General features: G+C 42.9%; 16 protein-coding genes and 10 long non-coding RNA genes across 56 annotated transcripts; 15 read left to right on the plus strand and 11 right to left on the minus strand.

Annotated features, from left to right (window-relative positions):
* Positions 1-5,510: 5,510 nt before the first annotated feature.
* LOC307221730 lies at positions 5,511-14,126 on the plus strand. The gene is made up of 2 exons (XR_013841462.1): positions 5,511-13,565; positions 13,700-14,126. It is a non-coding gene; the product is annotated as an uncharacterized lncRNA (long non-coding RNA).
* A 2,061-nt stretch (positions 14,127-16,187) lies between these two features.
* Positions 16,188-125,930, minus strand: SLC24A4 (solute carrier family 24 member 4). Of its 2 annotated transcripts, none has more exons than XM_079948578.1 (17): positions 124,697-125,930; positions 117,825-117,935; positions 51,447-51,523; positions 46,333-46,407; positions 45,794-45,878; positions 44,611-44,714; positions 42,067-42,141; positions 39,489-39,514; positions 38,689-38,742; positions 36,234-36,376; positions 26,791-26,960; positions 25,031-25,169; positions 21,914-22,080; positions 19,811-19,925; positions 18,389-18,501; positions 17,690-17,755; positions 16,188-16,910 (listed from the first exon to the last, which is right to left on the minus strand). In XM_079948578.1, exons 1-17 carry the CDS (start codon positions 124,851-124,853, stop codon positions 16,758-16,760), a joined length of 1,830 nt encoding a protein of 609 aa, XP_079804704.1. In that variant the 5' UTR covers positions 124,854-125,930; the 3' UTR covers positions 16,188-16,757. The 2 variants fall into 2 exon arrangements, with proteins under 2 accessions (XP_079804704.1, XP_079804705.1); XM_079948579.1 differs by having other exon boundaries at positions 36,291-36,376; positions 124,697-125,913.
* LOC307200784 lies at positions 68,629-71,395 on the minus strand. Of its 7 annotated transcripts, none has more exons than XR_013832425.1 (3): positions 71,067-71,395; positions 69,755-69,923; positions 68,629-68,890 (listed from the first exon to the last, which is right to left on the minus strand). It is a non-coding gene; the product is annotated as an uncharacterized lncRNA (long non-coding RNA). The 7 variants fall into 7 exon arrangements; XR_013832426.1 differs by having other exon boundaries at positions 69,755-69,967; XR_013832427.1 differs by lacking the exon at positions 71,067-71,395 and adding an exon at positions 70,724-70,811 and having other exon boundaries at positions 69,755-69,901.
* Positions 125,931-133,450: 7,520 nt separating the features above from the next.
* LOC307214583 lies at positions 133,451-142,622 on the minus strand. Of its 2 annotated transcripts, none has more exons than XR_013838230.1 (4): positions 142,190-142,622; positions 138,851-138,962; positions 133,625-133,704; positions 133,451-133,515 (listed from the first exon to the last, which is right to left on the minus strand). It is a non-coding gene; the product is annotated as an uncharacterized lncRNA (long non-coding RNA). The 2 variants fall into 2 exon arrangements; XR_013838231.1 differs by lacking the exon at positions 142,190-142,622 and adding an exon at positions 142,065-142,153.
* Positions 142,623-206,389: 63,767 nt separating this feature from the next.
* CPSF2 (cleavage and polyadenylation specific factor 2) lies at positions 206,390-228,424 on the minus strand. 3 transcript variants are annotated; one of them, XM_079948286.1, is made up of 15 exons: positions 228,271-228,424; positions 225,983-226,137; positions 224,556-224,715; positions 224,329-224,434; positions 223,384-223,513; positions 220,536-220,651; positions 219,141-219,328; positions 217,447-217,737; positions 216,698-216,798; positions 216,045-216,245; positions 214,184-214,336; positions 213,524-213,749; positions 212,232-212,534; positions 207,232-207,366; positions 206,390-207,096 (listed from the first exon to the last, which is right to left on the minus strand). In XM_079948286.1, exons 2-15 carry the CDS (start codon positions 226,129-226,131, stop codon positions 207,004-207,006), a joined length of 2,352 nt encoding a protein of 783 aa, XP_079804412.1. In that variant the 5' UTR covers positions 226,132-226,137; positions 228,271-228,424; the 3' UTR covers positions 206,390-207,003. The 3 variants fall into 3 exon arrangements, with proteins under 3 accessions (XP_079804412.1, XP_079804413.1, XP_079804414.1); XM_079948287.1 differs by having other exon boundaries at positions 228,266-228,395; XM_079948288.1 differs by lacking the exon at positions 228,271-228,424 and adding an exon at positions 227,945-227,968.
* An 18-nt stretch (positions 228,425-228,442) lies between these two features.
* On the plus strand, positions 228,443-234,120 carry NDUFB1 (NADH:ubiquinone oxidoreductase subunit B1). The gene is made up of 3 exons (XM_079949587.1): positions 228,443-228,765; positions 229,813-229,957; positions 234,034-234,120. Exons 1-3 carry the CDS (start codon positions 228,573-228,575, stop codon positions 234,068-234,070), a joined length of 375 nt encoding a protein of 124 aa, XP_079805713.1. The 5' UTR covers positions 228,443-228,572; the 3' UTR covers positions 234,071-234,120.
* Positions 234,121-236,868: 2,748 nt separating this feature from the next.
* Positions 236,869-262,213, plus strand: ATXN3 (ataxin 3). Of its 3 annotated transcripts, none has more exons than XM_079949305.1 (11): positions 236,869-237,000; positions 249,289-249,453; positions 249,733-249,777; positions 251,349-251,434; positions 251,946-252,012; positions 254,656-254,743; positions 255,038-255,170; positions 256,702-256,877; positions 257,168-257,294; positions 258,197-258,282; positions 259,678-262,213. In XM_079949305.1, exons 1-11 carry the CDS (start codon positions 236,977-236,979, stop codon positions 259,770-259,772), a joined length of 1,092 nt encoding a protein of 363 aa, XP_079805431.1. In that variant the 5' UTR covers positions 236,869-236,976; the 3' UTR covers positions 259,773-262,213. The 3 variants fall into 3 exon arrangements, with proteins under 3 accessions (XP_079805431.1, XP_079805429.1, XP_079805430.1); XM_079949303.1 differs by having other exon boundaries at positions 236,872-237,000; positions 249,293-249,453; XM_079949304.1 differs by having other exon boundaries at positions 236,872-237,000; positions 249,293-249,453; positions 249,736-249,777.
* Positions 252,019-254,608, plus strand: LOC307200860. Its single transcript, XR_013832458.1, has 2 exons — positions 252,019-253,363; positions 253,481-254,608. It is a non-coding gene; the product is annotated as an uncharacterized lncRNA (long non-coding RNA).
* Positions 256,023-256,231, minus strand: LOC307200842. Its single transcript, XR_013832445.1, has 2 exons — positions 256,129-256,231; positions 256,023-256,087 (listed from the first exon to the last, which is right to left on the minus strand). It is a non-coding gene; the product is annotated as an uncharacterized lncRNA (long non-coding RNA).
* A 1,843-nt stretch (positions 262,214-264,056) lies between the features above and the next one.
* On the plus strand, positions 264,057-300,478 carry TRIP11 (thyroid hormone receptor interactor 11). Its single transcript, XM_079947827.1, has 20 exons — positions 264,057-264,498; positions 268,376-268,452; positions 268,592-268,702; positions 269,897-270,175; positions 271,682-271,750; positions 272,139-272,304; positions 274,384-274,725; positions 275,810-275,850; positions 276,863-277,069; positions 277,545-280,598; positions 281,147-281,287; positions 281,586-281,779; positions 284,114-284,277; positions 284,479-284,582; positions 285,249-285,348; positions 293,805-293,886; positions 295,550-295,664; positions 296,264-296,389; positions 296,657-296,801; positions 298,187-300,478. Exons 1-20 carry the CDS (start codon positions 264,354-264,356, stop codon positions 298,405-298,407), a joined length of 5,883 nt encoding a protein of 1,960 aa, XP_079803953.1. The 5' UTR covers positions 264,057-264,353; the 3' UTR covers positions 298,408-300,478.
* A 2,448-nt stretch (positions 300,479-302,926) lies between these two features.
* LOC307221810 lies at positions 302,927-305,575 on the minus strand. Its single transcript, XR_013841541.1, has 2 exons — positions 304,895-305,575; positions 302,927-304,516 (listed from the first exon to the last, which is right to left on the minus strand). It is a non-coding gene; the product is annotated as an uncharacterized lncRNA (long non-coding RNA).
* Positions 305,576-309,223: 3,648 nt separating this feature from the next.
* LOC307200864 lies at positions 309,224-654,842 on the minus strand. Its single transcript, XR_013832459.1, has 2 exons — positions 654,674-654,842; positions 309,224-309,731 (listed from the first exon to the last, which is right to left on the minus strand). It is a non-coding gene; the product is annotated as an uncharacterized lncRNA (long non-coding RNA).
* Positions 312,580-383,427, plus strand: FBLN5 (fibulin 5). 2 transcript variants are annotated; one of them, XM_079948924.1, is made up of 12 exons: positions 312,580-313,342; positions 316,286-316,340; positions 322,909-322,959; positions 325,973-326,024; positions 330,038-330,286; positions 367,683-367,805; positions 369,965-370,081; positions 371,436-371,555; positions 374,483-374,602; positions 377,227-377,353; positions 379,184-379,376; positions 379,468-383,427. In XM_079948924.1, the coding sequence occupies exons 1-12, from the start codon at positions 313,248-313,250 to the stop codon at positions 379,627-379,629; spliced, it is 1,464 nt and encodes a 487-aa protein (XP_079805050.1). In that variant the 5' UTR covers positions 312,580-313,247; the 3' UTR covers positions 379,630-383,427. The 2 variants fall into 2 exon arrangements, with proteins under 2 accessions (XP_079805050.1, XP_079805051.1); XM_079948925.1 differs by lacking the exon at positions 322,909-322,959 and having other exon boundaries at positions 312,595-313,342.
* Positions 391,665-398,342, minus strand: LOC307211480. The gene is made up of 2 exons (XR_013836473.1): positions 398,203-398,342; positions 391,665-394,528 (listed from the first exon to the last, which is right to left on the minus strand). It is a non-coding gene; the product is annotated as an uncharacterized lncRNA (long non-coding RNA).
* On the plus strand, positions 398,178-431,351 carry TC2N (tandem C2 domains, nuclear). Of its 4 annotated transcripts, none has more exons than XM_079968074.1 (12): positions 398,178-398,281; positions 410,898-410,982; positions 413,248-413,475; positions 415,823-415,999; positions 416,881-416,972; positions 418,082-418,157; positions 420,187-420,287; positions 421,413-421,529; positions 423,543-423,734; positions 425,564-425,678; positions 426,335-426,534; positions 429,936-431,351. In XM_079968074.1, the coding sequence occupies exons 2-12, from the start codon at positions 410,916-410,918 to the stop codon at positions 430,044-430,046; spliced, it is 1,476 nt and encodes a 491-aa protein (XP_079824200.1). In that variant the 5' UTR covers positions 398,178-398,281; positions 410,898-410,915; the 3' UTR covers positions 430,047-431,351. The 4 variants fall into 4 exon arrangements, with proteins under 4 accessions (XP_079824200.1, XP_079824199.1, XP_079824197.1 ...); XM_079968073.1 differs by having other exon boundaries at positions 398,199-398,281; positions 410,861-410,982; XM_079968071.1 differs by lacking the exon at positions 398,178-398,281 and adding an exon at positions 398,797-399,009.
* On the plus strand, positions 437,881-555,942 carry LOC307199804 (cation channel sperm-associated auxiliary subunit beta-like). 10 transcript variants are annotated; one of them, XM_079947870.1, is made up of 27 exons: positions 437,881-437,904; positions 504,841-504,916; positions 505,541-505,632; positions 508,530-508,682; positions 509,943-510,003; positions 510,705-510,800; positions 512,500-512,646; positions 519,277-519,369; positions 520,514-520,632; positions 521,885-521,917; positions 526,251-526,317; positions 526,760-526,806; positions 528,384-528,536; positions 529,939-530,091; positions 533,747-533,891; positions 534,655-534,806; positions 536,088-536,229; positions 537,442-537,639; positions 539,727-540,053; positions 541,774-541,913; positions 544,496-544,705; positions 546,232-546,342; positions 550,129-550,239; positions 551,634-551,772; positions 552,613-552,713; positions 553,968-554,042; positions 555,384-555,942. In XM_079947870.1, exons 2-27 carry the CDS (start codon positions 504,841-504,843, stop codon positions 555,603-555,605), a joined length of 3,363 nt encoding a protein of 1,120 aa, XP_079803996.1. In that variant the 5' UTR covers positions 437,881-437,904; the 3' UTR covers positions 555,606-555,942. The 10 variants fall into 10 exon arrangements, with proteins under 10 accessions (XP_079803996.1, XP_079803995.1, XP_079803994.1 ...); XM_079947869.1 differs by lacking the exon at positions 437,881-437,904 and adding an exon at positions 503,773-503,863; XM_079947868.1 differs by lacking the exon at positions 437,881-437,904 and adding an exon at positions 504,012-504,359.
* LOC307199842 (cation channel sperm-associated auxiliary subunit beta-like) lies at positions 440,832-495,871 on the plus strand. Its single transcript, XM_079947973.1, has 25 exons — positions 440,832-441,249; positions 442,965-443,117; positions 445,818-445,878; positions 446,598-446,693; positions 447,328-447,474; positions 448,557-448,649; positions 449,801-449,919; positions 451,008-451,040; positions 452,940-453,006; positions 453,451-453,497; positions 454,922-455,074; positions 457,436-457,588; positions 460,902-461,046; positions 461,701-461,852; positions 463,477-463,619; positions 464,509-464,705; positions 467,781-468,107; positions 468,746-468,885; positions 471,503-471,709; positions 480,818-480,928; positions 482,293-482,403; positions 484,101-484,239; positions 485,110-485,210; positions 493,523-493,597; positions 495,324-495,871. The coding sequence occupies exons 1-25, from the start codon at positions 441,079-441,081 to the stop codon at positions 495,543-495,545; spliced, it is 3,363 nt and encodes a 1,120-aa protein (XP_079804099.1). The 5' UTR covers positions 440,832-441,078; the 3' UTR covers positions 495,546-495,871.
* PPP4R3A (protein phosphatase 4 regulatory subunit 3A) lies at positions 567,647-595,443 on the plus strand. Its single transcript, XM_079948253.1, has 15 exons — positions 567,647-568,592; positions 572,991-573,046; positions 574,572-574,670; positions 575,977-576,594; positions 579,713-579,790; positions 579,873-579,989; positions 580,607-580,723; positions 584,524-584,655; positions 584,757-584,859; positions 585,927-586,085; positions 587,413-587,582; positions 590,199-590,341; positions 591,929-592,119; positions 593,082-593,308; positions 594,591-595,443. The coding sequence occupies exons 1-15, from the start codon at positions 568,451-568,453 to the stop codon at positions 594,687-594,689; spliced, it is 2,451 nt and encodes an 816-aa protein (XP_079804379.1). The 5' UTR covers positions 567,647-568,450; the 3' UTR covers positions 594,690-595,443.
* Positions 606,293-709,035, plus strand: CCDC88C (coiled-coil domain containing 88C). Its single transcript, XM_079947708.1, has 30 exons — positions 606,293-606,661; positions 609,519-609,619; positions 622,227-622,335; positions 642,117-642,186; positions 656,238-656,296; positions 656,503-656,586; positions 658,292-658,432; positions 661,215-661,399; positions 663,302-663,383; positions 664,404-664,562; positions 667,594-667,740; positions 668,069-668,213; positions 675,903-676,084; positions 677,070-677,207; positions 678,820-679,890; positions 681,416-681,543; positions 683,220-683,361; positions 684,904-685,092; positions 686,605-686,766; positions 688,234-688,511; positions 689,181-689,324; positions 691,124-691,310; positions 692,305-692,450; positions 694,469-694,558; positions 695,530-695,768; positions 702,799-702,981; positions 703,851-703,916; positions 704,269-704,337; positions 705,502-705,752; positions 706,505-709,035. The coding sequence occupies exons 1-30, from the start codon at positions 606,602-606,604 to the stop codon at positions 707,516-707,518; spliced, it is 6,021 nt and encodes a 2,006-aa protein (XP_079803834.1). The 5' UTR covers positions 606,293-606,601; the 3' UTR covers positions 707,519-709,035.
* A 2,886-nt stretch (positions 709,036-711,921) lies between these two features.
* On the plus strand, positions 711,922-732,618 carry GPR68 (G protein-coupled receptor 68). The gene is made up of 2 exons (XM_079949382.1): positions 711,922-712,207; positions 731,312-732,618. The coding sequence occupies exon 2, from the start codon at positions 731,423-731,425 to the stop codon at positions 732,524-732,526; it is 1,104 nt and encodes a 367-aa protein (XP_079805508.1). The 5' UTR covers positions 711,922-712,207; positions 731,312-731,422; the 3' UTR covers positions 732,527-732,618.
* A 3,672-nt stretch (positions 732,619-736,290) lies between these two features.
* DGLUCY (D-glutamate cyclase) lies at positions 736,291-793,774 on the minus strand. Of its 3 annotated transcripts, XR_013832337.1 has the most exons (14): positions 793,527-793,770; positions 778,914-779,025; positions 774,486-774,639; positions 772,935-773,133; positions 772,381-772,531; positions 771,624-771,746; positions 770,239-770,436; positions 768,130-768,390; positions 766,940-767,039; positions 766,429-766,577; positions 747,772-747,891; positions 745,213-745,364; positions 737,813-737,907; positions 737,466-737,666 (listed from the first exon to the last, which is right to left on the minus strand). XR_013832337.1 is itself a non-coding variant. In XM_079948551.1 (13 exons), the coding sequence occupies exons 2-13, from the start codon at positions 779,014-779,016 to the stop codon at positions 737,523-737,525; spliced, it is 1,854 nt and encodes a 617-aa protein (XP_079804677.1). In that variant the 5' UTR covers positions 779,017-779,025; positions 793,527-793,770; the 3' UTR covers positions 736,291-737,522. The 3 variants fall into 3 exon arrangements, 2 of the variants coding, with proteins under 2 accessions (XP_079804677.1, XP_079804678.1); XM_079948551.1 differs by lacking the exon at positions 737,813-737,907 and having other exon boundaries at positions 736,291-737,666; XM_079948552.1 differs by lacking the exons at positions 737,466-737,666; positions 737,813-737,907; positions 745,213-745,364 and adding an exon at positions 745,605-745,804 and having other exon boundaries at positions 793,527-793,774.
* A 141-nt stretch (positions 793,775-793,915) lies between these two features.
* Positions 793,916-824,133, plus strand: RPS6KA5 (ribosomal protein S6 kinase A5). Its single transcript, XM_079948266.1, has 17 exons — positions 793,916-794,452; positions 799,998-800,069; positions 800,791-801,009; positions 803,602-803,717; positions 806,041-806,148; positions 806,850-806,933; positions 807,441-807,544; positions 808,950-809,100; positions 811,026-811,187; positions 814,126-814,251; positions 814,923-815,056; positions 815,757-815,850; positions 816,802-816,972; positions 818,023-818,214; positions 820,050-820,209; positions 821,731-821,894; positions 823,867-824,133. Exons 1-17 carry the CDS (start codon positions 794,356-794,358, stop codon positions 824,104-824,106), a joined length of 2,394 nt encoding a protein of 797 aa, XP_079804392.1. The 5' UTR covers positions 793,916-794,355; the 3' UTR covers positions 824,107-824,133.
* Positions 798,421-824,063, minus strand: LOC307200849. The gene is made up of 3 exons (XR_013832451.1): positions 823,965-824,063; positions 802,523-802,586; positions 798,421-798,873 (listed from the first exon to the last, which is right to left on the minus strand). It is a non-coding gene; the product is annotated as an uncharacterized lncRNA (long non-coding RNA).
* Positions 824,134-846,000: 21,867 nt separating the features above from the next.
* On the plus strand, positions 846,001-949,383 carry TTC7B (tetratricopeptide repeat domain 7B). Of its 3 annotated transcripts, XM_079948032.1 has the most exons (22): positions 846,001-846,181; positions 857,830-857,984; positions 859,710-859,878; positions 863,240-863,370; positions 867,212-867,333; positions 884,137-884,215; positions 886,781-886,953; positions 891,392-891,455; positions 892,574-892,711; positions 897,338-897,421; positions 898,418-898,522; positions 900,707-900,824; positions 900,990-901,047; positions 903,427-903,499; positions 905,170-905,330; positions 909,275-909,391; positions 914,716-914,813; positions 918,947-919,114; positions 921,586-921,636; positions 925,683-925,823; positions 932,136-932,338; positions 948,310-949,383. In XM_079948032.1, the coding sequence occupies exons 1-22, from the start codon at positions 846,061-846,063 to the stop codon at positions 948,529-948,531; spliced, it is 2,751 nt and encodes a 916-aa protein (XP_079804158.1). In that variant the 5' UTR covers positions 846,001-846,060; the 3' UTR covers positions 948,532-949,383. The 3 variants fall into 3 exon arrangements, with proteins under 3 accessions (XP_079804158.1, XP_079804159.1, XP_079804160.1); XM_079948033.1 differs by lacking the exon at positions 921,586-921,636; XM_079948034.1 differs by lacking the exons at positions 918,947-919,114; positions 921,586-921,636 and having other exon boundaries at positions 846,003-846,181.
* Positions 949,384-1,003,252: 53,869 nt separating this feature from the next.
* Positions 1,003,253-1,004,905, plus strand: LOC307200896. The gene is made up of 3 exons (XR_013832468.1): positions 1,003,253-1,003,404; positions 1,004,143-1,004,207; positions 1,004,787-1,004,905. It is a non-coding gene; the product is annotated as an uncharacterized lncRNA (long non-coding RNA).
* A 43,739-nt stretch (positions 1,004,906-1,048,644) lies between these two features.
* CALM1 (calmodulin 1) lies at positions 1,048,645-1,064,537 on the minus strand. 2 transcript variants are annotated; one of them, XM_079949562.1, is made up of 6 exons: positions 1,064,380-1,064,537; positions 1,060,326-1,060,356; positions 1,056,786-1,056,929; positions 1,052,508-1,052,614; positions 1,050,451-1,050,586; positions 1,048,645-1,050,005 (listed from the first exon to the last, which is right to left on the minus strand). In XM_079949562.1, exons 1-6 carry the CDS (start codon positions 1,064,380-1,064,382, stop codon positions 1,049,977-1,049,979), a joined length of 450 nt encoding a protein of 149 aa, XP_079805688.1. In that variant the 5' UTR covers positions 1,064,383-1,064,537; the 3' UTR covers positions 1,048,645-1,049,976. The 2 variants fall into 2 exon arrangements, with proteins under 2 accessions (XP_079805688.1, XP_079805689.1); XM_079949563.1 differs by lacking the exon at positions 1,060,326-1,060,356 and having other exon boundaries at positions 1,064,380-1,064,523.
* Between the last annotated feature and the right edge of the window lie 19,886 nt (positions 1,064,538-1,084,423).

Raw genomic sequence — 1,084,423 nt, forward strand, 5'->3', positions numbered from 1 at the left:
ACTTAAATGATTATAGTCTCAGGCAGAAAATGTGCAAACAAACAGGAAAAGCTTATTAAGCAAAAAAGGGGGGATTATGAAACAAAGTGGGTTAGGAAATGCGGTCTTTCAGGTAGAAGTTAACTTATTTACTTTAACTAACTATAAGATGACTCAGGCTTAAACACAGTGTTACAGTCACAGCTTCTCTTTACCTCTCTTTACTCAAAATCAGTTGTTATACTTCAGTTTCTGTTACTTAGTTAAATACAGTTAAATACTTTTAAGACCATACAGCTTCCTTCACCGATTAATAGCTTGGTTCACGAGTGAGGGGCACTTTCCCTCAGTTACACACTCTTTAAGCAATCCCACATCTGAGGTATTCCAAATGGTATAACAGACCCAGGGCATCACCTCACCCCTTGTTACTGATTCAGGAGTCTTCTGTACCTAGAAGAACTCTCCCCTCCTGGCTCTACTGAGACCCAGGTAACCTGTAAACCCACAGGTTCAACCTCTCCCAGTTCAGTCACAATCCTCCTAGAACACTCCTGTCTGTATACCTTTCCCAGAGGTAAAAGGTAAAGGACCCCTGGACGGTTAAGTCCAGTTAACGGTGACTATGGGGTGTGGCGCTCATCTTGCTTCAGGCCAAGGGAACCAGCATTTGTTCACAGATAGCTTTCTAGGTCATGTGGCCAGCATGGCTCAACCGCTTCTGGTGTATGCAATGCCAGAGCGCATGGAAATGCCATTTACCTTCCCGCCGCAGCGGTACCTATTTATCTACTTGCACTGGTGTGCTTTCCAACTGCTAGGTTGGCAGAACCTAGGACAGAGCAACGGGAGTTCACCACCTTTGATCGGATTCAAACCACTGACCTTCTGATCGGCAAGCCCAAGAGGCTCAGTAGTTTAGACCACAGCGCCACCTGCATCCTACCTTTCCAAGGCCCTCAACATTGTCCCCCTATCCAAGCTTCGGGGCTCTGTCCTCTTGCTATGGATAGTTTCCTCAGTGTGGATATTTAACAACTCAGGACCAGTTCTCCCTCAGTCAAATCCCATCCTACTCCCTATCTCTCCCCTTAAATCAAGCCCTAACTCCCTCAAAAGCTGCTTCTTTTGTTCTCCCCCCTGAAATGTTGTTCCTCCCCCTTCTGTGGCTGACTTGGTTAACAATCAGAGAGAGGCTCCAGCACTCTGGTGGCATTTCAGGGGGACTGCATCACCAGACTCCGATCTGCTTCTGTTTTCCCTCTCAGCAACATCCAGGAGGGCAGCTGAAGCTTAATGGCACAGCCAGCTCTTCTCTCCCACTTTCAGAAGGGGTTTGGACATATGACATGAATGGCAGGGGCTGCTGTTCAAGAAACTGACACGGGGACAAACAGAAGAAGACACCTTCACCCCAGTATGGCTCCCCTTTATCACATACACAGCCCAACAGGACAATGACAATAATCCACCAACAGCATACAAATCAATATGGCTAACTTGATCCAAAACACCCACCCACCTCACTCACACACAAAAACAAAGATCACCACAGCCAATCACAAACAAGCAATCACATCCTAGGCCAACCCCAACCTCTCTCACCACCAAAGGAACACAAGTGAACAACACAAGCATGCTGACACCAAACTACATACATTAAGCATAATAGAAACACCGCTACCCGACCCCACCCCCATCCATCTCCCCTCCCTCCACCCTCCTTTCTTTTTTTTTTCTTTTCTTTTTTCTTCTCCCCCTAATGCCTCAACAAATGAATAGAATAGAATAGAATAGACTTTATTTGCATAGCCGACAGGCCATAGCATCACAAGACAAACACCAACAAAAATAAAACTTGGCAAAGGTAATAAAATAATAATAATAAAACGTAGTAATAATAATAATAATAAGATCCTAGGGGAGAAATCCAGGTAGCGACACTGATGTCATTCAGATAGCAGCTCTCAGTCTCATTGCTCTCTCGATAAATTTGGCAACCTTCTCTGTTGTCAAGCTGTTCTGGTCGGCTAGGAGTGAGAACAATTTGGCTTCACAAGAGCGGCCCGGGATGGCAGATAGGAGCGGCGTAATGGTCTCGTCCCTGAGATCTTTATATAGGGAGCAAGACAAGAGGACGTGTGACACAGTCTCTACGTAGCCAGCTCCACAGGGGCAGAGCCGGTTCTCGAATGCTATTTTTTGATATCTACCTTCAAGAACAGCTGAGGGTAACATATTTAGTCTGGCCAGTGTAAAGGCCCGTCTGAGTTTTGGAATGGTTAAGGTAGACAAATATGGTGCCCGAAAATCAAAGTGGGAGGGGGGCAGATAAGCGTACCAAGCACTAAATTTCTTAATATAGGCCAGGTTATTCTGCTGCTCAATATCCTTCATGCGCTGGTCAATAAAGATTTTTGCCTTGGGGAGACCCATTTTCAGGAGATGCTGTGCTTGGAGGCCACATGTAAGTAGTTTTTGATGCACTACTTTGGACCACCGACTTCTATGAGCATCTCGTACTGCTAGAGGTAGTAGTCCGGATGGGTTTAAATTTAAGCGAAGCCAATAGTTGAATGTTCTTAACCAGGTCCGGGTTTCGACGGAGAGGAGGCCAGTCTCCAGCCGTAGGGCCGCATTTGGTGCGCATGGTGGAACGGCTAGAATCTGTCTTAAAAATTTGGACTGGACCGTTTCAAGTGTGCGGCAATTATTTCCTGTCCAGATTTGGGCCCCGTAGAGTAATTGCGCCAAGGGTTTTGCTTGAAAGACCTCCAGAGCTGCTGGGATATGTCTGCCTCCCTTCGTAAAGTAAAAGCGAGACAGTATTTTGGCGCTTTGAGATGCTTTTTCCCTAGCATATTTATGATGGGCCTCCCAGGCCCCTGTTGACTGGAAAACTACTCCGAGGTATTTGAAGATTTCGACCTGTTCTATTGGCTGATTGTCCATCTCCCATCTGTGATGTCTATGTCTCCTAGCGAAGACCATGACTTTGGTTTTTTGGTGATTAACCACCAGTTGATCTCTCCTGCAGTAGGCTGAGAATTCTCTTAGTAACCTTTTGAGGCCTACTTTAGTTCGTGATAAGAGAACTGCGTCGTCTGCATAGAGGAGCGCTGAAATTGATTTTTCGGCCAATTTGGGGGCATGAAACTCCGGGGATGTTAGGTATTTGACCATGTCATTTATATATAAGTTGAATAAGGCCGGGGCTAAAATACAGCCCTGCTTGACGCCTTTGGTGGCTGGTACAGGGCCAATTAGTTGCCCATTTACTGAGGTTCTTACATATAACTTGGAGTCTTTATATAGGCTTTTTATCAAGAATAGTAATCTTTTGTCAATGTTAGTAGCACTGAGTTTAGCCCAAAGTTTGACTCGTGAGATTGAGTCAAAGGCCGCCTTCAGGTCAATAAATGCTGCATATAGAGTCCCACGTGTTTTATTGACGTATTTGTCAATGAAATGGATTTGTAAAAATGTTACACGGGGAAAAAAAATACGAGGCATTACACTTACACTGTAAAACAAGAAAACCCTTAATAAAATATATATATATATAAAAAAGAAGTGCAACCACACTTGTATGCATGAAACTAGTTGCGTGCAAGTTTGGATCACAACCAAGGCAGATTTGCATAGATTTGCTTGCCTTGCACACTTCCAACTGATTCCAGCAGGCTTCAGAAGAGTGGCTGCACCTCATCTATTGCTAATAAAAAAAACCAACACTAGCAAGAGTTTTATCCAGTTTCTCTTGCCTCTCGCAATTTAACAAGCCGCCTGTCAGTTTCCTCAATTTTTCTCTGTAATCATGAGGTCTAAAATGGTGTATGTGCATGTATGCATGCATGCAGGTGAGCTGGGTTTAATATGCATCGCCTGGTGAATGTGTACAACACACAAGCAATTTGTGCATTCATCAGACTTTGAACGAACTGACAGCATGCACTCTTTGGCACCTGGCAAAGGTTTTTTGTTTTTGTTTTTATCTCCCCTCCCCCTGGCTTTAAATACCATCTGTATTGTTTCTAATTCTGTGTGTCTATTAGCTTTTAGTTTCTAATTTGATGTGATTTCTTCAGGGCTACTTTTTATTGCTTCAATTGTTTTAAGATTATCCGTAAACTAGCTTGAGAAGTAGAGAAAATGAGTTAATTCTTCACTTGCACAGTGCAATGGTGGGCATTTTTTTACCCACCATGCATAGCATATCTTTTTTTTAAAAAAACAAAAACAACATTTTTGCACGATCTCTTTCCAAATGACGAGTTTCAGTAATGTTCATGAGCTTTAACAAGTGCCAAAGGGAAAAGATAGGACAAGATTGGCTTTTACTAAAGTGCCCTCAACTGATGTGCGGATTGCATAATCGTAATACTTCCCCACCCCCTCTGTCTGTGAGCTGCTATATATCATCTGCAGGCTGCATAAGGACGCTGGATGAGCTGTTGTGGGCTCCTGTACTGTTAATCTGCAGATTACAAGCCCGTTATAGCACAAACCCGCATTACATAACTGGCCAGTGAAGCCTGCTGAGTCAAACTGTTGGCTGAGTGATTTTGCACATTGGGATGGGGCTGTCTCACAATACAGAGCCTTTAATGTTCAGTGTACACACAAATGCTAACCTTTCCCCAAGCAGAAATAAAAGGCAGGATCTCTCACTCCCCCTCTCCCTTCTCTGACACACACACACACCTGTGTGAAGAATGTCCTGAATTTATATTTTGCTCAGCTGACCTAGTGGCTTATTATGTCATACAGTGCAGCCTGTTTAAGAATCTATGGACCATCTCTCCAGATCCCTTTCATTTCTGTTGGGGCTTCTTCAGCTCCAGCATCAACACAGAAGGCGGTTTTGTCGCTTCTCAGCCCTGCATGTCAAAGTTGTGCTTTCCCAAGAAGTTTGGTGGCACAGGGTAGGGGGCAGTAGTACCTTTTCCTCTGCTCCCAGTCTGATCTCCCTCACTCTGATCTCATGCAACGACGAGCATCTTTATTTCAGGATCTGGTGAGCAATTAAACAAAAGTAACAACAGTTTGCTTTCTTCTTACTGAAATGCCCAGTTCTTGCATTTAAATGCAACAAGCTGGGTGTCAGAGGGTGTTGTGATGGCACAAGAGTGCCACGCTGGGAACCTCAGCCCTAGATTGTAATGGGGAGGGGGGCACAGCTCAGTGGGAGAGCATGTGCTCTGAATGCAGAAGGTCTATGGTTCAATCGCAACACCTCCAGCTAAAAGGGTGAGGTGGCAAGTAGCAGGAAAGGCTGCTGCCAATTTCTTGTTCTTCATGTTGAAAACAGCTTTGCATATAGGAATATTTTCCATGTAACCCTTTAACAGTCTTGCAGCTGTCTTCAAAATTATTTCCAGCTTTTGTAGGAATCCGTGAAACACAATTTAGAGCACATATAAGGAACAAGTTACAACTTGAATGCAGCCCTAAATAGGAGAGTGTTCATTCCTGATGCCTGGACACACTTTTCCTGGGGAAAACATCATTGCCACTCTCTTGTTATCCTTATATATTTTATTGACAGTGTACATGTGTTGTTATACATATATATATATAGTGCCTTACAATACTGACTGCTAGGTTTATTTTAAATATAAATCTTCATTTCATATTAACTATTGTTTCCCCCTCCTTTTCACGATAAAAATAATCAAAGGTCATGCCAATATTATGTAACAAATTATCACGTTTGGAATTTTCTTTATAATGACATACAGATCTGTACAAAGAACCCCCATATCACAAAAGCATTCACAGTGCATAAGGTCACAGTCATTGAAAAAATAAATAACATGATAAATAGATTCTGTGTAATTTACAGTTTACAAAGTTGTCACTTTCCATTCTCTGAGCAGCACTATAAAACGCATCTCATATTTTTTTTTCAGACGAGGTACCACCATACCCCATTGTGGGATGCACACTGCACACACCTGTTGCACATGGAACGAAAAAAAAACAAAAAACCTACATGGATCAGCAGTTAGTTCTGTGCTCGGAAATGTCCCTGAATCATCTCACTCAGCAAAGGGAGAGCTTTGCTGAAGAGTTTTAGCCACTTGGAACAAAACTGCTGCTTTCTGAAGAACTATATACGGTTTTGCTTTTTGCTTTAAAAAAGGGGGGAAAACACATACAGTTGATGAATATAAAGGCCATAATCTTGTAGTAATGAAAAATGACAGGGCCGGCCCACCCATGAGGCAAGGTGAGATGACCGCCTCAGGTGGCAGGATCCACAGGGGCAGCAGATCCCAATGTAGATTTTTATTCTCCCCGTGTTCCTGATGCAGATCCTTGCTCACCCCTTCTTCCCTGGTAGGGAGTGGAAGCCATTTTGTGGTTTGCCTCAGGCGCCAAAATATCTTGGGCCAGCGCTGGAGTGTGATGTGTATTCAGTCATACTCAGAGTAGGGCCACTGAAACCACTGAATTTACTCAAAGTATGCTTAATATTGGATATCATCCAAAGACTGGTGATGGGCATAGTCTCATTTGAAGACCTTGCCTGTCTGGTCATGTCAGCTTCTGATGCTTTCAGATTTTACCACAATTCAAGGTTACTTAATATCAGAAGCTATCCAGCTTTCAAGCATCTTGAGTTGACAGACCTTAGGAGTTCTACATTCTTTCTGTGGGCGTAAGAACAAACAAGCCAACAGACAGACAGACAGACAGAAACAACATGCTAGCAATTTTCATTAAGGAGTTAGGAAAATGACAGTAGCTCTCGGTTACAATCAATTTTCTTTCAGAAAGTGCTTTGAATTTCAGGACAGCAGCATGGAGAACATGCGAAGTACAAAAATAAAATAAAAGGTAGTGCACATAAAAGTGTCCTTTGCAAGACCAATGACCCAGAGGCCTTGCCAAATTTGGTGGTGAATCAGGTTCTACTCATTAGGGGAGTGGTTTTCTGACAGTGCTCCAAGAAACCATGGGCTCCTTTGGAATATTATCAGGGAAGATCAAAAACGGCAGCTATGTTTTCCTGAAAGGGTTTGTCCATCACATCCACCTTCTTGCCCTTTAATGTGCATCTGCACGGGAGTCTTGGGTGTTGCACTTCATTCAGTCACAACACAGCAATATCTACACATCAAAACACTCCCCTACTACCAGAACGCTTTGCAATGCACTGTACTTTGTTGTGTGTGTGTTTTTTTACCAGAAAAGTTAATGCAGAAAGGATTCCCTGATAGTATTGTGTTTGAAAACCACTGCTTTGTATCTGCAGAAGAAACCATGGATGTGACAGAATCTAAACCAGTCTTTTTCCAACCTGGTGCCCCTCAGATATTGGAGCTGTGATGATGGGAGTTGTGGTCCAAAAGTGTGAGGAGGGTTCTAGGTTGAGAAAGCCTGATATAAACACTAAAGACTGAACTAATCAGCCCTTTTAGGAAAGGTTTTGACATGGTCCTCTATTTGCAGGGCAATGGTTTTCTAGTTCATTAGACAGGAGTTGCTTGCTCTCTTCAAGTAAATGGCACAAATAGCAATGCTGCAAACTACTGGTATAGGATAACAGAAGAGCAGATTTCTAAACCCTACCAAACACTAGTTTGCCCTAACTGAAAAGGGGAATCATGCAGCTTGGGATGGTTTGAATACCAAGGAGCAAAGGGGCCTTCTACTATACAATTTTGAACTTTTAAGGTGCTGCAATTTTAATGGCAAAAATCTTTGGTTTCACACGGGTACAAACGTTATTCGTAATTTGCTTTAAAATTCCATTGGAGTTTTAATTTCCTGCATTAACTTCAGCGCTTAGGCAATGTTAACAATGACCTAAACAAAAGTTCTGTTGGAACAACCTAATCTTTAACATTTAAATCATAAGAAAGAGCCTTTAGATGGAAAAGGACAGAAGGTCGTGGAAACTGAAAGAGAGAGAGCTGGAGCGCCAATTTCTACATTCACAACAGTATTTGGTGAGGTGAATGCAACTTTCTATACACTTTTCAGTATAAAAACAACCTAAGGTAAATAATTATAATTTGGAACCCTTTCCTGTGTCTTTATGTTTTAAAATTGACCAAACAACAACAAAAATCCACTGTTGAAAAACTAGCTACTTATTTTGTTGTATCTGCAGTGGATGTAATAAATCATATAAAAAGAAAATAAACTTGGCACAATGATGATTAAGAGTGAGCGACATGAAGGATAAAATGCTGATCCAAAGGGAAGACTCAGGTAGGCAGTCTTCCAGGCTGACTTGCAACCCAACATCAGAGTTTGGATCATCACAAAGTCATAAAAATAAGCACAAAACTAGCTCTTGCATACAATTAAAAAAGAAAAAGAAAAAACCACCCAAACAACCCAGAACCACAAAACCAAACCCTGGTCCTGCAGCATTTATTCAGTTAGTAGTGCTCCCTCTTAGTAAGGTTTGTAGTGCAGATCAGGGACATTGCAAAAAACGGAAACCCAACAGCCATACTACATTCTACTCTGCCGTGCTCTTTTGAGAGAGCTGCAGAAAGCTGGAAACGCAATAGTTTTTGAAAGAGAATTGAAAGTGGTTTGAGAGAGAGCACTGCTTTACCTCCCCTTATTGCACACACAAATTTCTTGTGTCCCACTTTCGTTGCTGGTCAATGTATGGTGTATGATTTTTGGAGGAGTTAGCTGCCTTGAGGTTAGTATGAAAGGCGGGATATATAAACCCCCAAATAAATAAATAAGCAAGTTTTGCACGACTTTTAAAGAACAAAAAACAAACCCCAAATGAGGCAAAACCTGCTTACTGGGTGCAGAAGTCAGAAGACACACTGCAAGCTATGATCCCTCTTTTAAACCACTTTCAAGTCTCCAAGAAAGGTACAGTACAGTAAGGAACTGCTTTGCATCCAGTTTTCTCGGTGGTTTATCAAGCATTTAGCTATCAAAGATCTTTTAGAGCAACTCAGTCCTATAAGCATCTCACACCCCAGTGAATGTAGCAGCAGTTTCATATTTAATCAACTGTAATCCTAAACATGCTTATTGGGCTAGGAAGTAAACTCTATTGAAGATAATGGGACTTGCTTCTGAGTAAACACGCATGGAATATTTAGTATGACTCACAGACCTGCACAGGACTCATTTTTCATTTAAGACAGAGTAAAAACAGGGTAAGATGGATCAGTTCAGAAGTGGAGAAAGAGCAGTATATAGTCTGATATAGAAAGGCTATATAAATTGTGACAAAAGCATTTAACAGGCTGCTATCCTAAGTATGCTGGCATGGATTTTGAGCTGAAGTTCTAAGCCCACTTACCAGGGATTAAACCCCACTGAAGTTACTTTAGAATAAAGCATGCATAGGGTTGTGTTGTAAATCTCAATTCAATTTATAGGATTTACTACTAAATAAAGAGTTTAGGATCATACTGTTAGCTTCCTAAGTAGGTCTCAAACCACAACATTTAACTAAACATTCAAGTACTTGCATATCAAAAAGGTTGGCCCATGAAAAGAGACTTTTTGGGGTGAGTGGGAACCAATATATTATCAAAACCACCTCCTTTCTCAACTTATTTGCTGCTTGAGGGCAACTGCTAGTTTCTGCACTCTGCTTCTCTGTTGTCTTTTATATTATTTTATTTAGTCTCCATCTACTTGGAAGTATGACCTGGCCAGCTAAGGGCTGCACTGCATGATGCCACAAAGCCAATCAAATGTGGTGACATTATGATGTCATAAAGCCAATTCAGAGTGAGGGCAACACTTCCCTTCCTAAGAATATACAAGCCCCTTTCCGCCCCCCTCCTGTTCATAACTCCCCCTCCAAAATAAATAAATAAAGCTGGAAGGGCTGTGTGCTTTGATGAGCTGTGAAACAAAACCTTTGACTCTGCTCATCACACTCAAAGCTACAGTCATGTCCCTAGATTCTAGAACATGAAGCCTAAAAATGCCTTTTGAATGCTGCACAGATACAACCATTTTGTATCTGTGACACAACCATTTTGTTTATTGTCACTGCTACTACTCATAGTTGCTAGCTGCACTGAGAAACTGTACAGCACCAGTACAACTTCCTGGGACTGCTCACAAAGTGTCAGGGATTGTGGGAGTGTGCTGGCGTAGCAATTGTGCGAATCATCATATACATTTGCTAGTTCAGTGGCTCATAGTGTATAAGACACCTGTGTACTGCTGGTTTGTGAATAATAATAATAAAATGTTATTTGTACCCCGCCCTCCCTGGCTGGAGCCGGGCTCAGGGCAGCTAACATAATAAAACTAACACAGTATCAGCTTTTGGGGAATTCAGTGCTTTATGGCAAAATTCATCCATCTTGCACTCTTTTTTTTTTTTTTTTTTTGCAGCATACGTTCCCAAATAAAGAAATATTTTCATGTTTAATCTATTGGCCACTTTGGTATCAGAGTAGAGGGCCTTTTCTTTCATCCATTTCAGGAGCCGTGCAATACATTTCATACTGTCAATCTAAAACTTACTCAGCTTCCCCCAATAAACACAGCTTAAACGCATCATTACTGGAATTCCAGTAATGTTTGGAATTCCCCCTGCCCTGCACCCCAAAATACATTAGTAGTTGTATTCTCTCTTCAGACCACACAAGTGAATCTGTTTCAGGAGCAAACACAAGGCACAAGTTTGAGACCAACTTAAGAGATTCTTCCCCCCTCCCCCTCCCCCTCCCCCCCAAAAAGAATGTAAGAAATCTTGGGAGATAGGAGACTCACTTTGTTTGCATGGCTTTAATTCTATGGGCTTTGCATATGGATTAACTACATGATGGGACTCTTCAACATAAATAACCATTGCCATCCTATATGCATTTTTGTCAGATCATGTATTCGTGTGTGTGTACATAATGCAGTATAATCAAATACCACATAGAATAAACTTTTTAACAGGGTGAGAGTATAAGGATCATTCTGTTGAAAAATAACCAGCAATAAAAATAACAAACTGAACAAAATTCAGGATCTGGGGGTTGTGGGGTTTTGGAATCCAAACCCGGACTCCTTTAAAGTGCAGGCAATTTCCAGTCTGCCATGAAATGAGACCTGTGGCTGGAGTTTTTGTCTCTTGGGCCCACAAGCAAAAGGGAAGGAAATTATTAGGCATATATAGACCATTCCTTTTCTGGGGTGATGAGGGAACAGTACAAGAACACAGTGCCTCTTCCTGAATCATTTGTCTTTACTTCTGGGTCTTACCTTAGATTATGGCATTCCTAGAATAGGAAGAAAGTGCTTTTAGCATGTACTCTGGCTTATATATTATACAGATGTTCCCTCTATGCCATAACTCAAAGACACCTGAATGCTTCAAGGTTGTCCTATACAGATCAGGCCTACCTAACATATAAGCAAACCTTCCTTATCCTATTGGTATCCTTTGGACGGGCTAATCCAATCAGAGACTTAAAAGCCTCATCCGATAAGTGCCCACAGTTAGGCAGCAGCATGTGCATACTGTCAGCTTGCGGGGACATCTTGTTCCCTTCCTCTAGCACAAGAGCACCATCCTAGTGGCAATCATTGCAGAATCAGTGATGCTCTTCCACTTATTCTTTGCCATGGTCTCACTGGGCTGGGGCACAAGGGCAGAGGACGGCAAGAAGCCACCTTAAGCAGCATGTAAAGGGCTGTTCATTGGCTCTATAGCAGGGTTTCCCCAAATATGGTGGGTCTCCAGCTGTTTTTGGACTACAACTCCCATCATCCCTAGCTAGCAGGACCAGCGGCCAGGGATGATGGGAACTGTAGTCCAAAAACAGCTGGAGACCCAAGTTTGGGAAACCCTGCTCTAGAGGCAGAAAAGGACACACAAGCATTTGCCTGTACCCACGTCCCCCAGGTATATGGGGCAGAGTATGGCATCTCTCTACACACACACCCTCATGTGCCAAGTGTAGGGTACAGGTTGTTTCAACTTTTCTGATGCAGTAGGGGCAGCTGAAGCTGATTCTTGGGATTCGCTTGCCAGCTTAGGTCAATACTGATATTAATCATGAAAGACAAAAGATTAAGCAGTACGTTTCTCCCTTTGCATAAAACTAAGGTTCAAAAGGAGCAATGAATTCCTCACACCAATTAAAAATGAAGTGATCTGTTTGAAAATAATAATTCCTATTTACAGCACACTTCCCAGTACAGTATAATGAATTTCCTGTGCACATATTTGCATTGAAAGGGATCAGCAGTTCTGTGCAATTTGAGTGATTCATGCGTGCATGAGACGGCCTACAGCAGACTTTTCCACAAGCGGCTCTAGCAGGGCCTTTAAGCTTCTTCCTGCTGCTTGTATGGATGTGGGCTGATTCAGACATGCATGCACGTAATCTAATAACTGAACACTTGGATGCTGAGCCAGCTCACACATTTTTAGGGGACCAGCTGAAAATCACCTGTGAATGCATGGAAACACATTTAGGATACTACACAAGCTACATGTATGCAAATATGTTTTCTATCATACGCTCAGCAGAGGGCCAGGACTCTGCTGAGTGTACAACACTTTGGCAAACCCAGGCTTGCCTCTATGTAATGTGTGAAACAGCCCTGTAAGATTCAATTGCCTTGAGAAATCTTGTGCCTAAGGAGAAGCATTATGGAAGTTCTATCCCTGATGGTTCACTCACACCTGATGTACACCAGGTGATGAAACATGCCCATGAGAACTAGCCTGTAAGAGAGGGAAATGGAGGGGGGGGGGAGATTTAAATCTGCATTGCAATCTTGATGCGAGCAGAAAGGCTCTATGTGGAACACACTATTCTACTTTCCCATGGAGTTGTACACTGAAATTTGAGGGCAGGCTTTTTTCTTTCCTTCCTTTCTTTCCAGAAGTTCCTCTAAGGTCATTGTGAATTGGGCCAGCATGGGCTAAAATGGATGGGTGAAAGGGAAAGAATATCCTATTTAGCAGGGGTGGGGGTTGCTGTGCGGACCTTTACAGTGCAAAAAGACTTGAGCTGTGAACAGTGAGAATGATAGACAGCAGGAGGGTTAGTGGCATCACCAAATATCTCTGTGTGATAATTCAAGCAGTTTAAAAGTCCCTTGTGAGAAGCCCTGCTTGCCTCCTGCCGTGGGGTATATAGTATTCTGTCACTGATACAATTAGTGCAGGAATTCTGCCAAATAGCTGAGCATGCAAAAATATATTTAATTTCTTTTTCTTTAATTCACAAAGTCTTTTAGCTATCCAATATATTTTATTTAGCAATGTACATTAAAAAATAAAAAAGCTATTTATAAAGATAACTTGTGCTTCTGTAGAAACTGCATTTACCAGCGTAACTTTTCGTTATTTTGGAGTCAAGGAATGGTAATTAAAATATTAAATGTTTTTGGGGCGAATCTTGGTGGGATCAGCGTTTCAGCATTCCATGTAGCCAAGGTGAACCACCCCAGATGTAATCAGGAAGTGCTGTGGCTCAGTAGCAAAGCACCTGTGTTACATGCATAAGGTCCCAGGTTCAAACCCCCTGGCAGCTCTGGGAAGAGCTGGGAGAGATCCCTGTCTGAAATCCTGGAGAGCTGCTGCCAGTCAGTGTAGCCCAGGCATAGGCAAACTTGGCCCTCCAGATGTTTTCGGACTACAACTCCCATCATCCCTGATCACTGGTCCTGTTAGCTAGGGATCATGGGAGTTGTAGTCCCAAAACATCTGGAGGGCCGAGTTTGCCTATGCCTGGTGTAGACAACACTGAGCTAGATGGAGCAATGGCTTGACTCAGTGTAAGGCAGCTTCCAACATTCCTATGTATAAGCGGCTTGCGCTTCGTGTTTTGTGCTTCTCCTTAAAGGTCTAAAGTGGGGCCTTTTGCGTTTCCCTTTCACGATCTAGACACAAGCTATAGATGCGTGTACAAGTAGTGCACCTCAACATGCTGGAGATGTGCATCTCCTTGCTTATACAAGAAGAGCAAATACAGGCTGAAAGAGGTATTCTACTCTTGGTCACATCCCCCCCCCTATGAAAAACAAAAGCCCAACAACCTTACACTTATTTTATTTGTGATCTATGCTGGTGAGAAATGGAAACCAGGTTGTGGTTCTAGGGGGCTATGATTCTTAACTCCACTGCCAAGTCAGTCATGATTTGCAAAACAAACAAACAAACAAACAAACAAACAAACAAACAAACACCTCTTGGATGCAGATTGAGCTAATATAAATTCTCAGAGTGCACTTGGGCCATATTGGCAGCATACATTTAAAGCACTATTGTACTACTTTAAACAGTCATACCTTCCCCCAAAGAATTCTGGGAACTCTTTTTTTAAGGGTGCTGAGAGTTGTTAGAAGCCCTATGTTCCCTTCATAGAGCTACAATTTCCAGGGTAGTTTAACAGTTCATCTCACCAGCGGCAGAGGAAGCCTCTTGGGTGCCTGGGGCGGCACACCCAGGGCTGGGGCGAGCCACCACAGGGCCTCCGGAGTCTGCCTGCCTCCTCCCAGTCAGCCGTCCTATAGCTGGGGGGAGGCAGCGGGTGGACCGTTTGGGCAGAGCGGAGCCTGCGCGCGCCGAAGCCACCAAGTCTCTCCCAGGAGCGACGCATGGCTCGGGCACACTGCAGGCCCCTCAGTGAGTGCCGCATGGCATTTTGTCACACACACCCCCCTCAGTGGTGACACCTGCGGCGGCCCACCCCCACACTCCCCCTTCCTCCGCCACTGCATCTCACTGCCCAGGGAACTGTGGGAATTGTAACCCTTTGTGAAGAATAGGGGCCTCATCACAACTCTCAAGACTCTGAACAAGCTACAGTTCCCCCCCCCCTCAAAAAAAAAAAATTGGGAGGGGGAAGTCATGCTGTTAAAGTGGCATAAGAGTGTTTAAAAGGTATGGTGCATACCTTTAAAAGGTATGTCACATAGAGGAGGGAGAAAGGTTGTTTTCTGCTGCTCCAGAGAAGCGGACACGGAGCAATGGTTCCAAACTACAAGAAAGAAGATTCCACCTAAACATTAGGAAGAACTTCCTGACAGTAAGAGCTGTTTGACAGTGGAATTTGCTGCCAAGGAGTGTGGTGGAGTCTCCTTCTTTGGAGGTCTTTAAGCAGAGGCTTGACAACCATATGTCAGGAGTGCTCTGATGGTGTTTCCTGCTTGGCAGGGGGTTGGACTCGATGGCCCTTGTGGTCTCTTCCAACTCTATGATTCTATGATTCTATGATTCTAGATGCAGCCTTGGTGAGAGAGAATTTAGTCTGCAAAGTGCTGAGCAGTGGATGGCAGCAAAGCAATCAAGCTGGGAAATAGCTGGGACCCTTGCTTTCCTCCATGAAACTGCCCATGTACTTGGATTTAAGGGTTCTCAACTGATATCACCCCCCCAATGTTTCTAAGTTTTTTCACTGGACTGGGACTGTGGTGCTGCTTGCCAAACTCAGCAGATACGGGGCATCAATTAGTCTCTGCATTCTTAGCTGATAATGATCACAGTGCTAACAAAGCAAGCGCATGCTGTGCCCAAAAGTGGGTTCAAATGTGCAGGGCATGAATAATAATGTCTACCTGTGCACACCATGCAGTGCACCACAATTATTTCACTGTGTGCTCAGGTCCCAGTTTTTCAAAGCAGGGTAACAGCTCTTTTACCGTGATCCTACTGCCCAGTTCCCCCCAAAAAACCTTTTGCTAAAACACAAGCCTGTTTGGAAAAGAAAGGCTTGAGCATGTGGCAAAGCGATTGCACGGCAACTGAAATTTCAATCCACCTTCACGATGGTGGAGACGAGCTCCAACAGCAGAACAACAACAAACCAGGGGTTGTGCAACAACTTTTAGAGCAGCTTCATCTATTACAAATATGTTAAAGACCTCCAAATCCACAGTGCACCTATGAAGACCTGGAAGGCATTTGGATTAGACAGACTTTTTTCTTCTTCTTCGTCAGATGATTACCTTCACAATTAGTGACTGAGCACCCAGGATTTAAGTTTTCAGTTTTCCTCTAAAATTAGGGGTTACGCTTACTGGTGCTGGCACAACATTTTGACTTGTAAGCTTAATATTCCATGTATAGTCAAGCTTGATATTTGCAATTGTTCCTCACTGATTGCAGGACAATGTGTTGTTGCTATTTTCAAGTATGGACAGCCTCATTTTAGGTACCAAGATTTTCAGAGTACATCATCAGTAGTGCTGTATTATCCTTTTCCTTCTCTTACTGTTGCTGTATCTTTCACACCTTTCTTTTAAAAAATAAAATAAAAAAGTAAAAACAGGGTGACAAAGTACTATTGAACACCACCAATGACTCCTCAGCGTCAGTGAAAGTTCTCTATAAACAGAGCACTTGAAAGGGGGGTGCAAATAGGAGGTCCTTAGTAGTGCATGCCATAGTAAGTCCATTAGAGGCCATGGCCAAGATGCTTGATAGGACCCAAGATAAAATCTCAACCCTTTCTCTTTCCTCTTATTTGGAAAGCCAAAGGAAGGTATGTCCCCCACCCCCTGCCCCCTGCAACAAGCTTCATATGAATGTTGATGGATGGTTGACTGCCTAAATGAGCCTGAAACAGGATACCACTGGGCTTTTGCAAGTTTTGCTTGAGATCCACGGCAAAGAGGAGCAAGAGGGAAATGCTTTGGTTGCCTTGAGCTTGTTATTCAAAGAAGCATCTGCTTTCCTTCCAAGTAGAGGAAAAGTGCCTGTAAGGTGATGAAGCAGGAAAGACACTGAGATTTTGGATAAGAAGCAGGTAGAAATGTCAAATGTCTCCTGTCATTTATAGCACAACGACATAGATGACATCCGATGGCGGTTTCTTTCAGTCATCTTCTCGGCACATTGGAAAGTTGACAAAAGTGAAGACGTTAAACTCTATCAGTATCGAGAAGCACAAGAAAACGGCGTAAAGAACGAGCACGTAGATGCCCAGTTTCTTGTCAAGTTTCCATTTGTTTATATGGATCCCGCCAACCTGCAAGAATATGATGCATGAGTTAAACAAGTAGTGGAGGAAACAAACACTTCAGTCTCAAAGGACCTTTCTAAATTTGTATTTCAATCACTGCACAAGGAAACTGGCATCCATGCATTCTGATGTCATGAGGATTTTTACCCCACACACACCAGTAGCAGACGAGAGACTGTCAGGGGTTTCTGAGTGAAGCTTTGCGGTACACAAACAGCAGGTGGGAGCAGAAGGGGAGCATCTTGTCCAATGCTCACTTGCATAAAAGGGTACAAAAGTGGCGGCAGAGGAGGAGGATATGCAGAGAAATAGGGCTTGGGGGGGGTCACCTGTTGTGGTATGGACCTTGGTTCATACCCAGCCCATGATACATATTCTGCATGAAGCCCCAATGTTGGATAAAACCCAAAGGAAGTATATCATCATCATCATCACTTCAGAACCATTATTTATCTTAAATTAAAGCATATCTGGAAATTTAATTGACTAACTACAATTCATGTGATCAATCAATTAGGATTTATTTAACTGAATGACAGCCTTGAAACATGACAGCATGTTGCTCTAGTCAGGAGAGATTCGCAGCTGCCTTTAGTGTTACCTAAAATATAAAGGAAATATACCTCATGAGATTTCATGGATTTCAATGAAGCTTTGGCATCTAAAAATACACGAATTGTGAAGTTCTCTGGAGAACCTGGCTTCTGGCATCACATTCAAATTATATAGCTGTACCACATGAAACTGACTGGATGCAGAGAATGACTAATACAATACACACTTACAGTAAGAGCTACAGATCCCAGGAGAAGGACGACAGAATAGACTAGACCTTTGCTGTTTATCTTGACCTATGAAAATCAGGAGAAAAATGCAGCTGAAAACTATGCCACTGTACCTCAAGGACGCACTAACTAGCAAATTGCTGTTTTCTACATAACATGGTGCATGCAGAAATAATGAACGAGGTTTAGTTCTGTATAAACAAAGGAAATTTTCTGCTCATTTGAAGTCAGTGGGGACTGTGCTATGGACATCAGCGGAAAAGGATCTGATTAAAGAACCAGAGAGAAGCAGTGATCAGACATTTTTTTCCACAACTAAAATTAGCAGGGCTACTGAATCAAGGCCCTTCATGGCCAACTGTCAGGGATAATGATGTGAGTTGTAGTGCAACAACAACTGGAGGGCCAATGGTTCTCCACCCCTGCCTTGCAAGGCCCAACTCCCCAAACTATAGTGGTGTCATAGCAGGGGATCAAAGTACTTGGTCAAGAAGATCTGGGTTGGAGAAATCAAATTATGGAATCTATGTACAGCGTTTTCTCTATCGTGTGTGTGTGTGAAATTTTGGAGGACTGAACACACAGTGAATTTGAACACCTAGGAATTTCAGCTAAGCAGTACCCAGATAATGGTCTTTCAAATGTATCTGCTTCTGAAACAAGAAGTTTAATGAGGAATGTCTAAGTTTGTATACGTACAAATGAGCCGTAATTAACCACCATCGTCTGCAAGCCCCATGGCACGCCGAGGCCCACCAGAATGTCAAACACATTGCTGCCAATTGTATTGGAAACTGCCATGTCACCTAAGCCTGAATAGGGAATAATTTCACAATTAAAACAAGCACATTGATTCATGCAGCGACTGTCTTTACAACCAAGCAAGAAGTAGAGAGGACAAGTCATGTTTAGACAATAAGCTTATCACCATTCTTGTGTGTTTTATTTTTATGGTTTTCTCCTGGTACACGTCAGACTGATACAGTAACTCTTGTTATCAACCAAGGGTTAGATGGTCTTAGCTGTCATGGCCTTGGGGGCTATAGGTTTGTGTGCTGGCCAGGGATCTCTCTGAGAATTCTCACCAGGTTTAGAAAACAATAGTCTTCATGGCTCATAGTGTGGGAATGAGTCCCATGCCATCTGGACTGGTTCAAAACCATAGTATATTTGTAGTCCTAAGGTATGCAAAGACTAAATCTTGGAGAATAGTGTGACACCCTTGGCACCTTAGTCATGTAGCTTAATACAGTGACATTCACTTAATCCTAATAGCTAGTACTTTTTATTTCAGCTGCAATTATTTTCTTGACTGATGATTCAAATTTGTTTCATAATTGCCAGAAGAGACCCAGTTAAAGGTCAAAAAAGTTGATTTAAGATATGCCACATGAACTTTGAGGTTGGAGTAAAAACTTCAGCATGGATTCTAGGGCTCTCCACTGATTGCTTCCCTTGACCAGTACAAAACCCAATCAGAAATGGGAAACCTGTGGCCCTCCAGATGTTGTTGAGCTCCAGCTCCCAGCAGCCCCATGCATCATTGGTTAATAGGGATGATGGGAGATGCAGCCCAACAACATCTGGAGAGTTAACCTCTGGGAGAACCCCCCCCCCAAGAACAGCACACAAGGGGAGGAGAGGGGAGGTTATTCTGGTAAGCAAGCAGAAATGTTGCACTGACCGAACATTTGTTTTAGTATGACATGGATTCCCCCCTTTCTTTCTAGATGATCTAATATGTGCATAGCAGCAGAGATCTTATATGAAAGGGGGGGGCACCTTATAAAAACTGGTTTAAAAATTGCATACGCATACCAGAACCAGTAATTTTTAACTTCTACAAAACTGCAGGTGTCCAGCAACATCTTAAATGAGGTATTCTGTCCTTTTCCTTGCATGTATGCATATACCTGCTACCCAATTAATCAAGAGCACCTATTTAGTTAATGAAAAGTATTTATTTGATTAATCTAAGTGATTAACCATTGCAACCCTATTTTAGCCGCACATTGCTTTTCAAACAGGGTCAAACCCCTTTGTGTATATCACACGCAAGAGAATTGCTTGAATTTGTCGAGAACACACGCCCCATTTCCCTGAAACCGATGCAGACCATACCTTGTCTTGCTACTATTAAACTGGCCATACAGTCTGGCACACTGGTTCCTGCAGCTAGGAAGGTAATGCCCATGATAACATCAGGGATCCCCAGAGTGTAACCAATCACCGTAACCTACGCGACAAAGGAAAACACAGGAGTTGAAAACAATAGAGAAGCCTCTTTTTTGGCGTTCACAAAAAGAATTGTGACTCACAGGATACTTTAACTCCTTAAGTGTGTGGGAGTTAAACTGAATCAAACACACAAACATGAGAATTTCAGAAATGGAACCAAATTGCAGCAATAATCTGCCTAACCACCTAGAACAACAACAACAACAAAAAGGTGCTTGCAGATAACAGGGATCATCCACAAGAGGAGAGCTGTGTGGTGTGTTCCATTCATTTAATAGAAATTGTGCGGGAGACATTCCCAGCACCTGTGTGAGGCATCAAAAAACATGTGAAGTGGCAGTCCGTACATAAGCTGCCTGGGATGGTTCAACTATGCAGCCCTTGGGTTCTATCCTAAATACCTATATATTTCTCCTCCAACGGGCACGACTCTTCGCTGCTGATCTAACACAGCAGGAAAACCATAGAAAGCCAGGCCACCATACATTTAAAGTACTATTATACCACTGTGAATAGTCATGGCTTCCCCCAAAGCATATTGGGAACTGTGTAGTTTGTAAAGGGTGCTGAGAGTTGTTAGGAGAAACCTGTTCACAGAGCCACAGTTGCCAGACGGGGTTCAACAAACAATCCCTCTTCCCCATGGAACTCTGAGAATTGTAGCTCTGTGAGAGGGATAGGGGTCTCAACACCCAGACTACAGCTCCCAGGATGTTTTTGGGGAAAGCCATGACTGTTAAAGAAGCATAACAGTGCTTTAGCTGTATAGTGCAGATGGGACCCCCAACGTGGTGTGGTGGTTGCAGCAGGCGGACAAGTGAAAGGTGGGCAGAACAATGGGTGTGTCTCTTGTCACGGCTAAAATGGCCGCTGTTTCTTTAATGCGAATAAAGCTGGGTCAGCATGACTCAGCGGCTTGCAGCAGGTTGTATATATATAGTGAGAAATGTTAGTTTGGTGCTGAGGCTGGTGTTTGGGTTGGTTGGTTGGTTAGTGCTGGTGTGTATAGTTATTCAGTCGTGTTTTGCACAAAGACTTTTAAGAATAAAACTCTGCAAGGATATTCTCGTGGACTCTTTTTGTGCCGACAAGGAGACTGAGGAGACAAAGGGAGGTCAGAACCCTTTCCTTCTTTTTTTTCGCTTTTTACAAATACTGACATCTCTTACCCTTGCCCATTAGGGGAATTTCCAGCCAATCATAGGCTTACTCACAGACACACACACAGACACCTGTCTCCATCCAAACAAGCAAGAAGCATTGCTATGGTTCGAGGACACATTCTGCTGGGCAAAAGCCCTTTTGAGGAGGGCACAGAGCAGGATGAGTAAGGTGTTGTGGTCTGGGGAGAGGGGGCTTGGCCTGATGAGAATCCCAGGAGTGAGGTAGAGACTTGAGAGGACCTCATATGGCCCCTGTGCCTGAGCTACTATAGAAGACTAGAACAAGGAAAACTGAGGCTCAAATCCCCAACTCAGCCCTGAAGCTGCCTGGATGATCTCGGTCCAGCCACCATAGCTCAGCCCAAAATGCCTCACAGGCTTGTTGTGAAGGTGAAATTAGCAAGTGAGACAATGTATGTGCACTCCTTGGAGGAAATGCAAAATAAAAATGTGATGCATAAACTTGTTTTAAAATAATTAAATGGTGGTGGTAAGATGGAAGTTCATGACCATAAAATATAATTAAGGCTACAAAACTATATAGTAAATATGTAGATGCCTACAATTACACACACACTTTTGCCCCATAGTTGTCGCTGGCCAAATTTGCTTTGCAGGTTACTGAACCCAACAAAGAAATGTCCCTGTTTGTGTGAGCAGAGATGATAATGGGATGAGTGCATATCATGGCCAATGGTGCCTCTATCACATCATCTATTCCCTACCTCCTGTGTTGGTATGTGGAGTTATTCCTTACTGGAACCTGTATTCTGAACTGTATTTCAAAATAAATCTTCATGTTAAAATGTGTCTTTGCACTCACCAGCCACACCATAAAGTAGGAAAACACAGCAATCCACAGGGTGGATAAGAGAAACGTCAGCATGAAAAAATTCTCCCATCGTGGTTTGCTGCAGTTTGGGATGGTGAAAAAGAGGAGGATTATCAGCGGCCAGGTCAGAATCCACTTGACTTTGTCCATTTTTCCATCTGAAAAATGAGAAAGGGAAAAGGAGCAATTTGAATATTGGTACTTAAACATAAAATGTGGGCACGTTGATAATTTTTTTAAAAAATATAACAATATGCAATTTATTGGTGCCCATATGCAACTGTTCAGAATAAAACGAGATGTCAACAAAAACATGGCCCTGATCCCTGCTCCACCCTCCACATTAGCGTTATCAACCATATTCTTTCCTCATGTCTACTTTGGCCTTTAGTATGAATGTACAGAAAACAGTTAACCTATTGGACAGGATTCAGTTAATGGGTAATGCTTGCTTCCCTTTGTGAACAGTTGTTGTGGATCATGAGCTTGATGTGAAGAAAGGGTAAAACCGCCCTCTATGACGACGTTCTGATCTGTCTTTTCCCCCTGGCCTTCCACCGACTATTCATTTAAAAAAACCCATTACAGAAATTCAAATGTCTAGTTTGGCCTTGAGATGTTACAGACCAAAGGCGGAGGGTAGACATACAGGGTTGTATCCTGCAAAGTCATCTTGTTAATACAAGGACTTCTGCCTGTACAACAGGAGCTCCTCTGCCTTTCCTCTCTCCACGTATCCCTACCCTACCCCAATTTCCCCCCCAGAAGGCTGGTGAAAAACAGAGAACAGATTTGGGGGGGGGGCACATGGGGAGAGGAGAGGGAAAGGAATTCTTATTGTGCCTGCAGAAGTCCTAGAATATCAACAAAATTCAACAGCAGAAGAACAGATACTAAAAAAAAAAAAAACCTCGTGATTTTATTCCACAGGTCTTCAGGGCTCTTATGTAAACCCTTGAATTCTTAACTGATCCATTACTCCTTTGTAGTCTGAAGCATAAGAGCTGCTGGTCAGTGCGGTCAGCTGTACACCAACTATTGTAAAGGATGTTCTTTAAAAAGAAGCTGAATAAACAAATTAAAATTAAGCTAGTAGCTAAACCAGCAGTTCTATTCTTAATTCAAACCACTATGCCTTACAGGATGTAGGAAGTTCTGTTTGTTCATTTCTTTCTCACTCTTTTTTATTATTATTATTAAATGCAGGTTGCATTTCTATATATATACAAGAGCCTGCTGGATGAGACCAATGGCTCATCTAGCCCTGCATACTCTTCTCACAGTGGCCGATCAGATGCCTGTGGGAAACCAGCAAGCAGGATTTGAGCACAAGAGAACAAGAGAACTCTCCCATCCTTTAGTTACCAGCGACTGGTAAAATAATGATGTTGACGATGTTCAGGGAGCTAAACAAATCCCAAAAGGGGAGAGGAGGGGAGAGCCATTATGACTGTGACTATAATTTACATTTGTCAGTCAATTTATATAAAAATGAAAAGGTTTCAAAGTGACTTAACAAGATACAAGCAATGTAATTCACTAGCTACATATTGAATATAAATCAAAGACTCTACGAGTTTTCCAATGAAACATACAGAGTAGAACACAATTTGGCGCATAGCTAAACCAATAGCCAAAAACCACAGATTGGTTTTAAGCTGTTCTCAGCAATTTCTTCTAACCTTAAGGTTAGAAGAAGTTTTGTGTCTTCATAACAATTCACAGCAGTCATTTATTCCTAGGGCTGGATGAACTGGGTCCGATTAAAGTCAGGAAGTGAAAGGCATAAATATTTGACCCAATGGGCACAATTTGCTGCGGGTGTTCCATTAAAATAATTTCTGGGTGGGTATGTTGCAGCAGAAACAACAAATAACCCTGTGGAGTCTGATGAAGTAGGTTCTAGTCCACAGAAACCAGTACAGTACAGTAGATGTAAAATGTAGCTACTTTCGTGATCTGAACCATTTGATGACCCTCCTCCCCCTCTCAAGGTCTCTTTTTTAATCTACAGCAAATTGCAATTTATCTGAAGGGGTTTCAAGGAAGGGGACATATGGTTGCAATATCGCAACTTCAGCATTTAAAGGGGATGGGGAAACTGAAGCCTGCAATTCTTGAAGAAGGAAGCATAGATTTGCAGGAAATAGTCTGAATGTACCCCATAAGACTCATCCATATGCCACAATCAGTCTCTGGGGCATATCTTTACAAAAATGTGCAAGCATTCTATATCACTTTAGCTGCATTGGCTTCCTATAAAAAATCCTGGGGTGTGTTTTTCTAGTTTACTGTGAAAGCTGAGAATTCTCTTTGCCATCTTCACATAACTGCCCTTTCCTGGGCTGCCTGGGAAGAGGAGTTGTTTATCAAATCAGTTTGTGATTCAGATATTCCCTTTGTGCACATTTCCTAACCCAAAATACTAAGACCACTTGCAATGGCAACAAATCTAAGATATCGTTTCTGGAAATATAAAGCTGATAAGGAATACGAGTTGACTTTAAGGAGACCAAATATTCACTCACTGAGATCATAACTTGGAGACTACTTTTATTGCAGCCAAACAATTCCAAACATGTGTACAAGATTCACTTGTTTACAGATGAAAAGTTTGCCTTGCATACTATCCCTGGCCCCTGGGTGAGCACGCGTTAATGAACACAGAGTCTCCAAATGGTAGACGACCCAAGCAGGCAACTTAAATATACCTATTCTCCTTTTTGCTAGGCCAACCAGTAAGAAGACAAAGCAGAGTAGGAGAATGGGGAAATGACAGAACTGGTGAGCAAAGGAGAAGGAGAAGAGCTGGGTCTCAGTGGCAAAGCACAAGAATGACCCTTGCTTAATACCCAGCGTCTCCAGGTCACGCTGGTAAAGACCCTTGCATGAAACCCTGGCCTGAGCCACTGCTAGTCAGTGTAGACCATACTGAGCTAGATGGACCAATGGTCTGGTTCAGCTTTTCATGTTCTTAGAGCTGCAAGTGAGAGGAACTGGCTGGCTGGAGGGTGGTGGTGATAGTTTGGAAGCTGAATGCCATGGCTGGTTCCATGGGGCAAAGCGATCTTGCTCACCCATTCATTCTGTGATACAATTGAGATTTACCTGGTGGTGAAAAAGGAGACAGGTTGGTATGTTCATGCTCCTCTTCTTGGTTATCAACATGGATGGCCCCATTTTCGATATTCTCATGCTTCCCATTCTGGATCAGCTTGCCATTGGCAGCATGAATTAGTCGCTGGCGCTAGAAGACATGTGAACCAAATCCAGTGAATACACCATTTCTGGAGTGTTTCCTAATCTTACTTGTTTTTGTTTGTTTATATAATTTTGCCATAAAGTACTCCCTCCCTCCATGTCATCTTTGAGCAATTCTGGTTTTAGAATTCATCAGTTAGCCATTTCTGGCCCTTTCTTTCTTTCAGACTGAAAATCCTGTTGATATAGATGAAATGCTGCTGCCAAAGTTATTTCTATATAATTTTAAGTTTTCCTTTTGCATCAACATAAATAATATCAAGAACCATAAAATTTATTCTTTCCTTTGAGCTCCGATAGAACATTGGAAATGCAGAAAAGAAAGATATCTCAATAACTGGAGGGGCAGCACATTGATAAAATAGAGAGAGAATAATATTTAATATACCTACAGTGAAGGTGTAAAGACTCAACAAGAACTGGGGAGACTCAGGTTCAAAACTCCCTTGCAACCATGAAGGTCACTATCTCAGTCTAACCTACCCTCACAGGGTTATTGTGAGGATAAAATATGAGTGATAGGGGGAGAGAATCATGCCTTTGGAGGAAAGGTGAAATATTTTTTAAACAAATACAGTGAGATGGGATCTTCTGTATGCTACAAAAAGGGCATCTAGGTTAACAAGAAATCAGATGAGCTGCCTTTCTTCATCTGGTCCATATTTTTGCCATCACTAGAAGTGCACTTTAAAATGCCCTCCTGATCATCTTGCCTAGACCAGGGGTAGGGAGCCAGTGGCTCGCCAGATGTTGTTGGCAAGTGGCCAATGGTCAGAAACAATGAGCCCTAGACATTATCACTGGAAACAAGAGCCCAAATCCAGTTAAGTATTACCTATGAAGTCATTGCTTGCTTAAGCTGTCACACATCTTCATTCTTAACCACACAAAAATACAAATAGGCCTGCTGGATATGACAAAGGGTTAATCTAGTGCAGGGTTTCCCAAACTCGAGTCTCCAGCTGCGTTTTGGGACTACAACTCCCACCATCCCTTGCTAGCAGGACCAGGTATGATGGGAACTGTAGTCTAAAAACAGCTGGAGATCCAAGTTTGAGAAACCCTGATATAGTCCAACATCCTGTTTCCACACTGTGGTCAGCTGAATGCTTCTATCAAGGCAAGAGCAGTCTCCCATTGCTGCTCCCCAGTATACTGCGTCTGGGCAGAAAGGTTCTGTACACTTTTCCAGCTAATATTCACTGATAGATCTTTCCCTTGCAGATTTATCTAATGCCTTTTAAAAAGCTACCGAAGATGGTGGCTGCTACCACATCCATGTGTGAAGAAGTATTTCAGGACTGCAGCTTGTGTGAAGGAGTATTTCAAATAATGAAATATGGAACCACAACAAATTACATGCATTTCTTCCCTTGTTCCCTTTTTCGCCCCTATCCTTCCTCTTTCCAATTCCCTTCTCGCTGTAAAACTTTAGTAGATTGTGAATGCCTTTGGCCAAAGTACTGTACTTTCCAAATAAATTATTCTGTAAACCATCATATACATTGACTGCTGCATAAACAATACATAACAGTGATGAAATGAATTGCGAAAAATAAAAAATGATTGAGTAAGCGCTTTAATTATTCCCGCCCTTGCAGACTCACCTCATTAATAATAATCCTGCTTGCCATCCGTAGCCTGGTTCTCGGCCCAAATTTGTTTGTAATCATTATTCGCAAGCCAGCTTCAGGGAAACGATATTTTGGAGGACTGGAACAAATGATCTCATCGACCATCACAACGGAGTTTCGGCCATACTGTTGCGTTCCCTTCACTATTGACCACAATGCCAATGGTTAGCTATACAATTTGCTTCCTTTTCTGAGCCTGCCTCTGCCCTTACTTGCCCCTTAATGGCTTTTATAGGCTGCTGAAGCGTAATGCCACCTGGAGCCTTAAAAATCGTAAATTAGCAAAATTAGGTAGTACGTCAACAATGCCATTTTATGCTGCAGTTGTGTAGAAAGAGATTGGGTATGTGTGGAAACAGGCAGGTTTCCCCTTTGCACTTCACCTTGACCCACTAATCTCCTTGATTAATTTAATCAACTGCTTAATAATTTGTCTGTTATAACGTAAGCTTATTGTATAGCATCTACTGAATTTCATGTGGTAAATTTATAATCAAGGCTGCAATCTATCCCAAGTTGCATCTCATTGATCTTAACAGAAACAGTTAGCATGTGCTCACCTCCCTGCCATCAGAATTAAAAGGCCTTAAAAGTGCATAACTTGTCTGGAATATGCACCATCATAATAAATAACTCATTATAACAGGTTGGATTCAGATTTGCCCTTTCATAGGAGGCAATATTCACCAATTACCCCTTCTGCCCATTGCTCTCAGTGCCAACTCCCATGCTGTTCCTAGATTGTCCCCCAACAGTTGAGCAGAGATTTTTAGGGGACACACAGGGGACTGCAAGGGGAAAGGAGGGGAATATCTGAAAATCCCTTCCCCCATTTCTGTCAGCAGGACAACATGGAGAGTAGTGTGGGAGTAGTTCTGCACACACATAGTGGGTCCAACCCAATAATAACACTAAAATGTCAATCACTGCTGAGACAGAAAAGAAGGCTCCTCAAAAACGAATATTACTATTCAAAAGAATGAGCAAGTTTGTAGCCTGTTCATTGCCCTAGCAACCAAATGATTTAATCCTTTCAGCCTCAACTATGATTTTAGAAGGTGCTTTTGTCTTCACTGTAACTTTTCAGGTTACTGTGCTGCTTAGCAAAGACTTGTTTCAAAGGAATTGCGTCAATTTATATATAAATGGGAGCTTTAAGCTATCCTTAACTCTGTTACTAAACCAGAGGGGTCAGGGGGACATGCAGCCCTGAGAATTAATAAAAGGAACACATAATAAATGCATGCAAGTATTAACAACAAATGCAACCAGCTGGACATAGCAAGTGTAGCAAGGCTTAGCAGACAGGAGACATGTGGTGTTAGAAAACACATTGCAATGAAGTAAAATATTAACCCCAGAGAAAAAGGGGATGTGGACAATGGGGAAGGGAAAGAATGGAGGGGCAATACCATTCTTTATTGCCTCACTTATCAAGTTGGATAAATATATACATATACATTTACAGCAGGTTACTTACATTAGCAGGAACAGGAAAATTTAGTCAACAGGAAAATGAAATAAACAAATGAGTCATTAGTGTAGAATTTCAGTTCAAAAGCACTGGAGAACAGGGAAAACATTCAACTCAAACAAAAGAATAACAGAAGAACCCTCAGAAAAATCTCACACCTGGTGATCACATGCCTGTTATCTAAAACAGATGAAGACCTGTGAGAGAGGTGGGGAAGGGGTCAAAACTAACATTTAGTTTCAGACTGTATCAGGCTATCACCTGAAGCATCTCCCAAGGCTGAGCTCAGATGAGGGGTCCCTGCCCCCTGCTCACACAATTCTGTACTGAACTGGAGCACCCAGTTTATTCATTTGAAAACAGATGTAGGTGGTCCCGGCGATTGTGTGTGTGTGTATCTACACCTGCCCAATGACATGGTGAGTGGGCATATACCAAGATCACCCGTAGCTGTCAACTTTTTCCTTTTTTAAAAAATAAATAAATTATTGAATGATTTTATGTTACAAAAAACAATACATCCATACTACAACTAAATATAATTAAGAAATAAAAATTACATACATAAATATTTAGTTTGTTGTTTTTCCTTTTTTTAAGGGAAATTCCCTTATTCCGAATAGGATTCCTCGCAAGAAAAGGGAAAAGTTGACAGCTATGAGATCACCACCTCTTTCATTCACCTGAGGCATGTGTAGGAAGCAAAAGTTGCGGATAACCTAATCAAGGGATGGGTTTTCAAATGTGTATCAAGTAACTTTGTGGAAGGTAAGATGTAGAATTAATCAAAACTGAAAGCAGCATGTTGAGGATTAGCACGAACGACTCCGGACTGAGAAAAACTACACCTTTGTGCTGCACATAGGTTGGTGGGTATGAAGTCTAAGTTAACTGAACCCGGGCTGCATTGAAAAGTTAGTCATGCCTGTGAAGGGACAACATAGCCAGGTATCCCAGGACCAACCTTAATCTGCTGCAGTGAAGAGCTATAGAGGAGTGCCCCTGGAGTCTTGCCCAAGGGCCTCCAAAACCTGGAGTCATGCCTGCATGAAGCCCCATTAATTTCAGTGGGGAATTAAGTATAACTCACTCAGTCTGGATCGAGCACAATGACTGCTGTAGGTGCTGGAAGGCTGCAGCTTATGTATGGTACTCTTAATCTTCAGGAAGCTGGTTAAAGACAGTGTGGGGAATTTATAAGTCTGAACTACAACTCCCATCATCCCTCACCATTGCTCATGCTTGTAGGGGCTGATGGGAGTTGCAGTTCAGCAGTTCAACATCCAGAGGTCTAAAGGTTCACCTCCAGTGTTAAAGTCTCCCCTCAGATGGTTAAACCAGAATATATGAGCTGGAAGGGCCTGGTTCAAATGCCAGCTGAGCCGTGAACTTAACATAGATGGCCTTAGACATGCCACTACCTTAGCTTTAGCCACAATACCTTTAATATGGATGGAAATATTGCTCTATCTATCTAATGGAATTGTTGCAGGCATTACTGAGAATAATCTATGAGAAGCACTTGAGCACTTAGGCAAAAGTGCTACAGGAGTACTAAGTGCCATTAAGTATGATTATTATCAAGAGCAAGAGACAGCCACAGATGCTTATCGCTGGATTTTAGTGGAATAAGAAGTCATGGCATTTTTTAAAGAGCTAATCTTACTAAGGAAGCCTCTCTCGGGTGAAGCACATTATTAAAAGCAACACGGAAGCATCAATGCAGTTGCTACGGAACTTGCTTGAGGAGCCCCAATGAGACTGAGGAATGAGCATTGAAGTACCTGGGAGAATAGACAAGGATGGAGGCTGTACTCTACATATAGAGGCATCAAGGTCCTGGGTTCTGGACCCAGGAAGACTTGGCTGTGGCTGGACGAATCTGTCAATTTTAGCTTCTCTCAGTTTCAGTTTCTCATTTTTCCAGTCTTTAAGTTCCTTGCACATCAGTTTGCAATTTTCTTAAAAGTCCTCATGAAAACTCACCAGCATTGTATTGCAAATTTCTCCTAACACACACATTTTACAAACGTTTCCTGTAATATGCACATTTTTACCAAGCAGTTTTCCCTAGCATAATGCATTTTTGAATGTTATTTTGACTGATATATGTATTTTAATGTACACTGTATCCTAGTAAATGCATTTTTGTACACATTACTTGGCTGGAGAAGTGTCCTGCAAATTTCAGACATATATGAAATTCGAAAGATGGCTGTGTTTCAGTCCTTGTACTGTTTTGGAAAGTGCAAATTAAATAAGTTTTCATTTAAATGCAACCTGAATCATATTCCTCCTCCATCACCAACTGCAGTTTAACTGCAAACATAGCACATTACTCTTCTGCTTGTAGCAAGTCCTCTGGCTCTGTTGCTTCAAACTGATTCTCTTTGCCCCTTGAGATTATACATCAGCACCAAGCCATGGGTACCAAGGAAACCAGGGTGCTGCTGGCATAAATCTCAGAAGGATGAGATGGAACTTCTCAGGTGGAGAAGACGGGAACGCCTGGAAGGGAGAGCTGAAGGACAGGCAGGCACAGAGACTGGTGAACAGGCAAAGAAGATGGGATGTGCTGAGGCTTGGAATGTATTTGAAGAGTTTTGTAGATGGGAATGGGGAAAAGAATCTGTCCGTTGCTTAAAGGAAAGACCCAGACCTGACCCATAACTAACAACTTGCTCATAAATACAAGGAAGACAAAGGAGCTTGTGGTGGACTTCAGGAGACAGAAGAGCAATGTCCAGCCACTTTTGATTGATGGGGTCTGTGTGGAGAGGGTAACAACGTTCAGATTTTTGGGTATTGAATTACAAGAGGATCTGTCCTGGAGTGTCAACACAAGGGGGCTTGTGAAGAAGGCGCAGCAGAGACTGTACTTTTTGAGAATCCTAAGGAAAAACCATCTTCCGCAGAAACTGCTGCTTGCCTTCTATCACTGTGCCATTGAGAGCGTGCTCACTTATGGCTTATGTGTGTGGTACGGAAGCTGTACTACCCAGGACAGGATGGGGTTGTACAGAGTTGTTAAGGCAGCAGAGAGCATTGTTGGCTGCCCACTCTCCACCTTAGAGCAGATTTATGCCACAAGGTGCCATAGGAAGGCACTGGGCATAGTAAAAGATCCATCACATCCTGGTCACTGTCTCTTCGAGCTCCTGCCGTTGGGACGGAGATACAGGACGATGAAGACAAGAACGAGCCGTCTCAAGAACAGCTTCTTCTCCAGAGCGATCTCGGCCCTGAATGGGAAACCTGGACTTTGAAAGTCATCTAATCTTCCTTGCTGTATTATACGATATTGTTTTAATTAGTGTTTTTATAGTTGTTCTGATTTTGAGTGGAGTGCCCTACCTGGGTGGATGGAACAGCCAAGTAATTTCGTTGTCCCCGAGAGGGGGCAATGACAATAAAGATATTATTATTATTATTATTATTATTATTATTATTATTATTATTAGCATTTATAACCAAGCCAGGCTGGGGAAACAAATGTGCTGCCTCCGTGGGTGCAGTTGGGACCTGGGAGAACAATGCCGTTGTTTCCCCAACTCGCTGCAGTCTCAAGTGGATTCACCCACGGTGCATTGCAACACAGGTTTCAAGGTTGAGTAGAGTATTGAGCACATATTGCATTTTACCCCTTGGCTGTTCCACTAAGAGGTAAGCTGCAGTATACCCTGAAGTAGTCCTTTCTAGGAGGTCATTCCCTAGGAGGAAGCAAGCATCTCCCATGGGTAGCTACAACCTTCTAGAGTAAAGTGGGGCAGGGGAAACGAGAATTTCTGGTAAAAGTGATACAAAAATATATAATGTCCTCTTCTGCATAATTATCAAATAGGTAGAAGTCCTGTCCTTTTTCCTTCTGAGCACCCTGGTCCAGGGATTTCCAAACTGTGGTCTGTGGACCATCGGTGGTCCACCAGCTTCATCCAGGTGGTCTGCAGAGTGTCTGCAGATTTGTGGTTGAAGGTGGGAGATTGCACATCTATAGCACTGAATATTCAAATTGATTTTTTATTGTACTTTTATTGTACTTTTTTATTTTATGTTATTTTATTGTACTTTTATTGCTTCTTTCATTTCTTAGAATTCAGATTGTAATACAGTATAAGAAATTACAATTGGTACAATGGGCAGAAACACCATTAAGTGGTCTGCCAAGACCCTCAGCAATTTTCAAGTGGTCCATGGGTGGTGCTGGAGTTTGGGAACCACTGCCTCAATTGATTTGGGTAAGTTGTATCAGACAAGTGGGCTCTAGCCCAGGGGAATCTATGGTACAACAAGTCTGTTAATCTTTTAGAGTGCCACACATCTCTGTGTTGTTTTTGCTGAAAAAGATAAATGCCACCCTCTGGAATGTGAATAAGTTGTTGAAGCAGCTGACCTCTATTCCACACAATCCCATGCCCTAACATATTTAATCACTATGGGGTTTCTATTGACTAGCTAGAAATCAAAGCCAATCTGTGGACCATCACAATAAAAACCAGGGTGTCCGGCCACCATGTTATTACTGTCAAAACATGGGCATTAGCAGCAAAGGTACAAATCTTCTCTTCTTGCGTAGAAGGCTTGTCTCTGAAATTGGATTTTCCTCTGGGTGAAAAGCTCTCTATATATGAGAATCTAGTAATAGAAGCTTTTATGTTTTTCCAGTCAAAGCTCTTGGAAGCAATAAAAGTTACAAGCTTCAAAGGCCGCTCAGCAGTCTGTGAACCTCCCTTTTATCTGCACCCTCAAGTAATAGAATTCCCACCATCAGGATGTAGAATGCATTGGGTAGAGAGCAGGTGTTCTTTGTTAGAAAATAATCAGACCTTGCACTCATACACTGGAGAAGATTAAGGTGAGATCTGAGCCCCACTGACCCAAGAGAGGTGTTAACCAAAGGACCTGGGCAGCTTTGCTGGAGGCTGTGCTCAAAGCTACAAGTAGGGCATGTTTCAGCAGCCAGGGCAACAGAAAGATGTGGCATATTTCAGCTAGCAGCAAAAAGGCTGCCTGGAGGCAGTTAGTTGTGCAGAGGGGAGGTCAAATGAAGGCAAGCTATTGTGCAGCTTTAACATGGCAAATAGCTTCATTCTGGCTCAGTTTGCACAGTGCTCTTACAAAGGACAATGCTAGATGGATACTCACGCTGTATTAACATTCCCCCTTGAGTGAAAGAATTACAGCAAAACCAAAGCAAGGAAGACAAAAACTAAGAACTGACCTCTTGGCATTCTCACTGCTTGAACCCTTACAGAAAAAGCTAACAATAACTGTTGTGTGAAAGCTTTTCTTTTCCGTAAAGAGGAGGAGATAGATAGACAGATGATGGATAGATATAGATGATAGATAGATAGATAGATAGATAGATAGATAGATAGATGATATGGAAATCTTTCAGGATCAAAAAAACAGGGTCGGAAATAATAGTCTTCCATGCAGCATTAGTTTAAACGGGAAAAGGAAGGTGGTGGGGGAGAAGGAAAGAAAAGGATGCAGTTCCTTTTCTAAACAGTTTTTTTTTAAAAAATGCCTACTTTTCTTCATACAAGTGTTGAGACTGTCTGTATATGGTGAGAGCCATCTCTCAATGTCCCCTTCAAAAATTCAAACACTTCGTAGTACCACCTAATGCACCAGTCTCTTGGCTTTTACTTTCCCCACTCAGGAATTGCTGGTAACTTCACAGACAAGCCTGTGAAAGGCAGCATATCTTGCACAGCTGGGTGCCAGTAATTGCTTCTGAGGACACAACATGATACCAAAGTGCAAGAACACTTGCTCCACACTGGAATCCAGCACTCTTATGGATGCTTCAGTTTTCCTGCTGTTCCTCACTCAGCGGCCACACATTAATGCTGAAACAAACGTTCTTCTGTTTGGTGCCTTATTAAAATAGTTTCCAGACTTTCCACCATTCATATGGACTTGTCAAGGGATTCCTGCACACCTGCACCAGAACCCTAGCATGTTGCAAACGAGTCTTTTGCATGTCCTTAGGTGCAAGAGAGCTGTTGCCAGGCATGCTGGGCCTTTTTGAGGCTCTGTGCATGGGCTCCTGGAATACATAAAATGCTCTGCTGTAGGTGTACATTGCTAAGCTGTCTTTTAGAGATGACTGTCTCCTGTTACTGATGTTCTCCAGGGTCCTCCAGAATGCAGCATGAAAAACAATGCTATTCTAAGTCCCAAGGCGGTGCTATATATAATACATCTGGGAGCATGTATCTGCATGAATGATCTATGTGGCCACAAGGGCATGTCAGTCAGGGAAGAAACAGCGTGCCTGTGAGCCAGCTTCCATTCAAGAAATAAGCCTGAGATTCCAAGAGAAGCCAATAAGCACCTGTGGGAATCTTGAGGTGCATCACTACAAGTGTGGCCGTCCCTGAGAGCAAGAATGCCAACAAGACGGGTGATATAGGGCATTCTCCCTTGCAGTGGCCCAACTTTGGAATGCTTGCCAGGTGCAAAGAGAGAATTGCCTGGTGCAAAATCTCTCTTTTCAGCAGCAGCTAAAGACCTTTTTTATTCAAACAGGTATTCCTAGTTTGTGCAGCTTGCATTACTTGTTTTAATCTAGCTTTTGTTTCTGTCACATGCTGGTTATATTGTACCTTCTATTGACTTGATTGTTGATTTAAATTGGTGTGAGCCATTCCGAGAGGCTTTCACTCAAAGAGTGGTCTATTAATAATCTTAAATAAATAAATAAATAAACCACAGCAAAGCTGCAGGCACAGACATTATGATCCGTGTTAGCATCATGTGAAGACGTGTGCTAGGGCAAAGGTGGATAACCCTCCCCCCACCCGGTCTTTGGGGCTCTATGTGGCCATCCCAGCATCTCTGAATTCTCCTTAGGCTGCATTCCCTTCCTAGCACATGCCCCTCATGAGCCATGCCCTGTGTCCTCCTTGAGTGCTTTTGCTTGGCTGGAATTGACCTGCTAGCTAGATGGATGATGAAGAGATATATCTGATATATGTGGGTGCATAAAGTCTTGAGTTCTGCATATCTGGCAGGTAGCCTACCATACAACTGCAAGAGTCGCATCCATTGCTCCACTCCCTTTCGATTCTGGCCATGCCCAACACTGGCATGAGGACCCTGGAAGCTTCCCTACAACTGAGCATGGCCTTTGGGCTGAAAAGGGCTCCTTGCCCTCGCGCTGGGGTAATTTTGAAAAGGCCTAACTGTGTCAGATGTGATTGGGTTGCATCCAGCTATGTTTTACTCAAACCAGACCCACTAAAATTCATAAACCTAAATTAGTCATGTCCATTGATTTCAGTGGGTCTACTCTGAGTAGGGCTAACATTAGCTACAATTCTCAGAGAGTAGTGAAAGAAAAAAAGAAAGAACTGGAAAATATTATATAATTCTGCTTGAGACTGTGGGAGCTGGCTAACTTACCGTCTATTTCTGATGTTCTGGCATGAGTACCATTGTTTTTGGAACCAAAACTGCCTCTCTCTCTCCCTCTCCCCCTCTCTCTCTCCAGTTCTAGCTACAGGTAGGTAGCCATGTTGGTCTGCCGTAGTTGAAGTTTGTTATTAGTATGAGCTTTCGTGTACATGCACACAAAAGCTCATACCAATAACAAACTTAGTTGGTCTCTAAGGTGCTACTGGAAGGAATTTATTTAATTTTGTTTCTCTCTCACACACCCACAACCACCCACATCAAAACAGCCCAGTTGAAAACTGAGCATACTCAGTTGCCACAGAATGGTGATTGGCTCTTGGGCAAGGACCAGGACATAAAAATGGAACAGAATGCCCTGTCATGAAGGAGAGTATGGCTGGATGACTTGGGGCAGAAAAGAGGAGTGTTCCCCATCACAACATTTTGTTGCTGGTGCCAGTTGTCAATGTATGGAGAAACACTATCAGAGAACAATATTTCTCGTCAAGCTTTTGTCCAGCTCCTGTCTGCTTAGCCTTACCTTTCCACAGCAATGGCAATGAAGGGTCATCACAGCTAATGTCAAAAGATTCATTACCATCTTCCAGTTCGCTGTTGACAGTGTTGCCATTGCCAACATTCATGCTTTTGATAGTAAAGAAGTTCTGCATCTTCACATTGTACCTAGATGGATAGAGGGAGAAAAATGCTAACATTCTAATGGCAGATAGTTGACTTCCAGCAATCTTTTATATGGCACTTTCCAGTGCTTGTTACCACTGTGAAAAGGGTAGGTTGAGACACAGCTATTTGCCAAAGGCCACCCAGGGAACATCACTGGATGATGAATGCAATACACTTTGGCCGTGATCCAGCCAAAATTAATCAGTTTTACAGCATTGATTTTCAAGTGCAGAACTAAGAGCATGCCTATGTATCTCCCGCTAAATGCAATGGGGTCTAAAAGTACATATGCTTCAGCTGGATCATGACTTATGCTTTTTATGGGTACATATACAAACAAAAGGTATGCATGCAACAATTGTGTATATTAGGTAAAGGGACCCCTGAGCATTAGGTCCAGTCATGACCGACTCTGGGGTTGCGGTGCTCATCTCACTTTATTGGCCGAGGGAGCCGGCATACAGCTTCCGGGTCATGTGGCCAGCATGACTAAGCCGCTTCTGGTGAACCAGAGCAGCACACGGAAACGCCGTTTACCTTCCCGCCAGAGCGGTACCTATTTATCTACTTGCACTTTGATATGCTTTCGAACTGCTAGGTTGGCAGGAACAGGGACCAAGCAACGGGAGCTCATCCCGTCGCAGGGATTCAAACCGCCGACCTTCTGATCAGCAAGCCCTAGGCTCTGTGGTTTATCCCACAGTGCCACCCGCGTCCCTTTATTGTGTATATTACACAGGTATAAAAGCCATGTAATATACATGGTGCATTGCTACATGAACACACACTATTACTAATGTCCTATAGCAGCTCTCCACATTTCAGACAGTGTTCTCTCCCAGTTCCAGCCCTAACTGGAGGTGCAGCAGAATTGAACCTGGGACCTTCTGCATCCAAAGCAGCTACGCTACTACTGGGCTAGGGGCCTTCCCTCAAACAAGGCACAATCCCTGGTTCAGATGTAATGTGAAGCCAAGAATAAAGGTTTGCTTTCTCTGCATGCAAGTGGGTAGAACAGAGCCCTTTTATGTGTGATCATGGCAAACCATTAACTATTGTTCAACATGGCAAGCAAACATGACCATTGTCTACTTCTGCTCTATGAAATAAAAAAGATGAACAGCAACCGAAGAAGAAAGAGAGAAAACATCTCCCATACACATCAGACTTTTGATCTTTCTCAAGATCAAACCTTTCTCCTACTGCAAGTCATGTATTTACTTACACTGGGTTATATCTAATAGTAAAAAAAGTAAAAGGTAAAGGACCCCTGGATGGCTAAGGCCAGTCAAAGGCAACTATGGGATGTGGCACCCATCTCGCTTCAGGCCAAGGGAGCCAGCATTTGTCCGCAGACAGCTTTCTGGATCGTGTGACCAGCAGGACTAAACTGCTTCTGGTGCAACAGGAGACCTTGATGAGTGCCAGAGCGCAAGGAAACACCATTTGTGATACCTATTTATCTACTTGCATTGCCATGCTTTCGAACTCCTATGTTGGCAGGAACTGGGACAAAGCAATATGAGCTCAACCTGTCGCATGGATTCGAACCACCAGCCTTCTGATCAGCAAGCCCAAGAGGCTCAGTGGTTTAGACCATAGTGCCATCCAGTCCTTCCACTGATTAAAGTTTCTTTGATCTAGAGGATACCAAATTCCCTTCCCCCTTGCAGTCCGCACACCACACCAAACCACCTTGTCCTAGAGGGTCCCCTAACTAGGAATGGGTGAATCCATCAGTTTTGATTCCTCTCAGCTTCTCATTTTTCCAGTCTTAGTTTCAGTTCTCCACATTTCCAAAGCAGCTTGTTATGCATATTTGTACAGAGTGGATGGCTGGAAAACTGCATTACATATTTCAGCGTAGTGTAAATGTCATAGGATGGCTGTTTTTAAGTTTCCATTTGTTTCAGAATTGGATAGGTTTGCCTTCAAATGCAAACTGAATCAAATTTCTTCCTCGCCCCTACCAGCAATCATTTGGAGTAGATTTGGAGGGGAGGGTTTGGTTAGCTTAAGGAGACAATGGAAGGCAAGAAACCCACTTTCCAGAGAAGTATTTCTTCTTAGTTGCAACTCCCTTCAGTACTACAGCAGCCTCCACAGGGCCAAACTACTAACTCTCTGTGCTTTTTTGCACACAATATATATCCAGACAAAAATCTATCCAGCCTGGGGAATGTTACAGCAATAAAAGGAAAAGGTGATGTTATCTGAGTAATCATTAGGCATGCATTAAATCACAATGCACCCCCAGATTAACAATAGCCAAACACAATTAAAGAACAGTGGGAGAAAAGAAAAGTACTTACTTCATGATAAGTATATAGAACGAATACATAATGATGAGCACAAGACTTTCCCACCTCAAAGAAATAAAAAGAAGGAAATTAGTAAAGTACCAGGTGCAATTAGCAGTGCTGTCACTAGGCCACAAAGCATACTTTTCTTCGGAAAGCACCACTGATACCACTGCGAGCAATTATTTTCTGCCTTTTGTGTGTGCAGGGCTCCCATTGTTCATGCAAACAGATTTGCCTCTTTGGGGCTTTTTGTTGCAGGAAGCAATTCATAAATTTAATAAGCTAACTAAACTAACTATTGTCATGGGCAAAAGCTCTTTGCTCCCCCTTTCCCTTTGCACCTCATCTCATTATTTGCATTATTTGGAATTTCGGATCCCAATTTGTTCATAATTACTTTTTTTGGCTTGTTGGGCCTTTCATCTGTTTAGCCTCTTCTCATGCCATCCTTTCTGCTTTCAGCTCCATTTTCTCTGTTGCCCAGTGTTACCTTCTGAACTGGCATTCTCTAGGTCTAACAGCCTCTACCACTCTGCTTGCCAAACCATTTCCCTCTCCTGAGACACCTTTCTTCAGCAAAGACTTCCCTGAAACACTGTAGCATCACTTTATTCATTTATCTAATGCTACGCGACCTTCACCTGCCCCTTCACCCTGGCTAACCATTCACTTATTTCAATCATCGGCATTGCAATGACAGAATGGGCTCAAGCCAGGGGTCTCTCTCTTGTCATATGGCCCAAAATACTTAAGACAAGGTTACATTCTAATCCTCAATCCATGTGCAAGAAATAAGAACCACAGCTTACCATACAATTTTCTCATCATAGATAAACTAAAAGGGAGGAGAAAGGAGAGCGAGAAAAGAAGAATTATATTTCTCTAGAGCAATTTAACGAATTTCCAGTACATTACACAGCACATGAAAAGGCTTAACAGAGGCAGATATTAATGTCGGGCATAGAATCGTTTCTGGGTAGAAAAATACTTTCAACCACTATAAATGTTTGATACTGTATAACTGTTGTGGCAGTCAAGGCCAAATTCAACACCATATCTAAACTGGGTGTTTGTCACGAAGAGTCGGACACGACTAAATGACTAAACAACAACAAGGTGGCAATTATATTGTACGGATGCAGATCCAGACTCACAGATGGTGCATTAGGTTTAACAGCACTGAGTATATGAAATATTACACACAGGTGTATCATGAAGCCCTGGCATTTTTTTTCTCATTTTTTAAAACATATTTTTTATTAAAGATTTCTTGGTTTACAAAAGTATGTGCAATGTCTCTATTGTTTCCCTGTTTAGGGAAGTTTTTTAATGATAAAAATAATAATAAAGTTTTTAATGATAATAATAATAATAATAATAATAATAATAATAATAATAATTTATTTATTTATACTCTGTCCATCTGGCTGGGTTTCCCCAGCCACTCTGGGCGGCTTCCAACAGAATATTAAAATACAATAATCTATTAAACATTAAAAGCTTCCCTAAACAGGGCTGCCTTCAGATGTCTTCTAAAAGTCTGGTAGTGCCACTACCGAACTGATCCTCAGGAGGGGGAAGGGTTGCGGGCTCACGTCCCCACCCACACTCCCGCGGGGCTGACGCCAGCCTCGCGGGAAGCAGGGAATTCCCTTAATTAGCATTCTCCGCACCATCAGCCAATCGGCTGGCGTTGGGGGCGGGCCGATCTAAGGCCACTTAAGGCCGGGGCGACCCTGGCTCACCCCTTTTCTCCGCTTCATCAGCTGCAGTTTCCCACCCACCCGCCCTTTAGGTTTGCCCTTGACTTTGCTATGGGCTTCGGCTGGTCGCCGCAAGGGGCCTGGTAGGAGTTTTTCCATTTGGCTAATTGGCTGAAATTCTAAGCCACTTGGTTTTTTCGCCTACCTCGTAGCAAAACGTCACAACTCCTTGGTTTTGGCGGTTAGGCATTGGCTGGGGTATTGTCATGCAAATGAGGTTGGGGGGGAGGATTGCCATCACCTCCCCCAAGGCTTGAAGGGTAGTTCGTTAAAGGACTCCGAGGGGCGTCGCCTCATCCGAAACCTACGGAGGCTAGGGCCTAAAGCGCGCCCCCGAGCGGTAACCCCTTGGGGAGCGCCCAGGGATATGCATCTCGGGTGGCTCCCCCTGTTGGTGCTTAACCCTTCCCGGTTAGACCGGATAGTCTCTTAGGGGCCAATGCCTAAAGCCAATACCCCTCTTACCTGTAATCAATAAAGTTGAGGCCATTTTCGCCCATTAACCTGAATTCTTGTGTCCGTAGTCTTTATTTATTCAACCTGTGGGGGGGCGGGATTAGCCACGCAATTGTTTTTCTCTTTGACATCTGGTGGGAGGGCGTTCCACAGGGCGGGTGCCACTACTGAGAAGGCCCTGGTTCCCTGTAACTTGGCTTCTTGCAGCAAGGGAACCGCCAGAAGGCCCTCAGCGCTGGACCTCAGTGTCTGGGCAGAATGATGGGGGTGGAGACGCTCCTTCAGGTATACTGGACCGAGGTCTGATGACTGAGGTTTTAATGTATTTTTAATCTCCTGTTGGAGGCTGCCCAGAGTGTCTGGGGGGACCCAGCCAAATGGGATGGGTATAAGTAAGTTGTTGTTGTTACATTTTCTACAGATCAGTTTCACTTGTTGAGACATTTAGTGTTACATTAGAAAGAAAAGGGGGAAAGAGGTGGAGGGGGGGTATGGTGAGTGGGGGTGGGGTCGGGTGGCAATGTTTCTATTCTACTTGACGTATGTATTATTTTTTAAATAAAAAGCGTCCCTGGGAAGGCTGTAGTTTTGAGTAGCAACATTGCAGGTTACTTTACTCAACCATTTCTAAACTGGTCTCCCAACGTCTTCCCCACTCCTGTTGGAATCTGGAGATATGTTTTTAATATTGGTTTTTCACTTGGGGGGGGGGAGTTAAGACTTTATTCATGTATTTGCATTTGCATGCACTTCTCCCGTACAACAGAATGCAGTTCCCTGCTCTGGGAACATTGTGAGAATGGCAATTAGATCCAGCCAGCCAGAGCTGCTTGAAGCATTGTTGCTCCCTCTACCACTGTCAGCTGGGTTAATCAAAGTGCCGCCAGAGACCATCTTGCCCAGGGCCCTCTCAAACATGGAGCATCATAAGTGGGAGGACTTCCAGTTCCAGTTGAGAATGGGAACAGCAGCTAGATTCACAGCTCAGTAGTTTTTTGAGCTTTTAAATTTAGTTTTAAATTTAGTTTTAAGCATCATAAGTGACCTCATCTACTGATTTTTCATAAGAAGTCCTAAAACAAACAAGAACTTTCTGGTGACAACAGCACTTCTCAAATTCAGGCCCTTCACCACTTCATGGAGGAGCAGGTCAAAAATGGAAACTTACCGCGATAAGCACGATCACAGAAATGGTATAGTAGACAGAGTCCCTGAACACAGACCACCAGGTGAGACGGACCACCTGGAAAGAGGACAGAGTTACTCCAGAATTACTCCTTAGCCATCCTTTCATCTTAGGGTTTTAAAGGACTGATTCTGAAAATACCTGGTTGTATAGCTTTACTATACATGAGCAATGCTAATGAACAAAGCGCCAGTTCACATATGCAAGCACATCTCTCTGTTTGCTCATCACATATGACTTCGGACAAGATAGCCAACCTGGTCCTCTCCAAATGCTGTTTGATGCCAACTCCCATCATTTTTGACCATTGGCCATAATGGCTGTGGAGGATGGAAACTGTAGTCATACAACCTCTGGAGGGCACCATGTTAATGTAGTAAGAACCATGCTAATATGGTCTATGGGTTATTTCAATGCAATCCTGCCCACCCAACACAACATGCATGGTCTCTTACCTTCTTTTGCTATCAAAGAAGGGGAGTTCTGGATCTCAAGGGAAAGGGCCAAAATTGCCAAAATTCAGTAGTAGGTAAACCATGCGGAGCCACTACCAGATGGGGTAAGCAACAGGGAGTTACATGGACTGATGGTCTGACTCAGTATTAGGCAGCTTCCTATGGTCCTATGTTCTTATGTTTTAAGAACCACATGGGAGACATCAGAAAACAGTAGCCACATGGGTATTCATCCAGGGTACCCTACCACATTGAATGAAACCCCTCATACGATAGGACGGGGGAACTGTTGGCCTTCCAGATGTTGCTGAACTACAATGCCCAGCAAGCCCAGCAAGCATGGCCAGTGGCCAGGGATGATGGGAGTTGTAGTTCAGAAACTTCTGGAGGAACAAAGGGTTCCCCACAGCTGCTGTGGGATATTCAGGGCTATTACGGAAGAACTGCTTCACTCTGACGTAAGAAAAATTCTGAACAACACAGTCTTAATTCTGTCTGATTAAGCACCCACAGGGAAAACAGTTATACAGTGTGATGCTTTGTGGGAATAATTCAAAGTTAAGGACACTTTTAAATCCCACCAACAACCACAGGATATTGAGCATATGCACAGGTCTTTTCCAGTGAAAGCAATGGACTTTGAAGTGCTTCATTTTGGCTGGACTGCACCTCTTGTTCATTACAATTTACCATGAAAGTAGAAATATTCAGGTTTGCAAAGTAGAGAAAGGGCTATGTGCTCAGCTGAATATAAGGAGAAACATTAGGTACTTCTGCTATTCAGATGAGTATTCCAAAGAAGTAATTCTTTAGTAATTACGAGTATTCTAAAGAACATTCATCTGAATAGCAGAAGTACCTAATGTTCTCCTTATATTTGAATGAACATACTGTGCTTTTTCTCCATGTCAAAGTTGAATATTTCTACTTGTTTGGTAAACTTTAATGAATGTCCATTAATATTTTAAGAACAGGTGCAACACACACACACACACACATACACACACACACACACACACACGTTCCCAAGGAAGGTCAGTGTCAACAAAGCTACAGGGGAATATTCTACAGTTCTTTGTGACTCAGCCTGCTGTGTTGGAGAGAGGTACTCTGGAAAGAGGAAGAGCAGATTTCCCGCCAGAGCCGAAAAGCACCTCTGGAGAGAGGGGATTTTCACTGGGATTGTAATGTGGGAGGGAAAAGTTAAAAAATGTATATGCCATAATCCGAAACCTGCTGCTTCCCTCCAACCCTTATTTAATGTTTTTAAAAGAATTGCTCAAATACAAGTGCCAAGTTTAGCATCAGATTCACTTTGGTCAACATAAACTAAAGCAAGCTCAAAACTTACAGCACATTTGTTAAGTCTCTTGTTTCTGTGAATAAGGCCAAAAGAAATGCTTCCCTTAAGAGGCAGGACATGAATCCAACCATTAGATATGGAACTACATCACAAGAACTGAGGATATGTCTCAAGCCAATATTTATTTTTTTTATAAACAAGTGTCTTTATATTTGCACACACACCAGCTGGGTTTGCACATAACACTAAGTCATGGTTTATTTTAACCACAGTTTGTTCAACGAACCACAACAAATCTTACAGTGGAACAAACAAGTCATGGCTTGTTCCTCCAAAGTTTGTGTTGTTTTCCAGGTTGCTCTATAGCTTGGTGAACACCCGAGCAGAGGTGTCCATGTAAACCATGCCAAAGCAAGACTGTTGGGGTTGGATATACCACCCAACCATAGTTAAATAAGCTATGCTTCATAAACCAACAACAAACCACGGCTTCACAATATGGGTTATTACTAGAAAACAAACCATGGTTAGTCTGCTGGGCTGGGTTCAGATGAAAAAACAAACCACACTTTGGTTAAAGAAGCCAGGACACTGCGAAGCTACTTCAAGTTGATTCATTTAGGTATCATCAGGAAATGAACAGAGCTTATTATGTTCACAATCACATAATTCCTTTGATTTTTAAATAAGATTTACTCCATATTATATTATCTGATTTACCCTCCTATGGAGAAGTAATGGTAAAGAAAATGAAAGCAACCTACTAACCTGTCCAGCAAAAAGTCCACAGACCCCAATAATGCAAAGAATATTGAAAACGGCTGAACCAACAATGGTTCCAACTCCTACATCACCATGAGTGATAAACACACCTAGACAGAGAGAAAGAGAGAAATGAAGGAGGGGGTTAGTACAGTAATAGATATGCTAAAAATAACAACTAAATTACACGATCCTTGGGAAGGGCCGTAGCTGAGTGGCAGAGCATCTGCTTTGCATGCAGAAGGTCCCAGGTTCAATACCCACCATCTCCAGGTAGTGCCTGAACCCCTGGAGAGCCTCTGCTGATCAGTGTAAACAATGCTGAGCTTGATGGTCCAATAGACTGACTTGGTACAAGGCAAATTCTTACGTTCCCAGAAGCTGTGCCAGAGGAGTAGTAGTATGACGAAACATCAACAGCAGCAGCTACTTAAAGAGAGGGAGGTCCCCAAAATAATATACATTATTACGTGGGAGGGGCCAAATGCTGCTTAGAGTGCTGGAACCCCAAGAACAGGGAAAGGGAGCATATAGCCCACCAGATTTTGTTGTAGTACAACTCCCACCTTCTCCAACCATTGGCCAACAACATCTGGAAGCATGGAGACGAGGAGCAGCATAAGGATTTGGTGAATAAATGAAGGGGGGAGAGGGAAGGGTACAGAATCGAAGCAGGGGAAGCAAGAGGAAGGATGCACACAGATTAGCATATGAGTCTAACGAGGAAAGCAGAAAGACAAGAAAGTATGTAGAAAAACTGAGAGAAGTCTGCATTTAATGCTAAAGTTCACTTTGGTGCATAATGAAATAGAGACTTGGATGTGAATTTAAGGAAGTTCACAAGGAAAAAGTTTCTCCTTCTCTCAACAGCCAACAGCACCTCCCCCTGTTAGCCAAAAACATCCCCAAAGGGGTGAAGGCCCTCTTGGACATTGTGTGTGGCTGAAGTGTAGCTGACTGTACAAACATAAGTTACATCCATCGTTCCACCCATATTTGCCTCTGGATCTGCCCTCACCAGTTCCCCACCCCTGACCCAGTGTATGATTACTGTGTGAAGTAGGCTCCCACTTGAATGTCATTAGGATAGTTATTTTGAATACCAGTGGTCCATCTGTGTAGTAGCCACCTTAGTACCCTTTCCTTTGGAAAACTGGTACATATGAACACTACAAAGGAGATATCTTACCTATGACAGATGCAAATAACTCTGGCGTTGAGCTTCCTGCAGCCATAAATGTGGCTCCTGCAACATCTTCGCTCAGATGTAGTTTCTGAAAGAAACATTTGGGACCCATTATTCCAGTATGTGATTGGCAGCAATGCTAAATCTTAAAATGCCATTCTTGGCTGACATGGCCTTCAGATGCTGGGGTGAAGCAGACCGCAAACAATTAGAACTAAGAATGGAAGGATTTGTCCATTTTGGTTCTCTCGGTTTCACATTTTTGCAGTAATAAACACATTTTTTATGATATGCAGTTTTGATTAATGTCTTGCTTCACATATTGTTTCAGAAAGTGTGACCTTGGTAGATTCAGCTTCAAATGAGACCTGAATCAAACCCACCCACCCCCATTCCTGGTTAGAATAAACAGTCCCGTGTTTGATGTGAAGGATGAAATAATATAGGTTCCATTTTGTCAGACAGGGATGTACCTTCTCCCCCTTAAGTCTACCAACTGTGAATGCATAGGTTTTGAAGAGCAAAAATCCTCTTTTACGTACCTCACATATTTTTTCTAAAGATGGAACAAAGAAATCATCACACACAATAGCCAAGGCATAGAACATATACAGAGCCTGTGGGGTGGAGAAAAAAACAAGAATATATTACAAAATTTGGTCACAAGTGAAACTCACTTAGTACTGAGTACTGATCCTAATTAAACAAATGAACCCCAAACTCAACTAACAACTGAATCACTTAGAAAGAATCCCCAATACAAGTACCAAGTCTTTGCGGCAGCAGTGGTGATGGTAGGAGCTGGAGTCTAATAAACATTTGTTCCCCATTCCTGTTCTACTGTGTACTCCCTTCCTTCAGCCACTTTTCACCTAGGTCCCCTACCCTTAGCTTTCCTGCCTCCAGTGACTTTCACCTACTGAGTCCTCCATCTCCTTATTTCAGGGGTGGAGCGCTGGATTTGGCCAGCAGGCTAGATTCTTAATTCCCACCCCCATGGGTCAACACTGACAGGTCAGTAGAGTGGTCAACATTCAAAAGGGCTTTCAATAACTGCTGATTGGTGGTTACAGTGAGCTGCTTTGAAGTCTGTTTGCAAGCGCAGTTTGGATTCAAACCACACCTGCAAATGGAGAAAGTGAGGCTTCTTGACCGGCACTGACAGTGAACCCATCAGCTGCACTAGGGAGCTCCTGATGGCCCCAACGCTATGAACAAATAGTGTTAGAAACTGAGATACAAAAGCTAGGAGCTAAATGGCACCTTAAACCTAGGTTATGGGTGCAACAATGGAATGTCTAGGCACACTTTTTATAGAATGAATAGAATCATAGAATAGAATCATAGAATCATAGAGTTGGAAGAGACCACAAGGGCCATCGAGTCCAACCCCCTGCCAAGCAGGAAACACCATCAGAGCACTCCTGACATATGGTTGTCAAGCCTCTGCTTAAAGACCTCCAAAGAAGGAGACTCCACCACACTCCTTGGCAGCAAATTCCACTGTCGAACAGCTCTTACTGTCAGGAAGTTCTTCCTAATGTTTAGGTGGAATCTTCTTTCTTGTAGTTTGGATCCATTGCTCCGTGTCCGCTTCTCTGGAGCAGCAGAAAACAACCTTTCTCCCTCCTCTATGTGACATCCTTTTATATATTTGAACATGGCTATCATATCACCCCTTAACCTCCTCTTCTCCAGGCTAAACATGTCCAGCTCCCTTACAAAGCTGAAAATTACAAAGCTGAAAATGAGTCAACTGCAGCTAAAATATTATATTCATTTATCACATGGTCTAGTTCTCATGTGAAGACTGCAAAATACAAAGCCATGCTTCCCCTGCCTGCCCCCCTAATATTCTTAAGAAGGTCTCTTCTCCAGTCTTCAGAGAGTAGCTGAAGTGGGGAGGCAGAAAAGGTCCTCCTTTCCTTCCACTCTGCAGTTTTAATCTGAAATCTTAGGCACAGTACTGCACCCAGAGCTCAGAAACTGCTTGCGCTAATGAAATTCCTTGTCGCAAAATGTGCCCAGGACAGTGGGCGTTTCAAATGCTGCGAACAAACCATTGAAACTGGATCCGAAATGGATGGGTTTGCTGGTCAAGAAGATTGCAATCCTATGAATAACAGTGACCCTACCCTAGGCCCTCCAACTTGTGTGGCTGCTGCACCGAGTAACCAGAAGGGCAAAGCCTCCGAGGAAAACCTCTCCAGGTCTTAGTAATACATGCCAGATCAGCCACCACATCAGCTATCAAATGGTAGGTCAGGGATCTCTTGTTATGGGCTGATTTGGCCCTTAGCAGCAACAGGACCAGGGATGAGGACTTTCGGTTATGGCAACCCAAAGTCTTTTGTGTGGAAGATGGCCAAGAAGGAGAAATGACCTTCAACTTTCTTATGCCCCTTCTTCTTACCTGGTCTGATCAACCCCTGGTCCCATACCTCCCTCTGCTAGTCACAGCAGCAATACGGGGTGCCAAAACACTCTCTCAGTTCTCCTCACCAAGACAGACCTCTAATCTCTTTTATTATTAAAATAGCAATTTAGCCAGAGGCTATTTGAATCATCCCATTCCTCAAAATACAAACATGAAATTCAGATTTATTCTTTAAAACAGTACAATTGAAAAGAACAATTTGCATTTAAAATGTGAAACCACTGAAGAGGTGACTTTAAAGCAGAAATGTAAATATAACCAAGCCTGATTATGGATACTGAATTGAATTAGTTCAGAAATTTGAAGAACTGCTGAAGAGAAAAGAGGAGGCTTTATCATAGGCAAGCAATTACTACTTCCTGAAATCCAAAACGGAAATGGGTTTGTAACTTGCTGGCATCTTATAGACCTGGACCCTAACTGTGCTTTCTGTGAACAGAAGGAGTCCTTCCTTTTTCAAAAGGACCTTCAGTCCATTAAAGGCTGGTGGAAGGGAGAAGGAAGGTGATTTCTGCTCATACTGCCTCACCCCCCCACAGAATCCACCCTCTTCCAGCAAACTGTTTTAGAAGGTCTTCTAACATTAGATTTTGGGGGGCCACAAGAAGCTGCAGAGGGGAGGAGAATCAACAAAAATCGCCCCCTTCTGACGGAAGGTGTGTCCAATGAACAGAAATTACACCTGAACTGTATGTTAGATGCTAAACAATAAATAAAATAGGTAAGTCCCTTCCCTGAACTACACACAGTCAATTGAATACATGGGTGTTTTGCAGGCATGGAGACTCCAAAGCAAGACCTCCCCCCCCCCCCCGCCTGCAAGATCTTCATTATTCAGTTCTACAGAGAGAAGGTTCCACTTGCTCATTACTGTCTCTTCCATTGACAGGAATGGGGATCCAGAATGGGGAGCCACAGTGCTGTGTGTGTGTCAGTATACACACAAAGCTTGGGGCTGGTCTTCTTGTTTTAAGAAGCGCCATAGGTCTCTTTCCCCTTCTTAGTGCAAACCATCTCACAGCCTGGAAAATGCACCTGCAAGAGTTCTCCTACTGTGCATCTTCCTGTGAAGTCTGTGAGCAGGCCTGCATGTTCAAGAGCTCTGTGTTGCATTGCTGCATACAAACCACCTTAAAGTTGCAAATTCTGCGCAGGCTGATCTAGGAGAAAGTCTCACTGGACAAAATTTGGCTTATTTCTGACCAATGTGCATATGATCAGGCTGCATGTGTACTTGGTTGCTTGGAGGGATCCATTTACCAATCCTAGATGAAGAAAACAATCCTAGATGAAGAAAACTGGGTTATGCCCAATGGTCTTCCTTCTAGAAAGTTTGCTATGCACCAAAAAGAAACAGCCACATCTCCCTAAAGTTGCCACTTGGTGTTTTGTTTATTTTGTCTTGCTGCTCTCTGTAGTCTACCTCAATGAAATCTATATATAACAATATAGGATCTATATTTCACAATAATCAACAGCTGCAGGGGACACTGAAGGTTTTCTTTTAAAAACTAAGAAAACGTTGCACCACAATTGTAACAGGTTTTCCTGGAAATATACTTTATTCTTTTTTTCTGAGGGCTAAACTACAATGAATGTTATGAATTAGGGGTCAGTGCACATGGCTGTTAATCAGAAGGTTGGTGGTTCAAGCCCACCCAGGGACAGCCTTGCAGGGACCAGATGACTCAGGGGGGGTTCATTTCCAACTCTGCAATTCTATATGCACATACATTTAAAACTACATGAGGAGAAGTGAAAGGGTTATGTGCTCAGCCCTGCATCCTTGCTCCCAATCAGCTTTTACAATAATAATAATCTCCATCAGACTTCTGTTACATGCATTCGCACTCAACATGTAATTTGGGAATAGTACCAGGAAGCCTAAAGGAAGAAGACAAGATCTTATATTTATACGCAACAGTAGCCACAAGGCTATTGATTGCGAAAAATTGGAAAAGTGGTACTGTACCAACAAAGACAGAATGGCTTGCCAAATTATTGGAGTACTACAATATATCCAAAACAATGGGAGAAATTGGAAGGATCTCAAAAGAGAAGGCAGACAGGGACTGGAAGGTGTTTAAAGGTTACTTGCAAAACTATATCGAAAAATCAGAACTCCTATTAGAATAAACAAGTTTCGTTTCAAATATTGGAGTACTAAATAAGATGGATAACAATGTGTAATAGAAAAAGAAGTATGAAATTAGGTTAAAGGTGTGTGAAAGAAAGCAATAGAAGTGGAAATTGCAATTGAGTAGATTGGAAGTCTAACATAAAGGGTGAGGGGTGGTGGATGGTGATGGGAATTATCTGTGGGATTGAGTGTAGGTATGTTGTAGGTATGTTGTATGTAGGTAGGTATGTTGTATGAAATGTATGTTTGTATGTGTATTAATGTTGAATTATTTTAACAATAAAATAATAATAATAATAATAATAATAATAAAAACAACAACAACAACATGTAATTTGGTCCTGAAGCACAAGGAGGATGTAAAGGAGAACTCTCCATGTTTTGCATCAGGATAACCAAAGTTAAAAGGCAAATAAAACAGGACACAACTGCGCATTATGAGGCTGCTAGAAATAGCAGGCAAGTCTTAAGTTATTCCCTTCAGCTTTCCTAACATGCAGCAAAACTTGTGAGTGTCCTGGCATCATCACACTGATTTTCCCTGCCCTTACCAGCAGAAACCAATGATACAGGGTGAAGAGATATCCTACAGCATTTCTGTCAACCACTAGCCCATATTAAGTGTCATGGGAGATTCTGCCCTGAGCTTTTTTAGGAGCTGAGGCTCTGTGGACACTCCTACTGCATCGTATCAGGTCAGACGGTTTGTCCATCTAAGCAAGTATTTTCTGTTTTGACTGGCTGTGTGGCTTTTCATAGTCTCCAGGAAGTCTGTCAACTGAAAGCAGAGCTCCATTAAAGAACTTACTCTCTCCAGCCCTTCAGGATGAGGTTGGCTATAAATGGAAGGCATATATAAATTAAGGCCATGGGTGGGAATCAGTGTGTCCCCTCCCCCCGCAATGTTTTTGGACTCCAACTTCCACCAGCCCCAGCTAGCACAGACAATGGTTAGGGATCATTGGGGTCATAGTCCAACAACATCTGCACCCCGAGTTAAGAAATAAATCAGTGTCGCGCTTAAGCTAACCATCTGCACAATAACAGCAACATATATGAGAAAAGTTAGGTATACTTACACCAAGAATATGTAGCAATACTGCTCCTTGCTGCCTTTCCTTATTTGTGAATAGATCATCAGGAAATTCATGAATCGCTGAAAGAAAGAAAGAAAAAGAGAACAGGAAAGATTAAATTAGGGAGTCAAAAACAAACAAACACAAGAGGGGAGGAGTAGCATTATATGCAAATGATGTGGCTCATCATCATCTTGGGAAAAAGTGACAAGTGGGGTGCTTCAGGGTTCTGTCCTGGGCCCTGTTGCTGTTCAATGTCTTTATAAATATTTAAGAAGGGTATGACAAGCTGAACGTGTGCAGAGGAAGGCGACCAAGATGATCAAGGGTCTGGAAACCAAGCCTTATGAGGAACTTGATGGGGTTGGATATGTTTAGCCTGGAAAAGAGGAGACTGAGAGGAGAGATGATAGCCACCTTCCAATATCTCTAGGGCTGTCACTTGGGAGATGGAGCTAGCTTGTTTTCTCCTGCGCTGGAGGGTCGGACACAAAGCAATGGCTTCAAGTTACAAGAAAGGAGATTCCAGTTAAACATCAGGAATAACTTTCTGATAAAAGAGCTGTTTGACAGTGGAACAGAGTCCCTCAGGAGGGGTAGTTTCTCCTTCACTGGAGGTTTTAAAGCAGAGGTTGGATGGCCATTTGCCATGGATGCTTTAGCTGAGGAGGCTTCAGTTGAGGAGGCTGTATTGCAGGGGTTGGACCAGAAAACCCCCAGAGTCCTTTCCAACTCTACAGTTCTATGATTCTGTATGGCAACAGCACTGACGCCATAAAGAAAGCTTAACATTCAGGAAAGGCTAGGATTAGCTGAGTACACTGCAGACGGCAACACTTTCATTCCGTCTCTGGGGAACAAATATTAAACCTCAAATAAATAAATCTCAATCCAATTAATTTTCCTGAAATAGAGATTTTGGCCTCAATACACCACGGAATAATCTGCATGCAGAGAGCATATCTAAGCCAACGCACACATGAGAGGCAACAGGACTGCAGGGAATCCCTTACACCAAGCAGATTTAGGCACACACATAGTGCTTGATCTCCTTTCCATCAACACCATATCGGACAATACCCAATACTCAATTTGTGCGATAGTAACTTCTGTAGGCTGACTTGCAAGGCTAAAGTGAAAGCTTGCTTTTTATTATTATCATTCTTGCAGCTTCTAAGTGACTGAAGGCCACGGTTCCTACCACATTCCCCGGGATTTTTGAGTGGCCGCAAAATGATGTTTTGGATGTGCCCCCATTTTACTCTGAAAAATGCTTGTATTTGGTTCAACAGTGCTGAATCAGAAGCACGAGCAGCTCTTGGGAACACAGGAAGCTGCCAGGAAGCTGAGTCAGATGATTGGCTCATATAGCTCAGCAGTGTCTACACAGATTGACAGCATCTCTCCAGGGTTTCAGGCAGGAGGCTCTCCATGACCTACAGGGGATTGAACCTGGGACCTTTTGCATGCAAGGCAGAAGTGCTATCACTGAGCTACAGCCTTTCCCCCGTAGCTCTTTTTAGACTGTCTCCTATGGTCACCCTACAGCATGAATGGGGAACCTTTAAAAAAAAAAAATCCAAACTGAGCATTCCAGCTCAGTTGGTAGAGCCCCATTGTTGGGCAGAATATTCATGCAATGCAGGGAGATGGACTATATGCCCCTTGTAGTCCCTTCCAGCCCCACAACTCTATGATTCTATGAAGGGGAATCAGCTGAGAGCCACATGCCAGTGTGGGGCAAAGGATGTGTCTCTCATCTTTGTACCATTGGCCACATCCCATTCATGCAAAATTTAGGTGCTTGGACACCCACAGTCCTCCATTCAGGCAAACAAGAGGCATGACCAGCATTCAAGGATGCATTCCAGCCAGGCCAAAGTCCTTGAGAAGTGCTAGGAGTAGAGCTGGTGAGGGTGTGTCTTGGGGCGCAGACAGAGAGGCCTGGGGGGCTGCATTTTGGGCCCAGGAGGATCCCCACCCTTGCTCTACAGCAGTGTTTCTCAAACTTGGGTCCCTAGCTGTTGTTGGACTGCAACTCCCATCATCCCTGACCACTGGTCCTGCTAGCTTGGGATGATGGGAGCTGTAGTCCCACAACAGCTGGGGACCCAAGTTTGAGATGGGAGCTCTCATGATGAACAATCCAAATAACATGGGTTTCCTGCCGCTCTCCGTCTCTCAAGGACATGTCTCTAAGTGTGAGCTACCACCTTCTCTTTCCCCTATCCCATCATGTTCATTTGGGTCTACGCTGTCCCTACAGTCAAAAGCATGTGGTCAGTTCTTCGAGAATTTGCTGTGCAGAGCGCTTTGATCCACTTTAATTGCCCCAACCTAAATTTCTGGAATGCGACTGAATCCCTCCCACAAAACAGAGGCAATCTGGAGGCAACAGAGCAGGCACAGGAGTCAGCTAACCAAAGTCTTCCTCGCTGTGGTGAGATAAATTGTATTTCTATTTAAATTAAGGTAATTATTGATAAATATACATCTAGACACATAAACCAGCACATGCAAATTTTATGCAAATATTTGTATTCTTTTGCAGTGGATAGTTTCCTTTTTCACATTACAAATTGGCCCCTCAAATTTTAACCATGATTTTCAAACCCAATTCATATTGTGGTTAAAATCTTGGTCTGTTTGCGATAATGATGTGAACGTGCAAATTTCTTTGGGGGGGGGAGGGAGAGGCCCATTGCATTTTAAATTTCTGGTGCACCTGTAACAGCAGAAGGGCAACAAACCTGCTTTTCAGAGTGTGTTGCCAAGTACTGCAAATCAGATTTGTTTTGTTTTTTTTAAGTCCCAAGCCTGGCTCCTTTAAAAACAGCAGGAACTTCTGAAAACCCAGCCAAAAGGAACTAAATAAAGTTGTGTTAATGCTGCAAACTGCATTAAAGGACTGAATTATTCATAATATGTTCAGGAGCATAGCCGATAAATCACTTCAAAATTCAATAGGCAATCAATTGGGAGTAGCACATAAAATGTTGCTTTGATACAGATACAAACCTTCCCAGTTGCACTTTTCATGCCCATGGGCACCAAATGGCGCAACATCATCACAGAATAAAAGAATAATAATGTGCCAATCTTTTCTGAAGTCCCAAAGACAAAGCTGTATTTTTACAAACCTCTCTGCGAATATTCAAGACAAATGCAAATAATCCAGCGGCCAATAAAGCAAGAAGGAGAGGGGGAAGGAGTGCAAGAATTGGGCATATAACAGAAACAGAGTGCTTATTGCTGTTTTTGTGTTCTGCAATATATTTCATCATTGCTATCAAACCAGAGTTGCCTAGCAATTCTTATATGAAGAGTCACCTTAATTTACAACAACTTTTCTATCTGGATTTTCACTGTTTGAAATATGGCAACCCTAATGTTGTGAGTCTAGCAGAGTGCATATTTCAGCTTACCTGGGAATCTCAACATTCGTTTTAAAAAATCTCACAAGTTCCTAGCCTCCATCACTGCTGTAATCTGAGAAGCTGGGGCGGGGAGAGGCTGAATAAGATCTGAAGTGGTTGGGGAGTCAGTACTGTATTCCAAAGCATAGTTACCCCCTCCCCCACCCCCACCACGAAGAATGGCCGACACAGAATTAATTAAGCAAAGCAGTAAAAGTGAAGTATAATAAATTAAGCTCAGTGTATGATTCATATCAGTTGCAGAATCCATATTTTTAGCCCAGAATATGCACATGCATGTTCTTTCTCCAGAACCACATGGACCATTGAAGACATGCTTATTACAGAAAAGAATATATTAGGCTCTGCTGCAGTTCCATAGAAATGATGTGCTAACTGCTTCTTTTTATATTTGAAATTCTGATCAGACAACGCTATGCAGAATTCTTGCTAGCAACTAGCTGACAATACAGAGAGTGGCCCAGAAAATAATTTGAGAATGTTACCTACAAGTGGAGGCTGTGGGACAAAGGAAGCACATGCAAAACATATATATCATATGAAACCGCATTTTGCATCCCAAAGTAGTGCAGCCTTAGGGTGAGCTGACCATCATTGGTCACAACCTGACTGTTGCTGGATTTTTGCCATTTCTCAATAGGGCCATATGTCTCTATCTGCTTAAAGGTGCAACGAAAGCTCCAGCCAAGAATTGCAATTGAGTGTGCCCTCCCTTATGGTGGGTCTTAACCAGGTTTCAAGGTCCAGGCAGACATCTGCGGAGAGAGGCAGTTCTCTTTTAGAGCACCCTCACCCCAAGCTGTGAAGGATCTTAAAGTTCAAAACCATGAGTAGGGCCCAGCAATGGAGAACCAGTGAAGATGGCAACGCACTGATCCAATTTGCTTATATTGCTCAGTTCGAGATATTTAGTTCCTAAGCAACTTAAATTTCCAGAACATTTTCAAAGACAGCCCCAAATACTGTGCTATGTTAAAAGAGGGGGGCAGTGAAGAATTCAGGAGACAAGAAAAATGGGGCACTTATGAGGTCACCTCTGAAATGACACTCACCAACTTCTAATGAAAGGGTGGAGAAAGTCACAAACAGGCGACACTTAATTCTCAGACTAGTTCCCTCACTTCTCTCCTTCTGTGCTTGGAAGAGCCATATACAAGGGGTGTGGGAGGGCAAGTGTGTTTGTTTTGAGCAGCAGAGATGAGGGGAAATAGGGAAAGGGAGATTGGCAGCATTTCTGGCACCATGTTCATCAGGAGATGGTGCATATTGACACTGGGATGAAAGTGACATTATTAATCTTCTGGGACGTTGAAGCAGATAATCCACAAAACGGCTGCTGGCGTGCGGTAATCTTCAGTGGTTGTTGTCAATTTTTCGAGAGGCCAGAATCGCTCCACATTATGTAAACCGGATGTTACTAAATCAAGCAGCTCCCTCAAATCACTTGCATCAGGCAGTGCATTATCCTCCTATACAGCTGCCCCCTGCGCTGCTGCTCGGGATTTATCATTCTCTCCCAGACCTCAGTACAAAAGGCAGCATACGTCCCCATTTACGATTAACCAACTAAATTCCCACTGTGTTGCTTGGCAAAGCTGGTACCAAACGACAGGACAATGTTTATGCATCTAAAATGTAAGGGAGAAGAAAAATGAACATGTGTCCATTATAGCCAGTTTAATTAAATTACTCCCAGCTCCTCCCAGTCTTTCATTAGAAACCTTCAAAAACCCAAACCAATGCAGCTGCGTTGTGATGGTATCAATTGACTGGAAGTTACACCATGACACTGGTGGTGCATCTGGGAGTCTGCAATATTTCTCTGTGTACTTTGTGGACCGTTAATGGTTTTGGATTCAGGGACACTTGATTCGGAACTAAACCATCCCCTTTTCCAATCTTGGCACTGCTTCCTTTCATCCAAACTCATTGTGGCCTCTGGGCCTTGGTGAGGAAGTATGGTAGGGTCTCTCCATCAAGCCAGAAGCTGCATTCAAGATGGCAGGCGGGGGTCAAGAGATGTCGGCCCAGTGTGGCAGGTGTAAAAAGGGCAAGATCCATTCTAGGGATCATTGGGAAAGGAACTGAAAATAAAACTGCCATAATAAGAATCATAACGCCAATATACAAATCTATGGCGCAACTGCATTTGGAATACTGTGTACATTTCTGGTTGCCTCACCTCAAAGAGAACATTGTAGAGTTAAAATGGATAGGAAAATTGGTTTTCAAATAGAGAAATCCAAATTGGAAACGGAATTACTAGATACAAAAACAAAAAAACCTATCTAAGATGTATAATTTATTGCTGGAATGGCATACGAAAGATGAACAAGTGAAACTGGTAATGATTGAATGGGCCAGGGGTGTGGGGCACAATATCTTGATGGAGGATTGGGAGAAATTGTGGACAAAAGGAATCCAGTTTACAGCTTGTAATGTATTAAGAGAAAATCTGATGAAAATGATGTACAGGTGGTATTTAACACCAGTGAAGTTAGCAAAAATGTATCAGACATGATAATAAATGCTGGAAATGTAAAGAAAAAGAAGGAACCTTTTATCACATGTGGTGGACGTGCCTCAGGGAGTCCCCCCCTCCTGCTGTGGCCAGCTCTGCTCCTCTTCTGGTCTCCCAGAACATGGAATGAAGAGGGCAGAGCAGAGAGAGATGAGACAATGGAGCCTTAGGATGCTGGGGAAGGAATTGAGGGAAGTGCCTTAGGGAGTGGTGGGAAAGCAGGGACTCACTGGGAAGAGTTACTGTGATCACCAGGCCAGCACTGTTTCGGTTTCTTTGAATCTAGAGTTAACTTCACTGACACCAGGTGTTTCTTGCTGACCTACTCCTGACTCTGGGTCCTGAGAGGTGAGTAAAGGGTGACACAATAAAAGTTTATAAAATTATGCAAGGCATGGAGGATTAGACAAATTCATGAAGGATAAGACAACCAATGGTTGCTAGCTGTGATGACTATGCTTTGCTTCCATGGTCAAAGGTAGTAATGCTTCTGAATACGAGTTGCTGAAAACCACAGGAGGGGAAAGTGCTCTTGCCTTCAGGCCCTGCTTGCACGTTTCACACAGGCATGTGGTTGGCAATCAGGAGAACAGAATGCAGGACTAAGATGGGCCATTGGCCTCATCCAGCAGGCTCTTCTTATGTTCTTACATCCCCACTACCTGACCTCAAATAAGTAAGCCAGGGATGTATGTTATTTTATTTGTCTATCTCATTTGCATGCCACCTTTGCTCCAGGGAGCTCACAATAGCATCCCTGGGGTGATCCCATTTTATGTGCACTACAGGTAGGTTAGTCTAAATGCTAATTACTTGCTCAACAGATTCCAGGAAGCTGCACAGCAAAGCCAAGTAAGGATTTCTAGTCCAGCACTATATGCATGATAACACATCGACATGCTAGCAGTGCAATCCTACGCAATGATAATGATGATGATATTATTAATAATAATGCATGTTTATTCAGAAGTCCCTGCAATTTCAAAAGGGCTTACTCTCTATAAGAGAGTATACACTTGGCAAGCTAAAATTCTATTAAAATAATAATTGTACGTAAGATTGCCGCTTAGGAACTGCATCACTAAGCAGCAACCTTAAAACTTATCAGAGGGTGAGCGCCATTCATCAATAAGACAAGGTGAAGCCATTTGCCTCAGGTAGTAGATCTGACCCTTGCCCTACCTTCTCCCCACCCCAGCCAGTGAGCTGCTGCCAACCTCCCCACCCCACCCCCCAGGCTTCACTCGCACCACTGCACCCTTGTCACTGCATTACGGCAGCAGTGTGGCACAGCCAAAGGCACCTGTGTAGTTGCACTGGCAGGTTCTGTGGGGTGTGGCATCAGGGCATTTTGCCTACAGCAGCAAAACATCTCAGGCTGGTTCCACTGGACACAGTGGAAATAACTTCCAAGTAAGCATATCCAAGATATGTCCTGTGAATTGCCATTTTAGGTTTTTCTTTCAACTCATTTTCTATTCTTTTAACTTTTCCCCAATAATCTGCTGCGAGCACCAGAAATAATGAAAGTGGACCACTTCTTCCAAACACAGTCTTTCGTTTGTTAAAACCAGAGGTGTGGTGGCCCAGTTGCCAAAGGGGATCAAAGACTCAGCAAGGTCCCTGTCTCTAGCACCCTAGAACCACCCAGTCAGCATGAAAGTGGATCTTTCCAGTCACTGAGAAGGAGCCGTCTCCCCCTTTGTGCTGATTCAAGCCAATCAGAGTGAAAGGTGAGTCAGCCACTGAGGACTGGCTCCTGTTAGGATTTTTATGTTGAAATTGCAGTAGCCCGTGCATAGCGGAATGATGAGGAGTACGTGCCACATACTCTATATTACTTTATTTACACTTCAAAGCTGGTAGATTACAGAGAAACATCTTGCCTCTGCCGGAGCAGAGAAAGCATCCTCTCTCCTCTGAAGCACGGAGAGAATCACTGTGTGAACAGTGAAAAACAGGAAACCAGTGTACGTCACATCCAGTCTCCTTTCCCGTGAGAAACTCCAACAGCACAGACTTGTGGAATGTAAACACCTGTCTCGTGTTTACTTCGCTGCACAGTGAAGAGAGCAGAAACCAACATTTTATCTATCCGAGCTGCTCCAGCAATTGGTACTGTTGTGCTATGTTTTGTGTACATCATGTGAGTGTCTGAGTGAGCATGAAGTCTGAGGGCTGTTGGAAGTTAGTTTCACTTCTGAAAGTGTTGCTGTTCTGTACTGATGCTGAAAGAGCACAGATGTGCTGATGGAGTCTTTGTATATAGACTGTAAATAAAGTAGTTTTAGAGCTACTGATTGAGTTTTTCTTCTGCAATGATATGCCAGAAGACGAGTGTGCTCCTCTCAGGAGAGAGGGGTCGCTTATCACCGGTCTCTCTGGGCTGAGGGAGATTTACAGCCAGGGAGGACCACTGGAGAGACGCCCCGAAGACTTGGAAAGTTGGGGGCCTTCCCAGGCGTGTTTCCAACAGCTCCTTGGGCCACTCTTGAGAAGGCACATGGGAAAAACATCATGCAGTTGTTGTTCTGGATGCTCCGAAGCTAAGCATTTGGGAACACTGAAAACAAAGGGTGTTCCAAGTTCTGTTATGTAAGATGGAACTTCAAGGAAAATGTCATTTGCTCTGAAAGAAGAGACTGGAGCTCTCCAAATCATTTGCCTATGCACACGCACAAAAAATAGTAGCACATGCATCCTTAATTGCTCTTATTGTATAATTATAAGATTACTGTATAATCTTAGTGGATTATAAAGTCTTATAAGGAAGCATAGCAGTGAGAGGGGTGTGGCTGTGATTTGTATGAATGGATCTTGCGTATCAGGGACTGGCTAGACGAGGGGGAATGGTGGGAGGCTACAGCCAGGGAACCCACCCCACAGGGAAGCATCAGAGTGGGAAGGCTCCGAGTCAGGAGAATGGTGGTGGGATTCAGAAGCCAAGGCAGAGGAAGAAAGGGGGCAGACAGGTTGGAGGCTGAGCAAGCACTAGGTTTAATTGAGAGTGAGACAGCTGAGGAGGAGGAGGAGGAGGCTGAGGCAGCAACAGATCCCCAGCAATCTGCCACTTCCACAGTTTCCCCCTCCCCTCCTCCTCTGTCCTGAAGAAAGAGGAGAACATTGCATGCAGCAGAAGAAAAGGCACAGACAGCCCCTCCATGAAGGAGTTTGCTACTACAGTGGTACCTCGGGTTAAGAACTTAATTCGTTCTGGAGGTCCGTTCTTAACCTGAAACTGTTCTTAACCTGAGACACCACTTTAGCTAATGGGGCCTCCTGCTGCTGCCGCACTGGCCCCACACGATTTCTGTTCTCATCCTGAAGAAAAATTCTTAACCCGAGGTACTATTTCTGGGTTAGCGGAGTCTGTAACCTGAAGCGTATGTAACCCGAGGTACCAGCTCGCTGGGGAGAAGATTTAGGAGGAAGTTGGAGGCTCAGATCCACAGTTCTGGCAACTGCTTCATTGGGCTAGTTCTGCCCGCCAAGTTCTCTGCTGTGTTTTGTCTCTCTGAATAAAGAATCAACCTTACTGCTCACTTTTGAATTTCTGTGCTGAACCAGCCCTGACACTGCACTTCTAAATTTGCTACTGTACTACTAGTTAAAACACCATGAAAATTTCTGTATCAATCTCTGTATTTACAGATAGATCTTTTTTAAACAAGCTCTGGACAACTCAGCAGATGATCATGTGATATGTTTGTTTTTTTAAAAAACACTCTCAACAACTGGGTTATCAACACAGAAGTGTTAAATGGAAGTGCATTGCTTAAATGACCACTTTGTGTGTCTCCTCTAGTTTTCAAATGTAGAGTGGCTCTGCAGGAGCAAGGGGTGTGTGGATTTGTGACTGACACCTGATGGTTATACTAGATAATGATTGCAGCAGACATTCATGTATAGCAGGATAGCATTGCTCCCACATGCCCTGTCTATACTGCTGAAGGCAGCCTGCCAATGGACTAAGTTCCAAAATCTCATAAGCCTGACAGAACATCTCACCAGCCACGTGGAACTGCTGTTTTATAACCCATCCAGGCATGTGATTTCTTCACCTTATCGCCAGATGATTCACCCACAGAGACAAGAAATCCTCAGCAGGATGCTGATTGTACAGGGCATTCTGTGACTTCCCTGCAAGGGGATTAGTCCTTCTACAGGAGCCTCCCTGATCTTAAATAGCTATACATAACGGGCTGGGCTATGGGTTATTTTAGGCAGGAATTTCGGTTGATAAGGAGCAAGTTGTTGGAGAATTCTTGCTGATTCTGCAGTCCTAGAGGGGGATTTGTTTGCTTGTTTTTGTAGAACACCCTGTTTCCTGGGGTTAATTTCTGTTCAGGTTGGAAAAGATGACAGGGCTCCTGCACCTTTAATAGTTGTGTAGAAGATGAAATTTCACCAGATGCAATTTATTATTAAAGGTGCAGGAGCCCTGTACTCACCTGCTCATTTTATTTCTGTTTTACATGAAATGAATAGGGTCCATTTTAAGACTCACTATCCAGGAAGAGCATGCATGCATGCATGCACACACACACACACACAGGAACAGCATATGTTTCTGGGAAGCAGACAACCAGGACATTGAATTATCCATCGCTTGTTCTTTCATCCCAGCATGTGATCACCAGGGATATGCTGCCCATGAACATGGAGGCTCCATGTCTCAATCATCACCAATAACCTGTTAATAAGCCTTTTAAGCCTGGATAGCTCAGCTGGCTAAAACATGGTGCTGATAATACCAAGGTTGCAGGTTTGATCCCCATATGGGGCAGCTGCACATTCCTGCATTGTAGGGGGTTGGACTAGATGATCCTCAGGATCCCTTCCAACTCTATGATTCTAAGTGATCTGGTTTTTTTTATTTAAAAAAAACCCATTGCACAATCAAAATATAGCAAGCAGAGATGAAGGAGATCTCTACTAAATGGGTGGGTCATTAGGTCTTTCTAGATTGTTGGCACTGCACAAAACATTTCCTCCCCTACCCCATTCCAACATTCCGTAACATACATTTGTGAAAAAGCTGGCAAATATTAAAGGACCATAACTGCAATATATCAGTTTGTGGCTTGAGAAATGTCTGCTTGTTTATATTAGTACTGTACAGTATATGAAACCAAAGTAACAAACTTTCAAGGAAGCAGGGTTGTTGTTGATTTGTCCTCCTGCTACTAGGCTCTGTTCAGTTAATTTACTCATTATTGCAAAGTCCCATAGCTGACAGAGAGAGTAGGGACCTTAGATAACCTCCATAACTAGGCAAGACATAGCCTAGTGGCAGCAAGTAGGCATTTAATTACTACTTCATAAGTAGGAAAGGTATCTCCTGCCAACCACTATTAAGGAGAATAAAAAGCACCTGTTTCATTTATTTAAAACATGTCTATACTATTTGGATTTAAGGGCAGCATACAACCAATTTATATCACGATATAAATAATAGAGCAGACAAAATCCTTGAAAATGAAAGTAGGATTTACAACATATTAGAATGCCTGGGTAAATGCAAATGTTTTTGCCTGGGGCCAAAATGTTTCGCAGGTATCATGTGAGACTGTTAAGGGAGGGCATTCCATAACTGAGGTGCCACTAACTACTAAGAAAGCTCTCTCCCTTGCTCTTGAATACAGCACCTCTATTAATGGAAGCACTCAGGAGATCTCAGTAGAAGTTATGGGCCCATTGCAATGGGAAGAAATGCTCCTTCTTGAATCTACATCCCAAACTATCTATGGCTTTAAAGGTAATGATGGACACTTTGCATTGGTGCAGAGCTATAATAACAACAACAACAACAACAACAACAACAACAACAACAACAATAATATTTATACCCTGCCCATCAGGCTAGGTTTCCCCAGCCACTATGAGCGGCTTACAGTGCATACAAAAACATAGCAAAATGTCAAACATTAAAAAACTTCCTGATACACCAATTATAAAATTGGTGTACCAGGTATAATAAACCTGGCAGTTCCAGTCATAACTATGACCCCTGCATTCTTCCCCAACTGAAGCTTCCAGTTTGTCTCCAAGGGCAGTGTCATGAATGACCCACTGCAGCAATCCAACTGGAGGACCAAAGCAAGCAACACGGTGGCCAGGCTATCTCTTTCCAAAGATCAATTGATTCTATGAATTCATTACAGTCAATAAACCAAAAATAAAAAAGCATACAGTACACAATCTCATCACAAAAGAGATTGAAAAGTTTAACATAAAAACTATCATACAGAACTATAACAAAATCATCATCATTGAATATGATGCCCCTATTTTCATTGGAGAAATGTTGGAGGGTATGTAGACTTACTGAAATCAATAAATATTATTAAGTCACGGCCAATAATTTCAATCGGTGGTCTACTCTGAGTAAAAACTTAGTTGGAGGCCACCCTCTGCCAAAGGGTGATTTCATGCATCTGACAAAACGAGCTCTGCCAGAATAAAGGCACCACACAATACTCTGTTGTTTTTTCTGCGACTGACTAACATGGTTACCCCTCTGGAATAACCTAATCAGACTGTCGTTTCCAAAACAACCGCCCCTTTCTTTTTCAGTTCTTAGCAGTGGGCAGAAAACACCTGAGCTCTGCTTCTGTTAACCAATGAGTTTGTAAGAGAGATGCAAGATGAGTTACAGGCCCATTAATTCAAAGCAACACACAACTTCATGAGCGACACTGAAAGAGGCTGCAAAGGGCAAGTTCTTCGGGAGCCGTTCTGCACACAGGTTTAATGGGCTGCCCTGCTAAGACAATCACTAGCAATTGCAAAGGAGCCTGGAATGAAACAGCACTTAGCATGCTTGCAGTCTCCACCCCACCCCACTTCTTCTTAGTAATCAATTTGATGTGGTGAGAAGCCAAAGATCAAACCTTCTCTCTCAGGGAGAGCACCATATGGCAGGACAGGAAGTAAGCTCCTTGTGCTCCAAAACCTGCTTGCTCTCCCTCTCTCAATTCTGCAAGCAACAGCAATTGCTAAAACATTTAATCTCTGCAGTATATTAATTCAATTTGCCTGGCTCAACCAAGAGAAGGCTGCCAAATACGATTATCTTTGTCACGGCGTGTGGCAGGTTACAAAGCAAACGGCGGACTCGAACTGCAAACTATTAAATCCACCAAATATTTGCATTCTGAAAGGACGGTGTACTGTGTCTTAAAGAAACAAGACTCCAAAAATGCTCTTTTGCTCTGACTATAAACATTCTTTGTGTGAAAGTCAAGATTAGCGAAATAAATGCAGCACCAATTCATTCGGATTTTTGTTTAATTCCCTTAAAAGGTAGTTCAGTACTATTAACCCTATTTTACAGATGGAGGCACTGAGCTGGAGAGAAAGTAGCCTGGGTCACCTCCAGACCGTCAATATTTTTTCAGGGGGGATTCAACCACATGGTGGAATGTTAGGTTTGTGCATTTAAAGTGGATTAAAGTGCTCTATCGCCCTATCTCTCTCTCTCTCTCTCTCTCTCTCTCACACACACACACACACACACACACCTTTTTAAAAAAAATAAATTTAAAAACTTTACTTTTTTTGCTGTTAGGAAGGTGACAGGAAAATACACTGAAAAGTGTTGTATGATTAACAGATGATTAACAGGAAGATGCAGAAACACCCAGCAAGCAAGTCAGGATGAAAGCTCATTGTTGTTGTTGTTTTAAAAAAAGGTAAAGGACCCCTGACAGTTAAGTCCAGTCGCAAACAACTCTGGGGTTGCTGCGCTCATCTGCTGTACTGGCCGAGGGAGCCGATGTTTGTCCACAGACAGTTTTTACAAGTTATGTGGCCAGCATGACTAAGCTGCTTCTGGCAAAACCAGAGCAGCGCACAGAAACGCCATTTACCTTCCCGCCTCAGCAGTACCTATTTATCTACTTGCACTTTGACGTGCTTTCGAGCTGCTAGGTTGGCAGGAGCAGGGACTGAGCAATGGGAGCTCACCCCCTAATGGGGATTCGAACCGCCGACCTTCCGATTGGCAAGCCCAAGGCTCAGTGGTTTAGACTGTATACAAATCAACAAATGATTGCTCAGTAAAATGTAACCTCAATGTACGCTTTGTGCAAACCCTGCAGGATGTCACACTCCCTTCCTAAAAAAACATGACAGTGACTTTTATTTGTAAGGAAGAAAGAGATCTTTATTCAGACTAATAGGGGTACAGACTCAGTAGCAAGCCCAGAAGTCACAATTCCCAGGTATAAGAGCAAGGTAAGAGGTTCATAACTGAACGGAAGCTACAAAGATGTCCCGCCAGTTGACCTGCTCCTCTCACTAAGCTTCTAGAGATGATGTGGGGCAAGCTCACTCCTTGCAGCTCTTTGGCCCAATGCACACGCATGCTCCATTGGGGGGGGGGTGTCTGATCCCACCTATAAAGAAGGCACCTGGTTCTCAGTGACAAGGCTGTGTCTTTCTCCTCAGCCTCCATGTTTCCTCCTGTTCTAGGTGTCTTTCCTTTGTGAGCCAGTTTAATGTACTTTATAGCGCTTCTTTCAAAAGGGAGCTTAACTCTTTCTGTGATTCAGCACTGTGAAAAGATTCTCAATTATATACTGGATGTCCTATACCCCCCACCTCCACCCTCAAAACCCTGTTGCCCACAAGCACTCCTGAAACAGTTCTTTGAAACTCTCCACTGTGGCTGGAATGTTGTAATATTTAAGTAAGCAGAAAATGTATCTTGGAGTGAAATGAAGACAGCTGGTTTATTCAAAACCTATGAGCTGATTTGTGCTCCAGCCCAGTTAAAACAAAAACAAAAGAACCCTTTCCTTCTATTGTGTTTTGTTGTGTTTTCACTATATTGCTGTGCTACAGGACAAAGCAGCTCCTGGGAAGATTGCAGAAATTCCCAACAGACGATTGAGAGTGAAATTTTGTTTTCCGTATAAGTGTACTTGCTTCCACAAGACTACATGGCACATATTCCTGAGAGACTGAAGAGGGTCAAATATATACACTCTAGGAAAGAAGCGATCCAATGGGAAATGGCCACCATTTCTAAATATTATCTATGTAACCATGCAGAAAGAGACAGGGGATTATTTGGAAGTCTCAAAAGAAAGCGGCACTTGAGAGTTAAATTTTGTTTCCATATGAGTGTGCTTGCTTCCACAGGATCACATTCCTGGGAGACTGAAGGGGGTCAAATATATATCGTCTAGGAAGGAAGAGGTCCACTGGGCATTTCCAAATATCACCTATGTAACCATGCAGAAGAACACAGGGAATTATTTGGAAATCTCAGAAGAGAATGAGGGCGACAGCAACTAAGAATGACAGCAACTAAGAATGAAATTTTGTTTCTGCACATGCTTCCATAGCAAGCAATGCCTGGCACATGTCCCTGAGAGAAAGAAAAGTGCCAAATAGATAAACTTCAGGAAAGAAGAGACCTAGTGCAGCACAGCCACCATTTCTGAATATTGTCTATGTAACCATGCAGAAGAAGACAGAAAATTACTCAGAAGACTTGGAAGATGGCAGGGGTTCTGTGCCTCCCAAGAGACAGGAGCTAGGGCTGGAGGATTGGGAGGGGTCTCAGCAGTCAGAGACAAGGGAGGAGGTGCAGGACGTGGGACAGGAGCTGGAGCTGCAGGAAGGACACATAGCACCAGGAGCTGAGAGATGGTGCCTGAAGGGAGGGGGCAGCAGGATCCCTTCTGTCCTCTCCCCCACTGTCCCCTAGAAACAGGAGGGGCTTGCAAAAATCTATCATTTGCCTGATAATAAATGTTGGAAATGTAAAGAGACTGAAGGTACATTCTTTCACCTTTGGTGGACGTGCCCAAGGATTAAGGCTTTCTGGGAGATGATCTATAATGAAATGAAAAAGGTATTTAATTATACTTTTTTAAATATACTTTTTTGAAGAAACCAGAGGCCTTTCTCCTGGGCATGGTCGGCCAATTGGTGCCAAAGAAGGATAGAACTTTCTTTATGTACGCTACAGCAGCAGCAAGAATACTCATTGCAAAGCATTGGAAGACACAAGACCTACCCACCTTGGAAGAATGGCAGATGCAAGTAATGGACTACATGGAATTGGCGGAAATGACCGGCAGAATCCGAGACCAGGGAGAAGAGTTGGTGGAAGAAGATTGGAAGAAATTTAAAATCTATCTACAGAAACACTGTAAAATTATTGAATGTTAATGACGTTGGAATGAAACGAAGTGGTTCTAGCAATAAGGCAAAATAAGAATATGCAAGAATAGATTGATATCAGATGAAAATTTGAAGTTAGAATATGTGAGGATAAACAATTAAGGGTAAATTAAGAGGGTATGAATTTGCTGAACAAATTTTTAAATGGAATACAAAAAAGGGAGGTGTGAGGAAGTCATGAAAATAAGTAAATGAGTGGTAATATATTAGAAAGAGGGATTTTTGTTTTTTATTTTTTATTTTTACGTTAAATTTTGGTTTTTGTATTTTCTTTGTGTGTTCTTTGTTTATTGTTCACTGTTTTGTAATCCTTTTTTGTTAAAAACTTAATAAATATTATATATATATAAAAAAGAAACAGGAGGGGCTTGAAGAGGCAGGCACAGTGACAACTTGCATGTAGAAGTTGCAGGATGCTTGCACTCACATCGTCAGATGAGGGTGTAGGCGTGGCCACCTATTGCTCCACCCACACAGGTCAGAGCGCAAGCCAGGGGAGGGGCATCAGTTGCCTAGCCACCAAAGTGTGTGTGCGCGCACACACACATTTAGTGCACCTCAGGAGCTACTGTAAGTTCATACTTTGTCAATAAAGAATTAAACTATGGGCAGCTGTCCTGCTCGGGCTGAGCATGCTCAAGACAAGCACAAATAATGTTTGATAGGGGGGCAGGGAACCTCAAAGGGCAGGGAGAAACTCAAAACCCAAGGTCAACTAACCAAGCTCATTGGTCAGAGAGTGCTGGTGGTGAAATGGAAAACCATGGAGGAATGGGGACCAGAATGAAGTGTAACTGAAGGAGATATGGCTGGCTGAATAGAAACCTAAACAGGAGAACTCCATACCACTTTCTTCTCTTTTTTTTTGGGGGGGGGGTGGGGGTTATAGGCCCCACCTATAAAATTCTATAGTAATATTAAAAATAAATAATTATATAAATATTATGATTCTTCTAATCACAAGAAAGTTCCAGGGAGATTACATCCAAAAACAACGAGTCCGAGACAACAAGCTGCTGAAACAGTAAGGAGGAGTCAATACATTTTTATTGGTATCACTGTAGCAGGTGTGATTTCTAACTACTCCACTCCAATAACAGAAGTCGTTTGGAAATATTCCTTTGGGTGCATATGAAATGAATGTGCCATTGCTCCAAGCTGCAGGATCCGACAGACTTCAGGATGCAGGGCATGGGCTCACCCTTGAAGAAGCCACAGAGGTTATTTCTCTAAGTGGAAGACTATTGATCCAGCTGGCATCCACAGTGATCAGGGATGACTGCAAAGAGCTCCTGTGGATTACGGATGGGGGAGGAATTCAATTCAGTTTGCATCTAAAGGTGAATCTAGCAAATATGCACTTTCCCAAACAGTATCAGAACTGAAGCACAGCCATCGTTTGAAATGCATACTTTTCTGAATTTCCTGAGGTGGTTCTCCAACCAACCAAAAATGTTTTCATAAACACATATATCAGGGCAAAGTGTGAATAAAAATTGAATACATCCGTGAAAATAATATAAAAAAATGCATTATATTGGGGGTAACTGCTTTGCAAAAAATGTGTACGTTTGTAAAAACTGCATACAAAAATGTGTTTATTAGGAGAAATCTGCACCAAAATGAAGATGAATTTTCATTAGGATTTTTAGATAGATAGATAGATAGATAGACAGATAGATAGATGTAGAAAAAATGCAGATTCCTGAAGAAATGCGGAGAACTGAATTTAAGATTAGGAAAATGTGAAACTGAGAGAACCAAAAATGACAGGCCCTTCCATTTCTACTGTGGATACATGATGTTATATTTTAACTGGCATTCACAGCCGCACTGTGAATCTGCTCTGACGTTCTAATAATGGCACTGGGGAAAAACACCTCCCCCCCAAAAAAAATCAGCAAATGATTTCAAAGCAATGCACCACACCCATTAACACCCTGTATTTAAGTGATGATGGGGAAATTTGGATGAACTTTATGCAGGGAGTTTCATCTTGAAGAATATGAACAGGAAGATTAAGGAAATAATATCCATTTCTTACAAATATAGATGCAAGATTATTACAAAGTAACTTGAGTCAGCTTTCCAAGTTTCATAACCTCTTGCTTAACACATAACAAAACTGCCTGCAAGCAATAAATAGTTAACAGTACCTGTTTACCCGAGGCAACAGTTTGTGCAGACCCAAGGCTCCAGGCAAATTCCTAGATTCTGTACTCCTAGATTCTTGTCAAGTTTTCACTATCTTGGAGTCAGCTGGGTAGTATGTCAAATCTAAGGCCACTTAACCAACAGGTCAGCTTTATGTTGTAAAATGACAGTCTGATATTAAACATAGATCCATATATGACAGGGTATACGAGCCCCTAGATAGTATGTATAAGACAATAATCACTTGAAGCCTGAACTACAAAGCTAAATACACTTTATCTTGATCTTCCATATCCAATAGCTGTTTGGCATTTCAGCATTTTGTTATCAACAGATTTAAGTTCCAGTTAAGGAGGCTATCCTATACATGCTTCTCTGGATGTAAGTCCCATTGAGCTCATTAGTGATTACTTCACTAAAGTTTGCATACACTCCCTTCCCTTTGCATTTAAGAATTAAATCTTCCATACCTGGTTTGTTCTAAGCAGCAATTTCCTATTTTGTCTGAATACAGGAAACTGTGGTTTGTAGGAACCACAGTAAGTTAACAGGCCAGGACATCAAACCATGGTTAGTTGTTACACATGAACTGAGTCAGTAAGAGGCTTAGTTCAGTTCAGTTGGCCAGCTTCACAGATTTCTAGACTTCATTTATGAAATTGTTAAGTGGGATTTGTAATATACCATATGGAGGTCAAATACTGTCCTGTGTCCTCCATGAAACAAAAGGAAAAATGCACAGGAGTTCTGCCATTTGGAGTAAGTTGGAAAGAAATTCAAACCCAGTAGGAGATGCTATGAGCTTGGATCAGGACTGAGAAATGGCCTAGGGACTGGTATATGGATATAGATTTCCTCCTAAAATTTGTTTAGCATGACATGAACAGAATATTTATTACTGTTTAATGAACAAACAAATAGGAGAGACCACTATCTAGGAGGGTACATCTAACAGCCTGCCATATACTTACAGCAATTGTTGGATAACAATTTGAGTTGTCAGTGCTGTGACCTGAATACACTAACCTATATTTTGTCCTTCCTTGAAAACACCTTTTCTTTCCTCCTGTTATCAAAAGCATTAGGAGAATTTACATGCTAATTATTAGCTCTGCAACAAAGGCACAGCTCTGATCTACTCAAACTGCATTTACACTGGTGTCTAAAGTATGCTAATGAAAATAAAAATGTTTATTTGAAAGTATCGGTCAAAGTCATGGCTCAAAAGGATAATTTTTAATATTCCCTTTTCCTCAACAGCAAACGGCTACTGATCAATTATCTATAATCAATTATCTATAACTGTATATCTACCTGTAAAATAAATCAAAATAACATAACATAAAAATAAAAATATGATCTCAAAACATGAACAATGCCAGAGAAGCATCACAGGGGAGTGAGAATCTATTATAAAAGTTATGTCAGAACCAATGAAGCAATACTTTCATAAATAAATTACTGCAGACTGAAATGGATAAGCCAAACTACAGCTCTAAACAGTAACAAGTCCTCATATTGAAGAAAGAAGCCAAATTATTGTGGGGGAGGTGGAGGCAGGTCTGAAGAAGAGTGTGTGTAATTGCCGTAATATGTATTCCACTCATGCTGGCAATGTTGAAACAACATGCAAAGGACAGGCAGAATCTTGGGAAGCCTCTCATTGTGACACTGTCAGGGCTCTGGAAGAGAACAGGAACCGGAAGAGGTGCCAATGGTGAATATGAACAAGCTCCCATAAAGGGTTTTTTAATTGAAGGGAAGACTTTGAAAATGGAGAAAGGCAAGATAATGGCAGTATTAATGGACAGTGAAACATCTGTCCAGATATAAACTGACTGCAGGAAGTTCATTCCCAGTATATGATGAACACATCCACAACAACAGCAACAACATATTTCTGATACCCCCAACCCATCTGACTGGGTTGTCCCAACCACTCTCGGTGGCTTCCAAGAAAAAAATTATAGCTGTTTAACTCTTTGGCATCTGCCAGAAAGGCATTCCACAAGGTGTGGGTACGGCTACTGAAAAGGCATTTTCCCGATTCCCTGTAATTTCACTTCTTGCAGAGAGGGAACCTCCAGAAGGCCCTCAGACCTGGACCTCCGTGTCTGTGCTGAACAATGTAGGCGGAGATGCTCCTTCAGGTATACCAGGCCGAGGCCATTTAGGGCTTTGAAGGTCAACACCAACACTTTCAATTGTGCTTGGAAACATACTGGGAGCCAGTGAAGATCCTTTAGGACCTCTGTTATATGGTCCCGCTGGCTGCTCCCCATCACCAGTCTAACAGCCACATACTGCATTAATTGTAGTTTTCACGTCACCTTCAAAGGTAGCCTCATGAGGAGCATGTCTATGGTGAAATGGTACAAGCTAAACACATGGAGGGAGAAGGGGGATCATGCCTGATGACCTATCTCCACAGGATCCAGTTGAACCTGGGTGTCTATTGTCTTTAAACCAGACTTTATACCAGCAAAGAACAACCAAAGGGCAGCATTAGTCTTGCTGGATAATAAAACATCTAAAGGGAGTCTAAATCTAAACCTCATTAAAATAGAAGTGAGGCATATATTCAACCATGTCCATTTTAAATAATACATCTTTCCAATTATAGAGCTTGGGATATTTATTTTGGTATGGCAAACTATACTAACAGAAAAGCACCAACATCACATGCCAAATATGTCTTCAGTATTCAAATTTACATTCACCAGGGTAGTCCCACACATATTAAGTGTTGCATTTATGATGTTAATAATTTTTTTTAACCACCTTTCATTTCCAAAAAAAAACCTGGAGTTGATCACTTTATCAAACTATATCCTTTGCCAAAGATTGCTCAGCTAAAATAACTGCAAAGTGAGAACATATTTCTTGGAACAGTGGCAATTTAATTTTGTTATTAATTTACTTTACTGAAACTCCACAAGTTAGTTATTAGTACACTGTGTTTTTTGTATATTCGAGTCACTCTGCGGACAATTAATATTTTCAGGAGCACTGGCTGTGGAAATGATAGTCATCTTCCCTTCTGCCTCTGCTGGAGAAGCTACGTAAGTTTGCCACCATTACTGTGGCTGTTGACAAAATATAACTCCTTCCCCTCTCCTGACACTTCCACTGGCTGTGTCCATGTTAAACAATACATGTGATCTTCTTTATGGGCACCCTGCTGACATCTGATATCTGATATTGTTGCTGATACAATATACAAATCGTGTTTCTCATGCCTACACTTCCAGGGGTAACTCCAAGGAGATTATGCTACGGTAGTCTAAATGGACGTTACCAAAGTGTGGATCACCATAGCAAGGCTATCCTGGTCCAGGAGAAGCCACAGCCAAAAAGACTTGGGAAAATGCACCAGTAGCCACCAAGATCACTTACCGTATTTTTCGCACCATAGGTCGCAGTTTTTCCGTCTTAAAAACTAATGGGGAAAGTCTGTGCGTCCTATGGAGTGAATGCAGGGTGGGAGGCAAGCAGGAAAAGCCCCCAAGAGCCACACACAAGCTTCGCGCAGCTCTTGCAGGCTTTTCCCCAGGAGGGAGAAGGGACTGACGCGGCCAGTCAGTCCCTTCTCCCTCCTCTAGAAAAGCCTTGCGCAATCTCTCCAGCCGCGGGAGGCTACGCGAGGCTAAAGAGGAAGCCCGGGCAGCGAGCGGGATGGATCGCGCTCGCTGCCCGGGCTTCCTCTTTAGCCGTGCGCGCCTCTCCAGCCATGGGAGGCTGCACAAGGCTAAAGAAGCCAACTTTTTAAAAATCTCTCTATCTCTACCTCTTTTTCTTTTTTCGTCCTTTCTCCACCCCCTTCATTTCCTCTGGATCAGTGTTTTTATCTAGATTAACGTTTTAGTTTGGAGGGGGGGGGATATTATAAAAAAGGAAACTTTGCAGCTTTTATTTTAGTATACAATAAAAACAGATCAAACAAAACACAAGAGAAGGAAGTAGCATAGAAGAAGAAGAGAAAAGGGAAAGAGGGAGAATACAAAGCCATTTACCAGAGGTAGATCTTAACCCTTGCCTCACCTGGGAGCTTCTCTGTGCAGGAATTCCCTCGGCTTAAGTGGGGTGGGGGAAGAGTGGCAGGTAGGGGGGTACCTACCTAGACAGTGAAGCCACATGTCTCTCCAATGAAAATTGGGAGTGGGCATTGTGTGAAGTGGCTGTGGATCTCCTGCCGCAGAAGTGTAGGACTGTATAGAGTTGGGAGGGCCACCCGAGGGTCATCTAGCCCAGCCCCCTCACAATGTAGGAATCACAGCTAAAGAACGCCAGGCAGATGGTCCCCCAACCACTGCTTAAAAGCCTCCAGTGGTGGAGACCCCCAACAACTTCCGAGGTCACAGAGTTGCAGGGTTGGAAAGGAACCCCAGGAATCATCTAGTCCAGCCCCGGTGGACAGCGGGCACGATCCATCCCGTTGTGCAAGGCTAAAGATGCTGCTCAAGGCTAAAGAGGAAGCGTGCAGCCTGTCCGTTGCTCTTTGGGGCTGGGGGGGGGGGAATAATATTTTTTTCCTTGAATTCCCCCTCTAAAAACTGCGTCCTGTGGTCCGGTGCGTCCAATAGAGCGAAAAATATGGTAATCACAGATGATTGCACCCACTGGGTGGCAGTAGTGATGACAAAGAGAGCTTGACTCTCTAAAGACACAGCATCTTCAAGGGGCTGTCAAGCAGCCAAGCTTCTCAAGTTGAGGATGTGGCTGGTTGCTTCCAGTCTCCCTTCTGGGTCAACAATTCCCCCTAAAGTTGAACGTGGCAATTTCCCAAGGCACTTTCAATTATTTAATGATATTTTTTTAAAAAAAATCATTGCAGTGTGTTTGGGTACTCCATAAGGACTACATCATGCCCCGTGGGCATTCCAGAAGTTATGGCCCACTGAAATTAATAAGTACGGCAAATTTGGGTCCATTAATTTCAGCAGATCCACTCTGAGTAAAACTTAGTTGAATACAACTCAGGATCTCTACCTGCCTTTTGGGATGGAGCTTTCTTTTCATCTTCCCCAACCCACAAATGGCTGATGGGTGGGTGTATGATTAGCTGCAATTATTGGAATAACTCTGCTCTCATTTATTAGTTCATTCTCAACTTTGGTCTCTCAATTTGGTTTCATTTTTCAGATGCATGTCCTGAAGAGAGAACTGTTCAGATGTGTTCATTTCCCCCAAATTTCCTTTTATGATGTCAGATGCAAAGAATGTGCAATATCTTTCTCTCTCTCATGGGTACATATTTCAGACCTTCATTATCTAGAGATACAACTGACTGCCAAGCAGACTTTCTACTTCTAATATTTCATATAGTTAAATATCCAGCTTGTTTGTTTTCAGGAAAATCCTCTTAGACCTTAAATGTAACTTGCAAAGCCAAATGCACTACTTTTGCTCATTCTGATTACACTTCCAATTTTTGCACAATACCTTTTTGGTTTTTAATCTTTTCTTTGTATGATGCAATTTCACTTCTTTTTCTTCTATATAGTTTTCATTTGATTGGATTGAGGATGCAGCCTAAACACTCTTGCTAAATAGTAAGTGTGGGAAATAAAACATTTACCTCTTTAAGCATCTAGTGCACCTAGAACGATGCCCAAATTTCTCCAATACATAGCACTCTATCTATCACATTTCAAGTATCATCTATACCTTGCAAACATCAAGAGGAATCTGGGCAGATGCATGTAATCTTTGATATTTATTAATTATTGTCTGACCTAGAATTATTTAGATACTTGTTTTCTTTTGATAATGTCCTGTAAGCCAGCGGTGAGCAGACTTCAGGCTACTTTGTTTTTTAATTAGAGCTCTGAGGCTTAAGTGGTATACTAGCATCTCAGCAGGTGAGTCACTTGATTGCTTACCAGGTGTCAGGATGCTGTCAACGGCTACCAGCTGGTTGCCCAGGAAGTATAAAGACAAGGGAAAGCTTCTTACCATCCTTTTATATTTCAATATTTACAGAGAGAGGCTATAGAACCCATCCTCTTGGATAATGGCACTGTCCCAAGTGAATCTCCACCCCCGTCTTTCCCACTTCCTCATTCGGGTGCTGCTACATGCCCTCTGTCTTTAAGCTCTTTGCTCTCCTACTTTTAAGCCTTGCCAGGTTCTGGGAAATCGAGGGTCTGGGATGCTTTCTAATGACACCATGTCAGCTAGCTGCTGCTCTAGTTCTGCCTTCCCAACTTTCCCCCTCATCTGCCTCTGAGCTGTGACCCTCCGCAAACCACTGTTGTAAATCTATACCGTCTTCCTCTTCCTCTTCCCTGGAAGGGTCAAGATGGGGAGGCAGTCTCCACCATTCCTCCTCTGCCCAGTCGCTGACACCAGGAGAGGGGAAAGTTGGAAAGGAGGTTGGCACATTGGACATGCACCAGTAGAGCCAGGCCAGCACTCCTTGCCAGTGCTTTTGCACCATGCCAACCTCCCCACCATCTTGGCCCTCTCCCTCCCAGTATGCAACAGTGACCTACCTGCCAGGAAGTAGTGTAACAGTCCCGTTCCACCTAGCAAGCTGCTTCTGCCCTGAGGTATAACATCCAGAGCCAAGGGAAAAGAAGAGACTCAGGAGGAATATGGACACACCCTTACAATTAAAGAACATGGTGCCTCTGGGAGCATACTAAGTCCAAGAATTTGTTTCCAATTCCAAAATTGTGCTTCCAGTCCTTTCAAACAAAGATCTACTCCTCAATTTCTTTCAAGCTGGCTTAATTCTAGCAGCCTAGCAGTTGCTGCTATTGTTAGACAACTGGGAGTGAGAAAGTGTTGCCAATCTACTGCTATTCACCCAGAAACCTACCGTGTAGGTGCTGATCTTCCCTCTGCCCACACCTGATGTAAGGCATTGAGGCAATCCAAAATGCCAATAATGACCGAAGAATGTGTGCTTCTGGGAACAGCCAATTTTAAAATTTCAGTTTACTTAATTAAGTGACTGAGTGCAAGGATGTCTCTCCTGCCAGATTCATCTGGCTTCTTGCCGTGGCCATTTCCCCCGAGGGCTTATTGTAGGCGATTAAGGCATTTGCTGGAGATGGACCATCTCCCTGAGCAAGTCAAGTCCACTCTGCTGTTAATCAACTGCAATCCCACAAGTTCTAATCAAATGTAAAACTGTGGTATCTGACACTCACTGATTGCTAGGTCAAAATTTTCAACCCAAAGGTGACAATCTGGAACTGTACTGCCTGAAATAAAGGCTTCTGCCTTTTGTTGTGGAGCTAAGGCGTATTGCTCAAGTCGCACATTAGCATGGTGCACTGAGAAAAACCAGTGTTATTATTTGCTAATAGAGTGAAATGTTCTGAGAAAACTCTTGATGCAAATGTTTTATGATGCCAGCTGATCTCTTGGGATCCCCAATTAAGTTCCAAACTGGCAGCGAGCTCTGCGATTTTAACGCCTTCTAGCCTGAACATGAATACGACCCAGCCTCACTAAGCCTTGCCCCATCATGAGCTCAAAGCTAATTTGGAGCTAGCTGTTATTCATCATCGCTGCTAAGGTTCATGAGCTGTGTTCAAAATCCATGATTTCCTCTTATGCTTTTTGAAAATACTTTCCTGAAATTAAAATATCAAAAGCTTTGCCTAGTGCTGTCCAACATGTCAGAATGTTGGCTGTTCCTAGCACAGTACTCTCAAGTTGTCCAACTTGTGCCTCTCTATCCTGCAGCATGAAGCTAAGATAGCCTTCACCAATGATGACAATGTACTGGAACTGCCAGCTGCAGTGGGAATTTTCACAGAGCAGGCCTCCTGCTCCCACCTGTCTCACAGTGATTAGGCAGAGAAGACCATATCATCTGTCACCATCAACTGTGTCTCTCTTTCTGTACGGGATACAGAGAAGGAGCTCTCCACCTTATGTTACAGAATGAGCAGGTTGGTACGGGAGGAGGCATACTTCAAATACCCTGGACCCAAGCCATGCAGTTTGGGCCATTTGCTTTTTGATGGTCACTACACCTCTTCCTTAAGAAGAAAGATGGAGGGTATAGCTTGTCCTCAATATCCATATGTGAGAAACTATCTTTAGAGTTTAAAGTGCCCATTTCCTAGTAAGATGGTCCACAGATACTTGCTGGAGTCCCGCAATGTATGAGAACAGAGGCAACAACAAAAAACCGTTCTTTATACATTTTAAAAAGCAGAGGCTTCCAGTGCATCGTGCCTCTGTACCAGAAGATAATCCCTGCTGTGGGAGCAGCATAGTACCCATCCCACAGCCATTAACAAGGTGAGATGAAACTCTCAGTGCTCACCTGGAAGCATGAAACATCCAGCCTCATTTCTATTGTCCCTCAGTCAAAAATAGCTGTTATGATTCTGTGCACAGCATGCATTCATATTACAGCCCATGAATTTTCCTTTGCTAAATTGCAACATGCAAGAAACAGTAGAACCCAGAAAGCTTTCATTATTTTTTTCTACTGTGGGCACTTCCAGACAGTCACTATTTAGCATATGGAATTCAACTGCATACTAGCAAATTCAGGTTCCACAGCTGAACAGGGATTTAGTGATCTTGTGCAACAAACTTGCTTCCCCTCCCCCAAACTGGATTTTTTGAGGTAAGGAAAGTGACAGGAAAATGCACTGGATAATCGTGGGACAACAACTGCTTGATGTGACATCATATTAAAAGGTAAAAAAAGGTAAAGGACCCCTTGGATGGTTAAGTTCAGTTGAATTCGACTATGGGGTGCAGTGCTCATGTACGCTTTCAGGCCAAGGGAGCCAGCGTTTGTCTGCACATCTTTCTAGGTCATGAGGCCAACATGACTAAACCGCTTCTGGCATAACAGAACACCTGATGGAAGCCAGAGTGCATGGAAACACCGTTTACCTTCCCGCCACAGCGGTACTTATTTATCTACTTGTGTCGTAATGCTTTTGAGCTGCTCAGTTGACCAGAGCTGGAACAGGGCAATGGGAGCTCACCCTGTTACATGGATTCGAACTGCTGACCTTGTGATCAGCAAGCTCAAAGAGGCTCAGTGGTTTAGACCACAGTACCACCTGTGTCCCTTGACATATTATCTCCCCACAAGCAAATCAAAATGAATAAATACTCAATTAGCAGCCAACACTGTATTACCTCCCAGAAAGCTTTGTTCGAATAAATCTGGATGAATGCTCAGGAAACAAGTTGTCCAGAAGTGACCTGAGGTAGTTCAAAGCTGTATTTGGGGTTTGGCATCTTATTTGATGGAAACTGGAGGAGTATTTCCATCATTCCCCCGCCCACCTTTTAAACAAACTGATACAAAAGGAAGGGAGGAACTAAAGTGGATAAGAAAGGAGGGAAGGGAAAGGGGAAGATAATGCCCTATATTAATTCACGTGATGCATCTTTTATGATCACAATCCAAGACGTTGAGAAATCACTTTATCCTAATCTTCTAAAATAAACCCTCTCCACAAACTTAATTAAACTATTGGGGGTTTTGGATGTATTGACATATGCCAAAAATTTAGGCCCTGTCCATCTTCACCATTCTCCCCTAACATTGTTGTCATCATCAATTACTCAGTATGGATTATGATTATTATGGTGGCAGGTACAACTCTCTGGGGAGAGCATTCCACAGTCAGGAAGCCATCACTGAGAAGGCTGAATCTTATATTAAAATTATATTAATAAGATGAAATTAAAAGAGAGAGAGAGAGAGAGAAGGCCAAGTCTTAAGTTGCCAACATCTGCACCTCCCTTGGAGGATCCAATGGGTGGAGGGTATCTCTAAGGTACTGGGGGTCCTGAACACATAAGGTTTCATAGGTCAAAACCAGTGCATTGATTTGAGCCTGGAAACTAAATGGCAGCTAATGCAGTTGTGCCAGGATTGGTGTTATATGATAAAACCTCCTACTAGTAGTCAACAATCCGGACCGCCTCCTCCAGTAAGGAACCCTTGTGCTGAGTTTGACAACAATATCTCAAGAGGCAATGAAATCTATGGAGAACAGATGGAGAGAAGGGCAAACCACTTAGAAGATAATGCATTTCACAAGAGAATACATCTTTCTATCTGTCTTGGGAATTTTCCTGGCAGGAAAGACTGTGGGGAAATTTCCTGAGCCAATCTGAAGGCTCACAGACGTGTGTCAAGCACCTTCATTATATAGTTATATAGTTTCACTCATATGCTGAAGATGCACCTCTTTGCCCTGAGAAAAATTATAGTAATTGTTGACCGGTTGCCATTTGGAATTAAGATGGCGGACTGAAATGTGACCATGGCATGACTCTGCCTGTAGTCAAACTTAGCACAAGGCTTCCCAAGGTGGGGGAGGCCATCTTCATTGATGTTTGGATGCCGGGGGCTACTTTGAATCAAACTGGTTGACCAAAACATGGCTTGGGAGTGGCTTTGCCTGATTTTTGGCATGACAGGTAGAAAATCACAAATTGCACTGTCCATTAAAAAATCACCATTTTTTTTATTTCTGCAAATGCCAGAGCAGTGTCATGCGCTCCCTGCCACTATAAAATAATAATAATAATAATAATAATAATAATAATAATTCTGCCTCACCCTTCCACCTGCTGTAGCCACATGTCTTCTTCATCTGAACTTTGTAGTACCAAAAGGATTATACAGATTGAGCTGCCTATGCGTTCACATCAACAATTGTATAGTGACTTTTCTCCTTGCTGTTCAAGCCATTCTAGGAGAGCTGCCCCACATGGTTACAAAAGAACAATACAGTGGTGCCCTGCAAGACGAATGCCTCGCAAGACGAAAAACTCGCTGGACGAAAGAGTTTTCCGTCTTTTGAGGTGCTTCGCAAGACGAATTTCCCTATGGGCTTGCTTCGAGTTCTTGTGAGGTTTTTTCCTTCCCCCCTCCCCTTTTTCTAAGCCACTAAGCCGCTAATAGCCGCTACGCCGCTAATAGCGCTAATCCGCTAATCCGCTAATAGCCGTGCTTCGCAAGACGAAAAACCGCAAGACGAAGAGACTCGCAGAACGAATTAATTTCGTCTTGCGAGGCACCACTGTATAGGAACATAGGAGCCTGCCTTTCACTGTAAGACTATTGGTCCATTTAGCTCAGCAGCTCTCCAAGAGTTCAGACACAGGACATTCCCAGACCTACCTGGAGAATGCCAAGGATAATATGTGGGACTTTTTGCATGCATGGACCTCTAACTGAATAATCTCGGCCCACCACAGGGACATCATGCTATTTCTGTTTCAGATAACAGGCCTGAATGCGATTTTTATTGTAAGGATCTTTTGTAAGCTCCTTTGAGAGGGCTAGAAAGTGATAAAAAGTATTATTATTATTTAATTTTAAAAATCAGAAACCACCCCTCTTATGCAATACTTTCCCAGCCCCTTATGAATCTTTCCTCTTTCCAAGCTGTCTCCTTTTTTCCATTCTTTTTCAAAAAATGAAATGTAGCGTTAAGCTGTGTGCTTTCTTCTTCAGTGCTAGAACATAAATCTATGGCAAATAACAGTATGGGGTCACATGTAGCCATAGTACCACGAAGCAAGCGGGTGTGCACCAATGCCTGGAGGGAGACCCCCTCCCAAAAAAAAAGTGTTTCTGAGCTTCCCAATGAGGAACAGAATAGTAGCAAATACTCATCCTTCCCCTCCTGTATCTTACCTGTTTACAACTCTCCCCTTTATATAATTAAAACAGTTGTATATGCTCCAGGGAAAGCGTAGTGGAGATGGCACAGGCACTAACTAATTAAGTGTTCTATAACATAAAAAAGCACTCCTAGCAGATTAGGCTAGTGGCCCTAAGCATTCTGCTCTCGCAGAGGCCAACGAGTGAAGCCTACAAGCAGCAAATAAGGGCAAATAGCACTTTCCTGCTCAAGGAACTTCCAGACACTGGAATTCAGATGGCCTCCTCTGCCTCTGGCACTGCAGGTGCTACAAAGCCATTGTAACTAGTGGCTGTTATCCTCAATGACTTTCTCTCATCCCTTTTTAAAGCTATTCAAGTTGGTGGCCATCACTATACAGAGGGTAGAGCATGAGACTCTTGATCTCAGGGTTGTGGGTTCAAACCCCACCTCGAGCAAAAGGTCTAGATGGCCCTTGTGGTTCCTTCCAACTCTACAATCCTATGATTCTGTGGATCTTCTGGTAGCACATTCCATACTTTATCTGTTCAGTGGAAATTTCCCTACTTCAAACACGATGAACAGTTGCAGAATGAGGTTTTCTTCTCTCTTTTTTGTTTTGGTACCCACAGCTTGCAGTGGGAGAAGTTAACACTAAGTGTGGCGAGGGTGCCTCCCCTTGTACAAATGTTTGTTGTTGTTGTTTAGTCGTTTAGTCGTGTCCGACTCTTTGTGACCCCATGGACCAGAGCATGCCAGGCACTCCTGTCTTCCACTGCCTCCCGGAGTTTCGTCAAATTGATGTTGGTAGTTTCAAGAACACTGTCCAACCATCTCATCCTCTGTCGTCCCCTTCTCCTTGTGCCCCCAATCTTTCTCAACATCAGGGTCTTTTCCAGGGAGTCTTCTCCTCTCATGAGGTGGCCAAAGTATTGAAGCCTCAGCTTCACGATCTGTCCTTCCAGTGAGCACTCAGAGTTGATTTCCTTAAGAATGGATCGGTTTGATCTTCTTGCAGTCCATGGGACTCTCAAGAGTCTCCTCCAGCACCATAATTCAAAAGCATCAATTCTTTGGCAGTCAGCCTTTTTTTATAGTCCAGCTCTCACTTCCAGACATCACTACTGGGGAAACCACTATACCTTTTATGGCCACTAAACATTTGTACATCACTACGATCGAAAGGTCGGCGGTTCGAATCCCTGCGGCGGGGTGCGCTCCCGCTGCTCGGTCCCAGCGCCTGCCAACCTAGCAGTTCGAAAGCACCTCCGGGTGCAAGTAGATAAATAGGGACCGCTTACCAGCGGGAAGGTAAACGGCGTTTCCGTGTGTGGCTCTGGCTCGCCAGATGCAGCTTTGTCACGCTGGCCACGTGACCCGGAAGTGTCTCCGGACAGTGCTGGCCCCTGGCCTCTTAAGTGAGATGGGCGCACAACCCCAGAGTCTGTCAAGACTGGCCCGTATGGGCAGGGGTACCTTTACCTTTACCTTTACCTTTACCTTTACCTTTACCTTTACCTTTACCTTTACTGGGAAGCTATGGTTTTCCCAGTAGTGGTGTACAAATGTTTAGTGGCTGTAACAGGTATAGGGGAAAGAGTGGCAAATTGGGTTTCCCACCTTGAAGGAAAGGTCTCCCATCATCTACTTTACAGGGAAAGGATATTCTGCTACATGCTACTACAAAGCACAAAGAGGATCATTAGAAGCTTTGCATGCTTTTGCTCCCAGCATTGCTTTGTCACTACTATTTCATGTATTTGGTTCAGGCTCCCACTTGATCTCTTGCCTCTTTTGTTGTTGCCTTCATTATTTTATTGAAACCCTTATTTCTGTGAAGCACTCAAGGTCATGTCTATCTGAAGAATGAGGCGACTTAAGCCACGCTTTGGAATTAATAAATGCTGAATAGGTAAATTTTTAAAAGGTCATAATGCATTTTTGAATCCTATCTTCTGCTGGAATTCAATTAAAGGGAGGCACCCAAGTGTGAACCTAACCTTTGGAAATCTAACCCTAGGTGCTGCTTCCAACTCAGGATTCACTTGCATTTGCCATGCAAAACAGATAATTTCTCCAAGCAAGGCTTCTGTCTTTCCAAATATCGCTTTGCATGAAAGAAATACGACCCTATACGCCAAGGAAGTGGAACCTGCAGTTCCACAGATGGTGGAACCATTAACCCCAGTCAGCATGGCCAATAGTCAGGGAAGATGGGAGCTGGAGTCCCATCAACATCTGGAGGGCCGCCGTTTCCATAAGAAGAGTCCTGGTGGATCAGGCTAATGGCCCATCTTGTCCAGCATCATAATGACCAAACAGATCCCTACGGGAAGCTGAAAAGCAGGATCTGAATACAACAGCACTCTCTCTACCTGAAACTGCTAGCAACTGGAATTCAGAGGTATACCGTATTTTTCCATGTATAAGACATTTTTTTTGCTAAAAAAAAAAAAAAGTAATAAATTGGGGGTTGTCTTGTACACGGAACATGGGCATCTGGGGGAATTTTTAAAATATTTCAGCATATGTCCGGGATTTTGGCTTGGGCAGGCTGAGGTGGTCCCTCCTGCTGCCATTCCCCCTTTCTCCCCTTCTCCGGGCTGCATGCTGGCGACTGGTTCGCCTCCTGAAGCCTCTGCTGGCTCAGCCACTGGATCAAGAGCAGCTGCCACTGCCACTGCTGAGAGCTGCCTCAGATACTTCTCCTTGACCTTCTTTCCTTTTCCCCCTCTTCCCCTCTCAAACTCCCACCCTGCCCCCAGCCAGCTCACCACCTTCCTCAGCTCAGTTTGCTCGATGGCATGGCCCAGCACAGAGTGGCCGCTGCCTTCCCCTGGCTCTTCCTTGGCCTCCTGCTTGGGAGGCCTGCTTCCCCGCAGCAGAAGCTGCCACCGAGGGGGGGGGGTGCCCCAGTTGCTGCCTTTGCTTCTGCACCTCAGTGCACTGCATGCATCTCATGCTGGAAACTTTGAGGGCAATCACCCCCAAAAAGATCAGCAACATGCCATCACCAATCATCCAGATTTTCACTTCTATTTTAGGGGTTTGTTTTCTTAATTTTGGGTTCAAAAAAAAAAATAGGGGTTGTCTTATACATGGGGGCGTCTTATACATGAAAAAATACAGTACTTCCTCCAGCAGTGGAGGTTAAACACAGCCACCATGACTAGACGCCATTGATAGGAGGTGGAAGTTGAACTGAAGGCCAAACATTTTCTTTTCATTGTAGAAAAATACACATTCCATACATCCTAATGGGACACTCTGGGTACATTCTAGAGTAAAATTAGCCTGTGCCCTAGGGCTAGAGTTTCTTAGAAATTTACCAGGAAGAAGCAAAAGTGAGTCCCATTTTGCATTGAGGCAAAAAGTGGGGTGTTGGGGTCTCAAAAGCTTTCTGTAGACCAGCATCTAGCCATAAAGTACCAAACAAAAAATTAAAAACATAGAATTGTCAATTTTTCCATGAGAAAAAATATATTTGAAATCTAGATATGAAATAAATTACAATACCATAAAGACAGATCCTTAGAATAGCAATTCTTCAAATAATATACAAAACATTTTATGAGATAAAACACATGGTTTTCTTGGTAAAGTTGTCCCACATAGCAAGGGTACATAGGACATTTGCTTTATTGTGATTTTTCCCTAGCTGGTAACGCATTATACAATCTCCTTTTGTAATATGCTGCGGCTTTAAATAGCACACAGTTCTGTCCTTTTCTATAATCCCTTCAGAGCCCCTCTACACATCATTCAGATCTTCTTTGAAATTTCACATCAAAATTTACATTTCAGGAATGGTGTGTTTTTTAATGGTTTTTTTTTTTTTTTTTGCTGTTACTTGCAATGCAATGAAGAACAGGCGAGAGTCTATTTAAAAGCTCAAGAGTGACATCTAAGATGAGTAATACAATGCTAAGCTACTTTTCCATTGCTTTTTATTTTAACATCGGATTATAAAATTATCTTTAAGAGAAAGTTTGACTAATGAGAAAGCAATTGCTATCTTGGTAGCCTAATGCCATATAAACAGAATGATAGCTGAAACTAGGTCATGCCAAAGCATGTCTACTTAGAAGTAAGCCCCAATGAGCTCACATTGGACATGGGGTTACAGCCTTAACCTTCTACTGTACCAGACTTCACAGACTTTATATGTCATTAGACAGCTACCATTTACAGCTACTTTACCCAGATCACTGCATCATAGTAAAAACTATAATTTTTCTTCCATCATCCATTTCTTTTCAATCACAAACACTAATTTGTGGACAGGGAACCTGTGGCGTGGAATTTGCCTTTTTCACAGCCGCCACTGGGTCAATGTCTTCATCGAGCCACTACTATAATCCCAAGGTCTCGTTCCTGGTTAGTTAGCACCAGTTCAGACACTCTGAGTGTATATGTGAAATTAAGATTTTTTTGCCCTGACATGCATCACTTTACACTTGTTGACATTGAAGTGCTTTTGCCATTTTACTGCCCATTCACTCAGTTTGGAGAGGTCCTTTCCAAATTCACAGACTCTTTTTGTTTCAATGACCCTGAACAACTTAGTGTCATCACAGCAAACCTGGCCACCACCTCACTGCTGGCTCGTAACTCTAGATCGTTTATGAACAAGTTAAAAAGCACAGGTCTCAATACTGATCCAGGGTTGCGTATATTTCTATAACACTCCTATAGATCTCATTTATTTCAGTGTGGTTTTCACAGAAGTTCCTGGTGGATTGTGACCAAGTTTTGTAAGGAAGGGTTATTTGACACTTGAATGGAAGGAACACTAAGAATGTGTGTGTGTGTGTATACAGTGGTACCTCGGGTTACATACACTTCAGGTTACATATGCTTCAGGTTACAGACTCCGCTAACCCAGAAATAGTACCTTGGGTTAAGAACTTTGCTTCAGGATGAGAACAGAAATCGTGCGGCAGCAGTGGGAGGCCCCATTAGCTAAAGTGATGCTTCAGGTTAAGAACAGTTTTAGGTTAAGAACGGACCTCCGGAACGAATTAAGTACATAACCAGAGGTACCACTGTATACACAAAATGAACAAAGGGTAATCTAAATTTATTTTAGTTTGTTTATGTCTTTTCAGACTATAAAGTGAAGGCATATCATGCAATAATTCTACTGAACCTAAGCAGGCTTTGATCCAGTTGGTGCCTGGATGGGATACCACATACACCCTGCCTTGAGTTCCACAGAATACAGTGGTGTCTCGCAAGACGAAATTAATCCGTTCCGTGAGGCTCTTCGTATAGCGGTTTTTTCGTCTTGCGAAGCAAGCCCATTGACAGTTTAGCGGATTAGCGCTATTAGCGGTTTAGCGGATTTTAGCGATCAGCTGTTAAGCGGCTTATCAGCGGGTCAGCTGATAAGCGGCTTAGCGGCTTAGGAAAAGGGGGGGGAGGGGAAAAAACCCGCAGGAACTCGCAAGACATTTTCGTCTTGCGAAGCAAGCCCATAGGGAAATTCGTTTTGCGAAGCGCCTCCAAAACGGAAAACCCTTTCGTCTAGCGGGTTTTCCGTCTTGCGAGGCGTTCGTCTTGCGGGGCACCACTGTAAATGTACAGTCATTTTAGACATACTTGGGTTTAGAAGGCATTTACCTTTCCTCTTTCTACCTTGCCCCCCTCATCTGCAAGACTATATATTGCATACATTTGAAATATCACGAGCCATCTGCAGGCAAACCATGTAAACATTATTAAGCTTTTTAAAAGAAAAAGAAAAATTATATACCTCTGTACGTAACAAATTAAGCAAGCACAGCAACTCTAACCTCTTTTCAGAATTGTGTAAAGCTAATTGGTTTTAAGACTTTTATAAAGAAAGCTGACAAGCCCCTTTAACCTGCCTTGTAAGAACCAATTTGCTTTGGGATTTTTTTCCCTCATGGAGTGTCAGATGTGATTCAGCTGAATACAAGGCAACAAAATACTTAAAAAAATAAATCTCTAAAGCACCAGGACTAATAAATAATGTATACTAGGACTCTTTCTTTGCCTTATTTCAGTTCCAACTTTTGCTGCATAAATAACACATCTGCCGTCCCGCCGACCCAAGTCACATAAGGACACATTACAAAGCTTAGCCAAATGGTTTGCTTTTAGTACATTTTGGTTACAAAAAAAATAAAATGCCAACAAATCCAGATTGAGCAAAACGAAACAAAAAATGGCAATAATCTTTAGCAGTGATCATAAAATTTGTCAGGAGGCTGCGGCAGCCAGCATAGTACAAATGTATGGTTGTGGCATGGATGGTCTCCCCATTGAATTCAGCAGCCTACACTAGCATCAGGATAGGCATCAGCTCAGTGAGCATAAACTTTCCTTTTTTTTTTTTATTAAATTTTTTATTACATTTTCAGTTTACAGAAAAGAAAAAGGACAAACCAGAAAAAAGAACGAAAGAAAAACAATCCAACTTTCAAAATACATTTTTAGGTTACTAACTGGACTTCCCCACATCTCCCTCACCCTGCGTTCTTTACAATAAACATATCAGCAAATTAGTACCTTGTTTCGTATCTTATTTATATCTTTCAGAGTGTTTTACTTCTAAATTTAAAGTACCTTTTGTCAAATATTTATACCTTAAGATAATACATAAAATAACTTTAAATTTCAACTTTTTCTTACTTATAACTTAACTTTCTATTTTCCTAATCTAATTGCAGGAGCTAAAATTTCCAAGTCATGCAGATTCTTAACATTCATACAACTTATAATGTTTTTGTAAATAGTCCTTAAATTTCTTCCAGTCCTCTTCCATTGTCTCTTCTCCCAGATCTCGGATTCTGCCAGTCATTTCAGCCAGTTCCATATAGTCCATCAACTGCGTCTGCCACTCTTCCAGCATGAGAAGGTCTTGTATCTTCCAATATTTTGCAATGAGTATTCTTGCTGCTGTAGTTGCATACATAAAAAAAGTTCTATCCTTCTTTAACACCTTTTGGTCCACAATGCCCAGGAGGAAGGCCTCTGGTTTCTTAGGGAAGGTGTATCTAAACACCTTTTTTAACTCATTATAGATCATTTCCCAGAAGGCCTTCACTTTTGGACAAGTCCACCAGAGATGAAAGAATGTCCCTTCAGCCTCCTTACATTTCCAACATTTATTATCAGACCGATGATATATTTTTGCAAGTTTGACTGGGGTCATGTACCACCTATATATCATTTTCATAATATTTTCCTTCAGGGCATTACATGCCGTGAATTTCATTCCAGTGGTCCATAACCTTTCCCAGTCTTCTAACATAATGTTGTACCCAATATCCTGAGCCCATTTTATCATGGCTGATTTGACTATCTCATCCTGGGTGTTCCATTTAAGCAGCAAGTTATACATTCTCGAAAGCGCCTTGGTCTTAGGTTCTAACAGTTCTGTCTCTAATTTCGATTTTTCCACCTGGAATCCTATTTTTTTGTCTCACTTAAAAACCTCTTGAATTTGAGCATAATGAAACCAGTCTTGCACCCTATTCTTTAATTTTTCAAAGCTCTGCAGCCTCCAATTATCTCCATTTTTTTCTATTATTTCCCAGTATTTCGGCCATCCGGCCTCCATATTGGGTTTTTTTTCGAACCTTGGCCTCCGCTGGTGATAACCACCTCGGGGTCTTACCTTCCAATAAGTCTTTGTATTTTGTCCAGACCATAAATATAGCTTTCCTGACAATATTGTTTTTAAACATTTTATGAACCTTTACCTTATCGTACCACAAATATGCATGCCATCCAAAAACATTATTATACCCTTCCAGATCTAGGACGTCAGTGTTCTCAAGGAGTAACCAATCTTTCATCCAGCAGAAAGCCGCAGCTTCATAATATAACCTTAAATCTGACAGGGCAAACCCCCCTCTCTCTTTTGCATCCGTTAATATTTTAAATTTTATTCGGGGCTTTTTGCCCTGCCAGACAAACCTAGAAATATCTTTCTGCCACTTCCCAAAACACTCCACTCTGTCCACGATCTGTAGGGTCTGAAACAAAAATAACATCTTCGGCAATACATTCATCTTTATAGCTGCAATTCGACCCAACAAGGAAAGTTTCAATCTTGACCAGATCTCTAAATCTTTCTTAATTTCTCACCAGCATTTTTCATAATTATCTTTAAATAGATTCAAATTTTTGGCAGACAAGTTTACCCCTAGGTATTTTACCTTTCTAACAACATTTAACTCTGTCTCTTTCTGAAACCCATCTATTTCCAAAGGTGTCAGATTTTTCTCCAAAACCTTGGTTTTTTGCTTGTTCAGTTTGAACCCCGCTACCCGACCAAATTCATAAATTAATTCTAACACTCTCTTCGTACTAGATTCTGGCTCCCGTAGTGTTAAAACCAAATCATCTGCAAAAGCTTTCAATTTAAATTGTTTCACTCTGACCTGTATTCCTTGTACCAACCGGTCTTCCCTAATCATGTTCAAAAGCACCTCCAGAACAGAAATAAATAACAGAGGGGATAGGGGGCAACCTTGTCGTGTTCCTTTTTCAATTTTAAATTCTTCTGTCACCACATTGTTTACTATCAGTTTAGCTTTCTGCTCTGAATAAATTGCCTCTATTCCATTTTCAAACCCCCGTCCCACTCCCATCCCTTCCAAATTTTTCTTCATAAACCTCCAAGAAATGTTATCAAAGGCCTTCTCCGCATCAACAAAAATTAACACTGATTTTGTATTAATGTTGGTTTGCAAAAGTTCCAAAATATCAATAATATTCCTAGTATTATCAGACAAATGTCTTCCTGGGAGAAAGCCTGCCTGGTCCTTGTGAATTACTTCATTTAATACTTTTTTAAATCTACTTGCCAAAATATCTGCAAAAATTTTGTAATCCACATTTAGGAGTGAGATGGGACGGTAGTTCTTAAGTTGAGTCTTTTCAGTTTCCACTTTAGGGATCAATGTGATGAAGGCTTCTTTCCACGATTCCGGTGCCTTCTTCCCCTCCAAAATCTGATTGCATACCTCCATTAATGGTTGTATCAAATAATCTTTCAGTATCTTATAATACTTGGAGGTAAGCCCATCCGGACCTGGAGATTTGCCTAGTTGCATATTCTGGATGGCACCCTCTATTTCTTGTTGTGTTATTTTATGATTCAGGATTGTTCTCTTTTCCTGGGCAAGTTTTGGTAAACCATTTGTTTTCAAAAATTGGTCTATCTCCTTCTCCTCTTGTGGCCCTTGAGTATAGAGCTTTTTGAAATATTTCTGGAAACACTTCCTAATTTCTTCGGGTTTCTGGATATCTTTCCCTTCAATCTCTAGATTGGTGACTGTATTCAATTTTTGTCTCTTTTTCAATTGCCATGCTAATAGTTTCCCACACTTGTTAGCTGATTCAAATGATCTTTGTTTCATTTGTTTAATTTTCCACTCAACTTCTTGATTTATCAATTTCGCGTACTGTGCTTGGTAAAATTTAATTTCTCTCAAGATCTCCTTCGATTTTGGCTTAGATCTCAACTTTTTCTCTCCATCTTTTATCTTCTCTAAAATCTTATCTTTTTTCCCATTCCAGATTCTTTTCTTTATCGTGTTCTGTTGTATCAGAAACCCTCTCATAACTGCTTTGCTTGCATCCCAGATTGTTCTCCTTTCCACCGTAGTATTCAAATTTATTTCAAAATAATCTTTCAAGGTTTTTTGGGCCTTCTTCACAATCTCCTGATCTCTTAATAGGGTGTCATTCATTTTCCATCTAAAGGAGCCGATTGGAGTAAGTCTTAATTCCATTTTCATAGCGTTATGGTCGGAGCAAGTTTTTGGGCAGATTTCCACTTTTCGAATCATAGGTGCCAGCCTTCTAGTTGTCCATATTTGGTCTATTCTTGTCCATGACAGATGAGCCTCAGAAAAGAAAGTTCCTTCTCTACCTAAGGGATTCTTAGTCCTCCAAATATCGATTAAGTCCATATTGTCAGTTAGTTCAAAAAAAGTTTTGGGTAGTCTGCCATCTTTTGTTAGACTTAGGTCTTGTGACTTATCCATATTTGTAGAGACCACTCCGTTCATATCTCCCATCATAATGATGTTGGTGTAGTCCAAATAGTCCAGGATTGTCTCATGCAGTTTCCTATAAAATTCTGATTTCCCCTCGTTCGGTGCATAAATTCCTAATAGCAAAAAATTTTCTCCTTGGGCCTGTATTTCAATAGCCAAAACTCTTCCTTGCTCATCTTTGAATAAAAATTTTGGTGACAGGCTCTCCTTTGCATAAATCACCACTCCTCTTTTCTTTACTTTATCCGATGAGATGAATTCTTGGCCTAATCTTTTATTAATCAAAACTTTTCTATGGAGCCTGGTCACATGTGTTTCCTGCAAGCAGATGATGTCCAATTGTTCTTTTTTCAATATATGAAAAATTCTTCTTCTTTTCTCTGGGGAATTTCCGCCATTTATATTCCAACTAAGAAGCTGCAGAGACATCCTGGGTCAATCTATTGGTCCTGTGGTGACGTCCCTTTCTTTTGGTCCTCTGCTCCCGAGGGTGTAGGTGCCAGTATAGGTGTAAGCGGTGGCGGTGGCCAGGCTTCTGTTGTCCCTTTCTGTAGATCCTCTTCGTGGTCGTTCAAGAACTTTTGTTGGTCTTCTGCTGTTCTAATTTTAACTTTCTTTCCTTTGAAATTAAAAGATAGTCCTTGAGGAAACTCCCACCTATAAGGAATTGAGTTGCCTCTCAGTAATTTTGCAAGTTCTATATACGTCGCTCTAAGATCCAAAAGCTGTTTTGGTTAGGGCATAAACTTTTTGGTTAGAGCATAAACTTTCCTGATTTGGCTGTAGCAGCAACTACCTCCCTGCAAGTTCAGCGGTGCAGAATTTGCCTTGTAGGCATAAGGTCCCAGGTTCAATCCCCAGCATCTCCAGGGTAGGGGTGGGAGAGACCCCCATCCAAAACCCTGAAGAACCACTGTCAGTCAGTGTAGGCAATAAAGAATAAGCTAGATGGACTGATTGTTGGGGATTCCATTCCACCCTTTGCTACAGACATGGGATTGTTGCATGTCACATGTCTGTTTACATTCCAGAACAGATTGCTGGTGTGAGCAGAACTTCCGCTCTGTCCAGCTTTTGCTTTTCTGTCTCTCTCCGAGAAGACCGCAAGGAGAGATGCCATGTTTTCTTTGTCCTGATTTATGTATAATAAATGCGTAGTTTAGTATGTGTCTACAGCCTCAAGCCTCTTCTGTTGTGCAGTTTAGACTGCTGAGTAAAGTGTGCTCAAGTCTGCAAGCTTGAGTCACTGATTACATCGGAGCAGAGGTTGAGGGATCTCCGCAGCAGCAATTCTGAAGGGGGACACTCCAGCTGGGCCGAGCCAGCTGGCCTTTTGACCCCCCAATTCCGACACTAATGGCTTGACTCAGTGTAAGGCAGCTTCCTATGTTCCTGGCTTTATTATTTCTAAATTAAAATAAAGTTGTTAAATATATTAAATTTTGTTCCCAGCAGGGACAATGTGCATATGTTTAGAAGTGGGAACTGACCTCTTTTTATACTACAATTGGTTTTTAAGGGATTTTGGCATTATGAAGCGCTAACCAACTTGAAAGACCTGCTGGGGTACTACATTTCTATTAGGATGCTTTCCTTGTTGCTTTCTAATAAGGATTCACAACAGAATGAACTACTGAGCATTCTTAGGTTTGGGGGTTCAGTGGATGCACCACCAGGACTTCACCCTGCCAGAGATTTGGCGGTATGAATATAAGAAGAACCTTGCTCAATCTGAACAAAGGACTATCCTATTTCTCACAGCAGACAGCCAGATAGGAAAACCATGACAAGAGGGCAATAGCCCCCTCATGATACAGTTTGCCAGAAGGTGGCAGTCAGAGGCATCCTAGAAATAGCATTGCCATTATGACTACTTGAAGCGGGTTATCTCCCGCTTGGACTACTGCAATGCGCTCTACGTGGGGCTACCTTTGAAGGTGACCCGGAAACTACAACTAATCCAGAACGCAGCAGCTAGACTGGTGACTGGGAACGACCGCCGAGACCATATAACACCAGTCTTGAAAGACCTACATTGGCTCCCAGTGCGTTTCCGAGCACAATTCAAAGTGTTGGTGCTGACCTTCAAAGCCCTAAACGGCCTCGGTCCAGTATACCTGAAGGAGCGTCTCCTCCCCCATCGTTCTGCCCGGACACTGAGGTCCAGCTCCGAGGGCCTTCTGGCGGTTCCCTCACTGCGAGAGGCCAAGTTCCTCAGGCAAAGGGCCTTCTCGGTAGTGGCGCCCGCCCTGTGGAACGCCCTCCCATCAGATGTCAAAGCGATAAACAACTACCTGACATTCAGAAGACATCTGAAGGCAGCCCTGTTCAGGGAAGTTTTTAATATGTGACATTTTAGTGTACTTTTCATCCTTGTTGGATGCCGCCCAGAGTGGCTGGGGAGGCCCAGCCAGATGGGCAGGGTACAAATAATAAATTATTACTATTATTATTAATAGCAAATGGCTGCATTTGGACATCACAGTTTAGAATGATGTAAACAAGTGTTTACATGACTCTCAGGTTCTTGTGCTCTCCTCTTCTCCTCTAGCACAACCATGGGGTAAGGGGGTGATTTGGAAGCTTTTGCTTAACCGCAGCTTGTTGCATCATCCAAACCAACTTCCACGCAACACTCAACCGTCTTCCGCACTGACAGTTAACCCTCCAGCCAATCAGGAACCTCCAGCCAATCAGAACTTGCTGCCACCCAGACCAATCAGACTGAATTTACCTGATCGAGGCCCCACCTAACAAAATCATAAAGAGATGTTGTATCTCTCTCCTCTCAGAAGCCGTCAACAAGAACTACTGCTACAAAGTGGTAGCTTGAAACATCATAACACTACAAGGCCTCAAACTTTAAAATATTTAAGTATATTTTCCCCTTCAAAACACAAACAGACATTTCGCTGCACTGGCCCTGAACTTGCGAACTTGGTAGCAGAACTCTGCTAAATTTGTTCCTTCTGATCCAGCCTCTCTGGATCTTTTGTAATCTTCCAAAAACTACAGGGGGGTTTTATTGCCATCATATATGGGATTAGATCAGGGATGGGGGATGTGTTTCCTCCAGATGTTGTTGGGACTCCAACTCCCATCAGTCCCAGCCAGTACAGCCAGTGGTTAGGGATGATGGGATCTGTAGTCCAACTGTATCTGGTTTCTGCTTTTAAGATTACTACTTCAGAGTACAAAACTATACATGTCGACTCCATGGCACTTGTTTTCAGGTAAGTGGTATAGGACTTAAGTGGCAAGCTTTTTTAAAAAAACATCCTGAAAATTCTAATTTTGCTGAGAAGGATTTTGTAAACAGATATATTCTATTCAAAAATTCCCTTTTTACATTGCTCATGCCACCAAGCAAACCTCATATGTTTGAATTCACCTTGATTTCTGGAGTCATTAAAAATGGCGTTAAGAGTACAAATATTCCTTTTTAATTGCCTTCAATACATTAGTGGTGGTCAGTTGTCCCCTTTTCAGAAAACAATAATAATAGCAAAGTGTACCGAGGGATTACACAGAGAACTATGTAAAGCTGTGCAGCCTCCAGAAGACTTAATGTGGCCACTTGCAGATTAAAATTCCTGACATTTTTCACTTTTCATAAAGTCTGAGCACTGTACACTTACAATATGCTTGGCAAGTCCATTTATTGCGCTGAATGAATGCAATGCAAAAAAAGAGACTTAATCTTTTTTGGGGGGGAGGCCAGATGTTAAAGGCAAGGAACCTCATTTACCTTCAACTCACTTAATCATACCTTAAATATCTATTCTGAGATATGCCAGCATAAAATAATGGCTACTTACACAGTGCTGATCTTCTATATATTCAATAGCCCCATGCAGTTAATGAAGCTCACTTGGTGGCCTGGGGCAAAACCATGGCCTCGCAACCTGTTCTACCTCACAGGGTTATCATAAGGTTAAAATGCTCCTATGAGCTCCTTGGGGAAACTGTGGGATAACAACTTAATGAATAATGTGCCAGACATTCTACAGATAGTAGAAAATACCGTAATTTCCCGTGTATAAGACTATGTTTTTTGTTCAAAATTAGGAGTCGTCTTATACATGGGTGCATTGTGGGGCCATGGGATAGGTTGCTGCCACGAGTTGGAGATTGTTATTGGTGGCTGCTGCAAGGGCTATTGTTGATTGGCTGTCGCTTCGGCAATTGGGCGGGTGATATATACGAGGGCGGGTGATATATACGAGGGCGTGTTATACACAGAAAACTTCCTTGCCCATTGAACTCCACTTAGGCTTCTATTTCAGAGTTGGCTTATGCATTCCCTGGGTTGAGCCAAAAGGAGTGTTGGTGCTGTTTGTTAAAACCATTAAGCACAGTCAAGGAGTGCCCCCTTTTCAGGCGGTACTTGGCAAAAAAGGGGGAGAAACTGGTCTTTTCTGACCCAGAAAAGATTGCCCTCACACAATCTCTGTGATGTCATCATAGAGCCAAATGTGATTGTGTCATAAGCACATCATTCTCACTATGTCAAGGGGTCTCAGTGGGTCTGTGACACCATTCACGTAACAAAAACTACCATAGAGAGATCAAATTTTTCAAAAGTAAAGGGGGCCTTGGCTTGGCTTTTGAAAAACAGGGGGTCTGCGGTACTTAGGTAATTGTGAACCACTGCACTATGTGATCTCCAATTGGCTTAGGGAAGAAAATGGCACAAAAACCCCTCGATGCTGAAGCAATCAGGCAGTGACCGTTTTAAACATAAAAAAATTAAACATTCAAATTATAGTTAGTGCCTATGAAAAATGACATGACCCACAATGAAATCCAGCTTTGATGCAAGCCAACATGTCTATATTTATGATTTCAGGTTAAAATTATGACCTTTTGCTTGAGAGATTGCATTAAATCTTTTTTATCTAAAAGAAAAAACTGGATGAGGTTTGTAGCCTCTGACTATTGACATCAATCATTTAAGGCCGCATCTGCACTGTACATTTAAAGCAGTATCATGCCACTTTAAATCTTGGGAATAATAATATGAATAATAATAATAATATTTTTTTTATTTATACCCTGCCCATCTGGCTGGATTTTCCCTGCCTCTGTGGGCAGCTCCCAGCAAAAGATTAAAAGTACATTAAAATGTCAGTCATTAAAAACTTCCCTAAACAGGGCTGCCTTCAGATGTCTTCTAAACGTCAGGTGCTGAGAGTTTTTAGGAGACCCCTATTTCCTTCACAGAGCTACAATTACCAGAGTTCCCTGAATACAGGGATTGATTGTTAAACCACTCTGCGAAACGTGGTAATTGTTTTCTGTTTCCAATCTAACAAGTAACAGATATAATTAGGGTGTTCTTTTGGGGGAATATAAGTAACAGCTTGCTTTTCGTAGGCACTATAAAAAAGAAGAATACAATACTCATCCTCTAGCAAAATACATCCTCTAGCAATACTCATCCTCTAGCAAAATGTTTATTGACGCTAATCCTGAAAAATGCAAACATATCAGGTCAGTCCACAGATAGCATACAAAATGATTACTCCAACTGTTTCAATAATCCCTCTCACACACCCTATACATCTTTGAATTTTGTTACCTGGCAGTCCAAAATAAGTGGAAAAATAAAAGCATCTTCCTTCATTAATTGCATATATTTCTCTTTCCAAAGACAGAGGGTGGGGGAGAAAGAAAAGTGAAAATACTGTTTCACTCATCCATAACTTTGAGTGGTGAGAAAGTTGCTCAGCACTTACTGGCGTTTGATTTCTTTTTGAAGGAGGTCATCGGAGGCTTATTGGTATTTTATGATATTCAGTTTATTTACTAATATACATGTTGAGCTTATATGGAGGCACAGCTTAAACACTCCATTGGACACCCCAAATTTACCACTCTCACATCAGACAACTAGTGAGGCACCATCCTAACAGAGCCCAAACTCAACTCTCTGTGCCCATACACCCCAGACATTTAAAGCACCCTCCCAAAGAATCCTGAGAACTGTGGCTTGTTAAGGGAGTTGGAAATTGTAGCTGTGAGAAGTAAACTACAGTTCCCAGAATTCTGGGGTGGTGGTGATGTGCTTTAAATTTATGGTGTTTACACAGCCTCCAAAGCCTAAATTGCAGTCTGTCTGCTTTTGTTTCCTTTTTTCAAAAAGATACCTAGATCACACCATCCCCACTGGAGTGGAGGGACAGGGTCTTTTTCAGATATTACCTTGCTGTTTACAGAGCAATCCAAACTCCCTTGTTGTTGGATGGTGTGCAGTTGCCTCTCAGTCAGCCAACTGAAATATACTCGGAGTCGAGAGTGGATTTCATGCTCTTTATTCAGCTCATAGTGGTGAGGAGGAATGGAAGTTCCCCCAGAATGTCTGCTTTATATACATTATTTACACAATGGGCCCCACGTGACTGGCTAATTCCGGGATTCTCTTGTAGGTCAATCAGGTTGCAGATTCACTTCCACCTGGAGCTGGATTGTGTGGTTCCTGTGTACCAATCAGACTGCTGCATTCTGGATCCTATTTCCCCTCACTTCCCTTTACAGCACAAGCAGAAGCTGCTTTCTTGACCATTGGATCCACGTATTAGTTGCATCTGCTCAATCCTCTGGATGAGGGTTTGAGACTCAACTGCTACTCTCATCTTGTTTAGCTGAAACAAAATAAAAAAATTCCTTCCAGTAGCACCTTAAAGACCAACTAAGTTAGTTCTAGGTATGAGCTTTCGTGTGCATGCACACTTCTTCAGATACACTGAAACAGAAGTCACCAGACCCTTCTATATAGTGAGAAGGTGGGGAGGGGTATTACTCAGAAGGGTGGTGGGAATGGGTGATAGGCAGATAGCTGCGATGAGCCTGTTGACGACTCTTAACGACTGCTATAGGTCTTACAGGAAACAGCAAGGGGTGAGAAGGTGAAAAACGGCTTTGTCATGTATAATGAGATAAGAATCCAATGTCTTTGTTCAGACCAGGTCTCTCCATGGTTTTAAGTTTGCTAATAAGTTGCAATTCAGCAGCTTCTCTTTCCAGTCTATTTCTGAAATTCCTTTGTAATAGAACAGCTACTTTGAGATCTTGTATAGAATGTCCTGGGAGATTGAAGTGTTCTCCTACTGGTTTCTCTGTCTTGTGATTCCTGATGTCAGATTTATGTCCGTTTATCCTTTGGCGTAAGGTTTGGCCTGTTTGTCCAATATAGAGAGCTGAAGGACACTGTTGGCATTTGATGGCATACACAATGTTAGACAATGAGCAATTAAATAGTCCCGAGATGGTATGTGTGATGTTGTTGGGGCCAGTAATGGTGTTGTCCGGGGGTATGTGGCAGCAAAGTTGGCATCTGGGTTTATTGCAGGCTCTGGTGCCAGTGTCCGTGTTAAGTCTGGTTGTAGTATTATTGTGGGTTAGGAGTTGTTTAAGATTGGGTGGCTGTCTGTAGGCAATGAAAGGTCTTCCTCCCAGAGCTTGAGAAAGAGAACACAAGATGAGAGTAGCAGTTGAGTCTCAAACCCTCATCCAGAGGATTGAGCAGATGCAACTAATACATGGATCCAATGGTCAAGAAAGCAGCTTCTGCTTGTGCTGTAAAGGGAAGTGAGGGGAAGATGGGCTCATTGACCTGGGAAGGAAAGCTCTGATCTGCTGCCTTGTGGGACATCTTCAGGAAAAGAAAAGGCTAAGGAGTAGGTAAAGGGTAAAGGTACCCCTGATCATTAGGTCCAATCGTGACCAACTCTGGGGTTGCGGCGCTCATCTCGCTTTATTGGCTGAGGAGCCGGCGTACGGCTTCCGGGTCATGTGGCCAGCATGACTTAGCCGCTTCTGGCAAACCACAGCAGCACATGGAAACACTGTTTACCTTCCCACCAGAGCGGTACCTATTTATCTACTTGCACTTTGAGGTGATTTCGAACTTCTAGGCTGGCAGGAGCAAGGACCGAGCAACAGGAGCTCACCCCGTCGCGGGGATTCGAACCACCGACCTTCTGATCGGCAAGTCCTAGGCTCTGTGGTTTAAACCAATTCGGAGTGGAGTCCCTAAGACGATTGGATGGCACTTGGTATGTCTCCTTCTGGCAACTCCTGCAGCCAAACTTGTGCCAAATGTATTGCTCTGCTTTCCTTTGGACCACATCAGAGAGGCCAAGGTGGGGGGGTGGACCTGGTCGCTTGAGCAGCCCAAGATCTCAATACACACTGCTCAGCCTTGCACCTTGAGGAGGTCACCAGTGCTACTAATGCAGCAGTTTTACTTCACCCCCAGAGGCACAATCCATTGTCTCTTGAGACAGACAGATGCCAACAACTCTCCCATAGTTCAGCTTCACTGGATCGCCCTGCATTCTAGTATCATGAGATAGCAAGAGGTCTCTTTATCCACAACAACACACATATTTCCATACACTTCTGTCACATTCCTCTTTGCTCGCCTGTTTTCTAAGTGAAAAAATCCCCAAATGTTGCAAACTTTCCTCACAGTGGAGTTGCTCCAGCCCACTTCTGGTTGTTCTTTTCTGCTACCTCCTCTTCAGATATAATCATCCACACGGTCCTCCCTCCAAGGAGTGTGTGCATCTGTGCCTACTTCCCCCCTCTGGCAGTGAAACTGGGTGTAAACACTGCCTAATGCCACAGCCCTGCTCCTTAAGCCTTTTAAACAGTAGAAAAACCTTTTGGCTAACAGCAGATTCCTAGCCAAAAGGTCAGATCATGCTTTCGGTCAAAGAGCACATGTATTCACACACCCATGGACTTAAGGCAAAATGAAAACACAGTGTAACTCCGGCTAATCTTATAATTACAAGAGGCTTTTGTCCGTGGCTGTTAAATAATAACAAGATCCAGCGTCTTAGTTCAAAATATGAAGTCACCATGTAACCAAAATAGCACACAGGGAAAAGAGATTGGATTTGCTATATACCATTTATATAAATAATATGTAAGCCTGTAGGAGTAATTCAAAGGGAAGGTGAATAGACCGCTCACACACGCTGCATGGCTATATCAAACTAATAGCCGATGTACAACTTCCTAATGCCAACAGGGTCAAAAATGAGCTAAAGCAATAGCCTTCAGCCATTCCAGACGTGAGCCGCACATTTAATCTCATTCTGCAACATGGGCTCCATGTTTACTGTATCACTCTCTTTCCTTTGCCTGTGGAAAAAGTTTGCAGCTCCCTTGCTTTTTCCAGGGAACAGGGAAAGACCTCTGCCTGGAATCTGGAGTGGAGCAGACAATATTGACCAAGATGAAACAATGGTTTGACATGGTACATCATGGTTTGACAGCTTTCTATGTGGAGAACTTGTTTTATTTTGAAGGAACACGGGTTTGCATTGGATGAGTCAAATGAGCTTTCAGTGCCATGTAGCGCTGAAGAAAGCTTTAGCTACGAAATATTCATTTTCCTTTTATCAAAAACAGAAAGCATTGCTGCATTTACATACAACGGCCCTAGTCCAACTAAGTTATGGCTTAGTTCTGACTAACTCGAACTATTGATTTCATCTAGGTGGAACAATCGTAGGATTTCACATAAAACAGCTTCTGGGGGTGTCCCCCTGCACATCCCACCTCCATGCTGTGTCTTTAAAGACTGGCCAGTGATTCTCCTTTACAAAGAAGGGCTGAGAAGGCTCATAGCCCAGCACAGCCGCAGAAAATGCAAGAAGACGCTTGGCCCTTCCTTCCCTTATGAATATAAGGTAAAGGTAAAGGGACCCCTGGCCATTATGTCCAGTCGTGACCGACTCTGGGGTTGCAGCGCTCATCTCGCTTTATTGGCCGAGGGAGCCGGCCTACAGCTTCCGGGTCATGTGGCCAGCATGACTAAGCCGCTTCTGGCGAACTAGAACAGCGCATGGAAATGCCGTTTACCTTCCCGCTGGAGTGGTACCTATTTATCTACTTGTACTTTGAGGTGCTTTCGAACTGCTAGGTTGGCAGGAGCAGGGACCAAGCAACGGGAGCTCACCCCGTCGCGGGGATTCGAACTGCCAACCTTCTGATCGGCAAGTCCTAGGCTCTGTGGTTTAACCCACAGCGCCACCAGCGTCCCAATATGTATATATTTATGCATAAATAAAAGTATGTATATGCCACCCTGTTGCAAAATATCAGGGCAGCTTACATTTAAAAAACACATTTGAAAACAATACAGAACCATCATTAAAATGATGGCCTACCATTGCACATGCAACGCCCCTTCCTGCAACTCAAGATCCAAGCCCATATTTGCAGCCAGGCTCTGAAGACAACAGGTAGAGGCACAAGATGTAGGCATACCCTTCTACTCCTCTCTCCTTCCTCCTACCTTCATCAGCACTGGGGTTTGAGCTGCCCCTTCTTGTCCAAGGGATGTTATGCCCTTATTACTTTAACCAATCTCCTGCTCTTTTAAAACACATACACTGAACTCTGCATTATCTCTGGGCTGATTCACACAGCCATTATGCCACAGGTAGGTTGCTCATTATTTCTCCATTTACAATTTCCATCCAGTGAAATAATCCCACAAAGGTTCCATCACAAATGTAACACATTGCAAAACAGATTGTTGTGAGTGGATGGATCACAATGTGGTATTACAGAGTAGCAGGCAAGAAGAATGAACTCATTGTGCATTATAATTATATATATATATATATATATCAACAACAGAAAGGCAAATTATCTCCCAATGCTTATAGGGGAAACAGGAACTAAGTAAGGCCCAAATTCCAAATATCTACTTCTATTGCAGCCAACTCAGAATTTACACAGTGCCTTCACTTTAAGTGTGAAAACATAATGAACTTTTTCTCCCATATTTCATACTCTTTCCCTCTCTTATAAAGCCCCAACATTGCAAAGCAGTCCATTTTTTACATTTTAAATAACAGCTTTTATTTTGACTTCAAAATGTGCGCTGATGCTTTGAAGCTAGGCAATCCTTTTAATGACAAGATACCGTCCTATTTCAAATGACGGTGTATTTTCTTTTTGAAGTCCTCAATTTAATCAACCCGATTCAGACCCTTATCGCAAGGAAAAGATGTTATCAGATTCAAATCGATAAAGACATGGATTGTAAACTGATGACCTTGTAAATACCCTTCAAAAAGAATTGCTGTGTCTTTCGAGAGAGAGAGTTTAGGCAGTTTGGCATATTTCCCAATTCTCTAATCGTTCCTTTGTCTAAATAATTAATATGAATGTAAAAGGAGGACTGAACCCAAGTCACTACTATAGATACCTCTTCTCATTTTGGACCAAACTTGATATATTTGGCTATGAGAGGGGTATTTTTTTATTTTTTTAAAAAACACATTTTAGATTAAATGGAGCGGGGGGCAGTGGAGGACAGGAGGAGACAGGGAGTGGGAAATCTGCCTGACTTCCCTGCTTTCAGTTGTTTATAGGTTTCCAATAGACCTGCTGATACTAGAAAAGAGATGGGTTAAGAAAAAAAACCTGCTTTAAATAGCACTGCATGATGAAATAAGGTGGAGAAGAGGCCAATTTCGCACTCATGGTGCCCCTGCCCCCACCCCTCAAACTTAAAGTCAAAATGAAAAGCAAAATCCTGCCACTCTAGAGCCAAACTGGCAAATGTGTGTTAGCAAACAAGGAGAGAACACACGGAGAGTTTGGCCCTTTGGCATGACTCTGACATGGCCACTATCAAACAGAGGGAGTTGATATGGCCCTTGCTACGGTATTCACTGGGCCTTGCAAATCCTAGAGTTGTAAGGGAAACAGCCATTATTTCTCCCCAGCCTTTAGATTCAAGCACGGTTATTCCCAAAATATTTGGCATTTGGCATCCATCTGTTTGCAGTGTTTCAAATGCCCCCTTGCTGGAAGTTCTGCCAGGCACTTGATAAAATGCCGGGAACTTCCAGAGGGCCTAGTAACGAATTCAGAATGCGTTCTTGGTGCAGAAGAAGAAGATGGGTTTCTGACGACAAGTACCAGCTGATTCTAAATAAGCCGTGGAAAAGGTGAATTTTAAAGCCACCACACAATTATCCATTGCCCGAAGCAATTTGCGGAGGAAGAAGAGCATTATGACAATTTGCTATGCCTGCTCAGAATGCTGTTTAAGAAGCAGCATTGCTCTTCTCCCAGCGCCTACTGCTAAGAAAGGATAAGCTGAGGTAAGGGAAATGTGCAAGTTGGGAGATAAAACACAGGCACCACCACAGAGCTCAAGGCAGGTAAGTGAGGTAGCCAGGTGGCTTGAAAAGTGTAGCATCCTTAGTGCTTAACCACTATTCCTATTTTAGTGATTATGTTCTCAGAAAACAGTTGCTTTGGGTAAGTACTTCCCAGGCAACCCAGGGCCTCAGACAGACTTAATCCTAGACTGGCCCCCGAACTGAAACATGGATTAATGAGAGCACAGCTGGATTTATAATGCCTTTTCAACTCCAGTTTCCAGGAACAGTTGAATGAAGCATGAGAACCACTCTGTGTGGTACTGAGAAAGAGGAAGAGGAGACTTTCCCCCTTCGGGCTGTGGGAGCACGTAGCTATGTTCTAGTATTGGTAAACACTGCAAAAGATAAGCATAAAAGAACAAACACACAACCAAAATTACAAAACAGTTCCTCTAAGGGACAATGACCACAACTGTGGGGGTTGGAGGGTTGTTGTTTTTCTCCAACCAGGCATAAAAGCTGCATAACGTCTGCACGTTTTAGTACAGTAATACGTAAAGGAATCCAGTGGGGCCTTGTTAAATCTCTCTGCCGGGTAATTTAGTACAGGATCAGTCCCTCTAATAATGAACTCAGGTGGTTGGATAAAAAATGGGAGCACCAACAAACAACGGGGAAATGTCAGCATGTTCAAGGAACCACAAAGGTTTGAAGATTGTTTAAAAAGATTCTTTTAAAAAGAACTAAAGGGGCATCCCCCCCCCAAAAAAAAGCACACTAGTCCATTGATTGTTGATCATGCTCATTAGCATGCTCATTAGAAGAGACTAGGGGATTGGGGAGGCTGGAAAGGAGAGAGCACTCCTGTTTTGCTATTTGTCATTCTGCAATGTTAATCTGATAGAGAGAAAGAAGTACAAGGAAAGAGGAATAATGTAGGAAAAGTTTCTTACACAACATGCCGGAAGCAAAATGAATTGCATAATATAATAGTCTTGATGCTGGATTTTAATTCTGTGCTAGCAAGTAAAATTGTATGGATTCTTTTCTTTCTTTTTTTAATTGCAGGACTGAAGAACTGTGACACACAAAACCAATCAGCTGTCAATCAGCTCACCAAGGTCTTGATAAATCTCATTTTTCCTGCCTGGCACTGCAAAAACAGGAGGATCATCAAGTACCTGGCAGGTATTATTCATAGATGGCTTGTAGGACTGAGTTCAGCTTAGTGGATCACAAATTGTACAGGCCCAGGCTATGGTAATCAAAGCAGATGATGTCACTGTTCTGTCCATAATTTCTGAAATATATATATTTGTTTTATCTTCCAATGGTGTTCAGATTAGGGCAATGGGTGGAAAGCAAGATTCCATGAGCACCTTGAAGTGATCTACAAATGAAAATATATGCTGCACCTTAGCACAGAGCAGAACCTAGGAAAACTCATATCCAGCATAGTATAAAATACAACCAGGGCATACAGCTTTATATATCAAGATCCAAAAGAAATTAATGATGGGCATGAACATAGGTAATGTTTGTTAACAGAGCTGGGACATTTCAAGTTAGAAGGTCTCTTTGTAATGGAATATTTAGTTCTTGTTCTAGAACAGAAGATTTCTTTGAATGCAAATGCATTGTGCCTACTTCAAGACAATCTGGGCTCTTTCCTGTTACCCGAGGGCTATGATCAATCTTGTTTCTAAAAGACAGTGCATGGCATAATTTGTTCCAAAGCAAATGAAACACTCTAGAAATATGTTGCACAGTAACCTGCCATTCTACCATGCACTGTACTAGGAAATGAACCACATTATTATTATTATTATTATTATTAGCACCACAATAACGCATCAGCTTTTCTTCGGGTTTGAATCCAATTTCAACAAGCTGAACATGATTGCAATTTAGTTTCAGTTCACTGAAGTAAAAAGAACAGCCAGCCTTTTTGATTCTAAAGTTGGATAAGATATGGAAATACATCAAATTATGTGTGTAGATTTTGAGAAAGTTTGTTGCATCCGCTACTGAAGCGAAGAAACCAGTCACAGCTCAGTGACACATACAAAGAGGTCCCAGGTTAAGTCTGTCACATCTTTAGTTGAAAAGGATCCCTGGTCACAGAACGAAGAAAGACTTTTACCTGAAGGCCTGGAGAGCCACTGTCACTCAGATCAGACAATTCAGATGAGACCCTCAGTATAAAGCAGGCTCATATCTCATTAATATGAGGTAAGGATCATAGCTCAGATATAGTGCAGGTGTTTTGCATGCAAAAGGTCCAAAGTTCAATCCTTGACATTTCCAACTTAAAAGAAGATGAGGAACTAGCCTACATAGGCATGGCAGCTCCATATGTTCATAAAGAAATATGAGGAGATTCTGAATGAAAACTACATCTGAAGCAAGAACCTGAAACTAAAGACAGCCAGTCTGGTGTATTGGCTAGATACTGAACAAAGACATTTGTGATCAAATCTCTGCTCAACTCTACCTGAGCTCATTGGGAGACTGTCTACAGTCTGTCTGTCTGTCATCTCTGGGTAAAACCATATGTGTGTAAGCAAATTCACTATATTGACAAATGTAAATAGCTGCTGCAGCTATTATTATTATTTATTATTATTATTTATTATTATTATTATTATTATTATTATTATTTATTCAACTTATACACCACCCTATACCCAGAGGTCTCTACTAGCAAGTAGGATAATTTCCATGGTGTGTGCATAGAAGAGCGCAGGATGAGACATTATAAGCAAGTTAAGAAGCTGAAATGTATAAAAATGTGTCAAGTAATTGTTGGAGATGCGGAGACTCAGGAACATTCTACCATATGTGGTGGATATGTAGGAAAATACAGGTATTCTGGGAGAGTATACATGCAGAACTGCAAAAAATGCTAAAGATCTCTTTCAATAAAAAACCAGAGGCCTACCTCCTGGGAATAACAGATTTGGATATTCCACAAAAGAGGAAGGGTATCTTTTTATATGTGACGGCGGCAGCAAGAGTTTTGATCGCAGCAAAATGGAAGAGTAATGAAATCCCCTATATACAAGATTGGATCCAAAAGCTGACAGAATATGCCGAATTACATGGTTTATCAGAAAAAATAAAGAATAAATCAAAACAGGAATTTGTTTCTAAATGGGAGGTTTTCAAAGAATATCTGAAAAATAAATATAGTAGTTTAAATTCTGTTGCAGCATTCGAGGAACTTCAGTAATAGTTGCTAGGTAGATAGAAGAAATTAGATTTATTGAGAATAAGTTTAATTATATTGTATTGGCAATAAGTAATATGAATTTGAAATATGGAATAGACGGGAAGTTGGGTCTTTAGTGTTAAGACCAATAGATGCTTTATTGTTTGCCAAGAAAATTATGTGTTTATGGTTATTTTTGTAATATGTGTGTAATTTGGTATTTGTGTTTTTTTGTTTTCTTTCTTGTTGTATAAATAAATATTTTTTTTAAAAAAAAGAAGCTGAAGCTCCAATCGGCACATTAACAGAGGGCCAGTCCATACATGAAATGGCATCATTTGATGCAAAAGTCCATGTCAATGTCCTCAGTTTTTCTCAGAATGCCCTGGAATGATGCTCTGACCACAGCATTCGGAGGGAAAAATGGCATCTGTGAGCCAGCAGAATTCAAGAACTTTGCTGAAGTCACAGGCAAGAGCACCAAAATAGTAATAAAAGAAGAAATCAGCACTGGAGAAGGCAAAAAGAAAGCCTCCCTAACTATTTTAATGTGCACCCTCCCCCCCCCCAAATAGGTTTTGTAAATTTGCTATGAAATACCTCCACCTGAAGACTCAGAGAGATGCTGCCAGTCAGAGTAGATAATACACAGATGAGTTAGATCTAGTATGAAGCAGCTTCCTATGTTCCTCTAAGCTTCTGCTAGATCTTGCCTTCCACACCTTGCTGCCACCTAGTTGTTTTGGACGTCAGCTCCCATCATCCCTAAGCAACTGGCCATACTGCTAGGGACTGATGGGAGCTGGAGTTTGATAACATGTGATGGGCATCAGGTTGGAGAAAGCTTCTCTTGATTATGGAATGAGCTTTGTTATGCAGCTGAGCTCCCGTTGAAGCAATATGTGTCATGCAGTGGAGCCAGTCCAAGATTGCTACCTCCCTGCCTCCCCTCTGCTCTGGAAACAGGTTTCTGTTGCTTGCTAACTGTTGATCATAGAATCATTAAGTTGTATAGTTGGAAGAGGCCCAAAGGGTCTTTTGGTCCAATCCCTGCAATGCAGGGATCTCAACTAAAGTATCAATGACAGATGGCCATCCAATTTCTTCTTAAAAACCTCAATGGAAGCACAGTCCACCACCTCCCAATGGAGACCATTCCACTGCTGAACAGCTCTTACTGTCAGAAAGAGTTTCCTGATGTTTATTTGCAATCTCCTTTCTTATAACATGAATCCATTGGTTTGAGTCCTACCCTCCAGAGAAGGAAAAAACAAGTTTGCTCCATCTTCCATGTGACAGCCCTTTAGATATTCTGAAGATGGCTTTCATATCTCCTCTTAGTCTCCTCTTTTCCAGACTAAACATACCCAGCTCCTTCAACCATTCCTCATAAGGCTTGGTTTCCAGACCCTTGATCATTTTGGTCTCCCTCCTGTGCAGCACATTCCATCCAGACTAGTGCCTAAAAACTCCAGCCACAGATGAAACAAGTTCAAGTAGGTGCAGCAGCCCAGTCATTGCATTGCTAACTGCATTTTTAGAAGATGAAGACGACAGTGAAAGCAACAAATGAGTATCAGAAACAACAACAAAACCACGGAGACAGACCTGCCAGTTGACATCTTGATCTAAACCTCAGCTGCATCTGTTTCTGTGGCTGTTCAACAGCTGGGCAAATAAACGAAGGCACACTGTCATGATGAGATCCTGTCATCCGAGGAACTTAGGAATAATATAACCTATGAAATTTGCACAAGGCAAACTCCAGCATTAGGCTTATTCTCAAGAGCGTCTTTGCAAATGGCGGGGACCAGAAAAATTCTGCCCACAGTGTAAGCTTCCAGCTTACTCCAGCTCAAGGCAAATAGTGTGCGCAAACTGTCATGTGCAGGATCTGGCCTTTGGCATGCATTCAGAAATGTCATTCTTTCAACAAAGCGTACTGAGAGACAATAAGGTGAATCTTCCCCAATTTCCCCAATCTTCCCCAATTTCCATGTTCACTGCCTGGTAACATGAAGACTAAATTCAGGATGTAACAGATAGGTACAATTTCCTGGAACAGACAGGTAGGAAGCCCAGTACTTCTCACCTTTGCATATAGAAGCTATAGGTTGCTGCAGTTGTTATTCAGTGCCATCTGCATGGCATTTTACAGGGTTTCATAAGCCACCAAGGGACTCACAGTATAAAAACAACAAGGAATAACTGCATTGGAGCCAGTGGAAATGTCGACAGAAGGGGGAGTTTGACTTTCCTGACCCAGGGATGGAGGAGAAATTTTATTCAGTTTGCATTTAAAGGTGAACTTAAGTAATTTGCACTTTCTGGAACAATGCACAAACCAAAACACAGCCATCCTTCATAATTCACACTTCTCCAAATTTTGCAAAGCGGTTCTCCAGCCATGTAATATGTACCAAAATGCATATGCTGTGCACAGGTGCATACAAATGCATATATTAGTGAGAATAACATGCAAAAAATGCATTATATTAGAGAAAATTGCTTGGCAAAAAATGTATATATTTAGAGAATTCACAGTGAAGTGCTGGTGAATTTTCATAAGGTGATTTTTGGGAGGCGGGTTGCAAACATTTGTGAACATGTCGCAAACTGAATTTAAGACTGGAAAAATGAGAAACTGCGAGAAAGCAGAATGGACCTATTTGCACATCCCTACCTGACCCCTCCTCTCTCAGCAGTCCCTGGTGCACCACAAAAAGCTTCTCCAAAGAACCTGTTAAATGAGATGAGTTGTGGCACAGGAGGCTGTGGGGGAAGGGGAGACCCCTAAAACCCAGCAAAGAGACCTTCTGGGAACAGACCTCCCTTTCATGGAAGGTGCCGTCACCCAAACTTCAGTAATTCCCTCTCAGTTCTCTCATGCTGCTGATAGCGAAGTCCCAGGTTTTGTAATTCCAACAGCCACCCCATTCAGCAAGAAAGGCTTTTCATAGGCTCAGCAGCAGACCACAGGAAGGAGGGGTTCACATTCTGACACCACCATCCCTTTTGGTGGTAATTTCTCTGAATCCAACCTTTGATTTTAAAAAGTTGCAGAGCTCTTTTCAAACTCTGTTGAATATCAGAATGCTAACATTGCATTCCCTTTCTATCTACTTTACCAATATTAGCAAACAGATGGGTTCCTGTTCTTTGTTTCTCTCCATGCCTCCTCACAGCCCTAGGCTACTTTTAAAATGTTTTTATTTATTTATTTAAAGTACTACTAGATGAACTTTAAAATGTTTTCTGTTCCAATACAGCAATTCCAGAAGCATTAATAATTTGCTGAAGAGAACACAATGTAAGTTGATGTACGTTTTACTTCATACTTTATGCTTTCTAATCATTTTGAGAATTCTTCCCACAAGATACCCTCAAGCTCTTGGACAAAGGAACAAGTTACCTTGGAGAGTTTTAGAGCTGCTGTCTCTGGAGTATGTTAAGAAACGTCAAGAACCATCACATGGTTTATGTAATTTAGATACAGTGGAGAACAGCCTTTTCAAACTCTACTATCCAGTGTCTTGAGTCGAAAATTGTGGTATTGACCACAATGCCCCCCTAGGTGCCCTCCTAAAATGGTGCTGGTTTGTGGCTCAGATAAATAAAATATTCCATTTATAATCAACCCACTTAATTACAACTGCTTTAAATAAATGCTATTTGTCTTCTTTGGCCTGGTTGAGACATGGTAAAGGTAAAAGTAAAGGTACCCCTGCCCGTACGGGCCAGTCTTGACAGACTCTGGGGTTGTGCGCCCATCTCACTTAAGAGGCCAGGGGCCAGCGCTGTCCGGAGACACTTCCAGGTCACGTGGCCAGCGTGACATCGCTGCTCTGGCGAGCCAGAGCCGCACACGGAAACGCCGTTTACCTTCCCGCTGGTAAGCGGTCCCTATTTATCTACTTGCACCCGGAGGTGCTTTCGAACTGCTAGGTTGGCAGGCGCTGGGACCGAGCAGCGGGAGCGCACCCCGCCGTAGGGATTCGAACCGCCGACCTTTCGATCGGCAAGCCCTAGGCGCTGAGGCTTTAACCCACAGCCCCACCTGCGTCCCGGTTGAGACATGAGGCTGAGCCAAATCATGGCTATGCATGAACACAGAATGTGTGGCTACTCACAGAAAAAATCATGATCGTTTCACTCCTCCCCTGGTCCTGCTGCTGCCACACAACCCAGAACTAAACCATGGTTCGGCTTTGCATTGTGTCCAAACTCAGGCTTTTTATAAAAAAAAATCATCTTTATCAATTTAAATTACACACTTGTACAAAGAATTTACAATCTCATACTACAAAAAGAAAATTAAAGAAAAAAGAATTAAGAAAAAAGAAAAGAAGAAAATACAGAAAGAAGAAAGAAGAAAAAGCAAATTTACGTACATAAAAAAACCTTAATTTTCCTAATTAATACTTAATTAAACACTTAATTAAAAAGACTTCTGACAAAACGAGTCTTCCAATCATTCTCATTGTACTGTTTATACTGTCACTGTTTTTTCTGCACAGTTTTATATTCTTTAATATTGTTTCTGTCTGCTCCACAAACTCAGGCTCATAGTTTGTCTCGTTCTAGGCAAGCCATGATTTGGAGCAAGGAAATGTTACAGAGAGCAGTGGGGCTATCCTTCTATATGTTCAACTATGTAAAAATCAAAGCTGCCACATGGGATAAAATATGATATTCTGAGAATCACCTAGATGAGAACACATTCATGAATCAAAATAACTATATCTTTATGGAGGAAAAAAAAGCAAAGCAGATAATTATTTTATAAGGAACATCAAATATTGGTTCTATCTGATATCCTAACCTAATATCACCAACTCCCCTCTTCAACAGGAATGCTAACCACCAGCCTTTTAGGGTAAATAAGTAGCCTTCTCTCTCTCTCTCTCTCTCTCTCTCTCTCTCTCTCTCGTATCTCCTTGTTTCATATCTCTACAACTCTCTGACCCAGTTCGCACATAACACTAAACCAAAACACAGCTTAGTAGTGGTTACCGCAGCAGCAGGAATAAGGAAGGAGAACGGCAGCTGCGGTTGTCACTATAGAAATCTGCCCACTTGCTCATTCACACTAAACCATGGTTTGCCTTAGCAATATGTGCGAACTGGGATCCCAGACAATTCATGGACCTTTGGGGATTTGTTTGCTTTTTTGTACGGAGAAGCATTTGATCACGTGAGCCTAGGCTGCAGAAGGAAGTGGTACGGTCGAGATACAGATTTATCACCTCTAAAAGAACTAGGCCTGTGGGATCTCTTTTATCTTTGTGCAGGGATGTTATCCTATTTGCTTATCTTACAAGGATAATTAAAACTCTTACTCATGGACTCTTTCCCACAGATTAGAACAAACTCATGATTTCATACAACCCTATAAGATCTTACACGCTAGCAACTGAGAGAGGTAATAGCCAGTTACAGCTTAGTCATTTCAGTGCCAGCAATGGATGCAAGCTAAGTTAGTCCCAAAGTCTCCTTCCTCTGCTCCCTTGGGAGTTGCACATGCAACTCAGCTGAGATTTCATGGATAGGCACTTGGTGCGCAAAGCAACTGAAAATGGCCTGGGTCACTTTGTCCTGGAAGAGCTAGCATGGAGGTGGAGTACAAGAACCATCTGTGCTTCAGTCATTGATGGCATATGAACAGTGGAACCAGGTGCTTCTTTCCTGATTGTTGTTAGCACCAGGCACAATCTAGCAGGACTTTTCCGCTACCGTGATTTTGCATAGCTCATTTCAATGGTGCTTGTGAGATAGACGTTCTTGCGGGAATTGTGTTCATTTCATGCTAAGGGTAATAGCTACAGCCACAACCCAAGCCTCAGGATGTGTCTGATCTGAGAACCAAGTGAGAGGTTTTTAAATGTTGTGTTTTAAATGTTCCCCTTACATGGGGAAACAGTGGTGAAGTTACTTGTAGCTTTAGGGAAATGTTAGGCAATAACTTCCTGGGATGGTTTTTTATTTTAAAAACAAAACAAAACAACCCTATGCTTTTGCCAGCTAACTTTACAGACAACCACAATAAAAATATTAAATGGCAATTAGATTAACATGACTGAGGTTTGAAAGTAAGACCAGGCTTCTCATCGCAGTCGGTTTGCTAACTTGCTCCTTTCCAAAGGAACTATCAAAAAAATGAGAAGGTAATATTGTATGTGGATAATTTTTAATTGCTACAGAATTTCCTGGTTCTCCTTGCTTATCAGCAGATTGCCTATCTGGCTTCTCTTATCTCTGGCTCCATTGAAGTTCCCCTTTGAACCCTTTGAACCGAATGCTCAACAGAGGATCTACAATCTACAAGGAGAACTGACTACCCACAAGATGGTCTGTTCCAATGTGGAAGAGCTCTTACCATTAGGAAGTTTCTCCAAATAGTTGGCTAAAATAAACAAGTGCAAGCTGTGAGTGCATAAATATTGCACTGTTCTAGCAAATTCCCTAAAGTGTGTGCTATCCAATAACTGAATAATAATAAAAAACTAGTGCACTTTTTATCAGAAGCAATCTGAATGATGTTATGCTATTTGTATTGGGTGCTATCCTACTAACTCGCTCAGTCAGTGCAATTATTTTTGCTGGCGCGACAAAACCTCCTCCACTAGCCTCACTGCACATGCTCTGTACCTTCCTCAAATCTGTTCTGGGAAGTTGGGAGAAACCCAGAACAGGTGCACAGGGAGAGGAGGGTGTTAGGTTGAGCAAGGGGGAAACTTTGAAAACTACTCATTGTCAGTGGTGTGAAGAAAATGGTAATGTTTTCTCTCTTTCAGAATACTGTACTAGTAGTCAAGGTCACCCAATGAAAGTAAAATTCTGGACCAGCAAAAGGAAATAATTCTTTATGCAGTTCATAATTAACTTACACAACTCACTACCACAATATAGGTTAGGCCTGGTGGCTTTAAAATGGGATTAGGCAAATTCATTAGCAGCTATTAACCACAAGCTAAATGAAACCCACATGTTCAGAGGCAAGAAGCCTATAAATATCAAATGCTGAGGACAAACCACGGAGGCCACTGATTTTGTCTTCCACTTGTTGACTACCCTGAAGCATCTGTCTGAACAATGACAGAAACAAGATTCTGGACTAGGTGGGCTTTTGATCTGATCTTGTATTGCATATTTATGCATACAAAACACTGTCATATGGGTGGTGAATGGTTCCCATTTTCCTTTATATTTATATTTAGCAGCTCTGTAGAAAAAAGAAACCTCACGCTGGGAAAGCAAGGCTAACAAAAGATTTCTGTCCATCAAGCTCCTTTAGAAATGCACAAGCATAAGAAAACAGTGAATACTATTTGAGGAGACATCTAAGTTTAGAAGCTTGGCAAAATCCCAATGTTGTAATCTGTGCTTGGTAGCATTAATGGAATTGATTCTGTCAGCTTCTGGGAGTGGATTCTGTTCTCACTCAGTGGGTGACCATAAGCCATGATGTAGGCTTCAGCCTATACTCTATTCTGCAAACCTTGAGCTCATATTCTATCGTGAATCCAAGAGAGTTGAAAAGAATTAACCTGAGGGATAGATCAGTTGGTAGAGCATGAGGCCCTTAATCTCAGGGAGGGGGGGCGGAGGGGCCCCTGAGCCTTATGTTGGGTGAAAGATTCCTGCATTGCAAGGGGTTGGACTAGATGATCCGTATTGCCCCTTCCCACTCTACAATTCTATGAAAGGGGGAAATGGTAAGAGTGGAGTAGCCAGTGAGGAAATGTCTCAAATATCCAGCTAAAGCAAGCCATATTTTCTTTCTGAAGTTAACCAGTACACTAAGGAGGTTACAGAGCACAGGTCACAGCCAAATAAGGCTGAAATAGTCTACTGGCTTCTTAGAGCAGAGAGCAGGTCCTTCTTACCCTTAGAAAAATCCTCTCTGCAGTTTAGGACTGAATCAGAGCATGTGCATATTGCTACATTTGCAATAAATAGTAATGTGGAGGCTGGCAAAGTAGGAAGTGAGATTAAAGAATCACAGGATTCTGTGACCCCAGAGTAAGAATCCGCAGTAACTTTTGATTTGGTCATGACCACTGTCTCCAAGCGCTTTTGCAAGAGATGCTAAAAACATTTTTATTTTCTCTAATTGGCTATTTTTTCCATTTGTGAATATGAGAAAGAGCAATTATAAGCTCAGATGAGAGCCCCATTCCCATCTGAATGGCTGAAAGAGCATTTCCAGGTCTGTGAACAGATGTGGACTTAAAACACACACATATTGATTGATTGATTGATTGATTGACTGATTGATTGATTGCCACAAGGAAATTAGGATATAAGTGGTCTTCCTGGAGTGAAAAATGCTACACTGAAAAATGGTGTGGGGGTGTGGGGGTGGGTGTGTGTGTGTGTGTGTGTGAGAGAGAGAGAGAGAGAGAGAGAGAGAGAGAGAGAGAGAGAGATAATTTAGTGTTTTTATTAGAACGTCAACATTTTAATGTGTATAACTTGGATCAGAATTAAAATTATAATCACAAAGGTTGTGATTAAACAGTTTAATGGAGCAAGCAAATGTGACTGCAAAGCACAAGAGGTTTTGAACCAGGCTGTGGCAACTAGGGTCAAGTCAAGCGCCTTGCCCTTGATGCAACCATGGTAGCTTAACCAACAAGGGTAGGGCAGGGTGGTGGGAGCTGTTGAAATGTTCCCTGCCAGGCTTAGAAGCCAAGAGGACACCTGGTCCTATAAACCGTTGGATTCCCAGCAGTGACAGGAGAGGAGGAGGAGGAGGAGCAGCAGCAGCCAGAACAACTGCAGAGCAGGCGGAACTTTTGCTGTATCTCCCTGCTCTGAATTTGCTGCTGCTATCTCTGCAATAGAGGAGAGCCATTGGGATCATCCCTGGAAAAGGACCCTCGCCATACTAATTTACAGCAGCCAGCCTTGACACCGAACTTCTGGGTGGAAAGTTAAATAATAAAAAAATACAAACCAGGAACACTGGGGGGGGGGAGCTGGTGCTGACTCTTCCAAGTTAGGGATTCCTGGGCCAAGGAGAGGAATATCAGTGTTTGAGCTTTTATTTTTCTCTGCGAGAATATAGATTTGTTTTTTTGTACTGCCAATGCTGTTATCACTGTTATTGGGGGAGGGAAGGCTCGTGTGTGTGTGTGTGTGTGTGTGCGCGCGCACACACACTATATGGAATGTAAACCTTATACAGTATATGGTTTTGTTTTTGTTTTTGCTAATCTATTTTACAAGGTCTTTTTGTCTATGTTCTTCAGTGTAAGTTGCTTGGAGATCTGTTAGGTGATAAGAGGCTAATAAATTTAATAATTAATTATAATTAATCAAATTTCTAAACCACCTTCACCTGAGGAGCCACGGGGCGCATTACAATATAAACAAACAAAAATACACAGCACAATACCGAACAAAAACAATAGCCTCCCAATAATTTAAAAGGCCATAGATTGTTTAATTGGCCAAAGGCTAATATTATTAATTCCACACTGGCTCCTCAACCTGAGGCTGTGTACACGATACCATTTACTTCAGCTCCAGTGCGCTCCCACCATTGGTGTTGTGTACACATGACAACAGCCACACTCCATAACTATTCTGCAGTCTCTCGAGAAATACTGCTAACTGATGTGTCTTCCCTCGTGCCACCTCCTATCCGATTTGAAAACATAAACCTCACGAACTGAACAGTTAAGCTGAGGTGTGTACATTTCAGACAACCGCTGCACATGCGCAGACCACAGCATATGTGTGGATGACAACTTCATGAATGGGAGTCCAGGGGGTTACAGGTACTGGGAAATCCAACAGGTAATGTGCATCAGGTGAAGACATCCTCTCTCTCTCTCTGGTACATGCCATGCGACTTGAAACACAACAAAGTGTAACAACCTAGCTGTGTTTTAAGTCGCTAATGTGGATACAGCCTGAGTAACTTGCTGCTTTGGTATGGAAAGGGCTACTTGCAGACACCAAACTTATCAACCTAACTACTAGGTGATGTGACTGCTTACCACTTTCCAAACTCCTTTATCTACCTGGGTCACACTGCACAGTTAAAGCACACTTACTCCATTTTTAACAATCATGGAGAGTCCTGGGAACTGCAGCTTCTTAAAGGTACGGGGAACTATAGATCTGTGAGGTCAGTGCTCCTAGCATACTACAGTTTCCAGGATTCTTTGGGGAAAACTATGCCTGTTAAAGAGTGCTTTGAATGTATGGTGTAGATGTGGCTGGTCAGTATCTGCTGACCAGCTCTGCTAGTGATAAAAGCGATGTTTTGGTTTTTCCCTCTTTCTCTGTAAACATTATGTAAAGGTAAAGGTAAAGGGACCCCTGACCGTTAGGTCCAGTCGTGGCTGACTCTGGGGTTGCAGTGCTCATCTCACTTTATTGGCCATGGGAGTCATGTGGCCAGCATGACTAAGCCACTTCTGGCGAACCAGAGCAGCGCACGGAAATACCGTTTACCTTCCCCCTGGACCGGTACCTATTTATCTACTTGCACTTTGACGTGCTTTCGAACTGCTAGGTTGGCAGAAGCAGGGACCAAGCAACGGGAGCTCACCCCGTCGCAGGGATTGGAACCACCGACCTTCTGATCGGCAAGTCTTAGACTCTGTGGTTTAACCTACAATGCCACCTGTGTCCCAAACATTATGTATATACCAGTAAAACTGGGCTACGCTAAATATAGTCATTTATAACACGGATCAAGGCATCACCAAACCAGAAGAAGATAGGTAATTTTTCAAAGTCACATATAATAATAATTTTTACTGCAATGCACTTTGTTGTCTCAACATCCAGGCACAAATAATAACTTATGCATTCACAACGTATAAGTATCTACAGGAAAACCACTATGAATGAGGACTTGAGCACTGTTTGTGTGATGGGAAAATCACCTTCCTGCCTGCTTAGGCACAGCCTTACGTTCTTGTGTCAGCTGTGTCTCTCAACAACTTTTGTGTTCATGAAAACCTTCTGACATGGCACAGTCTTCAGATCTGGCAAACCACTGCAGTTTTTGCACAGCAGAACTGAAATATACTTTTAAGCTCCCCATTTCTTACCTGGCTTTGTGCAGTTCATTTCTTCATGTGACTCATTATTTGATGCCATCAATCTTCTATTCCTCCATAACTCTGACAGGATATTTCTGTCGACAAGAGTTGATTCTTGTCCTGCATAAAAAGACAAACACAGTATATTTGCACCGGCAAAAATAAAAATGCTGCCCCTAGATATCTATACATCTAAATTTTCACTAGATCAGCCTTCCCCAATCTGGACTCCCATCAGCTTTCAGACAAAAAGGTCAATGTTCAGGGAAGATGGGAGTTGTAGTCCAGCAAAATCCACTGGCTGCGTTAAGATAAAGGTTCTCTGTGACTAAAGCAAAGCTTGGCATCTTCTGTTGGTAAACAACACATTATATAAGGGTTGATGCATACCGGAGAACAAGCTGTACTAAGGGAAAAGAGCCATTTTGGTATAATGGTATGAGTACTGAACTCTGGCTGAGGAAATCTGTAATAATCCTGATTATAATGCAAGTCTGAAAAACCTAACATTATATATATCTAATGTTCAAATCAGGGGACATGAAACTGAAGCCAGCAATCCCACTAAAAGCAAGCCAAGCCACACAGAGCAAGCATTAAGAGCTCTGCAAGACCAAACGAAAGGCGTACGTGGTCCATTCTCTTTTCACAGTGGCCTAGCTATGGGAAGCCCACAAAGAGGATGTGCTTGCAACACCACTCTCCCCACTTGTGTTCCCCAGCAACTGGTATTCAGAGGCATATTGCCTCTAAATCAGGTGAAACCATCAAGGCATGGATAGCTTTGTCCTCCATGAAAGATGGCCTGTGGAAGTTCTACACACCAAAACACATTTGAACGGAGAGAAAATGGATTTTCAGTTCCAACCAGGAAAGGCAGTTCAAACACAGGTCATTTTACACAATAAGCACTGTGTGGAAATCCCTTTTCAACAATTATTCAATCAGGAAAGAGAAGGGTTCATTGGAAGACACGGAGTTACCTATTGTTTGCAGACTGTAAAGTGGATATGCTTCATATACCAGATAAGATTTAAAGTTTATCATTCTTAAACTAAATGCACCATATAAGTTATTTAGATTGCAAACACACCAGGTTGTCCCAGAGTAGATTAACTGCAATAACCTTATCATGATCACTTCGTGCTCCAATCTTAGATAACTATGCAAATATCTGACAGTGAATAAAAAAGAAGTTTGCGTTGCAAGTAATATCAGATTGAAAGAGTAAATAAATGAATTGAAAGAGAAAAATCGACTTGGAAATATGCCCCTTGGCAAATGGCACAACTGGCAACAGTGGTCTCGAAGCAGTTTTCTTGGCCAGCCGCATGAATCTAGACTTGCCACTTTTCTTATAAATGTACACATTAGCAAGATCAGCGAGTTGCTTCCCAAGCTAAGGTAGTGTGTTAGCTTTCAGATTCGCTTTCCCCTCATGCATCAGATGGGCTGGCTGATGTGGGTTTAAAGATGTATATGCCCCCTAACAGATAACCCTTAAGGGAAATGTGGCTCTCTACGGAAGAAAACACCCTCCTCTGTGGAATGCATCTATCCCTAAACTGGAGTGGAGGGAGAAGTTCAAAAACTGTAGCAAAACTGCCTGGGTGGGGAAGATGTAGTGGTGACAAGTGTCTGCTGCATCAGGCCAGTGGCCCATCTAGTCCAGCTTCCTGTTCTCACAGTGGCCAACCAGCAAGTGGTACTCAAAAGCATTCAGTACTGCCTCCAACAGTGGGTGAAAAACATATTATCCATCACAGCTAGTAGCCACTAGTCACCTAACCCTCCATGAATTTTTCCAACCCTATTCCAAAGCCAACCAAATTGGTGGCCATCACTGTCTCCTGCAAGAAGCCAATTCCATAGTTTAACTACGTACTGTGTGAAAAAATACATTCTTCCAACACTGCACTACCCAAAAAGTCTCAGCTTCCCTCATTCAAACTGTACCCGAAAAACCAAACATGAAGAACTTTGTTTCCCCCCCCTTTATAACAGCCTAGAAAAATGCATTTGCTATTAATGCCATGACAGCCCCATCAAACCACCTCTTCCACTGTTAAAATATTACATCTGCCTTCATTCTCTCTTTCTTCAGCAACAATATGGGCTTGGTCCTTAGGTACTAGATATGTTTTTGTATCATCGTCCTTCTGGGGGCTTGCAGATTCTCAGGGGGCAAAGGTTTATTACATTACAACTGGTACAGAAGGAAGATTCACGATTAAACGTATCGTTCAAGTGACCTTCTTTCCGATAAGGAAGCTGTGCACCCAATAAAATATGAAATGCTCCAACAGACCATAGAGTTAAAGGCTATAAACCAGCACTCTCCCTGTGTTTGCATGAGGTTGCCCTTTATAGATATTCAGAAGTTTTTGCTAGTGCAGAATTTGCAGATTTGCTTTCTTCCTGAAAGGGAGGGGGAGGAATACAAACAGCAGCATCTGTACTCCCTCCCTCTAATACTCTCTTTAAAAAACAACAACAACCCTATAGTTTATTCAAGTTCTCATATTATTACAATAGAACAGAATGCTCCTTCCACTCCTCCTCCTTCATTAAAGTATTTTCATGCCTGGTGTTCAGTTGCTTAGAGCCCAACCCACCAACTAGACTGGGACCAAAACAAAACCACTGTGAAACAAGAAGGAGCTATCGCCTTGCTTCAGGTATCTTAATATTTGCACAAGTACACTTTTTTTAAAAGAAGGAGAGCAAAATACCCCAAAAAAACCAAGCCCAATATGGACAGAGCATGCTCAGTGTTCAGCAGAAGCCACTGAATGTTAAGAGTTAGCTGGATGCAAACAGAAATCTCTGACTGGCCAACTTGAGCCTCTCCCAGTTTATATATTCTGGAAGAAAGCATGGCTGGTTGCTGGAAAACTGAACAGGAGCACTCCTGTAAGGGACAAAATGCAACATTTTGTTTGCAGGTTCCACTTTATTTATAAAAAAAAATATACTGCTTAATTGTAAGTAAAATCACTTGTGACTCATTATCATTCAAGATTAACTGAAGACTGATTCTAACTTCTTTCCATTGTTTTGACCCTGCCTACTTAGAAGCAAGTCAAATCACAGATTTGCAGAGTTGGAAGGAACTACGAGGCTCATCTAAGTCCAACCTCCTGCAATGCTTTCTTTCACTCAATGTGAGGCTCAAACACACGACCCTGGGATTAAGAGTCTCACGTTTTACCCAACTGAGCTACTCCCAGGTAAATGGGGTTAGGGGTGCAGCTTTAGACATTTAACCAACCTCCTCCTTGTTGTCTAAAGCCACTCAACAGTGCCCTCTTAACAAAACCATATGTTCTCCAAAGTACCATAGAACAGCAAGAGAATGCATAGGGAAGTCCATAGTGATTGCCACGTGAGTGGAGAAGTTGTGTACCTTGCTACTGAAATTCCCTTTGTCTGGAGACTAACAAAAGCCAAACAATTTCTGGAATTATTTACAGTCCACACTTAAAGTTTAGGGGCATGGCCAGATGGGGTTTTAGCAAAGTGTTTTGATCAAATAGCTACAAAAACTGGATACTTATCCTACTGATACCTGTCTCTGCCTTGTATTCCTAGGGATGGCATAGTGCAGGAATACTTATATATGAAGTACTAATAATACATTACATTCAAATAGCATATTTTGGTGTCCAAAATGCTTTATGCACATATCTCAGTAAGCCTTGCAACAACCTTGTAAGGTTGATCAGTGTTATCATGTACACACATCCATATTAATAATAATAATAGGCTTGAAAGAATAATGGAAGGACCTAAGGCAAGGAACCATAGGTCAACAAGTAGAGCACCTATTCTGCAAGCAGTCCCCAAGTTCAGTCCCTGGCATCTCCAGCTAAGAGGATCAGATGGCAATGCGACATGAAAAACCTCTGCCTGATGCCCTGGGGGAGCCACTACTCATCAACGTAGGCAATACTGTACCACAATGACAAACAAATCTTTCTTTTGTCAGGCAGCTTTCTAAGTATCTTGAGAGTTTGTGGCAGAGGTAAAATTTGAACCTATGGCTAACTCCTTAAGGCAACAAGGCAGGGCAGATTGCAGGGAACTAAAGCTGGCAAAAGGTAGGAAGGGATCTGCAGAGAAGAGGTCTGAGAAAACTGGACAAAACCTTCAGACAAGGACATCTTTATGTTACCCTTAATCTTAATTTCCACTGTGCATGTTGCCTTTCAGTTACGCTACTGAGAACTGAAAGGTGGTTTTTTTCAAAGCAGAATTTGGTATATGGCTTCGCTTGCTTGAACGTAAGAGGAGCCCTATGGGAAGCCTGCAACAGGAGATACGTGCAACAGTGCTCTTCTACCTTGTGATTCCCAGCAACTCGTATTCACAGGCATGCTGCCTCCAACCACTGTGGGAACGACATAGCCGTCATTCTGCATCCTCCATAATGAGTGGAGTCACTTGCACGTGTCACCTGCCAGAGGGATGTTGGGTTTGCCTTCTGTTTGAGCACCCTCTGCCCTTTGCTTGTTAAGGTGACCCAGTAATGATCTTTGGCCCGGGAGAGGACCTAAAATCCAGAAGTTGCCTTTTCGTTTGATTTGGGGACTTTCTGGTTTACAGCTCACCCTGACGTAGCACAATCCTATGCATGTTCACTTGAAATTAAGTCCTACTAACTTCAGTTACTCCAGCTAAGAGTGTATATGATGCCCCATCCTTGGCTGTGAAGCTGTGCCAGCTTTTAACAGGGGAAGCCACAGAAGGAATATTTATCTTTCCCAATGGCCGCGCACGTCTACTTCCTGGTGTGGCTTTTGATGCTCTACTTCCCCAGCACCTGCTGTTAGCATCAGGATAAGTAGCACAGCCGCGGCTAAGCTAAGGAGGCCTGCCAACACATGGCCTCACAGGTCATCCCTTTAATAACTACCTGGGCCTGGCAGACTAATGTTTGGAACAGCCTGCTTTTCTGGCAACAAAGGGAGGAGCCACCACACTTGCCAAACTGCCTCTCTCATTAAAGGAACAGGAGTCCCATTGGTGGGGGAAGGGGAGGAAGTAGTGCTACAGCAAAGGTGGTGAGATGTCCATTTATTTAAGAGCCTATTGTATTTCTGTAGTTCGGGAACACCTGCTTTCTGATTTGACCCTGCTTTGTCAAACTCTACAGAACAGAGAGCAAAATTCCTTGGTTCCTTCCCCCACCTCCACTCCATCCCCATGTTGATCTGGCAACCCTTGTTCTAATCTGCCCATTTTGGAATTACTGTTCTAAGCCTACAGCAAGCAGCACAGCAGGCAAACAGAAAATATTTCAGCGGGGTTTTTTTGCACCAACTCAGCTTACAAGGCAGGAATGAAGCACATTAGATCGGCAGCAGCATTTTCCAGCAAATTCTCTCTTTCTCTTTCTCTACTGAAAGTTGTCAGTTGGGGCTGTAGCTTTTATGCAATGTATAATAAATGGGACACAAAGTCATCAGGTTACTATTGCTGAGACATTGTGCACTGCTATATGGGATCTCTTCCTCATCAGGTTTGTTCTGTTCTTCCTACATTTCCGAACTAATACTTAGCCACAGTCATTCGCACATTATATTTAGTAGTCATGAAAAAATCACTCCTATAATGGGATCCCACGTCCCAGGGAAATATAATGTTCTGTTTCAGAAATGTTCCATCTACTCATCATCTCCAGATCTGACTCTGGAATTCACAGGTATGGAATCAGTTTGAATGCACAAGTCACAGGACTGTTGCAAAACTGAGTGTACATGAGTTTATATGGATATGCTGTTGTTTTTTCCTAGATGGAAGTTCATTCCTCTATGAAAAAAATGTACACAAATCTGCCTTGTATTGCTGGTAGCCAATCCTTAACCATTTTCTCAAATATTCAGGAGCAAGCTCACCCTTATGAACCTATAAGCATGAAGCATTATCCCATGGGTGACAAAGGATGCAATCCTAAACACACTTGCTCAGGACTAAATCTCATCAAATCTTCTGAGTAAGCATAGCATAGGATTTCACTGCAAGCAGGACCTAAGAACTGCCTGACACTTCACTATTCCTACTGGCAGAAGATTCAGGACAAAAGTCGGGGGGGGGGGGGAGCACTACTTCACACAATAATGTAATTCACTTGCAGAACTCATTGCCACAAGATGTACTAGTGACATCCTTTAGCTTCAACGGCTTTAGAGCGGGGGGAGATGGCAAATTCACTGAATATAACACTGAGGATGACCCTAGTTAGATGGGCTGTACAGAACCACCAGCTTCCAGAGGCACTTTTGCTATTACCAGTTGCCTCCACATCTCACTTGCGGGCTTCCCAGGTGAATCCAGCTGGTTGCTGCTGTAGGAAACATGGTCCTTTGCTTTGATCCCACTGCATACACACCGTACATTGGAAGCCCCTAAGAATCCCGGGAAGTGTGGTGGTATGAAGGTCAATCTACAATTCCCAGGACTCTTGGGAAATTTCTGGGGGTACACAGGATCGCCCAGGTGTGCATGCATGCCTGGTGCCCTAACAGCTGTTGCACTGGAGGGGAAAGCATCCTGGCCAGATTTGGGGAGGGGGAGATAAAGGACACAGGCAGCTGCTACCTTCTGTTTCTGCCAGCTCAGCCTCTAGCCACCCACCCACCAGGGGTGCCAACTTGAATAAAATACGGGGGGGGGGGGAGAGAAAACCCCTTCCCACATAATTGATCACATGATGTGATGCATGGACACAATTTGAATGGCAATTCCCATCAACTTTGGGGTGCTCGCCCCTCTTAAATATTTCATTGGGGGAAAGGAAGGGACCCTGGCCCCTAGGAGTTCGTTCCTATGCACCCACCCACCCTCCATTCCCAACCCATCCCCTCTGGCCAGCCACCTACCTAGCTTAGATAGCAGGGTGGACATGCCCCAGACGAAGAATAGGATCGCGCAGATGAAGCCGACCTGCTGCAGGAGCATCTCCCGCCTCTTGCGAACTTTCCTCAGCTTGAAGAAGGGCGCCTTCGGCGGGCCGCTCGGCTGCACTTCCAGCCCCATGGCGACCCCGGGGCTCGCTGCACAGGATGGGGAGGTCCTGCGGGTCAAGAGGAGGCAGCCTCCTTCTCCCCCCACCCCTCCGCGCCTTCGCGAGCGGGGCTCACTTGCGGGGGGTCCCCGCGGAGGGCTCCATCCCCACGGCCAAGAGCCGGGTGCGCATCAACAGGGAGTCACAGGACGGGGGGCGGGGGGGGCGGGCCGGTGCGCAGCAAGGCAAAGCCTCCTGGGCAGCAGCAGGTGGCGAGTTGGGGGTGTCTTCGCGAGCTCTGCTCAGGCTCAGGAGCCCGTCGTCGCCCCACGGCAGGCCCGGCGCCGGAGGCAAAAAATATATATTAAAAGATCCAGGCAAGAAATCACCGCCGGCGATGGAGAAGCAGTTGCAGCAGCAGCATCCAGCAGCTTCCCTCCACAGCGGTGGCGGGGCGGAGGTGGGAGCCGAAAGTGCCCTTGAAAAACCCCAGGCAAGCGCCGCTTCAGGACAGAGAGCGATCAGGACCGCAGCAGCGCAGCTCCGCGCAGCATCCCGCTGGAAAGTTTGAGAGCCCCCTTCCTTCCCTCGCCAGCGGCTTGCGAAGCATCAGCGGCGGCGGCGGCAGCGGCGACGACTCTCCTCCGCCTCCTCCTCATGAGGCTCCACATCCCTCTGGCGGCTCGGAGTTGTTGGGCTCCCGGGCGCACCAGCCACGCGCTCTCCTCCCCCTGCCTTTTTCTCCGGGCGAGGAGCCACCAGCAAGGGGCAAGTTTCTGCGCTGGCTGGCTGGCCGGCTGGCTTGCAACGCCTCCTGGTCCTCCTCCTTATCCCGCTCGCGGGCAACTTTCTCTCCCTCAGAAGCACCTCAGCGCTTCCCTCAACCCGCGCAAAGCCACCCCCCACATACACACACTCAGTCGCCCGCGCAACCAACGCGCATGCGCCTCCTCTCCGGGCACCACAGGGTCCCCTCTGCGCCTCGCGCTGACGGTCACCTGCAGAACGGTTTGTGCATTTTCCCGCGCTCAGTTCTTCGCGGTGGGCGGGGGGAGAGAAGGAGGAGCAGGAGGGGATTAACTGACCAAATTAATCTTTTCCCCTAAATGGCGCAGGAATTATCTCTTCTCTATTTAGCGCTTGGCAAGTGCTGTGGGTTCGGGGATGAAGCGTGCGAGAGCATGTGCTTGCGCCGCTGAGCCCAGCCCTGTCACGCTCAAGATCACACCCAAGTTGCTTCCCCCCCGCTTTTCCCCTTCGCTCAAGGTGGAATGAATTCCCTCAGCGATGAAGCCATGGGCGTAGCCAAGGGGAGGGGAGCAGCTGCCCCCTCAGATCAAGTAAAACAATAGAAATACTTCACTAACTGACCAGTCAAGGCGGTTCTGCCCCTCCCCTAACAAAAGTCCTCACCCCGCTAACAAAAATCCTGGCTATGCCCATGGATGAATCCCGCCTTTTCGAAAGGACGGAAAGGTTGAGGTGGACTGGGGACTGTGCGAAGCTGCCGGTTTGGGTGAAAATGTTTATTTCATATATTTAAACATAATTTGAAGAAGAAATCAGAAACATTGGCTCCTGTGGGCTCTTTCAAACAGTGCCTTTCGTTGAACGCAAAAGTTGAGTCTCTGCCTACCCTCAAACATTTCTCCGATGAAAAAATAAAGTTTACTCCAAGTAGACCTGTGGAAATGAATGGGCCTTACCCTTACTTCATCATGTTCATTTCAGTGGGTTTCCTTTGTGCAAAAGGCAGCTGAATACCACCCTGGGGCATCTGCAGTATGGTTCTTCATAAGGTTTGCAAAAAAAAAATTAAAAGGCTACAATATTCAAGGAGGAGACAGGGGACTCCCCTGAGAAGGAGGCTAGTTCACCAACACAGGAGCCAGATATATGGAGCAACGTGACTCAAAGAAGTAGGAAGCCCAGGGTTCGCGCTGATTGTTTAGAAATACACAATCGCTTTGAGGTCCTCTCCCCTAGCATGGAAAACGAAGAGCAGACTCCATTTGAGGATCTCTCCCTCATTATAGTCGATCAGGTATATGAAGACGAGCAGCAAAGTCAGTCCTCAGGGAATGTGCAGGCGACCTTGGAATGGACAGCTCACGGAAGAACCCCGACCAAACCTAAGAGGAGGCGTGTAGTGGTGATAGGGGATTCCCTACCGAGGGGAACAGAAGCAGTGATCTGTGGGCCTGACAAGATGTCTCGGGAAGTGTGCTGTCTCCCCGGGGCTAAGATCCAAGATGTAACTGAACGACTGCAAGGAATCATAAAACCCACTGACAAATACCCCTTCCTCTTGGTTCATGTGGGAACCAATGACACTGCAAGCAATAGCCTCCAGAAGATCAAAAGAGACTATGAGGCTCTGGGCAGGAAATTGAAGCAATTAAATGCACAAATTGTCATCTCATCTGTCCTCCCAGTTGAACGGCGTGGCCCAGGGAGAGAGAGAAAAATAGTGGAAGTGAACAGCTGGCTTCGCAAATGGTGTAAACAGGAACTGTTTGGATTCTTAGATCACGGACTGCAGTTTATTGAAGATGGACTTCTGGCAAGCGATGGGCTGCACCTCACAACGGTTGGGAGGAATGTTTTTGCCAAAAATCTCAGAAACCTCATCAGGAGGGCTTTAAACTGACTAATGTGGGGGAGGGAGACAGTTCTCCTGAAGGTAGGAGTCTATCAATTGATGAAGATGATCATCCAAATGTCATAGACCAAATGGAGCAAACAGCACGCAAACCTAGTGGTGGGAGGAAAGAATCCTTAAATAAGAGACACGGGGGAATGATTAATGGACTTCAATGTCTGTACACTAATGCGCAAAGCATGGGAAATAAACAAGATGAGCTTGAGCTCTTGGTACAGCAAACTAAATATGACATAATAGGCATCACTGAAACCTGGTGGGATAAGTCCCATGACTGGAATGTAATAATGTAGGGATACAATCTATTTCAGAGAAACAGACCAGACAAGAAAGGAGGAGGAGTGGCGTTATATGTCAGGGATGTGTATACCTGTGAAGAGATCCAAGATTTAGAACCTCAAAGCCAAAGTGAGAGCATTTGGGTCAAAATTAAGGGAGAGAAGAATAACAGGGACCTCATTGTGGGAGTTTACTATAGATCCCCAAGCCAAACAGAGGACATAGATGATGCCTTCCTGGAACAGATGGCCAAGCATGCAAAAGGAAGGGAGATAGTAGTAATGGGGGACTTCAATTACCCGGATATTTGCTGGATGTCAAACTCAGCCAAGAGCATAAGGTCAAACAGATTCCTCACTGGCCTTGCAGACAACTTCGTTATCCAGAAAGTGGGAGAAGCAACAAGAGGAACAGCCATTTTAGATCTGGTCCTAACCAATGTTGATGACCTGGTTAGTGGGGTAGAAGTGGAAGGATCATTAGGCGCGAGTGATCATGCTCTTCTGAAGTTTACTATACAGCGGAAAGGAGCAGCCAAGCATACTAGGACTCAATTTCTTGACTTTAAGAAAGCCGACTTCATAAAACTTAGGGAAGTGCTGGGTGAGATCCCATGGACAGTAATATTAAAGGGAAAGGGAGTTCATGATGGCTGGGAGTTTGTTAAGAGGGAGATAGTAAAAGCACAACTTCAGGCAATACCAATGAGACGGAAACATGGAAGGTGCCTAAAGAAGCCAGAGTGGCTATCTAAAGAACTTTTAACTAAGTTAAGATTAAAAAAGGATGTGTACAAAAAATGGAAAAGGGGGGAAACCACCAAAGAGGAATTCAAACAAATAGCCAGCACGTGTAAACACAAAGTCAGAAAAGCTAAAGCACAGAATGAACTCAGGCTTGCTAGAGAGGTTAAAAGCAACAAAAAAGGCTTTTATGGGTATGTTCGTAGCAAAAGGAAGAACAAAGAAACAGTGGGGTCACTCAGAGGAGAAGATGGTGAAATGCAAACAGGGGACACAGAAGGGGCTGAACTCCTCAATGCCTTCTTTGCCTCAGTCTTCTCCGATAAAGAAAACAATGCCCGACCTGAAGAATTTGGAGCAAATGATTCAGCAGAGGAAACACAGCCCAGAATAACTAAGGAGATAGTACAAGAATACTTGGCTAGTTTAGATGTATTCAAGTCTCCAGGGCCAGATGAACTGCATCCAAGAGTATTAAAAGAACTGGCAGATGTGATCTCAGAACCACTGGCAGTCATCTTTGAGAATTCCTGGAGAACAGGCGAAGTCCCAGCAGACTGGAGGAGGGCAAATGTTATCCCTATTTTCAAAAAGGGGAAAAGAGAGGACCCAAATAATTACCACCCAGTCAGTCTGACATCAATACCAGGGAAGATTCTGGAACAGATCATTAAGCAAACAGTCTGTGAGCACCTAGAAAGGAATACTGTGATCACCAATAGTCAGCATGGATTTCTGAAAAATAAGTCATGTCAGACTAACCTGATCTCGTTTTTTGACAGAATTACAAGCCTGGTAGATGAAGGGAACGCAGTGGATGTAGCCTACCTTGATTTCAGCAAGGCATTTGACAAGGTGCCCCATGATATTCTTGTAAAGAAGCTGGTAAAATGTGGACTTGACTATGCTACCACTCAGTGGATTTGTAACTGGCTGACTGACCGAACCCAAAGGGTGCTCATCAATGGTTCCTCTTCATCCTGGAGAAGAGTGACTAGTGGGGTGCCACAGGGTTCTGTCTTGGGCCCGGTCTTATTCAACATCTTTATCAACGACTTGGATGATGGACTCAAGGGCATCCTGATCAAATTTGCAGATGACACCAAACTGGGAGGGGTGGCTAACACCCCAGAAGACAGGATCACACTTCAAAACGACCTTGACAGATTAGAGAACTGGGCCAAAACAAACAAGATGAATTTTAACAGGGAGAAATGTAAAGTATTGCACTTGGGCAAAAAAAATGAGAGGCAAAAATACAAGATGGGTGACACCTGGCTTGAGAGCAGTACATGTGAAAAGGATCTAGGAGTCTTGGTTGACCACAAACTTGACATGAGCAAACAGTGTGACGCGGCAGCTAAAAAAGCCAATGCAATTCTGGGCTGCATCAATAGGAGCATAGCATCTAGATCAAGGGAAGTAATAGTGCCACTGTATTCTGCTCTGGTCAGACCTCACCTGGAGTACTGTGTCCAGTTCTGGGCACCACAGTTCAAGAAGGACACTGACAAACTGGAACGTGTCCAGAGGAGGGCAACCAAAATGGTCAAAGGCCTGGAAACGATGCCTTATGAGGAATGGCTAAGGGAGCTGGGCATGTTTAGCCTGGAGAAGAGGAGGTTAAGGGGTGATATGATAGCCATGTTCAAATATATAAAAGGATGTCACATAGAGGAGGGAGAAAGGTTGTTTTCTGCTGCTCCAGAGAAGCGGACACGGAGCAATGGTTCCAAACTACAAGAAAAAAGATTCCACCTAAACATTAGGAAGAACATCCTGACAGTAAGAGCTGTTCGACAGTGGAATTTGCTGCCAAGGAGTGTGGTGGAGTCTCCTTCTTTGGAGGTCTTTAAGCAGAGGCTTGACAACCATATGTCAGGAGTGCTCTGATGGTGTTTCCTGCTTGGCAGGGGGTTGGACTCGATGGCCCTTGTGGTCTCTTCCAACTCTATGATTCTATGATTCTATGATTCACCAAAGTCCAGTGGTACTTCGGGTTACAGGTGCTTCAGGTTACAGAGTCCGCTAACCCAGAAATAGTACCTCGGGTTAAGAACTTTACTTCAGGATGAGAACAGAAATTGCACGGCAGCAGCAGAAGGCCCCATTAGCTAAAGTAGTACCTCAGGTTAAGAACAGTTTCAGGTTAAGAATGGACCTCTGGAACAAATTAAGTTCTTAACCCGAGGTTCAACTGTAATGCAAACTATATGTTTGTATTTCAGCCTCAGTCCATTAATGTTATACTTAGGTAAAGGGTAAAGGGACCCCTGACCATTAGATCCAGTTGTGGACGACTCTGGGGTTGCGGCGCTCATCTCGCTTTACTGGCCGAGGGAGCCGGCGTACGGCTTCCGGGTCATGTGGCCAGCATGACTAAGCCACTTCTGGCGAACCAGAGCAGCGCACAGAAACACCATTTACCTTCCCGCCGGAGCAGTACCTATTTATCTACTTGCACTTTGACGTGCTTTCGAACTGGTAGGTTGGCAGGAGCTGGGACCGAGTTCACCCCGTTGTGGGGATTCGAACCACCGACGAAAAAGAGGTGCCAGAACTCATCATGGATGCCCCCCTCTTTCTCTAAGAATGGCAATGGCACGTACTCAAGAGGTGCCATAACTGAGGTCTGGTGAGTTCCCCCCTAGAAAAAAGTCATGGATCTACTTTTGAATAGAAATACATCTCACCATGGGGACGCAGGTGGCGCTGTGGGTTAAACCACAGAGCCTTGGACTTGCCAAACAGAAGGTCGGCGGTTCGAATCCCCACCAAGAGGTGAGCTCCCATTGCTCGGTCCCAGCTCCTGCCAACCTAGCAGTTCAAAAACACGTCAAAGTGTAAGTAGATAAATAGGTACCGCTCCAGCGGGAAGGTAAACGGCGTTTCCATGTACTGCTCTGGTTCTCCAGAAGCGGCTTAGTCATGCTGGCCACGTACCCGGAAGCTCCCTCGGCCAATAAAGCGAGATGAGTGCCACAACCCCAGAGTCGGCCACGACTGGACCTAATGGTCAGGGTTCCCTTTACCCTTTACTTTTACATCTCACCATAGTGGGTATCTAACACAGTCTGCTGTCTAAGTGCTGTTGATGGGCAACTTCACAGCCACTGCTCTCCCTTCTTATGGTAATTTATCTTTAAAATGGGCCAGACAGCTGCTCAAATAGATGACTGTCCTCTAAAAACTAGAACATAGTCACCTTATTCATAAATTGCCTGATTTCCCTCCAATTGAACCCTAACATGACTCTATTCCAGAGACAATCATGATAGGAGGAGGAGGACAAGTCCTAAGCCAGGTCATAAAAGTGACATCTGGCAACTTCACCAAATCCTTCAAAGCTCCAGCTGTATCTGTTTAATAGCACTTGTTTCTGAACTGTGTGTACTGACTGATTGTGTGTGTTCAAGCTGTACCTCGTTCTTAGACTCACCTGCCAAGTACACTCATTTGCCTGGCACAGCACTGCTCCCTCTTTTTCTTGGAAACTGGAATTGGCAGTTTTGCTTGTATGAACTGTTTTAAATTATGGATAGCTTAATATTTTAAAATCCTATAATTACTAGCCACCGTAAATATGGCAGGAAGCAGGATCTGAGTGCTGAAATTAACAAATTCAAGGAGTGATCTATCATGTGTTCATATAGTAAACGTAAGACTTCGGAGCGCGAAAGTTGGCTTTCTACATTGTAGAAGTCCATGGTGATTAATATTATTTCCATCCTTTGTCATTTCAGGTAACTTTGCTCCACAAAAAATGCCTCATACAAAGCTTGCTAGCATACTATTATCAGGGGTCAGCAAACTTTTTCAGCAGGGGGCCAGTCCACTGTCCACTATATTTTTGGGGGGAATGAACGAATTCCTATGCCCCACAAATAACCCAGACATGCATTTTAAATAAAAGCACACATTCTACTCATGTAAAAACACCAGGCAGGCCCCACAATCCAGAGATGCATTTTAAATAAAAGCACACATTCTACTCATGTAAAAACGTGTTGATTCCCAGACCGCCCGCGGGCCAGATTTAGAAGGCAATTGGGCCGGATCCGGCACCCAGGCCTTAGTTTGCCTACCCTTCCTATTATGATCCCCTTGTTCAATCAACTTGAAACAGGGCATGTTTTCTTCTGTCAAATGTTAGCTCCCCCTTTCTACCCAAAGATACCTTCTTTCTAAAGGTAGTTCCAGAGCAGGTTCCTTTTTTATTGTTTTGCGTGCAACAACAGTTGGGAGATATTTCTTTCTTTTTTACAATCCCTGTGCAGGTGTCTGGAAACAATAGGCACAAAAATAAATACAATTTTGTGGGAGCTGTTTTTTTGTTTGTTTTTTTGTTTGTTTGTTTTGTAAAAGAGAGAGAACTTTCTAATCTACTAAAAAGTTCTAGGTATATGCATAGAACTATATGTGGGGAATATAGAGAAACATACTTAACAAGTCTGCATGATTTTCACAGAAGTTCCAGATTTGAATCTATTTTCCAAGACTGTGATTCTGTTCCTTTGTTCCTTCTCAGTCCTGGAAAGACCTTGATTTTGCCTCAATTCTCCCTTCAACAGCACTACAAATTATTGTGATGACAACCAATTCAATTTTTGGCTCTTTTGGCTTGGATGATGATGATGATGATGATACTACCCTTTATTTGAAGATCACAGGGTGGTTTACATTTGCCACCTTTTGTTGCTGATAGCCAGCATCTCCCAAGGTCCTTAATTTGCTCCTTCAACATTTCAAACTCTAGGTAAACTCAAAAGTATACACTCTTGCCAGGGACAAAACCATGCCCAGTATTTACTTCTTGGAAGCATTTCACCCTGCTATTCAGCTGAAAAATCTCCCAGAGCTTACAAGGTTCAACAATAGGACAATAGGTTGTTTTATTTCAATTACTTTGTTCCTCTCTTTTCTTCAAAAGAACAATGATGGAACCCTGACATCACAAAGCACAATTCCCCGCCCTCCTTGCAATTTGCTGGCAGTCACCTGTGGGAGAAACTAAGGGGATGGGAGGGAATCAGAATGGGAGGACTCCGAAACAGCTCTCAGAGTGAGTAGCGTTGGTTTGTCATAGTTGAAGTGCTGTAACTATAATGCTGCAAATTACCTATTTCAGTTGACCCTGTTTTCAAAATAGGTTGTGACCTGGGACTGGATCCAGACTTAGCCATGGTTGGAGTAGACCCACTGAAAACAATGGAACAAGTTGGTTATGCTATTTACTAATATCCCCAAATATTTGCAGAGCATGTGTGGTTATATTCTGTTTCAGTTTTTCAACTGTTCTTTATCCTGTAGGAACTAAAGCGCATGCGTGCGCGCACACACACACACACACACACACACACACACACAAACTTCATTAAAACCACTAGCATTCAATTCACAAAGACTTCTCTTAAGAAGAGGATGATTTGCCAGATTCTGAGACTGGGAGGGGCATGCCAGGTAATTAATTCAGGGTTTGAATCAGACTATGTAAAAGAATAGAATCATAGAGTTGGAAGGGACACTGAGGGTCATCTAGCCCAACCCCCTGCAATGCTGGAATCTCAGCTAAAGCATCCATGACAGATGGCCATCCACCCTCTGCTTAAAAACCTCCAAAGGAGGGAGTCTGTGGGAGTCTGTTCCACTGCCAAACAGCTCTTACTGTCAGAATTTCCCCCCAAAATGTTTAGTCAGAATCACCTTTCTTATAACTTGAAGCCATTGGTTTGAGTCCCACCCTCCAGAGCAGGATAAAGACAAGCCTGCTCCCTCTTCCACGTGACAGCCCTTAAGATATCTGAAGATGGCTACCATATCTCCTCTCAGTCTCCTCTTTTCCAGGCTAAACATACTCAGTTCCTTCAACCGTTCCTCATGAGGTTTGGTTTCCAGACCCTTGATCATCCTGGTCTCCCTCCTGTGCACACATTCCAACTTGTCAACATCCTTCTTAAATTGCTATGCCCAGAATTGGACACAGTATTCCAGTGTTCTGGTAGGCATTCAAAATGAATGAAAAAATAAAATGACTGGGACCCATTTGGCTCAACTATAATTTATTCTAAAATGAACGCACTGTACAACACTTTGGAATGTTCTTAATTATCCTGGAGTGCCCATTCCTCGTTCAGCAGCAAGGAAGACTTGTGACATAGATAACAGTGCTGGATTTAGAGCAGTGTGTGAGGTTATCCCACACAGGGCACTGAGCCAAGGGGATGCAAAATTTCACCCACTACCTTTTCAGTGCAGCAGGAATAATTCCTTTTCTCAAAGCAATACTGATAATTTCTGAGTAATCCTGGTCCTAGCAGATTCTGATAGCCAGGATAGGCTAGTACACAGGTGGTAGTCCTCAAAGCCTCAAGTACCTTTTCCACATCCTTTAAGTAGCACTAACTGAAAGGTATCCAAAACTATCTAAACTAGACACTCTCCTGGCTGCATCTATCACTGATTCTGCAAACAATATGCATAGCTATCAACGTTTCCCTTTTTTAAAGGGAAATTCCCTTATTCTGAATAGGATTCATCGCAAGAAAAGGGAAAAGCTGACAGCTATGACAATATGGCATCCAAATCATTACATATGCCAGTGGATTTATCTGCAAAAGCTGACGTTTCTATCCAAAGAACTTTATGCTCTTCCTCAGTACCAGTTATTGGAAATTTGGTAGCTAATTAACTAGCTCAAAAGTTAAAGAATTGGCCAGCTTTTAACTTTAACTAGCTGGATTTTCCGGTCATCAACTTTCCATTTTTGCTAGATAAAAAAGAGTTAACTTTAACTTTCTTTGAAGTACAAGTCAAAAGTTTAAAAAAATGAAATTCAGCTTTCCCAGAATTTCCCCCCACACAGACACTCGCTAGGATTCCCTATGGAATAACAATATTTCTTTAATTGAAACTCTAGGATCTGGGCTGGCTCCAGATTTCTGGGAGTTCTTCTTGCACACTGGGAATCAGTGGGCCTCCCTTTTCTCCTCAAGCCACAACCTCTTGGCCACATCCAACAATGCAAATTGTTTGGGTTTTTTTGCAGTAAGTTCTGCTCTGCTTACATCTGAGAAGCATTAATTTACAGAGCCTCCACCTGGATCTGTGATGTGCTGCTGCTTGTAGCTGAGTCCCCAAATATAGCTTCCATTTGTACCAATAGAACACACACACATAAGTTCATTCGATCACATGCTGTTACCGAGAAATTCCTTATGACTGACTGTATGGATCACAATGAGAATAGGGATTGTAAGACATAGCTGAACAGCTTTCTAATGAAGTTCACTAACACCAGCCTGTTCATATGAGAAGATGAGCGATTTGTTTTAGTGCACAAGCTAATAAATTAACTGAGCTGCAATCCGACAACAATGTGTGTAAGCCTCCCACAAATCACTCCTAACTCCTGTAGTTACTCCTCACTTCAAGTGCCAGTGTTTGACCATGTTGGAACATTTGTCCAGCCATAAAACTGTCAATACTGAGGTGTAGAGACAAACCGAGTAACATTTCTATAAAGCCAGTGTACAACGTTCATAGAAACATTTACAAATCCAGATTAAAAATTCATATCTCCTTAACAGTTTCCTTATGGACAAAGTTCATTTTGTGAAGCAGAGCAAGCAAAGGGTTTAGTCATATGGCTGCATTCAGATCAATAATCAGCTGCTGCACACTGGGTCAACATCTTCATCCACCTGTGTACTACAACCCCAAGGTCTCATTCCTGGTCAGTTACCACCAGTGTATATGTGAAATTAAGATTTTATGCCAAGACATGTATCACGTCACCCTTATTTACATTGAACTGCATTTGCCATTTTACTGCTCATTCACTCAGTTTGGAGCAGTGCCAGATTAAAACCTGTGGAGGCCCCTAGGCAGTCAAAATTTTGGGGGGCCACCCTCACAAACTATCTCCTAATACATTTTTGAAAACTTCGTATCTGGAGGTTTTTCGTGCACATGCTCTAGTGGGAGAACATTGAACTACGAAAGCTTTATTGTAATTTTCTTTCAGGATCAAATCAATATTATTTTGATCTGTTGTCGTGGGGTCCCTAAAAGGCATAGGGCCCGTAGGCCAATGACTATTCTGCCTCTTTGGTAATCTGGCACTGGTTTGGAGAGGTGCTCTTATATTCTGTAACATTACTTCCAACTTCAAAATAAACAACTATGGGGATAAAGGACAGCCTTGCCTAGTTCCTTTTCTTATTAAACATTCATCTGTATTTGCAGGTTGTTCAGTATAGATTGCTTTGATTCTTGCTAAGAATACCGATCCTTTTGGGGGGAGGGGAGACACTTTCTATAGCCCTACCTTTTCAGAAACTAAGCTGACTCTCCCACTAGCTAGATCTGTGTTATGTGGAGCCATATGCATAGTAGACTATTCTTTTCACCCCTTTTCCAAAACTGGAGTTTTTAGCCTAGTTTTCTGCAGCCCCTCAAACTTCTCTGCTGGGGTAGCGCAAGTTCCTACAGACTTTCTGCACTTAGAATTTAGCTCCTAAGTGCTTTCAGGATGTGGCTCCTACCACACGTTGACTTTACTGTGCCCTTATTAGTCTCTGGCCTGTTTTAATTAAGTAAGTGGGTATTGCTTACCCTCTCCTTGCATGTCTACTTAACTCGCCTTGGCTTTTTGTCAGCTGGGTCTGAGACGCTTCGTCATATGAAATGAATGGAAGCACAGTGAGGCCTCCAGAGGAGGAAGCGTTCTTGGTAGATTATGCCCTCAGAAGCCGAACTGATAGGACATGCAAAGGGTAACAAAGAGCCCAACTATTGAGTGGTATTTCACTGAATGTTTATTCAAAATACCCTGGAGATCCCCATGCTTTTCACTGAAGCAAAAGCAAAGAAAGGGGGAAAGTTTACAGCACAGAAGCGGAACCTTAACTGAAATGTTGCTGTTTGGGTTATTTCCTCTGCACAGATAATTGTTTAGATGCCCTCAGATACTCCCAAGTTATCTACAAAAGCAGTGTGTTCTTGTGGACTAAAAACAAAAACCTGAAACAGTTCATACGATCTTTTATCTTTTAGATCTAAGCATACCATGAAACCAATTGTGTGCTGTTTACAGGAGATTTACCATGACATTTAATGACCAGTCTAATGCTATGGAATTCTCATTTATTTTATGACCACAATCAGAAGACCAAGTCCATAAATATCCTGCCCTGCAAACCCTGCTCCCCCCCCCCACAAAAAAAATCACAAACAGGCGTGGTGATCCAATACTCTGACCATGCTGGGCTGCTGCAACACCCATGCCTATGCCTGTAGAGCAGGAATGAGGAACCATTCTTGGCCAGCAAGGGGGTCTAATTTGACCTGTGAGGCCATTTCCACCAAACAGCTTGCACCTGCCCATCAGCTGATCCTGCCTTGGTTGTATGCCCTTTTCCTAGGAGGGAACAGGATTGCATGGCTAAGGTAGCAAGATTTAAAGCCCTTTACAAAAGAACTCTTTGAAGCATCTCCATGCTTTTTCTTTAAGTGGATGGTAGCTCCTCTCACCCACCCCCTGCAGCTCACCTGCCTGTTTAAAAGAGAAGTACTTCAAAGAGCCCGTTTGCAAAGGATTTTAAGACAAATCCCATGCTCCTGTTTTAAGACTCAAACAGGAGTTCAGGGGCTAAAAGCCCTTTGCGTACACCACGCACAAGGGATTTTGAGAGTTGGGTGGAGCCACTCACCTGTCAATCATGTGAAGTCATACTAACACCATGTGACTGATAATTGGCTAGCCCCACCCACATGTCCAATTTGGCCTGTGAGGCCGATCCGAATAAGGATCTAGCCCATGGAGCCAAAAAGGTTCCATATCCTTGCTATATTGCTCCCTATGCTGAATCACTAACAGAGAAAAGGGCGCAACAGCAGCCACAGAAAGAAAAGAAGGTATCAGGTAGCTCTGTGCTGTATGAATTGGGAAACATGTCAAGTGACAGGGGCAAGTCTCACCATAAAGCTCTACTGTGGGAAACAGTATTCTTGTAAGTGATTATAAAAAGAAAGAGAATGCTGTATTTCACTAGGTTGGTCTTATTAAAAATAATCTCAAGTACCGCTTCTGGTCAGGCTATGGTAGGTTTGCATGGAGCAGCAGAGTGTATTGGATGGGAAGACGTTGGTATGATCTTGTGCTTCTGCAAATGAATGGTGCAAAAGCACATTCCCTAATTTCAAATGCCACAACAGGGAAAGAATTAATGTACAGTATTGTTAGAAGCCACTTCCTTTCACCCAACATGTGAGGGATTATCATTAATGCTGTCAGGTCTCATGGAAATCACAAGGATCAGACCTAACTAAGCATGTGGTTACTCACAGGCAGGCAAAATTCTGGTCTCCTTCTCGACTGAGAAGTTTCTCTTGGCTTTAAATGCAACGTTGTGCAGCTTTAAGAACCTGCTGGGGATGCACGACCCTTTGGAGATTAACTGAAAGGGAAACAATGTTTTGTGAGTCGACTGAACAAAGGAAACCCACTAACCATAAGAGGTAATCTCCATTCAGATCATATGACTACAATAGTGCAGTTAAAGCTGGAATTATACTAATCTTCCAGGCGCAAAAATAATTCATACTTCAAAACCACATGATTAATCAGCAGTCAGTGATCAAAGTGCAAGTCAGTGAATGTGTCTACATACCAGATAAGATTTATACAGGACCTGGCATCCCAACCCTGCAGGCAGACATAGCTGAGATGAGCACAGAGCTCTGCCCCCCTCTGAACAGGTTATAACTGGATACAAAAAAATTAAGGCTTCCCCACATTGAAAAATTCAAGTCTGCATAGAGGCGACATCTTCTGACCTGCTCACACTGATGGTTGCTCTCTTAGGGTGCCTGCAGACTGTCGGTATGTTGCAAAGGCTGATTCTGTCACTTGCGTGTTGAGACCCTGAAATCTCCCCCCTAAATAAATTCACACACGACTCAAAATTTTGGTTTGGTTTTTGGCAGAATTTAGGCCACAAATTTATTGATTTCAGAAAGTGACTGGTTGCATAGGCTCTGGTTCGACTAGCTCCCTGCCATGCAGGTAGTGCTGACCCATGATTCCAGCATAGGTCAGCCAAGGGTGAAAACCTGGATAAGCAGAAAGCCGGGAACAGGCTAACTCTGCCACCCAAATGTCCCCCTGGACTCAGGCATGGCCATAACCCCCTCTCAGGGGTTGACCAAACCACTGAGTTCCTAGATTCCTTTAATGGAATACCCTTCACATGGGGATGGCGAGACTGTTCTCCCATTCCTATCACTGAACCAGAGCCTATCCGCAACCTTACAAGTTGTGACGATTTGCTACACGGCAGGTGAAACCCAAATGGCAACAGCCAATCAGCCAAGTGGGGAAAATTCCTGCCGTGCCCCTGTCCCAACGACAGACGACACATGACGGCATAGCAAGGTCAAGCGCAAAGCCCTAAAAGTAGGGAGAGGTGTGCGGGTGTTTCAAATACACGTGCTGAAAGAGGAAGCTCTGGGTCACATGCATGGGCATAAATAGGTCCCTCGAACCGTTTGTACTGCTTACCATTGGCCAGATTGCACCCAGCTACAAGGGACCTACCAATCAGGTGTTGTGGCTGACCAATCGTACCCACCCACAACACAGGGTGTCAGTTTGCCAGATCTCACTGCAATACATGCCCTCTTTAAGGGAGGACCCGATATACCAGCCTTTAGGGTCTCATCCGGAATGGCATTTTATTGCAGGTATATTCTGCAACATGTTCTTGACATAATAGTAGTGCATTGTGGCAGGTTTATTTTGCTTTTGTGTTCTTTTGTGCTTCCACAATGCTATACCACATTATTGCTGTCTGGGTGGGTGGGTGGGTGGGTGGGTGTGGGTGTAGTGAAACAAAAGCAAGACAAAAATATTTAAAAATGTGGGATGAACAAATTACCAACAGGAAGACATGAACACACCAAAAGCAAATCTGGATGAATGCTCATTGCCGTATAAGTGTCCTTAAACAAATCAGAATATATGCTCAATAAATACTGGATATAATTGCATCTTTTTTCCATTTTTGATGGGTCGAATATAAGTTTAATATGTGAACCACTTACAATTTTTCTGTTCATAGCTGCTCAGTTGACCATATCACAGGGCTAGAAGGAGTCCTTAGGTTTTTCTTTAAATATTTGGTTTAATAAAGCAATTTCTGAAAAATTGACTCAAAAATTGGGGTGTAGCTAAATCTATGGATTTTCCCTTTGTTTGGCAGCCATTTTCTATTTATATGAGATGTCAATCACAGGGATTGCATGTCCCGATGAAATATGGCATTATTTGGTATTCATAACATTTGTTTTGTACTCTCTTCATATCTGGTCGGTTCATGTTTTAACATCTAGTTTATTGCGTGGTCTCTTGAGAATGTACTTTATTTTATGTGGTAAACAGCTGTGAACCAAGTTGTTGTCTTTTGTATAGTTTTTTTTTCTTTTTCCTGCTTTTGTTCCTTTATATTTTTATATTTTTTTCTTCCTTTATATTTCTTACTGGCCAGTTATTTTAATGTTACAATACAGTTTTGCATTATTTATTTATTTTTAAGACTGGCTATAATCTTACACAAGCCTGGGCAGTGTGTATGGAAGTCCCATGCTGCCCAGATGACAAGTCCCCCTGCTCAGCCTCACTCATTTGATTCTTTCCTTTCCTTGGACAGAGGAGAGAACACGAGACTTTTGTCCCATGAACTTCTCAGGTTCAAAAGTCAATGAATTCTCCCTCATCCAATTGCCATGTCTAATATTTACAGCAGCAACTTATCTTTAGGAAGAAAACTCTGCACTTGCTAGCAAACAGCTGCCATAAACCTATCAGCCAGGGAAGTCCCTCTGAGAAGATAAGTGAGATCAGTTCATTTGATGAGAATGTAGTGGCACTCAGAGAAAATCGTGAGCAAACCAGCCCAGACTAAAAGCTCTGGCTATTAGCCACAGATTGCGCCAGTTTTCACTGCCAAGGATCAGTCTAATGAAATGTGAAGTAATAATGTAGAAGTGGGTGTCTTGAGCATATGCAGAGTGTCCTGGCTCACTAAAAAGTAACTTTTACTAACTCCAGCAAATAAGGGATTTGAGGGAAAGACAGAAAGCCCTCCAGATCAAAGGATGTCCTAGTATTATTTAGTGCAGGGCCTGGAGCTCATTAAAAGTTAACCCTGTCTAAAATTATAGGGAGAAAAAAAGTTACGAGATTCGCACTCAGTTTCACCAAAGAGGGTTCACAAACAGGGGCTCCCTGAAAAACATTCAGGTAGTCCCAAGTTAATGTTATGATGACCCTGAGGAGGAAGGGGTCTAGGTGGCCTGTTAACAACTGATAATGATGATGGTGATTTTTATGACTAAGTATAAATAATCAATAAATATGCCAAAAAAAGACTTCTGCTTCAATATAGATGTCATCAAATTATCTAAAATTAAGAAAAAAATATTCAAATCAAAAAGCAGATCTCCGAACATAAATAATTTGCTACACCAGTTTCTGTAAACTTAAAGAAAAGCAACCCAACCTGGCTTCGAAGGTGGAATTATGTAATTCGTCTGAGGTACTCATGGTGGCACACATACATGGATTTCTCTTCCTCCCTGTCCTCACAGCAACAACAACCCTGTAAGCAGTGCTATTTGAACTCACCATGAACACCTCCCTCATTCTCTTATAAGGCAATGGCGCCCAACTGAGGTAGCAGAACTGAGTTCCGGCGAGTTCTGGCTGAAAACAAAAGCCCTGCCTGTAAGGAAAGTAAGGGCTTGTCCCCATTTCCACTTGTCCCGTGCTTAGACAGCATGGGCTTAAGTGGTTTTCACTTGTCCCCCACTTTCTAGGCATGGATCTGAGCAGTTTTGGCCCACTGCTTTCCCCTGGAAAACCCATTCAGCGACAAACCCTCTGTTTATCCCTGGAAATGATAGTCATTTGTTCCAATTCTGCTCTAAAGATCAGGTTTTCCCAGGCAGAAGCGGTGGGACAAACAGAAGCCCTAAGTCTAAGAGAGAGAGAGAGAGAGAGATTAGCTCAAAGTCACCCAGTGACCTTCACTGCTGAGCTTGGAAACAGAGAGCCTCAAAAAAATATGAGAGCTAAGGCCTTGTTAGGCCTTTGTCTGGGGATATAAGGAGGACAATTACTGCATCAGAATAATATTGAGTAGAAGCGTTTTCTACCTCCACGCTCTTTCTAAGTGTGCAGCTTTGGCATGCGGCTCTTTTGCAAGTGTGCCAAATGTATTTTAAGCTCTGCTTTCATGGATGCTGACACCCGTCTCACTTATTGCAAAGTATCAGCAATAAGATGCCTTCCAGCATTCAAGCAACAACCGCATTCAGGCTGGCCTGTCCAAGTCAGGCAGCGGCTGGACACAGAAGTAATGCCACACTCCTGTGTCATCTTAAATAAAAGCAGCAAACAGGACGGCTGAGAGGGTCAAATAGCTGCCCTTTGCCTGGCTAATTTTGCATGTCTTTTCCCTTGTTTTGTTTAAATACCGAAGTGCCTAAATCCTGAGCCACATTTCCACCTTTCTCGGGATGAAGTGATGTTTGAGCCATGTCACCATGGAAACCTGGATGAGGTGGCTGAGTGCGAGAGCCGGTTATCCAGCATTAAAATATCCAGAGATGTCCTGGACCATCCTTAAGGGGGGGGGGGGAATTCATTATTTAATTGTGTTTGTGGATGTGCTTTGTGTCCATCTTCTTATCATTGTATGAGATAGCACTTCTTCCATCCACCGTGAATTAGGTTGTGCGTGTTTTTCCGCCTTCTGAAATCCTCAGCACATAAAAGGATGTTCAACAAAAGAGTCTGTCTTATTCTTTGGGCATAAATGGCAGCAATTGTAGGGCAGCTGTCACTCTCCACTGATAATGGAGTGTGTCATTTTGAGAGGAAGTGGTCACATTTAAAAGGTGCCTATCCATCCTTGCCTTTGCCCATTCTGCAGGAATTAGAAGGAAGAGTTCCATACCAACTGGTTGCCTCAGAAGGAGCTTGCTAACCAGAAGGCTGGTGGTTTGACAGCCCACTCAGGAACAGCTGTGCACAGGATTCCTGCATTGCAGGGGTTTGGGCTAAATGACCCCAGGGTCCCTTCCCACTCTACAATTCTATGATTCTAAGAGGTACTCGGTTAGGGAAGGGAGACCATGATAGATGCCTTGTCCAAACTGGTTGGTATGTTGGAAGCACAACTATATAATAATAATAATAATAATAATTTATTATTTATACCCCGCCCATCTGGCTGAGTTTCCCCAGCCACTAGAAATTCAGATGCAATGACCCATTGTGCCACACACACACACACAAACACACACACACACACACACACAAACACACTATCTCTCTCTCACACACATGGTTGTTAATGACACATTTAACATCACATGTAGTTTGGCCTTTACTGAAAGTTCTAAGTATCTGAAGAAGTGTGCATGCACACGAAAGCTCATACCAAGAACAAACTTAGTTGGTCTCTAAGGTGCCGCTGGACAATTTTTTAATTTATTTTTTATAAACAGTGGTACCTCTAGATACGAATGGGATCCGTTCCGGAGCCCCATTCGCATCTAGAAGCAAACATAACTAGAGCTTCCAGATATTTAATGGGCTCAGGATTGTATTTATGTTAACTGATAAAATAATGTGTTTAATACTATAAGGAGAAGATTTAAAGATGTTAATGTTCAATTTAAAGTGTATAAAAACTGGGTTTTGGAAAACCATTGTAAGGATTTGCAATGAAATTTAACTAAGGGGGAATGAGGAAGTCGCTTTACAAAGTTAATAACTGTTATTTTCAATAAGGTTACGATTTATGTTTGTTATGTTTGTTATGTTTGTTGTTTTGTGTTTTTGTTTGTTGTTAATATTGTAAAAATCAATAAAAAAATTTTTTGAGGGAAATAGAAGCAAACATAACTAGCGATGGCACGTCTGTGCGCACACGTGTCACTTTTCGGCGCTTCTGCGCATGCGCGTGACGTCATTTTGAGCGTCTGCGCAGGCGCAAGCAACGAAACCCGGAAGTAACGCGCTCTATTACTTCCAGGTTGCCGCGGAGCGCAACTCGAACGCACTCAACTCGAAGCATATTCAACCCGAGGTATGACTGTATTTCTACTGAAAGTTCTAAGTGATATTTTCTGTTTATTTTCTTGCACTCCTCATCATGTGTATTCTCTTCTGTTTCCCCATTATAAAACCTTTCCTCCATTGAAGATCATTTGTTTTGCCCTGGCTTATTCAGTCACTTGGCTTGGAATGGCTCAGTATCAAATTTGTTTTGCCTCTCCACTCAAGAGGAAGCCACAATCAGCCCCAGCTTTCTGAAGATAATACTCTATAATGTACATGTTTTCAAACACCTACTTGTTCCATTCACATTTTACATTATTGGGTGTGAAAACCACGATAAAGTAAAGTACTTGCACATCTTAACCCATTTAGAAATAAGTATGTGGTTTAGATGGTGCCAAGATGCCCCCTCAGCAAAGTGCTAGTTTGATAGCCCACTTCTGCTTTTGTAAATAAAAATTCAGCTTATGGCTTGGTCCAAGTATGAAAAGTACATTTGCTCAAACTAGGTCAGTCTCTGAATCTGTGATAGGAATGCTGCAGAACTCTCTGACATATTGACTATTCTATCCTGGCAAAGCCTCTGATTATTCTGGTCTGCCAGGTAAACTACAGGGGGGTCAGAGGAAATGCTGTGTGGACTGTACACAGTCACACTACCAGCCCACCGGTCTATTTAGTTCGCAGAGTGTATTTTCTGACTCATCCACCATGAACAAATGTTATCCACCCTGCACATCACCCAAAGTGACTTAGAGGTGGTTGGCAGAAGCATGCAAAAACTCACAGCTCCTGCTTGCAGAAAATGAGTAAGACAACCCACTTGCCATGAGCAGGAATCCACCATGACCCTGCCAGAGTTCTGCAGTGAGCCAGTGTGGTGTAGTGGTTAAGAGCGGTAGACTCGTAATCTGGGGAACTGCGTTCGCGTCTCCGCTCCTCCACATGCAGCTGCTGGGTGACCTTGGGCCAGTCACACTTCTTTGAAGTCTCTCAGCCCCACTCACCTCACAGAGTGTTCGTTGTGGGGGAGGAAGGGAAAGGAGATTGTTAGCCACTTTGAGACTCCTGAAGGGGTGTGAAAGGCGGGATATCAAATCCAAACTCTTCTCTTCTTCTTCTTCTGCAGGGAAGGGAGCTCTGCTGCCTAGAAAAGGAACCCTAATGCCCTTTGCATACCCTACTGCAGCACGGAGCTTTTATTTATTTCTCTTGGTTTGGACTGTTGCCATTGCATTAAAGAATGAGGCAGTCCCTAGGCGGATGCCTTTGTGCCTGCATCCCTATCAGTTGCTGCGCTGCTACCTAAGTGGTTTCACAGCAATATGCTCAGTGGGAGTTGAAATTCTCCCCTACAGGAAAGGCAGAGAGTGATGCTTTGTTTTTGTTTTGCTCTTTATCCAGATTGCAGGTTGAATGTGATTCTCGATCGCAACGGAGAAAATTTCCATTGGTCCACTGCCTTTTGCTCAGAACTGCATGCTGCTACACTTCGATCTCTCGTAATATTCGTTCACACAGGTACCCTGTGTGTGATCATTTTATCTTTCCAGTTATCCCATAGTAGGAGGACATCCTCTACCAGCTCCTATTCAGGCAACACGACAGTCCCTACAGGCGAATAGACATGAGTTGGAGAGCAGGGTGGTGATTCAATATTACCCAAGTTGCGGATATAAAGCAGGGGTCATCAGTGTGATGCCAACGGGCCGAGTAGTATCTCCTCTATGGCATCCATGAAAGGTCTTAGTGAATATCTTTTCAAAACTTCACAATGCAGGCAAATCTATTTGCTCTTCTTCTTCAATTTGTGTTTGCATCGGCTAAGCCTCCCCTATGTTGAACATGCCTAGATGAACATGCTCATTGGATTGGAAACCCAAAGAACTCTCTGTGAGTGAACACTGTGGTGGCTGGTTCCCAATAATGGGGAGTCTGAGGAAAGGCATGCACAAACCATTTTGTGTCCCTGTCTCTTTTTCTGCTCTTTTAGATATGGCAGCCATTTTGTGTTGTGCCATGTCCTCACAGTGATCATTTTGTGACTGGTCTCTGGCACCCAGAGCACTTTCTCAAAATTCCAAGTATGCCCACTGAACCAAAAAAGGTTGATGACCCCTGATGTAAAACCTTGGTCAGCAACTAGTTCCATGGGCAGCCTAGTTTGAGACAAAAATTAAAGACAGTGGACCAGCTTCATGCCTAGTCCCAAAGAAGACGGCCAGCAAGTCCTGTTGCCATGCCAACCTTCCCTCAACGCACATCTCTTACTTCTAGGTTGACAGCTGGGATGGGGAAAGAAGCAGCTGACACTCTCAAAGGACCAGTTCTGAAAAGGCTGATGGTGACAGGGATTGTCATAGAATGCTTAGAGGATGCTCTAGTCAGGAAACTAGGCCAAAACTTCATATCGCTCTTGCTCTCGCTCTCTCTCACACACACAGAGCAAGAGAATAAGAACTGGAAACTTCTGGTGCCCTGGAGCTATAGATAAATCCAGTGCCACCTAGTGTCTAAACTATATAATGACATTATCCACACAGTGAGAAGCAAGGAAAAGACATCCAGTTTCTCAACTGTGTGTATGTATCTGAATTGGGACGATTTGGGGAGGGGTTGGGTGTGTGTGGAATTTTGTGTTTTGTAAATTGACAGTCATAGAATCATGGAATTATAGAGTTTGAAGGGACCCTGAGGACCATCTAGTCCAACCCCCTGCAATGTAGCTGTCCATACGGGGATTGAACTGGCAACCTTGGCATTATCAGCACCACACTCTAACCAACTGAGCTGTCTGACCAGTCTTCAGAATATATAACAGGTGTTGAGCAAAGTTAAGGAGAGAGAGGTAAAGGGGAAGGCGCAAGGGTTATCTATTATTATTATATCTACTGAAAGGATTTGTGCATTTTAGATAAGTGAATGTAAGAGTCTTGTTTATTGTGCACCTGTGAATCAATAAAAGCTGTCCTGGGGGCGGGAGAGAGAGGATAGAAAATGGGAGAAAGCAAAATAGGCAGCTGTGCCAATCAGGGGCATGTTTACTGGAGCAAATTGTCTTTTAAAAATGGCACTGGAGCTAGAACTAAAAATATAAGTTCCAAGGGGGTTTCAAGACATTGGACTGATACTGACTACTAGTTGGAGGGGGGATAAATTCCCATTTGGTTTAAAAGAACATTCCAAAATTAAGGTGGGCAAGGATGATCCCACAAGGATGAAAGACACTGTGTGAATGATATCACTGATCATCTTGTCACAAAAGCATCAGCTGCGACTATTTAATTCCTTCTTAGCATTATGTTTCAAATATGGAAGGGAAAAGAGTGATGGTTCTTGATAATGATTTGTTGCTGCTGCTGCTGTTGTTAAAACTTGTACAGTATCTGGATAACTTTGGGTCATTTCGACCTTCCAGGGTCATTGTGGAGATAAAAGAGCTACTTGGAAAAAAGATAGGATGTTAATGTAATAGATAAATAAATTTTAATGGGTGCTTAGGGTTCTGTGTTTAGGGTAATAGTGCTATTTCTGAAATGCCCATCAAATTTATTTTATTTATTTGGGGGGGGGACCCAGAAACTCAGCTGAGATGCTTTACAACATGAGCCTCAGCCTCAGAGGGAGTTCTGTCGATTTCCAGGTAAGCTGCCTCTCGTTTATATAGTGTGCTGCTAATTAGCACAGCACTTGCAGTTTCACAGAGGAAACTTTAAGAACATCCATTGAATGTGCAAACACAAACAAGCAAGCCAAGAGAGGAGGAGAGGTTTTCTTCTTGTGCTGTTCAGCTCCCACATATGCACACCTCAACCATAGTTTTACATAAATGTAAAAATATATCTAGAGGGTTGCTCTTCTTGTTTTAAAGGTACTGTATAGGGAAAGGGGTTTTTTAAATGAAATATAAAACAAACAAAACAAAAACCCATAGTTTTATTTTATTTTTTGGATTGAAAAATAATGGAATAAAAATAATTAGATAAATTTATTCCGCAGGAATCTTCTGAAATGAGATATGAACAATGGGAGATGGCATTGCTTGGTCCTGAGCGACCGCAACCCAGATTTTAAAACGAGCTGTGCAACGTTTTGCCTGTCCGTGATCTTCTTTGTAGCTACTTCAGTAAACAATATGCAAGAGTTTCCTAAGAGACATAGTCAAGAGGGAGTGCCTAGCCTCCAGGTGTCCCTGGGGGGGTTATAGGCAAAGAAACAATGAATGGGCTTATCCAGCCCATAATATACTTTGATGACTGAGGTGTCTCTTGTGCTGCCATCCTGTGCAGATCTAAGAAAGGTCCACTGTGTTCAATTAGGCTTAGTCCTATCTGCGTGTGCCTAGGATAGCAGCAATACAGAGCAAGCCTATGCATGTATAATTAGAGATAATTCCCACTGTGTTCAATGGCAAATGCATAGGACTGCAACCTGGCAGTGCAATGCTGTGCATGTCTGCTCAGAAGTCCGCTTGATAGGAGCTTGGCATAGTCTTTTTGTAAACTGCTTTGACCTTCTCCCTTTTTTACAATCAAGCGGTATATAAATTTTATGAAACAAACAAACACTCCCAGTTAAATGGGTTTAGGATTGCAGTTTATAATGTCATATTCAGTCGTTTCAAAGCTTCCCCAGAGTTCCAGGCATCCTTTATCTTGAGGAAATGCTTCTATGGTTGAAAAACTGTATTTCCCCGACACTGCTCCATACACACAGCACATTTAAAGGACATTTTTTTGGTCCCAAAAAGAATCCTGGGAACTGTAGTTTACCTCACGCCCCCCCTCTGAGCTACAATTCCCAACAGCCTTAACAGGATTTGTTGGGAAGGAGAAATGTGCTTTAAATGTATGTTGACCAAACTGCAGTACTTTGTTGTTGGGGGGGGGGGATGCAACTCTCTACTTAATCTGCAAGCAATTCCACTGTGATGGCAAGTGCTGAGGTAGCTGTGGTTGTCCCAGTGACCCACACACTCATTGGATGAAACCTAGGCTTCCTTGTTGTTGTTGTTGTTTAGTCATTTAGTCGTGTCCGACTCTTCCTGACCCCATGGACCAGAGCACGCCAGGCACTCCTGTCTTCCACTGCCTCCTGAAGTTTGGTCAAACTCATGCTGGTAGCTTTGAGAACACTGTCCAACCATCTCGTCCTCTGTCGTCCCCTTCTCCTTGTGCCCTCAATCTTTCCCAACTTCAGGGTCTTTTCCAGGGAGTCTTCTCTTCTCATGAGGTGGCCAAAGTATTGGAGCCTCAGTTTCACGATCTGTCCTTCCAGTGAGCACTCAGGGCTGATTTCCTTCAGAATGGATAGGTTTGATCTTCTTGCAATCCATGGGATTCTCAAGAGTCTCCTCCAGCACCATAATTCAAAAGCATCAATTCTTCGGTGATCAGCCTTCTTTATGGTCCAGCTCTCACTTCCATACATCACTACTGGGAAAGCGTGTTCTCCTTCATGGAGAGCTCATGTTGCGGTGGGGTCTGCCGAGCCACCCCTCTGTTGCCAGGCAGGATCTCTAAAGATGACCTGGGGCAGTGATTGGTTCACTGGGTTGCTGGGGTAAAAGTTATGTTGCAATTTTGGTGGGAGGGGTAAAATGTTTAAATACTCTGCACGCAGCCTGGAGCTTTCTCTTTGCTGCGTGCAACGGATCGCCCGCCTGCCCGCCCGCCCTAGAGTAAGGGGTTGTTGCATTGACCTTGCTATGCCTGTCATGGGGTCGTCTGCCGTTGGGGCAGGGGCCTGGTAGGAATTTTGTCCATCTGGCTGATTGGCTGGGCCATTTGGTTTTTGCCTACTGCCTAGCAAATCGTCACAACTTGTAAGGTTGTGGTTAGGCATTGGTTATAAATTGGTGGAGGAGGGGTTAGGATAGGCTGTGCCTGCCCCTCCATGGTTGCTGCGGAAAGGAAATTCCGTTAAAGGAATCCTGGGGCTTGCCATCTTTTCGTCCAATCCCTGGAATGCGACTAGGGCCGGCAAGCCTTCGGGGAGCATGCGGGTGAGAATTGAGGGCCTGTGACTCAGCTCCATTTCTCCCCAACTTGTTTTCCCTCACCGGAAGTCAGTTCTGTCCCCAGGCGGGGGGACAGATAGTCTTAACCAATGCCTAAACAACCACTCACGGTTTTGTATTTAAATAAAGTTGTGGCCAAAATTATGCCAAAAACCTTAAACAAAATTTAAGTGTGCATTGTGAGTTATTTGGGGGGTGGCTTGGGGACCTCTACACGCAAAACCATAGCTTTAACGATATGGACTTTTGTCAGCACAGGCTTCCTAAGAACATGAAAAGATCAGAAGAGTCATCGTGGATCAGACACAAACCCATCCTGTTCTCACAGTGGCCAACTAGATGTCAATGGGGAACCTGCAAGCAAGACATGGGTGCAACAGTACTCTCCCCAACTGGGCTCCCCAACAACTGGTATTCAGAGGAATACTGGGCCTGTTGGTGGTGGTAGCACACAGCCTTGAAGGCTAGTGGCCAGTGATAGTTTTCTCCTCCTATGATTTGTCTAAACCTCTCTTTTCTTCCAACCTAACAAACCAAACCTACGAGGCTGTTATTACATGCCATCCATGTTTGTTTGGGTTCTTTGTTGTGCCTCCTTCCACTCGCAGGACCACCCCACAAACACCAAATGATTTAAAGGATGCCTAAGATGAGGGCTTAGAATAATAAGCGTCTGCAGTCCTAATGGGTGCTGCTGTGACAATGCTGTGTCTGGGAACGGCTCCAACACAAGTGCGATAGAATCAGCGGTGTTCCCACACTGTGCAGGCTTCTCATTTAAAAAATAATAACAGCAGTGATGATGGGGTCTCTTAAGTGCATTTGTATGGGAAAAAAGTGTAGCTCTGCACCCCAATGAAGGGCTGAATGACAACTGGCAGTTGCCATAGGGACAAATTGTAACCTGTGACTGGGTAGCAAGCCATCTCCATTCCACTTCGAATGTAGGCAACCGCTCTCCATCACCACACTGCAAGTTTCCATGCCCTCCACAGTATCAGCAAGGAATGTGGGTGAAAGGGAGGAGTCACCTGGGGTTGCCATATGTCCTCTTTTCCCAGGACACGTCCTCTTTTTCATGGGCACTCATAGCGATCCATAGTTAAAAGTAGAAGTCAGCAAATGTGTCCTCTTTTTTTGCTCTTCAATATATGGCAACCCTGGTATATGCCATATCCATGCCATGGACTACAACTGGCCAGGAGTGAGAAGAATTGTGGCCCACAACATCTGGCAAGCACCACATCGGCTGCTCCTGAATTATGACTAAAATGCAGATATTGCCGTGCAGCGTCTCTGTTCGATTTTATCATGTTGTAAACCAAAAGGAGGACCACCGTACAAATATTGCATGGCATTGTCCGTTACTGCATCTTCAGCATTATAAAAATAATCCAAACCAAAGTTTCTCAAACTTGAGTCTCCAGCTACAACTCCCATAATCCCTAGCTAGCAGAACCAGTGGTCAGGGATGATGGGAATTGTATGAAGAAGAAGAAGAAGAAGAAGAAGAAGAAGAAGAAGAAGAAGAAGAAGAAGAAGTAGAATTATTCAATACTGTTAAACCAGCGTAAAAATATATTTAGATGTCTTTAAGTTCTGGCAGCCTCTCAATGGTTTCTCCCTTGCCTGTTTAGTTTGCCTCAACGAAACATTCCACTCTATAGGCCTGCTCTTTCACGGGCCACTCAAACAGGTGAAGTGTTTCAGATGAGATATTGTGGTGCCACAAGAAGAATTTTCCCCAATGATCTAAGTCAGAGGTGCCCAAACTGTTTTCAGAGAGGGCCGGATTTGACGAAATGAACATGCATGAGGGCCTGATCTAAGTGATCTTACATGTCTATACAGGCAACTCACCATTTGCACATGAGCAGCATGCAAATGACTGCTAACGCACACACATTTTTTTGGCACCACAAGGAGACAGGTCAGAATGGGGCGAGCATATGCACATCCCACTGGCCCACGCGATGCCTCAGAATGCAACCCCTGCATAAATTGCGGGGGGAGGGGGACATTGCCTGTACAGAAGCAGGCAATCTTTCAGGTAAGCTGGTCTTGAGTTGTTTGGGGCTTTGTGTTTTATTTATTTATTGTTGCATTTATATCCCACCTTTTCCTTCAAGGAGCTCAAGGTGCCAACTGTGGTTCTCTCCCTCCCCAGTTAGTCCCCACAACAACCCTGTGAGGAATGTTCAGCTGAGAGACAGTGACTGGTCCAAGGCCACCCACTGAGTGGGGAACTGAACCCTGTTCCTAGTCCAACAACTCTAACCACTACACAACACTGCCTCTCGGTACATGTTAACATCACAACATCGAACATGGCCTGGTATATAGCTGTCAACTTACAGATTTGAAAACAAGGGACCAGCAGCCTCGAAAATAAGGGATCAGCAGCCAAAATAAGAGATTTTCCAAGCACAGGTATGTTCAACTTCTGAGCCCCTCCAAGCCAAAGGCAGAAAGCCCAGCCAGCAGCCAAATGAAGCCTCAAGTGGTGGTTCCCACAGTGCAGCAACCCGGCAAAGGGGATGCAGCAAGGAAAACCACCGTCACCTCTCCACTGGGAAGCACTGAGCAAAGGCGAGTCCCCAGGCAATGTGGCCAATTTGATAGGCACAAGGCATGCAAACTCAGTCGTTCTTAGACTCCTTATTGGGTGAGCAACGCAGCCAAGCAACACAGTTGGAGCCTCCCTCCTCCCTGGCCGGTAGGGAGGGAGGGAGAGGAGCTTTTCTTTGAAACCCGGGAAATTTAAGGGACATCATCAATAAGGGACAGCAGCGGGACACAGCACTGGGATAAGGGACTTTCCCGCCAAATAAGGGATGGTTGACAGCTATGGCCTGGTAGCTGATATAAGGTATTAGATAAACACCGCAGTGCTAGAAGGCCCTGCTGTGCCTCTGCTAGTGCTGTGTATGGGAGTGGTTCCAATACTAGCGTGATGGAACCAGCTGCATCCCCACACTGCGACAGCACTCCCAAACCTGATTTTTATTAACTGCTGTGCCTGAGCTACGGCACATACAAGGCAGGCTGCAAGATCTGGAAATGAACACCTTACCCCCCCCCTTTCCCCTCCCCAAGAAAGTAAATTATTTTGCAGAAAGGGTTTCAGTTCACCTCATTTGCTGTAATTGTGTAATTCCTCATAATTTTCTCATCACAATGATTTCCCCCACAAGCTTCAGGCGCTGGTTTTCATGGATATCGCCAGCTGTAACATTTCTTTGTGGCTCATTATAACTTGTTTGAGGAACCAATTAGTCCATTTGTTAGCAAGTCCAGAGAATGGGAGAGAAGGTGTTTGAATATGCTGCTAGCAAGCAAAGTGTCACTCAATCAATATGCTAAGATTACAGACCTAATTGACAATCCACAGTATAATTTCTCATATATATGTATCCTTTCCAGGAACTCTTAGAGAGTGGGATGAAGCTGGAAAAGGAGACAATGCAGTGAGAAGGCTGCTGTTATGTTGGAATGGCTCAAACACATCTACCCACCTGTACATTTTGGTTGTTGCCCCCCATGAAATAAGATCAGCCCAATGTTTGAAAAGCGAATGGGAGGTGAACATTTTAAGCAGTGGCAGTCAAGTCTGCAAGAGTCCAGTTTCAAAGACAGAGAGTGTTATGTACTGAAGTTCTCACCCTGGGCCAGCAGGGGGATACTGTAGATAGTTATGCAAATAAGGGATTGAAAGTGACATTCAGTGATTGGATAGTTTTAGAAAATTGTTACAGTTACATTGTACTGGAGCTGACTGAACCCTTCAGTTCAGTTCTGTTCTGGCCTGTGAATAAACAAGAGCTGTTTGAAGAATCGCTGTGCCGTCTGATATGTTCACCCACAACGTAACAGAGAGAAAGGACATTCACAGAGAGCAAACCCAGCCAGGAAATATAAACTATGGTTTGTAGAGTTCAAAGTGCTTGTATGTGCATTATGATAAGTAAATTCTGTTGTTGTTGTTTTTGTTTTGTTTTTTTAGGGGTCCGAGGGTCATTTATTTTATTTTTTTTAAATGATTTTTAACAAGATTTTCCAATTACAACAAAAAAAAACAATAAAAAAAATCCAATTTTAAAATCTTTTTCCCAATAACATCTTTTCGGGACTTCCCCTCCCCTCCCCCTCCTGTATTCCAATTCTTACAAATAAACAAAAAAATTTCAACAAGTTCTTATCCCAAATTTAAACTTATTATCATTGACTCAATTTTAAAAATATTTTCCCATCCCCTAAAATCGACCTGTTCCCTTCCGCGAGTTCCCCCCTTTAATATGCAATACAGATTAAAATAGAAGAAAAATAAAAAAATAATTTTACACCCTTTGGATTCCAAATTTCCCTCCCCCCTTTCCCGGTTGCGTTCCCAATGTTCCTCGACGTCTGATGTCTTCCTGGAGTTCCCACATCTCTCTAAACCATAGTCCTTTCCCAGTCATCTTTAATTTCGAATGTCCAATCTTGGAAGGAGTCTGTCTCAAAAAAGGCCCATTTCTTCCATCCAGATTTTTATATCTAGGAGTAAAAGCTCCAATTTTATTTCTTTAAACCTGTCAAATCTGGATGTCCCAAATGTTCCCACTTCCAGCTTTGTCCAGTTCTTATTATTCTTGTTGTTCTTGTTGATCTCACTCCTCCTTTTTTTTTTTCCCCTGCTCTCCTGCACAAATGTTCCAATTCCAAAAGCTTCTAATTCCTCTGCAGAGGCTTGTTATTCAAGGACAAAACATTACATCAAGTCCCTTTCATTCTTCAATAGATAAATCTATTGTCTCCATTAGTGCGTAGACCTCTGTAGACAAAATAGTGTTCCATTTCTGCAGTTTCCCAGGAGATAGAGAGTTCTGGTCAAATTCCACGCCAACAATACTTGTAATGTCCCTCGGCTCCTCTAGGTGGTTTGCAATAACTAAATTCCCTTCCAGATCACGTCCACCAGTCAAAATAACTTGTTATTCCTTGTTTATAACAATTTGTATCCAATTTGTAACAAATGAAACCGGCAAAGTCCTCGTAACAAAAGTTCTCTATTTTATTCTTCCGCTTTGACAGCTCTTTGACAGCTGTCAAAACCTCTATTTCTCTTCTCCCGGCGCTCTCACAAATCGCTCCCAGGGTTCCGGGGGGGGGGGTTGCTTTTTAATTCAATTCAATTCCACCTTTCTCCTCCAGCTCAGTCTTATGATTTTCCCTCGCGAAGTTAATAACTTTGTCAAAGTAGGGTTGCACTCGATCTTAGTTGTCAAATCCTTTGCTTTAACTCTTCTACAACAGGGGGGGGGCTGACTTCCTTTTTGCGCCTCCCCCGCTCGCTCCGAATTTTTTTAAAAAATTTATCCCCCTTTTTAGTCCAGGTTCCGATTACTCATGGGTTATTCTTTTAAGTCCAGATTTTCAATAGAAGTCAGCGCTCTCCATCGAATGGCATGCGGCTTCGCTCGGCAGGGGAAGCGAAGGACTCAAAGCACCACCCCCCCCCGTCACCCACTCCGCAGCCTTTAAAAAGGCTCCTTCGCGGGTCGGGGGGGCGCAAAAGGTGCCAGCCGAGTCACCATGTCCATGGGTTTCAGCGCCCATGGTTTTTAAGGGTCCCCGCGTCGCCGGCGCGGTAGGACCCAGCCCCTGCCGAGCAGGCTCCCTCCGGAGCTCGGAGGGAGTCCGCCATTCAGCGATGGCGCCAACCCGGAAGTCCCCCTATGATAAGTAAATTCTGCAGTGTTGTGTCTCCATCATCATGATGCACCTGTGAAAATGCCAGGCTTCCGTTTTTATTTTTACAACTCACTTTCTGGATTTTTTAAAAGGTTTAATAAGCCACAACTTAGAAGGCCACTGAATTGTTCCAATAGTTTCCAGATTCCATAGTTGTCTATATAGCTATAATGCAGCATACAGGAAGACTTCAGAACTTCCATGGAAACTGGCCCAGGTTTTTTGGAAAGAGCTGCAATGCTTTTTTATTTTTTACCTGTGATGAAATAACACCAGATGTCTGTAAGTGGAACACCCCCACGTTGCCAAAGTAACCTGTAAAAAAAATGGGAAGAATGTTCCTGTGCAGGGCTTGAGCAAATAACATTTTTTTACACTTTGAGAGCAGATGTCTTGACAGATTTCTAAGCGCTTTGCAAATATCAGCTAAAGACCCACAACACACTTCTCAGCTTATGAACACTTCAGAGATGAAGGATAACTCCAGAATATTCAGAATTCCAATTCCCCAATCCTATTGGTCAGTTTAAGCTGAAGCAACACCAATGGCAACTTGTGCTGCTATTAACGCAGCGTGATCCCATGTCTAGGAAGCAGGATGGAGCAGTCTGGCTAAAAAGATCTCCTGCATCCAGAAAAACATGATTTCAGTTATATCAAGATAAGACATTTCTATGACCTAAAAATATCTATAGAGACTTGCCTGCAAATGTTTTTAGAACTGCATTATTCAAATCTGACGTTTCCCAAAATGGATCCAGTGTTGGAATACAGCAGAACCTCAAGCAGGTGTTGAGACCCCAGAGTATTATCGTTACTATTATCACCAACACCATTAAATTAATCAACAAATCACCTTTTCCACATGTCTCAGGGCAATCTGCAGACATACCATAAAAGCAGCCCAAATAGCTGTAAAAACAGTAGAAAAACAGGAACTAAAAATTGGTTTTAAAACAATGCAAAACGAACAGCGAAGGCAGAGACCTCTTCATGCTGCTAGAAAATATTGCCAAAACAGAAGTGTCTTTAATTGCTTCTGGAAAGGGGAGGTAGTGGGTGCTTGTCGTATCTCAACAGATCCAGAGAACAGGGGAAAGCCACAGTGAAAGCACTGCTCCAAGTTATTGTGGAGCCTGCTTCTGGTAGCTTGGGGACTTCAGGGAGTAATGCCTGCAGAATGCAGTGGCTTACTTGTTTTATATCACAGATAAGGCAGTCTCTCAAGTAACCCAGTCCTGAGCTGTATAGGGCCCAACATTTTAGTATCAAAAAACTTGAACTTGGCCCCTGCATGTGAGGAGCTGCTGTCACAAAACTAGCATGCTCTTGAGATGTTGATCTAGTTTGTAATGACTGTTTAATGGGAACTTGGATAACTGACATAAATAAACAAAAGAATGATAGCCTCACCTTGAGTTTATGTGTGGGAATGGGCAGGACGTAAGCATCTAATCAAAGGGAAAAGGGGAACTGGTTTGTGTAACGAAGCACTGAAAAATGACTTGACCCAGTATGTGTTTGAAATGCATGGGTTCCCTTCCTCCCATTATTCAGAGTCATTTGTTTGGTTATTGCTGCCATTTTGCTGACTCTCCCATCTTCAGATGAGGATGCCTTGAACCCTTTGGATACAGATCACATTTTAAACTGCAAACCATTCTGACCAGAAGAAAAACAGAGAAGTAGCAAAGGTACAGCCCTGGGAACCAATAAAAGAGCATATTGGAGAGCCAGGGTGGCATCGTGGTTAGCCTGTTGGATTAGGACCTGGGAGACCAGGGTTTAAATCCCCACTTGGCCACGAAACTCACTAGGCTGCCTCTCTCGGCCTAGCCTACCTCACAAGGTTGTTGTGGGGATTGAATGGGGAGGGGGGAGAACTATGCACCCCACCCTGAGCTCATTGGAGAGAAAAAGTGGGATATGAAATGAATAAATACGTACATAAGGTAAAGGGACCCCTGACCATTAGGTCCAGTCGTGACCAACTCTGGGGTTGTGGCGCTCATCTCGCTTTATTGGCCGAGGGAGCCAGCATACAGCTTCCAGGTCTTGTGGCCAGCATGACTAAGCTGCTTCTGGCGAAGCAGAGCAGCGCACGGAAACGCCGTTTACCTTCCCGCCAGAGCGGTACCTATTTATCTACTTGTACTTTGAGGTGCTTTTGAACTGCTAGGTTGGCAGGAGCAGGGACAGAGCAACGGGAGCTCACCCCGTTGCAGGGATTCAAACTGCCAATTTTCTGATCGGCAAGTCCTAGGCTCTGTGGTTTAACCCACAGCGCCACCTGCGTCCCAAAATACCCACCCAAATAAGACAAGAATTCAGGGGGACCAAATACATAAATCAGAGTCCAGGGAAAGCCTGAGCAAAAGGAGACGTCTTCCCAAAGCATCTGAAGTAACTGGTGGTTGCTGCCTCACACAGGGCAGGGGGAAAGGCATCCCATAATATAGGAGCAATGGCAGAAAATGCCTGTTTTGGGGTCACCAGTCCCTATGATATTCTGTAGGGTGCGGTGTCACAAGTGGAATGTTATGGAGAACAGCCAGGGCCGTCTTAACCATAGGCACTAGGGGTGCAGGGCACCCGGGCGCCGGGCTCTCAAGGGTGCCAGGCCAAGAGTCCAGGGCCTGAGAGTTGGAGTCTGGGGAAGAGCCCACCCATCGGTTGGAGCACCACAGCGGGCTCTTCTGCTGCGGGCGGCTATGCGCCGCGAGTTCGGGGGCGAGCGAGCCAGCGAGGCACTGAGACGGCTGGCCGGCTCCGCCCTCCTGTGCACCTGGGATTGGTGTAGGGCCATGGAGAGGCCCACCCAGTGCGCGCTTCTTACACCACGAGGTGCCTGGCTTTGCTCAGTTGCCTGTGCCTCGGGCTGGTTTGTTGCACTGGGCTCCTTATGTTTCCTTGTTTTCTTTTCCTGAGCAGAGCTAAGCGTGGGGGATAACCTGCGGGGGGGGGGGGGGTGCCAGGAGGATCTTTGCACCCCGGCACCGCATATGCTTAAGACAGCCCTGAGAACAGCTGCTATGTTGGCCCTCAGATAACGAGGAAAAATGTTTATTTTGGGATGGCTGTCAGCTGCTTTCTTCTCTGACAGAATTCACCTGCTCCCGTGAGCAGCGTAGGAGGCAGGGAGCAGCTCAGCTGCCTTGGGAAGGTATATTTTGCCACATCAGTGACAGGACACATTGCAACAGCTGAGGTCAGGAAAGCTCCCGCTTCGCACACCCTCCTATCAGTGATAAAGGCATCCAAAATCAATGCATGAGCAGGTGCAAGTTGTTTTCAAACCAGGGTAACCGCCCTCCCTCCCCACCGCAACCCCTCCCCCACAACCTGATAGATAATAATAATAATAATAATAATAATAATAATAATAATAATAATAATTTATTATTTGTACCCCGCCCATCTGGCTGGGTTTCCCCAGCCACTCTGGGCAGCTTCCAACAAAGATGAAAGATACACTAAAATGTCACATATTATAAACTTCCCTGAACAGGGCTGCCTTTAGATGTCTTCTGAATGTCAGGTAGATGTTTATCACTTTGACATCTGATGGGAGGGCATTCCACAGGGCGGGCGCCACTACCGAGAAGGCCCTCTGCCTGGTTCCCTGTAACTTGGCCTCTCGCAGTGAGGGAACCGCCAGAAGGCCTTCGGCGCTGGACCTCAGCATCTGGGCAGAACGATGGTGGTGGAGACGCTCCTTCAGATATACTGGACCGAGGCCGTTTAGAGCTTTAAAGATCAGCACCAACACTTTGAATTGTGCTCGGAAACGTACTGGGAGCCAATGTAGGTCTTTCAAGACCAGTGTTATATGGTCTCGGCGGCCACTCCCAGTCACCAGTCTAGCTGCCGCATTCTGTATTAGTTGTAGTTTCCGGGTCACCTTCAAAGGTAGCCCCACGTAGAGCGCATTGCAGTAGTCCAAGCGGGAGATAACCAGAGCATGTACCACTCTGGCGAGACAGTCTGCAGGCAGATAGGGTCTCAGCCTACGTACCAGATGGAGCTGGTAAACAGCTGCCCTGGATACAGATTTGACCTGTGCCTCCATGGACAGCTGTGAGTCCAAAATGACTCCCAGGCTGCGCACCTGGTCCTTCAGGGGCACAGTTACCCCTTTCAGGACCAGGGAATCCTCCACACCTCTCACAGCAGTCCCTGTGGGGCTTCAGGCCCTGCCCTGGGCCAGGTAGGTGATAAGCGGCAAGAGCAGGGCCCTCAGACACTCACACAGGAGAGTCCTCCTGTGCAACTGATTGATTTTAAAATGCTGAAGTCCAAATTCAGTTACAGGTGCAAGCAAACAATTAAATTGTCCATGAACAATAGTATTTTTATTATGTTGCTGGTATTTCATGGTAAGCTAGCTTGACAAAGCAAAACAAGGACACAGACTTTTAATTAATAAATAAAAAAATTAATAGAATGCTGCCAATCCAAAGAATCACATTCTCAACCTTTCAGAATATCTGAAATAATTCCTCTTTCCATAAGTTCTCCTGTATCGCATTCCTTAAGGCAGGCGTAGAGGGCAGTGTGCGGGCCAAATATGGCTCTCCAGGCCTCTTTATTGAGACATCAGGACTAGTGATAGGGGAGAAATTCACATTCAAGGCCAAATCGATCCAATTCACACTTTTCAGGACAATTTGGAGAACTGAAACAGACGTCCTTCAAAATTCCCACTTATCTGAATTTTGCAATGCAGTTCTTCAGGCCAGCCCTGCTCCTCCTCTTCTGTCAGTTAGCATAATTGAACGAGGCTTTAAACTATTTTTGAAATATCCTTTCTGTTTGTTCATGTCCGCAATTTGTAGACTTGATTTAAAATTCTCCACATTCGCGTCTGGCTACTTGAGAGGCCCCCTTTTCTGTGGTAAATATCTAATTAGGAGAGCTCTAAGTGCCTTGTTATTTACTCAAGAGACTGCTTTGGGTCAATGCGTAATCAGGTAGACTGCTTGCCCAAGAGACCAAGTGGTTCCGGTTGCCCTGCTAAAGATGTAATGAGGATGTTTTTGAAGAGTGCACATCCTCTGTCATTTTCATTGGGAAAAAGGGGCATTTTTCTTCTTCTTCTTCTTCAACAACAACAACAACAACAACAACAACAACAACAACACACACACACACACACACACACACACACACACAGTTGTACAACCAGACACTATGAAAAGATTTCTACCAAATACCTCAGAAGGTTATTGGCATGCAATTCGAATGCAAATACATTCCCAAACATTGCAATATATTATTATTATTTGCATTTGTTCTGGTGGTTCCCTCATTGCAAGAAGTGATGTTACAGGGAACCAGGCAGAGGGCTTTCTCAATTTCTTAACAGGCCCTCCTGTCAAATGTCAAGGAAATAAAACAACTACCTGACTTTTAGAAGTCATCTGAAAGCAGCCCTTTATAGGGAATGTTTGATGTCTTACTGTATTTTAATTTATTGGAAGCCACCCAGAGTGGCTGGGGTAACCCAATAAAATGGTCATATAAATTTATTATTATTCACTTATAACATAAATTGACTCAAAGCAACAATTCTACTGAAATCAATGACTGGAGAGCTTGCCATTCTGTGTCTCCACAGCACAAAATGAATATAAGATATTAGTAAATTTAGTAAGCTTAAGGTCAGAGCTTACTGGGAAATGATATATAATGAAATGAAAAGGATGTTTAAAATAACCTTTGGGGGAAAAACCCCAAAAGCCTTTCATTTGGGAATTATAGGGACAGAACTACCTAAACTGTATAGAAACTTATTCATGTATGCTACTACAACGGCAAGACCGTTACTTGCCCAAAAATCGAAAGAAGAAGAAGTCCCAGCAAAGGAAGAATGGATACAAAAACTTATGAAATATAAGAACTTAAGGAAAAATAAGAAATCAAGATAACAAACTTTTTATAAAAGAATGGAAATGGTTTATTGAATATTTACAGATAAATTGTAAACAGATAAGAACAGAGGCAGGATTCTTGTAATAACCTGCAGTTTCATAAGAGTATATATTTAAAGAAGATGAATAAATGAGCAAATTAAGTTAATTTGGATATGCAGAAGATATTAAAAAATAAATTTATGGAACCGCAGAAAGAGGGGAAAGGAAGTCAAATTTTGAAATGTTAAAATGATTGTAAAGTTAGTTTATAAACCTGAAAAGTATTTTTTAAAAAAAATAAGTAAATTTAGTAAGCATTAATTTGGGTTTTGCACATTTAAAATTGTAGAATCACAGGGTTGGAAGAACCTTAGATTCCATCTAGCGCAACCCCCAGTTCAATGCAGAATTTGTAAATGCAAGATGCAAGTGTAGAATCCCTGGCAGATGACCATCCAGCCTCTGCTTAAAAGCTTCCAATGAAGGAAAACCCACAAACCCCCTGTTCCACTGCTTAACAGCTCATACTGTTAGGAAGGCTCTTTTAATGTCTATCCAAAATCCGCTTCTTTGCCATTCCTGCCCATTTGATTTTAATCCTGCCCTTAGGAGCAACAGGGAACAGGCCTGCTCCACCTACTGCTTTACAGCATTCTGAGCACATCTACTGCACAACAGCCATTGCTTTTGATGGGTAGAAGCACTGATCAGTGAAGACTTAAAATTGAGCTATGGGTCACGGAGAAAGGAAAAGTGCCTTTGAACAAATGCACAGGCACTATGCACATATCTAGGATGGAAAGGTAGGGTAATCGGATCAGCTGATGTGACTTTCGGAGAATTTGCAGCCCTGAGTCCTGTCATTTATGCTGCTGCTGCTGCTGCTGCTGCTGCTTGCGTGAGTGTTGGGAAGACCGCTCCCTCTCCTGCCAACTCCATCCGGCCTAGGGGGCGGGGCCTGCACTCACTGCCACAGCATAAGAGGCCTGAGAGAGGCCTCCGGGACACGACTGCTGCTGCTGCTGCTGCTGCTGCTGCTGCTTGCGTGAGTGTTGGGAGGACCGCTCCCTCTCCTGCCAACTCCATCCGGCCTAGGGGGCGGGGCCTGCACTCACTGCCACAGCATAAGAGGCCTGAGTAGCTACCGGCAGCAATGGACAAAATGGTTTTAAATGTTTTAATCACTTTTAATTTGCAGCACTTTAAATGGTGGTTGTTGTTTTTTATAATATTATATTATTTCATTATTTTATTTTTGCTTGGGGTGGGATAAGCACTGAGTCAGCACTATTGTTCCTTGTGTTGCTTTGTTTTGTTTTGTTTTGTTCTGTTTTGTTTTATTATTATTATTATTCTGTTAAATTATTATATAGTTTGTATTTTGCCTTTTAAGGGGGAGGGTCATGGCTGCCTGGGAGTGGGCCTCAGCCAATAGATTGGGTGGGGCAGGTTCCACAGGGGGAGATGTATTGGGACACCCGATCTCAGTGATCACGGGCAGGAGGAGGAGTTATGCTAAGACCAGACCATGTCATTACCGAGGAGGCAGGTTTAGTCGTTGTTTGAGGACTATCCCTGCCTCCAGGTCTGGTCCTGACCGGAAGGATACAGTAATCAGCAAGGGAAACCCACATGACCTGAAAGTGTTGCTGTGCAATGCCAGGTCAATGATGAATAAAACCACTGCCATCCACGACCTGATTGTGGATGGAGGATTTGACCTGGCATGTGTGACAGAGACCTGGTTGGATGAGGCAGATGGGCCTGTCCTTGCCGCTGCTTGCCCACCAGGTTTCTCTTACGCACAGCAACCCAGGTCATGTGGGCGGGGAGGGGGGGTTGCAGCGATTTTTAGGAAGTCATTAGTCTGCACCAGGCGTCCTATTGGGAAGACCCAGTTTTCTGAGTGCATGTTCTGGAAGTTGGGCAATAGGGGCAGTACAGGATTCCTACTGGTGTACCGACCTCCCCGCTGCACCAAGGATTCCCTGCCCGAGCTGCTTCAGGTCGTGGCGGATATACTCCTGGAGACACCTAGCTTGGTTGTCCTGGGGGATTTTAACATCCATGCCGACACGACCTTACAAGGGGCAGCTCGGGACTTCGTGGAAAGCATGGCCTCCATGGGGCTGTCCCTGAATAAGTCTGGCCCAACTCATAGCCACGGACATGCCTTAGACTTGGTGTTTACCTCTACGGATGTTGGTGATCTGACATTAACTAAAAGCGAAACAAAAGAAGTGCCATGGTCAGATCACTTCCTGGTGCAACTGGACTTCTCCGCAACCCTTCCCCTCCGCAGGGAGGTGGGACCGATTCGGATGGTCCGCCCCCGCCACTTAATGGATCCAATTGGCTTCCAGAGAGTGGTAGGGGATGCTTTATCCCAAGTTGATGGCCTTTCAGCTGATTCCCTGGTGGCACGCTGGAATGCGGAGTTAACCAGGGCTATTGACTGTCTGGCTCCGAAGCGCCCTCTCCGATTGCATGGAGCCCGGACAGCCCCGTGGTTCTCCCCGGAGCTGAGGGTGATGAAACAATCGTTGAGACGGCTAGAGCGCCGGTGGCGGAAAACTCATTCTGAATCAGACCGGACACGGGTTAGAGCTCAACGTCGAGCCTACCAAGTGGCAATGGCGACGGCGAAGAGGGCCTTCTTCGCCGCCTCCATTGCATCTGCAGAAAACAGCAGCAGGAGACTTTTTCAGGTGGTTCGCAGTTTATCGGAACCACCTGTACCACCGGGGCCTGGTAGGGACCCCAAGATCTCCTGCAATGCTTTTGCAAAGTTTTTTGCAGATAAAATCGCTCAGATTCAGAAGGAAGTAGACTCCACAGTGGGAGCAGGGCCAGGGCGGGAGAGTGCTAGAGTTCTGTCTGGTCCTGTTATATGGGATCAATTCCAATCTGTTACCTCCGAGGATGTGGACAGGCTGCTTGGACGAGTGAAACCGACCACCTGTCTTCTTGATCCTTGCCCATCCTGGCTGATAAAAGCGAGCCGGGAAGGGCTGGGCGATGGGCTTTGCGGGGTGGTGAATGCTTCCCTCTGTGAGGGAGCCTTCCCAGACCCGCTGAAAGAGGCGGTCATTAAACCGCTTCTTAAAAAAACATCTTTAGACCCGGCCAATTTGACCAACTATCGCCCAGTCTCAAATCTTCCATTCTTGGGCAAGGTGATTGAGCGGGTGGTTGCTGAACAACTCCAAGCACGCCTGGAGGAAACGGACCATTTGGATCCCTTCCAATCGGGATTCAGGCCTCACCATGGGACTGAAACTGCCTTGGTCGCGCTGGTTGATGATCTCCGGCGGGCTAGGGACAAAAGTGAGAGCTGTTTCCTAGTTCTGCTGGATCTCTCAGCGGCCTTTGACACCATCGACCATAACATCCTTCTGGACCGTCTAGAGGGGCTGGGAGCTGGGGGCACTGTTATACAGTGGTTCCGCTCCTTCCTCCTGGGCCGTGTTCAGAAAGTGGTGGTGGGGGATGAGTGTTCAGACCCTTGGGCCCTCACTTGTGGGGTACCTCAGGGTTCCGTCCTCTCCCCCATGCTTTTTAACATCTATATGAAGCCGCTGGGAGAGATCATCAGGGGGTTTGGACTGGGTGTTCATCAGTATGCAGATGACACCCAGCTCTACCTCTCCTTTAAATCAGAACCAGTGAAGGCGGTGAAGGTCCTGTGTGAGTGCCTGGAGGCGGTTGGAGGTTGGATGGCGGCTAACAGATTGAGGTTGAATCCTGACAAGACAGAAGTACTGTTTTTGGGGGACAGGAGGCGGGCAGGTGTGGAGGATTCCCTGGTCCTGAATGGGGTAATTGTGCCCCTGAAGGACCAGGTGCGCAGCCTGGGAGTCATTTTGGACTCACAGCTGTCCATGGAGGCGCAGGTTAACTCTGTGTCCAGGGCAGCTGTCTACCAGCTCCACCTGGTACGCAGGCTAAGACCCTACCTTCCCGCGGACTGTCTCGCCAGAGTGGTGCATGCTCTGGTTATCTCACGCTTGGACTACTGCAATGCGCTCTACGTGGGGCTACCTTTGAAGGTGACCCGGAAACTGCAATTAATCCAGAATGCGGCAGCTAGACTGGTGACTGGGAGTGGCCGCCGGGACCACATAACACCGGTTCTGAGAGATCTGCACTGGCTCCCAGTACGTTTCCGAGCACGATTCAAAGTGTTGGTGCTGACCTTTAAAGCCCTAAACGGCCTCGGTCCTGTATACCTGAAGGAGCATCTCCACCCCCATCGTTCAGCCCGGACACTGAGATCCAGCGCCGAGGGCCTTCTGGCGGTTCCCTCATTGCGAGAAGTGAGGCTACAGGGAACCAGGCAGAGGGCCTTCTCGGTAGTGGCGCCCGACCTGTGGAACGCCCTCCCATCAGATGTCAAAGAGATAAAGAATTATCTGACATTCAGAAGACATCTTAAGGCAGCCCTGTTCAGGGAAGTTTTTAATATGTAATGCTGTATTGTTTTTAACACTGATTGGGAGCCGCCCAGAGTGGCTGGGGAAACTCAGCCAGATGGGCGGGGTATAAATAATAAATTATTATTATTATTATTATTATCATTTTATAAAATAATCAACAAAAGTAGTGCCTGTCGAAATGAATGGAAATTGCACAGCAACAAGGCTTATGGGGAAATATCTACGTGGTTGCATACCAGTGCATTGTGACTTCAGACTTAGTTGCCATTTTCTTTAGATTCCTGCTGTCATTTGAAAGTTCGCTTGTGATAGCAGTCCCAGAGGAGGAAAACGGGCACAAACTGTCACAGTCAGCTGTCTCCAATATAATTGTACAACACAGTTGCTAGATAACCTTTTGGCTGTCAGTATTTTTCGGACGCAGGTGGCGCTGTGGTCTAAACCACAGAGCCTTGGACTTGCTGATCAGAAGGTCGGCGGTTCGAATCCCTGCAACAGGGTGAGCTCCCGTTGCTCGGTCCCTGCTCTTGCCAACCTAGCAGTTCAAAAGCACATAAAAGTGCAAGTAGATTAAGAGGTGCCGCTGCGGCGGGAAGGTAAATGGCGTTTCCGTGCGCTGCTCTGGTTCGCCAGAAGCAGCTTAGTCATGCTGGCCACATGACCCGGAGGCTGTACGCCGGCTCCCTTGGCCGATAAAGCGAGATGAGCGCCGCAACCCCAGAGTCACGACTGGACCTAATGGTCAGGGGTCCCTTTACCTATTTTTGTAGGAGGGACTCAAATGTATACCAGGAAATTTAGGTTTACACAGTTAAAGCTGATGAAAGTTCCCTGCTGTTGCCCTAATTGTATAAATCCACTTTTTAAAAGAAATTGTCATTTTTGCAGCTTGGAAAGTGACAGGGTAAACTTTCTTGGAATACAATAACCACTGGGAGGTGTATTTGTTAAAAGGGGGGCATGTAATAAAAACTACGGGGGAAATCCATTTGCAAATGATAGGGAAATGAATGCTAAGCTTGCACTATATTCCGATACATTTCTGAAATTGGCTTTTAGATTGTGAGAAAACTCAAATGTAATGAGGAAATGAAATGTTAGGAAAATGGAATAAACTGTGAATACAGCCTATGTTAGAGGGGGAAACAGAAAACTCTGTTTTCTGAACAGTGCTTTTAAGTGGCAGTCTCCTTCCTGGCTGCACCCAGATTTGCTTTATTCTAGAAAGGAAGCTATATCAGATCTCTCTCTGAAAATAAGGGCATTTTGCAAAATCACAGATATACCAAAAAGATAGCAATAAAATCCTAGGTGGCAAGACAGGAAAATATAATGCGACATTTCAAGGTTAAGTGTAGCACCTGAGGTATGGGAAAAGTTGAGAAACATAAAAATATCCCGGAGAATAATGGATCATCAAAAGAGAGAATTTACAGTGCTCCCCCATCATTTAATGTTTAAGGGAAAACTCTGGTGCTTGCAAAAACAGGCAGCGCAGCCTTATCTTTTCACTTAATTGCTGCACAAGAGGTACTGAGCTGTATCCTCAACAGGCTTCCTAAGAATTTGCCAGGTAGAAAGTCTTTGGCTGACAACTGACTCGTTGACAACAACAATAGAAGCCTGGATCTAAGCAGCAAAGCAAATAAATGACAAATATTTCTAGCACATCTCAGAATAATAAGGGCTGGCCCAGAGCCCAGTTTCTAGGATCCTGAGACTAGAGGTAGATCTCTAGAGAGTCACTGCTCCATTTTATTTATTTTATCCTCAACCTTCACCCAAAAATCTCAGGACAATGTCCCATGGTCTAGCCTGATGGATGTCAGCAACCCCTGGGCTTATGCTCTCCCTCTTCCCTGCCTGCATCCAGAGCATCAGTGCAAAAGGGTGAAGGCATGAACCTGAGACCAGAACCTTCTGCTTCCATTTAAAATTACCCACAGCTTAGTGAATTGTCTGAATCTTAAACCATGGTTAATCCTAGAATTGATGCTTTTGAATTATGGTGCTGGAGGAGACTCTTGAGAGTCCCATGGACTGAAAGAAGATCAAACCTATCCATTCTGAAGGAAATCAGCCCTGAGTGCTCACTGGAAGGACAGATCCTGAAGCTGAGGCTCCAATACTTTGGCCACCTCATGAGAAGACTCCCTGGAAAAGACCCTGATGTTGGGAAAGATGGAGGACACAAGGAGAAGGGGACGACAGAGGACGAGATGGTTGGACAGTGTTCTCAAAGCTACCAGCATGAGTTTGACCAAACTGCAGGAGGCAGTGGAAGACAGGAGTGCCTGGCGTGCTCTGGTCCATGGGGTCAGGAAGAGTCGGACACAACTAAATGACTAAACAACAACAACAATCCTAACTGTAGCTATTTGAAACAAGCCATAAATGACAGCTTTAAGTTGGTTTGTCCAGGTTCAGACAATGCAACAAGCTGTGGTTAATTTCAAACAAAAATTCATTATTGTGGCAACATTGCAGGAGGCAGGGAGGAATCAAGTCCAAGTCTCCAGGTGGCTCATTCTTGTAATGCCCAAATGAGGCCAGTCACTGGCCCACAGTCACGCGATGAGTTCTATGGCAAGGGCAGGGCATTGAGCATAGATCTCGCCAAAGTCTGGCCTATTGTCCACTCCTGGAACACCACATTCCAACACTCATCATGACCACAGGGAGGGACCCGGAGAACTGCTTGATCTTTATTAACTCACAAAATGTCAGTTTCAGGGAGGTGTTCTTTGAGGCTGCGCCTGAACATCTTTCCATAGTGTTGTAACAGTCCTGGTCATGTTTAGCTAAGGATTCGGTGCCATCAATCAGGGTTATATTATTATGCTCACCCCACTTTTCTGAGTAGTGAGCAGTTCCAGGAGAACAGTGCTTATCTGGGCTGGGTTTCTTTAGGAGGAAGGTCACTCACTAGAAGATGAAGGCGTTCTGCAATATTTGAGTTCATTTACAAATATACAGGTGGAGTTCAGGCAGAGGCACAGCTTAAACCAGGGGTGAGGAACCCCGCTTTCATCTCCATTTGGCCCTCTGGATTCTTCCTATGCCATGCTGCTCCCCAGACCACACCTTTATCTCCAGGCCACATCCCACACCAGCCCTGATCCATACCCTCTTTGTGTAGTAGTAGTAGTAGTAGTAGTAGTAGTAGTAGTGGCAGTAGCAGTAGTAATAATAATTATTTATTTATACCTCGCTCATCTGGCTGGGTTTCCCCAGCCACTCCAGATGGCTTCCAACAGAATATTAAAAACACAATAAAACACTCTGGGCAGCTTCCAACATACTGTATATAAAAACATAACAAAACATTAAATATATTTTTAAAAACTCCCTATGCAAGCCTGCCTTCAGATGTCTTCTAAAGAGTGTGTACTTATCTCCTTCACTTGTTGTTGTTGTTTAGTTGTTTAGTCGTGTCCGACTCTTTGTGACCCCATGGACCAGAGAACGCCAGGCACTCCTGTCCTCCACTGCCCCCCGCAGCTTGGTCAGACTCATGCTGGTAACCTCGAAAACACTATCCAACCATCTCGTCCTCTGTCGCCCCCTTCTCCTTGTGCCCTCCATCTTTCCCAACATCAGGGTCTTCTCCAGGGAGTCTTCTCTTCTCATGAGGTGGCCAAAGTACTGGAGCCTCAGCTTCACAATCTGTCCTTCCAGTGAGCACTCAGGGCTGATTTCCTTCAGAATGGAGAGGTTTGATCTTCTTGCAGTCCATGGGACTCTCAAGAGTCTCCTCCAGCACCATAATTCAAAAGCATCAATTCTTCGGCGATCAGCCTTCTTTATGGTCCAGCTCTCACTTCCATACATCACTACTGGGAAAACCATAGCTTTAACTATACGGACCTTTGTTGGCAAGGTGATGTCTCTACTTCTCAAGATGCTGTCTAGGCCTGTCATTGCCCTTCTCCCAAGAAGCAGGCGTCTTTTAATTTCGTGGCTGCTGTCACCATCTGCAGTGATCATGGAGCCCAAGAAAGTAAAATCTCTCACTGCCTCCATTTCTTCCCCTTCTATTTGCCAGGAGGTGATGGGACCAGTAGCCATGATCTTCGTTTTTTTGATGTTGAGCTTCAGACCATATTTTGCACTCTCCTCTTTCACCCTCAATAAAAGGTTCTTTAATTCCTCCTCACTTTCTGCCATCAAGGTTGTGTCATCTGCATATCTGAGGTTGTTGATATTTCTTCCGGCAATCTTAATTCCGGCTAGGGATTCATCCAGCCCAGCCTTTCGCATGATGAATTCTGCATATAAGTTAAATAAGCAGGGAGACAAAATGCAGCCTTGTCGTACTCCTTTCCCAATTTTGAACCAGTCTGTTGTTCCATATCCAGTTCTAACTGTAGCTTCTTGTCCCACATAGAGATTTCTCAGGAGACAGATGAGGTGATCAGGCACTCCCATTTCTTTAAAAACTTGCCATAGTTTGCCATGGTTGACACAGTCAAAGGCTTTTGCATAGTCAATGAAGCAGAAGTAAATGTCTTTCTGGAACTCTCTAGCTTTCTCCATAATCCAGCGCATGTTTGCAATTTGGTCTCTGGTTCCTCTGCCTCTTCTAAATCCAGCTTGCACTTCTGGGAGTTCTCGGTCCACATACTGCTTGAGCCTTCCTTGTAGAATTTTAAGCATAACCTTGCTAGCGTGAGAAATTAGTGCAATTGTGCGATAGTTGGAGCATTCTTTGGCACTGCCCTTCTTTGGGATTGGGATGTAGACTGATCTTCTCCAATCTTCTGGCCACTGCTGAGTTTTCCAAACTTGCTGGCATATTGAGTGTAGCACCTTAACAGCATCATCTTTTAAAATTTTAAATAGTTCAGCTGGAATACCATCACTTCCACTGGCCTTGTTATTTGCAGTGCTTTCTAAGGCCCATTTGACTTCACTCTCCAGGATGTCTGGCTCAAGGTCAGCAACCACACTACCTGGGGTATATGAGACATCCGTTTCTTTCTGGTATAATTCCTCTGTGTATTCTTGCCACCTCTTCTTGATGTCTTCTGCTTCTGTTAGGTCCTTTCCACTTTTGTCCTTTATTATGGAAATCTTTGTACGAAATGTTCCTTTCATATCTCCAACTTTCTTGAACAGATCTCTGGTTCTTCCCATTCTATTGCTTTCCTCTATTTCTTTGCATTGCTTGTTTAAGAAGGTCTTCTTGTCTCTCCTTGCTATTCTTTGGAAATCTGCATTCAATTTCCTGTATGTTTCACGATCTCCCTTGCATTTTGCTTGCCTTCTCTCCCCCACTATTTGTAAGGCCTCATTGGACAGCCACTTTGCTTTCTTGCATTTCCTTTTCATTGGGATGGTTTTCGTTGCTGCCTCCTGTATAATGTTACGAGCCTCCATCCATAGTTCTTCAGGCACTCTGTCCACCAAATCTAAATCCTTAAACCTGTTCCTCACTTCCACTGTGTATTCATAAGGGATTTGACTTAGATTGTATCTTACCGGCCCAGTGGTTTTTCCTACTTTCTTCAGTTTAAGCTTGAATTTTGCTATAAGAAGCTGATGATCTGAGCCACAGTCAGCTCCAGGTCTTGTTTTTGCTGACTGTATAGAGCTTCTCCATCTTTGGCTGCAGAGAATATAATCAATCTGATTTCGATGCTGCCCATCTGGTGATGTCCATGTGTAGAGTCGTCTCTTGTGTTGTTGGAAAAGCGTGTTTGTGATGACCAGCTTGTTCTCTTGACAGAACTCTATTAGCCTTTGCCCTGCTTCATTTTGATCTCCAAGGCCAAACTTGCCAGTTGTTCCTTTTATCTCTTGACTCCCTACTTTAGCATTCCAATCCCCTATAATGAGAAGAACATCCTTCTTTGGTGTCACTTCTATAAGGTGTTGTAAGTCTTCATAGAATTGGTCAATTTCAGTTTCTTCAGCACCAGTAGTTGGTGCATAAACTTGGATTACTGTGATGTTAAAAGGTCTGCCTTGGATTCGTATCGAGATCATTCTATCATTTTTGAGATTGCATCCCAGTACAGCTTTTGCCACTCTTTTGTTGACTATGAGGGCCACTCCATTTCTTTTACGGGTTTCTTGCCCACAGTAGTAGATATGATGGTCATCCGAACTGAATTCACCCATTCCCGTCCATTTTAGTTCACTGATGCCCAGGATGTCAATATTTATTCTTGCCATCTCATTTTTGACCACCTCCAACTTACCCATGTTCATGGTTCTTACATTCCAGGTTCCTATGCAATATTTTTCTTTACAGCATTGGACTTTCCTTTCGCTTCCAGGCATATCCGCAACTGAGCGTCCTTTCGGCTTTGGCCCAGCCGCTTCATCAGCTCTGGATCTACTTGTACTTGCCTTCCGCTCTTCCCCAGTAGCATGTTGGACGCCTTCCGACCTGAGGGGCTCATCTTCCAGTGTCATAACTTTTATATGCCTGTTGTCTTTGTCCATGGAGTTTTCTTGGCAGGGATACTGGAGTGGCTTGCCGGTTCCTCCTCCAGGTGGATCATGTTTGGTCAAAACTCTCCACTATGACCTGTTCATCTTGGGTGCCCTGCTCGGCATAGTTCATAGCTTCTCTGAGTTCTTCAAGCCCCTTCGCCACGGCAAGGCAGTGATCCATGAAGGGGCTCCTTCACTTAGGGGGACACATATCCTCCAACAATGAAAATAGGGACATCCCAAGTAAAAGCGGAACATTCCAGCATCACCTCAGAAACCAGGACAGCTTCTGTAAATCCAGGACAGAGCTACAGTTCCCAGCAACCATAACAAACTACAGGCCCAAGGTCGTGACTCTTGGTGGTTTAAACTTTTGGTGTAGGTGTGACCACACAGAGACCAAACTCATATCTCTGTGTTGTATCCTACTAAGTTCTACTCACTGAAATTAATAGACCTAAATGAGATATATTCACTTATTTTAGTGGGTCTGCTGTAGAACTTGATTGAGCCCTCACTGTCTCAGTTAGACCTTTTTATTCTGACTCAAACTGCAGTTTTTCTCTTCCTGCTCTCACACTTGCATCATCCTTAGCTAGAAGTGTAGGAATAAAAGTAAAATTCCATACAATATCTGAATGTATTTCAATTGGCTTGTCATGAGTAAGCAGGCTCACAGGTAAATGTTTGAGGGAAAAGCCTTAGTAATGTTTTTATTTGCCATTTTTTCTTTTACGCATAAACATCTGCTTTCTTGGGCACTCTTTGTATGAACTTTTCAAATACAGTGGTACCTCAGGTTACATATGCTTCAGGTTACTTACGCTTCAGGTTACAGACTCCGCTAACCCAGAAATATTACCTAGGGTTAAGAACTTTGCTTCAGGATGAGAACAGAAATCATGCTCCGGTGGCGCAGCAGGAGCAGGAGGCCCCATTAGCTAAACTGGTACTTCAGGTTAAGAACAGTTTCAGGCTAAGAACGGATCTCCGGAACGAATTAAGTACTTAACCAGAGGTACCACTGTACACAAATGAAGAAAAACTGGGTATTTCATGAGTTACACCATTCTAATCTGCCAAATTAGGGTACATAAATGTGAGCTTTTATCAGGGCTTCTGTTACAGACCTTGTTTGGCTATGGCAAAGCTGTGCCCTTAAATCCCCATAAAAACACAAATGGATGTATTTCATGGATATGAAAGCACTCAGTCTTAGTTCCTAGAAGTTGCCTCACAGGCCATGCAATTAAGAAATATAATAGTAGCTTTTATGGGGATTTAAGGGCACAGCTTTGCCATAGCCAAACAAGGTCTGTAACAGCAGCCCTGATAGTTTTCCAGCTTGGAGGTGTTAAAATTGATTTCCTTTATCCTGTCATGATGTGAAGAGCTAGAGGCTGCCTCGTGACCCTGAAGCACATGTTTCACTCTCTCGCTGAAATCAATGGGACTTATAAGTGTTCCGGTTTGCATGAATCATTGCCAAGCATACAACAGTAAGTTGGGAACAGGGGTGCCAGAGCCTGGGGGCTGAGCCCTTTAGGGGGCACTCAATATTTGAGGATCCCCAAATGTCCCCAAAAAAATCAGGGGGTAGAGGAGGCCAAATGCAGAGGCCAGTGCGACTTCAGTGTTCAGCTCATTTTCCTGCCGTGGAAGGGAAGGAGAATGGAAGGGAAGGAGGGTTGAAGCAGGCCCCTGCCAGTAGCAGCAGCAGCAGCAGGAGGAGCAGGAGAAGCTGCTGGCCATTGAAGCTGCTCTGCCACCGAGTTTGGCTCCACCCCCGGCATCTCCTGACATCCTGATGTTGTGTGCAATGTCATGTGTGATGTCACATGCGTGATTTGTTGTTATTTAGTCGTTTAGTCGTGTCCGACTCTTCGTGACCCCATGGACCAGAGCACACCAGGCACTCCTGTCTTCCACTGCCTCCCGCAGTTTGGTCAGACTCATGCTGGTAGCTTCAAGAACACTGTCCAACCATCTCATCCTCTGTCGCCCCCTTCTCCTTGTGCCCTCCATCTTTCCCAACATCAGAAGAAGAAGAAGAGTCTGGATTTGATATCCCGCTTTATCACTACCCGAAGGAGTCTCAAAGCGGCTTACATTCTCCTTTCCCTTCCTCTCCCACAACAAACACTCTGTGAGGTGAGTGGGGCTGAGAGACTTCAAAGAAGTGTGACTAGCCCAAGGTCACCCAGCAGCTGCATGTGGAGGAGTGGAGACGCAAATCCGGTTCACCAGATTACGAGTCTACCGCTCTTAACCACTACACCACACTGGCTCTCAGGGTCTTTTCCAGGGAGTCTTCTCTTCTCATGAGGTGGCCAAAGTATTGAAGCCCCAGCTTCAGGATCTGTCCTTCCCGTGAGCACTCAGGGCTGATTTCCTCAATTACACTCACAAGCTGGCACCTCTGGTTGGCAAGAAAGGAGTGGTAATGGCTCCCACGTTTTATTTCCTGGAACAAGTTTGCTTTGACCAGGGAGAGCTATTCAGTCACAAGTCAGATGTTATTGCTTTTTGAGGGGGTTGCCCCCCCCCCAAGGTTGATGGGCAAAGTTGTGTGTTCGCCACATCAAGTGATCAATTATGGAAGGTTGGGCTTATCTCCCCCCCCCCATATTTTATTTATGTTGGCACCCCTGCTCTCAGTCCTCAAAGGACTCCCTTTGTAAAATAGCTTATAAAGAACCTTAGGCCAACCCCCCCCCACACACGCCTATTGCCTGCCTGAAATGAGTCTGTGAATTCTGATAACGCTTCTTGTTTGCCTGGATGGGAGTTGGAGCAGGGTGGAGCTATGCCGAAACTAGCCTGCTGCACGGAATTAAAATTTACATACATTGCTCTGCCCACTTTTGCCCCGGGCCACACCCACCAGGTTGAAAATGAGTCTTCCATCCCTGGGTTAGAGTATTGGACTAGGACTGAAAAGACCAGCATTCAACTCCCCACTCAGTTATGAAGCTTACTGGGTGAATTTGAGAGAATCACTGTCTTAGCCTTGCAGAGGTGTTGTGATGATAAAATGGCAGGAGGAGGACTTCGGGGTCCTTGGAGAAAGAGCACGCGAACACAGGAAACCATTTACTCTGCCACACCTACCTCAGGTACAGAGGGAACGTGAGTTGTGTGCAGCAGTCGTCCCTGCAATTTGGCAGGAAATACACGACTGTTGCATTGGCAAAGTGAGCAGCACTGTCAAGCCCAGAAGTGTGACATAAATGTTATTTGCTACTCAATAGGACAATGCAGATTCACCAGGGCAAGTTGATATTTTGGTAAACTACCCACTGGTTCCTCCACAGAGGAGCAACTATGGGGAAATATGCATGACAAATTGCACTCTTAAATGCACATGGCACATCTGAATGAACAAAATAATAATTTCCTGCCTGTTTTGGGCTTACAGATTTTTCCTACAAGGAATTTGCAAATTATGAATTGAAACTTTGCCACTGCTGTTTGCAACAAAGCCATAAAGCAGAGCAGCTAACAGCAAAACTATTACACACTTAAATAACTGTCCTCCCAAAATAGCATTTTTTTTCTCTTTCAAAGATCCCCTTTTGATTGAAACCTCAGCAGTGGTAATATGACAGATCATGAAAGATTGTATTTAGAGGAGATCAAAACAGGTGCCATTTATTCTCCATTTGAAGCAATTTTTGCAATGAGTATTCGAGCTGAAAATTACTTAGGAGTTCTGTTGCTGCTTTCTTTGAAACCAATCATTGAGATACTCCAGGCCATTGACATGTGCATCAAAGGAAAGCAATCAACCTGAACTTTTGACACAACATATATTTTAAAAATCAGATTTCATCAAGGGAACAGAAGGGCTTTGATTCAAACAGAAACCCCAATTACAGTATCCTACCAATGGCTTGGTTAATGCTACATATATTCTGCAGAAACAACTCCAAAACTGGTCTGGCTAGTTGGATTGTGCCCTGGTTCAAACATCCCTACAATTATGGAAAGGCTATGGGCCACACAGGCACTGCCTTCTAGTCCCTGAGCAATGGTGATCTTCATATCTTTTCTAACTATATAATAAAATTGGAAGGATGTCATCACATGAACTGCAGCATAACAACAGAATAGAAGGCAGGTGGCGCAGGCGAGCGGCACAGGTGATGGGTAGTCCAGGATGTTAAGTTGTGGGCGAACATAGCAGACGACACAGCAATTCTTCAAACAGCTCTTCTTTATTCAGATGTCAGAACAGAACTAAGCTGAGGGCTCAGTCAGCCTGCTTATATAGAGCTCCAGAACAATGTAACTGTTGCCATTTTCTAAAACTATCCAATCACTGAACGTCACTTTTCGATCCTTCATTTGCATACAAACTATCCAATCACTGAACGTCACTTTTCGATCCTTCATTTGCATAACTATCTAGAGTATCCCCCTGCTGGCCCAGGGTGAGAACTTCAGTACATAACACAGGAGAAGTGCAGAGGAACAGGCAGGAGCAGCTCCCCAACACCTGCCCTGCTCTGCTACTACTTCGCACTAATGATGCCATTTTGACTTTAGCAATGTTGAGGGCAAGGGGTAGAGAAGGGTGCCTGGGCTGAGCAGGTAAGCAAGAGTGTATGAGAACCAGAGGTGGAGAGAGGCAGGTGAGCAGGGTGGAAAAGGGAAGATCTAAGCCGCCCCACATGAATTCTTTCAACCTCCAATGTCTGGAGTTGAAAGAATCAGCGCAGGAGGGTCTCCCCTGCTCCTCCTGTCACTGCTGCTAGCAGGGGCAAAGAGGAGAATGAGGGGAGAAAGTTTTTGTCCATTTTGTCCTTCCCCCAGCACCACTGCTGCTGTGTTGTGTTTCCTTCTCTACCTTCTCGCAGCATCAACAGCAGTGGGGGTGAGGCCAAGGGAAGAAAGAAACTGTAGTTTGTTAAAGGTGCTGAGAATTGTAGATCGGTAAGGGGTAAACTCTGGACACAGGTGGCACTGTGGTCTAAACCACTGAGCCTAGGGCTTGCCAATCAGAAGGTCGGCGGTTTGAATCTCTGCGACAGGGTGAGCTCCCATTGCTCGGTCCCTGCTCCTGCCAACCTAGCAGTTCGAAAGCACGTCAAAGTGCAAGTAGATAAATAGGTACCGCTCTGGGGGAAGGTAAACGGCGTTTCCGTGCGCTGCTCTGGTTCACCAGAAGCAGCTTAGTCATGCTGGCCACATGACCTGGAAAAACTGTCTGTGGACAAACGTCAGCTCCCTCAGCCAGTAAAGTGAGATGAGTGCCGCAACCCCAGAATCATTCACGATTGGACTTAACTGTATGGGGTGCTTTACCTTTACCTTTACCTTTACCTTTACCTTTACCTTTACCTTTAAGGGGTAAACTACAGTTTCCAGGATTCTTTGTGGAAAGGTGTGTGCTTTAAATGTATGGTGTGTACACAGCCTTTAAGCTATGAATCAGGAAGTCCTCGATTCAAATCTCTCCTCTGCCATGAACCCTTTAGGTGGCCTTAGGCACTCAGTTTCCCCATCTACAATATGGTGTGTGTGTGTGTGTGTGTGTATGCGCACGCGCACGCATAATAATCCTAACTCACTTTACAGTCAGGTTAGTCAATGTAACGCCCCTCAGAGGCTGTTGGACACCAACGCCCATCAGCCCCAGACAGCATATCCAGTAGTTGATGATGGGATGATGGGACTCATGCTCCAGCAACATCTGGAGGGCAGGTGTTAGCCCTCCCTTGCAGTGCTGTTGTAAGGATTGCCACTAGATAAAGTACACAAAGAGCTTTGAAAACTTCAAAGTGCTATACAAATGCTTAGTACTGGTAGCAGTATTATGACACAGAAAGGGGGAAGAAATTTTATGTCGGTTTGGTTGACATCCATCTGTCTCTAGAGACAATGGAGGAGTGCACCTTTGGGGATGAATTCAAACTGTGGGAAGGTTGTGGCGTCTGCTGTGGCTGTAGAGACCGATGGGGGAGAGATCTGTTTTGTTGCAGCTGGGGCACACGAAGGTGCCCAGTTGTGCTGCTGCAGTTGCATCGTGATATTCTTTTTCTCAATTTAATGCCAGTTAACTTATACAAAAATCATGTAAACTCAACTCTCCCAGTTCATTTGTTGTGTGATGTGCGCTCCTTCCAACTCATTAGCCGCTGCCCCTTTTTTATTTATTGCTGTTGGCTAAACAATTGCTTCAGAACGATGTGGGCCCTTTTCTGGTTATAGTGAGTGCAATGCCGTAGAAACAGATTATGTAACTCGAAGAAGAGAGGGTGAAGGCATGTGCTGGTTTTTGACTATGGATAAGAGTGTAGGTGGTGTTGACAGCTAATTGGTTGGAAAGGCTCTGTTTGCATCTTCCAGACCTTGGTCTTCTGCAGAAGTTAATGAGGGCGGTGCTATAGACAAGCAGCCTCCGCCAACAAACAGCTTGGACAGCAACCTGTTCCTAGACCACCCACACAATGCAAAGCTAGCAAACAGTTGCTTTCTGGCGGGCAAAAAACAGCGAATCCCAATGGATGAGGCTTACTCAGACTTACTTCAGGATGAAGCAAGGTACAGCAGGCTTGAACTGTGCAGCGGTTAACACCTGGAAAACGCAGCATCGAGTCATTGCTACTGTGACACCAGCTGCTGTTCTGAGTCTAAAAGAAGAGATGGGCATAAGCTCCCAATGGCGTTATTATGGAAGGAATTGTGCTGCAGGTGTAGGAATGGAGGGGTGTCATCCTTGGGACCTCCTAAGAAACTCATCAAACCAAAGTTGTCGTAGCCTCGAACTTGGCGTGTGCAGTGTGGCTGATGGAATGTCAAATGGGCAGCCTAAGGAATCTTCATCAGTCTTGGAGGCTGTCCATGAAAGCAAGCCTAGAGTCTGAGACTAGGGTGATGGTAGCAGCCCAACCCCTGCAGTGCAGGACTCTCAAGTAAAGCATCCATGACAGCTGGTCATCCAACCTCTGCTTTAAAATCTTCAAGAAAGGAAAGTCCACCACCTCCCGAGGGAGACTGTTCTGCTGTCGAACAGCTCTTACTGTCAGAAGATTCCTCCTGATGTTTAGTCAGAATCTCCGTTCTTGTAACCTGCAAGCTATTGGTTTGAGTCCTACCTCCAGAGCAGGAGGAAACAAGCTTGCTTCACCTTCCACATGACAGTCCTTAAGACAGTTAAAGATGGCTATCATCTCTCCTCTCAGTCTCCTCTTTTCCAGGCTAAACATACCCAGCTCCTTCAACCATTCCTCATAAGGCTTGGTTTCCAGACCCTTGACTTCTGTGATCGTTGTTTTAGACTGTTTTTAAAGTTGTGTTTGAATGGTTGTAACCCACATGTGGGATCTTAGAGTGAAGGGCAGGAAAACAGCAGCAGCGACAACAACAACAACAACAACAACAGTGTTTCTATGGAGTATTACAGGAAAACTATGGCTAGCTTGCAGAGAATGAGGACCTGATCCCAAAGGAATGCATGAGAGTCATGCTCTCCCCCATAAGCAAGGCAAATCAACTCTGATGAGCAACAACAAAAAACGAGCACCGATGGCAAATTAACCACGCAGAAGCTGCCAGCTCCGTAATAAAGGGGACAGATGGCACAGTGAGGATTTCGAAATTTGCTTTAACCTTCTCTCCCATGCCGAGAGAAAAAGGGAGAGACTTTTTTCCCCTGGAACTAAACCATATCTCTTCTAGGCCGTGAGTCACTACAAGTTCACATGTTGCAACAATTTGATTTAGGAATATTAGAAAATATAAGAAAATGCCTTGGCTTGCCAGTGCTGCGGGAGGGAAGGAAGGGGTAAGACTGAATAATGGGACCCATTAAGCTGCACAGAAAATCTGCTGCCAAAATCTGAGTCCTACTTACAACCAACACCTGAGCTTCATTATCCAGCCTGGATAGATTTGTATGAAATTGGAAGAAGCTGTCATTTGGGTGATGCTTGCCTTTCCAGCATGTGCTTAAGGACATACAATGTAAGACCAGCCTTTTGGATTAGTCCAATGACCCTTCTAGAAGCATCCCATTCTCACAGTGGTTGACCAGATGCCTTGAGGAAGAACACAAGCAGGACTTGATTTCATAAGCACTCTGCTCCACCTGCGATTCTCAGCAACTGATCCATGCCCTCCAACATTTCTCTGGTGAAAATAGGGATGTCCCTAATTATTGGTACCCTGCCCATCTGATTGGTTTGCCCCAGCCACTCTGGGCAGCCTCTGACATATATAAAAACATAACAAAACATTAAACAGGGCTGCCTTCAGATATCTTCTAAAGGTTATAGAGCTACTCATCTCCTTGACACCTGGTGGGAGAGCGTTCCACAGGGTGGGTGCCACTACCGAGAAGGCCCTCTGCCTGGTTCCCTGTAGCTTTGCTTCTCACAGTGAGGGAACTGCCAGAAGGCCCTCGAAGGTGGATCTCAATGTCCAGGCTCAATTATGTGGGTGGAGATGCTCCTTCAGGTATATATGCTCCTACCATATCCTCCAACATTTCTCCGATGGAAATAGAAATGTCCAAAGGGAAAGCAGGAACAGCTGCTGTGAATCCAGGACTGTCCCTGGAAAATAGGGACACTTGGAGGGTCTATGTTCAGTGGCATAAGGGCTCCTACAATGGATGTAGCACATAGGTATCAGGGCTCGTAGAGGCTATTTACCAAGAAGCTGGATTGGTAAATAAAGTTGCCAACATCTAAAATGGAAAATGCTGATGCCTGGGCAGAGTTTGGGTGCAGACTGAAAGTACATCTCAGGGCACAACCTGGACAGAACGTAGTGTTCTTCATTGGGTTGGGTGGGGAAGCTGCAGACAATCAGATGTTGCTGCACTACAACTCCAGTCACTAACCATTGGCAATGCTAGTTAGGACTAATGGGAGTCAGAGTCCCACAACTTCTGTAGAGCCACAGGTTCCCCACCCTTGGCCTGGACATAGATTGTCAGGGACTGGGCAGAAGAGGAATGGTGGAGACCGCCTCCCCAGCCTGACCCTTCCAGAGGAAAAGAAGACAGTTCAGAAGTACAACAGGGGTTTGAGGGAGGTCACAAATCAGAGGAAGATCAGGGGGAAAGTTGGGAAATAATGGGAGAGGAGGAGGAGGCAGAGACGGAGCAGCAGCTGGCTGACATGTTATCACTAGAAAGCATTCCAGGCTCACCATCTCCCAGAACCCGGCAAGCCTTAAAAGTAGGAGAGCAAAGAGCTGAGAGAGTGATGGCCCTAAGTGGCAACCATAGGGGTGGTGGTGCTGTTGACGAATGAAGAAGGGGGTGGAGATTTACTCAGGACAATGCCATTATTCCAAGAGGCTGTGCTCCCAAACTATTCTATGTAAATATTGAATAAAAGGCAGATGGTAAGGACTTTTCCTTGTCTTATCTGTTCCTGGCAACCTGCCGTGAGGGTTGGTTCCTTTGCCACCTGACATAGATAGTGCAGCACTTTTTAGTGGGTCTGGATGTGGAGCCAAAAGGTTTTCAGTAGAGCCCAGAACAAAAGCTGCTTATTCAGCTAAGGTATAGTTTTAAGAGACGGGAGGTGGAGAGAGAAATCTAGGCTTGCTTGTTGCTTTTATGCCTGATTAGGAACTACAGGTAAGGTCAGGGAGGGTGTTTCCTAGTCAGCTAGCAACCTTAGTTTAGGGTGACCAGTTACACAGCACCAGAAAAAGAGGGTTGCATAAAATGCACAGAGACTAATTTATATGTTTAGAAGCAAAATTAGAAATAAGGAGCAAAGCGTTATGAAGCCATCTACTTTTAGTAGCCAGAGTGACAACAGCAAGGCATTGGAAGGACCTTAAGGATGTAGATCTGGAGTATGCAAAGGTTTGGCAGCCAGTGCTTCTTTCAGAAGCTCACTCGGAATAGCATGAGACCAGAATGAGCGTATGGTACCATTTCAATGTTTTTGCACACAAAAACGAGCACGGTCGTTCTCCATCCCCAGCTTATGCCCATGTTTGGTTACGATTACAACACGCTCTTGAACTTTGGATGAATCACCCCTGCACCTGACGAAAGGAAAATGAAAGACGGAGAAGGAAACTCATGCCTCCAATTTGCAGTTAATATGCTTACCACACCCTCTGTGTAATTAGATGCAATGTGTCACACAAAGCTATTCTTGTTTTTCTGCCACTTCATTGTATTCTGTACTCAATTGTATAAATTATTTGAAAACTAGTGAAAAGTATTGCAGAGAGAGAGAGAGAGAGAGAGAGAGAGAGAGAGAGAGAGAGAGAGAGGATACTGCCTGAGGGTTTCCTGCTGGACTAAGTGGGCCATTGGCCTGGCCTAGCAGGGTCTTCTTGTGTTCTTCTGTTATATAGAAATATGTCTCACCATAGTGGGGGAGACTGGCCAGGTGTCCTATATGCCTGCTTGGTCTGTGCCTACTGCCCAGTGCCAAATACTGTAGTGATAAGACCGTGCAGCTATGGGGCACCCAAGGTTGGGTGAATCTGTCAATTTCAGATTCACATCTTTCCAAACTTTAGTTTAATTCTCCATATTGCTACTTTTGCTTAATGTTAGGGCTGGCATATGTGCGGATTTTCCCAGACATTACTGGGATTTTAAAGGCGGAACTGACATCCGGGGGGCAACCCTACTAATGTACACATCTTTGCAAAGGCATTTCCCCTAATATGATGCACCATCATGTCATATTTTCTAATATATGCATTTGTATGCATGCTTTACATTAGCATATGCAATTTTTTTTTTTTTTTTGGTACATTACATAGTTCTCAGAACTACATTGCAAAATTTGGAGAAGTGTGATTTGCTAAGGATGGCTGTGTTTTATACTTTGCGTGTTGTTTTCAAAAGGCCTATCACAGCCATCATCCCCGAAACACGAGCCAGGACCCAAACCTCTGACCAGGGAACATCCCAGGCCGCAACGCACACATAGGCAGCCAGCGTACCTTGAGGACTATGAATGCAACCTCCCAGGCAGGACTGGAACTTAGAGGGGAGGGGTGTTATGTACTGAGCTGAACAGGATCCAAAATGCAGCAGTCTGATTGGTCGTAGAACAATAGGATTCAGAATGCAGCAGTCTCATTGGTCCTAGAACAATGCAGCAGTCTGATTGGTCCACAGGAGCCACCCAATCCAGTTCCAGGTGGAAGTGAATCCGCAACCTGATTGGCCTACAGGTGAATCACGGAATTAGCCAATCACGTGGGGCCCATTGTGTAAATAATGTATATAAAGCAGACATTCTGGGGGAACTTCCATTCCTCCTCACCACTATGAGCTGAATAAAGAGCATGAAATCCACTCTCGACTCTGAGTATATTTCAGCTAATTCATCTTAAATAGGAACTAAATCAAATTGCTCCCCCATCCCTACATCATGCCCCTTCAGTAAGCGCTGACCAGGGGCTTTCTGCTCTCCCATCCCTGACTAGACTCTGCAGCAGAAGAATGTGGAAAGGCAGCGTGATTTCCCCAGCCTATGGTTCATCAAACCTTCCTTAAAGTCTTCTGGGCTAATAGATCAACAGCTAAGAAGACAGGCAGGGAACTGCTTTCGTAACCCCAGCCAAGTGTGAGAGTAGGAAGTAAATCCCAGTGGCGAGGGAGATGCTTTCCATTTCTTAACTCTCCTTTCATATTAGAGCTGTGATCTTTACCAGGAGCACCCTGGTGGTGAAAATATCTTGAGTGTGGGCTGCTGGCCAAAGCCACTGCAAATCCCTGCTGGGAGCTCCGTCCCACTGGCTATTTCAGACGCAGCTTGTTTGGGGATGTAAATCTGCTGTCCTCACTGCTGGAAGATTAAAGGGGCTGGATTTAATGTGCCAAAGCACATCTTTCTTAACTTAGACCACAGGTCTCTCTGCTCCACGGTGTGCTGTTCCCTGTGGCCCATTTAACAGCACATGGTCGCTTTGATCGCTGCTGCATTTGAGTTTTCCCTGCTCTGTGTAGGAGCTTTCATTCTCCATCCCCTTTCATCCAACCTGACACTGAGGCCGGTTGCAAGGTAACGCTGTGGAACGACTAGTCATATAACCCTATTGCAAGTGTTGGGAACATTTGGTCCTCTAGCTAGAAGACAACTCCCATCTGCTCCAGCAGGCATGGCCAATGAATGGCTAGGGTTGGTGGGAGCTGTTGTTTAGCATCTTCTGGAGGGCCAAAGCTTCCCCATAACTGGCCCATTGCTGGGGGGGGGGGGATAAATAAATAAATAACAGACATGTATATTTATACTGACTGCTCCAGAACGAAGAGCCCCTTCTCACCCCCCCAAAAAAAGAAATGAGGACAAGAATTTAAGAAAGACTAGAACAATAACAAACATAAGTATGTATTTCTTTAAAACTATAGATCCTGGGGAGGCAAACTAAGGTCCGGGGGCCAGATCCTGCCCAATTGCCTTCTAAATCCGGCCCGCGGAAGGTCCGGGAATCAGCATGTTTTTACACACATACAGTGGCGTAGCGTGGGGGGTGCAGGGGGGCCGGCCGCACCGGGCGCAACATCTGGGGGTTAGGGTTAGGGGGCGCAAATCCACGGGTTAGGGGGCGCAAATTACTTGCCTTGCCCCGGGTGCTGACAACCCACGCTACGCCACTGCACACATAGAATGTGTCCTTTTACTTAAAATGCATCTCTGGGTTATTTGTGGGGCCTGCCTGGTGTTTTTACATGAGTAGAATGTGTGCTTTTATTTAAAATGCACCTCTGGGTTATTTGTGGGGCATAGGAATTCATTTTTTGTTTTTGTTTTTTCAAAATATAGTCCGGCCCCCCACAAGGTCTGAGGGATAGTGGACCGGCCCCCTGCTGAAAAATTTTGCTGACCCCTGCTCATAGCTGTCAACTTTTCCCTTTTCTTGCAAGGAATCCTATTCGGAATAAGGGAATTTCCCTTTAAAAAAAAGGAAAACATTGACAGCTATGCCTTCTATAGATGGTTAAAAAGACCATACACACTTCGGTACTGTTAACCTAGCAAAAACAAGACAGGAGGCAGCAGTTACAAATTAGCGGTCTCTGCAGCCAAAGCAGCATACCCTCCATATTCCTTGTTTTCATTTCTCTCTAAACTGCTCTGGAAGCTTTTTAAAGCCCCTCTGGATTGGTGTTTTATTGCAGGTGTCTTCAGAAACGTGCTCCTGGCACAATAATAGTGCACTGGTGTGAGTTCATTCTGCTTGATTGTGTGCTGCCATGCTTCCCCAATGCTGCCACGTTGTTATTATTATTGTCTGGAGGATTTACAGAGCAACACAGAATTATAGAATTGCAGAGGTGGAAGGGACACAAAGAGTCATCTAGTTCGACCCCCTGCAGGGCAGGAATCACTGCTAAAGAATCCCTGGCAAAATGGCCACCCGATAAAAGCAGAACAAAAATAAACTAGAACATCTATGTGGTATAAAAATTGCAGGATTTTAGTAGGAAGTTAGAGGACATGCACTGACTGGAAATGAAGCAGTGTGACCAACTCAAAATTACTACAGGCCAAACAGTATTGAAAGCAAGATCACACGTGAAGGCCCAAGCATCATAAGCAGAAATAATCATTGATGCACGATACAAAGGCAGACTGTTCAAGTGTCCATATTTTCCAGGAACAGACCCAGATTTACAGAAGCCATCCTGGTTTCTAATCTGATCCTGCAATGTTTTGCTTTTCCTCCATGGGATAAATGTTGGAGGGTATAGAGATATGCAAGTATACAACCTTTAGAAGACACCTGAAGGCAGCCCTGTATAGGGAAGATTTTTAATGTTTTGTTGTTGTTGTTGTTGTTGTTGTTGTTGTGTGTTGGGAGCCATCCAGAGTGGCTGGGGCAATCCAGTCAGATAGGTGGGGATAATAATAATAATAATAATAATAATAATAATAATAATAATAGAAGACATCCTTATTTTCATCAGAGAAATGCTGGAGGGTATGAAAATGATGTATGGAGGGGCTGTGAAAGGGCATGGTAAAAATGCTTTAAATAAATAACATTTCAGAGAATGTTTCCCAAAATAATACAGAACAGGGACTCATTTCAAAGAGCACGAATGTTCATAAGATTCCTCCTGTGATCTGGAAAGCACGTGGAGTCTGATGAAGTTATTGTGATACTTTCCAGTCAATCAGGCCAGCAAGTGTGAAGAGAGGGCTGAGCTTTTGATCTGAAGGTGTGACTCTTTCGCCACTTGGAGCCTCTGATGAGCAAAGAGAAGCCAGATTCTTGCAAACCTCCCGCTAATCCAGCATTTCTCCCGCTGTTAATCCAAAACAAATAATCATTAGGAGCTGGCTATATCCTGCTTAATCCCTTCTGGAAAGCAAATTATGTAATCATCAGTTTACTAACATTTTGTGGCAAGTAGCTTGCAACATAAATTATATTTCAAGTCTGTTTGTTTTATTTTTGAATGGGATAGGCTTGAGGTTGCCTAACGAAACAACATCATCATTTAGGATATTTAAAGCGGGGTGGGAAAGGGTCTGTTTATACTATCAGTTACCCTGTAATATCAGCCACTGAATTCTGTTCACGTTCAAAGGATGACTCAGAAGCTGAAGTTGGCTGAGAAAGAATCAACAACTTCTGTCAAGATCAGGGGTTCCCGGCTCAACTCGCTTTCTTCCTAAGAAATGTGGAGATGGAAATGGTGATGTTGTGTCTCAGTTGTTTCCAACGGGGAGACTCAGTGCCCGATTCAGCATCAGCATTCGTCTTCCTTGGGCAGCTGCCAGTCAGTGCCTTGGCAGAACCCACCTCAGACGCCACCTGCCCTGGGCTCCCTTTCCATTATTTTTTCTTCTCTCGCATTCCAAGGAGCACAATGCAGCTATCTCTAGTCAGCCTTTTAATGCTCCCGTCCACAATGTAGGAACCTCATGACTGCAGATGTGTACCTCCAGCCCTCTCTGTATGGCCCTCAGAATGCAGCTTTGGCCCCGAGGGTTTTTGCCTGGCTGGAAGGTGTCCTCAAACTCTGATAATGCCTCTTGCTTCCTTGGACAGAGGATAGAGAGGGGTAGTTAGGCTGAGTGTGCATGGACATTAGCCTACTGCAAAAAGGTAAAAGTTATATTCATTTCTCTGCCTTTCTTTGCCTTGGCACTGCCCTCCACTGGCAAATGGCGCTCAGAGCATTGATGTCAGGGACTGTGCTGAGGCTGCACTGAGGAGGAATGGTGAGAGCCTCCGCCTCGTCCTGCTCCTGATCAGGATCCTGAATCTTCCCAGGAGCAGGGAAGTAGTATAGATTTGGAACAGTGGTTTGCAGAGGGACATAGTTCAGAAGGCAGAAGCTGGGAAGCACTGGGTGGGGAACAGTCAGGAGAAGAAGAACTGGGAGAAAGAGAGAGAACAGATTCACTGTTGCTGGAAAGCGTCCAGCCACTCAGCCCAAGGTCAAGGAGAGCAGATAAGGTGGCAGCACAGAAAGCACAGTGGTTGCGAGATCAGGTGACAAGATGCAGAAGTGATGGGGGGAACTGGGGAGGAAGTGGGTGGAACCCTTAATTGTGAGCACCTTCATTCCGAGGAATGGATTCTTTGTTCTCTCTCTGTGATCATTAAAATTTCTAACTGGTAAGAGACTCCTTTCACTTTGTTCTGCTTATCTACTACCAAAGGGTGGGGTGGGAAGGTCCCTGAAGCCTGACAATTGCCCAGGAGGGAATGTTAGTTTCATTGTTCTGCATGGGACAAGGACAATAAATATATCGTATATATCGTATATTGTATATTGTCACCCTTAGGCTGAAAAAGGTTCCCAACCCCTGTTCTGGTGCATTGTGGTAATTGCACATAAGGTGCATTTCCCACAATACAGTGGTACCTCGGGTTACATACGCTTCAGGTTGCATATGCTTCAGGTTACAGACTCCGCTAACCCAAAAATAGTACCTTGGGTTAAGAACTTTGCTTCAGGATGAGAACAGAAATCGTGTGGCCCCATTAGCTAAAGTGGTGCTTCAGGTTAAGAACAGTTTCAGGTTAAGAACGGACCTCCAGAACGAATTAAGTTCTTAACCTGAGGTACCACTGTATGGTGGTGTTTCAATTTGGCCACTAACCCTGGAATTCTGCCATCGTCACCTATTCCAAAGAGTTTTATTAAAGTTATCATGATGCAATAAAATAGCACCTAGAACAAACAGAATCTAAAAAAGGCAAGAGAGAGATGAGAGAGAGAAGAACAAGAAAGAGAGAGAGAAGAAAAATAGTAACAATCATAATAAAACACAAAATTATATGTATATAGCCCCCTATCATAATTATACCTTCAGTCTTCAATCCACATACAAAGAAGCGAGTCTTCCCAGCTCTGACCTGAGAGGGCTGCCCCCTTCCACAACCTCACACCCTGAGGAAAGGCCACTCTGGCCTCTCTCACCCAAGAGTCCCTCTCTTTTACCCATCGCCTCTCTGTATGTCTCTTCATCTACCCCAAAAATAAATCTTCAGAAATCGAAACATATGTAAGAATCAAGTTAACAGAGTGCTATCAAAAAAGTACACAAAGTCAACAAGATCACCTCTATCAATATGTTGTTGACACTCTCAAAGAACTTCTGTAATTTCCATAGCCCCTCTGGGTCATTAAAAAAAAAATAATGGTATTACATCGACCACTTTCCAGTCTTCAGGTAGGAAGACCGATTTCAGGGAGAAGTTACCTCTTTTTGTTAGAACGTCAGCAATTTCACATCTGAGTTCTCAGGTAGATGCCAGCTGGACCTGGGGATTTGTCAGTTTTTATTTTGTCAATAAAATAAAAACCTGAAGATGTGGCCATATTTCTCCCATGCAGTTCTACAGGCCACACTTTTCCTTCTAGGGAGTTGACGCAGAGAACAAAAAAGAAATAAATTTCTAACCGAGAAGGAGCTAATTATGTGCTGTTTGGGGTGAGGGCTGTCTCATGCCTGCTTAATCATGCACTAAGTTACATGATTAAACTAGAAATGAATGCGTTCCAAGAAATTTCACACTCCATATAAATTACCCATCCAAGGGAGGAAAAACACATGTTGTAGCTTCTTTTCCAACCAAGGCAACATCAACATAATATTGCCGGTGACAAGGACAATAGCTAATTAATTAATAATTGCTGATTACATAGTACAGGGCTTGAGGTGGGAGGTGGGAAGTGTCATCTTCAAATAAAGCCATGCTTTCTAAACACACATTCTTCACCAGGGCCCACTTGCTGGCTGTTAATTCTCCATGTCAATGCAGTGCCTCAACATTTGCATTCTACAGTCTACGTCTTAATTTTCAAACTACATTCCAGGGAACTGTGGGGTTCTTCTCAAGCTTAGAGGAGGGGTTCACAAACTTGGCTTTTTTGGACTACAACTCCCATCATCCTTTGCTAGCAGGACCAGTGGTTGGGGGTGATGGGAATTGTAGTCCAAAAACAGCTGGCGACCCAAGTTTGGGAAACCCTGGCTTAGAGGGATTCCTCAGGAGGCTGAATAGTAATGGCAGATGAAGCTCACCCAAAGGTATATTGCTTGGGCCACTGTGACTACCTTCCTCAGCGAAGATGAGAGCAAGGCAACAGGACCAAGACTGAGGAGATATATCCTTGGCCCCCTACTGTAGAAATCAACACAGAATTTAGGGATTCTCTATGAGTGGTAAATGTACACTGTGAATCTGCAGCGAGGACTCTTGGTGCTGGGGTACCTAAGGTGGTTTACTCCCAGTTTTGGGTGTAAAGCTGAGGCGTGTTGGGAACAAAACTGTACATTATTTAACAAACACTCATGAGCAATAATGTGTAATGGTTTCATTAGCAAAGGATCAGCCAAAAATGCTGTTACAGGTTTAAACAAAAGCTTTACTTATGAATCTCTTTCAACAAAAGTTTCTATGAAATATTTTATGGCTATCCACTTTGTCCTATCTGCAAAACAAGTCTAGCTACTTTCCAGGACCCTTCCTGAGGAATTTATCATGTTTATCCTACCAAACAACCCCCCCCCAAAGCCTATCTAGCAGTTAAACTCTCAAAATCTACCATTTCAGAATTGCCCTTTTCCATTTCCTTCTGAAGATGAATAATTTGGAGGGTTTTTTGATCTCTAACACAACCTGATAATTCTAATACTCTCACAATACAGTGGTACCCCGGGTTACAGACGCTTCAGGTTACAAATGCCTCAAGTTACAGACTCCACTAACCCAGAAATAGTACCTCAGGTTAAGAACTTTGCTTCAGGATGAGAACAGAAATCATGCTCCGGTGACGCAGCAGGAGCAGGAGGCCCCATTAGCTAAAGTGGTGCTTCAGGTTAAGAACAGTTTCAGGTTAAGAACGGACCTCCAGAACAAATTAAGTACTTAACCTGAGGTACCACTGTACATCTGTGGAAATGGTGCCACATAATATCCATTCTGCACTTGTAAGAAATCAGACTTCTGATTTCTTTGGGAATCGGCCCTTACACTTTGAAACTCCCTGCCGGTTAACATGAGATTGTATTCTTTGTGGCACCTGTTAAAAACATTTTTGTTTAGATAAACCTACCCAGATCCTTAGCATGCTGGTGTGTGTTTTAGGGTTTATTTGCTGGTTTTAAATTTTTTTTAATGTTTTACTAATAATCCTATTTATTCTTTTTGTAAAGGCTTTGAGGTTTTCCACAATCAAGTGGTGTATAAAATTTAAGAAATAAAAATAATTGCATGCATGATTGCATACTTGTATGAAAGGTAAACTCTCCTCCAGTTTGCATAGTTTGCATACAAGTTTTACAGTTTATACAAGGTGGGGGGTGGGGAGAAATTAAGTCACTACCTTCCTGAGCTTTCCGGAATTACAATGCTGCAGTTTGAAGCAGGCAGCCCTGAGATCACAGATACAGCCCAATCAAGCTACAGCTGCAGATTTTGCCACAGACTCCAACAGAAGCATAATCGGGAACATGTTAGGTGATATTAGAGTATTCCTTTGACGGCAACATAAATTAAATTTAGCTCTAGTTACATAAAAAAAACAAAAAACCTTAACACTTTTAATCAGCATAAGAGGTTTAGAGATCCACAAGTGATTTAAAGGCTGTTGGCCCGGGTAGGAATGCATTTGCAATATTGTGCATTAGTCAAATCGTAGGGATTATGAAGGCCGGGGAGGGGAGAGCCCTCCAAAGCATCATAAATGAAATTATGTAAAACAATCTGTAGGTCTATATGCAAAATCCCGTTCTCACTCAGGTTGGTTGAAATTTACCTCTGGAGTAATATGAGAAAAGGGTTTGGGCCTTACATGAATGGAAGTAGCAGAAGCCGGAAGACTGACTGTCTGGCTAATGCAGCTGGATTATCTGGCGTGCGAGGAAAACAGATTGCCGCAGTTTTTATGCAACGTTAACTTATTTGACCCAGCAAAGTGCAGAGGGAGAAAGCAGCCCAGTCACCTCCTCCTGCTCCAAGCATTCTGCAAAGCACAGCTGCTGGATCCAAAGAGTAATGCAAGAGAATCTGGCAATCAGACTGAACAGCTGACCAGCCACTTACTTGCATGGCGATATCCGAACAGACAAAATAAAGGCTGCGATTTCATGCATCCTTGACTTGGGAGTAAATTCCACTGAACTTCATAGGAATTGCTTCTAAGCAAGCATGCATTAAGCTACAACATGCTTCCGTTCCTCTCAAGCCAACTTCACAATAGATGCCATGCAGAGCCACTTTATTAATATGCAACGTTGCCCAGTCATGTGTTGCTGTTTCTCTCTTCTCTGAATTCCAGCTGCTAAATAATCATTTTAAAGACCGGTTATATAACCCCCTCCCCCTCCCCCTCCCCGCGATGTATTTTCAAAATGCTACTTTATTGTGCATTTAATTGCTTAGTTGCAATGAGGTTGGAGTCAGGCAATTCTAGAAAGGAAGGGGAGATGGGCTCTGCACTAACGGTTTTATAAACACATCCAGGTTGTGAAAAACAGATAAAAGCTCATGAGCTGTGTTATGTACTGGGTTGAATAGGATCCAAACTGCAGCAGTCTGATTGGCCCTAGAACAATAGGATCCAAAAGGCAGCAGCCTGATTGGTCCTAGAACAATAGGATTCAGAATGCAGCAGTCTGATTGGTCCTAGAACAATGCAGCAGTATGATTGGTTGGCAGGAACTACCCAATCATGCTCCAGATAGAAGTGAATCCACAACCTGATTGGCTTACAGTAGAATTCCGGAATTAGCCAATCATGTGCAGCCCATTGTGTAAATAATGTATATAAAGCAGATACCTTGAGGGGACTTTCATTCCTCCTCACCACTATGAGCTGAATAAAGAGCATGAAATCACTTTGCGACTCTGAGTATATTTCACTGGCGACGAAGGTGGGATCCCGCTGAGCTGACTGCCACACACAGCACCGCAGCACCGCCACCTGCCGCATCGCTGCCTCGCACCGTGTATCCAGGCTTCAGCTCCGGGACACAAGGAACTCAGAATGGCAACCAACAGCAGCTTTTCACCGTTCAACCCAGCATCTGGAGACTGGGAAGCATACGCCTCCCGTTTCACCTTCCTCCTAGAAGCCAAAGGGGTCACTGATGAAGAAGACGCCAAGAAGAGGGCAATATTCTTCAGCGTCTGCGGAGAGGAGACGTTTGAAATCGCCCGGGCTCTCCTTGCGCCTGAAGACGTCGCTACTGTTCCATACAAAACAATAATGGAACAGCTGAAGGGGCACTTTTCGCCGCAGCCCTCAGTGGTGGCTCGTCGAAATGCCTTCTACGCAAAGCGGCAAGCCCCTGGGGAAACCATAACTAGGTTTGTGACCTCTCTCCGCCAAGCCGCCCGGTTCTGCAACTTCTCAGAGCTGGAGAACATGCTTCGTGACCGCCTCGTCGGTGGCCTGAGGGATGAGAAGCTGAAACGACGCCTCTACGCTAAGAAGGACCTAACGTTCCAGGTCGCTCTGGAGGAGGCCCTGGCAACGGAAGCTGCCGAGAGGTCGACGCAAGAGGCACGGCCGAGCCAGCCATCCCAACCGAGGGTCCACCATGAAGACCTCACCGACGACTCAGGATCCAACAGGGAGGAGGTGCACCGAGTACAGCAGCGCACTCAAGCAGCCCACATACCACAGCTGCCTCGACGAGAAGGAGGGAACTGCGCAAGCTGCGGAGAAAGTCACGAGAGGAGGACCTGCCGTTTCCGCAACGCAGAGTGCAGGCAGTGCAGAAAATCGGGACACATCGCCCGGGTGTGTCGGGCTCGGCCCACCCAACGCCAGGCATCAGATGACCAATCCAAGAGCCCCAGGTCCCGGGGCCCAACGCACCAAGGCAACTCGACTGAGCTCACGGACTTCCAGGTATACCAGTTGCCCCACCCCAACGTAGAGAAAATTTATGTTGACGTACAGATAGAGGGGGCCCCATGCCGCATGGAGCTTGACACGGGTTCAACTCTATCCATAATCTCGGCAATGACCTTAAGGAAACTGTGTCCTACTGGGGGTCCCAAACTCAGGCCGGCCCCATTCACCCTCCGGGACTTCCAGAAACGTAAGGTCCCCACAATGGGGGTGGGGACCTTCAGGGTGCAATACCGAGGGCGGACACGGCAACTGGAATTGCTGGTGGTCAAGGGCCCCTACATTAGCTTACTGGGATTGGCATGGTTTGGACCACTGGGGCTAGCCGTCACCGGGGTGAACCACACTAGCTTACAAGTGGACGTGGACGCCATATGCAAGGAATTTCCGGGGGTTTTTGATGGGAAATTGGGACAGTATACGGGGCCCCCCATTGCCCTACAGCTTGACCCCGCAGTACGACCGGTCAGGCTCAAGGCCCGCCGGGTCCCGTTCGCCCTGAAACCCCGTATAGACGAGGAATTGGACCGGCTTGTGGAGCAAGGAGTGCTGGAGCCGGTGCCTAATGCCCCCTGGGAAACCCCAATTGTCACACCCGTCAAGCCTAATGGTTCGGTCCGCATCTGCGCAGACTACAAATGTACCATAAACAAGGCCCTTACGGCCCATGCATACCCAGTGCCAGTGGTCAGCCATGTTCTTGCCACCCTGGCTGGGTCGAAAATTTTTGGCAAGCTGGACTTGGCCCAAGCATATCAACAGCTGCCAGTAGATGAGGCCACAGCAGAGGCACAGACGATTGTGACGCACAGAGGAGCATTCAGGGTAAAGCGGCTGCAATTCGGTATCAGCGTGGCACCAGGCATATTCCAGAATCTAATGGACTCTCTACTTAAAGGGATTCCTGGCGTCACCCCCTTCTTCGATGATGTGTTGATTGCCGGGCCCACACCAGAGGAGTTTGAGGACCGCCTCCGCACCGTTCTGCACCGTTTCCAGATGGCGGGTCTCAAGGTGAAGCGGGAAAAATGTCTTCTAGGAGTGCCTCAGGTGGACTTTCTGGGATTTATGGTGGACGCAGAAGGGGTCCACCTGACTGGGGACAAGGTACGGGCCATTTGTGATGCCCCAGCGCCCAAGAACAAGACTGAACTTCAGGCCTTCTTGGGACTATTGAACTTTTACCATTCCTTCCTTCCCCACAAGGCGGCGGTAGCGGAGCCCCTACACAGACTCCTGGACAAGCGGGCCCCTTGGGTGTGGGGCCAGCGCCAGGAGGCCGCATTCCAGGCAGTCAAGGACTTGCTTGTCTCAAACTCGGTCTTGGCACACTTCGACGAGAGGCTGCCGGTGGTGCTAGCATGCGACGCCTCGCCCTATGGAATTGGCGCTGTCCTGGGACACCAACTCCCGGATGGAAGAGAGGTACCAGTGGCATACTTTTCCCAGACACTCAACGCAACCGAGCGGAACTACTCGCAAATCGACAAGGAGGGTCTGGCAATCGTGAAGGGAGTAAAAAAATTCCATGATTTCTTGTACGGGCGGCCCTTCACCGTGGTGACTGACCACAAGCCGTTGCTTGGCTTGTTTGCCCCTGAAAAGCAGACCCCCCAAGTGCTGTCTCCTCGCGTCCTCAGGTGGTCAATTTTCCTTGCCAGCTACCAGTATGCACTGATTCACCGTCCGGGGAAGGCGATGGGCCATGCGGACGCCCTCAGCAGGCTACCACTACCGGAAACAGGCCCCGACCCAGCACCTGCACAAGAGGTTATGAGCCTGGAGCTGCTTCCTGACCGCCCCATTCAGGCACAAGAAGTTGCACACCATTCCAAGAAAGATAGGGTCATCTCCCGGGTCCTGGACTGGGTGTGGAGGGGATGGCCCAGCAGCAGCCCCGGGCCAGAATTCGCCGGCTACACAACCCGCAAACATGAACTGTCAGCCCACAAGGGGTGCCTGTTATGGGGAAGCAGGGTCGTTGTTCCCCAGCCCCTCCGCAAAAGGGTCCTCACAGCCCTACACGAGACACACCCAGGAGTAGTAAGAATGAAGGCCCTTGCCAGGAGTTATGTGTGGTGGCCAGGGATCGACGGAGAGATAGAGGCCTGGGTCAAACACTGCCAGGCCTGCCAAGAATCCCGCCCAGATCCCCCAAGGGCCCCAGTCCAGTCCTGGGAGTCCGCCCGAGCACCATGGTCACGCCTGCATGTGGACTTCGCTGGCCCCTTTCAGGGGAAAACATTCTTCATAGTGGTGGACTCCTACACCAAATGGCTGGAAGTCGCACTGGTACCGTCCACTTCTACGTCCGCAGCCATCCGGGTACTACGCAGGCTGTTTGCAACCCACGGGCTCCCTGACACTCTCGTCTCAGACAACGGGACTGCATTTACGTCAGGAGAATTCCAAACCTTCACAATGCAGAACGCCATCCGCCACATCCGTTCGGCGCCATTCCACCCTGCCACCAATGGCCAAGCAGAACGCATGGTGCGGACCACCAAGGACACCCTTCGCCGTATGACACAAGGGGATTGGGAGTACCGCCTTGCCACATTCCTTCTAGCACAGCACAGCACCCCCAGCTCAACGACTGGCCGGAGCCCCGCTGAACTACTAATGGGTCGGCGCCTTGCAATCAGATTGGACCGCCTTCACCCCGATAGAGCTCAGGATGAGGCAGTGGTGGGGGAAGGCAAGAACCCCCGGACCTTCGAGGCTCAGGACCCAGTGTACGCAAAGAATTTTGGGGCAGGCCCAGCATGGGTACCCGCCACAGTCACCAGGGTCACTGGCCCCGTGTCGTATGAGGTGCTAACGGATGGGGGGCAATGCTGGCGCCGCCACTGCGACCAGATACGGCGACGATTCCCAGGAGAAAACCAGGAGGAGGAAAGGGCAGAGGAGTCCCAAGGGAACAGAGGGGCAGTGAGGCCCATAGAGCACGAGGGGCCAGCAGGAGAGGCAGAATCAGTAAATACAGAGAGGACCTGCGAGGCCGAAAGGACACTGGAACCAGAACCACGACTGAGTGAGCCAGTTGCGCCAGACCAAACAGCCCCATCACAGCCAGTATCCTTGGAACACGAGCCAGAACCTGAACCCCGGACCAGGGAACACCCCAGGCCGCAACGCACACGTAGGCCGCCGGCGTACCTCGAGGACTATGAATGCGACCTCCCGGGCAGGACTGGAACTTAGAGGGGAGGGGTGTTATGTACTGGGTTGAATAGGATCCAAACTGCAGCAGTCTGATTGGCCCTAGAACAATAGGATCCAAAAGGCAGCAGCCTGATTGGTCCTAGAACAATAGGATTCAGAATGCAGCAGTCTGATTGGTCCTAGAACAATGCAGCAGTATGATTGGTTGGCAGGAACTACCCAATCATGCTCCAGATAGAAGTGAATCCACAACCTGATTGGCTTACAGTAGAATTCCGGAATTAGCCAATCATGTGCAGCCCATTGTGTAAATAATGTATATAAAGCAGATACCTTGAGGGGACTTTCATTCCTCCTCACCACTATGAGCTGAATAAAGAGCATGAAATCACTTTGCGACTCTGAGTACTGTCTTATGGGAAGCTGTTCTGATCAGAGAGTGACAGGAGTCTGTTTTTTGGAGGTTCACACATTTGAAAGGGGACTGAGAACTTTAGGGGAAGGAGCTCAGCTCAGGTGTGGAGTATGTGTTTTGCGTGTAGCAGGTCTCAGGGTCAATCCCTGGTACTTCAAGATAGGAGTGGGAAAGACTCCCATCGCGAACCCTGACAAGAGCAAGCAAATTTCCTCCAACCTGGTAGGCTCCAGGTGTTCTGGCCTACGACTCCCATCACCCTCAGCTCCCTTGAGGCCTTTCTCAGCAGCCCTCAGCAACATTGGATTCCCTGTCTCCCACAGCCCTTGCATCGTCTTCTCAAAGCCAGGTAAGCAAGGTGCTAGGATTTGGGGAGGTGGTGTGAGGGCTCTGACAGGGTCCTAGAATTCTCCCACCTCTAACAATTAACAACTAACAATTAATAATAATAATAATAATAATAATTTTTATTTATACCCCGCCCTCCCCAGCCAAGGCCGGGCTCAGGGCGGCTAACAAGCAATAATAAAAACAAGTTGAATGAATACAACTTAAAAACAAGATTAAAATACAACAATTAAAATATTAAAATGCAACCTCATCACAGGAGGAGAAAGGAAAAAGAAAAAAGAAATTAACAAGTTGTTAAAATTTGCAAAAACAAAGAAGCATGGGACTGAGTGAGGGAGAAATTTTTGGAATAACATTATGACTAGCAGCAACAACCGGGAAAAGATAGGCATAATATTTTACAAACAACATGGACAGAATAAATGCCACACACAGGAGAAACAAGGATACAGTAGTAGATCTTCACTTGTAGTCTTATAAAGCATTTAATGTGTCAACACGAATAGAAGTTATAAACATTGCAGCTATTGTATAAGGGATTACTATTACGACTGGAATGTAATTGAATCAATTAAAATTTTGGAACGCAGAAACAAAGTAAATCATTGAACCATCAATTCTACCACGCGGGGGGCCACCTAAATTATATAATTTGGTATTTGAATGATTCCTATTAGGAGTTGTATTATAATTTGGCATTGATATAATGAGGCTATTATTGGATTATTGTAATTGAAAACTAGTAAAAATTATTATAAAAAAAATAGAGTTCTCCCACCTCCTTCCCAAAGCCTAGTTGGTGCTTTCTCAGCTTTGAGAAGTGGGCTGGGGAGGCATCAAATTTTGGGCTCACTCCCCCCCCCCCCAAACCCATGCAACAAGACTGCATTCGGCCCACAGGCTTGGTGTCGATGTGGTCTGCAAACCGGTGTTGGGTGATGTATTAATACATCGCCCAGCCCTAGCCATCTTTAGAGGCAATTTCCACACAGCCAGACTTAGCTGTGCGCAAGCACAGCAGCAAACTATCCCAGACGCTACACTCATGTTATGCTTATTTGGACAACCTGAATCCAAGGAGACAAGTGGATGATCAAAGGATGAAGTGTTGCTACTCAATAGTCATCATGTCACTTGGATGGAGAGACTGTGCAGAACTGGTCTCGGTATAGATTAGTTTAAGTGGCAGAAGTACAAGACCATTTACGAACAAAATTACTTAGCAACGCAGGCAGCTCTGCTACAACAATTGCTGTCGCTGAAGAGTTGCCACTTCCTTCTATTTGGGTCTGCAGACCTCTTAACAGCTGGCCCTAGAATAGTACTGCTCAGTTCAATGGGGAGGGGTGTTTGTTTTTGACAGCCAATAGGCTGCTCTGAGTTCCTTGCAAGATGGGTGGAGAGCAGTGGGGGGGGGGAATAACTGATTTTCACTTTATATCTTCAAGAGTCTATGGGAAACTAAAAAATAAAATCCAGTTGGTAAATGCAATACAGAGGTACCTCAGGTTACATACGCTTCAGGTTACATACACTTCAGGTTACAGACTCTGCTAACCCAGAAATAGTACCTTGGGTTAAGAACTTTGCTTCAGGATGAGAACAGAAATCGTGCTCCAGCGGTGCGGCAGCAGCGGGAGACCCCATTAGCTAAAGTGGTGCTTCAGGTTAAGAACAGTTTCAGGTTGAGAACGGACCTCCAGAATGAATTACTAAGTACTTAACCTGAGGTACCACTGTACAAGTAAAGCAGAGCTGAACATCAATGAGTACAGATCTCATCAAAACCTCTATTTCTTGAATAAAATATAAACATTTGCTCAAAATGCTTGATGAAGCAGTATGGTCTTAACTGGCAGAATGTTTATTTCTGGAATCCCTGCACGGTGTCTCACATGATACAAGAGACAAGGCTTTCGAGTCATTCGTCTCATGGCAAACACGAGTTTCTCCGTCTCCATACAGAACCTACAGAAATACTTTACTAACGTTATGCAGTGAAATGTTCTTTGCTACAATTATGCATAGGTAGATGTCTTTAAGGGGACGCGGGTCGCGCTGTGGGTAAAACCTCAGTGCCTAGAACTTGCCGATCGCATGGTCGGCGGTTCGAATCCCCATGGCGGGGTGAACTCCCGTCTTTTGATCCCAGCTCCTGCCCACCTAGCAGTTCGAAAGCACCCCTAAGTGCAAGTAGATAAATAGGTACCGCTTTATAGCAGGAAGGTAAACGGCGTTTCCGTGTGCTGTGCTGGTGCCGGCTCACCAGAGCAGCTTCGTCACGCTGGCCACGTGACCCGGAAGTGTCTCCGGACAGCGCTGGCCCCTGGCCTCTAGAGGGAGATGAGTGCACAACCCTAGAGTCGGACACGACTGGCCCATATGGGCAGGGGTACCTTTACCTTTACCTTTAGATGTCTTTAACCAAGTTAAAAGCCATGAAATTCTTACACAGAGGATGACATTTATACATTATTATTTTTTAACCAATCGTTTTTTGGAATGTCTTTTGAGTCAATGTTCCCTGTTTCAAAATAAGTTAGGCATTTGGTCTCGCTCAGTGGTTATTGCCATCAAAATAATGAAACCTGCAACTTAAGCATGCTTTCTACACTGCGTTAACTTCATAGTCTTGCATGAAATAAGTCCAACTGAGTTCAATGGTGCTGAAGAAAATAGCAGGATTAGACACCTAGATCTCCCTACACCAAGTACGGTGTGAGATTGCCACAAGGTAATGGAAGGCATTATATTAAGGCGATTTTCCCTTTGCTAAAAGGAAAAATTCAAATTTCCGCACATTTATTTGTACATCTAAAGGCTCAGTGTATGCTTTTAAAGCTGCTTATACTTTACAGAAAACAGTACACAGTTAAGTTTAACTGACTGAAGCAGATACTTACTTTCTAAAAAATACCAAGATGTTAAAATATATAGTTTGCCCTTCAAAGCATTGTTCCTAGGAAAATTAACTTCACTGGATACCACACTTTCTCCACAAGGCCATTATCAAAGAGTGAAAAGAACTGCAGAGACGACTCCAGTAGCCCAGTAAAGAACTTCTTGTGACAATTATTTTAGAGACCAGCGAAGTCTCTTTGCTTGACTTTTCCAAATGAACTAGCAAGGGCCAGACAGCAATTACCTACAAATGTAGTAGGCATCCTATGGTTCCCAGTTGCAAAAGATGCTTCTAGAATTCAGTAAGGTCTCTTCTTCCTTTGTAAATGCTTTATTTTGAAAGGCACCCATTGGTTCTGCTCGCTTGACAAGCCTTGAAAACCTAAAGTCAATTTATTTATTTATTTATTTACTTATTTCATTCATGAATTGCTTCCTGTGAGGTATCCTGAAGTGATATACAATATAATAACATAACATAAAAGTTGCATCGATAAAAACACTTGTAACAATTGTGTATAGGAATATAGAAACCATTTAAAGCAACATAAAATCAGTTGAAATCCAAGGCAGATACCAACTGGGATTAAGGTTTTAGAAGACTTGAAGAGGAACGTCTTTGGCAAGTACCAAAAAGACAAGAGAGAAGGTGGCTGTCTGATATGCATTGGGAGGGAGTTCCAAAGGGTAGGTACCCCTACATAAAGTCCTGATTCGGATATCATGTGGAATGGACCTCCTGATAAGATGGTTAGGTGCAAGCTGTCTTCTCCTGCAGAACACAGTGAGCTCATCTTTAAAGTACCCTGGCCCCAAGCTGTAGAGCGTCTAAATCAGTGCTTTGGGGACAAGTACAAGGTAACAGCACCACTACTTTCTCTATATATGCCCACCTCAGTTCTGTACTACAGCACCAGGAGACATCAGACAAGATGGACCACAGGTCTCAAGCAGGATGCTAACGTCTAATATTTTATGTGCCATCTCTGTACAAAAATACATAAATTGTCCTACAGAGTTGAGGAGTGCATGAACTCTAAATGTGGGAAGAGTAACCAGTCATTTTAAAGATTGCTTCAGATTACTTTAAAATGCTTTCATGCTGCCCATACACCGCCGTGACGTTTCACAAAAGAGCTGTACATAAGCTTTTATAATAAGGGCTGCACACAAAACTCCATGTTTACATATCGTGTCCATTGCATGCACAAAACTGGCCCCAACCATTACATCCATTCACATGGGAGATCTGCGTATACTGATGAACGCACGCAGTTTGAATGCAAGCAAAGACTAGAAGACAGGATTTTCTTATGGAAGGTGGCCACAATATCACACACTCCTCCTGTATGCTCAATTCCCTTTCTAGGAGCGAGTTCCTCCCATTTCATCACAACTGCAGCTAAGGAATATATTGGCACCAGTTTAGCAGAAGCTAATCAGTTTATTTAACCTGACCATGAACCTGGTTAAAAAGAAACGAGTTAGCCTTGGCTGTGGTTAAAGGAAGGGAGTTTGCTTTGGATGGGAGCACATAATTCTGCCTTTGGTTCTCTTAAAAGACAACTTTAAGGAAGGCCAGTTACGGTACATCTTTACCAATCTTGCAAGAGGCTTCCTCCTGAATATTACATTTTGTTTCGGGATCATTTAAACCTGCAACCCGATGCACAGCGAACTGATGTGATAGTACGATTTATGCCCACACAGAGAGATGAAAACAAGTTAGTACACTAAGTGCCTCAACCGTTCTTCCATATTTGCTTTGTTTTGTTAATTAGACCCAATATTATTAAGTCCTGGCTGTATAGAAAGCTGTATACAGAAAAAGTACAATAGGTGCATACCTGAAGAGGAGATTTGTGATGGCATTGTGTGGTCACTGGGTTGGACTATGGCTGAATCCTGGTGATAAAAACAGGAGCGAAAAACCCCCAGAACAGGCAGCTCTGGGAGTCTGCGGGGCTGGGGTCGGGGGAAGCCCGCCACCAGCCTCCAAACCACGTTGGGAGACAGCGGGATGGCGCGCTGCGCCTCCCCGCTGGCCCCAGAGTTTGTGGGGCTGGCGGCGGGGAGAAGAGGGCTTCTCCCCCCCCCCCTGCAGCCTCCAAACCACGTTGGGAGACAGCGGGATGGCGCGCTGCGCCTCCCCGCTGTCCCCCGAGGTTGCGGGGCTGGCAGCAGGGAGAAGCATGTTTCTCCCCGCCGCCAGCCTCTAAACCAGGTCGGGGGACAGCAGGATGGTGGCGTTCCGCCTCCCCGCTGTCCCCCAGCTTGTGGGGCTCTCCTAAAGCCTGGAGAGCGAGAGGGGTCGGTGCGCACCGACCCCTCTCGCTCTCCAGGCTTCAGCGAAAGCCTGCATTCGCCCCATAGGACGCACACACATTTCCCCTTCATTTTTGGAGGGGGAAAAGTGCGTCCTATAGAGCGAAAAATATAGTATTTCCCAAAGAGCTTTTCACTCCTGCCTTCGTCACCAAGATGGAATTGAAACCAGTGACTACATGATGCCAGTAATAAATCTGCACCAGTAACAGTAAACATTTGTCAGAAAATCCTTGCATCATTAAGTAAACTGTCAAATGAATTAAAAGCCCATATTAAAGTAGTAGACTTGTTTGAGAAATGAAGTACAACTGGAGAGTTTATATTTAACAAAGCACAATATATTTTTTTAAAACCCCTCATGTTTCCACCTAAGGATTAAGATAGAAATATACCACATCTATTCATCTGGAATAGATTTTAGTATCCTGTTGTTTTTTTAAAAAAACAACAACAACAACAACACCTCAGGTATAAAATTAAGTTTCAGAAATGCCAGTAACTTTTAATTCATAATTTAGTTGCCAACTTAAAGAACATGTTACATATTTTTAAAAGTACTTTTCATTGAGATAACAATCAGAAAGTGGATGAAAACTGATCTAATATTGCAACTGTACAGAGGTGAAGGCCCTCGGCCTGCATTACATAAAAATGCCATAACAGATCTGAATGTTGGGGGGTGGAAATGCTACACTGCAGGGGTAGCCAACGTGGTTCCCTCCTAATGTTTGGATTACGACCTCCACACTCCCACACCCCATGATCACTGGCCATGCTGAATGGGGCAGATGGCAGCACAACATCTGAAAAGCACAGTGTAGGTAACCCCTGCTATGGTGAAATACATTTAAGAACCAAATATATTTCATTCAGGCTGCCTGCTACTAAAATAACATTGTTCCTGGAAAGGATTAATATGTGAAACTACAGTCACAACTTGGAAGTCGAACAGAATCCATTCCAAAATGTTCAGAAACCAAAGCGTGGCTTCTGATTGGCTGCAGGAAGTCAGACATTCAGCTTCCAAAAATAGTTTGCAAACCGGAACACTCACTTCTGGGTCTGCAGCATTCAGGAGCCAAAACGTTCGAGAACTAAGCTGTTCAAAAACCAAGGTATGACTGTACTAGAATGGAAGTAGTGAAACCAGTATGTTCTTGCACAACACGAAAATGTTTCTATTTAAACTGAGAAGAGTTCAGCAATTATCATGTTGCCTAAAGTGCTGCAGTGGTATAAAAAGTTCGCTCGCCAAAATGTCCCCATTAAAACACATTTGGTCCAATGTTAACCTGGCAACCCTATATCCAAAAGGACAAAAATAGAGAGAGAGGAACATATTTATCCCCCACCCCGGAACATAATTAAATGTAGAATTCTGTGGCTTGGATTCAAAGAACCATGAGTGGAAGCAGAAAATGAACTTTCACCCAAGCAGTAGTGGAAGTACTGTGCCACAATGTATCCGAAGTGAATGAAATTTAGGCTATGACACAGAAACTCTGTTGGGCCATAAGAAGGTATTGAGAAGAGTTTCTGCAGAGGCTTGTGCAGATGGAAAAAACTGCTCCGGATTTGGAATCACTTCTCTTTTGCAACACTGGAATCGGCCAGGGCCAGCTCAATACATTTTGCTGCCTGTGGTGAAAGACAAGATGGCGCCCAGCCCCACATTCCTGTTAGCCATTCTACATATAAAAGCCAATTTGACTTCCTTCAACCTTGGCAACAGGGCAGCAACCTCTACTGCACCTGATGGCAGCAGGCTAGCTTAGGGGGTGCAGGACAGGCCCTCTGGCACACAGATCATGGCACCTCCTGAGTAGCAGCCTAACTCTACCTAATTATAGTGGTAGCACTCAATTCTGTGAATGGAACAGGCTTTTTGTTAGTGGAAAAGCAACTCTCTCTCTATGTATTTGTGTGCGTGTGCATAAATGAGCCAACAGTGTGACGCAGCAGCTAAAAAAGCCAATGCAATTCTAGGCTGCATCAATAGTAGTATAGCATCTAGATCAAGGGAAGTAATAGTGCCACTGTATTCTGCTCTGGTCAGACCTCACCTGGAGTACTGTGTCCAGTTCTGGGCACCACAGTTCAAGAAGGACACTGACAGAGGAGGGCAACCAAAAAGGCCTGGAAACGATGCCTTATGAGGAACGGCTAAGGGAGCTGGGCATGTTTAGCCTGGAGAAGAGGAGTTTAAGGGGTGATATGATAGCCATGTTCAAATATACAAAAGGATGTCACATAGAGGAGGGAGAAAGGTTGTTTTCTGCTGCTCCAGAGAAGCGGACACGGAGCAATGGATCCAAACTACAAGAAAGAAGATTCCACCTAAACATTAGGAAGAACTTCCTGACAGTAAGAGCTGTTCGACAGTGGAATTTGCTGCCAAGGAGTGTGGTGGAGTCTCCTTCTTTGGAGGTCTTTAAGCAGAGGCTTGACAACCATATGCCAGGAGTGCTCTGATGGTGTTTCCTGCTTGGCAGGGGGTTGGACTCGATGGCCCTTGTGGTCTCTTCCAACTCTATGATTCTATGATTCTAAATTTATAGATATATACCCACACCAATATATCTAGCATACATTTTCAAAACGGTGGTGGCAGTCATTTGAAGTCACTGTAATTTTCTTTCTGCACATATAATTTTTCATAAGTGTCCAGTTGGTTAGTAACAATAATGGCTGAATTGATTAACCAAACACTGAAGAAAGATACACTGAAAGCATTACCAAGAAATACTTTTAATTTCTTGGTGATTTCTCATATCCTGGGGAGGAAACTATTAACAAGAAACAGACTAACTGTCAATGGTCTATTGTATTTGGTTTTACCAAAACAGTAAATGTACAATTCTCTCACAAAAAAAATCAAGGGAGGAAATATTTTAATTGCAAAATAGGAAAACTGATATCTAACATTAACTTTTAATGTTTTACATTCTTAAATAGTCTGGATCCAGCCCATTAAGGAAAAGTTAGTTATACCTAGCTCCCATTGAAATCAATGGAGTTAAGTTCATAATGTCTTAACCTAAGTGCAACTAACTTAATCTGGATAAAACTCATTTTTTATACAGTTCTCATAAGAATATCTGCAAATGAAATATTGTGAAACAATCTAACAGGTATTTTCTAACAAAAATCTGAAAAATAAAACTGGCAAAATGTACAGGAGACCTATACAGCTACCTTATCTTTAATATATCCAATATTGTTCCAATGCTGGGTTCCTCTGCTGGAAACCTTTGGTAATGGCTGGTAAATTGCCCTTACAAACGTGTGCCACAAAAGGATTCCATAAAAATAAAATGTCCATATCTATTATATTTACAGTCCTCCTTTAGACAATGGCATATTGTTCATATAAAAGGCCTCTAATTTTATAGAAATCTTCACAGAGACAGCCCTCCAATCCAATGCGTCCAGTTTCAGTCTGCAAGAAAACATGTTACATCCAATTACTTAGAGACTGTACAGAGATTTGCTATGATTGGCACATAAAAGCAAGCAAACACAAACACACACACACACACACACACACACACACACACACAGAGAGAGCGCTTACCCTGCGAACAGCCACCAAGTTGTTACATACGAGAACCCCTCCTACAAACTCAGCTTGAATTCCTTCTCGCAAGAGAACTTGCTTAAAATCAGAAAGTCTTGGCTCATTCATGAAGACAGACTGATGTCCAAGAACCTTTTGTGAAGGTGCAAAACAGAAGTTAATTAACAGATTTAGAAGGGGAAAAAGAGTGAAAGATGAAAATACAAGCATCAAAATCATTTCATATTATAAGTGGTAAGATTCAACCGCAAGTAAATGAGATCATGTGCAATCTACCCATTTAACAATTATGTCCTGTGTTGGATTCACAGGACAAAGCCCACTAGGAATCTGTCCCCCCCAAAGACCTCAGTGCAATGCATGAAACTCCCATAAGACCATAAGCACCACAGAAGTGCCCAGTGCTTTGTACCAACAGCATAGCTGTCAACTTTTCCCTTTTCTTGCGAGGAATCCTATTCAGAATAAGGGAATTTCCCTTTAAAAAAGGGAAAAGTTGACAGCTATGCAACAGTCCTTTCATGGCACAATTAGAAGACTAAAGTTCTGCTTTCAGACTTGCAACTGTGTGCAAGGAGAAGATGATCATTATTATTCTCTTCATCAGCTTACTAATCACCTTCTTAAAAACTGTGTGAATTACACATAATATAATTAAAAACAGTTAAAAAAAACAAAAACAGCAAATGCACTTAAAACTAGACAGAACCAGCTGGCCCTTCCTGGTTTTGATAAATAGCAAGGTAGCTTATACACAACCATGCTGTTTATCATATGTTCATGAAGTAAACTGATTCTGTACTGTTTTGTGTAATTTATTTGACTTTGCAATATGAGATTTTTTTTTAAAGTCACTTCACAGTCACAAAAGAATCAGAGCTGAGTGCACAACAGAAATCAATATATAATACAATGTATTAATAAGCAAATAAAAGCCTATTAAATTAAATTAAAAACAAGAGCATTATTGTGTTCCAAAATCAACAGTAACCAGACCAAGATTATCCTTCTGGGAGGCCTGGCGGAATAAAAAATTATTGAAAAGCTGCTGAAATCCCAAAAGTGTCAGCTTCTGCCTGATGTCAAACAGAAGTGTGTTTCACAACACTGGGGCTGCTATGCTTAAAGTCCTGGTGCTCCATGTCGCCAGAGCAGAACTCGGCTATATAAGAATACAAGTGCCTGCGCAGGCAAGAGTGTTGTCAGCCCAGAAATGGAAACAAGAAGAAATTCCGACGAAAGAAGAATGGCAGACAAAATTAATGGACTATGCAGAATTGGACAAAATGACAGGAAGGATTCGAAACCTGCGGGACCAGAGATTTGCAGAAGACTGGAAGAAGTATATGAATTATTTGAAGAGCAACTGTAATCAACAAATTACGCTAGTAGGACTACAAGAAGTTTTGTAAGGAGAAATATACGAAGTGTTACAAAGCAGAAAAAGACAGAGATATTGGTTATGAGTTTGAAATGTAATAGGGAAGATAAGAAATGCATACTGAGAGATTAGATTGGAAAATTTTCAGACAGGATTGATGGAAGTCAAAATTTGAAAAAGATGTAAAAGTATGTTTAATTACTGTTGAAAATGATATGTTAAAAAAACTAATAAAAAATTATAATAAAAATAATAATAAAAAAAGAATACAAGTGCCTCTCCCAATTACTGCAGTGATTGCACTGATATATAAGGGCAAGGCCATTTATCAAGTACCCAGGCTGCATATATAAGAGCGCAATAAATAAATAAATCCCTGAATTCTAACACTGAAGAACATGAGTCTTATCCAAAGTTAACCATACTTGGTAAAGGTAAAGGGACCCCTGACAATTAAGTCCAGTTGCAAACGACTCTGGGGTTGCAGCGCTCATCCTGCTTTACAGGCCGAGGGAGCCGGCGTTTGTCCGCTTCTGCAGACAGTTTTTCCGGGTCATGTGGCCAGCATGACTAAGCCGCTTCTGGCGAAACCAGAGAAGCGCACAAAAACACCGTTTACCTTCCTGCCAGAGCGGTACCTATTTATCTACTTGCACTGCGTGCTTTCAAAATGCTAGGTTGGCAGGAGCTGGGACAGAGCGACGGGAGCTCACCCCATCGCAGGGATTCGAACTGCCGACCTTCTGATTGGCAAGTCCTAGGCTCAGTGGTTTAACCCACAGCGCCACCCACGTCCCTTAACCATACTTGGTAGTCCCACTGAAATTGATATATCTCAGTGGGTCAACTCTTAAGTGTACCTTATTTGGATATCAAGAATCTCCTCTGTGGACAGGATGGGGACAGGCTGCTTGGACGAGTGAAACCAACCACCTGTCTCCTGGATCCTTGCCCATCCTGGCTTATAAAAGCTAGCCGGGAAGGACTGGGCGATGGGCTTCGTGCGGTGGTGAATGCTTCCCTCCGTGAGGGAGCCTTCCCAGACCCGCTGAAAGAGGCGGTTATTAAACCGCTTCTTAAAAAACCATCTTTAGATGCGGCCACGATGGCCAACTATCGCCCAGTCTCAAATCTTCCATTCTTGGGCAAGGTGATTGAGCGAGCGGTTGCCGAACAACTCCAGGCACGCCTGGAAGAAGCGGACCATTTGGATCCCTTCCAGTCGGGATTCAGGCCTCATCATAGGACTGAAACTGCCTTGGTCGCACTGGTTGATGATCTCCGGCGGGCTAGGGACAAAGGTGAGAGCCGTTCTGCTGGATCTCTCAGCGGCGTTCTGCTGGATCTCTCAGCGGCGTTTGATACCATCGGCCATAACATCCTTCTGGACCGTCCTGAGGGGCTGGGAGCTGGGGGCACTGTCATACAGTGGTTCTGCTCCTTCCTCCTGGGCCGTGTTTAGAAAGTGGTGGTGGGGGATGAGTGTTCAGACCCCTGGGCTGTCATTTGTGGGATGCCTCAGGGTTCTGTCCTCTCCCCCATGCTTTTCAACATTTATATGCAGCCGCTGGGAGAGATCATCAGGAGGTTTGGGCTGGGTGTTCATCAGTATGCGGATGATACCCAGCTCTACCTCTCTTTTAAATCAGAACCAGTGAAGGCGGTGAAGGTCCTGTGTGAGTGTCTGGAGGCGGTTGGAGGATGGATGGTGGCTAACAGATTGAGGTTGAATCCTGACAAGACAGAAGTACTGTTTTTGGGGGACAGGAGGCTGGCAGGTGTGGAGGATTCCCTGGTCCTGAATGGGGTAACTGTGCCCCTGAAGGATCAGGTGCGCAGCCTGGGAGTCATTTTTGACTCACAGCTGTCCATGGAGGCACAGGTCAAATCTGTGTCCAGGGCAGCTGTTTACCAGCTCCATTTGGTACGTAGGCTGAGACCCTATCTGCCTGCGGACTGTCTTGCCAGAGTGGTGCATGCTCTGGCTATCTCCCGCTTGGACTACTGCAATGCACTCTATGTGGGGCTACCTTTGAAGGTGACTCGGAAACTACAACTAATCCAGAATGCGGCAGCTAGACTGGTGACTGGGGGCGGCCCCCGAGACCACATAACACCGGTCTTGAAAGACCTACATTGGCTCCCAGTACGTTTCCGAGCACAATTCAAAGTGTTGGTGCTGACCTTTAAGGCCCTAAACGGCCTCGGTCCAGTATACCTGAAGGAGCGTCTCCATCCCCATCATTCTGCCCGGACGCTGAGGTCCAGTGCCAAGGGCCTTCTGGCGGTTCCCTCATTGTGAGAAGCAAAGCTACAGGGAACCAGGCAGAGGGCCTTCTCGGTAGTGGCGCCCGCCCTGTGGAACGCCCTTCCAGCAGATGTCAAAGCGATAAACAACTACCTGACATTCAGAAGACATCTTAAGGCAGCCCTGTTCAGGGAAGTTTTTAACGTGTGATTTTACTGTATTTTTGGTTTCTATGGAAGCCGCCAAGAGTGGCTGGGGAGGCCCAGCCAGATGGGTGGGGTATAAATAATAAATTATTATTATTATTATTATTATACAAGGTAACAATGCAAAGCAATATTTATGTGAGCTGTTTATATCCCACCCAACTTGCAGAGAAGTAAATAAAAGCTTTGCTTTTAGAATGGGAGATGAAAGATGAGGAGGTGAAAGAAGTAATGATTAAGTGGGCAAAATATCTGGGTAAAAATATCCAATTATTAGCATGGGAAAGATTATGGAATAAGGAATGGAAATTTATGGCCTGTTATACATTAAAGGAAAATCTTTTGAAGACATTCTACAGGTGGTATATAACTCCCAGCAAACTATCCAAAATGTACAAAACGTGATCTAATACTGGCTGGAGGCATAAACAGGCAGAAGGGACACTTCCACATGTGGTGGGGTTGCAAAAGAAATTAAGACCTTTTGGGATATTATATATGAGGAGTTGAAAAAAATGTTTAAGCAAACCTTCATAAAGAAACCAGAAGCTTTCCTTTTGGGTATTTTAGATTCAGATATCCCAAATGAAATATTCTTATAAATATTCTTATATGCTACAACTGCAGCAAGAATATTAATAGCTAGAAATTGGAAAAGTGAATTAGTACCAACAAAAAAGGAATGGCAGGATAAATTATTTGAATATCTCGAATTGGCAAAAATGACAGAGAAAATTAGGAGACAGTCTAACCAAAAGTTCCAAAAGGAATGGGAAATGTATAGAGATTACTTTAAAAAAAGCGCCCCCCAAGTCAAAACCTGGATTTGCTTTAATTTTCCCAAACCATAATATGGATTATAAGTATAGTATGTCGAAAACAGTAGAAATGATAAAAGAAGCAGTTTAACAAACAGACAAAACGGACCTGCTTTGAGGAAGACGGAAGTCTGTCAGAGAAGAAAAGGAATTGGGAATATAGAATACGGTGACATAAGTCCATGTGTAAGAACTTATGGATTTATGATTGTATGTATGTTTCTTGTTGTTGTTTTTTGTCATTTTATTATTTTGGTTACTTTATTGTATGTGTTTATCAAGAAAGAAAACTAATAAAAAGCATTTAAAAAAAAAAAGCTTAGCTGAGGAACTAGTTTTTCTACCTCATTCGGTGGCAGGGGTTCCAAAGTAGGAATGATCTCACTTTCCTCGCATATTTCTTTGTCATCATCTCCGAAAAGACTCTTGATGGCCTTCTGCTGTGCAACAGCACTAGAATCCGACGAGGGTGCGTCCACTTGCATCTCTGAATCTTCTCCATCATCTCTCAGTTCCCCTTCTTCCAAAATCACCCCCGTGTCCACTTTTGATACCCGCATGTCCAGGACTCCATCTACCCATGCCAGTTCAGCGTCTTTGGCTTTACAAAACTGAAGGGAACTGACCAGCGAGTCCTTTAACCTGACCTAATCACAAATAAACATATAAAATAAATACTGAAACAGATGAACCACAGAGTCTGTTTTATATACATTACATTCAGTATCATTACATGCTTGGAGTCAACAGGAAGTCACGCTGTTAAGAAGAGAACTTTATGGACGACGTATCATAGCACTTTTATAATCATGGTACTGGTGTGGGGGGACAAAACAGCTCAGGGAGGAAATAAGTAAGACTTTCCAAGAACGTGGAAATGAATGGTGAAAATTGGACAAGTAGACTATCAGTAAATCACATAACATAACCAAAAGTTTTTGTTCCTAGTGTTATGGGCACAAGACCTTTATGCAATTTAGGCATGTATACTTTAATTATCATTTCCACCACCAAGTTATCTTGATGATTTACAAGTTGTCTTTCTTGTTGCATATAGGCAAGATTTTTCCCCAGTCTTTGCAACTCCATTTCTTCTGTATAATGGAGTCAGGTAGACAACTGTGTACCAACAGCAACCAGCTACTTAGAGGCTCCCAAAGAAAATACCATATAGGGGACTTCGAGAAGGGGGAAAACGGCTTGAGGTGAAAAGCTTGTGTTAGCTTTGTTCTCACCAAAAGAAATGTAGCTACACAGACACACAGACACAGACACACACACACACACTTCCTTATTCTTGAATAGAATACAGCAGCCTTGCAGGTTTATGTAAAACCCTTTTCTAGCCCACAAAGTGTTAACTATCTTCTCTCCAAAAAACCAGCATGTCACAGGCAAGCATAAACAGTATTTCTGATTAGGTACTTGATTAGAAGGAATTAGTACTTCCACTGCAGGTTGGCTAGTTGTTATTCTTATTTTTATTTATTTGATTTATATACCGCCCTTCCTCAAAAGATCTCAGGGAAGTTCATAAGATTAAATTAAGTACAAGCTAGGAATACAGCAATAAATACAAGTTTTTATGAGGATAGTTGCCAATTCTTTTTTTTTTTACCCAATTCTACAATCTTACCTGGTATATGTGAGTCTCACTGGTTGCATCTATGGTTTCATGCAATTTAGGCATGTATACTTTAATGTCCTTTCCACCAAAAGCTCTACAGGATTCTGCAAGATCTTGGCTGGCCTCAGGGGGCCCATGGACAATGATCAATTGCCGCGGCTTCATCTGATTAATTATTTTCTTAATGGAGTCCCCATCTGAGCGCCCTTCATAGTCTATGTATGTAACACGAGCTCTAAAATGCAACGTAAGGAGAAAAACAAGTTGCTGTTTTTTGTAGCTGCAAAATAATATGCAAGCAAAGCATTCCCTTGAGAAAAGGTTTGGAAATGTTCACAATTCATTCTGCTAAACAGGGTTAGGTTGGCACCATTACTGAACTTTAACAGAATGATTCAACATTTCACTTCAAAGGGGGCTTCATTTTCTTAATATGTACATCATGTTGTTAAACATATAGAATAAGCCATCAATACAATTTCTTTCATATATGTTTGAGCGTGAAAATCTAGATGGTGTGATCTGGTAAGATTAGGAATGGGGAATTTTTTCCAGCCCAAGTTATCAGGCAGTCTCAGTTGGTAAAAGGTGACAGATTGCAATGAACTAACCATCACTACTCATCTGCCAATAGCGCCCTCCAGCTGCAACTAACAATAAGACACTCACTTTATTTCCATTGATTCTGTTGCTGAAATGCATTTGGTTGGAACATCTGATAAATCCTGGTCCATAGGTTCCTCTCCATTTGTAAGTCCAGATTCTAATTTGTTCTTTTCTTCTTCTGTTGCCTGAAGTTCTGGAACGAGGAAATCCTCTGGTCTAAACAAAGGATTGTTGTCAATTCTTAATTAGGGGAATGCTAAGGAAACATCTATGGTGAAGGAAGACAATATACGTAATAGCTATTCTCTAAATGAAGAGAAACAGATTTAACAACATCAAAGCTCAAGAAAGGACCACTGCTACGCATCCAGAAATCTAAGGAAGAGGCTCAACAAATGTCCTTTTAAAGAAAGTTTTGCCGATTTTGGAATTATATTGAAAAATATGCATTCTTTGTGGCATATTTTAAAAGGAAGATAAGACATCTGGAGGTTTGTGGGTTTCACATCCCTGGTTGAATGCGAATGAACAATGTGCTATTGCCTGCTGCTCCAAAGTCCTGACTTAGCCATGCCAGGGAGGAAACAAATCAGGTAACTTAGCTTTATACACAAACCAGCACTCATTGTTTGTTTCTCTCCAAACAAGCTATGAACGGAAGCTAGGGTGGTTTGTTCTTGGCTTACTGCTTCGGTGTAGTTTTTGTGTGATTATAGTACTAGCACTTGGGAATAAAGGCAACTGGTGTATACTAGGTCAGAGCACTGGCACTGGCACATCCGGTGCCTGGGGTAAAATCCTAAGAAAACCTCAACAACTTCAATCAATCCTTAAAAAAGCTCAACAACTTTCAACAAGTCAACAACTTCGGTTGGCCCTTTGGTCAGCCCTCACTTCATCAAATCTGGCCCTCTCTGAAAAAAGTTTGGACACCCCTGCTCTAGGGTTTCAGACAGGTATATTGCCCAACCCTACCTGGAAATACTGGGGACTGCACCTGCTTGCAAGACAGATGCTCTGCCAATGAGCTATGGCCCTCTGTTTGAGGGAAGCAAACCACAAGTGCTGGTTTGCGCATAACATTAAGCCAGCCTCTGATTTGCTCCCCGCCCCCCCAGCCCGGCAAGTCAGGAGTGGAGTGGCCAATTTTGACTAGAGTACACAGTAATGTGGAACCTATGAACCTTCAGATGTTAAGACTCCAACTTCCATCAGCCCCAGCCAACACCCAGGGATGATGGGAGTTATAGTTCAGCAACATCTGGAGAACCACGGACATGGCATCCCTGGATTAAACCATACAGTGGTACCTCGGGTTAAGTACTTAATTCATTCTGGAGGTCCGTTCTTAACCTGAAACTGTTCTTAACCTGAAGCACCACTTTAGCTAATGGGGCCTCCCGCTGTGGCCGCGCTGCCGGAGCACGATTTCTGTTCTCATCCTGAAGCAAAGTTCTTAACCCGAGATACTATTTCTGGGTTAGCGGAGTCTGTAACCTGAAGCGTATGTAACCCAAAATACCACTGTATTAACTATGGTTTGCCATCCCTGGTTTTATGTTAAGTGTGAATCAGGCAAACATTAAATTCCTTTACTTTTAGCACAAGGAAATAACTTAAAGAACCCAGACAATAAAAGATCAATTAAAGTAAAGCAAAGGTACATAAATACATAATTAATCATATACAGGATTGCAACCTAAACAGAAAAAACTGGTATCATCCAGACAATTATAAATGTCATGAATCTTGTTGGGGATATCTGGAATTCAACTCTGCACATAATCTTTGTTTTTCCTCTTGGTATGCCTCAGTGAGGCTCCCACCTGAAAGGCTCCCCTAAATATAAAATAGGCACCTATTACCTTGGTGCACATTTAATTTTTAACACTCATTATAATATTATCTCTTCTCTCCCACGTACTTGATAATCTCTCCATATTCATCCCATTTAATTCTCTCTTCTGGAGCTGGAAACATAGGGTAGGACTTTTTGGCCTGTTTGAAGAAGCTTCCTTTGCGGTTGCCTTCACCTTTCATCATAAGGTCATGCTTAGTTTTATGAACAGATGGTTGATCAACGTCCTCTTCAGCATCACTGTCATCGCTGGAATCAATATCTGCTCTAGAATGTGAGCCGAAAACAGAGTTTCATATAAACACAAAGCAAACAACACCAAAATATTATACTTCTATTCCAATCTTACCAAGTTTGGAGCGGTTCCAGGACTCTTGTCATCTGGAGACACCAGCTTGACAACCACTTAGTTCTAACAACACTACAGTACTGGGTGCTCATAGGCCCATATAGATCTATACCATTAAAAGAAGAGTATTGTGGAACATAATGGTTGAAGTTAACTGTTACGAGGAGTTGCTACTTATCTTGGGAAGCGTCAGTTTCAAGACGACTTATGATACTGCCGGAAGGCATTTATGACTGTAAATTTCACTGAGCTTACATCAAATAAGCTTAGAATTGTTTAAAGTGTTTTTTCCTTGGTGCTGTAGAATGGCAAAGTAGCAGTATTTGAGTATTTGCTCAAAAGGCCATTTGCAACCACCACAGGTACTCACTCTTTGGACTGTTCTAACTTTTTGGCCGCCTCTTTCTTCAGTTTTTCTTTCTCCAGGTATTCCTCAAGTTCCTTCCCTTCCAGTTTCACTCTTTTCCTCAGCTAAAAGAAAAGCATGTGCAAATAAGGGGCATGTTTGCTGACATAAGTAGCAACCTTTTATCATGAGTTCTCAACACAGTTCCTAAAGAGTGATAAACATTATAAATTCGAGTAGAAACATCAGAACACCAGAAGGCATCATATTTGCAATGTCACATATTTGAAAAACGCAAAGTTTAATCTAATAGTTGGTCTTCAAGATGAATCTTCCACATCCACTGGCATTCATCTGTCTTGGGAGACAATGAAAAAGTGTGCCTTCTTTGTAATAAAAAAATAGCTGAACAATTAATGGAAAATCATGCACATTTCCAAACATATGTCTGGTGCATGCAAACATTACTGTCTTAAGTATCCACATGGAAAAAAATAATGCTTGAAACAGGCCTAAAAGTTCCCAAGTGTTGTCACATATTTTTATAATCTTACTAAAACACTATTTTACCATACATGATTTTACTCGTTTTCTTTAAAGAAGTGAGGGGGAAAGAGTATTTCCTTCTCATCAAATGAATAAAGATGGGTATTCTTTTCATCAGTATTTTCCCTTGGTAATATAAGGAAGGGAATATAAGTTGGTCAACATAAGCAAGCAAAATTCCCGCAACGGTCAGTATGACTGCAGTCTCCTCGAACAAATTTTCTTACCTCTATATCTGTAACTTTTTCAGAGGGATGATCTATTAGGAAACGTGCTAGTGTGCCAGGAGTAGTTCTATATGTTAAAATTATAGAGTTTTTAGGATCCTGGCACCATTGTATAAAGAGATCTCTTGAAAACCCACATTCCAGATCTGGTTGGCTGGCAAGGACAACTTTGGGACTAGGAACCCGCGCCAAATCTGCAAGCCCGTGACAGAGAGAGAGATGACGAAACTGAAAAGGATTGTTCCTCTTATCCTCAAAGCATCTCATCAGTTTGTCGCTCATCCATTCAACCTGTAGGTAGGAAGGGGGAAAAGCAAGTTGTACTGAGTTGCAACACCTATGTAGCAAAGAGTGCTTAAATGGTGCTTAAATAGTACTTACAAATGTATGAAACTACCAGACTACAGTTGTACCTTGGTTTTCGAACAGCTTAGTTCTCAAACGTTTGCTGTAAAATACTATGGACATGGGCAAAGGCTTGATATACAGTGGTGCCTCGCAAGACAAAATTAATTTGTTCCACGAGTTGTTTCGTCTTGCGATTTTTTTCGTCTTGCGAAGCACGGATGCACCCTGGTACTGTATTACTGTATGAACATTATTGCAGTACTCCTTTTATAATGGGATAGCGGGCAAAGCACAAAGCGGGTCGCTCCCCAGCAGGAGGAGTTTCCCCAGCCTGCAGGATCTGTTGCCGGGAAGAGGCAAAGACACCCCCTCCCACCTCCCCACGAAAACAGCCCCCCTTCCTCTGTCGCCAAGCCTTGCCGCGTCTTCGCTCCGCCAAACCGCGTCCCACATCAAAGCCCCAGCCCGCTCCTCTCCCTCTCTCTCCACGAGCTGCCAAAGGAAGTTCGAGCCCAGGAACCGAGGGCGGACGCACGAAGCGCCCGGCGCGGACTCTCCCTTGCTCCCTCCGTTACCTTGCGCCACGCTGCCGGGCTCCCCACAGTCTCGGCAGCTGCTCCCGGCTTCTTCCCCCCCCCCCGCAAAGGCGCCTTCACGGCGGCCCAAGCGCAGTGGATGCCTCCTCCTCCTCGGTCCCCCTCCTCCTGCCTTCGCGCAGTTAGGGCAAAATGGAGCAGCCACGTGGGGAGGGGGAGAGAGAGAGAGAGGCAGAGGCGGCGCAGAGACCCAGCCAGATCCGCTGCCTCCTCTGTGCCCTCTCCAGAAGAGGATCCCTCTGCGTCATTCTGCTAGATCCCGCTTCTGTTGCGCCCAAGTCTGTTATTTGTTCTTTGGCTCCTTCTGCAGTCTTTCTTTTGTGTGCTTTTACGCACACGCTCTGTCTCTGGAGTCTCTCTCTCTCTCTCGTATCGGGTTACTCGCGATCACGCTTGGAAGAGATTTGCTCCTGCTCTTTTCTTGCCTTGCGTTCATTCACGGAGCGAGACGCTCTCCTTCCCCAAGGCTGAAACTGGAAAAGGTAGGTCGCTCCCTCACTCCCTACCAGCCCAGTTCCCGCTTCATACCTGGTACAGTACTGTATTACAGTAACGGTTGTAAGAAAAAGGAAACAAACTCGCAAGACGTTTCATCTTGTGAAGCAAGCCCATAGGGAAATCGTCTTGCGAAGCGCCTCCAAAACGGAAAACCCTTTCGTCTAGCGGGTTTTCCGTCTTGCAAGGCGTTCGTCTTGCGGGGCACCACTGTAATTACAGAAGTCAGTCTAATATTCTGCTATCAAAACCAACCTGAGATTTTGAGAATTCTACAACATTGTAGCTGACATTATTTAAAAGTGCTAAAGAGTAAACTCCTAAACCGGCATCTTTTGTCCTCCATATTTGATCAAGCAGTTGGGCAAGTTCCAAAACTCGGCCTGCAGTGTCCACAGCTATTAGGACATTTCCATCACCTCTTAGTGTTTCCAAGACGTTTGCTGGAGAAAAGAAACAATGTATTAGTTTTGTGGCAGCATTTGAATCCTAATTCATATGTATATAAATCGTTTCCTTTTACTAGTCAGAGGAAAACCTGATTAGCATAAGGGTTATATTTTAATCTACACGTGGCTTCCAAATCAGATTCTAATTAAATAATGGTAACTGCTTTCTCAAAAACAATATAATTTCACATCACATTACATTAAAATTGGATAAGTTTTTAAAAAATCATATTCACAACTCCATATTCAGGAAATAGTTAAATACTCCAAATTAAATTATTTTCCACAATAATTTTTTTTTAAAAAAGAAATGTTTTTACACACTTCCTAGAACTCTGTAGGGAGTCTTGGGCATCACTATATGATTTATTGAATGCATTTATTTAACATATATATCTATTTATTTAAAATATAGCACTGGGCCCACAATAGAGAAGTCCCTAGAATGTCTCCAGATCAATCTTAATTCCTGAAAAAGAGGGAATTTACAAGTAGTTGATTTTAATGTAGTGCATTAAAGGCTTTCTTTAAACACACACACAAAATATGCAATTTCAAATTAAAGTTATAATCATCTTAAGCTGTTAATTTTCTAGAAATCTACCGTATTTTTCGCCCTATAGGACGCACTTTTTCCCCTGCAAAAATGAAGGGGAAATCTGTGTGTGTCCTATGGGGCGAATACAGGCTTTCGCTGAAGCTTGGAGAGCGAGAGGGGTCGGTGCGCACCGACCCCTCTCGCTCTCCAGGCTTCAGGAAGCTATCAGCAAGCCTGGGGAGCCCGCGGGAGTTCCCGCAGGGCTCCCTAGGCTGCGGATAGCAGCCTTCTGCACGGAGCGCGGGGCGCGCTGAAGCAGAGCCAGCCCCACAAGCTCGGGGGACAGCGGGGAGGCGCAGCGCCGCCATCCTGCTGTTCCTCGACCTGGTTTGGTTTCCCCGACCTCATTTTGGGGGGGAAATAAAGGGGGGGAAACTTCCTTTATTTCCCCCCCCAAAAAACTAGGTGCGTCCTATGGGACGAAAAATACGGTATTCAACTGGGGTGTGTGCATGTGTGTGTCTGAAACTCACAATCTTATCCAGAGAACAAGACTATTTTTTTCTCTGTTTTCTTATTAAATTTATGAGCACCACATGTAAACTAGGTTTTAAAAATCTATTAGAAACTGAATTTTCCCAGCTGCTATGGAAAAATACATACTTAGTAGCTGTTCGTCTCTTTGTTTCCGTCTTGGCTGTACATAAGTAGCATTAAAGGAATCAGTGATAAGCAAGGAAGGCCTGCTTAGCATTTCCAGGGAACATCCATTCAAATGGCTAAAAGAGAAGTTACATCAAACAATTGCAGTGCTTTAGTTAAAGAAAGGTGATGATAAAATTACATATGTAGCAGAAATTTTCTATAAAGTTAGTTTCCATAACAACCAAATTTGCTATCACTTTAATCACAAGTACAGTGGTAGCTTGGTTGTCAAATGGCTTGGCTCTCGAACAAATCAGCTCCCGAATGCCGCAAACCTGGAAGTGAGTGTTTTGGTTTGCAAATGTTTTTCAGATGCCAAATGTCCGACACGACTTCCAATTGAGTGCAGGAAGTTCCTGCAGCCAACTGGAAGCCGCGCCTTGGTTTTCAAATGGTTCCAGGAGTCGAAAAGACGCCTGGAACAGATTAAGTTCGACAACTGTACACGTCATACAGCATGATTTATGTAGCATACATTAAAACCTAGTTTTACAGGCAGAATCTGTCAATTGTTACTGCAAGGAATCTAAAATAGACATTTGGTGATATCCAACTTTGCACAAGTAATTTTCTGCTTGTGCAATGGGACTTCACCTGCCCTCTCCTTCCTTCTGCAGCCCCTCCCACCCCTGCATCAATCTGCTCTGGAGGGTCCCTCAACACTGGAGAAAATTTCAAGGATGCACATGTCCTGTTGCACAAATCGAAGTCTATTGCGCTAGCGGACAGACACCACTGGATGACACCTAATGAAAATATGGGCAGAATAGCCAAGCAGAGAACAGGATAAGGAAGGATTGATGTAACTGACATACTGAAGTGTTTTAATCTATTTGCTTAGGGTAGAATCCAAGGAAATGCTAAATTAACATTCTGCCTCTGGAACAGAATTGAGAGCACAGGCACAGAGGCAGGGAGCAGGGTGAGGTGGGCTGTCATGTTGTGCATGGAGAAATCCTTGTGCTAACAGGATGGGTTAACTGAGTACTGTCCTTAAAAATGAACAAAACTACCGTATTATTCGCTCTACAAGACGCACCAGACCACAAGGCGCACCTAGTTTTTGGAGGAGGAAAACAAGAAAAAATGTATTCTGAATCTCAGAAGCCAGAACAGCAAGAGGGATCGCTGTGCGGTGAAAGCAGCGATCCCTCTTGCTGTTCTGGCTTCTGGGATAGCTGCGCAGCCTGCATTTGCTCCATAAGACGCACACACATTTCCCCTTACTTTTTAGGAGGGAAAAAGTGAGTCTTATAGAGCAAAAAATATGGTACTATAATCAAGACTGCAAATCATAGAATCATATAACTGTAGAATTGGAAGGACCTCTCCTTTCTGAACTTCTTCTTGCTTCTTGTCAGCCTTCAGTGACAATAAGCCAGATGACAATTTGAACTGAGCAATAGTCTATGTTCCATAATTTTTAAAAGACTACATATTGAGGGATTTGCACTCATTCTCATTTAAGGATCTCAACACTTATGAATATACAGAGGTACCTCGGGTTAAGAACTTAATTCATTCTGGAGGTCTGTTCTTAACCTGAAACTGTTCTTAATCTGAGGTACCACTTTAGCTAATGGGGCCTCCTGCTGCCGCCGCCACCACGCAATTTCTGTTCTCATCCTGAAACAAAGTTCTTAACCTGAGGTACTATTTCTGGGTTAGCGGAGTCTGTAACCTGAAGCGTCTGTAACCCGAGGTACCACTGTACTTCTTAAGTTACAATTTTACAATTTACTGGTCGCCCAGAAATTTACCCATTTCCTCATTTTCACTCAGAAAAAAATAACTCTGTTCCATATGCCTTATTCTTAGTTTCTTTTTAAAAAATCAGCTGTGAACATTTCTAAGTATAAAAATAGCATTGTAATAAAACCCGCGAAGAGAATTTAGAACACAGCAGCTTCCTATAAATAAAACCCAATCTACGACTCTCCATGTGAAACATACAAAGTTGCATACGCAAATTTTGGGATTTACATTTGTACTTAGAACATAGGTAACACTATAACAGTACTATTGATAGATGTACCAAATTATTTCAAGAAATTCAATACAAGAGACAGCTCCTCTCTCATGCAGTAGGGCAGTTTATTTTTAAATGGGATTTAAGGAAAGTGGTTTTGATTGTTTAGGCTTTGTCTTAAAACAGATAGCTAAAAATGGCATTTGCTGCTATCTAGAGAATCTTCAAGCTTTTCGCACCCATGTTACATTTCAAAATATTTTTAAAGCTTTGAGTCTTGTAACTAAAAGGGGGTTGTTTATTTCTCCAGTGAACCTTGATATTAGATTATAACCCAAGTCCACTCAATCCTTGCCACAAACTAGGAGACACTAAAAATTCTTGTTAATGATTCAGACCTGTGAATAATCACTTATCTACAGGGACAGGAATGTTTTGCAAAATAAAGATGAGCTGGTGGTTCTTTCAGGTCACCGATATTCTACATATAATGAACCCGGGCATAATGTGTTTGCAGGCTAATACTTTCTGTAGCCTTATTTGCAATGCTCCATTAAAAAGAAGGCTGTATGGGCAAAATTTTATAATGTTCATCCACTTTTGCATCAGAACTGCCCATTTATTTTCTCACTCTGGCATCCCATCACCCCCAAAATCAGCTCCATAAAGTCCCTCAATATTTTGGGAGTGGGGGGTTGCAAGAGGGAGAACAAGAAGCCCTGTTGCAGAAGTGGATGCCCACTCACACTGCACTGAATCTCTCTCGTCTTTAAAAATCAGAACCATTCAAGCAACAAAATTAACCAGCAGCAGGCAATATCAATATTGTGTACATACATCTCCCTCTTGTGGTTGAAGTCAACTGCATAAACAATTTCTTCTTCTCCATCTTTAACTATCTTCCAAATTGTTCCTCCTATCATGTGGCCTGCTGGCAATGGTGTGATGGACAAGCCATGACCTTTCCCTAAGAGAATAAAAGGCAGCATATCAGACACAGACGAATAAGGTTTGTTGTAGAACATCGTAATCTCAGGTGAAAAGTATGGCATTAATATTTGAGTTATAGTCAAATTATAGTCACATTATTGTCAAGTTATAGTCACGTTAAAATGGCATTTCACAAGCAACTTGCTCTGCAGTATTTCCCAAGGCCCTAATGAACTTTACAAAGCTGTCCTACATCTATGACAAAGAAAATGATTTGTGAACTATACTTTTATGGCAACTAAGCCCATGAAATGCTCTAGACCTCCTAACCTTGGAGAAGTGTACAAAGATTTTTTTAAAAGAAGTATGCAAACAGAACGTTAAATCTGCTAAAACAGAGTACAGTGGTGCCTCGCAAGACGAAAAGAATCCGTTCCGCGAGTCTCTTCGTCTAGCGGTTTTTTCATCTTGCGAAGCAAGCCCATTGACGGCTTAGCGGATTAGCGCTATTAGCGGCTTTTAGCGGCTTATCGGCTTAGAAAAAGGGGGGGAGGGGAAAAACCCCGCAGGAACTCGCAAGACATTTTCGTCTTGCGAAGCAAGCCCATAGGAAATTTGTTTTGCGAAGCACCTCCAAAACGGAAAACTCTTTCGTCCAGCGAGTTTTCCGTCTTGCGAGGCATTCGTCTTGCGGGGCACCACTGTATTCATTTTGACTAAAATTCTTCATTTGACATCCACACAACCATTTTATTTTATTTTTCTAAAGACAGAAAAATCTGGGTTTGAACAAAATGAACAGCAAATTACAGACAGTACAATGATCATTACTTTAAAATTTTATTTCTTCACCTTTCAAATTGACAATCTGAGAAAATTTTAGTTGTTGTATTTTATCAAAAGCTGCATCCACATCATCCAAGGTAAACAAAGTGAAGTCTTCTGTATTGTGACGTGACTACCAAACAAAAGAACATGAAATTATTCTTAAGATATAACAATCATATTCAGTGAGAGTTTCAGTTATGTTTGTAAAAATATAAAAAAGGAAGGAAAAATAAGTTTCAAGGGAACTATACCTGGTAGAGATCATACATAAACATTTGGCCCATTTTGTAGACAGGAATAGTTGCATAAATAGCACAATTCAACCCCATCTTTCCGACTGCATATGGGAGTGCGCCCAAGTGTAAAGGATCGGGATGTGAAAGAAGTACTGCATCAACCTGGTGAACATGTCTATAAAAGAAAAAAAATAAGGGAGAAAATCGCATGCCATTCCATCATTTGAGAAATTGCAGTTTTAGTGACTGAAGAAAGCACATCAATGAAATATTGCACCTGCCATAGTCTTGATCCAAACTGCGGGCAGGAGCACCCTGTGAACAGTGTTTTGCCAATTTCTCCCTTTGCCCCCTGAAAACCTTTACTGCAGAATTGGGGGATCTTCTGAAAAGCGGGAAAGGGTATTGAAATCAGCAAAAAATGACCTCCCCCTTTCTGCCACTATGATTCTCCACTGGATCAAAAGCCTCCCACGCCATTGTTTTCATACGTTAGAATATTTCATTAAAAAAAAGCTGTGTGGCAAAAGTTAAGATAAGGAACCAAACCTGTAAAAATGGGCAAGTTAACAGAGGCAAAAAGCACCTTCTTTGATCAGGCAAAGACAGGTCCTACAATCTGGCATGCAGTTGCTGTTAATGCAGAGCAATGATAATGCAAACATAAACATAAACACACTGATCCACGCAGGATTATTTGTGCATTGAAGTACTGCACATGTGCCCCAATCCAATGAGTAAAGCTCTGCATGGAGACTTTTCACACGCAGAACTCTGAGCAGAGGATTTGCTTTTGCTTTCACATGCATGGGACCCCATAGTACAGGGGTGGGCAAGGCTTACCGGCCATGGGCTGGATCACTCCCGCAAAGACTGTCCATGGGCCAGACCGGCGCAGCGCGATGCTGGAAATCGCGTCTGGCCATGTCTGCAGCACCGGAAATAGCTTCTGTGCTTGCCCAGACACCGAAAATTGCACCTGCACAGAAGCAATTTTTGGCGTCTAGGCATGCGCAGAAGCAATTTCTGGTATCTGCGTCTGCGCAGACGCAATTTCTTGCGCCACTCGGCGAGTCCCCGTGCTGTGCCGGTTTAACGCAGTGCACGGAGGACTCACCAAGTGGGCGGCTCGGTTTGGGGGCGGCTCATGGGCCAGTAAAATGGTCTTTGTGGGCCGGATCCGGCCTATGGGCTGCACGTTGCCGACCCGCCATAGTAGGTCACAAGCATTGAATAGTTGTTCCATGCCCACAGATTAGTTGGTGGAGAATTCTTCTCTCTCTCTCTAATCTTCTTCTTCTTGTTACTGGGCTCTATGCCTCTAAACATGTTAACTACTTATATCTCCTTATATCAGGATATAAAGCATGCAATAATTACATCTGGTTTTTAGCTTACTTGCAAAGGAATAACAGTTTAATTAAAGTCAGGTTCTAGCTTACTTCCGTAGGGAATCAATGATGTCCATAGAAAAATTCTCATCCCAGCCACAATCCAACAGAAAGCGAAATTCATCTACTTGAAGTAAATAACACAGAGCAGATTCTTCCTGCACCCCTGAAAGGGTGGTTAGCTTGATAATTGAAGTCATTTTTTCCTTCCCAAAAGAGAATAAAATGTGTTATAAAGCTGAAAAGACTTTGCCATTGCCTATATTCACACATAATGATAATTCAAACTTTATAACTGATCATGGTTTACTGTGAATAAAGAGCACGCCAGTTGCATGCTGCCAGACTTCTCCTATTTCATTCCTTTCATGGCACAAACAAGATAAACAAACCTGATATTGGTTTCCCATTGCGCCCAGATCAGGGGTTGTGGCTTCTTTCCAACAAGCCATGATCTCAAGCAGAGCTTAAGCCATGGTTTGTTACTGGCTTGGTGATTAACTTGGCCAGCTTTAAAAGAGGATTAGACAATATAATATTTGTAGATTAGGGGACAAATCACACTCCCTGGGTTGGGTGTTATGGCAAGTCAAGGCTTCCTGGTCTGTTTATATTGCTTACACCAAGGGAGGTGTGAAGCATCAATGATCAGGTAGTGTGAAGAAGCATGTTACTTATTCACAGTAAGTTCACATTAAGTAAGAAAGTCTGGTTTTTCCTTACATGTGAACATGGCCATAGAGTTCTTAGCTGTATCAAGTCCTACAAATAGGAAAGATTAGAAATGTAGAACTGAAGATCCCAAATTATTATGGCTAGTGGAAAAGGATGATGGAAGTTGTAGTGCAACAACAAATGGAGAGCTACAGGTTCCACACCCGTTTAGAGAGATATGCCATCTTCAAACTGTAGTTTATGACATTGGCATGTTTTGCAAAACCATAATTCAGATTTATCAGTTTTGGATTCAGACGTAATGATAAGCTGCAACTAACTGAAAAAGAACGCAGAAGGGGAACTGCAATATACAAGTCCTCCCTCCATGCACACTTCACTTGCCCTATTATTATTATTAGAATTTGTTAGTCACCTCTAATCCAATAAAAATCAAATATGTGTTAAGTTATAAGAATACAAAGAAGTCAAACAAATGCTCAAGTTCTACAAAAGCTAAACTGAGAAGACAGGCAACACAAAGGAACCATCTAGTTCAGTCCGCCTTCCCCAACCTGGTGCTCTCCAGGTGTTTTGGACTTCTAATAAATCTTTGTGAACTGCTTTGAGGCTCCTTTTCGTTATGCTGTATAAGGTGATTTATAAATACAATCAACTCACTAAAAACCGATCACAATTCCCATCAATCCCACTTGACGTACAATTCTGTCTTTTACTGTGAATGCTACCAGTTACACTGCTCCCCAACCCTTGTCATGAAAATAAGGCCACTCTCCCAATAGTTTCCCTAACAAATAAAAGGTTAAAGGTAAAGGTAAAGGGACCCCTGACCATTAGGTCCAGTCGTGACCGACTGGGGTTGCGGCGCTCATCTCCCTTTACTGGCCGAAGGAGCTGGCATACAGGGTCATGTGGCCAGCATGACTAAGCCACTTCTGGCGAACCAGAGCAGCTCACGGAAACGCCGTTTACCTTCCCGCCGGAGCGGTACCTATTTATCTACTTGCACTTTGACATGCTTTTGAACTGCTAGGTTGGCAGGAGCAGGGACCAAGCAACAGGAGCTCACCCCGCTGCGGGGATTTGAACCGTCGACCTTCGTATCGGCAAGCCCAAGAGGCTGTGGTTTAACCCACAGCGCCGCCCACGTCCCTAAAAGGTTAGATGGAGCTTATTCTCTTCTCTGCCCTGGGCTCCTTTGGAAGGAAGAATACGATATACTATATGTAATCAATTAAGGAAATACCCCAGTTAAGGGTCTCCTTGGATCTGTCAGCTAGAGGATTTTTAGCTGATATGGTGATGCCACCTATTGATAATTATTTTGTTTTTACATACCAGGTCACTTATGCATTCTGATCTTTCATATATGTGTGTATAGCAAGATCGTGTCTCTCAGAGACTTGGCTCAGACCCCCAGCAAAGGGTCTGGATGCGAAAGGAGAAAGGAAACGTAGGAAACCCCCCAAACTGCACAGAAGCGAGACCTTCATCCCACCACCTGCCCTGCAGTGGTAGCCCTTTCAAATCCTCCACCAGGAGACGGCTTAAGAACTGATCATGCATGTTTCATCCTAAGAGTGTATGCGAAGCCACCTTTGGGGGACGCGGAGGGAAGCCGGGAAGCCTCTTTGCTCCCTTCCCCAAACTCATTCCAACCTTACCTGCACGGCGGCCCCTTGTTAACTCCCGGCCCCCCTAAAACCTAGTGGAAGCCTGGAGGAGAATGGGGGAAAAGCGAGGGATTCTTTACTCAGCCACACTCAGCCCCTTCAGCGGCCGCCGCCATTTTGGCCCGAGAGGAAACAACCGGCGAGCGCGCCGAAAGAGGCGGAGGAGCCGCTTCCGCCGCTTCTGAAAGCGAACCAAGGAGCGGGCTGTACTATCAGAGGCGTTTACGGAGGGGGGGGGGGTAAACCAGAGCGGGAGCACTTGGATTAATGAAGATGCCCCCCTCCCGCCATTGATGTTCATTTGGAGTTCTAAGCAGAGTCTCGAAAAGTCTCAAAGCCATAGCGAAGGAATCCCTCTGCGAGCGGCGGAGAAAATTTCGCCCGCCTACCCCTCTCAGCTCGGTGCATGGTTCATTCCGGCCCTGGTCATCGGAGGGCTCAGTGTGCGGCTCTCTCTAAGCGTCCTTGGTTGGTGGAAGCCCTCAGGTCGGTATTGCCTTGAAGGCCTTCAGGCCAGGTAAGGATTAGGCGTATTAAGAGCGGGGTGGCAAAAAAAAGGGGGGGGATTGTTAAAACGGAAAAAGGGGGGGGGTGTTGCAAGGAATTTCCAGCGCGTCTCTCCAGACTGTATAAAAAGAAAACGAAAAAGGGGGGTGGGTTGTTAAGGGTCAGTGTTAAGCCAGGAGTAAGGAAGGGAAAACCTCGGATTTCACAATGGCGCCAACGGAGTAGGAACCAGCGAGAAGACTTTGGGGTGACGGTGTGGACCCCCCAGGGGTGCAGCAAAAGGCAGATTCCATGTTTTTGTTCCGAAGAGACTCGCTGCCATTTACACAAAGTTATGGGGGGGCCCTGGCTTGAAATGCCGTGTCCAGTCCTGGTTGCCACACCTCGTTGCTGGAAGCAGTGCCGTAGTTATGGGGGGTCGGGGGCTAGCCGGGTTGGTTTGTTTATTTCCTGCCCCGGGTGAAGCCTCCAGAGGGACGTCATTGAGGCTGCCAGCCTGTGTGTGTGTACCGAACTGGGCCTTTGACCTGGGTGAAATAAAGCCTAGTTTCTTTCGCTTCTGACTGGAAGCCACAAGGAGGGCGAGTAAGTGCATGTGCAAGTGGCACGTAGGTCCTGCTTGCAGGTTTCCCCTAAGGCAGCTGGTTGCCCACTGAGAGCAAGATTATTCAGTTGGCCTTGGGTATGATCAAGCGAGGCTTTTCTTCAGCTGTAACAGAAATGTTTAAAATTATGCATCATAGAATGCAGTGCATAAGGAGAAGCTTTGCTCCCTTTCCATTAAAGCACTAGAATTTGTGGACGTTCAGTTAAAACTGATTTGCAGTAGGAGATTAAAGTAGACTACTTAAAAGTAAGTCCCATTGTGTTAAATGAGGCTAACTCCCAGCTAAATTGGAATAGGACTGCAGCCTTAATTTTTTTTTATTCTAGGATGTTTTTGTTTAACTGTTTACAAGTGGCTTAAATGTTTCAGGCATCCATATGTTATCTGTTAATTTTATTTTTGGTTCTCTTTCTTATTAGTAACTATGGTGAATATTTTGCATCTTGTGCGAGAACACTGGGCCTTAAGTTTGGTCCCCATAGGATTTGTGTTGGGATGTTACATGGACAGGAAGAATGATGAGAAAATGGCACTCTTCAGAAACAAAAGCAAGTTATTTCAAAGGTTAGTTAAGTGAAATATTGACATGAAATATTGACATGTTATTTGATGGGATATTAACACTATTAACACAGGCCTGTTCTAGCAGCCTTGTAACCTGCATTACTTGGGAATTCTGAGAAACCAAAAAATCAGTGCAGTTTTGAAAGGTTCAATCTGCAATCATGATTCAAAATGGTGTCCAGTTATACCTTGGCTGGCATGGCGTAGTCAATATGTAGTAAGTCAAAAGAGCCCCACACAAAGCCTAAATGACATGGGACCAAATTACCAAAAGAAGTACCTATTCTGATCTCAGCCTCCCAAGCCTTAAAAAAAAAATCTGTTGTAGTTTTCTCTGTGTACCTCATTCATCCAAGATGAGAGATGTTATCATCAAGAGAGAAGGTTGGTTGTTTTTATTTTCATCCACAGCAGTTTACACGTCCAGTATAGCAGTGTTGGAACCAAGTGAAGTTGCCATGTAGCCTGTAATTTTTGCTTATACAGTGGTACCTCGGGTTACAGATGCATCAGGTTACAGACGCTTCAGGTTACAGACTCCACTAACCCAGAAATAGTACCTCGGGTTAAGAACTTTGCTTCAAGATTAGAACAGAAATCGTGTGGTGGCGGAAGTCGGAGGCCCCATTAGCTAAAGTGGTGCTTCAGGTTAAGAGCAGTTTCAGGTTAAGAGCGGACCTCCAGAACAAATTAAGTTCTTAACCCGAGGTACCACTGTAATGTATGTTTTCACTGTTTTTTTATATATTATTTCATTAGACTTTCTTTAACATTGGCCTTTTAAAAGTATTTTATTGTATGTTTTATATACATTGGTTGCTCAGGTTGTGAACATGATCCATGTGGGATGCGCGTTCGCAACCCACATCTGCAATTCGGTGCATATGCACACAGAGCGATTTAGTGCTTCTGTGCATTCGCGACTGCCAAAACCCGGAAGTAACCCGTTCCGGTACTTCTGGGTTTCGGCGGTCCGCAACCTAAAAAACTGCAACCTTGAAGCAGCTTTAACCCAAAGTATGATTGTATTTTTGGTAACTGCTTAGACACTTAGTTGACAATTGATATACAAATTTTGTTAAATAAATAAATCAAAGCACCAGGCAAAGCCTTTGGCCAGTCAAGCAATTTTTTTGTTTGCTTTAAGTTTTTAACTGCTGGTTTTATCTTTTTAATCTTTTGTAGTATTATTTATCGATGTTTGTACTTAATCTTTAAATTAATATTATGAAAGGAAATATATAAACATATTCAATCATATAAATACGATTGTACACACATGTAAAGAAAATAGGGATTTGGATCTTAAGTGAAAGCTACACCATTAGTACTATTATTATTATTATTATTATTATTATTATTATTATTTTGCAAGCAAATATGTGCTCATATTGATGTTAAAATTGCTAGTGGTTGTCATGCAAAAGCGGGAAAATGGATGGAGACTACAGTGTTTAAAAAGTGGCCCAATTTGGCACACATGTTAGAAAAAAGTATTAATGCAATTAGAGTTTGAATTGTAAATGTAAAAAACCATGCTATCTCATTACGGCTAGTTGAAGTAGGGTGTGAAGTTTGGGGGCACAAATAGAGGGAAGGTTTATTGAGGATGTGCTCTTAAAAGACTTTCAGGTTGATGGTACGCATGTTTTTTAGGAGAAGGCCTCCTGCCTGCCTCTTTCCTGTAGCGCTCTCTTGCTGTCAACACACACATGCTTAGGCATATCATATTGGCCTGAATATAAGACGCACCCGGAGATAAGCCACACTTTTAAAATTCAAGGCTTATTTGTGGGTGCAGCCCGCCTCCTGGCACTATTGCCCTGAATGGGGGGGGGGTGGCAGGCGCTTGGTTCCGAGCACACTGCACACCCACCTCCTGTCACTACCTACCCAAGCCGGCGCCAGGGAAGGCTTGGGAGCAGCGGGCGGGCTGCGCGCTCCTGGGCTGGTTCCTGGGGAGGGGGAGCCGTGCCACTTTGCTGGCGGTCTCCCCCCCCCCTTCCCCCTTCCTTAACAGCAGCTCGGGAGGCTTGGGAGTTACGGTCGGGATGGGCGCCGTTGTCCCGCACCCCCGAGAGCCCTCGTGGGCAGCTGTTTCAGCAGCGATATATCTTAAGGTCACAAATATAAGCCGCACTTAACTTTTCACAATCGGAATTTGGGGGGAAAGTGTGGCTTATATTCAGGCCAATTAGTTACACAAGTAGTTACACAAGTCAGCCGAAAGGGGTTTTTTTTTATCCTTTCTGCCACTTTTCCAAGCTACTGCAGCTGTTCTTAACCACTCCAAGGTTCTCTTCAGTGAGCTGGCTAAAGAGGGACATATCTGTTCCTTCGGGTCATTCTGCTTCCTTGCTGCCCAAAGAAAGGATATTATAGAGTTGGAAGAGGTCCAGAAAAGGGGAACGAACATGATCAAGGGGATGGAGGAAAGGTTGCAGCATTTGGGACTTTCTAGTTTAGAGAAGAGGCTAGTGAGAGGCAACATGATAGATGTTTATAAAATTGCATATCATGGAGAAAGTTGATAAAGGTTTTTCTCCCTCTCTCGTAACACCAGAATGTGGAACCCATTCCCATAGTAGGCTGTGAGAGCAACCAACTTGGATGGTTTTAAAAGAAGATTAGACAAATTCATAGAGGATAGTACTATCAGTGGCTACTAACCCTGATGGCAGTGTTCAGCCTCCAGGGTCAGAGGCAGTAATGCTTCTGAATACCTGTTGGTGAAAACTGCAGGAGGGCAGAATGCTCTTGTGCTGGGGTCATTTGCAGGTTTCTCACAGGGATCTGTGAGAACAGGAAGCTGGGCTAGATGGGCAATTGACCTGATCCAGCAGGCTCTTCTTAGGTTCATTAGAACATAGAAGTGGCTGACACAAGAATGGCAGATGCAACTGATGGACTACATGGAGTTGGCAGAAATGACTGGCAGAATCCGAGACCTGGGAGAAGAAGCAGTGGAGGAGGATTGGAAGAAATTCAAGGACTATTTACAAAAACACTGTAAACTATATGAGTGTTAAGAAGGATGAGAGATTCGAAAACAACAGGGCACCATAAAGCTAGTTGAAAAGATTATGAGAATGAGTGAATTGTATGAGAATAATAAATTTTGAATAAATATTATGTTAAAATTAGGTGTTTAAGATCTAGATAAAATATTCAAAGTTAGGGACAAAATATTGAAAATGTGTATAATAAGAATGGAAACAAGGTGATAAGTTGCTGGCTAAAGTTTTATTAATGTGGAATGCAGGAGCGGGAGATGTGAGGAAGTCCAAAAATGAAGAAAAGATGGTTATTACAAGATGTTAAATTTTATGTTTGTTGTTTTTTTTTGTCTGTTTTTTGTCTATTCTGTTTCTTTTCTTTTTCATTGTATTAATAAAACTCTTAATAAATTTTTTTTTTTTAAAAAAAAATAGAAGTGGCTGACACTTCTATTGCCAACCCCCAGAAATAGATACAAATTGTACAAATGGGTGACCTTTGCTTGTGAAAAATGTTGCCCAACCACTGTTATTGAAATTATACTTTGTGACCAGCTTGTGTGCAACCATTTGAACAATATCAACTCGCAGGTTGCTTGTGCTACATTGCAGTGGATCTCCCCTTTTTCAGTTAGCTAGGATTCAGCCCCCAATCAGCTGTAAAGCTCACTGGGTAACCTTTTGCCAATCTCTGTCTCCCAGCCTAATTATTTCATAGGTTTCATACAAAGATAAAATGGGATAGTCAGTTTTGTATAAAGTGCTTAGGTGGAATGAGTCATGAACACAATTTGATGAGATGTGAGGGGTAATGACAACTACCGAAATGCCTTTGATTAAATAAAAGGCAAAAGGGAAATCGTTTACACAAATTTGATTTGAAGGTTGTTGTGGTTTTTAATGATGTTTTTATTCATGACTTTGTGAGAAGTTGTGGACATAACAGTGCAGAAGTTAAGTCTTGGTTTCCAAATCAGTTACAAAGCATCTAATTACTTAACAGAACGTATTTTACATTTATAAGCTATGTTCTGGAATAATTCATTCCTAATTCTGTGGTCCTCTATTTCCTTTCCACAGGGAATTGAAACCTGGAGAAGAAGTCACGTGGCGATAATGTATTAAATGCGAAATGCTTCCAGATAATTAAACTTGTATCTATAAGAAGTGTGTGATTGTGTTATCAAAAGAAATGAGGAAATGAAGAAATATATGGGCACTTTGCAGCCAGTTAAAGTGCAGTCCTGAAGGACTATCTCTCTGTGTATGAACAAGCTTGTACCCTGCTCTCAGGTACACTTCCATTGGCCATACAATGTTGGTAGATGCTAGATACGGGCCCTTTTTGGTGGTGATGCTGCAGTTGTGGAATTCCTTCTCTGGGGAGATCAGACAGGGCCCTTTTCATTCCATTAAAACAAAAAATGTCTTAACATTCCACTCAAACAGACATTTGGAATTTTAAAAAATGGATGATAACCAACAAAGTCACGTTCAGAGTATTATTATTTGACTTGTTAGTTGTTTGTTTCACAGAAGTTTCAAAATGACTTGCAGCGTAAATAAAAATACATTGTAATGTTGATACGTTCACACAAAAACATATGCAGTCCATTAAAAAATACAGGAAATAATATCCTCTCTCCTGCTCCTCTCCCAAGAGCAGCAGAAAGCTAACAGCAAAACATCATCTATCAAAAGCCTGGAAAAAGAGAAGTTTTTACCTGACACTGAAAATAGCTGGTTAGGCCTGAGCAATGTATCAATACATTGCCTGGACCGGTATGAGGGCCAAACCGCAATGGTGGCTTCACCCAGTCGTATATCATGAATGTCACCACTCCTGAGTCCCTCCTGCCACCAGTGCTCTGCACACCAAAGGAAAAACAAACGGCAGTCAGGCACTGGTGGCAGAGAGACTCTGGAGCAGTGGCGGTTTCACTCAATATACCGCTGGGTGAAACTGATCACTCCCTGGCCATCATATAACTGAGGGAGGAACTGCCAAAGGAAAGCACCTGGTCATGTGTCTGTGACCATTAGTTCAGCACAAAAACCCCCTCTACTAACAGAACACTGCTGCCCTGTTTCATTGCAAAGAGTTGGGCAGTTCATGTACTGTGATAGCTCCATGGGGACCCAAGCTGGCACCATAATGGCGGTGCTCTTGAAGCCCTACGAGGCTGCAGCAAAAATAACTTCTTGCAACATGTGCAAAGATGTCCGCAGTTTTTGAAGGATAAAAATACCTAAAATGCTCGGACTCAGTTGCAATAACACACAATCTTTAAAAAAGACAGGTCTAATCTATAGTGATGAGTTATAATGTGTTATAAAAATGTGATACCAGGGGGTGCTGTACAGCAGTCAATGGAAAATTGCATTGAGACCTGTACAGTATTTTTCTTAGCGTTTTTTAGATCAGTGTAGACCCAGCCTGAACTGATGGCATGAAGCAATAAAGAAAATTTGTAACTGACCAATAAAGTACATAACGATTCAATGAGACTAACATGTACAGTTAATAACAATGTAATCATATATCATAAAGTGCCCACTCCATCCTGCAAATCACTTCTCATCAATCCTCACAAGGATCCTGACTTCTATGGATGAATACAGAATTCATTAATATTTGCAGAGAGCTCCAATTTTTTGATAGGCCCTAGCACAAAACCTGTGATGTACCTGTGGCAGGTACAACTATGAAACACGCATCTAAGGCTGCAACCTGTTATTTTTCTCTCAAACATCTCTGCAATAGAACCCTTATTTTAAGGATATGTACAATTTATCCCCTTCTTTTTCAGCCTGTCTACTGAAGGTGTGGAGAACCTGTTGCCTCCTAGGTTTTGCTGTACAGTGGCACCTCAGGTTAAGTACTTAATTTATTCCGGAGGTCCGTACTTAACCTGAAACTGTTCTTAACCTGAAGCACTACTTTAGCTAATGGGGCCTCCTGCTGCTGCCACGCCGCCAGAGCCTGATTTCTGTTCTTATCCTGAGGCAAAGTTCTTAACCTGAAGCACTATTTCTGGGTTAGCAGAGTCTGTAACCTGAAGCGTATGTAACCTGAGGTACCACTGTACTACAACTCCCATCACTGGGACTGATGGGAGTTGTGGTTCAGCAACTTCTGGAGGGCAACTGTTGCAGTCTTATACGGTGCAATCCTGTTTGTGTCTACTCAGGAGTAAACCATATTGAGCCCAATAGTACTCACCCCCAATGCGGCCCTGACATTCCAGTGAATATATATACATTGAAGTAGGGATAAAAATGTTGCTACAAATGCCCATTCGGAGTAGAACACACTGGGTTTTTGTTTTTGAAAAGCCGAAAAGGAGCTGTGCAGCTGTCAAGGAAGGAGGAAAATAGTGGATAGAAATGAAAAGGGCAGCAGCTGGTGTCATTTAGGGTTAAAAAAATAAATTATATAAAGGATAAGACTGTTGGGAACTCAAGGCTCTCCCCACCCCCAACTCGAACTGTTACTCTCTACTATGATCGAAATAAATTTAAAAATTGTCAAGTAGCACCTTAGAGACCAACTAAGTTTGTTCTGGGTATAAGCTTTCGTGTGTATGCACACTTCTGCTATGATGGCGCTGACCCATCGACTGAGCAAGATCAATTTCCTGAGGGGCACGTCAGGGTTATCTCAAAGCACGGCGTCGAAAGGGAACCTCTCTTCTATACGTTTCTTTCTCGCCGCACTTTTCTGTTCCCCCCTCCCCTTTCAATCGGAACCGGAAGTGAAGGCTGCCCGGGGTAGCCGCGAGCGTTCTCTGTCCCTCGCGTACCTCTTTGGGGCGATTGTTGCGTTCGTAGAGATAGGTGGCGGCGTGGGGGAGAGCGAAGCCCAGCCTATCCGAGGGGAGGGGAAGGAAGCGGTAGCCACGGCGATTGGCTGCAGCGGGTCACGGGGCGGAGCTTGGATTGGCTGGGCGGAGGTCATGTGGTGTGGAGGCTGCCTCTGGCGGCGGCGGCGGCCGTGGTGGTGGTGGTGGGAGACAAATAAACATGGAGGCCATCTTCCACGAGAGGGTAAGCGGAGCGAGAGTGGCGGCGGCGGGGGGGCCTGTGGGGGAAGCGGGAGAGGCTTTCCTGAGGGAGCGGCCTGCCTGCGAAGAGAGAGGAGGCTCGAGGGGGAAACCGCGTGGCTTCGGCTCTTGCCGTCCGCTTGGCCGGTCCAGGGGCTGCATAGGAAGCCGCCTGGGGAAGCCTCTCCCCCTGGACACAGGTTTATATGGACCTTCGGTTGTGTGAGGGGCGAAGGGGGCCCTCGTTTTGGGACGCTTCAGTGGCACTTAGTCGGGGGGGGGCAGGTTAAGCAGTTGTTGTTTAGTCGCGTCCGACTCTTCTTGACCCCATGGACCAGAGCACGCCAGGCACTTCTGTCTTCCACTGCCTCCCGCAGTTTGGGCAAACTCATGCTGGTAGCCTCGAGAACACTGTCCAAACATCTCGTCCTCTGTCGCCCCCTTCTCCTTGTGCCCTCCATCTTTCCCAACATCAGGGTCTTTTCCGGGGAGTCTTCTCCTCTCATGAAGTGGCCAAAGTATTGGAGCCTCAGCTTCACGATCTGTCCTTTCAGTGAGCACTCAGGGCTGATTTCCTTCAGAATGGAGAGGTTTGATCTTCTTGCAGTCCATGGGAGTCTCCTCCAGCACCAGAATTCAAAAGCATCAATTCTTCGGCGATCAGCCTTCTTTATGGTCCAGCTCTCACTTCCATACATCACTACTGGGAAAACCATAGCTTGTTGGCAAGATGATGTCTCTGCTTTTTAAGATGCTGTCTAGGTTTGTCATTGCTTTTCTCCCAAGAAGCAGGTGTCTTTTAGGGTTCCCTAATCCGCAGACCCTCCAAGGGTCCCTGTTTTCCAGGGACACCCAGTCCCGGATTTACAGAAGCCGTCGTGGTTTCTGATTTGATCCCCGAATGTCCCGCTTTTCCTTAGGGTGTCCCTATTTTCATCGGAGAAATGTTGGAGGGTATGGCGGAATGTGCCTATTTTCTTTGGAGAAATTTTGGAGTTATGGAGTTATATGACCCTCCTAGCCGTCTGAAGGCAATCTTGTATAGGGAAGTGGGTTTTTTTTTTTTAAAAAAAAAAAAGTTCAATTATGTTTTTCTGTATGTTGGAAGCTGCCCAGAGTGGCTGGACAACCCAGTCAGATGTGTGGGGTATAAGTAGTGAAATTGTCATCATGGAATGGGACGTCTCTATTTTCATCGGAAAAATGTTGGAGGGTATGAATCCATCCTAATTGCTTTTATGGTCTCTGCTCATAGTATTAATAATAAGTTTATTTATATCCCGCCCATCTGGCTGGGTTGCCCCAGCCACTCTATATTTCTATACTATCGAGGACTTCCGGTCGGCGCCAGCGCTTAATGGCGGTCCGAGCCTCGAGCTCCGAGGCAGGACTGCTCCGTTAGTTCGGGTCTTACCCGCTACGGCAAGCGGGGGACCCCTAAAATCACAGGCGCGGAGCCTGTGAACAAAGGAGATTCGGTGGGCACCTTTTGCGCCCCCCGGTACTGTGAGGGAGCCTTTTTAAAGGCTTCTGAGCGGCATCGGGGTAAGCGCGGTGCTGAGAGTCGTCACCCAGCTAGCGGAGTGAAGCCGCGTCGCCATGAGCGGAGAGCGCCGATTCCTTCCTGCAATTGGAATTTGACCACAACACCCGTGAGTAAGATTGGAAAAGTAACGGGACTTTTAAAAAAAATAAAATTGGCTGAAAACGGGAAAGGCAAAAATTAAGGAAGTCTGCCTCCCCGGAACTGCAGAAGGAACAAAGCAACGAAAATCAAGCTGCACTTAAAGGGAACCTTTCTAATTTTTTTAAGCTGTCAAACTGACATCGGACTTAAAACCTCCCCCCAGACTAGCAGGAGAAGGGGGGAAGGGATTGGAACGTTGTTAATCTGCTGGAAAATTAATGAAAAATTAAGAACTTCCATTGCCAAATCCCCTGGGGTCGGGCTGCCCAAACAAGACACCTGGGACGTGGTCTGTCTAACTCTGAGAAGTGGGGACTTCTTTGCAAAAAAGTTATCGGACCTTAGATGTACTTTGTTGCATTTTGGCCACATAGAAAAACAGAGACTTTACAATTTGGATATTGGAAACTTTTGGCTACTGTTGTATTCCCTTGCTTCTTTGTTGTTTTTCCATCTTTGCCATTTGGATACAATTGAATACTCCCTCTAGAGGGCTCTATCTGAAACTGTTGCACTTGAAAAAGTAACAGTGGGATTTTCCACTTGGGAATCAACTCTGTGAGAACGACCTTGAGGATATGAGTGCCCCTACAGATGAGATAGTAACAAGGCAGAAAGCAAAACTAGCTCACAAGAAAAGGGCCTCTATATCAGGAACTGCAGCTGTGCAGGAAAAAACACCAGCTTCTATGGATCCTATGACTCAGGCTCTACTTAAAATAAATCAATCCCTGGAAGCATTGACAAAACTTTCGACAGAGAACTCTAAAAAATTAACAGAGTTGACAACAAGGTTGGACGTGAATACGGCTAGTGTCGCATCGAACACAGATTCTATAAATAGATTAATTCAGGAAAATTCAGAAACACGAAAGATTGCAGAAAGTGCAAAAATAACAGCTGAAGAGACAAAGGAAAAATTTGGGCCTATTGTTAAAAAAGTGAATGAGCATGATGCAGCCCTCTCCTTACTGGAACTTCAACGTAAAGAGAAGAATTTAAAATTTAGATTGGTGCCTGAAGTGGAAGGGGACAACCTTGTGAAATTTCTCACAGAGAATATCATAACTTTTTGGCGGGAAGAATGGGAGGAAGATGAGGAACTTGAGATAATTTCAGCCTTTCGACTGGGTAGAAGGCAGGACAAAAAACCAAGGGATTGCTTAATTACATTGAGATCAAAAGAAGAAAGAGATAGAATATTGAATTTGCATTACCAAAAGGCATTGGTGATCCAAAATTGTCAGATACAGATTTTTAAGGACATTCCTAAATACATTTTAGAGGTGAGAACATACTACAAGAGTCTAGTAGACCTGCTGAAGAAAAACACCATACCATTCAGATGGGAATTTCCACAAGGATTGTCCTTTAACTTCAATGGAAGGAAGATTAAAATAAAAACAATTCAGGACAAAGAACTATTTCTAGAGAAGTATCTGGAGGATTTGCAGAAAGGAACCGTGGAGGAGAGGGAACCACCCGATATAGCAAATTTGTCATTTGGACTTTCACTACCACCATCGGAGGAAGAGCAGAAGCTTGGAGCAGTTGGAGGAACAGCTACCTAAATACAAAATGTCTCTGCAACTCCTTAGTTGGAACTGTAATGGTTTGAACCTTCCTCGGAAAAGAAGACAGGTTTTTCACATTCTGAAGAAAGAACAATTAGACATAATATGTTTGCAAGAAACCCATATCGCCAGGATACACAGGAAATTATTAATAAATAAGAGACTCGGTCAAGAATTCATCTCATCAGACAAAGTAAAGAAAAGAGGTGTGGTGATCTACGCAAAGGAAAAGTTGGTTCCAAAATTAATATTTAAAGATGAACAAGGAAGATACCTGGCAATTGAAATACAAATTCAAGGAGAAAAGATATTAATTGTGGGAGTTTATGCCCCAAATGAAGGGAAGGCCGAATTCTTTAGGAAGTTGCATGAGACATTAGTTGACTTTTTAGACTATAAAATCCTAATGATGGGAGACATGAACGGAGTTGTTTCAACAAACATGGATAAAGCACAGAGACAAGTGATTTCAAAAGAAGGGAGACTACCAAAGATCTTTTTCGAAATGACTGAAACTATGGACTTGATTGATATTTGGAGAATAAAGAATCCTCTAGAGAGAGAGGGAACCTTCTTCTCTGAAGCAAAAATGACATGGACAAGAATAGACCAAATTTGGATTTCTAGTAGTCTGGCGTCAAGAACAAAAAAAGTAGAAATCTGCCCAAAAACGTGCTCCGACCACAATGCGGTCAAGATGGAGATGAAACTAACAACAACTGGTTCCTTTAGATGGAGAATGAATGACACCCTATTCAAGGATGAAGAGATCCATAAGAAGGCCCTTAAAACAATAAAAGATTATTTTGAGATCAACAGGAAAACAGATGTGGAAAAAAGAATAATTTGGGACGCAAGCAAAGCCGTGATGCGAGGTTTCCTAATTCAACAAAATTCCATTAAGAGGAAGCAACAAAATGAAAAGAAGGAAAAATTTTAGAAAAAATAAAAGAAGGAGAGAAGAAGTTGAGGTCTAAACCAAAGTCTCATGAGATTTTGAGAGAAATAAAGTTTCATCAGATGCAATACATGGAACTTATGAACCAACAAATAGAATGGAAGATAAAGCAAATGAGACAAAAAACTTTTGAGTCAGCGGATAAATGTGGGAAACTTCTGTCATGGCAATTGAAAAAAAGGCAGAAAATGAACACGGTAACAAGTTTAGAAATGGATGGAAAGATTATCCACAAACCCAATGAGATCAACAATTGTTTTCAAAGTTTTTTTAAGAAATTGTATGCACAAGGGCCAACTAACGAGCAAGAAATAGAAGAATTCATTAGAAAATACGGCTTACCAAAAATCTCAGAACAAAGTAAAAGGATCTTAAATGAGGAAATAACAGAACAAGAAATAGAGGGTGCCATTCAAAATATGAAATTGGGAAAATCACCAGGACCAGATGGCCTGACGGCCAAATACTACAAATTGCTGAAAGAATGGCTGATACAACCATTGAAGGAAGTTTGCAATGAAATTTTAAAGGGGAAAAAGGCACCTGAATCGTGGAAAGAGGCTTTCATCTCACTTATACCGAAAACAGAGACTGAGAAGAACCAAGTTAAAAACTACCGCCCTATATCTTTACTTAATGTGGATTACAAAATTTTTGCAGACATTTTGGCAAAAAGATTGAAAAGAGTGTTGGCAGATGAGATTCATAAGGACCAAACAGGCTTTCTCCCAGGTAGACATATGTCAGACAATGTGAGGAACATTATAGACATTTTGGAGCTGCTGGACGTTGACATTAATAGGAAAGCAGTTTTGATTTTTGTGGACGCGGAGAAAGCCTTTGACAACATTTGTTGGACTTTTATGAAAAAGAATCTCCAAGGGATGGGGGTAGGACAAGGTTTTGAAAACGGTATAGGTGCAATATACTCTCAACAAAAGGCCAAATTAATTGTAAATAACGTGGTAACAGAAGAAATACCTATAGAAAAAGGTACACGACAGGGCTGCCCAATATCTCCTTTGCTTTTTATATCGGTTCTGGAGGTTTTGTTAAACATGATCAGAAAGGACCAGTTGGTTAAAGGAGTTCAGGTCGGAGTTAGACATTATAAATTAAGAGCATTTGCAGATGACCTAGTATTGACTTTGCAACAGCCAGACACTAGTACTAAAAGAGTATTAGAATTAATTGAAACATTTGGTCGAGTAGCAGGTTTTAAATTGAATAGACAAAAAACGAAAGTGTTGGAAAAAAATTTAACAATGGAAGAAAGAGAGAGTTTCCAGAATGAAACAGGTTTGGAAATTACAAAAAGGGTAAAATACCTGGGGGTAAACTTAACATCCAAGAATGTGAATTTATTTAAGGATAATTATGAAAAATGTTGGTCAGAAGTTAAAAAGGATTTGGAAATATGGTCAAGGCTGAAACTTTCCTTGTTAGGCCGAATTGCTACCATTAAGATGAATGTATTGCCTAGAATGCTGTTTTTATTCCAGACGCTGCAGATTGTGGATAAGATGGATTGTTTCAAGAAGTGGCAGAAAGATATATCAAAATTTGTCTGGCAGGGCAAAAAGCCCAGAATTAAATTTAAGATTTTAACTGATGCAAAGGATAGAGGGGGGTTTGCCCTGCCGGACTTAAGACTCTACTATGAATCAGCAGCTTTCTGCTGGTTGAAACACTGGCTACTTCTTGAGAATACTGACATTTTGGATCTGGAAGGGTATGACAATAGTTTTGGTTGGCATGCATATTTATGGTACGACAAGGTAAAGGTGTACAAAAGTTTTAAAAACCATATTGTAAGGAAAGCATTGTATAACGTTTGGATTAGATACAAAGATTTGTTGGAAAGCAAAACCCCTAGGTGGGTGTCACCGATGGAAGCTAGGGAAGTAAAAAAAGCTTAATATGGATTCTAAATGGCCAAAATATCATGAGATTATAGAATACGATGGGGAAAGGGTGAAACTTCAGAGTTATGAAAAACTAAAACCTAAGGTTCGAGATTGGTTGCATTACCATCAGATAAATGAGACGTTTAAACAGGACAGGAAAATAGGATTTCAGAAAGAGAAGTCAAAATTAGAAACAGAATTGTTGGAACCCAATACTAAGAATTTATCAAGAATGTATAACTTGCTGTTAAAATGGAATACACAGGATGAAACGGTGAAATCAGCTATGATTAAATGGGCACAAGACATAGGTCATGATATCATGTTTGCTGACTGGGAACAGTTATGGACCACCGGTATTAAATTTACTGCATGTAATGCTTTAAAAGAAAATATTATGAAAATGATCTACCGGTGGTACATGACCCCAGTCAAGCTTGCAAAAATTTATCATTTGCCTAATAATAAGTGTTGGAAATGTAATGAGACTGAGGGCACTTTCTACCACCTTTGGTGGACCTGCCCAAAGGTTAAAGCTTTCTGGGAAATGATCTATAATGAAATTAAGAAGGTTCTTAAGTGGACTTTTCCTAAGAAACCAGAGGCTTTCCTCTTGGGTATGGTGGGCCAAGTGGTGTTAAGGAAGGATAGGACATTCTTTATGTATGCCACTACAGCAGCAAGAATTCTACTGGCAAAGTATTGGAAGACGCAAGAACTACCTACTCTGGAAGAATGGCAAACAAAGGTGATTGACTTTATGGGACTGGCCGAGATGACGGGCAGAATCCGGGACCAGGGGAAAGAGACAGTGGAAGAGGACTGGAAGAATTTCAAGATATATCTTAAAAATAATTGTAAAATTGAGGAATGTTAAGATGTCAGGGGGTAAGAAGTAAAGAATTGCAGCAGTAAACAAAAAAACTTAAGAAATATTTTTGAAAAAGAACTAAAGACAATGGACTTAAGGGTTGCTAAACAATTTTAAACAAGGATGCAGGGATTGGGAGGTATGGGGAAGTCAAAGTATGAACCGATGATTATGAAGTAATACTGTGTTATATTGTTCTTCATTTTATGTGTGGAAAATTAATAAAAATCATTATAAAAAAAAAAAATATATATTTCTATACTATCCTTATGTACTATTGCTTGAAAGGTGGGGATGTTTAGAGACAGAGACAGAGAGATTTTTGAGATCACCCTTGTATATTGTACTCAACCCTGGTATTTGTTAGAGGAAGGGTGATCTCGAAAGTCTGAAAAAAATAACGAAGTAAACTCTTGTTCTCCGCCTTTTTCTACTGACAGGATACTAACGATCATTGGAAATGGCTAATCCCCTATTAAAGCATGTTCATATAATTGTAAGCTGGGTGGCACAGAGGAGTGTTTTTCTCTTTATTCCTTCCTGGTGGGGAAGTGCGGGGCAGCTAACTCTGCTGCTAATGGCAGGGAGTACAAAATAGGGAAGTGGTGGTTTGGCTTGAAGGACAAGGGTGAGTCACAATCCTAGTTTGAAGGGTACTGCTTAGTTCAAAACATTGTCCACTCCACTGACATCTGTATAATGTATCTTTGCTGTGCCTTAGCTACTTTACTTGTGCAGTATTAAATAATTTTTTTCTGTCCTAAACATATGACCAGCTTGCTATTTTGAAAACATGTGATTTTTTAAAATAATTTGATAATAGTGTTGCACATGACATGCCTTTCTTTGCTTTTGGCACAACTTTAATCTTTCATTTTTTCATGATATCTACTAGTGATAAGGCAAACATGCTTGCCTCCAAGGTGCAGTCACCTTATCAACTTACAAGCAAGTGTGATATATCCTGGTCACGCCTGCATTTCACTTCTGGTACAACATAACTTGATTAGCTTCATCAGTATATTGTATTGCTTGTGTTAATTGACTGGAAATAATTTACCACATTCATATCCTGTCCTTGCTCCAAGGAGCTCATTGTACCATTCATGGGCTAACTAATTTGATCACTTACAACAACTCGTAAGGTAGTTCAGACTGAAATGTTGTGACTTTTTTCAGGACTGAGACACATTTAAAAGAAATATATTTTTCTAGTCAAACACTCTGTGTGACACCCCATTAAGTGGAAACTGGACTAGTTTCCTCTTGATATTCCTTCCAGGCCTTAAACTTTATTAATATTCTTATAAATTAACTCCCCCTCCAAGGTTTTGGGTACAGTTTAATAGATTATATGGGGAAAACACTTCTGTACACAATGAGGTTACTCAGTACCCCCTTCTACAGCTGTTGTCTCTTATGCCTTCCAAAAAGCAGCTCCAGAGCATTGGTCCAGCTTGACAGCGTGAGAAGCAAACTTGAGCTCCACTTTAATGATAAACAGTTCTTCAAAAAAGATTCCACTTCCATGAAAAGAAAAAACTTTGTATGAAATGTTTTCAGAAATTTAAATGCAGAGCTCATGTTCTATTTTCTGAAGTAAGAAGACACAGGGATATAGAAGCCTTTTAGCTAAATCAGTTATGATTGCATAAAGGCACAAATATAATTATATGTCTCAAAGATACATCATCCTACACACATTCTTTCTGACAAAACATTGTGCACACCCTATTTCCTCAACTTCTAAGCTGGAATGTGACATTGTCGTTGTTGTTTTGCAAAGCAGCCCTATATACAGGCTGAATGAAAATGTTCTGTCATCAACACTTTTCTTGAAATTGGGAAGTGTTTGCTACTTCATTCTGAACTCAATAGTATGATTGAACAATTGATGCCCGAAGGATTCAGTCAAGTCACCACTGGCTTCCTATTTGACCCTTAGTACAGCCCTGAGCCAAGGACTGTTCTCCCATCCCCAGAATTATTCCTTTTAGCCACTTTCTCCCATGCAGGCGAAGAAATGGGTAAAGAGGCTCTTTAATACCTTCTTCAGCTGTGAACCACAAGAAGTTCTCTGTCCTCATTATATAAATCCCTCTATTTGCCTGTGTAGTAGTTTGTGCGTGGTGGCAAGCTGCTTAGAACTCTTAGAGAGCCTCTGTTTATAGTCACACTTGCAGTGCAATCCGATACATGTTTATCCTGAAGTAAGCCCAACCATGGTTAGTCTTGCTTGTTCTCAGGTAGATGTGCATATGATTGCAGTCTTAGTATGGGAGGTGATTATGATTACAGTGGCACCTCAGTTTACGAACTTAATCTGTTCCGGAAGTCCGTTCTTAAACCAAAGCCATTCTTAAGCCGAGGCGCTCTTTCCCTAATGAGGCTTCCCACCACCAGTACCCTTCCATGGTTCGGCTTCCGTTTGTTGACCGAGGTAAAGTTGGCTAACAAGAACACTACTTCCAGCTTTGCGGAGTTCATATACCAGGGCTGTTACCAGTTTGTAAACAGGGCTGTTCTTAAACCAAGGTGAAAAGGTGAAGGACTCCTGACAGTTAAGTCCAGTTGCAAAGGACTCTGGGGTTGCGGCGCTCATCTCGCTTTACTGGCCGATTAAGCCGATGTTTGTCCGCAGGCAGTTTTCATGTGGCCAGCATGACTAAGCTACTTCTGGCGAAACAAGAGAAGAGCACAGAAACGCTGTTTACTTTCCCGCTGGAGCGGTACCTATTTATCTACTTGCACTTTGATGTGCTTTTGAACTGCTAGGTTCAAAACTGCTAGGTTGGCAGGAGCAGGGACTGAGCAATGGGAGCTCACCCCGTCATGGGGTTTCGAACCGCCGACCTGATTGGCAAGCCCTAGGCTCAGTGGTTTACACCACAGCACCACCCGCGTCCCTTAAATCGAGGTACCACTGTATTTCTTTTTTTCAGTTTTCTGTTGTGAGCAACAAAAGTGACTGAAGCATGGCAATCCCTGGAATATTTGAGTGATTGTGTTAAAGCTTCTGTTGCTTTTCCTGCTGAGGAGGATTGGGTTAGAAAGCAAGCAACTAATTTAACTATAGCCCACTATTTAGTCAAAGTAGCTTGCAACAGTTGCAAGCCATTAAAAAGATGCGGCAAAAGATGGTGGAAGGATACTTGAGTATAGTCATACCTCAGGTTTCAGATGCTTCAGGTTGTATTTTTTTTGGGTTACGGACCGCCAAAACCCGGAAGTACTGGAACGGGTTTCTTCCGGGTTTTGGCGGTCACGCATGTGCAGAAGCGCCAAATTGCAACCCGCGCGTGCGCAGATGCACCACTGCGGGTTACAAACGTGCATCCCGCACGGATCATGTTTGCAACCCGAGCGTCCACTGTATAGCAGTCCCTTCTGCCACCTGATGGTCCACATGCCAGGTTTTTCCCTGCAGAGGCAGGGACAAGAAGGAGCTGCAAATGGATTTGGGCTGGCTGAAAGTATTGCTTGTGTGGATAGAGGTAATGTTGCTGACCCTTCAGTCTTCAATTGTAAATATGACTCAAAAGATTGCTGACCCAAAGACTTAAATATTTTTGTATCCTGTGACCATTGGCATAATTGGCATTGGGAAGTTCAATGAAGTATGACAACCACATTGAAGAAGAGAGAAAATTCCAATGCCATATATTTATGAATAGATGTGTGTCTGACAATGTTAACTGCTATTCACGTGCCTGCTGACATTAGGCAGTAGCCCTTGATGGAGTTGTACCTCAGTCTGCCTAATAGGAGACCAAATTATTAAAAATACTTTTTTCAGTAGCTTTTCCTGTCCATTTTCTCTTCATTTGGAGCAGTGGTAAACTTTATTATATAATACAAGTTGATGTGCATATTTTGTCACAGAATCCAATATGTGCAACAATATGCATGGCCTAGTTTGCTAGCAGCTGCACAGTAAATATGTGGGATTGATTGGCAAGAGAAGAAAGGCCTAAAGAGGCAATTCAGAAAAGCTCAAGTGATTGGGACTGGGCTTCTGCTGTTGCACAATTTTTGTGACATGTACCTTTGCATGGACTTTGCTGGATAATGCTTCTATAATAAAAATGGAAGTGACTTAAAAGCTCTTGAAGAAACAGTCTGTTCAACTTCGTGTCTATAGACCTGTCCATTTCACTGTCAAGAGAGGGAGAGCATTTCTCAAAGTGACAAAACACAGAAGTCTTTTAAAAACACAACATTCCAGCTAAAGCAGTTGATACTGATTATTAATGGAGAATTCTTAATTCCTTAGGTGTAACTTGAGTTAATACCTCTCGGTACCTTCCAACGTAAAGCATAGTTAGTTCAAGATAACCCAAATTAGATCTTTCATGAGGTCTGTACTGTACAGGGGGGAAGGCATTCAGGCCCAAACCTTATTTGAATACATGTGTTTACTGTCCTCAGGGCAATTTAAAGGGTCAGTGTGCTTATTGGCAGCCCATATTCACCGATCTTTCTTCAATAAAAAAAAAACAGTCTCTAATCCTGGAACCAACATTAGCTCTCCTGGCCATTGGAAGGAGTTAGCAAAGCTAGCAGCTAGACTCAAAATCACCAAACATTGGAAGTCTGCATCATAGAATCATAGAGTTGGAAGAGACCACAAGGGCCATCGAGTCCAACCCCCTGCCAAGCAGGAAACACCATCAGAGCACTCCTGACACATGGTTGTCAAGCCTCTGCTTAAAGACCTCCAAAGAAGGAGACTCCACCACACTCCTTGGCAGCAAATTCCACTGTCGAACAGCTCTTACTGTCAGGAAGCATCAGGTCGGGTCCCTCAAGAAATAAATGGTTTAAGAGGATGTGAGACATGGCTTGTGTGAGCATTAACCCGTCGCAGGTGTTCTAAAAGGGGTCACAAAGCAATACCATTTTGATGTTGTATAGTCTCTGTTCATACACTATATAAATTAAAATAGCACGTTCATAGACCCTTCCGCCCATGACATATGCCTCTGTGTGGTGAGACTACCTTATTGATATGTGACTCTTACTTTCCAAATGCCCTTTCTTAGAATCTATCTTATTATGATGTCTGCAAAAGTGTACGGAGCCTTCTGTTAATTTTATTCCCACTGCAATAGCATACTCCACACAACCATAGTTTTTTGTGTCTTTATTATTTATCTTATTTGAATGTTGTTTTTGAAAGCTCAGTAAACACATCCTTAAAAAATCCCAGCATTTGAACAATGAAACCATGGCAAGACATTGTAATGTTCATTGTGGCGTTCTTTTCTTTTCTTTTCTTACGTTTCCATTTGTTAGCAAGAAGGCTCCCTGTGTGCCCAGCATTGCTTGAATAACTTACTACAAGGGGAATATTTCAGTCCTGTAGAACTGTCTTCTATTGCACAGCAACTGGATGAAGAAGAGCGAATAAGGATGGCAGAAGGAGGACTTTCTAGTGAAGAGTATCAAACATTTTTACAGGTAACAGCCTTTAAAACTCTTCAGATGAACTGGCATTAATTCACCAGCTTGTTTTATGCAAATTTAATATGCTTAAAATGGGATGGGTCTACCAAATATATTTCTGTGTACCTATTTTATTTGCCTGGGGTGTTTTACTAAAAATATGTTTAAGCATGAATAAATTGTGAAGAATGGGCATAACTCATTCTCAGCTTCTGTCCCCCCCCCCCGAAGTTTTTCTAGTAATACGGATTAATCACCTTCCCCCTTTCCCCTTTTCCATTTGTTTTTGAACAGCAGCCTTCTGGAAACATGGATGACAGTGGCTTCTTCTCTATTCAAGTAAGCATTCTCCTTGTAGTCTCCGTTCTTAAAAAGTGTGTTTTAGTGAGAGTTCAATCTATGTTCACATTTTTGAGCCTGTTTAGGAGACAGTTCAGATCCCTGTGGCTGCAACCCTACAGATAATTTTGAACTTTATATGCCACTAATTTTTCAGTAACATTTAGGCAGCCTTATAGTTTTTATAGACGTTTCCTTTAAATCAGAAGTCTTCTACGTACTTGGGGTTTGTGGTTTACATGTATCTTCCAAAGTGGCAAAAAGCATTAAAGTGGTGAATGATTTTTTTATTACACAATTGAAATATGCAGTTATACAATTTCATTTTGTTTGGTGATATAATTCCCTTCAATTTGTGCTCTTGGTAAATAGATCAGCCCATGGGTCCTTTAAGGCTTATATTTAATGGAAATATTTCTTTGTTTTTCTGAATGGTGCAGCAAGAAAGTGATAATTGCAGCTCCATGTTGTACAAGGCCTGTCTGTAACAATTTTAGTGTTCACACTGATGTTTCCTGAATCAGGCAAGCAAAATGTGAAAGGTGTGTTGATACACACACACACACACACACACACACACACACACACACACACATTGAAGAAACACTTCTCTTGTTTGCATTCTAAGCTGTTTCATGGGTATCTCAGACTAAAAGATGGACTATATATTTAGTAAGTAACTAGTGCCAAGAAAATATTGAGTAAATAACTAGGGCCAGGAGCTTCAGATCCGTGTACATGACTGTGTGAGAGCTCCACACTTCATACGTATGCTACAGAAAACACCAGTGTTAAAAAGAAGAAGAAAGAAATCCTTGAAACTGGCAGACTTACAATTGCCACTTGCAACTTACAATTCCACTTTGCTTTAAATAGTATTCCTTTTCTTGTACAGGGTGTCTGAGGTGAATTGTCTCTGTGATTTCCCAACTGCCTTTTTCCTAAACAGCTTTAAAAAGTGTGTGCCATAAACTGTATTTTGAACTGAAAATGTAAAATCAAATGTATTTGACATTCTTCAGAAACGTGCAGAAAGTACTTTGGGAAGGTCTCAGTAGTAATTCTGGATAGTATACCTCTTGTGCAAATATCCTGACCTGCTTAGAACATGGGTGGTTTTTGTTTTGTATCTTAGAGCATGCTAGGACAAAGTGAAATCTTTTGTAGTTATGGAGCTTGCTGAATTAGGCAAATTGCCTCTCAATAGCTTGCCAACATCCTGTTCAGGCATTCAGCATAAATGAAGTGCAAAACAAAACAAAGTGACAATTGTATAGCTGTTTATAACACCAGTTCAGGAGTGTTATGCCTTTTGAGAATTTCCTCGTCAAATTGTGTATTCGTTATTCACCCTTAAATGTGTTATATATGTGGTCTGCTGAATGTAGATTCATGAAGGTTGACTTTTGAATTTTCTCATCCCAGTGGTTTCCTTTTAATAAAACTTAAATTTTTTCCAGTCCCAGCTTTGTGAAAACAATATATTTGTTTTTATAGTGGCTAAAATGGTTGCATTGCTTAAATTTTATAACTGACTGGTTTGTCTCATGAAAAGTGCTGTTTTTTGACAGGTTATAAGCAATGCCTTGAAAGTTTGGGGTTTAGAACTAATCCTCTTCAACAGCCCAGAGTATCAGAGGCTCGGGATCGACCCTATGTAAGAATTTCTTTTTAGCTCCCTGCTTCCATTATACCAAAAAATAAATTAAAAAAAATGCAAGAAAAAGAAACCCTATCATTTTCCTCAGAGTTCCTTTTGAAAATTAGTATATCAAGTTCTGGTTTTATCCCCTCAGCATTTTCTTTTTCATATTATTGAGGCCTTACATGTCCATTTGTCCTCTGAGCCTTCATGACATCTCAGTATCTGTGGCATCACAGAATGCTGATTTTGAATGGTACGTGGCATCATATCTGCTTTATGACATCATGGTGTGTGTCTATTAATATATATGCTTTATATATACAAAAATATCATCAAAAGAGTGCTATCTCAATTCTCTGAAGCATCAAAATATTTAAATGATCAAATATCTGATTGAAATTGTAGCTGAATTTAATAAAATGCTTAAAATGATAGCAAAATGACACCAATGATAGTAAAAAAAAACCCTTTAAAATACGAGCTTTAATAATTCTTTGTATACGTTGTGTTTTTCTTCTTTTAGAAATGAAAGATCTTTTATTTGTAACTATAAGGAACACTGGTTTACAGTTCGAAAATTAGGAAAACAGGTGACATTCTATTTTTTTTCTTGTTTAAAAATTAACGTCAAACTTGGGTGTCAGAAGAATGTTGCTTTTAGGGCCAAGTATTATAATTGCGTATTTGACAGCCTAAGACTGTAGTTGAATAACATTCACAGCTGTTTACTTGCATCACAGAACAACCATGTAGTTTGGCATTAATGTGCATAATATGAAGGGCAGCATCCCAACAACATTCCAGCCTTTGGGCCACAGTTCTTTAAGTCTCCTTTCAAGTCAATTACATGACGGCATCTACCAATACTGGAAGGAGTGGGGAGATGATTGTATTGCTGATTTCTTTAAGAAAGCAAGAATGGGGGAGCACTTCAGTGTTTGACAGCAGTTGCACAGCATGCAAAGAACTAAATGAAATGAGATAAGAGTTTAAAAATAAATAAATTAAGTGACCTACTTTTTTTAAAAAACAAACACCTTATCCTGTGAGGAGACGGGGCTAGTATTTGCCACTTAAAAATAAGAGAGAATAAAAATAAGATAATCTGGCATGTTGAAGAGCTGTTGCTCATCCTCCACATCACAAGTTATATAAAATAAGATGCTTCAAATAGTTGTGGCAGCTACAGTCCACGAGGCAGTTACAGTCATAATGTGTTCTCTGCGGGGTGAACATCAATTTTTTTTTTGGGGGGGGGTTACAAATTGTTATACCTTGAGTGTTCATGAACACAGGTCTTTCTCAGCAGAAGCATGAGCTATTTGGACTGATATTTGAACAAAGACTGCACGTTTAGTTGGGCATTTATGTAAAACTGTATCCTGCTTTTCATAAAATGGTTTCCCATCAGTTAAAAATTTGATGGCAGGTGCTGTACACCAACAAACGCCCTGTCTTCAGTCTGTCAGGCAAAAAAGGCAAGATGAACAAATGAGGGGAGCAATCAGTTCAATAGTGCCAGAACACAGTGTTGGGGTTGCTAAAAATGAACTCCTAGAACACTTTTAGTCACCTATTGACATCTCCTACTCTAGTTGGTAGGTGCCTGTTGTGCTGCTCACTTCTTCTGAGGTCTAGGTGAACAGCCAAATCATGCTACATAGAATCAGAATTGCAGGGTTGGAAGACATGCCAACGTGTCATCTAGTGTAACCCCTGCAGTGCAGGAATCTCAGCTAAAGCATCCTTGACAGATCACATGAGCGTTTTGGCTGACGTAATCAAAACTCGAGAACGTATGGTGAACTGTGCCTAAACTAGGAGATGGGGCATTGCAAAGAATGAGGCATGACAGTTTCCGGAACATAAAGAGTTTTGGAGATGTAAAAATGCACCCTATATCAGTTCAGTCAAAGGATGTTCTAGGTTGAACATTTAGTTGTGGCAATTAAATTTAATGTTAAATTGATTGCTAATAGTACACAAATCCCACAGCTTTCTTAGATGCTATTTTGTGACTGGTGTCTAGTTTTCTCTGCCTTTTTATATGCTGTTAAGAAATTATGTATATAACACACAAGGCAATATTAGCCCCTATAAATAACAACACTTCAAACCTTTTCTCACACTGCTCTAAGCCAAAATATTTGAATAAGATATGCAGAGAGGACTATTACCAGGAATACATCTTGATATGGTGATTTAGAAGTAAAGCAAAGGCATGGTTTGATGTTAAGAGAAGGAGCAGGACCAAGCCTCAGGCTCACATGCTTCGTCTTTGCTTGCATATCAGGTTTAGTAATATTTGATTCAGATTTCTGACCAACCAAAGATTTGCTAATCTTTGGTTTGATGGGTTCAAACAAAATGGCACGCCGTGATTGACAGTTTCTGATCTCTGTGCTTCTACCTGCTCATTCTTCCAATTCAAAACCAGTTTTTGGCACTAAGACTGAATGCCGCCAAAATCTATTCAGTAAAGCTGACACCTCTGTGATATTAAAGCATTGCAGCTGATTTCTCTGTGGGTTGTCTATTCAGTACATTAGTCCCCTAACCTACAGATTGATCAGTGTTTCTAGACAGAAGCAACCAGAGTTGTTGTATGGTACAGTGGTACCTCTGGTTACAAACTTAATTTGTTCTGGAGTACGTTCTTAACCTGAAAACGTTCTTAACCTGAGGTACTACTTCCAGGTTTGTGGAGTCTGTAACCTGAAGTGTTTGTAACCCAAGGTGCTTGTAACCCGAGGTACCACTGTATTTCTGATGCAGTGGTTGCTAATTGTTAACGTAGTTTCTCTCTGGCCTTAGAAACTTCTGCACCAGAAACTACAATGTGCACAGTTCTCTCCCATGCATGGCTAGCACTTCCTTTGAGCCCAGCCTAGATCTGCCCCCCGACTAAATGCTAAAGCTCCCACTGCAGGTAACCCATAAACTTTGGAGGCGACTGGAGCTTTGACCAATTCAGAAGTTATTTGCAAGCGTCAGTTTAGCTTTATTCAGATAATTATTCTTCAATTTCTTTATTAGGCTATAGTGGCAACCCTACTGAAATTTCAGATGAAGCAGGCAATAAGCAGTACTCAGTTCATTCACTCATGCTTGAAAGTTGTGTGTACTCATAGCAATTACATATACAGCAGGCAGGTGTTTGCCATGTACAAAAATAAATGGACTAAATCACATGTTAACTACTTTTATTTGAAATCTTTTTTCTAAAATTGCAGTGGTTCAACTTGAATTCTCTCTTGACGGGTCCAGAACTAATATCTGATACTTATCTTGCACTTTTCCTGGCCCAGTTACAACAGGAAGGTAATGCTAACTTTGAAATATTGAGCCCTGTTATTTGAAAGCAAGAGTAAAATTCAAAGGCCAACCAATGATGTTCATGCAAGAAGTCTGTCTTCCTCAATTTTATGAATAAAACAATGACATCCACTAAGTGTACTAGTTATAATGAAGGGAAGACAGAATCCAAAATATTGGCAAATGACAGTTTTATTCTCTTCCCTATTCCCCCTGCTCTCCCCCCCCCCCCCCCGTTGTAATGTTTCTTGATAAGTTTTGGTCTCTCATATTTTGGCTACTTGCTTTTACTTTCTTCAGGCTATTCAATATTTGTGGTAAAGGGTGACCTTCCAGATTGTGAGGCTGACCAGTTACTGCAAATGGTTCGGGTGCAGCAGATGCAGCGGCCAAAATTGATTGGGGAAGAGACACTGCAATCAAGAGATCAGAGGTAAGGTAAATAAAAACTTGTATTTTAATCAGTGTTGAGCGTTGGATGTGAGTAACTCTGAAAGTAAGCAAGGAAATACAGTAAGAGATAACTACTACCCTTTTGTAGCAGGAGTGAGAGTAATTCAAAACATCTTTCTTTCTGCCTGCTTTTATCTGCAAAACTCTTTTGTGTAGGCTAGAGATGAACTCTTAGCTTCCTTGTCCCTGAGTGTTCACTTGCCACTTCTTCCAACTTCGCGGCTGTTGTCCTCCACACAATACTAAGTAGGACATATATTTCCCTATGCCACCTTATCAGTGGGAAGGTTGTATAAGAACAATAAAAGGTACAGGCAGCCCCCCACTGACGTGTGTTCAATATGTGTCTGACCATGTATCGCACCAAACCCGGAAGTAACCCAGAAACATAATAAAAGATGCCCCTAAGAAGGTGGAATGGGGGCAGAGTAGGTAGTGGGGGCAGAACAGGGTGTTTGCAGGCTTTTTCAATTGCACCCAATTTCATGGAAGTGTGCTATGATGCAGAACACAACACCCACGCAAATCAGGGGTTGCCTATATATCAGATTTGGAATTACAAGTTTTACATTATGTCTGTATAGTGCACTGCTGGGGGGTGGGGGAAACTTCATTTGTATAGAAACTCTAAAGAGCATGCTTCCCTAGGTTTATAGCTATCCATTTGAATGCAAATCTACCAAGGATTCCAAGCACAGAGAGCTGTTCCAAAGAGCCCACCCATGATAATATTCACCACCTTTCCTCCTGCCACACCTCTCTTGAAAGGCATCCTCCATTATTAGATTCATACTAACCATATTCCGTATAATAATAATAATAATAATAATAATAATAATAATAATAATATCTTTATTGTCATTGCCCCCTCTCGGGGACAACGAAATTACTTGGCTGCTCCATCCACCCAGGTAGGGCACTCCACTCAAAATCAGAACAACTATAAAAACACTAATTAAAACAATACAGTATAATACAGCAAGGAAGATTAGATGACTTTCAAAGTCCAGGTTTCCCATTCAGGGCCGAGATCGCTCTGGAGGTGAGCTCTGCTTACCTGTTTAGCAGGTTTCCAGAATGGCAAAGCAACATTTGTCTTTGACTACATAAATGCCATCAGTTGTGACTCATAAAGAAATGAATGCTCTCACTATGATGGAGAAAACCTAACCAACACTGCCTAACTTGGTGGAGGGAGTGTGTGCCTCTTCTAGTATTATTGACGTGAAGAAAACCCCATTCCCTGTTATCCTCTATTACGTTCCGGGCTAGAGCTGGGAATGCAGCTTGAGAGTTATTTTGATACTTAGCATGCTTTTGTTCAAAGTAGCTCCATCAGATTCTTCATGTTGTTTTCTACTCTTTCTACTGTTGTGTGTGCTATGAGGAAAAATATTTGATAAGTTTGAATCTTTTTTAAAAAAGATCTTAAATGTTTTTCCCACTGCTTTGAAAATGTGGTAGAACTTGACGTTAGAATGAAGCCATTTTTAACTTTGTAATCCTTGCAGGGTACAAAAAACAGACCTCGAACCAGCTGTAGATGTTAATCCTCCCTTCGATGGTACAGGCATGTTAGATGAAGATGAAGAGAATTTCCAAAAAGCACTTGCTCTCAGCAGACAGGAAATAGATATGGAGGATGAAGAAGCAGATCTCCGTAGGGCCATTCAACTTAGTATGCAAGGTAAAATGCTCTTTTAGTTTGCCGCCCCTGGAATGTCCCCTCCCTGTAGACCCAGTTGTCACCATCCTTTTTAAAATAATTTAATCAACAGGCAAGACTTTTTTATTCTCTGAAGACTTTCAGTGCGTGATTGGTGGTGGTTTTTATTTTTTTATACTGCTAATTTTTTTAGGAGGAATTTGGATTATAAACCACTGAAAAACTGTAAATAGAAGAGTAGAAAATTAAAATCATTTTAAATTTAATCTGCTGTATCCCAGTAATGGTGTATGTGCATGTTTTAATTTTAGGAGGCGGCCTTAGAAGTGGTTTCCCAGATTCTTGCACACAAAACGTCCCACATTCATCTGCAACAAGCCACTCTGAATCTCTTACGTCAGAAGAGCTGCGGCGGCGAAGACAGGCCTATTTTGAAAAGTAATGTAGACACTGCAAAGTGGGATTTGTTCGTAGCAGTCCCAGAAGTATTTCATTACTTGGCCATTGCATTAAGTAATACCAGTGTTTTACTGGTATCTCTAACTCCCTCTCCTGGGCCTCATCACATTTGATTGATTTATGATCAGTTAATTTATTCAAGACTATTTTCACATCAGTGGTTGTCTAGTAAATGCTTTCTCAATTCTGTAGATGTCTCGATTACTTTGTAAAAACATTCGGGTGGGTAGCTGTGTTCGTCTGCTGCAGCAAAAATAACTATGTTGCTTTTGATTCATTTTATTCTTGGCTGTGGCACAGGATTGGGCTAGGTTTTTCCATCCTGCCTAATAAATATTTTAGAATTGGGTAGATATTCCTTTTAAAAATGTATATAATTGACTATCAAAAAAAAAAAGCACTGCTACAGCTCATCACTCTTGTTAGGTCAGTACTTTACAATCTTAACACAAATACTGTTCCATTACTGAAAAGGAAAATGAAGCAAACTAAGGGTTTGCATCTGATGTCACACAAGCAGAATTCTGTTCCAAAAGGTCCCCCAAAGCCCTGGGGCAGATTTGGAGGGGGGGAAGCAGGGGGAGGATGGGAAGAAGATGTCCTGTTGCACAAGCAGAGGTCTGCGAATGGGAAATCTGTTCCACTCAGGCAACAGCGGCATTGAATGAAACTCTTAAAGCCAAGATGGGAAGGCAATGACCAACGCGGGTAGCAGACCTTTATAACATTGCCAAGGGCAGATCTTGCTGTGAATGTTATTTAAACTGGTATGTATGTGAATGAATATTTACCCTTACTTTACAACATCACAGAACTTGTTTAGTCAAAATTAGAACTGCATATTTAGATTCCACTTTTAAAACTATTATTGACTGTTCTAGACAGCAGCAGTTGCATCAGCAAGTTCAGAACCCAGGTTTCCATGATGCACCAGTTACAAATTCAAATACACTGGTCACTGATCCAGGTATTACTTTCCTTCTATCATATTACCATATATGTGTTACCTTACTGTCTGGCCTACTGTTTTTAGAAGACATCTGAAGGCAGCCCTGTTTAGGGAAGTTTTTAATGTTTAATGCTTTATCATGTTTTTACTATTCTGCTGGGAGGGGCCCAGAGTTACCAGATGGGTGGGGAATAATCATCATCATCATCATCATCATCATCCTTTCTTTCTAACTTGGTGGGTCATCATTTCAGTCTTGACTTGGGAAGATTTGGTATGGCTATCTGTATAGTTTAGCAGGTGAATGAATGATACGGTGCATGTTTGTGTATTTTCTACTAACTATCTAGCCTCGTGTTTCAGTCAGTCAAGAGGCAATCTAGAGCAATTACTAACTCATCATTAGCTGTGACTGCAGGTGCACCTATAAAGAATGCAAAAAGGAGAAACTAGTTATCAGAAGTGCCAACTGTGAACATTTGCTGTAGCTCAACACATTTCAGAACTGAAGTCCTTCAGGAACAATCTAGAGAGAATCAAAACTGTAAAAGACAACTATTGATGTGTAAACAAAATACTATTCAAACTGTTTGAAATCTTAGAGATATATACAGTTGTACCACGGATGTCGAAGGGAATGCGTCCCGGGAGTCCCCGTTCAACTTCCAAAACGTTTGGCAACCAAGGCGCGGCTTCCGATTCGGAACCTGCATAACCCGACTTCGTAAACTGGAACACTCACTTTCGGGTTTGCGGCGTTCTGGAGCCAAAACGTTTGACTCGCAAGGCATTCGACTTCTGAGGTATGACTGTAGTTGCCGAAAGAAGCCATCATTTAAGAGCAGTGTAACAAAGAAAACAATAGAAATTGTTAAAACTACATTAACAGGCTCTTCAGTTCTGACATGCATTGATTACTAGTTGGCACTTTGGATAACTAGTTTCTCTTCTTACTTTTTTTGGGGGGGAGAGGGTTTGCAGCCATAAAACATAATGGGGTTGCTGACAGTATACCATCGCCAGTGAGGGCCCAGAGTACCCCAACCATACATGCTGTTTAATCTCCAGAGCAAGCAAGTCTGATTTCTTTCTTCATGCCACATTATAGGGAAGAAACTGATATGGAGCACTATTTCTTGGAATTCTCCATATTCTATTTGTTGGATCAAGACAAGTGCAAGTCATTATTGATCTTCTTGCTACATGCTCAGTAGCCAGGATAACTCTTCCACCCCCACCCTCTAGCAGATGGGTGCATGCTGAACTTTTTTTAAAAAAACTACACTGCTATTAAAAACTGAGCATTAAGGTATAATGAAGTCAGTAAAATCTAAAAAGAGAAACGACATATACATTTCCCCTTTTTATAGCTGTATTTTAGAACCTAATGCATTTTATCTTCTATTTTGCCAGGAGGTGATATGAGTGAAGAGGATATGCTTCAGGCAGCTATGAATTTGTCCTTGGAAACTGTTAGAAACAGCTTGAACGCAGAAGAAAAGAAATGACAAAAATTCCTAGTTTTATTTTATCGAAACACTAAATCCTGTATTAATCCTATGCGGGTGGTATAAAGGTAGGGTTCATTTCACTGATGTACCAAAGCAGGATATAGCCCTAAAACCTATGGGGCTGAGGATCAGAATTAAAAGGCAATTGCATATAATAAAAATAAAGTCTTCTCACCTCAAGGTTTTAGTTCCCCATGCCACTAGTTCTAATCAAGATTGTAGATTTGCTGCACGTGAGCAAAAGGATTATCAGTTTGTTCTAAAATCTCAACTCGCCTTCCTGATCCATAGATGTTCTGGGTAAGTTAGTGATTCCTGCAATTAGTTGTATGGGGTAGGAGCCCTGTTCAGTTGTGATGGCGTATTCTTGCGGGTTTCTGCACAGCAAAATCAACTGTACCCAGTTACACAGAGGTCCGGTCCTGAGGCTTTTCTGTTAGGATGCCAGCATTGGGTGACACCTTCAGCTTCATCGGCTCACGTACATGCCTTAAGGCATTCCAAACACTTCTGTATTTTGGATATTTTAAGCCTATATAAATATAATTTGCCTTTCACTTCTGAAAGATATTTCTGTTACACAGTTTAAAAAAAAGGAAAGTTGGCTTGTATTCTCAGTCCTTCTTACGCAAACTATTTTAATAGACGAAATTAAATAAAGTTATTTTACCAGTATAAGAAAAGATGCAAAAAAAGGTCTGGTTCCAAACTGAATTTTGATTGTTTTAAGGACTGCAAGAGATACAAACTAACAAGCCCATCTTGCATCTTTTTCAACTGTAATTTTTTTTCTTTTTTTTTTGTAGTAGGAGGAAAGGGAACGTTTTCATTTGTTATACTCTTTCTGCTAAATTTTGGGCAGTTCTGCCCTCAATGCACTGTTTTAGCACTCTGATTCCCTGAACTTTGGTTGAATAGCTGAAGTAACAAGTTGTGGAGCATATTTCAGAACCAGTTACTTTAATTCCTATTCTTTTGCTTGGGAATTGTTTTCTGATCCCTCGTTTTATCCTTTCTCCCCGTTCCTGTGTTTCTATACAAGTGTTAGACTGGATAAGCAAAATAAACTGCCTTACATTGAGTTAAACCATTGGTCTATTTAGTCCAGTACCATCCCCTCTGACTGGCAGTGGGATCTTCAAGGTCTCGAGCAGAGGTCTTTGCCATCCCTGCTTCCTGAGTTTCTTTTAACTGGAGAAACCTGGGGTTAAACCTGGGAGTTTCTGCATGCAAAGCATGTACTCTGCCACTAAGCTAAGGCCTTCCCAGAATTCCAGGCTTCTTTTTTTAGGAGTAAAGAAGATAAGGAAACATTTTAATGCCATGACTTCAGTGCCACCTGTATACCTGCTTTCTGAAATGAACCCTGCATGGTTACCTATGTGTTAAGAATGGATATTCATAAATGAATGTGTGTGGGTGTGTGTTCTATCAGATGTTAATGAATGTCCTCTACCTGTAAGATTTTTGCCGCTTTTCATGAATGGCCTTTGTTCATGCACCTTACAGTTTTTTTTTCTATCGTGTCTGTTACTGAGGAAAATGGGGGAGCAAACTTAGAGCTATTTTTTTTATTCTGTTAGTTGAGGTATACAAGAGTACTACGGGAGGATGACCACATTTGGCATTCTGTATTACAAAAAAAAAAAACAGTTTTAACATTTTTATTTTGTAAATGGTGCTTTAAGCATATATTATGTTTACATGTGTATCTTATGGCTATGGTATTGGGATGTTTACAGTGTTCAGACTGTATACTCTGCTTAAACCATAGGCATTTGCCAGGTATACCAAGAAAAATATTGCAAAGCCTATTGTTAATTTCTTTTGATAATGTTTTCAAAATTAATTATATTATTGCACCATCTTGAAGTGTCATCCTTAGCTACTGAATGATAGATAACTGTATGCAAATATATGGTACGACAAAGGAATACATTACAAATAAGAACACTTGGATTTTGATAATGTTTGTTTACAACAGTGAGCTTTAGATGCTTGGCTAGTTATAGAAGCTGAATCCCATTTATCTTACTTGCATGCTTCATGTTTTGTTGATCTCTCTAAAAACCATTGCATAAGTATGGATAATGGGATTTGGCCCTGAGGGTAAGCATTGCTTTTGAGAATGCATCTAGCTTTACCATTTCCATAAAACTAAGGCAACACTGTTTTGCGCTACACAATTTACTTGATTTATTAACAGGAGGAAATTAGCTTGCCAAACTTAATGCACAGTCATTGTTTTTAAAACTTCTGCACCATTAGTTACATAAAGCTGTCAGCGTTGATTTTTTGTTTTTGCTTTTAAAGTATTACTTGAAAACAAATATGCGAATGGATTCATATAAAACATGAAATCATACCAGTCTGTAAAAATGATGATTTTATTTCCTTTGTACTTTTCCAATAAATCGTGTTCTTTTGAACAAGTTGAATCTGGTGGAATTTAGGGCCACTTTTTTTCAAGATACTTTTACTTGAGTGCATATATCCCAAGAACAAAATATACATGGACCACATCAATTATGGAAGGTGTGCAGAGGTTTCTAAATCTACCTTTCCATTTAGAATACACCAAAGATGGAGGTCTGTTGTTGCAAAATTTATAGAGTACAGCTGTGGTTCAAACTTACACACACCTTACAAAATGGATGCTGTACATGTATTTGTGTATCCTTTAGTTATTTTGAAACACAAGACTTCTTTATATGGAAACAAGACTTCCAAAAACTAGCTTTAAAATGCATTTGAAAGGCATGGTAGCAGCCCCTGACCTTTATATGCTGTTCCTAAGGGTTATGTTAATGGAAAGCCTTCAACCTTGTTTATCTTTAGTTTAAAAATCTTACATGAACTCTCTCCATGAGTTTGGACTGCAGTTTATGAACAAAACCTGTTGTCCAGTAATGTCAGTGTCAGAACTACCTGAAGCATGGAAAACATTGAATGTATCTTCTGTTCATCTCATAGCCTAATTTCCATATTAGGGGAATGTAGAATCCAGTTCTGGCAGGAAGGTAAACAGATTTCTTTCAAAGCTTCTAATGTTAAGCTGATACGTATTGGATACTTGTCTTCACGTTCTAGCCAGGTTCTGCGTTAACTTTATTAGGCTTTTTGATTCAGCCATCTTTTAATCCTGCTGAGCACCACCAGCACATTCATTATCTTCAAAACCAGAATTATGTCAGCAGAGTGTGTGTTGGGGTGTGCGTATGCAACTTCTGTAACTAAATAAGTTGATAATGTGTGCAGCGCTCAACAACCCTGTTGAAGACAGCGCTATTTTGAGAGAGGGAGCAGGTGGCGCTGTGGTCTAAAGCACAGAGCCTCTTGGGCTTGCCGGTCAGATCAGAAGGTCCGCAGTTTGAATCCTCGCGATAGTGGTGAGCTGCTGTTGCTCGGTCTCAGCTTCTGCCAACCTAGTACAGTGGTACCTCTGGTTAAGAACTTAATTCGTTCTGGAGGTCCGTTCTTAACCTGAAACTGTTCTTAACCTGAAGCACCACTTTAGCTAATGGGGCCTCCTGTTGCCGCTGTGCCGCTGCTGCACGATTTCTGTTCTCATCCTGAAGCAAAGTTCTTAAGCCAAGGTACTATTTCTGGGTTACCGGAGTCTGTAACCTGAAGCGTCTGCAACCCGAGGTACCACTATAGTTCAAAAGCACACCAGTGCAAGTAGATAAATAGGTACCGCTGCGGTGGGAAGGTTAACAGCGTTTCTGTGCATTCTGACTTCCGTCACAGTGTTTTGTTGCGCCAGAAGCAGTTTAGTCATGCTGGCTACATGACCTGGAAAGCTGTCTGTGAACAAACGCCGGCTCCCTTGGCCTAAAACAAGATGAGCGCCACACACCACAGTCTCCTTTCACTGGACTTATCCGTCCAGGGGTCCTTTACCTTTATCTCCTTTGAGATGACACAGCTGACGGCCCTGGTTGGAAAAATACTAAATATTGGATGCTGAGCCCACGACTGGGAAAGAAATTTTGCATTAACATTGTCTGAATAAGATTAGGGCACAGAATGTTGGAGTGAAAGAAACTTCATTTGACTGAATCAGACCCCTTTCGGAGTAAACGTGCCCAGGATCGGTTACCCCGCCTCCCGCCCTTGCCTTGCCACCCTCCGAACCGACTGGAGCTCGGCGAAAGCCGGGCTGCCTGCGCTTCTCCCGCTCGCGGCTTGAGGGCGCCGCCGCTTTATCCTCCCGTATCCCGGCTGGCCTTGCTCTACGGGCCACGTCCCTGGGCGTCCGGAGGGGCGCGCTAGCGGCTGCCGCTCTATGGTGCAGCTGGGAGGTGTCATGGCGGCCGTTGAGGTGGCAGCCCAACCTGGAGGCCCCACGGCTGACTGAAGAAAGGAGCCCGGGCTGGAGGGGAAGCGCGAGGTGCTTCATGGCGGCCCCGGAGCTCTGAAGGAGGCCCAGCAGCTGGCTTCCCTTCTCTGGGCTGCTGGCCGAGGCAGGCGGGCGTGGGGAAGCGGCGCTGAGGGGAACCGGCGGCAGCAGCTGCTCTTGGCGGCGGCGGCGGCGGCGCCTTGTTTTTCCCCTTCGACAGCTGAGCGGCAGCGGTGATGGCGTCGTGGCTGGGCGGCCTGGGAGCGGGACTGGGGCAGTCCCTGGTGGGCCAGGTGGGAGGCAGCCTGTCCACCCTGACGGGTCAGATCTCCAGCTTCACCAAGGATATGCTGCTGGAAGGCGGCGCGGAGGAGGTGGGAGGTAAGGAAAGTGGGGGGCTGGCTGGAGGGAGGGAGGGAGGGGAAGGTGGCAGCACTCAGGGGTCCTCAGCATAGAGAAGACAAAGGAAAAACACGGAGCGGGGGGGAATCAAAAGTGTCCTGAATACCGGAGGGGAGTAGCTCTGATGCTGGGAGTTGTCTATAAATGCCCAATGTGCTCTTGGGATGGGGAAGGGCGGAGTTAAAATCCTAGAATCGTAGCGTTGGAAAGGGCCCCCCAAAAGTCATCTGCTGCGACCCACTGCAATGCAGGATTCTCAGTTAAAGCATCCAGAATGACAGAGTCAAGGGTATCAATATGTACTTTATTTTTATTTATTTTTGGCAAAGGGTGTTTAAGGAGAAATCACAGGGTTAAAGCTGACCGAAAGTCCAGAGGTAGTATTGTCAATTGATGTACTGTGGGGTGGAAGGTTCACAGGCCAGGAAGGACTTCCTCACAAATTTGTTGGCAGCTGCCCGAGTTATTGTAAATAGGAAGGAGCAAGGTGAGTGTAAAATGGAAGAATGGTATAAAGAGGTGTGGGATATAGCTATTAATGGTAAACTGGCATGTACTATTAAGGTAAGATGGGGAATATGCAGGAGAAATGATTTCGAGGAGATGTGGAAGGTGTTTGTAGGTTTTGTACTGTTAAAACAGAAAGGGGTCAGACCATCGCAAGTGGTGTTGAAATTTTGGGAGGTTGGGTAGTTACAGTGGAATGGTCTCGGGGGTGGGGTGCACATCTTTATTTTTATTTTATTTATTACTACTGTATTACTTTGTCAAAAAAAAACTTTTTTAAAAAAATGACAGTTAAGGTTAGATGACAGTTCCTGGGATTCACAGTTGGGGAAGAGTGCTGCCATGCTTAGTTCCCACTTTCTGGTTTCCCACAGGTGTAACCAGTGTGAGAACAGGATGCTAGACTAGATGGGCCTTTGGTCTGATTCATCAGGGCTTTTCTCATGTGGAGGCAAGGTAGCAGAGTCAGATCGAGAGCTTATGAAAAGGTGGGGAGGATTGTTTTGAGTTGGAGCTACAAATGTTGAAATAAAGTATCTTGCCCATCCCATCCAAAAATACACAAGGCCACAAACAATGTAAACAAATTGAAACAATAACAAATACAAAACAAGCAAACTGTTAAAAGTGCCTTTTCTTTTTTAAAAAAAGCATACTTTGGACAAAAAGGAGTAGAAGAATAAATTTTCATAAAACAGTATATTGAAAGGAAACGTCTTGACTGCTCACCAGAAAGCACACAGGAATGGGAGCTGGTGAAGTTCTTTTGGTATGATGTTGCACTGTTTGGGCACCTCCACAGAAACATGAACTTGCACCCAACAGGTTAGATATTGGGGGTTGGGGGAAATGACATTATTGTGATAGGGGAGGACAGTATTGGTCAAAAATACAATGAGGATATTTCAGAAAACTTTTAAAACTGGGACCGTTCATGAAGAACATCACAAAACAGCAGTCAACCATGGAGATCATAAAGGAACAGTGTGGGACACCTGGCAGAAAACAATAAGAAATGCCTTTGATATTGTGCTGTTTGCTGGTGTCATGGGCTTTAAAGATCTAAATTGCGGTAGTTTCTTTTCTAAAAGCATCAAGTGTAAAATGGGCTACCTGTAGATCAGGGATGGGGAATCTGTAACCTTCCAGGCCCTTCTGGTCTCCAGCTGCCATCATCCTAGCCAGCATGGGTTGTGGGAGTAGTGGGGAAACAGTGGGTCATCTGGAAGGCTTTCTGTCCTAAACCACGATTAAGATTTACCACTGTTTTGAGTTCACACTTGACAACTGCCCAAGGCAAATTACATTTTTAATGACAGGTGGAATTTGTGGATCAAGTGAAGATAATGTATATGTCACTGGCAAAAAAAATCTGTATTTCTGGCAGAGCTTTGTCCCTTTTAGCATTTGGTTTTCAATTGTTCGTTCTATAAATATTGCTGTACCTGGGCAATCTTAGAAAGCACACCACTAATATAAACTTCATAGGAAGTTGTACATGAATTACAAACATGTAATACAAACATGCTTTCCATAAAAGGTTTGTACCAATTTTTAATATTGTGATGGTTAGTAACATGCAACTTGAGTGTAGTTTTCTTTGTTGGTTGATTTAATCTCCAGTTGGCTTTGTTTCATTTAGAATAGTGTGTTTTAGAAAATTTAAGCAACTTTTTTCATTCCACAACTAAGCAATTTAAATTGTCAAGAGCTTTGGAGAACAGGTGGCATATGAAAAAGGAGGACAGCAAAAATATTTTTGGTCTAATAACTATTGTACATCGTTATGTTTATGCCTATCTTTCTCTTGTTAGAAATGCATATACACTCAATTGCAAAAGAAAGATGATGTCACATAAGACATTTTTCACTGTGTACACTCAGAAGGCAAAGTTCAGCCGTCGTGTTAAAGGTCTATATACTGTGACTGTTCTATCAAGTATTCAATAATAGTGGGATTCCAGAGATTATCCATTATTCCAAGAGGGTGTTGTGAAAAGAGCAAAGTATTTCAGTTGCCTAGAACTTTTAGAACATAATATTTTTAGGCAGTTTCTGGAAGATACATTTGAATTTAAAACATGTAGTGACTTTATTGAATATCAAGTTTTTAAGTAAGTTTTCAAGCATCTGTATCTATGTCCTTTTTACCTACCAGTGACATAGAATTTTAAAGATTGAGAGCATATTTACCAAATGCACCAATAAAATATTCCAGCACTATCCCTACTTGCATTATGCTTTATTATACACAGTCACTATATCATAAGGGAAGCAAAATCGTTTCTAAGGATCAGAATTTCATATTCCGAGGAGAATATGGTTTACACATAATCTCTGAGATTTATGTAGGTAAGAAACAATTATAGTGGAGTCAACCTTCCTGTGTTGTTGTTTTTTGAAAAAGTGGTTAAATATCCAAAATATGGTCGGTGCATTATATGTTTGTTTCCATTTTAAATCCAACACACATGAATTCTAAAATGTTGTGTTATTATTTTTCATTGACTCTCAGGGACTAATACAGTACTGACGTAGTAATAATAATAATAATAATAAATTTTATTTATATCCCGCCCTCCCCAGCCGAAGCTGGGCTCAGGGCGGCTAACAACAATCAAAATAGTCCAACATTCTAAAAACATTCATTATAAAATTAATTAAAATCAAATTGATGGCAACAATTAAGCAAAATTTTGTGCAGATTGCCAGAGGAGGGGGTCAGGCTGCGCCCTGACCAAAGGCCTGGTGGAACAGCTCTGTCTTGCAGGCCCTGCAGAAAGATGTCATGCCCCGCAGAGCCCTAGTCTCTTGTGACAGAGCTTCCCACCAGATTGGAGCCACGGCCAAGAAAGCCCTGGCTCTAGTTGAGGCCAGCCTAACCTCTCTGTGGCCTGGGATCTTCAGGATGTTTTTATTTGCAGACCGTAAATTTCTCTGTGGGACATACCAGGAGAGGCGGTCCCGTAGGTACGAGGGTCCTAGGCCGTATAGGGCTTTAAAGGTAAAAACCAGCACCTTAAACCTGATCCTGTACTCCACCGGGAGCCAGTGCAGCTGGTATAGTACTGGATGAATATGACCTCGCAGCGAAGACCCGATAAGGAGTCTTGCCGCGGCATTCTGCACCCGCTGGAGTTTCTGGGTCAGTCTCAAGGGCAGCCCCACGTAGAGCGAGTTACAATAATCCAGTCTGGAGGTGGAGGCAGTAGTAGTTTAGTCTAAGAAATCCTTTTAAATATTCTACCTTCAATTGACACTTTTTAATATATTGCCACTAAACCTATCCACATACATATACTGTTGTGAGAATTGATTTCATCTGTATTCCCTTCTCCATTCCTTTCAGGTTCTGCAGCAGACTTTCCTGTATCCAGCTCCAGTCTACAGGATGTAGAAAATATTCATGGAACATTGAGATCAGAGGTAAAAAAGTAATCTGAAAAAAATAACACCTGTTCTTAAGCTTGGACTTCTTGGCATATTTTCAGTACAGTAAAATGTTGGTTTAATTGGATTTAGGATTCTTTTCTTTGATGATTCAGTTTACTTGTTTCCCCTTTAGAATGAGAGGCTGAAGAAGGCTTATAATGATCTGGAAGAAAAGCATGAAGCAGCAGAGCTTCAAATAAAGCAACAGTCCATAGAATACCGGAATCAGCTACAACAGAAAGAGGTATAAAGTGACACAGAAATTGTTGTTCAGCAAGGGTGTGTACATTGATTGATTGATTGATTGATTGACACAAAATCCTTGAATCAACTGTCACCAACCCTTAGGGTGAAAACTTATAAATCTAAAGTTTTCACCCTAAGGGTTGGTGACAGTTGATTCAAGGATTTTGTGTGTATGTGCGCACTACTGTTTCTTTTATTGAACTATAATATCAATGGCTTTTTGTCTGAGTTAAGCTGCACTGGCTACCGACAATTTGCTTACCCAGTCGAATTTTTGTCACTAAACAAATAGGGATAATTGTTGATTCAGCTCTTCATATACTTCTTGAATTGTTTCAGTGTGGTTGGTGGAATTTCAATGAAGGACTAAAACACAGAAATACGTTATGAATGTCATTTTTTGTTTGCCCTAATCCCAGAGTAGTTTTCCTTCTCCAGGAGACAGTAGCATAGCATAAACCCTTATCTTAATCAAGAATGCTGTTCCCACGATAGCAGATATATATGTAAACACCCATTCTCTCTTTTAAGGCGGAAGAATTACCCTTCATTCTACAGCCATCCACATGGATGCATTGTGTTATGAGCATGATGGATGGGGATGAATCCTTCTGTTCCTCCCCCACAGATACAAGATCGCTGCCCAGATCAGCATCTGAACAAGATCTGTATGAAAAACGTGCTTGTGCAATACCTGTAGTATATCAAGTAGAAAATTCCAGTCATACCTTGGGTTGCGAACGTGATCCATGCGGGAGGCACATTTGCAACCCGCAGCGCTGTGTCTGCGCACGTGTGTGATGTGATTCGGCTCTTCTGCGCATGCACATGGCATCATTTTGTGTTTCTGCGCATGCGTGAGCGCTGAAACCCGGAAGTAATTCTGGTATTTCTGGGTTCGGCGTGGTCCACAGCCCGAAGACACACAACCCGCAGCGTTCGTAACCCGAGGTATGACTGTACTTGAAAGCCGCAGTGTAGAGCTTCTGGTCAAGAAATACTTTGTATGATCAATTTGATACCACTTGCAACCACTGAGTTACATGAGAAAGTTCTTTCCTGCTTTATTACATGTACAAACTCTGAAGTCTTCTGCTCAGGTGGGAACACTTTTATCAGGTGATAGGTAAATTCTGAGATTATTTGTTCCTTCGTGCTGAATCTTACTTGTAACTGGGTCCTGTCTTTTTAGGTGGAGATCAGCCATCTTAAAGCCAGGCAGAATACACTACAGGAGCAACTGCGGAAGGTGCAGTCAGCTGCTCAGTCAGCACAGTTAGGAGCTGCTGCCTCTCCATCAACCACTCCATCAGCTTCCTTTGTCCCTATGGTTAGACATAGTTCTTCTGGTTTTCAAGGAGATGACATGGACTTCGGAGATGTAATCTGGTCCCAACAAGAAATAAACAGATTATCAAATGAAGTTTCTAGGCTTGAATCAGAAGTGGATCATTGGAAACAGATTGCACAGGTGGATCACTTTCCTGTGTTACAAGTGTTCTGAATTTATAACACTTTTTGAGTTAACTGGTAATAAAGCCCATGCTACAGTCTCTATTGGGGTGGAAGATTTGTCAGGAATTAGATAACTATTCTGGGGTTTTCCGTTAAATGAGATATTGTTGACTTCCTTATTTCTAAAACTGGGTAATCCTTATTAATATATATTATTACATGAATGGCATAAGCGTGGTGACAGTGTTCAACTTTCTCTTACAAACCATGGAGTGCAAAGCTCTTCAAGATTGTGGTGGAACTACGTTTAGCCTTGAATGCTTGGGTTGTAAAGCTCTGAAAAGCACACACTTGCTTGATTCAAGCTCTCAGGTGTTGTGGCTTGATGTTTGTGACATGTCAAAGTGGATAGACATGTACTGTATGTCAACTTTGAATCCTACGTATGCATCTTTGTTCTTTTGACAAAAGGGATCCAAAGCTGATCCGTTATATGTATTTATTGAAGACATTTTTTAAAGAAATATAAATATGAATATCGATATTTTCTCAAAAGTATAATGCTGTTTTAGTATGTATTGCTTTCGAATATCAGTGCTTTTTTCTGATCTTACCTCTCTTCCTTAGAAATATGTGGTATATTATTGGCTGAGAGATGTTAACATTTAAGCTGATAAATAATAGACTAAACTATGATTTGAATGTAGATTCTTTTGGCATTCTGTTCACTGGATTACATTGAATTATAGAATTACCCTATTTTTTAATCTTATGCTTGGGTTTAATTCAGCTCAGTCATACTCTGATTATCATAGAATGGTAGAGTTGGAAGGGACCCCAAAGGTCACCTGGTTCAACCCCTTGCAATGCGTGAATCTCAGCTAAAGCATCCATGACAGATGGCCATCCAGCATTAGACCCATTTAAATCAATGGACGGCTAAACTCTAAACTCTAAAATTTTACAATCTAAAAAACTTATGACTGATTTTTGTGTTGCTTCTACTACATGCAATTTTCCAAACATTTAGTAGGTGGTATCCGTTGGTAACATTCTTCTTGCACAATGGACTCCCTCTTGTACAAATGACACTTTCCTTCCCTCCCCTACTCCATGGAGCCCTCCATGTGCCTGGTGGGATTTCTAATAATAATAATAATAATAATAATAATAATAATAATAATAATAATAATAATATATTTATATCCATCCAGCCTCTCTGGGTGGCTTCCAACAAAATATTAAAAACACAATAAGACATTAAAACATTAAAAACGTCCCTAAACAGGGCTGCCCTCACATGTCTTCTAAAAGTGAGGTAGTTGTTTATTTCCCTGACATCTGAGGGCATTCCACAGGGTGGGCTTACCCAAATGGGATTTCCCATTTCAAACATTTAGTAGGTCCCCATTCTCCATCTGCAGCCTCCCACATTCTCCCAAAATCTGCTGCGGATCCCATACATTCTAGCTGAACATCTTTCAGCATTTTCAAAACTAAAAGTTTTCTCCCTGTTATTTAGTTTTCCAAACCAGAAGGAGCAAATAATACAGATCAGAATGAAATCGGCAAGCTGCAAAATATTATCAAGGTAAGACTATATTTTAATATATTAGTTCTCCTCTTGCTTTACATTTTCTGTTAATCCTCTTTGTTTGTAAATATTCACATAAAACAAGATATTCACATCCTTAACTATGGACAAACTACCATTAAAGGTGAGGATGACTATAAATACTGATAGATTTGTGGTAGAGAAATTATCTGAGTGAATTAAAACAAGATGTTGTGTTGTTTCTTACAAGTAAACTGTGTTGTTATATTGTATATATAGATAACGATATAGATATAAAATGTGTACCATGCCCAAGTCTTCAGAAGTCTTGCATGAACTATTGCTCACATTAAAAATACAAGACATAATCTGCATCCTATATCTTAGACAGATGGTATAACTTTCTTTAAAATGCACATTTTAGGAGCTAAAACAGAACTTGAGTCAAGAAATAGATGAGCATCAACACGAGCTTTCAGTATTACAGGATGCACATCGTCATAAATTAGCAGAAATAAGCCGACGTCATCGAGAAGAACTGGGTGAATACGAGGAACGAATAGAAGAACTTGAGGATCAATTACAGAAAGGTCTTGTTTATTGGTTTGATGGGAGTTTTAAAATGAATTGTTGATAATCTATTGTCATTGATTCCAGCTCTTGAGAGAACCAAATATGTATGGCATTCAAGAATACTCTTTATGGTTGCACTGTGTATGACAATTTGCACAGTTATTGGCCTTGGTGCATTTAAATAGGTTGTAAGAACCAATCGAAAGTTCAGAAGAAATTATAATGATGGCTTCCTAGGTATCCTACACTGACTTTTCTGTCTAGATACCGTACCTAACCAAGTCTGTGATGGTTTAGGGATCAGTTTTGCCGAGAGGTGGAAAAATTGTTCTCACACACTCCTTATTTATTCAATGTGACATTTAACTCTGGATACAGGTTGGGTGTGATGCTGGCCATAGAGAATGTAAGATAAAAAATGTGCAGCCTGATTCTGTTCATGTTTACTTGGAAGTAAGTCCCACAAAGTTTAGTGTGGTTTACCCCTCCATCAGCATGCCTAGGCTTACTGTCTTAGAACCTAGATTCCAACGATACAGTAATATACGCATGACAGGATGGAATAAGTTCAGCATCTGTACTAGCTAAATACCATTTTTACACACACACACACACTCTTTTTAGCATCTGTATTAGAAAAAAGTCATTTTTAAAGTTACCTACATCCAAGTCTGTACATTCAGCAGCCACAAAAATCACATAATGACTAGTTTCACAGACACAGTGCAGTTCATCTTTGAACACACCCTTTGAACACACCCTTTCTACCTAGCAGGCTCCAAAAGCGTTGGAAGTAGATCTTGGAAATTCCTGTTTCAGACATCTTTAGGGACTTGATCTAACATGTTAGTAAAGCAGAAGCTTCTCAGTCTTTTTAAAAGTGATTAATAAGAACTTTGTCATTGTTTTATGCTTTGCCTGTCAGCGTCAGTGCCAATTTTTACTATTCTTACATAAAGCCAACAGCTTAGGACTAACTCGACTGCTTCCATATGTAGAGCTGGTACTTCTATAGGTGCCACATAATATTAATTCTGCACTTGTGAGAAATAGATCTTTTAGGAATCAGAATAACTACTCAATTGTAATTGAGCTATGAATGCCAACCAGCGTTAATTAAACCTTTGATTTTTATAATTTATTTTTGACGACATATCTGCTGGAGAAAAAACTGATTTTTCACAGGTTGAAAATACCTGCTATTCCAAAATTATTGTGTTGGATCCAAAGTTACATATATATATATATATATATATATATATATATATATAATGGGGCTCATAGAAGGAGTCTTCCCTGCCCCCCCACAGCGCCCCCTGAAATTGTTCCACTAATGGTCAGTGGGTTATTGGGTTTTCCCAAGTCCCCTCTACCACAGCTTACCTCCTTCTGTATGGCCCCTCCAGTCTTTGATGAAGCATTTTCTGGTGCCTGGTGGTGTAGGAAAGAAAGGCAGACAAGTTTCATGTTTTCATTTACACTGATCTCCTCTCCAATACCTTTACTTGATATTTCTTGCTGCTTGCTGCTTTCCTTATAGAATCTTTATAAAAATTTAAATCTCTTAAATCCTATACCAATCTTTAACAATTTCAATTAATCCCTTTACCTCCCTCCCCCACAGCTCAGTACTTTCCTCCACCTGTGTGTGATCTTCTTTACCTACTATTATTTTTGTTATTGTTGTGTTACTCACGTTATTTGTTATTCCATCCTTAATATATTATTATCCTATCTCCTTTCTCCTTTTAAACTTTTGCATATTAATTTTTAAGCTCCAGCACTGAATTTTTTAATGTATTCCTTAACGCATTCCCACTCTTTATTAATTTTTAATTAATTGGTTTTGTTACATATGATTTTATTTTGGAGTTGTTTGTTGTAAAGAATGTATATTATGTGAATAAAATAATAAAGGATGTGCAAAAAAAATAAAAAATAAAAGATAGGCAGACAAGTTGACTTTTGTCAGCCCCATTATGCATGTTTTGACTCGGGGCCCAACCCATTTCTTTGGCACTTAGATCTTGTGATTGCTATGGGAAAATGCCCTATTTCTGGGAGATGTTACAGTTGCGTTTTTTTCTACTTTATAGTTGGTGCAGCAGCTGACACTTCTTCTGAATGTGACCCACAGAACATTGTGGCTGAATCGACAGCATCGCAGCTGAAGGACTTGCAGGATAAAGTCAAAAGTTTAAGTCAACAACTGTCAGCAGCGGCAGAAGAGAAAAATATTCTCTTGAAAGAACTTGAATTGGTGAAAATGGAGAAGAGTCAACTAATGCAGGAATATGAAAGACTCAAATCTGATTCCCATAAATTCCAGGCATCTCTTCTTGAAGAACAGACTGATTTAAAAACACAGGTGGAAGTCCCTAAGTCTGCAGTAGAATCGCTCCAAGCAGAAGTGCTCCGACTACAGCAAGCACTTCTTGGTATGAAGCCACTGTAATGTTGTGTCTAATTTTATCATGTGCATATAGTTTTAGGACAAACTTGAAATGCACTTCAAAGAGACATATCAAGAAAGTGCTTCTTTATGTGAAGATGGGGGTGGGATTTGGCCATTTTCTCTTCCAGCAGTGTCTTCTCATTTAATGCTACTCCAAAATTCCCCTTGACCTTCAGGAATAAGGCTGCTGCCTGGGAAGGAAAGCTGAGGAGTCTGGTTCCTGGCCTAAGTGTATGAAAATGAATGCCTCTAAGAATATACCGTATTTTTCACCCTATAAGGCGCACTGGCCCATAGGACGCACCTCGGTTTTTTTGGGGGGGGGAATGAATAAAAAAATTATTCCCCCCCCCCAGCCGCAGGGCCGGGGCGGGGGAAGCCCGAGCTTCCCCCGACCCCAGCCCCCAGAATAGGCTGCTATCCGCAAGCCTTGCGAGCCCGGCGGCAACTCCCACCGGGCGCGCAAGGCTTGCGGACACTTGCCCGAAGCACGGGGCGTCCTCCGGAGGGCGCCCCGTGCTTCGGGCTGCAGGCTGCCTCCCGCAAGCCTTGCGAGCCCGCGGGAACTCCGGAGGGCGCCCTGTGCTCCAGGCTGCAGGAACTCCCGCCGGGCTTGCAAGGCTTGCGAATAGCTTCCTGAAACCTGGAGAGCGAGAGGGGTCGGTGCGCACCGACGCCTCTTGCTCTCCAGGCTTCAGCAAAAGCCTGCATTCGCTCCATAGGACACACACACATTTCCCCTTCATTTTTGGAGGGGGGAAAAGTGCGTCCTATAGGGCGAAAAATACGGTACATATTAGAGATGTGTATGTTGTTATACTGAAATTCATTTGGCTGCCTTGGTTTCTAGCTTATTTCTGAGTGGCTGTCACAGAAATGATGAGTGATAGAAAATAAATTCACAGTAATTACACAATTATTTTTAATGTTAGCTTTTTTTGTATTAACTTGGTAGTATGTAAAATTCCAAAATTATATCTTAGCAATTATAACATTAGGTGTTGCCTTTGTATTCTTGTATACTTTCCTCTAAAAATAATAGCTGTTGTTTTTTATTGTTTTTACAGATGCAGAAAATGAAATAACAAGACTAAAAAAGTCAAATCAGGTAAACAAATTACTAAATTCTCATGCTTTTACAAATAACCTTGCATAGTAAGTGCTCCAACAGCCACACATGCCCCTTGTTGCTCACTTCTGTTTTAATGCTACTGAGAAACAGATAAATGTGAACCCAAATTTTGTGAATACCAAGAGGTTGCTGCAGTTTCTCCCATCTCTGTCAGCACATAGTAGTATACTATGTCCTCAGTGGTACCCTGATGGAGAGAGTATAATATCACAGTATCTTCAGACCTTACCAAACAATAAATTGACCAGACAAGGCAAGTTAGTAAGTATTTATGTACATGCCTTCCCTGATTTAACATTTGCATCCCCTTAAAAAAGGGCATCTCATGCTTCCAGAATGTTGTAATTTTTGCAATTCCATAAATTCAGAACTATGTTTATTTCCTAAAGCTATGTATGAATTGCAAATATACTTAAATCTTTTAATGTTATAAAAGTGGTTTATTCAATATGAAATTTGTGCCCAGGCATGGGGTTGTTTCCTAAGCTTCTGTTACAAACTGGAGAGGAATAACATACCGTATTTTTCGCCCTATAGGACACACTTTATCCCCTCCAAAAATGCCCCGCCCGCTGGACAGACATCGGCCAGCCCCACAAGCTCAGGGGACAGCAAGGAGGCGCAGCGCCGCCATCCTGCTGTTCCTCGACCTGGTTCGGTTTCCCCGACCTGGTTTTGGGGGTGAAATAAAGGGAAATTTTTTTCCCCTTTATTTCCCCCCCAAAAAAACTAGGTGCGTCCTATGGGACGGAGCATCCTATGGGATGAAAAATACGGTAAATGGTGCCCTCTCCTTTCAGTTGAATAGCTTTGTCTTCCCATTTGGCTAATTTAGTACTTTCAGTCATTAAAGTGAATTTTGTGTTTTCCATAAATAATTTTAAAGCCTCTTAAAAAAGACAAAAAACCCAACTGATTGATACTCATGAATATTCCCAAATTGATTTTATCCTATTAAATGTAGGGTCTTTTTTCTGTCTAAATTAAGGAAGGGCTTCAAACAAAACTGGAAAGCTTACAACCAACGTGTGAAACTGATGCATGTGTGTCGACTCAAGAACAGAACATAGAGTTAAATCAGTTAAGACAAGACTTGGAAAGGAAAGAACATGAATTTAATGAAAGTATTGCTGAAAAAGAAACATTAATAGCAGAACTAGAAGAATTGGACAAGCAGAACCAAGAAGCTACTCAGGTAATATATTGAATAAACCAAAGGGGTTGGGTGGGTAAGGATATTTATTATCTGTACTGAAATCTAAAACTATTGGCTGAATCACTTTTATCAGTATTACTCATCAGTGAATTTGCTTTGTTGTAAAGAGAAATAAATGCAGGTTTTCAGAGAATGTTGGATGGAAGATATTCAAAATGTTAACATTTCCTGTTAACATGATCAGAGTAGGCCCATTAAAATTAATGGTCATGACTTAACTTAGGTTCATTCATTTCAGCAGATCTACTCTTGATTAAAAGTTAGTTGAATACAACCCTAACTGGTGTTGACATTAATGCTTAATTCAATAACATAATTTCTCTAGTATTTTGAAAAAAACGAATGATGAAGTGATGGTGATTTTTCCACTCTTCATGGTGCTTTATGGGTCTGTTTATTTACCATGTATGGGCTTTCTCTACTTTTTTAACATTTGTTTGTGTTTTTATTTTAGCATATGATTATTTTAAAAGAGCAGCTAGCCAAGCAGAATGCAGAAACCGCTAATACTGTCAACCAGCTAAAAATGGACACAGAGTCTGAGAAAAGAAAAACATCAAAGCTAGAAGCTGAGAAGCTGGAAATGAGCAAGGAGCTAGAAGGCCAGAGAGAGAAATTGGATCAGTGTACATTTGCACTTAATGATTTGCACATGACTAAACAACACCTGGAAAACAAAATAAAAGAGCTAAAAGAACAGCTAAAAACATCCCAGCATTGTAGCTCCAAAAATAAGCAGGAAATAGTGGAATTAAAGAAAAATCTAACACAAAGAGAAGAAGAAATTTCTGTACTCCAAAATAAGTTAAGCAAGATAAGTCCAGAATCTAACAGTGGAAGTCAAGAATCTAATAGTGGTTTTCACGTTCAATCAGCCAAAGAAAGGGAAGCGGAAATCTCAAAGCTGAATGAGCAAATTTCAGAAAATAAACTAATAAATACAGACTTGGAGAAATGTATTTCAAAGCTTCAGATGGAAAAGGAAAAGCTTCAGATGACTTGTGAAGAACTGAAACAGCAGTTACAGGAAGCTAGTAGTGAGAAGAATAAGATCGCTTTTGAAAAAGATACCACGGTGGAAGCTTTGAAACTAGAAAAAAGGCGGCTAGAAAATGAACTAAGCCAAACTGAAAGCCAATTGTTGGAACAGGCTCATAAATATGAGCAAACCATTGAGGAGCTGTCTAATGCACGTAACATGAATACCACAGTGTTACAGTTTGAACACGAACGCTTAGTTAAACTCAACCAAGAGAGAGACTTTGAGATAGCAGAACTCAAGAGGAGCATTGAACAGATGGAAGCTGACCATGAGGAAACCAAAGAGATGTTAACGACTAGCTTAGCAGGGCAAAAACAACTGACAGAGCTCATAAAAGAGAAAGAAGTGTTTGTTGAAAAATTTAAAACCAGGGCTTCTGAACTAGAGCAGCAGCTTGAAGATTATGTTAAGGACTCCAAAAGATTTGACATTTTAAAACAAAATTTAGAAGAAAAGGAGAAAAGCCTTTCAACCATGAAAGAAGAGAACAATCATTTGAAAGAAGAAATTGAACGAGTGAAAGACCAGCAGAGTAGGTCATCCTCTTTGGCTGAGCCCAAAACCCTAGATATTATCACTGAACTTGAAGCAGAAGTAACACAATTAACTGTGCATAAAAATAATCTTGAAGACGAGGTAAAACTTAACAAAAGAATGGTTGAGGATCAGAATCAGAAAATGGCCCAACTTCAGCATTCCCTGCAGGAGTATAAAAAGGAGACTGAGGAGTCCAAATTTCAGTGTGAACAAATGAGCATCACACACAAACAGGTGTGCTTGGAAAAGGATGAGGAAATCAAAAGCTTGCAGCGGACAATAGAACAAATTAAAAACCAGTTGCATAATCAGAGAACAGTTATTCAGCCAGATCCTCCTGATCTCTTTCAAGAAACCAAAGTCCAGACACTTAATGGTGAAAATGGAAATGAGAAGCATGACTTATCTAAAGCTGAAATTGAAAGGCTGGTGAAAGGCATCAAGGAGAGAGAAGTGGAGATCAAACTTCTGAATGAAAAGAATGTCTTGCTAAGTAGACAAATTGATCAGCTATCCAAAGATGAAGTTGGCAAGCTCACACAAATCATCCAAGAGAAAAACTTAGAGATACAAGCTCTCCATGCAAGGGTTTCCTCTCCATCTTACGGGCAGGATATTATTTACCTTCAGCAGCAATTACAGGCCTATGCCATGGAAAGGGAGCAAGTGCTGGCAGTTCTTAGTGAAAAGACTAGGGAAAACAGTCAGCTAAGAACAGAATATCACAAGATGATGGACATTGTAGCAGCTAAGGAAGCAGCTCTGAAAAAGCTTCAGGAAGAAAATCAAAAACTAGCCAATGAATTTGAAAACAGCAGCCAAGATATGTCCCGAGAAACTATTAAGAACTTGTCCCGGATCATTCGAGAGAAAGATATTGAGATTGATGCTTTAAGTCAAAAATGCCAAACTTTATTGACCGTCCTCCAGACATCCAGCATGGATGGAGGCAATGAGTTAGGAGGGATTAACAGCAATCAGTTTGAGGAGCTTTTACAGGAACGTGATAATTTGAAACAGCAAGTGAAGAAAATGGAAGAGTGGAAGAAACAAGTAATGACCACTGTCCAAAATATGCAACATGAGTCTGCTCATCTCCAAGAGGAACTGCAAAGGCTTCAAACACAGATCTCCATGGATAGTGAGAACAATTCTCAGCTGCAGATAGAGTATAATGGCTTGATTCAAGGCTATGAACAAAATGAGAGAAAGCTGAAAACATTTAGTCAAGAATTAGCACAAGTTCAGCATAGCATAGGAGAGCTGAACAACACCAGGGATTTTATTCTGGGGAAACTTGATATGGTAACACCTCCTCTGCCAGTAAAGTCTACCACCGCTTCACAGTCATCAGAGACTTCCAGCAGTGCTGCTTCTCAGATGTTTACTAGTGACTCCAAACCACTAAATGAGGAACTGGAGCGCATGAGTAAAGCACTGGAAGAAAAAGATTCAACTATCCGAATTCTGCAGGAGAATAATCAGAGGCTGTCTGATTCTATGGCTGCATCATCGGAGATGGAAAGAAAGGGTCAAGAGGGGTCTGAATTTGAGATAAAGCACTTGAAGGAGAAGTGTGATGTCCTGCAGAAGTCACTTAGGGAAAAAGACCTGCTAATAAAATCAAAAAGTGATCAGTTGCTTTCTCTCAGCGAAAACCTTAGTAATAAAGAGAACGAAAATGAACTGCTGAAGCAAGGTATAACTAACCTAAAGGAGAGAACTCTGATTTTAGAAATGGACATCCGTAAATTGAAAGAAGAAAATGATAGAATAGTGGCAAAATGCAAGGAGAAAGAAACCGAGTTCAGAGCGCTACAGGAGACCAACCTGCAGTTCTCAATGATGTTGAAGGAGAAGGAATTTGAGTCTAGTTCCATGAAGGAGAAGGCTTTCACGTTTGAAAAACTGTTGAAAGAGAAAGAGCAGGTACGTGATGAGTTGAATTTTTGCTTATTTTGTTCAAGGTCAAAGGGAGAAAGGTGTGATTGCTACTAAGTCATGCAATGCTTATTTTTGTTATCTGGCGCAGGGTCCCAATTGCATGTGCAAAATTCCAGGAAGGATGTCAGTAGGTTTCTAGACATTCTTGCTTAAGAAATGTCTATACTTTTGCAGAGGCTGAAAACTAAGGAACATGTTCAGGTCTCCTGAGGAAAAGACCAGTATCAGTTTTTAAATGTCCTTATATTTTAGAATGTAAAGTTTGTAAATGAGGAAGATGCAAATTCTAGTGAACATCTGATTTACAATGCAATCTTATGCAAGTGTACTCACATGTAAGTCAACAGTGTTCAGTAGGGGCTTCTGCATAGGTAAGTATTTGTGGGGTTGCCAGCCTTAATTTAATTCTCAAATTTATTACTGTACATCCACATTTATATCCTTTCAAGCCCCCGGCACAGTGCTGCACCTTTAACATTAAAAGAAGATAGATCTTTAAAATGCAGTAACCTCTTTATTTTTCTTTTTGGAAGGGGAAAGCAGGAGAGCTGAACCAGCTGTTAAATGAAGCAAAATCAATGCAGGAGAAGGCTGTTGCTTTTCAGCAAGAGAGAGATAAAGTCATGTTAGCACTGAAGCAGAAACAAATGGAGACTAGTGCCCTACAGAATGAGGTATGCAAGAGTTGCCAGCCTTTGGGGGCTTGTGGGCATATTTGCAAACTGAACAAACTCTCAGGGATGTCACACCCACCCCTAATCCAAGTACACACAGCAACCTGGTCTGTAGGTTGCAGTATAATGCTCCTTGCAGGCATATTTGAGGGTGGGGAGGCAGGGGACTCCGGGCACCAGGGAAAGTCTCTGTAGAAACGTGGCACCATCAAAGGATGAACATTGAGTGAATGAAAGAGTGGGTAGCTGAGGGTGAATAAGAAAAGCTGAAGCAATGTGTCCTCAATTAATTACACAGATACAGCATTTACGCGATAAGGAGCAGCGTCTGAATCAAGAACTGGAGCGATTGCGCAATCACCTTTTAGAAAGGGAAGACACTTCCACACGGGAAGCTTTAGCAGCTGAGGATCGGGAATCTAAGCTTAAAAAGAAAGTCCAGGTTTTGGAAGAAAAGCTGCAGTTTTCATCAACTGCAGTGGAGAATGCCAGGTAATAACTTTGCTTCCTTTAGCCTTATTGGTACCCAGAATCCTAGCCAGCAGCTAGTTTTGTTGAAATGTTTTGTCCAGACATCCTATTGAGATGGGCGATGATGTGAGAACACCCTTGTATGGTTTTGTCCAGAAGTCCTGCTAGCACTTGTGTCTCTTCCTTTGCTCTCGTTCAGAAAGTAATTAAAGTGTCAGTATACTACAGCCATCATGCTCAGACTTTTAACGATAACATAGGGCCGGCTCATACATTTTTATCATTCTTATTGTTCCCTCCTTTCTGTCTGTCTGCCTGCCTTCCCTCCTTCTCTAAAGGCAAAAGGGAATGCTGGTGGTTTCACTTGTTTAACCTGCCCAGAATAAGTTATAATTAGGTTAATGCCTGAAAAAGGGGAGGTAGGAAGGGGGGAGAGAAATGGTTTGCAAGGGAATTTGAACCAGGGTTGGGTGGAAGTCCTGAAATTTTCAACAAGATCAGGGGTAGTCATCCTTTTTATACCTACCACCCACTAATGCATCTTTCTTGATGGTAAAATTTTCTTACCGCCCACCAGTGCTCAATGGAAGGAGGATTTAGCTTGTGCCCTAGAACCCCCTACCACCCACCTAGACTTCTGAAACGCCCACAAGTGGGCGGTAGGGACCAGGTTGACAACCCCTGAACTAGATGGTGCCTCAATAATAGGATAATTCATACCTTAACATATGGAGAGTGGTGTTTTATTCTTTAGGGTGGGAGCTGAAGGGCCTTGCTTGATCTATACATGCGGTAAAGCACAAGAAAGGCTTTAAGTGCTGGAGGCTTTCAGATTAGACAGAGAACATGAAAGAGGTTTTATAAAATGGTGTCAAGAAAATAGAGAGCAAAAGGGGATTTTCCTTCCTAACACTGGAATTTGCGGCCTGACAATGAAAGTGGTTGGCTGATGGATCAAGATGGATCAAAGAAAGCAACAGATCTCATTTATGGAATACAGTGGTACCTCAGGTTAAGAACTTAATTCGTTCCGGAGGTCCCTTCTTAACTTGAAACTGTTCTTAACCTGAAGCACCACTTTAGCTAATGGGGCCTCCCACTGCTGCCGCGCCGCCGGAGCACGATTTCTTTTCTCATCCTGAAGCAAAGTTCTTAACCTGAAGCACTATTTCTGGGTTAGCGGAGTCTGTAACCTGAAGCGTATGTAACCCGAGGTACCACTGTACTTGCCGATGGTCACTGGCTAGATGATTTGAAAAGGAGCTAAGTGGAACCTCCATCTTAAGAGGTGAATTGCATCTGACTGCCGGTTGTTGAGGAGCGTTGTCCCCATACCTGGAAGTTCTCAGCTGGCCACTGAAAGAGGCAGGATGCTAGCCTTTAATGTCCCTCTTGGTTTGATGCAGCTGAGCTGTTACAGACTTCTCAACTTCCTCGTTCAAATGGCAGGAACATACAAGTGGGGAAGCCCTTGCTTTCTCACTGGCCCTTTAAAATTTTTGTACCTTTATTTGTATTTTCCATAAAGTTTACAATCAAAACAATCCAAGAAAAGAAAAAACATTGAACTGACAATACACTTGCTTCTTTAGAGGCCAGCTTTGTATCTCGTATAATTTATTTAATAAAAGGTAAAGGGACCCCTGACCATTAGGTCCAGTCATGGCCGACTCTGGGGTTGCGGCGCTCATCTCGCTTTATTGGCCGAGGGAGCCGGCGTACAGCTTCCGGGTCATGTAGCCAGAATGACTAAGCCGCTTCTGGCGAACCAGAGCAGCACACGGAAACGCCGTTTACCTTCCCGTCGGAGCGGTACCTATTAATCTATTTGCACTTTGAGGTGCTTTCGAACTGCTAGGTTGGCAGGAGCAGGGACCGAGAAACGGGAGCTCACTCCGTCGCAGGGATTCGAACTGCCAACCTTCTGATCGGCAAGTCCTAGGCTCTGTGGTTTAACCCACAGCGCCACCCGCGTCCCATCATTTATTTAATATCTGCCTATAAAAACTGGCATTTCTGTTGAGTGTGTCACTTTAATCCCTCTTTTCCCCTGGGTTATATTAAGTCTGAAGAGAATGAAAGACCTATATATAACTAGAATTGCTTCTAGAAGAGAGTAGTTTCAACAAAATTTGATTAACTTTTTAAAACCTTTTTTGAAAGAAAGAAGAAAAGTGTAAACTCTTCTTCCTGCAAAGAATATCTGCAGGAACTGATTTCATGTTTATATTTTGAAGCCGAGGTGACAACTGCCAAATATCCAGACCCCTGAAAGATCCAGGGGCAGCAGAAGTTAAGGTTGTTTGGTGTGTGTTTTTAAAATAACCCGGTTGATTTTACATATTTTACTTCAAGCCACCAGGCTAGCATGCAGGTGGAATCCTTGCAAGAACAGCTGAACTTTGTTACCAGGCAGAGAGATGAAACTGTCATGCAGCTAACAATTTCCCAGGACCAAGTGAAACAGTATGCTGTGTCCCTGGCCAACCTGCAGATGGTGCTAGAGCAGTTTCAGCAAGGTAAGTTAACTCCTCCAGAAATAAGAATGCATTCATACTAGCTTATTTAAAAAATATACTTAATAGTATTTTGGTGATAAAACTGAGATATTCTCCCAGATATCTGCTCTTCATAATTAGGTTTCTGTTTTTTAAAACACACACACACACACACACACACACATATATATAAAAGTAAAAGTGTACATATTTTATTTTTAGAAGAGAAAGCTATGTATTCAGCTGAGCTACAGAAACACCAAAGGCAGTCTGAAGAATGGAAGAAAAAAGTAGAGCAACTAGAAGATAAAGTAGTTTCGTTGCAGGTAATGTTGAAATGGTTCTATAATGCAGCCTCGTTTCTTTTAAATGGCATGGCAAACAACCACAGCAGCAGCGGACAGATGGGAAAGGGTGGAAGGCAGCAGAAATAAGAAACTAGATCAGTGCTGTAGAAAGGTATGAGGAAATATTGGGGGAAAGGATTTGAGAGAGGAATAGAATCTGCCTGATCATGTCGTTAAATATTTTCTGCAAGCCAAAACCAACCAAAATTCTTCCCATAGGTGAGGAACATGATTTTTCAAAAGGTGTATGCCTTGAGAGTTTGCAAATAGGTGGTAGACCTGCAGTAAATCAAAATGCAGTCACAATTTTATATAAATCAAGGGTCAGCCCTGCCATGCAGGTGAAGCGAACTATTTAAGGTCATCCTCATCCCAGCAGGTGTAGAATACAAGACCCAGAGACCTTAGTAAGATGGCGGAAATTCCGTTCAGCTCTATTAATCACATACGGTAAGAATTCGCCCATTTTGGTGGCATCACTCAAGGAATATAATGCTTAAAGGAAACTTTAAAAAGCTAGGCCTAAGTTATACTGGTATGCATGTGTTTAATCCATTTGGCTAGCCTGATTTTAAACTCGTGCTGTATTGATAGCATAGTTATCGCAGTATATGGTTGCTATGGATGATCTACCTCATCTTACAGGAAAACCTGGAGGAAGCAAACGCAGCATTAGAATCTGCATCAAGGCTAGCAGAGCAGCTGGATCTTAAAGAGGATCAAATTGAGGACCTTAAAAAACAAGGTAACAGAACTTGGTCACAATGCACCAAAACCGAAAGATATCTGTGTTGGCTTATAAGAAAAATTATAAAATCCATTTTGGTGGCAGTGCCTTTTACTAAGCTGACATAAATGTCACAAAACAGTGTGCAAGCTTTCGAGACCTCCAAAATTCTTCATCAGACTAGATTGTAAACAGGAGGCCTTGGTGAAAACTGAAGCCTGCATAACACCAACAGAGCCTCATTTGAATGTCTGCTTCCTTCTCTCACATTCCATTAACACTGTAGCTCCACCGGTGTGTTGGACTCTGCTGCATGCAATGGAGCTTCTTCATCTTTTGTCCCCTTCAACCTCCCTTGCACCCTCAAAATCAGCTCTAGAGGGTTAGGGGACCCCCTGGAGCAGATTTGGGGTGGGGGAAAAGGAAATGTCAATCTTCTTGTACCAGTGGAACTCCACTGGTGCAGCATTGGATGCAGCCCTTAGGCTTTTGCCAAATGCAGACAAGTGGTTTCACCCCCTCCTCACCAGTTTTTATTCTGCATCTCTGGAGATACTAAAGCCAGCTGCTTACCGGGTCTCTCTCCGTCGTAAGGTAAAACACACAGGTTCCAGAGCTAGTGGGAGAAAGAACAAATACAAGCTAGGCAAAAGTAGATCAATTTTTGGTGGTGTACTAGATGGTGGCTGTTGTCTTTGTCCATGGAGTTTTCTTGGCAGGGATACTGGAGTGGCTTGCCGGTTCCTGCTCCAGGTGGATCACGTTTGGTCAAAACTCTCCACTATGACCTGTCCATCTTGGGTGGCCCTGCACGGCATAGCTCATAGCTTCTCTGAGTTATTCAAGTCCCTTCGCCACGACAAGGCAGTGATCCATGAAGGGGCCAGAGGATTGGAGAAGATCAGTCTACATCCCAATCCCCAAGAAGGGCAGTGTCAAAGAATGCTCTAACTACCGCACAATTGCACTCATTTCACATGCTAGCAAGGTTATGCTTGAAATTCTACAAGGCAGGCTTAAGCAGTATGTGGACCGAGAACTTCCAGAAGTGCAAGCTGGATTTCGAAGGGGCAGAGGAACCAGAGACCAAATTGCAAACATGCGCTGGATTATGGAGAAAGCTAGAGAGTTCCAGAAAGACATCTACTTCTGCTTCATTGACTATGCAAAAGCCTTTGACTGTGTCGACCACAGCAAACTATGGCAAGTTCTTAAAGAAATGGGAGTGCCTGATCACCTCATTTGTCTCCTGAGAAATCTATGTGGGACAAGAAGCTACAGTTAGAACTGGATATGGAACAACTGATTGGTTCAAAATTGGGAAAGGAGTACGACAAGGCTGTATATTGTCTCCCTGCTTATTTAACTTATATGCAGAATTCATCATGTGAAAGGCTGGGCTGGATGAATCCCAAGCTGGAATTAAGATTGCCGGAAGACATATCAACTACCTCAGATATGCAGATGGCACAACCTTGATGGCAGAAAGTGAGGAGGAATTAAAGAACCTTTTAATGAGGGTGAAAGAGGAGAGCGCAAAATATGGTCTGAAGCTCAACATCAAAAAAACTAAGATCATGGCCACTGGTCCCATCACCTCCTGGCAAATAGAAGGGGAAGAAATGGAGGCAGTGAGAGATTTTACTTTCTTGGGCTCCATGATCACTGCAGATGGTGATAGCAGTCATGAAATTAAAAGATGCCTGCTTCTTGTGAGAAAAGCAATGACAAACCTAGACAGCATCTTAAAAGCAGAGACATCACCTTGCCGACAAAGGTCTGTATAGTTAAAGTAGTGATGTATGGAAGTGAGAACTGAACCATAAAGAAGGCTGATCTTCAAAGAATTGATGTTTTTGAATTATGGTGCTGGAGGAGACTCTTGAGAGTCCCAAGGCCTGCAAGAAGATCAAACCTATCAATTTTTAAGGAAATCAGCCCTGAGTGCTCACTGGAAGGACAGATCCTGAAGCTGAGGCTCCAATACTTTGGCCACCTCATGAGAAGAGATGACTCCCTGGAAAAGACCCTGATGTTGGGAAAGATTGAGGGCACAAGGAAAAGGGGACGACAGAGGATGAGATGGCTGGACAGTGTTCTCGAAGTTACCCACATGAGTCTGACCAAACTGCAGGAGGCAGTGGAAGACAGGAGTGCCTGGCGTGCTCTAGTCAATGGGGTCACAAAGAGTTGGACACAACTAAACAACAACAACAGAAGCCATTTTGGCATATAAGCTATATACGTGTGTTTTGTTGTTTGGTTGTTTAGTCGTGTGTATGTGTGTGCTATGTTACTAAGTAGTGTGGAGCCACAGTGAAGTTAAATGCTGTTTTTCCCCGGAGAGGGCTCACGAATTCACTTTTCCAAAAACAATTAGAGTCTCTGATTTGCTTACAAATTCACTCACGAGCCAACAATAATGTAAATTGTAAAATTAAGGTGCCCTCCTTCCCTGCTGTGCCTTGTATGCATAAATCCAATCTACAGAATCTCATGTTGGGTTTGCTTACAATGTAAGCTTCCTTGGCCGGGGGGGGGGAGGCGGGCGGTAAGAACGCCAAAGTTTTGATTAAATGCTTTTGTAACATATTTTCTTTAACACTCAACTTGGCCAGACAGCAGAAGGATTTGCCAGGAGAAACCTTTTTTCTTTCTTTTTTAACAAAGAAAGCGGTAGTTGTTTTTGCCTTGTGACAGAATTTGAAATGAAATATAAGCCAGTTTATGATTAATGGTTTCTTGATAGGACAGCCCAATGGTATTAATAGGGACTTCTTTTTTAGCAAAACACGATTAAGGCTCTTTTTGTGGGAAAATTATTTATAACTTAGTCGTGCCTTAATAGACCCTTCTCATAATAGGTGCTGGAGAATATAATCAACCAATCCAAACAAACCCTGCCAAACCCTATGGATCCTTCATTATGCAAATCTATAATTGTGTCTCCCTTCTGGCCTTTGATGCTTTCATGTCATGAGGAGTTACTTTTTTATTTTAATGTGATGCTCCATTAACCATTGGATTTGCAAAAATAGTCCTTGGAGTTCTGTCAGGTCCCTGTGGCCTGCTCTTTTGAATGTCTCTGAGACTGGTTGCACGCAAGGCTGTGCAAAAATGCTGCTGCAGTATCTGTTAAGCTGGGTGAGAGTGTTAAGCAATTGATCTTTGTTTCAGTTTTTAGCCTACCTTATTCTTGATGGCTCAGGGGCTGATGACCTCTACAGATGCTCCAAATTTTATATTTTCAATCAGTGTTGAGATGATTGAGATGCTGAATTTGGAATGTCTTCAGGAGAGAATATCCTCCAGGTCACACCAGTCTTCTCTCTGCTGCATTGTCTGGTTGTTTTCTTTGTTCTTTGTTGGGGGTGGGGGGCTGGGAGAAAAATGTAACTGTAATTTTTAAAGACTTTTAAAAATCATGCTTCCCAGTTAGGCAAGGAATCTCAAAAGATATAAAAGCTCTTAGAGGATTCCTCTTATGTTTGAAGTTGTTGTTTTTTAACAGACTAAAAGACTTCACCTTCCTCATCTATTGAGGGTGTAAAGAAATTTGGCCATGGCAAATCAGAAGCCACATTGCAATAAAACGATTATATTTACCCCTTGATTATATAAACATTGCCCTAAATTCCAGCTGTGTGACTGCAGTCTGGATTTTTATAGCTGAAGTAGAATAATGTCACGTAAAGCACACACTGCATCCTGCAACCAAATATCAAAGTGCTACATGTTTATTCCCCCTTTTTACCTTTTGAAATGCCCTGTTGGAATTGGCACACACAACTTCTTGCTGTAATCAGATAGTGAACTAAATTGGCTGGCTGGTCAAATATTCAGTGAAATAACTTTGTCGGTAGCAGCTTTTTTTATACCATTATGATGCCGTTTGTTAACAAGGGCAGGAATGAAGTTTACCTGTGTCCTAGCCCTGCAACAACTTGGGGCGAATACTGGCAAAACAGTTCCTATGATCCATTTGCTATATACCAGCAGGCATCTTCCAACAGGAACCCAAAGAGTCACCCATGGTAAAAATTGCTGCCTAGTACTACACATCACTCCATCTTACTGCAGGGATCTACAAGGAATAGATTGAGTAGCTTTTGAAAGAACTGAAAGTATCGTTTGAATTAAAATACACCAAGTCCTTCTCCAAGCAAGTCATTAAATTATGGAGAGTCAGGGGAAGCCAAAACACGTATTAGTGCTGATAAAAGTTTTAAACATACAACACGATTATCTGCCTGAGCAATGAACCAAAACTTTTGATCAGTCCAATATCCAGGTGCTGTTCTTTACCCATATAGTAGGAGGAGACTACTGTTAATTTAAGTTTAGAATTCAAAAGCCACAAGAAGAGTGTTGCCCATTAACCTTTGAGGTTGAATAACACATAGCTATGTGTATAATAACTAGTTCCCTGCATCTCCTATCTTTATCATTCTTTTGTCAGCACCTTGCGTTACCCTACTGTGAATGAGAAATAGGACACTGGGAAGGGTTATGCGGATAAGCACTGAGGATTCTCAGTGGTGCTACTGCGTTCTGTAAGAAAGTAAAAGGTCTTCAGTCTAAAGGGAGGCAAAGAATCTGAGATTACCCAGTGGCATACTTGAGCATATGCCATGACCTTATACCAGAGAAGTAAGTGTTTCATTCTTTTTAAATTTGTTCCTTCCAGAGAAAAGTAAAGCACTGCATTGGGCAGGGGCAAAACTACCCCAATGATGATGGAAGAAGACAGCACAGCAATAGGGGAAGGGGAAATTCTCTTCCTAATCTGCCTGTCAGCAGCTGCCATCTGCCAGAAGGGAAGAGCATTATTTATTTGGACGCTTCTATCCTTCTTAGCACTCTTGGTCAGTTTGAGTTGTACAGGAGCTAGAACTAGGTTTGACTCTGCTTGTAGCAGTGGCTTCAGATGGATGAGAGGGCTGGGGATAGAAGAATTCTGCATCTCTTACTTTTCACTCTAGCATTCTTTCTTTTTTTAATGGCTGTCAGTGTAGTAGGTAGAAGAAGTTGCAGGTTGAGGCCATCTTTACCATTTGTGGAATGAAGGTGGGGAAGGATTGGCGGAGGGTTGAAGAATTTTTTCCTGGGTAGCTAGCTTAGCAGTAATAGTCAGCATTTTGGGAATTGTGCCACAAGGAGAGTCATACAGACAAGAGAGAATGTCTGCAGAAGGAAGGATGGAGAACAAAGTAGATCAGGACCTCTTGGGTAATCTCTGAGTGATTTGATAGATTAGCAAGGATTTCTGACTCTCAGTTATTTAGCAGTTGGGAACAGCAGGCACATTTCCCTCTTTAAATAGCGATGCTGAAATGTAGAAAACTAGGGGTAACCAGGAGCAGACTTTTATGTGAAAGGAAGGACTATGAGCTCAGTTCAGTCTCGGTACCGAAAACAAATTCCTATGCTCAGAATGTTCTTGGGGGCACTCTGTTCTAACTCTGTGTCTCTTGTACCTGGCTTTGCCTGCTAGATCTTGAGTTTCTGTTAAAAAAGAGAGAGGATATTTTACAGGCCTAAAGTCTGCCTACCCCTGCTCTAATGCACACTAATAGTATGAATTCAGGGTGGTGGTGCGTATTGAGTTGGGTTGGGGATGGGATTGGAGCTCTCCTTTCCTCCCCCCAACCATCAGACATGACGAATGCTAGTATAAAAAAAAAGGAGACTGAATTCAAAAGATCTTATTTATACAAGAAAACATATAATGTCCTGTTGAACAGTGGCCAGATACATTCCCAGACACAGATTTGTTGGCCCAAGCTGCTGAAGGCTTTTTAAATGGATTGTTTTGGCAGGACAAATTATATTAATGGAAAAACATAAGAAAGACCAGATGCAGGTTTTTGAATTTCCATAAATGGTTAACAGATTACAGGAGAACACTGTAAATATCTCGTCTACAGAAGCCCATGCTGAAAGTTGGCTCTATTCTGTCCTGCATCATATTATATTCAGAAACAGATATTATGGCAAAATTAGCCAGTAGTGGAGAAAAGGTGCTTGGATTTCACAGCTAAGGCGAGGATTCAGCCTAGCAATTAATTATAGATGTATAATATCAAACTGAATACTGTATTATATCATTTATAAAAGCAATAATTTATCAAGACATCTTTTTCTTTTTTGTGTTTCATTTATATTCATCCTTGCTTCCAAACAGCTTGAGGTACTGGGCATGGTTCTCCCACCTTCTTTTATCGTCGCAGCATCCCTGTGATGTAGGTTGGGCTGAAAGAGAGTAGGTGGTCCCAGGTCATTCAGTGAGATCTTCATAGCCAAATAGAGATTTAAACTTGAATCTCCGCAGTCCTAGTCTGATACACTAGTCTGGTTTTACTTTTGTAGTTTTATTTCTATCAAAGAAAAGACAGAGGGGTGATTGAGTACTTCATTTCAATCTGACTATCCTAACATTAGCTAAAATTGTCCTTGCCTATTTTTTTATTCTTTAATTGCACATCCGGTGGGTAGTATCCAAGTAACTCATTCCATCAGCACGAGAATTTCCACTTGTGTAACAGATCTTCCCCTGCATGCTCCCTAAAACTGTTCTGGGGTTTCTCACAACCCTCCAGAGCTGGTTTGGGGAGGATACAGGTTGCATGTGGAGGTGGGGGAGTTCCATTGCACAAGCAGAAATTGTTGGGGTGAGTTAGTTGGGACACCACTCATTTCGTTTTAAAGCTTCATTCTTACATAGTTGCCCAAAGAGTTTATTAAATACTGCCAAATGGTGGTTGATCCTTATAATCTTTTATCTTCTCAAATGGTGAATCATGAATCATCGGTGTAAATGTCCACCCGACTTATTTAAACAAAAATTCAACATGTACTCACAATGACTGTTTGGATTATCAAATCCTAGCTCATTCAACCAGGATATGCAAAATTTCTGTGCATCCACACACAGTCCCCTTGGATGAGAGGGAAGCTAGGCAGGAAGCTACAGTTCTCTGCAGCTTCTTATGAAGTCTGATATGGGAGCTATGTTAAACCAATTTGCAAAAGTCCATTTTAAACCATGGTTTTGTACACTAGCTTGTTTGGACGCCATTAGCCATAGTTCCCAGTTTGGACTTAATGTGAAGCTATTGTTAATTGTGGCTTCCTGGCTTATTTCCTTGCTTGTATGAATAGAGGAACAAAGGGGCTGTGCGTGGAGCTCAAATATATACTGGTTTATTAAGCCCAGATTTCTCTAACTTAACACTCTCTGTAAACTGCTTTGAGGGTTGTTGTTTTCTAAAAATCGAACAGTGTATAAATTTTGTGAAATAAATAAAATAAGATTGCATGGAATGTGTCCTTAGCCATGTGTTTTAGATTTGTCCTGCTGCCCCTGATTTCTTCCACTCAGTGGCTCAGTTCTCATGTTGCATTAAATCACAGTGAGTGTCTAACTGTGGGTTAAAATGGAGAAGCAACATGCTGATGTTCAGAACTCCTGCTTCGCTTTTCCCCATTCCTGGCCATGCTGCCCTGTGAGCAACAACTCCCAAACCTTGGTTTGTTGTTAGCATGGCCAAGAGCCAGGGAGCAGCAGAGTAGAAGCTTTTGAGTAGTGTGTACCAACATACTGCTCATTTTGCATTAAGCCATAGTTAAAATCATTTGAAGTGACTTGCAAACACAGCCTATATCAGGGTAATGTGACAGGTAAAAAGGTAAAGGTAAAGGTACCCCTGCCCGTACGGGCCAGTCTTGACAGACTCTGGGGTTGTGCGCCCATCTCACTTAAGAGGCCAGGGGCCAGCGCTGTCCGGAGACACTTCCGGGTCACGTGGCCAGCGTGACATCGCTGCTCTGGCGAGCCAGAGTCGCACACGGAAACGCCGTTTACCTTCCCGCTGGTAAGCGGTCCCTATTTATCTACTTGCACCCGGAGGTGCTTTCGAACTGCTAGGTTGGCAGGCGCTGGGACCGAGCAGCGGGAGCGCACCCCGCCGCAGGGATTCGAACCGCCGACCTTTCGATCGGCAAGCCCTAGGCGCTGAGGCTTTAACCCACAGCGCCACCTGCGTCCCTGTGACAGGTATTTTAACGCAAATTGTAAAGTAAAGCTTTTTCCACATGTATCGCTCTTCTCTGAAACAACTCTTGCGTAGTGTTTGCTCTGTGCCAATTTATAATCCTTTTCATTGGGTAGAAATTTGGACAGATTGCTTCAAACTGTAAAAAGCAAAAAGGCATCATTATAATCCTTGCCTTGCTTTTATTGTATCAGCAAAAGCTAGGGAACATGATCCATTGTAAAATCTCAGTTTTTGCCATTTTAGGATGGAAAAATAGGATAGAGTTTTGACCCATGATTTTTCAGCAGAATGGATAAAAGGGAAGCTAAACTCATATTTGCACAGTACATATTTTTGAGAAACTCTTCCGCTAGGACCCCAATGACTACATCAGTTTTGTTTATAAAATTATTATAGCAAAGGTTTTTTCTCCCGTAGGTGAACTCAAACAAGAAATGTTAGAAGATGCACAGAATAAGCTAATGAACCTCATAAACAGCACAGAAGGAAAAGTTGACAAGTGAGTGATTTTTAAGTGTTTTTAATTTGAAAGTTAAGTTATTTGGAGAAGTACAAGCTTGGCACAGTAAAATAATGGCTGTGGCGGCATCTGATATCGTTTAAAACAGGCTGGGTGGTTATTCAATTAAGTTTTACTTAGACTCACTGAAATTAATGAACATGGCTAAGCTCAGTTCATTAAGTTCAGTGGCTCTAATGTGAGTAAAAGTTAGTCTAATGTTACCCACTTTTTATTAAGGCTGTGACATTCTATTGACTTATTACTGAATAATTATTCAGTAATAAAAGATCATTCAGATTATTTTTAAAAAGGTCCTCAATTGGCAAGGAGCTGTATCAGTGCTTCTGAAGCCGGGAGAGACCATGAACCAGAAACTCAAAAAGTTTGCTTTTTGTTGCCTCTCACACATTGCCTCAGTGGCCATTGGAGTCGGGTCTGCTCTGCTCCACCCAGTGGCGTAGCGTGGGGGGTGCAGGGGGGGGCCGGCCGCACCGGGCGCAACATCTGGGGGTTAGGGGGCACAAATCCACGGGTTAGGGGGCGCAAATCCACGGGTTAGGGGGCGCAAATTACTTGCCTTGCCCCGGGTGCTGACAACCCACGCTACGCCACTGGCTCCACCTCCCTTCCTCCTTCCTTCGTCAGTCCCATATTCCTGCCTGCCTCCCTCTGCTCACTGCTTTCCCTTCTGCCTCCTCCTTCCTTCCCTCCCTCCCTCCCTCCCTCCCTCCCTCCCTCCCTCCCTCCCTTTTTCATTCTCCTGCAACTCTCCCTGGCTCTCCATCTTTCTTCCCTCTGAGCCCTGCTGAACACTCCACTCACACTTCTAAAAGCAACACCTGGCTAATTGGGGAGGGGGTCCCTGCAGGGCTGTTGCGGCGTCCCATGTCAGTGACCAGATTCCTCCACCGGGGCACCCAGAGGAGTCTGTATGCCTTGTTCAGCCACCCAGAGCAGCAGATGGTTGACTTGGGAAAGCACAGATGGTGGGTGGGCACCTAGCCACTCGGAACCAGAGTTGAGAGACGTGAGTTTTGCACACACACACCCCTGGCCTGCCCCCTTGGTGGGGGCCAACCTAACCAACCCTAAGTACACCCCTGAGAATAAAGAGAGATATTCAGTTCAGCCTCATGCCATATGGTCAGCATAGGACTATATATTAGTTTTCACCCCCTTTCCAAAATAAAGGTTTTAATCTAGGTTTCTGGTTGATGTTTACTACAGTCACACAAGGATTCCCTGCCACCGCAGTTTGTGAAAACTGTTTCTACGGAACTATATCCCATAAGGTTCCTGACCTGTAAATTCCCTTGGGATTTAGCTCCTAGCACAAGATGGCCTCATTTCAACTTTAGCTGTTGATTAATGAATTAAATACCTGGGTAGTGCTTACCTTTTCCTCACATGCATGCTTAACTTGACTTACCTTTTCGCACAGGTGTTTAACTTGCCTGTCCACTTCATGCCTTTACCTTTTCCTTTGTCACTGGGGCTGAGATGGTTCTTCAACTGGGCTCCCCTTTGTACAGATGAATCATCAGGATTATAGTGTGCCATAAGCAAAGCTTTGGAGTGCAAAAGGTCCTCCACCCTCACTTTTCTCTGTTACTAGCAATGTCAAAGGCTGTTTTGACTGCTTTTGTGTCCCCTTTGGCAGAGTCTTGATGAGGAATCTCTTCGTTGGACATTTTCACACCCCAAAGAATAAACGTCATGAAGTGCTAAGGCTGATGGGAAGTATCCTGGGAATAAAAAAGGAAGAATTAGAACAGGTAGTTCTGATATGTCTCATTTCTATTTTCCTCCTCTCCTGCAATATCAATACACCAGCACGCTTTCTTCTTTTGCTGGGCTAGGCACAAGGGACAGCCAGTCATCTACCATTCTGGAATGGAACAAGCTGTATATTTTCTAAACATGTTACGATGTTTACCATTATTTTAATAATGTAAAATCCATGCAAACACGTAAATGTTCACCAAAGGACTACATCTATTGATGTTGATGGAGTGGCTTAAATTCTTACATCCGTATCCAGATTGTCTGTTTGAAACTAGCTTTCTTGGTGTACATAGTTTTGGTTCTGGGTGAAATTTTTACACAAGTAAATTTTATAAACAAACTTTGGTTGGTTTGTTCTTTAATAAAATTGAAGTAAAGCTTCTAGAATCATAGAATCATAGAGTTGGAAGAGACCACAAGGGCCATCGAGTCAACCCCCTGCCAAGCAGGAAACCATCAGAACACTCCTGACATATGGTTGTCAAGCCTCTGCTTAAAGACCTCCAAAGAAGGAGACTCTGTTTGATACTAAGTGTTAGAAGTAGGTGTGGATTCTAACCTTTTCTTTTTGTTTTAATTTGCTCTCTAGTTGCTGTCAGAAGATCAAAAAGGTGTTACTCGATGGGTGACTGGGTGGTTTGGTGGAGGAGGCGCTGGATCAAAGAGTGTCCCCAACACACCTCTGAGACCAACCCATCACTCCATTTTCAACAGTGTAAGTATTTTCCATTGTCTGCTTTTGTATAGAAAATGCAGGACTTCCATATTATAACTGCTGTCAACCTAGGCCATTGTTACACTTGCAGAATTATTGAAGGTGTTTGCATTTTAAAACCAGTGTCAAATAACTCAATTGTGTTAAAATTAGAACCCTATTGATACTAGGATAGTTGTGCACTATCTTGAACAGATGAGTCAGGTATATATCATTTATTTCCAGAAATGTTGTTTGTATTGGGTTAATTTGTCTCCACCTGTTCAGTCTTTCTCAGAGCTATTTGTGAAGTTCCTTGAAACTGAATCCCGTCCAACTCTTCCCCCACCAAAACTCTCTGTTCATGACATGAAACCTTTAGCATCAACAGGAATCAGCAAAGCCACTGTTAGTCCTTCTAGCAACATTGCAGGTAGTGTATTTTCATATTCCTAATACACAAAATGTTACGTTGAATCTGAGTGATGACTTGTTGATTGTTGTCTTTCCAAGTTTATGTTTATTTGGATGCACAGTGTAAGGAGGATGACAAATAAAATTAGAAGAATTTTCTCCTTGCCAAGGTTCCAGCTGGGGACAGCAAAGCGATAACCATTGTGTGAACTGAAAGCCACTGTTCTACCATTTTATTTTATTTTTACTGCAAGGCCATGAATTTTAACCTGGATTTCCAGGTTGCAATGTAGCAACAAATAAATACTGTATGATGCTGATGGATGAGTTAAATAGGCCTTGCAGAATATGGTTTTTGATATAACTTTGAAACTAAACTTTAGTCGTTGTGAATGTTTGGTTTCAGATTGTTGCAGTAAAGCTGGAGAATTTCCAGTCTGAAAGCTTATCTTTGAAAGTTTACATTTTAAAATAAATTTATGTTTTATATGCCTTTTGTCCTCGTTGCTTGAAGGTGCCATATTTGGTTTGGCAGTCACCCAGTTTTCTTGTCTGGACGAAATGTTCACAGGGACTTTGTCCACACAGGAACAGGATTATTGTCCTATAGAACCAGACATCCATTCTATATCCCTGAATTGTTTGGGTTTTAAAGATTTCTTTTATATATTAAGAATAGGTTATCAGACATAAATACATTCTTTCAAGGTTTGACTCAGTGAGCAAAAGATTTATCTGTGACCTTGACATTAACTCCTGACAGACTTTTTTCTTCTTCTTCTTTTAGAAGAAAAACTACATTTCTGTTCACAGGCTTGTAGTTAAAGCTTTACAAGGTCTCATTCATACAAAATGGTGTTGCAACTGCATTGTGAATTCTCCTCGTGGAAATCTTTGTGTGTGCAGAATCTTGCCACATTGATCTGATTATTCACTATACAACTGATAATTTATTTATCTTTTGGTGGGGGTTGCTTTTCCAGAGACCATTACACTTACTATTTGCGTGATTTTCACGAGGGTGTGTCTGCAGTATTCAAAGTGCAAAGGAAAGATGATAGCCTTTGGCTGTAACTAATAGCTTGTTGGGTGGCAGCAGTAATCGGCTCCCCTTGGGGAAAGAAGTGGTCCTCCTGGCTTTGAAAGAGGCTCTGGTGAGAGGGCCCTGGAAAGAGGGAAGGGGAAGACAACTCATTAGGTTTTCTCAGATCTACTTTTGGGGTTGGAACACTGCCTTGGTCACCCAGGTGGATGATCTGCACCTGGAGATGAATGGGGGTATGGTCTCATGTTAGGGTGTTTTTTAAGAATGACACTTTTTAGGCCATGACTTTCCTGTAAAAATGATTTTTTTAATACTAATAATAATAATAATAATAATTTTACTACTTTGCTTTCTGTCAGATCCTACAGGCTCAGGAACCACCAGAAGACCAGATGCAAATCCATTCCTTGCACCCCGGTCAGCAGCAGTCCCTCTCATCACCCCAACGAATCTTGGAACTGGCGGATCAGGGCATCTGCTTATGAAACCCATTTCTGATGCTCTGCCTACTTTCACACCTTTGCCAGTAGCACCTGATGCTAGTGCTGGGGCAGTACTAAAAGACCTGCTAAAGCAATAGAGAATTCTGGGTCCAAGGATGGCAACGATAGAAGCACTTTAAGGAGAAAGGAAAAAAAAACCCTGAGTTTATATAATATACCGCAAAGAGGCCTTTTGTAAAAAGTTGTTTGTTTGTTCATTTTCAATTGCTTGTAAGTTGCTTTGTGTGTCTTTCTCTTTGCCCCTTAAAAAGTGAAGTTTGGAACTAATCCAGCAATGTTTGGATGTTGTAACCATCACAGGAAAAACAGCCCTTCCTATTACTAGTTTGCCGAGTTAACTTTCAAATTGAAAAAGCTGATCTACATGTGAAATAACAGGTTAGCATTGCAGAACTTAACAAATCAGTTCTAGGCTTTCCAACCATGTATGCCGTTTCTTTCTTTGACAAATGAGGTGTTACATAGAGTGCCTTTATATAAAAAGGACACAACCTCTCTAAAAAGGGCTGCAAGCACATTAGGAATCCAGCTCAGTGTCAGGATTCAGACAGCATCCAGGATGCATCTGGTCCATTTAAGTATCACTTCACTGATTCCAGCCAACGCCTTCTGGAGCCTAGAATGATGGGGAAACAAATGCAATCTGCTGTTTGTTTTGAGGGAGCCTGGGGCCATATGTTCCCAGTCCTTGAACTGATGTTCAGATACTGAGCCCAGTCGTGGCATTTCAGTCTGGAAAAGCCTTCCCTTCACAAAGTGGGAGGAAACTTGCTTTGAATTATCCAGTGTTGTATTGATCTAGAATGTATTCATATGGTCAAGTATCCTCTCTTGAGCCAGAATGGGTTGTACTGCAACACGATCCTCTGAAAGGATAAAGTACAAGTAGGAGGTTTCCAAAATAAATGGCATCAGCTGACCAAGTCAATTTTTTAGGAAGGATGGAGAAAACAGGATCATAATTGTGTTGACCAAAAATTCAGCATAATCCAAAGCCAATTTATTTGAATATGGAGGATGGGCTGGTATCTGTGAAAGAAGTTGCTTTTGTTAAAGTTCTCTTAGAATTCATAGTTGCAGGTTTTTGTTTTGTGTGCAAGAACATTCACACCCCATAAATGTTATTAATGGGTAACACCTCAGTTGGAGTTTCTTAGCTCCTAGTAGCTACATAGAACAATGAAAACTCAAAACTAACCAGCAATAAGGAGTTTGTGGACATTTTTCATTTATTTTTTGTTGCCTATCAACATTTAGTGACTGACCACTAATAAGCAACCTGATATTCCCTATGTATATTCATGGTGTGTGTGGTTGAAATATGCAATACTTTAATGGTTCAAAATGTATATTTAAGAAATGCTTGCTTATACTTACAGAATTGATTGACGATTCCAAGTATGAACGTATGTATAAAGCTTAAAAGGAAGATGCTTATTCCAAATATGTGTAAATAGGTCTACGTAAGAACTAGTAGAATTCTGTAAATTTTGCTGCACAGTCTTGCACAGTTTATATTGAGTGTGTCAGTGTATTGACACATGTAATGAAAGGGGTTCCTGCCACCTTGGAAAAATGAGTTGAGACACAACATCTGTTTAAAGTGTCATTTTTTTTCTATAAAACTTGAGTTTTCTGCCATTGTTAATAATATAATTGGTAAGGTATTTTGTGTAAGTTCTATATTAGAACTCACAGCCTTTTCTCCTGTGTATCTTAGTTTTTGCCCTGTAGTTTGAACTGTAAGTATAGGCTGAATCATGGATATTTAGTTGCCTGGAAGCTGCCAAATCAATGAATCACAAAGCCTTTTCTTTATATTTATTGATAGCATTCTAAATCCATATAGGTGACTCTCTGTCAAGGTTTCATGAGTTTATATGCATAATGAAGTGTTACATTTTGACATTTCATATCCCCAACATTCTTCATTGACTCTGTTTTTGTAGATTGGGGTTTTTGCAAATAAGGCAAACATAGGTTAGGGATTGGAAGTGTATGAACTTTTAATCTATAAACTTCCAAATGGTTTCTTCACACAACTTAATGTTAAGTTTATAGGCCACTTGAAACATTGCTTTCCTTGAAAAACCAACTTTATAGAATGGCTATAATTTTTCCAATGGACTATAAAGAAAACTTAAAATATGTGTTGTGTGCCTTCTTTCTGTCGCATACGTTTTATATCTGTGTGGTTGCTTTAGCATACAGTTCTTAAAATTGCTTACTGTTAATGATGCAACAAATGAAACTAAGCAGACATAAGAACAGAGGAAGTTTGACATCACGGTGGATTTTGCATTTGTATGTCAGTACTTCTTGCCATGGTTGTGTGATTTCATATTCATGCAGTGCAATGTACTGAATTGGGCACAAAATTCAACATTTTGGTAATGTCAGCTTTCCTTTTTATTTCTTAAGTTTTTTGTCATCATTACAAAACCGGACAATAGCTCAGAATGTGATGAGAATGTGGGATTTTTCTCCTCAATTATTAAATGAATCAGAATGTATTATAATGGAAGTTTCATAATTTATGCAGGTTGGAAAAACCACTGTTCCTTGACATAGGATTTGATGCCTCCACCCCATTCCTCTCCCCGTTCCAGCACAGAGTGCATTATAGCATGCAAAATACCCTGTTCTATTAGAATACTTCCAATAAGAATGTAGGAGATAAGTGAAATTTTGTAAAGAAAACTTCTTTTATTCTTGCCTGAAGAAAACCTGAAAACCGTGCAACTGCCTTGGCTCAAGTAGTTTGATAAAATATTTTTGTCTTGTGCACATGGCTATTTGTGCTAGAATGTGGGTGCATATCAGAAATGCACATCTGATTAAGAGTGAAGCAGGACAGATAATAACGTATTGCACGTGGATACATGGCCATGGGTGTCAGTTGGATACACATTTGAATCAGTATGTAGACACTTTTTCACACCTGTCAACTGTGTGTGCATTAGGCACATCCATAGTTTGCCACAAGTAATCGCAAATAATTATGAACAACAGGAGCTGGATCAGGTTGTATATCTGAGTCAACTTTGATGTGGCCTCATTTCAAGATCAATGGGTGAATATTGTAGTAACAGTTACCAATGAATGGTAGATTTTTGCATTAAGTATCTGCAGACTTGGCAAAAACTGAAAGGTAACACAGCCTTATGCAGTAAAAATGTCAGTAAGAGCACCCCAACTGTTAATATCAGATTGATCATCTTGAAGATATGGTAAGATCATATCTAGGACTACATCAGCATGAGGTGAATTTTGCAATTTGTTGGTCTACATAGTGTATAAATGATAATTTAAAGGCAAAGCCACACACACTTAGTTCGAAATGGCCTTAGTGAATTAGGCTAATCAGAACGTGAGTTTAGTAACTTGCTACAAAGTCCTTAAAGATGTTTGTCTCATATGCATGCCATGCAGATGAACTAGTGCAGTGAAAGTAATTGCACATTCTTATTTTGCCAGTGGCATTGATAAACTGTTTAGCTGTATAAACTAGGTTGCACTTGCTTGTGAAAAGTATTTCCCTGGTACTGTTGCAAATTAATACTGTTCTAAGTGGAAGTTTGGGGAACACTTCTTCTCTTCGCTTCATTGTGTTTACATTAGTGATCACTGGATCTAGTCTTCCATCCACAAGTCATTGTTCAGTTTCATTACTCAATGGCTTATGCAGGTACCAGTTCACAAAACTGCTGTGTATGAAGGATGGAGAGAAAGACCCTCAAATCTAGGGGTGTACCAAGTTATGTGCCAGGCAGCAGCATTCTAAAAATGCACATGAATACAAAATGGTTTCAAGGCTCTAAAACTGCAGATAAGATTATTGAAGTTCATTCTGTGGAGAAAGTTCGCAGACTCCTATTTCTCTCCTACCTAAAATATTAAAAATGTGTCATGATCCCTTTTCATTCCTTTCAACTGAAGGAGTGCACAAAGGCTATAAACCTCTGGCAGAATGGTAAAAGGGCTGGTCTTCTAGTCACTTTGTGAATTTTATTAAACTATATACATGTTTAGTGATAAATTAAAGGGGCAGGGAAAGAGGTCAGTTGGTACTTGATACTTGATAGCAGGAGGGAAAGATAAAGGGGTTGGGGGAATAGAAGATGAGTTTGGGACAAAACTGTTGACCAACAGATACAGAATTATATTTGCCTTGTTCAAAGCAGGCATCCTCTTGTTGCATTATAATGTAGTTTGCAAAGGAATTATTTTTAAAAAAATACCTATTTGAAAATTCATGAAAATGAAGAAGGTGGCTTCAACAAAGGCTATGAAGTCGAACAGTGTTAAAATTTTCACCCACCCAAATGGTTAAAAACCAGGTGCTCTTTAGTGTAGTAAAACCTCTTCAGCAACACAGTTCTGGACTGGAGGGCTCAAGAGGAACAAAAGGTGGTTGTGAATTGCATATCATCCCAACCTTTCACAGATAAAAATATGAATTCCTTGTGTATTTTCAACACCCCTGTTCCCATACTGATGATTGTACCTGTCTTATCTGCTGCATGTTGAATTAATCTACTCTGCAGTAGCTCCTCTGATTTAAAAGCAGAGGGCATCTGGTACAAAAAGTATTCCTTTTTTTAAAAAACAAGTTTTTATTGTTAAGATAATTCATCATTAATACACATATATTACAAATATACAAACATACATTTCACACAATCCTTAAAAGTGTTCAAACATACTTACACTCAATCCCACAAATAATTCCTTTTCCCATCACCATCCACCACCCTCACCCCACCTTGGTGTTGGACTTCCAATCTACTCAATTGCAATTTCTTTCCACTTCTATTACTTTCTTTCACACACCTTTAACCTAATTTCATACTTCTTTTTCTATTACACATTGTTATCCATCTTATTTAGTATTTCAGTATTTGAAATGGAACTTGTTTATTCTAATAGGAGTTCTGATTTTTCGATATGGTTTTGCAAGTATCTTTTAAACACTTTCCAGTCCCTATCTATCGTCTCTTTTGAGATCCTTCCAATTTCTCCCATTGTTTTGGATATATTGTAGTACTCCAATAATTTGGCAAGCCACTCTATTTTTGTCGGTACAATACCACTTTTCCAATTTTTCGCAATCAATAGCCTTGCGGCTACTGTTGCGTATAAATATAAGGTCTTGTCTTCTTCCTTTAGGCTTCCTGGTACTATTCCCAATAGAAAACCTTCTCTTGTTTTCCTAAATGAATATGTGAACTTTTTTTTCATTTCGCTATATATTGTTTCCCAAAATTGTTTGATGTTTAAACAATTCCACCATATATGTATCATAGTAGCTTTTCCAGTGTTGCATCGCCAGCAGACATCGCTACAATTTTTATTCATTTTTGCTGTTCTTTCAGGCGTTAAATACCATCTATGTTGTATTTTGAGGTAATTTTCTTTCAATATATAACACATGGTGAATTTCATATCTTCTTTCCACAATTTTTCCCATTGTTCAGACATAATATTTTTCCCAATATTTTGTGCCCATTTAATCATGGATGCTTTAACCAATTCATCCTTTGTTTCCTACTCTAAGATCAGATTATACAATTTAGATATATTTTTTTATTTTTCTTGTATTAAGTATTTATCGAATTTTGATATTTCTTTTTCAAATCCTAACTTTTTGTCTTTCGCTAATCTATATTTAATTTGAATATATTGGAACCAATCACTAATATGAGCTTTAATTTCTGTATAATCCTTTAATTCCAATTCTCCGTTTTCTTCCTTTAATACAATTTTATAGGTAGCCCAATTTTCTTTCATATTTAATTTTTTTTACTGTGACAATTTCTGCCGGTGATGCCCACCAGGGAGTTTTTGGTTCTAGGAGTCTTTTATATTTCTCCCATATTTTATATATAGACTTTCTGACTATATGCCCTAGGAAGCCTTTATATACTTTGACTTTTTCATCTATTAGATAGGCATGCCATCCAAATCTCGTCTCTACTCCCTCTAAATCCAATACATCCGAGTCATCTAATTTGATCCATTCTTTTAGCCAGGTCAGACTCACCACATCATGATATAACTCCATGTCAGGGAGGCCAAATCCTCCTCTCTCCTTATCTATCATTATTTTGTGTTTTATTCTTGGCTTTCCCCCTGACCATACGAATTTAGCCAAATCTCTTTTCCAATTATTAAAACATTTATCTCCTCCTAGTATTGGGATACGGGACGCAGGTGGCGCTGTGGGTTAAAGCCTCAGCGCCTAGGACTTGCCGATCGAAAGGTCGGCGGTTCGAATCCCTGCGGCGGGGTGCGCTCCCGCTGCTCGGTCCCAGCGCCTGCCAACCTAGCAGTTCGAAAGCACCTCCGGGTGCAAGTAGATAAATAGGGACCGCTTACCAGCGGGAAGGTAAACGGCGTTTCCGTGTGCGGCTCTGGCTCGCCAGAGCAGCGATGTCACGCTGGCCACGTGACCCGGAAGTGTCTCCGGACAGCGCTGGCCCCTGGCCTCTTGAGTGAGATGGGCGCACAACCCCAGAGTCTGTCAAGACTGGCCCGTATGGGCAGGGGTACCTTTACCTTTACCTTTTAGTATTGGGATACTTTGAAATAAAAACATCATCCTTGGTAATATGTTCATCTTTATTACCGATATTTTCCCTAGTAAGGAAAGATTTAATTTCCCCCATACTTGCAAATCATTTTTTATTTCATTCCATGTTTTCCCAAAGTTCTCATTACTTAAATCTATAGTGTTTGTTGTTAAATTTATTCCAAGATACCTTATTTTCTTTTTAATTTCCAATCCTGTAATTTCTTGTAATTTCACTTTATCTTTTTCTTCCATATTTTTCACTAATATTTTGGTTTTCCCATAGTTTAATTTGAATCCTGCTAACCTGCCATATTCGTTTATGCATTCCAATATTCTAGGTGTACATTGTAGGGGATTTTCTGTTGTGATCATAACATCATCTGCAAAGGCTCTTAACTTGTATCTTTTTTCACCAACTGCTATTCCTCTTATTTGGTTGTCCTGCCTTATATTTTTTAATAGAACCTCTAATACTATTATAAATAACATTGGGGATAGGGGGCATCCTTGTGTTGTACCTTTAAAGATGTTGATTTCTTCTCCAAACTCTCCATTAATAATAATTTTTGCTTTCTGTTGCTTATATATTGCATTTATACCTTTTTGGAATTTTTCACCTAGACACAATTCTTTTAATAGTTTTTTCATAAATTCCCATGAGATTTTATCAAAAGCCTCCGCATCGATTGAAATCAGGGCTGCTTGTTTATCTCTTCTTACTTGTAGATATTCCATTATGTCGATTATATTTCTAATATTATCCTTTATTTGTCTACCTTCCACAAATCCAGCCTGATTGTTATGTACTATTTTTCCTATAATTTTTTTCAACCTGTTAGCCAATAATCCTGCATAAATTTTATAATCCGAATTTAACAATGAAATGGGTCTATAATTTGAGACAGATTCCAAATCCATACCTTGTTTTGGCAGGAGCGTTATATACGCTTGAGTCCAAGAGTCTGGAATATTCCCCTTCTCTACTGCTTCCTCTATTACTTCTTTTAGTGGGTCGATTAATTCATTTAACATTTCTTTGTAGTATTCTGCTGGTATGCCATCTGGACCTGGGGATTTCCCTATTTTTAATTTTTGAATTGATTCCTTAATTTCTACAGTTGATATTGGTTCATTTAATAATTTATGGTCTTCTTCTGCTATCTCTATCAATTTATTTTTCTTTATATATTCCTCTATTTCTTCAATTGGCACTTCATCTTTTTGATATAATTTTTTGTAATATTTTTCAAATTCTTTTTTAATTTCTGTCATATCACTTATTGTCCTCTCTTGTACTTTTATTTTATTTATTAATTTTTCATTTCTTTGTTTCTTTAATTGCCAGGCAAGGATCTTGCCTGGTTTATTTGCCCTTTCAAAATTTTTATATTTCCAAAATTTGATTTGTTGTTCTACCTCCTGTTCTATAATTTTATTATATTCTACGCTCAGTAATTTAATTTCTTGATTTAATCTCTATTTTTGCTTGCATAGGCCAATTTTCCTTCCTTTTAATTTCTTCTAAAAGCTCCCTTTTTTTTCCTTTTTATATGCTATTGAGTTTTGTTGTATGAAATACCCCCTAAAAACTGCCTTCCCAGCATCCCACACTGTTTTAGCATCTGTCCCTTTCCTCCAATTATTTTCAAAATATTCCTTCATCAACTTTCTGGCTCCTTGTATTACTTTTTGGTTTTTTAATAAGAAAACATTCATTCTCCACCTTTTTTCCCTTTCTCGTCTTTTCCTTTAAGAGTTAATGATACTGGATTGTGATCTGTAAGTGTTTTTGGTAATATTTTGGCATTCTCTGCTTCAATTGTCATATCCTTAGTAATCCATATACTGTCAATTCGACTATACACATTTTTTGGTTCTGAGAAATATGTGAACTCCTTTTCGACAGGATATTTATATCTCCATACATCCACTAAATCAAAAATGTTTACCATTTCCACAAAGCTTTTTGGCAGCTTCCCTTCATTTCCCTCCCTCTTCTTCTGCGATCTATCCAGTTCTGGTTCCATTACTCCATTTAAATCCCCTAACACAATAATTCTCATATCTATATATTCCATTAATAATGATCTTACTTTAACATAGAATTCTGATTTTCTTTTATTTGATCCATAGATTCCCGCTACCACAATTTGTTCCCCCTCTAGTGATATTTTGACTATTACAATCCTCCCCTCTTTATCTTCATATAACAATTCTGGTTCATATTTGCTTTTAACATACATTACAACCCCCCTCTTTTTTCTTACATCAGATGCGATGAATTCTTCCTCTAACTTTGGTTTTACCAATAGTCTTTTATGCTTAGTATTGATGTGGGTTTCTTGTAAACAAGCAAGGTCCCACTTCTGCCTCTCTAAAAACGTTCTATTTTCTGCCTCTTCCTCCTATTATTTACACCATTTACGTTCCAAGATAACAATTTACTGTATTTTTTGCTCTATAAGACTCACTTTTTCCCTCTTAAAAAGTAAGGGGAAATGTGTGTGCATCTTATAGAGTGAATGCAGGATGCGCAGCTATCCCAGAAGCCAGAAGGGCAAGAGGGATTGCTGCTTTCACTGTGCAGCGATCCCTCTTGCTGTTCTGGCTTCTGAGATTCAGAATATTTTTTTTCTTGTTTTCCTCCTCCAAAAACTAGGTGCGTCTTGTGGTCTGGTGCGTCTTATAGAGCGAAAAATACGGTAAATTTCATTCTTTATTAGTTAAAAAATTATAAAGTTAGTGGAAAGAGTTTAAATTATCTGCAGTCGTAAAGGAGAATGGTTTTGTAATAGTTATTGGTCTGATTATTTACCACTGGCGTAGTTCTTTATCCTTCCACCCTTTGCTGAGCTCTTTCTTCTTCTTCCGCCTCATCCAATAGCTCTCCCTTTCTTCCTTCCTCATTTCTTCCTACGCTTTGTCCTCCTCCTAATTCTCCTCAATACTTCCTCCAAAACATATCTGCTTCCTCAAATGTCTCAAATCATCTTCTTTTTCCTTTGAAGATGAAGGAAATCCCCACTGGGTATTCCCATCTGAAGGATATTGATTTGGCCTTTAGTGCTTTTGTTAGAAATTGGAATTGCTGTCTCTTTTTTATCAGCCTGGGTGGGACCTCCCATAAAATTATTATTTCCTTTCCATCTATGGTTAATTTGTTCTTACTCTTTGCTTGGAGGATCTTATCTTTCATCCAATTCGATGTGAATACAATGATGCAGTCTGCCAGCCATTTGTTCATTTTTACTTTCCTTGAGTTCACTCTGAAGATTTTCTCTGTTCTATTATGTCTTTTTCCTGTAAATGTAGCCACCTTGCTAAGGTTTCAGTCATCTTCCAAATATCCTCCTTCTCCTCTTCTGGAACATTTCTGAATCTCAAGGTCTTCTCTTTAATCTGCATCTGCATCATTGCTAGCGCATCCCCAGTAGCTTCCTGGATTGCTTTTTGTTCTTCCATCTCCTTTTTCGATTTGTCCATTTCATTTCTTTTCTTTGTTCCCTTTGTTCTTTGCTAATTTTCTTCACCATCTCTTCCATTTGTTGATTTTTATTCTTAATTTCTTGTACTTTCTTATCTGTCTCCTTCATTCCTTCTAAGACTTCTGTTAATTTTTCCTTTATTTCTTCATTTTCTTTTTCATTTTTTTCATTGTGTTTTCTAATTTTTCTAATTTCCCATCAATTGTATTGATTTTTTCTTCCAACTCTCTTCTCAATCCTCCTAGGTCCAATTTCAAACTAATAATTACCTCCCTCAAATCCATTTCTTCAAGGCCTGAGTTTCTTCTTAATTGTTGCTGTTGACTTCCAGTTCCAGTCATCTGTTTTTTAATTGCATGAGACATTTTGCGTTCTCTTTTTCAACCACCAGGTGTCCTTCTATTGTTTCAATTTTCCTTTTGTTTTCCTTTTGTTTCCTGCTTTTCCTAATTTGTCCACTGGGTGTCACTGTTCTTATTTACTCAGCTTGCCAGCTTCTGCCCTCCTTTAATCCTCTCTTTCACTATTATGTCTTCGTCACTTCCTCCTTCTTCCTCCTTCCTCCTTCTTGATGATTACTCAGCATCTTCAGACCCTCAACGCCATCTTATCTTATCTGTTAAATTCCCCTCCTTTCCCCCACAGCGTTCCTTATTCCATTGTCCTTATCTTTCCTTCAAGGACATTCAGTTTCAAAGCAGCTGCTTTATTCCGCCCAGCTCCAACAACAGGCAGCCTGCACCGCTTTGCACTTTGTAGTAAGTCCGTTTCAGATAGTGTGCTTTTCAAATAGTTTAATTGCAATCTGAGTGATTTCTTTACACTCTCTCCATATTTTTTTCTGTTCTTCTGTCTTCCCTTTACTTTTGTGGTAGCATTACTTCTCCTCCGCTATTTTTACTCTTTATCTTGTTTTGGGTTTACTTGCTCCGTGAGGGATCCCCCCCCCCCGAGTTCCCTTTCCCCCCCTTGTCTTATTTCCTTTTAGGTTTTATTGCTGCTGCTACCACTTTACGTTTATTTTAATATAGAAATAGAGATTTTACCATCTTGTCGCTGCTTCAGTGATGTGAGGCTTTTCACCGGTCTGTTTGATGTTCTTCTCTGTGCCTGGATTCCCCCCCACACACACACACACCTCAGCCGTTTTTTTCTTTTGGCGAGGGGTGCCGGGACTCCAAAAAGACAGTGCTGAAGTTCCTTTGGCTTGAGCTTCCTTCCAAGCCTTTTCAGGGGTCGTTTAGCCAAACGTTGCCCCTCACAGTACCAGTGTACGCCCCAACCTGCTTACTGCAGTCAGAGCTCACACTGTTGCAGCTGTGGTAAAAGCTGAAGTGCATTCCTGTCCTATGATATCTATACCAAAATAAATCTCATGAGTTGTAGCATAAGAAATTATAGTCTGTGCGCTACTTGGTGCCTCGACAACACAATCCTTTTTTGCTTTCTACTCAGATGTAAGCCCCATTAAGTTCAGTGGGGCCCAGATAGTTCGTTTTAAGATTCCAACCTTAGGCTCAATGGCTGTGCATTTATGCATATATAGATTAGAGACACTATGTATCTGTTCTCTTCCCAGATTGAATATCTAGCAGTTTTCATGCACAAGCTTATGCAAGGTGCACATACACTCTCCAAAAGGCAAAAACGCTGTTGTAGTCCAAGCACCTGCTTAGCTGAAGGAGTTGCCAGAAGGAGGCGTACAAGCCAAGGAACCACCTAACCATCTTAGGTACTGCACTCCAGATTTGTTTGATTTTTAACATAATTTTTATTGAGTTTTCCATATTTCATTACAATTTCATTACACAAATCCATAACTTAAAACATTGCTCACACAAAGCACCGACCTCCTTCCCACCCTCTTTCTGACTTTCAAACATCTTTACCAATTCTTCGCATTTCTATAGCCACTTTTTTACCTTATATCTACTTTTGACGTTCGCCTCCTTATATGTAAAACAGCTCCTTATTTTCACATTACCAAGCATTTCAACTCAGACCTACAAACCTTTTCAAATGTTTACAATTTTCTTTCATATAAAATATAAATTTGCTCCAGTCCTTTTGAATCCACTCCAGATTTGTGTAGGGTTTACTCCTTAGCCTTTTCTTCTCCCACAAGGCAGCAGAATTTTCAGATCAGTTTTCCTTCTCCTAGATGGACTAGCTTTGCAGGTTGATGAGCCACATCTGCCCCTCATTTCCCTCTACATTACATGCAGAACTCACCTTCTTGACCACTGAACCCACTATTGGTCTCGTCCACTCAATCTGCAGAAGCCTGTCTTCATCACATGCAGGGGAACCTCTCTAACTCCAGAGGGTTTGAGAACCATTGGCTCACTTCACCTGCTTTAGCTGGCCACTGAAAGCCATTTCCCGAGATGTGGCCACTATCGCATGCTGACAACTTCTAGGAGCCACAGGTGAGCTCCATGCAGGGTGGGGGCCAAAGGTGAACAAACCATCCCAGAAGGTGCATAGTGTGTCGCTCACCAGTGGTACTACCCCTCCCCTGATATCCCATACACCCCAGGAAGGTATCATAGAGCAAGCAAAGAAGTGGTGAGAATCTGTATCTTACAAAAAATACTGCAAAACAGAATTCAGATTGCATTTTAGCAGTCAAAGTTCAACCAGTGTGGGAACAGTGGATTAATTTGATATTGTATACTTAATATTAGCTATAAACCTTCAGCATAGGATGGACTAGAAGCTTTTATTCTAGTTTATTTATAAAAGTTTATTCAGTCAGACTACAAACACGAATGGGACTTGGCTTGCCGTTTATGCGGAGTCAGTATAGTCTCTTATCTGAAAATCCATTCAATTTGCACTTATCTCTGAACTTCATATAGTTTCTGGAATAATGAATTTTAAAAGGATATGGGTACATTGCCAACATTACGATAAACAATAAAAAAACCCACACCAAATAGTGATTTAAAACAACACTATATCATATTGCAGACAGCAGTTAAAACAAACAATGCAGAAATATCATTAAATTATTGGCCCAAAGCCTGTTTGTTTTTGTTTTTTTAAGTATTTACATGTTTCTTGAAAGCAGGTAAAGGTTTATTAATAGTTAAACTATTCAGGCAAGTTTATGAGACAATGGCCACCTAAGGACCACCATTAGTCTAAAAGGAGAAGAGACTGCCCTTTGGGCAAATGAGTGGAATTTTTGCCCTCTAACAAGCTGCTACTAGGAAAGGCAATAGGCAGTGCTAGAAGCAGGCAGCAGCTAAAGACAGAGCCATTTTTGCTTGATTCCAAGGCTGTGACTCTGGGAGAGGCAAGACCTTCTAGGTCCGGATGTTAATGCTGTGAGCCCCCCACCCCAAATCTTAGGCACAAGTTGTATATTTGTGTAGATAAACTATATATCATAACTATATATCATTCCAAGGAAACCAAACCCTGGGAAAGTGTCCGGAACCCCTCAGAGGCTGGGATGGCATGCAACAATACATAGAAAGCAGCCATATACTGTCTAGTGCAGTATTGCCTATATACCTTGTGAAATATGGACCACTTATAAACGCCATCTCCAACTCCTCGAAAGATTCCATCAACAGTGTCTCCAAAAAAAATTGCACATCACTTGGGAAGACAGGAAACAAATGCCAGTGTACTGGAAGAAGCAAAGATCACCAGTGTCGAAGCAATGATTCTTCAATATCAACTTCGCTGGACTGGTCATGTTGTTCGGATGCCTAATTATTGTCTTCCAAAGCAACTACTCTATTCTGAACTTTAAAATGGAAAAAGAGGTTTAAAGACTTTCAAGGCAAATCTTTAAAAATGTAGTATATAACCAACAACTGGGAAACACTGGCCTGTGAGCGCTCCAATTGGAGAACAGCCTTTACCAAAGGTGTCGTGGGCTTTGAAGATGCTCAAACTCAGAACACAAGGGAGAAACACACTAAGAGGAAGGCACACTTGGCAAACCCTCACCATGATCAACTCCCGCCTGGAAACCAATATCCCCGCTGTGGAAGAACGTATGGATCCAGAATTGGCCTCTACAGTCACTTACGGACTCACTTTTAAAACCATATTTATGGAAGACAATCTTACTCAGCTATGAGTGATCGCCGAAGAAGAAGAAGAAGAAGAAGAAGAAGAAGAAGAAGAATTTATTTGTATTTATTTACTATGTTTTGCTATTACATTTTCATTCTACCTTTCCTCCAAGGAACTCAAGGAAGGAATTCATTCTTTGCCCATCAGATGGTTGAAGCTCTCTTTGGTATATTTGGTCGGCAACAAATTGTTTAGGAAGGGATAAGATAATGAGACATAAGCAAGATTAGTTCTTGAGGACGTCTTTCTATCTGCCCCATGGCAGTACTGCTGTTCCTCCTGTGGCATGCTCCTCAGTAACATTTGCAGCGGGAAAGGCTTCCCTTCAAACTGTCAGCGGTTTTTTTTTTTAATCCTGGCAGGCTCCTCAGGAGTGTTGTGAGGAGTCTAGCCAGTTGGTGAGCTCTCTAATCTAAAACAGCTGTCCCCAGACTGAGGCCTCCCATTTGCATTGTTTAACATACTTAGAAAATGAAGTGTTCATTTTTAACATTCCTCCTCCAATTGGTTTAATGCTGAATTACAGAAGAGAACTAAGCAAAACCAGGTGCTTTTGCTGTATTCTCTCCAGTGTCTAAGGAGGAGCAGATCTCTCCTTCTCCCTTCACTCTTCTCCCCTCCTTCCTTCCCTCCCTCCCTCCTCCTCCTTCCTTCCTTCCCTCTTTCTCTCTCTCTCTCTCTCCTTCTGCTTCTCTATGATTTTGGGTCTTTCATTCTGTGGAATATAAATGATGGCAGGACTAACGTTCTGGCAAAAGGTTTAATGTGCAAAACTATTTTTCAGCTATTCAGCTGTGCACACATTATTTTCCCCGCTCAACTTTTTTCTTCAGTTTTGGACATGACAGGATTAAAAAGGTAGGTCCTATGCACTCTCTCTCTCTCCCTCTCTTAGTGTTTACTGAATGCAAACCTTGCTTAATAGCTGATGTCTCTTCTCCTATCATGTTTGCTAAAACTGTATGTAAACTAACAGGAGGGAGAGCGGGGAAACAGACTATTTTGTAGCATGATGTATACTACATCTACCAATATCCTTTGCACTCTTTTCTGCCCTTGATAGCTGCAGTAACTCATAGAAAATGTGGATCTTAAAGGGGGTTTCCCCCCTGTGCAAACATGTATAAAAAAATTTATTGATTTCTTCGTTCACTATTATTTAACTGCTATTGCATCTGGTGGCTAAGCCAGCCTCTCCAGCTGATAAATGTGACAGATCTCTTGAGAATAGCTGTCTGGAAGAAGTGATAGGGATTGTAAATAAAGTAAACCTGGAAACATGACACTGAAGCGATATACAGAAATTCAGGGATTTGTTGTTGATGAAGAAGATTATATCACTCTCCCTGTAAATGGTGCTTTACAGAGGAGGCCAAACAAAAAAAGTCAGGTCTCTACCCCAAGGAGCTTGCAATGTAAATTTTGAATGGGAAAAAATGACAGAGGGAGGAAGAGGAAGGCAAGAGGTGAATAATATGCACAAGGTCAGTTACATGCAGCTAGGAATTAAGCCAAATCCTTAATCTTGCTGTTGACTGGTGACTCTGAAACCTCTTTCTGCTTCCACCCTCAAAAGTGTTGATGAGCAGAGCTTTATGTGTTCCACTTTCAGTACAGAGGAACAGAGCTCCTTCAGGGCCATTTAAGCAAGAAAGGTCTAACTCTGAATACCAGTTGCACCAGCAAAGGAAGGATTTTGCCTTCATGTGCTGCTTGCAGGTTCCATGGGTGCATCTGGTTGGCCATGGTGGCAAACTGGGCTAGATGGAACTTGTGTCTGACCCAGCAGTCATCTTCCTATGTTATATTTGCAAGTGTGCTTGTTCTAATGTGTGGATGTAACCAACATGAGGTCACAAACAGGTGTGCCATATACTGGTATATTCATCAGGGATCCAGGATTGCCCAGTTACTTGTACACTCTCATTGGCAAACCCAGGTTTGCTGCTTTGTAATATGAGCAACAGCTTGATTTCCTTCTACTTGTGCTACAGAATGAATCTGCACTTGGGTGTGCATTTTTGAAGTTGGACTACCTCTCTGGAAAGCTTCCAGGAGCTCCATAGACAAAGTTCAGCATTGAATGACAGATGACATAGCACTAGGCAGTGTCTCTGGAGAACAATTCTAGTTTTCTATGACTGAAAGGCCTGCCAAGCAAGCAAACATCTGCCTGCACAGGATTACCAATGGAGGGATTTGCTTGTTTTTTGTGTGCTTTGTTTCTGAATCATGTTCTGAAGGGCTTGAGAAGTTGCTGTCAGAATTAAAAACAGCATTGTTTGCCTCCTCTGTAATATGCAGAGAGAACAAAATATGCTGTTAGCATCCACTTGTGCTTTGGGAAACTCTGGGAGCGGCAATGAAGAAAGTTTTCTTTGAAGCACTGGCCTTCCTAGAAAATGTTTTAAATCAAATCCCCCACAAATAGTTAAATAGACATAGAAGCTATATATTAATAAAGGTGCAATCAACCAAAAAGTTGTTTTGCACAAGCACCATTAAACTACCACGCTCTCTCATACATCAAATTTCAATGGGGCTTGTACTAAAAATCATGATGGATTATGTCAGCTAATGTAAACAAGTTGCTTTCCTGGAAAGTAGATCACACAAATACGGTATGAACTAAAGTTCAAGAAACTTTATGTTGAGAGACTGAGAGATTATATGACAACAAATCTACAGAAATAATAATGTTCACATTTTAAACATTTGATTTCCAAGGCATAGGGACGGCTGTATTTTAAGTATTCAAAAATAGTCAGCACTCTTATACCACTTTAAAAGTCATGGCTTCTTCCAAAGAATCCTGGGGACTGCAGCCTGTTAAGAGTGCTGAGAAGTGTTAGGAGAGCCCTTACAGAGTTACAATTCCCATCACCCTAATGATCAATTGTAATGATGAGCTGTACCTTTGAAGAGTTGGCATCCAGCACCCAAACACAGGACAGATATTAACCTGGCGATTCTCAAACTGTGTGCCATCTGAAAGTGTGCTATAAAATTAGGGGTTCTTTTAAGTATAGACTTAACATGAAAGGCAGCATGAGGTTTCACTAACTCTAGTGGAAGACCAAAAAGACAAAACAACAAACAGAGGACAGCAACTCCCTGCTAGCTGCAAGATCACACAGCTCAAATTCTCTACAGATGGGCAACCTGTAGCCCCTGTGGATGGTTTTGTAGTATCATCCCATCACCCCATGCTATCTGGGGTTAATGGGAGCTGGATCCCCATCATCCCATGCTATCTGGGGCTAATGGGAGCTGGAATCCAACAATGTCTTGAAGGACCACAGTTTCCCCACAGTTTCTGCCTAGACCCAACAACCAGGAGATGACCCTTAAAGATACAGCAACTATATTTTAAAGAACTGTTCAATAGGCCACAGGCTCCTCCTAAATGCTTCTTTCGTAGGCGGCTGTGTATTACTTGACTCAGTGAATGTTTCACTGCCCTGCTCTGCTATTCTTCTGTTGGAAGTGGGTAATTTAGCCAGAGTGGCCAATTTTGCTGTGTTGTGCAATCACACCTGATGCAGAGAAAGACAGCATTACTTACCCTCAGAGGAAGTGGACATTACAGTCAGGACAGACCTTTGTAGGCAAAAGCCCAGAGTCTCACTCAGCGGAGAGCAGCCTCAGATGCAGCAGGGCTGGCTTGCCACATATTAAATTCAACAAAGTGATCTCCTCTGGATGCAATGGTGGCTAAGTGCAGTGGGGTCATATCAGAAAACAGGTGGGTTACACATATCACTGTCCTGCATAATGATGAGGTTTATGTTCCTATTGCAGGATAATTACCATTTTCATGGTGGCTGCCTGCCTCTTAAGTCGTGGGAAGACGCAGGTAAGATATGTCAAAAATATTTCAACGTTTTATACAAAGAGATTTCATGACTGTGGACTGCTAAAGAGGAAGACCAGGACACAGTGCAATATTGGATTTGTGTTGCACTGTTGGCTTGGGTCAAGACAGAACCAGAGCCTGACATTTGCATTAGACTTATTCTCTCATTCAACTTGGTGGTGGTGCGGATAATAATAATAATAATAATAATAGTGCTATATGGCCTTTCTAAGAACAAAAATCAATAGTTGCATCAATAAGTAGAAGTTATAGTAAACTGACTTAGAAAAACCATGTAAAAGCCATGTAAAAACTAGTAAGAACCCAGCATTGCTATGCAGAACTTGACTTCAGCTCAACATCTTCTCCACATCCTTATAGATCAGTGATTGAACACATCTCCAGGTTAAAGGCTCAGGTAGTGGCTCATGGGATAGGCCTCACTCTTTCTGAGACCATGGAGAGCTGCTGCCAGCCAGAGTAGACCAGTGGTGGCAGACTGTAGTCCTCTGCAGGCTGTTGGACTCCAGCTCCCATCATCCCCAGCCAACATGGTCAGTGTTGAGGGATTGTGGGAGCTGTAGTCCATCAACATCTGGGGGGCCACAAGTTCCCCACCCTTCAAGTACTAAATCTTGGATTTGATAGACCAATAGTTTGATCTGGTGTAATTCAGTTCCTTATGTCAGCCTACCCAAATCCTAACCAGCTTCATAACAGATTCATCAAAATCGTGCCCCAAAGCCAATCACCTAATAGGCAATGTAGTTAGGGCAGAGGTAATATATACTTCTACAGATATGGTGATCAGGTGAAAAAGAGGGCAGGATTCTGGCACCCAAACAGTTTTGTAGACAAGGGAGTTTCAGCTGCTCCTTTCCACTTTTGCCAGATGGCGGCAAATGTATTTCCTACAAGCGCATCTTCAGGCCAGAATTCCCTGCAACATGAGCTGTGACAAGAGACATACATTGACAGAGAGATTCTTGATAAAACTATTGTCCCTAGAATACAGAAGGCAAAAGCAAATGGCCATTGTTTAATTTAGCTTTAAAATATATAGGAAAACACACTTTAGGCCAGAATTCTAAGGTGTGCAGTGAAACCTAGACAGTAGAGAGTTGGTTGTTTTTTAAAAAAAAAAAAATGAGAGGAGGTCCAGGCCCAGAGGCCTACCATTTGATGAGAATGAATAATAATATGTGACTGCTTTTATTTATTTATTTTTAAGATGGTCTTAATTTTTTTTAGCTGTTAATAATATTTTTAAATGTTTTTATGTGCGATGGTTTGTCTCCAGTCAGTGACATTGGCCTTTTAGCACAAGGAGGTCCACTTGTATGACAGAAGTCCCCTTCCCTCTCATCTGCCTTTGTGCCCCCAACCCCAAACAGTTTGGCAGCATTGGAGGTTGGTCCCCAGAATAGTTTGGAGAGGCACAGGGAGGATAATAGCTAGGGAACTTTCTGTTGCTTATTTTCAACTGTATTGTTTTGCCGCTTTGGTGTTTGCTGCCCTGGGCTCCTCTCAGAGGAACTGCAGGATAATAATAATAATAATAATAATAATAATAATAATAATAATAATAGAACCCTGGTATCGTAGCTGCATAGCTGTCTCTGGGATACTAGGAGCACAGTCTCTCTCTTTTTGGCTCTGAGGAACTGCAAGATGAAACTGAGGAGATGGGGGTAGAGATGGAGATTCTGAGGAGAACTGTAAACAGGACAGAGAGACTGAGGAGATTACAGAGAGGGAATAAAGGATCCATATTGGCAGAAACAGTAGCAACAGTTTATGCCTTTTGCCGTCACATAGAAGCTCCAAGGCCAAGGTGTGTGACAGAATCTGAGGCCTAGCCCTAAAGCCAGCAATAAGTTTGTGAGATTCTGAATGCTCACCTGGCTGACTTGAAAGCTGGGCTCTGCTTTTATTCCGTTGCTTAGAAGTGTTTTAAAAATCATATACTTGCCTAAGCTGTTCCTCTTCATCCCTCACCTCTTCCCTCCTTCCTGTTAAATAAATTCTAGCTGTTGCCTTCCAATTTAAATAATTTGCTCACTAGTTGCTTCACCTACCTATAGTGGACATTTACACATAGCAAAAAAAAAAGAAAAGGATAAAATAGGACACATGTTTTCATAAACATTCCACATGCTACTTTATATGTATAAGATGCAAATTTAGAAATAATTGCTGCAGTTTAATTAGAAATGCATCTGATGTGCATATGTCTGCAGCTCAGTTGGTAAAGCATGAGACTCATAATCCCAGGGTTGTGGGTTCGAGCCCCACATTGGGTGAAAGATGCCTGCATTGCAGAGGGCTGGACTAGATGACCCATATGGTCCCTTCCAACTCTATAGCTCTGTGATTCTGTGACCATGGTGGGGGAGACTGTGACCTACATTGCCTGCTCACTTTTCTGTCCTGATAGAAACTGCTGATAGGCAATTTCAAAGCACCTGTGGCCCATTTTGTGGTTTTTAATCTTGCATATGACATTCTCACAATGAATTCTGGGAACTGTAGTTTCTTGGGAAATGTAGCTCTGTGAGGGGTAAACTAGAGTTCCTAGGATTATTTGGAGGAAACCATGTGCTTTAAATGTACGGTACAGTGGTACCTCGCAAGACGAATGCCTCGCTAGACGAAAAACGTGCAAGACGAAAGGGTTTTTCGTTTCTTGAGTTGCTTCGCAAGACGATTTTCCCTATGGGCTTGCTTCGCAAGATGAAAACGTCTTGCGGGTTTGCTTCCTTTTTCTTAAAGCCGTTAATACCCAGGGAATCCGCGCTCCGCAAGATGAAAAAATCGCAAGACGAAGCAACTTGCGGAATGAATTAATTTCGTCTTGCGAGGCACCACTGTACATTGTCAGCCTTGGACATCAAATATAACAGCAACAGCAACAGCAACAACAACAATAATTCTGGGCAGCTTCCAACAAAGATTAAAAATACATTAAAATGTCACACATTAAAAACTTCCCTGAACAGGGCTGCCTTCAGATGTCTTCTAAATGTCAGGTAGTCTTTGACATCTGATGGGAGGGAGTTCCACAAGGCGGGCGCCACTACCGAGAAGGCCCTCTGCCTGGTTCCATGTAGCTTTGCTTCTTGCAGTGAGGGAACCGCCAGAAGGGCCTCGGCGCTGGACCTCAGTGTCCGGGCAGAACGATGGAGGTGGAGACGCTCCTTCAGGTATACTGGGCCGAGGCCATTTAGGGCTTTAAAGGTCAACACCAACACTTTGAATTGTGCTCGTAAACGTATATATGATGTCTTCCAGTATTATTAAATTTATATGCTGCCCATCTCCTAAAGGTCCCTAGGGCAGCAACAGAGCACTGTCCTCTTGATAGTCCCTCAAAAAAACCACAAAAACCACATGTGCATGGCACAGCTAGGCAAGCTAAGATGCTGGTCCAACACTTAACACACCCCTTGTTATCCTCATCAAGCAGGGTGTTGATGAACACAACCTTCACTGCATTGTCAGGAAATTCTGCTGACTCACACGCATTCATGGATCACACTGGCCCATGAACGCTGTGAACCCAGTTTCCTTGGAACTTGGCAGGCGGGCTGAAGAGTCTTGACTGGTGGGGCAGCTGGCTGAGCTGCTTGCACAAGCTGTCCTCTCAGGGTGGCAATCTCCTGGGCAAAGGCTTGTAGGGCTCAGTAGTCACCGATGATCGCAGCTGCTCCCGCCGCCCCCCAGCACCTTCATCCATTCTGGCACCTTGAGAAGGTGTGGGTTGGATCAAACTGTCCTGGATGTGGGGCTTGGATTTCATTTTCTAGTATAGACTTTATTGCTCAGTTCAGTATGTTGTGGAAGCAAGGCAAGGATCACTAGCGCATGGCTTGGCAACCTAAGATGCTGATCCAACCGTAGAGATGCCTCTTGTATTCCTGTTGCAAAGGAGCAGAGCAGGCATGGCGTTAGCTCAGCAATACACTGGGTCCCGCCATGGCATTGGATTCCTAACCCATGGACTTCTCCCCTGGACCACACAGATGGCACTCAGGGCCTGGCTGCGATCTGGCCCTACCATCTGGGTTCCTCTCCAAAATCATCGTCAGGCATCATATTGAACTCCTCGCATTGTTCACCCCGGTGAGCCCAGCCTCTCCATGATGTCACCATGGGGCTGATGACATTATCCCCCTCCACCCCTTCTCGGCCTTTAGATTTGGGCTTATGTGGAAAACAGTCAGTTCAGGGGCCTGAATATCAACTTCCCAGGACCAATCATCAGGGACATAGCCCTTCTAGTGGATCAGGTATTGCAGGCAGCCGTGGTGCTATCTAAAGTCTAAGATGTGTCACACTTCAAGTTATTCTTCCCACTTGATGTTCACTGGGGGGGGGGCTGCTGTCAGATCAGTATGAGTGTGGTGGAGGGGGCAGGGATAATAAGGGTGGAGAGCCAGAGAAGTAACCAGAATGTGACTAGGTTGATTTGTGCTTCAACGACACAGGACCCAAATCTGAGGCCTTCTAACCTGTGGCTTCACGCTCAGGTGGTCTTTTCCAGGTGGTTAGTGCACATCAGCAGCTTTCATATAAGTGGCCTTGGCTCCTTCTTGTAGCAGCTGGCCTTGGCTCGAGTTCTTGTAGCAGCTGTTGCATAGCTTGCAATTCTTGGACAAAGTCAGTAGCTGAAGCAACCAATAAAGTATGAGTGAAAGGTGCATGGGTGGAATCCATAGCTGGTAAGGAATGGAGTCTATTGAGTAGAGTTCTCGAAGCAGTTGTGTACAAATTTGGGAGTCCAGTGCAAGGGATCAAAATGAGCCGTCTTGCTGAAGCTGTCAACCACCACTAAAATTGTACTGTGGTGCTGAGGTTTGGGTGGTTCAGTGATGAAGTCCATAGAAACCATTTCCCATGGTCCAGTGGGTGTAGAGGGTAGTTACAGGAGGCAGGCCAGCCCACTAGCAGGTGTCACACAATTTTTGTACATTATTGCACCTATTTTTCTACATGGTGGTTTATTTTTGGCCACCAGAATTCACGAGCGACTGTGTGCAGGATTTTATGTTGTCTGAAGTGTCCTGTAGTGGGATTATCATGGTATTGCTTGAGCATTTGGGCTCTAAGTTCTCATGGTGGCACATAGATTGCTTTAGGATGAAAGAATAGTCCACCCTGAACAGAGTAGCCGGTGGAGCTGTCAGCATTAGGGGAAGTTAATTCTTGCATTCCCCCCCCCCTCAACAAAGGGATCTTTGTTGCTCCTTTAAGGACCCCTGACAGTTAAGTCCAGTCTGGGGCTGCGGCGCTCATCTCACTTTACTGGCCGAGGGAGCCGACGTTTGTCTGCAGACAGTTTTTCTGGGTCATGTGGACAGCATGACTAAGCTGCTTCTGGCAAAACCAGAGCAGCGCACAGAAACGCCATTTACCTTCCCGCCGGAGCAGTACCTATTTATCTACTTGCACTTTTTGGCGTGCTTTCGAACTGCTAGGTTGGCAGGAGTTGTCCACTATCAATTGCTCTGGATGAAGGGTTCAGTTCAGGCTCCCACTCTGCTCTGGTGCTGTTGTATTCCAGCTTGCAGGAGAAGGCATCCTCTCATCAACTTTGAGTGCTGAGTATGTTGGTGATCTTGAAATGGAACCAGGTGAAAAACTGTGACCTGTGGAACTGTCTTTGATTTAGTGGCCAGGCAATCCCTAAGATGTGGTGGTCCATCTGGATCTCTATAGTGTGTTGCTGCACCTTGAAAGTGTCTTTGCACCAGATGGTGTGTTCTGTTTGGGCAGGGTTAATTTTGGGGATTAGTACATGTAGGGACAAGCTCCTCCTCCCGTCTCTTCAGCCTGGTAGCCACACCAGAGGCATCAGGTTCCACAGCAAAGGTATGGGACAGATCTGAGTGGTATACGATCAGTTCAGAAACAAAAGGTTCCTTTAGGTGTTCAAAGGCTTTTTGTGTGTCTGCTGTCCACTGAAATGACTTCTTTCCCTTAAGACAATCTGTGAGTGCGGTGGTGGTTTTCAAACCTCCAGTAATCATTAGCAAAGCCAAGGAAGCTTTGCAAGTTTTTGTTTGGCTTTGGGGGACTGCCAGGTTAGCATGCCATGTGTTTGGTATGGGTCCATCTCTACCCCTTGGTGGGAGGTACAGGTATCCAAGGAACTTGATGCTGGAGAGGTCAAACTTGCATTTTTCCAGCTTGACATGGAGATTTTTCTGTTGTTAACCACTGAGAGCTGGGGTGACTCCAAGCAGATAAGGATTTTGGCTGGTTAAACCACCACAAACCTGTCAAGAAAGTATCTGAATATGTCGCTCACGAGGTGTTAGAAGATAGCAAGGGCATTGCAGTAGCCAAATGGGATGACAGTATATTCATAATGGCCATATTGGGTTTGTAAAGCAGTCTTCCATTCATCCCCTTCTTGGACTCTTACTAGTTTGGAGCCCACTCTGATCCAGCTTAGAGAAGATATTGATGGTGCATGGCCTTTGATCAGTGAACAGAAGTAGTGATTAGGGATGGTAATCCTGTTTAGCGCACAGCAGTTGTCACTCCTGATTTCTTCTTCGAACAGGATCGGGGTTCCAGCAGGAGATATGGAAGACAGGATGGATCCTCACTTGAGGTTGGTATCAATGAATTCTCCCAGTGCTTCAATGGTACCGTAACAGGGGCAGTGAGATGGGAGCTGATACTCCTCTTTTTTGCAGAACACACCTCTGTCAGCTGAGTATTTGGTGGGCTCTGCTGCCCTCACACACATGAATGGATCATGCTATGAACTGATCCCAGTTTCCTTGGAACTTGACCAGTGGGCAGACAAGTCTTGACTGGTGGGGCAGCTGGCTGAGCTGCTTGCATAAGCTGTCTTCTCAGGGTGGCAATCTCGTGGGCCAAGGATGGAGGGCTCAGTGGACATGGATTATTGCAGCTGTCTGCCCACTCCCAGACCTTCATTCATCTGAGCACCTTGAGGTGTGGGTTGGATCAAACTGTCCTGGATGTGGGACTCGGACTCGGATCTCATTTCCTACTATAGATTTCATTACTCAGACCAGTATGTTCTGGAAGCAAGGACCACTGTTTTAAAGGAGCAGGGCATGCATGGCTTTAGCATAGCAAGCGGGATGCAGCTCTGGACTGAGCAAGCAAACGCCTGAGGAACTGTACCTGAGTTGTCTGTCTGTGCCAGTGCTAGCATCTCTGTGCCCTAGGTGACAGAGGAGGCAACAGGGCCACCTAAAAATCAGACTGGGCATTAGTCACCTCCTCAGTGGGCAGGGGCATATCGGTAGAGGCTGATGCAGGCTGAAGCTCTGGTGGCACCAGGGGCAGTGCTGGTGGCAGAGTAGTTGATGTTCCCTTTCCTCTTTCCCTTAAGGGTGAAGACACACCCAACAAGTTTAGAGCAGCGAGTCCACTCTGGAAACTCTCCTGTTGAGGTTTTTAAGCAGAGGTTGGATGGCCATCTGTCATGGATGCTTTAGCTGAGTTTCCTGCATTTCAGGGGGTTGGACTAAATGACCCCCTGGCTTCCCTTCCAACTCTACAATTCTATGAAACAACCTCAAAGTATTCCATCATCAAGCTTAGTCCCCCTCCCTCTAAGGTTAAGCTCTAAAAACCCTTGCAAGTCTAAAGCAGAAGCTGATGCTGATATATGGCCCCCATCAATAATCCCCCTCTCTATTTATCAGAGCAATCCTGCAATTAAAAAATTGGTTTTACTAGTGGGGAGCACTAATAGTACAAGCACACTAATGAACTGATGCATGCACTGTGCAGTGTTTTGTTAACTAAAAAAGGCAAGCAGCCCACCTGAAGCCCCTAGGGAAGAGGAAACCTGAGGGTTTATCTTCAGTTGTGAGGCCAGGAGGAAGCAAGGCTCACTTTAAGAATAAGAATAAAATGCACCTAATTCTCCTGACCCCACTCACATTCCAAGAGTGTCTTCTATAAGGTTTATATCAATAGATATAGATGACAAGTATCTCATATAACTTCTGTACCTTGCCATAAAGCTGAGGGATAAGTTGAGAGTTCAATGTTATAGTTATGGGGGAGTGCTTCTTCAGGCATTTGGGGTATTTAAAAATGAAGGGGAAAGATGCACAGTAAAGTTCAAAGGCCTGTTTATAGACAACAGTCATGTTTAAATTGCAAGTAAAGCACCACCACCTAGGTTGGGTTAAGTGCATCATTTTTGCTTTGTTTCATCCTGCTCCATTACTGAAGAGACAAACATTACTAAAGAATATTTACATTACATTACGTCTGAAAAACAAGGGAAAGGTGGGCGACTTCTCCCATCCTTTCTAAATGGCTCCCCTGGCTATGGTCAACAAAAGGGAGATGTACAGTAAATAAAAACGCTGCAGTTATATATATATATATATAAGTTGGCTATGTATCCTTGCAAGTCACTTCCACAAAACGAATGCATTTATGCTTCCAGACAATGGAATTATTAAGTTTCATGTGCTTTAAACAAGCTTGCATCCTGAATGGCAGATTGCTGTATTTATAGAGAGTTGAACGCTGCTAGTGGCAAACATTGGAACAATGTGGGAAAGTGATGGGAGAGAGGGTAGTTTCCTGAAGACCTCATGTTCACCCAGCAAGATCCTCTAATGGTCTGCCAGAAGATGCATGATGGAATTTGGAGAAACTAAAGCCAATGATTTAGTTGAGCCACCTGGTCTTTTGAACTACAGTAGTTTTTACCAAACTCATTTTTAGCTTTTTTTTTAAAAAAAGAAACCTTAAAAAAAGTATTTAAATTTGTTGTTGCATTTTTTTCCTTCCTTGTCTCTTTCTCTCTTTGAAAAGAATATCAGAATATTGAAAACTTCAAAATCCAGCTTGTGCAATGGGGTGAGGTGGGGGACATAGGTATAAAATACGACTGTGTACGTACTATACCTTTAAAGCACCGCCCGCCCCCCCGTGCAAGAAACTTCAACTGTTGTTTGTTATCGGTGCTGGGAATTGTAGTTCTGTGAGGGGTAAACTACAGCTCTGAGGATTGTGGATAGGTATGCTTTGAGTGTCCTTTAAGGATATGGTGTGGTAATTTTGCAGTAGTTTTATGTTTAGGGCTCTTCCACACTTCACTTGTCCTGTGCATTTATTTATTTTTTATTTTTTAAATTTTCTTGTCCAGCAGCATTCCTGGAGAAAACACACACTTTACCACTGAATGGGGACAAATGGCAACCCACGCAAAACCTGATTGCCATTTGGTTCAATTCACTGTTCAGCTGTGGGTTTTCTTGGGGGAAAGCGGCAGGCCACATGGCAGTGTGGATGAGCCCTTAGTTTAATAATTGCACATTTAATGACAAGAGTAAATCTAACCCTGACCCTAAAGAATGGAACTGTGATATTATCTCTATTGTGCACATTCTCTAGTGGTAGAATGCTTTGGGTTTAGGATCACAGCCAACTAGGAGTTTAATCATGGCACTTGTGGGTTCTTTCATTCACCTACGTTATCTTATAGTGGTACCTGAATTTGTGTGTCTGCTGCAAATTTCGCAACTCAGCACCAAAGTGTGGAAGGGAGAATCCTAATTCATTCTGATCTGTGTTTATCCAGGTTTCCATTGACTGAGTGTCCTTTTCTTTTCTCTTTTTAGCAACAATGCTCAAATGGGTTTGAGATGGACCGTACCTCGGGCCAGTGCTTAGGTAGGATTTTATTGCATCAATTCCTTTGAACTAGGACTCGACTACTCATTATGTACAGTGCCTTTGTCTGATCGTAGCATATTGGTTATGGTTCTGTCCTTCTGTATGTCTGCTTCAGGGTGTTAACTGCATCCGCTACTTTCTGTTCCTCCAGAGGGTAGGACCCAAACCAATGGGTTAAATTACAAAGGGATTTCAACTAAATGTTAGGAATAACTTATTGGTGGCATGACCTGTTTTCCTTTGTTAGAGGTGTTTAAGCAAAGGCTGGATGGCCACCTATCAGGATACTTTATCAGATTTCCTGCATTAGCAGGGGGTTAAACTAAATGACCTTCAGAGTCACTACCAACTTTATGATTCTAAATGGCTGTAGTTAGGGATGATGTCATTAATACGTGGTGGCAACAGCCAGGATGCTGGATTTTGAACGTATGATCTAGGTTCAAATCCATACTTGCCAGTTGAATCCATGTATTCATTTGGTGGTATTTAGTATGACCACCAAATCTTTAGTTAGGAACATAGGAAACTGTTATATACTGAGTCAAATCACTGGTCCATATTGTCCACAGTGATTGGCAGCGGTTTTCAGACAGGGAGCCTTCCCAACTCTAGCTAGAGATGGTGGAGATTGGACTAGGGACCTTTTGCATGCAAAACAGATGCTCTCCCACTGAACCCTCCCCAAAACTCATTCATTTTTTAGCTCTCTGGCAGAGGAGACAAAACAGGAAGAGGGTCTCCAAAATGGTGTCTGCAGTCTAATCTTATTAATCAGTTTGTATCTGTCTGAAGTCAATTCATTACGACACATGAAATAACTTTCAAATGTTGGTGAGAGCTAAGAGGAGATCTGAAACAAATCCTCAGAGTTTAATATCCTGTAACCATGTTTATGCAAGCAAGAGTGTAAAAGAAGCTTGCAGTTCCAGATTAAGAGCCAAGTTTCACAGCTGCCAAATCAAACCATCAGTGTCGGGGGTGGTGGTGGGGAACCACAAGCCTGAAATTTGCATCCCAATGTTCTTTTACAAATGTGTTAGTGGAAAAAGGCTACAGGAGTTTGCAATTAGAAATGAAACCGTAGTAGAGAAGGCAATAAGAATGGGATCTTTTACATTTTCACTAGAAACGTAAGAGTAGGATAAGATAAAATCATGTGGGTTAGATGAGGCTTTTTGAGTAATCTAGTTTATGCCAGACCTCCCTGTTGGCCTGTGTTGATCTGGCCAATGCAGGTCTACATTTTATTGCACCATTAGATGGTTCTTAGCAGCTGTGTGACGGGATGTTAAAAATGGGGATCTGGGAAATTGCATTACTGCTTCACCTTGTGCACAAACCATTATCAATCTGCATGACATGGCAAGACCAAGGTAATATCAATGAGCCTTCCATTGTTTTAGTTAATGAAATGTATGTATGTATGTTGAGTTGTTTCCAGAGTGCCCTTTAGTGAAGAGAAGGGACCCTTCCAGGACTGAGATCCAGCGGAGGCTCCCACTTGAGAACATATGGGGAGGCATCTTTTGGCCCATTACCCTCTGCAGCCCCCTCTTCTGGGCAGCTTTCCCCATAATGTTCAATTCCCCGCTGCTGTGGAACTGCTCTGTTGTTAGCCGTGAGCCAGCAATTGTGCAAGAGCCACACAGTGCAAGTTGGAGTTAACTCTTTATTAGCAAAGCCACAACCTGCAAAAGAGTGTCAAGTCTAATGAACGCATAGCGACTCGTCTCTGGTAGGTCTTGCCCCCATGAAGCAGTTGCAAGACTGCAAGTTCCCACAGCCTCCCCACGGCTGCCTAAGTCCTCTCCTCTCCAGGGTTTCCCCCAAGCAATTTGAGACTGTGCTTGCGTGAAGATAACATCTCCTCTGCCCTGGTCATACCTCTCCTGATTCTGGGAGACCAGGGAGGAGAGGAACCTGTTGCAGCAGGAGGGAGAGCTACACATGACTCTTCACCAGCCTGACTCATTTCTGCTCTTGGCCTCTGTCATTCCACTCTACTGCTTCAGCTTCTGCCTCTGATTTGGGGCTTCTCTTTGCCACAGACTCCGAGCTCACCAAACCATGTTACCTCCTCAGCTTCTGACACCTCCTCTTCCCAGTCTTCTCCCTCTGACCACTAGCACTTCCTGGGCTCTGAGCCATCTTCCCTTGGTGGCTCCCCACCTGGTTCCTCCCACCATTCCTCTGCAGCCAACCAATCCATGACATCTGTGGTGTTTTTAGTGTGGGCTCAAGCACGAGCACATGAGAGGTTTTCGGGGGGGGGGATGACATTCTGAAAGCTTGTGAGGACACATATCCTCTCCCCCCCCCCGGTGCAGCTTGAACTCCCATCTCCTGCTTGCCAGATCCATGCCTCATTCAGTTGGCCAATGGATGCTGTTGCTGTTGCTGTCAGTATGGTGCGGTGGCTGCCCTTCTTGTGACTTGCCCTGCCCCTTGGCTGCTTAACAATGACTGCTCCCCACATCAAATGGGGGCGCCTTTTGCGTGGTTGTGTGCAGCCCCCAGCACCCCAGTGCGACTCCTGGTAGTTCAGTCTGGCTTCATCCTCCCCAGGCTGGATACCTGGAGGTCTCCGTCTGCCTCAGCCAGTTGCCCAGTCCTGCTTGGGTAGGTATTGCCAGGGGATTGGCCAGGTAAGGGAGGGACTGTCCTGCCCACACAACAGAAGGTGAATCTTACCTGTGAAGCGGCAGTCGGCTCCAGAGCTTCTCCCCCCCTCCCCCCCTCAGTAAAGTCTTCTTTTGCAGGTTAACCTCTTCTCCACAGGTATGCAGGCTGCTATGTCAGGGTCGCTGTTTTATAGCCGGAAAGGAATTTTCCTGCATTGGCAGGTTTTGCCTTCCCTGTAGCAAAACGTCACAACTTTGGTGGTTTCAGGCCTTGGATGGAATCCTTTAGTATATCTTTTAAATGGGGGTGTGTGTGAAGCGGCGAACCACCCTTGTGGCGGTGATCCCAGGGTTCCCCTTTGAAGGGGTATTGAGGGGAGGCATTGGCCATACCCCGAGAAGTTGTCATTGCTCTCCCCTGCAATGGCGGCAAACCGGGGGGGGGGGGCTCTCTGCTTGAACATATGTTCTCCAGAGCCAGCCCAATCCCCACACATTCTGGATAACCCTGAGGTCTCCCAGATCCTCGGTTGGGGACTGGGAAGGATAAACGCCCAATGCCTGAGCCAAGGTCTCCCTACATCCGAAACTTAATAAAGTTGGGGCCAATTTTAATCCCATAGCACGTTGTCTTGAGTCATTATTACTCTCGGGGGTCGCCTGGGGTTGGGGGGACTCCAACTGTCCACGCAAAAGGTTCTTTCCCACTCATGGTTGGTCTTGAACCTTTGAACCCAGGAGGACTGTGCAGAGCCCCATGTATTGGCAGCGAAGTGAAGGTTCCTTCTACCTTTTTGTGGAGCCTAATGGAGTTCTAGAGGAATGCCTGAGGACTGGTCGTGGTGGGGCTGTTGCAAGCTCTGCCTCTGCAGCTGATGGGATGGGAGGCACTATGGGATAATATTGCCTGTGGTGTGTATATGAAGGTGCTGGGTGCGTATGATGTCACTCTCACAAAACCATTGGCTCCCTCTGTGTGGGCGGCAGTGGACGTTGTCATCAACATAGTCCTGGAGGTTTCTAGGGTCACTCCTGGGTTGAGCACACAGTGGATGTGGCTGATGTTCTGCTAGTGTGTAGCAGCAGCACATTTCTCTCCTGTAATAGGAGGAAAGTATTAAAAATGCCTTTCTACCCCCCCCCCCCAAGTTAGCGGTGGCTTAATTTAAAAAATAATACTAGTATTATTGAGTTTTCCTGCACTTCTGTAACAAAAAAGGCACTTATACTGAAATGTTTATAAATGCATATAAATGATGAATGATGAATTGATTAAATGTACAGACCTTAATTGTTGACTGATCTAAATAGCAAATGATTGATTTGCTAAATAAACCTTTAACTGGCAGAGAGATACATTGTTTTTTCCCTTCTGCATCCTTTCAGATGTTGATGAATGTCGGACTATTGTCGAGGCCTGTAGAGGAGATATGGTGTGCGTTAACCAGAATGGTGGCTATCTCTGTATACCACGAACAAATCCCGTTTATCGATCGCCATATCTGAATCCTTACCCTAATGCGTATCCTCCACCACCTCCAGCCCCAGCTCCTGCTCCCAATTATCCAACTGCTGCACGAGCTCCAGTCATTTGCCGGTTTGGTTACCAAATGAGCGAAGGCAACCAGTGTGTGGGTAAGTAGCAAAATGTCTTATAGATCCCTGCATAATATTTATTTTATTTTATTATTTTATTTTATTTTAATGGATGGCTGTGTTATTATTATAATCTGAAATATTTGTCCTGCTGTTTTTATTAATGCACTATATTTATCCCAGTTTATTCACATTTTATCTATCTATCTATCTATCTATCTATCTATCTATCTGTCATCTATCTATCTATCTATCTATCAGGGCAAAAAAGAGATTAAATCCTGACAAATTGAAGATATGATAATAAAAAATATAGAGATAAAAAAATTAACTGTTACAAACCGACATAAATACACTGCTTATATAAAAATAATTTTATGAAATCTAATGGCAATTATTAAAAAAACCTATACATCTACTTCAAAAGCAAAAAATAAACACAGTGGTACCTCGGGTTACATACACTTCAGGTTACATTCGCTTCAGGTTACAGACTCCACTAACCCAGAAATAGTACCTCAGGTTAAGAACTTTGCTTCAGGATGAGAACAGAAATCGTGCTCTGGCGCCGCAGCAGCAGCAGGAGGCCCCATTAGCTAAAGTGGTGCTTCAGGTTAAGAACAGTTTCAGATTAAGAACAGACCTCCGAGGTACCATTGTAAATCCAAATGGAATAAGGAGAGAGCTTTTAATTATCATTTATCTGTCTGTGTGTTTATATACCTACCAAATGTATTTATGCTAGTTCATTACAGTTATTCATTTTATGTCAGTTTTTCTGTCATGTCTATTTATTTATTTATTTATTTATTTATTTATTTATCAAGCGCTGTTATTATTTATTAGATTTCTTACCTACCCTTTACAATAAAAGGTAAATCAATTAAAAAGATTTACAATCGATAGACTAGGGTAGCTCCTAAAAGCGTGAGCTAAGAATATACTGATGTAAAAGTCCATGTATTAAGTCAGAAGCTAGTCTGTTTTGTTTTTTAAGAGGCCCAAATCCTCAGTGTATGTGTGGTTGAGAAGATATTCAGAGTGGCAGATAATGAGAAGACCATCCTTCTTCCATGTATAACCTTGTGGAGGCCTCGTTTATTTTGCCAACGCTCATGCCTTTTACGGTCAAATTGATCACGGTGAAGCTATTTTTTATATTAAAAAAACCCTACCCCAAATATTAGGTGTGTAGGTTTGTAGTGCTTCTTCTTCTTCTTTGGCGATCACTCATAGCCTGAAAAGTCTAGGTGATGAATATACAACATTTCTGTTATGATCCATGTTACACACCATCTCTTGTTATAGCTAAGCAGCTGTGTGCTTGGCAGTAGCAGCTGTTCCCAGGGACTAGAACAACAACAAATACAGCTCTGATCATCTTTACATCCACTTGCAATGCCGGCACAGGTCATGATAATATACCAGTATGGAGGTCTTTTCCCAACAGGATGCTTCCTTATTTTGTCCAAGCATCAACCCATAAGGTTTAAGTTAAAAGTAATTCCTGGTGAAGTTCAGTCTGTTTGGATAAGGACGTCACACTGGGGTCATCCCATTAGTATACATAGAATCAAAAGTTGTAAAACTAATAAGATTCCAGGGGATCAGAGTGAGAGGAAAAGCTTGGCTGTGCTCTTTTTTGGAAACTCTGTTTTTGTCCCATGCCAGCTACTTTCAGTAATTCAGTCCATCATCATCCTCTATGTACAATGGTTCAAACATATTTGTCTGCTGCCTTTGCCAACCTGATGCCCTCCAGATGTTTTGGTTTACAGTTCCCATCAGCTCTGCTGGTTGGGGATGATGACAGTTGTTCTTCAAAACATCTGGAGTGGGGCAGCAGGTTGGTGAAGACGAATCTAGATTGTCAGATGAAACACACAACAGACATTATGGCTTATCCGTTCTATTTATGTTCCATCACTTCATAGTAATTAATGGTGAGATTTCCCCCCCCCCTTCAGCTATTAGATACCTTATATGAGGTATCTGATATTAGATACCTTATATGAGGTATCTAATTTAATACGATATCTTTGGAGGGCTTTCAAAAACTCATTTTTATTAAAACATTTTATGGGCTAGTGTCTAGTACATTACATGTCAACATTGACATACTATGTGGTACATTATATTCACTCCTTCATACAATGAATATCCACAAAAGCATTTAGTGCATTCATTGTGGGAATGTGGCTTAGTGGGAAGACTGTCCATTGATTTAAGAGGTTGAGAGAGTGAGCAAGGATGCAGTAGCCCACTTCCTGCCCTGCTATTCCATATGGTTCATTCACTCACCATTCTCTCCAGCTTACATCCCACTGAATGTGGCAAATAAAGGTGGTCAAGAGGACCATTGGAGCAGAAGGGCAGGAGTTCACTACCCCCAATACATACTCCCTCATTGGCTCTGAGCTCTTAAAGTGATAAGCAAAGTCTCCTGGATAGGACCTGGGAACCCTACTTTCTTCCTGCATTGTGAAGGTTCTTCATTTACTGAGAATTAGGGGTTGACAAAACCAGTCAGTCTGGCTTTCTCTCAGTTTCTCTTTTTTATTTTAAGTTCAATTTGTAACATTTTTACATTGGTTTGCAAATTTTAAATTCAATTTGTAACATTTCTACATTGGTTTGCAAATTTTATGTTTGTCAGCGTGTTGTTTTTTTGTTTTTGTTTTTTGTACACAGTGATTGGAGAAACTGCATTACAAAATTCGTGGAAGTGTGAATTCTGAAGGATAGGTGCATTTTGGTCCGTATATTCTATTGGCAACTGTGAATTAGAAAAGTCCACATTAAAATGTACACTGTACCAAATTTCTCCTCTATCCCTCCTCTGCACTCACAGACATATGAAACTGCCTTATCCTGAGTCTCAGAATCAGTCCATCTGCCCCAGTACTGTTCACTATTCACAGCAAGGACTCCCCGAGATCCAGGCAGTGGTTATTCCCAACTCTGCATCTTGAAATCCATTTATTCTGGGGTCATCTGAAATGGCCATGGCCATGGCTGCAGGCTTGTAGGGTAGGCATTTCTTCACATCTAGTTCTCAAGCTAAATCGCTTATTTGAGACTGAGAAGGGGTTTTCACTTATCAGATTGGCTAGTGACCAAGGGTGTGTCTCTTCCACTGTAGATTACGATTTGCCCAATTTGCGGAAACCATCAAGATTGTTCTAAGTATTCCTACATTTGGCAGACGTTTCTGGCATGCCTTAGGGTTGTGGATTGGAAAGCTTTCTTTCTTGTCCTGTGATTATAGCATTCTAGTGCGATTGCTACACACTGAACTTCTGGTTTCTTAGTGCGAAAGAACTGAAGGGGGTCTTCAACAATTTAGCTGTGATTCCTGCATTGCGGTTCCAGTACTGGCTTAGAGAGACCACTATATGCATTTAAGAATTAAATCATTGCCTTGCTAGAGGAGGCAAATGGTGTATCTAATCTAGCAGCAGCAGCAGCAATTTTGAAGTTGTTGGCATCTGTCTATCTCAGGAGACAATGAAGGAGTGAAGTCAAACCATTGGAGAGTTACAGCACCTGTTGTGGCTGTAGAGACCAATATGGAAGAGACATGTTTTACTGCAGCTAGGGCAGATGAAGGCGTCCAGTTGTGCTGATGCAGGTGTACCATGCCGTTTCTTCTCTTTGAGCTCATTCCAGAGGTTATTCCTCTTCCGGTCACTGCTGTGGATACACAACCTCTCTGTCTGTCTCCAGGCACTATGGTCATCTGCATGGGATTCCCACACAGCGGGGTTGATGTTGTCAGCCATCATGTCTCGTTTGCAGACATCTTAGAGTTGGTCTGTCAATGGGCCTGGTGCCTGAATCCAGCTCTCCATAGAGCACATCCTTGGGGATCCTGCCATCTTCCATTCTGTGGAAATGACCCAACTCCTAGATGGGCTACCTTCTCAGGTTCCTGAGCCCCATCTGCCCTTCATTTCCTTCAACAACACCTGCAGAAACTGCCTTCTTGATCATGGGACCCACTATTGGTCTTGTTCGCTCAATCTGCCAGAACTTGTCTTCACATGCAGGAGATAGACAAGACTCACCAAGGGTTTATGACCTATCGGCTACCCTCACCTGGTTTAGCCGACCAGTCAAAGCTGTTACCCTGGGTGTGGCTACTGTTACATACTGGCAGCTTCTAGGAACAACAAATGAGAATTGAGTGCATGGTAGGGACCAGTGGTGGCTGAACTATCCCAGAAGGAGCATGATGCTTCCCCCAGCAGAGATAGTGCCTCTCCCCATACACCCCGTATGCCCCATACTTTGGAGTAACTCACATGGTTTATACAAGTGCTGAATTGACATGAATCATGTTACCAAGAGGAGCTCTGCCATTTGCATGTTTGACATATTTGAAACATGAGTGAAGGATTAAAAAAAATGCTTAAACAACGTGGATTAGGGCATTGCAGCCCAAGCAAGCAAGCTAGACATATCTACGTGTACGGGGGAATACCACCATAGACACAACTGCTATGAAGCTGCTTGGATCCAGGTGGGAGTAAATTGCATTCCTGAAGCAAAGCATAAAGCACTAAATCTAGGCCAACGTTTTTGATCTGGCTGTGACCCCTTTTAACTTATTCCATTTCTGACTGTTTTTCTTGTAAGCTCTTAGAATGCTCAGCCATAATAATGACCCTTTTGTTCAGTATTCCTCCTTGGCACACCGTGACTGAAGCAAAGCCTCACGTTCTTTCATTACACATTCATAAGCTAAGCTGAAAGTCGCTTCCAATTTCCCTTCACCCCACCCCTGCCATTTCCTGCTTCACAATGATTTTCGTAATCCTCGTTCAGAATTGTTAGAAAGAAACGCAATGGGTAGACTTTTCAAAAAAAGAAGCAGCAGCGTTCCTGCTAAAATGTTTAATGCAGAGTGGCTGCATGAAAAAGCAAAGATATGAAAACATGGAAATGGGTAAGGAAAGGGGGGGGGTCATTTGTAACAGAAGGGGAAACCTAGGAACAGTGATAAAAGGAAAACAAAGAGAAAATCCCATGCTCTCCTCTTCCTCAGCTGGTAGGAAGTTCAGACAGTAGCCTTCTATGGGATTTGCTTCCTTGTCAGCAGAGATGACTGTATTTTTGTAATACTTTTCTATTTGCAAAATCATAGCATGAGCCTAGAGATGCATGTATGTGCACCCAGAGAAACAGTCTGGTTTCAAAGCTGCATCAGTTTCCAAAAGCAGCAACATACCCTGGGAGCCCACGAGGCCCCTGTGCTGATCCCGGGGGGAAGGTTACCGTAGGCATAGTCAAAGTCCGGTCCTGGGTCACTAGCCTGGAATCAGTCCACAAGGAGCGGGGCGAGGTCCGAAACAGGAAGCCGGGTGGGGACAGGAGCACTGGAGAGTCAGGTCTGGGTCCGGGCAGGAACAGGAACTCAACAACGACGTTGCTCCCACAACCTGGGACCGGGCCGACTGGCCTTTATCTGTTCTGAGGCCAGGGGCGGTCCCGGCCCCCAGGAGACCTGCCTCTCTTGGCCTTAAGGCGAGCACTCCTCCTGGGAGCAACCAGTTCCCTTCGCCTCTCTGCCCTGAGTCTCTGCAGTTCAGGAGAGGCTAAAGGGTTACTGGGCCCAGGGGGAGACTCACCTGCAGGCACTGAGTCCTCAACCACCTCTGGAGCCAGAGTGGGATCACCTGGTGCCTGCTCCTGAGGCTCTGACACAGGTGCAGGCGCTTCAGCATCAAGGCCCTGCCCCAATTCAGCCGGCCCTGGAGGCGGGGACTCCTGTGCAGGCTGGGATTCCTCTGGTTCAGCCTCTGAATCGGAATCCCAGGCCATCACACCATCCCTCCTCCCAGCCCCCCCCCTCAATTGAGGGTCTGGACCCGGCTTGCTGGGGTACGCCACATGGAAATCTCGGAGGCAAGCAGGCGCGTGGACGTTGGTTGCTGGTTCCCAGGAACGGTCCTCCGGTCCATACCCCTTCCAGTCTATGAGGTACTGCAGCTTTCCCCTGCGGTATCGGGAGTCCAGAATGCGTTCCACCTCGTACTCAGGCTCCCCCTGAACCAAAACTGGCTGCGGTCGGGGACGGTCCGGGTGGAACTCGTCGGGTGGGGCCACTGGACTCAGAAGGGACCTGTGGAATACCGGGTGAACCTTCAGGGTTGCGGGCAACCGGAGATGGAATGCCACAGGCGAGACCTGGTCCACGATAGGAAACGGGCCAGTGAAACGGGCGTCCAGCTTCCGCGAAGGTTGAGAGGGGTGGAGGTGGCGAGTGGATAGCCATACCAGGTCACCGACGTGGAGTTCCGGCCCCACCTGGTGGTGGCGGTCGGCCTGGGCCTTGTACGCCTCCTTGGCCTGGTGCAGTTGCTCCATCAATAGCTGTTGCTGGGACTGGAGCTCCTGAAGCCACCCTGTCACCGCAGGGACCGCAGATGCCGGCAGCACATCCGGAAACAGCCGTGGATGAAAACCGTAACTGGCCTGGAACAGGGTCTGCTGGGTGGACGCATTCACCGCGTTGTTGTAAGCGAACTCCGCCAATGCAAGGTGGTTGACCCAGTCATCCTGCTGGTAGCTGCAGTAACACCGGAGGTACTGCTCCAGCACCGCATTCACGCGTTCCGTCTGGCCATCGGTCTGTGGGTGGTAGGCTGATGAGAGACAGACCTCTGTCCCGAGGGCCTGGTGCAAAGCTCGCCAGAACCGGGATGTGAACTGAACGCCCCGGTCGGACACCACACGCTCAGGTAGGCCATGCAGGCGGAAGACATGCTGAAGGTACAGCTGAGCTGTTTCCTTAGCTGAGGGTACGGATGGGCAGGGAGCACAGTGCACCATCTTAGTGAAATGGTCGGAGAAAACTAGAAGGCAGGTGCAGCCACGAGACGGGGGTAAGTCCACTACAAAGTCCAGAGAAACCAAGGACGTGGTGGAACCGGCAACGGCTGAAGAAGGCCGGGGGGTCGCCCGGTAGGGCCCTTGGCCCGCCGGCAGACATCACAACCAGCGACATAGCGAGCCACGTCAGCCTTCAGGCGGGGCCACCAAAACTCACGGCTTACCAGATGGGTGGTCCTATACCGCCCAAAGTGTCCCGCGGCTGGGGCATCATGGGTCATCCGGAGAACCTCAGCCCGCAGTGGCCCTGGCGGGATGTATAGGCGACCGTGGTGCAGCAGAAGGCCCTGATGCAAGACCAGACCTGGATACTGAGGGCATGACCCTTCGGCCAGTTCCCGGAGTCATTCCTGGGCCCAAGCATCGACCCGCTGCTGTTGCAGCACCTGAGCCTGCAGTGGCTCAGCCTCCTGGGTGGCCAGGAATGCAGCCGGTGGTAGGATCGTGGTGGGTACCGCTTGCTGTACCGTGTCTGCGTTGTCTTCAGGTTTCCGGGACAGGGCATCCGCCTTCTGGTTTTGGGAGCTCGGGATGTAGCGGATCCGGAACTGGAACCGGGAAAAGAACAACGCCCACCGGATCTGCCTTTGGTTCAGATTGCGGGTGGTCTGGAGGTACTCCAGGTTCTGGTGGTCGGTTCTCACCTCCACTGGGTGCCGTGCCCCCTCAAGATGGTGGCGCCAGACCTCAAAGGCCACCTTGATGGCCAGTAGTTCCCGCTCCCACACGGTATAATTATGCTCCGCTTGAAGGAGCTGGCGGGAATAGTAGGTGCAGGGTAAGAGTGGCGCATCAGGTCCGTGCTGCTGAGACAAGACGGCACCGAGAGCCGTACTGGAGGCGTCGGTCTCTACCACAAAGGGTCGAGAGGGATCAGGGTGTTGCAAGATCGGTGCTCTCTGGAAACAGGCCTTCAACCCCTGAAATGCCTCCTCTGCCTCCTTGTCCCAGGAAAAGGGCATCTTGGGGCGCAGCAGCCGGGTCAATGGGGTGGTGCGATCCGCAATGAAGGTCCGGTAATAGTTGGCGAACCCCAGGAATCGCTGTAGGTCCTTGCGGTTCCGAGGTGCCGCCCATTCCCGAACCGCTGCCACCTTTCCAGGATCCATCTGCACCCCATCTGGAGAGAGTCGGTGACCAAGGAAGTCCACTGACCGCTGATGGAACTCGCACTTGCTGAGCTTTGCATACAGGCGGTGCTCTCGCAAGCGCTGCAGCACGGTCCGGACATGATCCTCGTGGCGAGCCGGGTCACGGGAGAAAACCAGAATGTCATCCAAGTACACCACCACGTACTTGTCTAGCAAGTCCTGAAACACGTGGTTGATGTATCGTTGGAACACAGCAGGCGCATTGCACAGTCCGAAAGGCATCACCAGGTATTCGAACTGCCCGTACCGGGTCCCGAATGCTGTCTTCCACTCATCCCCGGCTCGGATCCGAATTAAATTGTAGGCCCCCCAGAGGTCTAGCTTGGTGAACACCTGCGCCCCTTGCACCCGCTCCAGCAACTCCGAAATAAGGGGCAAGGGGTACCGGTCTGGGATGGTGATTTTGTTCAGGGCCCGGTAATCATGGCAAAGGCGGAGCTCCCCACATTTCTTCTTAACGAAGAGCACTGGCGCAGCAGTGAGCGAGGTAGAAGGCCTAATGAAACCACGCTCCAGGTTCTTGCGCAAGAAGTCCTGCAAGGCCTCGCGCTCTGGCTCTGTTAGAGAGTATAAGCGACTCACCGGCAGGGGCGCTCCAGGCTGGAGGTCTATGCCGCAGTCAAAAGACCGATGCGGCGGCAGCTGGTCCGCCCCCCGTTCCTCGAACACGTCGTGATAGTCCCGGTATTCAGCGGGGAGCGTAGATGCAGCCTCCTCAGTGGGCGCTGCTGCTAGCATCTTGGTCTGGGCATGAGAACTTGGGTCTGGGAAGTGCACAGTCCGTTTGACCCAGTCAATCTGAACATTGTGAGCCTCCAGCCAGTCCATTCCGAGCACCAGGGGGAACCGGGGCATGGAGGCAATGTCCAAGGTTCGCATCTCCCGGTGCTGCTGGAGACACAGGACCAAGGGCTGGGTCTCCTGAGTAACGGCACCTGAACGCAGGAGCCGTCCATCAATTGCCTCCACCTGTACAGGTTCTGGCTTGTTCTGAAGTGGCACCCGATGATGGGCAGCAAAGGCAGCGTCCATATACAAGCGGGTTGCCCCCGAATCCACCAGAGCATGGGTAAGGATCCAGGGCCCACCCGGAGGGTATAGACGTACCGGAACCATAAGGTGTTGCAATTCAATTGGTGCGGCCCCATTCTGCGCTATTTGGGACCCCAGGTAGCCAGGGCCATCAGCTACTGGGGTTTGGCGGTTTCCCTGTGGCTGGCATTTCTCAGGACAGGACCGGGCGTAGTGTCCGCTTCCGCCACAATAGAGACATAGATTCCCCTCCCGACGCCGCGTCTTCTCCGCGGGGGAGAGGCGTGGCCGCACTGCCCCAAGCTGCATAGGCTCCTCCGATGACTCGGCTGTGGCCGTGGAGCTGCTAGTAGAAACTGGCGCTGAGAACTGGAAGTGCCAGTGGCCCCGGGCCTGGCGACGGTCCTCCAGCCGATCGTCTATTTGTAGACTCCGTTGAATGAGGGCGTCTAGCGTGGTGGGGCGTTCCATTGTGGCCAGCTGGTCCAGTATCTCGTCTGAAAGCCCCTCGAGATACTGGTCCCGAAGAGCAGAGTCATTCCAGGTCAAGTCCTGTGCCGGCAGCCGGAATTCCGTGGTGTATGCGGCCACAGTGGACTTGCCCTGTTTCAACCACCTGATTGCCCGGTTGGCTTGACTCCCCTTCTGGGGGTTGCCGAATGCGGCCTCCAAATGATTGCAAAACCCCATATAGTCTATCAGCAAGGGGGAGTCTTGCCTGAGCAGCGGCAACGCCCATTTGGCCGCCTGGTCCTTTAACAAACTAATCAAAAAGTGCACCTTGGTGCGGTCGTCAGGGAAGTTCCGGGCTCTCCCCTGAATGTACAACTTGGCCTGGGCAAGGAACATGGGGAAGCTGGCCGGGTCCCCATCAAATTTCTCTGGCAAAGCCACTGGGTACTTGCCAGGAGCAGGGGCGTCGGCCCCAGGAGCCGGTAGGGCGTCCAACCGCTGCTGAAGTGCCGTGACCACATCGCTGAGCTGCTGCACGGTGTGGGTCAAGGCCTGGTTCTCCTGGGCCAATGCCACCAGGGCAGCTGCTTGGTCGGCCATGGCTTCTAGCTCTTCCCGAACGCACCCCAACGAAGGGAGAGTGCGGGCTGGTGGGAGCAAACTGTGCTGATCCCGGGGGGAAGGATACCGTAGGCGTAGTCAAAGTCCGGTCCTGGGTCACTAGCCTGGAATCAGTCCACAAGGAGCGGGGCGAGGTCCGAAACAGGAAGCCGGGCGGGGACAGGAGCACTGGAGAGTCAGGTCTGGGTCCGGGCAGGAACAGGAACTCAACAACGACGTTGCTCCCACAACCTGGGACCGGGCCGACTGGCCTTTATTTGTTCTGAGGCCAGGGGCGGTCCCGGCCCCCAGGAGACCCGCCTCTCTTGGCCTTAAGGCGAGCACTCCTCCTGGGAGCAACCAGTTCCCTTCGCCTCTCTGCCCTGAGTCTCTGCAGTTCAGGAGAGGCTAAAGGGTTACTGGGCCCAGGGGGAGACTCACCTGCAGGCACTGAGTCCTCAACCAGCTCTGGAGCCAGAGTGGGATCACCTGGTGCCTGCTCCTGAGGCTCCGACACAGGTGCAGGCGCTTCAACATCAAGGCCCTGCCCCAATTCAGCCGGCCCTGGAGGCGGGGACTCCTGTGCAGGCTGGGATTCCTCTGGTTCAGCCTCTAAATCGGAATCCCAGGCCATCACAGCCCCTCTGCTTGCTAGGGAGATGCATTTGGATAGCTGATAACCTCAAGGTTGCAGGTTCAACCTCCATATGGGACAGCTTGGACTACTGCAATGCGCTCTACGTGGGGCTACCTATGAAGGTGACCCGGAAACTGCAATTAATCCAGAATGCGGCAGCTAGACTGGTGACTGGGAGTGGCCGCCAGGACCACATAACACCGGTTCTGAGAGATCTGCAGTGGCTCCCAGTCTGTTTCCAAGTACGGTTCAAAGTGTTGGTGCTGACCTTTAAAGCCCTAAATGGCCTCGGCCCAGTATACCTGAAGGAGCGTCTCCACCCCCATCGTTCATCCCAGACACTGAGGTCCAGCTCCAAGGGCCTTCTGGCGGTTCCCTCATTGTGAGAAGTGAGGCTACAGGGAACCAGGCAGAGGGCCTTCTCGGTAGTGGCACCCGCCCTGTGGAACGCCCTCCCATCAGATGTCAAAGACTACCTGACATTTAGAAGACAACTGAAGGCAGCCCTGTTCAGGGAAGTTTTTAATGTGTGACATTTTAATGTATGGCGAGATGAATTCTCTAGCCCTTGGACTAGTAGAATTCATGCCAAACTCCTGAGTTATGGAATCTCTCCTTCAGATTCCCTAAAACTAGACCAAATTACTGCTCAAAGACTGATCCGCCAAAGACTGGATGACATCGATCTACAGCGAAATTACATGCGGGGGGGAGGTGTTTGTTCGCCTCAGAACATTGGTATCACATTAACTTACTGCGTTCCATCATACCTCTCCTCCCTTTCGACTGTTGCCCATAGACTGGCCTTCACCAAAGCGAGGTTCAACGTTTTTCCCTCCAATGTCCTGAGACATAGATTCTCAAAGGGTCAAGCCCCCGCCATGTGCGAATGTGATAAGGAGACACCAGAGTCGCTCCAGCACATTATGTTCACTTGCCCCCTGTTTAATGTGCCACGGGCAAATTTGTTGGGATCAATCATACAGAAACTAGAGGGCACCCCACCAAAATTCCACCTTGCCCAATTCTTGCAGGATAAGGATACTCATACGACCCTGAAAGTGGCAAGGTTCCTGGTCGCTGTCCTTACCCAAAAGCGACGCCAAGGAGCACTACAAGCTAACTAAGGCGTAGTATGCCATTCTATTCTATAGTATTTTATTGTTATAGTGGTGTTTTAGTGGCTGTTTTCCCCACGTGCACAAGTTGTTATTTATGTGTCGTTTTTACCTGTATGGGCCTATGGCCGTAAATAAAATTACTTACAAAGAGATAAACAACTACCTGACATTCAGAAGACATCTTAAGGCAGCCCTGTTCAGGGAAGTTTTTAATATTTAATGCTGTACTGTTTTTAGCACTTGATTGGGATCTGCCCAGAGTGGCTGGGGAAACTCAGCCAGATGGGTGGGGTATAAATAAATTATTATTATTATTATTATTATTATTATTATTATTATTATAGCTGCATATTCCTGCATTGTAAAGGGTTGAACTAGATGTTCCTCAGGGTCTCTTCTGACTCTACAATTCTGTGATTCTATGACTTGGTTATCTATTGCTGAGTACATTAAAAAAAACAAAACTCTTTTCTTCACTGCCCTTCCCCGCAAAGCAGGTTGGATATGACATATAGCTAGTAGCCCCCAGCCATCAGTGGTCATTGGATATTAATGAGCAGATGATGCTGTGGCTGTTTCATCTCCCAGCAGTGGGGGATTCTAAGGTATGCATTGCTGGGGAAGGGCTGTAGCTCAGTGGTAAAACATCTGCTTTTGCATGAAGGAGATCCCTGGTTTATTCTCTAGCATCTTCAGATATTGCTGGGAATATCCTGTTTGAAACCCTGGAGAAGCACTGCTGGTCAGTGTAAACAGTGCTGAGCTAAAATGGATCAATAGCCTAATTTGGTATAAGGCAACTCATTAAGTTCCCATACTTGCCACATTTCGGGAAGAAGAGTTCTGTGCCTTTCAGAATTCCATGTGAGACAGAAATGGAACTGGCATAGTATCTCCTGGCATGAAACAGCACTTATGGAAAATGTTTCACCTGCTGAACATCTGTCTGCCATGCAACTATTTCCCCATATGTAAAAAGGTAGCAGCTATAACCCTTCTATTGTTATTTCCTTTGGGAAGGTCTGAGTGCAGGGAAATGGAAAATAAGAAATGGAGCAGCAGTACAATTTTAAATTTAGGGAGATGGGAAAGTTGTAGAAACAGGAGACTGAAACTCATCCTTATCAGCATTCTGCATCTCATACTAAGTGCATTCTCCTTATGTCTTTTCCCAGGCAAAAAAACTTTAATTTTTCAATTCCATTTTTGGCATTATGAAGCTCTCCAGTAAATTAGCAGGCCAAAACTTTTGATCTTCATAATTTTTTTTTTATATTGCTATTTATTTCAAAGTACAAATAAAATAAAATTGGGATGTTTCAATGGCTAGGGGAAAAACATATCAAGTAGATGGGAAGATTTTATTTTATATTGGAATAATGATATAGGCAGAAAAGTGGTGCTAGAGATAATATAAATAAATATATAGATATTCCCCCAAGGTCATATTAAAACAATATTCTTTCCTTCCCTCTCCCTCTTTGGCTCCTGTTCCCTGGAATAGGTTTGTAAATCTGTTTTGGCTGGTGTCTCTTGGAATAAGTTATGATGAAATTATTTTTGTTGTTTGCTTGTTTATCTGTGCTCAGCCTATGTTTCTTAGAATAGGTTTGCAATATTTTGTTTCTGAAAAATGTAGCTATTCCTTGTTCTACAGAGGTCTTTTTGCTCTTAATTTTTTTTTTTTTTTTTAAGAACAGATTGGTAGAAATCCTTTGACTTTTAGGGGCATACATAAAGCAGCAGCACAAGTGTGTGTGTGTGTGTGTGTGTGTGTGTGTGTGTACGTGGCTTCATATTGTCTCTCTTCAGCTAGTGTATGTAACCCCCTAAAAATAAAAAATAAAAACCCCAAATAGAGATGATCTGTTTCAGTATGGAATATCTTGATACATCTCTCATAACTTTTGAAAATAAATTTATTCTCCTTACCACATAAATTGTGAGTAACAGTTTTACCTAGGAACCAGATAAAATACTTTGGAGTCCAATTTTGGTTTGTGCGGACAGCTGTTTGGTCATGAAAACAACGAAGGAGAGAGCAGCTTTCATTCTTTCATGTTTCCATGCGCTTGTCTTGATACAATTGGCTCCCAGCCTCCTCCTTGCCAGGCAAAATCCACACTACATTTGGAAGACAGGCAGAGCCTGACCACGTGAGCAAAGGGACTTCTAAATTCCATGAGGCAAAACTGTGTCCCATATCCCCTCAAGCGGTGGGTCTAGTAAGAAAATAGCTATCAAGAGTATTGGCCAGAGAGCCATGGATTGTATGGACCAGGGCCAGATTGGAAGATTTTGCTCAGACTGTTTCGGTTTGCAGAGTTGAATTATTTATTGCATTTTTATCCAGACCTTCCTTCAGGGAGGTCAGGGAGTGTACAGAGTGTCTCTCTCACTCATATTAACTTCTTAAGAACCTTGAGAGTTATATTAGACAGAGACGTGGCTAAGTGGGGATTTGATTTCAGATATCTGAATCTATCCGGTACAGTACAGTACAGTACATATCATTGATCTGGTTGTGTGTTGTGTGTGTGTGTGTGTGCGCACGGCATGTTTTGCTAAACCATAGTTAAGACAAAATACAGTTTGTCTGGGTGCAGATATAATGAGTAAACATGGTTAGTTAGAATTGAAAGCCAAAGCTTTCAGTCTTCTGCTTGCATTTGTGCCAGAAGGGAGGGTGGAGCCCACAAAACCAAGAGAAATTCATATAACACTAAAACATAGTTCATCACTGTGTCTGACCAGCTTTCTTTATTAGTTGCTTATTCTCCACACTGTTCACTGTCCTTGCTTTCCTTCTGTTCAAGCTTTTCTTTTTCTCCTAATTTCAGCATTGCCAAGTCCATTAAATTCAGCATGTGTCTGTTAGTTCAGTCTGTTCTGATAGTAATTTAACATAGCATGGGAACCATTTTACATGCTGGGTAAAAGAATGCAAGGAATGAACAAACGATCTTGGCCCATTAGCAAGTTTTCTTTACAAGTCACTAAATGATTGGGGGGGGGATCTCTCTATTCCACAGAGGGCATCTGCACATGTACTTATTGCCTTGGGAAACATGGGTAGTTGTACATTAGGGTAATGGCCATTTTCTCACAGATTTTTGCACTTTTCACTGGTAGAAAAAGTGGTGCCCAGAGTGGCTGGGACAACCCAGTCAGATGGGCTGGGTACAAATAATAAAGTTATTATTATTATTACATGTAGCAGTGTATTTGCACAATCCTAAATAATCATTAGCTTACAGAGCATATGGATGGACATTCAAGAAAGTACTGAAATGCTTTATTATGTACACAGGTTTGAAGAACACGAGTGCACAATTCTGTCTCCCTCCCAGCCATGGTGTAAAGTGGAGAGGGGTGGAGTGGGGGCCCTCCACAAGTTGCTGCTCCCATCATCGCTTACCAAAGGCGATGTTGGCTGGGGCTGATGGGAGTTAGAGTCTAGAGAGTCACAACTTCCCCACCTGAGTTTGTCTTGTTGGGATAAATCTGAGTTTTCTCCCTTTCTTCAATTTAATTATAGCCATGTTCTCTGGTGATCAGAACAATTGAAGCAGTCCACTCTTGTGGTCACATGAACAAGCTGTGCTGGAATTATCTTTATGTACTTATTTATTTATTTACCCCATTCTTCAGCTGAAATGACTCCCAGAGCAGCTTGCAACGATCAGTAATAAGACGGTTCCTGCCCTCAGGCTTGCAACCTAAAGATATTTAAAGAGAAGCCTGTGCTTCAGTTTCTTCACCAGTTAAGCCCTTATATGAGGCCTGGTTCTCTTCCTCAGCATCTCATGCTAAGCACTTTTTCTTCCCAGGCCAAAATCCTTTACAGTGGTACCTCAGGTTACAGACGCTTCAGGTTACAGACTCCGCTAACCCAGAAATAGTACCTCGGGTTAAGAACTTTGCTTCAGGATGAGAACAGAAATCGTGCGGCGGCAGCGGGAGGCCCCATTAGCTAAAGTGGCACCTCGGGTTAAGAACAGTTTCAGGTTAAGAACGGACCTCCAGAACGAATTAAGTTCTTAACCTGAGGTACCACTGTATTTTGTTCATGCATTGTTGTTGTTGTTTAATCGTTTAGTCGTGTCCAACTCTTCGTGACCCCATGGACCAGAGCACGTCAGGCACTCCTGTCTTCCACTGCCTCCCGCAGTTTGGTCAGACTCATGTTTGTAGCTTCGAGAACACTGTCCAACCATCTCGTCCTCTGTCATCCCCTTCTCCTTGTGCCCTCCATCTTTCCCAACATCAGGGTCTTTTCCAGGGAGTCTTCTCTTCTCATGAGGTGGCCAAAGTATTGGAGCCTCAGCTTCACGATCTGTCCTGTTCATGCATTACTGGTCTACATGTTCCATTGGCCTCCCATGGAGGAAACTGTTATGGTGTTGCAGTTGTTCAGCATGGCAAGTATAAAATATAGCATGTTTGTGTCTGGTAGTGTCACAGAGTCTCACCATACTGTATTATGTAGGGGATCCATGTGGCAAGCCACTCTACCATTAGAACTGCAGCCCAGATCAGCCATCAATGTGGAACATGTTTCAGCTGGGTTCCATAGTGCTGTTTAAATGTCAAAGCAGCCCTCAGATTTCTGGAAAACTGTATTGCCTGCAGGTTCTGTGTAGCGTCTAGAGATGGCAGCGTTCATACTGACACATAAAATTGATTGCTATTCTTGGCTCCTGCCTTATATTTCTTGGTTCAGCTTTGTTTGTTTCTCTTCGTTTTGGTTCCAAACCTAAAACTGGCTGCAGCTCCATGCCATAATCAAGATGTTTGGCCAAAATATATAGAAAATATGAATTGGCTCTTCAACATTTGCACATTGGCCAGATAATTTGAGTGCATTGCCAGACTTCATAGGCAGAGACAAGTTTGAGGTTGATGCTGTTCTCTGTGTCTTGTCGCTAGAACAGATAAATTATTCGTTCTGCATTTCAGAAGCATAAATGCTGCCTATTAGAGAGTCAGGATTGCCTTCGACTTCTTGTCACGCTCAGCGGCAAACCCAGGTTGTCACTATGTAATGTGTGAAATGCTGGTTTATTCAGTGAATTTTACAGAACCTAGTGAGAAGACAAACTGGAGCTACATAAGAATAGTGATTCTTAATAGAAGGTCCATCAGCACTTCATATAGGAGTCAACAGTCAAAATGTCTCTTGTCTCCTAATTCCTACTTTCCTGGAGTATCCTCACAGTTTAAGTATTAGATGCTTTATGTCATTTTCATTAGAGATGACTTTAGATGGCTTGGCTAAGCAAGAAAAATAGATTTTATGGTTTGCACTGAATTTCAACATATATATGTGTGTGTGTGTGTGTGTGTGTTTTGCTTGTGCATACAGATATATGGAATGGTTGTCAAATTTTCCCTGTCCTAGGATTCTCCCCCCCCCCCCCATATATTGGTAACATGTTTTGACTAGACTGGTCCTCAAACTTGATTAGGATTGACTTGTCCATTTTCCTTTGCTGCCACTCTTCCCCATCTTGGAAAGAAGTCAAGTAACATTTCTAGAAACACTAGTTCATTGGCCAGGCATCAGATGCTCTGCTCCAGATGTCTTCTGGTTATTTCTGTCATTTGATTCGTTACTTCTAGCCATAGGTCCGAAAGGTTTTTCTTTTGCTCTACTGCTTCCCCCAGGAAAACCCTCTGTTTACTTCTTAATCAGGACAAACGTCAATACTGATTCAGCAGTAAATTGCGGGTGTTCCCAGGGAAAGTGTTGGGACAAAAGAAGAACCTGTCTGACCCATGCCTGGAAATCATGGGCCAAATAGGAGTGCCCCGAGTGCAGTCGCTGAACCAAATCAAGTCTACTGTGACAATTTGGCCTTTAACTATCTGTGGCCTTTTAGACGTAGATGGGGTGTTTAAATATATGCCCCACCTCCATGGTTTTATATGGGTTTTTGTTGTTGTTTGGTTGTAAATTGCTCTGGGTTGCCTTGGGCAAAACAAAGCAACTAACAATTTTAATTAATAATTGCAATAATAATATTGTTAGGTAAAATTGCTGAGCTCTTTGTGACTTGGATACTGTGCAATTAGTACAGAGACTAAACTAGAAGTGTCATTTTGTGGATTTGCTTCTGCTCTTGATCTTTGTCATTGCTGGTTAGTGACTATTATTGGACCAACTATTGTCCTATGTCCCATTTACCATCCTTTGACAGCATGATAAGAATGGCTGGATAGGTTCAGGCATTCCGAGATGATAAAAATTATTTTATCAATTCCAGCCCACCTTTCAGCTGGACCACAAGTTTGAAGGAAGCAAGTACACAGCCAGTTTAGGATGTGCTCGTCATTGTTTACTATGAGCATCACTGATTGTGTAACTGCATTGATATGTGCATAAAATCCAGTTTTACACATGCCGTTGGCTGGATTAGAAAAGTGTTTTTGAGAAGCATGCATTGTAGTAAACACAGTTTGTTGGATTGTGTTAAGAATATGCAGTAAGTTGAAAATGCAATGTGTTCAGGCACCGTCCAGTAAATAGCAAAGTGACTCCTGCACAGATGGACCTTCCCATGCAAGCCCCAGCTGCAAGGCTCAATGGGCCATTATATTTTAGAACTGAAGTGAACAGCTGTAAAAAGAAGGAACCTGTCTCCCCACCTCCAGCTAACACTTCGTGCACATCTCTGATGAGGAATGTGGTAGTGCAAGCTAGAAGGGTAAGAACAGTCCTCTGACATGTCAAAGAATGCCAAACACACATTAAAAAATCCAGCTCTCACTAATGTGACTTGTATTTGTATCCTGAAAATGCTTTTAAAGGGCCTGGTGAGTTATCTGCATGTGGTGGTGGGTAGAAGAACTACTTCCCTGTTGGTTGATTGATTTGTTTTGGACACCTCTGCTGCTTCTGCTACAGTATAATAGATCACAACTTTTTTCTGGGTCATCTTCAGGAAATGGTAGGAACAATGGGACTAGCACTGATGGGCTGCACTTTGTCCTTTCCAGGCATTCCTGGAGAATTTGGATGAGGAATTTTAAACCAGTGCCCCCCTCCCCCAAGGGCTTTGTCTTGCAGAGTGCCACAGGTGTTCATTTTATTCTCTCAGCATTCAACATCTGTATCAAAACAGCTGAGAAAGATCATTTGAACATTTGGAATGTGGTGTTATTACTATGCTAATGATGCCCAGCAATATAGGTTTGGTTTTTGTTTTTAACTGATCCAGAAGCAGCAGCGTCTTCTCTTAGGCAGCGTCTGAAGTTGAAGTGCCAGACTAGACAGAACTGCCGGTTGGCAATCTTGCCTTCTGAGGATAATAACCAGTCTCTTTCTTGGTCAGACCAATGAAGCATTACAGGGGTCATGCCATATCATCAGCTGACTGGTACTGGTCTATTGAGGCAAAAAGATTTCCTTGGTTGGGGTGGCTGATTTCTTGGCAGTTTACTTACCTCAAATGGATTTATAATAATAATAATAATAATAATAATAATAATAATAATAATTTATTATTTATACCCCGCCCATCTAGCTGGGCCTCCCCAGCCACTCTGGGCGGCTTCCATAAAAACCAAAAATACAGTAAAATATCACACGTTAAAAACTTCCCTGAACAGGGCTGCCTTAAGATGTCTTCTGAATGTCAGGTAGTTGTTTATCGCTTTGACATCTGCTGGAAGGGCGTTCCACAGGGCGGGGGCCACTACCGAGAAGGCCCTCTGCCTGGTTCCCTGTAGCTTTGCTTCTCGCAATGAGGGAACCGCCAGAAGGCCCTCGGCGCTGGACCTCAGTGTCCGGGCAGAATGATGGGGGTGGAGACGCTCCTTCAGGTATACTGGACCGAGGCCGTTTAGGGCTTTAAAGGTCAGCACCAACACTTTGAATTGTGCTCGGAAACATACTGGGAGCCAATGTAGGTCTTTCAAGACCGGTGTTATATGGTCTCGGCGGCCGCTCCCAGTCACCAGTCTAGCTGCCGCATTCTGGATTAGTTGTAGTTTCCGAGTCACCTTCAAAGGTAGCCCCACGTAGAGTGCATTGCAGTAGTCCAAGCGGGAGATAACCAGAGCATGCACCACTCTGGCGAGACAGTCCGCAGGCAGATAGGGTCTCAGCCTACGTACCAGATGGAGCTGGTACACAGCTGCCCTGGACACGGATTTAACCTGTGCCTCCATGGACAGCTGTGAGTCCAAAATGACTCCCAGGCTGCGCACCTGGTCCTTCAGGGGCACAGTTACCCCATTCAGGACCAGGGAATCCTCCACACCTGCCCGCCTCCTGTCCCCCAAAAACAGTACTTCTGTCTTGTCAGGATTCAGCCTCAATCTGTTAGCCGCCATCCATCCTCCAACCGCCTCCAGACACTCACACAGGACCTTCACCGCCCTCACTGGTTCTGATTTAAAAGAGAGGTAGAGCTGGGTATCATCCGCATACTGATGAACACCCAGCCCAAACCTCCTGATGATCTCTCCCAGCGGCTGCATGTAAATGTTGAAAAGCATGGGGGAGAGGACAGAACCCTGAGGCACCCCACCCAGGGGTCTGAACACTCATCCCCCACCACCACTTTCTGAACACGGCCCAGGAGGAAGGAGCGGAACCACTGTATGACAGTGCCCCCAGCTCCCAGCCCCTCAAGACGGTCCAGAAGGATGTTATGGTCGATGGTATCAAACGCCGCTGAGAGATCCAGCAGAACTAGGAAACAGCTCTCACCTTTGTCCCTAGCCCGCCGGAGATCATCAACCAGTGCGACCAAGGCAGTTTCAGTCCCATGATGAGGCCTGAATCCCGACTGGAAGGGATCCAAATGGTCCGCTTCTTCCAGGCGTGCCTGGAGTTGTTCGGCAACCGCTCGCTCAATCACCTTGCCCAAGAATGGAAGATTTGAGACTGGGCGATAGTTGGCCATCGTGGCCGCATCTAAAGATGGTTTTTTAAGAAGCGGTTTAATAACCGCCTCTTTCAGCGGGTCTGGGAAGGCTCCCTCATGGAGGGAAGCATTCACCACCCCACGAAGCCCATCGCCCAGTCCTTCCCGGCTAGCTTTTATAAGCCAGGATGGGCAAGGATCCAGGAGACAGGTGGTTGGTTTCACTCGTCCAAGCAGCCTGTCCACATCCTCGGAGGTAACAGATTGGAATTGATCCCACTCAACTTGACCAGACAGAACTCTAGCACTCTCCCGCCCCGGTCCTGCTCCCACGGTGGAGTCTACTTCTTCCCGAATCTGAGCGATTTTATCTGCAAAAAACTTTGCAAAATCATTGCAGGAGAACATGTGGCCCGTACTGGGCCCCGATGTTGCAGGTGGTTCCGCTAAATTGTGAACCACCTGAAAAAGTTTCCTGCTGCTGTTTTCTGCAGATGCAATAGAGGCGGTGAAGAAATTCTTCTTCGCCGTCGCTATCGCCACTTGGTAGGCTCGACGTTGAGCTCTAACCTGTGTCCGGTCAGATTCGGAATGAGTTATCCGCCACCGGCGCTCTAGCCGTCTCAACGATTGTTTCATTGTTTATGAGCTGGGTGGCTCATAAGCTAAATCCCCTCATGAAACCCCACAGGTCATGGTGCCAAAACCTGTAGTATCACACAGGAAGAAGAAAAAAATTCAATTGTGGGGGTTAGGATCATGTCCTTTTCGTGAGTGTGGTCAGCTTTGCGAAACACCTTGATCAGGGAAGTTTGTGAATGGAGGACTTCTCTGCAACTGGTAAAAGTAATGCCCTTTAGAATGGTGTTATGTTTAAGTGGTCGCTTCAAAATGGTGGACCTCCCTCAGGAAATACAATTGGTGCCATCCTTGGACTCAGCTTGTTGTTGTTGTTGTTTAGTCGTTTAGTCGTTTACTCGTGTCCGACTCTTCGTGACCCCATGGACCAGAGCACGCCAGGCACTCTTGTCTTCAATAAAACTTTTTGATTGTCTTTTAAGTGTAATATACAATTTGACATAAGATGGTGATGGAGAGCCTTATGGAAAATTCAATCTATTTTTTAAAATGCTTTTTAAAAAGCATTTTCAGAACGGTTTTTGTGTGTCTGATCCCACCCTTGTTATGCCTTGAAAACGTTGTTTCCCCCCCCCCCCCCAGATTGGTTTTAATTGAGGGGTTAGATCGGTGTTTTTAGTGGTCTGTTTTAGTTTTTGTGCTGCATGGTTTGCTAAAAGAGATTATTGGTTTTGTTATTACTGCATTGTGTATTGTTGTGATATTGTAGATGCTTTTAGCTGTTTTATCATAAATTAGAGCCATAGGACTTTGTCTTGTACTGACTCAGACTATTGGCCTGTCTAGCTCAGCGTAGCAGTGGCTCTTCGGGGTTTGAAACAGATGCTCTTTCCCAGCCCTTCTTGGAGATGCCTGTGATTGAACCTCTTTGCACAAAAGAAGAACATCAGGAGAGCATGGTGGATCTGGGGAAAGGCTAATCTAATCCAGCATCCTCTTCTCTTGAAGCCAGCCAGATGCCTGTGGGAAGTCGGCAAGCAGGACATGAGTGCCACAGCCCTGTGCCCACCTGCAATTCCCAGCACACTGCCTCTGATAGTGGAGGTAGAGCATAGTCATCATAGCATTGTCCTCCATGAAATTGTCTCGTCCTCTTTTAAAGCCATCCAGACTGGTGGCCATCACTGCCCCCTGTGGGAACAAGTTCATAGTTGAGAACTATGCACTGTTGTTCTCTCTCTCATAAAACCAGAACTCAAGGACATCCTATGTTGGATGACTCAGGACACAGTTGTCCACAGCTACTATGCAGATGTGCGTCCAGTTGCTGCAAATCACAAGTAGTGAAGGTGCTGCTGAACTCAGGTCCTGCTTTTATGCTTCTGGTTGGCCACTGTGGGAACAGGATGCTGGACTAGATGGGCCATTGGCCTGATCCAGCAGGCTCTTATGCTTCTATATTGTGTTTTATATCTTAACTTTCATGCTGTGAACCGCTATGGTTTTAGCTGAAGGGGTGGGGGGCAATATGCATGTGTTATAAATAAATGAGTACATTTATAGCTAATATCCAAGATCTTTGTTTTATAATTTACTCCAAAGCTATGATGATTAATGACAGATGATGATGGATCAAATGTGTTTCCCATATGAGCTGTGAAGAAGAATCCATAGAAGACTGACAGTGGTGCAAGTTCTGAAAATGGGAGGCAGAGCTTCTAAAAGAGTTTAGTAAACCTTCCTTAGGAACTTCCCTCCAGTGTGATCATTTGTAACTGGCATGTACACACATCGATGAGATCTGCCCTCCTCTCCCCATGTTTGACGGTCAAGTATTTGATGCTTTATTGACTCTGAAGTACTTGTTGATGGAATCATATTAGTGTTGAAATTGTTTATGCAAAAAGTTGTTTTCTGACTCACCCGAAGGCAGCTTGACATTTCCCCCTGGCTACATTTCCCATCATTATGTGGATTAGCTGTGACCCAAAGCCTAATTGCATTTTCTCTCTTGCTTCAGAACATTCTGTATGATTAACCCATGAAGATCAAGGGATTTTGTCGTTGTTCACTCATATCAATATTGCTGCACATCACCTCAATCTCTGAGCAGTGTGAGATTGCAGGGGTTACGGGCGCTTACACAGGGTTTTTGGTTTGCTTGGAATAAGGGACAGTGGAGACTTTGGTGTGTTCGGAATATATGGTTTATTTACACATGCATACAACCTGAGCCTATGATAGAGGGGCTCACAGTATTAATACAGTGGTACCTCGGGTTACATACGCTTCAGGTTACATACGCTTCAGGTTACACACTCTGCTAACCCAGAAATAGTGCTTCAGGTTAAGAACTTTGCTTCGGGATGAGAACAGAAATCGTGCTCCGGCGGCGCAGCGGCAGCAGGAGGCCCCATTAGCTAAAGTGGTGCTTCAGGTTAAGAACAGTTTCAGGTTAAGTACAGACCTCCGGAACAAATTAATTACTTAACCCGAGGTACCACTGTACCCCAAGAAGGTCTTGCTTATCCTATAGCCACAGCCTTGGATTCAAACATAAATCAAGCATTTTCTCCCTTTCAGGCTTCTGCCTGCAGCCTGCCTCAAGCCCAGCTCTCTCTCTAGCATTCATCTCTGACTTTAGTCTTTCTAACAACCAGCCAGTTGAAGGAGAGGGGAGGGCCCCTATCTGCTCTCTGGCACAGAGCCACTTCCTTTGTTACCTTAACATACTTAGGCCGTTACCAAGAAGCTGGATTGCTCCCATCTTCCCTGAAGAGAGAGGTGAGAATGATCAGAGGAAGAAAATGGCACCTGCAAAGCTCTGTGCCTTTGGGAGTGCTGCCGATCATCTGACTGTCAGCATTGGCAAACCCCGAAATCAGTTGAAGCCCATGCTGCCGCCACATGGTATTTTGCACTCTCTCAGCAAAAGGTTAACATGGCTACTCTCGGTGCTATTTTTCTAGAAAAAGAGGTGAAGATTAACATCTCCCTTGTTCTCTTATAATGACAATGGCTCACACCTGAGAGGTGCCAGAACTCAGTTCTGGTGAGTTCCCACTGAAAAGAGGCCCTGGCTACTCTAATGGAAAGGGTTCAGAACCCCCTCTTTTGCACACATGCTGGTTTTTCTCTTTACTTTGCAGCCTCCATGCATTTCATCAAAGTAAAAGCAACAACACCAGGGACAAGCAACTCAACATCACATGCCATTGGGCTCTCTTACATATTTTTTTCATTTATTTTTATATCCTACTTGGCATATAGTGGTTAAGAGTTTCAAGCTGACACATTTCCCAGTGTTCCCCCCCCCCAAAAAAAACTTTTGTTCAATTTTTTTAAATCCCACCCTTCATCCCAAAGGGATCTTGGATCAGCTAAAAATGTAACACAATAAAACATTGACACATTATAATAATAAATCTTTATTGCGGTCCAAAGACCCATAGACACATTATAAACATCGATCAGACGGAAAAGAACAGCAACTAAACCCTTCAATGCAGAAACCTCATGCATAATTATGCCCCAAAGACGGGGACAAATAGGTAAATCTTAACATTCCCCTTGAACATGGCCAAAATGGGAGGCTGACTGATTTCACTGGGTGGGTGGGAGTTCAGTAAACAGGCTGCCACCACTGAGAGGACCCTAATCTATATCACTGTCCTTTTTGCCCCTCCCACTTACAGGTCTCTCTCCCTGATCACAATGTTCAGCTCAGAAGGCACTGGGGAATAAATGCTAAATTGGAGTTTAAAACATTATTTGAGCTGGGATTAAATGCATTTCCAGTTGGCAATACTACTTGGAACATGCCAAAAAAAAAAAGAATAAGAAGGCTTTGTGATGTGTAAGTTAGAAAGAAAGGAATACTGCATCGCTTTGGTGCATTAATGGTAATGAGGACACAGCTGTTACATTCTTTAAGCCAATAATTCTCAAAGATTTTTTCTCCAGAACTGGCTTTCATCCACTACAACTTATTTGTTTAAAAAGAAGCCCCAAAGCCACATTGCTTAGAGAAGAATTACCTTAGCTTTATGGAGATTTCACTAGGAGCACATCTGGCTGACGAACAGACCCCAAAATTGAATGAAATTTTAAAAGCAATTTATTTTCTCCTGGATAAGTCATCTAGCTTCCACAAGGCCAAAGATCACAATGCCTTGGCCAGGCAAGACTAGGCAGTCTTCTTTTTTCTCAGAGCCCATCAAGACTTCCCCAGAGGGAGGTGGCAAAATTGGTGGATTACAGACAGTCAGTGAGAAATTTACCCTTTCAAACAAAGCTCTTCCCAGTTCCCATTGTTTTCAGGCTAAGACAGAGTTACTGACAATGTCTGAGGATCATGTGTTAGCCAGATGCCAAAGGGCAATATTCTATCATTTAATATTAAGAGGTAAGAGTGTATTAGGTGCTCAAAGATTGATAGCTGATAGCTGATGATAGATAGATAGGTGATTGTTATAGAGATGATAGATGATAGATAGATAGATAGATAGATAGATAGATAGATAGATAGATAGATGATAGACTGTGAGCCAAGAGCTTACAATATGAGTGAGTTTATCGGGAGAAGAGCCTGATGGATCAGGATTCAACACAAGAGCACTCTCCTAACCTGCAGTTTCCAGCAACTGGTATTCGGAAGCTATCTTATCAAAAAGAATATTGCAGATCTGGAAAAGATGCAGAAAGGGACAAACATTATAATGGGGATGTGGCACCTTTAAAAAAAATAGAAACTGGTGCTAGGATTGTTGTTAATGTGTTTTGATGATATGTTTATCAATAAGTTTAATAGACTGGTTTCCTTAAGGTCACTGAAACCCCCACTTCATAGAGCAGATTCCTCATGAAGGGAGCTTTATGTACAATCCCTTGTAGTAAAGATACCATGGAAACATGTTAGGAACATCAATTCAAGCAGCTCCCTTTTTTAAAAAAGTGTGTATTTTTCTGTGGTTGGTTAGAGTACCCTTGAGTGTTTAAGGATTTTAAAGGGTGTTTTTTTAAAAGGGTGTACTCTGATGCACCAGCACAGTGCATGCTATATGCTACACACATCCAGCTGAAAAACATCAACTACAGCAATAATAACATGGCAGCATCCCGGAGGCCATGGCAACACAGCCAGTACCCGCCAATCATGGCCAGTGTGACAATGTCATGGAGATGAAGTGGTGAAATTGTTGAGAAGTAGTGGAAATTCCCCCATGCCAGCCAACACCTGCTGAAGTGGCTGAACCGTCTTCAGAGGCAGCCCTACATATAACATGTTGCAGTAGTCTAACCTAGAGGTTTCCAAAGCATAGACAACAGAAATATGTTATCCTTGTCCAGACAGGGGTACAACTGGGCCAGCAGCCAAAGCTGATGGAAGGCTCTCTTTGCCACTGAGGCCACCTGAACCTCAAGCAACAGCAAAGGACCCAGAAGTACCCACAAGTTATGTACCTCCTCCTTCAGAGGGAGGATAAACTTAACCTCCCATCCATCCAGTCTAGGGAACCACCCACTAACCGTGCCTCAGTCTTGTGTGGATTTAGCTTCAGTTTGTTGGAACTCATCCGGTCCATCACTGAGGCAAGACAATGGTCCAGCGCATCCACTGCCACACCTGCAGATGTAATGGAGAAGCAGCACTGTGTGTCATCAGCATATTTGTGATTCTTATTCTCAGAAAGCTTTGTGTGACATTCTCCAACAAGCCGTGTTTTTGCTCCTGTTGTGAAATGCTCGGCGTGGTTTTCTTTGCTTCATTGACACAGTTCATTCCTCTGAAACAAGCTTCAGTGATCTGAGGGTTTAACTCTGAATAATGGATCGGCAGAGCAAAGCAACCTTAAAAAGCATCATCATAAGGATGAAGAGAGGTGCAAGATTTTAAGAGCAGTGGAAACAATTTTGAAGCGCCCTCAGCTGCATCCAATATTTTGCTGGCCTTCCGAAAAGCCTTGGAGCAAAAGCATTAATGACTCAGTTCAACTGTACCGTCAAGAAGTTCACGCATTAGTGGGAATGTAAACTAATCACTCTTTGGCAAAATCTACTAGCTCAGTTCCCCTCTTCTCATTTCTCCAAGTTTCCCAAAGAAGTATAGCAACATGTATAGAACATAATGATGATAAGAGCCTTGCTGGGTCAAACCAAGGACCTATCCAGTCTAGCAATCTATCTAGCAATCCAGTGGTTTGCCAGATGCCCCTGGGGAAGCTTACTAATGGGGAAAAAATCAACAGTCTTCCTAATATGCATGATTAGGTTAATATTACCCACAAATTAGTTTAATCCCCCATTAAGGAGGCAGTTTTTAAAGTTTTGTTCTCATCTGCCTATTTAATTTATAATGTTTGGTGAAAAAGAAAAAGTAGCTCATATTACTTTAAAATGATGATTCTAAAAAAGGTTCGGAATCTCATATCTGATATGAAGTTCTCTCAAAACCCCTTTGCCACTATATTTTGGGACACTGACAAAATAAAGTTCTTTCTTGTAGATTTTTCTGCAGTGAAATAACACACTTTCTCTTAGTCCCCCCTCCTTCCTCTCATGATAATTGCATTTGGTAAGAAGCAGTGCTTAACAATCCTACATTCCTAAAGTACAAACCACAGCCAAAATGCAAATCACTGTTGTGTTTGGGCAGTGTTATTTTTTCAATGACAGCCTGATAGGTTGGGAACCATCCAAGACCAACTCTCTCAACACCTGTTTAAAGGCAAATTTCAGTGTCCAAACTATTAGGTTCAACAGATTGATATGCATATATTCAGTCCTTTATTTTCTGGGGGGACACAGGGGTACGTGCACCCCTAAACATTTTGTGAAACTTTGTACTTTTGTCCATTTACTGTATTTATTTTTCCCAATTTGAACTATAAAATGGTGATTTTCTTGAGTCAAAATGAGAGTACCCCTAAACATTTTTAAAGGGAAAAAACACTGCATACTGTATATTAATGTGCTTAATTCTGTAATTGAAATCAGTGTGACTTCCAAGTGTATACCATAACTCTGACAGGATCATGTCTATTTGCATACTAAAATGAGGCATAGTATTGGAAGACACAGGTTGTGTCATCCCACTTGCCGTTAAAATATTAATTTTAGTATATCAGAAAGGCTGGCTATGTAAAAGAGAATGAATTTAGCACCTGCAGAAAAAAACACACAAAAAAACCTACCAGTTGATTCCAAAGAGATGTAGGCAGAAATTTAGAAGACAATCTTCTTAGCAAAAACAAAGTTATCAAGGGGAGACATAAAATGTCCATCTTCAAGAATTTTTTTACCAGAGACCAAATCAGGATGTCAACTTTTTGTTCTTTGGTGGGGGGGTAGGGTGAGTTCCGAAAGGAGATTATACCGTCTTCTCTGTATCCCACTGGATTCTGGCAGCCCTTATTCCTGATCATAGATTCACTGCTGGGGTCCCACATGCAAACACTTACATGTAACTCAAGATCTATTCTGTAAGGCCTGATTCTAAAGTGATACTGGAGAAGGAAAAGAAACTTACCTGTGGGACTTCCGGAGGCGGCGCGAACGGCAATGGCGGTCCTCCTTGCGCTGTGAGGGGGAAGCTCCACGGAAACGGGTCGTCCGCTACGGCGAAGCGGAGACCCACATCGGAAACCCACAGGCAGTGAAAGCCTGTGGTCGTGGGACTCGGCGGGTACCAGAAGCGCCCCCCGAAACGAAGAAGGGACCCCCTAAGGGGTCTCGGAACGTGGAAGGGCTGGCGCGGTGCTGTGAGTCGATCGCTATTTCTATGGAGTGAAGCCGCATAGCTGCTGTCGGTGAGCGCTGACCTTTTTTCCTGGGGACATTCGATTGGAAAAGTAACAACCCGTGAGTAAGAAAGGACAGTAAGAATTGGAGACTAAATTATTATAAATTTGGCTAAAAGCGGGAGACGCAACCAGGAAGTCTGTCTTCCGCTTCTGCTTAAGATCTAAAGCAAAGGACTTTGATCTTTGGAGCCTTTGACGAGGCGTTAAAAAGCAAGCAATCTGCGCTTCTATTGGAGCTGTTTTCATGCTAAACTAGGATTTAACCCTTTTAAGTGATTTATTTTAAATATGGACTGTGTTTTACCTCTTCTTTTGGAACTACAATTTCACTGAGAGACCCAGGCAACTGGACTGCCTGATTAACAGAACTGTCAGACTGCAGATTTTGATACTCTGTTATTAGGGTTTGCTACAAGCTGAGTGTTATTGGAACTGCTACATTGAAAAACCTGTTCTGGCACTTGTTAGAGACATTGTTGTGCTTTTAAGACCAACTCTGTTAACTACAAAAACTGAAGGTTCTATGGAAATTAACGGCTGTTTGGACATTGCTGTAGAAATATTGGAGCTCTGGATTAATTGGAGTTGTAAATCATTTATTTTAACAATCTGGCTTTTCCCCTCAAGATATATTTGAACTCCCTCTAGAGGACTTTGGATTTATACTTGTACGTGACTTTGCTTTCTCTTTCCTTTCCTCCTATTTGGCTGTCTACCCTCTGGGCTGGTGGATTCCCATGGGAACATACTCAGCTTGACCTTGACTTATAGACGAACTGGAATGAGTGGCACTGGGAAAACAAGAGCGGCTAAAGCAAAAGCTAAACAAACAACTTTGACTTTAACTTCACAGCCACGTAGATCATCTGTCCCTGCTGTGTTGTTGGCAGAGGAAGAAGGAACTGAGCAACCTTTGCTGGAAGTTATGGCTGCAGGAGGATCCAGCTCAGTACTAGATAAAATTTTTGAAAAATTGGAAGTTTTGGATAAAAAAGCGGATGAGCAAACGGCTAAGATTGACCAAAATACAGCCAGTGTTAATAAATTAACTGAACAAGTTGCTCTGAATACACAATCAATTGGGAAACTATTTGAAGCCACTACAGAAAATCGTAAATTGGCTGAGGAAGCCGATCAAAAAGTTGAAGAATTAGAGAAGGAGGTAAAACCATTGCACAAGCAGATTGGTGAACAGCAGGCTTATCTGTCTATGATAGAACTACGGAGTCGGGAAAATAATCTGAGATTAAGGTCTATATTAGAACTTGAACAAGGGAACTTAGTTGAATTCCTGACAAAAGAATTTTCCAAGTTTTGGCCTTTGGAAGAAGAAAAGGACTTTAAAATTGTGACTGCCTTTAGACTTGGGAAAGTAACAAGGAAAGATAGGCCCAGAGACTGCCTGATTACTTTGAGATCCAAGGAGGAAAGAGATAAAATATTAGGCCTACATTACGAAAAGTCACTAGAAATTTCGGACAGAAGAGCAGAAATTTATAAAGATATCCCAAAACAACTGTTGGACCTTAGATCCACCTACATTGAGTTATCAAGATTGCTGAGGAGTAATTCAATTGCTTTCAGGTGGGAATTTCCTCAAGGATAATCTTTTACATTCAGAGGGAAGAAGGTGAAAATTAAAACAGCCGAGGATAAAGAAAAATTTTTGAGTGCCTACGGAGAGGACCTTCAGAAAGGGATTGATAAACCTTCAGGGCCCGGGCCATCGCCAGCACCTACACCTTTGGGATCTGAAGACCAGGAGAAAAAGATACCACCACCAAAGGAATAACAGATTCGTCCAGGATGTCTCTGCAACTTCTGAGTTGGAATATTAATGGCTGCAATTCCCCGGAAAAAAGGAAAAGAATATTCCATATATTGAAAAAAGAACAATTGGACATTATTTGCTTGCAAGAAACACATGTGACTAGGCTCCACAGAAAAGTGTTAATAAACAAAAGACTAGGACAAGAATTTATTTCTTCGGACCGAGTCAAGAAAAGAGGAGTGGTGATATATGCGAAGGAGAGCCTGTCACCAAAATTTCTATTTAAAGATGAGCAGGGAAGAATTTTGGCAATTGAGATACAAAATCAAGGAGAAAAGTTTTTGATATTAGGAATCTATGCACCAAATGAGGGGAAAATCGGAATTTTATAAGAAGCTGCATGAGATAATGCTGGACTATCTGGACTATGACAACATCATTATGATGGGAGATATGAATGGGGTGGCTTCAACCAACATGGATAAGTCCCATAGCCAAAAGGTGACAAAAGATGGCAGACTACCTAAAACTTTCTTTGAACTGACTGACAATATGGACATGATCAACATTTGGAGGACAAAGAACCCCCTGGGAAGAGAAGGAACATTCTTTTCTGAAGCCCAACTGACATGGACAAGAATCGACCAAATATGGGTAACTAGAGGTCTGGCACCTAAGATAAGAAAAGTGGAAATCTGCCCAAAGACCTGCTCCGACCATAATGCCGTAAAGATGGATATGAGACTAATCCCAACCGGATCCTTCAGATGGAAGATGAATGACAATTTGTTTAGAGATCAGGAGACTATCAAAAAGGCCCAAAAAGTTTTGAAGGACTATTTCGAGATAAATTTGAACACTATGGTGGAAAAAAGAATCATCTGGGACGCAAGCAAAGCGGTTATGAGGGGGTTTCTGATACAACAGAACACTATAAAGAAAAGAGCACAGAATGAGAAAAAAGATAAGATTTTGGAGAAAATTAAAGAATGTGAGAAGAAGCTAAGATCGAGACCGAAGTCACAGGAGATTTTGAGAGAAATTAAACTTTACCAAGCACAATATTCCAAATTGACAAATCAGGAAGTCGAGTGGAAAGTTAAACTAATGAAACAAAGATCATTTGAATCGGCAAACAAATGTGGAAAACTGTTAGCATGGCAGTTGAAAAAGAGACAAAAATTAAACACGATTACTAATCTAGAGATTGAAGGAAGAAATATCCAGAACCCAATGGAGATCAGAAAGTGCTTCCAGAGATACTTCAAACAATTATATACTCAAGGGCCGCAAAATGAGGTTGAGATAGAACAATTTTTGATAAAGAATGGATTATCAAAGTTGTCTCAAGAAAATAGATCAACCCTGAATTATAAAATAACACAACAAGAGATCGAAGATGCCATTCAGAATATGCAACTGGGTAAATCTCCAGGGCCAGATGGGCTTACCTCCAAATATTATAAGACATTGAAAGACTATTTGATACATCCATTGTTGGAGGTTTGCAATGAGATTATGGAGGGGAAGAAAGCACCGGAATCGTGGAAAGAAGCATTCATCACATTGATACCTAAATCAGAAACTGAAAAGACACAACTTAAGAACTACCGTCCCATCTCCCTTCTAAATGTGGATTACAAAATTTTTGCAGACATTTTAGCAAGTAGATTTAAAAAAGTTTTAAACGAAGTGATTCATAAAGATCAGGCAGGCTTTCTCCCAGGTAGACATTTGTTTGCTAACACAAGGAACATTATTGACATTTTGGAACTCTTGCAAACAAATATTAATACAAGAGCAGTGTTAATATTTATAGATGCGGAGAAGGCCTTTGATAATATTTCATGGAAGTTCAAGAAGAAAAACTTGGTAGGGATGGGAGTGGGACGGGGATTTGAAAATGGGATAGATGCAATCTATTCAGAACAAAAGGCTAAATTGATAGTTAACAATGTGGTGACGGAAGAGTTTAAAATTGAAAAGGGAACACGACAAGGTTGCCCTATTTCCCCTTTGTTATTTATCTCGGTCCTGGAGGTGCTCTTGAATATGATCAGAGGGGACCGGTTGGTTGAAGGAATTCAGGTCGGAGCGAAACAGTATAAACTTAAGGCTTTTGCAGATGACCTAGTTTTGACCTTACAGGAGCCAGAATCTAGTACAAAAAGGGTATTACAATTGATTCATGAGTTTGGTCGGGTGGCGGGATTTAAGCTAAACAAACAAAAAACTAAGGTATTGGAAAAAAACTTGACATCTTCAGAATCAGAAAGGTTTCAGAAAGAGACAGAGTTAAATGTGGTTAAAAAAGTTAAATACCTAGGGGTAAACATAACAGCAAAGAATCTGAGTTTATTTAAGGATAACTATGAAAAGTGTTGGTCAGAAATTAAAAGGGATTTTGAAAGTTGGTCAAGATTGAAACTTTCCTTGTTGGGCCAAATTGCTGCTATAAAGATGAATGTATTGCCAAAGATGCTGTTTTTGTTTCAGACTCTACAGATTGTGGATAAAATGGAGTGTTTCGGGAGGTGGCAAAGAGATATCTCGAAATTTGTCTGGCAGGGCAAAAAGCCCAGAATTAAGTTTAAAATACTAACTGATGCTAAAGAAAGAGGGGGGTTTGCCCTGCCAGACTTAAGGTTGTACTATGAATCAGCAGCTTTCTGCTGGTTAAAAGATTGGCTGCTTCTTGAAAACACTGATGTTTTAGACTTGGAAGGTTTTAACAATGCTTTCGGATGGCATGCATATCTGTGGTACGACAAGGTTAAAATTCACAAGACCTTTAAGAATCATATTGTTAGGAAAGCAGTGTTTAATGTCTGGACAAAATACAAAGACTTATTGGAAAATAAGACCCCAAGGTGGCTGTCACCTATGGAAGCTAAGGCTCTGAAAAGACCCAATATGGAGGTCAAATGGCCGAAATATTGGGAGATACTAGAAAAAGATGGAGATAATTGGAGGCTACAGAGTTTGGAGAAACTAAAAGATAAAGTGCGAGATTGGCTACATTATGCTCAGATTAAAGAGGTTTTTAAATTGGATAAAAAGCTAAGTTTCCAGGTGGAAAAATCGAAGTTGGAAACAGAATTGTTAGAACCTAAGACTAAGGTACTTTCAAGAATGTATAACCTGCTGTTAAAATGGAACACACAGGATGAAATGGTTAAATCAGCTATGATAAAATGGGCACAGGACATTGGGTATAATATTATGTTTGCTGACTGGGAAAAGTTATGGACCACCGGTATGAAATTCACGGCATGTAATGCCTTGAAAGAAAATATTATGAAAATGATATATAGGTGGTACATGACCCCAGTCAAGCTTGCAAAAATATACCACCTGCCTGATAATAAGTGTTGGAAATGTAAGGAAACTGAAGGAACGTTCTTTCACCTCTGGTGGACTTGCTCTAGGGTTAAGGCTTTCTGGGAAATGATATATAACGAGCTGAAAAAGGTATTTAAGTATACCTTCCCTAAGAAACCAGAGGCCTTCCTTTTGGGCATTGTTGGCCAGAGGGTGTTAAAGAAGGACTGAACATTTTTCATGTATGCTACAACAGCAGCAAGGATACTTGTCGCCAAATATTGGAAAACTCAAGATTTGCCCACGCTGGAAGAATGGCAGATGCAACTGATGGACTATATGGAACTAGCAGAAATGACTGGCAGGTTCCGAGACCTGAGAGAGGAAGCAGTGGAAGAGGATTGGATGAAATTTAAGGACTATCTACAAAAACATTGTAAATTACATGAGTGCTAAGAAGGATGCGAGATTGAAAATAACATGGCTCCATTAAGTTAGTTGAAAAGAATATGAGAATAAGTGAACCTAAAGAGAAAAATAAATTTTGAATAATTATTATGTTTAAACTGGGTAATTAAGACTTAGCTAAAAGTATTCAAAGTTAGGGACATAATATTGGCAATCTATAGAATAAGAATGGAAACAAGGTGATAAATTGCTGATTAAAATTGTATAATTTTGGAACGCAGGAGCGAGAGATGTGAGGAAGTCCAAAAAACGAAGAAAATATGGCTATTACAAGATGTTAATTGTATTTCTGTTTGTTTTTCTGTTTTGTTTTCTGTTTATTTTGGTTTCTTCTTTACTGTATTAAGAAAATCTTTAATAAAATTATATATATATATATATATATAAAAAGAAACTTACCTGTGCAGGATTTACATACTGCCAACGATGAAATTGGCTCACCAGTTCTTATGTGTGCAGCACCATTGGCACTTCACCATAGCCCATTCATTAGTCCTATTAAACAACAATGGAGGTGAAAAGCAGTAGAGACTTGTTAAGCATTGTTTCTGCCATATATTTCAGTGATGTTCACAACAAAAGGACCTGGCAGGAAATCAGTGAGTTGCACAAAACTAAGCAGTTTATTCCCATATTTATATAACGTAATGTGCAAGAGAGTGGACAAGTGATGTTTGCACAATGCCCTCCGTTCCATTTGCTCTTGTTTGCAATTTTCCAAGGAACAAAAAGGTGCCAAAGAATGTCCTTGGAGCACTTGTATGTATAGATCTTGAGTTACACATAAGTGTTTGCACGTGGAACCCCAGCAGTCTGTCACTTCAAGCTTGGCTGAATTAAATGGTGCCTTATTTCTGGAACCCCTTGCCTGCCTGTTGTCCTAACTTTGCAGGGGCACTCAGAGAAGGATGTCCAAAGATTATAGATGTGAATGGGCAGGTTTACATGGGAGCAGTCAGCCATTTAGGTAAGATTAGAGAATCTAAAGGAGTAACATGAGCAAGAAAAAAGGGGGGAAAGAACATGTCCCTGCACCAAGGAGGACAGTGACATTAATTTCCCCAGTGAAGATTCACCCTCCACAGAAAGTTTGCTATGCACTGCCATTTGCTGCAAACTGCAGTGTGGGGGGGTGGATTTTCAGCAGGGAAGCAACAAAAGGAAATGTGTTAACCCACCCCCTTCTGCACTGCAGTCCTAATCCAGATCAGGACTTGCAAAGCTACCTTTAGTTTTAAAAGGGAGAAGAAAGGCAGGGCATTTGAAGTAACGTGTTTTGACCCCCAACGGGTGTATAGGATGTGAAATTAAGGCTGGATGAATGTGTCAATTTTGGTTTCTCATTTTCCAGTCTTAGGTTGAGTTCTCCACATTTCCACATCAGTTTGCAAAACCTTAAGACCTCAAGAAAATTTGTCAGCATTATAATGCAAATATCTCCTAATATATACATCTTTGAATGGCATTCAAAAAATAGTTAGGCTTGTGGAAGCCAACACAATGAATCTTACTAGCACAATAGGGCCTTTCTTCCTCTCCCCTGCCCACGTGCCCCTCCCAATTGGCTCTGGAGGGTCAGAAGAAGCCCCAAAACAGCATAAAGTAGTAGGAGGGGAGGTGGCTCCATCTGACTAGCAGAAATGCTTGCACTAATGGATCATTCATCACAGTGCAACATTGAATTCTACCCATAGGATGCAATTTTGCCTAATATACAATTTTTTTGCAATCAGTTTTCTCTCATGTCATGCATTGTTTGAAGTTATTCTCACTCATTTTTGCATTTTATGCACATTTCCTCAATGTATGCATTTTTGTACATGCTACTTGGTTGAAGAACTGTGTTGCTAAACTCGGAAGTCAAGTGTGAATTTTGCAGGATGGTTTCATTTCAGTTCACGTATAGCTTCTGAAAATTCAGTGGATTTTGCTCTTAAATGTAAGCAGAATCAAATCCCCCCCATCCCTAATTGTAATCTTATTGAGCATTTATTCTGTATGGTGTTTGTATCAAATGGAGGTGAGGCAGTTTGTTGTGCCAAATCCACTTTAATTGCCAAACCTGAATTTTCTAGTGCACCACCCCACCCACCAAAGAACAGTCTGGAAGCATCCTTAGGTTTCAACTTAATGCAGTTACCTGGCTGTAAACTCCACTGAACACAATGGGAATTGTTTGTAAGCATGTGTAAGACAGTGCTGTCAGTCCCATTGAACTCTGAGGACTTACTTCTAAGAAACCTGCTACATCATGCTGCAAGTATGCTTAGGAATACAGCCCTAGCGCTCTGGAGATCAGACAAACGAAAGGTCTGATTGAAGAAGGCGTTTTTATTACGGGTTACAAATTCCCAATTGGTCTGTGTTCAGAAATGTTATTTACCAGGAAAGCAACTAGTAGATGTAGCATGATATCAAAGAAACTGGGAATAACTTTTGTCATTGAATCAGCCCTATAAGAGACAGAGCATCTGTTGGGTGGACATGTTTCTCACAAACTGTCAATGATTCTCCTGCACTCAGTACCTTGGCATAGAGAGTACAATACTGAATTTTCTTCAGTGCCTCAGAGACTGTGGTTAAAGCTGCTCCAAATGTATTTGGCATTCTTCCTCCTTGCTTTCTCAGATGGATCTTTTATATATTTGATTATAGGAATGGGACTCTGCAGTTGTGACAAATGCGTTTGTATCTGAATAATCATGTAATGCTTGATTATTTTCTGAATTGCAGATGTTGATGAATGTGCGTCTGAATCACACCAGTGCAACCCCACCCAAATCTGCATCAACACTGAGGGAGGGTATACTTGCTCCTGCACAGAAGGATACTGGCTTTTAGAAGGCCAATGTTTAGGTATGTAATACTTTGGGAGGAAGTGTCTTTAAAACAAAACAAAACAGTTTGTGATTTCTGCATGATGGATTGGGGGGAAATGTATGTCTAGACCACGTAAATAAAGGGGACTAAGGACACTATTATTCAAAGGGATGGCAAGTCTCGTAGAGAGTGTCCTATAAGGTGTTAAGCAGCCATGTCTGACCCAATGCAATGTTTGAATGCAAGACACCTCTACACATTTCAGCAAAGGGACGTGGGTGGTGCTGTGAACTAAACCACTGAGCCCCTTGGGCTTGCCAATTGGAAAGCCAGCAGTTCGAATCTGTGCAATGGGGTGAGCTCCCGCTGCTCTGTCCCAGCTTCTGCCAACCTAGCAGTTCGAAAGCATACCAGTGCAAGTAGATAAATAGGTACCGCTGTGGCAGGAAGGTAAATGGCATTTCTGTGTGCTCTGGTTTCTCTCACGGTCCTCCGTGCGCCAGTAGCGGTTTAGTTACCTTTACCTTTACCTACATAGCAAACAGTGTCTTGCATCCAAACAAAGTATTGGGTTTGCTATGAGCCAATCATATCTCTAAAGCATAAGTGAGTGTATCATTTGGGCTGGCCAGATGCACAAGGTGTTTGAGAAACCATCATTTTGATGTAGCTTCCTATTTCTTGAGCTCCAGTATGACATCTTTTCAATAAGTGAACCAAATGTAAAACACATGCTATCAGCCATTATGAATTTGTGTTCCTTCAACTCACAAAAAGATTTTCTGAAATTAAACACATTCTTTCTTTAGAGATACTAGAGTAAGGTTCCATCTGGTCATTGGCCTTTTCCTACATGCATGGTAATAAAAGTTGCCTTTATTTTGCCATTTTCATTTCCTGGCCTTGGAATCTTGGTCTATCCAGTCTAAATCCCAACATTTTACCCACTACATTTTAATATTGCATTTTTAAATTGTTGTAACCCATCCTAGGACCTCACGGGGAAGGGCAGGTAAGAAATATAATATCATACTGGAGACCTGGAAATGCCTTTTAAACTAAGATTTGTTTAAGCTTCTTCCTATTGTTATTATTATTATTAAGTGTTTTTAGCCAGCACAGCAATCTGGTAGACTTGCAGCTGTTCTTCTGACCACTTTGTTCTGAATGCTGTCTCTGAAGGAGGACACTTTTGGCCCATTCTCAGAGTCCAGAGGTGGTGAAGAAGCCTCAGTGCTGCTGCTGCTGCTGCTTTCACACCAGCAAAGATTTTGATTACCATGCAAGTCAGTGCAGCGTTCTTTTAAATGTAACTTTTTTATTTTTTTTACAGCTGGGGGAGTCGCTGCTCAGTTCTCGAGCTTCCTCTGTTGCAACATAATTTTTGCAGACGTGCTCAGTGTGATATTTTCTGCTCTGCTTCTTTCTAATAACACACTGGAACATTACGAGCTTGAGAAATACAAATTAAGACCAAAGATTTTTTGATGGTGTATGAACAGTGAGCAGCTTTATTTCTATATTACAGCTGCCATGTTTATTAATTGTACTGATCTCCAACAACACACTAGTCTGCTAGAAGCTATTAGCAAACATAGTCCCTGTTGAACAGGCTTAGATTAGAACCAATGTGCTAGTTCATGTAATCGAGTGCATCCTTTTTTTGTACAGCTTGTTCCATGCAAGAGATTTTGCTTGCTCAGCCCAGCATTAGAAGGTTTATGATGGTATATTAAAAACATGGTTTGTGCTTCTGGTGTACAGGGTTTCTGACTACTGTCCGTGCATGCAGTGATCTGGACTAAAAGCAAAAAGCATCATGAGGAGAGTGTTGGTATGAGTTGGCCTTCAATGAGTTGCATAATCTTCAGTTCTTCAAACTCGGACCCCCAGATGTTGGGCTACATCATCTCCAGCCAGTTTAGCAAATGGTCAGGGATGATGGGTGTTGTAATCCAACAGCATCTGTGGACTCAAGGCAGGCATGGACAGACCAATGGCGAAGGGAGATTACAGGGTTCAATGAAAAAAGATTTTGTGCGCAAAGTAATGGGCCGGAACAATACAGCCTTTGATCACACTGAAATAATGAGATCTCTTAGCAAATGGTTGTTCGGGGTGCATGCGGTTATAAATTTTACTGTGTGACAGGTGCAACTAATAGTCTCATTTGTTGTTCACATTTTTCTTTGCAGACATAGATGAATGTCGCTATGGTTACTGTCAGCAGCTATGTGCCAATGTACCAGGCTCCTACTCCTGTACATGCAATCCAGGATTTATCCTGAATGAAGACGGAAGATCATGTCAAGGTACTGTTTGTGCAAGAGAGAGAGAAGACCAGAGAGCACAGTACTTTTTAAGCAAAACATTCAACTGATAGAGCTTTCCAAATCTCTTTGGGAGGGTATTCCAGAGGGTTGGTATAACAACTGAAAAGGCCTGTTTCCATGGTGTTTTCAGACAACAATCCATTGGCTATGTTATGGCCAGCAGAGTCTCCTTTAAGGGACACAAAGTCCAATGTGGCTTTCAGCAGGGGGGATATTCTGCTATGTAGCCTGGTCCCATGCTATTTAGGGTTTCCATGAGTTTGGCTTGGGAGCAGCAACAGGCAGCCAATGCAGATCACTAACCACAATATCAATTTACCCACAGCCTTAAACATATTTATGAAGTTTAATGCATGGTGATTCTTGCAATTTTCTTTTATGAAAGTCCTTGTTCTCCTTCAGCTGCAAAATCATCAAAGCTCTCTGGTCCTGAGTGTGGGGTCGGAGAAATCTCCTAGCAACATGCCCATAAAAAGTAATCTTAAGAGTTAAGGCTACAGTTTGTTACAGTCACAGACACGCCTTCATCCATTGCCCTTTCCCCCTTGTTTCATCCTGCTGCTTTTGGCCAGGTTTTGTTATGATTGAAGCAGTCAGTCTTAAAACTTGTAGATAAACAAGGAAGCACCTGCAGGATACACTTCAGTTTTGTTTGCCATATTGGTCTGAACCCAAACAGACTATGCAGAATCTTTTCAAGATGTCACAGTGGTAAATTGAACTTTTCCAGCACTGTAGCTTTGTTTGCATGTCAGCGTCCGATGTGTACTACCCCATGTTGCCCATTGAGTATAGTGGTTCCCTTGGCAGAGTAGCTCCCTCTGGCCTCATGTACAGAGACAGTTTGGGCAAACTAGGAGTAATTCTTACTTGCCATAAAGTAGTTCCACAAAGAGAATGAGCAACTGACTCACACATCTGTCACCGCTTTCTTTCTAAAGTGGTGATTTGTACATCTCCCAGAAATGACCTTTAGAACATCTCTCAAGAGACAAAAGATCAGCTATGTTTTATTTATTTTTTCTGTGGGCTGTGTGTCCAATGTCATGGCAGGGATGAGGAATTTATGGACCTTCACATGTAATTGTGCTACAGCTGCCACCATTCCTGACCACAAGCTATGGTGGTTGTGGCTAATGGGAGTTGTAGTCCAACAACATCTGGAAGTCCCCATCGCTGCCTCAAAGGAAGAAGATACTCCAATTACTTTTCTCTCTCTTTTGTAGCCAAAATCATCTCAGTAGGTTTTAATTTTAAGAAGTTCTTTTTCATTGCTGTAAGCCTTAAATAAACTAGAGCCTTGAAAAAAGTGATTGATGCCGCTTTCCCACAGATGTGAATGAATGTACAACCAACAATCCTTGTGTGCAAAACTGTGTCAACACCTATGGCTCATTCCTTTGCCGCTGTGACCCTGGCTATGAATTAGAGGCTGATGGTATTAGTTGTACTGGTAAGTAAAAATTGTGGGCATTATTATCTTGGCTTTTAAGGGAAAGAATGTTTTTTCCACATGTACTTACATTGTTTTAAGAACAGCAGCAACAACAAATTGTACCCCCACCCATCTGACTGGGGTGCCTTAGCCACTCTGGGTGGCTTCCGACAAAATATAAAGGTACACAATGAAACATCAAACATTAAAAGCTTCCTGAAACAGGGATGCGTTCAGATGTCTATGGAAAGTCATAAGATTGTTTATCTGTGTGACATCTGACGGGAGGGCATTCCACAGGGAGGGCACAACTACTGACAAGGCCTTCTGCCTGGTTCCCTGTAACTTCACTTCTTACAATGAGGGAAACACCAGAAGTCCCTCAGAGCTGGACCTCCATATCCAGGTTGGGCGATGGGAAGTGGAGATGCTCCTTCAAGTATACATGGAAAGTTAGAGTGATGAAACTAGGAAGGATTAACAGGAACATCTAATCCCACAAAATGTAGGACTCTGAGCAGTTATTTCCATTGGTTTCAATGGAGCATACTCTCAAGTAAAGGTGCTCAGGATTGTGTGGGTATATGTATTTTGTTGAATCAGTGCCTCTTAACTGTAGAACCTTAGACTACACCTTGCTTGGCCTCCTGCAGGTGAACTAAAGAAGCATTTACAGTACATATGTTCTTGCCCCAAGTGTGTTGGCAGTGACCTTAAATCACTGAAGTCAATGAATTTAAGCATATGACTGCAACAAGGATTATACGGCTGTTTCTTGTGCTTTCATACTTGTTTCTGTTATGGAACACTTATTATACACTTGGTTTAATTTGAAAATGATTAGTTAAGCCTGTTTGTGTTCTGAAATGGTCTCCTGTGCCTAGTTAAATGAGTCAAGCTCTGGGAAAAACACATCTCCCAAAAATGCCCCCCCCCCCCAATTTACCATAAGTAGATGCAACGCTGCCTGGCTTACAGAAAAAGAATAGGGTGGGTCTTACTCAGAGTAGACCTATTGAAATTAATGTATCTAGCTTAGTCATGTTCATTCATGCAGACAGGGGACCCCTTTGGCTAGGGGTGAGGAAACTCAGGCCCAGGGGGCTCAGTGTGGCCCTCCAGGCCTCTCCAGCTGACCCTCAAAACTCTCCCCAAGTCACACACCCTCCGCCTAGGCCATGGCCCAGAAGGGATGCAACTGCTGGGCTGAAAAAGGTTCCCCTTCCTTTGGTGGAGACTGGTTCAATAGGGAGAATGGGGCACTGCCACCTGACCTCTCTCCCCATCCAGTTCCCACCTGCCTGCCTTCTTACTTACACCTAACCCAGGCGGTGGCACTGCCTGTCAACATCTTCCTCCTTAGTCCAAGGTCGCCTCTTGTAGGGAGCAGGATGGGGCAAATCTAGACTTAAGTCAGATCTGCCTGTCATTTGCTCTGGCTTCACTTCACCAAGATTTCATTTTAAAGGGAAAACAGTACTCCAGACACAGCATTTGAGCTGGTATTTCTGCCTACAGTAGAGCTTTTTCAACATCATGATGTACTTGCTAAAGAATTACCGTATTTTTCGCCCTATAGGATGCACTTTCCCCCCTCCAAAAATGAAGGGGAAATGTGTGTGCGTCCTATGGGGCGAATGCAGGCTTTCGCTGAAGCCTGGAGAGCGAGAGGGGTCGGTGCGCACTGACCCCTCTCACTCTCCAGGCTTCAGGAAGCTATCCGCAAGCTGTGGGAGAGCTGCGCGGCTTCGCAGGTCAAAGCTTCCGAGCTTCCCCCGACCCCAGCCCCGCGCCTGGGGGGGAAATATTTTTTTTTTCTTAATTTCCCCCCAAAAAAACTAGGTGCGCCCTATGGGCCGGTACGCCCTATGGGCCGAAAAATACGGTAGTACACTCCATGCTAAACACTTAATTTTGGTACTTCTGAGGGTCAGTTCTTAATTTGGCATATTGCTACTAGACATGCTCCTTTTTTCACCATCTGCCTGCATTTGTTATTTGCAGACATCACAGGAAGGAAAAAACCCAATGATTTCCCTAAGAGATACAGCATGCCAGTTCTGGGATTAGATTGCCTAGTTGTCAAACCCAAATCCCCAAATATTATTTTGTTTGGTGTTGTTATTGTACCTAAAATTGCAAGGTCCTGTACAAAAATAGCGCTGGTGTTGCTCATAGATTCCTTTGACCTCCTCTCCCATTAGTGTCAAAAGGGAATAAATCAGCTTGGCTTTTCTTCACTTTGGCTCAGCGTTGGAATTGCTTTAATCCTGTGGGCTTCTTCTGAATCTAAAGTTCATGCACATCTCCCCAAATATACCAAATAAAATCTGGTTTCAATCAACGTTTTGGAAGTTTGCTTAGTCATCCTAGTATTGTGAAACCCTTTGCTGGCCTAGTCTGGCACATCTGTCGTGATTCTAAAATTGGTTAATGGCTGTAGATTATATAACATGATTTACACAATCCAGCAGCGTTACAAGGGGCAGGGCAGCATCATAATACCTTATCTAGGAAAGGACAGTTTTAGATAGGCAGCTTCCCAATGTGGGCCAAGAGTGGCAGGGGTGAGCATACAAAACATGATGGTACATAGGTGGGGAGCTCCTTTGTCTCATAAACTGCATGGTGGATAAAGTCAGCTTGTGCTTGCCACACACGACTGGTTCAGGAAGTGATACATGGCAGGGAACATGATGTGAGGGTGATGAGAGATGGGCTGCCCTCTGTTTGTTTAGGTGAAATTCGGGTCATGAGATGGTCCATGGGTTGTGGCCTCCAGTGAAACTCAAGGGCAACTTAAGAGGGTCAGTAAGCACCATAAAACTAGTGTTACAGAAAATGAGTTGAGAAACAAAGGTTGAACCACTTACTCATATTTAGCAGGTAATGGTCTGAACCTATCACCAATGAACTGCTAACTCTTCATAATCCCAAATTTACAGATATGGATGAATGCAGCTTCTCGGAATTTCTTTGTCAGCATGAATGTGTCAACCAGCCAGGTAGTTACTACTGCTTCTGCCCTGCTGGCTACGTTCTTCTGGATGATATCCGATGCCAGGGTAAGAACATCTTGCCAGCTGTTTTTTTTTTAATTAAAAAACAAACACAAGAATAAACATTAACCTTTTTCTCGAAATAATAGTTAATGAGCAAAGGATGAACATAAGGTCTAAGCAATTAGAAATGCATGTTGGGAGCTATTGTACAACACTGCTGAACACATAACTATGTGTGTGGTGTCATTACAGTTCACAAGGTTCTTGGCCTACGCAACCATTCTCCAGTGCAGTTAAGGATTACACAACAGGTCCCATGCTATTCCTTTTTTTCTGCTCCAACTGTGAAGAAAACGTCAAATCTCCCAATGAGCTTAATAGAGAGAGTTGACTCCATACAAAACATGCTTGTTTACTACCGAATTGTGGACAGCAGTGAACTCATTAAAATACCTTACCAAGCAACCAGTTCTTCTGGATGTAGCATTCCCCCCTCTACCAAGCATAATTGGAAAGTGTTGTTTGCACTGGATCCAACATAGCAAGAGATAAGCTCAGCAAGTTCTCCTCTCAACCTGTGCAGAAATGCCGTCTGTACGTAGCTTAAGTCCTCCAGACAATCAACTGCGCCTGAGTTACAGGCCCAGATGGTGAAAGGTCAGTCAATGTAAATAATGTAATGGAAAGTGCAGCATCAGTCAGAGAGGATGTTTCTGGGTCCCAAAGGTACATCCTGGTTCATGCTAAAATACCGTATTTTTCGCCCTATAGGACGCACCGGCTCATAGGACGCACCTAGTTTTCAGGGGGGGAAATCAAGTAAAAAAATATGATTCCCCCCCCCCGGCCGCAGCTCTGGACCTTCTCCCTGCTTTTGTGGGAGGTGGCAGAATTCCCCCACCTCCCGCAAAAGCACACAGGAGCCCAGCATGACTCCTGCGGGCTTTTCGACCAGGAGGGAGAAGGGACTGAAACGGCCAGTCAGTCCCTTCTCCTTCCACGAGGAAAAGCCCCCAAGAGCGGCACGCTCTTTAAAGGGTGTGTGGCTCCTGCGGGCTTATCTAGGAGGTGGGGGAATTCCCCCCCCCCTCGTAGAAAAGCCAGCAGAAGCCGCGGAGCCCCTTTAAAGAGCACAGGCTTTTGCGGGAGGGAATTCCCCCATCTCCCGCAAAAGCCCACAGGAGGGTTGGAGAGTAGCGGGAAGGCGTCGCACGCCTTCCTGCTGTCCCCCATGCTCTGGGGCTGGCGATGGGGGAAGCGCTGCTTTCCCCACCGCCAGCCTCAAAGCCGGGTTGGAGAGTAGCGGGAAGGCATCGCACGCCTTCCTGCTGCCCCCCATGCTCTGGGGCTGGCGATGGGGGAAGCGCTGCTTTCCCCACCGCCAGCCTCAAAGCCGGGTTGGAGAGTAGCGGGAAGGCATCGCGCGCCTTCCTGCTGCCCCCCATGCTCTGGGGCTGGCGATGGGGGAAGCGCTGCTTTCCTCACCGCCAGCCTCAAAGGCAGGTTGGAGAGTAGCGGGAAGGTATCACACGCCTTCCTGCTGCCCCCCATCCTCTGGGGCTGGCGATGGGGGAAGCGCTGCTTTCCTCACCGCCAGCCTCAAAGGCAGGTTGGAGAGTAGCGGGAAGGCATCGTGCGCCTTCCTGCTGCCCCCCATCCTCTGGGGCTGGCGATGGGGGAAGCGCTGCTTTCCCCACCGCCAGCCTCAAAGAGCAGACTCTCCTGGCTTCAGCAGAAGCAACGCGAAGCCTCCGGAGCGCAGCCTTTGGAGGCTTCGCGTTGCTATCACTGAAGCCAAGGAGCCTGCATTCGCCCCATAAGACGCACACACATTTCCCCTTCATTTATGGAGGGGGAAAACTGCGTCTTATAGGGCGAAAAATACGGTAATTCTCCTACACAGTTGCGTATATGCTTCTTTGATAACACAGAATGAAGCAGTTATGAAGAAACCTTATCAAGTATGAACCAGTCATCACAGTGCCTTAGCTCACATCAACATTCTCCTTCAGCACACTGATTACATTGGTGGGGAAACAAACATGGAGTATGGCCAGTTGAATTACATGGCTAGGTAGTTGGGGGCCATAATGAAACCTCCTGGTCAAACCCCCTAATTCCCTTCAATTTTTGCTAGATCACACACCACCCAACATAGCTTTATCTCATAATTCTATAACTCCTTGAGGAGACATCACAATGAGTTTTAATTACGTGCTTGCTTTGTTGCCCTGTGTTTAGGGTTTGAGAGTTTTGACATGATCCGCAGTGAATTGTATGATCTCACATTTGCAAGAAGCTGAGCCAATATTCATTTGCTGTTCCTTCGTCCTCCTCTTCTTTGGGTACATTCAGACATGTCAAAATATTTGAGTTGATCCCTATATATATATATATATATATATATATATACACACACGCACACACACACTCAGAACAACCCTGTGAGATAGATTAGGCTGAGAAAATATGACTAAAGTCACTTAGTGAGCTTTGTGGGTGGAGATTCAGTCCCTGAAAACACTCTAAACACTACAGTACATCCTACTGGACATTATACATGCGTAGCATCTTGCAAGACTCTTTCAGATGTGTTTTAGTTAAATAGTATTCTGTGCCACAAGTGCCATGGGGTTAAAACACTTATTAAAATATACCAATATTTACTTCTATTTTTTGCATTTTAGATATTAATGAATGTGACGTTGGGAACCACACTTGTACCTTGCAACAAACGTGTTTTAATGTCCAGGGAGGATTCAAATGCCTAGACCCAATAAGGTGTGAGGAGCCTTATATCCTGATCAGTGAAAAGTGAGTAATATCTTCATAGAAATAGGAGGATATTTATCTTCTTCAAGAGGCATATGCTGTTTGGACTTTCTGCTGCTAGCTTTGCGTTACACAATTCAGATTTTAGGGATCTTTCTTTGATTCCTCTTTAGGTGTATGCATGAAGTGAGAATGCAACTGACAGAAAACTGGAAAAATTGATTTCATATGGCTATGCTCATCAAGAAGCTAGAACTACCTGTGGCTCATTGTTGTGTGCATACTCAGTGGGAAACCCAGGTCTATTGCTGTGTATCTGGCCCTTAGCTTAAATAAAAATCTAACTCTTAATGGCATGTACCCCCTCCTATAATAGTACATTCAATATGCAGAATCCTTGTGAGGATGAAATGAGTTGTAGACCTTCCCTGACCTCCTGGCATTCTTTATTCAGTCTACATATCTCATCAGACTCACTTCAAGTCCACTCCCTTCTACATAGAAACATATGAAACTGCCTTTTATGCAGAGTCAGGCCATAGGTCCAGCTAGGTCGCATTGCTGCAGAAGTGCTTTGTTGAGTGCAGCCACTGCACTAGCTTTCTCACACTGGTGGGTTATGGTTGTTTACCTGGACAGGTGAGGTGACAGGGAAGTTGGCATGGCTTCCAGTGCTCCTACAAGTGAATCTGCACCACACCAGCCACCTCCCAGCAAGCAACCTGCCAGGAATCTAGCAGAGCATCTTCACCCCAGCCAGTGAGCTGCTTCTGAATTACTGATAACTGCTCTTTGGGGTCTCCCAGCCATATCTGGAGATGCCAGGGATTTAATCTGGCACCTTCTGCATGCAAAGCAGATGTTCTAAAACTGATGTCCCTTTCCCAGTTTGTTTTAGTCACAGCGTGGTTTACACACAAGAGTTTTCAGCAGCAATAGGTTCTGCTTCTCCTTGATCCCACATTAGTCCTTTTTCTATCTGCACTCTGGAGTCCATCATTTCTGCCTAGCCCCTGATGGAGATGCAGATTGCTCCTTCCCACTCATCAGATGATAGATGCAATGAGCAGGGAAAAGGCAATATTGGTCCCATTCTGCATCAGGTCCCCTTGCTTGCAATTTGTGTGGGCAAAGCCTGCACTTAAGGTAACAGACCTTAACAGAGCCAATGTATTGCCTTGTCTGCCCCCAAGACGATGATAAGAACTGCTTCTTAGCTTCTTTTAACAGTAACAGGCACAAAATATAAAATCCCTTGTCAGACCACCAGATGGCAAAAGACTCAACTGTATTTCTAGTTAAGCTAGAAATACTGTATGCTTATGAAGAAATAAGAGCAGGTCTTATTAGTCATTCAAAGGTCTTCAAAGTTGAGCTGTCATTCAGTGCTATTCCATAGAGGATGTTGATGGTACATTGTTTAGGGTTTAAGAACACAAGTATAAATGGCATGTGCATATTAATGTAGGTCTTGTAAACTGTGGAATATCGGTCAATAAACGGATTGGTTTAACTGTTATAAGCTGGTTAATCTAACAGGTGATTGACTTCACAAATTTGTTGATAAATGCTTGTAACACAGCAGGGTGTAGATTATAAAACAGGTTATAGAGAAAACTGAAGTTGAGGATGCAGAGGTTGTGCTATGCATTCAGATACTAGATATCCTTTCTTGCTAAGCAACACAAAACAAATTCTCTTTGGAAATTTGCTCAATGTCAGACATAGCAGCAATAATAATTAGTAGAGTGAATAACTCATTCAGGAAAACATATGCCATTATAAATGTGTTAATTTTCAGAGTACTGCATGATTCTCCGTTGTTTTTGGTGGCAATACTACTACTAATAGTAACAATTTCTGTTCTTCCAGTCACTGTATGTGCCCAGCTGAAAATCCTGGATGCAGAGACCAGCCATTTACCATTTTGTACAGAGACATGGATGTTTCAGGGCGCACTGTGCCGTCTGATATATTTCAAATGCAAGCAACGTCCCGCTACCCTGGTGCTTATTACATCTTCCAGATAAAATCAGGAAACGAGGGAAGAGAATTCTACATGCGTGTAAGTGGGACAGGATCGTGCATGGCAGATTTCTTCTTCTTCTTTTGAATACTGTTTAAAACCTCAAGCTCTCTTTGTGTCTTCCACACAGCAAACTGGACCTATCAGTGCCACTCTAGTGATGACCCGTCCTCTGAAGGGGCCACGTGACATTCTCTTGGACCTGGAGATGATTACTGTTAACACTGTCATCAACTTCAGAGGAAGCTCCGTCATTCGGCTGAGGATATATGTATCGCAGTATCCCTTCTAAACCAAGAGTTTCATTGCTTTATTTTGTAAAACACACACACACATACACCCCCAGCTGAAAAGGGCATTATCCCTTTTCTGCCAGAACTTTCTTCTCAGGAGTCAGTGCGTCTAATAACTCAACATGAAATCAGCAATAAAAGTTGCCATAATGGCTCATATTACAATGATGGGCCAGACCTCCTCCTCATGGTTTGAAACCACCTGAGCATTACATTGCCAATGGATTCCATAGGTGTTTTTCCTGCAATGATCATGTGCTGTTAAGAATCTTTTGTCTTGCTTTCCAAAACTTTTTATACAGTGTGATTATAAGCTTAAGAAACTGTGAAGTTCTCCCCCTTTATCCTGGCAATGCTGTTTAGCAGAATAACCAGAGAAACCATGGGAAATGCTGGCTTTTGCTGTTCTGCTCTCTCTTTTTTCTTCCGCTAACACTTGTGGAATCAGGGAACCACCAGCTGCCTTCTCAAAAATGTCTGTGGAATCATCAGTTCTGACCCTGTTATGTGTCTCTATAGAAACTGCCCCTCATTCATCTTCCTCCCCCACCCCCAATAGAAAAAAATCCTTCTTTTCAGCCTAGGTTCTTTTCTGCCTTAAAACTTTGGGAAGAATCATGTAGTCACACATGGCCAAGAAAACTGAAGGAAAGGACAGTGGCTCAGTGATGGAGCATCTGTTTTGCAAGCAAAGGGTCCCAGGTTTAATCCCCAGCATCTCAAGGTAGTGTTAAGGATATCCTCTGCCCTGTCTAAAACTCTGGAGTCACGGCCAGTTAGTGTAGACTAGCCATTCTCAACCTTGGGTCCCCAGCTGTTGTTGGACTGCAACTCCCATCATTCCTAGCCAGCATGGCCAGTGATCATAGATGATGGGAGTTGTGGCTCAAGAACATCTGGGGGCCCAAGGCTCAGAAAGGCTGGTGTTGAAGATGTTGAGCCAGGTAGACCAGTGGCCTGACTCAATTTCCTATATGCTTGTTGAAGAGCTCACCCACTATCCAGGTCCATGTGCTTGTAACATGCCATAGACATTTGATGCTGAAATCTGAAAAACCCCACTGGACATGCTCAAGCCACTGGGTTCACATGTTGCATCTTTTTGGATCCCAGCCACTACCAGGCACTGGGTTTTGATGGAAAGATCACTAGTACTGTTTAAAATATTTATTGTAAAATATACAGGGCCTGGTTCTCCATTTACAATTTGGGCTCCGTTTAGAAGTCTTGTGATTTATAATCACAAGACAGTCTGCCATAGATAAGGAGCTGCGCTATGAAATCAAACACATGCAGGTCACATTTCAGTAGCTCTGAGAAACAGTCTGCATTCTGAACACCAAGAAGAGGCTTCTTTGTTCTCTTCTGTTAGTAGGGAAAGCAATACCTAGGGTTGTGGCACAGTTCAGTGGTAAAATGCATACACATGGGGGGCAGAGGGAGAAATTCCGTTCAGTTCACATTTAAATGCAAAACTTGCAAAATTGTACCTAGTGAAACAATATGCTGACTAAAGCACAGCCATCTTTCTAAATTCTCACTTCACCAAATTTTGCAATGCAGTTCACACAATTCTGAATTTTGCTATTTTATTCTCCAGCCACGTAATGTGTATGCAGAGAAATGCATATATTAGTGAAAATGACATGCTAAAATGCATTGTTTTAGGGGGAAGTGCCTTGCAAAAATGTGTATATTAGGGAAGACAGCATACAAAAATGTGTATATTAGGATAAATTGGCACTAAAATGCTGATGAATTTTCGTATTTTTTATTTAAAAAGTCACAGGCTGATGTGGAAACGTAGAGAACTGAATTTAAGGCTGGAAAATGAGAAACAGAGAGAAATAGAAATTGAAAGGTTCGCTTATCCTAAGCGCACACAAGATCCCAGTTCAGTTCATAGCTCTCCAATTAAAGGATCTCAGGTACCAGACTAGGAAATATGTCTGTCTGATGCCATGGGCTGCTACTACCAGCAGCAGCTGTAGACCATTTGGGATAGAGGATTTCCCTTTGGGGAAAGAGAACCTGTAGCTCTGCATGAGCTACACACAGTGGCTCATGTCCTAAATAACCATTTTTATGTTGCATGACATTTATTTGCTTTGGGGAACTTTTTATTTCTTGATTCTTAACTATTTCAAGATGTGAACTATTTCACTCTCTTCTGTTTCTATGAGATTGCGCTCCAAGGTTGAGCTGACATAGGATTTAGCTAATGTAAACTAGTTACACGAGACTTAACAGAGCAATCCTAACCACATCTATTCAGAAGTAAGTCCTATTAAATCCAACAGAGTACTCCTAGGCAAGTGGGGTGACGATTGCAGCCTTAGTCTGCTCTTTTAATGCACATCCCAAATAGCACATTTGCTCCGAATTTCAAAGGTAGCTCAGCAGCCAAGACAGCCAGGGCTAGGAAATTTAAGATACGAAGATATTGCCTGTGCCTCACCTGGGATTATTGTGGTTGTACACAATAATGCTCTTCTAAAATCCCAGCGAGGTACAGCAAGAAGGTATTTATGGGAGCAAAAAATGAAACCAATTATATTTAGGATACAACTGTGAATGTGGCTCCTAGTTTTTTCCATAAAACATGTTTTCTTCTTCCAATATTGTTCGAAGGGTTGATTTCTGGCACCAGTAGTGTAACGTGTGCACTTCTAAATAATTTCAACAGATCTGCGTAACAATAGATAGTCATGAAATTTATTAATATTATTACTGTATCTTGCTTAGTTTTCACAAAGGTTTTTGAGAGAGGAATAGAATATTCAGGAATTTAAAACATTAAATTGTTCAAAATTTTAAAATTCAAGTCATTTATAATGCATCTATATGCTTGGTTAGTTTTCCCCGTGAATATTCCAAAACCATTAGAAGTTGTGTTCTGGGCCCAGTTGTGCTTAACTTATAGGCTGTGCAACATGTTAATATTGGGGGACCAATCTCCATGTTTAAATTTCAGTGTTTTAAGCTCCACAGATTCTTCTTTGAAACAAGCAACGTTGTGCGGATCCAAAGAAAATATGGTTTGCATATCTAGGTTGGGACTCTCAATAACCTCTACATTAAATGATTAAATATGGTTTCATAGAATATACCATTTCAACATAGACTGACAATTATTTCATGGGACCAGCACACCAAGAAAACATAGGTACATAACACAAACATGATTTAATACTCTAGCTTGAATATTGCAATGAACAAGCTTGAAGTCTTCTAAAAAGTATTTTTCAGATGGGTTTTTGCCACAGTGGTGTCCCCAAGTATAGCACTTTATCCAACACAGGGGTGAAATGGTGATTATTCACTTGCATGCAACAAAGGAAAGAGGTGACCTTGAGGCACCGGTGACATGGAGGCTGTTCCCCATTCCTAGTGACCCGTAGCTGTTGAGAAGCCTGTTCCTATCAGAACCTCTTTCTCCAGCATTGCCCTATCATGGGCCCTGTCTGGGTCAATACAATCCATTCTCACCATCAACAACACATACATCTTCATAATCCAGATGGTCATCATTTGATACTGCAATGTAACTAGTTTCCAACACAAAGAGGATAATGTAATTTACGCTACATGTCTTTGGTGTTTCTGATTCATACACAAATCCTTACTAATTTGTATCTGAACCGAGCTTTTTTAAAAAAAATAATTAAAAATTCTTGCATTATTTTTTAAAGATCGTGAATGAACACAGCATTGAATATGCCAATGTGGAAATGTTCTTTAAAGTGTTTGTACAAAAAAAATTCCAATAAAATTATAAGTGATTTTTTTGATGTGAACATTATTTTTTTTAAAAAAAATGAAGTTACAATAATGCACAGGGGTTTATTACTTTAGCATTTCTTAGTATTGTTCTGTGCACCCCAGTTTCCAAGAGACTCCAGGGTGTTCCAGAACTTACCCAGGGTTCAGTTTCCTTGGAATGAAGGTTAATGGAGACTGTGTTTTATATATATATATATATATATATATATATATATATATAAAATATAATGGATATATACTACACATATACACAACCTGAGCATAGGACAGGGTGGGGGGCTCACAGCATTAACCCCCCCAATAGATCTTGCTTCTTCATTACAGTTCCAGGGAAACTCCAAGCTACAGCTCTGGGTCAGCAGAGAGCAAATCATGCCTCTGTCTCCAGCTTCCAGCACCAGCCCAGTGCACACATATAACACCCCTGTCTTGGCCAATGTCAGGGACTGGACTGAAGAGAAGGGCGGGAATCGCCCCCTCCTTCTCCTCTGCTCCCCCCTCCCTCTTCTCCAGTAGTTTCAAGAGAAGAGGGAGACAGGATTGAATTACAGCAGAACGAGGAGCTGCCAAGTTATGAGGTATTATAGGAGGAGGAGGGAGGGGAAGAACTGCCAGCAGAGACATCCTTGGAGAGCATAGAAGCACCACCATCCCTGCATACTTGCCGCTCACTTAGAATTCAAGAGCAAAGGGCCCAATAACATTTGACTCCTGAGGCCCCCCGACGAGCCACGGGCTGTAGATGGGGAAAGACGTGGAGGAGCTCAGGGTGAGCGACGTCACTATGGAGTTAAGGACTGGATTCTTTGTCTTGCACCACAATGAATAAATAAAACCATAAGTACAAATTTTAACCACAGTCCCAGCTTGGGTGCAACAGAAAACTGCAGTTAGTGTAAACCAAGAAGTGAATGCTTTCATCTTCCCCTTGTACCTGAAGCGGTGTGTGTGTGTGTGTGTGTGTGTGTGTGTGTTTGCATCCAAGACTCAAGCACACTCATTCTCAAACATGTTATGTCTTAAATAGGATGGCCATGTAGCCTCCTTTACAGAGGATAGTCCTCTATTGCTGAAGTCACACCTGTTTGCTCTGGCTTCGGGCACTTGAGGTCCATTTTTTTTAGGGGGGTTCACTTTATATTTCTAATTTTAAGTTGTTTTAAGGTGTTTTTAATATCATGTAATACTGTGTTTTAACATTAATGCTTTGTTTTAATTGTTGTAACCCACCCTGGGGCCACAGGGTGAAGGGCAGGCAATAAATTGTAATAGTAATAGTTGAAGGGCTATTGGGTCCAAGTGTGGTTTAAAGACAACCCCAAGAAAAGTGTTGGGCTTGAAGTTGCTCATCAACAATTAGCACCTAAATAAAAGTTAAGCAGGTATGCAAATCACCCGGTCACAGCCTTCCTCAGTAGGAGATGTATTGCATTCCATTTAAATTATAATAATTATTTCTAAATATGATTCCATACACATAAATGAGCATGCACAAATATTATGCAAACCCATACCCCCTTTTCTATTGTAACCTGCGCCTTTAAACTTGCTAAGCGATTTATCTACAGCAGCAGTGGGGAACCTCTGAGGTCTCCCCATTTGGCCATTTTAGCCAAGCTGAGCATTTCTCAGTGTTGGGCAGGTGAAGAACTGGCTCCCTGACCAAAGTGGATCTGCAAAGCTCTGTATCTTTGTAAGCCCACCGTGACTGTCAATGCCTGCAAAGGCACAGTGCTCTGCAAGCACCAAGAGTCAGCCGACTGTTGGCACTTGCAAAGCCCTGTGCCTTTGCCCACAAGGTTTGATTTCAAACTGCACAGGCAAGGAAAAATACAGTATGTCAGCTTATGTCCCCTGATGTCCACCTGTGAGAATGACCCATGGGGCTTGGGGGAAACCTAAGGATCTGGCCCACCAGTTGGAAATCTCCCCTCCCCCCCAATCTAGAGATGGGGTAAAGAGGTAGCCAAGTTTGCTGATGATACCAAATAGTTCAGGGTCGTTAAAGCAAAAGAGATGGCAAGGAGCTTCACAAGGATTTCTTCAAACTGGGTGAGCAATAAAATGGCAATTGCATTTTTTTTATCATTCTGATTATTTAATACCATGTAAACAAGTGTAAAGTGTTGCACATTAGGGGGATGGGAATCCTAATTTCTCATTTACACTAAAGAGGTTTGTAGTGACTGGCCATATATCAAGGGAAGTAATAGTGCCACTGTATTCTGCTCTGGTCAGACCTCACCTGGTGTACGGTGTCCAGTTCTGGGCACCACAGTTCAAGAAGGACACTGACAAACTGGAACGTGTCCAGAGGAGGGCAACCAAAATGGTCAAAGGCCTGGAAACGATGCCTTATGAGGAACGGCTAAGGGAGCTGGGCATGTTTAGCCTGGAGAAGAGGAGGCTAAGGGGTGATATGATAGCCATGTTCAAATATATAAAAGGATGTCAGATAGAGGAGGGAGAAAGATTGTTTTCTGTTGCTCCAGAGAAGCGGACACGGAGCAATGGTTCCAAACTACAAGAAAAAAGATTCCACCTAAACATTAGGAAGAACTTCCTGACAGTAAGAGCTGTTCGACAGTGGAATTTGCTGCCAAGGAGTGTAGTGGAGTCTCCTTTGGAGGTCTTTAAGCAGAGGCTTGACAACCATATGTCAGGAGTGCTCTGATGGTGTTTCCTGCTTGGCAGGGGGTTGGACTCGATGGCCCTTTTGGTCTCTTCCAACTCTATGATTCTATGATTCTATATGAAATGCAGGAGTCATACTGGATAACTTGATGGAGAGGACAAGTCAGTATGCGGCAGCTGTGAAAATGGCAAATTCCATAATTTCTTGGATCTCACAGTACTAAATACTGGAAGAAAAAATCCAGTCTGTCTGCATGACAGATTCACCACTGAATTCTTTTCCAATGGAATGCTCCCCTGTGAAGGTTTACTAGAGTAAATTTGGAATGCTGTATAGTCTTAATCACACAGACTACTAAACAAAACCAGCTCATACGTCACGTCGTGTGTTTTTTAACCACTCCCCAGCTAACTCTTATGCGTGACTGTGGTAACACATGTCCTGCCAACATGACATTCATTGGGACACATTAGACTTGACAAGCTATTCACAGCGCTGATAAGGATCTTTAGCCATTTCAAATACAAATGAACACCTCTGTTGCAAGATTCAAGTGCCACCCATGTTTCACAGAACTTCCCTGTACTGCACACCAAACAGATTACTTCAGAAGCGTGCCCTTGCCGAAAGGTGCCTTAATAAAGACAAGGAGATGCAGAACCAGATGTTCTAACTAGCCTCCTCCAGGACATATGACGACTGACTTATTCTCATGGCAAAAAAAGGTTGAAAGTTGAATGCCTCTGGTGATAAACCTGTAAAGTCAGTTTCAGCTCTATAAATAGGTATGGTTATCAAAGGCTCCATGAATGTTTAATGTGCTTTTCAACTTCGGTGAAAGTAGTTAATCTGTAAACTGGTGTAGTGGCTAAGAGGCTGAGCTGTGAATCAGAAAATCTTTTCAGATTTCACCTCTGCCATTAACTTGCCTGGCAACTGTAGACTTAGACAAGTGTTTTTTTGCAATGTGGGGAATGATACTGATCTGCCTTGCGGGGTTGCTGGGAGAATTACTGAGACAATGTACGTGAGCCTTGAATACTCTTAATGTATGATGCAAATGCTAAGTTATTGCTGTTATTTTAAAACAATCATATCTTTAGCTTCATATTTATGTTTGAGGGTTTTTACAGTTTGCTGTATTACAATGAAGACGAGCAGCAAAGTCAGTCCTCAGGGAATGTGCAGGCAACCTTGGAACGGACAGCTCACGGAAGAACCCCGACCAGACCTAAGAGGAGGCGTGTAGTGGTGATAGGGGATTCCCTACTGAGGGGAACAGAAGCAGTGATCTGTGGGCCTGACAAGATGTCTTGGGAAGTGTGCTGTCTCCCCGGGGCTAAGATCCAAGATGTAACTGAACGACTGCAAGGAATCATAAAACCCACTGACAAATATCCCTTCGTCTTGGTTCATGTGGGAACCAATGACACTGCAAGCAATAGCCTCCAGAAGATCAAAAGAGACTACGAGGCTCTGGGCAGGAAATTGAAGCAATTAAATGCACAAATTGTCATCTCATCTATCCTCCCAGTTGAACGACGTGGCCCAGGGAGAGAGGGAAAAATAGTGGAAGTGAACAGCTGGCTTCGCAAATGGTGTAAACAGGAACGGTTTGGATTCTTAGATCACGGACTGCAGTTTCTTGAAGATGGACTTCTGGCAAGCGATGGGATGCACCTCACAACGGTTGAGAGGAATGTTTTTGCCAAAAATCTCAGAAACCTCATCAGGAGGGCTTTAAACTGACTAATGTGGGGGAGGGCTGCTTGGCAGGGGGTTGGACTTGATGGCCCTTGTGGTCTCTTCCAACTCTATGATTCTATGATTCTATTCTATGATTCTAATTCAAAATTTCGCAGAAGAGCGAAACACTGAATTCTGCAAACTGAATAAATTTTGCAACTATCTACAGTATACTATTCTGTTTTGAGAATAGTATAAATAAACTAGATCCTTCTGTGCTCAACAGGTAACTTATTCATTTGTTGTTGTTCCTTTAAACTATCCGGAAGATCCTGGCCAAAAATGTTGATTGTTGTAAATTAAAATAACCAAACGTATTATTTGTTTTTCAGCTTAACCCATTTCTGGCATAAAATTTGTGGTTGTGTTTAATGTGTTAGGGTGTGTGTGTGATTGGAACCACACAATGCCAGAAGGAGTTTCCTGTCTGAAGTTGTGATAAAACCACAAGCTGCTGCTAGTACCAGGAAGGCTGCTTCCAACGACTCCCCTCATGAACACAACAGTTCCAATTCTGATCACCACCACCCCTCCACCCCACATTATAGAAAGGAAAAAGCAGGCATGTTAAATGCAATCATATATTTAATGTTCCTTGAGATGCTGCAACTTGAACTACTTGAGTGCTGCAAAAGTGCTGCAAACCCGCTTCAGCTCTAGTTGTGCTGCCATAAAGCATTCTGCAATAAAGCACTACTACTGAGAAATGCAGCAAGACACATGGGGCCAGTCCTCCTTTAAGGCTCCCAGAGAGGAGATTGTGACTGCTTTGCTCCTTCCTGGTAGTTCTGCTGCAGTAAGCCATGGACAAGCCTTGGTTGGAGCTTGTAGTTTGTCTGGATCAGAGGACAGGAACTTCATCTGGCCAGGGTGCCAGATCCTTATCTTCCCCACAGTCCAAGTCTGACAGTCCTGGTGACATATTTTTGCTTACATTTTTTGTATGGGTGCAGCCATGCCATACCCAGCATGTTGAAGCTGATTGCCAGAGCTTGTACAGAGTCCCGTTTGGCAGTGCAGCACCAGCAGGATGACTGGGGAGGGGGAAAGTGGCCACAATCCCTTCTTTGGGAGCCCGCACATTTGCTCATTCGTGGAAAGCCACAGACTGACTCAGTATGAGGCAGTTTCCTATGTTCCTATGGAAAAATTATAAGGGTGGATACTGGCATATCTTCAGTTGAATGCTACCCCCAGGTAGAAAGGGGGAGGAGGAAAATGTACAGCTCATCCCTTTTCCCCTGCACACCTGTCTCACCCCATCCCTATGGCCGTTCCCCCAAATCTGCTCTGGAGGGTTGAATAACCCTATGGAACAGCATGGGAGGAGATGGTGCATGTGGCAGAGAGGATTGCCAAAAAACAACAGCTCACCCTTCAGCACAGAACAGAGTCCCGTCTTTGAATGGAAGGAACCTTCTGCAAGTAGAGGGAGATGTCTGCACCAAATCTATTAAACTATCTTATTGTCAGGAGCTCACTAAGTTCTTTGGGAATTGTTTTAGAGAGGTCAGGGGTCGGGGAGATGCATTTAGGCAGGACTACCTCCCAACAGGTTGATTTCACCCCCAAAGGTGCACTCCTCCATGGTCTCCCAAGACAGACGGATGCCAACAGCAAGTCTGTACAGATAGGGAGCAGGCAAACTATTAGGAATAGATAGAATTCAGAGCAGATTAGGGCATAATTATTCTGGCATCACAATTTTCATCCAAGTGGTGACTTGCACGCATACTCCTCAAAGGGAAATTGTGGCTACTGCTGAAGAACTCCAGCATTTAATACTTCCAAAATTGGTAGTGTAATGCACCAATAGTTTCCCCCTCCTTTCCTCTGGGACAGTTTCTGTTTGTTTGGTTTTGCAAGAAAGAGTACATCATGTTTGGTAGAACATACCAGAAAGCAAATTATCTATGCCACATATTTCAAGGGGAGACAAGAACAGCTAAAACAAGTACCTGACAAGACCTAAGAGAACAGCTATGGATTGTCCTTAAGTCAGCCAAGAGGATCTGCAAACAGATGCAGATCTCTACACATGTAGTCAATTCAACGTAGGCATCAGAATGCACTTTCGTATCCTGATGGTCCTAATGAACTGGTTGGCTGCCAAACTTATTCAGGGCTACGCCAACACTCATCAGCTATATACAGCAAGTTGCCTGCAGCTATAGCTGGGCTGCAGCCCACACACATTTCTGGGTATTGAAGTCTAAAATGAAGGAAAAGAAAAGCGGTCCTTGAACAGGAGTCCATCCCCACCCCACCCCTACACCATTTCCCTGATGTTATTATTCTGAGACAAACATTTCCACACTTGGATTCACCATCAATAGGCCCTGGAATTCATTGGCTCCCTGTCTTCCTTCTAAACTTGTGGTGCGTTAAGCATACAAACAATACGATTATGCTGAGTCAAAGGCTAAAAGGTAAGAGAGTTTGCCATGTTGTCTGTTGCTTCTAGTTGTTTTATAGCATGTTGCTAGTGTGCATTTGCTTGTTTTATTGGGTATGCTCTTCTTGTTAGCCACCTTGAGACCTTGCTGAAAAGGTGGGATAAAGGACATCCAATTTTAAAGTGGGTGGGATTATAATAGGTGGAATTGTAACTGGATGGACTTGCCCATATGGAAGCTGAAGTTACTCATGTTGGAGGGAAGCTGCCCAATGGATGGACCCACATGCTACCCATATCAAGCATTATAATTTGATGGAATTATAATTGGTGGAATTATACCAGGAGACTGCCCATCTAGTCAACATTGTCTGTTCTAACTGGGAGATTCCTTCCAGGGTTTTGTGTGAAGGCTGTTATTTCATATTACATGCTACATGGTCCTTTCTTTTAACCGGAGATTAAAAGATCATAATGATCATAAGAAGTTCTGCATAGGAAGTTCTGCAAATTATGTGCCACCATCACTGAATTACAGTCAAGCCCCAATACTGAAAATAAATATTTATTTTGTAGTCCTTTGTGGCTCTCTCATAGGTGATTGCCAAATTCCTTTTAGTTCAAATGAAATGTGCTAGCCTGGCACAATGCTGGCTAATGCTAAAGACCCGTGGTTGGCATACTTGCAGGAACTGAGCTACTGCAAGGACTGCGAAATGGGCAGTAAAGAGTCACTTAAGTCCTTAACTGGAGTGTGAACCAAGGTTCTTCTCTGAATACGATGGACTGAATCTTTCAACACCCACTGACATTACGCGTTATGTCATGGCATAAGCACACGTACTGAAAGTCACGTTGTCAGCTGTAGCAAAATGAATACCTGCTCATCCCTGGGTTAAAAGCAACAACCGGCCCCTTTGAGGTTATGCATCAAAACAATTATTCTGACAGATGAATACAAAGGAATACACCTTTAGGCAGCTGGGTGTTTGCTCTTTTGGAAAGGTACAGCCTTCATGGCAAATAAAATTACTTTCTATCAGAGAACAAACAAGGAAACAGCGTCCCTCATTATTTTGACTGGCATATTAGCACCATCAAGTTATCACTGATGCTTCCGAGTTATTTCTTGAATAATTTCAAATTATCCAGTTGTTTGGAGAATAAATGCTATAGACTGTAGTACAGGTTGCAGCCCAATCCTTATGCTAACATGCAGGAGATAAAATAATGATCTGCAGTCCATGTGTACAAGATAATTCAGCTTGCACTTGGACTAGAGCACCACCCTATCAAGGGAGTGATTTGCAGTCTTTTGTATGTTATCATTGCACAGGCACAGATCTTGAGCTTTTTGATCCAAAGTGAGTTATATTATCCAAGCACATGTAACATTTTTCATGAAGCGTGGGATCTAAAGTGTATATCAAAGTTTAAAAGACCGGACTTGCATAAAGTAAGAAAAATGCTGTGGATTCTTTTAAATTAGCAAGTATATTTTGAGATGAATTTCAGTGGAAATGAGACTCATGCAAGAGTCTCAAGGCTCTGTGAGGTTTTCCCCCCAGAGGCAGAATACACATGTACCAGTCTTAGCAGTTATGATGGATTGACCCTTCTTCCATAACAGGAAAAACGACTTACATTACTGGAGCAGTGTAAACAGATGCATAACACAATGCAAGAGACATTGCAAAAAGAAAAAAGTCTGCTCTTTTTGTAGTCAGTGAAGGTGAACTTTGTCCAAAATCTGAATTAAACACGAAAATTTGTTGTACAGCAGAATTCCACCCTTGATTTACTTTGCATTTTCACTCTATTTTTAGACATCAGTCTTCCACTCTACCTTTGATATAGAGTGTGATAAAAACAAACAAGTGAAGAAGTAAATAAGTATGTTTTCCCTAAGATATAGATGTTTTTCTTGGAAATATATATGGGAATAGATATATTTCTATGGGAATAAAGATGATTTTTTTTTTTTACATATGCACTTGCATTCATGTCTTGCTATTTTGTCTTCCTCTTAAGGTGTATTTTGCAATCAGCTTAAGCAACAGATCAGAGAAGGCCAACAAGTGAAATATGGGGGACTGTTTAACCCAGCAGCTGAGGCTGACGCTTTTGCACACACTACTATTATAGCACCCAAGAGGGGTGGAGATCCTTAAAAATCTAGATGTCAGGGCTGTGGTCAGCACCAGGGAGAGAGTCAGGTGGCTAGGAAAAGGGACCCCAGACTGAAGAGTAAGCAGAACTGGAGGGCACGCAAGCAGAAGTCCGCCCACCTTTCACCTGGTGGGTGGCGTTGTGGTCAGGTAGCCGGGTCTCACAGTTTACTGGCCTAAGGGACGATACCTCTTCCCTGCATCACGGCCAGCTGCATCATAATTGCTGGGGTTCTGCCCTCTGTGGGACAGCCCCAGTCAATCAGCTGGCAGGGCGGGTGTGGCTGCAGGCGATTTAACCACGGTGCAGCCGGCTGGGACCCTCTTTCTTGCTCCACCACCAGATCTCCCTACCCACCCTCTTTTCATGCTTTGTTCTGATATGACCTTGCTATGGACAATTGTCGGTTGCCATATTGTTGGGGCTGGGTAGGATTTTTTTCCACTTGGCAAATTGGCACCGGCCACTTGGTTTTCGCCTACATAGTAGCAATTGTCACAGCTTTTGTGAGGTTAGGCATTGGGTAAGCCTTTGTTTGGTTGGAGGGGAGGTTGCTGCCTTCACCTGCCCCTCTTTGGTAAGGGTATCCTGTTAAAGGGATCTGGGGTGTGAATCCTCTCCAAAGCCTGGACGTGGGCTAGAGCCATGTCACAGCCTCTATGGGGACCCCTTGGGGTGCCCCTATTTGATGTAAGTCATAGGGCAGCTCTTATTGGTGGTTTACCCTTAAGTGGACTCCCTGCAGACGGGCAGGAGTCAAGATATAGCCTAAGCCAATGCCTAAGCCAAACCGCTCACATCTGTAACCAATAAAGTTGTGGCCTATTTGAACCCATAAACCAAAATACTTCGTGTCAGTGTGTTTTATTGTTCTCCTGGTAACTTTGTGGCATGCAAGGCAGGGTTAGAGAACAAGCCCAGAGGTCAAGATCACAGGACAAACCAGAAGGCAGACACAGATAACAAATTGGGAGCAGGACCAAAACTATGCAGTGCACTGGCACTCAAGACCTTGTTGATCAACTGGGAAAGGATGTCCTTTACACTACTTCCTGTCTAGGGTGGGGGAGCCTGTGCCTAGCTGGGGCAAGTGGAGCCAGAACAAATCTGTAAGTTTCCTACCTGAGAGACGGCAGTTACATGACTCATCACACGAGGCAGTGGTCAGGATTTCCTAACCGTCTCCCATATTTCACTTGTTGGCCTTCTCTGATCTGTTGCTTAAGCTCATTACAAGATACCCCTTAAGAGACAATGATGGAGGATATCCACTCTGGCTCTGGAATTGCAATGGGTGGAGAAATGAGCTTTTTAAAAAAAAAATTTAAAAAAACCCTGCCAGGAAGGATTCAAAAGGGGGAGAGATGAGGAAAAGCTGTGGTTATTCTCTTCATTCCTATATGGTGAAGGGGGTGAACTGAGAGCTCTGCAGAGCCCAGGGTTTGTGGACACTGTCCCATGCCAAAGGTTTTCGCAGGCTTACCAATATCATCTGGAGGGTAGGGCCGTGTGATAAATCACCAAATCGTTGAAATAACATTGTGGTAAGTGTTTCAACAAGGCAATATATGGGTGAACAAAGGTGGAGACTGACAGCTTCCCAGGGGGTAGCTCAGCCAAACTGATACCATAGATACTTTTCAGATGGGTGGGACTCTCTGTCACCGTGAGGAAGTATGGCAAGCCCCTCTGCTGCTGCGGGGGAAATGTGCAGGGAGGCATGGCGGGACCCTCTGCCACTCTGGGGAGGCCCAGCAAGGTCTTCTGCCGCTGCCGATATATATTATGATATATCAAGATATTTAGCTGGTGATATATTGTGATGTGGAAAACCAGATGTGGAAAACCAGATATCACCCAGCCCTACTGGAGAGCTAGATGCTGCCCACAGAACACAAGCTGGCTAGCTGTGGGATAGAGCAAAACCTGTACATAAATAAACACATTTAAGAATCTTATTACAGTAATTTTGCTTTGTTGACTCTGCAATGTTTCCAGTTAAGTTTGTTTTCTCAAATGGCTTTGCAATTCATTTGTATTGTTGCACGTCAATATAAATTTTCACTTTCAGCCTGACTCAACCAAGGAAGCCATGCCAGATGTCCAATGCGTTTGTTTCAGATATTCAGGTCATGACCGGGATTGTTTGCCGAGGTGACGGAAATCATTTCTGACAAATGAAAGCATTTCAAGGTCAGGTATGCTTGTGGGTGGTTTCCCGTTGAAAAAGTTCCCTTTCCTGAAACAAATTTTTCAACAATAAGTTGCTAAGAAAATTATAAATTCTGGGAAATTATTGGAACAGTATCCTGAATTTAACTGCAGTCATCAATGGAAGCAATCTCAGCTTTCGAAACTGAGATTACATGACCCATGTTGCATGCTTTTGGTCCAGGTCAGCCCAAAAGAATGGCAGGCCACTGTGTGATGTGTGAATTCAGTATATAGAGAGCAAAATGTAAATGGTAAGTCAAACATTCTGTCCCAACTCTACCTGTGGTATCTTCCTAAAAATGGGGGTTTGTGTGTGTGTGAAATGTTCAACTGTGGACTCCCAGGAAGTAATGTCAGAAACAGCTCTTCATTTCCACCCAGCATGCACTTTTCTGAGGCGTCCTTGCCCCCTGCCTTCAGCTACTATCTGCATCGCATCAGGCAGGGCTGCCACCTTGCATGCAGTCATGCTTCCCTCTTCACGGAAGACTCTCCCCCACTCTATCAGCAGCTGGCTTGTTTTATCAAACCACTGGCTCAGCGACTGCTTCATTCTCTCAAGCTGCTCAAGGAGTGTTGCTGCTCTTCCCTTTTTGGCTCAGGCATACTTCCAAGAAACACAAATCCCATTTCTAACACCAGTGTTGCACACAGGGGTGTCTTACCCACAGAGGCTAGTGGCGCAGGGCGCCAGGGTGCCAAGTTCTGAGGGCGCCAGGGAAGAGGCGGTGGCTGGATGCGGCGCCTCCCAGCATCAGCACGCCGCCCTCGCCCGCTTCCGCCATGCCGCGCCAATACAGTGCTGTGCCTGGAGTCTCCATCTGCCATGGCCACTGTGGCATGAAGCAGCCGGCTGAGCCAGGAGGCGCCGCATCCAGCCTCCGCCTCTTCCCCGCCGGAGGAGCCGCCCTCCAGCTGCTGCCCGCCTCCTCTAGCTCTGCCAGCAGTGCTGTCTTCCCTAAAAAAAAGGTGGACAACTCTGGGAAATGGGGGAGGGCACCGGAGGGAGCATTGCACCACGGCGCCAGATATGCTTAAGACGATCCTGGTTGCACACCACCCCAATCTCTGAGCTGCACAAGATTCCAGGGGTGCTGGTGCTTACCCGGGCTTTGTGTTTCCTTTGGAAATGAGGCACAGGGGAAACCATGTTGTCTTCGTTGTTTATTTACACATGTATACAACCTAAGCCTATGATGGAGGGGCTCACAGAATTACACTACAAGAGGTTCTTGCTTCTCCCATGGCCACAGTCCTGGACACCAGCAGAAATCAGCCATGGCCCTCTGTCTCTCTGCTCAGCTTGCTGCATTCAACAGGCTGCAACTATTTTTCCTCCAACCTACCGTACATCACCCTCAACTGCAATCCTGAAAGCAACTACTCTCCTTCCAACTGTAAAAATTACTTCAACTAAAGTAGTTAGTTCTAACTTTCTAACTAATTTTGAGCTGAGGGAGGGCCACACTCCCTTTATCCTCTGGCACAGAGCCACTTCCTTTGTCCTCCTAAAAACTCTGCTTTAGCATTACCAGGCTGGCTCCTAGCTTGTATTTCAATCCAGTGTCTGTCACCCAGGAATTAGAAGGGGAGTCCAGGCACCCCACAAACCCATAACGTCGTCGTCATCATCATCATCATCATCATCATTATTTTCTTTTTACAACTTAATATACTTATGCATCACTATTATGTCGGAGTGGTCTTGTTTTGCTACCAGTGATAGCACTCAACCACCTAAGGGAATCGGTGAGACAAGCAACAATAAGTTGCTGTGTGTATCCTCACACAGAGCAGGAATGAGGAAGGAGTACCTTTTTTTTGAAGCAGACCTTCCCTGTTCATCAATTCTATTTTTGTCATATCCCTTCCTTATTTTGGGTCTTGTCATGCATTTGTCAAATAGAGTAGCCATTGTCACATAAATGAGCCTGGGGCATGAAGGTTGCAGATAAGACGAGAAGATCATTAAGATATTGAGTAAATGAGAGGAAAGCAAAGTTAACATTTCAGATTTCGTTAAGATAATAGATCTGGCGAAAGTCTAAAGGCCTGCTCTTGGATATAGTGAAATTGGGGCGGGAAGTTGGATTTGGTAAGTATTTCTTGTTATTGTTAACTTTTTTTTTGTTTTTCAGGAGAGCCACCTCCACCTGGCTAGAGGCAGGATCCTGAGGGGTTATATCTTCTGACCACCACCTTAGTCATGTTAACTCCCATGTGGACAAATTATCGGAATTATCAGGGCTATCACAAGTCTTCAAGTCAGGATATTGCCTCATAGAATTGCCACATGGATAGTCCTGCTAACAGAAACTGAGCAGGAAATCTATAATGCTATTTTGAAACAGTGAGTTTCTATAGATGCTTCTAAGAAATAATCCCATTAGGTGGTTTGAAATTTGGTGGAGTTTGTCATGGTGGAGTTTGTCATCCGCCAGAAGCATCTCAAGGTCCGCCTCTCCCCATATAAACTGGACTCTGCAATCATCATCTTGAGGCCCTTCTTTGTGTGCCTCCAGAGGACGGCAACACAAGAATGGGCCTTGTCTGAAGTGGCTCCCCATCTGCAGAATGCTCTCCCCAGGAAAGTTCACCTGGCACCTTCATTATACATCTTTAGGTGCCAGGCAAAAACCTTCCTCTTCAACCAGACTTTTGGCTGATTAATATTCTACAGCCTTTTAAATGTGTTTGTGGAGGGGGGGGGTTTATTGTTTTGTTTTTGTTTTAACTATTTATTTTGTACTTTTTATTTTGTATCCTGTATTTTTATCTTGTGAACCGCCCAGAGATCTTCAGATGAAGGGTGGTATAGAAATAAATAAATTAAAATCAATCAATCAATCATCAATCTCTGCTGGAAACCATAATCCACCGTACAAATGAGCCTTGGCTGTGGTACTCAGAATGTGTCCATGCTACAGACTGTGTGCCACTGCTTTTAGATGGTGTAAATAAAAATATCAACGTTAGCTCAGAGGTAGAGACCTGCAAGCAGAAGATCCATGGTAGGGCTGAGAGAGACTCCTGCTTAAAACCCTGGGGAGCCACTGTCAGTCAGCATACACAATACTGAGCTAGATGGACCAACAGTCTGACTCTGTGTAAAGCAGCTTCCTATGTAGGTTCTCCCAGTTTGGGTTTACAATTAGGAAACCAAACAAAAAATATAATCTATAAATAACTGGGCAGGCATGGGGTGTGCATGTGTGTGATCCAGCTTTGTTAAACCAACCCCTGGTCGCTGAATGTCAGGCTGAACTAGATTTAAACAGGGAAAGCCCTTTTACAGTATTCCTCTCACCACCCATGAGCAAAGGAGGAGGCCTGGACAGACCAAAATATTGCAAACATGGAAATTACAGTATTTGCTGTAGTCTAGCTTTAGGGCACACAAGAAAGGCTACTGCATCCGGCTGTTTTTTTGCTCTCTCTCTTTTTTTAAGCCCAAGGCTGGTAACCAAAGGAAGTTAGTTTTCGTGCCTCAGGAATCAATTAGAGAACGGAAGAGCACCTGCTGCACCTGCTTGCAAGCTTCCTGAAGAGGAAGGCCGACCCGTTTCTGTGCAAGAGTTAAAAAAACAAAACCCAACCAATAACCGCCAGAAAACCTGCTGCGTTACTTACGATAGAGGAACAACATTTTCCAGCAATGGGATGTGGCAGAAGGTTGCAGAGGTAGCTGGTGCAGACTTGAGGAGTCTAGGTAAGAGAAAGGAAACACTATCGAGGTAGACAGTTGAGGAAAGTTTTGCGCCCGGCCGAGGGCTAGCAAGCGCGCAGAAGGACCGTTGCATTTGCAAAGTGCCTATTGGGAAGAGGGGGGTCGTCGCCTTGGTTCGGCGCCAGAAAAGGGCGGGAAGGGAGGCCACCGAGAACTGGTGGCGTTTACGCGTAAAAGGGGGCCAGGGGCAAAAAGCGTTTCGCGCGCAGCGTAAGGCAGCAGGTGTCGGTTTTAGGAGAGGAAGGGAGAGGTGCATAAAGCCGCCTCAGAGGTGCGCGTTCGCGGGCGGAGTCGGGAACCCAATTAAACTGAGCCGGGCAGGAAAAAGGAAAGGCGAGCGGAGGTGAGGAGAAGCTGGAGCCGCCCCGGGGCAGTCGCTCCTCTCCAAGGCGCGCGTGCGCGCGGTCCTCTCCTTTTTCTCCTCCCCTCGCCCGGGGAAAGTTGGTGTCTTGGAGCCGGTTTTGCTCCTCGTGGGGAGAGGGGGGTAAGTCGTCGTCGTCGTCGACCCCGTGTCCCTCATCTGGTTGGAAGCTGGAGATAGCGGCCGCCTAGCGCGCGCGCGCCCCGGGGACCAGCCAGGTGCGCTTCTGCCTCACAGAGGGGCTGAGTCGTCCGCTGGAGTGCGGTCAGGACCGTCCCGAGGGAGCAAAGAAAGCGAGAGGAGGAGGAGGAGGATGAAGGGACCTGGCCGGAGTGGCCTCGCTGCTGAGGTAGACCCCTTGCCCATCTGGGCCAAACGGCAGCTTCCCCGGATAGTGGCACGTCTTCTGAATGTGGGGCGGCTGGAAGGGGATGGGGCTAGGTGGCCTTAAAAAAACCCCAAGAACAACAAATCTGCTTTTGTCTGAAAGGCCTAAAGTTCAAGAGCTGCAGAGTTTCCCCAGCATCATTATCTGTTTTATTTCCGCCTGTCGGGAAGCTATTAGAGGAAAATGTGCCCGAAGGCAAGGTACTGATCCTAAGTGGGGCAGGTGACTCCTAGTAGGGAGAGTATTGGTTTTCAGGAACTACCTCTTTGGTGCTTTAGTGAAAGTTCGTGCTTTGGCACTTTCGTTGATCTTGCCCATTCATTCCTCATCCAGCTGTGCTGATTAAAGCAGAATTGTTTGAAACTCAGATCCCGAAAGTATGCGTGATAGTTCTCTGTAAAGTGTCCAGAGTGCAATGTTAATTCCTCGCAGTTGATGTATTCAGCCCCTCTGCCTGCTAAAAACCCTGGCAAATATATTAAAGCAAATGTAATGTTAACAAAATTCACTCACTCTTACTGAAGAATATTTGTGTTCATTTGTTCAACTGAATTAGTGCCCTGCATTTCTCTAAATGCTGGAATTCAATCCAGATGCTGTTAGTTTTGCTAAAATTTTGTTGAAATCAGTTATGATGAAGTGAGTCACAACTAACTTCTCTCATTGATTTCAGTGGGACAATAGATCTAGGCCTACAAGTTGGATGTAATTGATAAACTAGTCAGCTAAAGCTTTAATTGCCTGTTAACGGAGGAATCTTAGCTAATTCTTAGTTCTGCCATGAATTTACTATGTTGTCTTTGTCTCAAGACACTCAGTTTCTCAATCTATAAAATGGGAGTACTGCTTGTTATTGTTCCTATCTAAGCACGCCACTTGTATTTTTACAGAATTGGCAAAATTGGGTTCAAATCTTATATGTGTAGCCCCATCTTGGTTTCTATTTATCCACTACCCTCTAGCTTTAGCATGATCTATGGGAACTGGCTTTTATATATATTGATACTACTACATGGTAAGAACTCTTAGAGTAAATGCATCAGTTCAGTAAATCACTATATGTGTATATATATTTTTAAAATACTCTTTTAGCACCCATTAGAGCACAGAGCAATTTATCAGTTTTGTTCTAGCTATAAGCAGTATGTTATTGAAGTATATCTTCTATGATATTGATATCAGAACAGAGCAATCTTGTATTTGTTTACTCCTAAGGAATCCCAGTGTGCTCAATGGACTAAGTAACTGGGCATAGGATTGCATCTTTAAATAGCAAAACAGATGCATCTTGCGTAAATATTTTTGTTTGTCAGCCCAGACGTCTTTCATTCAACATTAAATTGGTGAGGAGTCATGATATCAGAACATTCTGTTCCAATGCCTAGACTATATTCCTGTACACTCATTTTGAACACGTGACCAGTTGGGTGTGTTCAAGTGTGTCTAGCCATTTGACGTAACTCGTTAAATTCAGACCATTTTGGTTCGAACTAGCCTTGTAACCTTTAAGTCTGGGCACATTCCTGTCTTCTTGATTAAGGTTCACCAGTAGAGTCCTGGTTGCTTTATCATAGCACTGTTAGTGGCTGCTGTGGAAAAGGCAAATTCCATGTTAGGGATAATTGGGAAAGGAGTTGAAAATAAAACTGCCAATATGTCATTAAACAAATCTACGGTGTGGCTGCGCTTGAGAGTACTGGGTACTGTTCTGATTGCCTTACCTCAAAAAGGATATTGTAGAGTTAGATGGAGTGGCTTCCCAGTGAGGAAAGCTTACAGCATTTGGGACTATTTTTGTTTAGAGAGAAATGTCAGTAAGAGCTGACACGATGGAAATTATGCATGGCATGGAGAAAGTGATTAGAGAAAAACCTTTCTCCCTCTCTCATAACACCAGGGCTCTGGGACATTCAAAGAAGCTGAACGTGTGAGGATTCTGGACATACAAACAGAGTACTTGCTCACAAAGCACAGAGTTTAACTATGGAATTTGTGAAGATTAGACAAATTCATGTAGGATAAGTCTATCAGTGCCTACAAATGATGTTGGCTATGTTCTGTCTCCCCTGTTGGAGTGTCAATATGCTTCTGAATATCAGTTGCTGGAAACCACAGGAGGAAGAATGTTGCACACAGGTTCCTTCTTGCAGGTTCCCCATAGGCACCTGGTTTGCTTCTGTGAGAAGAGAATGCTGGACTAGATCACCTGTTGGCCTGATCCACCAGGCTCTTCTTGTTTTCTAGTGTTCACTGCTGCCATTCAAATCAAGGTGTCCATCAACATTCCAATCACTTTTGTGCCAGCCTAAAGGTAAAGGTAAACGTACCCCTGCCCGTACGGGCCAGTCTTGACAGACTCTGGGGTTGTGCGCCCATCTCACTTAAGAGGCCAGGGGCCAGCGCTGTCCAGAGACACTTCCGGGTCACGTGGCCAGCGTGACATCGCTGCTCTGGCGAGCCAGAGCCGCACACGGAAACGCCGTTTACCTTCCCGCTGGTAAGCGGTCCCTATTTATCTACTTGCACCCGGGGGTGCTTTCGAACTGCTAGGTTGGCAGGCGCTGGGACCGAGCAGCGGGAGCGCACCCCGCCGCAGGGATTCGAACCGCCGACCTTTCGATCGGCAAGTCCTAGGCGCTGAGGCTTTAACCCACAGCGCCACCTGGGCCCTTTGAGCCAGCCTAAATTCACCTAAATTAAAGTTAACATGTTATGAAGCATAACAGATGCATTCACTTCCATTTACCACACCTGCCACTTCCTCTGCATGCTTCCTTATCCAACTGAATGAATGTATTTGCAAGTTATGGGAACAATGTTATCAGCAGAATAAATTGTAGTACGTGAATTGGGTGTTTGCCTAATGCAGCATTAGAAGTGTGTATGGGATAACTCTGATAGTTGTTACTAGGCTCCTTAGCATTTTCAAGTATTTTGTTGGTACTTCTTGCACTGGCAAAATTAGGCTAACACAATGCTGTCAGTTGCCTTGGGGTTAAAAATTATTAACCTTTGGCCCTCTTGCCCTGTGATGTTGAGCGTCTGCATTCTGGAATTTTTTACGGGAATTTTTTTTTCCTTTAAACCATGATATACGTGAAAGGACTCTGGTTTATTGCTGTTCTCAAAGAATCTCTGCTTTGTAAAAATGTTGACGTTTTTGTTTTATGGTTACCCAGTGCATCAAGTTTTCTCTTCTCATTTTAAAGGCCCAGAAATAATTTTGATTCTATTTTGACCTTTTAAATGTAAAACTTGATAAAGCCCCAGTTGAGAGTGGCCAGAACTGTGTGATGAATCCAGCCGACGGTATTTTTCAGATATAATGTCAGATGTGAGCAGTGCTTTGTTTTTTCCTGGTGGAATGCAGAGTAATGGCACCTTTGACACTTGACACCACAGAGATGCCAGATGATTCACAGGTGGGCAACAACCTGTCAGAATGGCCCACAGAGATGGATGGAAGTAAGGATCCAACACACTTGCCAGAAAAAGGTCCCTCACCCCTGCTCTTGCATTACTAACTAGAAATTTAGAGTAGGACTGGCCCTAAAATATATTGTTTCTCACAATGGGACAAGACCTCTGTGTTCAGACTATTCTTGTTTACCTCTGTGAATCTTATAAAATTATGTGTGCCGAGACGAAACATCAGTGTACTGCAAGTAAAAAGAAACAAAACAAAGGAGGGTGTATAGACACATTGAGGTCTGGAAACAGATGACATATTTTACAAACATTTAAATGTCCCACTTGGGGTGCTAGCTGGATCCATAGCAAGCTGTTTTTGCTTCCTATTGGTCCTATGCAAGTGCACTGATTGCATAGTCTTGTAGGTATTTGGTTTCACAGGTGCACACCCCATAATCACAAACCAAGTGACTGTAAGCTGATGGAGAGATAACCCATTGAATCTGACATTCATGGCATGTGACATTCTTTATGATGTGGCTTTTTAATCAAGATTGGACTATGGCCAATATGCTGCTAGCAGACATTCTTGGTTCACTGCTACAAATTTATTCGCCATGCTCATCCTGGCAAGTATCCCTTCCCTTTCTGGAGAGCATAGGATGATGAGCCCCATCCCTTCTCCTGAACTTGGGGTTTAAGAATGCAAGTTAGGCGAACGTTTCTGACCTTGCACTGTGATTCAGAAGTGCTCTGAGTAACTCAAAAACTTAACACACTTCATGAGAAGCCTCTACTCGTGAACCTAAGGTACACTTGAGAAGAAAGATCCTGTATCAGTTTTTACAATTTGCACAAGTCTTAAAAATCACTACTGGTACTTTTATGTTTGTTTGTTTTTTCCTTTATTGATTTAAAATAAATACATTTATGGAAAAACAAACACACAAACAAACAAACAAACAAACATATAATCAAACAAACAATAGAAAAATCAATCAAACAAACAACCACAATATAAGGAACAACAAAATTAGTATAGCTAACATCCTTTATACTCCTGAGACTGAAAACAATTATAAAACAGAAAAGAATTAAAAATGACTTCCAATTAATCTCACTGTACTTTATCTGTCAATTACTTTATACCGCACAGTTACATATTTCTTATATAGATACACTTGAGAAGAAAGATCCTGTGCCGGTTTTTACAATTTGCACAAGTCTTAAAAATCACTACTTTTATGAATGAGGGAATGTGCTACAAATTCTTGGATTCCCCACTTGTCTATTCATATGAGTAGTGTTCTAATAAATAACTAGAGTACTTGCAGTTATATATGAAAATGCTTGGGACCTGATTCTGCAAATTGAGGGTGTTATTTGCAAAGAACTATGATGTGACTGATTGCATATTTTTAGACGCCAGGCGAGAATGTTCCTCTTCAGCCTGGATAGCTCAGTTGGTTAGAGTGTGGTGCTGATAATGCCAGGGTTGCAGGTTCGATCCCCATATAGGATAGCTTCATAATCCTGTATTGCAGGGGGTTGGACTAGATGATCCTCAGGTCCCTTCCAACTCTACAATTCTATGATGCAGCCATGGTTTTGACGTGAAAAATGTTTTAGCATACACACAGTGTCTTGCAGTCCCATGCATGCAACAAAAACCTGAAGGTCTTGCTGAGCTGTTTTCGGTTTGACAGTTTACAAATTAGGAAAATGCTGGAATCCAAATTAATCTTTCAGAAAGTGGGACATGAAAAATTTCAGACCCCCTAAAACTGAAAAGAGGAAGGTATTTGAAGAAGTTGTGGTATTCATAGTAACTGAAGAACCCGCTCCTGATATTTCATTTCTTGGCAAAGACCATTATGAGGAATATGAGAGGGAAAATATAGAACACCGTAACAGGTAATTATGCAATAAGCAACCCAAAGAGGAAGTTAGTTCCTAGCCCAAGTTAGTTAGTGGCTTGCTTGCTTGCATAACAAGGCATAAGGATCAGCAGACCTATAAAGGCCAGTATTCCAACTGCCTTCATATAGTGTAATATATGAGAAATATAACAATCTTACAGTTGCTCATTGCCCCAGAATGCCTTCCCAGTAACTGAGTTGAGTTGAGTTATAAGTGTTTTTGAAGGTTACATCTATGCCAGATCATGTAGTTTAATCATGTGCCTATATTGCCTGTGGGACGCAGGTGGCGCTGTGGGTTAAAGCCTCAGCGCCTAGGACTTGCCGATCAGAAAGTGGGCGGTTCGAATCCCCTGCGGCGGGGTGCGCTCCCGCTGCTCGGTCCCAGCGCCTGCCAACCTAGCAGTTCGAAAGCACCTCCGGGTGCAAGTAGATAAATAGGGACCGCTTACCAGCGGGAAGGTAAACAGCGTTTCCGTGTGCAGCTCTGGCTCGCCAGATGCAGCTTTGTCACGCTGGCCACGTGACCCGGAAGTGTCTCCGGACAGCGCTGGCCCCTGGCCTCTTAAGTGAGATGGGCGCACAACCCCAGAGTCTGTCAAGACTGGTCCGTACGGGCAGGGGTACCTTTACCTTTACCTTTACCTATATTGCCTGTATTAAGAAATAACTAACATTCCAGTACTTTTTTTGTTCTGCCTTTTTCTTTTTCTTTTTTTACTGCTGCCATTCTTTGTGCAACACCTTCTGATTTACTGCTTGTAGGCTCTCTCTCCCAATAAAATTATTCGAACACCTAAGTAGCAATAGTGTACTGGGATCTTTTTCCATTGGAGAAGCCTGTGGGGGTTTTCCCCTGCAAATGATAATTAATTAATTAGCCACACACCCTACTATGTGTTGTTGTTTTTTGAAAAATATGGGTTTTGTAGTTTTTGCTTTGAGCCATGATCTAGCTAAGGTTAGTCACAACCAAATCTCCATCAGTTTGTTTTGCAGCTTTGAGCTACAGTAGAAGCTCTTCTACAGCAGAAGCTGAAATTGTCCTGCTATTGTCTGAATTAGGTTAAACCATCTGTGAAACCTTTTTAACTTACAAGCATTTCAGCAGAATGTCACTTATATTTCCTAAGGCAGTGAAGTCGCCACTGAAACTCATCAAAAGCAGAATAATTCACGTTAGTTAAGAGAGTGGGCTTTGCATGGAGGGAAGCCAGGGTAGATCAAATTCTTCTGGAGCCTATGACCTGATGATGCAGGAGAAGATGGAACTGAGTTGGACAGGCTGAACAATTGGGGTAGTGTTGCATAGGATTAGGGCAAGGCAGAGGTTAACAGCAAGCTAATCTACCTAATAAGGGGTAATAATACCACGGGTGTAGTAGAAAACATGAGGACAGGGAATACATTCAGCGTATCTTGTTTGAACAAGGGAGAGGAATGACATGGATATACACTTCAAGGAACTTAAGGCACAATAAGGCCTTTTAAAAAACAGGAGGGTGAAATGGAAGCAAACTCCACCCAGATTGAAATGGCATATCCTGACTGACTGCTTTTTTTGCATCTGGTAATAAAGCACGCGCACCTCCCTGTCCCTTGTTGTTGTTTCTAATATTTATAGCTTGCCTTTCTTTTTTTAATGTTCAGGATGGCTAACTATCAAATAAGCACAAAGAACAACCAGACATAAGGAAGTAACCAGAAATAACCCTTATTTTTAAATTTAAAAATGAAAGGAGGACAGACAAAATGGTCACGGGGCTGGAGCAACCACCCCACAAGAAAAGGTTTGATTTTTCTTAAGTTTACAAAAAAGGTCACGGTTACGCAAATCCATGGAGGCTAAAACTATCGATGGCCACTGGTCATGATAAACCAATTAATTTAGAGCTTATTTTTGTGCTCCCTTCTTGCCAGAAGGACCCCGAAGTCATCTTACAATGGTTAATGTAAATAAGAAATTAAAGGAACACCTGAAGATAACAAACTGAAGACACAAAAAAATCCCAATAACATCATTTTAAAAAGCAACAGTTAAAAGCCAAATATAATCTATCCTGCCTAAAGGTAAAATTCACCCCTGCCCACCCCACTCAAAATATCAAAGAGATATTGGTCTCAAGTAGAAGGATGGGGCAGAGCAGGTCAAAGAGCATGACCTTTGATTGTTCAAACATAACCTCCCCCCTGCAGCAACATTACCTTCAGGGAGAGAGAGGGGTAATGTTTCTTGATAAGAGAAGGAGATGGTTATTACACTCCTGTCCTGCATGCGTGCTTCCCTAGATTGTCTCTGTGGGGCAGTGTTCAAAACTCCCATTGCTCAAGGCGCACTTTGCGACAAGAAGTTTCATTAGCGCGAGCAGTTTCTGAGCTCTGGGCGTAGTGCTGCACATAAGACGTCAGATTAAAACTGCAGAGTGGAAGGAAAGGAGGACCTTTTTCTACCTCCCCACTTCCAGCCACTCTCCGAAGACTGGAGAAGAGACCCTCTTAAGAAGATTAGGGGGGCAGGCAGGGGAAGGACCAGACCATGTGAAAAATGAACATAACATTTTCATTTATTATCAGCTTTCTATTCTTGTTATTAAAAAAGGGCACCTAGCCATTCCATTGTTGCACCCATAACCTAGGTTTAAGGTGCCGTTTAGCTCCTGGCTTTCATATCTCTGTTTCTAACAACTGCTGTGGGAAAACATTATGCTGAACTACGTATACCTCTAGTTTGATCTAATAGGACTGTTCTTACGCAGCTTGATCATCAGGATTCCAAGGAAATGCATGCTGGTACATTGCTCCTCTGGCAGGGTAGCAGTAGGCAAATTCCAGAGAACCAATCTCCCTGTTTCTGCTGTTGTACGTTAGGTTTGTGTTCAGCCCCGACCCCGCCAATCCCGTAAAACAAATGCTAGAATTTCTGTCCCTCACTCCCTGAAGCACATGTTCTTACCGGTTGAGCCTAGTATTATGTATACAGGTATTCAAATACTTTTCCACTTCACAAACAGTCGTTTATCTTGTTTGGGCATAACTCGTGTATTTAGTTAACGTTAACAGTTGGGCTGTTGACGTCTTTCGTTTTACAACCCGAATCTCTCTGTGGATGCAGAATGCAGGTGTTGAGAGACAGAAATTCTGGAGCTTAACTTCTTGCCATTGTGCAAAAAAGAAGAAGAAGAAGTCTTTAAAGTGGTGTTCAAATGACACAAGAAATGTATTATTATTATTATTATTATTATTATTATATGGTTGTTTTATTGTATTTACACTTTTTTAAAAAATGTAATGGTTATCTCTGTTTAGCTTTGGTACACGTAGAAGAAAAGTTGTTAATTGCAGGATATCCGCTTTCTGGCAGTGATTTGTGTGGCCATAGCTGTTGCAAGAATTTATTGGCACTCTTGTGCAAATTGGTGCTGAGAAATATCAGTAGCAACTGCAAGGAGATGGCTCAGGTGTTCCTCTGTTCAGCTGCCTCCTTGGTACTGCTCAGGCCACTACATGTGAAACAGTTCAGAGAAGTCTGAACTAGGCTTGTGGCAGTGGTAGAGAATGTCCAACACATGGGCCTAATTAGGCTTATTGCGTTGTTAGCACAGGACCGACATTTCTCTGGGTGAATACCATCGGATAAAATAGTGGCAAATCGGCTCATCTTGCTGAGGAATCCAAGCTCTGTATAACTTATTTGGCCTTGCTGATGTGGTCCAAAGGAAAGCAGAGCAATATGTTTGGCACCAGCTTGGCTGCAGGAGTCTCCAGAAGGAGATGTACAAGGCACCACCCAACCATCCTGGGGACTCCACTCCGGAATTCTGTAGGGTTTATACTCCTTAGCCTTTCCTTCTCCCAAAGTTATCCCACAAAGCAGCAGAGGTTTAGGGTCAGAGTTTTCCTTCTCATAGATGGGCTACCTTCCCAGTTTAATGAGCCCCATCTGCCCCTCACTTCCCTCTGCAGCACATGCAGAAACTGCCTTCTTCCCTGTTGGGCCTGCTATTGGTCTTGTCTGCTCAATCCACCAGAGCCTATCTTCACATGCAGGGCAAGACCCTAACACATTGAGGGTTTGAGACCTATCAGCTACTCTCACCTGGTTTAGCTGGCCAGTCAAAGCTGTTTTCTGGGGTGTGGCCGCTGTTGCATGCTGACAGCTTCTTGGAGGCACAGGTGAGAACTGAGTGCAGGGTGGGGACCAGAGGTGGACAAACTATCCCAGAAGGAGCATGATGTGTCGTCCCCCCACCAGAGGTACTACCCAATAAACCTCAGGCTTCAGACTGCTGACTTGTAATTTTACACTGTATTGTCGCTGCTGAGTATTTTGTTTTGCGGGGGTGTTATGTTCAAAGATTAAGATGACTTACACACACAAAAGCCCTAATAGTCAATTACTGACTTATAGCAACCACAATAACAGACCTGCTTTTCTCTAGAGATCATGTTCAGCTCTTGATTGTTTATGTTCTTGACAGTTGGTTCCTATTATGGCCATTTTTTTTACTTAATTGTTAAAGGTATTTGCTTTCCTCTTCAAATATTTGCGTCTTGCATCTGGGAATTAAGGCTTTGATATCAGATTTATCTGATTAACTTGTTGTCCAACTAAACAAATCTGGAAATTGTTAACATATTTATGCTCTCTAGTCCAACTACATTGAAGTAGTAATGATTAAATTCTTTAGGAGTGTGTCTGGTGGAGTTTTATTTTTTAAAAAACAACAACTTTGATCTTACATTTCTTAGTCTCAAGAGCATTTTTTTTATCTTCACATCTATACAAATGTGAGTTGTATTTGGTCTAGCAGCCAGGTGACAGGATAATATCAAAACCCTGAACAGAGAGCAGGGATGATTCTGATATGGAAAAATATTTGATACTATCAAGACGTACCATGACAGTGGGTCACCAAGTCAAGTCCCTATGCTAGAATTGTGAAAATTCAACATTCTGATGCATTTAGTTATAGAAATCCTATCACACCTTTTGACATGAATGTCCTTAAGGCAGTTTACAACAGTCAGTGTAAAGCAGTCAAAGACTGCAAAATATAATAATAGTAGGAAACCACTGAGACAAAAAAAGAAGCAGATTGAAACAGTGGCTAGAACCCAATAAAATACACCTAAGTACAATTAAAGGCAGGGATGCAGGTGGCGCTGTGGTCTAAACCACTGAGCCTAGGGCTTGCCGATCAGAAGGTCGGTGGTTCGAATCCCGCGACAGGGTGAGCTCCCGTTGCTCGGTCCCAGCTCCTGCCAACCTAGCAGTTCAAAAGCACATCAAAGTGCAATTAGATAAATAGGTACTGCTCCAACGGAAAGGTAAATGGCATTTCTGTGCGCTGCTCTGGTTTCGCCAGAAGCGGCTTAGTCATGCTGGCCACATGGCTCGGAAATCTGTCTGCGGACAAACGTCGGCTCCCTCGGCCAGTAAAGCGAGATGAGCGCCGCAACCCCAGAGTCGTTCGTGACTGGACTTAACTGTCAGGGGTCCTTTACCTTTTTTCAATTAATGGCACAGGAACACAGCTCCATGTTGGATGATTTGTGTGAAATGGCCATTACTTTGCATAGCTCACACTGCATTTGTGTGTGCTCCTTCTGTGAATTATTTATGAGATGCTCCCTCTCTTTAGATATTTGGTTGCTTTGGACTGATAGGGCCATCCTTGGGTTGTGTGGGCCTGGTTTGAGTTCCATCACCCTAGAAGAATTCTGCAGCAGTGCATTTGGAGTATGTTGCAGCACAGGAAGGAAGGAAGGAAGGAAGGAAATATTAGCTGAAATTTCTATTCCTCACACCTGTTTATAAAAATGCCTGGAGTGTGCTGCTGCTGCTGCAGCTGGCCTTCTGTTCTCTTAATAGCTCAGTGCATGTTTATTAGGCACATGACCCATTTCAGAGAGTTTTTTCCTTTCCTTTTAGAAGTCACATGTATCTCCTTATAGAAGCACATTTTATTTAACAGTATTTCCTTGTAGGAGATAAATTGGGCATAGTAGCACCAAAAGCTGTGAGTTGCCTGTGTTACATCTTGCACAAGCCTAGTGCTTTTTTTACCAGTTCCTGTCTAGAAACCCCAATGAAGCAAGTGTTTTAATTTAGGACACTGTGCTTCTAAGTACAGTGGTACCTTGGTTTATAACCATAATCCATTCCAGAGGTCTGTTTGTAAACCAAAACAGGTTGTAACCCAAGGTGCGCTTTTGCCAATGGGGCTTCCTCAAAAAATTTGTTCGTAATCCAAAAAAAAGTGGATTGTAATCCAAAAAAAGGTTGCAAACTGGGACACGCACTTGCGGGTTTGACATGTTTGTAATCCAAAACGTATGCAAACCAAGGCGTATGCAAACCAAGGTACCACTATACTGTATGGAACAGCATAGAAAGTGGGTAAATGAAATGCTGTACAAATGAAGGAAATTTGTCCTTTTCAATTCCTGTATTCTCATCTAAAGCAATGGTTAATTTTCAGGGCTGATTTCTAACTTGGATTCTTGACTGCATTCCAGCTTGTGTTAGAAGCAGTAATGGCAGCAGAATGCATCAAGAACTGTTGCAGTGCATGTTTGTATGTTGAGAAAGAAAAGCATGATGGTGAGTTCAATTAAATTTTGCATGTTTTTTAACACTGGCGTGGGTTTATTGGCAGCTGTCTTACAGTCGTTTGGATCACCAGAAATGCTATGTTTTATTTAGAGCACCAGCCTTTCAAAATTTCATTTATACTCTCTTTTTCAGGTTGTATTAGTAGGGTGAAATGTTTAAATATCCTGATGCCATTGTAAGGCAATTGGGTGATAGCCAACATTGCAGGAATGGAAGACAAGCTCATGCAAATACAGTGGTGCCCCGCAAGATGAATGCCTCGCAAGACGAAAAACTCGCTAGACGAAAGGGTTTTCCATTTTTCGAGGCGCTTCGCAAGACGAATTTCCCTATGGGCTTGCTTCGCAAGACGTTTTCGTCTTGCGAATTTTTTCCCTCCCCCCCTTTTTCTAAGCCGCTAAGCCGCTAATAGCCACTTAGCCGCTAAGAGCCGCTAAGCCGCTAATAGCGCTAATCCGCTAATAGGGGTGCTTCGCAAGACAAAAAAACCGCAAGACGAAGAGACTCACGGAACGAATTAATTTCGTCTTGCGAGGCACCACTGTATATATTTCCTCCTCCTCCTTCAACACTGCAGGCCCCAACCCCCAATCCTTCTAACATATTTCTCTTGAAATAATTTATCAGTTTTGTGGAATGAATTGTACAATGCTGCAGTAGAAGGAGGAAAATTACCTTTGAGTGGTACTGGGGGTTTCAGGGAAGAAGACTAGAGAGGGAAATGTTCAGTGTGCAAGATTGTCTTTCATTGGCAGTGTTGGGCATCACTCACTGTTTGCATATTTGTCATTGATTACTGCATTTAAGTTGTCATTTGTTGACTAATTACTTTGTCATAACTGCAGAATTTAAGGACTATCTCTCTCCCATTCTGTAGCAGAGCACATTTTGTAAATGTGTACAATTGTGAGGGGTATGGGAGGGAGGAAGAGAGGAAGAGAGAGAGAGAAAGGGAATTGAATAGACACGGGGTAACAACCCGGATTATTAATGTTTATTATTAATACATGTAATAATTATATTTTTAGCTGCTTTTTGCAAAAATAAAATAAAAATGAAACTCAAAGCAACTTACAAATGAATGAGCATTAAAAGCAAGGATAAAACATCCTCAGTTCCACAAGTAATATATATACACACACATACATACATACAAATCCAATGCTACCTCACCTTGCTAAAAGATAGGTAAAGGTAAAGGTACCCCTGCCCGTACGGGCCAGTCTTGACAGACTCTGGGGTTGTGCGCCCATCTCACTTAAGAGGCCAAGGGCCAGCGCTGTCCGGAGACACTTCCGGGTCACGTGGCCAGCGTGACATCGCTGCTCTGGCGAGCCAGAGCCGCACACGGAAACGCCGTTTACCTTCCCGCTGGTAAGCGGTCCCTATTTATCTACTTGCACCCGGAGGTGCTTTCGAACTGCTAGGTTGGCAGGCGCTGGGACCGAGCAGCGGGAGCGCACCCCGCTGCAGGGATTCGAACCGCCGACCTTTCGATCGGCAAGTCCTAGGCGCTGAGGCTTTAACCCACAGCGCCACCTGCGTCCCGTTTTAAAAGATAAGCAGATCCAAATCTTGGCACCCAAAAACAGATAGTGATGGTGCCAGGGGTTGCCTCCATAGGAAGGGTATTCAGTAAATGTGGAGCCACCACTGAGAAGGCCTGTTCTCTTGTTCTCCGCACATCTCTCAGAGAGGGCACACAGAGAAGGGCCTCAGATGAAGAACAAAGGGACTGGGTTAGTCCATGTAGGGAGAGGTGGCCCTTGATGTATTGTGGCCCTGACCCACATAAGTCAAAACCAGCACTTGGAACTGGGTCCGGAAACTAATCAGTAGCCTGTGCAGATGGGCCAGGATTCTGCACCAGCTGCAATTTCCAAGCCCTCTTCAAAGACAGCTCCATGTAGAACACATTCTTCATTCTTGCGTAGATTGTGAAGGTTGCAATTTAAATTTTGCATTTGTGATGTTGAGTTTAATGGACAGCTTGCTTCTCAATAATCACCTTCTAAACCTTCTCCGAAGCAGTTGTTTGAACCGTGAAAAGGATTGGTTTACAGCACTTTAGAACCACTGCAAATCTTCCTGAGACAGATATACTTAGTGCCTGCTGCTCCCTCTCTGGGGGTGCAGTTAACAGGATAGAAAAACCTATTTGCCTCTGATCCTGTTAAAAACACAAAAGACCATTTCAGACTGTTCATTCAAGGCTTGAATGTGCTTCTCATGCTTTTTTATGTTAAATTACAGCTTCTCTGGAGAAGGAGTCTGAAGTTGCAGCCAAATATAGATCAAATGTTGTAGAGAAGCCTCCCTTGTCTTCTGTGTTGGTGAAACCTCAGGTTGGCTGTTCGGAGGATTATCTTCTCTCCAAGCTCCCGCCAGGTGGCAAGGATGTGCCCTTTGTGGTTCCTCAGTTCAAGCTTGCCTACATTCAGCCCAGGAACCTTGGCAATCCACACATTGGAGGAATTCAAGGTAAAGCACTGGAAGAAAACAGAACAGACTTAAAAGCAGCTTGTTTATTCAATTGAGGGATACCCTATGTACAGTATTTTTGGCTCTATAAGACGCACCAGACCACAAGACGCACCTAGTTTTTGGAGGAGGAAAACAAGAAAAAAACCATTCTGAATCTCACAAGCCAAAACAGCAAGAGGGATCGCTACGCAGTGAAAGCAGCCTGCATTCGCTCCATAAGATGCACACACATTTCCCCTTACTTTTTAGGAGGGAAAGAGTGAGTCTTATAGAGCAAAAAATACGGTAGTTTCAGAGGCACTTGGTTGAGTTGAGCTGCCTGCATCCGCAATGCATTCCAACTTGTTTAATACCCACAGTGTTTCAGGCCGCTGTGTGTCTTTGGGGAAGATCTACACAACAGACAGCTCTTAGGATGAAAAACCTGCTCTTAGGACCCTTCTTCTGTTTGTGTAACCATTCACACCAAAATGAAAGCCCCTGGCTTTTGCCAAGAATGTTTTTAGCCTCTTTGGCTTCTGATTCCATCAGAGTTTGGCGTTAGTCATTCCCTACAACCCCTTCAAATAATTAGACCTGTGTTTTTCAGGCCATCATTTGTGTTCCAACTGTTTTTATTTCCACTACCTAATCTGGGTTGGAAGGTAGAGCCAAGGTCTTGTTTCATGCAGATATGGTTCCCATGACAATGTATTCTTTTGTGTGGTGGATTTTGTGTGTGTGTGTTTATGTGTGTTTTGGAAGCTCCTCGCCCCCCCCCCCCTCCTTGAGACCTTTGAGTGAGGAAATAGTATCCTATTGTGAAGTACGTGCACCTCAAGGACTCTCAGACCAGGGAGTGTTCTGCAAGTCAGGTGGTTTATCAGGCAGTGCATTCTTGATTTTAGTATCTGCAAAACAACTCAAATATGTTGCCGTGCCGAAAAAGTTAGCCCTTACCTGTTTGTAGCTAAAAGTCTTAAAGTAAAAAAGTAGATCATGCAGAATTAAGGCTAAGACTGTCAAAAAATATATTCTGTGCCTGCCGATTTAAAACACACAGAATTATTGGGATCTTCCCCTTTTCTGCAGTGTTTTTCTGGGACAGATACAGATTTTACAATCACATTGATGAATTTCATTCTTCAAAAGTGTACCTTGGTAGTTTTAGTGGTAAGAAGAAGGAGAAGGAGGAGAAGAATTTTATTATTTGTTTGCCTCAGCCACTCTGAGCAACTTCCAACAAATACGAAAACATCAAACATTAAAAACTTACTTCTGGAAAAGGTGGCTTGTATGCTAGTATTTTACTCAACAGTGCCTTCTCATAGCCCAGAGGCAGATAGCTGTCACATTTCTTTTTCTTTATTCATTTGGATTTTAACGCAAGATCCTGCCCATTCCTCTACGCAATATCAGAAGTGAAGAAAGAACATCACAGAAATCGTGCAATCGACCTAAAAGTGCTCAGTCGTACAGAGGAAAGCTGCATGCTCCTGTTGTATAGGAATATTAGGATAATGAAGCCTGACTGCCACCCAGTCATTGGTGCTGTGTCTCCTCTTTTCAACTTTGTCTACTCAGGATACACACCCTGGCTTCAATCCTATATGCCTTTACTTGAGAGAAAGACCCACTGAGCTCAGTGGGATTTGCTTCTGAGTAGACGTGCATAGGGTCAGGCTGCCTTTGTTTACTTAGTGATGCTAATACTGAGTGAAGATCACTTGCTCATATAGGTATTTGGTGTGATTAGCACCACATTTAAAGGGCACTTGATGCATATGTGTATTTGCAATGCGCAGGCAGCATTGTCAGCATTGGCCCTGGCGGAAACACTTCTGATGTGCATTCTTTGATGTGATGTCGGATATACCTACATGGGTACGTGCTTTTCATGTCGCAGCAGTGTATCTAGAACAACACTTTGACTGCACACTTTTCTTGGACACAAACCAGCTCTTCTCTGTGCTCTTCATGACACTGAGCATACCATACCGTTGGCACAAAATAATTTTCTAGTAGCAGCTCCAAGTAAAGCACTAGGATACGCAAGGTAATTTTTAATGCTCTGCCAATGTCAATAACCGTGCAAAGTAATGCACCTCCCTTCTCTATATTTGTTTTCAGCTTTTTATGAATGTAATATCCCTTGGTATCAATACTCAGTTAAAAGTATTTGGGTCCTGGAAAACCTTTTATAACTTTACAAGATTTCCCAACTCAGCTACTGACCTTTGCACAGGCATGCAACCTAGGAAGAGGAAACATCTGTTTTTTGACTTTGTCGACTGACCCGCTGATATGTTACGCAACACTTAGGTGAAATGCTGACTTGCCTAATAATGTAACTCATGCCTTGCAGGTTCTGCTATAGCACATTTTGGCGACCGGAAAGCAGATGTTTCCAACGCATACCAGCAAAGACCTCTTGTTGATGTGGTGTATAATCCATTCTACATGTACCAGCAGCCTTCTCTCTCTCCAGATTCGACTCAGTACTGCCCAGAAAAATCTAACAAAAGAAAACTATACGGGTCAGGTAAATAATAAACTAGTGGCAATACTATTCGACCCACCACTGCCTCTTCATTATCTACAACTGAAATAAATAAGTGACCTGGACAGCAGCATTGTACCTGAAAGACCCTTTTCAGCCATGAACTCAGTGGTTTTTGGGAGCACACCACTATTTCATGAGGACTTGCAGCCAGCTCCTCTGAGGCCTAGGGCAAGTCTACCTAGCTGCCCCTCACCTTGCATGGGCCTGTCAGTATTCCAAATGCCCAGGTTCTCACCCTGAGCTATAAACACCACATGCCCTACCACCCATCAGGCCCAAGTACTGCACCCTCTGCACATTCAGAAACAAACAAAGGGAGACAATGAGAGACAGAGAGAAAACCTCCAATGTTGAGCAGCACTCGTTCATTTTAGTCAATAGGCCAGGCGTTTGAAACTAGTCACAGCTGCTTTGAATTCCCCACCCACAAATGCCCAGGTCAGCACAGCTACTAGCAAACAGCAAATGGTTTAGTTGCCCTGGTCCCCTGTACCTTGTCACCCGGCAGCAATCAGACAATGTATACAACACAGTTATTCTTTGTGTGGACACAAGTTAGTGGAGAACTGTTGGGAGCTGGCAAGAAAACTCCTGCAGGAAAGTTGTGCAGCTTCCCTTCTTTTTAATGGGGCTGGCACAGTAAAATATCTTCCTTATAAAAAATCATAAGTTATTCTGAGTTGTCACTGACACAGAACTGTCTGAATGAGACTGGGGTTTTTTACCTACAGATGCTTAGAGTGAGATACTAGGATCTTACTTTTGAATCTACTATGTATTTAATTGTTTTGAACAATACAATCTCTGCCCCAGTTGTTCCTGAGATTTAAACAAGGGGTTTCTCTTCCGTTTCTTTTCAGTTTGTGACTTAAGGAGCTCCACATTGCCAGCCTCATCTTCTCTAAGTCACTCTATGTTTGACCTTACAAGTCCACCCCACCGATTTATGCAGGTAATAAATTCTTTTCATAACTTAAAGGCTGCACCCACCAAGAAGCATGCTTTCTTCTCCTCCATTGTTAACCTTATTCTTTGGGCGCTTGCAATGGCTGACTCAATTATGTTAGAAATTATCTCATCCTTTTTCAGAGTCCTGCTTCACTGGATTCAAATGCATTTTGTTTGTGAAAATTTGTGGCTGTGTTAGCAAAAGTATGGAAAGTGATTGGCAAAGCACTTTGCAACTAATTTCAGTGCATAACTGGACATTATACTGGTCATTGTAATGTGCATTGAAAAAAAGGACACATTTATAGTCATAATACCCACAGTAGTGTACACCAGGAACAATTCCAGAAAGCCTAAATTGAGTATATATAGGCCACGCCACTTGCTGGGTGGCAGGTAGTAGTTAAAATACGATTGAGGAAAAAATCAGGAGTGAGTTTAGGACTATCCAGTGTTCACTGTCTTATATGCATTTGCAAGTCCCTCTGGAATTTTTCTTGTTAGGCCAATCTGTAACTACTTTTGTGATGCATGAAATTAGAGAAGGCGCTAGAGATGTTCTCCTCAAACTTCAATGGGTTTCACATGCCCTTTCAAGAGGTGCTCACAAACTGTTGTCAGTGCATTTGGAGAATCATAGAATTGTAAAATTGAAAAGGAACCCCAAGGGTCATCCAGACCAACCCCCTGCAATGCATGGGGATAAAGCAACTTTGGCTTAAACTCTGACTAAACAGCATTTACAGTGTGGCTCAGCTTCCAAGTTACACCTTCCAAGTTGTGGCAGCAAGATGATATGAAATTGGATAAATATGCATGATACTGTCGTATGCTACGGTCCAGTTGTAGGTTTTGCTACTTTAGTCCCATTTACTTCAATGGGATTTAAGAAGCACCAGTGTGGGCTAGATTGTGGCCAAATTCCAGTTTTTATTGCTTTGCAATAGCATTTCAGGTTGGAGGGAAGAGCCAGTGTCTTCCATAGTAGCCCCTTTTCTTCATTTGCTATTGACAAGCTGTGTGAGTTTGTATAGGTGGTCTTGTATCCCTGGTTGTTGTTGTTGTTGTTGTTTTCTCGTTGACTGATCAGGTACATTTTTGTTTTTTTGACAGAGATACGATTCAGTCTCCAGTGTTCCAAGCAGCACTTCATCCAGGAAGGACTCGCATGGTAGTAACAGGAGTCTAGGTAATAAACACTGTTTGTTCATCTTCTTTCAAATCTGAAAGTAAATCTGAGGCTTAGACATGACATCAAGAATATGGACATTTTGTTACTGCCAGTACAAGTCATGTGCTGCTTACGGAAGTATTTCCCAAAGACACACCTGTGTCTGATCTGTAAAAATGCAAGCTCAGAGCTAATCATCCAGTTACTTCTTTCTGGGGAGAAGCTTATGAGCTTGAGAACATGGAGCTTTTCCATGCGCAAGTGTGTCAAAGACACGAGCCATTATAGTTTATATATTACGTTTTTAACAGATCTTTCAGGAACGACTAAGGTTGTGCCTCTTTGACTGAAACTTGCAGATTTGTTCTGCTTCAGCCTTGTTATTCCTACCAATTTTTAGTACTGTAGCACAGCTACAATGACTTCAGTGCTCCAGAGCATAAGGATTTGCACTTCCAAAGAAGGATGCAGCACAGCCAGTGTGTGGGAAAGTCTTTTGCAGAAAGCCATTTGCAATCTGTTTAAGAACAAAGCTCTGAAGGACAATATCGTCTCATCAGAATAACACCTGTGTCAGTATTGCCCAGCCAGCAAATAGAGAAAAGCACTGCCAGGGAGCTCATGGCTTGCTCATGGTAAGCCATTAAGCAATGACTGGCTGTATCTTGAGCCACACTGCAGGCACAGTTTAGTCAGAGCTCAAGCCCGAGTTGTTCTATCCCCATGAATATAAATATGTAGAAATAAAATCTCTACTTGCTCTACTAAATCGATACATGAGGGAGGGACAGGACGAAAGCTTACATATTTGAATCCTCCTCCATGTAATTGGAAAGCTAGCATGTCCGAGTGGAGGGGTTTTGACATGACACTGCACACAGATGGCGCCTTTTCATGGAAGCACTTGAATATGGAGGTCCCTATATGCAGCCTGAATTGGTACAAACCAGAATGGATTCTACCATGTGCTTTTTCTGAATGTTTGATTCTGGTCCATGGAGAGTCTGTTCCTAGAGGTGTTCATTTAGGTGGAAGCCCACAGTAAAGGCAATGGCTGTAAGCTGAGTAGTCACGTTCTGTTGTAAGCAGGGAGCTGGGTATTGGGGAAATATGAGATGACTGACTGGAATACAACATGGTTAAGTAAATACAACAGATTTTCAGGATGTAGTAGGTCAGGTCATTGTTGCCAACATGATAAATCAGGCAAGCAGTCATTTTGGAATCAAGTTGAAGTGCTATCCCATCTAATTAGAAAAGGATAAGTGCAGTTGCCTTGGCTTTTGTTTTATTATCACCTTGTTATTCTGTTTGGACAGCCACCTGGTTCAGGTATCCAGCTCAGGAATACATCTGTCCTGAGATTGCCCTTTTTATAAGGCACTTTTAAGGGAACTTACCTTGCTGTGTGATCAAAACATGGCTTCCAACTTGTGTCTTACTAGGGCGAAGAATTTAATGAAATTAAATCACACTTAAATGAAATTAGTTGTATGTGGCATGTGACAGAAGGAAGATAACTACCCCATAAATGAAGAAGAAAGATGAAAACTCCTTCAGGGTTAGAATGTACAATATTACCAAATTACAGCTTCTATTTTCAGGCAAAGGTTCTGTGCCTTTTGGCAAAACTTTTATGGGAGTGGATATACAACAGTGAAAAGGTTCACCTCTTTTGTCCTATTATTGTAGATGTTAAGTTCTACAGAGCTCTCCAAGAGGAAAAAGTTGCAACCTTATATAATTGGTTACTATAATTTCAAGAACCCTCCGACAATGCATTTTTACTTGGAATTAACCTACAAATAGTTGAAACAGCAGTAGAAACATTTGCAGCACTCCAATGCACAACTGCTATATTTCCCGGTGGGTCATACATTCATGAATCCTGATGATAACAGGAGCGTGATGAATTATAAATGGAAATAAATAGTGAGACTGCTCTTTTACAACGATAACATTGCTGATAATCTTGGTTCACCAATTTGAACAGTGCTTTGCAGTCTTTGAGAACAAGTCCCAAATGAGTTCTTGGCTTTATTCACAGATACCATTACGTTATCAGGTGATGAGCGAGAATTTGGCAGGCTTAATGTGAAGGTGTGCTACGTTCCTCACGTTGAACAGATCTGGATCACAGTCTTGAAAGTAAGTGAGCCTAGCAAGACCTCGAGAACTAAGTTCACAGTTAATCTTACACTGGTGATGTTGGGCAGGAGTTTAGCTTCTGCACCTCCATCCTACTTCTCTAAAGCACATACAGATCCGTTGGCCCTTATCTTCTTTCTGTCCGTGGCTGTCAGGGCAGCATACCACACTGTGATGCAATATGAAAGGACACTTTCTATTGTGGACCGGTAAAAGGAGTTCATCAGTTGTTGTTTAACATTATTCTTTCGCAAGACCCTGAGGAAATGGAGTCTTTGTTGGGCCTTTCCGACCACCTGAGTTATGTTGATTTTCCAAGTGAGGTCCTCACTAAGGTAAACTCCCAGGAATTTAAAGGAGACTCTCTCCACACGACCCCCCCCCCCGATATATAACGGGGCAGGTTCCCCTCTCTTCCTCCGGAAGTCCAACACCATCTCCTTTGTCTTACTAATATTTAGGTGCAAGTTAGATACTTTTTGAACCTCCCCCCTGTGCGCTGTTTCATCTCCACCTGCAATTAGGCCCATTATGGTAGTATCATCTGCAAACTTAATAATTACTGTAGATGATAAGAAATGGAATTACCTTATACCAAGTCAATCATTGGTCCTTCTAGCTCACAAATGCCTACTATGATTAGCACCTGCTCTGTGATATCCTTGTAACAAGAGATGTGAGCATCTGAACCTGGGCGCATGTGCATGCAAAGCTTCATTTCGACAACACCATGTGTGTTATTTGGAGAGGACATGTTGCTTGGAGGGAGGGGGTTTCCTACTGGTTTAAGCTAACAAATATTCTGTGGTGATTTTTATGTTGTGGCAATCTGTTAATCTAATGTTGACCAGCTCGGTGTTGGGGTGAGGCTTGCATGCTAACAAGCATCTTGGAGGGAGAACCATTGTGAAATGGTTTCTCCTCCGCCCCCCCTCCCCCAGCTAGTGCTCTCTGCAAAAGTTTGCCTGAGATTCTATGAGGTTGGAGAACCACATTCTTCTAGGGAGAGGGTTGAAAATAGCAGTACCTACAAATAAGGCAGGAACGTTAAAGCAAGCAAATAAAACAGACAAGCAGTTTGGTTGCCGGTGGGATAAAAGCCGTTTTCTATTTTCAAAATTGCAGTGTAAAGATCTGAGCTGGTCATCTAGCCTTGGAGAAAACCCCCACATTTCCATCAAAGGAACTATTACACTGCCCAAGCCAGTGCAATTCAGATGCTCACCAAAGGAAGCTTCCAGTGTAAGTGACACTTAAAAAAAATCTTGATTCCCCCCCCCCCCACATCCCCGTATGTGAATCACTGATTTCAAAAACTGCTAGAGATCCCCCACTGAATCTTACAGGCCAATAGCCCTAGACAATCAAGATGAAGGAATCCTGTCTGCTGGTATTGTGCAGAGACTAAATTGTTTTATCACTTAATTATATCCATAGAGACCAAACCAGCTTTATGCCAGGGTGTCATGTAAGGAACTATTCAGTGGCTACTAAACCTTGTAAATTTTTGCAAGCACTTGGGGACCCCTGTTGTCCTCTCTCTGGGCATTCTCAGCGCTTTCGATAGTTTTAAGTTTCATGCTCTCTCTGTGTTAGAAAAGCTGCAAATTGGAGAAGGGATTTTGCACCTGGTAATATGGCTCTATTCTAGTTCAAAAGCGGTAATTAGAGTCGATACCTTTGATTCCTCACCAGTTGCTCTGGATAGGATGGGTGGTGCCACTTATTGCTTCCCTTGTTCACAGTGGCAGATAGAGTCTGGACCAAGCCTGACATTAAAAGGCACACCCTTGTAACATTTTCCGACCTAGAGAGAGGTCTGCAGGAGCAGGAGTTAGAATCTTTTAAGAGCGTAGCAGGACTAGAAGTCAGTTACACCAATTTTATATCCATGTGCTTCAATTTAACATGGGAAAATGAGTGTTTGCTGGTGCATAGGGCTGAGCTTACCTTAAAGGAGGCTACTCTTAAATATGAGTGTTGGTGACTCTAAAGAACTTGCACAACTTACGAGGCAAAATAATGGCCCATTGCTGAACCATCCCACCAATGTAATGACATTGCTGTCCATTCAGTGCAGTAGAACAGTTGGTGTGCCTCATTGCTTATGGCATTTGCCGTCGTGTGGATAACTTGGGCAGCAATGTGATTTTGGGAGGATTACAAACTCTTACTGGTAGAGTCTCTATGCCTCTAACAGCTGCATAAAAAAATTTAAACCTCCTTCCATCTCTGAATCCCTATGGCAGAGTAAGTTTTGCCTACTGATTTCTGCCTGTTATGCAGCTGTTAAAGGCACAGAAGCCCTGCCAGGAAAAAAACTGGCAACCCTATGTTTTTCCAGAGTTCTGTTTTTCTAGGGTCCCTCCCCTTGTGCATTAAAGCATAGCATGCAGCATGTTGCTGTGATCTTTTTGTTTTGCTTGAGCTTAAGCCAGGGACAAGTGTCAACACCTGTCACTTCAATTACATCTATCTGTCACAGTCAGAATCTGGGGGAAGTTACACAGTTGTGTGCATTTAGGTTTTTGTTTTGGGCTTCGTTTTCAGAGGCTTCCTGTGAAGTCTTGAGACCTTCTCAGAACTGCTAATAGCTGCTTGATCAGTCCTGGCATGAGCCTTATGTCCATACTCTTTTCCCTTCAGTTCTCCACGTGTAAACAATGACATTCCAAAAAGCATCAGGCCTTGTTCTCTGGGGAACTTTCCACCCCATGAGTTCATTACAGCAGATGTAGCATTATCCATTATCCAGGCAGTTCTATAGGACCAGCCCAAGCGTTAAGATTGACATCTGAACTCCTGCTTCCTATCATGTTGTTACATGGGATTATGCAACGCAAGTGGGTGCAAGAAGCAGGCCTTTTTGATGGTGTTACCATAACTGTAGAATGCCCCTCCAGTGGAGATCTGACAGGTTCCCTCTTTTTTGTTCTGTTCATAAGAATCTTTATTAATTTCTGCAACCTCCTGCTTTTATGGATGCTTATGGATCGCTTCTCCTTAATTCACATGCCTTTGGTCCTGCTATTTTTAGAAGGGTGCTTCCCCACTGCTTTTAGATGACTGCTAATATACAAATAGCACCAGAGATGAGAATCTAGGTGTTACAATCAACTGGAAAGCTCCTATTGTTTATTCCTAAACTGCCATCAGCTATAATAAAGCGCTATAGTGCTACTGGTGTGTTTGCTGTTAGGATTAGGTTCACCGTTTTCTTTGCTCCATTATGTAATGATTATCCTTTCCTTGTAGGAAATTGAATTCATGGAAACATTTGTGTTTGCCATCAAACTACAACTTCTGCAGACTGCGAGGCTTGTCTTCAAAGTACAAGCTCAGATTCCTAGGAAGAAAACTATCGGGGAATGTGTTTTGCCACTGCGAGAGCTCAGCTCACAAGAAACGGACAACTGGCTGGCAGTAGCACCTCCTTCCAAAGCTTCAGTAAGTTACTGTGTTCTAAGAAGCCTTGGAAGTCATCTGGAATGAACATTGCTTAGGGCACATCTGAGTACCGACTAGGATTCCGAAACTGATCCTTTATCATCATTATAAAAGCAACTGCATTAATCCTGAAAATACAACAAACAAATAGCTGTTTACTTCTTGTGCCTTCTGCTAAGTTATTCCTTGATAACTATCAACATGATAACCTGAATGAAGAACCCCCTGGCTATGTTAACTGCACTTTAATAATAGGTTCTTCATTCTGAGGTTGGATCACAGAAAAAGACTCGGCTCTTCCTGGATGCAAGATGGGTAATCCTAAATAACTTGGAATGTAAGAAAACTAAGGGCTTGTCCACACTTCTGCTTGTCCTGTGTTGTTAAAATAAATAAATAAATAAATAAATAAATAAATAATACTTATACCCCATCCATCTGGCCGGGCCTCCCCAGCCACTCTGGGCGGCTCCCAACAGAATATTAAAAACACAATAAAACTGCCTTCAGATGTTTTCTAAAAGTCAGGTAGTTGTTTATTTCCTTGACATCTGATGGGAGGGTGTTCCACAGGGCAGGTGCCACTACCAAGAAGGCCCTCTGCCTGGTTCCCTGTAACCTCACTTCTAACCATGAGTCTGGGCAGTTTTGCCTTTGCCCTGCTGCTTTCCTGCAGGGAAAAAAAAAATTAGCACTAACTCAGAACAAACATAAATCTGGAGAAAACACAGTTGATGTTTTCTCTGATTCAGCAATAAACAGTGGGATTTCCCCAGGGGAAAGCAGTTGGGGATGCGTGGATGAACACTAAATTATTGGTTCCCTTATAGTATACAGCTGTTGCATCTCATGCAATACACCTAAGCACAATTCAGTAAAATTAATTTATATTCTGTTCTGAAAAATCTATGAATGTCATATAATATCACAACCTTGAAATACAACTGGTCTTTGGCTGATGGGTAACAATCAGGTGTTCTGAAAACATTTAATTGTTCATGAAATAATGATTTTTAAATGGATTTTGGTTCTTAGTAGTTCTCTGTCCTGGTAATCAGCTCTTCCTTTCCTCCTTGAGATTGTGTGCTCTGAAGCAAAACTTGACTTAGGGAGAAAACCTCCATAATCTGTAGCCAACAACAACTGGTTGCTAGGAGTTCTGAGGAAAACATTGTGAATCTTTGGCTAATTTATGGTGTATGCTGAATCTGAAACTGTTACAGCTGTGATTGACAGAGGCAATAAACTTTTTTTTAACTGTACTTGGGCATGCTTATGACACAGAAAAAATAGGGATTAGATAGGCAGATGTATTCAACCTACCAGGTGGTGGGTGGATTTTAATTATGGAGCCTTGCTACTAAAGAGTTTTACACAAAGGAGTCATATTGTGGCCTCACGTATTAAGCTTTGGTGGGACAGGTTCCAAAGAACCATGAAATTAATTTTGTAAGTCCAGTGGGATTGCTTTTCTTCTAACAACAGCCTGTAGAAGTGGAGGTGGGAATCCTGCTGTCTAAAGAAAATAGATTCCACAGAGCTGGTGCAAGCTTCTTTCCATGAGCTTATGTGGCTATTTGGATTCTGGCTTAGAAATTCTAACACATTTGGGCAGGGTTGCAACATTTCAACCCAGAATGTGCATGAGCCTACCGGTCCAACACTCCCAAGTAAGCTGGTATTCCTCGTGTGTGTCAAAACAGAAAGTAATTAATAACATCTGATCTCTTCACTTGACACCTTTATAATAAAGACCTTCTGTTTCAGAGCTGTACAACTTGGCTCAGAGTTAAATGGAATATGTCTTTGCATTCTTATTTTCCGTCCAGGTGTCCCCTGCAGAAATGAAAATAGGCACCTGTTTTCAAGCAGTAAACAGTAGGATCCAGTTGCAAATTTTTGAAGCCCAGAACCTCCCAAGCTCCACCACACCACTGTCTTCAAGTAAGTATTGCAATGATTTTGTATGTCCTTTTCTAAAATACTTTGTGGCAGTGTAGACAAGCAGTTTGATTGCCAATAGTATATAGATCAGCCATTATCAGTATTTGACATAAAGTCACCGGTGGAGTGCTAGCTAAATTTTACTTCCGTTATATGTATCTGTTCCAGTAGATATCCTACTGTCTGTGTTTGGTATGCAAAGCAAGCAACATGTTTGTTTTGTTAATTCGGTAATATGAGTAGTATTTATACAGTACTCTGATATGTATGGAGAGGTGCTCTGCCTTGTGTATGAAAATATGATTAATAAGGGAAGCAACTATACTATTTTAGCAACCCCTCTCTTGTTCTTTTATTATAAATAATCTAATTCATAGGTTCTGCTGCACACTCTGGTGCAAGTCTGATCAAATGCTAAAGGTTTAAAGAAGTCCCAAATTTTAGTTGCACCAATTCAGTTCTATGGGAGAAAACAGGCAGGCAGGACTGCTGAGGATAAGGGGAAGTCCCTCCTTTAGAAAACTGTGGCTGTGAAGAAACGTTTAGTCCCTATTCCAGTGATGATGATATTATTATTATCATTATTATCATTATCATTACTATTAATTTTATTTTGCCTGCCTGCCATCTCTTACTGCCATTTTCTTCCATGCTAGATTATTTTGTAAAGGCTGCCATGCTTAGCACTGAAGGGCTGGTTGATAAGAAAAAAACCCGGCTACTGAAATCCACAAATGGTCGAGTGAAGTGGGGAGAAACTATGATTTTTCCAGTGAGCAACAATGAACATGGGATAAACTTTCTCGTCAGACTATACAGCAGGAGCTCAGTGAGAAGAAAACACCTTCTGGGACAGGTTGGTATATTTGCGCGCGCGCGCGCGCGCGCGCGCGCACACACACACACACACACACACACACACACAATATTAAGCTGGAAATTAACATGAGTATGGAGTTTTAGACGTTGGTTAGGTCACATCTCTGCTTTGGCGCTATGCTTTTTAAAGACCAAAAAATGCCTTCTGCTTATCAAATCTTGTGAATTTCAGCTTCAAGCTTCTTCCTGTGGAGTGCTAGTTAGTTAGCTCAACTTGAGCCTAGCTCTGGGATCCTAAACTCAAAATCCAAATGGAATGGACTTTGGCTTTGGCTTTGAGTCCTGGGGGACCTGCTCCTTGCCTTGCAGGCCTTTCCCCACTTGGCCAGGGAGTGCAGGGCCCTGACTGACTCCAGCTGCAGAAGCTGAGGAGGCCAGAGACCATATTGGCTGTCTCTTAGTACATACCCAAGTCATGGACCCTCAGCCACCGCCTGCCTTGGACCACCATTGGCTGGATTGGCAGCAACAGCAGCAGATACGTTCTATAAGCATAGAAGACATTTGAAGGCAGTCCATTATAGGGAAGCCTTTTTAAAGTTTAATGATTTATTGTGTTTTTATATATGTTGGGCAACCCAGTCAGATGGGTGGGGTGCAAACAAATTGTTGTTGTTTATTAATAATTCTCTTGTTAATTATGCTGTTTTAAATATGCATTTTATCTCTGCCTTCCTTTAATAATGTTTTATTTTGAAACGTTTAAAATAAATTTTTTTGTTAACTTTGCTATGTTAAATGTGCATTCTGCAGTTGACCTCCATTGTAATGTTGTGGTTTTTTTGAAATCTTTTAAGATAATACCTGTATTTTAGTTTCCTGTTAATTATGTTGCCTTGAATGTATACTTTATATTTGACTTTCTTCAGTAATGTTTTATTCTGGATTGTTTTATGTGATGTTTTAATGTGTTGTAAATTGTTTTGAGATTTTTTTCCCCCTTAAAAATATAAAGCGATACAGAAATGAAAATAATAATAATAATAATAATAATAATAATAATAATAGGTTTCCCAACCAGTGGCTCCCAGAATCCACATGCATCATTTCCCCACAAAAAAACCATCAAGCTAGCTGTTTATTCAGGTTATACCCAATGCCTATGCACATACCCTATTACAGGGTGCCATATTACGAAAGATTACCAAAGGCTGCCCCTGCCAAGGTCCTCCCCAGGGTGGCTGATGGAGAGAGGAATTTCCTATCACTATATTAGCACAATATGGATCTTTTACAGCAAAAGCCTAATCCGCCCCTGAAACCTCTACCATATCTAGTGCAGGTAACACCTCTAATTCTGCATTAATTGTTCCTCACAAGTAATGGATTTCCTCTAGCTAGCATGAGGAATATGGGAAAGTGGCAATGAAGCTGTGGCCTTATTTGATCCAAAAGTATGTGCCTTGACGTGTTTTTCTCCCCTGAGTCGGGGAAGTGGGGGCCGTGGCCACGCAAGCTGCAGATTCTGTACATTCCACTGCTGTGCCCTTCCCCTTGTCCCTCTAACGTTCACTTGCACCGCTCGTCTCTTGTGCTGCTCCTCAGAAGGGGACAAGGATGACTCCCGCTTTGGCATGTAGTAGAAGACACTGGTGACTTGGCCCTTTGGTCCTACAAAGACAGCAGATTCTAGCCCTGAATATGTAGAGTGTGGAAGGGGCATACCCCGTGGCTGCCTGGGGACCCTCCACAGGGCCTGATAAAGCCCCTGGACCGTACATTTCATACTAGTGGCCTGGCATAGGTGCCCAATTGATGTGAAGAGCAAAGAACCTAACAGACTTCTAACATAGGTTTTCTGAAATGAAACAAGTCACACATTTACTAGTGGAGGGCTATTGATGTACAACGAACTGGTTATCTGTTTGCATTACTCCTATTGAGGAGGAAACGTCAGCTCACAAATCCTCCACCAGCTGAGTAGGGCAAAACTGAGTTTTTAAAGTGTTGCTTCCTGATTGTATAATAGAGCAAGCCTCCCAATGTAAGGGAAGCTGTTCCCTGTGAGTAGATAGGATGTCCTTCACCAAACTGGCTAATAAAACGTGAACTGTGACTCTCTCATGTGAAATATTGAAACTAACTGACATTTAATCTTAATAGTCTTGCATGAGATGAATAAATCATGCACACTTCCAAGTACGGTAAAATCTCATTTTGCAATCTCCCCTACCTCTCGCCTCCTTCAACAACCCAGAAAGCACAGTTGGCCAGCTTTAATAACATGTTCTGTTGAAGGCATGTTCTTCAGGGATGTTTCCAAAGCACAGGCGTCCCCAAACTTACACGAGGGTTATGTTCTGGGCCCCTGTGTGCATAAGTGAAATCATGTAAAGTGGGGAGCACCCTTTAAACGCTCTCTCTGCTGCTCTCTCTTCAACCCATACAAAAAATACTGTATCCAAAAATATCCACACATAGAATTAAAGAGGCTGGAGGGCACGTGGGGGAAGGCAGCGGCAGCTGTTGCACATCAGCTGTTAGGCAGGGAAGCTGAAAGCCTCAACTTCCGCAGAGGGGAGTGTCTAAGCAGAGCGAAGGTTAAAGCCCATAAAAGCTTGGCTGGAGGTTAGCTTTTTGTTTGTTCTATACTCCTAAGAACATAAGAGCCTTCCTGGATCAAAGGCCTATCTAGTCCACCATCCTATTTGCCATAGTGGCCATCTAGGTGCCTGTGATGACAACTCTATAAGCACAAAGGCAATAGCACTCTCCCAATGTTGTTCCACAGCTATTGGGTCATGCTGCCTCAGACCTTGGAAACAGAATGCAACTAGTAGCTTTATATTCCATGAATTTGTCTAGGCTTCCTTTTAAAGTCATTTTAAGTTGGGAAGCCACAATTGATAATAGTGAATTTCTTCTGCAATGGAGCAATATTATTTAAAAACAACAAGAGCAGCAATAGGCCATTATAGTAATCCTTTGAACAAAATCCTCCAACAAAATACCATAGAAATATAAAATCAGATAACATCCATGGAAACATACCAAGCCTTGAGAGGTTATCTGGCTATTGTGGTTGTTTGCATTTCAGTCTGTTTCTTTATTGTGATGTGTTTATACTTACATTGTTTTAATGTATTGTTTTCTTACGTTGTGTATCTGCTGTTGTAAACCACCTTGGGGATTTGTATGAAAGTATTTTAAACGATCAGATAAAATGGACAACTTACTACAACCCACAGCAATGATCCAGATTTAAAAAAACAAACAAACATGTATAGACTGTTTCCCGTCTGTTTTAGCTTTTTCTTTTCTCACGTTCTGTATTTATGTACAGTTTTTTGCTGGTATGGTGACCAACAAGATAAATGTCAAAGATGGCTTTTTGGTGTGACCTTTGTAATGACCGCTGTGATTTCTCTTCCTCTGCAGGTCTGGCTAAGCAGTGACAGCAACAGTCCTGAAGCTTCTGCTCAGTGGAGAGACACAATTGCCAATCCAGAGAAGGTTGTCGTTAAGTGGCATAACGTCAATCCAGCATGACGCTGGTGTGGGCAGTACTTTGGGAATTCATTGGGACTTGAGCCAAGAGGCTTCTGCACTTACTTAAAATAAACAATCATCCACTAAGACAGAAGGAAAATAAATACCTGCGTTGACTGGTGTGTAAGGTCACCTCTGGAGAGGAAAGCAAGAGAAGGAGCTGTAGTGCTGAAAAAAAGACACAAAGTAAAGAATCTTCACAATATCCATGGAATACAGAGGTCATCTTGTGAAGTTAAAGGCCCAGCTACTGATCCTTTTGATAAGGATTAAAAGAACTTTCGTGTATTTATGTTTATGTTAGCTTTTCTTTTAACTTAAAGCTCTAACTCAAAAATGACTTTGAAGACATTTTCCTTTTCTCCATTGAAAACACTGCCTCAGTTACTGTTTTCTTTCTAAAACTGTTATGAGGGCACCACTTAATAATTATTGTAGACATCTCTCAGCAGTCATCCCTTTGTGTTGAGCAAGAGATCTAAGACAGGCAGCAGGGGGCAGATTAGTATTTTACAGTTCAGAATCTTGGAATAAACTTTTTAAAGTAATTTTGAAGAATGCTTGCTTGTCATGAGCCTTGTGAGGAAGGGCTGGGCATTTCAAGACAACTCTTGCTGCATGCAGAGAGGCTTTCAATGCTTCTTCAAAGTGTCAGGTCATAGTACTTGCTCCTATTTGGGGGCCTAAGACTCAACTCACTGTTGTGAGCCAAGAGATGGAGTAACAGCAAATGAAAGCCTTTGCTCCTGTGAAGAATGAAAGTATTCTAACCTAGGAGGAAGATTGTGTATTTAATAAATGCTGGCTTGTGGCGCTGCATTGCGAAAGGGTGAAATGTTTACTGACAAAAATGCTCGTCAAATGTTCAACCCTTTAAAGTGCTATCATATGTAATTTTAGCAGGCAGATGTGAATAGTTAATTGTAACATGGATACAATAAGTTGAATATGAAGACACTATGGCTAGGATGGAGAACCTTTAGGTCTCTAGATGGTGTCCCAGCCGGCATGGCCAATGAATACTGGAGCTGTAGCTCACCAACATCTGGAAGGTAACAGGTCAGCCATCCCTGATGTATGAACATGCTTAACTGGGTCAATAGCTAAGGTTTCCAGTTGTAAATCCTATACCATCTAACTTCTTAGAGCACTATGGTAAAAGACTGCAGAACTGCCGTGAACAAAGGATGCTGAGAGTGCATGTCTAGTTTGTCCCTAAGTTGATGGTTCTCATCTAGCTCATATCAATCATGGCTAAACAGTTTATAATTTTATAAGTATTTAAGTAATTAAAGCTGATAATCTAAGTTCTTTGTCTGGTTTGAAAATTATGTCTGGGACGATACACCTGAAAGGTCAATGGTGAATGAACCATAAATGGTAGATTATTGTGGGTTTAAACAAACAGAAGAGTGATAAAACAGAGGGATATTTTTACAAGAGACAATTAACACAGCTGTTGCATTGCCTTTACTGGAAGGAAATAAGCTGTGATTAGACAATTGCATTGACAAACGTGTTTCTTCTAAGCTAGAAATAAACCAGGTGACAGACTTCCAAGGCACATCAGAACTAGTGTAGGAAAGGCTGTGGCTCAATTGGAAGCTGTTCCTACATTAAGGTCTGGGCGCATTCCATTTGAGAGAATGGAGGGGAACTTAGTTTGGTGATTATATTGTTAGAAAATTTGGTGCCTTCCCCCTCTCTCTGCCGAGTGGTGGCAAGAACCCAAGGGTTCCACGCATTCACCCAGGATCTGTGTTCCTTTGGAGAATTGAGACATGGCAGAGACTGTCATAGCTTTAGTAAATATGGTCTATTCACCTATTTACACCTCTAGTCTCTGTGAGGTGAGTGAGGCTGAGAGACTTCAGAGAAGTGTGACTAGCCTAAGCAGCTGCATGTGGAGGAGCAGGGAAGCGAACCCGGTTCACCAGATTACGAGTCCACCGCTCTTAACCACTACACCACACTGGCTCTTCCAAGGCAAGCTAATATGTACAAACTGAAACCTCCAGTTTAAAATGGATACAGGCTTCAGCAGGTGGCAAAGGACAAAAGCAAATACACTTTTTAAAGGTGCTCCCTTGTGGAAGCAGGTTGCGTACGGTTGTCATTACTGTTTCTGATTCCTATTCTAATATCTGAAATTGTTTAGGGAAGTTTTTAATGACTGAGGTTTTAATGTATTTTTAATCTTCGTTGGAAGCTGCCCAGAGTGGCTGGGGAAACCCAGCCAGATGGGCGGGGTACAAATAATAAATTATTATGCTGGATGCTGCAATAATATTTGAGCATCAGGCCATGTACACGTTACTGACTTGAAACCCAGTGAGGTTGTTTTCCTCTTCAGGTCGCATTTGCACCTTGCTGTACACATCGGAAGACTGGAGTGGATTTATTTGTTTGTTTGTTATTCTGCCCTTCCTCCCAAAGAAGCCTTGGAGTAGGGACCTAACAGACCTTCTGTTTGCAAAGCACTACATACATAAATGGTGCTGTATGAACAATACTTGATTTGTATTTGCATCAAAATCTATTACATTTACAACGTACAATTATACTCATTTTGCTCACTGCAGTGGTTATTATATGGGCTATTCCTATTTCACAGTGCCAGTGCTGGCCTTCAGGGTGTGTGTTTTTTAGCACAGCATTTCTGATGCCCTCCCCATAATCCAACAGGTCCCATCCATGCTTTCTCTGCTGCAGTTGTGATGCTTGCTACTGCCCTGGATCAAGCCCTTGGTCATGTCTAGTGCAAAACAGGAAACAGTGTTTTGAATGGGAGCTAAGTGGGAGTACAAGCTTCCTCCTGATTCTTGATTTCTTTGTCAGCATTTGATACCAACGACCATGGTATCCTCCTAAGTTGGCTTGGTGGGTGGGAATTGGAGGCCCTGTATTACTGTGGTTCCAATCCTTCAGGACCAAGTCCAGAGAGCAGCATTGGGAGAGTAGCATTGGCCCCCTAGCATGTCATGGATTTCTGCTCAGTATTGATCCAGAGCAGATTCCAATGTATAGTTAGCAGAGTAACAACTTAAACATGTTGTAGGATTCCCAAAAATAGATCAGAGGCAATTAATATTTAATCCAGCAGAGCTTTACTGCTACTGAAGGCAAATGAAAATAATGGTCACAAATCCAATACATTCAGGATTGGCACTGTCCGTAAGAAATCCAGTTGCTACAGACTTAACTTAAACATAAAGGTGTAAAGGTAAAGGTAAAGGTATTAGGTCCAGTCGCGGATGACTCTGGGGTTGTGCGCTTTATCCATAGGCCAAGGGAACTGGTGTTTGTCTGCAGACAGCTTCCAGGTCATGTGGCCAGCATGACTAAGACGCTTCTGGCGAACCAGAGCAGCACACGGAAATGCCGTTTACCAACCCGCCACAGTGGTACCTATTTATCTACTTGCACTTTGATGTGCTTTCAAACTGCTAGGTGGGCAGGAGCTGGGACCGAACAACGGGAGCTCACCCCGTCTACAATAACTTATGAGTCTAAACCTTAACCCTAAGCATACTATGTACAGAACAACACACCAGAAGGAAAAGAGATAGAAAGAGAAAAGTGAAACCCAAGCTCCTTCTGGCCTTACTTTTTTAGTCAGCATGACCTTGATAACAGAACCAGTTTAAGCCAGCTGTATGTACTCAGCTTCTCTGAAGGAATAACCAGTGCTTTGTTTCTGGGGGGATACAGGGATAGACAAACCCCTAAACATTTTGTGAATCTAAGTTTGGTCTCATTGAGGGGCAGTATTTCAATATGAGTAGGAAAATGAGAGTACCCCTAAACACTTTTTTAAGGGGGAAAAAGCACTGGGTGTAACCCAAACCTTCTGCTTGTTTCTTTCACACAGAGAAGCTTCCAGAACCCTCTTGAATTTATTAGAATAGGAAAGATCTCAACACATCAGATCAATACTTTCTGCACTAAGAAATGCAAACTGACAGTAGCAATACTGGACTAGATGAAGAGGTTCCTCTCTGCTCTTCGGATGGCTGATTTGTAAAATTCCTTAAATTGTAAGAGAAAAATGTCACCAGATCACAGCTGTTTACCCTGCTTCCCCAATTTGCAGGAAATGTGTGTGCTTGACTCACTTGTGATTATCCTTTTACTGAATGCAGTTAAACTAAGCTGAGGCAAGGAAAAGCCTTTTCCTCCTCCAAGCTTCCACCAGGTGCCAGCTTGAGGCTTTCTAAGTGATCCGGAATCACAGCTAGTTATGCAACAGGCAGGGCCAGATGCCAGTACTTTGTTTAAGAAGGGAGTGAAAGGAGCTGACTGACGAGCTGGTGATGCCAATAGTGACGTCATGTACACACCTCATGAATAGTCCCGGATCCACACACAGATATACTGCATACCTAAAGCCTCTTTATAAACGTAGCCATATATAACAAACTAGCATGGACCTCTGTTGCATTTGGATACTTTTATGAAGTCATTCAGAACAATTGTGTTCTACAGCCCTGCAAGAACTCTGCCACTTCATAATGGTGGAAGATTGCATGGCTAAATTACAGCCCCATGTCAAAAAAACCTCCCTGCTCAAATACTGTGTGGTCTGTTGTTTTTCTTTTGCCTCTGAACCTTTTCCTTCACAAATAGTTTGGCAGAAATGTTAGGGGCAGTCGGTAAATGGGAGTACACACAAATTGCAAACCAAGCACCTCAGCTTTTATAACCTTTCAGTTATTTTAAACAAACAAAAAGCATTAATAAGAGGCAGTGGCAGACAAACTAGGAAGCTAGGAAGGGGACACAGCTTCTAACCTCAAAGAATGGATAATATCTTACAACACATACTCTCCAACTCCAGTTTTCCTCAACTCTCCCATACACCACGGGGAGTGAGAGGTTAAAAAAAAAAAAACCCTACCATGAACTGTACGGATGAAGCCCATGGCTAGATAGGCAGTTTCCTGTTCATGTCACTGTCAGCAGTCAATGCTATAGACTGGAGCAAAAATGAGGTCTCTTGGCATCTGGGGCAAACAACATGAAAAGTGCCCCTAAGCAAACCCCATATTTTATTAAATAAAATATCAACAACAATTCACAAAATCATAGAATTGTGGAGTTGTAAGGAATCCTGAGGGTCATTTAATCCAACTTCCTGCAATGCAGGAAACTCAACTCATCCATGACAGATGGTCATCCAACCTCTGCTTAAGAACCTCCAAGGAAGGAGAGCCCACCACCTTCCAAGGGAGACCGTTCCACTTGTTCCAAGTTCTGTTTATTGGTTTATTACAAGTATGTTTCCAAGATTGGCGAAGACTCCGTCGATTTCAGGAGGGCTCAACTTGTTGCTGACTCTGAGAGAACTGATAGCACTTGAGTGTTTGAATCTTTGGATATCTGAGAACATTTCTGCAGGATATAAATCACACTTGTATTTTAGCACCAAATAATGTTGTTGTTTAGTCGTTTAGTCGTGTCCGACTCTTCGTGACCCCATGGACCAGAGCATGCCAGGCACTTCTGTCTTCCACTGCCTCCCGCAGTTTGGTCAAACTCATGCTGGTAGCCTCGAGAACACTATCCAACTATCTCGTCCTCTGTCGTCCCCTTCTCCTTGTGCCCTCCATCTTTCCCAACATCAGGGTCTTTTCCAGGGAGTCTTCTCTTCTCATGACGTGGCCAAAGTATTGGAGCCTCAGCTTCACAATCTGTCCTTCCAGTGAGCACTCAGGGCTGATTTCCTTAAGAATGGATAGGTTTGATCTTCTTGCAGTCCATGGGACTCTCAAGAGTCTCCTCCAGCACCAAATAATAATCTCATCTAAATGTTAATTTTGTATATAGTGTGCATAATGTCAATAATAACAACAATAACGTTAATCATGATTTGGGTGCTCCCTTCACTCACAGGACCATGGGGGAAAGTTGCTTGCCCCACCCTTGTTTTGGCCCTGTTATAGAGCAAATGGATCACAGCTACTAGGCTGCTGAGTTTCAAGATGGGGTGAACTCTTGAGTCCAACAGCCAGTGGTGTCGTACAGTAGGAGGGGGGATTTTCTATGTCCCTGCATGACTTGTTGCAATCCCCAATTAATAATTCTATTAGTCACCATAAACCTTTCTTTTGCTAAACAAATATGGAACATAAACATGGAAGATGAGCAAGACACTTGTATTAATTCCATTCTAAGTTCTTTACTGCCACAAAAAGTTATCAGACTCTGACAGAATATAACACGTGTCTCTATTATCCTGCTCAGCTGGGCATAGGCAGGAACGGAACTCTCTTCTCCTGAGTTGCCGAAAATGTTGTGCTTTTCTGCCTGTAGTAGAGAACAGCAATGTTGTTGAGGAGCGCGCACACACATCCACACACCTGTTCAGCTAGCTAGGATTATGAATGCATTGAATTCTGTATCACCTGTGCTCTCCACCAACTCTTTTTGTCCTAGTCACTTAAATGTGAGTTTTGCAGCGAACAGTGGGGTGTCTGAGTCTTCCTTCGTTAAGAGGGTGTTGGGGGTAAGCTACTGGCAGGCTGAGGTTGGGTTGCCTGTAACAGGTCACTGAACTGCATTACAACCATCATGCCCTAGCTGAAAGGAGCCCTAGGGAACTACATTTCCCAGGCTCCCTGCTACTGCAGGTGTTGCTGTTCATGGGCGGTAGGTAGAGGCTCGTGAGAAAGAGAGAGAGCAGAAGTAAGACAAAGTCAGACATTGCTGCTGTTGCTGCATGCTGCTCCTGTCCCACCTGAAAAAGATGAAACAGAAGTGCCTCCCCCTACTGGTCTCTTGTGTAGTTTTTGTATCAGAGCCACTGACCCACATTTTTATGTGAGGACTACGGGAAGATTTCCACGTAGCCTGTTCCTGCCACATAATTTTAAATTCTGAAAATCTATTCCCTGTACTAGCCCACAAGCATTGTGTGGTCAGGCAGAGTCTCCCCAACTCCAGGTGACTCCCGAGTGGAATAATGACTCAAGACAACATGCTATGGGATTACAATTGGCCACAACTTTATTAAGTTTTGGATGTAGGGAGACCTTGGCTCAGGCATTGGGCGTTTATCCTTCCCAGTCCCCAGCCGGGGATCTGGGAGACATCAGGGTTATCCAGAATGTGTGGGGATTGGCCTGGCTCTGGAGAGCCCGCCCCAAATTTCGCAGGGGAGAGCAACCTCTCGGCGTATGGCCAATGCCTCCCCTCAAGACCCCTTTAAAGGGGAACCCTGGGACCACCCCCGCAAGGGTGGTTCACCGCTTCATCCCCCCCCCCATTTAGGAAGATAGACTAAAGGATTCGGCCCAAGGCCTGAAACCACCAAAGCTGTGACGTTTTGCTACGGGGAAGGCAAAACCTGCCAATGCAGGAAAATTCCTTTCTGGCCCTTCAACAGCGACCATGACGTAGCAGCACCCGCGTACCTATGGAGAAGAGGTTAACCTGCAAAAGAAGACTTAACTAAGGGAGGGCAGAGTGGGAGAAGTTCTGGAGCCAACTGACGCTTCGCAGGTAAGATTCACCTTCTGTTGTGTTGGCCAATCCCCTCCCCCTACCTGGCCAATCCCCTGGCAACACCTCCCCAGGCGGGATTGGGCGACTGACTAGGAGGATACCTGGATGTAGGTGGAGACCTCCAGGTATCCAGCCTGGGGAGCGTGAAGCCAGCCTGTACTACTGGGAGCCGCACTGGGATCTGGGGAGCGGTCATTTCTGAAGCTGGATCAGTTTATGAGTCCTGTTGCTATTAGGAACTTGAACTCTTCCAACTGTCAGCCTGTGGAACCCAGGATAAAAGCAAACAGTTGGCTGGCTCTCTTGGAAGTGGGAAAGATGGCTCAGCAAAACTGATACAGCCTTGGCAAAGAAGGTACTTTAAAATGTGAAGTGGTATAGAAATAGTTTAAAGAAAGAAAGAAATGCTTCATTTGGGCACAAAATAATGCCAAGTATGGCACCCCCATGCCAATAATACGCAATGTCGCAATTCATTAATCTGATGAAGTATTCACTCTTTCTGTTTAATGATAATAATGATATAATTATCTATATAATTATAATTACAAGTTGCCAATATGGTGTAGTGGTTAGAGTGCTTTATAATATTATTAACGTTGTAGGAAGGACAAAGAGATTCTTTTGCATATATTGAGAATATTAAATAGATCTTTGTTATTACTTTGGTTTTATCATTATGCTTGAGGTCTTCAAATGAGGGTTTTTTTAATGCAAAGACCCATATTTAGCTTTCAGTTGTTCTACGATATGTCTCCGTTGAAAAAACAGGAGAAATGGAGGTTGAGTATTATTGCTGACTGTTCATAAGAAATAATTTGATCCTGCACAAATCAGTTGCTTATAGTTTAACAAAGTAGTCCAATTTTTTAAATCTATGATCTTTTCTTTTTTAAAAATATATATATTTATTTTTAACATTCATATCCTGCCTATTCATTCATTTGAGATCTGCACGGCAGCTATTGAAACAAACAAACAAAACAGAAAACAAAAGTAATCCAGTTATACAGAGCAGGAATAGGGAACCTTTGTTTCTCCAGTTGACATTAGACTTCAGCTCCCATCAATCCTAGAGATGGCCACTGGTCAGATGAAGTAGTAAAGCAACATTAGGAGTACAAGTTCCACATCCCTCACAGAAACAAAGATTTGTAAAGTTGGAAAGGGACCCTGAGAATAATCTAGTCCAACCCCCTCCAATGTAAGCATATGCAGCTATTTCATACAGGGATTGAATCCTTAAATCCAAGACTTTACTTTTCCCCAGTGGCATGAGTTGCAGCCATTCACATGTAGTACAGAAAGGCAAGGCATTTATCTCAGAAGTGCATTTGCATACCCTCCAACATTTCTCCAAGGAAAATAGGGGGACATTCCAGAATCAAATCAGAAACCCATACGGCTTCTGCAAATCCAGGACTGTCCCTGAAAAATAGGGACAATTGAAGGATCTGCATCTGGGGTGGGAACTAAATCTTCTTTCTGCCATAGGTGAACCCAGGGTTTGGAACAGGAAGCAGGTTTCAGCTTGCAGTTTCTATAGCACCTAAGGGGACTCTGATGACCAAGTATGTTGCTTTTACCTGCATCCTTGTTGTCTTCCTTGGTCACTGTACATATCATATGACTGTTGGGGGACCAGCTTTATATATAGCTTTGAATTAAATGCACATTTATATTATTTTTACAATTACAGATGGCACTGTTGCAGCTTTATCTTGTGCTTGCAGCTGTTCTACAACTTTCATCAGGACTTAGCTACAATGTAAATGGCAAGTTGTGTTTTACTTTATTTCACCTTCTTATTCTTGCATACGGGTTAGTTACTAGTGCACTGAATCTTGCAGCCATGCATTTGCATGTGCTATAATTTGCAAAGGACTCCATAAAGATCAGAACTTTATTTTGTCCAAGCGATGATAGGGCCCACCTTTAAAAGGGAAAAGTGTGCACATAGTTTTGGGAACTGAATCCAGGATTTTTTATTTTTTTACTGCAGCAGATGCAAGAAGCTTCTTAAAAAAACCCCAACCTATTAAAGAGCAAGAGATATTTGCTAATGATGTTGAATGTGTGTTGTCTAGGAGTCAAGTGAGCCACAGTGAGAGAGCTTGGGAAGATACTGACTGAAGCACAAAGGTTAATTTGGTTGTCCAAACCCATGCGGTCTAGCCTTGGTTTAAAGATTACCATAAATATATTATTTATTTTCTTCTTGCCCACCCTAAACCCCATGTCTCCCAGTAAAACTTCCTTCCTGAGAGTGCTAATAATATTGAATGTTGTTATTGTGATTATTACTACTGTATTTTTTATTGATCACTCGCAAAAGCCAATGCTATCCATTTCAGCCCACAATTTCACTTTTGATTTGAGTTTCAGTATATTCTAGTTCTGTAATATCATCTTTGAAAATATTAGTGATCATATTTTTTTCTCACTCAGTGGAGAGCAATTCGAGTTTTTCTTGCTACACAGAAAATCAACCTATGACATCTAAGACAATTAAATTGTTTCTTTCAGATGACACTTTGGTAAGTTTCCAGCAATGTATTTCCAGTTGCAATTGAATGGGGAGTAGCTCAGCAAATACATTGGTACCTTGGTTTACAACCATAATCCGTTGTAAACCAAAACAGGTTTGTAACCCAAGGCACGCTTTTGCCAATGGGGTCTCCAAAAAAACAAAAAGGGTTGTAATCCAAAAAAACCGGACACGCACTTCTGGGTTTGACATGGTTGTAATCCAAAAAGGTTGTAATTCAAAACGGTTGCAAACCAAGGTACCACGGTAACGCACTTGTATTAAGGCAGCGGGGAATAACTCGCCAATGCACCATTCTTTGGTTTGGCAGAATAAGTTAATCAATTCTTTTATTTTCTTCCCCAAATTTAGGAAAAGGAAAGGGAATGAGAAAGTAATTAAAATAAGGGCATGGTAATATTATATAAATAAATACAACAGTAAGAAAGAACTCATCGTCAGTTCACATTATGGATACCATAACTATTGGTGAATAAATCATAGAAGTGATATCTAGATGACATATGTTTAAATGGATTGTTAGCTGTCATCACTAACTGAATCGGAAGCGGATAGACTAAGAAGCTTAGCTAAATGGAGTGAAATATTATTGGTTGTTCAGACTCCCCTTGGATCTAACAACACCATATGTTATTTAAAGAATTTTTATTTATTTATAGGCATCAAAACAAAACATAGTATTGCAATTTGTTTATTTAAATAAACAATAAAAGGGTGTTCTAGCTTCTGAACTTGCTGCAGCTATGAATATAGCCAGGTAATTTCTATTACATGCTGCAGGGCTAATGAGTCTGGAATCAGGATTCTCCCTTTCTTCCCTCCTGTCCTATGGAACTTCATGGAGCTACATCAGGGGTTGCCAACCTTGGGGGGGGGGGCAGTGGACACATTTTGAATTTGAAGGAAGTTCTGTGAGTGCCAGTCACAAAATGGCTGCCACGGGGAGTGTGGCACAACACATCCTGGCTGCTATGGAGGGGCATGGAAAAACACAAAATTAGACACATTAGTACAGCCATTGCTGCTGCTCCCACCCTCTTCCTGAACAGCCTCCCCATGGTTGGCAAGCAAATAGGATGGACCAACAGGCAAGGAGGGAAACCATCCCTACCAGTTTTTGCCCTGTGCAAATTCTTCAAAACCAACCAGATTGTGAGGGGACATTTTTTCTCTTTTGAGATACAGTGGTACCTCGGGTTACATAAGCTTCAGGTTACAGACTCCGCAAACCCAGAAATAGTATCTTGGGTTAAGAACTTTACCTCAGGATGAGAACAGAAATCGTGCTCCAACGGCGCAGCGGCAGCAGGAGGCCCCATTAGCTAAAGTGGTGCTTCAGGTTAAGAACAGTTTCAAGTTAAGAACGGACCTCCGGAACGAATTAAGTACTTAACCCGAGGTACCACTGTAAAACTTAAAATAAAAAGCCAGAAGAAGGCCTGGCCTGGTGAAGTCTCTCCCTCCCAGGTCTTCCTCCAGGCCCAGCTCCCTTATGAGGAGTCCCAGGGCTGGAGGGTAGGGCAGGGCAGGTGGAAGAAGGGCTGGCCTGGTGAAGAAAGCCTTGCCAACACTGCCTCAGGATATTGTCAGGGATGAAACAGAGGGCAGCCTTGATTGCCCATTTAGAAAGGAAAAGGAAGGATGGCAGGAAGGGGCCTTGGGCTGCAACAGAAGGTCAAACTTAAACATTTTAGGCGTTTTGGCTAATTAAACCATCTATGACCTTTTAAATGTGTCTGTGGGGGACTTATTGTGGGATTTTTTTGCCATTATGTTATGTATTTTGTGCTTTTCAGGTATATTAATTTGTTAGATAATTATCATTTTCTATACTTTAACCCTAAACTTCCCAATTCTCCGTGGCACACTTGCCCATGCCAGCCAAAAGCAGGCAAAATCACTTGAGAGGACAAGGGCAAGTTTGTGTCGCACAGCGGTAAATTAATCAATGCAGAGTCTTCTTTATAAACAGAATAAAACTTTTACTTGAAGAAAATAAACTTGTTCAGAAACAGCATAGTTAAAGAGCATACACAGAGTGCTCATAGCAGCTATCTTAGTCTTCAGAGAGGCACAGTTTTAGTTACTGATTAATTGGGAGTCCTGGAGCCGCTCGCTCTGTCTGCAACAGCTATACGTTCACATACTGAGCTGAGACTAACTGATAGAGACTGCCTTGCAGATTGACGCCCAGAGAGAAAATGGCTACTTTATCTGTCTTTTTTTCTTTATTGTATTATTAAAACTCTCAATAAAATTTTATAAAAAAAAAGAAAAAGAGAGAAAATGGCTACTTTATATAGGAAGAATGAGTCATCACTCAAGATGAGTCATGTTGCACGATGAATTAGCAATTTACTGTTAGCAGTTACAGCTAGCAGGCTTGAAAAGATTGTGTAAGGCCTTGTAGGCCATGCCTAGGCCTTGACAGCTTCTGCCCTCAAAAACCTTTGTCTCATGACAAGTTGTCCCACAAAAACGAGGATTTCTGCCCACTTTTCCTTTCTGACTCCTTAAATAATAATAATAATAATAATAATAATAATTATTATTATTATTATTATTATTATTTATTATGTATACCCCACCCATCTGGCCGGGTTCCCCAGCCACTCTGGGCGGCTTCCAACCAAATATTACAATACAGTAATACATCAAACATTAAAAGCTTCCCTAAATAGGGCTGCCTTCAGATGTCTTCTAAAAGTTTGGTAATTGTTTGTTTGTTTGTTTGTTTGTTTGTTTGTTTGTTTATTGCAGCTTCCGCTTTTGAAATCAATGCAGGTTGCCATTTAAAGTTTTAATAATTCCAGATGCTGTGGATATGTGCTTCATATGTTAATCCTGGTTTTTTTTTCCTGTTAAAGACTGTCCGCTGTCATTTGTATAATATTAATAAACCCGACACCGAGGAGAACAGACGGAAGAATCTAGTTCTTTTTACTTCAGTTGGTCTTGCTCCCAGCATCCAGATCTTCAACAGTACCTACTCCAAAGTCTTCTACTTCAAAATGACTCTGGTAAAGCATTCCAGAAGGGCTCATAGCACATCATTTACATGCAGAAGGTCCCAGGTTCACTCCCTGGCTATTTCCGGTTAAAAGGGATCAGGTAGCAGGTGGTCTACCTGATCCCTTGGGACGCGGGTGGCGCTGTGGGTAAAACCTCAGCGCCTAGGACTTGCGGTGGTTCGAATCCCCGCGGCGGGGTGAGCTCCCGTCGTTCGGTCCCAGCTCCTGCCCACCTAGCAGTTCGAAAGCACCCTTAAGTGCAAGTAGATAAATAGGTACCGCTTTATAGCGGGAAGGTAAACGCTGTTTCCATGTGCTGCTCTGGTGCCGGTTCACCAGAGCAGCTTTGTCACGCTGGCCTCGTGACCCGGAAGTGTCTGCGGACAGCGCTGGCTCCTGGCCTCTACAGTGAGATGAGTGCACAACCCTAGAGTCTGTCAAGACTGGCCCGTACGGGCAGGTGTACCTTTACCTTTACCTAGCAGGTGGTCACCTCTGCCTGAACTCGGGACAGCCACTGTCACCAGAATACTTATTAAACAATGCCATAACATTCGGCTGGAAACTTACAGTCGTCCAAAGTGTAGCCCAAGGACCGCATGTGGTCCTCAAGACCTTTTTTTGGTGGCCCTCAGCAACATTTGACACCCCCTCAGCCCTTGCATTGCCTTCCCAAAGCCAGCTAAGTGAGATGCTGAGTTTGGGAAAGGAGGCACAAAGGCTCTGGCAAGGTCCTAGAACCCTATTACCTCCTTCCCGAAACTGGGAAAGCGCTAACTGCATCAAGGCAGTTTGTGGCCCACAGATTACACGGTCAGAGTACTCTTGCGGCCCACTTGGTATAAAAGTTGGGCCGGCCTGAGCTAGATGGACAAGCAATCTGACTTGGTTTAAGGCAGCTTCCTGGGGTGGATTTACACTCATGGTTTTTAACGTTAAGGAAGGCTTAAGGAACAGTTTTAATAACCATATGGACACATCACGTCCTACTTTTAACGTTCATAATGCTTTATTAAAATGTGATACCAGAGGGTGCTGCAGAGCAACCAGCAACTGGCAGTAGGGAGACAGCTGTTTTGATTTTTAAAAGAGGTAAAAAAAGAAAAAGAAAGATGCTTAATTTTACAAGTATTCCCTGTGACATTTTGTAACGATATATCTAATATCGTTCTAATAACGTTAAACAAATCAGTGTAGATCCAGCCCTGTATCCCCTTTGAACTATGGTGTGGTATTATACAAATTTTGAAAATGTGGGGTATTTTGTTTTTATTATGCATTTAGTGTTTTTATATTGTGATTTTATTTTGTAACTGCCCTCAGATCTGTGGATATAGGGCAGTATACAAATGTAATAATAATGATAATAAGCAATAAGCAATAGAGTGGCAATTTCAACTTAACCTTTTCCTTAAAAGAATGCAAACCCCACATGAACTCTGCAAATAAATGCATGTGAAAAGCATTAGCAGGAATCAAGTATCATAGTCATGGAGCTTTTCCTGATGTGCTTTACATTGTTTCCAACAGTGTAAGGTGCCAGTGGCATTTTCTGTATTAGCAGGAGCCGGGCACCTTACTCTCTGAATCATGTTGCAGCATGCCAGAAAGGGGAAGTTTCTGCTTGCTCTCTACTACTTCAATGGAGGATGTCTACTGGTAGCTACTAGCAATGATGGAGGCGATGCTGTGCCCTCCATGGACCATGGATGCAATGCTCTGCTTCCACAGTTGGAGGCTGTATGCTTCTGAATACCATTTGTTGTGATCCGTAGGAGGGTCGTTCCATGTCAAGTTATCCAAATTTTATACCTCATGTCATCCAATTTTCTTCATATTTTGCACACTTGTTGAATGAAGAAAACTAAGTTTAAAACTTTTTTTAAAAATCTCAGCCCAATTTTTAGTTATGAGGGTTTGAAATTTTTCAAAATTGACAATTTTAGCCTTCCTGGATTACACAAAAAGCTTAAGAGCTCAGCCCAGAATTGAGATACATCAAAGCTAAAAACACCAATCTCTTCAGAACTTCATGGGCTTTAATAGCACGTGTCACATAATGGACTTACTTTAAATTTTAAATGTCAGCTAAAAAAAATATTAAAAGTGATTAAAAAAAATTAATATGGTTTTGAAAAATCCCAAAACATTGTATGGATTATTTAATATTTCTAAGGGCTACTTGCAAAATTTCATCTTGGGGTCTCATTGGGATCACGTATATATATATATATATAGAGAGAGAGAGAGAGAGAGAGAGAGAGAGAGTACATACATGTCTGCCATATTGGGTTCTATTTGGGATAAATGGGTCTTGTGGTAGTAAAATATAACAGAAAAAAGCAAGACTTCAAACTATAATATCAGTTACTTTAGGCATTTCTTTAGAAAGTTTTTCAACTGAAAGGTATCTGAAAAGCTTGTCAGGCTTTTCTTTTAAAAATGTGTTCCAAAGCCAAGTGATAGCTTTCTGTTGCACAATAGAATTAACACTTTGAAAGAATTATTCTTAGTACTTCAATTCATGAACATTAACAACAAAATACATATCAAACCACTGTGAGAAACAGTTCTTAAGCTATGAGACTATCAGCTATGAAAATTCATAATTGGAAAATCAGTCCGCACAGTAGTTTACCTAAATGTATGTGACTCTTCAAGTATTTAAGACTAAAAATCTTGGGTTGCCATCCTTTTTTTAAACAAAAGGGAGAAGGTGTGGATTCGTGGAGTATTGAAATCAACCGAGAAGAATTAACATATAATACAGGTGAGAGATTTATAATTTCCACTTATTTATCCTCATAGGCTATTGATGCTTCCTTGTGTTGTTGTTGCTGCTTTTGTACTCACGTAAGGTGGTGAGTACATTTCATTTCAAAAGAAAAATTTCGCACAAAATCCTGCTAGCGGGGGGGGGGGGGGCGGATTGACAACTTGGTAGTGAGCATTTGGCACAATCTCAAATGGTGCATAAGTAGTATACCAACTTCAGTGGAGAGAAAGCCAGTTTCAGGATAATGTATATTGCACTTATTTTTGTAACTCACTCTATTTGGTGAAGGGTGTGTTGTAAGTCTGAATAGAAAAAAGAGAAAAATAAATTGGCCAGAAAAAATATGCAGGAATGTTCATTACTAAGAATTCAGTTGAAGAGCAGTGCACCATCGTAGGCAACATTTGAGAAGAGCATGTAGGCATCATCAACTTTGGCGATCTCTCGTAGCCGAGTAATATTGATGTAAGCATACAGCAATATCCACTTTTGTCTATCTGCAAGTGGAATGGGTTTCCACTTGTGCAACGAGTCTTTGCCCCCTGAAATTTGCTCCAGAGGGTTTGGTCGTGGGGATTGCAAGAGGGAGGAGAAAAGGAAACCATGTTGTGCAAGCAGAGGCCTGTTTGCTTGACGTTGGATATCACCCATAATACTTGTGTACTTATAGGACTAATCTGTCTCTGTCTTTCTTGTACATGCCGCTGAAACAGATATTAATCCAATTGAGGAATGGTTTGTAAAATTTAATATGCATCATGGTTTAAATATGTTCACTACTACGGGAACCTTGTTGGATGTCATACGAGGTACGTCATAGCTTATAGGGAGTGTTTGTGGTTTTGTAAGTAATTCTGGTCTCATGGAAATTAGCACGGACATTAAGTTTTCTGAATTTATTCATATGATATGGAAAGTTATATTTATATTCCGCTTTTTTTGGCCCAAAGGCTCCAATGCAGTAAACAACATTGATACATATGCATACAGAAGAAATGAATGATAAAATTGCAACACATAAAATATGTCAATCAAAACAAAATATAATACTGGCAGGATTTCCAATAGCCACCATCATGAAAAAAGAGAGTATCCCGTGTGTGTGTGTGTGTGTGTGTGTGTGTATTCTACTAAGAACAGGTCTAAGGAAGGTACTCATTACTTGAAACGGTCTCCTAGTACTCTTCAATTTCCAGCAGACTTAGACAACCTTGTCTCTTCTGTATGCCTTCACCCACTTCTGTATTTCCCCCTACCTTCCACCACAGAGATGGCAGTTCCATTCCCATCCCCCACCCCAACCCTGGACCAGACTGATAACATCCCTTACTCACCTCCAAGGGTGTCTCCACAAATTTCAGAGATAGTCGCATATTTCCTTCACTCTTTAAGTAAAAAGCAGAAAGATTTTTTGCTTTCTTAAACATTAGTGCTCTCTTGCAGATCCTCTTCTTCAGTGGTATTGGACCCTTGGTGAATACCTGAATATTAATGATACATTGTCTGAAGTAGCCATTATCAAAATAGCAAAAACTCCTTGTGCAAGTGATGTAGCATTACTTGGTCCGATCTATAAAACTAAAAATATAGGTAAGTATCTTGCATTTTTACATAATTAGCTGATCCACCAGCTTCATTTTCCGACTGGGTAAAGTGGGATGTAACATTTTAAAATAAGTATACTTGTTTACTCAGAAGTAAGTCCCATTGTCTTGACTGAGTTTTTCCCAAAAAGCTCAGCAACTTTTACTTCTAGAAATATGGCAACCCTAGGCAGCAGGGAAAGGCCTTCTTGCTGCCATGTGCTTTGAAAGGAGTAGAGGAGCAAGTTCCCCTTGGAGCAACAGGACTGAGGACATTCTGTTGTTCTCAGAGGGCCTGGTGCAGCTTTCATGGACAATTCCCTCTCAATGGAAAAGACTTTGTTGTTGTTGTTTACAAAAAGATCATTTGCAGTTTTGCAAACCTTGTGCATCGCTGGCACTATTTTAGCTCGGCAAGCAATGACACTTGCATACTGAGCATTCAAAATAGATGGAATAAATGGTAGGTATGCATTTTTTGAAATGGTATCCCCCCCCAAAAAAAAACAACAACAACAATTACCGTAATTTGAATTATTTGCTCACTGGTTTGTTTGTTTTTAGTCAAATATGTGTGTGATGGTCAAAAGCATGACTACTAGAGCATTTTGCTGAGAATCTCAGGTGGGAAGGAGAGGACAGGACACAACCACTACACTGCAGCGAATTCTACAATAACCACAGGAATACGCCAGGGATATGTTTGCAACTGTCCCCCACCCCACCCCATACCGAACCACCTGCTTGTGCTTATTAACTTAGATATGTGGTACTAGTAAAGCAGGCAGACATGCTTTCTTTCAGTGTGTGCAAATAGGTTTGAGCTGAGTTTTTAAGGTCTGTAATTGTATCTGTGGATACAGGGGTGCTTATTTCCTGATTTTGCTGCTGTTGGGGTGATAGGTTGTTCTTCTACCTAGACTCAACATATATTTGTAAATAAACTCAAATATTACAGAGAAACCTCCAAACCAAACCAGCTACACTGCTGAAATTTCTGGGAAATATGAAGCTTTATAACAGTTTAATAAATGCTGGTAGCCTGGCTTTAGTTTTCATGTAATGATTAGTTTTCTTTTGTATTTGAAGGACTAATTTTAGGATTGACTGACAGTGGATTTACAGGTGGGGATACGGTATGGTTTAACTTGTCTGCTACCATTTGTGCCATCTTGGAAAATGGTAATTCTTATTTTCAGTTGTTTAATTAACCCATATGATTTCCTTTTTATTTGTAGCCAGCCTGTCTTACACCAAGGCCTTAGAACACGTTGCACTTTCATAGAATGTACAGGGTTGGTCCGAATACAGACTACACCCCTAAAATGAGATCTCTCAAAACATAGATTCTCTACTTATAAGATTGTCACCATAGACTGCACTCAGGTTTTATATGAGCCAGATTTTGGGGGGAAGTGTGGCCTATATTCAGACCAATACAGTAATTGTAGGTCTCAGAGTGAAGGTTGTGGTATGATGTCCAGTTCAAAACCCTAGGATCTGGAGAGCCCTCCCTCATCCCTTTTCTTTGGACAGTGATAAGAAAGAATCTGTGCCTCCTTGGGTCCCAAATTTCAGCTTCTTGGATATGGGAACCCTCGTCCCTCAGCATTTAGGGTCTTCTCTCCCTGGGGTGGGATTGACAGGTCAGATTCTACAGCCTGTTTAGGGCTTTTGACTGACGCCAGCCTTGAATCTGGCATGTTGGGCTACTGAGTGCTTTCAGCTGTGGTTCCCAGGGTTGCCATTTTTTTTACTCTGGAGTGCAGAACCTCCAAGTGTCCCTATTTTCCAGAGACAGTCCCAGATTTACAGGAGCTGTCCCGGTTTCTGATTTGATCCCAGAATGCCCCACTTTTTCTTAGAATATCCCTATTTTCATCTGAGAAATACTGGAGGGTATGGAGTTATCTGACCCCCAAGGCATCTAAAGGCAGCCCAGTATAGGGAAGGTGGTTTTTTAAATGTTTAATGTTTTATTGTTTTTTATAAATGTTGGAAGCCACCCAGAGTGGCTGGAGCAACACAGTCAGATGGGCAGGGTCGGAAAAGTCAGCCTCTATTTTTGCTGCCCCCTGAACTTGCCTTTGCTATATCTTTAAAAAAAACAAATGCAGCAAAGGAGCAGGGTTCGAAAGAGCAGATTTCATCACTCCACCCTCTCTTAAAAGCACATAGATCTAGACCTTCTTCAAATGCATATCAGGTGCATGGATTGCCCAACAGATCTGGGTGTCTCAATATGGGTGTAATTTGCCATGTCTATAACAAGTAATGATGGAAGTCTGAGAGATGCAACTCAGGTTACTCACAGTGCCTTTTCTCTCCTCAAGATTGTTACGGACTTGCGCTTGTGGATCTCACCGTAACAAATACTCGTCTTGTACTCCTCACCTCACTAGGATTATTTATCAGTGATGATCTGCGCATTATAACTGGAAATCTGTTGCAGGTACCTATGTGTACTTCTAAATATCCCTGTGTCCCCTTCCCCCAATCATCTAATGTTTTAAAAACCACTGGTAAGTATACTGCGAAAAAACTAAGTTTGGAAGATCTCCTCCTGAAATCTACAGTATTAACAGTTCAATGCCATACAGGTCTGCTCAGAAGACAATCTCGTTCAGTTTAAGACTATAACCCTACTATACACATTTCCCTGCAAGTAAGTCCCATTGAACATGGTGAGAACTACGCCTGGGTAGGCACATCTAGGATTGCGTTGTTAATCTGTGTACTAATCATTCTCTCTCCAGTTCACCTGATGAACTAAGTGTATGAAGAGGCTAAGCTGGTTGCTTCGTATGTGAACTTGTGGTCTTTTTCTATGCTAGGGGAAGTGGGAAACTTTGTAAAGAACTTGAAAGGACAAATTTTAAAGGTCTTGACAGCCTGGAGCAACCTAGCGAGATGGGCGGGGTATAAATAATAATAAAAATTATTATCATATTCCCATGCTTCACTTTTGCTGCATATTTTGTGATTTTAAATATCTGCCGGGGTCTCTCAATAAAGAGTACTTGCCCCAAACTTGGATCTTGGTATCCAGGACTTCTCCTTTCTTTTTTTTTCTTTGCACCAACAGTAGCTTTGCTGCAATTAATATTAAGATCAATCTCTGTGGCCCTGCTTCAGGAGTGCTACCTTTAGAAGTGAAGGGGATTGTGACAGGGCCTTTTCTGTTGTAGCCCCTTGTCTTTGGAATCCTCTCCCCAGAGAGTTTTGCTGGCACCACTGTTGAATTCTTTTTAGTGATGGGTATGGTACTTGATTTCCTTAGGTGTTTTAGCTGTTGGTTTGTAGCTATTGGTTATTTCCTGTTATCTCACAGGAAAAATACATGCCCTGGCTAGGTTGCCCCAGGCTATTGGTGGAGACAGGCTTCTTACGTCACTCAAAACAACCAATGACCATGTTAATAATATTGAGTGTAAGTGGTAAATGAATATGTAAAGTAATACACTTGTGAAATTGCTTGTGAAAAGTGTGGGAAAGAAAGTGATGATTCATACAATTTGGTCTTACTGTGTTTTATTTCAGTTCGGCAAACCAACCTTATGTGGCTTTGAAATGGTGAGAAATTGCTAAATGTTGTGTTTGTTGTTCTCAGTGGTGTGTTTTTGTAACATCTCACAAATAATGTTTTCTGAAACTCTTTCTGGCATTCATTTTGTTAGCCATTTAGAAATAAGTGTCCCAAGGATCATAAATCACATAGTATACGGATCCTAAGAGAGAGCCAGTGTGGTGTAGTGGTTAAGAGTGGTAGTCTCGTAATCTGGGGAACCGGGTTCGCATCCCCGCTCCTCCACATGCAGCTGCTGGGTGACCTTGGGCCAGTCACACTTCTTTGAAGTCTCTCAGCCCCACTCACCTCACAGAGTGTTTGTTGTGGGGGAGGAAGGGAAAGGAGAATGTTAGCCGCTTTGAGACTCCTTAAAAGGAGTGAAAGGCAGGATATCAAATCCAAACTCCTCCTAACAATGAAATCCAGAGACCCTGGTACACTTGGCAGAATGCTAACATTGGCTTAGTATTGACATCAAATGTGTTGTCAGAATGCATTTCCAGCATTTCCAGCATGCATTTCCAGCTGCAAGTTCAAATGTAAATGGCAGCACTCTAAAGGAGAGAAAACATAGCAATATATTGTGACACACACACACACCCCAGCACTGACACAATGCAATCTCTGTATGCTAGGCAACTGACACCTGCAAGTCAGCCGTGTTGCTTCCATGCCCTCACCCACCTCGACGACACATAGAAGACAGAAGCTTGCAGGCACACACACAGAGCCCAATAAACATAGCTTTCTGGCGACAACACAGTTGACAGGAAAACTCACAGGAATCAGTTGCTTGATAGCCAACGCCTTGCTTTTTATATTCTCAGAAGACACTGAACTTCATTTCTCCACCCCCACCCCACCCCACCCCACATGCCGACCAACTGCATGGTTTGTAGACAGGGGAATTATTGGGCTGTCTTTGTTTTTGTTTTTATTATGTAATCTGCGTTTTTTAATTGAAATTTATTGTTGTGAACTGCCCTGAGATCTGCAGTTATAGGGCGGTATATTAGTAGTAGTAGTACTACTACTACTACTACTGGTTTATCACAGTCGCAGTTCACAGAGGAATTGCTGTGCTGAGGGGTGTGTGTAGATGAACTCCTTTTACTCTTGCCCCAGTCACAGACTCATACCTGGAGATTGCTGGAGTAACAAGCTGAATGAGGGTTGGTGGAAGGGATCCCTCTTGGCCCATTCCCATTAATACAGAGAATAGAGCTATAACTCACAAAAACCTTTATAAATTGCTTAGAGGCTATTGCAATTAAGCACTATATAAATTACTGTGATAAAGCAGTGAGTTTTGAAAGCAAGACACAGGATAGTGCATTGTATAGTTCCAGTTGCTAGTTTCCACTTGTGTGCTATAATTTCAGAGGACAAGAGGAATTGGGTCCCATTGAGGCCATATAACTATCCTTTGATCTGTGAACTCCCTGACAAGGTTATATAAACAGCTGTCAGTGTGTTGAACCAGAATTCTGTGCTGCATGAGAAGAACAGAAAGAGGCAGTGGGGTAGTTTTCTTTTCTCATGACTATCATTGGGAGCTGGAATGAGATCTTGGGGAAGTTGGTATCTCAACTACATCTTGCTCTGCTTCTGACATCTCTGTAATTCTGTCTACTTTTGGCCATCACTTCTCTTGAGTTGTTCCACCACCAGCACCACTACTAATATCACTGGTATTGCTACTAGAAACTAGAAAGCTAGTGCTGTTTTCTGACATTTGACAGTATTGTCCACTGTCTTCCTTGGCTCCACAGAGGTTTTTAGGCAATGTGTGATAGTTAGAAAGGACAACTTGTGCCTCAGCAGACCCTTTCAGAATCTTAACATCTATACTATGCAAATTCACTTGGCATGCTAAGTATTTCCTTCTCTTTTTCTGCCCACAGGATGATTATCTTAAAGCTGAAATATGGTACAACCTCCAGTGTCTAGCTAACAAAGAATTATATGAAAGTAAGGAAACCAGGGACTCAGCTAGATTGGTAAAGAAAAAGTGATTTATATGTGTTGAATGTGTAACTTGAATCCATGGGTTCTCCAACGTTATGGAGAAATATAGCTGTGTCATCTACTGTCCTAATGTCTGCTTCCAATGTCTTCATGTAGCTGTTGAATAGCATGGGGGACAAAATAGCACACTGCAAAACTCCTTAGTGTAAGTGGAGGCAAAGAGTGCTCCCCAATGCTTGCCTGCAATAAACCAGCTCAAGGCAGAGAGCATGCCTCTCTGCTCATACACAATTATATATTTTAAGGCATGTAACAAAAATAATTTCAAAATTTCACCCTGAGTTCTTATTAACTGTTCACATGAAACTGGGTTGATGCCTTTTGTAAATTATATTTTAGAAGTTCAAGCACTGAATTGTAGCTAATATATTTCTGCTTTTCTTGCAGCGGACTATGTTGGGCTGTCATTCAACAAAGATAAATCATTGAGCCAGGTAAGGCAAATGATGATAAAATCTTATGAAAATATAGTTGAGGTTTGGTGCATTCTGTTCAGTACATAATTTAACTTCCTGGCCACCTTGGCAAATTAATGTTCAGAAATCAAAAGGACAGTTGTGCAAATTTATTACTGGAAGCTTTTGTGGTCGCTATCAGAGCTTTTCGGGAACTGGCTGCCATATGCTACTAGGATAAGTTCAAAGTTCTTGTATTATTTACAAAGCCATAACTTGTAGCATAAGGAGCTTATGATAGCATAAGGAGCATCTCAACCTTTAGATCACTACCTGCTCACTGAGGTCTTTGGAGGAGTCACTGTTTGGGGTCCCCACACGTCCTTGTATTCACCAAGGGCCATTGGTTCAGTACTGTGCGTCCAAAAAAGCAGGTTCAGAGCTCCAATCCAAAACAGGCTTCTGATCTAGGCTTCTGGGTCCCACAACAGTTTCTGGCAGAAAATTCTATCAGTTTAAACATATACACAGGACCTGCTTTCTGTCTGCTAGCCATGCAAAAATTCACAAAATGTCCAAATGTAAAGAATTATTCTATGCCTCGCTATACACTCCACAGATTCAGATATCTGAACATCCGGAGTTTACCCACTTTCTTAATTCCTTGCATCTTTGTGCTTTGCTAGTCGGTGGCAGCTATTTGGGGGAAGAAACCATGCAGGGAGGGAGGGAGGGAAGGGAGCGAGAGAGAGAGAGATCGGACAGATCAGAGCAGGAGAGATTGGACAATTCATTTCCCCCCTTTGTCTTTCTTTTGCTGTTAAGCTGCAGCCATCTCAGGAAAAAACCATGGAGAGACAGGATTGGGGTGGGGGTGGGGGGGAGATCATACAAAGACCACGGTTAGAAATGTTCGCACAGGAATTGATGGAAATGATGTGAATGCTTGCCCATCGAATGATTTCCAGGGAATGCATAGTGTTTGGTTAGTAGGACCTGTGTGTACTTTTTAAAAAGCATCAATAATGTGCAGTTTGGCCCTTGCTCTTGTAAAATCTTCTTCCTTTGCTTCTTGTTTGCTTTATACAGGAGAGGCCTGCTGAGTGGAGCACTGACACGGCGAGTTGCTGCCACTTACCAGGAAGGAGGGCAGGAGGGGCAAGGTAATGGGGAAACCACTGCTGCATAGGTGCATCATCATCAACATCATCATGTTGGTGCACCGTACAGCTCTGACCTTCCTGTTGCCTTGGCCCTCCACTTCTCCCTCCTGGTCAGTGGCAGTGGCTGTCCTGCTAGAAGGCCAGGTACACACCATTGCCCCTCCCCACTAGCCACTCCTGTATATTCAGAGCTCAGTGGATTCTTTAGCAAAGCTTTTAAGTTCGAACAACGATATATTTCTAAATCGATTACTTTGCATCCTTTTCTTCTTCTTGTTTTTTTTTTTATTAAAAAAACAGGAATCCACTTGTTTCTATAGCAATGATACATTTCAAAAATGGCATAGCTGCTTGCCTCACAAAATGAAAGGTGAAAGGCACTTATCCAGACGGGTGGTTTCTTTTCTTGTTGATTATGAACAGAACACTGGCATCGCTTTGTTATCTCAACAGGTACAGTGCACCAAAGGATTCTGATTTAATTATTATTTAATTGATAACTCTGAACAGATGGCAATTTGCTGCTCTTGTTTAGAATGGATTCTCATTTTTTGTGATGTGATTTATGGTTTGGTGAAAGCATTTGAATTGAATTAGAAAGGGGGCAATTCGCAATGGATGGGACAACTGATTGAAAGCCCCCTCTCCCCATTTTCCCTGGCTGACCCACCAATATCAAACCTGTGTCCTGCAATAGCCTCAATTCCCTCCCCACCCCACTGCCAAGCTGAGTTCCTTCAGGAGGAGTGGTGGGATATTAATTAACTAATTAACACATAAACTTCCACAGTTCACCTAAGTTCACAGGTGGTCTATGAATGCCTTTCTGAAGACAATAGATCCTTCTGTTCCCTTTCAGTTCCATGATTCCAATATATATGTTGGATATTTTCTCCAAAACAATGGCTATGGTGATGTTTTAAAAAGGAAACATTTTAAAATGAGGCATTGTATCTTCTGGTGCTCTGATCCCTGCAATTGTTGTCTTTTCTAAAACATCTCTTCTTCTTTGTCAGTTACAAATGCCACAGGTGCCTTCTCCCTCCCTTAGAACAATAATTAGGCAATATATTTTTGATTGCCCCTTAGAAGGCAGAGGAAATGCCCAGACAGATTGCATCTGGGCACCTCTTCTACTGCATTCTTAAGGTCAGTAAAAGTGTGGTGTTGTTGTTTAATTGCTCTTGGCCAGTCTTTCCTTCCCTCTGAGGCAGGAGGGCATTCAGCTAACTAAAGGTTCTGATTCTGGGACTCATAGGCTCCAATTCCCTGGGTGCCCAAACCCCCACAAAATTCCCCATGAAGGGGCCAGGCACCCACAAATTTTGGTGTCAGGGCCAAGCATGCGGCATGGCACCCATGACCCTGGGCAACCACGACCGCGGGGCTAAGCTTTCACTCCTGCTGGGACTTTGAGGCCTGTCTAACAAGCACTTCCTGAAGAGGCAGAAGCAGCAGTGTGGCAGAGAAGAAAATGAAATCCGTACCTGGATTACTTGATCTTCTTGCAGCAGAAGGGCATTCTGCCCATCTGAGTGCAGTTCTGGCTCCATATGGCAGTTCTTTGAGCCAGCACTTCGTGTATGTTCCCTTTTCTCAGCTTCTTTTCTGAACTTAGAGGTCCCAGCCTCTCAGAAAGTGCTTATTAGCTATGCCTAAGGGATGAACCAGGGCCTTCCCTTCAATGAACACCTTCCTGGCAATGAGAAGGTCTTACGGTAAAGGTAAAGGTACCCCTGCCCGTACGGGCCAGTCTTGACAGACTCTGGGGTTGTGCGCCCATCTCACTTAAGAGGCCAGGGGCCAGCGCTGTCCGGAGACACTTCCGGGTCACGTGGCCAGCGTGACATCGCTGCTCTGGCCAGAGCCAGAGCCAGAGCCAGAGCCGCACACGGAAACGCTGTTTACCTTCCCGCTGGTAAGCGGTCCCTATTTATCTATTTGCACCTGGAGGTGCTTTCGAACTGCTAGGTTGGCAGGCGCTGGGACCGAGCAGCGGGAGCGCACCCCGCCGCAGGGATTCGAACCGCCGACCTTTCGATCGGCAAGCCCTAGGCGCTGAGGCTTTAACCCACAGCGCCACCTGCGTCCCCTGAGAAGGTCTTAACCAAGTATAAATTGGCTCTTGTTAGGGCAACTATACCTGCCCAGTTCTAACACTCTGCTTGGACACTGTGTTTCTGCTGTGGCACCCACAAATTTTGGTGTCAGGACCAAGCATGCTGTATGTCACCCACGACCCTGGGCACCCACGCTCGTGGGGCCAAGCTGACACTCCTGCTGGGACTTCGAAAGCACGTCAAAGTGCAAGTAGATAAATAGGTACCGCTCCGGTGGGAAGGTAACCAGCGTTTCCGTGCGCTGCTCTGGTTCACCAGAAGCGGCTTAGTCATGCTGGCCACATGACCTGGAAGCTGTACGCCGGCTCCCTTAGCCAATAAAGTGAGATGAGCGCCGCAACCCCAGAGTCGGTCACGACTGGACCTAATGGTCAGGGGTCCCTTTACCTTTACCTTTAAGTGATGAACCAGGGCCTTCCCTTCAATGAACACATAGCTGTCAACTTTTCCCTTTTCTTGCGAGGAATCCTATTCGAAATAAGGGAATTTCCCTTAAAAAAGGGGAAACGTTGACAGCTATGAATGAACGCCTTCCTGGCAATGAGAAGGTCTTAACCAGGTATGAATTGGCTCTTGTTAGGGCAACTATACCTGCTCAGTTCTAACACTCTGCTTGGACACTGTGTTTCTGCTGTATCATTTCTTTCTTTGAGAATGCATATGTTTAACTGTGTTTCCTTCTTTTTCTTCCTAGAATCGGGCATTGATATCAGTGCATAAGTTAACAGACGGCAGCATGAATAAAAAAAGAAAATTCCCAGCCTTCTGGTTTCCAGATCCGCGATTTATACCAAATGGATTGTATTTTCACACAAACAGCCATTTTCTGTATGCATATGGCAATCAGGTGTGTAAGAAGGAAGGTGTATTAACAACTGGCACATAGTGTTGCAAAGGTGGCATTCCAACCCCCAACCTCTGTCAAGCGGTAGCAGGATTCTGGGGGTTCCAGACCCTCACCCTGCGGCCGTGTTTCCCTTGAGAATCAAGACACAGAAGTCACACGTCCTCCAACATTTCTCTGATGAAAATAGGAACCCCTCATTCCATAACAATAATTCTACTATTTATACCCCACACATCTTACTTGGTTGCCCCAGCACTCTGGGCAGCTTCCAACGTATGCAAAAACATAATAAAACATTAAACATTAAAAAACCCCCAACTGCCCTATGGATTGCCTTCATACAGCTCGGGGGTTGGATAACTCCATACCATCCAACATTTTTCCAATGAAAATAAGGATATCCTAAGGAAAAGTGGGATATTCCTGGATCAAATCAGAAACGGGGATGGCTTCTCTAAATCAGGACATCCCTGGGAAATGGAGACACTTAGAGGGTTTGAGTGGAGGCTGACATAGCTTTAAGAGTTAGGATTTATTCACATAGTTACACCTGAATTTAGATAGAGGGTTTCCAGATATTAACAGCACAGTTATCTCAAGAGAGGCTTCCCCCCCTCCCAGCACTGCAGTCCAAGGCATCTCTCCCAGCTTCTCCGCGGCCTGCCTGCCAAGATCGTGCTCCTTTCCTTTTTCTGTTCCAAGCCTCCTGCCCAAAGCCCCAAACTCTTCTTGTGACATCACACCCAGTTACCCTGGCAACCTTCCAAATTTCCTGTCTCTGTTTATATTTTAGGGGGGGCGGGAGGGGAGGACAATTCTCTTGGATTGCCAGTGGCCCCATCTTGTTTCTTAATGGCTCTGTACTTAGCTTGTGGCTAGGGTAATCTTCCTTTGTCCTGCATGATGGTTCAGCCTGCATTTTTACATTGCTAAGCTGTCTCACACCTGGGTTAAGACATCAAACCATTATTAATTTCTTTTTTAAAAAAAATATGGGTGTTTTGAATCTGGTGGGCAGTGAGAGCACACCTTGCTCCAGGAAGAGAAAGCGGTTTGCATTGAAACTGCTGCTACAGCGGAGAGGAAAAGGCTCTGATTTGGCAGCAGTTTCAATGCAAATTTGGGCAGTTGCCTGGGACGGCTCACCTGACTGCCCCCTGGCATGGTCATGATGTTGGGTGATTGAAAGGTGTGTTGTCCTGCACGCTGGATGTGCTTGAGTAAGATGCATGTAATCTGAGTTCTGCAGGCACGCAACAGAGTTGCTATCCTGTGGGATATATTGTCCAGTGACTTGTTTCTAAATATTCGTTCATTTGAGCATAACTCCCAGATCACCCTTATCTTCAGAGTGGTTAATAGTCAGGAGCTAACAGAGAGACAGCCAAGCCACTGTTCCTCTCCCCTGGAAGTTTGCATCTATGTGACTTTTTGTAAATATTCGTCAGCATCTTCAAGACAATGTGGTGGGTGCTTCTAGATATTTCAAATGATGGGGTGTTAGAGGAGGAGGGGTACCTTTGTTGCGGGACACGTTGTGCTCCTTCTGGGGTAGTCCACCTTTAGTTCCTACCTTGTGCTCAACTCTCACTTGTGGCTCCTATTAGCTGTCAGTATGTGACAGCGGCCACACCCCAGGAAATGGCTTTGAGTGACCTGCTAAACCAGGTGAGGGTTGCTGATGGGTTTCAAACCTTTGATGAGTTAGGGACTTACCCTGCTTGTGAAGACAGGTTGTGGTGGATTGAGCAAATAAAACCCATTAGGAGTCCAGTGGTCAAGTAGATAGTTTCTGCACATTCTGTAGAAGGACATGAGGGGCAGGTGAGGCTCGTCAGCCTGGTAAGATAGCCCATCTAAGAGAAGGAAAACTATGGTCCTAAACCTCTGCTGCGTTGTGGGCTATATTAGGGAGAAGAAAATGCTAATGAGCAAACCCTACACAAATCTGGTCTGGAATCCCTAAGATGCTTGGATAACTACTTGTACACCTCCTTCCAGCAACTCCTGCAATCAAGTTATATGGTCTCAGCGGCTGCCCCCAGTCATCCGTTTAGCTGCCGCATGTATTGCCCTGCTTTCCTTTGAACCACATCAGCAAGACCAAGAGGGGGGCCTTGTTTTTCTGGGCAGCCCACTACCTCCACACTCACTGCCCAGGCTTGTACCCCCTTTTAACATTTACATGAAGGCGCTGGGATAGATCATCAGGGGGTTTGGGCTGGGTGTCCATCAATATGTGGATGATACCCAGCTCTACCTCTCTTTTAAATTGGAACCAGTGAAGGCAGTGAAGGTCCTGTGTGAGTGCCTGGAGGCGGTTGGAGGATGCATGGTGGCTAATGGATTGAGGTTGAATCCTGACAAGACAGAAGTACTGTTCTTGGAGGATGGGGCGGGCTGGTGTGGAGGACTCCCTGGTCCTGAATGGGGTAACTGTGCCCCTGAAGGACCAGGTGCGCAGCCTGGGAGTAATTTTGGACTCACAGCTGTCCATGGGGGCGCAGGTCAATTCTGTATCCAGGGAAGCTGTCTACCAGTTCCATCTGGTACACAGGCTGAGACCCTACCTGCCCACGGACTGTCTCGCCAGAGTGGTGCATGCTCTAGTTATCTCCCGCTTGGACTACTGCAATGTGCTCTACATGGGGCTACCTTTGAAGGTGACCCAGAAACAACATGCGGCAGCTAGATGGATGACTGGGGGCAGCCGCTGAGACCATATAAGACCTACATTGGCTCACAGTACATTTCCGAGCACAATTCAAAGTATTGGTATTGACCTTTAAAGCCCTAAACAGCCTCAGCCCAGTATACCTGAAAGAGCATCTCCATCCCCATCATTCTGCCTGGACACTGAGGTCCAGCGCCGAGAGCCTTCTGGCAGTTCCCTCACTGTGAAAAGCAAAGCTACAGGGAACCAGGCAGAGGGCCTTCTCGGTAGTGGCACCCGCCCTGTGGAACACCCTCCCATCAGATGCCAAAGAGATAAACAACTACCTGACATTTAGAAAACATCTGCAGGCAGCCCTGTTCAGGGAAGTTTTTAATGTGTGACATTTTAATGTATTTTTAATCTTTGTTGGAAGCTGCCCAGAGTGGCTGTGGAAACCCAGCCAGATGGGTGGGGTACAAATAATAAATTATTATTATTATTATTATTATTATTATTATTATTAGGTCACTTCAGTGCTGCTAACACAGTGGTTTGACTTCAGCCCTAGAGGCGCATTCCATTGTCTCTCAAGACAGATGGATGCCAACAAAGATCTCTTATACAATATTCTTTATTGTCTCTCCCCCTCCCTTTTAGGTGTGGATTTCTTATGATGGAGGCAACACTTTTGTACCATTATTTTCTTTAAATTCTGAGACGATTATAGAGGTAGATTCATGTGTTTACACCCAAGCGATTATATTTGTGACTGACGCAGCAAACCTTTACTACACTAAGGCAGGTAGGAAAACATTAAAAAGTGGAGTCTCCTGCAGTCTTTGAAGACTCAAATATGAGATTAGGCTAAGAAACCAGGTCCCCCAACCTATGTGTTCTCATAGTTAGATAGGGAGAAACAAGTGGAAGCACCTGATGCACCTAAGGAATTCACTCTCTGCTGGGCAGAACCAGGGAGCCCTAAGGGTGCCCAAACCAAGAACCATGTAGACTAGAGACATAGATTCACTGCATCTTCTATGACTTCTACCTTAAGTGAGATTGCAGGAACTTGGCTGACCAACAGCAAAGGCTATTATCTTGTCTACCCCCACCTTCAAAAACCCTCCATCGCAGACCAATCCATTCAGACCATGAGGCACAAGGAGGTTCTTCCAAAAAGGAACAACACCTCCTTGCATGCTTCAAAGTATTTGACCACATATGACCTTGTTAGATCCTGGCCCTTAGGAACTATTGTCTGAAGTTGCATAATTTAGATATACTTTATCCTCATCAAAACGATCTATTTCCTCATTGCATTGATTAAATATGGGTTGGAAGAGCTGTTGATCTCTCCAAATATTCACAGAAACCTATTGTTCTAGAATAAACTCATGCTTCCTATAATAATAGGATTTGATGCATGCCCATTATTTATATTTCCCCTTTTCTGTAGGTGTACTGAGATATGCCAAGCTTTTCCCACCAGCAAAGGGTATCTTCAACATGTACTTTGACCACCTGGGAATATTAAATCATATTTCTCTGAATGATACAATTGACTCATTTGTAAAAGAGACGAGTGTGGATGTGGACACTTTACTGAAGGTTAAGTATGCTTTTGATGTGTGAATGAAAAATGTCTATGAGATTGTAATAATTGTTGTTCTTGTTAAGGACAAACCTTCACTCTTCCAACATGTCAAAGTAGGAAGCTAGTGCTAGAATGGATACTGGAGACATTAATCCAGCATTTTTTCACCACTATCCAGATATCCTTATAATAGATTTAATTCTTTTTTTAAAAAAAATTAAAAGTTGATTTCAGAAAAGCCACCATTATAATGGGTTACAGCAAGAAAGACAATTCTGTGGTTCCTGAAAAAAATAGCTGCTCACTGCTTTCTGGGGGGGAGCAGGGGCGACGTTTGCGGTCTCTCGAGCTCTGGCCTCACGTGCTCCAATTCCCTGCCAAGAAGGACCATTAAAGCTGGCAGTCTGGGCATTGGCTGTTGCTCCTGCCTGGCCTGGCAGCAACACCTTGAAAGGCGGTGGGCCTCAGCGGCGCAGTTGGGTCCCAATAGCTCAATCCGAACCATATTTCCTGTATATGTGCCCTATATGCTGAGGGAGTGCATTAATGAAACTTTCAGAAAACCATTGAGTTTGCCCCACCCCCTTAGCACAGGCAAAGTCACATAATGCTTCAACTAAGTTGCCACCTTCAACTCCTTCACTTCTTTCAAGTGGGACTTGAAAGTGCTTAGCTTTAACTGACTCCTACCATTATCTTCAGTATCCTGAACAAATACTGATTTTTAAAAACATAGTCTTGTACTCATTAGAAATTTAAGAGAAACTAGGGAGAAATTTAGTACTATCGGTATTATTTTTTGATTACTGCAGCTATGTCTGTGCTGCTTAATTACCAGTTTCATCATCATCAAACCTTTTATTGGCATCACATACCAACATTAATAGCAATCAATACCGAATTCCCGCCTTCCCAGTGACACAAAACATTTGTCAAATGAAAGAGACAAAGCAATCTAACATTACATCTCTAGGTCTCCAGGGAGATCAGATGTCTGCAGTGTGTTTCGACGACAAAAAAACAGATAAAGATATTTTGCCACTAACTTGGTGAGCTCCTGATTGTTCCCCAATAATAGAAAATGTATGACCTCTAACTCTGGTTTCCATTTGGGGATGCAGAGTTGATCTAGGAACTGCAGGCAGAGATCAACATATAGTTTACATTTAAGAACAAGTTGCTGTCCCTTTATGTTAAACCGTCGTAGCCCTGGGGAAAGAAAGGGATCTAGCAAAACTTCACTAAGGAGAGGATCTTTATCTGTTGTGAGGCAGATGTTTAACCAGCATGTAAGAAATCTCGCCCAGGCTGCAGTCTCTACCTTGTGTTGACCTCCTCTAGACACAAGCTGCCTGCACTCATTCTACCGGCTGGGTAAACCCTGGCAGCCAGACTGGAATTCCGTAGAGCAATTGAGCTATAACTTTGACGTTGAAGACCTTGAGGGCAGAGGGGATATGTGAATTACCTCTTGTTATAAAGAAACACAGTTTCTAAGCAATTTCTCTTCTGATTGCTATTATAAATTAAATTATCTTTTTTAAAATTCCTATTTATTCCTAAAATTGTTTAGCAAGTTTTGTATCTATAAACGCATGAAAATATATATATATAATTAATTTTCTCACTTTGTTCCAGGATATTGACTTAGGTTTTGAATGTCCTTTGGCTGTACAGTTTATCACTGAAGAGCAGATGTTACTTTTAAACCATGAGCCACTGATAGCAACAAAACCTGAGAGATTCAGTAGTCTGCAAAGAGGCAAAAGATTAGATTATGGGTAAGTATCAATAACAGCATATGTTTTGTTAACAAGCAATGTCTTGTTCTGTTGGGTTTTTCTTTTTAATGTACCCTGCTATTTTACAGAATATAGCAAAATAGCATCTCTCTAATTTGGTTAAATTGTTCAGAGGGTTGCCACTTTCTTGTTCTGCCTGCTCTTAGAACCACTTTGTACTAACATTTGCAACGTATACCGTGTAATACAAGTTTCAAACAAAACTTGTAGGCTTCAAAAATATATCAGTAGGTGATGTGTGTGTCGTAGGAAATTGGAAATGGTTTCCTCAGTGTGTATGATGATGACATGGTTTCCCATGACTTCATCATCTGGGGGGGGATGGGGACCCACCACCACATTTGGGAGCAAAGACTGCTGGAATCTGCTGTCTTCCAGGGATGTGATATTGCTAGAGCCAGAAGTAACAGGTTCAGATAATATGGCCCATGAAATATTGTACCTACTGGATGTACCTAACTTGGAGATTAAGGGGTATTTTCGTGTGATTTGATTTAATATTTGTATTCTGCTTTCCCCACAACAACTGTTGAGCTCAAAGTGGCTCACAGTAACAATAATACCATTACAAGTTAACAGACATTGTGATCATGGTAGTAAATTCAAAGCACAGGAGAATATAAAGCTAAAGACAAATTCATCAAACAATTACTACAATTCAATACAAAATCATAGTGATTCAAAAGATCAGAAATAGCTGCTGAACAGCAGCCCTGTGCCAGCTGACATGCTTGAAACCACAATTTTCTCTTAGCACTATTTTCCAGCAAGGGAATCTTAGGAACTAGTTGAAATTCATTAAAATTCATTAGATGTGTGATCTGACATCATCAAGGTGGTATTAAATGTATGCTTCTTTTTAATTTAGGCCAGGAGGATCGTGTATAATCAGAGAGGTTTTTAGGACGCCAGCTCCTCCAGGCTTTATATCATCTGTACTGGTAGATGTTCTAGATCGGTTTCCTGTTGAATCTAAACTTGATAGCCCTTGCACAGCAAATACTATAAGAGTTTTGCCCCCTACAGGGACCAGTATATCATACAGGCTTCAGCTGACTTCTCCAGGTTTGTGCATCACCTGATAATGAAAGGTTTTTGGAAGGAGGGTCTTTGGCTTATGCTAATCACACTTCAGTGGGGAAATATATAGGAAAAGAATTGCAGGGAATACTATTCGCCTAAGATTGGTTGCATGGTGGTGGCCCCTGCCCAGCATTTCCTAATTTCCTATGTAGCCTCTTTTATATGTTCCTCGCCATCCAGTCACTTTTATTTCTACTAGATCCCCTTCCTAAATCAACAGCCAGCCAATCAGTCTCCAACTATGTGTAAATTCATAATTTTCTTATGGAGACAAATTGGCAAAATGAAGGAAGGATATGGACGGTGTATCCCAGAAAAGTAAGGTAAGGAGTTAATCTGGTAGCCCCATAAAAAGAAGAGAAAGAGCCCCCAATTTCCAGCCTGTGAATGAAGCATGGTATTTCAGCCTTCACTTGACACTGCCTGCATTTCTGAGGTTTCTAGCAAAATAAAAAGTTTTATGAGCTGTGGGAGTTACAGGGCTGCTGTTGACTAGGAGAGCCACACAGGTAGTGGCAGTCTGTCAAAAATTAGGAATCTAAACTTTATATCAAAGAAGTGAAAGTGAAACGAAAGAAGTGCCATGGTCAGATCACTTCCTGGTGCAACTGGACTTCTCTGCGACCCATCCCCTCTGCAGGGAGGTGGGACCGATTCGGATGGTCCGCCCCCACCACTTAATGGATCCAAATGGTTTCCAGAGAGTGGTAGGGGATGCTTTATCCCATGTTGATGGCCTTTCAGCCGATTCCCTGGTGGCCCGCTGGAATGTGGAGTTAACCAGGGCTATTGACTGTTTGGCTCCGAAGCGCCCTCTCCGATTGCATGGAGCCCGGAGAGCCCCGTGGTTTTCCACGGATCTGAGGGCAATGAAACAATCGTTGAGATGGCTAGAGCGCCGGTGGCGGATAACTCATTCCGAATCTGACCGGACACAGGTTAGAGCTCAACGTCGAGCCTACGTCTTCACCGCCTCTATTGCATCTGCAGAAAACAGCAGCAGGAGACTCTTTCAGGTGGTTCACAATTTAGCGGAACCACCTGTAACATCGGGGCCCAGTACGGGCCATATGTTCTCCTGCAATGATTTTGCAAATTTTTTTGCAGATAAAATCGCTCAGATTCGGGAAGAAGTAGACTCCACCGTGGGAGCAGGGCCGGGGCGGGAGAGTGCTAGAGTTCTGTCTGGTCAAGTTGAGTGGGATCAGTTCCAATCTGTTACCTCCGAGGATGTGGACAGGCTGCTTGGATGAGTGAAACCAACCACCTGTCTCCTGGATCCTTGCCCATCCTGGCTTATAAAAGCTAGCCGGGAAGGACTGGGCGATGGGCTTCGTGGGGTGGTGAATGCTTCCCTCCGTGAGGGAGCCTTCCCAGACCCGCTGAAAGAGGCGGTTATTAAACCGCTTCTTAAAAAACCATCTTTAGATGCGGCCACGATGGCCAATTATCGCCCAGTCTCAAACCTTCCATTCTTGGGCAAGGTGATTGAGCGAGTGGTTGCTGAACAACTCCAGGCACGCCTGGAAAAAGCGGACCATTTGGATCCCTTCCAGTCGGGATTCAGGCCTCATCATGGGACTGAAACTGCCTTGGTCGCACTGGTTGATGATCTCCGGCGGGCTAGGGACAAAGGTGAGAGCTGTTTCCTAGTTCTGCTGGATCTCTCAGCGGCGTTTGATACCATCGACCATGACATCCTTCTGGACCGTCTTGAGGGGCTGGGAGCTGGGGGCACTGTCATACAGTGGTTCCGCTCCTTCCTCCTGGGCCGTGTTCAGAAAGTGGTGGTGGGGGATGAGTGTTCAGACCCCTGGGCTTTCACTTGTGGGGTGCCTCAGGGTTCTGTCCTCTCCCCCATGCTTTTCAACAATTACATGCAGCCACTGGGAGAGATCATCAGGAGGTTTGGGCTGGGTGTTCATCAGTATGCGGATGATACCCAGCTCTACCTCTCTTTTAAATGAGAACCAGTGAAGGCGGTGAAGGTCCGGTGTGAGTGTCTGGAAGCGGTTGGAGGATGGATGGCGGCTAACAGATTGAGGTTGAATCCTGACAAGACAGAAGTACTGTTTTTGGGGGACAGGAGGCGGGCAGGTGTGGAGGATTCCCTGGTCCTGAATGGGGTAACTGTGCCCCTGAAGGACCAGGTGCGCAGCCTGGGAGTCATTTTGGACTCACAGCTGTCCATGGAGGCACAGGTCAAATCTGTATCCAGGGCAGCTGTTTACCAGCTCCATCTGGTACGTAGGCTGAGACCCTATCTGCCTGCAGACTGTCTCGCCAGAGTGGTACATGCTCTGGTTATCTCCCGCTTGGACTACTGCAATGCACTCTACGTAGGGCTACCTTTGAAGGTGACCCGGAAACTACAACTAATCCAGAATGCGGCAGCTAGACTGGTGACTGGGAGCGGCCGCCGAGACCATATAACACCGGTCTTGAAAGACCTACATTGGCTCCCAGTACGTTTCCGAGCACAATTCAAAGTGTTGGTGCTGACCTTTAAAGCCCTAAATGGCCTCGGTCCAGTATATCTGAAGGAGTGTCTCCTCCCCCATCGTTCTGCCCGGACACTGAGGTCCAGCTCCGATGGCCTTCTGGCGGTTCCCTCACTGCGAGAGGTCAAGTTACAGGGAACCAGGCAGAGGGCCTTCTCGGTAGTGGCGCCCACCCTGTGGAATGCCCTCCCATCAGATGTCAAAGCGATAAACAACTACCTGACATTCAGAAGACATCTGAAGGCAGCCCTGTTCAGGGAAGTTTTTAATATGTGACATTTTAGTGTATTTTTCATCCTTGTTGGAAGCCGCCCAGAGTGGCTGGGGAAACCCAGCCAGATGGGCGGGGTACAAATAATAAATTATTATTATTATTATTATTATTATTATTATTATTATTATTATTATTATTATCATAGCTTCAGGTCAGTTTATCTTTTGTGTAAATTAGGCATATTCATAGCAGCAGGAACAACAACAACAACAACAACAACAACAAAGGGAAATGCAGCTTCTGCACATTGAATGATGTTTTCATTATTTTCTTGTTTTCCAGGTCCTTATATGTTCAAACCAACCGATCTTGAGAAAACAGTGGTGATTCCAGGCAGTAGCAGTTTCTTCATTGTTCAAGTTGTGGATGACCAAAATGCTTTAGGAGATGCTACCATGCCTAATAGGGTGCTTTTAAATACAGACATTCCACCTGGGAGGTGGTTCTTGTATGACTTTGGCACTGTAAATAAAAGAAAATGGAAAATTGTTGTTGACATATGTAGATATACAATACAACAGTTTGATGACCTACCACGCCATGCCATTAAATACTTGGATATTGGATCAAAGCTGGAATTGAAATTCAGAGTGACTCCAATTAATGTAGGTAAGACTGCACATACCATATTTTTCGCTCTATAAGACGCACCAGACCACAAGACGCACCTAGTTTTTGGAGGAGGAAATTCTGAATCTCAGAAGCCAGAACAGCAAGAGGGATCGCTGCGCAGTGAAAGCAGCAATCCCTCTTGCTGTTCTGGCTTCTGTGATAGATGCGCAGCCTGCATTCACTCCATAAGACGCACACAAATTTCCCCTTACTTTTTAGGAGGGGAAAAGTGAGTCTTATAGAGCAAAAAATACAGTATTTCTTGTCTCTCTATGTATTCTCTATAAAATGTCTGAAAGTGTTTGAAATCATATGAAAGCAAACTCTTTATAAGTTATGATCCTCACTCTAATAATTTAACTGAAATTCAACAAAATGTATTTTACATATATTTTTTATCCTATTGACTCCCATCCTGCCTACAGATCTTTCATATGGATTTCTCATTTTGATGTGCATTTGTACACAGATGTATATGAAATAAGGGTACACTGGAATCAGCCAAAATCCTCAAGTATTCTTCAACCCAACTGCAGTTTCAGAGTGGAGCTAAGTTTTTCCTTTTGTGAGAGGTTGTTCTACAGGAAAGAAATATTGGAAATAAACATTATTCTCATTGTTGTTTCCTTCCACAGCGTATAATGTGTTCCATAATAAGCTAATGCACATTGTAATTGGAAGGCCTTCTCTACTGGATGTGAGAACAAAAATTTATTTTGACGACAACAATAGCAATTTAATCGATATCACTGTTCATAGTAGATTTTTTGAAAAGGTAACATGCTGCCAGCTCTTTTCAGAGTACCTTGATAAAGTACACACAGCTTTAATGTTCTCCCCATGTTTTTGTACAAAACAAACTTATGTTGGTTTTAGACCAGTTTATGCTATGGCTTTCTTCACAGAGCCCTAGAAATTGTAGAGTAATGAGACTTGCTTGTAGATGTGATGGGAATTGGTTGCAGATGTTAGTAGGTGTGGCGGTGAGCTGGCAGGGAGGAGCCAGCTTGTGTGCTGGGAAAAGGCATTGGGTTGGATACTTAGTGTAACCTGGGGGTGAGAGGGAGCCTCTCCTGTTGGACATGTAAAAATCTCAGGGTACCCTGGTAAAGGCGTCTGGGTTGAAATCCAAAGGTCCAGATGACGTGAGGTGGGGGTGATGGGCCAAAGGACTTCCGTTCAGTGGCCAGGGGCTGTCAGCTTAGTTTACCAGCATCTTGAGGGAACCCTTAACCCAGGACTGACATTGTGAATAATCATCCAGCAGTCAGGTAGAATGATTTGGGATACACACCCAATGCCTATGCCAAAACCTCATGGCCAATTTATTTCCAAGTTCTTCTCATGTCATTTTTGTTGCTTACTTCCCAAGGCACACTGCGCACAGGCCTGCAATCCCCCTCCCACAAGCACAAGCACATTTTTAAAGCTATAAAATGTTAATCAGCCAAACGCCTGAGAAACATTTTCCCCTGGCAACTAAAGATATGCAATGAAGGCGCCAGGCAAGTCTCCCTAGGGGGAGCGTTCCACAAACGGGGAGCTACCACAGAAAAGGCCCGCTTTTGTGATGGCACCCTCCAGACCTCTTGTAGAGAAGGCACATGCAGAAGGGCCTCAGGTAATGATTGCAGGGTCCTGGTTGGTTTATATAGGGCGAGGCGGTCCTTGAGGTATTATAGTCCTGAGCCGTTTAAGGCTTCATAGGTCAAAGCAGCACTAATTGGCAGCCTTTGGGGGGAACGCAACACTGATACGAAAACCAGCCACTCATAGTGTTACACTCCTTTTAATAGCCCTCACCTACCCCTAATCACCTTCAGGCACCACTTTAGCACAGACACAGCTATATGGTATAAGACTACACTACAAGGTTTACTGAAAGCAATGGGATGCAAGTTATTAATGACTACAGTGCAATTGTATCTTACACAGGCATTCCGTTCAAAGCAGTCTGCATATCTGCAAAAATGTGTATACTCAAATCATTGGAACTGGACCCCTTCATGAGCATCCTGGGACTCCAGAAGCCCTGAAGTGCTCTTGCGAGATCTCACAGGTCCATCCAAGTTCTCTTAAAATCTCCCAGGAGCACCCCACACCCGTCATGCAGATAGGCAAAGCATGGCAGAGATAGCTTAAAAGTTCTTTTTTGCATCAGATTTTCCTGGTGCAAAATTAGCTTTTAAGTTCTCTGCCTTGCTTCTCAAGCAAGGTGCTCGCCTCCTGCCAGCTCCTTATTCAACTTGCAAGATTTCAACCAGCCAGACTTCAACTGCGTATGGTTGAAATCAGGCAAGTTAAATGCATGTATGACGTGGTCGTACTGTAGGTCTATTGTTATGAATGGGGCCCAGTCCCAGCTATCTTTACCTGATGTGTGACCCTTGTCTTTATATGGATATATTGTTGGCATACGTTTGTTTTGGAGTATTAGATTAATAATATTTATTATTCCTGTTTGAGAAACATTTGTCATATGATAATTCTTAAAACTATTCCAATGGAAGACAGAATTTGGATTTCTTCTAGTACGTACAATGCGCACATGCTGTGCTGGTGAAATGAATGCAAATGCTTTACGTCAACAGCCATGCTTGCATGGATAAGGCTCTATGGCAGGGGTCAGCAAACTTTTCTACCAGCGGGCCGGCTCACTGTCCCTTAAATCTTCTGGCAGGCTGGACCACACACACACACACACCAGCAGAGGGGGCTTCTCTCTCTCCCCCAGCCCCTCCCTCCCCGATTTCCTACCTCCTCTGGCGGTGGTTGGGAGCCGGCAGCTGTGGCGGCAGCTCTCGCTTCTGGAAGAGCTTTCCCGGGCGCCAGGCACAGGGCCAGCAGGCATGCCAAGCTCCAGCCGAAGCCCTGCGATGCGCCCATGGGCCTCTCTGTCCATGGCTGCCTCGCTGGCCAATCCGAAGCCTCGCCGCCCACGAGCTGAGGAAAGCTGGCACGGCTTTGAATTGGCCAGCATTGCTGCCTGCCCAGAGGTGTCTGCGGCTTAGAATTGGCTGTGGGAGCTTCCTGAAGCCAATCCATAGCCACCCACACGCCCACCATGGAAGTCAGTCCCCGCATGGTGAGATATCAGTTCAGCAATTTAGTCCTTGGGCTGGATTAAAGAGCCCCTTGGGCCTTATCCGACCCACAGGCCTTAGTTTGCCAACCCCTGCTCTTTGGGTGCGTTATAAACATGCAACACCAGATGGTGCTGGAGAAAAAACAAGTGGGTTTTTTGTTGTTGTTGTTATAACGATTTAATTTCTGACTTATTTATAGTGGGTTCCCCCCCCCCCATGTGTAGATCCATCCTATGATGGGAAGCTAGTTATATTCATCTATGTTGGAGACCAAGTAATGTTATGCTTTTTCATAAACATCCCTAGGGTAAAACCACCATAGGTGTTATCGCATTGGGATCTCTCCGATGTGAAGTGACAACTCTTGTCTTAACGCTGAAGAATTCCTGCTCCTATCTTAAATCAATGCACTATGTTCTATCTGCTAAAACCTCTCCTTCGGACTGGCTAGTTGAGGATGTCAGCGCTGAACCAAATGGCTCAGCGATTGCCAGACTTTTAAAGCAGCTACCGGTAAGGATCCTAAATCCTACATTTTAGTTTAGAATTCTTTCGTACCCTTTCTTAAATGTTCTGAACAGGGGAAGGGCACAGATGTACCCATTCTATGAAGCCCTGGGATACATTTTTCCAAAGCCATACCCAGGCACAAGACTCAAGTGTGGCCCATGAAACAGAGAGCAATGCTGAGGACATCACTACACTCTCTGGCATCTGTGTCAGTGAAGCAGACAAGTAAAAGCTAACTTTTCTTCTGATAGAAGGCAGGGTCAACATTTCCAACTGTCTTTTTTAAAAAAAATCAATTTTTTAAATGTTTCATTAATAACAATCCTATGGAGGCCACATTAATTTGATGCCAAATCATGCCAAATCACAATACAATCAAAAGAGCCAACTAAACAGTTCCGAATTAAACATTTTTGGATGACTTCCCGTGTTCTGGATATCAGGAGTTGATGTTATTCCTTGATCCTGCACCAATTCCAATCTTAATCATTTCCAGATCAAAACCTTGGCACTCAGTGGCTGATTCATTTCACAGGTTACCATTCTCTTTCTTCCAAAACACGTATGTTTCTTAAGTCCGAAATTCAGATACATCTTAAAAGAAACAGAGATACCTCCGCTCATGGCGAATGCATTGGGGAGTTTCCAATTTGTGCAGTGCTATGCCCTCTGCGTCCCTTCATTACGTCTGGGCTTCAGAGCTCTTCTCAGGATATTTGAATCAGAAGCCCTTTTATTTCCTTTCCCCCCTTTCTTTTCGCACTCGTTTATTATTTTCATCTTCAGGTTTTTGTTTTCAAGATGGCGCCGAGGTAAGACGCTCTTATCGGAGCTCAAAGAGATCTTTTAACTAAATGTTGCCGGCTCTCCTCCCTTTTGGATTCTATTTCCTTTCATTATTTCGCTGTGCGTTTGAACATTTTATCTTATCTTATCCTCCTCGGTGCCGGGACTTAATGAAGTTAAAGAAGTTTTAACGAAGGCTCTCAGACATTCCCTCTCGAGCACTAAGGCACTCCCTCCCAGTTACTCGTTACTTACCTCGCAGCAGTCCAGCTAGGACCGAATGAGAATTGAACGAGATTGTGACCAGAGAACTTTACCACTTTATCATTCTATTTAGAAGTCTGATCTCATTGATTTAAGAATCTAGTAATGAGAAGAGGCAAAAGACCCAGGTGCCTTGATATAGAAACTGACACAGAGCCCTCTGGTTTTAAACAGAGTAATCTAGATAATTACCTGCTACCTCAAAAACAGCACGTATCTCCTCCCAAAACCTTCCTCAACTCCTTACATGGAAAGACAATTGAAGAGATATCCCTAGGAGTAAATGAGGACAAGGCTACTACTCCCATAACCGAGGCACAAGCACTAATCGATAGAAAGGTGGAGCTGCTGGAGGAATGCTGCCTATTGACTGCTCAAACAGTTCAAAAAATCTTTGAACAATTACAAAACATCTCCAAGAAGCTGGATAACCCAGATGAAAGGAGGCAACTCACTCCCTTTTTGCCATCCTTAACAACCCCTGGAAATAAACAGAACAAATACAAATTTATACCTCTAAATCAGTCAAAAATCAGAGGAAGCCCCCCTCACTCAATCAACCTGATACTGAGGCCATGTGAGATTGTTCTCCACATTTTTCCATATAGAGGACCCCTACCTTACTGGGAGTCATCTTTCTGGGCCAGACACCATCTAAATCTGCTCCTTGGTTCTGAGGGCGGAAGCATTGACTTAAAAGCAGTCAAGAGGCTCACTAACGACGGATATTCCAAAAAAGTACTACTAAGATTTGGTAGTCATAGAATCCCAACTAAAATCTTAAGGGTAAAGGCTCATTTAGCCCAGAAAGGAATTTTTCCGCGCCGACATTTTGAAGATATATCACCCAGACCATTGTTTGCATCTAAAAGACAGAATAAGATGAACAAGGCCATTCCACCAGAAGCCGACATCTCCCCTACCCCCGTGGAAGAACCCAGTAGATGGGAGAAACCGCAGTCAGCTACCCGGAAAATTACGCAAGAAAAATCCAAGCTCCCAAACCATGCGACTGTAGCATCAAATAACAACCTCGCCCTTGACACAATAGACTGGACAGTCCCAGAAGAAGAAGATCTGCTGAGTAATTTTGCCAAGCTACCAGATAAAGAACAAATAAACATACTCAGTAAATTGACGAAACTACAGGCCAGATTGACCGAAATTCACCGACAAGGTCAACAAAATGCAGTAGATACAATACACAATCAAACTTTACACTTGCCAGCCTTTTCCCCAAAATGCATAGTCAAAAAGAGAGCTGCAAATGGAACTTTCAAATGTATAGATGCAGAGCTACAAATCCAGCCGCCTTTAGAATATGAAACGGCAAGGAAAAACTCCAGTAATGAGACTACAAACTCCTGGCTGAGATATCAAATACTAGCTCCAAACGAAATAGGTACCCCTTATTTAAGTACCACAAAGGACTCTAACTTTGCCGAACAAAAGATGACCTCCAACAGACCTGACACACCGAGCTCAACACCTAATGAGGCCAAAGAAATGGAAGTAGAGACTAAAAACAGTCCTACTGTCCATAATAGCCCACCAACCACAGAAATCTCTCAGGAACAAGGAACAGTTAAGGAAGAAAATCAAGAAAGGGAGGAAATTCTAATTTCCCGCACTTTAAAAAAGAATCTAAAAGATCCACCATTACGTCCCCCACCGAAAGCAGCGACAAATGGCTGTATCTGCACAAGAAAAAATTCCTCGCTGGACTTAATGACAGAACTAGAATGACTAAATGCTGTCAACCAGCCACCAACCCAAAAACGGATCCTACGCCTGTTGTCCTGGAATATCGCAGGGTGGGGAAACAAAGACGGAGACCCAGACCTAATGAACTTCTTTAAGGATTTTGAACTAATACTCCTACAAGAAACATGGTCAACTAGAGATATTAAAATTAACGGATTCATCTCCTATACGAAACCCGCATTGAAAACAAACACGAAGGGCCGGCCGAAAGCAGGGTTCTGTTGTATGATCAAAGACAACTTAGGGTTTGAAATCAAGCAACTAGAAATATGTTTACCACTTGCACAAGCTCTACTTTTAACCCAAAAAAAAGACTCTTTGCTACTTGTAAATGTCTATATCCCCCCAACCAAAAACAACATCAGTAGTGAAAATTGGTCACAACTAACCTTTTATATAGAAAATCTGTCCGATAAATACCCAAATGCCTCACTGATAATAGCAGGTGATTTTAATGCCAGAGTGGGAACCAACAATGAACAACTATGTAGCAAACTAAATTGGAATACTGATAATGATATCGCACATGCCCTGAAAATAGGACGATTCTCCAGAGACAGGGTTGTTAACAACGAAGGCTTACGCCTACTTGAATTATGTAACAACTTTAATTTGCAGATCGTGAACGGTTCAACAAATGGCGATAGAAGCGGGGAGTTTACATACTTCTCCCCCCGAGGATGCAGTGTCATCGACTATATTCTTGTCCCTTAAAATATTATAAATTCGATCATGGACCTCAAAATTGGAACGCGCACTGAAAGCGATCATCAGCCATTATTGCTGTCTATTAGCTTAAAGGACGAAACCAAAATAACTAAGCACAATATCATAGAACCTTCTCAATACAAACAAATGACCCAATTAAAATGGTCCCAGGAAATGAGTGCAGAAGTGGGGCATAAACTTACAGCTAACCTGAGAAAACAAGTATTATTCAACTTAAAGACCACTAATTCCTACTGTGATATTCCTAAAATTTATAATGAAATCTTCCAAATGCTTGTAGAGCTTAGTACTCCACCTAAAGTTTGGGAACTTAAATATAGCGCTAGCCCTTGGTTTGATGATGAATGTTTCCAGCTAAAAAGAAAACTGCGCCAAACATTTAAAAATAATCGCACTAAACTAGAGCCCTCTTATCTTGATGAAAAAAGAAAATACCATTATATTCTGGCCGAAAAGAAACAGAAATACGCAACCCAAAAATGGCTACAATTATTCGACTCAATTCAGAGTAAAAACAACAAAGCGTTCTGGAGCCTAGTGTACGGAGGACTGAAAGCCGAAAATCAACTAACTCTGCCACCAATTGCAGAATCCAAATGGTCCCAATACTTTACATCTGTATTTAACAATCTACACGGTGAACTTAAAGGAAATGAAACCATTAAAAATAAAATTAATAAACTCCAGGAGTGGCCAAGGGTAGAGGAAGAGGAAATTAGAGAGATAGTTAAAAACTTCAAATCGGGGAAATCTCCTGGGCCAGACGGTCTACCAATAGAACTATTTAAGACCTATATAGATTGGTGGGCAGAACCCTTAGCTCAATTGTTTACTCTTATAGATAAATATGGGACCATACCTGAGATATGGTTAAGATCAATAATTATTCCAATCTTTAAAAATGGCGACCCAAAAGAACCAAGGAATTATAGACCGATAAGCCTACTATCAGTGATAGGGAAAATCTACGCTAAGCACCTCTTATCTAAACTTCTTACCTGGATGAAAAATCTAAATTTACCAGGGAAAGAACAAATAGGTTTCTCCAAAGGTTGCTCTACTCTAGACCACTGTCTTACACTTATGCATCTGGTTGAAAAATACAGATCCCAAAGGCAATCTAAGATATACGCTGCTTTTGTAGATTTTCGTGGTGCATTCGACTCAATTGACCGCCCAAAGTTGTGGAGGAAACTCACAGAATTAAAAATTGATCAGCGCTTATTGATTCTAATGCAAAATCTACATTCTTCCAATACCTGTCAAGTCAAACTTAACACCAAAGGTCACCTCTCCTCAGACATCCCAAACTCGAAAGGGGTAAAACAAGGGTGTATTCTTGCCCCCTTCCTATTTAATTTATTTTTATCAGACTTGCCAGATTACCTTCAAAAAATAGAATCACATGCCCCTAAACTCAATCAGAAACCAGTTCCTCTCTTATTATACGCAGACGATGCTGTCTTACTATCACTAACGAGCTTGGGTCTGAAACGTCTTATATCTTCACTGATCCTTTACTGCGAATGTAACAAACTCTCTATAAATTATGAGAAGACAAAAATTTTGGTCTTCTCGAATGGTTGGAAATTAGAGAAATGGAAAATAAGAGGGCAAGAAATCCAACAAGTGAAAATCCATAGATATCTGGGAATCTTATTCCAGAGCAACTTAGGGTGGGCAACCCATCGCACAAATGCCATAAAACAGGCAAAGTGCATCTCATCAGCAGTTGCCCGTTTTTATTATCAGAAAGGTAATCAATTTATTCCTGCGGCCAATCAGATATTTCAAGCAAAAGTGCAATCCCAGATATTCTATGGTATCCCGCTATGGGTCCAAGCATATAACAGTGATATAAAAAAGATTCACTCCAGCTTTTTGAGACGTATTCTTGGACTCCCTCTTATGATCAAATATGAAACAATGTGTGCAGAAATAGGCATACACACAATGGAATACTGGGCATGGTCCACCTCAATAAAGTATTGGTTACGCTGCCATTTTCGCTGCCCTCCATCAAGTCTGCTCGCTGATTTGCTCAAAGACCCTTATAAATCAAGATGGTATCAGCACCTTGAAAAAAAAATTGAATCTTTAGGCATCGAGCTGGAGCTCCTGTACAATTCTAATGAGCAATATATTCTCCATAATATCCTAACTAGACTAAAGGATGTCGAGAGACAAAATATTATGGCAGCTGTAAACAAAATTTGCTCCCCCAGATTCTACGATTTAAATATCTTAGATTGCAGAGCCAATTACGTCTCTAAATTAATAATCCCAGCCCAACGTAGGGCTTTTATGCTGGCCCGTTTGAATGTTTTTCCCTCAGCATTTGTCTGGGGAAGATATCAAAACATTCCCAGAAGCAAGAGATTCTGCAGATGTTCTATGAATGTCCCGGACACTGTAGAGCATATCCTCTTTCATTGCCCATTGTACAGTACGCTCCGTCAACGCGTGCTGTCCCCCCTTTCGGGTGGTCTGGAACCCCAGCAAGCTGAATGTGTGGGACTCTACCTATCCGACGCTGACCAAAGGGTAACGGCGGGGGTAGCCGAGTTTTTGGCAGCAGTCCTCCAAGGAGCAGGTTAACAAGGAAAACCACTGATTCTATATGTATATATTTATATTTGTATGTAGCCAACTCCTGCCTTTTTATATATATCTCAAGGCTTTTATATGTTATTTTCCTTTTATGGTTTTACCTGCATAATGCCTAATAAAGGTTTGATAAGTAGTAGTAGTAGTATTTTCATCTTCATGTTTTTTTCCTGCCTTCCTTTGGTCCTGCTTTTGGTGGTGGTGTTTTTATGTCCTCTACTCTGGGTCAGTGAGGGGGTGTGTGCACATGAAGGTGAGGGCTGGCTGGTGAAGGACCCTGTGTGAGAGGCAGGGAAGGGAAGGTCTCCCAGGGTGGGAGGCTGGAAGAAGGGAAGAGATCTGGGAGGAGCCACCCCCTTATGTGTGAGACACGGCTTGAGATCTACCTTTGAGAGAGGATTGCATCTCTCTCTCTTTCTCTTTCTGTTTTCTTTTTTTTTATGATATTTATTACTTTTAAAACTTACAAAAAAAAAGAAAAAGAAAGAAGAAACAAAAGAAACAATACAATATAGACAATACAAAACACAACCTTAACATCTAAACACCATAAACTATACTATACTAAACTATACAAAACAAAACAAAAACAATTTAACACACATCATACCTTTACCATAATCTATCTTTCATTCCCTTGTTTCATTGACCTCCTCTCACCTCCCTCCTTGTATTCCACTTCTATACGTTATCTCAGCAAATCCTTTATCTTAAAATATTTTTAATCTTATCCCCATTAAATCTAATATACCTATTTACACTTAACCTCTTAAAACATTTCCACTAAGGCCCAAAAAAATTCCATTCCAAGATTTTTCTATCCCTCATTAAATTTTACAAAATTTCCCTATATAGACTTTAAATTTTCCAATTTTCTTCACCGTCTCCTCTTCCTGGTCTCGGCCTCTGCCAGTCCTTTCCGTCAATTCCATATAGTCCATCAACCTGGAGATCTTATGTCCAAGGCTCTTAACTCATATCCACATCCCTTCTGCCAATCTTCTTCATATTCTTTAATTCTAGAGAGCAGATCTCGGGGAAGCTCCGACCCAACAGCACTTTTATTCCATCTCGACAGGTCAACCAGATTTCCATAGTTAAAACTAGAATCCATAAAATATTTCAAATCTTGTTTCAAGGTTCCTCCAAATCCAAAGGCCCCCAAAGCTCCAATCCCCTCCCGACCCAAATCCATGTCCCAAATGTCAATTGATCCCTGCATAAGGGGATCTCTCCAACCTTCCCCTTCCAGTCCAGGCCAGGCTCCAATCCTCAAAATCTGACCTCTTCCAGTTTCAACCACAAAGGGCCCCAACCTGTAACCCTCAACCTGCCTCTGTGAGGTTAAGGCTCCCCCTTGTATTACTATAAGTTCGACAACAGCAGCTTTCTCCTTCTCCTTTTCAACGATTTGCCCTGTTGAAATAGATTCCTGTGCCAGATCCTGAGTTATTTCTGTGTTGGTATTCACTTTTAGTCCCGAAATGTCAATTTTGGTAGCCATAGCATCTATCTTCTTGTGAAGCTGTTTCAGCAAATGATCTATCCTGCAAAATGCAGACACTATTATCTCATCTGCCGGCATTTTGGTCCAAGGTCAGTCTCTAGTTCTCACAATTCTTATCATACAGCTGGATTCCTCAGCTCGACTCTTGTAACAGTTTCAGCTCAACTCTTGTAACAGTTTCAAAGACTCCCTCTAGGGGGAGCAATCTCCACTTGTATCAATCCTTTCTGACACAATTCCAAAAGTAAAATAGTTTCAGTTTTCAGTTACTTTTTCAATTGCTTTTTCTTCCTTTTAAAACGCAGAAGCGGACAGTGAAAGCAATATATTTATCTTACTAACTGACTGTTTTTCGCTGTCAATGAACTCTTTCAAACGTCAATCTGTTGGCAGCCCGTTCCCAGGAGTTCAGAGCAGTGATAATTTAGTTTTTATCACTCTCTCCTGCAGGATGCACAGTCCACAATTTCCCCCCTCTTCCCCTGCTTCCAAGGGGGGTTTAATGGTTTCAATCGATGGAAATTTAATCCTTTACATGAGGCTTTCCAAGACCTTAGCTTGCAACTTCTTTGCTTCAGTCTATTTACAAAAAGGGAAGGCAGACTTCCTGTTTTGAACATTCCCCGCTCGTTACCAAATTAAGGTATTTCCAATTTTCCGTTCTACTCACGAGTTGTTGTTTAAAGTCCAATTGTCCACAGGAAAAAAGTCAGTGCTCTCCAACAATAGCAATGCGGCTTCACTCCGTGAAAGAAGCAGTCGATTCAAAGCACCGCGCCACTCACCCCACGTCGCTCCGGATCCCCAAAACAGGGTTTCCCCGCGAGTAGGGGAGGCGCGAATGGTGCCAGCCGAATCCCAAGTTCACAGGCTTCTTCCGCCTGTGATTTCTATGGGTCTCCGCCTGCGCCGTGGCGGTCAGACCCCACTTTTCATGGAGCAAGTTCCTCCTAATCGGAGGAGCTCCGCCATTGCGGAGGCGCCAACCCTGGAAGTCCTCTTTCTGTTTTCATTTAGATTAGTATGCTTTTTAAATTTGTTCTTTTATCTGTATTAATAAAGCCTTAATAATTTTTTTTTAAAAAAAGAAAGAAATCTGTGCTGCTGGTAATAATTGTATGAATACAGGGTTGGGGAGATGACACAAAGGGGAAACCAGTCTTATTTTTCATCATATAATTTCCCTCTTTTTTCATTTACAAAGATTATCACACAAATAAATTTATACAACCAATTAGAATACATAAAATCATTGACCCTTTCTGTGCTTACTTATGTTTTATCTTTTATCACTGCATAGCCAATTCATATCTATTTACTATTTATCCTTTGTATTTTATTTAAATGATTTTCACTGCACGTTTTTATGTCAGTCCCGCTAATGATTTAAGTTGTTTGCAAAAATTCTTCAAATAATAATTTTCCCCCATTAAAATGTGTTGTTTTTCGTACAGGTGAACTACAGGCCACCATCTGTTTTGGGAATTGCTGTTCCACTCACAGAAAACTTCTATAATGCTGACCCCAGCAAACCTAAACTGAGGGATTATTTTACAAATTCAAAAGTAAGTCTTCATAGCTACTCCTGTAAGAGCTTTGAGAATGCACATTTTAAAAAATTGCTATCCATTTTGCACTCCGTGCTGTTGCATGTTCTTTACATACATATACACGCATTAAGAAAAGAGATTTCTAATTAAGAGGAGAATATTGAAATTCAACTTCCAGATGAGCATTTCTATAGAGTTTGCCTCAGAACTTAGGCATCCTGCTTGCACATACTATAGACTCAACATCTGTCTGCTTCCCACTATAAATAGCTGGTTTTTGCATATTATTCTAAGAAAAATAACCTGAAAACTTGGGCTCGAATCCTTATGTTTTAACTTTATGGCCACCTCATGGCCACCTCATATCACTTGCCAAACCTTTGCAGTAATAGGATAGATAGGATCAGAACATAAGTTGACACAATTGCCCAACTACTTTCCACACACTCAAGGTAAATATACTTTAGGAGCAATGGGAACAATTTGAAGCACCCAGCGCAGCCAATATGAGCATTTCCTTTTTTTGCCCTAGGTGAACTCTACTGTCTCACCCGTTTTACAATCCTCCATGTTTTCCTGTTCTATCAACAAGAGGCAGTAGAGGATTGCATGCATAGCTCATTTTGCATTATTCCATATATTCAAGATATTGATATTTTACATCTCATTAAAGACTCTCAAAGTCAACAGTATCAAGGCTGCTTAAGAATATGGAGAGTGTAGAGAAGAAAAAGGGAAAGGCTGAAAAACAGGCAGAGGACTTCATCTGCAAAATCATTTGCTGTCACCCAAGAGCCCCAATGTCCATTCAGCTCATTTGTCTCTTGCTCAAGAGAATGCTTCTCTTCAACCCAACTGCATATCATGCTTCCTGTTCACTAAGGAACAAGAGTTATTGCATAGTTCTCTTTGCTCTCCAGTCCACTGATAGTTGAAAAACTATAGACTGATTCAGAGGTCAAATGATTTCCATTGCATATGTTGGTCTACTTTGTAAGCACAGTCGAGAATTGCCTTGATTATACCTTCTTTGGGACACGGGTGGCACTGTGGTCTAAACCACAGAGCCCAGGGCTTGCCGGTCAGAAGGTCGGCGGTTCAAATCCCCACAACAGGGTGAGCTCCCATTGTTCGGTCCCAGCTCCTGCCCACCTAGCAGTTTGAAAGCACATCAAGTGCAAGCAGCGGGAAGGTAAACAGCGTTTCTGTGTGCTGCTCTGGTTCGCCAGAAGTGGCTTTGTCATTCTGGCCGCATGACCCGAAAGCTGTCTGCAGACAAACCCTGGCTCACTCGGCCAGTAAAACTAGATGAGCGCCACAACCCTAGAGTCGTCCGCGACTGGACCTAACAGTCAGGGGTCCCTTTACTTTTCCAACAGAATTCTGGACGGTACAAGCAATGTGCTGGCAAGTCAAAGCGCTCCGAATGTGGATGTACAGAAAATATGAAGCTGTCCTTTTCTGTTGCCTTTTCTGATTGCAAGGAGAAGGTAAGGGCTATGCCTACATGTGCAGCTTTTTGTTTGTTATTCGGAGGAGATATGTAGTACAGTCATACCTTGGGTTGAATGTGCTTCAGGTTGAGTGCTTTCGGGTTGCACTCCGCTGCAATCCGGAAGTGACGGAGTGTGTTACTTCCGGGTTTCGCCGCTCGCGCACCACAGACGCTCATAATGACGTCACACGCATGCGCGGAAGTGGCAAAACGCGACCCGCGTACGCACAGACGCGCCGTCACATCTTACGTTCTATTCAGGATGCGAACGGAGCTCCAGAACGGATGCCGTTCGCCTCTGGAGGTACCACTGTATCCTGGAACCATTACATCCAGTATGTAAAGTACCGGGTATATCAAAATAACAGTACGTTAAGAAACCTAAGAAGGCAAAAATACCCTTAGCTACTGCTGAGAAGATGACAATGTTGTGACAGGCAAATATCTTTGGGGAGGGAATTCTGCAAATGGGGCATCATAACCAATAAATCTTTTCTCTGGCTGCCTTCTGCCACACCTCAGATGGTGGGGACACCTGAAAGAGAATTTCTAAAGACTCCCATGGTTCTCCAAGGAGCTTGGGTCCCAAGCTGTATAGGGCTTTAAAGGCGAACTTAGAAATGGACTGGTAGCTAGTGAAGCCTTTTGAGCCACTCACAGTTACTAACTTAGCAGCTGTATCCTGCAGTAACTGCAATTTCTGAGCAGTCTCCAAAGGTAGCCCCAGATGCAACCCAATACAGTAGTCAATCCTTGTTTCCAGATAACTGTGGCCAGGCTATCGCTTTCCAGAAGAAGCTGCAGCTGGCACACCAGCCTAAATTAATGTGAAAGACATTCCTTCCCACAAAGGCTTATCTGGTACTCCATTGACAAAGCTATATTTAGGAGTGTGCTCAGTCTAAGAATTTGATCCTTTAAAGCAGTGTTTCCCAACCTTTTCCCAACCATGACCCTCTTCTGACCTTGTGTTCTTCCTGTGGCCCACCCCACATGGACGTAGCCAAGAGGGGGGCATGGGGACAGCTGTCTTCCCATAAGTAAAAATCAATTAAAATCCATGCAGAGCTGGTGCAACGCTGCCGACGGGCCCTACGCTCATTGGTAACACCTGATGGCCCTGATCCACTAAGCGCTGAGGTGGATTGCACCTTGCACCTTGCAGAGTCAGGCCAGGCTGCCACCGAACCCAGCACTGGCAGCAACAACAAGCAACTCTGGCTCGCCCAGCCCTACCCATTGCCACCCCACCACCGCACTTAGCTGACCTGGGAGTTCTGGACTGCGGGCTCTACTGGTCAAAACGGGAGTCTCAGCGATTGCCCTCTCTTTCTGGAAACAAACCAGGACTGCTCCAAGAAAACACACGTGGCAAAAAGGAACGTTAGGCCCTGCTGGGCTGCCTCCTTACCAGCTTGTGACACGCTACTTTAGAAGGAGTGCAACCTTATGCATAACAGATTTAACAGATGTGCCACCTACCCACAGAATCTCAGACCTTCTGGGACTGATTTTCAGTCCATTGCTGTTTCAGTCCATTCAGCTCATTACCAATTTGTAGGTCCAGTATCAGACTTCCTATTTAGCAGAACTAAACCAGATTATGTAAATACTTACATTTGTGTCATTCCATGTCTTTCCATGCAGGCATCATTTTAATGTCAGTGATTTCTATATATGTTTCATTGCCAGGCCCTGAGAATGAAATTCCCAGTATCAAGGCTTCCTCTCTATTTCACCATTGAGGATGAGGGTCGCTCTGTAAATCTGACATCTCCTTATTTTATCACAATCATAGAAGTCAACAACAGAACCAACTGGAAAGTTTCAGGTAGGGAGCAGAAGAATCTTGGGATTCATCATTATCTTTCGTATCAGAGAGGTTCTGTTGGAAATACTTGTTGTCAATGTATTTTCAGGCTCTCTTTCTTGCCCTATAGTAGGTGTGATGAACCTTTGGTCCCCTGTATGTTGCTGAATTCCCATGATCCCTATCCATTGGCCATGCCTGCTGGAGCTGTTGCAAGTTCTAGTTCAGGGAAGACTTGATGTGGAAAGATTTGAATCTAGTCCAATTCTTTCTGCATGCAAAACCTATTACACCTACAGACCCTTAAGGCCTGAAACAAGCATAACACAACCCATTGGTTTACCATGGGTACTGAACAGGCTACTGAAGTGTACACCCCTCCTCCTAGCTGTTCTTCCTCCTCTACTTCTCCTGATAGCTTTTACCATGACTAATAGTTATGGTGGCAACAAAGAAGAGTTCAGGTTAACCAGCATTTCATATTAATGTTTGCCCACACCCCTCCTTTTTCACCCACTCATGATAATTACCGGTAATCACTGTTAGTGCTTTTTTCTGGGGGGATGCAGGGGTACACATAACCCTAAACATTTTGTGAATCTAAGTTTGGCCTCATTGAGGGGCAGTATTTCAATATGAGTAGAAAAATGAGAGTACCCCTAAACTTTTTTTAGAAAAAAAGCACTGCTGTTTGTTAACCTCTGGAAAACTGCTGTAGAAGACCCTGTGCAGCTCTAATACATCATGCTGTGCCTCTGATACCTTTGTTACTTTTACATTTCATGAGAAATAGATCTGGCTATTCATCTGTATTCAGGCCCTACTGAAATGTAAAAAAGAAGGAAGAAACTCAAACCTACCACTCTGTGACTGTTTTAACTGTTTTTTCAGGTACCAATCAAACATCAAGTATGTTAAAAATGAAAAAATATTTGGAGCACAGACTCAAAACTGAACTATATAATCCAGATGGCCTATCTATAACGATAACTGTAAGTGCCAGAGAAAATACATACAGTGCTACCTCGGGTTACAAACACCTTGGGTTACAAACACTTCGGGTTACAGACTCCACTAACCTGGAAGTAGTACCTCGGGTTAAGAATTTTACCTGAGGATGAGAACAGAAATTGCACGCTGGCGGCACAGCGGCAGTGGGAGGCCCCATTAGCTAAAGTGGTACCTCAGGCTGAGAACGGTTTCAGGTTAAGAACAGACCTCCGAAATGAATTAAGTTCGTAACCAGAGTTACCACTGTACTTTGAACGGAAAGACAAAACCTAAAACCCAAACTCTTCTTACCTTAAAATCTTTGTACCAGGGTGGTCCAACTTTTCAAACAAAGTGGGTCACAAGAGTACTCAAAACCTTTCAAGGTGCCCCAATATTCCTGCATCATCCCGGAATTTGAAGAAGCCATCCCAGCTTCTGATTTGGTCCTAGAATGTCCCATTTACGACTTCCGGTCGGTGCCAGCGCTGAATGGCGGCTCTTTCCCCGATCTCCGGAGAGAGAGCTGCTTCACGAGTTCGGGTCTGACCGCTACGGCGAAGCGGAGACCCCTAAAATCACAGGCGCGGAAGCCTGTGAACAAGGAGACTCGGTGGGCACCTTTTGCGCCCCCCTTTACTGCAAAAGAGCCTTTTTAAAGGCTCCGGAGGAGCATCGGGGGATCGTGCGGTGCTGAGAGTCGCTACCCAGCCCGTGAAGCGAAGCCGCGTCGCCATAAGCGGAGAGCGCCGATTCCTTCCTGAAATCTGGACTGAAATTGAAATACCCGTAAGTAGGATTGGGAAACCTACTGGGATTACAAAAAAAGCTTGAAATTTGGCTGAAAACGGGGTTGGTAAATAAAGGAAGTCTGCCTCCCCCGGTTTGCATGGCTTTTAAAGCAACGGAACTGGAGAGCTGCAATTGAAGGAAAGGTAACTTTGAACTTTTGAATCACCTAACTTTGGCATTGAACTTTAACTACCCCTCCAGCAAGCAGGAGCAGGGGGGAAAGAAAAGGAAATTTGGCTTAACCTGCGAGAGAGGAAATTTAAGTGATTAATTTCTGCTGTCTCTGACTCTGGGAACGGACTGCCTGGGTGAAGCGCTTTGACAGGAACTGTCTGATAGAACCTGCTGCAAAGCGGAGAGCTTAAACAGATACAATTTGTGGGACTTTACAGAAATAAATACTGTTGCAATTAGAAGATTGAAAGCTCCTTTTCTAAGAGGGCTTTTGGTTTCTTTGTTTTTTTCTGCTTATTGGATATAATGTACTGCTCCCTCTAGAGGGTGGAAAGGTTACAATTTGTAACATAGACTGTCAAATAAAAACAAGTCACTGGATTTTTCCACTTAAGAGCTGTTCCTGTGGGAACGACCTTGGGACATGAGTGGTTCCGCAGAAGACATAACAACTAGATCTAAGGCTAAAGCTGCACAAAAGAAAAGAGGCTCAATATCAAGCTTAGTTGGACAGGAGAAAGGAACAAACGTATTCATGGAATCAGTGACTCAAGCATTACTCAAAATAAATGAATCTTTAGAAAACCTGACCAAGCAGAGCACGGAGAATACCAAACAACTGACAGAACTTACAACAAAATTGGACTTGAATACGAAAAGTATTACATCTAACACAGAAACCATAAATAAATTGGTTCAAGAAAACGCTACAATTCGAAAAATTGCAGAAGAGGCTAAAGCTACGGCTGAAAATACACAGGAAAGATTACTACCAGTCTGCAAGAAGTTGGACCAACATGAGGCGGCCCTGTCTTTGTGGGAGATGCAGAGGAAAGAGAGGAATTTGAGATTTAGGCTGGTCCCTGAAAGTGAAGGGGACAACCTATTGGATTTTCTCACAAAAGAGTTATCAGAATTTTGGCAGGTAAATTCAGAGGGAGATGACTTCAAGATAACAACCGCCTTCAGATTGGGCAGAAGGGAAGGCAGGAAGATTTCAAGGGATTGTCTGATAACTCTGAGATCCAAAGAGGAAAGAGATAAAATTTTAAACTTACATTATGTAAGTTTAAAATATTAAACTTACATAACTCTTCAGATTGGAAATTTACAAGGATATCCCAAAATACATTCTGGAGGTAAGAACTTACTTTAAGAATCTGGTTGACCTGCTGAAGAAGAACAACATACCTTTCAGGTGGGAATTTCCACAAGGATTGTCTTTTAATTACAAAGGAAAAAAAGTCAAAATAAGAACAGTGCAAGATAAAGAACGATTCCTAGACAGAAACGAGGAGGACCTTGTGAAAGGATCCCTTGACTTGACCTCTGATGCAGACCTTGGAAACTTGACATTTGGACTGAAATCACCTTTGGAAGAAGACCAGCTGCAGGGAGCAGCTGGAGGCAACTAACTAATAATGTCTCTGCAATTTTTAACCTGGAACTGTAATGGGCTCAACCTTCCCAGGAAAAGGCGTGAGGTTTTTCATATTTTGAAAAGAGAACAATTGGATTTGATATGTTTACAAGAAACTCACATAACAAGGGCACATAGAAGATTACTTATAAATAAAAGATTAGGACAGGAATTTATTTCATCAGATAAAGTCAAGAAAAGAGGAGTGGTGATCTATGCAAAGGAAAAATTGGCCCCAAAATTGATCTTTAAAGATGAACATGGAAGAATTTTGGCAATTGAGATACAAATCCAAGGAGAAAAAATCTTGATAGTTGGCATCTATGCACCTAATGAAGGGAAGGCAGAATTTTACAAGAAACTGCATGAGACATTAACGGATTATTTGGATCATAAGGTGATTTTACTAGGAGATATGAATGGCGTGGTCTCTACAAACATGGATAAAGCACAAAGACAGGTGGTCTCTAAGGACGGGAGACTACCTAAGACCTTTGAAATGACTGAAAACATGGACCTGATTGATATCTGGAGAACAAGAAACCCTCTTTGAGAGAGAGGGAACATTCTTTTCAGAGGCACAAATGACATGGACAAGAATAGATCAAATATGGACTACTAGTGGAATGGCTCCAAGGATAAAAAAGGTGGAAATCTGCCCAAAGACATGCTCCGACCATAACGCAGTGAAGATGGAAATGAAACTAACAACAGCTGGATCCTTCAGATGGAGAATGAATGACACCCTATTCAGAGATGTGGAGATTTACAAAAAGGCCCAAAAAACCTTGAAGGACTACTTTGAGATAAATCTGAGGACAGATGTTGAGAAAAGAGTGATCTGGGACGCAAGTAAGGCCGTGATGCGAGGTTTTCTGATACAACAGAACTCTTTAAAGAGAAAGAAACAAAATGAAAGGAAGGATAAGATTTTGGAAAAAATAAAAGAAGGAGAAAAGAAACTGAGGTCTAAACCAAAGTCTCATGAGATTCTGAGAGAAATTAAGTTTTATCAGATGCAATATATGGAATTGATGAACCAGGAATTGATGAACCAGGAACTGATGGAATTGATGAACCAGGAGATAGAATGGAAAATTAAGCAAATGAGACAGAGGACATTTGAATCAGCGGATAAATGTGGGAAACTTCTAGCATGGCAATTGAAGAAGAGACAGAAATTAAATACAGTCACAAGTTTGGAGGTGGATGGAAAGAACATTTTTAAACTAAATGAGATTAGTAAATGAGATTAGTAATTGCTTTCAGAGTTATTTCAGGAGATTATATTCACAAGGGCCGGAAAATGAAGAGACATGGAAGATTTTCTTAAGAAATATGGATTACAAAAAATTTCGCAACAAAGTAGGTTGATTTTAAATGAGAAAATAACAGACCAAGAAGTGGAGGGTGCCATTCAAAACATGCAACTAGGGAAATCTCCAGGACCAGACGGACTAACCTCCAGATATTATAAAGCATTGAAAGAAGGGTTAATACAGCCGCTTAAGGAGGTTTGTAATGAAATATTAGAGGGGGAAAAGGCACCTGAATCGTGGAAAGAAGCTTTTATCACACTTATACCAAAGACTGAAACTGAAAAAAACCAGATCAAGAACTACCGCCCTATATCATTACTTAATGTGGATTACAAAATTTTTGCTGACATTTTAGCAAAAAGACTGAAGAGGGTGTTAATGGAGGAGATTCATAAGGACCAGGCAGGCTTTCTCCCAGGAAGACACTTATCAGATAATGTAAGGAACATAATTGATATTATGGAACTGCTAACTGTAAATATTAACACGAAGGCAGTCCTGATTTTTGTGGATGCGGAGAAAGCCTTTGATAATATTTCTTGGAAGTTCATGAAGAAGAATCTCCATGGGATGGGGGTAGGCCAAAGGTTTGAAAATGGTATAAGTGCAATATATTCTGAACAAAAGGCTAAGTTAATTGTAAATAATGTGGTTACTGATGAACTATCCATAGAAAAAGGGACACGGCAGGGATGCCCGATATCCCCATTACTTTTTATATCAGTCCTGGAGGTTTTGTTGAACATGATCGGGGGGACCAGCTGGTAAAAGGAGTTCAGGTCGGAGCTAAACATTATAAATTGAAGGCATTTGCAGATGACCTAGTATTGACGTTACAAGAGCCAGACACTAGTATAAAAAGAGTTTTAGAGTTAATTCAATTCTTTGGCCAGGTGGCAGGATTCAAGCTGAACAAACAAAAAACTAAAGTTCTGGAAAAAAACTTAACAAATGTTGAAAGAGAGAGATTCCAAAATGAAACTGGGTTAATGGTGGCAAAGAAAGTAAAATATTTGGGGATTAACATGACATCTAAAAATGTGAATTTATTTAAAGACAATTATGACAGATGTTGGACAGAGGTAAAGAAAGATCTAGAAATATGGTCGAATTTGAAGCTTTCCTTGTTAGGCCGAATTGCAGTGATTAAAATGAATGTATTGCCTAGAATGTTATTTTTGTTTCAGACATTACAAATTGTGGATAAACTGGATTGTTTCAAGAAGTGGCAGAAAGATATATCTAAATTTATCTGGCAAGGCAAAAAGCCCAGAATAAAATTTAAGATACTTACTGACAAAGAAAGAGGGGGGTTTGCCCTGCCGGATTTTAGACTGTACTATGAATCGGCAGCTTTCTGCTGGTTGAAAGATTGGCTACTTCTTGAGAATGCAGATACTCTGGATTTGGAAGGATTTGATAATAGGTTTGGTTGGCATGCATATTTATGGTACGACAAGGTTAAAGTTCATAAGGGTTTTAAAAACCATATTGTTAGGAAAGCATTATATAATGTTTGGATTCGGTACAAGGATTTGTTGGAAAATAAAACTCCTAGGTGGTTATCACCTATGGAGGCTAAGGAGGTGAAGAAACTTAATATGGAATCCAAATGGCCAAAATACTCTGAAATTTTAGAACAAGAAAGCGGTGAATTTAAACTACAGAGTTTTGAGAAATTAAAGCCCAAGGTGCGAGATTGGCTCCATTATTATCAAATAATGGAAACTTTTAAACAAGACAGGAAAATTGGCTTCCAGGTGGAGAAATCGAAATTGGAAACAGAATTGCTAGAACCCAATACTAAGAATGTATCAAGAATGTATAATTTGTTGCTGAAGTGGAATACAATAGATGAGACAGTTAAATCAGCCATGATTAAATGGGCACAGGACGTTGGACATGACATTATGTTTGCTGACTGGGAACAGTTATGGACCACCGGTATTAAATTCACGGCATGTAATGCCCTAAGAGAAAATATTATGAAAATGATTTACAGGTGGTACATGACCCCAGTTAAGCTTGCGAAGATTTATCATCTGCCCAATAATAAATGTTGGAAATGTAATGAGACTGAAGGTACCTTCTTTCACCTTTGGTGGACCTGCCCAAAGATTAAAGCCTTTTGGGAAATGATTTATAATGAAATTAAGAAGGTACTTAAATGTACTTTTCACAAGAAACCAGAGGCATTCCTCTTGGGCATGGTCGGCCAATTGGTGTTAAGGAAGGATAGGACTTTTTTTATGTACGCCACTACAGCAGCAAGGATCCTTCTAGCAAAGTATTGGAAGACACAAGAACTCCCCACACTGGAAGAATGGCAGACGAAAGTGATTGACTTTATGGGACTGGCAGAAATGACTGGCAGAATCCATGACCAAGAGAAGGAGACGATGGAGGAAGACTGGAAGAAGTTCAAAGCTTATCTTAAGAACTGTTATAATATTGATGAGTGCTAAAATGTCAAGGGGAAGGAAGATGCAGAATTGCAGCTGAAAATGTTACTTAAGGTGAAATTGAGAAAGATAACAAATTTAAATTTAATTGGCTAAAAGGGTTGCTGAAAAACTGTAAAATAAGGATGCAAAAAAGGTGAGGTATGGGGAAGTCCGAGAAAGGAGGCTTATGAAAATGAGGTTAAGAATTTATATTTGTGTGTTTGTTTGTATTGGTGGATGTTTTTATGTCGTTGTTATTGTTTTGTTTTAAAATTGGAAAACTAATAAAAATTATTATAAAAAAAAAAATAGAATGTCCCATTTACCCCCTCCAGTGCCACTGCTGGCCCTGGGGAGGAGGATGCTGCACTTTCGCACAAGACATACATCCTGATTTTCATCAGAGGAATGTTGGTGCCATGCTGACTTGTCGGTGTCACACAAAGCCTTGTCATGTGGGCAGGTGGTGTGGTGTGGTGGAACAAGGCCTAAAATTGATGCACGCCCCACCCGCCTGTGCTGCCTTCCCAAAGCTGGGTAATAAAGGCATCAGGCCTTGGGAAGGAGACAGGAGGGCTCTAGGATCCTGTCAGCCCTCACAGCTCCTTCCCAGCACTCACCCAACTTAGAGAAGGCAGCACGAGGGTTGGGGAGGGAGCATCAGATGTTGCTGCGGGGTGGGGAAAAAAGCCTTGAGGTCCACATGCAGCCCTTGGACCACATGTTGGGCCACTGTGCAATATACATTTGACATTGTGGTGCTGTGGTCTAGTTATCTCCCGCTTGGACTACTGCAATGCGCTCTATGTGGGGCTACCTTTGAAGGTGACCCGGAAACTACAACTAATCCAGAATGCGGCAGCTAGACTGGTGACTGGGGACAGCCGCCGAGACCACATAACACCAGTCTTGAAAGACCTATATTGGCTCCCAGTACATTTCCGAGCACAGTTCAAAGTGATGGTGTTGACCTTTAAAGCCCTAAATAGCCTCAGCCCAGTATACCTGAAGGAGCGTCTCCACCCCCATCGTTCTGCCCGGATGCTGAGATCCAGTGCCGAGGGCCTTCTGGTGGTTCCCTCATTGCGAGAAGCAAAGCTACAGGGAACCAGGCAGCGGGCCTTCTTGGTAGTGGCGCCCGCCCTGTAGAACGCCCTCCCATTAGATGTCAAAGTGATAAACAACTACCTGACATTCAGAAGACATCTTAAGGCAGCCCTGTTCAGGGAAGTTTTTAATGTGTGATTTTACGGTATTTTTGGTTTCTGTGGAAGCCGCCCAGAGTGGCTGGGGAAACCCAGCAAGATGGGCGTTGTACAAATAAATTATTATTATTATTATTATTATTATTATTATTATTATTACTACTACTACTACTACTACTACTGTGGTCTAAACCACTGAGCCTAAGGTCAGTGGTTTGAATCCCCGCAACGGGGTGAGCTCCCATTGTTCGGTCCCCTGCTCCTGCCAACCTAGCAGTTCGAAAGCACATCAAAGTGCAAGTAGATAAATAGGTACCGCTCTGGCAGGAATGTAAACCTCATTTCCGTGTGTTGCTCTGGTTTGCCAGAAGTGGCTTAGTCATGCTGGCCATATGACCCAGAAGCTGTCTGTGGACAAACGCCGGCTCCCTCGGCCTATAGAGCAAGATGAATGCCGCAACCCCAGAGTCGTCTGCGATTGGACCTAACGGTCAGGGGTACCTTTACCTTTTTAATTTGCACATTAATTCAAAATCTCAGAATTTTTCTGTTCCAAGGATATAACACAGTTGCTAGCAACACTGATTTTTAGGCTGTAGTTATACAAACAATTGAATGCATGTAAGATGCTTTTCTCAATAAGCAGCTCCTGTCTGTTCTACGTGGTACTGCACATTATTTCTGTGAAACATTTCAAGTGAACATGAACACTTTATATTTCGGTTATAGTTTATGACATTTAAGAGAATCAATTTTTTAAAAAATGGAGCAGCAATATTGCACCATGTGCCACATTGCAGTTCAGCCAGCCATATCTATATTTCTGTTCAGGTCATACAAAACACTTATTTTCTTTCAGCAACCAGATCACATTAATAGCCAAGGATTACAGTTTTAATTTAAAAAATGAAAACAAATGTTACTGCATATTAGTAACAACTTTCCCCCCCTTTCCAACAGGGATCTGAGCTTTTCCATTTCAGGGTATCAACTATTCCTGGAGTCTCCTTTTGTAACTTATTTGACGAATTTCAGGTATTGTCATTACAGTAGCTCTTTTTTAAAAACAACAACACACAAATTACACACAGAATGAATTAACAAACATAAAATAGGATACAAGATTGTACAAAATGTTCCCACATATTTAGCCCTTACTTCAGCACATTCCCAGAGAACAGGTGGAATTAGCAGGTGCAAGGGGGACTGGACTGGAGAAGGACACTTTAGGGAAACACATAGAAGTGGAAGCTAAAGCAGACTGGAGCGCATATATATATATATATATATATATATATATATCCTCATACAGGGTGTGTTTTTTAAAAGAGGCCCCGTGGAACATGTGTACTCTGTATCCACGGGGCCTCTTTTAAAGGACTCACCCTGTATATATGAATGATTTTCTGGATGCCAAGGCCCAGAACTGAGGCAAGTACTCTTTAGTGACAGAAGCCCAGCAGATATTTAAATAGCACAACTGTGACTTTGGTCATTGACTAAAAACACTGCAAGGCAGGAGTAGCCTCTTAGCTCACAAAGCAATGGCTTTGAATGGTGCCTGAAGATTTTGCTTTGTCACTTCTGTTGTACAAGCTCTAGAAACTTAATTGTGTGTGGGGGGGGTTAAATTAAAGTTCAGAGTTTGGGCCATGTGCTGGCTCTAGCACAGCAATATGCCCCCTGCCCTCTTGGCAGGCCTGCCAGTGCCAAACATATGACCATGGAAAGGCTGCCATCTCAAACAAGAGCTGATAGAGTCACTTGGATAATTTGGGCCAGGTTAACTTTCTGCTCCAGCCTTTCCAATTTAATGCCTTCCAGGTGATTTTGGACTGCAAAGGGCTAATGGTGATGGGAGTCCCAAATGTCTGGGAAGGCTAGTCTGCTCTGGCTGGCAGCACCTCTCCAATATTTCTGGGAGAGTTCCTTCCTAGCCATGCTACCCCAAATCTTTCTGAAGTAGAAATAGTAGTAGTAACTGAACCTTTGGCCTTTTGTAAGCAAAACGTGCTTTACCACTGAATTGTGAGTCTTCCCTCATAGAAATGATTGACTGAGAATACAGTGGTGCCTCGCAAGACGAAAAGAATCCGTTCCGCGAGTCTCTTCGTCTTGCGGTTTTTTCGTCTTGCGAAGCAAGCCCATTAATGCCTTAGCAGATTAGCGCTATTAGCGGCTTAGCGGATCAGCTGATAAGCGGCTTAGTGGTTTAGCAGATCAGCTGATAAGCGGCTTAGCGGCTTAGCGGATCAGCTGATAAGCGGCTTAGCGGCTTAGAAAAGGGGGGGGGGAGGGGAAAAAACCCGCAGGAACTTGCAAGACATTTTCGTCTTGCGAAGCAAGCCCATAGGAAATTTGTTTTGCGAAGCACCTCCAAAACAGAAAACTCTTTCGTCTAGCGAGTTTTCCGTCTTGCGAGGCATTCGTCTTGCGGGGCACCACTGTACAAGGAAAAACCTATGCTTAACAAAGAGAGCCATACTTTCCTAGCCATACTTTCCTAGCCCATACTTTTCTGGGTATTTTATTTTACGAGGTACAATATAATACAGTATCTTGCAACAAACCACATGCAATGCTTACCAAATTGCTTTCCCTATAAACTCAGATGACTGCTTCTGTTCCCCCACCACTTAGATTTGCATATGCCAGCTTTCGCCATCACTTAGACCAGTTTCACTTTCTTGTTGTCAACAGGGTGAGCAATAGTCAATTTAAAGGGAAGTGACTGTTGGAATTACAATATTTTCTGTTGCAGATTTATATTGATGATTCTCCACTGGCATTCCCAGGAAACTCTCTTATCACTTCAATGACGACTATTTTAATGGGAGGCATTATTTTTGTGGCATTTATTCTGTATGTATTTGAAATTGAGATATGGAACTTCTTAAAAAGGAAACTAAGAAGAAATAAAGTGGCATCAAAACCCCCACCCAAGAGAGCTTCAGTAAATTCCGGTGATTCTGCAGGAATTTGACTGGCAATAGTAATAACGTTATAATAATGTGTTGGTTTTTAAGACCCCCTGTTGCTTTTATCAGTAACTATGTTCCACAAATGTTAATGGTATTTTTTTTGAACGAACATGTGTACAACTATTTCATCTTTAGCTGTAGTCTTTCTGTTTAGGAAAAATATTTTTGAAAAGAGGTGATGAATTTTCACTTGTTGTTCCTTAGGATGAAACGCATTTAGTCGCTGCTTGTCATGAATTTTACTGAAGTTTATTGGGCAAGATTCCCCCACCTCCGAAAATGTCACTGAAGCAGCATACAATAAAATAGTTCATATATTTAAAATACACTGCTTTGCTAAATGTGTCTACTTACGCCTCTGTTTATTTTAATGTACAGGTTATTTCTGGAACTCTCTAGCTTTCTCCATTATCCAGCACATGTTTGCAATTTGGTCTCTGGTTCCTCTGCCGCTTTGAAATCCAGCTTGCACTTCTGGGAGTTCTCGGTCCATATACTGTTTAAGCCTGTCTTGTAGAATTTTAAGCATAACCTTGCTAATGTGTGAAATGAGTGCAATTGTGCGGTAGTTGGAGCATTCTTTGGCACTGCCCTTCTTTGGGATTGGGATGTAGACTGATCTTCTCCAATCCTCTGGCCACTGCTGAGTTTTCCAGCATATTGAGTGTAGCACCTTAATAGCATCATCTTTTAAATTTTTTAATAGTTCAGCTGGAATATCATCACTTCCACTGGCCTTGTTATTAGCAGTCCTTTCTAAGGCCCATTTGACTTCACTCTCCAGGATGTCTGGCTCAAGGTCAGCAACCAGACTGCCTGGGGTGTATGAGACATCCATATCTTTCTGGTATAATTCTTCTGTTTATTCTTGCCACCTCTTCTTGATGTCCTTATCACTTTTGTCCTTTATTATGGAAATCTTTGTACAAAATGTTCCTTTCATATCTCCAATTTTCTTGAACAGATCTCTGGTTTTTACCATTCTATTGTTTTCCTCGATTTCTTTGAATTGCTCGTTTAAGAAGGCCCTCTTGTCTCTCCTTGCTGTTTTTCAGAAATCTGCATTCTATTTCCTGTATCCTTCACTATCTCCCTCGCATTTTGCTTGCCTTCTCTCCCCCGCTATTTGCAAGGCCTCGTTGGACAGCCACTTTGCTTTCTTGCATTTCCTTTTCATTGGGATGGTTTTCATTGCTGCCTCCTGTATAATGTTACGAGCGTCCATCCATAGTTCTTCAGGCACTCTGTCCACCAAATCTAAATCCTTAAACCTGTTCCTCACTTCCACTGTGTATTCATAAGGGATTTGACTTAGATTGTATCTTACCGGTCCAGTGGTTTTTCCTACTTTCTTCAGTTTAAGCTTGAATTTTGCTATAAGAAGCTGATGATCTGAGCCACAGTCAGCTCCAGGTTTTCTTTTTGCTGACTGTATAGAGCTTCTCCATCTTTGGCTGCAGAGAATATAATCAATCTGATTTCGATGCTGCCCATCTGGTGATGTCCATGTGATGTCTCTTGTGTTGTTGGAAAAGAATGTTTGTGATGACCAGCTTGTTCTCTTGACAGAATTCTATTAGCCTTTGCCCTGCTTCGTTTTGAACTCCAATGCCAAACTTGCCTGTTGTTCCTTTTATCTCTTGACTCCCTACTTTAGCATTCCAATCCCCTATAATGAGAAGAACATCCTTCTTTGGTGTCATTTCTAGAAGGTGTTGTAAGTTTTCATAGAATTGGTCAATTTCAGTTTCTCCAGCACCGGTAGTTGGTGCATAAACTTGGATTACTGTGATGTTAAAAGGTCTGCCTTCGATTCATATCAATATCATTCTATCATTTTTGAGATTGCATCCCAGTACAGCTTTTGCCACTCTTTTGTTGACTATGAGAGCCACTCCATTTATTTTACGGGATTCTTGCCCGCAGTAGTAGATATGATGGTCATCCGAACTGAATTCACCCATTCCCGTCCATTTTAGTTCACTGATGCCCAGGATGTCAATATTTATTCTTGCCATCTCATTTTTGACCACATCCAGCTTACCAAGGTTCATGGTTCTTACATTCCAGGTTCCTATGCAATATTTTTCTTTACAGCATTGGACTTTCCTTTCGCTTCTAGGCATATCCGCAACTGAGTGACCAGCCGCTTCATTAGCTCTGAATCTACTTGTACTTGTCCTCCGCTCTTCCTCAATAACTTGTTGGATGCCTTCCGACCTGAGGGGCTCATCTTCCTTCTACTTCTACTTATGCTTCATTGACTATGCAAAAGCCTTTGACTGTGTTGACCACAGCAAACTATGGCAAGTTCTTAAAGAAATGGGAGTGCCTGATCACCTCATCTGTCTCCTGAGAAATCTCTATGTGGGACAAGAAGTTACAGTTCGAACTGGATATGGAACAACTGATTGGTTCAAAATTGGGAAAGGAGTACGACAAGGCTGTATATTGTCTCCCTGCTTATTTAACTTATATGCAGAATTCATCATGTGAAAGGCTGGGCTGGATGAATCCCAAGACGGAATTAAGATTGCCAGAAGAAATATCAACAACCTCAGATATGCTGATGACACAACCTTGATGGCAGAAAGTGGGGAGGAATTAAAGAACTTTTTACTGAGGGTGAAAGAGAAGAGCACAAAATATGGTCTGAAGCTCAACATCAAAAAAACGAAGATCATGGCCACTGGGCCCATCACCTCCTGGCAAATAGAAGGGAAAGAAATGGAGGCAGTGAGAGATTTTACTTTCTTGGGCTCCGTGATCACTGCAGATGGTGACAGCAGCCACGAAATTAAAAGATGCCTGCTTCTTGGGAGAAAAGCAATGACAAACCTAGACAGCATCTTAAAAAGTAGAGACATCACCTTGCCTGTTGAATGGTCACTTTAAAATGTGAAGGTTCATTATTATTTCACAAGTTGTGTATATCTTTAAGAGCCAGGGCCAAGGCAGATAACGAGACCCAGTCTTGAAGCTGTGAAACATAGCAGGTGCTGCTGAGTTGTGTTAATCAAGCTGTGTCAGCAATTGGGTATAGTATATAAGGAGCAGCACCTAGCTCTCCCATTACCCTGGGGGATGGGTTGGTGGTTGGATCTGGTTTGTTGTTGATGTATTTAGTGTATAAGGAGTTTTTGTTTTTCTTACTAAAACTTTGTTTAAGTTATTTTTGAGTCCCTTTTTAATGCATGGTCTCCCGAGCAAGCTCTCTGCAGCGCTTTGTTGTTGTTTAGTCGTTTAGTCGTGTCCGACTCTTCGTGACCCCATGGACCAGAGAACGCCAGGCACTCCTGTCCTCCACTGCCCCCCGCAGCTTGGTCAGACTCATGCTGGTAACCTCGAAAACACTATCCAACCATCTCGTCCTCTGTTGCCCCCATCTCCTTGTGCCCTTCATCTTTCCCAACATCAGGGTCTTCTCCAGGGAGTCTTCTCTTCTCATGAGGTGGCCAAAGTACTGGAGCCTCAGCTTCACAATCTGTCCTTCCAGTGAGCACTCAGGGCTGATTTCCTTAAGAATGGAGAGGTTTGATCTTCTTGCAGTCCATGGGACTCTCAAGAGTTTCCTCCAGCACCAGAATTCAAAAGCATCAATTCTTCGGCGATCAGCCTTCTTTATGGTCCAGCTCTCACTTCCATACATCACTACTGGGAAAACCATAGCTTTTACTATACGGACCTTTGTTGGCAAGGTGATGTCTCTACTTCTCAAGATGCTGTCTAGGCCTGTCATTACCCTTCTCCCAAGAAGCAGGCGTCTTTTAATTTCGTGGCTGCTGTCACCATCTGCAGTGATCATGGAGCCCAAGAAAGTAAAATCTCTCACTGCCTCCATGGGTGATGGGACCAGTAGCCATGATCTTCATTTTTTGATGTTGAGCTTCAGACCATATTTTTATTTTAAGTTATTTTTGAGTTATTTAAGTTATTTTTGAGTTATTTTTATTTTAAGTTATTTTTGAGTCCCTTTTTAATGCATGGTCTCCCCAGCAAGCTCTCTGCAGCGCTGCTAAACTGCAAATAGCCAACATTGCCAACAAAGGTCCGTATAGCTATGGTTTTCCCAGTAGTAATGTATGGAAGTGGGAGCTGGACCATAAAGAAGGCTGATCGCCGAAGAATTGATGCTTTTGAATTATGGTGCTGGAGGAGACTCTTGAGAGTCCCATGGACTGCAAGAAGATCAAACGCATCCATTCTTAAGGAAATTCTTAAGGAAATTAGCCCTGAGTGCTCACTGGAAGGACAGATTGTGAAGCTGAGGCTCCAATACTTTGGCCACCTCATGAGAAGAGAAGACTCCCTGGAAAAGACCCTGATGTTGGGAAAGATGGAGGGCACAAGGAGAAGGGGGCGACAGAGGACAAGATGGTTGGATAGTGTTCTTGAGGCTACCAGCATGAGTTTGACTAAACTGTAGGAGGCAGTGGAAGACAGAGGTGCCTGGCATGCTCTGGTCCATGGGGTCACGAAGAGTCGGACACGACTAAACGACCAAACAACAACATTTCTGCAATACAATTTTATCCACTGGATCATGGTCATCAAAAGTTACAAATCCAAAGCCCCTCTTTTTACCAGATTGTCTGTCTGTAATTATTTCAATTGTGTTGATTTTTCCATACTCCAAGAAGTAGTCTCTAAGGTGATGTTCTTCAGTATCTTCTTTAATTCCACCAACTAACATTTTTTTCACAGTAACATGAACTCCAGGTTTTCCATATTCCTCCCTGGCTACAGCTCTTTTCGGCTCAACTACTGTTCCATCAATGGAATGAGGTCTGGCAGCCAATTGCTGCATCAATTTCAGCCATGGAAGAGAAGGTGTCAAAACCAAATTCTCGTTTGCTTGCAGGGTCTCTCATAACCACACAATCCGTTTACTTTCCCCATTGCTCATAGCAGTTTCTCAAACTTTCTTCTGTTGTTTCGATGCTTAAGCCACCAATGACTAGTTTGCGGAACTGCTCTTTTTCCCTCTAGTCACTCCCCCAATCTCCGTGAGGCATTTTTGGCTGGTTGAGGAAGCAAAAAGAAGCATGGGAGGAGGAGAAAGTTGCTTTAAATATATATATCGCTGAGGTCTTTTTTTCTGAAGCAACGGCTTGGCTTGAGGCGAGTCCCCCTCTGCAGGCGCGGCGGCAGCAGTAGCAATGGAAGTGTGTGAAGCAGCTAACGACCCTTTGCTTTCTCAGTGGGCATATTCTGACTCCATTCCCACTGGCACTTGGTTATGCTATTAGAGGGAGATATTCTATTAAAGGATAATCGAAGTAGAAGATTCTGCGAGACCAAATAGGTTACTTACAAAACCATGCTCCGTACATTGTTTAGGGTGGAACACAAAGCCAAACATGACCATCTAATGGCATATATAAAAACAGCAGCCTTCAAAAATGGTGTTAGATAGACTATTATTATATTAGTTATTCTTTATGGCACGTTAGTTGCTCTGTACCTTAAAAAAAACTTTCTGGGAGATTTACAAGATAAAATACTACAGAAAGAAACAATTAAAATAAGAACATATTAAAAATAGGGACACGGGTGGCGCTGTGGTCTAAACCACAGACCCCAGGCTTGCCGATCAGAAGGTCGGTGGTTTGAATCCCCGCGACGGGGTGAGCTCCCGTTGTTCGGTCCCAGCTCCTGCCTACCAGCAGTTCGAAAGCACCTCAAAGTGCAAATAGATAAATAGGTACCACTCCGGCGGGAAGGTAAACGGCGTTTCCATGCACTGCTCTGGTTTGCCAGAAGTGGCTTAGTCGTGCTGGTCACATGACCCAGAAGCTGTCTGCAGACAAATGCCGGCTCCCTCGGCCAGTAAAGCGAGATGAGCACCACAACCCCAGAGTCATCCGCAACTGGACCTAACGGTCAGGGGTACCTTTACCTTTTTTTAATAATGCAAAATATGTATGGTGGTTTTTCAACTAATTTTTCCTCATAGTAGGCCTAGAGAAATTAATGAGCATGGCGGAGTTAGGTTCGTTAACTTAAATAGCTCTACTCTGAATAAAACTTAGTTGAGTAAAACCTAGTCTGAGTAAAACTTACCACCCCTAAAATGTTCACCCAATAACACTGGAAATAAAATTGTAAGTATCATCATGCCATTATACAAAAGTGTGGTACAATCACACTTGGAATACTGTTTACAATTCCAGCACCACACTACAAAAAGGATAACGTGGAGTTAGAGAAGATTGAGAGAAGGGCAACCAACATGACAAAAAGCTTTTTACTTTAGCGAATAAGGTGACTAAGAGGGGACAAGGATGGATGGATTAAGGAATGTGTTTTGCTTCCTCTCTCAAAGCGTTAGGATTCATAGACATATAGTGGAGGTCAACATTGGAAGATTCAAGTCAGACAAAAGGGAGCATTTCTTCACACAATGCATAATGAAACTATGGAATACCTTCCCACAAGGCATTGCAACAGCCACCAGCTTGGATGGCTCTAAAAGATTAGGATTAGGCAAATTCATGGAGGGTGCAGCTGTCAATAGCTATTAGTCATGATGGCTGTGTTCTGCCTCCAATATTAGGCGGGAATCAGAGTCATAGTGGGAAGCTCAATGAAAATACCAACCCAGTGCGGCATCTCTAAAAATGGCAACTTTCATGCTAGGAGCCATTAGGAAAGGAATTGGGAATAAAAACTGCTGATAGCATAATGCTGTCATATAAATCCATGATGCGACTGCATTTGGAGTACTGTGTTACAGAATGTCAGAACTCTTCCCTCCCCCAGCTGAGTTCTGAGGAGAGGAAATATCTGCTAATTCTGTGTATAGATACAGCCAGAGAGTGCTTTTTTGGCAGTATGAATGCTGCCCTCTAGTGTCCCTCATGTAAGTCATTTCTGCACAGCTGGTTTTTATATAATTTTTTGTTGTCGATAGAGCTGTGCATAGGCAGGAGCAGAACTCTCTTCTCTTGAAGTGCAGAAAATGCTGTGCTTTGCTGCCACAAAGTGTCTGTAGTAGAGAACAGCAATGCTGAGGAGCACACACACACATCCACACACCTGTTCAGCTAGCTGGGATTATGAATGCATTGAAATCTGTGTCACCTGTGCTCTCCAACTTTTTTTAGTGACTTAAATGTGAGTTTTACAACAAACAGTGAGGCGTCTGGTTCTCCCTTCATTAAGAGGGTGTTGGGGGTAGGCTACTGGCAGTGGCGCAGGAAGGGGGTGCAGGCCGCCCCGGGTGTTATCCCTGAGGGAGGTGACAAAATGCCGGCTAAACTCTTCTTGACAAGGTCTCCTTTGAGGCAAAGGAGGCATCCAGGGCGGTGGTGGCCTGGGCAAGGTCTGGGCATGGTGTGTTTGTGTGTTTGCACACGATTACCTCAAGGAAGTGAGCGGGGTTGAGTTACATGGCGTCCCCTTCCCACCTCTGTGGCCGGGGCCGGGCGCATGTGCTCTCCCTGCCTGTCCATGTCCCGCCCTTGCTTGGGTGCTGTGTGTGTGTCTGTGTGGCTGCGGTTGAAGCTGTGCTGCTCACGGGGCAAGGTGGGGTCCTTCTGGGGCTGACACGGACCCCCAAAAGGGCGCGGAGGCGGGAGAGGCTGTAGTCGCCTGCTGTCACCTTTCATTTGAGGGCCAGGGCTGCACATTTCATGGGTTTCTTTTCCTGTGTAATGGGCTATGTTTTTGAAATTGCGAATAAATTAACAGGGCGACTCTTTCCTCCTCTCTCTATCTGTGCCCCCTCCCACCTTTCCACATCTCCCCGCTTAACTGTTTCCTGTCTCACTTTTAATCCTTTCTCATGTGGGAAGACACCTTTGGGAAGCGATTTTGTCCTTTCGGCTCCTTTCCCCTAGAATTATAGTACAGTGGTACCTCAACCATAGTGGTACCGCAGTGGAACTCCCACGGGCTCTGCAGGCTTGCAGAGAGCTGCCCGAAGCCTGGGGTGCACAGCGCCATGCTCCCCGGGCTTCGGGCTGCAGGCAGCTATCCGCAAGCCTGGAATGCGAGAGGGGTCGGTGCACACCGACCCCTCTAACTCTCCAGGCTTCAGCGAAAACCTGCATTCGCTCCATAGGACGCACACACTTTCCCCCTTCATTTTTGGAGGGGGAAAAGTGCGTCCTGTAGAGCAAAAAATATGGTACTTGAGCAAATGCATAACAGGAACCCAGCTGTATAAACAAAGTGGGGGGAGAAGAGGAGGACAGTTGGAGGGGAGATGAGGGGAGGACCGTGGCAAATCGACAGGACTCCCGCATGAGGACCAGCAAGAGGGGCGGCAAACTCAGTGACTGTGCCGGGCAGCAAAAACCTTATCTACACCACTGATGTAAGTATCTAATTTTCCTTCTTTTAATAATTTCAATGGGGGGCGGGGTTGGCAATAAATTTTCCACACTGGGGATCCACCTGACTTTCCTATGCCACTGGCTACTGTTTTTAATTTGAAAGACTCCCACTTCATATAGCTGCATCCTATGTGGTTCTAGCAACAGATGAACTGAGGAAATTAACATGGAGGACAGGTCTCCTGTGTAGTTTTTGTATCAGAGCCACTGACCCTCATTTTAATGTGAGGACTACGGGAAGATTTCCACGTAGCCTGTTCCTGCCACAGAATGTTAAATTCTGAAAATCTATCCCCACAAGCATTTCTGAAGCTGGATCAGTTTATGAGTCCTGTTGCTATTAGGAGTCACTGGGGCGGAACTTGAACTCTTCCAACTGTCAGCCTGTGGAACCCAAGATAAAAGCAAACAGTTGGCTGGCTCTCTTGGAAGTGGCAAAGATGGCTCAGCAAAACTGATACAGCCTCGGCAAAGAAGGCATGTGAGAACCTTCCTTGAAGGAAGGACAGTTAAAATTATTTCCCTTTTAGAGTTAGAGCAGCCATTATTAAACAAGGGGGGGGGAATAGCAGGGATTGTAAAGCCCCATATTTTTTGTTCTGTTTGCATGGAGAGCTTTGTGTGGAATTTTTAGAGAAAAACGGAGGGATTGGGCATCTTTAAATTTGTCATTTACTCGCCTTGTAATCAAATCAAATCAAATTGAAGGGTCTGCATCTGGGGTGGGAACTAAATCTTCTTTCTGCCATAGGTGAACCCAGGGTTTGGAACAAGAAGCAGGTTTCAGCTTGCAGTTTCTATAGCACCTGAGGGGACTCTTTGATGACCAAGTATGTTGCTTCTACCTGCATCCTTGTTGTCCTCCTTGGCCACTGTACATATCATATGACTATTGGGGGACCAGCTTTATATATAGCTTTGAATTAAATGCACATTTATATTATTTTTACAATTACAGATGGCGCTGTTGCAGCTTTATCTTGTGCTTGCAGCTGTTCTACAACTTTCATCAGGACTTAGCTACAATGTAAATGGTAAGCTGTGTTTTACTTTATTTCACCTTCCTATTCTTGCATACGGGTTGGTTGGTTACTAGTGCACTGAACCTTGCAGCCATGCATTTGCATGTGCTGTGATTTGAAAAGGACTCCATAAAGATCAGAACTTTATTTTGTCCGAGTGATGTATCACTATAGGGGCCCACCTTTAAAAGGGAAATGTGTGCACACAGTTTGGGGAACTGAATCCTATATATATATATATATGCTAATGATGAATGTGTGTTGTCTAGGAGTCAAGTGAGCCACAGTGAGAGAGCTTGGGAAGATACTGACTGTAGCACAAAGGTTAATTTGGTTGTCCAAACCCATGCGGTCTAGCCTTGGTTTAAAGATTACCATAAATATATTATTTATTTTCTTATTGCCCACCCTAAACCCCATGTCTCCCAGTAAAACTTCCTTCCTGAGAGTGCTAATAATATCAAATGTTGTTGATGTGATTATTACTACTGTATTTTTTTCATTTATAACTCACAAAAGCCAATGCAATCTATTTCAGTCCCCAATTTCATTTTTTATTTGAGTTTCAGTATATTCTAGTTCTGTAATATCATCTTTGAATATATTAGTGTTCAATATATTTTTTTTCTCACTCAGTGGTGGCCAATTCGAGTTTTTCTTGCTACACAGGAGATGAGCGGAATATGTCATCTAAGGCAATTAAATTGTTTCTTTCAGATAAAAGTTTGGTAAGTTTCCAGCAATGTATTTCCAGTTGCAATTGAATGGGGAGTAGTTCAGCAAATAATGCATTTGTATTATGGCAGTGGGGAATAACTTGCTGATACACCATTCTTTGGCTCAGCAGAATCAGCTAATCAATTATTTTAGCTATTTCCCTCCCCCCCCCCCCCAATTTAGGGAAAGGGAAGGGAAGGAGAAAGTAATTAAAATAAGGGCGTGGTACTATTTTATAAATAAATACCAACAACAGTAAGAAAGAACTCATCGTCAGTTCACATTATGGATACCGATAACCATTGGTGCATAAATCATAGAAGTTCATTTAAGTTCTCCAAATGTCCAGATAGATACCCACACAAAGTTGATATCTAGATGACATACCGTATTTTTTTGTCTAAAAAATGCCCCTGTCTATAAGACGCCCCCTATTTTGGGGGCCTCAAAATTTAAAAAATAGGCGGGATTGAGCTTTTGGGGAGGATTACTTGGGGGGAATGCAAAAAATTGCTCACCTGCCAAAATGCAGCAACAACCGAGTGACGCAAACGGAAACCACCTATCAGCTCCCCGATTTCCACCAGTGGCCACCAATTATGCTCCCGCTTGCTGCGACAAGAGCAGCTGTCTATTAGCTGCAGCAGCGGCAATCAGGAGGGTTAACGGCGATCAGGCAGCTGTGACGCAAGCGGTTGTGAGCGATTTTTGGGACCCCCCCCCCAACAATCAAGCAGCCAATGCAAAAAATTGCTCACCTGCCACAATAAAGCGCAAGCCCGAGTTTTTAAGTGGCGATTGGCCGCTTGATTGTTGGCGGGGGGGGGGAGATGCCAAAAATGGCTCACCTGTCGGAACGAAGTATGAACCCGAGATTATAAGTAGCAATTGTAAGCGACATGAGCGGTTGTGTGCTGCGTTCGGGTGGGTGAGCGATTTTCGGCACCCCCCCCCCCAACAATCAAGCGGCCAATCGCCACTTACAATCTTGGGCTTGCGCCAAAAAACCTTTCGCCCGTCCCTTCTCAGCATTACCTGTGTATAAGACAAGCCTAAATTTTGAACCTCATTTTTGGGTCAGAAAAGCTCGTCAAGTACACAGAAAAATGTGGTATGTTTAAATGGATTGTTAGCTCTCATCACTAACTTAATCAGAAGCGGTTAGACTCAGAAGCTTCAGTGGCGTAGCGTGGGGGGTGCAGGGGGGGCCGGCCGCACCGGGCGCATCATCTGGGGGTTAGGGTTAGGGGGCGCAAATCCACGGGTTAGGGGGCGCAAATCCATGGCTTAGGGGGCGCAAATTACTTGCCTTGCCCCGGGTGCTGACAACCCACGCTACGCCACTGAGAAGCTTAGCTAAATGGAGTGAAATATTATTGGTTATTCAGACTCCCCTTGGATCTAACACCATATGCAATTTAAAGAACTTTTATTTATTTATTGGCATCATAACAAAACATGGTATTGCAGTTTCTTTAAATAAACAATAAAAGGGTGTTCTAGCTTCTGAACTTGCTGCAGCTATGAATATAGCCAGGTAATTTCTATTACATGCTGCAGGGCTAATGAGTCTGGAATCAGGATTCTCCCTTTCTTCCCTCCTGTCCTATGGAACTTCATGGAGCTACATCAGGGGTTGCCAACCTTGGGGGGGGGGCAGTGGACACATTTTGAATTTGAAGGAAGTTCTGTGAGTGCCAGTCACAAAATGGCTGCCACGGGGAGTGTGGCACAACACATCCTGGCTGCTATGGAGGGGCATGGAAAAACACAAAATTAGACACATTAGTACAGCCATTGCTGCTGCTCCCACCCTCTTCCTGAACAGCCTCCCCATGGTTGGCAAGCAAATAGGATGGACCAACAGGCAAGAAGGGAAACCATCCCTACCAGTTTTTGCCCTGTGCAAATTCTTCAAAACCAACCAGATTGTGAGGGGACATTTTTTCTCTTTTGAGATACAGTGGTACCTCGGGTTACATAAGCTTCAGGTTACAGACTCCGCTAACCCAGAAATAGTATCTCGGGTTAAGAACTTTACCTCAGGATGAGAACAGAAATCGTGCTCCAACGGCGCAGCGGCAGCAGGAGGCCCCATTAGCTAAAGTGGTGCTTCAGGTTAAGAACAGTTTCAAGTTAAGAACGGACCTCCGGAACGAATTAAGTACTTAACCCGAGGTACCACTGTAAAACTTAAAATAAAAAGCCAGAAGAAGGCCTGGCCTGGTGAAGTCTCTCCCTCCCAGGTCTTCCTCCAGGCCCAGCTCCCTTATGAGGAGTCCCAGGGCTGGAGGGTAGGGCAGGGCAGGTGGAAGAAGGGCTGGCCTGGTGAAGAAAGCCTTGCCAACACTGCCTCAGGATATTGTCAGGGATGAAACAGAGGGCAGCCTTGATTGCCCATTTAGAAAGGAAAAGGAAGGATGGCAGGAAGGGGCCTTGGGCTGCAACAGAAGGTCAAACTTAAACATTTTAGGCGTTTTGGCTAATTAAACCATCTATGACCTTTTAAATGTCTCGGGGGGGGGGGAATCTATTGTGGGATTTTTTGCTATTATGTTACATATTTTGTGCTTTTATATTGTAAACTGCCCTGTGATATTCAGGTATATTAATTTGTTAGATAATGATCATTTTCTGTACTTTAACCCTAAACTGCCTAATTCTCAGTGGCACCTGCCCATGCCAGCCAAAAGCAGGCAAAATCACCTGAGAGAGGGGGAGGGCAAGTTGTCCCACAAAATGAGGATTTCTACCTTCCTTTCCTTTCTGGCTCCTTAAAGCCTTATTTATTGCAGCTTCCGCTTTTGAAATCAACAGTCCAGTTTGTTAGGTTGCCATTTAAAGTTTTAATAATGTTGTGGATATGTGCTTCGTATGTTAATCCTGGGTTTTTTCCCCCTTGTTAAAGATTGTCCGCTGTCATTTGTATAATATCAATAAGCCCGACACCCTGGAGAACAGACGGAAGAATCTAGTTCTTTTTACTTCAGCTGGTCTTGCTCCCAGCATCCAGATCTTCAACAGTACCTACTCCAAAGTCTTCTACTTCAAAATGACTCTGGTAAAGCATTCCGGAAGGGCTCATAGCACATCATTTACATGCAAAACGTCCCAGGTTCACTCCCTGGCTATTTCCAGTTAAAAGGGATCAGGTAGCAGGTGGTCACCTCTGCCTAAACTCAGGACAGCCACTGTCACCGGATATTAACCGGATATTAAACAATGCCATAACATTCGGCTGGAAACTTACAGTGGCCCAATGTGTAGCCCAAGGACCACATGCAGTCCTCAAGACCTTTTTTGTTGGCCCTCAGCAACATTTGACGCCCTCTCAGCCCTCACACTGCCTTCCCAAAGCCAGCTAAGTGAGGTGCTTGGTTTGGGAAAGGAGGCGCAAAGGCTCTGGCAAGGCACTAGAACCCTATTACCTCCTACCCGAAGCTGGGAAAGCACTAACTGCATCAAGGCAGTGTGTGGCCCACAGATTACATGGTCAGAGTACTCTTGCAGCCCACTTGGTATAAAAGTTGGGCCAGCCTGAGCTAGATGGACAAGCAATCTGACTTGGTTTAAGGCAGGTTCCTGAGCTGCATCTGCACTCATGAAATGTTATTTCTAAGGTTTTAAACGTTATTTATAAGGGCTACCTGCAAAATTTCATGTTTGGATCTCAATGTTTTGTATAGACATGTCTGCCATATTGGATTTTATTTAGGATAAATGGGTCTTTGGGGAGCAAAATATAACAGAAACAAACAAGACTTCAAACTATAATATCAGTTAGTCCAAGCATTTCTTTAGAACATGGGTAGGCAAACTAAGGCCAGGGGCCAGATCTGGCCCAATTACGTTCTAAATCTGGCCTGCAGACCGTCGAGGAATCAGCATCTTTTTAGATGAGTGGAATGTGCCCTTTTATTTAAAATGCATCTCTGGGTTATTTGTGGGACCTGCCTGGTGTTTTTACATGAGTAGAATGTGTGCTTTTATTTAAAATGCATCTCTGAGTTATTTGTGGGGCATAGGAATTTGTTCATTTTTTTTCTTCAAAACATACCGTGTATTCTCAAATATAAGCCAACTTTTTCAGCACATTTTTTATGCTGAAAAAGCCTCCCTTGGCTTATACTCAAGTGAGGTGGGTGGTGGCAGAGAGATGAGCCCTTTCTCGCCGCTCGTCCCTCTGCCACCACCCGTAAGCTATGAGACTATCAGCTACCAAAATTCATAATTGGAAAATCAGTCCGCACTTAAATGCATGTGACTCTTCAAGTATTTAAGACTAAAAATCTTGGGTTACCATCCTTTCTTTAAACAAAAGGGAGAAGGTGTGGATTCGTGGAGTATTAAAATCAACCGAGAAGAGTTAACATATAATACAGGTTAGAGATTTATAATTTCCACTTATTTACCCTCACTGGCTATTGATGCTTCCTTGTGTTGTTGCTGCTGTTTTAGGTGGTGCCATGTTTTTCATTTCAAAAGAAAAATTTTGCACAAAATCCTGCTAGCAGGGAATAAATTTGACAACTTGGTAGTGAGCATTTGGCACAATCTCAAATGGTGCATAAGTAGTATACCAACTTCAGTGGAGAGAAAGCCAGTTTCGGGTTAATGTATATTGCACTTATTTTTGTAACTCACTCTATCTGGTGAAGGGTGTGTTATAAGTCTGAATAGAAAAAAAGAGAAAAATAAATTGGCCAGAAAAAATATGCAGGAATGTTCATTACTAAGAATTCAATTGAAGAGCAATGCACCATCGTAGGCAACATTTGAGAAGAGCATCAACTTTGGCGATCGCTCGTAGCCGAGTAATATTGATGTAAGCATACAGCAATATCCACTTGTGTCTATCTGCAAGTGGAATGGGTTTCCACTAGTGTAACCAGTCTTTGCCCCCTGTGGACCCCTGAAATTTGCTCCAGAGGGTTTGGTCGTGGGGATTGCAAAAGGGAGGAGAAAATGAAACCATGTTGTGTGAGCAAAGGCCTGTTTGCTTGACGTTGGATATCACCCATAATACTTGTGTACTTATATGACTAATCTGTCTCTGTCTTTCTTGTACATGCCCCTGAAACAGATGTTAATCCAATTGAGCAATGGTTTGTAAAATTTAATATGCATCATGGTTTAAATATGTTCACTACTACGGGAACCTTGTTGGATATCGTACGAGGTGCGTCATGGCTCTTAGGGAGTGTTTGCGGTTTTGTAAGTAATTCTGGTCTATTGGAAATTAGCACGGACACTAAGTATAAAGTTTTCTGAATTTATTCATATGATATGGAAAGTTATATTTATATTCTGCTTTTTTGGCCCAAAGTGTCCAAAGCAGTAAACAACATTGATACATATGAATACAAAAGAATTGAATGATAAAACTGCAATACATCATCATCATCACAATAATAATAATTTATTATTTATGCCCCACCCATCTGTCTGGATTTCCCCAGCCACTCTGAGTGGCTCCCAACAGAATATTTAAAATACAATAAAACATAATGTGTCACACATTAAAAACTTCACTGAACAGGGCTGCCTTCAGGTGTTTTCTAAATGTCAGGTAGTTGTTTATCTCTTTGACATCTGATGGGAGGGCGTTCCGCAGGGCGGGTGCCACTACCAAGAAGGCCCTCTGCCTGGTTCCATGTACCGTATTTTTCGCTCTATAAGACGCGCCAGGCCATAAGACGCACCTAGTTTTTGGAGGAGGAAAACAAGAAAAAAAATATTCTGAATCTCAGAAGCTAGAACAACAAGAGGGATGTCTGCGCAGTGAAAGCAGCAATCCCTCTTGCTGTTGTGGCTTCTGGGATAGCTGCGCAGCCTGCATTCGCTCCATAAGACGCACACACATTTCCCCTTACTTTTTAGGAGGGAAAAAGTGAGTCTTATAGAGCAAAAAATACGGTAACTTCGCTTCTCACAGTGAGGGAACCACCAGAAGGCCCTCAGAGCTGGACCTCAGTGTCCGGGCTGAATGATGGGGGTGGAGACACTCCTTCAGGTGTACTGGGCCGAGGCCGTTTAGGGCTTTAAAGGTCCGCACCAACACTTTGAATTGTGCTTGGAAACATACTGGGAGCCAATATGGTCTCAGCAGCCACTCCAAGTTGCCAGTCTTGCTGCAACATTCTGGATTAGTTGTAGTTTCTGGGTCACCTTCAAAGGTAGCTCCATGTAGAGCGCATTGCAGTAGTCCAAGCGGGAGATAACCAGAGCATGCGTTACTCTGGCAAATGAGTCCATGGGCAGATAGGGTCTCAGCCTAGGTACCAGATGGAGCTTGTAGAAAGCTGCCCTGGACACAGAATTAACCTGCACCTCTATGGACATCTGTGAGTCCAAAATGACTCCCAGGCTGTGCCCCTGGTCCTTCAAGGGTACAGTTACCCCATTCAAGACCAGGGAGCCCTCCACACCTGCCCGCCCCCCCAAAACAGGAATTCTGTCTTGTCAGTTGAAACAAAATATCATACTGGCAGGATTTCCAATGGCCACCATCATGGAAAAAGAGAGTATCCCGTGTGTGTGTGTGTATTTTACTAAGAACAGGTTTAAGGAAGGTATTCGTTACTTGAAGTGGTCTCCTAGTACTCTTCAATTGCCAGCAGACTTAGACAACCTCATCTCTTCTGTATGCCTTCACCCACTTCTGTATTTCCCTCTACCTTCAACCACAGTGATGGCAGTCCCATTCCCATCCCCCACCCCAACCCTGGACCAGACTGATAACATCCCTTACTCACCTCCAAGGGTGTTCTCACAAATTTCAGAGATAGTCACATATTTACTTCACTCAACTGTATTTTCTTTTTAAGTAAAAAGCAGAAAGAATTTTTGCTTTCTTAAACATTAGTGCTCTTTTGCAGATCCTCTTCTTCAGTGGTTTTGGACCCTTGGTGAAAACGTGGAAGTTAATGATACATTGTCTAAAGTAGCCGATATCAAAATAGCAAAAACTCCTTGTGCAAGTGATGTAGCAGTAATTGGTCTGATTTATACAACAAGAAACATAGGTAAGTGTCTTGCATTTTTACATAATTAGCTGATCCACCAGCTTCGTTTTCCAACTGGGTACAGTGGGATGTAAAAGTTTAAATAAAATAAGTGTACTTGTTTACTCAGAAGTAAGTCCCACTGTGTTGGCTAGGGCTTAATCCTATACTTGCTTGGGAGTAAGTCTCATCAAATGCAGTTGGTTTTGCTTGTGAGTGCATTTGTTACACTTCTACTACACATGAGTGTTCTGCAACTAGCTGTTAACCTGTGAAATGCTGGCTCCGTGTGCATATGTGTCCCCTTGGGGAAGATTGTGTGCGAATCTAGGTCTATTATTTCAGGTCAGTAGGGGTGGTGGTGGAAACCCTGCTTCTAAAGAGGACTTGCCTGATTCAATCTGGATAGATCACCACCTGGATCAAATCATGAGTCCACTTTAGAATTCACATTCCAGCAAATTCCTTTATGAGATAGTCTGAGGGTTCAGCACTGCCTCTGTTCCTATTTACTTTTTTCCCCTTCTAAAATGTTCCACTCTCTAGTAGGGTTGCCATATATCCGTAATTTAACTGGTGAAAATAGTGTCTGGGGGGGATTTCGGAAAATCGGCTAAATGTCCGGAATTTTGAGCTCAACAACTTTGAGTTTCATTATTTTCTAAAATAATGTCTGCTCAATAGCTTTGAGTTTTCCCCAAAAAGCTCAGCAACTTTTACTTCTAGAAATACAGCAACCCTAGGCAGCAGAGAAAGGCCTTCTTGCTGACATGTGCTTTGAAAAGAGTAGAGGAGCAAGTTCCCCTTGGAGCAACAGGACTGAGGACATTCTGTTGTTCTCAGAGGGCCTGGTGCAGCTTTCATGGACAATTCCCTCTCACAGCAATGGAAAAGACTTTGTTGTTGTTGTTTAAAAAAAGATCATTTGCAGTTTTGCAAACCTTGTGCATCGCTGGCACTATTTTAGCTCGGCAAGCAATGACACTTGCATACTGAGCATTCAAAATAGATGGAATAAATGGTAGGTATGCATTTTTTGAAATGGTATCCCTGTTGGTTTCTGCTCTCTTCACTGTGCAGCGAAGTGCTTGTCACGAGACAGGTGTTTACATTCCACAGTCAGTTGCTGTTGAGTTTTCCCACGGGAAAGGGAGACTGGATGTGACGTACACTGGTTTCCTGTTTTTCACTGTTCACACAGTGATTCTGTCCGTGCTTCAGAGGAGAGAGGATGCCTTTTCTGCTCCGGCAGAGGCAAGATGTTTTTCTGTAACCTACCAGGTTTGAAATGTAAATAAAGCAATATAGAGCATGTTGGCACGTATTCCTCATCATTCCGCTGTGCACTTGGGACGCTGCCAAATTCAACATTTCTGGTTATGGGCCCAGAAAGACGCAGTCATCTGAATGCCAGAAAAAGGATCGGAATGCAGAAGGACGGATCGGACGCTATCTCTGCGCGTCAAGATGATTGATGAGGTATGTGCTACTGCTCCGGGCAGCCTGCCAGCATCTAATTAATGGCTTTATGGCTGGACTTTGAACTTTTATGGCCATTTTGCCGGGCACAGGCAAAGGCTATGCTGGGGAAACCGAAAGTAACTTTTAAAAGTGCTTTTGGAATAAAGCAGCTGCAGAAAACAGTGACGCAGCTTGATTTAAGGCAGCAGAGAGAAAGCACTTTAGAACTTGCCTTTGGAATGAGGCTTGAAGCAGCACAGAGACGCAGCTTGTATAAAGCAGCTTGTTTGAAGCAGCAGAGATGACGCAGAAGGCTAATGCCAGAGTCATGATGGCCCTTCAGGATGCTTGTGGGATTCCCAAGCTCAATAAGAAAAATTATGCGGACTGGGTTCTCTATGCAGAGGCTATTCTGCGGAAAGAGGGTCTGTTTGACGTTATTACAGACACCCCCCCAGCTCCAATTACAGATGCATGGGAAGCTAAAGATTCCAAAGCAAGGGGAACTCTTACATTGATAGTATCCCCAGAAGAGCTCTGTCTATTGCGTGATAAAACCTCAGCCAGAGAAATTTGGGACGCTTTGAGAGAGGCTCACTTGAGGACAGAAGCTGGATCTACCATGTTTTACTTTAACAAGCTGCATAATATGGCTCTTGCTGAAGGTGGAGATGTGCGTACACATCTGATGGAGATGCAGAATCTGAGACATGAGCTGCAACAGAGAGGACTCAACTTTCCAGAGGCTGTGTATTCCTTCATGATACTACAATCTTTGGGTTCAGGTTGGGAGTCTGTTGCGACTCAGATTGCTGTACGGCCTACCGCTCAGCTGACAGTGGATTAGCTTTGAAGGCAGTGAAATGCTACTCCTGTGGACGTCTAAGCCATATGAAGAGGGAATGCAGATATCCCAGGGCCAAGACAGAGCAGCGCAGCGGAAGCTCATCGCGTGGAAAAGGCCGAGGCAAAGGCAAAGGTCCGGTGTCCAGGACAACGCAGCCCAAAGCAATGGTCTCACGCTTCACTCCAAAAGTTGCAGAGGTCCAGAAGACGTCTAGATCTTTCTTCGTTGTTGATTCGGCTGCAACCCATCACATGTGCAACGATAAGCGACTGTTCGTGTCTTTTACACCGCAGGAAGGTGCAATTCACCAGGCGGATGACCACACAATCCCCAGTAAAGGCTACGGAACTGTTGTTCTTCACAGTTTGGACTTATCGATACAGAATGTACTTTACGTACCAGATGCCAAACATAATCTGCTCAGCGTTGGACAGCTGAATGAGCGGAAAATTGACGTTTCCTTTAAGAACAAAAGGTGCATCATCACAAAGAAAAATGATTATGTATTGTATGCTGAATATGTTGATCGTTTATATGTTTTGTATTATGATGATGTTGTGCAGGATGACACTTGTTGCATTGCAGGTTCTAACGAAAGTTTGCATGCAGAATGTATTCATGATTTTCATCGAAAATTTGGTCATTTGCATTTTGAGGCAGTATCTAAAATGCCTGCCTTGGTTGAAGGTATGACTATTAAACCCTGCAGGTACCACATGAAGTGCAAGGCATGCGCAGCAAACAAGGTGAAAATGGCTGCGAAAGGTAAGGTGTCTAGTAGGCAAGCCACAGAACCATACCAAATTGTTCATGCTGATTTGGTTGGACCACTAGCGCCCTCTTTGGGTGGAAATAGGTACTTCATGGTTCTCATTGATGCATTTTCCAGGTATATTATGTGTACAATCTCAAGCAGAAGTCAGAGGCTTTTCCTAGGTTCAAGGAATTCTGTGCTTGGTTGGAAAATGTGCATGGTAAGAAGGTAAAGACTCTTTCCAGTGATTGCGGAGGAGATTTCACTTCTCAGCAGTTTGAAGCTTTTCTGACTGAGAAAGGAATTCAACACGATTTGTCTAGTCCTCGCTTGCCATGGCAGAATGGACTTGCGGAACGAGCAAATCAGACATTGCTTCAAGGGTTAAAAACCTTGCTACATGATGCAAATCTTCCAGAGAGTTATTGGGCTGAAGCTCTCTCATGTTTCACTTACAGTTATAATCGCAGGTTATCTTCAGCGATTGGTTGTACCCCCTATGAGAAGATGTTTGGCAAGAAACCATACATCAAACACATGAAAATTTTTGGTTCTGACATGTGGGTTCACTCACCACAAAACTCCAAGTTAGACAAACGTGGTTTGCATGGTATCTTTCTAGGTTATGAGAAAGGTTATGAGAATAAGGATGACTGACTCTAAGACCATTAAGCTCACAAGAAGTGTTGAGTACAATGCCAAGTGGGGGGAGAATGTGGGAATTTTCCAATGTTACCCTGATGACAGTGATGAGACTGAGGATAGTCAAAAGCAACCACAGCAACCCACACCCACTGATGAAAGTTCTGATTCTGAAACTGAATCGAGTGATTCAGAGGATTTCAAGAGTGCGAAAGCCTCTATGCGACCCTCTGAAAGCTCTGATCAAGAATTGGAGGAACCATTGTTCACAATAGGTCACTTTTCTCCTAAGAAGGAAGAGGAGAGTGTTGAAGACTTAAGGCTAATTCGCAGGTCACAAAGAGCCACAAAAGGTAGACCTCCAAAGAGGTTTGCTGATGAGTTTGCCAAGATAGCAGTAACAGCTGTTAAAAGCTCCAAGAAGGTATTTGAACCTTCAAGTTTCCAAGAAATCCAGGATTTGGATTCAAAGGAAGCTGAGCCATGGTTAAATGCCATGAAGGCTGAGCTTGATTCCTTGGAAAGGAACAAAACATGGGAACTAGTTCCAGTAGTTCCAGGAATGAAACTGCTTGGAAGCAAATGGGTCTTCAAAGCGAAGACTGATCAAAATGGCAAGATAGTCAGACACAAAGCCAGATTGGTAGCCAGAGGTTTTGCACAGGTACCAGGTGAAGACTATCACGAGACCTACTCACCCACAGTGAGGTATGAGAGCATTAGGCTTATGCTCAAGCTAGCTGCAGAGGAGAATCTACACATTAGTCACCATGATGTGAATACAGCTTTTCTGTACGGATCTCTAAATGAATCACTTTATATGCTTCCACCTGATGGCGTACAGGTAAAACAGGGATTTGTTTGTGCTCTGAAAAAGTCCCTTTATGGTCTCAAACAAAGTGCACGGTGTTGGCACACAAAACTCACTGAAGTATTGTTTACTCTAGGTTTTCAGCAAGGGAAAGCTGATCCATGTGTATTTGTCAAAGAGGAGGGGCAAAAGAAACTGTATTGTTTGTTTTATGTTGATGATTTATTATTCTTTTGGAAAGATGTCACAATGTACAATAACGCCCTAGCTCAACTGAAAGAACACTTTGACATGAAAGATCTTGGTGAGGTAAACAACTACCTATCTCTGGAAATAGAGAGAGATCAAGATGGTAACATTCTAGTACACCAGTCACGGAAAATTGCTGATGTGTTAGGCAAACTAAACCTGATGGATGCTAACCCTGTAGACACACCAATGACAACAGGTTATCAGGTAGATGACACTGAAGAAGCATTTTCTGACACTACACTGTACAGAAGTGTGCTAGGCAAGCTAAACTTCATTGCCAGATGTTCAAGACCTGACATTGCTGTTAGCTGTAATTTGCTAAGCAGACAAGTCAACAATCCTACTGTTAAGGATTGGAAAGCTCTGAAACGCATAGCGCGGTATTTGAAAGGCACTATGCATTACAGACTGAGATTTAACAATCAGAAGTCTGGTGGTCTTGAGATATTTGCAGATGCAAGTTTTGGAAGTGACAATACAGACAGGAAAAGCACGTCTGGAGTTTGCTATATGTACAATCAGGGTCTATTTGATTGGTCATGCAAGAAGCAAACAACAGTTAGCTTAAGTACTTGTGAAGCTGAACTGAATGCACTGTCTTATTCACTTAAGGATTGTGAATGGTTGTTACAATTGTGCAAAGACATGAAAATTCCTGTCAAATGTCCAATCCAGGTTTACCAGGACAACAAAGCATGTTTGGCTTTGCTGAATTCTGAAGGTTGTAAGCAAAGCACAAAGCACTTGCAACTGAAGTTGCAACATGCTAGGGAACGTATTCAGAAGGGACTCGTAACGGTGTCCTATATGCCAGATAATGAAATTCCTGCTGATGTATTGTCCAAGATTGTATCAAGGGATCAACACTGTACCTATGTGCAGAAGTTGGGTTTGTACTGATATTGTACGAACACGCTGCCCAGTGATGTTCACAGAAAGGGGGAGGATGTTGGTTTCTGCTCTCTTCACTGTGCAGCGAAGTGCTTGTCACGAGACAGGTGTTTACATTCCACAGTCAGTTGCTGTTGAGTTTTCCCACGGGAAAGGGAGACTGGATGTGATGTACACTGGTTTCCTGTTTTTCACTGTTCACACAGTGATTCTGTCCGTGCTTCAGAGGAGAGAGGATGCCTTTTCTGCTCCGGCAGAGGCAAGATGTTTTTCTGTAACCTACCAGCTTTGAAATGTAAATAAAGCAATATAGAGCATGTTGGCACGTATTCCTCATCATTCCGCTGTGCACTTGGGACGCTGCCAAATTCAACAATCCCCTCCCCCCAAAAAGAAACAATTAATTTGAATTATTTGCTCACTGGTTTGTTTGTTTTTAGTCAAATATGTGTGTGATGGTAAAAAGCATGACTACTAGAGCATTTTGCTGAGAATCTCAGGTGGGAAGGAGAGGACAGGACACAACCACTACACTGCAGCGTATTCTACAATAACCACAGGAATACGCCAGGGATATGTTTGCAGCTGTCCCCCACCCCATACCGAACCACCTGCTTGTGGTTATTAACTTAGATATGTGGTACTAGTAAAGCAGGCAGACATGCTTTCTTTCATTGTGTTCAAGTAGGTTTGAGCTGAGTATTTAAGGTCTGTAACTACACCTGTGGATACAGGGGCACTTATTTCTGGATTTTGCTGCTGTTGGGGTGATAAGTTGTGCTTCTACCCAGGCTCAGCATATATTTGTAAATAAACTCAAATATCACAGAGAAACCTCCAGTCATCTCTTCATCAAAAGCGAACCAAACCAGCTACACTGCTGAAATTTCTGGGAAATATGAAGCTTTATAACAGTTTAATAAATGCTGGTAGCCTGGCTTTATACTGTGATTCAGTTTTCATGTAATGATTAGTTTTCTTTTGTATTTGAAGGACTAATTTTAGGATTGACTGACAGTGGATTTATGGATGGGGATACGGTATGGTTTAACTTGTCTGCTACCATTTGTGCCATCTTGGAAAACGGTAATTCTTATTTTCAGTTGTTTAATTGACCCATATGCATTTCCTTTTTATTTGTAGCCTGTCTTACCCCAAGGCCTTAGAACAGGTTGCACTTTCATAGAATGTACGGCATTGGTCCGAATACAGACTACACCCCTAAAATGAGATCTCTCAAAACATAGCTTATTTATTTATAAGAGTGTCACTATAGACTGCACTCAGCTATTATGTGAGCCAGATTTGGGGGGGGGGGGGGAGTGTGGCCTATATTCAGACCAATACAGTAATTGTAGGTCTCAAAGTGAAGGTTGTGGTGTGATTCAAAACCCTAGGATCTGGAGAGCCCTCCCTCATCCCTTTTCTTTGGACAGTGATCAGAAAGAATCTGTGCCTCCTTGGGTCCCAAATTTCAGCTTCTTAGATATGGGAACCCTCATCCCTTAGCATTTAGGGTCTTCTCTCTTTGGGGTGGGATTGACAGGTCAGATTCTAAAGCCTGTTTAGGGCTTTTGACTGACACCAGCCTTGAATCTGGCATGTTGGGCTACTGGTGCTTTCAGCTGTGGTTCCCAGGGTTGCCATTTTTTTTACTCTGGAGTGCAGACCCTCCAAGTGTCCCTATTTTCCAGAGACAGTCCCAGATTTACAGGTGCTGTCCCGGTTTCTGATTTGATCCCAGAATGCCCCACTTTTTCTTAGGATAGCCCTATTTTCATCAGAGAAATACTGGAGGGTATGGAGTTATCTGACCCTCAAGGCATCTGAAGGAAGCCCAGTATAGGGAAGGTGGTTTTTTAAATGTTTAATGTTTTATTGTTTTTTATATGTGCTGGAAGCCACCCAGAGTGGCTGGGGCAACAAAGTCAGATGGGCAAGGTCAGAAGAGTCAGCCTATGTTCTTGCTGCTCCCTGAACTTGGCTTTGCTATATCTTTTTTTAAAAAATGCAGCAAAGGAGCAGGGTTCGAAAGAGCAGATTTCATCACTCCACCCTCTCTTAAAAGCACATAGATCTAGACCTTCTTCAAATGCATATCAGGTGCATGGATTGCCCAACAGATCTGGGTGTCTCAATATGGGTGTAATTTGCCATGTCTATAACAAGTAATGATGGAAGTCTGAGAGATGCAACTCAGGTTACTCACAGTGCCTTTTCTCTCCTCAAGATTGTTACGGACTTGCGCTTGTGGATCTCACCGTAACAAATACTCGTCTTGTACTCCTCACCTCACTAGGTTTATTTATCAGTGATGATCTGCGCATTAAAACTGGAAAGCTGTTGCAGGTACATATGTGCACTTCTAAATATCCCTGTGTCCCCTTCCCCCAATCATCTAATGTTTTAAAAACCACTGGTAAGCATACTGCAAAAAAACTAAGTTTGGAAGATCTCCAGTGCCATACATGTCTGCTCAGAAGACAATCTCATTCAGCCTAAGACTATAACCCTACTATACACATTTCCTGCAAGTAAGTCCCATTGAACATGGTGAGAACTACATCTGGGTAGGCACATCTAGGATTGCGTTGTTAATCTGTGTACTAATTGTTCTCTCCCCAGTTCACCTGATGAACTAAGTGTATGAAAAGGCTAAGCTGGTTGCTTCAGCTTAGCTGCATGGCTTTCACAAGCCATTCTTGTGTTCCTATATCAATAATTTAGAAACTTTCACCACTTTGGAACTAAACCAAGTTTTACTGCCTGTGCAACGTTTCTGATTGATGTGTGGAAAAGCATATGAACCAGACCTTTGAAGGGAATTTGTATGTGAACCATTTTAACCTTACCAAACATGTGGTCTTTTTCTATGCTAGGGGAAGTGGGAAACTTTGGAAGGAACTTGAAAGGGCAAATTTTAAATGTCTTAACAGCCTGGAGCAACCTAGCCAGATGGGCGGGGTATAAATAATAATAAAAATTATTATCATATTCCCATGCTTCACTTTTGCTGCATATTTTGTGATTTTAAATATCTGCTGGGGTCTCTCAATAAAGAGTACTTGCCCCAAACTTGGATCTTGGTATCCAGGACTTCTCCTTTGTGTACCTATTTTTTCTTTGCACCAACAGTAGCTTTGCTGCAATTAATAGATACCTCTTATATTAAGATCAATCTCTGTGGCCCTGCTTCAGGAGTGCTACCTTTAGAATTGAAGGGGGTTGTGACAGGGCCTTTTCTGTTGTAGCCCCTTGTCTTTGGAAGCCTCTCCCCAGAGAGTTTTGCTGGCACCACTGTTGAATTCTTTTTAGTGATGGGTATGGTACTGGATTTCCTTAGATGTTTTAGCTATTGGTTTGTAGCTATTGCTTATTTCCTGTTAACTTACAGGAAAAGTACATGCCCTGGCTAGGTTGCCCTAGGCTATTGGTGGAGGCAGGCTTCTTATGTCACTCAAAACAACCAATGATCGTGTTAATAATATTGAGTGTAAGTGGTAAATGAATATATAAAGCAATACACTTGTGAAATTGCTTGTGAAAAGTGTGGGAGAAAGTGATGATTCATACAATTTGGTCTTACTGTGTTTTATTTCAGTTCGGCAAACCAACCTTATGTGGCTTTGAAATGGTGAGAAATTGCTAAATGTTGTGTTTGTTGTTCTCAGTGGTGTGTTTTTTTAACATCTCACAAATAATGTTTTCTGAAACTCTTTCTGGCATTCATTTTGTTAGCCATTTAGAAATAAGTGTCCCAAGGATCATAAATCACGTAGTATACGGATCCTAACAATGAAATCCAGAGACCCTGGTACACTGGGCAGAATGCTAACATTGGCTTAGTATTGACATCAAATGTGTTGTCTGAATCCTATGCATTTCCAGCTGCAAGTTCAAATGTAAATGGCAGCACTCTAAAGGAGAGAAAACATAGCAATATATTGTGAGACACACACACACCCCAGCACCGACACAATGCAATCTCTGTATGCTAGGCAACTGATGCCTGCAAGTCAGCCATGTTGCTTCCATGCCCTCACCCACCTCGACGACACATAGAAGACAGAAGCTTGCAGGCACACACACAGAGCCCAATAAACATCGCTTTGTAGCGACCACACAATTGACAGGAAAACTCACAGGGAAGAAAGGTTGGCTAGCTCACCAGAACCCTTGGGTGGCTTTATGGCTCCCCTTGGGAGAAGACGTTAGACAGAGGATCCACAAATGTCGGGGTCTGAGCAAATAGCGCCTCAGGAAGGAACTTTTTGACAATGTGAGGGAAGGACCACAATGGGACAAGTTATTCCTTCACCAGGAACCAGGCTGAGGTAGCAAACAGAGGGAGGACTTAAGGCCTGCCAGGCAGAAATATGGAATTAAGGCAGCTCTCACAACTGTCATGCCAAAGGCACAAAATGGGAAGTTGCACCTTACACTCCAGCTCCCTTAGCCACACAGCTATACAAGCATCAGAATGTTATTTTTCACTCCCTAGCTTCCCACAGCATCAGGGATCAGTTGCTTGATGGCCAACGCCTTGCTTTTAATTTTCTCATAAATTGAATTTCATTTCTCCACCCCACCCCCCCATGCTGGCCAACTGCGTGGTTTGTAGACAGGAGAATTATTGGGCCGTCTTTGTTTTCATTTTTATTATGTACTCTGTGTTATTTTATTGAAATTTTATGTTGTGAACTGCCCTGAGTTTAATAATAATAATAATAATAATAATAATAATAATAATAATAATAATAATTTATTATTTGTACCCCGCCCATCTGGCTGGGTTTCCCCAGCCACTCTGGGCGGCTTCCAACAGAGATGAAAAATACACTAAAATGTCACATATTAAAAACTTCCCTGAACAGCGCTGCCTTCAGATGTTTTCTGAATGTCAGGTAGTTGTCCATCGCCTTGACATCCGATGGGAGGGCATTCCACAGGGCGGGTGCCACCACCGAGAAGGCCCTCTGCCTGGTTCCCTGCAACTTGGCCTCTCGCAGTGAGGGAACCGCCAGAAGGCCCTCGGAGCTGGACCTCAGTGTCCGGGCAGACCGATGGGGGAGGAGACACTCCTTCAGATATACTGGACCGAGGCCATTTAGGGCTTTAAAGGTCAGCACCAACACTTTGAATTGTGCTCGGAAACGTACTGGGAGCCAATGTAGGTCTTTCAAGACCGGTGTTATATGGTCTCGGCGGCCGCTCTCAGTCACCAGTCTAGCTGCCGCATTCTGGATTAGTTGTAGTTTCTGGGTCACCTTCAAAGGTAGCCCCATGTAGAGCGCATTGCAGTAGTCCAAGCGGGAGATAACCAGAGCATGTACCACTCTGGCGAGACAGTCTGCAGGCAGATAGGGTCTCAGCCTACGTACCAGATGGAGCTGGTAAACAGCTGCCCTGGATACAGATTTGACCTGTGCCTCCATGGACAGCTGTGAGTCCAAAATGACTCCCAGGCTGCGCACCTGGTCCTTCAGGGGCACAGTTACCCCATTCAGGACCAGGGAATCCTCCACACCTGCCCGCCTCCTGTCCCCCAAAAACAGTACTTCTGTCTTGTCAGGATTCAACCTCAATCTGTTAGCCGCCATCCATCCTCCAACCGCTTCCAGACACTCACACAGGACCTTTACCGCCTTCACTGGTTCTGATTTAAAAGAGAGGTAGAGCTGGGTATCATCTGCATACTGATGAACACCCAGCCCAAACCTCCTGATGATCCCTCCCAGCGGCTGCATGTAGATGTTGAAAAGCATGGGGGAGAGGACAGAACCCTGAGGCACCGCACAAGTGAGAGCCCAGGGGTCTGAACACTCATCCCCCACCACCACTTTCTGAACACGGCCCAGGAGGAAGGAGCGGAACCACTGTATGACAGTGCCCCCAGCTCCCAGCCCCTCAAGACGGTCCAGAAGGATGTCATGGTCGATGGTATCAAACGCCGCTGAGAGATCCAGCAGAACTAGGAAACAGCTCTCACCTTTGTCCCTAGCCCGCCGGAGATCATCAACCAGTGCGACCAAGGCAGTTTCAGTCCCATGATGAGGCCTGAATCCCGACTGGAAGGGATCCAAATGGTCCGCTTCTTCCAGGCGTGCCTGGAGTTGTTCAGCAACCACTCGCTCAATCACCTTGCCCAAGAATGGAAGGTTTGAGACTGGGCGATAATTGGCCATCGTGGCCGCATCTAAAGATGGTTTTTTAAGAAGCGGTTTAATAACCGCCTCTTTCAGCGGGTCTGGGAAGGCTCCCTCACGGAGGGAAGCATTCACCACCCCACGAAGCCCATCGCCCAGTCCTTCCCGGCTAGCTTTTATAAGCCAGGATGGGCAAGGATCCAGGAGACAGGTGGTTGGCTTCACTCGTCCAAGCAGCCTGTCCACATCCTCGGAGGTAACAGACTGGAATTGATCCCACACAACTTGACCAGACAGGACTCTAGCACTCTCCCGCTCCGGCCCTGCTCCCACGGTGGAGTCTACTTCTTCCCGAATCTGAGCGATTTTATCTGCAAAAAAATTTGCAAAATCATTGCAGGAGAACATGTGGCCCGTACTGGGCCCCGATGTTACAGGTGGTTCCACTAAATTGTGAACCACCTGAAAGAGTCTCCTGCTGCTGTTTTCTGCAGATGCAATAGAGGCGGTGAAGAAAGTCTTCTTCGCCGTCGCTATCGCCACTTGGTAGGCTCGACGTTGAGCTCTAACCTGTGTCCGGTCAGATTCAGAATGGGTTATCCGCCACCGGCGCTCTAGCCGTCTCAACGATTGTTTCATTGCCCTCAGATCCGTGGAAAACCACGGGGCTCTCCGGGCTCCATGCAATCGGAGAGGGCGCTTCGGAGCCAAACAGTCAATAGCCCTGGTTAACTCCACATTCCAGCGGGCCACCAGGGAATCGGCTGAAAGGCCATCAACATGGGATAAAGCATCCCCTACCACTCTCTGGAAACCATTTGGATCCATTAAGTGGCGGGGGCGGTTATAGGGTTATAGGTTATAGGGTGGTATACTACTACTACTACTACTACTACTAATGGTTTATCACAGTCGCAGTTCACAGAGGAACTGTGAACTTTGAAGTGCTGAGGGATGTGTGTAGATGAACTCCTTTTACTCTTGTCCCAGTCACAGACTCATCCTGGAGATTGCTGGAGTAACAAGCTGAATGAGGGTTGGTGGAAGGGATCCCTCTTGGCCCATTCCCATTAATACAGAGAATAGAGCTATAACTCACAAAAAGCTTTATAAATTGCTTAGAGGCTATTGCAATTAAGCACTATATCAATTACTGTGATAAAGCAGTGAGTTTTGAAAGCAAGACATAGGATAGTGCATTGTATAGTTCCAGTTGCTAGTTTCCACTTGTGTGCTATAATTTCAGAGGACAAGAGGAATTGGGTCCCATTGAGGCCATATAACTATCCTTTGATCTGTGAACTCCCTGACAAGGTTATATAAACAGCTGTCAATGTGTTAAATCAGAATTCTGTCCTGCATGAGAAGAACTGAAAGAGGCAGTGGAGTAGTAGTTTTGGGGAGGCATTTTGTTTCATTTGGCAGGAGCATTTTCACTTAAACCCTTTCTTTTCTCCTGACTATCACTGGGAGCTGGAATGAGATCTTGGGGAAGTTGATATCTCAACTACAACTTGCTCTGCTTCTGACATCTCTGTAATTCTGTCTACTTTTGGCCATCAATTCTCTTGAGTTGTTCCGCCACCAGCACCACTACTAATATCACTGGCACTGCCACTAGAAACTAGAAAGCTAGTGCTGTTTCCTGACATTTGACAGTATTGTCCACTGTCTTTCTTGGCTCCACAGAGGTTTTTAGGCAATGTGTGATAGTTAGAAAGGACGACTTGTGCCTCAGCATACCCTTTCAGAATCTTAACAGCTATACTATGCAAATTCACTTGGCATGCTTAGTATTTCCTTGTCTTTTTCCGCCCACAGGATGATTATCTTAAAGCTGAAATATGGTACCCCCTCCAGTGTCTAGCTAACAAAGAATTATATGAAAGTAAGAAAACCAGGGACTCAGCTAGATTGGTAAAGAAAAGGTGATTTATATGTGTTGAATGTGTAACTTGAAGCCATGGGTTCTCCAACATTATGGAGAAATATAGCTGTGTCATCTACTGTCCTAATGTCTGCTTCCAATGTCTTCATGTAGCTGTTGAATAGCATGGGGGACAAAATAGCACCCTGCAAAACTCCATAGTGTAAGTGGAGGCAAAGAGCGCTCACACAATGCTTTCCTGCAATAAACCAGCTCAAGCCAGAGAGCATGCCTCTCCGCTCATACACACTTATATATTTTAAGGCGTGTAACAAAAATTTCAAAATTTCACCCTGAGTTCTTTTTAAATATTCACATGAAACTGGGTTGATGCTTTTTGTAAACTATATTTTGGAAGTGCAAGCACTGAGTTGTAGCTAATATATTTCTGCTTTTCTTGCAGCGGACTATGTTGGTCTGTCATTCAACAAAGATAAGTCATTGAGCCAGGTAAGGCAAATGACGATAAAACCTTATGAAAATTTGCCGACATATAGTTGAGGTTTGGTGCATTCTGTTCAGTACATAATTTGACTTCCTGGCCACCTTGGCAAATTAATGTTCAGAAATCAAAAAGACAGTTGAGCCAATTTATTACTGGAAGCTTTTTTGGTCGCTATCAGAGCTTTTAGGGAACTGGCTGCCATATGCTGTTAGGATAAGTTCAAAGTTTTTGTATTTATTTACAAAGCCCTAACTTGTAGCATAAGGCGCTTATGATAGCATAAGGAGCATCTCAACCTTTTGATCACTACCTGATCACTGAGGGCTTTAGAGGAGTCACTGTTTGGGGTCCCCACACGTCCTCGTATTCACCAGGGCCTTTGGTTCAGTACTGTTGGTCCAAAAAAGCAGGTTCAGAGCCCCAATCCAGAACAGGCTTCTGATCCAGGCTTCTGAGTCACAACAACAGTTTCTGGCAGAAAATTCTATCAACCTCACTTCAGTTTGCCTCTGCAGATGCTGTGCAGGAAAATTGAAGTCACAGGTGAGTGATTTTCAGCAAAAGAAAATTGGTGCCAGGCAAGATGAAGATGAAGGCATTTTGCAACAGTTTTTTCTTCAAAATAAAAATGGCCAGTTTAAAAATATACACAGGGCCTGCTTTCTGCCTGCTAGCCATGCAAAAATTCACAAAATGTCCAAATGTAAAGAATTATTCTATGCCTCGCTATACACTCCACAGATTCAGATATCTGAACATCCGGAGTTTACCCACTTTCTTAATTCCTTGCATGTTTTTGCTTTGCTAGTCGGTGGCAGCTGTTTGGGGGAAGAAACCATGCAGGGAGGGAGGGAAGGGAGCGCGAGAGAGAGAGAGAGAGATCGGACAAATCAGAGCAGGAGAGATTTGAAAATTTATTTCCCCCTTTGTCTTTCTTTTGCCGTTAAGCTGCAGCCATCTCAGGAAGAAACCATGGAGAGACAGGATTGGGGTGGGGGTGGGGGGGAGATCGTACAAAAACCATGGTTAGAAATGTTCGCACAGGAATTGATGGAAATGATGTGAATGCTTGCCCATCGAATGATTTCCAGGGAATGCATAGTGTTTGGTTAGTAGGACCTGTGTGTACTTTTTAAAAAGCATCAATAATGTGCAGTTTGGCCCTTGCTCTTGTAAAATCTTCTTCTTTGCTTCTTGTTTGCTTTATACAGGAGAGGCCTGCTGAGTGGAGCACTGACACGGCGAGTTGCTGCCACTTACCAGGAAGGAGGGCAGGAGGGGCAAGGTAATGGGGAAACCACTGCTGCATGGGTGCATCATCATCAACATCATCATGTTGGTGCACCGTACAGCTCTGACCTTTCTGTTGCCTTGGCCCTCCACTTCTCCCTCCTGGTCAGTGGCAGTGGCTGTCCTGCTAGGAGGCCAGGTACACACCATTGCCCCTCCCCACTAGCCACTCCTGTATATTCAGAGCTCAGTGGATTCTTTAGCAAAGCTTTTAAGTTCGAACAACGATATATTTCTAAATCGATTACTTTGCATCCTTTTCTTCTTCTTGTTTTTTTTATTAAAAAAACAGGAATCCACTTGTTTCTATAGCAATGATACATTTCAAAAATGGCATAGCTGCTTGCCTCACAAAATGAAAGGTGAAAGGCACTTTTCTAGACGGGTGGTTTCTTTTCTTGTTGATTATGAACAGAACACTGGCATCGCTTTGTTATCGCAACAGGTACAGTGCACCAAAGGACTCCGTTTTAATTGATAACTCTGAACAGATGGCAATTTGCTGCTCTTGTTTAGAATGGATTCTCATTTTTTGTGATGTGATTTATGGTTTGGTGAAAGCATTTGAATTGAATTAGAAAGGGGGCAATTCGCAATGGATGGGACAACTGATTGAAAGCCCCCTCTCCCCATTTTCCCTGGCTGACCCACCAATATCAAACCTGTGTCCTGCAATAGCCTCAATTCCCTCCCCACCCCACTGCCAAGCTGAGTTCCTTCAGGAGGAGTGGTGGGATATTAATTAACTAATTAACACATAAACTTCCACAGTTCACCTAAGTTCACAGGTAGTCTATGAATGCCTTTCTGAAGACTATAGATCCTTCTGTTCCCTTTCAGTTCCATGATTCCAATATATATGTTGGATATTTTCTCCAAAACAATGGCTATGGTGATGTTTTAAAAAGGAAACATTTTAAAATGAGGCATTGTATCTTCTGGTGCTCTGATCCCTGCAATTGTTGTCTTTTCTAAAACATCTCTTCTTCTTTGTCAGTTACAAATGCCACAGGTGCCTTCTCCCTCCCTTAGAACAATAATTAGGCAATATATTTTTGATTGCCCCTTAGAAGGCAGAGGAAGTGCCCAGACAGATTCTGCATCTGGGCACCTCTTCTACTGCATTCCTAAGGTCAGTAAAAGTGTGTTGTTGTTGTTTAATTGCTCTTGGCCAGTCTTTCCTTCCCTCTGAGGCACGAGGGCATTCAGCTAACTAAATGTCCCGAATCTGGGACTCATAGGTGCCAATTCCCTGGGGCCCTGGGTGCCCAAACCCCCACAAAATTCCCCATGAAGGGGCCAGGCACCTACAAATTTTGGTGTCAGGGCCAAGCATGCGGCATGGCACCCACGACCCTGGGCAACCACGACCGCGGGGCTAAGCTTTCACTCCTGCTGGGACTTTGAGGCCTGTCTAACAAGCACTTCCTGAAGAGGCAGAAGCAGCAGTGTGGCAGAGAAGAAAATGAAATCCGTACTTGGATTACTTGATCTTCTTGCAGCAGAAGGGCATTCTGCCCATCTGAGTGCATTTCTGGCTCCATATGGCAGTTCTTTGAGCCAGCACTTCATGTATGTTCCTTTTTCTCTGCTTCTTTTCTGAACTTAGAGGTCCCAGCCTCTCAGAAAGTGCTTATTAGCTGTGCCTAAGGGATGAACCAGGGCCTTCCCTTCAATGAACGCCTTCCTGGCAATGAGAAGGTCTTAACCACGTATGAATTGGCTCTTGTTAGGGCAACTATACCTGCCCAGTTCTAACACTCTGCTTGGACACTGTGTTTCTGCTGTATCATTTCTTTCTTTGAGAATGCATATGTTTAACTGTGTTTCCTTCTTTTTCTTCCTAGAATCGGGCATTGATATCAGTGCATAAGTTAACAGACGGCAGCATGAATAAAAAAAGAAAATTCCCAGCCTTCTGGTTTCCAGATCCGCGATTTATACCAAATGGATTGTATTTTCACACAAACAGCCATTTTCTGTATGCATATGGCAATCAGGTGTGTAAGAAGGAAGGTGTATTAACAACTGGCACATAGTGTTGCAAAGGTGGCATGCCAACCCCCAACCTCTGTCAAGCGGTAGCAGGATTCTGGGGGTTCCAGACCCTCACCCTGCGGCCGTGTTTCCCTTGAGAATCAAGACACAGAAGTCACACGTCCTCCAACATTTCTCCGATGAAAATAGGAACGCCCCATTCCATAACAATAATTCTACTATTTATACCCCACACATCTTACTTGTTTTTTTTTTTATAAATATTTATTAAGATTTTTTTAGAATACAAAATGCAAAAATAATAAACAATATAACATGGATCATAACACATTTTTCAGAACTTCTTTGGACTCCCTCGCGTCTCCCCCTCCCACTTACATCGTTATAAATTTTTTCCAGCAATTTATCATCTTGTTTATATTCTTAAATTTTGTTCAGTTAATTTAATCTATTCTCCACAAATTTTATGTTTCCCTCAATCTCGCTTATCGTCAAATTCAATCTAATTCAGTGGTAGGCGATTATTTATGATCTAGCATCCTTCTTAGCATTCAACCAAATTACAATACTTTTGTAGATAAATCTTGAATTTCTTCCAGTCTTCTTCAACCCTCTCTTCTCCCAGGTCTCGGATTCTGCCAGTCATCTCGGCCAGTTGCATATAGTCCATCAGCTGCATCTGCCATTCTTCCAGTGTGGGTAGATCTTGAGTTTTCCAGCTCTTGGCAATGAGTATCCTTGCTGCCGTTGTTGCATACATAAAAAATGTTCGGTCCTTCTTTAACACCTTCTGGCCGACAATGCCCAGAAGGAAGGCCTCTGGTTTCTTAGTAAAGGTATACTTAAATACCTTTTTCAACTCATTATAAATCATTTCCCAGAAGGCCTTCACTCTAGGGCAAGTCCACCAGAGGTGAAAGAATGTTCCTTCATGTTCTTTACATTTCCAACATTTATTATCAGACAAATGGTATATTTTGGCAAGTTTAACTGGGGTCATGTACCATCTATATATCATTTTCATTACATTTTCCTTCAAAGCATTACATGCAGTGAAGTTCAGCCCAGTGGTCCACAACCTTTCCCAGTCCTCAAACATAATATTATGCCCAATATCCTGAGCCCACTTTATCATAACCGATTTAACCATTTCGTCTTGTGTATTCCATTTCAGCAGCAAGTTATACATTCTTGATAAAACCTTAGTTTTTGGCTCTAACAATTCTGTTTCCAACTTCGATTTCTCCACCTGGAACCCTAGCTTTTTGTCATTTTTAAAAACTTCTTTAATCTGAGCGTAATGTAACCAGTCTCGCACTTTATCCTTCATTTTCTCCAAACTCTGCAATTTCCAATTGTCTCCATCTTTTTCTAATATTTCCCAATATTTTGGCCAGTTGGCCTCCATATTGAGTCTTTTTCGGGCCTTAGCTTCCAGAGGTGAAAGCCACCTCGGAGTTTTATTTTCCAATAAGTCTTTGTATTTTGTCCAGACTTTAAAAACTGCTTTCCTGACAATATGGTTCTTAAAGACCTTATTAATCTTAACCTTATCGTACCATAGATATGCATGCCAACCGAAGGCATTATTAAACCCTTCCAAGTCCAATACATCAGTGTCCTCAAGAAGTAGCCAGTCTTTTAGCCAGCAAAAGGCTGCGGCTTCATAATACAACTTTAGGTCTGGCAGGGCAAAGCCCCCTCTTTCTTTCGCATCAGTTAGTATCTTGAACTTAATTCTGGGCTTTTTGCCCTGCCAGACAAATCTAGATATATCTCTCTGCCACTTCCGGAAACACTCTGTCTTGTCCACAATCTGCAATGTTTGAAACAAAAACAACATCTTTGGCAATACATTCATCTTGACAGCAGCGATTCGGCCTAACAAAGAAAGCTTCAATTTTGTCCAACTATCCAAATCTCTCTTAATTTCAGACCAACGTTTTTCGTAATTATCCTTAAATAGACTCAGATTTTTTGCTGTTATGTTTACCCCTAGGTACTTTACTTTTTTAACCACAGTTAGTTCCGTTTCTCTCTGAAACTGTTCCGACTCTACATCTGTCAGATTTTTCCCCAACACCTTAGTTTTCTGTTTATTTAGTTTAAATCCTGCCACCCGACCAAAATCTTGAATCAGTTGTAATACTCTTTTTGTACTAGATTCTGGCTCCTGCAGGGTCAAAACTAGGTCATCTGCAAAAGCTTTAAGTTTATATTGTTTCGCTCCGACCTGAATCCCTTCCACCAACCGGTCCCCTCTAATCATATTCAAGAGCACCTCCAGAACTGATATAAATAACAAAGGGGAAATCGGGCAGCCTTGTCGTGTTCCTTTTTCAATTTTAAACTCTTCAGTGACCACATTGTTTACTATCAATTTAGCCTTTTGTTCTGAATATATTGCATCAATCCCATTCTCAAAACCCCGACCCACTCCCATTTCTTTTAAATTTCCCTTCATAAATTTCCAAGAGATATTATCAAAGGCCTTCTCCGCATCTATAAAGATTAACACTGCTTTTGTATTTATATCAGTTTGCAGAAGTTCCAAAATGTCAATAATGTTCCTTGTATTAGCAAACATGTGTCTACCTGGGAGAAAGCCTGCCTGGTCTTTATGAATTACTTCATTTAGAACTTTTTTAAGTCTACTTGCCAAAACATCTGCAAAAATTTTGTAATCCACATTTAAAAGGGAGATGGGACGGTAGTTCTTAAGTTGTGTCTTTTCAGCTTCCGATTTTGGTATCAATGTGATGAAAGCTTCCTTCCACGATTCCGGCGCCCTCCTCCCCTCCATAATTTCATTGCTAACCTCCATCAGTGGTTGAATCAAATGGTCTTTTAATATCTTATAATACTTGGAGGTTAGCCCGTCTGGCCCTGGAGATTTGCCCGGTTTCATGTTTTGAATGGCTTGTTCAATTTCTTGACATGTTATTTTACTGTTCAAGAGAGATCTATTTTCTTGTGACAGCCTTTTAAGTCCATTTTTCTCCAAAAATTGCTTTATCTCATCCTCATTCTGCGGCCCCCCTAACCCTAACCCCCCTAACCCTAACCCCCCACACACACATCTTACTTGGTTGCCCCAGCACTCTGGGCAGCTTCCAACATATGTAAAAACATAATAAAATATTAAACATTAAAAAACCCCAGTATACCTGAAAGAGCGTCTCCACCCCCATCATTCTGCCTGGACACTGAGGTCCAGCGCAGAGGGCCTTCTGGCAGTTCCCTCACTGTGAGAAGCAAAGCTACAGGGAACCAGGAAGAGGGCTTTCTCGGTAGTGGCGCCCGCCCTGTGGAATGCCCTTCCATCAAATGTCAAAGAGATAAACCTGACATTTAGAAGACATCTGAAGGCAACCCTGATCAGGGAAGTTTTTAATGTGTGATTTTACGGTATTTTTGGTTTCTGTGGAAGCCACCCAGAGTGGCTGGGGAAACCCAGCCAGATGGGTGGGGTACAAATAATAAATTATTATTATTATTATTATTATTATTATTATTATTATTAGGTCACTTCAGTGCTGCTAACACAGTGGTTTGACTTCACCCCCAGAGGCACAATCCATTGTCTCTCAAGACAGATGGATGCCAACAAAGATCTCTTATAGAATATTCATTATTTTCTCTCCCCCTCCCTTTTAGGTGTGGACTTCTTATGATGGAGGTGGCACTTTTATACCATTTTTCACCTTAAATTCTGAGACGATTATAGAGGTAGATTCATGTGTTTACACCCAAGCGATTATATTTGTGACTGACGCAGCAAACCTTTACTACACTAAGGCAGGTAGGAAAACATTAAAAAGTGGAGTCTCCTGCAGTCTTTGAAGACTCAAATATGAGATTAGGCTAAGAAACCAGGTCCCCCAACCTATGTGTTCTCATAGTTAGATAGGGAGAAACAAGTGGAAGCACCTGATGCACCTAAGGAATTCACTCTCTGCTGGGCAGAACCAGGGAGCCCTAAGGGTGCCCAAACCAAGAACCATGTAGACTAGAGACATAGATTCACTGCATCTTCTATGACTTCTACCTTAAGTGAGATTGCAGGAACTTGGCTGACCAACAGCAAAGGCTATTATCTTGTCTCCTGATGCCCCTATTTTCACATTATTCTCCAGGGAATAAATGCCCTATGCATTCTGCTTGCTGATATCTCTTAGTGTAGTATGGTTGGCTGGGATCCAGAGAGCTGTTGCAATCTTCTAGTGGATCTTGGGGGCTCTTAATCCACTCATTTGTTGCTGCAGCACCCTGCATCTACCTTCCAAAACCCTCCACTGCAGATCAATCCATTCAGACCGTGAGGCACAAGGAGCTTCTTCCAAAAAGGAACAACACCTCCTTGCATGCTTCAAAGTATTTGACCACATACGGCCTTGTTAGATCTTGGCCCTTAGGAACTATTGTCAGAAGTTGCATAATTTAGATATACTTTTTCCTGGTCAAAACGATCTGTTTCCTTATTGCATTGATTAAATATGGGTTGGAAGAGCTGTTGATCTCTCCAAATATTCACAGAAACCTATTATATTTCCCCTTTTCTATAGGTTCACTGACATATGCCAAGCTTTTCCCGCCAGCAAAGGGTATCTTCAACATGTACTTTGACCACCTGGGAATATTAAATCATATTTCTCTGAATGATTCAGTTGCCACATTTGTAAAAGAGATGAGTGTGGATGTGGACACTTTATTGAAGGTTACAGATGCTTTTGATGCATGAATGAAAAATGTCTATGAGATTGTAATAATTGTTGTTCTTGTTAAGGACAAACCTTCACTCTTCCAACATGTCAAAGTAGGAAGCTAGTGCTAGAATTGACACTGGAGACATTAATCCAGCATTTTTTCACCACTATCTAGATATCCTTATAATAGATTTAATTCTTTTTTTTAAAAAAAAAAAAAACATTAAAAGTTGATTTCAGAAATGCCACCATTATAATAGGTTAAAGCAAGAAAGATAATTCTTTTGTTCCTGAAAAAAAATAGCTGCTCACTGCTTTCTGGGGGGGAGTGGGGGCGATGTTTGCGGTCCCTCGAGCTCTGGCCTCACGTGCTCCAGTCGTTGCAGGAAATCTCTCCCCAGTCCCAGGAACCCTGGTCGATTCCCTGCCAAGAAGGACCATTAAAGCTGGCAGTCTGGGCATTGGCTGTTGCTCCTGCCTGGCCTGGCAGCAACACCTTGAAAGGCGGTGGGCCTCAGCGGCGCAGTCGGGTCCCAATAGCTCAATCCGAACCATATTTCCTGTATATGTGCCCTATATGCCGAGGGAGTGCATTAATGAAACTTTCAGAAAACCATTGAGTTTGCCCCACCCCCTTAGCACAGGCAAAGTCACATAATGCTTCAACTAAGTTGCCACCTTCAACTCCTTCACTTCTTTCAAGTGGGACTTGAAAGTGCTTAGCTTTAACTGACTCCTACCATTATCTTCAGGACCCTGAGCAAATACTGATTTTTAAAAACATAGTCTTGTACTCATTGGAAATTTAAGAGAAACTAGGGAGAAATTTAGTACTATCAGTATTACTTTGTGATTACTGCAGCAATGTCTGTGCTGCTTAATTACCAGTTTCTAAGCAATTTATTTTCTGATTGCTATTATAAATTAAATTATCCCTTAGTGTGGTGTGTAGCCAGTGTGGTGTAGTGGTTAAGAGTTGTAATCTGGTGAACCGGGTTCGCGTCTCTGCTCCTCCACTTGATGCTGCTGGGTGACCTTGGGCCAGTCACACTTCTCTGAAGTCTCTCAGCCCCACTCACCTCACAGAGTGTTTGTTGTGGGGGAGGAAGGGGAAGGAGAATGTTAGCCGCTTTGAGACTCCTTTGGGTAGTGATAAAGCGGGATATCAAATCCAAACTCTTCTTCTTCTTATTGTTTTTTTAATTCCCATTTATTCCTAAGCTAGTTTAGCAAGTTTTTTATCTATAAACGCATGAAAAAAAATAATAATTAATTTTCTCACTTTGTTTCAGGATATTGACTTAGGTTTTGAATTTCCTTTGGCTGTACAGTTTATCACTGAAGAGCAAATGTTACTTTTAAACCACGAGCCACGGATGATAACAAAACCTGAGAGATTCAGTAGTCTGCAAAGAGGCAAAAGATTAGATTATGGGAAAGTATAAATAACAGCATATGTTTTGTTAACAAGCAATGTCTTGTTCTGTTGGGTTTTTCTTTTTAATGTACTCTGCTATTTTACAGAATATAGCAAAATAGCATCTCTCTAATTTGGTTAAATTGTTCAGAGGGTTGCCACTTTCTTGTTCTGCCTGCTCTTAGAACCACTTTGTACTAACATTTGTGATGTATACCGTGTATACCGTGTAGGCTTCAAAAATATATCAGTAGGAGATGTGTGTGTTGTCAGAAGTTGGAAACGGTTCCTGCAGTGTGTATGATGATGACATGGTTTTCCCATGGCTTCCTCATCTGGGGGGGACGGGGACCCACCATCACATTTGGGAGCAAAGACTGCTGGAGTCTGCTGTCTTCCAGGGATGTGATATTGCTGGAGCCAGAAGGAACAGGTTCAGATAATATGGCCCATGAAGTATTGCACCTACTAGGTGTACCAAACATGGAGATTAAGGGGTATTTTCGTGCGATAAGAAATACATTTGATTTTGATTTGAGAGTCGCAAAGTGATTTCATGCTCTTTATTCAGCTCATGGTGGTGAGGAGGAATGAATGAATGTCCCCTCAAAGTATCTGCTTTATATACATTATTTATACAATGGGCTGCACATGATTGGCTAATTCCGGAATTTTAAAGTAAGCCAATCAGGTTGTGGATTCACTTCAATCTGGAGCATGATTGGGTGGTTCCTGCCAACCAATCATACTGCTGCATTGTTCTAGGACCAATCAGACTGCTGCATTCTGAATCCTATTGTTCTAGGACCAATCAGATTGCTGCAGTTTGGATCCTATTCGACTCAGTACATAACAATTTAATATTTGTATTCTGCTTTCCCCACAACAAATGTTGAATTCAAAGTGGCTCACAGTAACAATAATACCATTACAAGTTAACAGACATTGTGATCATGGTAGTAAATTCAAAGCACAGGAGAATATAAAGCTAAAGACAAATTCATCAAACAATTACTACAATTCAATACAAAATCATAACGATTCAAAAGATCAGAAATAGCTGCTGAACAGCAGCCCTGTGCCAGCTGACATGCTTGAAACCACAATTTGCTCTTATCACTATTTTCCAGCAAGGGAATGTTAGGAACTAGTCGAAATTGGTAAAATTCATTAGATGTGTGATCTGACATCATCAAAGTGGTATTAAATGTATGCTTCTTTTTAATTTAGGCCAGGAGGATCGTGTATAATCAGAGAGATTTTTAGGACGCCAGCTCCTCCGGGCTTTATATCATCTGTACTGGTAGATGTTCTAGATCGGTTTCCTGTTGAATCTAAAACTGCTAGCCCTTGTACAGCAAATACTTTAAGAGTTTTGCCCCCTACAGGGACCAGTATATCATACAGGCTTCAGCTGACTTCTCCAGGTTTGTGCATCACCTGATAATGAAAAGTTTTTGGAAGGAGGGTCTTTGGCTTATGCTAATCACACTTAAGTGGGGAAAAGAATTGTAGGGAATACCACTTCCGGGTCGGCGCCATCGCCGAATGGCGGACTCTCTCCGAGCTCCGGAGGGAGTCTGCTAGGTAGGGGTCGGGTCTTGCCGCGCCGGCGATGCGGGGACACTTAAAAACCATGGGCGGAGATGCCCATGGACTTGGTGACTCGGCGGGCACCGTTTGCGCCCCCCCGATCCGCGAAGGAGCCTTTTTAAAGGCTGCGGAACGGGTGACGGGGGTGTGTGGTGCTATGAGTCCACTGCTTCCCCTGCCTAGCGAAGCCGCATGCCATTCGGTGGAGAGCAACGACTTCTTTGAAATTTCGGATTTGGATTAAAAAGAACAACCCGTGAGTAAATTGATTGGACTTAAAAGGCAAATTTGATTTATGAATCTGGAACGAGCGGGGGGGGGTGTAAAAAGGAAGTCCGCCCCCTCCCCCTTTGTAGATGGCTTAACGCAATGATGTGACAACTAAGATCGAGAGATGAACTTGCTTATCTGGAAAAAACTTTTAACTTCATGAAGGGAAATTACAATTTGTGCTGGAGGAGAAGATGGATTTGTGGAACTAAAGTGCAACCCCCCCGGGAACCGGGAACGATCCGCTATGAGAGGCTGGCGAAGAGACACAGAAACTTTGACAGCTGTCAAAGTAGCTGTCAAAGCAGGGAAATAAAAGAGAACTTTGTTACGATGGCTTTGCTGGTTAGATTTGATACAATTTGGACATAAATTATTGGAAATAAAGGCAACAATCTATCTGACTTTTGGGTCTGACTTTGAAAGAAATTAAGTTACTATATTCCCTCTAGAGGGAGGATGGGACATTGCAACAGTAGTTGCAAGTGGAAAAACACTATGAATATGAGCAGGATTCGTTATCTCTTGGGAAAGCTGCAAAAACAAAGCATTATTTTGTCTACAGAGGTTTCTATACTAAAGGAGACAATGGATTTATCTATTGAAGAAAGGAAGGGACTTGACGCAAGTTATGTTCCTGAATAACAAAAGCCTCTGTGGAGAACAAGAAGTTTCTGAATTAGAAGGTTTCTGCAGCAGAACAGGAAAAAGCAACCTGAGGAATAAGAGTTGGACTAAATTTGAAGTTGGAGAATTTGGAACATCCAGACTTTAAAAGGGTTAAGAAATAGAACTTGAGTTAGACTTTTGAGCATAGAGGTTTGGATGGAAGAAGAATGATCTTTTCTGAGAGTTTCTCTGAAATTGGACTTTCTGAAATTAAAAGCTATCAAAAGACGGCAAAGTGAAGCTGAGATACAGAAGTGGAGGCACCAGACTGGCAGTAGACAACTGGATGAATTTTGGGGATCGGAACCGGGGAAAGGGGGAGGGGGGAGATTTGGAACCCAAAGGCTGTAAAATTATATACTCTTTCTTTCTTTTCTTTTTTATTGTCTGTTGTTTGAAAATAAGGGAATTCGTGGAAGGGAAATGGGGTCGATCTTAGGGAATTATATAAAATACAAGGAGAAATGAATAATTAAGAAAAATAAGATAAATTAATTTGGAACAAATGTGTTATTTAAAATCATAAATAAGGCTTTAAAATCTGGGGTAAGAATTTGTGGAATCAATTTAAGGGAAATGGGATACAAAAGGGGGAGGGGGGGAAGTCCGGGAAAGATGTTATTGAAATTAAGTGCAAATTATATCTGTCTTTTCTTTCTATCTTTCCTTTTTATTTCGGAAAATCTTAATAAATATTATTAAAAAAAAAAGAATTGTAGGGAATACTATTCGCCTAAGATTGGTTGCATGGTGGTGGCCCCTGCCCAGCATTTCCTAATTTCCTATGTGGCCTCTTTTATATGTTCCTCGCCATACAGTCATTTTTATTTCTACTAGATCCCCCTCATAAATCAACAGCCAGCCAATCAGTCTCCAACTATGTGTAAATTCATAATTTTCTTATGGAGACAAAGTGGCAAAATGAAGGGAAATGCAGCTTCTGCACATTGAATGATGTTTTCATTATTTTCTTGTTTTCCAGGTGTGAATATATTTAAACCAACCGATCTTGAGAAAACAGTGGTGATTCCAGGCAGTAGCAGTTTCTTCATTATTCAAGTTGTGGATGACCAAAATGCTTTAGGAGATGCTACTATGCCTAATAGGGTGCCTTTAAATACAGACATTCCACCTGGGAGGTGGTTCTTGTATGACTTTGGCACTGCAAATACCAGAAAATGGAAAATTGTTGTTGACATATGTAGATATGCAATACAAGAGTTTGATGACCTACCACGCCATGCCATTAAATACTTGGATATTGGGTCAAAGCTGGAATTTAAATTCAGAGTGACTCCAATTAATGTAGGTAAGACTGCATATATTTCTTCTCTCTCCGCTCTTCAGTATTCTCTATAAAATGTCTAAAAGCGTTTGAAATCATATGAAAGCAAACTCTTTATAAATCCTCTAATAATTTAGCTGACATTCAGCAAAATGTATTTTACATATATTTTTATATGCATGATTGCTTTTAAAAATGTAATAATAAAAATAATTATAACCAAGATTTATCAAATAAACTATCAAAGCTTATCTGACTTCCATAATTTTTGCAGATGTTACATGCTGTGTGTGTGAGAGAGAGAAGGATTTGGTCATTTGTATCCAAAACTATATTCCATTAAAAATCCTTCAAAAATAAATTAAAAGGCAGATATATTCACAAATCTTTAAAAAGCACTACACAGAATTTTGTGTGCAATAATAAATCTTAATATTTCCATCTTTCAAAACATAGCAAGTCCTAGATTTGCACTCGATAACATTTTATATTTCTTTGTATACCCAATTGTTGTTGTTGTTTAGTTGTTTAGTCGTGTCCGACTCTTTGTGACCCCATGGACCAGAGCACGCCAGGCACTCCTGTCTTCTGTATACCCAAAGAGAAGTCCAATTTATATGTATTAATTCAGCCATTGAAATAGCAAATGCCTTCAATTTGCTTATTCGATCCTTAATTGATGGTATATTGGAAAATATGTTATTTTTTGCAAGAAATTCATCTTGATTGCTAATAGTGCTGTTGCTAGAACAAACAAAAATGACAACAGGATGAGCCCTGCCAAGCACCTTTTGTTAAATTAAATGCCGATGAAGTAATCCCATTTGTATAAACTCTTCAGAACAGATCTGTTTATTCATTATGTTTGTCAGATGCTTTCTACAAAACCTCGGAACTCGAACGTAATCTGTTCCGGAAGACCATTCAACTTCCGAAACGTTCAAATTCCAAAGTACAGCTTCCGATTGGTTGCAAGAGCTTCTTGCACTCAAGTGGAAGCCGGACAGATGTTCGAGTTCCGAGGAATATTCGAAAACCGGAACACTTCCTTCTGGGTTTTTGGCGTTCAGGACAGGAACTGAAACGTTCGGCAACGTTCAAGTTCCAAGGTTTGACTGTACCATGATGAATGGTACTGAAAAGCCACTGAGAACTCCAAGAGAACCGAGAAGGTCACACCTCCCCTCCATATCTGTCTTGGTAAAGGTCACTCCACATGGCATCCAAGGCAGTTTCTGTGCCAGAACCAGGCATGAGACCCAACTGGAATGGGCCCAGAAAATCAGGGCTTGGAGGTAGCCACCTACCAACCACTTGAACACCTTCCCCTTCATTTTGAAGAAAGGTTTGTTTCAAAATGTATATGTCATATAGATTTTGAAACTAGCGGGATATCCTATTGACTTCCATCCTGCCTACAGATCTTTATACAACTCTTTATAAGTAATAATCCTCACTCTAATAATTTAACTGAAATTCAACAAAATGTATTTTACATATATTTTTATCCTATTGACTTCCATCCTGCCTGTAGGTCTTTCATATGGATTTCTCATTTTGATGTGCATATGCACACAGATGTATATGAAATAAGGGTACACTGGAATCAGCCAAAATCCTCAAGTATTTTTCAACCCAACTGCAGTCTCAGAGTGGAGCTAAGTTTTTCCTTTTGTGAGAGGTTGTTCTACAGGAAAGAAATATTGGAAATAAACATCATTCTCATTGTTTTTTCCTTCCACAGCGTATAATGTGTTTCATAATAGGCTAATGTACATTGCAATTGGAAGGCCTTCTCTACTGGATGTGAGCACAAAAATTTATTTTGACGACAACAATAGCAATTTAATCGATATCACTGTTCATAGTAAATTTTTTGAAAAGGTAACATGCTGCCAGCTCTTTTCAGAGTACCTTGATAAAGTACACACAGCTTTAATGTTCTCCCCGTGTTTTTGTACAAAACAAACTTATGTTGGTTTTAGACCAGTTTATGCTATGGCTTTCTTCACAGAGCCCTAGAAATTGTAGAGTAATGAGACTTGCTTGTAGATGTGATGGGAATTGGTTGCAGATGTTAGTAGGTGTGGCGGTGAGCTGGCAGGGAGGGGCCAGCTTGTGTGCTGGGAATAGGCATTGGGTTGGATACTTAGTGTAACCTGGGGGTGAGAGGGAGCCTCTCCTGTTGGACATGTAAAAATCTCAGGGTACCCTGGTAAAGGCGTCTGGGTTGAAATCCGAAGGTCCAGATGACGTGAGGTGGGGGTGATGGGCCAAAGGACTTCCGTTCAGTGGCCAAGGGCTGTCAGCTTAGTTTACCAGCATCTTGAGGGAACCCTTAACCCAGGACTGACCCTTGTGAATAATCATCCAGCAGTCAGGTAGGATGATTTGGAATACACACCCAATGCCTATGCCAAAACCTCATGGCCAATTTATTTCCAAGTTCTTCTCATGTCATTTTTGTTGCTTACTTCCCAAGGCACACTGCGCATGGGCCTGCAATCCCCCTCCCACAAGCACAAGCACATTTTAAAAGCTATAAAATGTTAATCAGCCAAACGCCTGAGAAACATTTTCACCTGGCAACTAAAGATATGCAATGAAGGCACCAGGGAAGCCTCCCTAGGGGGAGCGTTCCACAAATGGGGAGCTACCACAGAAAAGGCCCGCTTTTGTGATGGCACCCTCCAGACCTCTTGTAGAGAAGGCACATGCGGAAGGGCCTAAGGTTAAAACTGCAGGGTCCTGGTTGGTTTATATAGGGCGAGGCGGTCCTTGAGGTATTACAGTCCAGAGCCATTTAAGGCTTCATAGGTCAAAACAGCACTTGGAATTGGGCCCGGAAACTAATTGGCAACAGGCTGGATCCTGGACACAAAAACTAGCCACTCATTGTCTTACACTCCTTTTGTGATTCAGCTTCAGTTTATCTTCTCATCTTCAGGCACTAGTTTAGCACAGACACAGCTAGACTTACTGAAAGCAATGGGATGCAAGTTATTCATGACTACAGTGCAATTGTATCTTACACAGGCGTTCAGTTCAAAACATTCTACATATCTGCAAAAATGTGTATACTCAAATCATTGGAACTGGACCCCTTCATGAGCATCCTGGGCTCCATAAGCCCTGAAGTGCTCTTGTGAGATCTCACAGGTCCATCCAAGTTCTCTCAAAATCACCCAGGAGCATCCAAGACCCGTCACACACAGAGGCAAAGGAAGGCAGAGAAAGCTTAAAAGCTACTGTAGTTCTATTGTTATGAATGGGGCCCAGTCCCAGCTAACTTTACCTGATGTGTGACCCTTGTCTTGGTATGGATATATTGTTTGTCATAGGCTTGTTTTGGAGTATTAGATTAATAATATTTAAAATGTTCCTGTGGGAGAGGCATTTGTCATATGAGAATACTTTAAACTATTCCAATGGAAGACAGAATTTGGAATTCTTTTAGTATGTACAATGCACACATGCTGTGCTAGGGAAATGAATGCAAATGCCTTGCTTGCTTGAATGTCAACAGCCATGCTTCCATGGATAAGGCTCTATGGCAGGGGTCAGCAAACTTTTCTACCAGTGGGCCGGCTCACTGTCCCTTAAATCGACTGGTGGGCTGGACCATGCACACACACACATGCACACACACACACACACCAGCGGAGGGGGGCCTCTCTCTCTCCCCCAGGCCCTCCCCTCCCCCTGCTTTCCTACCTCCTCTGGCAGCGGTTGGGAGCCAGTAACGGTAGTGGCACCTCTCGTTTCTGGGCCAGGTCTGGGCCAGCAGGTCTCGTTTCCCAGGTCTCGTTTCCCAGGTCTCGTTTCCCAGGTCTCGTTTCCCAGGTCTGGGCCAGCAGGCATGCCAAGCTCCGGCCAAAACCCCACAACATGCCCACAGGCCTCTCTGTCCATGGCTGCATTGCTGGCCAATCTGAAGCCTCTCCGCCTGTGTGCTGAGGAAACCCGGCACGGCTCTGAATTGCCCAGTGTCGCTGCCCGCCCAGAGGCATCCGCAGCTTCGAATTGGCTGCGGGAGCTTCCTGAAGCCGATCCAAAGCCACCTGCGTGCCAATCGCGGAAGTCAATCGCCGCGCTGTGCCAGTTTAGCATGAGGACTGACCGAGCAGGGTCCTCAGGCTGGATTAAAGAGCCCCTCTGCCCTTATCTTGCCCACAGGCCTTAGTTTGCTGACCCCTGCTCTATGGAGTCAGCTACAATAGTCAAAAAACAGTGCTTCAAATGCATTATAAACATGCAACACCAGATGGTGCTGGAGAAAAAACAAACAAACAAAATTCTTTGCGATTTTCCATAGTGTTTGTTTTCTTTTGTTATAACAATTTAATTTCTGACTTATTTATACTGGGTTTCCCCCCGTGTGTAGCTCCATCCTATGATGAGAAGCTAATTATATTCATCTATGTTGGAGACCAAGTAATGTTATGCTTTTTCATAAACATCCCTAGGGTAAAACCACCATAGCTGTGCTTATTGCATTGGGATCTCTCCGATGTGAAGTGACAACTCTTGTCTTAACGCTGAAGAATTCCTGCTCCTATCTTAAATCAATGCACTATGTTCTATCTGCTAAAACCTCTCCTTCGGACTGGCTAGTTGAGGATGTCAGCGCTGAACCAAATGGCTCAGCGATTGCCAGACTTTTAAAGCAGCTACCGGTAAGGATCCTAAATCCTACATTTTAGTTTAGAATTCTTTCGTACCCTTTCTTAAATGTTCTGAACAGGGGAAGGGCACAGATGTACCCATTGTTCTATGAAGCCCTGGGATACATTTTTCCAAAGCCATACCCAGACACAAGACTCAAGTGTGGCCCATGAAACAGAGAGCAATGCTGAGGACATCACTGCACTCTCTGGCATCTGCGTCAGTGAAGCAGACAAGTAAAAGCTAACTTTTCTTCTGATAGAAGGCAGGGTCAGCATTTCCAACTGTCTTTTTTTTTAAAAAAATCAATTTTTTAAATGTTTCATTAATAACAATCCTATGGAGGCCACATTAATTCGATGCCAAATCATTCCAAATCACAATACAATCAAAAGAGCCAACTAAACAGTTCCAAATTAAACATTTTTGGATGACTTCCCGTGTTCTGGATATCAGGAGTTGATGTTATTCCTTGATCCTGCACCAATTCTGATCTTAATCATCTCAAGATCAAAACCTTGGCACTCAGTGGCTGATTCATTTCGCAGGTTACCATTCTCTTTCTTCCAAAACACATATGTTTCTTAAGTCCGAAATTCAGATACATCTTAAAAGAAACAGAGATACCTCCGCTCATGGCGAATGCATCGGAGAGTTTCCAATACGTGCAGTGCTATGCCCTCTGTGTCCCTTCATTACGTCTGGGCTTCAGAGCTCTTCTCAGGATATTTGAATCAGAAGCCCTTTTTATTTCCTTTCCCCCCTTTCTTTTCTTTTCCCACTCTTTTATTATTTTCATCTTCATGTTTTTTTTCCTGCCTTCCTTTGGTCCTGCTTTTGGTGGTGTTGTTTTTATGTCCTCTGCTCTGGGTCAATGAGGGGGTGTATGCACATGAAGGTGAGGGCTGGCTGGTGAAGGACCCTATGTGAGAGGCAGGGAAGGGAAGGTCTCCCAGGGTGGGAGGCTGGAAGAAGGGAAACTCCCAGGTGAGATCTGGGAGGAGCCACCCCCTTATGTGTGAGACACGGCTTGAGATCTACCTTTGAGAGAGGATTGCATTTCTCTCTCTTTCTCTTTCTGTTTTCATTTAGATTAGTTTGCTTTTAAAATTTGTTCTTTTATCTGTATTAATAAAGCCTTAATAAAATTTTATTTTATTTTTAAAAAAGAAAGAAATCTGTGCTGCTGGTAATAATTGTATGAATACAGGGTTGGGGAGATGATACAAACCGGTCTTATTTTTCATCATATAATTTCCCCCTTTTTTCATTTACAAAGATTATCATACAAATAAATTTATATAACCAATTAGAAAATATAAAATCATTGACCCCCTCTTTCTGTGCTTACTTATGTTTTATCTTTTATCACTGCATATCCAATTCATATCTATTTACTATTTATCCTTTGTATTTTATTTAAATTATTTTCACTGCACATTTTTATGTCAGTCCCACTAACGATTTAAGTTGTTTGCAAAAATTCTTCAAATAATCAATAAATTTTCCCCAGTAAAATGTGTTGTTTTTCATACAGGTGAACTACAGGCCACCATCTGTTTTGGGAATTGCTGTTCCACTCACAGAAAACTTCTATAATGCTGACCCCAGCAAACCTAAACTGAGGGATTATTTTACAAATTCAAAAGTAGGTCTTCATAGCTACTCCTGTAAGAATTTGAGAATGCGCATTTTTCAAAATTGCTATCTATTTTGAACTCTGTGCTATTGCATGTTCTTTTACATACACATACACACATTAAGAAAAGAGATTTCTAATAAAGAGGAGAATCTTGAAATTCAACTTCCAGATAAGCATTTCTATAGAATTTGCCCCAGAACTTAGGCATCCTGCTTGCACATACTATAGACTCAACATCTGTCTTCTTCCCACTATAAATAGCTGGTTTTCACATACTATTCTGAGAAAAATAACCTGAAAACGTGGGCTCAAATCCTTATGTTTTAACTTTATGGCCACCTCATTGCCACCTCATATCACTTGCCAAACCTTTGCAGTAATAGGACAGATCAAGATCAGAACATAAGTTGACACAATTGCCCAACTACTTTCCACACACTCAAGGTAAATATACTTTAGGAGCTATGGAAACAATTTGAAGCACCCAGAGCAGTCAATATGAGCATTTCCTTTTTTTGCCCTAGGTGAACTCTACTGTCTCACCCCGTTTTACAATCCTCCATGTTTTCCTGTTCTATCAACAAGAGGCATTAGAGGATTGCATGCATAGCTCCTTTTGCACTATTCCATATATTCAAGATAATGATATTTTACATCTGATTAAAGACTCTCAAAGTCCACAGTATCAAAGCTGCTTAAGAATATGGAGAGTGTAGAGAAGAAAAAGGGAAAGGCTGAAAAACAGGCAGAGGACTTCATCTGCAAAATTATTTGCTCTTGAATATGATCAGAGGGGACCGGTTGGTGGAAGGAATCCAGGTCGGAGCGAAACAATACAAACTTAAAGCTTTTGCAGATGACTTAGTCTTGACCCTGCAGGAGCCAGAATCTAGTACGAAAAGAGTGTTACAATTGATTCAAGACTTTGGTCGGGTGGCGGGATTTAAATTAAACAAACAGAAAACTAAGGTGCTGGGAAAAAATTTGACAGATACAGAGTCAGAACGGTTTCAGAGAGAGACAGAACTAACTGTGGTTAAAAAAGTAAAGTACCTAGGGGTAAACATAACAGCAAAAAATCTGAGTCTTTTTAAGGATAACTATGAAAAATGTTGGTCTGAAATTAAAAGAGACTTAGACAGTTGGACAAAATTGAAACTTTCCTTGTTAGGCCGAATTGCTGCTATTAAGATGAATGTATTGCCAAAAATGTTGTTTTTGTTTCAAACACTACAGATTGTGGACAAGACGGAGTGCTTCCGGAAGTGGCAGAGAGACATCTCTAAGTTTGTCTGGCAGGGCAAAAAGCCCAGAATTAAGTTTAAGATATTAACTGATGCGAAAGAAAGAGGGGGCTTTGCCCTGCCAGACCTAAAGTTGTACTATGAGGCCGCAGCTTTCTGCTGGCTAAAAGACTGGCTACTTCTCGAGGACACTGACGTTCTGGATCTGGAAGGTTTTAACAATGCTTTTGGTTGGCATGCATACTTATGGTATGACAAGGTTAAGATCAATAAGGCCTTTAAGAATCATATTGTCAGAAAAGCAGTGTTTAATGTCTGGACAAAATATAAAGACTTATTGGAAAATAAAACTCCAAGGTGGCTTTCACCGCTGGAAGCTAAGGCCCGAAAAAGACCCAATATGGAGGCCAAATGGCCAAAATATTGGGAAATACTAGAAAAAGATGGAGACAATTGGAAATTGCAGAGTTTGGAGAAAATGAAGGATAAAGTGCGAGACTGGTTACACTACGCTCAGATTAAAGAAGTTTTTAAAAATGACAAAAAGTTAGGGTTCCAGGTGGAGAAATCGAAGTTGGAAACAGAACTGTTAGAGCCTAAGACTAAGGTACTCTCAAGAATGTATAACTTGCTGTTAAAATGGAATACACAAGACGAAATGGTTAAATCGGCTATGATAAAGTGGGCACAGGACATTGGGCACAACATTATGTTTGAGGACTGGGAAAGGTTGTGGACCATTGGGTTGAACTTCACTGCATGTAATGCTTTGAAGGAAAATGTAATGAAAATGATATATAGATGGTACATGACCCCAGTTAAACTTGCCAAAATATACCATTTGTCTGATAATAAATGTTGGAAATGTAAAGAAAATGAAGGAACATTCTTTCACCTCTGGTGGACTTGCCCTAGAGTGAAGGCTTTCTGGGAAATGATATATAATGAGCTGAAAAAGGTATTTAAGTATACCTTCACTAAGAAACCAGAGGCCTTCCTTTTGGGTATTGTCGGCCAGAAGGTGTTAAGGAAGGACCGAACATTTTTTATGTATGCAACAACAGCAGCAAGGATACTTATCGCTAAGCACTGGAAAACCCAAGATCTACCCACACTGGAAGAGTGGCAGATGCAGCTGATAGACTATATGGAACTAGCTGAGATGACCGGCAGAATCCGAGACCTGGGAGAAGAGAAAGTTGAAGAAGACTGGAAGAAATTTAAGATTTATTTTAAAAAGCATTGTAATTTGGTTGAATGTTAAGAAGGATGCTAGATCATAAATAATTGAGCACCACTAAACTAGATGGAATTAGGATGACAAGTGAGATTGAGGAAAAAAGATAAACCTTTGGGAGAAATATTAGATTATATTTTAAATGAATGGGATACAAGAATGTAAACAAGATGATAAATTGCGGGTAAGAATTGACAATGATGCAAGTGGGAGCGGGAGACGTGAGGGAGTCCAATGAAGCTAAGAAAATATGTTATGATATATGTTTCATTGTTTTTTATTTCTGCATTTATGTTTAAAATTTTTAATAAATATATATATATATATATATATATAAAAACAAAATCATTTGCTGACACCCAAGAGCCCCAATGTCCATTCAGCTCATTTGTCTCTTGCTCAAGAGAATGCTTCTCTTCAACCCAACTGCATATCACGCTTCCTGTTCACTAAGGAACAAGAATTATTGCATAGTTCTCTTTGCCCTGACTCTCCCTTTCTTTCTAACAACCCTTTTCCACCAAATTTGAACACGCAGGGCTCTCCAGTCCACTGATAGTTGAAAAACTATAGACTGATTCAGAGGCCAAATGACTTCCATTGCATATGTTGGTCTACTTTGTAAGCACAGTCGAGAATTACTTTGATTATACCTTAATAAAAAAATTCCTTCCAGTAGCACCTTAAAGACCAACTAAGTTAGTTCTTGGTATGAGCTTTCGTGTGCATGCACACTTCTTCAGATACACTGAAACAGAAGTCACCAGACCCTTCTATATAGTGAGAAAGGGTCTGGTGACTTCTGTTTCAGTGTATCTGAAGAAGCGTGCATGCACATGAAAGCTCTTAACAAGAACTAACTTAGTTGGTCTTTAAGGTGCTACTGGAAGCAATTTTTTTATTTTGTTTTGACTATGGCAGACCAACACGGCTACCTATCTGTAACTTTGATTATACCTTCTTTGGGACACAGGTGGCACTGTGGTCTAAACCACAGAGCCCAGGGCTTGCCGGTCAGAAGGTCGGCGGTTCAAATCCCCACAACAGAGTGAGCTCCCATTGTTCGGTCCCAGCTCCTGCCCACCTAGCAGTTCGAAAGCACATCAAGTGCAAGCAGCGGGAAGGTAAACAGCGTTTCTGTGTGCTGCTCTGGTTCACCAGAAGTGGCTTTGTCATGCTGGCCACATGATCTGGAAGCTGTCTGCGGACAAACCCCGGCTCCCTCGGCCAGTAAAACGAGATGAGCGCCACAACTCCAGAGTCGTTCGTGACTGGACCTAACAGTCAGGGGTCCCTTTACTTTTTCCACAGAATTCTGGACAGTACAAGCAATGTGCTGGCAAGTCAAATCGCTCTGAATGTGGATGTACAGAAAATATGAAGCTGTCCTTTTCTGTTGCCTTTTCTGATTGCAAGGAGAAGGTAAGGTCTATGCCTACATGTGCAGCTTTTTGTTTGTTATTCTGAGGAGTTATATAGTATCCTGGAACCATTACATCCAGTATGTAAAGTATATAAAAATAACAGTACATTAAGAAACCTAAGAAGATAAAAATACCCTTAGCTAGTGCTGAGAAGATGACAATGTTGTGGCAGGCAAACATCTCTGGGGAGGAAATTCTGCAAATGGGGTGTCATAACCAATGAATCCTTTCTCTGGCTGCCTTCTGCCATGCCAAGGAGAATTTCAAAAGACTCCCATGGTTCTTCAAGGTACTGGGTTCCCAAGCCTTATAGAGCTTTAAAGGCAAACTTTGAATTCTGCTTAGAATGAACTGGTAGCTAGTGAAGCCTTTTAAGCCACTCACAGTTACTAACTTAGCAGCTGTATTCTGCAGTAACTGCAATTTCTGAGCAGTCTCCAAAGGTAGCCCCAGATGCAGCCCAATACGGTAGTCAATCCTTGTTTCCAGATAACTGTGCCCAGGCTATCGCTTTCTAGAAGAAGCTGCAGCTGGCACACCAGCCTAAATTAATGTGAAAGACATTCCTTCCTACAAAGGCTTATCTGGTTCTCCATTGACAAAGCTATATTTAAGAGTGTGCTCAGTCTAAGAATTTGATCCTTTAGAGCAGTGTTTCCCAACCTTTTCCCAACCGTGGCCCTCTTCTGACCTTGTGTTCTTCCTGTGGCCCACCCCAAATGGACGTAGCCAGCCCTACCCATTGCCACCCCACCACCGCACTTAGCTGACCTGGGAGTTCTGGATTGTGGGCCCTACTGGTCAAAATGGGAGCCTGAGCGATTGCCCTCTCTTTCTGGAAACAAACCAGGACTGCTCCAAGAAAACAAACGTGGCAAAAAGGAACATTAGGCCCTGCTGGGCTGCCTCCTTACCAGCTTGTGAAACGCTACTTTAGAAGGAGTGCAACCTTATGCATAACAGATTTAACAGATGTGCCACCTACCCACAGAATCTCAGACCTTCTGGGACAGATTTTCAGTCCATTGGCTTTCATTCAGCTCATTACCAATTTGCAAGTCAGACTTCCTATTTAGCAGAACTAAATCAGCTTATGTAAATAAAGTGGTACCTCGGGTTACATACGCTTCAGCTTACAGACTAAGCTAACCCAGAAATATTACCTCAGGTTAAGAAATTTGCTTCAGGATGAGAACAGAAATCCTGCAATGGCAGCACAGTGGCAGCAGGAGGCCCCATTAGCTAAGTGGTACCTCAGGTTAAGAACAGACCTCCAGAACGAATTAAGTTCTTAACCCGAGGTACCACTGTATTTACATTTGTGTCATTCCACATCGATCCATGCAGGCATTATTTTAATGTCAGTGATTTCTATATATCTTACATTACTAGGCCCTACGAATGAAATTCCCAGTATCAAGGCTTCCTCTCTATTTCACCATTGAGGATGAGGGTCGCTCTGTAAATCTGACATCTCCTTATTTTATCACAATCATAGAAGTAAACAACAGAACCAACTGGAAAGTTTCAGGTAGGGAGCGGAAGAATCTTGGGATTCATCATTATCTTTCATATCGGAGAGGTTCTGTTGGAAATACTTGTCAATGTATTTTCAGGCTCTCTTTCTTGCCCTATAGTAGGTGTGATGAACCTTTGGTCCCCTGTATGTTGCTGAATTCCCATCATCCCTATCCATTGGCCATGCATGCTGGGGCTGTTGCAAGTTCTAGTTCAGGGAAGACTTGATGTGGAAAGATTTGAATCTAGTCCAATTCATTCTGCATGCAAAACCTATTATACCCACAGCCCCTTAAGGCCTGAAACAAGCATAACACAACCCATTGGTTTACCATGGGTACACCCCTCCCCCTAACTGTTCTTCCTCCTCTACTTCTCCTGATAGCTTTTACCATGACTAATAGTTATGGTGGCAACAAAGAAGAGTTCAGGTTAACCAACATTTCATATTAATGTTTGCCCACACCCCTCCTTTTTCACCCACTCGTGTTAATTAATCACTGTTAGTGCTTTTTTCTGGGGGGGATGCAGGGGTACGCATAACCCTAAACATTTTGTGAATCTAAGTTTGGCCTCATTGAGGGGCAGTATTTCAATATGAGTAGAAAAATGAGAGTACCCCTAAACTTTTTTTAGAAAAAAAGCACTGCTGTTTGTTAACCTCTGGAAAACTGCTGTAGAAGACCCTGTGCAGCTCTAATACATCATGCTGTGCCTCTGATACCTTTCTTACTTTTACATTTCATGAGAAATAGATCTGGCTATTCATCTGTATTCAGGCCCTACTGAAATGTAAAAAAGAAGGAAGAAACTCAAACCTACCACTCTGCGACTGTTTTAACTGTTTTTTCAGGTACCAATCAAACATCAAGTATGTTAAAAATGAAAAAATATTTGGAGCACAGACTCAAAACTGAACTATATAATCCAGATGGCCTATCTATAACGATAACTGTAAGTGCCAGAGAAAATACATACAGTGCTACCTCGGGTTACAAACACCTTGGGTTACAAACACTTCCAGTTACAGACTCCACTAACCAGGAAGGAGTGCCTCAGGTTAAGAACTTTACCTCAGGATGAGAACAGAAATCGCGAGCTGGCGGCATGGTGGCAGCGGGAGGCCCCATTAGCTAAAGTGGTACCTCAGGTTGAGAACGGTTTCAGGTTAAGAACAGACCTCTGGAATGAATTAAGTTTGTAACCAGAGTTACCACTGTACTTTAAAAGGAAAGACCAAACCTTAAACCCAAACTCTTCTTACCTTAAAATCTTTGTACCAGGGTGGTCCAACTTTTCAAACAAAGTGGGTCACAAGAGTACTCATACCCTTTCAAAGTGCCCCAATATTCCTGCATCATCCCGGAATTTGAAGAAACCATCCCAGCTTCTGATTTGATCCTAGAATGTCCCATTTACCTCCTCCAGCGCCACTGCTGACCCTGGGGAGAGGATGCGCCAGTGCTTGCAGTGATGCTGCGCTCTCGCATGAGTCAGCATGGCACCAAAAGACACACGTCCTGATTTTCATCAGAGGAATGTTGGAGGGTATGGAGTACTTTGACACGGAACCTGCGGGTCACACAAAGCCTTTTCATGCGGGCAGGTGGGATGGGGTGGTGGAACGAGGCCAGAATTGATGCACGCCCGCCCCCCAACCCTCGTGCTGCCTTCCCAAATGGGTAATAAAGGCATCCAGCTTTGGGAAGGAGATGGGAGGGCTCTGGAAGGGTCCTAGAGCCCCCTTACCTCCTTCCCAAAGCTGGGAAATCACTAAGTAGTCTTTGGGAAGGAGACAGGAGGGCTCTAGGATCCTGTCAGCCCTCACAGCTCCTTCTCAGCACTTACCCAAATTAGAGAAGGCAGCATGAGGGCTGGGGAGGGAGCATCAGATGTTGCTGAGGGGTGGGGAGGAAAGCCTTGAGGGCCACATGTGGTCCTTGGACCACATGTTGGGCCACCTGCAATATACATTTGACATTAAGTAATTTGCATATTAAATCAAAATATCAGAAATTCACTGTTCCAAGGATATAACACAACTGTTAGCAGCACTGATTTTAAGACTGTAGTTATACCGACATGGTACTGCACATTATTTTTGTGAAATGTTTCAACTGAATTAATAGCCAAGGATTACAATTTTAATTAAAAAATGAAAACAAATGTTACTGCATATTAGTAACAACTTTCCCCCCTTTCCAACAGGGATCTGAGCTTTTCCATTTCAGGGTATCAACTATTCCTGGAGTCTCCTTTTGTAACTTATTTGACGAATTTCAGGTATTGTCATTAGCTCTTCTTTAAAAAACAACAACACATAAATTACACACAGAATGAATTAACAAACATAAAATAGGATACGAGATTGTACAAAATGTTCCCACATATTTAGCCCTTACTTCAGCACATTCCCAGAGAACAGCAGGAATTAGCGGGTGCAAGGGGGACTGGACTGGAGAAGGACACTTTAGGGAAACACACAGAAGTGGAAGCTAAAGCAGACTGGAGCTTTTACATATATATATATAGCCTCATACAGGGTGTGTCTTTTAAAAGAGGCCCCGTGGAACATGTGTACTCTGTATCCACAGGGCCTCTTTTAAAGGACTCACCCTGTATATATGAATGACTTTCTGGATGCCAAGGCCCAGGTTTGAGGCAAGTACTCTAGTGAGAGAAGCCCAGCAGATATTTAAATAGCACAACTGTGACTTCAGTCATTGACTAAAAACACTGCAAGGCAGGAGTAGCCTCTTAGCTCACAAAGCAATGGCTTTGAATGGTGCCTGAAGATTTTGCTTTGTCACTTCTGTTGTACAAGCTCTAGAAACTTAATTGTGTGTGGGTTTTTTTTAATTAACGTTCAGATTTTAGGCCATGTGCTGGCTCTGGCACAGCAATATGCCCCCTGCCCTCTTGGCAGGCCTGCCAGTGCCAAACATATGACCATGGAAAGGCTGCCATCTCAAACAAGAGCTGATAGAGTCACTTGGATAACCTGGGCCAGGTTAACTTTCTGCTCCAGCCTTTCCAATTTAATGCCTTCCAGGTGATTTTGGACTGCAAAGGGCTAATGGGGATGGAAGTCCCAAATGTCTGGGAAGGCTAGTCTGCTCTGGCTGGCAGCACCTCTCCAATATTTCAGGGAGTGTTCCAGCATGGTTGCTGCCGGCTCCGCCTCCTATTTAAGCAGTTGGCCCTGCCTCCCTGCAGGGCTGATTAGCTAACTGAGCTTTGGTGGGAACCTCCAATGGCTATCACAGGGAGTCAGGCCAGCTCAGCCAGCTGGTGGGTCCCAAGGGGCCGGGGTGCTGCACGTGGTCCTGCAAAAGGCTCCCACAAGGAAGGTGTGAGCGCTCATTCTTAGCCCATACTTTTCTGGGTATTTTATTTTACGAGGTACAATATAATGCAGTATCTTGCAACAAACCACATGCAATGCTTACCAAATTGGTTTCCCTATAAACTCAGATGACTGCTTCCGTTCCCCCACCACTAGGATTTGCATATGCCAGCTTTCACTATCACTTAGACCAGTTTCACTATCTTGTAGTCAACATTATGAACAATAGTCAATTTAAAGGGAAGTGACTGTTGGAATTACAATATTTTCTGTTGCAGATTTATATTGACGATTCTCCACTGGCATTCCCAGGAAACTATCTTATCAGTTCAATGACGACTATTTTAATTGGAGGCATTATTTTTGTGGCATTTATTCTGTATGTATTTGAAATTGAGATAAGGAACTTCTTAAAAAGGAAACTAAGAAGAAATAAAGTGGCATCAAAACCCCCACCCAAGAGAGATTCAGTAATTTCTGGTGATTCTGCAAAAAATTGACTGGCAATAGTAATAACGTTATAACAATGTGTTGGTTTTTAAGGTTGCTATAAGACCCGCCTGTTGCTTTTATCAGTAACTATGTTCCACAAATGTTAATGGTATTTTTTTGAATGAACATATGTACAACTATTTTATCTTTAGCTGTAGTCTTTCTGTTTAGGAAAAATATTTTTGAAAAGATGTGAGGAATTTTCACTTGTTGTTCCTTAAGATGAAACGCATTTAGTCGCTGCTTGTCATGAATTTTACTGAAGTTTATTGGGCAAGATTCCCCCCCTCCGAAAATGTCACTGAAGCAGTATACAATAAAATAGTTCATATATTTAAAATACAATGCATTGCTAAATGTGTCTACTTGCGCCTCTGCTTATTTTATGTACCGGTTATTTCTTGATTAAAGTGGTGCTTCTTCCTCCTATTAATGTCCATATGTGTGCAAACTTTGGTATTTCTCCAACCTAATAATAATAATAATAATAACTATTTATTTATATGCCACCCATCCGGCTGAGTTTCCCCAGCCACTCTGGGCAGCTTCCCACAAAAAATTTAAAGTACATTAAAACATCAGTCATTAAAAACTTCCCTAAGATAAAGCTTTTCTTCTGCATTATGTGTGGAGTTTGGAACTGACAGGGTTAAAACTCCGTGGTGTCCTGTATCTGGGAGGAGCCCAACGCAGAGAAGTGCGTCACAGTCTGTGTCACTGTTCAGACTTGCTTTCGCTTCTGCCTGAGACGCAGCTCAGCTCGGAGGCTGCGTGTGTGCTTTTGGAGCACAGAGAATGTCGGAGGTTTCTGATGGATTTACTGCTTTGTAAATAAACGCTTCTAGAGATAAGAACCGAACTGTCTTTGGACTTGATTTATCCCTCATCTCACACGGACGCGGGACCGCTGCTACTCTGCTCTCCTGCCAGGTCAGCTCCCAAGCAGAGCCACGCAGGGAAGCCTGACTGGACGCAGGATTTATTTTCCCAAATTATGACCATTAATAGTATGATATTTCTGCAATGCAATTTTATCCACTGGATCATGGTCATCAAAAGTTACAAATCCCAAGCCCCTCTTTTTACCAGATTGTCTGTAATTATTTCAATTATCTCAATTTTTCCATATTCTGAGAAGTAGTCTTTAAGGTGATGTTCCTCAGTATCTTCTTTAATTCCACCAACAAACAATTTTTCCACAGTAACATGAGCTCCAGGTTTTCCAAATTCCTCCCTGGCTACGGCTCTTTTCAGCTCAACCACTCTTCCCTCAATGGAATGAGGTCTGGCAACCATTGCTGCATCAACTTCAGCCATGGAAGAGAATGTGGCAGAACCAAATTCTCATGAGCATTTGCTTGCAGGGTCTCTCATAACTAGTGATGTTAAATTCTCAAGAATTCTTGATGAATGAGATTAGAGAATTTTCATTTAAAATAGAATGTTCATTTTAATGCATTGAAAACGATTTTAGTTAATATACATGTTTATTCATGGGTAAACTTGTTCAGATGGCAACCAAAAACTGTAGAGATACTTTTATTCAATGGGGCAATGCAGTGAATTCCCATTCTTTCATTTTTTGCACCAAACCTGAAATTGAAAATTCAATGTGAATGATTCACGTTACTCACTCAGTTTGCCACTAACTGTATATTTACCATCAACTTTGAATTCTAATTACATTGTGTATGTATGAAATGTAGCTTTTAAAGTAAAAGGAATATAAAAATAACTCAGGTCCGCTACATGAGTCTGTTCACTGTTGACATATAGGAAAACTTGTTGTTTAGTAAAGGAACTACAGTGAAAATATATAAGCACAAGCCTACTTGTCACTTGCAAGTATGAAATTAAAAAGTCAAACATGTTTCATAGTTAAAGTTATACCATTGTAAGGTGATGGCACCAGTAATTGTCATGTTAAGGTTTGGTATAAGGAAACTCAGTAGTTAAATCATATTTTATTTTTCCATTAGAACATGTACATGAAAAAGGACAAGTCAAAAAATACAATTGGCATGTTAAGGTTTGATACAAGTAAATTCAGTAATAGGCTCTCTTGTGCTCCTAATAGCTCTAACACTTAATAACTGTTTTGGTGACTAAAACACAGCTTGATAAACAAAACTATATGCATACATATATAAAAAAGAAGCCATTAACATTAAATATATTATCATTATATGATAATATATTTCAGTATGTCAATCTCTGGTAAATGGCACCTTGGACCATTGAATGGCACTGCAAAAACTAGTTGCTGGCACTAAATAAAAATATAGAAATGTCAACTGTTTATATCAAGGCCACCTCACATGCTGTTACACAGAATTGTATAGGCCTAGGTACTTTAAGTGTATAAAGCATTAAAGCTACTTTCTGTAAAAAATAATAACAACAACACTGTATAGCCATGGGTATAGTTTTGCTAAGAATAAGGTCACACCAAAATAGAAAAAAGGCTGTTACATATAGTTGAAATACAAATGAATTCAAATGTTCATCAAATTAAATGAATAGCATTTTTAAAACTAAAAAAAGATTTCTGTAGCTCACATTTCAGAACTGCCATTGGTGAATGACACAATTCCCAGTGATGTAACTGGATAAAAAAAAAAAAATCATTATTCATTACTTACACTGGCAATATCACATCTTGACTCATTATTTACTAGATTTTTTAAATGTGGGTTGTAAAACTGGTTCTTACATTAGAATTTACAGTTTGTGGATATTCTCCAGGAGAATTTTCTAGCAGAGAATATTGTCACCTCACCTCACTACTCATAACCACACAATCCGTTTACTTTCCCCATGCTCATAGCAGTTTCTCAAACTTTTTTGTGTTGTTTTGAAGCTTAAGCCACCAATGAATAGTTTGCGGAACTGCTCTTTTTCCCTCCAGTCACTCCCCTGATCTCCGCGAGGCATTTTCGGCTGGTTGAGAAAGCAAAAACAAGCAAGGGAGGAGGCGAAAGGGTCTTATATATATAATATATATATATAATCTCACTGAGGTCTTTTTTTCTGAAGCGACGGCTCGGCTTGAGGTGAGTTCCCCTCTGCAAGAGCGGCGGTAGCAATGGAAGTGTGTGAAGAGGCTAACGACTCTTGCTATTACTTCCCTTTGCTTTCTCAGTGGGCATATTCTGACTCCATTCCCATTGGCACTTGGTTATGCTGTTAGAGGGAGATATTCTATTAAAGGATGACCGAAGTAGAAGATTCTGCGAGACCAAATAAGTTACTTACAAAACCACGCTCTGTACATTGTTTAGGGCAGAACACAAAGCCAAACACTACCATCTAGGGGCAAATATAAAAACAACAGCCTTCAAAGAGATAGAATATTATTATTATTATTATTATTATTATTCTTTATTGCAAGTTAGTTGCTCTGTACCTTAAAAAAAAAAATTCAGTGAGATTTACAAAATAAAATACTGAAGAAAGAAACAATTAAAATGAGAACGTTTAAAGCAGTGTATAATGCAAAATATGTATGGTGGTTTTTCAACTATTTTTTCCCCTCAGAGTAGGCCTGGTGAAATTAATGAGCATGGCAGAGTTAGGTTCATTAACTTAAATAGCTCTACTCTGAGTAAAACTTAGTTGAGTAAAACCTACCACCCCTAAAATGTTCACCCAATAACACTGGAAATAAATTTGTAAGTATCATCATGCCATTATACAAAAGTGTGGTACAATCACACTTGGAATACTGTTTACAATTCCAGCACCACACTACAAAAAGGATAACGTGGAGTTAGAGAAGATTGAGAGAAGGGCAACCAACATGACAAAAAGCATTTTAGTTTAGAGAATAAGGTGACTAAGAGGGGACATGATAAAAGGATGGATGGATTAAGGAATGTGTTTTGCTTCCTCTCTCATAGCGTTAGGATTCATAGACATACAGTGGAGGTCAACATTGGAAGATTCAAGTCAGACAAAAGGGAGCATTTCTTCACACAATGCATAATGAAACTATGGAATACCTTCCCACAAGGCATTGCAACAGCCACCAGCTTGGATGGCTCTAAAATATTAAAGGTAAAGGGATCCCAGACCATTAGGTCCAGTCGTGCCCGACTCTTGGGTTGCGGCGCTCATCTCGCTTTGCTGGCCAAGGGAGCCGGCATACGGCTTCTGGGTCACATGGCCAGCATGACTAAGCCGCTTCTGGCGAACCAGAGCAGCGCACGGAAATGCCGTTTACCTTCCTGCTGGAGCAGTACCTATTTATCTACTTGCACTTTTGACGTGCTTTTGAACTGCTAGGTTGGCAGGAGCAGGGACCGAGCACCTCACCCAGTTGCGGGGATTCGAACCGCCAACCTTCTGATCGGCAAGTCCTAGGCTCTGTGGTTTAACCCACAGTGCCACCCGAGTCCCCAAAAAAAATATTAGGATTAGGCAAATTCATGGAGGGTACGGCTGTCAATAGCTACTAGTCATGATGGCTGTGTTCTGCCTCCAATATTAGGTGGGAATCAGAGTCATAGTGGGAAGCTCAATGAAAATACCAACCCAGTGCGGCATCTCTTTAAAAGGCAACTTTCATGCTAGGAGCCATTAGGAAAGGAATTGGGAATAAAAACTGCTGATAGCATAATGCTGTCATATAAATCCATGATGTGACTGCATTTGGAGTACTGTGTTACAGAATGTCAGAGCTCTTCTCTCCCCCCAGGTATGGTTCTCAGGTTTTACTGAGGAGAGGAAATATCTGCTAATCCAGTGTATAGACAGTCAGAGAGGGCTTTTTTAGCAGTGTGAATGCTGCCCTCTAGTGTCCCTCACGTAAGTCATTTTTGCACAGCCAGTTTTAATATATTGTTTTGTTGTTTATCAAAACAAGTCAAGTGAGCTTCCAGGGCTCAAAGTGCGCTCTCAAAAAAATGAATTTGTGTTCCTTTTAATTTTGGCCTGAATTAAGCTGAGGTTCTCTTCCAAACTCAAACTCCGTGCATCTCCTGAACATGTTACCATTAGCACAACAGAGTCTGGCGGCTTCTACACCTCTGCGCATCTCCTGTGGAATACAAGGCAGCATCTTGGGGATCAGACTCCTTTGGAAATGTACTTCCTGTAGATCCTGCCAACTCAGTTAAGGGGTCAGGAGCCATAGCAACTTCATCCCCTATGGTTCTCTGCGGATACTTGTGGCAGCACTTGCAGGGAAAAGCTTCCCTATAATCCCTTGGTAAGATTGGGTGTGGGACGTGGGTGGCGCTGTGGGTTAAACCGCAGAGCCTAGGACTTGCTGATCAGAAGTTTGGCGGTTCAAATCCCCGCGATGGAGTGAGCTCCCGTTGTTCGGTCCCTGCTCCTGCCAACCTAGCAGTTCGAAAGCACCTCAAAGTGCACGTAGATAAATAGGTACCGCTCCGGCGGGAAGGTAAACGGCGTTTCCGTACGCTGCTCTGGTTTGGCAGAAGCGGCTTAGTCATGCTGGCCACATGACCCGGAAACTGTACACCGGCTCCCTCGGCCAGTAAAGCAAGATGAGCGTGCAACCCCAGAGTCGGTCACGACTGGACCTAATGGTCAGGGGTCCCTTTACCTTTTTATGTTGTATATCTGAGATCATTCAGATTGGAATAAACCTGTCATCTGGGCAAAAAAATGCAATTCTTTGGCTGCTATTATTTTTATTTAATTTATGTATTATGTTAATATACCACTTTTTTTCCCTCCAAGGAGTTCGAGATGGGGTATGGTACACGGTTTACCACACGGTGAGCTTCATACAGTTATGTGGAATATGGTTCATGAGTGAATGCTCTTCAGCATTTCCTATGACCACAAGTAGTGATGAACTGAAACTATATAGCCAATTCCTGCGTAATTTGTGGAATGTGTGTGAATGTGTTGAGGAGAGTAATACCTTCTGTGCTAGGTTTTCCCTTGCTGTTCTACTTTAGGCAGAATAACACCTAGTTCGTTGACTTTTTCCAAATGACAAATGCCATGAATGCTACTGCTGCCCCTTGAAGTAAGCGGTCACCCACTTGACCACTTCGGTCTGCAGAGGTGTCTTCACTGCACTTTTTCCGGCGACTGCTGAAAACATTTTTGTGCAGGCAAGTCTATCCAGACATGTGGACACGAACATGTGTTTTTAGTTTATTATTGATTTTTTAAAAATCTTTTTTAAACACCTGTTTTTAGCTATATTTTATTGATCATTTTAATGTTTTGGTTGGAAGCCGCCTAGAGTGGCTGGGGAAACTTAGCCAGATGGGCAGGGTATGTATGTATGTATAAATAAATAAATAAATAGACCAGGGTTGCTTTAGTCTCTGCCCCAAAGTGCCTTTCTGGGACAGCCATCCCACAAGGCAGGTGAGGGAACCTTTAACCCTCCAGATGTTGTTGATCTGCAACTCCTATGAGCTCTAGCAAGCATGGCTAATGGTAAAGGATTGTGGGAGTTGTAGGCCAAAGGTTCCTCCCACCTGCCCCAAGAGGGGCCTCAGAAGCTCGCCCAGAACCAGGAGCATTACAAAACTCTTTTCTCTGCAGGACTTTCCAAGTTCTTCTGCATTTGCAAGGCAAAACTAGTGAGGCTGTTTCCACACTAGGATGCTGTAAAGCTACTGATGTGTTGGCTTTCCACAAGCAGCTGGAAGCAGAATGAAAGCAGTGGTTGAACAAAGCATTTAATATGATGATATATCCTCCAACTATGTTCATCCCCATGGCCTCCTTCTATGTCCTTGGAATAAACTCTCAATCAGTAAAGGTCCCTTATAGCTTTTATTAGAAACTTCCACCTTGCCCCATTGTTTCCTGTTACTATGCAAATAAGTCTCGTTGAACTTAATGAATGTTGATTTCCCCCCTTGTCAGTTCCTGTTCCCCACTCTGGGAGGAGTCTTTAATTTATTTTCTTTATTTACATTTTTAATTGTACAATTTCACACAAAGGAGAAACAACATCCAACACAATACAGATAAACTAACAAGGCACCACGAAAGTGTCCTCAAAATTTATAACTAATAAAAAATTTCAGTAATAAGGAATAGCTGTGCCCCCTACATTACTTCCTTGAAGCTGCTTACACTTAATATTTAAGGCTGTTGTGGCAATTGCTTATCTCCTAAAAGGTAGGATATTTTCTGCAGTGTAGAATAAACCTGTAACATTTAGGTTAAAATGTTTGGCTCTTGCGGTGGAATTCAGTTGCTGAACTTACCTTGGGTTTAAAGGCAATATTTTCAGGAGTCTTTGAGAGGCTGGGTTGTTAAAGCACATATCTAAGAATGGCATGTATGTTTGAAGGTTTTGTTTCAGATTTGACCAGTGTTTTTAAAATGTTTGACTTTGAACCATGAAGAACAGTGTTCACCATACAGAAAGGAAGAGTCAGAGGGTTGTATCCAACAGTGTCACTCTGCTCATTATAAGGCTTCCATCAGTGGAACGAGGAAGCAATTTTTGGTGATTGTCCCTCTCCCTTCCGAAGCCCCTCACTAAATTTGCTGTAGAGGTTTGGCAAGGGGCATCAAGAGCAGCTTGAAGGCTAAACAGGGGAGAATAGTCAAAATCGATTGCCTCCCTGTTGGGGAAAGATTATGGGAGCCATCTTCATATTTAACTGTTTACTCATGCCAGGATTTGCTGTTTTCTTCTAGAGACAATAATAACTTTTGTTGGGGAGAGATGCAGCCAGCTGCTGTGTCCTATGGCCGCTGATTATGTTGTTTCAGCAGTACACAGCTCTGCATGTGCTCAGCTGATGTGTAAGTCTAAGTGGGTGGCTCCTGTTTTCCTCTCTAAACACTTGATGGATGAATACTATATAAAGAAAACAAACAGTCTTAGTTTATAAAATTTAGCCTTGGTTAGAATAAAATGGGGCGTTGTCATATGAGCAATTAATATTTGAATGATTACAAACCAGAAAGTGCTCACCTGGTTGATCAAAAGAAGTTGTTCATAAAATTGTTTTTGAGGGTTTTCTAGTCTAAACTACAGGTAGTAGACTAGGACTGAAACTCTTACTCAAACTGAACTGATATGACTAGGAAAACTGCTACTCAGCTAATTGCTGAAAAAGGCTTATAATGCAGATAAATTAAACCATGACCACACTATGATGTTGTAATCAAACGCTATTTGATTAATTAATTAAATGGTGTTTCTGTGCGCTCTGGTACTTGTCACAGTGTCCCGTTGCGCCAGAAGAGGTTTAGTCCACATGACCTGGAAAGCTGTCTGCAGACAAATGCCGGCTCCCTCGGCCTGAAGCGAGAAGAGCGTCGTACCCCATAGTTGCCTTTGATTGGACTTACCGTCCAGGGGTCCTTTACCTTTACTTTTTTTTTTTTTAACCTGTAATGAAAATACTAAGCTTTAATAAAAAGCATACCAGCTGTTCAGCATATAGAACAGCTTTCCACAATCTGATGCCCTTCAGATGTTTTTCACAACAAGTTTGAAAGCCGATGGGAATTGTAGTCTAAAAATCTGATAGAAAGATGACCTAGGACAAGCATTTGGAACCTGTGACACTTTAGTCCAGATATAGTTCAACTCAAACACCATCATGGCCAGTGGTTAGGGATGTTGTAAGCTGTGGTCCAGCAACATCCGGAGGACCACACATTCCCCATCCCCGATCTAAAAGATCCTTGCTATTACAGTTGTACCTCGGCTCCCAAACGCCTTGGGAGTTGAACATTTCAGCTGACTGACCACTATGTAGGGTTCATAGGATATGCTAAACAGAAGCTATAATAATAATAATAATAATAATAATAATAATAATAATAATAATAATAAATTTATTATTTATACCCTGCCCATCCAGCTGGGTTTCACCAGCCACTCTGGGCGGCTCCCAACAGATTAAAAACAGAATAAAACATTAAATATTAAAAACTGCACTAAATAGGGATGCCTTGAGATGTCTTCTAAAAGTCAGGTAGTTGTTTATTTCCTTGAAATTTGATGGGAGGGCATTCCACAGGGTGAGTGCCACCACCAAGAAGGCCCTCTGCCTGGTTCCCTGTAACCTCACATCTCGCAGTGAGGGAACCGCCAGAAGGCCTTCAGAACTGGACCTCAGTGGGGTGGAGATGCTCCTTCAGGTATACTGGGTCGAGGCCGTTTAGCTAATCTAAAGTGGAAGTGGAAGCTTCTGATCTCAGGTGCTGGAAGAACAAGAGTGCACAAGCCCAGTAATAATAATAATAATAATAATAATAATAATAATAATAATTTATTATTTGTACCCCGCCCATCTGGCTGGGTTTCCCCAGCCACTCTGGGTGGCTTCCATAGAAACCAAAAATACACTAAAATATCACACATTAAAAACTTCCCTGAACAGGGCTGCCTTAAGATGTCTTCTGAATGTCAGGTAGTTGTTTATCGCTTTGACATCTGATGGGAGGGTGTTCCACAGGGTGGGCGCCACTACCGAGAAGGCCCTCTGCCTGGTTCCCTGTAGCTTTGCTTCTCGCAATGAGGGAACCGCTAGAAGGCCCTCGGCACTGGACCTCAGCGTCCGGGCAGAACAATGGGGGTGGAGACGCTCCTTCAGGTATACTGGGCCGAGGCCGTTTAGGGCTTTAAAGATCAACACCAGCACTTTGAATTGTGCTCGGAAACGTACTGGGAGCCGTACAGTAGGAAGAGGACAGGATTTTTCTTGTAACACTAAACAATGGTTTAGCACTGATTCCAGACATAGCCTGAGTTTCATACTAGATTCAGAAAGCAGTAAGTCACAACCAGAAAAATTGAGAAGGTGCCACCCCGCATCTCAACAATATCATCCACTTCAAATAGGATGGAGGACCGTGTGTTGACATACCTGCATTTCAGGGGTTTGGACTAGATGACCCACAGGGCCCCTTCCAACTCTGATTCTATGATTTTGCAGCCTCTGTCATCTTCAGAAGCAGTATGCCTCTGAATGTTTTGCTTGTGCTCTTCTCATAGGTATATGGTTGGCCACTGTGAGAACAGGATGTTGGTCTTGGTGAGCTTTGGGTGTGAACCAGCAAGGCACTTCCTATGTTCTTATCTTACTCAAGAGTTATCTGTGGTAGTGTCAAGAAACGTTTTCTGGACCCATTCATAATGATCTCTGAATATTCAATCACAAAAGTTGGTACAACTCAATGGTGCGACAAAAATATTCTTTCTGGCTTTTGTTGCAGTTGTGCTGAGTTAAGCAAGCTGTGGGTGACCAAAGGCATCTTGGCGATAAACTAAGTGGAGTTCTTCAAACTGTTTATTTGGAATAGTCAGCAACACCGTGTCTCTTCTGGAGCCTGTGGTTGGATGAATCTCCACCATTGCACTTATACTTATGTAGTAATAGTAATAATAACACCCCCAACCAGGAATTGCCAGCCTCTTATCAGCTAAATAGGATGCTCCCCAGAAACTAATCCCACATCCCTGACCAGTAGACAAAGTGGTTGGGCCTGTTGAGAGCTGAACAGCATCCGGAGAGCACCAAATTGGCTACATTTTGTGTTTAAGGCTGGCTTTTTTTTTACTTCTGAACAGCAAAACTATGAAGAACTTGTTAGCGTTGCATACAGGATGTGCTATTTTGCAGAGGTTTCTCTGAGCGCCACTGACTTTTGTTTTGAATATGTAATCGTAAGCAGGGGGGGGGGAGACAACTATTATTATTTTTATTACATTCATATTCCACCTTCCTCCAAGGACCTCAAGGCTCTCCCCGCCCCCACCACCTCATTTTTAACCTCTAAACCCTGTGAGGTGTGTTAGGCTGCTAGACAGGAAGGAGGTCACCCAGTGAGCTTCACAGCCTCCCAGGTCCGAGCCCAGCACTGCGCACTTACCTGCAAGTCAGCACACCTGTTTATTCCACTTGTGCGCTAAATATTGGGAGCGCCCGAGGTAATCCTTTGAACCTCTTGAGTCTGGCACTTTTGATTTATCCCGGGATATCAGCTAGCATGCCCTGGGGCTGTGTGCAGTGGAGTGAAATCGAACACCAGCTGTTGAACTCGCGGAGGCGGCCGCGCAAGTTCCAGGCGCAGTTCCAGCGGGATGCCAAGAGCGCATCTGTACGGAGATGCGCGCACGCCTGCCACAGGCTCTCTTGGGGGGGGGGAGTTATCACTGGAACTGGCAATGGATCCCCAGAACACGTGCAGGTGGCAGAGAGACCCAGCTGTGCTTTCCCCCTCGCCTACACATTTCTTCTTTGGCACGACAAACTCCGTTATACCATGAATGTCACCAGAGCTGCCAACTCGCTGGGGCCCTGGGTGCCCGAGCACCCACAAAAATCCCCATGAAGGGACCAGGCACCCACAAATTTCGGTGCACGCTACATGGCGCTCACGGCCCCGGGCTAAGTTCGCCTTCCTGAATGTCACGTGTGAATCAGGCCCCCTTCACGGAACTCGCTTCTCTACAGGCTGCTTCAGACGCGGCTTTTCCTACGTGTTGTTTTCCCTCCGGGGGAGTTTCCTGCGCTTCTCCTCGGAGGAAGGGGAGTGCAAAGTGCAAAGAAGCGCGCCTTCAGGTTGAGCCACCATCCCGAGCGGAGCCTCTGCCAGGCTGCTGGCCCTTTAAATGTTCGCGGCCGGCCCGTGCTGCCTTTCGCTCGGAGACCCCGCGCGCGCAGCGAAGAGGTGAAACCAAGATGGCGGCCGCGCCGTGACTGAGCCTTGAGACAGAAGGACACGAACGGCCAGCGCCTCAGCCACCCAGCCCGCCCACGGAAGGGCCCCGCGCCTCGGCCCGCCGCGTGGGAAGGAGCAGGGGGAGCGCCGCGGGCGACGAGGCTCGAACCCGGGACTCGGCACCGGCGGCGGGAGCGGGAGCAGGAAGAACATGGCGGCGGAGGAGTCGGGCTGGGAGTTGAGTCGCCGCTGCTCGTGAGGGGAGCTGATGGGGCAGACCGGGCCGTGAGGCCGCCTGCGCGCCCCCGGCCCGCCTGGCCCCGCTTCCTCTCCCCGCCCACGCCCAGGGAGGCAGGCAGCGAGGCAGCAGCAGCAGCAGCAGCGCCGTCCCCCCGCCGCCGCCGCCGGCTTAGGCCGCGGCCTCCTCTGCGAAGAAGGGGCGGCTCCGTCTCGGTCCCCTAGTCTGGCCGAAAGAAGGGGCTTCGGGCCTGGGAGCTCCGCGCACAATAGAGCCGGGCAGAGGGCGAACCGGTCCGCTCTGCCCGTCGTTTCCCCCCTGCTTTCGCCTTCCGCTCCCCCCTAAAGACGTCTCCCCGATCTATCCTTACGGGTTTCCCTTCCCGCCGCTCCCGTGGCACTTTTCGGTTTGTTTTTTATTGGGGGGGGGGCTGTCAGTTGCGCTTAGCTGACCCCCCCGCTTACCTTTCCTGTCACCACTGATCCGCCCGCTTTTTCTCCTCCCGCTGCTCTGTCACTTGCGCCTCCGATCTGCGCCCCGCTCCTCCACTTCTTCATGCCAGCCTGCCTTATTGGCACACCCGGTTAATTTCTGCGCCTTTAGTCACCTGTGTTATTCGGGACCCTTTTCACACCCTTCTTTTAAGACCCTCCTCGTCCTTCTGTTTCCCCCTCTCAACTCTGCCATTGTTACTTCCTGTTATCTCGCATCCTGCAAGGCAGTGCTGCTGCTTCACTGAAGAAGTTCTGTGTCCCCCTAAGACTTGCTTCCCTTCCCTCCTTCCCTCCCCCCCCCACTTTTGCTTTGGCCCCCTTTTGGGGGTGATGCAGCAGCTACTCTAGCAGTTGCCACAAAGAGGACTGTTGTGGGACACCGTCTGAGACTTTTCATTCTCTTTCCTGCTCCCCTTCACTGAGGGGGGCAAAGCCCCCCCCCACATCAGCTCAGTCAACTATTGTAGTCCCCTGTGGTGTGACAAGAGGCAGGATGACTGATACCCGGAGAAGGGTGAAGGTTTATACACTGAATGAAGATAGACAGTGGGACGACCGAGGCACTGGACATGTGTCCTCTGGCTATGTGGAAAGGCTGAAGGGCATGTCCCTGCTAGTCAGGGCAGAGAGCGATGGTAAGTTTGGCTGAATGTGTGAACATGTGCACACCAAAAGTATTAATCCCTGTGTTCATCTTAGTAAGGTGGGAGGTGGTAATCATATCTTGGAATTGAATTTCAAGTGTTGGGTGATGTATATGGGAGTCTGAAACCAGGTAAGTATAAATCAACATATGTTGGCTATCATGACAGATGATTCCCAACAATGTGCTGTTGTTAAGTACATAACAGTTGTTGCAATATTCTGCTGTGGAATATTTGGAACAATAGACTTTGGCCATTGTGCCTAGATAAAAATTAAGTACTGATTGGCGTATTTTGCTCCTAAAATCTTAGGATGGAAGATAATTACAAAAATTGCATTAATTTTAATGAATGTATATGCTGTCCTATAATCCTTGTTCTCTCAGCAAGTGTGTGGAAAGATACTGACTTCTAATTCCTGCTTTCCATAAGAACCCATTATCTCCTTACATTCTAGAGAGAATCCATAGTTCATGTTTGTCAAACCCATGAACTATATAGATTGTCAAAATTATAAGTTGAAAAACACACTTACTTTTTTAACATGATTGCTGTGGTGAGATTCTTTGTGAAAGCATATGAATAATTTCTTTATGATAAATTAAGCTTCAGGATCTGCCTTGTGTATCTGCTCAAAGTAAATAAAATGTTTTTTCCTTCAGGTTTTAGGCCAACAAAAGAAGTACAAATCAGTTGGGGAACACTTAATAGCAATTTGGAAGTTGAGTGAATCCAGTGTGTGCTGCAGTATATACAAGCGGTCTTAAATTCTATTTCATCTTTAACCACATTTTTTCCCTTCCTATTTTTGTTTTGTTTTTAGCTTGATAGTGGCCCTTTTAGGTTGGTGCCGAAAACCATCTTCTTTGTCTTTTGAAACTAAGTAAAAATGAAAGTAGACTAGCTGGGGGGAAACCCCTAACAAATAAATGGAACAGTGAGAGCAGTAAGACTTGCTGATAAGTTTGTGCATAATATTTCAGTCTTGCAGCATTATCCTTTCCATATTTACTGTTAATTCAACCCCATTGATAGTGCTGGATTAAACTTATCTGGTTAGTTCAAGGACTCCCACTAGTGCAGTGGGACTGCACCCCCCCGCCAAGCCCCCCCAAATCTGCTCTGGGGCAAATGCTTGTACTTACGGAACAATTGTACTAGCACAATGTTGAATTCTACCTGTAGACTCATACCATTAGTTACACTAAGTTTGCGTGTTAACTCAGAGAATCTTTGTGACTGATTAGAACTTAATATTCTTAGTTGATTTATCAAAAGTGTGCCTCAAATTATCTTAGTCTGGAAGTCCATTTTCCAAACTTTAGAAATGAAGTAAAATACAATTATTTTATTTCTTAATATTACTTTTAAACTTTTCAGACTTTAAAATACACGTAGGTCCCGCTTACCAAACACAATGCATTCTGTGAAATCATTGATTAGGCAAGCATTCACATAACTAGTCTATAATTTCCTATGGAAATTCTAATGTGGGATTTGTTTGCTCCCCCCCCCAATGGTTTCTTCCTGAAATGGGTGTAGCCAATCAGCAATCAGATAAGTGAATCTGTGGAGTGTATAGCAAGGTTTGGGTGTAATTATTTTCATGGGGACATGAATTTTCAGATAGTGAGCATGCAGATAGTAGGGGCAGTGTGTAAAATAATGTCAGTGAAATGTAAACATTTATATGGATATTGTGGAAGTTTTACTGATTGTACACAAGCCATGCTTCGTGATCTGCAAGCTGAACCTAGTCCAGTTGCATCTCAGATGATGAGCTGTTTTGTTGTCTTAGACAAGCAGCAGAAACAGGAAACTTACCATGCCACTAGCAGGCAGCAATATATGGCTGATGGGCTGAGTTTGGTGGGGTATGTCACAAATTTTGCCCCTACACAGCAAGGGGGAAAAAAGGAAAAAAAGTCGGAAAAACTCGCAAGACATTTTCGTCTTGCGAAGCAGACCCATAGGAAATTCGTTTTGCGAAGCACCTCCAAAACGGAAAACCCTTTCGTCTAGCGGGTTTTTCATCTTGCAAGGCATTCGTCTTGCGGGGCACCACTGTATATGCTTTGACATTGACTTGAATGATATATTGTCAAGGGAGTTTAAAATGTACACCCCAAATAAGGCTTTCTTCTAAGCAAAAATGGCCAACATATGTGGGCAACTTGATTCTCTGGGAAGCCAGAAATATCTCATTTCTCCTCTGCAGCACACACATATTTCTGGCTGCATGATAAAACGAATGAAAGGAAAGCCTATTTTTAATTGCATTTTTCCTTCCTTTATTATTATTATATATTTATTTATACACCACATTGGCAAGGACTCACTTACTGTCACACTTTTTCCACCTACTGTATAGTCATTTTCCTGTGCAAATCTGTGCATGTCTACACAGAAGTTTACTGAGTTCATTGGGGCTTACTCCCATGTAAGTGGGTATAGGCTTGTAACCTGTGAATATTGCAAATATCTCTCTTAAACTACTGTACAGTATATGAGGTAGATTTAGTGGCAGTTATACACTGTTGGGCAAATAACCTATATCCTGTCTGTTTTTCAACCCACCCTGTTTCTTATGTTAAAAGAAGAGGACAAACATGTTTTTAACATTAGTCCATATTATTCCCTGGTGAAATCTTTCCATGCCCTTAAATCAATTTTATTGAACACCTGTTATCTCAGTGAACTAAGGCAACAGCCACAACTAAACACAATATATTTGGTAATAGTGTTAATCATTTAACCATTAACTTAGTAACTGAAAAGTAGACTCCTACTAACTGAAATTTGTGGAAGAGATGAGTTTAAAAGGTAACTTTCAGGTACCTGTTCCATTTGTTCAGTCAGTTAACTCTAGGAGATTATTCTCTGCACTCTCCTGGGATGATAAACAAGAGACTTGGTCTATGCAGGGAACAAAAACTAGGCACTGTATCTTTCTTTCTTTTTTAACTATTTCAGGCATTTAAGAAGTGTTGAATCATCAGCTGTTTTTACATTTTAATGGTACTGCTTCTCTCTCCCCCCCCCCCCCGGCAGTAATAACTCAGTATTTGAACTGTAAACTTTTTCTACCCTTCAGATGTGTCCTCAGAAGTAGGTTTCCTTTGGCTTCAGCCATACACTACTTCTTCCTAGTTGCTGAATGTTTGAATTCGTTACTTTTAACCTATTGCCATGATTACTTATAGATCTGTACTTACAGGTAATACAGAACCTTAATGCAACAGTTTGTTTCTCCTACTGCTATTGATGTAGTTCATATATAATACAAAGCCAAACTATGGCTTTTTGTAATGCATGAACATGCAGGTTTCTGATGAATAAATCACAACTGCTTTGCTCTTCCCCTGGTCCTGGTGCCGCTGCTGCACTGCTATGAGCAAAGCCATGGTTTGACATGTAAACCAAAACTTGGTTACAGCTTCTGGTTTCTCTGGAGTGAGAGAAATCCTGAGCCTGTGTGCTGATGATACACTAACCCAAACTATGACTTAGCTCACATAAGTGCAGATGCAAAGTGTTTGTACTAAGCCATGGATTGGCTTCACATTGCATGCAAACTGATTTGGATTTTTGGATTTCTGTGTTCACATTGTCTAACTAGACCAGAACAAATCTAAATCAGTGTCTTCAGCTGGGCTGGGGGAGGGCCGAATCTGTATTTCATCACAAAAATTCTGGAAGCTTGATAATGGCACCTAGAAATTTGAAATTGTTCAGCCTATAGAAAATAGAAATACTTACCAGCCCTAGAGTCCAGTACAAAAGTGGAGTGTAATATATGCAGGACCTTTTAGGAAGGTTGCAATAGCTAGCTTTGCTTTATTTCTGTAAAAGTGGTTAGTTGGCTACCACTCTTTCATAGTATAGCAAACTTTCTATTACCCATCTTGAAAGGTTTTACAGAAGACATGATTTGTATGGTTTATGCCTGTTTCCTTTCCAGAATGTTTTAATACCTTGAAACCTTCTTTGAGGGAGAGGAAGTGTGTTTTGATATTAACCTAGGAAAGTTTGCTTTGCACAGTTGAGTCTTAGAAAAATCAATATAACACTAACTAACTGCTTTTAATTAAAATTATATATTACAGGATTTCAGTGCTTGATAATCATTAGAACGGCCTTCACCAACTGGTGTCCTTCTCATTTTTTGGGATGTATGCACTGATAGGAGTTGTAGTTCAAAAGATCTGCAGGACACCAGGATGGCGAAGGTTGCTTTAGAGAACTGTTTGCAGAATCAGTAACCATTTCTTCACAGGAATAGTTGTGTATAACTGGTGAATGATTATTTTCAGTTTGCTTTGTATAGATCATATAAATGCTGCTTTATTTCTAGGGGAGGAAATAAAACACTTTCCCCCTTCTTTTTAGGTTCTCTTCTTCTGGAGTCCAAAATCAATCCTAATACTGCTTACCAGAAGCAACAGGTAACAATTTAGTCAGCTATCTTTCCCAGCGTAGGAAATGTTTGGTGGAAATATGACAGTTGGGTCTGCCAATTTCAAGGTGCTTTCAGGCTGTCCTGGCTTGGGTTATGAACTGTTGCTGTGACCCAGAAGTTATCTGTTGATGCTTCACTAGCAACAATGTAACAGTAACATGGTAATTGTTTGTGTCTCCAGCTTAATCTAACAGTTCAGTTACCATAGAACCTTTTGATGTATGGCACTTTTCCAGAATTCCTTATATCATTCCTCTGTACAATAGTCTTGTGAGTTAGGTACTCTTGAGTGTAATGAATACAGTGAAGTCTAGCGAACTTCACATTAAACTTAACAGATCAGCTAACACAATAAAAAAGCTGCACCCAAAAAGTTGTCAGGAGATTTTTGGACTGATTGACAAACCAAATAGTAACCAATTGCTTGGATAAATTGTGATTCACCAATGGGTTCTTAGGGAACACCTATTGCAGGACCATCCATACCAAATTACTAGTAGATCACCAATGTAACACTGTCTTTTAAGTAGCATCCAAGGAACTGTATGCTTCTCAGTCAGATTACCCAAGTAAGGCTGCAGTCAGAATAATGTATACTCAGAAGTAAGTCCCATAGAAATCAGTGGGGCTTGTTGCCAGGCTAGTAGGATTGCAATTGCAGTCTCAGCTAGTAGACAGTGTAGGGCAGTCCTGTAAATATAAAAATTTTGTGGATTTTCAAAAAATGTGCAGCAAAGGGCCTTGTGAAAAGTTCATTAAGAACATAGCAGTCATTTATTAGTCTCTGTGATCTTATGGGTTGGTGACTGATTAAAAAACAGGAAATAACATATGAATGAATGAATGCTGTAGGGAAAAAAGCAAATGGAGATAATAGGAAAAGAGTGGAAAACTAAACAACAAATAATGCCATTACCAAAGTTGATGTTGTGTATATTTGAAATGTGTGCATGCAGTTCAAAACCCTTGGGAAATTGTTAAAAGGAAGCATAAAGGCTGCTAAAATTATCAGATGGATGAATTATTTTATGAAGAGAGTCTAAAATACAATACAGATGGGAGTGTGGTTATTGGTGATAAAAAGTGAATAAAAAAATATTATTTATGAAAGCTGGCTTTTAATCAAAATGAGAATGTAGCAGATGTGACAACCATAATTTCATGCAAAGCATGACATAACACAATGTTGCCCTATAAAATTCATCTACTTGCCAAACTATACATGATGTTTTAGATCCAGCAGCCATAGTTTGCTCAGTGGATCAGTATCTCATATGCTAAAAACACCTCCAGCGTGCCGTGCATGTGACTTTCTTTGCACTGACTTGGTATCCATTGACAATCCAATATGGGAATTTTTAGTTTGTGTTTTTTGTTGTATTAAGAGTAATATGCAAGTGAAACACTTTGCTTTTTTATCTCAAACGTTATTGGATCAAATAATTCATCTTTAGAAAATGTTCTGTAATGTTAAATATAGCTTAACTAAACACAACTCTTAACTTTTAAAGGACACACTGATTGTGTGGTCTGAAGCAGAGAACTATGATCTGGCACTTAGCTTTCAAGAAAAAGCTGGATGTGATGAAATATGGGAAAAAATATGTCAGGTAAGTTTTCCCTCTCAAATATTTAAATATTTGTTCCATTTGCAATATTAAGTGAATATTTCCTTCACCATTTCCTTCAGAAGCATCCAGATTATTTAAAACCTGAAATGTGTGTAGTGCATATTCAGACTTCCATTCAAACTAACAAATGGGCTAACTAAACAAGAGGGCCAAATACCTACAACTCCTGATTGTCAGCAACTATGAAAACGAAAATATTTCACTGCTGTAGAACACTGGGAAATCAAAAATTACCGTAAACCTTGCCATGAGGAAGGTAGTAAGATAGCAATAGCAAAAGTAGAATTAAATTGGTGCCTTTGCACTTTAACAGATGGGTTTTTCATCAAGTGGATAATACCATTAATAGAAGAGGAGATTTTTCCCTGTTCCCCTTTCCCTCTGCAGCCCCCAAAAGTAATCTCCAGAGAGTTGGGGGACCCTCCAAAACAGCATGGAAGGTGCTCTGAAAGGCTGTGTGAAAAAGGGGAAAACTGAAAACTATCATTTCCATTAGCAGAGACATCTGCTGATCAAAAGTCCTTTTGCAAGCACAAGAGCATTTCATTGTTTTTATTTGTTATATTTCTCTCCTACCCTTCCTCCCAAAGGAGCTTGAGTTGAATTCTACCCATATAGTTAATTTGGAGTAGCAAGAGTATTTGTACATAAGTATGGAGGGCAGGATTGGCAAGATGGCCCAGTTTAATTCATAACAATAGCCCTGACCAGAGTGTGGATAACTAGGTGGCAGTTGCCCAGTTGCTGTTTGCATTTTATTTTAATGTGCTGCCCTTCATCAAGAGAGATTCTTGGGTGGTTTATAAAAATTGATGCTAATACATTCAAATAGAAAAACCAAATATTAGTAGGCAAGCATTAGCTAGGTAGGAACAGTCTTCTAAAATATTCAGGCTCATTCTATAGTGTTGGTTAGAGGCTGAACTTAGTATTGTGAAGCAAAAAAGCTCACTTCAGTTTTTAGTCTAAGATAACAATATCTGAAGACAAACCTGGTGCTGCTTGCATTGTGATGCTTAGCTGCCGTGGTGTGGACTTTTCTGAAACTAGAACTTTCACCCACCTGGTTGGTTCATGTATATTTTTTTCCAATACCTGATATTCAAGGTTTAATATTTGGTTTTACCCATTTCCACTGGATTGGGTACAGTTCCCTTTTCTCTGCGATATTGTTTAAGATAAATTTATGGTAATAGTGCTTGGATTGTCTGCATCTCTATATAGCTGTAGGCATCTGGCTGTGAAAGCTGAAGAGGTCCCCTTTGGTTTTCTCTCACTTTAATAGGTTCAAGGGAAAGACCCTTCAGTGGACATTACTCAGGATCTGGTGGATGAATCTGAAGAGGAACGCTTTGATGATATGTCATCCCCAGGTCTAGAGTTGCCATCTTGTGAATTAAGTCGACTAGAAGAAATTGCAGAACTTGTGGCATCTTCGCTACCTTCTCCATTGCGGCGAGAAAAACTTGCTCTAGCGCTGGAAAATGAGGGCTACATTAAAAAGCTCTTAGAAATTTTTCATGTGTGTGAGGACTTGGAAAACATTGAAGGACTACACCATTTGTATGAAATTATTAAGGGAATCTTCCTTTTGAATAGAACTGCACTTTTTGAAGTAATGTTTTCTGAAGAATGTATAATGGATGTAATTGGATGCCTAGAATATGATCCTTCTTTATCACAGTCGCGGAAACACAGGGAATTTCTGACAAAAACTGCAAAATTTAAAGAAGTTATTCCAATATCTGATCCAGAATTGAAACAAAAAATACATCAGACGTACAGAGTACAGTATATTCAAGATATGGTTCTACCTACTCCTTCGGTGTTTGAGGAAAACATGTTATCAACTCTTCATTCATTCATCTTTTTTAATAAAGTAGAAATAGTTGGTATGTTACAGGTAAGTCAGGAATTATTTTCTTTAATCTTGGATGTTGTGCAGATTGAATGTTGTTTCTATCTAGATTTCCTTGTTTGGAGCCTGCTGGCAAACCTGGGGCATTTCCTGTGCCTGGAAGATGCAGTCTGGGATACTGGGTCTTACAGTTTGGCTCCTGTTAATTGGTTTAATTAAAAACTCAAACACTGGATTTTTAATGAATTTTGAGTAACTTCTAAACTCTTGAACATAGTGATGTAAAATTTTGCCGGTAATTTATCAAATTGCACCTCTGCATTCCCTGTGAATATCATGCAAATACTTAGCGCTAAAAGGCCAGTGGAAGGAAACAGAAACTAGCACAAACCTGCTATGACCTAGTTGTCTGAAAAGTGACAGAATCCATCCTCTTAGAAGGGGCTCCCATTCCTGCAAATTTGATTCAGTTCTGTTTGAATATGTTAAGATACAAATGCATTGTGATTTTTCCCAATGGGTAATACAGTAAAGTAAATCTTTGTTTACAAAATAAAGGAACCCTAAAAAGTAGGAATGAAAGAAAACATTGCATGCCCACAAACCAAAATGAATCCAAACTTTTTTTGTTTTCTGCAGAGCCTTGGTGTTTGTTAATTATATGGTTTCAGGGGATGTTGAGAACTGCAGAGGCCCAAGAAGCTGAAGGGAAACAATTTCTGTTTTAAAATGAATTGTAACTTTTAATAGATACCGTTTCATAGCGCCGAAACTGCTGTAGTATGTAGTGAAGTCAGGTGTTCTTGATATGCCAGGAAAGCCCAAATTACACATCAGAAATTACATCATACTGTACTGCTTTGTTGGTCAGTGCTAAGCTAGACAATTTCTGATCTATTGTGGGGGTTGGGGTTGGGGGGGGAAGCATTGTGTATGCTTTGAATACTTTAGGTTTTGAGTTTTTTGGGTTTGCAAAGGGCACTGTAATTGGGGGACGGGGAGAGTACACCTAATGGGTAAAATGAATGGATGCCACATGTGAATATTTAGGAATTAAAAGCTGTAACCCATGAACATTAGAGTCTTTTAATACTGGATTACAAGACACTACCATATGATAAATTTGCTCTTGTGTGAAAACTCAGTGATTCTGTGGTTCTGTTGCTTTTTTATTATTAGCTTGGGTAAAGTTGGAGATAATGAGCTAATCATATTTACTGAAATTAGCAAATATTTCAAAGAATAGGAGAAATATTTCAGGTAATAAAATGCAGTTTAAGGCCTGATGTAAAGTTTTGTGCATGAGAAAGAAGAGTTAAAATGCTACGGCTATAGTGCATAACAAACTAAACTTTTTAAAGAGTTGCTAATATAACTTTAAATATCAGGGGCCAGATTTGGACAATTTTGACTATATTAACAGGAACATTAATGCTTATGCATTGTACAACTCGGGAGTCAGTAAGACTGCATTTGACATAGTACAAATTTTGTGTGCTCATTTCAAGTGGAAGTATGCAAAGGTAAATATAGAAGGCAGCTTTTATTGTGAAAACATTAAGATGCTAAGTATAGCTGTCCTACAGAAGTAGAGAGGTTTGGAAGAAATGTTTTAACTTTTGCGAACAGAAAAAGAAGAGTAGAAGCGAGCACTGTTCGTAGGATGCTCCTGCTTTAGGTAGTGGAAGACGTGATTGTTGCTGGTTGCTTTTTCACCCTGCAGCCTCCCTGAAAACTGTTCCAGAGGGTTGAGGACCCTTCAGAAGAGCATAGGTGGTGACATGGGCCTGGAAAGGGAATTGCCTCCTACTTTCTTAAATGGAGAATCTCCATTCACTCTCAGTCATGGGAGCCTACACAGAAGGGAAACTCTGAATCCAACCCAATTAACTGATAATCATATTTTTTATCATAACTACATGGTGCACATGAAACACTCCTAATCATGTACTATTTGGGAGCTGGCTTTTGATGATCTGAGCTAAGCTTCTGAGTAGTAATAAATTTTAAGTATGCTTTTCATAGGTACATTTTTAAAATATTGATATACATCTAGCCTTGGGAATGGGCTAGAGGTATATGAAGCCTTATTTATTTATTTGGTAATAAGTTGCAATTCAGCAGCTTCTCTTTCCAGTCTGTTTCTGAAATTCCTTTGTAATAGAACAGCTACTTTGAGATCTTGTATAGAATGTCCATTCTATACAATTCTATACAATGTCCATTCTGACATTCTATACAAGATCTCAAAGTAGCTGTTCTATTACAAAGGAATTTCAGAAATAGACTGGAAAGAGAAGCTGCTGAATTGCAACTTATTACCAAACTTAAAACCATGGAGAGACCTGGTCTGAACAAAGACATTGGATTCTTATCTCATTATACATGACAAAGCCATTTTTCACCTTCTCACCCCTTGCTTTTTCCTGTAAGACCTATTGCAGTCGTTAAGAGTCGTCAGCAGGCTCATCACAGCTATCTGCCAATCACCCAATCCCACCACCCTTCTGAGTAATACCCCTCCCCACCTTCTCACTATATAGAAGGGTCTGGTGACTTCTGTTTCAGTGTATCTGAAGAAGTGTGCATGCACACGAAAGCTCATACCAAGAACTAACTTAGTTGGTCTTTAAGGTGCTACTGGAAGGAATTTTTTTATTTTGTTTTGACCATGGCAGACCAACACGGCTACCTATCTGTAACTATTACATAGGTTTATGTGCAAGTGGTGTACAATTTGTTAGCAGGATTGTGCAAAGAATATGAAATGATTAAGTGTATGGAGTCATTTGGGGGGGCTTTGACTTTGACTTAGGCTGTGTAAGCTCACTTGCAAAGGCTAGGAAAAATGTGGTATTAGATGGAATATATTCTGTCATTTTCTGTAGACAATGTGAATATTTGATTTCCACCATCAAGACGATTCTTTTTTATATTTTGCACAAGTAATTGGGTGAATGAAACATTTGCATCTGAAGTCAGTGGGAGTTTGCCCTTAAATCAAGTTTTGCTTTATATTATTGTTAAAGACAACGTGTACCAGTGAGGCGTAGCTTTGTCCCTTCAAATGATCTGATTTGTAACTGGTGTGTTTGGTTGGGGAATATATTATAGACCTTTAGTGTCAATTTGTATTTCTAAACATAACATTGATTTATTATAGGAAGATGAAAAGTTTTTGACAGACCTGTTTGCACAACTTACAGATGAAGCTACAGATGAGGAGAAAAGACAAGAATTGGTAGGTGATTTGAAATGAGCTTAGTGAGGCAATTGCTGCATTCTGTTTCTTGGTGAATAAAGTATTGTTTTCTGTGTTTCAGGTAAACTTTCTTAAAGAGTTTTGTGCATTTTCTCAAACATTACAACCTCAAAACAGAGATGCTTTTTTCAAAACATTGTCTAATATGGGCATTCTTCCAGCACTAGAAGTCATCCTAGTAAGTTTGCAAAGTTTACTTCTAAACTTGTATGTTCTTCATTGGGGCATTTTTGAGGAAGAATTCCATGTAGCACTGTGTCAATCATTCCATCAGGGCAAGCATTTTGCATTGCCAGAAGGGGCAGTCCCCCCCTTCTGCGTGTTATGGTGGTGGTTCTCCTGACACATCTGAGCTATTTTGTTTTGTTTTGTTTTTGGCAGGGGGGTCCACTGCACAAGCGCAAATCCTTGTATGGGCTTTCCACTGATGGGACTCATTAGCTGAATTCTTCCCATAGTCTGGCAATTAACTTTTTATGTACCATTTTGGGATACTACATTATCTAGAAAAACCATGTAGTTTTATATATATCCTCTCCTGTCATACTCCAGGTAGGGGAATGGAAGAGGGCAGCACCAAAGCATAGGCAAAGCATCAAAAACCATACTGGGCGGTTTAATCAGATACACAAAACGTGCAAGAGGTTTTGGTTTCAACCTTCCTTGGGGGCAAAGAATATTATAAAATAGACTTCTTTAGTAAGGCATTTTGTCTCAAAAGTGAGCTAATTAAAACAATGAAAAGTTTTAGACTACCTTTCTATTATAGTTACATAACTTGTTTTTTAAATGCAGGGTATGGATGATGCACAAGTGCGAAGTGCAGCTACTGATATATTCTCATATTTGGTTGAATATAACCCGTCTATGGTACGAGAATTTGTCATGCAGGAAGCTCAACAGAATGATGATGTAAGTAGGTGGCTCTTACCATTTTCAAAATTACATTTCTATTAGTAAAGTATGACAGTGAAGTATTTCAACAACTGAAGCTTGGATAGATGCTTCAGTATTCTTTTACTGATGTGTAATTGTGTTAACCCAGGCAGTTTTCTCACATATATGTTACTGGCTTCTGCAAACCACAGTTTGCACATTAGGAGACGGTCTTGGAAGTTTGTAGTCTCTTCCTTTTGCCTCTTGAGCCTAAATATCCCTCTTGCTTGCCATGTCAGCTTTTACCATGGTTCAGAGTTACCTCTGCATTGGCACTAATTACCATATATACACGAGTATAAGCCAACTTTTTCAGCACATTTTTTATGCTGAAAAAGCCCCCCTCGGCTTATACTCGAGTGAGGGTCCTTTCGGGCGGCTGCTTCCTCTTCCGCCTTTGCCACTGTTTGTGGTGGAGGAACGAACACACCGAAAGCAGCCCTTTAGGTTTGTGGTGTGGTAAAATGCCTTATACTTGAGTCAATAAATTTTCCCAGTTTTTTGTGGTAAATATGGTAATAATGATACTAAGCAAATTTCCTCTAAACCTTTATTTGCAAGTCCTGTCTTATAACCCCAGGTTTATTTGGAAATGCTAGTTGCCATTAACCATGGTTAGCATTGATACAGATATTAAATTGTCTTGTAAACATTTCTGCTCCCCCCCCCCCAAGAGAAGCTGGCAGAGGAAGAACCGCGCACCCTGGTTCTGGGAGCCTGCTTCTGGGAGCTTCTTGTGGAGAACATGTGACAGCATTGTTAAAACTACTGCACTGGCTGCCAAGGTTCAAAGTTCTTGTACTAATTTACAAAGTCCTGAACAAATTAGTTCCAGTGTATCCCAGGAATCTCTTGAACCCCTTATATCCCAGCCCAATTGCTGAGATCATCTGCAGGCATGTCGTTGGTTGTTCCCCAAGTTGGTGAGGCACATTTGACAACGATGAGAAACTGAGTCCTTAGTGTCTTCAGCCCAGTCCTTTGAATACTCTGCCATTAGAGATTTGACAGGCACTTTCTGTGCCAACTTTTAAATGCCTGGTGAAAACTATTCTGCCAATAATACAGTGGTACCTTGGTTTTCGAGTGTCTCGGAAGCCGAACCCTTCGGAACCTGAACGCTGAAAACCTGGAAGTAATTGCTTCTATTTTCAAACATGCCTCGGAAGTCAAACCATTTCTGCTGCATTTTTTTCTTTTTTCTCCATTGACTTTGCCGACCGCCCTTTGTGCTTTGGTTGTCAAACGTTTTGGAAGTCGAACGGTCTTCCGGAACGGATTATGTTTGACAGCCGAGGTACTGCTGTACATCCTTCCACAAGGGTTAATTGATATGTTTTTAACATTTTAATGGTTTTATTGTATGGTTTTTATGTTTTATTGTTGTAAACTGCTCTGATATATATTCTATGACATAGTGATATATGAATATTTTTATAAATAACTAAAAAGCAGTAAAACCTCATTCTTCATACAAGTGCAGAGGGCTGCTGGAAGAAGAGAGGAGCATCCTCTGTTTCTGTGCTTGGTGCTCTACTGCATGCACTGTGTAGAAATAGGAGGAGGAACAGAGTTCCATGTTTCTCCTCTAGCTGCCACAGTCCACATACATATAATTTCTTGTTGTATGTGGTGACCATGCAAATGATGATATGCAGAGTCTGTTTTAAAATATGGTTAAAGCCAGCAAGGGAAAGGAGATTCACTTCAGAGAACTGAGAGGAAAGTAAACCAGAGTTTTGTCCCTACTGGGCCAATGTCTGAGGACTGATTCACACTTTCCACTGATAGCCTTTATTTGGATACAGAAACCACTGTAGAGAAATCAATCTTAAGTGCATCCCTAGGTAAAACTTGTGTGGAGAAAAAAAAAAACCTGAAAATGATAGCATGAAGCAGCTCCAGGTCTGTGAATATAACTATGCACAAGTCATATACATGATTATTTTTGATAACAATATTTCTTTGGATGATATAGTTTTGTTTTTCCATTAATATATTAAATTTTTGAATATGTTTAATAGAAGTTTTTATGTTGAATTGTTTTGCTTTTTAAAAAAACCAAAACCATGCAATAAAATCTCTAAAGCACGGGTGTCAAACACAAGGCCCGTGGGCCGAATCCGGCCCGCCAGACCTCACCATGTGGCCCGTGTAGCCGCCGCCGGCTGCCAGCCTTCACCTTTTATTCTCGCTTTTTTTTTTTGACACAAGAAAGCCGCCTCTTCAGCGCATGCGCGGCAGCCTACAAGCCAGAGAACGTCTGCCCTCTAGCGGCGCCAGCCATTCTACACAGGAAACCTCCACTTTACACATAGTCCTACAGATACAACCGGCCCTTTGAGGGTGACCAAACTGCTGATGCGGCCCCCGATGAATTTGAGTTTGACACCCCTGCTCTAAAGTGATATCAGCTGAATTGAGAGATTGATATATAGTATGTTAGATCCCAGAACATATTTTTAAAACAGCAGTAGCAATTGAGTGTTTCTATAAATAGGATGCAATTTTCTTATAGTATGTAGTAAAGAGCATTTAGTAGCTAGTGATTATGCCATACCACCTCAAAATGCTGTAGCATAGTGTATGTTCAAGGATCTTCCCATAACATTCAATGATACTGCATACTATACAACCAAGGCAAAGGTTTAGGACCAAATATATAGTTACATGAAAGCAATTATTTTTATATAAGCCAACTTTTAGCAGTAGATCCTACTTTGTTGGGTTAGATGTAAAGGTGTTTTGTGTGGGTGGAAACTTCCATTTGCTCACACAAGGTGGTCCCCAGAATTCCACCAGGTTCCCCCTCCTGTTGCAGCTTCCCCAACTCATCCCTTGCTGATCCAGAAGGTCCTGTGACCTTTTGCACACCAGTTTTTAAGGGCCACTGTGGGACTGTACCTGGGAGGAAAGGTGGCAGTAAAGCTCCATAGTGCTTCTCTAGACCCAGACCCTTTTCTGTGTTAAAACTTGCAATAAATATTGTAGCTAATACTTTACCTTTTAAAAAGAGACCAAAATATGAAGGGGGGAAAATCAGTCTCTCCCACTTACTTGGTTTTCTGTATGTTTAATAGAGCTTCTGAACATGATTTTGGTTCTGCAGTTGTTCAGTGACTGTGGACCATCTTTAGTGGCACTGAGTGGTTTGATTTTCTCCATGTGCATGTCCCTCTTGCCTCCCTCACAGAGCAAGTGCTGGAGAGAAATTATTGCAGCTGTTGCTGGGAACCTTGTCCTCTCTATTCTTTGAATGGGAGAAGGCGAGGAGACTTCATGCCAGGCCAGTGATGCTCCTATTAAGAACATCCTCCTATTTTGTGCTCAGCTACAGGATGATGTAGAATATCTCTGCCTTTTTCTGGGTTGGATTCTTGGAGAAAATGCAGAGAAACTTGATGCAGTACAGCCTTCACTTGCTTCTTCATGAGTAGGCAGCATTCTGTCAGTTCCCTACTCCTCACATGGTAGTGATGCATCTATTGGAATTTGGAAAGTACATTTATATGTTAGAGTACTTGGCTAGCATCTGCATAGCTGCTTCAGGTAGGCCCAAGGATGTGTATCTATCCTGTGGGGTTGCAGACGATCCCATGTTTTTTGAAATTTTCCTCATTTCCAGAAACAGCATGAGTGGCTGCTATTATGAAAACACCCACCCACAGTTCCTGCTTAGATCCAGGCTTTTATCTAGAATTGCCTCCTGGTGTGTCTTATTTTGCATCTTAGTTGTTACTAACCAGTTCATTATTTAATTTTATTTTTTAAACCAGGATATTTTACTCATTAACCTCATCATAGAACACATGATTTGTGATACAGATCCTGAACTTGGAGGAGCAGTCCAATTGATGGGTCTATTGCGTACGTTGGTGGATCCAGAAAATATGCTAGCTACTGCCAATGTAAGCAAGTATTTATGTGCAGTCATAATATACGCCCCCAAGTTATTAAGGCACTTTGTATTATGTGCATTAGGTATAAATTTATTTATTTTTTTCTGCAGAAAACAGAAAAAACTGAATTCTTGGGGTTCTTTTACAAACATTGTATGCATGTCCTCACTGCACCACTACTGGCCAATACTACAGAGGAAAAGCCTAGCAAAGGTGAGGCAAGAAATCTTTTGTTGAGGCATCATTTTCCCTATTAAAATGCTTTGGCAAGAGTTTTTTTTCTTTAAAAGCATTATACAAATAATAAACTGAATTATGCAAATAATCTGAACAAATTTCGTAACTAGCAAAATGACAGGGTATGTGTGGACGGAGCTGCTGTTTCAGAAGGAGTGGTGTGAGGCACATTGCCCTGTTTCATCCTTATCAATAAATCCAGATCACTTACAGCTGGGGGGGGGGGGAGGACAGTTTTTATTTTCATCAAGCAGGTCTTCCAGGTGTAGCACTTCAGAGCTTCCCATAATAGTGAAAAGTCATGTACAGTGGTACCTTGGGATGCGAATGGGATCCGTTCCGGAGCCCCGTTCGCATCCTGAATGGAACGTAAGACGCGCCAGTGCACGGGTTGCGTTTTGCCGCTGCCACACATGCGTGTGATGTCCTTTTGAGCTTCTGCGTGAGCGGTGAAACCCGGAAGTAACGCGCTCCATTACTTCCGGGTTGCCGCGGAGCGCAACCCAAAAGCACTCAACCTGAAGCACGTTCAACCCGAGGTATGACACTAAAAGAGATCTGAGCTTAGTCTTGGCCCAGTCACTAAGCATAGCCCCATCCTTTGCAGTCATCCAGCACCTCCATGTGCTCCTAGCAAATGTGGTTTGAGTTTAAGGGCAGGTAGTGGAACCCTGCATGCCTGGATAGAAGGCACTTAGACTGTGTGTCTTGCTGTCCTCCATGTGTGCCTCTGGGACTGGAGTGTTCTTGTACATTTCATAAAATGCATCAAATTGAACATGCAGCTTTTACACTAATAAAAAACTAAAAGATATCAAGTAGGTGGAATAGTGTCTATTATGCAGTGATTTGTCTATGGTGCTGGAATCAATTAGTATGTTTTGCTTTATATGCCAAACAAGTGGAACAGAAAATTAAATAAGCCCAATCTGATTTCTGTTTTTGTTTATGTTGCAGAAAATAAATTGTGAGTTGTTTTATGTATCAAAAAATAAAAAAAAGTTTATTTTTATGTGATTTTTATGTTGTCTGTTTTGTTTTAGATGACTTTCAGACAGCCCAGCTATTGGCCTTGATATTAGAGTTACTAACTTTCTGTGTGGAACATCATACATACCATATAAAGAACTACATTATAAATAAGGATATCCTTCGAAGAGTGCTAGTTCTGATGTCTTCAATGCATGCCTTCTTGGCACTATGTAAGTATTTTCATAAAAATCATGGGAATTTACAAATAGTCATGTAAAACGCATAATCACAGACAGCTAATAAGAGCCGTATTTAAAATCCCAGAAACTAATTAATCAGATCCAAGTAGCATTGATACAAAGCATACTAATAGATTGTTAAGTAAATCAGTTGTGGAAACAACATTAAAAAGATCTGAAGGCCTGGCCAGGTGAAGAGATGCATATAATTAAGTATCAGGAAGCTGCCCTGCCACTACCTAGTAAAGCGTATTGCCAGAAAAGGGTATTGGCAACCAGGCAATAGTTGTCACACATTTCTGGATCCAGCGACAACTTCATAAGGCGGGGATAAACTGTCCTCCCCATTGCAATGAAGTATTATTCACTCCCTGGGCCTTTCAGTCATTTTTTTTTAGCATCAACCAGGGTTGAGGGAACAACCCTTCAAGCAGCTTGGTCACATCATCAGGTTGCAGTAATTGAAATTGATCTGACAAACTTGTCATTTGTGTGGTGCTGCTGCATGTCTCAACTAACCCAAACCATCTGAACTTTTTGTCTGGAGGATCAGCCATTGTGGTGCTTCCATTTGTTTTGGAGTGCAGCTCCTGTCAACACGGCCAATGGTCAGTGGTGATAGTCCAAAACAAGTGGAACATTGGCCTTGTTCACATATCATGGTTAGCCGAGTTAACAGACTGTACAAGTGTGCTAGCTTTTGGATAGGAGCTCACAGCTGCTTTGTTACTCTCCTGTCCTAGCACAGCAGCTAAACCAAACTTAGTGTGTCCAAACCCAGGATTGTGATTAAGGTCTCTTCTCCTTAGCCACTACCTGTAATCAAGGTTTATCCTATGGTCACAGTTCATGGTTGAGGAAGAAACACCGTCACCATGATCCTGGTTTCAAGACAACATACTATTCCAAACCTTGGCTTAACTGCTGCGCTATGCTGTGCTAAAGACTGGAGGCAGAGCAGATGTGAGCTCCTCTGCAGGAGCCCATTCATGCAGTCCTGGTAAGCCATAATAAGCATACCATAATAAGCAAACTAGAGGACTGGCTACCTCCGTTTTATGGTGTTATCTGTAACATAGTGACTTTTCTCTTTTTCGTAAAGAGTTTTATATGATACTGTGGCAGTCCTTTGTCAGTATATTCTCATCTGATTGATCTTCAGTGTTCTTGTTTCCTTTTCATCATCACATACTACTATGTAAAAGTGTTGTGAATTACTTAAGCTGTGGGTCGTTCTATTAAAGTTGGGGTACTGAGGATGTTGTTATTGGAAACCAAATGTGAAAATTGCTTTTAAATGATGATTTTTCTTCATTAGGTGCCCTGCGTTTTAAAAGAAAGATAATTGGGTTGAAGGATGAATTCTACAACCGCTATATAATGAAAAGTTTTTTGTTTGAACCGGTGGTCAAAGCATTTCTCAGCAATGGATCTCGCTATAATTTGATGAATTCTGCTATTATAGAGATGTTTGAATTTATCAGAGTGGTGAGTACCACTTTCTAGAGAAGGGTGGATGTTGACACTGCAGGTGCTGGTGTCAAAAACATTATTAACTCTGAGTATGTTGTATAGGAGGGAGTTGCAGATAAAATAAGGTAACTCCAAGTATCTTCTTGGAGAGAGAAAAAGAAAGTTTGCGGAATGTTGGAATAGGAGGCCTTTCAAGGCAGAAATATTTATTTTTTATATTGATCACCTCATTAGCGCTCTAGGTTATGTGCAATACTTCAGTTTAAAACCTAAGTGCAAATGGTGACTGTCAAATTCAACACAAAAAACCAGACCAACACAGTAAAACCTAATTCTAATGACAATCTAATCACATTAATATTCTGGAGTGCTACAACAATTTCGCAAAAGCTAAAAACAAACTACCATCAACTGTTTTTAACAACTACTGATGTTAAAAAATAATCTTTGGAATATATTTTTAAAAAATATTAAATTGGTGTTAAAAGGCCTGAGAAGGGAAAACAGTCTTTGATCAAAAAAGTCATTCATGTAGTCACCAGGCAGGCACCTGGAGTGCATTCACTAACAGAAAGAGGGCCACCAATAAGAAAGCCCTCTTTCACTCTCTTATAGCCACTTGCCACACTTAAGTTTGCTTATCTTAAGGCTTGGGTAGGTACATACTCACCCAATAGTCACATCATATTGATAGTGACAGAAGCATGAGAGATGGTGCTGCTTCTTAGGGGAAAGCATTTGTGGTCAGCCTTGTTTATAAGTAGGAGTAAGAATGTACCAATGAGGGCAATTACTGTGAGTTGGGACATTTTGAGCCATTACTTTTGATACATATATAGAAGTTGAAAAGATGGAAATCCACCTGGTTCAGAAGATTGTGTCTAGTTCCCTCAGGGCCCCAAAACAGAACTCTTCAAACAAATTACAACAACAACAACAATCTTTATTACGGTCCAGAGGCCCAACAGAACATTACAAATCAATACACAGTTCATACAGCCTACCTCCAGGTTAATCAAGCATTTTGTTTAGAATATAGGGCTCATTTGTTCTTGCAACCACCGATAAAAACTTTGCTACTGCCAACGTTCTAGCTTTTATCCGGTCTTTCAGTAGGAACCTGACATAGTGAGCCTCTGATTTTCCTGGGAAAGGCACCAGCAAGGGTAGTATCAGTTCAGCCCTGGCCTGCTCATACTTCACACAATGCAACAAAATATGATTTATGGAATTGATGTCTTGAGCACATGAGCAAAGTCTGTCCTGGTAGGGAACTCCTCTCAACCTACCATCCAGCACTGCAGAGGGGAAGACATTTAGTCTGGCTTTGGTGAAAAGCCTTCGATAGTTAGGTGCTGTCAGGTTTTTGATGTAAGATGTTAACTCAAAGACATACCCATACTGAACTCCCGCTGCCAGCGGACCACAGACTGTGTGCGATCGAGATTGCAAGTCACTGTGTGCATTGTCCCATAATCTTTGCTTTAAAACCTTTTGGGCGCCTTCATAACCCAGGTAATACAGTTTGGGGGGGGGGGAGAGACAGACCAATAGAGGTGGCTTTTTTAGCCATGGTTTTCTGCCATTTGCTGACAAATTCCTCATTGGTCAAATGTTGGTACAGACCCTTCCCTAGATTAAACACTGAAATCCAGAGCCAATGTTTTAGGGCAGACCACCACGCTCTAGCTGAAATTGGGCATTCACCAGCTTCCAACAGAAGTACGGAGTTGGGGATGCAGTTAGGTACCTGCAGCATCAAACAAATTAGATTGTAGTGCACTTCAAGAAAATAACGAGTGCCTAAGGTGCAGTACTGAGGCAGTTACTTGACTGAACACAAAGGAAAACCCATTTCTTAACTACCCAAGGATAGATGGTGGCTCACAGTGGGTCATCACTACTGAAGCACCAGGATGTTGAAGATGAAGTTTTTGGCCTGGAATGTGGTGCAAACATTTTTTAAAATTGCAAGTTAAAAAGTGTTTGCAGATTCGTTTTATAATGTTAAAAACATAGCAGTCTTCAGCATAGATAATCTGAGCAAAATTAAAATTTGCATGTTCTGGCTAATAGATATCTGGCTAGGCATACTGCTCAAAGAGTAAAGGGGTTAGACTTCAGTTAGAGTTTATTGTAACAATATGTTAGTGGCCATCTTTTGATCACAGCACCTCTTTCATGAACTGTAAAATTGTCACTTGTAATTTTCAGTTCCTGGAAGAAAAATGAGAATGGTTTTCCGAAATTTCGCTGTTGGCATATTTTCAGAACCAGCTCCTGAGTCAGGATTTTAAAAAGATTTCAAAACCGTTCAAACATTTTGTTAGACATCATAACTTTCCATCTGTTTACTATTCTTCTAAGCGCCGACAATGTGTCAGGGACTGATTAAAAACATGGTTCTTCCTAAAATTTTATATTTTGATTTGCTGCATACTTCCATTTGCTGCATTTTCTGTAATGACGGCCATGTTTACCTCATGCTGCTTAGTAGTTGTTTGGATGAAAAAATGACTAGGGAACAAACTTAGAATAATTCCCTTAAGCATTTTTAAAGAATTTTTTGTGGCTTTTCTATGCTTCTACTTTTTAACATCTTTAATTGGAAAAAATAACTTTATTTTCTAGGAAGACATAAAATCCTTAACAGCTCATGTAATTGAGAATTACTGGAAAGCACTAGAAGATGTAGATTATGTGCAGACATTCAAAGGTTTGAAATTGCGTTATGAACAACAAAGGGAAAGACAAGATAATCCCAAACTTGACAGGTTAGTGTACACCAATTGTTATTGGCTCTTTCATAAAACACTTTCCTATTGAGGACAAACTAGGGAAAAATGAACAGCACACTTTGGTTCTGTTTCTCAGATGGCTGCTTTTAGTGTCAGTTGACTGACATTTTTAAGTGAAGATCATTAAGTGAAGCTATAAGCCACTGAACTGTTGGAAGGATTCTTTAATTAAGCCATATCAGGATATACAGAGAAATATACATCTCCATACAATTGACCCAGATAATCTCTGGTGGATGACTATAACACACATGCTTATTTCCCAGTGCCAGAAAAAGACATAAAGACCTGGAACTTATTCTGTGATGCAGTACCAGGTAGGCTAAAATATTGTTCTGCCGGCTGCCAGCTTCATATTACAGGTGTACTTTGTATGCATATCCAAAGTTTGCAAATCATTTGTGAGAGTGTCTCTCATTGCCCAGATCAAGCAGTTAAGACTTACCATTTGTGGCTAAATAAATGCACCTCCAAGGTAAGAAACCCATCAGTTTGGATTCAAACTACTTGTGGGCAGAGTTCTGCCCACAAGACTCTGCCATTGGAGCAAGGGTGGGAAGTGATTTTGATTCCCCCCCCCTTCCTCCTGCAACCCCTCATGTCCCCTTCAGAATAGCCTGGGAGATGGTGCTGGGGGCTGAAGGGGGAATCTGCAAAAATCCACCACCATCCCTGCTTTCCTCCAGCAAAAGCCTCTGTTTCATCTTTATCCATTCCGCAAACAGAAACTGTCTATATACAGCTCATCAGTTGAAAGCACAAACTCTGTCTACTTTATCCCTATGAAGAAATGACTATTTCAGGCAAATTGTATTATCTCAAAATACAACTTCTTTGGAGAGGGAAACCCCAATAAAAAAGTGTGTGCATTGATTCTAGTTGTTCGGTTTATATATATATATACTCACATATACACACATGGGGAGAAACACACACTAACATTTGCATTCATTCCTTTTGGTCTTTGGATAAAAACCTTTGGCAGCCAACTCTTTTTAAAACATTCCATTTTGATAGATTTTCATCATAAAGGTACATGTAGATTCTTCATGTTGGTACATGTTGGCCGCTCCCAACACTGATTCTGTGTATTTTTGCAATTAAAAAATAAGGTGCACAATTTTTTTGTAAGTTGTCTCATTCATCTCAGTGCATCTTAGATGAGCGTCTCCCTGCAATTTTGAAGATTTTCAAACTTCAAAATGTTATACAACTTACACCTACAATATGTAGCTGGCGGTCAGAAGTGCCCTATTCTTTCATCAATCACCTGCATCAGAAAGTCATACAAGAGATGAGAAGATAAAAAGGCATGGAAACAGCATCAGGAACTAAATGAAATAATGGTTTTTTGATGTGCATGTGGCTTAGCTTAATGCTAAAGCACATCCACAGCTTGCATAGTGATTGTCCTAGTATATTAGTTTCTAAAAATATTTCTTTAGGCATTGTATCACGTAGTTGTGTGAGAGAAATGCAAAGTTTTCGGCACAAGGCTCATTTTTTATGCTCTTGCTTTAGGATTATATGTAAAATAATTTTTAAAAAAATCTTTTTTCATAGCATGCGTTCCATCTTGAGAAACCATAGATACAGGAGAGATGCAAGGACCTTGGAGGATGAGGAAGAGATGTGGTTTAACACTGATGAAGATGATATGGAAGATGGGGAGGCTGTGGTGCCACCTTCTGACAAAAGTAAAAATGATGAAGATATTATGGATCCTATAAGTAAATTTATGGAAAGAAAAAAATGTAAGTAACTGGGTGGGATTACTATATTTCAGCTTTAAATAGATTTAGCTACCATAGGGCTGTAAATGGATATTGTAAGGTTTAAATGGACATAGGGCTGTAGCTCAGTGGAAAAGCATCTGCTTTGTAAGCAGAAGCTCCCAGGTTCAATCCCCAGTATCTGCAGGTAGGGAGATAGACAATACTATTGTGTAGTATTGTATAGTGTATAGTATAGTATAGTATAGTATAGTATAGTATAGTATAGTATAGTAGACAATACTAAGCTAGATGTACTTTGTCTGATTGTATAAGGCTGCTTTCTGTGTTTCTGTTGAGGAAGCTTTTAATGCAGGGGTTGCCCTCCAGAAGTAGCTGGGCTACAACTTTTATCATTCCTGGTCATGGGCCAGTTACGGCTGATCCATCAGGGCGAATAGAACACTGCCCCACCAACCTTAACCTCCCCTTAGCCAGACCACATCTGCCTGCCTTCTTCCTTCCAAACAGTGTTGCCCTTATAGAACTCATCAGGAAGGTGGGTGGGGACAAAGGTAAAATTAGTTGGCTCTGCCTTTCCTTGGTACTAGATCCACCTACTCTTGGTCTTTCTGACTTCTATTCTACTAGTCCAATGGGCACCAGTCCCATTGGCCATCCTGACTGGGGCTGATGGGAGTTGGAGTCCAGCAATCAATGAGAACCGCAAGTTCTCCATCCCTTTAATGTATTCACAATTACTTTATACACCAAAGGCCTGTGTGTGTGTGCATGCGTGCATGCGCGCACACACACACAAGTGCATGTGTGCAGCACAACTAATGAGGCACAGAGCTGCCTCCTGCACTTTTAGACAGTAATAAATTTGTACTAAAATAAGCAGGAATGTAACATAAGTATGATAATAGTACTTTTTGTCTCCTTTAGCCTGTTGGATTTCATTGTGGAACTTTTATTAAAGCTGTATTTGTTTTAAATTACAGTTAAAGAAAGTGAAGAAAAAGAGGTCCTTCTGAAAACTAATCTTTCTGGTCGCCAGAGCCCAAGTTTCAAACTTTCTTTCTCTAGTGGTACAAAGGCTAATCTCACCAGCCAGTCATCTGCAAGTAATTTGCCAGGGTCTCCTGGGTCCCCTGGATCTCCCGGGTCCCCTGGATCTCCTGGATCAGTTTCTAAAAGCACATCTCAGATGGCAGCTATAACTACCAAGGTATTATTTTCACTTGACTCTTCTGAGAAACTCAAGGCAGCGTACATGAGGTTCTTTTTATCATTGCAACAAACCTGTGTGTAGGTTAGGCTAAGAGATGGTGACTGGGCAGTGGTCGTGACTGAGAGGAAATTGAATCGTGATCTCCACAGTCTTATTCTGACACTCTAACCACAGTGTTTCCCTTGAAGCAGACTTTACTATGACTGCTTTCTAGGATTGCAGCTTTGAAATGTGTACTTTTAAAATCCATCAAAGATGGTATGTCTTTATTTGAGAAACGCTGTGATTGCTTTGACCCACTAATATATATCTATATATCTATATATATCTATATCTCTATCTATCTATCTATCTATCTATCTATCTATCTATCTATAGTGTAACATCTGATACGTGTGTTTATACTATGGTCTGCATGCATCTGTCATATATACATATACAGTGGTGCCTCGCAAGACGAAAAGAATCCGTTCCGCGAGTCTCTTCGTCTAGCGGTTTTTTCATCTTGCGAAGCAAGCCCATTGGCGGCTTAGCGGATTAGCGCTATTAGCGGCTTTTAGCGGATAAGCGGCTTAGAAAAAGGGGGGGGAGGGGAAAAAAACCGCAGGAACTCGCAAGACATTTTCGTCTTGCGAAGCAAGCCCATAGGAAATTCGTTTTGCGAAGCACCTCCAAAACGGAAAACTCTTTCGTCTTGCGAGGCATTCGTCTTGCGGGGCACCACTGTATAATGTTCTACTATCTTTTCTCTCCAGAACAGCCCATTGTATTTCTGGGAAGGGGCTATTGGGTTGTTGTTTTTATTTTTATTATGTATTTTGTTGTTTTATATCTTGATTTTATTCTGTGAATGGCCCTGAGACCCCTGGGTATAGGGTGGTATAAAATTCAATTAATAATAATAATAATAATAATAATAATAATACCCACATTATTAATCTTTGCTTGCATAGCACTGTGTGTTCCTTTGTATGTGTTAAGCCAAGTACAGCTGCTTTTAGCTGCTCATCATACCTGAGCACTGTGCCCCTTAATTGCTAACAAGAGTCATCTAAGTATGTATATTTTGGTTAAGATAAGAACCTGTTGCGCAGTATAGGAATTAATGGCCATGCATTGCATTTATGTTTTTGTCTCTGAATATTGTAAATTGTGAATTTGTATCCGTGTGTTTTACATATATATCAACTTATTGGAGTTTTAAGCAGATCATTTTAAGTCCATTTGAAGGATGAAACACTGGAATAGCTAATGTTTGTAAATCTTTTTTTCTTTTCAGGGAGGCCTAGTGGGTCTTGTAGATTATCCTGATGATGATGACGAGGATGATGAAGAAAGCATACCTTTATCACAGAAAGCAAAGCTAGAGTCCTCATAATGACAGCTCTGAAAATTAATATCGGTTGAGGGATAAACAAAGTTTCCAGAGGGGGAAAAGTTTATAATTAAAAACTATAATTTCTAATTAATTACTGTGTATAACACAGATCAACTTTTAAAACATGGATTTCTGCTAGTCAAGTGCCAATTTGAAGGAGCAGAAGAAGAGGAAATACTATGCTTTATGGAAAAGACATGCCTTTGACCTCTCCAGCTTGGACCACACATTGCCCTTTTCTCAGGGAAGGAAACGGAAAAAAATATATATGTAAAAGCCAACAGGGCAGGAGTTTTGGTAGTGGAACTCTGGATTGGCTGTTCAGTTTGTTACAATCAGAATATGCTTTCTTGGACCATGTACAAGACTTTGAAGAAAATGCTTTTTCTGCCCTAATTCTTCACTAGCTAAGAATGCCAGCAGTTTCTTTGTCTAAAGAGACCTGCCTTTGAAACCATACATTCTGAACATTTTAGTCAAGCTACAACAGGTTTTAAAGAAAAACTCATTGGGGGAGGGCTGAACATAAGTTTCCTCTTTTCTTTCTTTTTTTTAAAAAAATAATCTGTTCCCTTTTGCCCTTTAAACTGCAGATTTTTGTTTGGAGCTAAGGGATTTGTCTATCCCTTGATTAAAGATTGAATGGAATTCTAGATGTGGTCACTTTTGTGTCATATTTTTATTTTGCCCCGAGTGTATGCTTAGTTGTTGAGTATATATTTGGGACCATTAAAATTTTTTTGATGTAATATAATCTCACTGTTGTGCTGGTACCTGTTTCACATGTGTAATTCTGTTCTGCATCACAATTCTTGATATGTTTAGGATTTTATGGGAGATGGTATAGTTTTTATTGAAAAAGAGCAAATGAATCTTGCCACAATGTGCATACAAAAGCAATACTATTTTGTGACTAAATATTTTATATTAAACTTTACATCATCAACTGTCTTGAAACAATTCAGGGAAATAGGTTGTTTTAAAAAAATAAAAATAAAATAAAGAAACCTATAAATATGAAATTAGTATTCCAAAGAGATTTTGAAATTTCCGAGCTTGGAACCATGCTGGTACATTTAAATCAAATTTGAAATGGTTATTTAAGAGTACTGACACATTTGAGTTTTTAAAATAAAAACAAATAGAAATGAAACAATTTACTGCATTAGTGGCATTATTTAAAAACTTCTGACTCCCTTTGGAATACCAGTTTTACTTTCACAGATTATGCTGGGGCTTTGAAATATTAATGTGGATTGAGGTTATTAATCTATTCTAGTTCTTGATAGGAAAATATCGGTGTAACACTGGCTATCTTTTGTCTGCTCATTGCAAACTGGACTAAAACTTGGATTCCATAAGATAGTTATAAGGACTGAATTTCCATTTGCTGGAAACGTGTTACTGGTTGCTTGTTGAGGTGGAGAGAAGACTACAATTTAGGATGTGTTCTATTGTATAACTTCCAGAGAGATTTCTCAAGTTGGTATAGTAATATTTCTTGGGTGAACATGCACCTCTGTCCCTTCCTGCAAAGAGAAAATATCAAGTAGTTGAAAAGTATCCTATTCGTTGAATCAAAACACCACCATCTTTCCAGGAAAAGTTCTGTTCACTTATCTCTACAGAGGGGGAGAATTGCTCAAGTTCAAGTTTTGAGGTTGATACATTCCCTGGAAAGTATCAAGTCCCAGTATAACCCAGTCATCCCACCATCTAGAATCAACTGTCAAGAGCTGCTTCAAGCAGCACTGATAGTTTTACCCGTTTTTATGCTACAAAATATCCCTTTATGGCCTTTAAGCCCTGAGGGGTAGTTTGAATTGTATAAACTTGTATCTGAGTGGAGGTTTTTGATGTTTTTTTAGTGCTCTCTTTGCTCAGTATGTTTGACATTTGTTATAACATGGAGTTCTCTTAATATCTATATTGGACACACTTAAATTTTTGTTCTTTATCACACTCTACCTCAGTCAATAAAGGAAAAAGTAGGCTGTCTTTAGCATTAACACTTTTTTTAGTAGGCATTACGCTCACTGCAAAGAGAGCATCACACTGCTACTTCTCTCTCCTACATAGGCACTATTAAATAATCTGGATTTGATCCTGTGCCATATTCACTTGATCCTCGTGTTCTTCAGTTAGAATTTTCAGCACCTTGCCTAAGTGTTTCCCAAGATTGCTTGGGAGATGTTCCAACATTTACAGTGATTCAAAATTCTTTTGCTTGTTGTAATGCAAACCTGTGATTTTACCATGGACCAGATAGCCAATCACTTTCAACCTAGCCTAGCTTTGCAGTGTCCAAGTCTAGTACTCTGCCCGTTAAGTTAAACTTCACTCTCCGCACAGCACCTTCTCCAGTTGGCACCGATGGAAGTTCTGAGACTATATTTTGGATTATGATTTGATGTTAGAAGCATAAGGTGAAACTGCGCTGTGTGGCTCAGCCATGCGGCGGGCCTGCCAAGAATACAGAGGAGTGGTTTTCCTTGGGTTTTAAGGAAAGAAGGTTGGTGTCTGTAGGGAATGCTGTTTGAATGAGAGCAAGAAAGTTGAATAGGTTACATTGATTAGCTCGGAGCCCACAATAAATGGGATATGGATCCATCTTCATAGGTGTGAGTTTGTAGTATGTCTGCTATGAATTACTTAAATCACATGCTCCAGCAGTTCCTGAGGATCATAGTATATTTTCTGAAGCACATCAAGCTACAAATGGATTAAACAAATAACATCCAGTATTGTGTGTGTCTCCGTCTCCATCATGTGATAATAGGGGAAGGGGATTAGCTAGTGTGTGTGGTGCTCCCAGGAGGCAAAGTGCAGAGTTTTCAGACCACCCACATACAAGTAATGGAGATAGGAAGCTTACAGATACAAATTTCTTACCCTTTTTCCATACGTTGAAAGATGGGGAATTAAGAACTGGGTTACAAATATCAACAAATTTCCTTCAGCTGATTACCTACTGAAGATGTCTAATGCAAAGGTGGGCAGATTAAAACCCCTTCATGAAACACCATGTTTCACCCCTATGAAAACTTCTGAAAATTGTAACCGTCATATTTACCTTTTAATGTTGGGTTACAAGTACTACATAAAAAGCCCAGCTGATGTACTTGTATTTATTCATAGCTGTCCTATTACCTTGCTGATTTTTTTCTTGACAGAAGGCCAGGAGTAATACGTTTTTTAAATGGGATCTTCTGCCACAATGATTTTGGTCTACTGGTGTACTGTTCAACTCTTTTCTCTGAGTGATTATGCGCACACACAACCTGACGTGACAACTCTTCCTCTGCAGTAAGGAGAACCCTCCTACGGTGTCGAAACTATTTTAGGGTTAGTTTGGTCCCATGTGGTAAAGGAAATTGGTTCCACACATGAGTATGCATGCCATACTTTATTTTTTGGGGTGGGGGAAAATCTGCCCCGCTTTTTGGCTTCCCAAAAGTGCTCCTTCCAGATTACAAAAATGAGATGCCAGCATGTTGTGAAACTGTGGCCTGATAGATCAAGCAGACATGTGATAAAAGCTTCCTAATTAGGCGAGGCAATGCAGCTTGCAGAGTTATAACCATCATAGGAAGTTAGGATGTGGACACCTGTATGGACCCACCCTCTACTGCTTACAGAATCTAAACATTCTAGTAAGCTAGAGAATTGTCACCATTGTCTTCGTCACGTTTTGGTTGCTCAGTTGGAAACATTTTGCTGACTTGTGCTTGCCCACATACATAAACTCTAAAAACCTTTGAGCTTCATTTAAATGTCAGTAAAATTACAACCCGGCCTTTGCCACTAAGGAAGGGATTTATTTCAAAGAGCTCCTCTAGCTTTAAATACATTTCATAAACAGCTGCTACCAATAGCTTCTCCTTGGTTGTGATTTCCTTGTTCTAATGCTTCTGATGATTGAAAAATTGGTGTTGGGAGGAGAGGGGGCACCTTTTTTCTGTCCCACTGCTTTGCCAAGCCCATCCACTACTACTTTCCAAGAACAGAGATTCTTTTTAGATGACACATGAATGGTGAGGCTTTGTTAATGCTTGGGACTGTTGCTAGGAGACATTTTGAGAGAGGCGAATAACTCTGTTTACAGTTGGTGCAAAATGCCTTCACTTTGGAAATCCCCAGTTTGTGTCAGCTGCTGTGAGATGGCAACAAGGTGCTTGAGAAAATAACAGCATTAAAACGTATTTTTCCTTTTCAAGTTTTTTTTTTAAATTTCAAACAGCTCTTCTGAGTCCTGCATGACCTTTTTTTCTATTTAAAAAAACTATCATGGGAATCGTATCAGGTTCATTTAACTCCAAAAATGTAAGGGTGTACTCAGTTGTGTTCTTGATTTACAGCTTTCACCTATCTAGGGAGACCTATAAATCTTATAGTCTAATCCTCTTCTCTATATCGAGAGAGAGGGAGAGACCATTGAGTTCACACCAGACAAGTTTGTATAGAATTGCATCCTAAGTCTGCAATTGTATGTAATAAACTTCCTGGGAAGTAAATCCCAGTGAATAACAAGACACACAAACATGTAGCCTGACAAAATCTCCTGGGCCCGCTGTCAGTGGCAAGATGCCCCAGGAATAGCAGAGTGTTTGGTCCCTTGGTCTGTGAGACCTCCTCCAGCCACATGCAAAGGTCCACAGTCAGTGGTTCACATGGTCTCCCTCCATTGTCCATTTCTTTGTTTTTGGTGAGTTCTGCATGGCGGTTTACTGTTTGCCTGCAGCTGAGCAGGAATAAGATCTTAGCTCTTTAATTATAATTTGCACCCCATGTTTCCACAGATCAGGGATAGGCAACCTGTGGCCTTCCAGATGTTAATACTGCTCCCACACCCCTGAACATTGGCCATGCTGGCCTGGGGTGATGGAACTTGGGGGTCTAAAAACATCTGGAGGACTACAGCTTCCTAACTGCAATGCTCACTGTGGCCAACACCATTAAGACTACAAAATACAGTAACAACTAAGAGAAACCAAAAGAAAAAAGCAGAAAGAAAAAGCATTCAGGCAAAAAAAAGCAATGCGTAGTAGTGTAAGAGGACAAGGAATCCAGCCAGAGCCCTGCCAAACATAACAAAAAAACTTGGCCCATCCAGCTGACTTCCATAGTTATCCCAAATGGTGCCATTGCCATGATTTCTGCACCACTTGTGATTGACTATTTGAATGTCCGTTTTAAAACAAAGTTTGCCATGGTCACCAGAGTTGCTTTTTTTCTTTGGCTTTAACTAATGTGCTCAAGGAATGGTGTTTTTCAGCCACTAGGTGGTGGAAACATTCTTTGCATTGCCTGGTCATATGACAGACATTGCAAACAATGCCTGTTTTTCTTCTTCTTTGTAATACAGAAACCACAATGTTTCAAATCTTGAGTGTCAGGACTATACAAGCTATGCAGATGTTAGAACTGTACTCATAAGGGTGTCCCATAGCTCATTTTATCTATCCAACACGTGCACTGAAAAGTAGAATCCGATCAACAACAAAGTAAGTAGAGACAGAATGCTTAAAGAAGATGCTAGTTGCATTTTGAAAAGCAAAGAGATGGGGCAATAGTTGTTTGAAGTTTATTTAACCACATACTATTCAGCATTCAGCTGCCACTTGAATGTTCTTCGTACAGTTCAGTTGAAGAGCGCCCATATATTTTCTTGCTCTTCTTTCTGCCCTCTAGAGCGTTTCATAGAATCACAGAACTGGAAATTTAGAAGGGGCCCCAAGAGTCAATGAGCCATCCCTGGGTGGGTTCGAACCACCAACCTTCTGGTTCAGAGCCAGACCCGCTGACCCACTGCACCACCTCAGATCTCCTGACACTTTGTTAGGAGCACACAAAAGTAAATCCATGCCAGGTCTGCTGGCATAATTTCAAAGTAGTGTTATTAACTTGCAGTGGTCATACATGTTTTTTCTGACATTTCTCCATGCAGTTTATTTAACTGCACTTCTCCATGAAACCAGATGAGTCAGACAAAGGGCAGCAAGGAGTTTAAAAGGAAAGAACTGGCATGAGTTAACCAATAACTCCCAAGCCAAAATCTACTGCAGTGCCTGCTAACCACAGATGCAGAAGTATGAGCTGTGGTAAGCTGCAGTTTAAAACCAGCAATTTTATCTGTATGTACAAGGCAAATCTAAGAGCATCACTATTTGCAATTCTTAATAGTTCCCTAGCTTCAACTGATAATACCATACAATGCCAAGGACATGATGATACTTATACAGTGGTACCTCTAGATGTGAACGGGATCTGTTCCGGAGCCCTGTTCGCATCTAGAAGCAAACGTAACCCGTGTCCACGTGTCTGCGTGGGTCACGTTTCAGCGCTTCTGCGCATGACGTCATTTTGAGCGTCTGTGCATGTGCAAGCGGTGAAACCCGGAAGTAACATGCTCCATTACTTTCAGGTTGCTGCGGAGCACAACTCGAACATGCTCATCCCGAAGCACATTCAACCCGAGGTATGACTGTATATAAAATAATATTTTTAAAGGACATTCTACTACCTTCTAATATCACTTATTCTTTTTATTATTAGCAGGGTTTGTGAATGCAACGATCCAAATTTATATTTGTGTGTGCAATTTAATTTTCATTCAATTGCATTTCCTCCCCATTTATTTTCATAGGAACATGAGCATAAGATGAGCTTGCTGGACCGGGCCAATGGCCCATTCAATCCAGTATCCTGTTCTCAGAGTGGCTGACCAGGTGTCTCTGAGAAGCATGGAAGCAAGGCATGAGCGCAACAGGACTTGGCCCACTTTTGATTCCAAGCAACTGGTATTTAGAGTCATAATGCCTCCAACAGTGAAATCCAGTATGCCTGGGAGTGTCTCCACCCGCATCGTTCAGCCAGGACACTCAGGTCCAGCTCCAAGGGCCTTCTGGCAGTTCCCTCATTGTGAGAAGTAAGGATACATGGAACCAAGCAGAGGCCCTGTGGAACACCCTCCTATCAGATGTCAAGGAAATAAACAACTATCTGAGTTTTAGAAGACATCTCAAGGCAGCCCTGTTAAGGGAAGTTTTTTTTATTGTTTGATGTTTTATCGTGTTTTTAATATTCTGTTGGGAGCCGCCCAGAGCGGCTAGGGAAACCCAGCCAGGCAGGATATATAATAATAATAATAATAATAATAATAATAATAATAATAATAATAATTACTATTATTAATTGGAACTTAATATAGATAGAAACCATTGATTTCCTTACATCTTATATGCTATTGAATTACATGTTTTGGATTAACTAAATAAAAAGAACCCAGTGTGTTAAGTGGAGCATAAAAAGGTAAAGGTAAAGGTACCCCTGCCCGTACGGGCCAGTCTTGACAGACTCTGGGGTTGTGCGCCCATCTCACTTAAGAGGCCGGGGGCCAGCGCTGTCCGGAGACACTTCCGGGTCACGTGGCCAGCGTGACATCGCTGCTCTGGCGAGCCAGAGCCGCACACGGAAACGCCGTTTACCTTCCCGCTGGTAAGCGGTCCCTATTTATCTACTTGCACCCGGAGGTGCTTTCGAACTGCTAGGTTGGCAGGCGCTGGGACCGAGCAGCGGGAGCGCACCCCGCCGCAGGGATTCGAACCGCTGACCTTTCGATCGGCAAGCCCTAGGCGCTGAGGCTTTAACCCACAGCGCCACCTGCGCCCGTAAGTGGAGCATACTTTCATGTAAATGTATATAGGTGTACAGATTTAGTTTGTTCAAAAATAATTCACCTCTTTACTGCTCCTCCCAGATTTGTTCCCAGCATAGAGGAAAAAGGAGAAAGATTGCCTATTTATTATTATTTAACCTGTTCAGAGTCTTGAAAATGAGGCAGGCAATCAACTTTCAAAAAAAGAAAGAAAAGTGTGCCAAGAAGTCTGTGGTTAAGAAACACTTGGCTGCATCATCACTATCAAATGTTATGTGCATCTGTACAGTAATTCCCAATTATTAGCCCTCCTCCACTGCAAAAGTGCAGAGGTGTGTTCGAACTGCCGAGAGTCTGTTGTAACATGAAAAGACCCAATATGGAGGTCAAATGGCCAAAGTATTGGGAAATATTAGAAAGAGATGGAGACAATTGGAGATTGCAGAGTTTGGAGAAACTAAAAGATAAAGTGCGAGATTGGTTACATTATGCTCAGATTAAAGAGGCTTTTAAATTGGATAAAAAGTTAGGATTCCAGGTGGAAAAATCGAAATTGGAAACAGAACTGTTAGAACCTAAGACTAAATTACTTTCAAGAATGTATAATTTGCTGCTGAGGTGGAATACACAGGATGAAACGGTTAAATCAGCCATGATAAAGTGGGCACAGGACATTGGGTATAATATCATGTTTGCTGACTGGGAAAAGTTATGGACCACCGGTATGAAGTTTACGGCATGCAATGCCTTGAAAGAAAATATTATGAAAATGATATATAGGTGGTACATGACCCCAGTCAAGCTAGCAAAAATATATCACCTGTCAGATAATAAGTGTTGGAAATGTAAGGAAACTGAAGGAACGTTCTTCCACCTCTGGTGGACTTGCCCCAGGGTTAAGGCCTTCTGGGAAATGATATATAACGAGCTGAAAAAGGTATTTAGGTATACCTTTCCTAAGAAACCAGAGGCCTTCCTTTTGGGCATTGTTGGCCAGAGGGTGTTAAAGAATGATCGAACATTATTTATGTATGCAACAACAGCAGCAAGGATACTCGTCGCCAAATATTGGAAATCTCAAGATTTGCCCACGCTGGAAGAATGGCAGATGCAACTGATGGACTACATGGAGCTAGCAGAAATGACCGGCAGAATCCGAGACCTGGGAGAGGAAGCAGTGGAAGAGGACTGGAAGAAATTTAAGGACTATTTACAAAAACACTGTAAACTATATGAGTGCTAAGAAGGATGAGAGATTTGAAAACAACAGGGCCCCATAAAGTTAGTTGAAAAGATTATGAGAAGGAGTGAATTTTATGAGAAAAATAAATTTTGAATAAATATTGTGTTAAAACTAGAAATCTAAGACCCAGATAAAAAATATTCAAAGTTAGGGACAAAACATTGGAAATATGTACAATAAGAATGGAAATAAGGTGATAAGTTGCTGGCCAAGGTTTTATAAATTTGGAACGCAGGAGCGCGAGATGTGAGGAAGTCCAAAGATGAAGAAAAGATGGGTATCACAAGATGTTAAATTTTATGTTTGTTTCTTTTATGTCTATTCTTTGTTTATTCTGTCTTTTCTCTACTGTATTAACAAAACTCTTAATAAAAAAATCTTTAAAAAAAGAGAGTCTGTTGTAACAAATTGTTAAATAAAGTACAGCAGAGATTCATATCTCCAGTAGTGTGTGTAGAGAGCCAGGAATATACAAACCGGAAGCAATTTCCCACTTAGTTTATATAGTCTTTAAGAGACTGAGAAATTAAAAGTCTGCTATTGTCTTAGGAAGATATGGCCCACCATAATTCCCTAAGGCATAAATGGCCACAAGAATCAGTAATGACAAAGATTGAGGAAAATACACCTGAAGGTTTTATATAAATGATATCTTACCACCTCCAGGGTTAATTTATATTTATGGCTCTTGAGTGCTGGAAAAGAACTCTACTGCTTTGAGTACTACCACCATGTGTGGTGGGATTGCCCAAAGATTTGATACTTTTAGGATAAAATGTTAGTGGATGTTTAGAGTTCTGACAACTAAAGCAAATATTTCAGACCAATTATAATGAGGTATCTGTAAAACAGAGACAAAAATGGGCCTAAGCAAATCCATGGAGGCAAGCGAGAAAAAAACAGGATTGACAATAGTTTATGGGAAGGAAGGTCACGCATAATAAAATAAAATAATTAATGCATAAGTCCCAATGATTTCAGTGGAACTTGCATTTGGGTGTCTGGGTAGGCAGGTAGAAGCGAGTTGCAGAGATGATGCCCCAATTTCAGTGGTCAGACTGGAGGGGCTCACCACCATTTGGGGCAGAGGCCTAGATGTTTGGTCTCTGTTCCTTGTTTCGGCTCTCCCACTCCTTAAGAAGGTCCTCCTGGTAGCTTATCCACTTAGATCCTCTGGTTTGGCAATGCTGTTTCTGAACGCCAGATCGATCCATAATAAGACCGTGGGACTTCCTTACCTTGTTTCCCCAAACTGTACTTTCTGCAGGAGCTGTAACAAGGTTCGAATTATTGACTTATCCCATTTCTACCCCACTAATGAGCTCAAGGAGGCACACATTGTTTTCTTTCTCCCCACATGGACCCTGTGAGGGAGGTCAGGCTGAGAGTCTGTGACTGGCCCAAGGTCACCCCATCAGCTTCCTGGCATGGAGGGGATTTGAACCCTGGCCTCTCACAGGGCCTGATCCAATGCTCTAACCACTACATCACCATACCCTCCAACAATTAGGGACATCTGAAGGAAAAGTGGGATGCTCTGGGATCAAATTAGAAACCGAGACAGCTTCTATAAATCCGGGACTGTCCCTGGAAAACTGGGGCACTTGGAGGGTCTTCACCACACTTGCTCCATCCCCCCCTTGTCTCCCTTTCCCAAATGATTCCCAGGACTCTGGGGTTAAATCCCCTATATACCTACAGGCTCGCTCCACCAATTCCCTTTGTCCTTTGGAAGCTTTTGGCATGAGTTCATGTTTAAACACAATAGGCCAGCCTAACGCTGCCGTCATGTTTGCAGAGACCACGAGCCCAGAAGAAAAACATCCTGCCGCTCCGAAGAGGCGAATCGAGCCCCCACTCTGGGCGCTTTCGTGGGACAGGATTGTTTCTGCGCTGAAAACCAGAGCCTGTAATTCCTCTCCAGTTTAATCAGCCTGCCCGCCGCCTCCTCCTCCTCCTCCCAGCAGATTGTTGGGGACGCCTCCAAAGTGCAGGAGACCAGCCCAGGCGCCTGGGACTGAAACCAGAGGCGCCTGAGGCCACACTTTGCCTTTCCTTTTCGAGAAACCCCGAGGGGCAGCCGGCGTCTCATCCGCTCCGAAGAAGTAAAGACGAACTCGTTTCCAACGCGGCTCACATCCACAGAAGCGACGGCGCGCACCGCGGACCCCGCGCAGCTCAAGGGCGCCCGGATTCCCCTCGCGCGCACTTTGTTCTCACGGCGCAGTTGCTCGCACCTTCCCAGCCCAATTAGCCCAGAGGCACCTTCCATTGGCCAGCTCCAACCCTTTACCCCAGGCTCTCATTTGCAACCAGCGACGTCCATCAAAGTGGGTGGTTTGTGTGTTTGTGTGTTTGTGTGTGTTTGCCCTCCCCCGCTCCCCTTTCATCTTCAGTTGTAAAAGAGTTCCCTGCAGGTAATAACTGCGCGGCGCAGGAGGACTTTGTCTCTTGCCTGCCAAGAGGGAAAGGGCGAAGCGCTCTAGAGCGCACAGGCAGAGCGCCTGGGACGCGCGTTCTGCTTGGCTTCCAGAAGAAAGAAAACTTTCGGAAGCTTTTCTCAAAAAGAGATCCCTTTTCCGCTTGTTCCTTCCCCCCCCCCCGGCCCGTCTTGCGCATCAGCAGCCGCCACGAAAGAGGAGCCACTCGCTACGCCCGGAGGCTTCGGCAAGAGTGCGCCGCCGGTTGCCCATCAGCAGGTTGTTGGCGAGGGCTGGGCTGCCTCGAGGACGAGAAGGAGGCTGCCGCCGCCGCCGCCGCCGCCGCTTTTGCAAGCAGGAGCGCCGCAGGAGGGCGACTGATCGCGACCCGCGTGTGCGCGTCCCTCCCCGCCGCAGCCCAGGGGGAGGGGAGAGGAGATGAGCCTCGTATTGTTTTCCTCGTAAGCCAGTCCGCCCGGGCTATGGGCTCCTCGCCTTTGTTCCCCGCGTGAGCGCAACCAGCTCGAGCCAAAGGCAAACGGAGGAGCCCGCCTCCTCCTCCTCCTCCTCCTCCTCCTCTTCGGGGAGCAACATGGACGTGACCATTTCCGAACTCATGGAGCTCTTTCTGCAGAGCCCCTTGGTGACCTGGGTGAGTTTTTGCAAAGACGCCGCCGCCGCCGCTGCTGTTGTTGTTAGCAGTTGTTGCCGGGGCGGGGGGGGGGCGGGCTGAGCGCCTCTCTGGCGGAGGAAATCGCCTTTCCTCGTGGGGCACCTGGGAGAGGCCACCCAGGAAAGGGGGTCGATTTGGGTGGGGAGGGAGAGAGGAGCGACTTGGCGGGGCCCCTTGGGAAAACACGAACACGGAAAGTGTGCTTGCTGCCTTGCTTTTGTTGGCGCTGCTTTCCTCTCGGTTTCCGGAAGGAAATAAGTTGATGGAGTTTGAAGTGGGTGCCTTGTGCCCCCAAGTAATCCCTGCAGGATTACTTTAAAAGAGAGAGAGGAGAAAGAGTGTTAGATTTCCATACTACCTAACTTGTCGCAAAAGCGGGCTTTCCAAATTAAAAGTTTTTATTTTTTTCCGAGCCATGGAACTGTGTGGTTGGAAATGGTCCATTCATTGTGTTCTTTAAAAAAAGAGAGCTATCCGTGATCAGGCTCATTATTGTTCATTCATAAAAGATTCCTTTCTCTTTTATGGGATGTGGCACCTTGCTCTCCGTCAAGGTGTCGGAAACCCTAAAAGGAAAGGGGGAGGGGCAGTGGCGTAGCGTGGGTTGTCAGCACCCGGGGCAAGGCAAGTAATTTGCACCCCCTAACCCGTGGATTTGCGCCCCCTAACCCTAACCCCCAGATGTTGCGCCCGGTGCGGCCGGCCCCCCCTGCACCCCCCACGCTACGCCACTGGGGAGGGGACCCCTTAATCTTTTAAACTAGAAGCACTTGTGCAGTGTGACTGTTGAGGCTGCTTTGGCCTTAATGCTGCCCAGATGAAGCTTCCCTACAAGAAGAGTAGCGACATTCAAACCCCACCAAGATCACCAGGAGATTCCCTTTTGAAAGCCATAATTGGCCATAGCTTCCCCTCCCTTGCACTCTTCTGTTGTGCCCACATGCTGAAGGAGACATGTGCATGATTGTCACCAAGGGCCGTGGTCTTCCTGTGGTTTATGTGCTGCTTCCTGTGCAGAAATCCTGCTTAGCACTGGAGGTTGAACCATGAAGGCAGATGGGGCACTGCCCTGCAGACCTCAGTCTACCCATAACCAGCCCCACCCGCCAGCCTTCATACTTACAACCAGTCTAAGGAGTGGCACTGCTTGCCAGCTTCCTCCTCCTTGATCCCAGCGCTGCCCTTGCAGAACTCTGCAAGGAGGAGGGTTGGGGGCAAAATTAGGAATAAGTTGGCCTTGCCTGTCATTGGTTCTGGCTCCAGCTCCTGTTGGTCTCCCTAAGCTTCCACCCCACAAGTTCCTATGGGCACCAGCCACCACTGCTACTGTCTTTGGGAATTCATGGCATTGTCTCCTTTCCAACACATAATCCTTCCTTCCTTGGAGCAGGAGTTTACAAAGGAAGGGGACATAGGATTTCACTTATACAGTACATGCTAATGACTTTTGCTGGTGTCTCCCCACCCCCCACCCCCTTCGGGACCTTTCATCCAGGGCAAGAGAAATTTTTTGAGGTTGGCCTTTGGAGCCAGTGCAGTTTTAAGGCAGAAACAGTCAGCAAAACCTTGCTTGGAACAGAAGGGGAGCTAGTTGAAGGGGAAATAATCAAAAAGGAAAGGTAGCATGTGCTCTTTCGCCCCACTTGAAGCCTGATATGATCCATGTATTTAACTCTCCAGTTGAAATCAACTGGACCAAAAAGCACCTCACCTGAAACTGGATTGTGGCTGTGAGGTGTGGAAGGAAATGAAGGATGATCAATGATCAAATGCACATCCCTTTGCCCTAAGCGTGAGGATTTCCCCAGTCTTGATTGGCCTATGCTGAATTTACATATGCAGTGGTAGAATTGACCTCACTACTTCAGGCAGTAGGGTAGGGACCAGCATTTTACAATACTCCCCTGCATATACTCCCTGTACAGGGCCAAGCCACCTGTTAGCCAAGGTGTCTCAGGTGGCAGGTTTGGAGAAGCAGTGGATCAATTCCTCACCTGGCTCACCTGCCTGCCTGCAGAGCTGCCCACCTCCATTTTGCTGAGCGGCTACTGACCTTGCTCCTGTGGCCTGGACAACAGCAGTGTAGTGGCCATGCTCTGAAGGGTTCTCCTGGTCACCACTTCATCTGATCGTGGGTCCTTTCTTAAGAGTGAGCCACTGTGGATGAGGCAGCTCTGACAGTAGTAGGCAGTAGCATTTGGTGCTGCAAACAGGACATTGGTGGAGATAATCTCCAGGGCTGGCTCACTCTGAGTAAGGTCTCTTTGTTCCTCTGAATGATAGGTGAGTAAAATGCCCCCAAGGAAGCTTAGACGGCAACCTTTCTCCCAAAGTTGTTACCTGCTTGAGTGGAATTGTTACCCAGAGGAGGGTTCAAAAAAGCTCCCTCCCGCCTGCTGTCAGACGGGCTGCAGTCCGTTCTACCACATCAGCAGTCTACCATCTGATTTCTAGACCGGCCACAACGCCGCATGCCATCTGGTGTGCCTTAATAAATTAATAGCAGCAAGCAACGTGTACCAGGCCTGTAGAAGAGGGCAAACTTTTCTGGTCATGTTGTTCTCTTTTTTTTAACATATATGTGTCAAGAAGATTAATTGCAGAATGGAAATTGGTTTAAGTATGATCTTGGAAGGAATTGAGACAATGCCAACTGCTATTGAGGTGGATTTGTAGCATAAATAATGGTGGGTGTTTCCTTAAAGTTAGTGGATACTTTTCTCAGGAATCTTTGCTAACATGACAGAAGGTGACTGGGGCAAAGTTGCAAAGTGTTGTCCCCCCCCCCTTTTTTTTTTTTGAGATCATTTCCTAATAAAGCTTTTTTTTCTGGCAGGTGAAAACGTTTGGACCATTAGGGAACGACAATGAAGACAAGCTCGCCATGTATATGGACCTTGCGGACGGATTCTTGCTGAACAAAATAATGTTGCAAGTGTGAGTTACAACTCAAGGGATGAGTGGGGAAATTATGCTTTTAGAACTGGTGGAATGAAAGCATTTGTAATGAAAGTCAATGCCATCGATTCAGCACCCTAGTTTCGTGGGTGGCTGTTGCTGCCGTTTTCCTCCTGGGAAAATTAATCATGGTTCACCTCTGGCTTTTGATTGACTTGCTCTTCTGTGCTGTCACTGAGGGCTTTTCAAAGCCTATGGTTCCATCACTCAATAGCAAAGTGCACACACTCTTGGGAAGCACATGGTTCCAAGTTCAAATCCTGGCATCTCCAGTTAGAGCGGGGTGAAGAGCCTGCGGTTGCCCAGATGGCTTTGAACTGCAATTCCCACCATTGCTATTGGTCATACTGGCTGGGGCTGATGGGAGTTGGTGTGCAACAGTATCTGGCGGGCTGCATGTTCCCCACTGTTGAGTTAAAGGCTCTTGGGACCAGGTATGGGAAAGCTACCTGAGACCTTAGAGAACAGCTGCCAGTTGATGCACTAGATGCTAGATGCGAAACTACAAGACAGCTTCATAATGCCAAAGAGATGCTTAGATGCTGGGAATGGGGAGAGGTTGGTTTTTTAAAAAGGGAAAAAAGGTCACGCCTTTATATTCAATTTATCCAATAATTCAATTTAGACAGAGAGAACCTTTTCTTTTTTAAATAGGAAGCTTTAATGTTCTGAATGTGCTGTTCTGCCAAAAGAAGGGTGTGATGTATCAGCCCAGATCAGACAATTTTAGTAGCCTATTGTTCATAAAGCTTTTGCAATCATAAAATCCTTTAGACGTTGACCTAAAATGGTAACGGAGAGAGGGAGGAAACAGTGGTGCCTGGGGAAATATTCATTTGTGCATAAGTGTCTTTTCTTTCTTTCTTTCTGTCTCTGAGCTCAGTTAAGCCTAATTTTGACCACATCCCTTCCTGTTACAGATTCTGTAACATGATGAAACAACCTGTTTCATGTGAGCTTTGTGCTTGGCTTGAAACACAGCCGCGTTTCAGAAGAGTTTAATCTCAGCAGAATATGTGGACTTGTGATCTTCTTGCCTTGCAGAAAGGTGTAATGTTGTCTTCACTCTCTTAATTCAGTTATCACCAAGCGTCATGTCTCTGTAAACGTTCACAGGTTCGCAGGTCTCCAGAAATACAAAGTTAGTCAGGTGTGAAACATGTTTTTAGAGCGGTGACTGTTAGAGCACCTCAGCAGAGCTGGTTTTGCTTTTCCTTGTAGTGGAGTTTTCCGGGGCCAGTGTTGGCAGTGTGCCCAGTTGTGCCTCAGGATCAATGAAATTAAAACCTTACTCCCGAAGGGTTGCGTCTGTTTAACAAGAAACCAGAACTGTGGCTTTTGTGTACATCCAGCCTAAGCTTGCTGCAAAGGTGGTCACAGCTACTGCCTATGACTTTTGCCTTTCATGTTGAGACATTTAGATTCTGTACAGCAGCTACTGCTTTGCCTGTAAATCAGAGGAGGCCTTTTCTCCTTTGCCTCCCACCAACTCCTAAATTGTTTTTTATTGCTTCAGAGAAAGGAATGAATCTGAGTTTCTAGTGCAGACTCATCAGTTTTTCAGGCCTGGTGTAAAACTGTCTTTTAAAGTGTTTGGCTCAATACCTTTTAGTGCTTACTGATTTCAGATTTGACAGCATATTTTTTGACTGACTGAGATAATGTCAGTTATTTTGGCATGTGAGCACTCCCTTCACTTCCTGCTTTGAGCATCAGTGCAATAAGGTACCAATCCCCTTCTGTTAAATAGTCTGAATGCTTCTGGGTTTTTCTTGCCAGTTTTATGTGAAATTACATCTGCAATTGGACACTGCATTTCACTGGTGAAATGTATTACCTAGGTGCCATCTTGGCAGCTGGGCTTCAACTCTGTATTTCCTTGATTGCAGCTCACTTCAGGTTGCATCCAGACTGTGTTTGCAGAAACTGGAAACTGAGAAGGCAGTATTATTATTTCTGCTATTGCTGATTTACCTAAGAGCTGGAGTGAATGGGTCTTGGTTGGAAATGGATGCAAATACTGCCTCATGCATTTTTATTTTTATTTTAATCATTGCTTCCCTATTTGTAAAAAGGCAGTGACATGAATATTATCTTATTCATTCATTCATTCATTCATTCAAGGCTGAGTGTTGGAAATTGATTTTCATTTTATCATTGTGGGTGGCATAGAACTAAAAGTGACCCTTTTTTGCACCATTTGCTGAGTTCTGCATTTCACATATACTTGTAACTGATCCAACGCCAATCTAAAAAAATGATTTAAAAAATATTATTATCAAAGATCCAAGTTTGGAGAGTGTATGTTTGTCATTTTCTTCTTTTAAGTGCAGTAATCTTACCCTCACTTTCCTGAAAGGAAGCCTTGTTGAATTCAGTGGGGCTCACTTCTGAGTACACATGTATAAGATTGTGCTGCATTTTGTTTCATGTAGGATGCATTATAAGGACGTGGGTGGCGCTGTGGGTTAAACCACAGAGCCTAGGGCTTGCCGATCAGAAGGTTGGCAGTTTGAATCCCCGTGACAGGGTGAGCTCCCATTGCTCGGTCCCTGCTGCCCACTTAGCAGTTCAAAAGCATGAAGTGCAAGTAGATAAATAGGTACCACTCTGGTGGGAAGGTAAACAGCATTTCCGTGTGCTGCTCTGGTTCGCCAGAAGCGGCTTAGTCATGCTGGCCACATGACCTGGAAGCTGTACGCCGGCTCCCTCAGCCAGTAAAGCGAGATGAGCGCTGCAATCCCAGAGTCGTCCACTACTGGACCTAATGGTCAGGGGTCCCTTTACCTTTAGGATTCAATATGGTACTATTATATATTTAAAAGAAGCTCAGTAGGTAGGTAAGTCTACTAAATTTCGTTCTTGGAGAGTGTGTGTGTATATCAGTACTACAACTTGGTGGTTAGACAGCTGGGCAACCTCCCTGAAGATGCTGTGTGTCTGACTGATGGACCTCTTTCCATGTAGAACACAGAGCTTTAAAAGATTAACTAATCCACTGGGATAGAGAACGCAAGGATGGCTAGTCAAATGAGTTTCTTGTGTATGCTCCAGGGACTGATTAAACTTCAGTAGCTCTCATGACCTTAAAAGGCTTCGGATAGACTTTTTTTTTCTCTCTCTCTCCATAATGCCATAGCCAATTTAAATTACTGCTATGAAGTGTGCACACACTCTCTACCCACGCCTTGCAAGTTGAGACATAATTGAATATCTTTATCTCGTACAGCATTTTTAGGGAACTATCTTTAGATCTTATAGAGCGAATGCATGGGTGGGCAGAAGGGAAATGTAGATTTCTGGTTGATTTTCGGTAGATTGCAGGGCCACCCCTGGAGGGGGACAGCTGCCCCCCTAGTCAAGTCAATAAATAAAAATACTTAACTAACTGACTAATTGCATCACAGATAACTCGGTTCTGTGCCCCCCCCCCCACATAATGCCTGCTCCTCTAATAAATCCTGGCTATGCTCATGTGCAGAGCTCAGGACTACCGTATTTTTCGCTCTATAAGATGCATCAGACCACAAGACGCACCTGGTTTTTGGAGGAGGAAAACAAGAAAAAAAATATTCTGAATCTCAGAAGGCAGAACAGCAAGAGGGATTGCTGCACAGTGAAAGCAGCAATCCCTCTTGCTGTTCTGGCTTCTGGGATAGCTGCGCAGACTGCATTCGCTCCATAAGACTCACACCCATTTCCCCTTACCTTTTAGGAGGGGAAAAGTGAGTCTTATAGAGCAAAAAATACGGTAATCATATTGTATGGGGCTCTCCTTTGCTTTCCTCTCCCCTCTGCCTCTGCTGTGCTCCACCTCTTTATGTTGGTGATGGTGGCAGACTCTGTGAGAAATAGTGGCAGCTACTCTCTCTAAGACCACTTATAAAATCTGAAGGTAGAGTCGAGTCCCAGGAGCTCCTATGACTGGGTAAGGGTGGCTGGAAGGAGACAGGTGTTCAGATATGGGGAAGTTATTCTTCCCCCTGAAACACCAGGATTCATATGAAAGCAATTGAATCACCAGCAAATTCATTTATTTTAATTAAAAGTTTATTGGCACAAACACATACAGTTTGAACACAATAAAAATGATGGTAAGGGTAAAGGGACCCCTGACCGTTAGGTCCAGTCGCGGACGACTCTGGGGTTGTGGCGCTCATCTCGCTTTATTGGCCGAGGGTGCCGGGGTACAGCTTCCGGGTCACATGGCCAGCATGACTAAGCTGCTTCTGGTGAACCAGAGCAGTGCACGGAAACACCGTTTACCTTCCCGCCGGAGTGGTACCTATTTATCTACTTGCACTTTGACGGGTTTTCGTACTGCTAGGTTGGCAGGAGCAGGGACCAAGCAACGGGAGCTCACCATGTCGCAGGGATTCGAACCGCCAACCTTCTGATCGGCAACCCCTAGGCTCTGTGGTTTAGACCACAGCGCCACCCACGTCCTTCCACAGCGCCACCTGCGTGAGAGAAGAAAAACAAAACACAGATACAGAGGAGGGTTAAAAAAACAACAACCCAAGAAACTACTGAAAATAAAGTGTGGCATTCAATTGTTGCCTAGGAGAAGAAAAGGTGGGTCAATTGAGTTCTCAATAAAACTTCTCCACATACTTGTCTGTAGAGCAGGGGGTTTAGTGGGCTGTCCAACTGAGTTAGCATAGGAGAGAAACTTATCAGCAAATTCAGAATAACGAAAAGAAAGTTACTCTTCACACAATGGATTGTCACAAGGTGTGCTGCTGGGCCAGCCACTTGGAAGGCTTTGAAAGGGTTCAGATAAAGTAATGGGAGGTTAGTATAGCCAGTGGCTGCTGTTCATAAGCACAGAAAGTACAGTGGTACCTCGGGTTAAGTACTTAATTCGTTCCGGAAATCCGTACTTAACCTGAAACTGTTCTTAACCTGAAGCACCACTTTAGCTGATGGGGCCTCCTGCTGCCGCCACATCGCCAGAGCACGATTTCTGTTCTCATCCTGAAGCAAAGTTTTTAACCCGAAGCACTATTTCTGGGTTAGCGGAGTCTGTAACCTGAAGTGTATGTAACCCAAGGTACCACTGTTCTTCCTCTGGACAAAGAGAAAAGGGTGTCCGCCTGGCATCCTAGCCTTGGCATTGCTAGAGGGTGTACTGTTGTCACCACTTATCCCTGTTCTATGGGGCCTGCATGTCTATTACTGTCCTAATCAGAAACATGTTTTGCTCATGCTGGAGAACAGATATTAAGCAAAATTCTCAAATGGCTTTGTCAACTTTTGAGAAAACGTTTGCATGGTCACTCCACCCAGTGAATGGAATTTGACATTTGTACGTGCTGGGGGAAGGGGAGTGCAACAACCGCTGCAAATACCTAGTACAGTCTCCTCTGTTTTTAAATGGAGGGCTAGATAACTTGGGTCTTCAGCTGCTTTCGAACTGCAGTTCCCATCATCCCTGACTACTGTTCTTGCTAGCTAGGGATGGTGGGAGTTGTTGTTCAAAAACAGCTGGAGACCCAAGTTTGGGAAACACCGGATTAGAACAATGTTGTCAGACTCTGCAACTCTCAACACACCTGACTGTTGGCTATGCTGGCAAGGGATGATGGGAGCTGGAGTCCAACAGCCTCTGGAGGGCCACAGTTGATTTAAAGTACAGTGGTACCTCGGGTTAAGAACTTAATTCATTCTGGAGGTCTGTTCTTAACCTGAAACTGTTCTTAACCTGTGTTCTTAACACTTTAGCTAATGGGGCCTCCCACTGCCGTCGCGCAATTTCTGTTCTCATCCTGAAGCAAAGTTCTTAACCCGAGGTACTATTTCTGGGTTAGCAGAGTCTGTAACCTGAAGCTTCTGTAACCCGAGGTACCACTGTATTCTGGACACCTTGCTGGGAGCAAACACAGTGTTGCTGTCTCTCCACCAATGCCTGCTTTGTGCGCTTTCCAGAGGTACTTGTCTGGATGGCGTTCAGAGAGAGTGTCGTAGACCTTTGGTCTGGCAAAGCAGTTCATCCATTTTCATATTATGGTCTCGCCGTGCATAGTCATCCAACTGAGACCAAGGTGAAGGACAGCCGGCAAATTGATGCCTGTAAGACAATCTACTTCTATCCCTCCTGTGTTTCATAGGCATGTCTGTTTTGCCAGTATCTGCTCTTAATATTTTATTAACCGCTTCCCAGGTGGCAAGCTGGAGAACCATACCTTAGCCATTGTTCCAGGGACAGGGGCTTGTTATACAAGGAGAGTTCAACAAGTTATATTGCTTGTCTTTCATTGTCCCCTGTATCATAGCCTCCTTACTGATCTCACTGAGCCAGTAAAATATTTGTGAAGCCAAAACTAATGATTAGATGGTCAGTTCTCAGTGAACACTACTGAAAATTACCAGAAGACTCTTAAAACACGGGCAGCCATTCTTGCATTCCCTCCTCACCACTCCCTGTGTAAGTTTCATATGGCAGAGTGGCCATGGAAACACTTTCAAGGAGTTTCACATAACAACTGTTGTGTGCTGAGTTCTTTTATTCCTAGCTAGAGAAAGCAATAACCATATATGCCCCACATAATAAGGACAGCTGTAGAGAAATGACTAAACTGTATAGGCTGTAAATAGTGCTGAAACCAGGATGTGGTGAGATCAGCAGCTGCCCATCACCAGAAGATAGGTGCATGCTTTCAGCTGCTCATCATGAGTGCAATGTTGCAAGCCAGATCTCGAACACAGGAGCAGGTCAGGAAACTATTGTCCAAGTTAGGGCAGCAGCTGGGACACTCTCACAAACTGAGTGCATAATACTGGCCAAATTATTTTGGGAACAGAGACAGATTTCCCAGAGTGGGATTTTCTATCTGGCGCGGGGGGGGGGGGGGAGAGGCATTAATAAATTGAAATCCATTTCCTGCCCTTTATTTATAAATATTTATATCTTCTTTTTCTCGTAGCTGAGTAAGATTGTCTTCCATAAACATGGCCTGATGCTGGTTTATAGCAGTATTTTTTATTGATCGCCAAAATAGGTTGCCCAACTTTGCCTAATGGTTCAAATCATTCACTCTTGTGCTTTGCACAATATGGCTTAGCTGTTGTTAACTCCCCATAAATGTACAATAAAATGCTTGATAAATTCACCTGCTCCCAGAATAATAAATAATAATAAATAACTATAATAAATAATAATAAACAATAATAATAAATAATAAATAACTATAATAAATAAATAAATAATAAATAAATAATAAATAACTATAATAAATAAATAATAAATAACTAAATAAAAATGGGTGCAATAATAAGCTAATAAGAATTTGAAAATATTGAAACAGGCATCTGTGTTAAATGCTCTGGAATTTCTGATGCAATAGAATGGAATTGTGCTCATGAGATGCTCCTGCCAGGAGAAGTGGGGAACTGGCTTTCACTGATATCACCTTCCCTCTTAGTCCCTTGAAAATCTGTTCCAAAGCATTGGAAGACTGTTCAGCACAGCATAAAAGGTGGTTTGAGGTACTGTAGGGGAAAGGGAGGATCAACAAATAAATGCTACCAAAGGCTGTTCCAGTGGGGGAGCTTCCACTGGATCCCAATTCCTTCTGAAAATGGAAGGAGCCATTTTGTTCACAAATGGTTGGTTGGAATCTCAGACATACTGTATTTTTCGCTCTATAGGACGCACTTTTTCCCCTCCAAAAATTAAGGGGAAATGTGTGTGCATCTTATGGAGCAGATGCAGGCTCCTTGGTTTCAGCGATAGGAACACGAAGCCTCCGAAGTGCAGAGAGAGCGCTCCCTCCACGCTCCGGAGGTTTCGCTTTGCTTTCGCTGAAGCCTGGAGAACAAGAGGGGTCGGTGCGCACCGACCCCTCTCGCTCTCCAGGCTTCAGGGATAGACTCTCCTGGCTTCAGCGAAAGGAACCTGAAGCCTCCAGAGAGCAGCGGGAACTCGTGCTGTACTCTGAAGGCTTCGGGTTCCTTTTGCTGAAACCAGGAGAGCACGACTCTCCTGGCTTCAGCAGAGAGGGAGAGTTGCGCAGCGCCCCTTCAGCGAAGCGGGAAGAGAAATGGAAAGGGCTCCGTTTCTCCTGCCGCTTCACTGAAGGGGTGCTGAGCAGAGAGGGGGAGAATTTTTTTTCTTGTTCTCCCCCTCTAAAACAAGGTGCGTCCTATGGTCGGGTGGGTCCTATAGAGCGAAAAATACGGTGCCTCTTTTGAACTGTTCCCCGGGGAACCTGGAGGTTCACTGGAAGCTTCTCACAGGGTTCCTCACCATAAAGATAAGAAAGAGTGGACAACTCTGCCCACCACACCTGCTATTTCCCCCCTGGCCTGTGCAGCAGCCGCAGAGTGTTTGTTTTGTTTTAGAACCCGCTCTCAGCTCATCTACGAGGCATTGATGGGAGCGAACTGGTTTTTCTACTGCCTACCTCTACTGAGCGTGTCTTCTATTTATATAATATAATATCCTGCATCTCAAACACAACTGTTTTTGAGGTGAGTAAAATGCTCCCTGGAATTCTCTCTTAATGTATCAGAGTTTCTTAGCAGGTGAGTCAATGAGGAAAATGTTCCCTGAAATAGAGAATAGTATTTTCCGGCTTTTGAAAGCTTACCCAAGCCTCTGTAGAAGCTCTTTGAACAAAAACAATTTCCGCACCTATTTGGCATTTCAGTTAATCTTGGCATTTTTAGCATAAAGGTTAGACATGAGCTTGTTTTTCCATCATGTTCTTTCCAGTACACTACACTACACTGTGATTATAATTGCAAGCAATAGAAAACTGGCCTTCGGAAGTCGTTTATCTTTCATGGCTGTAGTACAAGCAGTGGCAGGTGCCAAATATCCTAAATCAGTGTGTTTTCTTTTACTTTCTGTTGACTCAGGACAGTGAGCTAACAGGTACTGGCTCTGTTGAATAGCCAGAAGATATGCATATAAAACAGTGTGGAAATGGGAACAAATCTGTGAAACCTCTGCTTGTTCAGTTCCCCACTCCCAACTTTGATATATTTATTATAGGCATTTGCAACCTGCTCTTTATCCAAAGCTCCCCGGCCAGAGAAGCTCCCATGCCCCACATTTATTATATAAAGGAAGACAAGTACAACCCACAGTCCCTTTCAACTCCCAGAATTCCAAAAGTGCACCTGGACCTGACAGGCTTCTAACCCAGACAGGCTTCTGGATTAGGTCATGTTTGATGCTGAGAGCTCAGTTGGCAGGCCGTCTAAGAGTTAAATGATTGAGTTCATATATTCTAAAATTAAAGGAAAGGTGAACAAAAGAAGTTTGGGCCCACAGGGCACATGGTTGTGATGTGAATTTGCCAGAGTGTGGTGTTCACATGCTCTGCCTCCTGGTGCAATTTGCTTTCCTTTTGTTTTTAAAACTTACTCATCTCCCATATATCAGTTTCCATACTTTCTTCCCTGCAGACCACCTAATGGTTTTTCCACCTATTGGAGCAATTGTAATGTCTTTGCACTTCAACCGTGGCTTTAGACATGATTGGGGGAAACCCACATTTGAAGAGAATGGTCTGCTGCTGTCATGTAGTTTGGGCATTACCCATGTCTGGTATCATCCCGGGCAGGGAAGAAATATTATTTATTTATTAATAAATGTATTTATTTGGTTTTTCAGATTAAAATTTTATAATCACATATCCAACATATACAACATAAAAACAAGATTCCAAAGAATCTCCTGGATTTTCCTCCTCCCCTTTCGTGGGTCCTATTGTTAGTCATTTCCTCCTGTATCTTTTATAATAATCCAAGTCTTTTACACCTCCGTTATGTCCAAAATTCACCATTAAACTACAAGTATTCCAATCCTACTAACGATTTTAACTGTTCACAATGGTTTTTAAGGTAATTTATAAATTCCCCCCATTCCTTATTAAAATTTTAGCCTTCCTGGTTTCTGATGCTTCCGGTCATTTTTGCCATTTCGGCATAATCCATCAACTTAATGGGCAGGGGAAGAGATTTAGACCCCACCTCGAGGTAGCCCTTTACTCCCCTGCCAGTGAATAGCTGGCAGGGGAGTAAAACCTCCACTGTGAGTCTTGCCCATCGCCCCTGGGAATGGGGAAGCCAACCCACTCCGGGCACAGTAGATTTGGGAGTAAAAGCTGTTCCTTCTCCTTTCCCCTTTTCAAACATTTCCAGCGTAGGAGGGGTGTGTTGGTTTTTCCTAAGCTTTCCCTGCTTGGTGGGCTATTGGTAGTGAGGAAAACATTTATCCTCTCTCAGGCCATGCAGGTCCGTGTTTGGTTTGGGGAAAGATGAGCACCTCAGGTTTGGAAAGGAGACCTTGTGCCCCTTGGGCCATCCATGGCAACTGCTTTCCCCTCCTCTTCTTCCCCTTCCCCATTCAACCTTGATGGTTCATCTTGCTACAAGTTAAAACAGTCATACCTCGGGTTGCAAACGTGATCCGTGCGGGAGGCACGTTTGCAACCCGCACGCGCATGGTGCGATTTGGCAATTCTGCACATGCGTGTGACGCCATTTTGTGCTTCTGCGCATGCATGACTGCCAAAACCCGGAAGTAACCCGTTCCAGTACTTCTGGGTTCAACGCAGTCCGCAACCCGAAAATGCGCAACCCGCAGCGTTCATAACCCGAGATACGACTGTAAAGCCAAAGTACTATATAGACAAACATGAGTGAAAGGGGAAGTGGTGCTGATGAAATGCTGCGCTGCAAAGTCTTAATTCTGCTGCTCCGAGGCCAAACCTTGCCTTTTGTGACGGAGCCAGTTTAACAGCCTCAAGTTTTGACAACCTAGAACCAAAAGCCTTTGGGTTCTAATCTTTCCCAGACATCTTTGAAAGCCTCAAGCTTTTGCTTTTTGCCATTGCCTGTTTTATTTTAAATATTATTATTCACCAGATCTCTGGCTTGTGGGTGAATTGGATTGAGCTCCTTGTAAGGAGAGCTTTCCCTGTTTTGTTTGTGAGCGGCACAGCTGGGCCTCTTGTGCCCTGTCTTCATGCTGGGCCAAGGGGCAGATTCCACCAGTTGGTAGATCAGTCCTGGTGGCCTGCACCAGCAGTTTCCTCTCAGTCATGGAAATCGCCTCTGAGGAAGGCTGGGACTGTGTGAGGATGGGGAATTTGTTTAAAAACCAGCTCTGAATTTAAAACTTCAGCCTTGTGCACCTGATTTGATAAGACTTGGTGAGTAGCTTGGGGTAAAAAACTAACCAAGTGTAAAATGATCACATTGTTACAACAGCTCTTACACAACTGAGGTTTAAATACCATGAAACAATCTGTTTTCCTTTAAGGTAAAAAAGACTTCCTTAACTGAGAAATACTCAGGGTTAGGCTGCCAATGTTCCTGCCTTTGTGAAAGACTTCATTTGTCTGTTTCTTTATTATATAACCGCTACTGCCGTTTAATTTTTGCACATAATACATATAGCAAGCTAGGTGCTTTTCAAATAAGACAGTTTCTGACTAGTCTATGCATACAGTAGAAAGAATATTGAAGGGGTTGACTTGTATCTGGAAGCCGCCCAGAGTGACTGGGGTATAAATAATAACCTCATTATCATCATCACCATTATCACTTCAGTCTGTAGATGAGCGAGTCACTTTTTTATTCTGCCTGTTAAGTGGGGAAACAAGCACAATGGTAATATGTCATAGCTGGCTCTCTCTCTCTCTCTTTCTTTCTTTCTTTCTTTCTTTCTTTGGTTTAATTCTTTTTAAAAAACTGCAGTTCTTTACTTGGTAGAACATAGAAAAACAGCCTTCCTATTTGCATTCTGAAGTGATACTGTTTACAGTACAACAGTACAGTGGTACCTCGGGTTACATACGCTTCAGGTTACATACACTTCAGGTTACAGACTCTGCTAACCCAGAAATAGTACCTCGGGTTAAGAACTTTGCTTCAGGATGAGAACAGAAATCATGCTCCGGCATTACGGCGGCAGCAGGAGGCCCCATTAGCTAAAGTGGTGCTTAAGGTTAAGAACAGTTTCATCTTAAGAATGGACCTCTGGAACGAATTAAGTACTTAACCCGAGGTACCACTGTACAGCACTGTATAATCTACTCTATTACCCCATTACCTTGGTAAGCATGGTATCAAAGTCATTATACATGTTAAGTAGAATGAGATGTTCGTATTTTGGACCACAAAATTTAATTCTGCAAGTAGTAGTTTTAATTTTGGAATATTGTCTATAGGACTCCCTATATGTAGTGAAACTAGCACAATTCTCATTCTCTCTCTCTCTCTCGCTGTGTGTGTGTGTGTGTGTGTGTGTGTGTGTGTAAAGGCTAGGTTAACACTTTTAGCCTGCAATCTTAGTTCTCCAGCCATCTATTTTGAAATCTCAACCTTGCACCTTCAGCCTGAAATAGACAACTTCTGAATCCTAGCACCTCATTCTATCTAACTTGTGGAATGACCTTGTGATTACGAAGGTCAAAGAGGTTATGGAATTTACAAGGGGTTTGGATATTTCAGGAAGTAGGAAAGGAGCAAATAAAGGGCAATTGAGGGACATAGCAAAGATGCTGTTTAAACAACAAAGTAATTACTGAATTCCTTTGGATTTCCTAAAATCCCAGCCTTCCTCTTTCAGAGATCCTCGACCCACAAACCAGCGTGTCAACAAGCATGTCAACAATGATGTCAACCTACGGATTCAAAACCTCACCATCTTGGTCAGAAACATCAAGACCTATTATCAGGTATATCTTATGTACTTTTTGTGCCTGGTATGCTGAAGAGACACTTGCCACAGGAAATAAAAGAGGAAGTGGTCTGTGACGAAATGTTTTCAGTTAATGCTCTGATCCTTGCAGCAAATCAGGTGTGGGTGCATTTAAACGGGAAGAGTATTTTAGCTCTACATGACCACACATTCCCTTTTCCACCTCCTGGAATGGTATTGGGTGGTTTGTGTAAATTGTTGGCCAATAGACCTGGCTGCGAACTTGTTGAAACAAGCTACCATCAAATGATGTTTTTAAATGTGCATTGCCAATTTCCCAGAAACCCTTGACCTTAGTAGGCTTGCCAAAGAATTCCATAGCTCAACATCCATCATTGATCAATAAGTAGTAATTTCCTCTGTCATTCTTCTTCATTAATTTACTCTTCTGTGACTTGCATCCAGTTTGAAATGCGTGCAAAATGTATACATGGTCAGGACAAAAAAATCCATTAACAGGAACCATGTGTGGCCGTATGAGGGATTTTGGTTTGTGTACCTGGACTATTGGTCTGCTTGAGTAATACGCTTAAAAAGAATGTTACCCCATAGCTCACATTTTAAGAGGACTTCCAATTTCTGTTCTTCAATAATACTTTGACACAATGGATATCAGACACACCAACCTCGGCCCCCTGAATATTTGTTTTAAGGGAGCCAGGCCCCCTCAAATTAAGGCAGCCCTGAGCGTGTCACAGGTTCAGTGGCCAGCTCCTCCAGAGCCCTTGGCCTCCTCTGTCGTGCACAGTTCGTCACACAAGCACGACACACACTGGGCCCTCTCAGTCTTGGGGGCAACCTGGCACCTCTGATGAATATCATCCAAAAAAATTATGGAAACCAAATATCAAGTCTAAAATAGAATATACAGTAGTATTTTTCTTTAGATGAATGTGACCATCAAATATTAACTGCCTCATGGTGATTACTATGCTGTACCACCACATCATAGTCAGGCCAGTGTACAATGAAAAGACATGAAATACAATTAAAACCAATGCAAATAAATTTCAAACTGTCTACCAAAAAAAGAAAAAAGCTAAATTAATAAGTTAAAGATGTATGTGGAAGAATTCAGTAGTTATTTTTAAAAAGTCAGGAAGGCAATCAAACCTGCAAACAGTGGGATTTCCAAAAACAAAATCTGTGGCATCTGTGATATGTTGGAAGGGTTAACTTCTGAGTCTCCTCAGCTATAATGCTTGAATGTGCCATCAATGCAATAATTAGAGCAGCTTCCCTTGTGAAGTGCTCCCATTGTGTAGTGTCTGGGAACTAGCTTTCATTGTTCACCCTCAGTTTGCATATGTTGCAAATGTTCCCATAGAACAGCAGAGGTTGATCAGTCCATGCTTCTCTTGGAGATTCCCTGTTGTGTTAATTAATTCTGACTACTCAGTTGCGTACTGCTAGAAAGGTCAGGCATGTTTCATTGTTTCTAATGAAATAGGAAAACACACAAGCAGATGCATGGGTTGCATGCATTCCTGGATCATGCATGCTTTGTCGTCCTCAAGATATATAGAAAAACAGAGTTTACCTGTGGGGTTTTGTGTGTGTGCTTATGTCCAATTTCATCATGCAGTAGATGAACTACTTCACTACAGAAGAGCATGTGGATCCATCAGGATGGCTATTTTTGCAATCCAGATTACAGTGCAAGTAATGTACTTTACATATGTCAATATTTCTGTCCAGTGCAGAAGCTCTGACTTTCACTCCAAGGTCATTATAGAACCTGGCATGTAGAAATCATGCCTGAGAAGTATTAAAAGAAATAATAACACCATATAGAGGTGCCCTAAGATTTTGCCAGTTAATCACTGGCCATCCTGCTATTACATTCCTGCTTTTCAGACAGATGGTTCTCTAAAACACACGGAGTCCAAGGGCTTGGAAGTTGGTGGAGGAGAGAGAAATAACTCGAAATCAGGCAGCTAACCTGTTCCAGCATCTTACCAGCAGTTCCAGGCTGCTGGATGTATTTTTATACCCTCATAAATCTAGTTGCTATTCTTGTAATGTGAATAGTAAAAATCTGCATTTCATAACGTAGGGAGGCTGGTAGCAAGACAGAGTGTGTTTTTGTTTCTTTTTATCCTGTGTCTCCAAATGTCTAATTACGTGGCTTCTTTGTCTAGCTGCTGCTTTTGTCTCTGGAATAGGTTGTGTTCTCTTTCAGAGTGCAAAAAGGGCACTATTAGAACAAGTGTGCTGTTTTTGTTTTTGTTTTTTAAAGTAGAGCAGCTTTTGAAAAACTCCCATGTGGGTTTAGGAAGACTCAGAAAAGACTTCACATTTCGTAACCAATTTCCAGCAGGCCGAAGCTAATTTTGTGCCATATGTAAAACTAGTTGTGCCGTCTGATAGTTATCAGAGTAATTTCTCAGAGTAACCCTCTCTCTGCCCTTTTCATTGTTAAATAAAAGCTTTGGGTGCGCTACATTTTAAGCAGTATCTCCTAATAGCAGGAGGTAAGCTGGGTTAGCAAGGGAAAATGTGATTGATTTAAATTGCAGCCTGGAAAAGGGAGGGGGGGGGAGGTTCCTGAGAAACAATAGTAGTGAGATTTGCTGCTTCCGCAAGGGAAGTGTGAACTTCAGAGTGCCACATTTTTAATTATGGTTTTCCTTTGTCCAGTTCTTTGCTGAACAGCTATATCTTTGTAGGATTGTGTCTTGGGATAAACAAACGTGGCATGTTTAACTTTGTTATTCTTTGGCAGGTGAAATTGCATAGTAGTCACTTTTTTTAAATCCCCCGTTATATTATAATCCTTCAGCTTGGGCTTCTTAAGAGAGCAGGACCAGTAAACCTTTGATCCACCCCCATCTGCCTGAAAATCAGATATGAATACATTCCATAATGTATGTGTTTTGATGTTTCCTGTGTTTTGCTTTTTTGGTTCTGAAAGAGAGCACAGCCTTGAAGCCACACTGCCAATTAAAGCATGTTTGGCTCTGTCCCTGGCCTCTGAAGAATTTATGGCTGTAGCAAAATTCTGATCTGAAAATCCATGTAGGGAACCCTGACGACATTTTTGCCACACTTTAGGTGGTAGCGTTTATTATTTGTACAAGAACTGCAGCACTCACAACAGTACCTCTGTTTGTTTATTTGCAAGGTCTCTTGCCCAGCCTTCACTACAAGGGCTTGGGGCAGGTTAGAAAGAAAAATAATGTATGAAGAAGAGTTTGGATTTGATATCCCGCTTTATCACTACCCGAAGGAGTCTCAAAGTGGCTAACATTCTCCTTTCCCTTCCTCTCCCACAACAAACACTCTGTGAGGTGAGTGGGGCTGAGAGACTTCAGAGAAGTGTGACTGGCCCAAGGTCACCCAGAAGCTGCATGTGGAGGAGCGGAGACGCGAACCCGGTTCCCCAGATTACGAGTCTACCACTCTTAACCACTACACTACATAAAAGCAAATAAAACATTTGCAATTATGAAACAAACAAACCCATTCCAGATGGAAGAGAACAGCATAAATTCAGAAAAGAGGATGGTCCCACAGGGAAAAAAACCCCAACCCACACCTTAACTGTCAAAGGCCAAGTGAAACACAGGCAATTGTATGGTATTGCGAGCCATGTTGAGTGTTAGGTAAGACAAGTGTGGCCTTCCAACAAAATGTTGTAGTGTGGAGTGTTCATGCTTAGGGTGCCAGCCAGCTTGCCATTCCCCTTTGCAGGGAACTCTGTTTCATCCCTCTCCGCAAAAGGCTCGCTCGGCATCAGCCTGCCCCCAAATCGGTGCCCTCCAGTGGTTAGAGAAGATGGGAGTTGTAGTCCAGCAAGGGACGGAAACAATATAAGGAAAGGAGAAACAAGGTGATTATTTGTGTGACTTCCTGACTCACATTTGTTGTACTCAGGGTGAAGGATAGACTCATGTGCCTAAATGTGTTCCTTATTGCTAATCAGGTGTTCCATCAACTTCGTTTGATGATCAGCTCCATCAAAACCAATAAACCAGGGAAACCACTCTGGCTGTTTACTGCAAAGCTGTGAGCGCTAAAGCATAAGGAAATATAGATACATCTGCACTGGTGGTGTAAAGTGAAGGAGACAAATGCATCCTTTTAAACTTGGGGATCCTTCTCTGTGGGTTACATTTGTTTTTAAAAATAAATTCAAGAGAAGGAAGCGATCAAGAAGAGAAGGCAGCATTCATCTGTGTTCACTTAATGGGAACAGTTGTCCTTCCCCTGTTTCTAGAAGTATTGTCTTGTGTGCAAAGCTTATTTCAAATGTAATCTTGGTGGGGAATTGTTGTAACCAGGAATTCGTGGGAAAAGATTAGTTACGTTTTTGATTTACAATAAACATTGCACTGCCTGGCAAAAGAATTGTCATTTGCTTTCTGAGCTGTTTGCATTCTTTGGGACTGGCATGTGCAAGTTTTGAAGTTGGGTAGCTGTGGCATCTATGCTATGGCACCACATGTTTCCATCGATCCCAGCTGGTATTTTTAATATGCCAGGAGGATTAGCTACTTCTGGCAGCCATGCAGAGTGTGTAGGGGCCCGCAGGCTCTAGGAAGCCCACCAAACCTGGAAATACTAAATTACGCCATGCAATAATTTTGTTATCCATTGTTTATATGATTTTAGTTTTTCTTCTTCGTGACAAATGTTTGATGCCCGTTGTCATGTCAGTTAATATCAGGTATAAAGATGCAACTGTAATTCATATGCATTATGAAGATACATGCTTCATAGTATGTGTTTTATGGGGCTGCGTCTGAGTTTTATGGGGCTGCGTCTGGAGCTTACAGAGCCTTCTTGGTGGTGGCTCCGCATTTGCAGAATGCCCTCTCTGGTGAGGTGCATCCATCTTCCTCATTATTAACATTCAGGAGGAATTGAAAAACATTCCCTTTCACCCAGGCATTTGATGGCTGGAAGATACTGTTTGGGGCAACCTTGAAATTATTAGCTGTGAGGACATGTGGTTATTTTTACTTTTTAATTTTCCCCCCCTTTTGGAACCCTCTGGCATTGAATTTATAAGGGATAAAACTAAATGTGAAATACAGATAATTTTAAGATGGTCTCAGGCAGGAATCAGACACACAGTGTATGAAATGAGTGGCTTAAGCATTGTGGTTCCCTAGCAACTCTTATCTCATTTAAAAATTGCTGTTAACACTTGTGTGCACAAAGATTGCTGAAAAAGGTTTCCTAGATTTCCTGAGTTCAGACTCTCTGCTCAGAGCAGGGTTAAAAAAAAAAAAAAGCAGCAACAGAAACTTACTTAACTCTTGGCATGTTTGGCAGTTGCTCATGAACCAATTTGGAGGCCCGTGTGTGAGAAAGTAGCATATGCATATTTCTTTTTACACAGAAAAAAATACTACCTGGGTAGTAAAATAGGTTGGTAGTCCAGGAATATAGATTTGATCACTAGTGTATGATAATAAAATACTTGAGGTACAACCATTTAAAATACAGCATCACAACAGTTTAAAGTAGATTAACAATCTCAAAGATAGGATGTGCCCTAAAAATGTACCTCTCATGTGGCAAAGGCATAAAGAAATGTGTTTTCAGCGTACGAGGAAAACTACAGATTCACGAGGGTGCCAGTTGCACTCCTTTGGGGAGGGAGTTCCACAGCTTAGCAGCTGCCACACAAAATGGTGTCTCCTGGGCCACCGCCACCTCAAGCTTGTGAGCGGGGTGGGAGTAACAAGAGGGTCAACTCTTCTGATTAACACCTAAGAGGGTCTGTAGGGAAGGGGGCAGCCTTCCAGGCATTTGGGGCCTAAGTCATTTAGGACTGTAAACACCAATGTGAGCACCTTGAACTGGGCTTAGAAATTGACTGGGAAACCCGTGCGACTGTTTTAAAAGGGAGGTTGTATGAGATCTAAATGGAACGTCAGTTAGTAAATCTGGCTGCTGAGTTTTTGAGCCAGCTGAAGTTTCAGAGTCTTCTTCAACAGCGTCACATAGAGGGTGTTGCAATAACGCAGTCCGGATGTTTCCAGAGTATGGAGTACAGTGGCCGAGTCATTTCTGTCCAAAAGGAGCCACAGGTGGCAAACCAGGCAAACCAATGCACTCCTAGTCACTGAGGTCACCTGAACATGAAGTGACAGTGTGGAATTTAAGACCACACTACAAGGAGCGGACCTGCCCCTTCCAGGTGCAACCGTACCTCTTGGATGTGAGGACACCAAACACCTCTGTCTTTTCCAGATTCAGCTTCAATTTGCCCATATTCAGAAGATACAGGGAAGTAATCTCTTCTCATAGTGGCATTTAAGGCTATAGTCCAGGCATAGGCAAACTCGGCCTTCCAGATCTTTTGAGACTACAATTCCCATCGTCCCTGACCACTGGTCTTCTTAGCTAGGGATGATGGGAGTTGTAGTCCCAGAACATCTGGAGGGCTGAGTTTGCCTATACCTGCTATAGTCCTATGCTCACCTACCTGGGAATAAGTCCCATTGAGCCAACCCTTTTTGGTTGACAAGCCTAGGATTGAACTTTAAATTTTTAACCAGGTGTTGCCCTAGTTCTGACTGAGGTGTCTGGATGGTACCAGAGTATAACGTTGAAGCAGGGTACACCTCTCTGGGGAGATGGTGCCAAAGTTTTGGAGTTGGTGCAGCCTCGATGTAGACGCTTGCAATAATACATGCTTTTATTGGCATGTTTGGTGCGGGGGTTTTCAACCCAGCACAGATAATGACTTTCGGGTTTAAAGCCATTTCACTTCTATCGCACTTTAATCTGGCTAATATGAATTTATTCAGCAGACTGATATACTTTCTGTGGAGCTGTCGCTGTCACAATCACTGAACACGAGATATAATTGCAGCAAAGCATAGGAACGAGACAAAAACAAACAATCCTCATCCAGCCATGGTTGAAGCTAATGTGTGCTAATGCATAAGAGATTGGCATGGTGGCATCTGGGGCTGGGTAACGTCTGCAGTTAACCATGCAGCGTCGAGACCATTTTGACATTCATTGGGTTAAAGGGAGGAAAAGGTCACTCTGGGGTTAATGCTTGGCTTATTTGGAACAGCTGGGTTGTGCTAAGGCTTAAAAAGGCTGTGTTCCCCTGGGAACTTGGAAGAATCCATAGCTAGAAAATGGAAGCAGGTGGATCTCCTTTAGGAATCCGTTGGCTTATGGAAGCCCAACATACTCAGCGTATTTCGGATTCAATACCTCATAAAAGGACCATAAATGTTTACAATTGTTTGACCCAGCAGAAAGTTGTTCCTCTTTCTACTGCAGCATTGCTGAGTGTTGGCTGTTCCCCTCTCGCAGAGCTACAAATTCCGGAGTTCCCTGGGAAGAGAGATTGGCTGCTAAGCCACTCTTGAGAACTGGAGCTCTGTGAGGGAAAGAGGGGTCTCCTAAGAACTCTCAGCACCTTTAACAAACTACACTTCCTGGGGTTCTTGCGGGGAAGCCATGACAGTTTAAAGTGGTACAGTACTGGTTTAAATGTATAGTGCAAATGGGGCCTGTGTCCTGCTCCTCTGCTTCCACTTCCAATGCTTCCACCTCCTCCTGAACTGGAAGAAAATTATTGTTGACCAGAGAGTTCCCATATTCTTTTTGATAATGAAATAATATTTGACATGCATTGATTACCATATAGAAAAACAACACACTATATTCTAGAGATGTTCTTTATACCTGCAGTGTAAGCATTGCATCCGTAACATTATTGGAAATGCAAGCAAACTGCTCTCTAACAGTCAGTGTCTCTCTTGGTATATACAGTGGACTTGCCACTTACATACTGTGGTACCTTGGGTTAAGTACTTAATTCGTTCCGGAGGTCTGTTCTTAACCTGAAACTGTTCTTAACCTGAAGCACCACTTTAGCTAATGGGGCCTCCAGCTGCAAAGTTCTTAACCTGAGGTAATATTTCTGGGTTAGTGGAGTCTGTAACCTGAAGCGTATTTAACCTGAAGCGTATGTAACCCGAGGTACCACTGTAATTGCACTTTTAAGTGTGTGGCCGAAAAGGAAACAAATAAATGAAGAGCAGCAGAAACTTGCCAGATAAATACTTTTTGATCCCTCGGTTATGCTTACCAGGCTCCGGGAGGGCCGTGCTCCCAGGGCCCTCACACATCCTTCTCCAGAGCCCAGTAAGCAAGGCAGAGGGCTCAAAAAGCAAGGCTCAGTTAGGAGGGCAGAGTCCAATAGCTTTTGGAAGGCCACATGTTTCCCATTTCTGATTTGGAGGATTTGAGGCTCCTGATAAATTCCGAAGCCCATCCTGCTTTGCAAATAGGCTCCCAGAATTCACTCCGTTTCCCATAGGCATGGCAAAATTCAACGTGTACTTCACTTGTGTTGTGTTGCAAAGTTAGCAGTGCACCCTAACCTACAAACAGAGAACCCAGAGTTTTGTCTTTTCTGGGCTAATTCCTGTTATCTGGAAGCCTGATCATGTGAGCTGTTCCTCAGTATCTTAAGCTGCCTTGACAACAAAGCAACTCGAGTGCTAAGCATTGTTGCTGAATCCTTTGCATAATTGATTGTTTATGTACTGAGTTCTTGTATTGAGTAATTCTTGTTTTTTCCCGCCATTGTCATTTGCTTTGGTTCTTTTGCTTGACAACCTGTTGAAGATTTCAGAAGCAACAGTATAGCCGTCACAGATGACTGGAACATTTGTTTTTAGTAGCCAATTTAAAACCATCCTCTCTGGCTTATTCCACCGGATTGGTTGAATGCATTCCTTTTTTGTTTAGTGTTGGTGAGTCACCCTGTTGCCGATGAAAAAGTATTTGCACTTCATAATTGGTTTTAGTTACTGTTGCCTACAAAAGTTAAGAAACGCTGCTGATTTCAAGACTGGTTTGCAGCTGGGGCATTTTTCGTCTTCATCAACTATGAACCCCAAAATATGGGATCCCCTCAAAACTGGTGCCAAAGTTTTGCAACTAGAAGCTGCAGTTTTCCACACTGAACAAGATACATTGATTTCTTCACACGCCCTCCAGTGTTCCCTGGAATAAGGTTGCCATACATCTGGAATTTCCTGGACATACCTGGAGTATTGCAGTCAGAAGCAGTGTCTAGGGGGAAAGCTAAAAAATGTCCAGACGTATGGTGACCCATGTTGGCAGTGTCGTTTTTGGCAATTTCCCTTTAAAAAAAAGCTCAGAAACGTCATTTCTTTTTGCGATTTTGCCCAAAATGCTCAACGACTTTCTTCAGGTTAATGAACATATAGAACAGAATCTTCAAATGACAATTGATAATCCACTTTAAAGGAGGTGGTTGTGCATCCTCCCTTTAAGAGGACCTCTTTGGACCTAGAAGTGTTAAATAACTATTGCCCAGTGGTGAAGATACCCATTTTGGGCCAGGTACCTGTGAGAGTGGCGGCCACCCAGCTTCATGTAAGTTTGAAGGAAAGTTGATTATTTGGAAAATTTGGATAACTCTGAGTTTCAAAGTACGGCTGTGCTTCAGTTCTCACTGCTTCAGCTCATAACATTTTAGGGTTTGTATATCTGAAGGACCACCTCCATACCTACCAACCTTCTCAGGTGTCCTTGGAGAGGACATTCTCTGTGGTAGCCCCTAAACTGTGGAACTCCCGCCCCACAGTGATGCATCTAAGCATATTCATTGTATTCAGCTTTCGCTGTATGCTGAAGACACACCTCTTTGGCATTTAAGGTACCATACTTTTTCGTGTGTAAGACTTGGTGTGTTTTTTTACTGAAAAATCATGTTTAAAATCAGGGGTCATCTTATACATGGGTAGTGCCTAGGGGGGACATGGGGTTATTGGTGTCTGCGGCAAGGGGTGGTGTTGATTGGGTGTTTCTGAGGCAATTGGGTGGGCAATAGGCTGCTTCTGCCGGCGAGGGGACAGACGTTGCGATGTGCACGAGTGTTAGTGTCGGCCAGGCAGGCCAGCTCAACAACTTTGAGCAATCTCCCCGTAATTTCTTAATTTTTAGTCCCCCCAAATAGGGGACATATTATACACGGGGGTGTGTTATACACGGAAAAGTATGGTATTTTATTTTCTAGAACCCCTATCCTTTGCTGATTTTATACTATTCTGTTCCATTTGTCATTTTTATCATTGCAATGGTTTCATTTGTTTTTATAACAAACCTGGGAACCTGCCCTGGGACCTTATGCTAAAATGCAGGTAAGATTTTCCTATAAGTAAGAGGTGCAGTGTTGTACCAACGACAATAAAATAAATTAATGTGATGTACCACATGCTGTCTGGGACACGGATGGCGCTGTGGGTTAAACCACAGAGCCAAGGACTTGCTGATCAGAGGGTCAGCGGTTTGAATCCCGTGACAGGGTGAGCTCCCGTTGCTCTGTCCCTGCTCCTGCCAACCTAGCAGTTCAAAAGCACGTCAAAGTGCAAGTAGATAAATAGGTACCGCTCCGGCGGGAAGGTAAACGGTGCTTACGTGCGCTGCTCTGGTTCGCCAGAAGCAGCTTAGTCATGCTGGCCACATGACCCGGAAGCTGTACGCCGGCTTCCTCGGCCGATAAAGCGAGATGAGCGCTGCAACCCCAGAGTCAGTCACGACTGGACCTAATGGTCAGGGGTCCCTTTACCCTTTACCGTACCACATGCCGTACATGCCGTGCAATATGTGAATGCCATGTATTGCATAGCTGCCATTTCCACCACTTTACATATTAGGGTAAATGAGCAGATTCAGAAGAGCAGCTGTGCTGCTAGGTATAAAATATTCAGGAACAGTAGAGGAGCCAATCTTGTTTGTGTCTTCATAAGAGCTCATTAAGCCGAAAATTGTTATCTGCCACTTTATTACAGGCCCTAAACCTGGGATGAAACCTTAACAGCAGCTTCTCACCTGTGTTTCATCTTTCAAAAACAAATCCTTTTGAGAAGGCTTATTTAAAGTTGCCATCAACAAAATGTGTGGCATATGCCCTGGAGGCAAGTGGTTAGATGTATGGGTGGTAGCGTGGACCTACTTTGACTAGGCAACCTGCATTAGCCTCATTAAGGAGAGCTTCCTCCGAGTGTCTCTGTGTTGCATATATGAGGTGAAACATCTTCCTTGCCGTTAATGAGAGAATCATCCCCTCTGCTGTGCGCATCTCTTTCATGTGCCCTGTCATTGCCCTTCATGCCGTTTAATTCAGAACTTAGTGGCCCTTGAAATAACTCCTTCAGCTCTTGATGGACATTTTTGCTGAGGCAAAGTAGTCCGTTTGGTTGCGTTTGTTTAATGCATTGCAGTGGTAGCACGATTGTCATATTTCCTGAGCAGGCTGAGCATCAGTAGGGGCCAAGAGGTATAGAAATGAAATTAATAATATAATAGTAGCAATAATAAATCTGATCAGGGGTGGGTGAGAGGGAGGAATGGTGCCTAGACACTCTGTTGTGGTGGCTATGACCTAGGTTTAAGGTGCCATTTGGTGATTATCTTATACAGTGGTACCTTGGGTTAAGAACTTAATTCGTTCCGGAGGTCCGTACTTAACCTGAAACTGTTCTTAACCTGAAGCACCACTTTAGCTAATGGGGCCTCCTGCTGCCGCCGCGCCACCGGAGCACAATTTCTGTTCTCACCCTGAAGCAAAGTTCTTAACCCGAGGTACTATTTCTGGCTTAGCGGAGTCTGTAACCTGAAGTGCCTGTAACCTGAGGTACCATTATATATCTGAGTTTCTAACACTGATCCTATCTACAGTATTCAAATTGGATGTTGCTCATTAAAAACTTTTTGACAGGCTCCTGTAGGATTATCTTTTGCAGAGGAATGAGCTAATATCTGTAGCTGTCTTGTTTCCCACCAGCCATTTCTTAGAATCAACTAGTTCATGGCATTCTTGGGGGGGGGGAGAAAACTGGTTTGACCAGGTAAATTAACACCTTGGCATGGATATCCTTTCACAATGACGTAAGCAGAGTTTATTGTTGTAGTAAGAAGGGTTTTTAACAAGGCTATTCTTCTTTCAACCAGGCCTCCCTTACTTTTATAACATTGCTTGATACGTTTGCGTATTTCGTGAGGAGTGTGGTAGCAGACTACATGAATTTTATGTTTCCTGCCATTTGACATGCTTAAACTATGCATTCTTTCTATACTTCCTGGTGTGGAAGATGGTTTTGGTTTCTGTTCCAAAGAATAGCATCGGAACTGCCTCCAAATAAGAGTTATAACTAAATGTATTGTCTTCCGTGGACTCTTCCTTCATTGGAGGTTATCGAGCAGCTGGCCACCTGTGATGGATGCTTTAGCTGAGATCCCTGCATTGCAGGGGTTGGACTAGATGACCCTTGGGGTCCCTTACAACTCTACAGTTCTACGATTCTATGACCCTCTGACGTTTCCCCCCTCCTTTCGTCTCCTGCATTTGGTGCCTACCCTTCCTTCATAGCCTAACACAAACTCCCTCCAAAACACATTAAAATCTACATTTTGTATGTGTTTTTTCTCTCAGACAATTCTGTACCATTCTAAATTTCCACATGAAAAAAGACTTTAATGGCATTATTCAAAAGACCATAACTCTTAAAACACACACAAATAAACAAACAACCCTCAAAACATATATTTTTAAAAAACCGAATCAGCCAAATGAAGCAAGTTGGCAATACTACAATGAACCTAAAAAACTGGCCTAACCGGGAGTATTGTGTGGGTTAATCTTTTGTAAATGTTAATGATTATATGGTGCCTCATCTGTGTTTGTGACAGACGGCAGGATAAAGAGATCTTAGCAGGCCTGTGTTGCACCTGTTAATTTTTTTAAAAAAAATTTTTGCTGGTTACTTTCCTGGGCACTCCCAGGAGAAGTATTAAATATCTCATGATTTCTAAAATGTATTAATGAAGAAAGACTGGTGAACTTTTCCTTGACAACCAAAATGTATTTTTAAAAAGCCACCCTAGTCGGAAATGTTTGGCTGATTATGGGAGATGCTTCATATCAGTAGGAGGAAAACCCTAGAGGAGGAGAAACTAAAGCTCAGCAAATGAATTAGCGTTAACAGTATTAGTTCTACACAAGATGCACAACAGATTACTTTAAATGGAGATAATTGGTGATGTAGCCTTGTCTCAGATTCTTGAGCGCTGATGATGACTAGGGATGGCATCTGAAATATCTGCCAGAGCTGGTGCCAGTGGTCAGCATAGCTGGTCACCTGTCAAGGCCAGTGCCTCAGCAAGGACCCCACTGCCAGCTTCTGGAGCCCCCTGCCTCTGCAGCCGTCTGGTCAGCTGCTCTCTCTGAATGACTTAGTTGTGAGAGAAGCAAGGAGGAAGTGCATTATCCTTCATTCAACTTTCTTGCTAGCTGGTTATGCATACAGTGGCCAGAGGAAGAGGTTTAGTGAATGAGTAGCAGTAACACCAGGGACGCGGGGGGTGCTGTGGGTTAAACCACAGAGCCTAGGACTTGCCGATCAGAAGGTTGTGGTTCGAATCCCTGTGACGGGGTGAGCTCCCATTGCTCGGTCCCTGCTCCTGCCAACCTAGCAGTTCGAAAGCAAGTCAAAGTGCAAGTAGATAAATAGGTACCGCTCCGGCGGGAAGGTAAACGGCGTTTCCATGCACTGCTCTGGTTCGCCAGAAGCAGCTTGGTCATGCTGGCCACATGACCCAGAAGCTGTCTGCGGACGAACGCCAGCTCCCTCGGCCAATAAAGCGAGATGAGCGCCGCAACCCCAGAGTCGGTCACTACTGGACCTAATGGTCAGGGGTCCCTTTACCTTTATCTAACAATAACAACAGCACTCTGTGGTTTTTGTCCAAAGGCCTTCTCAAATCTGAACCCCCGCTTCTTTTTTCTGTGGGTATATCATGGAGCCCTGCCCCCAAAAGCTTACAATTTATGTTGGAAGAATTTGTTTTTGCAAACCTACACAGTATTGCTGAAAATGTATAGCGCAGCTGGGCCTCTAATTTTCCCTCAAGGCTACATGTGGGCCTTTGAGACTCTGGCAACATGTGCTGAGCAGCTGGATTTAATTTTTTTAGCTGTCTGTAATCTTAAGTGACAAGCTCTTAACACAACCACACTTTATTATCACCAGTTACAGAGAAACCGCCACTGTGCCATTCGGGAGTGGAATCAAATAAAAAACCAGGGTAATTTAACTGGAGAGCAATATAAACATGAAGAGATACTTGCACATGCTTTAGAGTGAAAAGTTGAGGATAAATCAATAGGATTCTTTCTTTTCTTTTTTTTATTTCCAGTCAGTGATTAAATTAGTAAAATTTGCTGCTGGCAGTAAAAGCTTGCAAGCCTTTGCTTTCACAATTGGATTTCTCTTCGGAGAATAGCAGATATTTGATTAAATGAGCTTTAGTAATGGGACTTGGGAAAATTTTAAAAAGGTACCGTATTTTTCCGTGTATAAGACTAGGTTCCTCCCCCCCAAAAAATAATGTCCAAAATTTGGGGATGTCATATACACGGATACATCTTTCCCCATTTTCTTAAATCGGAGTCCCCACAAATATACATGGGGGCGTCTTATAGATGGAAAAATACGGTAAATGAAATTTTGGATTTTTAGAAGAATGCCAGAGTAGAAATTTCGGAGTTGAGTTACTTGGAGTACATTCTGATTATAATTATGAAAATGTATGGCATTGACTACTTAACATCTGACTGTATCATAGTGTACATATCTGGTTGCAGCAACTTAAGAGCTTCCTACCTTGCAGAGTGCAATCCTAAAGTACAGTGGTACCTCGGGTTAAGAACTTAATTCGTTCTGGAGGTCCGTTCTTAACCTGAAACTGTTCTTAACCTGAGGTACCACTTGAGCTAACAGGGCCTCCCACTGACACCGTGCCACTACTGCACAATTTCTGTTCTCATCCTGAAGCAAAGTTCTTAACCCGAGGTACTATTTCTGGGTTAGAGGAGTCTGTAACCTGAAGCATCTGTAACCCAAGGTACCACTGTATTATTTTTTTTAGGAACACAGGAGAAGAAATGCACACTGCCGAAACTTTTGCATGTGCCCTGTGTTAATAACTATAATATAGATTTATTTACTGTATATGTTTGTTTATAACCTGCCATTAACAGGAATGTCCCAGAAAGGTTTGCAGCATATAAAAACACAACACAAAAGACTACTCCCTGCAAATATGGTAACCCCCAAACGGTATCATACAGGGAAGATACCAAAACCAATTCTTTTAAAAGGCCAGAGGTGGTACTAGGTATGTCTCTGGGAGAAGGGCATTCCACATGCCTGGGGGCCATCTCTACGAAGGCCCCCTTCCCCATGGACCAAATCTCTCAGAGTGGCAGGAAGGGCTTCCCACTGATTTTAATAAACCCATAGGGAGTTGTATGGGGCCCAAATCTTTTAAAAAACAGTTCATTTAAAATATTTGAAACCTTTCACATTTAATATCAAGCATTCAGTCCTTTTATTTGTATGCCACCTTTACAAAGTTAAAACCATGCTCCAGGCAGTTTACAACATATAAAAAATTACACAGGTGCAAACATAACAAAAGTAGTCATAAGCAATAAACAAAACAAAAAAAAATTCAAAAACTGCATAATCAAGTTGAACCACTTCCACATAAATCATAAGATCCGAAATAAATAAACAAAGAATAATATCTGGCGATTGTGATTTACACACCCCTTGGAGAACATTTTGAGGAGTTTATCCATTTTCTAAATAAATAAATATACAGTATTATCAAGAACAACATACTGACCATATTATTATGAATAAATCTATATTAGCTTATGTATAAGGATTGAAAGTTGAATTGTCATTTTATTTTTTATGTATTTATTAGGGGGAAATTGGGCAACTTATCCATCGACTGCAGGTTGATAAGGACAACAAGGACAGTTGTGAACATATAGATTTTTGTGTGTTTGCCTATTAATTACATGTGAATAGCAAAAGAGTGCTCAGCATTGTCCTGTGGGTAATCAACAAATGGAATTTACTTGGCTCAGGCATTAGATTACAAGAGTCAGCGGATTGTACCCTGTGAATTATTTATTTGGTCCCCTTTTTAAGTTGGTACAAGATTGAAATGTGATTTCATATTAGCTCTGTTCATTCTTTGGATTAAAAGATGAATTCTGAAAGTTAACGTAAAGACATTGGCGTCTGATCTAAGGCAGGATGAGATTGCCTATCTAAGCGAGGTGGGGATGCTTGGATCTTGATGACTCTGTGGTGATAGTCAGAAGCCAAAATAGAAGTGCATGTTTGTGGGTTTAGGTCAGCGTTGCTTTTCATGCAGGCTCAGTTGATTCTGAATCCCCAAAGAAGCTTGAAAACAAGTAGGACATTTTATCTGCAACAAGTGTTCATATAAAACATGCTTGAGGTTTGGTTGGGTGTTTGTAGATTGACTACTAGAATGCTATAAGCAGCCCCAACAAATGACAGGCGTACTATTTCTGATTTGCAAGCAAATATGACAGTGGAGTCTATATTGGCATGCAGAAGTAAGGACAAAAACGAGGGGTGATCTTTTGATGATGGGCATGTGGTGGTCCCAGCAGATGGTGTGTGTTTCTAAATTTAAAAATGTGTGTATTAAGAAGCTACAAGCATGAATGTACTGCAATGCGCAACCACATGGTGGCTGCGTACTTTTGTGACATGAGGAAACGCCTAGTCATCCTTGTTTCAGGCTCCAAGAATGAAGCCAAATTTGTTAATGAATTAAAAATTCTCTTAAGTGCAGCAGAAAGTTTGCCCTTGATGGTAATCAGGTCTTTTGGGCAATAAAGAACCTGTACAATCTCCTGATGGGCCACCTGTGGCATCTTCAGAGGTTGTTAGACTCCCAACTCCCATCATCCCCAATCCGCATGGCCCCAGTGGTCAGGGATGATGGGAGCTGTAGTTGAGCAACACCTGTCAAGGAATGCACATGGCAGATGGTTAACTCTCTGATGTCAAAGACTTGGGATACGTTGATCTTGGTATTTCTGTTGACAGTCTCTTCTACAGCTCAGGAGACCTATACACACCAATCTAGCGTTTAGGCAGCTATTCCCAGGTCTGCACTCCATGGAGTAGTTGAAGCGACAGGGGACCCCTTCCCCCTCCACCATGTTATGTCCCTTCCCCCGATGAGCTGTGCGCATGGAGGCTACACCTGCATGGATGCTTCCTTCTTACCTCTTTTCAATCCCCTCCTGGTTCTGGGAGACGGTGGTGCAGGAGAGGGTGAGGAAGTGTTCTCACCCTGGGCCAGCAGGGGGATACTGTAGATAGTTTTCACTCAGGTCCACGTCAGTTATTTTAGGCGGGAAACTCTGGGTTGTTGTTGCTACAATGTTGACAGCCGGCTGCCTATAAAAGCAGGCCGGCTGAGCTGTTTGCAGTCAGTTCTATTCCAGCTTACAAAATAAAGAGCTGCTTTGGAGAAATCGCTGTGTCGTCTGCTATGTGAACCCACAACTTAACAGGAAGCACCTGGCTCTTCACTTGCCTGACCAGTGGCAAGTGGCACCTGCCCAAGGAGCAAAAAAGTAAGAGGTAGTAAAATACTAATGCCCATCAACTTGGGGGCCCCCTCAAATTTTTTACTGGGTGGGGCTGAATGGACCTTGGCCCCAAGGAGTTTGCTCCTATACAGGGGTCGGCAAAGTTTTTGTGGTTTGGGCTGGTTCACGGCCCCCAGACGCCGCGGTGGGCCAGAGTGCGTGCGCGGACACATGTGCAAATGCTATTTCCGGCACGGAGGAGGCGTGCACAGCTTTCAGTTTGCTGCAGGAGCTTCCTGCAGCCAATGGGAAGTTGGCTAGTGTCGCTCTGCTCCACTCCGGTTTAGTGCAGGGGAGCTGACCGAGCGGGCAGCGGGGGGTCCCTGAGCAAGCAGTGGGGCTCCATAGGTCAGTTAAATGACCCCCATGGGCCGTTTGTTGCCCATGGACCTTAGGTTGCCGACCCCTGCTCCTACGCGTCCACCCCATTTGATTTTCTCATATGCTGTATACTAGAATGGATTTTGCTGTTAGTTTTGTCTGATCAATATACTGCAGAATGAATTATTTTTAAAAACCCAAAATCTCTAGATGTTCAGTGCTTTCTGTTGGGCGTGCAGCTTCATTCAAAAGGTCTAGAGTCTACAGATTCTTATCCGCAGAGCCGCTGAAAAATATGCCACTATGCTTACCAGAATTGCTTCCAGGAAGCAGCACCTGCCAGCATGGTTCCACCAGCTCATACATTACTTCCTGCATGAGTCTGCAGCCACAGGGCCTCTCGGTGGGGAGCATTTTAGAGTATGCAAAGCTGCCCCTAGATGGGAAGTGGAATTTATGGTTCTATGCCCACTTGTTTCACTTCACATTCATTTGAAGGCATTATAACACCTTTGCATTCAGTAATGATGATAAAACCGCTTGGCATTGTCCACTATATATATATTAAAAAGAGCAAATGTTGTTAGTCTAAAAAAATGAGGGAATTTGGGGGAGAGGCAGAGATTAGAGATCATTTGCAAGTGAAAAGCTTCATACAAGGGGCAATGGACTCCTTTTTAAGCCAAGGGGACACATTCCCTTCTGGGCAGCATTCTGAGAAGCACATGCCAGGGATGGGAGTGGCCAGAAGCAAAAGTAGGCAGGGCAAAAAATGTACAGTAGACTGGTTTCTACTGTAGGCAGGGCAAAAAATGTACAGTAGACTGGTTTCTACTGTAGGCAGGGCAAAAAATGTACAGTAGACTGGTTTCTATGCACACTGTCTCTCACCCCTCTCTGTATTCTACCCAGGCAGTCAAGAGTTCAAGGAAACATGTCAGGCAGGAAAAAAGACTTAGGGTGCAAAGCAGTGAGGGGGTGCTCTGCAAAGAGGGGGGCTGGCATGGGGAGAGCTGTGAGGGCCATATAGAGGGTCCCAGGGGGGCACATTTGGCCCTTATGTCTGAGGTTCCCCACCGCTCGTTTAAACATTTGCAAGGAAGGAGAGATGTACATGTCTGGATGCTGGAATGTTAAGGGGGTGCAAGTGAAAAACAAGGAGGGGGCATAAAATGAGAGCAAGTAGCCCAAGAGGAGGCACACTGAAGACAAAATAGGTTAAGAGAGAGAGCGAGAAAACAAGAGGCTGGAAAAATAAAGAGCTTTGAAAGCAAAAGTAGTGGTTGAAATGATCTTACAAGGAAATGGAAGAAAATCTGTTGCAACCTTCCTACCTCTGCTCCAGCCTTAGCACAGTACAGTGGTACCTCGGGTTACATATGCTTCAGGTTACATACGCTTCAGGTTACAGACTCCGCTAACCCAGAAATATTACCCCGGGTTAAGAACTTTGCTTCAGGATGAGAACAGAAATCATGTGGCAACAGCGGGAAACCCCATTAGCTAAAGTGGTGCTTCAGGTTAAGAACAGTTTCAGGTTAAGAACGGAGCTCCGGAACGAATTAAGTACGTAACCAGAGGTACCACTGTAAAGCACTCTCAGAATCACCCCTGCTGCTTTCTCTTGTCCCCCCGCCCACAAAAAAACTAAGCAATCAAACATATACACATACATGTTATGGAGGATCTCGTTCACCAAATTAGCAAATGTGCAGCTGTGCTCTAAAAACCCAAGTCTCACTTAATGAGTTTTGATGCTGCCTCCATGAACAAATTTACTTCTTCAAGGCAGTAGTCTGTTTGTCTAGGCAAGTCATATTAAAAAACTAGTAAAGTACTACATTCTCAAAACTGCTTTAAAAACAACTGTCTCTAAAAACAACTGGCATTAATTTTCATTATTCTATCTTCTCTTTTTTTATATATTTTAGGAGGTCCTCCAGCAACTGATCATTATGAATTTGCCAAACGTCTTGATAGTTGGCAAAGATCCTCTGTCTGGTGAGTAGCCTTGCGACGCTCTGTCCCCTTAAATTTCAAAAATATTGACTGTATGGAACAGTATTTGCAGCTTTCTCAGCTGAAATTAGTTTGGTACAGAAGAAAATAAGGAGACTAAAAGAGAGGTGGGTATAAGCAAGGGGTAGCCATTTACAGTATATGTGTTCTGCATCCATTGGAAACCAGCACTGGAGCCCTTTGCTCCTGAGTCACGTGGGGCAAATTCATTTTACACTGAGTCAGCACTGTGGAATTGCAGTCACCCGAAAGGTGAGAGCAAGAGTTGTGATTTCAGCTGCAGCACCTTTTCCCCCTGCAGCTTGTTGCCAAACTGTAAAAAAAATATTCTTGGCTATATTGCCAACTAGGGGCAAGGTCCTGTAGCCGCATTTTGAACCACCTTTATGTTTTCTGTACTGCTAAACAGAACTTGATCCAGAGCATAATGGAATCCAGGTACCGGTTCCTCTGCTTCGAAAACAGGAAGCCAGTTGTTCAAGGCTACACAGCAGGTGCCAATAGTGGGTGGTTCCCTCTGTGGTGTAAGCTTCCAACAACAGAAGGTGGGTCAGTTCAGAACTAGCACGCCCATATATGTGACCCACAGGACTCATAAATAAAATTGACGGGGCCTTTGTGTGGATGTGCTCAACTTGGTTCATTATTGCACAAGCCCCTTGCAGAAATAATAATAATAATAATAATAATAATAATAATAATAATAATAATAAAAATTTTATTTATATCCCGCCCTCCCCAGCCAAAGCTGGGCTCAGGGCGGCTAACAATAATCAAATAATCAAACAATCAAATAATCACACATTCAAAATAATCATTATAAAAATTAATTAAAATCAAATTAATGGCAACCGATTAAGCAATATTCTGTGCAGGTTGCCAGAGGAGGGAGTCAGGCTGCGCCCTGACCAAAGGCCTGGTGGAACAACTCTGTCTTGCAGGCCCTGCGGAAAGATGTCAGGTCCCGCAGGGCCCTAGTCTCTTGTGACAGAGCGTTCCACCAGATTGGAGCCGCAGCCGAGAAGGCCCTGGCTCTAGTTGAGGCCAGCCTAACCTCTCTGAGGCCTGGGACCTTGAGGATGTTATTATTTGCAGACCGTAGGTTTCTCTGTGGGGCATACCAGGAGAGGCGGTCCCGTAGGTACGAGGGTCCTAGGCCGTATAGGGCTTTAAAGGTTAAAACCAGCACCTTGAACCTGATCCTGTACTCCACCGGGAGCCAGTGCAGCTGGTATAGTACTGGGTGAATGTGATCTCGCAGCGAAGACCCCATGAGGAGTCTCGCCGCGGCATTCTGCACCCGCTGGAGTTTCTGGGTCAGTCTCAAGGGCAGCCCCACGTAGAGCGAGTTACAATAATCCAGTCTGGAGGTGACCATCGCATGGATCACAGTGGCTAGGTCAGGGCGAGAGAGATAAGGGGCCAACTGCTTAGCTTGGCGGAGATGAAAAACAGGTTGAAATTTTGATTTAATGCTGACTAGGACGAAGGCTCCAACCTTTGTTCAGCATGGTGTATCAATGAACAGAATTGAGCACGGCCACACAAGGGCATCAGATTTGGGATTTTTAAAAGACATATTTATTTCTATAAATGTTTATACATTGCCCTTCTGGATGGAGCACACCCATATCTTGCATTGATATGGACATGGCATTGCAATAGCGTCTCTGATCAGTAAGCTGCTTGCTGCAATAGTTTGATCCTCCGGTGTCTCTTCTGAAAGCATATCCAATATGGGGTTTGTAAAGCTGCCTTGCAAAATAAATAAATAAAACCTTACGCTCCAAATCCTTCGGGATTCTCACAGTCATCTGGTAACTTAAAGGAGCTGTCAGGTCTTAGTGATGAATTGGTGTGTATGTGTGTGTGTTTAAATGATGTGGCTTGAAGTACCCTTTCCCCCTCCAGAGCTCCTTCTCCTCCTCTCTAACACTATCGGCTGATTCCTCTTCTTCTCCTTCTCCTTCTCCTTCTCCTTCTCCCTCTCTTTCTTCTTCTTCCTGTGTCTTGTCAGCTACACTTCCTACTCTTCCCAGACAGTCACACTGCGAATCTGTATTTCTGAAACTGAACTATGTGGAGTCCCAACAATTGCTTTGAGGGTTCTGTGCCTGAGAAGCTCGCTGCAGACTTCTGTTTTTAGCTCTTAAATGTCAAAGCAATTCTTTATTTTCTCCCTCCCTTTGAACTTTTTAGGGTTGCCCCAATCAAACATTCTTGCACCTTTCATTCAATTATTTCACTGAACTTAAACGTTTCATATTAAGAACAAACTGTTTTTACCCCGCATTCAGAGGAACTTCTGGAAGAGGGGAGAACAAGATGTGATTCAGGTGTTTTTGGCTTGCAATTAGACATATATCATTAAGTCTTTCAGCCCAGATCCACCTCCCCCCACCCACCTCAAAACTGTAAGTTCATAGCATAGTATTGCATTAATATTGCATCTGTGCAGAAATTGACCAATTCAGAAACTGGAAAGGCCATAGCTCAGCGGTAGAGGGCATGCCTAGCATGTAGAACGTTCCTAGGATATAGATAATACGGAAAAGAGTGCTTAAGCATGCACAGAGTGCCTTTATCTCACCACTGAGCAGCTACATTCAATCTGGAATGTGTGACTTCCAGAGTAGCTTGAGTTCCAGGAGTATAATATGATGTAATCCAATACAGAGGCACCTTTTGTTCTCCTGGCTAAGCTGTTGCTGCTCCATCAGTGACCAGCACCTCTCTGGCATCCACATTCACTGCCGTCTATTAAGCCCATGAAAGAGAGGAAAACAAAGGAACCAAAAAATGTATATAGGGAAGAAAAAGAGAGGACAGAAGTCAGGAAGAGGGAAAAGGTTAGCAATAAATTTGTACTCGTGCACCGATCTCTTACTCAGAGAGAGACTGTAATCCTGAGCTGTCTCTGCCCATCCATTATGGTAGCAGCCCCATTGTAAGGTGTTCATTGAACTAATGCCTGAGACCCAAGATCATTGTTGGGCTTTGGCCATCTCAATGAAACTGATCTCTCCCAGCATTCACATCTCCAAAGAATCGGCATTTGTTTGTAATGTGCGTCTTTAATTTTGTGCCAACTACAGGTATTTTTTTTGCCTTTTCTTTGCAGAAGTGTAGGCAGTTGTGTTGGTTTTCCCGTAACAGGGAAGCATTCTGAAACTGGCAGCATTTGCCAGAGGGAGTGAGGAGCCCCAAGTCATTCTGCTTCCTGGGTCTTGTGGCTTCCTGGGCCTGCTTTAGGAGTTCAATCAGAGGACATATTTAGGGATTCAATGAGAACACAATGTGCACATATTAGTCTGGTGGTCTTGAGAGATTTTTCAAATCACGCCCCCCCCCCAAATGAAACAGAAGCAAATTCTCTCCCCTTGAACAAATGTGCCAAAATAAAGTCCTTGTAGAGAGGAAAGCCAGGAACCTCCCCCAATGAATGTCTGTATTTTTGGTCCTTTTAATCATTAAAGGTTTAAGCTCCCACTTCCATATTTACTTTTCACACCCAGTTTCCTTCCTCATTTTGTTCCACAATTCTCCAAGGAGGAAAAATGTAGTACAGGATAAAATGTGTCTGCATAACTCTGAAGTGAAAAGTTGGGTGGCGCAAGTCAGCAGATGCTAGTGTTGGAAATTTAGACGATGGATTTTTTTCCTGCATCCTTTTAGACACCATGTGGCAACAAAAAAAAATTGGGACCACGCTCAGTTTCTGGTGAGAACTGAATAGCCATTGGCTCAGCGACTTTAAGCGTTACGGTATCTCTGTGAGCATTTTAGCTGCTCATAGGTTTCTGTTGGCTTGTGAGGTCTAGAGACCAGTTGGAGCTGCTGTAGCAAAATGGTGCAAGCAAGAGGCAAGGCAGCCGGGCTGGCCTTGCTATATAGCAGGCCAAAGCAACCTGCCCCATGGGGGATGGGAGAGAGAATAGATGAAGGCAGGAATTGGTATCTGAATGACCCAGCAAGATTTACTAAGATGTTTGCCTTTGTTGTCCCTGAGAGAAGTTCAGTTCAACTGGAACTCTGCACGTGTAAAAGGTAAAGGTAAAGGGATCCCTGGCCATTAGGCCCAGTCGTGACCGACTCTGGGGTTGCGGCGCTCATCTTGCTTTATTGGCCGAGGGAGCCAGTGTACAGCTTCCGGGTCATGTGGCCAGCATGACTAAGCCGCTTCTGGCGAACCAGAGCAGTGCATGGAAACGCCATTTACCTTCCCGACAGAGCGGTACCTATTTATCTACTTGCACTTTGAGGTGCTTTTGAACTGCTAGGTTGGCAGGAGCAGGGACCGAGCAACGGGAGCTTACCGCGTCGCGGGGATTCGAACCGCCCACTTTCTGATCGGCAAGTCCTAGGCTCTGTGGTTTAAACCACAGCGCCACCCACGTCCCATCATCTGCACATGTACCAAGTGGTTATTTTGGCTTTGCTCTGAGAAATGAGTGCCGCACCAGCGCAAGGAATTGGCGGAGTTTATCAAGGGAAACCCCCACTGGTTTGTGCCAAATTTCCTCCTCATAGCAGAAGCTGTAGGATTCCTTGTTCTCACCGGTATTCATAATGGATTGTGTATGCTCAAGTCTGATTGCTCCTTGGAACTCCTCCCATATCTAATGCTAGTAGATGCCTTTATATAGCATTAATTAACTCTGTACAGTCATGGTGGCATCTGTCGGCAAGCACCTTCCCATGGTAATTAGATTGCCCATCTTTACATTTCCAGGGAAACTTTTCTGATTTTCCACACAAAGAACATCTCAGGCACCTGAGATTGACCAAAGGCCCCTTGTGGTTACCCTCCCGCCATATGACAAGAAACTGGTACCGATCTAATGACCCAGTACATGAATTAACATGCCCTTCCTATCTAGCCCTATCCTTAACAAGATCATCCAGTTATTTCCAGAGTCATCACGTCCATTGCAATAGCCTCTGTGGTGTGTGGTTGCTTCCATTATAAGTTTCCCTATGTGATAGTTCTGTGAACACATGTGTATAGACATAAACATATATGGTAACCTGCTTCTGTGTGTGGGGTGCATTTGAGCTCCAATCCTGACAGCCAAATGGCATGGGCTGGCACTGTGGACAGCACTGGTACAACGGTAGCCCAGAAACTGAGTTGGAAAATGTATAAGGGTGACTATACACAGAAGGCATTACAAAAAAATGTGTCTGCAAATTTGTGGGCCACCTATTGTGCAATCTCAAATTTCTTTTAGAAAAAAAAAATCTATTAAGGGGGCAAACTAGATAAATCAAATGTCTTTGTTTTAAACCAAAGTTCTTTTGCTGTCTTCTCCCATTTTTCCAGCCTATGGCTTTTCCCCTCCCTCATTTTGTTTCTTCACCTTTCTATCCTTTTGTTGTTGGTGTGCTAATCTCTTTTTCTCCGCCTCCCACAACAATCCTGCCATCTGTTTTTCACCACCGCTTTCCTGTGTGAGTGTGAGGGGTCCAGGTCCTGTACTGTATGTAACACAGCTTCCAGAGTACAGGTTTTATTCCCTCTGGACTTGGCCCACTGTGGGGAGCAGATGGCCTTCCTGCAAATCCCTTGGTTTAATGGCTCAGTGACCTAGTGTGACAGGGGCTGCCGTGGAATTTTTTAGAAAATAGGGGAAATGCCATTGTGTTTGATTTTTTTGAAGAGCCTTGGCTGTTTGTGCAGACCTAAAATGCCAAAAGTTCTGTGATGCTTTAAAGTCTTGGTTTATTGTGGGATATAGTTTCTGTAGGCAAGATGAACCCTACAAAGATATTGTCAGAGAAGGAGCTAGATATAGATATAGATATAGATGCATTGCTTGACGTGCTATGAAGAAAAGGGAAGATCTTAAAGTTAACCCAGGTTTGAATCCCTTACTTCGCAGTGGCACTCACGGGGGAATCTTGGACCAGTCACTAACTTACCTTACTGGTTTGTTGTGAGGATGATATGAGGATGGGAGAACCACATGTGCTGCTTTGAGCTGCTTGGAGGAAAGGCAGGATATAAATGTAATTGCAATATTAATAATACAAAACCTAATTTAAAAGTAGTCTGCCTTTTCCAAAACTGTAAAACGTGGGTGCTGAAGAATTGCCATTTACACCAAATGGAGAGCAGCTGGCCATCAGATTCCTCGATTCAGCCCTGTCAGATATTGTTAACTGATTCCTGATCTACAGCTTTCCATGCAAGCTCTCCCTTTAATTTCTGTTTAAATATTTAGGCTGAGAACTTAAGTCTCCCAAGGCTCTTGGCTGATGCCTTCTGACAGCACTTAACACACACACAACTACCATTTAATTATCGGTATGGTTTCACCAGTCTCAGCTGGGCTGCGGAGCAAGCATCTTGGTAATGCAAATCTAGACATTAAAAGGACAATGCGAAGGGCTGCTGTGGCTGGGCCATTCTTAGATGTGTCAATCTGCTATTTTATGCTTGGCATATGGTACAGACCAGGAGGGTGTTAGCACTAGCCAGCTCTGTCACTGAATCTAATTAGCGTTCCTCTTTGCTTGTTTCTCTTCATGCAAATAGGGGATGGTGAACCTGTTAACTTCACCCCCGTGAGCGTTAATCCAAGGGTGACTTAAAGAAATAATGTATATGGGACTAGACCACAGATGGGCACCTTGAAGGAATAATGTATATGTGGCCTCCAGCAACTCCTCTGGATCCATTATTCCATTCCATCGGAGTTCCTTATTATTTATTAATATTTTAATATAATAAAGATCTCCTTAGAAGTTTACAGGAAAACAACAAAAATACAGCGGTCAATAACAATTCCTGAAAACAAGATAAAAACAAAGCTGAACTGTCCATCACAAATGTAACCCAGCACTGTGTGAAACAAAACAAAAAAGAAGTTAAAAGTCAGGGTCGAGAGAAGTTTGTTTATTTATTCAAGGGAGGGCATTCCAGAAGGTCCTTCCTGTACATTTCCATTGTATTTTTCCTTCCTTGAAAAAGTGGCCCTTTCTGTATAGCTTCAGAACAATAATGCTGTTTTTTATTCTTTACTTTTTTCTGATTGTATGACTTGGAGAAAAGGTCTTTCCCCCCCACCTCCACAACTGTCTTGAAATGAAATTAGTAGGCATGAATAAAGTCAGGAAGGAGTTTTAAGTACTGAAAAGCCATTGCAGGATACATCAATTTGCACTGGACATTAAGTGCCACCAGAGATAAATAGGTTAAGAAGGAAAATGAGTCAATTTACATTTTCATTAGGTAGTAAATTTGGGAGTGGGGGCAAAGTCTTCCTTTGGCTGCTTGAAATTACATTGATATTATTTTGTTATTAAAAATTTTAGGTGCTTGCATCCCCCCCCAAATCTGGATTTTAATTTTTTTAATTACATGGGCAAGGTCATAGCCATGGCATGATACATGCAGAATGTTTTAAATCAATTTAATAAGAACACAAGAGCAGACCTATCTAGTCTAGCCTCCCTGGCCAGTGGCCAGTGAGAAGTCAAGAAACAAAACATGAGCACCATATTTATTTATTTAGAACATTTTAAAACCCTCCCTGCACCAGATGATTCCAGGGCAGGTTACAGTAGCATTGTTATGTATTCAGTGGTCTGTGTTTGCCTGAGCTTGAGTTGGGACTAAGGATTCTGAGCGCCTGTGTCCTGATTCGATACGTGATATCCAATCACAGAACATTTCAGGATTTGGGTTTCTGCCATTGGCCCTTAAACTCTGAGTCGTGATTTGCAGCTTGGAAGTTCAGACAACCAATCACGTTGGGAGTGGAAGTGGCCCAGGCATTCAGAAATCTATATAGCTCAGCTAAGACCATGAGACTCTTAATCTCGGGGTCGTGGGTCCAAGCCCCATGTTGGGCAAAAGATTCCTGCATTGCAGGTGTTTGGACCAGAGGACCCTCGTCTGTCCTTTCCAACTCTACGGTACAGTGGTAGCTTGGTTTAAGAACAGCTTAGTTTATGAACAACTTGGATTAAGAATGCTGCAAACCCGGAAGTCTTGGTTTGTGAACTTTGCCTTGGAAGCAGAACATGTTCTGCTTTCTGTTGAGTGTAAATTGAGTCCCCCGCTGCTATGGGAAAGCATGCCTTGGTTTAAGAATGGATTTCCGGAATAGATTAAATTTGTAAACCAAGGTACCACTGTACTATGTTTCCAAAGCAGTGGACTTGTTTGCATTTACAGTATTTATATATTTGCATTTGTGAATTTCTTCCTGTAAAACATCTCAAAGCCATTAACAAAAATGTTAACAACAAGAACATATGGAAAACAATCTTGGATGTAAAACATTTAGAAGAATTGCATAGCTAAAAAGCCCAGGCAGATGGGTTTTTAACCTAGTGCCAAAATGCAAAGAATGGCTGTGGCAGTCATATTTTGGTGGGGAGAGCATCCTATAATTAAAGGTAAAGGTAAAGGTACCCCTGCCCATACGGGCCAGTCTTGACAGACTCTGGGGTTGTGCGCCCATCTCACTTAAGAGGCCAGGGGCCAGCGCTGTCCGGAGACACTTCCGGGTCACGTGGCCAGCGTGACATCGCTGCTCTGGCGAGCCAGAGTCGCACATGGAAACGCCGTTTACCTTCCCGCTGGTAAGCGGTCCCTATTTATCTACTTGCACCCGGAGGTGCTTTCGAACTGCTAGGTTGGCAGGCGCTGGGACTGAGCAGCGGGAGCGCACCCCGCCGCAGGGATTCGAACCGCCGACCTTTCGATCGGCAAGTCCTAGGCGCTGAGGCTTTAACCCACAGCGCCACCTGCGTCCCATCCTATAATTAGGGTGCCACTAATGGGAAGGGCGTCACTAGTGTAACCACCCAAAGAGCTTCAGCCCATTGTTTTCTCCTGCAACTGACATTTCAGAGGCATGGTATGTTTGATACTGGAGATTACAATCCTTTGCACTGGTATGCGGGTCTGTGCTTTAATGATTTGTTGTTAAAAAGTTAGCTCTGTATATGTTTTGATTGATGTTTGCTGTATTTTGCTCTTATGTTTGGTTGTATATAGTGCCCTGAGCGCCTTTGGAGAAATGGCAATCCACAAATGCCCTAAATAAATAAATAAATAAACAAACACCATGACTTTCCCTCCTGGCAAAATACAAGCACTTTATGCAGTTACAAGCACAGGTACACAAGGAGTATATAGTCAAATATTCAAAATACATATGGCAAACAACTGAAGAGAATTTATAACATGGTAAACCTGAATTTAATTTATTGTGATGGAAAGAATGCATTTATAATCCGTTTAATCTGCATATTTACTACTCAATGTAATGAATCAAGCACCCCAGCTTTCTCCTTTTTTAAGCATGCACAAAGGCTTATAAGACCTTAATCAAGCAGAGTAGTTAACATGGGTATGCTAGTGCGTATTTTATTATAGGAGTTTGATTACACCGTCTAATGCAGAACCAGTGGCTTGAATCCTAAAACCCTTTGAAATCTCAGTCTAGACAGAACCAAACAGTTTATGCATATTTGTTTAACCCACTGTGTGGCCCATGTTTCCTGGTTCGGTTCTGCAATGTATTTGGAAGGATAAGTGTACGTTATTCAAACGCCATGGTCCTATCAGGTATGCAGCACAAGAAAGCACTAAGCAGGTCTTAAAATAATGAAATACGATGGTGCTCAGCATAGCAAAATGCATAGGAACAAAGTAATACAAGGCAGCATTTGATATGCAATCAGCTTCATCAGCATTTGGCAGGAGCAGGTGATATCTTTTAAAGAGCTGCCATCAACTTCACTGCATGTCTGCTGCATTTTTTACTTGCCTGCAATTGTTTCCCATTAATGTCTAATAAGAATTCTTTTGTACCATCTGTCACTTGAGCATCAGTCATTCAAAGAGAAGCTGCGAAGAGCAGAGGAGTTCTGCTTAACTTAGCCTTATAATCATACAACATCAGTCAAAGCTTTCTTGGTTCTTTGGTGTTAAGTGCTGTGCTTGAAATCACTGTGTGCTGCGTGTGTTTAAAATATACACTAAATTTTGAAGTGCTTTTAGTATGTAGCTCTCCCCACACCCGTTTTACTTAAACTACAGTTTATCTTTGTGTGTTAAAAGTAGCTGCTAGTGAAGGTCAGTCTGCATGCATGGAAAAGTCCACCTTTTGAGGAAGGCATTGCGGGAAACAGTATTAAATAGCTTTGTATTGGAGGGAAATTGGGGTAGGAGAATGAACTGTAACCAGTGAATTACAGTTGGATAGATACACATGTTTTGTTTTTTCTCTGTTTTTGTGCCTTTTTCTTAACTTTTTTGTATTTTGTGTTTAGTTCTTGACATTTTTATTTGTTTAATGTTTTTTGTTGGTTGTAAAGGAAACTCAATAAAAAAGAATTTAAAAAACAACAACAGTTGGATAGATACAATTCTGCTATACATTGCAACAAACCATAGAAATGTAATATGGAAGACCGTTTAGCATGCCAACATTGTGTTAAACCATGTTGTAAAAAACGTTTGGCTTGGAAATCGGTTCAAAGGACTTAACTATTTTATGTACATTGGATGAATTCTTAAAATATACTCCAGGGTAAGCAAGAAATACAAACAGTCCTTTTCTCTTGCCAGTATTTTCTTTTTTAATGGTGAAAGTTTGTCGTTGTCGTCCACGCCTTCCATACTGAATTTCCACTCAAAGTTGATTAGTAGTTCGGTTACTGTGTCTTTTTGTTAAATCTACGTTAGCATAATTGATTGACTCCATTCCAGTTTCCTGTAGATAGGATCATATACTAGCACAGTCAAGGGGACAACTATTTTGGACAAAGGCTCACTCATGGAAAGGGCTGTAGCTCAGTGGTAGAGTATTTTCTTTGGAGGCACATTGTTTCAGGTTCAATCCATGTTATCTCAGATTAGGCTGGAATTGTCCCCAATCTGAAAACCCTGGAAAGACACTGCTAGTCAATGTAGACAACTGGTTCCCAAGCTAGTACATGGGAGACCCATGTAAGCCTCACTGTATCCAGGTCTTCATTGCCACCTGGGTGCAATCCATGCAAGCTTATAAATCAATAACCATCTACAGACAAAAAGCCTTAGCAAATGTAGAAATGTTATTATTGCAGCAAACTGTTTTTCCCCCAGGTCTGGGCCCCATGGGTCTTTGTATCCATGTCTTAAAAGAATAATTGAAGTGTAGTACAAGAATACGGTCAGGAGAGCATTTTCTGTAAAATAAAGACTCGATATTGTGATGGTCGCTCCACACATTGGCCCCGATCCAGGAAAGCACTTAAGCAGATCAGCTATCTCACCTGCAGCTACACAACAGCTTTTGTGCACTTAAACTCACTGGGAGGCCCAAATTATTTGGTAGGAGTGGAAATCATTTGCATATACAAGTCTATGGAGCCCTTTACATTTTGGTGCCTTTCTTTAGATTTCGGGGGGGGGGACTTTAAATGTTGAATGAATTTCACTTACGTGAATGGCATTCATGTAATGACATTGCCGGTGGCAGAACTCAAGTCCAGAGTGGCAGTGTAAGTGATAAGCACACATCCAGAGGAAGAAACTGATACAGCTGCTTGCCTGGGAAGCCCTTTCTGTTTCTTCTTTTTGCCTGCCTCTCACCAGTCTCCTTGGCTACCACCGTTGTAGCACTGATAGGCCAGGTATGTAGCTTTCGATAGCCTAAGAAGTAGTTGGCTTGTTGGGCTGGAACTGAAGACCTGGTGTCAGAGTTCAGCCCTGCCCAGACTTCAAACCTGAGGTCTCCTTAGAGGAGGAGCCCCCTGAGCAGATTTTCACACTTGCAGGAGGTCCTGGGAGTGAAGGTCCTAGGACCACCTTTCTGGGTTCCTGGCCAACTTTGATTCTGCCCGCCTCAATGTCACCCAGGGCCACAGGAGCACAGAAGACAGCATGCCAAGCTTCAGAGTTGTCACTAAACTTACAGTGCTCTTCAACCTTGGGTGGTCAGCTGTTGTTGTAGTGTATCATCTCCCATCATCTCCAGCCAGCTTCTTCAGTGGTGGCAGAGGCAGGTGGAGTGCCCACAGGGCTGCTGCCTTAGGGGCTTCTGCCGCCTGAGGCAGCCACCTCAGTCTGCCTAATGGCTGAACTGGCTCTGGCCTCCATTTTCTTTCTGAGTTCTCAGTTTAAGCTGCTTCACTGCTGAAGGAACAGCTCTCTTCCAAGCGCCCGTCTTTCTGACCCAGACACTTGAGTTTAGATACCCACTAGGTCAAAATTAAAAGTAATAAAATTAAAAGACACCTGCTTCTTAGGAGAAAGGCAATGATAAACCTAGACAGCATCTTAAAAAGCAGAGACATCACCTTGCCAACAAAGGTCCATATAGTTAAAGCCATGGTTTTCCCAGTAGTGATGTATGGAAGTGAGAGCTGGACCATAAAGAAGGCTGATCGCCGAAGAATTGATGCTTTTGAATTATGGTGCTGGAAGAGACTCTTGAGAGTCCCATGGACTGCAATAAGATCAAACCTATCCATTCTTAAGGAAATCAGCCCTGAGTGCTCACTGGAAGGACAGATCGTGAAGCTGAGGCTCCAATATTTTGGCCACCTCATGAGAAGCGAAGACTCCCTGGAAAAGACCCTGATGTTGGGAAAGATGGAGGGCACAAGAAGAAGGGGACGACAGAGGACAAGGCGGTTGGACAGCGTTCTGGAAGCTACAAACATGAGTCTGACCAAACTGCGGGAGGCAGTGAAAGACAGGATGGCCTGGCGTGCTCTGGTCCATGGTGTCACGAAGAGTCGGACACGACTAAACGACTAAACAACAAGGTCAAAAAAACTTATTGGTGATCTTGAACCATTCTCCACAGACTGATTTTGTTCTGAGGATTCAGAATAGAAAGTACTACTTTGCATTCAGGACATTACAGGTTCAACCCTGGCATTACTAGTTAAAAGACCCTTCCGGAGCAAGGGTAGGGAATTGCTTATGCCGCAGATCTTTGAGAGCTGATCCCGGTCGGACTATATGGCAGTATAATAGATGGGCAGGTGACACATCTCCTCTAAGGCAGCTTTTATGTGTTCAAATCTCTTGAAATGAGTCTGATTATTTGGTATAGATCAAGGCAGTGATATTTCAAGACGCCTTTATCGTCATGCAGACAAACTGCAGGGAAACAGCAGTCATTTTAATCACATCTAAAAGAAGCTGTGTGAAGAGTCAAGGCGCTTTATTCTCAGCTGAAACAGAAAACTGCTGTTTTTTTTTTTAGCGAATAGGTAGGAGCACACATGCCAGTTCCTTGGGGAAAAGCAACTTGTTTCACATCAGCTATGCGTTGCTGCAAAAATAAATAAATTTGCACTGATTTGCATCAAGCGCAGAAAAACCATCCGTTGCCTTTCATTGGTTTTATATTTATAGGTAAAGGTAAAGGTAAAGGTACCCCTGCCCGTACAGGCCAGTCTTGACAGACTCTGGGGTTGTGCGCCCATCTCACTTAAGAGGCCAGGGGCCAGCGCTGTCCGGAGACACTTCCGGGTCACGTGGCCAGCGTGACATCGCTGCTCTGGCCAGAGCCAGAGCCGCACACGGAAACGCCATTTACCTTCCCGCTAGTAAGCGGTCCCTATTTATCTACTTGCACCCAGGGGTGCTTTCGAACTGCTAGGTTGGCAGGCGCTGGGACCGAACGACGGGAGCGCACCCCGCCGCAGGGATTCGAACCGCCGACCTTTCGATCGGCAAGCCCTAGGCGCTGAGGCTTTTACCCACAGCGCCACTGCTAATTGTGCCGGCTTGTTCTTTTGAGTTTTAAAAAGAATTCACAGTGATGAGGTTTGGGGTGTTTTTTTTCTTAACAGCTACAAGAGCTATGAACTGTAAACACATCATCTCAAAGCTGAAACATTTCTTTTAAAAAGCAAAGAAAATTTGTTCTGTGACCACAATTGAAATGTAGAGATATGCCGCCTTTTTAATGCTATGTTGCTGAGGATATGTTGTTAGAAATCATTGACCTTTTTCATTTTAATAATCTTCATAATGATTTTCTAATATTTAATGGTCATTTTTCATCTCCTAGGGAAAAGTATGGATGAAATTAAAAAACTGCTTCTGCTAGTTTTGGGTTGTGCTGTGCAGGTAAGTTTACTCCTAATTTAGCACTATATTTATAATTAGTAAACCTAATAAGCTAATTACCAATGCAAGCTATTAAATATCCCAGCCACATTTGTTTTATCATTTCATCTCTAATATTCAAGATATATATAAAAAAGAAGGTGCAGTGCATTTTCAGTGCTCAATAAACAATTATGTGATGTGCCTTTTTTTGTTCCTCTTCATAGTGTGAAAGAAAAGAAGAATTCATTGAGAGGATAAAGCAACTAGATATTGAAACTCAGGCTGCAATAGTTTCTCATATTCAAGAGGTAAGATTCTCAACTCCTTTGTTCCTCTTCTCTTGTGTTCCAGTGGACTTTCCTCTAACTTCTCATTGAGTTTGTGAGTACAGGTGGCATTCATATCATGGCTTTCTGGCTCATAAATGTTTTGCTTTTCCTGTCTGTTTTTGGGCCATAAATGGGAAATGCAAAAGAAAGATACCCAAATGGGCATAAAAACAACAACTGGAGCAACTGGAGCAACTCTTAAATGCAGCATTTGGTCTATAATATCACTATTATGTGTTAATGTTAGAGGAAGAAAATATGTGTAGATCATCGTTCTGCAAACTGGTACCTTCCAAACGTTGTCTGTCTACAGTTCCTATCAGCCCCAGCCAGCCCAGCTGATTTAATAATCAGTTTAAGGCAGGAGATAGGAGATTTAAAAGGGAAATGGAGATACTTCCAAAGGCTTTTGCCATCCTTTGTGAGTCTTCCTCTCCTTCTTTTGAGATGTCAGTAAGCTTGGGCTTAAAAGGGAAAGCAGAGACTTTGCTTCTCATGTTGTCCAAACCCAGGATCACGGTTAAGACCTCGCCTCTTTAACCATGATGTGTAGCCAAACTTTATCCTATGATTTAGATCACAGAGAACTCTTAAGCATGATTCTGAATTTGAAAGACATAGTGAATCAAACTTTGGCTTAGCTGCTATGCTATGCTGTACTAAAAGGACAGGGAAGGAGCAAAGTGGGTGGCAGCTCCTGTCTGGGAAGCCAGCACATAAACACAGTCCTGATAACCCATAGTTTGACTTGTCATGATGTGCGAACCAGGCCAGTGTCTCAAGAAGCTTTTAATGATACTGTATTAATGGTTCTCTAAACTGGAATTATACACTTTAATCCCTGGTGAATAGGTGGAGGAGGATGGTTAAGTTTCTGATTGTCACCAAACTGCTTTTCCAAAATGGTGGGATGCAATCTTTTGTGAGGCTATTGTACTGCCTCTAGATAGCTATGATTTGAAGCATTTTCCGCATTCATTGGAGTTTACATTGTGCGGAAGCCAACAGTTTTAATTTCAAGAAGAGTGATTTGCCAAAGCAATATAAAACAGGGGTCAGCAAACTTTTTCAGCAGGGGGCTGGTCCACTGTCCCTCAGACCTTGTAGGGGGCCAGGCTATATATTGGGGAAAAAATTCCTATGCCCCACAAATAACCCAGAGATGCATTTTAAATAAAAGTACACATTCTACTCATGTAAAGACACCAGGCAGGCCCCACAGATAACCCAGACATGCATTTTAAATAAAAGCACACATTCTACTCATGCAAAAACACGCTGATTCCTGGACCATCTGTGGGCTGGATTCAGAAGGTGATTGGGCCAGATCCGGCCCCTGGGCCTTAGTTTGCCCACCCATGATATAAAAGGTCTCATATGATATAGGCAAATACGATATTAGCTAATGCAGCAATTACTATGGGAGTCTGTTGGAATGTGAATATTAACTTGCAATCCTAGGCATTATTTACAGGAAATAGTCCTGTTGGACTCAATGGGACTCAATGTTTGCAGAATCAGCCTAATAGAATTGCAGATCTTACTGTGCAGCAGCCTTCTCCAGCCAGCATGGGCCAAAGGTCAGAGGTGACGGTTGTTTGAGTGAGGCTGCTCTTCAGGCAAAACTCATGCACAGCTTCCAAAAAAGAGACAAATCTCCTGTTTTTTTCTTTCTTCATTTCAGGTAACCCATAACCAGGAGAATGTATTTGACTTGCAGTGGCTAGAGCTCCCAGATATGGCTCCAGAAGAACTTGAGTCTCTTTCCAGAAATATGGTTTTCCATCTCAAGAGGCTGATCGATGAGAGAGATGAGTGCACAGAGGTATGGATAATGTAACCTTTTGCTCTTATATTGATCTCTGGCTGTTTGGGGCCTGTCTTTTTAAATTAATAAATAAAGCCTCTGTTTCTCTCGGCCATGGTCTTAATTAACAATGCAAGTTTTCCACCTGTGTGTTTCCATAACATGAAGAGCACAGCTTCCTAGTTAAAAACTGTGCCAGATGTACTGAAATCTTTGATGTTTCTGCTTGGCTCACCTTGTATCTGAGGTGTTCTACATAATATGCAGAATGAGGCGATAAAGTTTTGGGCTGTGCCATTTCAGACTGCAGGTGTGGGCAGGATCATAAGTAAGTCCAATAAACAGCTCAGAAAAGGCCTGGATTTTATCTATGCAGTACCAGCAAGTGTTGGCTTTCTTTGCTGTATCATAATTATTGCTTATTGCTGTTGGGCATGTGAGATAAAGTAGTGCGTCTGGGAGAAGGGAGATCTCTCTTTTACATGCTAGATTACTGCAGGCAGAGAGCTTTTTGTGTGCAGGACTATGCATAAAATAACAAAACAAAGCAGCCTCCATCTGCAGTCTGAAGTGGCACAGAACACAATTTTACCACCTTGCTCTGTGTTCTGACTTGCTTCTTGACAACCAAGTTATTTTCATTCCCTCTCTGCACTCTTTGCTCTTGACGTAGCACCCTAAAAAGCCTTCCTCCTGATTCTTTCCAAATATACTTGGGACAGGCTAGATGTGATAGCAGTAGGGCCCAACGTGTAAATGTGGATCTGTCCTGAGATGTGATCACATCAGAGGGATAAGAGCAAAAGGACATGTGGGTGAGTGCTCTCTCTCTCATCTTGTCTCTCCACAGTCTAGGGACCCAGCTTCATTAGTACAGTGGTACCTCAGGTTACATACGCTTCAGGTTGCAGACTCCGCTAACCCAGAAATAGTGCTTCAGGTTAAGAACTCTGCTTCAGGATGAGAACAGAAATTGTGCTCTGGTGGCGCGGCAGCAGGAGGCCCCATTAGCTAAAGTGGTGCTTCAGGTTAAGAACAACTGTACTGTAAAGAAAAATTGTTTTAAACACTTTGTAACACCGTGACAAACGTGTTTGGGACGCGTGACCCATGAGGGACGCGGGTGGCGCTGTGGGTTAAACCACAGATCAGAAGGCTTGCCGATCAGCATGTCGGTGGTTTGAATCCCCGCGACGGGGTGAGCTCCTGTTGCTCGGTCCCTGCTCCTGCCAACCTAGCAGTTCGAAAGCATGTCAAAGTGCAAGTAGATAAATAGGTATCGCTCCAGCGGGAAGGTAAACGGCGTTTCCGTGTGCTGCTCTGGTTCGCCAGAAGCGGCTTAGTCATGCTGGCCACATGACTGGCTGGTTTCCTCAGCCAATAAATCAAGATGAGCGCCGCAACCCCAGAGTCAGTCACAACTGGACCTAATGGTCAGGGGTCCCTTTACCTTTACCTAACACCGTGACACCAGATGGCGCTGTGGAGTCCCATCTTTCAACAATGTGATTTCCCATTAAGAGGTTTACAACACTTTTTCGTGAAACGTTTTTTTGATGTGTCTAGATCCAGCCTAGCTCTTCCCCTCCCCCTGACACTTTTCAGTTGGGTGTAGTCCTGGTATCGGAACTCAGTGGAGAGAAAAGAGTGCAGGCGGGAGATAAGCTGCAAGGTGCCAGTCAGTTCTCTTCTCCCCACCACCGCACCCCAATGTACATACTTGAGGCAGATCTACATTTCAAGTGATAAATCTGCATCTGCTGCATATAACTGTAGGTTTAGGTAAGGGATGACAAGATCCTTTCGTGTGCCCAGCTTGGTCTTTTTATGTTCAAATATGGAATTTTTAGGAAGCAGTGTAAAGGCTGCTGCCCCCATGCTGTTGTAAATGTATCTCAATATTACTTTCCATACTGTGTTCATTAGAAGCTGTACATCAAATACGAAGCAGTTTACATTAACATAAAGGTCTTTATAAGGAAGCATCTTATATTGTAGTAACTGGAAGGAAGAGAAGGGGCAGATTTCCCCAGATCTCAAAAAGAGATTGGGATTCGTTAGCCTAGGAAAAAGGCCAAGAAGCCTAAGGACGTATGACGTTGTTATAGTTCTCAAATTGTATAATAAGCCATCTCAACAACCACTTCAAAAGTTTACAGAACTCTGAATGAAAAATAATTCCATGTAGGAATTGGCAAGTACCCTGCACTCTTAGCTCCAGCCGTCAACTGCTGAGATGTGTATTTTCAAGACCCACCCTTGTTTTGTGGTTGCATTTTTTTAATCGTTAAGTTATCAAACTCCTTTTAATGTATTTTAAATTGCTGTAAGCTGCCCTGAGACCTTAGGGTGAAGGGTGGTTCATAAGTTAAAATGCTACTATTACTACTACTACTACTAGTAACAACAACTGCTACTACATGGTCCTTGGCGAACCATGACTTCTGATCATTGTGCATTTGTCTATTTCACTGGCTGTGCACTCACTTTAGACAATGTACAGCTTTCTACCATATGCGTGCACAGAGAAAGAGGTGTGACAATTGCATGGGGACGTAGTGGTCTCCTTTGCACATCACAATAAGCCAAATTATGGCTTGCCATGAATGTGGGGAACCTTTGGCCCCACTGCATATTTGATTTCTGTGCTTGTGCAACTAAAGCTTTCTGTGTCCAAATCTTCCTATAAAGTCATTGACTTTCATAAAGTGGTCTGAGATCCTTTTAGGAATGGAGCTATGTGCAAGCTGTATTCTTCACATGGGTTGTTTTGTTTGTTTGTTTGTTTGTTTGTTCCCAGCTCATTGTGGATCTCACTCAGGAAAGAGATTACCTGCAATCCCAACAGCCGCCCAGCCCTTTAAAAACTTCCAGCCCAGCCTCTTCGCCAAACCCAGCCAGCCGCCTCTCCAATGAGGACAAACAGCATCTGTCTGTGGAGCTGGCAGACACAAAGGCTAAACTAAGGAGGATCAGGCAGGAGCTGTAAGTACTGACACTAAGCCTCTGGAGCTGCTAGAGAACTATTGGCCTCTTGGTGGCCTTCGATAACACAGAACTGCATGCACAGTCTGTAGCATTTAGCTTCAGTGTACAGTGGTACCTTGGGTTACAGACACTTCAGATTACAGACGCTTCAGGTTACAGACTCCGCTAACCCTGAAATAGTACCTCGGGTTAAGAACTTTGCTTCAGGATGAGAACAGAAATCGTGCGGTGGCAGTGGGAGGCCCCATTAGCTAAAGTGGTGCTTCAGCTTATGAACAGTTTCAGGTTAAGAACAGACCTCCAGAACGAATTAAGTTCTTAACCCGAGGTACCACTGTATTGATCAGTACTGGTAAGTCCTACATTTAGCTGTGCTTACAGAACAGGGCGCTCAGTCTCCCCTGCTGCCTTCCTGAAGAAAGCAATTTGGGGTTCATTTGTTTTCCACAACACACGTCTGCTTTTGCACACTTGCTCATCAACCCACTACGTTTTCTTGCCTTCGCAGTCTGCATTCTGTTTTTTGGACTACAACTGCCATCTTCCCTAACTAGCAGGACCCCTCCTCAGGGATGATGGGAATTGTAGTACAAAAACTGCTGGAGACCCAAGTTTGGGAAACCGTGGTATATAGAGAAAAGAAGACGGAAAGTGGTGGAAGTTGTCGCTGTAAATATTTGAATGATCACGTGACACAGATAGATGGCGGCTTTTCCTGCCTTTATATGCTTCAGGGCAGAAGGCCACATCTCACTTGACATGGCTGCTGCCAGAAGCTGCATTATTGCGCCACACCTGCATCTCCCAACCCTCACTAGCAACAGTCCATGATGCTGAGTCCTAACTACTCATGTGCTAACAAAGATGCACGTCTTTATTCATGGTCCTGCTGTTTCCCTGTGTGCAGTTTTAGCAGGACCAGCCCAGTACATTTTGCTGGCCGGGGCAAAGGGCGATTTGGCACCCCACACCCACTTCTGTTCATGTATGCAATCTGGCAACACTGGCAGCTGAGCCTTATTTTGACACTAGCAGTGGGACAGCAGCCTCAACTGCACTTGAAGGCAGCTGGTTAGCTTGGGGTGGAGGGGCATACATACCAGCCTATGTGCAGCACGCAGCTCTTTCCTCTCCTCCCCTTGGCACCTGCAGCCTGAGCCAGCTGTCCCACTCTGCCTAATGGTAGAGATGGCACTGAGTTCTCAGAGGTCACAAAGAGAAAGGGAAAATATATGAAAATAACAACAAGAGATGTGGAAAAACAGTAAGAAAGGACTGGATAGTACTGTGAACATCATAAGGTTAGATTTGTGGACATTAAAACAGCAGTAAGAAGCAAGAAGTTGATTGGATCCCCTTCGAAACTTGAAATATGGGTACCCCCAACAAAAATTTAAAATTCGGCTGTGTAATTTGGAATTTATGTAATTTGGTTTGATTTGATGTGATTGGTCGGTTAATAAAAAATTATTCTTAAAAAAAAAAGAGATGGCACTGAGTTCTTTTTAAAAAGCACCATGAAGATATAACACCAGATAGCCTTATTTTGCCTTGCCTCTTTTTCTTCTGTTTTTCTGTTTTTACTTACCCCTTCCCATGCGTCATTGTTACTGTTGCTTCTCTTTATTTTTTGATGTATACTTTTTTGTTGTTGTTCTTGGTTGGTAATGGATAAACCGGAAAATTAAATGACTTTTTTAAAATACTGTAGTTTGAAACTGCTTTTTAGTGGTATGTGGTGCTTGCTAAATTTGGTAAATTAGCAACAAGAGAACTTGAATCGTACCACATTTCTCATCTAGGCCTAGATATGGGATATTCACAATGCATTAATGGTTCTTGGGACTAATCAACTTTTCTTAATCAACTTTTCTTAATCAACTTTTATGATCTCTTTAGGGAAGAAAAATCGGAGCAACTTGTTGACACTAGACATGAAGTAGATCAGCTAGTCCTGGAACTGCAGAAAATAAAGCAAGAGGTAAGGAAATCTAGAGCTATTCAGTTCAGAGGTGGGGAACCTTTTTTCAGCCAAAGAGCAACATTCCTTTGTGAGAACCTCATGCCTGTGGTGGGTGGGGCCACAGGCAAAAGTGGGTGGAGCAATGGAATGTGGCTATATTCCAGCCATACAAGGTTGAATCCCCGCGACGGGGTGAGCTCCTGTTGCTCAGTCCCTGCTCCTGCCAACCTAGCAGTTCAAAAGCATACCAGTGCAAGTAGATAAATAGGTACTGCTGCGGCGGGAAAGTAAACGGTGTTTCCATGCGCTCTGGTTCCCATCATGGTGTTCCCTTGCGCCAGAAGCAGTTTAGTCATGCTGGCCACATGACCCAGAAAGCTGTCTGTGGACAAACGCCGGCTCCCTCTGCCAGAAAGCAAGATGAGCACTGCACCCCATAGTCGCCTTTGACGGGACGTAACTGTCCTGGGGTCCTTAACCCTTTACCTTACCTAGTCCAACCCCCTGCGATGCAAGAATCTCACCTAAAGCATCCATAGTGACTCTTAGTCATGTTAGCTACATAGAAGCTCCATGTTCAGAACCGTATGCTCAAGATTTCCCATTGTTGTGGAACGGTGGTTGCAGAGGACTGTGGACTTTGTGATACTGATCTATTATTTTTATGTTGTATTTTTGGATATCACTTATGGTGTGTTTTTTAAATAGCAAGCAGCCTAGAAATGCTTTAAAATAAATAATGAAATAAACAGGAAGTATGTTGTTGTTTTTTCCAGGGGTGGCACCCATCCATTGCAATGCCCTCCCACTTTTTTATGGCTTTGGCATTTTCTTATGGTGGTTTAGTGCATTTTGTGGAGTTCTTTTCATTATATGCATATTTTAGTGTTGCAAGCCATTTTTAGGGGAAGTGGACATGGAGGACGGGGGTGGGACAAGTTTCTACATAAACAGATAAAATGAGTGTCCATCATTAAAATGTTTTAAAACTTTGCTGTGCTAGTTTTTTTTCCTTTTTTGGTTTTTGTTTTAACTCAGAACATTAACCTCATGGCAGATGCCCGCTCTGCTCGGGCCTATAGAGATGAACTGGATTCCTTAAGAGAAAAAGCAAACAGAGTGGAGAGGCTTGAAATGGAGCTGGTCCGGTGTAAAGAGAAACTGCACGATGTGGATTTCTACAAAGCACGGATGGAGGCAAGTCAGGTTTTTAACCAGGAGTTTATGTATTTAGATATAGTAAAAAAATGTACAGTGGTACCTCGGGTTAAGAACTTAATTCATTCTGGAGGTCTGTTCTTAACCTGAAGCACTACTTTAGCCTCCTGCTACCATTCTGCTGCCGTTGCACGATTTCTGTTCTCATCCTGAAGCAAAGTTCTTAACCCGAGGCACTATTTCTGGGTTTGCGGAGTCTGTAACCTGAAGCGTATGTAACCTGAGGTACCGCTTAATATAATAAACGATCTCAAAAATATGTAATAAAGGTGCATTCTGTTTCCCACAATGGTCAGCCAGATGCCTACAGGAAGCCCACATGCAGGTCCAACGTGCAATGTCTGCTCCTGCTCACCATCCCCAACAACTGGTATGCCTCTCCTTCAACCCCAGTATGTACCTCACCCTTGAAATGGTCCCTAGGAAAACATGGTGGCAAATAGCATTAGGGAGGAGTGAGTCCTCTTCCAGCCTGCGGCTCAAACTACATCCCCAGTTGCTGCCTCTTCTGCTCCACAGCAAGTTCCGACAAGCAGGAAGAACTGAGGGGACAAGATGGCAGAGTCATCGCTCTAGCCATCGCTTCAGCCCAAGGTTGCCTCCTCTTAAAGCTGCAGAAATCTTAAATCTCCCTTGTCTCCATATGACTGCCTATACCAACCTGACAGCAGAGGACATTTACGTTTGTGTTTTCACTAGTAATAGTTGGAATTGTGAGGCATTAGTGTTGAGCCTGTCAGAATTTGAGGGAGCTTCTCTCACCTGGCCCTCACTCCTCTTCATAAAATTGAATGCTAAAGGAGCGTGTTTCTCTCAAAACAGTGCTATACCCATGAGCGCTGCTTTTGCCATCCATGGTTGCTTCATTTTGAGAAAGTAACTGAGTTCTGTTTTAATTTGACAAGCCTTCCATGCAAGGTGCATGTGGTCTGTAGGCTGCCCTGCTATGTAATCCCAATGTAGTGTGTGCTAATAATGCACAGAAGAGCAGTGTTAGTGCATTTCCTCTGAGGAGGAGATTCCAGCCCATCATAAATATGCCATGACATTCCTCTGCATTGAGTGCCATGCTGCTCCTGGAGACTGGATTCTTTCAGAAGCTAGGGAATCTCTGCTTGAGTCCCCTGCTGCAAACACCAGTCAAGATTCCCCAGAAGAAAATGAGAAGTGAGTGGAATAAAAATGAATACCAGTATGCAGTTTTTAAAAATGCACACGGAGAGTGGTGTTTTAATACTAAACTGTACTATTCAGACACACACACACCCCACCGCCCAAGCTATGAAGTCATCTGTGCAGTTGTTTTAGTTAGTTACCAAAGAAATTGTGATTAATTGCTTTTTTGTTAATTAAAAGTAGAGAATAAATCTTTAGGCAGGCATTGTTTGTCTTTTATTGCTTACCTAACACAAATATGATTTGCAGCTAAGTGCCCTTTGAGGTCAATGCCACAGGGTACATTTTCCAGGCTCTGACTTGCAGCTTTATAGTTTTGTGGAGTAATTATTTCAATTAAAATGTTGCTTGTAGGCATAGTTTGAACAATGGTTTCACTGTGCGAATGATACAGGCCACCTAAAGCAGAATTTCATCTGATTCCAACAAACTGTGGCCGAGTCAGCTTTAAACCAGGCTTTATTAAGCTGTCTTGTTGCAATCAACTGTAGTTAGGATTAAGCACAGTTTAGGGTTTATATTAACTTCTGACATGATAAACCATGATAAACCATCATGTCAAGAATAAAGCACATCAAACCTCAGGCTCATGCCTTCACCTTCCTTTTTTACCAAAATGGAAAGGGAGGGGGAGGGCATGAGCCCGAGACTTGCTGTGACTCTTTCTTGACACAGTAAACCATGATTTATTACCATTGACACAGTAAACCATGATTTATTACCATGATGTCCAAGCTGACATATTGATTTGACCAACCGTTAAACCTTCAACACATTCACTGATTCTTTTCAGAACTAATTAAGGATTAGATGTGTATTGTTCTTTCAAGTGCTTTAACCTGTTTAATACTATGTAAAACAAGTATCAGACTGCAGCTCTGTGCACACTTACTTGGGAGTAAGGCCCATTGAACTTTCTTCCAAGCACGTGTGTTTAGGAGTACGCTGCAAAAACAGTGCTAAATATTGCACTACAGCCTCATGTAAGCTTAGGCTGACCTGCCTCCTTGTTGCAAAGTTCCCTTAAAAGAGGTTCTAAACACATGTTGGCCTTGCAAAGACGACTCTGAGGGGAAGCAGAGCGTTTCTGTAATACATTTGAGCAGGGGAAGCAACCTGCGGGCCTCTGTCCCTTCCCCACAGCAAAGCTTCTCCTCCTAAGGGTATCAAGCTATTGCATATGGCTGTTGTATAACATATATTTTGGTGCTAAGTCATGGTAGTTGTTCTGTCTTCATCTTTCTCATGAAAATGAGATGGAAGGATTTTAATATTGGTTCATTCTTTTGAAGGATGCCAGTTAACTTTAGCATTTCATTTGTTATCTAGTTAATGGCTTTAACATATGGATTTTGCTGATCTGAGTAAATTTCCTGCTCTGCAAGTTATTTCTGTCTTTCTACAATTTCCATATTAAAAGCAGCCTGGACTTGTGATTCTCAGAAGTCAAACTTCTGCTAGGAAAACAAAAGTCTTTTAATTCAAGAATGATGTTGCATCACACAAAGATTAAATTTCAGTATACAGTGGTAGCTCGGGTTAAGTACATAATTCGTTCCGGAGGTCTGTTCTTAACCTGAAACTGTTCTTAACCTGAAGCACCACTTTAGCTAATGGGGCCTCCTGCTGCCGCTGCGCCGCTGCACGATTTCTGTTCTCATCCTGGAGCAAAGTTCTTAACCTGAGGTAATATTTCTGGGTTAGCGGAGTCTGTAACCTGAAGCGTATGTAACCTGAAGCATATGTAACCTGAGGTACCACTGTATTAAAATTACCTGCCATTTGAAACCTCAATGAAACCCTATCCTTTACTTTGTGAATTTGCCATTTTTAGGAGCTTAGAGAAGACAACATCATATTAATGGAAACAAAGACAATGCTGGAAGAGCAGCTGATGATAGCAAGAGCTCGTGGTGATAAATTGCATGAAGCTGAAAAGGAAAACTTGCAGCTGAAATCCAAGCTTCATGACATAGAGCTGGTATGGTTATCAATGGGAATTTTTTTAAAAAAACTAATTATTATTATTATTGAGTGAGAGCTACGACAATACACGTCTTTCCTCCAGAATGAAATGCCCAGTTCTTCAGCCTGAGGGCCAAATATTCTCCCACCAATGATATCATGGTCATGCTGGGGATTCTCCCTGTGAGCAGTTTGGCTAGAGAGACTATAGCTCCCCACATACAGCAGGATGAAAAAATTGTCCATCGTTGTCTTTTGTACATAGCACCCTTTGTTAGGTATAAATGCAAAGTCTCCAAGCTCGATTATTGTTATGTCTTTCTGTGTTGCCCCTTCTCCACCAGGACAGGGATACGGACAAGAAGAGGATTGAGGAGCTGCTGGAAGAGAATATGGTGCTGGAAATTGCACAGAAGCAAAGCATGAACGAATCTGCACACCTGGGCAGGGAACTGGAGCAGCTGTCAAAGAGCACAGATCTCTCTGATAGTAAGTGACATGGGGTGGTTTGGCACATTGCTGCCTGTCCATTTTTTGTTTTTATTCTGGTTTAGATACACATAATGAAGGAGGCTTCCCCAGTCTCTATTTGTATCTAGGCCCTCTCTCATACATCTTTTCCTTCTCAATATTTTTTTAAAAAAACCAGGCCATCTCTGACATCGGGCAAGGTGAAGCAGCTTCCCCCAGGTGGCAAATTCTGGGCTTCTGTAAAGACTAGCAAATTGGCAATTATGATGCTCATTATCTTTTACCAGCTTGGGTGAGGCACTATTTGAATCTTCTGCCTTGAGCACCAAAACATATCAGGCCATGCCTGCTTGAAAGGGTGACCAGAAGCACACCTTACAATGTCTGTCCAGTTTTTCAGCACTTTACAGTATCGCATCTTGCTGCTGGCAGAAGCACTGACTATTTAATTAATAACATTCTGAATGATGGATCTTCTTGGATGATGGCCTAATAGAAATGCCTCTGGTTCTGTAGGTAGCCAGATGCAAACATCTGTGTGTGATTTATAAAGCAGTTAATTTCAGGTGCTGTTAATATAATATTAAATGGGGGACTCTGTTCTTTTATACCCATACAGTGGTGCCCCGCAAGACGAATGCCTCGCAAGATGAAAAACCCGCTAGACGAAAGGGTTTTCCGTTTTGGAGGCGCTTCGCAAAACGAATTTCCCTATGGGCTTGCTTCGCAAGATGAAATGTCTTTTTTTTAAAAAAAAAAAATTTTATTCATTTTTCAAACACATAATAAAAACAAAACAGAAAACAGAAAATCAAAACACAAAACAAAAACATACAAAACATTTAAACGAATATAACTTTAAAATTATATTTTCATACCCTTCTTTCCTTCGACTTCCCCATACCTCCCCATCCCTGCATCCTTGTTTGGTAATTCTTTAGCAACCCTTTGGTCAATTTATCCTGATTCCCTTTCATTAAATTTCCTTTAGTTTTTTAGTTACAGCTGTAATTCTCTGTTTCTTACCCCTTGACATCTTAGCATTCCTCAATTTTGCAACAGTTTTTAAGGTATATTTTAAATTTCTTCCAGTCCTCTTCCACTGTCTCCTTTCCCTGGTCACGGATTCTGCCCGTCATCTCAGCCAGTCCCATAAAGTCCATCACCTTTGTTTGCCATTCTTCCAGAGTAGGTAGTTCTTGCATCTTCCAATACTTCGCCAGTAGAATTCTTGCTGCTGTGGTAGCATACATGAAGAAAATCCTATCCTTCTTTAACACCAATTGGCCAACCATGCCCAAGAGAAAAGCCTCTGGTTTCTTAGGAAAAGTCCACTTAAGGACTTTCTTGATTTCATTATAGATCATTTCCCAGAAAGCTTTAATCTTCGGGCAGGTCCACCAAAGGTGGTAAAAAGTACCTTCAGTCTCATTACATTTCCAACATTTATTATTTGGCAAATGATAAATTTTTGCAAGCTTGACTGGGGTCATGTACCACCGATAGATCATTTTCATAATGTTTTCTTTTAAAGCATTACATGCAGTAAATTTAATACCGGTAGTCCATAACTGTTCCCAGTCAGCAAACATAATATCATGACCGATGTCTTGTGCCCATTTAATCATAGCTGATTTCACCATCTCGTCCTGTGTATTCCATTTCAACAGCAAGTTATACATTCTTGATAAGTTCTTAGTATTGGGTTCTAACAATTCTGTTTCTAGTTTTGACCTCTCTTTCTGGAATCCTATTTTCCTGTCCTGTTTAAATGTCTCATTTATCTGATGATAGTGCAACCAATCTCGAACTTTGGGCTTTAATTTCTCGTAACTCTGAAGTTTAACCCTTTCACCATCATATTCTAAAATTTCACAATATTTTGGCCATTTAGAGTCCATATTAAGCTTTTTTACTTCCCTAGCTTCCATTGGTGACACCCACCTGGGAGTTTTACTTTCCAACAAATCTTTGTATCGAATCCAAACATTATACAATGCTTTCCTTACAATATGGTTTTTGAAGCCTTTATACACCTTTGCCTTGTCATACCATAAGTATGCATGCCAACCAAAGCTATTATCATACCCTTCCAGATCCAAAATGTCTGTGTTCTCAAGAAGTAGCCAGTGTTTCAACCAGCAAAAAGCTGCCGATTCATAATAAAGTCTTAAGTCCGGCAGGGCAAACCCCCCTCTGTCTTTTGCATCAGTTAAGATCTTAAATTTTATTCTGGGCTTTTTGCCCTGCCAGACAAATTTTGATATGTCTTTCTGCCACTTCTTGAAACAGTCCATCTTGTCCAAAATCTGCAACGTCTGAAATAAAAATAGCATTCTAGGCAATACATTCATCTTAATAGTAGCAATTCGGCCTAACAAGGAAAGTTTCAACCTTGACCATATTTCTAGATCTTTCTTTACTTCTAACCAACATTTTTCATAATTATCCTTAAATAAATTCACATTCTTAGATGTTAAGTTTATCCCCAGGTATTTCACTTTTTTCGTTATTTCCAAACCTGTTTCATTCTGAAATCTCTCTCTTTCCTCCATTGTTAAGTTTTTCTCCAACACTTTCATTTTTTGTTTGTTCAATTTAAAACCTGCTACTCGACCAAATATTTCAATTAATTCTAATACTCTTTTAGTGCTAGTGTCTGGCTGTTGCAGGGTCAATACTAGGTCATCTGCAAATGCTCTTAGTTTGTAGTGTCTAACTCCAACCTGAATTCCTTTAACCAACTGGTCCTTTCTAATCATGTTTAACAAAACCTCCAGGACTGATATAAAAAGCAAAGGGGATATTGGGCATCCCTGCCGTGTACCTTTTTCTATGAATATTTCTTCCGTTACCACGTTGTTTACAATTAACTTAGCTTTTTGTTTAGAATATATTGCACCTATACCGTTTTCAAAACCTTGGCCTACCCCCATCCCTTGGAGATTCTTCTTCATAAAACTCCAACAAATATTGTCAAAGGCTTTCTCCGCATCCACAAAAATCAGAACAGCCTTCCTGTTAATATCGACTTCTAACAACTCCAAAATGTCTATAATGTTCCTCACGTTGTCTGACATATGTCTCCCTGGGAGAAAGCCCGTTTGGTCCTTGTGAATCTCCCCTATCAACACTCTTTTCAATCTTTTTGCTAAAATGTCTGCAAAAATTTTGTAATCCACATTGAGTAAAGATATAGGGCGGTAGTTTCTAACCTGGTTCTTCTCAGTCTCTGTTTTCGGTATAAGTGAGATGAAAGCCTCTTTCCATGATTCAGGTGCCTTTTTCCCCTCCAGAATTTCATTACAAACTTCCTTCAGTGGTTGTATTAGCCATTCCTTCAGCACTTTATAATATTTAGCCGTCAAACCATCTGGTCCTGGTGATTTTCCCAATTGCATATTCTGAATGGCACCCTCTATTTCTTGTTCTGTTATTTTCTCATTCAAGATCCTTTTACTTTGTTCTGAAATTTTTGGTAGACCATATTTTTTAATAAATTCTTCTATTTCTTGTTCGTTAACTGGCCCTTGTGCATACAGTTTCTTAAAAAAACTTTGAAAACAATTACTTATCTCATTGGGTTTGTGGATAATTTTTCCATCCACTTCTAGACTTGTCACAGTATTCAATTTCTGTCTCTTTTTCAATTGCCATGACAGAAGTTTCCCACATTTATCTGCTGATTCAAAAGTCTTTTGTCTCATTTGCTTTATTTTCCATTCTATTTCTTGATTCATGAGTTCCATGTATTGCATCTGATAGAACTTTATTTCTCTCAAAATCTCATGGGACTTTGGTTTGGACCTCAATTTCTTTTCTCCTTCTTTCATTTTTTCTAAGATTTTTTCTTTCCTCTCATTTTGTTTCTTCCTCTTTATAGAGTTCTGCTGAATTAGGAAACCTCGCATCATGGCTTTGCTTGCGTCCCAAATTGTTCTTTTCTCCACTTCTGTTCTCAAATTTATCTCAAAGTAATCTTTCAATGTTTTTAGGGCCTTCTTATAAATCTCTTCATCTCTGAATAGGGTGTCATTCATTCTCCATCTAAAGGATCCAGTTGTTGTTAATTTCATCTCCATCTTTACAGCGTTATGGTCGGAGCAGGTTTTTGGGCAGATTTCTACTTTTTTTGTTCTTGACGCCAGGCTACTAGAAATCCAAATTTGGTCGATTCTTGTCCATGTCATTTTTGCTTCAGAGAAAAAAGTTCCCTCTCTCTCAAGAGGGTTCCTTGTTCTCCATATGTCAATCAAGTCCATAGTTTCAGTCATTTCAAAAAAAGTCTTTGGTAGTCTCCCTTCCTTTGAAATCACTTGTCTCTGTGCTTTATCCATGTTTGTGGAGACGACTCCGTTCATATCTCCCATCATTACAATTTTATAATCTAAAAAGTCCATTAAAGTCTCATGCAACTTCTTAAAAAATTCGGCCTTCCCTTCATTTGGCGCATAAACTCCAACTATCAAAATCTTTTCTCCTTGAATTTGTATTTCAATTGCCAGGTACCTTCCTTGTTCATCTTTAAATATCATTTTTGGAGCCAATTTTTCCTTTGCATAAATCACCACACCTCTTTTCTTCACTTTGTCTGATGAAATAAATTCCTGTCCAAGTCTCTTGTTTATCAGCAATTTCCTGTGTATCCTGGCAATGTGGGTTTCTTGCAAGCATATTAGGTCTAATTGTTCTCTCTTCAGAATATGAAAAACTTGACGACTTTTCCGGGGAAGGTTCAAACCGTTGCAATTCCAACTAAGAAGTTGCAGAGACATTTTGTTCTTAAGTGCCTGTTCCTCCGACTGCTCCAAGCTTTTGTTCTTCCTCCGATGGTGGTGGTAAAAGTCCGAATGATAGATTTGCAATGTCAGTTGGTTCTTTCTCCTCTACAATTCCTTTCTGCAGGTCTTCCGCGTATCTCTCCAGAAACTGTTCTTTGTCTTGAATTGTTCTTATTTTAATCTTCCTTCCTTTAAAGTTGAAGGACAGTCCTTGTGGGAACTCCCATCTAAAGGGTATGGTATTTTTCTTCAGCAGGTCAACCAAATTTTTATAGAGGGTTCTCACCTCCAAGATATATTTGGGGATGTCTTTAAAAATCTGTATTTGACAGTTTTGGATCACCAGTGCCTTTTGGTAGTGCAGGTTCAATATTTTATCTCTTTCTTCCTTTGATCTCAGTGTAATTAGACAATCCCTTGGTTTCTTGTCCTGCCTCCTGCCCAGCCGGAAGGCTGTTGTTATCTCAAATTCATCTTCTTCCGCCCATTCCTCTTGCCAAAAGACCGCAAAGTTCTCTGTAAGGAAGTCCACAAGGCTGTCCCCCTCCCTTTCAGGAACCAGTCTTAATTTCAAGTTTTTCTCTTTCCTCTGGAGTTCCAGTAGAGAGAGGATTGCATCATGCTCATTCACTTTTTTTATGATCGGCCCAAACTTTTCCCTTGTCTCCTCTGCAGTATTTTTTGCACTTTCCGCGATCTTTCGTGTTTCAGAGCTCTCTTGAATTAATCTATTTATAGAATCTGTGTTAGATGTTACACTTGCTGTATTCACATCTAGTCTTGCTGTCAGCTCTGTCAATTTTTTGGAATTTTCTGTAGACAACTTTGTCAGTGCTTCCAAAGATTGATTTATTTTAAGCAGTGCCTGTGTCATAGGATCCATAGAGGCTGTTGCTGCTTTTTCCTGTGCAGCTGGTGTTGTGCCTGATATTGAGCCCCTTTTCTTCTGTGATTGCTTTGCTTTAAGTCTAGGTACTATCTCTTCTGTTGGGCCACTCATATCCTCAAGGTCGTTCTCACAGAAATAACTTACAAGTGGAAAATCCCACTGTTTCTTTTTTGGTGCAACAGTTTCACTTAAAACCCTCTAGAGGGAGCATTCAATTGTATCCAAATGGAAAGAAGAAACAAAGGAGCAAGGAAGCATAAAGCAGTAAACAGCAATTTCCAAAGTCCACACTGTAAATCCTCAGTCTTTCAATGTAACCAAAATTGCAGCAGGCGGAGTTAAAGTCCAGTAACTTTGTTTCAGACAAACCCCCACTTTGTATCCAGTTTAGTCTGACAGTTCACTTTCCCAGTGCCTTGTTTGGGCAGCCCGACCTGGGGGATTTGGCAGTGAAAGATCTTATTTTCTCGTTTATTTTCACGCAGGTTATCAATGTCCAAATCTCTTCCCCCCTTCTCCTGCCTGTCGGGGGGAAGCCTAAGTCCGATGTCAGGTTTGACAGCTTAAAAAAATTATTTTCCCTTCAAATGCAGCTTGCTTTTTTCGTTGCTTTGTTTATCATGCAGCTCAGGGGAGGCAGACTTCCTTAGTTTATGCCTTTCCCGTTTTCAGCCAAATTTCCAAATTTTAGTGTCCCGTCAATCTCTCAATCTTACTCACGGGTGTTGTAGGCAATTTCAGTTTCAGGAAGGAATCGGCGCTCTCCGTTCATGGCGACGCGGCTTCACTCCGCGGGCTGGGTGACGACTCTCAGCACCGCGCTTACCCCGATGCCGCTCCAAAGCCTTTAAAAAGGCTCCTTCACAGTACCGGGGGGCGCAAAAGGTGCCCACCGAATCTCCTTGTTCACAGGCTCCGCGCCTGTGATTTTAGGGGTCCCCCGCTCGCCGTAGCGGGTCAGACCCGAACTCGCGGAGCAGTCCTGCCTCGGAGCTCGAGGCTAGGACCGCCATTAAACGCTGGCGCCGACCGGAAGTCCGCAAGATGAAATGTCTTGCGAGTTTTTCCGACTTTTTTTTCCTTTTCCCTCCCTTTTTCTAAGCCGCTAAGCTGCTTATCTGCTTATCCGCTAAGCTGCTAAGCCGCTAAAAGCTGCTAAGCCGCTAATAGCACTAATCCGCTAAGCCGTCAATGGGCTTGCTTCGCAAGACGAAAAAACCGCTAGACGAAGAGAATCGCGGAACGGATTCTTTTCGTCTTGCGAGGCACCACTGTAGTTTCTCACTAGCTTTCTCTGCTGCTAGTGATCCAGTGGGCTGATACATATGTAATACTGATTCCCTTGAAACCACTGTGCATAATTTTTGTTAAATAACAATTATCTAAGGAGGTCATGAGCCATTGGGAGGGTGTGCCCCCACCTGAGACGATTCTTCTGCTGTGAAATTCCCCAACGTTTGAGACAAAATGATTGTGGATGTTATTACTGTGAAATTCCTTTGAGATACTTTATTGGATTGTGATTCATAAATGGAATATTAAAGGCAAATAATGATTATAACTAGTGAGTCAATAATTCCGCATAAAGATATACATGATCACCAGTATCCTTAATAACAAATCATAGTAAATAGTAATATGTATCTTGCTAGGATTTATTTGTTTTTAAGGATATTGATGACAATGTGTTTGACTTAAAAATATATGAAAGGAATTAGTATCTTCCTTTAAATCAATTCCATTTAAATTACATCTTCTGTACTCAGCTGATCAGTTGGTTATAGTAATCAGTTTAAAAACTGTTTTTATGAATAAAAGAAGAAATAATTTTGCATGGTGTTTTAGAATGAAAGGGCACATAATTCTCAGAAGTGATAGAGCTCATCTTTTGAGGAGAAGGTCTTCTCCTTTCCCCTCTTGTTTTTAAAGAGTTGAGTATTGATACAAGTGAGGTGATAACACATGGGGTTAATCCTGGATATAGAAGCAGGCGTACAAATGTGCTACTGTTGTATTCTGAATGTTGTATTTCAACAGCAAGGAAGTCTTTTGTCTTTGAACTGAACGAATGTGCATCAAGTCGCATCTTGAAGCTCGAAAAGGATAACCAGAGTCTGCAAAATATTATCCAAGAGCTCAGGGATGCATCGGTAACCTCTGAAGAGAGTAGCCTTAAATTTGTGGAGCTACAAAATGAGAATCAGCAGCTAGGCCAAAAGGTAATTAACAAAACATTAATTGAGCGTACCAGGGGCTGTTTGCCACCTTCTCCTTTTTTGTTCTTAAAGGGATTGGTATTGATCCATTCTCTCATAGCAAGATTATTCATTTTCCCTGCTAGGAAACCCAGTACAGTGCTAGTTTGAGCAAGGAAAGATTCTTGTCTGGGACCTTGAAGAGCAGCTGCCAGTCAGAGAAGACATTATCAGACAAGGTGGATTAGTAGTCTTGACTTGGTTTAAGGGAGTTTCATTCATGTTCGTACGAGTAGCACAAAACTCTCCGCTAGATAGATGTACAGTATTTAAGACGTTATGGGGCTGATGATGAATCCTTGATAGTCTCTGGCTGGTAAGGTAAAGGTAAAGGGACCCCTGACCATTAGGTCCAGTCGTGGCCGACTCTGGGGTTGCAGCGCTCATCTCGCTTTATTGGCTGAGGGAGCCGGCGTACAGCTTCCGGGTCATGTGGCCAGCATGACTAAGCCGCTTCTGGCGAACCAGAGCAGCGTACGGAAACGCCGTTTACCTTCCCGCCGGAGCAGTACCTATTTATCTACTTGCACTTTGATGTGCTTTCGAACTGCTAGGTTGGCAGGAGCTCTGGCTGGTAGCTCTTAACAATTTAACTTTCATTAATTCACTTAAGCCTTCACTATATGTCAGAGTTACAAACAAACCATGGGTATCGAGCCAAATTGCTTTAATTTTTCAACCCCAATGTCTTCGAAAAGAAGCAAGCAGATTAAACAGACATTTCCATTTAATTTCTGGTCCCCCTGGTGGAAGAATATATTCTTCCCCCCGGTGGAAGAATATATATATACAGAGACAGAGACCCAGTTTGTCGAAACTTGTTGCTTTGAAAAAAGCACCGTTGAATGCACAAATGTGCAAGTATTTACATTCTCATAATGTCTTTGCATGTGAACAATATTTGTTTAGGCTTGCATATGATATATTGTGGTAATTTTCTCCCATGCAGATTGAAAAGCTGCAGAACCAGATTGAACGGGAGAAGCAAAGTAATCAAGACTTGGAAGCTTTAAGCGAGGAGCTGCTAAAGGAGAAGGAACAGCTTCAGGGCAAGATGGAGACCTTGAAAGCTGACAAAGAGAGACAGGTGCTTGCAGATGTAACCCAGAGGCATGTTTGCTTGGTTGGTTGGCTGGTTGGTTATTTAGAAAGACTTCTTGGCCCACAAATATAAAAAGGCACCAAAACTTCCTCCTGCCAGCAAATTAGGGCTCCGCAGGATCAAAACATGAAACATTTCAACTTATCCATCACAGTCCACATGGGTGTCTCCACACCTTCAGGTCACCTTGACTTGCCAGTTTAGAGTGAGTGTCAAGAGGAAGTAACTCAATTTTCATACTGCCAGAAGCAAAACTGAGTTGCATAAGCAGTTGTGTATGGATCAAATTTATAAAAATGCTGAAAGAATTGCATCACCTTTGCTGCTGTTCTGAACAGCTTCAAGAATTCATTGAAACAACGAAAACTGCCTTATACCTTATATTGATCCATCTAACTCAGTTTTGCCTACCCTGACTCCCATAACAGTCCACAGGAACGCTCTTGCAAAGTGACAAAACCGAAATCCTAGGTATACCTAAGTAAGCAACTCCCATTGTGCTTGCTTAGTCACATCGTCTGTTTGAGTAGCGTAAATATTTGGGCAGAATAAGGAGTAAACACAACTCAGTTCAAGGTGGTGTGGAAATTTCCACAGAAAACCAAAACACTCTGCTTCCCCAAGGTTGATTGGGATACCCCAAACAGATATCTCAGGCCATCTCCTCCACAACTTTAATCCTGCATTGGGAATGTCTTGACACTGCCATGCTTTGGCACCCAGGGACCTCATAGCACCTCCAGCCAAACCTAAAATGTTTGGCCTACAGTACTCATCACAGAGGTGCTAACTGCTTGCTAGCAGGACAGCGTGTCCATAGTGCTATGAGATTTATTTTTATTTACTTATCTATTTATTGAATTTATAAACCACCCTATACCTGGAGGTCTCAGGGCAATTGAGATGACACAAAACAGAGCAAAAAGATTATTGAACCAGGTGTACAGTATTTATACTTAGGTATGGGTGGTGCGGTGGTCTAAACCACAGAGCTTAGGGCTTGCCGATTGGAAGGTCGGCGGTTTGAATCCCTGCGACGGGGTGAGCTCCTGTTGCTCGGTCCCAGCTCCTGCCCACCTTGCAGTTCAAAAGCATGTCAAAGTGTAAGTAGATAAATAGGTACCGCTCCAGCAGGAAGGTAAACGGCATTTCCGTGCACTGCTCTGGTTCACCAGAGGTAGCTTAGTCATGCTGGCTACATGACCCGGAAGCTGTCTGCAAACAAACGCCAGCTCCCTTGGCCAGTAAAGCAAGTTGAGGGCCGCAACCCCAGTCATCCATGACTGGACTTAACAGTCAGGGGTCCCTTTACCTTTACCTTTGACTTCTTGAAATAATGCAACTTCATCATGTATCTCACCTGTTTGGTCTAGGTTGTGTTTCTTGAAAGGTGAATTCCCAAGGGCTTGTTTGCAGCTTTCTGGTACTGAATGCATGGGAAGGTACCATTACGTTCATGTCCTTCTCCTGTACGTCCCTTAGACATCTCATTGGCCACTGGGGGAGCAGAATGCCAGACTAGTTGAGCTTTGGGTTGGATGCAGCAGGGCTTTTTGTGTTTGCCTAATACACCATCTTGTTTTGTTTCTGAATGTAGATAAAAGACCTAGAAAAGGAAACAGACCATCTCAACCAAGTGGTTTTGTCCCTGAGGCAGAGGTCTCAGGTCAGTAGTGAGGCCAGGGTGAAAGACATTGAAGTGGAAAACAAAGTACTCCATGAAACGGTTACAGAGACCAGCAGCAAGCTCAGCAAGCTGGAGTTTGAGAAGAAGCAACTGCAGAAGGACTTTGAGCAGGTTAAAGAAAAGGTGGAAAGAGTAGAGGAAATGGACAAGGAGCTTCATCGACTAGAGAGGGAGAACGAGCAGCTCACAAAGAAAGTTGCTGCCATGAAGATCACTACGGAGAAAGTAGAGGTTCTTGAGGAACAAAATGGGAACTTGGAAGTGGAGAACAGGAAGCTGAAAAAATCCCTGGACACCTTGCACAATGTTTCTGTCCGACTAGAAAGCCTAGAAAAGGACAACAAGGAGCTAGATGAAGAGAACCTGGAACTCAGGAGAATGGTGGAGACAATGAAGTTTGCCAGCTCAAAAATGGCCCAGATAGAAGCAGAAAATAAAGAGCTAGAAAGAGAAAAAGAAGAGCTTAGGAAAAATGTAGAGATGTTAAAGATTCTGATCAAGAAATCAGAACGGCTGGAGCTGAGTTACCAGAGTGTGAATGCTGAGAACCAAAGACTCCAGCAGATTATAGAGAACAGCAGCAAGAAAATCCAGCAATTGGAGAAGGAACTGGAAGGCACTGAAAGTGAGAACCAAACCCTCCAGAAAAAATTAGAGGAGCTGAAGATCTCAAATAAGCGGTTGGAGTGGCTGGAGAAGGAGAAGAAACTGTTGGAGCAAGAAGTGTCCCAGCTGGATAAAGACAAGAAGATACTGGAGAAGGAGACAAAAAGACTTTGGCAGCAGGTGGAGCTGAAAGATGCTAATTTGGATGAGAACACTGCAGAATTGGCAGCAATGGAGAAGGAAAAGAGAACACTGGAAAGAGAACTGGCTAGGTCCAGAGACTTCTCTCATAAGATGAAAGAATTTGAAAAAGACAATAAAGATCTCCTAAAGCAACTTGCCATTGACAAGAGAACACTAGCTACATTGAGAGAGGTGAGCACATGTAACATTAGTGTCTTTGTCTGAAGTGTGCATTTTAGCATGTAGCATATTAGAATGTTTTATACAGGGTGAGTCCTTTAAAAGAGACCCCATGGATACAGAGTGCACATGTTCCATGGGGCCTCTTTTAAAAGACTCACCCTATATATAACGTTATATCCAATGCAACTGAGGGAATTAGGGGGACACTATGTGGCCATTTGGAGCATAACATCTTGTCATGGCCCAGAGAGGGGGCTGAATTATCATTACTGTTTCTGTTGACCTCAGGCTTGTTGGAGCCACTTTTAAAAATTTTTTACTAGAACCCCAAGGTCTGCCAACCAGAGCCAGGTAGAAAAGGCATTAGACAACACAAAATAATTAAAGAACACTGTGACCCCTAGAAACTTGTTATCTGCAACTGAGCTGAGCTGAGCTTATAGTCCTTTCCCCCCAGTGTCTACTTTGGTTAGCTTTCTTCATTGCAGCAGCCTAATGTAAATGAACAAAGTTCATTTGTTGTTGTTCATTTTTGAACTAATGGAAGTTCAGATCCCAATCTACCTTCTTCTCACCCCCGCTATAGGTGATGTGCACTCTCCTCTGTGATCCACAATCTAGATTTTATAGAGTTACAGTGCTACCTCGGGTTACATACGCTTCAGGTTAAGAACTTTGCTTCAGGATAAGGACAGAAATCGGGCTCCGGCGGCGCAGCGGCAGCAGGAGGCCCCATTAGCTAAAGTGGTGCTTCAGGTTAAGAACAGTTTCAGGTTAAGAACGGACCTCCGGAACGAATTAAGTACTTAACCCAAGGTACCACTGTATTAGTAAATCACTGCCTAGTGCCGACATGATTTCTGAATCACAGAAGAGAGAGTCATATTTCACAGGCAGGTTGTGATTTCAAGAACACAGAACATCGAAGTTGTAAATCCTCAGCAAAGGTTTCTTCACAAATTAAGGCCTGGTTCACACAGTTAAAATAGGCTGGTTCCAGAGTGACTTTGCTCAAACACCTGCTAGGATATTAAGCCAAGTTAAACATGAGCCTTTGGCTTGTACACAGAGCCTCTTTGATTCCTCTTGTACTGTGGCCCACAATTGAACTGGGAAGTTCCCAGTTATCCATATCTTTTTGTTTCATCCAAACTGACAAATTTTAGAACAAGCCAAATCATACTTCAGAGTTCTTATTATATCAACTTTTTCTGAAGCTGGTATCCATAGTTTGCTGGTTCAGACTAAATGGGAAACTATGGTTATTTAAGGACTATTTGGTTTAACTGTGGTTTATCACAAAGGTGCCCTATGTGTTCCAAATGCAATTCTTCATCCAGTGCAATTATTTTATCTTGAGAAGTATTGTACAGTAGATGTCATAGTTTTTCTTCCTGATAGTGACAACTGTGCAAGAAAAGTCTTCTGTGAAGTGGTCCAGAGGGCTTCCAAAATCTAATATTGTTGTAAAGAAAATCAATTATGTTGTTGCTTTCACTGTTAGGCTACTAATTAAGTTGGTTCTTATTTGCAGGATTTGGTTCTTGAGAAGTTGAAGAGCCAGAGATTGTCTAGTGAGATGGACAAGTTGGACCAGGAACTGGAAAAGATCGGATTAAATAAGGAGCTGCTCCTAGAGACTGATAATGGCAACAATGACAAGTGAGAAGATAGCGTTTTTGTTTTGGAAGGATTTCTGGCACATTTTGCCTTAATTTCCCCTCATTACATTTCCCAGGTTTTTTGTACCCTTGTCAAAAGTTTGTGGGATTTCTCTGGTGTTCCTATTTGTTTCTTCTAAAGGAACTAAATTACCACATTACTTGTTTCTAAAAGAAGCTTCTATAGGTAGATGAAAATCCCCTATCAGTCCGAGAGTTGCTGTGAGGTTGACTTTCTCTTCAAACAAGGCTGTCAACAGAGATGCCAGCTGCACAGATGTAGGGACATCTTGCAAGCCATAGTGAATTAAATATGAAGTTTTAGCTTCACTGAGTTTCAGTGAGATTGGGGATTTACTTACCGTAAATATTGCAGTTTTGCCAAGTAATGGTTCTGCTTTCCATACCACTTGCTATTTGAATTATTCTCAGGAAGATGTGGATACATGGCATCTGCAAAAATATCTGTAATGTAGTAGAATGGCATGAGCACAAGGACTTCCCTTTATTTTGCTCTCCCTGCGGAAGAGTCTCTTCCAACTGCACTGTTCACCATAGGTGGCAGTACTACTGTATGTTTAACCCAGTGTGGGGCCCAAGTAAGTCCTCCAGGTCGCCTTGTGTGGCCCACCAGACCATTTGGGCCAAGGCATGCACACCTGCCCTACATGTGTAGCATCGCGTATCACATCAAGTACCATTGTGACTGGCCCAAAAGGGGTTTTCTCTGTGCTTTGCTGATTGCCAGGGCTTACAGAGTGCTCTATACAAGGGCTTCACAAGCCCCAACTATCAGCTTGTACAGCACTTGAGAAGAGCTTGCAAACAGAGATGCACAGGGGGTTGTAAGCCCCAGTGAGCAGCTGATCACCGGGACTTGCAAAGGGCTACGGCTTTGCCTACACAGTTTGATTTCAAGCTTGACATCATTGTGATGTAAGGATATTGAAAGGAGAATAGCTTCACCCAACTGTCAAACTTGGCCCTGGGGGTTGTAATGCAAGAGATAAGGATCTGGCCCACTCCCCATACCGAGTTCTCTATACCTGGTCTAGCAGCATGCATCCATGGATGCCAGTATACAAGCCCCCACCCCAAGCCAGTCCCCATACAGCATTTATTTATGCATGTCTAGATGTTTTTATTCTAATTTCTAACCCCATAAGTAAAGGTAAAGGGACCCCTGACCATTAGGTCCAGTCGTGACCAACTCTGGGGTTGCGGCGCTCATCTTGCTTTACTGGCCGAGGGAGCCGGTGTACAGCTTCCTGGTATATGGCCAGCATGACTAAACCGCTTCTGGCGAACCAGAGCAGCGCACGGAAATGCCGTTTACCTTCCCGCCAGAGCGGTACCTATTTATCTACTTGCACTTTGATGTGCTTTCGAACTGCTAGGTGGGCAGGAGCAGGGACCGAACAATGGGAGCTCACCCCGTTGCGCGGATTCGAACCGCTGACCTTCTGATCGGCAAGTCCTAGGCTCTGTGGTTTAGCCCACCACGCCACCCGCGTCTCTAACCCCATAAGTGCATCTCTGCAAATGAGAAAGTAGGATACTGATGGAAAGTCAGTGGTTCTGTGGGCTCTTTTCTAATATTCAGGAAGAATGGTTGAAATGCCTCAATAAGGCAGAATTAGTTCCTTTCTCATTACTGATATGGTCATTGTCTCACAGGAAGTATAAGATACTGGAAAGCAAAACTGAATGTGACCTAAAGACAACACTATGTGATAAAGAAGAGAAAATTGCTGTATTGGAGGCCCAGCTGCAAGAGTTTCTCACCTTGAATCAGCAGTTACAGAATGAACTAAACACCGTAAGAGGGAAACCTTTGCTTCATAATATAAAGGGTGAAACTGCATGTTATGAAAAATTGATTATTTGAAAAGCATGTGGGCCTCTTTTTATTCTGGAGAAAAGCGAACTGTGGAGTCCTCCTATGGAATTTGTACTCCATCCAGGTCGTGAAATTGTACCCAATGCACACCAGTTAACTGCCTATCGTGCCCCCACCCCTGGCTGTATGCAGGGGCAAATAGCAGCTGTGTATGTTCCATAGTTCCATAGAAAACCCATGTGGGGCCCTGACTGGAACACACCATAGATGAGTCCTCAAAATAAAAGTGCATATCAACAAGAAGGTTGGCACAAAGTTTAGATGTTTCATTGGCTTGCATTATTTGCATAGTTTCTTCAATCTCAACTCAAGAAAGATGGCCTAATTTATGCCAACGTAAGTTACACTGGCTTGATTTACCCATTTCCAAACTCCATTCAGGAGGAATTTCATTTGCACTACCCTTTTTTGCCAGCTAAATTATGCTGAGATGCTAGGTCATGTGACTGAGCTGAAAGAGGTTTGGAAGGGGTGTAAGTCTCTCTTTGTCCTTTTCTGCCTACATCACGCCCCTGTAACCCACCTTTTTTTATACATTGACTTAATTTATGCAGTCTCAGGGATTTACATTGGTGTATCTTCAGCTTAGCCAGGAAAGCTCAAGATCTGTTGAATCCAAGCTCTCCCATCCCAACAGATTTTGGGTTTGGATCATAATAATCACCAAACTATGTGCCGGGGTGCATTAGTGTGTTTTGAAATGGATTAAAGGCTCCTGTAAGATCAAAGCATGTGCTCACAAAGGAGTGACCTCTGCTGAGGGTAACTAACTCTACTCCATTTGTGAATGATATGTGGTTGGATCATCTGATCACTCCAATACAGGGAGACCAAATTACATGTCCTCAGGGGAGGGTGCCCATTGATTTGCTGAATGAGTCAAGTCCCTGGCTTGTTTCTGTTCCATCAAGAGGTATACTCAGAGCAGTGGCTCAAAAAGGAAAGTGGGTTAGGCATTTCTGAGGGCAAATAATTTTGGGTTCCATCACTGAAGAAGTCTTGTTTTCATCTTCATACCTAAAAGTAAAGCTTTTGGGATGTAAGAGCAAAGCGTCTCTCTTGTTTTAATTTATAATAAATGTTGCCTCTCCTATAAGAAGTTTGGGAAATACTGGCCTAATAAAGTCTTTAAAAACACAAAGCATTCAAGAGGTAGATTGCAGAAATGCAAGACCCAGAAAGCAATGACAGGTTGTTATACCCAAAGTACCATCAGTGTAGAAACACTTGAAAACAGGTTTCCATATACATTGCAATGTTTGGGTTAAAAACCTCACAAATATTAATAGAAAAAAGCAATAAAAAGTAGTAGTTAAAGTGGTGAATGCTGAATGTTTTCAACTGATATATATGGTTGTGATCATCTGTTTTTCGATAATGGGTTTAGGGTTAGGCTAAGTTTCTCCTGTAGACTTCACAGTTCTATTTATTGGCATATTTTACAAACAACGTGTATTACAGATGAGGAGGGACTTTGAAGGTGTCAAGCAGAAGCAAGAGGATGGAATCCTTCTGCAGAATTCACTGAAGCAGCCCAATGAAAATTTGGTTTCCTGTCATCAGACAAAGGAAAAGTGGGAAAAGGGACACAAAGAAGCAACAATGGAGCTTCTGAAAGTAAAAGACAGAGCTATAGAATTGGAAAGGAATGTAAGTTTTTTCCTTTACTGGGTTAGCTTATTATGTTCATCCTATGTGATGCAGTGTAGCCAGTGTTGCACTAAGGTGAATTCACTTAGGTGGTATACTTGTGCCAGCAAAACACTTTGCTGACGGTGGAACGTTGTTGCACAAGAGACATGCTGGTTGCTGATAGCTTTGTTTCACGATGCATCGCTCAATCTGTTGTGCAACAGGTTTCTGCGAGTGCAGCTGTTGCATTGGATTCTTCTGTTGAGCAGCTTTAAAACTCACCTGTCCACGTTAGCGTAAGAGTCCTAGCACTAGCAGACAGATAACGTTGGGTACAGCCCATTGATGGTTGATTTCTGTGTATGTATGCTGAGAGGGAACCACGTGCCAATTACACAAGCCTGTGGCTCTGAAAACTTTGACATATTTTCGTATATGGAACTTTTCTCTGTAGGAAAATCATAATGTGCGGAGCATCCCTTATTTTATTAATCTGTTTAAAACATGTATCACTCCTCATTATGATAGCAATCCCAGAGCAGGTTACATTAAAAAATAATAACCAAAATACAACATGTACAATGTAACATGATAAATAAATATCCCACGTTACTCTCAGTAACCAAAACTAAAATATTAATAGCAAACAGGCAGTAATGTTCAGCAAATGCCTGAGCAAAAAAGTAGGTGTTCAGCTGGTGCCCAAAACTCATGAGATTTGGTGCCAGCCATATCTCTGTGGGGAGCCATAACTGAGGGGCTACCCCTGAGAAGGTCCTTCCTCTGGTATGCATTTTCAGAATGCTTTCCCTTCATACTTTATGTCAGTCTTCTACAGGATTACACCTTCTCCCATACAGGGCTCAATGAGTGTGCCTGAAAAAGAAAGAGGAAGAAAGCCCTCCTTTCTTTTGCAGACACTCGTTATTAAGGCTGGTGATTTCCAAGCTTCTTCCACCTACAGGCAACCCTTTCCATATCCAATGGTCTGCCAAGGCATTCATGCATTTTGCAGAAATTGCTGGTGCTCATTTGATGGTGTTTGCGCACACTGTTGACAATGTATCAGAAGAATGAAAATGTGCTAAAACATACTCAACACACCTTTGTTTGCATATTGGAGATGATCTGCATTGGTGGGCAAGCTCTAATTCAAGGAACTGTCCTGACATTATAGACCTTGCCATTAAGACAGCCCTGATCAGCTTCCTAAGGGTCCCAGTTCTCTCTTGAACACAGCTTGAAACCATTGATTTGGGGAAGAAGGATGAAAGTCCACTACCATCGCTGTTCATTACCTGTATGAAAGTCTGGGATGCGGGGTACTTGCAACCATTATTTCCTGCTTCTTTCTTTAACATAGGCAGTATTGGCCCCACTTTATCATCTATAACTAAGGGTACTCATGAGCTGTTTGCTTGTGAAACATGGAAGACAGTGTAGGCTCCCCTTGCGCCAGAGATGCTCTGAAAAATCTGTAGCTGCTGAATCTTTTTCCTCCTGCCTTTTCATTTCTGTTTCTCCTATCAGAATGCAGCCTTACATGCAGAGAAGCAGCTTCTGAAGGAGCAGCTAAGACATTTGGAAACCCAGAACACCTCCTTCAACAATCAGATCCTGACACTACAGAAGCAAAATGCCTTCCTTCAAGAGCACAACACTTCCATGCAAACACAAACAGCCAAGCTCCAGGTCAGGAAAATCCCTACTGTGCACATCTGCCAGAAACATTTTCGGTGGCTCAGTTTAAAATGGGATGGAATTAGCCAATTTCTAGCAGCAGTCTTATCATTTTGAGTGTCCGTCAGAAAGATTAACCTCTCCTACAAGGTTGTGAGATTAATACATTGGTGTATTTTCAGGGAAATTGTGTTTTTTGATTTTCAGGGAAATTGTGTTTTTTGATTTTATGGGCGTGATTCAGCTTATGACTTCTGCTTATGCAACAGGGCTTTCTCCACTTTCCTCCCACCCCCCGAAATTGGCACCACGGTGGTCAGGAGAACCCCCAGAACTGGGGGAGGAGAGGGAGGATCATTCGCTCTAGCAAGCTGAAATGTTTGTGCTAATGGAACGAGTGGAAAAGTACAACATTGGATTTCACCCTTTATTTTATTCTTGATTTAGTGCTGTTACGTAATTTGGAAAACTTAATGCACAGGTGGAAAACCTAATGAACTCCAAATATTGTTGGACTCCATCTCCCGTCATTTTGTGTGATATACCGGTAGTTCTCGGCTCAAAAAACAAACAAACCAAAATGTGCTTAAAAGTGGGCTTGTTGGCTGTTGAGTCAATCCATTCCTTCCCATTCCCACCAAAGGTAAACATCAGAGACCTGAGTTTGTTGTTAATGGATGTTATATTGCATGTTGCAATATAGCATGCACATCTAACAACAATATTTATTTTAAAAATGCATATATTAGGACAAGATGCATTTAGAAAGGCTTGTATTGGGATTAAAATTTCTTTTCAATATCCATTTTATGGTTAAAATACATATTTAAATTTGAGTTTTCATATTGATTTTTTAAGAAATGAAAATGAAGGACGGAATGGACTTGTGAATACACACATGCAAGACTTGACACAATCCAGAGACACATCCCTCCCTAGTATTTGTTCCATGGGGGATAGAATCCTGCCCCCCCAAAACTCCACTCCTTTAATTTCCTCCCCAGCCCAGCTCGGAAGTATAAAATATTTAACGATGATTGCCAAATCAGGGTACAGTACTGATAAAATGCAATAAAAACCATGCAATCAGTATGCAGTAATCAATAAAGCAAGCAAGAACACATACATAATCAAATGACTCATAGGAAAGTGCAGCAAGACAAAGTCAACCAAAGGTTGGGTGAATAAGTAGGTCTTCAATTGGCACTGAAAGGTTAACACAAATCACACCTGAAAAGGAAGGAAATTCCGCAGTGAGGGGATGCCTGGGTCATTAATGTCTTTCTTCAGTTGCTCCATATTGATTCCCCTGTCAAGAGGACATTCACACTAGATCTTCACATATGAGCAGGTAGGTATGAGAGAAAGGTTCTCTACCAGGCATTCAGTTCCAAAGTGGTGTAGCAATGCAAGCGCCTTTTATATAATTTACCCCTGTGTGCTGATGAAACGTTTCTTGATTCTCTGAGAAACTTTTAGGTGGAGAACTCAGCCCTAAATTCCCAGAGTGCCTCCTTGATGGCCCAAAACGCTCTGCTCCAAAACCAGCAGCTAACCAAGGAGAACGAATGTGACAATCTGTTGAAGCAGAAAGATCAGCTCAAGGCAGAATACGAGTCCCTCCTGCAAGACCACGAGCACCTGGCCTCGTTGCATGAGCGGCAGTCGACAGAATATGAAATGCTGATAAAACAGCACAGCTGCCTCAAAGCGCTCCACAAAAACTTGGATCTGGAGCACAAAGATCTGGGAGAAAGGTTAGCGGGTCTTGCATAGCCACTTGGAATAAATGAGTTATTCACATCTGAAGCCCCACTGGGGGATTTACTGCAGGATGGGGTTGTAAAAAGGGTTGCCAACTTTTAAAAAAAAACAACTCACAAAAACTGGTCTCAGCCTTTGCTTAGCAGTTTGCTCTGCAGATATTAGCAGATGATGTTTCCATGTAATGAAAAGCATCACTTGCAGATTTCAGCAGGTCAAGCATCTGTTTAAAAGCACAACAACAGGCCGATCTGCACGTTCCCCCCGGATGAGTTGGCAACCTTATCAAGTTCCTTGTGTTGGGAATATTGTATGTGCCAGTAGTTCCTCCTGTATCAGATGTTTGTAAATGTGTGTGTGTGTGAAAATATATAAATTACAATGTATATGGTTTAAGTACATGGAGTAAACCAAAAAAATATGGATATTATCCAGCCATAGATAAGAACTTTCAGGTCCTATCAATCCGAATCACAGAGAGTTAGGCATGAAAGAGAAGTTCCTAACTGTGGTTGCATTGTGGCTTATGCAAATACATAAATTTACAATAGACCACCAGAATCTGTTGACACAGAAAATAAATCTCGATTTTCTGAATCATGTTTTAATCATGAGAAGCATTAAGGCAAAATAGCAGCCATTCTTTTATTTCTTTCCTGCAGATATAACGGCTTGATACAACACAAATCCAAACTGGAGGAGCTGGAAATGGTTTTAAAAACAGAAAAAGATGTTCTGCAGCAGGAAAAGAGAGCAAGTGCACTAGTGACCGCGGAGAACCAGAAACTGAGAGAAGAGCTGGAAAGGTACACATCCTCAGAAATTATGCCAGCCCCTTTTACATGTTACTGGGCAACTTGGTGCATTCCAGATAATATTGGCCAGATAGAGATGCCTAGAGGGCTACATTGAGCCCGTGGGATGATGGTTCACCACCCCTGCTATATTGGCCTCCAACAGGTTGGAATTCATTGACATTGGAGGACAGCACCTTAACTTCCCCTGCTTTGGGATAGCATGGTTTATCCCATATCATTGCTAGGGGTATACAAACTTCTGCCCAAGTGATTGAGCCCACCTCATTGAAAACAACAACAACGGTAATAATTTTATTTATACTCCGCCTATCTGGCTGGGTTGCCCCAGCTACTCTGGATGGCTTCCAACACACATAAAAATAACAATAGAATGTCAAACATTAATAGTAACAATCAGATCCTATATAAAAAGTCACAATAACTTCAAAATAAACAACCTACATCAAATAAAGCAAATTCAACAATCCACTAGAATCCAACAGTAAACAGCAAAATCAAACATCTGCAAATAAAAATTAAACAGTCCACACCCATCAATTACAATAAAGAATTACCAATCTATAATCAAGAAAAATAACAGCAAATCACAATGCATAAAATACTACATAACATACAAAGACCTTGCAAAAGGATCAAATTGAAAAACAAGGTCACTTAACCCATAAAACTATCTTTAAAAACTATCTCTGAGCTACTCTCTTCCCAGATGCCTCTGCTGCTCTCAAAGTCATGGTCTGAGAAAGGCTTCCAGGGCTGGAGGGTGGGGCAAGGCAGGTGGAAAAGCCATTGCCTGCAGAAAGTCTCTCTCCTCTCAATTCTATGTAAAAGGTGAAGGAATGCGGGTGGCACTGTGGTCTAAACCACTGCGCCTCTTGGGCTTGCCGATCGGAAGGTCAGCAGTTTGAATCCGCACAACGGTGGTGAGCTCCTGTTGCTCTATCCTAGCTTCTGCCAACCTAGCAGTTTGAAAGCACACCAGTGCAAGTAGATAAATAGGTACCGCTGAGGCGGGAAGGTAAACAGCGTTTCCATGCGCTCTGGTTTCCATCACAGTGTTCCACGTTTAGTCACGCTGGCCACATGACCCAGAAAAGCTGTCTGTGGACAAATGCTGGCTCCCTTGGCCTGAAGCAAGATGAGCGCTGCACCCCATAGTCGCTTTTGACTGGACTTAACCGTCCAGGGGTTTACCTTTTTACCTTTTACCTATGTAAAAAACATAGTGTTTGCAAATACACTTCATATAGTTTAGGTATGGAATGTTTTGATAGGCCTTCCATTATACCATTGTCATTTTAACATGAATGACAATACTTTCTGTGTCTATGTTGTATTTTTTTTTCACCCAGTAATGTCCTCCTTCCCTAGTCATAGGCAAAAGTTTGGGGACATAATGCAGGATATTATATTTCACAGGACTGAATGAACAACTGAAAATTGTGGGAGTATGAGCCTAGAAAATGCCAGTATTAAAAACCTACACTCTCAAATGCTGCTCTGGTAATTATTTTGGGCAGGGCATAATTGTGCTTAAATGGAGTAGGATTAAGTTAAAACCTTGCTTTTGGAAAACAGAGGTACCATTGAAACTTGTAATCCCTCTCAGATTTTACTATTAGCAGATCTAATTTGCTAATATAAATAGACCTGCCTCTTTGTTTAGCATTCAGAAACACTGTATTCTTACCCTTCAGCAGGACCAAGGCTTTAACTGTTCATTTCTGGTTTGAATTGCTGTTGGAGATTTGGACAGGGAAACAGTGAGATGTTTGGCTTTTTCCATTTAGGGTTAATTTCTTGCACAGCAAGCTCAAAGCAGAATACGAGGGCCTTCACGTCCACACCAAGGAACTGAAAACCTCCTTGAATAGCTCCCAGCTACAGCTGAACCACTGTCAAGCTCGCTATGATGAGCTGAAGGAGCAGTACCAGACCATGGACATTTCCTTGACTAAATTGGACAACCACTGTGAGGTGAGATCTATGGACCAATGAAATACAGGTGGTTATTGTGGGCTCAGGAAGACTTTGCCAGTCCATAAATAGATGCTGCCTCATTCACAGAGGACCGTAAGCCATGGCAGATCACTCCCACGTCACTGCTTCTCTGTGGTGCAAACAGGAGCAACAAACCACAATCCTTGGCGTAACATTAATGTCCAATCTGGGAGTTATGGCTTCTTTCACTCCAAGCCAAGAACAAACCTTGGCTTCGGATTGTCCTTTGTTTGGAGTGAAGCAAACAACAATCCCTGTTTCAGCCATACTGCAAAGCCCAGGAAGATGGATTGTTGCTAGCAAGGTGAAATGAAGTGAGAGTTATCTGCGTGTTTGTGGTAAATCATTTACCATGGTTTACTGTCATGTGAGAATGCAGCTGAAGGGAGAAAAATGTAGTGGTGTTGACTTGCACTTAAATGCCAGTAATTTGAAGGAGAAACCTTGGTGTTAGGCTTGGGTGGCTGCCAAATCCTTAAAAAGTGAGATGGGTGGACTTGAGAACAGAATGGGGTTGGGGAGCTAACCTCTTCCATGCTTTCATCTTTTCCTGTCTCATAACTGTTACTTGTTTTTTTAGCTTCTTTATTCCAGAAGGGACTCAGCTCCACAATGCACTTGAAAGCTTCCCCCGCCTTGCTTTGTTAGGGTTTCAGCATCATCCAAGATGGATTATGCAGCCTGTCATGCCTAGTTTCACTCCCAGTTAAAATCAATAAATGAATGGCAATGAAAGCGAAAGGCTACCACAATATAAATGCAGCAAACAGCCAGTAATTTATTTGAGTGAGACATACTTATGCGTGTGCATCTTAGCACTGGTGGCAGTGGTTGGCACTCGGCTATCTGACTGCCAAAGTAGTTGGCAAGCTTTAGGGTACAAAGGACCTTTGGCTCGGTGCCGTTTTATTAATGGTGAATAGACAAGCGCAGGTAGAGGAACTTCACCTGTGATGTGTCTGTTGAATAGCTTCTGGCTCGCCTAAAAGGAAACTTGGAAGAAGAGAATCATCATCTCCTGAGTCAGATCCAGATGCTGAGTCAACAGAACCAAATGCTACTGGAGCAGAACATGGAGAACAAGGAGCAGTATCATGAGGAACAGAAGCAATATATGTAAGACTCCCCTCCCCTTATTTATCATGTTGTCAGTGAGACTGTTATCAAAGCGTGGCAATGAGGGTGCATGGAGACATCCAGGGGGATATCTGAGTCCCTTGGGCCACAATAGCACAGCCAAAAGTCAATTTAAAAAGCTTCTGAGCAACTGGGTGATCCCTTTACTCAGCTTTACGCAGCTTACAGAGTATTGCATAGATCCCTGCTCCTGCACTTGAACAACCTGATGCTAGGGTGTGAAAGCAGATGCAAGCTGCAGAGAGTTATTTCCAGAAAACACTGTACTGACTGCAGTGTGAGTTACCACACCCAGTTCAAGGTGTTGGTATCAGTGTGCAAAGCCCTAATGGCCTGGGATGCCAAGTAGCTAGAAGATAAACCATCGCAGACCTCAGTGGTTGGCAGGCAATGCCCTATTGATGCCATCATCACTGGGTGCTGCCTGTCTGGTGTGAACTTGTGTCAGGGCCTTCTCAGTAGTGGCCTCTTACTCATGGAATGCCCTCCCTGATGAGGTGCACCTCTCCCCCTAATTATTAACGTTTAGGCATTTTAAAAAATGATAATAATCCTGTTCACCCAGGCATTCGATGGCTGAAAGATACTGACTTGTATCCAACTCTGCACAAATGGATTTCCACTCAGTGGGACTTCCCCTTCCTCTCCTCCTCTTGGGCACCCCCAAAATTTCTCTAATGGGCCCCCCAAACTGTCTGGAGCAGATTTTGGGATTGTGCTGGGGACTGCAGGCAGCAATAGAGGAAGGAGAAGTTTCACTGCACATGCAGAAGTTTGTTATGGTGCTGAAACTTGTGTTGGATACAACCTGTTGTTTCTGTCAACTTAATTATTTCTATAAGGCTTGTTTTTAATTGTTTTTTAAAAAGGGATCTTTTTGCCATCCTGGGTTTCTTTGGGAGGAATGGTGCGATTTATCATTATTATTTCCCAATATATAGTCCAACTGTGCAGGACACACTGATGCCAAGTAATTGGTTTAAGAAGTGCAAGATATAAATACTTAACTAGTGATGTTGCCAATTACCACAGATAATCCTCATGATGTCTTGTCTTGTATTAGCCTCTGTGTATAATTCAGATTTCCTCTGGACCATGAAGAGCAGCCTCCCAAGCTTTGTCTCAACCTGTGCCTGAAACTATGGAAAGTTGCAAAAGCAATTTGCAACAAGACATGGAGGGAAATCAAGTCCTGAGACTTGCCTGGTGCACGCAAGCCTTTAAGTGCACCTGAAACAAACTTCGGGAGGGTGTCCCCAAGTACTCTTGAATGAGTCATAGCAGGCAACAGCTGGAGCAGCAGTCTTGTTTCATGCACTCGTAGTATATATAACAGGTTGATGACAAAATGCATACATAAAGGTAGTTTTTGGGTTTCCTTTTAAGTGCCAAATGTGCTTACCTGGTATATGGCAGATTGAATGATGCACCTGGTAAGTTATGTAAAATTTGTTGGGACAAGCTGCAGTATGAAGGGGTGAGGTTCTATTTCACGTGGTACTGGCTGATCCCTAAACTTTTAGCAGACATGGTAACAGCCCTCTACTATCCAGGCATCCAACTATGTTGTCCAGAGGCCCAGACATATTGTGTGGTCATTAAATCCTGCCATGAACTTGTAGTGATTGTATTGAACTGATTTTGACTTAATCTACCTAGGTAGTTTAGCTCACATGTTCCAAAAACAAAACAAAACCAGCACTTTTTTCCCCTCAAGTACTGCAAGCATTTTAAAATCCTCCTTGTTGTTTTCTTGTGCCTCAGCTTTTTGGTGGTGGTTGCCCTACCAACTAGACGGCTGACGTGCTTAATCATGAAGCTAATTACTTCTGTGTGATAGGTACTTTCTCAGAAGGGCTTTTCATCGCTCAAAATCCTGCCCTCGGGGACACTGGCTTTGTGAGAGTTGAATTATTAATTATACTCAATTCCTAGCAAGTAGAACCCTCTAAGTGCTCATGTGTTGTTGTTTTCCTGCTGCTTTGGTTTTTCAACAGTGACAAACTGAATGCATTAAGGCGACACAAAGAAAAACTGGAGGAGAAAATAATGGATCAGTATAAGTTTTATGATCCGGCTCCAAAAAAGTAAGTTTTCTCAAGCTTAAATGGCACACGGGCAGTCCTGTCCTAAGCAGAAAGTTGCCTCTTAAGTGTGCGAGGGCAACATGTATATGACGCCTTTGTGTTTGGAAAGGTGGCCACTTACTGACAGTTCTTGCAGTCTAGAAATTCTGTTTATTGAGGCACGGGCATTTCCTCTTAGGGAAGATATTGGGGTTGGGGGGTTGGTCACACCTTGCAGGTTTCATCGTGTGTGGATGCACAGATAGTCACTGTTGATAAGGCAAGGGTGGGGGCATTTTTCAGCCCGAGGCTGCATGCCACCGATGAGTAGGGTCAGAAGCAAAAGTGAGTGAAGCTACAGATGCAACTCTTACTTTGTACAGTAAGCTACATTTGTCACACAAAAGCCAAAGATCTCTAGACACCACACAGACCACTTTTCTCCACCCTCCATTCAGGCCAGCAAGATACGCAGTTCAAGGACATGCAACAGCCAGGCAAAAGCACTTGAGCAAGGTGCCAGTGATGGGTAGTGACCTGGAGTGAGCCCCAAGGGCCAGACAGAGGGGCCTAGAAGGCCACATTCAGCTTGTGGAATGAAGGTTCACCACCCCTGCTATATAAGGCTCACAGATAAGGGCACTGGTGTCTGTATGTATCTCAGCAGTGAGCAATTACAGTGTTAAGTCCCCATCTTTCTCCCAGAAGGGTTTTTAATGAATGGAATCCGAAAAGGTCCTCATAAGAGACAACAAATAAAAAATTCATGGGATGTTTGTGTATGTGAAAATTCCATGCAGGGTCTTTGCTCAGTGTTTGGTTTTTAAATCCTCTGGCAAAACGTGGCCCAACTTTGATTGAGTCAGGGAATGTCATCTTCCTGATGCCAAGGCAGTTTCACAGTACTCTTTTATGGTGGAGAGAAAAGATAAGCATTGCACTGTGCTAAAAACACGAAACAAAATGATTGCTGCTCCTTCCCTCAATAATAGGAAAAACCACTGGATAGGAGCTAGAGCCTTGGTTAAACTCATGAAGCCAAAGAAAGAAGCTACAAGAGAACGGTTGAAATCCTCAGTAGAGAGTCCTCCATGGCACTCAGAAAGCACAGACACAGCTGGGTCACCATCGCCTTCACAGCTGCCCAAGCAGCAGGAGAATCTGGAGAGCACCTCCACAGAGTCTGGCTCAGTGGAAGGCAGAGAGCAGAATAATGGACCTGTGGGGAAAGGTAGGTGGTGTTGCACTTAATGGATAGTTAATCAACTGCTGGTCTGTTGGTGCTGGCAAGGCTAGCTAGCTAGGAACAAATAAATAAATAAAGGGTGCAATTCAGCCACGGCTGAGCATTTCTGAATGCCACTGAAATCAAGTGGGAAATTAAGAGTGAAGCACATCTGTTTTTAGTGGGCTATTTTAAATGCACTTTCATGAGGAAGGGTAGACAAGGAGACCACCTTGTGGAGATGGTAGAAATCGAGAGAATAGTGGTACCTTCTGGTTCCACAGAGGGGATGATCTCTCACCTGTTTCATAGATAACATGATAGGGGAGTGGGTGTTGTGCTGAGAAGGTAGGTTTGAACATGTTGTCGCTTTCCATTCACACATTCAGTAAACATGGGATTCCTCATTGGGGTCGCACCTACTGACCACTATCTCTGTACATTCAGTGGAAGGTTTCAAAAAGTGTGAGTATACCTGGATCTCTGTAGGTGCATAAAGCCTGTATGTGTGATTAGGAAGTTCATTGGTACAGGGTTCCCAGTTGGAGGCAAGAATCTACAGAACATCTAGCTCCCTCTCACTATTTGCTGAGCACGCTGGCAAAGCAGAGCTAGCAAGCATAATCTTGAGCCTATGCTTACTGAAAAGAAGGTGGGCAGCCGAGAGTCGCATGAAGGGAAGAGGAGATTGGGGTTAATGGCTGATGAGAGAACCTAGAGGGATGGGGGAGGGCAGGGTTTGAGGTTTAGGTGAAATTAGTAGCTGTTTATTCCCCCTCCCCCCAAATACACACACACAAATACACAACCAGCAGAAGCAGGAAAAAGTATGCAGAGCATACATTCCCATTCTAAAATTATGTGTCCTTTGGGAAGTGGACTCCTTTATGTTAAACATAACACTTTAACTGCAAACACAGATGGAGAATTATGTTGTACTGCCTGGTGTTCTTGGGTGCTCCATACAAAGTGAGGTTGGTTTTGCTGTTGCATCGATGTCCCAGTTCAGCACTCTGGAGCTACCTCTGAAAATGAGTTCGTACTTATTTATACAGGGTTGCTAAACAGTTTTTTCTCAGGACTGAATGTTGATTTGCTTTTTAAGCACAGATTAGATTGAGGTTGCAGCCACTGCATATCAAACTTCTGAGTTGCAACAGGGGTCAATATACATCTGATAAACCATTTTCCAGCGTATTAAGCTCTGCCATTGAAGCCATGACTACTGTGAGTTGTGGATCCTCAACAATGCAGATACAGAACTCCCATCACCCCTGTCCATTGGCCATGATGGCTATGGTTCATGGGAGCTGGAGTCCAAACATGTCTGAAAAGCCACTGGTTCCCTACCCCTGTTCGGTAAGGAGCAGAGTTTTTAGTTCGGGGACCTTTTTCCCACCAGATGTCAGAGAGAAAAACAACTACCAGACTTTTAGAAGACATCTGAAGGCAGCCCTGTTTAGGGAAGCTTTTAGTGTTTAATAAAGGTAAAGGTAAAGGTACCCCTGCCCGTACGGGCCAGTCTTGACAGACTCTGGGGTTGTGCGCCCATCTCACTTAAGAGGCCAGGGGCCAGCGCTGTCCGGAGACACTTCCGGGTCACGTGGCCAGCGTGACATCGCTGCTCTGGCCAGAGCCAGAGCCGCACACGGAAACGCCGTTTACCTTCCCGCTGGTAAGCGGTCCCTATTTATCTACTTGCACCCAGAGGTGCTTTCGAACTGCTAGGTTGGCAGGCGCTGGAACCGAGCAGCGGGAGCGCACCCCGCCGCAGGGATTCGAACCGCCGACCTTTCGATCGGCAAGTCCTAGGCGCTGAGGCTTTAACCCACAGCGCCACCTGCGTCCCATTTAGTGTTTAATAGGTTATTGTATTTTTGTGTTCTGTTGGAAGCCGCCCAGAGTGGCTGGGGAAACCCAGCCACATGCAGACGGACGGGGATATAAATAAATTATTATTATTATTATTATTTATTAATAATTTTCTTTTTCTGAAACTCCCTACTATTTGGAGGTTCATCAGGCACGGTCTGTTTTCAGGGGAGGGCAGTGTGAAACATAAAACTTTTTTACTGAGCTATCAGCACGTAGATGGAGCAAAGTTTTTCTTTTGCTGCTGCTTCTGTTTGAAGGTTTTGCTTATTCTGATGCTGTGGTTGGTTGTCCTGCCATTGCTGCTGCTAAACTAGACTTCTTGTCTAGTGGTTTTTAGATTATTATTATTATTATTATTATTATTTATTTATTTAATCTTCAATTTTGTTCTTATTTTAAACTGCTTTGGGAGGCATTATGACTGAAAGATGGTTTATAGTAAATAAATTTATTTTGGATTACTGAATACTATTACTGTCACATGTCCTATTAGACATAGTAGTTCTCTGAATTTATCAGATTCTTCCAAATGTCTGGTTTTTTTAACGGCATCTCAACTCAACATGTTTGCTGAGTTGATTGCGTGAGATCTATTAAGTACTGTTTCAAAATTAATGGATGGGGATTTTTTCACTTTGTGCTGTCCAAAATATATAACGAATATATAAAGGTTCCGCCATATAGTGTAATTTACTGTGACATTTGATACACTCTGAAGGTGTGGCCCATCTCTTAACAGTGGAGGGAGTAATTAGGAAAGAAATGGTCGCACAGAAACAGAGTAAGAAAACTGGGAAGGGTTGGTAGTGATTTCAGGAGACACAGGGTGTTGGTTGGTGCTTTTCATTTTATAACCACCTGTTTGTCAGTAAGAAAGCAGAGTATGTTACACTAAAATGCAACTAATAATCATTGACTTAGAGGTAAAAGCAATTTTCAGGATTATTGGAAAAGGCTGGCATTTATTAAAGAGCAGGAAGAAAACATGAGCATTCAGTGAAATTCTTATGAAAACTTTTCACAACTTTTCTTTATGTTGTACAAATATTTTCTAAAGAAACTATGTGTGTCACCCATGTGACACATTGGGAGAGATGGAAGGTTCATAATATTAACCAGCCGAGACTTAATCCAGAGGAAGTTAGGCCTCAATTGTATTTGTAACTTGTGGAATTTAAGTGCTTAACCTTGTGCTAAAGTCCCATTGTGTTCAAATGTGCCTTACTTAATTGCACTTTGCAAAGTATACAAGTGTGTGGGGGGAAATGATGTGAAATCTTAATGTAGACCTTAATTATAATGGTAAATGTGTGACCATAGTACACATGCTGGTTTACACAACCCAGTAAGCTAAGTTATGGCTTACAAGGAACACAAAAATAATGTACAGGCTCCCAGCAAGGAGCTCATAACTACTTTATTTCTCCCCGGTTTCTCTAACTCTTGTACCATGCTGAACTAAGCCATGATTTGGCTTAGTGTGTTGTCTGTGCCTGGTCTTGTGGGCTCACTAACCACAAGTTGCAGCCAGAGCTGAACCACAAGCCATTAATAGGCATCTCTCCTGGATCAAGAACCACTTAGATGCAGCTCATGAAATGGGGAATGCTCTGTGTCGTTTCTCAATAACAAATTCTGCAAGAGATGCTACACAAAGTAAAAGCATATGCCCCCAAATGATTAAGAAATGCAGACTTGGCCTGCAATTACGCAGTGATATTTCTAAACTGCAGTACAGTGGTACCTTGGTTCTCAAACCGAATCCGTTCCGGCCGTCTGTTCCAAAACCAAAGCGTTCCAAAACCAAGGCACGCTTTCCCATAGAAACTAATGCAAAATGGATTAATCCGTTCCAGACTTTTAAAAACAACCTCTAAAACAGTAATTTAACATGAATTTTACTATCTAACGAGACCATTGATCCACAAAATGAAAGCAATAATCAATGTACTGTACTATAAAATAAATAAGATAGTATTGTAGATGATAAAAATTAAAATTAATTTTTTCCCTTCCTCATTGTTTGGATTGCGGGGGGTGGGGTGGGGGCTTTTACCCATTTCCACAGTCACACAATCAATCAATCAGTAGCTGAACTGGGTTCCACACAGTCACAAAAACAAATTTACTGGCAAAGCCTCAAAAACACAAAATAAGTAACAAAAACAAAAGCACCAAACTTAAGCCATTTCAGAAGTCCGTTTGACTTCTGAAATGTTCAAAAACCAAGGCGCAGCTTCTGATTGGTGCAGGTGCCCTGGAAACAATAGCCGACAGCCATATCATTTTCCGAAAAACGTTCGAAAATTGGAACACTTACTTCTGGGTTTTCGGCATTTGAGAACCAAGGCGTTTGAGAACCAAGGTACCACTGTACCTATTGCATGTGTGATTTTACTATGTATGTATAATCGTAGATACTGTTGGCTGTGGCTGCACCATTTTCTCATCTAATCCCTCACCTGATTTAGTAGTTGCTGTAGAATAAATAATTGGTCCATTTTCATGTTTAGCTGGTCTCTTGGTTGTTTGAAGTACATTTTAGTTATTTCTGTTACTTTTTTTTCTTCCTTTCTTCTTCCTTTTGGGATCTCTGGGTGATAACACTTAGCTGCTCAACGCAAAAAGATTCCCTTTTTGAGAAGCACAAGCAAGCCCAAAGAAAAGTCTCCCAAGTCTCCATCGAATCATCCGTCTCTCTCTAACCGCTTCCGGTTCTGGCCGTCTTCTGACATCCCACCCTCTCCTAATGAGCCACTTTCTTTCTCGGAAACGGGAGATCTCTAACACCTTCTCTTACCATTTATCTTCAATGCATTTCTGAATAGATATATATACCAGACTCATAACTTCTCTACATACACAAATTATAGACGTTCAGCATATCATTGACACAAACCAAATCCAAGCTCAAATCAAGTCAACATGGACTACATTCCCCCTTCAGTAAGATGAAGAATCTTTTATTGCACAATCTGGATCGTTTCTTCACTACAGTACACTCTAAAGGAACACACAGTGCCCATTTCTTTACAGGTGATGGTGCACATCTTAAGTAAGTGGGTTTGCTGTGTGCTTCACTGGTGTGCCTCATGTCCCGTCCAAATGCGGAGATGAACTGCTGTCGCTGTGTTGCCAATGACGCATCCTCTTTAACTGCCTTTGCATATTCTGTGTTAAAGATTCCTTTTATCTAATAGACCCTTTGCAGCACTCTCCCCTTCCCAATACGCTGTTTGTCTGTTCTCTGATAATATTGCAAATGTAGACATCAAAATATAGACTTACCATTGGCAAAGGTAGCTGAATGTTATAATACTTGAGCCCAGGCGTTGCCAGTGTGGAAAAACCTACAGATCTTTGCTGAGCTCCCGCCACTCTGCACCAGTGCACAGGAAGAAGGATAGAAACTGTAGCCCAGCAACATGGGGCGAGGACCATGTCAGCTACTCCTGCTGTAACCTATTCCTCTCATTTTTAGAAAGTACAAAATACTACTATCCTCAAAACGTCCAATTTTGTAGTGAAGAAATGCCATTGCATTTTGTCTCCTTTTTACATTTTAAAAAAATTGTCCAAAGCAAGAGGTGGGTGATTTAAAAATGTTTGTTAAGTAAGAGCAACTGTTCTGAGAGGTAAAGGTAAAGGGACCCCTGACCATTAGGAACAGTCGTGACCGACTCTGGGGTTGCGGCGCTCATCTCCCTTTATTGGTCGAGGGAGCCGGCGTACAGTTTCCGGGTTATGTGGCCAGCATGACTAAGCCGCTTCTGGCGAACCAGAGCAGTGCACGGAAACGCCGTTTACCTTCCTGCCGGAGCAGTTCCTATTTATCTACTTGCACTTTGAGGTGCTTTCAAACTGCTAGGTTGGCAGGAGCAGGGATCGAGCAACAGGAGTTCACCCCGTCGTGGGGATTTGAACCGCCGACCTTCTGATCGGCAAGTCCTAGGCTCTGTGGTTTAACCCACAGCGCCACCCACGTCCCGTTCTGAGAGAGCGGACCCTAAATAGAATGTGCATCACAGCAGAATGTGCAGCATAAGTCACTTTTGTATTGCAACCAATGTCCGTCCTTTTTTTACATGTAGATGACTAGGAGGCAGCATTATAAATCAGCCTTAAAGTTGCTTTTCCTCTTACTTCCCAAGTTCCATGAGCTTCTAGAATGTGGGACACATCAGATTTGAGTGTTTGCTGCCAGTATTATGATGGCATTTTCATATTTCCATTGCACCATAGCCTTACACACAGCTTCCAGGCACTTTTCTCAGGCTTACTTTGCAATTTTTAACTCACCTGTGTCTTTTGTGCTAATTTCATTTGTCGCTGTTGTTTGTTGTCTGTGCCAGCCATTTGTTACTTGTGCCTTATCCTATTCATTTTTCAGGAATTCAGTGATATCGTTTGCAGAGAGTTACTCTGGAAAACAATTGTAACATGCACCTCTTGGGCATTTGAAAGTATACAAGTCCCTTATTATTTAATGAATACTAACTCACTTTTACAAGTAAATAATTTTGGCGTTTAGTACTCCAATGGGCAGTTTAAATTTATAACCGAGTATCCCAGCCTAACTAAGACCATATTCAAAACTATGGTGTTGAAAAATGAATTATTCCCTAGGAACAACATGTTGCATACGGCATCAAACATTAATTACCTTTTTTATTGTAATGCTAAAGGGAAAAAGCATTTGTGAGACCTGATCCTATGCTTGAAATAGATCCCTCTAGGTTCATTGGGGATTACTCCCAAGTAAGGGTTAATAGCTTTCCAGCCTTAGAGGATTTTCAGTGCTCTCACCCCATCCAGTGTTTGTGTGTGGCCCTTCCTTCCCCATAATATCTATAAAACATTCTCCCTGCTACTCAGGACACTCATTAGGTTCTCCCTGAGCTAGCATCTGGTTGCAAAACTGAATGTAAATATAACCTGATAATAAACTTCAGTGATACAGCTTGCATAATCAGCGCATCTTTTGTGCCACTGTTTTTGTGCCTGCTTGCTGCATTTACAGGGCGGTGGGTGGGTAAATCTGTGCCTAGTTTTGGTGTGCTTTATTCTCTCTCTCTCTCTCTCTCTCTCTCTCTCTCTCTCTCTCTCTCTTTCTCTCTATCTCTCTTTCTTTCGTTCTTCTGCCTTTCCTACTCAATATTAGTGGATTCAAAGCCGAAGAGAAATTCTCATTATGGAGGCAGCAGTGACCACATTGAAAGTGCAACGGACTCCGCTCTTAAGCAGTGCTACGTGGAGCCGAGTTCCAGGACTTACTCTGTCTCAGCCGCCTACCTGGCTGCTCCTGGTTCTACCTCCACCTCCAGACAACAAAACAGACCCAAAGGTATGTGCCATGGCTGACTTGACTTCAGGTTAGCAATGGGGGCCTTGGCTTTAGGGAGGTTCAGCAAACACTTTCCAAGTTCAAATGAATAAAAAGCCTCAATGTGCAGGCATTGCTTCATTTACCATCTCCCCTTTCATAGAACTGGCTTTGCTGCATAAGTCCTCACGTGTTAACACTAGAGAATTGTGTACATCATTTGGGGGGAGGGGAGAAGATAGAGGAAACAAGTAAAAAAACACACACCCCAAAAAATTTGGCCTTTAATGTGGCAGAAACCTTTAAGGGTGTAGACACGTGGTGGTTGGACAGTACATTTTACAGGAATGCTGTTTGTAAGTATGTCACATGTTCTACCGTTGGCATTAAAATCACATGTTCTACATCACGTGTTCTACAGTTGGTGTTAAAATTGAAAACAGGTTTGTGCCATGGAATATGGGACTTAGCTCCTCTGCTCCTCCCAATGTGTATCTTCGGTGATTTGCTACCTATGGGGCACTTTGCAGCTGAAACATGGGCCCTTGCCCATTATTGGTGCTGCATGGCAGAGAATAGATTTTTGGAGACCGTATATTGGGAAGCATCCCTTGCTAAGTCTGGAGAGTTCCAGGCAGCCCCCTTTTCTCCATGCCTCCAGCCTAGCCCTCCCTAGTGTGTGGTCTTCACTCCCATGACCAGACCTAGCATTTGCACCTAGTTCAGACTTGACAGGTTGCATTAGGTGCCTGTTTATGCAACGCACCTTCACATCTTCCTGTATTGACCTATACCATTTCGAAAGTTAAATAACATGGCTGGACATGTCTGCTGGTTTTGTTCATCTCTGTTGAACATTACGTTCTGATATCTTGCATTCTTCTATCCAGGCCATAATTCAGAGGGTGACCTGTATGAAAACTTCCTTGAGGTAGAGCTTTCAAGCAGGCAGCACAGTAAGTGATTAGTCGTTCCCCCTTTGTCATTGATCCTCAACACTAAACACCGTTCAGGGAGGAAGGGTTTCCCCAGACCTCTATACGGTGCCTTTTTGAGGTGAGGAGGCTGAAATGGGAGGTGGGGAAAACCCGATTCCATGAGCAAAGTTCCATTCACAGTTCTTAGGATGCAAGGCATTATCACTGGAAAGAATTTGTTGTCGCTGCTGCCGCATGATTTCTCGGAGCATCGTGAGAGACTTTTCTGGTCTCCAGTGAGTGGAAATGTTGACATCTTTTCTTCCTAATTTGATGCTACTCGGGAGGTGGGACTCACCTTAGGCTCTCATGTGCCTCTTCTCCCTTCTAGTATCAAGGCCGAATAGCTTAGAGAACAGTGAAAATGCATCCTCCAGCAGCTCCCCTCTGAACTTCAAAGGTAAGATATATTCACAGATATATGGTGGATTGCGTCCTGGCATAGTCACCTAAAAGCTGCACTGGAATTCCAATGCATAATGCATAAAGTTTTAATTTCATAGGGTAATGCCCTCTTATTAAAATGGGATGGATTGATAGAGGACAAAGGCTAATATTCATGATGAATATATTACCTCTATTATCCAAGGCCATATCCATATGAATACTAGTGGCTGGGAATTATGAGGGGGAAGAGTTCTGTTGTACTCATGTCCTGTTTGGCCACAGTGGGAGCAGAATGCTGGAACAGTTCGGTGTTTGGCCTGATATAAGCAGGCCTTTTCTCATGATCACATTACTAATTGTGCTGTTGGTTGGTGTGTTTATCAGATTTATAGATGGCTTAATAATAACAACAAATCTAAATGGCTTACATAAAATACAGATGTGTTTAACATGGTTGGTTTTAAATCAGTGCTTCATCATTACCTGTTGATTTCTAGGACACCTTTTTCAGAAAACTAACCCAAGTCCAAATGTTGTTTTACAATTAAAAATACATATATTAGAAGCAATTGTAAATAATGATATCCATATTTAAGTACAAAAGAATAAATCCACACAACGTTATATGAAACAATACAAATAAACTAACCTGGTTTTGGGAACATATGGCCAAGCGTGTCTCTTATTCTTTGGTATGGACGCTTTGGGTAGAGGAGGGGACACAGGTGGTGTTGTGGTCTAAATCATTCAGCCTCTTCGGCTTGCTGGTTGGAAGGTCAGCAGTTTGAATCCACACGACAAGGTGAGCTCCCATTGCTCTAGCCCAGCTTCTGCCAACCTAGGAGTTCAAAAGCACACCAGTGCAAGTAGATAAATAAGTAACGCTGCGGTGGGAAGGTAAATGGCATTTCCGTGTGCCCTGACTTCCATCACAGTGTTCCGTTGCACCAGAAGCGGTTTAGTCATGCTGGCCACATAACCCAGAAAGCTCTCTGTGGACAAACACTGGCTTCCTCAGCCTGAAAGCGAGATGAGCGCCGCAATCCCATAGTCGCCTTTGACTGGACTTAACTGCCCAGGGGTCCTTCATCTTTGGGTGGTGCTCAAAGAAAGCTTCTTCACAGAGTGAAAGGGAAACAAGATGGTAACTTTGATATGTCTTAATCTCCTGGCACAGGTTCTTTTGACCGTATTCATGGCAGATCAGAGAGTCTCAGTAGTGAAGATACAGTGCTGACTAAAGACATACCTGGCTCACCTAGAGATGGCCTTTTTTGTCCTACCTCTTCTGCTCCTGGGGGCTCAAACACTAAGCACAATGCCTCCCTTAATGCACAGTCTGCTAGGCATAGACCTTCTTCTCCGGGCAGCGAGTTGGTGACTTTGGAAGAATTTCTGAAAGAAAGCCACAGATCAACGCCACTTAATGTAAGCACCCAGAACTCCATTTATGATTTGAAATTATTTATTCAGTGATTGACTGGTTGTGGTTTATTCAATGAAATGAATACATTGACATGTACACAGTAAGCTAGTGTTGGAACTGACGAAGGAGTGAATTTCTTTCACCTCATGTATGAGATGAGCCAACAGGTGCAAGGTCAGCCAAGCCAGTTGCTATGGCAACGGCCCAGTGGCATCTTTATAAGTGATTAAGGCATGTCAGCGCATTCGTCAGTCAGTGATTCTGCCACTGAGTTTGAGTCTGTTACATCTTGAATTGCTGGGGCAACAAGATTGCTTTCTACTTGTATATATCTGTATCTGTAAAGCCTACAAGCCGTATGCATATATCCATATCTGGAACTGTATTAGAAGCCTGATCTTCTGCAGCAGCAAAGGCACCAAGTTGCACCCAACATTGGGGGGGGGGCCCTGTCATGTGCCCCCTCACCCAGCCAGGCCAACGACCCGCCACCATCCACCCACCGCCTTACTTTTCAAAAGGCGCCCTGGCAATCATGAAAGGGGGCATGCTGGGGTGAAGACGCTTCGCCCTCCTGCAGCCCTGGCAGAGATTGCCAGCACACCTTTCCGGAAGGCTCCCTGGTGATCCTAAGAAGGATTAAGTTTATCCATATGTTAATCAAAGCATAGAAATCGGGTGGCATCTTTGTGTATCCATATTCAGATAGTGATTTTATTAGCTCCATGTTCATTCAGTTTCTTTGTTTTCTCAGGACGCATCCAGCAGAGATGACTTCCTGAGTGACTATTTCAGAAAAGCAAATGAGCCTCCATCTATTGGAAGTCAACTTTCTCAGGCAAATAGGAAGGAGGCAGCCAAGATGCCCACCATCTACGTCACACCAACTGTAAAGATGTCTGGTGCTAATGAAGATGGAAGGCTGGCCAAGCCAGGACACTATGTCAAACCAAACCTTCGGCCAACAGAATCTGAGTTTGCAGCAAACTCCACCAGTTCCTGCAAGCTTCCTCCTGCATCTCAAAGGGGATCGAGGCAGGTGGCACAGTCTTCTCAGCAGGGCAGTAACATGAGCAAGCAGAGCGCATCATTGAACCGTGCATTTAGCTTGGCTTCCGCAGACCTCCTCAGAGCCACTGGTCCAGAGGCATACAGACGCTACGACAGCCTTCCGAAGCCTGGGACTGCCGATCTCCAGCTGGGCAAGGACTCAGATATCCAGACCTCTCCACTTCCTGTAGCGGGAGGCTCCCAGGTCTTGCTGAGAGAGAGGCCGCAGTCTGCAAAGGTGGCGGGTTCTCTGCAGAGCATTAATTCTCGCTGTCGGCAGCTTGATGTCAGGCGGCTCTCTCTTGCACCTCCAAAAGATGAGAAGTCCCTCTTGTTCCCCCCGTTTTCTTCCTCCCCAACCACTTCCAAGGATGACCTGAACTCTCAGCCACAGGAGCAAGCCAAGCCAGGTTTGGAGCAGCACTGCTCCCCTCCACAATATGCTGCTTCTAAGATCAAATCCAAGCCGGTGCTACGGTCTGGGGAAGTGGCCACAGTGACTCCTGTCAGAATTGTCTCCGGCAGCACGGAAGGGAGCAGCCCCCAGGGGCCGAGCCCGAGTGAGGCCTCTCTTACCAAAGGTCGATCCCCAGAAAATAAAATTCCAGCAGGAGGCACTGAAGAAGCAAACAGAGGGGGCAGCTCTAAGAACCCTCCATCATCACCAGATTCTCATGCTGATCAGCAGACTGTTTGGTATGAATATGGCTGTGTGTGATGCCCTTACCTTCCTCCCCTCATCCCCAAAAAGAGATGTACAATATGTGCTTCACTACTGAAAATTTGGTGGCGTCAGGAGTGATGGTGTCTCTAAATTCAGAGCCACCTGCCAGTTGTCTTAACTCTCTTTTAGATGCTAACGTACAGCCTTGCTTGGCCTGACGCCTTCCAGGTGTTTTGGACTACCAGCTCCCATCATTCCTTGCCAGCCTCAGTGGCCAGGGATGATGGGATTTGTAATCCAAAATAATCTGGAGGACACTGGGTTGGGGAAAGCGAGTGTAATGGAACGAAATGCATTGGTGTACCCTCGAGGTGAAAGATTGAATTGCCAAATGCAGCTGCTGCTCTTGTGCCTAGATGACTATGTGGACAGGTCAGGTGTCTCCATTTCTTCCTGCTCTCCCTCAAACCCAGAAATTAAGCTGAACTCCTGGAAGCACAGAGTGCTTGCAGTTTTGCTTCCCTGTAGCTCTCCTGCTGGCCGTGTTGCTCTTCATTAATTGGAAAACTGCATATGTGTGTGTCTTTGCCTACTGAGTTCAAGCCCTAATAAAACATCGCCCGATAAAACAGGCACCTCCCTCCTATTTTAAAATAGCAGGCAATTTTTACTAAGCTGTAAGTCTCTTATTGGGTCTGGGTTGGAGCAGCTGCTGTTTTAAAAACGGGGTGACTAAAACGTAGAGGTCTCTGTCTCAACCCTTCCCTCTGATGGCTGTCACAGTACATTAGGAGGCCTGTTCAATGTCCTGGAGTTGTGTGTTGTTGTTTTTACTGCACCTGCATTGTGGTGCACTGGAGGTGCTGCCTTTTTTAAATATATGGCTAAGGTTTTCTGAAAAACACTGGAACGGATGCACTGTTCTTGTGGGGTAATGCCTCCTTTAAACAGTGACTCCATGCACTAGACTGATGTGTTCACTACTGCAAATGTTATATTTCTGTGTGGATCTGCTGGGAGCCACTGGGAAATGAACAGATACTGCAATTCTGCTTTCCTCCTAATGTGTACAGTTGCTTGTATCGTAAATGATACGTAGCAGATTCTTTCGATGACTTTATGACTGCTGCAATCTTCAGGCTATTTTTTTTCCACCAGAGCCAGTCATTTTAAGTAGTTGATATTTTCAGGCCCAGATTCTAACACTGTTAACTGGAACTGTGTAGAAACCAAAACACATTTCTATGCACATGAAATAAATGCTTTTTTATGAAATCATATTTATGCCCAGCTGAAAGACTTTTACATTTCAGGAGCTTCATTGAGTGCTTATGTATATCTTGAGTGTTTTGTGTGTTTCTGCTGTTTTTCTTGTAAAGATGCTTCCCCTCCCTCTCTGTGTGTGACAGATTACCTTACAACAGAATTGTAAAAGTTCTCCTGATTTGTGATTTACTATAGTGAGAGAACACACAAATCTGTAACAATTGCACATAACCGGTGATTAGTGTGTAGCGGATCATATTGTAAGAAGAGTGAGATTGTTTATAATAAAGCTTTTTTAAAATACACATTTCTGTCAATGTCTCTCCGGAGGATTGCATTAACAGCTATTCCAAAAAGAAAAAAAGGGGAGAAAGGTGATGGTTGACAAGTTGTAATTTTCATTCCCTCATATTAATATTTATAGAAAGGCTTCCCACATTTACCTCCAGACAGGGTCCTCCAACTTCTTCTCTAGGGTATAATACTCAAATACAGTTTTAATAATAAATTCATAGTACTTTTAATAAAGGGTTCCCATACATGCATTAGACCTGTTCTTTGACAGGTACTAAAATAGTGGGAATGATCTCTTAATCTTTTGGCTTTATTTCTTGTCTCTTGAAGCTTGTTTACATAATTCAGCCTTTCCACAGCTGTTAGTAACTTAACTAGTCTATCTGCAGGGCTCTATTCAATTCTCTGGGTGGGCTCTGTCCACAGGTCTGCTGTGGGGTTTCCTCTTATATCAAAGAGAAGGGAAGGAATGGAATGGGAGAAACGGAGTTGTACTTATTAATGGGGATGTGCACAGTTAATTAACTGCCTGACTTTGATATAAAATGCCCCACACAGCTGCTAAGAGTCAGGCACTTGTGAAGCTGTTAGAAATACTCAAACCCACTGAAATCATTGTGGACTTCAGTTCATTTCAATGGCTCTACTCTGAGTATTACTAACAGCGGATATCGCCTAGTAACTTAACCAAGGCTACCCAGTGAATTTCATGGCTGTACCATCTCTAAGCCTTCCTATGGTTTTATTTCTTTTGCTAGTTGCATTGTCTTATTGTTGAACTAATCAACTATTAGCCGTTAATAGGAGCCCAGTCCAACTCCTCTCCTCTGCGCACACAAACGTCCCTCCCATAAACACAGCGCTACTCTCATGGCAACTTCTGAGTAGAAGAAGGAGGGTCAGCCAAAGTGGACAGACAGGGAGGAGCGGATGTGGTAGGGGACTGAACTAGATTAAAAACTCACAAATTATAAGCTATTAGTCATAAATATTGGGCTCACAATATTTATGATTCACAAATTATAAGCTATTGGTCATAAATATAATTTTTATTAGTCATAAAAATTGGGTGCCGTGCAGGGCCACCCAAGATGGACAGGTCATAGTGGAGAGTTTTGACCAAACGTGATCCACCTGGAGCAGGAACCGGCAAGCCACTCCAGTATCCCTGCCAAGAAAACTCCATGGACAAAGACAACAACAACAGTCATAAAGTTGCTCAATACATTGGAATATCAGACATACAAAAAACTGCAAGCAAAGAATCCATACTTCATGTTCCCAAATACTATTTCAGCACAGACGAGGAGAGGAGACAGCAATTTAATGGGGGAATGTCTTAAATTATCATGGTCCTACTCCAAAGTTGGGCAAGTGGGTATCTGCTCTGGAGGTTTTCCCAACCCCCCTGGTGAGGATTTTCAGGAGCTGCATGTGGAAGGAAAGATGGGGAAGTGTGTTGCATCAGGAGAAATGCAACGTTTGTGGAGGGAACCCAGCAGTTTATACATAATAATACACAAATCATAAGTTATTAGTCACAACATTAGGACCTCTTTCTACTCCTCTGACACACTGCATAGGTCGGGGGTTATTATAAGCTCCCTCCCCACTCCCGATCCCACCCACTACAAGTCTCTTCAACTGTCCAGCGAAGCGGGAGGAGCCAGGAGCAATCCATCCATCCTCTTGGCCTTACAAGTAAGATGGGTTTAAGGGGAAGAAAATCGTAATCTGTGAATTTAAAATACATTTCTAAATGGGGGCCAATTTCGTGGTCTGAAGCAAATATTGATAAGAAGTCAGTATTTTAATAGCCACATTTTTCTCCCTGTAAATTGTAGCATGTTTTAGATGAAGCTTTTTCCTTTTCTCTCCCTGCCATTTTTTTTTCTACCATCGTACAACTGTTTCCCCCCTTGATTGTATTAACAACCTTATCAATAGAAACAGCAGTTGGCAAGCTTTCTGGTTATTAAATTAAGGTCTGTGTGTACTGTCTGTGAATAAAAAAAGGCAAAACAATATTCCCATGTTATTTAAAGGTGATGATATAAATATTTTAAATAAGTGACTGGAATGCAAAAGAGATATTGCAGAATTACAAAATGTGTACAAATGCATAACTATAATTCTGAAGGGGGTAGAAGTCCCTGCTGGGGAAAGACTTAACACATTTGATCCTGGGGTATGAGCTGGAGGTATATGAGGCCAGTAGCTTTCTGAAGCTAAGCAGGTCTGTGTCTGTATAGGTGAATGACTCTGTGGGAACCACATGTTAGGTGTCATAGAATGATTTGTAGAGTTGGACGGGACCACAAAAATAATCTAGTCCAGGCCCCTGCAATGCAGGAATATTTCACCCAGTGTTGGGCTTGAACCCACAACCCTACCCACTAAGCTATCCCTCAGGTCATGACAGAAGAAAGGATGAGTAGAAATGTAAAGGGGGCGGGATTTGGGCTTTTCATTGATTAAGAAAAAAACAAACAAATACCCAGCCAAAGGCCTATAAAGTTGCACCCCATGGTGTAGAGAAAAGTGAATGTAGATAAACTTCTGCCCCCCTCCGAGAAAACTGGAACTCTGTGCCATTAAATCGGAAGCACTTCCTCGCATAACACACAATTTATGGAAGATGTGTAAAAAGATTAGGCACATTAATGGGGGATATGGTCTCCCCACATATGTCGGTTGTGTCCTTGGTTGGAGCATCAGCTTCAGAGGCAGCCTGCCACCGTTGACCAGATGCCAGGGAGGAACAGGGAGGAGAAAGGCCTCACGTCTCGCCTGCAGGCTTCCCAGGGGCACGTTGGCCCCTGTGAGAAACAGGAAGCCGGACTCAATGGGCCTTCAGTCTGATCCCGTGAGAGCTCCTCTTGTGCTCTCCATAATGACAAGAACGGATAATTGTTGCCTCTGCTTTATATATGGTACATTATAAAATGAATGTATATATATTAAAAAACTACACCAAAAGAAGACACAAAAAATCTCAATGACAAGAGCAGCAGCTAAGCTGCTCCTCCTCCTCCGTTTCAGTCTCACTGACAGCTTAGCTCTGAGCTGGGAAGAGGTGAGTCAGACAAGAGCTGCAGTCCAAGCAAGAGAGGCAGAAGCTCCGTGCTGCTGCTCAGGCAGTGAACTTTCACAACTCCCTGACAAGAGGGTCCTTTCCTACAGGTGAGCCTTGCCTCTCTTCATGTTAATAAGTAGCTATGAAAATGGGTCAGCAAGAAACCTAGGCAGTATATCTTGTTCTTGTCAATTTATCAAGTCTGCGTACACTTACCTGGGAGTAAGCCACGCTGGTAACTATTGGAACATCCTTCTGGATAGACATGTATAGGATTGTGTTTTAATGCTCTTATATCTGAAAACTTTTTTTAAGGGTTGGGAAAGCAGAGCATCTAAATAGCTGTTCCTGAAATTTTAAAGGAAAGAAGTGGCTGTGGTTAAGAGTTCTCTGAAATAACCAAGCTGGTTTGTGACATTCGGTGAGGATGAATAAAATACTTAAATAGGTTGTAAGAAAAGATGTAACTGGTTTTCTTATCTTGATCTGGTTGTAGCATGGGATATGGCTCAGTGGGACTTATTTACAAGTAGATATGCATAGGATTGTATTGTAAAAAAACTCATTTAGAAGATGAATGTATGTATGAACTTCAAAAGAGCACTTGCTATCAATGTTACCTGCTGTTTTATATCCTGAGGAAAAGACAAGTTTGCTAACTAACTCCAGGATAGCGACTAAACCGCTTTATTGGAAATAGGCTCTAAAACATTAGGCATGCAAAAAGCCTTACAGAAATATAGTTTTTCATCTGCTCCCAGGTCTTGTCTCTAGAGCTCCCCAGCTTTCTGTAAAACCAGGACTAGAATTCTAGTGAACTGGAACACCTAAAACACAGACCAGACAGATTCCTTAACTTTACAGGGGTGCCAAACTGCTTTGAAAAATCAGGAACTGAGAAATATGCACAACACCCCATCCCTGACTTTTGGGATAGCTGTCTGGGCTTGTGAACTGGTGTGCCTTACTCCCCAATGTGTCAGTTCCCAATTCCACCACCATTCGTCCCATTGTCGGTCACTTAAGGAGTATGGAAAGAGAGCTGTAACTGGGGAAACCTTGAAGAAATCACTTCCCTCAAATAAACAAGAGCAGGGGCAGCAAAATTAATTTTTGCCTAAGGCAGCAATTATAGCCCTGACTTCAGTCATTCCTTCCACCCAGCATAGTATTATTGGTCTATGGGGCTGGTGCCATATCTCAAAACACATAGACTCATCACCAAAGAAGCCATTTTTAATTTTTTGGCCACAAGTTAATCCCGAGAAACCTTGAAATTGAGTGTTGGTTACTCTATTTCGAGCAGCAGCACAATTTTTATTTGCTGCTCATTTTAAACTCGTGCTTTGTCGCCTTCAGCATTGCCAGGTCTGGCCCAATATGTGCTCAAGTCTCTGAGCCATATTTGTGGGATTTCACTGCATGGGAAACACCCTTCCCCACACAACTTACCAAACCTCTTTCCCCTTTCCAGTCAGATTCCTCTTTCAGTCCGATTTCTACCACAACACCCTCAAGGAGAGACTTGGAAGCGTTTATTTATTTGCCCTTTGTTCCATCAAGCCGGGAATAGACCTTGGCCAGCTCAATACTATAAGCTTTGCCTGTTGTCTCCCCGGTTCAAAATTACTATTGTTTCCCTCTCCTTTAGCTCCCGTCCAAGGGCTGTTCCAGATGTGACACATTTCCTCAAGGAAAAAATAATTGCGTGTCAGAAATATTGTGCAAACAGTCCGTGGGCCTAATTGCGTGAGAAGATTTTTTGCCCTTCTATTTTTGCCACACTTAGGTATATTGTGGGGACCAGGCAACAGGAAACTGTGGCCTCTCAAATAAATGTGTTTGCAGCAGGATGTATGTGAGATGCACGTATGTCAGGTCAAATGAGCTCACTTTGGGGTGGGGGGCAGGGGAGGAAGCAGCATCGGTGACAGACTCCTTCCATGACTTACATACATGCATGTAGGGGAGCCCCGGGTGCACAGCTGTATGTACAGAGGGTTCTCTGTGACTCCAGTTCCCATCAGCATGGGCCCCACAATCCAACAATAGAGAGTCCCAGGTTCCCCAGCTCTGCGCCAGCTTTCCTCAACCTTCGGTCTCCAGATAGTCTTGGATTGCAAACCTCCATCTTCCTCAGCCTGCAAGGGAATGGTCAGAGACGATGGAAACTGTCGTCTAAAAACATTTGAGAACCCAGGGTGTTGTGTGTAATTGGGAACCCTTTATCTGCTGGGGTCTTAGTTGTTTGTAGGGAGTCCTCTCTGCATACAACTTTACAAGCAGGGGCCTGCTCCTGCTCCTATTTCAATAGATGGAGGACAAGTCCAGCATCACAATGTCCTCTGCTCTTGCTCCTACATCTCCCCGATGCGCAATCATTTCATACAGGAGTTAAGTGAAGAGTTTTGTCACCTCAGGAGGCAATATTTGCTTTCTAGGAGAATCATGGGAAGAACTCCTGGTGGTGGTTTGGCTATTAGGTAAAGGTAAAGGTACCCCTGCCCGTATGGGCCAGTCTTGACAGACTCTGGGGTTGTGCGCCCATCTCACTCAAGAGGCCAGGGGCCAGCGCTGTCCGGAGACACTTCCGGGTCACGTGGCCAGCGTGACATCGCTGCTCTGGTGAGCCAGAGCCGCACACGGAAACGCCGTTTACCTTCCCGCTGGTAAGCGGTCCCTATTTATCTACTTGCACCCGGAGGTGCTTTCGAACTGCTAGGTTGGCAGGCGCTGGGACCGAGCAGCGGGAGCGCACCCCGCCGCAGGGATTCGAACCGCCGACCTTTCGATCGGCAAGTCCTAGGCGCTGAGGCTTTAACCCACAGCGCCACCTGCGTCGGTTTGGCTATTAATGTACTGTATTTGATAAGGTAGCTGACTCGTGTTAGAGTCTCTAGGCCTCAGTTGTTTTTTTTATTAAAATAAACAGTTGAGTTCCATCCGTAAGTAGCAGTGTCTGTATTTACTAAGAGTCTGAGGACCCTCTGGCTGTTGTACAGAAGCCGTAAGGGCTATTAGCTCCTTCATTAGTGTGGGCGAGACATCAGGTTAAAACTCTGCTGCTGCAGAGGGATTTTGGAATAAAAGACAATCAGCTGTGCACATTCCCTAGCTGATTCTTACTGTAGTGACTACTGCTAATGGGTTTTGCAGTATTGTTGGGTGTGCTGCATTTTTAAAACTGTATTTTTTTGCTATTAAGTCACCTTGTGGAAAGGTGTGGTATTTGTATCCTTAAAAAACAACACTATCTACAGGTGTTTTACATGCCTTCTTGATGGCCATCTTCAAATATCTGAAGGGCTGTCACATGGAGGAGAGAGCATGCTTGTTTTCTTCTGCTCTGGAGGGTAGGACTCAAACAAATGGCTTCAAGTTGCAATAAAGGAGATTCTGACTAAAGGTTCGGAAAAACTTTCTGACAGTAAGAGCTGTTCAGCAGTGGAACAGACTTCCACGAGAGTTGGTGGACTCTCCTTCCTTGAAGGTTTTTGTCCAGAGGTTGGATGTCCATCTGTCATGGATTTATTAGCTGAGATTCCTGGATTGCAGGAGGTCAGACTATTGAGGTCCCTTCCAACTCTAAGATTCTATTATTCTGCTACACAAAAGTGCTTTTATGTATAAAATCTGAAATTTTACATTGTCTGCTGAATTAGAGGCAATAGATAGAGAAGGTCCCATGGGCTGTACTGAGGAATTTTGTTCTTCTTATGAATACTGGAACAGTTTAAGCATTAAAAAAATACATTAAATTAAAATAAAATTAAAGATACTAGTTTTGATGGGCCAAGCAGACCAGCCAAACACTCTCTCTTTCTCCTCCAACCACAGAGAGCTTAAGCCAGACCACAGAATTAGATATCTGGTGCAGAGTCCTACCTAAAAATGCCTGGAGGAGACATACTACTGCATGGTACATCAAGCAGGGCATGTCTTTGGTCCTCCTCAGTCTGCTCACTTTTTGAATAACTTGATTTTTTAAAAATTGCATCCTGAGCCCATTTCATTATCTTTTCACAATTTGTGGGCATGGTTTTTCCCTTTCATCTAAGACAATAAATTTAAACACCTATGAATATGATTGCAATCAGTGTTGCACTATTCCCCATTAAATCAGAATCAGAACAGTTTCAAAAATAAGGCAGTGCTGGCCACATACAAGTCAAGATGAACTATTTGCATTACAGGTTTCAGCTGCTGAATGGACTGTTGAGTAGATAATCTGTGATAGGAACCCCAAGGCCAGCACTAGGCTGCCTACCCCTAAATCCAGCCCAGCTAGGAGGAGTGGCAAGTTCAGAGAAAAGTGTCCAGTCCTCAAGATGGCTAGAGCGCTGGGTCTGTACATAGATTAAGGAGTCAGTTATCTCTTGTGAGAACCTATACAGCCAAGAATGGGAGTTACAATGCAGGCCTAGATTTCCATTATTGGCTATGTAATGTCGCAGCTTAGCTTTCTCAACACAATCCCAGACACATCCTTTCAATTGCCCAGGCACATCTCCAATTAGTGACTAAAAATATGTTGCAACGTTAGAATACAAATGTGAACGTTTTCATGAGCAGCAGACACCAACCTTTTCCGATCCAAAACCTATCCTTATTTCAAACTGCAACACTGGAACCATTAAACAAAAAACAAACAAACAAACAAACAAAAAACCACAAAAAAATACTATCTCTCTGGTTTTTGTTTTTTTTTTACTTTAGGGTCACTGTAGGTGATGGAAGTGAGGGTTCCTTTATCTTTAATAGTGGCAAAGAAAAATAAATTTTAGTCAGTAGGACTTGGCATGGAGGGTCAAAGCAGGATGTTTTAAGATATTTTCTTCAGAACTATTAAGAAACACACACAAAATTGTAAATTTTTAACATGGGTCTAGGAGGGCAATGCAGGGAATTATAGGCCAGTTGCCTTAATTATAGAAAAAATGGTGCAAAACATTATTACATATAAACCCAGCACCCTCATACCTAGTATTGCTCAGAAATTCTAAGAAACCAAAACATCAGTGCAGTTTGAAACCAGCAGTTAAAATCAATGCTTAATCTCAGGAACTATCATGCAAAATTTGGTTACGATCTCTTAAGAGATGTCTGAACGCATAAAAAACAGACAAGCAGCTTTCCAGAATTTATAGTAAATTATTAAATGTGCAAGTCTTACTGAAGAAGAATCAGCATGGCTTCCGCAAAGGTAGGTTCTGTCTTGCCAGCCTTTTAGAGTTCTTGGAATGTGTCAATAACCATGTGGAGAGAGGGGTGATCTGATAGACCAGTAATGAGAAACCTGTGCCCTTCCGGGGGACACTAGGGGCGCATTGGAAGATGGCCGACAATAACATCTCTCCGACCCACACGAGGTAATTAAGAGGCTGTGATGGAAGTAAGCAGCCTCCCTGCCCCCCCAAGTGAGTGGGGGGGACTTCCCTTGCCTGCTGTGCCCTATACCACCCCCGAACTCGAGGGGGTGGGGGCACTAGGCAGAAAGCCCTTGTGCAGACTTTGACTCTCCTGGACGCTGTCTCTGATTCGCGCCTCTAGCTGCAGCAACTTCAAAAGAAACAATTAGGTGGAAGCAAATGCACATATTTCAAGGAAGAAGGGGGAGTAAAGACTGCTAATTGAAGAGATCTCTGAGAAAGAAGACGGGTCGGATAAACAGGAATATATCATGAGAAGACACACCAAGGCTCGGTATGTTGGCAACGGGACTGGATGGGGGGGCTTTCTTTTCTTTATGTGATTAACCAAGATTCCCCCCCACACAAGTCAGAAATGCCGCTTAAATGACCTAAGCTGATGATTTAAGACTGTGTGGAGATAATTTCTAACCAAAAGCATGTTTTAAGGAGATCGTGGAAAGTTTAAGAGCTTTGGGATGACGCAGTAAAAAAACAGCGTCGCCATTTTGGCAAGTTCTGTCGAAAGACTTATGTCTGGGAGGAGGAATGGATCCGTTTTCATATTGCGGGCGGCTTCCTCAGAGGACTAAAGAAGGCGACAGATTTGCGAAGATTAATGATGGAAAGAGTGCTTTTATTTATGGAAGTGATGATATATGGAAACCATCTCGATATGGTGATTGGACAAACGGAAAAATTCACACAGGATTATAACTGGTGTTTACCTGCTTAAGGAGATTATCAGAAGAGATCACAAAGAAAAAAGAAAAATATATGAATAAGATGAGACGTGGGAACAGCAAGATAGGACTGGATAGAAATATGAACATTATTTGGACAGATTTGTGGATATTAACGCAGCAGCAAGAAGATGATGATTGGAATCCCCTTCGGAACTTGAAATATGGGTACCCCCAACAAAAAAATTAAAATTCGGCTTTGTAATTCGGAATTTATGTCATGTGATGTGATGTGATTTGATTTGATTGGTCGGTTAATAAAAATTATTTTTTAAAAAAGAGAAACCTGTGCCCTTCCAGATGCTGTTGGACTCTGGCCAGTGGTCAGGGATTAAGGGAGTTGTAGCCCAGCAACTTCTAGAGGACCAAAGGTACCCCCATCACTGTAGCAGCAGACATTGTGTACTTAGACTTCCAAAAAGCTTCCTCGCAGTATTTTAATTTTTACCCCCTTATTCTATTCAAAACAAGCCATGCCCACCATTCTGTGTACTTTCATGTAACTCTTCGGCTATTTAGCAGTTGTTATGAATGGAAGCCCAGTCAACTGTTTCAGTAGCCTTTTATATCTGAATTTGCTCTTCTCTGGAAATCCTGCCTCCAATAATTCTGTATGTCTGTTGTGGGTGTTATGATGCACCTTTAGGTTTCCTGCTGCCCTTCGTCTGAGCTTTGCTAACTGCCATTTTGCAACAGATCCTTAAAGCTGAATCAGACAGGCTAGGACCAGTCAGGAAAATAATTAGTCATCTACGTTTGTTCTCTTAAGGAACAACCGTCGGGTGACACAAGGCCAGCACAAGCATGCTTGTGTCAGAAGTAAACCTAAATATCTCACTGAAAATGTAATAGAACTCTGGGACATTTTGCTGCTGTCCAGCAACTCAAAGCGTGGCTGCTGTCTGTGCCTTGTCCCATCCAGGGCAACACAATGGCAGTCTTCCAAAGTCCTCTGTCCCCAATGTGGCTCTGGAAAGTGGTTAGCTGTATTAAAAGAGATTGCTACAAGGTGTATACAGGCCGTCCTGTTGGAGAACATGTCCTCCTTCTTATGAGAGGCCAGATAATCAAAGCACAAATGCCTTTTAGAAAGAAGGGGGGAAAGATGAGCAGGAGTGTAACACAGAGATGTACAAAATTAAGCATAGTGTAGAGAAAGTGAATTGAGAGATGTTTTACCCCTCTCACAGTGCTAGAACCTGGGTGTTGTCCAATGGGCGGCTTCCAACATACAAAAACATAATAAAACATTAAATATTTTAAAAACTTCCCTATACAGGACTGCCTTCAGATGTCTTGCAAAGGTTGTATAGTTATTTATCTCCTTGGCTTGGGGGTGGCATAACACCATACCCTCCAACATTCTCCAATGAAAATAGAGATGTCCCTTCCAACATTTCTCTGATGAAAATAAGGGGACGTTCTAAGGAAAAGCGGAACATTCCAGGATCAAATCAGAAACCAGAACATCTGTAATTCTGGGACTGTCTCTGGAAAATAGGGACACTTGGAGGGTCTGGACATGTCCATATTTAGGGCACCATATCTAATTCTGATTGACCTGTATCAGAACAGTTACCTTAGAGCTGGGAAAGGTAAGCCAAAGGACGATTAATTCCCAACATATATTTGGATGGTAAAGTTCATCTTAGGTGATAGTGTTCAAAATGTCTGGATTCAGCAGCACCTTTTCAGTCTAACTGACTTTTAATACATCAATGTTCCTAAGTTACACCCTGAGGAGCAATTTCCTTTTGGTGAAAGGCTTCTGTACGTGAGGCTTTTTTCAGGAGGGGAAAATGATCTTCATCATTGGATGTTTGTTTATGAACATAATCTCTTTTCTCGGATGATTTACCGTAGCGCTTGTGCAGGTTGACTGAGCTGCTGATAATTGGGAAGGAGGGAGAACCACATCCTACCAGATGAAAAATCAAGCAGATTTTTTTGAATTTCTTAAGCTCTTTAATGACGTTAATCTTACGTTCTTATCTGATTTGGGAGAGGCAGTTCTTTGAGACATTAAATCTTAAGCCCAGAGGAGATTGCTTGTGTTTGTGCATTCTTGATTCTAAAATACTGCACTAGCAAAGTTACTGGGTTGTGTGGCATAGTATGTGTATGCTTTCGATGGCCTCAGAGAAAAGTGACTAAAAGCAGCAATGGGAACAAGAATGGAGGAGCTTATGCGGGCAAACAATGTGGGCAAGGAGGTTACAGGGTTGCTTCCAACTGCTGGGCATTTGAAAGCCCTTTTGTTGCTTATTTAATTTATGCCACAGAACAAACACACATCATCATCATCATTATTTTTTATTTGTATGCCGACTTTCCACAGTTAAAAAAACAATGCTCAAGGCAGCTTACAGCATAGCAAGATTTACATAATTACAAAAGTCAAACAATAAATAGACCACATAAAATACACAACCAAATGGGAAACAATTTCCACATAAATCAAAATCTAAAACTAAGAATACAGCATTAATATCACAGTTTAAAATGACATAGGTAAAAAATAACAGCAATTTAAACAAAAAACAAAACAAAACAAAACGGAGCCCTCTCTGCCCAGCAGCACACACACACACATACTCACGGAGCAAACCAGAGATATTTCCAAATTATGCAGACTTTCTAGAGATATAATTGCCACTCCCAGCTCAAGCTCTGAGATGTTTAAAGGATGACTCACAGACCCAGCCAGCTGGCAGATGTCAGTGCTGAAGGCCCCTGGTACCTAACGAGATGCCAAGTGCTGGAGGTCTTCGATGATCAATGTGGTAGACTACGCCCCTCTTTCCTGCCTAAGTACTTCTCTCCTGACCTGGCAGTAATAGAAGCAGCGGCGAGGGAGGAGAGAACCTTTTGGTCCATTTCTTCCATGACTGCCAATCTAGGGGGGTCAGTTGTGGCAAAGACTAAGTAGGCTGCCAAGTAGACGAAGCATGCTCCCTCCCCTAAACCTGCAATGAGAGGCAAATATTTACAAGGGGAAGCAGAGATGGCATCCAGCTTACCTGTCCCTCCCCAGAATCCAAATTACTTGCTTTTCCCTCTCAAATCCCAGTCACACACACACATGAACCAAGTAGCTAGGCATGTGAGAGGTCGGGATAACCCTGAGAATTTTCACACAAATGAACCCAAGACCATAGCTGTCAACGTTCCCCTTTTTTAAAGGGAAATTCCCTTATTCCGAATAGGATTCCTCGCAAGAAAAGGGAAAAGTTGACAGCTGTGCCCAAGACCCCAACAGTCAAATGTTATGATATTTATTAAGAATGGGGTTTTAAAAACAAAGAAAAGAAAGAAAAGACGGAAGAGCACAAACGGAAGACGTAGAAAGTAGCTTCTAGAAAATAACAAAAACAACCTTTTAGTTCAAGTTTCTGCTAATATAGCTACTTTGCAAACAGGTTTCTGGACTGCTGTTTTCTCCCACCCAATTACTGTTTTAATAACTCTCACTTCCTATTGCATAAAGCCCCATCTGAACTAAGAGGGTTTATTGTCTTTCTTTGCCTGAGACCCAACACCAGTTTCATACCACCAACAGCTGACTACCTAGCATCAAAGGTAAAAATGCCATTTCCCCCAATAAACTAAGTGTGTGGCCTTGGGGAAGCCACTTGGAACAGTTTCAGTTCCTCCTCTGTAAAATGGGAAAAATAGCAACATGCTCTTCCGAAGTTGTTGTGTGAGCAAACACAGTCACAATTGTGTCAAACACTGAGAGCTAAAATACATACCTCTTACGCAGCTGCAATCTTGGTCTTGTTTGTTTAGGCAGAATTGGCGGGCAGCATTCACTTAAAGAGCTTTTTCTGGTTTTGTTTGCTAGCTATATTTGGACTTAATCCATGGTTCACATTACAAATTGCCAGCAGTATTACATCTGTTGGTGCAGAATTGAACTGAGAGGAAATGATTTGGTTAAACACAATAGCATCTGGATCTGGAGGAAACAGACTAAAGGGAACTCCCATTAAATACTTCGTTTTCACAGGGCATGATAAAAATGGACTCAAATGATTTCCATTTGACTGTAGGCAGGTTGCCTAATGACCAGTCCTCCTTTCTGCAGGTAATTTTCCTTTGGCTACCTCCCAGATCAGATCAGAAGAATATTTATTTGCATCAGCCGCTAACCATAGCAGTAAAATAAAATACAATGTACTGAAGATAGAGGTAAAAATATCCTGGAGGTTTACATCAGTAACACTGGTCAACAACAAATTTGTTGCCTGCGTTTTTTCGGTTGATTTAGGACGAATCTGATGTGCTGAATCCCAAAATCACATTGGTTTTGCTCAATCAGGTCAAGTTTTTGAGCTATGGCCACATGTCATTTTTTTACATTTTTGTTCACATGTACGCTTGTGTGGAGCATTTTAGAAGAAGTTAGTGGGGGTAAAATGCCATGTCGAATAATTGTTTTGATTGGAAATGATTATTTTAATGACAAGAAGTATTCAGGTTCGATAGTTCTGGGTGATTATGTTGAAAAGGGATCAGTTTGAAGTCATAAAACCTCGAAATCTTCCATAAATTGGTGCGGCAAAGCATAAAGTTGCTTACCATGCTTATTTTGGTATTAAACTTGGTGACCAGGATAAAGCTTGGGCACCACACATGGTGTGCAAGACATGCACCGTGACTCTACATGGGTAGACCAATGGCAAGAGGAGTCTGAACTTTGGAATTCCCATGGTTTGGAGACAGCCGACAAACCATGTCACTGACTGCTACTTCTGCGCTGTTGATGTGACTGGGATCAACAGAAAGATCTGGAGCAGCCTTAAGTATCCTGATCTTCAATCAGCACGTCATCCTGTAGCTCATTGTGATGAAATTCCAGTGCCTATCTTGGAGAACTTCCTGACATTAGTGACGAAGATGCCTCCAGTGTTGAAGGACATGAAGAAGAAGAAATGGTTCTTGAAGATGATGCTTCACATCCATTTTCCCAAAAGGAGTTGAATGATCTAGTTCGCGACCTCAGCTTGTCAAAGGACTCTGCCGAACTGTTGGCATCCAGACTGAAGGAAAAAACCTCCTCTCTGACAGTGCTCGCATCAGTTTCTTCCGCAACAGGCATCAAGAGTACCTCTGTTTTTTCTTGGAAGAGTAGGACTTGGTGTACTGTGCAGATATTGCGCAGCTTCTGCTCAAGCTTGGAGTGCCACAGTACGAACCCAAAGATTGGAGACTGTTCATTGACAGCAGCAAGTGATCACTGAAATGTGTTCTGCTACACAACGGCAACCAGTTTGCCTCTATACCCCTGGCTCACTTGACTACACTGAAGGAGAACTATGAAGCGGTGAAGTATGTGCTGGAGAAAATTGGTTATGATCAGCATAAGTGGTTTATTTGTGTTGACCTGAAGATGGTGAACTTTTTGTTGGGACAACAGTCTGGCTTCACCAAGTACCCATGTTTTCTGTGCATGTGGAATAGTAGGGACCGTGCTCAGCATTACACGAAGAAGGACTGGCCTGTGCGGGAGGAATTGGTGCCTTGCAAAGAAAGAAGAAGAAGAAGAAGAAGAAGAGTTTGGATTTGATATCCCGCCTTTCACTCCCTTTAAGGAGTCTCAAAGCGGCTAACATTCTCCTTTCCCTTCCTCCCCCACAACAAACACTCTGTGAGGTGAGTGGGGCTGAGAGACTTCAGGGAAGTGTGACTGGCCCAAGGTCACCCAGCAGCTGCATGTGGAGGAGCGGAGATGCGAACCCGGTTCCCCAGATTACAAGACTACCGCTCTTAACCACTACACCACACTGGAAAGTCATCAATGACCCTCTGGTGGACAGAGACAGAATACTCTTCCCACCGCTGCACATCAAGCTTGGCTTAATCAAGCAGTTCACCAAGGCTCTGGACAAGGATGGTGACTGCTTCACTTACTTGTGCCAGGCTTTTCCAGGATTGACCATGGAGAAGTTGAAAGCTGGCATCTTTGACGGTCCTCAGATCCGTCAGCTCATCAGAGATCCAGAGTTCGGAAACTCAATGAACAAAGTGGAACTGGAAGTGTGGAAGGCATTTGTTCTGGTGGTGAAGAACTTTCTTGGCAACAATAAGGCCAGAAACTACGCAGAACTTGACAACAACATGCTGACTGCTTTCAGAAGCCTGGGCTGCAACATGAGCGTCAAGATGCACTACCTATTTTCACATATGGACCAGTTTCCTGAGAACCTGGGTTCAATGAGTGGTGAGCAGGGGGAGAGATTCCATCAGGACATGAAAGAGATGGAGACCAGGTATCAGGGTCGCTGGGATGCAGTCATGATGGCTGACTACTGTTGGACTCTGAAGAGAGACTTCCCTGCCGCTGAGCATTCCAGGAGTTCCAAGAAATGGAAGTTCAAGCCCTGAAGTTTGAAAAATGGTGACGCAACATGCAATTTACGTGTACTTACCTTTATCAATGCCCACCATTCAGTTTACAGTAATCAATGTTTCTATCAGGTAATCAATATATGTTGTTGGAAAAACATTTTTTTCTCTTAAAAACATATTTAGGATGATATGTGTTGACAAAAATCAGCTGATAATGCCACAAAAATGTAATTGATTTTGTCACAAGATCTGATTTTTTTCAAATCATCATAGCACAAAAACCTGACCCGATGGAGAGAAACGGATGCCATTTCCTGATTCGGCAGTGCAAAAATACCCTAAATCAATTGTAGAAATCTAGACAACATTCAAAAAGTAAAAAATTGTTGCTCAGTGTAATCAAATAATGGATCTTATTCTAATTGCCCCTGCTATTTTTTTTCTGCAGTTTTTGCTGTCTCCTGGTTATCTTGAGCTACCTCCCATATTAGCCAGTGTGTTGTAGCTTCTTCAGAACAGTAGTGGATCCTTCCAGAATACCTCAGGAGCTCTTCTCAAGATGGCACCATAACAAAATAGGGGCCCTTCACATTTAGGTGCCTTGGAAGTGCTGGGTCACACAAGTGGCACCACCAAACGGATCTAACATGATTGAGAGTCTGGGCTCTGCACTGTCAACATCCATAAACAAAACTGCACACCCAAAAACATTTCAATATGCTTTTAGTTGTTGATGGTGGTCCACAGTTCTAAGACTGTCTCAAGGCAAATCTAAAAAAATGTAGTATAAACACTGGCAAAGCGTGTTCTCCTTCATGGAAAGCATGTATTGCAGTGGGGGCAGCCAGGACACCCCAAAGGTGGTGGGTGGGCTAATTGATCGTTGGCCACTGATGCGATTGGGGCTTCCCTTGTTGTTGGGAAGAAGTTAATGTTGCCATTTGTTGATTGACAGCCAGAAATGCTAAAACTCATTGCACGAGGCTAGGGCTTCCTCTTTTCGCCCGTGCATCGGATTGCCTGTCCCCCCCTCCCTAGAATTAGGGTTGTTTGCTTTGACCTTGCTGTGCCTGTCATGGGGTCGTCTGCTCTTGGGGCAGGGGCCCAGTAGGAATTTTGTCCATCTGGCTGATTGGCTGGGGCCATTTGGTTTTTGCCTACTGCGTAGCAAATCGTCACAACTTGTAAGGTTCGCGGTTAGGCATTGGTTTATGGTTTGGTTGGTTGAGGGGCATGGATTGGCTGTTCTTGCCCCTCTAATGCTGCTGCTGCAAGGGATTCCGTTAAAGGAATCGGGGGCTAACTATTGCTTGTCCACTCTGTCAAGGGGGCTTGGGCCATAGCAATGAGCTCCTGGTTGCATTTGGGGAGGGCTGAGGGCAGGTTCCCTGCCTTTTTTGACTTTCGCATCGTGTGGAATGTCAGTCTGTCCCCCATGGTGGGGGCAGATAGTCGCAACCAATGCCTAAGCAACCACTCACATTTTTGTATTTTAATAAAGTTGTGGCCAAAATTACGCCAAAAATCTTAAACAAAAAATTCTGTGTGATGTGTGAGTTATTGGGGTGGCCATGGGGACCTCTACACGCAACTGGGAAACACTGGCCTGTGAGCGCTCCAGTTGGAGAACAGCCTTTACCAAAGGTGTCATGGGCTTTGAAGACACTCAAACTCAGGACGCAAGGGAGAAACGTGCTAGGAGGAAGGAACGCTTGGCAAAACCACACTGTGATCAACTCCCGCCCAGAAACCATTGTCCCCACTGTGGAAGGATGTGTGGATCCAAAATTGGCCTCCACAGTCACTTACGGACTCATTGTTAAACTGTGTTTATGGAAGACAATCTTACTCGGCTACGAGTGATCGCCAAAGAAGAAGCAGTTCTAACATTCTTACTCCTACTGTGTTTTTGTCACCCTGGTGTGGACCAGGATGCAATGCTGCTATCTTATTTTATTTTAAAAAGACTCAAATATATACATAGAAGTTTGTAAGGTGGAAATGAAGGAATAACATGTTTGTGTGATTTTTGCATTAAAACTTTTGATCCTATCGAAGATCTACACATGATGTAAGATAAATGCATTTTTTAAAACCCTGCAGCAATGGATTTAGTTGCTGCTTACTCTTACTTTTCTGTCTCAATATACAAAAAAAGACCTTCCTAAACTTACACAATTTGTGAAGTTTTGGTTGTGCATGATTCAAGCTGCTTACCCTTAAATGAATTTAATGTGAGGTAACTTGTTGACAATTATCTCTTTGCTGAGGTGGTTCAGTGCTTGTTGGCATGCGCCCAGTTCTCTTTTTAGTTAGTTTCCTGTGTAGCATTGGTTATTTAATTGCATGTTAGGAACACAACATCCAGCCTTTGAAGCTGTGCCTAGTAACGTTCAGGTTCAGGGTTGATTGTTTTCTAAAAGAAAACTTACCGTAATTTTCTTTGGATTTTAAAGATTTGTTAATGCTCATGGGATGCTGGTGGTGGAAATAAACACCCCCCCCCCAAAAAGAGGAAGATTTATTGAGATAAAGTTATACTATAGTCAATAGTACCTATGATGTCATATTGATGCCACTTTAGCTAATGGGGCCTCCCACTGCCGCTGCGCCGCCGCATGATTTCTGTTCTCATCCTGAAGCAAAGTTCTTAACCCGAGGTAATATTTCTGGGTTAGCGGAGTCTGTAACCTGAAGCGTCTGTAAGCTGAAGTGTATGTAACCCGAGGTACCACTGTACATCTTATCTGACAGTGACATGTCGAAGGCTATGCAGTAACCTGCATGGCAAAATGAGGACTCTTCAAAGTCCAACACCAACCAGAATACATACTGCCTATAGGAGAGCAAGCTTTTACTACAGTTGCACTAAATATTATCCAAGTTCAATATTTGTAAAGTAGCAATTTTAATGCAAGCAAGTAAGTTATGGGGGGGGGGACACTCATACAATATGCTGCATTCTCTGTGTCACTTTCTTCTTCTTTGTCCTCACTGTTGTTTGCTTCATTTGCCATGTAATTCTTTGGTGATCCTTATTATTTTCTTTTAGCTGTATTCGCAAACTATCCATTCAACACAGTTCATAACAGTAGGGAAAGACTGGAAACAGGAAATATGAAGGGAGTTGCCCTGTGGTATTGTAGGGCTATACCCCAAGTCGGCTTTATACATTCTGAGAAGTTGCATGCAAAAATACTGTCCTACCATTCACAATTAGAATTGTCATATAAATAGTATGATACCTGGAAAAGGAAGCTGGACAGACAAGGGAAATTCCAAGTGCAAACAGTTCAGTCTCTTAGTAGATGTAATGAGTAATATAACATTTTGGGGGGATGACTAATTAGCCTCTTGTTTATGTTTCATTTAAGCATTGCAGTAGTGTTTAGAGTCATCGTTTTCAGATTAGTTTAATGAAACACACACAGTTATGTGATTATTTTGAAATATGTTGGGGTCAATTTCAACGCCAAAGGATGTAGTTCCTATTCATGGAAGCCACCACAAGGCTTAGAAATTTTCCTCTCTTTAGGAAACTGGAACCTGGAACCTGGAACAGGGAAGGCAGAGGACGGCTCCTCCTTTCCTTCACATGCTCTGGTCCTTTTCTTGCCAGGAAGAAGCCATGGCTGGCAATACTGGACCCTTTGATCCCAATCAAGAAAACATTTGTCAAAGCTGTCCCATTGAAACCAATGGAACTTAGGTTATTTGCTACTAACCTAAGTCCAACTGCTTTAAAAACGACTCACTCAGAATGACCTAAATTATAGCTATTGACTATCAATTCATCCCTTTCCATAGGTGGGAAAACCCCTACAAGTCACACCCATGACTAAAGTTGTAACATGAGAATGCTTTAGATACACTTTTTCTTCACCTTATTCACATGCAGCACTTAACCAAACCATGGCTTAGCAAGAATGAGCAAGCATGCAGGTACCTAGATTGAAAATAATGGCTATTTTGCCAGTTATGCGCTGATATGACTTAGTGTTATGGGCTCATGAATTGCCTCTCTCTAAACTTTGGTTGCAATTTATTGTTTGCTGGTAGCGAGACAAACTATGAGCTTCGGTAGTGCTCTGGGTAGTGCACCAGCAGCAGGAGAAGAGGAGGGTACTTGCTAGCTTGCTTCTTCTTGCTGAGCTATAATTTGGCATAGTGCTGCAGCTATAATTTGGCATGGTGTTGCAGAAGTAGTGGTATATTTTAATTGCAAAAGTCAGCCATGGAATGGTGATGCCTCCCTTAATTACTCTCAGAGTAGGGACACAGGTAGTGGATAGGTACCTTTCCAGCTCAACCCCCGAGTCGTCTGCAACTGGACCTAATGGTCAGGGGTCCCTTTACCTTTTTACTCTCAGAGTCACTTTGGAATATTGTTCAAAAAGTTGGATTTGGGTCTGGATTATTTTTTGAAAGTGTACAATTTATGCCATGGATTGGTTGTGACCTTAGGAATTCAGCGTTCTCCCATTTTGGTTCCCCACCTGAAGAAACGGGGGAAATGGTGACTTGACTCAGTTTCAGATCAGGTAGGAACATTAAGAAGCTGAAAAGCACAAGAAAAAAGTAGTACAGCGGTACCTTGGGTTACATACGCTTCAGGTTACATCCGCTTCAGGTTACAGACTCCACTAACCCAGAAATATTACCTTGGGTTAAGAACTTTGCTTCAGGATGAGAACAGAAATTGCGCGGCATGGCAGCAGTGGGAAGCCCCATTAGCTAAAGTGGTGCTTCAGGTTAAGAACAGTTTCAGGTTAAGAACAGACCTCCGGAACGAATTAAGTATGTAACCAGAGGTACCACTGTATATGACTGAGAGTTGCTAGTAATATTTGCCCTAATCAGGTTTCCAAAATACACAATGATAGTCACATGCAGCAGAAGAACAGAGCTGCGTACATTTCCCTTGCCGCTGTGCACTGATGCTCTAGCAACGCTTGTCAGGGGTCACATTCATAGGGACAGCATGCATGTGTTTAGCAAAATGAATGCCCTCAACCTGTGGACAGTTACTGAGGAGCTGCATGCAGTGTGATGGCAGATAATATTAAGCAAGCATGATCCCACTTCCCTCCTTCACATGGTTATTGTAGCTTATTTTTTAGTGCTTTAATAGGGGTGATGGTTAGGTTACAGAATGGTTATGGGGCTTACAGAGCAATCCTATGCATGTTTACTGAGAAGCAAGCCCCACTGTGCTCAGTTGACCTTTACTCATGGGTAAATGTGCTGGTGTTTATAAATGCACTAGTCACAACATGGTACAGAAGTGAGAATTATTATTGTGACATGAAGCTAGCAGAATATTATAGTAGTCAATCTGATTTGGAGGTATCCTAGTATTAGATTGTGCTTGAATATTATTCCGATGAGGATGCTGTGTAACACTCCCTTATTCCTAATGGCCATTTCCTGATACTGGAACTCTGAAGAGTACTAAAAAGACTGAGCTTATCTTCCTGCTTGCTGGTGTGTTAAACAATGGATGCAGCCTCCTACAGAGAAATGACATTCTTCAATATTTTCATCCCTTTGAACCAACACATTTGTACCCAAGTTTGTTTCTACAAAGGCAGATCTAAGGATGCTACAAGCTGCCTTTTATCGCCTGAATGTTCAAAGACAGTAGTTGAATATATCAGTACTGCAATCGTTTGCCAGGAAGGTAAAGAGAGGAATTTATTCCTAACTTCAGGGGACTTCTACATCAGTGGTGGCCAGGATGCAAAGTACACAGGGATCCACAGGCTCTAGGGGCCCCGCCAAACGCAGAAATTGTCTTAGATTTTCATAGAAGGGAATATTGTCATATAATAAAATCGGTTCTGTTTTTTTCTCTGACATTAACTTTAATATTATAGATGCATTTATAACATATGCATTCTGAAGATATGTACTTCATGTTTCAGTAAATTGCTTCTCATAAGAGTTATTGCTATCAAAAGACATATTATTGGATGTAGGTGTATGATCAAACTAAATAGGGGCCTCCAAATGTATCTAGCACTGAACTAAATCTGTTGTGGAGCGTCTGCAATTAATAGAAGATGTACTTTCCTGCTGTTTAATACTATTTTAGTCAAGGATGTAGAAAGAAAGAATAGCTTACTTTGGTTTATTGATTAGTTACTTATTTTCAATAGTCATTTTCATATTCTATAGTTATTTTTTATTAGTCATTAGGGATGTTGGGGGTTATTGTTTTGTTTTTGTTTTTATATATGTTGTGGTTTTATTTTGTATTTTTATCTTGTGAATTGCCCTGAGATTGATTAATGATGATGATGATGATGATGATGATGATGATGTTAAATGAATCTGTATTTTGATCTGGGAAGATTCCAACAGATTTTTAACAATTCTTAAAGGGGCCTCAGTACTCTAGGCATAGCTCTTCAATCAGAAAATATTTACTACCTGTAGGTAATCACAAAGTGCTGCTGCTCTGAATTACCGGTATATGCATAACTGGTAACTGCCAGATGGATTTAGTAACTCCCAGATGTGTAACAGTTATGTATTCCTTATTTATCCCTAGTTTTAAGTTTACTTTTCCATGCTTGAAATCAAGAGAAAGCTAAAAAAGATTATTTAATGTGGTAGAATTACAAATGTTTATGAACAATATTCTAGGTATTATTGTTGGTGCATTTCATTCGAAGAATGTTACTGTGCTTTGTTTCCCCCCATGCAGGTGTTCACAAGTACTGACACTGGTATGAAGAAAATGTAGAAAGAATGAAATGACAGACGATTAAAATTATGCCTGCCTTGCTGGGGCTTCCATGGTCACTCTTTGCAGAAGATGGATGACTTTTCCGAGGACATCGCAAATGACAATAATACTCTGAATTGCACCATTGATCACACCATACACCAGACATTATCACCTGTGATATATCTCCTTGTCTTTGTGGTAGGTCTCCCAGCCAACTGTCTCTCGTTGTACTATGCCTACTTGCAGGTGAAGGTCAAAAATGAGTTGGGGATCTACCTTTGCAATTTGACCATAGCAGATCTGCTTTACATCTTCTCCCTGCCCTTTTGGCTCCAGTATGTTTTGCAGCATGACAACTGGACCTATGATGAACTCTTGTGCAAAATTTGCGGCATTGTCTTGTATGAAAATATTTACATCAGCGTTGCCTTCCTCTGCTGCATCTCGATTGACCGTTACCTGGCTGTGGTGCATCCTTTTCGCTTCCATCAGTTTCGGACAATGAAGGCTGCCGTGGTGGTGAGCATTGCCATCTGGACCAAGGAAATTCTGACCTCCTGCCTTCTTTTTACGCACGGTGAAGTGACTAAAGACTCGGAGAGCCATGTGGTGTGCTTTGAGCATTATCCCATCAAAACGTGGGAACACAACATCAATTATTACCGTTTCACGGCTGGTTTCCTATTTCCCTTTTGTCTGCTCATTTTCTCTTACTATGGCATTCTGCGAGTTGTCCGCAAGAGCCATGGCACTCAGAAGAAGAAGAAGATTCAAATTATACGTCTGGTGTCGAGCACAATTATCATTTTCTTGGTGTGCTTCGGACCATATCATGTTCTATTGCTGATACGCAGCATCTTTGAAAACAGCTGTGAATTTGCTGCCAGCATCTTTAACTTGTACCACATTACACTTTTGTTGACTACTTTTAATTGCGTTGCAGACCCAATATTGTACTGCTTTTCAAGTGAGAGTACCTATCAGTATTTTGCAAAATTAGGAGACACTTGTTTAAAGTGCCTAAGATGTATACAGACAGAAACCAAGGAATCCTATGCAATGAGTACTCCAGAAACTGTAAAAAAAATCCGGGAGCAGGCTGAGCTGGACCCAGAGTTGTTAACTAAGTTACATGCTCGTGAAGTGGAAGAAACCTCTATCGGCACTTTACCAAAGGAAGGAGTGATCTAACGTCTCTGTACATTTGCTCACTTCCCTTTTTGGAGTATAGATGTATAGGAATTATTATATCTTGCAAAGAGGGACAGGGACAATAGTTCAAAAAGGCAATCAACTGAACTATGCTGATATTCTTTTTTTTGTAACATAGTTTTCATTCATTTTCAGCTTTGAGAATGATCTGGCTTATAGAAAGGGAGTGGACGTGATGTGGAATATCATTAACGACTTAGATGAGTTGCGGGCGTTGTATGCAAATATAACAATAATTTGGTCTTCTCTGCTGGAGAGGCGCTGTTGGCGGGACACAGCGAATCCGGTGGCTGTGAACAGGGCCAGGAGGATCCTGGAGCGCTCGGTGGCGCGTAGAGTGGCTGCGATGGGTGGGCGGGTCATTGAACACCCATGCATCCAGTTTAGCAATGAGGCACTCTATCGCGAGGATGGCGTGCATCTCTCTGGTATGGGTAACGATATTTGGCTGGCTGACATTGTCCGGGGAGTCAGGGATTGGTTACAGGTTTGAGGGTATTGGCGGCGAGCTGGGCTCGTGTGGCGGTAGGCATTGGCCGGGGTATTGTTATGCAAATGAGGTCGGGGGGGAGGATCGCCATCACCTCCCCCATTGATTGGAGGGTAGTTCGTTAAAGGACTCTGGGGGGCGTCGCCTCGTCCGAAACCTACGGAGGCTAGGGCCTAAAGCGCGCTCCCGAGCGGTAACCCCTGGGGGAGCGCCTACGGATGTGCATCTGGGGGGCTTCCCCTGTTGGTGCTTAAACCTCCCCAGTTAGACCGGATAGTCTGTTAGGGGCCAATGCCTAGGGCCAATACCCCTCTTACCTGTAATCAATAAAGTTGTGGCCATTTTTCGCCCATCAACCTAAATTCTGGTGTCCGGTGTCTTTATTTCATCTGTGCTTGGGGGCGGGTATCGCCACGCAATGAGTACTCCAGAAACTGTAAAAAAAATCCGGGAGCAGGCTGAGCTGGACCCAGAGTTGTTAACTAAGTTACATGCTCGTGAAGTGGAAGAAACATCTATCAGCACTTTACCAAAGGAAGGAGTGATGTAACGTCTCTGTACATTTGCTCACTTCCCTTTTTGGAGTATAGATGTATAGGAATTATTATATCTTGCAAAGAGGGACAATAGTTCAAAAAGGCAATCAACTGCACTATGCTGATATTCTTTTTTTTTTTGTAACATAGTTTTCATTCATTTTCAGCTTTAATATGTTTTGGTTGCATTGAGATATACCTTTGTTAACATCAGAGCATATGATATGCAACCATTTCATAAAATTAAAACAATAAACACTCAGATAAGCATTTCTGAATATATTAACAAAGTTGTGTCCAAGGGTATATACCAAAATTATTACAGTTATTAGAGATATGATATGATTTATAGTAACATGTATTGCTTAGATTGATGACCACAAGTTAAAGGTATTTTGTATCAATAACAATTAAAATGTATAGGATAGGGCAGGGAGGAGGGAAGGTGGGGGGGGGAGGAGTACTTAATGCACACCAGACTGTGCTGTAAACTATGGGTACCACATGCTTCATTATTTGTGTAGCCAATAAAATCATACCAGACTGCTTAAAAATTGTTGTATTTCAATTTGAACCCTTGCTACTTTTAATTTTTGTGTCAGCTTTTCCATAGTTAATAGCTGTAATAATTCCCATTTCCTGGCAACAGTTGTTCAGGCAGTGGTTAAATTATGTTTTCTTTGTTTCTAATTCACAACATATAATGACTATACAAGTTAAGAGGATCCAGTTCTGGGGTCATGAGGACTGTCTGACTTGTAATCAAAGATATTTCTGTAAATACATTTCCCCAGAACCTTTCTATTTTTGGACACTCCCACCACATGTGGTATGTCCCTATAGTGGGGCATCCTCCCCAACACATGGGAGAACTGTTTGGTTTTATATAGGCTAGGTGTCTAGGTGTTAAGTACTAGATGCACACAATTTTAAGGGCTCTTTTTCTGGTCGTTGCCAATGTGCCAATTCTGGTCGTTGCCAATGCTTTTGTATATAGTGCCAATGTGTATGGTGCTTTTGTCTATAGTCTGTTCTGTGTCAGTGGGTCTCTAAGTTCTAAACAACCATTTTGGTTTCCCTACGCTGATATTCTTCATTCTACTTGGGGAATTCCTTAGTTCCTTTAAAGTCATTTAGAGCTTTACTTTAGAGCAGGCTAATTATACAAAGTGACTAATCATACATCCTATACATACTGCTGACTCAGTCCCTTAAAATATTCTATCTGAAGACAGGACTTGTGGAAATAAATGTATTAGTGTTCCGGTATTGTTTTAAGAAATCTGAATGTAGTGAAGCATTATTTGACAGATGACCAAAGCATGATATTCAAATGATCATTTAGTTTAAGAGGTGGAATATAATCACATTTAAAAGTGCAACCTATATATGGGATGTCTTGTCTATCAATCTGTGCATTAAAAAAGTTCTGAAATGGTTCATATCACTACTCTTCAATGGGGGAAATGAGCAGCTAAATCATTGCATTAATGCAGCAAGAGAAAGGCCCTTAATCCGTTGTTGTTGTTGTTTTTTTTTTTTAAACCATGGAAAAAGTTAGTATGTTGATCTGAATTAGTATAATTCATTATTCATAAAAGCATACCTGAAAGAATTCATACAGAAATCTGATTCCATAAAGGTTACCCGTACCCACTGAGTTTCACAACTGATTGTGGACAATTAAACATATTTTAAGGACTCCCAAACAAGCTGAAGAACTGTTTGTAAATTCTGAGTCACAACTGAAATGCTACAGCTGTGGATTCCGGCTCTTAAACCATGTTTAGATGAGGATTATTGGGATTTCCATAACTAAAGCAGTAAGAATAGTGCATATTGTATGAGATTTTTAAGTGGCAATTAACAAAAAGCAGCGAGAAACCCAATGAAGAAAGTCAAGTTGTATATTGTTGCAAACAAAAACCATAGGGTCCAGGTGCTGGAATTAATATTTGGCAAGACAAAATCTTGATGAAATATGCTAGAACCGATTGCCAAAACAAAATGTATTCTAGCCCAGAAGAGGATTAATTTTGTTTAGCTTAACACTCAGTGTATTTTATAGTTCTGTGTAGCGAATTTTTACTTTGAGCCAAGAATCTAAACTGCACAGTTATCTCATGGTCACTATTTTGTTGTGTTTGGTTTGGTTTCCTTTGCTGTGTGGGCTAACATTTTTTGAATGCAATATTGCTGAGCAGGGCCATATACAACTCATGCTTACTGTCAGCTGCTGACATGGAAATGAGCAAGACAGTATAAGACATAATCATGACTTGAATAAAAGTGACTGAACCCATTTGTTGGGACTGCTACTTTATGACTGTGTTATCTTAAAGCAAGAGGACACAGCAAAATGTAATTATCCAGAAAAAGGTTCAGTACCGAAGTGCATTCCTAATGCTCAGGAATACACTTTCCTCTTCCCAATATTATTACAATAATAATAATTATCTTTAAGGAAATATCAGGAACACCTCAAATAGACATAGGGACACATTGGCTGCTTCTCTAATGGGCCAAGGGTGTGACACTTCAAAATACAGACACAATGAGAAACAATAGCAGCCTTGGGGATGTCTTGGTAAAAATATTTCCCCATCTGCATAGAAATTCACTGTCATTGTGAATGGCCTGTTTGCATTTATATTAAGGAAAAGATTGTAACAACATAAACAAGATTGTGCTGGAAAAAACAAACACTGTGGCAATAATTCATTGTAAGATTAATTTATTGTAAATTCATGGTAAGAGATCACATTCATCTTTTAAAAAATAAATATCTGACTTGTAGCAACCATTAAGGCAAATGAAGTAACTTTTAAAGTAATGACCGTATCGTCACTCAGAAAAAATTCTGGGTCAGGGCAAACATCTGTTGAAGATGGCAGTAATATTTCTACTAGACTAAACATTCCACAAGGATAAACAAACCAGGAACTGGTTCTGAATGCAACAGAGCTGAGCAGGGACATATAAAACTCATGCTTACTGTCAGCTGCTGACATGGAAACCTAGACTGCCCAATATCCATAGATACAGACCATTAAGAAACATTTCCACAAATTCTGATGTTTAAACGCTGTCTCATTTTCCCAATCTTAAATTCAGCTCTCCACATTTCTGCATCAGCTTGAGATTTTTTTTCTAAGTGTCCTCATGAAAATTCGCCAGCATTTTAGTGCAAATTTATCATAAAATGCACTTTTCCATATGAAAATTCATTTTTCTGTGCTATTATCACCAGTGCTATTATCATTATGTGCTATTATCATACAGAAAACATTTTTATCCACACTTCACCCTATTACATGTATTTTTGTACACATTACTTGGCTGGGAAACTGCACTGCATAATTCAGAGAAGTGCAAATTTTGAAGGATGGCTGTGTTTTGATTTGTGTACTGCTGTGGACAGTGTGAATTCAGTGAGTTTTACTGTGAACTGAATTGAATTTCTCCTCCATCCCTACTGAGCCTGTGTTTTCCCCATTCCTTTCCTCCAGCACAGCTACAAGGAAGAGGAGATCAGAATCTTCCACCACCATTTTGGCATCATACTGGAAGCCTAAGCTATGGTCAACCTTAACTAGGTGCTATTGAAACAAACCAGCTTAATAAACCAAGATTTGAAGTTGGCTAGTTTCATAGTTCGGACTTAACACAGTTTGTTTGGGTTTGGACATAATGCTAAACTGTGTTCAGCATTATGTCTGAATGAGGCGAGTGTGTTTGCTTTATCACTCTGAAATGCAGAGAAAAATAGATAGCTGAACAGAATCACAGAATAATAGAGTTGGAAGGGACCCCGAGAAGATCATCTTTTTATCAGTCTTTTTCTTCTTTTTGCAAAGTCTACATATCTTTATTTATTTATTTTATTTATTAAAATATTTATAAATCACTCTTAGAAATAAAATAAAAATCAGCATCTTGTTGGGTAGAGTTACTTCAGAGTTTCCTCCAGCAGCTTCTCAAGCATAGCTGAATGAATGTCATAGAATGGCAGCCCATCTACTTCCATTGCCAGACTAGCAGTTTTCCCACTGCGTACTTCGAGTCGCTGTAATATGTTCAGCAACTTTTCTTCCTGCACAAAAAAGTGAGATATTATTGTCAGTACAGCTGTTATTCAGAAACTGTTCAACAAGACCATGCTAAACCATTCAAGATATTCCACTCATTAGTTTTTGAAAACTACTTCTCACAAAACCAATAGACAGATCAGAGACATACCCCGTGAGATAAAACTCTGGCGTGGTCTGTTTGCTGTCTTTTGAGATTATGCAAGACTATCAGTTTCTACTGACACCTTTGAGAATTCAGTCATGCTGAACATCATCACATGTAGAGTTCAGTACATATAGGATAGGTTAGGAAAGGAAAGGGAAGGGAAGGGAAGGAAAGAAGGAAAGGTCAATATGGTAAGCCAACCTCTCAAAAACTCCTTTGAGAAGATTGCTTACCTTCTTGGGCTTGATATCCTGCCTTTCACTCCCCTTAAGGAGTCTCAAAGCAGCTAACAATCTCCTTTCCCTTCCTCCCCCACAACAAACACTCTGTGAGGTGAGTGAGGCTGAGAGACTTCAGAGAAGTGTGACTAGCCCAAGCAGCTGCATGTGGAGGAGCAGGGAAGCGAACCTGGTTCACCAGATTACGAGTCCACCACTCTTAACCACTACACCACACTGGCTTCTGAGGGCCAGTGCCTCCTTCCCACCAATGATGCAGGGCTGGGACGCCAGGGCTAGTCTTGCTGAAGCATGAGCTTCGGCATGCGCTCCCGGCTTGAAATCCAGCTCCATACCAACCTTCTGAATTGGCCAATGGCAGGCTGGCACAGAGGGCGGGACTCCTCGGGGGGCATGCCTGAGGGAACCATCAGGCTTCCCTCAGGTCCACTCCCAGGGGATTTAAACAGCCCACGCCAGCCCTTGACACCCAGCTCTTCTCCTTGCTTTCCCCTCCAGAAATAGGGTATCCCATTAAAGGGATCTGTGAAGGAGTTGCTTCTGTCCATTTGCCCAGACAGGAGCTTGGGTCTCAGTGCAAAAGAAATGACACCTAAACTATGCTTTTAAAATTATATAGTAATAGAATTTCAGGAGCTGGCATGTTCTCCAGAGTAAATGAACAATTCGGATTAACAGCTGGAAATCAGATGATGATTATTAATTATTAGAAGCAGAAAACTGGGGAGCAAAAGTTCATGAGAGGCTCAGCTTAGGTGGACAAATCTTTGAAGGATATAGTTAGATTTAAATTCTGAGGGCTGGAAAGTGTTGTCCCTCACAAATGTTGAATTGTTCTATGTATGAAGCCACTCTGCATTACATTTCCTGGGTTTGGTTTTACTTAAGTCTGGAGTTTGTGTAGTTGCCTTATTTGGGAGTGCAGAAGGAAATTTCACCTGGGTCAAACGGACTAGTGGACTTTTACTTTTGCTTGATTATTATTATTCTACTGTACAGCTTCACTTGAGTCATGTATTGCTATATGGTCTTTAGGTAAGGTAATTCAGGTACTGTACTTTCTCTCTTATAAGAGAACACAGGGTTATCTCCTACAACCTTATCTGCTGTGAGACCCTTTAAAAATGAACCAACCAATGTTATTTGTTGCTATTAAATTCAGGCAGTCATTGTTGGGAGCAAAAAATGAAAATGTTTTTAGTCTCATATTAATATCAGGCTGTCAGGGAACTGCCATCGGAGCCAAGGGTGGCGCTGAGGCTCCCTAATGATGATGCTGGAGAGGGAACCAGCAAAGGGAGAGAGGACGCTTCCGCTGGGGAAGGAGATAGAGGTGACACCAGGGAGAAAGGGGAGTCTGAGAGAGCTGCGGAGAGAAGGCTCCAGGACTCTTCCAGTGAAGCCAGCGGGGAGAGCACAGAACCTCCTCTGGGGACGCCCACTCTGCGCAGACAGCTTTCGCGCAGAGAAGGGACACGACGATTGGGTGTGAAAGAACTCTTATGTTGGAAGAAATTCAGGAAACGCCCACTGACGGATTCTTCCAGTGATTGAGACAGTCACGGTGTACTGACTGTCCAGCCTGGGGGGAAAGTTTTGTCCAAACTACTCAGCCTGGAGCAGTTTGCGCTTTACGCACAAGCAACCCCAAACCCCATTACAGCAATCCGTCAGTCCTTGACGTTGTTTGTGCGGAGGGAACATCATGAGTCTGACAGGAGGAGCAGGCGCCGGAGAGGGAGCCAGGGGAGGACCAACTCTGGAGGAGAGAAACAGAGATTTGGAGCAACAGCTGGCTTTACTAGCGGCGCGGCTAGATGAAAGGCGGACTCAGGATGCTCAGGGGAAACCCACCCCCATTGGAAGGAAGGTACCGGGACTGGTGCATAAGTTTGGGGGCGACCCGAGGGACTATAATGGTTTTAAGACGGAGGTGCAGTATGCGCTGGAACTGCAGTATGATGATTTTGTGGACGATGGTGCAAGAGTTGCCTTCGTGATTGGGCATCTTGAAGGCGGCGCCAGGGATTGGGTTAGACCCTTGATGGCATCGGACAATGCTGCATTAAAAGACCTGAAGAAGTTTTTTAGCGCCATGGATCACATGTTTTCGAGTGAGCTGGAGCAGAGCTTGGGGCGCAGAGAGCTGATGGCTTGCAAGCAAGGGAGCCAATCAGTTAGAGAGTACTGGTCGCGGTTTTCTATGCTAATCCACAAACTTGGGTGGGAAGTGAGTTGGGAACCTATTCAGATGCTGTTTGAGGAAGGCTTGGCCCCCTGGGTTAAGGACGAACTTTCCCGCTCGCCCCGCCCGCAATCGATGGATCAGCTGACCAAAATGGCGCTGGCGATTGGACTACGACACGAAGCGCGGGCTTTGGAGAGGCGGGAAGGGAAAGCAGAGCGTTGGCATGACAACCGGATTCCTGAAATGCTGGGGCAACCTTCCCAGCCAGAGGAGCCAATGGAAATTGGAGGCGCGTGCGCGCGCGGGGTTTCAAACTCCGGCGAGGTGCGCAAAAAGGAGGGGAAAGCAACCAGAAAGTGTTTCCTCTGCCAACAGACAGGACATTTTGCCAGGGTGTGCCCGCAGAGAAAGACTTGGCAAGGGATGGTGGGGGCCACGGGCAGTGACGAGGAGGGGCATTCACAGCAGGGAAACGAGAGCGCTTGGCTGCCGATCAAGGGGCACAGCAGCCAGGCAAACAACCAGTAAGAGTGCCCAAACCAGACCCCCCTGGACCGGCCATAGCCATAGAGGTGGAACTAGAGCTACCCAATGGACATCCTATCAAGGTGAAAGCACTGCTGGACTCAGGCAGTTCTTGCAATTTCTTTAGCAGGGACTTTGCACTAGAGCACCAACTGCAGCTGTTGCCCTTGGAGCGCCCCTTGCAAGTTACGACCATAGATGGGAGGGAACTCCTGGGGGGAGAAGTGACACACCAAACTCCTCCCATGAAGATGCGAGTCTCTAGGCATACTGAGACAATTGCATTTCATGTAGCCACACTGGCCGGGCCGCCAATCATACTGGGAATGAGCTGGTTGGCGCTGCATGATCCGGTGGTGGGATGGCACCAGCGCACAGTATCCTTTGGGTCAGCTCACTGTGTAGAACACTGCCACGGGGGGGAGATCACGAGGATGGCCGTAGCCAGAGGGGCAGGGTTGGAGGCGGAGGAAAAGGTGAGGATACCACCACAATACGTTGATTTGAAAGAAGTCTTCAGTGAGAAGGAGGCAGATAGGCTGCCCCCCCATAGGCCCTTTGACTGTCAAATCAACCTACTCCCAGGGGCTCAGCTACCAGTGGGTAAGCTGTACGCCATGTCGGACAGAGAAATGCAGGAGTTGCGGAAGTTTATCGACAAGAACCTGAAGAGGGGTTTTATAAGAGAATCGAGGGCGGTGGGGGGCAGTCCAGTGTTTTTCGTGGACAAGAGAGACTCAAAAGAACTGAGATTAATTTATGTGATTACAGGAGGTTAAACTCAATATCGGAGCTGGTGACCTTCCCAATGCCCAGAATCGATGACATTTTGACCAGGGTAAGGAAGGGAAAGGTTTTTACCAAGTTGGATCTTCGAGGGGCGTACAATTTAATTAGGATAAGGGAAGGGGATGAATGGAAGACTACCATGTTCACCCCCCTGGGAGCCTTTGAGTACCTAGTTATGCCCTTCGGATTACAATCGGGCTCAGCATGTTTTCAAGGGTTCATGCACCACGTGTTGGGGTCCCTCTTGTACAAGAACTGCGTGGCTTTCCTAGATGACGTCCTGATCTACTCAGAGAACAAGGAACAGCATGTAAAAGATGTCAGAGAAGTGCTGAAGAAGTTGCAGGAGCACCAGTTGTGGGTGAAATTGGAGAAGTGCCAATTCCATGCCCGAGAGGTCGAATTCCTGGGTTACAGGTTGTCAGACAAGGGGTTAGCCATGGACCCAAGCAAGGTGCAGGCGGTGCTGGAATGGAAGACTCCTAAGAACCGAAAGGACGTGCAGAGGTTCCTGGGGTTTGTGAATTTCTACAGGAAGTTCATCAAGAACTTCACGCACTTGACTGTACCAATCACCGATTGTCTCAGTGGCAAGAAGAAGTTTGTGTGGACGGCAGAGGCACAGCAATCCTTTGAGAAACTAAAAGGAACGTTCGCTTCGGAAGAGCAGCTCTTGCACGTGGACCTGCAGAAGCCAATGAGGGTGGAGACATATGCGTCAGAGAGAGCGGTAGGCGCCATTTTGCTCCAGCCGGGGGAAAAGTCCAACTGGAGACCGTGCGCCTTTTTCTCGAGGAAGTTGAGCAAGTCAGAACAAAACTACACGGTGTATGACAGGGAACTGCTTGCTATTCATGAAGCGTTCCGACGCTGGAGACATTTGTTGATAGGGGCTCAACACAAGATCCAGGTGTGCACGGATCATAAGAACCTGGAATACTGGAGGACTGCAAGGGTTCTCAACCAGAGACAGATGCGGTGGGCTCAGGAGTTTTCAAAATTTTGTTTTGAGATACGGTACATACCGGGAAAAGAAAACCTCCGAGCAGATGCCCTATCCCGGAAACCAGAATACTTAGAAGGAGAGGGGGCACCAGAAGTACGACACGTAATACCCGAGGACCGATGGGTGTGTGGGGGAGTATTGGTTGGGAAAAGGGAATTGGCGGGGTTGACGAGGGACGACGAGTACGCACAAACCAAGATCAGGGAGCTCTGGGAAGCGGGTGAAAATCAAGGGGGTTTTCAGGAAAAGGATGGAGCATTGTATTACAGGGGAGCATTGTACATACCAGAGGGGGATTTGAGGAGGAGGGTACTCAAGCAATCGCATGACAACCCCACGACGGGGCACTTTGGTCAGCACAAGACCATGTTGCTTGTTACCAGGGAGTTCTGGTGGCCAAGAGTAAGGGAAGACGTGAGGGAATATGTGAGGGGGTGTGACCAATGCCAGCGGGCTAAGGGGGAGAAAGCAGCACCCGCAGGGTTACTAGAACCCTTGCCCACTCCGGGGAAGCCATGGGAGGTGGTATCCATAGATTTTATGACCGATTTGCCCAGGTCCAGGGGGAAAACAGCGGTCATGGTGGTAGTGGACCTGTTGACCAAGATGTGCCATTTCATTGCTTGCTTGCATGCAGTATCGGCAGAAGAAACAGCTAGGCTGTTTGTGGATCACGCTTTTCGGTTGCATGGCGCCCTCTTGAGGGTTTTATCCGACAGAGGAAGGCAATTCACTTCTAGGTTCTGGAGGAAGCTCATGAGCTTACTTCAAAGTTGAGGTGAGTTTCTCGATGGCTCGTCACCCAGAAACCAACGGGCAAGCGGAAAGGGCCAATAGCATACTCCAACAGTACCTACGATGTTACGTCGGCGAGAGAGAGAACGAGTGGGTGGAAAAGCTGGTGCTGGCTGAATTTGCTTACAATAACGCGGAGCATGTGTCCACGGGGATGAGTCCTTTCATGGCCAATTACGAGTGTCACCCCAGAGCCTTCCCAGGGGAGGGGGAGGGGAGGTGGAGCGTGCCTGCGGCGGAGCAATTTGTGGAAGAAATGGAGGCCTTACACCAGCAGCTTAAAATGAACCTGGAGAGGGCCAAGGAAGAGTACAAAAGGCAGGCAAACAAGCACCGCAGAGAAGGGGAGACAATAAGGGTTGGGGACCGGGTGTGGTTGTCAACCAAAGGGCTACCGTTCAAGGGAGGTTGTAAAAAATTACGACCAAGGAGGCTGGGTCCTTTTGAGGTCATGCAGCAGGTGAACCCTGTGGCTTTCCGGCTAAAACTGCCAACCAACATGAAATTGCATCCGGTGTTCCACCGGTCTTTACTTTCACCATACCAAGAAGGGAGGGAGTTTCCGGGGCGAGAGAGAGAAATCCCCAGTCACCCAGAGGTGGAGGAGAGGGAACTAAGTAGTCAAGCAGCAGAAATACTTGACTCAAGGTGGAAGGGGAAGCAGGTGGAATATTTGGTAGCTTGGGAGGGAGAGCCTGAGTCAGAAAACGCGTGGGTGCCTGCAGGAGAGATAAGGGATGAGTGTCTGCTGGGGGAGTTTCATCGCCAGTTTCCAAGGAAGCCGAAACCGTTGGCAAGATTTTGGGAAGAGCAATTTGGAACCACGGATGATGAAGAAGAATTTGTGGGGTATCCTCCTTCAGAGGGAGAGGAAAGGGAGGTATCAGAGGAAGAGGAGTCAGATTGGGGAGATTGGGCAGAGGACAGGAACAGCAGCAGGTGGAAAACAATGTTTGAATCATCTGAGGAAGGGGATAGTTCGTTCCAGGGGTTTCCCGCTTCACCGCCCAGGAACCGGGGTGGGGGTGGGGAGGGCCCTGGGAGGGAGGTGGATGTCAGGGAACTGCCATCGGAGCCAAGGGTGGCGCTGAGGCTCCCTAATGATGATGCTGGAGAGAGGACGCTTCCGCTGGGGAAGGAGATAGAGGTGACACCAGGGAGAAAGGCGAGTCCGAGAGAGCTGCGGAGAGAAGGCTCCAGGACTCTTCCAGTGAAGCCAGCGGGGAGAGCACAGAACCTCTTCTGGGGACGCCCACTCTGCGCAGACAGCTTTCGCGCAGAGAAGGGAGACGACGATTGGGTGTGAAAGAACTCTTATGTTGGAAGAAATTCAGGAAACGCCCACTGACGGATTCTTCCAGTGATTGAGACAGTCACGGTGTACTGACTGTCCAGCCTGGGGGGAAAGTTTTGTCCAAACTACTCAGCCTGGAGCAGTTTGCGCTTTACGCACAAGCAACCCCAAACCCCATTACACAGGCTATTTAGAGAGAATAAAGCAATCTCTTTGGCCAATGACTAGTGTTTAAAGAAGAAAATTTGTACAAATATATAAAACAACACCAAACAAAACAAAATACTATAATAATAAAATTACTAGTGATTGTATATACAGAACACTAGCAATAGAAAACAACATTCTAATTTTCTGAAATTAGTTTCTGGAGAATTTTGCATACAGCAGCACGGTATTTAGCCACACTGGAAGAGGGGGACTTATGTCTTTGTCCCTTAAGCACTTAATGGGCACAGCTCTTTTCCCACGGCTACAACAGTGATGACTTCTACATATCAGAAAATGAGGCCTAGATGTGAATATCCTAATACAATCTTTTTGGACTATCTTCTTCAAAGAGAATACCTTGGCCACAGATGGAAGTGCTGATGACCATTTCATTTTGGCAGATGACCTAGGAAATCCCACAGCTTTCCTCAGATAGCGGTCATGTATTTCACAGGTGTTGAGGATATATAGGGCGCAAGCGACAGCATAGCCTCCCCAGTTGGAAACCCCTTAAAAAGGAAAAAAAATACTATTAAATAGAACGCACAAGTTTTGAATGTCTGTAAGGTGTTCAAACAAGGTATCAACCAAACAACCTATAAACCTACGGACTGCCAGCTCTTTAATAATAATAATAATAATAATAATAATAATAATAATAATAATGTATTTATACCCCACCCACTCTGGGCAGCTCCCAATCAAGTGTTAAAAACAATACAGCATTAAATATTAAAAACTTCCCTAAAGCCTTGAGATGTCTTTTAAAAATAGGATAGCTGCTTATTTCCTTCACATCTGAAGGGAGGGCATTCTACATGGCAGGTGCCACTACCGAGAAGGCCCTCTGTCTGGTTCCCTGTAACCTCACTTCTCGCAATGAGGGAACTGCCAAGAAGGCCTTCAGCGCTGGATCTCAGTGTCCAGCTGAATTTAATGCCATTGACACCTACATGATAGAAGGAAATTTAAAAGGGAGAAGCATTCCCTCACTGTTCGGTCTAGGCTCAGACGGCAGTGTACAATCCTTTGGTGGGCTTCCTCTATGGTGGGATTCCACTGGGTCATGCCAGTGAATCATGGTTGGGTTAGATAAGGAACTAACATATTGTTATGAGTACGGGGGGGGGGGCGTGTGGATCCCCATAATGTCTGGATTTAGTAGATGATAGAATTAATCAAGGTTTGGTTAAAACTGTGACAAATGCTGTAACCCCTGGGCTAAGCTTATGCTAACAGCAGGCCAACTTGGCATAGCCACTAAATTAGGCCATTAGCAGGCCCATCAAGGAAATCATCGGAGGGCAAAGGCTGCCAGACATGCAGGGAGGGGCTCCTCCTTCACCTGTGTGTCCTAGTGGGCAGGGAAAGAAAAGGTTTGGGGTTTCAGTGTAGGTGATACAGGCTGAAGGAAAATTATGATGTTTTGCAAGAGCTTTGAAAATCGGGGGGGGGGGGAGAAGGAAGGGGGCAGAACACCATGTGAGCTGAGGAAGACAGGATGGAACAAAGACACGAAGAGAGGATGGCAGATTTCTCTGTCTACTAAGTTTGCTAAGCCTATGGAAGAATTTGAATGAATCTTTACTGCTAAAAGCTATAAGCCATCACAAATGGTCACAATGTATAGGATGCAAATAATTGATTTAAAACTGAACAGCAACAACAGCAAAGCAAACGTACAAAAATGCAAAAATCACTCTTGCATATGTTAAGCACTCCACGTCTCACACTCCCCCTTATGATACCTGATCAGATCTGCAGGATCTGATTTCTTTCCGCAGGGCCTGTAAGACAGAGTTGTTCCGCCTGGCCTTTGGCTTGGAATCAACTTGATCCCCTCCCCCACTTTACTTTTTTCTTTCTCCTTCTGTGATGGAACTCCTATTTGGGGACTTCCCTGGCTTTTTTCTGGCCCATGTAGGACCAGTCTGAGTAGTTGGCCTTGGTGAAGATTTGACGTTTTCATCCCCAAAAAAGTTTTTGATTTGAGTTTCTACTGAAATGAGGCTGCATTTTAATGTTGTATTTTAACCTTGTTTTTAAGTTGTATTTTAATCAATTGTTTTTATACCTGGTGTTAGCCACCCTGAGCCTGGTCTTGGCTGGGGAGGCCGGGGTATAAATAAAATTTATTGTTATTATTATTATTGTCTTGGTGCCTAACTCTCTTCTATGGAAGAACCAAGAGATGATGATGATGATGATGATAAGCTACCTGCAAAATTTCATCTTGGCATCTTGTGATGGTTCTAGGGGTTGCTCGTGTGTAAACCGGCGCCACACCTGGCTGGGTTGCCTGAGTGAACCTTTTCTGTCCGGACAGCCACTCGCCTGTGGCTGTCTCAGTTGCTGGCAGAATCCGTCGGTGGGCGTTTCTTGAACTTCTTCCAGCAAAGAAGCTCTTTGACGCCTAGTCTCCGCCTACTCTCCCTGCGCGGAAGCCTTCTGCGCAAGGAGGGTGTGGGCAGCGGAGGACCCGTGCTCTCCCCGCTGGTCCCCGGCGAGGAGTCATGGGACCGCCTCGCCGATTCCCCCATCTGCCCCCCTTCTCCACTGGTGCTACGCTGATTTCCTTCCCCAGAAGATGGGCTGCTTCTCCTCATCCCGGGACGCTCTCTGGAATCCCTCTGGAGCCCTCTCTCTCCCTCTGGCTCCGATGGCAGTTCCCTGACACATCTCAATGGGAATAATAATAATAATAATAATAATAGTAATAATAATAATGCCAGTAGTGAAGCAGTCAGAAAATTGTGGGGTGGGGGGTGTGTTGTTGGGCACATGCAGGTTGAATGAGGCAGGTAAGTCACATTGTGCAAGTGACTTGCACAGATCAGATGCATTTGTTTAATAATGCCCTCTGTTCCATGTAAGTGTTCCAATTTCATATATACATTTGGCCCGTTCTTCACTTACCTGCAACAACTGTAAAATCAGCGTCCACGTTACAAGCTATAACATCTCCATTTTTAATGTACTTCTTTACAGCTTCTTTCACTTTTCCCATTCCCAGTTCATTTCCTCCATCCCCAATGCCTAAATTCAAATTGACAAGGTATGGTGAAATATCATACTTATTTATAAATACAGTATAAACCATTAATGAAGCATACAATGTTACTTTAGTGGAGGGTTGGGTGTATTGTTGTTTTTTAACAGCTAGGTGGTTCAATTCTTATTTAACATACAACTTTTATTATAAAACTAAAAGCATTGAACAACAACTACATGAAATCCATGAATACAAAGTTAAAAACACAGCAATGCTTAAACTAATTTAACATCAAATTATCAAGGAAAATTTAAATTATTGGTAAATTGTTAATCCTGGCATATATTATCTGGGAGCAAAGGTCCTGCTGGTGGGCGACCTAAACGCAAGGTTAGGTCCTGATGACCCCAGTTTACAAACCAAATACAGGCAAAAAATAGGGTACCCTGACGATTTGGGCCCAGAGGTTTTACAACTACCAAGGCAGCCAAAGGATCAACATTCAAATTTTGCTGGAGCCTGCCTCCTCAAATTCTCTAGGCAGCTAAGTCTTCATATCCTAAATGATTGCACCAGGGGCGACATCCCCGGGGAATATACATTCATGTCTGGGGTAAGATCCAGCACAATTGATTATATGTTGGCGGACAGCGAATTGCTAACAAAAATAGTGAATTTAAAAGTGCTCCCATTCATAGAGGGGGACCATTTCCCTTTGCACCTCCAGGTGTCTCCGTTAAACGAGTCACCCTTCCTGAGAACAGTATACCCTGCAGAGACCACCACATTAGAGCGACCTGGCTGCCGAGTCAAATGGACCCCTGCACTTGACTCCAAACTGAAGAAGATTCTAACCTCTGAAAAACTCCGTACAATTTTAACTGACTTTGGGGATAATCCTAGGCCTGAGGACCCAGTTTCCAAGTATGAGAGCCTGCTCCAACAATTAAAACCCTATCTTTTTAATACCACAGAAAAAAGGCCAACTAAACCAAAAACATCAAATAAACCCTGGTTTGATTACACCTGCTTTGAGGCAAAGAAAGCCCTGCAAAATGCTTACAAAGCTGCCCTGACAGCTGAAAATTCTGTCAGACACCAAGCCTATCTTGCTGTCCGTGCCCTAAAAAAAGAGTAAAAAAGGTAAAGGTAAAGGTACCCCTGCCCGTACGGGCCAGTCTTGACAGACTCTGGGGTTGTGCGCCCATCTCACTCAAGAGGCCAGGGGCCAGCGCTGTCCGGAGACACTTCCGGGTCACGTGGCCAGCGTGACATCGCTGCTCTGGCCAGAGCCAGAGCCGCACACGGAAACGCCGTTTACCTTCCCGCTGGTAAGCGGTCCCTATTTATCTACTTGCACCCGGAGGTGCTTTCGAACTGCTAGGTTGGCAGGCGCTGGGACCGAGCAGCGGGAGCGCACCCCGCCGCAGGGATTCGAACCGCCGACCTTTCGATCGGCAAGCCCTAGGCACTGAGGCTTTAACCCACAGCGCCACCTGCGTCCCCCCCCCAAAAAAGAGTATAAAGACCTAATACTCCACCAAAAGAATGCCTATACCAGAAAATGCTGGCTAGAATTAATTAATGCGGCAAAAGCAAAAGATCAGACACTATTCTGGAAACTGGTAGCTTCTGGCACCCATAAAGCTATTTTCCCCCTTAACTTCACAAATTCCCCCTAGCCTTTGGGTCTCATTCTTCCAATCTTTGTACGAGGATGCTGAACCTCCACTATGGAATTATAATATAGAACAACTGGCTAAATGGCCTCCAGTTTCAATAACTGAAGTGAAATCATATATAAACCAACTGAAAACGGCCAAAGCCCCAGGCTCAGATGGCATTACACCAGAAATGATAAAAGCACAGGCGGATTGGTGGGCACCTTTCTTAGCCACCCTCTTCACCTACGCAACCCAAGGGAACGGGGAACAGCCATAATAGTCCCAATCTATAAAAAGGGCAACAAAGGGGACCCAGCGAATTATAGGCCGATTAGCTTATTAAGTGTGATTAGTAAACTCTACTGAAAGCACCTCCTTAATAAGTTTACAGAGTGGCTAGAGAATGAAGATATCCTGGCAATAGAACAAGCGGGCTTCAGGCACAGAAGGTCCACGATAGATCACTGCCTAACGTTACAACATCTCATCGACAAATACAAATCAGGAGGGCAGGCCTCACTATACGCTGCCTTCGTTGACCTAAAAGCAGCCTTTGATACAGTCTCCAGAACCAGACTCTGGGACAGACTACAGGGTACCAATATAGATAGAAGACTCCTGCTCCTAATTCAGGCACTGCACGCAAACACGGCTCTTAGAGTCAGGTGCAGCCGCCTAGGACACCTAACGGACCCAATAAAAACCTTCAAAGGAGTCAGGCAAGGGTGCCTATTGGCCCCTCTACTATTTAATTTCTATCTAAATAACTTAGTATCTGCACTCAGTGACTCAGAACTCCACCTGCCGAAGCTTGCAAATCGGCATATTTCGGTCCTGCTATATGCCGATGATGCGGTAATTCTATCTAGAACCCCCATTGGACTCAAAAGAGCACTAAGAAAGCTCGCAGCGTACTGCGACTCTTAATGTCTCAAAATCAACTTTCAAAAGACCAAGATACTAGCTTTTGGGGAAAAACTAAAGCTTAGAAGCTGGGAACTCCAAGGCCATAAATTAGAACAAGTCACAAACTACAAGTATCTAGGAATGGTGGTACAGGCCTCAGGAACCAACAAACTGCACATAAACTCCATCGGGAGTTTAGCGGGGAAAAGCGCAAATTGTATCCTTAAATTCTTCAGAGCACAAGGAGGCTTCTTTGTCCCCGCAGCGCTAAAATTATACAAGGCCAAAACTTTGGCACAACTCCTCTATTGTTCCTTTTTGGGCCCGCCTTCCTCTGCTTTCTCCCCACTTGGGAGAGTTCAATCCAGACTTCTTAGAGCTCTCCTCCAAGTCCACAGATGTGTATCAAATGCATGGGTTAGATTGGAAACGGGGATGATGAGAGTGGAGGCTAGCATCTGCCTAACATCAATTTACAAATGGCTGACATTGAACCTGCTCCCCCGAGGGATAGCCCCATTGATCCTCTGTGACCAATTCCAGTCGAGCTGGCAGATTGCAGTCCTGAACACCCTCCAGAAATTGGGTTTTGCCCCTCAAGCCCTTCTAAGTCTGGGTTTGGACCAGGCAAAAGCTACAGTCAGGCAAAGAATATTAAGCACCGAGAGACAGCAGGACTGTGCAAGGTGTCCAACTATAGAATTGGAGAAATCGAGAGATATATAGCCGCACCAGCAGCATATCTCTTCTTTCTCGTATCTAGGGATGCACGAAGGGCCTTTACACTCGCCAGAAGCTCGGCTCTTCCCTTGACAGTCTTGGATGGAGCCTTTAGAAGGGTCTCATATGCTCAGAGACTTTGCACCTGTCCATTGGGACAGATGTTGTTGTTGTTTAGTCGTTTAGTCGTGTCCGACTCTTCGTGACCCCATGGACCAGAGAACGCCAGGCACTCCTGTCCTCCACTGCCCCCCGCAGCTTGGTCAGACTCATGCTGGTAACCTCGAAAACACTATCCAACTATCTCGTCCTCTGTCGCCCCCTTCTCCTTGTGCCCTCCATCTTTCCCAACATCAGGGTCTTCTCCAGGGAGTCTTCTCTTCTCATGAGGTGGCCAAAGTACTGGAGCCTCAGCTTCACAATCTGTCCTTCCAGTGAGCACTCAGGGCTGATTTCCTTCAGAATGGAGAGGTTTGATCTTCTTGCAGTCCATGGGACTCTCAAGAGTCTCCTCCAGCACCATAATTCAAAAGCATCAATTCTTCGGCGATCAGCCTTCTTTATGGTCCAGCTCTCACTTCCATACATCACTACTGGGAAAACCATAGCTTTAACTATACGGACCTTTGTTGGCAAGGTGATGTCTCTACTTCTCAAGATGCTGTCTAGGCCTGTCATTGCCCTTCTCCCAAGAAGCAGGCGTCTTTTAATTTCGTGGCTGCTGTCACCATCTGCAGTGATCATGGAGCCCAAGAAAGTAAAATCTCTCACTGCCCCCATTTCTTCCCCTTCTATTTGCCAGGAGGTGATGGGACCAGTAGCCATGATCTTCGTTTTTTTGATGTTGAGCTTCAGACCATATTTTGCACTCTCCTCTTTCACCCTCAATAAAAGGTTCTTTAATTCCTCCTCACTTTCTGCCATCAAGGTTGTCTCATCTGCATATCTGAGGTTGTTGATATTTCTTCCGGCAATCTTAATTCCGGCTAGGGATTCATCCAGCCCAGCCCTTCGCATGATGAATTCTGCATATAAGTTAAATAAGCAGGGAGACAAAATGCAGCCTTGTCGTACTCCTTTCCCAATTTTGAACCAGTCAGTTGTTCCATATCCAGTTCTAACTATAGCTTCTTGTCCCACATAGAGATTTCTCAGGAGACAGATGAGGTGATCAGGCACTCCCATTTCTTTAAGAACTTGCCATAGTTTGCCATGGTCGACACAGTCAAAGGCTTTTGCATAGTCAATGAAGCAGAAGTAAATGTCTTTCTGGAACTCTCTAGCTTTCTCCATAATCCAGCGCATGTTTGCAATTTGGTCTCTGGTTCCTCTGCCTCTTCTAAATCCAGCTTGCACTTCTGGGAGTTCTCAGTCCACATACTGCTTGAGCCTTCCTTGTAGAATTTTAAGCATAACCTTGCTAGCGTGAGAAATGAGTGCAATTGTGCGATAGTTGGAGCATTCTTTGGCACTGCCCTTCTTTGGGATTGGGATGTAGACTGGTCTTCTCCAATCTTCTGGCCACTGCTGAGTTTTCCAAACTTGCTGGCATATTGAGTGTAGCACCTTAACAGCATCATCTTTTAAAATTTTAAATAGTTCAGCTGGAATACCATCACTTCCACTGGCCTTGTTATTTGCAGTGCTTTCTAAGGCCCATTTGACTTCACTCTCCAGGATGTCTGGCTCAAGGTCAGCAACCACACTACCTGGGGTATATGAGACATCCGTTTCTTTCTGGTATAATTCCTCTGTGTATTCTTGCCACCTCTTCTTGATGTCTTCTGCTTCTGTTAGGTCCTTTCCACTTTTGTCCTTTATTATGGAAATCTTTGTACGAAATGTTCCTTTCATATCTCCAATTTTCTTGAACAGATCTCTGGTTCTTCCCATTCTATTGCTTTCCTCTATTTCTTTGCATTGCTTGTTTAAGAAGGTCTTCTTGTCTCTCCTTGCTATTCTTTGGAAATCTGCATTCAATTTCCTGTATGTTTCACGATCTCCCTTGCATTTTGCTTGCCTTCTCTCCCCCGCTATTTGTAAGGCCTCATTGGACAGCCACTTTGCTTTCTTGCATTTCCTTTTCATTGGGATGGTTTTCGTTGCTGCCTCCTGTATAATGTTACGAGCCTCCATCCATAGTTCTTCAGGCACTCTGTCCACCAAATCTAAATCCTTAAACCTGTTCCTCACTTCCACTGTGTATTCATAAGGGATTTGACTTAGATTGTATCTTACCGGCCCAGTGGTTTTTCCTACTTTCTTCAGTTTAAGCTTGAATTTTGCTTTAAGAAGCTGATGATCTGAGCCACAGTCAGCTCCAGGTCTTGTTTTTGCTGACTGTATAGAGCTTCTCCATCTTTGGCTGCAGAGAATATAATCAATCTGATTTCGATGCTGCCCATCTGGTGATGTCCATGTGTAGAGTCGTCTCTTGTGTTGTTGGAAAAGCGTGTTTGTGATGACCAGCTTGTTCTCTTGACAGAACTCTATTAGCCTTTGCCCTGCTTCGTTTTGATCTCCAAGGCCAAACTTGCCAGTTGTTCCTTTTATCTCTTGACTCCCTACTTTAGCATTCCAATCCCCTATAATGAGAAGAACATCCTTCTTTGGTGTCACTTCTATAAGGTGTTGTAAGTCTTCATAGAATTGGTCAATTTCAGTTTCTTCAGCACCAGTAGTTGGTGCATAAACTTGGATTACTGTGATGTTAAAAGGTCTGCCTTGGATTCGTATCGAGATCATTCTATCATTTTTGAGATTGCATCCGACCTGAGGGGCTCATCTTCCAGCGTCATAACTTTTATATGCCTGTTGTCTTTGTCCATGGAGTTTTCTTGGCAGGGATACTGGAGTGGCTTGCCGGTTCCTCCTCCAGGTGGATCACGTATGGTCAAAACTGTCAGAATTCGGGGCCGGTCAGAGGTATGTGCCTATCTCTCCAGGCACCGGCTGAATTCTTTCGACCTCCCTCCGGCGACTCCCGGTAGGAAAAACACACGAGGTCCGTTCCGGCGATTTTCCTCAGGCTGTGAGAAAAACACACCAAACTGCTTCTCCTCCTCCCTGCTCTCCAGCATATCCCCAGGGAGGGGAATCAGACACAGACAGAAATGTATCTACATGTTTTATTCCTGTCTTCAGCAGTCATATAGAGAAAACATGTCTGCTCTGTTCAACAAACAGAGAGAAAAACTTCAAACTCCACCCATGTACATCCTGTACAGGTCATATGACACACATACTGAGCTAACATCCGGTGCTCAGTACAGAATGGACTGCCCCTTTGTTTCCATGGCAACAGTCACAAACTTCCTGTTTGGCTTTCCAGCCACAAGCAGCAGACTTGGCTGCTATAGCCTTTGCTTGCTGCTGCATTGCTGCTTTAGAATAACATACTCCCCCTAAAGTATCAATGCGTGCTGCGAGCAAAGCGTCATCCAGAGAAGAAAACAAACAGTTGTTATACTTATAACACTCCCCTGTTGTTTCAGTTCCACCCTTGGAACTACCCGCCACTGGTTTTACCAACGTACCTCTCTGGTTGTGTGACTTCCAAGGAATGAGTGCTTCTGCATTACCTTGGTTAGCAACTCTCTGTTGTGCCTTTGTCTCTGACTCAGACACAGCTTCAATCTGACCTTGGTCGTTTACAACAGCAACACATGCAATAGCTTGGTTGGCAAACTCTTCTGAATACCTCTTGGGTGGTACACCCTTCGTTGCTCTCTCAGACCTACGTAAGAGGTGCTGCTCTCCCTTGCTTTCTGGTTCAGCCTCTGAACTCTCTGAAGAACCAGTACTAAGCTTAATCAGTGGTTCATCCTCCTCTTCTGAGGGTCTAGTCATTACGTGAGATTTCCTCTCAATGACTGTGACAACTGAGCTGTCTGAGCTATCGCTGTCATCATCAGTACTACTGAACTCAATAAGATCAAACTCATCATCATCATCATCAGAATCATCATCATCACCTGTGGGAAATGTGTGGACAAACACTCGCTCCTGTTCAGGAGCACACTCTAGAAATTTTGTGAGAATCACCTTTCCAGATTCAGACAAAATTACTCTGTAGAGACCCTTTTCATAACCCACAAAAATGCCTCTGGCATTCTTTACTCCACCTGGAGCTTCTGTTCTCACATGAGACCCAAAAACCTTGAAATGGGCAACAGAAGGTTTTCTGTGGAACAGTTTCTCAAAAGGAGAACATCCCAAGTCTTTTGAAACCTTTCTCAACCACGTGTAACAATATGACATTAGCGACTCAGCCCAGTACTCATGTGGCAGATGTGAACTAAGCAATTGCGCTTCCATTCCCTTTTGCAATTCTTTGTTCACCCTAACACAGATACATCTATTCCAAGCTTCTTCGGAACTAGCAATTTTGTGTCTTATCCCTTTCTTCTTCAGGAACCTCTGGAAATCCTGTAAAAGAAAAATTGGCTTCTCATCTGTGCAAAGACAATCTATGTCAGCATCATGCATATTTTTAACCTTGTCACAAAACTCTTTAAACCTTTCTAAGGCTTCTTTCGGTCTCTCCAAAAGATAAATCCAGACAAAACCTGTAAAAGAATCAACACATATTAGGTAATACTTTGCATTGCCTCTAGATGGTGCTAAAGGACCAATCACATCAGCATACACCCGCTGAAATGCCTTGTCAACCCTCGAGGTGACCTGCTTGGCGTTCTTCTGGGCTACACCTGCAAAAGAAATCATGTTAGAATCACAAGAATTACATTCCATGTAATCACTTTGATCAAAAGTCAACAAATACAGTCCATCTTTCTCTTCGGCAGAAAGATACAACTCTCCATCTTTGTAGATCTCGCAGTGTTGATCATCATAGGACAGTTTTAGTCCCTTCTTGGCAATCTGCGAAACGCTGAGCAGATTGTACTTCAACTCTGGAACCAAATAAACATTGTTTATAGTCAAGTTCAGACTTTTAAGATACACAGTCCCAATTCCGGTGGCTTCCAGCTCTTGACCGTTGGCTTGTTGTACAACGAAGCTTTGCTTCTTAAACGACGAAAACAAATCCCTGCGATGGGTCATGTGAACCGTCGCTCCCGTGTCTAAAATGAAAGAATTCCCCACTTGTGGTGTGGCTTTTAGGGACATCAAAGCCTTTGCAGGCTTCGCCTGTGACTTGGCATGACTTCTGCCTGACGCCTCAGACTTCGTGGAGCTTCCCTTGGCTCCTTTGTTCTGACGTGGCTTCCTGCAGTTCCGCTGAAAATGCCCAGTCTGTCCACAATTGTGGCATCGGACAACGTTCAAAGCTACAGCGTCTCCTCCAGTAGCTACAGCAGTGGGGGTGTCTGAACTCCGTTCTTGTCTCCCCCTGTCCTTGACTTCCAGGGCGGCAAGTCTGTCATGTTCGTTCAGAACCACGGCAAAGACCCTGTCCGACGTTAGATCTTGCGCTGGGAGAGACCCCAGCTGACTGGCAACCGTTTTGTAAGTCCGATTCAGGCTGTTGATCACCATGAAGCAAAACACTTCCTCCTGCAGACGGAAATTGCGTTCCACCATCTGCTGACGCAGAAATTTCATTTCCGTCAGGTGCGCTTGAACATCTCCATCAGGCGCAAGCCTCAGGTTAGTCAGCTTTTCAAAATACAGCAACGCTGAAGAACCTGCATCTCTTTGATGTGTCCTTCTCAGCGTGTCCCAAACATCTTTCGCGTGCGGTAAACCTTGTATATGAATAAGCTGAGAGTCTGACACGCACAGAATTATAGCAGTTCTGGCCTTCACATCCTGTGACTCCCAAACAGGCGTTGGTGCTGCAGGGATGGGGTTCTCAATCACCCTAAACAGTCTCTGATTCTGCAGCAAGGCCTTCATCTTGATAGACCAAGATGCATAATTGTCACTGGTCAAGAGGGGTGGAGAAGGCAGGCCTTCCCCCTTCTTGGCATCCATTTTGAGTCCTTGCATTGACTCCCAAACACAAGCCTCTAAAATCCAATAGCTGGCTTGTTTACACTCTGTGCACCTGGCAGCTATAACACTGGCTGCTTGGAAAGTCCCTTTCCAACAGTTCCTTTGTAAGGCCTAGTCAAAACACGACTTCCAGCCCTTATCTTGAAACTGGCCTGCGTTGCTAAGCAACCACATTCCTTTCCTTGGACAGGAAAAACCACAGGAATGTTTGGAATGCAGACTCTTCTCTCTCGGAGCTGTTTTTCCCAAACGTTGCTCCCATGAAGCAGAGAATTAATCAATCTGCATTCACACTCTTAAGCCCAAAAATCTCATACCTGGGCTCCGTAGCTTGGCTTTCAGCTTCTTCTGGTCAGCTTCTGGCTGCAGAGAATCAGCATCCATCTCAGGCTTCAATGGAGAGGGATGAATACAGTCTCCTTGATGCAGACTCCCATGGATCGTAGCAACCGTCCTCTGCTACCAATGTTAGATTTCAGGGCCGGTCAGAGGTATGTGCCTATCTCTCCAGGCACCGGCTGAATTCTTTCGACCTCCCTCCGGCGACTCCCGGTAGGAAAAACACACGAGGTCCGTTCCGGCGATTTTCCTCAGGCTGTGAGAAAAACACACCAAACTGCTTCTCCTCCTCCCTGCTCTCCAGCATATCCCCAGGGAGGGGAATCAGACACAGACAGAAATGTATCTACATGTTTTATTCCTGTCTTCAGCAGTCATATAGAGAAAACATGTCTGCTCTGTTCAACAAACAGAGAGAAAAACTTCAAACTCCACCCATGTACATCCTGTACAGGTCATATGACACACATACTGAGCTAACATCCGGTGCTCAGTACAGAATGGACTGCCCCTTTGTTTCCATGGCAACAGTCACAAACTTCCTGTTTGGCTTTCCAGCCACAAGCAGCAGACTTGGCTGCTATAGCCTTTGCTTGCTGCTGCATTGCTGCTTTAGAATAACATAAACTCTCCACTATGATCTGTTCATCTTGGGTGCCCTGCTCGGCATAGTTCATAGCTTCTCCGAGTTCTTCAAGCCCCTTCGCCACGGCAAGGCAGTGATCCATGAAGGGGTTGGGAGAGATAGGAAGCCCAGAACACTTGTTCTTTAGATGTCCCTTTTATAAAGAGGCATGTAGTAAGATCATGGATCCCCTACTGGTAAGGCTTGCCGACCTCCCGCAAAAGCAAAAATTTGACCTTTTGCTGTTGGGCAAAGATCAGAAGATGACCTGGATGGTCGCCAGATTCTGTCTACAGATCTATAGGCCCAGACCATCGCCCAACTCAAAATAGTCCGGCATGAAAAGCCCCAAACACGGTTCCATGGGTGTTTCTGAGTCAACTCCCTGAGACAGTTTATTGCTGTACATTGTTTCTAAATTTAGTGTTTTAATTGTCTGTTTTAACCATAGCAGTTAACCATAGCACAGCAGTTTTTAACGTTGTGAGTGTCCTCTATTTAAGAGGCTTCTACTCTGCAGCCTCTTATAGTTGTTTTATATATAACCAACTGGATATAACCAACTGGACTTCCTCGCATCTCCTTACCCTGCATTATTTATAATCAGAATGTCAGCAAATTATTACCTTATTTCATACCTTATTTTGTACTTTCCAAATATTATACTTCTAAATTTAAAATAATTTTTACCAATTGCTCATACTTTAAAATTAAACAAAATATTGCCCTAAATTTTGACCTTTTCTTACTCATAACTTAATTTTCTATTTTACAAAGCCTATTCGCTGGAGCTGGTATTTTCTAAATCGTGCAAATACTTAACATTCATACAACTTATAATATTTTTGTAGATAATCCTTAAACTTCTTCCAGTCCTCTTCCATTGTTTCTTCTCCCAAGTCTCGGATTCTGCCAGTCATTTCTGCCAGTTCCATATAGTCTATCAATTGCGTCTGCCACTCTTCCAGTGTGGGCAAGTCTTGTGTCTTCCAGTACTTTGCGATGAGTATTCTTGCTGCTGTTGTCGCGTACATAAAAAAGCTTCTGTCCTTCTTTAACACTTTCTGGCCGACAATGCCCAAAAGGAAGGCCTCCGGTTTCTTAACAAAGGTATATTTAAATACCTTTTTTAGTTCATTATAGATCATTTCCCAGAAGGCTTTCACTTTAGGGCATGTCCACCAAAGGTGAAAGAATGTCCCCTCAGCCTCTCTACATTTCCAACATTTATTATCGGACAGGTGATACATTTTTGCAAGCTTGACTGGGGTCATGTACCACCTATATATCATTTTCATAATATTCTCCTTCAAGGCATTACATGCCGTGAATTTTATTCCGGTGGTCCATAACCTTTCCCAGTCCTCAAACATAATGTTATACCCTATATCCTGAGCCCATTTTATCATGGCTGATTTAACAGTCTCATCCTGTGTATTCCATTTAAGCAGCAAGTTATACATTCTTGACAATACCTTGGTCTTTGGTTCCAACAGTTCTGTCTCTAATTTCGACTTCTCCTCCTGGAATCCTATCTTTTTGTCCAATTTAAAAACCTCTTGAATTTGGGCATAGTGTAACCAATCTTGCACCTTATTCTTTAATTTCTCCAAGCTCTACAACCTCCATTTGTCTCCAATTTTTTCTATTAATTCCCAATATTTCGGCCAACCGGCCTCCATACTGAGTCTCTTCCGGGCCTTAGCCTCCATTGGTGATAACCATCTCGGGGTCTTACTTTCTAATAAGTCTTTATATTTTGTCCAAACAATAAATATTGCTTTTCTGACAATATGGTTTTTGAACATTTTATGAATCTTTACCTTGTCGTACCACAAGTATGCATGCCAACCAAAAGCATTGTTAAACCCTTCCAGATCTAGGACATCAGTGTTTTCAAGCAATAACCAATCTTTCATCCAGCAGAAAGCTGCAGCTTCATAATATAACTTTAAATCCGGCAGGGCAAACCCCCCTCTTTCCTTTGCATCAGTCAATATTTTAAATTTTATTCGGGGCTTTTTGCCCTGCCAGACAAACCTAGAGATATCTTTCTGCCATTTTCCAAAACATTCCACTCTGTCCACAATCTGTAGAGTCTGAAACAAAAACAACATCTTTGGCAATACATTCATCTTTATAGCTGCAATTCGACCCAGCAAGGAAAGATTCAATCTTGACCAAATTTCTAAATCCTTTTTAATTTCTGACCAACATTTTTCATAATTATCTTTAAATAAATTCAAATTTTTAGCAGTCAAATTTACCCCTAGGTACTTCACTTTTTTAACCACATTTAACTCTGTCTCTTTCTGAAACCTTTCTGCTTCCGAAGATGTCAGATTTTTTACCAAAACCTTAGTTTTTTGCTTATTCAGTTTGAATCCCGCTACCCGACCAAACTCATATATCAATTCCAAAACTCTTTTCGTACTAGATTCTGGCTCCTGTAATGTTATTACCAAGTCATCTGCAAAAGCTTTCAATTTATACTGTTTCACTCCGACCTGTATTCCTTGCACCAACCGGTCCTCCCTAATCATGTTCAAAAGCACCTCCAGGACTGAAATAAATAACAGAGGGGATAAGGGGCAACCTTGTCGTGTTCCTTTTTCAATTTTAAACTCTTCTGTCACCACATTGTTAACTATCAATTTAGCTTTTTGCTCTGAATAAATTGCCTCTATTCCATTTTCAAACCCCCGTCCCACTCCCATCCCTTCCAAGTTTTTCTTCATAAACCTCCAAGAGATGTTGTCAAAGGCCTTCTCCGTATCAATAAAAATTAACACTGCTTTTGTGTTAATATTAGTTTGCAAAAGTTCCAAAATGTCTATGATGTTCCTGGTATTATCAAACAAATGTCTACCTGGAAGAAAGCCTGCCTGATCTTTATGAATTACTTCATTTAGCACTTTTTAAAATCTACCTGCCAAAATATCCGCAAAAAAATTATAATCCACATTTAGGAGTGAGATGGGATGGTAGTTCTTGAGTTGAGTCTTTTCAGATTCCACTTTAGGTATCAATGTGATGAAAGCTTCTTTCCACGATTCAGGTGCCTTCTTCCCCTCCATAATCTGGTTACAGACCTCCATTAATGGTTGTGTCAAAAAATCTTTCAATGTCTTGTAATACTTGGAGGTAAGACCATCAGGTCCTGGAGATTTGCCTAGTTGCATATTCTGAATGGCACCCTCAATTTCTTGTTGCGTTATTTTATCATTTAGGATTGTTCTCTTTTCCTGGGATAGTTTTGGAAGTCCATAAATTTTTAGGAAATGGTCTATCTCAGTCTCTTCCTGTGGCCCTTGCATATAAAGTTGTTTGAAGTATCTCTGGAAGCACTTTCTAATTTCCTCTGGTTTCTGGATATTCCTCCCTTCAATCTCTAAATTGGTAACTGTGTTCAATTTTTGTCTCTTTTTCAACTGCCATGCCAGCAGTTTCCCACACTTATTCGCTGATTCAAATGATCTTTGTTTCATCTGTTTAATTTTCCACTCAACTTCTTGATTTATCAATTTAGCATATTGTGCTTGATGAAATTTAATTTCTCTCAGAACCTCCTGTGATTTAGGTTTTGATCTCAATTTTTTCTCACCATCTCTTATCTTGTCTATTATCTTATTCTTTATTTCATTCCAAAGTCTTTTCTTTATTGTGTTCTGTTGTATCAAAAACCCTCTCATAACTGCTTTACTTGCATCCCAGATTATTCTTTTTTCCACCGTAGTATTCAAGTTTATTTCAAAATAGTCTTTTAAAGTATTTTGGGCCTTCTTGACAATCTCCTGATCTCTTAATAGGGTGTCATTCATTTTCCATCTGAAGGAACCGGTTGGAATAAGTCTCATTTCCACTTTCATAGCATTATGGTCGGAGCAGGTTTTTGGGCAGATTTCCACTTTTCTAGTCTTAGGTGCCAGTCCTCTAGTTATCCATATTTGGTCGATTCTTGTCCATGACAGGTGGGCTTCAGAAAAGAAAGTTCCTTCTCTGCCTAAGGGGTTCTTTGTCCTCCATATATCAATCAAATCCATATTGTCAGTTAATTCAAAAAAAGTTTTAGGTAGTCTGCCGTCATTTGTTAAATTTTGATTTTGTGACTTATCCATATTTGTAGAGACGACTCTATTCATATCTCCCATCATAATGATGTTGGTATAGTCCATATAGTCCAGAATTGTCTCATGCAGTTTCCTGTAAAATTCTGATTTCCCCTCATTCGGCGCATAAATTCCTAATATCAAAAACTTTTCTCCTTGGGCCTGTATTTCAATTGCCAAAATTCTTCCTTGCTCGTCTTTAAATAAGAGTTTTGGTGACAGGCTCTCCTTTGCATAAATCACGACTCCTCTTTTCTTAACTTTGTCCGATGAAATAAATTCTTGACCTAGTCTTTTATTAATTAATACTTTTCTATGAAGCCTAGTCACATGTGTTTCCTGCAAGCAAATAATGTCCAATTGTTCTTTTTTCAATATATGAAAAATTCTTCTTTTTTCTGGGGAATTTCCGCCATTTATATTCCAACTAAGAAGCTGCAGAGACATCCTGGATCAGTCTGTTAGTCCTGTGGTGGAGTCTCCTTCTTTTGGTCCTCTGGTCCCGAGGGTGTAGGTGCAGGTGGAGGTATAGGTGGAGGTGGTGGCCAAGATCCTATTGTTCCTTTCTGTAGGTCCTCTTCGTGGTCGTTCAAAAACTTTTGTTGATCCTCTGCTGTTTTGATTTTAACTTTCTTTCCTTTGAAGTTGAAGGATAGTCCTTGAGGGAACTCCCACCTAAAGGGAATTGAGTTGCTTCTCAGTAGTCTTGTTAATTCTATATAAGTATCTCTAAGGTCCAAAAGCTGTTTTGGGATATCTTTGTAGAGTTCTGCCTTGATGCCTTGAATAACAAGTGATTTTCCAAAATGAAGGCCTAGTATTTTATCTCTCTCTTGCTTAGATCTCAAGATGATCAAACAGTCTCTGGATCTGTCCTTCCTCACCACTCTTCCCAATCTAAAAGCAGTTACAATTTTAAAGTCCTTATCTTCTTCTATACCCCAAAACTTTGTAATTTCTGATGTCAAATAGCCAATCAGGTCTTCCTGTTCAAGTTCTGGGATAGCTCTCAACCTAAGATTATTTTCCCTATTCTTCAGTTCTGTCATAGCCAGGTAGACCTGCTGTTCCTTGATCTGTTTGTGCAAGGGGTTTACCTGCACTTTTAATACATCAACTTTCTGATTGGCTACCTCTGCTTTCTGATTGGCTTCCTCAGCCAATTTACGATTTTCCACAGTTGCTTCCTGAATATTCCCAATTGCTTGTGTATGTTGAGCAACTTGTTCAGTCAGTTTGCTAATAGTGGCTGTTGCTTGGTCAATTTGGACGAATGCTCATCTGCCTTTTTATTCAAAATTGCCAGTTGTTCCAAAATTTGATTTAAAACTGTCTCAGATTGTCCAGATGCCATATCCTTAGGTGCAGTTTGCGCAACTACCTCTTCTTGTACTAGAACAGCTGGGACAGAGGATCTGCGTGGCTGAGAAGTCAAAGTTGTTTGTACTAGTTGTTTAGCTTTCGTTTTAGCAGCTCTTGCTTTCCCTGTGCCACTCATTCCAATCCTGACTACGTGCCAAGGTTAAGTTATATACAGTCCCGTGGGAAAGACATTTCCAAAGAGTAAACAACAAGGCAGCAGAAAGTCAAAACAAAATACAGTTCCCAAAGAATGGTAAATCCAAAGTCCTCTAGGGGGAGTACAATTGTACTTCAGTAGAAAGAAAGAGCTGTTCCGCCATTAACATCCCAGCAGTTAAAAACAGATTTAAAGAGAGCCTTCAGATTCCCTTTGAATTACCTTTGAATTGCAGAGCTTCCTCAGTGTAGAAACAAAATCTTAAAAGATGTGCAAGATACAGTCCCCCAATTTGTAGCTAAACTGTAACGCTCAAATGTAGCGCTTTCAGAGTTCAATACGTTGTCAGCAATTTGACAGCTCTTTGTTGCCACGGCAGTCCGGGACTTTGGGTTTCTCAGTTATTTTGTAAATCCACAAAGGAAAGGAGAGGTCCAATCAAAAGCCAACAAAATTAAAGCAAGATTGTCTCTTTTCAAATTGTTATTGTTAAAAACAAAGTTCAATTGTTGCACGAAATTCCACACTTTTTACAGCCTTTTTTAAATGCTTCCAGCTTGTCAAAGTCTTTGCTTTAATCCTTTAAGCACGGTAAGGAGACGGACTTCCTGGTTACGCCTCCCGCTTTTAGCCAAATTTCAATCACTTTAGTCCCAAATTTTTTAAAAAATCCCCTACTCACGGGTTTGTAGTTTAGAGTCTGATGTTCCAGGAAAAAAGGTCGGCGCTCATCGGCAGCAGCCGCGCGGCTTCACTTCCGCAGAAAGAGCGATGAACTCACAGCACCGCTCCCCCTTCCACGCTCCGGAGCCCCTTACGGGGTTCCTTCTTCGTTTCGGGGGGGGGGCTTCTGGTGCCCGCCGAGTCCCACGGCCACAGGCTCACTCTGCCTGTGGTTTTTCTTGATGGGTCTCCGCTTTGCCGTTGCGGACGACCCTTTCCTGCGGAGCCCCTCTTCACAGCGTGAAGAGGACCGCCATTGCCGTTTCGCGCCGCCTCCGGAAGTTATCTGCGAGTCTTTTAGTTCTTATGCTCTTACAGTTGTTTTAACTGCGTGTCTTTGTTGGTTTTTAGCTCTTATCTCTTTTAATTATTAGTTTTTTATCCACCCATTATCTGTATTTAATCTTGTATTTTATTCGGATGTTTTATGCCTGTTTCCTTGTCCTCATTTGCCCTAACAAATATCGGTCAAAAATCCCAACTGCTATTTTATCTATATGCTTTTCTTAATCCTGGTCTATGACCGTAATAAAGTTCATCTCATCCTGGCATATAGTCTAGATTCTACTTTTGCTGCTAAACTAATTGTTTAGAATTGTGGTCAAGTTTGTTACACAGAGAGGAGGAATGCAGGCATTGAATTTTATCATTTTCTTGTTAACAGCTCTAATCATTTTCCTGCTAAAGGACATCTCAACGCTTCTCAATGCACTTCATCTGCTGAACAGTTCTTCGTTTAGAATTGTTAACAGAGTATTTAAAATGTCATTTCTTGTTAATTGGTGAAAGAAGAGAATGTAAAATTACAGTACATTAAGATAGATTAGAAGGACAAAATAAAGAGGGAAAGGATTTGCTGAAATATCTAACTGAATTAGAATACAAAAAAGGGAGGTGGGAGGAGGTCAAGGAAACAAGCAAATGAAAGATAAGTTATGTGAAGGTTTGACGTGTTCTTTGCTTTTGTTTTTTCTTTTTTTCTTAATTTTTTTTCTTGTCTATTTTTATTTTTATTGTATTCTTTTTTTATTGTGATACATTGTTTTGTTTTTTGTTTAACTTGGTGTTTTTATGTTTTATGTGTAACCTTTAAAACCTCAATAAATATAATTTTTTAAAAAATAAAAATAAAATGTCATTTCTTCTTTTTTTCTAAAATGGTCATGTTAAAGTAATGTTTCTTCTCTAGCAATAGGAGGCAATATAGTAATAGCCAATTAAGGATTCAACAGTTAATCAATATAGACCTACATTTCATTTGACCAAAGTGAAAGTCAACATCTGTCTTAATCAACATGGATTCCAAAATGGACCATGATTTATTGGGGGCTGCAATGGTCAACCAAGAGCACATCAGGTACATTTTGGAAAAAAAATTAAAATCCAGATCAATATATTTGCGTATAAAACAAATCAATGCAACTTTGTCAAATTAAAAGTAGGTAATGTAAGCCCATTAATCATTTTATTTCACTTTAGGATTTGAGCAAGCTTACTAAACCCGTTTTGAGTATGCAGCTTGGACCCATTTCCCAAAGGTTATCCCATTATTAAAAGCTTTTGATATAATATGACCATTCAATATAATCAAAGGACTTTTCATCTTACAGAACAACATTACTGCCTTTCTAACATGTGCTAGAGATCTGCAACCTCCCAGATCATCATTTTCACTCCTTCTGAAGATTGGGATATTTGCCCATCTCCAGCCTTGTATCACTTCACCCCTCCCCCAGGATTTCCCAGTGATCATAGACAGAGGTCCGGGAAGTCCAGCAGGAAGCTCATTGGGTCTTGAATTCAAAGTAGCTATTTCCTGACCAAAGTAGCTATTTCCTGACCTACTCTTTATTCATCTTGAAATTCAGTCTTGAACCGTTATCGGTCAGTCTACTTCTGCAAAGTTTCACACAGCAAACAAACTGGAATAACAGACATCAACCTTTATGGTTTTCACTAGCATGTAATAATAATAGTACATCCTTTAGGTTATTGAACAAAAATGGCACCACACTTACCTGTTGTAGTAATTCCTGGGATATTTTGTGCAGCTAGAAAGAGTTCATCAATGGGATCCACTAAATGCTTAATATTAATTTTTCTTGCATTATAATAATTGCCATCAGCAGCCATCCCAGTACGTTCAATTGCTATCAGGTGATTAAATCTAGTTAATGGGGGAGAAATTATATTATGAGCAGCAGTTCTACGATTCAGAGCTAATAGATTTACTTCTGCTCCTTTTCTTTGTTCTTGTACAGCCCCCATGTCAGGCGAATGCCACTATCTCTTGCCCCTACCCTCCTGCAATCCCTCCACTCACATATATCTCCCTGTACTATTCTGGATTATTCCTCAGGAAACTGCCTGTTATAATTCCACTGGCAACCTGCTTCTTCCACTTTCCCCCATCAAGTCTTTATTCTCACCCTTCACTCTTTACTAGTAAGAGGGCTTAAAGACTGCCATGAGATAAACAGTTGTGTCTTCCTCAGTTTGCTTACTCCTTTGCTTTTTTAAGGAACATACCTAGGCTTTTCTGGATTTCCATCTTCACACAAAAACAGCAAAGCTGAATCTACAGAATCACTGTGATAGCTAATTATAGGGACCGGTGTCTCCAGTATCCCTAGAATATAACAGAAACATAATATTCAGTGGAGGATAAAAAGACAGTAAGGCTCATGCAATAATTGAATTAGAGTAAAGGTAAAGGGACCCCTGTCCAGTCATGACCGACTCTGGGGTTGCGGCGCTCATCTCGCTTTATTGGCCGAGGAGCCAGCGTACAGCTTCCGGGTCATGTGGCCAGCATGACTAAGCCGCTTCTGGTGAACCAGAGCAGCGCAAAGAAACACCGTTTACCTTCCCGCCAGAGTGGTACCTATTTATCTACTTGCACTTTGACGTGCTTTCGAACTGCTAGGTTGGCAGGAGCTGGGACTGAGCAACGGGAGCTCGCCCCGTTGCGGGGATTCGAACTGCCAACCTTCTGATTGGCAAGTCCTAGGCTCTGTGGTTTAACCCACAGCGCCACCCGCGTCCCAAAATAATTGCATTATTTCCTTGCAATTATAACATTTTATCAGTTGCTCAGTGGTTTGGGAAGCATGGTCCTAGCTCATTCATGCCTTACTCAAATGGCTTTCCATCACTTTTACAAAAATAAATGGTCTTGGGAAGAGGAGGTGGAGTGTTACTGCAAGAAGGCAAAACCAGAGACACAGAATGTAGACCCAGCCATAGATTTACTTTGGTATTGCAAAAAACCATTCAATTCAGGGTTGAAGAATCCAGGCGCTTCTGATGTCCAGTTCCCACCAGATCCAGTCAACTAGGCCAATGGTCAGGGATTTAATTAACATTATATACACCGTCTTATCCACATGTGGGGAATGTGCTATGAAGACATGGACCAAGGGCTGTCCTGACTTTTCAGAGGAGAGATAATCATGGGGATGCCAGTTCTGGTAGCACCCCCACAATAAACATAATACTTATGTCTGATCTGGCCATGGTGATACATGGTGCACTTTCTTTTCCCCATGACTGTATATGACCTGGGTCCAGGCTGGGTCTTCCCTATATCTTCCTGGAAGTTGAGAATGTGGTCATTTTTTAAAAAATTGAAGATATCTTCCTCTTAGCTCCACTGAAAACTCTTGTTTTTAAAGCAAGCAGCACATAATCAAGTTATGTTTACAATGGCCATGCCGTACCTTGTTCAACGGCTTCCTTGATGATCTTTTCATTCAGATTCAGAGCTCTTTGATCAGTTACAATAGCTACGTTCTTCCCCAAGGCGTTCAACATAGCTGCCATTGCAATAGCCCCTGGAGGCCCATCGTTCTCTTCAGGCGGCTCATACTTGAAGTGGGTAGGGAATCCAGTAGTAATCAGCACAGACTGGGCATGGGAAATGGACAGACATGCCTTCAGGAGTTCATCTTGAGTAAGCAGATGAGTCACACCTCTGTCCCCTAAAGGCAGATGAAACAAATTTTCGAGTGAAATCATCCCTGAGCCTTGCTAGTAACATATTAACGTTTAGATAGCTATCAGAGAATTCATCCACACATTTCAAGCAAGGACTAATCTGAGCAGAATGCTGATCCACAACAGGTTTTCACAATATCCACCTCAATATCTCACAGAATAGAAGGGGAAGAAACGGAGGCAGTGAGAGATTTTACTTTCTTGGGCTCCATGATCACTGCAGATGGTAACAGCAGTCACAAAATTAAAAGACGCCTGCTTCTTGGGAGAAAAGCAATGACAAACCTAGACAGCATCTTAAAAAGCAGAGACATCACCTTGCCAAGAAAGGTCCGTACAGTTAAAGCCATGGTTTTCCCAGTAGTGATGTATGAAAGTGAGAGCTGGACCATAAAGAAAGCTGAAGAATGGATGCTTTTGAATTATGGTGCTGGAGGAGACTCTTGAGAGTCCCATGGACTGCAAGAAGATCAAACCTATCTATTCTTAAGGAAATCAGCCCTGAGTGCTCACTGGAAGGACAGATCCTGAAGCTGAGGCTCCAATATTTTGGCCACCTCATGAGAAGAGAAGACTCCCTGGAGAAGACCCTGATGTTGGGAAAGATGGAGGGCACAAGGAAAAAGGGACGACAGAGGACGAGATGGCTGGACAGTGTTCTCGAAGCTACAAACATGAGTTTGAGCAAACTGCGGGAGGCAGTGGAAGACAGGAGTGCCTGGCGTGCTCTGGTCCATGGGGTCACGAAGAGTCGGACACGACTAAATGACTAAACAACAACAATCTCACAGAACCAAGGCACCAGAATAAAAAAACTCAGTGCTGCTTTGCAGCTCTTTATCCTTGCCCATGATGCAATGCAGAGGTTAACCGTGCCCTGTGGAATGCCTTCCCATCAGATGTCAGAAGGAAATAAACAACTATCTGACTTTTAGAAGACATTTGAAGGCAGCCCTGTATAAGGAAGTTTTCAATGTTTGATGTTTTCCTGGGCTTAATGTGTTTAATTTGTTGGAAGCTGCCCAAAGTGGCTGGGGCAACCCAGTCTGATGGGCAGCATATGAATTAATGATAAGAACAAGAATAAGAATAGGTATATATTGAATGCTTCAGTTTTTGCAGGAGTTATTAGCATTGGCTTCCTTCTGTTTCTGTTAAATTTTTCAACGCATGGAAAATGAGTGACACATAGGCAAGGCAAGGGTTAAAGAGGCAGCAGGTGAATTGCATGGCTAAGTGTTCATGACCCAACCAACAATCCAGCCCCATTTCTCTTCCTTTTGAAGAGCACAAGCTTTAGCATGGAAAATGACAGGCATCTTTGCTCTGGGCAACCTAAGAGGCACTTTTGCAAGTGGGTGGGGCTGGTGTCTCTGTATCCTTGATGCTGGAGGTGCTGGCTCCAACTTACTCTCCAGTGGCTTTCCTGGAGGAGACTCTTTACTGACAGGAGTGGCAATAAGGTTTGGCAGTGGAGGTGGCCCTTGAACCTTCCCCAGGATCCAGCTCCTGACTCTCTTGATCACTGGCCCCCTCCTCCAGCTTAGACGTTTATTGATTTCATTTCTCTCATCTCAATCAAGCCCTCTCTTGGGTCCAGACAGGGGGTTCCAACTCCCTGTCCTTTCCCAGCCTTGCTTCCTCCTCACAACCCTTCCATTACCCTCCATGATATCTCTATGCGGCTCATGACACAGAAATGGGCATATGCATATTCTCAGGAACAGAGCGCCCCTTTAGTGTCTCGATCTTCCCTTTGACAAGAGTTGATGCAGGAAAATGTGCTGCAGACAAATCTTTACAATAAAGTTTTTCAATAAGAATGCGTCTACCTGGGTCTACTCCTACCATGTCTTCCAGACATCTGATTTTTCGCACAGCTGCTGCTGACGTGATGCTGTAATGCAAAGGATTCTGACAAATACGATAGACTTCAGGGACATCTTTACCATCACCCGCTGCGGCATCCTCAACTTTCAGGTCAGTAATAAACATGCAACCAGGAGCATGGGTAAAAGCAAGTGGAGACTCTGAAAAAGACAAAAAGGCAATCTTGTGGGAGGACAGATCTCTTTTAAGCACTTAAACTCTCTTCTTTGGACTCACCCATGCAGCAATAAAAATATGTTGGATACCACTGTTTAACCATGTCAAAGAGGAAGGCCCAGGCAGGCCCAGAGAGGCCCAGAGTGACAAGCCTCCCTGCCCAGGCCTGATCATGGATAAGACCTTGCCGGTGGCCACTTAGAGGCCAAAGGCCTGAAAGGGAGAGGCGGAGCCCATAGCGGAGTCCGCTCGGTGGCCAGGAATCGCCCCGGCACCAGCAAGTGGGAGCCTTCGTGTGAAGGGTCTGTCAATATGGCAACCCTAACAGGGGGGAGGAAAGGAGGGGGAGAGCAGGTGGACGAGGAAGGGGTTAGCGGCAGGCAGGGGCAAACGACAGAAATGAGGGATGGTGGGGGAGGGTGTCCTGATGGGAGGGGTGTCTGGGTTTGTACCCTTCAGAACATGGCAACCCGATGAAAATAAACAAGAGCAGCAGTAGCATTGCAAGCAAAGGCTTGAACTGCTCACCTCTGGGGGTACCCTATTTTAACCTGAAAGGCAGAGTTGTCTGGCTGTACCTCCAGTCAGGAGACAGACCCCACATTTAAGTATGGTCCCTGTACAGGAGCTGAGAAACAATTTTGGAAGTCTTTGGAAAGTATGGATGTTCATTGGAAATTGAAATTGAAGCGGAATTTGCAGCACTTTGCTTGTTTGTCTACAGTCAGGAAAGGAAAAAATTCAAGTGAATATTATGAATGAATATTTATGAAAAATACTTAATAAATGACTTTTTAAGCATTGTTTTGATGTTTACAATGAAATGAATCTAAGTTTCATAAGTTATGCAACTTATGTTAAATAGAAGGCAGTGAGATGAATAACGTAGTATTTGGCAGAAAATTTGACAGTAGCCAATAGCCTTTTCTTTTTATGTCTGTGGCAGCATTCTGACAAGGTTGGAGTTGTGGTAGAGGGTGATAGCTTTTTTTTTTTTTTGAAAGGCAGTTTCCAAGTTTAGGTCAGACTTAGTAGAACAGTATATGGACCCACACTGGAAACAAATCTGTCAGGTTTTTCTGGCTGAGTTTTTATCTAAATTTGGTAGAAAAGGTAGCAATTTTCTATACTATAGGATAAATTCTAAAAAATCTTCATTATTTATACATACTGCAATTGCTGACAGCTTCTGCACCTGTAACCCCACAGGCCCAAAAGACTGGAATATCCCCAGGCTGAGCCTGTACCGCATCACCATAATCTGGATTGGAAAGGTCTTGGATTCCTAAAAAACCTGTAATCCCAAACACAATAAAATCATATGAATATTGCAGCAGGAGGAATGGTTTAAGCTAAAGGAAAACCCAAAGACATCGGACTGCTATTATAAAACAGCAATTAACAAGGCAATCCTATACATGTCTACTCAGAAGTAAGTCCCACTGAATTACAGTATAGCAGCCTTATGTCCTGTTCGTGGACATACTTTCTTAAGGGTGTAGTTGGCTGAATGTTGCTGGAAGATTCCATTCCCCTTACAGAGCTACAATTCCCAGAATTCCCAGGGAATTCTGTTAAACAACTCTGGAAACTGTAGCTCTGAGAGGGAAATGGGGTCTCCTAACAACTCTCAGAACCCTTAACAAATCACACTTCCTGTGATTCTTTGGGGGAAGCCTTGACTGTTTAAAGTGGATTATACAGCTTTAAATATATTGTGTAAATTGGGCCCAAGTCTTACATTAGGTGTCAATGTGAAGTTCGCTTAGGCTATTCCTGTATTTGTGTATAAAGTCATCCCAAAACCAAGCCTGGATGGGAAGTACGTTTCCCTAGAGAAACAAATTTGCAGCCTATGATATGTCTCGGTCTCTCTTTCACACACAAATACAGATATTTTAATTACTTTTTTTTTCTTATGCACTGACCAGGGTTACCAATGTGAATTGGTGCTCCATGCGCCCTTTTCATCAGATAGGTTGTTCGCACAACTGCTTCCAATTTGTCTTTAGGAATAGGTCTCATGGTTGCTACTAGGTCACAGTGAAAATGTTCTGTATCCCAGCAAGGCACAGCAGTCTGGTAAAGTTTTAAAAATATACATTTCAAGAACTATTTGAGGATATTTCCATGAAAAGCTACGTTGGAAGCAAAACAGGACCACCCAAAAATGAGCTTTTTAATGTCGTCCCCCCCATATATGGGGGATTCCCTGGATATGCATGTCTATATGTTTGCAAAATCTTTTTAACCAGCCACCCTCACAGTCCAGTATGTCCTTATAAGCTTGCAGAATTTGTAGGATGTCATAATGCTGAGAACATAGAGATAAAAAAGAAATACTGAAATGACTCACTTCTTTGTCTGGATAGTAAACTGGGTTCATATTTTTTTTTGGGGGGGGGAGGGATGCTGTTGCAGCAGGTTTTGTTTTGCTGATGTAAACCACTAAATAAGAAGCCACCAAATAATCTCTGTTTACCTTGTACATGCTAACATTACATTTCTGTTCGACATTTCTTACAGGAATGCCAACTTCCTGGAGTGCCTTTTCAAATGTGAAGCTACAGCCCAGGTAGAAGGTCACCATGTCTTTAAGCTGCTCAGAAAATTCCTTCAGACTTGTCAGAGTGCCTGTACATGCTCCATTCTCATATTTCTTGTACTGCAGACAGTCAGTTCTGCAAAAATAAACAAATATTATCCCCAATAGCATGGGTAGGCAAACTAAGGCCCAGGGGCCAGATCTGGCCCAATTGCCTTCTAAATCTGGCCAGCGGACAGTCTGGGAACCAGCGTGTTTTTATATGAGTAGAATGTATCCTTTTATTTAAAATGCATCTCTGGGTTATTTGTGGGGCCTGCCTGGTGTTTTTACATGAGTAGAATGTGTGCTTTTATTTAAAATGCATCTCTGGGTTATTTGTGGGGGGTAGGAATTCATTCATTTCCCCGCCCAAAATATAGTCTGGCCCCCCACAAGGTCTGTGGGACAGTGGACTGGCCCCCTACTGAAAAAGTTTGCTGACCCCTGCCCAAGAGCCTTCTGAAAGTGATTATTTGAACTGGGTAACTGGATTCAGACTGCACTCTTTTACTTACTTGGAGCACGGCCCACTGAACTCAATGTGGCCTTCTTCTGTGTGTACATTCCACTATGTTTTGTCCACACCAATGGGCATTAGACAGCTGCTGTGGGTGGAGGCACATGTTCACCATAACGCTTGTGGTGGGTACCATTTCATTACTCCTATTTATTTTTTTAAAAATAAATGTCTCAATTATCACTAAACCACTTTTCTTTGTTTTGTTTTTTTAAAATGAAATAGAGCCGTAGCACTGTAACACCATGGCATTCCTATTTTACGAGGTTTTAACCATAGCATTATAGTGTAATAGCCTTCTATATCTCATGCACACACAAACACACCCCAGAGCAGTCTTTCTGGAGTAATTATAAGACTGGTTTTGTGTGTGGGTGTTTTTGTGAGTCTTTCCTAGATGCAAATGTAATAAAGTTCTGGCATATGTAAATTGAAAAAAAGATCTGGCATATGTAACTGAAAACAAATATGAGGACAAATTGTGGCCTTAGCAACCCTGTGAAAACAGTTTCTGATAATATTAAAGAGGCTGCGATAAAAAGTGCATTGGTGCTATAGGATGCCACAGCAACTGGCTTGCATGTCCTCCATGGCCAGGTCTGCGTGCTGGTGGGGATACAGGATGCAAGGCACATATTTCAAACTTTGGAGGGAATGCACTCTGATACGAAGGCTTTGGTCAGATGCACATAAGGAACAACAATACTGAATTTACTCGAGAATTATCTTTGTTTTCCATGACTTAATTTTGCATTCGCTAATTATGATAAGACAGTGGACAACCTAAATTTACCAGCATGGTACAGAATGATTTGGACTTTAGAAACAGCAGAAAAAATTAAGAGACAGCACTAAAATCCTGATTATGCAAGGAAAAGAAAAACCACAATCATCTTATGCCACCTGGCAGAACTTTTATCTATGCATACCTAATATCAGCATCACTGCTCAGAGATGGGCATTTCCATTCCCCTGGTTTACTTCTATACAGCAGTGGAAGTGGCCCATCATTTGCTTGGCAAAATTTTTCAAAGTCATCCGCAAGAGATTTGTGAAGAATCACAACGTTTGCCTGTTTAAATCCTGCGAACAATACAAAGCTCACATTTAAACTTATACATACGCAATCAGTATGTGTTCTGAAACTATTTCTCAGGCATTCCATTTTCAGTTGATGTTTTCAACATTACCCATGTTTAACTTGTGAATGGGACGCGGGTGGCGCTGTGGGTAAAACCTCAGCGCCTAGGACTTGCCGATCGTCAGGTCGGCGGTTCAAATCCCCGTGGCGGGGTGCACTCCCGTTGCTCGGTCCCAGTGCCTGCCAACCTAGCAGTTCGAAAGCACCCCCGGGTGCAAGTAGATAAATAGGGACCGCTTACTAGCGGGAAGGTAAACGGCGTTTCCGTGTACTGTGCTGGCTCACCAGATGCAGCTTGTCATACTGGCCACGTGACCCGGAAGTGTCTTCGGACAGCGCTGGCACCCGGCCTCTTAAGCGAGATGGGCGCGCAACTCCAGAGTCGGACACGACTGGCCCGTACGGGCAGGGGTACCTTTACCTTTACCTAACTTGTGAATAGTATATTCAAAACACATGTGTCAGAGCTGCCCGAGGTCCCAGCTCACAAAGGACCAACGCCAGTCCGTTGTTATATACAAAAGTCTTTATTGAAACGCAGTTTCGATTTCATTTTTTTTAAAATAATATTTATTAAAAATTTTCCAGAATAAAAAGGAAAGATAGCAAGAAAGAAAGAAAAAACAAATATGATTTACACTTGGTTTCAGTGGCATCTTTCCCGGACTTCCCCCCTCCCCCTCTTGTATTCCATTTCCCTTAAATTGATTCCACAGATTCTTACCCCAAATTTTAAAACCTTATTTGTAATTTTAAATAACCCATTTATTCCAAATTAATTTATCTTATTTATCTTAATGAACCATTTCTCCTTATATTTTATATAATTCCCTAAGATCGACCCCATTTCCCTTCCACGAATTCCCCTATTTTCAAACAACAAACATGAAAAAAGTAAAGAAAGAAATAATATATAATTTTACAGCCTTTGGATTCCAAATCTCTCCCCCCCCCCCCATTCCCCGGTTCCAATCCCCAAAGTTCATCTATTGTCTACTGCCAGCCTGGTGTATCCACGTCTATATCTCAACTCCACTTTGCCGTCTTTTGATAGCTTTTAATTTCAGAAAGTCCAATCTCGAAAAAAACTCTCAGAAAAAGTCATTGTTCTTCCATCCAGACCTCTATGTTTAAGAGTCTAACTTAAATTCTATTTCTTGGTCCTTTTAAAGTCTGGATGTTCCAAATACTCCGGCTTCAAATTTGGTCCAGCTCTTATTCCTCAGGTTGCTTTTTCCTGTTCTGCTGCAGAAACCTTCTAATTCAGAAACTTCTTGTTCTCCACAGAGGCTTTTGTTATTCAGGAACATAACTTGCGTCAAGTCCCTTCCTTTCTTCAATAGATAAATCCATTGTCTCCTTTAGTATAGAAACCTCTGTAGACAAAATAATGCTTCGTTTTTGCAGCTTTCCCAAGAGATAACAGATCCTGCTCAAATTCATAGTATTTTTCCACTTGCTGCTACTGTTGCAATGTCCCAGCCTCCCTCTAGAGGGAATATGGTAACTTAATTTCTTTCAAAATCAGACCCAAAAGTCAAATAACTTGTTGCCTTTATTTCCAATAATTTATGTCCAAATTGTAACAAATCTAACCAGCAAAGCCATCGTAACAAAGTTCTCTTTTATTTTCCTGCTTTGACAGCTACTTTGACAGCTGTCAAAGTTTCTGTGTCTCTTCACCAGTCTCTCATAGCGGATCGTTCCCGGTTCCCGGGGGGGGTTGCATTTTAGTTCCCACAAATCAGTCTTCTCCTCCAGCACAATTATTGTAATTTCCCTTCGTGAAGTTAAAATTTTTTTTCAGGTAAACAAGTTCATCTCTCGATCTTAGTTGTCAAATCCTTGCGTTGAGCCATCTACAACGGGGGGGGGGGCGGACTTCCTTTTTGCACTCCCCCCGCTCGCTCCAAATTCAAAGATCAAATTTCCCTTTTAAGTCCAATCAATTTACTCACGGGTTGTTCCTTTTAGTCCAAATCCAAAATTTTCAAAGAAGAAGTCGTTGCTCTCCGCCGAATGGCATGCGGCTTCGCTGGGCAGGGGAAGCATTGGACTCACAGCACCACCACCCCCGTCACCCGCTCCGCAGCCTTTAAAAAGGCTCCTTCGCGGGTCGGGGGGGCGCAAACGGTGCCCGCCGAGTCACCAAGTCCATGGGCATCTCCGCCCATGGTTTTTGAGGGTCCCCGCGTCGCCGGCACGGCAGGACCCGACCCCTACCCAGCCGACTCCCTCCGGAGTTTCGATTTCAGAGCCGCGGCGTGCAGCCCTACGTCTTAAACCCTAGACCGCTGAAGCTCCGTCTGAATCTCCACCCCCCAGACACCAGTTTAAGACTCTAGCCTTGCTCCACCTCTTCCTTTGCTCTTTCCTCCTCTGGGTCCGCCTGTCCGCTGGGGTCTTGCCCTTTCTAGACTCTTCTGATGCTGAGTCCCCTGAGTCTTCCCCCTCCCTCCGGCGGGCTTTAGGACCTGGTTCCCAATCCGGGTTTCCTGCTGTGCCGCGCGCCTGTACATTCGAACTTGGCGCACGCGCCCAGCCGGCAACCTTCCTCCTGACCGTTACACTGCTCCTGTCACTGCTTCCCCCTTCGGAGAGGCTAGCTGGACCTGACCTCCCCTCCGTTCCCTCACTCTGCGATGGAGGCGTGGCCAGTCTTGATTCATCTTCTCTCCCTGCTGGAGGAGAAGCTGGTCCTGATACATGGGACCCTTCCCCCCCCACACTACGCTCTGGTGGAGGAGCTGGTCCTGATCTCTCGCTGCTGCTTTGGGAGTCCCCGCTGGCCCCTTGCTTCTGGTGTGTCCCCCCTGGGACCCCCCTTGCCCTGGCCATCGGCGCCCCCCTCTGGGAATCTTCTGATTCGCTGGAGAAGCTCATGGAATCTCTCGGGCCACTCTCATACTCCCCTACGCTGCCCTCAGATTCTTCCCCTTCACTCTCCATTTCCTCTCTCCCCTGTGCCTCTGCTCCTGAGCCCCTGACAACATGCTAAGCTGAATCAAGACTCCAGACTTGAGGCTAGGGACTGACATTTGTGCTGTAATACCAGTTTTCTGCTATTTTATGGCAGGGAAATAAATGGATTCAGATGTAGTTTCTTCACTGGTTTTAATACACAACATTTTGTCACATTCTTTTTCTATATGTTGTTCTATGTTTTTGGCCTGCAACAAATTCTCCAGCCTATTCATGAATTTTCAAACTGAGGACAAAAAGGCAAAACAACCTGAAAAGGCAAACAACTTTAAATAGCATCAACTAGTAGGTTTGCTATATTAAGCCAATGAGTCAAGTTTTATTTTATGCACTTTGTAAACAGCCTCAGGCCACAAACAGTGAAGCTTGCAAGTGAAAAGTTAGTATTTGTGGCATAAATAATAAAAAGAATAAGGCTACACTGAGAAGTAATTGTGGTTAGGTAGTACTCTAAATTCTAAAGCTGCACCCTTAGCAAACTGGTTTTAAGTATTATGCAGTGTATATAAACCATCTTTTGACTGAACGTTATACTTGTCATGATTCACTTAATAAAAATGAAATGAAAATAAAAAACAGGGAAAAGACAAATATTAAATGTATACTCTTTTTTATTAGTATTATAAATCAAATGTATATTCCAATATGTTATTGTTGATTACAGTCAAACTTACGGTACCTGAGATGTACCTTCACAATATTGTACTAAGTTGATATTCGTATTCATGAAACGACTTTACAGTGTATGTAAGAACTGTGCATACCCATTTATCAAAAATATTTATGATGCTTTAGATATATATAAGAAATATTCCTAATTCTGAAATATTATTATAAAGATATAATTTGATCTAACAGAGAACAAAAAGCAATGTACTTGTGATAAAACTGAGTGAACCAATTTGTTGCGGAAGGGTTTTAATCAGAGTTATGTTGGGAGCTAAAAACCTCTTCATTGTAAGCCATTTTTAAAATACCTGTTGATTTCCTCCTAAAACGGGGTGGCTAATCCCCATGTTAGGGCCCTGATCCAGCCCCTCAAGCAAACTCCCCCCCTGCCCCCATAGGTGTACAAATTGGTTCCTCCTCAGTCATCAACTTGATCATTTTTTGAGCAGTAAGTGAGCAAGGATGAATGTGACCCTCAGCTGAAAAACAGATTAGTTAATGCCTATCATAAAAGAGTATCACTAACATCTCCACTTATATTCAACATGAGGAATATTTTTTTTACCTTCTGCCATTCCAGATGTATTGCTAATGCTGAGTTTATTTGTTCGAATTAGACTCCTGACAGCATGTGGCAGAAGGGTTTTCAAGCCGCCTATGAAAACCATATTTTCATCCTGAAATAACAGAAAAATGTGATTACATTTTTGGGGGGGTACCCAATGTCAAGTAAATGAAGGTGATGGGACTTCCCCTTCCTCTTCTCCCTGCTGCAGCAGATTTCCAATTGCAGAAGAGGAACTCCATTCTACAAGAGGGGTGACACAATTGGATGTCATCTGTTCTAATTATATACAGTGGCACCTTGGTTTAAGAACAGTTTATGAACAACTTGGATTAAGAACGCCGCAAACCTAGAAGTAGGTGTTTTGGTTTGTGAACTTTGCCTTGGAAGCAGAACATGTTCCGCTTCCTGTTAAGTGTGTTCCATTTGTAAATTGAGTCCCCCGCTGCTATGGGAAAGCACACCTTGGTTTAAGAATGCTTTGGTTTAAGAACGGAATTGCGGAACGGATTAAGTTCGTAAACCAAGGTACCACTGTATTTTTACTCTTACATACAACTTTGTTGCAAATTACACCAGGGAATACATATGGATTTGGTATTACATTTTTTTGTCTTTGGGAAATGGCAATATATTTAAAAGTACTTAAAGAAACAAAGAGAACACCCAGTAATATTTAAAGCAGTGATTTCATCACTAGGTTGAGAAATATCAGTTTTATCATTTATTCACCTTAAATTGTCACCTTAGAAATATTTTATTTGGACCTTTTTAATTTAGCTGATTAAATTGCAAGGTATTGGTTATACGCCTGGGCAAGTGAGTCCCAATTACTTTCTTTAGTAATACTTTAAAATATTACTGAAATTACATTTTATTTTATTTTTTGTTTCTAACAAACTTAGGCTAAATCTATTTACTTAAATTTACCTTGCTACATTATGGCTTCGCTACTTCAGACATAACAACAAATTATATACTAATGTTACCATTTCAAGCATTTTGCAAACTTCAGTTTCAATCAAAACAGAATGCTAATTACCTCACCTCTAAGGTTAATTTTAATTCTTCTGAAGACATGCTAGGAAGAAAGATAATTTCCGAGGGAGAAACAGAGGTTTAAAGCATGAAAGATTCACTGGTGTTCTTTTAAAAGTAATGAGGTAAATATTCAACACATAGTTATACATTTCTAGCAAATACTAATCCTTCTTAACAACACCTGGTATTTTTCATTATCTTGTCAGTGCAAGACTCCAGATAAACAGTTATATATTTATGCCTATGATAATCTGTATCTTTAGCAATCTTTTTGTAGGATATTCTAGAGGGGTAGCTGTGTTAATCTACTTTTTATAGCAAACACAAACACATACACAAGAGTCTTGCAGTGTCGGTTACAGATTTATTGTGGTATAAATCTCTGGTAGTAGAGTCCACCTCATAATCTGGTGTAAGCTCCAGTGGACTCTAGTTAGCCATTAGACTCTCTCATGGAATTAAAATTTTAACTAAAAAGGAATTTAAATCTCAAAAGTGCCTTCCATAGCAAAAACCCTCTTTAAAATGTGACATCTGAAGTTACTTTCTCCAGAATAACATTTTAAGAGCATTTCAATTTGGCCTCACTCTACATCAGAGCATTCCACTTGTGGTCCCAAAGGACCAGCAGTGGTCCATGAGCTTCATTCCGGTGGTCCCCAGGTGTCTATGGATTTGTGGTTGAAGATGCATTAAATATTCATGTTGATTTTTAATTGTATTTCTATTGCTTCTTTTGTGTCTTACATTGCACTTTATTGTATTACAATTACAATGGTGTGGAATCAAGTATAACATATAATAAATGAAAGATATAATAAAATACATTAAAAATCATGCAGCATCTAGGACAACGGGAGGAAAATAATCAAATTCTTTGCCAAGTCCCTCAGCAATTTTCAAGTTGTCCATGGGAAAAGAGGTTTGCGAACCACTGTTCTACAGGAAACTGTTCTATCTTTTTTTGTAGCTTTGAGTGTTTTTTTTAAAGAATATAAGAACAGAAAATTGCACAACACAATTCATTAGTCAACCTTAACATAGGGATAAAACAATTCAATATTTATTATTTTAAAACAGTTCTTATACAACCTGAGGAATGCAAAAACTTAGAAAGTACAAACATATGGGAGGAAACCTGCTTATCAAAAAAGACTCCAATGTGGACTGAACTTGTTTAATGGCCACATGATACAAATGGTTGGATGGGCATCTATCATGGATGCTTTAGAGATTTGTGCATTGCAGGGGGCTCAACTAGATGACTCATGGGGTCTCTTCCAACTCTATGATCATACTATTCTATTAGATGCTAAAGAGCCTGAAACAACTTATCCATGGGCATAGCTAGGATTTATGTTGGAAGGGGAAAGGCTTTATGTTAGGGGAGGGCAGAACCTCAGTTAGTTAAGTAATTTTATTGATTTACTTAATTGGGGAGAGCTGCTTTTAAGATTTTAGAACTTCTAGGATTTATTGAGTGTTAACCTGTGACCCCCTTTCTGTTTGGTGATACCATCACAGCACTATAAGGGACACAGGTGGACTCCCCTCTGACTGTTAGAATTCCTGCTCCGTGATTGCAGCCATGGGATTGTTGTCTATCAGATGACAGTGTATGTTTTGACTCCACAGTGTGGGAAGTGACAGAGACAGGATGTTTGTGTTACTGTGTTCCGTGAAGTGGGACTATTGTCCTTTGTCCTTTTTCTCTTTGCTGTCTGATGCTAAAGAGAGAGGGAGCCATGTTGCAGTGCTCCGTGTGTGTTTATATGTAAATAAACGTAGATTAGCCAAAATGCTGAGTTGCTGAGGTCTGTTACGCAAACTGCGAACACTCTGTGGATCCCTAAGTGTGCTGATGTCTGTTGGCATCAGTAGCTGTGACGTTCAGGCTGAAAAAAGCTTTTGAAGCTCCCAAATGAAAGACCAGGAGGGAGAGAACATGTCAGTCGGGCATGTGTTTCTGCCAAGGTCCTACTCGAGAGTAGGACGAGCTCCTGACAGGGGACACATGTGGACTCCCCTCTGACATTGTGTACGATTAACAGCAGGACACCATGTTGGGAGAAGTAAAACAAAATTAACTTTATTTTCCTGCTTGCCACTTCTGACCTCCCTGTCAAGTGCCACCTACTGGCCCTTGTGCACTTTTAGGTTCCTAGAATTCTTTGGGGGAAGACCAGGACTGTGTAAAGTAGTGTGACACTGCTCTAAATGTATGGTGCAGACCAATGTTGTGCTCTCTTTTTCTCTTGGAGTGCTGCAGAAACTATAATATTCACTTACAAGACTATTTGTTTAAATTAAGTTCCAGAGGTTGGGTTTTACATTTATTAGGCTGCAATCTGAAGGTGAACATGCAAATCATCTTTCAATTAGAATATTAGATTGTTGTTTTTATTTTACTTTGTTTTTTAACATATTGTAGTTTACTAATCTGATTGGTTATCTGTTGGTGGCACATTCTAACTTTTGAGCATTATTGCTGCAGGTTGACTTTTTCAAATCCACATTGTCAGTGAGATTTAAGCGATCTAATCTACGAACAGGATTGAGGTGTTTTCTTTCCAGAGCATTGTTTATAAATAAGGCTTATAAATAACGCTTATGCTCATATATATGTATATAAATAAAAATAATAGCTATCCCTGTTTGTGCTAATCTTAACACTTTCCCAAGTTGCACTATTGTAACCTGACTGTAGGTGGTGTATGAAAACTGTCTAATCACAAATATTTATTTTTATTTCCTCTATCATTATTCACATGCCAGTTTTTCATTGCTGTTCCATTATATTTCTTGTTGCAAATAATATTATGTGTTATATTCAGCTTTCACCTTGCCCCCAAAAACCGTATTTACTTATCTATGCTGCATTATTCTCAACTGAACTTACTGAATTTCCTACCCTTCTAAACATATTACATATGTTAGGTAGAAAATGTATAATTTTAACAAAAAGTCAGAGAACATAGATTATTCTACAAGGTATAATGCAAATAATGCAATTTTCACCTCACATTTGTTTACTGCATTTGTGAATGGGTAATACCCAGTGTTATTCCTAGTGGGCCCATTGAAACTAAGATTTAATTACTAAAGTTGGTTGATTTAAATGGATTTACTTTTGAGACTTTAAACAATAAATCCTGGAAGTTTAACAAATCTATTTCCATGATCTCAGATGTTCAGTTTCCTGTTCCTGTGACAAATGTGGTATCCAGGGGTCGGCAAACTTTTTCAGCAGGGGGCTGGTCCACTGTCCCTCAGACCTTGTGGGGGGCTGGACTATATTTTGAAAAATAATAATGAATGGATTCCTATGCCCCACAAATAATCCAGAGATGCATTTTAAATAAAAGGGCACATTCTACTCATGTAAAAACACGCTGATTCCTGGACGGTTCGCGGGCCGGATTTAGAAGGCGATTGGGCCAGATCCAGCCCCCGGGCTTAGGTTGCCTATCCATGATTTAAATGGACTTACTCTTGTGACTTGAAATGATAAATCCTGGAAGTCTAAACAATTCTATTTCCATGATCTCAGGCCTCCAGTTTCCTGTTCCTGTGACAGATGTGGTCTCAAAAGCCTTATCAGTCAATGACTACCATACAGAATCACACTGCCTTGGTTCTTGCCCCATGGAGTGACCTTTCCCAAAGTAAGACAAATATGGGGTAGCTTGGTAAAGGGCCTGAAAAAGCGATGTCCATAACATTAAAAAAAAAAAATGCTGTACAGCTTAGTCCTGTGTTGAAACCAGGAGTCCCACTGTGCCCAGTAAGCTTCTTCCCTAGTAAATTGTTTAGGATTGCAGCACCAAGATGGTCTTAAGAAGCACTCATTAAGTCTTCTGTCCCACATATAGCTGTGCACAAGGCTGCCCCATTAATTTCAATACTGGAGAAAACATCCATATAAGAGGAAACTGAAGACAGAAACCGCAAACTGACACACACAATAGAAAATAGTGTGGTTTTGCTTCTTCTTAGCCAGTCTGTAATGTTCCTTATTAGAACTTGGTTATTTGAAAGACTACATGAAACCAGAGAGAGCCTTAAATACACAGCACAATACTGTAAAGAGATTAGTGAACAGATTGCTAAACATAATGGTGCCAAACACATCTACATGTGTGAGTTTGGATCACTGCCTGATACAGAGTTCGAAGAAGAATAACAGCTTGCACAAATTCACAAAATTATTTCAATAAAAAGATGCCAGCTTGTTTGCTTTTCTTCAGAAAAACACTGTCTATAATTCATAGAACACCTACTCCAGTGGAAAGAATTCTGGTGGCAGCTCTGTACTGTGAACTGTTGCAGAAAAGATATCGGAAGCCTTTGCACGAAAAGCACTTGAGAAGTTGTACAAGAGATTGCCCAACTCCTTACATTAGCAAAAGAACACCACTTTATTTCAGTTCCCTTTTTTGACAGTTCCCTTTTCCCTTACTATTTCAGGAAAAACCTCCACAGAACACTACTACTGGATCTATTTATATATCAACTGAAAGGTGAGGTTGGCTGGAGAAAACCCCCGGATGAGGTTGAGGAACAGGAGAAAATCCGTGGAAAGGAAGGGAGGATGAAAAACTGGGGGCAAAGATAACTCACAATGTAGGATGACTACAATCACAGTCCCTTCCCCAGCTCCAAATTCAGAAGATAGGCAGGTGATCATCTTTGCTGTGCTGTGCTTTGGAGGTGCTCTCCCAACCACAATACAGTGGTGCCTTGCAAGACAAAAAAGGGGGGGAAAGGAAAAAAAAACGCAGGAACTCGCAAGACATTTTCGTCTTGCGAAGCAAGCCCATAGGGAAATTCGTTTTGCGAAGCGCCTCCAAAACGGAAAACCCTTTCGTCTAGTGGGTTTTCCGTCTTGCGAGGCGTTCGTCTTGCGGGGCACCACTGTACCAAGTGAGATATTCACGGTCATTTTCTCAAGCCAGAGGGGGCCCCACTGTCATTTCTTCCTCCACCACAATAGTCCACTGTCAGCTATCACCACTGCAGTCTCCTCCCTCTGGACTAACCAACACAAGTTGGTATATATATACCACAATACAGTGGTGCCTTGCAAGACGAAATTAATCCGTTCCGCGAGTCTCTTCGTCTAGTGGTTTTTTCGTCTTGCGAAGCAAGCCCATTGACGGCTTAGCGGATTAGCGCTATAAGCGGCTTAGCGGCTTTTAGCGGCTTAGCGGATCAGCTGATAAGCGGCTTAGAAAAAGGGGGGGAAAGGAAAAAAAAACGCAGGAACTCGCAAGACATTTTCGTCTTGCGAAGCAAGCCCATAGGGAAATTCGTTTTGCGAAGCGCCTCCAAAACGGAAAACCCTTTCGTCTAGTGGGTTTTCCGTCTTGCGAGGCGTTCGTCTTGCGGGGCACCACTGTACCAAGTGAGATATTCACGGTCATTTTCTCAAGCCAGAGGGGGCCCCACTGTCATTTCTTCCTCCACCACAATAGTCCACTGTCAGCTATCACCACTGCAGTCTCCTCCCTCTGGACTAACCAACACAAGTTGGTATATATATATAACCTTTCCCCCCAGCTTCTGCTCCTAGCGGATTTCAGAAAAAACAAAAAAGTGAATGTAAAGCACTCATGATATGAGTTTATTGTGCTATTGGCAGGAGTGCATGTATTGGCAAGAGTGCAAGTAAGTGGGGATTGAGCTAGACAGCTAGGGTTGATATTACTGCAACTTTAGGAGTCACCTAGAAGGTAGATTTCTGCCTGGTAGGGCTCCTTTGTTACTACAGCGCTGCCAAACCTAAAACAGCAAGAAACAGGCTAGGATAGTGGGTTCAGCTGCTCATATTCATTTGAGTACTTATTTACCTACAGGCCTCTATAATTTTTTCCTTTAAAAATCACTTCAGTGTTTATCTTCTGATTAAACAGTAGTTTGGTGACAATTTTATACCAGTGATTTCAGCTAGAGAGGACAATGAAAGCATAAGAAGTATACACAGTAATTAAGTCAACAAAAATCTATTTTAATCATATTCCTGGAACACAGCTCAATCCTATACAGGTGAAACTCGGAAAATTAGAATATCGTGGAAAAGTTCATTTATTTCAGTAATTCAACTTAAAAGGTGAAACTAGTATATGAGATAGACTCATGACATGCAAAGCGAGATATGTCAAGCCTTTATTTGTTATAATTTTCTGATGAGAGCAGATTTTGCATTTCATTTGGAAACCAAGGACCCAGAGTCTGGAGGAAGAATGGGGAGTCACATAATGCCAGATGCTTGAAGTTTCCACAGTCTGTGTTGATTTGGGGAGCCATGTCATCAGCTGGTGTTGGTTCACTATGCTTCATTAAGTCCAGGGTCAACACAGCCATCTACCAGGAGATTTTGGAGCACTTCATGCTTCCTTCTGCAGACGAGCTTTATGGGGACGCTGACTTCATTTTCCAGCAGGACTTTGGCACCTGCCCACACTGCCAAAAGTACCAAAACCTGGATCAATGCCCATGGAATTACTGTGCTTGATTGGCCAGCAAACTCGCCTGACCTGAACCCCATAGAGAATCTATGGGGCATTGCCAAGAGAAAGATGAGAGACATGAGACCGAGCAATGCAGAAGAGCTGAAGGCTACTATTGAAGCATCCTGGTCTTCCATAACATCTCAGCAGTGCCACTGGCTGATAGCATCCATGCCACGCCGCACTGAGGCAGTAATTGATTCAAAAGGGGCCCAAACCAAGTACTGAGTACATATGCATGCTTCTACTTCTCAGAGGTCCAATCCTGCTCTATTTGTAGTCCTTGTTTTGCTGATTTCATTTAATATTCTAATTTTCTGAGATTGTTAATTTGGGGTTTTCATCAGCTGTACGCCATGATCATCACAATTAAGAAGAAGAAGAGTTTGGATTTGATATCCCGCCTTTCACTCCCCTTCAGGAGTCTCAAAGCGGCTAACATTCTCCTTTCCCTTCCTCCCCCACAACAAACACTCTGTGAGGTGAGTGGGGCTGAGAGACTTCAAAGAAGTGTGACTGGCCCAAGGTCACCCAGCAGCTGCATGTGGAGGAGCGGAGACGCGAACCCGGTTCCCCAGATTACGAGTCCACTGCTCTTAACCACTACACCACACTGGCTGTTACAAATAAAGGCTTGACATATCTCGCTTTGTATGTTATGAGTCTATCTCATAGATTAGTTTCACCTTTTAAGTTGAATTACTGAAATAAATGAACTTTTCCATGATATTTTAATTTTCTGAGTTTCACCTGTATGCTTGTTTAACAGAAGTATCATGAACAGCGCTCACTTCCAAATAAATGTGCATAGGTCCACAGCCTTCATGCCATAATGAGCTGCAGATAATCGTGATAATAATAATTATAACAATCCCAGAAGCACTGAATGTTCACTGCTCAGTAAGCAAAGTAATCGGCCTGTCCTTAAGCAATGTCAATAAAGACAAGCTTTCTAAAAATATTAACAGAGCTGTCATTTTAATAGCTGAGTGAACGCTAATATTCATACCCAACAGCTAACCTTTCAAGGAGATAACACATTATGTACATACAAACAGCGAAGTAACTATAATAATCAGTGACCATATGCAGCAACTAGCCCAGTGCAACTGTATGACTAAGGTTGAACAGTCCTAGCAAGTTTAAGAGTAAGTTCAACTTACTTTAGGATGCCAAAAATAATAATTAAAAGTAATAAAAACCCAATCCTAATCTTCTCTAAAAATAAAGCAGACATGATAGCCAATGTCAACAAGACCAAATGTAAAGAGAGATTTCCTAAGTGCTGGCAGGAATGAAAAGGCCATGGAATGTTCTGCATGTCCACATGTGATAGATTTGAATGGTGATGATGGGCAGAGCTGTCACCACCAGAACCACAGCCCTGTCAGTTCTTATTGACCAGGGAATAAAGTGGTAGTGGCTGTGAGTTTCTCTTTTCTGCTATGACAGCTCCAAGCTGGTGCAGCTGAGGGGCCCAAGGATTAGCCCATGGTGGTGGGAATCTGCAGGGATTTCTAGCTAGCAGATCCAAAGCCTCCAGTGCCTCGCAAGGTGTTTTGGGGACCTTCTGCTGGTTACTGCTGGCAAGAGGTCCATGAGTTCTAGTTTACCACCTACAGTGCAAAGGGCTCAGGGCTTACGTTGTGGCAGAACACACTAGCTGCATCAGTGGCTCTCCTTTCTGCCGGTGGAGGTGACTGAGTACCTGAATCCCAACACACACACACACCACCACCACCACATCAACATCAGCAAGTTTGAACTGCTATCTAAATTCTGGAAAGCATTTTTGGGGGAAGAGTCTAAAATCACCACACAGGATATTTAGCTTTATGACTGTTTTTGAACAAGGACACAAGAAGGACATTCTCTATACACCATATATACCGTATATAGCACATGGCTTTCCCCAAAGACTGTAAGGGTGCTGGGAATTATAGCTCTGTGAGGGGTAAACTACATTTCCTACGATTATTTGGGCAAAGCCATGTGCTTTAAATCTGCTATAAATGTAAGATGTGTGTTTGCAGCCGCTCTGCAGTAAAATCAAAGCTTCATGAGTACTAGTTTATTGACTTTGATCAGCTCTAGATGTCTCTCTTACCTCTTTCCTTTGGTAATTATATCTTTATGTTTTGCCAAAATAAAAAGCAGCTACAAATAATACCTACAACAAATAAAATACAAAAATATTCATCTTATCTAGATTGTTCTCCTAAACTGATTTTAGTCCTATGGTCGACCCACAATGTGCTGAGACAAGCCTGCATTGTATTTATAAAATGTTAATATTCTCAGAGGCTCTTGTGTATGAAAATTGTATCTGCTTAACAATGGAATCGGCATTAGCTATAGCCAAGGGGGCCTCACCTCCCAGTCTAGTTCATGGGCGTAGCCAGGATTTATGTTGGGGAGGGCAGCCTTCAAGTTAGGGGGGCAGGTTTCATGTTGGGTGGGGAGAACCTCAGTTAGTTAAGTATTTATTTATTTTTGCTTTACCCGCCGCTCCCCCTTGGTCTAGCTTGCAATTGTTCTGTAGATAGGAGGCACCCCATTGAAGAACAAGTCCACCACCCTATACAGACCCTTCCCCTCCCACACTTCAAATTGGTTATATTTAGACACGTCTGCGAAATGTGGGTATTTGAAAATGAGAGCAAGAGGTGATTCAGAAGGAGCTGGTACTATGAACCACCTTTGTTATATTGAGAGGACAGTCTGATTGTATGGGTTCTTTGTGTTTTGTAACTTGGTTGCAGTCAGCTTAAGAAATTGAAGGGCCCTGTCCAACACTTGTGCTCTCCATGCCTACCCAACTGAAATTATAATTGCCCTTGACCAATTGAATCAGTTGCATTAAATTGTAGGCTTCATAATACACTTGCAGACTTGGAATTCCCAAATCCCTATCTGTTGGCAGTCGTGGCAGCCATACAGCATGTTTTTATTCACCTTGGTTTTTTCCATTACTCCTGATAAACTGGTTTACTAGTTGCTGCCAAGTATTTATTTCTGCCTGCAGCAGAACAAGGAGTGTTTGAAACAAGTACAGAAGTTGAGGGAAATAGCCATTTCTATACCAGCCAGGTGAGATTGTTATTCCATACTTGCAACTTCCTTTTCACCTCTTTGCTCAATGGGCCATAGCTTTGCCTTTTGAGCAGGGTAAGGCCTTTTGGGGGAACCATATCCAAATACTTCATGCTATTCCCCAATAGTAGCAAAACTGTACCGTTGGCTGTAGGTTCTGTGTAAATGCTGTGGGTGACACTCATGAATTTATTGCCCATGTTCAAATGGGTTAGAACCTGAAGGCCATTTGATCTGGCTGACAACCTTATATGCATCTAGAGAGACCAATGCCACTGGCTCCTGCTTAGTTTTACAATGGTGCATAATATTCAGGATCCTCTGGACTGAGTCAACAATTTGGCTGTGAGGGACTAAACCCTGCTGATGTCTTGGCACCTTTCAACCTACCCAGTCTATTAGCCAATACTACATCTCAGATTTCCCTGTCCTGATTAGGGTCCCAAACCAGCTTGCTCAAGACAATAAGTCTTGACATATTCCACAAGGGTGGTACAGTAAAAGCATCCATGATGGTATTATGCAGGGAGGCTAGTATAGGAGCAAGAGAATCTTTCAAAGCTTTATAGAAACACCCCCCCCCCCAAAAAAAGCCATCTAGCCCATGGGCTTTGCTTTGTTTACATTTATTTATTTATTTGCTACCTTATCTTCAGTCGTAAGATACCTGATCAAAATATCAATTTGGTCTTGCTTGAATACAAGTGTCCTGTAAATAGGTTGGATCTGGATTGTGAGTACTGTAAAGGTTTTCATACAAATCTACAAAAGTTTTGAGAGTAGCTCCTGCTGCATAACAAGAACAACTTGCAGGGCTTAACAACTTGGACTATACAATTTCATTATCTTTCCCCACCATAGAGTGTATTATTACTGAACTCATGGAATTTTTATTACCAAGTTTTTATTACTCATGAGCTCTGTGGAATGGACCATTGCATTGCTAATGTGATCAATAGTTCAGATAGCTTACTTCGCTTATGTAACAGCTTTTGAAGAGTTTGAAGGCTACAAATAGCCCCGGGCTTCCTCTCCAAGCCCTCTATTTCTATTTCCACCTCAATTCCAGCTTGTTACAGTTAAGGGTGAAGGCTATCGTTATGCACTTCTTGTTTAAATTCTCACCCCCAAAACTTTAATAAAAGCCCAATCCTGGGCTCAGCTGCATGGAGGCAATACAGCATAGCACTGAACGCCTGGATCCCAGTCAGAACTGGTGCACAGAGATCCTTCCTTTGCTGTAAAACTTTGCTATAAAACTGGTAAGACACCATTATTCCCAAGGACCATTCAAAGTGGGATTTGTTTGATCTTTGAGTAATTGTGATAACAACAAGAAAAGGGGATTTTGACTTACAGTATGGTTAGAAGCAAGTGGGGTGGAGTGACTCAGCACCACCTACCTTGCAGAGTACAGGAAGGCTTTTGCCCCTGCAGTTGCTGGAGAAGATCTGGCTTTTCCATCAACTAGATAGCACAGATCTAAGCAGAAATATCTAAGTGAATCTGAAAGATTCCTTATAAAATGTTTTTGGGACTTCAGGATGAGATAAGCCTTATCTGATAAGGTTTAACAGATAGTAGTGAATATATGATTTTAGGATAATTTTAAAGAAAATAAGCTTATCTCGTGATAATTTTGTTGGGCAGAGTGGGGTGCCCTGGCCTCCTTGCCATGTTGCCAAATTCACACGTTTGCCTAACTTGCTTTGATGCTTCCTCAGCCAGGGTTCTCTCCAGTTTGTGGAGCAGGCTCCCTCACTAGCTGGTTACTGTGAAGATTTTGGGACATGTGCTCATTAGTGTCCTACTAGACATACAAATTACACACACAGTTAGCAAAAGGTTCTTAAGTAAGTTAGTAAGCAGCAAACCACTGAATGTGGATATTGAGAAAATATTCCTCAACTATCAAAGCAATATCTATCTACCTCTATATCTATACATCACTTTTACGTATATATATTTATATCACACACACACAAACACACACACACAAACAAACATATATTCATTATGCTGTATAGAATAATTCATCAATATCGTATGAAAGCGATGAAGGTATACTTCAGCATTACGTAATTCAGTAAATACAAATACTTTTAGTACTTCATCTATTAAATTCTAGTGCCTGTGTACATGCAAGATAGATCAGTTCTTTACATGGAGAAGTACAGAAGATGCTGATTTGAGATTGCCATCAGGAATCATCCACATCTCAACACCAATGTGTTTGCTAGCTATTACGGTAATTCCGTACACACACATCCCACCTTGGATTTGCTTTAATCGTGTAAATGAACACAAGTCTAGATCAAATTACAGGGTGTACAAACAGGGTGTACAGGGTGTACAAATAACAGGGTGTACAAACAAGCCAAGAAACACTTCACAGCAATGTATTTGAAGGACTTTCTTAGTACTCCATAATTCTGTAACTCTCCAGCAGTCCTCGTTATTTTCCAGCGCTAGGAAAGTAATAGCTAAATTCCTTTGAAAATTATGTGTTCCTAAGTTTTGTGTGCACATATGCATACAGTCTTCTCATTGTTAAACCTAAGCTCATGCACAGATGTGCACCTTCAACTTATGCATGTTAATCGGAAGAGAACCATACCAAGTTGAATGGGGCTTTCTTCCTAATGCACACCTAGTCAGAAATAAGTCCCATTTAGATAAATGGGCCTTACCCCCATGTGAGTGAGTACAGTGTTGCAGCCCGAAGGCACAATCCTATGCTAAATACATGCTGCCTGAGAGGCTACAGTAGCATTTGATGGAAGCCTTGCTATGCTGCATGAACGCCAGATGCACTGCTGCCAAGACAGACACAGTGGTAGAATATGTCAAATACACAAAAATCCAGCGGAGTTGTGGGTGGGATGGGACCGATACTATGGAGAGCCATATGCTGTACCTATTCAGTCCATGGCTATTCCTCCATTAATGAATCAGGGAGTGCAGAGTTTCCAGTGTCTGTGGGCAGGTCTGCCATATATGTAAATATGTTGTATTTTCTACTTGTGTGTTTTCCTACACCTCTTCTGGGCATAAGAACGAAAGAGCATAAGAAGATCCTGGCTGGATCCAGCAGCCTGTTCTCACAATGGCCATCCAGGTTCCTGTGGTACCCCTGTAAGCAGGGTGTGAAGGCAGCTGCACTTTGCCCACCTGCAGTTCCCAGCAGGTGGCATTCAGAGGCATACTACTTCTGACAGTGGGGATGGAATATGGCTCTCCTGGCTGACAGTCTTAACCTCTATATGAGATGCCTGGAACAGGCTGGCTGTTCCACTGGTGCGGGATTGCTCTGAAAACCTCAGAGTTAACCTCTAGAAGAGCTGCAGTACTTTGCTACCAGTATCCCTAAAAGGGGGGGAGCACTTGCCTTGCATTAAAGAAGCAAAAAACACATTGGTTGATGATCAATGTATGTGTGTGGGGTGGGGTGAGGATATCATTTGCATCCCTACTGTACAAGGAAATAAATCACGGGCCTAATTGCCTCAGAAATATACTGTACTCTGTGCTTTGACATTTGAAAGTCGCTTGCCATTTCTGGCCACCTCAAAGCGAGAACTATTCCTAGCTACGTCTGCTGGCTGCAGAAATGACTCCCCCCCATAGCTGTCAACTTTTCCTTTTTCTTGAGAGGAATCCTATTCGGAATAAGGGAATTTCCCTTCAAAAAGGGAAAACGTTGACAGTTATGCTCCCCACCCACCCCGAAATCACTTGCAGCTTGACTACATCAGTTGTACTTTCCCGTCACTAGAAATGAGATCGGGAAGCTGCTTTTGCCCGCCCTGCGCCTCTTAAACGCGGAGACCCCATGTCTTCCTTTTTTTGTTTTGCTTTTGCATTTTTTGCTCTTGCTGGAAGGCTAATAACGGCTGCAAGAAGGGAGGCAGCATCTCCCGCGAGACCCTCCAAGCCCAGCTGGTGACAGCGCCGCCAAGGGTCCACTCACCAGCCATCCTCCGTGTCTAGGAAACCAATCTAGCCTCTTCGAGACTCGGCCCGCTCGAGAGGCGGGAGCATAATATTTACTCGAAAGCGGGGAGAAGGTGAACCGGACCGCGGAGAGCCGGGGGGGGGGGGAGGAGCATCAGCAGCAGCAGAATCCCCTCAGAGACAGGAAGCGGAGGGAGGGGACAGGCGAGAGAGCGAGAAATGGCGCGAGCGATTGGCCCAAGCGCTGAACCAATGGCGGGCCGCGGCTTTTTGGCGGAGGGAGGGTGGTAACATGCAACGGGCGCCGGCCAATCGTCGGCGCCGTGTGTAGCCTGGCGGGCCAATGGGCGTTCGGCTCGCCCCTCCCACCTCCTTCCCCGATTGCTTCAGTGTGGCGGCGGCGGCGGCGGGGGGGGAGTCGATAGAATCTCGTCGATAACGGAGCTTCTTCACCCTGCCGCCCCTCCCCCACCCTCTTGGCGGTCTCTCTACTCCCGCCCGCCCCCCAGCTAGGAATGGGGGTCGGTGGGTGAGTGAGAGGAGCTCTGAAGCGCTTCCAAAGGCGCCGATGGTTAAACGGGCGCTTGTCAATGTAGGCGCCTCGTTTCGTTATTGTCTTCTAAAGCTCTCGTTGGTTGCTTTTTTCTTCCCCTCAGAACAACAACAACAACAGCCCTCGGAACATGGGGCACCTTCGCTGAGGGATAAAGTCTCCCTTTCGTCTTCGGGCGGCGCTGGCTGAGCCTCCCTGAGCCTCACCCTCGGCACTCCGTGGGGTGGGGGGCAGGCGTGGAGAGGGTGAAAAGTGGGGGGCGGCGGCGGCGGGGAGGGGGCTCTGTGAGGAAATGGAGGGACCCTCGGAGGAAATGGAAGGAGCCTCCGGGCGCTCCGCGGAAGAAGCGGACCCGTCTCTCTTCACCGTCAAACACGAGCTGAGGAACGGTGAGTAGTAGGTCAGCCTCTTGAAAGGAAGGTCTGTGGGGGGGGGGGGGAGGAAGAGGCGCGAAATGTGGGGCTGGGAAGGAAGGGAAGCGCGCGAAGATCCCCGTGAAACTCTGGAGGAGGTTAGAGGGGGGGTATCAGGGAGTGTTTGTTTCCGTGTGCCAAAGTGAGCTGCGCGTGAGGTGGAAGGGGGGGGGGAGAAACGGGGGAAGTGGGTCGCCGAGGCGCCTCGGGGCAGCTCTGGAGGAGGACGCTGCTCGGTGGGACTAAGGCCCGCAGAAGAAGGGCTCGGGGGAGAACCGGGGAGCGCGGGGAGAGGGCTTGGGTTGGGAGGTTGGGGGAGCGGGACGGGGAGAAGGACTCGGTTGCAGCGCCGGACGAGGGGGAAATGTTTGGCGGCGGGCGAGTGGCAGCTGCGGGAAAGCGGCGAGCGATGTTAGGAGAGGAGAGACCTGCCGAGGCGGGTACGTACTTTGGTGAACGGAGGTCTGGGAAAGATGCCTCCTCCTCACCCATCGCCTTGCTGCGAATTTTGTCAGCGGTCTTCGTAGGAAATCGCCCAGGGCATTTGCAGTCCCCCCGCCCTAGATTGCCCTGATTCTTCTGTAGCTCAAAAACGCCGCACTTTATTGTTATGCGCACGATATTTCTGGTAAAGAAACCTTGTTGTTTCTCTCACTCATTCCTCACCATGCATTAATATTGTTACGATGGCAGTTGTTGCTGTTTTAAACCTAGGAGCCAACTTCTAGGGGCAGAGGTCCCTTGGGCTCCCCCAGTAAAATAGTTGAGGGGGTCCAGGCCTCTCCAAAGTTGATGAACATTTCCATTCAAATAGTGTGTGTGTGTCATGTGATCGGTTCTGCAGTGTGGGGGCTTACCTGCCCAATATTTTATTCAAGTTGGCACCCCTGGTTTTAAATAGGTTTCTTGGTAATATAGGATGCAATCCTATGCAGGAGGGGGATGTGTGGCCCTCCAGATGTTGTCCACTGAGCTCCTGTTATACTTGGACTGTTGGTGATGCTGGTTGGGGTTGGTGTGAAATAGATCCCAACGACATTTCCAAGTCCACACATTCCCCATGCCTGCTATGCATACTTACATAGAAGTAAGTCCCAGCGAACGTATGCCATTAGTGGAGTAACTGCTGAACCTCACAGTACTGAATGGGTACCTCCTCAGTTACTATGAATTGCACATATTATGGAAGATGAGGCAGTTAATGCAATGAAATAATTAAAGTCCGATAAAGCCCCTGACATAGGTGACTTGATAGCTGAATACTACAAATTGTACATGAACTTTCTAAAGAAATCACTAGCAGATAAACTGCAAAAGATAGAGAAGATGTTGAGGGATGGGGAAACTCTGTCTCAAAACTGTAATGTGGATGTTGCATCTTAATGTCCTGTGTCATCTAAGCCTAATGAAATTAAAACTGACAAATTATCAGGTCCGGATGACATGCATCTGAGAGTTATCAAAAAATCAAATGTGAAATTGAGGATCTTCTGATAACATAATGTAATGTGTCCCTCAAATCAGCCTCTGAACCTTTGGATTGGAAAGTAAGGCAGTGTGACACCAGTTTTTAAAAAGGGTCCTGGAAATTACAAGCTTAATATCTGTCCTGGGAATACTGGCTGCCCTTTATGTTGGAGGCAGAGCAGTAATGGATAAGATCAGGTTTATAGGTAGATAGATATTGAAGAGGTGATAGAGTGCAAGAGTGCCATGTTTTTGGAACAGAATGTCAAGTTAGAAAAATGGCACGTTCTGTGATCAGAAATGGAATTGTAGAGGAATATGAGGGAATACTTTGGTGTGGGAGAGGGGGGTAAACCAGAGGAAAACAAATGCTTGGTAAGAATTAACTGAAAAGGAAATGATTTAGGCATTGGTTTCAGATCTCATCTCTACTTTGTACTCATTTAACTTCCTTAGGCAAGTAACTTGTTTTTATCTAGATAATCTTGTTTCAGACAGTGATGAGCCAAATGTTCTGAGCAGCTCCCAAGCAGAGCATGAGAAAACAGGGGTCTTCTGTTGTATATATCCAGTGGCTGGTAACTGAAATGATACTGTTTCTGAATTTAGAGCAGTGATGGGGAACTTACCTCCATGCATACCTCTGCAGGCCACATTTGACAGGTGGGCAGGACCACCCAGCTGTCAAACACCTGATGTAACAATGAAGTCAGGGGACCTTTTCTGACCCCATTGCGATGCTGTTTGAAATGAAAACATAGGGGCAAAAAAGTTGTGTGGCACTTCTCAGTCATCAACAAAAAGGTGATTGTGAGTGCTGGGGAAGCACTATGCACTGCACTACCCAAACATTGATCAGCTGGTTGTCAGGGCTGGGGAAGCCTTGTCTGTAATTCTTTCCAAGTGCTCACAATTGATGGCGCATGGGAAGTACTACACAAGAGGCTTGCAGACCCTGCTGATCAGCTGAACAACAGTGTCTGCAAAGCCCATTTTGCCCAAGCCTTCCTTTGCTTGCCCCACACCTGAGTTCATATATGACACCAGGTGTTGAGCAGGTGAGCTTTGCTCGGCTGAAACAGCCTCTTAGGCCACATGGGTTTCCCACCACTGACTTAGAGATTTAATTTAGTTATCACAGCTAATGAGGAGGGTTTCAAGGGTGGAATAGGTAGAAGCTGCTCTGGTTGACTAGAGCCAAAGGACGGTGTGATGGGAATGTGTGAAGGAAAAGTAAATATGTGTTTCCTTATAAAACCTGACTTCCATGCCAATGGTTTTCTGCTACCATTGAATATTACTTATACCCATTACATTCTTAACTTACCAGTAACTGGTAGTTGAGGGAAATAAGCATGGTACAAAGTTAGTTGGATAGAGTTACTATATTTAACCAATATATTAGTGTTTATTTATTAGGAGATTACACAGTACACAAGCTTAATACAGTACTGTCTCTTTAAATGGGTATATGCCATGTTAACTAGTTATTAGCACTTTAAATATCTACAGTAAAGGGTTTAGGGAGGTGGGAAATAAAGTGATCAGACAAGCAGTTCTACCCAGTTTTGATCTTTTTCAGAGCATTTTTTAATAATAGTTGGCTCAGTATTTCTATTACGTCCTCCTTTGTGTGTGTGAACACTAACAATATAGTATGAGATCTTCAGTTTTAAAATAAGTGCCACCATCTTAAACAATGTTTACTTTTATTGTTGTATTCTGCAGTATGTTGCCAAAGAGAACATAAAGTATCAAAATATACTATCTACTTAAGACGAGTTGACACCTGTTTTTCATTTTTTAATTTCTACTTTATCTCCTTACTTTGTGACTGTTATTCATCCTGACAGATAAGCCAGCTAAATCAAGCAGAAATTGGAAGGAAACCATTGCAAAAACTCCCTGAATGTTTCTCTCTTTTTTGAAATGATTATTAATGCTTCCCTCAAAACGGCTGCTAGGGAGGGATTTGTTTATAGTGCTTCATTTTCTTTTTATTGCTTCTCCCTCCTTTATCCTGTGCTTGATTGCTGCCTAAAATCTTGCATAAAAGCACATTTTACAGTATGTCACTGATTAAATTCTTGATGCATTAGTTCCAGCAAAACAAAATAAAAAAATTCCTTCCAGTAGCACCTTAAAGACCAACTAAGTTAGTTCTTGGTATGAGCTTTCGTGTGCATGCACACTTCTTCAGATACACTGAAACAGAAGTCACCAGACCCTTCTATATAGTGAGAAAGGGTCTGGTGACTTCTGTTTCAGTGTATCTGAAGAAGTGTGCATGCACATGAAAGCTCATACCAAGAACTAACTTAGTTGGTCTTTAAGGTGCTACTGGAAGCAATTTTTTTATTTTGTTTTGACTATGGCAGACCAACACGGCTACCTATCTGTAACTAGTTCCAGCAAGTGTGTAGGCATCTTGTATAGCACTGTGGCACACCTTGAATTAAACATAGAATAAAGCCTTCTGGTTTTTCATAGATGCTAGGCTGCTGCTAATGGGCACGATGTACTTCTGTAATGGCATACAGCTCATACTCATTACTTTTAGTTTATTCATGCAAATGAATAAAATGGATAGGTTTAGCAAGTAGGGTTAACAATGCTTTGTTCATATTCATTCCAGCTACTTCAGGTATTGCCTCAAAATCACAATAATTTGTTATTCAAATAAATTGTTCTTTATGTTTTATTTTACATATATGAATATATGTAGATATTGCAAGAAAGAATCACATCTAAGAAAAACATGTCTTTTTCAATTCAGCATGGGCATCCAGTTGTTGTTACATTGGTTAGAAAAACATTGAAGTCTCATTTTGAAAGGCAAATAAACTTCACAGTCTTTCTTTTGTAGTGTTTCCTCAGATGTGGTAACTCTTCAGTTTTTCATGTGGTAACTGTTTCACACCAACCATTTCCTATGTAAAAATGTGATAAAACCACAGTGTTAGAACCTGACCACTTCAGAAATAAATGTGAATTAGCTCTGTTATGATCTGTAATAAAGAGCCCCTGAAATCATGCCGGTTTTTCTCTCTGGACCTAGTTAGTTGCACATAGTTCCCATTTGAATCTCACTGATTTAAACTGAAATTAAATCTAACCAAATAGGTCTGGATGCAACCCATAATTTCTACAACATGTTAAAATGACCCATGTTTCATTTCCTTCATAAATAAAAACAGTCACTCAAATAGCAAACTTGGATAGTGAGTGCCTGTCAGTTTAGTAGTGACATGTGGCCACCCAAAAACTATTGTATACTCCCAAGTAGCGGGGGAGGGTGTGCAGTAACTTGTAAATTATGATAACAATGTTAAAAGAACAAAAAGGGTTGTGAGCTTCCAGGGCCTATGGTGTGTTAGGGGTTTCACTTGAGTGTTGCGGGGAATGGCTTGCTCAAACCCTTAAGTTGATTAGAATTTATAGGATGCATTTCACAGCCAATATCCCAGCTGCTAGTGCTGCTTCACCAAGTTGCCATGCCCTTGAAAAAAGGGGGAAGTGGATAGGAGGGACTAAGTTTATTTCACAGTCAAAATTCAATGCCTCTGAACTTGACCCTTTTCTCTTGAGGAAAGGAGATAAAAGATGGGGTGCAGAATGTGTGTGTAGGTTTTGAGAATGTCAGGAATCAGTGGTTTTCTCCAGCTCAAGTAATGTTCCATTATTAGTTCTGCATCTATAAAAGAGTTGGGAGGAGAGGCAGAAAACAAGAAGGGCTGGGAACTTTTGTTTTCCCACCTCATTCTACATCAGCAGCTGTTGACAGCAGCAGAACTTGTGAATGTTGTGATGTCTCAGCATAAGCTAAATTCTAATCTTATTTATTCATTTATAATACAAAATGGCTTCTAAACAGTTTTAATACAATGTGGTTTGGGGTCTAGACATCTAGTAGCTATTGTTGATAGCAGCTGACAGCAGCCTTGACCTGTTTGTTCCTTGTTTTGTGTTTGTTTGTGTGTGTGTGTGTGTGTGTGTGTGTGTGTGTTAGACAAAGCTAGTAATTTTACACTGAAATGTTTTTGTGTTTTCTTAGCAAACTTGACTGGTCATGTAGAGAAGGTGGGCATTGAGAACTTTGAACTGCTGAAAGTTCTTGGGACAGGAGGTAAGAATAGGCCCTCTTTGCTAATTAAATATGAAAATATTAAAGCAATTGTTAAGTTGTTGTTTTTTTATTAAAAATATCTTAAGTTTAATGACTGCATACACAATATGTTAAATGTAAAGTGCTCTTGTTAGGGTTCCTGCAAGGGACCATTATCCTTTTCAGGATATCCTATTCTATTCACTTCCCCATACCCTGTTTTTTTTTCTCAGTAGCAGTAACAAGTAGGACTGCTTCTTTACCCTTCTACCAGGTGCTTCCAGACAAGCTCTCCTTCAAATTATACCATCCGTTCCCCTTTTTTTCTTCTTCCAGACTTACACTCAGTATTATATGGCTGCTGAGAATGCTGAATACTTATTGGGTTGTTTTCCACCGTAGGTTTTTGTTTTTTGTTTTTTTAAAAAATCTGCTTCTGCATGGATACATGGGTATCCCCCATGTATTTTGACATCTCCCTTTTCTCATTTTTCCATTTCTATTATCACTTTCCATTTGAATTCAGTATTATTTCAGTCAAGGTATAGAAATGCCATTGAGTTCAGAGATTCCAATAATTATCTTTCTATGTGTATAGGGTTGGAATTACCTTGATTTAGGTACTTTGCTCAGTTGTGAAGATGGGAAAGTGATAGGAATTGAATACTATGGTATCCAATTACTCGTACAAATATCTGTTGTTTTTTGAGTATTTTATACTGTGCCATATGTTTGTTTTTAGCTTATGGGAAGGTGTTTCTAGTCAGGAAAATAAGTGGTCATGATGCTGGCAAGTTATATGCCATGAAGGTTTTGAAAAAAGCAACAATAATTCAAAAAGCCAAAACAACTGAACATACGAAGACTGAACGGCAGGTACTAGAACACATCCGACAGTCACCATTTTTGGTGACTTTGCATTATGCATTTCAGACAGATGCAAAGCTTCATCTCATTTTGGGTAAGTTTTAATATAACAACGAAATATTTTCACTGAAACAAAAAAAAAATCTAACATTAAAGTTCAGTGATTCCATGTTAAGAGTGCCAAGCCGGTCAATGGTAGAATATAATAAATATCCAAAGAGTTTACAAACCGAAGAATATGCTTTTAAAATTATTTGTTCTTATCATGGATCTATAAGGTTGTATTCAACATGCTCAAAGCAGACCAACTGAAATCAATAGACAACTTTTGCAGTGATCTGAAAGCAAGTCACATTAGAAAATGCAAACATTGATGCGTTATGTGTGTTAGATCTCCTGATAATGTTACAGAGGAAGCAACCAGGGTTGTACTGAGAAGAAGACAGGGGGTGGAAGAGTAAGGGGTTGGCTTGTGGTTCTATGCTGGAATGGAACACAGTTACACTGGAGCACCTGAGATAAACCAAGAAGCTGCTGGTTGTTAGCTTTAAGCCATTTATAAGTACCTTCTGACAAATCAGAAGGAGATGTGTGTTGAAATTGTATTTATGCAGGCTACCAACTGTGTGGCAGCTTAGATAAGTTTTCTCCCTTCAGTGCTGACATGCCCCACTTCAGGTTCATGAATGTTAACACATCTAGACAAGACTACAATCCTGCCCCCCGCCTCCCACCCTGCTTTTGAATATTTTCCTTTAATAACACAGCGTGTCAGTTTTGGTTTCCAGTTCACGGCTACAGATAGTTCCGTTGCATAACCCTTGTTCAAGCTTCTCTTATGCCTCTGAGAGATTTTGGGCTTGTCAGAGGCAAAGAGGGATCTCTACAAGGTGGTTTTAATCAAAATGGGTACCCCTGAAGCGCTTCATGGCACCTCGGTGATCTAGACATTTTTAAAAAATGCTGCAGACAAGTGGCTATTTTCACTTTCAGCAGTTGGGATCCAGGGAGAAGAGAGAGCAAACGCTAGAGTGAGGAGACTATGCAGAAAGAGAATTCCATTGTGATTGACTAGTCTAGCTTGTAATTGGAGAGACTGTGTTTACCAGTGCTCTCAAACTCTAGTGCTTTGAGGGAGAGAATTTTGCAAAAGTGGAATTTATGTATCTAAAGAAGATGTCAAGGTGAGAAGTCTGTTGTGACTGACAGGCCAAGTATATAATCCAGGGATTGGGCAACCAGCAGCCCATGGGTCAGTCTTGGTCCATCAGGAAGTCAGATTTGGCCCATGAGGCTTGGCCCCCTGTGTCAACTTGGGCAGCCTCTGAATTGGTCCAAGCTGAATCAAGCTATTTTACAATCTTGTGGTTCTTGCTCAGCCCTACTCTAAATTAACCTGTAGTTGAAACTCAATGGGCCAATTAGATTTTTGGTGCATCCTGAAGGAGAGGGCCCTTCAAATTCTCTAATTGTTTCTTTTCCATTTTATGTTGCATCCAGAATTGCAACAGAGCATCTACATTAGTGGGATTTTGTTGCACATTCTGCTGAGCTTTTTCTCTTCTCACCCAACTACTCATGGTTTATATATTTCTGGAAATTCTTACCTCCTCCCAGCAATGAGATAGAAGTTAATGCAGAGACTTTCACACTGGTTGTGCATTCTCTGTTCTAAGGAAAAAGAGAGGTTTAAATTCTAAAACTTCAGTTCCTTCTGTCTTTGCATCAAGGGTAATTAAACACACACACAAACATGCACTCTGGAGGACAAGCTAATTAGAGGACTATTTAGATTAGCACTGGTGGAAAGAGGAAGTGATTAATGACACAAGCCAGCAGGAGGAGCTTTTAAAAAGAAGGAAAAAACAGTGATAAGGAACCGCTACTGTGTTTCTTTTTGGTCTGATCTGTGGTAGAGGAAAACTTCATATGGTTGCTGATAAAACAGACTGATTAGGCAGTAAAGGTAAAGGTAAAGGTACCCCTGCCCGTACGGGCCAGTCTTGACAGACTCTGGGGTTGTGCGCCCATCTCACTTAAAAGGCCAGGGGCCAGCACTGTCCGGAGACACTTCCGGGTCACGTGGCCAGCGTGACATCGCTGCTCTGGCCAGAGCCAGAGCCAGAGCCGCACACGGAAACGCCGTTTACCTTCCCGCTGGTAAGCGGTCCCTATTTATCTACTTGCACCCGGAGGTGCTTTCGAACTGCTAGGTTGGCAGGCGCTGGGACCGAGCAGCGGGAGCGCACCCCGCCGCAGGGATTCGAACCGCCGACCTTTCGATCGGCAAGTCCTAGGCGCTGAGGCTTTAACCCACAGCGCCACCTGCGTCCCTTGACTGATTAGGCAAGGATGGCATAATCCCCACCCCTCTAAAACGTGAGTGAGTGAGTGAGGCATTGTCATCCCATGTTAAATGCCTGGAAGAATCCTTTGAGGGGAGAAATGGAACTCTGGGTCAAGCACCCTGGTGAAGTCATTTCTTTTCTATTACAAATGGTTGTCTCAGAGCAGCTTTTCCTTGGGGTCTGTCAGAGTTTTCATGTAACGTGTAGTTGGGTTCTTAAAGGTCTGTTATTCTTACTGAGCAAAATTGAGCAATTTAGAACAGATGATACTTCTTTCTGTTGTGTGTTTTTTTTAAAAAAATAAAGCTACATTAAATAATCAACTTCCTGTATCTTAGATTACATAAACGGAGGAGAACTTTTTACCCATCTTTCACAGAGAGAGAGATTTACTGAAGATGAGGTACGAATATACATTGGAGAGATTGTGTTAGCACTTGAACACCTGCACAAGGTAAAACTATGATTTGAACTTTTCTGAGAAATTCCATGTTTTTTAAAGTGCGAAAGAGGGGGAAAGAAGACTTGCGCTTTAAACTGTATAAACATTAAGGTAAAGGTAAAGGTACCCCTGCCCGTACGGGCCAGTCTTGACAGACTCTGGGGTTGTGCGCCCATCTCACTTAAGAGGCCAGGGGCCAGCGCTGTCCGGAGACACTTCCGGGTCACGTGGCCAGCGTGACATCGCTGCTCTGGTGAGCCAGAGCCGCACACGGAAACGCCGTTTACCTTCCCGCTGGTAAGCGGTCCCTATTTATCTACTTGCACCTGGAGGTGCTTTCGAACTGCTAGGTTGGCAGGCGCTGGGACCGAGCAGCGGGAGCGCACCCCGCCGCAGGGATTCGAACCGCCGATCTTTCGATCGGCAAGTCCTAGGCGCTGAGGCTTTAACCCACAGCGCCACCCATGACAAAATTCAGCACGCTGTTTGCAACAGCATGGGTGAAGAAGGCCTATTAAAAACCTGTCTATGGCCAGTTGTCTTTCTTTCTTTTGTTAATAGAATGTATACATTGTTTGATTATTTTTGAAAAAACAACCTCAAAGTGATTTACAAAAAGTTAACATTTAGTTTCCTCTAAGATGGGTTGCTGTGCCATGCACACCAGAGATTGTGTGTTAAAACAAACTGGTCTGTTTCAAAACAAGCCAGCAGCACCACAAGGCAGGATCAGATGAAATTGCAATTAACTGCTAGTGAAATCCTTCTGGATACACAGGAGAAGGGAGGCGTGAAAGAGTTTCTCTCCAGCTTGTTCCAGGTTGTGCATGTAGTTATGGATTATTCTTAAATGTGAACTAATATTAAGGTTCTTCCTATGTACAAAATACCTCCTTCACCTCCCACCACACAGCAAGTAGCGTGTTAAAAGCAGTAGCTAAATTACATGACAATGGGCCACTGGTAAATGCTATTTGTCTGTGGTTAATTATTGTTAACTTCAAACAAGTCATCTTAAGGTTCTTAGACTGGCAGGTTGAAACTAACCATAAGTTTGAGATCAGGATGACATGGCCAGCTATAATTAACTGAAAGTAGAACCCAGATTCCTCCTCTTTGACCATGCAAGAAGAGGAAAGGGTTGAGAGAAGTATACAAGCCTGAGGATCACTGCAGTTTGTGCATATTGCACTAAACCATGTTTTAGTGTGAAGCATGAACCCAGGCAGTGTGTGCATGAAACGAGGCTCACCGTATTTCCCCATAGCCATATTTTGGATTGTGTCATAATTTTGTTATGTGGGTCATTGACCTTAATAATCAATATTTGAGTCAATAACATAACGTAAGAGGAGCCTGCTGGATCAGACCAGTAGCCCATCTAGTCTAGCATCCTGTTCTCGCAGTGGCCAACCAGATGTCTTTGGTAAGCAGGATCTCTAATCCAATGGTTTAGAGATAAATGCATAAGCCTCAGGTTTGTGCACCCCACCACTGGCATGTCAGAGGATGTCAGAAGCATTTGCTTCCATTTTGTGTCTTGCGTCATTGTGTATAACCTGGGAGAAATTGTGATTAGTTTTAACTATAGATTATCAAAAGAAGCCAACTTCAAACTAGTTAATGATCCTGCTTTGTAATTGCAGTTCTAGATTCAGAGATAGCAACAAACAGTGGTTAATTGAAAAAGTTTTTCTTTCTAAATGAAGATATGTCATCATTTCTCAAATATTTACGCTATGCTTACTACACATAGAAAAAGTCTTCTCTAGTCTGCCCAGAAACTTCAGTTCCTGTTTTGACTTACCAATCATGCACATATAATTTAGTTTGCTACTTTGATTTAATGTGGGTGTTGCTGGGCCAAAGCAGACTGAATAAAAAATGACCAGCACTACAAAGAAGACAATATCATCCAGTGTGTCATTTCCTTTATTCAATAAACTGTCATGCCTGCTAGTTGTAATAGGAGTATTTAGAGTATTTGATTTAATATTCAGAATTATTTCTAGAGGTAAGCAGCATAATATTCCTCTAAAATTAATAAAAAGCACGTTATCTTACAAGTATACAAAATACATTTCTCCATTTGGTGTTCTATTTATATGTTATTAATTTAGTTGTAAATTAATGTCAGATCGGCACCATTTTTAAATATATATGAAGATGTATTCATAGGAAACTTGATTTAAATCAGGCCACCCTGTGTAAATATAGAGCACAGATAGGTTTTTTAATGCTAATAACCACACCTCAGTATATTTAGCATTCTAATAATTATGAGCATGCTTTAATATGCTTACTAGTATATAATGAATTTAATTTCTTTTTTCAGTTGGGAATTATATATCGTGATATAAAACTTGAGAATATTCTGCTTGATTCTGATGGCCATGTGGTACTGACTGACTTTGGCTTGAGTAAGGAGTTTGTTAGTGATGAAGTGAGTATCTGCATATGACGTGTTTGAACAAGTGATTGTATAAATGAAGGCAGAACATAAACAAGTTGAAATATTAGCTCTCATTGAAATCATCACATATGCATTTGAGCACAGAATTTGCTTCATAAGATTGTTCTCCAATGGATCATATGTCTACAACATAGTTTGTAAGCCTACAACAAACCATGGTTTCACATTTGTTTCTGCAAGACAAACCAAGATTGGTCTGCTGGATTCAAATACTTAGACAAGCTACACTTTGGCTAAATCATGGCTTAGTGTTATGTGCAAACCAGAAATTGTCATTTTACTAGTAAATACCTACTTTATCATTTTTTAAAAAAACAGAGTAATTGTTGATGGTTTGGCTCCACTTAGGCACCTGGTGTTTTCTTTTTGTGATGATAAATGACAGCAGGCGCTACTTTGGTAGATCAGAGAATGTAGGTTAATAAAAAATAAAAATCTTGATTCTTATATGAAAACCTGTGGCCTTCCAGATGTTGTTGGTCTTAATCACTCATCAGCCTCAGCCTGTGTGATCAACTTATATTTATAATATATGAAGTAGCATCTATTCTCAGAGTTGTCAGTTTGGACCGATAATAGAGGTGCTAGGAACTGTTAGTCTTTTCTCTTATCCTCATTTTGTCTTGTGATTCTGATATCAGTTAGTGTGTTGTGTGCCTTCTTTTTTTCAGAATGAAAGAGCATATTCCTTCTGTGGAACTATAGAATATATGGCTCCAGATATTGTCAAAGGAGGGGAGACAGGTCATGATAAGGTATGCTTTTCCTTAATAAAGCATATGGTGAAGTTTGTAAAACATTTAGATGTTGCTGAGGGAAGGGAAATGTACCCCTCTGCTTGTGGCCACACTTCCCTACTTATGAACTCACTGCTACCAGATAAAGGGGGAAATTATTTATATAAGACAACCCCAGGATGAATCAAGTTACACAAGTTAACCCTATAATCCACAAATGAACAGACAAGAATGATAGACAAAAAGATACGTATGATAGACAAAAAGATACGTAGTCCCATATAATATGCAACAATCCATAAAACAAGGTGCATCCAGTCAGTCCAGGACAGTAAAGCCCAGATCCTTCACATTAGTTATAATAATTTTACTTTCACTTATAATTTATTTCTATTTTATAAATTCATTTATCTTGATTTACCTCTAGCTGTGAAGATAGCTGTCTGGATAATTGTTATTTCTTAGAATAATTGTATTGGCTTAGTGTATTTTTCTGCTTTTATAATTTATATGATTATTTTATAGGCTGTTGATTGGTGGAGTCTAGGTGTTCTTATGTATGAATTATTAACTGGAGCATCACCTTTTACTGTTGATGGGGAGCGAAACTCACAAACTGAGATATCTAGGTAAGTTATAAAATTGGCTACAAATTATTAGATTTTTTAACTCCACTTTTAAAGAAAATATTATTTTATATAGTCTACATTTGTTTAACAATTTGTGGAAACCAGAGTACAATAAAAGATGTAGTGTACAAATACTACAGAGCTTGACTGGATGTTGTCAGAGTACTTTATGTTGAGCTTTAGACTTGCAGCAGCGGCTCCACTTCACAGGTATAATATGCTTATTAAGATGATCCACCCACAAATTCTTATGTCACCGATGGATTCCTGAATGCCCGTAGGAGCTTCTGTATTATATTACTGATGATCCTGTGAATGTTCTAAATGATAACTCCCCTCTTGGTTGCAGGATAAAATATAATCCATTAAGTAAGCACTGGGTAGATATATCCTTGCTACTTATCCAGAAATGATTTTAAAAAATCATATTTAATATTTTTCTGAAAGGTAGTACAAAGTTGAATACTTACTTTGATTTAGGCATAAATTCAAAGAGAAGCAAAGTCTGCCAATGTTGTTTGAATAAATGCATTTGGAAAAAGCAACTGCATCTTAGAAACATTCCTGTATAAGCAGCTAGGATATATCAATTAATGCAGGAGTTTTCAAACTTTCTACTCTTGGAGCCCATGTGAGACTGCTGAAAATTACAGAGGCCCATCAGTCACAGAAATAATTACTGATTTTATAATACACCTTTGGAAATGTTTAAATTCTTTGCCACATTGTTTTCCTTCTGGCAAAGAATCCTGTAGCTCAGCTTTCCGCAAGCTAAGTACAAACATTTGCTCTGGAGGTATTATTACTCAGCCGTTCTGTTTTAGAAAGAATTTCCTGATCCAAATGCTGTAAGTGGAGATGGATTTCTCTAATTATTTTTACTCATCTTCTGTAATTTCCCCTCCTATTCTCCTTTGGTACTCAACTTCTTCCTAATTCCCCACCCTTCCAACTGTCAATTTCTTTCATCCCTTATCCCTGGAACATCAGCATGCAGTGAGTTGCTAGTGCTGGTATTGATCCAAGCAGATGGAGGTCAGGGCAAGCAAATGTAGAGACGCTGAGCAGGCTGTGACACTGAGGCCCACTGAAAGTGACCCCAGGTCCAATTCTTGAGAAACACTGCATTGATGGGTCCTATTGACGCTTCCTAGATAAGGTTTATTGGCACCACCATTTCAAAGGGTCTTAGGTAGCAGGACTGGTACTAAAATCTGGGTAGCAAGAGTCTTTACTCTGACTGCTAGTGGCTCTCCATAAAGTTTTGGACTAGTCACTAGGTGGACCCAGCTGTCTTGACAAGCATATGACAGTTTGTACCACTTTATGACCACAATTCTACATACACTATCACCATGTGGTGAACATTTCACTACCTTGTTGGGATTTTCTCCCTGTTCCTCAGGAGAATATTGAAAAGTGAACCTCCTTATCCCCAAGAAATGACTGCTCTAGCCAAAGATATAATTCAAGGTCTTCTGATGAAAGATCCCAAGAAAAGACTGGGCTGTGGTTCAAATGGTGCTGATGAAATAAAACAGCATCCCTTCTTCCAGGTGAAACAAAACTAGATATTGTCTGTTTTTCATTTTTGCTTTGGAAACATGTTACTTTTTGTTTAGAAATATGTCTGGCAGGCATTAGAGAAAGGACTGCTATACTACTTCCCCTTAGCTACATGGTTCTCTGACATCACCCTCAGATCCACCTCAACTCCCCTGTATGTGCTTCACTCTCTTTTGGGGGTATAGTCCTGAGCTGGGTTGCTGCCAGGTGTTTTAAATCCTTGTTCTTTTCTCTGCCACTACAGATACCAAGTACTTAAATAATTGCCATCTCTAGCATAGCTGGTCAAGTTGCCTGTGTGTATGATGCAGCAATTATATTGATAACAGAAGTAATAAAAAGGTTTACAATTATTCATTGCACAGAAGCATATGGTTTCAATTATGTGCATTCTTACATGCTACTTGGGTGCATACAAACACTCCAACCCAATCTACCTAAGGTAGATAGGCCTAAGGTAAATCTACCTAAGGTAGATAGGCCTAAGGTAAATCTCAGCATTTATCCCCAAACAATGATCAACAACAATGCTGATCCTACTGTATCTTACTAACCTTGCCGCAACCTTCCACTCTCCCAAGCCAACTGCAGCTGTCTCCCACCAGTATTCAGCCCTTTCAAAACTCATATCCAACTATTACTCATTCTGAGCACACAAACCCCTGACCTTATTTTTACTATAGTTCACTTAATGTACTTACCTACAAATTTAACACAATACATAGTGTTACATATTAATTTCCCATAATTACTCTATTATTTATACAATATTATTTACATATAAGGTTTTTTTGTGGTGGTACGAAAATGATGGATTGTGATCTCCGGGAAAGACATGAAACTCCTCCTCTTCCTGTGTTAAAAATAAATAAATATTGACACAACTGAAAGATTCTAAAGTACAAGCAAGCCTTGATTTATGTGTGTGACTGTGCACACGCATATCGCGCAGAACCCGGAAGTGACCCAAAAATGTCACTAAAAGGAGTGAGGTGGGGCAGAATGGGGTGTTTCAAATATACACATTTTCACTTAAATGTGCGGTGCCTTGTAACGTAACCCCCACGTAAATTGGGAGTTGCTTGTAAAAGATAATTTAAAATTTCACTCCTATACACACCTAGCTGGGAGTAAGTACCATTAAAAAGAGCAAGCCTTACCTGGGAATAGACATTAATAGGATTACAATGTAAGTCATAGTTAAGAAGGCTGAAGTAAAATAAGCAAAGATTGCAAGCACAATATGTTAGTTCTGAAGTTTGTGAACAACGTGGAGAGCAAAGCCTTAGTTGCATCTTCTGTATTTATGCTCAACCACATTTGCCCAAAGAACGTATCTGAAGTCTTAGGCTGCAGTCCTATACACATTTACCTGGGAGTAAGTCTCACTGACGCAGGTGGCGCTGTGGGTTAAAGCCTCAGCGCCTAGGGCTTGCCGATCGAAAGGTCGGCGGTTCGAATCCCTGCGGCGGGGTGCACTCCCGCTGCTCGGTCCCAGCGCCTGCCAACCTAGCAGTTCGAAAGCACCTCCGGGTGCAAGTAGATAAATAGGGACCGCTTACCAGCGGGAAGGTAAACGGCGTTTCCGTGTGCGGCTCTGGCTCACCAGAGCAGCGATGTCACGCTGGCCACGTGACCTGGAAGTGTCTCCGGACAGCGCTGGCCCCTGGCCTCTTAAGTGAGATGGGCGCACAACCCCAGAGTCTGTCAAGACTGGCCCGTACGGGCAGGGGTACCTTTACCTTTACCTTTACGTCTCACTGAATGTAATGAGACTTAATTCCTGAGTGGATGTACGTCGGATTGCACTGTAAGTCATTATAAAACTTCCCTGAGCAATTCTCTTTGTCAGTTGAAATGTTCATCTTTTGCTCTTCTTTCATTACCTTCTAAAATTACTTTAATTTCTTTTTAGAAACTGAATTGGAATGACTTGGCTGCCAAAATAGTGCCAGCTCCATTTAAACCAGTAATTCGTGATGAATTGGATGTTAGTAACTTTGCAGAGGAGTTTACAGAAATGGACCCAACATATTCTCCAGCAAGCACACCACAAGCTGCAGATAAGCTTTTCCAGGTAATTGCATATAATATTATTATTATTAGGAACTCGTGCAGAGATAATTTCAGAATTAAATAAAATGTAGTGATGTTTCTGAAGGTGATTAAAGTGAATGAAGTTTGCTAGAGATGTTTTGATACTAACGTAAACAAATGGACTGAATAAAGTCTCATCATTATGCCTTCACTAGTATGGGAAGGAATAGTCATGCTTGCATGACTATGTAACCCATCCTAGGATCGTTAGAAAAAGTGCAGACTTAGTTGACAAGTAAAATTATAAAATAAAAAATATGACCATCATGTTATATATCCCACACTGAAAGATATGGCTGTGTAGCACTATTTGAGATGCATTGAGTTGGTGACTGACAGTATGCAAAGAAAGGTAAAAATGGCAAGTAATGGTGTGGGTTGGCTGTAAAGCATCATTTATAAATCTCAGAATCATCAGATCAAAATCGTTATTGATTTTGAAGGCAAAGGAAAAGGTATTAAATCTTGATTAGATAGTCAAAGATGATGATTAAGACTAATTTTGATTCCCTCCTGCCAACCCCATGAGACACAGTGAGGAATTTGACATTGCTCTCTTATAGTTTTGTCAGTGTAAGCATTTCTGCTTGCTAGATGGAATGATTCCTCATGCACCATTCTGGGGGTTCTCCCAACTCTACAGAGTGGATTTGGGGAAGGAGCGGAGGGCATGTGGGGGAGGAGGGAAGGGAAAACTCTGTTGCACTAGTAGGAGCCCTTGCACTGCCTTTCACTAGCATGCCCGGTTAGTTGAATCTGGGCCATGTTGCTGAACTCTGCTAGTGTACAAGAGCTGATCTAGAGCTCTATGAACTTCAAAATGGGCAAAAAAAGAAGAAATGTAAGCAGTATATGTGCATCCATTCTTCTACTCTTATAGTTGACAATAATAGAAGAGAGCCAGGAAACGTATTTGTTAGTTTTGCGCACTATAGAGTCAGAGCCTCTCAGGAAAGAGAAGATTTATGTTTGTTTCTTCAGGATCGGACCTTTTTCAATGAGCTGGATGGACTCTGGCATCTAAGTGAGGGGTACAGCAAAGTAAGAGAAGTAGGATGAGATACGTATCACAGAAAGCAATTTCAGCTGGTGTGGAAAGCAGAGCAGGCACGCTGGGGAACCACAGAAAGGCTTTCAGGATAAGAAAGCGATATAGGAACAGCCTGAGACGGTTGTCTGGGGGCTGTGCATGAGGCAGACTTTGGTGCACAGACAAAATCTGGGGAAGGTAGCAGAATTTAATAGTGACTGAAGTTTTAGAGGAGAAGGTAGCAGAAGAGTAGAGAGGCAAAACAAGCTTACCACTAAAACTAAATGGGCCCATTCTAGCCATGCCACATGTAAGGTACTTGATTCAAGTCCGTCTGTGATTGATAATCCTTTGCCCCGGTTTGTGTGTTTAAAAATCCTTCGTGCAAAGTGTCCTCATCACCTTATCTACATTGGGGAAGTTCGAATGAATGAAACCCAAGCATTGTCACAAACTCTCCCTATACTGGAGGAGAAGAGCTTCAGTTGGTTCCCTGTCAGATGTCCATGTAGATGTTCTGGCTCATATTTTATTTCCCTTAAATAAGTCTGGCAATGGGACTCCTTATGTTGGACATTTTCAAATGTATGAAATGAGTCTAAATGTAAACTGTAATGGAAAAAAATAAAAATATAAAGAAAGGAGCAGATCCTTCTTTTAAAATTGGAAGATTTGTATGCTACTTGCTCTTCTGATGAAAAAAAAAAGAGGTGTTGCTATTATCTTACAGAACAGGTCCTTGGTAGTCCAAGAGGAAATACGAGATAACAGGTAGATATATTATTCTTATTAAATTAGCAGGGTCAGATGTATCAAAAGTGTTAACCACTCTTTTATGTGTGTTTTTTAAAAAAAACCTTGATGAACACTATATAGTGCATTATTTTAGAGAGATACTTTAATAGTGTTCTTGGTAAGAGTATGGCTAGGCCCCACATCAAAGATAGCTGAATTTTTCCCTAACAATTCCAAAGGAATGGAAAAGAAAATAACAATTGATGTATGGAGTTTCTTCAATGCAAAACCTAAAGATTTTACTCATAGCCAAATAAATCTTACTCAATGATGTATTGGTTTCTTCCAGCTTAGTTCCAAAAACGTCAAAAATTCATCCAGTGAATTTTTGCGCACCAGTCTCATTTACATTGAGTTTTTCTTGAAATCTTACTTCTAAATGGTGGAGGTATAACAGAATTTTGCTTCAGTTTTGTTTTTGTGGAACATGTTGGAACTCTTTACGAGAATATTTTCAAAATTAATGTCTCTCCCAGTATAAGCAGGTTGAATATATGGAACACATGTAAGACATTAAACTATTTAAATACACACATACACACGTGTGTGTGAATATAAAACAATGATTAAATTTGAGGAGCAATTAACTTTACAGTTTAAAAAAGCAGAAATAGAACATAAAAGAAAATTGGAACTAAGGAATAAATCATGGTAATTCCACTGAGATTTTAGAATATAACATTTGTGTTTACCAGATAAAAATCCATTTGCCCAGTCATAATGTAAGCTTGTTTGATACCTTAACTGTAGGTTTCTTGAGAAGCTAGCCAGTTTGACGTATCACCCTTTGTCACCAGTGAAAAAGCTGTGAGTCAGTTTTTTAGCATTCTTTTTTATTTTTTACAAACTGAGCTTTTAATTGATTTTTTTTTTAATGGATCAGAAGATGGTTTAATTTCTTTCAGGCAGGCTTCCTCTTACGGTGATAAGAAGGTGCATAATTTCCTCGAATATAATGATTCTGGCTTATCTTGGATGCTGATTCTTTTTTTTCTGTCTGAATTACGCTTACCCTAAATTATTGAAATTACAATTAAAATTTGATAGCTGGAAACTCTGGGCATGATGGATATCTTTTATTTTTGTTCTTTAGGGATACTCCTTTGTTGCTCCTTCTATCTTATTCAAACGTAATGCAGCCACTATGGATCCTGTTCACTTCCTGACAGCAGTGGACCGACCTGGAATTACAAGTATTGCCAGGAGTGCTATGATGAAGGTAGCGTTAAAACTTAATATAGCAGTTGAATGTCCTAATTAAAAGATGTAACTCTGTTTTATAACGTATTTATAACTTGCATTGTTTCCCCCCCTGATATTTTCAGTTTAAGATATTTTAAAAGAAAATATTTAATGATAGAATTCTTAGTGGCCTTTTAAATGTGACTGTGCGGGGGTTGTTGTTTTTCTTGTTATTATGTTGTGTATTTTAAGTTTTTATTATGCTGTATGCAGCCATGTGATCTATGGATGAAGAGCAGTACAGAAGTCTAAACAAACAAACAAACAAATAAATATTACATTACTTTGCTATTTCCCAAGGCAGGAAAAAGGACATACTGTAAACTTGCAATTAGTACAGGTGGTGATCTTGGTGATCTTTTTAGGCACATCCAACTGACGTGTGACCACTGATGCGCTGGTTGTTTTCGACCTGGAAGAGGGAGGGATGGGGGTGGAATGGGCTTATGGGTGCTCCACCAACACTCGCGAAGGCCAGGAACGGAACCCCTGCACAAATTGGTTGCCGCCTGTGGTATTCTAATACAGCACAAAATATGTTTTGCTGTAATTAAAAATTCTCAAGTAACTTTGTTCTTTTTATTTTTTCTTTTATTCAGTAAAGATTACTAAATACAGCCAGTTTCCCTCTCCTGCTATCTCTTGCAGGACTCTTCATTTTATCTTCACTATGAACTGGACCTGAAAGAAAGACCACTGGGAGAAGGAAGTTTTTCCATCTGTCGAAAATGCTTACACAAAAAAACTAGCCAAGAATATGCAGTAAAAATCATTAGTAAAAGGTTAAATGTTTTCTTCTTTTCATTTCTTACAAATTTGAATAATGAAAATAGCTTTTTTGTTGTTGTTTTACCTTAAAAAATGCCTCTGCTGCCCTTCAATATAGATATTCTCAGGGCCGCTTACTCAACAACATAGTTAAAAAGCATAAAATAATGGCAGTGGTTAAAGAATAATGGTTTAACAAATAAAAATGCAGGGAAAGAAAGAAGCTTTTGACTGACACTAAAAAGACAAGCAAACCATCAGCCAGATGAGCTTCCCTAGGGAGAATTTTAATTGATTGATTGATTGATTCATTCATTCATATACTGCCCTATACCCAGAGGTCTCAGGGAGGTTCACAGAACAAAACCAGAATATAAAACCACAAACTATATAGTCAAAATATTTCATGACTGAGGTGCCACCATTGAGTAGGTCCCTTTCCCAGTTGCTGTCCTCCTTGCTTCTGAGGGTGTAGCCGAAGAAGGAACTCAGAAGATGACTCCGCTAAAGCACAAACATGTTTTTAAAAAGGCAAACATACTTGATTCTTTAATCTGAAGATTTACTACCAAATTGCTGCCCTGTTCACAATACAACCAAATGTGCCCCTATAGGATATTTTTAGAGTTTGTATAGTACAGACTCATAATTGTTTATATCCAAGGAAATGCTTGGATTGTTAAATTGTTACAAACTGACTTCTTAATATTTCAGGCTAGAAGCCAACACTCAAAGAGAAATAACAGCTTTAAAACTTTGTGAAGGACATCCCCATGTCGTGAAGCTGCATGAAGTTTACCATGATCAGGTATTTAAAACAGTAAATATTGTAGAATAATTTGCTTACATTTGAACTAAACATTTTGTAAACTAAGCTGACTTTGCACAGTATAGGCATGAGATCCTGGAAGCCAAATTTTGATTGCTAGGTAGGATGCGAGGTTGTTTTGATGCTAAAACTAGGGCTGAAACCATACAGGAGTGGGCATAGATAATTTGCTTTCTTCAGGCTTACCCACACCTGGTCAGGTACCCTAACTAATCATCTTGCCCAGGAAGGGAATATTATGTAGCTAGAGTTAGTTTCAAATCACAATATTTGCTTCTTTACTTTTACCACACAATTGCATGGTGGTAGTGTTACTGTTGCGATCCAACTTGGAGAAGGCTGTGACCTGCTAGTGGGTCCTGATCCACCAGTTGAAGACCAGTACTGTATACTATATACACATAATGTATGTCTTCCTGTATAATAAAAAATCTAAGGCTGTCGTCATGGTCTGCAGTTCACATAGCTGTCTACAGATGACCACTCCATCTTCAGTGTGAGGGACAGCAGGCAGAAGAGCAAGGAAACAGTGCTGGTGGCAGGCAGCCCAGGGGAGCTGTTTAATGGAGCAGGGAGAGATGTTTCAGAGGAGCTGACCAAGCTGATCTCTGAAGTGCCTTCTGCCTTTCTTTAAAAAGGATTGGGAGTTTGGGCAAGCTGGGGAGAGGGAGAGGGAGAGCTGTGAGGGGATAGGCAAAGGGGTGGGTGATGTTTAAAGAAGGGGGGGGGGTTGGTGGATACGCAGGGTTGGTGAGCAGAATAAGCCGGGGTGGGGTACTATATACATACAGTAGCTTTTTGAACCTGGAGGAATTTAAAAGTAAACAGTATATATACTTGAATATTAAATACATCTAGCTGATTATTGTCCCTTGCATTTTGAAATAAACGTTCTAAAAAAGAATTTGCATGCAAATATATTGTTTACAGCTCCACACTTTTCTAGTAATGGAACTTTTGAAAGGAGGAGAATTACTTGAACGTATCCAGAAAAAGAAGCACTTCAGTGAAACTGAAGCTAGTTATATAATGCGCAGACTTGTTTCAGCGGTGAGCCACATGCACGATGTAGGAGTAGTCCACAGAGACTTAAAACCTGAGGTATGACATTTTCAGCTTCTTGTAATAAGTTTTCTAGTAATGATTGAGACAGTTCACTTTTCTCATTAGGATGGAGTTTATATGTTGTGATTTGTTCATTAAGTATGAAATGAATTATCTCTGCTCCTTGTGGTACGTTTTACCTGCACCTCCTGCCAACGGGACTGCCCATTGAGCATGTGTATTTTATTTTATACTTTTTCTATTTTAGCTGTAAGCCGCTTTGGGTCCCTATCAGGGAAAAAGGCGGGATATAATTAAATACAATTATTATTATTATTATCATTATCTATGTTGTCTAGAAAATCTGTATTATGACGTGACGAATGCATATACATTATAACAGAAACGAGTCTATTTCTTTTTCTTTTTATGCTCTCTTCACTTAATTGTGTGTTCTGTTCTTGGTGATGACTTAATTCGGCTGTCAGGCTTATATGTAGTTTAAAGTGTTTCTCAGATGGATTCCAGTTTCCATTAGCCCCAGCCAGCATGGCCAATGGTCATGGGAGTAGATAGGGAGATGTCCCGTCCCTCCAGTAATACTAGAACTGGAATATCAGAGAATTCTTCTTCTAACAACGTGTGCTTAAACTATGGAATTCCCTCCTGTAGGATGTGGTGATAGCCACTAATTTGGATGGATTTAATAGCGGATTAGACAAATTAATGGGGGATAGCACTTTCAATGAATACTAGACATAACAGCTACTATGTTCCACCTCACTGTCAGAGGTAGTGTGCCTCTGAACACCAGTTGCCGCGAATCACAAGTGGGGAGAACACTGCTGTGCTCATTGGCTGCTTGCAAGCACTCCATAGGCAACTGACTGCCCACTGGACTAGGTGTGTCTTCGGCCTGATCCAGCCAGGCTTTTCCTACGTTTTTATGATGTGAGTTGTAGTCTAATATCTGCAGGGCTACAGGTTCCATATCCCTAACAGAAGGCATAACTGCAGTTATCTCAAGTATATAAAAATAAAGAATGTATTTAGGTTTATATTGACAGCATATCTTGCAAATCTCAAATTTAATTTTCTCTCTCTCAGAATTTATTATTTACAGATGAAAATGATAGTTCAGAAATAAAAATAATTGATTTTGGATTTGCCCGCTTAAAGCCACCTGACAATCAGCCTCTTAAAACACCGTGTTTTACCCTTCATTATGCTGCACCAGAGCTCTTAAATCATAATGGTTATGATGAATCATGTGATCTCTGGAGTTTGGGAGTCATTTTGGTAAGCTAATTGCTCATTTTATTCTGCATTTTTAAATAACTGACAAGCATTTGGTCAGATTGCTAGTGGAAAAGGGTTGCTTATAATGGCCCCAGATTAAAGTATGAGTGCTGACCATTAGTTAGTGGAATGTATATTTACTGGACTTGTGCAGATATAATATTGGCTATCTTAAGAGGGGAGGGGTTGAATTCAACCTTAGCTGTTTGCAAACCGAATGCTTTTGATGCATTCCCACTGACAGAAGTAGGGAGTTACAACACTGGCAAAAGTGAAAAAAATTTCATTTGAGTGAAGTGAAAATGTTCTCAGGTGGGATATGAAGTCCCTCTAATGCTCAAAGGCAAGATTGCTAATTTAGAGGACTGTGTTCACATCCAGCTACCTACCACCAGTTTTACTCCTGCTTTCATGCCGAGAGCTTGTGTCCCAAACTTGTCTTTCTGCTTTGTTCAGACATTTCTGCCCTTTTTGTGAGTTCTCAGTTGTGTCTGTGTGGTGTTTATTGTCTCTTTAGCTCCCAGGCAGTGCTACAGCAGTTTTAGAGAAGACTTTGGCCAGAGTCAAGAGACAACCGCTTAAAATTAAAGGTAGCCCATAAGCACTGCATTCTTTCAGCCTGTTTAGTGACATCAGTTCTTCAACTGGCATCACTGTCAAGTGGTCAGAGAGCTGTGCCTTTAACTGAGGAACAATTTCCCTCTCTGTCATTCCTTCCATTGTGCCCCTGATAATGATAACTGACAAGACTACTTTGCCTGTCAGCAAAAAAAGCAGTAAGAAGGCAGTGGATAAAAAGGTGGGCCACCAGAGGGAGTTTGGCCATGTGCATCCAGACATGGCATGAGCCTATGTTCTTCTGTGTTCCCTGTGGTTTGTTTCATATTTGTCTATGTGTGGGATTTCACAGCTTAGATGGTTGTATGCTGGTAGGAGCTGGCTGGATGTGAGCAAGACCCTTTAAATTACAGTAGTTGTACTTCTGCCTTCAAGTGCTAAGGGGAGCTCTCATCTGAGAGCATCTTATCACTCAAAGAATAATACTTTTCATATAAGACCAGTGGTCCTTTTGTACTGATTACGCTGCCCCCTTGCAGTCACCACATACCTTTCCAGAGGGTCCAGAATTGGCCAAGTGAGTCATTAAGCGGGTGCAAGGGGTTGCAGGGAGAGGGGGTAGTGGCAAAAATCCCTTCCACTTGTGGGAATGCCCTCTCAGTGGAACTCCATGCAAGTGATGCTCCTGCTGACAGGAGGAAAGCTTGGATCCGAGTTAAGGAGTGGACCATAGAACCACACACTTTTCCATAGCAGCTTTGCTTAAGCACGATTTGATAATCAAGTTCAAATCATAGGTAATCAAGAAATCTCATTAGTCTTAAGCACAGTTAATACCTGTTGTGATATATCCCTTAACTATGCCTAGTGCAGGGTGTGTAATGCAGGAGGGGAACGTGTGATACCTCATCTGGCTACTGATCTCTTAATAATGACTACGAAAGAAAGTCAGTATGTTTTTCTGCATAGCCCACTGTTATAGAAATAACACCAAAAGGATAGTATATTTAATGCTGGAGATTTTATCACTTGGTTTCAGGAAAGTTTACTGAACCTCAACTGTTCTGTAACTTCTGAAAATATTATCTTAAATTGTGTGGACATGTAAAAATTGTCCTGTTTTCCCTCTAATGTAATGTAAATTGCTTAGCTAACTGTAGATTGATTATGGCACGTTTAATTTGTGTGTTTGTGTATACATTTCTCTCTCACTCACACACAGACATACACACACCCCTATGTGTAGTAGTGATTCAGAATTTTTCATTTTTGAAAAGTATACAATGCTCTCAGGACAAGTACCCTTCCAGTCTCAAGATAAAAATGTAACATGCACAAGTGCATTGGAAATTATGAAGAAAATTAAGAGAGGAGAGTTCTCTTTTGAAGGAGATGCTTGGAAGAATGTCTCTCAGGAAGCCAAAGATTTGATACAAGGTATATATATTGACCCATAATTTCTTTACTATGTTTCTAGTAATTCCTGTAACTGTTAGTATAATTCTATAATATAGAATAAATCTATAATATAGTAGTATAATTCTTGAAATTAATTAAAATGAAGATTTCTAAGGAAGATAGTACAATACGTACAATTGCCTGTGATTTGATTGACTCATTTGGCCCTAATTGGTGTCTGCACCAATCTTTTGCTGACAAGCTTCAGTTAATCTCTTATATCCCAAATTTTTAAGTGTGAAAGTTGAAACAAAATATTTGGATAGTTTGATTAGGGGGAACTTTTGAAGACAAAATAGTTAGAAAACAGAGTATAAGGATTTAAATTAATATGAATCATTGATTTAGATTAGCAGTAAAAAAAGTCGTCTTCCCCGTATTGCTCATTTCTACTTCTTGCTTCTTTGACCCAACCCCACCTTCAGAAAGCCAAGTAGCAAGTAAAATTGAAATGTTTATGATTAATAGGTAGATCGGCCAGGTGAAAAAGAGGGCAATTGTGTAGTTCTGTAGAACACTGGTCCTCAGCTGGTGGGTCAGGATCCAATAGTGCAGCGGTTCTCAACCTGTGGGTCCCCAGATGTTGTTCGACTACAACTCCCATCATCCCTCAGCTCTGGCCTTCCTAGCTAGGGGTGATGGGAGTTGTAGTTCAACAACATCTGGGGACCCACAGGTTGAGAAAGGCTGCAATAGTGGTTTGCAGCCTGATCCACTGTGAGTTGTAACAGGAGCATTACCACCATGCAAATGTATGGTAAAATAATAATAAATGGGTACCCGAATGGGTTATAAGTGGGTCCCATATCTGAAAAGGTTAAGGATACATGCTGTGGGTGAAGGAATTTCAGCAGATGTAGCTGACTGATTGAAGCAAGGTTTGATAGTTACTGGGAAGACTAGAGCAGTTTGTTTTCATCAGGTGAAAATAAAATGCCTAGAGTTAGTAGCTAGAGTATAAACATTCATATCTGAGAAATGATCAAATTTGTTATTTGTTACATAGGTTTCTTGAACTCATTGTTTCTGGGAGGGGGATTGATTTAGGTTAGATATTGACTTGAGCTAACATGCTTATATCCTTGTTTAATATTAACAAGTTATATGTAAGGGAAACATGGTATTTGCAGGTTTTTTAAACTAAAAATCTGATACGTTTTAATCATTTACTTTTATACACCCCGTTAAATAAAGTTTGGAGTTCATACACTTCAGGATAGCTGCTGTCGTGATAATTTAATCTTATTTCCTAGATGTTATGAAATGATTCCATGCAACTTCTACAAATACTCAATAAATACTGTTATAAACTATTTATTTAATAATGATGCTCTGAGTATATTCAAGATTGATTTGTATGATTCTAAAATCTAAATTGAAAGTTATAAGCTGGATTGTTGAAGCAGTTCATTTTTGTTTATGGGTTTGGCATTCCTTATTTAATATTCATTTATAAACTGTGGTTCATTGATTTAAGAATGTCTAATAAATTCCTATTAGGACTTCTTACAGTGGATCCAAATAAGAGAATTAAAATGACCAGTTTGAGATACAATGAATGGCTTCAAGATGGTAGCCAACTGTCATCCAACCCGTTAATGACTCCAGACAATTTAGGATCTTCAGGAGCTGCTGGACACTCTTATGTCAAAGCAACCTTTAATGTAAGCTCATATAGTCTTACTTTCTAAACATTAAACCATGTGCTTCTTTTGTCAGCCTATCATTTAAAGTGGGATGCACTTTAGTTCCATATACATTCAGAAATGTCTACAGCTTTATCTCAAACTGAGGATTCTTCACCTTGACCCCTGCTTTCTCTGTTAGTCCCAGTGGGGTTCTTGAACATGTGGATCATGATGTAAAATTGGGAGAATAGTGGGGGGGGGGGAGGGGTAAATTGGAAGAGTTAACACTCAAACTACTGTTGAAAAAACCTTTGAGACATCAGGTCCTGTTTCTGGTTCTGCCAATAGTTGTCTGCCCCGAAGGTAATGATCTCCGCTTACAAAATCCTTCCTGCTCACTTGTTCTTCTGGCTAAAGCCAGGGCTGCATTTATATATCAAACTAAATGTAAATAAAAATTAAATAAATTTTGTTGTTTATACCCCGCCCATCTGGCTGTGTTTCCCCAGCCACTCTAGGTAGCTTCCAGCAAAAATATTAAAAATAATAAAATATCAGACATAAAGACTTCCCTGAACAAGGCTGCCTTAAGATGTTTTCTAAAAGTTGTGTAATTCTTTATCTCCCTGACATTTGATGGGAGGGTATTCCATAGGGAGGGCGCCACTGCTGAGAAGGCCCTCTGCCTGGTTCCCTGTAACTTTACTTCTCACAGTGAGGGAATCACCAGAAGACTCTCGGAAGAGGACCTCAGTGTCCATGCTGAATGATGGAGGTGGAGACACTCCTTCAGCTATACCAGGCCAAGGCCATTTAGGGCTTTAAAAGTCAGTATCAACACTTTGAATTGTGCTTGGAAACATACTGGCAGCCTGTGAAGATCCTTTAGGACTGGTGTTATATGGTCTCGGCGGCCACTCTCAGTCATCAGTCTAGCTGCCACATTTTGCATTAGTTGTAGTTTCCAAGTCATCTTCAAAGGTAGCCCCACATAGAGTGCATTGCAGTAATGCAAGCACGAGATAACCAGAGCATGTACTACTCTGGTGAGACAGTCTGCGGGCAGGTAGGGTCTCAGTCAGCATCCGAGATGGAGCTGGTAGACAGCTGCCCTGAGATGCTAAGAGAATAGAATATACAAGTATTATAAAGATTATAATAATAATACAAACATTATGACACCCATTTTTTGAGATTCAGAATCTGCATTAACGAAGGATCAAGGTACACTGAAAAGAGCACTCTCTAAATCCAACCTTCTATAGTTCTTTTCCTCAAAAGTACTTCTTAAACTAATTTTTAAAACTTAAACCAAATTCTCTTCCATTCCTTACTATTTTTTGAGAAAGATGGCAATCTTTCCCCAAACCCTGTGCAATTCCCACAAAGCTAATAAATTGTCAACTCTTATGCCCCAGCATCCATTTCTGTCACCAAATCTACAACTGACTCCAAGCCTCATATTTAGCCAAGATATGGACTAAGCCCCTCAAATGGGTGTCAGAAGGCCTTAGTGTCACCACATTGTGTTTGATAGCTGCTGAGGTTCCAGCATCACTGATGCTTACTCAGCCCCAACCTTCAATGCTGCATTTGCACTGGGTCTAGGTCTGACACATAAAGGTGTGAGTCCATCAGAATGTAGTTTGCCTAGGACCTCTTGGCACAGCCCCTGACACTAATAAGTATTTCCGGAAGAAATGGTGGAATGAATTAGGCTTGTTGCTTGTAGTATGGAAGCCTACCTCTCTGCTTTTAGGATACCTACCATTTGTGAAACTGCCAGGAACAATAGGTAAATTTACATTAGAAGCTAGGATTGTAGCCTACAACAATATTAAATGGTATATTAATTGTTGGATATTTAATCAAGTCTTCTTGCTAAAAATATTTTGAAGTCCGTAATGCAATTCTTTAGGGGAAATATTCTTAATACTTTCATATTTAAGCAACTATAAAAACTGGTTTCAGTTTGAATATACACAAATGCATTTATCTTTTAAAATAGGCCTTTAACAAATATAAGAGGGAAGGATTTTGCCTACAGAATGTTGACAAGGCACCTCTTGCAAAAAGAAGGAAGATGAAAAAAACAAGTACAAGTACCGAGACTCGAAGCAGTTCCAGTGAAAGTTCTCATTCTTCTTCTTCTCATTCGCATGGTAAAACTACTCCTACAAAGACCCTGCAGCCAGCAATTCCTGCAGACAGCAATAATCCAGAGAGCATCTTCCAATTCTCTGACTGAAAAACAGAGATTTGCTCTGATGAAGAATTTGCTGGCATATGCATTCCTTTAAAAAGAGTGTTTATATTTGTATGGAAAATCCAACTGATATCCTTTTACTGATGGAAGGACTTCTGATCCAGTGGAGGTGTCCACTAAAATAGGGGAGGCATTCATTAACTCTATTCTGGAGTGTCCCCCAACTCTCTGGTGCAGATTCTTGGGATGGGCACTGGAGACTGAGATGGGGAACTCACTAAGAATTCATAGAATCATAGAGTTGGAAGAGACCACAAGGGCCATCGAGTCCAACCCCCTGCCAAGCAGGAAACACCATCTCTTCTGTTAGCAAATGCCTCTGCTGGATCAAAAATCCTTCCATAAGCACAAGATCACTTGTTGGATTCTGCCCATAACTTAAAGGCACACATTTTATTTTCTAATCTTTTGTTTCAGTCCTAGTCTGAAATAGGACATGTTAAAATACTGCTGTGGTTATAACCAGCATTGAAGTTGTTGAAGCTATTAATGAACAAAGCTTGGAGTGGAATTCAACATCATGTTAGTAAAACATTTCCCACCAGCACAAGAATTTTTGCTTGCCATACAGAACCATCTCCCCTTTCCCCCCCCAACCGTGTGCTGTTCTGGGGGTTCTCCCAACTCTCCACATTTGTGGGAGGAGCGGGCAGGGCACATGGGGGGAGGAGAAGGGGGGAAGCCCAATTGTGCTACTGGGAGTCCCAGAACTGGCTTCCACAAGCACACTGGGTTAGTTGAATCTGGCCCTTGTAGTTCTTTGACATGCAAAATGGGCTTTCTCATTGCTAGTTAAGGAACTATAGTTTCATAAGCTCTCAAAACTCCATTTACTAGCAGTGACTGTCCAGGATTCATGCAGACATCTTAATTAAGGCTGGTTTTCCTTGGAAATTTCTGTATATTAGAAAGATGGCAGTATGATTTTAAGAGTCTTGAAACATAATGGCCAGGATCAAAAATGGTGGCTTCCACATATGCAGCAGCTTTTGTCCTTATGCAGGTTTCCTGCATGAGGAAAATCAAGTCACATCCAAAGATAATTTTCAGCATTTGAAATGGATGCACAAATCCTTGCACAATACAAAGGCAACATTTTTGCTGTTCAGGGCTTGGCAACCAGTATGCAGAACTTTGTGATTACTTCTTCTGTAGATTTTCGCCATTTCCTATTTTCTATTTTGAATGACTTTTGGGGTTTTTTAATAGCTTCTAATACAGTACTTACAAAAGGAACTTACTGTTTTCTTAGCATTCAGTGCTAAAAACATGTCAAGATATGTTGCTAAATATAAAAATGATTTTCTCTTAATTGCAAATTCTATATTCCTGCTATTATGTGTGGGTCCAAAAATTAAGCATGCTGTGATATATTTGACAGTGTGCTATCTAGTTGTAGCATAATATTAGAGGTTTTAATGATACGTAATGCTTACACATGATTTGGTACACCTATAATTGCATTTGGTGAGTAGCTGAACAAAGTGAAAAATGCCTTTTGGAGATGCTGTGTAACTTGGAGATGCTCTAGTAACTTCAGTGAGAATTATGAACTTATCATTCTGCTTTGCAATATTAAACTTTTGTTTTCTTGCCATGATTTCCATACCTATACGCAATACTCTTCAGATTTTGCCTCCTCTCATGTTGGGGCATGTTTTGACTTTAAACCATATAAGCACTGGGAAAACTAAAGGGATATTCTATCAAACACTGTGCTTCACATTTGTACACTGTGTTTGTAATACGGTAAGATTTCCTACCGTAGCTGTAATATATTTGGAATCATAAATGTGACTTACTGATGCATTTAAAATGGTAACATTTTTAATTGTGAAGCATAATTTCTTAACATATGCAGAGGACTTCTACAGCACCTGTGCTCCAGTCTTGCAAAAAGTTATTGAGTAGTCCCATTGTGAATTCTTTGGGGCAGTTTATTTGCATGATCAGAGAACATCTGGTCATTTGTAAAAACACCTTGCTGCATTGTAAAATAAACTAGATCCAAATCCTATGCAAAAAATTTATGGCTTGTTTACAAAGCTGCATCTATTATCAGTGTTTTGAGAAACCTAATGCAGGCTTACCTATGGAAACTGGTGGAAAACTGTCTTGAAAAGAGTATATTTTTCTGTGTTGCTGTAGTGTAATTGGTAGCACTTGCATCAGGAATGAGATAAATGGCCCAAGAGGTATTTTTTGTGTGGCTTTCTAGATTCTTGTCAGCATTCTTGCAATCAAGTTGTCATTTATAGAAAAGTTAAGATTCTAGCTCTTGTTGTAAAAGTAGCCTTGCAGATCTAGTGATAGAAACTAGAAGGCTTGTAATCTAGCAACAGATGAGCAATGTGATCTTTTGCATGTTTGTTAATGCATACTTACTTAAAAGCACAAGCTGCTGAGTTCAATGAAGCTTAACTGACTAGCAAAGATCATATAATTGCAACCATAATTATTTTGTCCCTTGAGGTGGCTTAAGTGACTTAATCATTTGACATCCTAATCTGAGTTTGTTCACATTTGGAGTTGTTAATTCCAAGATCCATACAGCACAGAATTAACACAGCTTGTTCACCAGATGTGCCTTGGCTTCCACACTGTGTTTAGGAACTTAAATTATGCCTGCAGTCTATATATTCAAACATGGACGGGGCAGAAGCTTGTACTGCTTTTCTTTTTTTCTTTTTTCATTTTTAAGGCAGATAAGCTGGAAGTTTCCAGTATGGCCCTGGTGCTAAAGAAGTGGCACATCTTTGAGTCTGATAAGTTCTCACAGTTTATTTATATGAATTACTTAGGCTGTAGTCTTTTGCATACTTATTTGGAAGTAAGCCCCACTGAATTCAGTGGGACCTAATTCTGAGTAAATATGCATAGGATTGTGCTCTTAATTGAATCCTTTGAGATAAATTGCCACAGAGTTTCTAAGCTGATGGAAAATATGAAAACTATTGTTTACATTATCCAGATCTTTATATTTTAAAGTTTTATGTGATGATAGCACAAATAACTTAAAGTAGTAGTTTAAGTTAAGCTGTTCAGTACTATGCCAGCATTTAGTTTGGATTCACTTGCTGAATCTTTCTTTGAGAATATGACCTTCCCTCCCCACACCCCCCATTGTATTGACCTATACAATGGAACATTTTCTTTGTAATAAATCAATGCGTCATGATTATGCAAAAAGCACCAATTAATAGATGAAAGCTGTTTTAGTGTTCAGTAAATTAAACAGAAATGTTTTGCTATACTTCTTTTGATTTTCCATTTCACTTTTAAGATTGATTAAAATGTGTACTTTTAAAATAAAATTCTAGTGGTTCAGCAGATTAAATTGCAATGCGATGAGCCCTAGTTTAAATTTATATATAGTTTAAAATAAACTATATATATATTTATTTTGGAGAAATCCAAATAAATGGTGTTTTATATTAGAATAGTTTCATTGATATTTGGTAGGACTTCATAAAATGTGCAGAGTGAAATAATGATTTAATTTCTCAGGAAAAAGGGGAGTTTGTATTTCCATTGTTCTCTTGCACAGGCAGCTATCAAGAAAGATCGTGAACATTTTTGTACTCTTGGGAGCGGATTTTATCTGATAAAAGCATAAGTGGGTGCAGAGCACAACTTTGATTATGTTTTTATTCAAATAGGTATGTTTTCAAAATTTTGAATGTGTACAGTATATAATTTTATTGGTTACATTTTGAAATAGGTATAATATGCTAAGTAGAGAAAGTAGTATAATAATAGTGATTAGAGATTAAGTGGTACAGATGCAGTTGTGTTGCCATAAATGCTTTTATGGTATTGTTACTTGCATCGGACAATTAATTAGTTTAATAAAATGTTATTACTTCAAGTTGATAGGAAAAAAATAGTAAAAGCGTGAAGCAAATAATTTCTTATGGCTTGATCCTGTTTAGTGTTCAGTGTTTCAGGCAAATGGATATTGTTTCCTGTCCGCAGTGCAATAGAACTGGGGACAGGGCTGTGGATGACTCCCTTCTCTGACTAATTTCTTAATTGATTCTCCAGGACACCAGTAAGGTTGGTGCAATATTATTTTAGTAAACTCCTCCAGTAAAGCTAGAAACCTTTGTTTTTCTTTGTTTTCATTTCAAGAAAAAATGTTATAATATTTACAGATAAAAGATTTGTATCAGGTATACATAAAAACAATCCATATATACTATTACATGGAGGAAGCAGGGAGCCCAAATGTTCAGCTAGGTGCCTTCTTGCGACATGTATGGACGACCAGTTAACAACCTGACCTTTGAAGGGGAGGATAATTAGACAAAGTCTAGTGGCTTGCAGTGAAAGATTATAGGAAGATATGGAGTGTAGTTTTTCCATAGTTTGTTCATTTTCAAATTTGCAGCCAGTCTGCGAAGTTGAGCGCAGTAGGGCAGGTGCTCTGGGTGTTGGTTCGGCCCTATCCTCCGGTGAGGCATCTACGGGTCTAACATTAGCTTTTGGGGATACAAACGATACAATCTTCTCTAAGGAGCCTTTGATGTCTCTTATGTATTTAAAGATATAGTCCACGGTTTTAGCCACTAGGTCTAACGTGGTAGAGTGTTCAAATAGTAATTCAGAGAGATGGTTTTCTTGTTCTCTGATGCAGTCTTCCGCCTGAGTGGGCATAGTTGGAACCTTTTTAGGACCCTTTGGTCTCGTGATGGTGTTGCTTGAGGGGTTAGTGGGTTGTTTAGCAGATAGTTCCTTCGGTGAAGTTCCCTTATCAGTTATCTCTGCTAGTGGAGAGAAGCTATTCGAAGTCGGTATATTAAAAGTATCCTTTGTTTTTCTATAAAAGAATTCGCTGATTTTAGTTTGCTTACTGAGGGGCAAACATGCCATTTCCTCTAAGTCCTCGGATTCTCTGCAGCGTTTTCCAACCCCCCTTGCATCAGCGGGGCTGTCGAATTGCTGAGTCATCTCTCTCTTTACCTCACTCTTCTATCTTCCCTAGGTATTTCAAAGAGTCGAGGGAGTATTTTCCTTGAAAGTATCCTATTCAAGGGGGAGTAATGTGCCAAGGGTTACTGGCATAACACTAAATTATGCTCCGTCTGTGCCTCCAAACTTGTGGTGGAAACAGCCCATGAGTCTTCCTGTAAACTCTTCGCAATGTGATAAGATAGTCAATTCAGCTTTAAACTTCCAAGAAGAGTCAGGAGTACAGAAAGTGAGATAGAATGCGGTGGAATGCTTAGATTTATCTAAGCTCAATGTTCATTAAAATAGTCTTTAAAAGGAGTAAGAAAGAATAAAAAGATAAAATCAACGAGCTCACGTTAGTAGAGTGCTGGTCGCCATCATACCGGAAGCACAGAATCGATCCAGTCGCAGGGTTGGAGCAGGCGAAGATGTGATTTTGAGGAACCAGGCAGGGCGGGGGCGTTGCAAGGAAAAGGGGAAATAAATGAAATTTTCCATCTGCCTTTGGGAGAATTCTGTTCTGGGCAAATCTGGATCCTACCTGATAAACCAAACAAGGATAAAATGTAAACCCCAAATTTTATATAATTAATCAGGGTTTCTTTTCTACTAGAGTAAGCAATGTAAACACACAGATACTGGCATGGCTAAATATATAATTTTCTGTTGTGTTTATCTTAAGGCTTATATTGCTACAAAAGAGAAGATAATGTTGATTTGTGGCATGAAACAGAATTGTTATGATAGTTATCTGTGTGCAAAGCTTGTTCCCCTTAATTGGTTTTGTGTCCTTCACTAGTTAATGTTTTTATGCTAAAATCCTTTACATGGTTAACTGGGAGTAAGCTCCCTTGAACTCTGTGGGATTCATTGCTGAGTAAATATACATAGGATTGTGTTATCCATAATCCTGCATAGTCAATTGAATGTTTAATTCAGTTGAACTAAAATCAAAACAATAGGCTTTATTTACTTCCATCTCCTTTTTTATTGACTTAGTCCATCCAGCCCAGTGCAGTCTGAATGGCAGTAGTAGATCTCCAGGATCTAAGGCAAGGCTCTTTTCCAGTCCTGCTACTAGAGATTATTTAAACTGAGTTGGAAACACCCCCTTTCTAGTCAATTGTGGCACTAATATAGAAGAGTTTGCCACAAAAGGTTGATGTGTTAGGTGACATAATAAAATTCCGACACCCTTATTTGTAATCCAGTTAGCTCCATTTTAAGCATGTTTGTTCAACTTGCTGTGAATTTTCTGTCCTTTTCTATTGTCAAAATATAATAAATGTAAGCATATTGTTTGCTAGATGTTAAAGATATGCACTAATTAGTCCCTAACATTTCTAAATAAAGTTCTTAATTATGACAAATATTTAGAAACAGCATAGCCAGATCTTATATGCTGTTTTAGGCTTATGCAAAAGGCATGAACTGAAAGATGTATAGATGGATAAAAAGTACGTTAAATGTTCATTGGGATATTTCTAGAAGTTTAGGAATAATTAGTGCTTTAAAAGTGCTTTTGTTTTTAAAGCCAAGAAATATTTTTGATCGATTGGTCTCTCCAGTTTTATATTTTATATTTATATAAATTCTTCTTACAACTGCCACTCCTCTTCAGACTAGCCCAATAGCACATTCCGTGTCATCTGTCCTGCATCCCTCTATGGGTGACACTGCATGTTTGGCCAAACCTTCTCCATGGGATTGGGAGACTCTTCGGAACAGTGAGGGTGGTGGCGTAAACAGGGTGGAGCACTTAGAAATCTCTTGAGGGAAGCCTCAGCCATTTTAAAGTGGTAGAATGAATGGGAAGGATGAAAAAGCCATGTCTCGAGAGAGCTGCAACTGCTTGCAGCATATTTATTTTTGTGGTGGAAGAAAGTTTGCTTTGCACAATGGAAGGGGATATATCCAGCACATTAAAAAAAAAAAAAAATCAGTACAAGTTCTCCCAGAATAATTGGGAGACTGATTTTTCACATTTCCAGTGATGTTATAAGCACACCTTTAGATGCTTATGATGCTTGTACAATCCCCTTCCTCAAAACACTTGCAGTGACAATGGAAATACTAACTACTGGGGGGGGGGGAGTGATATCCCCTAACCAACAACCAGCGTAAGAGATAAGTATGTTCCTGAGATACTATCACAAACATCATTTTGACTGTAATTAATTTGGATGGCTTTAAGAGCAGGTTAGACAAATCCATGGAATACAATGCTGTATCAGTGGCTACTAGCCATGCTGCCTCCACTGTCAGAGGCAATATGAATGCCAGTTGCTGGGAACTGAAGGTGGGCAGAGTGCTGTTGTGCTTGTGTCCAGCTTGCAGGCTTCCCAGAGGCATTTGGTTGGCCACTAGGAACAGGACTTTGGACTAGATGGGCCATTGACCTAATCCAAAAGGCACGTCTTTGGACCATTGGCTTGTCTTATGCTCCTAGCAACTCCAGAGTTTTGTACTGGTACGTTCTTCAGAGTATGTGCTACAGTTTACCTACTTGGCTTGTGTAGCAGATCAGGGTAAATAGTGTTCCATAATGGTTTTATAGATTTTAAAGATTTTATAGATTTGGTAAATCAGAAAAATAAGAATTGAAAGGAAAACTAATACTATAAGAGAGAGAGCTTGTCTCTTAAATTATGACATTTCATTTTTAAAGGTTACACTCAAGAATAATGACACTTCTAAATAACTTATTTTTACATTTGTAACATGAGGCACAATTTTGGTGTGTACTCTTGAATATAATTCCCCCCCTCTTTATTCTAAAATGAATGGGTTTCTTAACAATTTTATTTCCTTTCCTTTGCGTTGTTACTCCTTTCTTTCTGAAATCACTTGGATATAACTCCCTAATAGTTACCACAACATTAGTCAGAGTTCACCAAATATCCTTTATTAACAAATGCTATTTGTGTTGTTCTAGGAGATAGTGTATTATTTATTGTATCTGTATTGACGCAGGTGGCGCTGTGGGTTAAAGCCTCAGCGCCTAGGACTTGCCGATCGAAAGGTCGGCGGTTCGAATCCCTGCGGCGGGGTGCGCTCCCGCTGCTCGGTCCCAGCACCTGCCAACCTAGCAGTTCGAAAGCACCTCCGGGTGCAAGTAGATAAATAGGGACCGCTTACCAGCGGGAAGGTAAACGGCGTTTCCGTGTGCGGCTCTGGCTCGCCAGAGCAGCGATGTCACACTGGCCATGTGACCCGGAAGTGTCTCCGGACAGCGCTGGCCCCTGGCCTCTTAAGTGAGATGGGCGCACAACCCCAGAGTCTGTCAAGACTGGCCCGTACGGGCAGGGGTACCTTTACCTTTTATTTAAGTATAATGTACAGTTGAAACCCACAACACATTTCCTAGTGTATTGTGGTAAATATAATGAAGCAGTGTAGGATAAACAGTAGGGTTTTTCTGTAAATGAACGATGTTCTTATCTCCTATTAAAACATATGTAGAGTCAAAGTACACGTGTAACATAGAAATCACTGTGGGTCCTCCCCACACCCTGATCCAGTGACAGGATTGTACTCCTTATGTAGCAGATTAGCTTGATAAGAGGCACCTGAATTAATCCTTGACTGTAAAGGTCTGAAGCCAAGGTGAAGCAACTAAAAAAAAACATGGACACCTCTAGCACCAATAACCTGGAGGAAATGGGAACCTGGACTGAGTTGGTAGACCCATGATTCGCCTGCTTGGCAGATGACTAGCATGCATAGACATCTATATATGCCTGCCTTAAATTTAGGAAGAAATCCATTTATCCTAATTCGATAAAATGCTGTGGAAACATGGAAAAGGGATTGTCAGGCTGCTTCCTCCCCATAACCAACTCTGCTCATTTTGAGTACAAAAGCAGCTTTGACATGAAGACCTATTTGATCATCATGGTTGGATAGTTTCTAGGATCAGGGTATAAGAATAATTTTTCCCTTTACTGTTGGCCTTTCAAAATGATCAGCTGTGCTCATGTAACTTTATGAATGCTCTGTCGCATCAGGAAAGGGGCGTATGGGAGTTCTGGTAATTCAGCAAGTGCATTCCACTAGTCTTCTATGTGAGTCTGAGTAGGGCATCTGACTGCTTTAAACCACTGCTGTTTTTAGCTTTTGTAATTGGATTGCTTTATTTGTATCTTGAACATTTGTTTTACGGTCTTAATTATATTTTGTAAGCTGCCTTGGGAGGCCTTTGCCCTGAAAAGCAGCATATAAGTACTATTATAGAAGTCTGCAATCCTAATCTAAATTACCTACTAGAAAGCCCCATTGAGTTCAGTAGGATTTACTTCTGAGTAGGCATGGCTAGGGTTGCACTGTAAGTGTGTTTAATGGTGTGTGTTAAACTTGAGACTAATTTCTCATATGCTGGGGCTACTGTGGGTACAACTGATGGATGTGACTATATATTGGAAAAGGGAAGAAAATAGAACAAGGTGCATCTGAAGTACTGAGTAAGCTGGAAGCTGTTGACAGAGGATTGCATTGTGAAGCACAAGGTTTTGCTTTGCTTAAGGAGATAACTATTTTTAAACATTTAACTGTAGATCAAATAAGCAAGATCTTTGTGGTTTTCACAAAGAACCTGCTTGTTTTGTAAACTTTAACACTCTGCTGATATTTTAAATGTATATTTCCTTCGTACGTTATCTCTTTCTATTTGTGAAGTTGTTAATATATAACATTTTGGGAACTATGATAGAAACATATCTATCCATAGAATATCTTTTTTTAAATATGCAAACTTTGTACCATGATAGAATTTTAATTTTAATTATTAATTTACAGGTTTTTATTAGATATATAATAGGTTTTTTCTTTTTTTCATGCAAATATAATATATACAATAAAGGCTTTTATTCAGACATCTTCCCAAAGTGTAATATTTATATGGTTTATATGCAAACAATTAACAGTAGTTTTAAAATGTTGGGATTGTTTCATTCTAGCTGGGCTAGAACTTGCTAACTTATTGTGTACAGTGGAACATAGGCTCCTTTAGAATTATTTTGATGAAAGAAAAATTTATGTGTTTTTCCTCCTCCAGGATCCCAATCCCCAGGGTTACATATATATCACACATTAAGCTGTGTTAATCTATCTTGGATGCTTTATTACTGTTACAGTCGATACTGCCATTCACCAGTTTCTAAACACTGTACACAAATTAAGGGATTTTATATTATTTACTTTTAATTGTCAGTGTTGACAAGTATTTGTGTAAATGTTAACAAAGATGCATGCTTTTTACATGTCTTTAATTTGGTCTCCCTTTATTTGGCAAGTCTTGAATGAGTTGTATCAACTTCAAAAAGCAACAAAGTTGAAACTTGCATTTGTCAAAAAAAAAAGTCTTGAAGTTTGCTGAAATGTTTTATGTGTGGATTTAAATTTTAAAAGCAGTAAGGGCTTATTACAATTTCATAACTGTGCATATGTTCAAATATATTTGTTCTACCCTCAAAAAATAAACTTGTCTGTGTACAAAGTACTACATGTGTCATCAGTTTATTTGTTTATTTATCAACAATGTATTCTTTGTAGTGTACACTTTGCTGAAATACTAGTGTTTTTTACACTTCTAAAACTAAGAACCAGATGTTGGGGGTGGAAAATGTTAGATTTTCATCACTGCTGGAGCTAGGGCCCTTTCACCCCAGTGCCTTGCAGGCTAGGGCCAAGGCAGCTGGCCCAGGCTGCTGCTCAGCTGGAGGGCAGGAGGGCTCCCCCAACCCCAGCTGGGCTAGCCCCAAGACCTCTGCAGCATCAGGTTTTGCTCAGCTGTGCCGTAGAAGAAGCCTCCCCCTACCGCAGCTGATCCAATGCTCCTGAGGCACCGTGGTCACTCACATGGTGGGGGAAGTTTTGCGGAGTCCCCACCCCGCTGCCGGCTTGGGCAAGCCAGTGCCAGACTGGGCTAAATGCTTGGCTGAAGGGAGCGGCAACTGGGTGGTCCTCAACTGAGCAATTTAAAGATGCAGAGGGAAGAAAAAGGTGTATCCACTCCTCTACTATTGGAGCTTGATTCTCCCTCTGCGCCATAGGAGGGCAGACCGCCATGTCTGTTTCACTCAACGGTATATCGCTGGTGCTGCATTTCTGAGTCCCTCTGGATGAAGTTGTGCTGCTAGCAGAGGGACTCAGGAGCAAAGCGGTTTCTTCAGCGATATACCACTGAGTGAAACCAACATTGTGGTCTGCCCCTCATACCGTTCCTTGGCGATACATTGATAGTGGGTGGAGACTTAAGTCTAGAAATTTGTGTCTTGGCTGAAGAACTAGAGTATAACAAGAAGGGTGATGTCATGCAGGAAAGGAGTTTTTAACTCTTCCACTCCCTGCCACAGCTTCTTTTCCCTGTGCTGCAGTTTTTGATGTTTGTTTGCTATGTATTGGCAAAGGGGTTGGCATTCAAAGGCGTTTGAGGATCTATTTCATTAGGGGTAACTTCTGTTGGTCTTTAGGTGCCAGGAGACTTTTTTTGCTTCTTATTTATGACTGCAGCTGAAGAAGATGAAAACAAGCTCCATACCATTGGCTTTCGGCTTTTGGGTTAGGACCCACTAGTACAGGGGTCAGCAAACTTTTCAGCAGGGGGCCGGTCCACTGTCCCTCAGACCTTGTGGGGGGCTGGACTATATTTTTTTTGGGGGGGTGAATGAATTCCTATGCCCCACAAATGCATTTTAAATAAAAGCACACATTCTACTCATGTAAAAACACCAGGCAGGCCCCAGAAATAACCCAGAGATGCATTTTAAATAATAGCACACATTCTGCTCATGTAAAAACACTCTGATTCCCAGACCGGATTTAGAAGATGATTGGGCCGGATCCGGCCCCCAGGCCTTAGTTTGCCTACCCATGCACTAGTGAGTCACAGGCTGATCCAAGGTGGGTAGCAACAGGAGCACTACCACCATGTACACATATGGAAAAGGATTAAGAAATGGGTCCCCAAATTTAGAGGTGAAAAGTGCGTCCTGGGCCTGAAAAGTGAAGAATACTGCTCTACACCATGCAATTAGTAATTTTGTTTAAAAATTCCTTTAAATCTCTTATGGGTGATTTTTGTTGTTGTTTAAGTCCAGTCTTAACCAAGTAAAGGCTACTTCTCACCTGCACTTCCCCCTCCCCCCAAGCTCAATCTCTTGTATTTTTATTACAGTTTTGTTGAAATCAGAATTATGCTCCTCATACAGCAACATAATGGTGCTTCTCGTTTCTTATCCATGTACTGCATTGTATTCTGTTTTCTTAAGTCTCAAAATCTTTCTTTTGGGGAAAGCTTTTGGACCTGAAGCATCTTTTTGTGTCCCCCCCCCCCCAATATTATACGTATTACCTCTTCTTTAAAGATTTAATTTCTTTCCCACTAACAATCTGGAATGTGTTTTGTTTTGAACTGACCTAGTGCTCAGAAAGGCTATAACTCCACCTTGGTAAGCAGCCAGTTACAAATGTTTGCTTTAGATAGCAGCTTGCTGTACATCTTCTGCGAAGAGAACGACAGTAAAAGTGTTTCAGAGTGCTTGCTCTATTTAACGTACTGGCTAAAAAATATTATCTTCAGTCGTAGCACAGGTAATATCCAATTTTTACAGGTTATCTTGGGGCTGCACATACCTCTGTAAATATTCAGCAAGATACTTTGGGGCCAAGTTCACAGGCATAACAAGGAAGATCCTCTACACAGAGTGTTTGAGCCATACACACACACCCTCGTACATGCACAATGTCTTCTGTGACCTGAGGAATATATAAATAGGGAAAGGTCAGGGCCAGCCCAAGACCTTTTGGCACCTGAGATGAACCGCAAAATGGTACCTTCTTTCCCCACCAGGGAAGAAGGGGTGAGTGAATATCTAATCAGGAACAGAGAGGGAATACATACATTGGGATCTGCTTCCCCTATGCATCCTGCCACCTGAGGCAATCGCCTCACCTTGACTCTTGGGTGGGCCAGCCCTGGAAAGAATCGTGGAAATTTTAATACTACAAATGTACACTCGCTCCCAAGAGTCGGAAGGATTGTTGTCTCACTATGTATAGAGGATGACCAATTTCATAAGTTTAAATTCAAATTCAAAATCCTTTATTAGGCATAGCACACCACACATTAACAAGCAAACATCATATACAAACTGTATAAAATACGGGCACAGCACACACAATTTATCATAAGTTCATAAACTACCCTCTTAATGGGCTTAAGCCTACCTCATCATCTGTGTAAATTTAGTAACCCAGTCTCCAGTGGTTCCAGCTCTAACCTAGGGTTTGGTTTCCTAGGATGGCAGGTCAATAGAGACTATGGTTTCTTTAAGATAAATGCTTTTATTTACACATATATACTAACTGAGCATAGAATGAGAGGATTCACAGCATCCCAACAGATCTTGTCTCCTGAATAGGTTTCCAGGGAAGGCCCACAAACATAGCTTTGGATCCCACACACTAGAGAGGTTTTGCCCTTCCCCCTAGCTTCTCTTTCCTAGGATGACAGTGGCATATAGTCAGATGAGGTGGGTTGGGAAATGCCTACCAGCTCCTAGAAAGCACCATCACATCGCAACCCATCTCTTTAGCTGACCTCATCAGTATCTTAAAGAGTTAACCATAAAGTCATTAACAGGGGAACTGGTTTGAGCATAGATATCATCCAGATGACCCCCCCCCCCCCAAATCCTGTAGCAACACACCCACACACACACACCACAGGACAAATATTTTCCGCAGCCCAAGAAAATGCAAGGAACATTAGTTGGTAAGACTGCAATCCTAAACACAAGAGAGCACGACCCGTTGCACATGGGGTGCTTACTGCTAATATAGCTATGCTTCCTTCAGTGGCGTAGCGTGGGGGGTGCAGGGGGGACCGGCCGCACCGGGCGCAACATCTGGGGGGGCGCGCTCGCACTCGCAGCTCTCTGCCCCTACCGGGTTAGGGGGCGCAAATTACTTGCCTTGCCCCGGGTGCTGACAACCCACGCTACGCCACTGGCTTCCTTATTTTCAGTGGCTTCAGGTTTTGAATGGATACACTTCTGATTTGAACTTTTATTCATTTGCATTCTATGCAGAAGTGGGATTTTGGTGCAACACACATGCAATCTGAGCAGCTTTACACATCTGTACTACATACCCCAGGGCTGGGGAGCTTGTGGCTCTCCATATATTACTAGACTTCAGCTCCCCTCACCCCTCACCATTAACTACGCTGCCTGAGGCAGCTGGAGACAACCATCTGAAGGGCCACGGGTTGTCCACTCTGGATGTCTGTACACAACCAAATCCATAGAACAAGCAGAGGGATCATTGCAGTAATATTCTCTGTTTATCACGAGTGGCTCTTTCATTTTCCTTTTGCAGGGACTAGAGGAACAAACTGCTGTAAAACTGAAAAACAAAGTTCTTACTGAGAAGACAGCAGACAGAACACAACATCAAGGCAATTGTGCATGCACAGGGCAGTCTTTGAGAGATATGTGTACACACATGATTTTGCGGCTTTGGATCCCAATTTCAGTGTGAACTGGAAGTAGGGTAGTGTTGCAGAAAAGTGATGCCTCTCTTAAATGCTTCCTTTCTTCGGAGAATGGGTAGAACCCTCCACCCTATTACTGATCGTTGCTTTTGAACTAGACTTCTGCTAGACCAGGCATAGGCAAACTCGGCCCTCCAGATGTTTTGAGACTACAGTTTCCATCATCCCTGACCACTGGTCCTGTTAGTTAGGAATGATTGGAGTTGTAGTCCCAAAACATCTGGAGGGCCAAGTTTGCCTATGCCTGCGCTAGACTTACTAAGAACTTAGGTAAGGTAAAGGGACCCCTGACCATCAGGTCCAGTCGTGACTGACTCTGGGGTTGCGGCGCTCATCTCGCTTTATTGGCCAAGGGAGCCGGCATACAGCTTCCGGGTCATGTGGCCAGCATGACTAAGCCGCTTCTAGTGAACCAGAGCAGCGCACGGAAATGCCGTTTACCTTCCCGCCAAAGCGGTACCTATTTACCTACTTGCACTTTTGATGTGCTTTCGAACTGCTAGGTTGGCAGGGAGCTGGGACCGAGCAACGGGAGCTCACCCCATCACGGGGATTCGAACCGCCAACCTTCTGATCAGCAAGTCCTAGGCTCTGTGGTTTAACCCACAGCGCCACCCACGTCCTTACTAAGAACTTATTAGGTATTGTCAGGGGTTCAGGAGCAGAAGCACAGGGAAGAGGGGAGATGGAGAGCGAAGGGGAAGAATCTGAGGGCAGCGTAGGAGAAGATGACAGTGGCCCGAGAGATTCCATGAGCCTCTCCAGCGAATCGGAAGATTCACAGAAGGGGGCGCCAGTGGCCAGGGCAAGGGGATTCCCAAGGTGGACACTCCAGGAGCAAGGGGCCAGTAGGGACTCCCAGAGTAGCAGTTGGAAATCAGGACCAGCTTCCCCACCAGAGCATAGTGGGGGGGGGAAGAGTCCCAGGTATCGAGGACAAAGCCCACGGCATTCCCCATGCCCAAAATCGATGACCTGCTCGCGACGGTGAGGAAGGGACGCATCTTCACCAAGCTGGATCTACGAGGGGCGTACAATCTTATACGCATGCGGGAGGGCGATGAGTGGAAGACGGCCATGTTTATGCCCCTAGGCACCTACGAATATAGAGTTATGCCATTTGGTTTACAAAATGGCTCCCACTGCTTCCAAGCCTTCATGCATCACGTGTTAGCGGGACTCCTCTACAAGAAGTGCGTCTGCTTCCTGGACGACATCCTGATCTTCTCGGAATCGCAGGAGGCTCACGAGAGGGACGTCAAGGAGGTTCTGCAGAGACTGCGGGAGCACAGGCTTTACGCCAAGCTGGAGAAGTGCCAGTTCGACATGACGGAGGTGGATTTCCTGGGCTGCAAACTGTCCGACAAGGGACTGGCCATGGACAGCGCCAAGGTCCGCTCAGTGTTGGACTGGAAGAGCCCATGCAATCAGAAGGAGGTCCAGAAGTTTGTCGGCTTTGCCAACTTTTATCGCAAGTTTATCAAGGGGTTCGCTATGCAGATGGCGGCCATCACGGACACCCTCAGCTCCAAGAAGAAGAAGTTTATCTAGACAGAGCAGGCGGAGCAGTCCTTTCAAAAACTCAAGCGTCTCTTCGCGTCCGAAGAACAGCTGCTACATGTGAACCCCAGCAAACCCATGAGGGTTGAAACAGATGCCTCAGACAGAGCCGTGGGGGCGGTCCTGTTGCAGCAAGATCCGTAAGGGGACTGGAGGCCGTGCGCTTTCTACTCCAGGAAACTCAGCAAGTCGGAGCAGAACTACACCATCTGGGACAGGGAGTTGCTAGCCATCCATGCAGCCTTCAAGGCGTGGCGGCACTTCCTCATCAGAGCCAAACACACAGTGCAGGTTCGCACGGACCATAAGAACCTGGAGTACTGGCGCATGGCGCGGTTCCTGAACCAGAGACACATCCGCTGGGTGGAGTTCTTTGCGGATTTCGACTTCAGGATAGAGTATATCCCGGGAGACAACAACATCATGGCTGATGCGCTATCCAGGAAGCCGCAGTATCTCGAGGAAGCGGCACCGGTGGCGGCCAAACACATTTTCGCGGTACGTCGCGCGCTGCAAACAGATTCCTTCGCACGATCCAAGATGGAGGAAGTGCGAAGCGGCACGGCGAAGGACGACGAGTTCCAGATATGCGACGGCCTACTCCTCCGCAAAGGGGCCATCTACGACCGGGAGACGACCTCCGCGCGAGAGTACTACAACAGTTGCACGACGCACCCAGCGCCGGACATTTCGGCGCGGACAAGACGGTGGAATTAGTAGCCAGAGACTTTTGGTGGCCCAAGATGCGGGGAGAAGTCGCGGATTACGTCACTAGGTGCGACACTTGCCAAAGGGCCAAGCCAGTGCACAGACCACCGGCGGGACTGTTGGAACCGCTACAGATCCCGCTCGAACCGTGGGAGAGGGTGGCACTGGACTTTGTCACTGATCTGCCCAGCTCGAGGGGCAAAACAGCAGTGCTCGTGGTAGTAGACTTGTTCACCAAGATGGCCCACTTCATTCCTTGCGCGAAGGTGGCCACAGCGGAGCAGACCGCCAAGCTGTTCATAGACCACGTGTTCAAGGTGCACGGACTACCGTGGTCTATCCTGTCCGACCGGGGGCGCCAGTTCATCTCGAGCTTCTGGCAGAAGCTGATGGGCATCCTAAACGTCAAGGTCAACCTAGCGTCGGCAAGACACCCGCAGACCAACGGACAAGCGGAGAGGGTCAACGCCATCATGCAGCAGTACCTGAGATGCTACGCAAATCAGCAGCCCTCGACCTGGGTGGACTACCTACCTCTAGCCGAGTTTGCCTACAACAACACGAAACACGTGTCCACGGGGGTGACACCTTTCTTCGCCAACAATGGACGGCATCCCAGAACCTTCCCGGGATTGGAGAAAGTGGGGGAGGGGGAGCCACAGGGAGCAGAGGCCTTGGCAGCGGAGTTACAGGAGGTCCACGAGCAACTCCGACGGCAGTTAGAGCTAGCAAAACACGCCTACAAAATGCAGGCAGACAGGCACAGGAGAGTTGGGGAGGACATCCGGGTGGGGGACTGGGTCTGGTTAGCAGCCCAGGCAGTGCCGGCCAGATCGTTAGCTAAGAAGAAGCTCGGACACAAGCAGCTAGGCCCTTACCAAGTCGAGGCACAGATCAACCCAGTAGCCTTCCGGTTGACACTCCCAGAGGGTTCCAGAATGTATCCGGTCTTTCATAGATCAGTGCTCACGCCCTACAAGGCACCCCACAGGTTTCAGGTGCCAGGGACAGCACCAGGCCCGCTCAGCGAGGCGCCCACGAAGGGGGGGTCACCGAGAGCAGAGCCACTCAACGAGGTCACAGAGATTTTAGACTCGAGATGGGCGGAAGAGGGGGTCGAATATCTCCTCGTCAGGGAAGGTACCCCGGCCAGCGCCAACAGGTGGGTACCGTACTATGCCGTGGAGGAGCACTACCTCAAAGACGAGTTCCATGCACTCTTCCCACACAGACCTATGCCGGCAGATTATTTCGACGAATATCTTTTCACACCCACACTTTCAGCCAGCACGTTTCAGGGGTTCTCATCAGATGAGGAACCAGCACCCGACACACGCTCCCCGGAGGGATCACCCTCGGGGTCTGTTACAGACCGCTCTTATTGGTGGGACGATCAACCGGAGGTGGAGCAGGGAACTGCTGAAGTGGCCTTGGCAGGCGACCGGGGGGGAGATGGACATGGACGTGTTGGGGGAGGATCCTGGGTTCGAGCACAGCTGCAGAGAGATGGAAGCAGAGGAGATCGACGTCGACGAGCCCAGTCCGGACTGGCCGGAACCAGCCGGCCAGCTGCACACCAGAGGGGAAGAACTGTATCCCGCACTCACCCCCACAACACTGGAGCACCCGGAACCCGCATCCAAAGAGGGGGAGGGGGGAAGGGGGGGCTTCGAGGGGGGGATGGATGTCAGGGGTTCAGGAGCAGAAGCACAGGGAAGAGGGGAGATGGAGAGCGAAGGGGAAGAATCTGAGGGCAGCGTAGGAGAAGATGACAGTGGCCCGAGAGATTCCATGAGCCTCTCCAGCGAATCGGAAGATTCAAAGAAGGGGGCGCCAGTGGCCAGGGCAAGGGGATTCCCAAGGGGGACACTCCAGGAGCAAGGGGCCAGCAGGGACTCCTAGAGTAGCAGTTGGAAATCAGGACCAGCTTCCCCACCAGAGCATAGTGGGGGGGAAGAGTCCCAGGTATCGAGGGCAGAGGATTCCACACCAGGGAGTGAAGATAAGTCAGGGCTGGCCACGCCTCCATCGGAGAGCCAGACAACGGAGGGGAGGTCAGATCCGGGCAGTATCCCGGAAGAGGGAAGCAGTGACAGAAGCAGTGTGACGGTCAGGAGGAAGGTCACTGGGTTGGCGTGAGAGGCAAGTTCAAATGTACAGGAGCGCGGGACAGCAGAGAATGAGGATTGGGAACCAGGTCCTAAAGCCCGCCGGAGACAGGGGGAGGAGTCAGGCGACTCAGCGTCGGAAGAGTCCAGAAAGGGGAAAGCCCCAGTGGGCAGGAGGACCCAGAGGAGGAGAGAACAACGGAAAAGGTGGAGCAGGGCTAGGATCTTAAACTGGTGTCAGAGGGAAGGAGATTCAGACGGGACTTCGCCGGTCTAGGGTTTAAGACGTAGAGCTGCGCGCTGCGGCTTTGGAATGGAAGTTGAACTTCAATAAAGACTTTTGTACATAACAACGATCGGGCGTTGGTCCTCTGTGAGCTGGGACCTAGGGGCAGCTCTGACAGGTATATATTTCTCAACCACTTCCTTCTGGCAAAGTAGCTCAATGTGGACTACAAAGGGGCTTTCTTTGTATTAAAAAATATCCTGCATTTGTTGGAAATCCTTATATACATAACCATTAAAGGGACGGGGTAACCTCCTGCCCCTGCATGGTCACATTGCCCAGGGCTTGGGAACATGCCCTTGTGGTTAAAAACAAAACAGAACATAAGCAGAGCCTCCTAAATCAGGCCAATAGCCTATCTAGTCCAATATCCTTTGGTGGCCAACCAGATGGCTGTGGGAAACCCAAAAGCAGGATTCAAGCACCAGAGCACTCCCTCTCCTGGGGTTTCCAGCAACTCCTATTCAGAAGCATTGCTGCCTCCAGCTGTGGAGACAGAGCATAGACATGATGGTTAATAGCCTCTGATAGCTCTCTCCTCCATGCATTTGTTCTCTTAAGGTCATCTAGCTTGGTGGCCAGGCACTCTCATGCAGGCCTCAGGCAGCAGATTTTGGATGTTTTGTTACTATTTTTTACCACCATGAAGGCATTGCCTGGATATTGTGTTTATATATAAACAAGCAAACAAAATTAGTTTTATGCCAGAAGTACAATCTTTACCTTATGGACTCTGTTTCTGCCACAGCATGACTATGACCTGACACGATAACTGTCCCCTTCCATTGCATGGGGTTTTGTGGCTAGCACCAGTTCAGAGTGTTTGTCATTTAAGTTTTTGTTTTTATTGGATGTGTAATACCAGTCCAATTCAAAATTGGGTTTGTAAAGGCCAGAATTCTCCTTAATGCAACACCACTGGAGGCAGCATGTGTATCTACCCTATATGGTATACTGTGTCCAATTCTGGGCACCACAATTTAAGGAGGATGTTGACAAGTTAAAACATGTACCGAGGAGGGCAACCAAGATGATCAAGGGTCTGGAATCAAGCCTTATGAGGAACGGTTGAGGGAGCTGGGTATGTTTAGCCTGAAAAAGACGAAACTGAGAGGAGATATGATAACCATCTTCCAATATCTCAAGGGCGTCCACATGGAAGATGGAGCAATCTTCTTTTCTCCTGCTCTGGAGAGTAGGACCCAAATCAATGGATTCAAGTTGCAAGAAAGGAGATCAGGAAGAACTTTCTGACAGTAAGAGCTGTTCAACAGGGAAACAGTCTCCCTCAGGAGGTTGTGGACTCTTCTCCTTTTGAGGTTTTTAAGCAGAGGCTGGATGACCATCTGCCATGGATACTTTAGCTGATATTTCTGCATTGCAGGGGGTTGGATTAGATGACCCTTGGGGTCCCTTCCAACTCTATAATTCTATGATTTCTAAGTAAGTCCCTGTGACCTCAGGTCAGTGGCTACCGCACTGCAGCCTTCACCAGCAAGCCTTTCAAAGCAGGACAACTCGTGTCAGCAACAGCCAATAAGGGTGAGGGCCGTGGCCACAAGCATCTGGAAGGCATCAGGCGGGCGAGAACCTCTTGTTCAGATGCTGCAACCAGCTGGCTCAACTCCCCCCAGCTACCCCTCTGGGGGGAAAATGAGAGTAACGTGAGAAGGAAGGGAAGACTCGTGATCATTACAAACCCTCCAGGTGCCCCTATTTTCCAGGGACAGTTCCCGGATTTACAGACGCCGTCCCGGTTTCTGATTTCATCCCGGAATGTCCCGCTTTTCCTTAGGATGTCCCTATTTTCATCGGAGAAATGTTGGGAGGGTATGGAGTTAGGCAACCCCCTGAACCAAGGAGATAAGCAGCTATATAACCTTTAGAAGACACCCCTGCGTAGGGAAGTTGTTTAATGTTTAATTATGTTTTTACATATGTTGGAAGGCACTCAGAGGGGCTGGGGCAACCCAGTCAGATGGGTGGGGTATTATTATTAATCAGTGCTTTTTCTTTGCTACGATTCACATTTTGTGAATCTAAGTTTGGCCTCATTGAAGGGCAGTATTTCAATATGAGTAGGAAAATGAGAGTACCCCTAATCATTTTTTTAAGAAAAGAAGCACTCACAATAATAATAGAATAAGATGTTCCTATTTTCATCTGAGAAATGCTATGCTGGCTGTTTAGCAGTAATAATAAACCATTCATTCATTCATCTGAGAAATGCTGGAGGATATGTACTGAACCGAGGCATCCAGTTATTATTATTATTATTATGTTGTTGTTTGTTTGTAGGTATTGCTTTCCCCCTACAACTCTTCAAGGCATGTATTCCTATTCTAGAGCTTATAAATGTCTGCGTCTATATAATTTTATTCCTTCTCAATATGGATGGTCAACATTAGTTGCCCTCCCCCGGCCCTGAAGGAGGAAGGAGCCGAGCACGGCGAGCCGCTCTGGCGACTGAGCTCTTCTCCCGCCCGTCCCGTTTTCCCGCCCAAGGAGCCGCTCCTCCTCCTTTTCCTCCTCCTCCTCCTCCTCCGCCCGCGCCGCCCCCGCCTCGTTCCTCCGAGCGCCCGGCAGGTGGCGCTGCAGCGAGCGGCGCTCGGCTCCCCCTCCGGTTCCCGTTCCGGGGCCGCAGCCGGGCTCGTTCCGCCGCCGAAAAGGCGCCCGCTGCTGCTGCTGCTGCCGCCGCCGCGCCGCCTGCCCCCACCCTTGGCCGGCCCCCGCGGCGCCCGGGGGCCGCCCAGCCTCCCCCTGCCGCCATGGCCACCAAGAAAGGGGGTTCGCGGCTGGAGACCGAGATCGAGAGGTGCCGCTCCGAGTGCCAGTGGGAGAGGATCCCCGAGCTCGTCAAGCAGCTCTCGGCCAAGCTCATCGCGAACGGTGCGGCCCTGCGGGGGGGGGGCGGGGGGAAGGGAAGCCGCGGGGCCGGACCCCCCCCACGACCCACCTGCTCCTCCTCCGGCGAGGGTGGAAGGCGCAGGGGCGGTGGAGGCAGAGCTCCCCCCAAGTAGGCAGCCGCGGGGATGGGTCAGGGATGGGTGCCCTCGCGTGGCAGCGAGTAGCCCGCCTTCGGTTGCACAACAACAAGAGGGGAGCCTCTGGGCATGTGCAGAATGCGGCCCTCCGCCGCCGGGCCACATGAGCGCCCCTGAGGGCAGAGGCTCCCAGGTCGGAGGGGACGGCGTCGGCGTTCTGTCCTTCCCCACAGAGGAGGCTCTGGGTGCTCAATTGAGTGGGGTGGGGGGTGGCACTTCTATGACCCCTTCCCCGAGGCTGTGGGTGGTACCCTGCCACCTGAGGTGTCTTGTGTTTTTGCATGTTGATGCTGCAGAGTGATGTCGGTATCTCTCTCCTTTAATATCGTCCCCTGGCATAAAGTCTGAAGTACTGTATCTTGGGTTGAAAACTGGCAGGGAATTTCCTGCGGTTAATTTTGTGGTGTTAGGCCAGCCTCAAATTTAAGCATCGAAGAGCAGCGTTAGGGTGTGAACTGATGGTTCTGGTTTTTTTGTTTGTTTTTTTGGTCAGATGCTCTAATGCTTCTGTTTTGTTTCTTTCATGCACGCGAGGAGTTGCATATAAGTATGCCTTCAGGTCTTTGACGATGGTGCTGAAATAGCGTGCACCCGTGTGATTTTATCTAATAGAGGTCTAAGGACTTCTGGCTAAAGCTTTTTAAGCTTGCATCTCATCTGAACACCAGGTAGAGTTTCCTGCCACTTAGCCAGAATTAGTGCCTCCATAATTTGACATCAGCAAAAAGGACTTCCAGGGAGGCCTGAGAATCTGTGGCTTGCTTGGCAAGTAACAATAGCATAAGTGAGCAAGTGCTGGGAGGAAATCACAGCCACTTCACTCCTCCCCTGGTTTTGGTACTGCTGCAATACCAGGAGCTAAACAATGGTTTGTTTTAGCGTCATGTGTTAACCTGGGCTCATTATTTGTTCAGCTCCATAGAAGCCAAGTTTACTCATGCCTTAGCTTCAATTTCCATAATTTCAGTACTCCCCACACAGAGAAATTGTGGCTGGATTTGCTCATTTTGACTGGCCCTCTAAATGGTTTCCCTGTTTGAAAAATTGATCTCATAGTATCACCAATATTGATATAGTATAACTAATATTGACAATCTGACAACGTTCATACTGAGGAGCAATAAAATTATATAGACGCAGACATTTATGAACCCTAGAATAGGAATACATGCATTGAAGAGTAGGGGGGAAGCAATACCTAAAAACAACAACCAAAAACTCCTATCAGGTTGTACTGCCAGGGCCTATGAAAAGAAAGTTATGAGTTGTTTTAACATGAGGAAACAATGGTAAACCTGTTCCTCTTTCATGTGTTGGGTAATGTTTGCTTTAACTAATAAAAAGTGGAACCATAAGGTTAAGGTAAAGGACCCCTGGATGGTTAAGTTCAGTCAAAGGCGACTGTGGGATGGAGCGCTCATCTCGTTTCAGGCCGAGGGAGCCGGCGTTTGTCCACAGACAGCTTTCAGGGTCATGTGGCCAGCATGACTAAACCGCTTCTGGCATACAGAGGACCGTGATGAGTGCTAGAGTACACGGAAACGCTGTTTACGTTCCCACCACAGCGATACCTATTTATCCACTTGCACTGGTGTGCTTTTGAATTGCTAGGTTGGCAGAAGCTGGGACAAAGCAACAGGAGCTCACCACTGTTGTGCGGATTCGAACCATTGACCTTCCGATCGGCAAGCCCAAGAGGCTCAGTGATTAAGACCACAACACCACCCATGTCCCAGTGGAAACAGAATACAATACTGAACACCCCTTGATGGGATTCTGATGCATTGAGCTATGGCGTAAAATGGTCTTTCTTTCTGTAAGCAGGGTACTGGAATTGGGAATTTGATCAATCTAAAAAGATTTGGTCCAATATTGGTCATGCATTTTTAAAAACCTTTGTATGGGATCAACAAAGATGGTAACTATCAACAGGTTTCATACATAAGCTTCTTACAAAAGAGAGAAAGATGTTGTTGTAAAACAGTAATGATTAATTCATGTTTATCCCAGCCCTCCGCCAAGGAGCTCATGATGCCTTATGGAGTCCTTTTATTCTGACAACAACCCTGTAAGGCAGTGTTCCCCAACCTTGGGCCTCCAGCTGTTTTTGGACTACAATTCCCATCATCCTTGACCACTGGTCTTGCTAGCGAGGGATGATGGGAGTTGTAGTCCAAAAACAGCTGGAGGCCCAAGGTTGGGGAACACAGCGTAAGGTAGCTTAGACTAAGGCTGGGCAGGTGACTGGGCTAACCACTGTCTGATGTGCTTCATGGCTGAGTGAGAATTTAAGCCTACGGCCCCCTGGTTCCAGCCTCATCCTTTGTTCACTATGCTGTGGCCATTGCCACCTATAGCTGTGTTCCTGTTTGAATATGCCTATGCAGGCGTCCTCCCACTTAACCCGGGGTTTACGTTCCAGGCCCCCACATGCATAAGTGAAATCGCTTAAAGTGTGGAGCTCCCCAGTATAATAGGGAGGGTGTGTGGGGAGAGAGAGAGAGAGAGAGAGACTCGTTCTGTAAATCACTTGGGGCCACTGTTCAACCTGTCCTGAGCCTGCCTGCCTGGCTGCATGTAGCGCTGGCTGGCCGTGAAGGGAGAACGCCAAGAAGGGCATCCAGAAAACTAGTGCCAGGATCGGGATGTGGATGCACAGTGGAGATGGGGAGAAGGCGCCTCCTGCCCCACACTGCTGGTTGATCAAAGGCCACCTTCCCTTTCCTGAGTAACTTCAGGGCAGTAGCTCCAGTGTGGGAGCTACTCCAGTAGAGCCAGTGTGGTGTAGTGGTTAAGAGCGGTGAACTCGTAATCTGGTGAACCGGGTTCGCGTCTCCGCTCCTCCACATGCAGCTGCTGGGTGACCTTGGGCTAGTCACACTTCTCTGAAGTCTCTCAGCCTCACTCATCTCACAGAGTGTTAGTTGTGGGGGAGGAAGGGAAAGGAGAATGTTAGCTGCTTTGAGACTCCTTCGGGTAGTGATAAAGCGGGATATCAAATCCAAACTCCTCTTCTTCTTCGCCAAGTAAGGAAAGGCCTATTCATTCATTCATTTATTCATTCATTCATTTTGCAGCGACCTGCATAAATGCAGTTGTGCACAAGTGGGATGCATATAAGGGTGTGTGTAAAAAGGTAAAAGTTAAAGGACCCCTGGATGGTTAAGTCCGGTCAAAGGCGACTATGTACCTGTAATTATATCAGGGAGCTAATATGAGAATTTGTGTGATGCTTCTAGGCTTGCCCATGATTGCTGCCATAATGATTAATTTCACCATAATGACATTTTTACATGTAAGCTGCCATCTACACAGTGGCATTTTTGGAATATTTGACAATATTAGACTGGTCAGTTGCACAGTTTGTCAGCCCTATGGTTAAGAGTGTGTTGTTATATGCAATTGTAAGTCCTGAAAATAACATTTTTTAAATTAAAAAAAAATCCACTGTGTTAATGTAGCATTTGCTGTTATAAATTGCAAGGTGGTTGTTAGCTACTGTGAACATTTGTGGTGTAGTACTTTCAGTATTTAGTACAGTCTTTCAAAATGCATTACAGGGAGCTGTGGGATTCTTGAAAGAGAAGCTATATAAAATTCTTAATAAAGAACAAATATAATAAGAAGGAACAACTTTTAAAGAAGAACCTTTTCCAGTGGGATTTACTTCCCAGTCCATGTGTTTTGTTTAGCAGACTTAGGTTGCAAGCTTATACAATTAACTTGGAAGTAAAATGCATTCAGTAAAGTGGAACTTGCTTTTGAATAAGCATGCTTGCATCAGACAGGCTCTAATTGTTATATGTACATACTTGGGAATAAGTTTTACTGAAATGAATAATTTGTAGTGGGTTAATGTTCGTGTGGAAAGAAACATTTGCAGCTATCACTTCAATTGAACCACAAACCTCTGTTAACATGATTATTTAAAATTCCAGATTGTCACTATTTTTGACTGGCCTTCAATCATGTACCGGCTAATTCAAATTGCATCGCCCCCCCCCCCCCCCATTCCAGACTTTTTGTGATAAGGAAAGTGATTGGGGTGACAACACTGGAATGAATGGGATAACTTAATATAACCTTAACAAGTTGGAATGAACAACTAAATAGTCGTTGTTATCTAACCTTCCTGCAAATATGTGCAAATAAATCTGGATTAATGCCCAATAAACTGGTCATTTGGAAGCAACCTAACAAGCTTTACTAAAGCTATGTTGGTCTTTTCACATGTGCACTCACGAGGTCCTACATACAGGTACTTGTCACCAACCAAGAAGTACAGTAGTTGCTACTGAAGATTTCAAATTGCAGGTTATAGTTGTGCTCTGAGTGGTGGTATCTTGCTGGATTATAGGATAGAATTTACGAATCTCTATGTAGAAGGAGGCAGTTTTCTGCTCAAAAAAAAGTGTAAGGCTTGAATGAGGTTTCCATAGCGTTTTGATCATACATTTTTTTACATCTTCATATCTACATGTTACTCCCTCCCCAACTAGCTTTTTTATTTCTTGTAAACAAGTCTGTTAACTGTTTAAAAAGCCAAAAACACAAAGTGTGCTGACAAGATTAGAGGATACGAATATGTCATTAAACCTATCTTCATTGGTTGTGTGCATTTGATATTTTGAGTTCCACTGTGCTTTGGTTTAGTGAAGCATTCCAGGCTTGTGGTTATTAGCAGTACTATCTGCAGAGGGGTATTGAGAGCTTTTCTATCAACAGCGATTCTCATACCAATGGCTTTAAAGGCTTTTAGGGGATATTTGAGATACCACACTTCTCTTGTAGCAAATCACTCTGTGGTATTCCAGTACTGCTGCCCGTTTAGTCACGATATCCCTCCAGGCATTCTTTTAAGTAAGCTTCTCTATTTATGTTTTGGAGTAAGGGAAAGCATGGTACCGGGATATGGTGATGAGAGTGTACTACGATTAAAGAATGGGGTATGTTGTTGCTGCCAGTGGCTATCACGGATTAAAAAGCAATGTGATTGACATAAAGTCCTAAATGTATTTATTTGAGAGTACATACCATACCAGCAGAATTTGCTTGTAGGTGTTAAGCGAAGAAATATATTTATTAATACCAAAGAGTTTTGGACCATAGGGTGAAGTTTAAATCTGGAAGGTGCTGAACTCTTATGACTGAGAAGCTGTCAGAGAAACTGGGATTGGCTGAGATAGAAGAAATAAACTGCTGGCTTTGGCTATGAAACTAACCACAGTTTTTCATGTGAAGCTGTGGTTAGTTGAAAATGGAAAGGAGAAACTTTGAGGACATGCTATATCCAATGCTTAACCTTCTGACATACAGGCAGCAACCATTTTGTGCAGGGGGTGCCGTTCCTGGCCCCTTTGTGTGTGTGAGCACAATCCTACCACATTCTGCCCTGTCCCTGTTCCACCCCATTCCTCCCTGTTCTGAGTCCAGAAGGACCTCAGCATTGGCGGTTGTATGTCAGTTGAAGGTGCACGAAATGGTCACCATCTGTATTTTATCTGAGAAAGTAAGCCCACAAAGTTTTTCATTCACATACAATATTGCTAACTCCTTTGCACACACAGAGAATTACAGCCTGGGGGTGATAACCAACTTAAGTTATGTAAGTTCATTGATTCCTGATTTCTTAGTTTGCTTAATGTTGGATATTACTCTGCCAGTGTAATCATAACCATGTCTACTCAGAAGTAAGTACTATTGAATTCAAAGAGACTTACTTACAGATAAGTGGGTATAGGATGTAGCCTTAGGGCAGTGTTAGAAACTCGGATATATAAGCTAGGTGCCAAATGGCTCCTTAAACCAGGGTTACAGTCGCCAAAACAGAATGTCTAGTTGCCATTTGAGGCCAGACAGCTCGGAAGTCGTATTTTTTGTTTTGACTTTGGTTCCTGACATTCATTCTGATCACGGATAGAATTCTAAAGGATGCCTTATTAGTGTGTGAAAACAAGCAAGACCCAAGGATCCTCAGGCTGGTAACCAGGTGCAAAATGTGCCTGGCGCCTGGCGAATTTCAAACGCTGCCTTAGGGTGAGATCAAACAGGGTTTTACCTCCTCCTGCTGCTGCTGCTGCATAGCCCAAAATCTGGGATTCTATGGAGGGATCCTATGAAAGAGATTTTGAGGGTCCATGGGGAGCTGTTGTGCCAGGTTTGGCAACAATATATTGGCCAAACCTATGACCAAAAAGTGGGAGAAATCATGGCAAAGTAACATTTTGGCCTGTCATCTTGATTCAAATGTGGCCTGGCATCCAAGCATGGATGAAGTGCGTCAGGCCCACCTCGGAACCCTCATGCCATGTTTAGCAACATTATATTCAAGAGGCATCCAAACGTGCAGAGAACAAACAGGTGGGCAGATAAGATAAACCATTCTCCCCCAATAGGGGTGGCATAGAAATTTAATAAAATCATACTCCCTAGAAAGTACCATATTTTTTGCTCTATAAGACTCACTTTTTCCCTCCTAAAAAGTAAGGGGAAATGTGTGTGCATCTTATGGAGTGAATGCAGGCTGCGCAGCTATCCCAGAAGCCAGAACAGCAAGAGGGATTGCTGCTTTCACTGCACAGCAACCCCTCTTGCTGTTCTGGCTTCTGAGATTCAGAATATTTTTTTTCTTGTTTTCCTCCTTCAAAAACTAGGTGCGTCTTGTGGTCTGGTGCGTCTTATAGAGCGAAAAATACGGTATGTTAGGCACCATACACACCGCAAACTGTTCTATTGGCTACAATAAAATGCTTATTTAAATCCTAATTTCAGCAGGGGCAGGGAACACTATGGGCAATGTGAATCTGCAGGTGCAAAATTGGCAAACCCCTGTACTAGCAGTTCAGACATAAGTCTTCTCCCTTGTCTGTCTGTCTGTTTACATGTCTCTCTCCCCCCCGCACTGCCCCACACCACAGGACATTATTCGGCATTGCTGAACAGCCCTAAAATCTACTGTTAAGGCTATTGAAAGCTATTGTTTCTTGATAATTATACAAATCAAGATCTTTTTTCAGTATTTTAGGGATATGAGCAGCAGCATTCACCTTAATGTTGTGTAGTTCTTATATACCAGGAACCAAAATTGGTAAGAATTTCCTTCCTTTGCTGCTTAGCTGTTGCCATAACCTTCTGTGATATTCCTGTTTCTTTTTCTTAATAGCATTATGAAGCAGTTATGCAGATCTCTTGGCAACTAATCTCATAAGTAGACTGCCGTAAAGTGGTTGTGTTTTTTTGTGCATGATAAAAACATGGATTTGTTTTGTTTTCTTGACCCTGCCTCTCTCTGGTTCAATTATATTAAAGTAATCAGAATTGCAGGCAGTTATTCAATAACACCTATGCACTGGAACATTGGTGCAAATTGCTTACTTCAGTTTCCATCCATGCCTTTTCCTTAGAGTGAACTGCAATTTCTCTAGTATAGCCATTCTTTGGTGTTGAAGATAATCCTGTTTTTCTCTACTTAATACTGTTACAGGACTTGTTTTCCTCATTGCTGTTGTCTTCTCAGAGTGGATATCTTAAAGTGTTTTTGCTGCTCTTCAGAATATGCAGTGTCAGGAAACCTCACTTGACTAGGAAGGCAGGGGACAGCAATGTGGTTTCCATAAAAAGTAGTCATGTAGTATGTAGGGAGAAAATGCCACTGCTGGTATAGACGTATTTTCCCCTGTTAATGCCACATGCATTTTTTGAGCAATTCTAAAGCTTGAGACGTGGCAATTTGTTAACCTTTGCAAGTGATGCAATCAGTATTGGTAGCCTTCTGTCCTTGTTGGCTTTCTTGTGCAACTAAACAATCGACTCCTTATGCTGTTCTATAAATATTTGATTGCGGATTTTTCTGGTTATCTAATTCAGTATACAAGGAAATTGGCCACTTCCAAGCTATTCAAAATCAGCAGCGGGTTAAGAACTACTTTTTTTTTTTAAGTTAAGTTAAGTATGAAACCTCAATAGACATTTTGTCAGTCTTTAACTTCATGCCCTATGGCAACTAGCCACTGGTTTCCCCGACTCCTTAATTCTTGACTTCACTCTTTGGCAATCACTGTTTTGAAGATTATTTTTGGTGTTTTGAGCTTCCAGTATATGGTAAGGTGGTGTCTAAGAATGGCCTTTATATCATGATCGCATGAAACAAGTTTCATTGGCTGTTCCAGGTCTCTCTCTCTATTGGTTACTTTTAGGTACTTAGAGTTTATCATCTAGTACGGTGGTTCCCAAATAGCTCAGTAATGCAGATTCCGTTTTTCGGACTCCCTGGGGTCCACAGACTACCAATTGGGAACCACTGATCTAGTACGAATAATGTCAAGTACATTACTGAAAACCTCCCGATGTTACTTTATTTCCATCCTGTTCATAGTCTCAGTGTTCCATCTCTTTACTGTTCCTTGGGCTCTGATTTCTTCTGCTTAAATTATCCCAGCCAGTTGAGGATTACATTGCAAGTGCAATGACATCATGCTGCTAGCCAGTCAGATTCATTCAAATGACATCACAAAGTCAACTCAAAGCTAGAAGTGTTACCCTCTCTTTGAATGGGGCTTGAGGTGGAAGGCACATTGTGATAATTTTTGCACCTTTGCTTATCTAATTAGTGCTGGAAAGAGGGGAAATTTTCATGGCGGATGCAAATACAGTTGTACCTCGAAATTCGAATGCCTTGCAAGTCAAGCATTTTGGGTCCTGAATGCCGCAAACCCAGAAGTGAGTGTTGCGGTTTGTGAACGTTCTTTGGAACCTGAACATCTGACATGGGTTCCGTGGCTTCCGATTGGCTGCAGGCACTTCCTGCAGCCAATCGGAAGCCGCACCTTAGTTTCTGAAAGTTTTGGAAGTTGAACGGACTTCTGAAATGGATTCCGTTCGACTTCCGAGGTACGACTGTAGTTCAGCTCGGCCTCAAACAGTTACAAAATAATACAGGGATTTATATTTTATTTTTTTGTAGGGGAGCGAATTGGTCATTAAAAGTATTATTTAATAGGCCACAATCATATTTCTTGCAACAGCCCTGCTTTGTTGTCATGGGGCTTAGCTCAGCTTTACTAGGGTGCAGTTTGGAGTGTAAAACAGGATTGACCAGAGGCCACAGAAATATGTATAGGAAAGACGGCTCTACAATCTTCCTCTAAATCTCTATAAAGTTATTGGCTGTGCACAGCCTGGAATGTAGACTTAATAAACAACAACCTAGAAATGCTAAGAGTTAGTAAGGCAGATCAGTTCCTTTTGTCTCAAAGTGGAAATGGCTTTTCAAACTGTCTAGGGTCCAAAGTAAACATTTACAACTGTAGCTGCATGTAAAGATAGTTTGACTTTTATTGTGGCCCACTACTAGTGGGGGAATCAATCCTCTTGCCTGAAACTGCCCTCCCAATTGTTTTTCTCCTATGGATAAGGCACCAGTTTGCAGCGTAAATATAGGTCAGGGCATTTGTAGAGAAATGAATTCGACAATTGGACAAATGGGCTAGCAGGATCAAGCCTCCTGCCTCCAACCACTGCAAATCTTCTGCCTCCTGAAAGCCCTTTGCAAAGGAGAAGCAGCTGTTAGATTAAATTTACACTTAGCTATGGCTCTTGGGGCCCCTAACTATTGGAATGATTGATTTCCACGCTTATGCCAGTAGCTCCCCAACTCATTCTTAGAGCCGAACATCGCGTTCTTCATGCTAATAATTTCTTCTTGGGCAAAGCAGTTATTAGAAATTATAACTATGGCTTATGGGCCAGAGTGAGATGTCAACTATGTTTACAAAAGCTGTAGAACACTCCTTCCTTCAGTAATATATGAACAGCAGTTCCCGTTACTTTGGTAATTATTGCATAGCAGAATGTCTTAGGGCTATGATGCACACTGTTAACAAGATGGATTTACGGTTTTGTTTACCCACAAATCAGATAGGAGTTTGCTGAATGTGCCTCTCTCAGATTCCTGGCAAGTAGACATGGGCATAAATATTTCTGGTATTACAGTTTTCATTAAATGAATGTTCATGCAGTAGACAGTTGAAGTTCTCAAAGTGTATGTCACCTGTGTGTGGTTACAGACAGTTAACCAAGATTGTTTGTATGCTGGTCGAAGATGACTCAAATAAAATTCATTTCTGAGTTTTTTTCTGTCTAGAATCTTAAAACCCCTAGAATCAATATACTTGGAACAACGCTACTGGTATAGCAAGCAGATTTGACACACACATAGTTATGCATGCCCTATTCTATTTTGCGTACATAACTAATTCTGTTATGCATGCTTAATTCTGAAAGTTGTTGTACAGCAATTATGTGTCACTGTATAAAGCATCCAAAATTTGCTTAAATGCAGTGCAGAGATTTTAAAGGATAAGACAATACCTGCCCAAAGGCTCGTTATCTAATAGATGCAATACTGTGCGGAAAAGCATGAGGAGGAGGGCAAGCAAATTCAGGTATCAGTGCTTGTCTGTGGAATTTTTTTAAGGAGCCTAAATACCGTACATTAAATCAATATGGGCTGTGCAAGCTGTTGGTCACAGTCTTGTGCGGTCCTCTGTTGCAGAAGTACATGGTTATAACTTGGCAGTTGATGGGCGGGTAGAAAAGTGTAGAAGATATATGAAATTAGAAGGGAAGAAGAGAACTGAAGTAGGTGCATGACCCTCCTCGCCCATGAAAATGCATTTTACAAGGTTTCTTCAGTTCAAATGGTGCATTAAATATAGAACTACTGATATCCTGACATCCTTTTTAAGGAACAGGAAAAGCCACTCCTAGGGGAGAGACACAAGAGCAGAGAAGGGAGAGTGGCATTTTCCCTCTTGCTGTGTCCCTGTTGCAGTGCCCCCCCCAGCCACGTTTTTCACTGCAGGGAAAAAGCCATGCAATTCTCTGAATGTTTGTGTAGACACTTGGGAAGAGGCAATTTGGAGTTGGGAAACAGCACACTAATTGTCACCTCTCCCCTTGAGCTCTCCATCTAGTTCCATCTAGTTTTGTGCCCGGCAAAAACATTCCTCTTTAACTAGGCCTTTGGTTGACTGACATTCAATGCCCTTTTAAAATGTGTGTGTGTGGGGGTTATTGGGTTGTTGTTGTTTTCATTTTGATTATGTATTCTGTGGTTTTATATCATGATTTTATCCTGTGAACCATCCTGAGACCTGCGGGTATAGGGCAGTATCCACATTTAATTAACGAATTAATAAATAATCTTTTCCTGTTCTATAAGGGCTAGTGGGCTACCACTGTGCATATGTAACATGCAACATTCCTTTTGGACTATGAGTCAAGAACTCTGTTCAAAGAAGTGTTTTGTGCTGCAAGAGAAGCTATGGGAATGAAAGCATCATTATTATTATTTACTCTCTTGAAAATAATTTCTGCCGCTGTGTGTTTCACAAACATGGCTGTAGGCTTTCTGTGTCCTCTTATGATCGGCGTCTGGTGTTAGCAGCATGTGCAGACCATTGATCTGCTTAATGATCTCGCCTCTCTCCATAGATGACATGGCAGAGCTCCTCCTTGGCGAATCCAAGCTGGAACTTTTTCTGAAGGAGAACCCTCTTAAGCAGGGCGCGAGCCCCTGTGGTCCCCGGCCAAAGTTAATTGAAGTCAGGAAGCACCTCACTGCAGCGCTTGACCGAGGAAACCTAAAGGTACTTGCCACTTCTAAAACAGTATCTGGGAATTTTTGAGTTAACAAATAAAGTCTGCATCAGGCTTTTGGAATCAGGTTTGAGAAATATTTTTCCATTGCTGTGTTTGGATTTTGCGAGGTGGACACATTTTCTATATTCTTATTTCCATACTGCCCTTCTTCCCAGCTGGGAGCTCCGAATAGTGTACACAGTCCTTAAAATGTCTTAAACCACAAACTTTCTGTTAACCCGCCGCACAACGTTACGAGGCATTAACCACTTCCTGGATCCACATGTCTATCCCTTTCTACTGAATCTCATCCGCCATGTTGTGCAAGGATCAAGAGAGTGCATGGCTTGCCTGACCCCTGCAAGCACCCTGTCCACATCGTTGGGTTACTATAGCAAACCGATTCCACAAAATATGACAAAAAAGTGATTGACTACCTTCCGCTGGACTGGCAGCAATTGTGGCGTTGAGTTCCAATTGCATATGAACCTGACACCTCAAAGTGCTTTACAAATCTATCACCAAAGGCTATTGGGTGACTAGCTGTTTCTGCCTGGACTTCAGTAGCCCATTCACCACTCAAGAAGGCTCTGCTGGGTGGTTCACTGATGATGCAGCAAAGTAGGCTTTCTTGCTGCCTATGTCATCTGATAGGTTCAGTTCTGTGCTCTCACTCATGTCTGGTTGTATTTGCTACAAGAATTGAGCTCCACCTGTTGGCTGGCTCAGTTCATTGCCAGGAGCTCCTTTTTGGGCTGTCTGAGGACGGAGGGGGAGCAATTATGATGATGGCTCTGCCCATCAGGCTTCATTTCGCTTTAGAATTATTTACAGTAGGTATTTGGTGTCCAATAATGGACGCGGGTGGCACTGTGGTCTAAATCACTGAGCCTCTTTGGCTTGCTGATCGGAAGGTCCGCGGTTCGAATCCCCGCTCCCCTTGCCCAGTCCCTGTTCCTGCCCACCTAGCAGTTCGAAAGCACATCAAAGTGCAAGTAGAAAATAGGTACCACTCCAGCGGGAAGGTGAACAGTGTTTCCGTGCACTGCTCTGGTTGGCCAGAAGTGGCTTAGTCATGCTGGCCAATGATCTGGAAGCTGTCTGCGGATAAACGCCGGCTCCCTCGGTCAATAAAGCGAGATGAACGCCACAACCCCGGAGACGTCCGCAACTGGACCTAATGGTCAGGGGTCCCTTTACCTTTAATGGTCATTTGTTAAATTTTATTACAGTTTCATCCTTACAGTTTCATCCAGCAATCTAACAGCAAATTCCCAGCATTCCCCCCCCCCCCCCAGTGTTGCGGCACACTAATGGACAAAGAAATAAAACCCAGGATGGGGCTATGCAGATAAAGGGCTGGGCTGTGCAGAAAAGAGCTGGGAACAGGGCATAAAAGTGCTATTCAGCTGGTATTTTGAAATAATAAAATTAATGGTAGCAACCATTAATTAGTTCATTTTTCTTCCTCTTGTTTGGTATTTTTATTTCGGTTATGCAATTTTCACAGCTGCATTTTTGCTGCAAGGTGAAATGTTATGTAGGATGTTTTTGCGACTGTGTTAAAAATAAATTTCATGAGTGTAGTTATTTCCTGTGTTTTCAGTTGCAACGATTCCTCATCTTTAGAATATAAAACTATACACAATGCTAGATAGAGTGTTTAGACAAGGTAAGAATGCAGATAATGCTGTGTTTTCTTGGAGTAAATATATGCAATTTCTTTCCTCCAGCCAGAGTTCTTACAAGAAGCCAACTTGGTTATGGCCAAATCAAACTATATGGAAGGTGATTACAAAGAAGCTCTTAACATATATGCGAGAGTGGGTCTCGATGGCTTGCAGCTAGTAGCTGTACCTCCTTATCGGCTGAGGATGATAGCTGAAGCATATTCTACCAAAGGTAAGACGACTTTCAGTTCTTCCATGATTTTTCTCCCACATCCCCTTCAAATAAAATACATTGCACATGTGACCAAATTTAAACTTGGTGATGCTTGTTTCTGTTAACATTTTGGCTGCATAGGAAGAAGCATGATTCTTTGCAAGAAGCAAAGATAAGAAAACTAGTAATTCAGATTAATGCATACACATCTTGGTCAAAGTATGTCCCACTCTCAGTGTTAACCTGTTAATTCAAAAGGCACCATGGTTGGTTCCAACAAGCAAGCAAGCTGTGACTTGTGTGATCATCATCTGGGAGCCATAGATATGCATCAGATCACACCTTCTCTTCCCCCAAACTGGTACATTGCAACTTTTGGTTTTTCCATCTCACAGAAGAGGAGGCGCGATCTAGTATGAATCTGTGGCTCTGACTTTACACTATTCATGCAAGTAGATGGGCATTTACAAGCAGTTATTTTGATCATGTTATCAGGAATACTTTTGAGGAATGTTATGCTTAATTTAGTTTAAGTTCACTAAAACTACAAGCTGAAAACTCATTGAATTAGAGACATGCTTTTGTTTCAGCAAAGGAACTCAAATTCAGGCAGCCCTGTATCAGGAAGTTTTTAATGTTTGATGTTTTATTATGTTTTTATATGTGTTGGAAGCCGCCCAGGGTGGCTGGGGTAACCCAGCCAGATGGGTGGGGTATAAATAATGAAATATTATTATTACTCTGTTGTTCTTTGAAGACATTGATTAATATGGGTTGGATCCAGGAAAAAGTGCACTGAAGAGGCTGGTGGGAGCTGACTTTCCTGCCCCAGTCTCTTCCAAGGATGAGGGGTCCCATTAAATGGGGGTGGGATGTAGAATCCCAGAAAATCAGTTGTAGGTTCCTTTTCCAAGCAGGTTATGGAAATAAACGGCTCTAATGACAATTGCATCATTGTAAATTATTGGTATTTATTGTAAGGCATGGTATGATATGTATGGCTTTTCTTTGTGTGCTTGGGGCCATTATTTATAGTCTAGGAATAGACAAGGGTGGAAAGTTTGCAGAAGTAGGTTGTCTAATCAAACCTTCATCTGTGATTTTGGAATATACCCCAGATTCCCAGCAAAAACATTGAATCTGAGTTGAGAATTGTACATTTTCAAGGCTTCCTGCAGCCATCCTGTCAGGAATGTTGATTTCAGATAACTCCTTTTGGGAATATGTCTTGATGTCCCCTTCTACAAAAGTATCTTCCTTCTATATTCATTCTGACGTACTTTATCATTATGAACAGGATCTAGAAGTTAAAAACGGGCAAGGATAGGTTTGGGTCATTTCCCCCCTGTGCAATACTGACGTAGTTTCTATAGGTGGCAGTGTTGCCCCAGCGTCAAGATGTGCTCTGCAGTGTGCGTGCATAACAGAAAGCTGGGTCATTGTTTTGAGAACACAGCAGATTCTGTGCATTGGGGTATAGAATTTTTCATGCCTTGATGCATTTGGAATTGCTTCTTTTGTCTGGAAGAGCAAACATTTGCCATCTATGTGGTTTGTTTTTCTTCAGAGAGAGCAGACTCAGTGGCAGCATTGACAACTGATTCTAAATAATGTCTAAAATTAATCTGAGCGTTTGCATGCCCTGCACAGTTCAGTCCAACTGCTGGTCATATAGCTGTGAAGAGATTTTGCTGCCTAGCGTGGTAGGAGTGTAGGATACTTGATAGGCTTCCTATATAACAGTATTCAAGTTTGAAGGGGTGGGTAGAAGTTAAAATTAATTTTAATGCTTTTAAAAATGTCTCTGATCTAGGAAAAAAATTAAGGTAAAAATCACCCTACGAAAGGATTGTTTGGCTTGAGTGAAATGAGTAGATTTTTGCTGACAAGTTAATGTTGCAAAGTTGTTTTGAAAACCTACTCTCCTTATACATTCGGACCTTGGTTTTTGAACAGCCTAGTTCTGGAACGTTTTGGCTCCCGAATGATCCAAACCTGGAAGTGACTGTTCCGGTTTTCAAATGTTCTTTTGAAAGTCAAACGTCCAAAGGGGCTTCCATGCCTTCCGATTGGCTGCAAGGAGCTTCCTGCAGCCAATCAGAAGCCGCGCTTTGGAAGTGAACGCTTTGGAAGTCGAATGGACTTCTAGAACGGATTCTGTTTGACTTCCAAGGTACAACTGTACTTGCAACAAGCAAAGCGAGGTATTGGCAGTGTCATGCTAGCAAAAGGGAGGTTTCTGGGAAAACTTGCTCCTTAAGAAGGGGTCACAGGGAACCAAAATATTGTCAAATAGGGCATTGTTAATTGACAGGCGCTTCCCTAATGCATCTGGGTAACACTGGGATGGATTGATGCCCAGAGATAGCTTGGTCAGATAGGATGAGGACAGCTCTCTTCACTTGTGTTGCTCCTAGGAGCTGTCCAGAGACCTACGTCACACATTAAGTGCTCCCCCCTCCAGCCTTTCCACTGTTGCCTGTAAACCATGATGATTGCACACTTGGAGAAACCTCCGTCCATCTGTCTCTTGGCCTTAAGAGGCCATTGGCCTTTTACTCCACTTCACTTTCCTGTCCAAATACAATGAGAACAAGCGTTACGGAGTTTCCCATCATTTCTCATTTCTTGCCTCTTATGATATTCTATGATAGATTTAAAAACGCTTATTTTATTACCAGAAACAAATGTTAGCCTATTAAGCACTGAAGCCTTCTTTTATTCAATAAATAAGGAGTAAGGAATTCAGTTTTACAGTTTGTTGTTTCCTAAGCCCAGCACTGCCTCCTCCAGTGTTGTATCTTCCTCCCTGATTTCAGTAAGTATAGAATAATTTACCTCTAGCAGAACAAACGTACCTACTAGCAGCCTTGTACCTAGCATCGCTTGGGCATTCTAAGAAAGCAAAAAATCAGGTCAGTTTTGAAAGGTAGAGACCACCGCCTGAACATAGACAAAAACCTGCTCCTCGATCTCAGAAACCGTCATGCAAAATTTTGTAAGGGTTTCCTTAGAGGTGTCCAAATGCATAGTGAACAGAGAAACCACCTTCCAAAATATATAATGGATACTGTTACGTATGCAGTCATACATTTTGGACTATCATCCAATAAACTACATGCACAGAAGTTAATTTAGTTTTCCAAACAGTAGGTCTGCCACAGTCTGGAAAAAGGTGGCGGCGGGGGGAAGACGTGCTTTGCTTTATCCATGGTTTTTCTCAAATCAGATATACCCCTGGTTTTTCTGTTAGGTACAGCAGTTTACAAGGACACTACAGCACAATTAACTATTGTATTGGTTTCTCTGCTTGGCCAGTGAAAACAGACTGCCTTAGCCCCTGATTATTTTATTTTCATTGAAATATCTTTATTTTTAGGTCTTTGTCTAGAAAAGTTGCCAATTTCCTCTTCAACAAGTAACCTCAATGCAGATCGTGAACAAGAAATTATTATGTGCTATGAGAAGGCTGGGGATATAGCCCTTCTGTACCTCCAGGAGATAGAAAGGGTAAGATGGAATATCTAGTTCAGTTGAAATATTGGATGTGATTTATTCCATAGTAGGACATAATGCCTAGTGCAGTCCTCTTCAAGGTAAGCTCAAGGTGATATGCATGGTTCTCCCCCTCCCGTTTTAATGCTCACGACATTAAAATGTACGTTGTTCTAAACTTTTTTTAACATTGTGTTTTTATTGTTGTAACCAACCCTGCCACCTTAGGTTGAAGGGCAGGTAAGAAATTATAATAACAGTCACCATCACAGCCCTGTGAGATAGGTTAGACTGAAAACCAGTGATTGGCTAAAGGTCACCCAGTGAGTTTCATGGCTGAGAAGGGATTTGAACCCTAGACTCCCAGAGTCCAACACTCTAACCCAGGCATAGGCAAACTCAGCCCTCCAGATGTTTTGGGACTACAACTCCCATCATCCCTGACCACTGGTCCTGTTAGTTAGGGATGATGGGAGTTGTAGTCCAAAACATCTGGAGGGCCAAGTTTGCCTATGCCTGCTCTAACCACTAAACCACACCATACTCCCAGACCATAAGGATTGCAGAAAATACCTATAAAGCACATTGCACATATTCGCTGGTATAAAATGCTATTAAATCATTTTTATATAACTTAGGGCAGTATCGGCCATCATGTTTATTCATGAAACCTAAAGATCGAAAAACTAAATTTATGTTTACTTACTTGGACTAGTTATAACTGTATAAATTCATGTACATACTTTGGTTTGTGAAAGAGGACTATAAAGCTGGAAGGGACTGAATCGTTCCATTAGGCCAACACTTGTGCTAAGAAAATGTTCCTTCACACGAGCCACATTAGCATATAATGAGAAATTAGGGTTTTGTGCCGTGTGGATGAGTTTCTGTGCACTCAGACAAAGCATTAGACATACCCCCTTGGCCTTCTGCATTGGGGGGAGAATGTCTGCTTAGTGTTACATAAGAAACGGGGACCCCGGTTTACAACGAACCATGGTTAGTTTCTAAGCAAACCAACTTCAAACCATAGGTTATACAGCTTTCCTGTTTAATAAGACATATTCACATTGAGAAGGGCTGTAGCTCAGTAGTTTCTTGTGATTCCTGAACCATCTCAGGGAAAAGTAGCAGTGTTGGTATGGTACTGATCTTGATTAAAAACCTACCTTGGCCATAAATTCAAAGGTTACTTTGAGGATGTCATTCTGTCCTGGCTTTTGCATTCCAGGTATTAGTGAAAAGAGAAAGATCTGGGTGAGATGCTCAGAGCATGCCAGTTTTGATTTATGCATGATTTTGATTAAAAAAATTATCAGTAGCATATTGTGATCAGCAATGCAATTCTGCACCTTAATTTCTCCTGAAATTTCCAGAAACTTGTTTGCCATCTAAAATAGAGCACCTCTTATTACTTTAAGTAAAGCATTAATTTACAGCTTTAATGCCTAATTCACTATTTGGAGACATTTACTGAAGATTAAATAACTCAGTCTTTGACCCCTGTGTGCATTATTTTAATAAATCTGGCTGCGTGCCAGAATAGGATATCTCATTATTTGCTGGAACTGAGCTCCTATTGATGGCTCATTTCTTTACACATTCCAGCTGAAAATAATCCAACATCATGTGCTGTTCAGCACTTTTTGTTCAGAATGCTGTGACTTTTTATCACTGTCTCAAGGTTGTGACAGTGTGGCTTGCGTAACTCACAGGAAAACTCCTAAGGGTTCACGTGGTAAAAAGAATCTTTCACCAAAAATGTACCAGTAGTGTGTGGTGGAAAATGTGTTGCAGCTTTGTTCTTAATGAAAGCTGGCATGCCTGAGTGGCTTATTGGTTGTGTAATCTTAAACTATAACACAGAATTTGTAGTCCTGAAGTATAGGCAGACTCCTGGATTTTATTTATGACCTTGTGTTTCATTTTCCCAACCTGTTAAATTGAGTTAATAGGAATGTGCTGGAGTTTATCTGGTTTTAAAACATAAAAATCCTCCAAAAGAACTTTTTAATCCATTCTTTCCTCAGTGGTCTCAACAGCTGTTTACCACTTGTTTCAGCAAGTTGGGTTCTTGCTATCTTTGTTTATAAGATTTTGCCAGCCTCAAAGTCAGGCATACAACACTAAAATAGAGTAAGAAAGCAACAGTTACAGAAATCGTAAAATAAAAACAGGACAGTGGGACCAGGAAGTGAAACTTTGATGAAAGCAGCAAATTGGGCCATTAAATGGAATCACATCAACATAAAATGCAGTTAAAGGCAAGGGAGAACAGGATGGGCATGGAAGTAGTTTTGAGTGCTATAGCAGTTTAGATTAGCCTTTGCCAACCACATGTTTAGGGCTACAACTTCCATCAGCTGCGCTGGTTGGGGCTGTTGGGCATGGGAGTAGCCAGGATTTTTGTTGTGGGGGCAGGACTTCGTTAGGAGGGGCATAAGTGACGTGACTGGCCAGTTGGTTAAGTATTTCTATTGTTTTACTTGGGGGGCAGCTGTGCCTATGCTGTTGGGAGTCCAAAATATCTGGAGTGCTTCCAGGAAGAAAAGCAAGTGAGTCTGGGCCAAACAACATTGGCCTTTTCTTGGCCCTCGCCCCATCCCCAGCTGGCAGCCCATTGTCCTTCCGAGGTGTGGCCAAGACGATAGCCACCCTGTAGCCAGGTGGGTGGCACCTAGCCAGGTAATCCCATGCGGTGTGGCAAACCGCGTGAGGGGGTGAGCGGACATTGTTTTAGTCGATCGGGGGAGGGGAGCTGCACCCATGCTGTTGGGAGTCCAGAATATCTGGAGTGGTTTCAGGGTAAAGGTAAAGGGACCCCGACTCTGGGGTTGCGGCGCTCATCTCGCTTTATTGGCCAAGGGAGCCGGCGTACAGCTTCCGGGTCATGTGGCCAGCATGACTAAGCCGCTTCTGGAGAACCAGAGCAGCACACGGAAACACCATTTACCTTCCCGCCTCATCAGTACCTATTTATCTACTTGCACTTTGATGTGCTTTCGAACTGCTAGGTAGGCAGGAGGGCTTCAGGTTGGCAAAGGCTAAATAGTGAGCCCATTTGAAAGTAATGCTAAACCGCGGTTTAGCACTAACTTGATGAGACTCCATGAGCCTGAGCAAAATATGGGGCTCATGCATTTAGTTTAGTTTCACTTTCAAAGAATCTCTGTTTAGCGTTATGGATGACTTTGGGATTGTGGTTTATAACAAAGCAATGGTCAGCACAGGAGCAGCTAACCAGGAGCACAGTTTAGCAACTATCCAGTGCTTTGCCGTTAACCAAGATCTGCAGATGGTATGCAGTGCTAAGCCAGGAGTTGACTGCTGGAGTGAGAGTGTGGTTGCCAACCTCAGGGTTTTAGAATCCCCGCATACTCATACTTCATATTCAGGCCAGTAGAAGTTTAGGGTTGGAGTTGCAATGACCAGCACATTCTTCCGAGATTTGGGAAAGACTCAGAGAGTGTGAGCTGCCTCTACAGTAAGCCCCAAACAAAGAAGTGCTGGGACAGTGGCTCAGAACCTTTAAAAAATTAATTTCTTTAGTGCCTCCCAGGTTCCCTCTCATCTGGGGATGCAAGAATAAGTGGGAGGTTGGTGGCAGCAACTCCTGTGCTGTGGAGTAAAACCTACTGCACACCAGCACACCAGGACTGTTGTGTTGCAGTTGCGCAACGAAGGGAGTGTGAGAGCCTCTCTTGGGCACCCACCACTATTGTCACATATGGAACAGAATATAGACATTGAGATGATAAAAGGAACGTATGAAGATCAATACTGTGTGTGTAAGTTGACTTGGGAGAAAGGTAGTAACTTGGGTAATTTCGATTTATTCCATTGTGTGATCACCCAGGTAATCATGGCCAATATACAGAACAGAAGCCCTAAGCCAGGGCCTGCGGCACATGAACAAGAACTTGGATATTTTTTAGAAACAGGACTTCAGAGAGCCCATGTCTTGTACTTCAAAAATGGGTAAGACTTAGTTCAATATTCTCCTTGATCATAAATTTAAGAATCTGCCAGAAAGTGAACTAGGCCAGTCTTAATATTTCAAAAGTATAGATACTTTGAAAATATTAACTCCTTTGTTAGAAAGTGAACTAGGCCAGTCTTAATATTTCAAAAGTATAGATACTTTGAAAATATTAACTCCTTTGTGACAGTCAATTTTTCATTGCACAATAATTTGAATTGTGTGCAAAACAGATCCTTCAGTATGTTTTATGGGAATGTAATTGGTTACAAAAAATTTTATTAAAGATTTCCCCATTTGGTGGTAAAGTTTTAGTATTGAAGAATGCTAGAAAAAGAAGAGTTGTTGATCTTAAAACTTTTTTTCCAAATCTCTTCAGTTACCACTTATTTTAATATTGTGCTGCAGGATAAACGTGCATGAAGACCAACAGTATGTATATGCATATTTCCATTTGTGACTACTCAGTAGATCCTTGTAGACTCTGCATGTCAGGTCATCCATAATTTTGCAATAACCTTCCCTAAGAATAGTTTACTAAGGTATATAAGAAATCCAAATGCTACAGAAAATGAAGAAAGGAATTCAAGCCTCTGTTCATTTTTGAAGGCTTCAAAACTTGGTGCACTAGGTTTTAGATTAGTTTGCTACTCCCACAACCCTCTGAAAGATGTGACTATTATAACATTTTAGATTCAAGTCAACCTTTATAGGAAGAGTAGAATATCCTGCTGTGTTGGTAACCTGTATTTGATATAAATGTCGTAGCTGGTGAAAAGCACTCCAAGTTTTGAAACATAGCATGTAATTGCTCATTTGAGTTTTATAGGTCCCATTTTTAGTGTTTTGAGAACCAATATGGAATAATGCATGGCCTCTGAGTTGTACTGTAGTTCTGATGCCATTATTTAATTGGACGAAAAATGGAATATTAAGATTTCATTTTTCGAGTACCCCTAGTAAATAAGGTTGCCAAGAGGGAAGGGGAGGAAGGAAATGTTGTGCTTTATTTCAGTTTTTAGTGGGAAATACTGGAAAAGAATGAGCTATAGAATGCATGTTCCTAAAACTTTGCATAGGAGAAATATAGGAATTTTCTTATTTAAGTACACAGATAGTTTGCGTAGTCTGGGTTAGGGTTGGTGGGCTGATCACAATAAACTAGATTTATTCCAGTTCAAGAAACTAGCAGTGGACTCTGGTCCACAAAATAAATTTGTTAATCTTTAAGGTGCCTCAAGACTTCTTGTTGTGTTTGCTGCAACAGAAACAGACTAGCACCGCTACTACTTGGTAAATTATTCACCCTGAGAATTCATTTCTTCCTACAAAACATCAATTACTAGCTGGCTTCTGTTCTGAAGAATTAAGGCCATTTCCTACACTCTTGTGTTTGTTCCTCAGAGTGAAGGTTTCATACTTGTGCTCTTAATTAACCAAAGATCCATGAATATGGCCCTTTCAAGCATCCAGTTTTCATTCTGGAAGTAACTTGGTGCAATCTTATGTGAAAATGCTAGATTTAGAAGTGGCTTGTAGATATGTTATCAATATAAGTGGCTAAGGTTGGGTGTTTGACCTCTTCAGAAACATTTCCCTGATCATGTGTTTTTAAAGTATCAACATCATGGCAACAAATAAGATTATATGCTGGTCTGGCACTAATTGCAAAATAACCACACAAATAACCACAGCTGCTATTGTGAAATAATTAAATTAATTCTAAAAATGTAATGAATTGTGTATTTTATTACATTTTTATTCTGTTCTACTGGGACCTGAAGGGGGATCCCCTTTCCCCCATTTTATCCACACAACCACCTGAAGCAGGTTAGCCTGTGTGTGTGTGTGTGACTGGCCCAGCACCACTTAGTGAGTTTCAGGGTGGAAAGTGGGCACGAACCTTGTTCTTCCTGATCTTAGATCTTAATCTTCTCACTAGGCAGTGTCTTTTACCATTGATGGTTGTTTGTGAAACACCTGCAGTTATAGGAGAAGCTTTGCTTTGCTGCTATATTTGCCCATGTCTTCTGCCCTTGCAAATAAGTGGTCAGTTGAAAATATTTGACTAGTCAATTGACTGGCATGTCAACCAAATAACATGCTATTTATATGTTGTTGGAATCCATCTGCCTCAAGAGACAATGGAGTGCACCTCTGGGGGTGAAATCGAACCTCTGCATGGAAGTGACCTCCACGGGATGCAAGCCTGGGCAGTGTGCCTGGAGATCCTGGGCTGCACAGACGACAAGCCCTCCCTCCAACCCCAGTCTTGCTGATGTGCTCCAAAGAAAAGCAGAATAAGCTTGGCTGCAAGAGATGCCAGAGGGAAGCATACAAGGCGCCATCCCACCGTCTTAGGGACTCCACTCTGGATTTGTGTAGGGTTTACTCCTTAGACTTTTCTTCTCCCAAAGATATCTCAAAAGGCAGTGCAGGTTTAGAGTGTTCCTTCTCTTAGATGGGCTACTTCTCCAGGTTGGTGAGCTCCATCTGTCCCTCACTTCCCTCTACAGCATATGCAGAAACCGCCTTCTTGACTGTTGGACCCTCTATTGGTCTCAGTCCGCTCATTCTGCTTGAACCTGTCTTTGCATGCAGGGAAAATCCCTAACTCACCAGGGGTTTGAGACCTATTGGCTACCGTCACCTGGTCTAGCCAGCATGTCAGTCATTCAGGATTGTACACCATTCCAGGAATTGAGGTTATGCATTGCAGTTATGTCTCATTGTAGTGGGTTTTTCTAGGTATATCTGTTTTGTAACTTACAATTTTCATCGCCATAGTGCAAACACAAATAAATTTTTTGAAGAAGGTCTTCAAATCAATCCTTACTCTGAGTGATAATCTTGAACAGTTTTGATGCATGACACTTGGTTTGGCTGTTCCAATTTAGCCCCCATTGTTTTGATATCTCTTTGTGCAGAAATATTTATTTTCTGCTAAATACCTCATTCATTGTCTTCCCTATAAAGATGGTCATTGCTTTCTTTTTTATACATGGCCAGTCTAATGGGGGAAAAAATATTACCGGTATATTTTGGGCCATTTCACACATTTCTATTTTTTTAGCTGCACAACTCATCTGTTTTAAATGCACACTTAAAATGGATTATGTGAATGCAGTAAATGTGTCACAGAGCAGTTATTGACTGTGTCTCTCTATTGAGTGTGCCCTTGCTGGCAAACTTGTCTACCTGGGCGCAACATAAAATGGGCCGAAACACAGAAAATCCTAGGATGTTTTCATACACTTTCTGCTGGTACTTCTTTGTATTCACAGTTGTGACACATGTTAGATTTTTTAATATGTGTGTTTTCCAGCTGTCTGTAGGAAAGGGTTGCAATGGAAGTAGGAGTTTGACACAACATTAGCATTTTCATCAATGATAAACCATTGAAAATTGGATTGCATGTAAAGAGATACTTTTAAAAGCATTAAATGGAAGGTTGAGTTAGCAGTGGAGTCTGTCATTTCTCACAGATTTGGCTTCCAGAGTTCTTTGGGCAGTTGAGTCTGTTTGAATTCATTTGAACTTTGTTGAACAATGTGAATGATTGCACTCTCACCATGTTGATCACTATTGCTGTGTTTATGGGAGTGTATATGAGAGGGAGAAAAACACAACTTGGAAAATATGCAAAGATACTAGCATCTGTAAAAAGGTTAGACTCATCGCACTGGTGGGTGTTGTATATTGTTGCTTATTGAAGCAGAATAATTTATCTTAAGGTGGACCAAGTGACCCATTTAATTGGTTCCATTATTAGCTGTTTCTGTGAAGGTTTTCTTTTAAACAGAAATGTTAACCTGCTGTTAGAGACACTAATGAAACTTTGAAGATACATTACCTTTTAGGTAAACTGAAACAGCAAGTAGGAGCATTTAGAAGAGACATGGAAAATCAATTATCTTCTCGAAGTCTGACCCCATTTTATAACCATATATAATCTGTACACTTCAAGTTGTCATTAATTTCTTCTCCCCAAAAGAAGAGAAAAATGAAAAAAAAGAACGGTATTGTATTCACTGGCTGCGGTCGCATGTCATGCTATACCATAGTTTAGTATGACATGCTCAAGCGGGAATGAGCCATAGTGAGCCTCAGGCTTGTGTGCTTTGTCCCTCTCATCCTGTCATTGTCATACTATAGTTACTGAAGCTGGCTTGTTTAAACTAAACATAGTTAGGATTAATCACAGCAGAAGGGAAAGCTCCAGACTCCCTCTCCTGACTGCATGGGAAGAGGGGATCATGTGAGCTCAAGGATTGTGGTGACTCATTCCTGCTCATGCACATCATATGAAACTATGGGTTGGTGCCAATATGCAGATGCAGTCTCTCTTTCATAACAGTATTCTGAATATTAAAATTACATTAAAGACTATGGTATCTGAAGAAGTGTGCATGCCCACAAAAGCTCATACCAATAAATAACTTAGTTGATCTCTAAGGTGCTACTGGAAGGATTTTTTAATTTTTTAATTTAATTTTTTAAATTTTATTTTGTTTCAACTATGAACAGAGTTATTCATTATAAGCAACTTTTTCTGGTTGCTTATCCAGTTGTCACTTTGCCCAGGGGGTCTTGCTCCGACCCTCAGTCCAAAGTGGTAAAAGCCTTTTATCAAAGCACTTTCCCAAGAGAGCAGGGTTTAAAGTCTGGCACGGAGAATCAGTTGTAAATCCACAATGTGATCCAGCAGTAAGATCAGGAAACAGTCAAGAGGTCAGTGTCACATTGATATATCACAGATTGAATATCCCAGTAAGGCAGGTAACTAGAATGGAGAAAAAGGAACTAGAGGCCTATGTTCTTTCCAGTAACTGGCAAACTCAAGAGCAAGACCTTATATACTGTGGCCTCCTAGACCATACCCATACCGAGCCAAGGATTGTTTCCTCACAAGTGGAGTGACAATTCTTGGTCCATATGTTTGTACTGTGTTGTTGTTCTTGGGTCTAGCCCTGGCCTTTCGGCATTCTTGAGGACAACTGGGTGGCCCAACGTCTCCCTCTGACAGTTCCAAGGGGTTTTCAGCTGGTCTTCCAGAAGAAGCCTATCAAGGTGATCCTCAGCACTGGTTCTAGAATACCCCACCTGCTCCTCAAATGGAATATCTAGTTAGTCATCTGAAGACCCAGTGCCTGGCACCAAGTCAGAGCTAGGTCTGTTTTACAGTTTAAAAGAAGGGATGTCATAGTTTTGGATTTCCACAGGACTCAGTAGAACCCTGTTTGTCTCCTTCCTGCTGGATACACATGGGAGTAATACACCAATCCAGAAAACGAGAAATCTATATGCGCCTTGCACCTCTGCTCATCATAATATCCACCCCCTAGAAAGGGAAGCCTGGATTGGGCAAATGAGAGTCACCCACAACCTTCCATTTCCTAGTTTGCTTCTTATTCATTTACTGGTGTGAGAGGAAATGGGAGCTCTGTTGAGCCCTACAGGGATCCTTCCATGTAGAGGTAATGTACGTGAGGCCAAAAGAATATCATGCCTATCTCTCTATACTGAATTCGGATTCATTTATCACCATGCTGATGACCAAGTGTGCAAAGCTACTCTTTGCAGTCACATTCACATGAGTGACAATTTATCAACAACTTCAGCATTCAGGCATAGCCCAGCATGTATTAATTGGTTCAAGGGGAGAATGAGAGGCATATTGTTTTTTCTTTTGTAAACTACTCTTCACTAGCATTTACCTCCTTCCTTGCCTTTCTCTTTTAATTAACTTGGAATCTCTTTCTGCAACGATCATCATTCTTTCTCATTACTCTGATCGCATCACCCTTTGCTTTATATCCTTGGGTATGACTTTATATACCTGGACTGACTCCCTGCAACTTTTAGTCTGGTTTATTAACAGGGGTAGTAAATCAGTTGTTTTCCCTTGCCTTTATGGATAACGCTTTCATTAGAACTGCAGTGAACAGAAAAATACATCTGAATCAAAGGGAATAGAACATCTCCTTAGACATTCAGGGAAGATAACCTGTTAGGGATATTGTTTTTCATCTCCTAAAGCTGCTTGTACCATGTCATGCATTCTCAGTGTTGTCTGAAGCTGATTTTGGAATGAAATACCAATGAGAAATTTCTATACTATAAAGCCTAGATGTTTCACAATGAAATTCCACACTGTATTTTTTAAATGCAGAATGAAGCATTTGTGCTATAAAGTCAAGTGAACAACAACAGAATTTCATTTCATTAATTTCTAACTTTTTTAACCAAGTTTATGCTCAGTGTTTGAATGACTTCCACATTTTTGTGTGGTTAATAGTTTGAACCTGCAAAATTGCTGTTGTGCAGGGTCAGTAGGATTGCAAAAGTCTTTTATTGGCTGACACTATGGACTTAATTTGGGGTTCTCTCTAAAGGCTGTGAAGGAACAAGATATGCTTTAAGCAATAGCAATAGTGTTATTTAAAAAGCAAGATCTTCTGTTTTATTTCAAGTAAAATGGTTGCAAACCAATAGCCTCCGTCTTGAGACTGCTAGCTATGTGGCAGCTCCTACAGTAAGGGTAGATGGTAGACTATAGCTCTAGTTACCGTATTTTTCGCCCTATAGGACGCACCGTCCCATAAGGCGCACCTAGGGTTTTTTTTTGGGGGGGGGAAATAAAGGGGAAAAAATTATTTCCCTCCCAGGCACGGGGCTGGGGCGGGGGAAGCCCGAGCTTCCCCCGACCCCAGCCCCCAGAACCGGCAACTCTCCGCAAGCCGCGGGAGCCCAGTGCGGGCTCCCACGGCTTGTGGAGAGCTGCGCGAAGCCTGGAGAGCGAGAGGGGTCGGGGTGCACCGACCCCTCTCGCTCTCCAGGCTTCAGCGAAAGCCTGCATTCGCCCCATAGGACGCACACACATTTCCCCTTCATTTTTGGAGGGGAAAAAGTGTGTCCTATAGGGCGAAAAATACGGTACATGGTGAACAGATTGCTGTTCCTCCCTCTAAAGATTTCACAGGGTGATTGGCACTTCTATCATCACAAGTGACATCTCTCTCTCTTTGTTTCCCAACATTCCCTGTCATTTTACTGTTGAAAATTATGGTTATCTCAAACTGTGATCCTTTACAACCTTGGTTTGCAAGCTTATTTTGAACTTGTTTCAGTCCATGATTTATGGGGAATCCTGGTTTGCGTTAACCAGAATTTATGTTGGTACACATGCAGCGACCTGGTTTGCATGTGGCCGCCATGGTTGCAAGGAGGAGTCAAACCATGAGCTCGGTTTGGATGGCCTGCTAACGAAACCTTGGCTTAGCCCCTGGCAGCACATCAGCACCAGCACCAGGGGACGAGTGTAGCAATCACTGTCACTTCTTCAGGAACCCACACAGTTACACGTTCATGTTAAGCCATGAACTGAGCCACTGTGAAGCAATGTTTAATGCTGGAGAGGGAGGGAGGATATTACTCCAGAGACGGGAGGAGGAAAGGAAAAGGAACAAGTGTACTATGGCTGGTTCCCAGTTTGCAAGCTGTTAGAGCTGCGGAGGGCATGGACCCTGTACCAGACCTGTCTTGGCACTCTTGAACTTGCTCCTTCATTCTAACCTTTTGAAAAATGTCCGAAGGCACTTCCGTTTTCCTAGTGTTTTTAGGGGACTCATTAATTCCAATTCAGCACATCATTTCTTCCTGTACTCACTTTTCTCTGTTCTGTATTCACTGTGGTTTTCACTGTGGAATTGCATTTTGAGTGCTTATATATATTTATTGAAGTTTGTAAAATGCCCTAAACACCAATTTAAGTATTTTTAATTTAAATGTTAATGCTCCACCATATAGCCTGTAATAGAGTGGCAAGTCCATGACAGTACTACATAGAGCAATCTTGTTTCCTTTTTCCAGCTAATCAGCTGCCAATAAGAGGTTGCAGGCTGTTTTTTGTTTTTGTTTTTTGTTTGTAAATGGCAAGGTGGTAAATCTTTGCAATTTTGGTGAAAGCTTTCTGACTCTTTTGTAATTAATACAGATTAAGGCTAGAAGTGGCTCTCAGCCCATTGCTCTGGTTGCCTACTTGCATCTTCTATGTGCCATTGCTGCTGCTTTTCCAACTTAGAAGCTTCCAAGTAAGAAAGGCACTGCTTTGTTTGAGGTGCCGAAGTCTTCTCAGGGTCTCACTTTAGCTTACAAAGGCATCAGAGCTGCCATCACCCTGCTTTTCAAAGAGGCTCTCCAAAAGCACTTAGACTCAAGTGATTCTGGGGGGACAAAATTACTTCTCAAGGAACTCAATCTCTGTGATATGAGACAATGTGGTCGGTGCGTAGGGCTAGGCTGTAGAATTAAACTATTTTAGACAAGGGTAAATTTATGAAGAGAGAGAGAGAGTTTACAGGCATTTGAAAGATGGAAAAGGAGACACTGCTTTTAATGGGATTGAATGTATCCTTGAATAATGCCTCTTGCTTGCCTGGTGGAGGATGGAGAAATGGTTTATGTGTAGAAAGCTCTGACTTTTGTGAGTCTCGACTGTAGCCTGCTCTAGAAAGGGAACAGTGGCATCCATACTCTGCCCATTTTTACCTGTGGTCTTGCGCGCTGCTGAAACGTCCCCCCCCCCCGCCTCCCGTGAAGGTTGCTCACGAGGAAATGTGGTCCTTGGCTGAAAAAGAAGGTTCCCTGACCCTTCTCTGTCAGTTATGTGCCCCCATTGCAGAGAAATCCTAAACCAGCCCTAGAAAGGAAACACAACAGCTTGTTTTCCTTTCAAGAGGAGATCTAGCTTTTTCACACCATTTCCCTCTCTTTAAAACAAAAACACGTAAAATGGATGGCAAATGCATGTTTCCATTGACTGGGTGGAAAGGGCGTTTCACGCAATCGAGGGCAGAATTGACAAACCAGACTAATGAGGTTACAAGGTTAAATGTCCAATCCAAGGGGAGAATTACCCTGCTACGCCAATTCCTTTTGTATACATGACTGTAGACAATTTTCAGGAAGTTTGCAGGATGGAAAAACAGGGAAGCATTTGTAGATATCTTTATGTGAGGTGAAGTATGTGGAACAATCAGACATCTGGACAAGCAGGTGGTGGTTGTTCTTTAAAATGAAGTTGTTGACCAAATCTAAGGTTTAGGTTCCACCACTGCACCCAACACAAACACGCACTGTAATGTTTTGCTGAGTACAGTGGTACCTCGGGTTAAGAACTTAATTCGTTCCAGAGGTCCGTTCTTAACCTGAAACTGTTCTTAACCTGAAGTACCACTTTAGCTAATGGGGCCTCCCGCTGCCGCCGCGCCACCGGAGCCCGATTTCTGTTCTCATCCTGAAGCAAAGTTCTTAACCCGAGGTACTATTTCTGGGTTAGTGGAGTCTGTAACCTGAAGCGTCTGTAACCCGAGGTACCACTGTATACTACTTTCTGCCATATCAGTCCAGCACAGAGGTTGATCAGTTGTTACTTTCTCAGGTCAAGGAGCCTCCTGGATTAGAGGCATGTTGCGGGAGTTCATAATTCCTTGCATGCTGTATTCATTGCACTGTGACTTTTTCATCCCCCTTTTCTTTCCTTTTAAAACAAAAAGACAGGCTGCTCATGCGCAGTCCACATAATGCTGTGCTATATATCCAGATCCACCCATTTAGCTGCGAGGAGCAGCTGCTCCTTTTCCAATGTCCACTGAGCCATTGGCAGATTACAAGTCCATCTCAATGGTGTATAAAAATGCCCTCTGGTCAGGACTTCCCCAGATTTAGATTGTTGTTGGTTGCCACGATCCCTTTCCCCGACTTTGGAGGCAGAAGAAGAAGAAGAAGAAGAAGAAGAAGAAGAAGAAGAAGAAGAAGAAGAGTAGTTTGGATTTGATATCCCGCCTTTCACTCCCTTTAAGGAGTCTCAAAGCGGCTAACATTCTCCTTTCCCTTCCTCCCCCACAACAAACACCCCACTCTCAGTGGGGCTGAGAGACTTCAGAGAAGTGTGACTGGCCCAAGGTCACCCAGCAGCTGCATGTGGAGGAGCCGAGACGCGAACCCGGTTCACCAGATTACGAGTCCACTGCTCTTAACCACTATACCAAACTGGCTCTCCACCAAACTGGCAGGGGTAACCCCCTGGCCTGCTTGTGATTCCAAGCCTGGAGGAATAGTGGAGGCTCAGAGCAGAGCTTTAGAAGTCCTGGGTGTTCCTTCAGAGTCAGAATGACTTCCTGGTGATCTCTGCCTGCCTCGCCAGGTCCAAACTCATGAGAGGGTGGAGGCTCGTCATATGCAGGAGAAAGTATAGACACTCACCTTCCTGAGGGGCTTGTTGTGCTAAGCAAGGTGAGCATATCAGGACCCTTTGGTGATTTTGAAAACAAAATCTGTATATTTGTGAAACTGTTAGATGGCTTTGGGTGGGATCCAGCTAATAAGTCCCCTTAGAGGAAGCCCTGTGCAATATTGAATTTTGCTTCATCGCGAAGGATGTACATTTGTATAGATGGTAACCTTGGAGGCATTTCTGAACTTCTAAACTCATGGGGTTATAAATCCTTTCTTTAAAGTTTAAGCTCCCACTTTCACATTCTTGTTTCTAGGGTCCTACGTAAGCAGAGTGGGCCACTTTTCATTAGAAGTTGTGGAGCCTGGCAGTAAGTGAGCATGAAAACATGCGAACTGATTCACAGCTTCCTTTTAAATGGAAACTCTATTAGTAGGGAGTTTATCTGGTGAACCAGATTTCCTGAAAATTCCTGTACTAAAAACCTCTTAAAATGACCTTTCTCCCAGTTGTTACAGTAGTACATTTGTGACTGCTTTTTGCAAGCTTTGTGTAAGGAACAGAAATTGTATTATCATGAGAAGAACAGCCCATGTTAAACCATGGTTTAAAACAGCCTATGTTTTAATTTGAATGAACTGGTGCAAACTACTCAAAAGTTCCCATGGTGTTCCTCCCTTATCCTGCTGTTCCTGCTTTGCTACAAATGAAACAAGCCAGATACAGTGGTACCTCGGGTTATATACGCTTCAGGTTACAGACTCCGCTAACCCAGAAATAGTGCTTCAGGTTAAGAACTTTGCTTCAGGATGAGAACAGAATTTGTGTTCTGGTGGTGCGGTGGCAGCGGGAGACCCCATTTGCTAAAGTGGTGCTTCAGGTTAAGAACAGTTTCAGGTTAAGTATGGACCTCCGGAACGAATTAAGTACTTAACCTGAGGTACTACTGTACTGGCATGTCATGCCATCCAAACGGGCTTGTGGCTTGTTTTCCAAAATAAACAAGAGTCGCAACCAGGTTTGTTCTTTGCTAACTGCTTGTGTGTTGTTTGGGAGAAACAAATCGTGAACCTGGTTTTAGACTTGCAGACCAGACTCTGGCTTGCTTCACTCATGGCATGGCAGCAACAGGAATCGGGAATGAGTGTCACAGGAACTTTTGAGCAGCGTGCATATTTCTTATTCACATTAAAACATTGTTTCGAACAGTGGTTTAATGTGACAGGCGAACCAGGCCAGTGTGATGTGACTCTTTAGAATACAATTATAGCTACACTCCATTTCTGTTGCCAGGGTACATTTAAAATGAAGTCTACTCTTCCTAAAATCCTCAAATCCAAAATATCTAAAAATACCGGCTGTGTGGGATGATAGCGCAGGATAGGGATGCAGTTTAGAGTACATTGATGTCCTGAAGCCAAATGTTTGATTCCAGAAGTCCCTTCTAAATTAGAGAATGTTTGTTCCTGTATACTAGTTTTCAGAATTATTATTTTTTTAACAATAAGCTCTGTTTCAATAGCCACTATGGCTGTCCATTTGAATAAAGTACTCTCACAGAACAATCCCTTTTGTGGCATGCTGATTCATATTTAAACCTTTTCGAAAATTGATAGTACATCTTACATAGTAAAGTAATTGCATTAGTTCTTCATCACCAAAACCCTTTTGTTCCCTCTATGCTCCCATAGTGATATGGAGCCTAGATGCGCCCCAAACTGGCATATAACCCCCTCCGTCCAATCCCAAAGCAGCTTGAGAGAGAGTGGCCAGGAGTTGTTGGTTGTCAGGGTAGAAGTAGCTGCAGAGTTGGTACCATGGCGCCCCTTTCCAAATTGGGCCTTTTATCTCAGCAGCATGGATAGTACTACAAGGTGTCTCCTTCCCGCACCACTCTGGCAATATCAGAAACCCCAGGTCTTTGCCAATGTTGCTCCTCCAAGAAGATGGGCCAGTTATGGTTCTGAAAGAAGCTATACCTTCCACGTGACCAGGAACCTGTGACGTAGCAGAGTAGCACAGGAAGGTGATATTGAGTCCCATCTCACTGAGGTAATATTGGAACCATCTATTATTATTATTATTATTATTACTACTTATTATTCCGCCCTTCATCCAAGGATCTATTCCAGCAACAACAATATGTGTTTGCATGGATCGTGTAGGGATTCCCAGCTGAAATAAGAAAGATTTTTTGCAAGCCATTAGGAACATAGAAAGCTGCCTTTGACCAGCCCCTTAGCGTCATGGCTCGCCTACCTAATACATTATCCTTTTTACCTGGAGATACCTGGGATTGAATCTGAGACATGCACAGCTTTGCTACTGAGCTAGGATTGATCCTTTATAAGAACAGTAGGAAACTAGAAGCTGCACTTTTGGTTTGGGTGCTTTTTAATTTTTATTTTGTTTAACATTCAAGAAATATAAGCCCGTATTTTGCAACTATTGCGCGCGTGCGCGCACACACACACACACACACACACACAGCCATTGTTATTATTATTAGTTGGGATCTAAGATAAGAAACTAACCTTCAGAATGGGGGACAGCTTACTTTAGAGACCACTTTTGTTTAGACGGCAGTATTGAATTTTCCATATTGCTCATACACTGCTAGTTTAGCTATTGCCTGGGCTGAAATGACTAATGTTTTGTAAAACTGGATTTGGCGACTACTATCTCCATACTTCTGCTTCAGTTTTCGGTTCTTTTGAACCCCTTGGTTTTCTGTTCCCTTTCCATAAACAGTGCCCAAAAGCTCAGACAGGAAGTTAGAACAGACAGCAAGAGACAGTGTAGGTGAGAAGATGCTTAGCAGGTTAATTTCACTGTTTTATTGCTATTGTTATGTGTGGAAGTATTTTGGTCTGATGATCTGCAGATATTATGCTACTCTGCACTACGAAGTTTAATGAAGCAATTCAGAGACACTGCAGAAGAAAATATTGTAAGCCCTGACGCCATGCCAAAGTGCACTGCACTGCAAAATTATTGTTTTTATCCTGGCAAAAGTGCTGATTAACTAACTTGTGATGCATTTTAATCTTGCATCAGTGCACTGCCTGGGTCACAGGTGCCCTGGCACAGTGTAAATCAGTATTTATTATGCTGGAGTGTAATTGTCTCAGCCAAATGGAGTCGGTGTGCTGGACCATTAACTGATGCAAAAGTCTGCATTTCCTCCCCTGAATTACGAAACTGCACCATTTTTATATCTGCCTGGTTCGCGTAATCAAGATAGCCATCTTTATAATGCGAGAGTGTCTGAATTTTCAAGTTTTGCACAAACATTAGAATTAGCATAGGGAATTTGCATAATTAGTTTGTTTCTTGATAACTCCAGGAAATACAATTTCTTCTCTCAGATCTTCTGTTTGTGTCAATAGCATTTTCTTATTCTCCTGCTTTTCTTCTCTCGTGTAATTCAGAGAAATTGCAGTGTTAAGTTACATATTTATTTATGTTGATATATAAGGCATCCCTTCCACTTGCCCCCAAAACTCTTGGGCCGTTTTCCAAGGGGAAATTTTCCTCCTTTTAAGCCTAGTGATAATGGGAGTGTAAGAGAATTAATTGTGTTCTCTTCTGGAACATCCTGCTGAGAAGCAGGAAAACATCCCAGAAGTCTCTGCTTTACTAGAGGTCATTTTAGGTCATTTTTACGAAGAGGTACCTGGGGGTAGCAGAGCTTAACTTGCTGTGGGGCTAAAAAGAGCACAATGTGATTTTGATATAGGAGCTTCTAGGATGATCGTCTATTATCCAATGAGGAGAAGAATGGAGGGTGTGCATCTAGCATCCACTTCCTTATTGATACCAGTGAGGCAACGAGGAGAATCAACAAAAGCTGCAGCTTCTGTAAAAGGAAGGGGGAAGGTGGGGTGAGCGTTCGAAACTCCCATTGTTCTAGCTGCGTTTTGCGACAGGGAATTTCATTAGTGGGAGCAGTTTCTGAGCTCTGGGCACACAGTACTGCGCCTAAGATTTCAGATTAAAACTGCAGAGTGGAAGGAAAGGAGGACCTTTTTCTGCCTCCTCACTTCCAGCTACTCTGAAGACTGGAGAAGAGACCCTCTTAAGAATATTAAGGGGGCAGGCAGAAGAAGCATGGCTTTGTTTTTTGCAGTCTTCCGATGAGGACTAGACCATGTGAAAAATGAACATAAGATTTTAGTTGCAGTTCATTCATTTTCAGCTTTGTATTGTTGTTAAAGAAGCACGCCTAGACATTCCGTTGTTATATATATAATAATAATAATAATTTATTATTTATATCCCGCCCATCTGGCTGGGCTTCCCCAGCCACTCTGGGCGGCATCCAAAAAAATATTAAAATACTGTAATGTTGTTGTTGTTTAGTCGTTTAGTCGTGTCCGACTCTTCGTGACCCCATGGACCAGAGCACGCCAGGCACTCCTGTCTTCCACTGCCTCCCGCAGTTTGGCCAGGCTCATGTTTGTAGCTTCGAGAACACGGTCCAACCATCTCATCCTCCGTCGTCCCCTTCTTCTTGTGCCCTCCATCTTTCCCAACATCAGGGTCTTTTCCAGGGAGTCTTCTCTTCTCATGAGGTGGCCAAATACTGTAATACATCAAACATTAAAAGCTTCCCTAACCTAGGCTCGTCCCTAACCTAGGCTGCGTCCCTAACCTGGGATGCAGGTGGCGCTGTGGGTTAAAGCCTCAGCGCCTAGGACTTGCCGATTGAAAGGTCGGCGGTTCGAATCCCTGCGGCGGGGTGCGCTCCCGCTGCTCGGTCCCAGCGCCTGCCAACTTAGCAGTTCGAAAGCACCTCCGGGTGCAAGTAGATAAATAGGGACCGCTTACCAGCGGGAAGGTAAACGGCGTTTCCGTGTGCGACTCTGGCTCGCCAGAGCAGTGATGTCACGCTGGCCACGTGACCCGGAAGTGTCTCCGGACAGCGCTGGCCCCTGGCCTCTTAAGTGAGATGGGCGCACAACCCCAGAGTCTGTCAAGACTGGCCCGTATGGGCAGGGGTACCTTTACTTTTACTAACCTAGGCTCAAGATGTCATTTAGCTCCTAGCTTTCATATCTCAGTTTCTAACTCTGGGTGGGGCAAATGGTGATGTGGTCCTCAAGACCCACAAAAACATGGAGCCAGTTTTTGCGCTCTGTACGCATGCAAGGATACTAAGCATGATTAGTTAATTGAAGGCTGCAATTCCGTGCACATTTATTTGGAAGCAAGTTGTATGGAACAAAGTAGGGTTTAACTTCCAAGTAAATGAATATGAACATGGTTGCAAGTATTATGAACTTTCCATAAGCAGGGAAAGGCAGCTATGAGTATTTTCCTAATTTGGGAATATTGTAGACATCAGTTAGCAGGAGGGCATAAAATAGACGTAGAACAATCATCCATATGAACTTCATGGATAATTTTGGTGATATATGATGACATCTTCTGGATTCTAGTGCTGGTGATGAGTTGAGTCTGCTACGAAGCCCATAATAATGAATATATAATATTTAGGATGATGATTCATTGCAATAAAGGAGGAACTAAATTTCCTTTTTAAAACTGATATGGGATTGTGTGTGTTAGAAGGGGGAAATGCTTTGTTTGAAAGGGGAAACGGTTTGTAAATTAGCAGGGGTGGGTACAGGATATTCTGTCATATACAGCTTCCATTTATGGATTGTTGTGAATCGTTCGGAGCACTGCAGAAGTCTTCACATTCTGGCAAGCTGAACTTGAAGTTGTGTACTGCAGCTTTACTGCAGTCCAGTGTCCAAGTCTGCTGTCAATCCTGCTGTTTAATTTCATTTTACTGTTGCTCAGGTTTATTTGACCTTGGAGAAAAGGCTATTTTTATATGGTTGAGACATGCACTTCTTGCGCTCATTCTGTCCCTCATTTATTTCCATTTATTTAGCAGTAATGGGAATGCATTTTTTATGAGAGAAAAAATGACGAGAGGTTCATTCTCATTTTAAGAAAGAATAGTGAATTAAATTTTGTGGTACCCTTCTGCTCAACTTGCTACCTCTCCTATAAATCCTGTACTGTTGAAGATTAAAGTTGGTTGTCAAGTTGTTTTCAGAACAAGTGTATAATAAAGATATGCCACCCAGTTCTTTACTTTTCCATCTCAGCATTAAGGTTGCTTTACATTTCTGAGGGATGGGAGGGATTTTTGTTCAGCCCAGATTTATATTCTGGATTATTCTAGAAGAATAGCTGCAACAGCAGGAAGGTAGCAAACATTGCTTTTCTGTCCAGTGACAAATTAATTGCAATCTGGGCATATCTGGGGTGTTGACTGTGAAAGCTCAAATGTCAACAAACCATTTGGCCTTTCTTGTGTTAGTGTTTTTTACCTTCTCTGAAACATACATGTTATGTTTTGGATTTGAAGAAATAGTATTTTTTGTGATCCAGAGTAAAAAGTTACTTGATCTTTACAAAAGTGGATAAATCAACTTTAATAACTGGGTGGGCATTGGGGGGGATGGGACTGATGCTTCCTTATAAAGTATTAAATGTTAACGTATTAGCTGGAAATACTATTTCTGTGGAATTCTGTGTATACATACAGGAATTTGACAAGAGGAGTCGGTAGATTTAGAGAGATCCTACGAGCTGTTGAAACAAGAACTACACAAAATTTACGCATGGTAAGTTTTCATAACTACAATTAACTACAGATCATTAAAAATTGATAATTAGTGATTATTATAGTCAGCAGTTTTATACATTCCTGCTTGGGAGTAAGCCCCTATTGAACACATTGAAAAGTGGAGCATTTTCTGAAAAGTGGAACTTTTCATAAGAATGCACTGTAGTAATATTTGATGTATTGCAGTGCAACGACCCTTGCTGTAACCAGCAGATAAAAATATTATTATGTTACAATTGGTGGTTAACATGCATGCCTATGCAAGCTTATAATAAAAGTTAACAATTCAGAGAAGAACCTTGACCAGCATTTACTATTTAATAGAATTTTGACAAGTGGGACCTGCATTTATAAACTGTTAAGAGGCTCCATTTACAATCAGGCGGTACATAAATTTTGTTAAATTAAATAACCATGCAGTGTGAAGTGCTTCTGTTCATGTTTCTAGCCATGCCGTTCCTTCACTCTCACCCCCTGACTTTCTGGGCCCTCCCAACAGCCACCCTTTCATGCGCATTGAACGTTACATAAAAACATATGAAAAACCTTTCTAGGTTAGGCCAACGACCCGTGTAGTTCAGCATCCTGTTCTTACATTGGCCAACCAGGTGCCTATGGGAGGTCCACAAGCAGGACCTGGATGCAGTAACGCCCCCCCCACCTGCAATTCCCATAATAGGTGGAATTCTTCAGAGCACTAAGGACAGGGGTCAGCAAAAATTTTTTTGGAGGGGGCTGGTTCACCGTCCCCCAGACCTAGTCATGGGGCCAGACTGCGCGTGCGGGAGTGCACACACGGCGGAGGGGGCTTCTCTCCCCCTCCTTCTCTCCCCCGGACTACCTCCTCCGCCACTCTGCCTGCGGTAGGGAGCCAGCGGCGGTGGCGGCGCCTCTCCTTTTCAGGCCAGCTTTCCCAGCAGTGGCCAGCAGGCGTGCCAAGCTCCAGCCCACAGCGCGGCCATGGGGAGAGGCCGGCGGGGAGGCTTCCTATCAAAGCCCAGCCCCCTTCCTCCACAGGGCGGGGAGAAGCCAGGAAGAGGGAGGGGGAGGAAGGAGACACCGCTGCAGGGAGGGAGGGGGAAAATTGCAAAAATGGTGCCCCCAAAAAGAGGGGGGGGGAAATGGCAATTGCACCGATCCAAGCGGCGATTGCAGAACCGTTCATGGGCTGGATCCAGAGGACAATTGGGCCGGATGTGGCCCACGGACCTTAGTTTGCCAACTCCTGACTAGGGAGATCGTTCCGTCAGTGGAAGCATTTCTGCTTGCCTGACGGAACAATCTCCCCTCTCCTCCTTCTGTGTGTGCCGTTCTGGGGGATCTCTTGACGCTCCAAAGAGGATTTGGGGAGAGGTGGGGAGGAAGAAAGCCCTGTTGTGCTAGTGGAAGCCCTTGCAGTGGCTTCCACTATTGGAACAGGGTAGCTGAATCCAGCCAAGTGCCTCCAAAACTAGAAGTGGAGCATAACCATTCATAGCCTCTGCGAATTCTCGGTGGCCTTCTTTTTGCCGGGAGGGGAGTGTTCCTGCTAAGGTTTTTTTTGTTTGTTTTTTTGGTATTTCTTGTAATCTTGAGGTTGTCCTACGCCTGTTGATAGTGGGACTACTATGGATGGACTTCTGGGCACAACTCTGGGCCCCCCCACACCCCAGGAGCTCCTGAACAGCCCTGGACATGCGCCAGAGGTGTTAGATATCTCCCATTTTGATTTTTAAAATTTATGAGCCCATGGCAGAAGTGGTGTGAGCTCAGCCAATGAGATTCCACCTTTGGGGTTGTGAGGCAAATGAGAGCATGAAGTGGGTGGGATGAGGAGGCTTGGCCTGTCCCCTTGCTACTCAGATGGCCTCAGGAGCCCCACAACTCCAAAGCTGACATCTCATTGGCTGAACTTGCTGCCGCTCTCCCCCTGTGGGAGTTAGGAAACGCATGGATCCTCAAGGATCTGGTCAGCGCAGCGCTTCACAATGTGCCATCCATCAGTTTTGCTTCACTTGCAAGCTTTGCTCACCCAGCTAGCTAGCCAGGCACAGAGGGAGATGTTCTGGGCCACCACTACTGACTCAAACGCGGGAAAGTTTAAAAAGGTAAGGTGGGAAAAGGATGGAGTGGCCAGAGGATGGAATGCACTGTCTTTGGGGCCTTCCTCAAACCTGGCACCATCTCTACCCACATGTAGTGACCTCTTAGCTGTGTAAGGATCCACACTCAGAGAATGATCTACCTTTCATCAGCTGCTCTTTTAAACCTCGGTTGATTCTGTTGAGAACTTTGTTTTTGTTAGCCAGTTTCATTCTAATATGTATTACAGTGACATCTTATGTTAACTGCTTTGAGTACTATTGTAAGAAGGTATAGAACACGTTGAGCAAAATGCAATATGTTGATGGCACATTCCGTTGTTGTACCGAAGTTACGTGTTGCAATTGCTTGTTTTGCTTCGTGCTCATAAGCATAATTTTACACAGTTCTACTTAAGTCCCTACTGCTGCAGTCTTTTTTTTTGTACACCCTTTTTTTGTACACCCTTAACTTCCGGGAAAATACTTTTCCTTGTTGACAGACAATAGCAAGGCAGCTAGCTGAAATCTTGCTACGAGGCATGTGTGAACAAAGTTATTGGAATCCACTGGACGACCCTCCTCACGAGTCACCCCTGAATGATCCCCTATGGAAAGGTGCAAATACTAAGAGTTATGCGCTTAGCAGAAGACCACGGGTGTACTCTGGAGAAAAGTAAGCTTTTTGTTTATGATAATGATTATTTTTTAATCCGTTACTATGAATTGCAACAGTATTGCTGAAATATAAATTGGGATGATAAAATGTAGGAACGCAACTCTTAAACTGTGCCAGTGCGCATATGAGTGAAAGAATGGTGGAGAAGAAAATCCATACTTTCTGGTTTGTGTTAACGCTATATGGATATTATGCCTGTTTTGTTGAGAGATGCTTTAAGTGGACTGCAGTGTATTAGCTTAAAAAGTTGGAGTCCTCCAGCCAGTGGCATGGTCTTGGCTGTTCTTTCTCTCTCTTTAAAATTGCTAAAAGGTGGTAGCTTGAATCTCCCCCGCCTCCCAGTCACCTGCTTGTCAAGTTAGAATAGCATGAACATCTTCAGAAGTGTTTTCTTGGCAGGTCCCACCATTTTTTGGAACACCATGCAGAAGTTTTTCCTACCTTAGAACTATTTTTGGAGCTTCAGAATTTTTACCTGCCGTGAGCCTTTGTTCCATGAAGTAATGAAACAATCCAATATTAAAATTTCTAATTGTTATTGCTGTAATGCAATGCTGTTGATGATTTTCATGTGCTGTGACCTGCTCCAGTAGCATGTAAGAGGCTTTCTAAAATGATAAAGCATTTAAGTTCCCAGGGTGGGGTTCACCTAACTAGCCCCATCAGAGGAAGCCTTGTGCAAGGACTTACACTTGCGCAATGGGACTGTCCCATGTCTCCCCCCCCCCCCCGCCCATCTCCCAGATTGGCTCTGGTAGGTTGGGAGAATCCCAGAACAACACACAGTGGGAAGGAGAGGGGGGTTGTTCTGTCTGGCAGGCTGAAAGGCTTGTGCAGAGGGAACGACTGGAAGAGCACAGCATTGAGTTACACCAGAGACCAGCAAACTTTTTCAGCAGGGGGCCGGTCCACTGTTACTCAGACCTTGTGGGGGCCGAATATATTTTTTTTGGAGGGGAAATGAACGAATTCCTATGCCCCACAAATAACCCAGAGATGCATTTTAAATAAAAGCACAGATTCTATTCATGTAAAAACACCAGGCAGGCCCCACAAATAACCCAGAGATGCATTTTAAATAAAAGGACACATTCTACAGTGGTGCCTCGCAAGACGAAATTAATCCATTCCGCGAGTCTCTTCGTCTAGCGGTTTTTTCGTCTTGCGAAGCAAGCCCATTGACGGCTTAGCGGATTAGCGCTATTAGCGCTTTTAGCGGCTTTTAGCGGCTTATCGGCTTAGCGGATAAGCAGATAAGCGGCTTAGCAGCTTAGAAAAAGGGGGGGGGGGAGGAAAAAAACCCTGCAGGAACTCGCAAGACATTTTCGTCTTGCGAAGCAAGCCCATAGGAAATTCGTTTTGCGAAGCACCTCCAAAACGGAAAACCCTTTCGTCTAGCGGGTTTTCCGTCTTGCGAGGCATTCGTCTTGCGGGGCACCACTGTACTCATGTTAAAAACATGCTGATTCCCGGACTGTCCGCAAGCCGGATTTAGAAGGCGATTGGGCCGAACTTTGCCTACCCATGAGTTACACCCACAGTGCTTATGAAAAGGTGTCCAAGTTCAAAAAAGAAAAGAAAAGCCGAAGTGTAGCTGTATTTTTCTAGGCGTTGTTTCAGAACAGTGGGAGAGCAATTAAAATGACAGTGCTTCCAGTCTCTTATTAGCGATAATGAAAACATTGAAATGTGTGTTTTAAAATATTTCACAGGAATAATTTGCAAAGCCATTCCAGAAACGATTCTTACAGTACAGAGACTGGACCTGCATTTATGTTGTTTTGAGCTGGGTAGAGATTTTTCAAATGCAGAAACTTGCAGGGGAAAATTGGTTCTAAGCATTTCCCTTAGCTTTGGTCTGAAAGATTTCCCCGAGCATGTTTAAATGCACTCACTTGCATTTGCTGTCATTTGGCACTTTGGACCTGGTAAGCGGAGTGAAATTTGTTTTATCTGACTTTTTTTGATATACTGAATTATGCATAGAGTAGAATATTAGTGAAGCATTTCCTTAAAGGCGTAACAAAAGTAAATTCCCAGAAGAAGAAGAAATGTTCTTCTGGTCTTCCTTTCCTTATTACATAAAGAAGTTTGTTTTCTATATTTAATACCTCTGAGGATTCCTAAATAGCTGCATCCCTTGATCTTTGCTAATATTATGGGAAGGGAGGAAAAAGCAAGAAGAACAGAAGTACAGAAAGTAGGTCATTGAAGCCTTATACTGCCTACTCTGGCAGGTAGCATCTCTCCAGGATCTTGGGCAGAAGTAGGAATGGTGAAAAACCATTTTGGGCTGCACTTTCAAGTGAATTGATCTAGATATTATTATTATTATTATTATTATTATTATTATTATTATTATTATTTATTATAATTATGAATTATTATTAATTATTACCCCACCCTTCCCCAGCCACTCTGGGCGACTCCCAACAGAATATTAAAAACACGATAAAACATCAAACATTAAAAAAAACTTCCCTAATCAGGGCTGCCTTCAGATGTCTTCTAAAAGTCAGATAGTTTATTTCCTTGACATCTGATGGGAAGGCATTCCACAGGGCAGGAGCCACTACTGAGAAGGCACTCTTCCTGGTTCCTTGTAACCTCGCAGTGAGGGAACCGCCAGAAGGCCCTCAGAGCTGGACCTCAGTGTCCGGGCAGAACGATGGGGGTGGAGACGATCCTTCAGGTATACTGGGCTGAGGCCGTTTAGGGCTTTAAAGGTCAGCACCAACACTTTGAATTGTTTGCACCTCTTGCACTGATACGCAGGTGGGATACAATTACCTTTCCGATTTTGCACTTCTCTAAATCTTGTGATATAGTTATCACTTCATAGCAATACAAAAATGAGTTAAAAGCTATGAACTTTAGGATAAATCGTCTGCAGCAGCGTCATTGGTCACTTGATAATACCAGGAAATAGAGCCTTTAGTGTTGTCGTCCCAGGATTGCGGCATACTCAGCTAATAGAGATTCAGCAGCCGCCTTCTGTTTTAACTTTTAAACCCCTGTTGAAAACTTCTATTCCACCAGGCCTATGCGAGCAATTAAGAATACAATAGTTAATTAATGTCTGCTTTTAACTTTTCAAAATATAGTTTTGCGTCTTTTTGTTGTAAACCGCTTTGATATTTTTAATGATATAGTGGTCTATACATATTTTATTAAAAAAAATACATTTAGAAATGTGCACATTGAGATAAGATGTATATATAAATATTATGTTGTGCTAAAAGATGTATAAAGATAAAAATAGATACAGTCGTACCTTGGTTTTCAAACAGCTTAGTTCTCGAATGTTTTAGCTCCCGAATGCTGCAAATCTGGAAGCGACTGTTCCTGTTTACGAACTACTTTTGGAAGCCTAACGTCCAATGGGACTTCTGCGGCTTCTGATTGGCTGCAGGAGCTTCATGCAGCTAATCAGAATCCGCACTTTGGTTTTCGAACATTTTGGAAGTCGAATGGACTTCCGGAACGGATTCCATTAGACTTCCAAGGTATGACTGTAGTTCAATACCAATTTTCATACAGATTTTTTTTTAAATGTTCAGATTAATGCAGAAATGAGGTAGAATGGACAGAAATAAACACATGTAAAATTGATGTGGACCAGAAATATAGTGGTCCTTAGACAGAGGTCTTTCCCATCACCTGCTTCTTGATCTTTTTAAGCTGGAGATATCAGTGACTGACAAGTGCCTAGGACCAGTGATGCAAAGCACTGAGTTATGGACCCTCCCCTAAATCACTTAGTCACTCAATAAAAGGAATTGACTTTGTACCTCTAAAAACTCAGTAGTGTGGGGCAGAGGAGAAACATCATCATGTAATTTAATCTGAGTTTATTGTTTCTTCGGTGGGCATTCCACAAAGTTCTGTCTATCTCAGGAGCATTCTCCTTGCTTCTGCCAACCTTTCATTTTCCCAATTAAGCAGAAGAATGACTGGTGTAGATCTTCTAAGAAAGAATATGAATGCAAAGTGGTTTAAGCAAATTAATGCTATTAAGGGTTTGGAGAGCAGCTAAAAATGCAAGGTATTGTGATCCAAATATAAGAAGCCTAGAGAGAAAATTTAGTGTTGGCTGTTGAATCTGTATTGCTATAAATCCAGAAATATGAAGGTGGTGCCTTTGAGCACAAATGCAATGTGACAATTTATAGTTGTCAAAAATAGCAAATTGGGTTGAACTGTTAGTTGTTGATCCTAATTACTGCAGTTTTGTTAAATTTCAAAACACCTTTTAAAAATAGCTGTATTTTCATTATTTGATTTGCTGATGATATGAGATCCAAAATAGGTTTTCATAAACAATGTTTCGGTAAATCATTAATAGCACAAAATGTGACACAGCAGTTAATTATTGTATGTAAATGAATCTCGAATAACTTGATTTTTACGGTAATGAATACTCAATTTTTAACAGCATTTTCTGTCCTCAAGAGAACACTGAAGAAGCGCTCTTGCTGCTGCTGATTAGTGAATCTATGGTAAGTGAGCCATTTTTCTTTATGAAGGAACCCTCATTTACATTCCTGCTGTTGCATTATTAACCTTAGTCAACCTTTTCACACCATGATTTACTCCATTTTGAAGACGAGCATATGATGTACCATACTTCAGGCACTCTGTAGGATCCGTACTGCTGCTGGCATTGCCATTGTGGGTGTCTGCAACTGTGTATGTTTTTGAGCTGCCAGAAGTTCCAGGGCTGAAAGGAAATGTCAGTTTTGTTCAAGGGGAATTATACTCTTGATCTATGAAGATGTGTTTTCAAGGCAATATATGAGTACCGTATTTTTCGCTCTATAAGACGCACCAGACCACAAGAGGCACCTAGTTTTTGGAGGAGGAAAACAAGAAAAAAAATATTCTGAATCTCAGAAGCCAGAACAGCAAGAGGGATCGCTGCGCAGTGAAAGTAGCAATCCCTCTTGCTGTTCTGGCTTCTGGGATAGCTGCGTAGCCTGCATTCGCTCCATAAGACCCACACACATTTCCCCTTACTTTTTAGGAGGGAAAAAGTGAGTCTTATAGAGCAAAAAATACGGTAGTTAAGCTTCTAAAAGCAGAGTGTTCCTTATCTGCCACTTTGAAAACCTACTCTGGTGACTGATTCCCTTGATTCACTTATTTTTATTGACTCAAATCATTGGCCATCATCAGCGTCTTTTTAAAAAGCCAGACAACTATGAGTGTGAAGTCTTGTTGAAAAGTAAAGGACATGGTGATCTTGTCCCCTGGTCGGTTATAAAAGTAAATTATCTACTAATTTAGATCTAAAACCCTACAGAGGAATATGTTTAGAGAAATTCATCTTTATTGTTTAATGCATCCACCAGGTGAATAAACAGATGCCATATGTACTGTTCTTCTTGTGGAGGGAGGTTGTTCAGCGTCTTTTCATGTTTTTAAACATCTCAGGTATTCTGCATCTCAGGTATTTATGGTAGTTGTGATGCAGCATCCCTTGAGAAAAGCAGTTCCTTCATCCACAGCAACGAAAATTTGAATTTGCTATTCCATTTTGGAGAACCCCAAGCATGGGACTTGGGTTTATGTTTTGCTTCACTGATCCTCTCTTCTCGTTTTTGGTCTTGCTATCCAGGCTAATCGTGATGCTGTGCTGAGCAGAATACCAGAACATAAAAATGATCGCATCATCAGTTTGCAAAGTGCGTCTGTAGTCTATGACTTGCTTACCATTGCCTTGGGAAGAAGAGGTCAATATGAAATGTTATCAGAGGTAGGCTGTGACAACTGACCAATGACTCCAAGGCCCAGAGGTTCACCTAGGCGACATTCTGGGTTGAGAGCATATGAAAAGTTAACTCGCCAATTCAGCATAGCATGGCGCAATCTGTGTATCATTCAGCTGAATGTTGACTTTGGTGAATATAATACAAATACTATCTTAGAGATAACAGTCATTGTGTAATGTGGACACAAATAATGGAATGTAATTCATAATCAGTGCAGCTACACATTTCTTCAGCTAGATGATTGTAGTGTTTTTGTTTGGCATGCTTTGTCGCAAATTAAACAGTTTGATTCAGGTTCACACTGCTCTATAGTTAGGAGACTTTATTACTTGTTCAGTACCAATTTGCTTAGCTGGGTATTTGAGTGATCCCACCTCGTGACTGTCTTTAAGATGTTATAGCAAATAAGGTGAGAGAGCTGACAGATAAGTATTTTTTTTAGTATGTAACAGGAATGCTTTTGTCTAGCTTACTGATGCAAAATTTAGCAGCTACAGCTTAACAGAAGCCAGTTTTTAAAGACCATTTACTACTAATATTGAGCCAACTTCAGTGGCTTTTGAGTTGTTTCCAGGCCCAGTTCAAACTGCTGGATTTTATCTTTAAAGGCTTAAATGGTTTTGAACCTAGGTATCTTACATTCTGGCTTTCCCCATAGATTGTTAGTTGAATTCTCTGTCTGGCTAGTGTCAACATGTATACCCCAATGAAGTTTCTGCACATTTTAAAAGTAATGTGAGTTGAAAGTTGAGATTTTGAAACCATGTTACCTTGATAGGCTTTTCTGTTTCCTTGCTGCCAAAGTGAGTCATTGTATGTCCAACCTTTATTTTATGAGAATCACCATAGTGATTCAAAGCCTGGTTGAAGAAAAAGTCGCCATCACATTAGGCAAAACCAACTTGGATGTTTTCATTGCCTTCTTATAACTAGATTCTGTGATAAAAACAATATTGCGAATGAATTCTGAGGGTGTTTTTGTTTTTTGTTTTGAGAAAAAAATCATATACATGCAGAGTCCTGTTATTTTCTAAGGTTACAATGGTATACAAGCTTACCTGAGAGTAATACTTACAGAATTCTGGGGGACTTGCCTCAGAATAGACATAACATTGTTTTAGAGTATTTGAAGTAACTTTTAAATTGGCATTTATTAAAAATAAATTAAAATTTATCAACTTTTCTTTAAAAAGCCAAGTTAAGTGTGTGTGTATGAATAGATATTCAAATATATATATATAGACCAAGTTAAAATTATTTAACACCCCTGAATTCTCAAAGCAAGGGAGGAAAATGGTATGCTGTACACACATCAGGGTTGCTATTACTAACAACTGTGTAAAAACATAGTACTGTTACTAATGCTAGAACTTATCTCTGTGACTACATAATAAATGGCCTACCTAGAAGATGAAGATGTGGGGAAATGACCGTATCAGGTCAGAAAATTTGAATGGTCCCAGTTCACTACTTTAGCTTGGCCTTTTTGTTGTTGTTGTTGTTGTTGTTATGGCTGAGTGTTGGTGAATCAAATATTTCAACTTTAAGTTCTATATTGTGAAAAACAATATAGGGGAAATACTTGCGAGGGGAAATACTTTAATCTTGCCATTTAAAAACAAATCAATGGTTCACAGCAAGTAGATGCAGAACTTGGACTGATGCATGCAGCTGTGAGCGACTGAGCAACTCAAGCAAAACTTTGCATGAAATTATTCAGAGTATACTTGCCAGGAGATCACCATGATGGTTACAGTAGCTGGTTTCCTTTTTGCAAAAAGATGACCTACATTTCTCACTTTTCCCATTTGGATCATGCACTGTTGCTTTGAAAGGTCGTATCTGTAACCTTGAACCTACTTTGGAACTTTCTTGTTACACTTCCCTTGACTTTTTCCTTTTACCTTACTCTTTTTACGGACACAGATAAAGCCAGCTTGTGCTTTGTCCTCCTGATCTGTGTTCTATTGATTCCGTTGTCTTGATCAGTAGAGCTTTTGAACTGGAATAAATCTGAGATTTCAGAAGCTGTGCACTTTGTGACCTAAAGTGTTTGAGAGAGGCTCCCCCCCGCCCCCCGGCTGCATCAGTCTCAGCATGAAGAGTTTTTATGAAGTGGCTTAAGGAATATGCTAGGAGTTAAGGGGAAAAGAGAGGGAGGGAAGAAGAGACACGAGAGAATGATCTCTCCAGTGCTATGAACGATCTGTTGGGGAAATTAAGTTTGGGTTTACAGCGGTACCTCTAGTTACAAACTTAATTCATTCTGGAGGTCCGTTCTTAACCTGAAACTGTTCTTAACTAGAGGCGTGCTTTCACTAATGGGGCCTCTTGCTGCCGCTGCGCTGCCGGCGCACAATTTCCGTTCTCATCCCGGGGCAAAGTTCTCAACTTGTGGTAACTCTTCCAGGTTAGCAGAGTTTGTAACCTGAAGCGTTTGTAACCTGAGGCGTTTGTAACTGAAGGTACTACTGTACTTTAAATGTGAAAATTTCAAAAGAAGGGAGGATTTGCATTCTTTGATAAAGAGAAGCTAAGTTGCACATACAGTGGTAGCTCAGGTTACAGACACTTCAGGTTACAGACACTTCAGGTTACAGACTCCGCTAACCCAGAAATAATACCTCAGGTTAAGAACTTTGCTTCAGGATGAGAACAGAAATCATGCAGCAGTGGCAGTGGGAGACCCCATTAGCCAAGGCGGTACCTCAGGTCAAAAACAGTTTCATGTTAAGAACGGACCTCCAGAACGAATTAAGTTCTTAACCTGAGGTACTACTGTAATTTTACAGAATCACCATCCCAAAAAGAGGGAAGAGGAAGGAGAGGCATGAGTAGTATATTGTTTATTTTATTTTTTATTTTTTATTTTTGTTGGAAATTTTATTTACAACATAACATAAACCCCCCACCCCTCAAAAAACAGAAATACAATAAACATAACATACAACAAGTAGTATATTGTTTAAAGCCCTCAAACCAGTCTACCTCCTTCCCCACAGACCCTCTTGAGAGTTAAGAGCAGCTGAAGGGGTCTCTTGGTTCTTCTACTCTCAGAAGCTTGGGGGGGGGGGGTGGCAGCCTGGAAGAAGACATTTTCTGTGACGTTTTCTGTTGTGGAATTCCCTCCCCACAGAGATGTGTATTTTACATTCCCTATCCAGCTTTTGGGGAGTGCAGAAGACTCATGTCTTTTCCCTTGCCTCTGACACCTGATACATGTGCTTTCAGGACCTGCCTTATTCCTAGGGCTGCAATTTGTGTTTACTGGGAGCTGCTGGTGAAGGGCGGATAATAAGTGTAATAGTAATAATAAAAAGAAAAGTGATAACAACAGAAAGCAGGATTCACTCCATATTTTGTGGGCCCCAGGCAAGAGATCTGCAGTATGCCCAGCCCATCCATTTTCTATCTCCAATGCTAGGGATAGGGATCTTTGTCCTCTAAGGGCCAAATACCCTTGGAAGAAACTGCTTAGGGTCCGCATGTACAGAGTAGGTGGGGCCAGAAGAAACAAGCACCCCATTCTTGTACACATTGCGTTCCCACACATCGCATTCTCTCTCTTGTACATTGACTTACATCTTTCTTCTTTGGCAATCACTCGTGGCTGAGTAAGATTGTCTTCCATAAACATAGTTTTAACAATGGGTCCGTAAGTGACTGTGGAGGCCAATTCTGGATCCACACATCCTTCCACAGTGGGGACATTGGTTTCCAGGTGGGAGTTGATCACGGTGTGGGTTTGCCAAGCGTGCCTTCCTCCTAGCATGTTTCTCCCTTGCGTCCTGAGTTCGAGTGTCTTCCAAGCCCATTACACCTTTGGTAAAGGCTGTTCTCCAACTGGAGCGCTCGCAGGTCAGTGTTTCCCAGTTGTCAGTGTTTATACTACATTTTTTTAGATTTACCTTGAGGCAGTCTTTAAACCTCTTTTGTTGACCACCAGCATTACGCTTTCCATTTTTAGCGATTGGCTAAGATTTCATCTCTGTGCACTGAGAAAGTAGAACCCATAGAAAGAAAAGGCAGTGATCTAGCCATGCACAAAACTTCCTTCATGGCTTATGTGCATCCACATGAAGATACCCTTCTGCTTTGTTCCTTCCAGCACACAAGTGGGTGAACCGTTATGTGCAATCCTAGAAACCTATGGCTAACGGTTTACAAACAAGCCGGAATATTAAGCCATGGCTTGAAGTTATTAAGTTATTTCTTTGGTGTGTGAAGAAAGCCCAATACCTTGTGGAAGGAGACCTGCGAGATGGGTTCATATTGTGCTGTGGAGAAAAAAAATAGGTTAGCCGAAAACGTATTAAAAAAAGAAAATCCCAAGTTACAATTGTAATAAATTTGCCTTCTTTGGGTTAATGCAGTGATGTGTACTTCATGAGTCATAAAAATGTAAAAGTAGCCCTTAGTTTTTTGCATTCTGCAATATTACTTTTATTGCAATTTTATTTTATTGAAAGGTTTATTTAATTGTTGCTCGTTTGTATAGCACTTGCAAAAAGCCGAGTGCCTTATAATTTTATATTTATTTCCAGGCTACTCCTGGAAAGATGCACGCTATCACTTTAACTGAAACTGGGTGTTGTTTCTTCTTGTTTTAGTGCTTGGAAAGAGCAATGAAATTTGCGTTTGAAGAATTCCATCTTTGGTATCAGTTTGCACTGTCCTTAATGGCAGCAGGAAAAGTAGGTCTCTTTGCAGATTTTGTTTTATTGAGGTCTGCGACTTATAATGTGGGCTGCAATCCTGCACATGCTAAATCAGTGGTGTTTTAGGGGGTTGTACTTGGGTGCAGGATTGGAGCTTTAACTCCATTTAACACCAAAGAACTCTAAGTCACGTTTACTGTCTTTGTGCAAGACTGAATATAATTTCAGTATGGCAAACACTTTCATATGCTCACTGTTTAGCTTAGCATACTGCTGAAAGAGGTTGAATTCATTTTTTTTTTTGTTTATTTCAAGTGACTTGAAACTTTTTAGCAATAATCTACTAAAATTAATCCCTGCAGGAGATGTGTTTTCTTCAGTCACTGTCTCTGTCCAATGTGTTATTCAGAAATTCTTCCCTATTTTCTTTTAATTGAGAAAAAAGGTTGATAACTAGATGGATAGAAATATGAAATGGCATTCGTTGGTTACCTGGTTTTGAACTATTCCCTCCCTTCCATTCCCTTTTCTTTAGAGCAGCCTCTTCACTCATAAATGTGAAAGAAATGGAACATAAATTGTGCTGAAAAAAACAGCCATAAAGGGGAGGTATTTTGTGGTAGTTCTTGCTAATATTTGGTAATATTATTAAATAATATTAAATAATATTAAATAAAATACCAGACTATTTTATTTTAATCCACTGTGGCAGTGTTCCTCCATCTCTTAAATACAACTTCCTGGCTTGTCTGCGGCTTGGAAATTAGACATGTAGCCTGGATCCCACCATGTTTGGTAGCCTGGCTGTGTTGCACAGGAGACAATACCTGTTCCATTCTCTAAAAAAAAAAGATACCCACAATCAGATTTGTGGGTATTGATCCTATCATGGAATTAAACTAATGCCTTTTATTTGAAATTTGTTTAGAATTCTTTTGTTACAGCTTGGAAGGGGCTTAAATGGCAAAATGCAAAATTCTTACTATATTCCGCTACCCTGGTTGTCTTATCCCGAGACATGTTTTTGTACAGTCTGCTCGAGCTGTGAAGGTCTTGAAAGAGTGTATACGGTTGAAACCGGATGATGCCACAATCCCACTTCTTGCTGCCAAATTATGTATGGGATCCCTTCATTGGGTAAGTTGTTTATTAGTTCTCTTGAGTCAAGAAAAATGGGTATTTAAAGAAATATGCACACATGCCATTGCTTTGCTTTTGATCCAGCATGATTTATATTCAACGGAAATGTGATTCCTTCTGCCAGGTCAAAATATCAAAATTCAAAGAATATATCAGATTGAAAAGAATATACTTTCAAAAGAGTGTTTAGATCCCCAAACACTGCCACGATAATTTTAGAATTTTTGAGTACCCTTAGTTGAGTGTCCAGCTAATTTCTAGAGATGGGTAAACTTAGTTCAGATTGGAAAAGGGTTGGTAATTGCAGGTAGCGTTGGAGAATGCTAAAATATATACGTTGATAAAAGCTGTAAATTGACTTGCAATTATGGTGCATGAGCGACTCTTTGGGATAAATGAATACTCTCAAGAACTGGGATGTGCAAGTTGGGAAGCAGCATGTTGGTTGGATTAGATAACCCTATCATTCTGTGTTGCCCGGGCAAAGGGGGTGATTCTTTAAAAATTCATGTGATTGCTCAAAAGATTAATAAAAATGTATCAGTTAAAAAAAATGTATTCCACACCAAGCACACTGTTACAGATCATCCACAGTTAACCAAACATATGAGAATAATCTCCAAAAAAGTAGCAGTTTTCAAAATTGTTTCATATTTGGTTTATTGTTCACAAGGTAGGACCCCATCCCTCTGTTCATAGTCAGCTAGATTTTCTTTCTTAAAGGCCACTTTTACATGATGCATACTCTTGACCCTCCTCCGCTTTAAGGTGGATAATAATAATAATAATAATAATAATAATAATAATAAATTTTTATTTATACCCCGCCCTCCCCAGCCAAGGCCGGGCTCAGGGCGGCTAACAAGCAATAATAAAAATAAGTTGAATGAATACAACTTAAAAACAAAATTAAAATACAACATTAAAATATTGAAATATTGAAACATTAAAATATTAAAATGTAGCCTCATCGCAGGAGGAGAAAGGAAAAGAAAAAAGAAAGAGGGGGAGGGAATCAAATTGGCTCCAAGCCAAAGGCCAGGGGGAACAACTCTGTCTTACAGGCCCTGCAGAAAGAAATCAGATCCTGCAGGGCACTGGTCTCATGAGGCAGAGCGTTCCACCAGGCCAGAGCCAGTGTTGAAATGGCCCTGGCTCTGGTTGAAGCTAATCTAACTTCCTTAGGGCCCGGGACCACTAGGGTGTTGCTATTTATGGACCTTGAGGCTCTCCGTGGGGCATACCGGGAGAGGTGGTCCTGTAGGTACGAGGGTCCTAGGCCGTGAAGGGCTTTAAAGGTCAAAACCAGCACCTTAAATCTGACCCTGTACTCCACTGGGAGCCAGTGCAGCTGGAAAAGCACTGGGTGAATATGCTCCCATGGCAGAGACCCCGTGAGGAGCCTCGCTGCAGCATTCTGCACCCGCTGGAGTTTCTGGGACAGCTTCAAGGGCAGCCCCGTGTAGAGCGAATTACAGTAGTCAAGCCTCGAGGTGACCATCACATGGATCACTGTGGCCAGGTCGGGGCGGAAAAGGTAAGGGACCGACTGCTTGATGCGGCAAAGGTGGAAAAATGTCGCCTTGGCTGTTGCTGTAACCTGCGCCTCCATGGAAAGGGAGGCGTCAAGGATTACACCCAAACTCTTAACGGAAGGCACTAATTGGGCCCCCGCAAGAGAAGGGAGTTGGTCCCTCATCCCCATGCCATCCCGACCCAGCCATAGGACCTCTGTCTTCGAAGGATTTAGTTTCAATCGGCTCCCACGAAACCATCCAGCCACAGCTTCCAAGCATCTGGTCAGTGTGTTCGGGGCTGAGTCGGTGTGGCCATCCATCAGCAGATAGAGCTGAGTGTCATCAGCATATTGGTGGCAGCCCAGCCCAAGGCTCTGGACAATCTGGGCAAGGGGGCGCATAAAGATGTTATTGGATGCAAGCATTTCCAAATTGGAGATTCCGGACCAAAACTGATTGATAAAGTCAGGACAGAAAAATATCCTGGCAGCCTTCTATAAATACCCTATTCTATACTTGTGCCTACCCATTCATCACTGCGGATGGCAGTCCAATTAATCTAACATTTAAGCAGACCCCCTTTGAAATAGATATGTGACCATTGGGAGTGAACACGGTTCTGTCTATTAACTAGTCTCATATAAATCTGTGCTTTTGTTTTTAGTTAGAAGAAGCAGAACGGTTTGCCAGAATGGTGGTTGATATGGGGGACAAAACATCAGAATTCAAAGCGAAAGGTTTCTTAGCCCTGGGATTGACTTACAGCTTACAAGCTACAGATGGTAAGTATATCAGTTTATAAGGGTAAAGTGTCAACAAGATAGAGCATTTAGAAATATGTCAAACAGTCAAAAGGATTCATTGTATGTCCATTTTTTAATTTTTTTTTTAAAAAATGCTTGGTCTGAAGTCTCTGCTGAATATGACTAATTAAATCCTGTTTTTAGCTTCTTTGCGAGGGATACAAGAGGTCCTGCAGCGAAAGGCTCTTCTTGCATTTCAAAGGTGAGTGGGTGTTAATCTTTTCATTCAGCTGTAGATAATGAAAAAACCTTATGTGTATTTTTTAAAAGAGATATTTATAAATGATTATGTAATGCGGATTTTACCTCTGGGAGTCTGCGTGCATGAGTACAGAACATATTGCGTTAACATTTGCTTCATCAAGTAGTGCTGGCAAATCCTTTGGAATCAGACTGGATTTCCTCTGATTTCATTATTAAAGATATTTTTGTTATCAGCTAGTAGAGAATAATGTTTGCACAACATCTGTTTAAAGAATGACACTTTGTCTGAATACACATTTTGTTCCAGAAGAAGAAAATGTAGCTCTGAATAGCATTCCAAAAATTGACAGAATATACTGTATATGATATTGATGTTGTTTTATTAAATTGGTTTAAAGTATTTATTGTTCATTCATTCAGGGACTTAAACCCTCTTATTCTAAGAGGTTATGAGAAAATGTAATGTCTTCACCATGACTTGGAATGTGGCTCATGAATTCTCATAAAGCAGAAGGATGAAAATAGTATAACTTAAGCGTTATTGGTTCTCTATTAGCTTCCTAGAGACTATTAGCTTCCTAGAGACATATTATCTTCAATCACAACTTCTAGCTCCTTAACTATGTACACAGGCAGAATAGTTGCATGAGCAAAGAATTAGGGCAGATCCATTCGATAGTAACAGGATTGTAAGCCGTCTCTAAATTTAATTTGTACCTCAAGCAAGATAGTGATTGACTGATTGGTGCCCTTAATAAATAAATAAATTTACATTTTTATGTAAATAGAGGCCCCACACCCGATAGAACTTGAACTTCCTGATCTAATTATTTTAATTGTTCTTTCTGATGTTTTAATTGTTTAGTAAAGCACAGCTGAAATTAAGGCATAAGGACTACGCTGTAATGTTTGCTACAGGACAGGGTGAACATGCTTTTTTATGGGGAAAAATATTCTGAGTTAGAAGGCTTCTGGAGAAATTCCTTTCTGACTCTATTCATGACCCTCCAGCAGTGGAAAATATGGATTTAGCTATCATATACAATTTCTTGCTACAGATGGCATCACCTCTGTCATCTCTTGTACCATAGCAGGCATTTGTGCAAGCAGTATTAAGTCTGGATTATTTCTGGGCTATTTACAGAGGTCTGAAATTGATGGGTGTCATATAGATCAGTGGGCAGCTGCCAGATGGTAACAACTTTAAGTCAGTCCTAGCTTTAACTGGATTTTTGAAACAGTAACCTACAAGATAAAATCTCTGTATCCCATTATTAATTCAATGAGCTGCCTATTTATCAGTTTTTTAATTCACTTCTTAAAAATAGAATAAAATGTTAAAGGTCCCCTGTCCCTTAACCTCAGAAGCTATTCTTCCTACTTCAAGAATATTATTACTTCACTGCATATTTTGCTTGTGAGCACTAGACAATGGAAACCTTGAAATATGGTCCCTGGAAAATGTGTGAAAGTGTTTTCATCTGCCATCTTCCCTAGATGTTCCAAATATTTGATTTTGCATTTATGTATGTGTGATGGGATGATGAGCTGCTTGTGCGTAAAGCTTAGTCCCTCAGAGTTTGGCCTGGTTATCAAAGCTCTGTCTATAGCGGAGCCCCTTAAACATGACTCCCTCAATCGCTGGCAGAATCCGACAGTGGGCGTTTGCGGAAACGCTTCCAGCACAGAAGCTCCTTAACGGAAACGCGTCTTCGGGATTCTCGGCGCGACAGTTTCCGGCGAGGGGTGGGTGTCCCTATAGGAGGTCCTGAAACTTCCCCACCGTTTTCGCTGGAAGTCTCTCTGAGTCATCCCTCCGATTCACTTTCCCTTGGAGCTCCTTCTCTCCCCCTGCTGGTTCCCTCCTCTGCTGCCGAGTCTCTCCTAACCTCCGTGAGCCCTTCCACCGCCTGCCCTTCCGATGGCAGTTCCCTGACAGTATGTATTCAAATATCCAACGTCTGCAGCCCACAGGTTCCCCACTCTGAACTAGAGACTTACTTTGCAAAGCTGGGGTAGAAGACCCAGTGGAGAGTCATGAAAAATATGAGGACTCTCTTTCTTCTAGTTCACCTTTGCCTCTCCTGCCTTACACCCTGTCAATTTGCTCCTTTTTTGTTTTTAACACCCACCACATGCAAAATGATGGAATAAATAAAAGCAGAGATCCTCACATGAACTGTATTGTTAATAATTAGGCTGATGGCTGTAATGCTATGGTTTAAGATGGAGCTGCTAGGAAGGCTGAGGAGTAGTGTTAGATTCCTGCTCAGGAACACAATTCCACTGGTAGATCAGATATCAGCAGTATAAATACAAAGGTAAACCTGGACATTTAAAGTGACTTGATGGTCTAAATACATTTACTATTTTTCAGGGCTCACATCTTGTCTCCAACTGATCACCTGGCAGCATTTTATCTAGCTTTACAGTTTGCTATATCCCGACAGGTGAGTTCTGAAATTATCACGTTACTGGGGCTTTTTCCATATTTTTCAGCAGAATCTATATGCTGGTGAGGGAGGGGGTCAGCAAAAAAAAATCCCTACAGGGGGATAATTAGGAAAGTATAAATAAGCTGTATTAGTTAATGATCATCTGTACATTCATATTTATTCTTGATCTTCCTGTTTCTAAGAAGTGGAACGAACGTTTTCTTCGCCCACCAAGAAGTGCAAAGAACAGTTTGAGGTCCTTCGTACCTTGAAAACAAGGGTCTTATGCTGAGATGTTTAAGAAGAACTGGAGATATCTTTGGGATGTATCTAGCCTTCAGAGTCCAGAAGCACAAAGGCTTTGATATTTTTACTCAGCCTTCTTCTCTGTCCTGCAAACCCCATCCCAACATGAAATCCAGTCCCTTGCTGCCTTTCTATTTTAAGGAAATCCCCTCTCATTCTCTTGAGAGAGTTGTAGGGTGCTTCCAGATGGGGGCCTTCTGTTGCAAATGGGTCATTCATATCAAACTTTTCTGAGTGTACATCTGTCATGTTACCTTCCACACATTCTCATTTTTCAGCCATTGATATTTATGGCTGCTCTGTTTCTTGCTGTCCATACCAGTGTCTAAAACTTGGCATTTTTGTATGGGTGGGATTTTTTTCTTGTCTCCCCTTCCCCCACCATTATTTTATTCCATTCTGGATATGTGACCAGATGTTTCTATAACTGTGCTCCTTTAAATACCGTATTTTTCGCTCTATAACACGCACCCGACCATAACACGCACGTAGTTTTTAAAGGAGGGAAATCCGTAGGCATGCCACCCGTAGGCATTCCCTCCATAACACGCACAGATATTTCCCCTTACTTTCTAGGAGGAAAAAAGTGAGTGTTATGGTGCAAAAAATACGGTAACTGAGGTCTTACGCATGAGTGCTAAAGAGGTTTTGCGCAAAACCTCTGTATTAAAGCCTGATGTATGTTCCACAGTTACAGTGGTGGTAGCACTGAAGCAATGGGCACCACTGATGTTTCCAGCAGTGTTTTTCTTGAGACCTCACTCATCCCCAACCATGTGGTGTAGTTAGAACCACTCCATGTTCATCAGAAACAAAACCACACTACTCCTTTTGGACGGCATGGGTTTGTTCCGAGGACAAATTTTTGGATGACTACCAACACCAGCCAAAATGGTGGCCCCCTGTATAATTATGCTTGTTTCTTGAAGATTATTTGATGTTTTAATTTGTTACATAAAATGCGACAAAGCTGAATTTTGTTGAGTCAGAAGAAAATCTGTTAAGTTGCAAAAATCCCGACGCCTGAAACACCAAAGCTTGTTCCAAGTTGCTTTGTGTTTTGAGTGCAAAGGGAAAATTTTAAAGTTTATTTTAGGAAGCTAATAGGAATCACATACTTTGGCTACTTTTCATTGCCAGTGAGCAGCAAGATCATCAGTGCTTGACACTTTATTGAACAGTTTTGTGTGTGTGTGTGTGTGTGTGTGTGTGTGTGTGTGTGTGTCTGTCTGTCTGTCTGTCTGTCTGTGTTTTCCCCCAGCAGTGAATATTTCCTTGGTGGAGGCACTTTCGATTCTCATTTCTTCCTAATCTCGAAAAGCAGGGGAATTATACTGTATGTGATAAGAATAACCCATTTCAACTTTTCTTTCAAATAGATACCAGAAGCTTTAGGATATGTTCGTCAAGCTCTTCAGCTTCAAGGAGACGATGCTAACTCTCTGCATCTCCTTGCCCTCTTGCTGTCAGCTCAGAAACACTATCACGATGCTCTGAATATCATTGACATGGCCTTGAGCGAATACCCAGAGAACTTTATGTGAGTACGGTTTTTGGGAGTTTTTTTTTTGTAGTTTCTATGCATATGCGTGCTTAGTATGAGACAAAATTTAAACCCTTGAAATGACTGAGCCATTTTTGGTCTTTCAAATTTTGTGCAATGCATTTCTTCTTTTTTCCAGAAGGCTATATCTTTCAAACTTGGTGAATAGCAATGTGATATTCTGCTTCCTCAATTCTTATTTTTCATTGTATTGGGTTAGCTTTTGCTGCAAAGTAATATTCACAGGCCTTACATGATACACAGAATGAAAACGACAAGCTCTCATCTTCTCCTTTTCTGTTTTTGAAAGAAACATCATGACCTCCCTTTGCAAAGTTGATGGGTTCCTTGGAGTAGATTATCTTGCTGCTTTTCTCAATGTATCATGATAAATAAATGAGAATAAAGAGCCACATCACAAAACAGCTGAGTGGCAAATAGCACTCATTCAGCAGACGTGTGCACATCGGTGTGCTTAAAATGTCACTGATTCTTATCATTCTGTAAAAACAAGTAGTGTATCAGAGTGGTTATGAACATGATCTGTGAGTCGGAAGTTCCTGGTTCAAATATTAACTCAGTTTTGAGCTCATTTAATGGCTTTAAGCAAGCCGCCGTCTTCCACCTTTATTCCCTACCCCTGTAACCTGCTGTGTGTCGTAGTATTGGCCTGCCTTATAGGGGTGTTGTAATGAGAAAAATGTATGTGCTTAGGAATAAGTGTTATATTTCTACCTGGTGGTAGTGTAATACTATTAAAATAAATGTAAATATTGAAACACCGCCCCCCCCTCAAGTGTAAATCTCTGTTTCTGCTTCTGAGGGCTGAATTTCATGACAGGCAGAGCTCTAGGAAACCCCAGTATAAGAACATAAGAGCCCTGCTGGATCAGGGTGCAGTGCTTACATAAGCTTGTTTTTTTTTGTGGGGAACTGGTTAATGATGGGCTATGGCAGTTTATAAGCTTTGGGTTTATTTACAGATATTCAGGTTGAACATATGTGGGAGCACAGCATTAACGCTCCCAACGGCAGCATCAGATCTCCAGTGTGAGACAGGCAAGACCCCAAAACACTGTTAGCTTTCAAAGCCCAAATCTGCTCATTCTCCTTCTCTGCTGGCCTCCGGCTCAGATTTGACTCTGGGCTCAGACCTGACAACTGCAATCTGTTGTTTCTCCTTACGCCATTGAACCTCTGCATAGTATTGGACTGCAAGTTATTTAGTGGCCATATGCTATTCTTGAGTTTAAAAAGTCACTATATCATTTGGCTGCGGCAGCATCTCTAGAGATTGGTAGAGAGAAGGGAAAACAGCTTAATGTTTTGGGATTGAAAAATGAACCACTCTACTGCAAAATTATTGTTTTTCCACCTTAGTGTTATCATGGCATTCTGTCTTTGGTTAAACTTGTATTAATTTTTTTTCCTCTTTCATTACTAATGACTATCAGAAAATATGGTCATCATTACTAATGAACATCAGAAAAATATGGTCTCCTGGTGGACAAATATCAAACTAGAAACTCTGCTTCAAGTAGACATCTGTCAGATGTTGCTTGTGTTGTTTTAAAAAGACCCTTAATACATTTATTTACTTCAGTTTTTATTGCTCCAAGTCTCTATGGAGAAGCAAAGGAATAGTTGTTAAAAAGAATGGGTAATGATTTGCTTTCCATCATAGCTTTCAAATATTTTTTAGGACACTGAAGATTTATCACTAAAGGTATTACCGCAGATCAGGGGCACATTTACATGGCATCACTGTTGGTTCTCATTGATATTACTCCTTTCCTTATTTGTGTAAGCAGATAACTGTTTTGAAATAGGGCCATTAAGATTAACTGGTTTTTAGTTGTGCCTGAAATTCCTTCTGCAAGTATTAAATTTATCAGAAAAAAACAGGGTCAGATTCTTCACATATGCTAAAGATGTAAGTCATGCTGCTTGGGTTCAAGTTGTTTATCTGACTTTTGTGCTGAGAGTTTCTGCCTGCTCATAGCCATTACCAAAAACCAGCCCAGTAATATTCCATCCTACTATTGAACTATAGGAATACTGGTAGTAACAATCTTTAATCCATCATAAGGTGTTGTAATGATAGTACACACGTGAAAGGACACAGTTCTTTGCTTTTTTACTTTGTTTTGATCCTAGTTTATAGTTGTTTAATGCTGTATTATAATTGTTTTTAAAGCTGTTTCGTTTTGTGAGCCAGCCTGAGAATAACTTATCATTATGTGGTGCCGCATAAATAATGTCAAATAAATAAGTAGAAAATAGTATAGCCCTTGTCTCCCAGAGTGCTTCTTTTGAGAAGTTTTTTTTAAAAAATAAAATAAAAAATCAGCATTTCTACACCTGCAATCTATGTGGGGACCATGCCACTTTCCATACTGTTGGTTGCTTGTTGAAACAACAGAGAAGGGACTTACAGGATCTTTCTCAAACTGCAAGTGCAGTCAGCCATAATGCCAAACCATGGTTTGTAAAACAAAACTGTCATTAGGTATTATTCCAGCTTACAAACTATGGTTTGCAAGGGGCTGCCAGTGTTGCAGATGTAACCGTGATTTGCTGTTATGACTGAATTCACAAGCTGTTGACTATCCAAAATTAGTGCCATTGTTTATGTCAAAAGTCTGCTGCATCGTGGACTTATGAAACTGAATGTTGATTGTTTTATCTTCTGCTTTTTATTATTTTGCTTTTATTGTTTGAGTGTATTATTTTATTACATTTTTATGTTCTCATGTGAAAGGTGGGGTATAATATGTTAAGTCCTAGATCTGGATGAGTAGCTGCTATTTTTTTAGCTACGTCTGTATTCTGCAAACAGCTGTCTGATACATACTTCTGATACACAAATAGGTGTTTTCGGTGGAGCCCACAGTCTGTAGAATTGATGCCCTCTAATAGAGAGGGTTTTGGTTAAGGGGTGGTACATGACTGGACCACTATTTAAATCTACTCAAAAGAGTGATGCAGCGGTCAAGTGCAGAATCTCTCTCAGTGTTTGAAAACAGCTGTGAAATTCTGAAAACATTTTACCACGGCATAATTAAAACTTGATCAGACCAGCTGACTGGACACAATCCCACAGGCACTTTCTTGTCCATTGCTGAAAGCAATTGTGCACTTCCAAGCAAAACTTGCAAAACCCTCACAAATCCCCTCCTCGTGTTTCTGGGCTGCTTGCCTTTTTTAGAATTACGCCTACAAACCAGTTCAAAACGTTCTATTTTGGTGGATGGAATTGACAGATTAGTTGACTTAACACATTTCTCATTCGGTACACCTCTAATACACTTGTTTTCCCTATAACAGTTAGTTTTCGCTCCTCCTAATTGCTTCCAGTATAATTCAGAGGCACTCAACCTTTAGCAAAACAAACTGGTAAGCAGAATAAACCGTTGCATTATTCAGGTATAATTTCTTCAGCATTGTAATGGTTCCTTTTTCTTTGCCATAAAGCTTAATAGAAAATCGGTTAGTTTTGGCTGCTGACTAGAGTTCTTTCAAAGTTAGAGTTGTACATGTTGGCTTGGTTTTGGAGTCCACTTTCATGAGCTACTTTTTGAAGAAGAAAAATGCTGCTTGTTTGCTGTTTTCAAAGAGAACGTCTGCCTCTGTGCTCTAGAACCGTGATCTAAAACCTTTTATCTTTAGGGAACCCTTTTCATATTGACTTGCCTACAAAGAAACTCCTTCCTGTGGGTAACCTAGAGTAATTGTGAAAGCACTGAAGTTCACAAAAAAAACGGATCCGCTAGGCTTGTTAAGTGTTAGCATCACTTGGCGTGAACCAAGGCTGCTTTTCTGCTTTCCACAGGCATCTGGGATGATGGAGTAGATAGCCTTTGCTCTGTCCATCAGGGCTTCATTTATGTTTTCAACGTCCTTTATTGTTGAATTACAGTTTGATTTCTTCTCCTTCTCAGTTTACTGTTTTCAAAAGTCAAATTGGAATCACTCTGCCGGGGCCCAGATGAGGCACTCCTCACTTGTAAACACATGTTGCAGATCTGGAAATCCTGTTACAATCTCACTAACCCCAGGTAAGGACAATACAGAACAACATGGAACACATTCTGTTTGTGTGTGCAGGGGGCCGGAGTGAATCCTTTGCATGTAAACAAAGGTTGGAATTCAACATCACCCTCCTCCAGTCATTCTGTTTGTGCAAGCATTGCAGCTTGCCAGATGGAACAATCCTCTCTCCTCCCACCATTTTGTGTTCTGGGTGTTCTCCCCACCCCACCCCACCCCCACCAATGGGGGAGCAGGAGGAAGAAAGGGCAGGGCAGCCCTGTTGCACAATGGGAAGTCCTTGTGCTGGGATTTTGCTGACTGGTTAGGTGAATTCTGCTCATAGCTTGTTTGGGGGAGGGGAGTATCATACTCCAGTTTATATTTCATGTGATGTTTGTGTGGCTATATTTTTGCTTACCATGTTAGTTGCTTTTCTGTTATGGGTGTGGCATTTGTGCATTGGACAGGCTTGATTTCTTTATTTAACTGGAAAGAATCCGAACTGTTCCACTTGAGTTGACCTTCAAGATAGTAAACAAAAATGAAGTTTGGGTTGTATCCAATTGTGGCATTCTGCTGACAGAGGGCTCTTTGATTCGGCAGAGGCTTCCATTAGTTGAGATTGTAGGGCAACGGTTTTCTTTGATTTCTCCCTTCCCTTTTCCCCGTCCCCCGGCACGCTCAATCTGCTCCAAGAAGACATGAAAATCTTAAGTGAGTAAAACTCTAGAGTGGTTGCAGTACAGTACAAGTAGAAAGTCTGATTTGCTTTCAGTAAAAAGAGAGGATTCATTCTGCTTTCCAAAGCAAAATGAGAATCTTGAGAGTAGAAACGCTGTTTTTTTCCTGGTAGTACTTTACAATTTTCTACTGCTACATTCCTGTCAAGTAAATGAAAACATACAGTGACGTTATGCCGCAGCAAGGCATATCAGAGTAATATTCCATCCTGTATGATGCTATCAGATCAGCAAGGTCCCCCATGCAGCATATCACATTACTCTTTTCAAATTCTGTAAAAGCCAGCATGTAATAGCTGTGGCCCCGCTGTGAGTTAACAACCTTCATGTGGCGCTCTCTTTATGCCAGGTGAGAACTGACTCGGAGTAAATGCTTGCATATGCGCCCAGCTCGACTTCAGCAGTCTTGCAGATGTCATTCACTGTCAGACTTCAAATGCATGATCCAAGATGAGACAAACATTTACATTCTGCATAAAGGCTGTGGATTTTATGGCTTCCCCTCCGCCCCTTCAAAATGTTGATTCATTTAAGCACATAAAGCAGGGAAATGAGGCAGAGGGGAAAGTATAACCTTCTGGTTATGGATTATGCACTTATTATAAGACAAACTCACTGATAATTGGGTTTTTCCCCCATTTGAGATTTGGCACATTGAAAAGTTTCATACATCAGCTTTCCTAAAATGTTTAGGAAGGACCCATGCTGTCATTGGTACATGTGATTACAAGGCTGTGGCTCTGTAGACCTGGTTGCTCCCCTCATTACCACTACATTTCCTTGTGGAGTGGCAAGTTATAAAAGTTTATTAAGCCTTATGAATGTTAGAAGAGTCCTTCTGGATCAGATCAGAGGCCTATCAAGTCCAACATCCTGTATCTCACAGTGGTCAGTCAGGTGCTTTGGGGAAGTTCACAGGAAGAACATTAGAGCAACAGCCTGCTCCCAGTTCCTTTGCAACTGATGATCAGAAACATATTGCCTCTGATCCGGAGGGTAATATATAGCCATCATGACTACTAGCCATTGGTACCCCTATGTCTAGTCTCCTTTTAAAGCCATCAAAGTTGGTGGCCATCACCACGTTTTGTGGCTGCAAATTCTGTAGTTTGTGTGCAGTTTGCACCATGACCCTCCAGCAGGTAGAGAGAGAAGAATAAAACTCAGGAAGTAGAATGGCTATGCAGATGGTGTCATCATCCGAGAGGGCTGCAACATCCCATTCATCCCCTGCAACTTATCAGTGTGTCTTACTAGGGATGCTACTAAATGATGTATTAAGTGTATTAAGTTCAATCAGAGCTCTAAAGCAAGGTTTAGGGGCATCCCAGGGTTCATTTTATGACTGCTTAACAGTTACCAGATACAGCAGTGTACCAAGCGTGAAGGGCATCTTATTCTGTGCCTGCCACCCATCCTATTAAGAGGTATTATAACATCTGCCTATGACCACAGCAGTAGTGTGGGCAGGGCCTGTTTTTAATAGGAATACTAAAAATGTTGTTGATGATGATAGTAGTAGTAGTAGTAATAATAATAATAATAATAATAATAATAATAATGCAGTACTACTATGTAAATAATATTTTTCCCAGTTCCCAGTAATTTCACATTTCTGTGCACAACTTTTAATTCGGAGAACATACGTGTGGGATTGTGCTTTAAATTAATAGTGTTCCCAAAAATAAAATACCCTGTCCTCATTCAGTAGGTATCTGGGAAATACATAGTTAAATCAATTGCTCACCTCTAAATTTTAAAAGTTGGTTTCAGTCATATCTAAGTCTATGAATTGTATTTTGATTAAGTAAAAAGTGGATTACAGTTGTTGCTGTTGCTGATAGAATCAGTAGACTCAGAAGCAGCCTTTTTCATCTTAAACACATTTTGAAGCTATTTCCCCATTCTGTAGTTGCAAAATGTTCTGCTTATCTGAGTTTCCAGAGTGCTGATTTGAGCAGTGTGGTGATAGTTTCCTTTTACACCTAATTTCAGCATGATATCTATGTGCACACAATTGCAGTAATATGTTTAAACCTTCAAACTTCTGCAGCTTGCTTGATGTCGGCGCAGAATCTAATCATGTTTAGCCAGTGCTTTTCTGATGAGCTTGATGCACTCTTGGCTAAAAATATTTTTTAGTAGTGATTATCCTGGAGAGCAGTGTGCATTTTGACCTGCAATGAACCAGAGAAGTTATACCATTCCAGTGGAAAGTACTGTATATAATTTTCAAATGACATCATTTGTTAGTTGTTTCAGTTTCCCTGCTTCTTACTAAGTCAGTTAGGGTGCAGTTGTAACATTGCTTTTTCTGCCTTGAGTTTAGAACTGATGACTTAAAAAAAAAAAAATCTAAGAACTCAGTTATTAAAAAGTAAAACACAATTAACAACAACAACAACAACAACAACAACAACAATTTATTATTTGTACCCCGCCCATCTGGCTGCGTTTCCCCAGCCATTCTGGTTGGGTTCCAGCAAAGATTAAAAATACATTAAAATGTCACACATTAAAAACTTCCCTGAACAGGGCTGCTTTCAGATGTCTTCTAAATGTCAGGTAGTTGTTTATCTCTTTGACAACTGATGAGAGGGCGTTCCACAGGGCGGGCGCCGCTACCGAGAAGGCCCTCTGCCTGGTTCCCTGTAGCTTTGCTTCTTGCAGTGAGGGAACCACCAGAAGGCCCTCGGCGCTGAACCTCAGCATCCGGGCAGAACGATGGGGGTGGAGACGCCCCTTCAGGTATACTGGGCCTAGTTGTGGAATATATAAGAAGAGAACTTTCCTGCATCACATGAATTAATAATCACCAGTAAAGGTAAACGACCCCTGGATGGTTAAGTCAGTCAAATTTGACTTTGGGGTGTGGAGCTCATCTCCGCTTTCAGTGCTGAAATGCTTTTACGTACCTGTGCTTAATGAAAATTGGGATGGATCAGGGTTGTATGGTGGCAGTGGCAACAAGTAGTCTGTCTCAATATGCAGTTATTGCACCTTCTCTGCCAGGTCAGTCAAGTTTCAGAACTAGTTGTGCAGTGGTTGGTACACCAACCGAATCCTTATTACTGACTACACACACTTATAATGGACTGTGTCTGAGTTGTGCACAGCAAATAATAAACCATCCTTATGGACTACAACAGCTTGTGTTTCTCACCCATTAATGCTCCTGCCTGGGCTGCCCAGCTGGAAGCAACTGAGACCTGTGCTAGCCAGCCGAGCCTCCACAAGAGGTTATTTACCTTCAGCTTCATTTTCTTCCTCACTGACGTTTGGCACAGCATTGTTCATGTATCAAGGAAGTAATTAATAGAGCTGTTTCCAGGAAATGTGTGCTGACTGATGTAATAGTTATTGGTTGATAAAATGGACTAAGGAAGGTCCCTTCTGTTTCCTGTGGATTACTGTAATTGCATCATTGCACAAGGAATTAGCTGTGTTGGTGTCTTACAGAGTTTTTTGTTTTTTTGCACCATTTTAACAGCAGCCAGACAAAGAAAGGAAATAGTTTCATTCTGTATATAGAACACATTGCTTAAAAATTGGATTTAGACATTTCACCGAAAGGAAATTTTGAGTTTATTCAGATTCAAAACCAGGAAGCCATTTTCCAGCTTAGGATAGATGTGAAGAAACGAGGATTTCTACCACTTTAAAAACCAGATCACTAGGGATGACAGTAGTGTTGATGCCACTAAGCAACATTGCACCCCTATAGAAAGGGACGGATAGTATTTGCTTTTAACTGGCGCAATAATAACATCATCCATATAATCATTCCTCACCATTTTGTCACCATACTTTACAGTTATACCTTGAAAGTCGAACAGAATCCATTCCGGAAGTCCGTTCGACTTCCAAAGCATTCGAAAACCAAAGTGTGGCTTCTGATTGGCTGCAGGAAGCTCCTGCCACCAATCGGAAGGCACGGAACCCGCGTCGGACGTTTGGCTTCCCAAAGAACGTTCGAAAACTTGAACGCTCACTTCTGGGTTTCGATCGTTCGGGAGCAGATTTGTTTGGGAGCCAAGGCGTTTGAGATCCAAGGTACAACTGTATTTCCAAAATAAGAGGAAAATAATTCCCTTTTCCTGAGCTGACACTGGCGGTATTCACATTCGTAAAGTGGAAGACGTTCCATAAATATGTGTAGTCATTGCATTTTCTTCCGGCATGCTTCCCTGCCTTGATTTCCCTCTCGTCCCTCTGTTGTTTCCCTTGTGTCTGTTTTTAGATTGTAAACCCCTTGGAGGAGGGTATCCGTCATCTCATTCTGTGGAAGTCATTCATGGAAAGACTTCTTTTTTTAAGCTTAGTCTCTCGGATCCGCCAAGTAGAGCCAATCATTTTCATGCCACAAGTGACTCAGTAGGGCAGACATCCACTCACAATTAAACAAGTGCTTTGAAGTGTTCTGAACCATAGTGTGAAAAGACTTTAATCAGCATAAAATGCAGTGTTTTTTATATGATATATGGGCTGTCTATCCCGTTAGTAGATAAAGTACACATAGCACTGAATTCTGTATATGAAGACCTGTACAGTAAGCTATATAGTCACTTTTAAAGCCTTAAATGACAAATGCCTTGCATTGTTTCCTACAGTGATTCTGGACGGGGCAGCAGTTTGTTAGACAGAGCCATTGCCGACAGGCGACAACTTAGTACAATTACTTTGCCAGACTTCAGTGACCCTGAAACAGGTGAGGATTACTGTCTACAACAATAAAGTGTCAGAAACAATATGTGTTGTCTGCTAGATGCCTTAATCTAAAACCTATCAAAGCAATTGAGGCAAGATAGAAATTTGCTGCGGTATATTTATTTATTTTATGTTTAGTTTCATATTCCACACACACACACACACACACACACACACACACACACACACACACTAAATTTATTCATATGCAATAAAAGTACGGGCACATACTCTAGAGTTGTGTGTTAGCCCTCCCCTGTGTTAAATGCTTAACATAAATATCCATGTATACTAAGGGCCAAAAGTTCATAATCCAAACTTTGCGCTTTGGGCTACAATCCTCTACATTGTTACTGAAGAGTAATTCCTATTGCAGGGGTGACTAATTCCAATCCCTATCAGCCCAGACCAGCATGGCCATGGATGATGGGATTTGTAGTCCAGCCTCACATGTAGAGCCAAAAGCACAGAATTCCTTGGGGCATAGTATCAAGTAAACACAAGACTGGATCTTCACACATTTGTTTTTAGGCATATATTTCAGTGTATGATATAAAAAGGGTGAATGTGGGAAGCAGATGTTTGAAAATCATATCTATCCCACAAGTACACTCATGATGGAACCAGCTACATTAGCTCATGAAGTCTTTAGGTTCAGGCAGAGCCTTATTTTGTTTTTGTTTTTCATCTGTTAGCCCTTCTACACACCTAAAGATGTTTTTGCTGCATTATATAAACAATATTGAAGAACAAAGTTTTAATATTTTTTACAATATAAAGTAATGTAAGCAGTTCCACTCATCATAATTAGATTTCCTGCAGGACTTCTAATTCGTTTATTTTTAGTTTACTGGCTCATTGAAAGCATACTTCAGTTTAAGGATGGCCACAAAATGTAATGGGGTCACATTTAACTAAAATATATATTTTTCAACCTGCCAAGTCGTTAGCCTATCATTGAAAACAGGGCAAAATTAAATTGCATAATTTATCCATATTGGTCTTTACTATATCTCTGTGCAGTCTCTTTCTTATGCCTGTTTGTTTTCATTAACATATAAAACCACGTTAGATCTTCACAAGCCACACAGTGTTGCCATAACAGATAAAATTTTCCATATTAAAGAGAAAATTTCTAGTGTTCTAAATGAAGATACCCAATCTACTATCTGTCTCCTATTTTCTTTTTCTTTCCAATTGGGTATTGGCAATGAGGTGCATTTCCCAGGCTTCATGTCAGAATTGAAATGTTTTGTGTTGTTATTTACATGAGTTGCTATTTAGGCAGGCTTCAGTGCTAAAAGTTCACAGGCTCTTTGCAGGCAATATAGTGCCTATCTATACACAGTGGTGGAATCAGGCCACACTAACTGGGCCCATAGGGGTTTAAACCACAGAGCCTAGGACTTGCCGATCAGAAGGTCGACGGTTTGAATCCCCGTGACGGGGTGAGCTCCCGTTGCTCGGTCCCTGCTCCTGCCAACCTAGCAGTTCGAAAGCACGTCAAAGTGCAAGTAGATAAATAGGTACTGCTCCAGCGGGAAGGTAAACGGCATTTCCGTGCTCTGCTCTGGTTTGCCAGAAGCGGCTTAGTCATGCTGGCCACATGATCTGGAAGCTGTACGCTGGCTCCCTCGGCCAATAAAGCGAGATGAGCGCCGCAACCCCAGAGTCGGCCACGACTGGACCTAATGGTCAGGGGTCCCTTTACCCTTTACCTTTAACTGGGCCCATCTCTTGCCGCTCTGGATCTCTCTGATATTAAAACAATGATTTCACGTTCAGTTAAGGACCTTTGCACATCCCACCCCCATTTGATGTTCAATGTCCAAATGTCAGGTCAGTTTGGAAACTGGGACTGGGAAGATGGCAGGGTTGGTAGAGGGAGGTATTGCACAGTATAAGGTGAAAGAGCTACAGGGACTGGTCAGAACTGGACCTTCAGCATACAACAGAGTTACAGCCCCTCACCAAGGGGAGAGGGTGAGCTCTGAATTTGCTGTGAGCAAACATGTCCTTATCTGGCATTTAGAGGTAGGAGTGGAAGATAACCCTATCCGAAATGCTGAAGAACTGCAGCCAGTTAGTGTAGAGACAATACTGAACTAGATGGACCAGTGGTCTGACTCTGTGTAGGGTAGAAGATAGTAGACCATGCGTTAAAAGTTAGCATGGCCTTCACTTTTTTCTTTGCAATCTTTTAAACTGGTCCTGATTCGTCCCACCCACCTTATAACATGCCCTTCACTGATTTTCAGAGTCAGAAGTACCGTATTTTTTGCTCTATAAGACTCACTTTTTCCCTCCTAAAAAGTAAGGAGAAATGCGTGTGCATCTTATGGAGTGAATGCAGGCTGCAAAGCTATCCCAGAAGCCAGAACAGCAAGAGGGATTGCTGCTTTCACTGTGCAGCGATCCCTCTTGCTGTTCTGGCTTCTGAGATTCAGAATATTTTTTTTCTTGTTTTCCTCCTCCAAAAACTAGGTGCATCTTGTGGTCTGGTGCGTCTTACAGAGCGAAAAATATGGTACTTTACTGGATCTAGTACAACAAAGCCAGATCATAGTTTAGAGGCAAGTTTAGACTACAAGCATCAATGGACCTTATTCTGACTTTTTTTTTTAGACTATGGGCTGCTAATCTGGTTTTAGGACAGAACTGAAGATTAAGTTTGATTTGTTTTCAACCTACCTATGCTTATGTGTCAAAGGCTGCTTTGATAGTGGCTCTGGCCAGCTGCCCACCTGGAACAAACACCTGCTTGTGCTTCTCTTAGCAAGCTAGCCATTCTTTAAGCACTTTGCTTCTGGTCTTCATTGAGGCTTCAGGGACCTCCCAAGACGGAGGTTCAAATGTCAAAGTTGATCCTTGACGGCTTGCTCCATCCATGCATAAACTGCAAAATAGCCACTTCTCCTGCTGCTGCTTCGTCAGTACTGGAATTTTTTTTGTTTTACTGAAGAGCCAAAAGAAAAAAGTGAAGTATGAGAGTTCGTAACTAGATCAGAGCTGATAGACAATTTACCAGTTGTTTCATAGATCTCTTCTTTAAAACAATCACCTGTGACTGCAATCTACAAAATGTTATCCGGCAGAGCTGTTTTCAGTGGTGCACAGCCCAGGATACCCAGGCTGTCTCCACCCACTCATTTTCTATCAGCTCTGGCAATTTTCCCCGCCTCCTTTTCAAGCAAAATGGCTCATCTAGAGCAGGAGGGAGTCTAGTTCCACTACAGAATTTGAATTATAGGGAGGAGTTTGGAGTTACTTTGAAGCAACTCTTTATTTCAAGGCCTTTCCTGGCTTATTTACATAAAAGGGGATAATCCTTTATATGCCTCTGTAAATTCTCGGGAGGAAGAACTGGATTGAGTAAAAATAAATACACACATTGCCTTCAATATTGTCAAGGGAGGGTGTGAGCAACAAATTCTCGAGTCGCACCTGAGCACCTGAACCAGGATGCTTTGACAGCGGAACGACACCAGGATCTCCTTCCTTTCATGGAACAGGGTGATGAAGTGGACCTTCTGTCTCCTGTCGTTCAAGGATTTATTTATTTTTTAAATGAAGTTCAGTATCACTTACCTAGACAGTTGGTGTTTTATTTCTAACTTGGACAAGCCTTTGGCAGCTTCAGGCACTCAGGTTTTAGGACACAGTGGGCAACATGGTGCTCTGCAAATGTTGGACTACGACACCGCTCATCCCTGAGCATTGCCACACTAGGTGGGGCTGATGGGAGTTGGAGTCCGAAGCATCTGCAAGACACCACCTTGGCTACCCCTGTTTCAGAAAATAATTTTTGCCATCTGTATTCCTACTGGACGTGCCAAATAGCTTGCCTTACAAATGTTTCCATTATAATGTTTCCTTTCCAAAATAACTTGACTTGATTGAAACTAGTTTTACTAAATCTCAGTAAACATTTAAAAAATTTCTTTTTCGTGCACAGAAAGTGACCTTTTTGCAGTGCTTGTAGGAAAATATATTTTGTGTGGTGAACGGTTGCTTCCTTTTAGCGGTGGTTAAATGAGCTATACATTATTAGGATTATTCTTTTCATGGCGTCCATTAATCCATTCAAAACCTATTCCTGGCATTTTCTTTATATTTTTCTCTTTCACTTTTTAGCTTCTGATTCCTCCACATCTTCACCTCTCTCAAGAACAGAATCTTCTCTCCACCTGTTTATGTCTCCTCAATCTCCTCACCCTCATCCCAAATCCGATACCTTTGTCTGGCCCTATGCAACCAATCCATACTGTGACCTCGTTCCTGGGCCCTGCGAACCGCCACTCTGTAAACTGATTTCCTCTCTCTGATAGGCGTGCTAGTTTGCTCTGTTTGTGCTTCTGATAATCTCCATAACTGCTAAGCATCCATTGCCGTAAATCTTGTTGAACATCAAGGTATTTGGTATTAGTGCAACCTACCTGTTTGGATTATATGATGATTATTATTATTTTTAAAAAATCATTAGGGCATTTGAAACTGTCAGAGTTTCAGGCTTCAATACTCTATGTTTTTTCAAGTAAGCAATGATTGTTTCAAGTGGGCATTCTCTTAAATCAGTCTCCTCACTCCAATACCCTTTGAAGGCTCATGAAATGTTACATCGAGGGACCACCAGGGGGCTCCATTGCCTCCCAGAGAGCACCGACTAAGTGCTGCCATAAGGCATTTTAGCAATATTGCGATGGGTCAGTGGCACAGCTGTTCCAAGAGTCTGTTGCGCAAGGATTGGTACCCATTGTTGATGCAGTGCTGTGGAGCGAGGATTAACGCTGGGGGTGTACCAGGATGTGGAAGATTTCCATGTCTTGGCTGTGAGCCAGGAGAGGAAAGAAGAAGCGATGGGGTTGCCATTTTAACTCCCCAACCCACCTCACAGCTCTGGATCTGAAGCCTCAAGCTGGAGAAAACCTGGCCCCTCATAGGGCATGGCAACTCTTGGTCCACATGCCTGTGCCTCCACATCATGTGTGATGGAGCACTCGGAAAACACGCTGTTAGTATTATAAGTATGCACCCAAATTTGTCAGTACAATGGTACCTCGGGTTACATACACTTCAGGTTACATTCGCTTCAGGTTACAGGTTAAGGTTACAGGTTTCAGGTTACAGGTTTCAGGTTAAGAACGGACTTCCGGAACGAATTAAGTACTTAACCTGAGGTACCACTGTACTATACTGATTCTTGAGTGGTAGAAACTCAGCTCCTACTTCTCCTTTTGTAAAATAGGTGTAACATTTTTTATTTTTTATTTTTTACTGGATTTTGTTCTCATCCATGCAATTAACTCGTTTTGAAATGTTAGGACCTTTATTTGACAGAATTAAATATAATTGGCAACCATTTTCATTCCTAGACGCTACCTTCAAGACAGGAAAGGTTTCTTTTGCACTGTGGTGATTGCTGGGGGTTGGGCTTTTTTGGCTATCGTAAATTGGCTTAATCTGTTCGTTTCGGAGGAGTAGAGTGAGTAAATCGTTGTCTCTGGCACTGAATTAGATGACAGGTGCTAGAAAAATAAGTAGCAAAAGAGTGCAAATTAATCAGGTCACAATGTAGTTGGATCCTATTCAAGATGCTGTTTGAAAGGATAGCACGTGTGCTTTCATATTGATGTTAATTCTGCTCCCACTTGTTTTGTCGAGGCTTTTCTGTGATCCTGGTTCTTCAGTGGGACATTAAAAAAAAATCACCCCTCCCTAAGAGCCCTACTGCACCTTACAGAAAGTGAGGCCATAGCTAAGGTGATACAATTCTGGGCTCTGCTACTTGGGGCTGCAGGCCAGGCAGTCAAGTAGTGCATCTGAAAGGATGCTGTGCTAAACGTTTCTGTTTGGGTGTGTTAGTTTACTACCCGAAGTGAGGTAGGGTTTCTTCATGAGGGAGCATATGAAAAAAGGTCTTTGCTGTCTGAAATGGTGCTGCCCAGGAAATTGCTGTGAGGTGTGGTTTGTCATTTGGTCTTCGTCTACTGGTCTCTGATGGATCTGTGTCAGAATTCATTTTGCAGTGGTTGGAATCACGTGCTGTCTGCCCTTACGGATATGAACTTTTGGGGATTTATTCCTCCCCCCCCCCAAAAAAAAACGCTTTAAAAATTCAGGAGTGGTTATTACTTTGGATGCTAGCTAACAGCTGGGGAAGTGTGATAGACAATATCCTTTTCTAAAACAGAGCCTCTACAGAGCATAGCCCACGTAGCATTAAATTGTTGTTGGTGAAGCCGTGAACTTATTTAGCTTTCCATAGGGATGTAGGACCAATCATGAGATGCTGCAGAAATGAAAGCACAAAAGCAGGCTGTGAATTTTCTACCTCCAGCAAGAGCTGCAATATCTTATGAGGGGGGGAAATATAGTTATGTGGCAGTTTTGTAGGCGCCTCAATTATTTGACCTCAGAGCAGTTGTTTATGCACTTTCATTCCCCCATTGAATCCATATGAATAGAATTGGTCCAAACCCTCTGTAGCTTTCTTGCTCTCAATATGTATACTCTGTTGTTTTTCTATATTCAATTTGATTGTTAACATGACATGAAAGGGATTTATTTAACAAGAACTTTCTCCAAATTCTTACCGGAAATTCATCATGATTTTAAACTGCTTATTTTGAAATGTTCACTGTCCTTTGGAAAAACAAGAAAACGAGCTTACAGTTTGAAGGTTATCAGAAGTGTATTTTGCTTTTTTGTGCAGTTCTGTTTTATAGCGGTTATCCTTCGTGATTTTAATTTGTGGTTTGATCTGTTGTTTAAAGGCAACCCTCCAGATGCTTACTTTCATGGTTTTTTCTCCCTTTTTTCAGTTTGTAAGTAGTATTTACTATACAGGTCTATTTTTAAACTTCTAAAGGCTTAGTAATAACACCTTCCCTCCACCACAGAATGTAAATGTGTGTCCATTCGTCATGGAGGTTTGACATTGTGCAAAGCAAGGCTGCTGCTCCTTAGCCATTCAAGTCACCCCTGAGGCTGCAAATCCTATGAGATCTGAATGCCCTCAGCTAGGACTAGAGTTCTGTTATTAAAGAGGCAGTATTAATTTCTGGAGGGCTGCAAATAAAGGACCTTGGGAGCAGGGGCTGACTTTATAAAATCCATTGCATAAGTCCGTAATCCACCATATTTATGATTTCTCCAGATCAGTTAGTTCATTTTCTGGCCTCTTGGCTGGAAGGAATAAGAGGCTGAACTTGTAATAAAAAGATTTGAAAAGAAAATAAAGCAAGGTTAACCTATTCTAAAAAAATTAAGCACTTTATTTTTTTATTTATTTAAGACACATTGTTGGCATTCTTACGCCTAATACTGTATTGTTATTTATTAGCCATTTATGTGGTCTTGGCACCATTCTAAATTATATTGATGGCAGTGTACAATCAATTAGCAAAAAACGCATGATATTTGTTTCATGTACCAAACCTATGGAACAAAGAAAGTTTTGTTTGTTGATGGAAGCGCCAGGCTCCTCTTTGTTGATGTACACCATCCATTTTGGAAAACGTTGACGAGCCTTTTAACATATTGGAGGTGGGGGGTGAGTTATTGCAGTTGCTAATAAAGGGTGATATACAATGTTCGTCATACTCAGACTAGATCCATTGAAATCAGTGGACACCATTGATGTCAATGTTCTTACTCTCAGTATGACTGTCATTGGGTAATGCCCACTGTCTTGTGGGATTAGCCCAGGGACAGCCAGTGTGGTATTACCTCCAGTTACTGTGGACTATAACACCTATCAGCCCAGACCATTGATGATGCTGACTGGTCTAATGGGCTTTGTAGTCCAAGCAACTGAAGGGCACAAACGTGGCTACCCCTAGATTAGACGTACACATACATGTTTTATTTGGTCCTACAGAATGTACTGTCTCTTCATCTAGAGAGAGTTTTACTTGCACCAGCATACAGATCTCTGCATGTACCACAGTTTGGCACTCTTACATGCTCTGGCACCTGCTTTTTTGTGTGTGCATGTGAAATCGGGTTGTGTTTTCACCTTGCATGATTTTGCTCATTTCCTTTCCTTTAATTAAGACATTGTTCTCATGAAATCTGATTGAAAAGCAACTTTCCATTTTGCAGCAAGGAGAGGGGTGAGCCTCGGAAGGATTTGCATTATGTCAAGTATTTACCATTTCATCATTCACTTGGCAATCCTAAAGATAAACACAGGGGAAGTAGCCACATGCTCATCATATTAAGAAGGGGATTTCCCCCATCTCATAAACGTTCAAGTAGAAAAGCAATACAGAATTGTCTAAATCTTTTGGTTTTGTTTTTTTCTTGTGCTGGAGTCAGCCAATTTTTCAGCTGTTCAGAAACAAAAGGCCTTCTCAAAGTAAAGACTAGCAAAAATGCTGCAAAATTTAATAATCATCTTGTCACAATGACAGGCTTCCTTTGTCGGTGGTTCAAATAGTGGCATGTGTCCCTTGCTGAAATAAAGCACTATAAAATTAAGCCGTTTAAACAAAGCACTGGTTCATCCTAGTGAATGAAATCGTAGCTCAGTTACTTTTGTTAAGTTTATAATGACTCCTGGAACGGGTATAGGGTGAAGTGGTACACAAATAGCTATGCAGTGTAATAAGAAGTGAGGCAGCAAATCTGGTGGCTGAAGCCACAGCTGAATATTGGATTTTTGCTATTTTCAGAAAGTTAAGCCCTGACCATGAAAAGGGTGTTCTAGTTAAACAAGCAAGCCATAGTTGATAGCAGAAAATCTCTAGTTGGCGATTGACTAGAAAAACATAAATGGGAGGTATTGGAACAGTTGTTGTGATAGATGTGTGTTTGGAGATTAGATGTTTGCCTTATCCCTACCATCTCCCACATAGGCCTCATTTTCACTGAGGTGCTAAGCCCGTATCAGGGTTATGTTGGTTCACACTGCAGTTGGGGCTCTCTTGATTGAAGGCTGCTTTATAGGGGCCAGAATCCTAGATGCCAGGGATAATGTATGTACTAAATCAGGTATCAAAGCTGGTTTGGGGGGAAGACCTGGTTAGTCTTCACCACATTTATATGTGCCAAAACGTATGAATGTCCTCTCATAGCGGTCCTCTTTTCAGTAATGAGAAGTCATTACTTATGTAATATCTTGAATTCATGGTGGCCGTAGCATTTCCAGTCATAAGAAAATAAAAGAGCTCTCTTGGATCACACCAAAGGCCCATTGGGTGCAGCATCCTGTTCTCACTGTGGACAATCAGATGCCCATGGGAAGCCCCTAAGCAAGATTCGAGTGCAATCTCCCCAACTGGGATTTCCAGCAATCGGTATTCAGAGGCATACAGTCGTACCTTGGTTCTCGAACGCCTTGGTACTTTCACGTTTTGGCTCCCGAACGCTGCAAACCCAGAAGTGCGTGTTCTGGTTTGCGAACGTTTTTTGGAAGCTTCCATGGCTTCCAATTGAGTGCAGGAAGCTCCTTCAGCCAACCGGAAGACGCACCTTGGTGTTCAAACCGTTTTGGGAGTCGAAGAGACTCCCGGAACAGATTAAGTTCGAGAACCAAGGTACGACTGTACTGACTCTTGACAACAGAGGCAGAACGTAGCCATTGTGGCTAGAGATCTAACGACAGCCTTCTCCTGCATTGATTTGTCTAGTTCTCTTTTAAAGTTGTTCTTTTTGGAGCTTCTGTGGGGCAAGCAGTTCAGCAGATGACATTTACCCTTTCTGCATGCCAGGGAAAGTTTCAGTCGATTAAGTTCTGCTTGTCACACAGGTCTTAAAGCCCCAGGAGCTCTTGCCAGACTTAAGACGCCGATAACTTTATGTGTGAACGAGAAGTTACAATGTAAACACCTGACATTATTCAGGGTACATTTTAGCAGCTCTGTTCCAAAATTGCCGTCAAGGAAATATTAGAAGGTGATTAGATGAGTGCGCCAATTTATTTGTAGCTTGACAAAGAAGGCATTCGTCTCTCTACTTCTCCTTGCAAACATTTCTGATGCTTCACTCTTTGTTTATATTCTTCGGTGACCTCCACTTTTGTCAAGCGTGCATTTAAGTCTTTGAACGTTATGTTTAGTTGGTACCACGTTAGAGAGATGCAGTGAGTGTCTCACATGTTTAGGAACTACAGCAAAACTGATATATGAAGATATCTAGTATTATGGCAGGAGCCGCTTGTTTATTTGTACATTCATATCAAATAGAAATTGGCTAACAGCAATAAACCGTAACATATAGGAAAATATCAAGGAAAAGAATAATCTGTTGGTTAGATTCCCCGCTCCCTGCTTAGATTTATCAGCTCCATTTTGGACGAAGTGCTCGTTCTGTTCACTTCCCCAGCTGCTAATATTGGTGATTAAGTGAACTTTATAGTCTTTGCAGCTTAATTGGTTTCTGTTCAGGGAAACGTTGAGATCATTCTGCATTTCTTAGGTTATTTTAGTCTCTCTATTATTATCCTTAAAATAGTATTCTAATTACCCCTCCAGGGAGGTGGGGTGTTCAGTGATAACTAGCAGTGAAGAGTAAGTAGTAAGAGTTACATCATATAAGCATCATCCCCAAACCTCTTTGAGTCTTACAGCTTGTATGTGTGTGCGTGGAACCTGTATACCTGCTGTCGGTCGTCGAAAGCTTTGTGTTTCACGAGTGGCTGCTCCAATCTCATCTGTCATTTCCGCTAGTAATGTAATAGGCTTTTAATGCAGGTTCACTAACACTAACATCCTTATAATCGGGGAAGGGGGAGCCTGGCAAACGTAGATGTTTTAAGGTTTTGCAACACCTTTACATGCACAGAGTTAAAAAGCAGAACAGCAAGCAGCTGAAGCCCAGGCTTTCTCTTTCTTTCTACTGATGCAAGCTATGTCTATTATTTCCACAGGTTCGATCCATGCGACGTCGATAGCAGCCTCTAGAGTGGAGCAGGCACTGTCTGAAGTTGCCTCGTCTTTGCAGAGCAGTGCTCCGAAGCAAGGTCCTCTGCATCCTTGGATGACTCTGGCTCAAATCTGGCTTCATGCAGGTAATAGGGCACAGCTGCTGTTTTCTTTTTTCCTGCTCATTAGCTACAGGAATCTGTAGTCATTGCCTTCAGCGGGGCAGAATGTTTTATTGTATGTCAGCTAAAAGCACAGCTTTTAAGGACACTTATACGGAATGTGGCATTTCGTTACATTTCAAGACAAGAACATTGTATGCTTAATTTATGAAACAGTAGTCTAGGGGAGGATGGCATTTAGTATTTAACAACCTTGTCAGGAGGTTGAGTTCCCCACCCCACCCCCGCCTCCCCCTTCCCACCCGCTGCTCAGGTTGTGTTAAGTCATGGAAATTTAAAGTGCCTCATTGAAAATTAAGAGTGGCGTTGTTTTGGTGAACTTTAATCTGGGCAGCTCAAACCATGAATTTCAGGCAAAGAAGATAAAATGCCATCTGCAATTATATGCTTTTCAGACTGCAAAAGAGAATAGCAAGCTAAAACTAATCTCGGGAGGGGGGTGGAGAATCTGAAATACATTTTTTATGTAGAATAATAACATTGTAGAGTTGGAAGGGACCACAAGGGTCATCTAGTCCAACCTCCTGCCATGAAGGAATCTTCTTGCCTAACGTGGGGCTCGAACACAAGTCCCTGAGATTAAGAGCCTCATGCTCTTCTGACTTGAGGTGTCAATAACAAACTCATGTAAATAAAAGAGGTTGACTGAACCTTCTGGTGTTAAAGCTCAGATACGTGAGGTATATTGAGATATCGATATTACAGAGTTATGGAATAACGTTTAAGGCAGTTCGACCCACAAATGAGGTGGCAGGCTATTATCAGAGACTATAATGTACCTATTTCAAGAAACGATGCTGTTTTTGAAATACAGGTTAGAAGTAAAATCACTTTTCCCCAAAACAAATCAGCCGAAGACCCATATGATGTATCTGTTAACTGTGCTGTATTGTCTTAGACAGCAAGTTAGAGGAATCAGATCCACAGATTATTTTCCCAAATGAGATGTTGTCTGCAAATACAGAAACTAGAATGCTAGTTACTTGCTCATTCATGAAACCCATCTTGCGCTAATCTTCATCATAAGGTTGTTCTGAGGATTGGGGTGTGGTGGGGCAGGGCATGTACACTGTCCTGAGTCCATTAGTAGGATACAGAGATGAGAAACTTGCAGCCTTGTACCCAGCGTTGCTCCAGAATGCTGAGAAAGCAAAAACTCAGTGCGGTGTTGAAAATTTTGGTGTGCCATCTTGATTGAAAATGGCATCCAATGATGTCCATACCTGCTTCTTGATCTCAGAAACCATCATGCAAAATTTTCATTAAGAAATGTCCAAAATGCATAGAAAACAGACAGACAGACAGACAGACAAATACCGTTCCAAAATATTTAGTAGGGGTAGTAGTAGGTTGATAAAAACAAGAATAGGAAATATCAGCTACCAGTTTCCCAGTAAGGGCATAAAGGTTTGCAACTGTATATTGTGATCCAACACATACTAATCAGAAACGAATCACATTGAGTTCAGTGGGGTGTGCTCCCAGGTACGTAAGGTTAGGACAGAAGCCTTTGTCTGCTTCCTAAAACGACAAATAAAGAGAGGAAGAATCTTGCAGGGAAGAAAAGAATGTACTTGACCTCAGATCTGAACTCAGCCTTGAGGTTGGAAATATAAAGGTATATGGTGTGACCTCTTATGCTATATAAAGGGGACAGATAAATGGGAGCAATTTATGGTACTGAGTTACAAAACAGTTTGATTGGTTTAAACTTTGTTATGTTGTAAAACATCTTGTTGTTAATTATGTTTTATCAGGCAAAATAAATAAATTAGATGCTTGCCTACTAATTCCAGACAGACATAGTGCAGAACCGTCACAATGTGGATGATGCGTGTTTGGGTCTTCCACCATACTTTTCAACTTGAAAGCTCCTTTTTAATGGGAGCAGTAGTGTGGGAGGTGTATTATTTACACATTGCCCATATTTAAATATTCCAAATTCTGTTTGTTCCCCCTTGAATTAAAATGATTGTGTTTAGGTTTTTTAAAAAACAAAGGTAACTCCTAAATCCATAGTTGATCAATACCTTTGTTAGAACCAACCAAAAAGTTACAAGAGTCTTACGGCAGCTTAAGGTCTCACTTTTTGTTTTGTTCTTTAGTCCTCTGTAAGATCAAACTTGTCTAATGCCTTTTCTGTGCTGACTTCTTCCAACTAGTGGAGGTTGTTGGGTATGCCCAATAGTTCTGCAAAGAAAAATGTGATGTCATAGTAGCACACGCATGCTTGTGTGTTTGGGGAGCTTTTCTTCTGGAACAACAGTCCTTCATATATTTTATTTTGTTTTTATTTTTCTGTAAGCCTCAGAAAGCCTTGAGGCTTATTTCATGCCTGAGACAGTGGCCTTTAAACAGTTGACATGTTTCAAATGGTGCTCAAGGTGGCCAAAAGCAATGAAATGCAAATAAAATAAAGCACAATAATATGCAAAGTGAAAACATTAAACAAGGAAGATAAAATACACCAGTAAAATGGCACCTATTTTGCAGCGGCCAAGACTGCATTATGAGTCAAAGGCCGGAATAATTCTCTTCCACACCTTGATGAGAAGGGGTTCCAACTTTAATGCCAGAACCCCACTGTTTGCATTGTATGCAGCGCCACCTTGGATGGTCCCATAATATTTGGGGTTGGTGGGCGGGTGGGAGAGAAAGTAAGAGGTGGTTTGTCATCAGGAAGAGAGGCCTGACAAGTACAGTATGGTGTTGTGTTGTGTTGTGTTGTTTTGTTGTAAGGCACTGTTACTGCAGTGGAAAGTACGTTAAGTAAATGTCCCTGTGGTACATCATGAATGGCCCTTGGGATCCTGGCTGTCACTTTTTCACTTATTTCTATCATGCTGATGATAGTAAATAGCACTTATTTAAAAAGATTTATTGGAAAACAGAACTCCCAGGTGGCTTTCACCTATGGAGGCTAAGGAGGTAAAGAAACTTAATATGACAACCAATTGGCCGAAATATTCTGAGATTTTAGAACAAGAAGGTGGTGAATTTAGATTACAAAGTTATGAGAAAATAAAGTCCAAGGTACGAGATTGGCTCCATTATTTTCAAATAATGGAGGCTTTCAAACAAGACAGGAAAATTGGTTTCCAGGTGGAGAAATCGAAATTAGAAACAGAATTGTTAGAACCCAATACTAAGAATTTATCAAGAATGTACAACTTGCTGTTGAAGTGGAATACAATAGATGAGACAGTGAAGTCTGCTATGGTTAAATGGGCACAGGACATAGGTCATGACATTATGTTTGCTGACTGGGAGCAGTTATGGACCACAGGTATTAAATTTACGGCATGCAATGCCTTACGAGAAAACATAATGAAAATGATTTATAGGTGGTACATGACCCCAGTCAAGCTTGCGAAGATTTATCATTTGCCCAATAACAAATGCTGGAAATGTAAAGAGACTGAGGGTACCTTCTTCCACCTTTGGTGGACCTGCCCAAAGATTAAGGCCTTCTGGGAAATGATTTATAATGAAATTAAGAAAGTGCTTAAGTGCACCTTTAACAAGAAACCAGAGGCATTTCTCTTGGGTATGGTCGGCCAGTTGGTGCCGAAGAAGGACAAGAACTTCTTTTTGTACGCTACTACGGCAGCAAGGATTCTTCTAGCAAAGTATTGGAAGACACAAGAGCTACCCACGCTGGAGGAATGGCAGGCGAAAGTGATTGACTTTATGGGACTGGCAGAAATGACCGGCAGAATCCGCGACCAAGAGAAAGAGACTGTGGAAGAAGATTGGAAGAAATTTAAGATGTATCTTAAGAATTATTATAAAACTGAGGAGTGTTAAAATGCTGAGGGAAAAGAAGACGTAGAATTGCAGCGATAATTGGGTTTAAAATTTAGGGTGGAATAGAGAAAGAGGACGAATTTATATTTAATTGGGCAAGATAGGTTGCTGAATAAGGGTACTAAATTAAGGATGCAAAAAGGGAAAGGTATGGGGAAGTCCGGGAAAAGAGGGTTATGAAAATAAGGTTATGAAAATATGAGTTTTTTGTTTGTCTGTTTTTTGTTGTCTTTTGTTTTTGTTAAAAAATTGGAAATTAATAAAAATCTTTTTTTAAAAAAAAAAAAAACAGAAATAAATCTACACACTATCCTTCCCTTAAAAAAAAAAAAAAAAATAGCACTTATTTAAAAACCTTCGTATGGAAGCAGTTTTTTATATATCAGCCACATTATTTTACAGCGACGGGTAAGGGGAAACACAATTGTGTGTGTGCGTGTAGATGTTGTTTGGTTATTAAAGTACAAGTGAGCAGGAAAGGGGAGATATATAGGGAATTTATAAATCAGCATCTTTACTTCTTCTGTGAAAACTTTGTTAGCTCAGAGCAGTATGAATGATATCAAGCAAAATTTGAGAGAGGGAGAGAAAATGCCTGAAAGTGTCAGTGGAAACAAATTGCATGCAGTCCCTCATCATTAATAACTCATTGAGAGACAGACTTGAGTGCCCGTTTGAGCCTAATCGCACGCCATTTTGCTCTGTAGCCTGAGCTACAAAATTATCAAATGCTTTCATGAGGTCCTTGATGTTTTTATGCAATTATTGGAAGGGCTTCATCAAACTTTTCAGATTTTCCTTTATTCTTCCTATGCTGGTTCCCAGCAGATTGAAGTGCTAATATATGCCTTCACACCTTTGGTTAAAATAATCTTTACTTACTGGGCTGGGATCCAGACAGCTACTTTAAGAATCCCCAAAGGCTTGCATGTGCTCCTCAGATTCCCCACCCCTGCCTTTGAACACTTCCCCATCCCATATTGCTAACAGTTTATGAAACTGTCCCTCGGTTTCAAAAGCGGTTGCTATAGTAGAGAGAGGGGTTGCTCTCTTAGAAATAAAAGTCCAACTTTCCCCTGAGTATTTGGAACTACCGTATTTTTTGCTCTATAAGACGCACCAGACCACAAGACGCACCTAGTTTTTGGAGGAGGGAAACAAGAAAAAAAATATTCTGAATCTCAGAAGCCAGAACAGCAAGAGGGATTGCTGCGCAGTGAAAGCAGCAATTCCTCTTGCTGTTCTGGCTTCTGGGATAGCTGTGCAGCCTGCATTCGCTCCATAAGACACACACACATTTCCCCATACTTTTTAGGAGGGAAAAAGTGAGTCTTATAGAGCAAAAAATACGGTAGTTGCCTGATTCTCTGCCCCAACCTGGAGCTGATATAGGGGATTGGGGGGGGGGTCATATTGTGTGACTGGACTTTGTTCAGTACACGTGACAGTTTAGTTGAATCCCACCCATTGTGTTTTTAAAGGGTCTCAAAGCTCATGCATGTTGTCTGAATTCTCCTGTTCCAGGGCCATGTTGTTGCTGTTGTTTTTTAAAAAAAGTTCAAGGATAGTAATAATAACAAAATAATAGTTTATTATTTATACCCCACCCATCCGGCTGGGTTTCCCCAGTCACTGTGGGCGGCTCCCAACAGAATAGTCAAAACACGATAAAACATCAAACATTAAAAACTTCCCTCAACAGGGTTGCCTTCAGATGTCTTCTAAAAGTCAGGTAGTTGTTTTCTTTCCTTGACATCTGATGGGAGGGCGTTCCACAGGGTGGGTGCCACTACCAAGAAGCCCCTCTGCCTGGTTCCCTGTAACCTCGCAGTGAGGGAATTGGCACAAGGCCCTCAGAGCTGGACCTCAGTGTCCAGGCTGAATGATGGGGGTGGGGACTCTCATAGAGATAGAGATAGCATGGAGAGAGATGGGAGAGGTTTGAAGGCTGTTTTCTTTCATATGGAAACAATCCAGTACTATTTTTCTAGAAAAAGAGGTGCTGGAACTCACCATGAACGCCTCCCTTGTTCTCTTCTAATGGCAACGGTGCCCACCTGAGAGGTGCCGGAACTGATTTCTGGCGAGTTCCAGCTGAGAAAAAGCCCTGAAACAACCCATGCAACCTCATTATTGTCCCACATCAGAGCTAAGCCCAAGTTTCCCTTTGTTCCTTTCCCACCCTACCCTTTGTACCCTTGGATTCACAAAAGCTGGCGTCTCAAGAAAATTAATGAAGATTGGAATATATATAATTGGGAGGGAAAATCTTTGCTTGAGGTAGTTCCCTTGGGGAACTTAGCCATAAAACAATCAATGGAGAGTATATTAGAAGAAGAGTTTGGATTTGATATCCCACTTTATCACTACCCGAAGGAGTCTCAAAGTGGCTAACATTCTCCTTTCCCTTCCTCCCCTATTAATTAGGGAGGACCATTCATTCGTCTCTCTCCTTCCTCCTCCTTACAGCTGAAGTATACATAGGAATTGGAAAGCCTGCAGAAGCCACAGCATGTACTCAGGAAGCTGCTAACCTCTTTCCAATGTCTCACAACGTTCTGTACATGAGAGGTCAAGTGGCAGAACTTAGGGGAAATATTGATGAAGCCAAACGCTGGTATGAAGAGGCCTTATCTATCAGCCCAACGCATGTCAAAAGTATGCAGAGATTGGTAAGTCCTGTTTATACCACAATGCACGCAAAGCGCTTAAACACTGGAAAAGGCTTTGCATATGTCAAGTGCTTTGTGATTAATATTATTATTGCACCCCAATTATACAAACAGTTGGATAATTAGAAATTTGTTGAGCAGTCTACAATGATGTTTCGTAAGTTCAGTTAATGTGGGGCCTTAGGGCATTGGTCTCAAAACTGTTGTGAGCCTATCTGTGGTAGAAGAAGAGAAAGAGAGGACAGAACCACATAGGTAAAAATAATAAATAAGAAACAAACCACTTCCAGTGCTGCTCCTTGGCAGCCCCCCACCCGTGCACAGCACAGTTGCAGCAACAGCCGCATTTAGCTAGCAGAGGGGGGACTTTTCTTGGGGTGACTAGTTTGACTCGCACAACTTACAGTTGTCAGTGGTGGCTTTTTGCCCAGAGGGGCCTTTCCCAGGGTCAGCCAGGGCACCCAGGAGAGGCGAGGTGAGACAGCCAGGAGAGGTGGGTGTCCCCCTTTCAATCACCTGATGTCAAGTTCCATTTTTGCTCCGTGCTTAGAAAACCCAACAGGAACACAGCTCTCCGCAAGCATCAAAGGGCCCCATGCAACACTAAGCACAGGGTTCTGCAGGTGACACCTATCAGCTGGTCAGCAACCTCTACAAGCCATATTTGGGCCAGCCATGTGTCGTATCTGCACAAAAGCTCATGTCCTATATGCTGCCAGATTTTGGGCAGGTGGGTGCAGGCCCATGCAGCGCTTGTGTGAGGCCCGGGCAGGAGTCTTGTTAGAATGAACTTATAAACTCAAACAAAAAAGCAGCAAGTCCCAGGTGCCCCTGTCAGCTTAGCCCTCTGAGACCCGGGCAAATGTACTCGGCTGTTCCCTGCTCTGTGTGGGCCTGGGTGGGTGTGGCTTGACTAAGCCCAAACCACCATGCCTGCCTTGGTGAGCCTAATTAGCCTGTGGGCTGTAGGTTCTGCACCGATGTTAGCGTAGCTTTGATTGTTCTCCCAGATTGCAGTACAACACTGGACCTGCTGACATGCTCATTTTGATTTTGTTCACAGTATGAATTACTTATAAGGCATTTAACTGCTGCATAAGGCATTTCGCTGCATCTGATTTTCGTACAACTTAACTCAATATTTTTACCTCTTTCCTATTCATGCCTTCTGCTTCATGTGGATGGAAATTAGTATTGATTTCAAATTTCTTTCTCAGTTCTTCAAGTGGTTGCAAGTTTTGTAATAAGTTTTATTTCTAAATGCTGTGTGTGTGTTTCACATTTATTAACAGGAAGGGGAGTCTGAAATATTTGGGCACAACAGTGAAATTCCCTTGGTTTTCCTCTACATTTTCTCACTAATAAATGTGATACCTTATATAGTTTCAAACATGTGGATGGTGCCAAAAATCACACAACATCCCAATATATAATATACAATTCAAGACAAAGATATAAGACAGCCAATGCAAATATGTTTCTGTCAGGGAACTGCCATCGGAGCCAGAGGGAGAGAGAGGGCTCCAGAGGGATTCCGGAGAGCGTCCCAGGAGGGAGAGAAGCAGCCCATCTTCTTGGGAAGGAAATCAGCGTAGCACCAGTGGAGAAGGGGGGCAGATGGGGGAATCGGCGAGGTGGCTCCATGGCTCCTCACCGGAGACCAGCGGGGAGAGCACGGGTCCTCCGCTGCCCACACCCTCCCTGCACAGAAGGCTTCCGTGCAGGGAGAGTAGGTGGAGACTAGGCGTCAAAGAGCTTCTTTGCTGGAAGAAGTTCAAGAAACGCCCACTGACGGATTCTGCCAGCGATTGAGACAGCCACGGGTGAGTGGCTGTCCGGACAGAAAGGGTTCACTCAGGCAACCCAGCCAGGTGTGGCGCCAATTTTACGCACGAGCAACCCCTAGGACCATTACAGTTTCCAACGATACGGGATGTCCTACAATATAGATCTTTTGGAAGACTGTCTTATTTAAAAGGGGGGGGGGGCAGCAAGACTTTTGATATTATTTTCCAAGGCGGCTAGAATGCTAATCTTTCAAAACTGGGGGGGGGGACCCCAACTGCCAGTGATATAAAAAAATAAATGTAATAACTTAGGAGAAGGCACCCCAGGATGGCAAGGTATTCATGCTCTCTCTGCCTCATTCCACAACAACACAGTCCAAGTCTATTGGAGGGGGTGTGTGTCTTGTTTTATTTGTCTTATTTGTTAAAACCAGCCAGGAGGGACTAAAGAATGCCATGTCTAGTTTGGCATTAGCGAACGGTTCATAGTGGTACAGAAGTTATAGGCGCAAGTTTGGGAATCTCCTTTCGGCCAGCAGGAATGGTATCTTTGATCTGTTCCATTAGAATTGTATTGCAGAGTAGCCTTTTCAGTGTAGCTTTGCTGTGCAAAAAAACCCAAAAAACAAAACCCCACTGTCCCATTTTAACATAGCTGTTCAAAGTACCTCTGCTGCAAATAGATCTCAGTGGAAAAGTTATAATCCCTTCCTTGTACCCAACGTTTTTATTCAAAAGTAGGAGCTTGTTTCTGCCTAGGCCCCTATGAATTATTCAGAGAGGCTTTTCCTCCCTGCATCCCGAAAAAGAGCACATAAGGCAAAACACCAGAATGGAACACAGAACAGGGGAAGGTTTCTTTTTCTTTTCTTTTTTGGTTCTCCGGCTGTTCGAGATAATTAAGCACATTGGCAAGTGCTAAAAGGTACCTTGTAAAGTGCGTGGGCGGTGGACAGAAAGCAGCACACTTATGTTAAAATAAAAGCCATACATTAAAATCCCCTGCCTTGCCCACTTGAATTCGACTTGAAAGAAGCAGTTTCTATTATATTTCCAGTAAAGACTCCTCTGAACGCCATAGAGACTCTTGTCCTCAGCTGATAGAAAATGGGCTAGGATAACTTCCCTTAATTCTGGGGAGAAGCCTCCTCCCCCCCTTTCCATAACAAACATTACACAAATTTCCAAGATTTAGACAAGAGTGTGGCCCTCTTCCTCATCCTCCCCATGTCCTTTTGCCATTTTTTCCCTTTATGTTTTTCCCCTTTACATTTTGGGCCGCCCCTGCCAATTATAGCAGGCTGGGTCCTACGCTGCCCCAAAAACGTATGCGTTTTCAGTGTCAAGTGTTTACTTAATATATGCAAGTGAGCAGTCACAGTTTGCATTTGCTAAGGGCTAGCGTCTGTAAAATGAGAATAACAAGTCTTCATAGTAATAACAGAACGAGTAAGAGATCAGTGGCATAAGGATTATGTACACACTTCCCAAAATTTTGAAGAGAGGATTTTTTGACTGTGTTTCTAGTTTCCTATAGCTAAGTTTTCTTTGGGTGGATGCTGGTATTATTTGTGTCTCTGCTAGGACTTTTGTAAGAATTCACTTTTATCAGTAATTTTGTACTGCTTTTATGGTGGATTATATTTTATTGTATACATTTCTGTACGCTGCCTTGTTGTGTAAACCGGCATTTACTTAAGTCTGAACAAACTCACCCAGTTCTGCTCCATTATTATGCTAACTTGAGTTAGATTCTACTCCAAGAGCCCATTTCTCCAGAAGAAAAACATTTAATTACAGTGTATTTTTTTGTGTTGCCATTCCTTGGTGCTCCAGCTGAGCATCTATGCATACATAGGGAGCCCGCCTTTCCCGAAATTGGCTTGAGGGGGTCAGGAGAAAACCCGGAACAGCATAGAGGAGCAAGAGAGTGGCCAGTGGCCAGGATATCTTGTTTGATATTCTTCTTTCTGTTGGCAGAGCGGATAATTTCATTAAGTATTTATTTTTTAAAAAAATCTACTGGAAAATGTTACTGAAACAAAGTTTCCACCTTGTAATGAAACAGTTTTTATAGTGGTCCTTTGAAGATGAAATGTCAGGTGGCAGGTTCATGTGAGTTTTCCATTTTATTGTCTCCTTTGTGTGTTAGCGTTGGAAAAGATGCTCTTTTCCATTGCTTATCAGTTAAACAGAAGCACTTCTGTGATTTGGAAAATATCAATTAATGGCAGTGCTCAAGCTAGAGCAAGTTGTGGCAATGACTTCATGCTCGTGTATCTAATTGCATTGAACTAAGCAGATCCTTTCTATCCAAACTTATGATGTCATTGCGATTCACTCATCTTGTATCTGGTTAAAGTGCTAGTGTTGAACTTCACTGGCCTAACAAGGTGCATTCTTCAATAGAATTGTATGTTGTTGTTGTTTAGTCGTTTAGTCGTGTCCGACTCCTCGTGACCCCATGGACCAGAGCACGCCAGGCATTTCTGTCTTCCACAGCCTCCCGCAGTTTGGTCAAACTCATGTTCATAGCTTCGAGAACACTGTCCAACCATCTTGTCCTCTGTCGTCCCCTTCTCCTTGTGCCCTCCATCTTTCCCAACATCAGGGTCTTTTCCAGGGAGTCTTCTCTTCTCATGAGGTGGCCAAAGTATTGGAGCCTCAACTTCAGGATCTGTCCTTCCAGTGAGCACTGAGGGCTGATTTCCTTAAGAATGGATACGTTTGATCTTCTTGCAGTCCATGGGACTCTCAAGAGTCTCCTCCAGCACCATAATTCAAAAGAGTTATATAGTGTGTTTTATTTAATGTTTTGTCAAATTGTGCATATCAGAGAACAGTGTTCTGTCATGAGGGTCAAGCCAAGCTCATCATTTAAAATAATAATGATGTACAAGGTGTAGCCCCCCCCCCCCGATTTACTAGGACAAATGACACATGATGCTAAAAGTGTCCTTAGTAACTACTTCAAACTTTTTCCTAAGACTCATAGCCAGGGGGAGCGCTCATGGAGATCACAGCTTGGGAATAAACACTTAAATTCTCCGTGCACACTGCTGTCCTGGTGAAACTGCTATTAAATTGCTTTGAAGACTTCATGTAGCTATTAATAACACATTTAGCCTGACATATAGTTTTGCCTTAAAAGAATGGGCAGAGAGTTCTTGACAATGCAAGAAACCTAGCCTATTTCACAGAATTCAAGGAGATGCTGAATGTCTGCATTTCAGCCCACTGGTGCAGCAACATACTAATTTTGTATCAGCATGCCAATTTTTTTTAGTAATGTATCAGTATCAATATTTGCCTAGTATATAGGCCAATTTAACTGCGGTTCCATGATTTCTGAACCAGACATAATTATGTGTAGAAACTTAAGTGATCCAACTAGGAATTTTAGTAAATCAACTGATTAATCAGCTAGCCAATTAAATCATGACTAATGCTCAGTAGCAGTGCTGTTTCCTGAATATTAACTGATGGTAACTTCATTTTGACTAAGTATAGCATGTGTTGTTGGTTTTAGAAGAAGAACATGCTTTTTTTAAAAAAATTGTAAGGAAGCTTGATAATGTGTTTATAGTGTCTGCTCAGTTAGATAATACACTGTATTACCTTTTAATTTGGTGAGAGGCGCTCCTATTCAAGGCTTCTTAAAGCAATTTAATGTTATAATATTAATTAAGAACTGATTATCAGTTTTGCTGCAAAATTGGCCATGAAGATGTGATGTTGAATGAGATTAAATTATATTCCGTTACCCCCCATGATCCTTAAGGACTGGGTGAGCTGCAGGCAATTCAATGAAAGTAGTAATTTTCTTTGCTGCTTGCCTATATCTTTTTTCTGTCTCTGATCTTCGTCACTGTTTAGTTGTACAGTTGTAATATTTGCATAGCCTTGTGAGATCCTATACTTAAATCCAGCATGCTGTTTTCCTTGCACTGAGCCGCTACACCAGAATGCAGCAGAATAGTTATCGTGTTTACTCACTTTGTCGAATGTTAAGGCCTTTATCTGGACACTTGGTCCTGTTTAAAATACAAGGAGTGGGGAGAAGAAACAGGGCCTTTTCAGTGGTGGCTCCTCTTGCTTAAACCTGTTTAACCAGGCAAGTTCCCTGGTGAATGTCAGAAGGTTCCCAAAGACCTTCCTCTCTAGGAGTGCCCCTTGGGTGAGTGATTCTGGCTCTTTACTTCACATTAGTTTTAGATTTTTAGTGCTTAGCGATTATCAATTAAGCTGTCTAAAAGAAAAACTTGGCCAGTAAATAATTCCATGCAAAATAATGAACTTGTTCTCCAAGTGTGGATCCTTGTGTAGCCAAACTGGCAGGTATCAGCACATCCTGGGAAGTCCTAGCATTTTGAAGTATGAAAAATCTTCAGACCAAAATAAACCAGTAAGGATTGAGCGTACTCAATGGCCACAGAATGCAGAGTGTCTAGGGGTGGAAAACCAAGAGAGGAGATTTCAGTAGAGCATCCTAGGAAACGGGATGGCTGCCTGGAAGGAACACTGAACAGGAGCACTGCACACTGCAATATTTTGACTTCGGTCTTCCATGATCTGCTTCCACCTCTCCATCCGCTTTTTTCCTGTGTTGAGCAAGAAGGTCTGAAGAGGGGTTCTGAGTGCGTTTGACTTGATCCCCATGCCCTATCTTCTGCTTACCCATAGTTTATATTGTGGTATTATTTCAAAAAGCAAGGCTTTTAGGGAAGCATCCGGATTATACATATTGAGACCCTGACATTGTCTTTGGGAATATAGCTCTGTGGCATTGTTTGGGGCTTTTGCTTAGGAAATTGGATGGAGAAGTTACGCTGACAAAGATTCGGCATGCTAAAAGGAAGCTTCCATGCCCCAAAGCCACATTTCCTTGCATAAAGCATTTGACCTGGAAGAAAGGGTCTTTTATAGCACTTAATGGTCAGGTTTTAAAAGGGGAGCAAAGCAGACCATTAGCAAACCACCAACCTTGAAAGAGCACAGAGACAAAAGGCCCTGTTAGCGTTACAAGGGAGCTAAAAGCTTAAGCATCATGCAGTCCTCTTTGGGAGATGCTAGAAAGCATCATGCACATGAAGCCCAGGATCTGTGCGCACATTTCTTTACACTTTTGCTTTGGATAAAAATGTGTTTTACGTGTAGCTAGTTAATAATGGAGTGAGAACCCCAAATATATATTCTTTACCCAAGGCATGACTTTTCAAGGGAGTCGCTCTTGCTTCTCCTCGTGCCATCTGAGGTGAGGCAAGTGGTAAGAGAGAGAAGGCTGCTGGCCATGATGGCTGTCAACGTGTAATGGGGTTTGGGGTTGCTTGTGCGTAAGGCACAAACTGCTCCAAGCTGAGTAGTTTGGTTAAAACTTTCCCCTGACTGGACAGTCAGTATTCCGTGACTGTCTCAATCACTGGCAGAATCCGTCAGTGGGCATTTCCTGAATTTCCTCCAACATAAAAGTTCTTTGACACCAAGTCGCCGCCTAGCTTCCCTGCGCGGAAGCTTTCTGCGCAGAGTGGGCGTCCCAAGGGGAGGTCCTGTGCTCTCCCCGCTGGTCTCGCTGGAACAGTCCCGGAGCCTTCCCTCCGAAGCTCCCTCAGCCTCCCTTTCCTCCCTGGCGTCACGTCTATTTCCTTCCCCAGCGGAAGCTCTCCCTCTCTCCTTGCTGGTTCCCTCTCCAGCATCATTGGGGAGCCTTACCACCACCCTTGGCTCCGATGGCAGTTCCCTGACAAACGGTTTCCGCTGTCTGAGGCGGTGTGCCCCTGAATACCCATCGCCATAGGTGTAGCCAGGATTTTTGTTGGGGGGAGCAGGCCTTTTGTTGAGGGAGCAGAACCTCAAGTTTGCTATGTATTTTTATTGGTTTTTATTGATTGGGGGGGGACTGCCCCTCCTTGGCTATGCCCATGCCCATTGCTAAAGATCGCAAGTAGGGAAAGCTCTGTGGCAATCAGATCCTGCTTGCAGGTTCCCCATATGCGTCTGATTGGCCACTGTGAGAACAGAATGCTGGACTAGATGTTCCCTTCTTATTTCTTACAGTCTTTGTTGTTGTGGCATCCAGTTTGTGGAGCTCTCTCCCGAGGAGTCTCTCACCCTGAGAAGAGAGGAATAGAAGAGGGAGGGAGGGAGGGAGGGAGGGAGGGAGGGAAGGAAGGAAGGAAGGAAGGAAGGAAGGAAGGAAGGAAGGAAGGAACTTACCATTTCCATCTGTCAGTTACATACAAAAAAATTACTCAAAATATTCTCTCTAGGCTAACATCCAGCGGTTCTACCTTCTGGTAGTGGTAGTAGTAGTAGTAGCAGTAATTATTATAATTTATACCCCACCCATCTGGCTGGGTTTCCCCAGTCACTCTGGGTGGCTCCCAACAGAATATTAAAAACACAATGAAACATCAACCATTAAAAACTTCCCTAAACAAGGCTGCCTTCAGATACTTTCCCATTCTTCAGACCTAAACATCTTAAGTTCATTCCTTTTCGTTTCCCAGGCTGTGACTTCTCCCATCGGGTCATCTTGGAATTTGAAGTACCAACTTTCATTTTTTAAAGAGTAATATTTTAGGTTTTGTGGTTGTGAAAGCATGATGACCTTGAAGCTGAACCATTAGCACAAACTAATACTTTGAAATATTAACTTTTTGAAAGCATCATTAAGCTTGGCTTCTTCTTTTTAAGCAGTAGAAGAAGAAATAGGGGAAGTACCAGTCAGTTGAGCTTACAGTTGGTGCCCATGTGTTGCTTCAGTTAGCGTGAATCATGAGTATATTATCTTGACACAAAATAAAAAATGCATGGAAAAGAGAGAAAGTGCCTCCTCACGTCACTCACATTTATGTGTAAATCATTTCTTGGAAATCTTTGCAGTTATTTAGCTGCTGTACAAAGAATCTTAGCGGTGAAAATCTTGGCAAAATGTCTGCTCAGAATGGCAGAAAGCACAATTATTGGAAGGGAGGGGAAGTTTTGGTGCAGGTGGGTAGCATGTGAGAGATATAGATTCATTATTCCTACGTGCCCACTAAGTTCCCTGGGGTGACCCTGGGCAAAGTTGCTCAGCCTAGCTCACCTGAGAGCGCTTGTGGTGCTCTTTGTACACTGAAGTTGGATATAGGATAACAATAACAAGGTAGATTGTGTGTGGCTTCTGAATGGCCTCTATAATTGAAACCAGAAAAGTACTTGTAGAAGGATGATGACGATGATGTTAATAATAATAATAATAATAATAATAATAATAATAATAATAATAATTTCTTATTTATAATCTGCCCATCTGCCTGGGTTTCCCAAGCCACTCTGGGCGGGTTCCAACAAAATATTAACATATAATAGTCCTTAGATATTAAAAGCTTCCCTAAACAGGGCTGCCTTCAGATGTCTTCTAAAAGTCTGGTAGTTGTTTTTGCCTTTGACATTTGGTGGGAGAGTGTTCCACAGGGCAGGTGCCACTACCAAGAAGGCCCTCTGCCTGGTTCCCTGTAACCTCGCAGTAAGGGAACCGCCAGAAGGCCCTCAGAGCTGGACCTCAGTGTCCGGGCTGAATGATGGGGGCGGAGACACTCCTTCAGGTATACTGGGCCGAGGCCGTTTAGGGCTTTAAAGGTCAGCACCAACACTTTGAATTGTTCTCGGAAACATACTGGGAGCCAATGTAGGTCTTTCAAGACTGGTGTTATCTTGGTCTGTCAAATATTGTGTTTTTCATATGAAAGGACATCAAAAAACATAGAAACCTTGACTTGAAAATAGATTTTTTTTGATACATTTAATCAATTATATAAGACATATTACTCTACTATTGAAGCTTACATAGTCTCCTTTTACTTCCTAAGCAGCCAGAGATGCATCACCTGGAGCCAAACTTGAAATAGTGGCTTTTTTTTCTTATGCCCAGAGTACCTCTTCTGCCTAGAATTCTTTTTCTTGGAAAAACATTAAAAAGTAAACAACCAAATTGAACAATTGCCACATAAATCATAAGATCCAAAATGAAAGTACAGAAAATTAACAGCAACACCCACCCCCAAACAAAACCCCCTAAACAATATTCTGTTCAGCAGCCTCAGCTTTTGCAGCTGGAGTCAGTCCAGGCCCTGCCCTCCCAGGCCGGGTGGAAAAAGGCAGGGAGCAGGTCTTCCAGGACTCAGTAGTCAATATTCTTGATCCCCCTCCGCTCAGAAAACACCATTTATATTGTTCTGTATAATACCTGTACAAAAGATGCAAAACAGGTTTTTTTAAACAACAACAATTGATTTGTTTCAGTAGCCTAATTTGGAAATAGAAAAGAAAGGCTATTTCTGTTGTTAAACAGTTGGTAATCGGAAATCCTTGGTACTCTACTGCAAGTTACCCAGAGATCTATCCTGCATAAACAAAGATCAATCATCTTTTGTATGAGCCATGTTTTGTGGCTCTTGTATCAATATTATTTACTTTTCTCTTCCTCTGATTAAATGTTTAGATTCATATCAGATTGAAAATGCTTTTCTGTAATTATTTCTGCTTATACTGGGGAAGGATGACTTAAGTAACCAGTATTGTTGTACTAGAAAGCAAAAACATCGCATCTCATTTTGTTTTGTTGCTTTTCATTAAAAGCAGCTACTCAGTTGAATCTATACACCTATGAAATAAATGGCTTCGTAAAATACACAGCAGGGCCAGCAGGAGGTGAGAAAATAAGCTTAGAAATGAAGGACAGAGAAGTTGTGCCAATGTGGAAATATAATTCTCCTACATCAGGGCCAACTCCATTTCCTCTTTTCAGATTTCCCCCCACTTTACCACAGGTTCAAAACCATGAATGTTACTGTTTTCTTGGCAGCTCAGGATGAACTTTGATGGATTTAAGTGTTTCTGACTTGGCACATAACCCACTTGTAACAAAGCACAAATTTTAAAAAAAAACAGATTTACTGCCATTCAACATGAATTTATTCCATATATGTCAAATTCACATCACCCTTTATGAAAGCAACCAGTGGTTGTTTTTTTCCCTGGGGGGACGGGACGCAGGGGTATGCATACCCCTAAACATTTTGTAAATCTAAGTTTGGCCTCGTTGAGGGGCAGTATTTTAATACGAGTAGGAAAATGAGAGTACCCCTAAATTTTTTTTTTAGAAAAAAAGCACTGAAAGCAACACACACTTCGTGGAGGGCCCTGTGTTGGATGTACACAGAGAGATACAGGCACTTTTTCGGGCAGCCTTTTTACAGCACCAGCATTCTCATAAACTGTAGAAATGTTCATCCAAATGCACATAACTGTGGTATACAGTAGTTGCTGCTGCTGCTGCTGCTACCACCATGTTCATTTTGTGCCAGCCATTAGTTACTGAGAAATAAATGAGTAACTGCCCTGCTGAGGTGGGGTGATAAATGGAGCAATGATACAAAAAGCAGAAAATTTGCCAATGATGTGCTTGATCTTTGGAGTTGATCAAGAAAACCTATGTAAAAGCAGGATGTACTGAAAAAAAGAGGCCAAGGGAAACTGTCTGTCTGGTAGTACTGCTGACAAAGGTGTCCTGTCATTGTACAAACTGTGACTTTTTGGTGCAGCTGGATTCCTGAAAAATCTAAGGTTTTTTTCCTGTTTCTTTTGCTGCGATCGAATTCCTAGCTCTGACTGTTGCAGAGATGCATTTTAAAACCGTGTGTGACTCAGGCCTCATGCAGCTGAGTTGTGTGGGTGGATGCAACTTGCATTTGAAGAGAAGTGTTATGATTTAAACAGAAATAGATATCTAAGGGCGGCAAGCAGTTGGTCTTGTGTTCTTTTGCTGTAGGAACCTGGAGGCAGTACTGCAGGCCAATTACACATCTTGTTAAAATAGGCCACAGGGCTTGGTTTTTCAACCTGCCCATGCTGCAAAGCCAAAAAGATGTAGATTGTTGTGATACTTTGTGCATTCACAATTTTTAGGCCAATAAGATACATCACCTGAATCATGCCCAGAAGAAAAGCTTGCCTGACACTTGCTTTGGTGGTGTTTCGCTGCCAAATGAAGGCCTTTTTATTTTCCCAGGCCTTTTAATCTATTTAAGATTTTTAAAAATCAAATCTCTGCAACTTGTCTTTCTTCTGTAGCATACTTTTACCATATTGTTATTTAATTTCGAATTGTTTCCTTATTGTAAGCCTCTGCTTTAGGACAGCCTGTGCAGTCATACCTCAGAAGTTGAACAGAATCCATTCCGGAAGTCTGTTCAACTTCCGAAATGTTTGAAAACCACTCACTTCCGGTTTTCAATCGTTCGGGAGCCAGAACGTTCAACTCCCAAGGTGTTCAGGAGCCAAGGTACGACTGTAAACTTTTCAAGCAAATAAGTAAATAAATAGTTCAGCTTCCCCCCAGCGGCGCGCCCTGAAGCTGGGGGAGGAGCAAGCTGCCCATGGCCGACATTCGGCGTGCCACCAACCCACGACTCCCAAGCTGTCAAAACGAAGGGAGAAGGGGCAAATGCCGCCAGCAAAGCAGCATAGCTCCCCCCCCTTACCCCAAAGGCTCGGGGTAGGCTTGGGAGTCGCAGGGGGGCGGCGGGCTGAATCTCACCCCCCTCAGTGAGGACACCCGGGGCGATCTGCCCCCGCCACCCCCCTTCCTATGCCCCTGTTTCCCCCCACCAACCTGGTGCTCTCCAGATGTTTTTTCTCTACTGCTTCCCTCAGCCTCAGCAATGGTCAGGGACCGTGCAGAGTTGTAATATCTGACAACCTCTGAAGGGCTTGAGGCTGGGGAAGGCAAATGTTTTCTTGAAGCAGCATGAGCCTCCCTTTATCAGCATGGCATTTAAGGAATAAACAAAGATTTCTCAGCAAGAAAGAGAATGATTTAGAATTCAGTAACAATAAAACAGAAGTATGTTTTGATTTTACTCCAGCTCTTCTTCCTTTGATACGAGCTGTTATGGCTCGTATGAATTCAGGATGAGTTTTAACGCAGCAAGTGTCCTCATGCCCAGTTAGGCCAATGGTGCGCCTAAAACGGCACTGGTACATTCTTTACTTTAAATACATCTAGGTCCCTTTTAGTTTCTTTTGAAATTGATTAAATTAGTTTACTTGAAATCAGTGGAAACATCAATTGATTGTCATGTTTAAAATACATATTTGCCATTCCAGAGCGCTGCAGCTTAAAACAAACCGTACACTCTTGCCATTTCAAATGTTCCTCAGTACAAAGCTTTTCTTTCTTCTGCAAGGAGCTGCTTTCTTGTTAAAGACTTCTAGAATTGCACTAACTTGTTTCATGCATTCATTTGTTGTTGTTTTGGAGCAAAATAAAGTTCAGCGTGTAGCAACAACCACGGCTGACCTTATGAAAACACTGTTGCCAAGCAGAAGAGCATTTTCCCCTTAGCAACAAGAGTTTTGCAGCAAGGAAAAGCAATTCAATACCTTAGCTCCAAGGTTTGTTTGAGGGCGACAGGGCGGGAGGGTAAGAACAATGAGGATTGGACTCTTCACTATACCACAGCTGCATTTATGTAGTGTACTAGAGAGTTTGCATTGTACAATCAAATAGACAGGAACAGGCATGAAAAACAAACATAATAACATAGTCAAGACATACATTGCATACAAACAGTGTTCCACTGTCTAGTTCAGTTCAATTCTTTTATTGTGAGGCCTTGCAAAGTTTACTTTTTAAAAATAAATAAATAGTCCTTTTCTTTTTCCCTTCAGAAGAGAAACAAGTAACTGTTTTGAAACCCTTCCATCTCTAAACGAATAATATATTCTGTTGATAGCCTTCCCCTGGCATATTGAGGATTTGGACCTGGGGGAGAGAGAGATGGTTCCTTATATTTATCAAAAATCCACCAATAAAAGAATTCAAAATAAATTATCTGGTGAAGTTTTGCCCAAAATATTAGATGTAGAATCTAGAACGATTTGAATAAGCTGTAATTTTGCCATTGACCAGAGGGATTCTTGAAGATCCTAGATAAAGTAGGATCACTAATACCCAATAATGTAAAAAATATATTGTGTTTCAATGTAGAATGGATATTATATTCCAATAGCCTTAACTGGCACGAAAATATAGTTTGACTACCTGTTAATTTTTGTAAGTTTTTATTATTTGAATGCAAAGTTCATTTATTGTGAGTCAGGTGGAGATGAAGGATTAGCAAGGAATGTTTGCATTCTAAAACCCTCTTGGGTTTGTTTTCTTTACTACATTCATATTTTCAAATCTGAATGCCGCTTTTAAGATTTTACCTCGTTTGCCCAAAGCACTTGCCTGATTAGAATAAACAGATTAAATGTCACATGTGTCCTTTCTTCAAATGAAAGCACTAATAAATAGTTTCCTGGATCATTTCATGCTTCCTTTAGAGAAGCAGCCATGCTACTCCTGCTACCCTTTTAATCTGCTAGATAGACAATAAAATCCCTGAGAAGGAGGAGATGTCTGGATTCATTTATTTGCTCATATACTTTTAACCTTGCCCTCACGGTCGGTACGAAACCTGTACCTTTCTCTGTATGTGCAACTGATACAGCTGGAATACCCCTCCCCTTAATACTAATTTAGAATACTAATATTCCAAGCATAGTCACATCACAGACTTGTTATAAAGGCATTGTTATTTTAAAAAATGCTAGTTATCCAGTATGGTTGAATTCTGAAGGATAAATAAAATCTAATGGTGCTTTAGCTATAGTGGCTGACTGAAAAGAACTCTTTTTATTTAAAGGTATACTGTGTATAAACACAGCTCACTAAAGTACATTCTGCTCATTAAGAACAATCAACAGAATGGGAAATGTCACCTTTATATACCTTAGAGCAGTGATTTTCAACCAGTGTGCTGTGGCACCCTTGGGTGTTGCGGGCAACACTGGCCTCTGTCCCTCTTTCCTTCTCTCCCTCCTCTGATGCCCTCTCACATCTCTGCCTCCCAAAGGCTTGCACAGCTGTTTTTTGCAGCGGTCCTGGCTAGAAGCTCCCCAGGCAAATGGTGCCTCTGGGGCTGGCCAGGGGGTGCTGGTTGCCAGGAGCTGAGGCGGCCTCAGAGTGAGGGAGCCCAGCCAGCCAGTCCGCCAGTCCGCCAGCCCTTGCTGTTGGGAATGGACAGACAAGTCCCAGGCACCCTGTGGGGCAGTGTGACCGGGGGTGGTGGTGGCAGCAGCTGCTTGGAGGACTCCCAAGGAGAGGGGAGAAGAGAGGAGGCTGAGGAAACACTCCACAAGGAAGGGTGTTTTTCAAGGGTGAGAGGCTGCCAGCTCTGCAGGCAAGGGGTGACACAACTGGGTTCCTGAGCCCCACAGGGGTGTTGCAGAAAGAATGTAGTTGGTCAAGGGAGCTGTGGACTCAAAAAGGTTGAAAACCTTTGCCTTAGAGTGAATGTCCCGGAGGGAGGGGAGTGGTTCCATGTATGCATAGTGTATCGTGATCTTTACATACTCGTTTAATTTGTTTTCTATGTTTACAAAGCATAGTTTATAGCCACTTGCTGTTCTGTTTGTTTTCTCAAAAGGCTAGCTTCTACCTGCCAGAATTTGAAGTGGAAGGAGTCCTCAGTTGACTAATAGGTTGATGATCTCATTATTCTAGGAGTTTAAAAAGCTTGCCCTTGTTTGAGAATACCAAAGAGGAAACTTCCCATTGGGAAAAATAATCCTGTTTTATGGGGGTGTCCTTCCCTCTTCCCCCCCAAAAAATTGGTTCCCTAACAATTGCTTGACACAGAGGTGGAATGCCTCCCTTCCACTGAATCTAATAATTGCACATTCATGTGTACAACTGAACTGTTTATTTGTGTGTTGATGAAGAATGCATACTGCTTGCCTTAACTGTAATGGAAAATTGCAAGAAGTGCTGTTGAATAGCTGCCTTTTCCTCCAGGATTGCACAGCCTACACTTGCCCTTTAGGAGTTCCTCTCAGCTAAATCACCGGAGGCTCAGCCTCTGCACACATACATCTTCCGTTCATTTTCCATTTTAGCATGTGCTCTTCCTCTTGCAGAATTTGCCCAGAGTGCAGAATCCAAATATTTTGGGATTTGGTAACGGCCCAGCCTTGTTGCCATGGTTTTCTCACTTGCCCTGACCGAAGAATGTGCTCTTCTCTTTTTTAAATTTGCAGTATTTCATTGCCCTTCCCTCAACCTCTTTCCCATGGCACTCTTTTCTCTGCTTGCTGCAGGCTTTGATACTTCACCAGCTTGGAAGGTACAGCCTGGCCGAGAAGATCCTTAGGGACGCTGTCCAGGTGAACTCCACGGCCCACGAGGTTTGGAATGGCCTCGGGGTGGTTTTGCAAGCTCAGGGCAATGACGATGCGGCAACCGAGTGCTTCCTGACAGCGCTGGAGCTCGAGGCCAGCAGCCCCATTGTCCCTTTCACCATCATCCCTCGAGTCCTCTGAAAGGCTGTCCGGGTAAATTGATGAATCATCATGTGAGAATGTTAGGAAGCATGCTGCGTAAGCCTTCCTCCTGATTCGAAGGGCGGCTCTTCAGGCTGAGAGGTAATGCAACAAAACAGGCAATCTGCTCATTACTGTGGGGGATTCTGACTGTGGAAGTGATACAGCATCTTATTGTTAATGCAGAGAAATAACTAACCAGAAGTGTGGGGGAACCACACACATGCCCCCACCCATGTATCACCTACATCTTCGCCCCATAGTAGTTTTAAAGCCTGACGCTATTGTTCAAATGGGTATTGTGCCATGTTTTATTAGGTGACATCTGAGTGTTATGTAAAACTTTAAATAGAATCAAACACCAACTGTAGAATAATAGATTTGAGTTAAAATTCAGTGGCAGAGCAGCCTATTTTTAACCAAGCCTGTCAAAGACCCGTTCTCTTCATGTCTTTCAACCTCTCTGGGCCCGGAATCAAAATGTGAAATTTGCTGTGCTCCATCTCTGCAGTAGTCCAGGCAGACAAATTAACCGAAAGGTTTATGTTTTTAGTTGTTTATAACTGTGATGTGTAGCTAATTGTTATTGCCTTTATTTAGAAGAGAGGTTGTGTACAAGAATATTTATATTTTACCAATGTATGCCTGTTTAAAAGAAGAAGAAGAAGAAATGAAAAGAAAATATTAGTTATTTAAGTTTAACTTTTTTATGTGAATTCAGAGTTTATTTATCAATGGAAATATGTAAAAAGATGCTAAAAACGGAATATTTACCGACATTCCTTATGCATTATAAACCCACTTGGCTCAATGGGAAGATTATGTTAATAATAAAAATGATTTTTGGATGGATATAGTGCTTGTCCTTCGTTTTGAGAGCTAGATGAAAATAATCAGGCTGCCCCAAAATGGCCGTCTGTACCACAACACAGCCACAGTAGAAGATTTGATTAATCTGATACCTCTGTTTTACAAAAAGATGCTCAGAAGAACATCTAATTTGAACTATTCTAAAATCCAGGGCAAATGCCAGATCTGAGAAAAGGTCGAGATCCACCATTAAATCAGGGGCTCAACTGGGCTTACACATAGCATGCTGGTTCAGTCATGTCAGAACCCTCCAAGAAGTGGTTTTAGAGCATACCATGTGAGGCGGGCTAATCTGTGTGACAAACAGCTGCCACTTGTTGGCCACACTTTCCCTTTGCTCAGAGTTCGCTGTCAAGCAGTCTTTTCATTTGCTGCACATAAGTATATGGAAGGTGTAAACCAATAGACCACTTTTATGTCGAGTTATATAATACTTAATACGAGCAGCTTGTCTTCCTATTTAAATTGGGTCTGAAAACAGCCCTTGATCACAGCTGAATCAAAAACTTCATCCAACTGGCCTGGAAATTCCTGTTGAATTAGTCTCCAACGGGGAGCTGGGCCTGTTTTGTTAAAAGGTACTTAAAGCCACTGTTGGACCCTGAGATGGCAAATGCTGTGGAGCATTGAAGAATTAGCTCTTATTTGTACAGACCCCTCGATCAAAACAAGACACAGCAGGTCTAATTGGTAATTTACAGAAAATGGAACCAATGTGGGTAGCCATTAGCAAATTAACTAAAAACATGCCTTCCTACTTGTAATTCCCTTTTGCTTGATCATCATGCATAGGGCTTTGGCCATGTGGCAGCAGTCGGGTGGAGGGCAATGAAGTAGGTTCTGTTGTCCTTTAAAACATTAATATCCTGCCTTTTAAAAAATCTGGCTAAAACACTGCAAAATCTATAAAAGTTGCATTACAAGCCCGGAATTGTAGCTTAACCAACAACTATAAAGAGTGTTTTTGACACGGCACTCATTTCCCACTAGTTTATGGTTGTGTTGTGGAACCCCTGGGAGGAAAATATCCAGCTTGGATTGTAGATTGTGTAAGTTAACTTCCGCACATGATCTGTAACAGTGCACTTCTTGAAAACAAAAACAAAAGGGAAGAGTGCAACACAGATTTGCAAGAAACACCCCACCCCCACGGTTGGAGCAGCAGTGGTGGTGACTGATGTCCATTGGGACCAGTAGGGCAGAAGGAAGAGAGGTCAACAGTAGACGGAGCTAGATCAGTTATTGGCAGAGCTAGACCCAATGACTGGCTGAGTTCTACAATGGCAGCTAAAGAAGAGGAAGGTGGCAGCCCATGTAACATTCCCTGGACCGTTTGTAAGTAAGGCAGCAGGCAAGTAGGGGCAGACTGAGGTTGATGAGGCAGTGCCCCATTTGCACTAAAGGATCCGACCTGCACCAAACACACACACACACACACACACACACTACTTTGTGGAAGGAAATTAATAACCATGACAGAATTGTCACTGTGAGCAATTGACTTGAAATAGTTTCATACATGGGGGGACACAATGATCAACCTGTCACATGGAAGATGGAGCAAGCCTGTTTTCTCATGCTCTGGAGGGTAGGACTCAAAACAATGGCTTCAAGTTACAAGAAAGGAGATTCTGACTAAACATCAGAAAAAGCTTTCTGACAGTAAGATCCTTTTGACAGTGGAATGGACTACATAAGGAGGTCGTAGACTCTCCTTCCTTGGCGGTTTTTAAGCAGAGGTTGGGGTGGCCATTTTAGATATGCTGTAAGCTGCTCAGAGTGGCTGGGGAAACCCAGCCAAATGGGCAGAGTATAAATAGTAAAATTATTATTATTAATAGTCATGGATGCTTTAGCTGAGATTCCTACATTGCAGGGGAGTTGGACCAGATGACCCTTGGGGTCCCTTTCAACTCTGCAAGTCTATTATTCTATGATTCTAACCTTAAACAGATGGCTCTTAAGCTGATGAAGGTCTGTCATCTTTCCAGGGAACTTGACTTGCATTGTTGCCTTGTACTCAGTATTACAACTTACTGGAATTTCCCTTGAGTCTCCCTAGCAAAAGATTCTCATATTGGATCTTTTGGATGTGTTACAGATTTAACACAGAAAGGCATTGGGATTTGACAAGTGTCTTCCAGCTTTTTCCTGTCTTCCTCTCTGCCCCCTCACTTCTCCCCCTGCCAGCCCACCACTTTGCTTACTTGCTGGGAGACTCTGGCAGGCGCACTGTTGGTTGTGCTGTCTGGATTGGTGCTGACTTGGAGAATGGGGAGGCAACATTTGCTCTGCTGAAAAGTAGAGGTTGATTGGTGACATTTTGGCAGAGCTAAAGCAGCTGCTTTTCTCTGGGGAGAGGCTGAGAGGGGAATCGCTGTCTAAGCAGGCCATGGGGTTAACGCTCTTGTGGGTCCCTGTGTTTTCGCTCTGCGCTTCTCTTTTGCATCTGCATGCCCCTGGCTCAAATCTGCTTTGTACACAAGCGCCGTGGCTGCCCTTCAGCTTCCTTTCAGATTGACAGGGCAGTTTCCTCTGGCTGGCTGCTGCAGCCTTGGGGGGGAGCCCAGATTGTTAAATGATGCCTGCCTAAACAGGATTAGCACAAGAGAAGCCGCAATGTAGGACCCTTGTGTGAGATGCCTGCAACTTCCATGATACAGTGAAAAGATGCTCAGGGTCTTTACCAGGGTTGGCTCCCCTCCCCTTCCCCTGCTCCCTACATCCAGGTCATCTATTCTGACACTTTTAAGGGAAGCATCTGTGACAGAGGACAGCATGAACTGATGCTCCACACTGACTTCTCCCCCTTTTTCAGTTCCATGATTCATGGTGAGCTGCTAAGCATTCTGCTCTTGTAGATTTTTGTACTCCAGTTCCTAGAAGAAAGCAGGCTTCAGAGGACCAGGCTGTGCCTGAAATATATCAGCTGCTCAACAGCAGCCCAGATTTGCTGGACAAATAGCTGCTTGTTGGTAGGGCAAATTCAGGGAAGAGTAGAGGTTACGGTGTATTGGTTCTGGCTCCAGAGGTAAGGCTGCAACCTTCTCCCATTGCATAGTCATAAGAACAGAGGAATCTGCCTTATGTTGAGACAAACCTTTTGGCTCACCTAGGTCTGTATAGCTCAGTTGGCTAGAGCGTGGTGCTGATAATGCCAAGGTTCAGGTTTGATCCCCGTATGGGACAGCTGCATATCCCTGCATTGCAGGGGGCAGGTTCCCTTCCAATTCTATGATTCTTTTTTTTTTTTAATGATATTTATTAAAATTTCCAAAAAATCCAGAATAAAAAAGAAAAAAAGAAAAAAGATAAAGATAAAATTTGCATTTAAAACCTTACTTTCATTAACATCTTTCCAGGACTTCCCCACCCCTCCCCCTCTTGTATTCCATTTCCATTAGATTAGTTCCACAAATTCTTACCCCAAATTTTAGAACCTTATTATAATTATAATTATAATTAGCCCATTATTCAAATTTAGTTTATCTTGTATAACCATTTCTCTTTATATTTTTTGTACTTCCCTAAGATCGACCCCAGTTCCCTTCCACGAATTCCCCTTTTTTTGTCACACAAAGTAAAACAAGAGAAAATAAAAAGATATAATTTTACAGCCTTTGGGTTCCAAATCTCCCTCCCCCCTTTCCCGGTTTCGATCCCCAAAATCCATCCATCTGTCTACTGCCGGCCTGGAGATCCCACGTCCATGTCTAAATCTCTCTCAATTCCACTTTGCCGTCTTTTTGGTAGTCTTTAATTTCAGAAGGCCCAATCTTAGAGAAACTCTCAGAAAAGATCATTCTTCTTCCATCCAGACCTCTATATTTAAGAGTATAACTCAAATTCTGTTTCTTGATCCTTTTAAAATCTGGATGTCCCAAATGTTTCAACTTCGAGCTTAGTCCAGTTCTTATTCCTCAGGTTTCTTTTCCTGTTCCGCTGCAAAAACCTTCTAATTCAAAAACTTCTAGTTCCTCTACAGAGGCTTTATTTGTTAAGGAACACAAACTTACGTCAAGTCCCTTCCTTTCTTCAATAGATAAATCCATTGTCTCCTTTAGTGTAGAGACCTCTGTAGACAAAATAATGCTTCGTTTTTGCAGCTTTCCCAGGAGATAAAATGTCCTGTTCAATTCCATGAGTATTTTTCCACTTGCTGCCATTCTTGCAATGTCCCAGAACTCCCTCTAGAGGGATTATGGTAACTTAGTTTCCTTCCAGATCACACCCAAAAGTCAAATTAACTTGTTGCCCTTGTTTTCAGTAATTTATATCCAAATTGTAACGAATCTAACCAGCAAAGTCATCGTAACAAAGTTCTCTTTTATTCTCCCACTTTGACAGCTACTTTGACAGCTGTCAAAATTTCTATATCTCTTCACCAGTCTCTCATAACGGATCGCTCCCGGTTCCCGGGGGGTTACACTTTAGTTCTCACAAACCACTCTTCTCCTCCAGCACAATTACTTGTAATTTCCTTTCGTGAAATTAATAACTTTTTTCAAATAAACAGATTCTTCTCTCGATCTTAGTTGTCAAATCCTTGCGTTAAAACATCTACAACGGGGGGGGGGGCAGACTTCCTTTTTGCACCTCCCCCGCTCGCTCCGAATTCATAAAGCAAATTTTTCCTTTTAAGTCCGATAAATTTACTCACGGGTTGTTCTTTTTAATCCAAATTTTCAAAAGAAGAAGTCGGTGCTCTCCGTCGAATGGCATGCGGCTTCACTAGGCAGGGGAAGCAGTGGACTCATAGCACCACACCCCCCCGTCACCCGCTCCGCAGCCTTTAAAAAGGCTCCTTCGCGGGTCGGGGGGCGCAAACGGCGCCCGCCAAGTCACCAAGTCCATGGGCATCACCGCCCATGGTTTTTGAGGGTCCCCGCGTCACCGGCGCAGCGGGACCCAACCCCTGCCCAGCAGGCTCCCTCCGGAGCTCGGAGGGAGTCCGCCATTCGGCGATGGCTCCAACCCGGAAGTCCCCAATTCTATGATTCTAGGTCAGTGTTGTCCCTGCGATGACTGGCAGCAGCCCACCAGCATTTCAGCCAGGGGTCTCCCCTACCAGAGAGCATGTGGCCCAGACCCTGTCAAACTTGGAGCCAGCCCTCCACAAGTGGAACTAACCGAGTCTTATTTTGGGAGGCTTCACAGTGTATGAGGAAGCAGTGGGTCCCAAACACTGAATGTGGCCCCACCCTGAGACTCGCTGCAGCATATTGCTGGTAAGAAATGCAGTTGCGACACTTGGCTGCTCCTCCCTGCTCTTAAGACAGAGAAAAGATCAGTGTAAAGAGCACAGAGTTAGGCAATGGACTACCCATATACCAGCCCATGGGAGGAATCTACTGGAATGAGTCAGTTGAGGTGGAACAGCCTAATGAGAGCTGGGTTTGGGGAATGTGTGGCTATGTTGTCACAGCAGTGCCTGCCATGAGTTGCAAGGGGGCATTGTAGTCGTGTGAGATTTCTTTTTTACATAGATCACTTTTATTTATCAAAAGGTGGGAGAGAAATCAAATCCTCAGGTGTTTTACGACTGGGCTGGGGAGTATGCAGTCCCGTGACTCTACGTGGCCCTCAGCCTCATTGCATGTGGCCCTGGTTCCTGCAGAGGGCAAGCAGCAGGTGAACAAGAGGAATCAGGGGGCAGAAGGAGAGTGTGGTGCACTTTGGGCTCTCGAAATTCAACGGCACCCTGTGTGATGCTAAAATCGGGCACCCCTACCTCTTGTGCTCAGTTCTACAGCACTGTTGTGGCGCCCCCTGCAGTGCAGCGCCCAATACAGCTGCACTGGTTGTACTACCCTAAAATCGCCTCTGTTGGCACCAGTCCTGCCCTCCATAGGCTCCTGCAGCACCAACATGTGGCCCCCAACAAATTGCCCCCCAAAGGAATGTGGCCCTCAAGTGGCTGAGGGGGAAAGGGCTTTTAATGGTTGTTATTCTTCTAGATCAGGGGTTTCCAAACTGTGGCCGATGAGCTTCATTCAGCTGCTCTGTAAAAATGCAATGAAAAATCATACAGCATCTAGTGCAGGCCATTCCAACTGCTAGAACAGGCGGGGAAATCATTAAGTTGGTCCAGCAATTTTCAAGTGCTCAGGGGGGTTGGGGATGGTTTGGAGACCGTTGAAACACCACCCACCAAAACGCTGCAAAATGGAAGCTCCATGAGGTCTCCCCTCTTCAGAAAGACTGAAGCAGCACCTGTTTACATCCTTTTCATGACGTCACTGTCTCATTTATGCGCTGTGCTCTTTGCCCAAATAAACGTTGCACATCCCAGGTTTCTGGTATCAGCGAACCTAATTACCCCAGAGAGACCTTTGCAGCACTCTTTTGAAAGCACTCTTTCCCCCATAGGCTCTGCAAAGCCATGCTGTCATTGGTAACAGTGGAGAAACAGCAACAAGGCTTTGAATCAAATGCTCCCTTTTTTCCTTGCTTTCAGCAAGAATGACATTGTTCGAAGGAGCCGGTTGCTGCCTTGTGCCCCAGTCGGGTTATGCAGAAGCTACTCCGTTATGAATTAGTCATGGAAATTAAGTATGCGTGTGTGTTTTTGGAAGCGAGATGATTCGTTCTGAAGCAGCAGTCTTGTTTGGTATTTATACAGCATGTAAATCTTGGAGGAGTTTTGCTCACTGCTGAAAGTCAAAGTGATGTAATTTCACTTGAAATCCAGTGGGATGCAATGGAGAGAGACTTTTTGGCTCGAACAGAAGGAATTGCCGTGCTAGATTAGCCCAAGTTGCTGCATCTTGCTTTGAACAGCAGCTGGCACTATATTTCTGAGAAGCTCAAAGGGAGGCCTTGAAAGTAAGGGCCGTTTGCTGCTGTTTGTCCCCAGGAGTATCTGCTTTTTGCAGGTACACTGCCCCTCTACATGGAGGCCCCATTTAGCATCTTTCAACTGGGTGGGATAGACCAACATTTGCCATGGGGTCATGGTGTGGCATCGGGGAGCTAATTTCTCTCCATTTCAAATAAGAGTAATAAGTAGGACTGCAACAAAATGTTGCAGTGTAAAGTGGTCCTGCTCAGGGTTTCAGCCTGCCGTAACATTTTCTAGGCATTCTCCATTTCCTTTTCTTTCCCCAAACCCCACAACAAGTGCTCAGCATTCAGTAGCCACTGAAGATGCTCAGTCCTCATTAGGCTGTATTTTGGGGGAATGGGTGTGTGTCTTTTAGGGTTCCCCCTTTTGTACCTCTGCAACCCTTGGGGTTCCCTTGAGTCCTCTAATAGCTCAGTCCTGCTCATGAATGGTGCCTTTTTGGCTATAACCAACACTCTGATAATGAGTTCAGTGTTGGTAAATATGATAGACCTTGTAGAGTTGTTGTAATGTCAAACATCAATCCTTGATTTGAGCCAGTTCTCATTTGGGGCTCAGCACTATGTACAAAGGAACACGGGGATCAGTTGTTGGTCCATCTAGTTCACTATTGTCTACACTGACAGCCAGGGATTAAACCTGAGACCTTCTGCTTGCAAGGTAGATATTCTACCACTGAGTGATGGTACTTATTTCCACCTGCCAGGGGATCAACCCCAGCATAAGCATGGGCCGATTCCTGATAAATGAGCAAAGCCGACCTGCTCTAAATCACCAGGGAGTAGAATTCCTAGCTCAGAAGGAGGAAGTTCCAGGTAGACTTAAGCCCCTGCATCACTCTTGGCCAATGTGATGAATATTATCTTTCAAAATAGAAAGTTGAAATAGTGTTGCTCATCATAAAATCTGAAAGAAGATCAAGTTTTAGATCTTTTGTTCAGCCTCCTCTTTGTACAGTTTGCCCTTTGCATCTAGTTCTTATGTTGATGTGACACAACGGAGCCTACTGAGCAAGGGAAAGGGAGGAAGGGAAAGGGAAGGCATGCCAGGAAGAAACATCGCACCTCAGGAATGCGGCCGTCCCTCAGGCTTTGCCTTGTATCATCCCTGATGGCTCTGCATCGGTCAAAATTCTGCCAGCTGCAGAATCATTGCAGCGCATTAAATGGCAAGCAGAGTGCCTTACTGCTCATGCGTGCACATTGAGACGCATGTCAGTACCAGAGACAAGATGCATCAGCTTTTCATCCGAAAAGTTAACATCCACTGACTAAATGGAGGGGACTAAATGTCAAATGGAAACCTTAGTAGCTTTTTTGAAAAGCTACTACCCAACAATTGCTTCTTCCAGAAGCCAGCTCAGCTGGTGTGTACAGACAAGACTTTAGCCAAAATAAGGCCATGGAGAAAGAAGAGAGGGGGTATCAGAATGCTCAGGGGAACATCGAGGTTTGCAGAAACACAACAACAACAACAACAACAACAACAACAACAACAACAACAACAAAATGAGCAACCTTTGTGGTGTTCAACTGCTGCCCCACACAGCCCAGTTTGGACTGAGTGGTCAAGGAATGTCTTGCAATTGCCAGGTGAGAGAGATGGGAATGTTGGTTAGGGCCCGGCTGGCTGCCTAGCTGGCACATTGAACAGGAGCGCTCCCACACCGCAGCATTTTCACCTGGATGCCAAAGAGCAAAACAGGGACAAAGCAAGGAACCCTTACTTTCCTGGGACAGGTAGCAAAAACCAGGGCTGTTTTGGGTAAACATGGATCACATGCACATCTTCCAGGGGCACTTCCATGCGGTCAGATTCATGGGCTTTGTTCACCCTTCTGTTATATCCTGGCAGCAGTTGGAAGTACTGGCGACGCTTCTCAACTCCCGCTCAGTGAAGTTTTCCTATAGTGCTTGTTCAGCATTTCAAGCATGTTTCAGGAATCCTCCAAGACATGCCCTCTGCCTTTTTGCTCAAGGAGCACAGAGCTCACTGGGACACAGCCACGGCCCTTGCTGTTGACTTCACTTGACTCAGCACAAACACTTTGTCATGCCTCCGCGTTGATGGGTGGTTTTTTTTGTTTTGTTTTGCAAGCGAATGGAAGGTACACAGGGAGAATGTTAGTTACTTCGTTGTGTTTTTTCCCTTGCAAGTTCCAAACACGGGAAAGCACTTGTTTGTGATTACAAATGACAGTGTCTGCAATGAGCCATTCTTAATTTGCTCAGGATTACAGCACACAAGCAGCCTCTAGATTGAGAAAACCTCATGATTTATGTTTGTACCTGATAGGGTGGTGGCATGGTAAACCAGCTTCTTTCTCTCTGACAGTGTGTACCAACAAGGTTATAATAATATAATAATAATTTATTATTTATACCCCGCCTATCTGGCTGGGTTTCCCCAGTACTTGGGCCCTGGTACGCAAGGGGGAAATGCAGCTCTATTGTATTTGGATGCTGGCTTCAACTAATTTTGAGATTGCTCTCTTGAATGCAGTCACAATCTGGCTCTGGATGGTTTACAATAATGCTTCCCTCAAGGCTGAGTAAGACATTTTTGCCGCCAGCAAATCTAAATGGCAGTTTCACAAATTAGCACAGGACATGGGCAGCGGGGCATTTTCCTGTGAACCTCTTAATGAAATGAATGGGTTCTTGTGCAACTGTTGTTTCTTGCACTGGGGCTTACACAGACCAATTTTCTCCCCTGCTGTGCTACCCGTAAACTGGCCTGCTGAGATGGCTGCCTCACCTTACCTAGCGGTAGTAAGAGCAGCTTGCCTCCGCCTTTCTCTTCCTGTACCATGTGGAACAGTGCCTTTATGCAGGGTCTGAATCATGTGTGTCAACACTCACTTTATGTGTTGTGCAAAAATATATGGACCTATCATCAACAGTTAACATGAGAGTAAGCCCTACTGAGTAAACATGGATGAGGTTAAGCTGTAAGTATGAAGAATTTGTGTATATTTGATCTGTTTCCCTTGAAAATATACATGAATGCAGGATCTTAGTTTTTCCTGGATCACCAGTTCTGAGTGTTTTGCAGGAACGCAAGCAGAATTTCACACATGCAGACAAAAATGCCTTAATATGACAGAAACTTGCAGCTCTCCACCTGCATTTGTCACAGCCTATGTGAAATAGATGCGGGAAAATCCCTACAAGACGTTTTCCATCAGCACATTCCTTGTGGGCAAGCGAAAGCCTACCTAATTCACACTTTCCATAGCAATCTTAGAACTGAGACACAGCCATCCTTCGAAATTCAAACTTCTCTGAATTTTGCAACGCAGTTCTCCAGTCAAATAATGTGTACAAGAATGCACATACTAGGGTAACTTATGCATAAACATGCATATATTCGTGAAAATAGCATACAAAATGTATTATATTGAAGTGGTTTGCAAAAATGTGTACATTGGGGAAAACTGCATATAAAAATGTGCATATTAGGAAAAATTGGTGTCAAAATGTTGGTGAATTTTCATGAGGGCTTTGTCATAACAGTTTGCAAACTTGAAACAAAACAACACACACACACACACACACACACACTGTGCAGAACAGAACTTAAGATTGGGAAACTGAGACACCAAAATTGACAGTCGCCCATCCCAATGAGTGAGTGAGAGTGTGAGAGTGAGAATGGAGCATGGGAAGAACTGTACCGTCTGTTCTGTGTTATGGATGGCAGCCACAGATAAATATTGTCTAGCTTCCTAGGAAGGGGACACTAGGAGGACAGGAGGAAAAAGAATAAATTTATTTCTCAGGGTTCTAGCCTGCCATAACATTTTCTGCATTCCCTGACCTCAGCTGCCAGTCACTGGCTTTTGGCCTGGAAAGCAGAGAGGAGAGCTGCTGAAATCTGGCTGATAAAAGATGCCAACTACAAATGGAGGGAAGCTCTCCAGTCTCCGAGTAGAACCTGGCTCTTTGCCAGCCTGAAGCCCAGAGCAGCCAAAGACAGAGAGAAGGCAGGAGATAAAGCAAAACAGAGTGGTGCTCCATCGCCAAGCTCATCTTTGGTTTCTTTCAAAACATTATAATCAAACACAACATTTGGGAAGGCCTTCAAGAACACACACACACACACACACACATGGTTTCTAACAATAATTTTAAATGTGCAATTGTTTTAATTGTTTTTACATGTGTAACAATTTTATATGTTTTTATTATATTGTAAATCACTTTGAGGGGCCTCATGGGAAGCTAATAATAATAATAATAATAATTTTTAATTATACCCCGCCCTCCCCAGCCAAGACCGGGCTCAAAAAAATTATTTGTTAAATTTCTCAGCCACCTACTATTGACATTGATCATTATAAATAAATGGGTTGGTAGCCTTTTGTGTGCAGTTGGGAATGTGATTAGGAAGATGCACCAACATTAGAGATCTCCTCTCCCTTACCCTCATATGTTCACTCATGTGAGGAATTCATCTGAAGACATAATACAGAAACATAATTTTGATGTAGTTTTATTACATTTATTTCTCACCTTTCTTCCAAATTGCTCACAGCATCATTATTCTTAAAATTGATTTATTTAATATTTGAGAGCTGTGCATCTTTTCTCTCTCGCACATGAGGCAACTGAGGAATGAAAGCAGGAGATATTTGAGTACAGCCAGGACATGGGAAGGGAGAAAAGGAACTATTTTAAACCATGTCAGAAGTTTGAGTATAGGGGGGGGGGTGGATACATGCTGAGGGGGGAAAGTGGCCGCTTTGAACAGCAGCAGAGATTTGAATAAAGCACAGAAGAAGAGACACTGACAGGAAAAAGTGATTTTAAACAATGTTAGATGGTCGTGTAGAGTGAGCAGGGAGTGACATGGAGGGGCGAAAGTGGCAGTTTAAAACAAGATTTGAGAACATTGAGAAGGGAGTTTGGGAAGGCTTTGATGTGTTAGCTTTTTGATATTTGCTTCTGTGTCCTTAAAACTGGTCAATTCATTTTTCCTTAAAAAAACAAAAACTAAACTTCAGTGTCCCTTCATCCCTGAGTTACCCAAAACACTGCTGGAAAATGGGGTCTGTATGTGAAAAGGTAGGCAAACATGGTCAGAAGACTAGAAGAGAAAAGTGGCTTCAGAAATGGAGCTGGGAAGGTGAAAAGTAAGCTTAATAGTTGCATGGGGTAGTAAGGGAAAACTCTAGGGGGGAATGGCAGGGACGTTGGTGAGCAGAGCAAGCAGGAGAGCAGCCCTTAGTTTTTTTATGAATTTAACAAAAACATCTAATCGTTCACCTGAGACTCTCAGAGAAGCACAAAGAGGAAAGCAAAAAAAGACAGTAGAATAATATAAATATAAATGAGCATGTATACCCTAAGCACATACACACATACTCAAATATTAATGTCTAGAAACTTAGGAAAGGGAATTTCAGTCTAAAGGACAGTATCAAACAACATGCTTTTATTTAGTTATCAATATCTCATTTTTAACACCAGCTCTCTAAATTTCATACAATACAGTGGTACCTCAGGTTACATACACTTCAGGTTACAGACTCCGCTAACCCAGAAATAGTACCTCGGGTTAAGAACTTTGCTTCAGGATGAGAACAGAAATTGCGCAGCGGCAGCGGGAGGCCCCATTAGCTAAAGTGGTACCTCAGGTTAAGAACAGTTTCAGGTTAAGAACGGACCTCCAGAACAAATTAAGTTCTTAACCCGAGGTACCATTGTAAAATATAACGACAAAAACACACTGAGCATTAACTATAACCAGAGCAGTCATACAACTAGAGGTGGGTGGGAACCAAGAGTTAAAAACAACAACAACAGATGGTCTATAAAAACAGCAGAATCAATTATAAGAGGTTCACAGGAAAACAATTATAAAATGTCTTTTGGAATGAATAAAAAAAGGTTTTCAACACCCACCTAATAACAGGGAGGGAGGGAGTTTGTCAGATCTCCTCAGGGAAAGAGTTGCATATGTTTAAAATACATATCCCCCACAACTGGCATTGGGGGAAATTAAAACAGTGTCTAGACTCAGCAGCCTGGCTCTGGTTGGAGAACCATTGTGAACCACAGCCAGTGATCAAGTTACAGGTAGGTAGCCGTGTTGGTCTGCCGTAGTGGAAACAAGATTAAAAAATTCCTTCCAGTAGCACCTGGAGATAATTTAGGCTGCAATCCTAGTCACACTTTCCTGGGATTGGATTTAGCTGTGAGGAAATGTGCACAGAATTATACTATAAGCACTGTAAGTGTTGTTTAGTCATTTAGTCACGTCCAACTCTTCGTGACCCCATGGACCAGAGCACGCCAGGCCCTCCTGTCTTCCACTGCCTCCCGCAGTTTGGTCAAACTCATGCTGGTAGCTTCGAGAACACTGTCCAACCATCTCGTCCTCTGTCGTCCCCTTCTCCTTGTGCCCTCCATCTTTCCCAGCATCAGAGTCTTTTCCAGGGAGTCTTCTCTTCTCATGAGGTGGCCAAAGTATTGGAGCCTCAGCTTCAGGATCTGTCCTTCCAGTGAGCACTCAGGGCTGATTTCCTTAAGAATGGATAGGTTTGATCTTCTTGCAGTCCATGGGAGTCTCAAGAGTCTCCTCCAGCGCCATAATTCAAAAGTAGCACCTTAGAGACCAACTAAGTTTGTTATTGGTATGAGCTTTTGTGTGCATGCACACTTCTTCAGATACACTGAAGCAGAAGCCACCAGACCCTTATATATAGTGAGAGGGTGGGGAGGGGTATTACTCAGAAGGGTGGTGGGAATGGGTGACTGGCTGATAGGTGTGGTATCTGTAGGTACTACTGGAAGGAAATTTTTTTCTTGTTTCAGCCAATGATCAAGTGGGCAGCAAAATGTGGAGAACCGAATTTAAGATTAGAAAATGAGAAACCGAAAGAACCATGTTAGTGAGACAAATTTACAACAAACAAATAAACAACAGCTAGATTACCTCGTTAATCCCTAATTTCATTTTATGCTGACAAGTTGAATTTCCTGATTTCTATGACACTAGCTCGGATTCGCACCAGTGCTATTTTTCTAGAAAAAAGAGATGATGCAGGAACTCACCGTGAACACCTCCCTCATTCCCTTAGAATGACAATGGCGCCCACCTGAGAGGTTCCAGCAAGTTCCGGCTGAAAAAAGGCCTTGCCTCACACTCTCCCTCAGATCCTCTTGACTGGTTTCTAACTACCTGGAATACTTTCATTAAAGCAACTTCTCCCCCAGCATTCCAGAGACCAGGCATCATTTTAATCATAATCCTATTCCGCCCGACATCCAAGGATCAATATAAAAACACAAAAAATACATAACTTCGTATTAAACAAAAGCAATTCCCCAGCCCCTCAAATATTGGGGGGTGCCCAGCGCTGCCCAGGAATTCAAAGAAATACAAAAATACTTTGATTTTTATACACATAGTGTAATTTGTGAATTTAGAGTGTGTCCATCTTCTCCCTTCACATTGATTTCCTCCTCATTCTTTCTCTGAGTTTATTTATCACCACTTTGTGTGACTTTTAGAGCAAGCAAGCAGCCTTTAACTCATTGCAAAGGACTCGGGAAGAAAGTGAAGTGTGTGGGGGAGGATTTTTCTTTATCAGATGTAAACTGGCTAAGAATATTCCATGTCAGCAGCCACATTAGGCCTGATCTCCATGGAAACAACTGCAGGAAACCTTGGACTAAGGGAGAAACACTAAGAAGCAGTCACAAAAAAACCATGTGATTTGAGGCTCATATTCCAACAATTATTCTGTATTTTTAATATCCTACAACAGCTGTTGATGATTACCCAATCCTATATCCATGCATACCCTGGAGTATACCACAAGGCTTTCCAGCTTGCCATTTGAGCATGCTATAACAGAATACTATTGCTGTCCCAATCTGAGGTTTCATTCTTCCCTTTAAAGAGGAGTTTGTAGTCCTCATGGTTTTGAGGGAAAGGCTTAGAAATGTGTGGGCACAGATACATAGTACAGGGACAAAGTTCTGATTTGCACACTGTTCAATAACCGTTGATATCTAATGGAGGAGAAAATCTAGTTTGCAGAAAAATACAGCATGGAGAGAGCATGTACAAACGAGCAGAGATGTCTTATTTGGGTTTTGACTGTTAATAATGCAAGAAGGTAGTCTATTTTAAGTTTTTTTTGGAGGGCGGGAATGTGAAAGGGAAAAGGGCATGCAAGTTTTGCTCATGACACCAGAACCCCACGTCATCCAATGAACCTAAACAGTGGGAGATTCACGAGAGATATTAATTTTAACGTGTAGTTTTATTAGGTGTCATTGTTTTATAACAGTCTAAAATTGTTGATCTGATAGATAGACAGATCATGTTATTTTTAATGAACGTTTTAGATTGTACTTAATAAACCACTAAGACGTTATCATCGATTAATTAATGTATACATTTAGTTACAGTAAATGTAGATAAATACACAGTATAGGTCTCTAGTCTTCAATTAATGTTTACAAAGAACGTGGTTCTCCCTAAGTGGACGATATAATTTATTCAGCTATCATGTCTCTAATACTCTATTAATACTAGCCAAAGAGTACCATTTAGTTCTAGCACAGATGACCTAAGCACACTCTTCAGCACATGCTAGAATCCCCAAGGTCAACCAAGCACCATTGTGCCCTCTCTCGTTCCACGTCTAGATCCTTTTGATTTATCCATTAGCAAACACTTAAACAAAATAAAAATGTTAACTCCTCGCAGCAAACCTACACCTTCAGTAGTGCCATGTCAGAAAAGCATCTGAAAAACCTTGCTGCATAGGTTCAATAGTCCAGCAATTCTAGCATCCTGCTTCCCACTGCAGTCAGCCAGATGGTGCAATCTTGCAGATATATAACTGATAACTAGATTTCCTGCAAGCTACACTCACTGGCAGGTTTCCAAAGCAGCAGTCCAAGAGCTACGTGGTTATCCTTCCCATCCACATTTATGAGGTCTGAGTGTATATCCCAGTTTAGCCCTCCTTCTACATAGCAATAGTGATGGAAGGGCACGACTTAGTTTAGCTAAATTTCACAAAATGGAAATCCTGTTCAACAAACAAATAAACTCAATGATTCACGAATCTGTTTCATTAATGTAACACCTGACACTATTTGCATGCTGGAACGATGTATAACAAACCACAGACTCATCTCCTCTATGCTACCTTTGACCCTTGGCCAAGTCGCTGACACTTTGTAATTTGCATTTGTCTTATTCAGTTGCAGCCCGTGGAAGGAGCATGAGTAATAAAAGCTCCCTCACTAACAGGATTTCAATATGCATGCATGCATGTAGAAGACTTTGAATAAAAATAAAGGCACTCCCACCCACCGACCTTTTCAAAAACAAACACTCCTATATAGCATGGAAGCGGAAGCAGCAGAGGACCCCAGTTCCATCCATCCCTGTCCTAAAGTCTTTCATGGGACCGTTAGGTCCAGTCATGGACAACTCTGGGATTGCGGTGCTCATCGCATTTTATTGTTCGAGGGAGCCGGCGTACAGCTTCTGGGTCATGTGGCCAGCTTGACTAAGCCACTTCTGGTGAACCAAAGCAGTGCACGGAAACGCCAATTACCTTTCCTTCGTGCTTTCAAACTGATAGGTTGGCAGGAGTAGGGACCGAGCAACTGGAGCTCAGCCCGTTGTGGGGATTCGAACCGCCGACCTTCTGATCGGCAAGCCCTAGGCTCTGTGGTTTAACCCACAGCACCACCCGCTAAACACAAATGTTGATGGACCAGCCTTTCCAATCTCCCAACATTAGTCGTGCTGGCTGGTCTGATGGGAGCTGGAGTCTCACAGGGGCAGCTTGCCTCTCCTACAGAGTGATAACACAAGACATTAAACTTGACAAATTTCCCTATTCCTTGCAGCTGTTGGAAGAACAAAAGCCTTGGACTCCCTTGCGGGCGCTGCAGGGGTGGGGAGAACCTGTGGACCTCTAGATGTTACTCAGCAGTAGTTGCCATCATCCCAGACCTAGTCGTTCATCCCCCCTAGGCTAGAGCAAGGTTGCAGTGTTGGAGAGGAGGAGCAGGAGGCTTGTGCCAGTGGGACTGAGTCCATGGCAGGCACTCAGCCAAGCTGACTCTTGACCCCAGCCCTGTAGACACGCACAACAGCCATGGAATGCCAATGTGTTTGCAAAGGATTCTGGGTCAGTGTGGGTGGGTTCCCACAAGGCAAGACACAGTGATAAAAGCAAAAGCCTTTATTGAACTACATAACTGGGAAACAGAGGCAAAGCAACTACTTATATACATTTCTGAAAGCCACTCCCACTCCCACCGTGATTGGCTGTCTCCACTTCCAAGCCGCCAATCATGACTCAGAGTTCAAGGGCCAATGGCAGAAGCTAAAATCCTGATATGTTCTGTGATTGGACAACATGTATCGAATCAGCACACAGCAGCTCAGAATCCTTAGTCCAGACTCAAGCTTAGGCAAATACAGAGCACTGAATACATAACACACACTTGGCTCATAAGGGGAAGTGGCTGTGTCTCTTGGACCTCAAACTTCCCAGAACGCACCAAACACTCCATTGCAGTGGCATATTGTAAGAGACATTAGGTAGTGGTGTTATCCAGGAAAATTCCTCATTCCTAAGCTTTAAAGGAGGAGGAGGAGAGTTTGGCACCTTTGGCCACATGGTGTTGCAGTGCAGAGTTTTGCATGTCGTTTCCCTGCCCATTCTAAGAAAGGAAAGTGCTTTCAGCTGAGCAGATCCCAGGTTGACTCAGCATCTTTCAGTAGTTCAGCTCCCTTCTGTGTTTATATATATATATATATATATATATATATATATATATATATATATATAAAGTTAAAATAAAGGAGAGCTCCTGGGGGACAGCAAATTAGCAGCCAATCGTATGACATTGTTTGTCTTTCTTCTGACAGATGAGCAATCTTCTCTCCCCCCCCCACCTCCGCCAACACACACACACACACACACACACACTTTCTTTTAAAGTAAGAGTTGGCTGCACTTTCTTTTTAATGAGTTTCTGGAGTACAGCCCAATTCTGATCAAAGCGGCCAGCAAGAAAGAGAGAGGTGATGGGGAGATGGTGCTTTTCAAATGGAAGAAATATGGCACCTTTTAATTAGTGAAGGGAATGCCGATAATGCGGATTGATCCTTTTGCTGCACCGTTTTGTGTTTTGTTTTTTCCAGAGAGGACTTTGCTTTGCAAAATATGCCCTGAAACTCGTGGAGTTTGGCTGTTGCCCTCAGAGGAGGATGGATGATGCAAAGGGATTGTTTGTGAACAGAAGTGCCTTTCTTCCTGACATCTAAAGCAGTCGCTGGAGGGGAAATTAAGAGAAGATTTGTGAATGATTCCCCCCCCCCATTTATTATATGTCAAGCTAGTTACTGCTGCCAATCTTAACATGGCAGCTGTTGCAGGAGGAGCGACAGCTTTGCAGTGGGTGGGAAGGGTTAACACGAAAAGGAGACAGGATCATACAAAATGAGGAAGCAGAGGAGAACTACCATGGGGAGAGAGAAGGAGGGAAAGAATTGTCACATGCATACCAAACATTTAAAGCACGTGGCTTCCCCCCCCCAAAGAATCCTGGGAACTGTAGTTTGCTGAACTTGGCAGCATAGAGACCACCTGCTATCATGGTTATACTGTGGTCATTACAGAGGAAGCAGGGAACAAGTAAGGGAACAAGTTTTGCTGGCTGTCAGATGGAGAGCATTTTAGCTTCCTCTGTCCTTTTCTCTTGCAACTGCGGAAGAACAGCCTGTTGGAGGAATCAGAAGGGTTGGCTATTTATCTCCGCCCCTGTAGAGTAAGAACTTTGACACAACTGTGGCTGTTTTCTGGGGAGACAGGACACTATATATATCTGGAGACCAAGATTTGTGATGGGTTGTCTACTGATGGGCTGGCTCCAAAGGGAACAACGGCAATGGGAATTGCTCCTTTGGGGTATAATGTGGGTAAGGGCATTCCTTCATTGTAATTGGTTGTGGATGGGAGAGAAACAAGGAGACCATCTGTCTTTAGTTGAGATTCCTGCATTGAAGGAGGTTGGACTAAATGACACTTGGGGTTCCTTCCAACTCTACAATTCTATGAGACAAAGAGAGGGAGAGAGGAAGGGAAGGAGGGACAGAGAGAGAATTCCTGGTTTCCAAATAAAATGTGGAATGCTGGAGAGCAGCTCATCATCATCATCATCATCATCATTTATTATTTCTACCCCGCCCATCTGGCTGGGTTTCCCCAGCCACTCTGGGCGGCTTCCAACAAAAGATTAAAAATACATGATCAGTCATTAAAAACCTCCCTAAACAGGGCTGCTTTCAGATGCTCAGATATGTGGGTATTTGGCAAGTGTGCTATTCTATATTGTTTTGATTGACTTATTTCACTTTTATTGCATCTTTCATTTATATGGATATGTTGTTCACTCTTTGAGGGGCCTGACTAGTTAATAAACCAACAGTTTATTGATAAATTCAATTGTATTAATATTAATAACCGACAAACCATAATTATAGTATAAATCACATGTGTAGAAGGAAATTCCAGGGTTTATTGGAATTTAAGAGGAAATGTTGCCTGCAGAATGGACTGCTCCTCATGTGCCCACCCAAAGCATGTGGCTGGGTGGGGGGAACCCAGGGAATGATGTGGAAACAGGATGGCTGGAAGCTTTGGAAGAATGAGCAGCAGATATAAACATGCCAGGCTGTGACAGGAACCGAGAGTATTGTAAACAGGAGGGAAAGAAAATTCCCCAGTGATCTGCTGCTATCACTCGGCGTCTGAAGAGAAGAGGCCCAGCAACAAACCCCTGCGGTATCTTCTGGCCCAAAGGAGACTGAGTGAAGCGTTCTTGGTTAACATAAATGTTGCTCAGAGGAGGGAGAAAACTGAACTGCCACGAAGAACTGTGGAAAACTCCATTTAGTGAACACACACAAACATATTTATCGGGAGTGTGGAAACTTTCTCAGTCTGAGGCATCTTCCTAGCAACCTTCTGAAGACCACATGCCAGAGGTAGGTGGAGTCTGAGGCAAAAGCGGTCCTTAATATAAATATTGGGTGGAATTCAATATAACAAGCATTCCCTCAGTGCAAAGATTTACCCTAGTCCAACTGAATGTTTCCCCCTTCTCCTCCCTTCTATGGGACCCTGTAACTGTCCTAGGGGACACCCCCCAACCCTCTGGGAATATTTGGGGTTATCATGGGGTGGGCGGGGGAGGTTCCATTGCACACATTGAAATTTCCTCCCCCAATTTTATTGCCCTTTACCTTTGTACAGTGTGTGCACACACATACACACATACACACCCCTCTCTATCCTCCATCCCAGGGAAGCAGGAGGCACTGTCAGAGTTGATGAACACATTCCAGCCAAGCAAAAACAATGAAAAATGATATGAAGCAGGGGCAATAAAGAGTGTGACAGGGGCAGGGTGGATGACCAAGGGAGAGTCCTAGTCTTAGAGGGCTGTGATAGGTTCCTCAGCCTGAAGTTCTCCACGCTTGAGATAACAGTGACTAACAAAACACAGAAAGTTTTAAAGCATTAAAAACAAAAACAAAAAAGGCTTCCAACCTTCTTCAGGTACTCTGATGTGAATCAAAGGGTGCAGTAGTCAAGATGGAAGTTTTAAAATACTGAGGGCTGAATATCCAGAAATGTGGCATATTATCCTCCAAGGTGAGGGTACATTGATATCTCTTAACAGAAGAGAAGAAGATGCCATTTTTGGCAATTCATGTTTGCATCCCCCCCAAGGCAGATTTACACCATCTAAGAGCCTAAAATGAGCCCTGCTTGATGATGATGATGATGATGATGATGATGATGATGATGATGATGATTTATTTATATCCCGCCCATCTGGCTGGGTTTCCCCAGCCACTCTGGACGGCTCCCAACAGAATATTAAAAACACAATAAAACACCAAACATTAAAAACTTCCCTAAACAGGGCTGCCTTCAGATGTCTTCTAAAAGTCAAATAGATAGTTGTTTATTTCATTGACATCTGATGGGAGGGCGCCACTACCAAGAAGGCCCTCTAGCTGGTTCCCTGTAAGCTCACTTCTCGCAGGGAGGGAACCACCAGAAGGCCCTCGGAGGAGGACCTCAGTGTCCGGGCTGAACGATGGGGGTGGAGACGCTCCTTCAGGTATACAGGGCCGAGGCCGTTTAGGGCTTTAAAGGTCAGCACCAACACTTTGAATTGTGCTCGGAAATGTACTGGGAGCTAATGTAGGCAATGACCCATCTAGTCCAGCATCCAGTTCTCACAGTGGCCAGCTGGAAGTCTGCAACAAGGACCTGAATGCAACAACCCTCTTCCCACTTGTTATTCCCAGGAATTGGTATTCAGAGATTACTGCCTCCAACAGTGGAGACAGAACATAGCCATCCTAGCAAGTAGCCATCGATAGCTTTATGTTCCATGAATTTGTCTAGTCCTCTTTGAAACTAATTCAAGTTGGCATCCATCATTCTGTTTTGGAGGGCCCTGCCATTCTCCGGAGCCAATTTCTCTGGGCTGCAGGAAGAAAGTGATTCCACCACTCCTTCTACTAATGGAGGAACCCAATGGATTAAAGTAAAATAAAAACCTCCTTTGCAAGTGCCAGAGTACCAACTGGACTCCACTCTTAATTTTTAACCTCAAATAAAATGTCCTTTATTTTCGTTAGTCAGTGTAGGAGTGAAAATGCTGCATTGTCTGATATTTTGCCTCTAATGAATTAGATGGAGAGCATCAGCTTGAAGTTTCCAGAGGAGCGAGATCAAAGCTGTTCAGCTCCCAGATCCACGCCACCTTGGGGTGAAACAGCACAGCCAGTTTGTCAGGAATGCAAGTCAAGTAAGCAGTGCCATTTACAAATTCTGAAAGCGCAAGAAATGAGAAGCGGCTACTGAGCTGGATTACAAATTAGCTGAGGAAAAGGGCTCCAACAGTTCTAGGGAACAACAACAACAAAAAAAGACTAAAAAAGATTTTGGCTGCTGAACTGAGAAGTATTGAAAGATCTCCATTAAGGGGGGGAAAGTATCGCGTACATTTATCCTTGCAAGCAGTTTGGTTTGCATGCTCCATGCATGCTAAATAGGATTGGCTAACCATTAATATAAACACTTCTCCTCCTGATATTACCACACATGTGGCTTCTATCAAAAGTGGGGATCATGTGAGAAGACACTGGTTTGAATTGGCACCACTTGTGGTCTCGGCGCCTTCACGGTACTATTTTCAGTGCCTTCTTAAAAGGTTTTTCTTTAGGCAAGGCTATCCAGCCATGTAGAATGTTGACATGCATTTTAATTGGGTTTTTAGCTTATTGTTTATTTTATTTATTCTTTTTAATGCTTTCATGGAATCATAGAATTGAAGAGTTGAAGGGACCCACGGGTCATCTAGTCCAACCCCTTGCAATGCAGGAATCTCAACTAAAGCACGCATGGCAGATGATCATCCACCCTCTGCTTAAAAACCTCCAAGGAAGGAGAGTCCACAACTTCCCGAGGGAGACTGTTCCACTGCTGAACAGCTCTTCCTGTCAGAAAGGTCTTGCTGATGTTTAGCTGGAATCTCTTTTCTTGTAATTTGAATAATTTAATATTAGGCTATTGGTTTGTTTGTTTTTTTCTATTATGTATTCCGTGTTTTTCTATTATGATTTTATGCTGTAACTGCCCTGAGACTTGCGGGTATAGGGCAGTAAACAAATTAAATTAATTAATTCATCATCATCATCCACTGGTTCAGATCCTGCACTCTGGAGCAGCAGAAGACATCCATGTTCCATGCTGAAATACTCTTGTGGCCACTTGGTATGAAAAGCTGGACCACCCTGTTTAGCCATTGGGTGGGCATCAAATGTTGCTGAGGGTCAACAAGAAAGGTCTCGAGGGCTTACACTAAAGGCTTCCTTTCTAAGTAAGAAAGTAAGAAAGTAAGTAAGAGAGCTGGAGCAGAATCAGTGCACAATCTGCCAAACCCAGCTCCTCCTCCACATCAAAGCTCTGGGCTAAGATCTTTGAAGTTGTTTCCATTGTTTCGGAAAGAAGCAAAGCCAATATCTTGCAAGGTATTAACAGTAAGCTCACATTTTCCCTCTCTTGTCTCTGCTCTCAGTAAAACCCACATAATCCTTTTTCATGCAGGCTAGGAAACGCCCCCCAGCAAACAAGACCCACCATTTCTTAAATCCCAGCAGAACCATGCTCCGCCTGATTTCTATTCTCTCCTTGTACCATCACCGCACTCCCAACCAAGCAGGAGGAGGGGGAGGGGGAAGAGAATAAAAGGAGCAGTGTTTGCATGTCAAAAAGGGCTGTGTGTCAACTGGCAAATTAAAACGGAACTACCATAACCTACTATCCAGTTTGTAGTTTTGCTGAGCAGCTGAGGGCGATAGAAGATCTATTAATAGACTCTGACACATAACTAATCAATTGAAGGACAAGAGACTGTGGATTAACCAAACTGCAGATAACAGGACAGCCTTCCTCAAACTGGTACCCATCATCTTTGACCATGTGGGCTGGTGCTGATGGGAGTTGTGGTCCAATGCACCTAGAGGGCACAAACTGGCAGAAAGACGCAGTAAGCAAAACAAGGCTGAAAGGATGAGAGATGTGAAAGCAGAATAGTGTGGACCTGCAGAGTGATGGGTTGAAAGCGAAGCTCTTTGGTTTCTCCACATGGGGTTGTCTATACTTTGAGAAACTAGGGCATCATTTCAAGGTTTTGATAAAGAAAAGGCTGAGAAGCACAAGAAGGGTCAAGGGATATATTCATGTTGATTCCAAAATCTAGTCCAAGGACCAGCAATACAGTCCTCTTGCCAGGGGGGCCAACTTGAATAAAATATTATGGGGGGGGATGGGGGGGAAGGCTAGCTTCACCCAGCATAATTGATCACAGGGCATGGGGCAGACACACCATTTGAATGGCAATGCCCAACAACTTTGGAGGCATGTATAATATAAATATAAATATAAATATAAATATAAATATAAATATAAATATAAATATAAATATAAATATAAATATAAATATAAATATAAATATAAATATAAATATAAATATAAATAATATAAATATAAATATAAATATAAATATAAATATAAATATAAATATAAATATAAATATTTTATTATTTTTACGCTGCCCATCTGGCTAGGTTTCCCCAGCCACTCTGGACGGCTCCCAACAGAATATTAAAAACACAATAAAACACCAAACATTAAAAACTTCCCTAAACAGGGCTGCCTTCAGATGTCTTCTAAAAGTCAAATAGATAGTTGTTTATTTCATTGACATCTGATGGGAGGGCATTCCACAGGGTGGGCACCACCACCGAGAAAGCCCTCTGCCTGGTTCCCTGTAAACTCACTTCTTGCAGTAAGTGATCCGCCAGAAGGCCCTCGGCACTGGACCTCAGTGTCCGGGCAGAACGATGGGGGTGGAGATGCTCCTTCAGGTATACTGGGCCGATGCCATTTAGGGACACCTTGAGTTCCACGAGAGAAGAAAGGTGAAATATAAATACATGCTTATAACTTTATGTATACAGTATATATAAGCACAATATAGGAGAGAAGAACCAGAAGGCATGCAATGCATCAGCCTTTCTGAAACTGAGCAGACCTGTGTCTCTTCAGTGCCTGGAAGGGAGACCAGCTGGAAACATGGAGGCAGCCTGTTTGGACTGCAAGCACAATGTGGTTTGCTACAGCATCATGGTGAGGTTGGGTCCCCAATGCACACCTGTCTCTGTGTTTACTTGGCTGGGAAAGCAGCTGCTATCATAGACTCCTTTTGTGGCAAACCCTGATGTTGGGAAAGATGGAGGGCACAAGGAGAAGGGGGCGACAGAGGACGAGATGGTTGGATAGTGTTTTCGAGGTTACCAGCATGAGTCTGACCAAGCTGCGGGGGGCAGTGGAGGACAGGAGTGCCTGGCGTTCTCTGGTCCATGGGGTCACGAAGAGTCGGACACGACTAAACGACTAAACGACAACAACAACAACTCTCCCATTGCTTCTAGCCATTCTGAATGAGGTACAGTGGTACCTCTGGTTACGAACTTAATTCGTTTTGGAGGTCCATTCTTAACTTGAGGTACCACTTTAGCTAATGGGGCCTCTGGCTGCCACTGTGCTGCAGGCGCACGTTTTCTGTTCTCATCCTGAGGTAAAGTTCTCAACCCAAGGTACTACTTCGGGTTAGCAGAGTCTGTAACCCGAAGTGTTTGTAACCTGAGGTACCACTGTATTGCTTTGAACCACTTTCTGGAAAGCCCTGAAGCAAAAGAATGCTGGACATTGTAAGCTGCAGTTGTGGTTGACAAATCCTCTGGTTTTCTTTACCTCCAGGTAAGTTTCTTCCCACACAGAGAGACATAAGCGTGCTGCGCTTTGAGACTGGCAGAGGTGGCAGCAGTGAGCAGCAGTGAACTGTGGCAAAGGACAATGAGCTTTCCGAAGGACAATTGCATTCAGTGTATCAATGAATAATAGACCCATTTGCGCTGTCCCAAACACATGGCTTGGCTTTCTTTCCCATCAGCCAGACTGTGAACTCTTCTTCATATAGCAGCTCTGCTGGGACAGTGCAAAAATGTGTACACAGAACTGGATTAATTGTGGGCAAAAGCTACTAATTCCAAAAGCTACTAGTTAGGACCAGGCTACGTGTTACATTTCTGGGACGAATTTCCCCTCCAACACACACACACACACACACACACACACACACACACACAGAGAGAGAGAGAGAGAGAGAGAGAGAGAGAGAGAGAGAGAGAGAGATAGGGATAGGAAAGAGATTTGGTTTGGTTCATATTTTGAGATGATTATTTCCCAAAAGAATAGGCAATCGGAAGTGCAGCTCTCCTTCAAAATTTGCACTTCTCCTATTTATTCAGATCACCCTTCCAGCTCAAAAATCAGCACAATAAATGTATATATTAGGGGGAAAGTATACCTAAAAAATCAATCTATATTTGTGAAAATAGCATATAAAAATACATTATATTAGGGGAAATCGTTTACAAAAAATTGAATGTGAGGCAATACTGCATACAAAAAGATGTATGTTATATGCACTAAAATACTGAGGAATTTTCATTAGGGGAGGAATTCAGTGTCACACTCTTCTGATCATTCCACCAGTGCAAGCATTTGGACTTGTGTGATTAAATGAATCCCACCCTAGGAATGTTTGATTGTTATTTTGTGTGGAAATGTGGCAAACTGCATTTATGATTGGAAAAGTGAGAAACTGGAAGAACCCACAGTTGACAGATTTGTTCCTCCCTCCCCACAGCCACAATGCCAGTCACTGCATAAACTAGAGCCAATTCCCTGGAAAATAATTTCCTCAACCACCCACCTAGTAACCCCCATCGGCATGGAGCAGGAATCAGAGCCGTGCAGCTGTGAGGGTGGGTGGGATACTCTCCAAGAAGATGCCAAGTCTCCATGGTGAACAGAGCATGCAGCCTAGAACTAAGGAACATGCTCCAACTTTTAACTGTTGTGATGAAATTCAGTTGAGGAACTTAGCAGCTTGGTGGCTTTACCATGTCAGTGTTTTATAATTACAGTTATTAAAACATAACCACAACACGAAGAAGAATAAACAACTGCCATCTTCCAGTTGAACATGTGCTCCTGGTCTCTTTTTATTTTCATAGATATGATCACTGCTCTCCTCCTCTCTGTTCCTTGGCCAGAAGACTTGATTTCATAAATTCACTGACTAAAAGCACAGTAGAACACAACAAGGCCAGACTGACATTTTACTGTAACCTGGAGATAATTTAGGCTGTAATCCTAGTCACACTTTCCTGGGATTGGATTTAGCTGTGAGGAAATGTGCACAGAATTATACTATAAGCACTGTAAGTGTTGTTTAGTTGTTTAGTCGTGTCCGACTCTTCGTGACCCCATGGACCAGAGCACGCCAGGCACTCCTGTCTTCCACTGCCTCCCGCAGTTTGGTCAAACTCATGCTGGTAGCTTTGAGAACACTATCCAGTCATCTCGTCCTCTGTCGTCCCCTTCTCTTTGTGCCCTCCATCTTTCCCAACATCAGGGTCTTTTCCAGGGAGTCTTCTCTTCTCATGAGGTGGCCAAAGTATTGGAGCCTCAGCTTCACGATCTGTCCTTCCAGTGAGCACTCAGGGCTGATTTCCTTAAGAATGGATAGGTTTGATCTTCTTGCAGTCCATGGGAGTCTCAAGAGTCTCCTCCAGCACCATAATTCAAAAGCATCAATTCTTCAGCGATCAGCCTTCTTTATGGTCCAGCTCTCACTTCCATACATCACTACTGGGAAAACCATGGCTTTAACTATACGGACCTTTGTTGGCAAGGTGATATCTCTGCTTTTTAAGATGCTGTCTAGGTTTGCCATCACCTTTCTCCCAAGGAGCAGGCGTCTTTTAATTTCGTTACTGCTGCCACCATCTGCAGTGATCATGGAGCCCAAGAAAGTAAAATCTCTCACTGCCTCCATTTCTTCCCCTTCTATTTGCCAGGAGGTGGTGGGACCAGTGGCCATGATCTTCGTTTTTTTGATGTTGAGCTTCAGACCATATTTTGCGCTCTCCTCTTTCACACTCATTAAAAGATTATTTAATTCCTCCTCACTTTCTGCCATCAAAGTTGTGTCATCTGCATATCTGGGGTTGTTGATATTTCTTCCGGTGATCTTAATTCCGGCTTGGGATTCATCCAGCCCAGCCTTTCGCATGATGAACTCTGCATATAAGTTAAATAAGCAGGGAGACAATATACAGCCTTGCCGTACTCCTTTCCCAATTTTGAACCAATCAGTTGTTCCATATCCATGTTCCATAAGCACTGTAAGTAGCTCCAAGATAATCCTGTTTATCCCTCCCCCTTGTTATTCCTCTTTCTACCAGAGGATGGGGGGTGCAACATTTGTGGTACACCCGTGGGCCAATCTGATGGGCTTTGTGGGTCTACCCAGCAGCCTACAACAACCACTCCTTCTAATAGCAAATACAGTGGTACCGCAGTTTTCGAACATTTCCGTTGATTAACGTTTCGGTTTTCGAACGCCGTAAACCCAGGTAATAATAATAATAATAATAATAATAATAATAATAATAATAATAATTTATTATTTATATCCCGCCCATCTGGCTGGGCCTTCCCAGCCACTCTGGGCGGCTTCCATAAAAACCAAAAATACAGTAAAATCACACGTTAAAAACTTCCCTGAACAGGGCTGCCTTAAGATGTCTTCTGAATGTCAGGTAGTTGTTTATCGCTTTGACATCTGCTGGAAGGGCGTTCCACAGGGTGGGCGCCACTACCGAGAAGGCCCTCTGCCTGGTTCCCTGTAGCTTTGCTTCTCGCAATGAGGGAACCGCCAGAAGGCCCTCGGCGCTGGACCTCAGCGTCCGGGCAGAATGATGGGGGTGGAGACGCTCCTTCAGGTATACTGGACCGAGGCCGTTTAGGGCTTTAAAGGTCAGCACCAACACTTTGAATTGTGCTCAGAAACATACTGGGAGCCAATGTAGGTCTTTCAAGACCGGTGTTATATGGTCTCGGCGGCCGCTCCCAGTCACCAGCCTAGCTGCCGCATTCTGGATTAGTTGTAGTTTCTGAGTCACCTTCAAAGGTAGCCCCACGTAGAGTGCATTGCAGTAGTCCAAGCGGGAGATAACCAGAGCATGTACCACTCTGGCGAGACAGTCCGCAGGCAGATAGGGTCTCAGCCTACGTACCAGATGGAGCTGGTAAACAGCTGCCCTGGACACAGATTTGACCTGTGCCTCCATGGACAGCTGTGAGTCCAAAATGACTCCCAGGCTGTGCACCTGGTCCTTCAGGGGCACAGTTACCCCATTCAGGACCAGGGAATCCTCCACACCTGCCCGCCTCCTGTCCCCCAGAAACAGTACTTCTGTCTTGTCAGGATTCAACCTCAATCTGTTAGCCGCCATCCATCCTCCAACCGCCTCCAGGTGGCACTGTGGGTTAAACCACAGAGCCTAGGACTTGCCAATCAGAAGGTTGGCGCTTTGAATTCCCATGACGGAGTGAGCTCCTGTTGCTCGGTCCCTGCTCCTGCCAACCTAGCAGTTCGAAAGCACGTCAAAGTGCAAGTAGATAAATAGGTACCGCTCTGGCAGGAAGGTAAACGGCGTTTCCGTGCGCTGCTCTGGTTCGCCAGAAGCGGCTTAGTCATGCTAGCCACATGACCCGGAAGCTGTACACCGGCTCCCTTGGCCAATAAAGCGAGATGAGCGCCGCAACCCCAGAGTCGGCCAAGACTGAACCTAATGGTCAGGGGTCCCTTTACCTTTAAACCCAGAAGTAAATGCTTCCATTTTCAAACGTGCCTTGGAAGTCGAACGGCTTCCGCTGAGTCATTTTTCTCAATTGTCTCTATTACGGTATATTTGCAGGCTGCCCTTTGCATCTCGGTTTTCGAACACAATCCGTTTCTGAACTCGAACAGTCTTCTGGAACGGATTACGCTTGAAAACCAAGGTACCACTGTACCGACAAAGAGTGCTGGCAGAATTGGGCCACTGAGAAAGAAGAGAGAGGTATTACCATGCGTGAGAGAACCCAGAAGTTTGAAGTACGAACAAAGCAAAAGCAAAACAAGATCAAGGGGGCAACCCCACCCACTCCCACAATGAGGACTGAGCATGGTCAGTGGTCATGAAATACAGAGTGACAGATGGGGAAACTGTTAGTTTTTTTTAGGGTAGGGCAGAGCTGAATATTTTCTCATTTTCAGGTTCAAAAGGGAACTTTCAGAGGCCCCAAATGTTTCCTATCCCCAGACCCCTTTTTATCCATCGTGTGTGGTAGCTTGCTTCCATTTTCTGCTGTTGCAAAAAGTGCCATAACCTTTCCCTGGATGAACCACATAATGAACACTCTGTCTCACTATCACGATGCCACATAGCCAACCTGGCTGCATGATGATGCCACAATGACAATTCAGAGGGCCGAAAGCAATGACATCATTTTTAAGTAGTTGTCCTGCAAACATTTTAAAGTAATCTCCACACACACACCCCAAAAAAAAATACGGAAGGAGGAGCACCAATATTTTACAAAGCAGGCAAGTACACACACACTCATGTTTTAGATTAACCTGAATTTCTGATGACTATAGTACAGAGATTGCTGACTAACTGAAACCTTTCTAGATAAAATTTCCTTGGATAGACCCACAACATCAGAGCAGCACCACACATTGATTATTTCTGGAAGATTAAGCTATTACTCATAAAACCGGATGTTATGCTGTAAGTAACCTTGCCACTTCTAATCTTCTTACCCTGCACTCAGCAAGAGCAAATGTGCTTCAGATTGTATTTGTCCAATTACAGAGAGAGCAAATTGTTTGCGCCCCATTGCAGTGGGTATTACTAATGGAGAGGTTAAAGACAGGTAGCTCTTGTGGTCTGTACACTTGAGCTTGTCTCACTCACATAAAGATCCAGCTGGATGTAAATTCAGCTTTGGGGAAACTAATCCCCACTTCATCTCAAGGGAGACGCAAGTAGAAGGTTGAGTTCCACGCTAGATCAGAAAAAAACTGACCCAAAGTTTCACTTGCTTAGCGGCCAGACAAAACAAGACAGGCTCTGTTCAGTATGGTTTAATCTTATTCAGTTTACATTGGAATGGGGAGAGTTTTGAAAAGTCCCAATGCGACATGCTTTCTTGCCCAATAGACGGGAGAGACAGTTCCTAATCCTGCAGTATATGTTAGAAAAGGAGGCATAAATATGCTGTGCAGTGGACAGACCAGACAATTGTATAAATGGTTATTGGTTTTGCTCTCTCATTATTGTTGATTTGTTTTGTATTCCTGTATTTTTGAATATTTGATTTTAAAAAATTACCCATTAATAATAATAAAAAGCATACCAGGTCCAAATAGTTGACTCTGTTACACATCTGAGTCCAGACAGGATTTTGTAATATGTTGCATACTAAGGACAATGGTTCTTGGACAAGAATCTACGGATCCCTGTCATGAAACCAACATATAATAGCCATCATGCTAGCAACCCAGGCAGGGAACCTCAGCCGCTCTATGGAACAGGTTTTTGCTGTGTCCCACCTTGCTGCCCAAAGATGATCTGAAGTTGCTGTCAACTCACCAGACAATCATTTTATATTTCCACAGTATTATTATCGTGTTATCCTTTGATCATATTATTTGAACAAACCCGGACATCTGGGTTAATGGAAGAAAATTCTATTTGGAGTGGAGAGTGTCAGGCAGGGCGGACTACGCTCTTCATCAGTGGTTGTCTTAACCATATATTCCAGCCCAAGATCTGATAGAAGCATCTGCCTGTGGTGCAATTAGACTAGGGACAGGCAAATCTGCCAGTTTCGGTGGTGTCTGATTCTTCTAGCTTCTAAGTTTAGCTCGCCCCATTTCTGCATCACTTGGATTTTTAAAAAAAGTTTTAAACCAGCATTTTAGTGTGTATTTCTCCCAATATGCACATTTTTGTATCAAATTTTGCTTGATATGCATATTGTTGCAAAGCAGTTTTCTCTTAACGTATTTCATTTTTTTGTATGTTATCTTCATTAATACAGTGGTACCTCGGGTTAAGAACTCAATTCGTTCCGGAGGTCCATTCTTAACCTGAAACTGTTCTTAACCTGAGGTACCACTTTAGCTAATGGGGCCTCCCGCCGCCGCCGCGCAATTTCTGTTCTCATCCTGAAGCAAAGTTTTTAACCCAAGGTACTATTTCTGGGTTAGCAGAGTCTGTAACCTGAAGCGTCTATAACTCGAAGTAACACTGTATGTGCATTTATGCACACTTTCCCCTAGTACTGTATATACATTATTTTTTGTACATATATTTTTTTAACTGCCTTGTACAATTTACACCAGTGCAGATTTCAAAGGACGGCTGTGTTTCGTTTCACATATTGTGAAATGAAACACAGAAGAGGAAAACGTTGGGTACATTAAGTGGGGAGAATCAGCTTCCTTACCCACTGGGTAACCCCATGTTTTTGCTCCTGTGCCACCTCCTGTAACCTCAGGAAACTGCTGCTGTACCAGCAATGCTAAACCCACATAGTGCAATCTTACCCCTTCTCACCTGGTATTAAGCCCCATTCAGTAGACATGGTTAGGATTGTGCTGTAAGTCTGGAAAATTATATACCGTACTTTCCCGTGTATAAGACTATGTTTTTTTATTCCAAAATCATGTTCAGAATTAGGGGTTGTCTTATACATGGGTAGTACATTGTGGGGCCATGGGATGGGTTGCAGCTGCGAGCTGGAGATTGTTATTGGTGGCTGCTGCAAGGGCTGTTGTTGATTGGCTGCCGCTGCAGCAATTGGGTGATCGATTTGTTGCTTTTAACCCCCCAAAAGTTCAACAATCCTATGCAATTCCCCTCCTCTAAAAGCTCGACAATTTGGGGGGAATCTCCCCCCCCCATTTTCTTAATTTTGAGTCCCCAAAATTAGGGGGGGGGAGGTTATACATGGAAAAGTACGGTACCTTGTGGACCCTGCAAAGGTGCTGGTTTAATACTGCTCGCTCAATCACTGTGAGCTCAGGGCTGGCCCAAGGCATTTTGCTGCCTGAGGCAGTGCAGCAAATGGAGCTCCCACCCGAAGTCAATGTGCAGAATACCCAGGGCTAGCCAATACATTTTGACACCTGAGGCACAAAATCCCGCAAGTGCCTCTCCCTGGGAGTAAATGTTTGTGAAGAATCAGCTAAATGACTAGCCAACTGCACCTTGTCATGACACCCAAAACCAGGGGCCTCACTCTGGGGCCCCTTTTTCAGCCTTGTAGGCCACATTCCCTAGATGAGAATGTTCCGGGGACCACATGAGAGTGGGGGTTGGAGGCCCAAAGCAGAAAGACATGACCCTTACCTTTGTATATTCCAGCCATACTAAAGTAACACTATACCTTTGGAGACCATTCAAAACACGAGGAGGGTGCAGTTCAGGGCTATTGAGATTTGTGGCCTGAGGAGAGGGAGTGCATGTCTTAAAGAGAAGGCATGGCTCTTTGTGATGAAAGAGAACAGTAAGGGGAAATGAACCAAGTTTCTCTACCTGGCCCTTCTCTTTTCCAGCCCAGGTACCCTTACAAGGTCTCCATTTTGCACCTGGTTGAAATAATGGCAGACCTGGTATGCAAGTGGAAACTAAATCTGTTCAGTACTAGCTTGGAAGAAAGCTTCAATAGCATTCATTATAGTAGCATTTCCCACAGAGAATGCAGCAGGGAGAAGGGTCTGTGGTAAGCTCATCAATATGCTCAGAAAACGTTTTGCAAGCCGAGTTTCAGGTGCTATGACTGCAGCCTTTTTTTATCTGTCATTGAGCTGGGAAATTCATAAAAATTCTCTGAGCATATAACACAGCTGCCTTCTTCACAGGCTGCTAAGCATCCGTACTGCTTAGTATGGCTGCCTCCATCAGGTACAGTTAGAAATAAGGAAAAAAACCTGTAGCAAAATATATTTAAAAAGTGGTTCAAAGGATCTTAGGAAATGACAACTGTAGTCAGAAAAACCATACTGTATTTGCATTTTGATACAGAGGTAATTTCCAGGTGACTTGTTTATTGAGCATTCCTCCTGATGTGTCTGCAGGGAGATTAGATGATGTTGGCAATTAAATGAACATTCAGCCTGATTTGTTTGTGGGGAGATTAGATGATGTTGTGCCAAGGCAAGTGTTGTCCTCAGTGCACTTCCCAATCACTTTCCTTGTTGCAAAATGGGTTTGTTGTGCAAGAGCTCCAAACCAGTTTTTATGGTGTGTAAAATCCCCCAAAATGGTGACAGACCGGATGTGCCCATAGTGCTTGCTTAACAACAAGCTTTCACACTTGGAAATGTGTGCAAACCTGGTCAAAACGTTTTGAAATGAGATGGGGAGTTGGTCTGAATGATTCCTCAAAGATTTCCCACAAGCTGTCATTTGGTTGCAAAAACAGGCAGTGGGTCAAACTGGCTGGACCAGTATGGCTTGGCAGGTTCCCTTTTCTTGGGAGGATTAGCACTGATCCACCCGATAGCTGGCCTTTGCATAACTGAGGAGATGGCCATCACAGGTTCCTTCTTGAAGAGGACATGCCGATCTTCTTCTAGCTTCCACCTCCCTGCAAGGGATGAAGAAGTGGAAAGTCCGGACTGAGCCAGGCTGAGAAAAGGAGACGTAGAGGGCTGAGTTGCTCTCTGGAGGAAATTCGGAGGAGGTGGAGAGCAGCAAAAACTGGAGCACCTGTGAATCCTTATGCTCAACCTGGAAATGTATGTAAATATAACTCATATCCCAGAACACCAGCATTATCTCTAGCGACTACAATTCCCTGGAGGTCTCATCACTCAGATGTGCAGATGACAATATCAAAAAAGATATCCTCTGAAATAAAATAAAAAAAATCAAGGTCTTATATATATAATAAATGTTCATAAATGTACCAACCAAGCACGTAGATAGATACATGGTCCACATGTCTGCAGCAGCACAGGAAGACCGTCCTGAAACCATTTTGACTCCCAAACTGACCAAATGTTTTCTCTGCAAGGAGGGAGGGGGTGAGGGAACCTTCCCATTGTCTCAGGAATTCACCATCTCAAAGGAATGCCCAGACTACCAGGAAAGGCAATCAGATAAGGCATTATCAGATAACCTGGCAGACAGGAAAAACAACAACATTCAAATTTCTGTTGTAGACCGCCTTTTCTGTGATGTAGGTATGATGTTTGTGGGGTGGTGGTCTTGGGTTATACCCCTTCTTTGATGTATGTATGATGTATGGAGGGGTGGTCTTGAGCTCCAGGGCAGGGAATTTAAAATGTCTATATAAGGGCAGGCATACCTTGGTTCTGGGTCCTCCTCCTATCTCCTGCATGTGAGGGGAGCACCCTGTTGCAATAAAGATCAGGCTTACTAGCTGCTTTGCTTCTCAATATTCTCTGGTTGGCCTCTGTTATTTTCTCCTACTGATGGAGAACCTACAAAGGACTCTATAAGGGCTCTTGTGTCCCCCATAAGGGAATAAGGGAAGATTCTTTTTACAACACCTCATGAAACCAAGAAGTGTCCATTTATGCCCAACGGAGAATGGGAACGACATAGCCATCAATCAACTTGAGCCAACATTACGCCAAACACATCATCTTCCAGTTTGGCTTGACCTGAAAGGTTATCTTATATCAGCCCTGAATCTGCCACGATAAATTCTGTTCTCCTCCCCCATGGCTATTCTGCACCATTTCCCTTTCCGAAGACATAATGCGTCTAAAGAGTGTGTCACGCTCCTTTATTGCTATCATAAAAGCCCTCACTGCAAGCCAGCCTCCTGTTTCGTCGCCATAAACGAAAGGAGGTGACCCCAGCGTAACCCTGCTAATCTCCGGCGGGCTCATCACTTTGTTAATTGGTTTCATCTACCTGGGTCTCTATTATCATTGCCCTTTATATCAAGCAAGGGTCGAGGCTGCCATGTCACTCAACACCATCTTGCTACATTACCCTGTTTCTGAACGTGAATGGACTTTGTCCACCACGGCTCCAGCTGCCCATCTGTTTATTTTGCAAGCCGGTGTTTGCTGCTGCACAAAATCCAGGTCGTGGAGTCCCAGGTATACTGTTCTATCTGGTAATCTGGTAGAGCTGTAGATAAAAGAAAGCAGAGCTCCCAGCAGCAAGCTTTTTCTAATTCACTCTTACTTAGTGGAATATTCTGGGGCAGGGAGGGGGAGTCCACAAACAAACTCCGTCTTTGTCCTCCTTGTTGCTATATGTATTAATATGTTTGCTCAGTGTCAGTAACCTGATAGCCTGGAGCTACCAGGCTCTGAATATAGCAACTCCATAAAGATCACATTCTTTTCTTTACTGTACCCAGTCTTTATATATTCATAGAATAATAGAATTGTAGAGTTTGGAAGGGGCTCCCGGCGGTCGTCTAGTCCAACCCTCTGCAATGTGGGAATCTCAACTGAAGCATCCCTGCCAGATGGTCATCTAGCCTCTGCTCAGATGAAGGAGACTCTGCCACCTTCCAAGGGAGTCCGTTCCATTGTCAAACAGCTCTTCCCGTCCTCTTATTCTCCCTTTTGCAATGCTTTTTAATGGAACTGCTCTCCATTTTTATTGGCTGAAATATCTCTGTAGTTTCTGTTCTGCTTACTTCCAGTTATGCATGTTCATATATACTGTTATAGAAATAGGAGGGGATCCCCCTAAACACTAGGAACAAAAAAACTTTGATTTTGATTGGGAAATGGATTAAACAAACATAAACTGCAGGGCTGTGCCAGACAGGGAATTCCTGGTCTGCCCATTGCAAACCAGTCTGGCTGGCTGAAGGAAAAGCAGAGCTGTTACCATTGTAATAGAGAGCCACTGAGGGTCCTCGGGAACTCCTTGCTCCAGGTGTAACTAGAGACTGGAGATTTGGAAGGTTGCCAGGGTAACTGCTAGGGGGCAGGAAGGGGTTTCTAGGAGGAAGAAGAAGGGGGAGATCCCACCTTGGCAAGAGGGAAGGAAGGACTGCCTGCAATGCTTTGGGCCATGCCGTAAGATCTGGACTCCCTCCATGCAGGTGGAAGGCATAAAAAGGAGAATAAACCCTATTTCTTAAAGCAAGACAGTCTCCAGAGCGTCTTCTATTCTCCAAAGAGACACAGGCCCTGTGTGGGCACCTCAGATCCCATGTGCTCTTGTTACCACTTGGCAGAGAGATGGACAGGAGCTGGGGGTTCAGAGAGTGGCAAGGAGAATAGATCTTTTCTGTGGTGGCTCCTGATTGTAGAATTCCTTGCTCAGGGAGGTTTTCCAGGCACCGACTTTGTAAACATTCCAGCACCTGGCAAAATGTTTTTATTCTCCTAGACATTTGACCCGTGCTAATGGCCTGTTTTTCCAGTAGTGTTGTATGGAAGCGAGAGCTGGACCATAAAGAAGGCTGATCACCGAAGAATTGATGCTTTTGAATTATGGTGCTGGAGGAGACTCTTGAGAGTCCCATGGACTGCAAGTAGATCAAACCTCTCCATTCTTAAGGAAATCAGCCCTGAGTGCTCACTGGAAGGACAGATTGTGAAGCTGAGGCTCCAATACTTTGGCCACCTCATGAGAAGAGAAGACTCCCTGGAAAAGACCCTGATGTTGGGAAAGATGGAGGGCACAAGGAGAAGGGGATGACAGAGGACGAGATGGTTGGACAGTGTTCTCAAAGCTACCATCATGAGTTTGACCAAACTGAGGGGGGCAGTGGAAGACAGAAATGCCTGGCATGCTCTGGTCCATGGGGTCACGAAGAGTCGGACACAACTAAACGACTAAACAACAACAATGGCCTGTTTTTTTGTCATTTGTTTTGGGTGGAGTGAGGTGCATGATCTATGTTGCTGGGTGATTTTTTGGTGAACGAACAATGTTTGTTAGTGGAGTTTGATTGTATATTACTTGTTGTTGATATACAAAGGCTGTAAATTTAAGCAATACATACGGTAAATTGAACTAATCTAATCTAGAAAAATGGCATCAAGAAATAGGACCTTTTTGGTGTTAGCCCCTGCACTGTGGACAACTCTACCAAAAGAGCCCTGGCCAAGTATGCTGTCTTATTTTTATTACATTGCTGGCTTAAATTATTTTATTTCAAAGGGTATTTGAAGGCCTCAGCTGAATGCAGTCATAATCCCATTAAGATCTTGAGTACGACATGGGTTGTGCTGTGGTCTAAACCACTGAGCCTGATTGGAAGGTTGGCAGTTCGAATCCCCTCAACTGGGTGAGCTCCCATTGCTCAGTCCCAGCTCCTGCCAACCTAGCAGTTCAAAAGCACGCCAGTGCAAGTAGATTAATAGGTAGTGCTGCGTTGGGAACGTATATGGCATTTCCGTGTGCTTTGGCTTCTGTCACGGTGTACCGTTGCACCAGAAGCAGTTTAGTCATGCTGGCCACATGACCTGGAAAAATGTCTGTGGACAAACACCGGCTCCCACACCCCATAGTCACCTTTAGCTGGACTTAAGTGTCCAGGGCTCCTTTACCTTTTACGATCTTGAATATGTCTGTCACAATGATTTTATCCATATGTCTGTGTGTTTTTATTTAGTGATGTGGTTATATACTGATTTTATTGTTGTTAATGTCTTTTGTAAACCCCCTTAAGAGCTTTTTTCACAGGGCTTAAACAAACAAATTTGTGGGGGTGGGTGGGGGGTTATTGTCAATAGCACCGACTGGTAGTGAAGCCCAGGCAAGGCAGCATGCCTGGTTTCCCAGCACTGAGTTCCGCTGTCACTTTCTGAGAGAGGGTTGGGGAGCTCAGTGCAGTGCGGTTGCTGCAGCAGGAGCGTTAGACTGGCTCTGCCGCTTTGCCTGCTCTCTACTGAATTTCCCATGCCCTGTCCCTCCTCCTCTAGGTAAGCAGCAATGAGGGTCAGCACTGGGAAGCTAGGTGTGCAATGTCATTCTGCCTGTGCCCCCCCCCCCCAACCTGGGGACAGATGAAGCTCTGTGCCATTCACGGAAAGGTCTGTGGAGAGAAGAGGAGGGCTTAATTTCGAAGAAGACTTTCAGTTACCATTCTTTTTTAAAAAAATTTGCCCCGACTCACAAGTGTGAGAATCTAAGCCAGCAGCATGGAGTCATACCCTACGGCCATTTCACCATTACGATGGCTCAGTGGGCTGTGAAAATTTCATAGGTGAGAGGCTTAGATCTGGGCTGGCCAGTTCTTGAGGCATCTAGCCAGTCGCACCACCCAGAGGCAGGAAAGCAGCAAGGTGAATATCGCTGGTTCCCTAGAGGTTATTCTTCTGGACTAGTGCTGTCACATACCTGCAGAGCAAATTTTGCAAGGCTTTTGACCCTTCAAAACTAAACAAAACCCATGGGTAAAAGTTTTAAAGCCCAGGCTCCGAATGGAGCACTCTTATAAGAGAGCAATTATAATAATCTGCCACTCCCTGAAATGAAAACTATTCTTTTCAGTGGACTTAATTGAACTGCGGCCAAATCTGAAACAAAACCACCCCATTTCCTTCTTTTCAAATCTCACTTTGCATGCAAACTGCATCCCTTCAGATGCTTTGCTTTCGATGTGTCTCATCTATCAAAATTAAACATTCTGGACTTACGTTATAAGTCAAGCAGAATGTACTGAGCGACAATCAGAGCTAAGTAGTTTATAATATTCCATGTCTCTCTAGTTGTATAATTTTATATTCTGTCTTATACCCTACTAGCCCCAATGTCTTCCATTTCTCAATTTTGTATTGTTATCCTGTGAATGAATAACTTGAATGGATGAGTTGAATGAATGACGACTCTCCCTAAAAATTACTAAGGGATACAAAACATGGTGGGAGATGAGCTGAACAGCTGAATGAACAGGACGTTAGAAAGCCATGGAAGGTCCTCCTCATCTTTGAGGACTTGGCCACAGTGGCAAATGGGGCACTGCCCCACTAGCCTCCGTCTCCGCTCTGCCAGAAGTCATCTGCCTGCCATCTTCTTTACAACCAGTCAGGAAGTGGCTCTGCCTGCAATTATTTCTGGCTCCACCCACTGCTGGCCAACTTGCCTTCTGCCCTACTAGCCCCAATGGGCAACTGGGTGTTGCTGACGTAGGGCAGAAACAGGATCCTTTATTCACAAGATGATGCCTAGCTGCTAGCCCTTTTGCAGTAAACATGTAGTGATGTTTACTTTAGGCCTGGAAACCTCCCTATATTCTTAAGATACACATCTACAATCTACTACCAGACCATCAAATGGGTCATCTTTGCACTAATGTCAGCCCAACGCATGGGGCTTTGACACCAGGAGGAGAAGCCATCACCTTCCATACAACAATTGATTAAATATTTGCAAATCTCTCTCCTTTTTTTAACAGGTGGTGTGTAATAATAATAATAATAATAATAATAATAATAATAATAATAATTTATTATTTATACCCCTCCCATCTGGCTGGGTTTCCCCTGCCACTCTGGACAGCTTCCAACAGAATATTAAAAGTGTTGACATGAGCACAGAGGAGACAAGTATGGAAGCATTTGGACAAATTTTCTTGGGACTTAGGCAACATAGTTGGCCTGCTTTCTTTCCCGCTGTTATGGTAAAAAAACCAACAACCTTTAACACCCTTCCTTATCTGGACAATTTCTTTCTCGTTTTCGTTAAACCGTTGTTGTTTTTTCAAATGAACTACAATAAAAGAGAGGGGGAATGCAATGCTTATGAATGGTCCGTTTCACTGTAGGTCGTCAGGTGACGAGTAAGTAAACAAGTTGTGGAAAAAAGCTAAGAAGGTGCACTGCCATGTTTGAATTATTCCAGAATAAATTAGATTACAGACACTTAAAATTTAAAAGGAGATGACTGAGCCACAAAGCTACAGTTCCTAGAATACCAAGGGACAAACCACGACTGTTGAAGTGCAATAAAATTACATTAATCTATAGTGTGGGTGCACCATAGCCCTGTAAAGTCGTTGTGCTGATTGTATTGAGGATGGCTAACAGGTCCAAAGTGGACCATATTGTGAATTCATATGGCATTCCCTGAATTGAGCTGAGGGAATTATTACAAAAATAACAATCTGGCGTGCTGGGAGGTCATGAATATTCCATTTTCCTGCTCCCTAGCTGGTGCTTGATGGTAGCTGAAGAGGGCGTTCCTTGCCCAGGACATGGGGTGTGTGTGAATTAATTTCAATAAACCCTCCATGGTGTGTTTATTCTGGCCCACTGCATTGTTTCCGCAGTCTGCCCCGCTCATGATGGTTAAATAAATAGCCACGAATTAGAAGAAGTTCACCATTTAATTGGGGGTTTTGTTCTAACGCGTTATAATATTAGCAAGGGATCATACACCAAACGCAAATCTCCCCTCAGCCACATCATTGGAGGTGACAGCAGCTGCATAACAAAGGGCAGCTATAAAAAAGAAAAGAAAAAGACAATCATAGAAGGCAGGAAATGAAAAAGGCAGCCTCGCTCAAGCAGAAACTGGAGGGCAGGAGGTGGGCGTAGCCAGGAACGCCAAATGAAATGACTCTGCAAAGGAGGAGGAGGAGGAGGAGGAGGAGGAGGAAGAGAAGAAGAAGAAGAAGAAGAAGAAGAAGAAGAAGAAGAAGAAGGAGAGGCGGCAGCAAGAATTGACCAGGAGAGTAAAGGACAGTTCTTGACTGTTGCACCGGGATGTTGGTTCCAATAGGAAAACATTATTTACAGCAACTGCAATTTTAAAAAAATAAAAAATAAAAAAATTATTAGTTTTTTAACATATCATTTCCAACATTCATATAGCATAACTTCTTATCTTATACAATATTTTTGACTTCCGTCAACACCTCTGATGAATTTCCGTTCTTGATCACTTATTCTGCTTTTCTTAATTTCTCTATTACACTTAATTATCATTAACTAATAATTATCCTCATAGTCTTACTTGTAATATTTCAAATAATCCTCCTTACAAAACTTCTTGCAATCCTACTAGCGTAATCTGTCCATTACTATTACTTTTCAAATAATTCATATATTTACTCCAGTCTTCTAAAAATCTCTGGTCCCGCAGGTTTCGAATCCTTCCTGTTAATTTATCTGACAGGGGAGATACCATGATCGCAACTGCAATTTTGTTTACGGTGGAGGCAGGGCTTATAACTCTCAAAAAAAGAAAATCCAATAGGATGCTATAGGTGCAGGGTGTGTGAGAAGAAGAATATCATACCCTCCAGGTGCCCCTATTTTCCAGGGACAGTCCCAGAATTACAAAAGCCATCATGGCTTCTGATTTGATCCCAGAATGTCCCGCTTTTCCTTCAGATGTCCCTATTTTCATTGGGGAAATGTTGGAGGGTACAGAGTTATCCGACCTCTGAGTCGTATGAAGGCAATCCCGTATAGGGAAGTTTTGTTTAATGTTTTATTATGTTTTTATATAGGTTAAAACAGGCATAGGCAAACTCAGCCCTCCAGATGTTTTGGGACTACAATTCCCATCTGGTCCTGTTAGCTAGGGATCATGGGAGTTGTAGTCCCCAAACATCCGGAGGGCTGAGTTTGCCTATGCCTGTGTTAGAAGCTGCCCAGAGTGGTTGGGGCAACCCAGTAAGATGTGTGGGGTATAAATAGTAAAATTATCATTATGGAATGGGATGTCCCCATTTTCACCAGAAAATTGCAGGAGAGTATACTTTTAGCCTCATCTTGGTTTTTTAAAAAATAGCTCTGACCCCACCTGTTATGTACTGAGTTGAATAGGATCGAAAAAGCAGCAGTGTGATTGGTCCTAGAACAATAGGATTCAGAATGCAGCAGTCTGATTGGTCCTAGAACAATAGGATTCAGAATGCAGCAGTATGATTGGTCCGCAGGAGCCACCCAATCCAGCTCCAGGTGGAATTGAATCCACAACCTGATTGGCCTACAGGAGAATCCCAGAATTAGCCAATCACGTGCGACCCATTGTGTAAATAATGTATATAAAGCAGATATTTTGGGGAAACTTTCATTCCTCACTACTATGAGCTGAATAAAGAGCATGAAATCCACAATCGACTCCGAGTATATTTCACCACCCCTACTCAGGCACATGTACCCTCCCATTTAGGTGACAACTTCGTGCATCTGATCTGACAATCTGCTGTGGCCCACAAAAGAGTGTCTTCAATGTGGCCCAGGACTCTGCAGCAACAGACTTATACACCAACCCTCCTGGGTCGTAGGCTGGAACTGTTAGCAAATAATTGAACTAGATGGCTTTTGAGATCCCTTCAAACTCTATAATTCTGTTCTACAACAAGTACTAAGGGGGAAATGGTCTTTTGTCAGCCAACAACCCTTGGTGTCCTCACTGAACAACCCTTGGTGTGCTTCCAGCCAAGGTTCCTTAAAACATGACTCAAAAGCAAAAGGTACATATTATGCAGCTAGGGTTATTTGATTCATTTCAGTTTAAAGGAGTAAAGTTCAAATCAGCCTTCTTCTTCTACTGCTTGATCTGAGAGGAAAGTCTCTCAGGTGCAGGTCCCCGTCAAGGTGGGGCATTCCAACAATCCTGGGGGGAAATAATAAAGTTTACTATCAACGGCACAACTCAGATAAGCACACCTACAGTTAAGAGAGCTGTCACTCAATATATTGTGTAGTAATTCTCTTAATGCCAAGCACCCAATGGGTTGTAAAAAACATTTTTTCCCATATGACTCATGCCACCTTTATTTTGTTAAGCTGGCAAATAGATAGCTGCCTTGGTAGTATATTGCTATGGGAAACTCGTGTTTATGGTGCTTGCGTTGCAGTCCTGGGCATATTTATTCAGTGAGTGTGTACAGGTTTGCCTTTTCAAGCTGCAGTTCAGTGGTAGAACATCTGCTTTGCATGTAGCAAGTCCCATGTTCCTCAAAGGGCTAGAGGAAACTCAGTCTACTCTAGACAATACTGCGCTAAATGGACCAATGGTCTGCCTCAGTACAAACACACCATACCTTGAAAGCACTCTTATAACACCTGGGGAATCCTGGGAACTGTTGTTTGTTAAGAGTGCTGGAAATTGTACATCTGTGAGTTCAGTGCCTTTAAGAAACTACATTTCCCAGGGTTCTTGGGGGGAAGCCATGAGTGCTTTAAATGTACGAAGTGGTTGTGACCTAAGGCAGCTCCTTATCTTCCATGAGCCCCACAGTGGCTTAACAGCAAAAGTAGGATGCCAACACAAAGGGCCACCAACGTATTCTAGTTTTCAAGGTACAGCATCCCACAGGCATCATGGTGAGTTCCGACACCTCTTTTCTAGAAAAATAACACTGCTTAACAGTGTCTATAAATGGCTTCCCGAAGAAGATATATACCGTATATGTCTTGATAGAGTGTGCTGGAAACCAGCCCAAATTGCACCCCCTATGTGAGCCCCCACCCCTTGGGCACTGCTACTTAGCCATATCTATATCTATATCTATATCTATATCTATATCTATATCTATATCTATATCTATATCTATATCTATATCTATATCTATATCTATATCTATATATTTGTTTTTTTTAAAAAAAATACATAGTTACCACAGCAACAGAGGGTGAAAAGCTTAATGTTCTGGAACATGGTGATTAAAGATTGTTACAGAAACAATCGCTCCATTATGTTATCATGGCAGACAAATTGAATCATAGAGCTGGAGGGGGACTATCTAGAATCATGGGATCATAGAGTTGGAAGAGATCTCGGAGGTCATCCAGTCCAAGCCCCATGTTCAATGCAGGATCGGCAATGCAGGATGTAGCTACTGCATCCCTGATGGATGGCCTTCCAGCCTCTGCTTAAATATCTGCAATGTGTTCCACTGAAAACCTGGAGGGCCTCTGTACAGGGTGGGAGCAATTCTATGGAACTCCATCTCTAAGGAGATTCATCAGGCTAGAGAAGCAATCAAGAGCTTCTTTCTCTCTTTCTGTATTCCATAATAAGGCACTTAAGGGTACTTAAGTAATGGACCTTACCGAAAGGAGAAGACAAATATGATGTTATAACACACCCACAGAGTTCTGCATCTTGGATGCCCCCAGGCAAAGGCCCAGTATACCTTCTAGCTAATTTGTAAGCACCTAATTCCTCCTTTAATGGTATTTCCCTTATGCCCAAGTTTGTTACTTTTCATCTTGGATGTCATCTACAAAAAGGCTCTTGCTGCTGATCACTGGTTCTTATGTTGTCTCTGGTGTTTAATTAGATTTAATCCTTTTGCTACACAGCAGAACTAAGGAGAGGCAGAGTCTCAGGCTACTACTGCAGCTAAGGAAGAGGCTGTCTTTGGTTAATGTATGTTCTGAGGATTCTTTGTCCCATAATTTTCTTCCCCCTTTGGAGGAAGTCAGGTGCTCTGAATGTGTGGTGCATACACAACCTAGGCACATTTTTTAAAGCCAGATTCATAGAACCATGGAGTTGAAGATGGATCTTCTAGGTCATCTAATGCAACTATCTACTGCAGGAAACCCAGAGTCAGAGCATTCCCATGTATGGCTGCCCAGCATCTCTGTTTGCAGTTCACCAACCCTATGAAATTGGTTGCATTGCTGAACTGCACAAATGTTTATTTTAATGTTCTGGTGAAATCTACCTCCTATAACTTGAGCTTGTTCAGTCTAGTCCTGTCCTCTGCCATATTTTTGCAAATGGTGATCTCCCCATAGGACTAGTCTTCTGTACCCCTAACCATCTTCTCAACCTATTGCAGGGGTGTCTGCATCAGGGGTGGAGACCCTGTTGCCATCCAAAAGTTACTGGACTCCAACAAGTGTGGCAATAGTACTGACAGATATCACAACGGTTTCTTTAAAAACCCCCACTGAAAAACATGATTTCTCCATTTTCCATGCCTAGACCAGGCATCTGTTGCCCCTGTGGGTGGCAAAGGGGCCAGCTCTGTCATTAGACAGAGTGATATGGCCACCTCAGGTGGCAAATGCTAGCGGGCAGTGGCAGAAGCCCTGGCTGTTTCCCCTGTGTAGGCCATGCACCCTGCCCTGTGCCCCTTAAACAGAAGCACTGTGCACAAAATTTGGCCCTGGATTCAAATCTGGGTCAAATATGGTCCACCCAGACTGATCTAAGGCTGTCTAAAGCGGGGAGGTGTACTCACTGTGAGGAGAGAGATGCACAGGCACCCTACGTGTGTGTCTCTTTCTCCCCACCCCATGACTGTTTACCCGCAGGGCTGTTCAGGGCCCAGATCCAACTCAGTCCTGGATTGTATTGGGGCCACTCCAGAACACCAGATTAGGCCCCGAATCAGGTGGGCTGGGGTGGGGATTGCGCACAGCCTCAGGTGCTGCCTCAGGCACCATGAAGGACACTATCCCAATTGCTGTGTTGGAGTGGGATTCAGTTGCCAGTCCAGTTGACCTGTGCATGGAATAAGGAGGGGAACAAACCCATCTTTTCCATCACCTCTACCAGCAAAAGGTCATAGCCAGCCTTGGTTTGCGAGTCCTGTTTTCACACCGAAATACTTCACTGCTCATAGTCTTTCAATACCCAGATTTAAGGGATCAGCTAAACATATTTACCAAGCATGGATTAAACAAGTCTGAGTGTAATCATTTTATCTTTAGCTAATGTGTTACAGGATTGTAAATAAACCCTGGGATGCTAATTTCCATGTATACAAACCTAAGGGTACAAAAAAAATATATAATGGCCCCCAAACCTCCCCTGCAGCACCAACAAATTAATTTACATAAAGAGAAACAGAGGACTAAACTAAATTTATTAACTTTAAATTAGTTCAGAAAGCTGCATGTCGTGGCAAGGAGGAGCTGGGTAGGAGTAGCAGAATCAAAACCCTTTTCAAGAATCTGAACTCAGTTCCACTTTGAAGATTGTGTCCTTAACCAACCTCTTCTCTTATTTTAGTCACTGAAAGCTATTTACTGTCAGGCTCGAGGCAACTTAGGTGTGGGGGAAACTTCTAATCTAAAATCAGAAGTTTAAGGAATATATCTTTTTTTTAAGGTAATCATAAGCCTCTCTTCAAGTGCACCCCACCAAGCCATTTACATACACTTACTACACCTATAAGGTAAAGGTAAAGGGACCCCTGACCATTAGGTCCAGTCGTGGCTGACTCTGGGGTTGCGGCGCTCATCTCACTTTATTGGCTGAGGGAGCCGGTGTACAGCTTTCGGGTCATGGGGCCAGCATGACTAAGCCGCTTCTGGCGAACCAGAGCAGTGCATGGAAACACCGTTTACATTTCCACTGGAGCGGTACCTATGTACCGTATTTACTAGCACTTTGACGTGCTTTCGAACTGCTAGGTTGGCAGGAGCAGGGACCGAGCAACGGGAGCTCACCCCATTGTGGGGATTCGAACCGCCGACCTTCTGATCGGCAAATCCTAGGCTCTGTGGTTTAACCCACAGCGCCAACCACATCCCTATTACACCTATAAGCATCAGTAAAAAAAAAAAAGGAAGAATTTACTATTATGTTAATAATTTTATTTTGCAAGTTGCCGTACAGTAAAGAACAATAACAAATCAGCCACAGAGCTCTCGTGTCATTGGTACAGAATAGGATTGGAAAGATGTGATAAGCACTGAAATCAGATAAGCAATAACTACAGCAACTATCAGATATACTGTATTTTTTGCTCTATAAGATGCACCAGACCATAAGACGCACCTAGTTTTTGGAGGAGGAAAACAAGAAAAAAAATATTCTGAATCTCAGAAGCCAGAACAGAAAGAGGGATCGCTGCGCAGTGAAAGCAGCAATCCCTCTTGCTGTTCTGGCTTCTGGGATAGCTGTGCAGCCTGCATTCGCTCCATAAGACACACACACATTTCCCCTCACTTTTTAGGAGGGAAAAAGTGAGTCTTATAGAGCAAAAAATACGGTAATCCCTGCATAGCCCAGCATGGATAGCAGGAGGTTGCGAACTCTCAAGAGAAGTATACATGAAATCTTAGGAACGGAAACCATATTGTGTGAAGAAGAAATAAAATCATCAAAAAATATGCAAGCCCAGGAGCAGGTTTCTATTTTTTTTTTTTTAATAATATTTATTAAAAATTTTCCAGAATAAAAAGGAAAGATAGCAAGAAAGAAAGAAAAAACAGATATGGTTTACACTTGGTTTCAGTGGCATCTTTCCCGGACTTCTCCCCCCTCCCCCTCTTGTATTCCATTTCCCTTAAATTGATTCCACAGATTCTTACCCCAAATTTTAAAACCTTATTTGTAATTTTAAATAACCCATTTATTCCAAGTTAATTTATCTTATTTATCTTAATGAACCATTTCTCCTTATATTTTATATAATTCCCTAAGATCGACCCCATTTCCCTTCCACGAATTCCCCTATTTTCAAACAACAGACATGAAAAAAGCAAAGAAAGAAATAATATATAATTTTACAGCCTTTGGATTCCAAATCTCCCCCCCCCCCATTCCCCGGTTCCAATCCCCAAAGTTCATCCATTGTCTACTGCCAGCCTGGTGTATCCACGTCTATATCTCAACTCCACTTTGCCGTCTTTTGATAGCTTTTAATTTCAGTCCAATCTCGAAAAAACTCTCAGAAAAAGTCATTGTTCTTCCATCCAGACCTCTATGTTTAAGAGTCTAACTTAAATTCTATTTCTTGGTCCTTTTAAAGTCTGGATGTTCCAAATACTCCAGCTTCAAATTTGGTCCAGCTCTTATTCCTCAGGTTGCTTTTTCCTGTTCTGCTGCAGAAACCTAGTTCAGAAACTTCTTGTTCTCCACAGAGGCTTTTGTTATTCAGGAACATAACTTGCGTCAAGTCCCTTCCTTTCTTCAATAGATAAATCCATTGTCTCCTTTAGTATAGAAACCTCTGTAGACAAAATAATGCTTCGTTTTTGCAGCTTTCCCAAGAGATAACAGATCCTGCTCAAATTCATAGTATTTTTCCACTTGCTGCTACTGTTGCAATGTCCCAGCCTCCCTCTAGAGGGAATATGGTAACTTAATTTCTTTCAAAATCAGACCCAAAAGTCAAATAACTTGTTGCCTTTATTTCCAATAATTTATGTCCAAATTGTAACAAATCTAACCAGCAAAGCCATCGTAACAAAGTTCTCTTTTATTTTCCTGCTTTGACAGCTGTCAAAGTTTCTGTGTCTCTTCACCAGTCTCTCATAGCGGATCGTTCCCGGTTCCCGGGGGGGTTGCACTTTAGTTCCCACAAATCAGTCTTCTCCTCCAGCACAATCATTGTAATTTCCCTTCGTGAAGTTAAAATTTTTTTTCAGGTAAACAAGGTCATCTCTCGATCTTAGTTGTCAAATCCTTGCGTTGAGCCATCTACAACAGGGGGGGGGCGGACTTCCTTTTTGCACTCCCCCCGCTCGCTCCAAATTCAAAGATCAAATTTCCCTTTTAAGTCCAATCAATTTACTCACGGGTTGTTCCTTTTAGTCCAAATCCGAAATTTTCAAAGAAGAAGTCGTTGCTCTCCGCCGAATGGCATGCGGCTTCGCTGGGCAGGGGAAGCATTGGACTCACAGCACCACACCCCCCCGTCACCCGCTCCGCAGCCTTTAAAAAGGCTCCTTCGCGGGTCGGGGGGCGCAAACGGTGCCCGCCGAGTCACCAAGTCCATGGGCATCTCCGCCCATGGTTTTTGAGGGTCCCTGCGTCGCCGGCACGGCAGGACCCGACCCCTACCCAGCCGACTCCCTCCGGAGCTCGGAGGGAGTCCGCCATTCGGCGATGGCGCCGACCCGGAAGTCCAGGAGCAGGTTTCTAGCCTCTGTATGGTCTCTCACTTGGGCCCATCTACACTATAAATTTAAAGCATGATCATATCACTTTAAAAAGTCATGGAATCCTGGGGACTGTAGGTTGTTAATAGTGCTGAGAGTTGTTAGGAGACCCCTATTCCCCTCACAGAGCTACAGCTTCTAAAGTTCCCTGAGAAATGGCATTGACTGTTAAACCACATTGGGAATTGTAGCTCTGTGTGGGGAATAGGGGTTTCTTAACAACTCTCAGCATCCTTAACAAACAACACTTTCCAGGATTCTTTGTGGGGAAGCATGGCTGTTTAAAGTCATATTCCTCCCCAGGCGGCATCCATTACTGGTCCTCCTGCTCCACATGTCCCTCAGTTGTTTTTGCCCAGCTGGAACGTGTCCTTGAACTGTGATAAAGCCTCTTGCTTGCATTGATGGAGAGAAATGTACATATGGCAGGAGTGTGGCTATAAAAACCTCTGACTTCTATTTGGCTAGGCAGAGCTTTCCAAACTTTTCAAGGTTAAACTAACCCTTTCCAGCCCCAGGAAGAGCGTTCATGTGACACACCTACACACTGCAGCCGACACACTAACGTGTCACGACACACAGTTTGGAAAGCTCTGGGCTAGAATATAGCCCACTGTACAAAGCTAAGAGTCACATCCAATGCCTTACCCATTTTTGCCCCAAGCCCCGTCCACCAATGGCATGTGGCCCTAAGAAGGTTCTCCATGAGAGAATATGGCCCTCAGGCTGACAAACATTGATAAAAGTTCCCCATCCCTGCCTTAGACAATGATGTTCTCAGGCCCTGGTATCTGTTATATGAGGAGATGACTGGCCCATCTTAAAGGGTTATTGTAAAGGTATTTGTGAAGCACTTGGAAGTTATTATTATGATGATTATTATTAATAATATACTGTCCTTCATCACAAGATCTCAAGTTGAAGTGCACTAAAATGAGTGGGGCAATAAATGCAGGAGGAATGATGTCCTTCCTTCACTTGTCAAGAGCTTATCATGCCTGAAAATGCTGTCGCAGGGGCCCTGCTTCTCAGGTCGGCTGTTGGTTCAAGTAGGAGTTGTAAGGTATGAGTTCCAGGAACATTGCTAAGTCTCCTCATGTATCCTTGGTTGTATCTGGGAACTGTGTATGCTGATGGTTGGATTCTATGAGCTAAGAGAGTTCTCACATGCTCCCAATAATGTCATCAGAGTAGCATTCCTGGGGGCTAGTGATGCAGAAAGCTTTCCTGGGGGCTGGTGAAGTTTTTTGGTACGTCCCTTCCATCATCATCTGCAGATGTCTACACAAGATGGTTCCTCAGAGCAGTAATGGATGGTGAGGAGGGGTGTTGTCTCACTCATGTGATCTCTGGCCAGTCAAACCACTGCTGCTTACCAGGAAATAGAGAGGTAAGGCAGCAGGGAGGCTGATGCGGCGCAAATGTCCCAGCAAGAGCACCTGATTACCTCCATTGTTGTGTTTGCGCCACACCAATCTCGCTGCCGCCTTGCCCCTTCCTATCTACTACCTAGAGAGCAGCAGCAAGACATACAGCCAGTGTGGTGTAGTGGTTAAGAGCGGTAGTCTCGTAATCTGGGGAACCGGGTTTGCGTCTCCGCTCCTCCACATGCAGCTGCTGGGTGACCTTGGGCCAGTCACACTTCTTTGAAGTCTCTCAGCCCCACTCACCTCACAGAGTGTTTGTTGTGGGGGAGGAAGGGAAAGGAGAATCTTAGATGCTTTGAGACTCCTTAAAGGGAGTGAAAGGCGGGAAATCAAATCCAAACTCTTCTTCTTCTTCTTCCCACTGCTGCCTCAGAGGCAGCAAAACATTTTTCTGCCTGGGATGGACGGCACCCCCACAATTCTGCATCCAGAAGTTGATTGGACTAGCACCTGAATCAGGCCAGTTTAAGGGTCAAAAGGTAGGCCTATGTAGCACACACAGTGCTGTCCCCCCAGCACCTCACCACTGCTCCTCACCTGCTGCTCAGAGGCAGCTGCTTCACTCTGCCTAACAGTAGGGCTGGCCGTGCTTCCTGAGATGTTCCAGACAGAATTCATCTGTCTCAAGACTGTGTTCCAGCCATAATATTTCCTCTGATGATGAGGTTTTCAGGTCTTGAGTGAAGCTCACCCCTCTGCACCAGGCACTGCCTTTGGCTTTCACCCTTTCCTGCTCTTCCTGCGTTCCCCAAGATCAAGGCAAATGTGTGCATTTGTGACACACTGCAAAAATATGTACAAATTGCTGTCCCTCTCCCCCCCAAAAAAAAATTCTGTCATAATGAGTAGGTGGGGCAGGTGCTTTTCAACAGAGCTCTGTTTCCGTTTGTCAGCTGGAAGGGATAAAATACAACACTGTGTTTCCATTTGCCTCATAATAGGATCTGAGTGCTTGTTATGTAAATTAGATTTCTGTTAAAGTTCAGTTTTAAAGAAAGACTAAGTGCCTATTTAATTGAGGCCACTGCTGTAAATGCTTCTGTAAATTTCCATTCAGTCAATGAGACAGGTCATTCTAGCATGGAAGAAGTGAAATGAGGGAGGAAAGGGAAGGAATGAAATATTGAAAGGCCAGTTTTGAAAACAGGCCTGTATTCTGTGCTCAAACATGCAATATTTAAGATGCATTATTTTAATTTTTTTACTTTTTAAAAAACTATTTCCTTTTAATACACAAATGTACGCTTTGCTAACTGCTAACAGAACTGCGTAGAGCTATGCTAATGACTCAAACGGATGCTATTTTGTTCTGCAAATATTTTACGAGTTCTTTACGCAAGTCCTTTTTTTTTATGAATAAAAGGCGTAAGAGGAACTGGCTTCCCAGTGGATGTAGATGTTCGCTCTGCAAGACTGCGCAGAGCATGCAGAATTATCTATACCCTCCTGGCACAGAGATCTGTCTAATTACACTGTTTTCACTACCTAATCAAATGGAGTTCCCAGGAGTGGAATATTCTAAGTCTTTACAAGAGGCAGACAATTCACTAAAAACTGAACAGTGGAATCCAGGCTCTCAAGAAGCTCCTGTACTCGATGGTGAAAGGAGATCACAGCCCTTGGATAGCTGTGTTGTATTTTGGAACTCATTGTTGCTAAGGGCAACCAGGTGCAAAAGGGGAGAGCAGAACTGTTGTACATTTTAAAAAACAGCAACCCTCATTTCCCAAATGTAGTTCTTGCTGGGGTTTTATTTGAAAAAAATGTATCTTCCCTTTTTGTTACCGTGGCAATACTTAGGGCAGCTGAAACCTATTTAAAATATATTTAAAATTATCCAACAAAAACAAGCTGACAGGAAATTGTAATCTATGTACTTCCCAGAAAGTTGACTAGGCTGACGTTGGCTATGCCACAGTGTTAGGATAACTTAAGACAGAGGAGCAGCGAGTTGTCTGTACTTTTAAGAGTTTTGCGAGAAGCACGTTCAGTGATTCCACGAATGAATCGCTTCATGTAAAATATTTCAAAGTGCTTTTGTGGTAAAAACATCAACAATAAAAACAATTCCATTTTTTTTAAAACAAACAAACAATTGCATACATAAAGACAATTTCAAAACAGTACAGAGGCTAAACAACACTGGGTGCAACAGTTTTGTGCTGCTGTTGTTTTAAACTCTTTGTCTCCGCCCCCGCTCCTGCGTGTGTGTGTATAAAAAAATTAACTTTTTGGTGCATGTTTTTGTTATACTGTAAATCACTTCAAGATGCCTCAAGGGAAGCAATTCATAAATTAAATACATCACCACCACTACAATGCATCTTAGGAAATTAACAAGTTAGGTTGGGGCTACGATGCGTCCAGGAATCAAGCTTAGAAAATGGCGTCAGGGCGGATTTTTCCTGCATTGGCAAAATGTCCAGGGAAACCCAGATGTACAGCAAGTAGGGCAAATTTTTTAAAAATAAATGCTTTGAAAATCCAAAAGTCCCCAAACTTTTTTTGAGGGGGGGGGGTGTTCCCCCCAAAAGCTCAACAACCATGTCCAGATTTTCACTTTTGGGAATATGGTAACCCTATTTTAGGTTAAGTCAGGCAACCTTCCTTGAGATGATAGTTGGGGCCAGGTCAGGGAGATAAACAATTATGAATTTCAGAGCCTCCAAGCGGTTAGCATGAAAAGCGCAAATTGAATAGGCTTCCTTCTTCAGAGGATTAAAAGGGTTAAGGTTTAGAGCAGTGGGTTGGAATAAGCGGGAGATGGGGCAGGTCATGATGCTTGCTGCCCATTTGAGTGCAAGGCTACACTCAAATGGTCGGGGGGGGGGGCTCATTCTTTGAATCCCTCTCTGGGTGGGAGAGGAATGGGCACTCACCTGCAGATTGCCCTGAGGTCTGGCACTCAATTCCCTGGAGGCAATGAGACAACAAATTGCGGAACATCTCAGCTATAAGGATTTAAAGGTTGGAATTGAGATAAAGTTTTATTCGGTGCCAGAGACAGTGGGGGGGGGGGAGCCTGTGGTTGTTTTTCCAAGTTTTTCTTTTACATTTCTGATATGGCAACCCTCCTCAGAATGCAAGGTTAAAACATAATATAAAAAGTGAAGGTGGAAGAAACTGGATTAATAACATGAAATTTAACATCAAACTGGAACTGTGTGAGAGAGATGAATGGAATGGGGGGGGGAGAGTTTCACCCTTTGAAAGGACTGTGTTAGAATATAGAATGAAACCACCCCCACTCTCCGTTATTTTCAAAGGAATGTGAAAGAGACTGAAACAATTTGGAATGTAATCTAACTGGAAAGATAACTGACTATAATTTTTTCAGCTGAAAGGAGGAAAGGAGTCTGTCAACTGCAAGGTCAGAGGTTTTCTTATTAATCATTGGCAGTTTGGAATCAGACCGCTCTTCCTAGGTTGGGGGGGGGGATGACAAGGACAGTTTATTCGTTGAAACAGAGGGGTCTCTAGCAAACTCTTGAATCACAGGACAAAGTGATGCAGAGGCTTTTGGAAAACTATGAGACAACCACTTCCTCCGAATCATGATGGGGAATATTAATAGTTGGAAGAATGAAGGACACAACACCATATATGGTTGGGACAACATCTTGGGGGGGAATTACCACACGCAGGAAAGAACAGTGATCACAGACTAGCTCATTTGTAACGTTATAAATTACTTAATATATCAACACGAATTGAAACCATAAGATTGTAGCTGTTATATAAGGGAATACTATCTTGAAGGGAATGTAATTGAAATTATTAGGATTTTGGAACGCAGAAAATAAAAATAAAAAACAAAGAGGAACCCATCAAAACTAGCATGTGAGGAAATCACTTAAAGTGTATAATTCGGTATATAAATAATTGGTTTTAATAACTGGATAAAATTGGCATTGTTATAATGAGGCTGTTATTGGAACAATATTGGAAAATCAATAAAAATATATTTATCACAAAAAGAAGCAGGGACCTTTTTTAGATGCCAGAGCTATGAGCCCCTCCCCACCTAAGGTCAGGTTGCATATATGTGTAAATAAACCATAGATCCTAAAGACACCAGTATCTCCATTGTGCTTCATTTGTTCAAAAGGAAGTACAGACCCTGGGTTAAGGCACGCCTGCAACCCAGGAATATCGCATCACTCAATGAGATTGGTAAGTACACAGTTTGAACTTATTAGATGCATTGTTAAACTCAAGGCCGACCAACAAGCCCGTGAAACATCTGCCATTAAGGTTTATTACTTCATCAATATTGTGGAATATGGTATATAATACCTATTGCTCCCATGAGTCAGCCGGTCTATTCCAGAGGAACATGCTGTTTGCTTCCAGGTGTCAGATCAGAGACAAGGGGCCTGTGGATTCTGGCGTAAAGAGGGAAGGCCTGTTCTATCCCAGGACTGTAGATTCTGAACAGCATGTTGCGCAAACTGTATTGTTTAGCCCAGCAAGTGAGATTTCCTTTCCCTTGGCTAATGAGGAATTCGTGCTGGCAGGCTGCATTTCAGACACAGTGATCACGAGGCAGGACGAAACATCAAAAAAGGAGTGGAACATCAGAGGAACCGCAAATTGACTTTTGGAGGCCTATCTCTGTTTAAAAACAAGAATTGGGAGGAAGCATACTGGATGTGCCAAGTTTTGTGCTTTTATTTAAATACTTTTTTTAAAAAAAGCAAATTCTCCCAGTCTTCATTTGCCAGCCTGACTTTGTCCTCTTATTTATTACAGAATTAAGTTATTACACCCTGCCATTCTGCCATTCCTGGCTCCCAAGGCTGATTACAAGCAGAGTTCTGTAAAACGGTATGTCAAGATCAAATCAAACCACAATAATCGATAAAAGAAAAGTGAGTAAAAGCAATCAAAAGTTATAAGTGCTGCCAACACAAATTCAAAATGTTGCGAAAAATACATAAAGTTTTAAACTAGACATCTAAAAGCCAGTAATGTGGGTTGTCCAATGAAGAAGAAGAAGATGAAGTGTTTGGATTTGATATCCCACTTTATCACTACCCTAAGGAGTCTCAAAGCGGCTAACAATCTCCTTTCCCTTCCTCCCCCACAACAAACACTCTGTGAGGTGAGTGAGGCTGAGAGACTTCAGAGAGAAGTGTGACTAGCCCAAGGTCGCCCAGCAGCTGCATGTGGAGGAGCGGGGAAGCGAACCCAGTGCTTGGGAAAGGCATTCCATGCATGGTCTGGGTGCCACCACAAAAAGTCCCTGTTTCTGATTAACTTCCCACTGCACCAAGAGTAAGGCTGCTGCAGATTATTTTAATACCTGGTGAGGATCATATGGGAGCAGGCTTACAATTATCGGCAAGCCCTAGGCTTAGTGGTTTACACCACAGCGCCACCTGCATCCTGTGGCAAGTGATACTGTATTTTAATTATTTTGTTATTTTACAGATATATTGGGCTTTTGGATGTGTTTTATCTATTTGTTTTGTCATTTGCTCTTCTGCTGAACATTGCCCTGGGTTGCTTTTGGATGAAGGGGATTCATAAATCCAATAAATAAATACAGACCAAGAAGCCTCACCTCAATGCCTCTTTCCCTAGCCTGATCGTTTTGGCTCTTGTACCTGCTGTAGCATTTGGATCCCTGGCCTTATTTCTTGTCCTGTCTGCCTTGTAACTGTCCCAGTGACGACAAGTTTCAAAGAACACTGAGTTATGAGTCAACTCTGAGAAAACAAAGAGTGAGGGCAAGGAGAGTAGAAGAGAGGGGGATTTGGAGGCTGGAAATGGAAACAGAGGCAGCACAGGTGTGTTATACATTATTATGAATCAGGTGCCATAATCGTTTTGCAGTTTTTGTGAGCTGGAAGCTGGAAACAGGGCAGCAGGCTGGGAAGACACACACACACAGAGCCATGCCTGATTTCTGCTTGGATCTGAGCCTGTGGCTATGGGAGAAGCAAGACCATCTTGGAGTAGAAATGCCGTGAACCCCTCCATCACAGGCTCAGGTTGTATATGTGTAAATAAACCATATATCTTAAAGACACCATCTTCATGCCCTGGAATCTTGCAAGGCTCGGAGACCGGGGTGGCATCCACCAATAAATATGCACTCCAAGAGCACAAGTTCCCTTGTTTAAAAGGGGGGAGGCAGATGGACCCTCCTGTTTTAGTAATAATGCCCTTGGTTATTGTTAGATCTACAAAAATAATCACAACAGATGCTCTTAAAATGCACTGGTTTTCTTTCTTTTTGCAATTCAGGAGTGGAATTTAATTCCTCTTCTCTTCCTCCTCCCTGAAATATAAAATGGGATCTGCGTCTGAAAGTTGCTGAGATTTTATTTTATTTTTCTTTGATTGACAAGCTCAGACCATTGTTCTGCTGTGGAATGGATTCCATACTCCCAGTTACTAGAATAGAAACGTTTATCTGCAAGGAGGAAACCATTTGCTCTCTCCATTCCCAAATTGCAGGAAAGTATCATCACTGGAAGAAACGATGCCCTTCTGTGTTAAAGGTGTGGCAATATGTAGGCTTATATGTGCTCATCATTGAATGAACTGGTTTGCTAATGAGCTCCTTGTGTTTTTTTCCATGTCATCAAACCAAAGAAGCAGCAGCTCCAACTAGCACATCTAGAAATTGTTCTACTGTGAACAACAATATCCAATAATAACCTCTATTTCAGGGCATGTCTTTTATTTTAGGGCGTCAGCTCACTAATTGGAGAACATCAGCAGAGCACAGTGTTATTTGTTTTGCATTCTTACATTATGTTGTCTTTCCTCCCCCCCTCCAACTGTGGAGGAAAAGTTGCCTACTGACCAGGATGCTCTTCCACTGAATAAACCCTCCAGAGCAGGGATGGCTAGGCACATGTGACCGGTACTTTGCCAGTGTATACTCACAAAATTGTGTTTGGGGGATCTCAATCAAGCAGTATATAAATGTTATGGGACAAATAAATATTATGATTAGACCTTTTAGTTGCTTGTTACCCAAATGTGACTTACTTACAACAGTTAAAAAACATAAATACATTGGATCATTAAAATAATTCATACAAAACACCTATCATTCATTAATGTGGGTGATATATATGTACACACACACACACACACACAGAGAGAGAGAGAGAGAGAGAGAGAGAGAGAGAGTATATATATAATATATATATATATATAAGAACACAATTCACAAGTGTGTGAGAGATATGGAGGGACAGAGTGTTTCAGCAGGAGGCTAAGACTCCAAGTTCCATGGTGTATCTTAAAATAAATGCATGTTGTTTTGCTGATTTCCCTTTTTATACCTCACAATAACCATAGCAATGTTATCATCACAAGACGAGCAATTACCTCCTCCTCAGCCCTCTTCTTTATTTTTTGCTATTCTTTCCCACCCCCAAAAAATGGATTTGTGCCTTTGGCATGCAGCCTTCTTTCTAGAGCTTTTGAATTTTTGTGTGTGTGATGAAAAAAGAGAGTGTGTAGAAGTAGCAAGTGTAAAGAGATCTCTAGGGTGATGGGGGTTGGGGAGGAGGGCGGATTATCACTTGCCATCACTGGATCAGGAGGTGGCAGCAACTCATCTCTGTCCCCCAGATTGCCCTTCTTACTTTTGCGCCGCTTTATCTGACCAGTGATTCTCTTATTTATTCTTTCTGGTGATACATTAATTATGACCAAAAAAATGTGTTGAAAGAGAGATGTTCACATTAAGGCGTCTATATGCCAACTGATCAAACATAAGGCTCACAATTCTAGCATAGCTCATTTTTTAAGCTGAAATGTGATGGAGAGATTCTTCCCTTTTACAGAGCATACAGGAGCCCCAGGCCATAAGCACTAATGAACTGACCGAATATCCAGAAGTAGGTCATCACGGTTAATATCCAGGGATGCTTTGTTAGAGTGATTTTATTCTCTCGCTCCCTTTCCCTCTCCCCCCGCCCCACCACGGCTTTTTGGCTCTTGTTCTGTAACACACACACACACAGAGAGAGAGCCTGTAAATCTGGCTTCATTCCACTGACTTTGAAAGAGTTTCTCCCCTTTTACCCTGACGTCTTTGAGATTAGAATGTGCTGTACATTCTGGGTTAGGCTTGCGCCATAAAAGCACAGAGGCGAACTGCAGGGTACCAATGGCCCCTTTGCTGCACCTTATCCATCAAAGCTGCTTGTCCCCGGCCCTGCCACATGCCATACTGCATCAGCTCCTCCTTGACAAGAGAAGCTTCCAGTGCTGCCTGAGAAACCCTATCAAGGGATTTGGGCCCAGCAGGAGCCCTGCGTGCTGCGCTTGATGGGAACAGGGGAAAGCTGAAGAGAACCTTCCCCAGGCCAGCGCTGCCAGAGAAGAGGATAAGTTAAGAGTGCTGCTGCTGCTGAGCCTTTTCAACCCCTAGATGCAGCCAAATGTGATCTGTGTGAGTTTGCTTCTGCTTCCAGCCCTCAGAGCCAGTCAGGGATGGATGGCAGGGAAGAGGGATTCTGCCAGCCATCCCTGACTGGCTCTGATCAAGATGGCAAACATAAGGGAGATTCCAAAGGCGCCATCTTTTTATTTTTTAATGATTTCTGGGAAGATGTTGGGTTCTGTTCAGAGCTTGCCAACTGACTTTAAAGCGGCGCTGACTTGATACTACAGCAAACCAGGTTTTAAGCTTCTGTAGTATAACCCTCCATGGAATTTTTGGGGAAATATGATGCTCACAAAACTAGAAAGGGGTTGTTGTCTTTAACGGCAACATCACTTATCTTCGTATTCTCAAAATAAGGGCAAGTGGGCAATAGCCCTAGGATGACACATGATGTGATTAATGGGATGCAAACTGGATATCAAGCAGTAAAGGAACTGTGCCTGTTGTTGACCAAACCCCTCAAATATTTGTGAAGTAAAAACTTCTTTATTGGCAGTGTTATATAAGTAATGTCATAAATAATCAGCTTCTTTGAGGCTCTTTATCCGCAAATGAGTTACATAGGAATATGCCTCAGAAGTTTGGGGTGGTGGTGGGAGAGGGCATTCTCTGTGGCAGCCCCTAAGCTGTGGAAATCCCTCTCAACAGCTGTGTATCTTCATCACTACACAACTTTCAGTGAATGCTGAGGATGTACCACTTTATCCTGACCTTTCACACCCACAATGTGTGTTTTCAAGACCACCTTATTCCTGTGTCTGTAATTGTTTTTCATTTAAAACGTGCTGGTGAAGTGTGGGTAATATTTATTTTTACTTATTTATTCAATTTATACACCGCCCTATACTTGGAGGTCTCAGGGCACTTCATTAATAATAATAATAATAATAATAATAATAATAATAATAATAATGCCCCCTCCCCAGGCCGTAACCCTGACTAGCCCAGCTTTCTATCCTCATGTGAGTTTACCTATATCTTTGAGCTGCGATAATGTCTCTTGCTTACCTTGATTGAAGGATGGAGATATGTGTATGTGTATATCACAGTCTCCAACTGCCCCCCAAATCCCGGGACTGTCACAAAAACCCAGCATTTCCCTTTGTCACACAGAGTCCCAAATTTCCAAGGAACCTTCCCTTTAGGTACAACATGTCAGTGTGTTACCAGAAGATCGGATCCGATCATCCCTCTAACACATTTCTTTGATCTATGCCTCCCACTCCCTTCCCTCTGCCCATTCAATATGGCGTCACTTCCTGTTTTTATGAAAACAAGATTTGGGGTCACTAAGAAAGCCTTTCACCCTTTCTCCACTCCTCAGTCAGTCGGCCACCCATAAAGAAAGGGGGGGTGAAGGGGGGGCTTGTCATGGCTGCAAGGAGCGCCGAGGGGTCACTGAAAAGTGGCCATTGCAGCCATTTGGCTCTGACTTGCTCCAATTGGCCACTACATCTGCATCCTTGCCCCAACCTCGAGGAGAAGGTGTGGCAGGCGGCAGAAGCTGAAAGATGCCAGACCCTCCTATTTTCCTGGATTTACAGAAGCCGTCCCGGTTTCTGATTTGATCCCGGAATGTCCCACTTTTCTTTGGGACGTCCCTATTTCCACTGGAGAAATGTTGCAGGGTGTGGAGTTATGTGCCCCCCGAGCCAAGGAGATAAGTAACTATACAACCTTTAGAAGCCATCTGAAGGCAGCCCTGTATAGGGAAGCTTTTTAATGTTTAATGCTTTATTATGTTTTTATATATCCCGCATGGACTACTGCAATGCGCTCTATGTGGGGCTACTTTGAAGGTGACCCAGAAACTACAACTAATCCAGAATGCGGCAGCTAGACTGGTGGCTGGGGGCGGCCGCCGAGACCACATAGCACCGGTCTTGAAAGACCTACTTTGGCTCCCAGTACGTTTCTGAGCACAATTCAAAGTGTTGGTGCTGACCTTTAAAGCCCTAAATGGCCTCGGCCCAGTATACCTGAAGGAGCGTCTTCACCCCCATCATTCTGCCCGGACACTGAGGTCCAGCGCCGAGGGCCTTCTGGCGGTTCCCTCATTGCAAGAAGCAAAGCTACAGAAAACCAGGCAGAGGGCCTTCTCGGTGGTGGTGCCCGCCCTGTGGAACACCCTCCCATCAGATGTCAAAGAGATAAACAACTATCTATTTGAGTTTTAGAAGACATCTGAAGGCAGCCCTGTTCAGGGAAGTTTTTAATGTGTGACATTTTAATGTATTTTTAATCTCTGTTGGAAGCCGCCCAGAGTGGCTGGGGAAACCCAGTCAGATGGGCAGTTAATAATAATAATAATAATAATAATAATAGGGTGCCCCTATTTTCATCGGAGAAATGTTGGAGGATGTGGGATGGCCAAATCCCCTGGACTGCTAGGTACCAAGTTGTTGACCCTGCAGGAGAAAGTGGTTGTGCTGGGTGCTGTTTTCATCTGAGGAATATTAGAGGGTATGGTATATATCTAAATAGAAATCTTTGACTTTTGCCTGACTGGAATGCAGCCTACTGTACAGAGGTAAGAGCCTCACCCTTTGCTCCGCCCAGTGGCGTAGCGTGGTGGATGCAGGGGGGGCCGGCCGCACCGGGCGCAACATCTGGGGGTTAGGGTTAGGGGGCGCAAATCCACGGGTTAGGGGGCGCAAATCCATGGGTTAGGGGGCGCAAATCACTTGCCTTGCCCCGGGTGCTGACAACCCACGCTATGCCACTGGCTCCGCCCACTTTAGCCTCTGGCCCCGCCCACCACTGACATGTGGCACCAGATTGGTTGCCTATGAAGGAGTGCAGTTCTTGGGCTAAGAAAGGTTCCCTTAGTGCTGCTCTACAGGTTCACAAATGTTAAAGGGACAAGTGGGGCGCATGGGCAGGTATGGCCGCCTGTCTGGGATGCTTTAGTTGAGATTCCTGCATTGCAGGGGGCTGGACTAGATGACCCTTGGGGTCCCTTCCAGCTCTACAATTCTATGATTATGGGCTTTTGACCTTACAGTTCCTGTTGTAACCAAAACACAGTCTTTTTAAAGTGTTTTGATTGGGAAAACAACCACTGCAGCGAACGGTGGTTCTTGATTAATTGGTTATAATCCGTGACTGGTGTTGATGCTTGTTGCTGTAGCTTCTCCCTGCTTGCTGTCCGGCATCCTCTAATACCACAAAAGAAGCTGTGAAAATTAAAGCTCTGAGGGTTACAGAAGGTTGAGTGATGGATGGGCTGGGGAGCCGGGAGGCAGGGACATGGAGAGACCTCAATTACAGACTGGATGCATTGCACAGAAAAGTGTGGATTACTGTGAACAGCTGGTGCAGATTCAATAATCAACTGCTCAGAGAGAAAAGCCTATTTCCCCCCCCTCATCCCATAGCATTAGAACACAGGATACCAGAGCTGCCAAATTTACAATTGAAATCTGCCCACACAGAATTGCAAAGTCCCCTTGACTCTCATTTAAATGCTCCTGGCTCATTATAAATCTGCAGCTTTTGATGCATGCTGTGTAGTTTTACTCCTCATCGCCTCTCCCAAAGCACCCTGAAGTGTTCAGCAGGCTTCAGTCTTTGGTTGTGAACACACCATACGGTTAAAGCACGCTGAAGGCACACCCTCCTACCCCCCCAAAAAAAATGAATTACGGGAACTGCATTTTGTTAAGGGTTCTGGGAGCTGTAAGGGGCAAACTACATTTCCTAGTACAGTGGTACCTCGGGTTAAGTACTTAATTCATTCTGGAGGTCTGCTCTTAACCTGAAACTGTTCTTAACCTGAAGCACCACTTTAGCTAATGGGGCCTCCTCCTGCTGCTGCCGCGCCACCGGAGCCCGATTTCTGTTCTTATCCTGAAGCAAAGTTCTTAACCTGAAGCACTATTTCTGGGTTAGCGGAGTGTGTAACCTGAAGCGTATGTAACCTGAAGCATATGTAACCCAAGGTACCACTGTATTCTTTTGGGGTGGGGCTGGGAAAATGTGCTACAAATGTGTGTACAGTGGTGCCTTGGGTTAAGAACTTAATTCATTCTGGAGGTCCGTTCTTAACCTGAAATTGTTCTTAACCTGAGGTACCACTTTAGCTAATGGGGCCTCTCACTGTCGCCGCGCCACTGCCGCACGATTTCTGTTCTCATCCTGAAGCAAAGTTCTTAACCCAAGGTACTATTTCTGGGTTAGCAGAGTCTGTAACCTGAAGTGTCTGTAACCCGAGGTACCACTGTACAGCCTTTGTGGTAGTAACATGGGAATGCAGGCAGAGGAAGGCTTTGCAGTGCAAGCCTGTAAATGTCTACTCAGAAGTAAGAAGCTCAGTGTGGTTTATTCTGGGTGAGTGAGAATAGGAATTCCAGTCTCCAAATGGAGAGCATGCTTATCAGTGTTACATCCGGTGATATAATCATTGGTTCTAAGCAGTCATTTTTTTTTTACCTTGAGTATCCATTTGGCACATCAACTTTTCTGACTATCAAGCTGCCTGTTAGTGAGCAAAGAAAGCTACTTCCCTGGGTGGGATTAGGCAGCACAATTTTTTCTATATCTTCGCCCCCCCCCCCAGCAGAAGAGATTCTTCTGCCTGCATTGGAATAGCGTTTAGTGCCCAACCCCAGTCAAGGAGGACATAGGCTAGGCAAGTTGTTTTGGCCCCTCATGCAGAAAATCCCTGGACATTAAAAAGAAAAAATGCAGTAATAATAAACCAAGTAACAGGTTGTTGACCCCAAACCAGCTGCCGGAATCTGCCTAATGGCAGAGTCTGCACTGCCTGAACGCTTGACTCTACTGACTCTACAGTAGTCCACTGTACCCAAGAAGGACATAGAAGAAAAACTTGTCATCGGATATGTTATCAACAGTTATCACTCAATCCTCACACAGAGATTTAGGTTCTGGGGATCCTGGGGGAGGAGCTTCATCTCCAAGAAGGGATAATTTGAGCTGTTTAATAAGGCAGCCTTCACCAGCCAGGGGCCCACCAGATGTGTGGGACTCATAGCTGTCCACTTACAGATTTGAAAATAAGGGACCAGCAGCCTCGAAAATAAGGAATCAGCAGCCCAAATAAGGGATTTTCCGGGCACAGGTATGTTCAACTTCTGAGCTCCTCTGAGCCAAAGGCAGAAAGCCCAGCCAGCAGCCAAACGAAGCCTCAAGCGGTGGTTCCCACAGTGCAGCAACCCAGCAAAGAGGATGCAGCAAGGAAAACCACCATCACCTCTCCACTGGGAAGTGCTGAGCAAAGGCAAGTCCCCAGGCAATGCGGCCAATTTGATAGGCACAAGGCATGCAAACTCAGTCATTCTTAGACTCCTTATTGGGTGAGCAACGCAGCCAAGCAACACAGTTGGAGCCTCCCTCCTCCCTGGCCGGTAGGGAGGGAGGGAGAGGAGCTTTTCTTTGAAACCCGGGAAATTTAAGGGACATCATCAATAAGGGACAGCAGCGGGACACAGCACTGGGATAAGGGACTTTCCCACCAAATAAAGGACGGTTGACAGCTATGGTGGGACTACAACACCCATCAGGCACAGCAACTCCTTTGATTGATTGTTAGGGGGGAGGGGAGGGAGGGGCTAGCTGAGGGCAGGTGTACATTGGTGGGGCACATGGACGTAGCCAAGGGGGAGCAGGGACGGGCAGCTGCCCCCCAAATCAGTAAAAATCGATAGCAAACCAAGGTTCTGGCCCCCTAACAAAAGGCCTGGCTATATACCCATGGTGGAGCAGTGCCCTATTTGCCCTGATGGACCAGCCTCCACTGAGCAGCACCCTAGAAACTGTTGGAGAAAAGGCTCTTTCCTATAATCAGTGTGGTGTAATGGTTAGAGTGTTGGAGCTGGGAGAGCAGGGTTCGAATCCCAACTCTGCCTTGAAACTCACTCGGTGACCTTGAGCCAGCCCACCATCTCTTAGCCTAACCTACCTCTCAGGGTTGTTTGTGAGGATGAGAACCATGTTCACCACCTTGAAATCCTTGGAAGATAAAGGTAAAGGTAAAGGGACCCCTGACCATTAGGTCCAGTCGTGGCCGACTCTGGGGTTGCGGCGCTCATCTCGCTTTATTGGCCGAGGGAGCCGGCGTACAGCTTCCGGGTCATGTGGCCAGCATGACTAAGCTGCTTCTGGTGAACCAGAGCACGGAAACACCATTTACCTTCCCGCCGTAGCAGTACCTATTTATCTACTTGCACATTGACGTGCTTTCGAACTGCTAGGTTGGCAGGAGCAGGGACCGAGCAACGGGAGCTCACCCCATCGCGGGGATTCAAACCGCCGACCTACTGATCGGCAAGCCTTAGGCTCTGTGGTTTAACCACAGCACCACCCGCATCCCAAAGGTGCTATAGAAATGTAATAAATCATCATCACCACCACCACCACCACCACCACCACCACAGAAGCTTCTTGGTACTGAGGAAATTTTAAAAAATATATTGGTGGGTAAATAGAAGAAATGAATGGGATTTCAGTTGACAGTTTTGAGAGGCGGAATTCAGAGAACTGAAAAGGGAGAAACACGGAGGTGTCACAAATAAATGCTAGCAAAACCAGGAACCATTCGGATCAAACAATGCAGAAAGGTGTCTGCTTGTGTGTGTCAGAAATCTGTCCTATGGTTGGCTTTGTGCTGCTTCTGATTTATATTTTTTAACACAAGTTCTCAAGCTAACGTAGATGTAGCACCACCACCTACCTCGACATCCTTCAATGCTGTGTTCCTGCAAGGTACAGGGGAAGTATGCACGGTGGTAATTCAGAAATGGATTGAATTCTGCCCGGGAAGAATTGTCTTTTCCATGCCCCTTGTAGCTAGGAAGGAAAGAAACAACTGTGGAGAATTGTTACATAAATACATGGTGTATTGGACCCATTTTTAGCACTTGTGGGGGTGTGAGGTATGGCTGTGAGCTGCATATCTGTTTGAGGAGAATTCTGCATGAACTGAGAGAAAAAAGACAGTGTTTCTGAGGCAAATCAGCACAGGGTTGAAATGAAGGCATGTCTTAATCCACAGACAGAAAACAAGCTCTCCTCTGTTGGCCCTTGCATTGTTACAACGGTTCAGCTACAGAGTGTAACTGAAACCCAGGAAAATGTTTCTGTTCAAGGACTTTGGAGAGGAATGGTTTCTCTATCCCACAACCACTGCATCCCACTTTCCACCAGTTCCATTGGCATCATCAGCACAGGGAGCATGAGAGAAAGACTCAAATCCATATTTAAATCTCAAAGACGATTTGCACCTGGGGTGGATTCATTTTGGCTGGGGTTGGTGTGCAGAAAAGGCCGCTTCACTGCCACTGAGGTGGGGGCCTCATGACTCTGCTGTGGTGAAGTGAACTGTGGGCAAGCAAGGACTTTGTATCTTGTCAAAGGAAGTATGCTGAGACCAAACAGGCTCGTTGTTTGGGAGAAACCAGTCGTTTATTCATTCATTTGTTTCCCAGCTGAATTTTTGGCCTTTATGTGGGTGTTTAAGATGCAAAGAGTTCTGTCAGAAAAGAAGTTTGCAACTTAAGGAAGGACCTTTAAGAACCTCCCTGTCATTGCTCTTCCTAGTCCCTCATCCCACTCTGAGCTCACTGCACTTTGGTTCACCTTGTCTGTCATCTGCTGTGCTCCATATCATGCCTAATTCTGTGTGATGTGATTTCGTACTTGCTGGGGCATCTACTGATAGCCCCAGGAAACACAGCAGTATTCTAAAATTGTCATCAAAATTGCCAAGTTCACATGATTTATCAAAGCATTATCATTATCTGATCTCTCTCTCCCCTTCCCTATCTGGTCCCTCTCACCTTTTAAAATCCTCTGCCTTCAGGAATTAACCTAACTTTTCTTGAAGGCCAGAATTTTTATTTTATTTTTTAATTTTTGAGGGAGAAGGGGAATCAAATATGCTGTGCAAGTTTCTTCTATGGAAGTTTCTTCTTTTGGCATACAAGAGGTATTCTTTCTTTTGTCTCTGAAAAAGATTGAATGGACAAAACTGGATCCTAATATAAGCCTTTTCATGAATTTGGAGCTTATCTGGAAGTTAACTTTGTCATGCATAAGCAGCCCACAATAAACTGCCATGTGGAAGCACCTTGGTTTTCTAGATCCATTTCAATCAGTATTTAGGCCTGGTTTTGGCACCAAAATTACCTCAGTCCATGGTCACCACCCTATGGATAACATTCACTGGGAGAAAAACAGAGGGAGTGCAACCCTGTTGAGTCTCCTTGACTTTTGATAGCATTGGCCATGGTATCCTTCTGGAGAAACTATCTGAACTGGGTGTTGGTGCCTCTGCTTATTAGTATTTCTGCTCATATCTAGATAGCCATTTTCAGAAGTTGTTAGTGTTGGATTTCTGTTTAACCTCATGGAATTTATGCACTGGGGTCCTACAGGGTTTCATCCTACCCCCTCCCAACCAGCTAGTCATTTTCATCAGTGTTTCCCAAACTTGGGTCTCCAGCTGTTTTTGGACTACAGTTCCCATCATTCCTGACCACTGGTCCTGCTAGTTAGGGATGATGGGAGTTGCAGTCCAACAACAGCTGAAAACCCTGTTCTAAATGAAACTGTGGTGTGAGACCCCACAGATAGTGCAGTATGCTTTTTTATTGAATTCAAGTAAGGGACATGCTAGATCAATGTCTAGCTGCAGTAATGGACTGGATGAAACCCAATAAGCTATAGTTCACTCAAGACAAGGTTGGAGATACTCTCAGTAGCTGGTTTGTCTGCCCAAATGGCCAGAGTTGTAGTTTGAGGGTGCTCATTGATTCCTCTTTGTCACTAGATGCCCAAGTGACTTCTGTGTCTCAGTGCACCTTTTACTGGCTTACAGTGGTGCTGATGGGAGTTGTAGTCCGAAACATCTAGAGGGCACAAGGTTGGGGAAGACTAGCTTAGTTTATGCATTCTCCCCATTTGATTGCCAATGGCATCTCATTCATATGTAATGATAATGATCAACATTATATATGTGTGAATACACATGGACTGGACTGAATGGATCAGCCCTACAGGAGGCTAGAACAGGTGACTTTTTAACATTAGTTTTTATGAAAGATTTTTGTGTGTGTTACAAAACAAACAAATAAGGAAAAGTACATATAGCGTCTCCACTTTCAATTCATAGAGTCTTTTTCACAGTTCGTTTACATTTGGTTTGAGACACTATTGCCATAGCCATTGTGTGGTTGGGAGGAAAGAGAGGGGAGGGGATAATGATATTTCTTTTTATTGCATAGTTTGTGCAGGATTTTTGTGTCAACGTCATGTGGGTAGGTCATTTATTCATTCATTCATTCGTTTGTTTGTTTGTTTGTTTGTTTGTTTGTTTGTTTGTGTTGGCACTGGGAGAGTTAACAGCATATGAATCAATATGGCTAATCAGAACAGATGACTTTTGGAATTATTTCCAGTATAAGGTATTACCTGAACTGTTTGTGTTGTTTCCCTCTTCCCCCTTGAAATACCTTTAAGTCACACTGCAGATAAACTCCAACTATTATATTTATATATATATCACCCTTGAGGAAAACAAATTACCGGTAAACGATAAAAGTGATGTTTAGATAGCTATGATAAAATTATAACAATCATTCACAGAACACCCCCCCACACACACACTACTTCATATTTAAAGCTTCATCTGTAAAGATGCAGACATTGACAAACCTCTGTATTGCTTTAAGACCAGTCAACGTGGCTGTGGCAAATTCTCTCCTTGCTGCTTCTAATCCCCTCTCTATTATCCATCTGCCACCATCTCTATCAAACAATGTCATCTGCAGGGAGGTTATCCATTGGCCGTGCTTTTCTCTTTTTCAAAAGCTACGTGCGTTTTTCACATGTCAAGTTTTGTGCACTGGGACAGTAATATACATACAGCTGAGAATTGCCTTTCCCCTACTCACCTTCACTTCCTCAATAGCAACTCAGAATTAAGATAGGGGAGCTCCCTGAGGGACGGAGAGAACAATGCACAGATTCTCTACCGTGCAGTGGTTTCTATTGCCTCTCCTAAAAGCTGTTCCGTTGGGCTGATCCAGGCAGGATAGGAAGCACGCCTGCTTATTCTGTGTATACTGTTGGATTGCAATGGTGAATTGTGGTAAAATTTGAAAGGGAGATACGAATCAAAGAGTATTGGAAGGTAAAGGATGTGTGATGGGTCTGCACTCAATCTGTGTGTTTCTTCTTCCCACTAGGTGGGATGTGCTGTAAAATTTAATGTATGTCATGAAAGACGTGGGGAACCAGAGAGAATTCTGATGGGCTGCCTCTGAATCTGGGACGTGGGTGGTGCTGTGGGTTAAACCACAGAGCCTAAGACTTGCCGATCAGAAGGTCGGCGGTTCAAATCCCCGCGATGAGGTGAGCTCCTGTTGCTCAGTCCCTACTCCTGCCCACCTAGCAGTTTGAAAGCATGTCAAAGTGCAAGTAGATAAATAGGTACCGCTCCGGCAAGAAGGTAAATGGCGTTTCCGTGTGCTGCTCTGGTTCGCCAGAAGTGGCTTAGTCATGCTGGCCACATGACCCGGAAGCTGTATGCCAGCTCCCTTGACCAATAAAGTGAGATGAGCGCCGCAACCCCAGAGTCGGTCACGACTGGACCTAATGGTCAGGGGTCCCTTTACCTTTACCTTACCTCTGAATCTACACATCTCCTCTACATATCTGATTATGAAGCTGCTATGTATTGAGCCCTCTAACCCAGTACTTGTCTTCCATGGCTTCTTATGATCTTAGGGAGCGTATTCCCCCAGTCCCACTGCATGAGATCTTTTTACCTAAAGATACCACCAACTGAACTTGGGGCTTCCTGCATGCAAACCATGCATTCTACTGCAAATCTATGTCCTCTTTGCCGTTTGCAGTATTCAGGATGGCAAAAGCACCTTGCCCCATGGGAGAATGGGTTCTTTGATAGATGTTAAAGCTAGGAGAGGGTTACACTGGAAAAGAATAGAACGAGCAGTGCTTTTTTCTGGGGGAGACGCAGAGGTACGCATACTCCTAAACATTTTGTGAATCTAAGTTTGGCCTCACTGAGGAACAGTATTTCAATACGAGTAGGAAAATGAGAGTACCCCTAAACATTTTTTTTTAGGGGCAAAAAAGCATTGAGAATGAGCAATATATTGGTGCTGGCAGACTTCTGCTTCTGGTAAATTATGTCTTGCAATAATTCTTCTCTGCTCTCATGTATATTTTCCAGACCTCTGCATCCAAACACTCACTCTGCTTGGTGTATGTGTGCTTGAAGTAACAGACTGAAATAATAAAAATTCCTTGCTAAGTTTCATCATTTGGTGGTCAGACAATAGGGCATCCTTGAACGGGGAAAGCTGCCACTATTATGCAAATGGAAGATTATGCTGGAGAATGTAAGAGGCCCATATCCTGCTGATAAAGCACTGACAGCTACGCTTTAGAGGATTTTCTGTAGCAAGACCATAGAAAAGCTATTTGGCCTTACGAGGTGTTTACAGAGAAAGGCCTGCTAAATGTCTGCTTCGAAATTAGGCTGGGGAAAGTGCAGCAGGGATATGTATCTTCACACCAAGTTTGGAAGCGAAAAGAAAAGAAACCAGCCACCTCGAAGTGCATTGTAACCAACAAGATTATTGGAATCGCTGTGTGCACCTCTCCCTACACCCCAAAATTGCAACCTTTTCTTTCTTGATCTTCTCTGCCAAACAGTAGCATCAAGGCTTGCTCATTCTTCAGGTCTGCAGCCAAATGTAGTTCTCATTTTCATTTTCCTAAAAGAACCATCATTCCCCCTTGCTATTTAGTTTCTCCTTTTCCTTGTTTGCATTTTCAGTACTTTTGTTCTCCTTTATCCTATGGCTCCTTTTTACAAGGTTATATTCATTAATCTTCAGACACTCTATTACACATTACCTCAAAGGAAAGCACAGCTTTTTTGGAGTCACTAATACAGTACAGTGGTACTTCGGGTTAAGTACTTAATTTGGTCCGGAGGTCCGTACTTAACCTGAAACTGTTCTTAACCTGAAGCACCACTTTAGCTAATGGGGCCTCCTGCTGCTGCCGCGCCGCCGGAGCACGATTTCTGTTCCCATCCTGAAGCAAAGTTCTTAACCTGAGGTACTATTTCTGGGTTAGCGGAGTCTGTAACCTGAAGCGTATGTAACCTGAAGCATATGTAACCTGAGGTACCACTGTACTAAGAAAGTAAAAAACTTCGCAATCTGGAGTTAAACTCTCCCACTGACACACACACACACACACACACACACACACACACACACACACACACGGCTGCAATCCTATACACATGGGCCACGAACCTTTTTGAACCAGACAATGCCTTTCAAGAAAATGCTGTGAGTGCCAGTCACAAAATGGCTGCTATGCGATGGGGGGTGGGGGCATGGCTTAACAGAAAATGGCTGCCAAGGAGGCATGGTGTAATGCAATATTTGAGAGAATGCACTCATTGCTTCCAAACCAATCAGAGTGCAAGGGGCACAGACCATTTCACCTCCAGAAACTGGCCTGCCATTTCCACAACATAATCTACATGGGGTCTCCAATCTACTGCCCACAAGCACTGTGGTACCCACAGCCACTGGGTTGGCCCTGACTGCCTGGGGGCATCTATGCTGTCCACACTTTACCTAGGAATAAGTTACATTAAACTCAATGAGTTTAATTCTGTGTTGCCGCAGGATTGCGGTGTAAGATGCCATATATGGCCCAAAGCATCCATGTTGGAACACCCCTTCCCCGTGCATATTTCTGACCACTATTAAACTGCAGTGCAAATGTGAGTGTAGTGTTAATTATCCATGCATGATATGCACCCGTAGGCTCGTGTGCTATTGCACGTTGAAATACCCTGCACAACTTCTGTACCATAAGAGATAGCTTGAAAGAAAAGCAAGATAAGGCATTAACAAGTGAACAGCTGAGTGACCCAATGCAAAGCTATATCTGCCAAGCTATATCTGCTGAAAGCCCCTCTTCAGCACAACTATTAAAGGCGCAGGAGACCCACCCTGTCTTACACCTAGTCTCCCTAGCAAACAGCCTTTTCAAGTGCAGACATTTATTCTCCAGGAGGTCTAAAATTCACAGGTGATATTCCACTAAAATCAGCTAACTATGCAAAATTTTAACCATGGGTTGCTCCAAATGACTGCCTAAAATGGTAAATTGACACAATAAGCCTTTTGTAGTAACTATAAGCTTCACGCTCTGTAATTACACAAAGACGGTGTAAGAAGAAACAATATTGCTGTCAACACTTCAGTTCTTTTCTCTGGCTTTCCTCCGGTTCAGGCTAGAAAATGAAACCCATCTATATGGCATTTCATGTATTACCACTTAGACAACAAGAACAACAACGTTGAGTCAGAAGTCTCTGAGCTATGAAAGACAGTTGGTCTGAAATGCATATACAATTCTGAGTAAACAATGTGTGTTGCGCTGTGAAAAGCATGCTTAGCATTACCATTGAAGTAATTCCGAGTTGGAAGTACTTGACATTAGCAGGATCACAATGCCTCTTTTTTCCTTGAGCCATAATGGTGCAATAACAATTTTCCTTTTACTAAAAACATTATGTTTGAATACATAAGCTGTGTTCAAACATCATTTTATCTTAGTAGAATAAAGGTTATTCCGCAGGAGCACAGATGACCATCTAGTGCTGAACAAGATCTTTTTAACACGCCATAGCTCTTTATTGTTTCATCCATCTGGGAATTTAAAGATTACTTAGCAGGCCTGCCTCCATCATGCCTTCTTTTCTTTTTCTTAATCCTGATGTTTAAGCAGTTTCTCTTTACCTTGTAAATCTAGATTCTCTAGGCAAGCTTTGTGTCCTCAGTGGACTGTGCTGTCATACAGTCCTATTCCTGCACCCAGCCAACATCACCACAGTAAATGTGTCTTCCTGGTCTTCATGAATCAGCATTTCCCAGCGCTAAAAGCATTTACTGGAAGCAGCAAGAATGGGAAGCAAGAGCTCCAGCCTTGGTAAGCAGTTTGGCTGTTTCCTTATGAGGCAGGGGGACACAGGAAGCTGCCTTATGCTGACTCAGACCACTGGTCCATCGAGCTCAGCGCATTGGCGGTCAACAGCTTTCCAGCCTTTACCTGGAGATGCCTGAGACTGAGACCTTCTGCATGCGAGGCAGATGTCCTACTACTGAGTAGGGAAGGCAGAGAAACTTAAGTCAGTTTCCATTTAAAAGCCAACCTACCTAAACTGCTCTTTCCAAAACCAAGATGTGAATTGAAACATGGCCATTCATCGAAATTCACATGGCTGAGAATTTTGCGATTCAGTTATCCAGCCAAGTAATAATAATAATAATAATAATTTATTATTTCTACCCCGCCCATCCGGCTGGGTTTCCCCAGCCACTCTGGGTGGCTTCCAACAAAACACTAAAATACAATAACCTATTCAACATTAAAAGCTTCCCTAAACAGGGCTGCCTTCAGATGTCTTCTAAAAGTTTGGTAGTTATTTTTCTCTTTGACATCTGGTGGGAGGGCGTTCCACTGGGCGGGTGCCACTACCAAGAAGGCCCTCTGCCTGGTTCCCTGTAACTTGGCTTCTCACAATGAGGGAACCGCTAGAAGGCCCTTGGCATTGGATCTCAGTGTCTGGGCAGAATGATGGAGGTGGAGACACTCCTTCGGGTATACTGGACCGAGGCCGTTTAGGGCTTTAAAGGTCAGCACCAACACTTTGAATTGTGCTTGGAAACGTACTGAGAGCCAGTGTAGGTCTTTCAAGACCGGTGTTATATGGTCTCGGTGGCCGCTCCCAGTCACCAGTCTAGCTGCCGCATTCTGGATTGTAGTCACCTTCAAAGGTAGCCCCACATAGTACCACAGTAACACATATTCTAAGGTAAAGTGTGCATTAAAATGCATATATTTGTGAAAATAACAAAAATGCATCGCATCAGGTGAAAGTGCTTTGCCAGAATGCATATATTCAGCAAAATTGCATCAAAAACATGTATATGAGGAGAAATTCTTACTAATTAGGACATGGGGTTTGGGGGGTTGTTCTGTGCTTGTTTGTTTCAGTCACAAACTGATGTGGAAATGTGGAGCGCTGAAGACTGGGAAGAGAAGAAACAGGTAGAAACAGAAACGAGTCCTTTTCCAAGGGGAAGTTATTTCCACCCCTATTGTCCGTTTCACATTATCCATGGCAGCGAAGGTGTGTGCACTGGAGAACAGTAGCTAAATCCTGGCTCTCTGATGCATATATTTATGAAACACAGATAGCTGCTGGGAATGGAGAGCGAGTGGCAGCAGCGGGTGAACATTGCCACATGGGGCATGTCATATTTATGGCACACGTGAAATGATTTGCAGTTGAGAGAGGAGAGGAGTGGGTATTAACACGCGAGGTTATTTGGGTTCTTTCTCTCTAGTTACCCTTTGATTAGAAAGCTCCTGCCCTTCATTGGGGAATGGAAGGTGTGAGTGATATGCCCTCCCTAGTTATAAGGGGTCCACAGAAATAGCAACGAAGGGTTGGAGGACACAGGTGACTGACCCCTGCTGTTTGATGGCAGCATCCTCTGCAATGCAGCACTAAGTGCTCTGCTCTTGATAAGTGTATGCTTCTCCTCCCCCTCTCCCTGCCCTCTCCGCTCCTGCCAGGGAACGTGTACAGTGTAAAGGCAGCAAGAAATATTAAGAACGCAAACTCTGCGGCAGACTGCTGCAGAAGCAGGCTGGTTAACAGTTTGGCAGGTCCAGGGGAGCATGCAAAAGCATCCCTCCTGCAACCCTACAATCTGTGGGATCAAAGCCCCAGCCAGCATCAGGTGGTTAAGATGCAGGTTCATCGTTAAACCCACGCTGGTGCTTACCCTTTCCCTGCAGGGGGGGGGGGCTTTCAGCGATGATCACCTCCTTGAAGTTCAAAGGAGCCTGTCATTTGGGTGCCGAGAGTAAGGCTATCAATTAAGGAGGTAAGCAGCTTTTGAGCAGCAAATATAGCTTGGGATCTGTTACGACTCTACAGCAAGATGATACAGTATTTACAGAGGTACAGAGAATTGTTTCTTTAAATAAGAAAAACAAACCCTTCTTTAATTTTCAGGTAGAAAGCAGAATTGTAGCCACAATCCTCCTGCCTGTGAATCAGGGAGATGAGAGAAGTTTATTTCTCTCCACAAAATTAAAAGGTTGCCAAATAGGTCTCCTCTACCTCTGCATCCTACACTTCAGATCACATGTGATTATCTCTCACGAGTGCTTTAGTAAGTTCTCTGGCTTTCCACACTCAGAGTAGGTTCACACCATACACTAGGAACGGGGAACCTGTGGACTGCCAGGCATTGTTGGACTTCAACTCCCATCAGCCTCAGTCACCATGGTGGACAGGGATGATGGTAGATGTAGTCTAGCAACAACTGGAGGGAAACAGGTCCCCCATCCCTGCTGTATATGCTGTTGTTTCAAACATACATGTACTTTACTTAACCCATGAATATTCGCAGGATATTATGTATGATAACTCCGCTGAGCAGCATCATAGAGTTGGAAAGGACCAAAAGTCTCAAAGTCCAACCCTCTACCAATGCCACTTTCTAAGGCATCTTGTTGACTCATGCCACCAGGACATTTCCCTAAATTTAGACATTTAGTCTAAATTCATATTAATTACCCTTTTTAAAATTACCACTATCCTGGCCTGTTGTTCTTGTCCATGGAGTTTTCTTGGCAGGGATACTGGAGTGGCTTGCCAGTTCCTGCTCCAGGTGGATCACGTTTAGTCAAAACTCTCCACTATGACCTGTCCGTCTTGGGTGGCCCCGCACGGCATAGCTCATAGCGTCTCTGAGTTATTCAAGCCCCTTTGCCATGACAAGGCAGGGGTCATGAAGAGTTGGACATGACTAAACAACAGCAACTATCCTGGCTGTCCTTGGACACAGAGCTTCACCCGTTACCATGACTTGAAGATTTAAAAGCTTTATTGATGAATCATAAAGTTGGAAGGGACCCACGGGTCATCTAGTCCAACCCCTGCAATGCAGGAATCTCAGCTAAAGCATCCATGACAGATGGCCATCCAACCTCTGCTTAGAAACTTCCAAGGAAGGAGAGTCCACCACCTCTTGCTCTCATCACTCAGAACAGTATCCCAACAAGGGATGGCACATTACAAGCAGGTAAAGCATGGCAGATAACTACAAGACATGGCTAGGCTTAGCTAATATGTTGCTCCAACAATTGACATGCCCCCTGTCAACTGAAGTCTAGGGCAGGCATGATTATTTGTGCAAGCTGTGTCCTGCATCTTGTGGAGGCTGGGCCTGCATGGTTTGCTTGCGCCCGTGCTTTAGAGGACTCTTCACCCTACTAAGAATTTATCAAGAATGTATAACTTGCTGTTGAAGTGGAATACAATAGACGAGACAGTGAAGCCAGCTATGATTAGATGGGCACAGGACATAGGTCATGACATTATGTTTGCTGACTGGGAGCAGTTATGGACCACAGGTATTAAATTCACGGCATGTAATGCCCTACGAGAAAACATTATGAAAATGATTTACAGGTGGTACATGACCCCAGTCAAGCTTGCGAAGATTTATCATTTGCCCAATAACAAATGTTGGAAATGTAAAGAGACTGAAGGTACCTTCTTCCACCTTTGGTGGACCTGCCCAAAGATTAAGGCCTTCTGGGAAATGATTTATAATGAGATTAAGAAAGTACTTAAATGCACCTTTCATAAGAAACCAGAGGCATTTCTCTTGGGTATGGTCGGCCAGCTGGTGCCGAAGAAGGATAAGAATTTCTTTTTGTACGCTACTACGGCAGCAAGGATTCTCCTAGCAAAGTATTGGAAGACACAAGAGTTACCCACACTGGAGGAATGGCAGGCGAAAGTGATCGACTTTATGGGACTGGCAGAAATGACCGGCAGAATCCGCGACCAAGAGAAAGAGACTGTGGAAGAAGATTGGAAGAAGTTTAAAATATATCTTAAGAGCTACTATAAAATTGAGGAGTGCTAAAATGCTGAGGGAGAGGAAGATGTAGAATTACAGCGGTAAATTGTATTTAGTTTAGGGTGAAATTGAAAAGGAGATTGAATTTATATTTAATTGGCTAAAAAGGGTTGTTGAACAATTGTTAAAATAAAGGATGCAAAAAGGGGAAGGTATGGGGAAGTCCGAGAAAAGAGGTTTATGGAAATAAGGTAAAGAAATTATGATTTTTTGTGTTTGTTTTTATGTTGTTTTTGTGTTTGTTAAAAATTGGAAATTAATAAAAAATTTATTAAAAAAAAAAAATAGAGGACTCTTCACCGACAAGGGAGGACACTGGTGCCACCTTATCAGCTGATGACATAGTGCCTAAGGTGTCTGGTATGAGAGAGATGGACCACTCCACTAACAACTAGACCCATCCTTAGAATCCAGACCAGCAGAGTAGGAACTCTGCTGGTACCCTTCTCTGGATCAGATTCCTCTTCCAAGTTCTCAATCCACAGCCCACTAGGTCAGTCCCCTGGACCAGCCTCCTCCAAGCTCCTCTTGTTCATCCTCCTCCTCATCTGACCATCTTCTCCATGACGTCTACACAGGACTCATGACAGTCACAGTACATCAGCTTCCCTGGGCCCTCTGTTGTGTGGGGGGAAGGCAGATCCAGCCAAGTCAGAGTGTACTCATCTATTCGCTTCCCCTTCCCCTCAGACCTTTGCTGCCACCAGGTGAAAGGGCTATTTTTCTACAAGGCTGCCTTTCATCCATCAGCCTCCTTCAAAGCCTCCGTCAAAGGCTTAGATATGGGGCAATTTTAAAATAAGGGGGTCCACAAGGTTTTATGAAAGACTAAAAGTTTCAAAAAAAAAAAAAGAAGGAATAAAAGGCAGTGAAAGGGTTTAAACACAAGAAAAGTAATGTGCACACGCAATCATTCCTCCACTTTAGAGCAAAAGAATAAACGAATTAAAAGTGAAACACATTCTGCTTTCCCTCTCTAGACTTTGGCTACATACACACAATATATTCTAAAATCAATGGAGACTGAGTACTTGTGTTTTTCTTCTTCTGTGTAGTCCACACAATCTAGGTCTGTTGCATATTTTTTTTACCCTTGAAAAGTACTTCTTGAGAAACTGGTTTCATTCCAAAAATAAAAGCTCATTGCAGATTGATCCTGCATTATGCCCCCCCCCCAGTGTGTTCATTTGAAAACAGGTGTAGACAGTCCTAGCAATGTGGGGAGCAGGGTATATTCACACCTGTGAGTGGGCATATATCAAATTTGCAATTACCACTTCTTCATTCATATGGGGCATTTCAAGGAGGAAAAGGCATGGACCACCTAATCAGTGGGAGGGCTTTAAATGCATATCAATTATTCACACCACCCTTCTGGATGGCAGGATTTAGCATCAATCTGGATTGAAAGCAGCATGTTGAGGATGAGCTGCTTTCTTATTCCAGAATGAGAAAAACTACATTTTTTGTGCTACAAACAGTTCAGTGTGTTTGCAGCCTTGATCCCTAAAGATACAGACTTACGACTGACTTGCCATTTCTTAAGCCGTCCGTCCTGGCTGAATGTTACTCTGTCACTCTGAGATCCTTGCTCTTAACTACCAAAGCAAGTCCCTGGCAGGTATTGCTTGGGGCTACATGACTTGCACTCAAACTATTCAAGGCTCAGTTCCCAACTTCAGGCAAGCCTACTTGTCGTTCACCTCATCTTCAGTGAAATTCTGTCCTTCCAATTTTCTGGACAAGTCAGGTAACAACCCCCAAATCATATTACGCAAAGGATATATAGTTGTATATAACAGAACATTTCCTTCACACCCTTCCAACTAATGCTAACTTTTAACTTCTATGCTCTGCTTTTCCAAACTGCAGTAGAAGCTTATCCAAGATGATCGATGGTTGCATGGCCCACCAGTAATGAGAAAAGTACAATTTCAATCTGCATGCCGCTCTGTTCCAATATCCCAGGGGTCCCAGTAACATCTAATTCCAGCCCTTTAGAATTAGGTTGCCCACATCTTTTGAATCAATCCTTCCTTGTCAGAATATTTGTACTGGGTTTTTTTTTTGTTTGTTTTTGCATGTTTTCCAGTTTTCATTGCATTTTTCTTAAGATGGAAACAGGAATTGCTCTCACTGTACACTTATATAGATGAATTTAGAAGTTCTCTGGGGTTCTTTTGAATCTCCTTCCTAATGCTTTATGATATTCCATTGCTAGCTTGGCAGCAAAAAAAAAAAAAAAGAGTGGCTGTTCTCAGAAAATAAAAATACCTTGCTTTTCAACAAAAGGCAAAATCTCTTTCCTGAGCAAAGCCAGTACATTTGGTCTCCAGAAATGTTTACAGAAAGTTATAAAGATTTCAGTGTGCCTCACTTTATACTTGTCGTTTTATCTGCTGTTTCGTTTCCTAGTCAGCCTGTTTGGAAAAAGCTATTGTCTATGAGGACAACCTGTCAGACCCCACCCACAATACCAATACCCAGTGCTTTTTTTTTCTGGGGGGACACAGGGGTATGTATACCCCTAAACATTTTGTGAATCTTTCCACTTTTGTCCATTTAGTGTATTTATTTTCCTGATTTGAGCTATAAAATGATGGTTTTCTTGAGTCAAAATGAGAGTACCCCTAAACATTTTTTTTAGAAAAATAGCACTGCCAATACCAATACACAAACAGCTTATGTGATGCAAAACTGGTTTGCAATGGCAAGGGTGGGGTAGTCTGAGATTTTCCACTCCAGGACTTGAAACACCAAACTATTATGCTCTAGCTGGTGCACTGTGGAGGCTGATTCACTGGGACAACCAGGGCACAGCCCTCCAAGCGAAAATGTCAAGCAATTTTTTTTAAAAAAAAGAATTGTGGTCAAAATCTCAAGGCCACACACTCATTCGTATCCCCCACACATTTCATACTACCTTGAATTTACAGAGGCTTTTCTGTCAATCTCTTTTATGACCAATCAGTTCTCTGCACCACCCAGCCAATCCTAATCATGAAGTATACCTATGGCAATGAGGTCTCTCCCATGAGCTCCAAGCAGAAAAGCCATGTGACTGGGTGAGCTGCCAGAAAGCTAGCCCTGGTAGGAAAACTCATATTCCATTTGTTGTTATGAGGCCTGACCAGCACAGCCGCTATGGCATATATGAAGGCAGTCAGCACTGCTTTAAAAACAATGCTTTTGTTGTTGTTTAGTCATGTCCGACTCTTCGTGACCCCATGGACCAGAGCACGCCAGGCACTCCTGTCTTCCACTGCCTGCCGTAGTTTGGTCAAACTCATGCTGGTAGTTTCGAGAACACTGTCCAACCACCTCGTCCTCTGTCGTCCCCTTCTCCTTGTGCCCTCCATCTTTCCCAACATCAGGGTCTTTTCCAGGGAGTCTTCTCTTCTCATGAGGTGGCCAAAGTATTGGCGCCTCAGCTTCACGATCCTTCCAGTGAGCACTCAGGGCTGGTTTCCTTAAGAATGGAGAGGTTTGTTCTTCTTGCAGTCCATGGGAGTCTCAAGAGTCTCCTCCAGCACCATAATTCAAAAGCATCCATTCTTCGGCGATCAGCCTTCTTTATGATCCAGCTCTCACTTCCATACATCACTACTGGGAAAACCATAGCTTTAACTAGCAATAGTCTAGTGCCTCCTAACAAACAAATCAGAATGATTCCTCAGTAAAGACTGCATGGAACCTAGCCTCTGTGTAATGGTAGGAGAGAGTTTCGATTCTGTTTTCCTACAAGATCACCTTACCCCTCAGGTGCTCACTTGACCACCTTGATCGGTGGAATTGGCACTACCACAGGTACCATGTGCGGGACGTGGGTGGCGCTGTGGGTAAAAGCCTCAGCGCCTAGGGCTTGCCGATCGAAAGGTCGGCAGTTCGAATCCCCGCGGCGGGGTGCACTCCCGCTGCTCGGTCCCAGCGCCTGCCAACCTAGCAGTTCGAAAGCACCCCCGGGTGCAAGTAGATAAATAGGGACCACTTACTGGTGGGAAGGTAAACGGCGTTTCCGTGTGCTGCGCTGGCTCGCCAGATGCAGCTTTGTCACGCTGGCCACGTGACCCGGAAGTGTCTCCGGACAGCGCTGGCCCCCGGCCTCTTGAGTGAGATGGGCGCACAACCCCAGAGTCTGTCAAGACTGGCCCGTACGGGCAGGGGTACCTTTACCTTTACCTTTACCTTTACAGGTACCATGTAATACCCATTCTGTATTTGTAAGAACTCAGTCATTTAGTGTGACAGCACCTACACTTGGAAGCTCCCTGCCTATTGATATCAAGCACGTGCCTTCACTTTACTGTTTTCAGCACCTTTCATTCTTGTTTAGACAAGCCTACTCAGATGTTTAGAAAGTTAAGGTAATTTTAATCTGTTTTAGTATTTTTTACTTTTGTATGTTTTAAAGTACTGTTGTAGGTTTTTTGTTGTTATTGATTTTATTGATTTATCTTTTATAAACTGCTTTGAGGAGGGTTGTTTTTTTTTTTTACAATCAAGTAGTGTATCATTGTTATGAAATACATAAATATTGGGGGAAATAGCTCACAAAAATGTGCAAAACTACATTCAAATATGTACTTTTAAGGAGAAATTTGCACTAAAATGTTTGTGATTTTCCATGAGGATTTTTTAAATAAAAAAATACAAATTGCTGCAGAAATATGGAGAACTGGATTCAAGAATGGAAAAATGAGAAACTGAGAGGACAGAAATTGACAGCTCTATTTATCCCTATTGCTGTGTCAGCTCTGGGCAAGCACATCAATAAACAGGTCATCTGGCAGAGCCGTCATTTGCTTACAGCCTCTGAATTGTGAGGCTTCATATAGCTCTCATTCATTGCCATTGATATACCTATTCGCTGACCCCCCATTTTAAAGCCTTTAAGCTTGTGGCCATCACATCATCTTGTGGCACTGAATTTCATAGTGTTATAAGTCTGGGGGGAAGATTTTACTTTCTTGGGCTCCATGATCACTGCAGATGGTGACAGCAGCCACGAAATTAAAAGACGCCTGCTTCTTGGGAGAAGGGCAATGACAGGCCTAGACAGCATCTTGAGAAGTAGAGACATCACCTTGCCAACAAAGGTCCGTATAGTTAAAGCTATGGTTTTCCCAGTAGTGATGTATGGAAGTGAGAGCTGGACCATAAAGAAGGCTGATCGCCGAAGAATTGATGCTTTTGAATTATGGTGCTGGAGGAGACTCTTGAGAGTCCCATGGACTGCAAGAAGATCAAACCTCTCCATTCTGAAGGAAATCAGCCCTGAGTGCTCACTGGAAGGACAGATTGTGAAGCTGAGGCTCCAGTACTTTGGCCACCTCATGAGAAGGCTCCCTGGAGATGACCCTGATGTTGGGAAAGATGGAGGGCACAAGGAGAAGGGGGCGACAGAGGACGAGATGGTTGGATAGTGTTTTCGAGGTTACCAGCATGAGTCTGACCAAGCTGCGGGGGGCAGTGGAGGACAGGAGTGCCTGGCGTTCTCTGGTCCATGGGGTCACGAAGAGTCGGACACAACTAAACGACTAAACAACAACAACATAAGTCTGGGGGATTGCCAAGTTTCTTGTTGAGTTAATGGGCTCTGCATACGGATCATTCATATAAGAAAGGATGCAATTGGGTGGCTGGCAGTGAGAAGGACAATAGCTGGGCTAGAAGCAGGCAGAAGCTTGAGAGGGAGAGACATGCTTGATTTCTGCTTGAATCCAAGGCTGGGGCTGTGAGAGAAGCAAGACCTTATTGGGTGTTAATGCTGTGAGCTCCTTCATCATAGGCTAAGGTTGTATAAATTTTGTAAATAAACCATATATCATAAAGACACTCCAGTCTCTGCTGTCCCTCATTCCAAGGAAACTGAACGCTAGGTAAGTGCCTGGAACCCCTGCAATCTCACACCGCTCAGAGATTGGGGTGGCATGCAACAATATATTAATTATGAATTGCACTAAAACAATCAGGTTGTGTATCCACAATGGTGACCAGAGGCGGAATGTTCTGTGGGAGGAGCACAGAGAGAACAAACACCATGGTGTACATGGAGCAGCAAAACCAGTCGCCTTTATCTGCCCCAGCTGCAACAAAACATGTCTCTCCTGTATCGGTCTCTATAGTCACAACAGGCGCTGTAACTCCCCAGCTTTTGAATTTACCCCTGAAGATATACTCTTCCATTGTCTCCCAAGACAGACGGATGCCAGCAACACTCTAGAAAAGAGAAGAAAGGCAAGAGCATCTATAAATATATGCAAAGATAGCTTTGCATCCTGAATTAAATGGGAAGAAGTTCTTTCTTCAGTCTGCCCTGAACTGCTGCCGATTAATTCCATTGCATTTTCCAATGGCTTTGTCATTTAAAAATGACGAGAACCTATGCTTTCTCTTTTCCTTTGAACACTATACCCACCAGCACACACAAACACACATTCAGGGCAAGGGGAGTGAAACAACAAACTGCACCTGGGGAAGATTTTATTTCAATGTATTGTGGCAATTAAGGAAGGCATAGTGGTCCAACTTGTAAGGTGGCAGCTGAGAGCCAGTGTGGTGTAGTGGTTAAGAGCGGTAGACTCATAATCTGGTGAACCGGGTTTGATTCCAGGTTTGAGTCCTCCACATGCAGCTGCTGGGTGACCTTGGGCTAGTTGCACTTCTCTGAAGTCTCTCAGCCTCACTCACCTCACAGAGTGTTTGTTGTGGGGGAGGAAGGGAAAGGAGATTGTTAGCTGCTTTGAGACTCCTTAGGGTAGTGATAAAGCGGGATATCAAATCCAAACTCTTCTGGGTGCGTTCCCCCTCTTTGCCCTGCCACCAATTGATTCGCTGAGCTCGCATCATTCCCCACCTAAGAAAGGGTGCAGCTCAAGGGCTTACAGAGCATCTTGCAAGCAGAAAAGAGTCAGGAGGACATGTTGGGACACAAGTCTGAGAGCTCCGTAATTTAAAATTTGCAGAACTACTGCCTAGCCCTTGCCTGGTATACTGTTTATGTCTCCCCCAAAGGATGCAAAACTTTAATTATGAAATCACAGCGTATTCTCTTTTGGCGGATTCAGGAAATGTGGCTGAGTAAATCTCACTCAGTCTTCTGCATACAGTGTCGGTAATGCCAATTCTGTGTGATAACACCTTCAAGATGCTCACCTGGACCTAGCTTGCATCTCTATTATTTGGATGGAGAGGAAGGAGCAGTCCTCCACCACTTCCCGTAAGTATTTACATACTGTAGGGTTGTGGGCAACTCACACAACATGCAAGAATGAAATCTCACAAGCCTTTTCCTTTAAAATAAAAAACAGTCACTCTAAATTTGAAGGCTAGACTTGTTTTAATTTCCAAATCTGGAAAAATAGTCCAAGGGCATTAAAAAAGGAGATTAAAAGCCCCAAGATATCTACGAGTTCTAAGTGTTTGAGCGTTCCATACTTGAAATTACATTCTCCAGTTTCCTAACAAAAACAGTGAAGTCAAAAAATGCCAATGGGGAACAGGGCTGTGACTTATATCCTTTTTAATGCTTCCCTTTTTCTTGCAGTGGAGAAACACTGGAAATAAAAGCCTTTTCCATTGCTTCATTCAAATTGCTTCTCTTTTTTTTGTTATCTATTGCTATGCTGCAGCTCCACGTTCCTTGACCAAGCTATTCTTATTCTTAATTTTATTTTATGTTTGGATTCCGCCAGCTTTGATTTAATAGGTTCATCTGGCCTGGTTCCCAGGCTCACGTTGTTGCTAGCCAGTGTAGGGCTGAGTAATATATACCTGCATCAATGGTGTTTTAATGATGCATTATTCTAATACATCATCTGAGAGATAGTGCTTTCTTGATAGATTAGCCCCATACATCACTGCAGTGAGGCACTCCTTGTGATCTACAACCCAAACAATGTCAATGAGGGGGAAAGGAGAGGGCTAGAGGACGTGATTACTTCTTAATTTCTGACACTTTCGGAAAAGCTTTCTTCCCCTTCAACTGAGCTCAATAACAGCTCCCCAAGTCCAATTTAGGGTTGCTAAGTCCAGGTGCATATTTCTTTTCACGCTGGAATGCTACAGCGATGCACACAGCTAAATGTGAATTAGAGGTGTGGAAAAAGAGGATGGAAAAAGGCAGACAGGGAGATGAAAGTTACAGAGGGATATTCGAGTTTGTTTGGCAGAGTGACGCGAATAACAAAAACGGATGGCAAAATGTAACATCTAGGCATATCACACTCATATCTTATGGGAGTGCCAGCATATTGCAGTGCAGGTAAACAGAGAGAAAAGCCAGTATTGAATAGACAGGAGGTCAGGGACAGGCAGAGTGAGGCGACCACCCCAGGTGGCAGAGACGGCCGGGCAGCCCCAATGGCCGTTTGCACCAAATGGCCTATCCTGCACCTCCCTAACAACCCTGCTACCATAAGGTACAATGGAGAACACTACCCAATGTCGGTATTAAAATAAGGTTCCTCTGCCAGCCCAGTTGGCTTCCGAGTGTGGAACCATATGGCGGTTGCCATCTTGTCCTTTGCCTCAAGCAGCAATTTGTCTTGGGCTGGCCCTGAGAGATTTGACGTCCTTGCAGCAGCAGCGCAGTCTTGAGAGCAGGCCTGAAGGTTGTGCACTTATTGTGCACAAGCTATGAAGAAAGTTAGGGAACAATGAGCCTGTTGAGCAAGGGTGGGGAATCTGTGGCCCACCAAATATTTCTGGACTACCTCTAATCCCTGACCATTGGCCATGCTGGTTGGGGCTATTCCAGGGCAAGTTCCCTATCTCTGCCGTAGAATAAATAGGGTGAACGCTCTTGTCATCTCTGCGAGCCGCTGACATGGAAACTGTAACTAGAATATTCCACTATGCATCAATGGGCCTTGCAACGGTATTAATAAAGTTCAAGAATTGTCCTGAATTAACTCCACCCACCTACCACTGGCTACTAGCGGGGCCTCTTTTAATCCACCCTTTTCCTTCTTCCTTTTTCCCCCTTCCTTTTCTGTAGCTGGTTCACATCTCTGAGGATCTGCTCTTTTGCATTTTAAATATTTGCTCAGTGCTTAATTTAAGCCCCTGAGACTAATTCTGGAGTCCTGGCTTCCTGCACAACTTGAATACAGTGATTTATTTCTGTCACTGCAACACAGGGCATCTTCAGAAAATTGGTTCCTTCCATCATTAATGTACTTTTTAGAATAAATAAATAAACAAAACAAAGGAAAAGGGTTTGGGGTCTTTTGGCCTTTTTTTTTTTTTTTGGTTAAGCAGTATAAGGAATTAAACTGGATTTATTTTATTTTTTTTTGCCTGTTGAATTATGTATGGTATCCATGGCAACCTTGAAGTTTTCTTCCCTACTGCCTCTTTTTGTTTGCAGGAGTGGAACTTGCAGTTACATCAGGAACAATTCTAATTAACAAACACAGCATCGGAAAACAGTTTTGTTGTGGCCACTTTGTTGCCCAGCCTGTGTGGGGACATTTGACAAATCAACCCAAACAGATAAAGACTGGACTGGAGACAATGCCTTGTTCAAGTGTTCACTGGTCATTTTATAGGCTTAACTGTGTCAGGTGTTTGATGTGAGAGGTCTCATTCACACATGCAGGTTACCACTGGATGCTGCTGCATGTATGAACCAGCTTGCAGGGCCCATGAGGCCCACTCCATATTGACAGCTAGTTCCTAATGCATGTCCTCCACCATTTTACTAGAGACATTATTTGTGTGTTTCTAACATATTGAGGGAAGAATTGATGCTTTTGAATTATGGTGCTGGAAGAGACTCTTGAGAGTCCCATGGACTGCAAGAAGATCAAACCTATCCATTCTTAAGGAAATCAGCCCTGAGTGCTCACTGGAAGGACAGATCCTGAAGCTGAGGCTCCAATACTTTGGCCACCTCATGAGAAGAGACGACTCCCTGGAAAAGACTCTGATGCTGGGAAAGATGGAGGGCACAAGGAGAAGGGGACGACAGAGGACGAGATGGTTGGACAGTGTTCTCGAAGCTACCAGCATGAGTTTGACTAAACTGTGGGAGGCAGCGGAAGACAGGAGTGCCTGGCGTGCTCTGGTCCAGGGGGTCACGAAGAGTCAGTCACGACTAAACGACTAAACAACAACAACAACATACTGACGATTGCTGCCTGCTGTATACTGTATTAGTTTCCTCCACAATAAACAGTGAAGGCTGGTCCATTAGGACAAATAGGTCACTGGCCCACCAAAGCGTTTGGCCTCAGTCATGCCCCATTTGCCTACCTTCTTACTTAGAATCATAGAATCGCAGAGTCGAAGGAACCACGAGCCTCACTCAGTCCAACCCCTGGCAATGCAGGTATCTTTTCCCCAGTATGGGGCTCGAACCTACAACCCTGAGATTTAGAGTCTCGTGCTCTACTGACTGAGCTGCCCCTCAGGTAGCACTGGCTGTCGGCTTTCTCAATGTCCTTGTTGCCCTTCCAGAACTCACCTGGAAGGAGGAGGATGGGGCAAAACCAGAACAAGTTGGCTCTGCCTATCATTGGTTCTCGCTTCATCTGGGTGGGGGGCGCAGCCACAGTGGTGTGCCCATGGCGATGGGGCCATGGCAGTGGCATGGCATATCCATGGCGGGTTAGTAGTGACGGTTTCGCCTCAAGTGGCAAAACACCCTGGGTCAGCCAGGTCCAAGTCACACAACAATGAAATAAATCATACTTGAGAGTTCCCTGTTTTGATCACCTTTTCCCTGAGTAGGAGTTAGAACTTTGCTTATGAATGTAATATGGCGTATCATTTATTTACATTTTGCCATGTAAGCAGCTGTTTTCTACCGGAAGAGAAAGTCTTCTGAGGTACTATCAGTACAAGAGTGTCCTAAATGTTTAATAACACAAAAAATGTCACCGTGAAGTACACTTGGCTGAGATCTTTGATACCGCACCGCTGTCTTCAGCAGAGTTTACACAGTTTTAGGCCTGCATGAAAACTTTAAACTGTGGAATCCGCTCTCACAAGATGTAGCGATGGTCAGTGAAATAGGTTTGGACAAATATAAGGACATCAGTGCCTACAATTAGGATAGCTACAGTATGTCTCTGTGCTACTGGCATCTGGCTTGCCACTGTGGAGAGAGGATACTGGACTAGATGGGCCTTGGACCTGATCCAGGAGGGCTGTTCTTATACAGTACTTGTTAGATTCTTCAAGGGTATTCCAGGTTAATTTTATTTCAGGATTCCGTATTCATCCATACAGTCCAAAGAGATTACTCTTTAAAAGCTCTAAAAGCTCTTTGCTCCAGAACAGCATACAGTTCCACTGGGAGATTGAGATGAAATTTTTGTAGGTCCAAAGGATAAGCTAATGCAGTTCTATGAGCACCGAAGGCTATACTTATGAGTCGCATGTTCTCCTAGCCTGCCCAGCTATTACGGTATTATGATCAATTTTGGAGGTCCACCTTGTATGTCCACCACCAGTAAGATCAATCAGGTTGGCAGGCACAAGAAGTAGGGCCTTTGTTGTTGTCGTGGCCCTGAATCTGTGGAGTATCTTTTACCAACAGTGGTTTGAATGGCTCCTTCGATTCACGTCTTCTTAACAGTTTTGAGAAACTGACTATTCCTGGTTACTGTTTCTTGATGGATTTGCTCCCACCCCCACCCATCTGAAGCTTTTTTTATCTTATACCTTGCTTCAGTAGCTTTAAGCTATGAAGCAGTCTATAAATTTGTGAGGTAAATGAAGAAATGAAGAAAAAGAACTAAGTGCAATGTGAAATACTTGCTTTTGTTTTTCCTGTATCTCCCATAATTCCGTTTCACTAAATGACCCCGGATTCTAGTATAGCCTAATGAGGAGAAAAACATCTCTCTGTCCACTTTCCCCACAATAGGGATAATTTTAAAAACCCTTTGTCGTGTTCATCCTTACTCTCTGGGTTCCCCCACCCCCACCTAAAATTAAAGACTAGAACTTCAGGGAAGTTTTTCATGTCTGGTGTTGTATTGTGTTTTTACTATTTTTTGATGGGAGCTGCCCAGAGTGGCTGGGGCAACCCAGTCAGATGGGCGGCATATACATAATAAATTGTTATATAAAATGTTGAAACCTCTCCTCACATCGGACAGATGTTCTAACCCCCTGAAAAACCTGAGCTTCTCTTTTTAAACCGTTTTGTGTTTTTTTTATTGCTGTGAGGGTCTTTATAGGTGATCTTTTCCATTTTCGTTCCTTAATATAAACCACTTTTTGGGAAACAAGATATTTTCGAAAAGCAGTACAAATAATTAGGATGACGAAATGGAATTGTTTTGCTTTTAATTCATTTAACTTCCAATTCCGTCAGATAGAAACGCAGTTTCAAAAACACAATGCACATCTATGTAGCAACTGCATCTTCTTAATGACACAGTGGAATAGGAGATTTATTTCACTCTGATTATTAATGTCTCATTTTGCTTGCTTTTTAAATGCCTTCCTTGTCTATTTGGAATTCCAGCATAAAAAAATAAGCATGTGCAGTGTTTACAGTTGTTGCTGACCATCATGGTCATATCACCTACAGGAAAGATCTATTTATCTATCTATGGAATTCCAACATACAAAACACAGTCTGATTCTAAAACTCAGTTAACAAATAGAGATGCACACAGGGCCTGATCTGGCACTTCAGAGCAGCTCCAATCCAACCTGGGATTAAACCCTGAACCAAATCTGATTAAACATGTGGTCCAGAGGGAGGGGGGAAAGAGAAGATGCATGCACTCTGCCTGCATGTCTCCCCCACCACCAGATCGCTGCTTTTGACAACCTTGCTTCAGGTGGACCCAATCCAACCCAGGGCAATCTGGGGCTGCCTCAATCCTAGTTCGCCACAGATGAATCCAGATGAAATTCATCTGGATTTGGTACACAGCCCTATTTAAAATCACTTCTGATGGCTGCAGAAGGATGGTTTACTTGAGGAAAAATACAGAATAATGAGTTACAGATAGGTAGCCGTGTTGGTCTGCCATAGTCAAAACAAAATAAAAAAAATTCCTTCCAGTAGCACCTTAAAGACCAACTAAGTTAGTTCTTGGTATGAGCTTTCGTGTGCATGCACACTTCTTCAGATACACGCACACGAAAGCTCATACCAAGAACTAACTTAGTTGGTCTTTAAGGTGCTACTGGAAGGAATTTTTTTATTTTGTTTTGACAGAATAATGACTCCTTCTGAACTGATGTGTTCCTGAGTGACTCTTTGCAAAGCAATACAATACAAAACAAAACAAAGATGAATAGGAAATGTTTACCCTCTGAAAATAAATGGTAAAAAGCTTTTTCCTGTCCTTTTGTTTTTTCATCTTTCGCTCTAAAGAGTCTCAAGCTCTTGTTTCAGTGAAGACAGGCATAATTGTGTATAGGGAAAAGTAATGGATTTTATTATGCAGCTCTAGGCTGCAGCAGCTAATGAGATGTGTTGTGTCCTAAGGCAATTGGTGCTTGACATTGTTGGCTTAGCTTTCAGAAAGCCACAGAGTTTGCCTATGGGCAGATACATGAATACTGTGTGGTAAACTAACTCACTCCTCCCCCCCACCCCAAATCTAGATTCTGTACCAAGTATATATCCTAAAGACACCACAGTCTCCTCTGTGCCTCATTTCCAAAAGGAAAAACAGGCCCTGGGTCAGTGTGCCTGGAAGCCTTGGACTCAGACTGGGGTGGCATGTAACAATATCCTTATTGCTTTGCAACTATTGCTTTTCCCTAGGTTTAAACAACAGAAAAATCAATTAAAACTCATACAACTCATTTAAAAACAGTGCAGTCTATTCATGCCTACTCTGATGCACGTCTCAGTGAGTTAGTGGGGCTTACTCCCAGGAAAGTGGGTATAGGAGTGGGGCCTAAGGGTACAATCCCATGAACACTTACTTGGGAGTAAGCCTCATGGAAGATAAGGTAAAGGTAAAGGGACCCCTGACCATTAGGTCCAGTCGTGACTGACTCTGGGGTTGCGGTGCTCATCTCGCTTTATTGGCCGAGGGAGCCGGCGTACATGTGGCCAGCATGACTAAACCGCTTCTGGCGAACCAGAGCAGTGCACAGAAACGCCGTTTACCTTCCCGCCAGAACCTATTTATCTACTTGCACTTTGACGTGCTTTCGAACTGCTAGGTTGGCAGGAGCAGGGACCGAGCAATGAGAGCTCACCCCGTCGCGGGGATTCGAACTGCCTACCTTCTGATCGGCAAGTCCTAGGCTCTGTGGTTTAACCCACAGTGCCACCCACGTCCTGCGTCATGGAACATATCGGTGCTTTAATTCTGAGTGAGCATGCAGAGGATTACACTCTAAGACTTCTTTAATTGGGTGGCAGTCCCATTCGGCATAGTGCTCATGCTTTCCCCTTGCGAATGACCATTGTTCCCTACACCACAGTGAAAAGCTGCTTTTTAAGAGGTTAGTCTACATGCTGGAAACACAGTTGTGCCCAATGCTACATTTCCCAGAGCCAGCTAAGTCAAATGCATGTACCCACATAAGGTTAAGCCGCACTCAGTAGTTGCTAGGTAACACTGCCTTGCCATCAATGACAATTTGTTCCAAGGAAGTGATGCTTGTAACTTGATATCCTGCTTCCAAGCTTTGTGGATGGCTTTCTATTCTGTCATAAGGATTTTTAGATTTCCTTCCTTTTGAAACTCTAATTAACATAGCCCTCATTTCCTCACTGCACACACACACACACACAGAGAGAGAGAGAGAGCGCAGACAGACAGACAGAAGTTGTTATATCGGTACAGGAGAAAGTGGAGAAAAGATATCTAATTAGGGCCAGTTCTGACAATCAGATTTGTGTCTTTTCCAGGCTGTCTGTTGTCCAGATTTGTCCAGATTGCAGCAATATTATCTTGATCTGCCCAGTGGCCAACCCAAGTCTCAGCTAGCTGTGGCAAAAGAAACAACACAACACCCAGCCACAAAAACGTTGCTAAGCCATCTGAAGTCTTTTGCCTTCTGTCAGAATTCCTTTGATGTTTCGCCCTGAGGAGAAGCTGCCAAGTTCATTTCTGATTTTGCTTTTGGTGAAATCTGGTGATGCCTTGCAGTTTCCTCCCTTGAAATGCCTCAGGTGTCTTTATGGTTCCTTCTGAGAAGGAAGCCCCGGACAAACTAGCCACAGTCACTGTAGCCCCAGGAGGCTGCCAAAAGAGAGACCCAACTAGACAAATCATATAAATACATACATACTGCTATAGGTTTGGGGGTCAGTCTGGATGATGTACGTGGGTTCCTTCCAAACCTGTGATCCTGTGGCTATGAGGCTGGCATCTACCAGAGGAAACCTGATGAACCACTCAGTCTAGTTATTTTGCTAAGTTAATGGCCTTAGCTGGTGAGCTAAGTGGTCTCACTAGCATCTCAAAAAGCAAGGTATGTTGCCATAGCAACAACTAAGTGATGGTGCTTCCCAGGAAGAGAGTAGGCCTTTTCCCCCTCACCTGCAGAGACAGGGTCCTTCTCTGAATATGCAAGCAGGACATAATAATAACCATAAGAAGAACCCTGTGGATGAGACTAAAGACCCATCTAGTCCTTCACCCACTTCTCACAATGGCCAGCCAGATGTCTACAGGAAGCCCACAAACAGGGCATGAGAAGAGGAGTTTGGGTTTGATATCCCGCTTTATCACTACCCTAAGGAGTCTCAAAGCGGCTAACATTCTCCTTTCCTTTCCTCCCCCACAACAAATACTCTGTGAGGTGAGTGGGGCTGAGAGACTTCAAAGAACTGTGACTGACCCAAGGTCACCCAGCAGCTGCATGAGGAGGAGCAGAGAAGCGAACCCAGTTCCCCAGATTACGAGTCTACTGCTCTTAACCACTATACCATACTGGCTCTCTGGCTGAGAACAATAGCACCCTTCCACTCAGGATCACAGAATCATAGAATTGTAGAGTTGGATGGGACTAGTGGTCAGGGATGATGGGAACTGTAGTCCTAAAACAACAGGAGACCCAAACTTGGGAAACACTGATCTAGTTCAGGGATAGGCAACCTAAGGCCCGGGGGTCAGATGCGGCCCAATCATCTTCTCAATCCGGCCCACAGATGGTCTGGGAATCAGTGTGTTTTTACATGAGTAGAATGTGTGTTTTTATTCAAAATGCATCTCTGGGTTATTTGTGGGGCATAGGAATTCGTTCATTTTCCCGCCAAAAAAATATAGTCCGGCCCACCACATGGTCTGAGGGACGATGGACCAGCCCACGGCTGGAAAAGGTTGCTGACCCCTGACCTAGTCCAACCCCCTGCAAAGCAGGAATCTTTTGCCCAAGGCAGACCTGGAGCCCACAACCATGAGATTAAGAGTCTCATGCTCTAGCAACCAAGCTATTTGTATACTGCCCTTCGTTGACTATCTCTGATACTGGAGGTAATCACAGAACTAATAGACGCTTTGGGAACACAACTTCCAATGATCCGTCTAGTTCAGTATTGTCTACACTGCCAGCAGCTCTCCACTGTTTCCCAGTCCTACCTGCAGATTGAACCTGGAAAAGCATATATGCTCAACCAATGGCCTCTCTTATTTTTTGGTCATGTACCCGCTTTACCACTTAATTATGCCCTAAATTAGAGGCCCCTCTGGTGTCATTCTGGCCAGCGTGAACTAAGCTGGAATTGCCATATTGCAGGAGCTCTCTGAGCTCACGCTAATTCAACAAGGTAAAAGAAGCAAGGCAGCATGTGATGTTATAAACCCCTAGAGAGAAGCTGATGCTGCAAAATTCCCATCTGGTTCACTAAGCACAACAGTTCCAAAGGGGGAGGGAGGGAGGGAGTTCTTGTCTATCATGCCTGATTCTGCCTTAGAGGGAGGCATTTGCAAACATCCAAGTCTGCCTCTTTCTTCAACCATCCCAGCATTTGGGATCCAGGTGTCCAAATGTGTCTCTCTGCAACACTTGGCCAGGTGCTCTTGTGTGGAGCAAGATCTGGCAGTCAAGCAGTTGTTTACCTAGTGAAAGCTGCTCTTCCCCATACTCACCAGCGTGTTGCTATGCAAATACCTCATTGAGCTTCTCCATGGATTGCCGCCTCGCTTATGGGAGGCAGTATTTAATGAGCACATGGCGTGATTTTCCCTTCCGACCAGCCTTTGTCGGACTCAAGAGCATTTTTGGCATGTTTTCACGGGTGTAGAGTTGTTTGGTCATGCAGGAAGAAACCAGTTCAGCAGTTGCTGTCGTGGCGATGAGGTATTTAACTTAGGAGAAAGCCCCCCCCCCGAACAATTCCCTGATTCTTAAAAACAACGCATACACACATTTATTCAAAAGTTACAGCAACATCTGGAGGGCCACAACTGCCTCATCCTTGCGCTACATGAAGAGACAATATCAAAGTGGCCTCAGTGTGATACATCCCACGGGAGTTGCTTGTGACACCCTTGGGAGATTCATGATTCATACTTTCCACAGACATCTGCTGAAGCTTCTTGTTGCCTTACCCAGTATTTCTCTTCAAAGGGACTTTTAAAAATACACGTTTTGCTCAAATATTCTCAGATTTAAATCACTGTAGCATAGATGCAGCCAGTCCCTGATGGCAGCTGCTCTGTTGCTGTCAGAAGGGGAGCAAGTGTCTTTTGTTTTGAAACCGGCTCTTTCAAAGTGTGTGCTGGAAACAGTTAAAGCTGTCTTACTTCATTGCACGTGCAGTATTTATATGTTGAGGCTGCAATCCTGTACCGACTTAATCTGCAGCGAAGTCCCATTGAACCGAATGCATTGCATAGGATTGTACAGTGATACCTTGGTTTAAGAACAGCTTAGTTTATGAACAACTTGGATTAAGAACGCTGCAAACCTGGAAGTAGGTGTTTTGGTTTGTGAACTTTGCCTTGGAAGCAGAACATGTTCCGCTTCCTGTTGAGTATGTTCCATTTGTAAATTGAGTCCCCCGCGGCTATGGGAAAGCACACCTTGGTTTAAGAACGCTTTGGTTTAAGAATGGACTTCCAGAACGGATTAAGTTCGTAAACCAAGGTACCACTGTACCGCAATGCAATAAATCTGTGTGGCTCAAGCAAGTAGGAGCTCTGTGAATCTATCTGTGTGCATGTGAGTGTCGCTACGGCAGGATAGAAAGCAGAAGCCGGAACCACTTAAAATCAAAAATTCACTCAAGCCAGCAAAGCCGGTAGATTTCCACTACAGCGGTGGGAAACGCAAACACCTATTTAAGGCTCAGGTATGAAAATACTCCTCCGGATTACTAAACTGAGTAAAATCAACAGATTCCTTCCTGATCCCCGTATTGTTATGAACCAAGATGTATTCAAAAATCTCCACCTCATGAATATATTTTCCATATTACAGCTTGGATACAAAGTGTTGCTGTTCCAGTGAAAGGAGAAGAGGAAGGGAACCTCTTTGGTCATGAAAGGATTGTTTTTGACGGAGCAGATAAGCATTGCATTAGAAAGATGGCACCCCCCCCCCCAAAAAAAAGGTAGGAACATAGGAAGCTGCCTTATACAAAGTGCAACCATGGACCCATCTAGCCTAACCTAGTCTACGACTGGCAGTCGTTATCCAGGATTTCAGAGAAGGGACATTCCCAGCCTCACCTGCAAGAAATTGCATCTGGAACATTCTACAGGCCAAGCAAATGCTCCACCACCAAGCTACAACAATTTGCTCTTCAGTCTGTTTTCACAAGCTCTTTTGCCCTGTATCTTATTTTATTTATACCCTGCCTCTTCTCCCAGTGCAGGACCCAAGGTGGCACACCGCATTAATTAAAGCAGATACAGCTAGAACACATGCAATAAATATTTTTTAAAAGCAAATAAATGAGCAGCCCTATTGAAAACAGCACTGGAGACGCTTAATGCCATTCTAACGCACATACAAAAGTACAAGAGCCTCCCTCAGAAGACCCTGCCACAACAACCAGGTAGCAGGCAAAGGTCTGTCAGGACAAAAAACTTTGTATTTGCCGTATTTACCATGTTTCATAAGTAATCCTCTCTCCACCTTGCAATCCCTGTATAGGCTGTGTTTCTGAGCTATGAGACATCTTCCACTAACTAACACTTGTGCACGAGTTAGTGTTTATTATTATTATATAGTTGCTTTCCTCTCAAAAGTGTACCAAAGCAACTTACAAAAACAGGTTGGCACTAACAACTGTTTCTCTTTCCACTCAGGGTCAAGCCCCGGGTCCTTCAGAGTTTAGGGCAGTTGGCCCTTGCTTACTTCCAGAGCACGCGACACCATAGTCACCCTGCTCATAACAACCAGTAGGTAAGTCCATCTGTCCTATTGCAAGAGGCAACCTCTGGTCTCCCTTCAGCCTTTCCCCTGAGGTTTTTAAGTCGCCTGGGAGCTTGCAGCCTCTTATCAGCCTTACCTGTTTGCACCTGCAGCAATCCCAGATGATTATCGGTCAGTCAGTCTTGTAGCTTCTTCCCAACAAAGCGATTTCAACCAAACATGTTCTACAATGCAACAGACTGCTTTGGAAGGTAGATGGAATATCCTTCATTACTGGACGGCTGCTTATCAGGGATGCTGTGGAATAGTTAATTTCTTGCCTCAGCAGGGGTTGGGCTAGATGACTTTTGAGGTCCCTTGCACCTGTGTTTCTATGATTTCCAGCATTATCTGATGGTGGATAATGCAGTTCTGCTGAGGAAGTTGAACAGGACTGCTCCTGTTAAGAGGCCTGGGTGAATCAGTCATCTCAGACCCATTACATTATAAATTTAATAATAATCAGGTGGTGTCTATGAAGATTATAAATATAATAAGCATTGTTAGACTGAACCAGTCTAGCTTTGCATCTTGGCTAATCCTTTTTATATTTCCCATAGAGCCATTCCTCCCATTTCTGATGTTCATGGTTGTGAGTGCTGTTGCTTAGGCAGCCAAAACAGAACTACTCACACAGAATAGGGAGGTATCAGCGGCCTCGGGGGAACCCAGTCTGTAGATTTAAAAATAAATAAATAAACTGGAAAATAACTCCCAAGCAAAACCAAAAACCCTCTGAAATGGCCCAATGAGGACTGAGCATGTTGCCTGTTGTTTAAGGATAGAAAACCAGGTCTTTCTTGTTGCAGTTCTTGTTCTGCTTAAATTTCTGCATGGTCTGATGCTTAAAATGATCGAGTGATTGCCAGACTGGAATCCCTATCATTTGTGATCAGTATGTATCAGTAACATTTACAGTACAGTACTTGATGATTGCAAAGGAGTCATTGTTTGGAGTAGCAGCTGCTCTGAGACACAGGAGTGCATTTTCACCCATCACCTCACCTGCAGGGGCAACTGATGCCACCACAAAGGCATGTTATGAGAAGGGGCTGTAGCTATCTTCACTAACACCAATCTTGTTTTTCTGTTCCTCCTGGAATGGAATGCTCCGAATACTTTCAATGCTCTGTGTACTGCAAAGGGAGAGACCGTCATTTAATTCTGCCCACAGCATTGGCAAAGTCTTAAAACCTTTTCAGAAGCATCCCTTGAAGGACAGAAGGACAAAAAAATATATACAGCCATGCAGAAGCTTTAGCTACAGCGCGCTATTATATTGCAGCAGAGAACTGGCAGAACTTGCTACGCCACAGCTTGCTGCCTGGGAGTGTTTGTTTGGCATGCCGGCTGTGCGCAATAAGCAAAGGCATGCAGCCTAGTAAGCCACGATCTGCTGCTTCCTAAAGTGCATGCCTATTTGGAAATACGACACATTTACCGTATTGTCTGTCTAACCACCAATATGGGCTGCAGATCCCTTAAATGCTGCTGCAGACCCGAAACCAAGAGGTCCTAAAACCAAATCCACTGAGCAGCTGTGAGTAAGCCAGTTATCTGGGACAGCAATAGTGGCTTCAATTAGGAGTTGCTATAAAGCAGCGGTGGAGGACCTGTGGCTCTCCAGATATTGTTGAGACCACAACTTTCATAATCCCTGAGCACTGGTCAGAGCTCATGAGAGTCCCAACAACAGCTGGGGAGACCTGAGGTCTTGCTGAGACAAGGAAGCATTCACCTGGTTCTTCATGTCTCTTTTGATTCCTGGTATTTAGGAACTAGGATTCTACAGAGCTGCAGGAACCAGAGACGACTGTGTAGCATAATTCCCCATTGAGGATTTGATGCTAAGATGCTGGCTTCTTCTAGTGAGAAGCATCATCTAGAGAACTTTCCCTGTCCTTCACACTCTTTACTCACAACGTCCCCTATCTTCCCCAGTACACACACATCTTCTGCATAAGCGTAGCCTAGATAATGCAGGAGAACAGAAGTTTTATGCTATACATATTCTAGTGTGTGTTTTTTTTCTTGCTACTGGTATTGCCAGTATTGCTATTGAACCCAACTCTCAAGTTCTGCAGAAACAAGCTTTAAAAAGTAGGAGTAGCTGAACGGGACATGCAGTGCTCGGGGTTTCAGTTCTCAATCTCTTTCTGCCTTCCCAGGATTAGAAGTAGAAGACACGACTGTGTGGCATAGTGGTTACGATGTCAGACTAGGGGCCTGGGAGACCAGGGTTCAAATCCCCACTTGGGAGTGATGTTGGCAGGGTGAGGCCAATCATTCACTCAGCCTAACCTACCTCACAGGGTTGTTGTGAAGAGAAAATGGGGAAAGGGAGAACCACGTACACCACTTTTAGCTCCTTGGAGAAGAGGGGTAAACGTAATAAATAAATAAAATGAGGAAGAAATCCTGGCAGCCCCAGAGTTCAGCTTCTTCTTTGTTTGAGGTCCTTCAGTGTGTAATTTGGATCTCTCTCTTGAAACAATACTGCATGTAAGGAAATTTGTACTTAAAAATTGCTCCTAGAACATTTGTTGGGACTCCCATGTTGAAAGCTGTTCTGCCTGTTCCCCATTTCCACCCTCACCCAAATTCTTAATCATGCTTGATAACTTGCTTCCATGCATCTCCCAACAGGATGAGTGGTTAGTAATTTTTCATTTTATTTTTATTTTTGTGTGTGGAGGGGGGACACCCTCAAAAGTGCCCCTTTCTATATATATATAAAAAAAGCCCAGCATTCCAGCTAAACACAGATGACAGGAGAAAAAACAGTGCCATTTCCCTGCAGACTACAGAACGCTGAGTTAGAATCAAGCCAGTTTTGTGAGCCACTGAATTAAGATTGTCATAAATATGAAAGGCAAGCACAAGTTCATTTATTTATAGCAAAGGTCTTGGGTTACAAGAGGTCAGTTCTTGCCATCTTGAAGAAACGTTAAACGGGTTAAGTTATTGCATACATGTGCATTATAATTTAGCAGCAAGTCATTCACAGAACACATTTATTTCCCCTTCCTACTGCCTTCTTTATTTAAATTTTTTGGTTTCGTCTCTCAAATTGTATATATATATTTATGTATTTTTATATATATATATATATGTACGTATATAGATATATAGTTTCGGCTTTTACGAAGCATGTAACACCACCTTTAAGTTAATGGTCTTTTATTGGAAAAAAAGACTAGCATTTACAACTTGGAATGGACATAACTGTAATATCTTGAACAGCGATGTTGATAGTTGTGCTGAAGTCCACAGGCTACCCCGCCAGCTCCAAGTCTCATTACGGAAGGTTTTTTAAAAATGCAAAAGAGAGAAAGAGAGAAAGAGAAAGAGAAAGAGAAAGAGAGAGAGAGAGAGAGAGAGAGAGAGAGAGAGAGTTGTGTGTCCAAAAAAATGCTCCCGCCCCTTGATGGAGGTTCTCTGATTTTTAAATAAAAAATAAAAGTTTTGTGAACGGTAACAGCCCAACACCCGTTTCACAATAGTGCAATGCAGACAATATTAAAACCAATGTTAACACAGACATGCCACCCATAACCTCCGCTGCATTTGGGGGTGGGGGGGGAGGGACACTGCTTCTACATACAGGATAATCTTTTCCACCTTTGGGGGGGGGGGATTCCTTCTAAACATTTTGCATCCTTCAACTATTTTTGCTGCATACCATCCTGAGGTATAGACCAATTTGAAAATAAACCAGCTATGACAATTTTATAACTGCAAATTGAGCTAGAATCCACTTTTGGACAAAAGAGTGGATGATTTTTTTTTTTTTTTAAAGATTTGGTGTTTTTTTTCCTCTCTTTTTTTTAAAACCGTTTTAATACAAACGTCTGACTGTGCTCAATTGTCAAGCTGCATGCATGAAAAACTGGCCAGCCCAAACAGTGTAATAGTCATTAGCAAATGGAACTTTGAGGAGTTCGCTAAGTGCTTTCTTATTTTTAAAAGGTAGTACAATTATTTATATTGGAAAAAACTGATAAGTTTAACTCGATCTTTTTTGGGAACAGGACCACCAACCATTACATGCAGTTTGTGGACAGAAGGTATTTTGACATTCAGTTTTGCTATACAGAAACAGAATGAATAAATGAACATTATTATTTTTTTTGCAAGAGGTAAGTAAAAGATTCAATTTGATTCTTCTAGAGGAAAAAAAAGGTGAAAGGAAGTCTCTTCATTTTGCAGTCATCATCTGTACGAATTCTGAAAGAGATAAAAGAAATCCCACTACTTTTAATGCATTTTGAAAGCAAGTATTATAAATAGCTTTTGGCAAACACTGAAATTATGGGACAAGCAAGGAAAGTAGCAACCTACAGCTTCTAGTAGGGCAGGGTTTCCCAAATCTGGGTCTCTAGCTGTTGCTGGACTACAACTCCCATCATCCTTAGCTAGCGGGACCAGTGGTCAGGGATGATGGGAATTATAGTCCAAAATGATCTGGAGACCCAGGTTTGAGAAACACAGTTCTAGGGCATCGATGGGGAATCACTGGTCCTCCAGCTATTGCTTGTCCACAACTTCCCTCACCTCCAACTTGCCATGCTGGCTAAGGTAGACAAGAGTTGACATCCCACATCTGGAAGGCCCTGTGTTCCTTATGCCTGCACAATGCTAATAAATAGCTACAGAGGAAACCACACCTCACCTTCATAGTTAACTTGTCCATCTCCATCAATATCTGCTTCTCTGATCATTTCGTCTACTTCTTCATCCGTTAGCTTCTCTCCTAAGTTTGTCATAACATGACGTAGTTCTGCCGCACTGATGTAACCATTGCCATCCTGGAAAGACAAGTGACAAGGGATTGAGATTACAGTAAAGATTTTTTTAAAAACCCAGTAGAGGTTGTCACCCACTCTGAACTTCTCAAGCCAGCCCAGAAACTATATCGTAGGTGGGATGGACACACAGCCTGACCTGCCTATGCTTTAGGGCAAGAATTTGATGGCTTGTGCATGTGTTGTGCATGCAAGTTCCACTTTGATTGCCCTTATTCCTAAGTAAGGTTTGCCCACTTAAGGTTGCACAACTATCTAGAGAGCAATGCAATTCTACCTTCTAAAATGATAGCCTGAGAAGAGGTAGATGGTGATTATGATTAATTATTACTCCTACTCCTACTACATTCCTATCCCACTTTTCATCCAAGGAACTAAGCAACTGAAGTCTGACTCAACAGGCTGCAGTCCTCAAGCCGCTTATTTTTGTTACCTTGATGGAAAAGTTCTTTAGGAAACAAGATTTAACATCAATGATTCTGTCCACAACCTCTATGCCTGCCTTATGGAGCTATCTCTAGTATGGAACCACTTAAGAAATGTCAAGAAAGCCCTTGAATAATCATTTAACAAAACTCTTTGATGCAAGGGAAGCTGCTGGGATTATTGTTTTGCTTCCTTTGGTGGGAGGTTCCCACTCCAATCTACAGGCAAGTCCGATAACTAGTAAAAGCTGGGAGCAGTGAAATATTCCCCACAACTCCCATTCGCAGGGAACAAATCAAGAGTGTGACAGAATAAGATCATGGAAGCAAATAACCCTGAAAGTATTGGGGTCACATCCCAATTTGGCTCACACAATCAGCTTCAGGATGTTCACAAAGACTTAATATTTTTCTTTTTGAATGTCAGCCACAAGCCAATGGCATCACTAACCACTTTTGAAATCCCCTGAACTTGTTTTTAAAACAGGATTCATGCAGCATGGTAAACTGCTATTAAAAAAAAAACATGATCCAGAAGTCCTGCTGGGTACATATGGCACTAATCATGTAGTTCCTCAGATTTTTGCCCTCTATTTAGCAGGACATTTTATTTAAGCCAGAACCCTGCAATTGATGATATCTGGTATACCAACAATACAAAGAAGTCCAGAGTGTTGTGGGGTTTTTTTAATTACTAAAAAATCAGGGCAAATTTGCATTAAGTCATTGGCCTATTTCAGACGTGAGATCATGGTTTGGGAGGAGCCTTTAACACATTGATACAGGGGAATTTGCTCCAGGAGAGGCACTACATGCAGTGGGGACCAGATGTTCAAATTTAGGCCAGGGAGACCAGGCCTCAGTTGTTTACATAGCCACAACCCTCCACGGGGCATCCATGGGGAAATTACCCCCTCTCAAAGTAACCTCATTCAATGGGATAAATACTGACACAACAAGCTTTCCTCCTCCCTTACTTAGAATTCAGCTGAGTCTAAGGGGAAGAGTCATTTCACACATTACAGAGCAACAAACCGAACAATTTGCCACAGAGCATGTACTCATGAAACATCAGCCAACCCTGGTTGTCTGACATTTGTCACGTTCTATATTTTTGTAGATGCCCATCTCAAAATGGTTGTGTGAAGATGTCCTCCTTCAAGCTCTCCAGAATGCCTTTTGCCCATGCAGTTGCCCTTGTCTGTAGTGAGTTTGGTACACAGTCATTTTATCGTTCCCCAAAAAAGCTGGCTTGGTAAATTACACCAAGTAAGTGGCCCAGTAGAAATTTGATTATGGCCTTCTACATAAAAAGCCATTGATGTATACTGAACCTTATGAGGGTCTCTCTCTCTCTCTCTCTCTCTCTCTCTCTCTCTGTGTGAGTGTGTGTGTGTGTTTCAACTGCATTCAGCAACTGAGAAAACTCCTTATTTTTGCTGTAACCAAACCAACAACTCAGACATCCCAAATACCCAGTTAATGCCTCCAAAATATACCTTGTCAAAGACTCTGAATGCCTCACGAATTTCTTCCTCGCTGTCTGTGTCCTTCATTTTTCGGGCCATCATGGTCAAGAACTCAGGGAAGTCAATAGTGCCATTGCCTTTAAAATAAAAATGGGGTGGTGGTGAGAAGAGAATAAATTATAGCAAAACTTATTTTTAAAAAACTTTATTAAAAAATGGCAAACACACTCCTTCTCGGTAGTGGCTCCGAGGGCCTTCTCGGTAGTGGCGCCCACCCTGTGGAATGCCCTCCCATCAGATGTCAAAGCAATAAACAACTACCTGACATTCAGAAGACATCTGAAGGCAGCCCTGTTCAGGGAAGTTTTTAATATGTGACATTTTAGTGTATTTTTCATCCTTGTTGGAAGCCGCCCAGAGTGGCTGGGGAAACCCAGCCAGATGGGCGGGGTACAAATAATAATAAATTATTATTATTATTATTATTATTATTATTATTATTATATTATTATTATTTTATGACAACAGAGTTTGCTTTCAAAGTTAACAAATCTCAACTTGTTTACCAGGAACAGGGGTGGGGAACATTTTTTCAGCCTGAACACAACATTCCTTATTGTGCAGTCTTCCAGTGAGCCATGGACGAGGGTAAGGCCAGAAGCAAAAGTGGGCAGAGCAATGGATGTTCATTTTACCTCTGTACCAAAGGCCTGTTGTCACACACACACACACACAGCCCTCTCTATCTTTCATCCAGGAAAGCAAGCAGAATTATCAGAGTCCAAGGACCCATTCTAACTAGGCAAAAGCACTCAAGGAGGGTGCAAAGAGGGTGTGGCCTGCAGAGAAGGGGCATGACTAGGGAGAGACTTGAGGGACAGACAAAAAGGTCTAGAGAAGTGCACTCTGCCCCTGGTCCTGAGGCTCCAAATCCCTGTCCTAAAAGCATGGTTGTTCTGTTAATATATGTGAATGAGACCAGCCTAACTTGATTTAACATCCTTTGCCGTTGGTTCACCATCCAAGAGGATTCTTCTCTGGACTGCCATTACAACCTGAAACTCCAGCAAACTTGGAGCTACTCTTAATTCTTCTCATTGAATCACTACTGCGGGTCAAGTTGGTAGCTGGTGTATTTAATATAGACACTACTTAGAAGTGCTGTGAGGGCTTTACAGCTTACCGTGTCCGTTGAAAGACCAGGTATTGAACTAGACATGTAAGAAGCTGGGCATCTCCAAAAGGACTCTTTAAGATTATTTAAGAGTGTTACAATGCATTTTGAATTGAGCTATTGTTTGGAGAATACAATGCCAACAAATAAATTCTCTAGCACTGTCACCTCCTGCCCACTAGGGGCACTCCTATAAGCTCCAATAGGTTTTAGAGTCAGAAGCGATAGCTTCCATCTCTACTATTAAAATCTTGCATTCAGGTCCTGCTTCCAGGTTTTCCACAGGCAACTGGTTGGCAACAGTGAGAAGAGAATGCAGGACTAGATGGGCCAATGGCCTCACCAAGCAGGCTCTTATGATGTTCAACAGAACACAGAAGCGGGCAACAATTCTATTGCCAACCCCCAGAAATAGGTACATGTTCTTTGGTTGACCTTAAAAAGGGGCAATACTGTGACCATTTCGCTTAGCACCTGAACTTAACATGCTCCATGCTTTCAACAGCAATTTGCTGAACAGGCCCACAAAATCCCAAGAAATTCCCTCAAATTAAGCTCTACTCTTTTTAGTAGAATTGATGCCAACTGAACCATTTCTTAAATAATGGTTGTTGTTGAATCTCACTGGGGATAAGATGTGTTAGTCAAATGTTAGCAATGGATAATCTGTTTATGGTGTCGATAGCAGGACAAAAAACCTCTTTAAAAATAAACTTTAAAATACGGTATGTGTAACACCAGCAGAATGTTTATACACACACACACACACACACACACACACACACATATATTCACAATATACATAACAGATATAATACTTGGAACTGGAGTTGCTAACATATACTCTTGGGCATCATGTCACCCTCAGACACCTCCACTGCTACCCACAAGGGATATCCTGAGGGATAGCTCAGTTGTTAAGAGCATGAGACTCATCTCAGGGTCATGGGTCTGAGCCCCACGTTGAGTGAAATATTCCTGCACTGCTGAGGGTTGGACTAGATGATCCTCGTGGTCCCTTCCAACTCTAGAATTCTGTGATACCCCTCCAGCATTTTTGTTTTATTAGTTGGAAGTAGCAGGGGAGGAACTGCCTGCTTTTTGCCGCTGTTTTATTTGTTTGGAGGAGGGGTATAACTGTATTGCAATGAGGTTCTGAATGCAGCCAGTTTTTCTCCTGTGAAATGGGTATTTGTGGTGCGCATTAACAGTCTTAGATTTTCCAGGCGGGCCCCTGGCCCAGGAAGGTTGGGGATCCGTGATTAAGAACATACGAAACATTAGCACATAATAAGGCATCTGGGATCACCTCCAATGAGCCTCTGTGATACCATCTGGGATCTTAGTCACTAAGTTCTTGCACAACACCCATGTGGTTTCAACATGGACTTGTTCAGGAGGAATTTCTCATATACATTTTTGGTTCCCCTCCTTCCAGGCGTTTCTTTTTAGGAGGCTGAGACTAGAGGATCATAGAGTAGGTGCCAGGAAGCTGGATGGCTCTTCAAATCATAAGCATTGGAAGGGACATCAAATGTAGTCTATGGTCTACAGCATTCCTCATAGGTAGTCATCCAGCCTCTGCTTAAAAAACTATTAGCAAAGGAGAGCCTGCCCCACTGTCAATCAACTCATCCCGTTGGATGTAGAGAACACAGGCTGAAGAAAGAGCTGTGAGAGGAAGGGGGCTCTTTTCCCATTAGTTGGACCCCTTGGGAAACTGAACAAACCTGCTGCACCTGAACTGAGCGTGAAGAGTGAAGCTGAATGGGACATAGCTGTGGGCAGCCTGAGGAAGTACCATCCACCTTGGGCCTGCCCATAAAATGCAAATCTAGAGTGAGAGCCCAGGATGATGCCTGCTGTTTCTAGGAACTCTTCTCATTGTGAGACTTTTGTGGGTGAGCTGAGAGTTTGTTTGGGCCTTGGGTGAGAATTCGAAGGCTGAGAGGGAAAGGTATGTCAGAAGGAGAATGAGTTGATTTATATATATTAGTAACTTTATATTAATGTAACATTTTATATGAAACTGCATGTTTTTGTAATAGTTTGTTTTAAATTTTCTGTTATTGCTTCAGTTTTTTGTACACCACTTAAGAGATATTCTTAATATATTAAGTGGTATAGAAATTAAATAATAACATTGGGAAGTTATTCTTGCCATCTGAATTCACAGGTTCAGTTCCAACCCTCTGGAGCAGCAAGAAACAAATTTGTTTCATCATTCATTTCTTCCTTTACTCTAGATGAGGGGTGCCCAAACTTTTTTCAAAAGAGGGTCAGATTTGATGAAGTGAACATGTGTGAGAGCCAAAGTTGTTGAGCTTTTTTTACAAATTTACCCAAAGTTGTTGAGCTTCTTTTTATAATAATAAATAAATAAATAAACTGCCATAGAGGCCGGAGAAAACCAGCCAGGGACGTGCCTGCTCTAGACCTTTGGCCCTCCCAATTTTGGCTGGACTGCAACTCCGATCATCCCTGGCAACTGGAGTCAAGCAACATATGGAGAAGCACAGGTTAACCACCACCCCCTGCTTTGGACTAAACAAATTCAACTCATTCCACCTTTCCTCACAAATTCAACTCATTCCACCTTTCCTCACAGAACTTCTTATCCTGATGGATCAGGCCAATGGCCCATTTAGTTCAGCATCCTAATCTCACAGTAGCCAACCAAAACTTCCTCTCCAGGAAACTCACCAACTTTGTCACTCTCCTCCAGGTAAATTATATTTAATATATATCCTTCTTAAACTGCAGGACCAAGAACTAGACGCAGAATTCTGGATGAGGTCTGACCAAAGATGAATAGAGGAGTACTAATATGTCACCTGATCTGGACAGTATCAAGAAAAGTAATGGTACCACTATATTTTACTTTGAGCCAACCTAAAAAGAGAGAAATTCCCAGTGGACATATATATATACATATACCTGTTCACCTAAAATGCCACCATGATTTATGTACGGATAACCATTTATTAAGTCATGGCTGTACTTATCAGGAGCTTAAAAGCATTTTGAACAAGAAAGCCAGTGTTTCATAGGATTTCTACAACTAAGCATTTTCAAAATTGAGGCGCTATGTTCATGCAGCAATGGTAAGAAGTTCACCTCTTCAAAATGCTTACCATCAGCATCTACCTCATTGATCATGTCTTGTAGCTCTGCTTCTGTTGGGTTTTGACCCAGCGACCTCATGACTGTCCCAAGTTCTTTTGTTGTGATGGTGCCATCACCATCTTTGTCAAATAGAGAGAAGGCTTCCTTGAACTCTGGAGGAGAGAAAAAAGACCCGTCGCAATTTAGCACCATGACTGACATGAAGGGCATTATCAGCTGTAAACTGTTTGGTTCAAGCAATGATCCCCACAGACAAATTAAGACCACGTTCCACCTTGTTGATAATTTACATATGCAAATCTGATTGAGAATATACAGACCTACATACTGGACACCAACACTGCATAAAACTGTTTTAATACCTTACTTGGAAGTATCAATTTGCTTGTCCTAGGGACGCTGTTTGTTGCTGGGAGTAAATGAGAGCCAACGTGGGTTGTAGCCTGTCCCAACATGGCAGCCTCCAGAGGTTTTGCAATACAATTCCAATCAGACAGCATGGCCAATGATGATGGTAGTCCAAAAAAAGGAGGGCACCAAACTGGGGTTTCAAAAACCCCACTCAGCCATGAAGCTTACTTGGACCAATCTCCCTCTCTCAGCCTGACCTATGTTATATGGGTGCTGTGCAACTAACTCCCATGTTCTGAGTAACTTGGGGAAGGTGGGATACAGGTGTGAAAAAAACAGTTATGGCATTACAGACTGCTAGGCAGAAGAGTAAATTTCCAATGGCAGTGTTTGCACATAACACTAACCCGTGGTTTGTTTTAATCAAAGTTTATTCAACTGAAGTGGCTTCATAGATGACCAAACAAACCTTGTCTTGTTTCTCTAAGGTTTGGTTTGTTTCTCAGCAGCTCATGTCTCATCCCTTTGTAGGTTGGTAAGGATCTGAGGTGGGGCAGCCAAAAAACAGGGTCAAACAAAGCTGCTGGGTCCAAACCAAAACTTAAAAACAAGCTATAGTTTGTAAGACAACAACAAACCACTGTCATTTGTTGGCTGAAAGCAGATCGTGGTTAGTCTGCATGGCTGGGCTCACACATTCAAACTGACTACAAACCATAGCCTAGTGTTATGTGGTAACCAGGGCACGGTTATGCCAAACTCCTTCTGTAACCATTAGCAACCTCTGTTCAGAGTCAATGTCTCTCGGGTTAACATCTTTTTTTCTTCCCCTAGTTCATGTCAGTTGTTCAAATAATACAAGCTCCCCATTGTTACGAACTGCAGCACATTAACCACAATTTATTTCTTTAACCAGCCAGCATAATTCTTCAGCATACAATGCAGCACAGAGAGTGTGCGTTAAAAGTAATTTCACAACACCCACCTCAAACCCTGTCAGGTTGAAAGACAGCGGAGAACCTTATAAGCAATCATGGCCAAATGGAGATTTGAACCCAAAAAGTCTCTCACATCCCAAACCAAAATGTTCAAGTCAGTAAGTCCAGTTTTCTGTAACTGATGAACAGGAATTGTCTTTATGGTGAGACAAGCTGTCAATTAACACTGAGCTCTTAAGTCTTCAAACAAAACAAAAATCATTTTTCTTTCTTTTTTAAAAAACTAACGTCTTTGATTAAGACCAGCTGTTGCACTCAAGATATGGTAGACATGATTATGTAAAGGCCTTTGCACCACTGATATTAAACAACAATACTTAACATTTTAAGAATGTTTTCATAGTACTCAGTACAACGCAATCCTTAGAACAACCCAGCAAAATGGGTTTCTAATCTCTGTACGATGCAGGGCAAGGGATTGGGCAGCAGGGCCGGAGAGGTATACCCAAGTAGACTCATAGCAGGCTTCTGAGTTCAGCCACTATACTACATTACTTGGAGCAAATTGTACCAAGCTGGAGGAACTATTAAGTATATGTTAATAAGCATCTGTCTCACAAAACACACATCATCAAACCAACAATGCTTGGGTTCCGACCGCATGAACTACCATGTTTTAGTCCAGGGGTGAGCAGACGTTATATGGTGGTCTACTAGTGAACCACTGGCCAATTTTTGTTGCTGGGGTTCTTGCAAAAAGTTCTGGACAGGATGGACTCTCGACTTGGTCCAGCAAGGTGCTTATGTTCTTTAGTAACAGTTCATCATCAGGTCTTTTAGAGAAGTGCCAAAGCCCATTGGCAGAGCACATGCTCTGCATACAAAAAGGATCCACTCTAGATCCTTGGAATCTCAAAGCAGGGCTGAGAAAGACGCCAATCCCCGAATCTGAAAGAGAGCCACTACTGTTCAGAGCACTAGGCTAAAGTGACTAATTGTCTGATTTTATATTAAACAGTTTCCTATATAACTGTTTAAAAGATTCTGAATATGCATAGAGGTTCTAGCAATCTCAGCCTAACAGCGTCAGCGTCGTCATCCAACAATGTTTCAAATCAAGTCATGGCAGAGGTGAGGACTGAACCAAAGACATCCAAATTCATATCATAGCTCAGTCTTCTAGCCACCATGCTACATCAGCTTGTGGGGCTGACAATAATAAAATGCATAGGGATGGAAAATGGATTAGAGGGGAGGAAAAGAAGAAGACAGCCCACACTTGGTCTAGTTCAGCCTCTGCCAACCAACAGCTATGCTGGTTGGGGCTGATGGGAGTTGTAGTCTGAAATGTCGGGAGGGTGGCAGGTTGACTGAGGCCGCTGTAGTCAGTGCAATTGCCCACAAGTCCTAGTCCTGCACAAACGGAGCAGAAACTATGGTTTAATTAAGCCTGGAATTAAGTTCCATGTGGGAGGAGAAGGGAATTTGCAGTTCTCCAGTCCATGGTCTGAGGATTGCCCAAATGCAGCCAACATCATGTGCTGTATTTATTATTGTGAGTTGCCAATTGGGCTCAAGAACTGGCAAATTAGATCTGGGGAAAGCCAGTCTCCTGTACTCCACTGAGTGATCCTTATGCACTTTGAGTGATTTTGTGCTTGCTTTGTGTAGCTTCTACCTATCTAAACTTTCGAATTAGTACCTATTTCATGACTACCAACTGGCAAGAGTAACTGCCAGCTCCTGGGCATTTTATCTTCAAGTAAGTGATTATTTTGTTATTTTCGTTACTGCACATTTACAGAGTCAAACAAATCCATCTATTTCTCTCCTTGGGTTGTATCCAAGTAAATTCTACTCAGAGTAAACCCGCTGACACTAATGGACCAAAGTTATTCACATCAAAGGGTTTACTCTTGTGTAGAACTAACATTGGCTGCAACCATTTTTCTTGATCCAGATATAATTGTATCATGCACAAGAAGAGGACAAGGGATGCATGATCAACCAGTATGTTTAAATGACAACAGTAATAAAGAGATATATTATGTTCAAGAAACATAGTACAAAGTGGGGAACATTTTCCTGCCCATTTTTTAAAAAAACAAAAAACAAAAAACCAACCTACTCAGATAGGAATGTACCATCCTGAGAAACAGCCAAGCGATAGCAGCCACCAAGAATGTTCTGCAATATTTTTGTATTCAGAATAGGTTGCTAGGCCAACAGAAACCATCTCCCTCCATTTAGGATACTTACCAGCAATCTGTTCTTCGGTCAGCTGATCGGCCTACGTAAAGAATAGAAAAGTATTTCAGAACATTGTTTTTACCTGTAGCTATGTCAGTCAAAACCACAAGATGCAATTGCAATTCAGAGGCAAGATGGCATAATGTTATGTTAACGTTTGGCACATCCAGAAGTGATTGGCAACAAATCATCGCTCTGTCTGCTAAAGGGAGAACAAACAGGATTGAGGCAGCACAGCAGGAGTGTGCACAGGGTGCCCAGCCAGAATGGTAGCTTGCCAAGACAGGGAAGCAAGAACCTGCTACATCAGTGATCAAGGAACAGATCCTACCCAGATTAATTTCGTATCATGGTTTCATTACAGCCAAGAGGCCGCTAGTCTTAGCATGATGCAATGCATGATGTGGGCCATCTAGCAATGTTTAATTCTTCAGGTGCTCCTTCCAAAAACTGACCACAGTCAGACATATTCAGGACTAATTTAAAAGCTTGTTTTCCGTTTTTGCATAAAGTCTTAATTTTAAGGCAGCTGCATACTCAGATATCACTACTTAAGACAAACACAGGATTGCGTTTTAGCAGGTCAGTGTGCTGAAGAGTACAGAGCACAAGCCAAGCAGCATTTAGAATAACTACGAAGTCTCTGTCAATTTCAATGGGACGTGCAAATTATGTACTGAACTCTGGCAAAAGAGGGAAAGAAAAGCTTAACTTGGGCCCCCAAGAAATAAATTTGCCTTCCTGTAGTCTTGAAACCGCTTCCTCCACCTCACATAGGTGTCTTGCCAGGGTCAAACCCCACCAAGACAGTTCAGACAGACACAGCTAAATGGCTGCTGCGGGTGGGCTTTGAAGATATGCGTCAAAAACACAGCTGCGGTTTGGAAGCCTTTGTTGGCAACCACCGATTTGCCAATGCAGTGGCTTGCCATTGAATTAAGGTAATCCCAAAGCATGCTTTTCTATTCTTTCTTTAAAAAAAATAACCAAGAAACAAAAAACTCACAGCATTTGTTGCTGGCACCTAAAAGTGAAACCCTGTCCTATCTCCACCCAGAACTCCAGCACTGGATTTCCCTCCAGTGAGGCAAGTTGACATAGTGATTTACATAACATATCAGAGCAATGCAGAACAGGAAACAGGGCCACACCTAATAGTGGGGGGAAATGATGCAAATCAACAGAAGCAAGAGTGTAGGAAACACTGCCTGACATGTAAAGGATAATAATCTAGGTTTTGTACTTGCAAGTTGCTACATTATGCAGCATCCCAGTTTGCCAACCTTTTTTGGCAGGCACAAAACACAGAGTGCCGTGGCTATGGCCAGATAGCCAATATTGTCTAGAAGCAGCCACCCCACCCATCCAAGTAATTAAAGAGGAAAAGGGGGGGGGGCTGTCGGTTCTGGTGATGTCACCCTTCCTAAACAGGATGAAGGGGGAGCAGGAGATCCACCATGTGTGGCCCATATTCATATCTGGCCATGCAAAATCTTATCCTCTCCGCTCCAGGAAACCAAAGCAGAGATTTCCACCCAGAGCACACACACACCCCAAGACGTCACAATATTGCAGCAAATATCTGGTGTCTTGCCGTGGAAAGAAAGAAAGAGAGGGCCAAAGACTGAATGAAAAGGTCACAACCTAATAAATGCTCTTGGGGGGGACCGGGGACCCTCATGTCAGAATTGGATGAGGTTAAATCAAGTTGCACAGAAAAACAAAACAAAAAATGGCAAAGAAAGTAGTCCGCTTCCATGGTGCAAAAGAGGAATAAAGGCTTCCTCTTAAACAGCTACTGCACAAGCAATAAATCTGTTTGTTTGACACTAACAGGAGTCCATCGGTGACCCATCCTTTTCGTGGCACCCCCATCTTGCCAATTTTGCTTCTAACACACTTTCCTGTACGCAGATCATGCCCCTTCTTTCTCACGCCCACCTAAACCTTATCCGAATCCTCCTGAGGTAGCAACTGAATTTCAGTGTCTTCCTTGAGGCTTACAGGAAACTGATTAATAGAGTCCCTATTAAAACCACCCCAGCTTTTCACCCGCTACTCTTGCTGCCTCTTGGGGTCAGGGTGGAGACCGGAGAGGAAGAAGAGGTGGAGAAATGATGTAATGCTGCCATCATCCAAGGCTCTTTAAGCACTGCTGCGTTTGAGGGGCTTGGGGAAAGGGGTGGGGGAGAAGGAGAAACAGTGCAATAACTGCAGATGTTCCCCCCTGCGCAGTGCAGCTGGTGGAGGAACCAGGATTGTTTCCATCTTCCTTCTGAACTGCCATCTCCTTCTAGCAAGCTGGAAATTTTTCCAATTCCCCCCACCCACCAAGGGGAAAGGGGTGATCTCTGTCTGCAATAGCCTCATATATTCCGAAATCTTCGGATTTTTATATTTGTGTTAAGGTAGGGAGCCTTGCCCCCATCTGCAGCCACAGCTATGCCATGCACTGAAGATCACACCCTTGCCTAATGCACTTGGCATATACCCTGGGAGGGAAAATAAAAAGTCGTCATTTCACTCATTAGCACAGGCAGAAAAAGAACCGGGAGAGAGGGCGCGCTAGAGGGGCTGCAGAGTCCAACCGAGGGGCGCCTTTTCTTTTTCTAAGGCAAGTGTTTTGGTGTCCCTGGTCTGCAGCAAGTGGTCTTGTGTCCCCAGGAAGTCAGACCGCGCCGGAATCTGTATTCCCCACTCTCCCCCTTGCGATTTTCCACGCGGATGACAGCTTCGACCCCTTCTCAGCTCAGCTCCTCGATCCATGCTCAGCTGCAAAGAAGGAGCCCTGAATCGACTCTTCTGGGACCCATCCAACTAACTACAAGCAAGCTATAAACATAAACACCCCTTTTCCCGTGCGGGGATGGAGGCTGGGGCTGGGGGTGGAAGAGAGACTCGCGGCCCAGGCAAGGCGCAGGCAACCGCCTCCATCCTCGGGAGAGGCGGAGGCCCCACCGTGGGAACCCTCTGCCCACGGGCAAGGCGCGGGCGCAAATACTCCCTCACTCATGGAGTGGGGTGTCGGCGGGGGCAACGGCAGCAGGGCGCGCCTCCCGCGCCCGCTCCGCCATCTGCCCCGGAGCGCATGCAAAGCAGAAAGAAAATAAACGAAGCCAAGCCGGTCTCGCTTTGCAGGCAGCAGCGTCCCTGCCCCGGCTGCTTCTCCGAGCCTTTCCAAACCGCGCGATCGGTGGCCTCTCCAGCATCCCCACCCAGCCTCCGGAGGCGCGAACTGCGAGCAACCCGGCTTGCATTCATCATGCATCGGGACAAAGCAGAGCGCGCCAGTTCCGGGCAAGCGGCTTCTCTGAAAGACAGGAACCGGCCGCAGCCCCGGGTTTTTATTTCCCTCCCTTCCTTTTGCTGCGGAGAGCAAGCGAGAACTGCAACGAGCCCCGGAGCTGGGAAGAGGGCGCGTGGGTGGCTGAGTTGGAGGGTGAAGATTTGGGTTGGGCAAGAAGGATCAAGGGTCGGGAGCGAAAGCGCAAGTCAGGGCTCCCTCTCCACCCCCCACCCCCCATAGGACATCCGAGAAGACCCCGCAGCGCAGGCAGCCGTGAATGGGGTGGGGGAAGGCAGGCGAGAGAGACCACCGATCCTGGCCAGCTGTGCCCAAAGAGGGTCGGCGATCCAGCTGCGCCGCAGCCCGCCCGCCCGCCCCCCCTTCTCCAACGCGAAGATCAGTCACACAAGCTCGCCAGCCGAGCTCCGGGACGCGGGCCTGACCGAGTCCCCGGCGCAGCCGCCGAAGCTAGCCAATGCACGGGAGCGGCAGGGTGAGAAGAAGCCGGGCTCCGGTTAGGCTCCCGCCAGCAGCAGCCAAGAGGATCCCGCCGCAACACCAACTTCCGAGAAAGTAAAAGGGGGAAAGGAAGAAAGAAAGAAAAAGCAAGCCGGCCAGCTCCATCGCGCCCAAGCCGATCCAGATGCTCTTCGTCCATTTTTGCAAAACTGCGAAACGAGGCCAGCCCGCGCGTGCTCCAGGCCAGCTCCAAAGCAACCTGGAAAGTTATCGATTGCCTAGATCAGCGCCTCTCTTCGCAGGTCCAAAGCTACCTACCATTGCGGCTGGTGATGGCGCTTGTCTGTGCACGGGCGAAGGTGCCGAAGGCGGGCGGCTGCTCTCAGCTCTCGCTGCCTCCTCGCTTCGCCAAAAATGCTGTAGGTGTGAGGCTGCGCGGCGCGGTTTTTATACGGCGCGCTGTATCCCTCCGCCGGAGCAGCGCCTTCTTTTTCCCTCTCCCTCCCGGGACTGGGGCATGTGGCAGCAGAGTGACTGCAGCAGGCAACCCTGCCCCCCTCCCCTCCCCTCCCCACACCCGCCCCGGCCCCTCCCCCGCTCCCTCCCAGCCGCCAGCCCAGCTGGCAGGCGGCGAGGAGGAGGAGGAGAGGGGTCGCTGGGTGCGCGCTCCATCTCCCTCCAAGGAAACGGCGGGCAGCAGCAGCAGCAGCAGCAGCCGGCGCATTGGCTTCGGAGCGCCTGCCAGGGGTTGCAGCAGATGCTGCTCGCGGCTTAGGCGGCTTCCGTGTTCCTGCTTTGGTCCGAGAGGCCGAGCTGTTCCGCAGCAGGCAGGGAGAAGGGCAGGCAGTGTGTCTGCTGCTTCCCTCGGAAGCCCCGAGGTGCGGAAGCCTGGCAATAAAAACAAGAGCGAAAAGGGGCCTGGCGAGGATGCGTTTGGGGCCGGCCCTACTGTTAGGCAGAGCGAGGAGGAGAGATCTTGAGGCGACTGCTTTGGGGGTGGGGGGGAGGGCAAGAAGAGGAAGCAAATGGTTGCCTAGTTCACTTATTGTTTCTGGAGTTTTGCTCCCAGGGAGGAGGAGAGGAACCTGCGGGGAATTTTGTTTCCTTTAAGTTAAGGTGCCAAAATGAACTTGGCAGACCTCGGGTTGTACTGTGCACCTTTGCACCTTGGCTTGGAGAAGGAGGGTAGCTGTTTTGCCTCAGGTAGCAAAATGTATTGGGCCTGCCTTTTTGTAGCTAGAATAATAACAATCATTATGATCATTTGTGTAATAAAACACTGCAAGGCTGCACACTAACTCAAAAGCCAGCCATTTTGAATCCATTTATGGGATTTCTGAGTAAACGTGCATAGAATTGGGCTGTATGCAATGGAAGGTTTAGAGTGGACATACAGCCCATTATCTCAGTAGAAAGAGGCAGTCCTTCCTATTTCAGTGCTGGTGCTGGCCTACTTCATTGTAAAGTTGCATAGTGTGAGAGAGATTTAATTGTGAAATTTGTATTAACCCCTCGTTTAGTCTTGGTGGTGGCCAAGGAGAGGAAGGTTTTAAAGAATGAAGTTTCCATTTGCAACCTACATCTGCAAATACAATTCTGATTATATTTTTGTACCCCACATTCAGGGAAACTATTTCCAAAAATTGGGAATATGACACAGAGGAATAGTTAATGCCCTTCCATGCCATTTTTCCTAATTACACGGGATGGGGGGGGTCTTTCAGCCTCAATTCAAATTCTTTTTTTTTAAAAAAAAAAAAGTCAGGAGACCTGATCAAAGATTTTCCAGCATCAAACTTGCATCTTTGGTAGCCTTTCAGGCCTAAGCATTTTGGATGGGACCTTGAGTAAAATTGTGGGGAATACATACCTATGTGGGAGATCTCGTTTTGCATTCTTACTGAGTTCAAAGGGATTCTACCAACAAGTTGTTCGTCAAATTGCAATGTCTGATGCTGTTTTGAGTTGGGGATGTCTTTGATTATGGCGGGTGGATCCATATATTAAGTTTTATTTATTTCCTAGAGCTTATACTCCCTCCTTGGATATAAATTATACTCAGGGGGGTTCACAAGGGCTTACAGCAACAAAACAAATGTTTAGTTTTGCCTGAAGAGGTCAGGAATGATGAAAACCTTACTATGCCTTGATGGCTGTGTAATCTTCAAAACAGTTATTGATCATCAAGCCCTTTGTGGAGTTTAGGTATAATATGACATTTAAAGCTTTTTTTTAATAATAATTGGTAAGCTGTTTTTTATACCATTTCTCTTCAAAACAAGACATCTCATGAGAGTTCAAGGAGTATGATCAGAAAACATCTGGAGCAAATGGGTTAGTTCAGACTGGGAAGCGTGTGAGAGAAAAAGCTGCCATTTGGTGAAACTGAACCACTTTGTAGTACAGGGACTCTCTTTAGAAATCTGATGGGAGAACAGCAGATTTGTTGTCTGCTTATAGGAATCTGGTAGCTTCCACTGTGCTCTATTTGAACATTGTCAGTGAAGAAAATATTACAAAGACGATTGAGTTTCCAGTGCTCTCTCATTTGAAAGATATGAAACTCTATAACAGTGCTATGCACAAGGCCATGGCAGCAATCCTAACTCCACTAAAGGTAAAGGGACCCCTGACCATTAGGTCCAGTTGTGGCCGACTCTGGGGTTGCGGCGCTCGTCTCGCTTTACTGGCCGAGGGAGCCGGCGTACAGCTTCTGGGTCATGAGGCCAGCATGACTAAGCTGCTTCTGGCGAACCAGAGCAGTGCACGGAAATGCCATTTACCTTCCCTCCAGAGCGGTACCTATTTATCTACTTGCACTTTGACGTGCTTTTGAACTGCTAGGTTGGCAGGAGCAGGGACCAAGCAACGGGAGCTCACCCCGCCATGGGGATTCAAACTGCCGACCTTCTGATCAGCAAGCCCTAGGCTCTGTGGTTTAACCGACAGTGCCATCCACGTCCCCACTCCACCTACCTTAGGAGTAAATCCAGTTGCATTCAATAGGATTTACATCTGAGTATAGACATGGTTAGGATTGTATTGTTGGAAGGGCTATAACTCCCTGTGGCTTCTGTATGTCTGAACAGATCTTTACCGTATTCCAATGGGCTGCTGGAGAATGTCCAAAACATTTTATAGTAATGTTTTCAGCTCTGGGTGCTAGAACAATGCTCCCCTTTCAGATCCCCTCTTTCAACACTTAAGAGTTTCTTCCTCTTCCCCCTCCACCCCCGTAGATCTTTGGAAGGTATCTCAAAAGTTTCCACCTGCAGATTTCCCTTGTTGGCCATGATGGCAGTCATTACAAAGCCCAGTTCTATTATGAAACAATTCACAATATCCGCTTCCCAGATATCATGTTACAGCAGACAGGGCCAATTTGTATGCCTAACTTTCCCCCATTTTCTCTCTGGTGCTTGCTCACCAGTCTTTATCTGAGGCTATCAATACTCTCCATCTTTGTCTACCTTTCCCTCAAGACACGTCTGCATGTTGACTTTTAATGATGGAAGTACTGTATTTTTCTGTGTATAACACGCCCCCATGTATAAGACGACCCCTATTTTTTTGGACCGCAACAAAAAAATGGGGGGGGGGGAGAGATTGCCCAGAGTTGTTGAGCTTCTTTTGGGGTGGGGCCATCACCACCAATCACTCTCCACCCTGCCCGCCAATGCAAATTGCACGCATTGCTGCGGCCACCAATCATCTGCATGCTCACCACCAAAAGCCCACCTGCACACTCGACACAACCACAGCCGATTGCATGCACGCCTTGCCGCTGCCGTAAATAGCCCGCCCAATTGCTGCTGCAGCAGCCAATCGTCATCAGGCCTAGGCGCAGCAACCAATCACACACCCAGTTGCCGCTGCCAATCTCCTGCTAGCTGCTGCCACAAATCACCCGTCCCCCCTCACTATCTGTGTATAAGACGACCCACAGTTTTTGCCTATTATTTCTAAGGAAAAGATATCGTCTTATACAAGGAAAAATACTGTAAAATATTCTTATACATGTTATACTATCTAAATCACTTTAGCTGCTAGTTTCCCAGATCCATGCATTATGCTGTGTACTGTAGGACTGCTCTGCATTCCCACAAGATTTACCACACAATCTATTTCCTGAAAAGGAAGAATTGATTTTAAAAAAATTTTTGGCACTTGCAAATTTCTGCTTTGACTTCAGTCGTCTTTTGGTGGCAAGTTTTATTGCAGCGCCAACAGACACAGCAGTTCCCCTCAAATTGCCTAGTGCTATTCAAACAAATCAAAGCTGCAAAATGTTACTTGCCTGATCAGTGACTTCCATATCCATACCCACATTCCAGCATGAAAACCATATTCCATTCCAGTCTCTCCTAGGTAACCTGCTTGCATGAACAGCTTTGTAGCAAGCTTCCATTTCATTTCAGGTGCTTCTTTAAAGGCTAATTTGGAAGTCCACACAACTTCCAAAGTCTGCTCTATATTGTTGTTCTATATTAATTTTATATTAAGATATCGCCAGTCATCTGGTATCTTGGTGTTGTTAGCAATGCTTCTAGGCTGTGCCAGCCATATCTTTTGTTGGAAGAGTTGTGAGTCAATGACTCAGGATGGAAGACTGATGTTTCTTCAATAGGAGCTCATTTCTGGAATGTGGCAGACACCTGGGGAATACCATATTTTTCGCTCTATAAGACACACCAGACCACAAGACGCCCCTAGTTTTTGGAGGAGGAAAATAAGAAAAAAAAATATATTCTGAATCTCAGAAGCCAGAACAGCAAGAGGGATCGCTGCGCAGTGAAAGCAGCAATCCCTCTTGCTGTTCTGGCTTCTGGGATAGCTACGCAGCCTGCATTCGCTCCATAAGACGCACACACATTTCCCCTTACTTTTTAGGAGGGAAAAAGTGAGTCTTATAGAGCAAAAAATACGGTATTTTTCACCCCCAACATCACCGAGGGGGGAGGGGGGAGTGCATTTCATGTTAATCCCACAAGTTTTATTCATTATCTATTTTGTTAATTTCTTCCGTTTATGAATCACTTCCCATAAAATATCTTGAAGCAATTGCACTGTGAAAACATTGACAGAAATAGTTGGAAGTCAAACCTGAATTAGCTTTATCAAATATTTCAAGACAACAATCTGGATTTACACAATAAAGAATTAATAAGCTCTTTATCACAAGCAGCGAGACACAGCATAACCAGACACTGGAAGGTTCTTTCTGGCACAACGATAGACAATTGGTACAAAACAGTTTGGGAAAGAGCCCTCCTTTTGGAGATAAAGAAATAAACTATGGTTGGCATGTGGATAGATTGTTTTCCCCCAGTGTGGTTTAATTTCATAACAGTATTCCAGAAAATGAACAATCCCTTCCATCAGCATTTGTCTCAATCTGATTGATCTAAATCTAAACATAAATTATTATCTTCACTTTGAACCCCCTCCCACATTCATCAGTATAGCAACACTTGATATTGTTTCATTGGTAACATAAGAGGAAAGATGACTTATTACTCATACTTAATCTAAGGACAACCACAAGGGTTCCTGATTGAACGTTTAGCTACGCGATGTTGAATGTTATCTGTTAACCCTGTTCTATCCTGTTTCCCCTTTGTTTTCGTTTAAATCAACTCACAAACCAAGAACTTATACATGGACCATTAATAATGAGCCATATGCTGTATATATTACCGCAAATTTATTGTGCTGTTTTTGTGATATACAAATGACATGAGTATACTTGGTCTATTTATTTGTATCCTGCATTATTCCTACAATCCTTGTTCATAAAACCCAATAAAAGTTACCCAAAAATAAAATAAAAAGGAAGATCTTCAGTAGGTGCCAATAAGACAATAGAGACAGCATTCCTGATGTCAAAGATCCTTTGGAGGTGTTCAGAGCGCTCTTCTTCCTTTCCTGTGAGACCCCTGAACAGAGTCCTGGATTTCGTCTGCTGCTCCAAGCCACAGTCCTAAGGCTTGCACCAAATCTGAATAACTCCCTCTTTCCTTGGAGTGTTTTCTGCCCGGCGCTGTGGGTTAAAGCCTCAGCGCCTAGGACTTGCCGATCGAAAGGTCGGCGGTTCGAATCCCTGCGGCGGGGTGCGCTCCCGCTGCTCGGTCCCAGCGCCTGCCAACCTAGCAGTTCGAAAGCACCTCCGGGTGCAAGTGGATAAATAGGGACCGCTTACCAGCGGGAAGGTAAACGGCGTTTCCGTGTGCGGCTCTGGCTCGCCAGAGCAGCGATGTCACGCTGGCCACGTGACCCGGAAGTGTCTCCGGACAGCGCTGGCCCCTGGCCTCTTAAGTGAGATGGGCGCACAACCCCAGAGTCTGTCAAGACTGGCCCGTACGGGCAGGGGTACCTTTACCTTTACCTTTTATCAACTGGTCCAGTCAGACTGCAGACCCTCTTTCTGCCCAACATCCCAACCGCTTAAGGAGTTTACATCAAATTGGGAATGATTAAGTTTCCCAGGATATTTTCATAGAATCAGAGAATAGAACCGTTGAATTGTAGAGTTGGAAGGGTCATGTAGTGCAACCCCCTGCAATGCAGGAATCTCAACATTCTTCTGTTTAAAGGTGTCCTTTACTTGAAGAGCTGCCTAGTTTAAAGGTGAAGAACTGGAAGTATGTGGAACAGGGATCCCGAACGCAATTCATTTGATCACAGTTTTCCCCACTATAGAGAAGAAGAAGAAGAAGAGTCTGGATTTGATATCCCGCTTTATCTCAAAGCGGCTAACATTCTCCTTTCCCTTCCTCCCCCACAACAAACACTCTGTGAGGTGAGTGGGGCTGAGAGACTTCAGAGAAGTGTGACTGGCCCAAGGTCACCCAGCAGCTGCATGTGGAGGAGCGGGGACGCGAACCCGGTTCCCCAGATTACGAGTCTACCGCTCTTAACCACTACACCATACTGGATGTATTGTATTTCTATTTAAATTATAGTAATTTTTTTTATCACAAGAAAGGTGTTTCGGATCCCTGCACCTTTTTTTCTGCACCATTTCTAGTACAGTGGTACCTCAGGTTAAGAACTTAATTCATTTCGGAGGTCCATTCTTAACCTGAAACTGTTCTTAACCTGAGGTACCACTTTAGCTAATGGGGTTAAGATGGCATGGCTAGAACTGTACATAGCATTCCAAGAGTGGTCTAACCATAGAGTCATATAATACTCAGCAGCCAGAGGGGTTGAGGAATAATATTTCCAGTGGAAGAGGGTGAGGCATCAGTGCCCCAGTGTAGCTCTATGCGCTTCCCCAAAGACTATCAGAAGCAAAATGAATTATGCAAAATACCACAACTGTGCACAGTAGTGCAATGGAAGAGAAACTATGCAAATTTTCCTGATTTATACAGGTCACAGAATTCACCTTTTCTTTGCACAGAGTTGACAAATAATTCTGATTTATGTTTTCAAAGGGCAAATTGCACCCAGATTATGGCATATTAATTACAAAGCACTAAAACAGGAAATCCATACCCAAACCAGAGGTTGATCTGCCAACTGGGCTTTTGGGTCCTGCAGAATAGAATGATGATAGGTTTCAACCACAGCATGCAGAGCTTCAGAGAAGCCAATTATTTGTTTGAGGTGAAATGAGTCTTCAAAACTTCAATGTTATGTTTAAAGAAATGAAACTCTTATTTATTATTAATTTCCTTTGATCTGCCTGCCCTTCATCCAAGGATTCTAGGGTCATGCACAATAAGCATAAATAAAATTATATCCATACACAATATAAATACAATAAACATGACCTTCATGACAACAATTTGAGAGGCAAAAAAACCCTCAAACCCAGAACGACAAACACTAAAGCAATGTAACTGTTTACAATGCTAGATTAGTGACCAAAATGTTTGCAGTTATATATTCTAAGTATTTGTAGAACAATGGGGTTTACACAAATCTTTAATTAGATAAGAAGTCTAGGAAGTACCTTCAAAGATTAACTGGCTGGACAATAGCATCCTATTGTGAAGCAGTTTATAGTGATTTTCCACTAGATTAGGTTATGTCACCATTAAATATGGCGAATTATGCCAATTCGGATTCACATACCAACAAGAACGGGCATTGATTCCATGAAGTCCTGGTGATATATACTGTACTTGATATGCTTGACAACTTGGAATATACGAGTCTGCCTGTGAATTGGGTCAAACTAGGGTCTCCAGCTGTTTTTGGACTACAATTCCCATCATCCCTGACCAGGTCCTGCTAGCTAGGGATGATGGAAGTTGTAGCCCCAAAACAACTGGAGACCCAAGTTTTGGCAAACACTGGCATACAGGCTATATCAGCCTTGGGAAACCTTTCTTCTCTCAAATCCCACAGGGAAGGGCTGCAGTTTGGCAGCAGAACACCTGCTTTGCGTGCAGGTTCCAAGTTCAATCGCCAGCATCTTCAGGTAGGTATGGGAGAGATCCCCTCCATGGAATCCCAGGTCCAGTCAAGATGGACCAACTCAGTAGACCAACTCAGTAGAATGTGACTTCTCGTGTTATCTCAGAGGGAATTTGTTGGGGCTGGAGCCAGTGATGGGCAGGATCCGAGCCAAAAGTGAGAGTGGCACCCTGCCTCTTCTCTTTCTGCCACCTCCCCCCACATCTTGCCCCAATGACAAAATTAGGAGGTCTACATGCAGCTCACCTTTGGCTTACACGGTGGTGTGTAATTGGCAAAATAGCCCCGAGTGGCGGTGTTGCCAGGGTGCTGCATCTTGAAGCACTGGTTAATATAACTTTTAACTGTTCTTTTGTTTCAAAATAGTAATTAAGCAAGCATTAAACTTGGAGCCAGGCCTCTCCCAGAGGTCCTTGCTGGCCAGCAATTTGTAGTTCCAGTTAATGTGTAACATTAAATAGCCCTCTAGATCTTCTCTGAAACCAACCTCCTTATCTTTTAGAAAAGAAAAAGATTAGCCATTCGGCAGATAATATGCCTTTTAAAAAAAAAATCAGTACCTCATGATTTTCTTCTCAGATTACCTTTTCGTGGTCTGGGATGTGTTTAACTTTTACTTCCCCCTTCCCCAACCCCCAGTTCTATATTGTGGATATTTAGTTAATATGTAACATTAAAGTTGATGTCTAGGTCTCTGCAGAATCAACGTTGTTCTCTTAAGAACTGAATGGAAGCTAGAATAGACTTCATGGATCAAGTGACCAAGCGGTTATAAAATTTATGTTCTAGGGAACCCCAGAATTCCATGGAAGGTTATACTGGGTTTCTTAGCTTGGAAATGGAATCCTCAAACACTAGGTGCTCCCTTCTCCCAATTCTACTTAAAAGCACAGGGAGATGCAGAAGAGAATTAGGTGTGTTCACTGCTTCTCACTATCAGGCCTCATGAGCAGCAGAGGTCCCTTCAGGCGTCCTGGAAAAACAGGGAAGACAGTAAATGAGAGGAGCCAGAGAGTTGACTACAGGGCCGTGCTGTCCATGAGGCAGACTGAGGCACCTGCCTCAGGTGATGGAATCCAACGATCTGGTCTGCTTCCGTATGTGGATCTGAGGAGTCCCATCTTGCCCTTCACTTCAAGCAACGAAACGTCTTGGGGTGGCCCTGGCCGGGTTCCTTTCACTTTAACCACTTTGTCTCGGTGCTTCGAAAGGCCGAAGGTCAGCCTTGCCGTAAAGCTACTGTAAGATGTATAGAATACCCTGAACAAAGAGTTTTTCGAAAGCTGTTCACATGAGGAAATTGGGGGATTAAGTCCGAATCTCAGCTTTCACAGCTCACAAAAGCTCGGGCAAATAAACTCCTCCGTACTACAAGTATATCAAGTTCCTTTTGTGTCATGTATTCTTGGATGGTTATTTACTGTTTTTCTTCCTTGTTAGTGTCAGAATAACAGTTAGGACAGATGCCAAATAGCATTCATTACACGTTTCCCCCCCCCCCCCTTAATCCCAACCATGAGTAAGGGAAAACTATACATAGTTTCTAATGCCACAGTCTTGAAAATCACTGAAATAGGCCCATGGAGTATTGCAGTGTAAACAGCTTCCAACTTCATTATGCATTTCATGAACTCATACCTGTGAGCCATGGTGTTTTTAAGTGGTTTTTTTAAATGAATGGCAGTTGTTATCAAGGTATCCAAGCAACTAAAGTACAATCGCACCTTACTCAGGAGTTTGGTTCCAAGGCATGTGCCCAAACCCTTGGAACCAGTGAGCGGGAGAAAGATGGAGAGTGTGCTCTGCATGCCCAGAGCCCACACAACAAGCAGGCCTTGCCCAGCAAGCAAGGCTGAGAGGTTAAAAGCTCTTTCTGCAATGGGTAATCCAAGTGGACCTTACAAAGACAGCCTATATAGGCTGAGTTAGGGGATCTATTTTCACTTGCAGGTCTGTTTCCCCCAAGCCACACCCTCCTGCCCCACCTCGAGCAGGTAAAGAGATCACTAGAACAATTGGGCTTCCGGACAGATCACATTCCTGCCAAAAGCAGAGCTTGAAGGCAACACGGACCAGGTGGTTAGCAAGTCCTGCTATGTCTGACCTGCACTCAGGAGTTTCCAATCAGGAACTTCACAAGCACAGTTTTCATTCAACCCATGCCTGCAAAGGAACATTTTTTTCCTTTGCCGCCTGGCTTGAACTCAAGGTGTATTGTGAAGGGAAAATGGGTTGACTGATGTCACACCAATATCAGGTGACAGGCAGGTGTGTGGCACAACCCACTTGTTCGGTGGCATGCAGGGAGTGGGGAAGTTCGGGATCTGGCCCGCCAGTTGGATCCTGTTCTACATCCCTGATGTAGACTATCCAGAACTTGATAGAACAGTGATCTGGGTTTAAATGTAGATGTTAAAAGTAGTTGTGGTAGCACTGGAGAATAACCCTGCAATTACAAGACAGAAGTATTGTTTTGGGGGGACAGGAAGCGGGCAGGTGTGGAGGACTCCCTGGTCCTGAATGGGGTAACTGTGTCCCTGAAGGACTGTGTGCAGCCTGGGTGTCATTCTGGACTCACAGATGTCCCTGGAGGCACAGGTCAATTCTGTGTCCAGGGCAGCTGTTTATCAGCTCCATCTGGTACGTAGGCTGAGACCCTACCAGCCTGAGGACTGTCTCGCCAGAGTGGTACATGCTCTGGTTATCTCTCGCTTGCACTACTGCAATGCGCTCTATGTGGGGCTACCTTTGAAGGTGACCCGGAAACTACAACTACCGTATTTTTGCCCTATAGGACGCACTTTTTCCCCTCCAAAAATGAAGGGGAAGTCTGTGTGCGTTCTATGGGGCAAATACAGGCTTTCGCTGAAGCTTGGAGAGCGAGAGGGGTCGGTGCGCACCGACCCCTCTCGCTCTCCAGGCTTCAGGAAGCTATCAGCAAGTCTGGGGAGCCCGCAGGAGTTCCCGCAGGGCTCCCTAGGCTGCGGATAGCAGCCTGCTGCCCGGCGTGTGGGGCGCCCTGAAGTAGACATCCTCAGGGCTCCCTAGACTGTGGATAGCAGCCTGCTGCACAGAGCGCGAGGAGCGCTGAAGCAGAGTGCCCTGCGCTTCGGGCAGACATCGGGCAGCCCCACAAGCTTGGGGGACAGCAGGGAGGCACAGCGCCGCCATCCCGCTGTTCCCCGACCTGGTTTGGATTCCCTGACCTGGTTTTGGGGGGGAAATAAAGGAAATTTTTCCCCCTTTATTTCCCCCCCAAAAAACTAGGTGCGTCCAATGGGACGAAAAATACGGTAATCCAGAATGCAGCAGCTAGACTGGTGACTGGGAGTGGCCGCCGAGACCATATAACACCAGTCTTGAAAAACCTACACTGGCTCCCAGTACGTTTCCGAGCACAATTCAAAGTGTTGGTGCTGACCTTTAAAGCCCTAAACGGCCTCGGTCCAGTATACCTGAAGGAGCGTCTCCACCTCCATCGTTCTGCCCGGACACTGAGGTCCAGCACCGAGGGCCTTCTGGCAGTTCCCTCGCTGTGAGAAGCCAAGTTACAGGGAACCAGGCAGAGGGCCTTCTTGGTAGTGACACCCACCCTGTGGAATGCCCTCCCACCAGATGTCAAAGAGAAAAGTAACTACCAAACTTTTAGAAGACATCTAAAGGCAGCCCTGTTTAGGGAAGCTTTTAATGTTTAATAGGTTATTGTATTTTAAAGTTTTGTTGGAAGCCGCCCAGAGTGGCTGGGGAAACCCAGCCAGATGGGCGGGGTATAAATAATAATAATAACCCCTCTCCATACAGGTGTTTTTATTAGAATCTTTCTCATAGATATTTGCCCCATGTGCAGCTACTTGTATGCATCTCCGTGTCATGTCTCATTTGAAAAGGACAAAAAGAAGCTTGCGATGGCTGTGGTTTTGTATATGCTCCTTTGTCCTTCTTTTTATTTTGAGTTAGTGGGAAATCATTTTGGTTCCACATAATGGCAGTCTTTCAGGTCCCTTCAAAGTGGTCTCTCTCTCTCTCTCTGGATCAAGACTGTCATCCAACCTGCTAATTTCTATATCCATGCACCTTTCAGGATCTTCATTGAATTCAGCACCCTGTGCAAGACTCTCCACCTAGGTGCAAAGTGGATTCTCTGTCTCCTGCGGTCTAAGCCTTAGAAAGCTTAATGTGAATTGGACTCCCCTCGGAGTTCTCATTTGCAAAGGACATGGGAGCATGCATCTTAAAAATGAGATGCTAGGAACCTAAGGTGGGTTTCTCAAATGCAGTCTGTAGTCGGCTGTGATTGAGAATTACTCCATATCACAGGGGAACGGAGGTCATGCTTTCCCCTGACCTGAAGATCTTTTCCTACATGAAGTGAGATTGCAGTTGCTAGATTTTTGTCTTCCTGTTGGGTTTTTCTAGGACGATTATGTTACTTTCAGTCCCCAGGCTTTGTTCTCTGAATTTCTGTGTGCTTTTGGACAATGGGTCTTTCTCTTTTCTGTCTCTCTATTATTGATTTTTCTTTCCTCTTATTTTGGTTTTCCATTATTCTCTGTCTTTAGACTAGTTTGACTTTTATTGTATTTTATGTTGAAAGCTTTTAATTAAAAAAAAAACTTTTTTAAAAAAAGGCAATGGGTTTCACTAGCCCAAATACCTGCAATGTGAACCCAGGCCTTAAAACATATCTTTGGCAACTGAATCATAAATGTTGAGTTTTGTTTTGTTTTGTTTTTGCCCTGCTTTACTACCAACAACATGAACAGATGAAATAACTAACTAGAAATATATAATTTGTATCGAAGATTGCTCTGCCTCTTTCTTTTTAAATAAATCTGTTTTATTACATTTTGGATCTTAAAAGCAATTGGACCTAGAGGAACTGCCAGATTGGCTTGCTTTATGAAAAGAGCTCGACGCTAAGCTGGGGCAGTTGATCCTATCTTGGATGGTAAACAAGAAACAGAGCAGGTCCATGACAGCTGGCCCAGAGATAGCTATCCTGGCCAGAGTGATTTTCATCCACTTTGAATGGGCATCTATTACTGCCAGGAAGGGGAACTGATACAAGAAAAGCGCTCTAAACAAGTCAAAGGGCTGAACAGTCAGGTTCAGGATTCCCATTGCCATTCCCATGCTGGTGTTTCTGACCCATGGAGTAACTTCTTAAGGTGTTAGAATAATGGACAGCTTAGCCCTTGCTGTTCTACATCTACATTTCATCAAGGCTACCAGAAGGAGAGGAACCCACACCCAAGCACCCTCTATCATATCTGGAAGCAGCTCTGGCTGTGAGCCCTTTTCTCTCACTCTGCCACACCAGTGCAAGTAGATGAATAGGTACCATTGCAGCGGGAAGGTAAACGGCATTTCCGTGTGCTCTGGTTCCCGTCACAGTGTCCTGATGTGCCAGAAGCGGTTTCGTCATGCTGGCCATGTGACCTGGAAAGCTGTCTGCAGACAAACACCGACTCCCTCGGCCTGAAAGCGAAATGAGCGCCGCAACCCCATAGTGCCTTTGACTGGACTTGACCATCCATGGATCCTTTACCTTTTTACCTTTACTGTAATGAGCATTACAGTATTAGTTTGTAAGAAATAAGCGGAGCCTGGGTTTACTTTTTCCTCCTCCCTTCCAAACCCTTTTCCTTTTGTGTCGTATCTTCTAGGGGCTCATCCACACTTCTGCTTTCCCCCGGGGAAAACCCTCTGTTTACTGCTGAACCAAAGCAAATATTAACCGGGTTTTCTCTGGATTGTCGTTCGCTTCCATTTAGTGCTAAAGAGTGGGTTTTCTGCAGGAAGGAGGAAGGGAGAAATAAAAACTGCTTGGATACATGCCTAGAAAGCACAGAGAAGCAGAAGTGTGGATGAGCCCCAAGATTGTGAGCCTGGTGCTGGAAGCTTCTTTATTTCTTATCTAAGTTGCTCTGGAAGCCATTTTTGCCTCTAAAGGTAAAGGTAAAGGAACCCCTGACCATTAGGTCCAGTTGTGATCGACTCTGGAGTTGCAGCACTCATCTCGCTTTATTGGCTGAGGGAGCCAGTACAGCTTCCGGGTCATGTGACCAGTATGACTAAGCTGCTTCTGGCGAACCAGAGCAGCGCAAGGAAACACCATTTACCTTCCCGCCGGAGTGGTACCTATTTATCTACTTGCACTTTGACGTGCTTTTGAACTGCTAGGTTGGCAGGAGCAGGGACCGAGCAACGGGAGCTCACCCTGTTGCGGGGATTTGAACCGCCAACCTTCTGATCGGCATGTCCTAGGCTCTGTGGTTTAACCCACAGCGCCACCCGCGTCCCTATTTTTCTAGAAAGGGGCAAAAATGCTATAAATCAGGGGTAGCTAAACTCTGCCCCAAGGCGACTGCTCCTCCTAGTCAATTTTTCTAGCCCTGCACCCGACCCCAAACCCAAGTGATTTTGATAGCAGTGGTGGCAAAGAGAACAACAACAACAAAGAAAATTAAGCAGACACAATGCTGGGATTTAAACCTCTCTACCCAGCCCAGCAGGGACGCAGGTGGCGCTGTGGGTTAAAGCCTCAGCGCCTAGGACTTGCCGATCGAAAGGTCGGCGGTTCGAATCCCTGCGGCGGGGTGCGCTCCCGCTGCTCGGTCCCAGCGCCTGCCAACCTAGCAGTTCGAAAGCACCTCTAGGTGCAAGTAGATAAATAGGGACCGCTTACCAGCGGGAAGGTAAACGGCGTTTCCGTGTGCGGCTCTGGCTCTGGCTCTGGCCAGAGCAGCGATGTCACGCTGGCCACGTGACCCGGAAGTGTCTCCGGACAGCGCTGGCCCCTGGCCTCTTAAGTGAGATGGGCGCACAACCCCAGAGTCTGGCAAGACTGGCCCGTACGGGCAGGGGTACCTTTACCTTTACCTTTTTACCCAGCCCAGCACCTAGATGGGGATGCAAATTGCCCTCTCCCTGGTCATCACATTGATCATCTGATATGTGGGGAGGGAGTAATAACCCTCGTCCTCCAATGATCTGCATAGTTCAGTGGAGAAAGGGGAACTGCATGCCCCCCCCCCCCCGTAAGTATGCGAGTGTGTGGAATGGCTACACCCACTGCTGGCAAAAGGACCCCCAAACGGCTGGCCAGGGATGAATGCAGCCCTCTTGTCAGCAAAGGTAAACCACCTTTGTTTTCGCTTAAACAATAATAAATAAATGCATTCATACCTAGCAAATATGTCGATCCTGCCCAGCAGTTTTATTCAAGCGGGAACAGGCTGCGTTCAGTTTTTCCATGAACAGATTTCTTGCCAAAGGAGAACTCCCCTTTGGAGACTTAATTCCTAAATACCTGTGAATGTGTGTTCAAGTGTCCAGATGCTACTTTGAGATTATCCATCATGAACAACCAGAAAAGTCCTTGGCTAAAGCAGAATGCTGCCAAATCCAGACAGCAATTTGCATAGGTGCTGGAGAGGCTTCTCCTACTTTGTTTACAGTCAACACAATTTCCTGGGGCACCGGCGTTTTCTGCTGCCCATCCCCTTGGTAAGAACTGTGGATGCATGTAAACACACGTCTATCAGGACTCAGCACGTTTATTTTGTCGTCCCCTCATAATGCAAGCTCGCCTTTTCTTTCCAGCCACAGCTCCCCACATCCCTTGGATGCTACAAGCAGGATATCTGCCTCCAAAAATATTTTTTAATGATGAGCCTAGGGCTTGCCGATAAGAAGGGCGGCGGTTTGAATCCTCGTGACGGGATGAGCTCCCGTTGCTCGGTCCCTGCTCCTGCCCACCTAGCAGTTTGAAAGCATGTCAAAGTGCAAGTAGAGAAATAGGTACAGCTCCGGCGGGAAGGTAAACAGCATTTCCGTGCGCTGCTCTGGTTTGCCAGAAGTGGCTTAGTCATGCTGGCCACATGACCCAGAAGCTGTACTCCGGCTCTTTTGGCCAATAAAGCGAGATGAGTGCCACAACCCCAAAGTCGTCTGAGATTGGACCTAATGGTCAGGGGTCCCTTTACCTTTATAGGCATTATATTAAATGTGCCTTTTTCAAAAAGGGTAACCAATCTTTTTAAAAATGGTTCACCTATTTCAATAAACAACCTATGTCACGGGGCTCTTTTAATTTTCATTTGTCTATATAGCAGACAGAGAACAAATCTGGACATTCAACGCCAGCAGTTTCATAGTACTAAGGAGGCCTCCCAAGATAAGGCCTATCTCCAAAATGAATATTAAGCAAATGGCAACTTGCTACTCCCCCCCCCACTCCTGTTTACATATGCAGGGATGGAAAGGCAGAATAGGTTTTTACAACTTTGAAAAATGGCTTCGGAGAGGGGAGGAGATGCTTTAGTGATGTCAGATGGATTTCTAGCCAATCATTGCTGTTAAAAGCCAGCTGCTGTTGGGAAACTCACATAGCTGGCTTTCCTGAGCTTGTTACAGGAAAGAGGTGCTTGTCCAACTCTAAAATTCTATGATTCTAAGATGCAGAACATGCAAGATTTGGAAAACGTATGAAGACAATTTGGTTTCCTGGAGGAAGGTTCCTGATCCAGCCACAAGTTTTTGTCCTTTAATAATTAATGGAAAGACATCAATATAACTCCCAAACATTGCATTTAATAGTTTAAAAGCCTTGTGTGTCCTCGTCTCCTTTTTAGAATAAGCTTTTATTTTTATTATGTTTCCATATGTCATGGAAGCCACCCAGAGTGGCTGGGGCAACCCAGCTAGGTGGGCGGGGTATAAACAATAAAATTGTTGTTATTATTATTAATTTTGCAAACCATACATTCGGGTTCCTCGTGCAGGAACTCTAACAGGGAAACCTGGTATTCTGGGATCGGAAAATTCTTACCCTACAACACATATTTAGGGAGCCTAACCTTTTATTCCAAAGGACCAGTGAGAATATTGCCAACTTTCTTTTTCTTTTTACACGGAATTAAAGAAGGTAGTACAGACATTTATAAAGCAGGAGCTGAGCTTGTTGAAGAAGCGACATGTTGGCTGGTGCAATGGTTGAACAACCACCCACTGAAAAAGCAGGCAGGTGACTGGACGGTCACCCCTCTGGACTATCGGTATTTTGCAGGAGTAATTCAAGAGCATATTCAACATTTAGGTTTGCATAACTGAGTGCCGACAAAGGTCCGTATAGTTAAAGCTATGGTTTTCCCAGTAGTGATGTATGGAAGTGAGAGCTGGACCATAAAGAAGGCTGATCGCCGAAGAATTGATGCTTTTGAATTATGGTGCTGGAGGAGACTCTTGAGAGTCCCATGGACTGCAAGAAGAACAAACCTCTCCATTCTTAAGGAAATCAGCCCTGAGTGCTCACTGGAAGGATCGTGAAGCTGAGGCGCCAATACTTTGGCCACCTCATGAGAAGAGAAGACTCCCTGGAAAAGACCCTGATGTTGAGAAAGATGGAGGACACAAGGAGAAGGGGATGACAGAGGACGAGATTGTTGGACAGTGTTCTCGAAGCTACCAGCATGAGTTTGACCAAACTGCGGGAGGCAGTGAAAGACAGGAGTGCCTGGCGTGCTCTGAACCATGGGGTCACGAAGAGTCGGACACGACTAAACGACTAAACAAAAAAAACCCTGAGTGCATAGAAACACCACACAAGCAAACCAGGATGAATGTTCATTATCGTATAACCTCTTCACAATACAAATCAGAATGAATGCTCAATAAATATAACACATAGTCTAACCTCTGTGTAAGCAAGTCAGCATTAATGCTCAATAAATGGGTTGTCTGGAAGAGCCAGAAGAACAATGAGCTGTGGGTTTGCACACAAAGTTCTTGCATTTTTATTTTAAGAATTTTTATTAAGTGGTGCTATTAATGTACAATTTCCTTCAGTTTTATCATCAAATTAGTTTCCTCATATTTTGTAAACTATAGTTTATTTTGTGAACAATAGTTTACTGAACTAAGCAACAAACCACCATCCAGTGCTCAGCTTATACAAGACTGATGTGAGTCAGTGGGATATATTCCGTATTTTTCCATGTATAAGTCAAGGGTTTTATATTTAAAAATAAGGGAAAAAATTGGGGTCGTCTTCTAGATGGGTAGTGCAGAGGGGGGACTGGCGATTGTTGGCAGCTGTGAGTAGGAGATATACAGCGGTGATCGGGTAGACAATTGGTGTCTTCTGCGAGGCATGCGATTGGTAGCTGCAGTCAGGCGGGTGAGTAATTGTCGGCAATCCCTCCCCCCAAACGCTCAACAACCCTCCCATGCAAGCTTAACAACTCTGGGCAACCTCCCCCCATTTTCTTAATTTGGAGTCCCCAAAAATACGGGGTGTGTTATACACGGAAAAATACGGTATATCACTGATAGATAGATAGATCTATCTATCTCACTGGTTCATGTTCATGGCTTCCAGGAAGGTAATAAAAAATCTTTATTATCAGACCGCAGGTACCTGACTTTACACTTTGTACTATTATATTTTGTATCCTCAATATTATTCTGAGAGGACTAGGCCAAGTTAAGAAACCAGTAGACCAAAGTGCTAAATCTTTTCCTGCATTGTACTACTTCAGGTTGCCGGTTGGTCATTATCATTTTATCATATATACCCCGAAAGACTGTGCTAATCATACTAGTCCAGAAACAAGAAAGCTCAGTGATTAACAACAGAAACAAAAGGTGCTACAGATCTGTTTTATTTTTAAATTCCCAACATACTTCGAGCTTTAATTACTCTATTTTATAGGCATTAAAAAAAAGCTTTTTAGGGGTCACTGTAGAGAATAAAACTACAGTCCAAAAACATCTTTGAGTATTTTCCTTTTATTTTATTATTGCTAATGACATGAATCACCCTCAATCTCATGGGTTTCAATAGTAGCTAACATAGTGCCCTCCAGTCTTGTTGGACTCCACCTCCCATCAGCCTCAGCCAGCGTGGCCGAAGGTCAAGCATCACTATTATTTAACACATCAATAAAAATGAATAAATCTAAAAACTTTCTCTCAAACTGTGATTTCAGGGTTGCCAAGAGTATAATATTTCAGCCATCAAATACCTTGGATAAACAAGAATGTTTTAAGATTATTCCTGTCAATACCGAGGAAGGCACACCTCACGAGGGAGGGCATTGTAAAAACAGGGTAAAGGTAAAGGGACCCTTGGCCATTAGGTCCAGTCGTAGCCGACTCTGGGGTTGTGGCGCTCATCTCGTTTTATTGGCTGAGGGAGCAGGCGTACAGCTTCCAGGTCATGTGGCCAGCATGACTAAGCCGCTTCTGGCGAACCAGAGCAGCGCACGGAAATGCTGTTTACCTTCCCGCCGGAGCGGTACCTATTTATCTACATGCACTTTGACGTGCTTTTGAACTGCTAGGTTGGCAGGAGCAGGGACTGAGCAACGGGAGCTCACCCCGTCGCGGGGTTTTGAACCGCCGACCTTCTGATCGGCAAGTCCTAGGCTCTGTGGTTTAACCCACAGCGCCACCTGCGTCCCCTAAACAGGGAGCCATCACTAAAAAGGCCCTGTCATGGGTCAATGCCAACTCGGCAGCCACGAGTGACAGCACCAGCAAGGCCTTCCAACATCTAGAGGGAACCATACGGATGATGCCAGAACTCAAGTGTACTTGTTTGGATGTCCCATTCTGTGGTAGAATCTGCAGCACTTGATATGCTTTAACTTGTACCTGAGTGTTCACAGGTCGCACACATACTTGCCATACATGGACACTGGTGCCCCCAGAGCAGCAGCTTGCAGAGAATAAGCAAGAAGGGAGTTATTTCCTTACTTAATAATAATACTCAACTTTCACTCCAGTGCCACTGTCCCATTTCACTTACTACCTCTCAGTGGCATAGCGTGGGGGGGTGCAGGGGGGGCCGGCCGCACCGGGTGCAACATGGGGGGGGGCGCTCGCACTCGCAGCTCTCTGCCCCTACCTGGCTCACTCACTCTCTCTCAGC

Source organism: Podarcis cretensis (assembly GCF_951804945.1).
Source record: "Podarcis cretensis genome assembly, chromosome: 1".
NCBI lineage: Eukaryota > Metazoa > Chordata > Lepidosauria > Squamata > Lacertidae > Podarcis > Podarcis cretensis.

What these genes read in the sequence shown, in the direction of transcription:
- SLC24A4 (XM_079948578.1), bottom strand. Translation starts at nt 124,853, where the DNA reads ATGGGGCTGGAAGTGCAGCCGAGCGGCCCGCCGAAGGCGCCCTTCTTC. An exon ending in CACCCTGCTATCTAAGCTAG is followed by an intron (nt 117,936 to 124,696) that starts GTAGGTGGCTGG and finishes CTTTTTATGCAG; the next exon opens with GACAAGAATCAACTCTTGTC. An exon ending in GTTATTTGCATCTGTCATAG is followed by an intron (nt 44,715 to 45,793) that starts GTAAGATATCTC and finishes CTCTCTGTCTAG; the next exon opens with GTGTGTTTATCACTCATGGT.
- CPSF2 (XM_079948286.1), bottom strand. Translation starts at nt 226,131, where the DNA reads ATGACTTCAATTATCAAGCTAACCACCCTTTCAGGGGTGCAGGAAGAA. An exon ending in AAGAGACGAACAGCTACTAA is followed by an intron (nt 219,329 to 220,535) that starts GTATGTATTTTT and finishes TCTTTTCTCCAG; the next exon opens with CAAACGTCTTGGAAACACTA. An exon ending in AAGTTAGAACAGTCCAAAGA is followed by an intron (nt 216,246 to 216,697) that starts GTGAGTACCTGT and finishes CTCACATTCTAG; the next exon opens with AGCAGATATTGATTCCAGCG.
- NDUFB1 (XM_079949587.1), top strand. Translation starts at nt 228,573, where the DNA reads ATGTTCATTTGGAGTTCTAAGCAGAGTCTCGAAAAGTCTCAAAGCCAT. An exon ending in TGGTTGGTGGAAGCCCTCAG is followed by an intron (nt 228,766 to 229,812) that starts GTCGGTATTGCC and finishes CTTTCTTATTAG; the next exon opens with TAACTATGGTGAATATTTTG. An exon ending in AAAAGCAAGTTATTTCAAAG is followed by an intron (nt 229,958 to 234,033) that starts GTTAGTTAAGTG and finishes TCCTTTCCACAG; the next exon opens with GGAATTGAAACCTGGAGAAG.
- ATXN3 (XM_079949303.1), top strand. Translation starts at nt 236,910, where the DNA reads ATGTGGTGTGGAGGCTGCCTCTGGCGGCGGCGGCGGCCGTGGTGGTGG. An exon ending in TTCGAAAATTAGGAAAACAG is followed by an intron (nt 252,013 to 254,655) that starts GTGACATTCTAT and finishes CTAAAATTGCAG; the next exon opens with TGGTTCAACTTGAATTCTCT. An exon ending in AGACAGGCCTATTTTGAAAA is followed by an intron (nt 257,295 to 258,196) that starts GTAATGTAGACA and finishes TGACTGTTCTAG; the next exon opens with ACAGCAGCAGTTGCATCAGC.
- TRIP11 (XM_079947827.1), top strand. Translation starts at nt 264,354, where the DNA reads ATGGCGTCGTGGCTGGGCGGCCTGGGAGCGGGACTGGGGCAGTCCCTG. An exon ending in GACTAAAAAAGTCAAATCAG is followed by an intron (nt 275,851 to 276,862) that starts GTAAACAAATTA and finishes GTCTAAATTAAG; the next exon opens with GAAGGGCTTCAAACAAAACT. An exon ending in ATAAAGTAGTTTCGTTGCAG is followed by an intron (nt 284,583 to 285,248) that starts GTAATGTTGAAA and finishes CTCATCTTACAG; the next exon opens with GAAAACCTGGAGGAAGCAAA.
- FBLN5 (XM_079948924.1), top strand. Translation starts at nt 313,248, where the DNA reads ATGTGCAAAACTATTTTTCAGCTATTCAGCTGTGCACACATTATTTTC. An exon ending in TACCTCGGGCCAGTGCTTAG is followed by an intron (nt 326,025 to 330,037) that starts GTAGGATTTTAT and finishes GCATCCTTTCAG; the next exon opens with ATGTTGATGAATGTCGGACT. An exon ending in TGATGGTATTAGTTGTACTG is followed by an intron (nt 371,556 to 374,482) that starts GTAAGTAAAAAT and finishes CCAAATTTACAG; the next exon opens with ATATGGATGAATGCAGCTTC.
- TC2N (XM_079968071.1), top strand. Translation starts at nt 398,974, where the DNA reads ATGAAGGGACCTGGCCGGAGTGGCCTCGCTGCTGAG. An exon ending in GGAGTGGCCTCGCTGCTGAG is followed by an intron (nt 399,010 to 410,897) that starts GTAGACCCCTTG and finishes ACTGCATTCCAG; the next exon opens with CTTGTGTTAGAAGCAGTAAT. An exon ending in CACCTCCTTCCAAAGCTTCA is followed by an intron (nt 423,735 to 425,563) that starts GTAAGTTACTGT and finishes TTTTCCGTCCAG; the next exon opens with GTGTCCCCTGCAGAAATGAA.
- LOC307199842 (XM_079947973.1), top strand. Translation starts at nt 441,079, where the DNA reads ATGGAAAAACACAAAATTAGACACATTAGTACAGCCATTGCTGCTGCT. An exon ending in CTATAAAACTAAAAATATAG is followed by an intron (nt 447,475 to 448,556) that starts GTAAGTATCTTG and finishes TTGTATTTGAAG; the next exon opens with GACTAATTTTAGGATTGACT. An exon ending in AGTGACTCCAATTAATGTAG is followed by an intron (nt 468,108 to 468,745) that starts GTAAGACTGCAC and finishes TTCCTTCCACAG; the next exon opens with CGTATAATGTGTTCCATAAT.
- LOC307199804 (XM_079947864.1), top strand. Translation starts at nt 507,382, where the DNA reads ATGGAAAAACACAAAATTAGACACATTAGTACAGCCATTGCTGCTGCT. An exon ending in TGTATGCATATGGCAATCAG is followed by an intron (nt 530,092 to 533,746) that starts GTGTGTAAGAAG and finishes CCTCCCTTTTAG; the next exon opens with GTGTGGACTTCTTATGATGG. An exon ending in AGTGACTCCAATTAATGTAG is followed by an intron (nt 540,054 to 541,773) that starts GTAAGACTGCAT and finishes TTCCTTCCACAG; the next exon opens with CGTATAATGTGTTTCATAAT.
- PPP4R3A (XM_079948253.1), top strand. Translation starts at nt 568,451, where the DNA reads ATGACTGATACCCGGAGAAGGGTGAAGGTTTATACACTGAATGAAGAT. An exon ending in CTGCTTACCAGAAGCAACAG is followed by an intron (nt 573,047 to 574,571) that starts GTAACAATTTAG and finishes TAACTTTTAAAG; the next exon opens with GACACACTGATTGTGTGGTC. An exon ending in AAATAGTTGGTATGTTACAG is followed by an intron (nt 576,595 to 579,712) that starts GTAAGTCAGGAA and finishes GATTTATTATAG; the next exon opens with GAAGATGAAAAGTTTTTGAC.
- CCDC88C (XM_079947708.1), top strand. Translation starts at nt 606,602, where the DNA reads ATGGACGTGACCATTTCCGAACTCATGGAGCTCTTTCTGCAGAGCCCC. An exon ending in CTATAGAATTGGAAAGGAAT is followed by an intron (nt 685,093 to 686,604) that starts GTAAGTTTTTTC and finishes TTCTCCTATCAG; the next exon opens with AATGCAGCCTTACATGCAGA. An exon ending in TAATGGACCTGTGGGGAAAG is followed by an intron (nt 695,769 to 702,798) that starts GTAGGTGGTGTT and finishes ACTCAATATTAG; the next exon opens with TGGATTCAAAGCCGAAGAGA.
- GPR68 (XM_079949382.1), top strand. Translation starts at nt 731,423, where the DNA reads ATGGATGACTTTTCCGAGGACATCGCAAATGACAATAATACTCTGAAT.
- DGLUCY (XM_079948551.1), bottom strand. Translation starts at nt 779,016, where the DNA reads ATGGTTTTCATAGGCGGCTTGAAAACCCTTCTGCCACATGCTGTCAGG. An exon ending in AGCAGTGATGCTGATATTAG is followed by an intron (nt 773,134 to 774,485) that starts GTATGCATAGAT and finishes TTATTTTTGCAG; the next exon opens with AACTGACTGTCTGCAGTACA. An exon ending in GTAATGTTAGCATGTACAAG is followed by an intron (nt 772,532 to 772,934) that starts GTAAACAGAGAT and finishes AAACTTTACCAG; the next exon opens with ACTGCTGTGCCTTGCTGGGA.
- RPS6KA5 (XM_079948266.1), top strand. Translation starts at nt 794,356, where the DNA reads ATGGAGGGACCCTCGGAGGAAATGGAAGGAGCCTCCGGGCGCTCCGCG. An exon ending in CAAACACGAGCTGAGGAACG is followed by an intron (nt 794,453 to 799,997) that starts GTGAGTAGTAGG and finishes GTGTTTTCTTAG; the next exon opens with CAAACTTGACTGGTCATGTA. An exon ending in TCACAAACTGAGATATCTAG is followed by an intron (nt 807,545 to 808,949) that starts GTAAGTTATAAA and finishes CCTGTTCCTCAG; the next exon opens with GAGAATATTGAAAAGTGAAC.
- TTC7B (XM_079948032.1), top strand. Translation starts at nt 846,061, where the DNA reads ATGGCCACCAAGAAAGGGGGTTCGCGGCTGGAGACCGAGATCGAGAGG. An exon ending in CGGGTGTACTCTGGAGAAAA is followed by an intron (nt 886,954 to 891,391) that starts GTAAGCTTTTTG and finishes AATTTTTAACAG; the next exon opens with CATTTTCTGTCCTCAAGAGA. An exon ending in GCCCTGCGAACCGCCACTCT is followed by an intron (nt 919,115 to 921,585) that starts GTAAACTGATTT and finishes TGTTGTTTAAAG; the next exon opens with GCAACCCTCCAGATGCTTAC.
- CALM1 (XM_079949562.1), bottom strand. An exon ending in CAATGAGGTAGATGCTGATG is followed by an intron (nt 1,052,615 to 1,056,785) that starts GTAAGCATTTTG and finishes TTTATTTTAAAG; the next exon opens with GCAATGGCACTATTGACTTC. An exon ending in CATTCAGAGTCTTTGACAAG is followed by an intron (nt 1,050,587 to 1,052,507) that starts GTATATTTTGGA and finishes TTGTCTTTCCAG; the next exon opens with GATGGCAATGGTTACATCAG.